Here is a 1,043,425-nt window from a genome sequence, read left to right as displayed (position 1 = left end):
GATTTATCGCTTATATATCTAGTCAGGCCTGCTTCTGGTCCCTCCTTTCTCTCCTTAGTCTTACAAGGCACAGTAAAACACACTCTTTTCCAAGTCTCTTTCTAAATGTTATCACTCTCAAAAAGTGCTTTTCTTCCATGTAATGTCCCTTTGATGGGAAGTGGAGGTTTCTAAGGTGGGAGTATCTGTCTCTTCAAGCACGCAAGCAGATTGCAGTCGCCCTTGTTGGTTCCAGGTTGGACTATTGCAACTCTCTCTACATGGAATCCAACAAGGGCCTCATACATCGACTGCAAATCGTGCAGAACGCTGCTGCACGCTTTGTCCTGGATCTTCCCAGGTCCTCTTCTGCTACTGCTGCGAGGAGAGACCTCCATTGGCTGCCTATTCAGCACAGAATTTATTTCAAAATTCTGTGTCTGACCTATAGAGCACTCGAGGATGGATCTAAAGGCGCTATCAGCTCCCTGCTTACCCGCTACCACCCCACAAGGTGTTTGCGCTCTTCGGGACTATTCCAACTTGTTGTCCCTCGTTTTAAACTCACCAGATGGGGAGCCAGGGCTTTTTCAGTCGTTGCTCCACAACTCTGGAACAACCTGCCGATGGAGATGAAGACCTTACCCTCTCTAGCGCTGTTTAAAAAGGCCCTAAAAACGTGGTGCTTTTCTAGAGCCTACACAGGTTGAGCTGCAGGGGCTTTGTTATGAGCTGGATTTGAATTAGGCGCCTTGACGCCCATTGGGCTATGTTTGCGCATGATAAGACCCCTTTTATTATTATTGTATCAAGCAAGTGACACTACTCGGACTCCCTCTGTGCAAGCCTTCAGGGAGAAACCCTCATTATTACTACCTCCACCTTACCCCTGACTCCACAGCGCACTCCCTTACAAGCTTGATTATCCACTTTTCTACCATCCCCATCCATTACACCTTATCTCACAGCTGACCTTGGGCCCCAGCCCCATATCAGCCACCATACAGTTCCTCTCATTATTCCCAGTAAAAAATAATAGTAAAATCACCTTCAAATTTGAAACATTAAATATAGCAGTAAATGTAATTAGCATGCATGTTAAAGTATGCTCCACAGTTGTCCTAATCGGTCGGCTTTAGTGCTGGTGCAGAAGTCTTTTTGACCTCTTTTTTTACCTCTTTGTCTGTAGATAACTCAACTTCCACCCTCCAAAAGTGCCCTTCATCTCTCCGTAGCCACTACCCCTCATGGCTTCCGCCTCAGACTCCCTAACTTCCACCCTCCACCAGTGCCCCTCATTTCTCCGTAGCTCCCTCACACATCAAGACCTCCTCCTCAGATTCCCTCACTGCCACCCTCCACCAGCTCCCCTCATCACTCTGTAGTTCTCCCCACCCCGTGACCTCCTCCTCGGATTCCCTCACTGCCACCCTCAACCTGTGCCCCTCATCTCTCTGTAGTCCCCCCACCCCATGACCTCCTCCTCAAATTCCCTCACTGCCACCCTCCACCAGTGTCCCTCATCTCTCTGTAGTTCCCCACAACCCATGACCTCCTCCTCAAATTCCCTCACTGCTCCATCCACTAGTGCCCCTCAACTCTCTGTAGTTCTCCATCACCCCTTGACCTCCTCCTTGGCTTCCCTCACTGCTCCCTCCACCAGCGCCCCACATCTCTCCGTAGCCCCCCACCCCACCATGACCTCCTCCTCGGATTCACTCACTACCACCCTCCACCAGTGCCCCTCATCTTGCCGTTGCCCTTCTCTCATATCCATTCCATTTGTTGCATAGCACTACTCATATGAGTGTAGGGTGTCACAGTACTTTACATAACTGCACACTTTAAACAGAGACAATAAATCGGTCTACGGGGAATGTCACATAAGCCAATGAGGATTACAAGGTGTAGAAATCAAGTCATGCACACTGGTGGGCAGTATATTTTATGAGGGTTTGGTCTGGAGAAGCACACACTCAGGATTTAAAGAGTACTCCAGTGATTGGGGGTTGGCTTTACTGATAAAAAGGTATAACTGCCCAAACTCGTTTTAGTAAAATTAGAATGTTGAAAGAATGGAGAAGTTCTAACTATATCACAACACAAAAAAGTGAAGTTTGTATGCAGCTCTTTGATGACAGTTCATAGGTCACTGTCCTATGTTAGGATAGTAACTACTGAACTGCAAGTAACACAAGGATATCTGTGACAGAGGTAGTAACCCACTTAGCTATTCCCATAAAATGAAGTTTATCTGCATTTAAAAACTACCAACAGACAAATGGTTGCTCTGCAGCAGGATCGTAAATTACCAGTTATCTGAACAGTTTTTATTGATGTTGTAGATCGGTGGCAGATTTACTGCTCAGGCCAAGGATCATGTTTGGGTGGGCCAGGCTCGTATTTGGGTGGGCCTGGCCCACCCGGCCCACCCTCTAGAACCGGGCCTGGTTCTAAGCACGCTCTGAAAAAGCACCTAGGTCCTAATGTACGACAGCCGACAGGTCGCAAATAGTGGGTGTTAATTGGCCGCCGACTTTTTGCGACCTACTGTCATTTTGCAATATCTCTGCACTAATAGGCCACTTCGCTAAGTGCCCAGTTGCAAAATAATCTAACAAAGGGGTATTTACAAAAAAGAACTGAGCCACTGGACAGGTTCAGCTTTGCGAATCGGATACCACTCGGCTCGAGTGTTGGTAACCGAAAAATGGTTTGGAACAAATATTGCGGTCGTAAACAACACTATCAAGACTCACAGTTAGGAGGGGAAGCCCAGTTCGCTCCCTTAATTGCAAATCAGAATGAATCAGAGCCCTTTTGTGAATCAGGAATAAATCATATTTATATTTAGAGTCGCTGCCAGCCCAGCTGTGATCTCTGTGCCCTTAGATGACCTTGTAACAACGGTTTCTCTGAAGACACTGTACACTTGGCGCGCGGCCTGCGCCTTTCATGCAGCCAAGCACTAAACTTTTTAGTTTTTCAAAAACAAACTTCCAAAGAATCTGCCTATTTTATGAAACAACAAGCTAAAGATCCTTTTCTACACCCGGGAACTTTTTTGGGTGATTTTTTTTCTTTTCATTTCTGTCTAGTACTGCCAGGTTTTTTAGGTTTCGCCTATTATCATTCGCTTGCGAATGTAATAGGCTAGAATTCAAGTGCTCCATCGACTCGTCAAACCACTGCGTTTTTTTCACAGTGCATGTGAGTCACGTGACCACAAAAGCGGGTCACGTGACCACACAAGCACGCGCATCTCCCTAATCCGCCTGCCACACTTCTCCTCCCCTTGCTCGCATTCCCACCCCCCCACCAGGCTCTCCCGCCCCCACCAGGCTCTCCCGCCCCCATCCGGCTTCCCTCCGCGCATCTCCCTAATCCGCCTGCCACACGTTTATCTTTAACAATGGCTGAGGCTCCTTTCATTTCTCTGGCTCGGCTTGTTTTTCTTTGGCATTCATCTCCAAGCGCGAGCAAAATGCTTTCACTTTTGCGCTTACTGAAGCTTCCCCAGCCGTCCACTGGTGAAACACTCCTCCGGACACAGTGCTTCATCGTTTTTTTTGCTTCCTTTATTTCATCGGTTGGCAATATGTTTTTTTAAATTATTTGTTTAGAATGCAGCATGTTTTGTGTGCTTTGAGACGCATTTGCTGCTGCCAGTTTAAAGTTTCATTAAAGCTACTTCCTCCTGGTCGTGTCTTAATTTTGAGATGGCTGGTGTGCGCTCTCTGCGAGATGCCTCCCATTTACTGTGCATACTAAAGCTTCCCCCGCCATCCACTGGTGAAACACTCCTCCCGCCCCCAGCCCGCCGCCTCCCAGCACAAACACACACAACGCTTTTAGTGCTGTCACTGCGGATTGTTATCCGAGCGGCGCCAGCATGGAGCCGTGTTCTCTGTGACAAATAACATCCCGCTGTGAGAATACCAGGGTGCTCTCGTGTGTGGCGGGGGGCTTCTGGTAGTGCCACTTCTGCAGCCTAAAGTGACCGGCTTACAGCCTCACCCTGGCTCATTTGAAAGAGGGGGAGGGTATTTCTTCATTACATGGAGGTGGGCCCAGGGGGCACCCCAGTCTGAAGGGTTAGCAGAGAGGGGCTGTTTATGTAACACTGAGACATCCTTGCCACACGAATCACAGTAGGGGAGAAATTTTCAAAACTGATAGTGTTTCATTTTTGTACATTTACAGACCTTCGTGCGTACATTGCCCTCGGTAAAGGCAAATATGGGAGAGAGGAACATAGCGCTAGGCGGAGGAAGGGAGACAACATGCACTCATGGAGAGAGCTGAAACAACTGAAACAAGCATTAACAAGCACTGGCGTTGCCAATAGGTTTCGCATTTGGAAAGTTGGAGCTATTGGTTTTGTAAATGACATTTTATATTTATATATCGTTATTGGCATTGTCAACGCCAGTGCTTGTCTTCCTCATGACCGAGAGAAGAAAAAAATCCAATAGCCCACAGCTCTTAATAGTCAGTGTTTCCCAAACTGTGGTCCGTAGACCCCCAGGGGTCCCTGCCACATTCCCAGGGGGTACGCAGGCAGCAGTTTTAAAAGCACTGCAAAGTATCTTGTATAATTAGAAGTTTTCAAAGAACAATAAAAGTGTCAAGATAACACCAGTGTTTAATGTCCCTGCTAGAGAGCGAGGAGAGTTTTGTCCAGTGGCAGCTTTGACTCATCCAATGTAGCACAGAGGGTTAATATGCCTACTGCAAAGAATGTGTACCATGCATTTTCAAAAACGGTGTTTTATATGCATAGGTCAGTGGATTACTGCTTTTGTCACAGAGATTCTTTGTCCACTGTGCAGTTCATAAGTGATAATCGTAATCTAGCACAGTGACCTATAAACTGTCATCAAACAGCTGCTTCCAAACTGAAAGATACAAGTTAGTGACATGTTTTTCCCAGTCTTTCATTATCCTGATGCTGCTAAAAAGTTTTATTTGGGTGGAATACATTTTTATTGTTAAAATCAATGCTAACCACTGTTTTCTATTCTGAATTCTAAGTTTGTGCTTCTCCAGACCAAGCACTCTTTAAAAATGCCTACCAGTATGAATGACATGCGAGTTCTACACCTTGTAGTCCCCTTTGCCTTATGTAACATTTCCTTTTCACTGATTTACATGTATGATTCACTGTCTCTATATGTGTGTGATGTAAAGTGCTCTGACATCCTACAATGCTATGAGAGATGCTATAAAAAATGAAATACACGTGACAGAGGGGCTATGGAGAGATGAGCAGTACTGTTGGAGGTCAGTAATTTGAAATGTCATTTTGTCACTTCTATGTGTGCTGCTTAATGCAGCACACATGGAAGTTACAAAATGTCATTTTTAAAAAAAAAGATTGTTGATGTGTGTTTATGTTTCTGAACATAAACAATCCAAGGCATTTTGCAAAAACGAGGAGAAATAAAGCATTTCTCCTTGTTTCGCAAAGTTAAGAAGACCAGGTTTTTACCTGGTCTTAATTTTGGTGCTGCCTCCCATTTAAGCTGCCCTTGTAAATGGGGGCATCGTCAAAGTCAATGGGTGTTGCAGGGGAAACACCCACTGTCCACCCCTTTCACGCTAAGCATTGGGTGAAAGGTGGTCTTATTTACAAGGCAATATTAAGTCACGTTAAGTGGCTTAACGCAGTCTTGTAAATAAGGTGAAGCCCCTTTCGCCACGGGAACGCTGCAAATAGTGATGTTCCCATGGTGATAGGGTCTTGTAAATATGCCCCTAAAATCCTTAGTAATTAGAGTATTTGTTTTGTGTACACACATGTGTTCATTTTTTTCGAATACTGTTTTAATGTTTGAAATTTAAATCCTACAAATTCCAGTGGTGACTCAATGGGGGTCCTCAGGAGTCAAGAGTTTGGGAACCACTGGGTTAGGTGGTCTAGGCGGAGCCAATGGGGGCATTGGAAAGATGATCGTCAACCATAGTGTGGTGCTCTACCGCTCTCCAAGGAGGGGGACTCTGTCCTCAGGGGCATGGAGGGTGGGGGCATGTCCCTGTTTACCAGTGCTTGAAATAGAAAAATCGAAGTTTAGGGACTCTGTAACTTAGTAACTGCTTCTTTCTGATAAGTGCCTGTACTCCCTAATGAAAAGTATCACGTTTTTCTTGAGAAGTGCAGGTACTGTCTCTCTCAAAATATAAACAAGCATTTACAATGCAATGGTCTCGGCATTATTAAAGGTAGAGCTATTGGCATTGCTCATGACATTTTTTTTTTAAATCATAAATAAAGGGCATTGTCATTTCCATTGCCAATAGCTTAATCGTTAAATAAATGGCATTGTCATTTACAGCTCTGAATGTAAGATTCAGTCTACCACTCCTTTTCTATGGTAGTAGATCTAGCAAGGAACACCGTGGGGAGTTCAGAGGGTTTGAAGCCGGTATTACAGAACCCTTTCCAAGAGTGCCTCGACGGACCGCAATTGCAACGGATATGGAGACAATCTGTAGGTCCGGGCCACATGTGGGTAGCCGGGATCTTGGTCAGGTCAAATTGTGTACCTCTATCAACATGAGCTATGCTTGTATAAGCCTAAAAACTCCATTGTGAGAAACTTGTCAAGCAGGACATATTCCAGTCGGGATCAGAGGTAACACCATGGCTGATTGTAAACAGTCCACAGATACAAGGTGCATAAGAGTTAGCAGAAAATTACACGCCTTGCTGTATAGTGCCAATAACAACCACTGTTTTCAGTGACAGCGAGTTCAAGTTTCAAGAAGCCATCTGTTCACATGCTTTGGGGTCAGCTGTGATAGGCAATGGTGGAAAAGAGGGGCACCCAGGCCGATTCCCGAACACAGCAGCTGATCCTGAGGCGAATTTCGGGACAGACCTGCCCAGTGAAACGTGCTGTGACCCGGTGAATCTTCCAGTACCATCACACGTTCACTGGGGCCCACACTGTATGTGCTTTGCTTTCAAAGGAGCATCTGCAGATTTTATTTTGAGTTCCAGCAAAGTAAAACACAAATGACTTGATTAAAGGGGTATCAGCACTCCTGTTTGAGTGTCATCCGGGCTGGAAGCAAGCCACATGCCAATGCCAATGAAGGAACAAACATGGGGCTCTGCACAACCCCTTTTAAAACAGTTCAAAATTTGGACATCTTCATGGAATCTAATCTGTCATTAAACAATCAAGTTATACAACATTGATGAACTTCTGCTATTGGTAACAACAGACATTGTTAAATGTGTTGCTGTTGCCTGAAGAAGATCTACTTATTCAAATCGTGAATATGCTCATTCAATTTAGAAGGGCTACGGTAATGACATATACCTTTCCTAACATGCTTATGTTCAGACAATTGCAACTAGTATAGAATGCAGCAGCCTGTCTCTTACTAAGACCCCTAGGAATGCTCACATTACCCCAGTTTTTAATGGATTACACTAGGTACCAGTAAAACAAAGGATTTCTTTTAAAGTGCCAATGCACAAAGCACTATACTAAAATAGTTCAGAATTACTTGCAAAAAAAATATTGTGCCAACAGCCATGGCGTTTTTGTTCTGGTTTTCAAAATGCTTAAACGTCTATCACCAAAACCATAACTGTTAGGTCGGGCGATAGAGCCTTCTCCATAACAGAGGATGAACGTAGGAACTCTTTGCCTCTCTGTCTGTGGGCTGGGTCACATCTGCTAAATTTTAGGAAACTTCTAAAAATATACTGGCTTAAAACACAGAGGTAAATAAACTGAGTGTTTTGGGGTGATACTCAGAGCACCATGAAGCTTGGAACATTGCGCCTTAGTCGTTCTACTATCATACCATGCAAAATGGTTGTACTCAATATGGCTCAGAGTAAAAAATAAGTATAGCAGTACCTCCTTAACCCATTGTCTCGTTCTACTACGTACTCTAAGAGGTGTCTAACCTCTGCCCAGGCATCATGTGACCTAGCTGGAAACAATCAAAAAACGTAAAACCCTCCTATTCCCTTCCCAAAATGGTTTTATTCTTAACTCACTTTATTAATCATCATTTGAGAGCTAAAAGGTTCACAGGAACCACAGCAAAGGCGCTAAAAGGTTCCTTTACACAAGAAAGCAGAGAATCATGGATAGCAGTAGAGCAAGCTTCTTTCACACAAAGAAGGCTTACTTGGCATAGCCAAAAGCAGTAGATCAGATCGTTCCTCACAGAAAGCCTACAGACCTCCTTTAATGACAACAGATACCGTGCTTCACAGACAACTGCACTGCGAGTGTCTCTTACATAACAGGGTAAAGCACAGTTAGCAGTGCAAGCTTCTACAACCGACAACATGTCAGCGTGTCTTGTACTATATAGTGTCAATGGCCCCCTGAAATCCCTTCCCCTTGGTGTAATTTCCATCACATTGAACATAAGTCACCCCGCAGATGAACAATGGCCTTGACTGAACACCCGGGCTCACATGAGTTTGAGTTTGAGTTTAAAACATTTATAGAGCGCACGTTCACCTGGCGGTTTCTTGGCGCTATGGAGTACTGAACCTCAGAGAACAGGAAGGTCAAGAGGGAGTGGAGTGGTTTATAGTGGGAAGGCTTTTAGAAATAGAAAGGTTTTCAGCGCCTTTCGGAAGTGAGAGTATTGGGTGGAAGATCTGAGGTGGGCTGGTAGAGAGTTCCAGAAGGAGGGGGCGAGTGTGGAGAATTTCGAGCCCCCCCACTTTTATGCGCCTAAATCGGGGAACTGTCAGCAGATGTTGGGAAGATGAGCGTAGTTCCGGGGCTGGGGCATAGGTTTTAATTTCCGAGGAGATAAAGGCAGGGGCGGATCCGGCCCGGGCCCGAAAAGTGATACAGCCCATCTTGAACTGGGATCGTTCTCAGATGGGGAGCCAGTGTAAAGATTTGAGGAGCGGCGTGACGTGATGGAATTTGGCCAGGTTGTAGACTAGGCGGGCAGCCTGGTTTTGGACCAGCTGTAATCGCCGCATACTGTATGCGGGCATGCCACAGTATAGGGCGTTGCCGTAGTCTAAGCGCGAGATAACCATTGCCAGGACAATGAGCTTTAGGGCAGAGAAAGAAAAGAAGCGGGAGGCCCTTCGAATGGTGCGAAGTGAAAGAAAAAAAGAGGACACTGCTGAACTAACCTGGGAGTGCAGGGTGAGTTGATCGTTCAGTTTGATTCCAAGTGTTTTCAAGGAGGAAGATGGAGAGGGAGGGGGACCTAGGGAGGGGGGCCAAAAGAGGGGGTCCAGGGACTGGAGCAACCACCCGTCAAAACCAGCTCGGTTTTGTCTGGATTTAATTTCAGGTGGTTGTGGTTCATCCAGTCTCAGGTGAAGATCATAATAGATTGGAATTTGGTCATGGACTCAGGGGATGGTGACAAGGAAAAGATGAGCTGGAGGTCGTCCGCATAGTTATAGACGGAGACCTCCATTTGCTGAAGGGCAAAGATGAGGGGGGCAATGTACAGATTAAACCGAAGTGGGGAAAGGGAGGAGCCCTGAGGAACCCCGCATTGTACCTTCCGTGGCTCCGCCGAGAAGTCACCCAGGTGCACAGCTTGGGTGCGGTCTCTGAGGAAGGAGGACAGCCAGACCAGGGCAGAGCCTCCAACCCCGGCCGCCCAGACACGGGAGAGTAAGATGGAGTGATCAACCATGTCAAAGGCGGCGGAGAGGTCGAGGAGGACTAGGGCCTGGGGGAGGTTGGTGTCCATGCCCTCTCTGAGGTTGTCGAGGACCGATAGCACCACAGACTACGTGGAGTGTGCGGGGCGGAAACCAACCTGCCTGGGGGCTAGCACCCTGTTTTCCTCCACGAAGGCAGTGAGCGCTCTGGTCACGTGTCGCTCTAATACCTTCCCTAGAAAGGGTAGTAGAGAGATGGGGCGATAGTTGGCAAGAGCGGAAGGGTCGGCGCCAGGTTTTTTGAGGATGGGGACAATGATGGCTGACGCTCTTGCTCACACAAGGAACAGGTGCTGCACGGGCTACCGAAGAATGCGCAGTTGTATTTATATACACTATCGCACATCTGCCATTCAGACGAGTCCCGGGTTTGGTAGATGGCATGCTTTGTGATCGCGTCTTAAGAGTCAACGTTGGTATTATGGTAACGGAGGTGCTCTAGTGTTGTTCCGTAGGTGCCCACTGAGGTGCTCCGGGCCCGGGCTCAGGCGGGACGCGGCGAACTAGTTGTGCTCCGCTCGCTGGCTGCCGGGTGCCGCGTCGCTCCTGACTGAGTCATGTCCGCTGCCAGCGCCCCGCGGGGTCAGGGGTAGGTGCAGGAGGAGGCGCAGGGTGTGTCCGGTCGCTGCTATTATAGGCCAGAGACAAAATGGGGTGAGGAGAAAGGGTGGCGTGAATGAACGGTAGCAGGGGCGAGAGAGAGGGGGCGGGGAAGGGCAGCGGGATGAGACAGAAGCTGAGGAGGGTGCGACAGGGTAAGAGATAGGAGCGGGTGAGGGGGCCACAGGGTGAGAGAGAGGGAGGAAAATGAAACAAAACGGCGAGGAGCATGGAGTAAAGGGGCGAGGGCGGAGAAAAGGAGGAGCGCGAGGAGAGCAGGCGAAAAATAATGCGAGAAAGACGCATTAAGGTTAGAGTTAGAGAGATAAGGGATGCAAGAGGAGCCCTGAGCCCAGGAAGGTGACAAGCGAGGGGACAATAGACCAGAAAGCGCCCATGGCTCTGACAACCCTAGAAGAGGACAGGCTCCCTTTCGCCGAGATGTCATTCCAGTAGGTGGGGCTAGATGGGGTCTGATGTCTAGAGGTCTGTCGCGTCAGGCGGTCGGGTAGCAATGGCGGTCGCAAAGCTCCTTAAATTTCGGATACGGGGGCGTGTTTGGCCGTCCTCAAAAGGGGCGGGGCTTAAAAGTGGAAAGAACAGAACCAACTCGCCCCCGAATCCGAAAGAGACGGAGCTTCTTTCGAGGGACGCCTCTCTCCTCCAATGGCTGGCCTCCATTTAGGAAGCCAGCCAATGGAGGAGAGACGAAGAGAGAGGCGGGTTTAAAGCACACACTGAAAGACATTAATTCTACGACTTCCGGCTGACAAGGAAGCCGTCGGTCCTCGACCTAAAAAGTGCCGGTATTCAGTACTGGACAGTACCGGTCCATTTAAAGCACTGCTGTTGATAGGATGATAGGACTGGATTCAATAGGTCCTGTTTCTACCACAGACAAACAGTAGGTTAGTGGTTTACACTACCTTCAAATACATGAAAATGTACATTTGAATTACTAAAAGGGGTATGATCTAGGACATGGGTACTACTAGTACGGCCCGCGGGCCAGGGCCAGCCCGGCAAGCCTTCCCTGGTGGCCCGCGGACCTTGCAGACATCCTACCAATGTATTCTTTTTTTTTAAAGAGTGTCTGCTGCAGCGCGACTCTGAGAGCCTCTGCTGCTCTGTGGGGCCAGGGGCGGGCGATTCTCACTAAGCCAAAGTGGAGATGCAGGGGCCTAAGAAGAGGTGGAATACAACAAAGCCTCATTAGCATGCAAATGGCCTTTAACGACCTGTGAAGTGCTTGGGTGCCTGTGTGTGTCAGGAAGCTGTCTCACCCGGGGCTGACACACAGGCAGGGTGAGATGACAGAGGGAGGTCGAGGGACAGAGACAGAGGGAGGGATGAAAAGAGAGGGAGAGAGAGAGAGAGAGATGGGAGAGGGAAAGGGAAAGGGAAAGGGAGGGAGAGGGACACAGAGAAAGGGAGACAGAGGGAGGACGGCGACAGAGGAGGACGATAGAGGGAGCGCGAGTGATGGAGGGAGTGAGGGCGACAGAGGGAGTGAGGGCGACGGAGGGAGTGAGGGCGACGGAGGGAGTGAGGGCGACGGAGGGAGTGAGGGCGAGGGTATGTGGGCGAGAGAATGTGGGTGAGGGAATGTGGGCGAGGGAGTGAGGGTGGGGGAGTGAAGGCGGGAAGTGATGGGGGAGTGAGGGCGGGGAGTGATGGTGGGAGTGAGAGGGGGAGTGAGTGAGTGGGAGGGAGGGAGAGAGAGAGAGACAGACAGAGGGAGGGTGAGAGGGAGGGAGAGAGGGAGAGAGGGAGAGAGGAAGAGAGAGAGGGAGCAAGAGAGGGAGCGAGGGAGGGCGAGAGGGAGAGAGGGAGAGAAGGAGAGAGGGAGTGAGGGAGAGAGAGTGAGTGAGTGAGGGAGAGAGACAGACAGGGAGAGACGGAGGGAGGGAGATAGAGAGATTGGGATCAAGGGAGGGAGAGAGGCAGCGAGAGAGGGAGCGAGAGAGGGAGCGAGAGAGGGAGCAAGGGAGGGAGAGAGGGATGGAGGGAGAGCGAGAGAGGGAGGGAGAGAGAGGGAGGGAGAGAGAGCGAGAGAGGGAGGGAGAGAGAGAGCGAGGGAGGGAGAGAGAGAGAGAGATCGAGAGAGGGAGGGAGGTAGCGAGGAAGGTAGCGAGGAAGGTAGCGAGGAAGGTAGCGAGGGAGGGAGCGAGGTATGGAGAGAGCGAGGGATGGAGAGAAAGAGGTATGGAGAGAAAGATGGAGCGAGGGAGGGAGAGGGAGGGAGAGAGAGGAAGCGAGAGAGGGATGGAGGGAGACAGAGCGAGAGAGGGAGGGAGGGAGGGAGCGAGGGAGGGAGATAGATGTGTGTATGCCGGGTGTGGTGGCACAGTCGAAGAAGGCATCCGCTGCAGGGACCTGTGATCAACCTCATGGTCATAGGTTTTTTTGTTGATCTAGCCCCGCCCCCTCCCCCACTGACCCCGCCCCCACCGGTGCGGCCATCGGAAACAAACCACACTGTAAATTTGGCCCCCAAGAGAAAGTTTGTGAGTACCCATGATCTAGGAGATATGGTATTATAAACTATGCAGGGATCTGGACAAAATGCAGAAACTTACAATTACTGAATGACCATGGGAAGTCTTGGCGGTGTAATAAAGAACTGAGCACATATTCACACATGTTGATCTTTGGTGATAAGATCTTACAATGGCAGCAAGCCATTATTGCAGGAATAAACACGTTGCTGCTGCACACTGAGCCAAACAACATAAAACTGTTTGGTTTCCCATCCATAAAGTGATATAACAGTAGCCTAGCCTTACTGCTTCCCAGTGCAACATACTTTAACAACTTTAAACGCTTTATATTTGCATTACTCGAAATGCACTTTGATCACTCTTTGCTTCCGGTGTTTTCAAACCTCACTTCCTTTTTAGATTACTGTACATTTCCCATTTTCAGCTTTTGGCAGTTGTTCACTGCTATTATGCTTTTCACCAATAATACTATGTAAACAAATGTAACACATCTACGATGTTAAACACTACTACACTATTAAAGCACCTAGAAGCAGGGACAGTGCTCAGATGATGAAACTTGAATAGTCTTTTGAACAAATCCCACATACCTGCGGTGTGCCGCCAGATTTTTGGCTTCTAGTTTCTCTAGATTTTTGACCCCTGCTGGCATCTGAAGATTGCTGCACTTGCTCATTGTAAAGCGGGCTGACGTGACAGGTGGCAGGCTTCGAGGCTGTCACTGTCAGGTGTGTGAAATATTCAGAACTAGGACACGGGAAACTGAATATCTATGTTGAGGGTTAACCCTTTAAGGTCATATGTGTACTCGAGTCATAAAGTTGGCTTTGTGTAATATTTTTCTCCACACTGCCTGCAACTGTTGTCTCACTTTTTGCAAATCTCAACTTGCTGGCAGGTCGCTTTTCAAAAAGTCACCTGCATCTCCCCTAAATTTACTTTTCCGTTTTTAGGGCGAGCTAGAGTTGCGCATGTGTAGCATGCGGTCTAGCTTGCCAACTATTGTTTTCAGTTTCCTGGGAATCGGAGACAGGGTTCGGACACGCGCTCCGATTGCACCTCGTGGGCGTGCCCGCCCACGCCGGCCCCGTGCACATCCCCTGCCTCAGATTGCCAGGAAGCCGAGAACACATAGACACACGCGCGCACACAGACACACACACACACCCACACACACACACACACGCACATCCCCCCCGCTCACACACACACACACACAGCCACGCACCCCGCCCCACCACTCACAGGACTGGCTCACGCGCACACACAGCCACGCACGCACACCCCCCACCACCACTCACAGGCTCATCACGCGGCCACACAGCCCCCCTCTCCCCCACTCACCGAGTGTCTCAGGCTGCTCTCGTCCCCGCGGTGGTGGCGGCATTATACACGGACACAATCATTTTTGGTAGGCGCCGAGTGATTAAACGACTTGTTAACGTTGGGTTGGTAAAAATCCTATGCAGCAGATGTCCGCGTGTGTGACCAGCTCTAAGTCCCGCCCCAATGTCCTACGTATTTCCGCCGGCGACGGAAACAGTAAAGCCTAAGAAGGCCGCCTACAGCACTCTGATAGGAAGCAGGAAAGACAGCACTTGTAGTAGATAACTGTAAGATTTAGCGTTTTCTCCAATGTAAGGAGATATAGCGATGCATTTTTATAGAAATTGGTCATAAAAGAACTAATATAAACGTAGCTACTGTTTCGATATTTTAAATGAGAAACCATTTAAATCCTACATTATAAAATTATGTATTTCTGTGGAAGCAAACTCACATTTTTATGCTGAGGTATACTGTTGATATTAATGTTCAAAATCAGTTTTATGCCTTCACAGAAGCTTCTCGGCTTACATGAAAATGTCAATTTAGCCAAGAAGGCGTTTCCAGTTGAACTTTAAAGATGGCGTCTTGCGTTACCCCGTTCCGTGTGTATACGGAAGTGAGTATTGCTGTACTGTTAGTTGACAGGTCTTTCCTGGCAGGCTAAAGGTGGCGGCTCCTTTCCGCACTTCCCATTTTTTGAAACTGCACTTCCTGATTCCCTCAGTACTGTAGTTGTGACACTTGCAAGATGTCGGCGGTGGACGTGGAAGATGAGAGCATACTGGCTTCTATTTTCCGGGATAGCTTCCCAGAAAGCTGGCGGGACCAGCCGGATTTCGAGGCCTATCTCCTTGAACTTAGCGGTTGCGGAGTGGAGCGGCTGAGTCGGGAGCCAGAGAGGCTGCGGGAAGAACGGGCGCAGATTCTGCAGCAGACGCGAGAATTGGCTTTCCGCAATTACAAGACTTTCATCCGTACGGCCGAGTGCACAGAGGACATCTATCGCCGCTTCGGGCTGGTCGAGACAGGCGTGTCAAGCCTTTTGGGGAAGCGGACAGGTTTCCAGGAAGGATGCAGGTAGGTTGAGCATTGGGGTTCGGGTCATAGTTCACAACTTCACCTTTGCGTGAATTTTTAGACTGTGGAGCTTTGCGTTCTGTGACTTGTAGTTTCATATTGCAGTTCTAAGGCTTGGCCTATAAGACCTATTGAGCAATAAGCTGTTAGCTAAAAGACTACCGCTGACTGAAGATGTTAGTCATGACAGGTGTCCATCTGGCAAAGTTATAAAGAGGAATGACGTGGAGAAGAAGGCTTTTTGAGTTGTAGTGGTAAGAAAGAAGAGGAGTGAAGCGAGGGCATCATGCTTGGGTGCAAAAGGATAGGTAGCTGCTAAATTGGAAATTAAGGGGTGTAGGTACGTATTGTTAGAGAATACAGGTGAGGAGTTTTTGGATTTCGGTGGTGTGGATTAGGTTTCCATATTGGTAAACAGCATTTTCCAGAACGTTGTACATAATAATAAGGTGGTATTTTGCTTAATGGACAACAGAATAAGTCTACAGAACTGTGACAGAAGGGATTGGTGATAATTGGAACAATACAGTGACAATATAGTTTTTGCATCCTTGGAATTGACGTTAGTGACAATGGACTCGATGGCTGTCCATTTTCAGGGGGCCTGTACGGTAGCTTCCACTTCCAGAGATGTTAGAGAAAATGAAGCCAAGTTTTCCATTACAGAAAAGGAAGCCATTGGTTTCTCGTAGGGCAGAAGGTCTGGAGACTAGACATTTTCTGTCTCCAAGAAGGGAATCGGTGTGGGTGCCACAGAAAAAAACAAAGTTTACAGAGAAGTTATAGTTAGGCTCAGATTTCACACGCACAAAACCACAGAAATTTAGCAGTTATAGTTAGCTGGGCTTACTATAGCTTGCACCCTGCAATACACTGCTTATGTCCTCACATATTAGATCACTCATAACATGGTTACTAACATCACTGACGACATCATCCAGTGACTGTTTTCAAAAAGTTTATGAGTGTTAAATATATATGCTAGGGTGTAATGGTGAATCAGTGGGTGTATGAGTGTCTGTATGGATGACTCAGTGGGTGTATGATTGAATGTATAAGTGAGTTATTAGGCATCTCAGTGAATGTATGAGTGAGTGACTGGTTGTGAAAGTAGTGTACCTGTCTGTGGCTGTACGAGTGATTGATTAGTTGTCTGGGTGTCTCCGTGTGGGTGAGGTGTGTGACTGCATGTATGACGCCACTGGAGTCAAGTTATCCTGGCTGAAGACGGCTGATAGCCAGAAACCGGTCCTAGGATGCTTGATTCCGGTCCAGGGAAGACATGGCTTGGCAGTTCGGGCTGGACTATTCCCATGAGGCACAGGGTCAAGGGTGATTTGCATGTGGCCATGTCTGAACTGGGGTGGTGTGGAGTGCAAAAAAACGATGGATTTAGGCCCAGATCTCTGTACTGGGGTGAATGTATGACATTATTCTGCATTCGTTCCAGCTATTGGTTTTGCATTTGTCACCCCGAGTGGGAAGGGTATGCTCAGATGTGAGTCCCGTGCTCTCCACACCACTGGAGTCAAGCTATCCTGGCTGAAGACGGCTGATAGCTAGAAACCGGCCCTAGGATGCTTGATTCCGGTCCAGGGAAGACATGGCTTGGCAGTTCGGGCTGGACTGTTCGCATGAGGCACAGGGTCAAGGCTGATTTGCATATGGCCATGTCTGAACTGGGATGGTGTGGAGTGCAAAAAAACGATTGATTTAGGCCCAGATCTCTGTACTGGGGTAAATGTAGGACATTGTTCTGCATTCTGTCCATCAACTGTTGGTTTTGCATTTGTCACCCCGAGTGGGAAGGGTATGCTCAGACGTGAGTTTCGTGCTCTCCACACCACTGGAGTCAAGCTATCCTGGCTGAAGATGGCTGTTAGGCAGAAACCGGTCCTAGGATGCTTGATTCTGTTCCAGGGAAGACATGGCTTTTACAGTTTGGGCTGGACTGTTCCCATGAGCCACAGGGTCAAGGCTGATTTGCATATGGCCATGTCTGAACTGGGGTGGTGTGGAGTGCAAAAAAACAATGGATTTCGGCCCAGATCTCTGTACTGGGGTGAATGTATGACATTGTTCTGCATTCTTTCCAGCTATTGGTTTTGCATTTGTCACCCCGAGAGGGAAGGGTATGCTCAGACGTGAGACCCCTGCTCTCCACACGACTGGAGTCAAGCTATCCTGGCTGAAGATGGCTGATAGCCAGAAACCGGTCCTAGGATGCTTGATTCCGGTCCAGGGAAGACATGGCTTGGCAGTTCGGGCTGGACTATTCCCATGAGGCACAGGGTCAAGGGCGATTTGCATGTGGCCATGTCTGAACTGGGGTGGTGTGGAGTGCAAAAAAACGATGGATTTAGGCCCAGATCTCTGTACTGGGGTGAATGTATGACATTATTCTGCATTCGTTCCAGCTATTGGTTTTGCATTTGTCACCCCGAGTGGGAAGGGTATGCTCAGATGTGAGTCCCGTGCTCTCCACACCACTGGAGTCAAGCTATCCTGGCAGAAGATAGCCAGAAGAAGCTATCCTGGCAGAAGATAGCCAGAAACCAGTCCTAGGATGCTTGATTCCGGTCCAGGGAAGACATGGCTTGGCAGTTCGGGCTGGACTGTTCCCATGAGGCACAGGGTCAAGGCTGATTTGCATATGGCCATGTCTGAACTGGGGTGGTGTGGAGTGCAAAAAAACAATGGATTTAGGCCCTGATCTCTGTACTGGGGTGAATGTATGACATTGCTCTGCATTCTGTCCATCAACTGTTGGTTTTGCACTGGAGCAAGGTGGGCCAAGGAAAAAAAAAACCCCACCGGCAATAATAACGCTCTCTGTTTTTAAGTTGAGGTTACTGTACTCTCGGGAGAGTCCTTCAAACCCAACCATCCAGATATTCAGTTTTTTGTCCCTTAATATCTGGAAAACTACTCATTGGATTTACACCAAATCACAAAAGCATGCTTTCGGGACCAAGATCTAGCTTCCTGCCAAATTTGGAGTAATTCTTTTCAGCAGTTTTTGCAATGTAGTGTTCCAAAAAACCAGAAGGAAAATGAATAGGGACTTCGCATTTTGAGACCCCTTCTTTTCTCAGCCCCTGCTTGGCGCATCATCCCAAAACTTTCCATAAAGAAATTAGGAAAAAAAAGAGAACTTTTTTGAAACGTTTCATGAAGATTTATAAAACGACACCAAAGCTATCAGCAAACCAAAATATATATTTCCCAGTGGTGGTCGCTACTGGGTAGTTATAGCTATGACCAAGTTTCCAAAATGTATTATTGCTAATATTCCTTCAAGCCCTAACTCTCAAAATGTGGGCAATGTCATCTTATGTATCACATGACAACCAGAGCACAAGTCTGAATTAGACTCTCACAACTCAGGGGCTGCTTACGATCTTGTCCGGAAAGCTTTCCAACCGATTCGGTTCTGGAATGTTTTCCCAACAAATCGGATCGGGGGAGTCTGACCAAGCAATTTGGATGCATCCGGATGCTTCCAGATAAGATTCGGTTGGACTCCAATTGACTACAATGGGAGCCTGTGTTCCGAACGAGAACACAGGGTCCCATTGAAGAAAGGGGCGGCTGGGGGAAATCGTGCACCCTATGGCAGGCACCCCATGGTGTCTGCCACAACACACCTCTAGAACTTCCCCAACGCCCACACCCCACATCCATAGCTACCAACAATAAACACACAAGTCCCCCCAAGGCCCAATGGCACAGATGGTATACAACCCCCTTCAAGAACCAGCCTCAGAGACCCAAAGAACAATCGCCGCAATGTCCATGAGCGAGGCGATTGATCTTGCCAAATCCTATGAAGCAACTTCAGCTGTCAACCGGAATCCATGTTATCACTGGATTTGGAAGAGACTGCATCGTACCAAGAATTTTGAGGCCTCCCTCACTAATATCCCCATGGCTCCCCTAACGAAGAAATGCAACAAGCGAACGACCAACTGCATGCTCATGAACTGCGGATCTGCTACTAAACACGCAACAGAACTGGCAGAAACCATCCTCACCCATGACATAGACATCACAGAAACCTGGTTGAATGAATCCTCTTCCCCTATCATTGACATGCTTGTGCCCCTGGGGTTCTCAATCATCAATAAAGACAGGAAGAACCTTAGAGGCGGAGGTATTACAATTATCCACAAGAGCAACATCTCCGTAACGGAAACAGACTACTTCAAATACAACACATATTTTTTAGAACTCTGTTTATTGGTACAGTTAAACATGATGGTCAATACATACAGGAAATCATTACTTGTTTTAGTGTCACACATTCGGGATTGCATACAGATGTCACAGCTTTTGATGTTATACATTACAAGATGTTCATATTTCATATCAAATTAAGGCGTTAATGGTTCGTCAAGGGATGGGACAATGTGGGTTCACATAGGTTGCCACGGTACACACTCCATTTAGTCCATATTGCTATCCATTTCCGGGGGCACCCCCGGGCAACGTATACTGTCTTCTCTTGCAGCATGCACCAGGCCATGTCTTTTTTACATGCACTAAGTGTTGGTGGTGTTACTGCCCCCCATAGGCGTGCGATGTTACGCTTAGCTATAGTCTGACTAAGGGTTGCCCATATTCTGCCCTTTGCCGTCAGGTCTGTGGGCTCCCAGATGTTCAAGAGACACCTTTTGGCTTTGAGCCGCAGTTCTACCCCCCAAACTGTACGCATGCATTCATGTACCTGCATCCAGTAGGCTGATATCAAAGGGCACTCCCAAAGTATATGCATAAGTGTCCCTGCAAGACCACACGGTCTCCTACAGGACCCCTCTTCACTCCTGCCCATCAACACAAGTCGGTTACCAGAGAGGTATACTCGGTACAGTATCTTCAGTTGAATCAGCTTCATTTTCGCTGACATTGCCACTTCCTTGGGGGAAGAAAGCGCCTCCCTCCATTCCTCGTCATCTATCTCCAGACCGTGACTCTCCCACTTTCCCCTTAGTTCGACCAGGAGGTCAGGGGTGTGGTGTATGAGTTTTTAGTATGTGAGAGAAATGGCCTTTTCTGGCAGATGACCATCAAGCAGCCTGTCCTATAGAAGGGAGGACTCTGGAAGGGACGTTCCTGTTGGGATGTTTGCCTGTAGCGAGTGCTTGACCTGCGCATACCTGAAGTACTCTGTGTGTGCTAGTTCATATTCAGCTGTAATGAGGCAAACAACACCATACCATTAGGTTCCCAGAGGTCTTTTATGCAGGAGATTCCTATCAGGTTCCATTTGTCGAACCCTCTAGTCCAACCCAGTGTGCCAAGCCGTTCAGAAACCCAAAGTGGGGTAGCCAGCGTAAGTTTATAAGCCCATCCCAGGGTGCGGCTTACAATATGCCAGAGTTCGACCGAGTGTGTTTTTGGGCCCTGTAATGGGGTATTTGTTAGGTTTAGAATAAAGCGCTGCCTCGAAGTTCCCACCCGGGAGAAGCCATCTATCCATCCCGTAGCCGGGTTCATCGCCACTACAGTATGTACCTTGGTTGATGGCCGAGAGGTGGGCTGCCCAGTAGTAGTTCCTGATGTCTGGAAGTGCTATCCCCCCATCGTTCCTGCCCAGCGTCAATTTATGGAGCGAGATACACGGTGTTCCGTCCCATAATAGTTCCCTCTGGGTGGCTTCAATTTCTTTGAAATACCTCTGTGGGACTTAGTTCCAGGTAGTTATGGAGAGCGTATAGGAAACGCGGCAGTGTCATCATCTTGAAAAGAGCCGCCCATCCCAACAGGGACAACGGAAGCCTTTACCAGGTGGCGGTGTCTCGCTTAAATCTCTGCAGGGGTGGTAGGAGATTCCTCTCACAGCGGGCTGTCAGATCAGTGGTGATGAAAATACCGAGATACGTGAACCCCTCTGTGACTGTTTGGATCGAGCAGTAGCGTGGAATAGGGGGAGGGGTGCCATGCAAGACGCAGAGCAACGATTTCCCCCAGTTAATGCTGTAGCCGGAGTTTCTCCCGAAATGGGTGAATATGTCCAAGGCTACTCTCAGTGAATTATACGGAAAAAAGAGATACAAGAGGATATCGTCTGCATAAAGCGAGTTAGAATCCTCCCACCCCTCGGCCCATTTGAGTCCCCATAATGAAGAGTCCTGTGTTATCCAAGCGGATCAAGGGAGAGAGCAAAGAGCAGGAGGGAGAGGGGGCAGCCCTGTCGCGTCTTCCTTTCCAGGCTGAACACCACGGATATTTTGTTGTGGACGACTACTTGGGCCAGCGGTTCCGAATAGAGGACCCGTACCCAACCAATTAAATTAGGGCCGAAGCCCAACTTTTTGAGGACCACCATCAGGTATGTCCATTCGAGCGTATCGAATGCCATTGTGGCATCCAACAAGACCACCACCGCATCTTCCTGGATCGTGTGACAGCGTCCCAATACACCGTGGAGTCGTCTTAGATTAAGTGCGGTGTTGCGGTGTGGCATAAAGCCTAATTGGTCTGAGTGGATCAATTTGGTGATTATCGGTTTGAGCCTGTTTGCGATAAGTTTTGCAAGGATTTTGGGTTTGGCGTTTAACAGTGAGATTGGCCTATAAGAGGTACATATATCTCTGGGTTTCCCCTCTTTCGGGATATCCACCAATGTGGCGATGCGTTGATCTCTCAGCAGTATCCCCAAATCTTTACTATCCTCAAACATACGTTTCAGGTGTGGGCCCAGGCTGTCAGGCTTGAGCTTGTACAGCTCAATTGGTAGACCATTTGGTACTAGGGCTTTCCCGCACCGGAGGTCCATGATCACAGTGGCCAGCTCCTCTTCAGTAAGTGCAGCCTCCAGAGCCTCTCGGTCTGGACCGGAGAAGGTAGGCAGTCTGATGTTGGCTAAGAGCGTGGAGGAGTCCTCCTCTGGGAGCTCCGATCCCCTTTGATACACTTGTTGAAAGTGTGCGGCGAACTCACGGACTATCTCCAGCGGTTCAGTTAGGAGGATGCCCGAACCGTCTTTGAGCTCCGCCACTACTCTCTGCGCTTTCTGTTTTTTGTCCAGGTAAGCTATAATTTTGCCAGCTTTGTCCCCTTGGTCGTATAGCCGCCCGTCCTTTTCTCTCGTAAAGCTCTTAGCGGCATCAGTAGCCAAAGCCTTGTATTTGGCCGCTTTAAGCTGCATTTGGTGAAGAGCCATCGGATCTCCATTCGCTTGCGCGGCTTTCTCGAGACTAAGAAGGTCGAGCTCGATGGTGAGCATTTGTTTTTCTCTTTCCTTGCGCTGCCCAGCTATGGCTGAGAGGGCGTTACCCCTAAGCACAGTTTTAAACACCTCCCAAAAGGTGGTAGGGGACTACACCGTCCCTTCTTTTTCTTGGAAGTACTGGTCAATCGTGCGGGTTATCTCTGTTTAGGTCTCTGGGTTATGGAGAAACCAAGGGTTTATGGGCGCAATACAGCCTACCTTCTTTTCCCCTACAGAGAGATGGGTCCATATGGGAGAATGGTCGGATATGCCCCATGCCAGGTGCTTGATCTCCTGAAGGAGAGTGTCGTGTTGCAAAGGCATAAGGACATAGACTATCCTGTAGAGAGTGCGGTGTGAGCCAGAAAAGCACCCTTCTGAAGAAACCCACAGCAGACCCCTCTGAACTTAAGAACTACCGCCCCATCTCACTCCTCCCATTCCCTACCAAAGTCATTGAGAAAGCCATCAACAATCAGCTCGCCGCCTTCCTCGAATCCAACAAATCCCTCGACCCTTCACAGTCCGGCTTCCGAGCCAAACAGCACTGAAACCGCCCTCATCGCAGCTACAGACGACATCCGAACGCTACTGGACAAAGGTGAAACAGCTGCCCTCATCCTACTTGACCTCTCCGCCGCCTTCGACACAGTTTGTCATAGCACCCTCATACAACGCCTCAGCAACGTCGGAATACAAGGAAAAGCTTTGGACTGGATCATCTCGTTCCTCGCCGGAAGAACCCAGAGAGTCCGCCTCCCCTCATTCAAATCAAAGGCCACCGAAGTCATCTGCGGCATACCACAATGATCATCACTCAGTCCCACCCTCTTCAACGTTTACATGAGTCCCCTCGCATCCATCGCGAGACAACACAACCTCAACATCATCTCCTACGCAGATGACACCCAACTGATCCTCTCCCTCACCAAAGACCCAAACACCGCCAAAACCAATCTACACGAAGGAATGAAAGAAGTAGCCGAATGGATGAAGAACAGCCGTTTAAAACTAAACTCGGACAAAACGGAAGTCCTCATCTTAGGATCATCCCCCTCTGCCTGGGACGACTCATGGTGGCCAACGCCCCTGGGTACAGCACCCATACCTACAGATCACGCACGTAACCTGGGCTTCATCCTAGACTCCTCCCTCTCGATGACCAGACAAGTCAATGCCGTCTCATCATCATGCTTCAACATCCTACGCATGCTCAAAAAAATCTTCCGTTGGATCCCCACCGAAACAAGAAAGACAGTCACCCACGCACTGGTCACAAGCCGACTGGATTACGGAAATACCCTTTACGCTGGAACCACAGCCAAACTACAAAAAAAACTCCAACGCATCCAAAACGCCTCAGCCAGACTCATATTGGACATCCCCCGTCAAGCTCACATTTCCGGCCACCTGAAAGACCTCCACTGGCTCCCCGTCAACAAGAGAATAATGTTCCGTCTCCTCACCCACGCACACAAGGCCCTCTACAACCTTGGACCCGAATGCCTCAACACACGACTGTCCTTCTACACACCCACCCGCCAACTACGATCGTCCAATCAAGCCCTCGCCGAAATTCCGCGGATCCATAGAGCCACCATGGGGGGGAAGATCCTTCTCCTACTTAGCGACCAAAACCTGGAATTCTCTCCCCACCCACCTCCGCCTTACACAGAACCGCCTCTCCTTCAGAAAACAGCTAAAAACCTGGCTATTCGATAAGTAAGTATAAACTGTGGGGAGCGCGAACATCACGCTCCACTCCAAGATGCACTGCATCTATGGGATACTAGATCCAACTTATGTTAATCCATTTGTCCATGTTAAGTGTTAGAACATTTTGGTTAAAATATGGATTGTCTTATTTTCATCTTTACTTTCACTTTTATCCACATATGCAACAAATTGCGTTTTAGGAAACTTTGCGTATCAACATTTGCCAATCCAGGCTTCCTTGTAAATACGAATCCAACACAACAAGTAGTTCTGAGCAGCGTCTTTATTCGTAACCCAATGCATTTCAGGCAATTTTTTGCCCTTCGTCTGGTGTAACTGAAAATTAACAATTACAAAAAAAGTCCATTAGTATTGATAACCTCACCTCAATTTAAATTAATGCATGTATCATATCTTGACAAAAACGAATCATTTTTCATAATACAATTACAAAAACATGACACCAATTGAGTTTGCAAGTTCACTACCTTCACTGACTGAGATAAATTCCTTCCTTCAAAGAACACAATTAAAACCGGAGTGAATTTAATTGCTGATGTCCCATGCAAAGCTCTATCTTTCGCTCGTGCATTTTCAGTCAGTGAATTAATTTAAATTGAGGTGAGGTTATCGATACTAATTCGTATTTACAAGGAAGCCTGGATTGGCAAACGTTGATACGCAAAGTTTCCTAAAACGCAATTTGTTGCATATGTGGATAAAAGTGAAAGTAAAGATAAAAATAAGACAAAACATTTTGGTTAAAATATGGATTAACACTTAACATGGACAAATGGATTAACATAAGTTGGATCTAGTATCCCATAGATGCAGTGCATCTTGGAGTGGAGCGTGATGTTCGCGCTCCCACAGTTTATACGTACGTAAAGTGCATGATGGCGAGGCACAATCCAGTTTGCACGCAAAGGACAAAGCAGTTGAAATAAATTTGGACTCAATTGAATATACTAAGAAATATGGTGTGCAGACCACCTCATTCATTATTCATTATTCGATAAGTAAAGCACCCACCCTGCCACAAGCGCCTTGAAACCCTCTGGGTGAGTAGTGCGCTATACAAATTCCTGAACTTGAACTTGAACTTGAACACTATTGTGTTGCCTGCATGACCAACATGGACCCCGCCCCTCCCCCCCAAACATTTTAAACAGTTTGTACATAACTTTGAAGCTTCAAACCCCACAGCTCCCCAACACTGCTACCCTGCCACATAGGTTTAGAACAACCCACATCTCCAACCAGCAGAGCGCTTATCGCACCAAAAAAGAAGACCCCCCGGTTAACAGTTAGGTGAGGAAATGCGCTAGCACCAACTCCAGCTGCTAGAGGCCCGTCCCTGTACCTTAATAATTTGTCAGGCTTATGCACCCAGATTATGCCAGAAGTCTTGTTGCGCTGCATACCCTATCCTGCCCTCTGCGTGATAACCTTACTTTTGCCTACAGGACGGCGGGGACAGTCCGCCAGTTCAGTTCGAGCAGTCAAGGTCAAACATTGTCTCTGGCCTTCAGTATACATTCCTGGTAGGCTATAGGCGTGGAGAGCACTACCTGGGAACCCCCAACCCCACGTATCGTAAGAAATGTTTATATGTTACATTGCAGGTTGTCAAGGTCTGTAAATGCTGTTCACCCAGTCCGTGTGGGCCACTTATGTCTCTGTGGGACCCTTGCCCCAGAAATACAAGACATTTGAATACCTAACCTCCATCATTAAGATGACTGACAACAAAACGCTATACTGCCATCTCCTCTCCCATCTGCCAGGCAACTCCCCTTCATTTGGAGAAACCTTTCTGACCTGATCACACACTGCTCACTCTCGGCCTCGAAAAACATAATACTAGGCGACCTCAACCTACATTGGAATGATGAAAATAACTCTCTGATGCAATCCATGAATGAACTTCTACGCAATAATAATCTTATCCAGCACCAAAACAGAGGCTCAATCCTGGATGCAATCATAGCCCACGAAGATACAGTCACAATTGGCCACATCCTCCCTGTCGACTGGACAGACCACCACATAATTTTATTTCACATCAATCAAAAGACCCATTGCCTTCCTCGCACACAAGAATCCCCCCATTGGGCTAGAAACCTAAGACAGATTCCACTCGCCGACCTAGAAGAAAGGGTAAGTGCACTACTTCTCCCCACCACATGCGACCTTTCTACAACAGAACTTACTTCACACTACAATGCAACAATGACTTCTCTACTTGACCAACTAGCTCCCTAAGAGCTGAAGAAAGACTCTGGTGAAACAACTCGTCCACAACCCACCTTGATCAACTCAAAATTGAATGCAGGAAATATAAAAAGCACATGAAAAATGAAAAAAACTTCCTTCTTCTGTGGTGCACTAAACAATGCCAAAAATCATCCCAAAGAACTCTTTAATCTAATTAGACAACAAACATCCAAGCCCCCTCAACCACAGTGCAGGCTTCCAAATACCTATGTGATAACTTTGCCAATTTATTTAACGATAAAATCACCAAAATTGAGCTCTCCCTGGATGACCACCTCCACCACCCAAAGAAAGCCCACACCCCTGCAAAGAAGACCATAAACTGAAAGTGGGTGACTGAGTTCGAAACAAAAACGGCATTGCGTTCCACGAAGTTAAGAAAAAAGGATGCGTACGTGAAGTTATACTGGGTGCCATCTTATTAGCTAGAGCTAGTTAGGTGCAACAGATGTGCTCAATAACCTGAACGTGGGTGACCGGATTCAAAACAAACTCGGTCACCCACTTTCAGTTTATTGAGCACCTATGTTGCACTCAACTAGTACCAGTACAATTTTCTTTCACTAAACGCGTTGGTGTTCTCTTTTGATTGTGGTCAACCATGCCACACGAGCTTTTAGCTCATTGAGCACTTTTTTTTATACCAGACAGCTTTATTTATAGCTATTTCACCATTAACCTTCAAGCATGGTATACAACATTCGGACATGCTTTAAAGTAGGGCATATGGAATTTCTTATATGTCATTTTTTTTCATTTGATCACCAATTTACATTGTCATTTGGATCTCTATCATACTACCTTTCCAGGTGAATAGGTCACCGTTCACATCACATGCACTTTTTGGGTTTCCTTTAAACCTTTGAATCTTTTTCGTTTTAACATACTGCCAGGGTAGGTAACCCAGTTTGTTTTTTGCGCTTCATTTTTCAGAAGGTTAACAGTTCCTCTGATGAAGGGCTAGACTCAGCCCAAAATGCATTGGGACGGATGGGATTAATACATTGTGATATGAGGATTGATATATGAAACTGATTGTACATATGGAATTGTTCCCAACATTTAATTGCATCATGAATGGATGACAAAATAAATTCTACAAAGATGAAACTTTAATCGGCATTACTTTTTGTTTTGACATTAATTAATGTGATGTATCCAAATCATTGGAGAACAATAAGCTGTGCATCCAGGGGACGGCTTCACAGAGAGGGAATGCAATTGTTATTAGGTACATACACCCGTGGACCAGAGGGCGATACCCTTCTTAGTACGCTCAATCTGATTACTCTATTGACATTAGTTTACCTTGGAGTGCAAGTACCACTTCCCAGTATATTAATGCTGTATGCTCACTGGAGCAGGGCTGGGATACTTTAGGGACAGTGTTTAGGTTATTGTGACTTTATTTACCCATATTTAACACCCGTATATAGTAGGTGGTACCTCAGGATGCTTTTAGTGTCTGAGAGTCCCTCCCACTACAGAAAGGTTGGAGACGTTGGAGGTAGCTGTTTATAGAGTAATATGATAAGCAGTACCTTAGATAATGTCATCAGTGATGTAATTAATTATATCATTTGAGATGTCATCAATGATTCATTAACATGTCATCAATCATGTAATATGGAAGGTCATAAGCAGGGGATGGTGGTGCTGCAAGTTATAGTTAGATCAATGAAATATAATTGAAAAGGTCAGTGTTTTTTTGGGTCCGATTACAATTCCAGATACGATTCGGTTGGACTCTCATTGACTTCAATGGGAGCCTGTGTTCCGACCAAATACACAGGCTCCCATTGAAGAAAGGGGTTTCTGGGGAAAATCATGCACCCTGTGGCGGGCACCCCTTGGTACCTGTCACACTATGCATGGTTGGAAAGGGGGACCCATGGGTCCTCCCACGGGCCCCATTCGGAAGGCTCCGGGTGAAGGGGGGCCTACTACGGGCCCCCAAAGTCAGATTCCTACAGCCGATCTGTGTCAGAACAACCAATTTAGAAAGGAGGTCCGAATCTGACATTGTAATCGCTCGGTCAGAAGCGCGGTCCGTAGACCTACACCGTAATCGACCCCTTCGTTTTTAACCCATTTGAACACCTAACTATAATGTCACTTAAACCGTTAGTTTCTTCAGTGAATTACTAGGATTTTCTTTAATGAAAGGGAAGATCATATTACCATACCTAGCTATAAAAGTAAAAAAACAGGGATTACCCAACCAGCAATCGCCATTTTAAAAGGATTTGTGAGCAAGAACTTATTAATATAAAGCACGTCCATAGTGAGGCAGAGAGTTTCGTCTATTGAACTCTCCTCTGCCAAAAGACGCATGCCATGTATCAGCCCGACAACAATATCAAGGTGGAACCAGTTCAATCCCCTTTCAGGAGTAATGTTAGGAACTCTTTCAAGAGGCATCCAGGTCAGACGGAAAGCAGAGACATAGGGAACTTGTTGGGTGGCATTCTGAGGAAAGGATAGGACTATCCCATTGTTTTAATGCTTGCACTAACTAGTCTGGGGTCCCTCTGCATTAGGTCTCCAGACATCAGACACTCATCCACCCAGCAGGAATCCTGAGATGCAATGGAACCTTGTCAAAGCAGCTTAGATGATGCAGACACGTGAGCACAAAAGCAGGCTGACATCCCCTAGCTGCTGTGCTGCCTCTATTACGTCTGAGGTGTTGCCATTGGAACAATTGTGGTAGTGGGTGGCACTGTAACTGTCTTTCATCCTCTTGCATCCCTTACATGCAGAAGTGGAGTGGAGAAGTGTGGCTCAATGTTTAGAGCGGCAGACCCTGATGCAGAGGTCTGGCCCGGGACCAGGGTTCAATTCCCGCCTCGGCGCGTCTTGGGCTCAATTTTCTCGGACCTGATAATTCTCGCCTCGGTGCCTATTCTAATCATGGGTCCCTCTCTACAACTCTGGGCAATAGCTTGCTTAATCTCCACAACGGCCCCAACAGCGCTGGGATACCTGGCTTCACCTTGGGGGGTGACCAGGAGTGGACATTTCACAGGGAAAAGCCAGGAAGGGTTCCCCAGCGGTATGCGTTACAGCGCCAGGACACCCCAGTTGGGGTATTAGTGCGCTTTACAAGTACAAATTACATTTACATTACATTGGTGATCTAGAAGGTAAGACGAGGCAAAGTATCTACCTGCATGTGTGTTTGGCTTATATTTTTTAAGGATCTCATCAGTTAACTCAACAAAAGATGTTGCTCTCTGAACAAGTATGCACATCTAATAGACGCGAACATCACCCAAGAAGTCTGTGGATCTTATCCTGGCATTTTGTCTCACAAGGACCCCCGAATCCATTATAAGTGCGGTACTGTCCAAAGAGTCATAGAGAAGCTGGTTTGGAAAACTCAATTGGTAATTTAAATGGCCCCGCTATCTGTTGTCATTTATGGATGGAGCAACATATTGCTCCTTGACGGACGCACAGCTAAGCCCTTGGAAAGAAGGTTTCTTCGTTTTCGAATTTTCAACACTTGTTTTATTGTCAAGTAAGTCCAATAATATAAACACTTCAAAACTTGTTTCACCAATCACATGTGGGACGGTCCATGTATTACAAACACTTCAAATGTTGAAGATCGCCATTCCAAGCCTTTTCTTTCTGCAACACGACGTATACATTAAAAAAAAACATGCTCAGTAGTATTTCCAATGCATTTAGGGCATTTTCATCGCCCTTCATCAGGGATTCACTACACATTTTCAAAAAACAACGTTAAACCGTGAAATACAACCGGAGTAATAACCCTCATTTCAATGTGCACCCATGTTTTGTGCCCTGATTTTCTACTCGCCAATATGAACACGTTTTCCCTCTAATTACATGGTCCCATCTTGAAAGCTGAAACAACAACAGCGTAACTCTTCCCCCTTCAAAACCACCACTATATTATTCCATATGTTCCATGCTGTGACTCCACCCTTCAGCAACATACATTCTCCGTACCTGCTTTTGATAACCTTCCCACCACGTTTCCCTACTTCCTTTCTCCAATATGCAAACCTCTTCCTCTCCACCGATCTCCCTTTTCACTACATTCACCATCTCACCTCCCCTCAATATCACCCATCACCTTGCGTCATAAACCTTCCTCACTACAAATCCCAGAATGCCCTGCTGCAGCTTCCCAATACATTGATGTTTTGTATATTAAACCATGCTTCATTTAAAGAAAACTCTTTAGCATATTGCCCCGCCCACCCTAAGATGTTAATCACACGTTAAATATGAGGTTTAGGCACATTGCAATTTAAAATGACACATTTGTTACGAAAGATTTATCTATTTCTTTCTGGTGTTCGTGATTCACAGGTGTAGCTCACTGACTTAATGTATACGTCGTGTTGCAGAAAGAAAAGGCTTGGAATGGCGATCTGCAACATTTGAAGTGTTTGTAATACATGGACCGTCCCACATGTGATTGGCGAAACAAGTTTTGAAGTGTTTATATTATTGGACTAACTTGACAATAAAACAAGTGTTGAAAATTCGAAAACGAAGAAACCTTCTTTCAACGAGCTTAGTTGTGCGTCCGTCAGGGAGCAAGATGTTGCTCCATCCATAAATGATGTTTCAATTTTGTGGTTGCGAGGCAAAACCATCAGACTGGACTGCACGCAAAACGATACATTCATCGAAACATTAAAAACTGGACAGAAAGTGGTGTGCAGTTCGTCACTCTTGTGTAGTTTGTTCCCTATATCTGTTGTGCCACACGAGGTGTACCGTTTTAGCCATTTATGTATCCTTTTAGTAGGTATATGATGCAAGATGAACTTTTTGATCAGAAATGCTCTTACGTACGGGTCATCAGTAAACACTAGTTAAAGTTTGTGTCAGGTGAAATAACCGATAATGTATACCAAGATCACAAAGAGTTTTAACTAATGGATGTAAGGAGAGGCTCAATAAATACAAAAAAAGCCCAGTAGAACGTAAATTCAAGGTGATGGCACCACATTCAAATATGGGGGTAAGACTTAATTGTAGATGAAGATTGTCTGATTTCCCTATTGATCTACAGACACCAATATGAGGATGTGGGTCTTCAATTCGAGACAGTGTTTAGTCCCAAGATCCACAGAGATGAGGCAGAGCAGATGGAATTAGTTGGAAGAAAAATCAGGCTGAAGGAGGCTTGGGTTCTCTAAGAAGATGGAGGTGGGCAGGTTGGAGGGTACATCTGGGATGGCCTAATAGAAGGTTCAAGCCATGTATAGTTTGAACACCAAGGCGAGGAGCCTAAGATGGCTCTTCTTCTAGCAGCATGGTTGTCTACTGTGAAGGGAGGCAGTATGACAACAGAAGAGAGAGAAAAGTGTGAGAGTGTTAAAGTTGAGGATTTTGTGACAGCCAAAAATGTGTATTAGTAAATCCTGCCAGTAGGTTGTTGCAGTACTCCAAACTGCTTATGACAGGGGAGTTAATAATAGGCATGGAAGCATTCACCAGGACATATGGGCGGATTCTTATTATGTTTAATAGCTGATATCTCGATGCTGTGGCCATGTTATTGATAACGTATTCCAGTCCGTGTGAGTCAAACACAAAACAAAGTATACACCAGTTTATAACTTGTTGCCTCAAAACTGTGATTTTGAAAAATGATTGCTAAATAACTCGAGAAGGATTAGAAAGTAGTCCTAATTTACCAATGTTTAGCCAGTGGCATAGTAGGTAAGAACATACACGAATTCTTGATAATCAGAAACACAAACTCGTTTTTGCAGGAATAAAACCAAATACATTGAGAATTATTATAAAAATAATCCTTAGGCGATGTAAATAGCAAACGTTAAGGCACACATCCAATCGAGAGCAGCAGCGTCTTGCCTATTCACCCTATAAATAGCCCGCAAATGACCCAGTGCATAGGTCCCTGGATTCATTCAGCTAAATAGTTGCCTTAGTTGGAGAACTAGGATGACTGCCTGTTTGCCTTCGAGTTAAAACAAAAAAAAGTTCCTTTTCCTAAAGAAAGTCCAAGACAAAACAGAATATTACCAATTACTGTGAGCTCATAATCGACACAAATACACCCACATATAAGCAGATGGCACAAGGCAGAGTATACACCAATTCACAACTTTTGGTAGCAAATTTTGATTTTGCAAAATTAATCCCAACTACCTTGAGAAGAATAATAAATCATCTTTGTTGTAAAGGAGAGGGCATACACCCGTGCACAACATTCTGAAACAGAAGCCCTTTTGGCAAGGATAGTCAAATAACTGCAGAAGGATTGCACAAAGGCATCAGAAAAGGTACAAGTAACAAGGAGAAAGGACACTTGCAGCCTTGCCTTTTTTCCCCATCATTGCACTCTGGAGTCACTCGGACTACCTCTTGCCCTTTGCGGACACCAATATTGGCAGATCCAGTCCGATGCCTAGGCATATTTGAATGGATGGGTCACCTATGGGGAGCAATTAATAGAAAACTGCAGTTGCTTATCTTTTGTCTTTTTTGGTCCACTCACTGCTGTGTCATTTCTTGATATTGCTGTTGGCTGTGGACTTACTGCCGCTATAAAAACCTGAAGCGGTTCGTCACAGCTGTAGTTCTAACACTTACCAGTGTCCAACATATCAATGCACTGTGGATATTCGAATTTTCACTTCTTCTTTAATGTATGTCCACCCACAAGACAACCATTGGAATTCTAGTACATTGTTTTCATGCATTGCTCAAGTTACATTCTATACAGGCTCTTGTAGGTATGTGTCAGCCTTTGCAATGCATGCGACTGGACTGGCTGGTTCTTTAGGATTCCTGCAGCTTTATTCTTTCTGATAACTTAGTGGAAAAATGTGTGATTTTATTTTTGTAATTGGTTATACCAGTGCTGTATTCTTGCACTGATCTGCGTCAGTAGAAAATAGAACGTGCCAGAATCTATATGGGTAGGGTACAACATCAAAATAAGTCTAATCATTGATGAGTGTTGGGGTTGTAGTACATGATGTGGTTCTGCAGGTGCGTTTTTTATTTTATTTCTGGAAGGATGTTTTACATAACTGAGCCTCATACTCATACTTTTGCACATTGTTTTTCACAGGAGAAAAACCAGTTCAGTGGTCCTTCGCCAAAGGGGTATCTGGCCATGTGGAACTCGTCAGCTACAGCCTCCAGCTTTATCTCGCTGGAGATTTTTGACTTCCAAAAGAGAGGTTAAGTCTAAACTTAGAAATCTTCACCACTACTTCATCTGGTGACTCCCTGATGATGGTGCCACTTCCTTGGACACAGCCTGCACCCTTACCCTGGTCAAACTTCTACCTTCTTAGAGAATTTTTGCTGTAATTTCTTCTATGTCCCAAGGTAATTGCTGACAGGGCCCAATCCACTCTTTGTATCGGACTCAGACTCCATCTCAGTCGGCCATGTTTTTCTATTTTGACCTTGTCTGGCATGACTAGATGTCCGTGGTTGACGCTTTGATCTTTTAGGAGCGAATTTTTGCCTTAAATGTTAAAAATTCATAAGTCCAGTTCTACTGATTATTTTCTTGTCATTTTGGTGTCAAATTATTTATTAAAATGTACTCTATTTTTCTAAATTGGGGTGGGATTTTTTGTGTGTTTTGCTTTAACGTTTTCACTATTTGTGTACTGCGTAAATATTTTATATATCTATATTATCTAAGTTAAGCCTGACTGCTTTGTGCCAAGCTACCAGAGGATTAAGCACAGGTTAATTTAATGACTTTTGTGGTTCACCCTCACAGGGATTTTGGCTGTTGCCTGAGTAGGTTAACACCCCACTCAAGTTCAAGTTCAAGTTCAAGAATTTATATAGCGCACTACTCACCCAGAGGGTCTCAAGGCGCTTGGGGAGGGGGTTCATAATTTATCGAATAGCCAGGTTTTGAGTTCTTTTCTGAAGGAGATGTGGTTCTGTGTGAGGCGGAGGTGAGTGGGGAGTGAGTTCCAGGTTTTGGCCGCCAAGTAGGAGAAGGATCTACCTCCCATGGTGGATCTTTGGATACGCGGAACTGCGGCGAGGCCTTGATTGGAGGATCTTAGTTGGTGGGTGGGTGTGTAGAAGGATAGTCGAGTGTTGAGGCATTCGGGCCCTAGTTCGTAGAGGGCCTTGTGCGCGTGGGTAAGGAGACAGAATGTTAATCTCTTGTTGACGGGAAGTCAGTGGAGGTCTTTCAGGTGTCTGGTAATGTGATCTTGGCGAGGGATGTCCAAAATGAGTCTCGCCGATGCGTTTTGGATGCGTTGGAGTTTTTTCTGTAATTTGGCTGTGATTCCGACGTAGAGGGTGTTTCCATAGTCTAGTCGACTCGTGACCAGTGCATGGGTGACGGTCTTTCTTGTGTCGGTGGGGATCCAATGGAAGATTTTTTTGAGCATACGAAGTACGTTGAAGCAGGAGGATGAGACGGCGTTGACTTGTCTGTTCATCGAGAGGGAGGAGTCTCGGATGAAGCCTAGGTTACGCGCATGGTCTGTGGGTATGGGTGCTGAACCCAGATCCGAAGGCCACCATGTGTCATCCCAGGCAGAGGGGGATGATCCTAGGATGAGCGCTTCCGTTTTGTCGGAGTTAAGTTTTAGGCGGCTGTTTTTCATCCATACGGCTACTTCTTTCATGCCTTCGTGAAGGTTGGTTTTGGCGGTGTTGGGGTCTTTGGTGAGGGAAAGGATCAGCTGGGTGTCGTCAGCGTAGGAGATGATGTTAAGGTTGTGTTGACGCGCGATGGAAGCGAGTGGACTCATGTAAACGTTGAAGAGGGTGGGACTGAGTGATGATCCTTGTGGTACACCGCAGATGACTTCGGTGGCCTCTGATTTGAATGGGGGAAGTTGGACTCTCTGAGTTCTCCCGGCAAGGAACGAGATGATCCAGTCCAAGGCTTTTCCTTTTATTCCGATGTTGCTGAGGCGTTGTATGAGGGTGCTCTGGCAGACAGTGTCGAAGGCGGCGGAGAAGTCGAGTAGAATGAGGGCCACTGTTTCTCCGTTGTCCAGAAGTGTTCGGATGTCGTCTGTTGCTGCGATGAGGGCGGTTTCGGTGCTGTGTTTGGCCCGAAAGCCGGATTGTGAGGGATCGAGGGAGTTGTTGGATTCGAGGAAGGCGGCGAGTTGGCTATTGACGGCTTTCTCAATGACTTTGGCCGGGAATGGGAGGAGGGATATGGGGCGGTAGTTTTTAAGTTCAGAGGGGTCTGCTGTGGGCTTCTTCAGGAGGGCGCTGACTTCGGCATGTTTCCAGCTTTCTGGGAAGGTAGCAGAGTTGAAGGAGCAGTTGATGACATCACGGAGATGGGGTACGATGGTGGAGTCTGCTTTGTAGAAGGTGTGGTGAGGACATGGGTCGGTTGGCGAGCCGGAGTGGATGGAATTCATTAGGCGGAACCAAAAACCCAATTGATCACAAACCCCATTTATCCACTGTCCTCCAATTGCCACAAATCCACTTGTCCCTTCCCTACTTACCTCTCTTCTCTACCCTTAAATGACCCTTTCTCCCCTCCTCCACAAGATTACTCATCTGCTAAGGTCCCCTGATTGATATATAGCCTTGATGATACTGATATGCAAATATTTAATTATCACGTTTCCCATTTGTGTAAAATCTGGCAGATGTACTTGTTAAGGTTTATATCAAACTTTCAATAAAGTATGTTTAAAAAACATAGAGCTGCTGATCTATGCCAGTTCAGAGACTCACGAGTGTGGTCTGAATCCCTGGAATGAGATTTGATCTTTAAAAACCAGGTCTGCGGTTACAAGCAACATCGAGCATGTCTGAAAGGGTCACATTATAATACTTATTTACCTAAGGAGGCGGGTCACCATTACTAATTGGCAACACCAGCAACATTACATCTCCCACATTAACATCCAGAGTTTTTTTTTTAATCTACTTGGATTGGTATCAGGAAGTCTCTTTCTGGGGGCCTGGAGAGTCAAGAAGATGGGATGAATGATCTGGATGACTCACATCTCCTCTGCTCCCATGGGCCTGCTCAACTACATCAGTCAAAGTCTTGACTCTTCTTGTGGTACGTAGTTCTTGCATGCCGGCTGCACGCACTATGTGCCCCACTAAGGGAACCATTGCTTTCCTCCTTTCCTCTCTTTTGCATCGTGACCCAATGCTGCACAAGCCGCAACCCTGATGAGCTGCACGGCCCCTGCCACTTACCCTTCCTGTCCCCGGCAGTCATGCTCCTGCGCTGATTGATTCCTGCATGAGTGCCATTCCTCACAGGTCCTAGCCTTTGGCATCCTCTACTACCTTTCAAGCAAGATCTCCCACATCACACTGCTTATACAATTTACTTAAGCTAAGTTTGGACGGGACGCTGTTTGCACCCTGTCCATTGTATTCCTCCCATGTTCTATTGTTCTAGACTTCACAATGGCCCTCACACACTGACATCCACACACTCCACTTGGACTCAGCTGCCCTCATGGTGGTCAACCCCAACCCGTTGCCCCAACCTGACACCTCCTGAACCTGACCTTAAGGTGATCACATGGAACACCATGAGGATGCACACCCTCTCCTGAGATACTCGATATATTCTTATCTATGCCGCTGTAGCGCCAACATAACATTTATACAGGAAACACACATCACCCAGACAGAGTCCACACGCCTCCTTTGACACTGGAGGGACCAGGTCTTTACAACTGACTACTCCTCTTACGCTGGGGGGCGGGTCATAATCTGGATTAGCGTGGCCATCGACTCGGCTGTGGGCCCTCAAGGTCATTATCTCTATGTGGTGGGCCCACTGGAGGGATATATCTTGCTGTTCAGAACAATATACACTCCAAACACAGAGCAACCTGCTTTCCTTGATCAGCTCTCAGGGGTCCTAGCATGTTAGGGAGACATTCCCCGGTTTTTGGGCAAGGACTTCAATAATGTCCTACACATGGAGGTGGATAGCTCCTCTCCTCCGCCCCCTCAGTCCCCCAAGCATTTCAATAACAAACACCTAGGAACTTGGATACATCACTGGGCACTGGTGGATGTATGGGTCGACGTCAAGCAAGGGACAACGTGCATTCCTTTTACTCCCACCCCCACGATCGCCACGTACGCCCGACTGCGTTGTCTGCTCCACAGAACTAGCCACACGTGTGGTACACACAGACTATTTGGGGAGGACGAACACTGACCACAATCCCCAGTGTGTGGAGGTCTGTTGTGACACCGCACGCCCTCCTATACCGACAGCTCTTCCGCCCTGAGGTGCTAGCGGATGTGGCACTTTGCACAACCCAAGATGTTTCTTGTCTTGAGCTCTTTGAAACAAATACTGGCACTACATCATCCCGCCTAGTGGAATGGGATACGTTTAAAGTCACCATCAGGCGACACTCTATGAAACCGGTCACCAGCATGAGAAAGCAGTTGAACTGGAACATAGTGGGGGCGGACACCAGCCATCTCCACCTTGAGATGCTGGCGGTCTCCTTAGCCAGGGGCAGATGCCAGCTCATCAAGGTGAGGTGAGAACACACAAACGCGCTGGATCATCTGCATTCCCTGAATTACGCTGCACACTTTGCCCAGCCCTCTTCTGCAACAGACAAATCCGGCTCTCTGCTGGCCTGGTTAAACAAGAACCTATTGTAAGAACCCTACAATGTTTTTCTCAGTTTACCTTTTGCCCAGCAGCACTAGGATGTTTGTTTGACCGCATCTTTGTTTTTCTTAGTCCACTTGGGAGTTAGTAATGCTATATGGGCATTATAGACACCTTTTTGCCCGTCAGTCTCTTAGCAATACAAACCACGCCGCCTAAGCTAGACAGGGGACAGCTGTCCCCCGTCTTTTCACATGGATTTTGACTATAGTCCATTATGTGCACGAGTTCACAATTTGTAGCACCTGTGATCTGGATACCGCTTTAAAGTGCACACCGAAAAGCACACCTGCCTGTTTTTTATTTTATTATGACAACTTCTAGGAGCATACTGACAAAATCTTCTTTGTCTTTTTTTGTTCTTTATGTTTGTTTGTCATTGTTTGTTACCTTTTTAACCAGAATAAACTCGGTTCCTCTCTACTTTTGAGGGAATCTGTACCTAGTGTTTTTTAATTATTTTTAACACCAGTAACCCCTGGTTAGGGTGGGCCTTAGCGTGCTCATACCACCAGGGTTCACCACTACACCTTTGGTCCTGATGAAAGGCTGACTTAATGCTCACACATAGGCAGAAACATGTTGACCACACTCCAGGAATAAAACTGAACTTTTAATTTAGTTCTTTATGCTACACTTTAGTTTGTATTCACGTCTGATTGGCCAAATGAATAAAATATTTTTTTGACACAATCTAGACATTTTTAACTCACATATTCACTTTTCACCAATCACTTAAAACCAGCTCCGCAGTAAACTGGCGTTGCAGCACAATAGGGTGGCATTCAGCCACTCCTGGTGGGGCCCGATGATGAAGCATGTCAACAACTAGGTTGGTGAGTGAGGGCTTTTCTAGTAACCAAAGCGGGCCTGGCGCTGTAGCTGTTAATGCTTGAGGTCGGAGGGGCAAATTTACTGCAGCCGGGAGTTTTGCCGCATCGAGGTAGGCCGCCCACTGTCTGTCTTCCAGTGGCTCAGAAAAGGGGGTGGTGATGAACAGAGTGTCTGAATTAAGCAGACCACTCTTACCCAGTCCAAAGATTAGGGCTTGATCCATCACCGTTTTTTAGCTCACTGCACCATCCCAGCTCAGAACTTGGCTATATGCAAATTAGTCTGACCCTGGCCCAGTGCATCATGGGAAGAGGGCAGACCAAACTACCAAGCCAATTCTTATACTGGGAAGGAAACAAGCTACCGGGGACCGGTTTCTGGCATTTCAGCCGTCTTCGGCCCGGCTTGCTTGAATCCTGATGGTGCAATGAGCAAGGTACTCACATCTGAGTATACCCTTCCACGCTTATGGTGGACAAAAATGATTCAGAAAAGGGGGTGGTGATGAACAGAGTGTCTGAATTAAGCAGACCACTCTTACCCAGTCCAAAGATCAGGGCTTGATCCATCACCGTTTTTTAGCTCACTGCACCATCCCAGCTCAGAACTTGGCTATATGCAAATTAGTCTGACCCTGGCCCAGTGCATCATGGGAACAGGGCAGACCAAACTACCAAGCCAATTCTTATACTGGGAAGGAAACAAGCTACCGGGGACCGGTTTCTGGCATTTCAGCCGTCTTCGGCCCGGCTTGCTTGAATCCTGATGGTGCAATGAGCAAGGGACTCACATCTGAATATACCCTTCCACGCTTATGGTGGACAAAAATGATTCAGAAAAGGGGGTGGTGATGAACAGAGTGTCTGAATTAAGCAGACCACTCTTACCCAGTCCAAAGATCAGGGCTTGATCTAGCTCACTGCACCATCCCAGCTCAGAACTTGGCTATATGCAAATTAGTCTGACCCTGGCCCAGTGCATCATGGGAACAGGGCAGACCAAACTACCAAGCCAATTCTTATACTGGGAAGGAAACAAGCTACCGGGGACCGGTTTCTGGCATTTCAGCCGTCTTCGGCCCGCAGTAAACTGGCGTTGCAGCACAATAGGGTGGCATTCAGCCACTCCTGGTGGGGCCCGATGATGAAGCATGTCACCAACTAGGTTGGTGAGTGAGGGCTTTTCTAGTAACCAAAGCGTGACTGGCGCTGTAGCTGTTAATGCTTGAGGTCGGAGGGGCAAATTTACTGCAGCCGGGAGTTTTGCCGCATCGAGGTAGGCCGCCCACTGTCTGTCTTCCAGTGGCAGCGCCGGCCACTGATTTCCTTTAGGCCCCTCTCCGCCTGTGCCTGCAGGGCCTATAATAAAGGTGGAGTCAGGGCTGTACTATTTTGCATTAAATTAAGCGGCAGTATATGGCTCCCAGCCAGCGGAAGGCCTAATCATTGGAGAGTATTACATTTCGGAATCACTGACACTTTCTCCGAGGGGGGCCCGCCGCATTCAATTTGCCGGTGCCGCATCCATCGACTCGTAGGCCGCTGTCTGTCTTTCAGTCAGTGGCAGCGGGCGTGGCCTCCCATGTAAACTGGTGGTGATTGATTTCTTTAGGCCCCCTGCTCCGCCTGTGCCAATAAAGGTGGAGAGAAAGGGTATTTCTGCACTATTAAGGGGCAGACAGTTGAAATATGTCTCCAAGTCCCAGCGACTTGGAGCCAGGGGCAGGGGAGCGACCGGGCCAACCCGAGCGCTTTCAGTTTCACACAGCCAGGCGCGGGCCCCGGTGGAGCGCGGAGAGCACCTATGGTTACTCCAGGGGAAGGAACTTGCTGCTATCTCTCTCTAGCAGTCCTGCTGTCCGTTACTGGGACTCACCCAGCTCTGCCAGAGCACCTTACTCCTCAGCTGGGGCGTCCCTTAGTTTCCGTTGTACTGCAAGTTAACTTCCGCCACTACACCCTTATGTGCGGACTCTGAGTACAGTACGCCAGAACTGCCTGCTCTGCCAAGGAAGGTACGGAGCATTACTCCCCGTCCTTGAGATGTCTCGGTCGGTGCACCTCTACTCTGGCCTGGCGCACTCTGTTATTGCAGTACTAGTGTCACTCTCACAGTCACAAAGTTCGACCAGTGCGCACAAAGCCGGCCTCAGTGCCCTGCTGCCCCCCTTGTCATTCCAATAAGCTGGTCTGCCAAAAAGCCTCAGCCAAGACATGCAACCCCCTGCACTTCGAGTACCAATGCCTCTGCCCCCTCCTTCAATTACAGAGACTGAGGCTGCTTCCAAAGCTCTTCCACTACTGGGAGCCCCACCTTGCCAATGCACCTCAGGCCTGACTCACAGCCCTACTGGCTGTTACACTGCTTGGACCTTCCTAGTTGCAGGTGTCTGCCAGCGGACCTCAGTTTGACAAGCAACAGTACTGAACCCCCTATGTAGTTCTGCCAGTGACCCTCAGTCCTGGCTGGTGGTAGCCAAATAGGACACAATGCCCTCCTCCTCCTAAATTGTATTGTTCTGAGACGAATTCGGAAGGGTAGGAGCAGCCGCAGGTACTGGTCATCTAACGACTTTTCTGGACGTATTATTAAAACACTTTCCTGAGCTCCGGCCCGTCCGGACCCCCTCTTCCGGGGCCCCCACCTAGGCTCCCTGCACAGGGCCACCATGAGCCTAGAGCCGGCCCTGCAGGACGACTAACCTCTATCCGGCTGCCTGGTTCTGGACCTGGAGAAAGCCTTGGACTCCCTTGTGTGGAGATACCTTTCTTTCTGCTTGTGGGCTTATCAAGCTCCTATACATCCCTGACCTGTGTGAAGACAGTTAGGCACATCTCCAAGCCTATCTGTACAGTTTGTGGCAACCTTCGTGGGCTGGCCCCCCGGCCCTCTTTCTTTTCTCTCTGGCTATAGAGCCTCTACCGCAGGAACTGAGAGCTCAGCGGTGAGACTAGGGGATCCCGCTGGCAGACGGAATACAAGCTGTCTTGCTTTATGCTGATGAGCTGCAGGGCGGTTGGCAACATTTGAAAGTGGTGGGGCATGTCGCGATGCAAAAAAACGTACAGGTGCTGGCCCTCCATCCAGCGTCTCTCGAGGTCATGAGGGTGATGGTGTGTTCACTCTGTGTTCTCAGAGAGAGCATGAAAGGGTGCCCAAGCTTGGACCATTTATACTGTAAAGTCATTACTGACCACAGCTCATTAGTGGGGTTCAAACTCCAAATTGCCTTCACTGGAGATGGGGAGTGAGAACAAGAGGCCTTTGCTCCCTCTCTGGAATTCAAGTGTAGTGGGAAGGGTCAGTTTCCCGCTTGATGTTTTTGTGTTTTTTCTTCGACTTATCCGAAGATGTCCACTGTGATGATGATATGCCACAGGAATGATTTTGGCAGCAGGAACAAGACAATCATTTAGATTTTGACAGGTCATGGCAAGGAGTTTTCTTGGGTATGGCAATGGAGAGTGTGGCTTCATGGTCACGGATGGCCTTCGAGTTCACCTGGGCGTAGTTGCCACAAACAGACTTCATGAGGGTTGTGACAGTCTCTTCATGGTTTAAAACCTGTGGGTTTAGGAGGTGACATTTCTCTTGGACACTGGAGAAGGTTCAAAAACTGGGGAGAAGCTCCAGATCTGCATCTGAATGCGCAGAAAGAAAGAAGTGATGTCAGTGCGCATTGGTGGGGTTTACGTGTGGCTCAGCTCATCCCTTCTGGAGTGGAACATCATTGGGGTGAGTTGCACGGTGCAACCTAGCAGTGCACAGGTGAACCACTCCTAAAGTTTCCGGATCCAGTTGGACGCCTACGAGCATTAACATGGTATGGAATATGCAGCACGAAAAGTATACAACAGAAATCAAACATCAGGGTTATAGCAAGGGATAGAAAGTATAAATACATAAAAAAATAATTAAAAGTCTCTGTCATCAGTAGATTGACTTTTTCTCCAAAGTTCGAATTTACGGTCTAGTCTTTTCAAATTGGTCAACTCTAAAATGAACACGTATTGGCAACCTTCACTTCTCACTTTGATTATAGAATAGACTGTATGTCCGTATTCTGGAGAGTCTGTGATTAAGAGCCCTGGGTTGTGCCAGTCGGCTGGATTGTGTCAGATGTATCGCTTACATTATGTGGGTGGTAAAATATTCCTTCAATACATTAGTTGATCTGGGTTGGCGGCACAGGCATGTATCAATCTTGAATAGTTAAAACCATATTTAGACAATGGAATAATCAGTTAACGGATAGTTTAAGAGAAGGATTTAATCCTTAATTTAGCAATATTCATGACACAAGCGATCACCAGGTCTTAAGTGTGACCCTCTTCCTATGTATGTGTCATGATCAATTGGATGAAGTAAATTAGATTGAGAGTCGGTTTCCTAATCCATTAATTAATAATTAGCGTGTATCATATTATTTCAATGCAATATGGGTAGAATAGATGTACAAAGATTAGGAATAGCGATCTCCTAAAGATGATTTTTTGTGAATCGCAAACAGGAAATCGCTATTCCTGATGTATGAAATGTCATTGAGTTTCATTTAATGGTTCATAGTGGGTGACAAATAGACCTACCTCATGAATATTAATGAGGCAGGTCGCAATTTGTGACCCACTATGGCTTGCTGTAATCACAGGGATGGTGACCTGCTGTTGTCAGCAGACCACCATGTCTGCGACTGCTTTAAATAAAGCAATCTTTTTTTTAAAATGTAGATCGTTTCTCATTTAGGAACGTGTTACCAGCAACTTTGAGTTAGTGGTAAAGTAAGAATGTTTTGCGACCGCATTTCATTCACAAGGAATTCACACTTGCCAATGCAAGTTGTTATTTGGAAGGGACACCCTAAACACGTTCCTTCTAAATACAGATTCACAAACGCAAATTAGGATTCTGTAACAGGTTACCGACTCGCAATATGGGTTTGTACAGTTGGAAATGCCTTTTCGCTTTGCCCAACAGCCTGATTCTGCAAATCGAGCAGTTTGCGTCCTCAAAAAGGTTTCGTACATCTAGCCATATATGATTAAGTGAACTAAACAACTGGGACACAATGTTACTTTTATTGAACTTTGCTGATTTATCATAGCAGTCACAGTATACCAAAGTGCTTTAAAAAAAAAAATTCTATCAAATTGTGTGCTTCCTCAAATGTGAGTTTCTGAAAGACCAACTTTGAATTTATTTTATTATGTTTGCAGAATGAGCTTAACAAGTTGGCAGAGGTCACTCTTGTGGCAGACTAACATTGCTATTCGTGGGCTATGACAGAGACTGCATTGGATAGTGTCCTTGTACTCAGAATCATCTATAATACCATACCTTACTTCATCGCAAAGCTGATAATAACAATGTGCTTTTGGCCAACTAAGACTAAAGGTGCCACAGATTCGACAGAATCTGGATCTATCTCAAGCATTGAACTCTTAAATGAAATTCAGACACATCCACTTAATTACTGGAGACTCCAACGTCATAATTTTTAAACTATAAGAAAGGGACGAGATAGTCAACGAGATTCACAAGGTTTACAATGTTCTAAATGAAAGGGATAAACGTCTACAAGTAATATCAGTAAAGATACCGATACCCAAGCAAACACAGTTTAGTTGAAACTTGGATTATGTTAGGCCAGGAACCCAGATAGCTTAGAACAGCTTTGAACGGGAGCACTGAATTTATGGCGGTATGTGACCAAGGTGGGAAGAGGCTTGGTAAATTTTGCTTTATAGAAGACAGACTGGCCTTTGCTAAAATCAAAGACACCTTTGGTGGAAACTAGTAAAATTCAAAATGGAGCACTAGTAAAATACAATCTTGGAACTAGGTTAGAGTTTGTCTCATGCACATTAATAATCCGCACAAGTAACGGGCAGACACCATGATGCATATTAGAACCCTTCGAATAACGGTAACAGCATTTTCCACAAATGTAGGAATATTTCCATAGGATACATAACGTAGGTTGTTGACACTGCTGTTTGATAAAACTCTGGTGTGAATGCAGTGTTTTGTGTTGGCTTTTGATAATTTTAATGTTTCTATTCAAGTTTTTAGAAGAAGCTATTTCACACATTACGTAACAAATATTACACCGAAGTGATAGGCTCTGAAGCAATCTCAAAAAAGAATGGGGTGGTGATGCTAGTGGCCAAGAATGTGAATGTGGACGTAGTCTCTACTACTACAGACACGAAAGGGAGATGGATTTCGGCGAAATTACGCAAAGATGACACTGAGTACTTTATCACAACTGTTTATGCCCCAAATACACATGATCCGTCCTTCTGGGTAGGCCTCTCGAAGCAGATCCTCTCCATTCCTGACACAGCACTCCATATTTTGGCAGGCGATTTCAATCTCCCATATGACCCTGTATTGGATAGGGACTCCAAATGCGTCTTTCGCCCAGGCAAAGCCCATAAGGCATTCATGAAACTATGCAACAGATTCCATATGGTGGACACGTGGCGCTTACTGCATCCTGATGGCAGAGACTACTCCTTCTACTCCCCGCCACACGACTCGTTCTCGAGAATCGACTATATACTCATATCTAAAAACGCAGTGGCAAGAGTTGAGGACGCGGACATTGCTCCTAGATTAGTCTCTGACCACTCATGCGTCTCCCTTACACTATCTAATCTTAAACCATCTACCCGTCAATCTATGTGGCGATTTAATGATACTATTCTTAATGACACGAAACACAAAGAAACCCTTGATACCGCCATTAGAGACTTTTTATTGTCCAATAAGAGAGGGGACACTTCAGACACCATCCGTTGGGAGGCACTGAAATCCACTATAAGGGGACTTATTATAAAAATATCCTCTGCTATTAATAAAAACCGCACTGCGGCCTTGTTGAAGTTAGAAGAGGACATTTCGAAACTTCAGCACAAATACCTGATGAGTAGGAACCCTGCAGTCCTAAATGAACTGTCCAATCAAAAATACACCTATAATAAACTTATCAGTGAGAAAGCAGGAATTTGGCTGGACAGGAAGAAGCGTTTTAAAATCTGCGACTCGAACAAAGCAGGGAAGGGGTTAGCGGCTTATCTTAAATTTAAAATTCAGAAGAACACCATTACTTCCTAAATCGATGGCGATGGCACTCCTAAGTCTGATCCCACTAAGATTGCGAACATTTTCAAAGAATTTTTTTGAAAAACTCTATGCTAGGAACGTACACGTTGACAGTGAAAAAATGGAGAAGTATCTCTCAAACTGCACACTACCAACACCTACGACCGGAGAAAGGGAAGCTTTAAATGAACCGATCTCTGAATCGGAGGTGGTTAGCGCGATCAAATGCCTTAAAAAAGGGAAAGCCCCTGGCCCTGATGGCTATACTGCACCATTTTATAAGACTTTTGCCCATATTCTTGCAACTCCTCTATTAGAAGTTTTTCAAGAAATTAGCACCACAGGAGAGGTCAAGGGAACTATGGCTGAAGCCGTAATTGCTGTAATACCCAAGGAAGGCAAAGATCATAAACTCCCCAAAAATTACAGGCCTATCTCACTGATAAATTTAGATTGTAAGCTCCTGGCATCGATTTTAGCAAAACGCATCCAGAAGGTTCTGCCGACCCTAATACATCCCTCGCAAGCGGGATTCCTGAAGAACAGGCTTTCGAGCGATAACACGAGAATTCTGGCTCACGTTATTGAAAAAGCGAAGTTCTTATCAACGCCCACCGTGGCTATCACACTAGACGCTGAAAAAGCGTTTGACAAAGTTGACTGGACTTATTTAAATGCTGTACTACACAAGTTCGACCTGGGTCCCCTATTCACTAGATTAGTCATGTCCCTCTACGCCTGTGCCTCTGCTAGAGTGCGGGCTGGTGGCGCCTTTTCCTCCCCCTTTAGTCTAGAACAAGGCACTAGGCAGGGTTGCCCATTGTCCCCGTCCTTATTCCTCCTGGCAATTGAACCCTTTTTGTACTATATTAGGGAAAACCCTGAAATTGCAGGAGTTCAGTTTGCAGACTGTACAATCAAACTCACGGCCTATGCTGATGACGTATTGGTCATGAGTGAAAGAGCTGATAAGGCTATACCGGCGTTACTCTCCACAATCGAAGAATTCTCAAGTGTACTCTGGGTACTCCCTGAACAAGGATAAAACTGAGGTGAAGTCGTTAAATAATCTGTGTGATAAAAACATCCTGGGCGATTCCGGGCTGACCTGGCAGCCGAAGAGTTTTAAATACTTAGGTCTGGAATTTGAAAGGGATTTGGTAACCACCTTAAAAATTAATGAGGAGATACTCAAATACAAAAACTCTTAGATGGCTGGTCCCCAAAGTTCCTCTCATGGTGGGGTAGGGCGGAAACATTAAAAATGATGATCAGTCCCTTGGTGAATTATATGGCATGTATGCTCCCCATGACCTTCTCAGAGGATTTTCTACATAAAGTTGAGAAGTCGTTAACGGACTTCCTGTGGAAAGGGAAGAAACCAAGAATTGCCATGAAGAAACTGCAATTGCCAAAGCTTAAAGGGGGCTTAGGTCTACCAAATTTCAGAAACTACCAAACCGCCTTTCTCTGCAGACAAGGAGCTTCCTGGTTTACTGAAGACCCTACTTATACGCCCTTATGGATTGACATTGAGAGATCCATTATCGGAAAGGCCCCGCTCTCTGCTGTGCTCACAATGGATCTCTCACACCGTACGAATTCTAAATACATCATACTTAATACCAAGAGAGCTCTCTTGCGGTTAGACCGCGCTCACAAAACTGGTCTACAAATCCATAATTCATCATCTGCTTCTTTATGGCGTAACCCGTCAATCAAAATTGGCGGATCGCCCATAATATGGGACCACTGGTCTGATAAAGGTGTTAATGTGATTGCAGACCTACACGAAAATAACATGCCACTACCATTCTCGACTCTGCAGGCTAGACACTCCCTATTACCGATTGACTTTTACTCATTCCTGAAGCTAAAGTCAGCCTTATCCAGCAGAACGTTCAAACTAGCGACGCCTTGGCTGAAATCTATGCTCCCTCACTTTCAATCCTCTGGACATTTTGTCTCAAAAATATATAAACTTCTTGCACCAACACCCAACAAATCGATGAGGCGTAACAAAGCAAAATGGGAATCAGAACCAAATAACACTGGCATAAGCATAGACTGGGTAGGATACATGCAACAGCACTCACACATAAGGTCTCGCCGATACTATCACAGACCAAATATATGATTCTTAACAGGGCTTTCTGGACCCCACAACGATTATTTAAGGTTGGCCTACGAGACACACCGAGTTGCTGGAACTGCTCCTCGGGTATTGGGGACCTTCCACACATGTTATTTAACTGCCCCATGCTCCAAACATATTGGACTAAAATCTTCGACTACATTGGGCACACGTTTGACATACACCCTACAAGGGAATTCATCTACATTATCCTGGGGGCTTTAGACCCACTACTAAAGGGTGATCATGACCGTCAGCTCCTGGATCTCCTGCTAACACTAGCATGCAAGGTAGTCCTATGCAATTGGAAATAAACATCTGAGGTCTCTTTTAATGCCTGGAGGGGATGGCTATCCTGCATTAGGGGCACTGACAATCCTGCTCTTCACTCATCACCATGGCAGGTTACCAACAAAAAACTATGGTCTTCTTTAGACCGGGCCTCCTTTACCTTCGATCCACCATGATACACCATCAATGAGATCAACACTTAGTAAATGTGGGGGTGCTTGACACACGAATTGTACTGGTTATATCCTGCCCATATGGGCTTACCAGACTTAGACACAATGTGCAGGGATGACAAGTATACCTGGTATCTGATAAGATTTGGATGGAGAGCTCTACGGAACTGTGCACAACCGTGAAGATTGCAATTATGGCATATTTTATTGTTTACCTTTGCTCATTTATTTATTTATTTGCTTATCCATTTATTTATTTATTCATTCATCTCATCTCACTTACAGATTCGGTCTGATGTTACCTTCTTGTTTTCATTATGCTTTATTTTCCGTTCCTGTATGTATTGTTCTATATGCATTGATCCATGCTTGACCACGGCGTCACTCCAATACAAATGTAAATCTACTGATGCATTATGGCCGTTATCATCTTTGTTTTTGCTCAATAAAAAAGATTTGAACTAAAAAAAAAAGGTTTTAGAAGAATACACATTAATTTCCTATCAGGTCACAGACACAAATATTCTTCTGACAAAATCTTATTAGTAGGTCAGCCAGATTATCAGTAGGTTATTGCAAAAATATGATCATAAATCTGAACATTTGGACTTGTTTATAGAGAATTTAGACCGATTGACTAATAGAACAATAAGATCATTATGAGTCTCTGAAATCAACATTATGGGTTTTCTTTAAAGTATCACATATGCACATTTATAAGAGTCCTTTATAGGTGAAGTTCTCAACTGCAAAAACTAAGTAAGACATCAGGAAAAGTGGGAGAAATTAAGAAGGTAAAAGGATTGGTACTGAAGACAAGTAAATTGACACAGTCTTCTACTGCTTCTCTGTGCAATATACAGAAGTCTGCTATATTTCACACACATTACATTGGAGTGAGAGGAGCACAGGCTTAAAACCATGTAGAGGTGCATGGTACTGGTCATGGTGATTTGACCGGTAGGCATTCATTTATTCCATTGCTTCTTTCGGTGTGTCATCTGTTGAGATGCTTGTTCAGTTTATTATCCATTTCGCTGGTGAAATGTATCCAAGTCCACCATGTATGTAACATAACATAACAGGTGTATTTGTGTAAATGTAAATGTAAATGTGTAATGTGTAAATGTAAATGTGTAAATGTAAATGTATGAAGCTTATATAGCGCATGACTTACCCTGGGGCATCTCCGCGCTTGCTTAGGGAACCCGTCCTGGTATTCCCCTGTGAGATAACCCTGGCAGGGTATCCACAAGGTGAAAGCCAGGCATCCCTCCGCGAGGGACCGATGTGGAGATTAAGCAAGCTATTGCCCAGAGTCGCAGAGTGTGAACCCGTGAGTCGAGAAGGCACCAGAGCGAGAATTAACGAGTCCGTGGAATTATTGAGCCCAAGACCCGCCGAGGCGGGGAATTGAACCCTGGTCCAGGGCCGAACTCAAGCTCCAGGTCTGCCGCCCCTAACCCCTGGAGCCACACTTCTCCACTTTTTTTGTAAAGCACACGATTACCCAATGGTGTCCTGGCGCTGAATAACAGATGTTTATTGTTTCCCAACTCAATGGTACTCATTTTATCGACCTCAAATGGATGAAAGGCTGAATGGACCCGCTGGGATTTGAACCTGTGACCCTGAGGTCGAACACACGCCACTGCAGTAGCTGCTTTAGTCCACTGAGCCACCAGACCCCGAGTTTGAGGTTTTCCATTCTGATATTATGTATTGAACTCTAATTGCGATCATAAAATCAAGAAGGAGCCTTTCCTCTTTGCTGGGTAAGACAGCATTGATGCAAAGGCACCTATGGCAAGAGGTGGCACGTCTGGAGTTCATTCTAGGTTTACTATTTAGCTTATATGTTGTTTAACTTCCTGCCAGTTTGAACGGAGTTGGGGGCAGTCTAAATAATGTGTCTCGTCTCCTAGGTTGCCCAGACAATTCCAGAATCTGACACTATACTTAAACAGGGGCGGCTCCTCAGTTGGAGCGGAGGAGCGTCACCACACTTAAAATGCCCCCCAAAACTCCAAAAATGAAAAAAATAAAATGGTAATTTATTACCATTTTATTTTTCATCCCCCGTCAGGAACAGAGAGTTAGGACAGGGTGTGGGGCCACTGCAGAATGACAGCAGCAGGGAGGAAGTGGGATGTCTATGCATGGTTTAAAGTGGGCATATATTTTTGGCCTGTCCTCATGCGACGGCCAGCCACACATGTGCACTTTAAACATCTCCAACCCAACAGTCTAAAGACAGCTGGGTTAGAGCAAGGTAAAGATGCCTTCAAGGGACTTTGTTCAATCTAAGTTTTGTTATTTAAAATTAATATGAGAAGAACCAATTTATCGTCCTTACAATGAGTGAATCAAAACTGATCAAATTGTGTTGTCAACATGAAACATATAAACAAAGACACAGGGTGTATACGAAAAAAATGTTTTTATCAAATAATTCATTAGGAAAAATCAACTTCATATACAGACAAATAAGCGAATAAGATTTTAGGACTGTGGGTACACATAAAAATAAATTGCTAAGTGACTCAACAGAACCTAAAAGACACCTATCCCAAAACACATTGAGTAAAACAAAGCAAGGGATGAAGTGCAAAGTCGACGTTTCGGTTTCTTAGCAGTTATTTGATGAAACCATCCTCAGGACTGTAATCAGTTCAGATCTGTATAGAAATATTGTAGTCTATCGAATGTGGAGATCGCTCATCCAGGTTGGATGTAGCGTCTGAACTTCACTCACATAGGGCTAACGTATTCATACACAGTAGAATTCATCCAGTGTATGTTAGGTGAATTATTATCAAATTTCTGAGACAAATCAGGGGTCGATGCACATAATTTGCGCTTAAGCGAGCCTGTGAGCAGTCAGAGATCCTGCAGTGTCTTAAGATGCAGCGAGGTGAAGTCAATAACGCGTGTCATCAAAGTAAAGCCATCATCGCGTTACTTTGATGACACGCGTTATTTGATCAGTTTTGATTCACTCATTGTAAGGACGATAAATTGGTTCTTCTCATATTAATTTTAAATAACAAAACTTAGATTGAACAAAGTCCCTTGAAGGCATCTTTACCTTTCTATATTTACTTACCCAAGCCCTCAAGGGTATTCCGGGTTGCTCACTTCCTTAATAAGGGTTAGAGCAAGAGCAGGCCTCCAAAGCGCTGTGGAGTGCAGAGTGAGGCCGCTCCCACCAATCAGGGCGCTGCTCTCATGCTGCATGAGAGCAGTGGTAGGATTGGTCAAGGGAGTTGTTGCATCCAGGTCCTGTGGAATGAAGAGGACTGGAGCACGTTGCGTTCGGTATGTTTTATTCATTTTTATTTTGCCCAAGGCTGTCCTCCCCGTAGATACCTGCTGCCACTGAACTTAAGGCCAATGTTAAGAAGCTTTTTCAGATTCAAGGATGATTTGTGGCTGGTTGTTGGAGAACCCAATGGAAGATAGTAGCAAACTGGCCATTTGTAGATGGTGTGCGACTGACAAACCTGCCTTCAACATCCAGATATCAAGGTACAGGAAGACATGTATCCATGACTTGCAAAGATAATCTTTTTCTCGGGTTGAGTGGGGTCTGGGAGGGACCAGCAAAGGATGTTTGGTATCAGCACAACAGGTCTGTATGCATTTGACCAGCAAGGCTGCTATATCTGCTTTAGGCAGAGCACTGCCTTTGTGTGGACTGGAGAAGGGGACAAAAAGTTGCTGCGGCTTATGGTCTGACTTAGCTCTGTCAATGTAATACATGAGCGCTCCTTTGACCTGTGGTGGGATGGTCCTTTTGAGCCCTTCCATGAAGGCTTTGATAACAAACACTCTGAAAAGTGAAGTGCGCTGTCTGTTTTGGACTTGAGCAGCGAGGGTAGCCAAGTGAAGTCTGATAGAAGTATAAGCTAGGCATGACATCCGCAAGTGTAGTAGGTAGCAAACAATGTCTCAGACAGTTGCTTTGAGGGGGATCAATGTTTTTAGGAAGACGGTAGAATAAAAACCGTTTCCACTTTGCTGCATAACATGCTCTGTTACTAGAAAACATAAGACAAAGAAATATTTTTGAGTCTTCGGTATATAGAGTTGAAAGAATAATGTCTATATTTTCTCCTGATGGAATGGGGCCATTGGAACCTATACTTCTTACCGCAGTTATCTGTTCAGTGTCTTACTCTGGTTCCTGGTTAGTACTAGTACTGGTTTCTCCACCCGCCCCTTCTTGCCGCGTTTATTTTTTGGGTGTTTGCTGCCAATTCGATACCTTAGTACCTCTTCTAAAGTACTAAGGTATGCCATCCTCAAGGACCAGATTGAAACACACCAAAACGTTATACAAAAAGATATCTAGGGATGACAGAGATGACTCTAATGATAGGATTTATACTTTTGCACAGACGTTTGATGACATCCAAATCCCTAAGCCACGGGACACAGATGCACAGAGTTTGGAAAGTGCATCCAGCCTTTTAGTAGTTCGAATGCTTCCTCTACTGATGACATCGGTACTGGCAATGGGAGTGGGACAGAATATCAATCCAACCCAGCCTCTACTTTTCTTGAAGAAGCACTAAGGTATCGAATTGGAAGCAAACAAAAAAAACATGGCAAAACAAGAAGGGGCGGGAGGAGAAAGAACAGAAAGAGATTCAGGAGTACTATCCAGAAACCAGAGGCAGAGACTGAACAGATAACTGGGGTAAGAAGTATAGGTTCAAATGGCCCCATTCCATCAGGAGAACATCTAGTCATTAATCTTTCTTCTCTATTTACCGAAGGCTCAAGAATATTTATTTGACTACTTATTTGTCTTTCTGTTGCCTCTCTTTATCTTATGTTTTGAATAATTTAATTGTAAGATCTAGAAGCAGCAGACCTTGGAGGTGGGCAACAACGCAATCTGTGAATCTTTTGCTCTAAAATAACCGTGCTGTGCTCAGAGACCTAGTGACCATCTGGACTGTGCGGCTTTAATCATCCCTAGCTGTTTATAAACCTTGAAAAGTTTTGCTCTGATAGTAGGCCTGTGGGCCTCTTTACGAACGGTCATGCATTCTGCTGGCAGATTAAGGTACCAAAACTCTAGAACTTCAGGAGGCAAATCGTAAGATTGAGCTGTTTGGGGTTGTGATGTCTAAGAGCCCCTTGATTTTGGGAAAGAAGATTCAGCCAGTTGGGCAGCTTCTTTAGAGCCACTAGAGAGGTCAAGAAGTGTGGTCAACCAGGATCTGTCTGGCATGTGTTGGAGTTACTAAAATGGGGGTGAGGGATGATAGCCGGGGTCATTAAACCACGAACAGAAGTGGGAGATTTGGAAAAACACAGGCAAATATCCCTGACCAGCTCATCCATAGTGCATTGCCCATGGACTGTGGGTAAATGGAGGCGAAGTTTGGGCATTTTGCATTTTCGACAGTGTCAAACAGGTCTATGTGGGGAAACCCCCAAAAGCAGAATTACAGGAGTCTGACTTAGGGGTGGAGTTCCCACTCGTGGACTTGTTAATGCCTCCTGCTGTGCAGGTCTGCAAAGTCATTGTCCACCCTGGGTATGTATTGTATGAGGAAAAGGATCCTGTGATGAATCGCCCTTCACCAAATGCCCTAACACCATATTAAATTCATCATGGTGGAACAACATTAAAATGTATTGCAGATACAGTGACAACATTTCTATCATTTGGATGGCTTCTAAACAAACTCTAGAAACCATGATCAATATGCTGAATACATTAAACCCGCATATTCAATTCACCCACACCATTGGGGAAAACAGCATTCACTTCTTGGATGTACTTGTCACCAAATGTCTGGAGGCATTGGATTGGAAACTCAAATATACTCTAGGTCAATGGATCGCAACAACTCCCTGGCGTTTTCTAGTTTGAATCCTAGAAACGTAATCAAAAATTTGCCATATTCTCAATTCACTTGCATCAAACACATTTTCTCGAATTCTGAAACATGAATGGCTAAAATTGAAGTATACAAGCAGTGGTATATCGACAGAGGATATCCAGAAGTTATCCTGAAAGACTGTATGGGCAGGATGCACAAAAAAGACAGATGAGATCTACTTCTTCAACAAAGTAAATCTACTCAAGAAAGAATGGTTTTTGTGTCCAAATATATGACTAGTTCACAGGCCATCAAAAAGATCATTAACAAGAGGTGGGAGCTATTGATTAATGAACCAGACTTTCATGGACTATTTCAACAGGAGGCTCTACATGCCTACACCAGGGGAAGAAATTTAAATTCATTTTTATTGCTCACTAAAACGGACATTGATCTTGCTGTTCATCAGGTTACCAAACTATGCAACAATTGCATTCACAGTCACAATGTGATTAAAAGGGAGCACAATAACTCGTCCCTCTACAGGTTGTAAAATACCACTGAAACACACTAGTGATTGTAACACAAGCAATGTAGTTTATTGCACAAAATGTCCATGTGGAAAGGCCTATGTTGAGAAAACCCAGCGTAAAATCAAAACCAGGATAACAGAGCATAAAATCAAGATACGAACCAATAATACCACTTCGAGTTTGGTGACACATTGGAATGAAACCAGACATACCATGTCTCAATTGAGATTTCTGATAATTGAAAGGGCGCCCATTAGAAATGGATGTGATAACAATAAACTTTTGCTACAGCGAGAGATTTATTGGATAAAGAAATTGAATATCATGATTCCTAAAGGGCTTAATGATCGTCTAGACATGAGTTGCTTTCTATAAATTAACTACATCTTATGTAGTAGGAGCACAAAAAATATTGTGGTTTATGTAAAAATGTTCTAGCATAATTCGCTCTATTATGGTTTTATTTTATTTTCAGCACATTTCCTTGTGTGTCGGATCTTTATAGGTAGTATGGGACCTATTATCATTCCAGGACATTGGCGCCTGTCATAGTTGGCTACAGCACATTCACTCAAGATAGGCGGGACATTTGTAACCTTCAGGTGGACTTTACAGTGAGGGTACTTTTCCACCTTAGAAGGTGGTTTTATCATTTCATTGCACTTGGGTTTGCGCTTAGAACATATTCCAATATTTGAGACTTCTGACATGAGCACAGAATATTCCACCCTTTGACATTTGTGACTTGCGACTAGAATGTCGACCATGAGTTCTCAATTTGCAGTAAAACGTTGCTTCCCACGGGGACTGTGGGTTCCTAGCTCAGGAAAACACTGAATGTGTCTTATCATAATTTTTAATGTCTTGGTATTTATTAGTTTGATCCCCTGGGTTACAGTTCCCAGGCTCATATTGCATTAGCCTTCTCGCTGGTGGTATGGCACCCCTCATAAGATGGCGGTTACGTTTTCATCAGTTGTTGACACTTTAGGGAGCTAGTCTGCTTTTTATCACCATTTTTGACCGGGTTTTTCAATCCACGTATAGGCGAGAAGTTATCGTGGCGTCTCAGCAGGAAGGAGCAGTCGTCTGGGCACAGTGATTTTTCCCGGGTAAGACGCAGAATAGGAGGCATGTTCTTGAGCAGTGTGCGGCTTACGTGTCCATAGGAACAGCATCTCATACAGCCTGCGCCGTTGTTTTTACAGGTTGGCGTAATTGTGATTGTGAGAGATTACATCGTTAGATCACGTAGAAGAGCGGCAGTGTGGAGCTTTTTGGTGTAACTACTGGTGAGCATGGTCCGCATTGACAATAATAGGGAGGATTTTTTTTTTCCTGGTTTCACTAACATCTTACAGAGTGACTACAAAGGTTTTTGTATGATTTTTACCAAGTTTCCAGGCTTTGCATCTTTGAAACATCCGACACTAGGTACTGTTTTTGGGTTGTTATGCATCCATCATCTATTGACATCGGCATGTGTGGGACACATGTTAAATATGAGAAATGTGGTGGGTTTTAATTTTGTGTTAATATCAATCGAATAGAGATAACAGTCTCGTAAGTTGAGGCTATCTGTACTCATATGAACTGTGATGTTACAGACAGGCATTGGACTTTCGGAGAGTTATCTGCAAACTGAAATGCATTAATGTACGAGTTACTTACCTTCGGTAACGATGTATCTGGTGGAGACGATTCTAGCCGCAGATTCCTTCAGGTAAAATTACCCAGAGGCATGATACTGGATCCGGAAAACTTTTTGCAGCAGCATCACTGCGCGCCGGTTGGACGACACCACGTGACTCCGCCCTGACGTCGTAGGCGTCCGTGGCGTCAGCGAGGATACATAAGTCCCACCCCGGCGAGCCTACGTCAGTTTTCTTCGGAGAACTTTTACGCGCCACAACGCGGAGTCATCACAACAAAAACTGTGAGAATACTGGAACAGTGTGCAAAAAATAATGCTAAACAGAAGGGAAGAAACAATGGTGAGGAACAGCACCATCCAGAATAGAGCCAGGTACTGAGGCAACAAGATCTGGAATGAAAGAACAGGGCACCGCTACTGGAAGGCAATCCTGCAAACAAATACAACTGCCTCCCCAGGGCAGATGCATATAAAAAAATACAAAGCAGACCAAGATGTCTGCAGCCACGGGGGGTGGCTAGCCAGCCAACATGGCAGACGTGATTCTATAGCAAGCTCCAGCCAATAATCCCTATAATCCGTTGGAATTATTCTTCAAGTATGCCATTCACGCATGTAAACTAATGAGGGTATTGGGTGCACTCAAAACTTTTTCTCTTAGATTCACCCTTATTCAAATTAATCTTAAGGTGCTGCGACTGACAAGGGTGACTGACAAATGATGAAAATACAAGTGTATGAACATAAACATTGTGTTTATTTTGAATATAAGTAATAGGTGTTTTTGCACCAGGTGTACAGTGCGCGACTCACTCAAGCCACGCAGTTTGCGATTAGTGTATTCACACATGTAAAGCATGGAACCCGACGGTGGAGGGGCTGCTGAAGCAGGGAAACTCTTTTTTGAGCCGTTTCCACTACCGAGGCCACAGCGGCGGACACGGAGACGAACACGGCCTCCGCGCGGTGAGCACGTGTGGCAGCGGCCTCCAGTGAGCGGCAGCCGCCCCTGCTGAGAGGGAGATCGCGGAGGTGAAACAGTGCCGAAGGAGAGACAGCTGAGCCAGGCTGTCCCGTACATCCTGCCTTACGCCGCAGAGCGGACACATTTATTACCCTGCAGCGAGAGGTGTGTGGCTGCCAGGGCCGCCTGTGGACCAGTAGTGCGGCGGCGGGAAACTTGCGGGCAGTTGGTAACCCAAGACGCCGAGGACTGCAGGGACATATTTGGTGAGAGGTGCAAGCGGCCCCCGGGAGGGGAGTAACAGCCCCCACGGTGCCGAGTTGATTTGCAGTGAGGCGTCTGACCTGCTGAGAGGCCGCGCGGCCTACATAGGTACCGCCCCGCTCTGGAAGGCCTACAGGGAGCGCGGCGTTGGAGTGAGGGCCGCGGAAGAAGGAGGAGAAGTAGCGGCCTGTTGGGAGGGCACGTGCGGAATACTGAGGCGATCTCCCTGTACGGAGTGCCCAACGGACTTTTGCCGAGCTCTGGGACTGGAGGCGCCTCCTAGAGAGCTGTGCTCGGGAAGGGAGTAACTGCCCCCGCGGTGCAGGCCCGGATTGCAGTAGGGTGGCTGCCCTGCCGTGAGGCTGCACGGCCTGCACAGATGCCGCTGCATCCGAGGGGGCCTCCAGTGACCGTGGTGGTGGAATCACTGAGTAGGGCTGAGGAGTAACGACTTGCTGGGGGACTGCGTGAGGCGCACAGGGCGATCTCCATGAGCAGAGCACACAATGGACTTCTGTCGGGCGCTGTGACCGGGGACGGCCCGTAAATGTATGTGCTAGCATTGGGTGAGCTGGTGAGTGTCAATATCCACAGCGTGTTGAGGCCCACGAGAAGTTACACAGTGTGGCCTAGATAGCGCTGGTCTCACGTGTAGGCTGCACCCTCCAGAGACTTGCTGAGCGCCGCAGAAGAACATGAGGGTGGCTTTGTGATGAAGTAGAGGTCACAGGAGGACCCGCCTATAGTGTGACCGTACCCTATACTTCCCTAGGAGCACGCAAACAGACTGGGGGGAACGCAAAGGTGCCTGTGCTGGACAGGCCGCCAGGCGAGCTGAAGGTTTCAGCCCTGCTCCATACTTGAGGCCCCCGCAGGTGGTGGCCGATCCAACGATAGAGACCACCTGAGATGTGTCCCATCTTCAAGAGCAAGTGGTCACACTGGGTGCAGCGCCGCCGGTGGCAGAAGGCCCACGAAGCAAGACCTTACCCTGGACTTGGGAGTATACAGACGCATTCTAGGCCTCCACATGACGTCCCCCTCACCTGCTGAGTGCCTCGCAATCCTCCCTGGGCACGAGGCCCTGAACGAATGCCAACATATTATTAGACACTTCAGAGGCCGGAGAAGGGACTGATACCCTGGAAGTACCCATAGTCGCTGAAGCCGAAGATCTCACACCGTGCAGAGAGCTAACTAGGGATGGACACTCACAGGTGTGAACCTAGAGGCCCCAGTCGAGGGGCCCGATCTCACAGTGACCAAGACACCGGCAGTATAGAGAATTCACTTGCGGAGTCTGTGATCAATGTCTCAGCCTAACTGCATAGCTCAAAACCCGCGAGCCTATGGATCTTCCAGCCTTTCACCTGAGCTCCTGTCGCAGCCACACTGTCCACGAGCGGGTCCTGAGAGAGGCTAGCCGCGAATGCCCATGGCACAACAACTCGTGATAGGCCCTATGAGAGCCAAGATGCAGGAAGGGCCACTGCACGCTGGTAACCTGGATCCCCCACATTTGAGAGACGAGGGCGAAATGGAGTCAACGTCCACAGCATTGGCGGCCAAGATGGACTCTGTTCCCTGCAGTAGAGAAAATAGGAGCTGCACTGGACAATACCAGGACATCCCTGGAAACCCGGATTGATAATGTTACCTCAGACTTCACGCTAATCCACGCGGACCACCGCAAACTAGCAGACAAAGTCTCCGCACAATGTCAAACGATTAAGGAACTCCAACTGGTCACCCATAGCCATGCTGCCACACTGCAAGATATGATGGATAGAATACATGCTCTTGAGGATCGAGCAGAGGATGCAGAAGGACGCTCTGGTCGCAACAATATTCGCACTGTGGTACTGCCAGAAGAAGAGGAAGGTAGGAATCCAGAACAGTATATCGAGAACTGGCTGAGAGAGCTTCTGCCACAGGGAGTGCTGTCGAAAAAGTTTGCAGTGGAAAGAGTCCATCGCGTACCTGCGCAGAGGCCCTAGCCGGGAGCCAGGCTGCGTCCATTCCTGTTCAAATTCCTCAATTACAGACATAAATGCAGTGCTATGGGAGACCCGGAAGATGACAGCCTCACAGTTAGCGGCAGTCCTGTCATGCTTTTCCCCCAACTGCACCGCCCTTGTGCAACGTCGTAGGAATAACTATATGGGGGTGAAACGCCAGCTCAGGGAGCTAGAGCCACTGTACTCATTGTTGTTCCCTGCCAGGTTAAGAGTTGTTGTGAAGGGTAAAGCCCACTTTTTTGATTCTCCAGCGGACACATAGGACTGTCTAGAAGAGTCAGGGCTATGGACGGGAACACGGCCGGCAGTTCCGGATGAAGACATCGCAACAGGCAAGACGAGCAGATGCCGCACGCAGCGATAGACGACACGCGGGGCGTTATCAAAAGCAGTAGCTCCAAGCCCGGAGAAAATGCGGATGGAGCGCCAAAATGTGCTGGAAGCGGTTATGACACTTGGCACCCCGAATGCTAAATATCGCCTAGAATCCTTTATGCAACACATGGTGGTGTCGAGCGGTTCGTCTTCACCACTGACCTACTTTCTGAAGACCTCTGCATGGCCGATGGTCACTCCGCAAACCGCTGATGGTATCCTGGGATGAGAACATTACTGTACTGAAATCCGGGGAAGACCGCTCACGCAAGTATCCCACTGTTTGTTAATATGGCTATGTTCATACTATATGTAGGGAAGGGGGGGGGTCAACAGTGATATTATATGTACATAACTGTTAGTTGTTAGTCAGGAACCACTACACCTAGGGCTGAAAAAATTCATGAGCATCTACACAGGGAGGTAATGTATGCACAGACACGCTTAACTCTCGGCCCAAAACCTTACTAGCCCCGCAGACTATGCTGACGAAATTTCTAAACGGCACACCACATACGTGGAGCAAGGAGGGGACAGCCACAGCAGAATGTCGACAGCGCACGCACCTCATCAGGCCGCACTTTGATCTAGTTCACACCTATGTGCGATCACACAGTTTGGACGGACATGCACGCAAAGTTCACCCTGAACAATATGTTGTTCACAGTTCACATGTTATCATTGTTACAACAGACCGGTACAAGCACGCTGGGCTACATTCCACGCTTTCCCAGACATTCCTCACCCCTGGCCTTTCTGAAGAATACATATTTTAGAAATGGCCCAAGTTAATATATTGGCATGGAACATACACGGAATGCAAACTTCTGCACGTCGATTCTCTATCTTTGCTTATCTTCAGAGACACTCGGTGGGAATCGCCCTATTTTTAAGAAACACACATGACACAGCTGGAACTAGAAAAGCTGTGGTGTATGGCACAGTGTATTCGGCCCATGCTAGGGTACACTCATTGGGTGAGAGCGGGCGTTCCTTTCCTTAGCATAGACACGGTAATAGACCCCGAGGGCAGGTACACTGTAGTCCGTGGATCGCTCAACGGCCAACATATATTGCTAGCCTTGATCTATGCCCCGAACATTGATCAAGCTTAATTCCTGGCACAGCTGTCGCTGGCGTTGACTCCTTATGCCGGTCTCCCCTGGTTGCTGGGTGGCAATTTCAATTCATTGCTTGACGTATACCTAGATAGATCCTTCCCCCCACACCGTAAAATCACAGTGGTGTCGAATGCGCAAGCGCTCACAGATTGGCTCTCGCACTGGGCATTGCTAGACATGTGGCAGATTCTCCACCCAACGGAACGTATATACTCCTATTATTGGGCGACACAAAACCGGCATGTCCGGCTACACAGGGTGGTGGGATCCCAGTCCTTATTACCATAATTGGGAATTCAGAGTATCTCGAACAGAGACACTCTGATCATAACCCCCTGTGGTTTCAACTCTGCTGGGATGCTGGTCTGCCTCCTATCCCCACATGGCGTCTCCAGCCCACCACGCTTCAAGACTCCAAATTTCGCTCCTCACTGGAGATGGCTATCCTCGCGTATTTTGAGCTTAATGAAGGCACAGCGAGTAATGCGCTGTTGGAATGGGATGCCCTCAAAACAACACTCAGGGGTCACTGTTTAGGAGCCACATGGAACATCCAGAAGCAGTTAGCAAAGTCAATCACTCATCTCGAAACACAATTGCTGCAATATGAGCGTGAGGAAGAAGGAGGGGGCAGGCACTCGAGTCACTTAGAAGCTCCTCAGGCAGACCCAGTTACCCACAGCATCAGTGACGCATCTGGAGGCACTTAATAGCCCCCTTACTCTGGAGAAGATAGGGGAAGCAATCTCAGTAATGGCATCTGGAAAAACACTAGGCCTGGTTGGCCTGCCTACTGAATTCTACAAGGTTTACAGGGAATCTCTAGTGCCGCATTTACACACACTCTACACAACAGCATTAGAGGAAGCTACGCTACCCCCCTCGATGTCCGAGATGTACCTGGTGTCTCTGTTAAAGCCGGGGCATATAAACCGGGGGCGCTTCTTAACGTAGACAATAAGATCCTTGCCAAAGTGCTAGCAGAACGCTTGGCGCCAGTGTTCCCGATCTGGTACACAGTGACCAAAATGGATTTGTGCCTAAATGGAGCAAGTCACTGAACCTGCGGAGGTTCTTCAGAGTGGCAACAGATAGTGTACGGGAGTGGCCAAGGGCAGGTTGCCTAATGTTAGACCTGGAAAAAGCATTTGATTGCTTGATGTGGAGGCATTTGTCAGCATTGTTGCAGCATATGATCTGGGGCTGAGATTTTTTCAAATGGTGGGCCTCTTATATAAGAACCCCACAGTACGGGTAAGACTGGGTCCGTACATGTCTGACGTCATACCAATAGGTAGGGGGACCACACAGGGATGCCCACTATCGCCACTTCTTTTTGCGTTGGCGATCAAACCCCTAGCGGCGGCCTTACGCGCAACATTAGAGGACTGAATACCACTGGGAGATGCAATACACCAAGTATCATTGTACGCAGATGTACTGCTGGTGTACGTGAGAGACAGAGGATATTCCGACTTAGTTGGCCCACGTACTACGAGACTTTGCCGCCATTTCGAGACTCCAGGTAAATGCAAGTAAGTCCTGTCTTTATGCATTTGGAGAAGGGAGAAGAGATACGGTTTCCACACTTAACGGAAAGAGGGTTCTGTGGAGAGGGGACACCTTCCGTTATCTGGGGATACAGATATACCATCAGCCGACAGACCCCTTTGATGGTAACCTGGGAAGGGCGTTCTCGGCCATCAAGTCACAAATGCAGTTCTGGGCACATTACCACTAACGATCAATGGTAGAGTGGCACTATACAAAATGGTGATTCTCCCCAGGCTACTGTATAACTTCACTAAACTGCCTGTATATATCCCTGCGCCCTTTTTTGTCACGCTCTCTAAATTGCTCAGGGACTTCATCTGGGGGAACAGCCAACATAGGATGACATTAGCGAAGCTATACCTACCCACGGATCAGGGGGGACTGGCAGCGCCCTGTTTTGAGCACTACTATCTAGCTGCACAGATGCAATGGATAGCCCGCTGGCTTGCAGATAAGGGTAGGCAAGACACAGCATCTACACTGCCCCCATGCTCCCTGGGGCAAATACTCAAGCTCTTCCCCCCAGCCACCAAGTCTATGACGCCGACACAGCTCCTTTTGGCAGTGGCATACAAATATTACCGCAGGAGCCTATTTCTTACCAGAGCTTTGGTCCCATATGTGCCGGCAATACCGCTGGAAGGCTCCCCTAGTGGGACAAAGACGCTCACCTCACTCACACTCACGCACTGGCGAGATGCTGACATTTAGACCCTGGGAGATTTATACTGTGATGGCACACTTATCCGTATGCCTCCCTTGTCGAAGATGAGGGATTGTCACCAGGGCAATTCCTGTTACACTGTTCACTGATTGCACCCTTGAATGAGAAGTGGGGAGACATGTCCACAGAGCCCAGCCAACCCCTTACCATACAATACCTCCACGTTATGGGGCGAGGCAGACACCTGATCCGCTGGTTCGCGGAGTCACTGCGTACCCACGCGGCAATCGGCCTAGAACCTCTTAGGCACAAACGGAAACTTGACCTGGGGAGACCACTAGAAGACAGGGAATGGGAAAGAGTATTGAAGAGTCTAGTGCACATACCCAGGAATATGAGGTTCCGTCAAATACAGCTGTTCATTGTGCATAGGGCATACCTCAAGCCTGAGACGATCGAACAAGTTACTTACATTCGGTAACGATATATCTGTAAGAAACAGTAGTTAGTATTAGATTCCTTACCTTAGAATATCCCCAGGCGTCAGACTGGATCCAGAAACTTTTGCGTAGCAGTACCCTTGGCGTCGGTAGGCGTCGTCTGCGGCTCCGCGTCCTTCGTCGGCGTCGTGATGACATCGTCGGAGTACTTAGATGCCGCCTCCGCGTGCTGACGTCAGTTCTTAGACACAGCTTTTCCGCTCCAAAAACGCAGAGCCATGTCAAAAACCAACACTGGTGCCATTGAAACTAGGGCCCTGAAAGGGGATGACCTTAACCCTAGATATCGGTTCGCAGAACGGGGAGGATGGGTGGGGCGGTCAGGAATCTAATACTAACTACTGTTTCTTACAGATATATCATTACCGAAGGTAAGTAACTTGTTCATCTGAAAGAAACAGGTTAGTATTGGATTCCTTACCTTAGAATAGATACCCCAGCAATACCAACCCCGGTGGTGGGTCTGCGAACCAATAATCACACCAGAAAGTCCTGGAGGACAGAACGGCCAAAGAAGCCATCCCTCCAGACTTGACTGTCCAGGCAATAGTGTCTTGCAAACGTGTGCAGCGAGGCCCACGTAGTTGCCTGACAAATGTCCTGCAAGGGGACTCCCAGACCCAGGGCAGTGGTAGCCGCCGTGGCCCGAGTGGAATGGGCCCTCAGCCCAACAGGAGGCTCCTTCCTTGCCAAGGAGTAACAAGCCTTGATACACAAGACGACCCACCGAGAGATGGTCCACTTGTGTACCGCCCGTCCCTTCTTAGTGCCCACGTAACCAACAAAGAGTTGGTCATCCACCCGGAACTGGCGTGTGCGATCCAAATAGAATTAGAGCACACGTTTTGGGTCCAGACGGTGGAGCCGCTCTTCCTCCTTTGAGGGATGTGGAGGCGGAAAGTAGGTGGGCAAGGTGATAGACTGCCCGATGTGGAAGGCCGTGACAACCTTGGGCAGGAAAGAGGGCCTAGTCCGCAACCCAACCTTGTCCGGATGGACAGAAAGGAAAGGAGGTTTAGAGGAAAGAGCCTAGAGCTCAATCACTCTCCTGGCAGAGGTGATGGCAACCAGGAAAGCAGTCTTCAAAGTAAGAAGGCGGATAGGACAGTTGTGAAGTGGCTCAAAGGGAGCGCACATCAGATAAGTAAGAACCAGGTTCAAGTCCCACTGAGGCATCACAAATGGAACAGGTGGAAACGTGTGTGTGATGCCTTTCAGAAAACGAGTTACAATAGGGGACTTGAACAAAGACGGTTGATCAGGCAGCCTTAGAAAGGCTGAAAGGGCAGAAAGGTAGCCCTTGATATTGCCCAGAGCAGAGCCCTGCTGGGCAAGAGAAAGAAGGAAGAGAAGAACCTCAGAAAGAGGGGCAGAGAGAGGATCCACAACCTCTGCTGTGCACCATGCCACAAATCTGTTCCACCTGCAGGCGTATACCGACTTTGTGGTGGCTGCTAGAATGATGTTACAGACTTCAGGAGGCAAGTCATATGGCCTCAACTGTCGCCGCTCAATCTCCAAGCATGGAGGTGGAGACTGGACAGGTTCGGGTGGAGGACCGTCCCCTGCTGCTGCGACAGAAGGTCCTCCTGAAGAGGCAGACGCACCGGGGGATCGACTGACATACTGAGTAGCTCGGGATACCAGTACCTTTGTGCCCAGTCCAGAGCCACAAGGATGACTTGGGCCCAGTAGCGTTTGATTTTTTTCAGCACTCTGGGCAGAAGTGGTATAAGCGGAAAGGCGTACAACAGACCGCAACTCCACTCGCGACGAAAAGCGTCTCCGAGCGAGTGCCGCCTTGGAAATTCCAACGCGCAGAACTGATGACATTGCGCGTTCTCTTCGGTGGCTAATAGATCTAACCAAGGCTCTCCCCACTGCTGAAAGAGGCCTTGCGCCACGTCCGAGTTCAGACGCCATTCGTGATCCATCATGCACCGGCGGCTGAGTTCGTTCAGAGAACCTGCCAGGTGTTGAACCACCAGGGTCACACCCTGATGTTCCAGTCACTGCCAGAGGTGCAGAGCCTCCTTGCAGAGGGTCCATGACCCCATCACGCCCTGTTTGTGGCAGTACCACATAGCGGTGGTGTTGTCCGTGAACACTTGCACTACACTCCCCCGGACAGAGGGGAGGAATGCCTTCAGTGCTAGACGAATCGCCCGCAGCTCCAAAAGGTTGATATGGAGCCGGGCCTCCGCCAGATTCCAGAGGCCTCTGATCTCCGCCTCTCCCATGTGGCCTCCCCAGCCCTGGAGGGACGCGTCCCTCACAACTACGTGCTCCGGTTGGGGAAGGGAGAGGGATCTGCCGCTGACCCAATCGCGGTTCGCGAGCCACCACTGCAGCTGTCTTGCAGTGCCCTCCGAGATCAGGACATGGTCGGACAGGTTGCCCTGATGCTGGGCCCACTGAAACTTCAGGTCCCACTGCAGAGCCCGCATCCGCCAATGGGCATGAAGGACCAGAAGGATGCAGGAAGCCATCAGCCCCAGAAGCCGCAGCGTCAACCTGACTGAGACTCGGGATAAAGGCTGAAAGATCGGAATCAGAATCTGTATATCCCGAATTAGCTGTTCGGGGGGTAAACCCGAAACTGCGCCGAGTCGAGAACCGCTCCGATGAAGAGGAGCTTCTGAGAGGGACACAGGTGTGACTTCGGCACATTGATGGAGAACCCCAGCTGGTGCAGGAGGTCTGCCGTCGTCTGGAGGTGGCCAACAACTGTCTGGGGCGAGCCCGCCTTCAACAACCAGTAGTCGAGGTAGGGGAAGACTGAAACCCCTAACCTGCGCAGATGAGCTGCGACCACCGCCATCACTTTCGTGAACACCAGTGGGGCGCTGGTAAGGCCGAAGGGGAGCACGGTAAACTGAAAGTGCTCGTGGCCTACCGTGAACCGCAGGTAGCGCCGGTGGGCCAGCAGGACAGGGATGTGGAAATAAGCGTCCTGCAAGTCCAACGCTACCATCCAGTCTCCTGGGTCCAGGGCACCTGAGCCAGTGTCAGCATTTTGAACTTCTCCTTCCGGAGGAAGCCGTTGATGTTCCGTAGATCCGAGATAGGGCGTAGGCCCCCTTTGCCTTTCTTGGGTACCGGAAAGTAGTGGGAGTAGCAACTATACCCTACTTCTGGCCCAGGAACGCGCTCGATGGCCCCCTTGGCCAAGAAGGCCGTAACTTTCTCCTGCAGAAGCCGCATATGATCCCCCGATATGCGGGGGTATTGCGGTGGCATGGCTTGAGGGGTCGTCTCGAAGGAGAGGGAGTAGCCCCTTCGGACGATTTGCAGCACCCACCTGTCCGATGTGACAGTGCGCCAGTGGGAGTGGTGATGGCGAACCCTGCCCCCCCACTGGCGTCACATGGGCCTGAAAGCACGGACTAGAAGGGTTTTGAGGCGGATGCTGCGGGGGAAGGTGTAGAATGGCCTTGCCGTTGTCCCCGACGCCTCCACGGTGATTTCCACGGCCGCCACCGCGTTGGATGTTAGTCTGCGGTGCGTTGGTTGGCAGCACGTGTGGGGGCGCCCCTTCCTTGGCCACGAAAGGCACCCATTTGCTGGCGCAGGCCGGGAGGCCCAAGGACTTGGCCGTAGCCCTGGAGTCCTTAAAGCGCTCAAGCAGATGGTCTGTCTTGTCGCCAAAGAGGCGATGGCCATCAAACGGCATGTCCATGAGAGTATTCTGGACATCAGTTGAAAAATTGGCGGACCTCAACCAGGCGTGGCGACGAATCACCACCGTCGTTGCCATCGCTCTGCCCAGTGAGTCGGTGGTATCCAGCCCACACCGGATGGAGAAACGTGCCGCATCTCGACCCTCCGCAAGGGCTTGGGCGAGTTTAGCCTTGACCTCCGCCGGACATTGTGGCAGCACGTCCGCGACTGTCTCCCACAGGGAGAGGGTGTAACGGCCCAAGAGGCATGCGGTGTTGGAAGACCGCAGTCCCAAACTAAGGGAGGAGAATATTTTCTTTCCATAATTCTCATACCTCTTGGATTCCCCGTCAGGCAGAGCCGACTGGAATGCGGTCTGGGAATTAGAGGTCTGGATGACAAAGCTCTCGGGGGTGGGGTGGGTGGACAGGAAGCAAGGGTCGCCCGGGGCCGGGCGGTGGCGTCTGGCCACGTTCCTATCAAAAGGCTGGCCTGTAGTGGTCCTGGACCAAGTGCCCAAAAGAACGTCAGTCAAGGCCTCAATAAACGGCAGCAGAGGCTCAGTTGAGCTTGACTGCGGTTTAAGGACCTTAGTGAGGAGGTTAGTCCTCACGGCCGCGACGGGGAGCTCAAGGCCCAAGGCCTTGGCTGCCCGCGTCAACACCCCACTGAAGGTTGCCCCCTCCTCCGAAGCCACGGTAGGAGGTGAGACAAAACCAGTGTCTGGCGAAGTGTCCAGACCACTGGCATCCCCAATTCCACCTGTCCAGTCCTCCTGGGACTGACACTCACGTGTCAGAGGGTCCTCAGACCCCTCCCAATACTCCTCATCACCCATCTCCTGATAATCAGGGTTGTCAAAGGACTGGGCCGGTTCATTGAAGTAGAACTCCCCAAGCGGTGTCGAGAGCGGCGCCCAGCGGCGCCGGAACGAGGGAGGTATTGGGGACGGCGGCGCCCGAGGATGGCGCCGGAGGTGACACCTGTGGAACCGGCGCCGGTGAGGTCGTCAGGTCGACCTGCGACGATCCGAATCCAGAAGCGGATCCAGTGGGGCCCTGCAGCGCCAGCGGGGCCGAAGCACCCGACCAGCTAGGGCCCCCAGACGAGTCCGCTGGGCCCGAAGGCACCGCGAAACCCGCCGGAGGAGTGAGGGACCTCATGGCCATGAGGAAGCGCTCGATCTCCTCCGGCGTCACTTGCTGCCCAGGGACCAGAGGGTATGGGGCAGGTTGCGACGCCCGTGACTCCGACGGAGCCACGTGGGCGGTGTCACACGAAACCCCGGCCGCATCGCGCGAGCGTCGGGGGGGAGTCGGAAGAGCGATGAGGTCTCTTCGACTTCTTGTGCTTACCTGACGACGACTTGGACACTGAGGAGTGATGTCGACTCCCGGAGCTATGATGACTCTGCCCTCACGACCGGTCCCTCGACCTCCGTCCGGACCGGGACCTCTCACGGTGTGGGGCCGACTGCCGGAGCTCGAGCCGCTTGCCGGACCGCTCCCGCGAAGACTCGAAGAAATGATCAAAAAGATCTCAAAAAAGTTAGTCAAAAAGTGACTAAGGTACCATTTTTTCCCGATCTGCGCTGCTGGCGCGGAAAAAAGAAGAACTGACGTCAGCACGCGGAGGCGGCGTCTAAGTACTCCGACGACATCATCACGGCGCCCACGACGCCTACCGACGCGCAAGGGTACTGCTACGCGAAAAATTCCGGATCGAGTCTGACGCCTGGGGATATTCTAAGGTAAGGAATCTAATACTAACCTGTTTCTTTCAGATAATAGGTATTTGCACCGCGCGGATGCAGTGTACCCTAGATTTACCGAGCCCGGGGTGGGTTTAGTCCATATGCTGTGGAGTTGTCACAGACTACACACATATTGGCGTGCAAACAGCGAGTCGCTGTGTGCCAGCACAGGCCGAGACCTACCCTTTGACTGGACTGTTTACTTGCTACACCAGTTCCGTAAATCCCGAGCCACAAAAGTAACAGCCCGGTTCCTTGATCTGGGGTTAGTGGTCGCCAAGCGACTTCTTACCGAGAGGTGGAAGGCGCAGGACCCACCTCAGGCGAGAGCATAGAGACGCTCACTCTCCGCATGGGCCAGGGCGGAGGGAACTGCTATCCGATGGGAAGAGACACTCGGATTGAGGAAGGAGCCCATAGCCGTTCAGTGGGAGGGGCTGCTCCAGGCACTTCAGCAAACTGAGGAGGGAGGCTCAGGAGGACAACCCGAGGGGAGAGATGAGAACCCAGAGCAGACACCAATAGGCATGACTGGGTGCGGCTGTAGTGTTCCATGTATATGGACATTAGAATTGATGCTGAGGGAGCACGCAATTGCTGCTGATATAAGACAGTATCAACCAAGCTGAAGTGCTGTGGCACGTTGCTGGGGGAACAGGTAAGGGGTGGGGGCGGGGATGATGGTACTGGCACCGGTCTGTGTTATGGTTGTTGGGTTTTAACTGTTGTAATTGTAGTAGGCCTGTTCTGAATCCACACTAAACCAGCTGAAAGACTTTACTCGTTGGACTAATGAAACCATGGTGTCACTGAACTGTGTACTATCTCATGTATGAAATGAGCAGAATACTGCACCTAAGTACACCCTGGTGCATCAGACACGCTATGTATGCTTGCAAAGCTCACCCTTTATGTAATAATAGTATGCTTACATTGTTATTCCGTGATACCATGCGTAATTGATGTTATGGGTATATTGCCTTTCATGTATATGTAAACTAAAAGTCAATAAAAGCAGTTTTAAACAAAAAAAAAAGAAGTCTGCAGCCACCTCCCAGAACTGAAGAGACACCAAGGTCAGATACTGGGACGCAGAAGTGCCTACAAAAGTCAAGAAAGGAGCAATTACAACAAGACAAACATCCCCTGAAGGAGGGAGTAAGAAAAGGCACTCGCAAAAGACAGCAACCCGGAGGCAGGCGAGTGCAGAAGACCAGGAGGGTCCTCGCAGAACGGGGAGGAAGGGCGGGTCGTGAAGGAATCTGCGGCTAGAATCGTTTCTACCAGATACATTGTTACCGAAGGTAAATAACTCGTACATCTGATAGAGACTACTAGCCGCAGATTCCTTAACGTAGAACAGATACCCTAGCCATACCCAATGGGAAGAAGGGTCTGCAAGAAGACCTCCCCAGCTCAGGCGAACTTAAGACCCGAACAGGGGACAAGGCGCCGGGACAGGGAACAATCCAGTTCTCTCCAACAGGTGGTGAGCCGCAGGAACAGGGAAAAGAGCCCAGTCCCGTTCCCAAGCAGACCAAATCCCTCAATGTCTCGGAGAACTCCGCCCCACAGGGGATGTGTCACAGCGGCAATCTGCAGCCCCACCCTCATGTAGCAGGAGAAGGAAGGGCAATACGAAAGGAGGCCATCAGCCAATGTTCCAGGGACCTCCACCGGAAGCCCCAAGTACAGGCAATACAAGAGGAGACCTGCAGCCAATGCACCAGGGACCTTCATCGGAAGCCCTATGTACAGGCAATTGGAAAGGAGGTCAGCAGCCAATATACCAGGGACCTCCAACAAAAGCCCCCAGTACAGGCAGCGCAGGGGAGTACCGGGGAAGAAGAGTAACCCAGAGTCTCCAAGGAGAAGAGCAGAAAGGAGGGCAAGAGCCCTCCACCGGGAACACCCCCAGTGAAGAGGGCGGCCGAACGCATCGCAGCTGGACTTCAACAGACCAGACAGGACAGCGCCTCAGAAAGAAGGCAGGTGGAGGAGAAAAAACATAGGCTCCCAAAAAACCAGAAGCAGGGACGCCAGGCCTCACTGGAAGGCCCCTGTCCATGGACCAGACAAGTGCCATTAAACCAAACGTCTAGACCACAACTACCAGGCGGGCACCGCTGGGTCCCAACAAGCAACCAGCCGGAAAACAAGAGGAGAAACAAGTAGGAGGAACCAAGTCGTCAACACTGGAAGATACCCCTCTGGACACCATACAGAGGACAAGGCCAAACGGCAGACAAAGGGCAAAAAAGAAAAGACACTGCAGCACACGTCGCAGCCGCCCTAGAAAACGCACCAGCAGCACATAACATCAGGAAGGGCAAGGAACCCACAAGGGGAAGTCCACACCCTCCCCATGCAAGACAGGATTATCCAATAGCTACAAACACCTGCCTCCACCCGTGACTCCACCGGAGCCAGGGAGAAAGGTTCCTGGTGCCGAAGCAGCGCCGGCTCGACCTCTGGTAAGGCAGCTGCCTGCTTAGAGGACCGAGCGGGACTCGGGGACAAGCCCGGAGTCACGGCAGTCTCCTGAGACACCACAGGGAGCCCCGTAGGGATTTGTGGTGAGGCAGGGATGCCAGGCGAGCCCCGAAGGACCGCACCTCGACTGCACCACCCTCAAACGACCTGGAGCCAGAAAGTCCGGCGACTGCGTGGAAGACCGCGCAAGGCAAGGTTTCCGCAGACAACTCAGGAGGTGGAGGAAGGGCCAAAGAAGCATGCAGTGCCGCCGCGTAGGCTGACATTTGGGCCCTAGTCGCCTCTACGCCAGGAAATGGCGGGTAGGAAGTTGACAGGCGGGGGTGCATGTCCCGGGGGGCAGTCGCCCACCGCAAAAAGAGGACAATGCTCAGATACAAACTAAAGGACCTACCAACTGGCGAGCCACGCCCTTGGGCCCGCGGCGAAAGACGATGACGCAGACGAAACCGGCGGTTCCTTGCTTCCGAGGCAGGGGACGGCCGCTGGGATGACACCAACACGGACAAGCGCGCAGACAGCAACTTCAGCCGGCGCTCCCGCCGTGACTTAGGCTTAAGGTGCTGACAGGTGTCACAGCTCCGAGTCGTGGTGCTCATCCAGGCACCACATGCAAATTGGGTGAAGGTCCGTCGCTGACATAGGATGCGCACAGGAGGTATACATCTTGAAGCACGAAGTCATTCGCACACTGTTCTACTTAACCCCAAAGCGTGTAAAACAATAGAAGGCATGCGGAAAAGAGAAAAACTGACGTAGGCATGCCGGGGTAGGACTTATGTATCCTCGCTGACGTCACGGACGATGTCAGGGCGGAGTCACGTGGTGCCGTCCTCCCGACATGCAGGGATGCTGTGGCAAAAAGTTTTCCGGATCCAGTCTCACGCCTGCGGATAATTCTACGTTAAGGCATCTGCGGCTAGTAGTCTCTATCAGATATTTTGTTGTTTTAGATTGGCCCCGAAGGAAGGGACTGGCAGGTCCCAAAATGCATTGGGCTCCATCACAAACACGCCGTCAACAACTTGAATATTAGCAAACTTTACATAACATGGGTTATAATGAAATGTTTTGAATTATTGAAAAAATGCATTTGGTCTTTGTATAAATTTCAAGTTATGACAATGTTCAGATTATGTTGAATTTTGCGTTAACGTATATGAAGTATATTGAAAATGAATACTTACGTTCTTATAAAAGAGTGTTTAAAACAAGGAAGGTGTCCTTCCGTGGATAGTGCACAGTGCACCCGGGTACAAGTACTTGGCTGAACTCACTGGATTCTCACACACGACCTGACAGCGTGTGTTTCACTGCTACACAAGCATTTACATAAGGAGTCAGTTGAAAAGCAGGACAATATTGCGTAAACAGGAGTGCGCTCCCAACCTCATAACTTTATATACAAGAGGCCATCATCCCTTTGAAGAGCATTACCTTTCTGATCGTTCCATGGCACTGTGGCTGAAAATTAGGTAGCATTGTTTGAAATGCTTGCACCCTTGCTGGGCCTGGGAATGTTTGCTCTACACAGGACTTGATTATGGCTCCGAGGAAAGGTTGTACTTGTAGGGTTTGGAGAAGGGATTTGGTGGTATTGATTGTGAAACCTAGGCTGTGTAATAACAGCTTGTGTATGCACTAGGCATTGCTGCTGCATGGTGCTCTTGAGCAGCCGATCGTCCAGATAAAGGAAAACGTGGATGCCGCTCCTTCTGAGGTGAGCAGGTGCTGATGCAAGACACTTTATAAGTACAGAAGGAGCTATGGTTACTCCTAAGTTCAGCTTTTTGAATTGATAATGCCAACTACTTACCACAAACTGGAGGCCACTTCCATAGACAGGGTGGATGGATAAGTGGACTTAGGCATCCTTCTGGTCGAAGTTGGGCATTAGGTCACCCTGCTGTAGCAATGGAATGCCATCCTGGAGTGTCACCATATGGAAGTGCTCTGATAGGATGTACTTGTTGAGGGGTTGGAGGTCAAGGATGGGACTTGGGGCCCATCCATCTTGGGGATCAGAAAGTATAAGGAGTACAGCCCTTTGCGCCGATGTTGAGTTGACAAGGGTTCTATAGCCCCTTTGCTGAGTAGTGGGTGCCGGTGTTGATGTTCCGGTGAGAGCTTGTGTGTGCAGAGAGGATGTTTGGTGTCAACTGTGTGAATTCTAGGCAGTAACCCTCCGCTATAATATCTAGGACCAACTGGTCTGAGGTGATCAATGCCCAGCAAGGCAGAAACCCCTGTAATTGGGAATAAGGGTAGTGGCATCACTGCTTAGTAGGGGAAGGCCCTTTGGGGGCTGCACCTTTTCCCAGCCACAGTTATTGCTGCCTCTGTATCCTCACCTGTAGTAACCCTGAGTGGGTGGTTGCTGCTGCTGCTGTCTACGGAAGGATGCAGAGTCCTCAGGATGGTAGATTTGGCTTCCCCACAATATGGTGTGCAACGAAAGGAGCTGTGGGTAACTGGTGATTGCAGGGCACTCATGGCCTTGGCTTTCTGTCTCCGTCTTAATTTTCTCCAACATCTAACAACTTGGGTTCCACAAAGGTGTTCAAGACAAGTTGCGGAGATGTTGTTGAACCTCTGGTTTTATGGCAGACGTGCAGTCACATGTGCCTGTGGAGGATGACACTGGTGTTAGCGCTTCATGCACTTGTGACTGCTGCATCCAAAGCGCACCCGATGTTGGCGTTCGAAATTATTTTCTTTTCCACCACCAACTCCTGGCTTTGTTTTTTATACTTATCCAGTAGGTGTTGGATCAGATCTTCCATTTCAATCTAGTGGGCATGGTCATGCCGATAAAGTAGGCCCACTGACTTGGCAATCTGCCAGTGCGTGGCAGACTGGGTGGCAACTGGTTTGCCGGACACGACACATCAACTCTTTTACTCTCTCCGTCTGAAGGGCGAGCATGACCTGTACCATGGGAATTAGCAAGTTTGTGTACTGTAAGGCCCACCAGTGAGTCGGGCGTTAGCTGGCCCTTGATGTGAGGGTGTCAGAGGGGGATGCCTTATATGTTTATGGACTCTGGTAGTGACAACATGCGCCTTCACTGGCTCCTTACAGATCTTGGGCATGGGTTAAAGCATACCCTTGATCATAGGTAGATTTTGCACTGATCTATGTGTGGCAGAGAGGGTCTCCATAAGGAAGTCTTCCTCTTCAGGTTGCTTGCGCATTTCCACCTTGTGGAAGGTGGGTTTACGCTGAAGATCATTATGATACGAAGTAGGGTGATCTGGGCGAGGCTTAATTGGATAAAGATCCAGGTCAGTGTTAGCTGAAGGCTCTACATCATAGTTATCCATGGAGTCCCCCATGTGGATGTGTATAATAAGGCAGATCATGTGGGTCATAGAGAGACCTTGGACTAACCTCCTCGCCCCACCACCAGGAAGAGATGAGAAAAGTGCAGCATAGGGTCCACAGGCAGTAGTGGAGAGGTGGGCCTCATAGGGAGTGGTATAGAAAGCGGAGCAGGAGGAGAGGTAGGAGGATTTGGAGTAGGTGGGGGAGGCAATGGAGGAGGTGGAGAGGTGGGAAAATGCTTCCTGGTCATCTGCTCTGAAGACTGGGTAAAGGCCTTCAAGCCTAGGGGATTCTTACACAAGATTGACGCTGGACCGATAAATACTTATTGAAACGTTCTAATCACCCTCTGTGTATTTTCTGAAAATAAGCAAGCACGAGTGACAGAGCGAAAAGTACAGTACGGTTTTCCTCTATCCCTGAGGAATCAAGGTTGTCATGTTCAGTGGTTGCCAGAAACTACCTACACAAATGTAAAATACCAAGGGGGAGGAGGTTCTAGTGGCACTGTGGAGAAAGCTGGTCTAATGGCTGATGTATCCTGTGGAGGTGTCCGGAATCAGTTTGGACACCAAGTCCTCAGTTTAGGTCTTCCAAAACGCGCCATTCCTGGGGATTCCCAGGAACTACAACCAACGTTTGTTTGGTTCTTATATTAACAGTTAAAATCTGAGTAGGTCAGTTGTGCTTTTTCAGAAAGCCCTACTTACACTTTTTTACAGTGAAAGTAGAAAGGGAAATCTGCCTCAGCTGGGCAGATATGACTTGTGTATTGGCTGAAGTTTTAAACAAGCTGGCAAGGATAAAAAGGTTCCTACATAGTGCAAAATCCTTATTACTTAAACTTTTATTCTTTTCCTTTTGAAAATGCATGACAACACGAGTCGTTCGGGCTCGGGGGAAGACAAATTTGCAAACACTCAACATTACAGAAAATTGCAGACATGCAGTAACTATAAAGTTGCTAGAACCAACAGGTGGCTGAGGTTACCTACGTGATTGAGTCACCCGAGGTGTTCGAATCAGAGGTATTCTATTCATGGGTTCAGTTCCTGCCTGCAGATCCACAGACTGAATTGTTTCATACTTACATTGTAGTTCAACCACTGGAAGAATACATTCCGTACGAAGACACTGAAGTCCGGTTAACTTACCAGCAACACAGAAACTGGCTTAAAAGGTGCGCTCCCACACACAACATTTGTTGTGAGACTCGGTCCACGCAGCATAGAAGGAGCAACCTGGCTGGTCTTAGTAACATACACTCCACATCCTGAGATAGATACACTACCAGTGGATGAAGTACATACAATATACAAAGACATAGTCTGGCTATACAGACACATTGTTCAGTTTGTCATGCTAACATTAACAGTCCAACCTGCGATAAATGCTCCAGGTGGTCCACATCAAGCCACACCTACAATTAGCCCTCAGACACTGACATCAGTAATAGGGACAATATCCCCCAAATGGGAGCAAATTCCGTTCTGAATAGAAAAAAAAATGCACAGCTGGAAGCAGTATTTCCCCATACGGGTCCACAGGAAAAACATAGAATGCTAACCATTTGCTTGCCAATGGGGATGGTTTCCTCGATTGAGAATTGTACCACTTGGGGAATAATCTGTGCAGCCGTTTATATCAGAATACACAGTACCCCTTCCACAGCAGTCATTCCAGAAGTATTGAAACAGATATAGAATGGGTACGGGGCAGGACCTGCCCTGGACTTGGGGATGAAACGGATGGGTAATTTTGTCTAAGTCTCTGCAATAATGCTGAGTAACATAAAAGGGGAGGCAGCAGCAGTGGCTATACTCCACTGCCTAAGGGAAATAGTCCTATAAATAAGGAGCGAGAGTTACCAAAAATTATTGAAGAAACCTATGCTGCATTAGGTAGAGATAGTTTGGGAGCCAAACCAGGGATGCCACAAATGGAGGGTAGTCTCGACAAGGACAACTCGAAGCAAGCACCCTCTTCTTCTAAAAAGAAAGGGGATAACAAACAATCCAAAAATAACAATACAGAAAAGAATTCATGATGAAGGGGTGTGTCTCCCCAAAGGGAGTCCTCTAGAAAGAGGTATAACCATAGGAATCGTGATAACATTAGGAAACCTGACAGGTATCAGGACTCTGATACACATTCCTTCCATTGCTTTCAGGGTTCATTTAAAAACTCAGCATCATAGCCAGGAGTATATGTCTTAATTGAGCGCCTCAACGAGGTAGTCGCGTGATTCTGGATAACCAACGGCAGGGCACTAAAATACCACTAGTTCCTGCACGATCGTTACCTCCCATGACGGCTCAGTGTAGCCCCGGGTACCGCCGGACAGGTTAGCGTGTATTAATTTTTGTTTGTTAACATTGACGTGTTGTTCGTGGTGTACAGAGCACCTCTGTCTACCATGGATGCATGACGGCCTGATAACATACTGCCGTTTTGGTTGTTTTTTCTCTAAACATTGTGCGCATGCTTGTTACATGCAATTCAGTATGAGTGTATGTTGTTGAGATAGGGGCGTTCGTGCTCCATGTCAGGTTTAAAACCGTCGCTCTACCCAATGGTAGCGCAGTAGACCATTGCTGTGACTTATCAAGACTGTGTCGCTTCCCCGATGCGAGGTATACAACTTCTGTCCATGCCGTTTACATCAGTTTGACACACAGCTTGTAAACAGATTGCTCACTTGTGTTTGGGCAGCTCTGCATACCATCTGATTGCGATAGGCACAGACGTGGCATACTTTCCTTTCAGAGACGCGAACCTGCAACTGTCTGTGAAGTGCTCCGCCGTATCCTATAATCCGGTATATTGGGTACTCAGAGTATAATTCACTCACGTTACATGGTCCACTTGAAGAATGAGACTTGCTCATGGGGTAATTTTCAAATAGGCCTTGTGCGTGATAGTGGTGGGGTAGCTGTGTATTGAGAGTCCCTCCTAGCAGCTGCACCCCTTTTTCATTATATACAGTTGGCTGATATATTCTTCAATACCATTTCCCTTTTGTAATCAGAGGAGCAGCTGTTGCCTGACTTTATAGGTGCATTGGACCAATACGCCGCATTCGTTTGGAGATGATATCCAGACTCCAAACCTTTTCCAATGAGGCATTGGACTCAGCAGCCGCATGCTGTGAGCTGCATCAGAGTAGCATCTCCTTTTCACTGTAGATAGCTTCTCTATTTTTCAGAAAGCTAATATAGACGAATTCAGGGTTCATCTAAAAACTCGGAGAAAGACAGGCGATCAGAACAAAAGACTGAAGATCTACTTAAGACAGAAAGGGAATCATATCGTAATTCAGATTACATTATCAAACAGGAAGAGCAACCTACAGCAAAGCCTCAATTCAAAAAGAAGAAAGCAGCAGGTTTGAAAATTAGACATGCCCAGGTTACTGAGGACTCAGCTTCTGAAAGGAGAATGGGCCCTGACTATGCTAGACAGTGTGGCAGGAGTAAAAATAGCTCCCCAGAACTTTTTTTTTTCAAAAACCTTTGAGAAGAATGCACAGTACAATTACATAGTTCAACAAATGCAAAAGATTTGGCACACCAATACATTACAGCACAGCAGAGATAGTTACACATTTGTGTGACAGAGACAGTTCCATGAAGGGTTTTCATTAACTCATTGTGAGGGGGCAGGAGCAAATGATTCAGGGGGAGCACCAAACAAAGAGGGGGCAGGCAGGGAGAATGGGAGGGCAAAGGACATAAAGGGGACAGCTTATGGACTAACACAGGCGGCTGCCGCGGATGGGGAGCCCACGGGGGAGCCTAGGTGAGGTCGCAGATTGCTGAGAGTCACGACTTGAGAGGTAGGTAATGAGTCGGCCCCATATATCCAGTAGAAGGGATTTGGCTCGCAGAAGATCCCAGAACTCAGACAGGGGGGTTTGGCAACGGAATGCGTCTTCTAGCCAGAGAGGCACCTTGGGCACAGGCTTGCGGCCCCATCACATGGAGACTCTGCGCCGCGGCAGAACCACCTGCATGGCAGTCAAACGGCGGGAGGCGTCCGGACAAAACTTAACGAAGCCCAAGAGGCAGATCACGGGGTCAGGCTGGAGTGGTGAAGCAGTGATTTTGGAAATGATTGCACAGACCTCCTTCCAATATGCAGAGACTCTGGGCATAACCAGGCAAGATGAGCAAAATCAGCCGTGGGCGCGAAGCAGCGCAAGCATCTATCACTTGCCACAAGGCCTAATCTATGGAGTTTGGCGGGAGTGCGATATAGCCTATGTATGTATTTGAAGTGTATCAGACGCAAGCGGTAGTTGGGGGAAAGGCGTTTGATCTGAGTGCAACAGTACAGCCAATCCGCTTGAGAGATCTCTATTCCCAGGTCCTCGCCCCATGCAGTGCGTGCCCGGTCGGTGGAGATGGAGAAAGCCGCTAATGTGTAAGCGTAAATTTTAGAAACCAATTTCTTTGGAGAGGGACCGGCATAAAACATATCAAGATAGGCCAGTGAGGGAGGAGGTTGGGGAAAGGTGGAATGAAGCTTTCTGCAAACCGCCCGTAGCTTGTAGAATAACAGCGAATCCATGGCGCCAGCGGCAAGCAAAAAAAGGTGTCCCCCAGGGTACAGATCCGAAATTGTGGAGGCCGAGGCGAGCAGCGTGTTTGGCCATCCCCGACGGCTGGAGTGGAGGGAAAGCGGAGTGATGGGCAATGGGCAGTGTTTGCTGAGAGCAAATCCGAGCCGGAGATCTTACGAATGCCATCCCAGGCCCAGTGCAAGGTCTTGACCATATTGATCTCAGTGCGTAGAAGCTTCGTTGGGGCGAAAAGTGCAGTTGTAAGCGGCCACGGGGTAGTGAGGTCAGCCTCATCACCACATGAGGTTGAAACGGAGTGGGGTGGAGCCAGAAATGAAGAAAACTGGCCTGAGCGCTGAGAGCAAAGAGCTTGAAATCCTGGGCTTCCAACTCGCCATGCGACATCGGAAAGGTCAGTATTATAAGCGATCCTAGGTTGTCTTACCGCCCAAACTTGGGAAACGAGCAGTAAGCGGTCCTTGCGAAAGAAATGAGCAGTGAGAGGGGTGGGGATGTTGACGAAAAGATATAAGAATTTTGGAAGCACCACCATCTTGGCGATCGCTTTGTGCCCGGCCAAGGAGAGCGGCAGTCGGTTCCAAAGGGGGATCTTGGACTCAAACCAACCCACAGCGTGGCCAAAGTTTGCTCTCCAGAGTTCATCGACGTCCCTGCTCAACCAAACGCCCAGATACCTTGTAGGTCCAAGGCCCACACGAAAGGGTAGAAAGTTTCAAAGGGGGTCGTGGCATACGTGAGAGGGAATAATACAGATTTGTTCCAGTTAATCTGGATACCGGAATAGCCACCAAAGGCTATCACCTCCCGGACAAGAGGACTGATATTCTCCTGAGGGTGGCGAACATAAAGGGGGATGTCGTCCGCATACATGGAGACCAGTGAAGTCTGGGCCGCGAAGCAGATGCCTCTCTGAGTATGATGCTGTCGGAGATGAGCTGCAAGTGGCTCCATAGCGACAGCAAAAAGCCTGGGGGAGAGCGAGCAAACCTGTCGGGTGCCAATAGCTCCCCAGACACTTAAGGATTTTCTGGTGACAGCAGTATTGAATGAACATATCAAGGTAAAAACACCTGATACAAGAGTTAGTGTCTTACACTGACTGTACAAAATTACACTCTAAATAGAGGGGGACATCTCAAGAAAAGTTAAAGGTCTCTTTTGGGAGAACCTAACATATGGATTGACATCCTGTTAGCAGAAAAATATTGGCCGCCAGATTTTGTGATGAATTGCCCAAAAGGGGAAAGCGTTTTTTTGCTTGCTTTCTCCGACCTCATTCCAGAATCTTTAAAACATTCATATGCGCTGGAGTAGGCGCTAGCTCCTGCATTATACCACAACCATGTAGGGTGGGACGTGGACTCTGTTCACCACGAAATCCCATTAAATCTACTCTAAATCCACAGACAGTACCCTGCTAAAAACGATGCAAAAAGATAGGTTAAAGACATTTTAGACCAACTTGAATACCAAGGAGTGATTGAGACCTGCACCTGCCCAATGAACAATCCTTTATTACCCGTAATGAAACCTGACAACTCATATCATCTAGTTTTGGATTACCAACATTTAAACACACAGACTTTTGCAGTTCAAAACGCACATAGTACTGCATTAATGAATAACAATATGCGAAAGAAACATAAAACAACATAAGATATCTGATTGGATTCTTCTGCCAAAATATAGGTCCAGATAGTAGATATTTAACAGCAATTTCTACCCTCTGCACTCAGGAGCACTTCTGTCATTTGCCCCATGGGTATAAGAACAGTCCGGGGCTATTCTCGGCAGGAGTGTCAGAATCATTACAAACATGTGACAAGGAGGCAGTGTCCTATGAAGATGACGTCTATCTGACGGACAATGAATTACTTGAACACTTGTGCAGAGTGAACAACATAATTGTGGGATTCTCCAACTTGGGCTACAAATTTTATTTCAAGAAATCAAAAATGGCAAGAGCCTGGCAGCCAACTTTTTAGAAAAGTGCACGTTGTTCCAACCTCCGAAGACTTTGAAGGGTTTGCAGTCCATTTTAGGATTTCTAAATTTTGTCAGAACATACATTCTGGATCACGCAGAAAGAGTAAAAGCTTTCTAGGACTTAATAAGACCTGATTTTACAGCACCTCAGTGGACACAGGAACATACAGATATTCTCAGTTCCTTTCAGGCTGACATGATCGCATCAAAGCATTTGCACACATGTGTGAATTCTACCAACTTGGTGAGCCAGGTAGTCCTGGGTTTATAAGGATATACATACATCACTTTCAATGAAGGTGAAACAGTCCCAAACGCATACAAATCACATTTATACACAAATGCTGAAATGTGATTTGCAGCAACAGAAAAAATACTGACAGCAGTACAGACTGCTGTAGTTTGAGAAGGAGCACTAGCAAAATGCATTATCGTTGTAAATCTGGTACATACTTTAGAAGCTGTGACGAAAGCAATCATTCCAAATGCAAGAGCACTGCATCAATGATGGATACAATGGGCTAGTTCCCTCACTGCCACAGACGTAGATTACAAATATCCTATACTCAAAACACAAGCATTCCTGCAGTACGAACAAGAAATATGAGTCCATCATTTATACTGATGGTTCTGCACAGCCTGCCATTGGAAGTAAACAACAGTATAGCGCAGCATGTGCTATAGTGAAGGGACGTGTGAGGGATGGTAAGTTCCATCCCAGCAATACAACTACACAAGCTCTAGGAGATTGTACAGCAAGGCTGGCAGAACTGAAAGCCCTGATACTAGCACTACAATATACGGAGTGGGAATTCCCCACAGTGATAGTGTGCAATTTGTTCTACTGTGTACAGTCTTACAATGAATATCTTCATTACTGGGGCCAGAATGGGTTTAGAGATTCCAAGAATTGCACAATTAAGCATAAATTGTTATGGGAACAAGTGGCAAAGCTGAAGGAATGCCTGCCACGGGCTCAAGTTAATCACACCTTGAGTCATCAATGTGTTGGCATACACATTGAAGGGAATTCACTGGCTGATGAAGCCACCAAGGCGACAGTTAAAACTGCTGCAGTTGCTGCAATCCCTCTTTCTAGCACGAGGATCGATGGAGAGATACTGATAGTTGTCAACCCCTCTGCTGTGCCAAAAGGCTTTCCACTCAAGTATTCCTATAAATTAGATGCACAAAATACACCGTATGCTCAAATTCCAAGAGTCGGGGATAGCGTTATACCAATCATGGATCGCAGATTAGGTTTTATTCTAGCTGCACACAACGGTCTGGGCTCAGCACAAGCAGGAGTCACTGCTACAATTTCATTACTCAAGCGGCAATACCGGTGGCCAGGTTTGTCTAAGCATGCAGACCATGGCCCTGCATTTAGCACACAGGTTTACAAGGAAGACATGCGATGTATGTGCGTGGCCTTGCGGTACATTTCCCCTTACCATCCCGAGGGAAATTCGGTGGTAGAGAGGAAAAACTAGGACCTAAAGCAGTCCTTAACAGCAAGGGTATTAGGTGCAGGTGGTAGTTGGGTCAATCACCTATATGGGGTCCGGAGGGCTCTTAACAACATCCTTGGGAGGAAGTACCCCCTATTAGATCCTGTTTGGGATAAGAATATGGGTACCTGACTTCGATTGTGCCAGCACAGTGGCTGATGTAAAACCATTTGAATTGACTGATCGTTTGGCTGTTTTACATGAACTCAATGATTTCTGGCCCTTACAAAGCAACGTCTAAGTCAAACGCACTGCCACTGTGGAAGTGAAACTGGCACCGGCAAAACCTGTATGGGTACCGAAGATTTAAGACCGGGTCAGAGAAAAGATAATGGACAAGCAGTTTGGGCCATCCTACTGAACACCTGTACCTGTCCTGGCAGTCAAAGGAACAAAAACTGTACTTCTTCAGCCTCTTGCCGGCTAAAAAGAAAGATTTATCTCCACTGATCTGATTAAAACACACTATGTGACCGATTCTCAACAGTAGGCCACGTGGAATACTGAGCAGCCGCAGACCTCCTCTCGCTACTATAGAGGAAGCTCAGATGGAAAGACTAATAATGTTTCGAGAACCCCCTGCGCAAAATGCAGAAGCTACAAATAACGGAGTACGAATTACACCAGTTGAAATTAAACAATCTCCAAACACAACTGAAATGCAAATTGCAATGCGGCCCAATAATGACACCTACATCAATGTGCCTTTACAAGAAACACCTGCCAGTTCTACAAACTCTGCAGAGCTACCAAAGATTGATCAACTGCGCCTGGTTACTTCATCAACTTTGATGACTTTTCTTCAGATCCAAGCAGTGGCGGCTAGTGAACTTTCAAAGAGATGGGGCGCACATACTAAATATTCATGCATGAGCGCATTTGTTCCAAAGGAGATTTAAAGGGGGTTCTTCACAAAAACAGGGTAAATGTACACAGTATCACAAGTGCAGCAATAACCTAGCACAAGAATCCATTGCCCAGTTCCTGCGGGTAAACTGCCACATCACACATCACAAGAACCTTGCCCACCACCCATCTTCCTGGCCTAGTGACATGCAGAAAAATACTCCACATTCATCAAGGCACAGGGCTGTCACCATGACAAAACCTATGACAGCCCTTCATACACATTGCCCTGCACTGCAATGAGGAGGCTTGATTCTTCTGCAACAACCTCAAACTTCAAATACCTTTAATATAAAGAGTGTACGAGTACATCATGGCAAAGTGCATCAACCAGATTGCTATTTGCAGCAATTTCTTCTTCAAACTAAATGGGCTTTTTGCCAGGGCAAGATCTATCACCTTGCTTTTCTGTATGATGGCCAGGGATGTAGTGCATGAGTGCCACATATTGTATCACAAGAGTCAATTATTCCATTTCACCTGTATATTTCTCCTCCATCATTCCTTCCCACCTAATGCAATTCCAGCGCTTTGAAGCACCCTCAGTGCTGAATGGGGCTGATCAAACATCATATCATTTCATGAACTTTCAAGATGCTGCCCTTTTTTTAACTTCCAAGGTAAAATACCTTGAAGTGGCAGAGGCGGAAAGACATTTTTTATTTGTATTTTTTCATAGTGCCTACAATAAATACACTGGAAAAATGCCCCTTTTTGGGGCAAACATAAGGACAGACTTTTAATGTTAATGCACTCAAAGGCCCAGCAGTGTACATTATCAAAAAGGCACAGAATGTAAAATCTTTTAACAGTGATCTTTGGCATGGAGATAGAAGGGTCCGTCCAGATTAGACTGACAGCCCCTAAAATGAAGTCACAGAGGAGAGCGACATGCAGCCATGGATATACAGACACTCACAACGTATGAGGCAGACTTGCAACAGTGGAGTACACTCCCCTAACATTTTATAAGGCCTCTCCATAATTTACCAACTGAAAAGATAATTTAACTGAAGCTCATGACCACAAAGCTTTAAGAATAAGCATGGCAAAGTTAACCGTAATTATTCTGTCCACTGGTTACCAGCATAATCAATACAGTTGCAATGATATATGTGCTCAGTTCTGGCTGATGCATGTAGTATTTGGAGGCTAGCCAGGCAGTTTTCTACACACTGTGTGCAGTGCACTGTAATAATCTAACCCAGTGCCATGTATGTTCAGATCTTCTTCTCTCTTCCGGGAATGGGGCTTACCATTAAGTAATTTAAATATCACTCCCAAAAATAAGGATGGGCAACCTTTTCACCTTTTCCACAGGACACACAACAGTGTGAGTGGGGACGTCACTGGCTATTATATGCGCGCCAATCACTCTTCCACTGAGACCAAACGCAAGAGAACCCACATTGTCTGCCCTTATTTAAAGCTATCCTTTAACCTCGCCCCTCTTCCAGCGCCGCCTAAAACATGCAGTTTGTTGCCCTTGATATTTCTGAACCGGACCAATACTCAGTGCATTTGATCATATTCTGATGTTGTTGACACCAAGGGGCAGACAAGGCTGGTACCACTAATCCTTCATGAGTCACACTGTCCGAGGCTTCACCAGTCCTCTAGCCACCCCTCCCCAGCCCAATGGGCGAAGAGAGACCGTACAGAGGCGAAATAAACATTGCGCAACCCACACCATCTCCAGGAAATTGGACAAGGCCACATAACAGTCCAAAAGCTACGATGCCAATCTCATAATTCAGTGGTGTCCTATTTATCTGAGGTGAACTCTGATGCAGGAGTAAATCTCCGTTGTTTTATGTGTTAGAAACAAGCAACACATGTACTCTGAGGAGCCATATACATACTCTGAGCTTTATCAACACAGTAACGTTTTTACAAAAAGACAAATTAAGGTAAGAAATGCTGCAGAGTGCAATGTTTCCGATACACAATTACGGCGCCTTTATAACAGGATGGAAAACGGACAGGGCACTGAAGATTTTGTCTAACCTTTACTAAATTCTGCAGGTTAAGGCGCTATCTTGTGTAATCGCTATATTGATTTCTATGTTGTTGTGGCTAATATGCATTAGGTGAGGCTTTGTGTTTTCAAAAACAACTTACATTCCACCTGGGTGGGAAGCAGTCGCGGCCAGCATTCTGGGCGGGTGGGGGGAATGGGGTCGTCGCGCCCCGAAGGTGATCATGAGGGGGGAGGCGGGAGGGGTTTAAGGGGAAAAAAAATATATACAATAAGTAAAGTTTAAACTTACGGTCCCGGAAACTCCCCGACTCCCGCCGTCCTGTTCTTCAATTCCAGGCCAGGTCACGTCATCAGGAAGGCGGCAGGCAGACTCCCTCCCCTCCACCACAGCGCAGCGATTGGTCCAGCCGCTGCCCCACCAGCGTCATTTTCTCTCTGTATGCTGCAGCCTACAGAGAGAACAGAGAGAGTGGGCGGTGTTTCTCGAGGGCAGGGGGAGAGGCTTGCCCACTGTTAATAATGACTGTTTGGGCGGCCTCAGGCTGCCCAAACAGTCAGTATGTACAACAGTGTGCAAGCCACTCCCCCCTGCCCTCGAGAAACACCGCCCACCCCCAACTAGGAACTTCTGCTTTCTCGCCGTGCGAGAAGGCAGAAACAAATGGTAGTTATTATGGTAATAACTACGATTTGTTTCTGCCTTCTCCAACAGGAAGAAAGCAGGGGGCGGCACCCAAACGCCCTCATAGAGGAGCCGCCACTGGATCCAAGTAACCCTGAGCAAATGCCACCCATTTCCAAAAGAGAGAAATTTCGACAGTTCTATCTCTGGCTGAAAAAGACTTAATTTGTGTCCCCTTGGTTGCATCTTTGGCTTGCATTAGGGATCCTGTTCCTGTTAATTTGGATTGTTATAGTAACTGTCTTTTTCCTACAACTGAATGAACATTATCTCCCACACCGCTCTGCAGTACAATCTGTGAACTTGGTCCTGAAACCACGTGTCATCACACCGTGAACAGAGAGACCTGCCCCTAGTGAACACTACAGCAGTTCCAGTACCTGATGGTATAGTTTGGGGTAGGATGTCATATGATGTATTTGGTCCAACTGAACATTTGAAAATTCTACATGATTTAATTACCTCGAGTACAATCTCTGATGATTAGTACAATGAAACTGTATATACTATGCTCTCTGATTTAAAACAATCTGCAGCATTTTCTTACAGGGAATTGTATGAAGGTACACCGGATTTTGATGCTATGTATTAGTACAAACATTATGGTCATCACTTTTTACACAAAGCAAGTGTCCCACACACTGTTAACACTTAGCATCATTGGGAACATTGCCCGACACCACCGAAAAGTACTTCTACCACATTCACATAGAAATTTGCATACTTTCAGGGTTCAATACATTAGACTCTACGTCATACTACTATAAGCTTGCACAAACGAGAGCAACTGCAAAGAAAATTATGCTGACAAACACCAAGCTGATATATTCAGCACCTTTTATCTCCCAACTGACTATACAAGGTTTCGACTATTGGAGGGACACAATAGACACAAAATCGATCTGGGGGACGATAGAATGGCAGGTTCAGGGAACAGAGGCTTTATTTAGAGCTTGCCTCATACCATTACTGATAATCTTCCTGAACAGAACATTGCAATAGACTACCTGCTACGGTTATGAAAAAATAAAAGACAGGAAAACACCACGTATCCCCTCGCCCACACCTATCGAAGGTATATCGAATGATACACTGATAAGTGAGGAGGTACGGGGTACAATGATACATAATGGTACATAGAATTCATCAGTTCCCAATTGGAAGGGATGGTTGGTTTGGCCGATCAACCCAAATAAGTGTCAATCAAGATTCAGGGGTACCACTGGAGTGTTTAGTATCCATAGGCCTAACCCAAGCTATGTACACACAGACGACCCAGGGTCAGTGACTGCTTATAATGTTGGGAACTTATGCCTAGAATGGCTAAAAACCTCAACACTAGTACAGGTGAACTAACACTTGTCCCTTCTGTCTGATAACACTGATCTTAGGAATTTCTTGCTAGGTCCTAAGAAACCGCATAAAAAATGCTTCTTATATGCTATCTACAATGAACTGTGGAAAGTCTCCCAACAGGAAACTGCGGAGAGATTGCGTGAGATTGATATAATTAAACCAGAAAAGGCCTTGGCTGTGGTAGAAAATGGAATGACCACACATTCTTCACATATTTATTCATTGGGCAACATTGCGTCCTCAGCAAGATGTCTATTTTACAACATGGGCAATCTCAATTGCGCTCCATTATGCTTTTAAGCAGAATGCTACAATCATTGCGTTCTGACCACATGCCATGGCGGTACATTAACAGCACTAATCTGTTTTCGGCTTATAATCTGACGGATAGACAATTGACCATGGCATGCAGGGATGCAAAGTACACCATACTGCTCATTGAAAAATTTGAGAAGTTACCTTACACAGTAGCAGAGTCACAATCTATGGAATGGTTAATTCATAGCTATATCACACTGCCAATCACGACATTCCAGTTCCAATACTGCCATAGATACCTCCAAGTAGGCAGGTATGAAGCGTTGGGTGAAGGGTAGATACAGGAAACCTTGAGTTGCCGTACAGATATAGGTATAGAAATAGGGAGACTGAAGTTTTCTTAAGTGGTACAGTTTGTATGAAGGCTTTAAGTGGGTCTTTAGAGTGCAAGGAGGTCTCGCTTCAGGGAGCGTGTAATGCTTCAATAGCAAACTTATCTTGCTACTTGAAAGGCTACCCAGCTGCTGTGATTCATCCGGTTTTCGAGTTACTCTTGAATGGGAGTTATTTAATGTTGAATGATCAAGGTTGTTGCGGGATAGGGTGAGGCATTGCATATCTACTCACAGTAAACTCCAGGGTTTTTGTTGTAAGCAAGTTTACCCCAGCTCGCACAGTTAGGGAGGCACCACTGTGGCCTTCATTTAATGTTTCCAGTATAAGGTTTGATTCGCTGAACAGACTGAAAGCCATGCTGTTTCAACAAAATGTGGCCTTATCTTCAGCCAGTGAGACTTTTGATCTCTAGGTTGCAAGGTCTTCAGCAGAGATACAGGCTCTGGTCCATACAAACTTTCCGCTCCATTTTGGAGAAATGGTCCATTGTATCTTTAACATGTCTGATAAGAGGGAGATCATACACTTATTTAAGTGTATTAGATCAGCTCTGTTAACCACCTTTCAGACCATCTTCGGAGTAATTCCAGCTTTCATACACTCCGTATTTGGAAGCGTTTCTGGAGGACTTCCTTTGGTCCTGCTGTCAGTGGTGGGTATCCTGATTTTAATCCAATTAATTCGCATTGGACGTCTCAATCCCTCAAGACACGGAGAGAGCACTGCTGGAATGACGTTGTCATGAGTGTGGTGTTCTCCCTGGGTACGCCACGGCTGCAAGAGCTGAGTGAGCATTGGTTGCGTTCTTTTAGACCAGTCTGGCTAGACTGTGTCCTGCCTGTGTTCTGCTGTCTCTTCTGCTGATTTGGATGCATGTTGGACCTTTGTCTAACACTTCCATCGGTTGCGTAGCCGGACATAGATGTGCTCCTAGAGCCCTTATAGGCTCACTCGTACAGTTGCCCACAGCCTATTCCCAGGTTGATTACGGAATTTTTAGAGCCTCCAAGGAATGGTTCAGCTCCTGTTGGAATGGAAATCGGCTACGTTTCAAAGGTACAGGCATTGGTTCCAGGCATCCAATTCTTGCCTGGCGGCTGCTGTGGGATCCAGAGATGACCATCTTTGGTCTCTCAACATGATATTGGAAGTGCTGGAGGGCTCTGCACCTGCGGATGCAATGTTCAGCAATGTTGGTTTTTCTGCACAGGATTCATAAACAATCTGGCCTTTTTCTGTGCTGGGAACTATATGGCACTTTTTAAACATTTACCAAATTGAAGGTCGAACCTGACTTTCTTGTATTTTTCTCATTCTCTGCTCTAACTGAGCATAAAAGCTTTCAATGTGCTCAATGTAATAACCACATATACAAGTTTCAAGGACATTTTTAACACTTTTGGGGTAAATGGCTTTTCTTTTATGGACTCTTTTTACAGGACTTATTACTGTCTTTAGTATTTTAATTATAAAATGATCTTTTATGCTTTTTATGGTCTTAGCTTTATTATTATCTAGCTGACCCTGTTGACCTTTTGATGAGGAGTGGGTGTCATCTCCTTTAGGCTAGTCCTGTCATGTATACCCCTTTTTACATATATTGTCCCAGCCACTCAACAATAACGGTTCTGAACAGGTGACCTTTTACCTAGTAGCTTGCTCCTGTCTATTCGACACTAGGCTCTTAGTATTCTATCATAATCCCTGTACCTGACATGCATAAACATGCCCTCAGGCAATTCATAATTATTCTGTATAAGGCTTACCACTTTTTTCATCCTTGGCCTATAGCTTGCTGTGCATGATCGCATTGCTTTCAAAACATAATGATTCTAGAAGAAACCCTTGAGTGACCACTCTAGTATATAAGACCATTATTCCCCCCTGCAAATTGGAGGATTCCTTCCACGCTGACACCGGGTCCTGCATGCTGAATGTTCGACACGCAGCAGTCTGGCATCCTTTGAAGCGTTTCATCTTCAGAGCGGAGACAGGGTCCTTCATTCTCTAACATCAGGTGAGGGGGGTTGGTTCTTCCCTAGGGGATTCTTGGCTATATACATATATATATATATATATATATATATATATATATATATATACACAAACATACATGCTACACCTACATATCTAGGCTAGGTACAGGTAGGCAAATTACGGAGGGGGTGCAATATAGGAGTATGCCTATGCTACTGTTATCTGAACTGTATATGTTCATCTTTTTAGCACTATGGTAGAACTGTATCTACTGTTTACTACATTAGTACTTGCAATTTCTTTCGTATGCTTCGGTCTCCTGATAGTCGCAACAAATATGTTCTACACAAGATCGACGCTGGACCAATAAATACTTATTGAAACATCCCAATCGCCATCCTGTGTATTTTCAGAGAATAAGCAGGCAAGAGAAACTGAGCGAAAAGTACTGTAGTTTTCCACGATCCCTGAGAAATCGGGGACGTCATGCTCTGTGGTTGCCAAAAACTACCAACACCACTGTAAGATACAAAGGGGGGGGGATTAGGGGGGTAGTAGCACTGTAGAGCTAGCTGGTCCAACGGCTGACATATTGTGTGGGGGGTGTCCGGAATCGGTTTGGACAACATGCCCTCAGTTTAGGTTATCCAAAACATCCTAGCAATACCTGGTGAATATCCACGTTCACTTTCACTCACAAACCATCAGCCAGATCCACCTTGTTGCCCAAATGTGAAACGATCACACACCGTCATGTGGATTACACATCTACTGTTGGAAATTGCAGGTAATCTCACCCATCGCTGGACCCATTTCTCCTGGAGAGGGGGATGTCTGTTTGTCACAAAGTACCCAATAGGAAGTACAAACACCTGCTAAGCTGCCAGCTAGGGAATTACTGTATATTGAGAGTAATGGGGCATTGATCATTTTGTCTCGCCTTATTATTGCTAATACTATTTAACGGAAAGTTTATTAATTTCTCTATGCGCTGGGGTCATTTCATTAGTAATACTACCGGATGAGTAGTTACTCGATTATGTCCTCTAAAAAACATAATGTTGCACTTGTTTTCCCATGTATTTATCGAAGTGATGCCTAATGTTAGTTTGCGAATGACAAATGATATAAAAACATGAGAGAGAGATTATTGGAAAACATTTCGGAGCAAAGGGAATTAATATTGCAATGCAAAACCAATGATGTCTAAAATCAAGGCAGGTAATGAAGCTTTGAAATCTCAGGTCCTCACATGATATCACAAATGGCATCATCAATGACTAAGTTATTAGCATCAAAGAATGTGTATGATTAACCTAGGGCAGTACATCTTGGACGGACACCTCTATGTCCCTTTTACTGAAATTATTTTTATTTATTTAGTGGGTTTTGCAATGATGTACAGAGAGGTCGAAGACACCAGACAGCAGACTTTAGGTTTCATGCATGTGTGCGTTATACACATGGTGCATAGATAGCTCCAGATCAATATCCTCCGATACATTATGCACACCCCCACAGACCTCAGTGCACAGCTGTGGTCCATGTTCAGCGGGTTTGTAGTGCAATCAGAGCAATACCTGCAGCCTGTGTATTGTGTTGTGTGTGGTGATAAGATGTACTACTTACCACCTTAACTTAAGTGGCAAAACATCCTCTTGACTAAAGACTTCATAATGATAGTTCATTCAATAGTATCCAGCTGCCAAACAGGGTGCCAACTTTCTCAAGTTAGATGGTACCTATAGGGCCTAACCTCTGAGGAAATGCGGTTGTTGTCAGCATAATTGTTGGAAATTAAGTGCAAAGTATGGGTTATTTCCAGATATTCTGGAAAAAGTGCTGAGCCCTGTAGTTGGCAGTTTTGTAGAGGGCTACCACTGTGAATGGTCAGGGAATATATCAGATTTTTTTTTTTTTGCTTTTTGAAAACTTTTATTGAGGATTCAACACATGTTGCATTACAATTTGTCAATGAGGCATAAACAAAATCACAGTTCAGAACCGTTACATACACATCGGAAGTAAGCATGATGACATCACCAGAGAATCACATAGCAAGAAGAGATTGGCGCTGAACAAAAATTAAACACCAAGTGGTGCCGAAATAAGTACTAGAGATAGTGCGTAGTGTCGCGCGGGAAGTCGTGGGAGGTTAACTGGCCGCAACGGATATGGCATTTTCATTAGGCTCATCGGGCAGAAGGGTGGATGGGGCGTCTTGGCGTTTTAGGTAGGAGATAAGAGGGCCCCAAATATCAGGTGGCTGGGTAGCAGCCGGCATCAGTTTCCAGAATTCCCCCTATAGCGTCTGACAATGGGCGGAGTCCTCCGGCCAGGCCCGGGTCTTGGGAGCAGGTCTCCGTCCCCAGTGCATGGACAAGATGCACCGGGCAAGAACTAATAGCATGGCAATGACTTTGTGACTCGTGTTTGGAAATTGTTTCACGTAGCCCAGGAGGCACACCAGAGGGTCTGTGTCAATATGTGTGGAGGTGATCTCAGTGATAGCAGTGCAAACAGCCTGCCAGTAGGTGGAAACATCAGAGCACAGCCAGGCTAGGTGAGGAAAATCAGCCGCTGGGGAGGAGCACCGCAAACATCTGTCGCTAGCGATGAGACCCATTCTGTGCAATGTTGTGGGTGTGCGGTATAATCTATGAAAGTATTTGAAGTGAATGAGCCCCAATCGATAGTTGGGAGACCGACATGTAATCTAGTTGCAGCAGTATAACCAAACATCCTGAGGTAGGTCCGTGCCCAGGTCGGCGCTCCAGGCAATACGGGCGCGTTCAGTGGTAACGGGGGAAGCAGCAAGTGAGAGACCATATAACCTAGTAACCATTTTACGTGGGGAGCTGGAAGCATAAACTAAGTCGAGGGCAGCAAGCTCAAGAGGGGGCTGAGGGAATGTGGAGTGGTTTTCTCGGCAGGACGCTCTAATTTGATAATACAGCAGCGTATCCAATGGGCCTGATCCGCCATCGAAGGTGAGAAAGGTATTGTCAGGGTAGAGGTCCACCAGCACAACACTGGCATGGCCATACGTGCAGCGAGCTTGGCCATGCCAGCAGATTGCAAGGGAGGAAATGCTGGGTTATTGGCGAGGGGCATGGCTTGTGTGGAGAGTGTGCTAGCGCCAAGGTGTTTACTAAGGCCGTCCCAGGCTCAGCGCAGGTCCTCCACTGTGTCAATCTCACCGCGCGGGGGTTTAGGAGGAGCATAGAGAGCGGTTTGTAGAAGCCAAGGAGCAGCGAGATCAGCTTCCACCGAGACGTGTGGTTGGAATGGTGTTGGATGCAGCCATAAGTGAAGGAAGCTGGCCTGGGCGCTAAGCGCACACAACTTGAAGCCTGGGGTGCCCATGCCACCCCGGGATAGGGGGAGTGTGATGATGTCCGACGCCATCCTGCGATGCCGACGGGCCCACATGAGGGAGATAAGAGAGCGCAATTAATGAAAGAAATGCGCAGTGAGAGGGATTGGAACGTTGAGAAAGAGGTAGAAGAATTTTGGAAGTACCACCATCTTGGCGACAGCAATTTGCCCCCCCAACGACAGGGGAAGTTTATGCCAGAGTTGAATTTTGGTGTACAACCAATCCATAGCCCTGCCGAAGTTAGCCTTCCATAGCACGTCCAGGTCCCTGCTGAGCCAGTTGCCCAGATTTCTGGTGGGACCCAAGGCCAAGTCGAAGGGATACTCCGCTGCAAAGGGGGCGATGGCATCCGTGAGAGGAAAAAGAATGGATTTGCTCCAGTTAACCTGTATGCTGCACAGGCCTCCAAACCGCACAAACTCCCTGATCATGGGGGCGAGATTATCCTGTGGATTGCGGACATACAATGTGACGGTGTCCACATACGACAAAGGCCAGAGCCGCGAAGCCAATGCCTCTTTGTGTGTGATGTCTGAGCCGAGCTGCAAGAGGCTCCATGGCGATAGCGAAAAGCATGGGGGAAAGGGCATCCCTATCAAGTTCCCCTCGCAATGGGAATTGGCTCCGTGATCTGACCGTTAATCCGCATGCAGGCGGTAGGCAAAGTGTATAAAAGCTGGACCTTGCGCACGAAGATTGGACTGGAACCCAGGCAGGGGAGCAGGTAGAAAAGAAAGGGCCACTCAAGCGTGTCGAAGGCCTTGGTGGCATCCAATAGAGCGGTCACGGCCGGTAAGAGGGATTTATCTGCCGGAGTACAGCAAATATGGTCTGTAGGTTGTGCGAAGTGGCGCGCCCGGGAATTAAGCCGGACTGACCCGGGCGTGCAATTAGTGGCATGAGAGAAAGTAGTCAATTTAGCGAAAATTTCATTATAGGTATTGATGAGGGATAGGGGGCGGTAGGAGTCACATAGTTCGGGCTTTAAAAGAAGTGTGAGTAAGGCTTCGTGAAGAGTGGGGGGAAAGCAGCTGCTTTCAAACGATTCATTATACATGGCGGCCAGATGTGGGACAAGGAGGGTCGCAAACGGGTTATAAAAGGAAGCAGGAAGGCCATCAAAGCCAGGGGCCTTATCCCTGGGGAGACCGCTGATGACAGCTAAAATCTCTTCTTTAGAGAACGGTTCGTCGAGGATTTCCGGGTGCCTATTGCCCAGCCACAGAGGCTCGATCGTCTTGCAATATTAATTGAGAAATTCGCGTGAGAGAGCCTCACCAGCAGCATAGAGTTGTGAGTAAAAGGCAGTGAGCCTGGCAACCACCTAAACAGGGGAGGTTGTCTTGGCAGGGGCCCCAGTCTTGGAGTGCTGTGACATAGGAGGCAGCGTGTAGATAGCACAGAAGGTTGGCAAGGGTTTTGCCAGGGCTGTCGCCCTCGCGTTGCAATGGGCTCTAGCCTCCCTACCCAGGAATGAAATCTCTCTGTTAGCTTCGTCCTGAAATTCAGTGAGTTTGCCTCTGATCTGAGCCAGGATTTATGAATTAGGGTTCTGGGACTGCTGGGAGTTGAGAGCCTTGAGTTCCCCCTCAAGACGCTCCAGGATGCTCCGAATGAAACAAAGCACTCCAGACTGCTTGGGAATACATTCGCCCCGAATCACAGCTTTAAAACCCTCCTAGAGCATCGAGGGGGAATCCACAGAGCCAGAATTGAGTTCGAAGTAATTGGTAATGGCCGTTTGTATCTATCGCCTCACGGAAAAACAGAGTTGTGAAGAGGGCAGCCGCCAGGAGAATATGCGGTGTGTGGTTTGTGGGACTCGCAAGCATAGGCGCACAGGAGCGTGATCGGAGAGAGTTCGGCCCATGAGCTTGATGGAGGCAACCCAGGTGAAGACATCGTGGGAAGTGACCCAAAGGTCCAACTGGGACCAACAGCCCCGTGAGCCCGTCATGCAGGTGCCCTTGCGTATGTCCGGGTGCAAGTGTCCCCATGCATCCAATAAGGAGTTGTCGGCCAGTATGGAGTGTAAGATCGCAGCAGTGTGGGTGTGCTGAGCGTGCGACCCGGAGCGGTCGAGCAAAGGTGAGAGTGTGGTGATGCAGTCTCCTCCCCAAGGAGAGCGGCAGGACCTAGGGTAGAAATGTGCTGCAAAACATGTGTGAAAAACTCTGGGCTATCAGAGTTGGAGCCGTATATTGCTCCTAGGATAAAGGGCTGAGCTAGGAGAGTGCCATGCAGTATAACAAATTGGCCGTCTGGGTCGATGATAGTCTGGGATGAGCGCCAGGGCAGCCCCCTGCGCAGGAGGATGGAAACCCCGCCTGAGTAATTCGAGTAGAAGGAAGAATGGATTTCGCCAGAGTGTTTGGAAAGAAGCCTTGAGGAGGTGGCGGGCAGGTGATGCATCTCCTGGAGAAAGCATATGTCCACCTTGTGCTGTATGAGATGGGCGTGCATGAGGCGGGCCTTGCAGTGGTCATTAAGGCCCCTGACGGTCCAAGAAAAAAAAAAAAAAAGACCATAGCGTGGTATCTGTCATACTGGGGTGTAGCAAAGCTGGGCGTCGGATAGACGTATATGCGCGGGGTGAATGGTGAGTGTTAGCAACGTGGTGAATGATAGCGGATCAGGCAACATGGTATCAGAAAATAAACTAAATAACGAACATAACGAGGCGTGGCTTAGCGGGCGATCATGGCGGACGTGGCTGCCTAAGAGCTCCCGCTGGCCCGACGATTATCCTTGAATTATCCTGGCCCCTGAACCCGAAGAGTGTACCACGTCCAGGGTGATCGTGGCGGACGACGCCGGGAACCGTCCGGTGCCGGAGACAACGCGCCGAGACCATCTGCGGCTGTGAGGCGAGTGAGTGCAGCGGGCGGCCTGGTGCCCGGCGGACGAGCCGGGGCCTCAGTTTTGGCGTCCCCGGCCCGGAGGACTTGACCCGGAGCCGGCGCTGCCGCTCCATGGCCGCGTTCCGGGGCTGCCTGCTGTCAGCGGCCCGTTGCGGAGTGCCCTACCTATCCTCATCTTGCCAGCGGTGGGGGCCCGGGCCGGTGGGGGGCCTCGGAGGAGCTGCGGCCTACCTGGCCTTGCCGGAGCCTCGAGTTTGGCGGCCCCCGCCCGAGGTCATCCACGCTGGTCTTCGGACCCTCTGCTGCCGCTGTCTGCGGCACCCTCTGCCTTCCGGGGGCGCGGCGCCCTCCACCGCTGACAGGCGCAACACCCTCCACTGGGGCTGGCGGCGGCGCTCTGCTGCCGGCGGGAGCTGCATCCTCCACTCTCGCGGACCGCAGTGGACCAGACGGGGGCGGCCCGTGCCCGAGCCGCGTCGGGGGTGCCCGCTGTGGGACCCACCTACCTGTGAGTGGGCCCCCCCCCTTGTTACATAGTGCTGTGGGGGCTGTTGAGAGAAGCTGTGCCCGGGGGAGTCACTGTGGACATTGGACAACTGCTGGCAACTATCCTCCCGGGGCCTGGCTGGGCCTGCAAGAAGAGTGGACGCGGCAGCAACAGTGAGTAGTGCCCCCCGGGCCCACAGACCAGAGGAGACATCGGCGCGGAGGCGCGCGACGCAGTAGACCCACGCACCATCTGTGGGAGAGATACGGGTCACTGAGAGCCCTGACCATCGGCGGCTGGGGGGGCAGCCTGTTTGGGGGCAGTGGCTGAGGTCCACCCGGCGCTATACTCAACACTGAGCCATTCCGCAGTGCCGTGTTTGAGACTCCCCCCCCTCCCAGGGGCCGGCGACTATCAAGTGGCCCTAACGACTCTGCAATCATGACCAGGGGGGGTAGCAGCTCCACTAAGCAAGTGACAATAGACAAATTCACCGGGCCTAGTGGGGGCCCTGGGCCATCAGGGGGTGGCCCGCCTGGAGGGGGGCCGGACAATGCGGCCCTTATGGCGGCCATAACCCAGTCAAGGGACATGCTGGATGCCAAGATAGGGGCTGTTGGCGCCGATGTGACCCTACTGCACCAGGACCTGAGGAATGCCGTGGCGCGGATCACGGAAGCAGAATCCAGGGTGTCCGTGGTGGAGGACGACGTGAGTAACCTAAAAAAGAGGATGGCGGCGATGGAAACTGCGCAGCGGATTACGGCGCTCCGTGTGGAGGATGCAGAAGGGCGGGCGCGCCGCAACAACCTCCGCTTCCTTGGATTTCCAGAACGCTGTGGGAAGGGTAACATGGAACAATTCCTTGCACAGTGGCTAGAATCATGGATGCCCCCTGGGACGCTGTCTGCCTGCTTCGTTATTGAAAGAGCACACCGCGCCCTGACGCAAAAACCTCCTGAGGGCGAGCGACCTAGGGCGGTAATCGCACGGCTGTTGAACTACCACGACAGGGACGCCATACTGAGGGAAGCTAGAAATAAGGAAACCCTCCTCTGTGAAAATCAAAAGATCTTGGTCTTCCCTGACTACACCAAACTCGTCCAGCAGAAGCGCCACTCTTTCATGGCAGCCAAGGCAAAGTTGAGAGGCCTTAAGCTACATAATTCCCTGCTGTACCCGGCGCGCCTGAGAGTAATCTTCCAATCACGGACACTGTTCTTTGATACACCGGAGGACCTTTTTAGATGGACAGACGAAACGGTGCAGGTCAGACCGAATCCTCAACCAGGGCTCAATCCGGGCTCCCCTGAGGGCTCGCCTCGGCCGCAACGAGACCGGACGTCTAGGCACGGACGAAACAACCGCTCCAAATCACGCAAGCGCGCAGCCTCGGCCGATGACACACAAGGCACTGGTAGAACCGAGGACTCCGAACACTCTGGCACAGATCACTGAAGTCTCCGGGGCCTCGGCTCCCTCTTTTGCTATTACTGCTGCAAATCCTGGATGGGTGCACCTGGTCGCCTGAGACCCACTGTATCACCGGCTGTATCGCGGCCTTGAGACAATACTGCTAATGTCTACTGAGCGTGGATGGGGTTGTGGGGTGGGGTTCGGGGACTACATAATGGTGGCTGCCACTCTCCCGTTCGTGAGAGAGACACTGAGGGAGTGGGGGTGAGTTCACTGTTCCTCTTTGGGATGTTGGGATCCATTGGTATGGGTGGGCCCGAGCCCTCTGTTTTGGTCTCGGGACTACCCCTACCGCGACAGGTACTTCATTGTTCATTGAGGTATAGGGTGGGGGGAGGCAGGGGATGGGCGGTCAGGGTTGTGGCTGCTGAGTTGGGGTTGGGAAATGTTGGGGATTGTGGGGCTGGGGGGTTGGTGGTGTTCTCTGGGGTAGATAGTACAATGCATGTGTGTGTCGTAATGATGATTCGTGTGACGGGCGGTGGGTGGCGCTGGAATGGGGGGCTCGTATGGTGGACTCCAATGGACTATGGCTGAATCGACTCATCGACTTCCCGAAGATTCTATGCGGGTGATTACGTGGAATGTCAGGGGGTTACTAGACAAAATCAAACGTGGGGCAGTGTTACGATGGGGGAAAAAGGAAGTGGCAGATGTGTTATTGCTTCAAGAAACTCACATGATGGGCACAAAGGCGCTGGGCCTGCAGAGGTTTGGTTATCAGCAGGTTTTCCATGCGGGGTTTTCCAGGGGTTCCAGGGGAGTGGCCATATTGATACACCGCAGGATAGCATATGTCCATGAGAAGCAATGGGTGGATCCCCAGGGTCGCTACCTGTTTGTTAAAGGCATGGTGGGCACGGAACCGGTAGTGTTTGGGAGTGTGTACGCCCCCCCCCCCCTGCAGTGGGCCCTGGCTGAGAGACTATTTTCTGTGTGGGAAGACATATCCGGGTCGATGGCAGTAATTGGGGGAGATTGGAATGACGTAATGGATGTGTGTGTGGATCGCCGGAGGAGTCAGGAGATGACCGAAACCCCTCCCCTTTCCTTTCCACCCACCAGACTGCATGCAATGAGTGAGGGGTTGGGTTGGGTGGATGCTTGGCGACATATGCACCCTGCGACCCGTGAGTATACCTATGTCTCGGCGGTACATGGGTCATTCTCGCGCTTAGATTATGCGTTTCTACCTCGTGAATGCCTGAGTAGGGTGAGGAGCGCAGACATCTTGCCGAGAGGCCTATCCGACCACTCCCCCGTCTCAGTTAACGTGGACCTCCTGCGAAAACGGCAGCCGTTCAGGTGGAGGATGTCCTCGTGGCATCTACTGCAGCCAGCCTATACTAAGCATTTGCGAGAAACCATAGATCACTACTGGCGGGAGAACCTGATAGAGGGGGCTGACGTAGAAGTGGTGTGGGAGGCTATGAAACCTACCATACGGGGGGTGGATATCGCATGGTGCTCGGAGGCCCGTAGGCTGCGCCGGGAACAGACTGCGGTAGCGGCTGAGCGAGTGGTGACCCTAGAACGGGAACACCGCGAGGGTGGCGATGAGATCGGACTAAGGCTGCTTTTACAGGCACAGCAATCGTACGCGTCCCTATTGATGGATGAAGCCAAACAGGCGTGGCTGGCCACAAGAAGTAGGGTGTATCAATGGGGGGACAAGTCGTGTTCAATGCTCCATAGATTATGCCAACACAACTTCCAACCCCTCATGTTGCCGGGACTCACAGATGATAATGGGGAGGCCCTGACTGACCCTAACGAGTTGGCTGCGAGCTTCGCCACGTACTTTGAAGCCCAATACGCCTCATGTGACCGATTGCCTGAGGGCGACCTAGCCCGGTTTTTCGCGGAACTGCCGCCCATACAAGTGTCAGACGAGACCAAGAAGGCCTTGGACGCACCCCTCACAGCGGAGGAGCTGGGAGACGCTCTGGGGCAACTCAATGCTGGTAAGGCTCCTGGCCCTAATGGCTACCCGTGTGAGTTTTTAAAAAAATTTCACGTACAGCTGGGGCCGCACTATCGCCGAGTTCTTGAGACGGCGCGAACACGGGGCGCACTGCCCCCCGACTGGCGCCATGCTGAAATAGTGGTATTTCAGAAGCCTGGTAGACCCCCAGGTAGCCATGACTCGTATAGACCCATCTCCCTCATCAATATCGAGGCCAAAATATTGGCCAAGGCCCTAGCAAACCGTCTGGCTCCGTATATCACAGACCTGGTCCACTCGGATCAGGCAGGCTTCATGCCCCACAGGGCGACGCGACATAATATCCGACGGGCACAGGCGGCGATAGACGCTGTTGGAGCCTTGGGGGACCAGGCGGCGTTATTATTTTACCGATATCAACAAGGCCTTCGACTCGGTCAGCTGGTCGTACATATTTACACTACTGTCGTGGCTCAACCTAGGCCCAATCTTCCGGTCCTATATCAAGCTACTCTATACGGACATCACAGCCTCGGTGCGAGTCGCTGGGGCGGTGTCGGAGACATTCCGCATTGGCCGGGGGACTAGGCAGGGATGCCCTCTTTCCCCCTATCTTTTTGCCTTAGCCATGGAACCCCTGGCTGCCAGAGTCCGCAGTGATGCGCTGATACGGGGCTTCGAGTGGAATGCCACCCTGTCGGATAAAATTGCGCTATACGCGGACGATGTCCTCTTCTTCCTTACCGATTTGCAGCGCTCCGGCCCACGTGTCCTGGAGGTCATGCAACTGTTTGGGGAGGTTTCAGGTTTATATCTAAATTTACGTAAGTCCACCCTATGGGTGCTACCTGGGGGCACGGTGACGGATCCCTGGGCCTCGGAATTGCAAGTGGCCACAGCTGGTCTGAAATACCTCGGGGTGTTTCTCTCGAACTCGGCGGATACTGCCTGGGAGCGTAATCTACTGCCCGTCTGGGAGCGGGTCCAGACAGATGTCAAAACTTGGTCTCGAATGCCCCTATCAATCTTTGGCCGGTCTGCCATTTTTAAGATGGTTGCACTACCGCGCTTACTCTACCAACTACAGAACCATCCATATCCTATCCCGCCCCAATGGTTTCGGCAGGTTAACTCAGTGCTGGGTCGCTTCCTTTGGGCTGGAGGTGCTGCCAGGGTAGCGCTGCGCACTTGTTTTTTGTCCACATACTGTGGGGGCTTAGCCACCTCGGATATACAGTCATACTACCAAGCCGCTCATCTCCTTGTTCTAAATGAATGGTGGTATGGTGACGGCGGGGATCCAGCCTATGCCCTAGAACGTGCGTTGATGGGCGATAACTCGCTCCACACCATCCTATACTCATCCCGACTACGTCGGCCGCTGCCGAGGGTCACTATACTTGTCTTTGCGATATGGCGACAGGCCCTGCGTCGCATGGGCTGGTGGGGCAGACTAACCGCGGAAACGCCGCTATGGCGCAACGGTTTACTACCGGAACTATCTAAGTTGTCAGGCTTTGATGGCTGGGACTCAATAGGCATCTCGCAGCTCGGCCATGTGCTGTCCGGGACGACTCTCAAGTCCTTTCAGGCCCTTCGTACCGAATTTGATATGCACCAATCTCAATTTTTCCGATATTTACAATTCCGGCATGCACTGACGCCCAGTATAACCAACCTTGACTCACTCCCTGAATTCAGCCCAATCGAAGCAAAGGTCTTCATGGTGACCTTGGGGACAAGAAAGTATCACGCATTTACCAGACTATGGTCACCCACTGCTCATCCAACCTTCTTCCGCTGAAGGCGAACTGGGAGGCCGATATCGGACCATTAGATGAGGATGATTGGCGAGAGGCCCTAGAATCCCCGAGGGGTGCGGCTATAGCGATACGGTTTCGCCTCATACAGTTCAAGGTTCTAAACAGGGCCTACTATACCCGAGAATACCCGAGAGCGTCTGTGGAAGGCGGGCCTGATTGGGTCCCCGGAGTGTCTGCGATGTGGGGCAGAGGTGGGTACGTTGCTCCACACAGTGTGGTCGTGCTCCAAACTGGTTGGCTTTTGGAGGGGTGTATGGGGCTGTCTGTCGGAGGTGCTGGGCTGGACCCTTCCCCGTACTCACCGCCTGGGTCTATTGCATATCATGGAAGGGGTGGGTGGTAATATATATAAGCGACACCTGCTCCTCCTGGGGCTGGTGGTAGCCAAAAGAGACATGGCCCGAGCATGGAAGGACGTGAGACCCCCCCCCCTGACTGCATGGAAGGCTGGTATGGACTTCTGTATGGGTCTGGAGAGGCCAATCTTTGAGGCGCGAGGATGCCCTCGTAAACATTTTAAAATATGGAAGAGGTGGGCAGACTACAGAGGTTTGACACTAGACACCCCGGCAGAACAAGAGGAGGACCTGTAGCCCTGTATGATCCGGCGTAACCCATTCCCACACACATGCTAGACACACCAAGAGCTTCCGTCAACACGGTTCACACACACATGCATGGGGTTAGGGCGGGTTCCAGGGAGGGCTCCGGGAGTTGGGTGGGTAGATAATTGAAAAGATGAAGGTGAGATTACTGTTTCCTTGTATCCTCGATTCCATTGGTTCCTTGCTTCAACGCTCAGATCTATATTGTAATTGTAACTGAAATGCTTGGTGGTATCGTCCTGAATGTGGGATGCCACTCTAATTCATATGCTCATCTTTATCAATAAACTTGTTGTGAAAAAAAAATAACGAACATAACAAGCCTCTGAGAGAAGGCAAAGATACAGTAACCCCCAACCCTTTACCCACTCCAACCCCCCAAATAGGTTGAGTATACCACACCACCCTGCCCCGGGGACCCAAACTTGGAAAGGAACCAAAGGCAATGAAGAAAGGAGTCATCCTGAGGAGGCATGACTCCGCCTGGCGAACACCCCCATCACAGGGACAGGGTGGCCAAGCCATGTTATGGTTCGGACATTAGTTACACATAGCAAGGAGTGATGCCAAGGTAGGAACACGATGAGGACTGCACCACCACACTCCGCCAGAGGGGGTCCGAGTCACCAGTTTGAGAGCCCCTAATGCGAGGGTGAGGTCCGCCGCTTTGCTTCAAGGGCGGCCAGGCATCATGCATATAGTTCACCCTCCTTGAATGGTAGGGTCAGCTGGAGTGAACAAAAGAGAAAAACAGACCAACTGCGGAATGAGAGTAAAGTAGCAGTCACCTGAGAAAGCGTCAGGACAGACAAATGGGGTGACCATGTCGATACTGTGGAAGACTGCTCTAGTCGTCGTCGCTCGTGCCTCCTCCGTTAACTTGCTGTGAGCTGGATGGGGACAGGCGCTGTCTCTAGTCTAACTTTTTCGCAAAGGCCCGGGCTGCAGATGGCTCGTTAAAGAGGTGTGTTTCGGAACAATCCTTGAACCGCAGTTTAGCCGGATGGACCAGGGAATCGGAGACATCGTGCTTCTGGAGCAGCAGTATGGCTGGGAGGAACTCTCGCCAGGCGGCCTGTACCGCTAGCATGAAGTCCAGATAGAAGGAGAGAGAGGAACCTTGATGACTAACCTCACCTCTCTCGCGGGCAGCCCAGAGGATCGGGCCGTGGTCGTAAAAGGACAACAGTTTGGCGATGATTTGGCAGGCAGGGTCCCCAGGGGTGGCCGTGGCCCCAGAGAGCGGAGGGCCCTCTCGACGATGAAAACCGACGACAGGATGTCGCCAAACAGGTCACGGAGAAGTTGCTTGACTAAGTCCTCCATTTTGGCAGTGTTGGAGGATTCAGGCACCCACGTGATGCGGAGGTTGCTTCTGCGGGAGCGCGCCTCCAAATCCTCGTTCTTGCTCTTAATGAATTCCAGCACTTTGACCATTAGCAACAATTTGTGGCGGTCTCTGGCGATAGAGTCCTCAGCGTCCGAGAACCTTGCTTCAACGTGTGCGATACTGGAATCGTGGGAGTCCACCCTGGTCTTCACAGTGTCTAGGCGGGCAGAGAGCTTGTTCAGCTGAGTCGCAATACCTGAGACTGTCGCCTTGACATCCAGCATGATCACTTTCAGGTAGTCATCCTGCGTCGTGCCAGTCTCCGTCTGAGTAGCGAGTTCGCCTGTTTCCAGGTGGGTGCCGTCCTGACGTGTCTTATCGCTGATCGAATGCCAGCTTGGGCTGCTTGGGGTCCGTCGCTCCCCATGGGTAGGCCTCTGCGGCCCGCAAGGCCCGAACCACCCACCAGGAAACACTGGTGAACAGGAAACCGCTGGAGTTAGGAATGTGGGCAACCAGGGAGCACCAGGGCTGCCAGAGAGGCACCACCAGGGAGGGAAGATTAGATGAGGTAGGGGAAAGGCTAGGGGACGACACTGTGAGGTTAAGGTAGTATGGTGCAGCGAGGTAGCAGGGGCATCAAGGAACACAGCTCCGCCAACAGTCCAGTGCCCCGGGCCCCGCAGGAAGTAGCCCACGCCAGCCAGGCGCAGAGACTCATGGAGCACGCAGAGTGGACTAGGAGGCGATCTGCTGCAAGAGGGCTGCAGAGCAGCAGTGAGTAGAGGTGGGCAGCCAGAGACCCAACAGTGGGCGTTGATAGCAGAAAGCCACTGGGGGCCCTTTGTCCATTAGCAACAATTTGTAGCGGTCTACGCCATAGAGTCCTCAGTGTCCGAGGCCCTTGCTTCAACGTGTGCGATACGGGAATCGTGGGAGTCCACCCTGGTATTTACTGTGTCTAGGCGGGCAGAGAGCTTGTCCAGCTGAGTCGCAATACCTGAGACTGTCGCCTTGACGTCCAGCATGATCGCTTTCAGGGCGTCATCCCGCGTCGTGTCAGTCTCCGTCTGAGTAGCGAGTTCGCCTGTTTCCAGTGCGGTGCCGTCCTGATGTGTCTGTTTGCGCTGATCAAATGACAGCTTGGCTGCGTGGGGTCCGTCGCTCCCCATGGGTAGGCCTCCGCGGCCCGCACCAGCCACCAGGAAACACTGGTGAAGAGGAAACCGCAGGAGTTAGGAATGTGGGCTGCTGGGGAGCACCAGGGCCGCCGGTCAGGCACCACCAGTGGGTCGGGGGGGGCGAGGGGGGGTTTGATTAAACAGGGGAAAGGCTAGGGGGCGACCCTGTGAGGTTAAGGTAGTATGATGCAACGAGGTAGCTGGGGCCTCCAGGAACACAGCTCTGCCAACAGTCCAGCGTCCCCAGATCCCGCTGGAAGTAGGCCGCAGAGAATCACGGAGCACGCAGAGTGGACTAGGTGGTGATCTGATGCAAGAGGGCAGCACGAGCAGCAGTGAGTAGAGGAGGGCAGCCAGAGACCCATCAACGGGCGTTGATAGCAGAAAGCCACTGGGGGCACGCGCAACGAAGCGGCAAGTCAGGAGGAAGAGTCAGAGGGTGAAATCATGAACACGCCTCACTCCAGTCCTCCAGGGATTCTGGGTACATCCAGAGGTAGGCAGGCTTTGGATGGAGGGCCTTGCCGCTGCCGCAGGCCTCGGGTCCAGGGCCACGGTAGGCACGCTGCAGCAGAAGGCTAAAGACACGGGGGCACGCCACCCTCATCACGGGGTTCAGGGCGAACTGGGGCAGACACAAGAAATCGGAGCACAAGCGGGCGCTTACAGTTACGGAAAATGGACCCTGGGCCCGCACGGTGCAACTTGCATGCCCCGCCCCCCCCCCCCCCCCCCCTCTGCCCAAGCAGCTCACACAGCACCCACTCACCAGCAACAACTAGAGGCGATCCTATAGGATCCGGCGACGGAGTGTCAGGCTTGACCCAGCTCGGTCTGCAAAGGCCTGGTACAGCCGTGGCCCAGCGCCGCACCGGTTAGGCTCGCTAGACGATATCTCCGCACAACAGCTGGGGAGCATGCCCACGGAGGGGTCAATTGGAGCCTTTAGGTGCAGGGAGACAGGATCGCCAGGCGTGGAGGGCGAGGTCCAAGCTAGTCCGCAGGATAAGGACGGATTAAAGGCTTGGCCGGCAGAGCCCACTCAAGGTGCGGCCATCTTGCAGCCGGCTAAGCCACACCCGAATACATCGAACTTAAGTTCTTTCAAACAAAATTTTTTACTGGATCCTCTGCCCACCAGCAAATGCAAGAGCAAGGCTTTATTGTCAGCATTTCTAAAAAGGCGCTAACAGATCTGACAATATTATGTTACGGACATCCCTGCCTTCTATCGCCGATCAGTCATCAGAAAGGCACAAGGACAGGTTCTATATCACTTTGGGGCTAAAATACGCCTTCCCCTGACCAAGATGTCATTATCATCAATTAAAGTTTGTAGCAAATCGTCTGTCACTATACTACTTACTCTTAGAGCGTCACATGGCTATTTTAACACTGATCAAACGTGCCTGTTTTTTCAGGTTCACAGGATGGTTACTTCAGCAGGGTGGTAAAAGGTGCGATGTTAAGTTGCATTCCACCCATCATCTATTTATCTATTCCCCAAGTGCGCCCAGACATGGGTCCTATTCATAATGTGCCTCTGGGACCAAGTTATACCATGTTGATGGAGCCTATTTATGGTGAAACCGGCCTCGAGTTGATTCTCTTTCGGGTCAGGGAGGATTTGACCTGGCAGTTTGGGTTGCCTGTACACTTTGGAGCAGGGTCAAGACTAATTTCCATATGAATCCGCGATCCGGTTACCCCACCACAGATCTCCCTGATGCGGACTGCAGTCACCGCTCTGCCACCTGCAGCTCGTGGTGCCTTGTTCAAGAACCAACATAAGAGGTGCTTTTCTGCACGGCCTCAGCTACTCTTCTTCATCCAGTAGCTGTTGCCTTAAGATGTTTTCCCGCTGTGCCGCTTCCCGCCACCCAACACACGACCTGCTTCCGGGACCTACTTAATGGAGGCCGCATCGCGGCTGTGTTGCTGGCGCACCAAAGGCAAGCCCATTGACACCCGTCTGTCTGGACCGTGCCCAGCGACAGGAACCCTGGCCCTCCAACTACCCACAGATACTCCTCCGCAATACTACGAGCCCTGGTCCCTGCAACAACTGCTGCTGCACCACTTCACACTCAACAGTAGGACCTTTTGTGTGCCGCCAATCTATCTTCTCCTGCAACACCAGGGCAACCAACAATGCCGAAGACACAGCAAACACGACTGCATCCACCATGCTGATCGAGACCGCCACAGTACACCTCCAGTGGTTCCTACTCAACGCACGATAGCTCTGCAAACACTCCACAGAGATTTGGGACATGGTCTCATCCCTCACCCTGGACGTCATCGTCCTCAAAGAGACCTGCTGAACCCTGCCTCCACGATGAACATCGCCATCACTTCCCCTAAAGGCTACAAGATTATACACCAGGACCGAACCAACATACACAGAAGTGGAATTTCAATCATCTACAAGGACACCATCTGCTGTACTACTTCCTTAGCCATCAACCCCAAAAACTGAGCATCTCAACTTCCAACTCCAGACAGACAGAAGAAGGACCCTCAGAGGCACCCTCGCCTACAGACCACCAGGACCCCACTCCAGCTTCTGCAATGCCATCCCCGACCTCAATGCACTGATCTCCATCGAGCACTACATTTTCCTAGGAGATCTCAACTTCCACCTTAACGACCCCAGCGACATCAAAACAGCCAACCTCCTGGTAAGCACAACCAACATTGGCCTTAAGCAACTGCCACCGACCCTAGCCAGATTGCAAGATAAACACTTGACCCCATTTTCACATCTACAGACAGTCCAGTACAACCACGTCTTGCAGCTCACCTGGACTGACTATTACAGTGTCCACTTCACCATCTCAGGACCTACCAAGACTGGAGCCTTACCTCCAACCCTCAGTTCAACACGCAGAAACTGGAAAAAGATATCAAACAGTGGAACAAGGCTCCCACCTCCCAGAAAGAACATCAACCCAGAACAGGCAGCAAAGAATTTCTTCCAGTGAATCACTGAATTAATCGATACAATCGCCCCCACTAAGCCAGCCAAATCCAAAGGACCTGCCAGAAGAGTCAGACGGTTCACTGTTGAGCTAAAATCCACCAAAAGCAACTGCCGGCAACTAGAAAGGAAGTAGCCCACCAGAAAAGAGATCGAAGGCCATACCACCTTCAAGACAGCACTCAACCAGAACCAACACCTCCTGAAAGACACAAAAAAGAGCACCCTAGCAGACTGCATAGAACCGCAGCAAGGAGCTTTTTGCCATTGTGAAGGAGTTCTCCAATCCTGCAGCTACTGGGAACAGCATCATCCCCTCCCAAGAAATGTGTGACACCCTGGCAGACTTCTTCCACAACCAGATCGCTGTCCTCTATCAAAACTTCAAACACCCCAACACACCACCGCCTGCATCAGCCTGCTCACACGCTGATTACCCACTGGGACCCTCTCACAACTCAAGCCACAATCTCCATCATGAACTACATGCACCTGGCTGCACCCACAGACTCCTGTCCCCACCACTTGCTGAACACATCCCTCACCTCGGCCTCCTTCCCTGAAGATTAGAAACAAGCTGAAGTGAGGCCCTCATGAAGACGCCGACCCAGCAGAACCAATTAACTACCGGCCAATCTCCATGCTCCCCTTTCTAGTGAAGATTCTTGAGAAGGCAATTAGCCAGCAACTCACCAAACAACTGGATTGCAATAACCTCCTGGACCCCTCTAAATCCAGATTCCGAGCCAACCACAACCCCAAATCAGCCAATAGCAGCCACAGATCTCAGCAAAATATGAAGGACAACTGTCACAGGCTCAACACTGATAAGCCTGAAGTCCTCATCTTTGAGAACACCACCACTCCATGGAACGAGGCATGGTGGTCTGCTGAGCTCGCCCCCCCCCCCCCAACCCGACAGATCACGCCTGCAACCTCTGCATAATCTTGGACAGTAAGCTTTTCATGAAGAAATAGGTAAATATAGTCTCATCCACCTGCTTCTGCACCCTATGTATGCTCCACAAGCTCTTCAGTTGGCTCCCAGTCAACACCAGAAGGACTGCCACGCAGACCCTCATCACCAGCAGGCTGGACTACGGGAGCACACTTTACATAGGAAACACTGCTCGCCTCCTGAAAAGACTACAGACAATACAAAACTCACCGGCCAGAATCATCCTATCCCTCCCCAACCTCCCCAGACAAACCCACATCACACCCCACCTCAAGAAGCTAAACTGGCACCTGAACCAGAAGAGATGCTAGTTCATGAGGTTGACCACGTATACAAAGCCCAGCACAATGAAGGACCAGATTATATCGACAAAAGCTTGACCTTCCACCAACCAACCAGACACCAACGATCTGCCTCCCTCTTCCTCGCAGACACCCCCCAGATCTGCCGAAGCAACAGCGGAGGATGCTCTGTCTCAAACCTGGTGGCCAACACTTTGAATGACCTTCGCCTTCACCTCAGGGCCACCCCATTGCTCTGGCAATTCAGGAAAGGAATCAAATGAACAGATCATCACGAAGCAAACAGCAACTCCAGCACTTTGAGACCCTCACATGTGATTTGCTGCGCATTACAAATCTTTGATTGATATGGTTGGGTCCAAATTGAGATGGCATGGTAGGACAAATAATAATAGAGCCTGGATGCAGCCTGAACATTTACCAGTGGCTGAGCTTTATTGAAGCATTCTATCCATCCTTTTTTGTATACTTCAGTGTGAGGCCACTACAAATGATGGCATCCCCCATTGGATGATACTGGTGCACATTTAGCGCCACCATGATCCATGTTACAGAAGTAGTGGCAGAAGTGCCTGCAGCCCCTTTTGTAATCCCAAAGTGCTCTGGGGGCACAAAAAGAACGTTATGATGACTGAGTGTGCCATAAAGCAGCTCAAAAGCTGAAGTGGGCTTCTCAACAGGTAATCTTTACCGGCTTGTGATGATGCATGTTATTTAAAGACTAGATGCATTAAACAAACACACTTAAAGCAGAGTCAATGAACACAGTACAGTTATTTATTGAAATACTTGAAAAGATTGGTGATGAAAAATATATGTTTATCATGAGAATTTAAATTCATTATATTTATTTTATCATTAAAAAAGTGCTACTATAACCTCAACTATCTAGCTGTATAACATATTGCACACATGAAACGTGTGCTATCGTGGAATAATGTACTGTATCCTAAACGTGTGACTTACTGATGATATTCCAGGAGGAAATAAAGAGATGAGAAATAAAACAGTGACCTTTTTGAAATATAAACATTTATAAACTATTTTCTACTTGACAAACTTTGTTATAAAATAAAAAATTTCATAAAATCAAAACAGCACAGAATAACAATCGAGTTTGCTTTCCATTTGTAAGCGAACATTCCTAGACAGGGCTTTGGATACAATTAAACATAACAGGTACAATCTATATATGTTTATTAAATCATCATGGTCACTTCTTTCATCGGTAATATTCTGTGAAAAATAAGTCAGTGACTAAACTAAATGTAATTCTGCTGGTAAATAACTGAATGACAGCTAGCTCAATGACATAGTCCCCGAGAGTGTCCCAAATAAATTAAATGAGTGCATTCCAACGTGTACCTGCAACTGTATCAGGAAAGTTACACACAGCTTCCAACATTTATGAAGAAAATTGTGTCTCTTTTTGGGAGGGAATTTTTCATTACTTGTATATATACATTATTTACAATAAAGTCTCCTTTGGCCTCAGTAGACCGGCCATTTTAGGTGGCGGCCCTGAATTCGGATCTATCGCTGCCCAATACTGTCAAAATAAGCTACTGTTTAAAACCCTTTGCAATGAGAATTACAAATGACAAATAAATCTGCATATATAAATACATGAACATCTGCAGCACGCGTTAAAGCATTTCGAATGCACATCAAAGTTGTTGTTCATTTTGGTGAGACGAAGCGTTTTTCAATCATCGTTGCTTTAGCAAAGCTTTGTACATGGCAAAGCCCAACACTGCAAAGACGGTAGCACCAAAACTTGCTCGAAGCCAAAATGTAGAACTTTTCAGATCTGTCTGAGTCACGTGCCTACAATAAAACACAAAAATTAGTTTATCTTCGTAATGTTTTATTCTTCCCAAACAGAACAAAACTGTTAGAACAGTATTACACTTGCTAAACGTGTCATAATAGCCAAACATATCCCATTTCTGAGGATCAGTCAGGTCATAACCAATTTCCCTTTTCCACTGTTCCAAAAAATCGATGACATGTGAATGCAACAAACAAATGGTTAGAATCTTTAGGAATGACTAATGCATTCTTTTATCTAAACACTCAACCTACTCGTAAGTTGGTAAAAAACACACGGGCCACATGAAAGGAAGTAAAGATTACACTGAAACAATTATACAATGTCATTATGACCCTACAACATGATCAAGTGCAACTATGCAATGAGCATAAGCGGATCTCTTTAATACGATGACGCGGTTTCATATCATACCGGAATATGCCACAAGTAGGGGCCAGCACCCCACTGGCTCATAATAAGCTAGAGAGGTGGGAGTGGCCTATGAGCATCCCTCTAGTGCCAACCTAGAACATACAGTCCTAAACATCTGTTCCACTCCTATTAAAGGCAAGCATCTGTACTTGTAGTGTCCCGCCAGAGGAGGAGAATGGCAGAGTGAATGAGAAGATAATATAATTAAGAGGACTGATTCAATCAAAAGGTAATTAGCTGTTCTTTTGTCGATCGGACACGTGAAGGAGCAAACACGCTTAAAACACTGACAGTGAGGTCACAGAACCAAACTTCAGCTTTCTAACTCCAAACCAGAGTTTTGTGTGTAAGAAGTATAGGGAGAAGTATACATAGCTGTTGTACATATTGCCCAACAACCGTATTTTGAATGTTACATTTTACCTCATTTTTGTAGCACAAAGTCTGCATTTTACAGGGTCTCTTGTAACACATACAATCTTGGCCCTGTGAAAGTATGCAAACATATCTTCAAGCAAAGGCGTCTCATTAATCAGATGGTAGCTAGTGATGCAAGACATGATTTCCTTTCAATGGAGATCTTAGAACCTAAACCTACAGAAGAACCACCAAATGTAATGAAGTACCATGGAGTTTTAATCACAAGTAACGCGGTCAACATGGAAACTAGGAGTTCTCTTCATATTCAAGTTGTGCACAAATATTAACTGGAGCTTATAAGAGGCTGATTGGAATAAAGGCCTTTGAAGGTTGTATCTTGACTAATGAGAATAAGGGGGAAAAAAGATGCGTTCAAGGCATTATGTCACTATGGCATTGAGGACCTCCGAAGAAAATACCTTTTACCATGTGGATTTGAGGACATCTGCACCTGAATTTGAACTCCTAGGGGAAAGTGAAGAAGCCCAAAGCATGCAACTAGGACCAGGGAAGGGAATGCTACTGTTACAAGCACTGTGTAAGAAAGATCAACACTGGCCTTTTGGGGAAATTTATTTTCTGCAGTCACAATATGGAGTTCAGAGGAAAGGTATTACTTCCAAAGAAGCAAATCTCGTAAGTTTACAGAATCCTCAAAGGGAGAAAATCTCAGGATATTGAAAACCATAAAACACAGATAAGAAATTATTTACTAGAAAACTCAAGCACTACAGAACATGGTGAAATATGGCACTAAATTAGATAACGAGAGTATTACATTTGCTGAACAATGTAATAGAATACAGAAAATTGGTACTGTACAAGAGAAAGTAGGGGTCAAGCAGGTTGCAGGCAAAATACATAATGAGAAGCCGATGCATAGTGAACAAGATCCGTATCAAAATATTCAGAAGAAGGCAAGGGACTCCTGGTTGAACTCTTTGAGCACTCCCTCTTCAAGTCACTTGCACAGATGGAGGAAAAACACACGAGATCAAAGAATTGAAGCTGACTGGAAACCGATCTCATTTCTGCTGCGGTGGCAAGAATCCTTGTACCGCTGGATCAGCATTCACACAGATAATTCTGATTCAAATTTAGACTAAAATAACAAGTATGATGGAAGACGCCTAACGAGACAACCATGTGCACGGAGCTCACCTTAAAGTTTATATGCCTGGAAGAAAATATATCTGGCCATGTACTAAGTGGGTCATTATAATAAAAACTTTGTATTATTGGGTCAGGTGTCGACTGGACCGAACGTGTTCACTAGCAATCCCAGGGCAGTGCTGCAACCATGTATTCACTTGAGCAGTCTTCAAAAAATGGTTTGCAATCATCAAGCATGTGTGTGCACGAGGCAGAAGGAACAGCATTATACACCTGCGAAATATTGGAGTCCAAAATCTGAAGGAACCTGTCAATCAATTAGATACCAGCACAGGTCAATAGATAATTGAGAAAAATGACATTTTAAATCATGTGTTCCAGGTCATGTCTACTGAGCAGAAGAATTGTACCTGCAGACTTGGGGTAAAGTCTGGAACACGGAGGGTGATGTTGGAGGAGGAATAACAGATGAGCATACCCTTCAACCACATTGTAAGCTCCAAATAGGAAAAACAACTCCCAGTTTTTATAATGACCAATTTCAATAAATCTAGAGTCGCTGCAGTATTTATATAAGAGAACCAAAGTTGAAAGTACAAAGCATGATGACTGTTAACGACAGGAACAATACCATTAAAGTTGCTAGGTGGTTTGCTGCTTTTAACATTTTCGTACAATGCGCGGTTTGTATGCTGTTTTTAGGCAACTGTGGATCGGAGGTCTGCTGTTGCTTCAATGGGTCTTAGTTTTGAGAGAGCGCAAACTGACCAAAATGTAGAAATGCATCACACTTACACGTAGTAAGCACAATTCATGAAGAGAAATGCCATGAGTGCTGATAGTAACTACATCTATATTCTGAAATTATGTAGTTAACTTAGAGAATGCATATAGAAGTGGAACTAATGAAGACATGAGTGCAATGTATAACTTTATTAGATGTGATTAATCATGGTCCATGTTAAATGTAGCTGCTAATAGGAAGATGGCGTGCTATGAGCACAGAAAGAGACAGGCCTCATGCATGGCCATGACAGAAGGAATCAGATTGGTATACCTTTTCATTTCTTGGACCGCACTCATGTTATGATTACATTATATTATTTAGAAGGACTATATTATATAGATGTGAGTTCTTTTATTAATTCACAATATGTGATACTATGTGATTTTATTCAACGTGAATATTCTTGAATCTATGTTGTGCAGTTGTCAAAATGTAAGATGGCATACGGAAACGTAGAACGTGGTAGGCCTCAGGGCCTGAGCAAGGCGGGAGGGGGAAGGCGACTGAAATATACAATGTGGATTGCACTAATGTTTAGAATTAATGAGTAGGTTTTTGATTTACAGATGTGTTTACTTAATCAGTAGAGTAAGAGTATTAACATGCTGACAATTAAAAGAAGAAGTCGAATATTATAAAACTATTGTAGGGCTGGCAAGCTTTAAATGTTGATTTACACGTATTAGTCTGGAAAGGGGAATGTTGTGACGCAGGTGGAAAACCATAAGATTTGGGACTTGGCTCCAAATGTCTGTCTGGAAGAGAAAAGGGGGTATTCAAGTATTAAAATAATGAATAGAAACTTGTTCTTGAAATGGACCAGACATGTAGGAGGGTTCCGGAATGTTTAAGGGGTATCAGCGGGCCGGAGAAGCGTCTGAGAAGCAAGGTCGACTCTAACCGCAGGGCCTCATCATGGAAACAGCCAGAAGCTACACCACGTGAGGGGCGTCTCACGAGGGGCGTCCGAAATGTTGATGTGTTTTTGTATTAGGGACAGCACCCCTGGGTGGAGTTGGAGCAGACGCCTGAGGACCCAAGAGAGAGCGGATGGGTAGGCAGAGAGGGGTCATGACTGGAGAACTATAGGTTTTCACCCAGAGTTCGAGAGTGGGTGACTTCCTTTGGGAGTCATTCACTGCTGACACCTTTTGATAGGTTGAGACTTGGTTAAGTAGGGATACCATCTAGTGCAGGGTAGGGAAAGCCTAACCTGTATTTTCCTTCCGCCTGTAATGAGCGATAGATTTCAATACGTGTCTATGCTAACGGCACTATTGTTTTTAGAACTGGTATTGATAGTTTCCGTTGTTCGACTGAGGGCTTTCAGAGAACACGTGTATGTAGTTGGGCCCGTGTATTTGGTGAATCTCATCTTGAGATGCTTGTACTTACAACTTATAATAAACCTTTGAAAGCTAGAAGTTGTTTGTGATCCTTTGAAGCAGAGTCCTTTACTGGGGGAACTAACTTGGTAAAGATCCACTTTATTTCTCAATGACAGGCAATAAAGGTTCAGTCGACCAGATCGGGGGTTTAGATCGATAGTGATAAGGTATTGATCAAAATCTCAGTCCCATCAGTTGGTAGCTATAGAGTATGGTTGCCTTCTTGAGGAAGGTGATCTAGGCCAGGTTAGATTACCCCAAGCCCCCTAGAGACCGATGATCGGAAGAACCGCCCGTGGAAGAAGGACCGGATGACGTGAGACAGAAAAGCAGCAGTATCGGTCGAGAGTGAGTATAAAGGGTCATGCGTGTTAAGATTGCGGTGTTTTGTATTATATCTATGTTGTAATGTTTGGCGGAGTTGAATGACTGTAGAGAGACTGTGGAACAGGTTGTGAGCGCGCGCAACCGGTGGAAATCTTAGGCTCAAGGAGAGCTTAAGTGGTTCGGGTGTATCGGACACCCAGAAGTAATTGTTAACCAGGGTGAAGGGGGTCATGAGGTACTAGTGACCACTCGAAGGACCAGATAGGGGGAGTGAGTGCGCGAGTAACAGACGCTGGTCGGAAGTTACTGTGTGCGTAAAGAACCTATCAGAGTGACGACAGACATCTCGTCAGTTGCGTTAATAATTACAGATAGACTGTGGACGTACAGTCGAGGGAAGTGACCGCTTGGTCGGAAGTAGTCATTTTTCGGTGTATGAATGGGACGCATGCATGACCGCGAGGAGAGCTGAGAAAGGAGGGGTGCTGCTGCGAAGCGGAGACTAGTGACGTCAGAAGGTGCCGCGCTGGGATTGGTCGGCCGGTGAAAGACCGCGCTGCGATAGGCCAGCTAGCGAAGTCGCGCTAGGATTGGTGGATTGTCATCAGGAAGTAAACAGTGTATTCAAGCTGGAAATCTTGCGCATAATTATGAAGTGTTTTAAATGGTTAAAAGCGCTGTTTAAAAGAGAACGTAGGGGATCGTATGAAGGGGAAGAAGCCCCGCCGGAGGGTACGCCAGCTCATTACATGGGGGTAAATGTTGGGCTGCACACGATTCTGTGGATCTCAGAGTGGAGTAAGATGACAGATGGAAATGAGGAACTCACGTTCCCGAAGTACGGGACGTATAGATTAGAGGTGCTACACAGATTAAAAGCAGTTATGACCGCTACGAGACCCTTGCCTAGACCAACACAGTTTGAAGCCCTTAATGCATGGATTAGGGCAGCGCATGAAAAGAACATGAACAGACGCCAGGAAAGAGTGAAACGCTCGGTAAGAGCAGTACAGGATGCTAAGTGGGATGAGGATGCTAAAAGATGGAGGGCGCATAACATGGAAGTAAATAAATTGTATCCAGTGTTAGAGATGCCCGGAAATAGAAGCCCCCTAGAAGAGGATGACGAGAGCGAGACAGAGGATAGCCTGATAAACAGATTATTGACAGACAGGCCGCCTCCGTATAACAGAGCAGAAGGGGATGCCGGGAAAGGGGGGGGCAATGAGGGAGAGCATGGGCCGCTTCCCAGTTCCGATTGGGATCCCGCTGCAAAGAAAGAACTGTCCCAGCCTAGCCAAGTGCAACAGGTGGTCGGGAGGTTTGTGGTACAAAGAGCGCCGGAAACAGCGTGTGCCACATCCTACGCATTACCTGATGCACTACAGGTACCTGTTACCATAGGTCCTATAGTGTCGGTATATGACCCAGACAGGGTTAGAGGGGAAGAACGGGTACGAAGGGACAGAGAAAGAGCAGAGATGGCAAGAAGGAAGGATACGATCAATTCCCCAAGTCAGTTGCCGATACCAAGAGATTGGAGCACCCCAGCACACACAACAGGCGATCTGGGGGATATTAGATGGCCAGAGGATATGAGGGGACCAGGACGGAAATCTTTTCAGGAGTTCAACGAGTACATGAAGAAATGGGATGAGGCAGTTGAGGCTCAAAAGAACATTATAGCGGCAGAAGCTGAAAGGGAAAGTCAGGACAGCAGAGCCCGGACTCACTGCGGGGCTGAAGAGAGCAGTCCGGAGTGGGACGGAAGGGAGAAGGACAGTAGGGGATTCACCCATTGGGCCCGGAGTGGAGGTAGATCAAAGCTGGAAAATGGGGGCCCTGAGAGCGGGGGGGTGTCTCCCCCGATACATAATGAAGAAGACAGGAGGGCTCGGGAGTACAGGGATAGCTTTAAGTGTATCCACTGTGAGCCCAGCAGGAGGGAACAGAGTGGGAGTTGCGAGAGGCCGTACCATAGTCCTTGCGACGACGGACATGAGCGTAGCCAAGGGAATATGGGAAACCAGGAGGGATCGTATCAGATACTGAGTGATACGAGGCCAAGGGAGAATGGAGACCGAAAGCAGAGTAGTAGAGAAACTTACTGTGAGAAGAGAGGAGAGAATGGGCAAGGTGAGAAGGGGGGTAACAGGCCCGTGTTCCATCACCTTCCAAGGTCGGATGGCCGAGCCTGGGATCTGGAGAGATGGGAACAAGAGAGAGCACTCCCCAACTCTCCAGAACCCAAACGTAGGGCCCGGAGTTGGGATGGGAGAGATACCTGTCAACCTCCCTCGAAGGAATCATTGCGAGCAGAAATAAAAGCCAGAAGGCTCGATGTCTCCAGCTTAAAGTCAGATCTGGATGACATGGTAGATGGTACTCTGCCCTTAGAAAGAATAGACATGTATGAGCAGGATGAAATTCTGTTCATAGCAAAGGACGTGACTCGAAAGGCGAGAGCAACCCATGAGAAATTAGTGGAATTAGCAGGCAAGTACATGGTAGACCTGTCAAGAACCAAAGCCTTACAAGGCAACCACAGGCTACATTACACAGACCGAGACCTAGATGAGAGGCGAACCATCGGATTGAAAACACACATAAAGGAACTGATCACTGGAATAAGGACATGGAGGGCCCTAGATAAGTGGGAAGAGAGGTGGTCCAAGAGGGGGACCGTCAGGAGAAGCACACTTATGATGACACCAGGAGGACAGCAGGGAGTAGAGACATACCCTTTGAGGGAAGTCGCAAATGGGACCTACGTCCACGTCCCTTGGAGTAGGGGGGATTTAGCTGCTTTTACCACCTCTTTCCCCAAATTGCGGGAGAACCCAGTGGAGTGGTACAAGCAAGTTGAGAGATTTGTGAAAATCTCAAAGGTCCTATGGATAGATTTAAACACGCTGTTTGACATAGTAGTACCAGGAGATTTGTGGACCGCATGTAAAGTTAGTGCTGAGTGGCCCATCATAGAGCCAGACAGAGACGCTAGGACTAATGGGCCGGCCGAAAGTGTGATGGCAAAATTCGAAAGAGTAATGACGTGGCTGAAAGAGAAAGTGCCAATGCAAGACATAGATTGGGTAAAAATTGACCGAACCAGACAGGAACCCAAAGAGACAGTACATGAATACTATGAGAGATTGCTGAAGGCGTTTAAACAGTATAGCGGTCTGGATGTAATGGACCCGAGGGACATAGGGCAGTTCGTGTCCAAATTTGTCCTAGGCCTGAGACCGGATATCAGTTTAATGATCCAGCAACACCTGATTTGTTGGCAAAACAAACCCCTAGACGAAATACTGAGGTATGCTAGGTACTGCTGTGATGAAATAGACTCCAAGGCTAAGAAGTTAAAGGAGAAACTGATGGTGGTACAGATGCAGGCAGCAGGGAAGGGGGGACAGCAGCAACAGCAACCGGGAACAGGTACTGGAGGAAAGAAACAGTACAGCCAGAACAAGGCCAATGAGGAGAACTCCACCTTTAGACCAAGGATAGATATAACTACCTTAAAGAAAACAACTAGGTGCCACCAGTGTAACGAGGTGGGACATTGGAAACGCGAGTGTCCCTATAATGTTGAGATAGGAGACCAAGAGGTAGAAGAGGAAGAGACCCAGAGTGCACCTACAAAGGGGATAACGCAATACCAGGGGAAGGTGCTCAGAGGGGGGCCTCCTCCCCGAGCCCAGTTCCCGCAAGCACCCAGAGTAGGGACTATGGGTAAGACATACAGACAGATGCCTCTGTTTGTAGGAGGTGAGGAATGCTATTATGTGGACCCACTAACTGGACAGAGAGTGGAAAGAGATGACTGCATCCTCGGGGCAGCTCTGGAGGTAGACCAAAGAGGACCCTATGTTGAGGCCGAAGTGGCAGGGTTCCCCACGACATTCCTAGTGGACACAGGAGCCACTCGATCCACGATCAGATCAGCCGCAGTTCCAGGACTACCCATGTCTGGGGAGACCATACAAGTGGTGGGGGTCGCTAACAAGAGAATGACCAGTCCCTTGACTGAGCCCGTGCAGGTGAAAATAGGGAAGTACAGTGAGGAGCACCAGTTTGTGGTTTGCGATTCTAGTCCTGTATGTCTGCTAGGAAGAGACCTTTTGTGCAAATTGAACTGCACTATATACTGTACTCCGCAAGGAGTGGAGGTACTGACAAATGATGATGATGCCGACTTTAAAGTCGCCAATTCCAGAATATGTGTGGAACTATACCCCACTTTGACAGTAGACGAGCTACCCTGGGATCTGAGAGAGACAGTTGCTCCGGAAGTCTGGGATTTCACTGGGGAAGAGATTGGGTTGGTGAAAGGAGTAGACCCAGTGAAAATTGTAGTGAAACCTCATGCTGAGTTCCCAAGAACACCTCAGTATAAATTGACACCAGAAACGATTGCAGGTATACAACCCGTGATCGAGTCCATGATTAAACAGGGAATACTGAAGGAAATCGTGGGTAGTCCATGTAACTCCCCGATTATGGGTCTGCAGAAACCTAATGGGAAATTTCGGATAGTGCAGGACCTCAGAAAGATTAATAACATAGTCGTTTCATGTTGTCCAGTGGTACCGAATCCATCAGTGATACTGTTTCAGATACCGTTCCAAGCGGAATGGTTCACTGTAATTGATCTTTGCCAGGCTTTCTTTTCGATCCCTTTGGACGAAGAGAGCCATTTTCTTTTCGCATTTAAAATAGAAGGTCGCGTCCTAACATGGTGTCGTATTCCTCAGGGGTATACAGAGAGCCCATCGATCTTCAACCAGCTCCTGAAGAAAAATCTTGAAAGTCTAGTACTGCCCCAGAGGTCAGTTCTGGTCCAGTACATAGACGACCTCCTTGTGGCGTCAGAGACAGAGGAAGCTTGCAGGGTAGACTCTATTGCCTTGTTAAATCATCTAGCCGAAAATGGGCATAAGGTGTCCCCGGGAAAATTGCAGTACTGCCTGACAGAGGTACAGTATTTGGGACACAGAATTGAGAAAGGGAAACGGAAGGTGTCACCAGACAGGATAGAGGCCATCATGAAGATGAGTGCGCCTAAAACGCAGAGAGAAGTCAGGATGTTTCTAGGAATGGTGGGATACTGTCGTCAGTGGATCGCAAACTTTTCACTGAAAGCAAAGCCCTTACAAAAACTGACGCACAAGGAGGTGAGTGATCCGGTACCATGGGACAAAGACTGTTTGATGGCGTTCCTGCAGCTGAGAGAGGACTTGTGTCGTGCTCCGGCTCTGGGAATGCCAGATTACGATAAACCATTCTTGCTCTACTGCTGTGAGAGAGAGGGATGCGCGCTGTCTGTGTTAGTCCAAATCCATGGGAATGCCCGTAGACCAGTCGCTTACTTCTCGGCTACTTTAGACCCAGTAGCCGCAGCGTTGCCCGGATGTCTCAAATCCGTTGCTGCAACCGGGGTCAGCATTGAGAGGTGTGAAAATATAGTGATGGGGCACCCGTTAGAGGTGCATGTGCCCCACTCTGTTGAATTGTTGATGACCAGGACTAAAACTCAGCATCTGACGAATAGCAGGCTCACGCGCTATGAGCAAGTCATTCTTGCTGCAGAGAACGTGACCCTCAGGAGATGCTCTGTTTTAAATCCTGCTACCTTAATGCCACTTCCAAATGATATCGAGGATGATGAAGAATGTACAGACCATGACTGCCTCGATGTGACTGAACTATGCACCAAACCAAGACCCGACATCGTAGATGAGCCACTGACTGACCCAGATGAAATTTTCTTTGTCGATGGCTCATGTGTAAGAGACGAAGTTGGGCAGTTAAGAGCAGCTTACGCTGTTTGTACAATTACTGGAGTAGTGGAAGCTGGATGCCTGGAAGGAGTACACTCCGCTCAGGTGGCCGAGATTATTGCCCTGACGCGTGCTTGCCTGGCAAGCAATCAAATCCGAGTCACCATATACACTGACAGTCAATATGGTTACGGGGTAGTTCATGATTACGGGCAGTTGTGGTCTCAAAGAGGTTTCATGACTTCTTCAGGCTCTCCCATTCGCAATGGAGAGTTTGTGCGCCTATTGTTAGAAGCATTGCAATGTCCAGCAGGTATTGCTGTTGTAAAGTGTACCGCGCATACCAGAAACATGGACTTCGTGTCACAAGGCAATAGATATGCCGACGAAGTCGCACGGTATTGCGCGGAGACAGGATACTCTTTCACAGAGGTGGAGGTGGGTGGAATAAATGTAAGGACTGAATTAGCTATGATATTAGAAACTGTTGATACTTGGGACGAACTGAAGGAAATGCAAGAAAATGCTCCTGACTGTGAAAAAGAATCATGGCATAAGGCAGGATGTGTGGTGGGTGAGGCCCATTTCTGGGTTTCAGCAGATGGCAGAGCAGTGTTGCCCAATGAGATGGTGAGCCCAATGGCCCGACAAATACATGGTCCTGTCCACTTAGGAAGAGATGCTATGCTGAGAGTGTTTAGACAGACCTGGTTTAACCCCAAGTTCAGAGTAGCAGCTGAAGCAGTGTGCCAGCGTTGTGTGACGTGCCAGCAGTTGAATGTAGGGAAAAAGACACCAGTTGCACTGAGCCACATAGGGAGGGCAGGAGGTCCATTTAATCGAATGCAGATAGATTTTATCGAAATGCCAAGGTGCAGCCGCCTCCGTTATATCCTGGTGGTTGTTTGCGTTTTCTCTAGATGGGTTGAGGCATATCCTACACGCAGGTGCGACACCCTCACAGTAGCTAAGATATTGCTCAGGGAGCTTATCCCGCGCTTCGGGGTGCCGGCCTCTTTGGAATCAGATAGGGGAACGCATTTCAACAGCTCGCTTGTGAAAATGATTTGTGCAGCTTTAAATATTGATCAAAAGCTGCATTGCAGCTATCGACCAGAGGCTTCAGGAATTGTGGAGCAAATAAATGGTACCATCAAGGCTAGGATTGCGAAGGTGTGTTCATCAACATCCTTGAGTTGGCCTGATGCGTTGCCATTGGTCCTTATGAGCCTCCGTAGTACCCCGGATAGGAGAACTGGTTTGTCTCCTCATGAGGTACTGATGGGAAGAGCAATGAGGTTACCTTCTGTCCCAACTGCTGCATTGATTAGCATCACAGATGATATGATCCTGGACTATTGTAAGGGGCTGTCTGACGCCATTCATTCTGTGTCCCTTCAGGTGCAGGCTGCCGAGGTACCATCGTGCCAGGACCCTTGTCATGACCTGCTTCCTGGGGACTGGGTCCTGGTGAAGAAACACGTGAGAAGCAGCTGCTTGGATGTTCGTTGGCGTGGGCCCTTCCAGATCATCCTGACCACAAACACAGCCGTGAAAGTGGGAGGCCTGCCCAACTGGATCCACGCGTCGCACACGCGGAGAGTTCCAGCACCTCTGGAAGAAACAGCTCCTCTCTCGGATAGACGTCCAGCCGCGGACCGAGAAGCCACAGAGGGGGCTAGCCAAGCTGTAGAGGTGCCAGCGGAAGCAGGGAACGAATCTGACCAAGCAGAGGACGGTCAGTACAACAGCGAGACAGACGACGCTACTGAAGGAGAAGGTAGCTGGGAGTACGAGTCAGACGCTGACAGGTCTGGCAGGGAGCGTGAAAGAATAAGAAGAAGACGGAGTAGAAGGGTACGCGGAGAAGCTGATTGGCCGCAAAGAAGGAGCTCTAGCCTAAGGTCAACTCCGGAGAGAACCCTTCCTCCGATATCAGAAGACTCAGACCCCGAAGAAGGTGCTCAGGGCGCCGAAGCACCGGAGTTGAGGAGGTCAAGAAGAGTGCGTGTGCCTAACAGAAGATACTCCACCCCCGAGTGGACATATCTGGTGACAGATGGCTTCGAAACCAGTGACAGGGAGGATCAGAGCGGTGGTGGTGTCCAGTTCTGAGCCCATCGTAACAGTGGAGATAAGATTGTTAGTGCCCGGTGTCGAACAAGAAGGGTCACTAACATTTATGCTCCCCCGTCCTCCCCGCCTCAGCAAGATAAAGGACATGTTTCTCACAGAATTGCAATTCCCTGATTTTGGTTCAAAGATATCAGCCGCAGAAGAGCACAATCTTCGTTTGGAAATACTGAACTTTGCTGTCGAAGCTGCAGGCGAGCGCCTGATAGTGGATGCTTAAAAGACTTTGTAAATAAGCGAGAAGAAAAGAAGATTACCTAGCGCCCAGGAAGCAGAGAATCTTAGGGACTTTCCCTGAGTTGGTGGAGAAGGGCTAGGGTTGTCTATATTGAACTATAAAGAACTTTGCGGAGAAGGTTGTCAGCTTCCAGTTGTGTGGTTCTAAGGAAAAGGAGTAAAAGAGACTGTAAAGGAGAGAAAAAGAAAAGAACTTTGTGCTAAGGATAAGAGAGAACTACACTATCTGACAAAATGGAGGCCGGTACTCAGAACCGCAGAGCGAAATGCATAATAGGTACACTAATAGTAGGAGTGATAATACTAATAGCTCTAGTAGTGACAGTCTCCTATGTAAAGGGACGGGAGGAAGAGGCAAAGGTAACTGATGTGGCATCTGCAGAAGCGCTTACACCCACCATTACTGGTGAGAAAGGGGAAAGCACACACGAGAAAGCGTTATTGGCTGCAGAAGCCCGTAGATTACATGTAGATGAGTCCCAAGGTGACTTTAGGTCTAATGCTTACGCCAAATTACTGTATGAATATGTAGATGCCATGGAGGTCAAGGACTGCTATGTCTGCATGCAGTTGCCGGCATCTGTGGATGAAGGCATTCGTTATCATCACCTCCCGCTGACATATGGCATTACATGTAGCTTACTGCTTAGTATATTTTATGGGAGAGATAGTTTTGAGTACTATTTCTCCAATTATGACTCAGTGTTACCAGAAGTCCCAAATTATAAGCAAATGAACAAATGGGACTACTGGAAGAGTGAAGACAGATTGGCCAAGTTCTTCATTCCTTGGATTACATTAGACACTTCACATGCCCGCAGAAATAACCTGACATGTAAGGTGTCAGAGGTCGAGAAGAAGTTCATAGGGCAGGTGGATGATCGGAATAGGAGACAAAAGATTTTGAAGAAATCAGGGCAATGGAAAACGGATTGGACCGAAGAAGAAAAGGCACACAAGAGAAAGGGTAGTAGTGGTCCAATAGCTTTAGATAGAACGCAGAGAGGAAAGTTATGTCTCCATAGAGCCAAAACGTATTATGAAAATGTATACGTGGGAGAGGTTAGCTGTGAACATGCTTTCAATTTGGAGTACTACACAAAGGACTTCCTGAAGGGAATGCAAGCAATTCCAAATGTATATTTCGTATGTGGAAGAAATGCCTACGTGAAGCTACCTGATAATTGGTATGGCTCATGTTACTTGGCAATTATCTTCCCTAAAATATATCATGCCCAAGACTTAGAGATCATTGAGGGCAAGACATCATCGAGAGGTAGGAGGGATGTGAGTGCAGAAATGGTTGGAGATGTCTTTGGAGCTGTGTTCCCACTGCTGGGATTAGCCCTTAATGATGTTAAAATTAGACGGCTCGCAACAGTCGTCGACAGGTTGTCTGCCAGTACTGCTCAGTCCTTAACGCTGGTAGAAGGAGAGATGCAATCGATAAGGGCTATGGTTCTTCAGAACCGTCTTGCCTTAGATGTCCTATTAGCAAAGGAGGGCGGAGTCTGTAAGGCTTTGAAGGTCCAGGAATGTTGCACCTACATTCCAGACAATTCAAAACCCCTTGAAAAAGTTATTAGAAACATAACTGATATTCACAAGGAGATCGAAGACTTGAGCAGAGAAAATGTCTGGGAAAAGGTGGGCCAGGGGATAAGTGACGCAGGAGGTTGGCTCACCACCTTAGGCAAAAGCTTTGTGTGGAAAATACTGAAACCTATCATCATAATATTGATCTGTGGGATTGTGTTATGGGGATTGGTGAGGGTATTCAAATGGTACAGATCAAAAAGGTCAGAGAGAGCTCGGAATAAACAGCTGCAGAGATTGGCTGCCATACAAGATAGTCAATACCGAAGTCTGAGGGCTTTGGAAACACAGAAGCGAGTTATGCTAGCCATCACTGCAGTTTAAATGTTAATGATGACCCCGAGAGGTCATCAAAGGGGGGAACTGAGAGAGCGCAAACTGACCAAAATGTAGAAATGCATCACACTTACACGTAGTAAGCACAATTCATGAAGAGAAATGCCATGAGTGCTGATAGTAACTACATCTATATTCTGAAATTATGTAGTTAACTTAGAGAATGCATATAGAAGTGGAACTAATGAAGACATGAGTGCAATGTATAACTTTATTAGATGTGATTAATCATGGTCCATGTTAAATGTAGCTGCTAATAGGAAGATGGCGTGCTATGAGCACAGAAAGAGACAGGCCTCATGCATGGCCATGACAGAAGGAATCAGATTGGTATACCTTTTCATTTCTTGGACCGCACTCATGTTATGATTACATTATATTATTTAGAAGGACTATATTATATAGATGTGAGTTCTTTTATTAATTCACAATATGTGATACTATGTGATTTTATTCAACGTGAATATTCTTGAATCTATGTTGTGCAGTTGTCAAAATGTAAGATGGCATACGGAAACGTAGAACGTGGTAGGCCTCAGGGCCTGAGCAAGGCGGGAGGGGGAAGGCGACTGAAATATACAATGTGGATTGCACTAATGTTTAGAATTAATGAGTAGGTTTTTGATTTACAGATGTGTTTACTTAATCAGTAGAGTAAGAGTATTAACATGCTGACAATTAAAAGAAGAAGTCGAATATTATAAAACTATTGTAGGGCTGGCAAGCTTTAAATGTTGATTTACACGTATTAGTCTGGAAAGGGGAATGTTGTGACGCAGGTGGAAAACCATAAGATTTGGGACTTGGCTCCAAATGTCTGTCTGGAAGAGAAAAGGGGGTATTCAAGTATTAAAATAATGAATAGAAACTTGTTCTTGAAATGGACCAGACATGTAGGAGGGTTCCGGAATGTTTAAGGGGTATCAGCGGGCCGGAGAAGCGTCTGAGAAGCAAGGTCGACTCTAACCGCAGGGCCTCATCATGGAAACAGCCAGAAGCTACACCACGTGAGGGGCGTCTCACGAGGGGCGTCCGAAATGTTGATGTGTTTTTGTATTAGGGACAGCACCCCTGGGTGGAGTTGGAGCAGACGCCTGAGGACCCAAGAGAGAGCGGATGGGTAGGCAGAGAGGGGTCATGACTGGAGAACTATAGGTTTTCACCCAGAGTTCGAGAGTGGGTGACTTCCTTTGGGAGTCATTCACTGCTGACACCTTTTGATAGGTTGAGACTTGGTTAAGTAGGGATACCATCTAGTGCAGGGTAGGGAAAGCCTAACCTGTATTTTCCTTCCGCCTGTAATGAGCGATAGATTTCAATACGTGTCTATGCTAACGGCACTATTGTTTTTAGAACTGGTATTGATAGTTTCCGTTGTTCGACTGAGGGCTTTCAGAGAACACGTGTATGTAGTTGGGCCCGTGTATTTGGTGAATCTCATCTTGAGATGCTTGTACTTACAACTTATAATAAACCTTTGAAAGCTAGAAGTTGTTTGTGATCCTTTGAAGCAGAGTCCTTTACTGGGGGAACTAACTTGGTAAAGATCCACTTTATTTCTCAATGACAGGCAATAAAGGTTCAGTCGACCAGATCGGGGGTTTAGATCGATAGTGATAAGGTATTGATCAAAATCTCAGTCCCATCAGTTTTATCAATTCCAGTTCTGTTACATACAATCGTTTTCCACGTATGTCCCATTTAGAAAACAGACTTGTCATTAGCAAGTGACTAATACTGTTCCAAGAGCAATACCAATTATGAAAGTGCCTGGTATACAGGCATTAACAATGCTGAAAAGCAATCCAAGCACAAGACACTGAAAACACAAAGATTAGCAACAATTAGAAACAAACAATTGCTGATATCAGGATACGAAAGACAGTGAAATGGATATGAGGTGGGGAAACACAGAAGCTACGGCCTCCCAAGCTTTGTAAGTACCTTGTGAGCATGCCCAGTTAAATGCCACCAACACATACTCAAGTAGGACAGCTTACTATCTGATCAAAGTTACTCTTATTTAATTGCTCTCTCTTTTGTTTTTGGTGCGGGACAACAGTGCACAAGCAGAATGCTTACATACACACGATTGTAGGTTACTTTCACAGAGAAATAAACATGATCCTGTCTCAACTTGTGGTGTGTTACTAGCAAAGCTACCAAGTGACAGGATTAGTACTCAAGAGTCGAAGGAATGTCAACAGTACGGTTCTACACGGCACACAACCTGCTATAACCAATTTACATCAGTACATAATTTGATTATCAAGAAGGCTTGCTTCATAATCTAGATGTACACCTCCCTACAGAGAAGCCTTTGATGTTGCTGTAAGGGCCATGTCTACAAATATTTGTTAACAAAACATTATATAAACAGCTTAAAGTTCTAAAGATACTTTTTGTGAATACAAAACCACAAAACATATTTTTGAAAATGGCACCTCTCTGAATATTGCCTAAGGTGTTTTTATTTTCTCATGGTCAACAATTGCGACTTTGTAATTTGAAGATGGTTACCTGTGGTTTAGTACATGTGGCTCAAGAGAGGACTCCATGAAGACAGAATCTTCGATGAGGTGGACGGCGTGAACTTGTTGAGTAATACTGCTCTCCTCGTCTGCCAAGAGCATGGCGCCCAGTTCGTCTACACCATGCCTTAACCTTTTGTACACATGCACAGTATACTGGTCATATGATGGCTCAAAATAGCAGACGATTAAACGCTGGCGCAGTTACACCCCACATCTAACTTCCAGCCTTATCCTTTTTACAAGACATGTTTCACATACAGCGTGTATGATCAGTTGACATATTTCTGGAGTGTTCATTAATTTGGAATGTGATCAATAATTGTTAACTTTGATTGTAAATGTATTTATGTGTCCATGTATTTTCTTGCTTTGTTAAAACTATACACTCACCTCTCCCTGTTGGAGAGTAATTTAAGCTGTGGATCATTAAAGAAGTGTATGAATCCACTAAGAGTAAGTTGAGCATCAGCACAACACACACTCGAGAATTCCCGTCTAGAGACAAAATCTCTGGGATGAACCACGTCCACCAAAAGCCTATGACGAGAGGCAGTGCTTCTGACCCCCGCTGAAGCAGTTTATTCTTTCAATGAACAAGACCCATTTTGACACAGTATGACTTAAGAGCATGCACTCTCTTGGCTAAATCATAGAAAGTGCACGGCCTCAGGCACTTTCTTCCAGAAAACAAAAAAGAATTCGTTTTTTGTGCAAACTACTGAATTAACCCTAAGGCTCCGACAAAGCACAAAACTGTTTAACATTGTGGGGGACGCATAGAAAGAAGCAATGCCAAAAGCAATAGGCCTGGCTTTGTGACAGGGCACGTACAGTCAGATACAACAGGAAAACTGAGAACACAGAGCCACAGATACCAATATTTCAGGCACGCTGGAAACATATAAACATGCACTCATGTTCACCCAGACAAAAGTACAGACACGGATGTGCAATTAAATACCAATGCCAAATTACTCCTCATTTTGGGATGTGCACTTTACAAACACATCAATGGGAACTAAAGTAAATTAAGTTGCCTGCATGTTCATTACATCCTAGTTCCACGGTTGTGGGCAGAGTCTCTTGGGTAAATTAGATCCCCTGCCAACAGTGCGGCTAGGGCCTCCTGATGAAAGTGTGAGAACGAAAATGGACTACACTTTCCTACTGCCTTACTGCTTTCAAATGCGTCCAATAGACGATGCCGAAAAAGACTCAAGTCAAAAGAGCCTTCTGAATAGTCTGCCTTACAGACATATTGCCATATAACAATCAAACACTAAGTAAAACCACATTTACAAAACTGACAGCGCACCAGATTGCACAGTAACCAGGGATACTTGAACTACAGTATTTTTCGATGGCATTCGCATAAAGGAAACAGACAATGGCAAACTCAATAGGTCTGATGCTGGCTGCTAGCTTCTCTCGCTTTGTCTATGCTTGTATTTTATAAAAGTTTATTGTTGGAGAACTGCTGGGCCCTCGTGAATCTTAAATGGCTTAAAGCTAAAATATGTTATGGAGTTCCAAAATGCAAGGCTGCCCTAGTAATCAAAGGCACTAGCGGGAACTACTTGGAGTGTGGGTGTGCTCCTTGTGAAAGAGCAGAATGCCGTCCCCCACAGTCCAGTTAGCCCAGTTGTCTGCCCCACTGCCCCATGCCTTACTGAAGTGGGTGGAAGAAACTTATGATTGACAAAACAACTGGTCAATGGATGGAGAGGGCTGGATGAAAGCACCTTTAAGTAAGAAGTATATTATCATATCATGTTACTGCAAATCAAAACGTCTTGGCTAATTGCACAACTTAATATTTACATGGGCACGGTTCCTTTCAACTGCTGCCTCAGAAGCTGAAAAGGTGATGTTTTCCTGAGACACCACAAGCTGCACCACACAAAACGTTTGAATAAAGGTAGTTTTACAGTATGATAAATAGAAGTAAAATAAACAAACAGTCACTTCCTGATGTGGACTAAATGAAAGGGTCATATACCTTAGTGTGATGACAAAACTCAACACATACTGAATGCCAGTGTTCAGCCAAGTGCTGAAGGAAGCTTACCCTATTGCCCCTCTCTAAAAATTGCATTAGATTTTTGCGACAGCTGAAATAATCTCTTTCAAATCTAATGTGGCAGGAGAGTTACAAAATAATTTTTTGTGTGTTTCATATCATGGCAACAGAATCTAGATTTTAAATTGACAACGTGTAACCTCCTTAAAGCTACTAATGTATGGCTATGCAAACATTCTCTTTATGTTTGCAAAGCGTTCAACAGTACATTTGTGCTCAACTCTGTTGCCACCTGCATACGTACATTCTCGTTCTAGTGATGCCCTAGCCATACCCTAGCTCTGATATCAAGTACACATCTTAAAGTTAGCCTTGTATTTATATTTCGGTCAGGAAACAATGACAATTCAGGAGACAATCCAATATACTATGTTAGACTTGCTATGTGCTTCCGTTGGGAAGATACACCAATGACTCAACAAGCATCATTGCCCCTAAAAGCCAGAATTAGCCAGTAGTAAAATGGTTTCTGGTTCTGGCAAAAGAAAAGCAGAACGAGTGCTAGACCTCAAGATTGTGGAATGCTTTCGGCTGAGGAGAATCATTTCTCTGTTTAGTTGGAATTTCGACAGTACAGAGAAGCACTTCCACCTCACTCATATGTAAAAGGAAGAAACGATACGAGGCACAAAGCGCTTCCGGCTCACTTTTTTAGCTGGATAATAATCGGACCACCAAGAAAGAAGTCTTACATGAAAAAAGTTTCAGATCACTTGAGACCACTTGTTAAGATGGCTTATGCATCAACCTGGCTAATACTAAGTTTAGGTCCCAGTGACTGTGGAATGTCATCAACATCTGCCTGAGGGAAATCCTCCAAACCCGCTGGCCAAACACCACAAGACACAGCTACGTAGGGCATCACGCGATACAAAAGGGGATGATGGACGGAGCGTTTGAGCAAATCAAACACTCAACAGTCCAGCCCGAACTGCCAAGTCATGTCTTCCCTGGACCGGAAACAAGCATCCTGGTAAGCTTGTTTGAACAGGGGTGGCAGAGTGGGCTAAAGAACGGTGATGGATTAAACCCAGATCTGTTGACTGGGTGTGAGTGTTTGATTGGTTCAGATGCTCCGTCCATCACCACCCCCTTTTGTACCGCTTTGTTCGCCATAAGTTGGCAGGGTATGTTCAGACGCGAGTCCCTTGCTCACTTTGCCACTGGATTCAAGCAAGCCGGGCTGAAGACGGCTGAAATGCCAGAAACCGGTCCTCGGAAGCTTGTGTCCGGTCCAGGGAAGGCATGGCTTGGCAGTTCGGGCTGGACTGTTCCCATGAGGCACAGGGTCAGACTGATTTGCATATGGCCATGTCTGAACTGGGGTGGCAGAGTGGGCTAAAGAACGGTGATGGATTAAACCCAGATCTATTGACTGGGTGTGAGTGTTTGATTGGTTCAGATGCTCCGTCCATCACCACCCCCTTTTGTACCGCTTTGTTCGCCATAAGTTGGCAGGGTATGTTCAGACGTGAGTCCCTTGCTCACTTTGCCACTGGATTCAAGCAAGCCGGGCTGAAGACGGCTGAAATGCCAGAAACCGGTCATCGGAAGCTTGTTTCCGGTCCAGGGAAGGCATGGCTTGGCAGTTCGGGCTGGACTGTTCCCATGAGGCACAGGGTCAGACTGATTTGCATATGGCCATATCTGAACTGGGGTGGCAGAGTGGGCTAAAGAACGGTGATGGATTAAACCCAGATCTGTTGACTGGGTGTAAGTGTTTGATTGGTTCAGATGCTCCGTCCATCACCACCACCCCCTTTTGTACTACCTAGGCATCAGACATTTCAACTCCCTGCTCATTCAGAAATCGTGAAAAGACGCTGGGGCTGAATAGGTCACAACCTCCACAAGCCTGCATCAAACATCAGCGGGCAGGCCCTGACCTGGAAAAGGAACAGAGGAAGTCCAAGAAACACTTATAACCGAGGCCTCGAGGTTGAACTGCATGGGAGTCAGATTGAAAGAAAAGCCCAGGACAGAGGTGGCTGGAGAGTCCTGGTTGATGGTCTGTACTCCCGCGAGAGGTAGTAGGCATGATTAAGTATTGGCTGTGGCATGCCCAACCAAAGGAAACAGAGGTGTTAGGTCTGGTATTTTACTTTTGATGGCCTCATTGACTATAGGGAAGGCTAAAAGACTATAAGTTCTTATGGCTGTGAGGCAAGTCTTTCAGGAATCAAATGTCACTCTGTGTCAGCCAGGTGAAGCAAATAAGACATAACTTCATTCAGGTTTAGGTAGCTCAGTGCAAATATAAGGCAGCATGCTTTGAAAGATACAACTGAAACCACAATGGTGATCGAGATCTGGTAAAGGGTCAACCAAGGAGTGCAAGATAAGAAATGGCTGCGTATCGCAATGTCCAAATGGAGGTTGGGACATCTAGTGTTATCTCTCTATCTAAAGTGGTATGGGGATTGTTGACTTCTTAGAGCAATCAACTAAATAGCACTTACTTTCTTTTTAAGACATGAGCTTTTGGAAGACCGAGCTGTTATTAAAATGTCTCTTTAAAACCAAATTACTTTTTTGCATCATCTAGTAATTTTTTATTTTAAAGAACAGTAACAGTCTGTGTATGGATAACTGATACATGACTGAAATATGCAAATGATAAATTAAAATTTGCATTACAAAGTATTTTCAATTCCATGGGAACATACACTAAGTCAACACACAAAGAGCCCAGAGGTTATGAGTATAAGTCTGCTGAGTATGTGGAACACATATAGCAAACACTAGAAGGGACAGAGAAGAGCAGGGAAGGTTACCCTTTTTAAGGACGGTTCCCCACACACCTGAGGTGTCATGTTTCATCATAAGGGTGCCTCCTTCCATCAAGAACCTGGTCTTGGTGCGGGCTACAACCCCCTCTCATCGAGGGAGGAGCTCAGGAATGTTTTTTCAATTTGAGCACATGGGTTGTACTAAGAACCCTATGTGAGCGTGGTGTGTGAATACATGTGATGTGCAGTGCTAGCGTGAATGTGTACCCCTACAGAGCTAGTTATCAGAAACTTTATTAAGTTATCCTGTGATAGGATTAAAAACAATGAGCTGATAATGAGACTGTCAGAATTCACGACAGCTATATTAACAAGATCAACATGTTTCGGCCTTTGGTGACCTATCAGAGTATCTTGGCCTTCATCAGGATCAGAGAGACAGCTACTGCAACTAGTGAATGTATAAAAGAAATTGTAAAAACTGTGATATATACAGAACCAGAAATTTGTGTGTTCAGTGAGTTCACCGCTAGGACCTACAGTGAGACAAAACCCATGTGGCCAGGGGTCTAAGCTGGGAGTTAGACTACAACACTCTCAAAGGCAGACTCATAGAGAAACCCTGAGGGGCTGCGCCTGGAAGGACAAGTAATAGCTTGTGCGCGCCGTTAGGGAAGGAAGAACCAAACAAAATTTCTGAGGCAACCCTGTGTTAGCACGCGCTTGCCCTGGCAGTGGACAACGGGTTGTGGGTGCATCCGTACAGATAGGTTGACCCAAGGTGGAACCGTTGGATGGCGGACTCGCGGTACTTGTCGCGGGTCTGGGGGGCATAGTAAGGCTTGTGGAGCACAAAGATAGCAAGGTAACCGGCTACCCTTTGTGGGAGCCTAAACTGACAAACAAGAGTATACGAGGCAAGAGAACCCCTGTGAGGGAGTCCGAGGCACAGAAAGCTGCCTAAGGGGTTCGGGTCGTGGTCCGAGCCAGGCTGAGGTAGTCGCGCTACCGGGGCAGTGGTCCTGGAGTAACTTACAGCTCAGATGTAGCGAGGTCTTTTGGGCGTGCATCCAGCCGGCAGGATATGCTGTGAGATTGAACATGCCGTATTTAGCTGCGCGTCAATTTCTGTTCAGACGGACCGGGACACTTGGGAATTGTAGTTTAGAGATTGCTCACCTAGGGAATCGTAGTTCCATCTTGGGCATGATGACGCAAGGTCAGTGGGAACTATAGGAATGGTAGTCGGACACTCGCAGACATAGCGGCGAGGAGCAATGAACTAGGGAATATACTCAAAGGAGTGGGCTGGTCCAGAGGGAGCCAGCTGGAAAATGGTGCCAATACACAGTTAGAGCCGATGTTAGGCGTGAGGCTCCAAGGGGATCACACAGTGCGTCACGAAACAGTCAGCTTAGGCTGTGGAGTGGATTGAGCAGACGTGTGTAGAACTGCCAGGAGGTGCTCTCGGGGGTGCGAAGTCAAGTAGAGGTGCCTGTTTCAAGAAGGTAGAGGTGGTAAATATACTAGCCGCATGGGTAAGAAACAGGAAACAAGGCTTATGCCAGGGGCCCAGTGACAAGGTATAATGAAGCTTGCATGCGCGGTCGATCGCAATGGAGCAGTGGTGTACTAGGTCAGGGCGAGCCATGGGATATCATCAATGAGTCCCGCATTGGATGTATTCAGCCTAAAGACCCAACGCTGCTCTACCCTTAGGGGTCGCTGGGTGAGGTCAGGTGTTAAGGCGCCAAAGTTGGGTTTGCCCAACACTGTCCATGTTAGTAAGTCTGCCTGATGGTGCATCTCGAAAAAATGTTTGGTCAGTCGCGTGTTTTGTTTGGAACATCTAATGGTGCTCTTATGTTCGTGAATGCAGATTTTGCGTGTAGGCATTCCCACATAGTCCGCAGGGCCAAGTGATAAGGTAAATGACTTGCTCACTATTGCAATTTGTGTGGTGCTTTAGCTCCCATGGTCTGGTGGTGCCAATATCTATTTTTTTGGTGGCATGACTGAGCACAGACTGAACACGACCCACAGGGATAGTGACCTTGTAGAGATGGCAAATGCCATTGGGTGTTATGTTTCTGTGGAAAATGGATGGATCAGCAGAAAGAAGCCAAATTCCTCTGTACCAAAGAACCGGTGACTCCGTATTTTTATGTTCTAACAAAAATCCCCAAACCCCAGAGACCACCACCTGGGAGACCCATCATCTCAGGAATTAGATCCGTTTTGGAGCCATTATCACAGTTTGTGGACAACTTCATACGCCCTTTAGTCCGATTGATGCCAACATACTTGCAGGACACAAAGGACGTCCTTAAGTTACTCTGAGGGATAGAATTTGATACAAAAACAGACTACCTTGTGTCTTTTGACTTAGAGTCACTATATACGTGCATCCCTCAGGACCAGACTCTGGCCACAATCGAACACCTCTTGAATATACATCCGCCAGATACCATTACACCTATTCCATTCATCATGAGATGTGCCACCATGGCAACGAAAGAGAACTTCTTCCTCTTTGAGACACAACTCTATCTCCAGGTGTCTGGCACATCAATGGGGAGTACCTTTGCGTCAATTCTGGCAAAACCTTTTATGCACGTGTTTGAGGAGGAGGTCGCCTTATCATCCACTACTCTCTTCCAGACCCACATTTGTCTCTGGAAGAGATACATCAATTACATGTTTGTGGTCTGGAGAGGCGATAAGACGACCCTTAACACTTTTTACAGTTGGCTCAACACCTGTAATGACCATCTCAGGTTCACATGTGAATATAGCAAAGAAAAACTTTGCTTTCCTGGACCTCAACATTTATCCATCAGGTGGCCAGTTGGAAAGCAAATTATACACCAAACCTATGGCCCGAAATGCCTTACTTCACTACGAAAGCTATCACTCCAAATTGCTGCATGGGAATCTTCCCTTCAGCCAACTTTTTAGGCTGCGGCATAACTGTTTCAGCACTGACAAATACAAAGAACATGCCCAGATCCTAAGAAATAACCTTCTTGACAGACACTACCCTAAGGCCTCAGTCAAGATATAAGCTAAATGCGCAATAAATATCAACAGCGACGCCCTATTGGACAATCCAGCCAACAGACCCATACAAACAAGGTTGGTGTGAGTCAACACCTTTAGTTCTCTCTCAAACATAGTGATGAAGTCAATATTGCTGAATTGGAACATCCTTAACAAAGCTTAGCCAGTTACCTTGCTATCTGTGTGCTCCACACGCCTTACTATGCCCTTCCAGACAAGCGACAAGTACTGCGAGTCCGCCATCCCACTGCTCCACCTCGGGGCAATCTATCTGTACGGATGCACCCACAACCCATTGTCCACTGCCAGGGCACGCACATGCTAACACAGAGTTGCCTCAGAAGTTCCGTTTGGTTCTTCCTTCCCTAACGGCGCGCACAAGCAATTACTGGTCCTTCCAGGCGCAGCACCCCAGGGTTCCTCTATGAGTCTGCATTTGGAGGTGTTGTAGTCTAACGCCCAGCTTAGAGCTCTGGCCACACGGGTGGTGTTTTGGCATGTCATAACTCCACACATTGTTTGCTTTGAAATAACACAATGATACAACATTAGTTTGCCTGTCTCCACTCTGAACACAACTCTCCTACGAGCACCCCTTCACAAAGGTATGCTCTTAGCCATGTCGGCACCGCTGTTTGAGCAAACTGACGCCCTCTGCCTGCCACTCTCTGACCAACGTACATCCGAACTTTGCCTCTTTTTCTCCCTCTCCGAGTTCACCTCTTCTCTTCTTCAGGTTGGGTTAGCGTACATACCTTTGGCTAAAATAGCCCCGGACAGAAGCGGTAACTATATCAACCTAAATAGGTAAGTACTGCATTGTACCATTGTTACAAAAAATGTAATTGTGTTATTCCCAGAACTGGGTATTTAAAAGGTCATTGATCTGAATGGGGCAGGTCCCTGGTCCTGATAAAATCCCCCAAGACTTAATAAAACATGATATAGAAGTGTGGGGACCATATATAAATTCTCTTAGCAATGCAATAGTTGAGTTTGCACCAAAACCTGAAACAAAAAAGGGCAAATCGGTATGATCCAGCGAATTATCGCCCTATCAGTTTGATTGATATCACACAAAATATTTTTGCTAGGCATATTTTAAGTAGATTAATGGAGTGGATTGAAGAGGCCAAACTATTGTTGAGATACCAAGCTGGGTTTAGGAAAAAAACTAGTACAATTGATCAAGTGTTTAGATTCATGTGCATATGTTGGAAGTACAAAAATATAAGGAAAGGCAGTTTGTATATTGCCTTCGTGGATCTAAAGGCAGCATTCGACTTGATACCCCGGAACAGGTTGTGGGACTCACTGAAATGTTTAGAGTACCAGTCGAATTGCTCGTGCAGATAATAAGGCTCCACAATGGAAACTTTGCCAAAGTAAGATGGGGCCCAGGGAAAACTTACAAAGGCAATACCAGTGAGAAGGGGAGTATGCCAAGGGTGCGTGTTGGCACCCACTCTGTTTTCTCTTTATGTAAATGACATTCCCAAACACCTGAAAGGTTGCAATAATGATTCACCTAAGCTGGGAGGCGAAGTAGTGCCAGCACTATTATTTGCCGTTGATACTATTTTAATCTTGCATACCCCTAGGGGACTGCAATGTTTAATGGATTCCTTTTATATGTACTGTAATGAGGAAGGCCTTGAAATAAATTCCACCAAAACTAAATACATGTCAATAACCCCACATAGATCCCTTAAAGAGAACTTAATGTTAAATGACCAGAGATTGGAATATGTACAAAGTTTTAACTACCTAGGCATCACATTGGATACAAAACTGACCTGGAAGCCACAACTGGAAAAAAATAGGATAATTTTGCTTCAAAACTCAACCCCCATTTTCAGGAAGCATGGGGCAAGTATCTCTAAAGCGGTGTCCCCAGCCTTTGAGGTTTTTAAATTTAAAGCCCAATCAGCGGCCCTATATGGAGCAGAAATTTGGGGGCCACATTGTAAAAAGAATTTTGAATTGGGAAAAACAACTTCTTCCGGAAGTTGTTAAGGCTTCCAAGCAGGACACATTTGATTCCAGTTGTTTTAGATCTTAACATTAAACGAACAGATAACCATGCTCTATAACATCCCCTCCTATTCTGGGTGAGGATTTAGTCAACACCAGACTTATTAAACTATAAAGAAGGTCTGGAGGAGATCATGAAAATGGACCGAATTAAGGATTTCCCAAGGCTTAAACACGTGGCACTGTGGATGAAGAAGATAGGCCTGTCTCACTTTTGGGATGAGCCATCACAACTGACTGCGGCGTGTAGAAAGGTGTTAAAGTCATCCTTCTGGGCCCACATCAATGATAATGTGTTACATAGTTCTGGTATGGGAACATTAACATCAAGATTCCTTCTTTTTAAAGATGTAGCACATTTTGAATCATTTATAGATGAAGTACGACCCCCAATAGCAAAATCTTTGTTTCTGAAATTCAGATACGAGATCCTACAGACAAATGCAAATAAATCTAGATGGGGCAATAACCACGATGCTAGGAGTTGTGAACGGTGCACGTTATGAACAAAAGAATCCAGGGAAGATGACCTACCAGTGACGTTACAAAACTTGAAGGGGCCCCCCTGCAAAGTACATGGAGGGGGGCCTCCTCCCAGCACCCCAGCCCACCACCTTCCTCTTTCCCCCACCACCCAAAAATCTGGTATATTTTTCTTTGAAACCGCCAACATTTAATGAAATGCCTCTCGTTCAAAATTTTTATAAGAAAGTGGGAAACACTCTTAATATATAAACTACACCATTTGTAACATTATTGTCAAGAGCAAATTATTTAACTGAGACAACAATCACATACGTCCTTACCACCACCCCCACCACCACCACCGCAGCAGACTGGACCTGTGTTATGGGATACGTTCTCACCACCACCACAGTAGACTGGACCTGTGCTGTATGAGATACGTCCTCATTACCACCACAGTAGACTGGACCTGTTTTATAGGCTACGTCCTCTCCACCACAGTAGACTGGACCTGTGCTGAGTGGGATGCATCCTCATTACCTCCACCACCACCACCACAGTAGACTGGACCTGTGCTGTATGGGATACGTCCTCATCACTACCACCACCACCACAGTAGACTGGGCCGGTGTTATGGGCTACGTTCTCACTACGTGGGATGCATCCCCATTACCACCACCACTACCACCACAACCACAACCACAGTAGACTGGACCTGTGCTGTAAGGGATACGTCCTCATCACCACTGATGGATGGACATCTATGTCTCCGATTGGTTGTAGACTTGCAGGCCTGCATTTCAACCTGTTTGCTCCTCACCACCATCTCCTTCTGTCTCAAACAGCTCCCTTTTTCAACCTCGACACACAAAATGCCCCCCAAAAACATGCCATTGAGAATAATATCACCTCCCCTTCCCCCGTACAGACCTCAGGCAGCGACTACAAAACTCCACTCAACACAGCCAATGAGATTGGCCTCCTCACCCTCTGGCTCCCGTCTTGCCCTGTACCCCACTCTTCCACTGTTGACCTCTACATTTCCTCAGCCGATGGCTGGTAAACCCTTAATAGCATAAAGCAATCCCAACTACCGTACCAGCGATTGTCACTAGGACCAACCATTTTTCAATCATCAACTTGATAAAAGTGACCACATCCTCCCTCCGACTCCCACTGGCTGCCTCTTTGCTCCTGCCCAGATCTGAGAAGACGGTCCTTTTTATGACGCCGCAAAGGTCCCCTGGACCAATGCGACAATCTGCTTTATCCTATCCTCCATCATTCTGCTGGAGTTGGAGCCTTTCCCCAATCTGCATATGGTGCAAGCCCACAGCTTCACCATCAGTTAGAATGAGATAATGCATGGGCAACGTCATTGTCATCCTATGCCCTAAATATGATGCTGTAATTCAGGCACCCAGAGACAAGCATCTGACAGAGTTGTAGGTGGCAGACATCATGGGCAGACTGCTTCTTTACAGGGTGCACCACTGCCACAGTATGCACATTAAACAGACCCTGCGTGTTCCTGAATTGATCGCCCAGCAATGCCAAAGCCACCAGAAGAAAAAAGAATTCTAAAAAGGCGAAACTCTGACCCTCCCTTCCAGTCCACTGCTCTGCACACCGTCTTCCCCACCAAAAATCACTCCTCCTACATAATCTGATTAGATCCGAAAAGATCAATGTGCCTCCTCACCCAGATCACACACACAGATTGTGTTAAAATACTTCAGAAACACCCTCCACGCTTTCAAATCTGACCTCACCCCGACTGACTATCTGGCTGTATGATGCGCCCAGCCCTGCCCTGGCAGTGCCAAACCAAGTCTCCTGCAAAAAGTCCTTCCTGCCGTCACCATTCTGCATGCTACATTCAGAAGGCCTCAAAGCGCTTGAATGATCTTCACTTTAATTTTCCTTTTCACCAACATGTCGTGGAACAAATGTACCATTGACAGTTGTTGTCTGCTGGTAACCTTGCCTCGATACTCCGAGAATTAATCTTAACCCCTAGGAATGGCAAAACTGCACACAGAACCAATGGAAGACCAACATCTAACATGAAATTCTGAAAACAGGATAGCCACTCATTACAATGTCTGGAGTTCTGAGGGCAGCAGAAAAGAAAATGTCCAGCTAGAGCAACCCAGATGACACCTCTGATATAAAAGTAAGAAGAAATACACTTCAAAAAGGAACTAAACGTCTGAAAAATGCACAAGAGATGGAAAAGCCCATTCGTAAAGCCTTATTCATGAACATCTGACCTTCAGACTGCATGCCTGACATGTCATAATCTCCGGGAGGAAGCAGTCACACTGTGTCACTGTTCGCCATATACACCCCTACTTCTGCACCAGTCCCATAACATTACATAAGGACAAATTCATTGTTGTTAGGCATAGGGATATTAAGTGATTGGCCCAGAATCACAGGAAGCTGACCTGATGCCGAAACTCGAACCTGCTCTAAAGTCGGCAGCTCTGGTCACTACGCCACACCATCTTCTCGCTTCTGCAGCCGCTCATGGGCTCAGGCACCCGTGGAAAATGAACTTAATTTCTGCAGCGCTGTGAAAGGGAATTGGAAATGAAAGGGCAGGGGCCTCGGAAGGAAAGTAATTTAGATTTTAATGCCAGGAAGGGCTTCCAGTACGTTACACCTTGACCCGCATGAGTCTTCATTCACTGGGGGGGCAGTGAATTAGGCCACGTGGCCTCACAGCTGGGGTACCTTGGCTCGGGGCGCCCAGTATCTGGACATAACAATCAGTCTTCCTGAACTGCTGTTAGGGTCTCTGGGCGCCCGAAGTGGTGTTTCTAGATTTGCAGAGCGCCGATTTGTGATGCTGACATGTCTTGTGTGACGCTTTGACACTTTACCCCAGTCACCTGAACAAGAAAGCTGGTGCACCCTTGGCTCTTCCGTCTTGGTATTTTTGTGTGTGTTTTTTTGCAGTTGAGAAACTGTCGCTTAGTCTTAACTAAAATATAAACAAGCATTTGCAATGCAATGGTCTCGGCATCATTAAAGGTAGAGCTATTGGCATTGCTCATGACATTTTTTTTCTTTAAATCAAAAATAAAACTCTGCACTCACCACCACTCTGCACTCACCACCACTCTGCACTCACCACTCACCACCACTCTGCACTCACCACCACTCTGCACTCACCACTCACCACCACTCTGCACTCACCACCACTCACCACCACTCTGCACTCACCACCACTCACCACCACTCTGCACTCACCACCACTCACCACCACTCTGCACTCACCACCACTCACCACCACTCTGCACTCACCACCACTCACCACCACTCTGCACTCACCACCACTCACCACCACTCTGCACTCACCTGCACTCACCACCACTCTGCACTCACCTGCACTCACCACCACTCTGCACTCACCACTCACCACCACTCTGCACTCACCACTCACCACCACTCTGCACTCACCACTCACCACCACTCTGCACTCACCACTCACCACCACTCTGCACTCACCACTCACCACCACTCTGCACTCACCACTCACCACCACTCTGCACTCACCACTCACCACCACTCTGCACTCACCACTCACCACCACTCTGCACTCACCACTCACCACCACTCTGCACTCACCACTCTGCACTCACCACTCACCACCACTCTGCACTCACCACTCACCACCACTCTGCACTCTGCACTCACCACCACTCTGCACTCACCACCACTCTGCACTCACCACCACTCTGCACTCACCACCACTCTGCACTCACCACCACTCTGCACTCACCACCACTCTGCCCTCACCACCACTCTGCCCTCACCACCACTCTGCCCTCACCACCACTCTGCCCTCACCACCACTCTGCCCTCACCACCACTCTGCCCTCACCACCACTCTGCCCTCACCACCACTCTGCCCTCACCACCACTCTGCCCTCACCACCACTCTGCCCCCACCACCACTCTGCCCCCACCACCACTCTGCCCCCACCACCACTCTGCCCCCACCACCACTCTGCCCTCACCACCACTCTGCCCTCACCACCACTCTGCCCTCACCACCACTCTGCCCTCACCACCACTCTGCCCTCACCACCACTCTGCCCTCACCACCACTCTGCCCTCACCACCACTCTGCCCTCACCACCACTCTGCCCTCACCACCACTCTGCCCACACCACCACTCTGCCCACACCACCACTCTGCCCTCACCACCACTCTGCCCTCACCACCACTCTGCCCTCACCACCACTCTGCACTCACCACCACTCTGCACTCACCACCACTCTGCACTCACCACCACTCTGCACTCACCACCACTCTGCACTCACCACCACTCTGCACTCACCACCACTCTGCACTCACCACCACTCTGCACTCACCACCACTCTGCACTCACCACCACTCTGCACTCACCACTCTGCACTCACCACTCACCACTCTGCACTCACCACTCACCACTCTGCACTCACCACTCTCCACTCTGCACCACTCTCCACTCTGCACCACTCACCACTCTGCACCACTCACCACTCTGCACCACTCACCACTCTGCACCACTCACCACTCTGCACCACTCACCACTCTGCACCACTCACCACTCTGCACTCACCACTCTGCACTCACCACTCTGCACTCACCACTCTGCACTCACCACTCTGCACTCACCACTCTGCACTCACCACTCTGCACTCACCACTCTGCACTCACCACTCTGCACTCACCACTCTGCACTCACCACTCTGCACTCACCACTCTGCACTCACCACTCTGCACTCACCACTCTGCACTCACCACTCTGCACTCACCACTCTGCACTCACCACTCTGCACTCACCACTCTGCACTCACCACTCTGCACTCACCACTCTGCACTCACCACTCTGCACTCACCACTCTGCACTCACCACTCTGCAGGAGGCACCGGCATGTGCGCAGCTCGGAGGGTATAGTTATTAGCTCCTGTGCACTATTTTGATATGGCCGCTAGCATTGTACTCTAATTAGTGTGATCACAACATATAGGCTGTACAATATACTTACAGTGTGAGCTTTAACCTTCAATGCGCACTCCCTCTGTGAGCTCACTTTAGGTGTGTACAACACAGTATCACTGTGTGAACGCAGTGAAGAGTTCACGAATGAGGACAATTTTCAGTGTATGTGTACCACACGTGTGTAAATTATCACGAAGTACCTACACCCAGATTTCCTAACTTTTGTTTCTCCGTTGACTAGGGTGGCTAAACCTTTATAAATCAAAAGATGATATGGAGGGGGGGGGGGGTGTATAGTTCACGAAGCATGCACACAAAGACCTGCACTAACACACACCCCAATGACAGAGTGATGATGTGAGCCAATGGCTTGGAGTGGACGGCGTCATCCTTTCCCGTCTGGTGACGAGTGTAGCACTTATAGAACATTTCCAAATCTCTGCTGTAATATTGTTTCCCAAGTTCATCAGTACAAAGCGACAAGAGCCGCAGCGCCTCATAGGAAGAGAGGGGCCAGGACTGCTGAGTCACATCCAGTGCTGGAATGGTATGAAAAACCATACACTGGGTTTCAGTGTGCAGCAGAGAAAAGCGCGTGGATTCTCGCGAGGCAGACTGGTGAAATCAGGGTCTGACAGTCAACAAATACATTTATTTAAAAGAAAATAAATTGGCTGTTCCAGCTTATTCGTTCCCAGAGAGGCTGCGTTTAAAATCTCTCACAGGGTTAAGACACTCGCGGCCGCCCCGGAAGTCAGACACGGTCGCCTGTGACGGGGGCGGGGCCACGTTCACACCGGAAGAGGAGGCAGGCGGAGTCGTAGCGTCTCGCAGCCCGGGGATCCTGTGAGCGGTGTAGAGCCCCGGGGCCGCGCCAGCAGGAGGTTGGGCGCCGCGTGCTGAGGTAAGGTAAGTTCCAAAAGGCTGGAGCGCGATTGGTGCACTTGTGTGTGTGTATGCTCGTGTGTGTGTGTGTATGTATGTGTGCGACGGTGACGGCGGGGGAGGGGGGGGCTCGGTGCACTTGTGTGTGTGCGCGCGTGTGTGTATGAGTCAGGGGTGGTGTCTCTGTATGTATGTATGTGCGTGCGTGCATGCATGGGCGCGTGTGTGTGTGTATGCGCATGCGTGTGTGGTGCTTGCGCTTCCCAGGAGACAGCGCCTGGCCACAGCGCGCGTTCCAGTTACAAATCGCCTGGAAGGATGCGTGTGGCCAGGACTGTCTCCTGGGAATGATAGTCGCTGACAAAAGATCTCGGCGGAGACGCGCTTCCGCGCGTTGACGCCGAGACCTAAAAATACAAGTAGCAAATAACAGGGAAAACATACAGCTGATGAACTGCCCCTGCCTAACAGAGGAACATTCTGGAACACGTTGAGAGCCCTATAGCTGTCACATGGTAGCTGCCGGCCTTGGCCATTCTCTGAAGTTTAGGTAGTTCTGTAAAGCACATTAAAGTCACAGTTCTAATGATATCCCGTGTTACTGGGTGGCTCGAGCCTCGCAACAGCAATCCTGAGTAAAAGCAGCCTCGCCGAATGCAGACTGCAGAGTAATAACATATCTAAACTTAACGCAGTAGTGAGCGACTGGACTGCTACTGCCAGCCTTGCAACAGCCTTACTCTCTTTTACCGACTCCCCTGAGACCCGCAGCTGACCGAAGGCACAGGATGGCGCTGGTGGCAGAAGACTGCAGCTGCCAATTCCATTTTGCTTTGGTCTGACATGGACCCATCGGCCCCTGCTGCACGAGTAGTTTACACTGCCATAACAATTCTGTCACACCAGCGCAATTCTATTACAGGACCGGAGGCTTCAGTTTATGCTTCTCTTTTATTTACTGTAAACTCACAGCAGCCAATAAACATACAGTTTATTAAAGTTAAACTACATTAACCATCATGCTTGGCCCAAGCCACGCCTCCTTAGCCCTACAAGAGCCCTGGTAACAGTCCCATCTTCCTCTTTCTTTGCTGCTCACAGCAAGAGATAAGTGCTATGCTCCTATTACTTCGATATTGCTTATAATTACTTGACAGAACGTTTATTTATATATCGTTCATGATTAATGCTATGATTTTACCTTATATGGTGCTCTCTGCACAGCTTTACTGTTGATTTGCCAATATTTTCGTTCATATTGCCAGGACTTGCTTTGTTCCTTTCTGCGCGTGCTTCGCGCTCTGGGACCCATCAGAGGGTCGGCGGCGGCAGCCACGTTAGGAGCGCTGCAGCGCTCGTGCTTGGAGCCTCGCTCCGCTGACCTCGGCTTCGCGCACATTGTACCGGCCCGCTTTGCGGGTTCTCACTCCTCGGCCGGCTCCTCCGCAGACCGCAGGAAGGCGCAGGGCTCTCCCTAATCGCCCGGACGCCCCAGTAGAGCCGCAAACCACTCGGCGAACGCGTGCAGCCCAAACCACGTCCATTGGGCTATTTTCTAGTAGGATTTGGACTCGGTTGGGCTGCACATGTTTTTAAGCCTTTTTCGACTGATATTTTCACCGCGTTTACTTTAGAGCTGGTGGAGAGGACGCCTAACTGGCTGTAATTAACAGTTGCCTTGCCAAGGAGTGTGCAAACACAACAGGTGATGGACCGAATGTGGATCAATGTCACACACTCAACCCAGTCCAAACATCTGGGCCCAAATCCATCGTTATTTTGCACTCCACACCACCCTGGGTTAGACAATGGCGATATGCAAATCAGCTCTGACCCTGTGCCCCATGGGAACAGTCCAGTCCGAACTACAAAAGCCATGTCCTTCCCAGAACGGAATCAAGCATCCGAGGACCGGACCGGTTTCGAGGTAACACCTCTCATCAGCCCGGCTAGCTTGACTCCAGTGGTGTGGAGTGCCTGGGACCCACGTCTGGGCATCCCCAGCGCACTTAGGGCGGAATATGCAAACACAACAGGTGATGGACCGAATGTGGATCAATGTCACACACTCAACCCAGTCCAAAGATCTGGGCCCAAATCCATCGTTATTTTGCACTCCACACCACCCTGGGTTAGACAATGGCGATATGCAAATCAGCTCTGACCCTGTGCCCCATGGGAACAGTCCAGTCCGAACTACAAAAGCCATGTCCTTCCCAGAACGGAATCAAGCATCCGAGGACCGGACCGGTTTCGAGGTAACACCTCTCATCAGCCCGGCTACCTTGACTCCAGTGGTGTGGAGTGCCTGGGACCCACGTCTGGGCATCCCCAGCGCACTTAGGGCGGAATATGCAAACACAACAGGTGATGGACCGAATGTGGATCAATGTCACACACTCAACCCAGTCCAAAGATCTGGGCCCAAATCCATCGTTATTTTGCACTACACACCACCCTGGGTTAGACAATGGCGATATGCAAATCAGCTCTGACCCTGTGCCCCATGGGAACAGTCCAGTCCGAACTACAAAAGCCATGTCCTTCCCAGAACGGAATCAAGCATCCGAGGACCGGACCGGTTTCGAGGTAACACCTCTCATCAGCCCGGCTAGCTTGACTCCAGTGGTGTGGAGTGCCTGGGACCCACGTCTGGGCATCCCCAGCGCACTTAGGGCGGAATATGCAAACACAACAGGTGATGGACCGAATGTGGATCAATGTCACACACTCAACCCAGTCCAAAGATCTGGGCCCAAATCCATCGTTATTTTGCACTCCACACCACCCTGGGTTAGACAATGGCGATATGCAAATCAGCTCTGACCCTGTGCCCCATGGGAACAGTCCAGTCCGAACTACAAAAGCCATGTCCTTCCCAGAACGGAATCAAGCATCCGAGGACCGGACCGGTTTCGAGGTAACACCTCTCATCAGCCCGGCTAGCTTGACTCCAGTGGTGTGGAGTGCCTGGGACCCACGTCTGGGCATCCCCAGCGCACTTAGGGCGGAATATGCAAACACAACAGGTGATGGACCGAATGTGGATCAATGTCACACACTCAACCCAGTCCAAAGATCTGGGCCCAAATCCATCGTTATTTTGCACTCCACACCACCCTGGGTTAGACAATGGCGATATGCAAATCAGCTCTGACCCTGTGCCCCATGGGAACAGTCCAGTCCGAACTACAAAAGCCATGTCCTTCTCAGAACGGAATCAAGCATCCGAGGACCGGACCGGTTTCGAGGTAACACCTCTCATCAGCCCGGCTAGCTTGACTCCAGTGGTGTGGAGTGTGCACACGCTCCATATATCGGATTTACTCGGCTCTGACGCCCCTGGGGCTGCAATAATCTTTATACAGCTTTGCTGAGGGGGTCTGGTATAGAATATTTGTGGGTATTTAGTGTGCAGTGGAGCTGACCCCCCCCCCCCCCCACCCCTTTACTCCCCTTGTGTCTACCTCACTTCTTTTACTTATCTACCCACTGTGTGCTATAAGATGGAAGACTGGGTGTATTTTGATGAGGAGGCAGGGGAAGAAACCTATGGAGAGCAGCCTGCTGCTGCAGTGGAGGATAAGATTGCGGAGGCCTTGGACGCTTCGGTGCAGGCCTCGGTCAACAAGGCTGTTGAGAGCACAGTGCCTTCTACTGTGCAACAAGCATTGGCAGCGGCTCTTAAGCCTATTACGAAACAATTAGAGAACTTTGCAAAGCGCCATGGCTTCACTAAAGATAAGTCCGCAAAGAAAGCTCCACCAGCTACGCAGGCAGGCAGCAGTGACCAATGGCCGCATTCGGATGCTTTACAATCCTTACCAGCATCAGGGCAGGATCATGGCTATTCTACAGGGGGCAAGGTCAAGAGCAAACAAAACTATGTGGACACTGACACTACTACCACAACTGGTACTGACACCACGGATACGGACGAGGAGCCTCCACCGAAAAAGAAGGCAAAGAAAGCTGCCCCTTCGGCGTCAGCCCCCGTTCTTAATACCCCCTTTACGTTCAATCCTACGGAAATAGTCATTCCTAGATCGTCTGATTGGGTCCCAGCCACTGCCGTGGCGTAATACCTGCAAGAAAACCTTAGGAAAGGGTTTGACAAGGAGGTGCGTAATCGCCTACGCCCGGAGTGCCCTCGTCCCGACCTTGCCCACAAGGTGGCGGAGAAATTGATGTTAGCCTTCTAACCTTTTTGAAAAAGTTTGCAAAGGACCCTAAGAAGGGCATCGACCGCGCCTGGCGCGGCTGCCAGGATAAAATGCTGGACGTCGTAGGTCCTTTGGCGAAGATCCTCGAAATGGCCCTTCAGGCCAAGGAATCAAGCGTACCCGTGGACCCAGATATCCTGGCTGGATGGACCCAGCGGGCCATCTGCTTATTAGGGAATGCCAATTGCGCGCTATCCACCGAGCGACGCAAATCGTTACTTATGAGAATGGACTCTAACCTAACTGAATTGGCATCGGCGGAACCAGGTCCCTTAGCTGAGGGTAACTTGTTTGGAGATCGCTTTTTGAAGGACGTCTCCAAATACGTGGGGACCTTCACCTCACTAGACAAAGCTCAAACAGGAATCAAGCGGGTGTTCCACCAGCAGGTTTTCAACAGGGCCGGACGAGGTCGGGACGCTTGCCAGGCCGCTTCGCCAACCAAGGTCCCCCCAGAGGCGATTTCGGTAGAGGTCGAGGTGACTGGGACTCGACCAGAGGTGGTACTTTCTACCCCACAAGAGGCAGATTCAACAGAGGCAGATTCCAAGGAGGTGGCAACAGAGCAGGCTTCCACGCCCAGAATTCCGCAGGTGAGCGCAATCGATTGTTTTCCCATTCCAATGGGGGGGTCGCACCAGACACTTCATTCACAATTGGGCTCTACTGACCCAGGATGCGTGTGTCTTACAAACTGTAAGAGGTTTTCAGCTAGAGTTCTATCAGACTCCCACACAGACGAGAGGTCTGAGAACTCTCCATTTTTCCCAACAAGAGAGAGCCTTTATAGACAACGAGATAGAGGAATTGCTTCAAAAACACGCCATAGCAGTGTGCGATCACGATCCACACGGGTTTTGCAGCAATATCTTCCTAGTTCAGAAGAAGGGAGGAGGTCACAGACTTGTGTTAAATTTGAGGGAGTTCAATTACTTTCTAGTGTACAACCATTTCAAGATGGAGGGCATCCATCTGTTGGCAGATCTGCTTCGGCAGGGCGACTGGATGGTCCGTTTGGATCTCAAGGACGCCTACCTGTCTATTCCGATATATCCACCTCATCGCCGCTTCCTACAATTTCAGTGGAACAGACGATGGTTCGAATACTCGGCCCTTCCTTTCGGGCTTTCCTCGGCGCTTCACCAAGGTGATGAAGCCGGTGGTCTCCTAACTCCGAGGCGCTGTTTCAACAGGAGGACAATGGTCTCCTCAAGAGCTAGAGTTGCACATAAATTGCTTGGAACTGCTTGCAGGATCCTTCGCTATCAAAGCACTCTCACCACATCAGACGTCGTGCTGCATTCTTCTCAGAATGGACAACGTCTCGGCGGTTCGATATATAAACAAGTTGGGGGGGACGAGATCGTCCATGCTGGTGCAGGTAGCCAAGGAATTTTGGCAATACTGCCTCAACCGTCAGATCACGGTTATAGCAGAGTACTTACCGGGGCAGTCCAATGTGATAGCGGACTGGAACTCGAGACACCAGTCAGGGATTACAGCGATTGGCAGCTGCTTCCCGAGATGTTTCACTGGCTACAGGACCTCTGGGACCTCTGGGGTCCTTGCCAGATCGACTTATTTGCATCCAGGCTGAACAGCCAGCTGCCCAGATTCTTCAGCTGGAAGCCGGACCCAGCGGCGGCAGCAACGGATGCTTTTCTACAGGACTGGTCGGGCGGTGAACTATGCGTTTCCCCCCTTCCTCCTCATCCCACGAGTGGCGTCCTACATTCTCAAACAGAAAGCGGAGGTGATCCTGGTGACACCTCTGTGGAAGTCGCAACCTTGGTTCCCGACCTTGCTGGGGATGTGCTGCGACCTTCCCAGGATGCTGCCCTGGTCAGAGTCCCTTCTCCTGGGACCTCTACGGGAACAACATCCACTGATCTTGTCACAGCGCCTAATGTTGATGGCATGGAGGCTTTCAGGCAACAGTGGAACTTGCCTGGCGTTTCAGGAACAGCTAATGATTTCATCAAGCAGGCTTGGGCCCCTTCCACGAGAAAAAGGTATTCTTCAGCCTGGAAGGGATGGTTATGTTGGTGCGTGGAACAGGACTTGGATCCCGTGGGGGCAGGCCTTTCACATGTCGTGAATTTTTTGTCTGAAAAGGCAGCCGGCGGTTTAGCCTACAGATCGGTGAACAACTTCCGGTCTGCTATATCCGCGGGGCACTCCCACATTGATGGGAAGCCAGTAGGAGTTCACCCCTTGGTGTGCAAACTTGTCAAAGGGATTCGTGTTGCGAACCCTCCCAAGCCCAAGTATTCTGGGCTGTGGGATGTTTCTATGGTCATCAAACTTCTTGATGGTTGGCCTTCTAATGACTTGCTTTCTAGGAAGCAGTTGTCAGCCAAGCTCGCTATGCTTTTATGTTTGTCGGCGTGCAGGACATCTTCGGATGTGCGTGCACCGGATCTTGCAGGTAGAGTATTCACTCCGGGGGGAGTTTCCTTTACAATTACAGGCCGCACAAAAACTATGTCTAGAATGATTGAATATAATGCCTTTCATAGTAATGCTAAACTTTGTGTTGTCCAATGCTTGAAAGCATACGAGGAGTGTACTCGTCCCTTGAGACCGACTGGGGTTACGCAACTTTTGATTGCAGTACAGAAACCATTTAAGCCTGTGTCCTCTGCCACTATTGCCAGATGGCTTACGTTTATCATGAAAGAGTCGGGCGTTGATGTTCAACTGTTTGGGGCGCATTCTGTGAGGGGTGCTATGGCTTCCAAGTCATATTTGTTAGGAGCGAATATTCAGGATATATTGCATTGTGCTGATTGGTCGTCTGAGTCGACATTCAAACAATTCTACTATAAGCCGGTGGGAGATATTACTTCTGTTGTCTTTGATTCAGCGTTAAACTAGCATAATCTGAAGCCTCCGGTCCTGTAATAGAATCAAAAATTAGCTAGCATTCGCGCCAAGAATTTTCAATTCTATTAAGGACACGGAGGCGAGGATTATCCCACCCGGCCATGTCATGTTATGATCATGCTTACCCACCCGTTGTTATGATTGATTCTGTTTATACAGGCATTACGGGTTCTTTATCTTTGTTCTAGGTTCTGACAAGAAAAAGGAGTGATGTCTCTTCTACTGAAGATTGCAGTTGGAACGCTGTTCCCCACTATCTCACGTTGGAGATTTTCTGAAGTTGGAAGTGATTCTGTGTTATTCCATGTTGGAGTTTCTATATGACTTTTATATTGAACTTTTGCTGCATGTTCGTGCTAAGAAAGAGGAAGATGGGGCTGTTACCAGGGCTCTTGTAGGGCTAAGGAGGCGTGGCTTGGGCCAAGCATGATGGTTAATGTAGTTTAACTTTAATAAACTGTATGTTTATTGGCTGCTGTGAGTTTACAGTAAATGAAAGAAGCATAATCCTCGCCTCCGTGTCCTTAATAGAATTGAAAATTCTTGGCGTGAATGCTAGCTAATTTTTGACTCTGCCCCCACCTGAGGCGGAAGAGAGCGCTGAAGCGTGCGTGCATGCGTGCAGAATGTAATGAAATGCGACGGATATGACTTAAAAACGTGCTCCCACAGACGGACGCTTATAGTAAGAGTGTACTGTGCGCAGGGGGCCCCTGGAGCTCAGGGGCCCCCTTGCACAGTGGGGGCCTTTGTTACGCCTCTGTGACCTACATATATTATTTTTCTGTCCCTCATATACCGCCCCAGGAAAAGATGGATAAAACCTGTCTCTAAAAATGGTAATGTTAGACACTGTAGAGAGGCAGAACGTATATTGAAGACTGATACTGCACAATTGGTTGTTTTTTTGTGTAAGCAGATTTCTATTCAATGTGAATATCATAAGAGCTAAAACTGGACTGAAATTGTAATAGCTAAGAATTATAGCTAACTTCCTTCCTTTTAATGACCCTTGAACTTCGCACTTTATTAATATATGGTCACTAATTGATGAATCCTGATTTGATAAACGCTCTACTCATAGTGATGATATTAATCAATTTTTGATACAAGCTGTATACAATGCATTTAAGGTTCGGCGACCTACGAATTTTAAACAATATGGTATTAAAAAAAAAGCCTAGCTTTTACATAATTTTAAATGTTTTATTGTATTTATTGAGGTAACTAAGCTTTTAATGTTACATTTATTGTGGATCATGAAGATGTACCCAAATGCCCCCCCCGCCCCATGTGTAGCAAAATTAGTTGTTGACAGCTTTGATGTATGAGAAGTTTTAACATGTATCTTTTATGGTTGCAATTAACCGAAATAAAGATTTTGAAATTTAAATTGAATGGGCATAACCAAATACTTGCACAATTGGTGCTCTTTGTTTTTTTGTCTCACGGTAGGTACTAGCGGTGAACTCACTGAAAACACAAATTTCTGGTTCAGTATACATCACCGTTTTTCCAATTTCTTTTAAACATTCACTTGTAGCAGTAGCTGTCTCTCTGATCCTGATGAAGGCCAAGATATTCTGATAGGTCACCAAAGGCCAAAACATGTCGATCTTGGTAAGGTAGCTGTCTTGAATTCTGACAGTCTCTTTACCAAGCTCATTGTTTTTAATCCTGTCACAGGGTAGCTGAATAAAGTTTCTGATAGCTAGCTCTGTAGGCAGTTTTAACTCACGTTCACATTCCCACTAGACTGCACATCACATGTATTCACACACCACGCTCACATAGGGTTCTTAGTACAACCCATTTGCTTAAATTGAAAAAACATCCCTGAGCTCCTCCCTCATAGAGAGGAGGCTGTAGCCCGCTCCAAGAACAGGTTCTTGACCCAAGGAGGACCCCTATGATGAAGTATGACACCTAAGGTGTGTGAGGGGAACTGTCCTTAAAAAGGGATACCTTCCCTGCTCTTCTCTGTCCCTTCTGGTGTTTGGTATATGTGTTCTACATACTCAGCAGACTTATACTCTGGACCTGTGGGCTCTTTGTGTGTTGAATATGATTAGTGGGGAGTGTTGCCACGCTGGTCCTTAAACCTCCTTCAGGCCCTCTTTTGTGCGTGAAAACATACACTATGTGACTGCAGACATTGACGTCTCCGGATTCTGAAGATCATGGTCCAGAGGTAGATAAGGAGTGGATTGGAGCTGTACCTTAGGCATCTTTTACGATGTTCCAAACCCGAGTTAAATGAGATGTAGCGTCACAGGTGTAAAGCCACTTGATTGGTCGATAAATCAGTAAATTTAATTTGGGACTAGAGATGGATTCATGTTTTAAACATGGTATAAAATAACTCATCAGTTTAGCAAACTGACATTAAATTTTAACAAGTAGGGAACAGAATCTTTAAATGTTCTCCAACTTTGTCGAAAATGATAATAAATTATTTGTTTGTGAAGATGTAGATACAAATCTAAAGCTTTAACAAATACAGGCCAGGGTATGTCAAAGGTTTCAAATACTTTTTTAAACCAAAAAAACCTTCCATACAGAAGGAATGTGTGCATACCAAAGAAAGACAAGGCAAAATAATTGAAGGGATAACAAGTGGATTTTGTGGTTAAATCACCACATCACGGAGGAAAAAACACATCCCGTCTGGCAAGGGAGCAGATAGTTGCCACTCTGTCTAAACACGATTTAGTTGTTGCTTAAACCACCTACAAGCTGTGATTTGGTTACTCTTTATATAGACCTTTTTGGATTAATGTATATGTAAATTCAACCTGCATAAGCTTTTTCTCAAACAATGGATGACTTCTCTCGTCACCCTCACCTCTAACATTGAGTAGGATGTCTTTTAAGGAAATGGAAAACTTTGTTGTATTACTCTTGCAAAGTGATCATGATAAAGACATTCTTTCTGTGAACATGTAACCTTGACGTGTTAACACAATTTGCATGATCTGGGCATTTAAATTTTTTCGAGCCTTGTCATATATAACCTTGAAAAAAGTGAGTAGGAAAGCCCTGAGACCCTTCGCTCTATTTTAGCAAAAGTTATCTGATTCATGATTTAAGAAATGAGCCTGAACTTATTTGTAAAAGAGGGAATGCGCTTAGCTATTTTGAATGGAAATTATGCTTATAAAATAAATGTTAATGGAGTCTTATAAGAATTAGGTAAAATTGATCGACTAAATAACAGGAGTAGAAAGGTTAAGTAATCAAGATGTAACTTCCTTCGACAAAAGATCTGCAACACAAATGGCTGACCTTTAGTATGTAGCACTGTTAATCTAAATAAAATTCCGTGAGCAATGTGGCTAGTTCTTTTTAATATACATTAAATATATTAATGATATGCCTTGGGATCACCTTTTGTTTTTGGGACCTTCACTTATACTGTGCGCTGTGATCAGGCTTACTTATAGTGAAGAGCTTTACAATTATTTTATTTACCGGAGAGTGTCTAAGGACTTACAGCTATGACTGAATTCATTTTGATCCAATGTTCTAACATTACAGTTCATATTTGATGGCAAGTTTTATTTACAGATCCTTGTAGACCAATGGGCTACAAATCTGGAGCACCACATGTAAACAACCAATCTGATCATTTGGTTGAAATTGTAGCTGGGAATAGGAAACTGATATTTAGGTCTCAATGCAAACAAACTACCTTCAATTTTACTACTTTAAGTCCTGCTAACACTAAAAATCATTTGAGAGTATGGAAATATTGCAGCACCTGCAAACATTTTGGAGAAAAATGTAAGAGGGTGAAACATATTTTATGTCTTGGGGCAATAAGTAGTGGATTATTGCTAAAAATAAAGAGACAATTGACAGAAACGAGTATTGGTAATGTATCGGTTTCGCCTATGTAACAAATAAAGAGCATTTTTCATCAATCATCGTCCGGTAGAAGGAAAGAGCTCCCTGACAGATAACATAGAGAAATCTTTAGGATAGCGAAGTCCCTCATTTCAGCTCCGGCTGAGCGTCCTTCTGTTGAAGGGGCACAAGACCGCTGTAATGAGCTAGCTACCTTTTTTTCCAAGAAAATCTCGACCATATATTCATCTTTTAGTAATCCTACAGTCAATACCGCCTCCGTCCCTCCTAGGCCAGCTGACTCCTCGGTTCCCTGCAAACTGGACACAATTCCGCTTCTTGATGCCGCCAGCCTGGATAGATTAATCTCCAAAGTTTCTTCTGGCTCCCCCAATGACCCGGCACCCCCCGGATCCTTGTCAAGGCACTGGACGTTATTCGTCCTGTGATCCTGGAAGCTTTAAACACCTCCATTGTGTCCAGGTCGGTCCCACTCGCTTGGAAGTGTGCCATGGTGAGGGCGCTTCTCAAGAAACCCTCCCTGGACCAGAACAACCTGTCCAACTACCGCCCCATTTCGTTGCTTCCCTGGTTGAGTAAACTGCTGGAGAGGCACACCAACAATATCTTAACAGACTATCTGGAGTCCAACTGTCTGTTGCGTGCCTCCCAGACAGGTTTTCGCCCTCAACATGGCACAGAAACTGCCATGTTGGCGGTCACAGAGGAAGCAAGAACGACTTTGGATCGGGGAGGAAAGGTGGCCATTATCCTGTTAGACCTTAGTGCCGCGTTCGACACGGTGAACCATGCCACGCTAGTATACCGACTGGCGGGCATGGGCGTGTCGGGCGCAGCTCTGGACTGGCTCACCTCCTTTTTGAGTGAGCGCTTTTTCCGGGTCTTTGAGGGTGAGACAGTCTCTCCTAAACATCCTCTCAGGTGTGGGGTCCCTCAGGGCTCCTCCCTGAGCCCGACCCTCTTTAACGCCTACATGGAACCTCTGGACAGGATAGTCCATCCCTTTGGTGTGCGTATAGTCATCTACGCGGATGATACGCAGCTGGTGGTCTCGTTAGACCACGCAGATGGATCATCCAACACCTTAGGCCCCTGTCTAGAGGCTGTTGCCAGTTGGATGCAAGCTTCTTGTCTCAAGCTTAACGGGGAGAAGACAGACATCATTCTCCTTGGAAATCCCTCCCCGTCTGCTCTTGCACCCGTCTGGCCACCATGTCTTGGCGCTCTTCCTGCGCCCAAGTCCCAGATAAAGAGCCTCGGGATCTGGCTTGACACTGCCCTTGATTTCTCTGTCCAGGCTACTAAGACTGCTGCCACTTGCTTCGGACTAATGAGGATGCTCCGGCGGGTGCTCCCTTTGCTCCCTTTCCAGGCGAGGAGGATCATGGTCCAGGCCCTCATTCTCTCTCGCCTGGATTACGGGAACGCTCTCTACCTGGGAGCACCGGCTTCGGTCCTTCAGAGGCTCCAGGTCACACAAAACAGTGCGGCCCGCCTATTGTTCAATCTGTCCCGTCGGCAGTCGGCGAGGAAGGCTCTGAAGGACCTTCATTGGCTCCTAATGGCTGCCAGAGTGCAGTTCAAAGCTCTGTGCATCATGCACAAATCCTTCCACCGTGTAGGCCCAGCGATTCTGCACCCTCTGGTTATGCCTTATGTTCCAACACGCCCCCTTCGGTCTGGTACCCTGCAGCTGGCCACCTCCTCTAAAATTAACAAAGCCCGTTGGGGTGGCCGCTCTTTTTCTCATTCGGCGACCAGACTCTGGAATGCCCTCCCCTTTGCCATCCGGGGTAACAGCAACCTCCTCTCGTTCAGAAAGGCCATAAAAGCGCATTTGTTTGCTAAATCTCTCTGATCTGCCCCGAGCCTGCGCTAAAACCATTTTATCTTCAAGCGCTGCGAGGCCCCAGGGCGGTTATGCGCTATACAAATGCAATTTTTCATTTCATTTCATTTCATAGGAGAGGATGTGGCGAAGTGAGGAGAGCTGCTGACTCGAGAGCTGGGGATCTCGCTTGATTAGCGCGTTTCTAACCATTTAAATTGTACCTGAACGTTTTTAATCGCTAATTGTTTTTACTGTCTGCTTTATTCTTGGGGGGCTCACCTGAGTTAAGGGGAATTAATTACCAGGCACTCTGACACCACTGACACACATTAAAAGACCATTGTCGGCACTGCCGCTTTGCCGATTCTCGGCGACGGTGGGCGCCATCTTGAGGGAGGCAGGGAGAGCGCTCTAGTCGCGCCATACTCCCACCCCCTTTTCTACCTATATCATGTGTAGACCGGCCAGACGGCGCAGCGGGCTGGCGCAGCGGGCGCGCCGGACGCGCGCAGAAGACGCGCCAAAGCCAAGCCCTTCTGCGCCCGTCCGCGACCGGATCGCGCCGGGCGCAGGGCACGCTGTTGGGTTGCAACCCACCATCAGGTACGACACCAACTACTTACTGTCCCTACGCCCCCCACCTGCTCCCCACTGTTCTGACTGCCCCCATATTGACCCCCTTTCCAGCTCCCTTGCATGTCCTCGTTGTGAATGGACTCCCCCTCTGCTTATAAATGACGTTGCCGACACGCATGCCCCCTCAAAAATCCGTCCCACCCACTTCAAGGGAGGTCTTGTGAATGCCAGGTCCCTAGCCTGCCATTGCCAAGACGTGCACGATTTAATATTAAGCCAAGAACTAGATGCCCTGTTCATTACCGAAAGTTGGCTCAATGACTCCTCCAACCCTGATTTGGCTATTGCCCTCCCCCCTGACTTCACCATCTTCAGGAGGGACAGACCTTCTGGCCGAGGTGGTGGGGTAGCACTAATCATTAAGGAAACTTTTCCCTGTCACACATTTGATTTATGTCACCTTAAGGACACTGAAAGCTTGGGCTTTTCAATTAAAATCAACGCCCCGTTTTCCCTCTCAGGAGGGCTCCTATATCGTCCTCCGGGCAATCCTACTTCCTTCCTCAATTCTTTGGATGAGGCCCTCGGAGCGCTCATGCTACAATACCCTAACTTCACGCTCATTGGCGATATGAACCTACATATCATCTCCTTCCTACAGTCCTTGAACATCTTTGGACTCTCCCAACGTATCAACACTGCCACTCACAGTGCTGGACACACTATTGATGGCATCTGCTCCAATCTCTCAACCCTCTCCACTTCCCCTCCGCTACCTCAAATTTGGACTGACCATCATTTCATCCCTTTTGATATTATGATACCTCTTCCTACCCTATCCAGTTCTAGGCATACCCAAGCCACCTTTACAGTCAACTGGAAGAAAGTGGCCGAACGAATAAAGCTGGAGTCAAAACCATTGCCCCCACCCCCCACTGTAACCGGAGATGTTGAAATTGACTCCTGCAACTTCCATATCTGGATGAACCAAATAGTCACGGCTAATACTGAGCCCAAAAACCATCAAGAAAAGGGCCCTAAGAAGAAAAAACCAAATGCCCCCTGGTACACTCAGACCCTAGCAGATAGTCATCTTCTATGTAGGAGACTAGAAAGACACTGGAGACAAGCATATGACACGGTCTCCAGAACATGTTATGTCCAACAGAGGAAATTATATCTCTCTGACATAAAAACAGCAAAAAAGGAATATTACACCAAGCTTATAACGGAAGCACACCAAAACCAAAAAACTATCTTTACTATAGTTAAGTCTTTCACTCATCCGAAAGCCCTCACCACCGATATACCTCCCTCAGAGAGCCTATGCAATCAAATTGCAGATTTCTTCGTTGACAAAATTGTCAACATTCAGAAAGATTTTCCCCCTCCTTCGACAACCCCCTTAGAGGTAACAGTCAACTACCCTCTTCTTTCCAGTTTCAAATCGGTCTCCCTGCAACAGACAAGCAAGGCAATCCGGGCCTGTAAATCAGGAGCGCCTACTGATTCCTGTCCCCCCATCATTCTACATCACCTGATCGACACAGTCAACCCCTACATTAATGCCATTATTAATGAATCCCTTGAATCCGGACTTGTACCTGCTGAATGGAAGAAGGCCACTGTAAAACCCCTTTTGAAAAAGCAGAACAAATCGCCAACAGATTTGACTAACATGCGCCCCATCTCCTTACTTCCTATTCTTGGCAAAGTCACGGAGCATTTAGTGCATGAGGAGCTTAAAACTTTCGCAGAAGCCCATAACATCCTGCACCCTCAACAATCGGGCTTCCGCTCCGGTCACTCCACCGAAACAGCTTTGATCGAACTTGCTGATTCCATCAAATTCCTGCAGGATGAGGGCAAGCAAGCTGTCCTCATCCTGCTGGATCTCACAGCAGCGTTCGACACTATCTCGCATGCCATCTTAATTAACCGAATGCGAGAGATCGGCGTGACAGACACAGCCTTGGCCTGGATCTCATCGTTTCTATCAAATAGGTCTCAGACTGTGTCCCTTGGACCCCACCTATCCTGCGAAAAGCTCATCACATCTGGAGTGCCCCAGGGGTCCATATTAAGCCCTTTATTTTTTAACATCTACATGGCACCCCTCTTAGCTGTGATAGAATCACATGGGATTCTTGTCACGTCTTACGCTGACGACACTCAATTGGTCGTCACCATTGACAAACAGCGGACTGACGCTGATCTCCGGTTTAAAAACTGCCTCTCTGACGTTTTTAAGTGGTTAAATACTAACCATCTTAGATGCAACAGTGCTAAGACGGAAATCATCCCATTAGGTAAAAATCTTTCTTTTTGCCCGAAAGATTGGTGGCCCCTAGGATCAGAGGCCCCTTCAAGTGCAGTCTCATCAGCCAGAAACCTAGGCGTGCAATTCGATTCATCTCTTTCTTTCGATGACCACGTTAAGATTACTGCCGGTCGCTGCTTTGGACTAATAAAATCTCTGAAGAAATTTTTCGATTTCCTCCCAATTGCAGCCAGAAAATCAGTCGCGGTAGCCCTCATACTCTCCCGACTTGACTACTGCAATGGCCTTATGGCCGGAGTGAAAAAATCTACTCTCAGAAAGCTGCAGAGCATCCAACATGCTGCAGCTAGACTGGTTTTACAACTCCCCAGAAGGTCATCAGCGTCTGCAGCTCTAAATTCGCTGCACTGGATGCCACTGCATAAAAGAATCCTCTTTAAACTGCTCCTTACAGTTTTCAAAACCATGCAAAATACAGGGCCCCGCTACTTTGCAAATCGTTTCACGCGCTATAACCCCCCGCGCTGCTTGAGATCCTCTGGGACAAATCTGGTTCTAATCCCCAGATTCAAATATAAGACCAAGGGTGGGAAATCCTTCAATGTTCTGGCAGCCAAAGCCTGGAACAATCTACCTGTCAACCTTAGATCCACAGAAAATGAGAACAATTTTAGAAAACTTCTCAAGACATGGGTCTACCAACAACTAGACTCCTCTGTCCTGGCTGCCATTTAGCTTCTCCCTTTCACCACACCCCACTCTTCAAGTTATTCTCCGCAGCTTGCCCAGCGCCATGATGCTCCCTTGGGAGCGAACGTTAGCGCTTTACAAATGCACACAAATATCAAATATCGGCGGCACTGCGCAACATCCTTTGATTCTATGCAAATCACTTAATCTCTCTGGTGATAAATTGTTATATCAATATGCTGCAATAGCAAAATGCAAATCTTTATGAAAATATAGTTCCATCAAAGCAGATGTTAACAGTATTTCAGCGGTAAACTGATAAAAGAAGCAGATAATGAAAAGGCATTGGTAAACGCAGGAAAATATTCAACAGCCAATAGAAATGGAGGTAGGGTAAGTGGCACTTACAGGAACCAATGAGAGGCCATGAGAAGAGGCGGGATGCAAGTCCCTTTTAAGTTTTCATCAAAAACAATAGATTTCTCAAGCATAGCGCAAGCGCTGTGCAGGCAAAACCTAAATAAGACTATCATGGAAACAACATAACTAACTAATAACACTGGCAACTCTTAAGTTTAGATACAGATTTAATCTTAGGAGACTCAAACTCTTCTTGTCGTCTCACATTGCTCTCTCACACAGGCAACCACCATTTAGTTAAGGTTGGCATGCTCGGCATCTTCAATCATTTAAAATAAAAAACCCGTCAGGCCTGGAATCTTGATAGCACTGCTGTCAGAGATCTGTTTCTGACCTCTTCTGAGTGTTATTTTCCATCTGCTGTTAAGGAAAGTAATCGGTCCAAGAATGATGCTTAGAAGTGGTCACTGGTGTTTAACCTTAGCAATTCAGGCATTTACTTAAGCAACACTTGTCTGATTTGTATGGCTAATATATTTTCTGATAATTGCACGTATTGCACCTGTCTACCATGATTCTTTTAAGATTGCTATGGCTAGGTAGCAGCCACTACCACTTACATATCTAATAGGGATGCCCATGTCAAGTGTGACAATAACAGCCACTTTAGGTTTAATGATAAACAACACTTCAGACGCACAAACCTTGGAATTACACTTTTACTGGAGAAAAAAACTGTCAAGTCCCTACTGCAGACTGCAGCTGGCTAAAAAGATCCGACTGGACAGAAGAGTGATCTGGTTAAAGAAGTGTTGCCTTAAGGCAACATAAGGCTAGTTGCCAGCATAGTCGCCTCCCATCAGGATCACCTTTAAAAGGGAGGCTGACTTGGAGCAAGTCATGTTAGTACTATGACTCAGAGGCTGGCAGGACTAAGTAATAGAGATTTGCAACTGCAAAGCGGGTTCTGAATTAGTCACATGCCAGACCAACAACTGACAAATTAGACTTCAATTGAACAATGCTGCATCACAGTATGAACACAATAGTTATGTAATAGTGTGAAAAATCAAAATACTTACACCTAAAATAAATATTTGACACCTGTTTAAGTAAAAACGGTCCAGTGAAGAATTTAAAAGTTTTATTATGTAAGAGTTTTGTTGCAAGTGAGGCACAAAAGGCTAACAAATGGTTCATATAGTTGTGAACACTGCATGGGAAATCCTTTAAAAGATTTATTTATAGAATTTCACTATTCTGAGATTTTTTTCCATGTAAAGGGTACAAAAGAAAGAAGGAAGTGTGTACTGAGAACATTTATGAAGATCGGAATGTAAAGAGTTTCAAAGACTTAAATCTTAAGTGTCCGATAGCATGAATACAAATTCTGAATGTTTATATCGCTGGCATAAAATCAGTATCAAGTCATCCTCTATGGATGCAGACCACTGCCCAACTAGGAGTATTACTGGTTGCTCTTTGTGGTAAAGTGAGTAATGAAGATATTTACTGTTGGATGCCCCTGAGCCTAGAAGGGAAAAGTATTTCCTGTAAGTGCATCCTCAGGCTTGTGTGGGCGATCTCGTACTATGAGGAGCTTGTTCCAACTGCGAGCTACTGACAGCACAAGAGAGGCATCACAGTAAAAGGTTTACAAGATTAGCCCTGATTACTACTGCAAGGTTGGAACAAATGGGATGGGGTATAAGTCTACGGAACCATTTGGCTCAAACAGTTCCATTGTTCAGGAGGTGATCCGTCATCTGGCTGATGTCGGTTACCCTTCATGGAGGTGAGTACGCCTAAGTCAGGTGAGAAGCCAGAATTGCCTATGTGAACTGAATTTTCTGGTATGTCATCATTGATGATCTGGGGTAATTTACGGAGAGCCAAAGACTGTACAGAGACCTTGGGGACAAAAAAAGAACAGATTATGCTTCATCTCTAGTCACTGCTCTGCAGAGGCCAGTGTCTAGGTAAGTGGTAGTAGTAGACCGTGTTAAACTACAGAAAAACCACAACTAGAGCCATGATGTTTCCAAAGACCAGGGTATGGCCCTGAATTCAAAGAGCCGTATTAATGTTGGCTTCCAAGCAGTGGTAGCACAGTTTATAGGTGCGCACCATATTAACTATTCCACAGACAGGATAGACCACCTATACGAATCCGCTGCTGCAAAAATACAGAGTGACTGAGATTAAGCATTCCTTCCATTACTTTGCTATCTGGTGCAGTAGACACCCAAAGTGTGTCAGGTATGCCTAAATGCCAGTCCGTGCTCACTGTACCATAGGACGCAAAGTTAAGTTTACGGATGAGGCCCAAGTACACCGTAACGGGAATTACATTGCTTGTTTTCCGGTCTGGAGGGGACCTTGTCTATCAATTCAGACTTGAGTGGTAATGTACGACAAGACTAATACTAATTTGCATATGACAGATTAGTGGGTGAAAAACAATGGACTGGAATGCAGCCCTAAGCAATCACAAGTGGATGAGAGCAAGTCAAGAATTCTTTCCAGCCCTTTGTGTTTGCTGAAAAACATCAGCGTCAGCACGCTCATACTTAAATACAAAACTATTGACCTGAAAGAAGATGAGGGGTAAAAAGACTATTGCAGCAAGGTCTAATCATTAGGAATGAGAGAAACAGGTGCTGATCCACAATGTTTGGTAGAAAAAAGGGAACTGGCAGGGATGCATAGGGACAGTGGGCAGGTTGTGTACAACCATAAATCCATGCATGGTACCAGAGAAGTCTGAATAAAGAGCTTTTAAGGCGATTTGTGGTAACTTCGGCAAGAAATGCCCACTAGGAAGGCTACTGGCAGATCTAATAAATCTTCTAAAGAACTATACGCCATACTCAACTCTTTATAATCTCTCAAATGAGTATCCGTAACAGTTACTCCCTCTTAGGAAAACTGCAATAACATTGCTACCGTCTTTGCTACAAAAGTGGTTCAAATTTACGATACATTACCACCCGAGGCTAAGAAGCAGAACAATCTACTAGACACAAGAGAAGACCTGTCTAATCAGTGGGGTCTTGTTAATTTCACTAGTCCCCCTTAGAAGCTACACAGATTTTTCTTAAAAATTAAATCTGGGGGCGCGGCTAAGATGGCGACCTAGGAGTACGTTTCTCTCGGAGGCTCCCCCGTGTCGATCCCCCCTCACCGGCGCAAATTTCCCATCATTGCCTGAGAGTGACGGGGAGCCGAGCTGAAACAGCGTGCCTGCCTCTGAGCCTCCAGGACCACGGGGAAAGCCTGCTCTGACCTGCGGCCGGCAGCCGCGAAATGGCCCCCTGAGGGCTGCGGCGCTGCAACGGCCTAAGCCCGGGGCTGACGGGGCGAGTCCTGAACCACTGCGTCCCTGCGGATCATCGGAGAGAACACCTTAGGCTTCGGTGTTTGACCCCCGGCTGAGGTCTGAGTCACCTGAAAGTTCCAAATACGATTACAGCTAGTGTTGTTCACTTAGTCTGTAAGGTAGGACAACCTCACCCCACCTGGCAGTGGCTCAGGGGAAGAGTGAAGCACCGCTCTGTCTGTCGGTACTCCGTAGCCGGCGTCCCCAGTCGGTTCAGACTTTTTGCACTTGTTTTACCCACATTTTCTGTTGTCACTTCTTCATTTTCTCACTATCGTGCAGTAGCACCGGTTTTGTTTATTTGGTCCTGATGAAAGCAAGGACGTAGTAGTCCTATATTGCTGAAACATGTCGACCTGGCTTTACCTTAGACAGTCTACCTAACCTGACTGCCTTAGACAAAACAATTTTAATCTTGGTACAGTGAGCATCCATTGAATAAAGGTTGTTCTGTGCTCTCTTAACCAATTTTAGCACACTTTTGTTTTTTGTTTTTCACTCACAGTTATTCGCACTGCACACCCCAGTCCCATGATTTTTCCACTCATTAATATTGAGTGGCAGACCACACTGTAGTTGGTTCAGCAAAGGAGACTTTTCAACCACCAGGTCTCTCTTTGACTGTAATATAAACATTCTCAGACGGGTGGTCCGGATAAATCCCAAATGATGAAGGGCGGATCCGAGTGGTGACTGATGGGTATTTTCCTCATCCACTTGAGAGGTTTTGTGCACACTACGCTGCCTTTTAGTCAGTTGAAGGGCTTTGGACTGTTGGGTGGGTGTCTATCACCTATGAACTCTTCTCTCTTCTCAAGACCCTCTGGTACTTTTGGTAATTGTTTCTTTAGCAATACCACAATGCTAATCCAGGGGGTGGGGGTGGGTGGGGGGTCGGAGAGGTCGCCACTGCTAGGGGGCCGGAGAGGTCGCCACTGCTACATGCTTCTTTTCAGAACTTTAGCACGGGTCTGTGTTACGTGTTGCTAGGCCCAGGACTATGACACCATGTGGGGAAGGTCTGGTTGGGGTTAGGACAGGGGGTGGAAGGGGAGGACTTAAGTTCTTATTTTTTGATGGGAGTTGGGGGACGGGCCCAAGTGGCTTGGGGGAGGCTGGGGAAGGGGAGGTGGGTGGGTGAAGGGTTGGGATGGGGTGCGCGAGTTGGGGGTGTTGTGGGGCAGTAGTGGGGTGGGTGGGAACCAGTGTGCCGATGGGGGCTGAGGCCCATGTGCAAGGTATAGCACGACAGGAGGCGAGTATAATGCGTAAGAGGTACTCCCATGTAACGTGATGTCTGAAACCACGTTGAAAATCGTTACACTGAATGCGAAAGGGCTTAATAAGCCCATTAAGCGACGCGCTGTCCTATCATATTTAGAAAACTCGGGCCGCGATTTGCTTACTCCAAGAAACTCACTTACTCACCAAGGACTGGCACAGGATGAGATCCTGCGCATTCCCCCAACAGTTTTTCTCCTCCACACCCGACAAGAAAGCGGGGTTGCGATTCTGATTGCCAAACACTTTCAATGCCAGATGGGAGACAAGGTTGGGGAGATCAAAGGTAGGCTTCTGGCCCACAGTAACACGGTGGGAGGCGTGACCATGACAGTGGGATCCCTCTATTCCCCGAACGCGGGTCAGGAACCCTTTATCAAGAATGCCCTGTCGGAGGCCCTACGCTCACCCGACCCCTTCCTACTTCTGGGGGGACCTCAACCTGGTGATGGATAAGGAGAAAGACAGATTGGGTCACTGTTTTGGTAACACAGGCACCATTTCGGCGACAGAGAAAGAATGGCTAACGCAGAGGGGGCTAAGGGACCTGTGGTGCATCAAACACCCCGACACTTCGCACTACACTTTTTATTCTCATGTGCACCACACGTACGCTAGATTAGACCACTTCATAGGCTCCTCTATGCTGGAGACCCGGGTAGTAGATGTGGATATCATCCCGGCCGCCATCTCCGATCATGAGGCCGTGGAAATAACGCTTAGGGTCCACACACAGAGAACGCCCGGTCGGTGGAGGTTGAGGGAACCCCTTCTGCAGCGTAAGGAGATAGTTCACCAACTCCGTAAACGCATCACTGACTATCTCAAACTTAATGACCGGCCGAACACGCCTGTGGCGGTTGTGTGGGAGGCGTTAAAAGCCGTGGTAAGGGGCGAATTGATAGCTATTTTGGCGGCGGAGGTCAAAGACTGCAAAGCCAAATGAGAATCCCTAACGGCCAAAGTGGGCAAATTGGAACAGGTGCACAGCCGCACAGGAGCTCCAAGAATTTGGAAACAGTTAAAAATCGCCAGGGCTCAACTGGCAAATCTGGATATGGACCGGGCAGAATACGCCGCCCTTAGACTACGTCATACATACTATGTGTGGGGAGACAAAACGGGACGCATCCTTGCGGGCGTGCTCTGGGCCAAAGTCCAGCGTTCAAAAGTATTAACCTTACGCAACAAAGAAGGGGAGGAGATTCACGACGAGGCACAAATAGCGGGTGCGTTCAGGGACTTCTATGCCTCTCTCTACAGGGTCGATCCCACGCCAGGAGACAGAGCCGACGCTACCTGCGCGGCGCAGCCATCACCGCAATGAACTCCGCGAGCGCAGGGTCCTTAGGTGCTCCCATCAGAATCGAGGAGGTTGTTACACGCCATCTCCCGCCTCAAGCCCCTGAAATCGCCGGGTCTGGATGGTTTCTCCTCCGGCTTCTACAAGACCTTCTGTCCGATACTCGCTCCGATTCTTACCAAACTCTTCAACTCATTCCAGGGTCCCGGCTCCATCCCATCCGACATGTTGGAAGCGTACATCATAGTGCTGCCTAAGCTGGGCAAGGATCCCTCCCAGTGCTCCGCCTACCTTCCGATTTCCCTACTAAATCTCGACCTCAAACTTTTTACGGGAATCCTAGCCTCAAGGCTCGGCCCTTGTCTCCCGGGGATTATAGAGCCGGACCAGTCTGGCTTCATCCCCGCCAGACAATGTAATGACAACACTAAGCGCATCCTACATTTAATCGACAAAGCCCACTTCCAACAATCAGATTCCGCTCTCCTGGCCATCGACGCTGAGAAGGTGTTCGACCGCGTCGACTGGGGCTCTCTTGAGAGGGTCTAGAAACACTTTGGGGTTGGGGAACGCTTTCGAGCGTGGTTTGCAAGCTGCTACCATCATCCACAAGCGCCGATCCATATCAACGGACTGAGCTCACGCTCCTTCGAAATCCAAAGGGGCACCAGGCAGGGATGCCCACTTTCACCCCTCCTATTCGCGCTCTACATTGAGCTGCTAGCACAAAGGGTTTGCGATAACCCGAATATCCACGGCATAACCTTCGGCGGGGAGCCACACCCAATCGGCCTTTATGCTGATGATCGTCTGGCAGCGCTTGACAGTCCTAGACGTTCAGTGCGGCCTTTCTAGAGGAGGTGGAGACCTTTGGCACAGTGTCAGGCCTCAAAATGAATAGGGGGAAGTCAATGATACTACCTCTTGGTAAAAATGGCAACATACAAATCGGTCCACTTGCTTATGGAGGGGCATTACAAGTCCAAACACAACTTTCCTACTTGGTTATTACCCTCAGGCCATCCAAGGAACAAAGGGTGGCCCTAAACTATACCAAAGTAACTCAGCAGCTCCATAGTGATCTTAGACGATGACGGCAACAACCTTTATCGCTGCTAGGGAGGATTGCGGCTGTGAAAATGTCAGCACCCCTCAAAATACTGTATATCTTTTAGACTATCCCAGTATCACCCCCCAGCCGGGACTATCAAGACTGCAGGAGGCGGTTCAGCAATTTATCTGAGCGGGGAAGCGACCGCGAATGAACAGACTGCTAGCTTTTTTTTTTTTTTTTAGTGTATCTTATATAGCGCACGGCTACCCCAACGGGGTGTCCCGGCGCTTGCATTGGGAACCCGTCCTGGCTTTTCCCTGTGAGATAACCCATACTGGGCATCCCCAAGGTGAAAGCCAGGCATCCCGCCGCGGGGGGCCGTAGTGGAGATTAAGCAAGCTATTGCCCAGAGTTGCAGAGTGTGAACCCGTGATTCGAGTAGGCACGGAAGTGAGAATTATCGAGTCAGTGGACACTTGGGCTCAGACCCTGCCGCGTCGGGAATTGAACCCGGGTCCCGGGTCTGACCTCAGCTTCCGGGTATGCCTCCTCTAACCATTGAGCCACGCTTCTCGGGGGATGAACGAAGGGGGGCCTAGGGATACCCAACCTGCATCAATACTTTCAAGCGACACAGCTGCGATATTTGGTGGAATGGTACAGGCCCGAATCAGAGAAGAGGTGGCTCTTTCAAGACAGGGTTATGGCCCAGACCTCCTTATGGAAAATACAGTTTCTCCGCCGCACTCACAGACCACACTACCTACAGAAATCATCTATAACACGCACACTACTAGGGGTGTGGGAATTGGTGGCTATTAATCGGGAACTCACTACATTGCCGTCTCCGATAACTAATTTATTAGACAATCCCGCCATCCCTCCGGGCACTGACCCCCACATGTTTACGCAATGGCGAGGCTCCAAATGTAGGTCAGCAGGGCATCTTTTTGACTTAGAAGGCTTCATACCTTTTTCTTCACTGTCATAGTTCTACGATATCGGATCACCACAGCTCTTCCAATATTTCCAACTCCGGCACTGGCTTACGCAGCCAGAGATTAGTCCCTTTATCGGCAGGAGAATGACGGGCTTTGAAAAGTGGCTCGTTACAAAAGAATCGGAACGTGGTTTGATTACAGATCTCTACAAGATGCCTCCCCCCAAACCCCCGCCCCCCCACACTGAGATACTCCGTTCAGCTGGCCAGAAGCGTTGGGAAGGGGAATTGGGAAGACCACTCACGACCCGGGAGTGGCAGTCAATTTACTACAGGGCCAACCACACGGCTAGGAACACGTCGGGGAGAGAGACAGCTGTGAAACTGGCCACGTATTGGTACTTAACCCCAGCCAGATTACATAGAGGCAACCCTTCTTGGAGCCCCACCTGTTGGAGGGGGTGTGGTGAACTGCTCACCCACGCACACAAGGCCCTCCACGGCACCGGACCAGCATACCTGAACAGCCGACTCAAATTCCACGCACCCCAAAGGACCCTACGATCAGCCCAGCTTTCCTACGCCGTGGTCCCCCGCACCAGAAAGACCAGATCGGGAGACCGCTCCTTCTCCTTCCTCGCGACCAAAGCATGGAACGCCCTTCCGCTCCACCTCAGACAGACAACATCGCTCCCCATCTTCGCAAGAAACCTCAAAACCTGGCTCTTCGACAGACCCCCTCCGTGATGGAATGGAACTTGCACCCCCCCACCCCTAGCGCCTTGAGACCCTTACGGGTGAGTAGTCGCGCTTTAACAAACTCCTGATTGATTGATTGATTGAACTGGGCACTCTGACGCATCTTCTGTGGGACTGCATAGAGGTTAAAGCCTACTGGACGTCGGTCCTCAACGACATGGACACAACCCTTGACACTGAAATCCCGCGGTTCCCGGCTTACACCATTCTGGGGCTCCCGAACACGCTCACTTTCACACTGAAATCCATTAGAGGGAGGCAAATTTGTCTGGCAGTTCAGGCGGCCTCCCAACACATTCTGTCTCTCTGGGGGTCTACCACACGGCCCACGCACACGGGCTGGTTACACAAACTCTGGTACACACTGGGGACGGAACGTATCCAAGCCACACTCACACAGACCACAGCCACATTCCACATGACCTGGCAACCACTGTTAGCACTCCTATCCCAGGAATTCAATGAAATCACATGCCCAAGATACCTCTGCCTATTACGCCTAATTGAGACAGTCCACACCACCACGGAGCCTGAGACGGCGGCACAGTGAACGCTCCATAGTCACACTCTATCTAACTCAAACATGTCGGCACACTGGCTGGGTGGGGGGGTTGCTGGGGGGTAGGGGTTTGCTGGTTTTACTCTTTTTTTTTTAGCTTGGGTTCATGGAAGATCTTTATTTAGATCAACGCATCATCATGACGACATATTCCAAGGTCATCCGTGTGGCTTGTTAGCCGTGGCAGGGCATGTGCATTTTATGTACAGGGGTTACTTCAATCTGCCATTTACATGCTTTTGTGGACGCAATGTTGCAATGCACGGTCTTTGTTTTTTTTCTCTGAAACCAATAAAATAAATGTAAACCAAAAAATTAAATCTGGATCCTCTCTTGGCCTGGCCCGTCTAGAATATTGTGCCTAGGAATTATCTCCATTCTTTCCTATCTTAGGCAGTTGATTATTATGTCACTTCACTCTGGGTGTGTACCACAGAAATGGAAGCACGCAACTGTGCTCCCTATATGCAACAAACTTACACTTGATCATATGCTCTTGGAAAATCTGAGACCCATCTCACTCCTGCCCTTCAATGCTAAAATTCTCTCCCATAATACCTACACACCATGATACAGCTTTACTCCCCGCAGCGTAATCTGAGATCTTCAAAGGCCAACTTTGTGCTAGTTCCCCAGGTCTTTAGGGACAGATGGGCGGCACGCTCTTTCCCCTTTCTAGCTGCTAAGGCTTGGAACTCTCTCCCGGGACAGTTAAGAGCAAAATCTTCCGAAATTATGTTTAGGAACAAATTTAAAACCTGGTTGTTTAGCTCTCCTTAGTGTCTGTCGGTGCATTTCTGATCTAGATTCTTTTGTTGTAGATAGGTTAGGTCTTGGCACAGGGAAATGTTGTGTGGTGTAACCTATACGCTTTATAAATCACATACTATTATTATTATATTTTAGGAAATTAGCCTTAATCTCAGGAGACTAACTGATTAACAACTGATGAACAATAAGCACAACACCTGAACACAAATTGCATTGAACCACAGATCTCCTAATATGGTATAATGTTTAATGACCAATTAGGTAATGTTTAATGACCAAAAATAATTATTTGGGATGTTGTAAATAAACATGCACAGCCAGATAGATCTTAGAGGTTTATATATGAGCCAGATAGATTTGACAGGGTTTTATGTGTACACTGATTGTATGAAAACAACATATATGCCACTGTTTGCAAGTCAAATTAGAGAGGAGTTGTTTTTTGTCAATGGCCCAGTGAACTCAGCCACTTATGGAACATTGTGTAGGATTTTCTGTCAGTTTCCAGTTCATCCAGGTTCTCTAGCATTTGACCTGGAGTACAACTGTCCGATAATTAGCAATAAGCAATACATTTCAACAAAGAAAATGGAGGCTTAAAAAATATTCAACTAGCACCGACCAGAAAATCCCAGACATTGGATTATTTTATTGCAGTGCTCTGTTGTGGATGGAGATGTCGCAAGAATCAACACTGGCTGAGTATCTGAATTTTGAAAGGCCCTTACACACAAGGGCAGACAGACTAGTCAGGGAATAATCTATCACAAGACCTTTAAAGAATCTGTCATCTGCCAGAATCCAGTACATTTAAAAAACCCATTACATTGCCATTGTCCAAGGTTTGCCAACACCCATACCGGTTTTATGATACTATATCAAGGACACAAATATCGACCTAGAAAAATATTGCATCCACTACATCCCTTTCATTAATCTGTGGACAAGACATGGTGCCTTTTCAAAGAAGAATATGCTATAATACAGATGTGCTGATTAAAAAGTTAGTTATCTAAGCATACCAAAGCAAGAACAGCAAAAGAATCTTGTCTGACAAAGTAAGGGCGGGTGCCAGCTTTGTTGTATTGTTCTAGACGTGGCAGGACAACGCACGTTTTTAGGTCTCGCCCTGGAACAGGGACAGAGACTCTATAGCCGGCTGATGCCGGGGAATGAGGGACAAGAAACTGGCACGATTTTTCGCATTCGGATTTGGCTGCGCGAACGCGCACGTTCCGTCCTGCGCCGCCCTCCCAGCCTACTGCGCATGCGCCGCCCTCCCAGCCTACCGCGCATGCATGCATGCACACAGACACAGACACACACACACACACACGTCGCAGACAGACACTCGCTCACACACACACCCCCTCCCCCACAGTCACACACACGCACTCCAAGACACATACACACACGCACGCACGCACACACATACACACACATACACAGGCCGCCCCCCCTCCCCCCGGCGCCTACATGCTCCTCTCCCTCCGCCCGCCCGCCGCTCAGCAACGCACTCACCGGCTTCCTCTCCTCAGCTGCAAGGCCCGGCAGCAGGACTCTTCTTCCCTCCTTCGGCACCGGGGCGCAGGGTAGGCTCCTGCCTGCTCCGGTGCTCCCTGCTCCCAACACGGCTCCAATCGCGGCTCTTCCGTGGGAGGCGGGGTAGGCTCCCGCCCTCCTACTTCCTGTTTCCGGGTGCCGCGCCGGCCTGCCTGACTTCCTGGTCGCAGGCCGGCAGAGTAACGAGGATGTTTTGCGGTATGTATTTATTTATTTAATTATGCATTTTTATATAGCGCAGACTTTACCCGAAGGCGGTATTTATTTATTTATGTATTTATGCATTTTTATATAGCGCGGACTTTACCCGAAGGCGGTATTTCTTTATTCATGTATTTATGCATTTTTATATAGCGCGGACTTTACCCGAAGGCGGTAATGCTTGCCTTAGCGTAATGGTGTTCCTTCTTAATTTATTGGTGGTGTCCCTGTTAGAATTATTCCCACTTTTAGTCTAGCAATGCTTGGCATGATGTTGGCATCTTTGGCATTATTGAGCCCATCCCTGGTATAATGGGACCACAACGTATTGTGGGCATTCTTGACACAATTGTGCTTCTCTTCACCAGCGGTGATGGTCATCCCTGGCATGCGATGGGTGTTCATGGAATTGGATGTTGATATGTAGACATGTAAAGCCAGACTCTGTCCATGGGGCAGTAATATTCATGAGTACTTGATGACATGGAGATCAAAGATACAACTAAAACTGAAAAGCCATTATTTTGAGAGACTGTCATATTTGTTTTTGGGAATCAGAAATATTTATTAAAATGAAATGCTTGTAATAACAAGCCAATGCATGATTACCAGCTGTGATCGTGTTTTCAAAATGTTTGTAAAGTTGATATTAAAGTGATAATTCATGCTAATTTCTGTAGTCTTATTTACATCTTGTTTACAATTATACTATACTACTAATGTATGTTTACTAGCCATAACTGTACTGTTATATGTTACATTTTAATTACAGTGTTTGCCTTTTACAATCATTTTCTTACAAACTACCTCATAAAACAAAAATATTTATGGCTAAAATATTTTGCACTGTTTGCACAATATATTTGTGATGTTTACACTTACCTATTTGAAATTAAAATGTACAAATGGACATTTAGTCAATTACCATTAAAAAGTTTAACTTTTTTGCTAAGATATTCTTGTAATCTTTTATGCAAACAAATTTAAATACTGCATAAATAATTTTAACAACAAATACTTTATATGTAGCTTTTTATGTACATAAGAAAACTATAGCATAAAGCAAAAAACATTGCCATTTACAATAATAATAGCTCAAACTTAAATAATGCGAGACCTATTGCATTGCAAATGCTTGTTTAGTCTGGGATAAGCAATTAATAATGTGCCTCAGGACAATGCAAACAGCAAGGGAGGAAAAATGGCATTTCCCCCTTTTTGTTTGTCATTCGCAAGGAAATGCATCGAAGGCGTGTTACTGTTTCTGTAGCTGTAACGCATGGGATGGATAGTGACCGCGCAGTTGATATCAAATGACAAAGTGAAAGATGTCCATTAAGGGCAACTTGTGAGAGTGAACCGATGTGGACATCATGGAGACCAGACAGCAGTCCCAGGGATGCCCGTATTTTTCCTCCGTTGTTCCTTTAGGAATGTGCCATTATGAATGATTCACAGAAGGGAGCTTGCCTTGTGAATATTAATGCGGCGAGATTTCTCCAACTAATTGCTAACAGCCTTGTTGTAATATGCTGGAAAAGTACATTGCATTGTTTGTAAATTTTTACTGTGAATCGTGCATAATTACGTGAAGTGGCATAATTTCACAAATTTAGAAATTCCAGAAATTATGCCAGATTCATTTAATTATTTTACCCATACTAACTCAGTATCTGTGTAAATACTGTACCATTACTCCATATATTTAACAACAACAAAAAATATGATAGAAGGTAAGAACAAGTTACTTAAGAAGCATAGGTCAGTTATAGATTCCTTACCTTAGAATTACCCCCAGGCGTTAGACTGGATCCGGAAAGTTTTTCGTCAGTATTACCCCTGCGTGTCGGAAGGTGGCGTTGGTCGACTCCGCAGCCGTCTTTGGCGTTGTGGTCGCCGGGATGACGTTGCACTAGCTACATAGACACCACCCTCGAGCCCTGACGGCAGTTCTGTACACGACTTTCCACGCCAGAAGCGCAGAGCCATGCAAGACACTGACCACTGGTGCACAAAACTAGGACCCTGAAAGTATGTCCTTAACCCTAGAAGTCGGTTCTCAGAATGGAGAGGATGGGTGGGGTGGTAAGGAATCTATAACTAACCTATGTTTCTTACAGATATATTGTTACCGTAGGTAAGTAACTTGTTCATCTGAAAGAAACAGTTAGTTATAGATTCCTTACCTTACAATAGATACCCCACCAATACCTACCCTGGAGGTGGGTCTGCTAATCAAGTGCACACCTGAAAGTCCTGGAGAACAGAACGACTAAAGCCGCCTCTCCGGACTTGGCTGTCCAGGCAGTACTGTCTCGTAAACGTGTGCAGCGATGCCCACGTAGCTGACTGAAAGATGTTATTTATTGGGACTCCTCATCCCAAAGCAGTAGTAGCTGCCGTCACCCTGGTGGAATGTGCGCGCAGCCCCACTGGAGGCTTCTCCTTAGCCGAAAAATAGCAGGCTTTGATGCACAGAGCGACCCACCTGGAGATGGTATGTTTGTGCACGGCCCGACATTTTCTTAGCGCCCACGTAACCAACAAAGAGCTGGTCGTCCACCTGGAATTGGTTGGTGGAGCCTCTCTTCCTCTTCTGAAGGATGCGGAGGCGGAAAGAAGGTGGGCAAAGTGATGGTTTGGCCAATGTGGAAAGATGTAACCATCTTGGGAGGAAAGGAAGGTCTAGTTCTAAGGACGACCTTGTCCGGATGGACAGCCAGAAAGGGAGGTTTGGAAGTCAGAGCTTGTAGCTCACTCACCCTGCGCGCAGAGGTGATGGCCACCAGAAAAGCAGTTTTCAAAGTGAGGAGTCTGAGGGGACAGTTATGCAGTGGCTCAAAGGGAGCACATATAAGATATGTCAGAACCAAGTTCAAGTCCTACTGGGGTATTACAAAGAGAACAGGAGGAAACTGATGAGTAATGCCCTTAAGAAATCTATTTACAACAGAGGACTAGAAAAGAGAAGGCTGATCAGGGAGCCTAAGGAAGGTTGAAATGGCCGAGAGCCCTTAAGAGTGCCCAAACCAGAGCCCTGCTGGGCTAAAGATAGGAGGAACAAGAGAACGTCAGCAAAGGGATCCTTTGCCTTGGCTGTGCACCATGCCACAAATGTATTCCATCTGCAGGGGTATACCGTCTTAGTGGAGGAACGCCTGGCTTCCAAGATTACATCACAGACTTCGGGAGGCAGGTCAAACGACAACTGCCGACGCTCAATCTCCCCGCAAGGAGGTGGAGGCTGGACAGGTTTGAGTGGTGGACCGTCCCCTGCTGCTGCGACTCGGGATACCAGACTCTTCGTGCCCAATCCGGTGCCACAAGAATGACTTGGGCCCGGTCGCGCTTGATCTTCTTCAGCACTCTGCCATAAGTGGTATAGGCAGAAAGGCGTATAGAAGGCCGCAACTCCACTCGCGGCGAAAATCGTTGCCTAGCGAGTGACGCCTTGGAAATTCGAACATGCAGAATTGCTGACATTGCGCGTTCTCTTCAGTGGCGAATAGATTTAACCAAGGCTCTCCCCACTATTGAAAGAGACCTTGCACCACCTCCGAGTGAAGACGCCATTCGTGATTCGTGGGGCAGCAACGCGCTCAATGGCACCCTTGGCCAAGAGTGCCGAAACTTCCTGTTGGAAAAGGGCCAGGTGATCCTCCGATATGCAATGGTACTGAGGTGCCATGGAGGGAGTGGTAGTCTCAAAGGGGAGGGAGTAGCCCCTTCGGACTATCTGTAAAACCCACTTGTCTGACGTGATGGTGGTGATGGCGGATCCTGCCGCCCACTGGCGTTTGGTGGCCGTGGAAGGTTGGACTAGGCAGGTTTGGAGGCTGCTTCATAGGGGGCTGTGGTGGACTGGCCCTCCCGCTGTCCCCCAGAACCACGCCGGTGGTTTCCACATCCCCGGCCGCGCTGGGGCTGAACAGCCTACGCCGGCCTATGGCTCTGGGCGGGTCGTAGTGGAGCACCCCTTATGTAGCCACGAAAGGGGCGAAAAGCAGAGCAGATGGTGGAGAGGCTCAAGGACCTGTCCGTAGCCCAAGAGTCACTAAAGCGCTCTGGAGCGCTGCCTGCCTTGTCGCCGAAAAGGCAATGGCCATCAAAAGGCATGTCCATAAGGTTGGATTGGACATATCCGAAAAAAACAGTCTAACGCAACCAGGCGTAGCATCGAGGGCTACTGATGTGGAAATCATCCTGCCAAGTGTATTGGCGGTATCCAGCCCACAGCGGATGGTAAACTTTGCTGCGTCACTCCGCTCGGCAACTGCAAGGGAGAGCACGGCCCAGGCCTCATCCAGGCACTGAGGCAGCACCTGCGCCACCGTATCCCACACAGAGTAGGTGGAACGGCCCAGCAGACATGCAGTGTTTACCGACTGCAATCCCAAGGTGGCGGAAGCAAACATATTCTTCCCAAAATGGTCCAGCTTTTTAGATTCCCTATCCGGTGGTGCGGTATGGAAGGCACCTTTAGAAATGGAGGCTTGAACCACCAAGCTCTCAGGGGTGGGGTGTTGGGAGAGGAAAGTGGGGTCGACTGGGCGCTGGGCAATCATCCTGTCCACAGGAGCCCCTGTGTTGGGCCTGGACTATGTGCCCAAAATGATGTCAGAGAGGGCTTCATTAAAAGGCAGCAGGAGCTTCGAAGAGCTCTCTCACGGCTGAAGAACCTCTGGCAGAAGGTTAGTCCTGACTGCCATCGTAAGAGCGACTATGCTTCTTCGACTTCTTGTGCTTCGAATTACCTGACTCGAGTGCAAAGACTTAGAAGAAGAGTGATGATGACTCAGAGATCGGAGCCGACGGTCGGGCCTCGAGGAGCTTTCAGGACCGCTCACGCAAAGACTTCGGGCCATGGTTCGGCAGTCAGAGCACGACTTGGGGTCATGGTCACGCTCCAGGCAGTAGAGGCGCACACGGTGCGGATAAGTCACCGGCATTAGTCGGGTACAGGAGCCGCAAGCCTTGAAGCCAGGCATCCCTCGTGCACCAGAAGTTGGTGAGACTCAAAAACAAATTTGACAAAAGTGGCAAAACAGTCAGTCAAAAAGTGACTGGGGGTACCACTCTCTCCGGATCGGAACTTGTTGGAGCGGAAAAAGAAAGAACTGACGTCAGAGGTGGTGTCTATGTAGCTACAGCAACATCATCCCGGAGACCACGACACCAACAACAGATGCGGAGTCGACCGACGCCACCTTCTGAAGCGCAGGGGTACTACTGACAAAAAACTTTCCTGATCCAGTCCGATGCCTGTGGGTAATACAAAGGAAAGAATCTATAACTAATTGTTTCTTGCAAATACACTATTTTAGAAGTATAATGGGCATTTTAGTCCGGGGGTGGGGGGGACAGAGTGGTTACAGTGACTAATTACCCCTTGCCGCATCAATTTGCGTCAGTGGCTAATAACTCCCCCAAAAAAACTAATGTCTTTAAATATAAGGTAAAAATTATGGTTATTAGCATTAAGTTAAGAAGGAAATTAGCGGAAGCTTTTGAAATTCATGTTACGGTGAACACTACCTTATGATTCAACATACAACATGTTCTTGACTATAAGGACCAAGGCTTTGAAAGCACTATTAAGGGAGTATGGAACCTCATGTATAAACTGGAAGCAAGATTGTAAATATTGTCGTACGCAGGGCAACAAGGAGGCATACAACAAATAATCTAACCAGTCATGCATGGATACAACAAACTCCACAAATGAGCCACGAAAAGGTAACACTGCACTCTGCCAACTGAACTGCATTTTTTTGTAGTTCCTACTGTAACTTAATTCAGCAAAGGCACGTACACATTGCATAGACTCACCAGATTACTAAAGTAATCAAGCAGTTTACGGGTCCATTAAAGCATATTTTAAGTATACCACTGCTTCTCCGTTGCCGCAAACCTCTTAAGACACGGATACTTCAATTAACCAATTAATAGCTTCTTTACAGAATGAAATGTTATATTTCTATCACAGACTAATCAAGTGCATGTGTATTCATTTTAAAGTTCATGCTCTAAACGGGTGATGTAACCATTTTAATCGTCCGCTATTTTGGTAATTTGGAGTGTATACATGTACCCTTACACTTTATTCAGATAGAGCATGGGTGTTCCCCCAAAACGTTAGTTTCTCATACAGTACAGCTGTTAAATGGGCATGCTCCTATTTATATGCAACATGGATACATGTTCCAACGCACTACGGTACAACATCGATACATGTACCAACGCACCACAGTACAACATGGATACATGTACCAACAAACCACGGTAAGACATAATAGACATAGAAAAAACGAAACGTCATTTAATGGTATAACCGAACAATGACGGGTTGAAAGCATGCAACCAAAAAAAAGTGAAGTTATAACTATGAACACTTACATATGGTGCTGTTCACATCTCTACAGAAAGCAACCTTACAGCAAGCAGCAGTTTACTTGGCAACTTATGTTTCAGCCATGACTATAATCCAACAGCAAAATGTTCTGAAAATTGTTTGAAATATTGTAAAGCCGCACCTATTAATAACTGCCTGCGTTGTGGACTCTACCAAAAAAAAGCATTCGTGAGGCACATCAGTTTAGAAAAATTATATATATATTTGCACTGTTTAAATTGTGACAAGTATGCAGTAAGCAAGGCCTTAGCAATAGATCTGATCATACCAAAGTGCAATGTTCGCGATTGTCGGTGCACTAGAAATCCTTTTGTTCCGTTAACTAACAGAATTTGGTAGTACAAAAGTGGTACAACACATGGACTGCAGAATACAAACCAGAAAACTGTCTGGAAACCTCAGCCTATCCTATCTTTTCAACGCAAAGGTTTTTTCCACTGAATTTCTAGTTTTTTTTTAAATTCTATTTTCTAACTATAACAACTCTGTAACTTATGTTTTTTTAAGTGAATTTCTAAGGTTTTTCAAAAGCCATTTCCTAACTATAATGTCCCTGTAACCTTTGGTTTTTTTAAGTAAATTTTTATGGTTTTTCAACTAGTAGCTGCGTTTGCAGGGTTGTGGAGAAAGGGTGCAGGTCTTCAACCAGCTCTCAGGAATCCTGCTGTGTCGGACTTACTGGAGGTAATAGGAGGGCTTCCGGGCCCCCAAGTACCCTGAACATCCAAGAGGACTTCATCCGTTTTCCTTATATATATTCATCCGTCAACCAGCAGTGCGTCAGAAGGCGTGCTTGCAGAGTGGTGGAGAAAGGGGGCATGGCCTCCTAAGACCTCTCAGCAATCCCACTGTGTGGGGCTAACTAGAGGTAACAGGTAGGGTGCAATTGTGAAGCACGGCTGCTTAACTAAACCAGGCCCCACACTGCTGATTTTGTTAGTGGGGGCGATATTGCAGCACTGCTGCAAAACTGGCCCCAGTAACAAAACCAGCCCCCACCACTTCAGAACCGGCCCTCCCTATAGGGCCCCCTTTGTTTCCTCTCTGCAAGGGTTTTCATGGAAAGGGAACCGCCATGAAAACCATGGCAGAGAGGAAACTCATAATATGCTTGACAGGACCGCGGCGGTCCAGCCAAGCATACTGATGCCTCCTGACCGCCGCAACTCCGACAGGAAACGGCGGTTCCCTGGTGGCTGCGGCAGGGCAATGACGGTCCAACCGTCCTAATCGATAAGGACGGTTGGGAGATCGCTGCCACTGTGCCCCCACATGTCTGGCGGTCTGTGGACCGCCAGACTCTCAAATAAGCCCTGAGTGCAGAAACGTTAACTTGTTGGCCAGATGTCCTCCACAATTCAGCACCTTTGCATATTTTCCCCCCAAAAAACTAGTACGGTCGCTCAGTGCATTATGTAGGGCTAGTATGAAGCTGGGCATTCACAAAACCTATTATTGAGGGAGGTACAAAAAAGCAAAGTAAGTAGGAGAAAGTAAAATACTTAAATAATTAAAAAACATTTCTTTAAAACTTCTTAGCCCTAGCTGCCCTAACTCTGGGCCAATCTATCAAACACTGATAAGATATATGCAATTACCCTCCTTACGGATTTTTCTGATGGATTAATTTTATCCTTCAATCTTTGACCTTCATGCCATCAATTTGGCTGAGATCCCCATCTTTTATGGCAGTGAAACACAAAGTGCAAGTTGACTCGAAGCAAGAAAACTATGAATAGCTCTACCATACAGTGCAAGGGTGTAAGACTCAAAACCTTCTTGATCACCAAATTGTATCCTAGAATGAATATTTTTTAATCACTGTGCCCTACAGAAGGAACTGCTTGTCCTATTTATAATATACTTTTATGCTTTAATCATGTGTTTCTAATGCCTGCAGGGAACCCCACACTAATATCCAAAAATTTCAGAAATGAAGACCCGCTCCCAAACCGTCACAAAACCTGCTTTAGCTGAACTTCAAGAATGGTTATGTGGTTATCTAGGAATGTACTAGAGTGAAGGCTCTGAGAATGTAGAGGGAGTGCTCTGCTTAACTGACTAAGAATCATAGATAATGTGTGGTGGCTGAGGTTTCTTGCATTCATCTTAAATGAATTCAGTACATGTCCTTCCAGGTTTTCCTACTGGAGTAATCTTTTCTACAGTGGCAACGGTGGAAGAACCTGCTGAACCTCAATATCAACATACTATAGAGTATATTTTTTGTGCCCAAGGGAAATTCTTGGGAAATTATACTACTGAGGAAATTCATCACCTGGAGAAAAGATACCAGCAACTTGACAAGTCAGATGGTATCATTTATTCATCATACAATGTGGCACAAAACTCTTTGTGCATAGTTTAAAAATGTTTACTTTGCGTGTGAACAACTGTTCTTCCCCGCACCTCCATTACCTGCGGTGTATTAGGATCCTCCCTAGAGTCTTTTCATTCTCTGAAGAATTGACCTCATATGCACCTTCATAGATCTTTGTACTGCGCACAAGGATCTTAACTCAAGCCCCATGACCAGTGTCTCTCTTCAAGGGTTAATAAAGGTGTGAGGTTGCAAAGTATAACATCATTGCGCTGCACGTCTATATGGCGGCCTTCTTGCTTTGGGTTCGAGAAGGCACAATGCATTTTTTTTTCTGAGCGTCATTCAAGGTAAAACTGATATATTTTGAATAATCGATGTAGGAGAACATTGTGCCTCAAGAAGACATTACAGAAACCAGTACATTTTAATAACTTTCTTTTTGTAACTTCTATTTTGCAATTATTTTGAAATTTTGTTCAAGAAATGTTTACATATAAATAAACAATGAAAGAGAACATTGGACACTAAGAAGTCTTTAGGAAATACAGCACATAATTTTCTTTTGTAGGGAAAATTACAGCGTCATCAATTGGATATCAGTGGCACTTTCATGATCTTGGGTACCCAATCAGATACCCGTGTATTTTCTGGGGGGTTTGAGCTTAAAACTCTATTTGGCTAGTACCAGCAGGAAGGCCCCAGGCCCAAACGGAATCCCAGTAGACTTGGTCAAATGTAATCCTGATTTCTGGGCACCCTACTGACGTATGTTTTCAATAATCTGGATAATTTTTACATACCTGGTTCATGGCGTACATCCGTCATTATTTCCATATTTAAGAAAGCCAATCATTCAGACCCTAGCTATCAAGCAATTTCACAAATTGACATATTTGTTAAAATCTTAGGGAGAGTCATTTATAATTGGACTGGAAAGTGGGCTACTGAGAAATCTATTTTTCATACATGTCAATTTGGTTTTATGGAGCGACATATAAGCAATGCCTAAACTTTAATCTGATAATGCCTAAACTTTAATCTGATAATGCCAAATACACTATTGCCAAGCTTTGTCCGCTATATCTTGCATTTATTGACTTGTCCAAACCGTTCACTGAGTGAAACCATCTAAGCTGTAGACTTTTCTTTTAGAGATGGTCTTAGAAGAAGCACTTGTACACTTTTTGGCGACATTACACATGGATATGAATGCCAAAATTAGGTCCAGGGTTAATGGAGAACTAAATAGAGAATTTAAAGTTTCCCGGGGCATCGGGCAGGCTTCTGTATTAGCATGCCTACTATTTATTATATACATTAATAAGTGAAGCCCCCATTTAAGTGAAGCCTTTTTAGACGGTACAAAGATTGATGGAGCACCAGTGCCTACCTTACTCTATGTAGACGATGCGGTTTTGCTGGGCCGAACACCTAGGCCTCTCCGCTCATTAGTTACTGCGTTTACTGAGTTCATGACGGATTTAGAACTTAAAACAAATTTTACAAAGTCATATATCGTGGCAATGGGCCTAAAAAGAACTAAAGTCTCCTCGATAACAGTGGGCGATAAGCATTTAGATAATACCAATAGCTTTCTCTACCTGGCTATTGTCTTTGAATCCTCTGGCACTTGGGCGCCTGATATTGCACCTCAAAGGCTCAAATTTTCTCAGGCTGTTGAGTCACTTTTGAATAGTCCACTTCCATCAGGAGAGTGTTCTCTTCTGCCTCTCCTGAAAATGTATAAACCCCAATGTGTCCCATTTGCTACATATGGAGCTGAAATCTGGGGTATAGCACATAGTGTTGCTATTCAGGGAAGTAAACCACTTATGAAGAAGATTCTGTCAATCTCCTGCTCCAACTACATCAAATTATATATGTCATGAGGAGCTCATATAGATAATACTACATTTAGGCCCATCGTTCTGTGATTCTCTATCTGGTGGAATGAGGTTTCTGCACTGAACCAACTTACCATTAAAGATAGTCTATCATGTGTTGAGAGCATTAACCATTCCCTGGCTTGCCCGTGTAAAGACAAAATTGCTATGGTTTCTGAGTAAACCGCAACTATTTGATGATCCTAGTTCTTGGGGGAGACTAGATAAAATGTTATTAAGAGAACAGATGCTAATTCGCGCACAGGCTCTGAGGTTATTAAAACCTCAGTATCCACCTATCTGTGTCTGAGGCCATCCCATATTCTGGAAGATTATTTGATTTTTACTTATGATGGATGGGAGAGGTCGCTTTTAATCAGTTTCAGAGCCTGTACTGTTGTAGACCTGTTGTGTTTTCCACTTGACCATCTTTACGAGTCTAAGCCAAGTCCCTGTGACAAGAGTCCACCTTGTCCCTGCTTCATTTTTTCTTTTTCTGCAAGTTATACCTGGACTTTACTAAGCAGTTTCTAATTCCTTATATTAAGAAGTATAATATACAACAATGCAAAATATCTCTGCACCTTCTTAGTCAGTCAGCGAATTAGGAGTGCTGTTGTCATGTTGGATCTTGTTTTTTTAAGTTTCTGTTCATTCACGTAGCTCTATGCACTTTAACTGATTATTTTATGTAATTGAGATTCTGTATTGATGTAATGATGTCTTGTTTTTACAATCGAGATTTGTATTTCTTGTATGGACTTTTATGAATGCGTTTTGTATCCGAATCAAGTATTTTATTCCTTCATTCAACGTTTTTAAGGAAACTGTACAACATGTGATTGATTGTGGGCTGTGGGACCATGAATTAATGAAGAAGGTTAGAGAGGCTATATTAATCCACCATTTTACAACAAGTATTTCTCGATTTGAGTATTTTAGAAAAAAAAAGCCAATTGCATAATGTGTCCACGTTGGGTGGACAAAAGAAGATGATGTACTGTAGGTGTAGATCCTGATGAGAAGGCATGGGGGGAGAGAGAGAAGGAAAAAAAGATCATCAAACAAAAGATTAATTTCGATGAGCAGAAGAGAATCAAAGTCACTGATGTACATGTTGGTGACTGGGTTAAAGTCAAGAGTCCAAGAAAGGACATTGGGATTTCCAAATTCAGTCAACTGGTTAAAGTAATCAAATTATTTAAGAGATTGATAAAATTAAAAAAATTGTGAATTTAGGGAGAAATGTAGGTTGTTTACTAACCATCTGGTAAGAATACTAAAACTCAAAAATGCAGAGTGAAGATGCAGGTTTTTAAGTAAGCATCTGAAAGAGATATAAAGTGAATCTGACAGCAAAACCGACACAAATGAGTTCCTAAATGTTGGTACAAAAGTAAGGAAACAGCTATATGTGCCGATTTGAAATAACTGACTAATGTTTTAATTGAAAAGTCTGAATGGGATATTTATGGTTTTAGGATGAGAAGAAGCATCACTTAGTTGTTAAATATGGCAGGTGATAATGTTGATCCTCAGGGCATCCTGGTGAACTATTTGAAGGCTTGCACTATGTTTAGTCTTTTCAGGACTTCTCTGGATAGACTTCTGCTCAATCAATTAGTAAGTATCAAGGCTGAAATGTGATTTTTCACATAACTTTTTCCATTAAGTATCCCAATGATTAATGTACTAGACATGTGTGCTACAGAAAAAGCTTTGGTGTGATATGCTCTATACATATTTAACATTAAATAAATGGATCTTCTAACCAACTAGAGGACTTGTGTAACATTTTTGAGAAGACAGAATACAGGTTGGCAGATCATTTTCCCACAACGAAGTTCTATACAGTAGTGCAGTTGGGACCAACCACAAATCTAAGAACATATATGACAAAATTCAATTAACAACTTTTTTCAACTCTCACTCTCTGGCCCACATATGAAGGCTGTTTGCATTTAGAGTTGTTCTTAGTGGCGCAGAGGTTGACTTGAGGGAGACAGCAAGTGTTAAAGATCCACTGAGAAACCAGGGGGATATTAGCACATTTTGTGTCACATGAAGGATTTAGCTGTGACAAAGCTGATAACAAAACTGCTAGAATGGTAAAAGGCCCATCACTAACTCCATCACCTACAGGGCACCAATTATCTTAAACCCGCAAGGTCCGGAGTCCCGCCCACCTTCTTTCAGGAAACACCACCCAAGAAATCACATATAGAATGAGTTGACCGCCGGGCACCTAAACTGTATTTTTTAAATTGGAAAATTGTCTTCTGAGAATACATGGCTTGACTAGCACAAGTTTTCCAACAGTTTGAGAGGAAAGTAAGCCAAACTCCCAAGAGCATACAAACTTTATGGCTATAAAATGTAAGCAAGCCGGACTTGTATATGGACAAAAAAAGTAACACACCAAAAACGACCTATTTTTTCCTAAATGCATGGAAAGGAGTGTTAGGCTGTACAATCTTGTACTGAGAATTCTTTCATTTTTTTAGTCCATATTAAAATAGCCCCAAACATTCTTCATTAATGTTTAACAAAGATTGAAAGATTGTGTTAGATTTCTGTTAAAACATGTTATAATATTTTATAATATTTGAGAGTCAGTTTGTATCGAATGAGCAAGCACTGTCCCAACAATATCACAAAGGTGATTTCATTTTTTACTTGTAGACGATGTGTGTGTTGGAGAAGCAAGGTGTCTAGGAAATTTGATTTTCTGTAGACATTACTTTGTTAAAAAGAATAAAAGAACCAAAGCCGTGTTTGGTGTCATGATCCACAGGGTGTACTTCTTTATTCAGGATGCACTTGTGCAACAACACAGTACTCTGAAACAGCCTGAATGCATGCACCTTCAGAAGCCAGAGAGGCTAGTGTACCCACGCAGATGGACAATCTATTCTACTTTAGTCACATAAGTGAAGTCAACACTACATGTTCTACGGAGCCACAGCAATTTCACAAGACTTGCAAATGGCAGCAGAATATTGATTGCTGCAGTATAATTTCCTTAGCGTACAAGAATATCCATGTGAGGCAACTGAGACATTTAGTTGCTGGAGCCGGGACCCTGTTAACAAAGATGGAAGTTTGGCAGATAGATGTTATTCTTGGAAGTCGAAAAAACAGTGAACAGGATACAGGAAAGCTTTTAAACACCATACATAAGTTTAAGGATTTCGAATTTATGGTTTAACACAATTCTCAGGCGTGATTCTTTGAAGATTATGAAATTCTACATTTGCACTTTTACTGGTTTTAAGAGAGAAGTGAGAGATATCCTCACCTTGGGTAGACTCTGATAATCTTTCTTTTGTGACACACAGTACTAAGGTATTGACATTGGTGGGGAAATGATTTCTTGTTTTTAGTTAATTCTATAGTACTAATGCACATTTCTTATGCTTCAATTTATGAACTAGTCAAAATGTACAACTATTCACACCATAGAAGGCATTCATATAACACTGATGAATGTAGTGGCTATAGTAATGAATGCATAATAGCTCACAATACTAGGTGGATCTATTATGTAGATTCTCTTTGCATTTCAGTGATAGTAAGACAAAGATTTTCACCAGAAAACAAAGTAGGAAAAAGAGGGATTGCTTAAAGGTATATATATTATATGTAATATTCGGAATTCGGTTCTAGAGTCAGAATGATAAAATCACTAAGTACACGTCTCAAATAGATGATTTTGCATTGTAAATCCAGCCCAACTGGCTTGCCAGAGTGGCACGATTACGTGCCTGTTTTTTTTTCTTATCTCATTGCCTGGTTCTACTTCTAACCAACATATTGTCGGTGGGTTTGGAGACGTGTGGAAGCAAACATCGTTCCACTGGATCTGGATTTACATTCTGACATTATGTCAATCTGTCACAGAGTTTTATATAGCGCGAACTTGACCCGAATTGGTTATCAGAGCTCTTTACATAGCACCAGTTGCATTAAATGAGGACACATTCATTTTTTGTTAGGCTGGGGGAGATTAAGTGATTTGCCCAGAAACACAGGATGTTCAGCGTCATTGCCGAGACTCGAACCCTCTTCCCCAGATTCGAGGTCGACCGCCCTAGCCGTTAGGCCAACTCCTCTCACAACCATGTTTACACAACAGAATGTATCTGAGACACTTTATTTTTCCAGATCGGCCCTGCTTGTCTTTATATTCTCTAAATGATGTAATGAGGATCTCCTGGGAGAAGTTATCACAATGCCTATACAATAGTGTACATTTTCCTTCCAGGTAAACTTATCAAGATTTGCAGACCTACCACCAACATTTCCTTCTCTAGCAGGGTTTGCTACAATGTTCTGAAGGGTAAAGGCACAACGTACCGTGTCATTACAAAAAGTATAACCTTGGGATAGTGCACTTTTATTAACATTTCCCAATGAAAATTTGTTATAAGGTCTTTACGGTAAAGATGAGCAATGAATCAAAGGAAAAAATAAGTAAAACGGGATATGGAACTACCTTATCTGGGACTTAACTTAATAATTTTATTTACTAGATGCTAGATAGCACTCAGATTGACACTTCAACATCCATCAGGCACTTGAATTACCAAGATGCTAAAGTATTACAAAAAAGATTAAGTACAGAAAAACGTAAAACCTGTGTAACAAAAAGACAACTTGGCAATGCTTAATGTGACTTAAAAGCGTACTAGACATTTCACATCACATGTTTAAGAAATATTGCTTACAACATGAATGCTTGTCAGTATTTGTAAGCAGTTATTTATGCATTATTTAAATATCTAAAAATACAAAATAACACTTAGAAAACCCACTACAAAATTGCACAATACTGTAGGATTTTAATGATATGCCCACTTTGTGTTATGTTCATGTTGGGAAAAAAAACAGCAATGTAATAGGCATGTCCATAATATAAGAATCTGTGAAGTCATGCATATCCCTCTGTAAATTGGCAAAAATATAGGAATGCCAGAGTAAAAAGCTGCTTAACAAAAAACAACACACAATACAATACAATCTTCCAAATCAGCAGAATTCACAAAAGAGGTAGAAACAATGCATGCAATCATGTTTATGCTTGCAAAGAAAGCTACGCCATACAGCACTCACTAGGGTTACCAAGCACAAGGAAATTAGCAAATGCTAGCCAGACAAATGAAATAGAACCATCAACAGCAGGCAGGTACAGTTTTGTCTCTTGTGCATGCAGTATAACCCATTATTCATGCTCTGATTCGAAACAGCCTATCAACAAGGATCCTGGGTAGTTCAAACCAACAATCCTGCCCTAAATTGTCTCTCAATGTTTCACCAGAATGTTAGACACAATAAATGTATCTGTTTATCTTCAATTACAGCGGTAAACACTTAAAGTAGATATAAGGCACAAGGCACCTGCTTCGCCTTTAGCACCTGGCAAAATTGCTGCTAACTGAATCAAAGTTTTCCATTGATCGCTAAAATATTTCTCTAAAACAATCTTGAGGATTACTGTCTATTTCAGGCTCATGTGTCAAAGCAAGAAATTATAATTGCAACATTGACATCTATTAATGAACCAAATGAATGTAGTACTAGGTTTATTGTCTAAGATTACTGGCAATCTTTGGTACTATGCTCCATCTGGGAAGCATTTGAAAAACTCGGGAAAGGTATGCACATTCTTGTTGCAGTTGTGGAACATTTATATTTGAATGTGTTACCCTTGTTTTACGTTATTGCTGCAATTTAAATTCTTAATTGGAAGGTGCCGGGAGTTCTGGAGCACCCTGGCACTCTGAGGTTTTCAGTTGCGCTTTACTCTAGGACTCCCCGGGTCTGTTCATGGCCATGGGTTACCCATTAGAAAATAAACCGTAAGTTGCATTCATATGTTCCTGCATTGGTGTATTTCATTCACTACATATGGTTTAACCAAGTTGTTGGAGAGACTGGTACAACCTGTGAAGAATGCGACAGCTCTGGACGTTTGGAGTGTGACATAGGAAAGAGATCAAGTGTCTGGTAGGTCGCACTGAACACCATGCTTAAAGGTCCCCCAAGGGTAGCAGGATAGAGCAGCTGACAGCTGCAAAGAAGTGGAGGGAGGCATGTTCATCTGGTAGGTATGAGGGTTGCAAACTGTGGGTTAGGGACCAGCCATGGAGTGAAGTGGAAAAGTGGGCCAGGAAATGCGGAGCCCGAACAGAGCTGTCTTAGCGATCAGTACATGGAAAAGAGATGGGCGTAGTGAGTAGGAACTGAAAAAGTCAAGTTAGAGGCAAAGGCATTCAGCTGTTCCCTGTTAGTGGGGGACACCCTCAAGTAAAGTAGACAAGCTCAGTAACAGCAGAGCAGGCCAGGAAGCATTGTATCTGAAGTGGCGCATGAAAAAATAGTGTGTTGTCAGGAAACGCACGGACAACAGGACATGAGGGATACTTCAAGAAGTGAGTGACCACAAAGACCGTGCAGAATATGGATAAGAGACCAAGAGAAGCCTGAAAGCACGGGTTACAGCGAGGACATTTTGAAGATGAAGGAACAGGCCCAATGGAAGCTGGTCACAAAGGCAGACTACAAAATCCACTGAGACGTGTTGATCTATGAGTAACTCAATGGAGTTAACATACACTAGATGCAGTGTAGCTACCCTAGGCAGCTCTTTAGGATACAGCCAGACACCTGGCAGTTGAACGAGGGCCAGAATTGACTCCTGACTTATCAACAAAGATAGAAAGTGTATTCTCCGAGAAAACAAGTACTATTCCGATACCAGGAAGAGACACTAGAGGACCATGGACAGTACACAGAGCAAATGAAAGCCCTCAGTTGACCAGATCAAGAAATAGAAATGGTAAGTCAAACGAAGGGAAGAAGAGCCTGGAGTGAATAGGTTACTCACAAAACTGCAGCCAAAATGGAAATGAGGTTACAGACTACATGAATGGACCGAAAGATGCACAGACCTTAGGGAGGAACTAAAGGAGTGAAGTGATGAGGTGAACCAAGGAAAAAAATTAGTTTATTGGAATGCGTGGAGTAGAAACACTTGTGATCAAGAGTGGACTCTCAAGGAGAAGCAGAATGGATAGTATTCTTCAGCAGAAATCTGAAGACCTGGAAAACTGTTCCAGATGAAACCATTTATTAATAAGGCAAGTTCAATAAGGTGCAGGAGACCACATTACAAAGTAATTACCAGTGGCTGAGATTATTTCAAGCATTCCATCATCATTTTTTTATACTTCAGTGTGATGCCCTAAGTGGGACAGGTGTGCCCATAAATGGATCCTGCACACTTTGTGCCCCTGGAACTAAGCTATACAGGGCTGAAGAGCCTTAATAAGGGCAAAACTAGTCATGGATTGCTTGTGTTCCGGTTTAGGAAGGACCTCACTTGGAAGTCTGCAGTGGGCTGTTTCCAGAGGAGCAGGGTCAAGAATAATTAGGAAGTGGCTGGTTGTAAACTGAGATGGCATGGTGTGCAAAATAACAATGGACTGGGAGGCAGCCTTCGTAATTGCCAGTGGCCAAGGTTAATTCAAGCATTCCTCCCATCACTTTTTTGTACACTATTTGTCTGCTTCCAGCTGAAGCAGAGGATAATGGCAGTTATGATACAGAAAAAGGGTTTCACCTGCCACAACTAACATCCTTCTTTATCAAGATGAATCTGGGGTAAAGAAAAAGAAAGCCTTCCACCAAGTCACAGAGCTCCTATGGGCAATATGATTCAATATCAATGGCTAATGTAAGCTGATCATCCAAGGATTTATCAATTGGTCCTGGTGAACTCCCAAGCAGATGTAAAGAAAATTCTGCTACAGGATGATGAGCAGGCTGAAGACTAAGAGAAGCCATCAGGAAAGGAACATCACCTCTAGGCAGGATGTTGAAAATGGTTACAACAAAAAGGAAAATGCCAAACTGACTGCAGAGGACAGAAAGAGAAGAGGCAATTATGTAGTTGGCTCACTACCAAAACAGTCGGAAAAGCCTCAGAAGTATCAACTGAGATTAGCAGGTAAATTGTCAGAGCTTCCACTCACAGGAGTCTGTTGTCTTCTGCCTGCTCAGAAATAAACAGGAATTGGGGGGCACACAAAGATAGGGGACCAGAGAGCACATTATTTTCTGGTCGATCCGTAGTCCTGTAAGAGTAGATAGGTATATTGTTAATTGTAATGACGGGGGAAAATGGGTATACTTTTCTGAATGGGTAGAAGTGAGGGGGCAGGGAATCGTGTGAAAGTCTATTTAATCTGAAACCAGCATCACCAGTTAGGTGTTTACAGCTGCAGCACAGTGGGTAAGTAAAGATCGATAGCGAACCTAGTCAGGCCAAAACAAGAATAGTTACATTTATTTCCTATAAAGTATGGGAGGTTTATCGCTTTGTCCTAGAGTTTGAGTGTCCTCTAAGCAGTGAAGCATGTGGGTGGGTACATCTGTTTCCTGCTATTGACTTACCTGCTATACAAAGATAAATTGAAGGTAACCAATATTTTGACTCAGCACAGACAAAGAAGGTGGGAGTGGGTATATACCTCTTATAGTAACATTTCCAGTCCTACCACTCAATAGTGCTCAACCTCAATTCACTAAATCCTACAAAGGTTCCAGAAATGCATTCCTGTTCTAAGCATAAATCCACCTTACATTTGAACATTAAGGTCAGTAGTGCTTCTTCTCCAACCAAGCAAAACTGTAATGGTCTGCCACCAAACCCACCTGAAGGTAATTCTAACATTAAACTTTTATTAACTGTGGTTAAAACGTCTAAGAGGTAGTCAAATTTGAAACAATCTTTCTTTAGGTAGAACCACAACAGCTTAACTATGGTAAAAGCGGAGTAGAAGAATCCACATTACCCAAGACTCTTCATAATGCCTACTACTCTTCCATCAACTAGGACTCTCCAGCCATCTCTGTCCTGGGCTTCTCTTTCAATCTGACTCAAGTCAGCCTCAAGGCCTCGAAGCCAGGTGTTTCTTGGCCTTCCTTTTAATGATTCCTTCATGAGAAGGGCGTTGGAAAGTCTGCTGCCATAAGTCGTCATTGCTGATGATGATTCTTCGCCAGCAGATTTTGAAGATTTCCTCAGGCAGGTATTGGTGAAGGTCTGGACTTTGTTGTTGGTGGTCACTGTTGGCCTACACGTTTCTGCTCCATACAGGAGGACCAATTTTACATTGGTGTTAAAAAGCCTGCACATTCACCGAGATATTTTAAGCAAGTCGCAGCACTGATCTCAAACCTACTCTGGAATAATGGTCCGGCACGTATAGCATATGATAAATAGATAAAAAGTTGGTACGAGGGAGGTATAGCACTACCCAACATACGGCTATACTACTGGGCAGCCCATCTCAAAATAATAAACCAGTGGATACATACTCCGAGAGATGACCCAGCATATAGAGCGGACTGGTCGCAATTGGGGTCAGACTGCATGCTCTCAGTGTTGTATAATAAATCACACGTCAAGAGACTGTTAGGCCCAACGCAACACACAGCGGCCCGGTGGCACATAGCACAAACACGGTTAGGCTGGAAAGGGAAAATCACCAAAATGACACCGCTATGGGACACAAAATTATTGGGGAACCTAAGATCTTGTAAGGGATTTACACAGTGGGACTGCATAGGAATCTCCACAGTTGGGGGACCTATGGGACAAGGGCACGGTGATCGCGTTTCCGCAGCTCCAACAGCAATATGGCCTAAGCCCAACCGAGACATTTAGATACGTGCAAATAAGACACGCGCTGCTCCAGGCGATCCCAACAGGCACCGAAATACCTGAGTCCTCACCACTGGAGTATAGGCTGCTAACAGACTTTATGCAACAAAGCCGACCTCCCTCACATATAAAAAACTAATAAACAACCTAGGGGACCCTACAATGAAACTACAAGAAAAATGGGTGGGAGAAATAGGTGAGGTTACTGAGTCAGAATGGAACAAAGCACTAGCCTCCCCAAAGGAAGTAGGCATTTCAGCAAAATTCAGATTAGTACAACTTAAAATATTACACCGCGTCTACTACACTTTAACGTTGCTTCACAAAATACACAGGGCACCACATCCCTTTTGCCTTCGAGGATGCGGGGAGGAGGGGACACTGTTTCATACAATCTGGGAATGCCCGCGGATACAGGAATTCTGGAAGCAGGTTATGCGCACTGTCTCACAAACGCTCAAGATCTCCGTTTTACCTGAACCTCGCAAATGCTTATTGAACATTTGGGACCCCAATGACCTGGATAGATATGGACTAATATGGGCTACCCTGGCCATGACGGTGGCTAAATGAGATATTGCGCAAAAATGGGGAGCACCAGAACTGCCTACAGCAAATAGGTGGAGTAGAAATATGGACATGCTGATGGTTACAGAAAGAGCGGTGTATGTGCTCAGGGCATGCCCCCGCAAATGGAACAAGGTATGGTCAGTGTGGAATATTTACAGAGGAGAAATTTGTGAACCCCTCCCGGAGGAGGAGGACTTAGACTCTGAAGAGGAGGATGAGTAGATAGTAGGGTGGGGGTTTGCCAAGACTGCTGGATCGGAGGGTGTGTAGTTCGAATACAGGGTTGCTGAACGGCATAACTCGATACATGGGGGGGTGGCGGATGGGTTGGTGTGAACATGGAATGATTACCTAATTGTGATGACTCTTTAGTTTTAAGAAGTCTTGATTTGATGATTCATATAATATACAGTGCACAACAGAAGGCCTTTAAAATGCGCTTTAAGGATTGCTTTATGGATACATGGTTATGAACATACGAATTGTTGGTTGAAACAGGTTTGCCATATGTACGATTCAACTGGGGGCATAAAGATCTTAAGATACATGGATATATGGGTCAAAGTTTAAGACTTCAAATGTAACCTTGTATATGCAACCTTTGCCTTGATGACAAAGATTTAAAAAAAAAAAAAGCCTGTGCAATTACTCGGGTCACCTTTCTTGGGGATCTTGATGAGGTATCCCTCCTTTCAGTCTGCTGGCACCTTTTCCGTTTCCCAGATCCTACTAAACATGGGGTAGAGCATGTCTGGCAATGTTTCAATGTCTGCCTTCAGTGCCTCTGCAGGAATGTTGTCAGGTCCTGCTGTCTTCTCATTTCTCAAATGCTTGATGGCTTGGTGTTTTTCTTACATGGTTGGTCTGCTGCAGTCGATTGGCAAGTCCTTGTCATCTGTCTGTATATCTGGTGGAGATTATGGCACAGGCTGGTTCAGCAGTTCCTCAAAGTGCTCCACCCATCTTCTCTGTTGACCTTCAATACCCATGATTGTCTTCCCAGCTTTGTCTTTAAGAGGCCCAACAATTGGTGCTTAAGGTTGCTGTGATGATTCTGGGAACATGGGCTTCCCATCCAATAGGAGCTCTGCTGGCGTTAGCATCAGTCCTACCCCCTTGAGTATGTGGGGCGTTTGCTTCCTCATGTTCAGAATACAGCAGCATTCCTCCTGGAGCCAGTCTTTTCTGTCTAGACTGTGTCCATCTGGTCTCACTGATGTCAAGCAGGGAAAGGGTGTATTTTTCTTCTCCACTGCCATTTGGGCGGTCTTGCCGGTCTCGTACATTGTCCTTTTGTCCTGAAGGTGATGTCTTGGTTGAAAGCAGGTGGATCAGCTTTGTGGCCTTCATGGATCTCTGGCTGTCACCACAAGGAGTCATAGCTCTCCGTGAAGGAGATTCTTCTCTCCCCAAGGTCGGGATGTCTTTTGGTTGACCTTTCTGTAGCTTGGATCTTTTTACATGGAGTAGCTAGCCCGAAGCATAATCCCTCCTTTCCCAACGGGGCCTGGGATTAGCCATGGCGGAGACTTACAGATAAAAAATGATAAACGTTGCTGGGCAGACGGGCCTTGAAGTAGAGAAACTGGTGTAAATGCTCTCATTGGAGAGGGAAGGCAATGAATGCAGTCCCCTGTAGAGCAGGGTGTTGGTTTATCTCGCATTACAGAGGACCCAAAAAGGTTGTCAAAATGGGTATTGTGTTCAGAGTACCTGGATACCTATAACTGAATTCCCAACTTTAAGGCATGTAGGAACTACTAACGTGAACCTTATACCAGAAGGAAAAGGCCTGGATGGTGTATTTTTCAATGACAGGCCTCAGAATTTTGCCTATGGCTTATTGTAATGCAAATAAATATATATTTTAGACTATGAACCATTCGACATGTAAACCTCTCTTCAAGAAGCTTTTGAAATGTGAAGTCCATAGGGTATTCCGGTTTCCTGCTTACTACTCGAGAATCCAGAATCACTTCCTGTGTTGGAGCGATTTCTTTTTTTTTTTTGCAGGGATGATGCAGCAAGTGTGCTCTTTGCAAAATGAACTGAATATTACCTTCCTATTAATTCCAGGAGATAATGTTCTCAAGAAAAAAATAATACAGATCATCCTCCCAGATCGGTATTATACTACCCAGTGATTTGTAGCAAATCAAAATTGCTTAACACTGCTTTATTAAATGTAGGTGGGAGATTCAAAGCGTGGGAGCCTCAGACGGCATACAGTGAACTCTTTGAAATGCTAGGTGAGCTCTGCATTTTTGAAAATGTTTCTTTTTTAATGTTAAAAAAAATCTGTTTTGTACATGGAAGCTAGAAGTTCAAATGTAGCCTTTTTGCACTTGACCTTAGCAGAGGACATCAGAATTCTGACTTTTTCTGCTATTAAGATAGTATGACAGCTCAGTAAATTAAGGTTCCATACTTTGAGAACTGCGAGCAACCTTGACATCACAAGTTCAAATCACATGGGGCTGACTCGCCCTTTCACCTTATAGAGGTCAATAAAATGATTACTATTGAGGTAAGTGATAGTAACACCTGCTATTCGTAGCCTTATGAAAAAGCTAAATCTGTGTTAGCAGTATTAACTAGAAAAAACTTATTAATATGAATGTGGTATGAGAGGTAATGCAAATGGTAGAACTCCTAAGGGAGAGCTATGCGAACAGTCGGTTCTAAATTAGTTTGTCTCTTCCGATATTTATTTCATGCTAGATGCAAAATCCTGGTGCCAAGTACCATTACGGCCCGAAAAAGTGCACTAAAATATACTTTCTTATCCCACAAGTCAGGTGTTCTTGAATCCTTGCCCAGCAGATTTGGAAATGAGGGATTAAATATGTTTTAACTGACATTTACTAGGGATACGGTTATGGGGAGGAAGATTTGAAGAATGTGATTCTTGTACACTGTATTGCGAAGCAGATCTTATACCTGCATTCTTTTGATGTGATCAAGGCATATCATGTTACATGGTGTTAAGTAGGTCAAAATATATGTATGATTGAAGTTCTACATTTGGGGCCAGATGTAGGAGACCAAATACAGGTCGGTAACGGCCGATTTCGGCCGTTACCGACCGGTATTTGACATGTAGGGGGCTTGAGATTTACAGAATCGGTAAATTTACTGAGTCGGTAAAATACCGAATCTGTAAATTTACCGATTCTGTAAATCCAGATGTAGGTGGCACAGTAAACAGTGCCACAGGCCATTAAGAATTCGTTATTTACCACCCAATACTATTGGGTGGTAAATAATGAATTCCTGTGTACATGCACATCGGTGCATGTACACAGGATGAACAAACGCCTCAAAGTCTTTGTTCTGTCCAGATAAAACTTAAGAACTCTTTTAAAATCTAAAGAGTTTAGAGCTCTTTCAGCAGGATTGGTAGGATTTGGGAAAAAAGTTGGTAATGTTATAGTCTGATTAATGTGAAAATCTGACACAACCTTGGGCAAAAAGAAAGTATGCGTCCTGAGTACCACATTATTAGCATGAAACACAATGAAAGGTTCCTTGCAACACAGAGCCTGGATCTCGCTCACTCTACGAGCAGAAGTAATGGCTACAAGAAACGCTACCTTCCAAGTTAAGTGTTGCAAGGAGGCCTTATATATAGGTTCAAAAGGAGCACCCATTAACTTAATTAACATCACATTAAGCTCCCAAGGTGGAGAAGGAGACCTGACTGGCGGATACACCTTTCGTAAACCTTCCAGAAAATCTTTCACTACAGGCATCCTAAAAAGGAAGTCTGAGTAGGCGATTTCCTGTAGGCCGTGATCGCTGCAAGATGGACTTTAATAGAGCTAAACTGAAGACCAGACCTAGCCAAATGTAACAAATAAGGTAGAATCACCTGTTCTTGACCATGTATAGGATCAAGACCATTGTTCTCACACCACAGAAAAAATCGTTTCCATTTAAAACCATATGATTTCCTTGTAGAAGTTCGCTTCGCCTCCTTAAGGATATGCATACACTCTGGATTCAAATGCAAGTGTCTATACTGGATGACTTCAGGAGCCATGCTGCCAGGCGTAGGGAGGACAGGTTGGGGTGGAACACTCTCCCCTTCTGCTTGGACAGAAGATCCGGGCGACACGCCAACCTCCTGTGTGGCACTTCCGACAACTGAAGGAGATCTGGAAACCACCACTGGCGTGGCCACTCGGGGGCAATCAGAATCATCCTGGACTTGGTTTTGTACATCCTGTTGATTACTGTTGGTATCAATGGGGTCGGAGGAAAAGCGCACAGTAAGTTCTGACACCAGTCTATCAAAAGGGCATTCCCTTGAGACCCAACCCGGGGAAACCTGGACGCGAAGACGGGGCATTTTGCGTTTCCTGCGTCTGCGAACAGGTCAATATCTGGAATTACCCATACTTGAAAAATACTGTTTGGACTTCCTCCTTGAGGACCCAATCGTGAGCCTCGACGAAGTCCCTGCTGAGAAAATCTATCTGCGAGTTGAGGGACCCAGGCAGATGCACCGCTGTTATCGACAAGTCTCTCGCCAGTAGCCAATTCCAGATGGTCTGGGCTTCCATGGAAAGAGTACTGGAACCCCCCTGCTTATTTAAATAATACATTGTAGTTGTATTGTCTGTTTGCACCAGGAGGGACCGAGACTGGAATAATGGAAACAGGGACTTGAGAGCCAGATGAACCGCTCTTAGTTCCAGCAGGTTGATGTGATAGCCCTTCTCAGAATCAGACCATAGCCCTTGTACTTGCAGAGGGCCCATATGAGCACCCCAACCCTGGAGTGAGGCGTCTGTGACCAGAGTTTGAGTAGGAGGATCTTGATGAAATGGCACTCCTTGCATTAAGTGGGACCTCTTCATCCACCACCGGATGGAGTCTTTGGCAGACTGCTGGAGTATTCGATCCTCCCAGCACCCCGTCCTCTGTCTCCACTGATCCTCTTAACACTGTTGCAGAGAACGCATGTGGAAACTTGCATTTGGAACAATGAAGATGCACAACGCCATCGACCCCAGAAGAGAGGATACTTGGCGAACTGTCTGGAACGTGGTTTGAACAAGAAGCTGACATTTTGTCCTGATTGATAACCACCTCTCCTCCGAAGGACACACGTTTTCTTTTGCCGTGTGCAAAAGAGCTCCCAGATAGTGGATTTGCTGGTTTGGGTTCATTATCGATTTCTTGAAATTGACCTGAAGACCCAACTTGTGCATGAGGTGAAGGCATATTGAAAGATGATCTTCCAGGAGTGATGGGGATGAAGTTTTTAGGAGCCAATCGTCCAAGTAAGGATATATGAAAATCCCCTGTCTCCGAAGGAAGGCAGCTACCACCACCATTCACTTCGAGAATGTTCGGGGAGCTGACTTTAGTCCGAACGGAAGTACTGCATAGTGGTAGTGATGAACAGACATTTGAAATCGGAGAAATGTGTGATGCCTCTTTGAGATTGGAACATGAAAATATGCATCCTTCAGGTCGATGGACCACATCCAGTCCCCCTGATGTAACTGGGGAAATATTTGATGGAGCGCTAACATCCGAAATTTCTCCCTTCGAATAAATCTGTTCAACAACCTTAAATCCAGTATAGGTCTGAATTCTGCATTGGGACCTTTCTTTCTCACCAAGAAGAAGCGGGAGAACAGACCTTGGTTTCTCTGCGAAAGAGGAACTTCCTCTATGGCTTTTATGCACAAAAGGACTTTTACTTCTTTTTGTAGGAGTTTTTGACTTTGATGAAAAACTCTTTGGACGTATGGCAGGAGGAAGTGATTTGAATTTGAGGAGATAACCATTTTGGATTATGCCAATGACCCACCTGTCCTTTGTCAATTTTCTCCACTCGTCCAAGTATAAAGCAATGCTTCCTCCTACCGGAGTGGACCACAGCTGTGGAGGAAGTTCTTTCTCATTGCTTCGGAGGTTGTTTCGCCGCAGAGTACTGCTGTCTATTTCCTCCTCTGCCTCGCCCAGGGCTGCGCTGTTGAAACTGCGACCTCTGATGAGACTGCCACTGGTTTTGCGACAACCGGGTCGATGTTTGCCCACGTTGTTGAAACGACCTCTTGTCGTAGGGGCGAAAACAACGTCGGAACTCCTTTTTCTCTAGGCCAACCTCTTTTAGAGTATCAAGCTCCGCTTTCATCTTGGCCATCTCATCATCCGCATGAGATCCAAATAATGTTGGCCCATTGAAGGGTAGATTAACTATGTTCCTTTGGGCATCTGGCTTAAGGCCCGTGAGGCGCAGCCATGCCGACCTCCTGGAGCATATGCCGTGGGCATACCCATGTGCTGCAAGATCCGCAGAATCAGCCGCCGCACTTAAACTCTGGTTTGCAACCAAACCACCTTTTCCCACAAGTTCAAGGAAATCCTTCTGATCTTCCTTAGGTAGCTTCTTCGCAAATCTAGACATAGAGTCAAGCTGCAGCACTGGCCACTCTCATGACTGATCCAGCTGTGTTACACATCCTACGCCCCAAGGAGTCCATGTTTTTACTGTCTTTGTCTGGCGGAGCAGATGAGACAGACGTAGCAGAGTAGGCCTTCCTGGCCGCCGCCACGATTAGAGAATCTGGAGGTGGATCTGTACGCAGAAAAAGAGGATCCTGCTCCAGTGCTTTATACTTTTTTACAATCCTAGAAGGCCCGGAGCCCACCGTAGCTGGCGTCAAGAAGGTCTTCATTGCCGGTTCCAACAAACCAGGCACCAACGGAAGAAGAGGTCTAGCAGACGATTTATGATGTAGTGTTTCAAATATAACAGAAGACTTCACAGGAGGCACTGCCATCGTTATATTGAATTTGCTAGCCCCACGGCATAATACCTCATTGAAAGTTCCCAGATCATCCACCGGAGATACCCTGGAAGGTGGTGTTGATGAGATCGTGGGTGAATAGTCTCTGTAAGACGATCTCGATGGAGAGGAAGAGGCAGGAGATCTATGCCTTCTCTTAGGAGTAGGAGACCAATGAGACCTACGGTGCTCCCTAGAATGCGAACGCCTCCGCACCGGAGATCTAGATCTTCTTGGAGAACCACCAGCCGGTGGCCTTGAAGCTGCCAAAGTAAAAGGCCTGTCATTCGGCCCTGGCTGCATCTTTCAATGGCGTATGCTTTCCAGCCATCTAGGAGACATGTTCACAGGAGGTGTTCTACGCACCGGAGAGCCCTCCGGGGTAACATGCACAATCTGAATTCCCATTGAGGAAGAAGACGCTGAAGAATAACTCCGAATAGACTGCAGAGATCTTGAAGTCGCCTCTCTGGGAACCAATTGCCCGTCCCTTGACGTTGACTTTCTCGACGTCTAGCCAGAATGCGCCACAATAGAAGATTCTTTATGCGGAGAGGCTCTTACTACTGAAGATCTGTCCACAGATGTCCTCGACGTCAGGTCTTTCAACGTAGACCTTGGAGGGTCAGCCAAAGCCCTCGACGCCGACTCCGACCTCGACAAAGACCTATGAGAGGTCCGAGAGGCCGATCCAGAGTGACTCAACGCCGACCGTGAGGCAGGTGGCGGAGACCTCGACGTCGACTTCCTAGACGTCGTTCGCCGTTTCGATGTCGACAGAGCCCTTTCAAGCCTCGAGCCCGAGGCATGTCTCGACGGCGACCTTGATCATCTTCTTTTCTCAGGTCTCAACGTCGTGGCTCTATCTCTCGATGTCGATCTCACTTTCTCTCTCGACGTCGATCTCACTCTTCCTCTCGACGTCGATCGTCTCACTCTCAAAGTTGTCCTCACAGCAACCAACACCAAACGCCTCGACGTCGACAAGCTTCTCGACTGCGACCTTGATCTCCGCTTCGACACAGACTTGTGCATTAGCGGCGATAACTTCGACGTCGATGTACTTGTTTCCACTGGTCTCGACGTCAACACACCTGACAGCGATCTAGATTTCAACGTCAAACTCACTTTTTTCGACGTCGACGCTTCCTGATGTCGTTTTTTCTTGCGTTTACCTTCAGGAGAAGCAGACCTTCGACGTTTTGACGAAGATGGGGGTCTTCTAGATGACCACTCACTTCTTGCCCCCTTTTCATGATGCCTTTCCCTCTCCAGAAGTCCCAAACGTCGAACCTTCTCTCTTTCCTTTAAAGTTCTTTTGGAAAGCTTGAGGCAATGATAATATTTTTCCACATCATGTGTGGAAGGTAGACAAACCACACAAACAGAATGGGGATCTGTTTTTGACAGCTTCTTCCCACAGGAAAACAGTTGTAGAATAAAGGTGGCATAACTGACTGAAAAATTCTAGAATTAGTCAGAAAAGGTAGAATATTACCACCAGCAGCAAATACTGTCAAATAAGACAGGAAAAAACCAAATTCTGACTGAAAAACAATCAAATTCAGCAGAGCTCAAGTTCCTAGTTCCTCACAGAACAAGCCGGAAAAAAGAACTGACCTAACTGTCACCTGTGGGGCATTATGGGAGCAGAGTTCCCCTGGAGGCCTTAAAGGCAAAGTGTTCAGATTCTCTGAGGCCTTAAAGGCGAGGTGTCAGTCTGATTTTCTGTACAGGGATGTTATTTCTTAATGCAGCCTACATAGGCTAATTGCCTTTTATTACAGTTTCCTTGATGAAAATAAAAGGTTTTTCTGTCTGTGGAATGCATTTTAGGCTCCTGCCTTTTTCTTGCATTGTTTCTATGGTTTATTTCATTCTGCAGAAAATATGTAATTATGGCTTTATTAGCCTATAGGTTATGGTTGGGCTGCATATTATTAGTGTATACATGTATATGTGTATACTTTGTTTAGTACTATGTACTCTTGTTATATATTTACACATATATATGTATTTAGTTATGTGTTCCGGGTTCCCGCTCATGGGCGGAGATTATTCAGTGCTTATGACTATTAATGAGTATCCCCCAGAAGAGAACATTTATTTATTGTTCGAACCCTTGTTCAATGTCATAATCAGTGGTGACATTCTGATGGCCTGATTTAAGTTGATGTGAGAATACAGTTGCTAGTGAGTATAAATAACTGAAAATTCCACGTGTCTATGGATGCTGGTCTATTATTTTTCAAAACAGATTTAAATGTTTTCAATGCTTATACTATCCATGCTCTACAGGTGCTTCTTGCCATTCCTAAATCTTGCAATCTCACTTAGAGCACCAATCTTTTTCCAACGTAGGGGCCAGGCATTGGAACTGAATACCGCCGCATACATAACCATGTCATCTCAAAACCCTTGATTTCATTTTGTTCTGCGACAGATTACAAATATTTTCCTTGCCTTTAAAAAAAGGTCTTTTTGTGGGTCTGCGTACTGGGGATGGGAGCTGCATCAAGAGGAAAAACTAAAGAAAATATTAGTGTTTGTACTTACTTGCAGCAGCATTTCAACAATATTGGTTTTCCATAGAACTGATGGAGAAAAGTACTCTATTACTCCTAGCGAGCATGCTACCAGTGGGTATTTTGCCACATTGTGATTGGAAAAGAACTATATATGTGTGTATAAATATGCGATAATACCCTTGTTCTATGCACGGATTCACTTGGTCACCAGATCTATCACTTTGTTAGAAACAACCAGTAGTATGGGAATATGTGAAAGTTGTTGGAAATAGCAGCCAGCCTATGAACCAGGAGTAATGCAGCCACCAACAACTTCCGCAAACCAATTACTATTTTTGGGGTTTTTTTTCCACTGAATTGGGGATGGCACCTAACTATGTTTGCAGAATGTATAGGATTGGCTCAAGTTGCAGCCTTGCATATCTGTGAAATAAGCATGCCTTCAGAATGTCAGTTAAGCAGCTTGTGCAAGACATTTGAATTAAGGTACACCATAAGGTGCCTTCTTTGGCAGGACATAACCAGTTTTAAAGTACAGGATGATCCAACTGGAGAGGTATGTTTCTGCACCGCCTTCCTTTTCTGGGTACCAGCAAAGCTCACGAAAATGGTCGTCTGCATGAACAGAGGGCTCTCCTTGTGTCGAGAGGATGGAGCCTAACCTCATCTTTCAATTGATGTAGTTGGGAGAAAAAGGCAGGGAAGGTGATGGACTGACCAATGTGGAAGGACAATACAACCTTTTGAAGAAATAAAGCCCAAATTAACAGCAATAGTTTGTCAGGAAAGAAAGTGGTGTACGGAAGTTTCCCTGACAACATCAACACAGCACTCAGGAGTAATGGCAATTAGAAAAAACTTCTTGATGGTGAGGCTCCGTAAAGAACAACCATATAGAGGTGCAAACAGCATACACATCAGAAACTTGAGGTGGCAGAAACATGTGCATTAAACCTTGAGAGAACCTCACACAAGTGACTTGAATAAAGAAGGTTGGACTGGTAAATGTAAATAGGTCAAGGGGGCCTTTAATTATGAATACCACAAAGCTTTGCTGGAACAAAAATAAAACAAAATATAAAATCCGACAACTCAGGGTGCAGGGGTCAAGCAGACAGGGCCCTACACCAGACCACAAATTTCTCACAACACTGCAATTAGATGGATTTAATCAAAGGGTGCACAGCTGCAAGAATCACCTCTACTACTTCAGCAAGCAAGTCAAAACCGGTCAGTTGTCGCTGCTCAATCTGAATATATGGAGGTAAAGATTGGAATAGATTTGAGTATAGGGCTCTACCCTGTTGCTAAGACAGGAGGTTCGCCTGGAGAAGCAGACAGATTGGAGGTTCAACGAGGAGGCTCCACAGGTTGGGAAAACACACCTTACTGGTCCAATTCGGGGTTATCAAGATGACAATCGCCTGGTCTGTCCTGACCTTCCTCATAATAAGAGGCAGGAGAGTCAGCAGTATAAAGCTGTACAGAAGTCCTGCACTTCATTGCAGGTTGAATGTACCCTCTAAACCCCATATTGGCAGGAATGCAAATGACCAGTTGCAAAAAAGATCTTACCAATTCATGCCCCAGTGATCAAATGCCTTGGCATTCACAGAATCCGCCAGATAATGGACTACCAGGAACATCCCATGTCGGTTCAGCCATCTCCACAGGTGCAGTGCCTCCTGGCACAAGATCAAACACACTATTCAGACTTACTTGTTGCAGTATTGCATGCGGTCATGTTGAGGAGATTGGTGTGGAGTTTTTGATCCATGGGGGATCTCAGACCCCTGATTTCAACCACTTCCAGATGACCACACAGGCCTAGAGGTAGAGAATCTGTCACCACTGTGAGCTCTGGATAGAGTAGGGAGAACTGGTGCTCAGCAGCCATCACCAAGCATTTTGGGCTGACTCTTGAGATATGGACTTCTGGCAAGGGGCTTTAGAGGACAGAGGAGTCCTCACCTTAGAATACTCCATGTGTGCTAGACTGGATCTGGAAGATTTTCAGCATATCCCCTGCATGCCGTCAGGTGGCATTGTAACGCTCCATGCAGACTTAGATTCGCCCAGGAACTGACAACTGAAGCCATACATACGAGCTGTCTATGTGCGCTAACATCAGTAGTAATCAATTACGCCACTCCGTAGAACTTTAGAATTTCAACCTTTTTTAGATGTAAAAAAAGTCCATGCCACAGAAAGGGGAGGTGGGAGAGTGGTGAGGAATTTGAGGTTATATAGATTATTCATCAGGAAGAGCATAACCGAAGGTAACTTGTTCGTCTGATGGACATTTCCAACTCCACATTTAGAATAGATACCAAAGCAGTACCTCCCGTAATAGTGGGTCAGTGGAATGGTTCAGACCAAAGCGTTCTGCAGGATCGAATGGCCAAAATGCCCTTCCCGGTTTGGACTTGGCTGTCAAAGGCAGTAGTGCTTGGTGAACGTGTGCACTGATGCCTGTACGGCAGCCTGACAGATGTCCAGGACAGGCACTCTACGTGCCAGCACGGTGGTAGGAGCCTTGGCCCTGGTGGAAAGGGCCCTCAACCTAGTCAGAGTCTGCTTCTTTACCATCCCAAAGATCTTTTTTGTAATTTTATTTTATTTGAGTTTTTCATTAACATACAGCAATAGCCATGAGAATATGCACAATTGGTAGGTGTACAATTATCTTGATTACATTGCAAGATTGATGTCTACAACAGGCATTAGAGTATCATTCAGCGTCTTTAGAACTTGGATGCCTAACAAGTATATAAATACATATCATTATGGATACACTAGACCTTCCAGTATTGGCATACAATGTGACTAATATTTACCTCGAGGGGTATAGTATAGAATATTCTCTATGGTGTTGGTGAAGTTTGGCCGCAAGGGGTTTTGTTCAATTGCCAATGCAAAAAGGAGAGGGGAAAGAGGACACCCCTGGCGGGTGCCAATCGAGATGGGAAACAGGTTGGAGTGGAGGCCATTGATTTGTGCAATAGATATCTCCGGCTGACTGCAGAAATCTCCGGATCTATGTCTTGTAAAAACGCAAATATGGTGCGCAGATTGTGTGAAGTTTCTCTCCCGGGTAAAGATCGCCTGATCTGGCAATACCAACCCACCAAGCAGCAATGTTGACCTATTGGCTAATACGATGGCCAGAATCTAAGTGTCACAATTAATCAGGGACAGGGGTCTGTAGGCCTTGCATGTGGTGGCATCTTTGAGGAATGAAATAATCATGGCTTGCCGCATTGTCATGGGGAGGATACCATTCTCCATAGCTTCTTCTTAGACATGTTTAAGGATAGGGGCTAGTTGGTCAATGTAACATATCTGCAGGCAGGCCATCCGGGCCTGGGGCCTTGCCAGAGGACACGTTCATTACGGCAGCCGTATCTCATCGAGACGTTACAGCCTGGATGAACAACAGCTGCTTTAAACTGAACTCTGAGAAGACAGAAGTCCTCGTTCTTGGACCCTCCCCCACTGCATGGGACAGCTCCTGGTGGCCCCCTGCCCTCGGAAATCCACCCACCCCGACGGATCACGCCCGGGAATCTCAGCATCATTCAAGACTCCTCCCTCACCATGACCCGCCAGACCAACGCCGTCACCTCCACCTCCTTCAACTCCCTCCGAAAGACCTTCAAGTGGATCCCCCCCAATTGCACAAAGACCGTCATCCACGCATTCATAACCAGCAGACTGGACTACGGTAATGTCTCTACGTTGGAATCAACGAAACCCTGCTACACAAGCTCCAAACCATCCAGAACACCGCAGCCAGACTCGTCCTCGGAACCCCACGACACGAGCACATGACCCAGCACCTATGAGACCTCCACTGGCTTCCCATCGAGAAGAGAGTAGCATTCAAGCTACTCACCCACGCCTACAAATCTCTCCACAACTTGGACCCAAATATCTCAATGAAAGTCTCCTTCCACGCACACAAAAGGAGTCTCCGCTCCGCTGACCTCGCCCTGGCAGAAACACCATGCATCCGCAGAACCACAGCAGGCGGAAGAGCCTTCTCCTACGTTGAAGCAAAGTCCTGGAACGAGCTCCCAGTCAACATCAGACGCTCCCGCACTCTGCACACCTTCAGGAAGATCCTCAAGACCGGGCTCTTCGACTGATCCAGGGCTGCATCCCCCCCCCCAATCCTTGAGATCCTCACGGGTGAGTAGCGTGCTGTATAAACCCATGATCGATCTTTCTCAATATCAGCTGCAATAAACTCTCTGCGGGAGTCGCCAATCCAGCCAAGGGCTGTCTTTTCCAAGTAAGACGTCATGTGGGGTTGGCACGCTCCGGGTGTTTTATAAAGCTGTGCATAGTAGCCAACGAATATGATGAGTATCTTCTTAGAGTCAGTGTGCCTCGTCTGCTATTTCAAGAACGTGGGTGAACGGCACCTCATGAATCAATTAGTTGGTGATCTGCAATGATGCTGTTGAGGTGCTTATCTGCTTTTGAGTACGGGGTGGGGGCAACATGCGAGCGGTCGACTTTGGGGTTAAATACTACATTGAAGTCTCCTCCCCATATGATCGTGTGGACCAAATATCCAAGATATGTCCCCAGAGTTTGTCAAAGGAAGTGGACTTATCGATGTTGGGGGCATAACAGTTAACCAGCGTGACTGAGTGATCCCCCAGACTGCCCCACATCATACAATACCTGCCTAGCGCGTCCTGATATGCGCCATTCAGACAGTATTTTACGCTAGCTTTAATTAGGATTGCAGTCCCCCTGGCGTATGTCGAGTAAGATGGGAAGAAGCTATGTGCAGCCCACCTCCCTCCAAAAGTAGGTGGCATCTTAGGGCCGAGGTGTGTTTCTTTTAACACTGCCACCTGCACATGGTGTCTATCGAGACAGCTAAGAATTTGTCTGCGCTTGCGGGGGTCTCAAAGACCTCAGACGGTCTATGTCAGAAAGTTGTAGATAAGGTCTGTGTTCAATTTAGGTGTGTCCACTGATCCAAATTTACCTTCGTATCTGCAAGGAGTTGTTGTGTCTATCGAGACAAGGGCTTAGATAAGTGTCTGTACCCATTCTATCCTTAGTATAGACAGGACTTGTATGTGCAATGTTGCGGTATTCAACGAGGAAAACCCCTTTCCCCCTCACCCACACCCACGGCCCAATCCAGCCGGCAAATATCAACCCACCCAAATCCGCAACAAGCATTACAAAATGAATTAGAACAAGTAGGGTAGTTGAGAAAAGAGATTGAAAGGTTAGTGCTCATGAGCGGAGGAGATGAAAAGAGAAGAGTATGGAAAAAAATACAATAAGATGGGTATTAGATGGGAAAAAAAGAGTTGTGGGAGAGACTAAGCAAACCATTGCATTGTCCGGGAAATTCCCACTGGGGCATGTGCTGGGGAGCTTGGCATTTCATCTCGCCTGTGCGAGGGAGCCCAGGAAGTCATTGTTAAGCAGCTGGTTATCTGTCCTCAGCAACGGCTTCAGCGTGGATCTGAGTAGGAGGCATCTGTGAGCACTCTGGTGAAGTTAATATCTTGGCTGTGGCTTCGCAATGGGTTGGTCCTGTAGTCGCAATTGAGGAGTATAATCTCAGAGAGTATGTGAGAGTCTCAGCTATTCCTCCTCGGGTGCTGGGGATGATGTTGTGCGATCTGAATCATCTTGGGTTGCGGGAGCTCGACGTTTTATAGATTTTAGGAAGTCCTGGGTTTGTTGTGGGGTGTTGAAGATGTGTGTTTTTCCTTGATATGGGACACGGAGACGGGCCGGATATAACATAGAATATGGTATATTAGCTTCTTGCACTGCCATAGTGAAGTCCTGGTATATGAAGATGGTGTTCCCCTCATGGACAAGCTCTTGCCTGTCTCTTGCGAGAGATCATATCCTGGTTTTTCTAATTGAATAGGTGCGCAAGAATTGGACAAGGAGGCCCACCTGGTGGAGGTTTGGCAAAGTGTGAGCGATGGGCCCTCTTCACCACCAGCACTTTGGATAACGCCTCAGCACAAAAGAGCTCCATCAGCAAGTGCTCATTGTACTCCTCCATGCGGCCCGTGGCTGTGGATTCTGGAAACCCTATGATTCGCATGTTGTTTCTGCGCGCACGCCTCCAAATCCTCATTTTTGGCTGAGATAATTTTCAGGAGTTTCTCCATACCTTGGAGCCATTCTCTGACTGCTGAGGTGGTTCTTCGAGGGTGGATATTCTCTGTTCAGTTTGTTATACAGCCGTCGTGTTTCTCCATCCTTTGCATTCTAAAATCCATATGCATACTCATTGCGTCCATCTTGTATTCAATTGATGTCAGACTTTGCGGCATGGTTGACAGAAGGGATTCAATATCCGAGTACATTCGTGATGAGGATGGAAGGTCCTTCGTGCAGCTGGATTCAGTGTCTTCAGGTGGTTGTGAGTGGACTTTCGTGCTACAATCTGCAGCGTAGCTTGTTTGCCCTCCATGTGGCCCATTGTCTGTGCAGCATTACGCGGACAAGATGCACGATGTGTCCCACAGGGTCACTGGAGGATCTCTGCCCAGAGCAGAGGCGCTGGAGGAATGCAAGGCAGGCACTGTTTTGGATCGTGCACTACTGTGTGATCATCAGCGTCTCAGCTTGTTCTGGCACCAGTATTTATCAGTAATGTGGTAAAGGAGCGCTGGTGATATTTAAAGGTCGAGCCCTCTGCGCCTACTTTTGGAAGCACATCGTGATGAGATTTGGCACGGGTACAGCGTGTTCCTTAATCGCTGCCCTGCCTTTGGGGAGCCACGCCAGGCCCCTAGGCGCTACTTGCATCAGTGGTAGGCTATCGGCATGCCCGGAACGTCTGGAGGTCCTAGAAGACCCAGAAGCTCCCTCCAGCGACTTTTTTATGCGAGACAGCAGCACCTCTCATCATTGCTGGTCCCCGCGAGGAAGCAATCGTGCAGCCCCGTAACCTGTTGGCAGACTACCCCAGCATGCAGCCGCCAGATCCCCTCAGCGGTCGGCCTTACCTCTTATCTCAGGGACGTAGTCTCGTGCAGGTATCATTCTCCCATCAAGGGCGGACAACTACAGGCCCGCCTTTAACCGCCACGCGGCACAGGTGGTGGAGCTTCTCGTGTGTGCTAAGTGGGCTCTCCAGCATCTCCACCACTCGACTGCGAATGTGGCTCGTGGACCACCAGCAGCCGCAGGCTGCCGACAGCCAACGGAGCAGCCCCCTGCTGAGGTGTCACCACCTGCTGAGGCCCTAAGGGCACGTCCCTCGCATCAGTGTCCCATAGGGTTGGTTCCTCAGTTTCACTGCTTCCCAGTACCAGCTACAAGGAGCGGGTGAGCTGACGGTGCAGCCGCGGTCTACAGCTCGACAGAGTTTTCCAGCAGTAGGCCTCACCTCCTCTCTGGACCGCCGCATCTCAGAAATTAGGGGCGCCCTTCTCTGATGCATGTCCCCCGGGCAGGTCTCTGGTGTCTGGCACGGCAGATAGTGTAGATCGCTGCTTGAAGTGTCCGGGATGCACCCCCAGGCCGCCGAACGGGCCGCTATGCAGCAAGGGTGCCAGCCATTTTTTTTAGCGGCAAGCTTCACTTTATTTGCGAAGCGCTAACCCTCTAATTTTTCCTTATTTTCGGGCGCCAATTGCTGTCTCAGCGCACCACGTGCATGCCTAAGCCAGTCTGTAGTTTTTTCAGGATTGATGCTACCTTTAAGTAAGGATTTTGCCAGATGTTGCTCCTGGGTTGCCGGAGCCTCACGAGAATGATGCCATCTTTCTTGCTGGCTCTCTAGCGCCCCCCAAAACAAAGATCTTAACACAGAAAACTACCCTGAGGATAAGGGCTATTTCTACACTCCACTTGAGACAAAAAAGTCCTCTACATGGTAGTAGAGTGCACCATTGCCCTGAGTGCCCAACTGTACTGAGCATGTCTGGATCCCTGATGCTGATTTTTGTTGTCATAGGCAAACGCAGATCAGGTGTGCGTGCCATGACATATGCCCGTCTCACGGATTGCGGTCATGTTGGAATAGGAGGGGCGCCCAAAGAGCTACTCTTATAGTGGTGGGAGGCTACTGCCTTCACCAGGGGTTAAGCAGCACAAGCTCGGTGGTGGCAGAATACAATCTAATGATCAGTAGGAGTGAACAGGTCCGTTTTAACCTGTGTCACTTGAGTGAGGCCTACAGGCTCACTCACTTTTAAAGTTCAGCTGCTGTGTGCTAAACTCACCCTTGGCCTACCTCAGATTGGGGTGAGATGCTGCGCAGCACGGAAGTTGTGTATATGCGCTGGATGCATGTGTGTCAGGTTAGGGTGCAATACAGTGTGGTGTACGCAAGTGCTGGATGTACATCTAGCTGTGAGTGGTAGAGTGCCTGAAGGATGTAGTGCTGTGAAGTGCATGCAGAATAACTGTCATGTGGCGGGGGTATGTAAGCCTGTGAGATGTACAATACATGAAGGGTACAGTGTATGTTGAATGCACATGCTGGATGTATGTGAGTCTCTGAGTGGTACAATACATAAAGGATACAGTGCTGGAAAGTGTGTGGATGTTAAATGCAAGTGCTGGATATAGGTGCGCATCTGAATGGTACAGGACAAGGAGAATACAATACTGTGCAGTGCATGTACGCTGTAAACATGCACTGGATGTATATGGGTGCCTGTGTATGGTACGATACATGGAGCGCCCTGGGTTTTAATTTAGGAGACCCAGGCCTGCAGGGTGAAACATTGAGAGGAGGTAGAGAGATCCATCCCCCAAAAAGAAGTGTGTATTGCTGCATCCCTGTAAACTGTGGGGGACTCCCACTGGGGAGGGACGAAGTAAGCCTTCCCAGGACACTTCAAAAGGTGCTCTTTGATTCAGTGAGGTCACAAGGAGGGGGCCAGGGCATGTCTTGAGAAGGGGCAGATAAGAGAATCATAAAGGGTATGGGTGAGGGCCCTGGGTTAACCTTTTGATGCACATATCACCGTGGCTGCCATTCAGGAGTGAACTGTAGTCACTTCCATGGCCTTTGTTGTGGGTCTATTAACTTTTGAGATATTCCTGAGAGAAAACGGGAGCAGAGGAGTGGACACTTCAAAAGAAGCAGAGCCCCAACAGAAAACCTCAAATCATATTTGGTGTATAGAAATAGACTATAAAAAAGGGAGGTGGAGACACAAAAAATTGTTATCTGTCATACAGTGTGAGAAGGGGAAGCTCTGCAAGACGTCTGCCTGTGACCAGGACTGGAAGCCAAGAGCTACTAGTCTCTCTGCTGGGTGAGGGGACATCATGCAGTGAATCAAAGACCACCTGCCCTGGAGGCTGGAGCACCAGCACCTGTGTGCTTGCAAAGACTAGTGTGCCCTGTGAGGAAGATGAGAATGTTGGAGGGAGCGAGGTCCAGTGGGGAGCCCTCCCGAATGGACTCCTTGCGCAAGGTGTGAGAAAACAGCTGCTGCACCAATCGAGTCATTGCCCTTGTGCAGGACAAAGTCAGTGAAACCTGCATGCAAGGAGAGAGCCACCATGAAGTTAGCCATGTGTTGTGCTGCACCGATCGAGCCAGAGCCTGTGTGTGGTAGATAGGCAGCAACTCGGTATGCCAGGCTGGGCTGCCGGAGAAAGACTGCAGTGAGGAAAGGGGTAGTAGCCCTGTACAGTAGTGAAGCAGTGACCCCATATACCACGAAGGGTTGCAGTGGAGTATCACCATGCTGCTCGGGCCGAAGCCTGTGGAATGAGAGTTGCAGCGATTCCCTATGCCTGAGAGGGTCAAAGGCGCACCAATGACTGCGACTTGTTTTGCCTACCTGGAGAAGTGAGAGCCCCATGGGGGCACCGTCACCCAAATGAGGGACCTATAACAGAATTGTCATAGCCACTCCCTCATTGGGAGACGAACGAACACTTACCGCAAGAGGAGCAGCAGAAAGCCTCCAGTCGCTTCAGTAGCGCGACCGAGACTCTGTCCCTCGGAGTTCAACAGCCTGGGCCTCGTGCAGACTTGGCTGCAAACGCTTCACACCTGCTAGTTTGGGTAAGACTGGTTTTTGGCCTGTCGACCACAGGGGAACCTGCTGCTAGTAGCGCTGTGGTGCTAGAACACTGTTGACTTTAAATGAGAGTCACAGAGGACTCTTGAGACTCAGACTGCTAGTACGGCATAACCAAAATGGTACCAATAGTGAATGGGGAATAACCTGAATCACTAACGTGAGGAGAGAGTGGGATAGGGAATCACCAAAGAAACACTAGAGCAGGGGTGTCCAAATTTTTCTTTTTCTTATAATGAGAGCTACTTGTGTTCAATGGAAATCATCCTGAGCTAGTACCATTTTTTGTTCTGTAATAATGAGCATATCAAACAAGATTACAGTGCATCAGGCAGGGTTGCCATCAGTAAAGTAAAAAACAGGCTTGATCAATATGGAATACACAACAGCCATAGCTGGAAGGCCTCTAGGACCAAGGTAAAATTAGTAATAAGCCTCCTTTTTTTTTTAACCAAGTGTTTTTATTGAATTTAACAAAAGATGACACTTATATGTACCATTTGTACAATGTAATAGTAAAAATTGCTCACATCGCAAGGATCATGATGAGCATGGAAGGAAGACAAATCATGGTATGGGGAGGGTTCAAAGACCAGAGTGGTGCTGGAAATGAGATGGTGCAATGATGTTAGGTGTAGGTGGGTCGATGGGGGCTGGAGCGCTTGAATGGGGATGGGATAGGGGAATGCAGTGGGCCTCACAGAGGAAAAGGCAGTGAGCATATTCAGGGCAGTTATAAGACACAGCACTGTATAATTAATCACTTAAACATTGAGTTTAAATATCATTTGGTAATTCAAAAATTTTTCTCCAAACAATAGCTTATGAGTTCAGAAAATATGCATATTTATGTCTCCAATACAGGCTTTCAGTTTTGGGATATATATAATTGATTCAGTAAAGCAAAAACCTCTAATTTAGTAGACAGGGTTGCACACAGGAAAGCTGCTTGTAGGGAGATGGAGAACTACCAGTAGCTAACAAGCTACTCGTTTAACAATCCTGCACTAGAGACCCTGATCTCAAATGGAATTGTGTAATTGTTTGCAAATATTGTATTTTTGCTTTGTATGGGTAGCGGTAGAAATACAATACTTCTATTGCTGCTGCAATGTATTTTGAGTTGTGAGTATGTGTTCATTACCCTGTATCTACACCTCCACACCCCCAGAGGGAGCGTGGACTGCTCGGATCACACTATTCTGAAAGTCAAGTGCAAAAGGGGTTCTTGGCCCAGTTACTCAGAAGCCATAGTAAGTCTGCCGAGGGAGATCAACAGACTCAACACCCAGGGCTAGGCCCTGTAGGCCCTGAGGTCGTGCTATGAAAGTGGTTCTGAGACTTGGTGGCAAGAGGTAGGGTGCTTAACGTTTAGGAGCCTGGACACAGGTGTGGCACTGGCCATTTCCAATTTGCACCAGTAGTACAATAAATCCAGTTTATTATATGCACAAAGGCGACAGGGATAGACAGTAGAAAACAATGGGTTGGCAATTGACCTCCGTACCATGTCCATAGATCAGAAGAAGGATTTATGTAAAAACAGAGGATGGAGCATTCCCAGCTGTTGGGACAGACAGGTCCTTGCTATTTTCATTAGGTACCAGTTACTGAGAAAAAGGGATGAGGATGTAGTCGACTCTGGGCAGGGAACCATGGTAAGAACCCAGAAAGAGAGCGCTGTGGGTTCCCTTAGCACAGATATATTCCAGACACATTGAGTGTGTCCCCTAATGCATTTATCAGAGTTTCATGAAGACACTCACCACCTTTAGTTTCTAGAATATTTCCGGTGTGTACACGCCTCATATTTCTAGGGTAACACAGTCACCAATTCCAGGAGTTAATCCCTTCAGGTGGGTTGAGTCAAACAGAGACCCTGAGCTTGCAGTTGGCACTTCCGAAAGCTAAGGCTGAAGAAGAGGAGAAAGCCAGAGAGTTCAAGAGGGAGAAGCTAAGACTGGCTCACCAGAAACAAGGGGAGAAGAGGCAGTAGAGAATGGCCCCGGGATGAGAAATTGTGAGAGTGGGAGGAGAAACAGAAGGAAATGAAAAGAACTGGAAAGGAAAAAAATTGCCTTTGCGAAAGAAAGATTTAGGATGGGGCAATGACAACTTCATCTGGGATAAGTAACTCTACATAAAGTTCAGGCCAGGTAGTGGCCAAGGTCCAAAAAAATCTTATGCATATGTAAGTGGACCCTTTGGGACCTTCCTCCGGTCACCGGGCACTACCGGTGTGGCTCCTGCGTGGTGTGTCCCCAGACCATCCAAGGAAAAACGATCATACTACAAAGAGATTTCACTTGGACATATAACAGGCACACCAACTGCAACAGTTCCAAATGTATCTATGCTCTCATATGCCCATGTGAGAAGCTTTACATTGGGATGACAATGCGCCCTGTTAAACAGCGCATAATGGAGCACAACAGTAACATACGTTGCCTGAAAACTCACACCAAACTCTATGAACATTGTAAAGAGCAAAACCACTCCATAGAGAGTATCCGATGGACTGTCATTGAAAGCCTACCATCAGTCAACCAACAAATTCTCTTCAGACTCGAACAAAGATGGATACACCGTCTACATACAGATGACCTGGGCCTTAACGATGCGGTGCCATGGACGAGTTTAGCCAGATAGTATTTGACTCGGACTATATTGTCCTTCCTCCAGTTATGTTCATTATATCTTTAATGTTCATGATCCCTTCTCCAAGATGGCGCCCATGTTTATCAATCTGACCTAACACAGACCTCCTCGCTTTCTAACATTGGTGCTGGGAATCTAATCACCCAGCATTCATCATTGTACCTCCAACTTCCAGAGGTCCCTATCTAAGATGGCGCCCGGTTTCTACACACGAGCACAGCGCAGGCTTCTTCACTTTCTACTAATTTTTGACCCGTGTTTGAAGTTGCCATAGTAACTTGAAAGAAACGCCCCTCTGGGCGCGCGCGCAACTCACGCTTATCTGCCTCACCGAGACACCCATGCTGTTACCGGCTGTCCTGCAATCGGCAGAGACGTGGGAGGGGTAGGTGCTTAGAGGCTCTCTTCTAGCAACTAACGAGGTAAGACGGGGAGAAACTCTCTTCCGACGCTCTCTCTCTTTTGTCCCCCCTCCCCCCCTCCTCGCCCTGTTCCTAGACCACGGCGAGCGCTAAGCTGTGCTCTCGGCGCCCGGTCTTTGACACGGCGCTCCTGCCCTCAGTTAGCAGCGCTGCTTTGAAATGGACTTTTCTCCCGCGTTCCCTCTGATTCATTTACAGGCTCTCCTCGCTGGTTGCTGGCCCCACCAGGTCAGCCGAGGTGGCCTATCCCAAGGGATTAGCGGGTAAGTGTATTGTTTGTGCCAGCTTCCACTCGGCGAGCATGACCAGCCGGCACCAATGATGTAAACACACCACGTCACTAGTCAGCATTGACGTTTTCCACAGAGTGTCAAACGGTCACGGTTTTTTCTGTGCTCGAGCTAATTACTCAATTTGTCATCTTTGACTATATTCCCTTCACTTCACTCCAATGCTGGGGAAATAAATAAACACTGATCTTTTAACAGTGTTACTGACACATCAAACTTGATTTGTAGATCGGACATGGCATATGTTGAGACCATGAAGCATGCCACCTATTTATTAAGCATGCCACTTACAGGACGCAGCAACCCACGTTCTGTCTTTTAACTTTACTTTCTCTCACTTACGGACACACCATATATAAACGGGGTTGTCTATCTTCCACACCCCTAGACCACTCATTGACACCCCACTCTTTGGACCACTTGTTGTCCCCAGGCCTTAGAGTGAACAAAGTGAGTAACCACTTGTTTTGTTTCCTTCCCAGTTCCTGATAGGTCCCCAAGGAATACATTAATTCTGCGACAACGTACAGGTCGTATCTTCGATCTCTCTGAAATCAGAGGGACCGTTAGCAATTTATGAGCTTTATAGGTCCTGATGAATTGCCTTCCAGGCAAGAAACATGTTGACCAACTTCACAATAAGGGTTGAATAAGGATTGATCAGATTACCCATCACTCCTTAATACCCCTTATTCCCTTTTAACAAAGCAGTGAGCCACACTATTAAAATTGCTTAATGGACTCGACTGACTTTTTTTAGAATTCACACTCACAATTGCACTTTATTTTAGGCCCCTTACATTCACACACCCGTTGGCAGGAAAAAAAGATCTCCATTAAAGTGTAGCCCTCCTGGGCTACCCGACGGGCATTGCACCGCCAGCCTGCCGTAGGAGCAGGATGCCAATGATGACGCTGGACGGTCACCGGATGGGATGACAGTTGTTGTCCAACCGGTTACTTGTGTGAGGTATCCTAAACTTTCCGACAAGGGTTCACACCATGCACTTGCCCATTCTTAACTAGTGAGAGAAATGTCATTCTGAGCCACTTCTTTGGCCCCCTCTGGGAACTCTGCACAATTTTTTGTTTACTACTTTCTAGGACGAGTGCATTGGACCCCCCCAAAATCGTCCATCTTTTATTCCCCTTTCTTGATACATATGTAAGTGGAAGGTCAGGACATTTTGGAATGGTTTATATGCTTTGAAGTTGCTTATAAGATGCAGGCCTTAAATGAGGTGTCTAAGAATTATTAGGACGCATGTCACTGGAAGGGGCAGTCATCACTGGGAGAATGCCTGTGGATTAGAAGGTTTGGGCTGGAGCCAGCACAATGCCTTCAGGGATCCTGTGACTGCAAAGTGAGCGGATGGTATTCCCTTTGAAACTTGGATTGCGTGACTGGAATGAGTGGGGGGGGGGGGGGGGGGGGAATAGTAATGGTGTCTTCAAGAAGGAGCTTAAGAAGGGAAGTTCTTCCAAGCACAAAGTGGTGACTTGCTTCATGTGTCATCAGGTGGGACACTTTAAGAGAGATTGTCAGGAGAAAGATCCAGACTCAGCAGCACCTGTGTTACTAAGAATGTTATACGTAGGTGAAGGTGAAGGGACCCGAGAGGGCCCAGTTCCACTCAACCTAGTAGCTATAGACATTTCCGAGAGAGACCCAGAAGCTCTTAAGTACATTTAACCTAACACAATGGGCTTTGTACAGTAAGTTAGAATCAATGGGAGGAAAGTGCCTGCCCGGAGGTATGCTGGAGCATTCAGCACTATGGTTGAGAGGAAGCACCGTAAGCCTTAGGAGATAAACCCTGGAACCAAGTATACAGGTTTTTGTAGCCAGCGGCCAGGGCATGGCATATCTGCTTGCCAGGGTTGAGATTGAGCTCAAAGAGGAAATGATTGATGTGTGGTTAAGGGAAAAGCAAGGAGATGGATGTTTCCTGAGCAATGATTCGATTGCCCCTGGCTTGGTTCCAGGACCATAAGCCTTTATGGCTTAGATGTCAGCGTGCTTGACCATAGCACAGTCTGCACATCAGTCTCAGAGTGAGGCTGGGATTGTTATCGAATTGCAGGGAATAGGACAATGAGGTTGCAGGAAAGGGCAGATTTCAGGACGGCAATGGCTGTGGAGGTCTTTTCTTCTGCTCCAGAGTGAGAAAAGGATTAAGATCCAGAAGCAGATCAGTTGTTGGAGTTTGGGTGGATTCCAGAGCTGCAGAGCTTGTTAGCTGCTGGGGGGTCCCAGAAAGATTTCTACAAGGCACAGGATGAGTGCCCTACACTTGTGGGACTTCGGACTTCGGAAGGAAGCCCAGGAACAGGTCAGCAAAGGAGTGATCAGGAAACACTATGCGGGCTGGGAGGATGGCCTACTGTAAAGTGAGCAGGTAAATCCTGAGCCAGGAACTAGCAAGAGGCTAGGGGTACATTAATGCACAAGAACATCCTGTTGTCACTGGCCCAGAAAGTGTCCTTAGCAGAACACTTGTGGAATCCTAGGATTGGCTAGACAGTCTGTTCCATTGACCAAGGATGTGCAGAGACAGAGCAGTTCTGTAGAACCAGTCCCTCCAGCCAGATGAGTGATAAAACAGGAGGGAGGACTGATGCACGCTTAGCCCCTCTACCAGTTGTAGATGTTCCATTTGAACAGGTAGAAGCAGACGTAGTTGGTCCATTCTGCCCCACCGCACAGTCAGGCAACAAGTATATCTTGGTTGAGGTAGACCAGCCCACCAGGTACCCTGAAGCTGTACCTCTGAGGAGCAGGACTGCACAGGTAGTAGCCAGAGCTCTCCTGGTGATTTTTCTAGGGTCGTATTTCCAAGGATGGTAATTTTTGACTAGGAAAACAACTACATCTCTTTTTACATGAGAGAGAAGTGGGATCAAGCTGATGTGACGTACCACTTCTCCTTAGCATTCCACTCTCAAACCAATGGTTTGGTGGTGCAGTTTAATAAGACACTGAAGAGCATGATGGAAACTCTGCCAGAGAACATCAGGAGTTAGTGGGATCTTCTCCTGCCAAGTCTCTTCTTTACCTACAGAGAGATTCCGCAGAAGGGGGCAGGGTTCAGTCCTTTTGAGCTTCTGTATGGTCACCCAGTGGGAGGTCCACTTACTTTAGGTCAGAGAAGGGTGGGAAGGAACCTCAGAGTCTCCACAGAAGGATGTGGTGAACTATGTGTTTGCCCTCTGGAAGTTGATGGCGCAATATACGAGTCAGACAAAGGAAAACCTTCAAGCCAGGCAAGCGCTGATGAAGGAATGGTACAACCAGAATGTCATGCTAACCGGGTATCCCGAAGGTCAAGAGGTGTTGGTGCTATAGTCTATTTGTCCTAGGGCTTAGGAGGAAAAATGGTGTGGGACATACAAGGTAGTTCAGAAGGTTTCTGACGTAAACTACTTGGTGGACACAGGTGCCACAAAGGAACCAATCATCTTGTTCCATATGAACAGGCTGAAGTCTTATTACAGAAAGATAACATAGTGAAAATCATGGCTTATGGCAGAGGAAGTAGAGGAAGATGTTGAGCCTCCTGACTTGCTTCATAGTGACATGAAGGATAGAACCATGAAAGGGGTTCAGTCAGCCCCCGAGTTAACACCCGAGCAACAGAGGGAACAAAGAGGCGCTGTGACAGTTTGCCAACTTCTTCTCGCCGACACCGGTCTGTGTGCATGACATAGACATGGGCGACAGTCTGCCAGTAAAGGGCAGGATGTACAGAATGTCTGACCAGGTTCAGGGATGCATTAGGCGGAAATTGCAAAGATGTTGGACCTGGAGGTCATTAAGAGACAACATAGTCCATGGTCTAGTCGTACGAGTTACTTACCTTCGGTAATGATGTATCTGGTAGAGACGATTCTAGCCGCAGATTCCTTAACGTAGAATTATCCACAGGCCTGAGACTGGAGATGGAAACTTTTTGCCCAGCATCCCTTCGTGCCGGGGGGTCGGCATCACGCGGCTCCAACCAGGCGTCGCCCGCGTACGTGACATCAGCGAAATCACATAAGTCCCGCCCTGGCGCGCCTACGTCAGTTTTCTTTGGAGAACTTTTCAACGCCACAACGCGGAGCCAACAGACAAAACTGTGGGAGTATGGGAACAGTGTGCGAAGGAGCAGACAAAATGGAAAAAGGAATGGTGACAAACAACACCACAAAGAGCAGTGTCAACACTGCAGCACCCAAAGGCAGGAAAGGAAGAAAGAGCACAGCCCTGAACAGCCACCCTGACAGCATGTAGACAGCCTCCCCCCAGAGATAAGGTATATAAGCAAAATGTCACACAACATGTAGCAGGGCCACGACCCCAACCAAGAATACCAATGGGGCCCCACTTCCAAGACAAACAGTAAACGTCAACCTCCAAGGCAACCCCGGCAAAGAGTGCAACAACCCCCCAAAAGGCAAGAGGCAAGGCATGACCAGGGGACCTCAACTCAGAGGTCAGCAGAAGACTCAGGAGCCTTATCAACAAATAGGAGGAAGGGAGGGAGGAAAGGCAAGCCTCAATCTTGAACAACCAGAACAGAGGAGCACAGAAGTACACCTAGATCCATCTTCCAAGGCGCCAACCGAGGAGAAAGGGACAAGGACAAGACAAAACAGCCTGTCAAAAGAACAAGAAATGCACCCACAGGAGAAATAGCTCCCCACCCCGGGAGGCGAGCGCAGAAGACCAAGCGAAAGGTCCTCGCAGAACGGGGAGGAAGGGCGGGCCGTGAAGGATACTGCGGCTAGAATAGTCTCTACCAAATACATCATTACCGAAGGTAAATAACTTGTACATCTGATAGAGACTACTAGCCGCAGATTTCTTAACGTGCAATAGGTACCCTAGCCATAACCCCGGGGAAGGAGGATCTGCGAAAGGACCTCACCAGCCTGGACATAATAGAGGGTCCCACAGGGTACTAGTCCAACAGATAGGCAAAGAGCCTCGTCCCCCTCAGGCAAGAGGGAATCCCCACAAGCAGAACACCACCGACCCCAAGAGGGGGGCGTGGGAAGAAGAGGAAAGAGGAACCAAGGGCAGAGCCTGGGGAGGCCGAAGCACCCCACACCCCTCCTAGGCAACAAAACCTCCAACCAATGCCAGGGCAAGGAAGAGGAAAGAACAACCTAGAGGGCCCAAGAAAACAAGGGAAAAGAAAGCGAGCCCCCAACAGTCGGAAGGCAACAGACCAGACAGAACGGCACAGACAGCAAGAAAGCAGTCAGAAGCAGGAAGAACAGCTCGGGCCCCCACGGAAGACCGGCCAGGCTACACCAGAAGGAGGGACGCAAAAGCCTCCCAGTCTCCAAGATAAAGAACATGAAAGTGGAGAAGAGCCCAGACACACCTCAGCGAGGGGTCCGCGCAGACGACGCAAGTACACCTGCAACGTACATGAATGCCAAGGAGAGCAGTAGCCCAAAGGCAACCACAACCTCCCAGCTCAGCATAAGCTATATAACAGCTACCACTACCCCACATAGGGTAAGTTAAGTCCCATGACATGGGAACCCTCTTTGGAAGAACTTTGGCAGCAGAGGACAACAGAAAAAGTCACAGGGAGAAAACCCCCGCAGAGGGCTTATCAATCAGGAGAAAACACAGGAGACCTAATCTCAGACCAACCTGAAACAGGGAATCCAGCAAAAACACACAGCAAAGAAGGGCCGTCCAGCAGCCAACAGAACCACAGCTTCCACAAGTAGAAATCGAGTGGCCATAAAACACACAGAACTAGAACCACAAGGGCGACTCGCCCAAAAGGAAGAAGATCTCCAAGAGCTAGCCAAACTCACCGGTCACTGAGGGGGAGAAGAAGGAGGAGGAGGCCGAAGCCCCTCCTAAATGGACCCATCAAAGGGAAGATCCACCAGCCGTTCCCGCACATTTTCTGAGACCACACTGTCCCTAAGCCAAGCATGGCAGCGAAGGGCCACCGACGAAGCCATGGCACGACCTAGCACCTCCGAGATGTCCAGAACGGAGCGAAGAATAAACACTGCCAGCTCCCAGTCATCCAACGCATGGTGCCGCAAATCAATGCCAGCAACCTCTTGAGAAGCTGAGGATCCAAGGGACTCCGCCGAGTCCCACAAACAAGAGGTGGCCCTAGCCAACACACATAAGGTGTTAAGAGCCCACAGAGCCGCACTGGTTAAAGCAAACATATTGCGGCCCCAAGAGTCCAGCCAACGGGCTTCCCGGGAAGGTGGAGCTAACAGTGATGGCAGGGAAGGAAAGGCGGTCCGCAACAAAGGCCCACTGGCAGAGGGGTGGAGGGAAAGACATGCCGGGTCACGCGGTGCCGGAAGGTGTCGATGAAGAAGGTGTTGGGGCACCGGATCCCCTGAGGCAGGGCGCCCCCAAGTCCCCGTCAGAGAGGAAGTGAGCGAACCTTCAAAGGGGAGCAGTAGCTCCCGTCCACCAGAGCTCTCGACGCCCCCTCACCGGGGAATGGTGGATGGCGCTACGACACGTGGGCCGCATCACTCGTGGAGAAGAGCGCATATATTACACTGTGCGGGTAAAGATAACGGGTCTGTAGCGTGCAGACAGTGAGATGAGTGTGGCTTACCAAGTGTCATCAGGTTAGCTTTAGTGTAGTGATAGCGAGGACTCTGATTGTTATGTGGCTTCAGAGGAGATGGGGAGCCGGATCTGTGGAGTCCTGCCCCGAGCCCCGTCCGGTCGCGGACGGGCGCAGACGGGCTGGACTCTGGCTTGACTCCGGCGCGCGATCGGCGCTCCCTCATTGCGCGTCCGCTGCGCGGAGCCATGGACGTATGTATTTATGATGTCGTCCGCGCAACGTTCTCAGCGAGCCCACACTAATATGGCCGCTGTTATATTCACCCAGTCCCTGCAGATGACGGCCCTTTAGTCGGCCACACCCACCGAGAGAGTCCGAGCAAGTAGGCTGCTCTGGCTGGGAGAACGGAGCGAATCTCCAGGTCTCAAGCACCTTTCCTCACAAAAGAAAATATGGGCGTAGCTATGTGGCGATATTTGGAATTTTTAAAATCACAAGTGGCAAGATCGCGTCTAGCACTTCAGCGCGATGGGGGGAAAGGACACACAGGGAAATTCAACAGGTCACAGTTTTTAAAATTAGCAGTCTAGCTTGGTTATGAGGTAAGTAAGTAAGTAATTGTTATTATGCATGATTAATTAAATCGTAGCATACATTAAATAATGTTTAAAATCAAAAATCCACTGTTACAAAAATGTGACCAGTTTTAAAATGGTTAACTGTTACAAAGAGATTAACCAGTTTTAAAATAATCCACGCTGTATCTTACATAAAGCTGTATAGTTAGTAGTTAATGTTTTGGTCAGGTTTAACGTTTATCTCATATGGGTTGTGTTATTGAGCAATCTGCCCTCAGATTCATTGTCAAGAGTATTTATTCAGTGTGTAAATGTTTTTCTCCTTGGGGTTCCCTTGCCACTGAAATTGTTTGAGGCAGTAAAAACAGCTTCAAGATGTCGCTGGTGGAGTGGTCCTTATGTTATGCTTAAATTATTGGGGATAACTTCCTGAGCTGACTAGATTAGTTCCGAGGACCATCATGTGGTGATACCACCAGGGAGCATGCCGCGCTTTTATGCGGTCTTCTCAATGTGAGGTCATTGCGTAAGCACAGACTCGATATATTCGAGCTGCTCACGGAGAGAAAGTTTGATCTTCTGTTCCTCACGGAAACGTGGTTAGACCAGTTTTCCGACTCCGATATCATCCAGGCCATGCCTGAGAATTACTCCATGGTCAGGCAGGATAGGCCGGTGGGGAAGGGAGGAGGAATAGCGATCTTTTTAAAGAAAAATCTTGAATGTGCACTGGAGTCTACCCCGGTTCGTGAGAGTGAAGCAGGTACTTTTAACATACAAATACATGGGGGGACGGTGATTAAAGGCTTTCTTGTCTACCGACCTCCTGGGCCTTGCACCAAGTTTAGAGAGAGCCTGGTAGAGAGTCTTACCGAGGCAGCGTTACGTAGGGACAAATTTCTTTTACTGGGAGATTTGAATTTACACCTTAATAGCCCAGAGGACAAAGGAGCGGAGGAGTTCTGTAGGGACATCCAAGCACTTCAGCTTGAACTCAAGCTCTCTAGTCCCACGCATCGTCAAGGCCACCTGCTGGATCCGGTGTTTGCTAACTGGGGAGGGGTTCAAGTCTCTACAATTGAGCCGATCCCCTGGACAGACCACTTTCTGGTGGCATTCTCTATAAATAGCATAAAACCTATAAAGTATAGTCAGGTACCCTTGAACTATTCACTGAGGAAGTGGGCAAAATTCTCATTGGAGGATTTTAATCTAGCACTGACAAGGGAAGGCCAGCCTGGAGGTGCGGACATTGAATCTGCGGTTTTCAACCTGAATAGGCGCATCACTGAGGCGTTAGATCAGACAGCGCCACTCTGCCGTACATCTGAGGGCGGACGCAAGGAAAGATCTGCTCCTTGGTTTAATGGAGAGCTGCGGCGGACAAAGGCAGAGTGTAAGCGTGCTGAACAAGCCAGCAGGCCCTTCTATCAATGATTGAGCAACTGCTTAAATCCTTAATACACCCCTTGATGGTCAAAATCACCACGCTGGGAAATAAGCTCACGGGGTTGGAGAACTCCATTGAATCTCTCTTGAAACCCCCAGCCCACGCTGTAACAACTGAATGCTCGTCAACAACCGCCCCCTCAAATTTCTCAATTCTGACTACCCCTTATGAAGCGGCGCCTATTCAATTGCCAACCTCCACCTCCTCATTGCCTATCAACCCCAAAGCCCCACCGAAATTGACAACTCCACGCCACATTCCATCTAAACATGTGCGCACCACTCACATACACTTACCTCCAGAAGCAGCACCTTTTGTAATTGTTCTCACGGGAGTCCCTGAACTACCAAAAGGCAAAGCCGAGAGTCATAACGAACTTATGAACAAGGTCAAGTTCTGGCTATCAATAAACAGACCTCTGCCTTACCACCTTGATGGCCGAATAATAAGTGTCCGGAGGGTGGGATGGCTTGGACCTCTTAAAAAAGACATCCAGGGGGATCTGATCCTGATACGGTTCAGGAGTAGACACATTGTACCATACATGCAGACGTGGCGACCTCAAAATGGAGATGGACTTATTTCCACCTGGAATTTACAAGACTTTTACCCCTATACGACCCACACGCTTTCCCCTAGTACCCAGGGCAGTGATTACATCCCGGGGGGCAGAGGAACCTATTTAAGTAATGGCAGTAGTTTTTCAGTAGCTTTTAATTGTCCCAAACCGTTGTATCATAGTTTTCTGTGTCATAATTATTAAGTCTTGTAGTCTACTGTGTTCTACAACATTGCCTAAAGGTCGTGTAAAGTGTGCCCAAGCCATTAACTGTGCAACCTAAAACTAAACTATTAGGAGATTATTTTATTTTAAAACGTTTTAAAATGTATTGTAGTACTTGTCTGTATGCTTTTATGATTTTAAAACTTAAAATCGAATAAAGCTTTTTGATACTGATACTGAAGCCTGGAGGGTATCTTATGATGCTCAGGCCAGGGAATTGTTCTTAGCAAAGAGGCGGCTGCATCACACACTGATCAAAAAGTCGAAGGCAGCCTTTTACGCAGGGAAAATTCTAGGGGCAAAAAACTTTGCTAAGGAGCTCTTCTGTATCTACAAGTCACTGACCACAATCGATTCGTCCGCTGACCCAAAGAGTTGTTCGATTGAAACATGTGACCGCATCGCCAACTATTTCTCCACCAAAGACGAGAAAATCTACTCTACCTTCCCCAACCCCCCTCCCATGGGGGTTGAGTTTGAAGTTACAGCAGTGGGTATGGAGATCCTGGGATCCCTCACAAATTTCATCACGCCACCTCCTGAGGAGCTGGTCAGGACGTGCCTCTCGGTAAAATCTGGCTCCCCTATGGACCCGGTGTCTCCTAAGCGGTTGGGGGACAGTTTGAGTGTCCTGGAGCCTTACATAAGGCACGTCTTGGATATTTCCTTCAAATCTGGCACGCTTCCTGAGGGGTGGAAACAGGCGGTGGTACTTCCCCTCCGAAAGAAATCTCACATTGGTTTTGAGGTGTTGGAAAATCTGAGGCCCATCTCACTCCTATCTTTTCTGTCCAAAGTGGCGGAGAAGGTAGTGAACACCCAAATCATGAAGCATGTAGAGGAGGTGGGTTTGCTCCACGATACGCAGTTTGGTTTCAGACTGCGTCATTCCACAGAGTCTGCCCTTCTCATGGCAACCGAACATCTGAGACAGGGCGTAGACGAGGGGCAAACCATGGCCTTGATCCTGCTTGACCTCAGCGCGGCGTTCGACACTGTAGCACATTCCACCTTGCTGCAGTGTCTGAGCAAAGGTGGCATCGCCAGCACCGCGCTGAGGTGGATCCAGGCCTTCCTTACAGGAAGGAGCTTCCAAGTGAGGCAGGGCGACTACTACTCCAAAGGGGTACCTTTGGGTCAGGGCGTGCCTCAGGGCTCGTCCCTGAGCCCGACCCTTTTTAACTTGTATGTGGCACCCGTTGCATCGATTGTGGAGAGCTATGGCCTCCAATTGGTAACTTACGCTGACGATACGCAGCTGGTCATCTCCCTATCGCACGCGCCCTGTCTTGCTGCAGATGGCTTCCAATCGTGCATGAAAGATCTTGCCGATTGGATGGCCTTGAATTGTTTGAAGCTAAACGGCAGCAAGACAGAGGTGCTGGTGGTAGGGAGAGCACAGTCAGCTTGGTCGTCAGCCTGGTGGCCATCCTGTCTTGGACCAACTCTTGCCCCTTGTCAGGAGGCCAAAAACCTGGGTGTTTGGTTCGATGCGGCTCTGACCTTTGGGCCTCAGATCAATCGGGTGGTAGGAGTATGCTTTGGGGTCCTGAAGAGACTAAGGAAAGTTCTAGACCTTCTGCCATTGGAAGCCCGCCAAACCTTGGTGCTTGCCTTGGTGACCGCAAGGCTTGACTATGCGAACCTGCTGTACCTTGGGGCACCGAGTAAAAGCGTGGCACGTCTTCAGGTGCTGCAGAATGCGGCGGCACGCCTGATTCTTAGGCTGCCCAAAAGGGCGCCCTCGAAGCTGGCACTACAAAAATTACACTGGCTACCGGTAAAGAGCAGAGTTGAGTACAAAGCCCTCTGCACATGTCACGGGATTTTGTACGGTAGGGCGCCCGACCTTTGCAGAAACTGATCGAAGCCTATGAACCTCCTAGAGCGCTCAGATCTGCGGGCGGAGGACTGCTGAGGACTCCCAGGGTAAAGAAAGCTCGTATGGGGGGCAGGTCCTTCAGGCACCTGGCCCCAACCCACTGGAACAAACTCCCAGTGGACCTTCGCCTCGAACCAGCAGAAATGAAGTTTCGAGCTAAGTTAAAAACCTACCTCTACACTAGATCATTTTTTGACCTGCCAGCACTGTTTTTCTTGTCTTATGCTTTTCTCACTGTCAGCGCGGGGACACGCCGGTGCGCGTAACTCAGCGCTCTACAAATGCCCCTATTATTATTATTATTATTATTATAGTGCAAGGCCAGTAGAGATATGTTTTTTTAATCTCTGTTCAGTGAGATCAAGGAATTTTGTAAGGCAGCAATTCAGCTGTGCGAAGGTTGGATTGAAGCACAGGATTACCGCCTGTCTGCAGGACCTGATGCCGTGCTGGTTAAAGGATGGTTTTAGTAAAATTTTCCTTATGTCTTTTAACTTGTCGCAGATACAAATGATGTGGATGAGGTTCTCGACTCCACGAGCACATAGCCTGCATAGCTGGTCTCCTCCTCTACTTTCCCAAGGTGGTAAAACTGGGTTAATTGAGCCAACTTCCAGGTAAAGCTTCAAGATGTTTTCTTTAGTTGTTATCTTTATTCCAGCGTTTCGGTAAGGTTGAGGTGTACCAGCTTCGTAATTGGTGAGCACAACCTATCCATGGGCCTGTTTTGACAGTGCTTCCTTATCTTCAACAATAGATTTAAGTCTTGTTGACTTTGCGACTAGTTTTTTTAACACACAGTGAGCCGTTGAGGTTTTCCAAAGGTCTGTCAGACCTAGAGCTTTGATAGAATCCAAAAGGTGTTTGTTCACTGGTAATTTCCCTGTTCGTGTTAGTTCTACCCAAAATTGGTTATTTAGGGTACCATTTTCGGCAACTCTGATTTTATGCCAGCATTTTGCATAGGCTCCCATTCTCTCTACCACCTGGTTCTGCAGCCCAAAATCCAATTATTAATTGGATATGAGGTGGGGAAAGAGAAGATTCACCTGCTGGATACCAAGATTCCATCTGTGATGGAGTGTGAACTGCCTACTACCCAGACTGAAGTTAGGGCCTTAGTTGAAGCATTTCGCTTCCGCATTACGGTTGTGCTTGGCGCTGATTGGCTGCCCTTGGCCAATCAGATGCCAGATGGAAGGAGCCAGTTGTGCCCCCCAGCTATCTGATGCATGGCGCAGCACGGACGCACTGCTGGCGTGCTGAAGGAGCGCCAAAGGCAAGCCTGTCTGTGCCCATCCAAGCCTGGAAGTCGCCAGGCGCGCCTGTCCAAGTAGCCAAAAGCTAGCTTACTCACGAGATTAGCTTTTATCTATTAAAGCCAAAGCTAATACTTGTACTGACTATGCCGGTGCCCCTATGACTGACCCTAGCACTTGTAAAAAATTAGGTTTTAAAATAAGGAGTGGTGAATTGATTAATGTACCACTTCCTCATACCTCGGAGTTCAGGCTTCTTAGCCTAAACTGCCGGTTGTTGGTCAAACACCAAGCAGAGGTGTTTGACATACTACATGAACAGTCCCCGGATGTGTTTTTCTAACTGAAACCTGGTTGACACAGGACTCTGTATCTATACCTTGGCTGGCTCTTCCCCAAGGATACAACATTAAACAACTAAACAGAGTCAACTATAGAGGGGTCGGCATAGCAATAATTTTTAAAGAGTCTTATTCCTGCAGTTTTATGAGGAAAAATGTCCCAGATTGCGAGTGTGCTCTTTTTAAAATCTCTTAACTGTACCCTCACAGTTTCTGGCCTACTAGTTTATCGACCCCCAGGCCATCCAAAACTGTTGAGGAAGCGCTGATAAACTTGGTCACCGTATTAACTAGTAAATCTGCTAATTTCAACATACTCGAAGACTTAAATCTCCATTTGGAGGATGACCAAAAGAAGGAGAAAGTTTTTTAGTAGACCTAGCAGCATGCCAGCTGCTGCAACACGTACTTAGCGCCACACATTTAGCAGGACATTTGTTAGACCCAGTTTTTTCTTATCTACCTTTGATTTGGGCAGACCACTTTCTAATTGCCATATCCTTTTGCTGGCAAGGCCACTCTAAACGGAGTGGCCCTCAGCCCACACTAAAACGTCCATTGCATAAACTAGATGAATACCAGTTCTGTAACCTATTGCAGGCACAGAAACCTCAGCTGCCCTCGAACATAGATGCAGCACTTGACATTTTCCATGACCGGCTTACTCACTCCATGAACAGCTGCATTCCAGCTAAGCTTAGCTACAGGGAAAGAACTCAGTCTAACTCATGGTTCAATGAGTCGCTGATCAATGCAAGAAACAACTGTAAATGGCTTCAACGGGCGTGGAGATGCAATATGACCCATTAGCCAAAAGCCAATACCGGGCATTCACCAGGGACTACCACAAATTGATCTGGGTTGGGCGGATTAAGTGGCTTCCAAAATTAAAGAGAGCAACAATACTTCAAAGGTTATTTTCTCCCTTCTCAACGATATGAGGAATCCAAAGTTGGCAGGAGAACCTATTATCACCTCCAAAATTTTGTGTGATATGTTGGCCAGCCACTTTTTGGACAAAGTGGAGGATATCTATAAAAACGTTCCGGCCTTAAGTGATAATATGAGTACGTTGGAAGGGGAAAAGGACAAGATAAACGGTAAAGGCGAGACACTTCTCTACTTCCCTCACTAGCGCTCACAGAGGTTGAGTCTCTATGCAATAAAATTAAAAAAACAGGCTCTCCAGCAGACCCTATGAAACCAGACCATTTTTGTACATTTCACAAAGATATTTTACCGGTCAGTAGGGAGCTCATCAACCTATCTCGGTCTACAGCGCAAGTGTAAGCATGCCAAAGTTGCCCCATTATTAAAAAAGCCTTCTCTAGACGTACCTAAACCAGAAAACTACCGCCCAATATCCCGGCTCCCTTTTTTGGCAAAAACCATTGAATCCTATGTGAATTCCAACCTCACAAAGAACGTAGAGACTAATGAGTTTTTGGATCCCTCACAAAAGGGTTTTAGATCACTCCACAGCACCGAATTCGCCTTGCTGGTGGTGTCGGAGCAACTACGTATAACTTTAGTTGAAGGGAACTCCACCACCTTGATTCTCCTCGGCCTCAGCGCCACTTTCGATACACTATCTCACAAGATCTTTCTGTGTTGTTCGCAGGTGGTGGGTATAGGAGGCATGACCCTGGTCTGGTTCAGATCTTTTCTAAAGGGCAGGTCATTTCAAGTTACTTCACCTCCTTATTGTTCTCGGGAATACGCTGTGCACTACAGAGTCCCATAGGGATCATTATTGAGCCCCACACTCCAACATTTACAGACAACACCTGGCAACAGTGAAAAAAATAGAGGGTTGTCATTGGTGTCTTATGGGGATGACACCCAACTGATTAGCTCTTTCTCCAAATATTGCAATCATAATCTCACTAAATTTAAAGAAGATATGATGGTAGTAGCAGAGGGGATGATGGCCCACTGTTTACAGCTGAATGCTAGCAAATCTGAGATCCTGCTGCTAGGGAAAGATAGCTACCTGTGGATAGAACAATGGTGGCCAGGAGCGTTGGGACCTGCACCCTTGCCCAAGGAAGTTGGAAAAATCTAGGTGTCTAAATGGACAACTGTTTGTCCTTTGAAACCCAAACAAAAGTGGCTGCAGGGGCCTGTTTTGAGTTCCTGCATGGAATCAAACTCTTTAGGGTTCTTTGATTCACAAACCCGCCAGCGCATTATCCAAGCAATGATCCAATCTAGACTGGATTATTGCAACTCTCTCCATTTAGGCACAAATAAAGCTGGAATCCAGCACTTACAGAGGGTACAAAAATCAGCAGAATGATCCCTTTTTGCTCTTCCCAAATGTTGCCTGGTATCTACCCAAATTACACTGGCTTCCAGTTGTAAAGAGAATAGATTTCAAGACATTATGCCTACCACATAAAATTCCCACTAAGCAAGCCCCTCCTATCCTTTTCAGCCTACTTATGTCATACCTACCACAACGTATGTTGCAATCAGTAGATTTGCACCTTGCATGCATTCCCAGAGTCAATTGAGCACGAGCTGGGGGGTGCTCTTTCAAGGTGCTGGCAGCTACACTATGGAACTCACTTCCTGTATCCATCAGAATTATTGACAACCACCTGGCCTATAGAAAGGCTATACAAACCTGCCTCTTCCTAAACTTATCTGACAGTCTCTATGCTCAACATCCAGCAATCACTTGACCTGTAACTTAGATCTTTTTAGCGCTGGGACGCGCCATCGCTGGGGCAGCCATGTGCTGTACAAATCCCCCTAACATAACTGAGCGGCTTTTGAGATGCAGTGCTTTACCATGGTGTGGGCCTTGTGTAAGTTCCACCCTTATTTGTTTGGCAATAAGTTTGTGGAGCAACAGATCATAAGCCACTGAAATGGTTGATGACCATGATGTAGGCCAAGTGTCAGCTGAGCACACAGCAGAGGAACTTTAAAAGTGAGTGAGCCTGCGGGCCTCACTCCAGTGACACAGGTAAGAAAGGATATGTTCACTTCTAATGATCACTACACGGTATGCTGCTGCCACCACTGTACTCATGCAGCTCATCTCCCAGTGAAGGCAGTAGCCTTCCACTACTATGAGGGTAGCACTTTGGGCACCCCTCCTGGTCCAACAAGACTAATTCGTGAGACAGGCTATTGTCATGGCACACACACATTTCCTATGACAACAGAAATCTGTATTCTTTGCCCTTCTTGACCCTGGAGAACCCCACAAAGAGCTGATCTTCTACTCTGTGGTCTTTGGTATAATCTATGAAGAAGATGAGAGATCTTTTATAGTGCAAACAATTGAGTCTCTTTTCTTCTTTTGAGGGAGGACAAGGGCAAAGAATGTCAGAAGAGTGATGGCTTGTTTGACATTGAAAGCAGTTACCACCTTCGAAAAAAAAGATGACTTGGTCCTGAGCGCCAGCTTGTCTGGAAAGAAAGTGGCGTAAAGTGGCTAAACTGACTTATGCAATGTGCCTACATTATCGTGATGAGAAAGACCGTCTTCAGTGACAGCAAACAAAGGGGACAACTGTGTAGTGGTTCCAAAGGGGATAACATCAGTCAGGTAAGGACCAAGTTAATGTCCCGCTGTGGCATCACAAAAGGTTTCGGGGAAACAACTGGATTAACATTTTTAGGAAACGCATCACAAGGGGTGATTTGAAGAGGGATGGTTGATCCAGCAACTGAAAGAAGGCTAATAGGGCTGACATGGAAGGCTGGCACAGTTTCTCATAGACAGCACCATCGCCATATGGTAATGCAAGAAACAGGATCGGAGGCGTCTTGGGTTTGAAGTGATGGATTTTCAGTCTAGATCGGAAAAATGAAATCCTATCCCGTGTGGGCCTGGCTCTCAACAGGATATCACTTGCTATGTAAGCAGTTGCAGTGGTTGAGGATGAGGTGGAACGTCACTGCATTTGGTGGTGCCTGAAACCTCAGTCACCACTGCATCCTTTTAAGCAGAGAAATGTCTGAGCCGGCTGCTGAAACTGCTGCTTCAGTTCCTTGGGCCAGAGCATGCAAGTAGCACTTAAAGTTTCTGTACTGCTGGTGATGATGCCTGATTTAGTGCCCTGATCACAGTCCATGTAGTCTGTTGTGCCAAGGCTGCCTAGTAATATGCATTTGGCAGCATCTTGCCCATTCTGAATGGTTTCATCAAGGGTTGCTCAGAATTATTTTGGGGCAGCTGGTTAGACCTCGCAAGTCATGGCCCTAAGAGTTTGCATTTAACAGGCAGGTCGTAATCAGGTATCCGAAGAACAATCTGGAGGATAAAAATAGTCTTATGCACTTCAAATCATTATTTGGCTATGCAGAAGGTAATGCGTGTTCGGAATGGCCTTGTTCATGGACGCTTGTACTATTAGGATATGCAGTATTGGGTGAAAAAGATTGGGTCACCAGGGGTTGGCCTATGCCACCTAGCCACTGGGCGACTGACTGCAGGAGCCAAGAATGATCTTGATCAAGCAGCCACTAGGGTGTCTTTTAGCACTACACTGAATGTAGCAAGGGCTTTGATGTGGTGGGTCCAGGATGCAAGATTCCGGTTAAGAATTTAGCCTAACTGTAAATCAATAATCTCTGGGACCCTACGGGCAACAACAGCAAAGCAGGTACTTTCTTTTGCGGTTAACCCAGGATGAGATAACTCAGACTCTGGAGAATTGTGTTGGGCAATGTTCGCTCCAGATAGGAGATGGGTGTCGAGACCGGAAGCGGAATGCAGACCACTGGAGCTGGATTTGCACGGCCAAAAGGACCAGAGTGAATCTGTGGTGTAGGAAAAGACCTGGAAAAAGGCCCAGCAGTGTCATTCGGCTCGGGGGAAGAACCCACTGACAAAGCAACTGCAAGTCCCGGTGGCTCCAAAGGTCTGAAGGTGCTCTAGAGGTAGTCAGTATCGCCTTCAAAATTTGCAGCAGGGGGGGTCGTGGCCAAGCAGCGATCCATGGCGGCTACTGAGTAGACTATTTCCGTCCACAAACCCTCTTCTCCATAACGATCCGCCACATTAATCCGGTCTTGCTGCATAAATTTTCACACCGGATCCTCAGCTGTGTCCGCCGCTGCCTTCCTCGCCGCCGTGCGCCCAGACACTCCAGAGATAAGGCGAAATCTGCTGCCGGCCTCCGCGAGCTTTGCAGCCGGGCGGTGAAGTTGATGAGGCAACCGACGACGTGACTACAAAGGCCAGCGCGGGCCGAGCACCTCAAGAGACTTGAACCGCAGGGTCAGCCCCGTCGTTTGGGCTCCACTCACGGCTGCGCCGTAAACCTGCCCTTCCACTCAACAGAACAGCCCATAAACCTCCGTCCACGAGTCTCAGCCCCCTGCGCGATCTCTCACTCCTCCTGCTCACACCGCCCCCCTTAGTGAAGACAACCACCTCCTCCTAAGGGACCGCAACCCCCTTCCCTCCCTATCCCCCGCCCATCCGAACTCGAAACACGAATCAGATCCCCCCCACCCCGACTATCCCCCCTAATAGTAACTCGCCCCGCAGCCCCTCCCCCCACCCTGCCCTTGCCCAAAAGTTTCCTAAAGCCAATTTCGTGCCTCCCTCTCCCGGCATACCTCTCAACATTAACTCGCCCCAAACCCCCTCTCCCTCTCTAGTCCTCCCACAACCGAACTCTAACTTAGACCCGGGCCCCCCGTCACAGATCCCCCCATCCTACGTCCTGCCCCAGTCAAGCCCAACTTCACCCACTCGCACCCCTCCTCCCCAGCACTTAAACTGACGCAACGCCTGGACTTTCTAGAAGCCCAGATCGCGACTCTGATCTTTGGCCTGAAGGAAACCCTAGCCTCCCTAGAGAAACTCCAGCTTCCCTCCCCGAGCGTTCCACCTCCCCACCTCCAGCCGCCTCCCACCAGGATTGACTCTCTTACTCACATTGGGTCCAAGCCCCCCACAGGCTCCCGGCCTCTTCTCCCCAAACCCAGGACTGAGTCACGAGCTGACAGTCCTAGAAGAACGGTTCCCTCCCTTTCGCCACAGGAAGTGATCTCCCTCACCGCCTCCTATGAAACCCCTCCTAATCAGCCAGCCCAAGCAATTCCCCCTTACCACTCACCCTTCTTCTCAATTCAAGTCATCACTGGAGTGGGGAGGGACCCGCCCCGCCGAAAAGCTGCCAGACCACCATCCTATCTCTCCTCCCTACCCAGAGATACTTCTGTCAACCCTATTTCGAAGGCTGACCCCCCAATCAACTGTATGCTCATCAATTGCCGATCCGCTGTCAAACATGCAACAGAAATAGCTGAAACCATTCTCTCCCATGACCTAGATGTAGCCTTCATCACTGAAACATGGCTAAACACTCTATCCAACCCCAACATGGACACGCTGGTGCCGCCCGGTTTCTCAATTATACACAAAGACAGGCCCGTACACAAAGGTGGCGAAATAGCTATTATCCACAAAAGCAACCTCTCCATCACTGAATCTCCCTCCGTCATATACAACTCCTTTGAATGCCTTTCGGTCAACCTCAATTCACCCCACCACCCTCCACTTCAATGCCTTCTCCTCTACCATCCCCCGGGCAACTCCTCCGAATTCGGCGCTCAGCTGACGTATCTGATCACGCAAACCGCTCTCAACAGCGATTTCAGAATAATTCTGGGCGACCTTAACCTAAGATGGAATGTATCAAAAAACCTGCTCATCCAATCTCTCACCACCCTTATTCATGACAATGACATGACCCAGCACTGCACAGAGGAAACCCACCACAGAGGAGCAACCCTGGATGCAATCATCGCGGATAGAAAGACAATTTAAATTGACCACATCATCCCAGTAGACTGGTCAGACCATCACGCCATCCTCTTTCATATCAATCATTCGGCGCTTTCCGTCCCTCCCACTCAAACCTCCCCCAAGTGGATCAGAAACGTATAGGGAGTCCCCCCTGACAAGCTAGAAAAGGGTCTTAGCTCACTCCTTCCGAACTCGATGGAACTCCTTTCAACCACGGAACTCACCTCGCTTTATCACTCCAACCGGGAGCTCGTCCTAGACCAGCTGGCACAGAGGAAACAAAAAAACAAAGAAGCATCCCCTCCAGATCTTGGTTCTCCACTGACATTAACGAAGAAAGAAGACACCAAAGATCCCTGGAAAGGACCTGGAGGTCCAACCCCTCCTCCCCCAACCGGGACCAACTCAAGGCAGCCCGCAAAATCTACTACAACCATATCAAGAACAAAAAGTCGTCCTTCTTCTGTTCGGCCCTTGACAATGCCAAAAACCGCCCCAAAGAACTCTTCAACATCATCAGGAACCAAATCTCAATTCCTGTAACAGACGGCATGGTGGCGTCCAAATCCCAATGTGACTACTTTGCCAGCTTCTTCAACGAACAAATTGCCAAAATTGATCGATCACTCAGCACTATGCCCTCCTCCCACCCCTCTGCAACTTCCCACTTCAGACCAGCAACCACAACCACTCGCTGGTCTTCTTTCCAACCTATCCAGGTAGAACTGATAAGCAATCTCATAGCCACCGCCAAACCCTCAACCCACTCCCTTGATCAGCTTCCCCCGAGATTGACCAAAGACTTGAAGCTCACTCTAGCCCCTATCTGGGCCAAGATCATCAACAGCTCTCTGAGCGAGGGCTCCATCCCGGACTGACTTAAAATAGGTCAAGTCACGCCACTACTAAAAAAAACGGGCCTTGACCTCCAGGATATGAACAATTTCAGACCAGTTTCGAACCTTCCACTCTTATCCAAAATCTTGGAAAGATGTGTGCTGTCACAACTATCCCAGCACTTAGAGAACTTGAATCTTCTCGACCCATATCAATCAGGGTTCAGAAAAGGCTGCAGTACTGAAACGAGCAATCCTAAATGTCCTGGGTGATCTACACATGTCGCTCGACTCCAACCAATGCAGCCTTCTCATCTTCTTAGACCTATCGGCTACATTTGACACAGTTGATCATGCCCTGCTACTCAATGTCCTCAAAGAGAGAGCAGGCCTGGAAAAGACTGTCCTAAAATGTTTCTCCTCCTTTCTCAACAAAAAAGCTGCAAATCGGACATTCTTCCCATCAGTAGAGGAGTCCCTCAAGGGTCAGTACTCTTTCCTCAACTCTTCAATATCTACATGGAGCCCCTCACCTCAATTCTAAGGAAAGCCAACATCCCCTTCCACCTATATGCGGACGACACAAAACTATCTAGAAACCACGTCGATCACAGACATCCATAAACTGAACCACACACTTACTGAAGTTCAACTCTGGCTCTCATCCAACCACCTCAAACTCAACGAAGAAAAAACAGAACTGCTCCTCATCTCAAACAAAGAGGAAAACCTCCAAATTCTAGAATGGCTCAAAGCCTTAAATGCCCTGAATGTTCCTCTTGTTCCATCAAACTCCATAAAATTCATAGGGATCACCCTTGACCCCAAACTGGATATGAAAGAACTCATCTCAAAAACTGCCAAAAGTGCTTTCCTGAACCTGAAATTGCTCTACAAATTGAAACCATTCCTCCCCACGAAAGACCTGAAACAGGCCACGCAGGCTCTGGTACTCTCCAGAATTGACTACGGCATTGCCAGTCTGACTGGAACAGCCAAATCGCACCCGCGACCTTTGACCTCTACCCTAAACGCCGCAGCTAGAATGGTCACGGGAACAAAGAAATATGAGCACATCACCACAGCTCTTAAGGATCTGAAGTGGCTCCCTATTGACCAACGAGCCAGCTTCCGTACAGCCTGCCTCACACACAAAGCCCTGCATACAGGCAAACCTGAATACCTGGCCAACAAGCTCAAAAGGGCCGATCAGGTCAGTCTAGAAACCTCAGAAGCTCCAACACGCTCCTACTCATTCCTCTGAAATCCCAGAAACTCACAACATCTAGCAAATCCTTTGTGGGTAACGCTCCCAAGATTTGGAACTCCATCCCCCCACACATCAGAATGACCGCATCCTTCCCGAAATTCAAGAAGTTACTCAAAGTCCTCTTTCTCGAGCGTGCTGGAGCATACTAGAACTCCACCTGGACTTTGAAGTTCCATGATCTCGGAGACCCCAGAGCTGATTGACTTGCTATTGACTTTCCACCCTGTTTTACGCTTGGCTGCTATTGTACATACTGTATTCGCCCATGTGCCCCTTGCCATGTTTTCCGTCCTCAATGTCTGTCTGATGCCTCTGTACTTGCAGTGAAGCGCTCTGATACCCTCGGGTCCAGCTAGCGCTATACAAAACTTTAATTAAAAAAAATTTAAAAAAACTTTTACGCTGGAGACGTCCGGCGAAATTGGCCCATCCTGGCAAATAACCCCGACCTGGCACCCGGTCTCAGTGACCGATTTAAGCTGTAGTGGTGCTCCCACCCAGCAGGGGAACAGGTAGAGATCTTCACAGCACACGCTCATCGTGAGTGACCAAGGAGCTGGAAGGAGAAGGGCTGATGAGCAAAAGTGAAAATTGAAGGAGCCCCAGAAGCCTCTTCCAATTTGTGGCCAGAATCAGGTGCACATAGAGACCTGCAAGCGCAGACCGCAGGCCCATCTGAACTGATAGCACCAACTCATAGTGACTGGCGAGTGAAACCCCATTGCATTGACACTGCTGATTTAAGGGGCGCAAGAGAGGGCTCCGGCTACCTGCTGGCAAATTACCGCTACGAGGGGCCAGCGATCGGGACGGAGGCTGCCGGGTTCAGCATCTGTGGCTGAACTGTTCCCAACTAATATGTCGGGCTCTAAGAGCTCCAGGCTGGTCAAATAGAACAAATTGAACCGCTGTCTGAAGGCCTCACTACATAACGGGACAATGGGAGCGGTGCGCAGTCACCTGCTTGTCAATCTACTTTCCGCCTGGCCTGCAGGCTCCTACATTCAAGGATCTTGAGACGGTGCTCCTCTCACTGCTGGAAAGTTTGCTACTGATGGGGGGTGACTTTAACTCGGTTAGACAGGCATCCTCCACGAGTCACTGATACGGGTGCGAGATGGCTACCAGACTTTCTGGAGGCAATTGCAAAAACAACAAGTGATGGACCGAATGTGGATCAATGTCACACATTCCCCCAGTCAAAAGATCTGGGCCCAAATCCATCGTTTTTTTGCACTCCACACCACCCTGGGTTAGACAATGGCGTTATGCAAATCAGCTCTGATCCTGTTGCCCCATGGGAACAGTCCAGTCCGAACTACAAAAGCCATGTCCTTCCCAGAGCGGAATCAAGCATCCGAGGACCGGACCGGTTTCGAGGTAACACCTCTCATCAGCCCGGCTAGCTTGACTCCAAGTGGTGTGGAGTGCCTGGGACCCACGTCTGGGCATCCCCAGCGCACTTAGGGCGGCAATTGCAAAAACAACAAGTGATGGACCGAATGTGGATCAATGTCACACATTCCCCCAGTCAAAAGATCTGGGCCCAAATCCATCGTTTTTTTGCACTCCACACCACCCTGGGTTAGACAATGACGTTATGCAAATCAGCTCTGATCCTGTTGCCCCATGGGAACAGTCCAGTCCGAACTACAAAAGCCATGTCCTTCCCAGAGCGGAATCAAGCATCCGAGGACCGGACCGGTTTCGAGGTAACACCTCTCATCAGCCCGGCTAGCTTGACTCCAAGTGGTGTGGAGTGCCTGGGACCCACGTCTGGGCATCCCCAGCGCACTTAGGGCGGCAATTGCAAAAACAACAAGTGATGGACCGAATGTGGATCAATGTCACACATTCCCCCAGTCAAAAGATCTGGGCCCAAATCCATCGTTTTTTTGCACTCCACACCACCCTGGGTTAGACAATGGCGTTATGCAAATCAGCTCTGATCCTGTTGCCCCATGGGAACAGTCCAGTCCGAACTACAAAAGCCATGTCCTTCCCAGAGCGGAATCAAGCATTCGAGGACCGGACCGGTTTCGAGGTAACACCTCTCATCAGCCCGGCTAGCTTGACTCCAAGTGGTGTGGAGTACCTGGGACCCACGTCTGGGCATCCCCAGCGCACTTAGGGCGGCAATTGCAAAAACAACAAGTGATGGACCGAATGTGGATCAATGTCACACATTCCCCCAGTCAAAAGATCTGGGCCCAAATCCATCGTTTTTTTGCACTCCACACCACCCTGGGTTAGACAATGGCGTTATGCAAATCAGCTCTGATCCTGTTGCCCCATGGGAACAGTCCAGTCCGAACTACAAAAGCCATGTCCTTCCCAGAGCGGAATCAAGCATCCGAGGACCGGACCGGTTTCGAGGTAACACCTCTCATCAGCCCGGCTAGCTTGACTCCAAGTGGTGTTGAGTGCCTGGGACCCACGTCTGGGCATCCCCAGCGCACTTAGGGCGGCAATTGCAAAAACAACAAGTGATGGACCGAATGTGGATCAATGTCACACATTCCCCCAGTCAAAAGATCTGGGCCCAAATCCATCGTTTTTTTGCACTCCACACCACCCTGGGTTAGACAATGGCGTTATGCAAATCAGCTCTGATCCTGTTGCCCCATGGGAACAGTCCAGTCCGAACTACAAAAGCCATGTCCTTCCCAGAGCGGAATCAAGCATCCGAGGACCGGACCGGTTTCGAGGTAACACCTCTCATCAGCCCGGCTAGCTTGACTCCAAGTGGTGTGGAGTGCCTGGGACCCACGTCTGGGCATCCCCAGCGCACTTAGGGCGGCAATTGCAAAAACAACAAGTGATGGACCGAATGTGGATCAATGTCACACATTCCCCCAGTCAAAAGATCTGGGCCCAAATCCATCGTTTTTTTGCACTCCACACCACCCTGGGTTAGACAATGTACTGTGGTAGCTCAGACGTGGGTCCCAGAGCCTCCACACCACTGGAGTCAAACTAGCCGGGCTGATGAGAGGTGTTACCTCGAAACCGGTCCGGTCCTCGGATGCTTGATTCCGGTCTGGGAAAGATATGGCTGTTGTAGTTCGGACTGGACTGTTCCCATGGGAACAGGGTCAGAGCTGATTTGCATAAAGCCATTATCTGACCCAGGGTGGTGTGGAGTGCAAAAAACGATGGATTTAGGCCCAGATCCTTGTACTGGGGTGAATGTAAGACATTGATCTACATTCTGTCCATCAAATTGTTTTTTGTAATTTTCTCCCTGAGTGTACTGGGGTAGCTCAGACGTGGGTCCCAGAGCCTCCACACCACTGGAGTCAAGCTAGCCGGGCTGATGAGAGGTGTTACCTCGAAACCGGTCCGGTCCTCGGATGCTTGATTCCGGTCTGGGAAAGATATGGCTGTTGTAGTTCGGACTGGACTGTTCCCATGGGAACAGGGTCAGAGCTGATTTGCATAAAGCCATTATCTGACCCAGGGTGGTGTGGAGTGCAAAAAACGATGGATTTAGGCCCAGATCCTTGTACTGGGGTGAATGTAAGACATTGATCTACATTCTGTCCATCAAATTGTTTTTTGTAATTTTCTCCCTGAGTGTACTGGGGTAGCTCAGACGTGGGTCCCAGAGCCTCCACACCACTGGAGTCAAGCTAGCCGGGCTGATGAGAGGTGTTACCTCGAAACCGGTCCGGTCCTCGGATGCTTGATTCCGGTCTGGGAAAGATATGGCTGTTGTAGTTCGGACTGGACTGTTCCCATGGGAACAGGGTCAGAGCTGATTTGCATAAAGCCATTATCTGACCCAGGGTGGTGTGGAGTGCAAAAAACGATGGATTTAGGCCCAGATCCTTGTACTGGGGTGAATGTAAGACATTGATCTACATTCTGTCCATCAAATTGTTTTTTGTAATTTTCTCCCTGAGTGTACTGGGGTAGCTCAGACTTGGGTCCCAGAGCCTCCACACCACTGGAGTCAAGCTAGCCGGGCTGATGAGAGGTGTTACCTCGAAACCGGTCCGGTCCTCGGATGCTTGATTCCGGTCTGGGAAAGATATGGCTGTTGTAGTTCGGACTGGACTGTTCCCATGGGAACAGGGTCAGAGCTGATTTGCATAAAGCCATTATCTGACCCAGGGTGGTGTGGAGTGCAAAAAACGATGGATTTAGGCCCAGATCCTTGTACTGGGGTGAATGTAAGACATTGATCTACATTCTGTCCACCAAATTGTTTTTTGTAATTTCCACCAGACTTTCTGGAGGCACTTGGTTTGGCCGATGCCTGGAGAGCATTTCACCCGGACGGTGTCCAACACACATTCTATTCCGGGGCACATAGTTTCTCACAAATAGACTATGTCATCATCCCCTCCACCCAACTCAAATCTATTGTGAAATAAGACATCTGGCAAGAGGTATTTCCGATCATTCCCCTGTCTGGACACATGTAGCGCTGGGACGGAGGGGAGTGCAGAGTGGCCCCTATCAACCCGTGGCCCCGCCGAGACCCTGCAACACGCAAGGCCCTACAATTGGCAATAGATCACTATTTCCAGGAAAATGAGTGCACGGTTGACTCCTCCCAGACGTGTGGGAAGCGTTTAAAACAGTGATCCGAGGGCAGGCGCTGTCCCTAATCGCGGGTAAGAGGAAAGATAGAATGAAAGACCTGGTGGAGTTTGAGGGTGCAGTCCTCTGGCTAGATAGAGAATTGGAGGTGGGGGTGACACCGGAAAAAACACACGCCTTGCAGCTTAAAAGAGACTAATATAAGGTGATAGCTACGGAGAGAGCTAAAACTTATGCAAGGGAGTCTGCGGGCAGAATGTATGACCTGGGTGACAAAGCCATGAAACTCCAGGCGTGGTTGGACAAAAAGGAGATACTTCCATACTGGTGCCGGAAATAATAAATAAGGACGGTCAGTCCCTCACAGATCCACAAGCTATAGCTAACACCTTTGCAGCCCATTATAGTTGCGTATATGAGAAGGCACACGTAACACTCGGAAGAAAATCCTCGATCACTACTTAGAGATATTGCCCTCCCCTTCACAAATGATGAAATTGCGGCGAAGATTCGGTGCCTTCAGGCGGGCAAGGCGTCGGCCCCAACGTCCTCCCAATTGAACTGTACAAACTTGCACCGGACAAACTGGCCCCTCGTCTGATGGCTATGTTTTCGGAGAGCCGATCGATCAATGTATAGCCATGATTGTCACGATCCACAAAGAGGGCAGGCCTACAATGCAATGCTTAACTTATAGACCCATTTCCCTCCTGAACGCAGAGCCCAAAATTCTTGCTAAACTGCTGGCCAACCAACTGATTAAAGTGATCAGGGACCTGGTGCATCCAGACCAGTCGGGCTTCATGCCCCACCAGAACACAGCCTTGAACCTCCAGAGGTTGCATGGAGTAATGGGGAGGTTAGAAACGTTACAAGAACCTAGATGCCACAATGGCATTCGACACCATAGAATGGCCCTACTTGTTTGCTGTACTAATGAAGATGGGATCCGGGGCAGGATTTACCCGATGGATCAGGCATCTCTATTCCAAATCCTTGGCGCAGGTTGTAGTGTACAATAGGAAATCTACGCTCTTCGAGCTGGGAGGTGACACTAGACCAGGGTGTCCCCTTTCCCATCTTATTTTTGCCCTAGTGCTTGAAGCCCTGGCGGCATGGATCTGGAGATTGAGGTGGGCTCCGTCTTTGGAGGACCGCATATCACTGTATGCAGACGATATCCTATTATTTCTAGCCGCCCCCAAGAAATCGTTGATTGCGGTATTGGATATATTCACAATTTTTGGGAGATTCTCTAGCAACTCCATTAATTGGAGAAAATCCCTTCTATATGTACTTAATGGGGACCGCCCGCTATCCCAAGAGGCTGCCAACTCCAGGTCACCACGGAAGGCTTGAAGTATCTAGGTATATATGTGACGTCTGACCCCCAGCTCGGTTATGACCGTAACTTGATCCCGTCCCTACAAAAATTGAAACGAGACGCTGCAGCGTGGAGGGTGCTTCCTCGCTCGCTATTGGGAAGAGCAGTGCTCTTCAAGATGATGTCTCTGCCTCGCTTTCTGTATGTGATACAGAACTTCCTTGATCCGATACCTGCTAGCAACTTCCAAGAAGTCGAGGGCATGCAGAGGGATCTGTTATGGGATGAGAAGTCTAGGACAGCACTCCACAAACTTACCCTAAGCTGGTACGATGAAGGTATCAGTCTCCTCGACCTCAGGAAATACTATTGGGCGGCACATCTCACGGACAGACTGCTTGGCGGCTATCTGACAGTTAAAACTATATCCCTCACCTATAAAAAGTTAATCAAGAAAGTAGCTGAACCCCTAAAGGGACTCAGGGCAAAGTGGGAGACGGTCTCGAGCTAGATGATGAGGAGTGTCAGGAGGCCCTATCCTCCCCGAAGAAAGCAGCCATATCGGCCAAGTTGAGACTTGTCCAGCTTAGAATTCTCCACAGAGTGTATGTCACTAGGCCCAGTCTGGTCCGCATGGGGAGGGATGAGGGGGTTGCATGCAGACGTCAGTGCGGATCTGAGGGAACATTCATGCATATAATTTGGGAGTGTGATCTAATTCGGAGATACAGGCAACTTCTACACGGTTATGAGCGAAGTTTGGAGACAAGACAAATGCCTTGAGGCGAAGAGATGCCTATTGAATGTATGGGAGCCAACAGATTTGGGAAGGATGGGCAGAACAAGGGTGACTTTAGACTAATGGTGGCGAAAAGAAATCTAGCTCAACAATGGGGTGCCACCCAGCACGCCACCCTCACAGACTGGGAATAAAAGCATGGGCTGGTGCATGTTTAGGCAAAAGACTGTCTATGTTGCAAGGGGGTGCCCGAAGATGTGGTTGTTAATTTGAGAGGCCTGGAACGGAAACTGTGGAGATTTGTACTCTGCCTCGTAGTTTTGTCCTAGATGACCAGGACAAACCTGGATTCGCTAAAACCGTGCCCTAGAAATATACTAGATTGCAATTCTAACTTATCAAATGTAATTGTGCAACTTCTCCTACGTATAATGTGTAAATACGCCTTGTGTATCTGTGCTGATCTTTGTTTGTTTTTCATTAATAAAAAGAAATAATAAAAAAAAGATTTTGCAGCAGGATCTCTTTAAAGGCCTCTATCTTCTGTGGAGTAGATAGTGGCCTGGGAAACTCTGGGCATGCGAGAACCAGCCTTGGAATTGACTCGAAGTAGGGCCCTGACCAGTGGCAGACAAATCCTGCTAGGCATTCTGATTATGGCACATGACTAGGATTTACTCGAAAACACGGAGAATAAGATTTGATTCAGGAGTGGACTTGCGATTTGGAATGGCAGAATGTGGTACATTGCTTCAAGCACATCCTGTGTTCAGCAATGTAGAGGTTAGCTTCCCGCACCAAAAGCAAACAATATGCAGATCTGTGACAGCCATCTCCTTCCTGCATGAACGCCACAGGATGAAAGCGGCCATTTTTGTGTGTGCTTAATGCTGTTGACTTTTGGTGTCGGTACAACCAATAAAGTTAGGAGTGTAGCTCCAAATCGGCATCAAACGGCACAGAAAGAGAGTAACAGACACCAGCAGTGGCCTACAAGAAATCAGTTGCCACCACTTACTGGCATGCAGGAGCCACTGCTATTTTAAATCTGGATCCAGTTTGGCACCTGGGATTACACTAAAGGTGAGGACTGTGTGGTTAGAAGTATCAATCAAAAACAAACAGGTATGCTCTGTGCCAAGGCCCATGATCCCAACCAGCCTCCATGTTATCATCAAAACAAGGCCATCAGGTATTGGAATTGTGTTGGCCTGCTTTGGAGAAGATAACAACCAGAGACTCCAATGTATTGGCTTGCGCAAAATTTTGTCAGCTTATTATTGGAAGACTGAACAGCCAACTCCTTTCCATCAATTGGGAAGTCCAATGACACTTTCTTTGGTTCCTGCAAGAGGAAAGACAATATTGAAATACTGATGACACCCACAATAAAGCTGTAGCCTGGCTAGTGTTATCAGTTTGCTAAAAGGCACAACTCACTGCATGACAGCATTTTTTTCCATATTATTCAGACAGTCCTGGAACTCATCCCCTAGCAGTTCAGGAGAAACAACAATTATTGTCCACCTCATCATATGGTCAGACACCCAGGTTTGTCTGATTAGGTTCAGTGCAGCACTTTAATAAGCTGCTTGCTGACAGGGACATAAGACAATTCAGCTCTTTATCCTGCAGTGCATACGTCAAGGAGGAGTCAGTGGAAGGGGGAAGCAAAGATTGTTTCTTTTGGCATGAGTGTCCACTTCTTGAAAATGTTCTTAACCTGTGAGTCATTACAATTACATAGCATGTTTTATGGATGGTGGCTACATCTCAAGGAGTTGGGCTGCTTTAATGAACAGGTATTAGTGGGCAACTGGTAGCTTTTGAGAGAGAATATCAACTTGAAATGGGATATTTTCTGGAGAAAATGAAGAGGGATGGTGCCAATGTTTTATAGCACACACAACACACAGAGGAACACTACTGACTGCAGAAAAAGGGTGTTTCCTCTTCGATATCTCAGTAGCCACTTGAAATGTATTTCGCCTTTAAATGCACTTCATATGGCACAGAGAATCCGGAAGGCATAAATATCTCAAGAAAGTCAGTCATGTAATGGCCATCCATGGCCTTCAAAATATCTAGAAAGAAATTGGGAGTTCAAGACCCAATTTACAGCAGTATCCCTAGATAGTGAAAGTGTTGAGAGATGCACCATGGGTTATACAGAGAAATCAAATGCTACTGAGTGTGGTCTGTCAAAAATGTCTGCTGAATCAATGATTCAAAAAAGTTGCCCATAGGCTCTAAGCCCATAACCTAAGCATTTGATCTCAATATCCGAGCCGCCACTGATCGTGGGCTCAACTCGTTGGCATATGCATAGACCAAATAAAAAAACGAACTAATTATAACACTGTTAGGTCATATTTTTATTTTGCTTTTTTTCTCAAATTAGAGTTTGTGGAAAGGAATACGATCAAAGCCATAGAGGTGGCACACTTTCCCAGTGAATTGCACATAATCAAAATATTTCATTGTTTTTTTTCTTTTTAACGATAGCCAGCTTGTACATCTATTAGAATAATATTCTCTTCAAGTCATTTTCCCAATATCTGTTGGAAGAAAAGCTTCTTCAGATTATCAATTAAACTTATCGGCTTCTAGCTTCCTGGATCATCACAAGTACCCTTTTTTGTGGATTGGGATAATCTCTCCCACAAAATGAAATTGGTATATCAGCACACCAGACAGCAATTATTAAGTCTATTGATATAAGGCGCCCATACAGGAAGTTCTGAATATAGGTCGCCAGGTATTCGGTTTGGGCACAGGCCTTACCGCAAGAAATGATGAATCTCATATACAGCATCACAGGTTTATTCCAGAGTAATCTCAAGTGAGGCAAGAGTTTTTAGTCTCATGCATAACTCTATGTCTGTTGTTTCACCTATCTTTGTCCCAGCTATTAAGTGTACTCGTTCAAAGTGGTCAATTCATGACTGCAGCTTGAGGTTATATTATACACTTGCCGTGAATTATCGGCTGCTGTTGGTAACCTTATACCAACATGTTTTATTAGCTTCAGCTCTTTGGTGCAGCACAACTGCTCTTCCATGACACACAAGACACACAAACAACCTTGAGAGTGAACATGCGACTGCCAGCGAATCCTTTCTCTTTGAGTAATGTGCATACGTATGTCAACTAAAATGATACATTTTCTTTCAATGCCGAGCATTAAACAACTGATCATCCAACATTTTTCAGCTTCAATGAAGAATGCTGTGAGTGGGCTATTTTACTATGTCATGGCTACGATTGGCATTACATCACTTACATTGGAAACAACATACCTACGTCCTATAAATCTCTGTTGAGTCATCACTGAGTTTACTCAAATTGTCAGTATTTGAGCAAATATTTTCTTAACTTAATATAGTGTAGGAAATAAGCAGCGACGGATGGTCTCTTTTTTCTTAAAAGACAGTACAGTTGATTCTTCCCAGCTTTTTTTTGGGTGGGGGGGGTTTAAGGTGTGAAGGGAAGCCCTCAATATATAAGAACTTATTGAAAATCTGTTAACAGCAAAGAAGTCAATATTTCAGGCTACTTTTAAAAAACTTGCTAGTTAGCCATTTCAGGGCTCTAAAAAGGTGCTTCCAACGTCACAATTTGTTCTATTCAAACGTCATCAAGTAAGTGGTAAAACCAAATTGCAAAACCAGATTTCAACTTACAAGATACGGAAGCTAAGAAGTAAATTATCTTTATACCGAATAAAGGGTATGCTATTCACTGCTCGGGGATGAAGTTTAGAAAATGATAATATTCATGCTGCAATATAAGTTTTATCATTAACTGTTTGCAGATTATAAGAGCAGCTACTAAGGTATTATTTTTATCATAGGTCAACAGTGCTCATTTGATCAAACTTGCATGATGAGAACCCGCCAGGATGCCAACCGTAACTGCCAAGTCTCAAAACTTCAGATATGAGCCATTAACGGGGTGAACTTTCTTAAAGCCCTTTTCTTATAACCACAAAATACAATATTACCTACAAAGGGAAAAAGTAGACCAATATTTCTGTTTTTGAGAGATAGGTTAAGCATGCTGCTGCATCACTTGCAATGGTGAGAACACATTCTAATCAAGCAAAAATATCTATTGCCTTATTTGACAATTTATTCTCAATTACCCTTTCAGTCAATGCACTCCAGCATTAGATTTGTCCAAAGATCTGACAAATATTAACGGTGTAATATATTGCAAGGTGACCAGAGAACCATTTATAATAATATTGATCACACACAACAGCAAACATACAGAATTCAAATGTAGTAAATGAATAACACCAGCAAAAACACCAGTGGATTTCTCAAACCAAGACCTAACTCAAAAAGAAAGATCACTTTTGAAAGCAACTTCCCACTTGCTGGACATTATCCATGTCGCAAGGAGAAAACTCCTAATTACCTGAAAGCCCTCATACACATAATCAACCCAACAATACCAGTTTTACTTAAAAGTTGCTAGAGAAAACAAAAATCATAAGCAATACTGTTATGTTTATGAGCACTCAGGTATTTGTATGTTTTATTTATGCGTGTATTAAATATGCCCAATGCAGACCACAACAAGCAAGTTTCAAGGTGGAGGGGAATAATGAGTGACAGGAGGGTGGAAAAGGAAAATATTGGGTGAGACAGAATGACAAAGAGGACAAGATAAACTAATTTGGAGTTCATTAAGGCAGGAGGAGAAATACTGTTCATTGATAACTTTTCCAGAATGGCTCTGATGACTTTGGAAAGAGGGTGTTCTACACGAAATAGGTATAACATTTGATATTTCTGTGAGTTGTTTCTCTTCCTAGATATTTTCTTATACATTTTGTTACAAAAAACTTGACGTATTTGTTAAGAGTGTATCTTTCTTTCTGAATCAGCCTGTACGAATAGGAAAGTTTAGTACTTGGGAAATATCTAGTGTTTAGCTTTCCAGATGAAACTGTCAATAAAGTTTTCCCCTTTGGGTGAACTTGTAAAACTGTGGTTTACTTTCACTAGACATGCAGAGAAATCACCCACTTTCACAGACAAGGAGCAGTTATTGAAGAACATGAAATAGTCATACAGAAAAAGTTTACATTTTATTTAGATAAATTTTAAAAACAGATTAAAAAAACATTGTTAATCTGTTTTTAAAATTTACCTAAATAAAATGTACATGCCTAGTGTAAAACTGTGGTTTACTTTCAAGTTCACCCAAAGGGGAAAACTTTATTGACAGTTTTGTCTCTTGGTACCCTACCCCTTTGGTTTGTTTGGGTCCCTCTCTTTTGTTAGAGATAGCTTTCCAGATGATACATAGGGTGTTTAATAGGACTCAGTGTTTGGTAGACAGTCAGTTTAGTCTGGAACAAAAGGAGGATATGTAATCATGTTTTTGTCAGACCACAAAGTATTCTTATGGCTTTGTTTTGGACCCTTTGCAGTTTCTTTCAAGGTCTTCAATGGGGGTGTTCAGTTAGTTATTGCTTGCGCCAGTGGGGTAAAGGAGCGATCTGAATCAAAGATAACTTTGAGATTGTGTTCTGCGCTTTGCCACATTTGTTTCGCATTTCCACAATGACACGGTTAAAACAGTTTATCTCCATTACGATGTGGTGCATCCAGATTGCTCAGATTTTGAAAAACACCTTCTAGTAATGTACTAAATCAATTTTAAGAGTCAGTAGTTTACGGAACCAAAAATGGGTTTTGAATTGGATAAGAAATGTACGTTGTATAGTGATTCCTATCCACATATATCAACAGTTTAGGCCAAAAATAGCTGTTGTGAACAACTGAAAAGTTACCGACCCGCAAGATGGGATGGTATTATATTTTAAAAAAAGGGAGGCCCGTTGTGAATGGTAAAAAATAAATAAAGTTTGTTTGGGAGGAGCCAGTGGTCCACAGAATGATTGCAAACTCTCAAACTGAAAAAAAGAAAAGAACATTTTCTTTTTAAATGCATCCCTGGTTCCTTTAAGGAAAGTAGTCAGTTAAAAAAAATATCCATTATTGAGATGTGATCACAAACATGGTGGCCTAATGACTCTGCCTGTGATGGGGTCACATTGTAATGAGTCTCAATGTGCGACCTACCTCATTAGTGTTTGATTCATAAACTTTCTTTGATTTCTATTTCCAAACCATAAAAGCACAAACAACAATACAAATAACAATAAAATTACATTAGTATTCGTGAGGCAGATTGGATTTCGACCCATTACGAGTCAGATTTTTAAGAACTGACATGTTAGTACGTAGGCTGGCTCTTAAAATTCTTTACTGATCACAAAAATACTGGTCGTAGTTCGTGACCAGTATTTTACAAAAAGATATTCGTACATCTGGCCATATGTTTGGTATTATAACCATGGAGAGAAATGGTATTGTATACCCTTTTTGAATTGTCTGTTTTGGTTCACAAGAACGGTCAAGATTAATTGGATCCTACCTACAAACAAAAATGTTGTCAAAGAGTCTATTGGTCTAATACAAGCTTTTGGTAATTGAAAAAGCACTGTAGTAAAACATAGCTAACTTTCTGTACACCGCAAACTTTATATAGTCCTGGTATTCCCTAACAAAAATATGTAAACTCAAATAATTCTAAGTTGTTGAACCTTCCAATTATATTTGTCTTTGGATAAGAAAAGAAAGATTAAAACATCCAAACTGTAGAGGTATTAGTGTGTCATTCACTTGTTTGCCATAATTTTATTCTTGCCGAGAAAAAGAAATGTACACACACTCACAACGTTTCTATCAGCCCCTGACAAACTTTTAAGCTGAAAAAACTAAATTTAAAATAAAATTAAGTTAAGCAGCACCATTAAGAAACAAATACTGATGAATGAATCAGACAAGAAAGGTAAGGCCCTCTATCTGGAATGATGATGGGTTACTAGATTTAAAAAATGGTGGAGCAATTTTGATAAACAGGGATATAGCGAAATTAACTGAGAAAATGTATTGAATGGAAGATTCGCAGACTTATTGAAAGGAGAGTTGCTGAGTCTAAGGGAATGCACAGGGAAGTAGAGAAGCAATCTAAAGTTAGAGACAAAAAATGTTAAAGTAGTAAAAGTGAAAAATAACACTCCTTTACACAGACATCACGATACGGATTACTGACTGAATCTTTTAGCCTTTATGCACCGGACGGGGTACCAGGCAGGGATGCCCTCTATCTCCCTATCTTTTTGCACTCGCCATGGAGCCACTTGCGGTGTGGGTAAGAATAGATGCCCAGGTACAGTGCTTCGAGTGGTCACTGGAGGTCAATCGCATAGCGTTGTACACCGACAATGTTTTTTTCACACACCCAAATAGATCCTGCCCACGTCTGCTTCGAATAATGCAAATCTTTGGCGAAGAACATGAACGCCCACAAATCATTTCTATTGCCCTTGCGAGGGGGTGATCAGCTCGGGACATGGACACATGAGGTTACGGTAGTGCCGGCCGGAGAGGTTCAAATATCTAGGAGTGTTATTGTCGGCGTCATACCCCGCCTCCTGGAACAAGAACCTGGCCCATCTGTTGACTCAGATCAAAGAACAGGTGTGCTCCTGGTCACACTTGACCGTGTCATTATTCGGCAATTTGGCATTTTTAAAATGGTCTCGCTATCCTGCCTTCTTTATCAACTTCAAAACCATCCCTATCCAATACTGCATCCATGGCTCCGGCAATTAAACATGGTCCATAGTCATTTCCTTTGGGGGGGGGCGGGAGGCTATGTGTGTGTTACACTAAGAACATGCTTCCAGTCCACATACTGTGGGGGTATCGTGATTCCAGACATCCAGGCGTATCATACTGCGTCTCATATTCTCATTTTAAATTATTGGTAGTACGGGGATAGACGTGACCCTGCTTACGCCGTCGAGCATTGGTTAATGGACTCTAAATCTCTACACACAATTCTACATTCTAGTGCGATGCTCAAACCGCTACCGCCTGCAACCCTGCTGCCTGCCACTTTGTGACAAGCAATGCGTAGGATGGGGTGATGGGGCAAACTCACAAAAGAGACTCCTCTTTGGCGCAATGGCCTCCTACCACAATTGTCTGAACTACAGGGCTTCGTGGGATGGGATACTATTGGAATTTTAACAGTTGGCGCTGTCCTACATGGTCAGACCCTGAAGTCATTCCAGCAGTTACAAACCAAATTTCAAGTGCCTCGGTCTCAATTTTATAGATATTTGCAATTTCGCCACGCATTCTCCCCGTACCTTGCTCAGCAAGACAATATTCCCGACTTTAATCCCGTTGAGGCCAAGGTGTTCCTTGGCGAGATGGGTCTGCACAATATTGCAGAAGTACACCGCGCATTGGTCACTAACAATCACACTACACTCAATAAGACCAGAGATGCCTGGCAGGGAAATTTGGGTCCACTTGATGAAGACGACTGGGTTGAGGCTCTTGAGTCCCTGTGTGGGGCGGTCATTGCTGAGCGCCTTCGTCTTATACAATTTAAATATCTTCACTGTGTGTATTTCACTCGCTACAGGCTTTGGCGCGCCGGAAAGATTACATCACCCCCCCCCCCCCGCTGCCTGCGCTGCAGAGTGGCCGAGGGCACTTTCCTCCACACGATATGGGAATGTACTGCTCTATTGCAGTTTTGGAGTGGGGTACTGACCTGTCTCTCTGAGGTGCTGGGGTGGGACGTTCAAAAGTCACTACATCTAACTATGCTTTACATTACGGAGGGCACTGGAGGTAACAGATACAAAAGACATCTGCCATTCCTGGGGCTTACTCTCGCTAAGCGTGACATTGCTAAGGCTTGGAAGGAAACTTCTCCGCCATCTGTAGGGGCCTGGAAACAGGGCCTTGATTTCTCCATGGGGTTAGAAATACAGATTTTCATAGCATGAGATGTCTCCAGAAACACGCAATGAAGATCTACCATTAAGATCAAATGTTGGTTATGTATAATGAGAATAATTATATCTGTACTCCCATGTTATGATTGGAGACTTTGTACAATAATATACATATGGACTCTGTGACACTGATTTTTCTAGTTAATAATGTTAATATGTGTTTAATTCAGTTTTTTGCATATTTCTTTTTTCGACAATTGTATATTGTAGAAGTTGACCTCTTTACCATCGCCATGGTCACCATGTCTCTGTCAACAATAAAATGTGCTTGGAATATTTGAAGTAACATGTATAAGTTAGCCAACCTTTGCAAGAGAAATGCATAACAAGTTCAGCTAAAAATATGCCTTCACTGACAAAGTGAGAAAAACATTTTAAGACAGGGAAGGAATTTTTGAGGACGGTTTAGTTCAAGGAAAAAAACATGTCTACAGTTAGCCCAGATTACCTGTGGACAGCAGAAGTTTTGGAATATCTTATTAGGTGAAGACAAACTGAAACTAACAAGGATAAAAAATAACAGCAACATCATAGTCAAAATGAAGACTGTAATACCAAATCTCCATTCAACACAATTTAATTATTTCGTAACTTTTTAGGTGTTTTTCCCCCATTTAGCTTTTCTTTGCTTTAGCTTTTCTTTACTGTATCCCTCTTCTATTGTATAACCTAAATAAGTTTTCCTTCTATATGATTTTCATCAATTATCCCTTTCAAGTAAAAGGGATTGAGGGGCTAATGAATATTCTTTATGATGATAATATTCAGCAACTGTATTTGTTATTACTTCAATTAATCAATCACTGCATTTCTAAAGCGCGCTACAAACCCTTGAGGGTCTCAAGGTGCTGCAGGGGGGGAGGGTTATGGGGGGGGGGGGGGGGGGGGGGGGGGCGTGTTGCTACTGATCGAAGAGCCAGGTCTTGAGAAGTCTTCTGAAGGCCACAGGTCCTGGGTCTGTCGTAGGCTCGTGGGGAGAGAGTTCCAGGTCTTGGCGGCGAGGTAGGAGAAGGAACTGCTGCCGGCAGAGGCTTTCCGGATAAGGGGAACAGTGGCGAGGGCGAGGTTGGCAGAGCGGAGGCTGTGAGTGGGGGTGTGGAAGCTGAGTCAGTTGTTGAGGTATGTAGGTCCGGTGTTGTGTAGTGCTTTGTGTGCGTGGATGAGGGGGGTGGTGGGGGGGATGCTGCTACTGATCGAAGAGCCAGGTCTTGAGAAGTCTTCTGAAGGCCAGCAGGTCCTGGGTCTGTCGTAGGCTGGTGGGGAGAGCAAGGTGGGAGAAGGAACTGCTGCCGGCAAAGGCTTTCCGGATAAGGGGAACTGTGGCGAGGGCGAGGTTTGCAGAGCGGAGGCTGTGAGTGGGGGTGTGGAAGCTGAGTTGGTCGTTGAGGTATGTAGGTCCGGTGTTGTGTAGTGCTTTGTGTGCGTGGATGAGGAGTTTGAAGGTGATCCTCTTGTTGACGGGGAGCCAGTGTAGGCCTCTCAGGTGGGGTGTGATGTGGCTGCGTCGGGGGACGTTGAGGATCCTTGCTACACCGCTTAATATTTTTCCAACAAATAAGAACTAAAGGATGAAAGACTTACTAATTTCCATTTGATGGCCAGACCTAAGGTAAATTAACAAAAAATGCAATGTTTGTATCCTGGGAGAGAAATACTTAGAAAAATGTTTAAATTACTCAACAGCTAGATAATGAATTGTCAAAAATCCAGATCTTTACTATTTGAGTAAAATATGTAAAATCAGGGTTAGACGGTACTCAGAGTGGTGATTGTATGTTGGTTGAAATCAAGGCTACAGGTACATATTCTCTAATACAAATCATTGTTGAAAATAGCTTCCCGGATCAAACCTAGCCAGTAAAATGTAACTTTTAAATACCAACTTGTTTTGATTTACTTCTAAGTTTCTGGTAGCCAAAGCCTCATTCAAATTCTGTACCACAACATGCTATGACCTTATGTGCATTACCATTCAAGTCCATCAACACACATACTGTTAGTTATATAAAACAGAACGAAAGTACTTTTCTATATGTAATGGCCTCAGGATCAAACGCAGTAGCTATAAAAACAGACTTATGGCCACATAACGGAGGGTGTTGTCACTTTATTATGTAGTAGTGGAATGTGTGCTCTTCCTTCTAGCTCAACTTATATGTCACATGGGTACTCCCAATAGGCTGTCAGCATGGATTGTCCAGGCAATATACATAACAGAAGTGTAGACTAAGACTGCAGGTCCTACACCCTCTTTTTGCATGCTTTCTTCAGTTTCTGAAACTCACATGCTTATTCATCCTACTGACTAATCAAAAATGTATGACGTAGTCAGCTATTATAGTAACTAAATTTTGAACCCCTGCCAATTAAAAGCAAAACCGAAGTACCTAAAGAGACAAAGTACTGTATGTTTGTTTGAAGGTTTGAACTCCCATTTACTTGCAGAGCCATCATAACACAGAGCTTGAGGAGTTAGTAATTTTATTGCATTGCTGGCGTGCATTTGACAAACACAACCTGCTGCACAGATGAGATACAAATCCTTTGCTGATTTCAAGATTACCACAAAACTTTAATACCCAACACGTAGTTTTCCATGTTTGTTAGTTTGAGAAACCTAGAACTTATGTGAGAAGCACAATTTATGTCACTTGGATAGCCCACTTGGGCTTCCGGGATAGTTTTGTGGTAATGGTGTTCCACAACAAAACACTCTATACTGTTATCAGCAGGTTGTATTTTGTACTTTAAGTACTGCAAGTTGTTAAAGCTGCAGATTTACTCACAACATATCCACTAAATCATGTATAAGTTTGACATTGCAGATATACCTGGCAAGGTGATGTAGGTCATTGATAAACATAAAATCAGATTTTGTGTGAAACAGTCATTAACTTTAACAAAATAAAAAGCAAACCATTTTCTCAGCAAAAAATGTCTTGCTCAAAAGTTATGGTTTGCAGTATTATTAAGAACTTAAATTAGAGGAAAAATAATATCCAAAAGGTATTCCTGGGCTTTCTTCTTATAGATGAATAGTATATCAAGACGTTTACAGCAGTTTCATCTCATGGCCAAATTAAACAAGTGTGTGGGGTTCCTTGACTGTGCTGTGGTATTGCCATAATCGCATTTCAAACCCTTCTAGAAAGTGGTTAGGTTGCAAAGTGCTCAGTAGTTACCCCTAAGCTGAATGGATATGTAGTGGAAATCTGCATAATAATTTACTATATAACACTCCTGGTAGCCAATAAATAAAGTTAAGGACCTGTTAAGAACTGAAGTGAAGAGAGTGTTCTTTACAGAGTGCAGCAAGTCTGAGTTGAGGAAGTTCTGACAGATGCAAAAAGTACACCTGTTGCAGGTGCACATACAGCGTAACCGGGCATGGCTGTGAAAACACATAGAAGGACAGTAGTTGAGACCCTACTAACATTTTGGACACACAAGGTTGGTGCCAAGAACGTTATTATTTAGGACAGCCACATCTGGAGAAGGAAACAGTCAACTAGGAGAACCTAAAGCTGTGCAGATTTATGTGAAGACTTAACAGCATGAGCATCTGCTCACTATATCCTCTTGAATTGTTATATTAATGTTATTTAACTTGTTTTGTTTCGCCAATGTTATTCAAACAGCAGTGCAATAAGGTTAAATGAAACTATGAGATAGATTGCAGGATCGTTTGATAATTGAATCTAGCTGAAAACACATCTGCACAGCCCTAGGTTACACCTTTGTCTAAAACAATTTTTTGAAAAAAAATTACAATAATTTTGATTTGCTTCAATCAAAATTGCATGTTGTCTTCCATGAAATTTTGGAGGAAGCACGTAAACTACCCTCTCTCTAATTACATGTTTACTGCACTTCCTCTACTCCTTAACAATCAAATATAGTCTGTCATGTTGTAGTGACACCACAAAATGCAGCATTCAAGCCTGCACAACCCCATTTTATTTCTGGGTCATTATTTGACTATATGAATATTAACATACATTTAACTAGTGGAACACTAGCTGTCATACTACAATCAAACTGCTTTACTGTCTGGGTTACTAAAACACAAAGCTCAATGTACTGAAGGGTGCACAGTTAACTTAGCAATAGAGAGATCACACGAAACAGCCCAGGAATACTGAACTGAAGTGTACATTTAAATCTAGATTTTTGTCAATGAAAAGGTTTTGCTTTTTGACTCCTCAGTTTGTGAAGTGCCATATTTACATTTCAAATAATACGGCTTTGATAATTCCTTCCCATTCTTTAATCATACTTTTTGTTTTACCAAAGCCATCATAATTGTGGGTATTAAATTGAATGATGTTTGACAATGGGCAAATTATATCAAAAGTAACAATACACTCCAGAAATCTCAGTTATGAGGTCCTGGAGCTTGGCAGTGAAGATTTATTACATTAAAAATTCTGCAAAATGTCTCAAACAGAATGAAGTTTATTCAAAATAAAAGCTAAAACAGCCTCCTTTTTAGTATTGTTATTCTCTGACTCGGATTAAAAGTAGTAGGTATGATAATTGTTTCATTATTCACCTGACTTGTTTAGCTATTACAACTTCTCCTTGTAAAATAATAACCTTTAGACTGACAAATAAACTAATCACAAATACCATTTGATTAAAAAAATTAGTTAGCCCAGTAATTTAACAGGGTAGAGGAGATAGGTTTGGCTGAAGGTCTCTCTGCTGCTAAGCAACATGAATGAGAAAACAAAGCCATCCTCGCGACCAAAGATGACATGCAGTGTAGTCACTGTGACTGCAAGACTGAAGCAGTGACGATTCCAATACTTACGGATACATGGCCATTGTGGTCAGTTTTACAAAGATATCCTTGCTAGGTACGTCTGTTGTATTGCATGTAAAGGCTTGAGGTGGAGGCATTTTGTGCTTCTTGCAGAACTCCAGGGGAGACACACTGTACTCTTGTTTTACTTCATGCAGATCTGACTTTGCTGCCACAATTAAGCAGGGTGTCCGACTGTCCATGAAGTATTGCTATAGGGAAAAACAATGTTAAAAGAAATGGGCTTTAAATTCAAACAACATCAGTAAGATAGAATATTGCAGCTTGAGAAATGTCAGAGAAGAACGGTCATGCTAGCAAGCCATATATCACCGACTGTCCTATATGAATAAGTAGTAAGATCAATTAGGTCTTAACTAAGCAGAGAGCAAACATTTGACAATTGTGCAGTTCTTAGAGATTGCACCATCACCCTACCCTCTCTTTGTATCACTGCATGTGAGTGAATTTGATCCCATCTCTAAATACCACATTACTTAGGACACAGAACTGGCACTGGAGAATCTAGACCACAAAAAAATGATCTTGTAACTTAGAAAGAGAGAGTGGCAGTCACATAAATATTAAGAAAAGGAGGAAAGATCCTCATTGATCTGTGTGGGAAGGTGAGTGAAAATGTCTGTTGAAGCCAGGCTATTCCTCTTGTGCACCAGCTGCTTGCAGTCGATAGGCTTGAGTTCCATTCAAAGAATAAGCCTTAATTACTGCTGTCAGACCGGCATAAATGCGCTCCAGTCTCTGTGAGACAGTAAAGTACAACAAGCATTTGCAATGCAATAGGTCGCACATTAGGAAAGTTTGAGCTATTGGTATTGTAAATCAAATTTTTTTTATTTATGTGTTGGGTTTGAAAATAGCGAAATTAATAGCTATAACTTTCGCAAATGTGACACCTATAGCATTTGTAATGCAATATGTGTTGTATTTACGTTACTTCGATGTATTGATATTACAAATAACAATGGCTTTTAATTTTTTTAAATAATTAATACTTAAATAAAAGTTATTGTAATTTATATTGGCGATAGCTTAAACTTTTGTAAATAACTTTTGTGAAGATTATGTTCAGTGTATTTTATTGTGACAAAAATCCAAGAACAGAAGTGAAATATTAACATCTTTTTGCGACATTTGTAATAAAGCTTGAAACATTGAAAGAACATATTTTAACCAGTTGTTGTAGAATGGTTGCACAGATTGATGCTGTGGTGGCGCTGAGTGATGATGTGGTGGCGACGAGTGATGCTGTGGCGTTCAGTGATGCTGTGGTAGAGCATAGTGATGTTGTGGTGCCCCTGAGTGATGCTGTTGTGGTGGTGGTGGTGATGCTGTGGTGATGCGATAGATAGCTAGAGTGAGTGCAATGGATAGCTAGAGTGGGGGTGATAGATAGATAGAGGGAGGGTGATAGATAGATAGAGGGAGGGCGATAGAGGGAGTGCGATAGATAGACAGAGTGAGGGCGATCGATAGATAGATAGAGTGAGGACGATAGATAGAGTGAGGGCGATACATAGAGTGAGGGCGATAGATAGATAGCTAGAGTGAGGGCGAAAGAGTGAGGATAGATAGATAGATAGATAGATAGATAGATAGATAGATAGATAGATAGACACAGTGTAATTTTGTGGCATGTTATTATGTGACACTGAGTGGTATTTGGAGTGTATATTGCTTGAGCGCAGTGTAAATATGTAGCATATAATTATGTGGCACTGAGTAGTATTCGGAGTGTATAATGCATTGAGTACAGTGTAATTATGTGGCGTGTAATTATGTGGCACTGAGTAGTATTTGGAGTGTATGTTGCGTTGAGGGCAGTGTAATTATGTAGCATATAAATATGTGCCACTGAGTGGTATTATGAGGAGTGTATGTTGTATTCGGTAGAGTGTAATTATGTGGCATGTAATTATGTGGCACTGAGAGGTATTTGGAGTGTATGTTGCATTGTGTGCAGTGTAATTATGTGGAGTGTAATTATGTGGCACTGAGTGGTATTTGGAATGCGTGTTGCATTGAGTTCAGTGTAATTATGTGGCTTGTAATTATGTGGCACTGAGTGGCATTTGGAGTGTATGTTGCGTTGAGCACAGTGTAATTATGTAGCATATAATTATGTGGCACTGAGTGGTATTGTCTGGAGTGCATGTTGAATTCAGTATAGTGTAATTATGTGGCACTGACTGGTATTTGGAGTGTATGTTGCATTGAGTGCAGTGTAATTATGTGGCACTGAGTGGTATTTGGAGTGCACGTTGCATTGAGTTCAGTGCAATTATGTGGCGTGCAATTATGTGGCACTGAGTGGTATTTGGAGTGTATGTTGCGTTTATTGCAGTGCAATTATGTAGCATATAATTATGTGGCACTGAGTGGTATTGTCTGGAGTGTATGTTATATTCAGTATAGTGTCATTATGTGGCGTGTAATTATGTGGCACTGAGTGGTATTGTTTGGAGTGTATGTTGCAGTGGACAAAAACATTGCAAATGCATTGTCTCATTCATAGTTGCAGAGGTTGGGTAAGCTGGTCCAGGCACAGAAGAGCAGAAGACCATGAATCCACTAGAATGGTAGATGCTAGGTAACTAGAAGTATTGGAACTTATAAGACATTTATTAGTACCATCTACAAAGAGACTTTATAAGCAGGCCTGGAGAAAGTTGGTGGTGCTGAGAAAAGGGATAGTGATGAAGAAAGGAGGACTGAAAGGAGGAAGGATGTGGTTAATTTGGGTGAGGGAGAAATTAAAGGAATGTCGTGTTAGGTAGCATGTTATGTATGGTTTACTAAAGGATGTGGTTAAGACGTTGCTATGGTGTTGCTATTCAGTATTCGATGTGAGTCTGTTGTTGTTATGCAAGCTTAGGTTGTTTTGGGGATATTTTCCTATTTCAGACTTGTGAAGATTTAGGCACTGGTTTTAGTGATTTGGTTGACTGGATCGAAAACAGATCAAACATAACAAGCATTTGCAATGCAATAGGTCTCGCATTAGGAAAGTTTGAGCTATTGGTATTGTAAATGACAATTTTTTTATTTATGTGTTGGTTTTGAAAATAGCGAAATTAATAGCTTTGTCATTTACAATGCCAATAGTTTTAACTTTCGCAAATGTGACACCTATAGCATTTGTAATGCAATATGTATTGTATTAACGTGACTTAGATGTATTGATATTACAAATAACAATGGCTTTAATTTATTTTTAATAATTAATACTTAAATAAAAGGTATTGTAATTTATAATGGCAATAGCTTAAACTTTGGTAAAATCTTTTGTGAAGATTATGTTCAGTGTATTTTATTGTGACTAAAATCCAAGAACAGAAGTGAAATATTAACATCTTTTTGTGACATTTGTAATAAAGCTTGAAACATTGAGAGAACATATTTGAACCAGTTGTTGTTGAATGGTTGCACAGTTTGATGCTGTTGTGGCGCTGAGTGATGTTGTGGTTGTGACGAGTGATGCTGTGGCTTTCAGTGATGCTGTGGTAGCGCATAGTAATGATGTGGTGCCCCTGAGTGATGCTGTGGTGGTGCTGAGTGATACTGTGGTGGTGCTGAGTGATACTGTGGTGGTGCTGAGTGATGCTGTGGGGATGCGATAGAGTGAGTGCGATAGATAGATAGAGGGAGGGCAATAGATAGACAGATAGAGTGAGTTGATAATTTTCTGCTGTGGGCAGTGTGCTCCTCAGAAGCATTCCCCAGGTAAAGGGAGGCTTTGTGTGAGCCGCATTCCAGGCAATTTACAGTGACGGTATGACGAGAGAGGCAGAGAATGTGATGAGAATTGCAGACCCGCAGGCCTCCATTTTTGCTGATGAGCATGAATCTCAGTAATTAGTCTGCACACAAAGTGATAAATGTATCCCCCCTTACCCGTAGCCGTTGAACCTCTGGCTCTATGTGTTGCATGCATGCGTTAATGTGGCAGTCTATTTTGGCCAGCAGGCCCACTCACAACACAATGAAAATGAACTACTATTACCCAATGTAACGGTACTCAATTCATCCACCTTAGAAGCTGGAAGTGTGAGTTAGTCCTGCCAGGATGTGAATTGATGACCTTCATTACATAACTGCAGATGTATGCAGCGAGCATTTAAAACACAGAAAAATCTTGCTGTGAATGTGTATGTGTGTGCGTATGTGTGTGTGAACTGCCTGCAAGTGTGTGAAAGAATTAGCATTAAATAGCACCTGTGTGAGTTGGTCCTGCCAGGATGTGAACTGATGACCTTTATAAACATAACTGAAGATGTCAGAAGCGAGCGTTTAAAACACAGAAAAATCTTGCTGTGAATGTGTGTGTGTGCCTGTGTGTGCATGTGCGCGCGTGTGTGTGTGCGTGCGTGCATGTGTGAAAGAATTAGCACTAAATTGTACGTGTGTGAGTTGGTCCTGCCAGGATGTGAACTGAAGACCTTTATTACATAACTGAAGAAGTCAGCAGCGAGCGTTTAAAACACAGAAAAATCTTGCTGTGAGTGTGTGTGTGCGTGCATGTGTGTGAAAGAATTCGCACTAAATAGCACGTGTGTGAGTTGGTCCTGCCAGGATGTGAACTGAAGACTTTTATTACATAACTGAAGATGTCAGCAGCAAGCGTTTAAAACACAGAAAAATCTTGCTGTGAATGTGTGTGTGTGCGTTTGTGTGTGTGTGCATGTGTGTGAAAGAATTAGCACTAAATATCACGTGTGTGAGTTGGTCGTGCCAGGATGTGAACTGATGACCTTTATTACATAACTGAAGATGTCAGCAGCGAGCGTTTAAAACACAGAAAAATCTTGCTGTGAATGTGTGTGTGTGTGCGTGCATGTGTGTGAAAGAATTAGCACTAAATAGTACGTGTTTGAGTTGGTCCTGCCAGGATGTGAACTGATGACCTTTATAAACATAACTGAAAATGTCAGAAGCGAGCGTTTAAAACACAGTAAAATCTTGCTGTGAATGTGTGTGTGTGTTTTCCTGGTTGTGGTGTGCGAGGCTTCCTTTCAAGTTGGTATGGGGGAGCAGGGGAGCCAGTAAGTGGGAGGGAATAGCTCTCTGCATTGCTGGGTGGGCGGGGGAGCAGCAGCCTGTGGTGTGAGAGACAAATGTTGGGGTGAGGAGGAGGGAGGGGGGAGAGAGTGCGCTGCAGAGGAAATGGATAAAGGTGGGAGGGCGGGGGAGATAGCGAAAGGGTGAGAAAAAAGGCATGGGGCGGGGGAGAGCATTCCTTTGAAGTGTGAAGCTCTCTGCATTGCTGTGGCGGGTCTGATGCGATAACGGAGGCGGCTCGGGGAGCAAACGGCAAGCGCGTGCCCGGGCACATGCATTCGGCGTAATCCCCCTGGTTCAGCTTTCCTGTTTCCACCTCTATATGTCTCGACATCTGCAATACGCAAGCGCATTGGCAGAGGTCAAGACCTAAAAAGGGCATTTGGTGTTTCTGAATGGGTTGAATAGATGTGAAATGTGTCCGCTTGAAATGTGAAAACAGTTTACAGAGAATTCAGATTGGTTCTTTTGAGGAAGTTTTCGGCCATGTGGATGATAGGAGGCTGATGATGTAAAAAATGCTGGGGGTTTTAGGAAGGTGTTAAAGGCTTTAGGTTTTGCAGGCAGAGCAACATGAAACTTATCTATTTAAGATTGGTGCAGCAACAGAGGTGGATAGATTAGACTTTACTACGGAGGATATTAGGTATATATGTGAATGGAACTCTGCTCTATTTTGTGGTTTGTTTTCTTGTACGACATTTTCGAAGCTGTATGCCAGCAAAGGTGTACTGTGGATTGGGGGGCATTCATTTATAAAATAGGTGGCAAAAACGGGCAATTGTCATCTAATTGGAAGAGCTCTTCGATTACACTGTAGCCAAGATGCGGTCTCTAGGTGGGGACGTAGCGACATGCGCGGAGTTCAACTGCCGCCGTTATTTGCCAAAACTCTTCATGGGCAGAGATTGTTTTGGTGAGTTAATTATACATTTAGCGGAGAATGACAGTGCAGCTGTTGGGTCTGGCACTGTTTAAGATGACTGGATTTCCTGTGTTTAAAACAGCTGTGGGCTAACACGTTCATTATCTGGACAAAATATATGCCTAAAAGAGTGTGAAGAGAGGCTTTGAAGCACTGGACCATGGACAGAGCCAGAAAGAAGTTAAATGGAGAGATGAAAGTATTTTGTAGAGAGCAGTTTTGGGGTGTTGGCTCACACAAACATTGTTGTGGAGTTCGTAATGTATCTCTCAGACGGCATGCATTTCTCTTTTTAGGTTAAAAACATGATCATTTGGGCTTGATAGAAATGGTGTAAAGTATTTTAGGAGAGGGGTTATGGGATCGATAAGGGAAGGTTGTTTTTGTTTGTAGTGGGGCAGGAAAACACCTTGCTGGGGTTTCCTGCATACCAAGGGTGGGTTACCCACACTGCTGGACCCAAAGAGCTCAGTAGCAGGGAAAGACATGTGGGATTGGGGCACTTTCCTTTGAAGTCTAATGGGGGAAGGGGGGGGGGGGCGGGGGAGCGGATTCCTTTGAAGTCTGATGCTAAGGCTCAGACAAATGGTAGTGTAACGAGCGGCTTCCTTTGAAGTCTGATGCCGAGGCATGGTGTGGGATGTGGCTGGCGATGATGTGCACTCGCCTGCCTCACATGAACTGTACGCAGCTAGGTAGACTTTTCGAACTGCTTAGTATAATCTTGCCTATCAATCCCTGCGGGATAGAATAGGCGAGATCTAAAAAAGAATGAAAAAGAGGAAGGGAGAAACATAATTGAGCACAACCTGACTCTCAGGAGCAATACGCGTGTAGCTAATTCTATTTATATACTAAATTTAAAGGTGTGCATTTGACTCAGGAGGCATCTCCCTTTCAGATCAAGCCTTTGACACAGATTTCATACACCATTTTCCCTTTCCAAAAGGTCAACATCCCTCATGGTGTAGCATAGATTTAAATTACATCCTCTATAATTCTTGAATCATAGTGTGTCATCAGTAGTTAGCTCATAACATCAATTACATTATTAGCCCAACTTTGTTTTTGCTTGACACCAGGGTGAGTCCATACAATAACTAATACCAGTGACTTAAAAGATTAGGTTAAATGGTTGGCCCAAGGACTCTGAGATCTACCCCTGTGGGTGCAGATTCAACTATGCTACTTGCTGCCTTAGATTAGCAACAATATGAATAGCTAAAATAACACCAACATGAATAAGCTAAAATGCTTATCGCCAAAACAGCACCCTTATAACTGCCATAAAAGAAAAATATTACTAACCTGTAATGGATAGAAAGCTGCTAAAACTCTTGAGGGCACAATAGGTCCGCCTGAGAACTCAAAGGATCTCTGGTGGCCCAACACACATTTCAAACTGGGCACACATCAAGCTAGCAATTTGATATTCTGTTTCAAATTTTACCTTTAAGCAAAATTGCTTCACGTATTATTAGGTACTCTGAGGAGGTTCTGCCGCAGGTGGCAGATTGAGCAGAATTGAAAATGTACCTGCGTTACAGAAAGCATTTGTGTCCATCAGAGCAAGGCATCTAGCTCCTTGACTCTACCCACTTAATCTCCTACTATCAACGAACAAAGACTCTGTGCAAAAGGCAGCAAACGCAAGCTATTCTCAGGTTACAATCAGCTGGCAGCATTTGCTAAAGATTCTGTTAAATAAGACTGATGAAGGCTAAACTCAGCAATATATTCTCTCTTGTCCAAGAAGGAAATACTTAATAAATAGGAAGGAAATGTTAATTACCCTGTAAGCATCTTTTCGTGATGTGTAGTGCTGTAAATACATAGGATTTGTATACTCCTGTCATCTAATATTGGGCCGATACAAGATGTTTTTCTTCCAAGAAGCTTTGCATTACAAGATAGTGTGTGACTGCTCTTTTAGTCCACAATGTGGATGGACATAGACTGCATCCTAAGATTGTTTTTGGCTCAGAGGGTGAAAGGAAAAAGTGTAGTGTAGAGGATAGTAGTTATAGGCTCTGGACACACGGATACACAATAGAGATCACACAAATGTGCTCTGCTCTGAAGGAGCTCCAATCTAATCATGACTTCGCAGAACATTGACCGCGCTGCAGATATCCAACTCTGCCAATGCCCACAAGGGAATCGGGCCTGGGTCCAGCCCCTTGAATAGGGGCTCTGTTGGCAAAAGGTTACACCAGGAGCTGATGACTAATGATGTCTGGTGCCAAGGGGGTTTCAGCATTTCCAGAATCTGACAACCTCTTCAAGTGGTATGGCACAACACAATTGATGGCCCTATAGGGACAGTTTATGAAGGCCTGAGGTACAAGCCTTCCTTGGAGTTTCCGAGTCGATACCCTTACAAAGGCCTCACTGTCAAATTCATCACCCCTATGTTGACACCCAGGGTATCATCTGCTAAGACATCCTGAAAGGCAAGTGGTCGGCACTGTATGATGTCCAGACAATCCTGCTATCTCTCCAAAGCCTGCTTTGTGAACCCAATAATGAGAGTTCGCCGAACTCACAGGCAGCAGGGCTCTGGCAGAAGCAACCAGCTTACAAAAAGCACCTGCAAAAACAGAATGCAAATCAGTGAAAGATCTGGGATTCCTGGCTTGAGTGATGCTGGCCCTGCTTGCACTGAATCTGCCCTCTCCTTTGTAATATCCTTCTGTTTTGTCTGCAGTAACATATTCTTTATTTAAGTGGGGGAAATGAGTTTCAATGTATATGGGCATTGTTAGCTGATGATAAATGTTTATTCTGTAAAAAAAAAACATGCTATCACTGCCTGAGCCCAAGGAGGAGGGTGGATAGATGTAATATACTGCACTACATGCTTCAAACAGATGCTTACAGGGTAAGCAACATTTTGCGTTCGAAGCATGTGCGGCAGTACATACACATGCTTTGCACTGACTGTAAAGCAGTTTCCTCCTTGCGGTGGCTAACAGGCATACGATGCAGATGTTTGAAGCAAAGTTCTGAAGACGATCTGGCCAACTATACCTTGCTGACAACCTAGTTTGTCCACACAATAATGTTTTGTGAAAGTATGTGGTGTTGACTAAGTAGCAGCTTTAAAATTATCTGCTAATGGGATGTTAACCAAGAAAGCTGTAGTGTTACCCAAGAAAGCCATTGTGTCTCGCTTTTTTCCATGTGGAGTGTGCACTAGGAATAATGGGAAGTACCCATTTATCTTTAGCACAGCAAGTCTGGATGCACTGAACAATCCACCGTAGGTCCCTGCTGTAGCGGGACTGCCAAGGACTCCAATCCAGTTTTGTTGCCGCGCTTCAGCCTGGCATGCCTGGTGCGGATTCGCCTCCTCTACTGTAGAGGAGAACGCGGCGCGTTGCTTGTTATGGGTCAGAGGTGTCTCTGCGGGACTACAGGAGCCTCTGTCTGTTTTTTTTTCCTGAGGGCGCCAATTACATTGGCATGTGCGGCAGTTCACAGAAGTGTGCTTCGCAATTACGGAGGCATGGCACGAATACCGGTTAAAGAGACCACTGCGGACTCCGTTCAGGGGTTTTCTAGGCGCAGGGGGAGGGGCCCAGATCTCAGGAGAGCCTACACCCATACCACTATAAATATGCCTGATCTCATCTGTTGTCAGATTGCCAGCAGGGTCGAGCATGGTTAGTGCCTGGTGGTGACTACCTGGGAATACCAGCTGCTGTAGGCTACTCTTTATCAGGCGCGGAGCGTCCATTGAGGCGTAGCCCCACTAAGCCCCATGGACCCACCGCGTCGTCACTAAAAGCCAAACACAAATATTTAAAAAAATCGCGCTACCTGCATACCGAGAAACCGGGAGACACCCGACTTTCCCGGAGTGCGCGGGGGGTTTTGGGGGGAGGATGGGCCTGCTGCAGCTGCGCAAGTGTATTTCTGGGCACAAACATGCCCGCGCATGCGCAGATCGTTTTCCTGTGAATTCCCCCTTATAGAGAGGACCAGGAGGCGGGCCGCAGCCCCCGGGGTTGCACAGGGCGACTGGGCGAGGAGTCATGGTGCCCCCCCAAGCCAATCCTGGCGCTGCATACAGCATCAGGATTGGCTGGTCAATACATAGCCCGGGTACATAGCCCCCTTTTTATGTGTTTTTCTGGATCATTTACACTCGTTTTGCAGCCCTTCTGAGACTCGTTTTGCTGTCCTTCTGAGACTCGTTTTGCTACCCTTCTGCCGTCATTTACACTCGTTTTGGTGCCCTTCTGAGACTCGTTTTGCTGCCCTTCTGCCCGCATTTAGACTCGTGATGTATCTTCTTTTGTTTCAAATACTGTGGCTCTGTGCCGCATTACATATACTGTGCCTCACAATAAATATGATGGTAAAATTCCTCATTACAAATATGACGCTTTGTACCTCATTAAAATGTCACATCCCTGTGCCTCATTACAAACACTACAGTTCTTTAGCTTATTACAAATTACATAATGCAATACTTTATTTGTACTCCATTTTGACTCAGTGGCTCATTACAAACGTCAACAAATGTTGTGACCGCAGTAGCAATCGGCAGTTAGGCAGCAATATGCAAATTAGCTTACGCCTCACCACTGTCAAATGTCGGGTTCTGTGCTTGGGGTGTAACTTAGCTTTATATTGTTCTAATAAAAGTCTGTCTGCAGCTCTGTTGTTGAAGCCAATTCTTAGTTGGGTATCTGCTCATGTGAGCAAGGACTTTGACAGGGAGGTCTGGAAAGGAGGTAATGACCAGTTACTTTCTGGTAATATTCATTACTCCAAGTTGTTGACCTCTCCATCACAGTCCTGGTTCCCATCCCTCCCTCCCTGTTTCGGCTTCTTGTGTTTTGTAGTGCAGGATGTTGGAAGGTAAGGTCAGGGGTTATGGGCCACAGGATGTGGGCGTGTCCTGGAGAGTAGGGATGATAGCCGGGGAGTTTCAGCTTGGGATGTCTGCAGGGAGGAGCAATCCCTCATGTGTGTAAGGACTGTGACGGGGAGGCCTAAGACTCGGAGTAATGACTATTATCAGTAAGTAACCGGTCATGAGTATCAAGCCTACATGCCTCACATAAAATGAGCAAACACTCCTATTGGAGGTGTAAGCATCCAGATTCTAGGACTTCAGGTACCAGATGGCAAGGATCAACCACTGTCATATGGATACTTCATTACATATATTGCGTTAAGTTAGCATGAGTGTATTACATGTTTAAACAGCCGGTTTGCCTTCGGCTTCAGTTTTGCACACGACACATACTTGTTGTTGTAGCTTTCACCCTAGAAGCGGTGAGGTGGTTTATTTGAGAATAATATGTTATTTCTATGCTATCAGCTTTGCCTGGTACACTTGGTACAACTGTCTGCACACTGAGAGCTGCACACTCTAAGATTAACCTAACACAAGGTTGCTGGGAGGCCTGATCCTCGCACCACATTAGACATAACACAAATAATGTTGATGCCAACATTTTGGGCTCTACGCGGGTTTAAGATAGAGTTACACGGAATGAACGAGGACACTTGGTGCTGCGCATGAAGAGAGCTGGTAGCTGTTGATGTGAACTGCTCCTACTGACATTGAGAGGTATGGGGCCGCCCTGCTAAAGCCCGAATGAGACCTTCATATATATAAAATAATATGCTAGATAGGGTGCGCGAAATATAGGTGCTATCGATTTCTATAGTTTTTGCATTATAACATGCTAGCACCTTTTGCTTACTATGGATTAGTGACTATGCTGCTGACTGATTATTATAATCTGCATTTTGGTATTATACAAGATACTGCGTTTGAGAACTTTGCATTGAATAATAAATATTTCAAACTTGCACTTGTGTTCTTTGACTCTCAGTTTTGGTTTGAAATGATTATATAACAAAAGAGTGTTCATGTGTTCCACGATTCCTGAGGTATTCTAAAGATCATGTTCTGGTTTGTCTAAGACATGGATCATTCCATAATGATCCATGAGACACTGTAGCTAGCTAGGTAAGGGGATTTCTGACACTGAGATGAGTTTTGGATCATCCTAACTTACTGAGGTTCTAGATCTCTATGCACAGTTCTGTGGGAGAACGGAAACCCTGCTACATGGCGCCCAACGTTTTGGTTGGCCTTAAAACATGACACTCGAGTAGTATATCATTCATACCTTGACACCTTCATTCCCGTTTCCGGTAAACGGTGGTGTCGGAAAACCTACCTGTTTTTGAAATAGGTCTTTTCAAGCTTGAATTCTACTTTAAACGGTTTCTTTGATTTACTACCCAGTTGTGCTACAAAGTGTTCTTTGTCTTTTTTCACTTCCTGTGCTACCATGGCCGTGGACATAGCGCAGCATAGCCGCGTCGCGGTTCGCGACCACTTGAGGGCATATAATGTCCCTGCGGAAGGTTTGGCTGTGGTTCTAGTGGTGAGTGCGGAACATGCGTACCCGTACGAATTGTTTTATTCCTGGGTGACGTTTCCGGAAGTGAACGCTAATTCGGGCGTCTACCACTCATACACTGCCTCGGCTGTTCCGGCGGCTTATGCTCCGTACAGAGCACTGGAAGTACCTATAGATGTTTGGCAGCACGGAGTTTGGTTTGGTGGCGCCCTACCCCATTCTTTAACGGCTCCGAGGTTAGGTCCGTTGTCCATTGCGGGCACGGCCTGGCCCGCCTTGGGTGGATTTACTCCACATCCTAATCGCGCCACTTGTAATGTGGGTGATCTGCGGCGACTGCATGATGTCGCGGTTGACGTGATTAGAGCGCTTGTTCATTACATTGGTCGTAATATACATGGCGCAGCCCCCGCAGGTGCGCAGCTTCGAGCGGAACAGGCTGGTTTGAAAATCAGTCCTGTCTTGGTGAATTCCGTAATGGGCAGAAAGCCAGAAAATAAGGATGATTTTCCTTACTGGCTTGCCGAGAAATTCGACCAGCTGGAGGCTTAGTTTCCTAATACGACTCCGGGTGAGAAACACCGGATTCTTACGCTTAGTTTACCGAAGGATTTAGCCCCTGAACTTGCTGACTGTGAAACATGGGGTAAGACTTTTGCAGCGGTTTACTCGAGGTGCTTTGGCACCCCGTCAGTGTCGAACCTGTCTGCGGTCCTAAAACGTGTTCAGGATGATCACGGACCGGAGTCGGCGGTTGAGTTGGGTATGCGCCTGAGCGGTTCATTTGAGACGGTTTGCGGTATTATCCTTGCTAATGTAAAAGGGGATGCAGTGAACTTTCAGGTGGCCAATGGTCTGGCGTTAGTTCCCGATGCCGAGAAACCCCGTCAGCTGGCAAGAATTATTGTGGCGGCTTATAAAACGGTTGGCCGCAATTCTAAGGGTGTAAAGGTTTTTCTTGAAAAAGAAAAGAAGCAGCCCCAGGGACAGTCTTCGGAGACGGGTGGACAACCCAAGTCCAAAAAACAAAATTGGCCTAAAAAACAGAATCAGGGTAAGCAACAACAACAACAGACACAGGTTTCTAGTCCGGCGCCTTCACAACCTGCGCAGTCGGATCGAGTTTATGAATTGCGCGATCGCGCTACGATTAAATCGCCTGACAGATATCAGGCATCTGACCAACGCTCTCCTCGTTCCTTTCAGGACTCATCGGCTCCGTCAACCGGTGGTGGAGGGGGCGGCAGGGGCAGGGGTGGCCAGCAAGGACGTGGCCAGCCCCGCACGCGAAGTGAAGGGGATCAGCGGGACGACTCTACGCCAAAGGAACCGCAGTTTGCCAAGAAGAAAGTCGCTGCCTTAACGGCGCATCGATATGCCCCAGATAGTGAGAACGCGGCTTCGGAATCTGACGTGGGCTCTGACCTTGCTGGACAGCGCGGCGGAGATTACCATAGTGAGAGAGGCCCTCCGTCCACTGTTGAAGGTGACAGTGACTGAGACTTTTATTGTGATTGAAACAGCTGATACACATGTTGCTCCCCCTGAAAGACTTTTTGAAATTGTCCTGTTGATTGAAGGTGACATGCAGCGAACTGTAAAAGGGGTATTTTGGGAGAATCTTTCGGATACGTATGACATTTTGCTTTCGGAGGCTGACTGGCCCCCACCTTTTGTTCTCGCAGCTCCGCGAGGGGAGGAGGTAATCCTCCCCAGTTTCGCGCACACTGTATCGAGAGTGGAAGCGCTGCATTTTGCAGAAGAGTGGGCTCTGGCGCTTGCGCCGGCTGTGTATCGAAATCAGTGTGGCTGGGATAAATTGTCCCCGAGCCATGAGATTCCTTTACGGTCACAGCCGCAGCCATAACCCCAGTATCCCATACGGCGTGAAGCTAAAGCTTCGGTCGCGGCTATCCTTGAACAATTGGAATATCAAGGTGTAATTGAAACGTGTGTGTCACCAATAAATAATCCCCTTTTTACTGTTAACAAGCCGGACGGCTCATATCGTCTGGTTTTGGATTACCGGCATTTGAACTCGCATTGCCGTAACTGTGCAGTACAGAATACTCACGGCTCTGCCCTAGTGAATAGTCTTGAGCTTAAACGGTTCAAAACCACGCTTGACATTTCCAATGGTTTTTATGCACATAGATTAGATGGTCTAAGTTCCCAATGGACCAGTTTACGTGCGGCGGCGTACAAAAAAAGTTTAATCGACTCCCGATGGGATATAAAAATAGTCCTGGAGTGTTTTCCGCCCGCATAGTCTCTCTTTTAGAGAGTTTCGATCCAGTTGCATGTTCGTATGTGGATGACATTTATCTCACAGACGACGAACTTTGGGTGCATCTGTGTCGAGTAAACAGCATAATTTGTAACTTTGCAGACATGGGTTACAAGTTTAACTTTGCAAAATCACACATTGCGGAGTATACAGTGTTGTTTCTAGGTTATGAACTTAACCATGAAGGAAAGGGATTGGCTCCTCAGTTCCTGGAGAAGTGCGCGCAGTTGCGCTCTCCGACAACGCTGAAAAAATGACAGTCTTTACTGGGTTTTTTAAATTTCGGGAGGACATACATTCCGGAATATGCCCAGCGTATCAAGCCTTTATATGCCTTGGTACAACCATCTTTTTCCAAATCATGCTGGCTGCCTGAGCATTCAGCCATTCTGCAGTCCTTGCAGGCTGATATGCTAGCTTCTGACTACTTACAGACTCGTGATAACCAGACCAACCTGGTGATAAGAATTATCCCTGGGACGGTGGGTTTCACGTACCTGACTTTTAATGAAGGGGATACTGTACCTATTGCTTACAAGTCACACTTGTACACTTCGGCTGAACTGCGTTTTTCCACTGTGGAGAAAGTTTTAACGGCTGTGCAGATGGCAATTCTTAAGGAACGTGCCCTGTCGCAGGGAAAGCGCATGTTGGTTGTCACCCCGTGTCCAGCCTTGGAGGCGGTCACGAAAGCCAGTGTACCGAATTCTAAAGCTTTGCACCCTCGGTGGATTCAGTGGGCTACATCCTTGACATCTCAGGATGTCACGTTTATTTTTGACGCCGCTTTACGGTCGCAGGAGTATTTACAGTATGAATTTGTTCATCCTGCTCCTTTAGCAATGCGGCTGTTGGAGGATTTCCATTGTATCATTTACACGGATGGTTCGGCGCAGGTTGCGCATGGCTCTAAACACACCTACGTTTCCGCTTGCGCCATTGTGGTCGGTGCCATGGTGAACGATGAGTTCAAGTCCAGTGTTGTGCACACGCAAACGCTAGGGGACTGCACCGCACAATTAGCAGAGCTTCGTGCTCTTATGCTCGCATTGGAGTACGCTGATCCTTCTGTGACGACTTTAATCGTAAGTGATTCTTACTACTGTGTCCAGTCTTACAATGAGAACTTGTTCTTTTGGATTCAGAATGATTTTCGTGATTCCAAGGGTAGCACAATAAAACATAAAATGATCTGGGTCCGAGTGGCGGAACTTAAAGAGAAACTGCTGCTCGTGTTTGTGATTCATACTCTCGGCCACCAGCGCGTGGGGGTCCACGCTGTTGGCAACTCGCTTGCTGATGAAGCAGCGAAGTCAGCGGTATCAAAATACTTCGTTGCAGCGGTCACGAGGTCCAAAAGCAAAATAGATGATGACATCTTGGCGGCTGTTGCTGCCACGGAGAAGGGAGGTAAATATCCTGCGGGGTTCCCTTCGAAGTACACATACCACTTAAGTCCCGATAAGGTTCCTTATGTGAAAATTCCTGAAGTTGGAGAGCGTCTAGTTCCCAACTCGGATCGCAGAGCTTCTCTGATTACAGCGGCTCATGAAGGTGTGGCGTCTGCGCATGCGGGCGTCTCAGCCACTGTATCTCAGCTACAACAGAGGTTCTGGTGGCGGGGACTGTACAAACAGACGCGCGATTATGTCCTTATGTGTGACATTTGTCAGCAGATCAAGCCTTCTACTGCTGCGCGTCCGCCTCAGACACAGTTGTACATCTCTAATAAACCACTTGGATGTGTTTATTTGGATCACTGCGGTCCTTTTTCTTCTGATACTGCGTATAAATACATCTTAGTAGCAGTTGACTCATGCACACGCTTTGTATGGATATGGCCGCATCGAAGCGCTGATTCGCGAACTGTCATTAAGGATTTGCGTGTCTTTGTGGGAATCTTTGCTTGTGGTACTTTCCATTCGGACCAGGGTCCGGCTTTCGCCTCTAAGGCGTATAAGGATGCTATGGTTTCGTTGGGAGTACAGGTGAAGTTTTCAAGCCCCTACAGGCCTGAGGGCAATTCTGTAGTAGAAAGAATGAACCGCAACTTAAAGCAATCTTTGACAGCCCGCGTTATAGGCACTGGTAGAAACTGGCTGACCCACCTCTATGGCGTGCAGCGTGCGCTTAATAATCTCCCTAGAAGGTCTCTGGGTGGGCGGACCCCATACGAAATGCTCTTTGGTATCAAGATGTACGTACCTGACCTTGATGGTGCAGACTGCCAGGCCCAGGCCGCGGCCTTTGACGTAGATGAACATTGCAATGTTTTACAGGATCTACAAAAGACCAGAGACAGTCTTGCAAAGGAACACTTGCCCTCCACGTCGGATGATGCGTTGCAGATCCCGGTAGTTGGCTGGCTACCCCAAGTTGGAGAACTGGTTCGAGAGAAGATCGATAACAAGAAAGAGTTTGGTCCCTCATATCGAGCACCAGTCCGAGTACTTGGAGTGAAGGGCACAAGAACAGTCATTTTACCACCACTTCCAGGTCGTAAAGAAAACAGATTTATTTCTATTGACAATGTCAAGACACACAGGGTGGCCGATTCTTCATAGCATGACACCGGCTGTATCCTGTCCTTCCATGGTGAGGCACTCTGTGCTGGCTATTACATCTGGTGCAGATCAGGAGGTGTCCCTCGAGATGCCTGCCATGACTAGTCCTTTATTAAATACTATTCCTGTTACTAACATTGATGAGGTGACCTATGCAGATCCTGCTGATTTATCCATGTCCGATTTACAAGCTCGTTTGGCTAACCAATCCAGATTCTCTTTTGACTCTGATTCGGAACTTTCAAAGAAACCATCGACTATTGCAAAATATGCCACGTTGTTTAAAAAACATTTTTTAATTCCACCTTGGACATACATTTGGCTGATACTATTTGTATTTCATCTTTTTATGTCGATTGGTTTTGTGTTTTACTTTTTCCGACTGATCGATGGCCATTATGTGAAAGAAAGAACAGGAATTCGGTACCTTAATGGAACATTGGCCCCTCTATCCTCCTCACATTCAGTACACAGACTAAAGAGAGACTTACATTCAGTACAGATTACTGCTTGGCCAGTCCTTGATGGGATTGTGTGGGATGCGGTTAGGTTTCAGATACATGGCCCCACAGAAGTTATTAATGTTCCTAATGTGCTTAGAGTAAACATGGGAGATGTGATTAAGCAAAATGTTCGTTCTGATGATTGGGATCTTCAGGCTGTAGAAGCATTGTTCTCTGATTTGAAATATTATGCGGCCTTTGATGCTGAGGATTTGTACTTAGATTCTGTCAATTATGGTGATTTGTTTTGTTATCAACATTATGGGAATCATTTCTTACACAAGACAAGTTCCAGGAGGGTTCCTGTGAATTACACTCAGTGGGAACATTGCCCTACTCCCTTACAGGGGAGCTCAAGTACATTTCTGGGAAAATACTCTTATTTTACAGATTTTAATCAATCAAATCCTGAATCGTTTTATTTTAAAGTGAACCAGAAATTCATGCCCAAAGTTAGACTTACAGATACAAAATTGCTGTATTCAAAGTCCTTTTTAGGTTATCTGTGGATGGCTATGAGTTATGGAAGGATGCTATTGACCTTAAATCGGTTTGGGGTACCAAAGATTGGCAGGTACAAGGCACTGAGGCTTTGCATCGTGCATGTCTCATCCCGAATCACATGTTGTTTTTAAATTCTACTGTTTCTCAAACAACGTGTTTTGGATTGGCTACATCTAAAAAATTAAATACCCCTACTATCCCTGACTTAAAAGAATATTCAGGTTGGAGTAATTTCACTACAATATCCATCAATGGGATACAAGCACTTTTGCAGAATTCCTCCTTTAATATTTCCCGTTTTGATCCGGAGGGATGGCTTTTGTGGCAAAGAAGCACTGATGCTTGCCAACGTAGGTTTTTGGGTTTATCTGAAGGTTTTACGCACATCAGGCCAGATCCCAGGTTTGACACAGATCACACTGTCACCACTTATTCAGTAGGTAAATTGTGTCAGAACTGGTTACAACATTCCACTTTGGCTGCTGTTAAACTGCATATGTCCCAGTTGAATGAGAATATAGAGCTAAATGATTTTATAAAAGGCCCGACTAGGGGTAGATCTAAACGCTTTATTTATGCTGTATACAATGAGATTTGGAAATTTTCACAGGTTGAGGCAGCTAAACGCCTGAGAGCGATTGATCAAGCAAATTTAGAAAAAGTGCTAGCTGTAGTAGATAACAGTATTAACATGCTTTCTTCCAGGATTTACACATTGGATAATATTGTTTCTTCTGTTGTTGATATTGTACATGATGAAGTGTCCACGTTATACCATGGTCAAAATCAATTGCGTTCTGTAATGCAGTTTGCTTGGACTCTACAGACAATTAAGGCAGGTCGAGTTCCCTGGAACTCGTTAAACGTTTCATCCCTTTTCGCCCCTTTTAATCTTACTGAAAAACAGCGCATGCTTTCAATGCGTGATGCATCATTTTCTATGTTACATATTGAGAAGCTTGAATCCTTGCCTTTCTCTGTTGCTGAAACCACTACTGCCACGTGGCTGATTCATAGTTTAATTACATTACCATTTCCTTTATATAAATTTACTAACTGTATGCGGTATATTGCTATAGGACGATATGAACCACTAGGCAATGCTTTCTTACACGAGGCATGGTCATTACCATACACATACAGATGTCTGAAGGATGGAAAAGAAGTGAATCTTAATGGTGAGGATTGCACACAGTCACCTGACCAGTCATTAATATGCAGACACATTCAGTTACACGGTTCTTGTAATCAGGACCGCCCAAATTTAGCATGTGTTTTAAAAGGCACACCAGTTCCAGCAGTGGTTCCCACGTTCACATTATTAGCTAATGGTAGTTATTTACTTTTAAACAACGAGTTATGTTGTGGTTTATTAATTGGTGTGGCTTATGTGGTAACTGTATCAGAGCGTGTGGTGTGCTGCAAGAATGTTCTATACCCACCCACGCATGGGTCTTCAGATGTCTCCATCTGGCCACGAATTCCAACCTTGGAAGCAAAATTCAATGGTTTAAGAATAAGGGCCCTTTTGTCTCAAAAACAAGTGACCCTGAGTTCGGCCCGGGAAACTTATGTCCTTCACATAGCTAACACCCGCACAGAGGTGCAGGCGCTTTTAAATACTGATTTGCCGTTTCATTTCTGTGAACTGGTGCACCAGATTTTTAATGCTTCTTCAACGACTGGGCTTGCACATTTTTTTAAGTTAGTAAGCAGTGGCCTCGTGACTACGTTTGAAAAAGTTTTTGGTATCATTCCCACGTTTTTCCACACTATTTTTTCGAGTCTGTTTGGTGGACTACCTGTGTTGCTGGCTATAGCAGCAGGCATTCTGTTGGTGTTTTTCTTCATAAAACATGGATGCCCATCCTGCGCAAAACGCCGTTCAACGCCTCCTGACACTGTGCCGTAATCGGATGCTCAATTACTATGGAACATTGCCGCTTGCAGCATTAAGCACGGCCTATAGATTGTCATTTCGGTTCACCGACTTCACGTGTGTCCAACCTGTGTTTCACTGCCTGAGCTGCGAGTTCGATTGGGCCATTGATTTGTGCCTATGCTTGAGAACTGCTCCTGACGTCGATTTTGATCAGCTAATGCGTCCCGTGGTGGCTCACGAGCTGATCTGTTCTGGCGAGAGAGTTATGGCCTTGGCAGCGATAAATGGAGTTCTGGGCCAATGGGAGATTTCTGCAGCGGCGGATGCCTTTCTGACACACAGCGATCTGGTGAACCCACCGAGTTGTCCTCTGACGTTACAAGAGGATCCGATGCTGGAGGAGCACGTATGTTCTTTCCCATTGCTAAATTGGATTGCTGAACTATTTTCGGATGATGGCAGTGATTTCATGCTGGAGGCTGTGGCAACTTTCTTTGCATATACTTTCCAATCGTGAGATGCCTGGGAGGAATGCTTTGTTGTGAAATATGACTTTCCCCTCGCTGGATTGGAGGGATGGACTATGTTCAGCTGATGGAGTACAATCATGTGATGTCGCTGGGGATAACGTCAATGTGGCACATGACTTTGGAAATCGGATACGTGCCTTGTTTTTTCTCTTCCAAACATTTGAATTGATGAAACCTGGTCCTACGTTTCATATTTTTGAGACCTGGTGGATGACTTTTGGTTCAAAAGTTTTGTTTTTATTTTTAGATTTGAGGCCACTGTAGGCATTCATACATATTCATTCATACATATTTTTAGCTTATTTTAGCTCAAGATTATTGAACTTTGCTTTCAATCGTTGTGTCTGATTTAGTATTGCCTTTTCCCTTATGTTTGACGGTGCTCGGACCAATGGGGGGGTGTCATATGGATACTTCATTACATATATTGCGTTAAGTTAGCATGAGTGTATTACATGTTTAAACAGCCGGTTTGCCTTCGGCTTCAGTTTTGCACACGACACATACTTGTTGTTGTAGCTTTCACCCTAGAAGCGGTGAGGTGGTTTATTTGAGAATAATATGTTATTTCTATGCTATCAGCTTTGCCTGGTACACTTGGTACAACTGTCTGCACACTGAGAGCTGCACACTCTAAGATTAACCTAACACAAGGTTGCTGGGAGGCCTGATCCTCGCACCACATTAGACATAACACAAATAATGTTGATGCCAACATTTTGGGCTCTACGCGGGTTTAAGATAGAGTTACACGGAATGAACGAGGACACTTGGTGCTGCGCATGAAGAGAGCTGGTAGCTGTTGATGTGAACTGCTCCTACTGACATTGAGAGGTATGGGGCCGCCCTGCTAAAGCCCGAATGAGACCTTCATATATATAAAATAATATGCTAGATAGGGTGCGCGAAATATAGGTGCTATCGATTTCTATAGTTTTTGCATTATAACATGCTAGCACCTTTTGCTTACTATGGATTAGTGACTATGCTGCTGACTCTGATTATTATAATCTGCATTTTGGTATTATACAAGATACTGCGTTTGAGAACTTTGCATTGAATAATAAATATTTCAAACTTGCACTTGTGTTCTTTGACTCTCAGTTTTGGTTTGAAATGATTATATAACGAAAGAGTGTTCATGTGTTCCACGATTCCTGAGGTATTCTAAAGATCATGTTCTGGTTTGTCTAAGACATGGATCATTCCATAATGATCCATGAGACACTGTAGCTAGCTAGGTAAGGGGATTTCTGACACTGAGATGAGTTTTGGATCATCCTAACTCACTGAGGTTCTAGATCTCTATGCACAGTTCTGTGGGAGAACGGAAACCCTGCTACACCACCTGGTGTCTGGGTGTCTTATTTGACCATGTTGTTGAGTGAGAAAGTTTGGCCCGACTAAGAGTTTCTCTTGTGGGCTGACCAATATCTTCCATTTTAATAGAGGGGGGCCCTGAAACTCGAATAAAGGTAGAGAATAACAGGAGAACTAGACAGGCTACTCATACAAAGATTCTCTTCCTGAATAAATCAATAAGAGCTGTATGTCGCAGATATATACACACCAAAAAAGCTGGCCCACTAACAAAGGCATGCCACAATCCAAGTATGAAAAAATATCAAAACTTATTGGTAGTCACGTCACATTATAATTTATCAGATAAGCAATAAATAAAGATAGAAAACACCCCAGCTCACGATCACTCAAACAGGGAGACAGTCATACTCATACATACTCATACGTCCTGTAGATCAGAAATCCAATCATACTCAAGACACCAACACAAGCACATAAGAAAATGGACCAAAATAAACAAATGATCACATTGGTGATGCTATTTAAAGAATAACGCAGATCACTTTTTCAAAATGACATAATGCTTAAAGTCAACCTTCAAATTCAAATCAGCATGTTGGAATACACAGAGTGAATCATGAACTTAATGTGGTTCACAAGAGAGTTGTAACGCTGACGCGTGTTTCGGTGTTAAACCCCTATGTGGGTCTCATCTTCCTCAGGGTGAATGTATTTGGGGCAGTGGCCATGGGGCGTGCCTAGAGTAAACAGATAACATTACTATACAGTACAGAACTGCAATAATAAGGTTAATATAATGCATGCCAATTTAGGTGAGGTCAGGAGGCTCAGTTTCAAAAGGGTTGTGTAGCAATTTAAAAGTTTGGGGGACATGTGCACACCAGTGAAAGATAAAACGATTTGATATAGAATCAAGTGTGGAAACATGACAGAAATATATCACCAGAGATAGTGTGCCGTAAGCATTTCTCAAATTACAGATCAAGGTATCAAGGAGACAAGGGATAGAATGTAGAGATGCCGGTGAACCTAAAACGTGAGATGGAATAAGGAATAGGTTCGAGACATAGAGCCCAGGTCAGAAGGAAAGTAGACGTTTCAAGGCAGATAGCGTGGACAACTACCTGAGCTTCTGACCAGGCTGACTGACCAAAACAGTCAACCAGCTTCCCAAGAGTAAATATAACAGATAAAAGGGATGCAAACTGGGACCTATTAAAGAACAATTACAAATACATGTAAAAAAGAGGTAGAAACTAAAAAGAATGCAAGATTGTGCATATAAACCGAGTCTTGCAGCGAGATGCAAGCAGTGTTGTGATGGATGAAATAGGGACAAAGTAATGATTGAAATAGCGATACCGGGGGCCTAGGCAGGGCGCACAGGAGACCTCCAGACGACTCCACAGGGTCAAGAAGTGTCTGTACAGTTGGATAAACAGAACGATCGTTATGAATAAAATCCTGCGATCCTCCGTTAACAAACTAAGGTACAGCAAAGAATGATGGGGATGTGCCACGCAAGGGAAAGATTAATAAAGTCCCCAAGAATCAAACGAGTCGGAAAGCTCACCTATTTTAGAAAGGGCGGGCTGCTAGGGTAATGACCCGTCCAACGCCGGATCAAAGAAACGGCCGGGCAGTAGAGGGGCGGTATCAGAAGATGAAATCGGATAAGCGCTCCACCGTCTGAAGACAAACAGAAATTGGAGCCCACACGCCAAGATATAAGTTAAAATAACACGGAACCCAGTGGTAAAAACGCCTTGCCTATCTGCAGGGAGTAGACTGCTGTAATGGGGGCTGGTCAGGTGCTAGATCAGCTGGGCAGGAAGGGGGCGGGAGGCCATGTTTAAATAGAGAGCTCCTCTGCGGAGGCTCAGATGTATGGCGGGGGCGTGCCTATGCTAATACAGGTGGCGACTAAACTGCAGCGCGGGAAGATGAATAATAGCGATAGGGCTCCTCTGTAAAGAGGAAAACCAGATGGCCAGTAGAGGGAATATGGTAAAAGATTAAATGCTGCCAAAAAATATAGAGGATAATAAGGGCCATAGATAAATACAGAACACTCAATAATGAAACACACAATAGAGAATACAGAACCCACTTAGGTGGAGCCCCACCTAATGGGTAAATTCCTTATTCAGATGATAGTGTTCTCCCATTAGAGAATCTCATTCAGTCTCTTCTCTTTCGTATTGAGGGTGTACATCCAAAACACCCCTCTTTTCTTGCGTATCGTGTTGATGTCAGTGCCTGCGGGAGCATGCATCTTCTCGAGTATAGTCCAACAGAGGTCTCCTTCTGTATGGTGAGCTTCAATCCAATGGTTAACCAAAGGGGCAGCCCACTTGAGTAGCCTTATATTGGATTTGTGCTCCCCAATACATATTCTGCACTCCCTGCCAGTTTCCCCTATGTATGCTAGATCACAAGAATCGCGTAGATAATATTGGACGAACTGCAGTTAGTCATGTCTCTAAGGACTACCGTCCGGTCATGGATACAAATTACTGTGGTGTAGGAACAGGCTTGGCAGGTCCCACATTTGTGGTTGCCCTTGACAGATTTGTCCGCTGTGATGAACTTTTAGATAAAATAATTTTCATTGGAGTTTGTAGCTCTCACTAGGATGTTTGAGTTTCTTGTTCCTTTTAAAGGCAAAAAGGTGCTTCTGGATCGCTTGTGGCTGCTGGCCCAGATTTAGGATAAGCAATTGTGAGTTTATTATTTGACGTATTTTATGATCGAAGTTGGAGTGTTTAGTGACGCAAACAACTCGGTCAGTTTGTTCCTTCAACCCAGAAGGAAAATGCTACTTACCAGTATGCATCTGTGCTTGTCATGTAGAGCTGCAGAGATTCGTACTACTGCATAGATCGACATCTAGTGTTGGGCTCGAATGCTTGCACCTTGTTGTTGTGTAGGAAGAAGTCCTTTGTAGTCACGAGATAGGTGACTCCTCCCTTGGACGATAGTGCGCATGGTCATCGACTCCATCTTCAGATTGTTTTTCACCATGAAGGGAAATGATGGAGTCAGTAAGAAATAGAAGAGATGTCCATGTGAAAGGATCTAATAAAGATAATACTGGAACAGATACAGGTTCCGAGGCGGCGTATGAATCTCTGCAGCTCTACATGCCAAGAACAGATGCATACTGGAAAGTAGCATTTTCTGTGCGAGGCATTTGAGCTGCAGAATTCATACGACTGCATAGACTGTATAGCAGTGTCTCCCTTAGCGGTGATCACCTGTATCTGTTTCAGTTGTTTGAAAGAGTGTTTTAAGACCAGCCTGGCCCACAGAAGCTTGTTGCTTTGCCTGCACGTCAACACAGAAGTGTTTGGTGAAGGTGTGTGGTGTAGACCATGTTGCTGCCTTACAGATGTCATGTAAGGGAATGTTCCCTAAGAATGCCATGGAAGCGAATGCCATGGAAGCCCCTAGTTTGCGTGTTGAATGCGCTCTAGGGGAAATTGTTAATGTGCTTTTAGCTTTTTGGTAGCATATCTGAATGCATTTGACTATCCACCTAGCAATCCCAGCTTTGGAGCTGGAGTTTCCTTTATGAGGTGGTGAGTAAGCTACAAACAATTGTTTTGTCTTTCTAAAGGACTTACTTCTGTCAATATCAAAGTAAAGCTCTTTTGACGTCAAGTGTGTGAAGAGCCTCTACAGAGTCCGAGTTTTGGAAAAACACTGGTAATTCTATTGATTGGTTTAGATGAAAAGCAGAGACTATTTTGGGAAGGAATTTAGGATTTGTTCCAAGAACCACTTTGTTACGATGTAGCTGTAAGAATGGTTCCTGTATCGTTAAAGCCTGGATCTCACTCATTCTTCTGAGAGAGGGGATTGCAACTAGGAAAGCAACTTTCCATGTAAGGAACTGCAGTTCACATTTGTGTAGAGGCTCAAATGGGGGACCCATGAGTCTGGTAAGAACAATGTTTAGATTCCATACTGGAGAGGATGGCAGTCTGGGAGGAATGATCCTTTTAAGGCCTCCCATAAAAGCTTTGATTGCTGGTACTCTAAACAGTGGCAAGTGTAGTCTGTTTTGTAAGTAGGCAGCGAGAGCCGCCAGATGCAATCTTATGGATGAATATGCTAGATTGCATCTTTGTAAATTTAGCAAATAGCAAATGATGTTCTGGATTGAAGCATCTAGTGGATTCATTTTATTATTATTGCAGTAAATGACAAATCTTTTCCATTTTACTGCGTAACAGGCTCTAGTAGTAGGGCGCCTGGCTTCTTTTATGATGTTCATACAGTCCGGCGGAAGGTTAAGGTAACCGAACTCTAGGACTTAAGGAACCAGATCGCGAGATTCAGTTGATGTGGATCGGGGTGTCTTATCTCTCCATGGTTCTGCGTTAGCAGCTGTGGGGAGAGACACAGTTTTTGGTCTGGAACCATTGAGAGTTCGAAAAGTGTGGTGAACCATGGTTGCCGTGCCCATGTGGGAGCAACCAGGAAGATTTTGAGAGACTGTTGCCTGAGCTTGTGTATTACTATTGGAATGAGTGGGAGTGGCGGAAAAGTGTACGCAAATCTGTCTGACCAGTTTATCCATTTCGCATTGCCCTTGGACGATGGGTGTGATGGCCTGGCGGCGAAGGTAGGGCATTTTGTGCTTTCTTGTGTGGCGAACAGATCTATGTCTGGGTGGCCCCACATTTGTAAAAATGGTTGAAGAACCTGTGGATGAAGTTCCTATTCGTGAATCTGTTGTGTCTGACGACTGAGCAGATCCTCAATCTGATTATGTACTCCTGGAAGATATTCTGCTAGAAGGTATATGTTTTGCGGAATGGCCCATCTCCATATTTTTTGCGCTAGTTGAGAAAGCTGCAACGAGTGTGTTCCTCCTTGTTTTTGTATGTAATACATTGCGGTCATGTATTCTGTCCGGACTAGGACAGTCTTGTTGAGGAGATGTGGTTGGAAAGATTTTAACACTAGAAAGATTCTAGTAATTCTAGGTGATTGATATGGGGCGGTCTTTGTTGAGCGGTCCACCTGCCCTGGACTGTATAGTTGAGGAGGGTGGGCTCTCCAGGCGGTGAGGGATATGTCTACTGTTAGTACTATCTGTGGAACTGGCTCTAGGAACGGCCGACCTCTGGAAACATTTTGTGAGTTCCACCACTGCAGAGAGCGATGTGTGCGGCTGTCCACCAACACTAGATCAGTAAGTTGACCTTAAGCCTGGTTCCACTGACGGGCTAAGCACTCTTGTAAAGGACGCATCTGGAATATTGAATAAGGGACAATGAAAATGCAAGAGGCCATCATTCCTGCTAGCTGCATAAACACTCGAGCTGGAAGGGAGTGTTGGGGTTGAAACCCTTTGACGATGGTTTGTATACTGGTTATTCTGGCTGGATTGGGATATGCCAGAGCTTTGAAAGGGTTTATTGTGGCTCCTAGATACTGATGTAGGTAGGAGGGTTGTAGGTGGGATTTGCTGTGGTTTATTGTGAACCCCAAATTGTGTAGCAGCTGAATTGTTTGGTATGTGTGTTGTACACACTGTCTGTGTGACTTGACTTTTATTAGCCAGTCGTCCAGGTACGGAAATGCGTGAATGTGTTACCTTCGCAAGTGCACGGCTACTACCGCCAGGCACTTTGTGAAGACCCTGGGTGGTGCAGTTACACCAAATGGCAGGACCTTGAACTGATAGTCTTGGCCGTCCACTGTGAACCTTAGATATTTCCTGTGAGCAGGGTGTATGTGAATATGGAAGTAGGCGTCCTTGAGATCTAATGTGGTGAAGAAGTCGCCTTGTTGAAGCAGTGGAAGGACTTGCTGAAGAGTGATCATGTGAAAAAGATCTGACTGAATGTAGAAATCTAGTGGTCTGAGGTCCAATATTGGCCTGATAGAACTGCCCTTTTTGGTGATTAGAAATTATAGGGAGTACACTCCTGTCCTGTGATGCTTTAAGGTAACTGGTTCTATTGCATTCTTTTGAAGCATGGAGATAACTTCCTGCTTGAGAAGAGTTAGATGTTCTACGGACATGGGACTCTGTCTGGGTGGTATGTTGGGGGGTGGAGTAGCAGTAAGTTCCAGGCAGTAACCATACTGAATAATTTGTCTTACCCACTTGTATGTGGTGATGGAATTCCACACAGGTAGGAACTGTGATAGTCTTCCCTTGACTGGAGTGAAATGGTCTGGGGGAAGTGGAGGGAAGTCACTGTTTAGTGGCGGGGGAGTTGCGGGTATTAGACCCGCATCCTCTCACTTTGTTGTTATTGCCTCTGTAATTCCCTTTATAGTAACCTCTGTTGGGGAAGGTCTGGGTGGGGTTTTTATAAGTGGAAGAGGTGGTGTCTGTACCAATGGTTTTGGAGGCGCCCCTATAAAAGGAGCGACAAAAGGAACCTCTACTAGTGGTTGCTTGTAGAGCCCCTTTGATTTCACTGTTTCTGTGTCTTTTTTCATCTTTTCTAAAGATGTTTCCACAGAGGGTCCAACGAATTGTTCCTGATTTAAGGGTTGATTGAGGATGGTAGACTGCACCTCTTGCTTAAAGCCAGATATGCATAACCATGCATGTCTACGCAGTAACACACTTGTGTTTATTGTGCTGGATGCTGTATCCGTTGCATCACAGGCACATGTTATTTAGGTATTGGTGATTAACTTTCCCTCATGTATAAGATCATTAGCTTTGATTTTATGCTCATGTGGATGGTGTTGCAAATGCTACTTACCAGTATGCATCTGTTCTTGGCATGTAGGGCTGCTGACATTCATATCTGTGCATAGATCGCCGCCTAGTGTTGGGTCCGGATGATTGCACATTGTTGTCCTGGAAGAGTCTTCGAAGTATCACGAGATAGGTGGCTCCTCCCCTGGACTACAGTGCGCATGGGCATCGCCTCCATCCCCAGATTGTTTTTAGCCATTGGCAGAGATGGAGTGAACTATGTGAGTGATGACCATGCTATGCGTGTATATAATAAATACTGCAGCTGCTACAGGCGCCGGGGAGGAGGGCGGGCGATATGAATGTCAGCAGCCCTACATGCCAAGAACAGATGCATACTGGTAAGTAGCATTTGCAGTTCGAGGCATGTGGGCTGCTGAATTCATATCTGTGCATAGAATACATAGCAGTGCTCCCCTCATTGGCGGCCGCCCATGCCAGCTGCAGCAGTTTGAAAAAGTGTCTTGAGAACAGCCTGTCCAACAGCTGCCTGCTGTTTGGAGTGTACGTCTACGCAGTAATGTTTAGTGAAAGTATGTGTGGTAGACCATGTGGCTGCTCTACAAATATCTTCCAAAGGAATGTTCCCAAGGAAGGCCATAGAGGCCCCCAACTTTCTGGTGGAGTGGGCTCTCGGTGGAATTGTGAGAGTACGTTTAGCTTTAGCGTAACATATTTGAATGCATTTCACAATCCACCTAGCAATACCAGCTTTGGAAATAGCGTTACCCTTGTGGTGTGAGGCAAAAGCAACGAAAAGTTGCTTGGTCTTTCGAAAATCTTTTGTCCTGTCAACGTAGTACATTAAGGCTCTTTTAACGTCAAGAGTGTGGAGCATCCGCTCCGCCAGTGACTCAGGGTTTTGAAAAAACACTGGCAACTCTATTGTCTGGTTTAAGTGGAATTGAGATACCACCTTAGGCAAAAATTTGGGGTTAGTGCGGAGCACCACCTTGTTGGCATGGACTTGGAAAAAAGGCTCTTGGATGGTGAGTGCTTGCAACTCACTAACCCTCCGTAGCGATGTAATTGCTACCAAGAAAGCCACCTTCCAAGTTAGAAACTGCAGCTCACAAGAGTGCAGTGGCTCAAAAGGGGGACCCATCAGCCTTGTAAGAACCACATTGAGGTTCCATTCTGGAGCTGGTGGCGTCCGTGGTGGAATGACCCTTTTGAGCCCTTCCAGAAAGGCCTTAATAGCAGGTACCTTGAAAAGTGATAGGTGCCGCCTATTCTGGAGGTATGCGGCCATTGCAGACAGGTGAATGCGGATGGAAGAATACGCTAAATTGCATTGGTACAGATGAAAGAGGTAACAAATGATGTTCTGGATGGAAGCATCCAGCGGGTCAATGTTGTGGTTTGCGCAATAAATGACGAACCGCTTCCATTTAGCCGCATAACATGCTCTAGTAGTGGGCTTCCTTGCCTCCCGAATGATGTCCATGCAATCGGGGGGAAGATTGAGGTAGCCAAACTCTAGGACTTCAGGAGCCAGATCGCCAGGTTGAGCTGTTGCGGATCTGGGTGCTGAATGTCGCCATGGCTCTGCGTCAGAAGGCTGGGGGTGAGATGAAGCCTTTGATGCGGTACCACGGAGAGTTCCAGAAACGTGGTGTACCATGGTTGGCGAGCCCACGTTGGAGCAACCAGGATGAGAGTCATCGAGTGTTGCCTGAGCTTGCGTGCCACCAGCGGAATCAGAGGTGCTGGGGGAAAAGCGTACGCAAATCTGCCTGACCAGTTCATCCACATCGCATTGCCCTGCGATTGCGGGTGTGGGAACCTGGCGGCAAAGCTTTGGCATTTTGCGTTCTCCTTTGTGGCGAACAGGTCTATCTCTGGATGACCCCACTTTTGGAAGTACGGTTGGAGTACTGATGGATGTATCTCCCACTCGTGCATCTGGTGGCTGTGCCTGCTGAGCAGGTCCGCCATCTGATTGTCCTTGCCTGGGAGGTGCTCCGCCATGAGGAAGATGTTCCTCTGAATGGCCCACTTCCACATGCTCTGAGCCAGATGAGACAGCTGCGGAGAGTGTGTGCCTCCCTGCTTCTGAATGTAGTACATGGCTGTCATGTTGTCCGTCCGGATCAACACGACCTTGTTGCACAGATGTACTTTGAATGCCTTCAAGGCCATGAAGATTGCCATCAGTTCTAATACATTGATGTGCATCTTCCTTTGCTGTAGCGTCCATAGTCCCTGCACTGTGCAGTGGAGTACATGCGCTCCCCAACCCTGGAGAGAGGCGTCCGTTGTCAGGATGATCTGTGGCACTGGCTCTTGAAACGGTCGGCCCTTGCAAAGGTTTTGTGGATTCCACCAATGCAGAGAGTTGTATGCCCGACCGCTCACCAACACTAGGTCTGTTAGTTGCCCATGAGCCTGAGTCCACTGACGTGCTAGGCACTCCTGGAGCGGACGCATATGTAACCTCGCGTGCGGGACGATGGAGATGCAGGAGGCCATCATGCCTATCAACTGCATGAACACCCTCGCTGGAAGCGAGTGCTGTGGTCTGAATCGTTGGATCAGCGTCTGGATACTGGCGATTCTCACTGAGTTTGGCTGCGCAGTGGCTGCCAAAGTGTCTATTGTCGCGCCCAGATACTGCCGTACATGGGCGGGTTGGAGATGTGATTTTGGGTAATTCAGTGAGAATCCCAGATCGTGCAGGAGATGAATGGTGCGGGACACGTGGTGTGCGCACTGCTGTTCCGAACGTGCCTGAATGAGCCAGTCGTCCAGATACGGATAGACATGGACCTTCTGGCGTCGTAGGTGCGCCGCCACAGTCGCCAGGCACTTTGTAAAAACTCTTGGCGCTGTGGTGACTCCGAAGGGCAGAACCCTGAACTGGTAGTGCTGGTCTTGGATTGTGAACCTGAGGTACTTCCTGTGGGAAGGATGCAGTGGAATGTGAAAGTACGCATCCTTGAGATCTAGCGTTGCCAGGAAGTCCCCCTGCTGAAGCAGAGGGAGAACCTGCTGCAACGTGAGCATATGAAAATGCTCCGACAGAATGTACCGGTTGAGGGGCCTGAGGTCCAGGATGGGCCTGAGGGATACGTCCTTTTTGGGGATGAGGAAGTACAGAGAGTAAACTCCTGTACCCCTTTCCTGCAGTGGCACGAGCTCTATTGCACCTTTTTGCAGCATGACCTTGACCTCCTGCTGCAACAAGAGGAAGTGCTCGCCGGACATAGGACGGCTTCTTGGAGGTATGTTTGGTGGTGTGGACGTGAGTTCCAGACAGTAACCGTACTGATTAAGAGATTTGACCCACCTGTCCGTGGTGATGGATTTCCACACGGGCAGGAACTGCTGGAGTCTCCCCCGACTGGTGTTGTGTGGTCGGGGGGCAGTGACAAGGCGTCACTGTTTGTTGGAGGTGGAGGACCTGGAGCCGTTGTTTCCACGTCCCCTGCCTTTGACGTTGTTGCCCCTGTAACCGCCTCTACCCTTGTTGGTGTATGAGGTCTGGGTGTTGGCCTTGTAATACTGGGTGGATTGCGATGCCTGACCCCTTGAGGTGCCTCTGTTACTGGAGCGGCGAAAAGAACCACCCCAAAACTGCTGTGACTGGAGGGCCCCCATAGACTTAGCAGTGTCCGTATCTTTTTTCATTTTCTCAAGGGTTGCGTCCACTTCAGGGCCAAACAGGTGGTCTGGATTAACTGTTTGATTTAAGATGGTTGTCTGTATGTCAGGTTTGAAGCCTGATATCCTAAGCCAGGCATGCCTACGCAGTAACACGCTAGTGTTCACAGCCCTGGAGGCGGTATCAGCCACATCCAATGCGCATTTAATGGAAGCATTGGTGATGAGCTTCCCCTCTTGAATTAACATTTCAGCTGCCTCCTTGTACTGATCAGGCAAGTGTTGCAGAAGTGTTTCAAGGGTGTCATAGTGCGCCCTATCGTAGCGTGCTAGTAGGGCCTGCGTGTTTGAAATGCGCCAAATATTAGCTGCCTGCGCATCAATACGTTTGCCTGAGGCCTCAAAGATTTTGGATTCTTTGTCTGGGGGAGGAGCATCACCCGTGGTCTGCGAGTTCGCCCGTTTGCGTGCGTTGGATACCACCAACGAATCCAGTGGCAAGTGTCCCTTGATGTATGTTGGATCAGTGGGCGCTGCCTTGTATTTTTTGTCAATACGCGGATTAATGACTTGCGCCCGAGTGGGCTCCTTGAAGACCTCTGGCGCGTGCTTCAGCACTCCCTTGAGCATAGGCAATGTTTTGACCGACTTTTCAGCCACTGAGAAAGTGTCAAACAGAAAATCCTCATCCACAAGGTCCGCATGGAGTTCAACATCGTGGTTTGCTGCAGCCCTCTCAATCAGAGCATTGAAGGCTGCTGAGTCCTCTGTTGGCGAAGTTTTCGCTGCAAAAAGCTGCGGTTCGTGACCCGACTGAGGGTCCACCGGGTCGCCTCCAGCAGACCAAGGTTTGTTGACCTCCTCCGGATCCGAGTACGCAGGATAATTGTACTCGTCTCCCTCATCTCCGTCACCTTCCCCAGTGTTAGAATGAGTTGGTGAGAGCTCTAGAATTTGTGGAGATGCCGGCTCCCTAGGGGCAGAAGTACCCGCAGAGTCCAACTTCCTTTTGAGTGGAATACGAAAATGTTCCAACACCGGCTCCGTGGTGATTTTCCTCTTAAGGAGAGATAGTTTGCCTGTGTCGGCGTCGATGACAACCTCTCGACGCTCCTCTTCTGCGAGTGGCTGTAGCCGAAGCTTCGACACTACCAAAGACGCTTTGGGCGTCGACACCGGCTTCAAAGGTACCTCGTCCCCATGCTTTGGAGCGAACGCCTTCGGCGTCTTCTTCGGCGGCAGCAGGAAGCGGATTGGCGTCTGCGCCTTGTCCGCCTGCTGTGCAGGCTTCGGCACCACACTCTTCGGTTCCGGGGCCGCTGCATCCTTTCGAATGCGTTGAAGGGACTCCGTGACCTTCTTTGTTAAGGACGGTGAGGGCTGGACCGGCTCGAGCGATTCCTCCGAGGCCGGAGTCGGGTCAACGAGTGAAGGCACGGTCTTCGGAGCCGACACGTCACCACCCTTTCCCTTGACGGCCGGAATTGGCGCAGCCAGAGCCTTAGGGTCGTCCTGACGCTTCTTCGAGGGTCTTTTTGGGTCGTCGACCTCGACCATCTTCGGCGCCGACGCGGCCGCGTCGGTCGTCTTTGCCTTCGGCTTCGACACCAGGGTCTTTTGGTCGGCCATCTTGGCTTGGCTTTTGGTGTTGGCGGCCATTTTAGGCTTCCTTGGAGCTTGAAGTCCCGACAGTGAGACTTTCACTTTCGGTTTCGATACCGATGGCGTGGTGCCCGGTGGTTTCACTTTCAGTTTCTTAACCGGGAGTGGCGCATCACCAATGTTCGTGGCCGGGCCCGTAGGCGGAGCAGTGGGACGAGTAGTAAGGTCTTGGGTAAGGCCCGAAGGCGATCCCTCGACCTGGGCCGTATCAAGGGGATTGACCCCGGAGTCAGTCTGGGGGTGCTCCTCCTCCGAGCTATCCCCCACGGTGGCAATGGACCCGTCGTCGTCCCCTACCTCTCCGACGCCTTCATCAAACTCCTCGTCCCCCACGTCGTAGTTTTCATCGTCCGACGCTGGGCTGGAGTCCGAAACTTGTAGAAAGGTGTCGTCGCCAACATCTTCCTCGAAGATGTCGTCGGGCGGGGGTGCTGATAGGTGGGCCTGGAGTCTAGCGGCCCGACGAAGCTTGAGAGTTTTCTTGCACCGGAAGTTTGAGCAGGCCATACATCTGGCCTCGTCATGGTCCGGCGACAGATATTTGTTGCACACTGGGTGCACGTCGAGGTGTGAATACTTTGAGGTGCTCACCGGGCACCTCTTAAACGGAGTTCGTTCCATGGTAGTAGTCTGGAGCGTCGTGTAGGCCCGTCCGCGCCGACAGCACGCGGAGGGGCAGCAAGAGTTTGGAGCTGAAGAAATAACAACCCGAACGATGGACAATACCGACGCCCGTCCTAAAGACCTTTTGGTCTCAAGTTAGAAAAGTTAAACAACTATCTATTCCGACAGAGGGAACCGATACACATCCGAACCCAATGGCGGAAAAAAACAATCTGGGGATGGAGGCGATGCCCATGCGCACTGTAGTCCAGGGGAGGAGCCACCTATCTCGTGATACTTCGAAGACTCTTCCAGGACAACAATGTGCAATCATCCGGACCCAACACTAGGCGGCGATCTATGCACAGATATGAATTCAGCAGCCCACATGCCCCGAACTGAATGAGCTTTTCAAGTTTATTATAGTGAGCCCTGTCGTACCTTGCCAGTAAGGCTTGTGAATTGGCAATGTGCCAAACATTTGCTGCCTGAGACGTAACTCTTTTGCCTGATGTGTCGAGTAATTTAGACTCTTTATCTGGTGGAGGAGCCTCCCCTGTGGTCTGGGAATTTGCCAGTTTATGGGCATTTGCCACAACCAAAGAATCTAGAGGAAGCTGGCCTTTAATATAAGCTGGATCACTTGGAGCTGGCTTATACTTTTTCTCTATTCTAGGATTAAGAACCCTAGCCCTAACAGGGTCTTTAAAAACCTCAGGGGCATGTTTAATCGTGCCTTTGTGCATAGGAAGTCTCTGCTGTTTTTTTAGGGTGAGCAAACGTCTCTAGTAAAAAATCCTCCTCTAGAGGTTCAGAATGTAGTTTGACCCCGTGGTATTGTGCAGCCCTATTTGTGAGTTGTGCAAACCCTATACTATCATCTGGAGGGGAAGGCCTTGAGGGGTATGAATCTGGCTCGGGTACATCTGGGACATTGCAAAGGCTCCTTAGGTGCGATACTGTGGGTGTCACCTTCAGTATCAGTAATATGTGGCGAGTGTATGTCGTCATCATCACCCCCCCATATGATCATCATCATCTGCTTGTGGTGAAAAAGCAGGCAATGGAGAGTGTACTGGAAAAGGTACAGTGTTAAAAGGTTGCAGTAGTGGGGAAAAAGGCCTCATAGGTGAAGTGGAGGAGTCTTTGTTCTTGGAGGGACTCAGGTGTTCCGGAGGTGTCCAATTTCCTCTTTTTAGGCAGAATAGATGTGACATGTCCAGTAATGGGTTCAATTTGCAGAGTCTATTGCCTAGGATCTGGTGGATCTGCATGGGAAGCTTCTTTGGATCCACTGTCCTTCTTTAGCGCAGAGGACTTTGGCCAGAGTGTTGTTTCGGCCCGTTTTCTGTAGCTTCAGGAGGTGTTTTTGTCTCCTTTTGCGGTGATGGAGTTTCGAACCGAAGGTTTAGAATGTTTTTTTGGATCCGAAGGCTTCAATTGAGCTTGCTTCGATGCCAGAGAGTCGAGTACCTTGGGTTTCGGTGCCGAAGATTCCGGTGTCAACAGGATTTTAGGTTTATGCTTCGGTACAGACAATGGTTTTTTGGTACCATGTTGTGGCCGCTCGATCCCGAGCTGCCTGAAGTCTTTGGATGCTTTGGAGGAGGGGCTTCTGAAGACTTATCTCGGTGCCGACCCAGACCCGAAGGTGAAGGTGTGTCCGGAGCCTTTGTTTTTTTCGGGGCAGGGGCGTCGACATCAGTACTCACGCTCCGTTGACCTGGAGTAATAATCCGGTCGTCTGCTTCTGATTCCTCTGCTTCAGAGATGTTGGGTTGTTCGTCTCCTGTGTCGGGATCATCGGAGCCTGCCTCGAAGATGTTCTCCAGCACCGGAACGGTTGACCTGGACATTTCGTGTTGTCTGGCCCAGCGATCAAGTATAGTCTTTTTTGACCTGAAGGAGTCACAGGCCTGGCAGTGTCAACTCTTGTGTTCTGGCGAAAGACAAAGATTGCAGACATCGTGGAGATCGGTGTGTGGGAATTTAGCCCCACACTGGCATTTATTTTTTTAGGTGGGGAAATCGGTTTTTATTGTTTATGTTCCAAACAATGGCAAATATATCAATACATAGAATATCAATCATGACTATTATACTGCACATCAGTTTTAGAAAATCAGTAATAACTCGTACAGTTGCCCGATCGGCTGCAAGTAAGACCATGCACATTGAATTTAACACTTCACCCCCATATTTCTCATATATCTTCATCAGAACTATCGTCATCATGTTCGGGTATAGCCTCACATATGTTCCCCCGATAAATGTTCCACGCTGCCCATATTTTGGTCCATTTTTGGGGACAGCCCCAGGAAATATAGACCGTTCTTTCGGCTATCAAAGCTAAATCTATATCTTTACACCAGGTCATTAGCGAGGCAAATCCTCAGTTCCCCATTTCTGCGCTATATTGCGCTTTGCCACTATGAATCCCAGTTACCCATGTTTGTGTCAAAATTGTGAGGTCGTTGGGTTCCCATATGTTTAGCAGGCATTTTCGGGGCTCTGGAGCCATTGAGACACCTGTGACTTGTGATAGTGTTCTAAGTATCCTCCTCCAGAAATCAGCTATCAGGGGACAGTCCCACAGTGCATGATAGAAGGATCCCTCCTCCCCACAGCCCCTAAGGCAGTATGGATGTTGTATTCTTCCCATTTTATGCAGGGTGCTTCGGGTGTGGTACGTGCAGTGTAAGATTTTTAATTGAACTAGCCGCAGCCGTGCCGGTATCCCTACCTCTTTGTGAGGGGCCAGTGCTTCCTGCCATTCTGACTCAGCCATGTCCCCTATGTTGTCCACCCATTTCTCTCTCAACGGTGTTGTGGGGTCCGGGATGTTATTCATTAATTTACGGTAGGTAAATGACGCGGCGCCTTTCTGTAGGTAGTCTGCTAGCAGCCTATCTTCTAATGGGGAGGCTTCGGGGACCTCATTACCCTGCGGCAGTGCCGCCAGCAGTGCGTGTCTAACCTGTGCATATCTGAAGGTCTCAGAGAGGGCAAGGTCATACTGTTGTCGGAGCTGGGTAAACGGGATCACGTCTCCCTTGCCCCATAGGTCGCCTATTGTGGAGATACCCATGTTGTTCCATTGATCAAATACCTTACTATTACGCAAGCATCCCAATTTTTTGTTATCCCATAGTGGGGTAAGTCGGGTTAGGGTCCCTCTCCACCCAAGCCGCGCCTGTGCTGCATGCCATATTGTAGCCGTGTGCTTTGTCGGTCCTATTCATTTCGGGACCTGGTACTTATAGTAGAGCACCGAGAGCATAGTTCTCGTGCCTAGCTGGGCCCTGTCCGCCTTATAGGCAGGGTCATCCTGCGGGGAGTGTATCCATTCATTAACAATTTTAAGGTGGGCTGCCCAATAGTATAGTTGGATATTCGGGAGCGCACACTTGCATTTTTTAAATGGAGTCCTTTCCATATGCTGGTTGATGGCGCCGATCGGCCCAAAGGCCCCCGTCGACGACTGGACTCGAGAAACTCTTCGAAACCGGATACGCTTGGAGAGAGATTCGCGATCGAGACAATACAGTCGAGCGGTGAGAGTTTTTTGCACGTCGAAGGGGAATCGAGGACATCGACCAAGAGCACAGCAAATTACATCCAAACCCGATGGCGGAAAAAAAAAATCTAAAGATGGAGTCGATGACCATGCGCACTATCATCCAAGGGAGGAGTCACCTATCTCGTGACTTCAACAGACTTCTTCCTACACAACACCAAGGTGCAAGCATCCGAGCCCAACACTAGATGGCGATCTATGCAGTAGTATGAATTCTACAGCTCATATGCCTCGAACGGAACAAGAACCTCAGAAACATCCTAGTGAGAGCTAAGAACTCCAATGAAAATTAGGGCTTCACAAAGTGGGTTTTCTGTATTCTCTATTGTGTGTTTATGATTCTTTAGTGTTCTGTAGTTATCTATGGTCCTTATCCTCTCTATTTATTGGCAGCATTTAATATTTTACCATATTCCCTCTACTGGCTATCTGGTTTCCCTCTTTACAGAGGAGCCCTATCGCTATTATTCATCGTCCTGTGCTGCGTATAGTCTCCACCTGTATTAGCATAGGGACGCCCCCGCCATACATCTGAGCGTCCGCAGATGAGCTCTCTATTTAAACATTGCCTCCCGCCCCCTTCCTGCCCAGCTGATCCGGCACCTGACTGGCCACCATAACAGCAGCCTACTCCCTGCAGATAGGTAAGGTGTTTCGACCTCTAGGTTCCGTGTTATTTTAACTTACATCTTAGCGTGTGGGCTCCCATTTAATGTTTTGCTCTATCGTTGTTGCCTTTAGACGGTGAAGCGCTTATCCGATTTCATCTTCTGATACCTTTCTAAAATAGGTGAGCTTTCCGACTCGTGGGATTCTTAGGGCTTTTTTCATCTTTCCCTTGCGCTGCTCTCCCCCTTCATGCTTTGCTGTACCTTAGCCTGTTAACAGAGGATTGCTGGGTTTAATTCATAACGATCGTTCTGTTTATCCTCATGTACCGGCACTTCTTGACCCTGTGGAGTCGTCTGGCGGTTTCTTGTGCGCCCTGCCTACGCCCCGGTATCTCTATTTTAATCATTACTTTCTGTCCCTATTTCATCCATCACAACCCTGCTTGCATCTTGCGATAAGACTCTGTTTATATGCACAATCTTGTATTCTTTTTAGTTGCTACCTCTTTTTTACATGTATTTGTAATTGTTCTTTAAAAGGTTCCAGTTTGGATCCCTTTTATCTGTTATATTTACTCTTGGGAAGCTGGTCGACTGTTTTGGTCAGTCAGCCCGGCCAGAAGCTCAGGTAGTTGTCCACGCTATCTGCCTTGAAACGTCTACTTTCCTTCTGACCTGGGCTATATACCTCGAACCTATTCCTTATTCCATCTCACGTTTTAGGTTCACCGGCATATCTACATTCTATCCCTTGTGTCCTTGATACCTTTATCTGTAATCTGAGAAATACTCACGACACACTATCTCCGGTGATATATTTCTGTCATGTTTCATAGTCATAATCATAGTCATAGGTTCTTGTATAGCGCACGATTCACCAGAAAGGTCTCAAGGCGCTTTCACACTGATTCTATATCAAATCTTTTTATCTTTCACTGTTGTGCACATATCCCTCGAATTTTTTAATTGCGACACAACCTATTTGAAGCTGAGCCTTCTGACCTCACCTAAATTGGCATGCATTATATTAACCTTATCATTGTTGTTCTGTACTGTATGGTAATGTTATCTGTTTACTCTAGGCACGCCCCATGGCCACTGCCCCAAATACATTCGCCCTGAGGAAGGTGAGACCCACATAGGGGTCGAACACCGAAACGCCCATTGGCATTACAACTCTTGTGGACCGCAAAGTTCATGATTCACTGTTTGTTCCAACATGTCGATTTGAATTTGAAGGCTGACTTTAAGTATTATGTCATTTTGAAAAAGTGATCCGTGTTTTTCTTCAAATACCAGCCCCAATGTTATTTTCATTTGTTTATTTTGGTCCATTTTCTTATGTGCTTGTGTTGATGTCTTGAGTATGATTGGATTTCTGATCTTCAGGACGTATGAGTATGTATGTGTATGAGTATGACTGTCTGCATGTTTCAGTGAACATGAGCTGGGGTGTTTTCTATCCTTATTTATTGCTTATCTGATAAATTATGTGAAGTAACTACCAATACATTTTGATATGTTTTGACTAATTTAAAAATTGTTTCGCTTTTAAGCCTGGTCCTTTCTCTGGTGCAACAATACTTACCATGGCTCTAAATAATGTAAATACTGGTGATAACCTGCTGTCACTATTTGACAGTAATGCTTTCAAGATTAAATACCCCCTTAATCTATCAAAAAAACGTGAGAACATTTTAAAACAAATTACCCAATCAGAACCCCAAAATGCTCATATCTGATGCCTACTTCTGCGCCTCTAAAGAAAAGGTGGCTACTGATCTAATTTTCTTCGCCTCCAAGAAGGGCACAATAGAGGAGAACCATAACCTCAATATTCCGAATTACCCTTCTCTAAGAAAACTCCTCACGGTATTCGAATTTCCATAATACCCTCACCCGAGTTCAATGTTGAAGAAACCATCTCCCTATATAACGTGTTTATAATGGTGTGGCCAAAAATTGGACTCTTTCAAATAAACTCACTCCAAGTACTAAACCTTCTGGTATCCAAGAAATGCCCCACTCGATCACCACTTCCCCCCCATCCCACCCTCAGTGACCGACCATCAACTTAAAATGTCCGGTGAGGGTGCTGCTAAGACCATGACGAGACGTCTGCAGGTGGTCCAAAACGCAGGCTCTTATTTCGGCTCACCGCGGTCTCTGCGCTCCAGTAACCGCTCATGTTTAATGGTGCCCAGAGTTAGACGCACCCAGATGGGTGGCCACTCCTTCTCTCGTCTGTGCTCTAAGCTGTGGAATGCTCTTCCTGAATCTCTTAGAGGAGCACCTCTTTGTCCACGTTTTGCAAGGAGCTAAAAACCTCGTTATTCTAAGTCACTTTCGAGGCTGTGAAACCTGTTCCTAGGCGCTGGGAAACCCTATGGGCAGCCATGCGCTATACAAGCACTCAATAATAACAACAGGGAGTAGACACACCATCAGCACTGGGTGTATTGCGCCCTTTTGGAGAAGAGCTGTGACCTCTTCTAAGAAAATAAGGTAGCCTAGACTGAGGTTGTGACAGTGTAGTGGTATTTTGCATGGGTTGGTATAGAATTCAAGGTATTAGCCCCGACAGAGGATAGCGAACACCCACTAATCTGAGTTGATGCCATCCACAAAAGGTGGAAATCTGTTATTTTCCCTTCAACAGATATTGGATGACAGGGGGAATGGATGAAGAGTCAGTGCTTGGGAGTTGGGGCTCCTTTTCCAGAGCCACCTCTTCCCACCCCTTTGCCATTGTTCCCCCTGTAGCCTCCTCATGAGCAACCCCTGCCTGGAACTCAAGAAAGGCTTCCTGCTGGCCACTTCCTGAGGGTATTTACTTATTCCTGACTCTTGTTTGAACCCTACAAAAGAAGCCCTTTGGTGTTGTTGATTGTAATGCATCCATGGGCTTAGCAATCTCAGTCTTTTTATTGATCTTTACTAACATCTCATCCACCTGTGGACCAAAGAGATGCTAACTTCAAATGGGATGTTAAAAAGGTGCTATTGCACCTCTGGTTTCAAACCTGAGACGAGAAGCCATGCACATTGATGTATCAGAATGCAGCTGCTAACACTTGAGAAGGAGGGTGTGCTGCGTCTAAGGCACACCGGATATCCACATTGAAAATGTTTTTTACCTCCATGACGAGTTACTCAACCTTCTTCTTATAGGCCCCAGGAAGGTGTTGTATTAAAACATTAATTTACTCGTAATGATACTGGTTGCATCTTGAGAGTAAACCTACGGAGTTGGTGATTCGCATCTGACTGAGCAGTTGACGCTACAATGACTCTTGTCAGCAGCGCTGATACATTTACTTTCTTTATCTAGAAGAGGCGTTGTCTCACAATATGTTAGACAATTGAACCAGGGAAGCTTACCCTTTATTGCAGAGTTAGTCATTAGGAGACACCTTAATCTTCCTCTGTACTATAGGTGCAACCACTTGGGCTCCTGAAGTCTTGAGCATGCCCATAATAAGCATAAGCATTAGTAGAAACAGCTGTGCGTTCAGTCTTTGACAGGGTGTCTACTAAAAAGTGGATGTCATCTTCATTGCTGTGCATTTTCACGTTATGAAGGCTTTCTGCCCTCTGAATAACTGTATGATACACAGTAGCATTGTAGAGGGGACAGAGAGGTGGCTTATTGGATAAGGTTCAAGGCCTGGCTTATCGTGTGGATCAACATTATAGTCCTCACATTTGTCCTACTCAGCTCCTAGCCCTGCAGGTTGAACATAAGGGTCTTTCTACCCACAAAGGCTCCCATTGTCAGGAAGAGCTGACTGATCCCTCTGGTAGAGAATATGGGCATGGTGGAGGTGAGTAAGTGGATGCAATAGGCAATGGAGGAGGCCTCAAGTTTTGCTTCAGCACCGACTCCTTCCTTGAAGATAAAAGTCAAGGTGTGTTGGTGCTCAATCCCTTTCCTTGGGAGCCTGCTCGACTTCAAAACCTTGAACTGTTGTTGCATATTTAGCTGCGCCGAATGTCTTTCCTTCCGTACTTTAGAATCTTATTGCAGTGGAAAGAAATACAGGTGTTCCAAAAGGCATCATTTTGCTCAGGGGAGAGACAGAGGTTACAGAATCCATGGCCATTAGCCAAGGTACTTGGCTTTGCACTGTGGTCAGAAACGGGAGGCTGGAGTGAAGAACATAGAAACCTTCTCAGGGGTCTCACTGATACTTGGTCCTTTTAAACCAACAAAGAAGAAATTGGCACAGAAGCTGAAATATAAAAAGAAATGTGTTACTTACCTGTAACTGCAGTTATCCAGTATTGGTGTCCTTCATAGATTCACATGCCTGAATCATTCCCCGTCGTCGGAATGGGAGTCCCCTGTACATAAATAAAGTAATGTCCCATAGACATATAGATACATAGGCCTAAAGGCCTCACATTAGTAACATATCCATGTCCTTTTGTAGAAAGGACCAAACTCTAGAAAAGAGCCAATCAGCTGCCACCTCCCTCTAGAACCCTCCTGGAAGGAGCCTCAGTCCCTCAGATTTTCATACGCACAATGCTAAGTAGGCGTATTACTGAGAGAAGTAGGTGAGCCCTTCCAGGGGAGGTAGGAAGGTTGCATGTGAATCTATGAAAGACACCAATACTGGTTAACTGCAGTTACAGGTAAGTAACGCATTTCTTATCCAGTATTAGGGGTGTCTTTCATAGATTCACATGCCTAAATCAGAGTAGCAAGCAATGAACAAAGCACATTTCGGATGGTATAGGATATGCAACTCATTAGATAACAACATATCAAACGACTAATAGAAACATATATTTACAAGCAAGAAATACCATCAAATCATACAATAGAGAAATGTGCATACATAAGAAGTATGGAGGGATGAAAGAGGGCTCACCTTTACTGAAACAGATGACGAAGTACTGCTTGTCCCACCGCAGCATCCTTCATGAGTTCTGTATCTAGGCAGTAATGCCTAGTGAAGGTATGTGGCGATTTCCATGTTGCCGCTCTACAAATGTCTATGACCGGCACTCCTGCAAAAAGCGCCATAGATGTAGACATTGCCCTGTTAGAGTGGGCTCGCACTTTAGATTGCAGGGGCTGCCCTGCCTGTTCATGACAAAATGAAATAGCTGCAGATATCCAGTGGGAAATACTCTGTTTGGTGAGTGGAAGACCTCTCCTTGGTCTACTGTAGGCCACAAATAGCTGATGAGACTTCCTGAAGGCTTTTGTCTTTTCAATATAAAATTTGAGGCAGCGCTTAAGATCTAGAGAATGCAACGACCTTTCCGCTGCTGTCGTGGGATTCGGGAAGAAAGAGCGTAAGACCACAGGCTCGTTGAGATGGAAGTCCGACTGGACTTCCGGAATAAACTTTGGATTTGTCCGTAAGATTAATCTGTCCTGCTTGAATTGCAGGAAAGGCTCCTGTATTGATAAAGCTTGGAGCTCACTCACCAGTCTTGCGGAGGTGAGTGCAAGCAGGAGGTTTGTCTTCCAAGCGAGGTATTTCCGGTCAGCCCTGTGTACCGGCTCAAAGGGATGCTTCATGAGCTGGTTAAGGACCGTATTAAGGTGTCGGAGATGGCAACATTTTTACTGGAGGGAAGGTTCTGTAGAGTCAAAAACTATTTGATCAACCTGTGGGACCAAAGAGAAGGGCCAGTAGGAGATCTTCTGTAACGGGATATTGCCGCCAAGTGGGCGCTGACTGAAGCATGAGCAAGGCCTGAGTTTGCCAGATGTAGAAGATAAGGCAGTATCTGGTCCGGAGAGAAAGAGAAGGGATGTACACTTTGAGCCTTACACCAGATGCAAAATCTCTTCCATTTTAAAGAGTATGTTTTGTTGGTGCTATCGGCCGGTGCTCGAGCCAGGATGGCTTTAAAGTCTGGCGGAATATTCAAATTCTGAAGTTCTCTGAACTCAGGAGCCAAGCCGCTAATTTGAGAGAGGCTAGATTTGGATGCTGGACTTGCTGGTTGCTCATTGTGAGGAGAGACGGGAACTGCTTCAAGCGGATCGGCGGCTCCAGAGATAGACTGTGGAGTTCCCTGAACCAATGTTGGCGTGGCCAAGTTGGGGCTATCAGAATGAGTGTACAAGGCTTCGCCTTCAACTTTCTGAGGACCCTCAGAATCATTGAAAATGGTGGAAAGGCGTATGCAAAGACGTTGCACCATGCGATCGAAAACGCATTCCCTAGGGACCCTTTCTGGGGATGCCAACTTGCAAAGTGTAGGCATTTAGAGTTGGACCTTATGGCGAACAGTTCGATCCGAGGAGTGCCCCATTTGGAGAATATTTGGTTGAGGATTCCTAGATCCAGTTCCCATTCGTGAGAGGTTGTCCTCTGTCTGCCTAATGAGTCGGCGAGTACATTTTCCATGCCTGGGACGTACTCCGCCCGAAGAAATATATTGTGTCCAATTCACCAGTTCCAGATTTTCTGCGACTCGTGAGAGAGTGTTAGAGAGCGAGTCCCTCCCTGTTTGTTGAGGTAGTGCATCGTCGTAGTGTTGTCCTTTTGGACAAGCACAAGGGAATTTTTGATTCTTGGAAGGAAGGCTTGAAGGGCGAGGAAGACCACCCGCAGTTCCAGGATTTTGATATGGAGCCCTTTTTCCAAGTGAGACCATTTGCCACTTATCTGTAGTTCTTGGAGGAAAGCTCCCCAACCTTCCAAGGAGGCGTCTGTTGTGATGATATGTGGTGCCGCTGGAAGCAGGAATGGTAAGCCCTGAGACAGGTTGCGAACAGACATCCACCATTGCAGGGCCGTGACCATTTGAAAAGTTACTTTTATGAGATCGTCGAAGCACCCTGTGCATTGGATCCATTGCTTTGAGAGTGCCTTCTGGAGGGGGCGCATTTGGAGACGGCAGTGAGGTATCAAGAGGATACATGATGACATCATCCCTAGTAGGGATTTGAAAAGGATTCCTCTTTGAAGCCACAAGAATAGCCATTTGCAAAAGCTTGTTCTTTCTCTCTTGCGATGGGAAGGCTTTCTTAGTCGTGTGTCCAGGGTTGCCCCCAGGAAGGTGATGCGCTGATAAGGTAGAAGGACTGATTTCTCCCAATTGAGCGTTGGTCCTAAATGATTGAAAAGCTGCAGACAGGCGTTGGAAGACCTGGACGCGCCTTCTAAGGATGGAGCCTTGATCAGCCAGTCGTCCAGATATGGAAAGACTTGATGATGGTGCTGTCTGAGATATGCAGCTACTGGGGAAAGACACTTTGTAAAGATGCGAGGTGCCGACTTGAGCCCGAAAAGCAGGAAGCGAAATTGAAAGTGTCTGCCTGCCACCTCAAACCTTAAATATTTTTTGTGATTTCTGTGAATTGGTATGTGGAAATAAGCGTCCTGAAGGTCCAGGGACGTCATGTAATCTTCCTCCTGTAAGACCTCTTGGATCGTCACCATGCGAAACGACTGCTTCTTCAGGAATTTGTTGAGGGCCCTCAGGTCCAAAATCGGTCTCCACTTCTCTTTTTTCCGAATTAAAAAGAAGCAAGAATAAAACCCCTTCCCACGTTGAGACAGAGGGACTTTCTCTATTGCCCCTTTCTGGAGCATAAGAGACTTCTTGGAGAAGCAGCCGTAGATTTTTGTGAAGCATAGGGCGTGGAGGAGTTTGGGGAGGAATATGTATAAATTCTAGAGAATGGCCGAATTGAACCAATTGTAGGACCCAACGGTCCGTGGTGATCTTCTTCCAATTTTTTAAGAAATGAGAAATCTTTCCTCCAATTTTTGATGATGGAAATGGATCTGGGACTGGCTGAATAGAAAGGTCACTGTCTACGTCCGTTGTTTTTTCGCTGGCTTGTACCGCGAAAGGATGACTTGCCAAAGGAAGATTGTTGGCACTGCTTGTACTGAGATCGACCCTGGTTTGAAGAATACTAAGATCGATATTGGTAGTTCTCTATAAGAGGACTGTCCTCTACCCCTGGATCCATGAAAGGACTGGTTTCTGTACTGGAGAGTGCCTAATGCTCTAGCAGTATCCGTGTCCTTTTTTATATTCTGCAGCGCTTCATCAATTTTCGAGCCAAAGAGTAATTGGCCATCATAGGGCATATCAAATATTTTCGTTTGTATCTCAGGACGAAAGGAAGTTGCCCTTAGCCAACCTTGTTGTCGCAAGACTGCCGCTCCAGCCAATTGGCGAAATCCTGTTGTAGTGATATCCATCGCACAGTCTATTATGTTTCACCCTCTAGTAATATCTTTTTTACCTCTTCTTTCCATTCACTAGGCAGCTCGGATAGATATGGAGCGATATCTGCCCATAGTTGTCTATTGTAGCGCCCCAAAAGCGCTAAAGCATTGTCCGCTTTCTCCGTCACTGCAGACATTGAGGAGAAACGCTTTCCAATGTTGTCCAATCTCCTGCCTTCCTTATCCGGAGGTGCTGATAACGGGGCAGAAGGATTCTTTGAGTTCGTCTGAGTCGCCTGTGTTACAACCGAATCTGGTTTGGGGTGCCCTATTAAACAGGCCGGTGCAGTATCAGGTGCCCTATACTTTTTATCCAAACGGGGTACTACCGGAGGTACAGAGGAAGGGTTCTGCATGACTTTAACACCCTGCTACCACAGGTAATCAATAATGGGATGAGGTTCTGTAAATTGCGAATTCGTTCGTGCTCAGCCTCAATTTTGTCACCGCCGCCATTTTGTGTTGCCCTCACTCAGGCAGCACGGCGAGCGCGATGTTTTTGTCATTTCTGCATTTACTTGTCAGGTGGCTTCTTCGCCTTTGTTTACTAACGAGTGTCAGGGTCTGGTCGAGTACACTAATTCCTGTCTGAGCTGATTAATCCCGGTGCGGGCTATTCATTGGTTCGCACCCTTCTTTCCTGTAGTTTATCTTATCTGCTGTCCTTCACTGCACGTCTCATGCATTCTCCTGTTTCATGACTGTCCTTCTAGAGCATACAACTGTGTTTTCTCTGCTCGTAAACGGAATTGTGTGGATTCACTTGTAATTTACTTAAGGGGTCGAGCGACAAACATAATCACGGGAACTTGGGTTACTTGAGACTTAAAGCATTGTCTATAACATTTGCCTATGCCTCATGCTCTTGTGTGTTTGTATTTTGCATTGTATTGTACCGTATACAAGCCTGTGCTCCACTGAGTTAAGTGGCAGTCTCTTTTGAACCTCGTTATACCAACGACTTCTAAGACCACTGTACTAGCTGCAGCTAATAAATACGATCTTCTACGCCAGACGAAGAGTCCGTGTCTCTGTATTTGACAAGGCAGGTGAATTCCGGGGATTTCAGGCGTACCCTGCACCGCCGAGCCTAAAGGCTACGGTTCTCCAGGGATAGATCTTAATGATTTTTTAATTGGCTCCTTAAAGTCATATAAAAAGCAGTCTTGTTCTTGAGAAACCATTGTGTATTTCAAGTACATTATGGAACCCTCCAATGTCCCCTGGTGGTGAATCTGCGGGCGCAGGCACTGGAGACACGAGAGAGGGAATAATATAGTTATCCCAGTCATCGTGGATAGATTGTGTATCTTGCAATTCTCCATATTCCTGCTGTTCTTCCTCTTCCTCTTCAGTAGTCGGAGGATGTGGTATAGCCAACCGTTCTGGCTGTATGTTCAAAGGTGGAGGTCGTGGTCTTGGTGCAGGAGATACTGTGGGAGGTGGAGGAGCAGGTGACTCTGGAAACCTCTGTTTATAGTCCTGTATAAGGTACTGCAAGTCAGTAACTAAAGAGGCCGGAAGGCAAACCATAGGAGGTGGTGGACGATGATATTCCTTCTCCTGATCCTTTTCTTCATCTGAACTTTGATATTTAACATGAAGCTCTGAAGTGCTTGTAGCCGTCGGAAACGTGTCCCCTTCATCTGAATCCTCCTCCTGAAGAAGACCTGCTGGAGGTAGTGCTTGGACTCTGCTTGTCGATGTCAAAGCCAGTGTCAGAACCTTTTTCGTAATCTGCAGGCGCACACAAGTGGTTTGTGGACCAGAATCTATTATCGTCGACGAGCCCGTCGACGGTGTGGTCGTCGACGTTGGAGTGTCAACAGGTGTCATAGCTAGAGGAGACGTCGTCGACGGTGGAGACATCACTGAAGCCGTCGTCGACGGTATCCTCGTCGACGATGCTTTCGTCGACGAAGTCTTTGTCGACGATGGTGCCTTCATCGTCAAGGTCGTCGTCGATGCCGTCGACGGGAGCTTCGACGTCGACGGTGCCTGCTTGATGGTTATCATCGACGACACAGTCTTACCTGCCATCGACGATGGTGTCGCCGTCGTCGACTACAATGATGCCGTCGACGTAGAAACTGTCGTCGTCGATGTTGAAACATATGAAGCGGATGACATCGCTCTCCTCGACGATGAAGACGTGGTCGACGATACCGTCATAGACTGTCAGAACAGGCTTTTTGAAGGTGTGAACTTCCTGAGAGGAAACCTTCACAGAAGTTGCCTTGGAGAGAGCCCCTGAAGACTTCTTTTAAGTCTTCTTTTGAGGAGGAGCTGTAGGGCTAGAGGAAGCCACCCTTGGTCTCTTTAGAGAATATTTAGAAGAGACTGAAGAACCTTAACTTTCCTGAGAAGATTCAAGGTGGTCCCTGTCTTTTAATTATAGAAAAGGAGAAAACCCTGCCTCAGGATATATAGGCCCTAGCTATGGGGTCCACACTGATATATATGGAGGGGTGATTAACCAAGGGGTTGACGGCACATAGCAAAATCACATGGTCGAATCAAGGGGACTGAACAACTTCATTATATGAAAATATATTTTTTATTTTTATTATTTTTTTATGGTACAAAAATGACTCTTATTGTGGGGCAAAATAGATGTTGATTATGATATATCACAAGTGCATATAAAAACAGATAGATTTGAAGGCAAAACTTTCACAACAGTTCATCCTACCCAGTAACAGCCTCAATTCACACACACATACTCATTCATTTCAACCCTAATTACACTCTCTCTCTTAGTTGCATACATCAATCACTCTCTCATTCATTCTACTTTCCCTTGCATTTATAACACATAGGTGATCATGTCGGGATGTTCATCCGGGTAGTTGGTTTTTAGCTACGGGTCCTGGTGTTATGCGGGCAATAGCTGTTTTCCAGGGGACATACGCCGACGCGCGTTTCGGTGACCGGCCAGTGAGGCCGCACCTTCGTCAGGGCAAGGGGCAGTATACTGGGGCGGGCACAGGGGTATAAAACTCTGTAAATAGAGAGCAAAACAAAATACATTTTTACTAAAAGAGCTGATATTTTTGGAGAAAACACATCACTGATGAATTCATCACACATGATTATAACACTTTGCAACTATTTAGGCAGACATAAATTTCATACTTTTATCAATTACATATTACATTTTAGATAGTTTTACAGTAAAGACTCCTGCATTCGGCCAGTGATTGCCACGCTATGTCAACCCTCTTAAGACACTCCCTAAAACAGATTCCCTAATAAGTGAAATCTGAAAGGCATCAAGATGGCCTTAACTGTATGGACCAAGGAGCACATTTTAGTACAGAACATAACATCTTCACTTCCATACATCTGTTCACACACATTCACTTGTATTTAGGTTTATTTCCGTTCTTATCTCGGGTACACGCATGACTAGGGAACTCCTATCGTTAACTCGTCCAGGTAGGTAAGAGATGCTAGTCCTAGTGGTCTAGATATTAATGATCAAAGGTACAATTATTAGATCATTCTTCTACCACATAACGTTGGTGGTTCCAATTTTTTACCTGGTTCTTTATTCAATTCTGCTGTTTAGGAGAGGCAAGCTTCAAAGGACCCCGTCAGGTAGATCGGCGTCCGCGCTGTATCAATTTCGTGGAACCGAATGTTTACTGGACATTTATCATTAAGTTCCTATAAGATGCAGATGGAGAATCTGTTTTATTTCTAAACTAGGTCATAGTTCGAGTATTTATCTAAAACCTGTATTATTCTAATTTTTGCGTTATGTGGACTTTAGACGCGGATCTTTCTCTCATTACTTTTGTTTATTCAGTAAGGACTACTATTATATGCTCCTACCCATTCATTCATAATGACGCTCCAGGAGGTACACCATGTTTTACTAATCACCTACCTATTCATATATCGTGGTGTTCAGCAAGGTAGCTGGGAGGCAGTCCACGACAGCTGTTTGATCAAAAAGAGCCTATCAATATGAAGGACAGTAGTATCAGTTTATAGTCCTGGTCCCCCTAGCTTGCAATAGTTAGCACATTCCAACGCAATTCCCCCTTGTAAGAAGGTCTAATCAATTATCTAGCTGGAATACACATTCTATGCCTATCGATTCTAGGTCTATGGAGTTCAAGGACCTAATCCAACCCTCCCTTATGTTCTCTGCGTTATTATTGTTTTCCTCCTTGAATAATTACATTTACCTTTCAGACTTCTTGGCAGAGTTAAAACTCTTAAATATCACAGATATTCAGGTATGGGTGATTAATCTTTCAGTAGGTTCCAGCGTAGGGCGTAGGGATACACGAATCCAGTAGGTGTCTATATGCCTGCGAGTGGGAACAATAATTAGAGGTAGCTGATACCCCGCGTTCCCTAGCTTCATTCATTTGTAGTTATAGCTATCGTTTTTACCTCTATATCGGCGAGAGGGCCTCTTGATACCGGTCTCGTTTTCGTTAAATATCTCTGCTGATTACACGGCCGTTCTCAACAAGCGCCGACTGCTAACATACCTACATGGGGATGGAAGGGAAAGTTTTTAGAAGGGGGGACTCTCCCTGGGGACCTTTCGAGATACGCAGAGCTTCCGCAGGACACTTACCTCGTTTCCGGACATCTGTCTCCTCTAGGAGGGGTTCCGCCGACTTAGTTCGTCGACCAATTTGAGTGAAGCCGATTCTCCCGCATTTTCGGCGTCCTATTTGAGTATCTTCGCCTCATGGGCGTCCCTTCTCAGCTGGTTCTGATTGCACACAATGGAAACAGAGGACGGACTCCCGATCTCATCGTATCCTCAGTCGCCATGTTGTGTATCCTGACGGATGATCCTATTAACGGTAGTCTGAGGGGTAGTGGCGGCCATCACAATAAAACCAATCCTCTCTTGTCAAAGAAATCCCTGATGTTATAGATCATAATAGTAATCGCCGAGATAACTCACGTGGTATTCACGGTGGGTTTACTATTAGTGACATACTTACACGTTATTTATTATTTTATTCTTGCTGCCTTAGTATCATAGTCGGCATATAGAATATATCGATGAATGTTATGTAAATTAGAGTGAAAGCTGCAGATCTCACAGTGAAAACCGATATTCTCATTGGCCGCAATGCCTATTGTTATAGAGGGGTAAAAGTATTCCCTGTGGTGCCTGTTGTTATAAGAGGGCTAGAGTAATCCCCGGCGCTATACCTTGTTTTTTGTGATGTTTAATGCTGACGGCACACCCGCAGTTAGACTTCATAAGGGTTCAACTATTAACGGGTTCAACTATAGTAACATGTGGATTAGAGAATCTTATTAGGCAATCAATTAATGTAGCATTCCTACGAATTGTGGTATACTCGGGTTAGTTTTTAACCCAGTTATATAGTTCCACCTAGACCCAATCGAAGGTATATCCAGTAATTAGATTGCGGTACCTAAGATGGTCAGTTGTTTAGTCATAAGGGTGGGGCTGCACTATGTATAACCACTAATCTGCATGTAATTTATTAAAGAAATGCCTGGTGCCAGGGGCACTCTTCATTCAGGCCTTTTTTGACAGCGTCCAGATAAAAGATCCAAAAGACCTCCCGTTTCTTTCGGAGGCATGTGGGGTCTATTCCAGGGTTGGCCTTTATCTTCTCCAAGATAAACCAGCGGATTTCCGTATCTGTATGGTTTTTCTCTAGCCAATGGGTCACAATGGGAGCTGCTACCTTTTTGTTCCTTATATTTGACTTATGCTCACCTATACGTACCCGGCATTCTCGACCAGTTTCTCCAACGTATGGGAGATTGCAAGGGCACAAGATAAGGTAGATGATGTTGTTAGTGCGACAATTGGTTAGCGTGGCATTCCTGCTGACAGAGATGGTCCGTGTGTTAGTGATGACTGTGTCACCCACTATCGCCTGTGGGCAGATGTGGCAAGTTCCACATTTGTGGTTGCCATATATGGGCTCCATTCCTGTTAGTGAAGTTTGTTTGTTTGTGGAAGGTTCCTGTATTTTACCTTTTACTAAATGGCTTCTTAGATTCCGATTCTTCTTAAAGGCAAAGATGGGTCGTCGGAGGTGCGTTTTATTATTCTCCAAGTTTAGAATGTGCCAGCTGGAGTTTACTGCCTGTCTGATCTTATGATTTAATTCCGAGTGACGGGTGACGCACACCAGTTGGTTCAATTTCTCCGATTTGTTTTCCACAAACATGGCTTCCCTGTTTGTATATCTGGCTCTTTTGAATGACTCTCTGATCAGCCTTGGGGGATATCCTCGGAATCTTAGTTTTTCTTGGAGTATGTCCGCTTGAGACAAAAAATCTTGTAGGTCCGTACAGTTCCTTCTAATCCGAAGGAACTGACTGTAGGGAATGCTGTCCCTCTGGCTGCGCGGATGGAAGCTTCCATATTGGAGCAAGGTGTTTCGTGCTGTGGGTTTCGTATACAGCGATACTGTGATGGCATTATTTCGGTGTTCGATCCAGATGTCTAGAAATTCAATTCTAGACCTACTGGTATGGCTGGTGAATTTCAGGTGGGAGTCTGCCAAATTGAGCCAATCAATGAATTCCGTCAGTTGTTCTTCTGCCCCCTTCCAGATAAAAAAGATGTCGTCAATGAACCGTTTCCAGTTCATGACGTTCTCGAAGAAGGGGGCTATTTCGTTGAAGATATTCATTCTTTCAAATTCCCCCATATACAGACAGGCAATACTGGGGGCACAGCTGGCTCCCATGCTAACACCAGATGCCTGTCTGTATATGGTGTTCCCGAATGCAAAGTAGTTTTCGAATAATACCATTTTCAAGCATTGCAGTATGAATTCAGAATTGGTTATACCATTGTTTCTGGATAATATGGTCTCAATCACATCATATGCTCCTTGTTGCGGTATATTTGAGTACAAAGACTCCACATCCAGCGTGACCATTATTTCTGAGTCTTCGAGAAATGGTATCCCTTCCACTTGTTGGATAAAGTGCCCAGTGTCTCTTACATATGATTTGAGCTCTGTCACCATAGGATTTAGAAACTTATCGATATATTTCGATAGGGGCTCGGTGGCAGAGCCAATGGTAGAGACTATTGGTCGCATGGGGGGATCTACACTGTTTTTATGTGTTTTAGGTAAACCATATATAATGGGTATTTTGGTGTTAGATGGAGTCAAAAATTCTGCCTCTGCTTCACAAAGATGATCCTCATTTACTGCTTTTTGGACCATATTCAATATCCGTTTTTTGAGAGCATTCTCGGGGTTTCTGGTGACACGTATGTAGTGGCCAGAGGAAGATAGTAGATCGTTCATCTTCTTTTTGTAGTCAGTAGTGTCCAAGACTGTTATCCCACCACCTTTGTCACAAGGTTTGATTGTGATATTTTCATTTGTCTCCAGATCCTTTAGAGCTTTCTTTTCTTTGATGGATAAGTTGGATTTAGGAAGGGGCACATATTTGGTCACCTTATTAATCTTCTGCATAACAGTTTTTTCGAATATGTTGACCTCAGGTCCCACCATCTCCAAGGAGGGTGTAAATGACGATGGAGGTTTGCACCCAGATTTGTTGTTTTCATTTCCGGTGGGCGGTGCTTCCAGGAAAAACTTCTGGAGGCGTATTTTCCTAAAGAATAATTGTAGATCTTTATTGAGTTCAAATTTATTGAAATTGGAGGATGGCACAAAAGAGAGGCCTCTAGATAGAAGTCGAGTAGCCTCGGAGTCTATGGTTTCATTGGAGAGATTGAATATAGGGAGCCCCCTTATGTTCTCCAATACTGCTGTTGGCGAGTCTGTACATACATCTGCGGCTGCCCGCGACCCTGATGGTAACTCCTCGTTTGGGGGGTTCTCGGTGGGGGACGGGTGTTGCCCCGGCGGTTCCCTAAAAAACGGTTGGGTTGGTAGTTACGGTCATATCCCGCATTTCTGTTCCCTCTGTTGGAATTGTGTCCCTGATTAGGGTTGTGTCCTTGTTCATAGCTTGGGTCATATTCCTCTGGGGTGTCCCCCTCAGAGTCAGTTGTTTCAGAGAAGGTAGTGACTTTTCTTCCCTGTCCCCACCTTGGGGCCTGTCCTCGGGGAGCACTTTCTTCTTGACTGGTGTAGAAATTAGTCCCCAAATAGGGATAGGCCCGTTCTTGTGAGAACATTCGGACATCCTTCCTTAATTTTTCTGTTTTCCTTTTTAAAAGGTAATCCGAGAAGGATTCCAGTTCAAACTGGATTTCTTCAAGTTTCCTTTTTCCCTCATCCACTGGGTCTCCCTCCTTTAGCTTATCTTCCAATTCCTTGATTTCTTTCTCAAGAATCTCCATCACAGTTCGTGCTGTTTCCACAATCAGCATCATCCAGTCCCTGGAGCAACGGTTCGAAATGAGGGCCCATCGCTCCAGGAACTGTCTGATTTCGATGAACATTCCAGGGATGTTCCGGACTCTAAGCCCAATCGGGATAGTGCCTGCTCTTAAGTAGTCTAGCATGAACTTAGCATGTAGTTCCGTTCTCTTCGATTTTTTCCGGAGGTTTAATAGTTTGGTCCAATCTCCATTTAGTCCCTTGGGTACAGTAAAATCTTGGTTGCCATCAACTGGGAGGCCCAACATTTTAGCAAAGTCATCATCCGTGAAGCCGAACGTTTTTATGGTGTCCATTCTGGTTTTTAATGAGGAGGGGTTTGGACAAGGCTCACAGGAGCTTAAATAGTTACTAGGGATCAGTCAAGGAAAGATCACTCCTCTAGATATGATGTTGATTTAATAATCTTTCCAATTTATCTGGCCTAGGCTGGTATTGGGCACAAATCATGCGTGTAACACTTTTAAAGTCACAGCCAAGTTATCCCAACATTCGAACACAGTCACTCAATTATCATTCATAAATTCTCCCGGTCCATTCAGTTCAAAGAACCCAAACAAACCCCCACAGCTCAAGGCTGGGAATAAACTGAACAGAGAAGGGGGTTCCCCGTGGGTATCTTAATGATGAGGGCAGGAAAAAAGGGGGGAAGAAACCAATTATAGAAAAGGAGAAAACCCTGCCTCAGGATATATAGGCCCTAGCTATGGGGACCAGGACTATAAACTGATACTACTGTCCTTCATATTGATAGGCTCTTTTTGATCAAACAGCTGTCGTGGACTGCCTCCCAGCTACCTTGCTGAACACCACGATATATGAATAGGTAGGTGATTAGTAAAACATGGTGTACCTCCTGGAGCGTCATTATGAATGAATGGGTAGGAGCATATAATAGTAGTCCTTACTGAATAAACAAAAGTAATGAGAGAAAGATCCGCGTCTAAAGTCCACATAACGCAAAAATTAGAATAATACAGGTTTTAGATAAATACTCGAACTATGACCTAGTTTAGAAATAAAACAGATTCTCCATCTGCATCTTATAGGAACTTAATGATAAATGTCCAGTAAACATTCGGTTCCACGAAATTGATACAGCGCGGACGCCGATCTACCTGACGGGGTCCTTTGAAGCTTGCCTCTCCTAAACAGCAGAATTGAATAAAGAACCAGGTAAAAAATTGGAACCACCAACGTTATGTGGTAGAAGAATGATCTAATAATTGTACCTTTGATCATTAATATCTAGACCACTAGGACTAGCATCTCTTACCTACCTGGACGAGTTAACGATAGGAGTTCCCTAGTCATGCGTGTACCCGAGATAAGAACGGAAATAAACCTAAATACAAGTGAATGTGTGTGAACAGATGTATGGAAGTGAAGATGTTATGTTCTGTACTAAAATGTGCTCCTTGGTCCATACAGTTAAGGCCATCTTGATGCCTTTCAGATTTCACTTATTAGGGAATCTGTTTTAGGGAGTGTCTTAAGAGGGTTGACATAGCGTGGCAATCACTGGCCGAATGCAGGAGTCTTTACTGTAAAACTATCTAAAATGTAATATGTAATTGATAAAAGTATGAAATTTATGTCTGCCTAAATAGTTGCAAAGTGTTATAATCATGTGTGATGAATTCATCAGTGATGTGTTTTCTCCAAAAATATCAGCTCTTTTAGTAAAAATGTATTTTGTTTTGCTCTCTATTTACAGAGTTTTATACCCCTGTGCCCGCCCCAGTATACTGCCCCTTGCCCTGACGAAGGTGCGGCCTCACTGGCCGGTCACCGAAACGCGCGTCGGCGTATGTCCCCTGGAAAACAGCTATTGCCCGCATAACACCAGGACCCGTAGCTAAAAACCAACTACCCGGATGAACATCCCGACATGATCACCTATGTGTTATAAATGCAAGGGAAAGTAGAATGAATGAGAGAGTGATTGATGTATGCAACTAAGAGAGAGAGTGTAATTAGGGTTGAAATGAATGAGTATGTGTGTGTGAATTGAGGCTGTTACTGGGTAGGATGAACTGTTGTGAAAGTTTTGCCTTCAAATCTATCTGTTTTTATATGCACTTGTGATATATCATAATCAACATCTATTTTGCCCCACAATAAGAGTCATTTTTGTACCATAAAAAAATAATAAAAATAAAAAATATATTTTCATATAATGAAGTTGTTCAGTCCCCTTGATTCGACCATGTGATTTTGCTATGTGCCGTCAACCCCTTGGTTAATCACCCCTCCATATATATCAGTGTGGACCCCATAGCTAGGGCCTATATATCCTGAGGCAGGGTTTTCTCCTTTTCTATAATTGGTTTCTTCCCCCCTTTTTTCCTGCCCTCATCATTAAGATACCCACGGGGAACCCCCTTCTCTGTTCAGTTTATTCCCAGCCTTGAGCTGTGGGGGTTTGTTTGGGTTCTTTGAACTGAATGGACCGGGAGAATTTATGAATGATAATTGAGTGACTGTGTTCGAATGTTGGGATAACTTGGCTGTGACTTTAAAAGTGTTACACGCATGATTTGTGCCCAATACCAGCCTAGGCCAGATAAATTGGAAAGATTATTAAATCAACATCATATCTAGAGGAGTGATCTTTCCTTGACTGATCCCTAGTAACTATTTAAGCTCCTGTGAGCCTTGTCCAAACCCCTCCTCATTAAAAACCAGAATGGACACCATAAAAACGTTCGGCTTCACGGATGATGACTTTGCTAAAATGTTGGGCCTCCCAGTTGATGGCAACCAAGATTTTACTGTACCCAAGGGACTAAATGGAGATTGGACCAAACTATTAAACCTCCGGAAAAAATCGAAGAGAACGGAACTACATGCTAAGTTCATGCTAGACTACTTAAGAGCAGGCACTATCCCGATTGGGCTTAGAGTCCGGAACATCCCTGGAATGTTCATCGAAATCAGACAGTTCCTGGAGCGATGGGCCCTCATTTCGAACCGTTGCTCCAGGGACTGGATGATGCTGATTGTGGAAACAGCACGAACTGTGATGGAGATTCTTGAGAAAGAAATCAAGGAATTGGAAGATAAGCTAAAGGAGGGAGACCCAGTGGATGAGGGAAAAAGGAAACTTGAAGAAATCCAGTTTGAACTGGAATCCTTCTCGGATTACCTTTTAAAAAGGAAAACAGAAAAATTAAGGAAGGATGTCCGAATGTTCTCACAAGAACGGGCCTATCCCTATTTGGGGACTAATTTCTACACCAGTCAAGAAGAAAGTGCTCCCCGAGGACAGGCCCCAAGGTGGGGACAGGGAAGAAAAGTCACTACCTTCTCTGAAACAACTGACTCTGAGGGGGACACCCCAGAGGAATATGACCCAAGCTATGAACAAGGACACAACCCTAATCAGGGACACAATTCCAACAGAGGGAACAGAAATGCGGGATATGACCGTAACTACCAACCCAACCGTTTTTTAGGGAACCGCCGGGGCAACACCCGTCCCCCACCGAGAACCCCCCAAACGAGGAGTTACCATCAGGGTCGCGGGCAGCCGCAGATGTATGTACAGACTCGCCAACAGCAGTATTGGAGAACATAAGGGGGCTCCCTATATTCAATCTCTCCAATGAAACCATAGACTCCGAGGCTACTCGACTTCTATCTAGAGGCCTCTCTTTTGTGCCATCCTCCAATTTCAATAAATTTGAACTCAATAAAGATCTACAATTATTCTTTAGGAAAATACGCCTCCAGAAGTTTTTCCTGGAAGCACCGCCCACCGGAAATGAAAACAACAAATCTGGGTGCAAACCTCCATCGTCATTTACACCCTCCTTGGAGATGGTGGGACCTGAGGTCAACATATTCGAAAAAACTGTTATGCAGAAGATTAATAAGGTGACCAAATATGTGCCCCTTCCTAAATCCAACTTATCCATCAAAGAAAAGAAAGCTCTAAAGGATCTGGAGACAAATGAAAATATCACAATCAAACCTTGTGACAAAGGTGGTGGGATAACAGTCTTGGACACTACTGACTACAAAAAGAAGATGAACGATCTACTATCTTCCTCTGGCCACTACATACGTGTCACCAGAAACCCCGAGAATGCTCTCAAAAAACGGATATTGAATATGGTCCAAAAAGCAGTAAATGAGGATCATCTTTGTGAAGCAGAGGCAGAATTTTTGACTCCATCTAACACCAAAATACCCATTATATATGGTTTACCTAAAACACATAAAAACAGTGTAGATCCCCCCATGCGACCAATAGTCTCTACCATTGGCTCTGCCACCGAGCCCCTATCGAAATATATCGATAAGTTTCTAAATCCTATGGTGACAGAGCTCAAATCATATGTAAGAGACACTGGGCACTTTATCCAACAAGTGGAAGGGATACCATTTCTCGAAGACTCAGAAATAATGGTCACGCTGGATGTGGAGTCTTTGTACTCAAATATACCGCAACAAGGAGCATATGATGTGATTGAGACCATATTATCCAGAAACAATGGTATAACCAATTCTGAATTCATACTGCAATGCTTGAAAATGGTATTATTCGAAAACTACTTTGCATTCGGGAACACCATATACAGACAGGCATCTGGTGTTAGCATGGGAGCCAGCTGTGCCCCCAGTATTGCCTGTCTGTATATGGGGGAATTTGAAAGAATGAATATCTTCAACGAAATAGCCCCCTTCTTCGAGAACGTCATGAACTGGAAACGGTTCATTGACGACATCTTTTTTATCTGGAAGGGGGCAGAAGAACAACTGACGGAATTCATTGATTGGCTCAATTTGGCAGACTCCCACCTGAAATTCACCAGCCATACCAGTAGGTCTAGAATTGAATTTCTAGACATCTGGATCGAACACCGAAATAATGCCATCACAGTATCGCTGTATACGAAACCCACAGCACGAAACACCTTGCTCCAATATGGAAGCTTCCATCCGCGCAGCCAGAGGGACAGCATTCCCTACAGTCAGTTCCTTCGGATTAGAAGGAACTGTACGGACCTACAAGATTTTTTGTCTCAAGCGGACATACTCCAAGAAAAACTAAGATTCCGAGGATATCCCCCAAGGCTGAACAGAGAGTCATTCAAAAGAGCCAGATATACAAACAGGGAAGCCATGTTTGTGGAAAACAAATCGGAGAAATTGAACCAACTGGTGTGCGTCACCCGTCACTCGGAATTAAATCATAAGATCAGACAGGCAGTAAACTCCAGCTGGCACATTCTAAACTTGGAGAATAATAAAACGCACCTCCGACGACCCATCTTTGCCTTTAAGAAGAATCGGAATCTAAGAAGCCATTTAGTAAAAGGTAAAATACAGGAACCTTCCACAAACAAACAAACTTCACTAACAGGAATGGAGCCCATATATGGCAACCACAAATGTGGAACTTGCCACATCTGCCCACAGGCGATAGTGGGTGACACAGTCATCACTAACACACGGACCATCTCTGTCAGCAGGAATGCCACGCTAACCAATTGTCGCACTAACAACATCATCTACCTTATCTTGTGCCCTTGCAATCTCCCATACGTTGGAGAAACTGGTCGAGAATGCCGGGTACGTATAGGTGAGCATAAGTCAAATATAAGGAACAAAAAGGTAGCAGCTCCCATTGTGACCCATTGGCTAGAGAAAAACCATACAGATACGGAAATCCGCTGGTTTATCTTGGAGAAGATAAAGGCCAACCCTGGAATAGACCCCACATGCCTCCGAAAGAAACGGGAGGTCTTTTGGATCTTTTATCTGGACGCTGTCAAAAAAGGCCTGAATGAAGAGTGCCCCTGGCACCAGGCATTTCTTTAATAAATTACATGCAGATTAGTGGTTATACATAGTGCAGCCCCACCCTTATGACTAAACAACTGACCATCTTAGGTACCGCAATCTAATTACTGGATATACCTTCGATTGGGTCTAGGTGGAACTATATAACTGGGTTAAAAACTAACCCGAGTATACCACAATTCGTAGGAATGCTACATTAATTGATTGCCTAATAAGATTCTCTAATCCACATGTTACTATAGTTGAACCCGTTAATAGTTGAACCCTTATGAAGTCTAACTGCGGGTGTGCCGTCAGCATTAAACATCAAAAAAAACAAGGTATAGCGCCGGGGATTACTCTAGCCCTCTTATAACAACAGGCACCACAGGGAATACTTTTACCCCTCTATAACAATAGGCATTGCGGCCAATGAGAATATCGGTTTTCACTGTGAGATCTGCAGCTTTCACTCTAATTTACATAACATTCATCGATATATTCTATATGCCGACTATGATACTAAGGCAGCAAGAATAAAATAATAAATAACGTGTAAGTATGTCACTAATAGTAAACCCACCGTGAATACCACGCGAGTTATCTCGGCGATTACTATTATGATCTATAACATCAGGGATTTCTTTGACAAGAGAGGATTGGTTTTATTGTGATGGCCGCCACTACCCCTCAGACTACCGTTAATAGGATCATCCGTCAGGATACACAACATGGCGACTGAGGATACGATGAGATCGGGAGTCCGTCCTCTGTTTCCATTGTGTGCAATCAGAACCAGCTGAGAAGGGACGCCCATGAGGCGAAGATACTCAAATAGGACGCCGAAAATGCGGGAGAATCGGCTTCACTCAAATTGGTCGACGAACTAAGTCGGCGGAACCCCTCCTAGAGGAGACAGATGTCCGGAAACGAGGTAAGTGTCCTGCGGAAGCTCTGCGTATCTCGAAAGGTCCCCAGGGAGAGTCCCCCCTTCTAAAAACTTTCCCTTCCATCCCCATGTAGGTATGTTAGCAGTCGGCGCTTGTTGAGAACGGCCGTGTAATCAGCAGAGATATTTAACGAAAACGAGACCGGTATCAAGAGGCCCTCTCGCCGATATAGAGGTAAAAACGATAGCTATAACTACAAATGAATGAAGCTAGGGAACGCGGGGTATCAGCTACCTCTAATTATTGTTCCCACTCGCAGGCATATAGACACCTACTGGATTCGTGTATCCCTACGCCCTACGCTGGAACCTACTGAAAGATTAATCACCCATACCTGAATATCTGTGATATTTAAGAGTTTTAACTCTGCCAAGAAGTCTGAAAGGTAAATGTAATTATTCAAGGAGGAAAACAATAATAACGCAGAGAACATAAGGGAGAGTTGGATTAGGTCCTTGAACTCCATAGACCTAGAATCGATAGGCATAGAATGTGTATTCCAGCTAGATAATTGATTAGACCTTCTTACAAGGGGGAATTGCGTTGGAATGTGCTAACTATTGCAAGCTAGGGGGACCAGGACTATAAACTGATACTACTGTCCTTCATATTGATAGGCTCTTTTTGATCAAACAGCTGTCGTGGACTGCCTCCCAGCTACCTTGCTGAACACCACGATATATGAATAGGTAGGTGATTAGTAAAACATGGTGTACCTCCTGGAGCGTCATTATGAATGAATGGGTAGGAGCATATAATAGTAGTCCTTACTGAATAAACAAAAGTAATGAGAGAAAGATCCGCGTCTAAAGTCCACATAACGCAAAAATTAGAATAATACAGGTTTTAGATAAATACTCGAACTATGACCTAGTTTAGAAATAAAACAGATTCTCCATCTGCATCTTATAGGAACTTAATGATAAATGTCCAGTAAACATTCGGTTCCACGAAATTGATACAGCGCGGACGCCGATCTACCTGACGGGGTCCTTTGAAGCTTGCCTCTCCTAAACAGCAGAATTGAATAAAGAACCAGGTAAAAAATTGGAACCACCAACGTTATGTGGTAGAAGAATGATCTAATAATTGTACCTTTGATCATTAATATCTAGACCACTAGGACTAGCATCTCTTACCTACCTGGACGAGTTAACGATAGGAGTTCCCTAGTCATGCGTGTACCCGAGATAAGAACGGAAATAAACCTAAATACAAGTGAATGTGTGTGAACAGATGTATGGAAGTGAAGATGTTATGTTCTGTACTAAAATGTGCTCCTTGGTCCATACAGTTAAGGCCATCTTGATGCCTTTCAGATTTCACTTATTAGGGAATCTGTTTTAGGGAGTGTCTTAAGAGGGTTGACATAGCGTGGCAATCACTGGCCGAATGCAGGAGTCTTTACTGTAAAACTATCTAAAATGTAATATGTAATTGATAAAAGTATGAAATTTATGTCTGCCTAAATAGTTGCAAAGTGTTATAATCATGTGTGATGAATTCATCAGTGATGTGTTTTCTCCAAAAATATCAGCTCTTTTAGTAAAAATGTATTTTGTTTTGCTCTCTATTTACAGAGTTTTATACCCCTGTGCCCGCCCCAGTATACTGCCCCTTGCCCTGACGAAGGTGCGGCCTCACTGGCCGGTCACCGAAACGCGCGTCGGCGTATGTCCCCTGGAAAACAGCTATTGCCCGCATAACACCAGGACCCGTAGCTAAAAACCAACTACCCGGATGAACATCCCGACATGATCACCTATGTGTTATAAATGCAAGGGAAAGTAGAATGAATGAGAGAGTGATTGATGTATGCGACTAAGAGAGAGAGTGTAATTAGGGTTGAAATGAATGAGTATGTGTGTGTGAATTGAGGCTGTTACTGGGTAGGATGAACTGTTGTGAAAGTTTTGCCTTCAAATCTATCTGTTTTTATATGCACTTGTGATATATCATAATCAACATCTATTTTGCCCCACAATAAGAGTAATTTTTGTACCATAAAAAAATAATAAAAATAAAAAATATATTTTCATATAATGAAGTTGTTCAGTCCCCTTGATTCGACCATGTGATTTTGCTATGTGCCGTCAACCCCTTGGTTAATCACCCCTCCATATATATCAGTGTGGACCCCATAGCTAGGGCCTATATATCCTGAGGCAGGGTTTTCTCCTTTTCTATAATTGGTTTCTTCCCCCCTTTTTTCCTGCCCTCATCATTAAGATACCCACGGGGAACCCCCTTCTCTGTTCAGTTCGGTCCCTGTCTTTTAGCCTCTGGAGCCAAATTAAAAGGCGTACCTCACGATCCTTGATGGTTTTAGTGGAAAAGGTACGACATACCTTACAGTCTTTGGCAGCATGGTCTGGATAAGGGCAATACAGGCAATCTTCATGCTGGTCATCAATATGCAGCCTCTTCTTTCCACATGAACCACAGGATCTAAACAGACCCTTTTTTGGTGTTTCAGCCATGATAATATCAGCAATCACAGATGGAAACAGAATAAAATGTTCAAGAACACTGGAATTCAGTTGTGAAGAAAAAACTGAGCAGAGCTCAGAGGAGACTCCCTTAGCAGTAGTAGTAGTAGTAGTAGTAGTAGTGGTGGTAATAGTAGATAAGCTTTATTCGATAAAAGATTTATCATAAAAGCATAACAAAAAACATCCATTTTATGTCCATGATAACATTTATCATTTAAAAACGATCATCGTATAAAATCGTTTCTCCCTTAGCACAACGTGTGGTAGAAAATCTGATGGACTGAGGCTCCTTCCAGGAGGGTTCTAGAGGGAGGTGGCAGCTGATTGGCTCTTTTTTTAGAGTTTGGTCCTTTCTACAAAAGGAAATGGATATGTTACTAATGTGAGGCCTTTAGGCCTATGTATCTATAGGTCTATGGGACATTATTTTATTTATGTACCGGGGACTCCCATTCCGACGATGGGGAATGATTCAGGCATGTGAATCTATGAAAGACACCCCTAATACTGGATAAGAATGCATTTACTCACCTCAGATGAGGGAGACTACGTTACACAGAAGCCTTAGCAAATGAATGAGGCAGTCTAAGGAGTACAGAAAACAGGGGCCTTTATATGCTTAGGGTTACATAGTCAGCATAAATCCAAGGGGAGGTCCTGGCTCATGTAAGCATGTAAAATGCTTAATATGTGCATACAAGATCTGCTTGCTCAACAAAGTGGGAGGAGAGTTACTTCTCCATACAGCAGCAAAAATAGCCTGACAGTTATACTAGAGGAGCAGGTGCATTCTACTAGCTAGGCCCTTCTGAGCATGTGCAAGGCTCTGAATAGGGAAACAGCACATGGCGAGAACATGGCTAACTAATATGGCTGCCAAAATACAAAATGGCTTTCAGCTCATGCTAACAAATCCCTCCAATCTTTAACAGGAGGTTTGAGGGAGGGAAGGAGGGAAGGAGGGGAGGAGGGAAGGAGAGAGAGAGAGTGGGAGAGAGAGAGAGAGAGAGAGAGAGAGAGAGAAAGAGAGAGTGAGAGAGAGAGAGAGAGAGAGAGAGAGAGAGAGAGAGAGAGAGAGAGGTGTATGTGTGTGTGTGTGTCTAGTCCTGCCTATGGTAGGATGGCTAATTGAAAAAAAAAGTCTTCAGCTTCTTGGGGAATTCAAGAAGAGAGGAGTAGGCTCTGATAAGGAATTGGAGGTTGTACCACGCATTAGGAGCAATGTAAAAGAATGCCAGTCCTCCTGATCTGGCTCTGGGTATGTGTGGGATATGTGCGAGTAGAAGTCCTGCGTAGCATAGGTGTCTAAGTGCTGGGAGGAAGGAGATGCGAATGTTCAGGTAGGTGGTGCCTGAGTAGGGTTGTACCTTGAATGTGTGAGACATTTGAACTGAGCGTGTTTGTGTATCGTGAGCCAGTGTAGTTTCCAGAGGTGTGGTGTGATGTGAATTCTGTGCGGGAGGTAGGGATGAGTATGGCTACCGAGTTCTGGATGGTTAGTAGTCTTCAAGTGAGTTGCTTGGTCATCTCAGCGTAGAGGTTAGTTCCATATACCATTTGCTGGTGATTAGGGAGTGAATAACAGTTTTCTAGTGTTGCTTGGGAGCCATTTGAAGATGTTCCTCAGCATCTTCAGGGCGTTGAAGCCTGATGCAGTGACGGCGTTGACTTGTACAGTCGGGTCTAGTTTGCTGTTGATGATTATGACTCAAAGCTTCTTTGAAGAAAATCAACTTATAATGTCCAAGCCCAACACTAGATAGCAGGAGTATACAACGTATGTGTATCTACAACTACTCATGCTACAATCATAATTTTACAGCTTGGACTTCATTACAAATACCTATGCTCTACAGAATCTAGCAATATACTGTTTAAATGTGAATTATCCAGCAAAACTGCAAAACGAAAATAAAACATTGCACAGCGCAAGAATGTCCAACAATGCAATGACATTTGGTAACCTAGGCCAGACAATGTTGTGACATTACCTCCATTTCAAACATAATAATTCTGGTTATGACTTATTTTGATTGATCCAACCTCACCTGGTGATGTCCAACATAGCTATTCAGTAATATTTAGTGAGTGAAGCTAGCCTAATTGAAACCAGCATGATGGCATGTTTTATCTAATATTAACTGGAACCCCACAATGCTCCATATTTTGATAGTACCTTCTGATCATTTTATCTAGAGAACAGCATTTACAAAACACACCCACTTTCATAACTGCAAACCAATTAAGAAGCCTAGGATGGTCACATGGTGAACCTATAAGAAATTAAGCGTGAAAAACTACTTTTTTGTAACAATAGACAGTGATCTTAGACAACTGTCATACCATTTTGAATGGCTGACAAACTACATCAACATCCAACATGCATCCTAAAAAACGACCTTCCTCCAACCACATTGAACGTCTTTGCAAGACCAACCTTTTAGCCCACTGGTGCTCTGGATTCATACCTGTACTTTAATAGCTTATGGTGATACAAAGCTGATTATAGTCTGAAAGCAATTTGCTCCATTTATTCTGAAATAAGTAATACAAAACACAAACCTTAAAGATTCTAGCACAATATTTAAATGATGCAGGGTTGCTGGTATCATACACGAGGCAAACAGCATCACACATGACATCAGCTGTAGATAGAAATTCAGAGTCCGGGAGATGATGCAACTAAAGTAAAATAAATAGAAAAAAAACAGCTTGAGATAGGAGCCGTATACATTTTTTTGACAACATTAAAGTTAAAAATGTCTAAGATCAGGCACTTATTTGTAATTGAAGATCTTAAATGATGTAGCTTAGCAGTACATAACTCAACATCTCCCCAGCATGAACCGTAATATTTGTGAGACATACACTACAAAATATAGTTCTACACTGCCTTATATGCCTTCAAATTATTGTGAGATTGTTCTCATTAAACTCTGGGCATTCAGTTGAGAGTTCTGGTTATCGGCTGGGTAGATGAGTTTAAAAAACTACTTCTCAGGAGCCCAACCCAGAGCGCCTCATTTAAATGACAGAGCGAACACCTACCCTTTATAGGAAGAGGAACAGTGGGATTATGCAAGTCAGAATGAATGCACTCCTGCTAATTATTATAAAAGAAGCATGTACAGTATACCCGATAGCATATCCCTGAATTATTTCCCAATATTCTTTGCTGCAAACAAAGAAGACACTAGAAGTAGTTCAGATCTATAATCCCTGTGGCTGACGGATTATCAACATACAAGAAGGACGACCTGTTTTACATTTTTAAGACATAAAACTTATCATTCGAATTAGGTAATACGGAGTTTTTGACCTTTCGTTTATTTACTGAACTTATAGGCTTTTTTTTAACGTTAAGTATGATCTCAGAACCAGAGCTAACTATAACGTAAATTTAACTTTTTTTTGTTGTTGCTATTTTCTAGGTTCTTTTAATGTAAAATATCACATTGTTTGCATTGCAGGATTTGACAACGTAGTGTTCTTTTTGTAAAAAAAAACTGTTAGTTATTAACCTTTTGCATTGCATTACATATTTTTGTTCCTTTTTTACTCCCTCGTGTCTCTTGCGGGAAATACCAAGCAATGAAAAGAGAATGCGGGAATGGGTTGCGACGTATCTCATGGAAGAAAACTGAAAATTTGGGAAGTTTTTGTGTAATATGAATTAGTGCTTTCAGCTTAAGTAGGATAATAGATGTTATATAAAAAAATGTAGATTACAATGATCACTGAAGTGTTTTATTGTGAATAATTCATTACGTATGAACTTCGACGATCCAGCGCGTTTTTCGCAAGAGACCTACGAGTGTTTCCTACCAATGACAGGCCCCAGCGAGACCTCTGAGCAGGTTTTTAGGTCGAAGCCTAGCGTAAGACTGCACACATCGCTGGTGAGATTTAGTGTTATCCGGGAGCGTTCACTAGAGGGCTTTAAGCACTGCCCCTCTTTCCCATTGGCCGGAGTCACTATTCATGCTAAATGGTGGCCAGCCATTGGGAAAGAGCGTCGTCTGATGTACACTTTTCTCTTTTTTGTTTGACCCACTTGGACGGACTGCCCCGACTTACTGCTGGCGTAAAAGGTTTGTTATCTTCTTTATGGGTTTAAACAGATGGCCAGCAGGAAGTCCGGCCGAGCCCGTGGGACGGCAGAAAAAGAGAAAATGAAGACGTCAGCAAAGCAAGCGCTTGTTGCATAGGCAGACGATACCCTGGGTGCTCATGTCTATAAAAGAAGACTTTTTCGGTGTAGATAGGGGCGGCGTGCCGCCGAAAACACATAGTGAGCTCTGGGGTTCAGTGCTGCGAAGCTGCGTGCCATTTTCACAGGCTCGTTTAACCAATATGATTTAGTTCAGCCTTCCACCCTTCCTGCCACTTTGAAATGAGCCTGACAAGGAGTGGGGGCTGCACGAGGTGGGGGCATGCTGCTAGTCGCAAGTCAGCTTGTTGACAGGTGACAGCCACGCCAGGGTGTGACAGCTAATCAGAGGTGTTATCTCCACACGCCCACCGCACTTGCAGGTCCCAGACAGAACTCGCATCCATCACTGCTTGAAGTCGAACCCACCCAGTGTGCAAGCATACACCGGACCAGAGGAGGGGGTCTGAGCTCGTCGTGCTTAGCCCCAGCCAGCCTCAGTATCTCTCTGTGGTTACCCGAGCAGAGGCGATTCGCGCCACTGTGCGTGCACCTCCCCGCTGGGCTCAGCATTTCGCTTTGGTACCCGAGAAGAGCTCCTCAACCAGGCTGAGCATGTTCCTCGGTGGCTGGCGAGCCGAGACCGGGTGCGAGTAGCACAAGTGTGCCCTGGGATCGGCGTCCTGCACACTAGCCAGGCACGGCATCCTCCTCGATTCCAGAGGCAGACCGAGTCAGTGTGCGTGCACTCTGGCGAGCGCAGGTTCCCCCTCTGGTACCCGAGGAAAGGGATGCCGGACAGAGTGTGCGTGCGAGCAGAGGCGAGTCCACACTGAGGAGGTGCGTTCCGGCTGAGTTGAAGCTTCTTCCTCTGGTACCCGAGAAGAAGGGAGGCCGAACTGAGTGTGTGTGTTCCTTTCCTGGCCGGTTCAGCATCTTCCTCTGGTACCCAAGGAGAAGGGCGTCCCCGAGTGTGCGTGCGCTCCGGCCGAGCTTAGCGTATCCCAGTGGGCGCCTCTTACACCGGTCACAACTCTGTTGAGACCCGTCTTGTGCCCGGAGAGTCCTCCGCTTCATCCTTCTGAGCCCTGCCCAGTGCGATGGCCCGCTCTCCGGGGGGCGTCTGCGGTGTTCTGCCGCTCATCCTGCTCTGGACAGTTCTTGGGGCCATGTCTTCATTGTGGTAAGTGCTGTTCCCCCTTCTCTTTTTCACGTGTTATTGGCAGGGTGGCTGTAAGGTCAGCTCTGGCCACATCAAATGTTTCAACTACTACCTCCAAAATAACACGTTTAGAGGCACAGGTATAATATTGTACTTTTATTTCTGAAACGAGGTGTTAAGTGCACTGCGTTTGAACGCACTGTTGACGGGATGAGAGGACAGTTGAACACCTGGCTAAAGCAGAGAGTGTGAAGTCACTTGCTGTGCCTGTATGTGTTGTGTGCACTGTCAACGTGACGGATGCTGAGTGACAGCTCGTGAAGGCTTGCGCCTCCGCCCGCAGGTTAAACTCTTCTGTCACTTGTCTGTTTACAGTCAGTCAGTCAAAATACTTTATTGCGATAACTTATTATCATATAAAGACAATGGCAAAATACAGATTGTTTAAAATACATATACAGAAAGTGCATACTTTAAAAACAGTTAAAATACAGTAAAATAAAAAATCATACATCATGTTACAATTCATATTGTTATAAAATACAAAGTGCAAAGTGCTAAAGTGCTAAGAGAGTGCTAAGAAAAAACCCCAGCAAGACAAACGTTACTAACACCAAATGTCCCTGTTACAAGTCCTGATACAATTACAAGTACTGAAATAATTACAAAGTGCCTATTTAGGGTACACAATCTATACCACTAGGGGAAGTAGCCGCATTTTTTGATCTAAAATTCCTACTCCTAATAGCACTCACCAGGAAACTAGCCACATGAAACATAATCTTGGGAGTCTGTAGAAGCTGTAAATAAATAAGGGCAGGTTTAACTTGAATAAATCCAGCTTCCCTAAGAATAGGCACAAGGAACTTTCTCCTAGCATCAATGTAGTGACTACAGAACATCACAAAGTGCACAGTGTTTTGTTCGGAGAAATGATCGCAAGAACATGGTAACGCCATTTCTGGGGTACTCCATACAGGATAAAAACCAAGATTAAAATGTATCAAATTAAAACGGAAACGAGTTAAAATTAACCTATGGTAAGGATGAGTCACCGTATTCAGATAATTTTCTGGGCCGTCAGGTATAGATAATATTAGACTGGCCCTGACACTGGGTTTTTTCAGCTCACATTCTTCCCTCTCCAGAGATAAAAGCTCTCTCATTGCAAGTTTTGTAAACGCTATATCTTTAGGTGTTATAGAATCTATTACAGAATATAGCTCAGGCCTCCCCGACCTGGAAAAATTTTCCTTGATGTATGTCAGCCACCTAATGTTGTTAACTTTGTCCAAACACAAACAGTCTCTCATAATGATATGGTTTAAAGGGATTTCTTTGTTAAGCCATAACCTCAGCCAAGCTACTAAAGGTGCTGTTTTTATCAGGTCTGTGATGTAGCCTTCCCCTAATTCCATATGAACAGTGTAGGACGGGGTTGATTGTGGAACACCAAGAACAGATCTAAAAAATTTGTTTTACATCATCTGTAGGGGATCCAGTCCCCTATAACCCTATATCGAACTACCATATGATGCCACTGAGATGCATTTGGCCTTATACATTTTCATTATGGCTGCAATTGGCCTGGCCCCAAGTTTCTTAGAGAACCCCTGAAGGGCTGCAGATGTTCTTGCTAACGAAGTTACTCTATTCTTGACATGGGGTCCCCAGTTTCACTTCTCATCAAATGTAATCCCTAAATAGGGAAAGGAGGTTACTCGAGCAAGCTTCTCCTGTCCGCAGAGAAAAATTTTGTGATCGTTTTTTCTAGCTGCCCTGCCCATGAGCATAATTTGAGATTTTTTCGCATTTATTTTCAGATCTAATGAGCCCATTAAGGATTCAAAGGCGTCCAGAAGGCGTTGGAGCCCCACCCCGGTACGCGCAAGAAGAACCGCGTCATCCGCGTAAAGGAGAACAGGAATCCCCTGATCCCCTGCACGCGGAATATCGAGGGTCACGTCCCTAAGAGCAGGCTCCAAAGCATTCACGTATAATGTGAACAAAAGGGGTGCCAAGATGCACCCCTGTCTAACCCCTTTTTCAGAAGCGAAAACGTCAGTGCACCTTCCACTCGAGGTAACTCTGATTTTTTGCAGTGAGGCCAGAGTGCAGGTCAGCCAATAAGTTGACTATTGTCCTATCCAAGCCCATTTCCAGCAATTTTGACCAGAGCTTTGATCTGTTGACCAGATCAAAGGCGGAGGAGAGGTCCATGAAGCCAAGGTACATGGACCCCTCCCTAGCCCTGGTATATTTCTCAATCAACAGGTGGAGATTCAAACATTGGTCCTGGGTACTTCTTTTAGGTCTAAAACCATATTGCAAATTTGTCAGAATACTGTTCTCAGTAGCCCACTCATTTAGTTTTACTAATATAACTCTTCCTAGGATCTTAACTGATGAGTCAATCAATGAGATTGGTCTATAACATGCAGGATCCTGCCTGTTTCCCTTTTTGAACACAGGGATAATTATAGATGTTTTCCATGACTCAGGAATATTATCATGGCTTAAAGCATTAAAGACCCTGCAAAGTAATCTAGACCAAAAATTAGGGAAGCATTTAAAGGCGTCTGCAGGAACACCATCGGGTCCTGGCGCCTTTTTCTTCAGAGTACAGTCTATGGCATGTAAAACTTCCGTTACTTCAAAGTGCAATTGATTCCTAATGGCTTTAGTGTCATCCCCCTGAGCCCCGGGATCTCCACTGGTGTGATCAGAGTAGATGTCGCTAAAGTGTTTTATCCAACCTTCATCAGGTATATTAGTTTCAAGGGGCGAATTTTTCTCCCCTGTAAATAAAGGTTGGTTGACAATCTTCCAGAATTCTCCACTGTTTTTCAAAATTGCTGGATCTAAGAGCTGGGTCCAGGCTTCATCTTTAATCTGTTTTTTCCTGTCTGCTATGGCTTTTTTGTACTGGGCTCTACAGGTGGTTATAAGTTCACGATCTTTCGAAACAGCTTTTAAAGCATTGAGCAATGCAGAATGTGCTTTTGAACATCTGTGATCAAACCATATTTTGATGGGCATTGTCTTAGGCTTAGATCCAGCAAGCAGCCTGCGATTAATCTTGCTGCAGATGCTACCAAACGCAAATATCACTTCCCTATCTTCAGCCTCGCTAGATAGGCACACACCAACCTCGTCCTCAGCATCAGAGAGTACCCCTTGTACGAAGGATTCAGGGGTTATACTATCCCATTTCAATCTGCGTCCCTGGTCTTTAACTTTGAGTACTTGTTTATTATTGCAGGGGCCATTATTTCGCCCTATAAGATCAGAAGTTACTAGGTCCAAGGAGACAGGATTATGATCACTGAAGACAGAGACCACAGTCTTATACATTAAAACCTTACCTAAAAGACACGCTGAAATAAATATATAATCAATAATAGAGCCATTGTCTGTTCCCTTAAATGTAGGGGCCCTATCACCCCCCTCCCCGCAGCCAGACTCATAAGTTCCATCTTGCTAAAAAGTTCTCTAAACATTCCCCCTGTTTGTTATGTTCAAGATGGATAGGCGAACAATTGGGAGGGGATTCTACGTCATCGCAAATACACATTAATGAACACGGGTGTATGTTAAAATCACCCAAGAAGAAAATTTCAAAAGAATTAACATTTTCACTATAGACTGACAAAAACTGATCCAATCTATATAGACTATATAAAGTACAGTCAGATGCATTGGGGTTATAAAAGTTTATAAATAAAATATTGGGAAATTCTACTGAGGAAAGTTCAACAATTAAACATTGCTCGGATCCCGAATCACATTTGTTTAGGACACCTTTAATGTCTAATTTAAAGAGGCTTAACAAGTCTCCCTTGGCTCTTCCTGCAGCGCTAGACACTGTAGGAATACAAAAATGGCTGTAGCCATCTAAAGAAAAGCTGTTATTTGTATCCCATGTTTCCTGCAATGCAATAATATCGAACTTAGTCATAAAATCTGTCCATGCCACATTACCTACTTTAGCCTTGATTCCTGCAATATTCCAAGTAAGCATACTAAATACTGGTACATATTTCTCTTCATGGCTTATATGTTCAGGCGAAAGTCAATCATTTTGGTCCAAAAAGGATAGAGGAGCATATTGGTTAGACAGCAAAAGGGGTTGTGCAAAAGGATTTTGGTGAACTGGAAGAGCTGGGTGGTTTACAATATTTTGGTGTTGATCTCGACCCCATCTGTTTGTATCCCAATTATTATCCCACCCGAAAGCTGGGGTCCTAGGGTAGGTGACATTCTGTTGTTCTCCATAAAAAAAATTTCAAGTTAATGGGACAACAGTACCTGCCTGTGTTGGGGCGGGAATAAATTGGTGAGGATGTTTGGCAAAACGCCTGTATGTGAAAAACTCACTGCCACACAATCCCCTTTGAATTTTTTGGGACGATTTCCTAACCAGGAAACCCTTTTTGCGTTCTTAATCTCCTGAGCCAGTTGCTGCCCCCCCCCTACTATACCAGCTTCTAGGGGGGGGACATTGGCTAATACTAGGACAACCGGTGAAGCTTCAACTATAAATTGCAAGGGGTCCGTTAACTGGGCTTGTACTGGGGGGATTTCAACTGTTAAAGGACCATCCCCTTTACCAACTGTTTCATTAGCATTTAGAACCGGTAACTGCGTTGGGGGATTATTATGCAACAATTCATCTATTCCTTCACCATCGAGGTCAGCATGCTCTCCAGTATTATTGCCCATGTTAACAACCAGCGTGGTAATATTTACAACCCCCTCCACTATCTTGTTCTGCTGCCCTCCTAGCTTTTTGACCTCAGTTTGTAGTTTATCTATTTTAGCTATTAGAGGTTTAATAATGGCTTTAATTTTACTTTCAATCAGCTCAGCAATTTTAACAAACAAGTCATCATCAACGTTAAGCTTTGCTCTCCCCTCTCCATTTTCCTTTAAGTTAACCTTTGGAGTATTTGCCCTCTTACTCCTTGTCCCCGACCTTAACCCTCCCCGTTTTGGCTGGTTTTTAGCACTAGAGCGATCTGGCCGAGGGGCATGATCAGATATGGACTGATCTTCGTCTGAGGGACAAGCCTGTATCTCCTGTTCAGAGTCACTGTCTATATTATTCACAGGGTCCGCAATATGCACCTCAGGGGCTGGCACTGTATTTTCAAATGAATTGCTGCTGCCCTGATTAATAGGAAGGATAGAACAGGCTTCAAGATCAGTCTCCAGGGATATAATGTTTTCGGTAGGAGGAAGTATGGTGGGGCTCAAGCATCGTAGATCTGGTGATTGACTCAACCCCAGCGATTCTCTCCTCTGTATATTTATTTTTTGCACAGTTTGGACCAAATAGTTTTCCATAGTATTTGCTACAGGAACAGCGCCTCGTTTCGGCATCCTGCCACTGAAGCCAGAAGACTGTGTCCTCAGTTTTTAAAAGTAGGTGTACAAATAAATACAACAATGTCTTACTTGGATAGAAGGGTGTGCCTCAAGCATCCAACAGAGTTTCTGGCCCTGTCCCTGTCCCTGTCGCTTCCTGCCGATGAGGGCCGTAGAGGGCCCACCCTTTGCCCCGGGCGTCCCGCATCGCAGGGCTGTCTGCAGATTTATGGCGCCTTCTGGCGCTCTGTCGCCGCGTCTGTTGCGCGCCGCCGCGAGGCCTGCCGGGTGATGTAGTCCCCGGAGCGGCGGCGCGAGGCTTGGTGACTAGGTGACTCTCGGCGGTGGCGGCTTACTGTCCTGGCTGCTCTGTGGACTCCTGGCAGTGGCGGCGTGGTAAGTATATCTCCCCCGCTCTGCCGGGGTGTCTGCAGATTTATGGCGCCTTCTGGCGCTCTGTCGCCGCGTCTGTTGCGCGCCGCCACGAGGCCTGCCGGGTGATTTAGTCCCCGGAGCGGCGGCGCGAGGCTTGGTGACTAGGTGACTCTCGGCGGTGGCGGCTTACTGTCCTGGCTGCTCTGTGGACTCCTGGCAGTGGCGGCGTGGTAAGTATAACTCTTCTGTCACTTGTCTGTTTACGTTACAGCAGGAAACGAGATACACAGGTCCTTTTTTGCTGGTAGATAGTATCTGGAGAGTGCAGGTAAACAGCTCGTCCGTCGCACTGTAGGTAACGAGGCCCCTGTGCGTCCTGGAGAACATGCACCCTGGTACTGAGTCCCGGGTCCTGCAGCTGGCGGGGCCTCTCTTTGTAACATTCAACCTGCCGCTCACCTGCTCCAGGGAATTCACATTATACCAAATGTGGCGTCAGTGCACTTGTAGTGTGAAAGACTTGTGTGTGTGTCTTCCACCGCCACTGACTGCTCTTCGAAAGGGCCATGACAGCGAGTAACGTGGCACAGCTGGCCTCTAATGATGTCATGCACATTTTCTGTTCGCAAACATTTCCTTCAAAATATGCCGTAGGTACCTAACCTGACGCTCCGCAGACACCCGTGTACACTGAACTATAGGTGTGGTAATTAAATCACTTTTGCCCAGCTGCGCTTGGTGTGAAGCACGCTTCAAGGCACATTCAGTCTCGATATTTCTTCGCCTTGACACTTCCAGTGTTTTACAAAGTACGGCCATCCTGGGTTTTTTTCAGTTTGTCTTGGATTCATTTTTATTAAAATATACGACTATTTGGTATTTCAGAGATAAACGTGTACGGGATTTCTCCTCGATCCTTCTGGGGCCACCAGCCCTGACGCGCTGAAATACTGGTGGTAGAACCCAAGCACAGAGTATGTGGTGTCGCACAGCACTGAGCTCGCTGGTGTAATACAAACATCCCTTATAACAAGGTCCCTGTGCAGCACTGGGTTTATGTTTTGCATTCGAGCAACAGCATGCCCACCTCCCACTGCCCAGTGAAGCTGCAGCTACATATCTGTGGCAGCAGCCCAATGAAGATGCGCCTATTAAGCGCAAGCGGAGGTACAGTGCAGCTTCGCCTACATAGCGCTGGCGGCGGCACAGTGCAGCTGCGCCTATATAGCGCTGGCGGTGGTACAGTGCAGCTGCGCCTTCATAGCGCTAGCAGCGGCACAGTGAAGATGCGCCTATAGAGCGCTGGCGGCGGTACAGTGCAGCTGCGCCTACGTAGCGCTGGCGGCGGCATAGTGAAGCTGCGCCAATATAGCGTTGGCAGTGGTACAGTGCAGCTGCGCCTACGTAGCTCTGCCGGCGGTACAGTGCAGCTGCGCCTACGTAGCGCTGGCGACGGCACAGTGAAGCTGCGCCTATATCATGCTGGCGGCGCAGAGGCGTAGCTAGAGCTTGTGGAGCCTGGGGCTATCCTTCAGATTACCGCCCCCTGGACGGGGTGCTGGGGAAAAAGGACGGCGAGCACCTGAAAGAGGTCAGAGACATGTAGTCTCGCCACTAATAGTCAGGTGAAGCTCACAACTTCTCCTCCACAGGCAGCCCACTGCTAAGCTGAGCTCTAGAATTGGGTGTGAAAGAACTTACTTAGGACGAAACAAGCAAAAACGAATCACATCCTGTGCTCGCCCTTGAAAAATGTACAGTAGCTTGAGGCATTTTACCTACCTATGCCTTCCAAAGCTAGAAACGGAAACTTGAAGAGCAGGCACCCTGTACCAGAGTACCTGCTTGAGAAGTTCCGGTACTCTGTAATTAAACGTACTACGTTACTCTTAAGAAGTGCCGGTACTCTCCAATTAAACGTATTACGTCACTCTTGAGAAGTGCATGTACTCTCCGTCTCAAAATAAAAAAGTTCCGGTACTCAGTACCTGCCCATTTAAAGCACTGATGCCTTCCTAAAACACAAGTGCTAAGCAAAGTGGGTATCCATCAAATAGCAACTTAGCTGCTTTGTTAGTCTGTCATAAGTGTGGAGGGGTGGGAGACGCCTTATAAGCCTGACATGGTTTTATTCTGCTGTTTGTGGAGTAGATGTTGTCCTTTTTATTGTATGGACTTGTCAAGCGAAATGCCAATAACATTTTCTTACAAAAAAAGAACTTAATCTGTAGAATCTTTGAGTTTCTATTGAAGGATGGCCCTGCCTCTGGCACCATTCAGTCAGTGCCAGTAAATAATATTATTGCCTCACTCTCTATGCAAGTTTTACCGAAGAGGTAAATTCCACTGAGAGAGCACTGAGATCTTTGGAAACATTCTGACCTGTTGTGGAACTGTTTATGTCCCTGTCTGTTGTTCTGTCTGTTAAGTCTCTGCTCACCACCCCCATAGGCAGCCATCCCCAAAGAGGAACAGTGGAGGCTTCTGCTCTGTGCCAGTGAGGCCTGTGGTTGTAGGTAAGAGGAGGAGCAGGTAGGGTGTCAAGCTCCTCATGGGGGCGTTCTGTTTACCGACACACCATCATCTGCAATAGATAATAATTATTTGAAAAATAGTTTGAGAGGATAACAAGATCTGATGTTCCCCAACTGTGCCCGAGGGACACTTGGGATGTGGAAGCAAAATTGGACATAGCTTGGGACAAAGAAGGATGCGGTGTTCAAAAGAACCTAATGAGGGACAGTGTTGGCTACTGAAATCTGTGCTGCACCTCAATATTTTCTTCATCAGCTGTGTGTTCATCCCCTCTGAAATAGACAAAATGGCTTGAAAGTGACTCTCAAGCATAAAACAGGGGATATTTAGTAAATAGTTTCCACCAAATACTTTGATTCTAGGCAGAGTACTGTTCTAGCTCTAGCCACAGAACACTTTGGAGTTGAAAGGTTTGTAATACTTTTCATGCAAGTGAAGCAGGTATGCTGGGATCCTTTGCACGGCACAGGGAAGAAAGAACCTTTCACTTTACTGCCTAAATCTTGCCCTTGAAAATAAGTTCTGAACTCCCCCCCCCCCCCAACTTCTTTTTATAGGACTTGTGAACTGCCACTCCCCAAAGATCCTTTCCTCCCCCCCGAAACCCGTTTAAGCACCCCCTTACCTCACTCAGCCTCCAGTACTCTACAGTGGTGGCAGCCAGGGTCTCTATGTAGGGGTTGGTTCTCTTCTGCTGCAGCAGCAAATCCCCCAGCTCTGCCATTGCCACAGACTCGACTCCTCATGAGTGCACATAGTGGTAGAGCATGTGACACGTCACTGTTACGTTCTAGTCTGCGCGAGGGCTGGCCAAAGTTATGTTCAGGGCCGTCATTGGTAGCGTTGGTGTGCTACATGATTGACGGCCCTGGGAACCACATGCAAGGTTACGCCGCGCACCGCACCACCACCACCACTATGCTTGGTGGTGCGTGGGTGCCCTGCAGCCGGTGCGCTTGCAATTACATAACTGCACGTCACATGTGCAGACAGGGCTCCTCAGCGACAGACTTTGGTGAGTCGGTGACATGTGTGTCAGTGTCCCCAAATAATAAACGCTGCCGCCACGTGCCACTAGGGCAAAGAAACAATTTGGATACTGCGAATTCGATCAGTGACAATGAATGAAAAGATAATTTATATAGCGCGAAGGCTACCCTAAGGCGTCCCAGCGTGGCGGAGGTTGGCTAAGGCAGAGCTGCTGGAAGTTACACAGGCTTGTTAAAATCGTTTTAACAATAAAGGAAACCTTAAATAATCCCTCAAAAGAGAACATTTCTCCCAAAAAAAAACATGTATTCTTAGTATGGATGAATACACACCAGTCAATGAACTAGTTATAAATCAGTATATTTGTCAACAGAAACCCAATTATTTGAATGTACAAACCGCAAGATAATGCAAACAAATGTTTCTGCTATACATCGATACATACATTTAACATACGTAGACACAATATCACATGAACATAAACAAACAAAGAATCCTTGTAGCCCTAACTTCTTAAGGGATTGCGAGGGAACACTTTCTTTTCATAAATTATGGTTCGCAACCCATTATAAAGAGAGCCCTTTGTACAGCACCAATGGAGCGCCTAATTAATCTGGCGCCCTATACACTATCGCAGGGTACTGTATTTCTCATTTACTGAACAATTTAATCTCAGTGGGCTTCTCTTTTATGATAATATCGACGTGTGTCAGCCCTTTTCATCTGGGCCTCATCAGGACTTGGGGCGGAAAAGAAACCTAAAACACAATAAGGTACAGATCTTAATATTTACATATATTCACTTATATACAAATCTATACACATTGATTCTCGTAGGAGATATAGCTAATCACAAAAACTGACCAGCAGAAAATTCATACCACTGAAAATACTCCTGTGGGCAACACAGAGCATGAAAAAGTGCAGAGCGTGTATAAAGACAGGCTGATATTCTAATAACTCGTATATCGCCATGTCGGAATTCACTGTGTAAAGCGACTAACCCAGTTGGAAAGGCCAAAGAATAAAAAAGATTCAAAGAAAGAGTGAGATTAAGACCTTGAAATTCCTAAGTACTACAACTCTTGCCGAAATAAAGTGGTTCTAAAATCATTAGGGTGAAAGAAAAAGCAAGTTGAAATACAAAGTACTTCTGTATGTAGCTACCTCTAAAAATCGCTGATGGCATTGTTAGCGTATGCAAATACGGGAATGTTCCAGGGCACGACACAACTAGACAGGTGTTCTTCTGAAAAGCAATAAAGGCAACTAATGAAGGCATGGGCAAAAGTAATTTAAGTTCAAGTTCAAGAATTTATATAGCGCACTACTCACCCAGAGGGTCTCAAGGCGCTTGGGGATGGGTTCATTATTTATCGAATAGCCAGGTTTTAAGTTCTTTTCTGAAGGAAATGTGGTTCTGTGTAAGGCGGAGGTGGGTGGGGAGTGAGTTCCATGTCTTGGCCGCCAAGTAGGAGAAGGATCTACCTCCCATGGTGGATCTTTGGATACGCGGCACTGCGGCGAGGCCTTGCTTGGAGGATCTTAGTTGGCGAGTGGGTGTGTAGAAGGATAGTCGAGAGTTGAGGCATTCAGGCCCTAGTTTGTAGAGGGCCTTGTGTGCGTGGGTGAGGAGAAGGAATGTTATTCTCTTGTTGACGGGGAGCCAGTGGAGGTCTTTCAGGTGGCCGGTGATGTGATTTTGGCGAGGGATGTCCAGGATGAGTCTCGCTGATGCGTTTGGATGCGTTGGAGTTTTTTCTGTAATTTGGCTGTAATTCCGGCGTAGAGGGTGTTTCCGTAGTCCAGTCGACTCGTGACTAGTGCATGGGTAACAGTCTTTCTTGTCTCGGAGGGGATCCAACGGAAGATTTTTTTGAGCATACGAAGTACGTTGAAGCAGGAGGATGAGACGGCGTTGACTTGTCTGGTCATCGAGAGTGAAGAATCTAGGATGAAGCCCAGGTTGCGTGCGTGATCTGTGGGTATGGGTGCTGTGCCCAGAGCTGAAGGCCACCATGAGTCATCCCAGGCAGAGGGGGATGATCCTAGGAAGAGCACCTCCGTTTTGTCTGAGTTAAGTTTAAGGCGGCTGTATTTCATCCATTCGGCTACTTCTTTCATGCCTTCGTGAAGGTTGGTTTTGGCGGAGTTAGGGTCTTTGGTGAGGGAAAGGATTAGCTGGGTGTCGTCAGCGTAGGAGATGATGTTGAGGTTGTGATGCCTCGCGATGGATGCGAGTGGACTCATGTAAACGTTGAAGAGGGTGGGACTGAGTGATGATCCTTGTGCTACACCGCAGATGACTTCGGTAGCCTCGGATTTGAATGGCGGAAGTCTCACTTTCTGGGTTCTTTCGGCGAGGAACGAGATGATCCAGTCCAGTGCTTTTCCTTGTATTCCGATGTTGTTGAGGCGTTGTATGAGGGTGTTATGACAGACTGTGTCGAAGGCGGCGGAGAGGTCCAGTAGAATCAGGGCCACTGTTTCTCCGTTGTCCAGTAGTGTTCGGATATCGTCTGTGGCTGCGATGAGGGCGGTTTCGGTGCTGTGTTTGGCTCGAAAGCCGTTTTGTGATGTATCGAGGGAGTTGTTGGATTCGAGGAAGGCGGCGAGTTGGCTATTGACAGCTTTCTCGATGAGGGAGGAGGGAAATTGGGCGGTAGTTTTTGAGTTCGGCGGGGTCTGCTGTGGGTTTCTTCAGGAGGGCGCTGACTTCGGCATGTTTCCAGCTTTCTGGGAAGGTAGCCGAAATGGAGGAGCAGTTGATAACATCACGGAGATGGGGTGCGATGATGGAGTCTGCTTTATTGAAGATGTGGTGGGGACATGGGTCGGTTGGCGAGCCAGAGTGGATGGAATTCATTAGGCGGATGGTGTCTTCGGTGGTGATTGGGTTCCAGGCGCTGAGATTGTTAGAGGGCGGTTTAGGTTCTGAGGGGGGTGGGGAGGATTGTTCGTTGGAACTGTTTTCGAAGCCGTTATGTATGTCGGCAATTTTGTTGTAGAAGAAGGGGGATAACGAATCGCAGAGGTCTTGGGAGGGAGTGATGTCGTTTGAGGCTGCGGTGGGGTTGGTGAATTCTTTGACAATATTGAATAGTTCCTTGCTGTTATGGGCATTGTTGTCGAGTCGATTCTTGAGTGCTGATTTCTTGGTGGATCGGATCAGCTGGTGGTGTTTGCGGATGGCTGTCTTGAAGGTGGTCATGTTGACGGCGGTTGGGTTTTTTCTCCTGGTTTTCTCGAGAGTACGGCATAGTTTCTTGGATTTCTTAAGGTCATCGTTGAACCAGGGGGCCTTTTTGCTGTCTTGTTTGGGGTGATTGTTTTTCAAGGGTGCTAATTCGTCAGCGCTGTGAGTGATCCATTGTTTGAATTTGATGGCAGCTTGGTTTGGGTCCGATGAGAGGGAGGGTGGGTTCTGGTTGAGCGATGTGAGGAGTTGGTCGATGGTGATTTTATTCCATTTTCTTCGGGGAATAGGTTGTGGGGGGTTGTGGGTCGAGGTGGTTTTGTAGCTGAAGTGAACACAACTGTGGTCCGTCCAGTGGAGAGCTGTGGTGTGATTGAAGGAAATGTGTTTGCTGGAAGTGAAGATTGGGTCTAGCGTATGCCCGGCTACATGGGTGGGGGTGTCAACAAGTTGTTTGAGTCCGAGATTGGCCAGGTTGTCCAGAAGGGTGGTGGTGTTGCTGTCGTTTTTCTTTTCTAGGTGGAAGTTGAGGTCTCCTAGTAGAATGTAGTTTTCGGAGGCAAGGGCATGTGGACTGATGAAGTCCGCGATATCCTCGGTGAATTGTTTGCGTGTTCCTGGAGGCCTATAGAGGAGGGTTCCTCTGAGTGTGGTTCTGGGGTCCGTGTGGATCTGGAAGTGGAGGTGTTCGGCGGTGGTAAGGTTATCGTCAGATCTGGACGAGATTTTGATGGTGTTCTTATGGACGATGGCGATGCCTCCTCCAGTTTGAATGGAACGGTCTTTTCGGATGATCTTGTAGTTGTCCGGGATGGCTATGGCGATGTCGGGAGTTGATGATGCATTCATCCAAGTTTCAGTGAGGAAGGCGACGTCTGGTGATATGGTGTCGAGTAGATCCCAAAGTTCGGTGGCGTGTCTGTGGACCGAGCAGGTATTCAGCAGGATGCACTTCAGGTGGTTGGAGTCGGAGCTGTGTGTGGGGTTAGTGGATGTGGTAATGGTGTTGACGCTGGTATATTTGCAGGAGTACAGGTGAAGGGCCTGTGAGAACGTCCCGGGGCAGCCTTGTAGCATTGGGGTGTGTGTCCGGGGTTAAGGGCTAGGAGGGTGGCTGCGTCATACTTAATGCGGCCGGAGTGCGGTTTGCGGGGACCAGCGCTGGGCGCGGTCCAGGCGCGGACGGGCGTAGACGGGCTTACCTTTGGCGCACCTTCGGCGCGCATGAGGCGTGAACGCTGCGCGAGAATGCATCTGTCATATATGATATATGGATAGTGCGAGGGGTGAGGGAGGATGATCCTGAAGGCGAGGAGCGGGGCGGAGAGCCGGGCTGGGGGTCGCCACAACAACACCAAGATGGCTGCAAGCCAAAATGCGACCGGGACGAGCTAGGGGCACAGGTCAGGCAATGGCGGTCAGCAAACGCCAGTGGGATCGGCGCTATAAGGCACGGCAGGCACAGGCAGCAGAGTTAATAATTAAATAATATCCAATGATCACAAGCAAGGCACAGGCACAAGCAGTGCGAGCAGCGCTAATTAATTAATGTCCAATGATCACAGCCAAGGCGCAGGCACAAGCAGTGCGAGCAGCGCTAATTAAATAAATAATGTCCAATGATCACAAGTAAGGCCCAGGCACAAGCGGTGCGAGCAGCGCTACGATACCAGGATACCAGGAAACCAGGATGGGATTGGCAGCAACGAGGGGAGCGACCTCCTTCGGGGATCTCGGGACGAAAGAAAGTTAAAGCAAAAAGGGTCTTTCATAACCTCAGCATATTCCTACTTATTTTACAACAAGGGAAAAACTCGTTCACTTGGCCCAAGTGAAAACATTCATTGGCTGGCCCATTTTAATTGCTCCACTAATCACAAGCATGGAAACTGTACTTGCTCCCTGTGTTAATTTAAAATATTCCGAACTGGGTTACCTGAAAAGGGAAACTGAATAAGCTGGGGAGGTCAGTTAAATCGGCCCGACTTCTATCTGTGAAAACGCACAAAATTATGCTTACCAGCCTGGGAGATTAATTCAAAGGCTGCATTACCTCAACATCCGTGGAGACTGGCGCCAGTAACGCGGAAATAAGCGTGCTGCATAAAAGAGTAACCTACGTGTTGGCCATAAACAAAAGACAACGGGCAGATATCGATCAGAGCAAAAAGATGCTCCAAAGCGGACCCGTCTGTCTAAATAATGGTAATTCCGGGACGGCTGAATGAAACAGGGGACAGCAAATAAAATAAACTCTAATCAAGATAATAAAATAGAAAAGAACCACTAGGGTCGTGCAACCTCCGGCCGCTATAGCCCCTGAAATAGTGCCGCATGGGGCGGTCCACCCCCCGACCCCGCTAGCTACGCCACTGTGGCAGCGGCACAGTGAAGCTGCGGCTACATAGCGCTGATGGCAGTACAGTGAAGCTGCGCCTACATAGCGCTGGCGCTGCTTTCAGCCACCGACCGCTCCTAGACCCGGACAGATGCGCACTCAATGTAACATCACTGACGTTACGTCACTCAGGAGCGAGAATGCACCGCACTGTGAATGCACGTTCTGGGTTAGGCGTAAGTAATCCAAGGTTCGCTTACGAGTTTTGTGTCAGTCCGCGCACACGAAATGCAAAGCAAACCCCATAGCATTTATACACCACAGCCTGAAAATGTAAGATAACCTATATATTCTCTCTGTCTTGTCATCAAAATTGTCTGTATTGGAAAATCTGTGTCTCTTGAACGGCGACGAGTTTTTGAGTTTTCGGTGATATGGAGAAAATTCAACAATAATAAACATGCTTCATTATCGTTTTATTTTTCAAGTTTTGCAGCTGCGGAAGCTGGCAGGGGTGGGGTGGGGGGAGCGACGCTCTTCCGCGATAGCAGAGAAGCTGCCGCTGATAACTAGGATAGTAACACCTGTACAGTGCAATAAACAATGGAAAGGCAAAATGAAAGTACAAAGAGAAAGCTAAAGACTATCTATCATAAATGATAGGTTCTAGGCTCTGTGGAAAATGGTCTGCCTGCAACAGAACAGAGATGACAATAAGGAAAGAAGCTGCAACACACAGAGTCTTGGGAGACACCCAACAGCTCTTATGGAAGAAACGCACCATGTGGGTCACTGTGATTGAGGCCGCAGACCTAGGAACTCACTGGCGACCTCTGGTAATGAGAACTAAGATGTCAACATGGGAACGGCGCAAGAGGAACTTGATTCAGAAACAGGACTCTGGAATAGTAGCACTCCATTTTGAAAATAAGCATTAAAAATGCAATAGGTCTCGCCTTTTATTAAGTTAAAGCCATTTGCTTTGCTATACTATATCATTAGCAAAGCAAATGGCTTTAACTTAATCAAAGGCAAGACCTATTGCATTTTCAATGCTTGTTTTTTTGTACTGTGTTTTAATATAGCGCAAACTTGACCCGAATCGGGTATCAGAGCGCTTTACATAGCAGCAGTTGCATTACATTAGGACACATGCATTTTTGTTAGGCACGGGGAGATTAAGTGATTTGCCCAGAATCACAGGATGTTCAGCGTCATTGCCGAGACTCGAACCCAGTTCCCGAGATTCGAGGTTGACCGCCCTAGCCGTTAGGCCAACTCCTCCACCCCCACTACTTTGTTGTGCTCTTGCGAGACACCCACCGGGGAAAAACTTTTTAAAGGTTGAGTTTCTTATAAACAGCTGCTATTTAGTTTACTATAACTCTAGAGATTTTACAAATGATAAATTGGTGATGATTTCTAAGAATTTTTTGATTAACAACTGAACATCTATAGGCTTTTCGGATATCACGGGTCACGCAAGAGGATCTCAGGAGCTTTCTTTGAAAGATGTTAGGTTGATAGGATTGTCAACTTCTATTCAAAGAAGCACCACACCCTTTTTTCTCATTATGCACTTACAGGTGAACAGAAAGGTAGTTTTTTAGGTCTCGCACCTGCTACGCATCGCTAAGCGATGTCGCAGCAAGGCCTATTGTCGGAGGTTCTGTTTCCAGCGCCAGGACAACTCCGGGTAACAGAGAGCTCTACAAATGTGAAACATTTTTTTTTAAAAAATTACAAGGAGCTAAGGGAGACAAGAGATGTGCATGCGCAGCATCAGGAATCGGATCAGGTCGGCGCGGGAGCTCTGACCGTGGATAGCATGGCAGAATCGGATTACGACACGCGCTTCCATTGTGTTAGTTTGCATCAGCCTTTACATTTCAGTTTCGTTTTTACTCGTGCGTGGCAAGCTGGCTTTGCAAGATTTACAGCGTGTGACTACAGCGAAGTGGCACCTCGCTGCAGCCTTTACATTTCAGTTTTGTTTTTACTCGTGCGTGGCAAGCTGGCTTTGCAAGATTTACATTATGTGACTACAATGAAGAGGCGCCTCGCTGGTGCCAGCAACTGCCATTCAGTTATAAGGAAAACAAGCCTTTTAAACAATGTTTGCTAATTTGCCTCCCTTTTAAACAGCGCCTACAGGTTACACTGTGAAAGCAACTGCCTTTCAGTTATACCAAAAACAAGCCTTGCAAACAATGTTTGTTAATTTGCCTCCCTTTTAAACAGTGCCTACAGGTTACACTGTGAAAGCAACTGCCTTTCATTTATATTAAAAACAAGACTTGCAAACAATTTTCGTTAATTTGCCTCCTCAGTTACACCAAAACCAACACTTGCAACAATGTTTGTTAATTTGCCTCCTTTGAAACAGTGCATACAGCGCCAGCAACTGCCTTTCAGTTATAACGAAAACAAGCCTTTCAAAGAAAGTTAGTAAATTTTTTGTCAAGTCGCTGGGTGCTTTGGAGAGGATCAAGCTGGCTCTATTGTAAAGTATCAGGGACACGCGCGCAACGTCTATTGCAATGAAGAGCTTTATGCCACCCCTGTCGTGTGTGGCACCTCACGCTAAAAGAGCTTCAGGGCATACACATATACTTACTCGCTAACTTCAATAACTTCATAGGTATTTAAAAGACACTGCATGTTAAAGAGGCTTTGTTGGTAGCTACAATGAAGTGGCGCCTCGCTGGCGCCAGCAAGTGCTTTTCTTCTTAGGTGTTTAAAAGACGATGTGCATGTTAAAGAGGCTTTGTTGGTAGGTACAATGAAATGCTGCCTCGCTGGCGCCAGCAAGTGCTTTTCAGTTATAGTAAAAACAAGCATTGCAAACAATGCTAGCTTACTTTACTCCTTCGCAACAGCTCACACCGTGAGATATACTGTGAACAGCATTCAACAGGTACCAAAAACAACACTGTCATGTTTTTAGCAGCTAACTGCATTGCAAACTATTAGGCACATTCGTGCAAAACACATTAAAATAATACAAAAGCTTTATCTTGTCTTGTGTGGCAGCCTATGCGACAACAACTGTAGAGCACACTTAAAATAATTGCAAAGTACAAAACACATTTACATAATAAAAATGCTTTATGTTTTTCTGGTTGTGTGGGGCATCCTAGGCTCAAACAATTGTAGGGCACACACACACAGCTTCATCCTAGCACTTTACTGCAGTTTAGAAAACAATGTGCATATTAAACAGGCTTCGGTAGTATTTCTAATACAAAAGCTTTAGCTTCTCCTTTTCATGTGTACCAGCCTATGCGCTATTGCTTAGAGTTTTTAATTTTTCAGAATGCTTTTGCAGCGCTACTCGACCAAAATGGCTTCAGGTTCACCTCCCCTCGTGTCGCACACTACTTTACTGCTGTTTAGAAAACAATGTGCATGTTAAAGACGCTTAGTTACTATTTCTTCCCTACTAACAGACCCTGTAGCGTTACTCTATCTATTGCTTGAAGTTTTACATTTTTTAAATGCTTGTGTAGGGCAGCCTAGGCTCAAACAACAGTAGGGCGCACACACAGCTTCATCCTACCACTTTACACAGCTCCTGCGCACACATACAGCATTATCCAACGAAATTCCTCACCAGAGGATTTCGAAAACATTTAAAACACTAGTTGCATTGCAAACTCTTGTGTGGCAGCCTAAGCTTAAACAACTGTAAGCTACACAAACAGCTTCATCCTAGCACTTCGCGGCTCCTTAAGAAAGTATCAGGGCCAAGCGCGCAAAACACACAGCATGAGTACAAAAAAATGTGTATGTTATAAAAGCTTACTTACTACTTTTCTATTTATATCACCTCCTGTAGCAGTACTCTATCTATTGCTTAAAGTTTGTACTCTTTCCGAATGCTTTTGCAGCGCTACTTAACCAAAATGGCTACAGGTTCACTCCCCCTCGGGTGTGGCACACTACGCTCACACAGCTCCTAGCACACATACAGCCTCAGCCAAAGGTGTTCCTCACCGGAGTATTTCAAAATGCTTTAAAACACTAGCTGCATTGCAAACTTGTGTGCGCCAGTGTTATGTTTACACGCACCCTTCTCTCGCACTCTTCTCACGTGCTAGTTCTTATGCATTCCAGTATGTGTATTCTTTCAAATGTGTATGGCATGCTCTGTCATCGTGCCTTCTGCTGTGAATATACGGTTAAGGCAGTTGTTGTGCGCTAACCGGTGCCGCAGGATGTGCTGCTGGTGGTGCTTCCTTTTCCACGAATAAACTTATCTTTTATCCAATTTTACGAGTGATTAATACTCAACAAGTTGGCGACGAGGGACGGATCATCGTACGGAAGCACTTTGCTGGCTTTTAAAAACTCGTTTCCGTGACGAGCACCGAAGAATTCATTTCCCGGACCTACAGTCTTGGAGATTTTTCACGGGATTCCGCAGAGTCAACTCAAGGCTAGATATACTGGAAAGCCTACTTTTAAAACTCTCCGAGGGTTGCTTTGTGAAGATTTCCCCTTTGAATTAATTTTTATTAACTGAAAAATAACATTTGAAGTACGAAAATTCTGAAGCTTACCAGCGTTTCCTTTCCTGTCACGTCTTTGTGTGCTTCAAGTCTCTGTTTACATGCGAGGAGCGTGGATCGTTTTTGTTATTGGACGCTACTCTCCTGCATCGTTGAGACTGAAGAGGTGACTTTACTTCTTTATGCTGATTGGTCACTCGTTACTATTTCGATTTTAACACGAATAACGACTAAGTGACTACAACTATCGACGCTGATTGGTCATATCCTGAAGAGTTTTTAGTTTTAACTATTCCTATTCATCAGAGGTTACCCAAAATTCATCTGTTCATCGGCAGGACAAATTTGGGAGTTTGTGACACAACGTCTGGAAGAGTTATACTTTGAGCATATCTTATATTTATTTAAAGTTAATTAAGAGTGTTTATATTACTTCTTTAATACTTGGTTATAGTTTAGTAATTGAGTTTACTGAAGGCTAAAAGAATTTATGTACAAGGTGTGTATATTTTATTTATTTTAAATAAGGTTGCACATTATTTTCCTTTTATTTTATCATTATGTGTGCACAAGGTTACACTCTTTCTCCACCTCAAAGCTATTGGGCAGCAGGCAGTCCTCCATGCATGCCATGGATTGAATGGAAAGCTTATTTTTTAAATTACATTGAGACTTTAGATGCAAATGGCAAAATGAAACCTCCAGAAAAAAAGGAATTTTTTTACATTGTTTAGGACCTGAGGGTTTGAAAGCTTTCAATCAGCTACCTGTGTCACAAGCCATTGGTGATGTGAATGTGTTTGATAAAGCATTGTATGACTTTGATAAATACTGTTCTCCTAAAGTGTGCATAGGTATTTCAAGGTACAAGTTTTTCCAAAGAAAACAACTGAGTGAAGAATCCGTAGACAATTTTGTGTCTGCTCTTAAGACTTTAGCTTTGGATTGCAAATTTGGACATTTACAAGAGGATCTAATTAGAGATCAGGTAGTTATGCATTCAAGTAATGAAACCATCCAGGAAAGACTTTGGATAAATGGAGATGAGAATTTAGATTTTGTGATAGCTATTGTGAGAAAAGCAGAATTTTCTTGTAGGAGTGCACAACAAGTCAAAGGTAAAGATGTTTCTGTCAGTAAAGAAATTGTATCAAAGATTAATTCAAAATCAGAAAATAAGAGTAAGAATTTTTTTTTAAAAAAGCAAACCTTTAACTCAAAAAGTAATACTGAAGAACTTAAAGGTAATCTGAAGTGTTACAGGTGTAATAGCAAATCTCATCTAGCTAATAGCAAAAGTTGTCCTGGTTTAAAACAAAAGTGTTATAATTGTGGTTTAGTAGGACATTTTACCTCTGCATGCAAAAGGAGTAAAACCAATCAAAAAGTGAAATGCATTGAGCAAAGTGATAACAGTGAGGATGATGCTTTCTCTAATGATTCTAACAATTGTTCATTTGTTTTGAATGTTAAAGAATCTAATACATTAGTTTTGAATATAGACAGCACTACTGTAAAGAAAAAACCAGTATGTGATATGGTTATTGGGGGTGTAAAAATCAACATGTATGCTGATTCTGGTTCACCATATTCTATTGTAAGTGAATCTGTATGGAAAAAATTGTTTGTGGATAGATTAGGTAGTCATTTGGAAAAGAGTGATATTAGTCCTAAAGGATACTCAGGTGGAAGAATAGATATCTTGGGATTCAGAACGTTAGTTTTCAGGTTCAAGAATAGAAAGTGCATTGCAAAGCTTTATATCTCAAAAAAAGGACCTTCAGTTCTTAGCTGGTTTGATCAGGGAAAACTTGATATCATCTTGAACCCTAATAGTCCTAATCCTGTAATGTTGGTAGATGAACAAAACGGTATTTCTGCAATGATGTTAAACAAATTCCCGAATGTCTTTAAAAAAAACATTGGGAAGTTAACTAGTTTTAAACATGAAATTCGTTTGAAAGAAAATGCGTGCCCTAAAGTACATAAATCACGGAATATTCCTTTTGCTGTTCGAGAGGAAGTAAAAAATGAGTTGGATGCTTTAGTCAAGGAGGGTATAATAGAAAGAATTGAGTCATCAGAGTGGGTTTCTCCCATTGTGGTTGCTAGACGGGCCAACGGCAAGGTCAGACTTTGCATTGACCTTCGCCATCTAAACAATAATATTGTTGTAGATCAATTTCCCCTTCCCCGAATTTCTGAATTGCTATCATCTGTTCGTGGGTCAAAGTTCTTCTCGACCATAGACTTATCAGCTGCCTATCACCAGATAGAACTACATGAAAAAAGTAAAGATCTCACGGCATTTATCACCCCATTTGGGTGTTTCAGATTTAACAGGATGCCTTTTGGGTTGGCGTCGACAGCTGCTATTTTTCAAAGGGTAATGCAAGACATTTTAAAGGATTGCAGGGAAGCTGTTTGTTTTCAGGATGATATTTTAGTGTTCAGTAACAGCAAAGAAAAACATGTTTCTGCTTTAGAGAATGTTTTGGATGCACTTAATCTTCATGGTCTTACCATTAAGCATGAAAAATGTAAATTCGGTGTTCATTCAGTAAATTATCTAGGCCATGAATTATGTGAAGAAGGAATTAAACTTAAATCTGATCTTTTGGAAGCCATTAAGTCTGCACTGCATCCCCAATCTAAAGATGATGTGAGATCATTTTTAGGGTTAGTTGAGTTCTATGCTAAATATGTACCTAATTTTTCTTGTAGAACATTTAACATTAGACAGCTGATCAAGAACAGGGTTACCTTTTTGTGGTCAGAGGAGTGTGAGAAAGAATTTAGTGATGTGAAAAGTGCTATATGTTCTGCTACTGCACTTTCTTATTTTGATCCTTCTTTGCAAAATATCATCACCACGGATGCAAGCTCAAAAGGGCTAGGTGCTGTTCTTGCACAAAGAACCAAAAGTGGTAAAGAGCTCATTATTGCGCATGCTTCCAGAGCTCTCACTCCTTCTGAAGAGAAGTATTCCACGATTGAGAGGGAAACTTTAGCATGTTTGTGGGCACTGGAGCACTTCAGGGTGTTTGTTTGGGGTAAGGAGTGTCTATTAAGAAGTGACCATAAACCGTTGGTACGTTTGCTTACTCCTGAGGGCATGTTGAGAGCTTCTGCTCGCATTGCACGTATGTCTATGCGTTTACAGGATTTTATTTATGATATACAATATGTACCAGGGAAAGACATTGTTTCTGCAGATTTCTAGTCTAGGATGCCTTTACCCATTCAGGAGGATCTGTATAATGAGTGGGATGATTTTCAGATTGCCATGGTTCATGATGAAGGCCCTATGTCAATTGACCAGACTCATTGGCAAAGAAATTTGAGGAAGATGAGATTTTGAGAAGTGTTGCAGACTGCATTGCTGGTGTTTGGCCTGATAGGAAGTATATCAGTTCAGAGCTTAAGAGTTTCTGGGAAGTGAGATCTGAACTTTCATATGATGACAATATCATCAAGAGAGGTGAACGTATTGTTCCACCATAGTTTTACAAGGTCATGAGGGGCATAGTGGTATTGTCAGGACTAAACAGTAAGTTAAGAATTGATTTTGGTGGCCAGGCATGGACTTATTTATTGAACGTATAGTCAGGAATTGTGTTATTTGTGCAAATTCTGACAAGTCTTTGACTACGCTTAAACCCAATATGGGTGAACACATTATTCCTGACAATCCATGGGAGACCATTGCTATGGACATTATGGGTCCCATTGGTTGTGATTCAAAGTATATCATTGCAGCTATTGATATTTTTTCGAAATGGCCTGTCATCAAGGTTGTTGAGAAGATAAACACTGACTCTGTATTGTGTTTTTTAGATAGAGTTTTTACTGAAGAGGGTTTACCTGTTAGACTCATAACTGACAATGGGGTACAATTCAATTCTAACAAGGCTAAGGATTACTTTGCAAGGCTGGGAATAATACATTCCACTACTTCTCTTTATAATCCCAGTGGAAATGGGGTTATAGAGAGATTTAATAGAGTTCTTCAAAGTGCAATACAATCAGTTGGAAATGAAGGCAAAAAATGGGAATTTGAAGTTTTTAAGAAAGTATGGATGTATAGAACCACAGTGAATTCCATGACTGGATTTTCTCCATTTGAAATCATGAGGGGAAGACTTCCTAGAACTAAGGTGAATCCGTCATGGTTAGTCAAATCCACCTCTTCTAGTGTAGATTTGGAGAAAGTTAAAGAAAATCTTGCTCATACTCATAGTATTAATAAGAAATACATTGATGGGAAATTTGGTTCTAAAGTTGATCCGAAAGTGGAAGTTGGCATGATGGTTAAAGTAAAAAAACCATGGAAGGTTAAAAAGGGAGACATTTTGTTTATGGGCCCTTTTGAGGTCATTGAAGTTTTGAAAAATTCAGTAAGGTTGTCGGATAATAAAGTGTGGAATCTCAGCAGGATTGCTATACTTAAAGCTGATAAAGCAATTTATAACAAGACTTAACTTGAACCATTCAGATTATTCTTATTTGGATGATGATTTGGATGGTAATGCTATTCGTGATGATAATTGCACAATAGTCAGTAGTTCAGGTGTGTAGGATGATTCCTGTCAAAATGTAAATATTCAGCCTGCTAACAACAATGATGTAAATATTCAGTCTGCTAATAACAATGATGTCACCTTGCAGAAAAGAACAACAAGAAAGCCTAAGTGGATGTCCGATTTTATTGTTTATGTCAAAGGAAAATTGGAAACTTAATATGAAATTGTATTTGAAGTTTTTTTTTATTTATTTATTTCCATTTATTTGTTTTGTTTCATAAGGTAGGAAGGTGTGTTATGTTTACATGCGCCCTTCTCTCGCGAAACTGAAATGTAAAGGCTGTGCGCTAACCGGTGCCGCAGGATGTGTTGCTGGTGGTGCTTCCTTTTCCACAAATAAACTTATCTTTTATCCAATTTTACGAGTGATTAATACTCAACAGCCAGCCTAAGCTTAAACAGATGTAAGCCACAGCTTCATCCTAGCACTATTTCTCCCCTACTAACAGACCCTATAGCGCTACTTTATCTATTGCTTGAAGTTTATAATTTTTTAGAATGCTTGTGTGTGGCAGCTTAGGCATAAACAACTGTAGGGCACACACACAGCTTCATCCTACCACTTTACACAGCTACTGCACACACATACAGCCTTAGCCAAGATTTAAAACACTAGCTGCATTGCAAATTCGTGAGGCTCTATCTATTGCTTAAAGTTTGTACTTTTTCCAAATGCTTTTGCAGCGCTACTCAACGAAAATGGGTACAGGTTCACTCCCTTTTGTGTATCGCACACTACGCTCACACAGCTCCTAGCACACATACAGGCTCAGGCAAAGGCGTTCCTCACCGGAGTATGTACTTGCACCCTCTCTCTCTCTCTCTCTCTCATAATCTCGCTTGTGCTCTCACACTTTTGCCTCCTCTTTCATTAACTCCCTATTCTCTTTTCTTTCCTTGTGCTTATTTGCTCTTCTTTCCTACTTGTTTTTTTCTTTAGCTTTCTAATCTATTCTCTAATCTTTGCCCATCACTCTCGCCCACTTCACTCTCATCTTTAAAAGTCTATTTTATTCTCACATGTTAATCGCATGTTAATCGACTGTTCCTTCCACTGCCTTTTCTTTAACTACATAATTATTTCTCTTGTATTAATCTGCTGCTCTCTTCCAGCCAACATGTACATTACCTCTCTATTTTCTTATGGTATGCCAATTTGCTGTTCACTTACACCCAGAATCATTTCTAATTTAATACTCTTTGCTATTGCAATAATCTTTAACGTATCAACCATCTGCTTACTTTCTTTCTCCCTCTTTTATTCCACTGCACTAATTGTATGTTCTCTTCACCCGCACACTTCTATTTTACTACCCACCTTCTCTAACTCTCTTACCTTTTAACTAACTCTCTCTCTCTCTCACATACACTACCTCTCTACAACACATCATACTCACTCATGCTTTTTGCCTCACACATTATTCACTCTTTATTAAAAATACATTTACAGTTTCTCTCTCGCACACTCTCTGTCTCTCTTGCGCACTCTCTCTCTCTCACACACACTTACTCTCTACTTGTACCGTCTCTCACTTGTGCTCTCTTTTCTATGCCCTCTCCCATACTCTCGCTCATGCACTCACACTTTAGCTTGCACCCTCTCGCTCTCAGACTCTTGCTCACATCTCAGCCACACCTACAAAGCACGTTTCAAGACATTTTTTTACACTTTGATAAATGTCACAGCAGCTTAGCAAAATTTACTTTTGTACCCTTAAAGTACAACGCTATACACACAGCTACTTTCCATAATACCGCTAACATGTACAAACTCAATTTGCATTTCAATACATTGGAAATACAAAACACAAAAAATAATGTTAAAAAGTCGCGTATGGTCAATAATAAGTATTAGCACGTCACATATGCCAATACCGTTTTCAAAAAAGTCACCAACTTTCAGGCTGTCACAATACTGTAAAACATTACTTTTAAACTTGCCTTGCTAATTTAAATGCCATTTTTTCTTTGTCGACATAAGTGCAAAATAATACATTTTATACTAATAGTCACCATTACAACTACAATTCCTACAATAGCAATCTCCTTACACAATAAACTATCCTGTATCATTACTTTTTGTACTACAATACATTCGTTTCACAGCAAAACACATAACATATAACACATAGCATCACAACACACATTTACAATGACATAATACCTACATATTCACCAATACATTATAAATACAATCACATATGCAAGTTATAGCTTACGATAAATTACAGACACAAACATTACATACCCAATATAACATATATGCACGTAGCGAAAAAAACAATAATCTTCATGCTATCCACCATCTGCTTACTTTCCTATTCCCTCTTTTATTCCTCTGCACTAATTTTATGTTCTCTTTCACCTGCACGCAACACGTAGCATGCAACATTTACAAAACATTCATATTCAGTTACGAAAACAAACTTTACAATACTCCTATATAACAAAAACATCAACACATATGCTACAACACTAATATTTAACTAAAAAAACGTACACCGCAAACTAGGCAAACTCCCAGCAAACGCGACACTCCTTCGCCAAGCAACGCGGTTAACAATCTAAAATTTACATGCTCAGCAATTGGTACGTTACGCAACACAACGGAGCAATATTATTGGCTGCGGCACACGTCAAGCCAAAAATACACGTAAACTAAAAAAACAAGCACTGGCGTTGCCAATAGGTTTTGCATTTGGAAAGTTGGAGCTATTGGTTTTGTAAATGACATTTTATATTTATATATTGTTATTGACAATGCCAATAACGATATATAAATATAAATATAAAATGTCATTTACAAAACCAATAGCTCCAACTTTCCAAATGCAAAACCTATTGGCAACGGCAGTGCTACAGAAAGTAGCAAGACAAATACAGGCAGCAGCAGGGTGCACACAGACAGCAGCAGAGGACATAAAGACAGTAACACAACAAAAGAAAGGTAGCAGCAGGACTCACAGAGACAGCAACACAACAACTACATTCAGCAGGGCACATAAAGTCAGCAACAGCGAACATACAAACAAAAAATATAGACAGCTGCAGGGCACAAACAGAGTAGCACAACAAAAATATGTGGCAGCAAGGCAAATGCAGACATTAGGGCACATACAGAGAGCACCACAACAGATTCAGATAGCAGCTAGACACATACAGACAGGTGTCATGCACACACAAAGAACAACATAACAAATACAGGCAACAGCAGGGCACATGCAGACACCAGCAGGACACACATACAGATAGCAACACAACAAATACAGATAGCAGCAGGTCACACACAGAGCAATACAACAAATACAGGCAACTCCTACACAGAGAGAAACACAACAAATACATTTATCAGCACGTCGCACGCAGAGAGCAACACAGCAAATACAGACAGCAGCAAGGCACATACAGACAGCTGCAGGGCACACACAGAGAGCAGCACAACAAATAGCGGCAGTAGGGCACAAACAGACAGCTGCACAGCTAAGGCCTAGGAGTCCCGGTATCCGAATGACCGAGGTATGTACTGTTAGAAAACAAATTATATGGACTGCAACACAACATGCAGCAGCACAGAGAGCAGTGCAGTGCACCCCATAGTAGGTGGCAGAATTCTTACCTTTTTACAATCACACTCAGTTACGGTGACATACACCACAGAGCTTATAACAGTGCTGCTACCTAGTTACAGCCAACACCACAACCTGATACTATGGGCTGCCCCCTAAAACTGGTGCTGTCCCCTGAGCCGCCTCTGATAGCGGCGCTGGTGCATCCTGCAGAGGAGTGTGCGCCTCATGCAGTGATTGGTGCGAGCACCTATGCTGGTCCTGTGCCTCCCGCTGTGGTAGCGCGTGCATGCCCCCGGAAGAGTGACGCTCAAGTGCGTGTGCTTGTATGTCTGTGTCTGGTCTTCTATCACAGTGATGCATTTTGTGAGTCTTCTGCTGAGGAGTGTGCGTGTGTGTGTGTGTGTGTGTGTGATGAGAGTGGGTGGTGTTATTTGTATGTGGTCTCTGCAGAGACAGCAATACAGGTGAGGGACAGTCACACAGGAAAGACGACGTTGTGCAGCAACGAGTGCACAGAAGCACATGGTATAGGAGTGATGGAGAGCCTGAGGGTGTGGTGGTTAAGAGAAGCATACAATGGCCTACCCCGATCATTTTGTCTGGAGGGAAAGCGGCCGCAGCCCTGCAATTTACACGCTCGTAGAGGGAAACTGTGGCGAGCAGACTATGCCGTCTCACAGACAGAGGCAGCCTGGCGCTTTTGCAACCGAAGTCCTTGTCAGCATGTGTATCCTTATAGCAAATGTGGAAGAGCCGAGTGTGTGTCAGAGGCTGGTTGTGGCAAGCGAGAATAATTTAAACAATAAGCGGTGAGGGGACTGCTCACATCGCGAAGCGGGACGGGTTAGGGGGACAGGCAGGCCACACTATGAAATCCTCTCACTTTCAAGTCAAAGTAATTAGAGAAGAACAAGATTCATAGGCCTCTTTAATAGCGCACTTGGAGAGAGTGAGAAAGAAAGAGCACTCTGAGGAGGGCTGGTCAAACACTATCAGGAAGAAATAGTAACCCAAAACGAGAAACATACCAGTAATTGGGCGGTGCTCCGTGGGAGGAAACAAAACACAACAAGCAGCGGGCGGGGGAGAGCTCATGGCAAATGGCCTCGCAATGCTGGCAAATGGCCGGAGGGAAGCCGGATAGGGGCGGGAGAGCCTGGTGGGGGGGGGGGGAATGCGAGCGAGGGGAGGAGAAGTGTGGCAGGCGGATTAGGAAGATGCGTGGAGGGAAGCCGGATGGGGGCGGGAGAGCCTGGTGGGGGGGCGGGAATGCGAGCGAGGGGAGGAGAAGTGTGGCAGGCGGATTAGGGAGATGCGCATGCTTGTGTGGTCACGTGACCCGCTTTTGTGGTCACGTGACCCACATGCACTGTGAAAAAACCGCAGTGGTTCGACGAGTCGATGGAGCACTTGAATTGTCGCCTATTACATTCGCAAGCGAATGATAATAGGCAAAACCTAAATAACTAGACCGCAACGCTCGATAACTTACGTAGCATTACAGAACATTATAGCCGCCATTTTCCTTAACATTATGACAATCTGCATACACACAACATATACACATTAAAAGCTGCACACAATGCATATGTGATTGTGCACACTGCATCCATAAGAAAACCCACATATATTTAGAATTTGGAAAGTTTCTTTGGCTGTTTAGAGATTTATGTTAGACCATTTGAGAAATACAAAATAAAATGTATCGCATTTGTTTCCAAACATATTTAACAATTGCTACATTTCGCTTGTTTTTTTTGATGACTTATCAAAAGAATACTGCAAAGCTTTATCAAAAATGGTAACTGAAGCACACAAGTATATAGCTGAAGTAGTAATTCACTTATATACAAAGTGATTCAGTGAAATTCGTTATCTTACGAAAGTGGGTTATTGAGGTGGCAGATATTACACGTTTAATCATCATAGCTGAAACTTTACTAGCTTACCTAGTGTAGAAGAAGAGACTCAAGTCATGAGCTATTCATCACCAATTAAAAACGCCTCAGGAAAAGAATGGGCTTAACGCATAATTTCTGGTATGCAAAGAAAAGTGTTAAACATTAACAGGCAAAGATGTCTGATTTTTAGCTTATCCTTAGTCCAGCAAGGTTTTGTCTTGGCACAGTTAGAGGTTATAGGTTGGCTCTGTCAGCCTTTCTCCATTTACCAGTTCAATCGTCTTTATTTAAATCGCCTCTTTTGATGTGGTGGATAGGTTTCCTCATGCTCCTTTCATTATGCCGAAGTGCAGCCATAACATCGTATTGACTTTAATGAGCTATGTGTCTTTTGATCACCTTTGGCTAACACTCGGCGCCCGCACACACACACACACACTCTGCACCAGGCACACACTCTGTGCCATGCGCCACTCGCCACTCTGCGCCACTCGCCACTCTGCGCCACTCTGCGCCACTCAACACTCTGCGCCACTCAACACTCTGCGCCACTCAACACTCTGTACTGTACAGAGATATGCAAATATTGAAAGATATAACATCTTACACATTAAATTTTGAATAAACAAATAGACAATGTTTACATATTTATTTACAAACTACAGAATAGGCACAAGTATCAAATATCATTGTTGACTCTCAAAAGACTGCTAACAAGAAAAGCTTATAACTACAAAAGTAACTGTCAATATTATTGCCAACATTGCTTACTATTCAGCAACAACTAACAGCTAGCAAATAATCTTCATAAACCAATAGACTTTGCTAAAAATTTTATGCAACACATTGTCATATACAATGGCAATAACTCAAACTTTAATGCTGCGAGACCTATTGCATTGCAAATGCTTGCTCCCTCATGTAGACAGTCTGTTGTTATATTTTCAATCTCGTATTGCGGAAATGGCATCAGAAGAATAAGGAAATAAATAGAGAGGGGCTATAGAAGAGGAAGAACACCCTCTTGGAAAAAAAAGGGAATCTTTAGTGTGCCAATTAGTCCACCTGCAAAAAGGCAAAAAAACGATTTCCCCAAAGAGCATGATCTGCATTGTATGCGGAAGAAGCAACAACACCTGGAGCGTCTCTTCCATCTACACAGGGACAGCAAGGATCAACGCAAGTGGTGCACCAGGAGAGTGATATACTTTAGGAGTATGAAGACATGGTGCTGGTGCAGTCTTGTAGTTTTCTCGGGAGAAGTGAGCACACGTGTGCACAAAAGAATTGTTAAGGAACAAAAGTGTTCTAAAAAGCAGCAGTTATTTTCCTGTTTTGGCTTGTTTCCAAGTTTCCCAACTCCAACATTCCAAATAAATGCACAAAAACCCCAAAAGCCTTTTCTTGTTTAAGGTAAAGATTGTTTTCTATGCCTGGGTGCCTTGATATGAGCAAATAAATCACATGTACCTATGAACCTGTGTCAGTTTGTTAGAGATTGTTTGCATGTGTGGATGACTGTAAAAGTTTTTATATGTGTATGAGTGATTTGGTATGTGTAAGAATGCCTGTATGTGTTGTAGTGAAAATTAGTGTGTGTGTCTGACTATGTTTCCATATGATATTGCATATATGTGTGAGACTATATATGTGCGTGCCTGTGTATGTTTTTTCTTTAAGGCTTAGAGTGTGTGTGTGTTTATGCCGGTATGTATGAGTTTGTATGTCTATGAGTGTTTGAATATAATTGTGTGTATCTGCGAGTGTGTGTGTATATCGGTCTGTGAGTAATGATATCTGTCTGTTGGCTGTATGTGACGAAGTGTGAAAGAGTGTGCTTTTACATATGCAATTTTTTTTACATGTGAGAGTCTACATCAATGCGTGTGTGAGTGTATCCATGTGTGCTTTTGCATGCATGAAACAGTGTGTCAGAGTGTATGCGTCACTGTGATCGTGTGTGTGTATGTATGGCAGTGGGTGTGTGTGTGTGTATATTTGCGTGTGAAAATGTGTACGTGTCTCTGTAGGTATCTGAGAAGCTGTAAGGATTTGTGTGTATGTGTTTGTTGTATATGAGTAAGTGTGAAAGTGTGTTTTTCGGTCTTAATATCTGTATAACTGTGTTTCTGTGAGTCTACGTATTTGTATATATGTGTGTGTGTGTGTCTGTGCGTTTGTTCATCTAAGTGACAGAGTATGAAAGAGGGTATGTGTTCGTATGTTATTATGTGCATGTATGTATATCAGAGTGACTAGCATGCGCATTAGGGTGCGATTTCTCCATGGAGACGACTCCCAAAAGCGACTGCCGTCTGCTGTAGAGTGTGGGGAGTGCCTTCTCCACACAGACAACTCTCAAGGGCTAAGGTCACGGTTGTGTGGAGAGAGGGGTTTCTCCACACAGACCAAACTCCAGGGCAATACGCAGGCTCTGTAGGGTATAGGGATGGAGTGGTTTCTCACCCTAGACAACTTGCCAGGGCGGAGTCATGTGCTGTCGGTGTGGAACGGGTGTGATGTTGTCCTCCAGACCACTCCCCATGGTAATGGGTGTGCACTGTATGGTGTGGAAAGGAAGTGTTTTTTTTCGGCACAGATCACTGCCCAGGGCGACAATCATGCCCTGCAATGTATGAGGATAGAGTGGCTTCTCCTGAAAGACCGCCCCTCAGGGGGACATTTGTGTGGTGTAGGGTGGGCATGGTCTCTTGCACAGACCACTACCAGGAAAGCATAAGGGCGCTGTAGGGTGTGGTTACTATAAATGAACACATCATGTACACCTGCAGGCAGCTCACGGAATTCACTGTGGCCCCTTGCACTCCCACCAGTCTCCTGTGTGACCATGTTCTGGACATTTGGATCTAGGTGGTGTCTTTCTAGCCCTCCCCCCATACATGGTCTAGGAGTCAGGGTACCCCATACCCTGCCCCTTTATGCAATTTATCTTTTAATTTTTCAGAACAAGAGGACTGAGTACCAGTGCCCTGAAAAGGTGGCTGGAACTTTTCTCTTCATGTTGCAGCCAATGAACAAGAGTGTGAGCTAACGCAGAAGTTTTCAAGAGGAGGAGCGAGACGGCCAATGGGATTAAAAAGCCCTCTAGGCAAATCAGATCTCACTATTATTTGAAGTTGAGTGATTTTGGACTCTCACACGCCTGTTGCGAACATAACTGTCCTGGTACACAAAGATCTGAACCTCAGTTTCTCAAAATCAAATGTACGGATTTACACCAAATCACAAAAAGCATGCTTTCTGGAACCAAGATCTAACTTTCTGTCAAATTTGGTGCAATTCCGTTCAGTCGTTTTCATGCTATTGCTGTTCAATTTCTCAAGTCCCCTGCTTTATTTTTATTTATTTATTTACTGGCTGGTATAGCGCTGGTATCGACTCCCATGGGAGCATCTCTGCGCTTTTGACATCTGCCACAGTGCGATCGGGAGAACGTGAGCTGTCTAGGAGCTGAAAAGGAGGGTCTTTAGCATCTTCCTGAAAGGAAGGTATTCTGTGCAAAGCCTTAGGGAATTGGGAAGGCTATTCCAAAGAGACGGTCCAGCTATTGAGAGAGCTTTACTGCCCTGTCTTGCCTTCCTTGCCCTAGGCACTACTAGAAGGCCTTGTTCGCTCGAGCGAAGAGGGCGGGAGGGCTTGTAGGGGACAAATTTGGTGGCCAGGTATGCCGGACCCATACCATTGAGACTCTTATGTATGGTACAGCATACCTTGAATTTAGCCCTCTGTCTGATAGGTAGCCAATGAAGCTTTTCCAGTAGGGGTTTAGAAGGGGAGCGAGGGGGCGCATTTAGGACTAGACGGGCAGCCGTATTCTGGACTACCTGCAGTCTTGCCATGACTCCCTCATTGGCAGCTAGCAACAGGCCGTTACAATAGTCAAGACGGCTTATGACTAGTGCCTGTACCAATGTTCTTCTGCTGGCATCTGGCAGGAGGGGGAAGATTTTGCGTAGCATACCAATTATGTGGAGGCAGGATCCCACCACCTGGTTGGCGTGTTGCTTGAGGGAAAGTTCCTGGTCCAGCCGGACCCCCAGGTTTTTTACAGATGGTTTCGGCTCTGGTACTGGGCCAAGGTCTTGTGGCCACCAGTCCGGAGTCCAGAGTTGTCTTACCCCCCCAAACAACATGACTTCCGTCTTTCCAACATTGCATTGTAAAAAGTTGGAAGACATCCAGTGTGCTACCGCTTTCATTCCCAAGGAGAAGGAGTTCCTAACTTCGGGTGTTAAGGTTTTAGCTTTGAGTTTACATATAAAAATATTATATAAGGGGGCAGGGTAGAGATACCCTGACCCCATTAAGCCTTATGAGGGAGGGTTGGGGTGGAGGTGTCGCAAAGGAGCCTCCCCCAGGGCCAAGCTAAATTGTTAAAAAAAATAAAAAATCACTGTGAGCATTAAATAAAAAAAATAAAAAAACAGTAAATGGCAGCCAGGGGGGGGGGCGACCTGAAAATCAAAGGAGAGGGGGGCAGTAGAGCCTCATTGAGGTTCTGGGGATCCCATGCCACGGGCCGAGGTTGAAACGAAAAGGAGGTGGGTGAGCACCCCACCCTTCTTAGACTGTTACAGCCCTAGGACACCACCCCTCAGAGCAAAATTCTTTTTTTTTTAAAAGGGGGGGGGGGGGGGGAGAAGCACAACCGCCCCCAAATGACTGACTCCATTAATGTGTTCCAGGGAGCCCACCTCGGGACACAGTAGTTTCACAACAAGAACGCGGGTAGGGAAACATATTATGTCTGCTCCTATCTGGCAGTAATGTTGGAGGAGATATGCATTTCCTGCTTGAGCTTGTTTTCTCCCACACTGCGGGCGTTTTAAAAATGTTCCTGCAAGGTGGGAGCAGATTTTGTTTCCCTCCACACACTGTTGTGGGCTGGAAAACTCACATTGCTCCAACCTGGCGGGAAGAAAGAAAAGCAACTGCTCCAGCCGGACAGGAGCAATGCCAGCTCTCGCAACACCCAGAATGGGTGCATACAGAGAACTGGCTGGGGTCACGGGATCCTGGCGCTCCGCCCCCCATGACCTCCAACATACTGCGGTTTGGTGGATACCCAGGTTGGGTACTTGGAGACCCACCCAGAAGCACCTCAGGCCTCCGAGGATGGGGTGCACGGGGCAACTATGGTCGGGGAGGGGGCATGTGCCCCCCCATTATAAATAAAGCAAGCCCTGGGGATGGGTTACTATGGGACCATATTGGCTTTTCGTGCCCTACGGTTACCTAAAACTTGCATCCTCACTATGTACAGATAATTCCCCACATATAAAAATCCCTAATGACATGTTGTTTGATATCACTGCAACATTTGAAATACCGTAATTGATGAGAAGACTCTGTATGTCGGAGGCACAAGTTATAGTTACTAGAGATAACTATAACTGGTAAATTTGAGAGATCTTATGAGTTTAAAACGTAACATTACCACAGAAATTTTCACTTAACTTTATCATCATTTTAACCTTTGTTTTTTTCAGTGAATATATATATATATATATATATATATATATATATATATATATATATATATATATATATATATATATATATATATATATATATATATATATAGATATAGATATATATATATATAGATATATATATATCCACAGCCACAAAGTCCAAGATTTAAAGATGCTCACTCAGGTCAAAAGTGGTGTAATATCGGTATCCTGTCTTTTGTACACAGACATGCCAACAAATTTAGTCGATATCGGCCTTGATCACATAACAAGCAGTGTACCTTCACACACCATATACTGAAAATAAAAAGCGAAAGGACAGTTGCTGGCCTGCTGGGCTCAATCTTAGCATTACAGAATCGTATACAGATACCCAAGAAATTGAGGGGGGAGCCATTAGGACCTTGGCCCTTAGAAAATAGGAATCTAGGTACATTATTGACCTTTAGACTAAGGGTCCCCCTAGGATGGAGCACAGCGGTGGAACTCTGGGTCCAACTGGAGGATAACTAATTGCTGGTTCATGTAAAATATGCTGGCCATTTGTCATTTTACCCCTCAGGTTTTTTATGTAACAAATGGGCTTTTGCTGTTTTATTGTAGGAGGAAAGGAAGAGGATTTACGACAACGGCAGGCAGGTATTTGACCTTGTGACAGAGAGGCATTGATGACCTTAGTCCAAGTTGGGATTAGCAGGTGATTTATGGAGGACCAGCATTTCGCCGGTAGAGGGTCATTATAGTGATTATTTGGTTTCGAGGATGCCATGATCTTTGAGATGTCTAGTTCACTGACTTGTCTAAAAGCTGACCACCTGGCATTGTTTTTAGGTTTAGCTGTTTCCTGTAACTCCGGTACCACATCTCCCAGGCTCTTTTCCATTTCAATTTCCTTTGCTGCTTTTTTGAGTTCCTTCTCTAATGAGTTAGCTTTGTCTGCAAAGAAGACCGAGAAGTCTTCGCTATTTAAGTTAGTTTTGGAGATGACTGGAGCCATTTTGGCCGCCTTGTTTGATTGTTCTTTGAGAAGATCGAAGAGTTTCCTAGGTCTAATTATTGCGCTATCCAATTCTTTCCTAAAGAATTCTTTTTTAGATTTATTGATGCTTTTGTTATATGCTTTCCTGGATTGTCTCAGTAAGGATAGATGTGGTGAAGAAGGGTGTTGTCGCCATTTCCGTTCTGCTGTCTTTCTCCGAGAGCCTTTTCAGTATTAGTGGGGCTATGTCCTCCATAATGCTGGACATCGTTTTGTCATAGTGCATCGTGAGGTCGTTGACGTCAGCCATGTTCTTGGGTGGCTGCAGATCAGTTTCGCAACGTGCGGCTAAGTATTCCATATTAATTCCTCTAATGTCCCTGGTCCACTTTTTAGGTTTAGTAGCTTGTGTGGACGATTTATATTTACTGATGGGAATTTCAAAGGAAATTATGTGGTGGTCCGACCAATCACACAGGTTGATTACAATGTTCTCAATGGCTTTTTCTTTAGCTAATATCCAATCTAATATGGACCCTTTGTTGTGGGTGGGGAGATGGCATCCTTGGACTAACGATTGGCCATCCAGGAAATTTATTTTAACAGGGTGATTTGATTGTCCTCATGATCATCCCAGTGAATGTTAAAGTCTCCTAAAAAAATATTGTTCGTCTGCAGATTGGCGTTAGTAGTAATGATATCAATCAACTGTTCGATGAATTTGGTCTTAGTACCCGGGGGGTGGTATAATGCGTGGAGTTTTCAGTATTGATTATCTGCTGATCTTAAAGACATGCCTAGATATTCACAGGACTCTAGAGGATCAACCTGTATTTTTGTGATGGTAATGTCAGATCTATGTTCGCAAGCAATGCCTCCCCCTTTTCTGATATTTCTGTCCTGTCTCATAATCTGGTAGTTCGGTGGGACTAGGAGGTCTAGGTAGGGCGAAGAAGAGTCAGAGAGCCATGTTTCTGTTAGAATGATTACGTCAATTTCATGGCTGAGTTTGATGAAGGAGCCTTTCGAACCCATTCATAAGGCTTCGTTGCAGCACCTGTCCTGGAAGGCGGCGTTCCTCATGGCCATTACATCGGCCCGCAGGGTGAGTGAAATTCAGGCGTTGTGTTGCCAAGAACCTTATACTGTATTTCATGCTGCTTAGGTTGTTATGCGTACTCACCGTAAATTTCTTCCCAAGGTTATTTCTGACTTTCATGTCAACCAAACTATAACTTTGCCTACGTTTTTTCAGAACCCTTCATCTCCAGCGGAAAGGTCTCTACATTCCCAGGATGTTAGGAGGGTGTTGAAATTTTATCTGGATAAAACCAAAGATATTCGTAGGTCAGACCAATTGTTTATCAATTATGGATCAGTCAGGACGGGTCTTGCGCCCTCTAAGCAGTCCATCTCTAGATGGATTGTGTCCTGCACACAACTGTGTTACCAGAAAGCTAATAAGACCTTAGGAGGTAAGCCTAAGGCTCATTCCACCAGGGGCAAAGCTGCCACGACAGCCTTGCTCCGTAATGTGCCGATTGCAGAAATTTGCAAGGCCGCCACTTGGAAGTCGGTTCATACCTTTGCTAAGCATTACTGTCTGGACACTGATGCCAGGGCAGATGCTCAGGTTGGACAGGCTTCGCTGCGGAATTTGTTCGCATAATAGTGGTGTTGGTTTCTTTTCTCCACCGCCGCTTTGGTGTGGGGATGGGCTTGCCATTCTATTCACTAGATTATGACTATACACACCGATCCCCCTACTACAGAAGGAGCAGTTTCTTTTCTGTAACTCCAGTTCTGTAGAATGGGTATCTCTGTTATGGTCATAAGCGCCCGCCCTCCTCCCCGGTGGAGACAGATGTTCATGTAAGGAATGCTACAGGTCTGGCAGGCATGTTACGCCTTCAAAAAGAACTGAAAGTAAGCGGGACCTGCAGGGCATTCTGGGATACTGTGAAGTTCTGGAAAGTTCTCTTAAAGGCACAGTATCCTGTTCTGAACCACATAATCTTTCTCTCTATCATTCCAGAGGGGTTTTTGCTGAAGGCAAGGGAAATCTGGACAGGCTTTGCTGTTTTGTGGATTTTTGGTGGAATTTCTAGCTGAAGTACTGGACAGTGTAGCCTGTTTATAGGCTGCATTATATGTCTTTAAATTCTCTCTTAAGTGTCTGTGCAGTTCTGCATTTTTTCGACACTTTAAGAGATTATTTTTGATTGCTCCGGGGTCCACGCACATGGGCGGGACTATTCTCTAGATTATGACTATACACAGAGATCCCCTACTACAGAAATAGACGAAATTCGGGCCACTATTATGCAACTTCGATCAGGCATAGCCCCCGGGCCAGATGTCATACCAGCTATCTTTTAAAGCATATATAGAACACCTAGCTCCTATATGAAGTGGCTATGAAGTAAGGTATTCGGCCACCCACAAATCGCGAGGCATGCATTATCTCCATACTTAAGCCTGGGAAGGCGGCTGATAGGTGTGAATCCTACAGACCGCTTTCCATGATAAATTGCGACGTGAAAATAATAGCTAAAGTACTTTCCAACCGATTGAGTCTCCTCATGGGAGCATTAGTATTACCAGACCAAGCGGGCTTATGCCAGGACGGGCCAACAACCCATAATCTCTGAACCCTTTTTACGGTGATAAAAGATATCGATCCGTACCTTTCAGCGGTCGCAGTGTTTTTGGACGCCACCAAGGCATTCAATTTGGTAGAATGGGATTTTGTGTTTGGAATACTCCAACGGATGGGAATCCCGCGTAGCTTTCTGTCCTGGATACAACTGCTATACCACCAACCACGGGTCAGGGTAATAAACGGTGTTAGTTCACCTCTTTTCCCCATCACGAGAGGTAAGCGGGAGGGTTGCCCGCTCTCTCCGCTATTATTTGCCTTAGCCATTGAACCATTGGCGGCTAAGCACTGGCTGCACCATCGGGAGTGGGCTCTTGAGTACCTCACCAGGAGTGTGTTTATTTCATTGTATGCAGATGATATCACCCTCTATGTGCAGGAACCTTAACTCAGCCTTAACCCCATATTGAGAGAATTTATCGCCTTTGGAGAATTGTCAGGGGTCAAAATCAATTGGGAGAAATCTCAGATGTTCCCACTTACTGCTGCTGCTCAAGCATATCCCATGGACTACCCCGCCGCGAAGAGCCCTGACAAAGTGAAATAATTGGGGATAATTTTCACCAGAGATAGGGCGGAGATGCTCCGAGCAAACTATGAAAGAGCACTAGAACACCTAACAGAATCGTTCACTAGATAGATCGCCTTGTCCTTGTCTATCGCGGGGGATATCCCTGATGTAAATAGTCAGTCTATCTAAACTATTATATTTATTTATCAATATCCCCTATGCTCTGGGACACGTATTCTTTCAGACCCTAAAAACTCAAATTATTCAGCTCGCCTGGGGGGGGGGGGGGGGGGGGGGGGGGGGATTGAACAACCTCGACTGAAGTGGGAGATCCTGACCTTACCCTTTGCGCATGGGAGATTTGAGGCCCCTAATTTCGAACTGTTTTATCTTAGTGCACAGACACATTACGCAACTTATTGGTTTACACCCCCCCCCCCCCCCCCCAATATATGCCACATTTATAGGTAGAACAATACTATATGCAGTCAACGCCAATGTCAGGATTTATAGCCACACATGCGAGAGCGAGGGATACTGACTCCAATACTGTGGCATGTACTGTAGCAGCGTGGCAAAAAATTCCGAAAAGACTAGGCATTGCAATTATATACTCACCCTTGCTCCCAGTGGCTCGCCACCCCGACCTAGAAGTAACCCAGGAACTAAGGTGCCGCCAACTATTAGATGAAATTGGCATTACGAAATGAGGAGACCTCTAAATTAATGAGGTCTTCCACACCAAAGAACCGTTTTTTACAAATATAGACCGTGCGGCGATGGATCTGTTTATGTATGTTAGACTGAGAAACAGTGTGAGGGCGGCTACTCCAGAATACCACAACGAGCCACCTACACTGATACCACTACAGTGCTTACTACAAAGTACAAATCCTGGCCATGTTGTATTGCTTATGTACCATAGCACGCAGATAGCAACACAGATGACTGGGACGACAGCTCGGGTGCAGTGCGAGAAGGAATTGGGTGAACCCCTTAGTGAAGAAAAGTGGAGTTTTTTTTTGTTTTTTGTTTTTGAAAACCTTTATTTATTCTTAAACATAGCACACAGCATATAGCCTACAACCCGGAGGCCGGCAGCAAATCAGATGTAGCGAGTCTGTATCGTCTGGTCTCATCTTACACAGCCATTTAGCCGACACTCCGGAGGTCCGGCGGCATTCAAGTAATACACAGTATAATAGCCTCCAACTTATCAATAGCTACGCCGTTCCGAACCAGTCTCGCCCTTCAGTCGTGCAAGTTATTAGCATCTTGCCAATCATTGCTGTGCCTACCTCACTAAATTGCAGCCTAATATTAATTCCTCTTGTAAACAATACAAATTCCAATCCCAACAATCCCCCCCCACCCCCAAACTCGCCATCTACTCGCCGTCCCGTCCCACTATCTCAGTTGTATATTGCCTTACAGCCTCGTCTACCTCACCCCCAGGGGCTACCTACACCCGCCCATTCCATGCCCTCTCAAGAGGATCAAGTCAGTACCTTTCAGTTCACTCTCCAGTCCTGTGATCCCACACAGACCATCGGTACAATCAAAGATCCCTCTCCCTCCTCTCCCATCATGCAGTGGTTCAGTTCTCCCAACGCCTTCCTGACTCTCTAAACTTCTTATCCCAGGTGATCGCCCATTTAAGTCTGCCCAGTACACTCCTCCATCAGCTCCTGTATGTTATGCGTCTCGTTCTGTGCTGTCCCCTCCCGATCCTCTACGTGTAGTTCCGGTCTGTCATTCGCCTCACCCTGTGTTGTCTCCTCACTTTCCCCAATGTGCAAATAGGTTCGATACAGACTCCAAAAATTCTTAGGTCTACTCGTAGGCGGAAGCAATTCACTGTATGTCTCCGACTGCGTGCAGCAATACACCATATCCCTCGCCCATCTCTTTTTGGTTGGCAGCGGACCTCTCATCCAACATAAAGCGACAACCCGCCTAGCCACCAACAAGCCTATATCAGCCAGACGTCTCAGCGCAACCAGCAGTGGCTTGGAGTAACCCAGTAGTGCCAGCGCCGGATTAGCCGGCATCTCTATTTCTAGGATCACACTCATCTCCGAAAATACTTCTTTCCAAAACTTATTGACACCAGGGCAGGTCCACGCCATATGCATGAAATCTGCCTCTTGTGCATGGCAACGCTCACACTCGGCAGTTTGTCGAAGCCCATATCTATGCAGCCTCTCTTGCGTGTAATAAACCCGCTGCAGAAATTTGAAATGGATCAGCCTATGTCTCCCGTTAAGGGATATCTTCCTCGTATTCGTACAACAGTATTTCCACATTTTATCATCTATCGGTATTTGTAGATCGCGCTGCCACGCCATTCTCGCCCGTGAGTGTTGCTGTTCCTTTTGTTGAGCGCCTATCTTAATTAAGGTCGTAACTAACTTGTTAGGGGCTGCTGTCTTAATCACGTAAGTGAGTTCCGGGATCTCCGGAGGCTCGGCTAGGTCTGCCCCCAATAGTCCCAACAATGCACTGCGCACCCTGTAAAACTGAAATTGTTGCAACAGTGTGGCCTCAACACCTGAGGAGAGAATCTGTTCCCATGTTTTTACTACCCCGTCTATAAATAGGTCCTCCATCTTTACTATTCCTAGTTTATTTAGTGCACATATGACTCCTTTCTCTTTCAGTGGGGCCAGCCACATCGCCCAGTCTATCAACATAAGTGGGGAGTAGAGCAGCAAACAGTTCTTTTCCCGTAATAGCTCATGCCATGCATGATTCGTGGCCTTTAGCGATTCCAGTTTACCAATACTGCAATCAGCCGGGTAAAACACAGTAGCTGGTAAAGGGATGGGGTCAGCAAACAAGTATCACATGAGGGATATCCGGTTTCCCGTGTATCCACGTGTGTAGATGGGCCGCCTGAGCGACTCTGTAATATCTTTCCATGTCTGGTGCACCCAGCCCTCCCATCTCGTAAGGAAGTGTTAATACTTTCCATTGGACTCTAGGTTGTCTGCCGCCCCAGGCAAGTTTAACTAGCACTTGAGTCAGGTTTTTGAAAAAGACCTTGGACAGGACTACTGGGATATTATTAAACAAGAACAGGAATCTAGGTAATACCACCATTTTCATTATGGCTATCCTTCCCATTAGGGACAAGGGCAGCTTGCACCATGCTTCCACATCCTCAGTCAGTTTCTCGAATGCAACCCCGTAATTTTCCCGAACTAGGATTTCCGGGTCTGTATGCAGCTGTATCCCTAAGTACCTGACCGGCTCCATAGTCCATTGCAATGGGTATTCCATATCAAATTGTTGCATCACCAGCGTCAGTGGGAACGCCACCGACTTGTTCCAGTTCACTTTTAAACCGGACAGAGCCCCAAATCTAACCACTTCTCTTAGCACAGAGGAGAGGTTCGTTTTTCCGGATCACGCACATATAAAAATGTGTCATCTGCATATGTAGAGATACCTATTTGATATGTTGGAAAGTTAATCCCTTCAAACCTATGGTATTCTCTAATTGCGCACGCCAACGGTTCCGTCACCAACGCATACAATAAGGGCGAAAGAGGGCAGCCCTGACTTGTACCTAATCCTATTCCAAAAGTATCTGTAACACGATCACCCAATCGCAGTCTCGCCGTGGGCTGGTAATTTAAAGCACCTATCATCTGCAAAAAGGGTTCCCCAAGCCCCAACTTACGAAGCACTCTCAGCATGAAGGGCCACTCCACCAAGTCAAATGCCTGCTCCATGTCAAGGAAAATCGTTAACGCTTTGTTCTCCTGACGTACATGCTGCATGGTCCCCAGTACCGTGCGAATATTGTACGTGAGGTTTCTGGCCGGGATAAATCCCGCCTGCTCCGGGGCAACCATTTCCGGCAGTAGTAACGCCAGTCGCGTGGCCAATACTTTTGCATACAATTTAGCGTCCACATTTATCAGGGAGAGTGGTCTGTATGAACCACATGCGTCAGGAGACTTCCCAGGTTTCAGGATTGTGACAAGCAGTGCCTCTCTCATAGAACCAGGCATGCTGCCCTCTACACAGATGTCGTCAAACAGTGTTGACAAATGCGGAACAAGCTTATCTTTGAAAGTCTTATAGAAGCCCACTATCAGCCCATCAGTTCCCGGCGCGCTACCAGTACGCATCACCTCCAGAGCCTCCATGATCTCGTCTTGGTGTATAGGCATCATCAAGAATTCTCTGTCAGAATCGGACAGTAGGGGCATTTTAATGTAGCTAAAGTAATCATCTATTTCCTCTTCCACGCCAGAAGATCTAGATTTATAGAGTCCAGAATAGTATTCCCTGAACTCCTCAAGGATTGCCGTTTCCCCTGTGAGTACCTCCCCTGTTGACGCTACCAGTTCCTCTATCACCAGAGGACGTCGTTCGTTCCGTATTATTCTGGCCAGGAGAGAGCTGGGTCGTTCCCCCTCACCATAGGTGTGTGCAGTGGCGTACTTGCCCATGTGTTGGACTTCTCTGTCCGCCTCTTCATTATAGTCAGCAATGAGTGTTTTAATTTGCTCTGCAGTGGCTGCCTCAAACCTACTTTGTGTTGCCTTTCTAGGGTCGATAATTGATCTTCAAGACTTTTCAGCCTCTGCCTTATTGCTTTGAGAACACTAGAGTGTTTGGAAATTGCAATACCACGAATATACACTTTAAATGCTTCCCACACTGTCTGAAAACGGTCTACTGACCCCACATTGGTTGCAAAAAAACTGTATTTCCTCTGCAAGCTCTCCCTTAAATACGTCATCCAATAAGGAGTAAGGAGGAAAGCGCCACGTAAATGGGGGGATTTTTCTCACCGGGGCTTCCAACACCAGGAGCAGGGGGGAGTGGTCCGATAGCGTGCGTGGCAGTATCGTATAACCCTTAATGCTTTTAACGACAACTTGAGATGTTAACCAGTAGTCGATTCTTGTATGGGTGTCGTGGTATGCAGAGTAGTGCGTATACCCGCCCCTCGTTGAGTTTTTATATCTCCAGACATCTATCAAGTCCAATTTGACCATCTCTGATTTCATCTGCAAGGCCGCAGCCGCCAGGCGCCTGTCTGGCCCCGCGGACCTGTCTAACTCTGGGTCAAACACCAAATTAAAGTCACCCCCCCATAACATTCTAGAGCCAACATAAGGTCTACAGTGTGTAGCTAGGTCCACATAAAACTCTGGGGAATCATAGTTGGGGCCATAAACATTTACCACTATGAGGTCGTGTCCTTTGCCCACACATCTAGCGATCAATTAGTGGCTTGCTATGTCCGCTTTAATCATCGTCAACTGTAATTTAGATCTAGGATTCACCCACACCATAACTCCCCTGGAATGTGTAGTAAACCCCGCAGCCACACTATTACCCCTTAGCCCCCTGGTTGAGAGCATTCTGCTTGTGATTGGGATGTGAGTCTCCTGGATAAGCGCTAAATCAATGTGGTGCCTTTGCAAAATTTTAGCATCTTTCTAAGTTTTCGGTGATCGTTATGCTCTCTCACATTCCACGTCAACGCTTTCAGTGTCTCTGAAGCACTCTCTTCATTCATTTTACTATTATCAATCATCTCCTAAGCAGAACATTATCGTCATCAAATAAGATTGTCCTCCAATCCCCGGACGAGGCACCCCTGCGTGCGTCTGCTGGCAAAACTAGACTCCGATAGTGAGAACTGAGCGGTACATCTTCTGGCGTTACAGTCAACTTCCCCGTCCCTGGAACAAAAAAATCCACCCCACCCCACTCTTCCCCTCCCACAGCCGACCACCCCCAACATGGCCTGGCAGTACCCGTTCCCTCCCTCCAACATCCTCCCGTTAGAACCTTTCAGTACAACCCCAAAACTGGCCCTCCTGGGGGCCTTTAGTGCTATAAGCGCCAGGGCAGAGGTCACCAGCATAAGCACAACAGTTCTTCAGTATTACACACTTCACATTTGCCCCCAGCGCTATCACACTAAAAGTGTCTATCAACGTGAGACAAAATTTATTCTCAGTGAGTTCTTTAGAGGCATCTCCAATCGTCTCCCCCCCCTCCCACAGCACACCCCGCACAACAAAGTCCAATAATCAAATGCATTTAGTTGTATGCTGATATCATTTCACACATAGACCTTTGAATATCACCAGGCCGCTATCAGGCACATATGTAATGAAAAGATCTCACCCATCCATGATGTCGTAGTCCGAGCACAGATCTCTCCAATCTCTCTGTTCCGGCACTTCTCCGCGTATCCGGCATCTCGCAAGGATTGGTGTCACTACAACGCATGCTTTTACATCGCATGCCTTTACAACGCGGTTTTTACCACGCAGTCCATTACAACGCATAATGCTTTTAGGCGCTGGATAGTGAATTATTTAATTTACTATTCCAACTCCAGTCCCCGTGGATAGCAGGGAAGGTGTTGGATAGTAAATTAAATATATTCCCTATCCTAGAGCGCCCCCAGCGCAATGCGTTGTAATGGTATGCGTTGTAATGGTTGCGATGTAATGGTAGTGCGTTGTAAAAAATGCGCTGTAAGTGATGTTCCCCTCTCGCAAGACCAAGTCCCTTTGCCATGTCATCGCCCAGTCTCCAATGGGGCCAACAGTGAGCCAACCGGCGCACCGTCAGCCAAATTATTCCTGCTCGTCCAGATGACTGTTCTCATCCTGCTCCCCACTTTGACCTCTTGGGCTACTCCTCTGTTCCTTGGTCCACTCCTTCAGAGATTTCTGGAGTTCTCTAGGGTCCGTGAAAAAATGTGAGTGACCTCGTCTGTTTATCCGCCATTTGGCCGGATACAGCATGGCGTAGTCTAAGCCCAGCTCCCTCAGTTGTTTCTTATATGGGGCGAAGTGCCGTCGCTCCTCTTGAACTTTCGCTGTAAAGTCAGGGTACAGGGATACATCCATACCTTCGAATTGTAGCTTCCCTTTGCCCCTTGCCACTCGCAACGCCGTATCGCGGTCTCTATAGTTCAGCAATGTTGCTATTATCGGTCTTGGGGTCGCCCCCGGGCACGGACGCGGTCCCAGCGTGCGCTGAGCTCTTTCTACGATAAACATCGGCGAGAAGACATCCTCTCCCAAAAGAGTGATCAGAAGCTTCTCCACAAAGAGTTCCATCTTCCCAGTTTGTGTCGTCTCCACAATCCCCGTGATGCGTATGTTTGAGCGTCTCGAGCGGGCCTCCAAGTCCTCTGACTTATCCTGTATGACCTGGAGCAGTCTAGAGAACTGTTTGCGGTCTTTATCCCATTCAGTCTGCGCTTCTTCCACCTCGGTGAGTCGTCTCTGACATGTCGAGCCGCTCCGCATGTTTGTCCACCCGCTCCGACATACGATCCATACGGTAAGTGAGGGTGTCTATCTTCGAGCCAATTGACGCCATGCTATCTTGCAATCCCTTCTCCATTGTCACTAGCATATCCTTTATGTCCGCATACATTGAGCCCTCTGGGCCCCTGCTTCTCGGCGAAGGATCTGGCGCTGGTGTCTCCGGCATCTTCGATTTACGTTGGTCGAAGGCAAGCTTGGTCTGGGTTTTATCATTTTTGCCCATGATGATTAGTTAGGGTCCAATGTACCTTGCCCTGGCGTGGGACGCAGCGACCGCGGTGGCCGTATTCCGTAGGGGAAGAATGGAGCCGTTGCCTCCACTACGTCAGTTCTGCAATTGCGATGGTATAACCCCTCTAACTGTGCAGCAAGTAGCCAGTTCTCTCTTTTGTCCTTCTCCAGCAGCTTCGGCCTACTTAAAACCTCCAGCCAGGACACCAATCACTTTCCCGGAGGCGCCCGGTAGTAGCACTTTCACGGCCCCAGCAATCAACCATGCAAGGATAAGACTCAGGAGTCTCCCACAATCCAGCCCTCTATTGTGGAACGCTCCTACTGCCCGTCCTCTCCACTACGATCGCTCAGGGGTCATGTTGGGCGAGCTAGCAAATGTCATCAAAAATGGCGCGCAGGCTTTGGTTTCAGTCGCAAGTCTGCAGCTCGCGCTGTCCGGTTGCACATTCACTCAGTTCCAGGTAGGGGGAAGGGTCCCTCTGTCCCAACGTTAGTGAGTAGGGCGCAGCGGGGGTAGTGCAGGAGTCACTATATCCGTCCTCTCTCCTGTATGATCAGCACACCCCCATCTCCTTAGAGGCCTTCGCCTCTCACCGGACCAGAGTTTCCAGGTCCTACTTATCGAGCCTCGTGGGCAGTGGGCAGCGAGGAGGGGGGGGGGGGGAGGAAGGCAACCGTCCCTGTAAGCCAGCGTGTAGTCCCTTAAAATCTGCCCCGTGTCACGTCTTCACATCGGCAGAGGCAGACACCAACTCAGCTAAACCGGCACTCGGGGTCTCACAAGCTGGTTCCGACCCGCCACTGCGAGCTCCTTACCGGATCTCTTGCAGAGAGCAGTGTGCTGCGCAAACTCCCGCTTCCCCCTCCTCCGCCTCACAGGGTCGTCGGACGTTTCCCGGCAGTTCAGTGTGTTTTCCGTAGCCCCTCAGCTCTGATCGTGCTGGTCTCTCTCTGCTCCACCGTCTATTGCTTGTGTCTCGGGAATACTCAGGTGGTCCCCAGGCAGCCTCTCTCCCACCGGCCGCACGCAGGGTCACGCACGCCGGCCAGCCGCCCAGGCTAGTTCGCGGCTTTGGGCCCAGTCCGCCAGTTAGCACCCGTGAACTTCGACTTCTGTGTATAGCGATATCTTGCAACGGGCGGTCTTCCAGTCGATCCTCACTGACACCGGAGAGTATATCCTCGCTGTAGTAGTTCGCAGCCTCCGTTAATTTAAGGATATTTAACAGGATTTTATGGGTGATAGCCCGGAGCTCGGCTCCTACACGTCCTACATCGGTGCTGGCAAGCTCCACCCCCCGAAAAGTGGAGTTATTGCTGCCAACAAACTAGAAATGTATCAGCGAGTATTCGGCTACGCATCATACATTTTAAATACCTTCATAGATTATACTACACCCCTGTTAAAATGTTCAAATTCAAGCTACGCGACAATGATGCCTGCGATAGATGTGGGCAAGAAGCAGCGGGTTTCCTACATGTTGCATGGGAATGGCGACAGTCACATTTTATTGGAGCCAGATCTTTACAGCTCTATAACAGATGACCCTAGCACCACTAACAGTCACCCATAGTAGCGCTCTTGGGGTACACGGAAGACATATCCTCAGCATACAAACAAATGGTGAAGGGTGGCAAGCGAAGGGTGGTGTGCAGGTGGGGTAGAGGACGGGCACCTAAATTTAAATAATGGATTCAGGACCTTCTTCTTTGGCAAGAGCAGACATTGGCTTACGCAGAACTACTCCCTATATCCTCTAGGCCAAAAGACATCTGGGACCCCTGCATGTGTATTTGATAACTAATCCAGGTGTACTAGATAGGCAAGAGGACCCCTAACCAACAGGCAGGAATGAAGACCCCCCTAGGGTTTTAAGAGGGGTACGGTCACACTGGGAACCTAACCCACAAATGGGCCATCACTTAGTTTCCAGGGAATTAGAAGCCAGTTAAAAGGCACGGAATACCAGATACTCAAGAACGTACAATTCACTCATCTTTCAACTGAGTTATGGCACTAAGAATTAAAAAAGTATATGTCCTAAATTGATATAATGTGCATTTCGCTTTCTATATGTTATTGAGATATTAACGATGTGCTCATGTTGTTGTATTCTTTTATTGTTCTGAAAATTACAATAAAATAAATGTTAATGAATAAATAGCTGGGTAAATTAAGCTTAGGTTGACAAAATTGTTTGACCAGAAAGACTGTTCTTTGCATTGGCATCAAGACCCAGCCAAACACTGTGTTGTTCATAAGGCAGAAACACAGCATCCAAAAGGACTGAAAATCCTCATAGTGTAAAAATAATGAACTTCATGCCCTTCCTGTCGCAGCAACTGTTTTTTCATCCACACTCAGTTTGCTAATGATGCACACAAAGTAATCGTTAATTTATTGCTTTTCAACAAAGGCTGTATATGTTTATGTTGTGGAAAACGAATAAAGTACGTTTAAAAAAAGTAACAATAATGAAATTGAGTTTCTAAACCTGCTAGCCAGTTATGTTTATTCTACACCAGGGACCAATATGAAAAACCGACAACTTACCAATAAATATTTTTCTTGTCCATATACATAAACTGTGTTGATTGCATAGAAAGATTTGTGCTCGTCTCGTATATGCCTCTGTCTCTGAAAAAGAAAAATAAGCATCCTTTGTTTGGTTTGTTTAACATTGTGCTGAAGTCCGTTAGTGCACCTGATACCACCAGTAAATCAGTCAACATAACAGAAACGACAACAGGGAATGGAGAACTGCAATATTCGATGGGGCAGCTTCGATTCTTGTCAAACTTTGTTTTTTAATCTGGTATAAGTGGATCTTTAAAGAAGAAATAGAAAGAAGACAAACCACTTCGTATATACCTTAAATTATGTTTGCCTTACTATCAAAGAGACCACTGTGAGTAAATGTCATTAATCTCGATCAGCAGTTATATGGCAAGTTTGAAAATTCTATTTTGCAAACAATATAAAATGATCCAATAAGGAAAGGATCTTTTGGCTGTGTAGATCATTGTCATCAGTAGCTTTCTGAGTCAATCGTGACTGCGAACAAATGATGGCTAGCTGCAGATGCACAAATAGCTAACATTATATAAAATGCAATGCTATAAATAACAGCACTGCCTACTCGGAAATAGACTCAATTGCTGATAAGAGAAAAACCACCCCCAGCAAGAATTCTCGGAAACTATATGAAGGTTTCACGTGCTCTTGAAAAAACACAGAAGCCTGTTGCTAATTCCCTTTTATCATTGAAGAATAAAGAGTGGGGTACAGGAATAAGTACCGTGTTCTTTTCATTTAAATCAAACAAGTTGCTGGAATGTTCTTTCATGTTTAAAATAGTCTCACAACCATGAACGTGGCCTGAAAAAACCTATTCTCCTTGGGCTAGATCTGTCACGAACTAAAGAAGTAAGCACGTAGAAAAAAGAATGACATTCAGGTAGAGTACAACTACAGCTTAAAGGAAAAAAACACACCAACACAGGTGAAGAAATCCCAAATTTCATTGAAAGCTGAAACATAACGTACAATAACATTCTTCAGGCCTGTATTTGACCGAAATTCTAAAGAATGGTGGTAAAACGATAGATGAAGCATGGAGGTGTTTTAGGCTAAGCGAACACACAGATGAATGAAACTAATATTTTAAAAAAATTATCAAATGCTATAGTAATAGGAGACCCAATACTTGGTGGGGCGTTGCGGTTATTCCCATCTATAAAAAGCATTCTTGCACTCATCTAGGGACTTATCACCCAAAAGGTTTAATTAACAATTTATTAAAGCTATTTTGCAAACAAGAGTTAGACAAGTTGAACCTGTAGATGGACGAAAATCATTCTTTCCTATTTCCAGGAGGCGTTTGGCCAAGGGTTAGCATTATTATGGGCGGAGTAGCGTGCTACTTGCCGAAAAAGCGATTTGACGCCTCGTCAGGGGTAGTAAGCGCTATATAAATGCAATTACAATACAATACAATAAACCAGGTCTTCCACGATCTTTTAGTGAAGAGGAAGATAATCGTTTTAAGTATAGGCCATCTTTATGTGGCCTCTGACTTGGTACCAAGGGCAAACGTATGGTAAGTAGTGCAAAGCATGGAGTTCCCTCTGGTTGGTCCTCTTTATTAATACAACTCCATACAGACCACTATGCCCACGTTTGATGTGGCATACATTGCGAATTTGGAAACCCAACATGCACGGCCTGTGTGCGGATGTTCTTACAGAGGATAAATCTCTTGATATGGAATTTTACTTCTTGAATAGTCAAAGATTGAAGTGTGGATGGTGTAATAGGAAAGACATCCATAGCAAAGGCTTGTAGATTGTGATCTCATTCCATCGCGTAGTTGGTTTTAGATGCACCAGAGTTCACCACTAATAAAGGTAAAAACCCTCTTGGCACTTTTAACTTTATCTGGATTCTCCCGGGAAAGCACAGAAATTATCTTATTTCAGAACTCCCTCCATCAGGTTTACTAAGAGGTTGAGTCCGCCCTTGTGGTATTGTCATACCTGGGTGAGGCGAGGTTGCTTATGAAGAAGCAGGTCACATTATGTGAGTGAGGATTCTAATACGATTGGTCTCTCTTATCAACTTGGGCTTGCCCCATCCATGCCAGAATCCTGGTAATTTAGGTATCAGTGCTTTATACCACTTTATAAATAAATAAATAAATAAATAAATAACTGATATAAATTGCATTGTAGAAGCCACAATACCTTTATGTGTTTTGGGTCTTTAGGCAGCTGAATAAACACTGATAAGCAATGATTATAAAAGGCTTGAAAAACACTGAGAAAACACCACTGACATACTCAAGAAATAAACATTGAAAACAGGACAGCCTACATATATAGTCTTTTCTGCAGCATAATACTGGGTATGTGGAAGGTGCATATACCATGACCCAACCTGGAGATTCAAGCTTTTGATAACGTCCCAAATACTTTTTAAAACAAGCACTTTATGGGTAAAACATGGCCTAGAAATGCACTTCTAAAGGTGTAAAATTGCACTACTTCACATTAGGTACTTTAATTAAATGAAAACATCAAAGACAGGAGGGGAAAAGAAAGGAAGGTAAAGAAACATCAGAAAAAGAAGAAAAAACAAAAGCATGTATAAAAACAAATGTTAAATATATAAATGCAAAGTTTTTATGTTTTTGTAGCTTTGTTTATTGACATTTTCAATACAACAAACATAAGACAAAGGCAGTGATTTAGACAATTAAGTATAGCAACAATGCCGGTGATAGACGTATAATACGCAGTATTGCAAAGTAATATGAACAAAAACCCAGCTATCATCTTGACCAGAACAATACATCATGTACCACGATAACGATCTGCAAGCTGTATAGAATACGGTGTGGTGAATGACATGGACTTTCTTATGTTCCACTTTACTGACTTCTACCTCGAGTAGCCATTGACTCAGAGGCATAGAGTCAGGCTACCCGGGACCCAGTCTGATCAATAGGATCCTCCCCTGCAGCACTCAACGATTGGGCCCATGCCAGAAACGGATCCCATATGTCTTTTGGCCTAGATGAAGTTGGCACTAATTCCCAGAAAGTTGTTAATTGTGTGTGACTGAAGGTGACATCTTGCAACCTGGCTTCCAACTTGGGAATCCCCCTCCTGCCCCAGCGCATGGCTACTCTACGTTTGGCAAAAAGCAAGAGCATGGCATGCAATTTTCGACACTCAGCCGGCATGTCTTACACATAGCCCAGCAAACCATTGTGTGGCTCAGGGACTACTGTTGTGCCAATTATGGTCCAGAATACTGCCAGCTGGGGACAATACCCCGCCATGTGTATGAATATGGCTGGGCCAAATCCACACCTCCAGCATCTGTCATCTGACTTGATCACCATTTTATGCAACTGGATAGGAGTTCTGTAGACCCGATGAATGAATTTAAAATGGATTAGACGTAGTTTATAATTGGATAAAAGTACAGTGAGCTGACCACAGCAGAGCATCCACTGGCTCTCCGTTAATGGGATTTGCAGTTCTGAGTTCCAACCTTGGAGTGCCTTCGGCGTGATTACGGGGGCGGTGTTCTGCATAGAACTGTACAGTCGTGTTATGAGCTTGCAGGGGGAGGACGTCTAAAATATGTTTTCGAGTGCCATCAAAGAGGGCGTGGGAGCGGGGAAGGTTGTGTTTATTTGCTTGCAAGTACCCCTTATTCTGTAATAAAGCAGAAGCCCCGAGAATGTCCCAGCCCTCCCAGCTGTGGTTTCCGTCAGACTACTGAATTTATCTTCCGGATACAGATCAGCAAAGGTATGTAGTCCTATATCTCTAGCTATGGTTCTGCTGGTGTCTTCTGTCGTTGCGGGATCATGGGGTTATGTGCCAGAGGGATAGATGGGGCGTACAGGACTGACAGTTAGGCTCTATCTCAACGTTTTTCCCATGCCCATCGCAGGGTCTCAACCGTGTCTATACAGTCCAGGGGTCATCTGTTTGCTTGATATAGCACAACCTGGAGGGGAACCGGCGCCACCACATCCATCCCCACCACAGCGTGTGGGTGAAACAGGATGGGATGCACCCAGAAGTGCAGGAATTATGCCTGTGCACAGAAGGCATACAACTGGAAGTCTGGGGCACCCAGCCCATCCTGCTTAGTGTTAGGAGTTCCCATGAGACCCGTGTTTATTACCATGGTTATTAAAAATGACCAGATTTTGCGAAGGAAAACTTGAGTGAGTGGGATTGGAATATTAACAAATACATATAAGAATTTGGGTAGCACCACCATCTTCACCACAGTGACCCTCCCACCAGGGAGAGAGGTAACTTAGCCCAGGCATTTACCTTGTCTTCCAGCCATGAGATGGCTCACCCGAAGTTCATGGCCCATATCTCTTGCACATTCAGACTAAGCCATATACCCAAATATTTACCGGACCCTTAGCTCACTGTAATGGGTACTCAACAGGGAACGGTGTTTTGGCGTCTGTGAGCAGAAAGATAGTGGATTTTGCCCAGATTACGGAAATGCCAGATAATCTGCCAAATTGTATGACTTCATGGAGTATGAGGGTGGTGTTAACGCAGGGTCATTTATATATAAAGTGATATCATCAGCATATAGCGAGATTAGTAGTCCCCTTGTACTGAAACCCAGACCTCTTGCAGCGTTGTGTTGTCTGATCCGCGCTGCTAATGGCTCTATTGCAATAGCAAGGATGAGGGGGAAAGAGGACAGCTCTGTCTCGTTCTGGGGTAATGCGGAATGGGCTCGAGAGAATGTCATTCAAACAAATCCTAGTGGAAGGCTCTGTGTATAGTAGACATATGAGGCCCAAAAAGAGAGGGCTGAAACCCCAGCGAAGCAAACACTTTTGCGGCATCTAAAAAAACGGTAATTGCTTTCATGTTGGGGTGTAGGTAGTGTAGGACAGTGAAAAAGGTGTGGAGATTATGCGCCATAGATCTGTCAGGGATAAACCCTGACTGGTCTGGGCGCGCAATTAAGGGAAGTAATGGTTGTAGTCTATTTGCAAGTACTTTTGCAAATATCTTGACATCCACATTTATAAGAGAAAGTGGTCTGTACGAGTCTACTTCGACACTGGATTTCCCAGGCTTGAGCACCATGATATTAATAGCTTCACCCATTGAGGGCGGGAGGATCCCAGTGGATTGCGCCTCCTCGAATACTGCAATGAGGCGTGGGGAGAGCTCCTCGGCGTACGTTTTATAAAACGCTGTGGATAGGCCATCGGAGCCAGGTACTTTATCGAAGGGGAGAACCCGGATACCTTGGGCGACGTCTTCTACCGTGAATGGATCATCCGTATATTCCCTGTGTCCCCTTCCGAGCCACAGCAGTTTGAGAGACTGCAAGAAGGTCTAAAGGCCATCTGGAGCAACTTGGTGTGTGGTTGTATATAGAGTGGTATAGAATTGTGTAAATCTATCTAGGATTTTTGGTGAATCGCTAATCAAAGTCTGGTGGTCACCATTGATCTATGTAACATATGCAGCTTTGCGCAATGTACGGAGCATGTTCGCAAGAGTTTTACCAGGCCTTTGCCCATAAACCTCCCGTTGTACCTCTTCTTCGAACGGCAGCAGCCTTTCTTTTAGTTGGGCAAGCAGCCCTGGGTCGTCTGTGTTGTAATATTGTGTCTCAAGGTCCCCGATGCCCATCTCAAGAGAGGTGAGTGAATTCCCAATTGCTTTCAGAACCTCCACCTGTCGTGCAATACATATGCCCCTGATGACCACTTTAAACGCTTCCCAGAGTGACGCCTGTGTCGTGACCCTGCCAGTATTAAAATTAAAATATTCATCAATGTCCCTTCTAATCTCCTCTTTGAAAGCCTTGTAAAGTAAAGCCTTGTCAAGTAAAGCGTTTGGGGGAGCCTCGAGTTGAACATTCTGTTGGGTGTATTGGGCATAGATAGCTGTAAGAGGCAAGGTCCAACAGTGACCTGGGAAGGTGACAACCTCCCGCGTACACGTCACATCATCTCTAGACCGCAACAAAAAATCTAACCTTGACCAGGCTCTGTGGTGATCTGATACACATGTACTTTCCATTGTGTTGTGGTTGAAGCTTCTCCAGATATCAGTTAAGTTGCCATCAGATAGAATAGTATTAAGCGTGGTGCAGGAATTAGCGTGTAGGGAACAGTCTTGACCCCTCCTGTCAAGTTCATCGTCAAGCACAGCATTAAAGTCTCCCCCCCCCCCCAGATAACAGCATCGCAACCTGTAGATTAGATTTTTTCCATACAGTCCGAACAAACTCTGGCGTGTCGGTATTTGGACCATAAATAGTTGGTAGTGTGATCAAAGTGCCTCTGAGAGACCCTAGCAGTATCACATATCTCCCTTCGGGATCAATGTGTGAGTCGCATAATTTCCAGTCGAGGCCCTGCCTCACGAGTATGGCCACTCCCCGTGCATAATCTGAATAGATAGCTAACTATATGTGTCCCCATCGTTTATACTGGAACCTGGTGGATGGAGTGAAATTCAGGCGGGTCTCCTGCAAAAAACAAACATCAATGTGGTGTCTGAGCAGATGTGTGTACAAGTCCGGCCTTCCTGTGGTTGTTTAACCCTCGGATGTTCCATGTTAATAGGTTTAATGTCTTCATGACTTATCTATTGTTGGCTGCAAGGAGATCAAGCAACCCTCGCTTAAGGTTGTGTCCCAACAAGGGGTTGCCCATTGCTTATAGACTGCGTCATGTGTCCCCACAGTTCTTTGCAATCTGTAATCTGTAAAAATAAAATTTACCCACCCACACCAACCCCCCTCCCACTCCAAACAGGTTGTGCTTTACCTACCCTCACAAGAAACAAAAACAACATTTAACACCCAATACAAATTAGAAGCGACCTTTGGGAGCTCTCCCTGGGATGCGTGGTGTCTCCGGCAAACTACCCTGCCAAAGGGCGGGGAGGTCGAGCTTATAATGGAGAGCCACTGATTGGAGTGAATGGTAGGACCTGTTTACACAACACAGCAGCAACCAAAGTATAGTATACTGTTACAGCATCGGTTATGAGTGACCCCCACCATGACGCAACAGATTTCAAAGTATGGCTTACAAAATTTCTAGTCTGATGTAGCAATTAAGATAGAGAAAAAAATATAGTCAACCATTATCGCTTAATCCAGTTTCAGAGGTACGACCAGCAGGTGATCTGTTTGCATTCTTCTTCCCACATATGGACCGAGTCTTAGTGTGTTATCTTAAGTTTTGCAGGGTAAAGTAGGGCGTAGGGGATCTTAGCCTGCAATAGAAAACGCTTCACGGGTAGGAACTCCCTGCGGGATGCTTGCAACGCTGGTGTAAAATATGGGTAAAAGGAAATGGAGTTACCCTTGTATTTGATGGACTTTCTCTCTCTAACAGCCGAGCTAGGATTGGCCTGGGTTTTGCTCCAATTGGCAGTCTAGGGCCTCGCGTGTGGTGTGCTCTCTCAACTGCAAATACCGCAGACAGACCAGGGCCAAATAGATCACGTAGCAGTTCTCTACGTAGGCCTCCATTTTGACAATAGCGTTCGTCTCCACAATGCCAGTTATACAGAGGTTGTTGCGCCAAGACCTGGCCACTAAATCATCGTTCTTTGCCCCAATCAGACTGAGAACCTTGCCCGTCTGAAGCAATTGCTCTCTGGTTTCCACTTGAAACTCATGGTTTTTGGAGCTCCGATTCTCTAGCGTCTCATGCGTATCTACTTGTTTTTTTACTGCATCTAGTTGAGAAGTAAGGACATCCAGCCCCACGCTCAGGTGGCATCTCACCACTAGCCCAACCGCTCACCAGGGGGAGGCATCAACAGAAGGGGCAGCCCCTTACCATGATAGTCCCGTCCGGCCCTGAGCCGTTGCTGCGTCCCCCACACTCGTAGACCAGGCATCACCTGGTTTCAAAATGGAGGCTCAGCTTGCTCGTCTCCCAGGGGCTCAGCAGCGGTCCGATCAGGGCAGTGGTTCCGCCAGCCGATGCTGCCTGACCACAAATCCAGCACAACGGTATCGCAGTTTGACACCCGCACGAACGTCGACAGGGAACACCACCACATTCTTGTTACCGGTCGCCTACAGCTGGTCATTTGTGTAGGTTCTGTTCCTAAGCGCTGGGAGGCCTTCTGGTAGCCATGCGCTCCACAAATGCCAATTCATTCATTTACCCGCTCCTCCTTCCAGGTTCAGGGTCTGCAGCGCAGTGGGCAGGTCTCCTCCTCCAGACGCTGCAAAGTCGAGCAAGTTGCAGCCATGGGCTATAGTGCATGAATGTCTCCGCCTCAGACGTTGCACAGAGGCTATTTGGGTGCAGCGATGACTTTCCAGTTGGTAGGATTGAGGACGGATTATGACTCGGCCGGTGGAGCATGCTTAGCAAGCGGCCATTTCGCAGCTCGGGTAGACCACGCCCAAAAATGAATGCAAAGTTGAATAAAATAATGCAAAAGTGTGAAAATGTAGAGAAAAATAAGAGAAAAAAAATTGAGTCAATAATGGTCTTACTTAAGACTGAGAAGAAGTGGAATATCTGCCATAAACTGGATGATCTTTTGCCCGTCAAACATTATCTTCCTTTGCCTCATTTAGAGATGTTCTGCTGTCAGATATCCTTAGCCAGCCACTGATCCATCAAAGCACTACTGGTGTTTCAAAATCAGAAGGCCCTTTCTTTTAAGGACAAACCTTCTGAAGCGGGTTTGTTATAGCTGCAACTTCCTAGCAAAGCATAAAGGTAGCAAACAGGAAAAATGTTCCCGAAGCACAGAGAGAAAACTCTGCGCAAGAGAATTTTCGCTAAAAAACAAAATAACACTGACCAAACTGGCATGACACTGTTGCATGTTTGTCGTAATTTCACTGAAAGAGATGGGTAAACTTTCTGCAAAAAATCCCTGCCACAATTGCAGATATCGATGCCTCTCCAGCCCAGAGGTTTGGCAGACCATCCTCTATTCTCCAAAGCAGCCACTAATGGCTTGATTCACAAAGAAATGTAGAAATCAACAACTCTAAATAAAAGTATAGGATTTGAATAGATTTCGGCATTTTTGGGCCTAACAAAAATCTCTACTCTTATACACTAGGTTTCCAGGAGTGCTATACTCCCCTGAACTTGCTTTTGAGAACTGGCTATCGAAGTATTATTATCATCATTATTAAATGCATTTCAAGAGCGCTAGATTATCTCAAAGGCATCCTGGCCAAGTGAACAGCCAAGTTTTAAGTACTGCACAAGTGTGCATTTGCATACATAATTTTTATTTTTTCCCTACAAGGAAATTATGTTTAATGATAAAATCTTTTTCACTACGCTTCCTGGGGTTGCTTAAGTCATTTGTACACCTACACACTCCCACACACACACATCCACACACCATTGTAAGCATGAGTTACTTAATTGTTGTTCAATGGGTGTGGAAGAAATGGTTTGTGAATAACCACAAAACTATAATTCTGCAATTGTTACTACATTAATAATACAATAGGTATATTTTTTGGCAGTCCAGATGGGTAACCCTTTCATCAAGAAGTTATGTTTTTGAAAACCAGGCCTCTGTCCTTGGACCTTAGAGCTATACTCAATGTAAGATATATGTCACAGACAAAATAGTCCAAAGTCGCACTGTCTGGTCAAGGCAATTTAAAATACAGTCTTATGCTTCAGTATCGATTATCCAAGTGAAATGTATTAAATCATTGTGTTTGTTTCACACTCTGTTAAGGAATTATGTTCATCAGGGGCAATACAGATTGCATTCATGAACAAAATCTGGGACCAAACATAATTCGAGTAAAAAACGTATAATACCATTTCGAATGTATGCACCAAGTCATCTTCATAACTGAATCGGAGATGAAAAACAAACCGATGTAAAAAGAGAATCAGTAAGTGCATAACGTTTATGTGTGATACTAGCCTTGTGGTACCTATGCTCATGGGAGATATTAGACTAATAATTGCAGTGGTTTAAGCACTATATTATACACTGGCATTCCAGTGCAATAAACTAATCCACGAAAATTGAACAATGAAAAAAATATTATACCACACCTTTTATGTCAGGGTATCCAAGTGCATTAAACCAATAAACCAGAAAGTAAGGAATGAAAAAAACATGCAGGTATAATGTGGAAAAAGAGAAGTAAGCATGAGTCAGTGTGGGGTCAAAATATTATTCAGTTTAGTTTAATCTTTTTGTGTGTAAAACGTATCCTCAGTCTAGGTAGCTGATCGTCTCTCTAGAGCAGACGTAGCATCCAACAACCAAAAGAAATCGAACGAAAGGTGTCTTACACAGAAATAACAGAGAAACTGATGGTGCTTGCATGTAATCCATGGCAGCCATTTTTAAGGGTGCGAATCATTCTCAAAACAAAAAAACAATTCCTAACTACAAGTGGCAAGGTGTCTCTCTATCGAGTAAGAGGTGATCAAGAAACTTTATAAAGTTTACTTAAAGCTATAGCTCCTGATGGGAAACCCAACAACTTGCGCACCCATAAATAATGTGTGGAACCTAAAGAAATAAAACACATTTAAAATGCTTCTTGTGAACAGAGTGTCCTATATGAAGTCTAATTAAATGAAAAATGTTTCTTGTAAATAAATAATTATATTCAATTTACTACTACAAAAATTACAATGTCGTTTTTCCTTAAGGCTTGGTTAACTGTGTAGTTAAAGGTGTGGATATGCGCACATAGTGCCAGACGCGTTTACCATTTAACGACACTATTCAAAAAATATAGCAACATTTTGTTGTCTATAAATAACTTGTTATAAATTATTATGAAAACAAACCACTTTTAATCGCTCAAAAGGCAGGCAATTTCAATGTGATTGTTGAGTCTTTTTAGTTGTTCTTTATCTAATCTTCAGATATAGTGGAGAAGTGTGGCTCAGGGGTTAGAGGTGGCAGACCCGGAAGCTGAGATCGGCCCTGGACCAGGGTTCAATTCCCCGCCTCGGCGGGTCTTGGGCTAAAATTCCACGGTCTCGATAATTCTCGCTCCGGTGCCTTCTCGACTCACGGGTTCACGCTCTGCGACTCTGGGCAATAGCTTGCTTAATCTCCACAACGGCCCCTCGCGGCGGGATGCCTGGCTTTCACCTTGTGGATACCCTGCCGGGGCCTCTCACAGGGGAATACCAGGACGGGTTCCCTAAGCAAGCGCCAGGATGCCCTTTGGGTGACAGGTTGCGCTATATAAGTACACCTACATTTACATTTACATTTACGCATATAGTATAATTCTCTTTGCAGTAATCCTTTCCTAATGTTCATTTCTGGTTTGCTTTCCAATTGTTCCAGGATCTGAAATCTGAGCTGTAAGATTTTGTGTTTAGTAGTATTGAAATGTATAGCCACTGCTGATTTTGTAGACTGGTGACAAATTTTACTCTTGTGTTCTGTTTTATGTGGATTGATTTAGATTTTTCTTTCAGTCTTTCCAATGTATAAAAGACGACAGAGAAAATTCAAAGATTAAATGTAGTTTTGTGTATTACAATCACTGTAAAATCTCAATGTTATGGAGGTCCATTTGTATGGATGAAGAATAGCTGACCCTTTAATTATGTTATTGCAGTGTATGCAATTGCGCCAGGTTTTTCTGGCGCAATTACTGGATTACTGTTTGTTATCAATCCCTTAAGACTTTTTGATCATTTGTTAGCAAACAAAGGTGGATTCTTAAATATAGTACAAAAATCAGTATAAACTTGTAAAATCTCACACCTGTTCTTAATGATGCATTTGATACTCTGGCTACTTGTGGAAAAGGTGGAGACAAATGTCATTCTGGTTTGTGGAAATGTTATCTATTTCTCCAGGAGTTGTTCCCTGGAAATTTGATGTACCCGATCAATGGATTGGCTAAGAATTCTGTCCCTGTTTCCCTTATTTTTAAATCTCAGATTCTTTTGCACAGCTTTAAAAAGCTTCTTCTGGTTCCAAGATGATACTTTTCAAATGCATTATTTGAAAGTATGGTAAATGTTGTTTGAGACTCCCTGTGGGGGGAAACTGGTGTCATGAGAGGATGTAGACTTACGGCTAGAGCGGTCGACCTTGAAGCTGGGGAACCGGGTCCGAGTCTCGGCAACAACGCTAAACATCCTGTGATTCTGGGCAAATCACGTAATCTCCATGTGCCTAACAAAAAGGAACATGTCCTTCTGTAACTAAACTGGTGCTATACAAAGCGCTCTGATACCCGATGTCTCTGGTCTAGTTCGCGCTTTATAAAACTCCCGGGAAAAAAAATTAATATTGCTTTTTTCTGTGCTTTTACTATTTACATTGGGCACAAAGCTACAGTTTATAAGACAAACAAATGCATCAAGGTATATAATTTGTTTTTTGTTGATATTGTAACTGAAAGAAATTAAGTCATTCTTGTGTTTGAATACTCAGTTCTTGTTTTTCTACTGCTCCATGCCATGTAATAAATGAATCTTCAACATACCAAACTTGAACTAGTAATTTTAAGAACAAGCCCAAACCCACTTTGTGGCCCAGCCCTCCATGAAGAACCCTCCCAGCTGCCGCTCCCCAGAAAAGACCATCACGCCCCCAAAGACCCCACACCCTGAAAAGAAAAATAGACAACCCTGTGAGTAGCTGTGAAAAGTGAAGTCCTCTCCGAGGGGCTTCGAGTCGAAGTTCAACAAATCATACAGAATGACTAATCCATCAGTCCATTCAGGATATTTTGTAAACATGTGGATCATGTCTAGAAGTCCATGAAGGCATTGGCATTACTTGGGGCATCCGAAAAACCCATAAAGGTACCACTGAGTTGTAAGAAGAATCTATCTTAACATTTAAAATAACTACAATGAGAAGTGAAGAAGTTTAAGAAGAAATACTCTGTTGTCCTAGATCTCTTTTGTCTGGAGTAGCAGCTACCAGTCTCATATTGTGCAGGATGGATGCATCTAAAGAGTTGACACAGATGGCACATAAAAAGAAGTCTCTGTTTAATGGTAGCAAAAGATTCTTCAGTTTATTAAAACACATCTGTGGTATCCTTGAAGCAAGATGGAGTTTTCGGATACGAGAATGTAAAAATGTGTTAATGTATCTCCCAACTGGATCATTAATTGAACTACAACCTGACATTATGGGTCAAAACAGTGGCTCTTCGGTGTTTGTATGAACTCTGGGGAACATATAAAGATGTGATCGCTGAGGAAATCAAGTAGTGAGATCTTTTGGTAATGTTTCAAATCCACTCCATATGTTCTGCTTGGTCCAAAAAATCTTTAGTGAGCTTCGGAGCTCTACAGTTGCATCCCTTTCATTCGAAATACCATTATAATATTTTTACTTCAAGTTATATTTGGTTTCGGATTTTGTTCATGAATGTAAGATGTATTTCACCTGATGAAGAATATAATGTCTTAAATGCACTGGGTGAATGTATTCGAAGACCATGATAATTCATCAGTTAATGGAAACAAATATTCTTTTAACATAATCCTTAACAGAGTGTGAAACAAACCCGATGATTTTATAAATGTCATTTGGATAAACAGTACTGAAGCATAAGACTAGTATTTAAAAATGCACTGCCTTCACCACACATTGCAACTTGGAATTATAATATCTGCAACATATAATTTATATTGAAGACATTCAGAATACCACGTCCATGTTCCCATCGCTGACCTTTAATTAGGATTGTGGAAAATTGTTCAAATTAGGAGAAATTTCTAAGGTAAAAATAAGCCATCGGGAAGTGAACATTAACCTCACACATTAAACGTTTTGCACACCTACATGACAATAAGGTGTTCAAAATCGTTCTTGATTGGGTAATTATAGGATAAATGTTGCACTTACGCTTTCTGTGAAAAAAGAGTAGAGTAAAAGGAGAATGAGCATACCAAGATACAAGAGCACACCAAGTAAAACAAAAAGTGTCTAATGTTTCAATAGAGCAAGCCAGGGTTTACGAGAAAAATGTCAGAGTGGGATGCTACAAGGAAGCAAAGGAAAATCAAGCACAGTCATGAAAAACTACCAGTCATGTTATGCCTACATGACTTCTGCTCTTTTGAATTGTATTGTAACATTTACAATTCCCTTCTTATTCCTACGTGGGGTGCCGAAGTACCTTCCTGAGGGATTAGAAAGCTAAGTGGTACTGTCTGTGTGCTTGTAACGGAGTTGTCAATGAGAAGGTGCCTGTGTGGGAAGCGTGGTTATATGTGACCTATGCCCCATGACCCCGGAAAGGCACAACATCTTTGTTTTTCACATATTGCCGTCCATGATGATACAATGCTAAACATACCTTTACTATTAGCATGGAATGAATTAATGAAATAATTTTCAAAATGTAACTAAGGCAAGTAGGTTTTAAAATCTAAAGGAGGGCACAAAAAACGACAGCAACAATATCTATTGATAGCAAGAATTAGAACATCTATTCAACAATGAAAAACAGTATTGCTGTATCTTGAAGCTCAATCACTAATAATAATAATATACATTATATAAATTACATACATTGCGCTCAACAGACATACTCATGCTCCTGCATCCATTCCTCATCCTTCTAATTTTCAATATTTAATGAAAATACACAATATGTAATCATTCTTAGTACAAAATAAAGCAAAAGGAATGTCAATATATTGATGATAACAGATAGTTTACATTATTGTGGCCAAAATACAAAATTCGAAAAAAGGTTATGATGTTTTCTACGTGCGTTTCGGCATGTTGCCTTCATCAAGAAGCCACAGGATTAATCAAAGTAATGTCTGTAAAGAACAAAAGTATATGTACCCTTAGTGTTGATATGTACCCTCAAGTATATTGAATTATGAACTCTAAAATAAGGGGGTTAAAAAAACAATTTGCGTTCTAAAGAGGCATTAGTCTTACATATTCATATAGATTATACTATGTATCCGTTTCCATAGATAGGGACCGGATATTTGAAGAGTAACAAAAATACCTGTGAATTTATTAATGTGTAGGTTATCTCTGAGTGTTGAAATTCATTTATATACACGCATTAGTGTTTTTGTTTTGCAAGTGTCCATGCTAGAATTGAAAGATGGTGAACATCCTTAATTCCCTGTGGGGTTAGTGTCAGAAATGCCAATATCCAATAAAATTTGAACTTGTATCCAGAAAAGGTGTTTGAGATGCAGACTATAACCTGCATAGGTAGATGGTAAGGAAAATGTTACTTACCAGTATGCATCTGTTCTTGGCATGTACAGCTGTAGATTCATATACTTGTGCATAGATCGTCATCTGGTGTTGGGCTCGGATGTTTGCACTTTGTTTTTGTCTTCGAATAAGTTTTTGTAGTCACAAGATAGGTGACTCCTCCTTAGGGAGAAAGTGTGCATGGGCCTCGACTCCATCTTCAGATCGTTTTTCGCCATAAAGGGTGATGATGGAGTTAGCAAGAAATAGAAAAGAGATGTCCACGTGTAATGTATCTAAGTAAGATAGTACTGCAATAGATAGAGGTTTCCAGGTAGGCGGGTGGGCATATATGAATCTACAGTTCTACATGCCAAGAACAGATGCATACAGGTAAGAAGCATTTTCCGTTCGAGGCATATGAGCTGTAGATCATATACTTGTGCATAGACTATACAGCAGTTATCTCCTCAGCGGTGGCTACCTGTGTCCGTTGCAGTGGTTTGAAAAAGTGTTCTTAACCCCTTCGATGCGGCCGCGATTCCCCTGCTGTGCTGTAAACAGCACGAACAGGGGCGGGCCGTGACGAACCCCAGCCGTCATCAGCACACGAGCACCGTAGTGCATGACGGCTGGGGTTCATTATGAGCATGGAAGGGGTTAATACAGCGTGGTCCCCACTAAATGTTTTGCTTGCACATCTACACAATAGTGTTTTGTGAATATGTGTAATGTAGACCAAGTTGATGCTTTGCAGATGTCATCTAGGGGAATGTTCCCTAAGAATGCCATAGAAGCCCCTAGTTTGAGTACGGAATGAGCTCTAGGGGGAATGGTAAATGTGCGTTTGGCTTTAAGATAGCATATTTGGATGCATTTAACAATCCACCGTGCAATCCCCGCTTTTGAAATGGGATTGCCCTTATGCGGTGGGGAGAAAGCCACAAAGAGTTGTTTAGTTTTTCTAAACGATTTTGTTCTTTCAATATAGTAGAGTATCTTTTGTTTAACGTCTAGCGTGTGAAGAGCCCGTTCTGGTAGAGGGAAAAAAACTTGGAGTTCACCAGACTGGTTAAGGTGGAAGGCAGAAACGACTTTAGGTAAACATTTTGGGATTGATCTAAGCACTACTTTGTTATGATGTATTTGCAAAAATAGTTCTTGTATGGTCAATGCCTGGCGTTCACTAACTCTTCTAAGAGATGTGATAGAGACTAGGAAGGCTACTTTCCAAGTGAGGAACTGTAATTCACATTTGTGCAGGGGTTCAAATGGGGGACCCATGAGTTTGGTAAGGACAACATTTAGATTACACACTGGAAAGGCTGGAACTCTGGGTGAAATTATTCTTTTACATCCCTCCATTAATGCTATGATAGCGGGTACCCGAAACAAAGACAACTGTTTTGAAGAAAAGTTGCTATTGCTGTGAGGTGTGGTCGTATAGATGTATATGTTAGGTTACATTGTTGTAGATGCAAGGTAAGGTAAGTTTATTATGCATAGTTAATTAAAACCAGTGCAAACATTTTACATTGAAAAATTAAAAAATATAATAGAAAAGTTTGATCGTTTATAGTCAACATTTTTTTTTTTTAAACATGCAGAAGAAGATAGAAGATCCAAAGTGAATATTTAGCAGTCTTTTCCCGGGGCCAGGGCAACATGCACCCTTGGCAACCTAATGGCCGTTAGCTTGTTGGTTGTATTGATGATCGTCGATTTTTGGGCAGTCTTTGCTCTATTATTGCCAGGAATTTAACGTATCTGCAGTTCAGTTTGGTATTTGCAGGATTCACGCAGGCGAGCACCGCTTGCCTTCGTGTGCTAGTCCCTATCTGCTTGAGCAGATAGGGACTGTAGATGCAAGGGATAACAGATAATGTCTGAATAGAAGCATCTAGTGGATTGATTTTGTTATTTTTGCAGTAAATATCAAATCGTTTCCACTTTTCTAAGTAGCATGCTCTGGTGGTAGGACGTCTAGCTTCTTTAATGATGTTCATGCAGTATGGCGGGAGATTGAGGTAGCCAAACTCTAAGACTTCAGGTGCCAGATCGCAAGGTTGAGTTGACTGGGATCTGGATGCCTTAACTCTCCATGGTTCTGAGTAAAAAGCTTTGGTGAGAGGCATAGCTTTTGATGCAGAACTACTGATAGTTCCAAGAGGGCTGTGAACCATGGTTGTCATGACCATGTTGGAGCTGGGATAATTGTGAGGGAATGCGGTTTTAGTTTCCGAACCACTAACGGGATGAGCGGGAGAGGCGGAAAAGCGTAAGCAAATTTGTCTAACCAGTTCATCCATGCAGTAGAAGATAGAAGATCCAAAGTGAATATTTAGCAGTCTTTTCCCGGGGCCAGGGCAACATGCACCCTTGGCAACCTAATGGCCGTTAGCTTGTTGGTTGTATTGATGATCGTCGATTTTTGGGCAGTGTTTGCTCTATTATTGCCAGGAATTTAACGTATCTGCAGTTCAGTTTGGTATTTGCAGGATTCACGCAGGCGAGCACCGCTTGCCTTCGTGTGCTAGTCCCTATCTGCTTGAGCAGATAGGGACTGTAGATGCAAGGGATAACAGATAATGTCTGAATAGAAGCATCTAGTGGATTGATTTTGTTATTTTTGCAGTAAATATCAAATCGTTTCCACTTTTCTAAGTAGCATGCTCTGGTGGTAGGACGTCTAGCTTCTTTAATGATGTTCATGCAGTATGGCGGGAGATTGAGGTAGCCAAACTCTAAGACTTCAGGTGCCAGATCGCAAGGTTGAGTTGACTGGGATCTGGATGCCTTAACTCTCCATGGTTCTGAGTAAAAAGCTTTGGTGAGAGGCATAGCTTTTGATGCAGAACTACTGATAGTTCCAAGAGGGCTGTGAACCATGGTTGTCATGACCATGTTGGAGCTGGGATAATTGTGAGGGAATGCGGTTTTAGTTTCCGAACCACTAACGGGATGAGCGGGAGAGGCGGAAAAGCGTAAGCAAATTTGTCTAACCAGTTCATCCATAACGCATTGGCTTTGGACAATGGGTGTGGATACCTGAACGCGAAGCTTGGGAATTTTGTGTTTTGGTGTGTGGCAAACAAATCTATTTCTGTGTGGCCCCATATGTGAAAGAATGGAAGAAGAACTTGAGGATGAAGTTCCCATTCGTGGATCTGCTGTCTTTGATGACTGAGCACATATGCAATTTGATTGTGTATTCCTGGGAGGTGTTCCACAAGGAGATACATGTTTTGTGGAATAGCCCATCTCCATATGCTTTGAGCTAGGTGTGAAAGCTGCAGAGTGCGTCTCCCCCTGTTTCTGTATGTAGTACATTGCTGTCATATTGTCTGTACAGACCAGGACAGCTTTGCCTAACAGATGGAGTTGAAAGGTTTTTAACACTAGGAAAATTGACAACAATTCCAGATTATTTATGTGGGATTGTTTTTACTGAGGGGTCCACATGCCCTGAATGGTATGGTTTTGAAGATGAGCTCCCCAGCCGGTGAGCGACTCGTCTGTTAGCACTATCTGTGGGACCGGGTTGAGGAACGGCCGCCCTTTGGAAAGGTTTTGTGTGTTCCACTACTGCAGAGAGCAATGTGTGCGGCTGTCCACCAACACCAGATCTGTCAGCTGACCCTGAGCCTGGTTTCACGGATGTGCCAAACACTCCTGTAAGGGACGCATTTGGAGTCTTGCATAAGGGACAATGCAAAAGCAAGAGGCCATCATCCCAATTAGCTGCATGAACACTCGAGCTGGTAATGAGCTTTGAGGCTAAAGTTTTGATATTAGAGCTTGCATACTGGTTATCCTGAGCGGGTTGGGGTATGCTAGAGCTTTTGAAGTGTTTATTGTAGTTCTTAGATATTGTTGTGTGGTTGACGGTTGGAGGTGGCATTTGGTGAGGTTCACAGTGAATCCCAAGTCGTGAAGCAGCTGGATTGCTTGTGTGGCACACAGCTGCTGTGTGACTTGGCTTTTATGAGCCAGTCCTCCAGATAAGGGAACACGTGAATATGTTGTCTTCGTGAGTCGCTACTACTGCGATGCACTAGGTGAAGACTCTGGGTGCTATAGTCACCCCTAATGGGAGCACTTTGAACTGGTAGTGTTGGCCGTCCACCATAAACCTGAGATATTTGCTGCGAACGGGGTGAATGGGAATATGAAACTAGGCGTCCTTTAAATCTAGAGTGTAGAGAAAGTAGACTTGTTAAAGCAGTGGAAGCACCTGTTGGAGAGTGACCATGTGGAAGTGGTCTGACTGAATGTAGAGGTTTAATGGTCTGAGGTCTAGTACTGGCCTGAGAGAGCCATCCTTTTTTGGAATTAGAAAATAGAGGGAGTAAACCCCTGTGCCTTCATGAGGCACGGGGACTGGTTCTATTGCATGCTTTTGTAATAGCGAGAGAACCTCTTGTTTGAGAAGACTCAGATGTTCCGAGGACATTGGACGTTGTCTGGGAGGGATATTTGGGGGAGTAGAGGTGAGTTCCAGGCAATAACCATACCGGATAATTTGCCTTACCCACTTGTCTGTTGTGATGGAATTCCAGACAGGTAGAAACTGTGAGAGACGTCCCCCGACAGGAGTGGAATGATCGGGTGACGGGAAGTCACTGCTTGGTGGTAGGGGAGTTGCGGGTGTTGTTACTGCGACCTCTTCCCTTACCATTGTTACCCCTGTATCGTCGTCGAAAATATCCTCTGGAGGAGGTAGTTTGATTGGGACTTTTGTATGATGAAGAGGGATGCTCTGCGCCAGTAGTTTTGGAACAAGCCCTGTAAAAGGAGCAACGAAATGAAGCTCTAGAGGAAGATAATTGCAAGGATCCCATTGACTTGGCAGTCTCTGTATCTTTTTTCATCTTTTTTAAAGATGTATAGACTGTGGGTCCAAAAAGATGCTCTTGTTCAAAAGGTTGATTAAGAATTGTGGATTGCACCTCCTGCTTGAATCCGGAGATTCGGAGCCAGGCGTGTCTGCGTAGTAAAATGCTGGTATTAATAGCACAAGATGTGGTATCAGCCGCACCAATGGCACATTTGAAAGTTGTGTTGGTTATTAACTTGCCCTCCTGTATAAGGTCGTTAACTTTGTTCTTATATTGGTTAGGAAGATGTTGCATAATCTTTTCAAGCTCATCACAGTGAACTCTGTCATATCTGGCCAACAAAACTTTGGCATTGGCAATCCACCAATGACTTGCGCTTGTGACACAATACGTTTCCCAGATGTATCTATAAGTTTAGATTTCTTATCAGGAGGAGGGGTGTCGCCTGTGCTCTGTGAATTAACTATCTTGTGTGCATTAGACACCACAAAAGAATCTAAAGGGACCTGACCTCTGATTTAGATTGGGTCATTGGGAGCTGCCATATATTTTTTGTCTACCCTGGTGTTGAGGATCCTGGCTCTGACTGGGTCTTTAAACACTTCTGGTGCATGTTTCAGCATGCCTTTTAGCATTGGCAGGGTGTGTGTAGACTTATGTGAGGGTGCAAATGTCTCTTATAAGAAGTCTTCTTCTGAGGGATCAGAGTGCAATTGCACCCAATGGCATTGTGCAGCCCTATTAATTAGTTGCGCAAACCCAATGTTATCTGGTGTGATGGCTTGGAGCAGGGGTCTTCAAACTGTGTGGCGCAACCCTCAGGGGGGCCGTGGAGTGATACAAAGGGGGCCGCAGATTCCCAGTCACACTTCTGCCCAGGCCCAAGGGCTTCAGCCCCGCACTTCCTCCGTTGTGTGTCTCAGCTCGGGCTGATGCAGTGCAACTCGAGCTGCTGGTGGCTCAGCTGGCCAGTGTCTGGAGTCTGATCTCCGGCACGCCCGAGTTTTTCACAGGTCTTTAAAGACCATTTGCATATTTACATGCCTTTGTAAACTGGTTACAGAGGCTTAGTTTTTTTTCTGCTTCCAGTACCCCCTGGCCCCCCACTCTGCCTATTCCTTCTAATTGTATTTTACATTTACTGCTGTAGTGTGAGAATGCTTTTCATGAAAAGGAATGTAAAGTAGGGTTGCCAAAAGAAAAATGCCTGCCGTGTGTTGTTTAAAGAGCCTGCAAAGACCTCCTCTTGACACTAAATAGACTTATAAATAAAAAAATATGTATTCATTCATTCATTCATTTGTTATGTGACTTTTCTGTCTTTGTTCTCTTTAATTATCAGTCATGGATCATTGAGGCAGCCCTAGAACACAATTAAAAGTGCTGTCTATTTATATTTGCTGTTTAAAGTATGCACAGATAAGTGCTGCAAATACAGCTTTAGGTGACTGCTTCTTTTTGTAACGACTGAGCTGTCAAAATAATGAGCTGGCAACCCTAACCATAGGAATGGAAGTTTGTTGCAGGATCAGCACATTATTTCCTCCACCCTCGATTAATGCCATAATAGCAATAGTTTAACTTAGCAATCACAATGCACTCACACTGATCACCATGCCCTCACACCATTCACCCGCTCACCCTGCACTCACAGTGATCACTCTGCACTCACAATGCACTTGCGCTGTTCACCCTATACCTCACCCTGCAGTCACACGAGCACAACACTCACCCTGCACTCATGCGACACTTCTCTCACCTGCCCCCCTCACTACTCAATCTGCAACTCACCCAAACACTAATCATACATTCATTTGTCCCATTCTGAGCTTACATCCGCACCCAAATTCAAACGCCCACCTCACTCACCCTGCAGTCAGTCCTCTTACCCTACTCTCACACTGTTGCATCGCTCAACATGACCTCCCGTGGGCACTCATCACCCACACAGTGCAGAGGGTTAATTTGCCTGCTACAAAGAATATGTACCATGCAGATCACAGAAATGAGTGTGAGTAAACTAGGAGTAGCACTATAAAAAAAATGTAATGTTTGTCAGAAAGGTTCTAAAGAGATGAGGTGCATTGTTGGTGTGTGGTAGTGAGGGAATTCATGGAGAAGGAGGAAACGGGGGTGGGGCACCAAAAAAGACTGTTGCACCATGTGCGACCAGTGCTAGGGCCATCCCTGACTGGGAGTGTTAGCTCCCCCTCCAAAGTTCTGGTCTAGTGGCTCCCCTGCTTCTGCCTGTTATTATTATTTACATTTGTAGTGCGCTTCTGTTACCAAAAGATGTCCTAGGGCTACTAGCCATCTGCTGCCTAAAATGAAAAACACACAGAAAGAGAAGGAGAACCACCCAAATGGGGTAACCTTCAGAGCATAGATAATAGATGCTTGGTGGAGCGAAGCAAAGGAGGGTGAAAGTTCCATAACTGTGCGTACAGTAAGGGAGTGAGAGAACTCGAAGAGGTCAGGGATGAGGAGAAATGTGAAGTGCCGAAGAGAAGTGTGGACATGCAAGAAGTGAGTGTGAGCCAAAGGTGAGGGCTTCTGTTACAACAAAGGGGAGATGTGAAAGGTGAATGGGGAGACTGGAGAGGTGTAAGATACAAATAGACAAAAATTTGAATGGAGGGACAAGGTGAATGAAAAGTGCTGAGGGGCACGGGAGGTGACGGGGCCAGAGAGGCTATGAAAGAAATGCGAAAGACTGTTAGAGATGAGAGCAGTGAAAAGACAGAATGGCAAGAAGTGATCGACGGTGAAGTGAGAGGTTGAATGGGGAGATCAGAAGTTGTAAAAAGGGGTGAAAGAAAATGGCCTGTAAAGTGAGAGAGGGTCCGGGGTTGGGAGATGAGAGAAGGATGGAAAGGAGGGGGTGAGAGGAAAGCTGCATGGGTAAACTGCTTAACTCTGCACAGGGTTTTATGGGACCCCTGCTTCTCCTGGCCAGGGCCAGGTGAGCTTATAATGTGGCAGCACCTATTCCAGCGGAGTGGAAGGCCCTTCACAAAGGTTGACTAGAAATCTTTATGTTAATTGCTTTATTTTGGTTATAAACTGGTACTGATTGCGTGAAATCTTTTCTCAGTGTTACTGCGTGTCAAAATAATGAAGCAATGCTATTCCAAAATACACAGCATCACATAACATAATTTACATTTTCTTCCCACATAATCTAGTCAAGACTGTCGCGTAATTTGATCCTCATCTGCCTCATAATTCCAGTAGCCCTGCCTACAGGTTTAGAAATTTATGTCAGGAGGGGTCCTTATGCCTCAAAATGTAGACAGGAGGTCTCGGCATCCAAAAGTTTGAAGACCTCTGGCCTAGAGGGATAGAGGTCAGGGTCATTGTGTGGATCTGGATCTGTAGTATAATCATTCCAAGGATCTGTATCGTGTGGGATTGTATGTGTGTCATCATCCCTATCTTTAACTGCGGTCCCATGCCCACCGTTATCATCATCATCATCATCATCATCATCATCATCATCTTGTGGTTGAGGTGAAAAAATAAGTTGAGGGGAGAGTGCTGGAGAAATTACATTTGAATCAGGTGGAGGAGGAGAGGAAGGTGGAGAAGTATTAGTGCCTATTTCCTTCTGTTTAATGGGTATTTTAGAGTCTTCTGAATGGTCCCGTTTTCTCTTTTTAGGAGGTTTGGTGGTAACATGACCTGTTTGAGGGTCAATGTATAGAGTTTTCTGCTTTGGATCCGAAAATTCTGGCACAGACTGTTGTTTGGGTACAATGTCCTTTTTCGGTAGCGAAGGCTTAGGGTCAAAATGTTCTTTAGGCTTTGCGTCAGAAGCTTTCTGTGGTGTCTTGGACTCTTGAGGTTTGGGTGTAGGAGTTTCTGGCTCCGAGACATTTTTCGGCTCCGAAATTTTTGATTTAATTTGTTTCAGCTCTGAAGGTTTGTCCTTTGTTTGTTTCGACGCTGTAGGCTTCGGCATCAAAGGTGTTTCCGCTGCTGACGAAGAAGGGTGTGGCATATGTTTACTTTTGGGCTTCGGTGCCGGAGGGGACTTCTCGGCACCAGCATGGGGTTGGCTCGAGCCCAAGCCGGAAGGCTTTTCTTTCGGTTTCATAGCCGGGCCAGAGGGCGGGGCATCTAAAATGTATTGCCGGTGTCGACCGGAGTCTGAGGGGGAAGGTGTTACCGGAGCCGTTTGTTTGGGGTTGGTTGGGAGAGGGATCTTGGTACTCACAGGTCGTTAAACCGGGGTGACTGTCTCATCTTCTATGTTGGAGTAGTCGGCTTCGGAGACAGAGACTGCTCTTTCTTCAGCTTCCTGTCCTGAACGGACATTGGGATCTGCTCCGAAGATGTCCGGAACCAAGCTGCTTCCGCTGGACATTTCGTGATGTCGAGCCCGATGGTCACGGATGGTTTTTTTCGACCTGAAATATGAGCAGGCCTCGTAGTTCTTGTCCTCGTGCTCCAGAGAGAGGCAGAGATTACACACCTTGTGTAAGTCCGTGTGTGAGAACTTAGCACCACACCAGGGGTATTTTTTTAAAGGAGTCCTTTCCATTGACTGCTGGCGTAGTCGGCGCGAATAGGCCCAATGGCTCGCATCGAAGGCAGAGGATTTTATATTTTTTCTAAGATACGCGTCGAAAGGGAACGCGATTGAGACAATACCGTTGAGTGGAGAAGGACTGCGCGTCAAAGGGTGTTAGAGAACGACACCGACCCGGAGCGCAGCAAATCACATCCGAACCCGATGGCGGAAAAAAATCTGAAGATGGAGTCGATGCCCATGCTCACTGTCACCCTAAGGAGGAGTCACCTATGTCATGACTACAAAGACTTCTTCGAAGACAAAAACAAAGTGCAAACATCAGAGCCCAACAACAGATGGCGATATAGCACAAGTAAATGATCTACAACTCATATGCCTCGAACAATATGTTCCACATGCAACCTAGTGAGAGAAAAAAAGATCATAAAATACCATAAATTGATGCCTATCTAATGGTGCGATTAGTATGTTCAGTGGGACTTGCCAAGAGTTATTTGTATCTCCTGTTGACCGTTGTAAAATCTAGGGTAATTGGAACGGTGTGTTGCATTAAATGTCCATCTTAAGGGTGTATATAGGGAGCCTGATGAGAACACAGAGGAGTCAAAGGAGAAAGAATCTTTATTATACTTAAAATAATGAAATGTGGTGATAAAGAGAAGTTTTTCACAGAGATTTTTACAATGTAAAGTACTATCTTACTGAGGTATGACAAATCCATACATTTATTGCATAAAGGTATCAACATAAGTGGGATGGGCCTTGACAGAGGACCTATATATGCAACAGAAACAATGATCGTCAGACACTCCTGAGAATAATGAGAATACTAAAACCATAGAATGGACTTGGTTGACCCTTACCATGTATAAGGCGCACGCGCGATGGGACGTTGTTTCATGATCTGCAGAGAGATCGACTGTGGATAAGACGGTTACCCCAAAGGCCTGATCGAGTGATCACTAGCGGGCCGATAAAAGGTCAGCGTGGAAGTAATAATGCTGAAGGGTTGTGATCCCTGACGTGCTCGTATAGAACGGCATGTAGTGCGGGCACAAAAGCATCTTGTGGTGCGAGGCACCAAGTCCTAAAGTAGCTGTATTAAAGTGCCACCAATTTGGAATGAAAAAAAGATCAGCAGCCCATGATGTAAAGGGAATCACATCGCAGGCAACATCAATTAGATAGAAGTGACTTCTGAATAATAGTGATATTGTAAAAAGACTTACAGAAATTAAGCATATAGAGATACAAGATAAAAGGCACGGAGGGAACTTCAGCATACCTAAGGTGGAGAAGTTTACAATACCGGCAGTGTATACTAAATAATTACTCCTCTTATACTCGGAGACCTTTAAACACAGAAAATAAAAGTGAATACAACAGATTATAAGGAAAATTGAATATAGAAATTAGCAATTTTAAAGTAATAAACCGACCAAATGCCTAAAATGAGAATGTCCTGTGCAGGCACTGGTCAGCGGTATGAACAGAACTGCTTAGGTTTACGAAGGTTGTCTAAAACTTAATGTAGATGTGGAGATCCTTAATACAAAAAACGGTCATAAAGATAGCAGCTAAAATGGGAGAGAGTCACATGACTCCTGATAATGGTACATAATGGACAATAAGGACCAAAGATTAAGTGCAATTATAACTAGAGACTGCTTTGGACTTTTAGACAAAAGAAGAAGTAGCAGGTCTAATGTGCACTGGGGTCATGAACATCACTGATTAAAATGTATAGCTTGGTTCCAGGGAATTTTACAGTTGAGATCTTGTGTATAAGTTTTGAGAGAGAAAATCCAAAAAATGTTTCAAGGTTTGCGAATTTCTGCAGTGTTGATGTCTGGCCATGCTTGTATTTTCTCCAAGAGTATCCATTTAATGTCATCCAGTGTATGGTCACGGTCTAGGGAATGTTGCACCTGGGGAGCTGAAAGTTTCCTTGTACGGATAGCCGATCTATGTTCTCTATGCCTAGTTGACAGCACTCGCGAGGTTTCCCCTACATATCCCATCCGGCATGGGCAGATGGAAAGATATATCTTTACTTTTACATTGGTAACCGTCTTAAGGTTGATATTATAATCATTATAGCACAGATTATCTGTTTCAACCACAGAATCGCAGGCTTTGCATGCTGTGCATCTGAAATTACCCACTATCGATTTGCTGCCATCTATGGTCTTTTGTATAAATCCTCCACTTGGGTTACGTCTGGATCTGATTACATGGTCACTGAGGTTCTTCTTTCTTCTGTGGGTCTAGGTAATTGATGCTCTTTTTCCCCGCTCTAGATTGAGAATATACCAGTTTGCGCAAACAATTTGATGTATTTTTTCATTCAAAATTGAGTGTCTTGTTCTTGTTACAAATACTAGCTTGGGTATCTCTTTGGGTCTTCTAGTCTGCAAACAGTGTTGGTGGTCGCAGAAGCGCGCCCTTTTTTTAAGGATACCTTACCAATTTGTAGGGTATTTTCTGGAGATTCATTTCTGCTTCATGTCGGTAGCTCGTACATCGTAATCGGTTATGTTAGTGCAGTTACGGCGTAGCGGTAAAAATTGTCCATATGGTATACTTCTTTTCTGCATCTGCAGGTGGAAATTATTAAAATAAAAAAGGGTGTTGCGAGCTGTGGGTTTAACAAATAGGTTAACCTCCTGATGGCTGTCTGTATGTTTTAAGGTGATGTCGAGAAATTCCACTTGTTTGGTATTAGGGTTAGATGTAAAATGCACATTCTCATCACATTAATTGAGCGGTGATCTAGATTCCTGAAGAGAGTCAGGATGGCCCAACCACAAAAAGAAAATTTCATTGATGTATCTCGACCATCTCGTCACTCATTCGGAAAAAGGGGCAACCTTGTTATAAATGAATATGGTTTTAAATTTGGTCATGTAGATGTTTGCTATGGTTGGGGCACACAATGCCCCCATACTGACACCTTTTATTTGCTTATACAGCTTAGCATTAAATTCAAAAGTGTTTTCATTGAGAACATTTTTTAAACAGTCTAGAATGAAGGTGGTGGGGCAATCAACATGAAATGTTGCGATAAACCAACTGGCTGCATCAAGGGCTCCTTGTTGAGGGATGTTACTATGCCAAGGGTGGCCATGGTATCCTTTTCTGGATTGAATCGAAGAACTTCAACAATGTTTATTTTGTCCCTAGTGTCTTCGACTTGGGATTGGATCTGGAGGACAAGGTTTTAAGATTGTCAATATATTTTGATAAAGGTTCTGTGACAGAACATATTGTTGCCACAAACAGGCGACACAGGCGTCATCTCTGTTTTTATGAAATTTGGGGACACCATAGATGCTAGCCATATTAGGGTGTTTGGTATTCAAGAATATATATTCATTTTCACATATGTACTCACTGTGTAACGTTCTAGAAGTGAGACATTCTATTTCGGTCTTAACTCGTGTGGTAGGGTCTAGACTGACTGGTACATAATAAGTTGTATCTTGGAGTAAATCAAATATTTTGGCTATGTAGCTATCAATGTCCAGAACCACACTCCCTCCCCCTTTATAACAGTTCCTGATGGCTATAGGAGTATGTTTAAGTTCAGAAAGGGCAGCAAGTTCGTGTTGATCTAAGTTGTACCGTGTTTTGGGGATATAGCGTATATATGCTGTAAGTCGTTTATATACCACCTGTTCAAAAATGGCTACTTCGGGCACCACCTGATCTAGGGTAGACGTGAAACGGACGGGGGAGCCAGGCCAGATCTGTTGTTAGTGTCAGTAATGGAGAGTTGATTAGAACTGAAGAAGGAAGCCGTATCTATCGAACAAATGCCATTGAGTCAGTAAATTGTTCGAAAGTGTTCAGACTAGTATGTGGCACATAGGACAGACCTTTAGAAAGAAGAGATTAGATTGATGGTTCTAGGGGGGCTGCGGAGAGGTTAAAAATGGGTATTTCATTCAGTCCCTCCAATATTCCGCATACCTTGTAACTAGGTATTGGTTGTGGTCTGTTTGGTAGTTGCCACGATATCGAGGTTGATACTGTGCTCACCATTGAACCCTCCGGTTGTTGCGCCTGGCTAGGAAAAAGGCTGGCCGGTGAATTGTACTCTAGATCCAAATCTGTTCCCTCCTTGGTCAAATTGGTTTGAGCTTCCTTCATTGTCTGAATCGGAAGTATCCGAAAAGGTAGTTATTTTAAGAGTGGATTGCATAGTAGTGTGCTAATCAGCTAGTTGATACTCACCTTGACTATAATAATTTTCGGCCAGGTACGGGTAGGCTTTTCCTTTAGTCGCAAATCGTATATATTTTTTAGTTTGACACAGATAATCAGTTCTACATATACTTCTTCTATTTTCTTTTTAGCTTCTTCAAGGGCTGGTGTGTTTTTGATAATATTTTTAATTTATTTCTACAATTTCAGCCATGAGTGTCTGTACTAATTATTTCGCTGTCCAAACAATTAGTATCATTAAGTCCCTAAAGCAACAGCTAGCAATCATCGACCAACGTTGTAAAATGTTCTTACTTGTACAAATAGTCCAGGGATATTTCTCATAAGCCTTGGTGAGTAACTCCAGCGCGTAAATATTCTAATATCAAATATTTAATATCAAAAGCATAGCTTTACTATTAGCATGGAAATGAATGAATGAATGAATGACATAAGCATATAAGGTGCTTCAATACCCTAGGGTACCTTGGTGCTAAAATGTAGTGAGTTCAATCCAGGTGCCCAAAGGTGAGACCCTATCCTAATCAGAAAGTGAAGAGCCATGTTTTTATGTCTCTGCTGAAATGAGAATGGTATTCTAGGGATTTAATTCCCAGTGACATAGAATTCTAGAGTTTAGGCGTCTAGTAGAAGAACATTTTTCCTCATCAACGACTAAGTATTAACTTCCAGACGTTTCTTGTCAGCTGATCTGAGGAGTCACCTAGGAATATACCATTCAAACAGAGATAAGTAAGTTGAGCCTTTATCATGGAGAGCTTTTTGAGTAAAAAATCAGTGCCTTAAACACAGCTATCTTCCGCCACACTGGTAACCAGTGAAGCATCACCAACTCCCTGGAAACTGGCTGATGTTTAGGTGTGTTTAAAATCAGATGTGCTGCCATATTTTGTAACACAGGAGGTGAGTTCTGAAGCATAGAGTGGACACTAAAATATAGAGCATTACTGTAGTCAAGGTGAGATTAATTTAATGCCAGGAGCACTGTTTTCCGTGAGGGAATAGGGGTAAGAGAAAAGATAGTTTTTAAGACTCTAAGGATGTTGACGCAAGAGGATGTGACCTGGTTGAATAGGGTACACAAGGTCTGAGAAACATCAAAAAAGACTATTACATTTCTGGACATTTTAACCAGCCTTGGTACAGTACCAAGCTTGGTCGGCCAACAAGAGCGGGACCAGGTCAAAAAATATTTTCCAAATAGCAGGGCCTTCATTTTTTCAGCATTCAGTGTTAGGAGTGATGACTGTGTATTGTTGGTTATGGTGACAATTTTCGGGGTTTCAATTGCATATGAGATAACAGAAAGTCCAAACTATGTTATCAGACTGGCAAGTGGGGGCATATACAGATTAAAAAGGATAAGGCCGAGGGATGAATATAGAGGAACAAAACAAGGCAAAGAAAATGGTGGTGAGGTGAAGTGGTTGTGCGCTACCTCTTGCCCTATAGAAGACAAAAAGGAAGATACAAGTTGTAAGGCCATATCCCTAATCCTCAAATGGATTAGGCGGGCAATAGTATGAGGCAGGATACTGTATCAACTGTTGCTGAGAGGTCCCGCAAGAAAAGAACAGCCCGTCAAGCAAAATAAGAACAGCCGATCAATCCCAATAGACAATCCCCCTGATGTCATTGGTCATTGCCACAGCGCTGACTCCATACTATGGCCACTTCTGTACCCAGATTGAGATCCATTCAACAGATTATGCTTATCCAGTACTGACATCAGCTCTTGAGTCAGTGCTTTCTTCATAATCTTTGCTGGAAAAGCTAATAGAGGAACAGGTCTATAATTGTTTAAGTCCTGTGTACTTCCCGTAGGTTTTATAAGCAGAGGAATTCCTGTGGCTTCTTTCCACTCTACTGAGAAGACCTCTGATTAAATAGTTACACTACAAATCTTATTGAGGGGATTGGAAATTATATCTGGGACAAGCTGCAGGATGTGAGTAAGACATGATCTGGCTGAGCCCAGGATTTAACTTGGAGGATTAGTTTTGCAACTTGAAATTCGGTGAGAGCAGAAAATATTTGTAGGACTGTAAAATTAGTTTTTTTCATATCAGTCAGACACTGCTGCAGATGAAGTTCCTTTGCATGAGGAAATTTAGGATATATATCACTATTTTTTTCTGAAACAAATTAGCTATTTAATTGCAGAAGGTCTGTGATATTTCTTACTTTGAGGAAGTATCTAGATAGGACAGATTTACAACTACCGAAAATAGTTCCTTAACACTATCTTTCATGTTATATATTTTGGCCATGAAATAACATGCTTTTACTTTTACAATTGATGGTTTATATTGTTTAATTGACTCTATGTAAATATGTTTAGTTTGTTGCTCATATGACGTCCTCCATGCTTGGCCTGAAATAGAAGCAACATTACCTTCCTGGATCGTCAACGAAATGGTGGACCAGATTTATGCAACTAGATCAGCCTTTGAAACCTGGGGAATAACCTTTGATCACCACAAGCACCCTAAATATCCATATCCTCTATTACAAAAAATAGAGTCATCAAAAACAGAACGGGACATAGAAAAGGGTCCAAAGTCATTCCTGAGGGGAGCAAGAAATGATTCATCCAAAGAACAGAAAAATCCAGCCCAAGTCAGAAAGAATCCAGGCAAAACCTATCACAACCTAAATAACAGACAGAAGACAACCAGGACTGGACAAGGGTGCCCAGGGACCTGAGGACCAGGGACCTAAGTCAACAGCGGACCAGACAACATGATGGGGCACCAAATGGACAAAATATCAGGGGCCCAACTCCGCAACCTCAGTGCACATAGAGAGGACCTTGTTAAGATCTGTTAATGGAACGGATTCGGAGAAATGTGCCAAGATAATGAGAGACTGACCTTTTTACAAAGTTTCGATTTAATATCACTTCAAGAAATATGGAACCTAACCCCAAAACGCATAGCAGGTTACGAAGAACACCATGTACAGGCAGAAACATTTTCCAACTTTGGTCGTCCTTGCGGGGGCCCAGGATCACTGGACCTCAGAAGAACTAGATTGAGGAGAAAATTGGCCCAAACATGAGGAAGAGCCAAAGCAAGCCCGAAGCCCTGGATTTAAAACAAGAGCTGGAAGCATTAGGCCTGACAATTCTGTATGGAAACACAAAGGGCGACAGACCAGCAGCCATTACGTTTTTGAGCGGTAAAAGGCAATCAACCATAGACTATACCTTCGTTAGTAAGGAATTGCTCCACATGGCCAACACCTTTCTAATCTGCCCCGCCCGGAGAGCAACCACCTCCCGTAGGAGCTGAATATAAACATCCAACTGCATCAGACAAGTAACGCAAATGACTTGACAGAAATTCCAGCAAGTCTAAGAAAACTAAAGTGGTGCGGAACTAATATAAAACAAATCATGGATGCTGCTCTGTTTTGGTGCCAGACTACGGGGGGGAGCGTGCACCCTCAATTCCGCCACCACTGCTGCTGTGCATGGGGGGCAGGAAAACTTGATCTCCCAGGCCGCTTCGCCGACACACTTGGTTCGCGCTAGGAGGCGATTTTAAACCGGCCAGGGCTTCCATAGCGCAGGTCATGCGCGGGCGTCCCTTGGCCACGCCCGGGCAAAGCCATGGGCCAAAGGCGGTCTCGTCTGCGTCCATCCGTGACTGGACATGGGTGGGTTGGGCCCACACCCTTGGTTTTGCCTTGGACATTAGCCTCCACTGCACTTGGTGTCTTAGGGTCTGGATTCGGCGACCCTGAGCACTTTACATCCTCAGATACACCTGCAGAGGTCAAGGCTAAAGTACGAAGGCAGTTTGCCTTATATGCATTGTACAGATTTCGCACTGTGTTTTTCAGCAGGGGTTCTCCATACATTGATTCCGCAAAGACATTTTATTAACACATATAAGCTAAAGTCAGTCAATTAACTGTAGCTTCACACAGCTTTTGGGCATGAGTCCTGAGCCCGGGCTACTTGGCATTTTAAATTTGGATTCAACATGGTGAGGCGCAAGGCGACCCTAGCCCCTAAGCGGACTCTGGCTGGTACCACCGCCCCAGTGTTAACCATGGACCAATTCCTCCAACGAGCCGGAGCCCTGTTGGACAGGGAGATTGAACTGATAAACCGACGTCTCTCATGGTCCCCTGGCATCTCTTCAATCCTCTTGCTTGAACACTCTGGTCAGAGCCAATGGGGATTTATCAAACAACTCTGGGCTGCGAGAATACAATGCAGGAGCTTACTGGGACAAACAGCCATCCTCTAGCCCAACAGCCACCGCTTTCCCCGGCCATTATAATCAACAATCAGGGAAACAATAATGTACCCTCTAATCAAGGGCACTGGATTGCCACTCTCAGTAAGCATCCAGCTAATTTAAAACTGGCTGGTCCTACATCACGAGGCTTCCCAATAATGGCTGAGCCGGGCAGCTTAGGGATAGGTATAAAAAGGAAAAAAATCTATCCACGGGGGGAAGGCCAAAAGATCAAGACCCAATTTAAAACCTCCTGAGGCACCATCCCCACACAAACACTGAATAAGGCAGACTTGACAGGCGCCCTGAAGCTTTCATGGAGTTCATGAAGACCTTATTGGACTCCAAGTTGGGCTTGCTAATCCAACATCTGAACTCAATTGAAAAAGTTTACTCGATCTTAATTACTGTGTATCAACAAGAGGGACAGCTGCCATCTTAGAAACAGGTCCCCCAGTGGCCCCCCTCAAACTCGGAGAGATCCATCCCGATAGGTCCACCTATACACACCAGGGGACGTCCACAGTTGTCAGGGGGAGAGGTATTCAATAGTCACTCAGTATCTACCTCGGGGGTTAACCACGGATACATGGACAGCCGGTCCATGCGGGATCAGATCGTCTCAGAGAACCATCTAGTAGGGGGATACGCCCCTGTGCAGAACTTACCTGTCATTCACTTGCCAGCTGAATCTACTCCCTATGTTGTAATATTGGGGAACGTGCCAACTCTCCCAACTAAAGAACTAAGTTCTACATTGGCTGTTTTCTTAAACCACCATAGGATTGAGGGTGGAGTAAAATATCATCAGGGTGCGAAGGGTCAACTGAATTGGTAACTTTTAAATCTTGTGCTGGTGACTTATTATAAATTTCAACAGACCCCACATTGTGGAAAAAATCCTAGTTACAGATTTACATCTCTCTCACTGGTCACAAATCGTCCATCATGGCTTTACCCCTTGGCTTCTTCTATAAACCGGAGCCAATGGGGCGTAACCCTGAGATTACTGCTAATAACGCCAACATGGTTCCACCTAACAGATTGCTGCGGTCAGGTTGACATAACTGGAACACTAAGTTTAATTTGCCTTCCACTCTAGCACACCCGGCCCACATGCCTTTTAAGACGACAGGATTTTGGTTCACCCCCTTTGGAACTGTCAAATCGATTTACCCCGTTGGTCGAGACCGATGCCTGTGACTGACTTGGTGGCTCCTCCGCTATAGATATAAAAAATTTAAATGTTCAGCGGATTCTCCCATGGCAAAGCCAGGGGTGTTTAGGTGAACATGTTAATAACTTTATATCCTGGAATGTTGCAGGTCTATAGAACAAGTGTTCGGATCCATTGTGGGTCGCATTTGTTGAGCAATTCTGTGTAATTTGTTTGCAGGAAACATGATTGATGGACTGTAGTTTATTTTAGAGGGGTACAAGTCCTTTTTTATTCTAGCATCCTCCTCCTTGGTAGGCAGACCAAAGGGTGGTCTTGCAATTTATATCTCCTTAGCTGTGGATTGCAAGATAGAGATCTTGCCCACATGGAGTTCATACATACAGTCTTTGGTACTAAGTAAGGGGTCAAATAAAATTGGTTTTATTAACTTCTATAATTCACCATCATGCTCCAAGGGTGGGTGTAATATCACCTTGGCTAGGCTCCTTCATTAGGCAACACTGTAACGCTGCTCTCTAAAACCTTATTATTGTTGGGGGCTTTAATATCCACACATTTGGAGATCGCAGCGTAGCAACGTTAGCCGATCCAGGCTGTCCTCGGGTCAGGGGAATTCATTTTGAACACTCTCCTCAGGGGACCTGTTGAACAATTTTCTCAATGAATTTGATTTAATGTCGCTTTTGTCTCTATATGATCCCCGTAGCAAGACTGTTGGTTGCTCACTTATAGACTTTATACTAATCTCATTGTCTGTACAAGCAAGTGCCTATAACAACCATAACCCTTTATGTGTTGAACTTCTTGGTCCCCTACAGATTTTCAAAAAGAGAGCTAGGTAGAATGGGTCGTTACGACCAACTGATGGTAGAAGAAGGTTGAAGTGGTCGAAGATCTCCCCAGACGTATTTTACAAGTCTGTGAAAGACGCATGTGCTAGCGAGCTAACTCTATGTACTTCAGGGGGCGCTAGAGGGCGCACTGCAAGATGGCCGCTCTGTAGAGCAGCTCCGCCGGCCGAGTCATTAATCCGCTCAAGATCCTCGACTTCCTGCATATGGTGGGCGCTCAAAACAACAAGAGGAGTAGCAGAGCACAGCGGGCTACTTTGGGTGAGCCCATATTGCTGCTACAGGGTCGGCTGGCTGAGAAAGAGGCTGGTGAACTACCGAGCCCGCGCTGGCAACATGGTGGCCTGGAACGTGCTCTGAGCGCGGGACTGCAGCGAGCTGCGAGCGGTGTCTGTCACGGCCTGCGGTTGTCAGAGGCGGTTTGCGCTGATGTGCTGTTACCTGTGTGGCTTCGGTGGTCGAGGTGAGAGAGGCAGGCAACCTGGTGCATGACACTCCGGCATCGGTGGAGCGGGCTTGTTTTCAGCCTCGGGACCAGGGGGGGACCAAGAGTGGCCTGCAGGAGGCGGTGTGGACTGGTTGGCCACCCTGTACTGTTGGCCAGACCCACTTTGGGATGGCTGTGGACCTGCGCTGGGGTTCGGACCGAGTGAGGGCCACGGTGCAGCTAAACTATGTGTGCGGCTAACCACAAAGCTATTCTCCGCTGGGCCTACTCTCGCTACAACTGGGAGGCCTCAATTAATCCTCACTGCGTGGCCCAGTGGGAGGTCGCCCGTAAAGAAGACTCAACGCATGCAATGGGTGTTTTGGAACTGTATGCCTATTGCCCAGAGCTGGAGGGTAGAGGCTCCCTGGTGGGAACGCTAATATTTACTCAGCACCCTGGTGATCTAGGCGATTTACAGCGCGGCCCTCTCCCATATTGCCCTGCATAGCCACGCAGCGGTGTGCAGCCCCATGTTTATGTTTATGTTTATGTCGGTTTATATAGCGCCAAGTCACCGACAGGTCTCAGGGCGCTTTCGACCACAATGACATCACAGCTCGGGCAGCAACAGGAGGCGAGCTAGGTCTATACTGAGCTCAGCACTGTTCTAAATAGAATTGTCTTTAGGGCTTTCCTAAAGCGAAACAGGTTTCCTTCCTTGCGAAGAGCTTCCGGCAGCTCATTCCACATTTTGGGCAGTAGGACCGAAAAGGATCTGCCTCCTTTTGTTGCTAGCCTGAACCGAGGACATACAAGCAGCTGAGCCTCGGAGGACCTTAGGCTTCTCTCAGGCCTGTATATGACTAGTCTTTCCTTAATATAGGAAGGGGCTTGCCCGTAGATGGCCTTGTGGGCTATGCAGAGGCTCTTAAAAGCCGACTTTTGCGTCACTGGTAGCCAGTGAAGACTCAGCAACAGCGGGGATGCATGTGATCTCCTTGGGAGTCTGAAGATTAATCTTGCCGCATCATTTAAGACTACCTGCAGTCTGTTTGTTAAGGCTTTAGGTAAGCCCAGGTAGAGCGCATTACGGTAGTCCAGCCTCGACAGTATGGTGGCAGAACCTATTGTGCGGATCGTGGACTGAGAAAGAAGTGGAACAAGTTTGCGCAGTTGTCTTATGATGCCGTTACAGGTACCCACTACCGCAGAGATTTGATTGGTCATTGAGAGGGCGTCGTCTATTCTAATGCCAAGACTTTTGACCATGATTGCTGGCTTAGGGGTGGGCCCTAATTCCTGGGGCCAGTAGAGGTCACACCAGGGGGAGCAGGTGGATGACACAATTAACACCTCCGTTTTCTCTGGGTTAATCTTCAGGAGATTCCTGGACATCCAGTTGACTGTGTACCTGAGAATCTCCTGTGCCAGCGACTGGGCCCGTACGGTGTCATCTATGCTCAGCAACAACTGGGTGTCGTCTGCATAGTTGAACACCCGACAGCCCATCTCAGCCAAGGTGCTTATTAGTGGTTGCAGGTATAAATTGAACAATAAGGGGGACAAGGCGGAGCCTTGGGGTACCCCACATGTCAGGTCTCCTGCTCCTGATACCTCCCTCTCCCAGCTGAATCCTCTGGGTTCGCCCGGACAGAAAGGATTCCAGCCAGAGGTAAGCAGAGCCCCGAAACCCAAACCCGGCCAACCTATCCAGGAGTATGGTATGGCTGACGGTATCAAACGCCGCTGATAGGTCTAAAAGTATCAGGGCGCTTGGTTTCTTTCGGTCAGCCAAACCTCTAAGGTCGTCCAGCACCGAGAGCATGATTAACTCGGTGCTATGGTGGGCACGGAACCCTGCCTGCATCTAATGGAGCAGATGGTTAGACTCCAGGAACGCGGCCAGGGACTTCAAAACATGCTGCTCAAGCACCTTGGATAGAAATGGAAGCTGGGAGATGGGCCGATAGTTTTTTAATACTTTGGGATCGGCCCCAGCTTTCTTGATTAGGGGCTTCACTCGGGCCTCTTTAAAGCTAGCTGGCAGCTGTCCCGTGTTCAATGACCTGTTTAGCATGGACAGAATGCGTTCTTCTAGGCTGAGGCGGGCTAGGCGAAACACACTAGGGGGACATGGGTCGGCTGGAGAGCCTGACTTTGTTTTCCTCATTAAGGTTTCTAGGCTCAATGAGTCAATCGGGGGAAAGCTAGACAAGTACATTCCACCTGGAGTTTTAGCAGGATGTAGTTCAGTGGAGCCAACTCTGGTACTTGTTATGTCTTGTAAAATAACCTCAACCTTTTCTAGGAAGTATTTCAGAAAGGTGTCGCAATTGAGGGTGGTCTCTATAGGTTGAGTTCTTTTACTTAGTTCCGTGAGGATTTTAAAAGTTTCCTTCTGAACGTTATCTGCCTTATTAATGCGATTTTCGTAGAATGTCGCTTTAGATTCCTGTATATGTTTTTTATAGGCTCGAAGCAACTGCCTGTATTGTTCACAGGATTCGGGGTCTTTTTTTCCCCTCCAGTTTCTCTCAGCATTTCGCAAAACTTTCCTATGTTCTCTTAGAGCTGGTGTGAACCAGGGGGCTCCCTTCCCACCGCTATTCATTTTCTGGGACTTCACTGGTGCAATCTGATCAATTGCCCTTGTTAGATCACCCATTAGATCTCTACACTCTTGGTCTATGTCAGCGCCTAGCGCTGTGGGTTGAGTGAATTCCCTGAGCGACAAAGTCAATGTTTGTGCATCAACATTTTTCCATTGAATTTGGAACGGACTTGCTCCCTTTTCTTCTACAGCGGGCGTCTGAGCTGGGTCGAATAACCCACACCACACAATAACGCTGAATAGGGCCTGCTATCGCCTGTGTCACCCTTCAGTGCGGACCTTCCTGCGATTCGACAAGTGTGACCAAACTGAGACGCTTTGCTCGTAAGGCACCACATCCACTTTCCACCGCTGGTGTTACCTGGTGGACATCACAGGACCGCGCTGCTGGTAACGATTCTCTGCAGAACCCACGGGCATTCCATTTGCAGCTCTTTTTTTCTTGTGCACACCTCTGTCCTACTTTGCTGGTTCCACTCTGATTCCACTGATCATAGCTCCACCCTGCTGTGGTATAACAATGCAACTGAGTATGGGACACTGATCGCCACGTTACGATCTTAAACTGAGCTTGTATCTGTGACAGTGGCTTGCTGCAATGAGCAACAGGTGCGCCTCTGCCCGTGAGACGCCCATTATTCTTGTGCGCTTTGTTCCAGTGGTGCAAAATGGGGAAAATAGAGCGCAGCCAACCAGGCCTCACTTTCAAACCCTGCACAACGGGCAAAGTTTCTGAATAAACAGCTTCTGACTCAGAGGCAGATGCGCCCACTGATCATCTAACGAGCATTGATAAAACTATCCTTGAGGTACAAGCCAGTCTGCGATCCATCGATGGAAAAATTGATCATTTAAACCTACGAATGGATCATATGGCCACAAAACTAGACAAGCATGCGCTGCGCTTGGGGGAGGCACAAACGTGCATCTCTGACGTGGAAGATGGTTTGCAACAAGTGACCTCCAAGGCACTGTCTATAGACAAGCATTTACAATGCAACGGTCTCGGCATTATTAAAGGTAGAGCTATTGGCATTGCTCATGACATTTTTTTTCCATTTAAAAAAATATATATAAATAAATGGTATTGTCATTTACAATGGCAATAGGTGAGCATTAGAGAGTAGTAGAGAGTATTCGCGGACACAGAGCCCAACACACAGAAAGCCCACATCCACACACACACACACACACACACACACACACACACACACAGAGGCCCCACACACAGAGCCCCACAGACACACACAGAGCCGCCCCCACACACAGAGCCGCCCCCACACACAGCCCCCCACACACACACACAGCGAGCCCCACACACAGCGAGCCACACATACAGAGCCCCCCCACACACACACAAACAGAGCCCCCCCACACACACAAACAGAGCCCCCCCCCACACACACAGAACCCCCCCACACACACACAGAGCCCCCCCACACACACAGAGCCCCCCCACACACAGAGCCCCCCCACACACACAGAGCCCCCACACACACACACAGCCCCCCCACACACACACACAGCCCCCCCACACACACACAGCCCCCCACACACACACACAGCCGCCACACACACACACAGAGCCCTACACACCCAGAGCCCCACACACACCCAGAGCCCCACACACACCCAGAGCCCCACACACACCCAGAGCCCCACACACACCACACACACAGAGCCCCATACACACCACACACACAGAGCCCCACACACACCACACACACAGAGCCCCACACACACCACACACACAGAGCCCCCCACACACACACCACACACACAGAGCCCCCCCCACACACACACTGAGCCACACACACACACACACACACACGCACAGAGCTCCACACACACACAGCGAGAGACACACACACAGCGCCACACACACAAGTAATTTGCTTCTCCACCCGAGATGTATACACAGGGCTGGCTGGGAGCAGCACACCCCAGTGACTGCGAAATGGCAGCTTTGCATACGACAAACAAAGTACTTAGAAAGCTCATGGTTTTAGCGTTTCTTAATTACCTAAAAATGTGTGATTTCTTTGTAGTGACTGAAAACCAAAGCTGTAAAATAACATGTATCCTCTCCTGAGCCTCTACTATCCTCTTCCACTGCCTCGTGCATCCACTAAAATAAGGGGCTCTTCAAGAAGCCGATTTTGTTGTTCTTACATACATAGGCTGCTTTGTCAAAACTCAACGCCGAAGCGCAGACTCCACCGCCTCTCAAAAATTGCTGTCTACAGCCTGCTGATATGGTTTGTTTACTTTCCTTGGCACTTGAAAGGAACAGCAAAGTCTTAAATAACGTCATAACGTATACACGGCAACGACTTCCAGCGCACTGCAATTTGAGCGGACAGGCCTGAAAGGAAGCACCCCATTTGAAGTGGCAACCTTAAGTATATCTTACAAACTAGGACATCCCGTGATCTGCCTTCAAATGCTATGCAGTGAGAAGGCGTCCACCCATTTAAGGGCCCGGCCCTCTTTATGCCCTGCGTTACCAAATGAGGCTGGCTGAAGCCGAAACGAAGAGGACTGGCCAACAAAAGTAGAATTAGCACCTTCCAAAGTAGGTCTGATGCCCTACAAACTGGAACAAAAAAAACCTCCTACTCCTACCGGGGGAGGGCTGGGCGAAGCTTAACCTGGGGCAAGATGTTTATCTAAAGACATGGGCATATGTGCGAACTGGTTACTTAAATTAATTGAGTTTAGCCATGCATAGAGACAAATCAAAATGAAGATGAGAGATTGCTAACTTCCATTTTAGGGAGAAGGGAGTTAGAAGCCTGCTTACATGGTTACATTACGGGTTCCGGGGTTGTCAGAAGCAACCTTAAAAAGTATTAGTTTAATGAGAATTAATAGGCTTTTCTATCTTCTCATATTTAATTTTTGGAGTTCCCAAAGCTTTGAAACGGATGCAATGTATGCCCATGTATTGTGCTTTTTTAAACATATGGCTTGGGGTATGTACATTAGGCCAGTTGAGCGCCATGAACGAGCGGCACATCGTCACCCAACGACCCCTCTCCGGAGCGCGACAGAGGAGAGCTGCGGGCGGAGGGAGGGAACCCGGACAAAGGAGAGCTGCGGGTGGAGGGAGAGAACCCGGACAGAGGAGAGCTGCGGGGGGAGGGACGGGGGGAAAGGGGGGGGGGGGGGGCATAAAGTATATTCATGAAGGCAGCATTTCCACCACTATCATTAAAATCATACAACAACAAATAAAGGGTTTGTACCCATACTTGCTAGGCTCTACCTGCACGCGTAGGTGGATACCCACCCACAAACATGTGTATTCGTATGTTTGCATACATTGCAGGTAGTTTCCAAACCCTGGAAATATGCCCATATATTTATTCCTGTCAAAGAAAGAAGTAGATGCACTTTAAGAATGGTACTGGGTAGAGAGCACCCCCATATTAAATGGGGTTATCAGGACGGGGTTCCTCCACTGGAGGAAAAAAAATCCTTTGGGGTGTGAAAAAAAATTACGTGTGAACTGCATATTTGACTTAAAATTGCCATGTCGAATTTTCCACATATGCAATTTCCAAAGGGATAACATTGACCATGCAAGTTCTCAAGGAAACCTTTAACTGACATATTTCCAGAAGCACTTCAACATGGCTTATCTACGAACCACTAAATGTTGTAAATTTGTTGCAAACAAAGACGAAATCTTTTGAGAGTACATTCCCACTTTTTTTCCTTGGACCTTGTGAAACAGACCGTCAGCATTAAATCTCATGCAGATTATCAAGTTGTTGGGATGGATAATTGAAGTGATGCATTTTAAAATGGCATGGTCTTTTGGTCTTCCAAACTAAAAAGCATTGGCAAACCTAATAGTTCTGGCTTACATCAGAAAATGGCTGAATGCTTCCATCCATTCAGTTACTTAAACATCCTTCCTTGAACTCAGTCACTCTCCCTTGCACTGTTCATTCTCCTATTAATTCTTGCATTCACTCTCACACCCATCCACAACACCTCATACACACACCAATCACTGAAGCAGCACTAGCCAGATCGATTGACATTCCTGCTTGCTTGTGAGACTAGTGAGAGTGCTATCACTAGTGCGAGACTGCTACTGGATGAGGGATGTAATAGTTTTCAGAGTTGCTGCTCCTCTGTGAAGGGGTGAGTACTGTTGGAAGTGTGTGACTACTGATCTGTGGGCAGTGTGGGATTGCTTCTGGCTGTCTGTGACTGCAAGTTGGATGATTGCTAATACGTAATGGGTGTAAGAATGCTTCTAGCAGAGTGTGACTGTTACTCTGTGAGGAGTATGAGAGTGCTGTTGATATTTATGGTGTTTTGCTTCTTCACCATAAGTGGTGTAACAGTTTTCTCTTATTTTCGTCGAGGCCACATAGCTAATGACACAGTTTCTACTTATTTAACACTGTAAATAACACTTCTGGAATCATTTTTAAGCAGTTGTATTTTTCTGCTTGTGAGCCTTGATGGCCTGTTTTACCTAATGAGGTTGCACAACTATTGGGGTAAAGGGAGGGCATGAAATAAAGGCACAACCAGTTCATTTATTTAATTTCAAGAGCCCATGCCCAGTAACCGCTGGTAGACTGTCTCCACCTATCAACACACATGCACAGATCACTGACCTCATGCCATGTGCACAACTCGTTGCGTTTAATAGCGTCACTTGTTGTGGTTACATCAGTATACTGAGACTGATCCCCATTGCCCCAGATCCTTTTTGCGTATTTACAAAAGCTTTTTGCTCCAGGACTCGGCCTCCAGGTAGACACGACCAGCTCCGCAACAGGTTCTAATAGCTGCTCCTCCTGGCTGACGCCAGTCCGAGTGCACCAAACCAGAAGCCACTTCACTCTTGCTTGTGCATGCGCAAACATATAGTGCGCATGTGCTCCAATATGCCCTACAGGCATGGGGCACATGTATGACAGTGTTATGACAGAAGCTGCTGGCTGGTTTGCCACCAGCCATGATCACTATGCTCCATGTGCCTAAGAACATGCACCTGGCTCATGTATTCAAGAGTATCATACTTGTGCAGGGGATAAAATATCATAGCATAATATAGAACCCACTCAATACTATCATCACCACTGGAAAAGGGACGTGGAGCTCTGAATTAAGCCTGACAGCAGTCAAAACAATATTTCACATGATCTGTGCATTTGCGGTAATGGAGTGAAGAAGGGGATGAAGTAGTAGTTGCCAGTTTATTTACTTGTAGCCCTCATTACTCTAGTTCTCCCTTCCACTTCCAAGTACATACATTCGCCACCTCCCTAATAGAGGTGATGGGTCAGCTATCCTTTCTGCCGCTTAGTTAGGTACAGGGTGGTAGGTAGGATGCCCCTTCATGGACACACGCGTGGAGTCAGGGTATGTAGCGGAATGGGGAAAAATTACTTTAAAAATAAGCTTATGGATCCTTGCAAGGGGTGAATTTTCAGAGGAATGGGACAATTCTCCTTCTAATGTAGGGACATAGCATGAAAGGACAATTATTGGGAGGTAATCCAGTTATTATTAGTACGACAGCTCTGCTCAGCAGCACTGGTAGTGCTTTGTTAAAACCATAACACACACACTTAGAAGTACTGACAATGTAACAGAGGAGATTAAGTAGGTTTCCTGTTATCCACTCATATTTATGTTCCCAGTTCTCACTCTATTTGATGTAACATTTGTAAAGTGCTCTGATACCCTCCTAGGATCTAGTTCGCGCTATATAAAACTTTATTTAAAAAAAAAAACTGGTAGGTGCCAGTAGTAATATAATGGTGACATAATGGTTTCCTGGAGCACATTTCACATACCTGCACTCACCATGACATTGATCGAAGACCGAGATCCAAGGCCCTATTTTGACAAGCAAACCAATACAACTGCAAGAACTGGCTCTACTGTAGCACCACTACAGACATCTGAGGCCAGAACAATTCTTGATACACAGACTATGAAGTCTGGCTCTAAACTCTACCACACACTGGGTCCCGGTCTCTATGAGAAAACACACAAGCAACCCCCCTCTAGAGGAAACAGCTGTAAGCTTTACCTTTGAGGGATATTTGTGCATTTATACGTCCATCTAGCATTAGGCGCCAAGATTCGCCCCTGAAGTGTTTATGTGAGTCATAGCATTTTCCGTTGCCTAACCAAGGCTGTCAGTTGCGCATCCGATGAAATTTGCCATAGCCTGCATTTTTGGCGCGATATTAAAGGAAATGAACAACATGTTGTTTCCAGCTGAGTGTTCATGCTCTATCTAGTCAGTTCAGCTGCTGGATGAAGACTGTGGTCACAGCAACATATTTTGTACTGCCACCTGAAGCGGCAAGACGCGCAGCTGAGCCAGCCGAGGGCGCGGGGAAGTAAACAAGCATAGGTATGCGGCACAACCCTTCTCATGACGGTCGGAAGGCAGCCGGCAGGCCTGGCTCTGCACCGCCACTGACTGCGGAGCTGATGGAAAAACAGCTGGCGTGCAGCCCACGCGACGAGCCTGGAGAACACACTGCGGCCTAACTCTATGAGGAGGGCAAGCTTACCTGTCATCTCTCCCCCGCATTTGAGATTCACCCATCACTCCTAAAAAACAATATGCTTCCATAAACGCAAAATAGGCCACAGATTTCGTAAACCTGTATCACGCAATTCAAATTATTTTTACTCCTTCACTTTAATGGAATCGTCCTCTTGAAGCTATGACTCCAACCTCAAAGAAGCAGTAGCAGGTTTTTTTTTGCTTTAGAACAGAGCGCGTCAGGAGAGCTGCGGGCGGAGGGAGGGAACACGGACAGAGGAGAGCTGCCGGCGGAGGGAGGGGGGGGGGGGGAACCCGGACAGAGGAGAGCTTTGGGCGGAGGGGGGGGGGGGGGGGGGGGAACCCGGACAGAGGAGAGATGCGGGCGGAGGAAGGGGGGGGACCCGGACAGAGGAGAGATGCGGGCGGAGGGAGGGAGGGGGGGAGCCGGACAGAGGAGAGCTGCGGAGGGAGGGGGGGCGGAGGGAGGGGGGCTGCGGGCAGAGGGAGGAGGGGGAGCGGGACGGAGGAGAACTGCGGGCAAGAGGACAGCGAGGAACAGCTCACCTTCACTGCGAAGGAAACAAAATGGCGGCCGGCAACTCTGAAATTTTTCGGATTTGGGGGCGTGGTTTTGTGGTTCCGAGTGACAGACAACGTCACTGTCTAAAGAACGCAAAAAATCACGCCCCCAAATCCGAAAAAGACGGAGCTTCTTTAGAGGGACGGCTCTCTCCTCCAATGGCTGGCCTCCCTTTAGGAAGCCAGCCAATGGTGGAGAGACAGGGCAGAGAGGCGGGCTCTGAAGCCCTACTACACAACATAAGATCTCCTGACCGGAGCAGCTTAACGGTCCCGAGACCTAAAAAAGTGCTAGTTGTAGTACAAGCCAGGAATGAGGATTTGGAGGCCAGCTTCAGACGCAACAATGTGTGCATCACCGGCCTGCCAGAACCTACAAACACGGGCAGTCTCGAGTCCTATATAGAAAACCTCCTTGCGGAACACCTACCTCAGGTTCTAATAGTGGAATGGGCTCATCGTTCTCTGGCTTAGTGAATTGGGCTCATCGTTCTCTGGCTGCTCGTCCTCCCCCTGGTGCCCCTCCGTGCCATATATTAGTTTGTTTATTGAATTATAGATCCGGGATGCTATTCTTCGAATGAATTGAGAAAGAGGTTCCCTCACCCACTAGGGTAACACTCTTGCCTTCTATCTGGATTTTACTGCAGCTGTGTAAGAGGCAGAGAGAGAATACCTACCTGTCAAAAAACTCCTTATATCGGAACAGATACCATATGCAATGCTATACCCAGCGCGGCAGCGCATAGAAGTAAATGGGAAGCCCAAAATATTCACAACCTCAAAGTTAGAGATGGACTTTGCTAAGACTCTCAAACGACGCAGCAGGGATGCCTCCAACATGGTAGACTATGACAGCGGGAGCTCCAGTGCGGCGGCAGCTGAACAATAAAATGGCTGGGTGAATGAGAGCCCTGTACACTTGTGAACTTCTGCTCTACACTGGACTCAGGGTGATCTACAACTGATAGTTTGACCTAGAGGGCCATGGAGCTTATGGAATGAACTGTCTGCAAGGACCTGAACTGTTCAAATAAGATTTACCCTACTACTTGAACTCATATCATTTACTGTTTTTGTGCGGTCTATGTACTGTGTTATGATGTTACAATGCAGTGGGTAGGAAATGTCATTACTTTTCCTCGGCCATCTCCTACTACACCGGGAGGGGATTTGTGCTCTGGTGCTCCCCCCATGGGTGCTTCCCATAGTGGTTTACTCCCCTGGTGTTGCACTTGGGAATTGTTCTGGGAGATTCAAGATGGCTTTAGCACGTTGGGGACGCTAAAGTGGGTGGGGGTGAAGGTGGGAAGATGGGAGCTGGTGGGGTTGTTTATGTGGCTAACTGTACTTCAGATGTTGTGAGGTGTGCATGTGTCACATCATGCACTAAAGTTGAACCATGCTTCATGTATAACATGTTACGAATCTACATCCAGATGACGCATTAATTACCTGTTTAACATGGACTGTACGAGGGCTTAACTCACCCAAAAAGATCCGCCAGGTCTTAGCGTATCTAGATCGCCATGAGGTAAAAATGGCCCTAATACAAGAAACACATTTGACAAAGCAGATTGAGGTACACGTTAGGGCGCAGTGGGTCGGTTACTGCTTGGCCTACTCCTACTCCTCCTATGCCCGAGGGGTGATCACGCTCATTAAGAAAAGTCTTCCCTTTACCATGATTAAAACCTATGTTGATGATGCTGGACGGTATGCCACAGTTCATGGGATACTAGTGGACAGATTAATTACCATTGTAAATACGTATGGCCCGAACACAAATGACCCTGTCCCATTCGAACATATAATTTCCACACTGCCGGTCTGGCCCAAAGCTGTGATTTTATGGGGAGGAGGGGGGAGTAGGGGGGAGGGGGCTGACCTCAAAACACATTTAGAGCCTAGCAGAGATAAATCGAGTGGCAAAGGGGGTCATTCACCCGAGGCAGCCTGGATAATTAATGAGGGAATGGCGGAACTGGGATTGCTTGATGTATGGTGTCAAAAATGCAGAGAAACTGGAGGGCACGCACATCTCTACCGCGCATGGTGCTGGACTAATGGTTGTTGAGCAAGAGTGCAGGGCTGGGTGTCCAAAGTAGAGGGGTTACCTCGAACACCATCTGATCATAATCCAGTCTAAATCAACCTACACATCCCTCAAACGGTCCATCGATCATTCACGTGGCGCTTTCGTCCTGAGGTTCTGTCAGACCCATTATATGTCATAACAATTCGTGAGGCTATTGTGCAATACTTTGACCAAAACAAGGATTCGGTCGACAGCGCTATGACCCTCTGGGAAGCAATGTAGGTACCATTCAGGGTACCTGCATTGGCACGTCTGCTGGCATACTACCTGCGTGGACAGCTAGCCATGTTAGAAACCACTTTACAGTGTCTCGAGCGCGAGTATGAATGCTCACCCTGTGCTCAGACGCTGGCGACAATTAAAGATTACATATCAGAATATAATGAGCTGGCAGAGGGGAAGGCAGGGTACATCTCCAGACGCCATGTAGCCCGTGCTTATGGGGAGGGTGGCCGACCAGGACACCATCTAGCTACTAAGATAAAAGCTTGCATAGACTGACATACTATTACCAAGATTACTGACGTGTCCGGCCAGGACTATTACACCAATCAGGATATTGTAGCCCAATTTAGAAACGCCTATGCGGAATTATACACCATGCAAGGTAGTACTGATACTAAAGATTTAGAAGCATATCTATCAGATGTAGCTATTGCGTGGCTTTCAGACGGGCAAAGTGAGTTTCTAAATCAACCTATCACAGAGGAAGATATCCATGAGACGATCAAGACTCTCCCAAACAAGAAAGCCCCAGGGCCAGACGGATTTCCCTGTGAGTTTTATAAAGAATATGCTGAAGAATTAACTCCCCATTTGTTAGAAATGTATGCTGAAGCCTATGATACGTGAATATTGCTGCCGACCCTTCGAGAAGCTTTGATTATCGCTCTACTGAAAAAGGATAAATTGCCATCTCGTAGTGACTCACATCGACCACTGTCACTTATCAACACAGATGCCAAAATACTGGCCAAAATTCTGGCCACCAGGCTTCAGCCTCTCAAGCAGAACCTGGTCCTACCGGTTCAGACTGGATTCATTCCCACTAGGTCTACCTCTCATAACCTAAGCACACTCTTTGCTATGTTTCATATTCTTGATCCCGGGCTCAAAGCGGCGGCTGTGATGCTTGACGCAGCCAAAGCCTTCGACTCAATAGAATGGGGTTACTTATTCTATATTCTGCAACAAATGGAGTTTCCTCTTAGCTTTATCAACTGGGTACGTCTGCTGTATACTGACCCTGGGGCACGGATCCGAGTGGAGGGTAGCACTTCGGACCCAATATGAATCACCAGAGGAACCAGACAGGTGTGCCCCCTCTTGCCACTCCTTTTTGCGTTAACACTAGAGCCACTAGTCTGCTTTATCAGACAGCGGCATAGAACCACATCCCTCCAATATGTTCATCGCCTAGTAAGCATCTCCCTCTAAGCAGACGATATGCTGTTTGTTTGTAAGGGAACAGCACACTTTTATGGCACAAGTCCTGCAAGAAAACATTCGGTTTGGGTTGTTCTCAGGTCTCAACATTAATTGGGCCAAGTCTGTGGTGGTGCCACTGACAGCGAGCACCCTTCCTCATGAGCTTGAATTTCCCCTTCAGTGGTCGGTGGTCCCTGTAAAATATCTGGGGGTGTGGCTTCAGCAGGATCCCGAAACAGTCATCCGCGAAAATTATGGCACTGCATATATGACATTGGAACAACAGGTAGATAGATGGGTGAAGATTCTGCTATCGCTGGCAGACCGTATAGACCTCATTAAAATGGTTGTGCTGCCTAAATTTTTATATCTTTTTAGCAACATACCAATACCACTGACCCAACACTTTTTTAAAAACATTGTGCTCCCTACACCTCTGGTTAATTTGGGGGGGCAAACAGACTTGTGTTAGCTGGGAGACACTCACTTTAGATTACAAGAACGGGGGCTTCAGTGCGCCTGACCTTTATTTGTATTATCTATGTGCTCACACACAATACGCGCACTACTGGTTCGGTCCCCTTGATTTTATCCCACATATAGCAGTGGATGATGGTAACGAACATCACATTCCCTTAAGCTCCATATTAACTCATACCAGCAGACATATGCCCTCCTGCCTACTCTAGGCCTAACGATATTTGGGAGCTCCTATGGCAATTCTAGCCGTCTGTTGAGAAAGTCAAGTCACCCAAAAATGCGGCTCATTACGCATGATTTTCCTTCGCTTACATGCATGATACCTCACTATGCTGTAAAGCTCAGATACTTGTCACTGCTGTTGGATATGTGCAAAATAGCCTCGGTGGTTATGTTGTTAATCAATTACATGTGTTTTTCTTATGCTTTTTCTGTACACTGCATACGATTTAATGAAAACTTTTTATTTTTAAACCCTGTGTATATTACAGTGCACATCTCTGGGGGAGGTCATTAGTGCTTTCAATATCATTTCTTAGTTATATCACGGAGTTAGGTCCTGGGAAATGTAGTTGGTTGGACCATGTAATTATGGGTGTAAACAGAAAGTACCAACTACACACTTCTTTTTCTGACCTCTAGATTTGAGGAGAAAACAAACTAATCTTACTTCTAGTTTGTAAGGTACGCTTATTTTTATACCTCTTTATTTTATATTTTGATTGTTCTTATATATTTGTGTGTGAGAAAGAACACACTAGTCAATTTATACTTTCAACATAAAAACAATACACTGAGGACATTTTGCACATAAAAAAAACATCTATATACAATTCAAGAACAATTTTTTCCTACAAACATTTACCTACAAACAAATGAATTTCAAGAGGTGTTTTTAAATAGCACCACTATTGGACAAAGTCACGTTTTTCTAAAGGTTCAATCGACAACAAATTCATACAAAAAGAAACTCAATGCACCACCACAAAATGTATTAGTGTATGGGACAATTAATGTCAATTCTTTTGATTTTGCCGACGCGTTTCGAACCCAGTAACACCAATTTTTGGGTTCTGCTCAGGGCTCTGTCTCATGTGTTTGTCTGTAAAAATACATATAACAAAAACTTTGTTTTAGTTCTCTTGTTTTATCTAGTGTCTCTCCCTTTATCTCTATGTCGCTCGTTATTACCTGTTCTCCAGCTTGCACCGGGCCACAGGGTAGTTTATGACTCTGGAGGTCTTTTATCATTTGACCTACAACATCTATAGGACATATAGTCACCATTTGCAGGAATCATCAGAATGGTGTCCCAAATACAAAGATGCCTACTAGACATACCTGCATGTGTCTCTCGCTTTTCGTGGACACTGGTTCTCTGTCTCTGTATTTGTATTTGTATTCAGGTCGTTCTATCTGTTTTTAGCTGCCTGTAAGTGACAAATGGAGGTTTTACTTGATTATGTGAATATTCAAAAGGCCACTCGCATTCATCTGGAGAAGGACATACCTGTTTAAATCCTTGGGGGGCGCTTCAGACGCTGTGTTTTTTAAAACGCTGTATGCTTCGCGCCAACGATATGTCACGCAGCTTACTCCGCGTGGGGCCCTCGTATCCCAAGTACCCTGTATACAGATAATTAAGAGTAATTTTAGCGGGAATCTAATGGTTTCATTTCCTTGATTTGCAAAGCTCTCACCCGGCTTACCTATGCCTTCATCGTTACGGTGCTCATTTCGGTATTTTGTTCCGTCACGGAGTGCAGCGGCCATCTTTGGGTAAGTTTTTAAGCCTCGCGAACCAGGGTATAGTTCAAGCGTGAAACATGGCGGCCATATTGGAATGTCTGGTAGTGCCGGTTTCCTTTAGTGGCTTTGCTATTCACAATTTGGTTTGATATTACTGCTTCATATTGCTCTATAATCTTGATATTTCAGACAGTGTGTTGAGTTCCGTCAGCGCACTGTTGAATTTTAAAATTAAGTAAGCTTCTTTTTGTAGAAGCGTTTTTTCAGTGTCTGTGGGCTTTTTAGATTGATTAATACTGAACAGTACCGACCATTTAAAATCATTTTCTCCATGCTGCATCTCAATAAAATGTTCGACCATCGGCGCAGTTAGAACTTTGTTCTTGATGCGCGATCTATGCTGGGTTATTCGGGTATTGGCCTGCTGGTTAGTTGTGCCAATATAGATTTTTAGACAGGGGCATATGACCACGTAAACAACATTGCGTGTTCGACAGTTTGAGAAATCCACATATTTCCACCTTACATTGTTATGTTGGAACTCTTTCTCTTCGATCGTGCTTGCACAAGACACACAGTTCTCACACTTGTGATGTCCTTTAATAGGTTTTATCCCCCATTGTGACAATAAGTCACTTTTCGGTTTCAGCAGAGATACATCTGCGCGTACAATTTGTTGGCCAATATTTCTGTTCTTCTTATACGCAAAAAGGGGGCGTGGCATTGGGCATCCCAAATTTTCCAAAAGGTGCCAGTTTTTTAGCACCATCTGCCTGATTTTTTGGGTGTCTGGCCCAAAAGTCGAGGGAGGTTCGAGGCAACGGACAGTGTGTGGCCTTTACTAACCTGAGCGAGTGCCAGGCGAGGTGAGGCATCCTCCATACGATTGATGGGAGAGATAGTTCTCACAACCATGACTCCATACCTATGATAAGTAGACTACTCTAGGTAGGTGTTGTCATTTGGTTTGTGTATAAATTTATTTCACCATTATTATTTCTCACTGTTGCAGTAGTGGTATACAAACTTAGGTCCTGACGAAAGCCTTCCAGGCTGAAACATGTTGACCACGTAGACACTCTTGATAGTAATATTTGCTGATATACTGTCACCACTTTCTGTTTTTAACCTTGCCGTTATGATGACCCCTCCATTAAAATGTCTCTTTTGGCATCACAACAGGCAATTTTAATCACCTTTGTCTTTTGTTATTACACTTCTTATGCACTGCAACTTTTTGGCCCTTCAGCTGTGACATCTTTTTTCTCTCTCTGGTTGACTCCAAACCAGTAACCCACAATACTACATAGTGGGACTCTGTGGATGGTACCAATCTATACAAAACAACCCAGATGACGAGACTCCGCCAATGGGTGGGCTGATTGGTTTATATATCTCTCTTCTCATAACACACATATATATATCGTGAGAAAGGGAAGCTGTTCCCGAAACGCGTCGAGTAGGGCTGTGATTAAAATCCAGTTTTGAACATCATTGCTGGCATCATTGCTCCTTTTGAAGTGTGAACGAGTACGGTGGAATTTGCTGGGATTGGCGATCCCGTCCGGGGCCCGCCGCTGTACCTGGCCATCGAAGCTTCCCGCCAAACTTTGTGTTTGATATAGATATATATATATATATATATACACACGCACACCTATCTCTTTACACTACTTACTGAGTGTTTAGATAGTGGTTTTGAGACCCTTGGCATCCTTTGTGTTTTATTCTATTCCCTCCACATACCATGGCTCAGATATATCAAGAGCAGCTTTGAAAGGTTGGTTAGAGCTGACTTGTACACCAACCCTGAGTCCGTAACTATAAAGGGTGTGAGACTAATAAGGCAGTCCTTTGGTAGTTTAAGCAAAATTGAGAGGGAAGAGTTGGAGTTGAGAAATCCGTAAATTGTTAATGCTGAAAATAACCCCATTAGCTGAGCCTTATCTCTAGGGGTCTTTTAGCATTTACAAACGGTTGCACCTTGACCTCTTTTGTTTTTCGTCGGCTATTCCAGGGGGTTGCAGCAGAGGTCAGTTGTTAGCACCCTGTGGCTGCAACAGTGAGTCTCCACAGGATCTGCTACATTTCATACTATTTTGTAAATTTTAATAAGTCCCACGGAAAAATGTTATTGCCCCGATTTTAAAGAGGAGGAATTTTACTCAGGCTCGTCCAGCCCTCATTTACTTACAAATGTTGCATGAAGAATGTATATTCTTTGTACTCAGCTACCTGAAATCTGCCATGAAGGCCAGGGCTTGCCTTGATTAAATGTTAGCAATGGCCTGGGTCCATGCTTACACTCATAACATATACATTTCAAAGAAGGTTTTGGGATTCATTCTTTTAAGTGTTCAAAAATATTTTATCTGACGGTAAAGAGGTCATGCACTTAATCTTGTATGTTTGCCTCTGAATCAATTTGTACAATGGTGGATTGTAATTTGTTTGTGATGAATTGTGCCATTACTTTTATGGAAATTTTAACGTTTTTATAACTTTTATGGTTTTATATGCCGAAACCGAATAAAGTTGACTAATTGATTAATTGATACGAATATGCAAATAACACAGGGACCCTGAGTGAGGGACATTTCGTAAAAATGGGTGAATTTAGGAAAAATCCTACTAAAAAGGTTCCCAGCAAACCGTGGTATAACACACAGTTGCGTGATGAGAAAAGAAAAATCGCAAGAGAGGGGAAAATCAGGCCACAGCAGGATGAAAAGGAATAACAACAGACTAGAGTAAAATTACAGCAATGAGGAAGAAATGTAGGAAAGAATGTAGGGAGGCAAAAGAGACACACAAAGAAGACCTATGGGGCAAACTACTTTGGGCAAGTAAACTTCCAAACAGCAGGGAATTTTGGGGAATAATAAACAACCTAACAAAAGGAAAGAGACAGCTTCAAAATGCAGGAATAAGTGAAAAAACACGGAAACAACATGTCCACAAAATGTATACCAATCCCCAAAAACAACAAGAAAAAATGTATAGCAAGTCGTTCAAGAGTGAAGAAATAGAGCAACAACCTCCAACTTCCAATTACAGGGCAAATGCAAAAATAACAATTGATGGTCAAAATGCAGAACAATGTCATACATTCACCCCAGTACAGAGATCTGGGCCTCAATCCATCGTTGTTTGCTCACCATGTCATTCCAGTTTGTACCCAACCATATGTAAATCAGTCTTGATCCTGCGCCCAGTGGGAACGATCCAGCCCGAACTGCCAGGCCAGGTCCTCCCTGGACTGGAAACAAGCATCCTAGGACCGGTTTCATGGTTTCACCCCTCATCAGCCAGGATAGCTTCACTCCAGAGGCATGGAGAGCATGGGACCCACGTCTGGGCATACCAGTCCCACTTGGGGTGACAAATGCAAAAGGAACAATGGATGGACAGAATGCAGAACAATGTCATACATTCACCCCAGAACAGAGATCTGGGCCTAAATAAATCCTTTTTTTGCTCACCATGCCATTTCAGTTTGGACCCAGCCAAATGAAAATCAGTCTTGACCCTGTGCCCAGTGCGAACAGTCCACCCCGAACTGCCAGGCCAGAACAGGCCTGCAAACAAGCATCCTAGGACCAGTTTCGGGGTTTCACCCCTCATCAGCCAGGATACCTTGACTCCACCATTTATTGCAATTCCAATTACAGGACAGCACAAAACCGGAAGGAGATTCATTTGATCTAAGTAACTATGGACCCAATGCACTAACCGACGCAAAAAAAATAAAAGGAATTCTAAAAAAACTAAAGTCTGAAGGAGCAGCAGGGATCAATGGCTTCCCAAACACGCATTATTCAAGCAAGCACCAGTCAACTGGGTAAATAATTTCACACCTCTTTTCAATCACATAGAAAGTCAGAACGAAATACCAACTTCCTGGAAAGGGAACATATTCCGCCCAATAAACAAAAACTGAAGCGGCACACAGCTAGAGAATTATAGGCTGATAGCCTTGATCGATGTAGAGGGAAAACTATATGCATCCTGCATTCTAGTACACCTCTAAGCATGTTTGGAGGAGAGATGCGTAATCCCGAAATTTCAAACAGGATTTAGCCTGGTATGGGAACAACAACAAACTTGTCAGCCCGGTCTATTTTCTCAGAAAAAGCTCTAAGAAGAAAATCTCGGTTGTTTGCATGTTTTACTGATCCAAAGTCGTCGTTCAATAGATTTCCACGAGACAGACTATCGAAAACAAAGTGTGGGGGCTAACACAAAAATTACTCAATGCCATCACAGATCTGAATTGCGACACCTGGGCTAAAATTGGAGATGGTAGCAGTCTCAGCCAAGATAAACACCAACCATGGCCTGAAACAAGGCAGCTTTCTGGCACCGAGTTTATTTAACTATTACCTTGCAGACATAAACAGCTACCTGTCAAAAGTTAAGAGCCACTCTCCCAACCTGGCAAACGAGTCAATCTCATACCTCCAACACGTAGACGATATAGTAGTTTTGAGCCAAAGCCCGATCGGTCTGCAAAGAGCCATAAACGACATGACAAATTACTTCCGAGTAGCAAAGTTTGGAGCTGAACAGGAAGAAAAACCAGGGTGGTGCGCCAAGTGGACACTCCGTTCAGTAAATTTAAATGGCACGTAAAGGGTGAACAAGTTGAAGTGACAGGCTCAGATAAGTACTTGGGTGTAATGCTGGGGCGATGCATGTAATTCACGGATCAAACAAAGGAAATGAGAGCTAATGCCTAATCCTTAACTTTTGCATACTCATTGCTGAAAAAGAAACTGAGCTGCCCTTCTCATAGTCACTTAGAGAAAGTGATGGCAGCACATATATTACCCACTCTGACATATGGCTTGGAAATATGGTGTGGCAAGGAAATTGAAATACTAAAAGAGCTCCAGACTAAGATGTATAAGGCTGATTTTGGTCTCCCCAAAGCTGGGTCCCCCGCTCAGATCTGGCTAGAATTTGGACTTCAGAACCAGAAATATCAAAGAACACCCTTGTAAAACTATGTTGGAAGTTTCGAGCCTCAGAACTCAGAACACTGAATAACTTATGCTGGGCAGAATTCAAGGCTCAGATGGAACAAAAACAATCCAACTCATTGGGCGAACATCTGGGAAAAGCCTTAGAGCAACTAGGTGTTCAAGGGGCATGTGATAGCAAGGTGGACAGAGTAACATATACCAGGATATTTTACACCACAGGAAAGAAAATGTCCCTACTAGAAGATAAAAAAAACCTGGCCAAACAACGACATGCATGGACAGTAATAAATTCCTACACAAACAAAGCTCCATGGCTACTTATCAGCGCACTTTCACCTAGCGATAAGGATAATGTTACTTACCCAGTAAGCATCTATTCTTGGCATGTAAAGCTGTGGATTCACATGATTTGCATACTCCTGCCATCAAGTGTTGAGTCATGGGAATTAATTCCATAGTCAATTGTTTTCCCGCAGAGGATGAGAATGGAGTTAGTAAGTGTAGAATAGAGATGTCAATGCGTATGTATGTAGTGAGAACTGCAACAACTACAGGTACCTGGGGAGGCGGGTGGGCACATGTCAATCTACAGCTCTTCATACCAAGAACAGATGTCCGTTCGAGGTATGTGAGCTGTAGAGCACATGCTTTGCATAGACTATACAGCAGTATACTCTCAAAGCAGTCGCTAACCTGTAGTTGTTTGAAACAGTGTTTTAAGTACAGCCTGGCCTACATGAACGTGTTGCCTTGCTAGCACATCTACACAATAGAGCTTGGTGAATGTGTGCAGTGTAGACCATGTTGCTGCCTTACAGATGTCAGCTAAAGGAATATTCCCTTAAAAGGCCATAGTAGCCTCTATCTCGCAAGTTATTTGTGCGTTCACAACATGTCTGGATACATTTCAAGATCCATCATGCAATTCCAGATTTAGATATGGGATTTCCTTTGTGTAGTCGTGAAAAAGCAACAAAAAGCTGCTTTTTTGCTAAATTCTTTTATTCTTTCCACATAATATAGTAGAGTTCTTCTAACATCAAGTGTGTGCAGAGCTCGTTCTCCCACAGAATCAGGTCGAGGAAAGAACACAGGTAACTCAACTGATTGATTGATATGAAAGGCAGGAACTACTTTAGGAAGAAATTTAGCATTGGTTTGAAGAACCACTCCTTCTTTGTGAAGCTGAAAGAAAGTCTCTTGTATAGTTAATGCCTGGAGTTCACCAACTCTCCTTAGTGAAGTGATTGCGATGAGAAAAGCAATCTTCCATGACAGAAATTGTAATTGACACCTGTGCATTGGTTCAAATGGTGGACCCATTAGCCTTGTAAGGACTAGGTTTAAGTTCCATACTGGTGCAGGTGGGATTCTTGGTGGTATCACCCTTTCTAATCATTCCATAAAGGCTTTAATCGTGGGTACTCTAAATAGAGATAAGTGTTGTCTGTTTTGTAAGTATGCAGCTACTGCTGCTAGATGTATGCGAATGATGTTTAGACTAGTCCTGATTGCTGTAAATGTAACACATAAAAGTCAAGAGGAGTGATATTGTTATTGTTACAATAGCTAACAAATGGTTTCCAATTTGCTGCATAACATGCCCTTGTAGTAGGCTTTCTAGCCTCTTTTAGGATATTTATACAGTGTGGTGGTAATTGTAAATAGCCCAAATCTGACTACAGGGGCCAGATCGATAGGTTGACTTCTTTGGTATTTGACTGCCCGATTTCTCCATGGCTCTGAGTGAGGAGACTGTAGGTGAGGTGCACCTTTTAGGGTGGAACTACTGACAGCTCCAGCAGGGTGGTGAACCAGGGTTGACCTGCCTATGTGGGAGCTACAAAACAGTGTGAGGGATGTTTGCCTGAGCTTCCGAGCTACCAGCGGAATGAGTGGGAGAGGCGGAAAAGAGTAAAGCAAATATCCATAACAAGATCATCCATAGGGCATTGCCTTTGGAGAGCAGTTGTGGTTACCTGGATGCGAAGCTTGGGCATTTTGAGTTTTGTGCTGCGGCAAACAGGTCTATGTGAGGAAATCCCCATTCCTAAAACTAGGGGAGGAGAATTTGGGGATTAAGTTCTCACTCGTGGATTTGCTGCCTCTGTCTGCTGAGAAGGTCTGCAATATGATTGTTTACTCCTGGAAGATGCTCTGACAGGAGAGAATTCTTGTGGTGTATAGCCCATTTCCAAATTGCTTGTGCTAGGAGTGACATTTGGAGAGTGTTTCCCCCCCCTCTTTTTGTATATAGTACATAGCTTTAAGGTTGTCCGTGTGGACTAGGACAGCTCTGCATATGAGGTGAATTTCAAAGGCTCCGAGCGCTAGAAACACTGTTATTAGTTCTAAGTGATTTATATGGAGACTTTTGAGCTTTACACTCCTCAACCCATGGATTGTGTGATTGTGTAAGTAAGCACCCCAAACAGTGAGCAATGCATCTGCTGTTAGCACTATCTGTGGAACAGGGTCGATGAAGGGCCGCCCTATGGATACAATTTGTGGGTTCTACCACTGCAGAGAGCGATGGGTGTGGCCATCTACCAACACTAGATCGGTCAATTGACCTTGCGACTGGTTCCACTGACTTGCTAAGCATTCATGAAGGGGACGCATGTGAAGTCTTGCATGGGGAACTATCATGATGCAACACACCATATTTTCAAGCAGTTGCATGAAGACTCTTGCTGGTAATGATTGGTTGGGCTGAAACTGAGTGAGAAGAGACTGAATACTGAGAATTCTGGCTGCCTTGGGAGAGGCTAGAGCTCTTTGAGTGTCTATGGGGGCTCCCAGATGTGTGTGTGTGTTGTAAAGCTGAGGATGAGACTTCAACACATTCACTGTAAACCCTAGTTGGTGTAGTAAGTGAATTGTGGCTTGAGTGTGTTGGTGACACTTCTGGTAAGTGCTGGCTTTGATGAGCCAGTTGTCCAGTTATGGTAAGGCAGGATGTGCTGTCTTCTCAGATGAACTGCGACTACTGCCAGACATTTGGTAAATACTCTGGGAGCAGTGGTGAATCCAAACGGTAGTACTTTGGATTGGTAATGTTGACCAGCTATCATAAATCAGATATTTGCGATGAGGGAGGAGAGTTGGAATGTGGAAATATGCATCCTTTAAGTCTAGAGTAGACAAAGTCGCCCTGATGCAGAAGTGGGAGCTCTTGTTGAAGTGTCACCATATGGAAATGTTCCGACAGCATGTAGTGGTTTAGTTCTCTGAGGTAGAAGAATAAGCCTCAATGAGCCACCCTTTTTGAGAATTAAAAAATACAGTACACGCCTGACCCTTGATATTGTAACAGTACCGGCTCTATGGCACCTTTTGGCAAGAGAGATTGGGCTTCCTGTTTGAGCAGGTGTAAATGTTCTGGTGACATTTTGTGAGAAGCAGGTGGAATGTTTGGAGGATTGGTGGTAAGCTCCAGGCAATAACCATGTTGGATTATTCCTAACACCCATTTGTCTGTAGTTATGGATTGCCAATTGGGGAGGAATGTCCCCCGACAGGTGTTAAGTGATCAGGGGGAAGGGTAGGGTAGTCAATGCTTGTTAGGGGAAATGGAATTACATAGAGTGGAACCCTTGCCCCTACCTTTACCGTTCCCGCTGCATCCTCCTCTAAAAAAGCCTCTTGAGGAGGAAAATTGATTGTTGTCTTTGTACGAGGCAGCATTATTGTTGGAGGATTTGACCCCCACGGTAGAAGGAGCCAAGAAAAGGAGTCCTGATTTGAAGGAGACTGTAGGGGTCCCATTGATTTAGCTACCCCAGGGTATTTTTTCATTTTCTCCAAAGCCTGATCTACTTTGGGTCCGAAAGAGATGCTTTTTATCAAATGGAGTATTCAAAATGGATTGTTTGACTTCAGGTTTAAAACACGAAATCCTTAACCAGGCATGCCTCCTAAGTAACACACTAGTGTTAATCTCTCGAGTTGCGGTGTCAGCAGTATCTGAAGCACATCTAATAGAGGAATTATAGATGAGCTTTCCTTCTTGTACTAAATCCTGAGCTGTAGCTTTGTGCTCATCTGGGAGATATTGGAGCAATTGCTCCATTTCATTTATTTATTTATTTATTTATTTATTTAGTGTATTTTGTTATAGCGCACAGATACCCCAACGGGGTGTCCCGGCGCTCCTATGCGATCTCATGCTGAGTTAAGAGATTGTTTGAAAGTATGATAGTCAACAGAACAAGTAGGTTTTTAAAGCTTTCCGGAAGGGAAGTTCTTCCTGAAGAGTACGGAGGGTGATTGGTAACTTATTTCAAAGGGCGGAGGTGCTAACTTGAAAGGTTTTTCCGCCTGAGCGAGTTTTTTTAAAATCTGGGAGTGGTGATGAGGTTTTTTGAAGAAGATCGAAGAGTCCTGATGTTGCTATAAGGGGTGAGGCAGGTGGAAAGATATACAGAACCCTTGCCTCTCAGTGCACGATGAGCCAATACCAGTGCTTTGAATTCTACCCTTTTTTGTATAGGAAGCCAGTGGAGTCTGCGTCGGTGGGGCGAGATATGCTCGCGGAGGGGAATGCCACCGACCAAACGTACTGCAGCATTCTGGACTGTCTGAAGTCGATGGCAGAGACCTGCAGACAGACCAGTATACAGGCCGTTTGCGTAGTCCAGATGCGAGGTGATCAGCGCCTGGACTACGGTCTTCCTGGTAGTGTTTGGTAGAAATTTGATGAACTTTTTCACCATCCTGATTTTAGCAAAGCATGCTGCAGAGACTGCGTGGACCTGATGTTGCAGAGAGAGGTTAGAGTCCCATCTGACCCCTACGTTTTTGACCGAGTCCGTGGGCTGGGGAGGTGAACTCAGGTCAAGCGGCCACCAAATATGAGGGTCTAGTGGGGACGGCTGATGGAAGAAGAGTAGCTCCGTTTTTCCTGCGTTGAGCCTTAGGAGATTGTTGTCCATCCACTGAGCGATTGTGCGGAGGCAGTTTTTTAGTGGGTCAAAAGTTGTTTGAGTAATGCTGTTATATGAAAACAGAAGTTGGATATAATCGGCATAGGAGGTGGCCTTGATTCCAGTTTGAGCGATGATATCAAAAAGAGGTGAAAAATAAACGTTAAATAGGAGGGGGCTCAATGAGGAGCCTTGAGGGACTCCCCATCTAAGTGGCCGACTATCCGAGATGTATGGGGGGGGTGAACACAGCCTGTGTACGGTTGGATAAGAAGGATGCAATCCATTTCAAGGCCGTGCCCTGGACGCCTTTTGATTGTAAGCGGTCAAGGAGAAGGGGGTGGGAGACGGTGTTGAATGCTGCTGACAAGTCGAGCAGCACCAACACCGCTCTTGATCCCTCATCCATCCTCCAGCGTACTGCGTCTGCCATCTCGATTAGTGCTGACTCCGTGCTGTAGCCTGGTCTAAAGCCGTGCTGGGAGTCATGGTAAGCACCCGAGGTTTCTAAAAAAGCCGCTAGTTGTTGCTGAGCGAGTTTGTCGAGGACTTTGGCCGGGGCTGGTAAAAGAGAGATCGGTCTGTAATTGGAGGGATCATTAGGGTCGGCGTTCGCTTTCTTAATTATGGGGATGAGCCGAGCACACTTCCATGAGTCTGGAAAGACTCCCGTGTGCAGCGAATCGTTCCAAATCCCATTCAGTGTGGGGTTGAGAATGGGAGCTAAGTTTTTATATTGCTTACCAGGCCAAGGGTCGAGAGGAGACCCAGATTTGCTTTTGCGAAGTTCAGTGAGGGATTGATCTAGAGTGATCTCTCCGAAGTTGGAAAACGTATAGTCCGATCCAGTGAAGGCAGTGGTGGTGAAACAATTGTCTGAATTAGTATTACTAGGAAAGGAGTCATATATGGTGGCTATCTTATTCTCGAAAAAATCAGAGAGGCTATTGCATAATGCCTGGGACACCAATGGGGGTCGTTTGAGAGCCAGGGGTCAGTGAAGGATCTTACTGTGTCGAATATTTCCCTGGAGGATCCTTGTGAACAATGAATTTTTTCTTCCAGAAAGGATCTTTTTTGATCGAATATTTATTTCCTATATTCTTTTAGAGCAACTTTATAGAGGGATTTACGGTCAGATGAATAGGTGATTCTCCAACGTCTCTCGAGGAGTTTACATTTCGATTTACATTTTCGGAGTTCATCAGAATACCACGGGGCAGATGGAGCGGAACGGAAGGTTTTGATGGGCCTAATAGGGGCAAGTAGATCAATGGCAGAAGAAATCAAACCGTTGAAGTTGGTCAGTCGAGTGTCAAGATCCATGGACGTGTCTGGGGGATCAGTAAGGTGGAGAGAAGCGGCCAGGCTGTCCAAGGAGATCTTACTCCAGTTTCTGTTATGTTATGTTAAAGGAATTTAGTACCGCGCACATACACCAATTGGTTTCTTGGCGCTCAGAGACCAGTGGAAGGACACAGGGGAGTGAGTGCAGCTAGCCATGAGCAAGTCGGAACAGATATGTTTTCAAGAATTTACGGAAAGTAGAATAGTCAGGAGTGAGACGGATTAAGAGAGGAAAGGAGTTCCAAGTGGACGGAGCAAGAAAAGAGAAACAGGCACCACCGTGCTTCTTGCGATTGAACCTAGGAGTAATCAGAAGATTGTGAGCAGAGGATCTGAGGTGTCGAGAGGGAACATAGGGGTGCAAGCAGAGAGAAATAAAGACAGGAGCAGAGGCAAAGAGAGATTTGAAAAAGGTACATCCCAATTTAAAGATACAACGTTGAGCAACCGGGAGCCAGTGTAGAGTTTTTAGCATCGGGGTGACGTGTTGGTGTTTGGGCTGCTGAAAGATTAATCTGGCTGCCTGGTTTTGCACCAGTTGGAGTCGGTGGAGATGGTATGCAGGAATACCCACGTATAGACAGTTGGCATAGTCTAAACGTGAGGTGACCAGGGCCATGATGACAAGGGTGAGAGCCTCTGGTGATAGGAACCTTCGGATCTTCCCGATTCTGCGAAGATGATAAAAGCAGGCCGAGGTAACAGAGTTGATGTGCGGCCGCATCGAAAGGTCACTAGAGATAGTAACAGCTAGGCTCTTCACAGAGTTGATTGGGCAGGGAGGGGGACCAAGGGCAGGGGGCCAGAAGTTGGGAGTCCAGGGATGTGGGAGCCCGCCAATCAAAACCAGCTCTGTCTTGCTAGGATTGAGCTTCAGCTGGCTGAAGTTCATCCACTCATAGATGGTAAGCATTGTGGTTTGAAAATTGGAGCAGGAAAGAGGGGAGGGGTCGATGGGAAAAATAAGTTGCAGATCATCTGCATAGTTGAAGGTGGTGACAGAGGAGTGACGGAGAGAGACAAGGAGGGGCTGCATATAAAGATTAAACAAGAGAGGGGACAAAGCAGAGCCCTGGGGAACAACAGGAAAGTGAAATTCGGGGAGCAGAGAAGGAAGACAGGTGAACCGATTGGGAGCGGAATTGGAGAAAGGACACAATCTAGGACAGGGCCCGGCCCGAGATGCCAGCATTTCTGACACGGTCGACCAAAATGTCATGGTCGCCCGTGTCAAAAGCAGCCGAGAGATCAAGTAGCACTAGGGCCTGGGCCAGGTTCTCATCAGCCCCCTGTCTCAGCGTGTCCATAACCGCCACCACCACTGCCTCCGTGGAATGGGCCGGTCTAAAACCTGCCTGTTGATCATCGAGGAAATGGGTTTCCTCGATGAAAGTGCTCAGGCAGCGGGTGACGTAGGTCTCCAAGACCTTCCCCAAATAGGGGAGGAGGGAGATAGGTCGATAGTTACCCAAGATCGCAGGGTCAGAACCAGGTTTTTTTAAAATAGGTACCACCACAGCGCTTTTGAAAGCATTGGGGACAGAGCCTGTAGAGAGTGATCTGCCCTGTAATTTGGCCGGGCGTATGTGACGTGCTTGGCGGGAGCAGGGAAATGAAAAAGGAACAAAGAACAAAGAAGTGGTCAGACCAAATCACCAAGAGGGGGTCGCTTATATCTAGACCGTCCAGATTGGTACAGATCAGGTCTAGAGTGTGGCCCGCCTTATGTGGGGGGTGGCCAATAAGTTGATTTAGCCCTCCATCTGATAAGGAGGAGAGAAAGTTGGAAGACGTGGAATCCGAGGGGTTGTCTACGTGGAGATTAAAATCTCCAAGTAAAGTGAAATGGGCATATTGAGATGTTACTTGCAGGACATAATCTAGGAATACTGGGAGATGAGATGTTTTGGAGTTTGGGGGCGATAAACCAAAAGGCCTGTGAAAGTAAAATTGGCCGCAATTTTAATACAGAAAGGGAGTGCCTCAATACGTTCCAATTGTTTGTAAGGAAAAGAGGATATAGTCTAATGGGATCTATATATTATGACAACTCCGCCTCCAGGGTGAGAGCCTTGTCTGTTCGTGCAGAGTATACTGTAGCCGGAGGGGATGGCTAAATGTATGGCGGGATTGGTTTCGTCTCCTAACCAGGTTTCGGTTAGGAATAAAAGGTCCCACTTATCCTCTTCCAAAGTCAGGGCGATATCAAGGGTATGTTTAACTAGAGACCGACAGTTAATCATACCCGCCTTTATTCGTGAAGGATTGGTAGTGGTCTGTGAGAAGAGGCAGGTATGTTTAAGGTCGCCCGGTTGTACTGAAAGACATTTTGTGAGAGGTAGGGAAGGGCAGGCATCTTCAGGGTCTTAAGTAAGGTGCTGGCATAGGAAATAGGGTAAGGGGAATCGCAGGATGTGACGATATCTACGTCTGCGGCCGCACACTGGTCACGGACGGGCGAGGACGGGCAGGACTCTGGCACGACTCCGGCGCGTCCGCTGAACGCGTCCGCTGAACGCGTCCGCTGCGCGGAGGTATTACCTCCCTTTTTTATAGTGGCCAATGGGAGCGTGAAGACGCTGCCCCAAACCAAGATGGCCGCCAAAGTCAAAACTTCCTGTCCGAGGCTCGGCTGTCCCAACGTCTAGATCGGCTGAGGGTGGCCCGAGTGTCAGGGTGAGTCGATCGCGCCTATTAAATCAAGCGAGGGGGCTCTACCACCACTTCTCAAGTCAAGCAGGGTACAGACTGATTAAAGTATTTTACAAACAGTGCAGCTAAAATTCGAAATCAAGCTGAGGGCAGTGAAGTTAAAAGCTGAATCAGTCAGCGATTTTTAAAAGGGTGCAGAACATAGAAATAATCAAACAAAATAAAACAGCAACCTCCCGGCTTCCGCCTCAGGAGGGGTTTAGGTACACAGCAAGGTAGAATGCCGGATCAAAGATGTCCTTTTATAGTGGCCAATGGGAGCGGGAAGACGCTGCCCCAAACCAAGATGGCCGCCAAAGTCGAAACTCCCTGTCCGAGGCTCGGCTGTCCCAGCGTCTAGATCGGCTGAGGGTAGCCCGAGTGTCAGGGTGAGTCGATCGCGCCTATTAAATCAAGCGAGGGGGCTCTACCACCACTTCTCAAGTCAAGCAGGGTACAGACTGATTAAAGTATTTTACAAACAGTGCAGCTAAAATTCGAAATTCATCCTAGGGCGCTCTATCATTCCTGGATAATAGGGCCAGGGTGTTGGCAATATGCCAATGATTTGCTGCCTGGGCAGCTAATCGCTTGCCAGAAGCATCTAATAATTTTGACTCCTTGTTTGGAGGGTGGGCATCCCCGAGGTTTGTGAATTGGCCCATTTACGGGCATTAGAGACAACCAGTGAGTCTAGTGGTAACTGCCCCTTGATAAAGATTGGATCCGATGGAGCAGGCTTATATTTTTTGTTCATTCTGAGAGTGAGAATACGAGCATGAACAGGGTCTTTAAATTTATCATCGGAAGTGGAAGAGGTTTTGTATCTGGTGCCAGTCTGAGAACTATGACCCTACGACCTGTAAGGAAGATGTCATCCTTCCTTACCTTTTGCATTTGGCGCAGTCTGGCCTTAATGTTCATTCCATTAAGGTTCATCTTGCTGCATTGACTGCCTACAGGAAATGCCCTTCACAGACTTCCTTTTTCCAGATCCCTGTGATCAAAGATTTTCTGGAAGGATTGAAGAAAGTATTCCCTCCTGTCAGGCTTCCTTCGCCTTCATGGGAATTGAATGTGGTGCTGTCCAGATTGATGAAGGAGCCTTTTGAACCTATTCATAAGGCTTCGTTGCAGCACCTGTCCTGGAAGGCGGCGTTCCTCGTGGCCATTACATCGGCACCGCAGGGTGAGTGAAATTCAGGCGTTGTGTTGTACTGAACCTTATACTGTGTTTCATGCTGCTAAGGTTGTTATGCACACTCACCCTAAATTTCTTTCCAAGGTTATTTCTGATTTTCATGTCAACCAGACCATAACTTTGCCTACGTTTTTTCAGAACCCTTCGTCTCCAGCGGAACGGTCTCTCCATTCCCTGGATGTTAGGAGGGTGTTGAAATTTTATCTGGATAAAACCAAGGATATTCCTAGGTCTGACCAGTTGTTTATTAATTATGGATTAGTCAGGACGGGTCTTGCTACCTCTAAACAGTCCATCTCTAGGTGGATTGTGTCCTGCATACAATTATGTTACCAAAAGGCTAATAAGACCTTAGGAGGTAAGCCTAAGGCTCATTCCACCAGGGGCAAAGCTGCCACGACGGCTCTGCTCCGTAACGTGCTGATTGCTGAAATCTGCAAGGCAGCCACTTGGAAGTCGGTTCATACCTTTGCTAAGCATTACTGCCTGGACACTGACGCCAGGGCAGACGCTCAGGTTGGGCAGGCTTCGCTGCGGAATTTTTTCGCACAGTAGTGGCTTTATTTTCTTCTCCACCGCCGCTTTGGTGTGGGGATGGGCTTGCCATTCTAGTCACTAGATTATGACTATACACAGAGATCCCCTACTACATAAGGAGTAGTTTCTGTCCTGTAACTCCAGTTCTGTAGTAGGGGTATCTCTGTTATAGTCATAAGCGCCCGCCCTCCTCCCCGGTGGAGATATTTCGTCTTGTACGGAATGCGACAGGTCTGGCGTGCTTCGCCTTCAAAAAGAACTGAAAGTAGAGGGACCTGCTATGCATTCTGGGAGAAGTTCTGGAAAGCACAGTATCCTATTTAAGCCACATAATGGCAGCCTATGGGGCTTGTCTGTCCATGCCTTCCTCTCTATCATTCCAGTGTCTTTTACTGGGGGAGGCAAGTTTCTCTATGGTAGAAACTGGGCAGGCTTATTATGTGTGGTGTTAATTGGTGGAATTTCTAGTTGAAGTACTGGACAGTGTAGCCTGTGGATATAGGCTGCATTATTTGTCTTTAAATTCTCTCTTAAGTGTCTTTGCAGTTTCTGCATGTTTTTGACAATTTAAGAGATTATTTTTGATTGCCGGGGTCCACGCACATGGGCGGGACTATTCACTAGATTATGACTATACACAGAGATCCCCTACTACAGAATGTGACATGAACCTGTGGATCACAACATTATACTTTTGTGAGGTCATCAGACTGGGGATTACTTAATTCCATTAATTCCGTATCGGCCAGAGCTGCCGTCTTCGGAACTGGGGGGCCAGGTTCGAGTCTTGGCGTCGGCTCAACACCCTGTGATTTTGGGCAAATCACTTAATCCCTCGTGCCTACAAATTAAAAAAGAGTTCTTTCAGACTTATGAAGGAGACAGTGTAACGCCGCAAGTAAACGATCCAGTCCTGATGGGCGGTTCCAAAAGGAGATAGGGCGGTAACAAGGAGGGACTAGGAAGCCTCATTCTCAATCGGAAGCCAGAGTTTACCATGGACAATGACGCCAGCCAATGAAAAGATGGGCGAGGCTTCCACTCCACTTCTAAAACATACCCAACTACAATATGCCTCGCAGAGCGAGCAGCGCATGTGCGCTGCAACGCTAGGTGAGGCCTAAAAACCAAGTAGTAGACAGGCTATTAAGTCTTGGCTTATTTTCATGTAATGCAACCACCATATCAAGGGCATAAGTTATACACTGAGTTCTTAGAGGCCACACTGTTCAGCAGATAATGGCAGTGCACAAGGCTTACACGTGAGTGGTGGCAAGAGATTTTCATTAGTGATTTTATTCCAGGTGTGGGAGCGGCCTTAATGATGGAAGCTCAATGTGTATGGTTAAGAGGAGGAAGCCTTAATTTAAAGGCAATTACAATATGGTCAGATCATATAAGTGGAAAGCCAGGGTCTATAGGAGTTTTTGCAGATGGTAAAAATAGCAACTAACATGTATGCTACTAAATGGGTTGGAACATTGTTGGACTGAGAGAAACCAAACCTCATAATCATTTCCATAATCACGATGGAGTCAAGATAGAAGGTAAAGTCACCTAAGTTAGTTAAGTTCTATCAGTGTATGTAAGGTGCAAGCAGTGATCCTAAGGCTTCAGCAACGTCCACTACCGAGTTAAGCGGCTGGTATATGAGGAAGATTTGAGATTGAGATATATATAAACCGCGATCTAGAGAAAGATAGATATATCTATCTATAGATTATATATATATATATATATATATATATATATATATATATAAAACAAAGATTAAAGCAAAGTTGCAGTTAGGTGAATATGACAGTGACAACATTAACATTTTAAACTGAAAAAAACAAAAAAAACAAAATAACCAGTTATAGTTAGCCGAGCTAAATATACCTTGCGGCCCGTCATGAACTGCTTCTGACCTCACATATTATATCACTCATGACATGTTCTATGACATTATTTATGACACCACTGATGACATCTTAAATGACATCACTGATGACATCACCCCATGAGTGTGTTAGTTTGTGTAATAGTTTACATATTGGCAGGTAACTACCATATTACTTTTCCAACTAATTCTGTACAGACTGTGTCCAGCTAATCGGTATAAAGTGTTTACAAAACAGATGTGCTCCTAATGCACCTTAGGTGTTTAGAGGTATTGAGCAAGTTCTAAATCTTTATATTGTTTCTTTTAGTTCAAAACGGTAATGTTGTCACTGACATAGTCACCAAACTGTAAAGTTACTTTAACCTTAGTTTTTTTTCTGTGAATTTCTTACCATTAAAAACAAAATAGATTTTGGTTATCGCACCTAACTTTAACATTATTTTAACCTTTGTTTTTTTTCAGTGAATGTAAGTTTTTTTTTCACGCAAAGTAATATTTTACAACCAAATGTAGAGCCAACATCCCACAATGCACAGTAATCAGATGTGCGTGGAGGATTGCTGGCTACAGGACCTTATGTCTTTTAAATGGGAGGGGTCCATGTGCCCTCCTCCCGAGCCTTATTAGGCCCTGGAGATCCCATCACTCAGGGACTTTTCTTTATTTAAGAGGATGGGGTCTGTGTGGCCCACATCCCCAGCCATATTAGACCTGTTGGGCCCCCTCCACCAGGGCCATTTTTTAAAAAATATAGGGGAGAGAGGGCCGTGATCCCCCTCCCAAGCCTGATTAGGCCCGGCCACTAATTAAATTAACGAGGAGGGGGGGCGCGTGGCATCCCCCCTCCCGAGACATATTAGGCCCTGAAGACCTCATCTCGCAGGGCCTTTTTTTTAGAAATGAAAGGGGAGGGAGCACGTGGCCCCCTCCCTAATCATTATTGGGCCCTGGGGACCCCCATGCCCCAGGGTCACTAGTTAAAATAAAGGAGAGAGGGACTGTGTGGCCACCTCCCCAAGCTTTGTTGGGCTCTTGTAACCCCATCCCCCAAGGTCGTTTTTTAAATTTTTATTAAAGGGGAGGAGGGCCGCATGGCCCCCTCTCTGAGCCTGTTTAGGCTGTGGGGACCCCAATTCCCAGGGCCTTTTTTTACTGAAATTGATGGGTGCTGCGCGGCCCCCCTCTTCGAGCCTTGTTGGGCCATGGGAACCCTATCCCCCAGGACAGAAATCTTTCAAAATGGGGAGGGGGCTGTGCTGTACTCCACAAGCCACTAAAGGCCCCAAGGAGCCTACCCTCAGGACCAAACGTATTCAGCACCGGTAGTAGGGGCTGCACAGCTCCTCTCCCGAGCCGTTATGAGCCCCAGGAACCCCTTTCCATTGGGACAAAACTACTGGAGGTGGGTGCCTTGGTGCACACCCACGGCACCCACTGTACTCTTGTTGAGGGACACAGGACCCCAGCCAGCTCCCAGCATGCAGCGGGAGCCAGCATTGCTCCTGCCAGGAGGGAGCAGCTACTAATGCTGCTTCCTCAAGGCGGGAGCAATATTGTGAAAAATGTCTTCTCCCAGCAAGCAAGAGCATTTTCAAATCTCCCACAGGCTGGGAACACAACGCAATTGTTCCCACTAGGCAGGAAATAAAAAAATGTCCCCTGCCCCTTATTCAATGATTTTGGTTCCAAGGTAGGCTCCCAGAAGCCTCTGACGGCTCAAGGAGAGGGGTACACGTTCACCCTTTCCATATACAATGTTTTCGCCCATGGGGGTAGGCTCCTCAGGGCCTCTGATGGCACAGGGAGGGGGGGCAGGCGTGCATCCCCCTTCCACATATATATTAAATTCAGCCCCGTGGGTGGGCTCCCCAAGGCTTTAAAGGCTAGGGACAGGGGGCCGCATGCCCCCTCCCATTAATAAAGGAAAGTGGCCCAAGCCACTTGTATTTATTTTTTTATGATCTCGCTGGAGTCCCAATTTGCCGATTTATTTTAGTTTTTGATCTCAAGGGAGTACCTTTAGGTTCCCCACATTGAGCATAGGGGATCAGGGGATCCCTACCCTCATTTTTCTTTATAAACATGTTCAGGGCAGAGGACGAAGTCTCTGAGTCGTGCAGTAGCTGCCAACAACAATTTTCTCATGTTACTGGCAGACAATCAGAGCACTCGCACCCGTGGGAGTCTGACTCCTGCAGGGATGAGATGGCCCAGGGGAAATTAAGTACCTTGGGCCAATCAAAACACTATTTTTAAATTGACGCTCCTGTGATAGCCTCTTGAGATTCTAGCGAACCAACTATCCAGATATACAATTGTTTTTGAGCCTTCATTTCTCATAAACGACCGCAAAAGGCACAATCTACGGACAAACATCTAGCTTCCTGCCACATTTGGTGTAATTCCGTTCAGCTGTTATTGCTGTAGCCTTGTCTGAAGCAGTCTATGGGAATTGCTTGGGGATTTTGTATTTTTCGGAGCTCCCTTTTTTTCTCAGGCCCCTGCTTTACAAATCATCTGAAATATTTCTGTGCACAAACTAGTCAGGAAGTAGCACCTTTTTGGAAAGTTTTGTGGAGATTCATCCAGCATTGCCAAAGTTATTAGCAACACAAAAAACACACTGCCTATGGAACAGTGGTGCCTATGTTCCATAGGCCACCACTAGGTAATATATATAATTCTATCTCAGTTTACCGTTGCTAGACCGTCATATGGTTTTTTCAACCTATCCTGTCTGGGAACAATGTAACAAGCTGGGATGGCCATGACAAAACCAGGGCCAGACGAGTCTTGTAGTCAAGTGTCAGTTACAAATATGATGTTTGTTATATGCGATGGTATAAATTCCCAGTATTAAAATGTATTTTTCACAAAGGAACTTGCATTAATGAGAAAACACAATGTAGACAAAGTTGTTGGATTAGTTTTATCAAAAGATACTTTCTCAATCCTACTAAGGTTAAGTGTTTTGTTATCCCTACAGATTAAATTCATTGCCAAACCACATTTGCTGCACTTAATCTCCTGAGCTTTCCCTAAAAGTCCAAGTTGATGTGAGTACAGGGGTGGGGTCATTTATCCCAGTTGTTCAAATAGGCGACTCAGTTGGAATCTTCTGATGTAAAAGAAATAGGAGTGATAGGCGAAGATGCTCTCTGTGAGCAGATGGCTCTAGACTAGCTTGCCTTTAGAGCGCCTCTAGCGTGCCAGTGTGTGCCCACTGTACATCCTTGGTGTGGCCTGCTTTAAATGGCACATGTGGGTTTGACTGAATGACTAGAGAGTCATCCAGCTCAAATGACGCCTACAAATGTCCTTGACAGGGAAAAATGGCCATTTATGTAGAGCAGGTGCTCTACAGAGAAACAAGTAGTGGAACAGAGAGCACAATTACCAGTAAAAGTATATTGGAGCATACAGTAAAGTTCTTAAAAGGTATAAATGCAATTAGGTTCTAGGGAGCGATCCTTGAGAAATGGTTATTCTGCTTATAGTTTAAAAGCATGCAAGTTAACAATCAGTTGTACAGTACTCATAGCGGATCTACGACACAAGCTCTCAAAACTGGTCAGACAGTATCTGAACAAAGACAGGTTTCGCTTAAGTGGAACCACAATCAAAAATGTAATTGAAAAAACAATAGTGTGGCATATCCTTTTATAAAAACAGTTTTATTGTTGGTTCTTCTAAGAAACAAAACAGAATTATACATTTTCAAATGATAAAATGCAGACCATCGCAGATGACTTGAGCATCATTTTGTGAAATCAGTATGGGCATTATACATAATAGAGACTGTGTGTTCATCTACATGTCAAAAACTATTGAGACCAACATTTAAACCAAACACTATGGTCGCCCGAGCACATTCAACAATTTTGTCTGACATCAGCATTTTCAAGTGGTGTAGCTGGCATTCTAAATTTGATACATCAACATGATTGCCAGTTCAGACTGAATGAGATACCACTTTCTGCTAACCTCACCATCTACAAGAGAGATCAGCAAACATAATTTGAGATCATCTATCTCACTAATAAGATAATTCAGATAGATATCATACAGAAAAAAATGAGGCCTAACAAACTTGATATGACAGACGTCAAGAACTTTTGAAAGGTTTTGTGAAAGAAAAATAAAACATACATTAGGAAAGTGCGACCAATTGGTCTTTCTCACCATTAGATTTCTTCCTAGTAGGGCCTGCAAGACTCCACTTTTTCCACATCCTTTCACTCCCATAACATTGCACCTAAATACATTCCTTTGAGTTTGCCTTTTCTGCAGGTCAATCTTTTTATCTCTCGTTACTGAAAAAATAAAACAAAAACATTCTTACAAATATCTTTTTGATATATGTTACATACACATGTTCACACATTTGTGCATATTGACTAGGCACAGAATTTATTGTATTGGGAAATAAGTTTCCAATTCCAGTTATGCATCGCTTGCTGACTTTTCAAGGTGGAATGTGCTTTACTGATTTAATCAGTGGTAGGAGGCTAACAAAGTCTGTACATGCAGACAATGCAGATAGATAGGTAGCACTGGTTATATATAACATATCTTACACTCAAAGTAGATATACTACATATTACACATCATTACTTACAGGATTAACCTATATAGCATTTGTAATCAAGGTACGAGTTACTTGGTGATACTCGAGAAACTGCAAAATGTTTGTGATCTGATGATACTTTATATCAGACTGTGATTTTGGATACCAACCACGATGCACAGCAGATACTTCTCTAACTCAGGGTAAACCCCTTTAGTAATTCCTTATCATAATCCCACCTTTCTTTAATGCAGACATCTTTCCTGTTATACCTTCCTCCTTCCCCGTGCTGATTTAGAGTTATATCAAATGTTGATACGTTTCCTCTAATCACTGATGTTGCCTGTAAGAACTGATGAGGAGTGAAGGATTTGGGGTGGTGTAGGTGGGTGGATGGATGTGTTTTGTTATCAATTTCATGATCACTTGTGTCTGTTTTGTGTTATACAATACAAATAACTACAAATATAGCACATATGTTCACAATAAACTAATTTAACCAACTTCCCAGCTACATCTATGTACAAATAGCAAACATATTAAAAATGACAGATGCTTTCAGAAATTAGAGAGACAGAAAAATAAACAAAAACAATTAAATCAATAACTATTCACTACAGAGTGTATTTTTCCTGAACGTATTACAAGTAGTGTTTATAGTTCAATTTTTCTGATTTCCCACATCTTTTCTCTTATGTTCCAGCTTTTCAACAAGTATCAACCCATAGGTCTTGTGGTGGCCTCAGAGATGTCGGTGAGCATGGAGAATATGTTTTCATCATTGGTCCCTAACTATTCCTTGATTAAGCAGCGTCTGATAGTTCTTCCTCTTAGTGTTTAATAGTGGACTACAGCAAGAAGTAAGGCAGGTCTTCTGCCTGGCCACAAGAACAATTTGCTGGGATTGCAAGATTTGCAAGCAATCATGAGCAGAATGGCACAACTTCTGGCCAAGGAAAACAGTTTCTTCTTCCTACTGTTTGTCAGGATCGACAAGTAAGCCTTCACATGGGGGGAATCATCACAGAGTCCAGACTGGCCTTCTGGGTTGAACTATTCCTTCTTTTGGAATGAGACTCAGACTTGATATAGGAGTTGTTAGTTTAAGTCCAGGACATTGAGTTGCCTTTTCCCAGGCAAAGGCAAAGTTGGATTTCAGGTACATGGACAAATATTTCTTCAAGGCTTTATCCACCAGGCTTTTCCCATCTGATTTTTGGCTTTTCAGCCGCCTCTAATTGGTGACATTTGGCATCTGTTTGATATTAAGTTGTAATCAATGTTGTAATGTTACTACTGTAGGAAAACATGTTGGTAGCATCTTTAAGGGACTTTAAAAATGTTCTTTCATCAGTACCTATTTTTAATTCATTTTTATGCAGTCCCCAGAGTTCAGCCCCATATGTGACTTGGCTTACTGCCTTGGCATACAGCACTTGTTCGGTCAGTTTTGAGAATTAGTTACCGTAGGAGCAGACAAGCCTGACGATACCATTTAGTGAGGAATTGATTTACTCAACTGAAATTTGGATATGTGCGGTCCAATTTCCAGTACTGGTTATCATAAACCAAAATATGTACAAGTGTTGACGTTTCTGAGCTGTGTGCATTCAATGGAAACAATTTTACTTGCCTCTGCTTTTTACTGAAGACCCGTGTCACAAATTTCCATTTGTTGGTCTCTAGGCCATTTTACAGGCAATATTTGTCCTTGGATTTAAGTTAGATCTGCAACGCTTTTGGTGTACGAGAAAGGACTGAATGAAAAGGGAGTTGTAAATAAATACTATTTTTGTACAACAAAAAACTGGCATCAACACTATCGTCAGCTATTACATCATCACAGTGTACTTTCTAAATGAACATCCATTTAGATTCCACAACTATGCACTGCCCCTATGCCTATAGTGAAGTTACATGGCCAGGGAAGGCTGGGTCCTTGAGGACCTGAGCTTGGGCGTTACTGGTGTTGGTTGGGAGTGGGACAAGGGCAGCGATAGGCACATCTCTCACCAAAGTAGAACATTACAAGAGGAAGGGATGTCCTCTACATAACCCCACATTTAAGCGATGGACTGTGAAACACTGTAAAGCAAGTTGTATGAAACAAAGGACTGTTAAACAATAACAAAAGGTGGGAGCTGAAGGGTATTAATGTAAACTATTAGGTTAGCATTGTAAGCAATATTTCCCTAACAAAAGTAGCACTCAAAATGTTGGGCTCAGTAATTATATTGGTCACTCCCTTACTGAAAATATATAATGCAAGTGGATATGATGGTGTAGATGCTCAAAGTCAGGAGCTGTGAGAGTACTAGACTCTCTATGCCCAATCCAGGACTACGAGGCAGAACAGCCCCTTATTCCACATACATTTCTACAGAGCAGGATTAGAGGAAACTGTGTAAATGCAGAACGAAGACGAAGACCCAGAAAAGGCAGAGAATGTCTTGCAGAGTCTCTTGAAGAGGAAATTGCAGGGAAAAAAGTTGGGACACAAAGCGTTTTACAGTAAGGGCATGCACCACTGGATGAAAACACCATTAGGCCACCTCTGGGTGAAGAAGAGGCTATTGGTGGGTAGCCAGAAAATTCCACCCGAGTTTGTCCACTACTACACTGAGGGAACCCACCAGATGGCTTGTTGACAGCAAAATCCTAGTCCTCTCTAGCCATTGTTATATTCTCTGAGCCCCTAGAAAGAGAATGAGTGAACTCATGCAGCCCTGCTTAATGCAGTACTACATTCGGATCTTGCTGCGAGTAAGAACTTGATCCACCTTGTTCCTTGACCAACAGAAGAAATTCTTTCAGGGCAATAATAATCACATTCAGCTGCAGTTAGTTTATGGGCCAGGCTCTACTATGATGAAGACCAAAGGCCTCGAATCTGCATGCCCCGGGTCCAGTAGCGCTATATAAAACCTTGGAAATAAATAAATAAATAAATAAATAAACTAGGCTCCCCACCCTAGGAACAATGCATCAGTCACTTGCAATTGCAGGAGGGTAGCAGAATGCCCTGTGAAAGTCAAACTGCTGTCTGACATCCACCACCTTAGATCCAGAGAAGACACAAATATGTACAGAAATAGCAAAAACTGGCGAATCTTAAAAACCTTTTGACTGAAACATCAAGATCATTGCCTGAATGTCCTGGATTTGCTGGGAGAGTAGGGATTGAACAGCAGTGACATTGTGTTCTGCAGGTGGTAAAACATCAGTTGTGACAAAGGAGCCTTCAGTAGCCAGTCCTTAATGGTTAGGAATACATGTATCCCCCCAACCTGGAAAAATGAGCTGCGACCACTGACATGACCTTCATTAAGTCTGAGGGGTCAATATAAGACAAAAGTACAGGACCATAAGCTGTCAGGGTCAAGCCCACTGCAGGGCACAGGTACATTCTGAGGGACTGCAGCATCATATATGGGAATGAGAGTCCAGCAAGTCTAAGGACACCATCTTGTCCTCTTGATCCAAGGCCAGCAGAATATTAAAAAGGAGTGTAATTTTGAATTTCTTCTTCCAGAGAACACATTTCAAGACCCTAGGAATAGCAGCCTTGCTCAACCTCAGCTTATGGCATCAGTTCAATTGTGCCCTTGGCAAGCAAAGTGAACCCCTCCCTGGCTAGAATCTGGGAGTGGTCTATGGAAGCTACTAGATAAACAGGTGTGATGGAGGGGAATTAAACACAAATGGGCAAGGCATACCTAAAATTAATAATCTGAAGAACCGTTTGGTAAAACGTACTTGAACACTAGTGCTCGAAAAGCTGGCACGTTTTCACTCATGGGTGAACTAAAGAAGTTTTCTTTCATTGCCGGGAAAGAAGAAACAGGAGGACTGCTACTGCCTTCAATATTTTTACCTGCTTCTGCTCTTGAAGCTAAAGACTAGTGCATGGGCAGTGACAGATGCCACCAACGGAAGGGAAGGCCCCTTGAGTAAGTAGTCCAGGAATTCTACTGTTGGTGAACCGGGCAAGCAGGGGAAGCCAGACCTAATATTTTGACATAGCACAGCTTTGCCACAACTAGTATCGGAGGCCTTATCAATACGGCAGTGGTTGCAGCACATTTTTGGATGTTGGAGATACCAGTCTTGCTCTACCTCAATGACAGGCTGTCGAAGGCAGACTGACCATAATCAGCCATAAAACATCGTCCGACATCATCGAACCTCCTATCATCTTTAGGGTTCTCAATCGCCATGCAGAAGTCACACCTGACTCCTTTGCAGAGGCTGCCCTTCCTTAAAGCTTTTCTGGATATGGTGCAATTCTGATCCTTTAATGAGTTCTGGACATTCAGGCTATCATCCAAGGGCCCAATTTACAAAGGGACTTATGTGTAGTAAAGTTATGACGGTGGAGTCTCCATACTCGTGGAGGAATCTCCGTACTCGTGATGGAATTTCTTTACTCGTGAAGGAGTCTCTGCACTCATGGTGGAATCTCTGCACGGCGTACTTCAGAGATTATGCCATGTGGAGATTACACACTCCTAACATTACTACACGCAAGCCCCTTTGTGAATTGGGTCACAGATGTTTATGTCCCAATCCTGGGTCTAAAGTTCCAGAGAAGTGGTGTTAGGTTCAAAGTTTGGTTGGGCGTTAGCCCTGCAATTGGGGCAGACCCTACAGTGGAGTCTAGAGGCGCAGACAGCGACGAGGGAGAGTCTGCCGATAGCAGCCCCTCTGGAGAACTCACAAGAACCTTGGGGCTAAAGGGACACCACAAGTAGCTGGAAGGGTGCCAAAGATGCGCCAAATGGCTTCCTTGAAGGCCTCAACATGTTGTGGCATTGAAGATGGACCAGGAAATTCGGGATGCATCAGGATAAACTGAGGAATTGGTTTCTCGGCAGTGGATAGGGCCAGATATTGGGAGGCACCTTGATGTCCACACAGCTTCTCTTGAAGAGAGTGGTGGGCTTTCGTGAGAAAAGCTTTGAGAACAGAAACAACTCGACATTCTGGACTTCGATCAGGACTGGCTTTTACACACCTTCTTTAGGTTTTCAACACAGAGCTTGGCTTTGAGGTCTCGCATGCATCCTTGCAAGACTTGGAGTTATGCTAAAACCCGAGTCACTATATACATACTTGTTGGGGCTATATCACAGGAAAACTTTTAACCTGTAGTGTTTAGAGGTTACATATTTTATTGCACACAAAGTCAATTATGACACAAAGTCCTTAATAGAAAAAGTTAAGGGAGCGCGCGCTCCAGATCCATGTTCAAAGGCATGCAAAGAAATGTGGCTCATATATGTGGCTCCAGCATCACTTCCCGGGTGACGTAAAATCGACACAGCTGCGCAATGCCACATACTGGCTCGCAGAGAAAATGCTGATAAAAATCAGCATCAGAAAGATCTTTAGCCACATCCAGTCCATTTCGTACACTTTATGATAAGGAAGCACGTTGGTCCTCAGGAAGAGCAGGAAGAATCTCCCACAATATCTCTCCAAGAGAGAGACAAAGTGCAAGGAAGCAAGTGGCAAGCATAAAGCACAATGCCAAACTGCATGAGAAAAATATCTTTTATCCAATGGCATCAATCTGCTTTGACTCCTTGTTCGGCGAAGTGGAAATAAAGGCATTAGAATTGAGCTACCATGAGGAAGACTGCATCACTAGATGTTTTCGTGAAGCGTGTTGTAGTAAGAATTAACAACAGATGGACAAGTCTAATGATTAGCTATGTAGCGGCGAACCACCGGAGTGGAGCAAAGGCATGGACTAAGCTGCTAAAACTGGGTCCACATGACCTTCATGAATAGGGAGGAGAGGCACAGAATATGATGGGTCTTTTAAATGAGGCTTACCTGAAGAGGGGCATCCACAGAGGGAGCAGCCTTTTTTCTTGCAGGCCACTTGCTCCTTGATATATTTGGAGTACAAATAAGGGATATTAGGTGTAAGATTTGGAGTTGCCCATGGCCACATACACCAGAGATATGTGTGAGCCTGTGACCAACTTATTTTTGACACAAACAATGCAGCTAAAAACCTGTGCCCTTTGATGGCAACAACACTGCTCAATCCCAAAATTTTATTTGAATAAAAGGAAAATGTTCAAAGGTGAAAGGAAAATCAAATTCTGAATCTCCTTCAAAGGGCACCGAAAAAAAAGAACTGGTGTCAGCACACATGGGTGACCTCTATACAGAGGTCCACATTGTCCTGTCCAGGGCAAGAGACAGCTGCAGTTGGTGCCAAAGGAGCCTCCTTCTGTACCGACCAGTCAGTTTTGATACCACAGAAGGTTCAACACAGGTGGCTGTGGTTTATGAACACATATAGAACCACACTGAAGCAAAAACACTCTCCTGTACAGCCAATGATTCCTCATCAAGGATTATATTTGGCATTTGTGCACAGTAATGTTAAAAAAAAGGCCTCCTGTAGGAGCCACACTGCACACCCTGATGGCATGCTAAAACCCAGGGATGGTGTGCATCTTGGATCTCCAGAGGGCAAGATATTGTCTGAGGCCATAAAAACCCATTTTTGGACAAAACCATTCACCCCGCTTTTTCACTGAACAAGTAGAGTAATAGCTTGCTTCCTTTCAAAGGAGGAACTGACTCCATGCCTTCTAAGAGTAAAAGTATCACTCCTATCTCCACATTGTTTTTTTTTTGCTCCCACTGGTCTGCAGTCATTAACTTGGTCGTCTTCTTAAAGCCTGGGACTAGGACTGCAATGCAATCGGACAGTGACAAAGCAGGTTTTGTAATGATTTAGCATGTCACAAATGCAATCCAGAGTTGTCAATAGGCATGAGTCTGACAGAAAACCAAAGAATTAGTAAGACCTCATGGCAAATTTCAAGGACCGCATGTCCATGTTCCAGAATGAACATTCCAGGTTACAGATATAAGCCATCACTATCACAGATTGAGCTTGTTTGGGAGCGCTGTGCTTATTATGCAGAGACTCTAATAGAGTAGGTGTAGGATTTGGCTTCTGCCAAATGCCCTGTGCTTGCCTGCGACCTGATCTCCATGTGACAAAAAGACATTGGTTGTGAAACAAAAGCAACCAACAGAATAAAAATACCTTTATTATTCAGTGACAGAGCAAACATTTCAAGGACAGTTTCAGAAGTGTCTCAGTGAGGGTAGTAAAATATTCCCACCCTGGATGCAGGTCCTCAGCCTCGCCTGTACCTGAAGCACTGTCAGTGTTAGAGTGTTTCAGCTTCGCCACCCTCAACCATGAGATTTCAGAATTCCATTGGCTTATGGCTTTCTAATAATCTGAAGGACCTCCTGGAGAGACCAAAGCAGGAGCCTAGGAAAACTAGGACCCACCACCAGAAGATCGGCTGGGTAGTGTTTAGTTGGAAATGGTCTAAAGAGCGCCACCAGGGGGAGTCAGGCAGTACATCAGTTCCACTTTCCACAGTTTCATTCCTGACAGGAAATGTAAGGCCCAAAAAGGGCATTGGATGAAGTCAAAGTCTTGTTTCTGAAGCTTCAGAAGGTTTGGCCTGCTTACTTGAACCATAATGAATGGCAGAACAAGTTGAGGTAAAGGGTTGAGTAACATTGCTTGCACAGTTTACCTCTAATGCTTAGGAGTCAGTAGTACACAATGAGTGACCGGAACTTAACATGGGAAAGGAAAGGTCCTATGATAACTTTGGAGGGAGCAAACACAAGGAGACGATGGACAGAGCGCTGACACTTTTCGGACACTCACCCACAGCCACAGATCTGAGTTGAATTCATCATCGTTATTTAGCTCACTTTGTCACCCCAGTTCAGAAATGTATATGCAAATTAATTTTGACCCTGTACCTCATGGGAACAGTCCAGCCCGAACTGCCAAGCCGGCAGTCTATAGCTGGGGTAGCGAAGTGAGCTAAAGAATGATGATGGATTCAACCCTTGAGGTGAGGATCTGAAAAATATCAGCACTCAGTCCATCATCTCCTTGTGGTTGCCCTATGATAACCTTACCACCTGCCAAAAAGATACGAGACTGGCCCCAAAGCACTAAACACACTTTTTGTTCTTTATCTTCAAAATAAAATTCAGCATTCTTGTTTCTCGTGCATGCCTCACAGTGATGTAATCTTCACATGTTCCCACTTGTACCCCCATTGCATTTCATATATTTTATATATTCATTGAGGGGCTATTTCTCTCTTTTTTTTTTATTCTCTTTATTGAGTTTTTACAGAGGTTATATTGTCCCACCCTCCCCACCCCTGAGGCCCCCCCCCGATACAGGGAACTTTCTACAATTGCAAAAGCAACATCTTGGTATTGTCACAAATAAGATAATATCGAATAAGGCTACACAAAACCGAAGAATAAGAAGAGGGAAGAAAAATAAAAAAACAACAACAAAAAAACGCTGAAGAAACAAGAAGATCAAAGGACTTCTCCATTTTAGTAAATACATTCATTACTAATTCGTGGTTTCATTGCTAGTCTGGTCTCCCTGCCCATAGTTTGACCGGCTCCCAGATTTCGAATCCCTTTTTTTTCTTCTTCAAGCCCTTCCGAATATAAATAGCTATTTTGAGGTTGTATGCAGCTAAAAAGCGCGTCCGCCATTGTTGAAATGTAGGTGGATATTGATCCAACCAAGCTGATGTCAAACAAATTCTTAGTACGGCCCTCGAGATAAATATGAGTCCCTGTATGGCGCTAGGTCTAGTAGCCCTATCCACCCCTATTACTATTTCTGCTGTGGTAATCTCTATATTAGTCTCTAAAATTCCAGATAGGAAAATAGAGATTTCTCGTTTAATCTTATCTAATGTGCGACATGTGGCCAGCATATGTATCAAATCAGCCTTGGGCATAGCACATCTAGGGCAAAGTGTACCTTTACCCTCGCACCATTTGGATATCTTTTATGGGGTGTAATAGAGTCGGAAAAAGGTTTTGTAGAATTGGGCTTGTAGCTTGGTGGACATTAATATAGAGCTGGACAATTCTAATGCTTTACGAGCTAGTTCCTCTGTAATAGCTATTTTGTTTTGCCATTTACATGCATGTTTATCCACATCATCTGGTAAAGCTGCAGTTAAGTCTTTATAGATATCTCCAATTTTAACCATTTCTGATCTAACCACAGTATAGATTGCTAGAGTTTTCTTAAAACATCCGCTGCCACCCCCCTTTTTCAAGATGAAATCCCTGATCTGCAGATATTTGAAAAAGTCGTGGGAGTCTAACCCATATTTGGTTTTTAGTGATTCAAAGGAACAAAAACCCATAGAATCATAACGAGCCGAACTGTGAAATTCCACATCGGACCCATCGCCTCATAACTGAATCCATAAAAATTCCAGGAAGATTAGTGTTATTCTCTAACGTTGTATAATAGGAAAACCTACCAATCCCCAAAAGTTTTCGAACCTGGTTCCAAACGGTATAAATCGCCTTGAGTGTTTTAAAACGCTCTTTTTTGAGATGGCAATCGTATGGTAATTTCCATAGATGGTTATTGGCCTTATTGCCGAGGATAAGTTCCTGTGGAGTTGGTACTGAACAAATGGAATTAGAATCTTTCCTTGGGGTTAGAAGTAGACAACTGTATTTAATAGTTGTAGCCCACCAACACAGTTTGAAGTTAGGCAGGGCTAAACCACCTCTTTCCCTTGAATGTGTAATAAATCTATGGGCTCTTCGTGCTTTCCCGTATCCCCATATAAAGCGAGAGAAAACGTGGTTTATTTCCTTGAAAAGCGAGGAATCAAAATTGCACGGAAGAAGTACAAAAATTTGGGGAAGAATACCATTTTAATTAGGTTACACCTTCCAATGATTGTTAAGTGTAGATTATGTAACCTAGTTAGATTTTTTTTGTTTGTTTCAATAGTGGGTCCAAATTCAGGGTCACTAAGTTATTTAGGTCGGAGGTGATATTTACACCAAGATATGATGCATTGTCCACAACTCTTCCATCGGCAAAGTTAATCTTGTTATTGATTACAATCTGGGTTTTTGTTTGGTTCAATTTATACCCAGAGATCTCCCCGAACCTCTTCGCTTCTTCCTCAATTTCCTTGATTGTTGTATTGGGATCGGCCGTAACAATCGCAATGTCATCTGCGAAAGCTAGGGTCTTAGTTTCGCCATTAGATGTCTTGATGGGTTGTATTGTTTGGTTCATTTCCAGCATTGCGATAAATGGATCGATAAATATGGCGAAGAGTAGGGGAGAGCAAGGACATCCCTGCCTTGTACCTCTCGTCACTTTAATGGTATCAGAGGTGTCCCCATTTACCATAACCTCTGCTTCGGGTGTGACGTACATTTTCCGAACAGCTTGAATGAATTGGTCCCCAATCCCGCTCTTCGACATGGCTGACCATAGATACTGCCAGGAGACCCTATCAAATGCTTTTTCTGCATCCAGCTATATTAGGCCCATAGGGTTTCCTGCTACCTCTGCCATGTCGAAGAGAGTGATCACCCGCTGGACATGGTCCGTGGTTGATCTCCCTGGGACAAACCCATGCTGCCTAACGGAAATAATTTTATGGATTATGGGTGCAAATCTACTTGCTAACAATTTTGAATATATTTTGGAGTCGTTATTAATTAGGGTGATTGGGCGATATGCACCTAATTCGGTTGGATCTTTGTTTTTTTTAGGGAAAACAATGATTTTAGCTCGTGCCCAAGATGCCGGGGGATGTCCCCTCAGAAACACATGGGTAAACAACTTGGTTAAATTGTCTTTTAGTACACTACTGAATCTGGCATAAAATTCCACAGGGATTCCATCTAAGCCGGATGCTTTACCAGAGGGGAGACTGCGTATAGATAGTAGTATTTCAACCCAATCTGGAGTTTCAGCAAGAGTTTCTTGATCTACTTGGGATAGCCATGTCCTTGTAGCTAGGTCTAGATATTCGTCTATTTTATCCTGACTATTGCCAGTTTCGGTATAAAGCTCTGAATAATATCTCTTAAAGGCATCCCTAATCTCTTTTGGATCTTGAGTTAAACCGTGAACAGGATCTCTGATTGCTGTAATCATAGTTTTGGAGTTTTGTTGTCTTGTAGTAATTGCCAATTGGTGCCCCACCTGTTCGCTCCATTCGTAAATTTTCTCTTTATTCGCGGTAGCCTTCCGGATTGCTTTGCTAGTGAATATTTTGGATATTAGATTTTTTGCTATAGTTATATCTCTGATAGCCCCTTCTATATTGTTCCCATCTTGTACTTGTCTAACTAAATCTTCCTCCTCCTGGCCAGATTATCTTGTAGGTTTTTCAAATTTTGTTTTGCCTCTGTTATTTTGGATTGAAAATCTGAGGGTTCCCCCCTAATCCCTGCTTTTAATGAGTCCCAGCCCACCTCCAATGGAGCACTACACATTTTAAAACTTAAAAACTCGATGATCCATTTATACATATGTTTGCAGTATTTATCATTAGTTAATAAAGCTCTTTCAAAAGTCCAGTTACTGTGATCGGATTTAATTGTCTCCGTATCGAGGCTCGTAAGTAGCGGGTTATGGTCGGAGAAGACCCTGGACAACCAATCTATAGTACATTTGGAAAGGATAGTATTTGACATAAAGATGTAATCTTATCTAGCATGGCTTTGATGGGGGTGGGAGAAAAAAGTATACCCATGGTTGTATGGTTGTTTCATCTTACAACAATCTACAAGCCCATGACTACCACAGAGTTCCTCCAAAGCCTTATATGTTTTGGGTTTCCTGCCTTGATAATTAAAGGTGTTACCTGAAAGCCATATTGGTGGAAGATTAATATTGAAGTCGCCACAAACAATCATGGGGACCGGCCAATGTGCAAGTTTGTTTGATAAAAACAACAGCAGTTCGGGATCATCGGTGACACACCCATAGATTGAGCAGATGGTAAATTTTTTCCCACTAGTATATTGGCACTCGGTTATAGCCCATCTGCCACCTGGGTCTGATGCTGATCTTAAAAAACACAATCCCCCGCCCCGTGTCAGGATAGCGACCCCACGAGTTTTATTTGATTGTGAAGTGGCAACGACAACTCTATATCCCAGATCGTTAAGGACGTGTCTTTGAAATCCCTCTACATGTGTCTCCTGAAGACATATTATTTTAGCTCCAATTGATTGTAGACCTATTACTAGTCTTTGCCTGTTTTTGACATTATTGAGCCCACATATGTTGATTGTTAATATTTTTAGTTAAGCCATTTGTAAATAAATATATTTTTTCGTTTTTTATCTCTGTTGGTATGTCTTTTTTGGTCCTGAAAAAGTAGCCACTTTTTATCTTGGTTGTGCGCCTAGACATGTATTCTGTCCTTTTCTTTTGCCTGTAACGTCACCCCTTTCCCCCTCCGCCGCGAACCCCCCCACCACACTCCATCTAATGAGGCTACCTGTTGCCTGTGGGCCCAGGTTGTGGGCATCTCGTTGATCCACAGGCAGTTGGCATCTCCAAGTCCTGACCCCAATTACCTTCGGGAGAGCTGATAATTCATATTCGGGAATATTATTCCCGATATGCCCTATACTAAGCTATTAGTTCTTTTCATGCTCGCCCCCCTATCCTCTCCCCTTCAAAAAAATAGAAAAGGGAACCCCTCTCAAATCTCCCTCTCAGCCTCAGCCTCCTCCCTATATTAGAACCTAGTTCAACTTGAAAATACAATTATAATCCATTTATTTTGTTTCTTCCCTTTTATGAGTTTATCTTTATCTTTACTACGTTCGGTGATCTCCTCCAAATATGTTTGTGCTTGAATTTCGCTGCAGAAGCTTCTAGTGATGCCATTGAAAATAATCTTTAATCTAGCCGGATTTTGTAAGAAGACCGTGGCGCCTATCTGTTCAAACGGGGTAAAGAGTTGCCGAAGCCTCCATCTTCTTTCCACCGTCGCGTGGGCAAAGTCAGGTCTACTAAAAAACACATATCCTTTGTATTTTCTTTTACGGGTCGGTCTTGCCAGATCGAAAATAGCTTTCCGTAAGAGAAAATTACCAAAGCTAACCAACATGGCTCTGGGGTATTTCTCAGATCCCTGCGTTCATTTATTTGGGGTAAAGGGAAAGCGGTGAGCTCGCTGGACCTCTTTGTCCCAATCCCAAGAAGCTAGTTCGGGAAATGAGTCTTTGAACAGGGATATCATATAGTTCCTTGAGTCGTTCCCCTCCACTCCCTCAGGAATCCCCAGTAAGCGTAGATTATTACTCCTCGCCCTATTTTCATGATCCTCTACTTTTATCATTAAGTCTCGAATAATCCCATCCTGTTAGTTTCCTTGTTTCTGATGGGCCGAGACGTCATTTTCCAGATTCTCTGTTCGTTGCTCGACCGAGGCCATTCTGTTGGAGATTTCCAAACATGTTTGGCCAACTTTGTTGATTGCCCCTTGGAGTTTCTTGTTATCTGTTTTTACATCTTCCTGGAGCTTCCTGATTGAGTTGAATATGTCTCCCAGGGACGGTTCAGCTACCCCACCTCCATTACCCTTTGGGATGTGTTCGGTCTTTAAGGCAGACATAGCGAGGGAAGACATATTCCTATGTTTATGATCGATCCGATTGGTTAAATCTGTGTTACTTCCTTGGTCGGTTGTATCTTCATCGCATAGTTTATTTTGTTTCCTTTGTCTTCTCTCATTTATAAACACATACAACATTTAGTATTGGTTGCACATGTATGTCATATAATATTTGCTTTATTATAGTCTGACAGTTCACAAAGAATTCATATATGTATTCAGATAATTTCTAATGATTTATAGATGTAAGTGAAGGATCACCAAGACTAATATATTAATTTCTGCAACTGACAACATTTATTGGGATGCCTATCCTTTTGAAAATAATGAGAAAAGTCTATTTAAACAGAGAAGTAACACACACAGAGGAAATCTTTGACTTCCTGGAAAACTCTGAGATCGAGCAAGCAAAAGCTATAGGCACTTATTGTAAGGTTACAGGCAGTCATCTCGGAGCCAGCCCCACCTTATAGGTTCGCTGGGATGATATATATCAAACCAACGAAGTTTGCCCATTTAGGAAAGCCACAAACAGGTAGGTGTAAATCCGTTTATTGCAAAGGCTGCAGCATGTCAGAAAGAGAAATCTTCACAAATTCAGGAGCCTGACGCGTTTCATGCTATACAAGCATTTCATCGGAGGCAGTTCAATCAGCATAATGCAGAGCGCAGGGAAAAATTATCACTGAAACAGACAGCCCCAGTGGGCCTGGGCTCTTGCTGAGCCTGCTGATCTCAGTAGTGTCAAAATTCAACTTGAGTGAGCCGCTGCATTAGCCACAGTGAAACATCTTTAAAACCCCAGTAGGTGTAGAAAAAGTCCCCTTCACAGCAAGCTGCACTTTAAACCTTCTGAAACACGACCTACTGTCCAAAAGCTGGTTGCCGAGTGACTCCAGGCTGGTCCATCTCACTTTTGGCAGGGCTTCTCCCACGACCCGGCCGGCCGTAAAACATCAAACCAAAGAAGTTTGCCCATTTAGGAAAGCCACAAACAAGTAAGTGTAAATCTGTTTATTGCAAAGGCTGCAGCATGTCAGAAAGAGAAGTCTTCACAAATTCAGGAGCCTGACGCGTTTCATGCTATACAAGCATTTTAGCAGAGGCAGTTCAATCAGCATAATGCAGAGCGCAGGTCAATAATTATCACTTAAACCGACCGCCCCAGTGGGCGTGGGCTCGAGCTGAGCCTGCTGGTCTTAGTAGTGTCAATAATTCAACTCGAGTGAGCCTCCCTGCATTAGCCACTAGTCGTGAGAGGGCCTCCAAGTGTCTGGTGCTTTCGTGTGGAATGATTTGCGGCATGCCAAGATCGCGGCGAGCCACTCCCTGCGGACGAGCAGGTCAAGCCCTGTTATGAATACGGCAGCAGAATTGAACTGCGTGTGTTCAGTAAGGTGAAAGACTGGCATGGCAGCAGTATGGTTTTGTGCAGTGACCCACTGTGGTGAAAGAAACATGTTTAGGAAATTGGCGGCTGGTCCTACTAGAGGTTAACAAACTTCAAAGACTCCAATTACCAGAATGCAAAGTATGCATATGCCAACGAGGCAGGACTAACCTTCATTGCACTACTACATATCACCTGTGTGCCGCTTTTCCTCACTGCCATTCCCATGAAAAAAGGCGAGAGGAGCCTGAAACGCGTTGGGACTGTTATGGCGAAAGTAATGATGTACCTACCATACTTCTGTTGAGTGCTGCCTTGCTGACAAAGTGAACACGTAGTGAGAGGGATATATATATATATCTCTGTTGTTCCAGTAAGGTATGTGGGTGAAAGGCCACCAGAAACTTGCAAATTCCCATTGGGTGCTAATACAGCTTATCTACAGGCATGGAGGAAGGGGTTGGAGGATAGAAAAAGACTCAATTGTTTCATGCACAGGAGTTTTCATTTCAGGACTACCATTACAATGTTGCAATTTTTCTTACTATTTTATTGAAAAATCTTTTTCATTGCCACTGCTTTGTTCATTTTTTACAGTTACAACTATACACAATTAATGCACCAGATAAGGACGTCGAGTTAATGTAGACCCTTCCAGGAAGATGAAGTGCAAGCCCCCATTTATACAACTCGGAGAATAGACTCCCTCTGGCCTAGCTGTCTGGGCCCTCCTCCTTCCCCCAAAGATCAAATTAAGAGTCTTGGAGTGTGGTTGGACCACAACCTGGATTTTAAACCACAAGCATGCAAGGTGGCAGCTTGTTGTTATGAGATCTTAAAAATGCTGAGAAAGATCCTCCCTCTTCTTCCTTTCTCTGCAAGGAATGTGCTGGTCCAGGCACTGATTTTGTCCCGCCTGGACTATGCAAATGCCCTCTACCTAGGAGCTCCACTTTCTACCACTAAAAAGCTACAGATTGTGCAAAACTGCGCTGCACACAAATACTTCCAAACGCACCTCAGCCAAACCTGCGCTTACATCCCTTCACTGGCTACTGATTCAAGAAAAGAATCCAATTTAAGGCTATGTGTATTACACACAAAGCCTTCTCAGGCAAAGGTCCACCGATCATCAGATCCATTATTCAGTCGTATCGCTCCCTTAGGTCTCTAAGATCTGGAGACAAGTAGCTGGCAGCAGTTCCCAAAATACGGAAATAGCTAAGCGGAGGGCGCAGCTTCACGTATAACGCTGCTAAACTGTGGAATCATTTACCCCTTTGGATTCACCTTGAACTGAATTATCTGACCTTTCACAAGCACCTAAAGACCTTTCTGTTCCCTTAACTCAGTTTGAACTTGAAGTGGCCCTGCATTTAGCGCTGGGATGCCCCATGGTAACCGTGCGCTCTAGAAATGTCTTTCATTCATTCAATCATTTTAATCTACCTTTAAGGCAATTGGTCAGGGTGTTCCCAAGGGCTCAGCGATAAGCCTAATGCTGTTTAATGTTATTCTACATCCTTTGGCCCTCTTGATTAGGACCTATGGCATTGATTTCATAAGCTACACAGATGATAGCCGGTTAACTCTGACTTTGGAGATTTCTCAGCAGGTGCCTCTAGAATCTTTCCATGAATGTATGAGGGAAATGTCCTTCTTGCTCAGTGCAAATTTCCTATAATTCAATGGGGACAAAACAGAGGTGATGTGCTGCTCTTTTGGGAAGCCTCTATGTGCAATACCAGCAGACATTTAGCCCCTGGAAGACAGCTAGTTTCCACATGGAATCTGGTCATACACTTGGATAAGGATCTATCTCTTGTGCCACATGATAATAAGCGTTTCTCTTTTTGTTTTTCTTTAAAGCGCGAACAACCAAAAAATTCTGCAAAGCCACGGATCGCAGATTTCTGGGCAATTCTGCATTCTCAGCAGAAAGCGAAATTACCCAAATTCCGCGATCGGAACGGAATTTACCTCCCTGCCTGGTCTAAATTACACTGGCTCGCTGTCCCAAAGAGTTGTTTTTTAAATCTTTGCAAAAACAACAGTTGATGGACAGAATGCAGAACAATGTCATACATTCTCCCCAGTACAGAGGGTATGCCCAGACAAGGGTCCCTTGCTCACTCTACCACTGGATTCGAGGTAGCCTGGCTGATGAGGATTATGGATCCGAAACTGGTCCCAGGATTCTTGTTTCCGGTCTAGGGAAGACATGGCTTGGCAGTTCGGGCTGGACTGTTCCCATGAGGCACAGGGTCAGACTGATTTGCATATGGCCATGTTTGGAACTGGGGTGGTGGAGTGAGCTAAAGAATGGTGATGGATTAAACCCAGATCTGTTGACTGGGGGTGAGTGTTTGATTTGTTCAAACGCTCAGTCCATAATCTCCTATAGTACCCCTTTTTAAAAAGTTTGCTTCACGTTCAAAGCAGTGCATAAGACTGGACCCAGCTTTTTTCATCTCAAAATTCATCATTATTTGCCTAAGAGAAATCCACGATCTGCAACTACCAACTTTCTAGTGGTCTCCAAGTTTAAGAAATCCAGGTCTGAAAGCTGTGCTTTCTTGGTGCTGGCTGCGAGGCAGTTGAACAGTTTACCCCATTCACTGAGAGCTGCCCCCGATCTACTTGCCTTTATGAAGGCCTTAAAAACATGCCTCTTCAACTCATAAGTGTATACAGTCTTGAGTGTGGTTGATCTGTCTGACTGCTAGCTAAGAGTAGGATACTTTTAAGGTCACATCTGCATTCTATCAATTTAAAATAGATAAATAAAAACCTCATAAAACAAATACGTAACTGTGCATTCTTGAGTGAATTTATTCATGGTGAAAAGAGATTTGAGGCCTGATATACAAAGTGTCTTAACAGTCACCAATCCTCAGATTCTACAAGTATGGGGGTTTGCAACCACTAAAACACTTTTTTAAATGTACAAAACCCATTTAACAATTCAGAAAGATTTTCCAAATCGTTAAATGGATTTAGGATACATTAAGGAATTGCTATTTGAAAGCGGCGCTTTTGAGGGCTTGCATTCCAAATACCAATTCCTTAAGGTATGCAATGATGTTTTATGACCACAATTAGTTCGCTAAAGATTAAAATTTTATCATCAACTCAAAAGGAGGCGGTAAACCATTCGCAAATGGTAAGGAGTTTCCAAGGAATCTCTTCCCATTTGTAAATGGTGAAAGAGAAAATGTAAGAGTAGCTAGTGGTCCTACTGACCAATGCCTAATCTGAAAAAAACTTTTGTAAACATTTTTTTAAGTGCGAACCAGCTGCATTAAAAAATATATATATATATATTGCTTTATTTAAAAGCATGATGTGAGCAATTTGTGAACCACTTCATGAATATTTATGAGGTAGGTCGAATCATGACTCATTACGATTCTGTATTTTGTGAACCGACCTATTAATACATAGGTTGGTTCGCAAAAAAAGAATGCACTTGGTAAACGTAGGCACACATTTTGCAACCCACTTTACATAATGCATTTTTTGTACATCAGGCCCATGGATACATCTAACAAGAAAAAATCCAGTGAAGTCTTACATGACTAATAATTTCCTAGAACACGCCATCTCCATCTAATGCTGAAGTGGTCTGTGGGCCACAGTCCACTAGATTTCTATGCCAAATATAAGGCATGTGCTTGTACTTAGAGGATTTAGAAAACCTAAATTCTGGTACTTATTTTGTATGATAATCACAGACATGCATCAATGGTTCTTCAAAGATCTTGAGATGTTTACACAGAAACAGACAAGAACCAGCCTGCTGTTTCTCACAGGTAAGATGCAGACAACAAGTCAGCTGCTACAAGGTACTTGTTAATCAATATGTACATGTTGAACGTGCAAGTTAGCACAAAGGGCTATCTAAGCCAAATGAGTGAGGAAAGAGGAAAAAAACAGCTAAAAATGAAACAGGACTGGGTGCAGTATTGCTAGAGGAAAAGAACTGCTGAGTGATAGATGGGCTAGTTCTCACCAAAGTGACCTTGCAAAGGAAATTGGTTTGGCCATGAACTAGGTAGAGGTAGGAGACACAAGCTACACAACAATTTGCTTTTACAGATTTTGAGTGGGAGTTTCCTGTATCACAACTAGGTTCTTGCAATGCAAAGTAAATGTCTGGAGCACTATGAAACAATCAAAGTCTCTATGTGGGTAACCAAGTGGATATAAAATGCAAAATGCTGCCATAATGTGAAAGAAAGTAATCCAAAAGAAAGTCAAATGTATGTTACCTGTAATTGCCATTGCCTGGGACTCTTGCTCAGTCAGAATGGAGTAACCCAAGTACCCTAGATACTCCAAGCACCGTTGTACATCTAGAAAAGTGGTTAACCTAAATAAGAAAAAAAATCACATTTAAAAAATCAACTCACAATAAATATTTCCAAGTGTATGGTGACCTTCGGATGCTTTCTGCAACTGTCAACTCTTTATACTATATTGGCATTATATTAAATAAGCAACGCATAATAATATTGAATACCTTCAAAGAAGTGCAAGTAACGTCCCCATTAACACAAAACTGCAAAAATGTCTGAAGAAGGCCATTACCTAACTAAGGTAACCTATAAACTTACAAAAAACGTAAGAAGAGATTTACTGTTAAAATATCTTTGAATGCTGTAGAATAACTAATTTAGCAAAAATAACAAAAGTAGACTTGCAAGGCTGTGGACAATAAACAAGGTATGAGTAAGCCCTGGGATCAGACTGATAATATCAGTTAGGAAAAAATATTTCCAGACCTCGAAAATAGAGAGTTGCAATTCGTACTTTGAAAATGGGAGAAAGTTGGAAACTATGCAGGATCTTGTGTCTTAAAATGAGGATGGGTGAAAAACAAAATAGGACACGAGGACCAGATGATATCTGCAACTACAGATCACAGTGTAATGCAATGTTCGCCATTTTAAAACGTTCCTTGACATTCTGGCAAATTTACAGTTTGTACAAATATGTCTTCTAGAATTAGCATGATCTTACTGAAGAAGTTTAGATTAGTTTTTAAATTTATAATGCGCGACAGCTACCCAAAAAGGGTTTCCCGGCACAAAAAAGCAGGTCAAGGCATGTTAGAGAGAAAGCATTCTATTTGGCGAACATCCAGGTTTTTAATGACGTGCGGAACTGGATATGGTTTGTCTCATTACGAAGAGCAGTGGGGAGCGAATTCCAAAGTGAAGGGCCTAGAAACGAGAAAGATTTGCCGCCCGTCCGGGCTAATTTAAATTTCGGGACAAGGAACCTTCCTGGGGCGGCTGACCAGAGATTGCAAGAAGCTGGAGTAAATCGAAATAACCCTAAACTACAGACCTGCTGTAAACCTACATTTCCAGGAAAAGACATTAAAATGAAAGTATTGCAACAGCTATCTTATTACAGACATTAAAAACTATCATGCTAAATCAGAGGCTGTTTTACAACCACATCATGGAATGGACATTTCCACCTGGGATGACCAAGTCACGATGGATGGAAATGGAGCTTTAGTTCATCCTCTTTCAACGCCTCTTTAACATGGGCACCCCAATCATGGCAAGGCCCTTGGATGGTCTCACTGTATCTATGAGATCTCATTCACATTATATCTGTGTCTCAAGATTGTTTCCATCACTGACCTGTTACATTTGAGGTCCATCAGGCTATCGGCATTGCCCACTTTCTTGTTAAAATCAATATGAATCCCCCCTTTTCCTGATCAAGTCCTATGGCCTTACCTTCTACAATTATGCAGACAGCCCCTGATCATACTTCACCAGAAATGTGTGGCAACCATAATGCATCCACCAAAGTACCATGCCTCTACTGAGTCAATGAGTTGATGACCCCTATAAACCATAGATAGAAATCCTGGCATGTAGAATGGGATCCTTGATGATATCAATGGAAAGTGGAATTGGTCCCCCAGTCTGCGCCATAAGAATCCACTACAAATCTCGGAGCCATCTGAAACACTGACATGGGGGTGGGGCCACAGAGTACTTCAGTTGTGAAATGCTCCTGTAACAGAAGACTCTTCTAGAAGAAACTCCAAAATCTAGGACTTACTCTTTGGGTTCAAGCACTCATTGCTCTTGTGCTTTAATATATGGATCGCAGCTTTACAAAAATAATGTATTTGGGAGCCCAAGATGTTGGCACTAGAAGCACTTCATGACCTACCTGCGGTCACACAAAACCTTGGGTCGAAGCCTTGTAGGTAGCACATCACAACTTCAACAGAATAGAAGAACAAGTTACTTCCTTCGGTAACATATATATCTGTAAGAAACATTGGTTAGTGATAGGTTCCTTACCTCAGAATTACCCCCAGGTGTCAGACTGGATCTGGAAATTTTTCATCAGCAGTACCCTTGCGTGTTGTGCGGCTCCGCGTTCATCGTTGGCGCCTTGGTCGCCGAGATGACGTCGCAGCAGCTACTTAAGAAGCTGCCCTAGTGCGCTGACGTCAGTTCTGTACACAACTTTCTGCGCAGACCCATGCAAGATACGGACCACTGGTGTATTGAAACTAGGGCCCTGATAGGGATGACCTTCAACCTAGAAATCAGTTTGCTGAAAGGGGAGGATGGGTGGGGCGGTAAGGAATCGATCACTAACTAATGTTTCTTACAGATATATCATTTCCGAAGGCAAGTAACTTGTTCATCTGACAGAAACACGTAGTGATAGATTCCTTACCTTAGAATAGATACCCCAGCAATACCAACCCCGGTGGTGGGTCTGCAAACTAAGATCACACCAGGAAGTCCCTGAGAACAGAACGGGCAAAGAAGGCCTGAGGCCGATGGTGACGGGAGCCTGAATCGGAGCTCCCACCGGTGATCCCCTCTCTGGCACCATCCTGCCCGCTATAGAGGAGCCCCGAGCAAGGTGACCGGCCCTGGGGGTGTCAGGGGCACTCGCTGCAGAAGTTTGATAGCCCTCCCCCGGAGACTTAGAGCCGACAGACTGGCGAGGCCACGGACTGCACAAAACGGCGGCTGCACAGCAATAACGGCTCCTTGTTAGAAGCGGCGCAGACGGAGCTGTGTGGCTGACTATTGACCGCCTGGCACTGCCGCCACAGACAAAAGAAGAGTGACACTGGCGGAGGCGGGGGCTGGGAATAAAGCAAGTAAGGAGGTGGCGCGGGGAGAAAATAAAGCGGGCCCCGGGACCACTTTATAACTGCACGCGATAGAGGCGTCTGGCCTCTTGGCCCTACAGGGGGCCCAGAGGACGTAGGCCGACACAGGGACTCGTATCTCTAACGCGGCCGGTGCAGCCAGAGACACGCGACGACCGGCGCTGCTCATGGTGGCAAAGCAGTGCGGTAGAATGGCGGCCGCATAAGGCAGGCAGAGTGGAGGTAACGCTGTAGAGGCGAAGATACAGGGCCCCTCAGCGGACACAGCAGGACATACGGAGGGAGCGATAAGAGCCCCTGGGGGGAGTGGGGGGGGGTTTCAGGAGTTGGGCAAGGTTGCGGACTGCACAAAATGCTGTGCGGCAATAACGGCTCCTGTGTGGGGCCGGGATAGGGCCTCAGATAGGGCAGCTGATCAAGGGCCCGCTGAGCCAGTAGTGGAACTGAGGTGGCGGCTGGAACCTCATTGTTGGCGCGAGGGAGGCACGGCCTGGCCTGGAGGTGAAGGACCTAGAGGCAGCGGGCGCAGAGGTGGAGGAGCGGTTCGGTTGCGGCCAGCGCAGCGGATCTGGAGCCTTCAGGCAGAGGGCCTAATGCACAATCATAACACCGCAGGCCGGGGGCTGAGCGGTGAGCCGGCTTTCACTCCCTCCATAGGGGTATCGAGCGCGGCTGCTACTAGTCCCACCAGGTCGCTTGACGCATTAGGGACGGTGAGTGCCAACCTCAAAGGAAACATGGGACGGACCACCAAGAGACAGGACACTGAACAGCAGGACGGGTCAAACGAGGAGAATGGGGACTCCAGTTCACGCACGGGGTCCAGGAAGGAAGGGGCTGCACCCCAGGAGGAAATCGCACTTCAAGAAATCTTGCAGGCCACAGAGAGATCATGGATGGCAGTGGAGACTAAGCTAGACAGAATCTGGGAAGACTTGGGCCTTCTACGGGCTGACTATAGAAAGTTGGCGGATCGGGTCACGGTCACTGAAGGCCTGAAGTCACCGGTAGCTGCGACGACACGTAAAGTAACGGACATAGAAAAAAGAGTCCTGATTGTGGAACAGCCCGCTGAGGATGCGGAAAACAGGGCCCGCCGCAACAACATCAGGGTCACAGGCCTTCCCGAAAAAGTTGAAGGGAACAACAGCGGTAGCAGTGGAGGGGTTGTCAGCATTCTTTGCCTTGGAAAGAGCACACAGAGTTCCAGCCCGAGCCCCGCAACCTGGCAGGCCGCCGAGACCGGTGGTGGCCCGCCTCCTATTATAAAAAGACAGAGACCATTTGCTGGGCCAGGTGCGCCTCAAAGGGCTCCTTAAGGTGGACAACAGTATCGTGCGGATCTTACCAAATTTCTCTCGGGAGGTGTAACAGCAAAGAGCTTCCTTCACCACAGTCAAAAGGAAACTGCGCTTGATGGGGGTGTCCTACTCAATGGTTTTCCCAGCTAAAATTCGCATAGTGCGCCTTGGGGGCACTTTGTTCTTCACCACCCCACAGGAGGCATGGGACTGGATTGAGGAGCAGGACCCCCGAGGACCACAGAAAAAGGGAAAAAAACAGCTGAAAAGAACCTGACACGCTCACCGGACAGAGGGATAACCTCAAAGAACCACCCGACGACAGAGGAGGCGAACCGGGCCAGAGCCAGTGCAATTGCAGCGGTGGCATCGCTGAGTGCGACGGACACCAGGGATCCACTGTTGTACTCCGGGGAAGAGCAGAGGGACTCGGAAACTAGCTCGAGCTCGGTGGGGGATGCCAGCCAGACCCTGCTGAATGTAACCCCCAGATCGGCGGCAACTTGATGTGAAGCGGGTCGCGCAAGCAAGTATTGACAGGGTTATGTTGAGGGGAAGGGGAGCATGCTGTCTGTAGAGCCCTACACATTGGTAGGAGGGGTCCCGAGATAATTACCTGCGGCATTTTTGCCCGGGTGAGGGGAGGGATCCGGGGGGCAGAGAGGACGGCGGTCCTCCAGGCAGACACTGGCCTAGCCACCACTTCCGAACTTTGGACTACGAATGTAAAGGCACTAGAGTGCTAGGTTTGGATGGGAGAGAGGTTCTCACTTGTCCTGGGGAGAGGGAGTTGGGATGTTTATCCAGTTTTCTTATTAACGGGGAGCTGCTGTCGACGGGGGTAAGGGCCATGGAATGACATACCGCATGGGATTTCTGCAAGGCACACAAAGTGGATCTGGGTATCGGGGGACGAACAAGGGGGAATATGAGCACTCATGCAGCCGACAAGGGCCACCTATAACATAACGCCGTGGAATGTTAGGGGCATGCACTCCATGCGCAAAAGGTATAAAATATTCTCTCAGTTGAATAGGCGGGGAATGCAGTTAGCGATGCTCCAAGAGACCCACACATTGGACACAGAGGGGGCGGCACTGCGTAGGTGCTGGAGAGGTCAAGCATTTTACACATCATATTCAGTATTTGCCCGAGGAGTCCTGATCTGGGTGCGGGCGGGGGTCCCCTTCCAACCTATTGAGCCTAATTTGATCCTGAGGGACGTAAAGTGCTTGTCTCCGGAAGACTTGATGGGCAGGATATCACCATGGTAAATGTGTATGGCCCATATGTAGATCATATTCGAATTCTGGAGAAGTTGTCGGGTGTCTTGGCACCGTACATGACTGGAACGGTTCTAAAAGGGGGAGATTTCAATTGTATAGCAGACCTCGAAATGGATAGATCGCACCCGCCACTCGGAGACTCTCCTGTGCATACGGTAGCTCGATCCATTAGAGACTGGCAAACTCACTGGGGGCTAGTGGGTGTATGGCGCAGCGCGCACCCCACTGACAGGGACTCCTCGCACCTATCCCATTCTCACGATTTGCATGTACGCCTAGACACCTTTTTAAGCACGCCGGACCTCTACACACAACTTGGGGGGGCGGAGTACCTAACCAGAACAGTCTCAGTCCATAGCTCACTCATGATTAGGTTCAAGGGAGGGACGCTATCACAGCCCATCCCAACGTGGCGCCTCAAGCGGAAGCCCTGGAAGACCAGGTCTTCAAACATGAGATTAGGGAACATATCATTCAATATTTTGCTGACAATCCGGCCTACACAGACTCTAGAATCACGGAATGGGAGGCCTTTAAGGCGGTAATCAGAGGGCGGTGTATGGCAACTTCTATTGGGATTCGTAGGACGCTTACAGCAGACAGAGAGAGAGCAGAGGGGGCACTCAAGCACTAGACGGCCAAAACACCCGGAATTGAGGCGGGAACTACTAGAGACCAAGGAAGAAGTAGCAGTTCAAGAAGAGCGCCTACGCTGCTTTGACTACCAGAAGTACATGGATAGGACATGTTGAGCGAGATAAGGCGCTCAACATGTGTCCAAGCAGGCGCAATACTATATTGACAATTTATGACCAGATAGGACGACCCTTACATAGACAAGTACAGATTAATAACCGCTTTTGTGAATACTATGCAAAATTGTATGAAAGCACTGGCAACCGTGAAATAGATAAGATTACAGACTATTTATCACCCCTTCCGCTTCACACCCTGGAGGCAGAGGCACTGAGAGCCGCCAGAACAGGAGATCAGGGGGGCAGTCAAAGCTATGGCACGAGGTAAAACCCCTGGAACCGACGGCCTGCCCCAGGAATTCTATGCCACATATCTTGTAGAACTAGCACCCAGATTGGTGGAACTATAAGCGGAAACATGGGACGGTGGGAGTCTACCACAGATAACGTGAGAGGCGGTAATGATTTCCCTGCACAAGCCCGACAAGATCCCAACAGAGTGCACAGCATTTCGACCGCTGTTGATGCTAAATTTAGATTTTAAAATCCTAAGTAAGCTATTAGCCACCAGACTGCTACCACATATGACCTCTTTGGTCCACTCCGACCAAGCAGGATTCCTCCCTGGCAGAAATACAACCCTTAACATCAGGCGTCTCTTCGCAGTTCTACAACGGGGCACGGAGGAAGCTCCGGAGGGGGCGATCTTTACTATCGATATTGGGTCCAGGACCAACCTTGGGTAAACCCCATTTTTTTTAAATGGCCTGATCGATATTGAGAAAGCATTTGATTGTCTCGAATGGGACTTTCTGTATACGGTGCTCACACGTATGGGGCTGGGGCAGGGGTTCGTCCAGTGGGTTAAAATACTATATAAGGATCCGGTAGCGAGGGTCCGCACGGACCGCACCATTTCCACACAATACTGGATGGAGAAGGGCACGAGACAGGGGTGCCCCCTCTCCCCCCTATTATCAGCTCTAGCGGAACTGACACACCACATTGCATTATATGCAGATCTTCTGCTATTCCTAAAAGACACTGGTGGGGCCTTAGGGGGGGCCGGCATATGAATGAGTTCGGAACACTTTCTGGATTACGCGTTAACTGGCAGAAGTCGCGACTCTTCTCGGTGACACGAGATACTCCGCCTCGCATGGGCTTGGGAGACCTACAGTGGGAGCTGCGTTGTTTTAGATACCTAGGGGTGAAAGTATACCATGACCTCTCTGATGTTCAGGAGGGGAATGTAGGGGGGGCTCTGCGGTCGCTAAAAGGTTGTATGGCTTTCTTGGGAATGCTGCCCCTATCGGTGGTGGGGCGAATTTCCCTACTGAGAATGATAGCCCTGCCCAGATTGCTGTATTTCTTCACCAACCTGCCGGTGTGGATCCCAAGTGTGTGGTTTCGCTCGACTCCCTTATTGCAACTTTTATCTGGGGGCCCAGCAGACACAGAGAGGCCTTAGCTACGTTGAGAAAGGAACAGGTGGAGGGAGGATTGGCAGTGCCGGATATAGAGAATTATTACCTGGCAGGACAACTCCAATGCTTTACGCAATGGGTGGCGGGTAATCTAGATCCGGATAGGAGTAAGCCCCCCTTCACCCCGAGTAGGGCGGATGTCATAAGCACATTTATGGGCACCATCAAGCAGCGACGTATAGGCTCTTCAGAACACAGAGTGATAAGGAACTGCTGGGCCAGGTGTCTGGGGAAGACCAAGACCAAGCTTCCTTACTCCCCAGAGATGACGGTGGAGTTACTAGAGGCGCTCCCAAATGGGGGCCAATGGAGAGGATTGGAGGAATGGGCGCAAGCGGGAGTCACTAAAATAGGGGACCTATATGGTGATGGGAAGTGCTTACATTCGCGACCTTCCAAGCTAAGTGGGACATACCAAAGGGACTCTTTTTACTATATGAGGTGGTTACTGGGGCCATACGCAGGCACTGGGGACAGGGGACAACCGAACCACGAATGCACACCACATGCGAATACATAAGCCTAGCAGGAGGCGTCACTAAGGCGGTATCGTGCCTCTATCGAGCCATTCGGCGGGACTCCAGTGGACCACTGGAGGGACTGAAGGATAAATGGGAGGCGGACCTTGGGATTCCTATAGAAGACAAGGATTGGGAAAATGCGCTCCTCCAAGCCACCAAGGTATCCCGTAATGCACGATTCATTCGTTTTTACACTCTAAATAGAGCATACCTGAATTAATCACTATTTCCATCGAGATGATGCGAGTTGCCCTCAATGTCAGGAGATAGGAGCTAGTTACATTCACATGATGTGGAGTTGCCCACAGCTAGAAGAAGTGGTTAGGGAGACAGCGCGCGTCACAGAGAAGGAGATCCCATGCACCTCATGTCATGTGCTACTCAACCTGTTCCCCCACTCCGCTAAGACCAAGGTTACGGCAAAGTTTCAAGACCTAGCATATATTTTAGCAAAACAAGAAAAAACAAGCAAATGGAAAGCCCCAGTGGGTCCGAGGGTGGTCAACTGGAAGCGGGAATTGGAGAAATGGGCAGGCTGCAAATATAGAACACTGCTTCGGAATGCACAAAGAGGCATAGGTAGACTGGAGAGAGCGCAGGCTTGGGGAGCATTAGTAGACGACCGGAAGAATGTAGACCAGGAGCCCACTCCAAGCACACCGCAGGCGGGGTGTCGACCGGTCAGCCCTAATAGCCAGGAGCGGGAGGGGAGGGAGGGGGCACCATGAGCGAACAATAGCACAATAGAACGAAAGGTTGGTGGCAGCAACTTTGCTCTCTGGGAACAGATTGCTTGTACAATCTTACGCACAGTTACCTGTTGTGATTGCTGCAGTACTGGCATGACCGAGATGTCAGCGCTGTGTATTTTTTATGCCTGAAATTTTAATTTAAAAGTTAATAGCACTCACTAATCTTGCGCACTGTGTTGTCCATTACATCTGTACCCCGCCCCGTTCCACCGCGGCTGGTGCCGTTTGTGTGGAGGGCAAGGCGAGGCACCATCTTGGGTGGGGCTGGACCGGAGCTAGCGGTCTAGTTCTTCCGGGAGGCAGGGCATAAAACTAAATGTGTATCCGGGAGCGCAGCGGACGGGCGCAGCGGGCGCGACGATGGAGCGCCGAAGTCGCGCTTAAGTCAAGCCCGTCTGCGCCCGTCCGCGGCCGACCGGGGCCTGGGGCCAAAACCCCATGTCAAATTTACACATATTCTTCCCAGGACCTGCTGCTGTTAAGACCTTCAGATAACTTATGCCCACCACTACTACCGCATGTACTAAAACGCACTGCTACATACGGTATTTTAAAGCCTAATTATATAGTCGGTAATGTTAAGCATCCCAGCCCCCGCATTCCTCCTCAACCCTTATCAGAACTAGAGACCAAGCCTAAATGCTTTTACTTGAATACTAGGTCGATGGCCAAACACCATAAGGATATATTTTTCATGCTGCGATCTGAGCAACCCGACATTTTGCTCCTCACGGAGACTTGGCTCAACGCAGACTCACTACCATACATCTTGGCGGCAGTTCCTTCTGATTACTACATTTTAAATGCTAACAGATCTACCGACAAAAGGGGTGGAGGAGTTGCAGCCATTATTCGTAACACTTACAAGTTCTCCTTATTATCATCTCTTGACCTTACAGGGTCAGAGAATATTGTTTTTAAAATGGACACCGACAGTGGATCACTGTTAATGGTCCTCATTTATCGCCCCCCTCAACTTATGCCTACGTTTGCTGCTTCATTGGCAGAACAACTAGCTTCCCTTGTAACTAACTACAAAAAAATTGTTTTGTTGGGTGATCTTTACCTTTGGTTTGATGCCACTGCCTTAGACACTCAGGCAGCTGAACTTAAAGATTTACTTTTAGACCTGAATTTAACTCAACACGTTCACCTGCCAACCCACGAAAAAGGGCACAGCCTTGATCAAATATGGTCCCAGAATATCCCCCTTTTATTCTTTCTATAACCCCTTGCATCTGGACGGACCATTTTCTGATACACTTTACACTTACCATTGAGAAGAGTAAAAAGCAATCTTTCCAGACAGGTGGGAAAGTCAGAAAATGGAAGGACATTGATACTTCAGTTTTCTTGGATACCTTGGCTCTGTCTCTCCCCCCCTTGGCCAAGGACATTGATGCCATCGAAGAAGCCTACTCTAACTGGCTACGTCAGGCAGCTGACGCTCACGTGCCTTGTACAAATATCCCCCGTTCTCGCCCTAATGACGCACATAAGTGGTTTACCCCACACTTGAAGTCTCAAAAACTGAAAGTCCGTCAAAAAGAGAGGAAATGGAGAATTGGTTATTCGGCACAAGATAAAGCCAACTATTGTAAGGCCCGTAAAGACCATCAGAAACTTGTCCTAAAACAAAAAACTGATTATTTTTCAGAGAAAATATTGAACTCTCGTAATAAATCAAAAGATCTGTTCAATATCGTAGATGATCTAAGTGGTAGTGACAGAACTACTCCATCGGTCACTCCTACTCAGGACCTCTGCAACTCATTGAACTCTTTTTTCTTTAATAAAATATGCACTATAAAACAGAGTATTTCTACTGCTTCGCCCCCCCCCCTTCTCTGGATGATGCGTACTATAACCCCTTTACGTTGGAAACTTTTCCCCTTATTGATGGTAAGACCTTGTCCAATCTGTTTACAAGGGTTAGATCGGGCTCACCTGATGATATTTGCCCCCCGCACATCTTGAGAGAGGTGGGGACAGCTATCCCTGAGGGCATGCTTCCTTTGTTAAATGGATCACTTCTACAGGGTAAAGTTCCCAACAGCCTTAAGAAGGCCTTGCTTATCCCTCTGATCAAGAAAGTTGGAGCAGATCCGCTTGATCCGTTAAATTATAGGCCTATATCACTGCTGCCTTATAGTTCTAAGTTACTGGAAGCCCACGTCTGTGCAAACGTGTCTAAATTCATAGAACAAACAGAATACCTTGAACCCAATCAGGCTGGCTTCCGTTCGTGCCATTCAACCGAAGCAGTCATATTGGCGGTACAAAATACTTTGAGGCGGAATGCGGATAATGGAATCCACCAGGCCCTGGTTTTACTCGACCTTTCGGCAGCATTCGACACGGTTGACTATACCATCTTGGTCAACCGTGTCGAACAAGCTGACCTCAGGGGGCCTGCGTTGATTTGGATCCTTTCCTTTATCACTGACCGCACTCAATCAGTAAGATTGGGCCCTTTTACAGCTCCCACTATTTCTACCACATGTGGTGTGCCCCAGGGTTCATCTCTGTCACCTTTACTTTTTAATTTGTACCTGAGCCCGCTACTGTACTCCCTAAGAAATGCTAAAGTTACCATCTTCAACTATGCAGACGATCTGCAACTCATCTTCCCTTTGAACACCAAGGACTCGGTGGAGGAATTCCAAAACACCATGTCACACATTCAGTGTTGGATGAGTTGTAACCATCTGAAACTCAACCCAGGCAAGACTGAATTGGTCTTGCCTGGGCAGAGCGAACTAAGCTGGAGCCAATGCTTTTGGCCATCTAGCATGGGGGCTCCACCTTCTAGATCGTCCTCAGTTAAAAGCTTGGGAGTATTAATTAGTGAGGATCTTTCTTTGAAAAGACAGGTAGGCACGGTAGTGTCGTCCAGTTTCTTTCAACTAAAAAAAATCAGGAAAATAGCCTGCTTTCTTTCACAGGCCGCCCTCATCCAGGTCATAATTGCCCTGGTTCTGTCCCGACTGGACTTCTCCAATAGTCTCTACTTGGGGCTCCAAGCGGGAGAGTTAAAACGACTTCAGCTGGCCCAGAATCAGGCCGCCAGACTTATTCTGGGACTCCCAAAAAGGCAATCTATCAGACCTGGTTTGAAACAACTACACTGGCTGCCGGTTGCACAGCGAATCGCATTTAAAACTGGGTGTATCATTTTTAAATCTTTACAAGACTCAGGTCCGAAGTTTATAAAAGACTTGTTCTTCAGACATAATCCATCTTTAAATCTCCGCTCTGCTCAAAAATCTTTATTGATTGTTTTATCCTACAAAAGGAAGCGCCTAGGTGGCAGCTGCTTCGACCACCTTGCAGCCACCTTTTGGAATTCGCTTCCCTTACAATTGAAACTGAGCGGTGATCTTCTTAGCTTTAGACACTCCCTCAAAACCTGGCTATTCTCACAGGCCTATTGCTGAGCTGTATCTCACTTTTAACTGTTGTGTTGTGTTCTCTTTCTATAGCGCCATGAAGCCCCCGGGCGTACGAGCACTTAATAAATACATATTAACATAACATAACATCCACAGACCTGAAGGTTTGCGTGAGTCTGGCCTAAGGCTGAGCCCATGGAGAGTGAGACTCAGACCACAAGTGCAGCGAGAGATATAGTGGCAGGTTAGTCGACAGCAGGAGGGGGTGGGGGGGACAGTGGAAGGGGGCAGTTTGGTGGGAACTGTAAGATTTTGGTATTGGATGGCAGCCATTTACTATTAGAGCTGTATAATAAGGCGGAAAGCAGCACGGCAAGAAGACATATGGACTAGTGACTAGCTGAACAGCTAGGACTAATACTCTGCACTGTTAACTAGAAATGATTCGGACTAGGAAACGAATTGAATATGTACCACTGATACTTAAATGCCAATAAAATATGTTTAAAAAAAAACAAAACAGAACGGGTAAAGAAGCAGTCTCTCCAGACTTGGCTGTCCAGGCAATAGTGCTTTGTAAAAGTGTGCAAAGTGACCCACGTAGAGCTGCCTGACAGATGTCTTGTAAGGGGACACCACGTCCCAAAGCCGTAGTGGCAGCCATTCCCCTGGCAGAATGGGCACGCAGCCCCACCGAAGGCTCCTTCTTCGCTAGAGACTAACAGGCTTTTATACACAAGACGACCCATCGGGAGATAGTCTGCTTGTGTACAGCCTAACCTTTCTTGGCGCCTACGTAGCCACTAAAGAGCTTGTCATCCACCTGGAACTGTTGTGTGCGATTCAGGTTCAATGAGAGTGCACGTTTTGGGTCCAGACGGTGGAGCCTCTCTTCGTCTCTGGAAGGATGCGGAGACGGAAAGAAGGTGGGCAAAGTAATGGTATGCCCAATGTGAAAGGCAGTGACAACCTTTGGCAGAAAGGATGGACGTGTTCTGAAGCACAACCTTGTCCGGATGGACTGACAGAGAAGGAAGTTTACAAGAATGAGCCTGGAGCTCACTCACTCTCCTGGGGATGAGGTGATGGCAACCAGGAAACCGGTCTTCAAAGTTAACAGACAAAGAGGACAGTTGTGAAGAGGCTCAAAGGGAGCGCACATTAAATATGTGAAAACCAAGTTCAAGTCCCACTGTGGCATTACGAAGGGAATAGGAGGGAAAAGAGGAGTAATGCCTTTGAGGGTTTTTTTTTTACAACAGGGAACTTGAAGAAAGAGGGCTGATCAGGGAGCCCGAGCAAGGCCGAAATAGCAGAAAGGTAGCCCTTGATAGTGCCCAGAGCAAAGCCCTGCTGGGCCAAAGAAAGAAGATGCTGACGATACACAGCTGCTTTTCCCTTTTAAACATCTTACACCGGAGATAATACAATCTTTCTCCGATGGGATGAAGGCAGTTGCTAGGTGGATGTCCTCCAATTTCCTTCAATGCAACGTTGGAAAAACAGAGGTGATGCTCTTCGGTGATGTAAAGGTCCAATGGTCTCCTGATTGGTGGCCTCTTGATTTGGGCCCAGTTCCTGAGCCCAAAACAATAATCAAGAATCTGGGAGTCAGATTGGAACCGGAGTTGACCATGAAACATCATGTCACCATTACTGTTGGAACATGTTTCCACGTAATAGGTCTCCTCCGTAGGATCTTTCCTTTCCTCCCTGACTCTTATAGGAAAACCTTAGTGCAGGCTCTGGTTATCAGCCGTCTTGATTATTGTAACGGTCTCCTGGCAGGAGCTAATGAAGAGGTTCTTAACCGCCTACAGGTGGTACAAAATACAGCAGCGAGGTTGGTGCTTAATGCACCTCCTAGGTCTCCTTCTAGACCTCTACTGCAAAAACTACACTGGTTGCCTATACGGCAGCGAGTAAAGTTTAAGACCTGCTGTATTATTCATAAAGGCCTTAATGAATTGGGACCAGAGTATCTGGCTACTAAATTTGTTCCATATGCTCCTACCCGTACCCTTAGATCTGGCGAGCAGTTCCTGCTAAACATTCCTAAAATAACCAAATCTAGGCAAGGAGGCAGGGCCCTGTCTGTGGTAGGTCCCACTTTTTGGAACTCCCTCCCACTTTCTCTAAAACAATGTAGGAATCACCTAAAATTCAGAAAATGTCTGAAAACTTTCTTGTTTAGCTCATCTTAACATCTCCCTTGGCTCATATTAGTCTTCCTGACATAAATCATGTTCCCTGTGGCGTTCTCTAAAGTTTTTATTCCAGGTGTCACAAGCGCGGAGATACTCCTTCGGGAGTTTATTCATAGCGCTATATAAGCACGCAAATAAATAAGGAACAGTAGGACTTCTGAAAGAGGGGCACAAAGGGGATCCACAGTCTTTGCTGTGCAACATGCCACAAATTTGTTCCACCTGCAGGCGTACACCCTGCCCTGTTTGTGCAGTACCACATGGCGGTGGTGTTGTCTGTGAACACCTGCACTACTCTCCCCTTGACAGAGGGAAGGAATGCCTTCAGTGCAAGTCGGATCGCCCGAAACTCCAGAAGGTTGATATGGAGCCTGAACTCCCCCGGAGGCCAGGGTCCTCTGATCTCCGCCTCTCCCATGTGCCCCCCCCCCATTCCAGGAGGGACGCATCCGTCACCACTGTGTGCTCCAGTTGGGGAAGGGAGAGGGATCTGCCATTGACTCAATGCCGATTCGTGAGCCACCACTGCAGCTGATGTGCAGGGCCTCAGAGATCTGAACTTAATCGGATAGGTTTCCCTGATGCTGCGCCCACTTGAACTTCAGGTTGCACTGCAGAGCCTGCATATGCCATCTGGCATGAGTGACCAGTAGGATGCAGGAGGCCATGAGGCCCTGCAGCCTCAGGGTCATCCTGACCGAAACCCAGGAAGGAGGCTGAAAGATCTGAATCATAGCCTGAATATCCTGGAATCGCTGTTCGGGAGGCTAGGCCCGAAAGTGCGTTATATATTCAAAACTGCTCAGATGAAGAGGAGCTTCTGAGAGGGAATCAGGTGCGACTTCAGCACATTGTTGGAGAACCCCAGCAAATGCAGGAGGTCGGCCATAGTCTGAAAGTGGGAGACGACTGTCCGGGGCGAGCTCGCCTTCAACAGCCAGTCATCGAGATAGGTGAAGACTGGCATCCCTAATCTGCGCAAATAAGCTGTGACCTCCGCCATCACTTTCGTGTTGAAGAAGTGCCAAGTGATTCTCCGACATGCGGTGGTACTGGGGTGGCATTGCTGGAGGGGTAGTCTCGAAGGGGAGGGAGCAGACCCCTTCAGAATATTTGTAAAATCCACCTGTTCGCCTGTGGCTCTGAAGCGAACGCGTCGGGCGCCCCCTTCCGTGGCCACGAAAGGAGCGAAAAGCAGAAGGCGGAGGAGGGCGTGTGGCAGAAAGGTCCAAGGACTTCGCCGTAGCCCGCGAGTCCTTAAAGCGTACCAATGCACTATCTGCTTTGTTGCCAAAAAGGCGAATGCCATCAAAGGACATGTGCATCAGGGTGTTTTGGACATCCCCAGAGAAACTAGTAGTCCTCAGCCAGGCGTGGTGAGGGAGCGCCACAGTCGTGAAAATCGCCCTGCCCAGCGAGTCAGTGGGGTCGTGAACTTTGCTGTATCTCTTCCTTCAGAAATAGCTTGAGAGAGCACTGTCCGGGCCTCCTCAGGACACTGAGACAGCACCAGCGCCACCGTATCCCACACAGAGTAGGAATAACGGCCCAAGAGGCATGCAGTGTTCACAGACCGCAGCCCTGAACTAGTGGAAGAAAAAATCTTCTTACCGAACTGCTCCAATTTCTTGGATTCCTTGTCCGGGGGTGTGGTAGGGAATGCGCTTTGAGACGCAGGGGCTTGAACAACAAAGGTCTCGGGGGTGGGGTGGTGGGAAAGGAAAATGGGTCTGCCCTGGGCCGGGCGATGGCGTCGGGCCACGTTCCTATCGGAGCCCCTGTTGGGCCTGGACCAAGTGCCCAAAAGAACGTCTGAAAATGCATCATTAAAAGGCAGCAGTGGCTCCACAGAGGTACCTTTCGGCTGAAGCACTTCTGTCAGGAGGTTAGTCCTGACAGCCACTGTAAGGAGTTTAAGGTGGAGAGCTTCGGCCCCCCTACACATTACCACTGCGTAACCTGCACCATCCTCCATAGCCACGGTAGGAGGAGTTAGCATGCCAATATCAGGAGAGGTATCAAGACCACTGGCATACCCGAGCTCCTCTGCCCAGTCCGGGTCAAACTCACATTGCGCTGTGAGAGGGTCCTCAGACCCCTCTCAGTCCTCACCTTCCTCCGAAGGCTGATGAACAGGACTTAAATGAGGAGGCTGAACATAGGGGTTGAAAGGCCCCATCAGGGTTGAAACCGGGGACTACATCGTCCAGGGGCACGGGCGACGTCAGAGGTGGTACCGGTGGGGTCGATGTCGGTGGAGGTGTCACAAGGTCAACCGGCATCGACCGGGATCCAGGCCTGGATCCCTGGGGGCACTGCGGCCCCGGGGCCATAGCCGACATCGATGCCGGAACCGCCGACATTAAAGTGCGAGGGCATCCAGTCGGGCCCGAAGGCACGCCGGCGGGGCAGGACGGCTCAAAGAAGCGGATCATGGCTGACAGAAATTCCTATAGCTGGGCTGGTGTCGTCGATGGACCAGGGAAGGGCGTGTAGGCCGACGGCGACTGCGTAAGCTGCACCGAAGCCGCGGGGAAGGCACCAACCACACCCTCAACCATTTCGCTTGGCAGGCGAGGGGAAGTCGGAGAACGATGACTTCTTGTGATGCTTTGTCTTACCTGACCCCCGAGTGCGAAGACTTCAATCCCGACGAACGATGTTGGTGGAACGGAGCCACAGACTGACTTCAAGCAACTTTTGGGACCACTTCCGCAAAGTCTTCGGCGCCATGGGCCGGCAGTCGGGGCACGACTTGGGGTCGTGGTCGCGCCCCAGGCAGTAAAGCCACATGCGTTGCGGGTCCGTCACCAACATCATGCGATGACAGTCCCCGCAAGACTTCAAGCCAGGCATCCCTACTGCACCAGGAGTCGATCGACTCAAAAATGACCTCGAAAAACTCGGTCAAAAAATGACTGGGGGTACCGCTTTCTCCGGATCTGCGCTTGCTAGCGCGGAAAAAGAAAGAACTGACGTCAGTGCGCGAGGGCGGTGTCTAAGTAGCTACCGCAACGTCATCTCGGCGACCACGACACCAATGACGGACGTGGAGTCGAACAACGCCAGCTTCCAACGCGCAGAGGTACGTCGGACGATAACTTTCCGGATCCAGTCTGACGCCTGGGTGTAATTCTAAGGTAAGGAATCTATCACTACTTGTTTCACATTAAATATTCCCACAATACTGGGGTTCTAGGACTCCCTGTTTCTTCATATAATACATTGTTTGTAGGACTGATGAGCCATAAGCAGCATGGACAGAAGTGAGATGATGTATAAACTAGCACCTCTCCAAGAGTAGCTATGAACAAACTTGGGATGCAGAAAGGGAAACAAGCAGCACAGATATGGATAAAAGATGCATTATGGGTTGAGAAAAATCAAACTATGTTCACACTGTCAATTCACCTAGAACAATTTATGTGAAACAGCAATGGTATGCTCACACGACTATACATGTTTCCCTCTGCCTTGTCTCAGAGTGTTGTGTGATCCGGAATGTTCGCTCTATTCTTCGGAATTGTACAAAATGGAGCTTCTGGTGCTGGGCAACCAATCAAAATTCATCCCTAATTCTATGTGGCCGACCTGAATGGGGCCAGCCCCCACTCCTAAAAAAAGAGATAAAATGCCTGGGTATCTGGCTTGACCAGGATCTCACCTTTCAAACCTAAGCAAAGAAAACTGCGGGAGTCTGCTTCGGCCGGTTACGAACCACACGGAAAATCCTCCCCCTCTTACCTGCCCATTGTAGAAAACTCCTTATTCCGGGTCTCATCCTCTCCAGACTGGACTATGGCAACGCCCTCTATATTGGCTTCCTAAAACAGTTATTTCATAACTTCAACTAGTCTAGAATTCAGCAGCCAGACTTCTCACAGGCACTAAAAATCGGTGCTCTGCTAAACCCGCCTTAAGCACCCTCCACTGACTCCCGACTCAGGAGAGAGTCAACTTCAAACCCCTTTGCATTACACACAAAATCCTCCAGGGTAAGGATCCCCCAATCCTATGAGCTCTGATTAAACCATATAAAGCCAACAGAAAACTACGTCCGACCACCTCTACTTAGCCGACACTCCCAGAATCAAGAAGGCGCTGTCGGGGGCCGTCTCTTCTCCTAGAACGCCTCCAGGCTCTGGAACTCCCTTCCCCTTGCCACCCGTAGGGAAACTAACCTACTAAAATTCTGCAAGCTCCTGAAAACCTGGCCTTTCCCTTAAATCTGATCTGTTCTCTAGCTAACTCCGCAGCGCTGGGACGCCCCCGGGTAGCCATGCGCTTTACAAACCCCATTCCATTCCATCTTTTGATATTCTAATTGCCTCTTCTGCTTTCCCTGGTTAGCAATGCCTGTGGCTTTGAATGTGAATCTACTTTTATAGGTCTTTTAACATTTACCATGAATGCTTCAAGATGTTCCCTCATGATCCATCCATCCATCTATGATGTGATTTCCGGTCTTCCCTGGACAGGTTCCACCCTAAATACATATTGAAATACTCCAATTTAACAGTACTAGGGGTCCTCAATACTCATGTGTACCCTCTCGAAGAGACATGGTCAACTCTTTTTGGAAAACATGTTAACTTGAGATTTGCAGCAGTTTATTACCCAGCCCACTAACATAGCAGACCACATCTTCAATAACATCTTGTCTAACTGCCTAGTCTCTGTGGCACACATTAAACCCTTGGTCTGACCATTCCCTTATCTACTTTAATTGGTTGGTGGGTCATGGCACCCATGGACACAGAACGTGTTTCTCTTTACCTCGTCGAAACTGGGCCACAGTTTTCTCAGCAGAGTTTAGCCACGCCTTGGGCAAACATTCACCTCACATGAGCGGGGCACTGAGGATGATGTCCGATCGGTCAATGCCTGGCTTATATGGTCAGCCGACTGCATCACATCTATCAAACCGAGAGAAGCAACCTCCTTAGCAAAACGACAGATTGCTCCTTGGTTCAACAAGGAGCTCAAGAAGCTCCGAAAGCATTGTAAGAACTAGAATGAAGCTGGAGGCGTGAGTACCTTCCAAAGGATAAATCAATCTATTAAAAAGCCTTTAAATACATAGCACCTTGCAATTAAGAAAGTACAATCTGTCTTTTTCTCAGCTCAGATTGATACTTCACACAATAAACCTGATGAGGTTTTCAAAATTGCTAAAAAAATGTACTCATCCTGACGCCCTACTACAGCCACTAAAACCCTCTCTCAAGCTCTGCATCAAACTTTCGAATTTCTTCAACATTGAAATCAAATTATCATGGACTGCCCTCATCCCACGAACCACGACTCCCTAAGTGTTAGAGGCCCTAAGACACTGCAGAGGGCTGTACCTTCCTCCCATGTTGCCATGCTGTACAGGAACTCACACCTGGTTCGCTGGATCAGTCTGTTCACGCTCTCAGAGCTTGTAAATCAGGGTTCTTTGATGATTATTGACCCCCTCATATTCTTGTTTTCAATAGTGAGGCAATAAACCCCCCATTAAATCAGCTATTAAATCTTAACACACAGAGCCTTCAACCGCACTGGCCCTTCAGTATCTGTCCAACAGATTTATTCCCTACTAACCTTCAAGGTCACTCCAGTCCTCTAACACCCTAATTTTGGGGATTCCTCAATTCAGAAGTAAAATGTGGGATGCCCTCCTCCAACAGTTCTGTGCCACAGAGAACAACCAGGTCTTTAAGCGTTCCCTCAAAAGCTGGCTCTTTGGGTAGGCTTTGTAGAATTCCATTTTAGTAAGTGATCAGACTTACTGCCAGCGCCGGGACACTCAATGAGTAGCTGTTGCGCACTTCAAATCCCCCTAATAATAATATGAGAACTATCAGACGGTCCATATAAGTACGCTTATCTTTCAGGGGGTATCTCGGACTATGAGGAATTTTTTTTCTGAAAGACAGGCCTCTATTGACATTTTCCTCCTCTGGTACCACAAATTACATGAATGAATGAATATCACATAAATTAGGGAGGTTAGAGGTGAAAGGAGGTGGAATCATCCTCCGGAAAACAATCAAAATAACCAAGTACGAGTCCTTTCTGCTAGATAAGGAAAAACATGACTTCTAGGTAGGACTGGAAAAATAAAATTTGCTTTTAAATAACCCTCACCCACCAGGGTTGCCCCTTGGTGGCATGCTTCCTCATAGGGTTCATCCCTGCCTTTTACGGACAGGGGTGTGCTACTACCTACGAAGACGCGGGAGCCCTTTGTAAAAATGGATGTTCCTCTACACATACGTGGGTTGAAAAATATCGAGTGGGTTATCTATATGAAAAAAAGGTTACAAATATCAAACTAGTAGGAAAAATACCTTCATTTACTCCCCTAGCTGATACGTTAAAATCTGGGAACAGTTAGGAAATGCTTGAGGTATATGACCTCCCGTTTCCCTGGTTGACTAGTTTCAAGCCCTTCCCCATGGCTTTTCTTCAGGACCTTTAAGGAGAAAAAATGTTTCCACTCCTAAAGTTCTATTAGCTTATAATTAACAAGAATAAACAAATCCGTGCCAGAGGGTCCTAGGGTTAACATAAGGACTGGTACCCAATTTTAACAACTGAGGTCTTTAACCACTGGTATCCTAGGACCCCATACTGTGGAGCGCCCACATGGGAACAAAATATCTTTCTTCTTGAGAGCAGCGAGGCAAAGCCATCAGTCTTACTCAGGGGAGGTGCTGTGGGCTAGAGACTCAGAACTCACCCCAATCACAACAAATACCACTTAATAAATCAATGTCCTGTCAAATGTTTATCTTATAAAAGGAAAAAGCAAATTATTAGACACACAACTAAATGCTATGCACAAATTAAATAACGTATATAAAAATGGCGGATGAGAATGCATATGGTACGACATCTATGGTCCCTCACAATCAATACACATGGGGCACACACAAATCAACGGTCCGAAACCTAGGGTAACACCTTGCCCTCTGTGCTGGAGGCACCAACAAGCCCTGAACCCTGAAATCATCATACTCCTCTTATGAACCTAACACAACAAAAAGGGTGCACTTAATAAAAGTGAGGTCTACTGGCTTGGTCAAAGTATCATAATCATTAAATGCAAAATATAAACATCAAAACCAAAGCAAAGCAATATTGAAACACTTCAGGATGGTTAAACATAAGACCGTATATTCATTGATTTACTGGTAAATGTTCATGCCAATGACGCTTTTAATACTCAACCTAATACAGTACAAGAGTCACCTTTTGACCTTTAACCTGGCTGCAGAGCAAGCATGGTATCCAGTAAAAAAAAAATCCATGCACCCCAGAGCCATAATACGAAAGACTAAGTTCCAGAGATACTTCTGCACAGGTCATATATTACTGATCTCTAGGAAGGCTTGGATTGAATGAGGGTTGTTATGGCATGTTGAGATGCTCAAACTGAAGTGCATTCTTTCTGCGATTCCCCTGCCCCCCTGGCCAGTTTTTATTCTTATTTTTAAAGAAGGTGATTTCGGTCTCTTTTTCTTTTTTTAAGACAGAAGTGTTCAGGACATTCTTCCTTTTTCTTTTTTAAGAACACAGTTGCTTGAGCCTCAATCGGACATGATTAGGCAGTGTGCTCCCCACTCTCCAAACCCAGGCGGGGGAGGCACATAACAAAGGTTCTGGTGCGCTGGACCTCCCCAAAAGCTTTCGTGGGTAGAACGCTGCAGGGCTCATTGATGTTCTTTCCCCCGTGCACTGGCTTCACTCTGTATATGATGTAAGCAAATGGGGGAGTGCGGATTATGTCCTGGTCCCCCGGGACTCTGGTCCTCCCAGAGGCATAACTAAAAAACTATGCAAATCAGTCAAGATCTTCTCTCCATGCCGGTCTAAGAAAAGCTGCACAAAGGACAATAGCTCTGATTCACTGTAATGGGGAAAAGTAGTGTTTCACTTCTTGTGGCTCATTCTAGCCACCAGGAATGTTAGTTTTAAGCCTCCTGGCCTCTAAATGTTTGGAGTTTTTCCTGAAGTTTGTTTTTCCGCTCAGGGACTGCTCTTTAGGCTGCCCAGCCTTATTTTAAGGCTTCTAATCAGCACCAGTGCCCGGGTGTTTCCTCCCAGCAGCAGGCAGATTTGCATAGTCAAAGGCACGCAGTTATGTCTGCAGTTCTGTCTGGGCTCCTGGCAATCTCCTTGGCTCATGCCTTCACCATGAAGGCAGCTTACACACACTACTTACAGTTAACAGGCACTCCAAAAACTCCTATACACGTGTGAGTCCAGCAAGAGTCAGGGGGCCCACCTCCAAAGGCCCAGTCCAAGATATTCCTGGGCAATCCTCTACTTCACGGTCCAAAGCAAGTCTGTCCCACACTGTCCCCCAGCGAAACTGAGGAGGTCAGAGCCAATGCCCAGATGGACAGGTGCCAGTCCCTGGATGCTTCATATAAATACAATGTCCTGTGAGACTCATTCACAGTGTGGGCTCCCCTGGAACAATTTGGGGAAACCACCATCCAATGTCATATCATGCTATCATAGCAATATCTTTTAACTGGAAAAATAAGAAGAATACAAGGGTCTGATAAAGGTTACTGTTAACAGTATGCATTCACTATTGATGCACAGTAGTCAGTGAATCAATCTGAGAACTGGAGACTAAGGGCTCAAGGAGTTTGGTGCATAAACATGTAATTAGATATGTTGGGACTAACGATCACATCTGGGTTTCTGTCCCCATTTATATGGAAGTTGGTTAGCCAGATTACTTGGTCCTGAAGAGACCCCTTCATTTACTTGGGGTCGAAACTTCAACAACCCCCCCCCCCAATCCACCGCTTCCCAGATTCATTGATATTAGTAGCAACTGTGGTTTTACCTACAGCATCCTAATATGTACACCTGAAAATTATGTACAGAACCAGGGGCACTGTACTGTGTGTATTGTTATATGTGATATAAATGTTTGTTCACTTATTTGAGCACTGCGTTGTCGGCACTCTGTTCACCGATCCACTGCACACTGAATAGGAATTGCTAATACATATTATTGACAATAACCTTTATCAGTCCCTTGTGTTCTTCTTTATTTTCAAGTAATAAGATATTGCTGTGACTGTATAATAGGACATAGGATATAGGATGTTGAATTCCCCAAAATCTTCCACGGGTGTCCCACAGGGAATTGTGTATATATGAGATATTGACCATGGTCCCTGTGGGCATACAGGGTTGGCCTTGGGTAGTATTACAGTCCCTGGTTGCCACCTAGAGTCAAATGTCCTTGAGACCTTTTTTCCAGATTGAGTCAGGTGTCGGATTCCTTCTGTTCAGCAGACGTCAGGAAACCTGTGTCCATTTCTTCTGGTCAGGAGTCTTCTTTCTTCCAGCAGAGCCTTATTCTTGAGGTGTAATTTTCCCCAGGTGTTGGAATGTTCCACAGTGGTTTAAAGCTGGAGGTGGAGAGTGCCACTGCATTTTTCTTGTGCAACCACACCAATGTATCCTTCACTTCGCTCTGAGAACAGAGATAAAGGAGGCAGTGGGTGAACATGTGACCCTGCTCAGGGTTGTCACAGGCCCTTTAACACTTCTCAATATCACCTCATCTGAAGAACCCTTTTGCAACACCGCTTGTGACTTTCATGCTGGTGGACCATACTGATCTGAATGGTAATACAAAATAATGAACTTAAAAAATGACATAATTCTTAATTTTAATACGAGAAGTCCATTCAAGAAAAATGCATACTCACGTCCATTGTGAAAGAAACCCCTGGTAAGTGATCCAGCCTCTCTCATTTGTACAGACTGTATTGTTGACGTCTGGTCCCCAAGGCATATAAGGAAAAACTTTAAATAGATCTTTGAGTTCATCAGGGGACAGTGCACAATCTCTATCCTAAAATATGAAATAAAGCATAAGGTCAAGCTGGTTATGTCTGTACTAATGTTATATCCCTACATTCATGTACAGTCTTTGACATTAGTGCTTGTAAAGCTTATACACTAATAAAAGCCAAAGCTTACAAACAACAAAAAAGCTGATCAGAGAGTAAATTATTCACGCAGGAGCTTCAAAGCCTAAGTTAAATGTCTGATACCCATGGGAGATCAGCTGAATAGCCCATGCACTTCATAAGCATTGCTCTCAGCCCAAAACAATTATTTTCTCAATTTTATTATTTCTGAAGTGTCAGCAAGTTGCTTATTTTAAAAGTTGCATTGATTATGCATGTATGCCAATTTTGGATATACCATTTTGCTATCAAGAATATAATCTTTTGCCTTCACTTTAAAAGCTACTCACCACACCTTTTGCACAGAACTCTGTATAAAAAGTTGTTGTCAATATGTATATCAAATAGTATTCAACATATATTAAAATGCACTAATCATTCCTAGAAAGACCACAGTCAGGTAAGAGACAGATTAAATAATTTTGTGTTGACCTAATCATAAATCCACTGACATTCAGACAGGTTTACTGAACTCCCAACTAGAGATTTAAGACTTCAGGTTCTGCAAATCTGTCATGCCCTGATGACATCATGGTAGATGGTCCCAAAGGAAAGTCACTTTGAGTATCCAGACCAGACATCACACACTGCAGTAGAGGGAATTAGGGCTTCTACAAAATGAATCCCCAAATCTTCTTCAAGTTACCTATCAAACTCTTCTGAAAAGTCTATCTATACAGGTTCTTTACTTTTCGAAATATCCCAAGGCAGGGCAGAGGGGAGGTAGCAAAGGCTTAGCTGAGTTACTCGCCTTACATTCCAGCTCTCCTTTTATCCACTTCATTCCACTTTTGTTGGTTTTAAGCGATAACATTGTTTTTGGATCAACTTTATTCCATATCATCTGTTAAAACGTACTGGATGAGTTTTGCACTAGTTTCACTGTGGCAAACCTGCTCCTGGTCTACACCTACACAGACGCTATGTGAAGTGGCTCTCTAAAAGGTTTTTAGCACACATCCATTTCAGGCGTTTCCTTGGAAGCTTCTGAAGACATGAGGCAATTTTTCCAAACTCAACTACTGTACCGCCGCCGCATCCTGGTGATAAATGATAATGATGGCCATGGACTGGTCAAACACAGCAAGAACTGAAATATAGCTCTATGCCATAGGCTCATGTAATTCACCTGTTACATGAAAACATGCAGGCAGGTCTAGGGTCAGTTGTAAGGTTTTTAAAAAATGAATTGGTTGATCTCCTCTCACATTTGGTGATGCTATTTTGAGTTTTAAGAAAAGGAGAAAAAAATACAACTGCTTAACGGCCTACCTGATCCTGTTTGTCGAAAATACTTTGTAGGAATAGATACGCATGGTGATTAAGTTCAGTTGTGCAGTCTGGTGGAATTTTCAAACTATTAAGAAAACAGAACAGCAACAGGTAAAATAACACTCCAATTCACAATTTAATAATCTAATAATCATTCATTTGGTTGAAATGCTTAAGTTATATTTTCCAACTCAAAAGCTATAGCTAAAGCAACAACCTCCAGTTTCAATTTTACAGCAAGAGGATAATAGTGCAAATATTAACATAATATCACATTCCAAAACATGCTACTGAAAAGGCAGTTTCCACATCACAGAATATGGAAAGGAGTAGTACACAAATACACAATGTGTTTTTCTAAGTGAGAAATTCTACGTTCTCCACCTCTCCTGGTGCTTGTCTTATGATTACTATACCGAATTCCACCTTATATTTCTAAGGCTTCAACTACTTTATTTTCAAAAACAACTGTACCTGTCCTTCCACTGACAATACAATGTAGTGGAAAGCGCAGGATCCACGCTCCATTCCCAGACGCACTGCATTACTGGATACTAGATCAAACCAACTATTTAACATTACTCAGAAATTAGTCCTGCGCTCCCCACTACAGTGTCTATATACTATGCACTGTATAAATACTATATACAGTGCATTTAGGGCATGGCACTACCTAGTTCTGCACACAATATGTTAAGGAGGTTAATAGTAATGGATTAACTCTTGAGAAATAGGGAGTGCATACCACCCCTTTCATCTTCTACTTACAATGCAGCACTTGGTTTCACCTACAGCCTTTTTTTGTTAAAAGTAAACGGGATAAATAAAACAATTATATCGACTAAAACAAATGGTAAAATGTAGAATATCAACAGGTCGAGTGAGGCATGCATTCAAGGAGCACTGTTTTTTAGTGGTGTATATCTGAATTATTAACCAAGACAATTCAAAAAAGCAAACTACAATGTTGAGGAGTCAAAACCAACCCTTACCAAAACAAGCTTTTAAATGCAGAATTTCTTGTTGTATGTGAATCATCATGATGCATGAAATAATCAAAGTCCAAGAAATTACTGTAATACAATAAACCATGTTTAGGCCGAAGCCTACCAGACAGCGCAGCTGTCTAGTTAGCAAACAGAATCTTAGGAACATTCGGAAAGCTTCCCTAAGAATGCATTCCGCCCATTGCTTACCACTGGCTTTGAGGTTTAAAACTCAAATTTTCTTGCTTTAGGTGTACTGGCTTTCTTTGTTTTAGGCTGTCCAGCTTGAGTTCATCACTTCAACTTTTGCAAATCCTATTTACTGTATTTTTCTACCAGTACTGAATTTCTGTAAACAGGCCTTTAAATCTTGTTCTTATCTCGTCACATTTACTGTGCCTTCAAAGACAGAAGTCAAATGTCACACTCTGTTTTCAGAGGGAGCTTTGTGTTTACTTTTCTTTCTGTGTCTTCAAAGTGAGAGGATTTATGTGACAATAATATTGGCTACTGAGGTATGATGTACGATGTTTTTTTCTCTAACACGAAACAAAATTTAAATGTTTGTAAATTAACAGATATTTCAGAATATGGAACTCACAAATTAAGCTCATTTTTGGTAATTTTGAAGTGTGATGGAAACAAATATTTTCCTATGATCAAAAGAAATGAATACCCTAGGTGATGGCATTTCCACACATTATCCTTTGTGTGCTGTATACTTGCATCAGTAAAACTGTATGTCTGTGCAAATGTATTGGTCTTTACAATTGAAGATGCATTGCCTGTAATGGCAGTGTGCTACCAAACCATGCATACTGCACTTTACCCTAATCCACTGTACTTTGCACCACTCCATGCCACTGCACTCTACACTACACTAGCTACTCCACTTCACGCGGTGTCACTGCACTATACTCTGCACCACTCCACGCAGCGTCACTGCACTATAGTCTGCACCACTCCAGCCTCTCTACTCTACACCACTCAACTATGTTAATACTCGAAACCCCACACAACTCTACTATGCACCAATGAACTCTTCACCATTGCACTCTACGCCAACCCACTCTAAGCCACTGTAATCTACTCTGCACAACTGCACTCTGATACTCTACTCTATGCCAGTGAACTCTACTCTAAAACAATCTGTGCCACTGGACTCTAAGCCACTCTATCCTTTCTGCACAATTCCACTCTACACCACTGCAAACCAGCCTGTGTCCCTGCACCCTACACCACTTTACTCAAAACCAATACAATCTACGCCAATCTACTCTGCACCACTTCACTGTAGACCACGATACACTATTCTGCAACACTCTACACCATTACACTTTATGTAATTTCACTATGAACCATTCTACTCACTGCACTCTACACTATTGCCCTCTACTCTACATCACTACACCCTACGGCACTCTACACTGCACTGTACTTTGCACTATTCTACGCCACCCTACTGCACACTCCATGCCAATGCACTCTACCGTGCACCACTGCATTCTACACCACTTCACTCTACGCCTCTCTCTCTATCCCACTCTATTATGCACCACAGCACTCTTCACCACTGCACCAATGTACTCTGCACAACTCAATACCACTGCACTCTGACACTCTAATATGCAAGACTTCCCTCTCAGTCACTGAACTCCATGCCACTCTACTCTGCACCACTCAACTCTACACCACTCTAGATCACTCCACTCTACCTCAATCTAATCTATTCTGCACCACTGAACTCTACGACACTCTACACCGCTGCACTCTACCCTGTACCACTCCACTCTACGCCACTTCACTCTACTCTACTCTGAAACAATATACTCTATGCCACTTCACTCTACACCACTGCGCTCTACTCCACTCTGTGTTCCTCCACTCTACACCCTTGCACTCTACGTCACTGCATTCTATGCTGCACCACTCTTCTCTACGACGCTGCACTCTATTTCAATGGACTCCACACCACTTTACTTAAAACCAATGCAAACTACAAGATTCTACTCTGCACCACAGAACTTTACGCTCCTTCACTTTACTCCACTCTATGACCCACCAGTCCACAATACTCCACTCTGACCCCCTACTCCATTAATCTTTACTCTACTCTACTCCATTCTATGACACTACTCCATTCTACGCAACTCTCTCTATACTACTCCATGTCACTTTATCTATTTTATGATACGCCATTCCACTCTGACACTTCACTCTGCTCTACACCACTCGACTCTACGTCATTCCACCCTCCTACACCACTGCACTCTATGATAATCTACTCTGCTGTATAAAACTCTACTATACAACATTCTACTCCACGCAACAACTTCTACACAACTCTGTACTATACCACTCCACGACACTGTCACTGAACTCTACAACACTCTACTCCACTCACACTATGCCACTCAACTCTATGCTACTATACGCCACTCAACACCACTCCACGAGTCTCTACCCCACTCCATTCCACTTTATGACACTCTTCTATCCTTTACCCCACTAGCTTTTAGCCATGCTGAACAGCAACCACGCTGGAGTACAACTTGGCTAAGATATATTGACAAAGCCAATAGCTCTTACACAAGCAAGACCTATTGGCTCTGCCAATGCTTGTTACTTTGACTATCAGCATACAGGCATACATAACAAATATAACATTTTCAATGAATCACTTAAAGCAGAGGATGAAATTAATGTTATGCATTAAACCATTTTTACTTTGGTTATCAACATACATCAATACATAACAAATTTCATTTCCAAATAATTACAGTAGAAAAGACGGCAAGAAAATGTTCAACCACCAGGGCTTGGTGAAAGAACAATTCAAATACCTCGCTCCGTAGAGAAGTGGAAACTCCCAAATTACCAGCCCAACCAGCTGGCTACTAGACAGTCCCAGCCAGGCTAAATCTCACTAACCTACCTTCTCCATGTTCAGGTCTCAGTTCACAATTACCCTGACAAGCGGGAAACTGAGGGTAACTGCAAACAGAAGCTTAAATAAGTGCATACGTGCTAGCACCTAGAAGAACTCTTGACCTTTCAGGAGAAAAGGATTGTCAAAGGTCTTTCCCATGTGAAAGGACATAGTAACAACCAGCCTTTATCACCAGGTAACCAACCAGAAGACAAACTACAATCCTGGCCATACAGAGGGATCCAGATCCAAAGAACACCTTCACTCTACCACATTTATGAACCAGACAAATTGATGGGCACACCAAACAATCGCATTGAGGATTTTCAGATTCATCTGCCTTTTAGTGAGTAGGGCGCGTAATACTCCTGCTTTCTCCAGTCACGAGGACATATGGCATCACACTTTTACATCCCCACTACTTTATCCTATAAAGGCATGCTGTATCCACCTAGGTCATACAGACCAATGAACTTTGACAGTTGGATCAACCCCAGGTAAAAAGACATTCTACTGAAATGGCATTCCTTAACAGTCAATAGGAACAACAAGGCTACACAGACAGACCCCAATCTACCATCTCGTATTATTAACATAAGTTTCATTACACACATACCACTCAAAGAAAAGACCTGTTGGTTTTTTACGGCTCTCCATTGAATACTACTGTGAACTTGGAGTTTGTGGAAGGTATTCTACAACAGGCCGAGGCACTACCACACAAATTCTGAGAACAGTTTTTGTAAAATAAATTGTTAAATCCTAACCTGCCACTTAGTATTCCATGCCAGCAGCTCATCGAATGAGAAGGAGCATCCTGGATATGCATGTCCGACCACAGCGACAACCACACCCCAAACAAAAGAACTGCCATATATACTACCATATTCGTAAATATGTAAAAAAATCGGCTTATGGAGTTAAACGAAAACACCAAAGTCTACATGGAAATGAAAAACCTGGCTTTGCATATGGCATAATAGATCTCTGGTTATGCAAATGTATGCATGAGTAGACAATACACTTCGCTGGTAATAGTCCGATCCTTATGCAATAATGAAGATGATTAAATAACATCATAGAAGAAGTATAGAATATATCAGCACAGGGTGATATATAGTGGGCACTCATAGAAGAGAATAAAAAAAAATACTTATGTGCCACATACGAAGGAAAAAGGTAATCAGGTGTCAGCTCCAAATCATCGTCATATCCAAACCGGCGTAATACTGTCCAAGTGGTTTCATGTCTGCCTCTTTGGATGAAGAGAGTATGCAGAAAAAGGAACCCTGAAGATACAGAAAAATAAAAAGATTTAAATGCTTCAAAATGGATCAACAAAATGTCATATTGCTCAAAAGGCAAGGAGATGATTAAAAAACGAAAGTTTTAAACTTCGGGCACTGGGAGCTGATGGTATATCAAATCTATTGGACATATGGATGGGCATGCATACCAAATCCTTTGAACAACTTCTTGGGGAATTTCAGCAGCACCACATTTTTTTTTTTCGATGATTACAATTACTGCATGACAAGGCTATAATAGGGCATTGTTTGAAGTTCCAGAATTCGCCTACTGGAGCCCTAATTAACAATGGAACCAATTCTCAGCAAAAGTGTCTTGAGGGTGAATAGTCCCTGATAATCAACTCTCCTAACCAGTTGTGTAAGATGAGTAGCAGTATCTTGGCGAGCTGGAGGATCAGAGTGGCCGGAGAAGAAGATGACAGCTAGCTCACTGCCAATCTCCCCTGCCTCAGGATAATCCAATGCAATAAATGTCACAGGTCCTACTACAACACTGAGGGTCTGGTAGATGGGTAGAGTTTCTCGGCCTTACTGTCTCAGCTGTAAAGTTGCCATAGGAACCATTACCACACCATCTGGGACTGTACCACGATACAAGTTTTTGGAGACAAGTACACAGTAAGTTGGGTGTGATGTTTAGTGTATCCCCCCCCCACCCCCCTGCCTACAGGAACCCAAGAAGGCCCAATTAGGGGTGATGGTTAGGATTTGAATTGGCCTGTGTTCCGTTGAGAATGGGTCTACTGATCCAGAATGTGACATAGCATGCCGCTGGATTGTCAGCAGCTAACCCTCACTCGAGGAGTGGTCCAGAGGAAAGGATTATTGTGGTAAAGACGAGGAACTGGTTTACAAATGGAGAGGATGTACCAGAAAGGGCAAGAGGATTTGGGGACTATTGTGGCAACCCACTTAGCCTCAGCTACCACTGGTGTTACTTATATTATGTGCCCTTTTGATGCGAGTATTAGCATACTGATACTGTTGTTCCATTGCTCAGAGAGTCATGATTGGTAGGGTCTTGTTTTGCTAAACCGAGAGAATTTTCACAACTTGTCAATTCAATGGTCATTTCCTAGATCCTCTTTTATGTCTGAAATGTGTGCATAATGCCTAGATTCATGCTAGATAAGAAGACTGACCTGTAGTGTATCTGCCAAAATTGGTACCCAAGAAACAACTTCCAAAACGTCCAACGTTATACAGACATTCCTTAATTCAGTCAGGAAATAATTTAGTCAAAGTAGACTCTGAGGTCCATGAAGTAACAGGATGACTATGTCTGAAGCACAGAACAGGAAATAGAATCTAAAGTCTCTCACGAGCCGGCATGATTCTTGTCAGTCTAGGATTTTGGGCTTTCATGTTCCCCCCACAGTTTTCTTACTTGACAATATATTACATTTAGGAGTGGCAATGTTACTCTGGGGGTTCAGATAATTACTCAATTAAGTAACTCTAAAGGAGCAAAGTGAGTGTTGCCATTAGAAGTGCAATGATAAAACTAAACTCTGTCTTTGGTGTTTTAACCTTTATTACATCTCTAGTTGACCTTTTACAATCTCTAGTTAAAATGTTTTCCCTGAATCATTCATATGGAAGCGTATAGCACTGTCTTCTTATGTTCAATTACTCTAATCTCTAAAACCTCCTTCATTTCCCATGATGTAAAATAAACTTAATTTTTACTGGCAGTGGACTTAGTGTAACCTTCTTTATGGAATGGAGGCTGTAGAACGTACTTAAATTCTACCCACTTACAAAAGGGCGAAAAAGCACTAACAACTATTGTTTGGACCCACCTACACTTTCGAATGATCCAAAAAACCTCCATGGCTAATCTTGCCATGGCTTATGTGAATACTTAAATGTTTGAAGAGGAGTAGAATATTATTTCTAAAGACTTATCGGACCTCCCACACATCAGCTCGGTAACAACTAAGGGCATAAAAAACTACTTTTGACACTTTTTTTTCTGGACATTTCACCCCAATTACCAATGGGTTTTCTAATAGCTAAAGTCAGATCACCTCTCTTGCCCCTCATGAAAACCGACCCCGCATTTCAAGGGTAAGAATATTTTCTTTGCTCCAACTTCTACATAAAAATCCAGCTGGGGCACGGGCTCATAAATCAATCAGTCACATGGAAGAGGGCTACCCTCGAAACCTGGCAGAAAATGAACACGTCAGCCAGCAAATCCTTAAATAAAATCCTATGGTCAGAACTATAAAGAAATCAAAATGGCCTAGCCAGGTTATACATAGAATCTGCCACTAACACTTTGGGTGCCCGATCCCTATGGGACCTTAATGTCTCTACTGCAGTCTTTAAAAAAAAAAAAAAAAGATAATCACTTAGTGAGGGAGCTTCTTAGTAACTGAAGACAAGGCTGTGCTGGCAAAAAAGATCCCACGGGTGGCTGATACTAAATGAGTACAAAACCTTCAAGCCATAGCATTATTAGATTTCAGGTTGGCCTCCACACTTTAAGAGGAAATTACTGTGGTTCTGTTTTGGTCACCTACCCATCCTCGCCCACACTTTGCCCTGGCTTCGGCCTGAAGCTCCAAAATTCAGCTGTTTGTCGGGTTGGTGTGGAAGACATGGAGCACCTATTGTGTATCTTCCCCAAACTCCAAACTGAAAGAAGAGCCATCTTAAGAGTGCCATCCCACGAGAGGAGCATTTAATCATGTAGACATGCTGTTACTGCCTGCTTCAACCCAGCAGACACGCTTTTAAACTTCCATTTTACTAAATTTTCATAACAGTGAACTAAAAGCTCAAGGCATCAGAAGCACATCCTACCACTTGATTGTCTTTTAGTGCTTTATGGTAATCATGTCCTAACTCTAAGACAATTGTCAATTTTACATTAATAATTAGTCATGTCATTGGACAGCACTGTTTTATTGTCTTCAGGATCAATCATGGAATATTATATCTTTTTTATGCAATACTTTTAAATAACTTAAGTATCCGACAACCTCCTTGAGCACTCGAACATTTACCATGCCCTCCTGGCAAGCAACCTAGTGATGTCACCAGGGCATCCCTGGTGGTTGCCATACCACAATCTTCTATGACTTCTAAATTCCTTTCCTCACTTACCTGCACAGGTAACCTGGACAAGCAGTCAGATTGTTAGACCACAAGATTGTGACTTATCACAAACTTAAATTCATATGATTTTTAAATAGTGCACATCAGTCGTGCTTCCTGCACCACTGCTGTTGAATAATGCTTGTGATCAATTCTTATGTAGAATGATGTTCCCGACACGTTGTTTTTAAAGTGTTGTTTGCACCAAGCATATCACAGTGCCTTCTTAACTGTAATATATCTACCCTCAGTACTTAAAGCTTTTGAAGGTTTGGATTTATCCTTATCTAATCCCCGCTGGATGAGGACAGTTCAAAGTCCGGCACTCCCAGAACCATACACTTATACGAAGTGGAAAATGGACAAAGATGGAGTGCTTCAAGAATGGTATTTTTTAATATTTCAAAAGATGTGCCATGTTGTTAACAGTTGTCATTTTATCCCTTTCTATAACAACTGCCAAATGGGTGGCAAAGGCATGGAAACGTTTGAATAAATCTGGAATAAAGGTTGCATAATACCAGGTATGACATTAAATGATCTGATTTGGGATGTGGAAATCAGTTCTACAATCTTTAAAATATTTTATAGAGGTCTAATTCCCATTATGGAAATTGTGTGAATATGCAGAGGGTCTGAAAGAAATGGTAGGGTGTAACCTTGTTGGACTATCTGAAGCATGCACCTGTATGATGTTGTTAAAGATTGCAGGAATCACTGTTAGCATGAGCTGAAAGCCATTTTGTACTTGGCAGCCATCTTAGTTAGCCAAGTGCTTGCCATGTGCTTTCACCCTCTTCCAGAGCCTTGCACATGCTCAGAAAGGCCTAGCTTTTAGAATGCACCTGCTCCTAGTAATAGAACTGTCAGGCTATCCTTGCTGATGTAAGGAGAAATATCTCTTCTCCCACTTTGCTGAGCAAGCACATTTTGTATGCTTAAATGTGCCAGGACCTCCCCTTGGTTTTATGCTGACTAACGTAACCTATGCATATAAAAGGCCCCTGTTCTCTGTACTCCTTAGAAGGCCTCCTACAGTGGCCTGAAGGTACCGTATGACTTACAATTAATATTTACAAACGGTTTTGTTTCAGTACAGTCTGTGGGCTGTCTCTTGGTTCTGTTGATTTGTGGGTTAATTATGTGCTTAAATATCTATGTGGTTTGTGATTTGACATCAGTGGTACTTGTGTGAGTAATTAGAGATTGAGCTTTTTGTGTAAGAATGGCTAGCCTTAAGCGAACAGTGTTGTGTGCTCTGAGTGTATGACCCCCTTCTGTAAATGTCTGGAATGAGCTCAATGTGTTTTGTTTGTCATCATTCTGTTATGCAAAATGTCATTTAATTAATTACATATTAAATAAAAAATCTGCACATGAATTATATAACATTTGCTAAAAAGCTGCATGCTACTATTAAATTGACAGAGTAAGAAACTATACATGTGTGCAAACTGCTTCAATGCTAAAGATAAAATAAGAATTCACATTCAATAGGAATAAAAAAGGCCTCAAAAACAAAATGGTGTACTTTGTAATAATTAGGACTAAAATACAAAATGTTACAGCATTTTCCTTAGATACATTGTATTAGACATTAAAAGGCATTCACATCATTGAGTGAATTGGTTGTTGCTGAACTAAACACGACATTACAGAACGATAGATTTGTGCTGGCTTGAAAGGCATGAGAATTTGACGCCTGCTGGTCAAAGCAACAGCTTAGTAAATAGCGCATGGCTATTCGTGACTGTAGGCCACAGAGGCAAAATGCTGAGTCAACTAGATTTTAAGTCAGTATAAACCTGGTATGAAGGCCTGCATGATTTTAAAAATTACAAAAAACAGTTTCATTATTTTGGATAACAGAGAAAGGATTATAAGGGATTTCCTTAATGCTTTTTTGTGAAAAAGTGCCATCTTTCTTGCATGGTATGCCCCCGCCTTTTGCTAATTGCTGATGTGCTTTGTCTGAGTGTGCCCTGGGCTCCTGCCAACTAGATGCCAGGGCTTGTGTTCCTTCCCTAAAACTGTGTTGAAACTGAAAACCAATTGGCATCTCTGGTCACCTGTCAGCCCCTAGTTACTGGTACCCTAGGTACCCAGGGCATGGTGACCAGAGAAGACCCCTAAGGGCTGCAGCACTGATTGTACCACCCTTAGGGGCCCTGTACCCGGACACCCACACACGGCCTATGCAAGCCGAGTGTCTAGTTGCAGAACTAAACAAAGAGTCGACATGGCACACATCCCTGTGTGCTATGCCCACAAGCTCACTGCCTTGGCATCCATCAGTCACCCCTCTAGCTGGGTGCCCTATGCCAGTGGTGTGGGCACAGGTGCATGAGCCCTGTGCCCCTACAGTACCCAGGGCCATTCCTGGGCACTGTAAGTGCAGTGCTGCCTTTTAAGAGAATATGGTGGTGGGAGGTTGTCATTACGAATTCAACAGCACCATGATGGCTCCACAGAAGATATCAAACTTCGCAGCACATTAAACCCGCACTGATGCCAGTGTGGGATTTAATGTAAAATGCACGACAGAGGGCATCTTAGAGATGCCCCCTGAAACCTAACCAACTCTCCAGTGTCCTGACTGCGTGGCTACCGAGGCTGCCACCACCAGACATGTTTCTGGACCCCTGGGTCGAGAGCCTGCCACACGCGGGGCCTGAAACAATGCACATCCTGGGACGAGGTTCCAAGCCTCCTCCCCCAGGATGGGCAGGGGAAGCTTCCAAGGCATGCCGCCCTTGTGAGCTTCTCCAGGCCACTTGCTGTACTCAGCAACTGGCCCCCACCAGTTCTGACCCCCACTCTGGCGGGAAGAACGGCGGGAAACCCTAAGTGAGGAAAGGGGGCATGCCTGCCTATGCCAACTCCACCCCTCAGGTGGGAGATGCGAGGTGGAGCAAGACTCCGGGCTCTGGCCATCCTGAGGATGGGGAGTCCTGCCAAATCACAGATAGGCTCCTGCCCCCCTCCCACGGGAGAGGAGCAGGCTAGGGGGTGTACTCACCCCAGGACAGAAAGCCATTGGTCCCTGCCCTTCCCCTACCTGTAACGCCCCTAAATGTAGTATTTAGGGGCATCCTGAACCTTACTTCCTCAGATCCTGATTGCAACAAGAAGAAGAACAAGAAACAAGAAGACCTGCCGTGCAGCTGCTAACAAGAGCACAACACCAACTGACTTGGCCCCAGAAACCTACAGGCCTGTTGATCCTTGAACCTGCTCCTGCGAAACTCCGGCATCTCATGCGGACAGCAACCCTCGAAAACCCCGGAGGACCTGCCTGCCTTGAACCTCTAAAAAGACTGGGACTCCAACGAGCACTGGTTCTGCTCAAACAGCAATACCCCTGGTGCCAGCCAGGAACTGCGAATCCAGCACACTCTGCACCCGCCAAGCCCGGCCTGGCCTGAGTGACCAAGGACCACAAAGCCGTCCCCCCGACGACTGTTACCCGGAGACCAGTGCCCAAAGTCCCTCCTCGACGACCCAGACGTCACCTGCAGTCTCAGAACCATCGACCCCTCCAACCGCTACCCGCTGAGGGTAAGATTTCCCGACGCCAAAAGATACCCCTGCACCCGGGCGCCCTGCGGCCTCCTGTGCCTTCCTTTGGGGTACCTACCTATTTTTCAAAATCCCAACTTACCACTCGAAGTGGTGGTCGCACCTGAAGAATCTCCGTCCCCGAGCCTGCAGCCCTTGTTCACTTTTTAACTTTCCCGTTGGAAGTGCAACTACTACCCTACTTTACTTCCCCACTTGCCTTGAGTAAGTGACCAGGAGCTCTGCTCCCACAGCTGCGTGGCTTGCTTGCTTGCAGCCACCAACCGAAGGCCCCCTACTCTCCATAGGATTGCATTGGGCCTACTCTCTCTGCATCCGGCTGCCCCTGTGCCGCTGAGGGTTCAACAACTGTACCTTTCTGACCCTGGAAGACCCCTGAGTCTACGCCCAGAACCTTAACTCTACCAGTCGAGTACTAACCTAAAAGCCGGTAACTCATTTTCCTTCCATAGGATAACATTGACTGGTTTTCACTTGGAAATTCTTTTAAGTGTGGAGTTTCGAAACTTTAAAATATTCATTTAAAATCAGCCAAATAACGAATTCAGATTTACTCGCCTGTGATCAGGAGAGAAGCCAGTGCTGTGCCTTTCAGCCCAGCATTGAACCGAAAAAGTAATTATAACTGTACTTACCAGTAACTTGAATTTCCGCCTATAGGATAACATTGCTTGGTTTTCACGGAAAAGTTTCTAAGTGTCAACTTTGACAATACAATTATATTCTTTAAAAATCACTACTGTAACCAAAACGCTTTTACTTAACTGTTTACAGCTTATGTCCCGGGACTGAATCAAGGATCCAGTCCTGTGGTTAGAAAAGTACTCTAAAAGTAATCAATTGCATTTATCTAGAAAAACCCATTGAGCTCAATGTTAAATTGTGTTTGAAATTGTGTTGCCTAGTGCAACCACTGTAGCTATTGTACTTACAAAGTCTATTGCCTGTTTGCAAAGTAATTACCTAAAGTCACTCATATTGAGAAGAGTATATTTTGATACCTTGTTGGTTCTGAAATAAAACCACTATATCTTTTGATACAAAACAATTGGCCAAGAGTTCAGTTCTTAAGTGTGTGAGAACATTTGCTGACTGAGTTTGTACAACAAATGCTTTACACTGTGCTCAGATACTGCCTTACTGCTCGACCAAGCTACCACTTTAGAGAGTAAGGTTATATCTAACTTTAGCCTCTGCCAAACCTCTGGGGACTGGGGACTCTATACACACTGTACCTTACTTTGGTCCAGTATATATAGAGCCACTTTCTTACACTTTTTACATAAGCACATCCGTGGTTTTGATGTTAAATAATAACTGTCCTTTAAAAAGTGGCGCAGACCTTTCATATTTCAAGTAAGGCTTCTGTGCTTAGGGTTATAAATTAATACATTTTGAAGGCAAGAAGGAATACGGCTTGCTTTTCATACGTGGAACCATCAAAAGGGTTGGTGGTATTAAAAATAAAATAATAAAAAGGGGGAATTTTGAAGATTTTAAAAAAAAATGTTCATTAAAAATAAGTGCACAAAAAACATTTTTTGATCTCTATACTGCCTAATGATCATACTGTGAACTCCTGGCATCAAAGTTGAATTTACGCAGATCTGTGCCGCAATTGGGGGAAACTAAAATGTGAAATGTCACTTTACCCAGGCGTACAAAACTCATTTTTATAAGGGTGTACCTTATACATTTCTGATCCACCATTCCTGGGATATCTAGGGGGCACTCTGGTGATGACTAATATGCCAAAACATTGTAGGTTATTCTTTTTAAGTCCCCCTAACACCAAAGACGAAATTGGGCAAAATTCACTGTTTAAAAGCAGTTCTGCCACTCAGAGCAGTTTTCAAACTGATCTTAGGCTTCAGTATAAAGCACACATTTATGTATAACACAAATAGCTGACCTCTATACTGCTAGGAAAGCACACCGCACACAATGAAACTAAACATAAAAAACCTGCAGAAGTTATTAAGCGTACCTCTAAATTACTGGCAAACAGGAATGAACAGGACTGTCTTTCAGCTGTGATTCTTCATAGTTGCTTTGAATTGGAAAGTCTGCATGGCGTAGCCCTTCTCAGACAGAGGACAACAGGTTTAAGGGTTCAAGGCCAAAGTCTGTTTTTAGAATTAACCAACTGAACGTGCAATTTCCACGTAGGGAGCCACTGTGACAGTATGCGATTTCTTTGTATTACTTAAATATCCTGATCCTCACACTGTAGGGTAAAGCACTATAAGTAATGTTTTAAATAACATTAGCTGGGGATATCACTGTTTTCTTGAGATATAATACAAGTGTAGGAAATGTGCAGGTGGGGTTATCCTATTGAATAACATTATCAAGGGAACGCAGCATTTGTAAGTTATATGCAGAGATAGCCCTGCCATCTATATAGAACTAATGCTTTTAGTTTGAAGATTACTGTGCAAGGGCCGAGATAAGGAGGCAATGGGATTTAGCTTGAATTCATGTGCCCTCATGTTACAACTAGTATACTTGCTAAAGGAATTTGTGGTTGGTTATTAATGTTTTTTCGCTAGCTACGTGTGCTATCTACCTCCTATAAGTGTATTTGTGCCCAGCTGCCACAAATAGAAGTAGATAGTGTCGACAGAAGTGAAACCTGTTTCAGGTTTTCCTACTGTCGAAATGGGGAGGAGGCTAGCTCCTCTACAAATTAAGGGTAGGCAAATTTATGTTTTCTCTCTCTTTTTCTCACTCTCTTTTGAGCCTGTCTAAGCTGTCTGTGAAACAGCCAGGAGACATTTAATTGGCTATTCAGTAATACTGTTTTTTTTAGCATTAATACAATTAATAAATAAATATGCTATGTTACTGCCCATCATGTCTGATGAAATTATGAAAGGAGGAGTAGTCTAGATTGCTGTTCCCTTATTTGACCTTTAAGAGGAACTAAATGTGGGTAGTTTTTGTTCTAAAATTCTCAGGTGATAACACCATTATTATTAGCTAGTCTGTGTAAATAAATTGACAGTCCTTATTAGAGCTGATGTTGCATAGTTTGGATCGTGAAAAGTAGAATGCAGGAAAGATGCCCATGTGATCCTCAGCAAACATTTTTGAAAAGGAAATATTGTTTTATAGGACTTTGTAAATTTATGTACCCACTATGTTGAAGTGTTTTTTAGTTATTTATTTAATAAGAATCCCTGTTAAATTAGCAGTTTGAGATTTTCCTGCTGCACCTATAACACGAGAGCATGGTTCTAAGCGTACAATGTAGGTGTTTTTATTAAGAGAAATCATTTTTAAAGTGTCTGCAGTCCTGTACAGGTAATGTAAAGTCTAGGAGTAAAAGTGTAGAACATTTCTTTTTTTCTTGTGGGTCTTCAGATGAATAATACAGAAATACACATATGTAAGGATTTAGAGTATGTCTGTATTGTTTTTCTCTTTTCCTCAGAATTTAGTAAATTAACACAGACTTACTTAGCTGCTTCAAATAGTGTAATAGGTACAGGTTTTTTTTTTACTCTTAGATAGATGAAGGGGTTCTTGGGTGCCTTGCTAATATATGGGGCGTCCCAAGACTAGGAAGTATTCTGAGACTATCCTCTCTGTTGATAGATTATTTCTGTGCCTTGTCTAAAGACTTTTTGTTCTGTCCACCAATAGATATTTGCTGCCTTACAGCCAATTCCAGAGGGGCCCGGACATCAGATCCAGCGTGGCGAGTAAGTACCAGTCCAGCTTGAAGCCAAGGTGAAGGTAACCAGCACAGACGTTGCTGGGAACTAGAACCTCAGTGAAGGCTGAAGCACTGGGATGTGAAGTGTGTACCCCTGCCACTGTCTTGGGCGGAAGACGGGGTCACAAATCAGAAAGGAGAAATCGTGTATCAAGTTTTTAATGCCTAGCTGAGAGTCACAGAACGGCAAGGAGGCTTTTGCTTGTGGTGACCCCTTTTGAAACGAGGGTTGCTTCAGAGATCCTATCATCAGACCTCTGAATTCTGGTCCCAAAGTGAATGCAAGTTTGTACCTTTGTTTGTTGATCAAGTGCCTGAGCATACTGGATAATCTTTTGCCCCAGCAAAAGAGCAGTGCGCCAGCAGAGCAATACAGAAGTTAGGGAAGGATTTGAGTTTAGGGTACAGGTGCTGTGTCTCTGGTGCCTGTTAAGATTGTAGTGAAGAAAACTGGTGCACTGCCTGAGACACTGGACAGGAGCGTTGAAAGAATTCCCTAACTGGGCCGTGATTGATTTGCTATTTCTGCATCTCCACCGTGGAAACAACAAGAGCCTGCCTGTGAGGCTCAAATGGACACAGGGAGAAGACTCCCTTCTGGCTGGTTCTACAGCGGCTTCAATTTCCCAAGGACTTCTTTTTGTTAGTAATGTACCCTTTTGGACATCCCATTTTTGAGGAGCAGCAGCCATTGCCGCTCCTCTTCCTAATTCCTATGATCCTGTGTGGTCCTCCTGGTCCCTTGGAGCCAGGCATTATTTTTGTAATAATACGTTTGACTGCTTTAATATTTGCATTAGGTATAATTTTGTTTTGCGAGAGAAACATTCTTCTGAGCAGTTAACAAATGTTACTTTGCCCTCCTCCTAAAAGTACATTAATTGATATTCTAGCCCTCATAAAAGGAACACTGGAAAAGTCTATAGAAAATTTTGTTTTTACATAGAATTGGACTAGATAGGTCTAGGATTTGCTTTTTACTTAGGGCTAGAAAAATTGATAATTCTGTTTGTGATAATAATCTTTATTCTCTCCTGCTATCTGTATGTTAATTATGACGCAATGCTTTGTTCCCTTTGTTCTCCTGCTTATACCTTATATATACCCGCTTAATGAAATGTGTAGAATGAAAAATGCCCACCTAGCAATGGACTAGGATATTGATGAATTTATGAAAATAAATGTGCAAAATATTTTCTATGTTCCTACTGGATCATAGGAATGTTTTTAGCTCATGCTAAAAGGACCATCTGTTAAAGATTGCAGGAATCGCTGTTAGCATGAGCTGAAAGCCATTTTATACTTGGCAGCCACCTTAGTTAGCCATGTGCTTGCCATGTGCTTTTTTTCTCTTCCAGAGCCTTGCACAAGCTCAAAAAGGCCTAGATATTAGAATGCACCTGCTCCTAGTATAGAACTGTCAGGCTATTCTTTCTGATGTAAGGAGAAATATCTCTCCTCCCACTTTGTTGAGTGAGCAAATGTTGTATAGCCATATTAGTCAGTAAGCATGCTTACATGTGCCAGGACCTCCCCTTGGTTTTATGCGGACTAATGTAACCTATGCATATATAAGGCCCCTGTTCTCTGTACTCCTTAGAATGCCTCCTATAGCGGCCTGAGGGTACCGTATGACGCAGTCTCCCTCATCGGAGGTTAATAAATTATGTTTATATTACAGCTTCTGTGCCAATTTCTTCTTTGTTGGTTAAAAGGACCAGGTGTATCAGTGAACCCCTTAGGAGGTTTACATTTCTTCAATGTGATGCTCTGCAACCAGGGTAAAACTGCAGAGGACACTGCTGCAGAGGTGTAGAAAAGGGAGCATTTTGAGGTTCTGCTTATGTTAGGGCCTCCAGGGCTGAGTCTGCCTTAACTCGGAAAAGACAGGCACAAGCAAATGGCATTTCCGTTAGTGAAATCTGATCTTCACTCAAGACGCCTGAGTGTCTCATCCACCCCTGACACTAATGCACCATGCTGGTATTGACTGCCCAGCCCAAGCAGCCAGTGACATCCAGAGCAGATGACATAATTCAGTGCCTCTGACTATCTTGGATAATCTGTGCAAGGTTGGTGCAGGGTTTTTTGGTGAAGGTCAGCAAGATCTTTCTGACTATATCCGACAATACACAACAGTATTGTTTTAGGAGGAAACTGGCATTTACTGAATGTAAAGCGAGGCTGGAGGGAGAACATCTTCTTCCCAAAAGTGTCTGCATGGTTTGAGTCCCTATCAGGAGGGGTAGTAGGAAATGAGTTTGGGTTCAGTGTACTTCCGACACCTGAATCCCCAAGCTTTCAAGTGCAGGGGGTTGCATTAGGAAGGTAGGATCACCAGCGGTAGGCCTCGGTCTTCTGGATACCTGTCTGTTGACTTGAGGGCAAGATCCAGGCTTGACCCAAGTAGTTGTCAGAACCTCATTAAAAATGAGAAGTGGTTCTTTGAAGTCTGTCCATGCTGCAGGTCTTCCTGCAGGATATCAGTCTTTAATTCCGCAGACGGAAGGTCTAAAACTTCAGCAACCCATCTGATCACCACAGCAAAAGAAGCGGAGGTCCTTGTTGCATCATCCCTGCGTTTGGATTCTGAAACAAAAGGAATGCGATGCGTTGTAGGTAAAGGCAGACTTCTATCTAAGTCAAAATGAGCTTGGACGGGCTGCACCAAAGTTTATGGAGGGAGCAACTTCGTGTTTGTGTCAGATTCGCTTCAGAGTCCGATAAGATTATGTGTTCTTCCTCTCGGCCTAGCATGCGAGGGACCGGCGAAGATCGTGGGGACGGATTTTTTGTTTGGTTCAGCATAGGCCCCAGAACTATGGTGGACCCCGTATCAAAGTCAAGAGGCACAGATGGCCTCGAGGAAGGATCTGACGACCGTAGCCCACCGGAGGCCTAATCAAATCCTTGGTGCCTGAAGGCACAGCTGAGAGAGCCAGAAGGGTGTCAAAGATAAGCAACATAGTTTCCGATGGACCTGGGAATTCAGGTTGCACAGGGAGAAGCTGTGGGATCGGTTCCTTGGCAGGGGACCGAGATTGGGACTAACCATGATATTCACACAATTTCTCCTGATGAGAGTTATGGGAAGAGGGAGAGTCACGTTTTGTCTTCTTATGTTTCCTTTTTGATTTAAACTTACCTTATGACTTAAAGAGTGTGAGGGGGAGCTTTTTGAAGGAACGGCCTCGAGAACAGGAAAGGGTCCGCATCCTTGACTTTGTGATCGGTATCGGCCCTTATGTGCCTCCAGATAGTGTATTGGATGTCGAGTTTGGCTTCGCAGTGCCAGATCACTGTGGAGTTTATCCAGGTGCAGCCTTCAAAAGACCTGGAGTTGTGTGAAAACCCTAGACACCATAGCTATACCTTGTGGGGATCTTTCTCAGGCACCTGTTTTTGACAGTCCATCCAAAGTGTAAACCCTGTAGCCTTGGGAAGATACATATTCCCTTGCACACTGAGAGAAAATGTTGCCAAAAAACTCATCAATAAATAAGAAAAACTTGAGAAAACTAGTTCTGGATCCGAGTAAAGAAAGGAACTGACATTGATGTGCAGAAGAGGTGGATATGTCATGTCTGCGTGCGATGGGGAGGAGCCACACACCACCACGTACCGGCAAACAGCAGCAATGCTGAGAACAATCTCTGGTTCCAGCGTCGCGTCCTACACGAGGTGAGAAATTCTTTTTTCATGCAGACAGCTTACACTGTCTCTAATCGTTTATTACATTGCTGGATGGAAATAGCAAATATTCACCTACATGTTCCCAAATAAAAAGAACATCAACTTCCAGAACAAGGATATTGTACCAGCCCACCCGTTCTCTCAGATCCGCGACCTCCCACCTCGCCTCAGTACCACGCATCAGGAAGGCCAGATGTGGTGGTCGATCGCTCTCCTACAACCTAGCCAGGATCTGGAACTCCCTCCTTCTCCACATCAGATCCGAACCCAACCTCCTCACCTTCTGGAAAATTCTCAAAACCTGGCTATTCAGCAAAACTTTGGTTTAAAACCTCACTCCGCATCTCCCATCCCACCTCTCTGGATCAGTTCAAGCTCCCTACAGCGCTGGGACGCCCCTGGGTAGCCAACGCGCTTTACAAATCCTCATTCCATTCCATTCCATTCCATTGTGGATGCCAACCAAAAAGGCGTCCTTATTCAATGAAATGTGTATAAAAATACAATATCCCAAAAGGTGGAATTCAAAAAGACAATTACTAAGGTGCGCATAAAGCATTACACAAACAAGAAAATAAGAGACAATTATTCCAATGATTTGTATATATTTGGATCTTAAGCAGGAGGACAAGGAAAAAATTGAATAATTAGAACAGCAAAAAGTTCAAAAAAAATTTCAATTACAACCGAGAGTGGACTTGGTGCTCAAATATATACAAGTGGTGAAAAGCGACGCAAGTGATGGGGTGAACAACCTGGGCGGCGCAATGTGAACAAGGTGAAAATATTATACAGTGGGTGGCTTAGTGTGTGACATAGTTAAGGCGACTTAGAATCACAAATCACAGTTTCTGTAGAGCCACGCTGAATGTTGCGCCTCAATTAGCGCTGTGGGGTCATTTAATGAAAAGCACTGTCAGGAATAGTAACTGTGGTAAGATGTCAATTTTAGCTAAAATATCATGAGTCTTGGGTAATGTATGATAACTGATAACTATTTATTTAATGAGCAGACATCCGTAAACAATTTCAGGTGCAAATTTTTACTTCTGACTAAAACTAATAAAATACATACAGCTACATCAAAAGGTTCAATTACTCTTGACTGACAATTCTTTCAAGGTGTGACTCAAATCACTTCCTACACTCATGGTCCTAAGCTGGTGTTTTAAGGAGTGGCACAGATCTATTTCTTGTGGAAATCCCGAGACTTCCAAATCCTCTACCAAAAATATTCATATTTATCCCGAAATTTCTCGAAACCTTCGTCTTTCACACTTCCAGAACATACTTTACCATTGGCACAGGGTTCAAACTTCGTCACGAATTTACTTTGGTGATGCCAGCACAGCACATGCCGGACTATCTCTGAAACACAAAGGTTATTTTCTTATTCTTCTGCCTCCAGGAGAAGGTAAGACTTTGGAGAATCCGAGTTAAAGTCACATGATTCCAAACATGCCTGGGACATAAGAACGGAGAATAGTAAGGCGCTGGCTATTGCAGAGAATAAGTTCTTGAGAGACCTAGTTTCCCTTCCTCCTTCGACCCCCTTGAAACCACTATTTTATGATATGGGTAAAAGACCAATTGCAGAAATAGTTCAAATACGCCCTGTGCTATTCTGGGTGCGACTTAGACGGACCCCTGAATTAGTAAATTAGGCCCTAGTGCTGGACGAACTAATCACTTTGAATGCTTCCGGCAAAATAAGGTGGCTCAACAATTTAAAAAAGCTGGTGGACTGGCTGAGTCTTGGGCCTAGCAGTCCCCTCCCTCTAAACAAATTGATAAGAAATTATATTGGGAATGGGCTGAGGGCAAAGATCTCATTACTTCAAGCTGGGGATCTCTGACGAACGACTTTCTCGATCATAAACCCAGCAGAAAATTGGAACCATTTCTGGACTTTATTCAGACCCCCAGAGATAGAACCCTGTTCTTAAAATTAAGATATGGCACCCTCCCTCTAAAAAAAATTATGGAAGGGTGGAAGGGCAGGAGGGTTCATGATCTAAAATGTCCAGGTTGCCCGTGTCCGGTAGAATCCCTTGGCCATTTTCTGTTTGCTTGTAATGCCTATAAACATGCTAGGGCAAAATGGCTGAAACCTGTGTGTAGGGCTATGGGCGTTAGAGACCACAGATCAGCTTTGTGCATTATTCTAACCAACACTACCTCAATGTACATAATTTGCAGGATAGCTAAGTATTTGGCCAGTGCTTGGTTTACACGATCTAGGCTGCTTTTAACGTCTTAAGAATGCATCCTTTTTATATAAATCTCTGTAGACTTTTCTCCATTTTTTTTAACTGTCTGTAACAATGATTTTTTTCCTTTAATGGACTTGTAGTAATACCTGTAATTGTTTAATGTGATTTTATGTCTGTACTTTCATGATATATGTTATCGAATAAAGTATTACAACAACAACATAAGAATTTATGGAACTTATTATCTAACTAGTCAGCATAATCAAACTTCCAGTTCTTCATAGAAAACACTCTTTAATCTCAGACACAACTCACAGAATTAAGACAAGAGCAAATAAAGTGCATTATTAGAAAGCTAATGTTGTATAAGAAAAAGGCGACATAAGCCATACACAGAATCCAACACTTTGCATTGCTTAAAATGACAAAACAATTCGGTAAAGAAAAGGAAAATACTGCACTTACCCTGTAATGTTAAACCATTATGAGCCACTCCGTCGCTGCGATTTTTTCTAACTACGTTTTTCACATCTTCGAGAGCTTGTGGTGCCAATGGTGTGTGGAAACAGGTTCTCTAAAAAAATTACAAACATGGAGATAAAATAACATTCAGGCACAAAAATACTAATGAACTATAAATGAACAGTGCCTCAGAGTTGTACAAGCATCGCACAAGTACAGGTCTCTGAATAATGTAAAGTGCTCAGAATACATAGGAGTGCTAATACAAAACGTTGTATGGATGGCAAACGACTTGAAAATATCTGTCAAGAAAAGGCAGAGTTCCATTTTTCTCCCATTTCAACCATTAGTGCATTGCCTATAATAATTACTTCACAATGAACATTCTTAAATATTAATTGTGGAGGTGTGCAGCATGCTCAATTTTGTTTTTTAGGGCAGTCTGGATAGCATTATAAATGCCAAGAAGGAATGCTTCAATAACAGTAGTGGTTGTATGTTCTCAATTGCTCAACAGTGTTAAGGGTCTAGTCATTATTTAACAGTTTCAAATTTTATTTTCGATTACTATCCAAGACTAATTTGACATAAAAATATCCATCATCTACAAACTCTCATACATTACCAATACCTTTTATTACACTGCGATCATGCATAAATGACTAGTTTGCGATTCAGACAATTTGAAAAATTGACTCTACCAAATAGTCACAGGGGTACTGAAGGTTCACCCTTGACATCCACTTGAGACCCTGTACTGCACCAGAAATTAATGTCTTACAAAACTTGCTTCAGCAACTACAAAATCAAAGGCGAGTCGAATTTTTAAAGCATTCAATAAAAATAAGCTTAAAAAAATGAATTACTATCCGTACAAGTAGCTTTCACAGATTTTCATTTACTTATTCATTTTATGCATTCATTGTTGCAGCAGCCTTCCCTAAACCTATACTGGTCTTTTGCCCCTATGATTTTGTAGGGCATCAGAAAGGTTCTTCATGGCTTAACGATTAAAAGCCAACTGATTTAACGTTTGTGCCGCAAGGTACACAGCTCAAGAGGTTATTCTGAAATAAGACCAGAAAGTCTGCTGCAATGTTATAGATCAGTGCAGAAGGTCCACTTTTACAAGAGGTTAATAGTAACTTGTTCCTCTCTTCTTTAGAGTCCGATGCATGATGGAATAAAGTACGAAGCTGTACTTATTGAGAAGGGTATAAATGCACACATCTACATCAAGAGCAACACAGCTTTTTGTGGAAAATCTGCCTCTTCCATCCCAGATTTCCTACCATTTGCTGGACACTATATTTTTGCTGGCTTTAGAATTCTATGCACTTTACCCCTGCTATCTATAGTAAAGTGTCTGTGCCCCCCCTTTTAAACATGGCTGAATTGGCATACTTCTAATTAGCATATTTAACTTGCCTTTAGGTCCCTAGTATATGGTGCAAAGTGTACCCAAGGTCTGAAAGTTAAATACCACTAGTAGACTGCATCACTTATTGTGCCATCCATTATAATGGCAGCGCAAACAAGGCTTCTGGCATAAATTGTAGCCTGTGTATATTTTTAATGTTAGAAAAGTTTTGCTTTAGGATATGATTAAATGCACAACATGTATTGATGTCATTTTAATGTTTTTATTTTTTGATTTATATTAAATTTATATTTTGTGTAAATAAACGTTTTGGGTCCCTTCAAGATTGTGCTGTATTTGCATTGATAACTATTGGATTCTTCTTTTTGTGGCACTGAGTATGGGAACGTAGTGAAGTGTGAACTAGTGGGTGCGATTGTGGTGCTTAGTAATCCCAAGGGAATCACGGTTTTTGACATTTTGTTGGTACCCTGTCCCTTGGATAGTTGGGCCATTCCCTTCTCTCTTTACATAAATTGTAGCCTGCCTATAACAGTGTAAGAATTGGGATGCATAGCTGGACAGCCAAGATGTGAACCGTGAGCTCCTGGCTCCCCTGCAAATCTATCAGCTTTCATCCTAGTTGCTGGCAGGCTTTTCGAGACCGGCTGAGGAGAAGGCATAAAGTATCAGCCCTGGCACATTTAGGACTGGACTTGTGCCTGCAGCGGACCACAAGGCCTTTTTGCTTTGGTGGTTAGGTAGTCCACTTGCAAAATAGTGGCCGCCCTGTAGTGATTTCCTTTGAGGAGGGCAGCCTGTAGAGAGGCGTAGGACAGCTTAAGCTGCTGCCAAAGGGGACCATGTCCTCTGGCTTGTCTCAGGGTTTCAGCCGACCTGCTGTTGCCCGAATGTGTACTAGACTAATCCTGCAAGGGAACACTAGCTTACTGAGGCTTGCAGGGTACCTAGCAAGGGACGACGCCCTCAGCAGGGGTCACGGTCCATGCCGAAGACTGCTGCAGTCACGTGGCCCTTGCCTGGTGCCCTGTGACTTGGGTGCCGACCCTCAGTCCCTGAGCCTGAGTGGTTCCCCTTATTTGACTTCAGCCCAAGCAGATTTACTAAATCCTGATGGCAGTCAACCTGTGGTGAACTTGTTAGAAAGTGCATCCCTACTGTAAAGCTCTGGAGACAATATGGGACTTGTGAGGTGTGCATCCCCCTCTCCCCTATGGTTCCGACTGCTCAAAATACCGGGAGTCCCCAGTGATCAAGGGCTCTGTTGAGGGATCTGCATGGTTATACACTGAGGGGGCGTTTTGTCATCTGCTTAAAGTGGTGAGGCGAGACTGAGGTGGCTTTGTGTTTCCACTGGATAGTGATGAACCAGGGGCTCTGGACGGTGTTGGAAGACCCATGCTGCTAAAGACTGCTATTGTTGGTGTGCTCTCCTACGCTGAAATGCGAAGCCTGAGTCGTAAATAGGACCTCTGAACACTGCCCTTGCCACTGGACTGCTGTTCTCCAGAGAGCAGGTAAGCAGGTCAGAGCTCCAGTCCAGTGCACTTTGAGATGACTGCCTCCTGGATCACCTACCTGCCAGGGCCCCTGCAGGAACCACAGCTATCCGCCCTACTACAGCCAGGGGGGATGCCTGCCATGAACACGTTACTGGACCGTGAAGTTTTGGGGACCAGCCACCGTATGGCCATGGTATGAGACAGACCACTTCTACCTCAGGCACAAACTAAAATAGTTAAGTTCACTGCATCAATGCTAGAGATGACTAAGAATACCAGGGGCGAGGGAACAGCTCAGCATCGTAAAGACTCTACAAATGCCAACACTATCCTTTAAGCTATCCAATCATCTTACCCAGCATTTCAGGCAAAGATCAGTGAGGTTGGGGTGGATGTTTCCCTCTGGCAGCAAGACCTGCGCAATGCGGCGGACAGGGTGTTGGGACCTGAAGGGTGAATTTCCGAGTTGGAGGACACTGTTAATGAACTCATGACTGAAATGGCACGCCTTACTGCCGTATTCCGTGCCCTGGAAAAACTGGAAAACGCCAATTACCACATGCGGAGAAGTAACCTGCACCTTACAGGACTGACGGAGGGATCGAAGGGCACCTCCCCGGAGAAAGTCCTTAAACAATGGCTCCCCTCCTGTGAAGGAACTCTCACCTTGCTTAATTATGAAAAGGGCACACAGATCACTGGTGCCAATGCTCGTCCAGGTGCCTCCCCCTGCCCATGCTTGCTAAATTGTTGAACCATAGAGACAGGGATGTGATCCTTATAGTGGGCAGAGATAGAAAAGAACTGCTGTAGCAGTCCTCTAAGATTCTGATGTTCCCAGACTATGCTTGTCAGGTGCAGCAGCAACAGTAGGAAAACCGTTTACTATATGGTTAGCTTGGGCAACCTCACTGTGTAGTAAGCTCCCAAACCCATTTTGGGTCCTGTCAGGCTGGTTTGTAAAACCTTAGCTCAACCCTTGGTTGCTGTGGCTTCGTGCAGTCAGGCTTGAACAAAAAGGAACAAGTGCAAAGCATTAAGTAGTGCCAAAACAATTGAATACGAAAAAAACACAACACAAAGGAATTCCAAAACCAGTTTATAAAAATAGGTCTTATTTTTTATTAATTTTAGACACCAAAACCAACACAATCCACCAGAGGGTTTCAAAGATATAAATTATTCAGCAAATTGTATTCACTGCTTTTCATTCCAATAGCAAACAAGCATTGGCAACTACCGCAGTTAGCAGTTACTTTGAAAACTTTTGTAAAGTAGTGTTTGGTTACTCCGGCCAATTCTGGGTGAGCAACTTCAGCAAAGAGCAAGTCGCAGAGCTCAGTAAATCTTAGCAGGACAGTTAACTTGCAGTCAACACAGTCTTCAGTCCAGTTCCAGGCTCAATGGGCAAACTTCTTATAAACAATTGGGAGAGAAAGGGGGGTTAGACCTTGGAGGTCTAGTAGGAACTCCTGGTCCCCTTAGATATATTAATTAAACAAATGGAGGAGTAATCACTAAGGGTACTAAATACCTGTACAATTATTACGGTATTGAGGTGCATGCCCTGCGACCCAATCTGGGACAGTCCTTTGTCCTTAGAAGACCCCTCACTCACCAACCTGGTTGGTGACATGCTTCATCATCGGGGTCCCACCCGGATAGCCGAATGCCATCCAGGTGTGCTGCGACACCTGATTACAGTGGATCTGGTTATTTTTTATATGTGATATAAATAGTGTAGTTAAACGTTGTCTCAACACTACCCACTCGAAGACTTTATTCTGGAGTGGTTCGACAACCAGTAAAAATATATATACAATTATATTTACATTTGGCACCTTTGCCTGGTTAGGTAGGCTGTGGTGTCAAAAAAATAGACGTAAAGTAAGTTAAACCGGTAGGTCTACATGTTTCAACCTTCGTGTGATTGTAGAGGTTTTCATCAGGACCATTGTATCTTAGGCTGGGTGGTTTTCACACGCTAAGGTGTATCCTGCCCTAGCCTGATTGTGTAGGTGAAATCACAAACAGGTGATTTCTAAAAAGTGTTGTTCTCCGTGTAGTTTCAAATAAAAACCGGTGGAAAAGGCGGGGAGAAAGGGTGCGGTGATGGCAAATTAATCCAGTGCAAACATACATAGAATTTGTGCTTGGTGTACTGTGTGGGGATGTGCCCGTTTTCGGACTGGAGCAATCGTAACTGGAGCAGGCTTACGTGCTATTTGTGAAAGAAACACGCGTTTACTGCCATCAGGTTGTTACGCTACATTCGAACCTGTGTAGTATCGTGATTTTGCCGAAATACGATTGCCGCTGTACTCGTGAGTGCCAGGAACATGAGTGGGTACGGCTCATGAGGAATTAACCGTATCAAAGCTCCGGTATCGGAGCGTGCCGTGATTGAACAATAAATAAAGTAATGCGGCGCAAAACAGATCTTAAGTGCTGATACTTTAAGATCTAGTTAAAAACACACAACACACTAGCATACAGGCAGCACAAGCAGTCATACGCATGCGAACAGATAGACAAAACGCTCTTACTCGAAGCACGCTGATTCAGGGCTTCATGAGCTCCCCCGACCCTGCCTTTACCATGTAACCACCATCTAAAACGGAAAGTGGTAGGGAAGTGAGAGGATCTGAACGGTTCCGTCGAACCTTAACTCAACAGGTCGGGAGATATTTGGACTTACTTGTGGCATCAGGAAGTCAGGCTGATTAGCCTAGCAGCGATTCGGTCGAGAGCTCCGTGGGAGTAAGGTACGGGCTCTAACGCGAAGCTTAAGTGTACTTCCGTGTTTGCCGGGAGTGGGCGGGGCGTAGTCACGTGGGGCCCGGTTGCTAGGGTAACTAGTGCTCGAGTCAGACGCTAGGCTAGCGCAGCCTCAGATGGTTGCGCTGCCCAGATAGCGTTGTGAGCTTGGGATTCAATGAATTAAATCATTTTTGGGACAAAAGGAGACGCTCGTCAGCGTAGTGTTGGACCGAAGGAGTTATCAGAAAGGAGGGAGGGATCACTAATTGATCCTACAGGGGACAGAATCTTGTAACGGGTCAGTTTTCATGAACTTCAAGCAAATACAGGATAGTGATTTTAACTGGAGAGCACTGTGTTCCAGGGGATATTGTCGTTGAGACCTGTACTCTGGGTGGACAGTCTATATATCCAAAGTTGCTCTTTTTCATAGAGTCGTTGGGGTAATCTGTCGCCCGGTGTTAGCTGTTCTAGGACAGTCAATGTCATATCATTGGGCGTATGGTTCATGGAAAGGTAGTGCTCAGTCAGTTTTGTCATAGATTTCTTGCACCGAATGGTGCTTCTGTGTTAGCCAATTCTTTGCTTAACCTTCCTGCTGGTCATGCCTACGTAGCGAAGGTTGCAGGGACAGATAAGGTATACTACGTTAGTGCTGTTACAGTTGGTGTGGGAGCTAATGGTCCAAGTTTTTCCTGTTTCCAAAGAAAGAGTTTTCGTGTTCTCCGTCAGGTGGCACACTCTGCAATTGCCGCATTTATAGTGCCCAGTGACGTTTGGGAGGCCCCACGCATTGGTGACTGTAGGTGATGGTGTTTCAAGGTTTTTAGGTCTAGTGTTAACGACCACATCCCTTATGCTCCTGGCTCGTTTGAAAGAGAAAAGGGGTTTCTCCCATTTCAGATTGCCAGTATTGAGTATTTTCCAATGTTTTTGGATGGCTTTGGTCACACTGTTTGATGCCGGGCTATAGGTAGTCACACAGGTAAGTGGAATGTCATTGTTGGTCTTTGGGACATCTTCCAGAATTGTCTCACGTTGCTGGTTTCTGGCTCTTTTCTGGCATTTGTTTCGAATCTTTTTTGGGTAACCTCTAGCCCCTTCCATGCTGATGACAGAACGGTTCCGTCATCAGCTACGGGTGAGCTGTGCTGATGACGGAACCGTTCCGTCATGAGCCCGTTAGAACCTTAGAACCCTCAGCACAGCGCGAAAATTCGCGCCGCGCTGAAGGGGTTAAACTCTAATTTAGAAGTAAGGTCTCTTGCTTGGTCTCGGTAGTCGTTCAGGTTGCTGCAGTTCCTGCGTATTCGAAGGAATTGCCCGTATGGCAGATTTTCTCTCAGTGGTCTCGGGTGAAAGCTCTCAAACCTAAGCAAGTTGTTCTTTGCTGTACGTTTGTAATGGGTTTTTGTGTGCAAACGTCCATTTTCCTGGTTTCATGACCAGGTCCAGAAAGACCATGTTTGTGGGGTCTTTTGTGTAGGTGAACTTCAGATTGTCGTCCCTGGAGTTGAGCCAATCAAAGAAAGAAATCAAAAATCGCTTCTGGTCCCTGCCAGATGACAAAAATGTCATCTATATAACGTTTCCAAAACACTATATAGGATCGAAAGGGGTTGTTGTCGTTAAGGATGAACTGTTCTTGAAAATTGTACACGTATAGTCCGGCTACACTTGGAGCAAAAGTGCTGCCCATCGAAGTACCCCCTATTTGCAGGTATAGTGTTCCCTCAAACTCAAAGAAGTTCTTTTTCAGAGCCAGTATGGCGCACTCTAAAATGAATTTCTTGGGTGTCCTTTGTGTCCATTCTTCTTTATTGAGGACCTTCTCCAGGACTTTTAGGGTATCGTCCTGGGGTATGCTCGTGTAGAGGCTCTCTTGTCAAAACTCACGAGTAGGGTATTTTCGTCCACTTGAATCTGGTCAAGTAGTTGGAGAAGATTCTTAGTAGCCCGTAAGTAAGTAGTGGTCTTTTGTACAATTGGTTTCAGGAATACGTCGCAGAAGCGGGACAAAGGTTCCAGTAGTGATCCTATACCCGATACTATGGGTCTTCCCGGTGGGGGGTGTTTATTTTTGTGCATTTTGGGGAGGGTATAGAAATATGGAGTTTTGCCTACGTCAACTAGCAGATGAGCGGAACTATCGTAAAATACCAAGTGACCCCACACAAGATCTGAAACAGGAGATAAAATCCCTCGTGGAACACGGGGAAGCTATGGGTTTCATCTCGAAACAAGAGGGCGATTTTTTGTGTAACAATGAGGGCAAAACTCCATATTTCTATACCGTCCCCAAAATGCACAAAAATAAACACCCCCCACCGGGAAGACCCATAGTATTGGGTATAGGATCACTACTGGAACCTTTGTCCCGCTTCTGCGACGTATTCCTGAAACCAATTGTACAAAAGGCCACTACTTACTTACGGGATACTAAGAATCTTCTGCAACTACTTGACCAGATTGAAGTGGACGAAAATACCCTACTCGTGAGTTTTGACATAGAGAGCCTCTACACGAGCATACCCCAGGACGATACCCTAAAAGTCCTGGAGAAGGTCCTCAATAAAAAAGAATGGACACAAAGGACACCCAAAAATTTCATTTTAGAGTGCGCCAGACTGGCTCTGAAAAACAACTTCTTTGAGTTTGAGGGAACACTATACCTGCAAATAGGGGGTACTTCGATGGGCAGTACTTTTGCTCCAAGTGTAGCCGGACTATACGTGTACAATTTTGAAGAACAGTTCATCCTTAACAACAACAACCCCTTTGGATCCTATATAACATTTTGGAAACGTTATATAGATGACAATTTTGTCATCTGGCAGGGACCAGAAGCGACTTTGATTTCTTTCTTTGATTGGCTCAACTCCAGGGACAACAATCTGAGGTTCACCTACACAAAAGACCCCACAAACATGGTCTTTCTGGACCTGGTCATAAACAAGGAAAATGGACGTTTGCACACAAAAACCCATTACAAACCTACAGCAAAGGACAACTTGCTTAGGTTTGAGAGCTTTCACCCGAGACCACTGAGAGAACATCTGCCATACGGGCAATTCCTTAGAATACGCAGGAACTGCAGAAACCTGAACGACTACCGAGACCAAGCAAGAGACCTTACTTCTAAATTAGAGTCTAGAGGTTACCCAAAAAAGATTCTAAACAAATGCCAGAAAAGAGCCAGAAACCAGCAACATGAGACACTTCTGGAAGATGTCACAAAGACCAACAATGACATTCCACTTACCTGTGTGACTACCTATAGCCCGGCATCAAACAGTGTGACCAAAGCCATCCAAAAACATTGGAAAATACTCAATACTGGCAATCTGAAATGGGAGAAACCCCTTTTCTCCTTCAAACGAGCCAGGAGCATAAGGGATGCGGTCGTTAACACCAGACCTAAAAACCTTGAAACACCGTCACCTACAGTCACCAAAGCGTGGGGCCTCCCAAACGTCACTGGGCACTATAAATGCGGCAATTGCAGAGTGTGCCACCTGACGGAGAACACGAAAACTCTTTCTTTGGAACCAGGAAAAACTTGGACCATTAGGTCCCACACCAACTGTAACAGCACTAACGTAGTATACCTTATCATCTGTCCCTGCAACCTTCGCTACGTAGGCATGACCAGCAGGAAGGTTAAGCAAAGAATTGGCGAACACAGAAGCACCATTCGGTGCAAGAAATCTATGACAAAACTGACTGAGCACTACCTTTCCATGAACCATACGCCCAATGATATGACATGGACTGTCATAGAACAGCTAACACCAGGCGACAGATTACCCCAACGACTATGAAAAAGAGCAACGTTGGATATATAGACTGTCCACCCAGAGTACAGGTCTCAACGACAATATCCCCTGGAACACAGTGCTCTCCAGTTAAAATCACTATCCTGTATTTGCTTGAAGTTCATGAAAACTGACCCGTTACAAGATTCTGTCCCCTGTAGGATCAATTAGTGATCCCTCCCTCCTTTCTGATAACTCCTTCGGTCCAACACTACGCTGACGAGCGTCTCCTTTTGTCCCAAAAATGATTTAATTCATTGAATCCCAAGCTCACAACGCTATCTGGGCAGCGCAACCATCTGAGGCTGCGCTAGCCTAGCGTCTGACTCGAGCACTAGTTACCCCAGCAACCGGGCCCCACGTGACTACGCCCCGCCCACTCCCGGCAAACACGGAAGTACACTTAAGCTCCGCGTTAGAGCCCGTACCTCACTCCCACGGAGCTCCCAACCGAATCGCTGCTAGGCTAATCAGCCTGACTTCCTGATGCCACAAGTAAGTCCAAATATCTCCCGACCTGTTGAGTTAAGGTTCGACGGTACCGTTCAGATCCTCTCACTTCCCTACCACTTTCCGTTTTAGATGGTGGTTACATGGTAAAGCAGGGTCGGGGGAGCTCATGAAGCCCTGAATCAGCGTGCTTCGAGTAAGAACGTTTTGTCTATCTGTTCACATGCGTATGACTGCTTGTGCTGCCTGTGTGCTAGTGTGTTATGTGTGTTTTTAACTAGATCTTAAAGTATCAGCGCTTAAGATCTGTTTTGCGCCGCATTACTTTATTTATTGTTCAATCACGGCACACTCCGATACCGGAGCTTTGATACGGTTAATTCCTCATGAGCCGTACCCACTCATGTTCCTGGCACTCACGGGTACAGCGGCAATCGTATTTCGGCAAAATCACGATACTACCCAGGTTCGAATGTAGCGTAACAACCTGATGGCAGTAAACGCGTGTTTCTTTCACAAATAGCACTTAAGCCTGCTCCAGTTACGATTGCTCCAGTCCGAAAACGGGCACATCCCCACACAGTACACCAAGCACAAATTCTATGTATGTTTGCACTGGATTAATTTGTACTCACCGCACCCTTTCTCCCCGCTTTTTCCACAGGTATTTATTCGAAACTACACGGAGAACAACACTTTTTAGAAATCACCTGTTTGTGATTTCACCTACACAACTAGGCTAGGGCAGGATACACCTTAGCGTGTGTAGACCACCCAGCTTAAGATACACTGGTCCTGATGAAAGACTCTACAATCACACGAAGGTTGAAACATGTAGACCTACCCTTTTAACTTACTTTACGTCTTTTTTTTGACTCCACAGCCTACCTAACCAGGCAAAGGTGCCAAATGTAAATATAATTGTATATATATTTTTACTAGTTGTCCAACCACTCCAGAATAAAGTCTTCGAGTGGGTAGTGTTGAGACAACTTTTAACTACACTATTCATATCACATATAAAAAATAACCAGCTCCACTGTAATCAGGTGTCGCAGCACACCTGGATGGCATTCGGCTATCCGGGTGGGACCCCGATGATGAAGCATGTCACCAACCAGGTTGGTGAGTGAGGGGTCTTCTAAGGACAAAGGATTGTCCCAGATTGGGTCGCAGGGCATGCACCTCAATACCGTAATAATTGTACAGGTATTTAGTACCCTCAATGGGCAAACTGCCACAGACATCCATGGAGTGGTCCTGATGCAAGGGATACAGGATGCTGAAGAAGCTGATCAGGTTAATGGGGGTCTTTCTAGGGCCACCTCTCGGTCCACGAATAAGGAGGGGAGACTCTGGCCACAGGGGTCGATGTCCCTCGAAGTCAGGGTGAAGTACTGCCAAAACCCAGTTGCCACTGGTCCATTGATCTTCAGTAACCGCAAAACCAGTGGCTCCCTTTAACTGAGGCTAGTGTCTGGCTACGACAAATAAACTGGACTCTGATGATGACTATCCCAGGTCCAACAGACTCAGGTGCAACTCTTGAATGTCGGGACTCTTTCTCCCAAGCTGTACTTCAGAGGCCAGTGGCAATAATTTGATTGCCACTACCAACATGCCATGGCAGGTTTCTTCAGCTTTTGTGGCACCGGAGCTGAAACAGATAGTCAACGGACTCTTGGGGTTCACCTCTTCTGTCTAGGGCTCAGGACGACTTTCCTTGAACAGGGCACCACAGGCACTGTCCTCTCTTTGCTAGTCCAAGGATCAACAGGTGCAGTCCAGTGTTTAGTGCAGCCTCTCTTGCCAGGTCTGGGGAACAGCAGGGTAGTCTTTCTTCAGTCCGCTCTACGGGGCAGATGTGATCTAAAGGCTCTGTACCAGGGGTGTTACTTTTATACCCACAAATTGCCCTCGAGGATGAGGTAAACTAGTCAATGGGCTACCAGGTCCTCTCCAGCCTGATGAAGGCTTCCTGCACAGTGTGGCACCTAGCTATCCGAGAATGCAACATTCTGCCCACTCCCAAGATGGCAGAACCCTTTTCTCATTGTGTGGAGCTTGGCAGCCCACCCTAGAGGTGTGGCTATCTGAAGGCTACACACTCACGGGGAAAACAGGAGTAGCCCTCTCTGTCCCAGATGCCTACCGGTCTACCAGAACAAAAGTTCAGACCCTCTCATGTGTGTCCACCATTTCCCAACTCTATTGTGTCCTTTCCTGGGAGTTGTTCACATCTCTCTTCAGGAAGGCAGAAGGCTGTCTCGTGGCCAGGAAGGGTAAATGGCCACTAGAAAAGTTGGGCACCAGAGTGGCAACTTTCTAAAGCTGCCTTTTACTCAAACGCCACAATAAAATTGGCTTGGGCATCAAGTTGGGTATTGTGCAAGGATTCTTTTGATACCTCTAAGTACCAAGTTTAGCAGGTATTCCTATTCAGAAGTTAGCAGAGCTGAGTTGTCATTGCCTGTAATTGCAAATGGGACGACTAGCCTGTCTACAGAAAAAAAAAATGACAATTTGTGTCTTATACACACAAAAACCCATGAACTACCTTTTAATGTCCAGCACCCTATTTTACGATTTGAGAGACCAACCTTAGGAGTGACATACATTAAAAGGAAAGTTAGAGCTTTAGCATTAATTTAAAAGGCAAAGTCGAGTTAGCAGTTTAAAATTGCTCTTCGAAGCTGCAATAGTAGGTAGGGAGACTTGCTTTTACTTTGTCACACTCGTGATGGCACAAAATGTGTTCCAATCCAGGTGAGACCCTTTAACTTACAGGCCTTTGGGTACAACAGGTAGCTTATACTAGGGGCTTATAAGTAAGTTAACCTATGCCATTTGGGTATTAACCAATTAAATATATAAACGTTAATGGGTAAGAGCACAAGCACCAAGTTCTGGTTAGCAGTTCTCAGTGCACTCTGAGTGGAAAAACCAGCAAGGTCAGTCCAAAGCTTGGAGGTGATCATGCAAAAAGAGGCATTTCCTTACATAATGGAATCATTTGATGCTGTCAAACAGAAATGGCAGGCGATTAAATTCCAGTACGAGCTCATGTTTACCGCAGGCTCAGGTTTATAAATACATCCAAGTGCTTCTACCTTGATATACCAGAGGCGGCTTGGGAGTGGGCAATTAAACAGCCAATCAGATGCAATCCCCTCCCATCCAGGATCCAACGAGCCAGGGGGATGTTGGACCAGCCTGACCCCAAGGTCATTGCAAGTGCAGAGACTCCTGCAGAAGGCAGGAGCCCACCGACCCCCCCCCACCCATTCCCCGGGTGTCGCCAGAGTCCTCTGCATCATGATTGATTGAAGACTGAACAAGCATATTAAAGGAGGAGCAGTTTTATGTTTTGCGAAACACCATGCACCAGATGTCTTGCTCCTGCAAGAAACTCTCTTGTTGGGCCTCAGAGGCCTGTTTCTGGCCAGATACAGTTGCAATAGAGTTTATCCTGCAGATTATTCCAGGGGTTACAACAGGGCGACCGTCATTCTGCACAAACATCTACTCATGAAGGTTTTCCATTTTAAATCAGGCACTGTTATGTTATGTTATGTTAAAAAAACTTGTTACCGCGCACGGACACCAATTGGTTTCATGGCGTTCAGAGACAAGTGGAAAGAAGGAGCAGGAGTGAGTGAGGGATTAATTATAAGCTAGCTGGAAGAGATAGGTTTTCAGAATTTTACGAAAGGTGATGTAGTCAGAAGTAAACCGGATTGAGAGAGGGAGAGAGTTCCAGGTAGAAGGAGCAAGAAAAGAAAAACAGGCACCACCATGTTTCTTGCGTTTGTACCTGGGGGTAATTAAGAGATTGTGAGCAGAGGACCTAAGATGCCTTGAGGGAATGTGACGGTTGAGGCTAAGGGAGATAAAGGCAGGGGCAAGTGCAGAAAGAGATTTGAAAACGGTACAGCCCATTTAAAAAATACAGCGGGACGCGACCGGGAGCCAATGCAATCTTTTCAACAGGGGCGTAACGTGTTGGTACTTAGGCTGTTGGAAAACCAGTGTGGCCGCCTGGTTTTGTACCAGCTGAAGCCGATGAAGGTGGTACGCGGGGATCCCCACATACAGGCAGTTCGCATAGTCAATGCGTGAAGTGACAAGGGCCATAATAACAAGTATGAGAGCCTCTGAGGATAGAAACCTTCGGATTTTACCAATTCTGCTTAGGTGATGAAAGCAGGCCGAGGTGACGGAGTTGATTTGAGGCCTCATCGACAAGTCACTTGAAATGATGACACCAAGGCTCTTCACGGACTTGACTGGACAGGGGGGGGGGGGGGGGGGGGGGATCGGGACCAAGAGCTTGGGGCCAGAAGCTAGGACTCCAAGGATTTAAGGGCCCTCCTGTCAGGACCAACTCAGTCTTGCTCGGGTTGAGCTTCAGCTGGCTGAAGTTCATCCACTCATAGATGGTAAGCATGATCGATTGAAAATTAGAGCAAGAGAGAGAAGAGGAATCAATAGGAAAGATTAGCTGTAGGTCGTCTGCGTAATTGAAGATGGTAACAGGAGAGTGGCGGAGAGAGGTTAGGAGGGGTTGCATGTAAAGATTAAATAAAAGGGGCGATAGAGCAGAACCCTGGGGGACACCACAGGAAAGTGAAGTTTGGGGAGCAGAGAAAGTGGAAAGTTGAACAGATTGGGAGCGTTGTTGAAGGAAGGACCCAATCCAGGTCAAGGCCAGGCCCTGAATACCCGCATTTCCGACACGGTCGATCAAAATAACATGATCGACCGTGTCAAAAGCGGCCGACAGGTCTAGTAGCACCAAGGCCTGGGCCAGGTTCTTGTCAGCCCCCTGTCTCAGCGCATCCACAACAGCCACCACGACCGCTTCCGTAGAGTGGGCCGGTCTGAAGCCGGCCTGCTGGTCATCTAGGAAGTGAGATTTCTCAATGAAGGCGCTCAGGCAGCGGGTGACTTAAGTCTCCAGCACCTTCCCCAAATAGGGGAGGAGGGAGATAGGTCGATAGTTGACTAAAACAGTTGGATCGGAACCGGGTTTTTTAAGAATAGGTACTACCATGGCTTTTTTGAAAGCATCAGGGACAGAGCCTGTTGCGAGAGAATGATTAAGCAGGTCTAGTGGGGGACCTGGACAGGCCAGGAAAGCATCTTTCAAGATTTGGGAGGGGCAACAATCATTGGGGGAACCAGAACTGACTACATGTATTAGAGAGAGAAATTCAGACAGGGAGATAGGAGGGAATTCATGCAGACAGCAAGGATTCGAGGGAGGGAGAACACAGATATTGAGCGAGGGAGGGGGGGAATGTTGTTTTTAATAGTTGTGATTTTATCAATAAAAAATAAATTGAGAGAGTCACAAAGAGCCTGTGAGGGTTGGGGCTGGGCAGTGACACGATCTGGAAGAGAGAGTTCAGCTACAATGGAAAAAATATCCTTGGTTTTTGAGGCTGAACTAATGATTTTCTGGGAGTAGTAAGAGGATTTGGCCAAAATGATGGATTGTTTATACAGTTTTAATAGGTCGGTATAAGTAGTCCTGAGTGAGGGGTCATAATTTCGCCTCCACCGACGCTCAGCTTGTCTAAAGACTAATTTGTCCAATTTTAGTTGTTCAGTGAACCAGCGCTGCGCGTCGTGTGGGCGTTTGGATCTAATGATTTTCATGGGAGCAACCACATCACTAGCTTGGGCCAGCCATTGATCCAGAGTAGCAGTTTGTATATTAATGTCAATGGTGTCACTGGGGAGAGTGGTTGACAGGATAGAATGGAAGTGGGAGATATCGGCATGTTTCCAGTTTTGTGCCGAGAAATTCGACACCGGTGGAGGGCGAATAGGCAGGGAAAGTTTCAGTAAGAAAGAAATAAAGAAATGGTCGGACCAGGTACAAGGGTAAACTAAGGGAGGAGAAATGTCCAGGTTTGCCGTCCATACCTGGTCGAGAGTATGGCCTTTATTATGGGTTGCTACAAAAATGTGCTGTTGGAAATTAAGGCCACATAGTAAATCTGTGAATTCAACCGACAGGCCACTTTCCTGAGAGTCTGATGGCCAGTAGTTGAAGTCACCTATAATCAGAATTCTAGCGGAATTGATGACCGACAGAGATAAGATCACCGAAATGGGAAGAAAAAAGGGGCATATTAGCAGGGGGGCGATACACTAAGACACACATGAAGAGGAGATATGTTGTAATTAAAAGGGTAACCTAAAAGCACGCTTGTAATCTGGTTAGCATTTATGTGCCTCCACACTGGAGTCTAAGCTGGAGATGCTTAGGTCCCTGGTTTCTTCTGCTCTCGTATGGCATCGGTGATGTCCCTCCCATCTGGACTCCTTCAGGGCCAGAGAGACCCACAGGGAGGTAGAATCAAGGTTAGCTACATGGGCTTCTAGCTTCGAAATCTGTGGTGCATGTGGAAACTGACAGCATCGGAATAAACCCACATTTTCACGGTCCGTAAAACAAGGTCATGCATTGATCTTTTCTTACCGCCATTGATCTGCTCTTCACAATGGGAACATGTACAATGCCCCAGGGATCTTGGGCCACTCTAGTCATTGTTCATTAGGGGGCCGAAAGGGTGGGCTGCCTTCCGATCTGGCAGCTAAACGCATGGTGCCTGGTTGATAGGAAGGCTACCCAATTCTTATTACAGGAGCTGATGGTGTGTCTGTACCTCAAAGAGGGGTCAGTGGAGTCTCTTGCAGTTTTGTGGGCAGCATCGAGGACCTACATATGAAGAATTGCCAAGTCCTCTCTAAAACTCATGGAAAAACAGAAACAGCAACAAGTAACGGAGTGGGAAGCTTGCATCGGGAAGTGTGTTCAGGAGCTCAGAGAGCTGCCAGTTGGCGATCTATAGGGCATCTTTGAGACAGCTCAGCTTCAACAAGGAACAAAAATGCTGGATCGCCTGCACCCATCATTATTTCTCCAGATGTATTTCCCCATTTAATGCTAAAGTGGAAAGGTGGGTTGGCCCCCTGGATGATAGTGATTGGAGAGAGGCCAAGATGGAACCACAGGAGTTGGCGTAATACTCGGAACTCCGGCATAGTACTCGGGACTCCGGCACTTCCAACTGAAATACGTGCAGATTAATTTGACTATGGCGGACTACGGCTGTGGCAGGATCAAAAGCGTTCCTCTCCTGCATGCTTCCAATGTTCCGTAAAGAGTGTAGGTGTTTTCTGTGTACATATCATTAGGCCAGTTGGCCTGTGGCACTCATTCAGAAGTGGAAACCTTGTGTCTACCTTAGAGGGATCCAAAATCTAATTAAAGTTTAGCTTCACCCTAAAATAAAATTAATTTGGAAAAGAAGCACATGACCATCTTTGTTTCCATCAAAAATACCCTCAACCAATTCATATGCAACTAAGTGTGAAATCAGTGATCATAGAGCAGACAACACAGAGCTCTTGAGTTCAGAAAGAGACCCACAGGATAACTGTTCTAATAATAAGTGCTTATCTTGGTCTACAAGATATACAGGATCGTCCTTGTTACATGTAGAGAAGTGTGGAGAAGTGAGAGAAGTGGAGAAGTGGAGAAGTGAGAATTGTGGCTCAAGTGGTTGGAGCGACAGACCCTGATGCAGAGGTCTGGCCCGGACCAGGGTTCAATTCCCCGCCTCGGCGGTTCTTGGGCTCAAGATTTCCCCGGACCTGACAATTCTCGTCTCGGTGCCTATTCCAATCATGGAGTCCCACTCTGTAACTCTGGGCAATAGCTTGCTTAATCTCCACAACGGCCCCTCGCAGCGGGATGCCTGGCTTTCACCTTGGGGATGCCCAGTAATGGGTTATCTCGCAGGGGAATACCAAGACGGGTTCCCTAAGCAAGCGCTGGGACGCTTTCGGGCAGCCATGCGCTCTACAAATCAAATTTCATTTCATTTCATGTACACATACCTTTTTCCATGTAGTCTGGAAAAGCTCTGTAATAAAGTATTGGGCTGCCATTTAATTAACACTTGTGACCCCTCACCTCAAATTGCACTTCTAGCTCTTATAGAGGACTTGGGAGATGCAGGGAGGGAACAGTGCGTGGGGGGACTAGGCATCCCAAAAAGGATATTGCTGTGCTTGGAACTCTGCTGATTCTCCCTTACTGACGGCATGGTGTGGCGCAATGCACAGAACTGGAGTACCCTATTGAAGTAGCATGTGGTATGCAGCAACCCCAAAAAGCACAAGGACATCTGGGGCAAATTCCAGACTGGATAGATCAGAAATGTGTCCTGCAAAGTTTGCTTATTCCTCAAAATGCACTTTGTCGCTCGCACTATACTGTTTGTTATCATCAACTGCAAAATGAAAAAAAATGGTATATTAAAAATACACAATTGAAACTTTCAAAATAACACCTTTTGACAGGATAAAAACCTCCCTTTTAAATATTAACATGTTTGTAGGTCATGTTGCCCAGAAGCCAGGATGTGTGGTATTTAAAAGCAGAACATGTAGAAATGTAATGTTAACATGTCCTTACATTGACTAGCACCCAAAAGCTATTTTAACTTTAGCAAGCCTAGCTGACCTATGTAGAAAACCAGAGAACAGATTAAAATGCTGATATTGTATTCCTGGAATGGGACCAGATAAAAAAATAAGTAAACAACTATTTATATTTATTAAAAATCCAATTCAATGCTCAAGTCATATTTTTAATAAATATGAAGGAAAAATAACTTATAGAAAGTAATCTTTCCCTGCCTGAAGTTCCTGAAGGTTATTTTGCATTGGCTCTCTAGCTTCTCGCAACCAGTAATTAGCCTTGAGTAGGTGTGAACAGATGTGAAATGGCTCAGAGCAGCAAACAATAGTATTACCTATATGGGCAGGGAGGAATCTTATAAACTAAGAGACTACACAGGGTGGGGTTTGTGGGCATCCTTTTTGATACTTCAGTGTCAATTTGTTCTTGAATGTAAAATCTTGCCCAACAGGTCTGCTGGGTTCACATGTAACACTTGGGGCACTCTTGAAAAGGGAGAGAAGAAGATCTCAAGGCAATACTTGTGGATCAATTGCCTGGTTGCTGAAGGACTCTGCCTTTGAACTACAAGACTCTGGGTTTATTGTGAGTACCATGGCTGCTCCCAACTGGATTTTAGTGGGAGGATACTAGGAATTTCTGTAGTACGTTACCCGTTTATGCCCAGTCCAAGTTTAGTGTGGTCAAAGACTTTCACCATCTTGAAAATACTCAAAGTGTGTAGGGTTTGCACAGATCTTTTATCCCATTCGTTAGGGGATGCCCAGGAGTAATTTTCCCCCACTACCTAGTGCAGTGGTTCCCAAACTTTTGACTCCTGAGAACCCCCATTGAGTCACCACTGGAAGCCGGGGACCCCCAATCAATTTGTATGAGTTAAATTTCAAATATTAAAACAGTAATTCGAAAAAAATACACATGTGTGCATGCAAAACAAATACTCAAAGTACTAATGATTTTGGGGCCAGATGTACGACCATTTCATTTAGCACCTCGCAATTGGCGACACATGGCAAGTGGCAAATTGCGAGCTGCTAAATGAAATGTACAACAGTGTGTTTAACACTGTTTGGGATTCCAAATGGAGTCGCAAATTGCAAGGTTCATTAATATTAATGAGCCTCTCGCATTTTGCAGCCCATTGGGAATGCCAGCCCTCCCAGGTATGGTAGACTGCTGGGCTCAGGAGACCACCATGTTTGGGACTGCTTTTAAATAAATTTACAAAAGGGGGTGGTGATGAACAGAGTGTCTGAATTGAGCAGACCACTCTTACCCAGTCCAAAGATCAGGGCTTGATCCATCACCGTTATTTATCTCACTGCCCCATCCCAGCTCAGAACCTGGCTATATGCAAATCAGTCTGTCCCTGGCCCAGTGCATCATGGGAACAGGGCAGACTAAACTACCAAGCCAATTCTTTACCAGAAAGGAGACAAGCTACCGGGGACCGGTTTCTGGCATTTCAGCCTCTTCGGCCCGGCTTGCTTGAATCCTGATGGAGCAGTGAGAAAGGGACTCATGTCTGAGTACACCCTGCCACACCTATAGTGGCCAAAATCGATTTACAAAAGGGGGTGGTGATGAACAGAGTGTCTGAATTGAGCAGACCACTCTTACCCAGTCCAAAGATCAGGGCTTGATCCATCACCGTTATTTATCTCACTGCCCCATCCCAGCTCAGAACCTGGCTATATGCAAATCAGTCTGTCCCTGGCCCAGTGCATCATGGGAACAGGGCAGACTAAACTACCAAGCCAATTCTTTACCAGAAAGGAGACAAGCTACCGGGGACCGGTTTCTGGCATTTCAGCCTCTTCGGCCCGGCTTGCTTGAATCCTGATGGAGCAGTGAGAAAGGGACTCATGTCTGAGTACACCCTGCCACACCTATAGTGGCCAAAATCGATTTACAAAAGGGGGTGGTGATGAACAGAGTGTCTGAATTGAGCAGACCACTCTTACCCAGTCCAAAGATCAGGGCTTGATCCATCACCGTTATTTATCTCACTGCCCCATCCCAGCTCAGAACCTGGCTATATGCAAATCAGTCTGTCCCTGGCCCAGTGCATCATGGGAACAGGGCAGACTAAACTACCAAGCCAATTCTTTACCAGAAAGGAGACAAGCTACCGGGGGCCGGGTGGGTGAGAGTATTCTGTTTAATTCAGAGACTCTGTCCCTCACCACCCCTTGTTGTAAATATTTTTGTCCACCCTAAGTGTGGAAGGGTATACTCAGATGTGAGTCCCTTGCTCATTGCACCATCAGGATTCAAGCAAGCCGGGCCGAAGAGGCTGAAATGCCAGAAACCGGTCCCCGGTAGCTTGTTTCCTTCCCAGTGAAAGAATTGGCTTTTGTAGTTTGGTTTGCCCTGTTCCCATCATGCACTGGGACAGGAACAGACTAATTTGCATACAGCCAGGTTCTGAAACTGGGATGGTGCAGTGAGCTAAAAAACGGTGTTGGATCTAGCCCTGATCTCTTGACTGGGTGAGAGTATTCTGTTTAATTCAGAGACTCTGTCCCTCACCACCCCTTGTTGTAAATATTTTTGTCCACCCTAAGCGTGGAAGGGTATACTCAGATGTGAGTCCCTTGCTCATTGCACCATCAGGATTCAAGCAAGCCGGGCCGAAGAGGCTGAAATGCCAGAAACCGGTCCCCGGTAGCTTGTTTCCTTCCCAGTGAAAGAATTGGCTTTTGTAGTTTGGTTTGCCCTGTTCCCATCATGCACTGGGACAGGAACAGACTAATTTGCATACAGCCAGGTTCTGAAACTGGGATGGTGCAGTGAGCTAAAAAACGGTGTTGGATCTAGCCCTGATCTCTTGACTGGGTGAGAGTATTCTGTTTAATTCAGAGACTCTGTCCCTCACCACCCCTTGTTGTAAATATTTTTGTCCACCCTAAGCGTGGAAGGGTATACTCAGATGTGAGTCCCTTGCTCATTGCACCATCAGGATTCAAGCAAGCCGGGCCGAAGAGGCTGAAATGCCAGAAACCGGTCCCCGGTAGCTTGTTTCCTTCCCAGTGAAAGAATTGGCTTTTGTAGTTTGGTTTGCCCTGTTCCCATCATGCACTGGGACAGGAACAGACTAATTTGCATACAGCCAGGTTCTGAAACTGGGATGGTGCAGTGAGCTAAAAAACGGTGTTGGATCTAGCCCTGATCTCTTGACTGGGTGAGAGTATTCTGTTTAATTCAGAGACTCTGTCCCTCACCACCCCTTGTTGTAAATATTTTTGGCCACCCTAAGCGTGGAAGGGTATACTCAGATGTGAGTCCCTTGCTCATTGCACCATCAGGATTCAAGCAAGCCGGGCCGAAGAGGCTGAAATGCCAGAAACCGGTCCCCGGTAGCTTGTTTCCTTCCCAGTGAAAGAATTGGCTTTTGTAGTTTGGTTTGCCCTGTTCCCATCATGCACTGGGACAGGAACAGACTAATTTGCATACAGCCAGGTTCTGAAACTGGGATGGTGCAGTGAGCTAAAAAACGGTGTTGGATCTAGCCCTGATCTCTTGACTGGGTGAGAGTATTCTGTTTAATTCAGAGACTCTGTCCCTCACCACCCCTTGTTGTAAATGCTTTTAAATAAAGCAGTTTTAAAAAGAAAATGCAGCCCATTTACCATGCATTTAAAGAAAAAAGGAAATTAAACATTTTCGTTTCATTTTCTAAGGGTAGGCAGAGGTCCCTGGGCCCTTAAAAAATAATAATTTTGCATGCATTTGCAAAGGGGAAGGAGTCCCCTGAGGACCCCTTCCCATTTGCAAATGCATTACCATCTACTTGAAGTAGGTGGTAATTGCGAATGTTTTGCGACCGCAAAACATTTGTACATGGTTTTGAGACTCGCTATTTGGAAGGAAATGCCACTTCCAAATATCAAGTTGCAAAGCGTATTTAGCGAGTCGCAAACAAATTGCGACTCGCGAAATAGGCAATGTACATGGCCCAATAGGTTTCTGCATGTGCAAACGGGTTTGCGAACCCGTTCGCACATATAAAAACGGATCATACATCTGGCCCTTCGTATTTTATATTGAAGTAATAGCCCCTCTGTCACATACATTTTATTTGTTTTATAGCATCTCTCCTACTATTGTAGGATGCCAGAGCACTTTACATCACACATATATAGATACATTGAATCATACATGTAAATCAGTGTGGGTATATAATGTTTAAAGAGTGCTTGGTCTGTAAAAACACAAACTCAGGATTCAGAACATAACATGGTGGCTAGCACCGACTTCAACATTAGAAATGTATTTCCACCCAAATAAACCTTTTTAGCAGCATCAGGATAATGAATAACTGGGGAAAAACATGAGTTACTAACTGGTACCATGCAGTTTGCAAGCAGCTCTTTGATAACAGTTTATAGGTCCCTCTGCTACATTACAATTGTCACTTGTGAAGTGCACAGTAGCGAAAGAATCTGTGACAAAAGCAGTAACATGAACCTATGCACATAAAATACTGCGTTTTAAAATGCATGTTACACGTTCTTTGTAGTAGGCACATTAACCCTATGTGCTACATTAGTTAAGTCAAAGCTGCCACTGAACAAAACTCTCCTCGCTCTCCAGCAGGTACATTAATCACTGGCATGATCTTGACACTTTTATTGTTGCTGGAAAGCTGCTAATTGTGAGAAGTTGGCCTGATATATGATGCTCACTAATTCTAGTGATCACCTTGTATCAGTCCAAACAACCCTTATGGTGATTGGTTGTAAGTCAACCTTATAGACCAGCTATCCTAATGGTATCATGGACAAAGCAGTCTTAGGCTAAACTCTTTTGGCATGTGAAGCCAGCTGTTTTACCACATATAACCCCTTGAATACCAAATGAAAGGACACCACACAGGTAGTTATGAAAATAAACAAGATATTTATTAACTAACAAACACCTCTGAACTCTTTATGAGGTCAGAGGGCTAAGCACATGACAAGACTCTTAAGAAAAATAGGTTAAGTTGCACAAGTTACAATGTTGCCCTGGGGGCGCAACAAACCATATACTAAGTAAATGGTATAAGGAAGTCGATAGAAGGAATGGAGCTGTCCAGAGGCTGTAGGATCGCTGGGACTACACTATCCTAACTTTAGGTAAGTAATAGGAGGCCCACGGAACGCGTGTGCAGAATGTGAACTCACACGCGAGATGCGCAACAACGTCTATGGACAGTACAGTTCAAGAAAAAGGTGAGTACGGACAATCCTGACTAGGTAGGACTAAAACGACAGTGAAACTGGACACTAGGAGGGTCAATCTACCCTTGATCACCGAAATGCTCGTGTTACCTCACCCACGGGCTGCGGGTGCATAGGTGCGAAGTCGTGTCGGGTTTCTGCGTTGAAGTCTATGGAGCCTGAAAGAAAAGATGCTGCAGGCGACCAGTAGGAAGATGTCCGGTGTGATCCAAGGGTGGATCAGAGATGCTGAAGACCTGAAAGCAGAGGGGACAATGTTCACAGTCACTAGCCAGTGACTGGAGTGGAACCAGATGCGGTCGTCGCGATCAGGTGAAGAGTGGACGCTTGACTCTGCAGCCACGTGGACCAGGAGGTGTCTTCGACTACCAGGATGGAGGCACGAGCTGTCCCATGCAGGCTCTCGCTGGTTCCGGATTCGGCGTCAACAGGCCTTGGCAAAGGCAACCCACACGGTGAGTGGAAAAGACGTCTGGTGTGGACCAGGAGGGTCCGGGGTGCTTCTCCTTTGCAGGGAAGCAAGGGCCAGTCTGGAGCAACCAGACCAGCAGGGTTGTTGTCGTGGATCGTCGTCTAGGAGGCCACTAGCCAGCCGGCAAGTGACCAGACAACGCGTCGAGCAGCAACTAGGCAGAAGGGCCCCACGCAGATCTTGTGGATGCTGGAGGGCTGGTCTTCGGTGCAGGAGCTGCTCGGGGCTGGGGCTTCTCAATCCCCAAAGCACTTCGTCGAGGTTACCTCAGAAGTCGTGCTGGAAGCGAAGTGCAGTTTCTCCAAGATGGCCGGTCCCACATGTCTCGTCGCACCCACGGATCTCAGCTCTGCTGCAGATGTGAGTTGAGGTCGGAGAGGTCTGGGAATCCGAGTCTCGTTGGGCTCTGAAGTCTGGATCCTCGAGGGAAGCCGACAAAGTGAAGCCACTGGACGCTTGTGCAGGGTGGACACTCCTTGCCCACAAGGGAGATTTCTTCAGTCTTCTATGTAGAAAGTCGAAGTCCAGAGTTTCTTCTTGCAGAATTTCAGTTCAGGATTAATCTAATTTGGAATGGGACCAGCTCCTACCTTTATTCTCCTAAAGGGGGCTATACTATCACTAGGTCCCTCCTATGGGTGGGACCAGGAAGGGGGGTGGTTACACCCCCTATCCTTTGTCCGGTCTTGCGCCAAAGCCGGGGCTGGAGAGCCTCAGGAACTGGTTTGGACCAGTGTATGCACAGGGATACCTTGTGTGCCCCAGGCATGTCTCATTCCTTTCAGCCCTGTCCTACCCAATACACAAAATCCTGTTTTGGGTGGTGCTAGCACCTCCCAAGGCAGGAAACCCTTTGTCCAAGCCTCCCTCGCAGGAAGGACTCCCAGCAGCAGGAGGTCTGACTTGTGTCTGTGGTGGCAGCATCCATTTTGTGATGCTGAGGCTCGAGTTAACTTTAACCGGGGTTCACAGTTAGGTACATGTTGTGTCCCTCTAGAAGGGTGGAATGCTACCCCCATCGCCAGAATTGGCGAGGGGGTAGTATTCCAATTCGTATGACACCTTACTCAACATGTTTTGATAATGCTATGCCAAAGTTAGCAGTAACCGTGAGGCTATAATGCACTTAAGCATATATGGTATAGCGTTATCATGGAAACAGCTAAAGGACTTGGTTCCGAAAGCTGTAGACAGGCTCAGCTCATGCCAGAGCACTATCTCACATAATTCCAAGCACTCTGCCTCCAGGATTGTTAAGGCCTGCCATAGGAGTGACCTATAGGAGTTTATGTGTCCATTTTAGGTTTAGATATAGGTATACTATATCTAAAGCAAAGGGTGACTACACCACCTTGCCCCAGCTGATTAATCAGCCAGTTGTGTCAGATTTGAATAGCCAGCCAGGGGTGGCATAATACATGCTGCAGCCCCTGGTAGGCCTTGGGTTCACTTATGCCCTGGGTACCTATGGTACACTGTACAAGGACTTACAAGAGTGACCCAATACCAATTGGTAAATGCACCTAAGGTACATGGATGTCAATTTAGAGAGAGAACAGCTAGGCTGTGGGTCTGATTAGCAGGCCCACAGCCAGGGAAAGTCGTAAACCAGTGAAGCAAAAAGCAAAAATCTGCGGTGGCCATAGGATTGCAGACCCTACTCTCCTACACTAATTATACAAGAAACTTTTCTGTGCTTTTAAAACTGTTGCCTACTGACCCCCAGGGAATGTGTCACGGACCCCTGAGGGTCCGCGGACCCCAATTTGGGAAACACTGACCTAGTGCAAGGAATAAATATGGCACCTCCAGGCACCCACTTCAGAACACTTTCTGGACCCTCTGGAGACCTTAGGAGGACTGGACTTGCTGTATCTGACCTGAGATTATTCCCTCTTGTACCCAGTACAAAGAAGTTGACTCAAAGGTTCATAAGGCTGACCTTCTGTGTGGCTAAAGGGAGACAAGCTGCAAGAGGCATTTTTTCTGGAAATACCCAACTGACAAGTAGTGACTGGCCGGTGCCCTCAGCCTCTGCCTACCACCCTGTGAGTCTTTAAGTGTAGCCCCTGAGGTCCTGGGGCTTTAAATGAGTTCTCTTGTGGTAGACTGGGGCTTAAAGGATCAAGTCATAAGATTAAATCTTTGTTGAGAAGAACCTCGTTAGCATATTAGACACAAACTCCATGGCAGTCGGCTTCAAATTGTGCCTAAGTCACAGTTTATCACGACCATAGACTATCATCTGCGCGTTTTGAATGATATTTTGGCAGTTGTGCCTCTCAAAAGAAGGTCTGCTACATGGCATCTCCAGTATACTGTTTAACATAAAGAACAAGTTTCACTTATTCAGAGTAAGGATATGCACAGCATGTGATAGGATATGAACTGAAATGACTTTATGTTGTTAAAATTAATACAGCAGCCTCACAACTCCTCGTTGTCTGGCTCTCTTACTACATGTGCACAGTCTACACACACACACTTGCAAACTCAGGCTAACCATACACTTTTCAGCTGAAAACAAAATACATGCTTTAGTTCTTACCCTTATCACTGTACCACATTACTACAGAAAGATTTTGGTTGATATTCTATTGAAAAAGAAGTTGTTCAAGTTAGCCTCTTGCTTCTGCATGTCTCTTGCACTTACATCAATTCATTTTCATGTTTACCCCCAGGAGAAAGCCTTACAAACAACACATTTAGTGTGAAAATGTTTGATTGCTGCCATTTCTGTTGGGTGAACCCTTGCACCATGTGTACGTTCTTTTATCCACAACTAACCTATCTCCTATCACCAGCTAAATAATCCAGTTTTTGTTGGACACTTGGCTGCTTTCAAATCAACTCTTTAAAAACCCACCATATGAAGAGATCCACAAGCTGAAGTGTCCACACATGAATATACGATCACAAAAAGTCTTGCGAAGAAAACAAGTTACTTACCTGTAACTGTAGTTCCCCAGTATTGGTAACTTTCATAGATTCCCAGGCTTTTGTATCATTCCTTGTCGTCGGAATGGGAGTCTTTGTAACAAAATAACATAGCAGTAGGTACAAAAGCGAAAGAAAAAGGCCTAGGCCTCATTCCCTTTTGTAGCATATCCGCCTCTTTTTGTAAAAGAGACCAAACTAGGCCTCAGCCAATCAGAAGAGCCTCACCCCATAGAACCCTCCTGAAGAAGCCTCAGATTTTCGTAGCCGTTGTGTAACAGCCACCATATCTGCTGAAGGCTGAGCTTTCCTCGGGAGGTGGGTGGGTGCATGGGAATCTATGAAAGTTACCAATACTGGGGAACCACAGTTACAGGTAAGTAACTTGTTTTCTTGCCCCAGTATTGGAACTTTCATAGATTCCCATGCTTTTGTATCAGAGTAGCAAGCAGTCAGGATAAGCACATTTTGTGGCATAAATAAACATTGCAATAGTCATCATCACATGAGAACCAAAATGTGCAGAATAAAAGGAAGGTGGGATAGAAAGGAAAGCTCACCAATTAGTGGAAGAGGTTCCTCAGGACCGCCTGGCCCACAGCTGTATCTTCCTGTTGCAAGGACCCCAAGCAGTAATGCTTTGTAAAGGTGTGCACGCTGCTCCAAGTCGCAGCTCTGCAAATGTCTTTGATGTGCACTCCCGCGAAGAGAGCTGTTGAAGAAGCCACTGATCTTGTGGAATGTGCTCTAACCCTGCTGGTCAGCGGCTTACCCACTGTAGTATGGCAATGTAGAATGGCACTTATAATCCACCTTGCAATACCTTGCTTCGAAAGAGTGAGGCCCTTGTGAGGACCACCAAAAGCAATGAATAATTTGGAGGATCTACGGAATCCTTTGGCGCGATCCAAGTAAAATTTTAAGCACCGTTGTACATCCAGAGAATGTAGCGACCTCTCCGCTGGTGTAGTAGGGTGAGGAAAGAAAGCCTTAAGAATAACTGGTTCATTTAAGTGGAAGTCCGAGGGCACCTTGGGTATGAACTTTGAATTAGTCCGTAAGATTACTGTATTTCTTTTGAATTGGAAAAACGGCTCTTGGATTGTGAGAGCCTGCAACTCCCCAATGCGTCTTGCTGATGGAGAGCCAATTTCCATGAAAGGAATTTCATGTTTTATCGATGTATTGGTTCAAATGGGCCCTTAATGAGCTGTGTGAGGACCAAATTCAATTGCCACGTAGGAGGCGGAGGCCTCACCGGGGGATAGACACGCAACAATTCTTTGAGAAACTGTTTAATTATCCTGGAAGACTAAAGAGAAGGTCCAGACGCCGAACGTCTGTACCTAGAAATCGCTGCCAAATGAACCTTTATGGATGAATGAGCCAGCCCCGTCTTAGCTAAGGACAAAAGATAAGGCAGAAGTTGATGAGGTTGTGAAGAGAAAGGGTCAACACCCTCTTTCCTGCACCAAATACAAAATCTCTTCCATTTGAGACGGTAAGTTATTTTTTTTGTTTTTTTTTTAGAACCTTTATTATTACTTCAAGCAAATACAAGTATGGGCCTACAACCACCCCGGCCGGCCGCTAGCCAAAGCAGAAATACAGCAGAGCAATGTGGAAAGTTGTAACAGTTCGAAATCCGGGGTCCTGCAAATGTCCAGGACATGACTTGTATTCAAGCATACAGGGTTGAATTCAGGATTATGAAGGTTCATTTTACAATAAGGAAAAACTAAAAATAAGTGCCATACGGTCATACATGGTCCTACAATAACGAGCATAAATCAGGATATCCGCAAATAATACAAATACAAGTGAAGTATTGGGGGTAAGGTACGCAAGTCAGGATAAATGTAGGCACAAACCCGTTCCGTAGCAAAACTGAACCCCACCCCTCAAAAACGAAACATATTGTAGGAGACAAGAAGAACGACAACACTAAAAAAGGAAAAAAGACTAAAGGGCCTTAAAAACAAATAACGGACAATTTGGCAAACCCCATCCCCCTACCCTCCACCCTGCACCCCTGCAGAAGGCCACGGCCTACCCCCCCAGCAGCGTGCCTGTCGCCCTAATGGAGACCCGAAATATAGGAAAAGAGGAGAAAGAAGAAGAGAAGAAAAAAGTGGAGGAGGGCCCTCGATCTTGCCACCCGACCCCGCCCCTCACCACTGCGCCCAGGAGACATCCTAAAAGCAAGATCAGAATATCCATGGAGAACATCAATTACCGACCACACCAGCAATATAATCCCGGCCAAATGTCCCCCAAGCACCGTCAGCCAACAATAAGTCCACTAGACTCTGGACGGTATCATCCCTGGCCTTGTCTATCAATGGAATCAACATACGTCCACTTATTAATCGGTATATAGAGCGGCGTGGAGGGTCCAAGTGATCCGACGGGCCAGGCCGAGTTATCGCTTCATAGGACTTCAGCAACCCAAACCCATCCGAACATGTGTGGTGAAATTGACCCCGAATTATTTATTTATTTATTTAAAATATTTATAAAGCGCGACTGTCACCTGGCAGGTATCCTGGCGCTGGTAGCTACTCTTGTGGTTTATTGACGGGGGTGGGCTAGGAAAGGGCGGTTTTTATAGGGACAGGGGAAAGAGCCAAGTTTTGATACGTTTCCTGAATGGGAGGAGATGAGGGATATGGCGAATGTCGGTAGGTAGACTGTTCCATAGCTTGGCTGCAGCTACTCTGAACGATCTTCCTCCCATCCTGGCCTTCTTACATCTGGGCACTCTCGCAAGGCAAGCAGTTGTGGACCTAAGTGTTCTGGTGGGGGTATACCAGGAGAATAGACGTTGAAGAGGTCTGGGTCCTATTCCATGTAGTGCCTTGAAGACCAGACAAAGGGCCTTGAAGGCAATGCGTTGCCTCAAAGGCAGCCAATGTAACTCGGCCAGTGCGGCAGTGGCCGAGGATCTCCTGGTCCATCCCAGAGCCAGTTTGGCTGCTGCCGACTGGACTCGTTGGAGTCTGTCTAGTAGTGTCGCCGGAGATTCAAGCAGCAGGGCGTTGCAGTAGTCAAGGCGACTAAGAATAGTACACCTGACTACTAGTGCTCTGGCGGAGGATGGAAGCAGAGGCAAGACTTTGCGCAGTGAGCGCATAAGGCCGGTGCAGGTTGCGACTGTTCTTGAGACCTGTGTCTCCATGCTCAATTGGTGGTTGAGCATGACGCCCAGGTTGCGGACGGTGGTAACTGGTGGGGGGTTGTTGGAGTTCTCCGGGGGCCAGAACTCAGCGGGCAGAGGGCGGGGTATGCGACTCGCAGGGCAGTACATCACCTCGGTCTTCGAGGAGTTGAACTGAAGTGAGTTCCGGTGCAGCCAGCATGCCGTGTCTCGTAGGCAGTCATGGAAGGCTTGTAAGGAGATGGAGTCTTCGCCTTCCCACGAGAGAAGGAGCTGTGTGTCGTCCGCATAGTTTACTGTGGTCATGTTGTGTGACTTAATTAACGTGACCAGAGGTTTTAAGTAAACGTTAAAAAGAATCGGACTGATAGAGGAACCCTGGGGGACACCGTGAGGGACCGGGGAGAAGACCGATTGGAAAGGGGGGAGGGAGACAGCTTGTTTTCTGTCGCTGAGGTAAGAGTGGAACCAGATTAGGGCCGTGCCGTCAATCCCTGCCGCTCTCAACCGCTGGAGCAGGACTCTATGATTGACAGTATCGAATGCGGCAGACAAGTCAAGTAAAATGAGGGCCACAGCTTGGCCCCTGTCTGCGCGCATTCGGAGCTCCTCCATGGCCGTGAGCACCGCGGTTTCAGTGCCATGGGCTGGGCGAAACCCAAATTGGAATTCGTCCAAAAAATGGTGCTGCTCGAGGTGGGTTGAGAGGCATTTACTCCCCAAGTCAAAACAACCCCAAGTCCGAACACAGTCTCACCATCCAAGGAGGGAGAGTCACACAATCCGGCAAGCGCCAAGACGTCGCCGGGGCAGCCCAAAAAATAGATAGACGTTGTCTCCCCAGCCGCCAATTAGACAAATCCATAAATAAATAAGCCTCGGGATCAGTGGAATGGGGGGAAAGGCGTAGACAAATGTCCCTGACCAGGCAATCGAGAGTGCATTCCCCAATGACCCCTGGTGGTGAAGCCTGCTTGCATAAGACCGGCATTTCTTGTTGGTCGGTTTGGCAAATAGATCTATTGCAGGTTTGCCCCACTGTTGGAAGACCTTGTCCAGAAATCGCTGGTTAAGTTCCCACTCGTGACTGACTGATGATAATCTGCTTAGTCTGTCAGCATTTACGTTTAAAATCCCTGCCAGGTGTTCTGCCTGCAGTGACATCCCGTGAAGGATCGCCCATTCCCAAATTTCTTGAGCTTCCTGAGACAACGGGAGAGACCTGGTTCCCCCTTCCTTATTTACATAATGCATGGCCGTGGTGTTGTCCTTCCGGATCAGAACCTTTGAACCTCTTAGGTGTGGGAGAAAGGCTTGAAGAGCCAGTTTGATTGCCCTGAGCTCCAAGAGATTGATGTGGAGCCGTCGGTTCTGAGGAGACCAATGTCCGCTGACATGCAGGTCCTGCGGTACTGCTCCCCAACCGTACAACAACGCATCCATCGTCACCACCTGAGGAGATGGATCGCTTACGAAGGATAAACCTTGGGACAAGTTTTCCTGCTTCATCCACCACAAGGCTAGCTTCTTTCATTGCCGAGGTGATGGTTATCTTGTCGTCGAATGACCCGTGAATCTGTTTCCATTGGATGTCCAGTTGCTCCTGAAGAGGACACATCCTCAATCTGCAGTGTGGAATTAGAGGAATGCATGAAGAAATTACCCCCAGAAGAGATTTGTAGCGGCGTACTGAAAGACACCTACTTTGTAAGTCTAGCGCCATGGTCTGCAGTTTTCCCTGTCTCTCCAAGGTTGGGAAAGCTTTCTTGAGATTTGAGTCCAAGATGGCTCCCAGGAAGCGTGCTGTCCTGGACGGGACCAGAGATGACCTCTCCTTGTTTAAAGTGAGACCCAAATTCAGAAACAGGTTTGTACATGCGTCGACCGCTTCCCTCGCAGCCTCCCTGGACGGAGCCTTCAGCAACCAATCGTCCAGGTTTAGGGAAGACCTGAAAGTGATTCTTCCGTAGAAACGCTGCTACTGGTGCCAGCACCTTTGTGAAGATTCTCGGAGCTGAGCGAAGTCAGAAGGGTAAAACCCTGAATTGAAAGTGGCTCTTGGCTACTGTAAATCGTAGAAACCTTCTGTGTGCTGGGTGAATGGGCACATGAAAGTACGCATCTTCGAGAACGAGCGTGGCCATGAAATCCCTTTGATTGATGAGACGTAGAATGTCTTGAAGAGAGACCATCCGGAAAGATAGGGAGATGAGATAGGTGTTGAGCTCCCTGAGATCTAAAATTGGGCGCCATTTCTCTAGGGTCTTTCCTTACCAGGAAGAACCTGGAATAGAATCCTTCTCCTCTTTGGGCGGAGGGGACCGGCTCTATCGCACCTTTCAGGAGCATCTGATGAACTTCAAGCTGCAGAAGACCCAGATGTTTTGATGGAATGGCAGCAGGGGGCTTGGATGGTGGGATTTGCGTGAATTCCAAAGTATGGCCCTTTCGAATGATGTTGAGCACCCATTGGTCTGATGTTATCTTGGACCAATTCTGAAGGTATTGTGACACCCTGCCTCCTACTGATGATCTTGCGGAGGTGGGCACAGTAGGAAGAAACAGGAGGCCGCTATTGTCTCTTGGACGCATCACGTCCTTGGCGAGCCTGCTTCCCTCTGCTATTAGGTCTTGAGAAATATGAGGACTGACCTTGCCTTTGCTGATACGGTTGATGGTACTGTTGTGAACCTGAGCCATATGTTGAGTACCTTTGCTGTTGGTAAGAGCCTCTGTAGGTGGTGCTCTTGCCCTTGGAACCTCTAAAAGGAGCTTTACGGTACTGAAGCGTACCCAGAGACTTCGCAGTCTCAGTATCCTTTTTAATATCTTGGAGGGTGTCACTATTAGTTTACCAAATAATGCCTTTCCATCAAAAGGTAGATCCAAGATCTTATTCTGGATTTCGGGTTTGAACCAAGTCGCCTTAAGCCATCCCTGGAGACGAAGGACTGCAGCCCCAGCTCAAGAACGAAAAGCTGTTGTGGCAATGTCCATGGCACAGTCTATGACCTCCATTGATGGTGCTTCCCCCTCTTGCAAAATCTTTTTCGCCTCTGTCTTTGACTCCGGAGGAAGTTGATCCAAGTATGGCGAAATATCACACCATAGTTGGCGATCGTATCTGCCCAATATCGCCAAGGCATTTGCTGCCCGCACTAGAAGACTCGCCATTGAAGAGAACCTCTTTCCGGCGTTGTCTAATCTCCTGCCCTCTTTATCTGGAGGAGTTGTCAAAGGAGCTGAGGGGTTGCGAGACTTCCTTTGTGCCGCTTGTGAGATTACAGAGTCCGGTCTTGGGTGCCCAGTCAAAGACGCCGGACCATCCTCAGGCGCTTTGTATTTTTGGTTGAGGCACAGTAGAACAGGGACCACCGTTGCTGGATTTTTCATTGCCTTAAGGCCTTCCTCCCAAAGATGTTGGACAATAGGGATAGATCTTGTTGTCTTCTTATAAGGTTCTTTAAAATCATATAAGAAACATTCGATGGCAACAGAAGGCATTGGTAGTTTGAATTTCCCAGCCGCTCTCTCCATTAGCTTGTGAAACCCCCCTATATCCGCTGGCGGGGAGTCCACCAGATCCGGGCATGGAGATGCTGGGTCTGGGATGACATTCATCCCATTCTACACCTTGACCAGGCCTCTCATCAAAATTTTGAACCTCATCCGAGGAATCATCATGGGGGTCCAATGGTATCGAAGGCTCCTGTGGAACAGGTGTCTGTGGCTGAGATGACACCTGAGCCGGCAATTCGGGAGCAGCCATTGCTGGAGCCACAGGGACAGGCAAGGCCTGCACAGTCGGAACAGAAGCAGGTTGTGAACATCTTGACTTTTAATCCTGCAGCATGTTGTGAAGGTCCTGCAAGAAAGATGATGGTACGGACACCATGTCTTGTCTCGAGTACTGTTGTGGCTGGGTAGAATGATGATGATAACCACATTCCTGGTTGTACTCTCCGCCAGAATCTGTCTCTTGGCATTTAACCAGAAGCTGGGAAGGACTATTTGCATAGCCATACAAGTCCTGTTCGTCATCCTCTGACTCATCCTCCTCCAAAAGCAGAGCTGGAGGGGGGCGTGGCAAAGATGGCGGGCTGAGCAGACGTGGTTGTCCTCGGCTCCCCGGCCCAAGCCCAACACAGCCTTCTTTGCGCTGCAGTGACCCTCGGCATCCAGTCTCCTTACCCCTGCGGGGTGTCCAGTGACCGCGGGCAGCCCGATCGGCCACAAGCACCGAGTGGCGGGCGGAATCGGCGCAGCCGGCGCACCTGCCCGGAGGGCAGCCTAAGCCGAGGCGGCATCTGGGCCGCGGAGGCTGGTGGACACAGCGGATCGACCCAGCCGGTCACAGAGCGAGCGGAGACCTGCGCCTGCGGCCTCTGAGGTGCGGTGATACGGGCCGCGGGTGGAAGTGACGGGAGCACCCCCGTGGCGGGGGAGCGGCGGCCGCCCAGCACACGGCCGCACAACGCCCAAATTGAGGCCCCGGCTCCAGGCCTTGGCGGACATCTCCAGACCTCCCGGACAGTGTTGGAGGGGGGTCTGTTGAGTTATACCGGCACATCGGCTGGCCTGAAGGCCACTGGGAACCGCGTGACAGTCGAAAGGCGCCAGCGGCAGCAAAGAGCGGCGCCCGCCCGATTCCCCGATCGGCGGGCTGTCGCAGGCGAGGCCCCGGCTTCGGGCCTAGTGGTGGAAGTGAAGCCCTGTGGACCTGCGCAGCCAGGGAGGGGCCAGAGTGGTGGACGCTCGGCGGACACGGGGGAGCTCCGGTCCACGAGAAGGCTTTCCCGGTGGCGCCCCCACCCTCCCCCAACGACATCGAGGCCTGGCCTAAACTGAAGACCCGAGGTAAGCCCGCGCTCCCCCGGGGCCACGCAACATCGGACTAAGGAGGCAGAACAGGTGGAAGGAGGCCCCGGGGGGGCGGGTGGGTCCGCGCTGCGGGGCTAAGGGGCGACACATTGACACAGCGGCCCGTTGGAGTCTGGGCAGTTGGGCCCCCTGACCGCGTGGGTCCCCGGCCCCTGGTTTGGGACACGCTGGGGCAGCAAGCGGAGGGACCACTGAGAGCGGAGCCGACGGGGCGGGTCGGGCCCCACAAAGCTAGTGAGAGGCGACCGGCTCCCCCCAGCAGGAGCGTGGAAGGCGGGGAGGGCCCTGTTGCAGCTGCATAAGCGCCCCTGCACGCCGGGTCTGGTGGAAGAGCCCGCGGAGCACCAGGCGGCCCTGTCAGAAGGCGGACCGAGCCGCGGTCCTCGGGGGGCGAAGGGATCGAGCCCCCGGAGGAGAGAGTGCAGAAGAGACGGAGCACGCGAGGGCAGGAAACGACGAGCCCAGCAAAGACGACTGACTGGAAGGCATCAGTGGGGGAGTTCTGACGGCCACAGGGACTCTACCGGTAGGCCCACACTGGACGCAAGTAGATACGAGTGAGCTTCCTCACCGGGGTGGACCGGGATACAGATCTGCGACCAGTGGAGACATGGCTAACGCAAGTCGCAGAACTAACCGCACCATTACCGACATGCTAGCGAAACCTACCTCCAAGGGAGGGAAGACACAGACGCCCCCCTCTACTCCGGCCACCAGAGGCGCACAGCAACAGGAGGAGCAGGAGGCTCCCATCACACGCACCTTCTTGGAGGCGCTGTTCAATACTCTTAGAGATGACTTTCAGACTCTCAAGCAAGACATCGCTGGGGAACAGCGGGAGCTACGCCAAGACTTGGATGGCTTAGGAGAGAGAGTAGTGGCGATGGAGGAGTCCGGCCATGCCCGCAGCGACGAGCTTACGCACCTACAACAGGAGGTCCTCCGCCTCCACGAGCAGCAGGTAGGTCTCCAGGCCCACGCGGAGGACCTGGAGAACCGCTCTCGAAGGAACAATATACGGGTCCGGAATGTGCCACAGGGCGCCGAGGGGAACAGTGTCACTGGATATCTGCAGGCCCTCTTTCGCGCGGTGATGGGGGAAGCGGAGGACTTACTCGTCCGCATAGACCGTGCCCACAGGGTGGGCCTGCCGAGGCGGGCACCAGCACCACCACCCGACATTCTGGCCTACCTTCCTGATTTCCCGTTAAAGGAGCGGATTCTCCAGGAGGCCCGGCGACAGCAACCTTTGCAGTTTCGAGGAGTGAGCGTGGCATTGTATCAAGACCTGTCAGCCATCACGTTGCAGAAGAGACGCGAATTTAAAGTTGTGACCACTTTTCTGCGCGAGAAAGAAGTACCGTATTCTTGGGGCCACCCATTCCGAATCATTTTTAAATGGCAAGGGAAGCTACACCAACTTTGCTCCCTCAGAGACACCTGCTCCCTTTTAAACATTGACTTGCCGGATCCCTCGGACTCGGAGGATGGACTGTCGCGTGGTTCTGTGGAAGGGTCGGCACAGCGGGGCCAGGGCGACTGGCAGAGGGCCAGACGTCGACGCAGATGAGACGCTCGGCTGAAACCGGACCCTGAGACGATTGCACAGGAACAGGCTGCAGCAGTGCAGGAAGTGGAGCAAGACACCACGGTTGCCCCGTGAGCAGCACGAGAGGGCCACTGCACCACGCATTGATTTGGGGGGGTTGGGGGGCGGGAGAAGGCCGCCACTGCCACGTTACCCACGGACCGTTCCAATGGGTTCCAAGTTGGGGTTTCACAGAGGGGGGTAGATGGGGAGGGCAGTTGGGTGAGGGTGGGGGGAGGACCCGGGGGTGTTGGTTTTGGAGTAGGGGGGGCAGTTGTTGGAGGGGGAGGGGGGGGGACCTTCTTGTCCGCTGGCGCCACAAGATGGCACTGACTGTTTATCCTTTAGGCCACTGACCCGCACTGACCAGGAGCGAGCCCGCGCCCCGAACCCAGGTTGATGTATCGCTTAACCATACTTTCCCTGAATGTTAGGGGACTCAACAGCCCAAACAAGCGCAAGGCGATCCTTTCCTTCCTAGAGCGCTCGCGAGCTGACATCTGTCTCCTGCAGGAGACACATTTGCTGTCCAAAGATCTTCATAGGCTTCGGTCCCGGGCCTTTCCTGAGCAGCTGTTCTCGTCCGCCTCTAAGAAGGTAGCGGGAGTGGCCATATTGGTGGCAAGGTCCTTTAGGGGGAGGGTGCTGCAAAAGGAAGCGGAGATCAAGGGCAGGCTACTGCTCCACCGCTTCCAGGTGGCGGGGCAGACGCTTCTAATTGGCTCTGTGTACGCGCCCAATGAGGGTCAAGAGAGGTTCCTGCGCACGGCACTAGAGGCGGCCACAGCCAACACACACCAACACCTGCTTCTGGGGGGGGGGGGGGACGTTAATCTAGTGTTTCATAATGTCACTGATCGCTCCAGCCAGAGGGTGGGCCAGGTGGGAGCCTTGTCACCGGAGGGGCACGCTCATCTCACAGACCTGGGACTGATCGATTTGTGGAGGCACCTGCGCCCTCACGACACAGACTACACCCACTATTCCGCAGCCCATAAGACCTACGCGCGGCTGGACTACCTGCTTTGCTCGACTCTCGTCGCGGCGCGCGCTCAGGGAGTAGAGATACACCCAGCCTCGCTCTCAGACCACTCCCCGGTTTCGGCAACCTTCCTGGTGCCTGATACACCGAGCCCGCAACGGCACTGGCGCCTACGCGACGGCCTGCTGCGGAGCCCTTCCTCGGTGGAAAAGATTAAGACGGCCATCGTCCACTTTCTCCAACACAATGCTAACGGGGACACTTCCAAAGCTACTCAATGGGTCGCGCTCAAAGCGGTCCTCCGGGGCGAATTTATCTCTCTGGCGGCAGCCAACAATAGAGAGCGTGCGCAGAAGAGGGCTGACCTCTCGCAACGAGTTCGGGAATTGGAGCAGTTGCATCAGCGCACCGGGGCGGCCAGGGCATGGCGCCAACTTTGCACCGAGCGGAAGATGCTAGCTGCGCTAGACCAGGATGTCGTGGAATTTGCCGTGATTCGTTTGAAGCATGCCTACTACACTGGGGGCGACCGTTGTGGGAAATTGTTGGCATGTAAGTTGCGGGAACAAAGGCAACACCGGCATGTCCAGGCCATTCAGCCCAATCAGGGGGATCTGCTCACAGACAGCACTGCCATCGCGGCAGCATTTGGGGCCTTTTATACCGATCTGTACGAGGCAGACGAGCTAGACTGGCAGCACGGCAGCGATTACCTTGATGGGACAACTCTCCCGTCTTTGACTGAGGCTCAATCTCAGTTCCTTGACAGGCCCATCGGTCCGGAAGAAGTCATCTCCGTGATTTCCCGCCTTAAACTGGGGAAGTCCCCGGGCTCCGATGGCTACTCGGTGGCTTTTTACACAACGTTCTGCCAGCAGGTGGCCCCCCTGCTACGGGACCTGTTCAATACCTTCGACAAAACCGGGACTATCCCCCCCCGAAATGCTGGAGGCAGCAATATCAGTGATACCTAAGGCCGGGAGGGATCCCTCCCGCTGTAGCTCCTACAGGCCCATTTCTCTATTGAATGTGGACCTGAAGTTATATACAGGTATCATTGCGAGCCGGCTGGCACCCTATATGCAGCAGCTGATCGATCCCGACCAGGCCGGTTTCATCCCTCAGCGGCAAACGAGCGATAACACCAGACGCGTTCTCCACCTTATAGAGGCTGGTTCACGCACGAGACCGGGGTGTATGCTGCTTACCATTGACGCCGAGAAGGCATTTGATAGGGTGCATTGGCCCTATCTCGAGCAGACTCTTCAGAGATTCGGCTTTGGGGAGACAACCTGCACCCGGATCTTTAATTGCTATCGTCAGCCCATGGCGACAGTGCGGGTCAACGGGCATACCTCACCGTGTTTTCCGATTGGCAGGGGGACCAGACAAGGTTGCCCACTCTCCCCCCTCCTGTTTGCGCTATACATGGAGCCAATGGCGCAAAGAGTCAGGCACCATCCTCGCATCCGGGGCATCCCCTTTTGGGGGGACACACACAAGATCAGCCTGTACGCTGACGACGTCTTGCTTTCCCTGATGGACCCTATGCAATCCTTGCGGGCCCTGTTGGTGGAACTACACTCCTTCGCGCAAGCCTCGGGCTTTAAAATTAACATTGACAAGTCGGTGGCTCTGAATGTGTCCCTACCCGCCGACGTTCTGGCGGACGCCAAGTCCGAATTTGACCTGCAGAGGTCAGCCTCCACAGTTTCGTACCTGGGAGTCCTTTTGGCGCCTACAGTGCCGGGAACGGCCGACGCTAATTATGCCAAACTGAGCACGCAAATCAATGAGACGCTGAGAAAGTGGAACCGCCTCACTCTATCCTGGCTCGGACGCGTGGCGGCGATTAAGATGACGCTTCTGCCACAGATTCTCTACATCTTTCAAACCCTTCCGCTACGCCCGCCGACAGGTTGGCTTCAGAAGACCCAAGCGGACTTGTCCCGCTACGTCTGGAGCGGGCGCCGTCCCCGCTTTAAACAGCGGATAGCGTCTCTCCCACCAGCACATGGGGGCGTTGGTCTGCCGGACCTCACCTTGTACTTCCAAGCAGCACAGCTGCGCACACTAGTAGAATGGTACCAACTTGAATCCAGCAAACACTGGCTCTTTCAAGACCAGGCGGTTGCTGGCCGCCCGCTCCAAGGTATACCCTTCCTACCGAGGTGTCAGAGACCCCCTAATCTGTACGCGTCATATATAACGAGTACAGTGATGAAGGTTTGGGATCGGGTGGCTGTGCGGAATGAACTCACCTCATTCCCTTCCCCGCTGACACCCATATTTGGGAACCCCGATTTCAAGCCGGGCCTAGATCCACAGGCATTCAAAACCTGGAGAACCACTCCCTGCCGGGAGGTAGGGCATATGTTCAACCTGGAGGGAGTCCTCTCCTTCCAGAAAGTGAGAGAAGATTTCGGGATACAAGAGGCGGATCGACTCGCTTACCTGCAGGTCCGGCACTGGGTCCTGCACTCATCTGTTCGACCGGGCGCGAAACGGTTTCTCACGCCCTATGAGAAATGGCTCCTCACACGCACGTCGGAGAAGAAACTGCTTTCGGATCTATACCAACACCTACTCCTTACACACATTCACACCTACCACCCGGGGAGGGCCAGATGGGAGGAGGACCTCGGGAGGCAACTCACTCGGAAGGAATGGGAAGGAATCTATCATAGAGCCAGACACTCGGCCTACCATACTGGCCTCACGGAGACCCTGACTAAAGTAGCCATGTATTGGTACCACACCCCGGCGCGCATACATCGATGGGACCCCAAGGCCAGCGATCGCTGCTGGAGAGGGTGCGGGCACGGGGCACACTTGAACACCTGCTCTGGAGCTGCGAGAAGCTGCGACAATATTGGTCCACCATCCTGGATCTCATAGACGCACACCTAGATACTCAGCTGCCTCGATTTCCTGCGTCTGTGATCCTGGGCCTGCCGAATACACTGATGTACCCCCTGAAGTCCATGAGAGGGAGGTTGATTGCCATAGCGCTGGGTGCTGCGGTACAAAATATTGTGGCGCGCTGGAGGGACCCACAGCCCCCCATACACCTTGGCTGGCTCCATAGACTCTGGATGGTACTGGGGATGGAGAAGCTATCCCTGACTGCAGCGGGGAGGGGTAAGGAGTTTGCTGACCTTTGGCGGCCATTTCTAACGCTGCTCACAGGGGAATTTAGGGAATTGAGCTGCCCCCGCTACCTGCGACTACTGCACCTAGCCGATACTCCTATCCCGGAACCTAAGGTCAAGACTCAGCAGCGCACACTTCAGGGCGGGAGGGTTCGGGTACCAGCTCTCTAGACCAGTTGTAACGAAGGGGACCAGGCCAGCATTACTTAGCGGACAAGAAGGGGGGGAGCGGGATTGGGGGGGCAGTTTGGGCTTGTTGGGGGTTAATTGCATTGCATAGATTACTACTGCTTCCGACTCATGCCTGACTTACTTGACGCGGCCGGCCCGGCTGGGTTGTAGGCGGCTTGCTGTGTTTAAATATACAGAATGATGCTTAGGCCCGCCTAGAGTTCCCTTAACCACTGTAAATGTGTGACTGATGCCTTCACATGCATGAGTCGGGGTGTTCTGTTGCTCTGAATAAAAACATTTAATACTAAAAGCAGAGCTGGAGGCAAGGGGGTAACTCTCCTAGGAGATGTCATGTCCGGTGTAATTCTTGTCAAAGAAATGGTAATTCTCTTCTCAGACGACAAAATCTTCAACGATCCCTTCGACAATGGTGCTGATAATACTGCCGTGGTCGTTGACAGAATAGATGTCGTTGACGAAAGAACACTCGACGACGAGTTGGGCGTCATTGATGCTGTCGACGACGAGACCGTCGACGCCCTTGCTGTCGTCGTCGTCAATGTTGTCGTCAATGTTGTCGTCGAAGCCCTCGACGACGACACAGTCGTCGTCACCACCGTCGATGAACCCTTCGTCGTCACTGCCCTCGTCGACATCCTCGTCGACGTCGCTGCCGTCGTCATCCTCTTCGACGTCGCTGCCGTCGTTGACATACTCGTCGTCGTCATCTTCGTCGACGTTGCTGCCGTTGTCGACATCTTCGTAGACGTTGCTGCCGTCGTCGACATCTTCGTCGATGTTACTATCACTGTCGTCAACGACTCCGTCGACGATCCAGTCTACGTTGACGAGCCCGCCAACGGTACCAGTTTAAGCGGAGGCTTCAATTTCTTCGTCGAGGAAGCCTTCGTCGACGACGCATTCATCGTCGACGACTTGGTACTTCTGTCAGACTTCCCAGAAGACTGAGAAGAGGGTTTTTTGAAGGCTTGATCAGTCTTCATCCCCGAAGGTGTAGATGGTCCTACCCTCTCCTTTTCACCATGGTGAGGAGATTCAACTGGACCTTGGCTCTCAGACTCTCTGGGGGTCTTTTTTGAGGCCTTAGAAGGATGCTCCACAGAAGGAGAAGGGGAACCCCTACCCCTTTTGACTGACCTTCTAGTAGATGACGCTGATGAAGAGTCCTCACTGTCACTGGAGACAATGTCTTTCCTGGACTTCAACTTCTGGAGCCAGGTAAGAAGCCTACCCTCACGATCCCGGAGGGTCTTGGTTGAAAAGGTGCAGCAGATCTTGCAGTCCGCAGCCTTATGATCAGGATAGAGCAGAGCTCTTCAAACTTTTTTACTCTGAGCCCCCCTAAGCAAAATGTTTTGAGCTCGGGCCCCCCTCCAAAACTTTATGGCAAGGATTGGGGGAGTGGGAGGGACATGGCTGCGTGCAGGGAGCGGGGATTATGAGATGATTTCAGGAATACTTTTTCTATAGCTTATGAACTGCCCCAAATATGAAACTTATGAAACAGCAAATGTATCAAACAAAAACAGATATCCCAAACAAACTGCTCCCCATAATTGTGGTGTTGTAAGCCCCTCACACTCATTGACCCCAATGCAACTGTACCTGCTGCACTAATGATAACAGCAGTCCCGAGTAGCAGGCTATCTCCCCTGTCTCTTTTACTTCTTCCCCACCATGAAGGATCATCACCTCTGTCCTAATCCTTGAAAGGACAATAAGCTCTGATGCCCCTTTTTTAAAGGTAGACAGTCATAATTGTGATGCAGTGGGCCCCCCAAATTCCTGGTCCCCAGTTCTGCTGCATCTACTCCTTTATGATAACGAGCAGTGGTGGCCACGTACACACTTGGCAGCAGTACCAGCTTCACTAACTAATGTCCCTTTTAAAAAACAAAAACACTTATATTGTCCCCTTCTTTGGGGTATCTCTCTGAAGAAAGGGTCTCTGGTCATTTGTAAACATAAAAATGAGTCTGCATACAGTGCGCCCTATTCTGGCCTTCTCTTTGACAATATCTATGAATCTTGCTCCTTTCCTCTGTCTCCTAGACCATTTCTGTGAGACCCCTAGGATCGAGAGGATTAGGGCTCTGCATCTGAATGCAACCCTATTGTCCTTTACCTGGCACCCAATGGATTGAACTTTCACAAAAAAACTTTCCATGAATGGTTAATACTGACTTTGAGATGCCTGTGCCTGAAATGGAAGTGTGTGGTGGTAGTGCAGAAAGTTAAAAAAGAAACTAGCCTTCTTACCAGCCATTAATTGATGGAGTCACTTAATGCCAGGGCCACTGGAATTATAAGTTTCTGCAGCAGCAGCGTTTTCCACATAATTATCAGTTTACTGCATTTGCTACATAATCGGCAGATTTCAACAACAAAAAACTTGATTCTAGCTCAAACGGAACAAAAGTTACTTAAAGTGTGACAAAGTGTTCTGGAGCAGTGGAAGGCCCTTTGCAAATTACTTATAATCTTGTAGTTGCTTACTGCTATATTTGGGTGTTAAACTGTTACTAATGAGGTGAAATATTTCCCCTGACAGCGTTACCGTGACTTAAAATGACAAAATAATGAAGTAATACTAACCACAAAATGTGGCACATTGTGCCACATAATTTACCTTTTCTTGCTGCATAATTTAGTCAAACCTGCTGCATAATTTTGTCTTCTTCTGCAGAATAATTCCAGTGGATTTGCTTAAAGCTTTATGGTGGCAAAGATCTATTCTTTTTAAGATGTAATGTAAAGGAGTTATCAGCTGGAATCTGGAATAGTGGAGACACTAACAAAAATGTCTGCATTAGATAAGGTTTGATTATTTATTACTAAAAAGTATATTTTGAAAGAACTTGTTAATCTCAATCACTACATCATTTTGTAGCAGCCTAGCTTAGAGTATGTAAATAATGTTATAAACTAATGACTTACATATTCACAGTGCTTTCTGCCACAGGCTGGGACCTCATAGCACTATAAACAGGGCCATTGGAATTATGCGGCAGGAGAAGGCCTAATTATGCAGGATGGTTGACTAAATTCTGCAGCAAGCAAAGGCGAATTATGCTGCATATTTTGTGACAGCATTACTGCACTATTTTGCTATTTTTACACTTGTTAACATTGTCCTGGCCTTTATTGCCCCTCATAAGTGCCACAAACACCCACGTGTAGCAATAAGCATCAGAAAGGTGACCAGTCAACCTTTAGAAAGGGCCTTCCACTGTGCAGTAACATGTGTTGCAGCATTTTTAATCTGCAAATTATGCAGCAGATGATGGATTATGGGGCAAATGCGGGAAAACCATAACTATGCGCTGTGAGTGCAGGGTGAGCATGAAAGTGAAGGGTGAGAATGGGGAGTGAGTTGTCTGAATACAGGGTGCATTACCAGACACTTGAAGTAACTCAGCATATTATTGACAGCAGTGTAGGGTTTAAGATCTAAGTTAAACTATTGCTATTATGGAATTAATCAGGAAATCGAGGGTGAAACCCAGCTGGATCCCACAAAGAATCTACCGGATTTCATTTTCGGGCATCTCCGCCTACAGACAGATGCGTCTCTACGACAGTCCAAAATCACATTAGAAGCTAATCAACAGACTCCTTTCACAAACAATTATTTAACTATTGATGGGAGAAGCAGCCTCCCTCGAGCACCCCCAGGCATCTGTTTCAAACTAATACGCAACAGAATGATTCCGTGCAAACATAACGTGTATTTGTAAAGCGCACATTCACCCATGGGCATCTTGGCGCTGAATAACAGATGTTTATTGTTGCCCAGCTCATTTGGTACTCATTTTATCGACCTCAGAAGGATGAAAGGCTGAGTGGACCTGCCGGGATTTGAACCTGTGACCATAAGGTCAAACACGGGTCCTTACAGTGGACGTATTGGTTCACTAGGCCACCAGATCGTCCTCTCCTGCACATCTTACTCGACCAAACTAGAGTACCAGCTATCCCAACAAACTATGTGTAATCTACAAACGGACATACCGTGTGATCACCATCAATCGGCAAATGAAACAACTAGAATGGCAACAACTTATATCACCTGCCCACAGGTACGCACTCTGTACCTTTTTATACTCCCTGTATACATTGTATTGTACTGTAATTGCATTTATATTGCACTTACTACCCCTGACGAGGCATCAAAGCACTTTTTTGGCGAGTAGCACTCTACTCCGGTCTCCATAAAGCTGATCGTGCAACAAACTTCCAGTCTTATTATTAGGGTTGCCAGCTCATTATTTTGATGTTGCAGACGGTACAAAAATAAACAGTCACCTAAATCCTTATTTTCAGCACTTTTCTGTGTGTAATTTAAAAAGCAAATATAAAACACTTTTAAATGTATTCTAGGACTGCCTGAAATGATTCATTACTGAGAATAAAAGGAACAGACAGACAGAAAGTCACATTACAAATGAATACATACCTTTTTATTTAAGACCCTATTTAGTGTCACAGCAAGGTCTTTGCAGGCTCTTTAACCCCTTTAGCGCGTCGAACATTCCGCCCCAGTGCGGACGTTCGATCGCGCTAACGGGATTCGGACGTCCAACGGTCGTGAGCAGCACCAGCGAGGTAGCGCGCGCGACGACCGTTGGACGTTCGAAGCACGGAAGGGGTTAAACATACATGGTTGGCATTTTTTTCTATTGGCAACCCTTTTTTGTATTCTTTTTCATAAATGAATTATCCCACTACAGAAGTAAATTTAAAATACACATGTAAGGAATAGGCACGGCCCAGGGAGTACTGGAAAAAGAAAGAGAAAAAGCTAAGCCTCAGTAACCAGTGTCCAAAGGTATGCAAATGGCCTTTAAAGACCTGTGAAAAACTCTGTGTGCTGGAGTCATAATAAGCCAGACACTGCCCAGCCGAGCCCCCAGCAGCACACCTACTGACCTCTGGCCCCACGGCACTCTGAGTAAATGAAGACAGCCTGGAAATGCAGCAAATAAATATCGCTGCACTTCCAGGCGTCTTCATTTACATGTGCTTGGAGAGGCCTTTGTGCCCCCCTGGGAACCCATCCACGCCCCCATGGGGGGCGCGCTCCACAGTTTGAAGAACTGTGGGATAGAGGCAGTAGATGCAATCTTTATACTTATTCTCAACAAAAAATCTTTTCTTGTCACTGGTGGAACATGGCTTGAAAAGAGCCTTCTTCTTTTCCTTATCAGACATCCTGGAAGGAACCGCTAACAATCTTGAAGAGAAATCCTGAAGAAAAACTTCTGAAAAGTAGAGATTGAGCAGAGCTCAAAGGAGTCTCCCTAAGCACAACGTGCAGTAGAAAATCTGAGGCTCCGAGGTTCCTTCAGGAGGGTTCTATGGGGTGAGACTCTTCTGATTGGCTGAGGCTTAGTTTGGTCTCTTTTACAAAAAGAGGCGGATATGCTACAAAAGGGAATGAGGCCTAGGCCTTTTTCTTTCTCTTCTGTACCTACTGCTATGTTATTTTGTTACCGAGATTCCCATTCCGACGACGGGGAATAATACAAAAGCATGGGAATCTATGAAAGTTCCAATACTGGGGCAACCTTTCCTCCATTACACTTCATTATATCTGCATTATGTGTACATCCGTCATGATTACTTTTTCATGCTGAACAATTCTGCATTGATTAAAAAAAATAATAATTCAATTTGGTATTCCAACTTACACCTGACTCAGCAGAAGCCCACCAGTAAGAGGATCACAATTCCAGTATTACTGAAAGCTTTTCAACTGCTGTTAACCACATTTCATTGTTAAAGTTTCCCAAGTTTAGGACAATTCTTATTACACAGTGGAGTCTGGTGAAGTAACGCATTAGAGTTTTCAGCTACATATTAAATGTAAAAGCCACACTTCTGGCTATCTATGCATGGCATTTGTGGTTGCAAAAACAAGTAAATGTGTTTTGTGCACTCTCTACTTTAGATTTTCCTAAAGAAATGTTTGTCTGAAATTAACACAATGTGTGCACTACTGAAGCATATGCTGCCAACAAATGTAAACTATAAACATCAAACTTAGCCAAGTACCGTTGGTTCCTTGGCCTCGGTACGCACTGCTAAAGATATCATTCATTGTAATACAATTAGTTCAATAATTGTTTCTTTTTTTAACATTATGTATTCGTTTCGTCCTTAACATCTTTCAATGATGCATCTCTTTTTCAAATATAGAAACCAATTCTCAAAATAAACTGTAAGTCTATAATAACACAAATTACTCCATTGAATTCAGTACCATTCAAGAGTGTTCTGCCCGATGCATTTCGGGACACTATCACTTCTTCAGGCGCTTCTCTCAAAAAATGAAAGCAATAACGCTTATTAGATATTTTGTAGCAGCAATCAATCAATGATATCAACATCATAATGCGCTCTTAATGATCATGAGAATTAAGTGCAATCCATTCTTCTTAAGGAGTGTGTGATGCCTTTAACTTAAGAAACTGGAGTACCTAATATGAACCAAGATATCCCCATGTAATCCAAAAATGAAAGGTGAAATGTCAGCATGAGGAAGGACTGAAACCGAAATATAAAAAAATATGGTGTTGCCTGAAAGGACTACATGATAGTACCCTACCACAGTGCTCATGCTTCCAAATTGTGACAAAAAACGCTGAAAAGTGACCCATTAAAAAAAACGCACAGGACAACCAAACGCTCACTGAGTGAAGATCCACTGGTTAATGGAGTTCCTACCAGTGCAACCAAAAACACTGCAGAGAAAACATAATAATCATTGCAAAATCCAGAGCCTCCAATGTATGCGTCCACTAAATAAATGTATCCGTCCCCCCACATGGGGCGGAGCTTACTCGCGACCAAGATGGACGCTTGAGCCTTTAGCTCCATATCGTTCCACCATCGGGCATATATCCGACGGCATCGCTCTCTAAAAACGAGCGCACTGGTGTGGCCTGATTTCCGGAACACGTGGGGTGACCAGCAGTTGCACTCCGGGTTTTTAAGGCCCAGAGCGACGAAGTTGCGGAGCCCTGAAGTTGCCCGCCCTGCAGGCCTCGGATCCCCGGGCTCGAGTTGGGCTGGGGCGTGGTGCCGCCTGGGACGCGAGTGACGCTGTGGTGGCCTGTGAGGTCTGACTCGATTGTCACATATGCAGGCCCTGGCTCACTGAGGCACGCCGGAGGAAAGATTGGACCACAGAGGAGAGTGCAGCTGCACGTATAACCGACCGGAGTTCCTTGGAACCGGCTGACGGCCCGGCATGGGAGGAGAAACGGGTCTCAGCACCTGCAGCCGCAGATGGGATTATTCGCTCGGAAATTTTCCTGGCGTGTGGGGTATGTGGATTGGCGGACTAATGAATCGTGACTCACGCAGCAGCACATTGAATTCCTGAGCGCTCGCTACGTCTGCAACCACTGGGACCCGCCATCTTGCTTTGTACGAAGCGGGCGCGCTTTGCCCAGCCCCGAGCTGTATCACTGCGGAGGAGGTCAGGGTTTGATGAGCTTGGCAGGGGGAAACACAGTGCGGCATATACATCACTACAGGCGAGCGCAGACTGGTACATTAATCACTGCGAGTCCGTGGCGACGCAGGGGTCATTGTGTCTGCTGAGCCCCTGGTGAGCCCTGCACGAAGCCGGTGTGCACTGAATTGAGAGGCGCATGCAGATTGGAGTGGACGTGAAAGCGAGCTTGTTAGTCTGCCCTATGCAGCGGTACCCTTGCTTTGTGTGGGGTCTCTTGTGGTGCCCCTGCTGTGAAATACAGGATTGAGCTGTGAAATTGGGGGATGTCCTAGGTGTTGTGGTGCACATGTCTGCTGGTGATTGAGACCTACACTAGGCAAGCAAGCCAGCAACATACCAGCAAGTTGCCCGGTGCTCTGTTGGATGAGTCTGTCGACGTGTGACGGCACCCGTGTGCAGGTCTACAGTGCCTCCCTGCTTGGTGTATTGCCCATTAAAATGTCCAGCACAAGTGGCAGACAGGAGCTGCCTGGAGTGCCTCACGGCTATTTCTGCCATATAGTGTTCTGGGCTACAGAGCTGTGGAGTGACGGAGTCTTGCCTGGTGTACCCTTCTGCTAGTGATAATGGGCAGAGTAGATAGAGTGCAGCCCAAACTCTCTTTCGAGCAGAAGCGGTCGTAATCCCATGATGCCTCTACGGACGAAGCTGCCAGGATGCAGACCCCCGTGACTGAAGACCCCAGCCCTCATATCCGTTGCCTGCTCTTGGCTGTGGAGAAGAGCCTGCAAAGCGGCATCACCTCCCTGGGTACGAAAATGGACGCTCTCTCATACAGGATGGATGGTTGAATGCTTAGACAAGCATGCTGAGAGATTGGGTATGTCAGAGCGGAGGCTTACAGAGGTGGAGGAAGCGCACACCACTCTTGACAGTGATCATAAGCAGCTTGGGAGAGTCCTGCGTGTTCTTCAAGATAAAACAGAGGACTTGGAAGCGCGTTCTCGTCGCTGCAATCTCAGAATCACTGGCTTACCGGAGTCCACCTTAACTGGTAACATGGAACAATTTATTGAGAGGCTGTTGATCACACTGTTGGGAGAAGGGGTCTTCTCCATTATGTTTGTGGTGAAGAGAGCGCATCACTTCCTGGGGCCGAGCCCATCCCCTTGGGCCCCACCATGAACGATTATCGCAATATTGCTCAATTATCGTGAAAGAGACACTGCCCTAAGATTGGTGAGGGACAAACAGTCATTTGCCTACGAAGGATCCGTGATATCGCTTTTACGGGACTTTAATATCCGGGTACAGGAGGCCCACCGACAGTTCGTCCCTATGAAAAGACAGCTGCGTGATCTAGGCATAGATTACGCCATGTTGTATCCTGCTAAACTTCGGGTCAACAGACAGGGCCATTCCCACAGCTTTACGGATCCAAAGGCGTTACAAAAGGCTCTAAAGAAATGGTCCAAAGAACAACGCCACAGTCCGGAACGGCAACTGCTCGACGAGGCGGCTGGGGGCTCCCTGGAGGACCAAGAATAACTGTGGCGGGCTGCTGTAAGATGATAAGTATGGCCTTGGAGTTTGATACCGAGGGGGAGGGTGGGCCTGTGGGTGTTCTAGGCGCTGCTGCTTGCGACCCGTGGTGGGGTGCTTGCAGCTGTCCAACCGGGGTATATTTTAGGTTTGGCTTGAGATTCATCACAGATTTTGGACTGGAGGGACACCCGATAAGTTGCTCCTGATCAATTGGGGAGAATGTTTGGGGAGGCGCTCAGGCGGTGGACACAGAGACTACACTAGAACTCTTGTTGTGGGCTGTTCTGGATTCTTGGTTCATTTGGTCCAGGACAGTGAGAGGAAGTCGCTACATCTTTGTTCTGTTTGATTGCTGAAGCCTGTGGCCATTGGGGCTGCGATGCTGTGCTTTTTGTTTAGGACCATGTGAGGGGACTGGGGCTGTTTAATGTTTTCATTGTTTCTTCTTGCAAGGAAGAGCAACATCTGCCCACGAGAGCAACACATGAGGGGGTAACCTTTGAATAGGGGGGTGGTGGGAGGTAGATTGAATGTTCTGGGGGATGCTTCGTGACAGAGTTGGAGGTGGTCTGTCATGGGAGAGGGGGGGAATGGTAGGAGGGAATAGTATTGTTGTTTGGGTGGTTTAATGTTTTATGTTGGTCTTTACATGGTGTGCATACTAACTGTAAACTGCATAGGTCAGGACACAATTTAGGCACTGCTACAAACGATGGCGGGACCCAGTGCGGGTAATGTACCGAAGACGCTAGACTTCCTTCGTGCCCTTACATGGAACGTCCAGGGGCTTAACAACCACCCCAAATTACGTATGGTGCTGAAATACTTGAAGAGTCAGAATATTGATATAGCACTGGTTCAGGAGACGTACCTCCCACTAAATAGCGCATTATTATGCTGTAGAGGACTGTTGGACAATATGAACGTCTCTGGTTTCACCATGCACGCCCGAGGGGTGCTGACATGGGTTAACCCTAGATCTACCTACACATTGGTCCAATTAGACTCAGATAAGAATGGCCGCTACATGATTTCCAGATGTCAGGGCAGGGGCGTTGATTAGAGTGAATGTCTACGGTCCTAACAATGATTGCCCGGAGTTCTTTACAATACTCACAGGCGCTGTAACTAGGTACCCGGAAGCACATTTTCTCTGGGGTGGGGACTTTAATTTGGTCAGAGACCGAAATTTGGATAGTTCGGACCCCGATGAGGCGGCCCACTGCAGCGGCTAGAGCACTTGAGACCGCAATGGTGTGCATGGATCGTTGCGACATATGGCGTGCACGACACCCGGACAAAGGAGGTTACATGCACTACTCTGCTTATTACAACTTGCACACTCTACTAGATTATTGGTTAGCCTCTTCGTCGCTCACGGAGCACACTCAGGACTGCTTGGTACTTCCGGATCCTTCTGCTGGTTCTTACCACGCCTAGGAAGATTATTTCGCCATTTACTCGGCGATTTCCCCCTTATTCACTGTTAGATCCTCTCTAGAGTTAGCTGAAGCTAAAGAAACTTTTTTCATCATTAATGTGGGGTCTGTGGATAGTTTTCAAGTAGTATGGGAAGCATTCAAAGTTTACATTCGAGGCGTGGCCATGGCCAAGCACTCGGGTGTTCTACGCTCGATTCGTAAGAGACTATCCTATCTGGAAAGGAAGTTGGGTGCTTTGGAACAGCGTCAATTAGCATGCAAGGGCAAGGCAATACTGCGAGAAATAAAAGATCTGTTGGGAGAATATCAGGAGAATATCAGGAAGCTGCAGACAGTGAACTTAAACATATAGGCAAATATGCTACAACGCGAACTTATGGGGAGAGTGACAGGCCAGGCTCTGTACAGGTGCAGGTACTGACAGCTAAGCACGGCAGAACGCAGATTACTGAGCTCAAATCGGCAGAGGGTGAGTCACTATCTGAAGAAGCGGACATAGCAGATAGGTTTAAACACTTTTAGGAGGACTTGTACACTTCCTGGTCTACAATTGCGGAGGAACAAATCCTCGACTATCTTGAGCATATTAAATTGCAATTTCTCACAAACACCCACCGTGAGTTTCTTATGTGACCCATAGAAAAAGTCTAAGTTTTACTGGCCCTGTCAGTAATGAAGGCATCCAGCGCCCCAGGGGCGGACGGCCTAACCGTCGGTTTCTATAAGGCCTTTTTGGATTTACTACTCCCACACCTCTCAACACTCTTTGATGGCCTGTGCATATCAGGCACAATGCCACAAACGATGAGAGAAGCAGTGATTGTCGACATCCCTAAACCAGGCAAGCCGCTGGAGGCGTGTGGGTCTCATTGCCCACGATCTTTGCTCAACATAGACACCAAGATATTTGCAAAGCTACTTGCTAATCGCCTCTCCCCCTTGGTACCGATATTAGTAGCCCCTGAACAGGCAGGGTTCATCCCAGATAGGAACCTTACCTATAACCTCCGTACTGTGTTTGGAACCATCCAGCATGTTAGGCAGGACTCTAAAGCCGCTGAGGTCTTCCTCGACATGGAGAAGGCCTTCGATTCTGTCGAGTGGCCTTTCATAAGTCAAGTTTTGTCTAGGATGGGGCTGGGCTTAGTCTTTCTCCAATTGATCGGGATATTTCACAATTCACCCTCAGCGCAAATAAAAAAAGGTAACTTGGTAACGGATCCTGTTGCCGTATCCAGAGGAACGAGACAGGGCTGCCCGCTTTCCCCCATTTTATACGCCCTGGTCGCAGAGCCCCTTCGTGCGCATTACGGGAATATCAACCATAAAGGTATCAGTATCCCGAATTATAAGATCATAGTGTCCACCTACGCGGAGGACACGTTGTTGTACGTTCAAGATCCAGAAAACAATCTCCACTCTGTTCTCAGGGAGGTTGTGCACTTTGGGGCATTGTCGGAACTGTGAGTAAATTGGTCTAAGTCCATAATCGTCCTAATTACCCCAGTTATGACGCGTTTTGAACTGAATTTCCCACGAAACTGGTCCACTGATGCGATTCGCTACCTGGGCATACATCTTCATACGGATTCGGAGATTGTGTTTAGGGAAAACTACGGCATTGCAGTCAGCTGACTGGAGGATGACGTAGAAGCCTGGATCAGGTTACCATTATCACTACTTGGTAGTCTCCATCATGAAGATGGTGATTCTGCCCCGATTTGTGTTCCTATTCATGAATATCCCCATTGTTTTACCGGTTTCATTTTTTCATAGAGTCAATAAAAAATTAATAAAACTGGCCTGGGTGGGCAAACAAGTGAGAGTACGATGGCAGATACTTACTCTACCATATCATATGGGGGGGACTGGGCGCACCAGATTTAAATTTGTACTACAGAGCGGCGCAATGCACTCATGCTTATTATTGGATACATGGCTCGCCAGACATACCATTTCTCCGCATGGAAAAGCTCTTTGCTGATCCGCTCCCCCTCCCAGCCACAATCATGCCACGCTTGGCATCATTTACTGCAAGTACAGGCGGGGGCACTGCTGTACTCTCCGGTTATGCCTACAGAATGGACCCTTTCGTTGGCACCTTGTAGAGATAAAGAGGTTATTTGTGCGTTACAAACATTGAAAGTACTATCTGCGGGAGATCTATTTCAAGATAGTGCGGTTAGAACTTGGGAGGCAGTGGAGGGCTCTTCAGTAGTCAACACTCTGTTGCAAACATTTCAGTTTCACTGAGTGCGGAGGGCTCTGCGAGACGTGCTGGGGGATGTCCCACAGGAACCCCCTGAGGTGCTGGAATTGTCTTACATCATTAAAACTAAATCGCCTCGCAAGATAGTCTCTAACATTTACAAATTGGCAATGCCTAACAGAGCGAATCATTATACGAAAGCCAGGCTGGCCTGGCAACGACATTTACAACTTGTTATAGATGACTCTACGTGGTCCTATTGTTGTACTAGTACACAACGTATATCATTACATGGCAGTCACAGGCTGGTCCACTTCAAGTATTTGAATAGAGTGTACTACACCCCAGAGAGACTATATAGGTACGGTCTGAGGGAAAGCCTGGCTTGTGACAGATGCCATGCACACACTGCAGATTTTTTCATCTAGCGTGGCAATGTCCGGGGGTGTACAAATATTGGGAATTGACCTTTCTGGTATTAGGGAAAATTAATTACATAGAGCTCACTCCGAACCCGGCTCTGGCACTTCTGAGGTATTCTAAAAAGTTGCCTAAGGCAGTCCGCAGACTGGTTTACATCCGTCTCCTCATGGCGAAACAACAGGTTGCAATGTGCTGGTTGAAGGGTCCTACAACTACATTGACACCATGGTTGCACGACATGCTTTATTGCAGTACACAAACCGAGAATTTAAGCAAATTACTGCCCTCCAGGAATAGACCGAAAAACTTCTGGGGACTATATACCATATACTTGCTTACCAGAGACGCAGACCCTGGTGGGGTACCCCCCACCACTCCTGATGACAATAACCACACAGCGGTCACTTGATTTTCAGCTTACAGGTTACACTGCGTGACGCTTCCCTGGATACTTCGTAAATGAGGGGGGTCCCGACTGGATGGGTGGGTACTTTGGTACCAATCGGCAGGAAGGGCATCCCACCTTATCGACACAAGTACTTGTAACTGACCTTTGAATGCTTTCCATGGGTTTCGTTATTCATTGACCATTGTAAGTTATGTATGATTTACATTTGATGCTTTATGGCATACCAAGACCACTAAGAACATATGATCTCTTGCTATTTGCGGTTATTGAACGCTGCCTGCCCCCTGGGTTGTTGGCTCACCAGCTGTGTATACTATGGTACAATAACATGCTGCCGGCCCCCTAGGTTGCAGACAAGAGGCTGTGTTGGAATGAGAATTTTCTTCAATACAAGGTTTTTTTAAAAATTAAAATGTAAAGGAAGCAAGCGGTTGGACACTGCTCAAGGGGAACTGCACCGCTCCCCTTACTTGTCCCGACTTCGAAATGCAAGGTCAGTGACTCTCATGAAGACAGCAGGATCCGTCTAGCACCTGCGAGCGACAATTCCAGATCAGAAGCTCTCAGCTCCACGTACGGTTGTTCACGCTTTTTCATCTGTCATCAACATAGGACTAACACTCCCTAGACATTCAGTATACCCGCTATCTTGCAATTACCGAATTTAACAAAAAGGGTCTATTAAAAAAAAAAAATAGTAACGAATATGAACAAAAGACCATATTCAAAACAAAAATTACCCGATTCATATGTCCTAAATCAAAAAAAGGAACTAATGCATAAACCAATCAATCAATCAGGAGTTTGTTAAAGTGCGAATACTCACCCGTAAGGGTCTCAAAGCGCAAGGGGTGGGGGGGTGTATGTGTGGGGGGGTGCAGGTTCCATTCCATCAAGGAGGGGGTCTGTCGAAGAGCCAGGTTTCGAAGTTTCTTGCGAAGATGGGGAGCGATGTTGTCTGTCTGAGGTGGAGCGGAAGGGCGTTCCATGCTTTGGCCGCGAGGAAGGAGAAGGAGCGGCCTCCCGATCTGGTCTTTCTGGTGCGGGGGACCACGGCGTAGGAAAGCTGGGCTGATCGTAGGGTCCTTTGGGGTGCGTGGAATTTGAGTCGGCTGTTCAGGTATGCTGGTCCGGTGCCGTGGAGGGCCTTGTGTGCGTGGGTGAGCATCTTAAAGGTGATTCTCGCCTCGACGGGGAGCCATTGGAGTGTGCGCAGGTGCTGGGAGATGTGGCAGTGTTTTGGCAGGTTGAGGACCAGTCTTGCGGCGGCGTTCTGGATGTTCTGTAGCTTGCGGATGAGGTTTTTGTTTATTCCGGCGTAGAGTGCGTTGCCGTAGTCGAGTCTGCTGGTGACCAGGGCGTGAGTGACTGTCTTTTGGTGTTCGAGGGGGATCCATTTGAAGGTCTTACGAAGGAGGCAGAGGGTGTGAAAGCAGGAAGATGAGACAGAGTTGATCTGGCGGTCCATTTTGAGCTCGGAGTCCAGGATGATTCCCAGGTTGCGTGCGTGGTCTGTGGGGGTTGGCGGGTTTCCGAGGGAGGTGGACCACCAGGTGTCGCTCCAGGCGTCGGGGTTTGGGCCCATGATGAGTACTTCTGTTTTGTTGGTGTTTAGTTGAAGGCAGCTGTTTTTCATCCATTTGGCGACGGCTTCCATGCTTTCTCGAAAGTTGCGTCTGGCGGTGTTGGGCTCGTTGGATAGGGAGAGGATGAGCTGGGTGTCGTCTGCATATGACACGATGTTGAGTCCGTAGGTTCTGACGATGGGGGCAAGTGGAGCCATGTAGACGTTGAAGAGTGTCGGGCTGAGGGAGGAGCCCTGGGGGACTCCGCAGGTGATCGGTGTGGGGTCCGAGAGGAAAGGGGGGAGTCTGACCCGCTGCGTCCTGCCGGAGAGGAAGGAGCAGATCCATTCGAGGGCCTTGTCCTGGATTCCTGCATCGTAGAGTCTGCGTATCAGGGTGCGGTGGGAGACTGTGTCGAACGCCACTGATAGGTCGAGGAGGATGAGGGCTACTGTTTCTCCTTTGTCCAGAATTTGTGATATAAAAAGACCACATCACCAATCCTCACTAATGTGAATGTGATACCATGCAGTGTTCGGATATATTGTTACGGGCCTATACTCTCAATGTGACTGTGTGGGTGTGTGTGCAAAACTTGTGTCAAAGTCTAGCGAATGTGTAGAAAAACGTATTCAAAGTACTCTGTTAATTATCTAGTGTATACCTAACCTTGATCTCACAAGATCACCATTGTTGGGTAGAAATATTTAATACGTAATGTAGTAAGGAATAAAGGTTTATAGGAAACAACTCTTGTCAATCTTATCATTGAGTCCTTTGGTGAACATTGTCTCACAATTGTTTGATCCAGAATATTCCTCTTTGCAATAGGATTTGTGAATTGTTCCTTCCCGTTTAGCTGGGTACATGTTGTACTATCTGAAAACGAAGCTGGGCTATCGTATTTCTGTGTTCTGTCCAATGTAATGCTAGATTTGAATTGATGTTTCTATTTCGAATCATGCTTTTGTGTTCTGATATTTGGATTTGGACTTTCCTTTCAGTTCCACATGGACCACATGGACATTTGATGCTGTTTAATAAATTATTGGTACTGCAGTCAGCGGAGTGCTTTAAATAGATTACCTCTCCAGTCCTTGGATGTGTGATGGTGTTCCCTGTGACCACATTGTTGCAATGAATGCAGTTATAGCATTTTTTGGTCCCTGCAGTTTGTTGTGGATTAGTGGAGTTTGTGGATGACAAAAGCTCTTCAAATTCTTCCAACAAGTGCAGAGGTTCTGGATAAAACACTACATGAAAGTCTGGTTCATTTTGTAGTAGTTCCCATCTACGGTTGATTATTTTCATGATGGCCAAAGACGTTGTTAGGAACCTACATACAAAGAGTGGTCGGTCTGTTTTGGCTCCTTGTGTTTTTTGCAGCAAGTTTTTGCGATCTGTGCTCATGACTTGTTTAAGTTTCATTTCATTTGTTTTAGGGTACCCTCTCTCAAGATACCTTTGTATGTTTCCAGTGATTTTTGCAGATTTCTACATCTGAGATATTCTCCTTATTCTTAGGAATTGGGAGTTTGGTAAATTCTGAACCAATCTTCTGGGATGCAAACTGTGGCATGACAAAGTTATTCCAATTTGTTAGTTTCTTGAATACACTTGTGGTTAAACCTGACTCAGATAGTTCTATCCAAACATCCCAAAATGAAAGCTGGATATTACTAACAGATTTAGTGAATTTTATTATGGGGTTTATTGTATTCAGATTCTGTATGTTTTCTTCCAAACTTTCAGTGGTGCTTTTCAATATCAAAAAAATGTCTATAAAGCGACAGTACATTATCAAATGTTCTTGTCATATTGGTGCTTCTAGAACGTTCTCATGTTCAAATGTATATATATATATATATATATATATATATATATATATATATATATATATATATATATATATATATATATATAGATATATATGTATAGATCTATAAATATATACACATATATGCACAGAGTAATATCTTTTTATCATGGCACTTCTTAATCAACTAAAGGATGCTGCTTTAGAGCTGAAATGCATTAGCATGCTGTATCCCAAGTAAGATAGTTCTGTATACACGCAGATGCCTTTTAAGTCCGGAATACGGACTATATGTTATATATCAATCATTAATTTCAATTATTTTACAATCCATAAAGGCATTGTGTGCTGACTGAACATTCTTAATGCACATTATGCGTATCCACAAGGTTTTTAAATTATTAGCAATATGCCTGCATTGGTCCTTATAATTTTTTTCTTTTTAGGCAATATGAAAAAATGTATCAATATGTGCTGTAATGTATTTTAGAATAAAGCAATTTAAGTCTCCAGATGTTAACAGCCTGGCAGGACAGCCTACCTGGAAGAAGTTGAGTTCTGCATCATTAAGAATTCCATCATTATCCTGGTCTGACACCTTGAAAATTCGAGTCAGTGCTTTAACACAAGCAGGCTTCATCTGTAAAAACCCAAGGAAAAACACAAAGATGGATGTGTTACTACGAGATGTTCAGAGAATGACAGCTAACCCAGTCACGCTTTCACACTCCAAAGCCATCTGGCTCCTACCATACCCGCCAAATGTATTAGAGAAACTAATTAACCAACGCCTCCCTGACCACCTCAGCAACGTCCAGCTCCTTCATGCAATGCAGTCTGGATTCAGGCCAAACCACAATACAGAAACAGCACTCGTCGCCGTCACAGACAACATGTGCATGATCCTTGACAGAGGAGACATGGCATCTACAATTCGCCTGGACCTCTCTGCAGGATTTGACACAGTCTCACATCCCATTTTCATCAGGTACATGCACAAGATTGACCTCAAATTACCCGCTCTCCGCTGTATTATGAATTTTCATCTAAAAAATATTTTTTTTTAAACTGCCACTCATCTCAAGTTTGCATACAAAAGGAAATGAGGAAGATGGTCTTCTCACTCCAGGTTCATTGAACAATCTGCATTGGAACTTCAATACGGAATAATTATGCAACACATTAGTGTTACTAAGCTCCTCACAACAGGCAAATCAATAGTCACAGACAGGTTTACCACGGATTGTGGGACGGGCCAACTCTACATGTAGCGATCAATGGTAAACTACATCACATGATCAACCTTCCATGTCAGAGTAGCAGACAGTTTATCCATTGCCTTGCATCCAGCCGCAATCTCTCACAGACAAAACTTTGCAACTTAGTCTACGCTACGGGAGGGATTCAAATTAGCACTCCTTTTGGAAACCAAGCCAGACATTCTATTTATTCAAAATGATGCACAGTGTTAATGCCTCAATATTTCTGGTAATTTCCTTCAAACAAGGATAATTCCAGAGCCAATTTATTTAATTAGAAAGCAAATAACTTCTGATCTGGCAGCATGTTGTACAAAAAAAAGAATCACAATTGAATGAGGGAAACGGAGTTTTGTTAAATGCTGCCAAAGAGGTGATTACATTTTTCTGAGAAATCTCTGTGAAACAAAGACAAATATAGATTTGACCTCCACCTACCTCTTTTTCCTCTGGACAGTAAAGCGGGCCAGTGGGATGTAGCACAGCTTTCTGAGCATAATAGAATAACTCCGATATGTTCTTCAGATTTTTGGCTGAACACTGACAAAAAATGGTAATAGTATTTCTTTTATTATAATAAATGATAATACACTTGAGCTAACAATGTTTCTAGATTGATGAACCAGATGTGCAGCCCAAACAGTATATTGTGCATTAATATTTACCAAATTAAAACACATTTACAAAACTGTAAAGCAAAACATTAATGTATCTGAGAAACTACCAAATTATCACTTCAATCCATGGGATATGGCTGGGGATGTGAACGGAGGGTGGCCAAAAAATTATCTGGGATAGATAACAGTCACTGTGACCATCCAAAGGCATTTAATGATCTCGGACTGGATTAATACAAGAACGGTTTAAGTATATACACTATCGAATTCAAAGGTGCACAGCTGTTAGGAAAAACGAGTTTTTGTTTATTATATGCCAACAGCACACATGGGTTAAAGAAAGGAGAGAACACACACCAGAATTACTCAAAGGTGTCAGGCCAGAAAGACCAATAGGAGAATTGGGGTCTAGTTTTCCTACCCCAAATGCATTCGAAAAACTTAACACAGTGTGTACTTATCTTCTCAAATATGATGGTGCTAAGTTGAAACCGGTGCTGGATTATTTGTGTTACGGTTCAAAGAGGACCTGGCTTGGCAGGTCGAGCTGGACTTTTTCCCGGGGGAACAGGGTCAAGGATGATTTGCATATGGCTAGTTCCAAACTGAGGTGCATGGTGAGCTAAAGAACGATGGGTTGGAGTGCTACGCTGAGCTATTTCCGGTGGTTATACTTACTGCAAGCAGCCTCTGATCACCTTTTGTGTGTTTCATGTACCACCCTGAGTAACATGGGCGTATGCTTAGACGTGCGTCCCATGCTCACTGTGTCACTGGAACCAAGTTTTATCCGGCTGATGAGCCCCTACCTAAGGCGAACCAGTCTATGGTTGCTTATGTTCGGTTTCAGGGACGACCTGGCTTGGCAGTTCGGGCTGGACTGTTCCCAAGAGGAACAGGGTCCAGACTGTGTTGGATATGGCTGAGTGCAAACTCAAATGTCATGGTGAGCAAACGAGTGAAGGGTTGGATTGTTACCACAAGCTATTGCCAGTGCTTAGATATGTTGTAAGCAGCCTCCCATCACCTTCTGTGAGCTTGATGGTAAGATACATTCTCTGTGGGCTGAATACTCCGAACGCGGTCACCCAGCAGAGCCTTAGAAGTGACCGTCCCACGAAGTGAATCTCCAGCCACTGAGTGGGTATTAAGAGCCACCTCTGCCAGAATGAAAAGGGCACAGCAAGCAAAGTAAGAGCAGAAATTACCCAGTGCAGAGCTTTGAAAGAGAACAGGGAGCACTCTATATGCTTCTGGCTGTCACTTAATCTATTAGACCGCAAAATCTGAAGAAAGAAGTTATCATGAAACGCTGTGTGTAAGATTAAAGAGGAAATGGATAATTATAGACAAAAACACAAGGCCCCTTTAAGACAAAATATTCTAAACGACAAGTCCATCACCCAGGCATCTGAGATCCTATGGCAGTAAACCTACTAGAGGAGTGAAGCTAGCTTGACTGAAAGAGTTAAGATTCCGAGAAGAGTTCAGGCCCAACAGCAGATGGATTAAAACCTGATTAACGTCCAAGCAGGGTAACGGACTGTGCTAGTGTTTTTTTTAATTACCTACACACCAAGGTGCACACCTAAGGTAAAGCTTTCTACCAGAGGGCAGCATAAAATACACTGACAGTATAGTAAACAAGTACTTAAGCAGGATCAGAGGAAGCGGTTGATTTCAGAAGATGGGTTGGAAAAAAACTCAGACCCAGTCCTACACACTAGTGCTGGAACAGTTTGTAGGGTGGTGACTCTGAACAGAAAACAATCCCTAGACTGTTTAGTGACAACTTTCAGCAAATAATATAAAGCCTCTGAAGGAATACTCGGGGTGCTCAGCTTTTGAGACAGCTTGATACGCCAAGGTAACACTCAGGCTCATTCAGTTCTGGAAACAGAGTGCATCCCTTGATAAGTCTGAGGCACACGGATCCAGATTTGGATAAGGTGCAGTCTTGCCAAACTCTCGAAACAGTCCAAGCACACTAAGGGATGGATCATTATCACACTACGCTCTTGATTACGCCTGGGCTCCCTCACCTTTGGATTACACCCATATTCACCCGATTCTATAAAAAGCAAATGGACAGCAAGCTCTTGACAAGGGCAAAACTTATTAATCTCTGGGTAAAATACAGGTTAACTAAGCACAGTACTGAATGTAGTAATGTGCAGGAGCAAAGACAGAATAAGTAAATTCATTCCCACACAAAAAAGACCTGGTAAGTGATTCATTGGTTTCTACAAACTGAATTCTATGTGAAACAAAAACAATTGTAGGGGACTTAATGAATCACCCCTAACGCCGACTCCATCGCTCCCATCAAAACCCTCAACAATGGAAGAAACAAGAAAGCCAACTGGTTCACCCCGATCTGAAAGCAGAACAAGCATTGACATAGCCAAGAGGTCTCGCCTTTGGGACCTCTAAAGTGTTTAGCCATGCAGCACACACATACAGGCTTTAAGTTGTTAAACATATTTCCTGCACTGGAGCACATCGTCCCAGGAGACAGTCATCCAGTGACCTCACTTCTTTCCTAGTTTAAATTCATAGCCACACTCTACCATTCTAGACTTTTTACTTTACGTGAAAAGGTTTTTTACACAAGTGAAGTAAAGAAGAACAAAATGCACCTACAATAAAAAATCTTATTATAGCAAAGTAGTGTTAATATGGAAAAGGCAGCAGAAGAAACACTTTTTACGTTGGTTTAACTGCACTGCGTCTGCCCCCAGGGCCGTTTCTAGGTGTTTTGCCGCCCTAGGCGAGAATTGAAAAATGCCGCTCCCTCCCATTTACTACCATCACTCTCTCCCCTGTCATCCAAGCTAGAAGAATGAATGCATTAGATATTTTATTTGTATTTCCTTTTGCGGAAATTGGATATTAGCGTGACTAGGGTATGGCATCTTGTGAAAGCAAACAAAACGGACCCACAACCTCCGGCTTTGAAACAAAACAACTGTAATTGGAAAGCAGTGAGCTTCTTACCTGATGCAGTATTTACAGCTACTCACCTGGCTTCTTCCTTAGACTTTCCATAGACTTTGTAATGAAATCAAATGGGATTTGAAATGTGCTTAAAATTCTATGTTAAAATAAAAATCTTTAAAAAAATAGTAAAGCCAAGATTAAGGCAAATTGTGGGATTCCTAACTGTCTGCTAAATGGTACATGTGAATAACATTTTGTGTGTGGAATTCTCACTTGTGGATCAGCTGTGACTGGGGCGGTGAGGCAGGAAGGCTACAGCAGAGAACCCCTTCCGCAGGCAGGTTCCTCCTGGCTGCTCTGCTGAATAAGGAAGGGCTCAATGAAGAGAGAGCTGGTGCAGCCAGAAGTAAATCAAAACTACTCATAGTGATAGTGTGTGCGCGTGGGTGTGTGTGGGCTTCAGTGTCTGGAAGAGAGTTTATCTATGTGTGGGGGTTTGCACGCATGTTTGTGGGTGTGTCTGCGGGAATGTGTGCTTAGGTGTCTACAGAGAGTTTGTGTGATTTGCTTAGGTGGCTCTGTGGGGAGTCGTGTGTGTTTGGATATCTATGGGGAGTTTGAATGCGTGTGTTTAGATAGGGAGATCATTTGTGTGTGTTTATGTGTCTATATACAGAGCTTGTGTATGTGTGCCTGAGTTTATAAATAGCGAGATAATGTGTGTAAGCATGCTTGTATGTGTGGAAGGCTGCTTACGTGCATATGTGGGCGAGGGTTGTGGGTACGGGACATTTGTGTGAGAAGGGATGTGTGTATGTGTTGGAGACAGTATGTTTGTGTAGGATTGCTCGCATGTACAATGTGATGCTTCTGTGTTTGTGTGTGTGGTTCGTGTTTGTGAAGTCTGTTAGGGGTTTATGGTGAAAGAAATACCTTTTTAAAAGATGCCATCGTGGGAGGTATTGCTCGAGGTTGAAGTGGGCAGTTCTCCTTCCAAAAAGAGCTTCAGCGAAAACACTTTAAAATAAACTATTTTTAATGTAAAAAATCTGCGGTACCTGCATATATATGAACCCAAAAGTGGGCTAAACGTGCAGATCTTACATGCTGTGCGGCGCGAGGGGCTTCGTTCCTGTGCCGAAAAAAGCACACCTTGCCTTCCTAGAACAACGAGCCCGTCAGAAGCCTGATATTCTGGACTAAATAGAGGGAACGACCCTTCACCCACCCCCTTTCCCCCTAACAGCCCCATGCAGCTCGTCTGGATATTTGGCACAGGGCATACATACATTGCAGCAAGAACTGACACAAAATAGTTGTCATAGGAAAGTTTGACTCCCGGGGAGAGGAAAAAAGGATGGGACTGTTGGCTTACTTTGTGAGGAAATTTGTGTAGCGCTGCACTGTGAATAGAATCAGATCTGGGCGCTGAACGAAAGGGTTCGGAATTTTATACATCACCACGTGGGACCATGGGTGTTTCGAAGAAGTTGACGGCTGGGAAAGATAACAATCAAGCAGGACAGTCTGGAAAAGAACCAAGGAAGATATGCTTTCTAGACCCAAACTAGTTACGAGGGCAAAACCCCCTCCTTGGGCATAAATCAGGCTGTTTATCTCTCTCTGTGTTGAGGCTTCAAATCACTTTATTTTAGATTCTATCCAATGTACTTCCAGTTCTTAAAAGTTATTTTATGTGAAAATGGCTGTGTTAGAAGCGGATGACTGTCACGTGTACCTTCTTCGTTGATTTTCATGGGGCACTGTACAACCACTGTGCACTTCAATGTGTGGGCACAATCATTCTGCTTGTTGTTTTTCAATATCTGTTATTTTGGCTGTGGCGTTTGTTTAGCGTATGTGCATGACTTTTTAAGCCGTGTAGCGTTTTCGTAATTTCTGTGCGCCTTTATCAGTTATGGGGTAGCCAGTGGCTGGAATCTAAATGGTTTGGGGTCGTTGTGTTTGGTTGGCACATTAATTTTCACCTTCTTAATGTATTATTCTATAACTGGTTATTTTTTCTTCTTTCCCTGATTTCGGTCAGTTTTTGGCTTTATTATAGTTAATGTTCACTTTTACTACCAACTGTTGCTGTTGGTTTTACTTACTCCCAGAGTTACTTTTCATTGAAAGATATTTTATGCCGGGCCATTACTCAAATATTTGAATACAGTACTCAAAAGCATGCATGCAAAGGTGAAGTTTCCACAAAGGGCTCACCTGCAGCTTCATCCTTCGGAGGTCCTGCAACTCCGACCTCAGTACCCAACGCTTACTCTTCCCCATGTTCAACGTTGCACTCAAGGATAACACTTTACATATTGCATATAAAACTGAATTCTGTTCCCCGCCTAAATGACAGGTTTTCCTATTCCTCAATTCACTGGTGCGTCTGCTTTCAGCATAAGAAGAATGAAAATCCGAGTTGACCCTGCCTATGCTTGTAGACCTGATCTACAAACGAATCCTAAATCGCCGTAGCAGACGCCCGATTTACTGAGCTAACTTACTGAGTACACATTAGCTCCTTTTTCCTGTGTGAATTTTGCCCATATCAAAATAGGACTGTTTCAGTGTTGTATTTGTGCCTTTTAAAAGTTCGTATGTTTCTATGCGTGTTTTATGACTTTCATTCTATAGTATTTCATGTTCAACTGCATACATGAAACGTTACCGGTCACTGCAAAGCGTGTGTCTTACTGGTGTTGCCTCTAAGCGCTAGGAAAGTATCCTTCACAGCAGTGGCGTTAGGGAAATGGAGGGCACCCCTGCAGAATGTGACGAGACTTCTATTTCTCACTGATATTCGTTGATTTTGTGCTGAATGGGGCTCCTTTAAGGGTCAGGCTCCCCTTCTACGCACAGGGATGTGCGCTGCACCCCTGCTGCACCTCTTGCACGCCGTTGTCAACTGCGCTGTGCAGCTCATTGTAAACAGACTTCTGTTGCTAAATTAAGCGAGTATGTACTGTCTAGGGCAGTGCTTTAAAGGGGCCGGTACCCTCAGGTATCGAGTATCGGCAGTTCCTTGAAAAGGAGAGTACCAACACTTCTCAGCAGTTTTGCAATACTTTTAAAGGGATAGTACCGGCATTTCTGTATTTCAAATAACTAACACTTTTCCATGCTACCGTGGTTATATGTCGTTATTCAGTTTCCGATGACCAGTCAACAGTTTGAGGGCATATACCCTATAAGGCTGTATGGAATGAGATTAGGCACTGAATAAAAACAGCAACGCCCCAAACTGTCCCACCCACACCCCCACTTGTGAGTTGTGTACCCTGCTCAGAAAAAATACAGTAACATATAACCCATCAGATACAGCTCAGTAACTTACACTGGGGACCCTTTGGCAGAAAGATTCCACAAGCGGTCAGCAGGTATATTCCATTTTGGGCTGTGGCCTGCGGGTAAAGTCCGAGTACATGGAGTGGAGAGGCGCCTTCATACAATTCAGTCAAAAATTCACCCAAGTGCCACTGCCCGGAAAGTGCAGCCAGTGACAAGTTTCTATCGTTCACTCATGGGTTGTTCCTGGAGCCGAGGGCTGTCGAAAGCGAAATCAGAAGTTGCATAGCGGCACACACAGCCCCTGCCTGTGACGCTGAACGTGAAGTCACGTCATGATGTTGAATTGTAGAAGGCCGCTGCTACCCAAAGCGCTTTCGAGGTTGAAAGCTGTTCAGGGATTCCCAAACACATCTTTTCTGCCGCCCCCCACCCTTTTGCCGCCCTAGGCGACCGCCTAGTCTGGCCTAATGGTAGAAACGGCCCTGTCTGCCCCTGTTCTGCGTGTGTGGTTATATGATTATACAACGCTAACCAGTACCACGCATGGCATTACCACGCAAATTTTACTTCGCAAGTGGCTTTTGCACGCTGCATTTTTTAATGCAGGATTATTCTACGGAAAAAAACATCTACGAAACATCTTACGTCCCTTAGGCATATGTCATTCCATTGTACATAATGAAAGTGATAGGCTAAAAAATATGTGTATATTATTATTAGCGTTAGCAGGCTATATCCAGGGAAATGAGGCATGGAGAGGGGTCAGTCTACAGAAGGAAAGGAGAGAAACACTTCATACTTTTAAGTCAGGGTAATTTTTAAGAACAAAGATTTGTTTTCTTACCTGACACCTGCACACCTTTCATCAGCAACCCTTACTTTCACCACCACGTTGTGGAGGCTCTTTTGAAGATGACAGGGGCACTGAAGACCGTTTTATGTAAGTGTTCTTCTTTCTTTAATTCCGCTCGTTTTTTTGTTGGGGGGGGAACCCCCCAGCCCCCCTTTTTTATTTCGTAGTAAATGAATGCGTGGTAAAGGTTATAGTGGTAACCACGCATGTGTTGTAAAGCATGCGTGGTTACTGCATTCGTGGAAAAGGCCTTGTTGTAGTGGCTGTTTCCCGTCGCTGTCCTGCGAGTGAGGGAAGGCATCCACTGCTGCTGCCAGCCTGGCACCTTCACTGTGCACTGCAGATTAATTGCACGCCCGCCAGAGCGCCTAGCTTTGTCAAGGAGGGTCTTCTTACAGCATGGTGGCGCATTCTCGTCATTCTGCTTGTTTTTACATTTGAAAAATGTGCCAGAGCTGCAGCACACCCTGCTACCCCTCCACGCATCACCGTTGTTTCGTTTGAGAAGGTCCCTCTCACCAGGCTCTGTTTTAGCGCTTCTCAACCCACGTGACGATGTCCGTGCTATATGTGACCTTTCCTCAGACCCAGATGTTGTGCTCGACAATAAGTCTGTGTCGATGCAGTAAACACTGTGCCTGCTCTGAGAGTGGCGGTTACTTTAACTGCTCATTCCCGTGCTGCATGTATTCTTTGATATTGGTGACGCGCGTGCCCCGTGCTGCCGTCTAGGGCTGTGTTGCAGCACTAGAGTGAATTGGTGATCTTGCCCGGCCCCTCTGCATTGCGCTGGGTTGTAGTGAAGTGCTATCCCCAACTTGACAAAGAACTGGGCATGATGCACAGTCCCGCACTGGGGATGCTGCAGTGCGCTTCCGCTAGCGCTGCATGTCGCAATATAAAGCGCTATAGCGCATTGGTGATTGTGCCCTGTCTCTCAGCTCTGTGGTGTGTTGCAGTGAATTCTCATTCCATGATCGACTGACAGAGCGGAGGATGATGTACAGCACTGCACTGGGAGGGTGCTGCAGTGCTCTGCTGTCTTGTGCTGTGTGGTGTGGTGTAACACAATGCAACATAGTGCCCTGTCTCACAGCTGTAGGCGGAGTTGCAGTGAAGCCGCATCCCTAGCAATACAATGAATTGAAGACTGTGCGCACACTGCACCAAGGGATGCTGCAGTGCGCTGCCATTGCCTGCACTGCAGTGCACACGGTTGTTTTGGGGAATGACAAAGCATTCACCTCCATGATAAGCTGAGTGGTTGTTCACCCGGCCAGCAGGATGCGGGGCATCAGTGCACGAATTAACACATATCGGCCAGTATCGAAAGTTGTGTCTAAAGACAGCTGACACTGGGGTGAGTTGCGGGGGGGGGGATATTTGTTTACTTGAGACGCTGTCTTTCAAACAGTAAAAACTCGAAAACCCAACATACAGCCTCACATAATTTTACAATATTTCATAATAAAACCGAAAATCCGTTTTTAGAATACTTTCACTAAAATTCACATATAGCACAGATCAATTACATTGGCAGACAACTCAGCAGCAGGTCTTTAAATGAAGCTCACGTCGTATATGGACATTAACAATCTTGCTAGGGTACACAATACATCCATCAGTCGCAAACTGAGTAAAAAGCAAAGTGCCACCAATATAGATCTAATATTAAATATTTTTTAAATTGGCTTTAAAAGTTACTGTCGAAAAGTTAACAAGCTCTCAGCATTGAGCAAAGGCAGCTGCTTGTTTGTAATTGCATCGCACTTTCACTTTAAGTGAAGGCTCAATGCAAAAATAAACACATGGGTGCCTTTTGTGGCCTATCATGTGTGCCTTTTGAGGCCTGTCATGGGACGTGAACGGCTCTTTACAGGGCGGACAGAAGATGTGCACATGGGGACTGGCTTTACTGGCGGCGAAAAAAAAAGTCCCCAGAGTGTCACGCCGCCAGTAAAGCATCCAATCCCTGCATGCACATCTTCTGTCTCATCTGTCTCCCAGCGTGCACTCTTTGGAATCCGTATCGATTCCAAAAGGCCCTTGCCATGGCGAGGGCAGTGCTTGCGCGCTGCTTACGCCAGGCAAGACCTAAAAACGCAAATGCAAACCTCTGGAGAGACACTGGCAAACCAGCAAAGAACCAGGCAACCACACAGCATTCAAGACGGCCCTCAAATCGTACCACCACGCCATCAGAGAAGCAAAGAAGCAAAGAAAAACACACTTGTCACCCGCCTCCAGTCCACCAACCGCATATGGAATAGTTCCCACACTGTCAGAGAATTCACCTTCCCAGATACCTTCGGAAACACCATCCAGACCTCCTCACTCCACCCTCTACACTGACTGGACATCTCTCTGCACCAAAACCACAACCTCCATGTTCTCCAGCTTCATCAACTTAGTGTTCAGATTCGCCACCTTCTCGGAATCCTGGAAGCACAACAAAGTCAAACCGCTATTGAAGAAACCCACAGCGGACCCATCCGAACTCAAGAACTACCACCCCATTTCACTCCTCCCCATAGCGGCCAAGGTTCGGAAGAAACCGCAAACTCACAGACTACCTGGAATCCAACCAACTGCTTGACCCTTCCCATTCCGCTTAACCCACAGCACTGAAACCGCCCTCATAGCTGACATGGATGCCATCAGAGCCATCCTTGACTGCAGCGAGTCAGCAGTCCTGATCTTCCTCGACCTGTCAGCGGCCTTCGACAAAGTCTCCCACCATCTCCTGATCCAAAGACTTCACCACATCGCCATCTACGCAAACACCATCAAGCTACTATCCTCTCCAGGTGCGCTCAGAGAATCCACCTCCCACCGTACAGCTGCGCCCTCAAAAGCATCATCTGTGGCGTACCCCAAGGCTCCTCACTCAGCCAGCACTGTTTAATGTCCACAAGACACCGCTGGCACCCATCAATCGCAGCAACGGTCTCAACATCATCTCCTATGCAGACGACACCCAGCTCATTCTCTCCCACACCAAATATGCAGACACCACTAGAGCGAACTTCCAGAACGCCATGACTGACTGGATAAGAACCAACTGCCTCAAGCTCAACTCCAACAAAACCAAAGTTCTCCTCTTCGCGAGAACCCTCGATCGTGGGACAACTACTGGTGGCTCTCTGCCATTGGATCACCACCCACTACCACCACTCATGCTTGCAACCTCCTCCTCCTCCTCCTCCTCCTCCTCCTCCTCCTCCTCCTCCCACCCTGCACCCTGCACCCTGCACCCTGCACCTCCAAACTATCCAGAATACAGCAGTTAGAGTCATTCTGGACCTGCCCAGACAATTCTACATAATACCCCATCCCCCACCCCTGCATAGATACCCCCCGGAGTGATTAGCGCTACACAAAGCTTTCTCATACCTCGCCCCATGGTACTGAAATTCACTCCCTGTACATCTGCGTAAGTGCCCAGATATCCTCTGCTTCAGGAAACTCCTGAAAACATAACTATACGGTAAGGGATCTCTCAGGCATTGCATACCCGCACCTTTAGCGAGGAGATACCCCTTCAGGGGCGATTACGGCGCACTATAAATTCCATCATTCATTCATTGAATGATTGATTGATTGATTGAAACTCCACAAAACAGATGACATTAAGAACTTACCCTCAGGGGGAGGAGCCAAGATGGCGGCCGGGTCGGACATGTAGTCCCTCGGCTCCGAGGACCATCTCCTTCTTCGTGACTATCCTGCCAGTGATCCTGCGTTGCGAAGGCACATTGCGGTAGCTGTTATGCTCCGACGGCCTGCGGGGAAATCCTGAAGCTCCTGCCTCCTTGTAACGTGGAGAAATGTTCGACTGAAGTTTGAGGCCCGCAACGGCCCTGAGACCGGGGCCTCGAGTGGACACCGGAGCCGGCTGCGGAGCGAACAACATCGGACGTCGGCAGCTGTACTGAACCAGTCGGACCATCTATGGAAGGCGCGGCCGAATTTGAACCACCCGCCTCACTTGACTACAGGTACAGAGCTGATTGTGCCTGGCTCATGTTATTTGGAGTTATTTTGTGACTGCGGGAACCTTTACTGTGGATTGTCGAGTGCTGCCTGAATGCTGGCCCGCTACCAGCGGGAGGTTCCCGAAATATCCACCTCAGTGATTTCAAACAGGGCGGCTGGTTTTGGGACACTGCTTATGGCCGCTTCCTGAGCCTTATACCACTCTTCTCCATAACGTGGACTCAACGCTTACTGTGAGCAGCCTGCCCCGACCTGGAGGGCTTTTATTTGAGACCACGAAGTGCATAATGGTGCATAACCTTGAGGAGCTGGGGCCATGGAGTGGTCACGGATGTGTGGTGCAGAGGGACACGAGTGGCAGGGAGTGTGGATGTGATCAGGGCTACGGCGATTTATTGGCAGCAATCGTCTCCCTTCACCACAAAATGGTTTACTCTGCGCAAACCCTGATCAGCAAGGTTGACGAAATAATGTTTGCACAGGGGTGCTCTAAAATGGCGGACCTGCCGGACCACAGCGATGATTCTTGCCCCGCGCCTGTCTCATACAAGATGGCGGCCTCACGCAATAGTGATGGCTATGGGACTCCAGGTTCTGAGGCTGTTTTTGCAGTTGACGGTGTCTGCCTGGACCGAAGCGCGACCCACGGATTGCGATCACGATGGTAATCTTTTCCCCACATCTTGCCCCCTGATACCCGGGGATCGCTCCAGAAGGGGCTGGACATCGAGACTTTTTCCTTTGGCTCGGATTCGCTTTATGCTACGAAGGTTGTGTATTACTGGCTCATCAAGGGAACGTTGGATTCCAGTGTTCTTGACTTGCTTATGTGTTTGAAGCAAAGTGCCCCTTTCGGACTACTGTTCGCGCTTTTTGGGTTATTTCTGTTAGCGGTGGGGGGAGAGTGAAGGCGGGACAAGGGTGAACGCTTTTTATCGCTGTCTTATGGTTGTCCTCGTTGCAGACCGAATTGGATGTGGGGTGTGTTGATTTCTTAGATAACGCAAGGTGCCGACTCTGACTTTTATATTGTATGCTAGTAATGCGGTTTTTCACCGGACAAAACATCCTGAACTACTATTGATCTACGGGAAGGGGGATGCCGGGGGACTGATGGTGGGCTCCTCCTCCGCTTCTCTTCATTTATTGTAGTTATAGGTTGGAACCTTTATCTTACTTTCTATATTTCGGGACTCCTTTTTAGTGGGCGACAGGCACACTGCTAGGGGGGGTTAGGCCGTAGCCAGCTGCAGGGGTGCAGGGTGGGGGGTGGGAGGTGGGGTTTTTGTTTACTTCTTTTTTGTTCTATGGGCCTTCTATTCTTTTTCCTTTTTCCCTCTGGGTTTAAACGTTTTTCTTCAATGGTAAAGTGCTGGTTCTGGTATTTTAGTGTAATGTATGTATGCCTCTCCTGATCCTCTATGCCGGGACCATTGTGCTGCTTTATGTCATCCTGCCACCGTTTAGACCTCAGTACTTTTGTTCTAGATCCTTCGAGCATTGCCTTATTGTTCTGTGATACCTTTGGGAGCCTTCGGGCGTTTGTTTTGGCTGTGTGTACAATGCATTCTCAATAAAGGTCTTCCAAAAATTTTTAATAAAAAGAACTTACCCTCAGTAACGCCATGTCTGGTTGAGCAGCAGATTCCTTACCTTAGAATGATACTTTTGAGTCCAGAAGGGTGAAGTCTCTCCTCTTCTTTAGAAGGGTGAGGTGGAACAAAGAAAATTGGGAAGGTGCTATATTAGCCAACATGGAAAGGTTTCACCACTTTCGGAATGAAGGATGCAGGGGTTCTCAGAATCAGTTTGTCTGGATAGAATGTCATGTAGGGAGGGTGCAGAGAGAGTGTTTACAGTTCGGTGACCTTTTGACCAATGTTATGGCCACCAGCAGAGTTGTTTTTAAAGACAATAAACATAGTAACAATAGCGCACACATGAGAAAGTTAAGACCAGGTTAAGGTCCCATTGGGGCATAATGAATGGTCTTGGAGGAAACAGGTGTTGGAGACCCTTGAGGAAAAGAATCACAACAGGTGACTTGAAAAAAAAAGGTTGGTACGTCAACCACAAGAAAACCGATATGGCTGACAAGAAAGCCTTAACAGTGTCCAGTGCACTGCCCTCCTGGGCCAGAGAAAGAACAAACTATAATACTTGGCATAATGGTGGTGAGAGGATCAATGCTCTTAGAAGCACACTATGTCACAAATTTGTCCCAATCTCAGGCGTATATTATCTTGGTGGAGAGATGCCTGGCTGCCAAAATATATGCACAGACTTCTGGAGTAAGGTTGAAAGCTGTCAACTGCTGTCACTCAATCTCCACGCATGAAGGCGGAGGGTGCGCAGTTTCAGGTGCAAGACTCTGCCTCTGAGACAGAACATCTTCCCAAAGGAGCAGCCTGATCAGAGTACTGATTTTCATGTTCAGAAGGGCGGGATACCAAACTCCTTGTGCCAAATCCAGAGCCACAAGAATGACTCGGGCCTTGGCATTCCAGATCTTCTTGAGAGTTCTGGGCAAGAGTAGTATCGGTAGACAGGTGTACAGGAGGTCTGAGCTCCACCCGAGATAAAAAGCGCCTACAAGCCGGAGCCACCTTGAAAACTCCAGTAAGCAGACCTGCTAATATTGCAGATTCTCAGCAGTGTCAAACAGATTTAACCAAAATTCTCTACGGCCTTGGAAGAGAACTTGAACCACCTCCAGATGGAGATGCTATTCGTAATCAGCAAGGCATCGACGGCTGAGTTAGTCTGCTCTGGCGCTCAGAGAGACTGCCAGATGTTGAACCACCAGGGAAATGCCCTGAAATTCAAACCATGGCCAAAGATGCAGGGCAAACTCAAGATGATGATGGACAGAGCGCTGAAACTTTTCAGAAACTCACCCTCAGTCACTATAAGATCTGGGCTGAATCCATCATCATTCTTTAGCTCACTTCACCACCCCAATTAAGACCCAGCCATATGCAAATCAGTCTTGACCCTGAATCTCACAGGAACAGACCAGCCCAAACTGCCAAGCCAGGTCTTCCCTGGACTGGAAACAAGCATCCTGAGACCGCAGGGCCTCTTGACACTGGGTCCACAACCCCGGCCTGTTTGCTGAAGTACCACTTGGCAGGGATGTTGTCCATGAACACCTCAACTAGCCTTCCCTTGATCGAAGGAAGAAAGCCTTTTAATGCCAATCGGATCACCAGCAGCTTAAGTAGGTTGTATGGAGCTGGGACTCTGCCTCACACCAGAGTCCTCTGATCTCCACCTCTCCCAGATGGCCTCCCCAGCCCATGAACAAAGCATCTATCACTAGTCAGGTGAGAAAGAGAGAGGGGTCTGCCGCTGACACAATTGCGGTTTATTAGCCACCACTGCAGGTCTTTTGCAGTTTCCTCCGCAATCTGGACCATGTCGGAGAGAATCTCTGATGCTGGGCAGGACAGAATGAAGTTGGTAGCCCCTACCGTAGATATAGAAAGAGCAAAGGGCAAACTGGGGTTCGTGGGGAGCCATAGATCGGCCATGGACGGGCCCACAGATCTGGCCGTACCCTTGCTGTCCCTTAAAACGCTCCAACGTTAAGTCTGCCTTTTTGCTGAAGAGGCAAAAGCAATCCAACGGCATGTCCATAAGTAAAGCTTGCACATCCCCTGTATGAGCACCACTGATGCAAAACATCAGTCTGCCTAGTGAGTCGGTCATGTCCAGCCCACATCTGATGGTGAAATTTGGTGCATCTCACCAGTCAGAAATGGTTCGGGTCTCCTCCACAACCGAGGGGTGGGGGGAAATGATGCTGCTGTATCTCCCAGACCCCTTCCTTCCAGGACCCTCTATAACATTCCTACAAGTAATCATTAATAGTGATTACCCCTTAGTGAGGTAATGGCCACTAGAAATGCAAGCTTCAAGGATAAGAATTGTAAGAATCATTTGTGCAATGGATCAAATGGTGGACCCAATTAGTCTAGTAAGTACAATATTGAGATTCCATGTAGGTGCAGGTGGAATTACTCTTTTAAGGTCTTCCATGAACTCCTTAATAACTGGCACTGTGAACGAAGATAGTTGTTGCCTATTTTGCAAGTACGCAGCAATTACAGCTAAATATAGACGTATGGATGTACAAGCAAGGCCAGAGGTCTATAAATGCTGAAGGAAACAGACAATGTTTTGTACAGTTGTGCCAAGAGGATTCATGCTTTAGTTATGACAGTAGAAAACAAACCGTTTCCATGTTGCTGCATAACACGATCTAGTTATTGGTCTACGAGTTTCTTTAAGAATGGTCATAAACCGTGAAGGGAAATTTAAATACCCAAATTCTATGACTTCAAGAGCCAAATCACAAGGTTGAGTTCCGTTGGGTGCCGAACTGGAGAGGAAGTTTCTCACAGGGATCTACTGAAAGTTCCAATAGCGTGGTGTACCATGGCTGGTGAGATCAAGTGGGTGCTACCAGGGCAAGGGCGAGAGATGTTTGCCTGAGTTTCCGAACCACAAATGGAAGAAGAGGGAGAGGTGGAAAAGCACAGACAAATATCCCTGACCAGTTCATCCATAGAGCACTGCCCTTGGTCTGAGGGTGTGGTAACCTGGAGGGGAAGTTTTTTGCAGTTGCAAAGAGGTATATCTGTGGAAACACCCACCTGTAAAAGTATGGGAGAAAGAGTTGAGGGTGGAGTTCTCATTCATGGACTTGTTGCTGCATCCTGCTGAATAGCTCTGCAATCTTGCAGGAAAGTTTTCGGCAAGTAGGTGAATATTGTGACATATTGTCCAATGCCAAACCATCTGAAAGAGTGTCTCCCATCCCATGTCCCCCTTTGACCTCCCCCCCCCCGATTTTGTTAATATAACACATTACAGTTCAATTAGGACAGTTCTTCACGGTTAAGGTGCAACTTATGTAGGATTCCTTCCCTCCAAAGCATTCTGACCCATATGTAAGGAATTCCAGCCAACCTGGCCAGCTGACTCAGAACAGTGCCTTAGACCTTAACCCCCCAATTCCCAATTTTAGGTTTTCAGAGATCAGACTTCTGGTGATGTCTACTAAATCCGGGGACCCTTGCCCACCCAAGGTCTTACACATGTTCCCTGAACTGCTTAGCTCCCAACTCCAGCCACTTTGACAACATAATACAGTCCAGTTGTTTTCCTAAAGCGTGGAAGGTAGACTCGGTTCTTCCTCTCCTTAAGAAGCCTAGCCTTGACCCTTCCATTCCAGCTAACTTCCGGCCAATTTCAAGAATCCCTTTTCAGGCTAAAATCCTCGAGAAACTGTTGAATTCTCAACTGGTGGGGTTTGTCAGGGACACACATGTCCTAGATGACTCCCAATATGGGTTCCGTGAGGAACACGGGACAGAGACTGCCTTGGTGATGGCAGCTGAGGAAATCAGGAGTATTCTGGATGCAGGAGGGAAGGCCGCCCTCATTTTGTTAGATTTGTCGGCGGCCTTCGACACTGTTAATCATGATATCCTCATTAGCAGGCTGAATGATATAGGATTACATACGTCACCTACCACCCTGCTGGCCTCCTTCCTGGAAAATAGATCCTTCTCAGTTCCGCTGGGGGAATTTGAATCAAGGTCTTTCAGTCTGCCGTGGGGGGTCCACCAGGGCTCATCTCTGAGCCCGTCCCATTTTAATTTATATATTGCCCCCTTAGCCAACATCATAAGGAAATGCAGGTTCATCTCTCTATCCTACGCCGATGACCCAAATAGTGGTGGCAATCTCAAACAATTCCACTGAGATCGTGGATAGATTCAGACTCTGTATGGACCAGGTCAGTCACTGGATGCAAGACAACTGCTTAAAGTTGAATGGTGATAAATCGGAGGTCATGCTACTGGGGGCCGAACCTAACATCTGGTCCAACCGTTGGTGGCCGGACAGCCTCGGCAGATGCCCTTCGCCAGTGGAAAACGTGAGGAACCTTGGTGTCATATTTGACTCCAAACTAACTTTTAAAGCACGTATAAACAATCTCTCCTCCTCTGTTTGGTACACGCTGAAACTCATTAGGAAACTGTTACCATACATTCCACCGGACACCTCCAAAACCCCGGTTACCTTGTTAGTACTATCTAAATTAGATTATGGTAATGCTCTATATGTAGGGCTACAGAAACAGTGGTTATTAAAACTTCAGCGGCAGCCAGTCTGGTTCTGAATATTCCTAAGTACGAACCGGTAGCTCCAAAAATGAGGGGCCTGCACTGGCTTACTGTAGGAAAAAGAATTCTGTGTAAGTCAGCATGTCTAGCTTTCAAAACACTGCACGGTTCATGCTCTCACTTTCTAAAAAGACACCTACAACCCTACGAACCTGCAAGGACCCTAAGATCAAGCAGTGCTAAACTCCTCGTGACCCCCAGATTCAAACAACTAAGGTGGGGCAGGAGGAGCTTCATAGGCAACACAGCTAAAACATGTAACAAACTTCCCGTAGAACTAAAAAACAGCCCCTCATTGTGGTCCTTCCGTAAGAACCTAAAGACCTAGCTTTTCTCAGCTTAGCCAGAGGGTGCACCAGATCCACGGTCGTGCAGTTTAATTCTCTTGGTAGCGCCAAGACGCCCTCGGGAATTCGCGTGCTCTATAAATCACAAAATCAAATCAACATGGTTGACATGCTGTCTGTGCGGACCAAGCCAACTTGGAATGTGAGGCGAGGTAAAAATGCTTTTAATGCTAAGTGAACAGCTAGTAGCTCAAGGGAAATGCCCGGTTACTCACTGGGAATACTCATTACTCCGAGTCCTGGTCTCCCCGTCCCATCCCTTCACAGTGAGCAGCTAGTCTGCTCCAACGAAACCTATAACCTAGCTGAGCTTTTGCACTTTCCCCAATATGGCGTCACTATCACGTGACAAAGGGGGGAAGTGCCTGAAAGAAACATCCTGAGAATACCAAAGAAAATAAACCCAGAAAGCGAATCAATCACCCCAAAGCCACAAAGCAACCTAGGGAGGGAGGGAAGGGCTCAGGAATGGAACGGGTAGACCAGGACTCTGAATAATGAGTATTACCGGTGAGTAACCGGGCATTACCTCCTCGTCCAGTCTCCCCCTCCCATTGCTTCACAGTGAGCCCATACCCCAAGCACACGGTGATTGTAAGAAAAAAACAGACCAAAAGGTGCAAGAAAACAGGTCCATTTTAATCACCAAAAAATAGTACAGGTTACAAATCCTGAACCGCAGACAGGACATGAGCACCAAAATCAGCAGAGGCCGCCATCCCCAACTGAAGACAGTAATGCGAAACAAAAGTATGGGGAGAGGCCCAGGTGGCAGCATTACAAATGTCCCTTTGAACATGGCCCAGGAGGAGGAAACGCCCCTGGTCGACTTGCCCTGAACAGAAGAAGGGAGAGGACAGTGGGCAGACTCGTAAGCAGAAGCCACAGCACCCTTGACCCAACGGGAAAAGGTGGATAAAGAAGGACAAAGACCCATCCCAGAGAGGCCAAAGGTGACAAACAAGGAATCCACCTTACGGAAACCAGAGGTCCGATCCAAGTAGATGCAGAGAGCCCTCAGCACATCCAAGGAATGGAGGACCACCTCCTCTTGAGTGGCAGGCTCCGGAAAAAAGACCGGAAGAACAATATCCTCCTGACAGTGAAAGGAAGACAACACTTTAGGTAGAAAAAACGGACAGGGACAGAGAATGACCTTGTCATCACAAAAGCGCAAAAAGGGGGGAGAAGCCATCAAAGCCCCAAGCTCACCAACCCTACGCCACCAGGAACAGGACTTTAGCAGAGAGGAACTTCAGGGCCACGGAGTCCAAAGGCTCGAAAGGAGGGCCCGTCAAAGCCTGGAAAAGCAAGGGAAGATCCCAGGGAGGCACAGGAGAGCGAGAAATAGGACGCTGAAGCTAAAAACTCCTCAGAAGGCGAGCCACCAATGAGGAAACAGAGGACACAGAGGAACCCCTAAAGGCTAGAATGGCAGCCCACTGCGCCCGCAGGGAAGAAACCGCAAGACCCAAGATGAAACCATCCCGCAAGAAGTCCAACACCCGGACAGCCTCACAGGAGTCAGAAGAGAGACTCTTCCCAGGACACCAGGAGGAGATGTGCTTCCAATGACGGGCATAGGACCGCAACTTGGAAGGGCGCCGAGACAGCTGAAGGCTATGCGCAACCTCCATAGAGCAACCCTGACCCAACCTTTCAAGAGCCAAACCCCCAGCCAGAGGCGGCGCAGGGAGGAAATCCCGAGAAGAGGAGCCCGCAGAGGGGAGTGACACAGGGGAAACCTCCAATGAGGGCAAACAGAAAAAGTCAGGAGAAGGAGAAACCAAGACCGACGAGACAACTCCGGCACCACCAGGAGAACCTCCGCCCGATCCAACCAAATCTTCCGGAGGACCCGCGGAATCAAGGCAAACAGTGGGAAGGCAAACAGCAGGCCCGACAACCATGGGATCGAGAAGGCATCGGTGGCCCACGCCAACTGTGAGGGAACTATGCTGCAAAGCAGAGGCAGAAGGGCAGAAGCCTCCGATGCAAAAAGATCCAGCCAAGGACGGCGGAAACGGAGGACAATCTGATCGAACAGAACTGGGGACAGACACAGGGACACCAATGAGGGGAACACCCTGCTCAAAGAATCCGCAGGCCCATTCTCCGTCCCCAGAAGATAGACCGCCGTCAGAGACAGGAGATTCAACCCGGCCCAAAGCCCGACCTTCCGGGAGAGGAGACCGACACATGCCCCCTTGGTGATTTAGATAAGCACGAACCACCTGGTTGTCTGTCTGCACCGAGACCGCCCGACCCCGAAGGAGAGGAGCGAACCACTGCAAAGCCAACCAAACCGCCTACAGCTCTTTCCAGTTCAAGGACTGGAGGGACTCAAAACGGGATCACCGACCCCGAGCCTTGGAGGCACCCAGCACAGCACCCCAACCCAAGGCGCTGGCATCCGTGAACATCACAACCACAGACCGAGGAGGCAGGAGATCAAACCCCTGGGAAAGAGACTGAGGGGACAACCACCACTGGAGATCCGCCCGAATCCCCGGAGTGACAGGTATCAGTCTCGTAGTCCAGGGAGGCAGGATCCCAGTGCGACAGGACATGATGTAACAGGGGATACAGATGTAGTCTGGCCCAAGGAAGGATATGCAAAGTGGACGCCATTTCCCCCCTGACTCCGCAACCAGAGACGGGCAGACACCCGGGACTGGGACAGAAGCCAAGAAAGGTGACAAAACAAAGTCAATTGGCGCTCCTGGGAGAGGAACACCATGCCCAGGTCCATGCAGAAGAGAGCCCCCAGGAACTTCAGGGTCTGGGAGGGCACCAGGGAGGACTTCCGATGGTTGATGAGGAACCCAAAGGAACCCAGGAGAACACACACCTGGTCCACATCCGACAGAGCCGGAGAAAAAGAAGGAGAGACAATCAACCAGTCATCCAGATAGGGAAACATCAGTAGCCCCCTGGAATGAAGAATACCCACCAGAAGGGCCAAGAGCTTGGTGAAAACCCTGGGTGCCGAGGAAAGGCCGAACGGGAGCTCCCGGAACTGGTAGTGAAGGTCCCCCACAGCAAACCGGAGAAACCGCTGGTCCGTCGGATGGACAGGGACGTGCAGATATGCATCCATCAGGTCCAGGAACGCTAGGAAGCCCCCTGGAAGCACCAGAGGCAGGATGGACTGCAGAGTCACCATCTTGAATGACCCGTGAACAACGAAGCGATTGACCCGCTTTAGATCCAAAACAGGACGAAGATCCGAAGTATCCTTCTTGGAGACCAGAAAGAGGATCGAATAGCAACCCATGCCCCTTTCCAGAGGAGGAACCTCCACAATAGCCTTCTTCAGCAACAGGAGCCGCACACTGGCCAGCAACGCCTCCCTTCGCAGAGGAAGACGGGGCAGGGGAGTAAGAACGAAAACCGGAGGAGGAGGAGGAGAGGAAAACTATCCGGTAACCTCCTGACACAGTCTGAACTGCCCATGCATCCGGAACCGACAACCACTGGGAAAGGAAGGATTGGAGGCGACCACCAACCTGCAAAGGCAGACAGTCATTGGGAAGAGGAGGAAGCGGCAGCAGCAACACTGGCAGGGGCCCGGGACTTAGCAACACCAGGGCCCCCCCGGCCACGACCCCTGCCACGAAAGGGCTGTGAAGCGCCACGAGCAGGAGGCCCAAAAGTGCAACGGTAGCCAAAACCTTGCCCCCTAGAAGGAGGATGGACCGGAGCCACAAGCTTGCCTTCTCCGCCGACTGCTTGACCATCCCCTCCACCTGATGACCAAACACCTTGGAACCCCCAAAGGGCAGCTTAAGGAGGACCGACTTCTGAGAAGAATCAGCCTTCCAGGGACGCATCCAGATATGACGTCGTGCAGCGATGGAAGCACCAGAAGCAGCCGCCCCCAAATTGTCAAAGGAAATATCCGACAAGTACCGCACCTGCAACTCTATCATAGATAAAAGCGGTGTGGCATCCTCGCCGTCCTGCAACAGAAGGGACATGGACTGAAAATCCTTGAGGTGGGACTGGGCCATGTAGTTAGAATAGGCAGTCGCCCGGACAGAAAAATTATAAGCAGCATAAGAACGCTTCACTGCCCTCTCAACACGCTTATCCACAGCAGGAAGGGCGTCATCTGAGAGGACCAAAACCTGAGATGAAAGACCAGCCATCAAATTGTCGATCTTCACAACCTGAGGAAACTCATCAGAAAAACCTTCCAGAGGGTAATGCCTGGACAAAAAACTAGGAAAGGCGGACTTATCCACCTTCTTCCACTCGTGAGCCAGCACATTGCGCACAGCCCCGTGCAAAGAAAAAGAGTCAGCAGTAGGCTGGACAAACTGCTTTAGGAAATCATCCTCCAAAACATCAGCAACGGGAGGAGAAAATCCCAAATTGTCCAGGACATGGGAGAACAGTTCAGCGAGCTCAGCATCCTGAACAAAGCGCCCACGAACACCCTCATCAGGACCCAGCTCCTCATCAGGAACAGCCTGCGGATCCACCGAACCACGAGGCACCTTGGGAGGAAGGCCAGCCGCGTCCCTAGCCAGGAAAGCAGCAGCCACCGCCATAAAAACCATCAGGCGCAGGGCATCAAGAGGGGCAGCAGAGGAGAGGACTCAGAATCCATGTTCAGAAAACCAGCAATGTTCCAAGCACCAAAGACAGGCAAAAACCGAGGACAAAAACCAGAACACAAGGACCTCATTTAAAGCAGCCACGAAGTCCCGTGGACCCGAGCTCCAGTGGGACCAGGAAAAGGGGGCCGGCATAAAAGCACAGCCGGCCGCCAGAAATCGCCCCCATGAAGCGTGCTGCAGCACCAACCCAGCAATCCCCGCCTGCTAAAGCAGGGAGTCGCGGGACCGTGAAAACAAATGAAAAACAACCGCTGAAGCAGGCCGTGCATCACAGGTGAGGGCGCGAGGCAGAGACGGCCGCTAGCGCGAACCGCTGACAAACCCAGGCAGAGCGAGGCAGCGCGGGGGCAAGAAATATAAAAAACAAAGGCGGCCGCTAAGGCAGGCCGCCCGACAACACAGCAAATACAAATACACAAAAACAGGGAACTTACCCCGAGCTCAGCTAGGCAGCAAGGCGACCGCCAGCAGAAAAAAAAAAAGAACAGGATGTTTCTTTCAGGCACTTCCCCCTTTATTGTCACGTGATAGTGACGCCATATTGGGGGAAGTGCAAAAGCTCAGCTAGATTATAGGTTTCTGTGGAGCAGACTAGCTGCTCACTGTGAAGGAATGGGACAGGGAGACTGGACGAGGTGGTAATGATATGGAGACCCTGGTGTTTAGGTTCCGAGAGACACTAGACTGTTAGATGATGTAGGTGAGCACCCCATCCCAAAATGGATGTATCCACTGTGAGAATGATCTGGAGGAACAGGGTTGAGAAAAGGCTCCCCCTTTGACAAACTTTATGTGTCCCACCACTGCAGAGAGCGAGGAGTGTTGCTGTCACAAATAACTAGATCCTGTAAGTGACCCCGTGATTGCAACCACTGGCTTGTTAGACATTCTTGCAGCAGAGCATGTGGTACTCTCGCAATGCAGGATGCATTGTGCCCAGGAGTTGCATAACTGTTTCGACTGTTATGCTTTGACTGGGTTGGAATTTGTGCAGCACCATTTGATTATTTTTCATTCAGGTAAGATTAGGTAGTCTAAACCCAACTGTGTGCTGAGAATGGTCCCCAAGTATGGTTGAACCTGTAATGGTTTAAGATGTGGTTTTTGTATGTTTATTGTGAATCCCAGTTGATGCAGAAGATTGATAGTGGTCTGAGTGTGTATTTGACACAAGAGAAGTTTATTGGCTTTTATGAGCAAGTCGTCGAGATATGGGAAGACATGAATGCTTTTTCTGTGCAGATGTGCTGCTCCTACTGCTACACACTTGGTGAACACACGAGGAGCAGTTGCAACTCCAAATGGGAGCACTTTGAATTGTTAATGTTTTCCTGCTATAACAAATCTGAGGTATTTGCAATGAGCTGGATGAATGGGAATATGGAAGCAAGTGACCGTAAAGTCTAGTGCCGACAAAGTCGCTTTGTTGAAGCAATGGAATCACATCCTGAAGAGTCACCATACGGAAGAGTTCTGATAGTATGTAATGATTCAAAGGCCTGAGGTCTAATATGGGCCTTAATGTTCCGTTCTTTTCTGGAATAGGAAAGTATATGGAGTACACTCCAGTGTGTTGATACTTAAGAGGGCCTGGTTCCCTGGCTCAATTAGCAAGCTCATTTAGCAACCAAGCTTCTATTTCCTATTTTAGGTTATGTTGATGCTCTACAGAAAGATTGTCTTTGCGAAGTGGAATGTTTGGAGATGTTGCGATGAGCTCTAGACAATAACCATGTTCGATACTGTCCTATACCCACTGATCTGATGTTATGGTTTTCCAAGTTTTGAAAATATTTTGTAGTCTGCCCCCGACAGGTTCTAAATGGTTAAGGTAATGGGAAAAGAGTCATTGTTTTGAGGTGGAAGGTAAGGTGCATGCGGAGGCACCTCTATGGCGTCCTTTAGAATTGTTCCCTCTGTATGTTCTCCTATAGTATCCTCTAGAAGGGGAAGCTTGATTTTGTTGTCTGTAGGATGATGCAGAGGCATCAGAAGATGTGGTCTAGGTGCCTTTCTTATATGTGGAGTGCCGAAGGGGCCTAGAGTAGGGTGGGTTTGTAAAGCCCCCATAGATTTGGCTACCTCATTTTTTTTTCTTTTTTCTAAAGCTTGGTCCACTCGGGGACCAAGCAGATGTTCCTTGTCAAATGGTACATTCAATGAAGTCCGTTGTACCTCTAGTTTAAATTCAGACACCCGCAGTCATACATGCATACGTGGTAATATGCTGGTGTGTATGCCTCTGGCAGCTGTGTCCGCTGAATCTAGGGCACATCTTTTGGGATTATAAGAAATTAGTTTCCCCTCAGTAACAATTTCTTGTCCCCATCTGTTGTATTGTTCATGGAGTTGTTGGAGGAGATCCTCGATTTCATCCTAATGTACTCTATCGTACCTCGCTAATAGTAAATGGCTGTTAGTGATGCGCCAATTACTGGAAACTTGCACAGCCACCCTTGTGCCAAAACCGTCAATACGTTTTGGCTCTTTATCAGGTGAAGGGGCATCAGCTAGGGTTTGTGAATTTGCACTTTTGCATGCATTGGAAACATCAAGAGTCTGGAGAGAGTTCTACTATATATTTTTTTATCTACCCTGAGTGTAATGATGCATGCTCCAACAGGGTCTTTCAATATATCCTCAGCATGTAGAGCATACCTTTTAACATGGGGCAGTATTAGAGAGGGTTTCAAATAGGAAATCATTCTCAATAGGGTCTTTATGTAGTGGGAACTGGTGATAAGCAGCCGCCCTAGCAAAAAGGTCCTGGTAAGAAGAAGCGCCATCAACAGGTGATGTTCTGGATGTTTAAACGTCAGTGTCAGTATTCACTGGAGGATCATCATCGTTGTCCTAGAGATCTGGAGGTTGGGGATGTGAATCATCTCCTTCATCATCATCTCCATGAGGAGATAGTGGAGACCCCTATGGTATAATGTTCCCTGTACCACTGTATGACTGAGGTGGTGAAGGTGGAGAAAGAGGTGGAGGAGGGGGTTGTGGTGGTGGAGAAGCAAGTAAAGGAGGAGCAATAGGAGTGTTGGCTATGTTCTTTTTCTACTTTTTAGAAGGCAGTGGCATATCGATAGCCTCTTCAAAATAGAAATGGCACTGAGATGGCTGAGGCTCTATAGCTTTTGCTATTATTCAACCAGATGAGGCTGAATATGTATTGTCTTTTGACTCGGATCAAGCCGCTCCTGCATTACCTAGAGGATTGGTTCTGTAGTCAAGTTTGTTTTGGAAATCACAGGTTTCAGAAGCGAACAAGGTTTTTCCTACAGTGAGGAAGTGGATTTTCCTTTCGGTGCCAAACGAGTTTAGCTTTTTGATGCTGAAGAGCTTTTGCCGTTGTGCTCTGAACCAGTTTGTCAGGTCATGGGGTGCTGGGAGTCGAGGAAGGAGTTGAATGGTCCAGAACCGAAGCTGGTCAGGCCGAAGCAGAGAGACGTAATTTCAGCTAAATTTTCTGAGCTGAGCACGAGGTCAGAGCATCCGTATCGGATGCTTGGCCTTTTGGCAGTGGGGGCCCAGAAGCTGTATATTCACTCCGTCACGAGTGTCTCTTAGTACATTTTACTGATGCATGTGTACTCAAGGTACGTTGACACAGAGAATTGTCTTCGATCTGGTGACTTCTTTCCATCCCTGAGTCGGATGAAGATTCTTGAATGGCGAAGGCCTCTTCCTCAGCCGCAGAGGGTTCCAGGATTTCTTCACTGAGTTCTTCTACATTTTGTTGCCCAAAGATGTTGGGTTTATCCTCGATCTGCCTGCACTTCACATCTCTGCAACATGCCCAACAGTCCCTCAATGTCTTTTTCGAATGGAAACATCGACAAGCTTCAGTCTTCTTCTCTGCAATCTGGGCATAAATAGGTTGCAAACCTGATGGAGGTCTGTCCTCGGATAATTTACGTAGCAGGAGGGAGAAAAACGATAGTGAGCACATTCCATTAGCAACAGATTGTGGATGGAGTCCTATTGTAAAAAAAGAAAAGGCCCAAACAGGCAAGGCCCAAAGGCCGCAAATAAAGCTCACAGAACAGGTGGTGAGATTTTTTATATTTATTTAGATTCGAGAGAATGGAAACGTGATCGCAAACAAGATCGACAAATGGAAAAAGGTGTAATTAACCCCTTCTGTGCTCGTGACGGAACCACTCCGTCACGAGCCACAGACCGCGCTGTGCTGGTGACGGAGTGGTTCCGTCACGTAGCGGCCGCCCCACCTACGCGGCGTCAATTCCACACCTGCGCAGCTGTTTTATTGAGTGGGCGGGGCCGTGACAAAACCACTCCGTCACAAGCACAGCGCACCCGTGGCTCGTGACGAAGTGGTTCCGTCACGAGCATGGCGGCGCCACGCGCCCCCTCCTTCCTTCCCCCCAGCGCCGCGGCAGAATTACCGCCGCAGCAAGGGGTTAACAGAGGGGAGCTCAAAGTGGTCTCGAACTTGAGTCCCCAAACATGTTCGAAACCGATGGTGGAAAGAAAATCCTCGTAACTCGAAAAACTTCTTCGAAGAAAAACAACTTGCACACATCCAGACTCTAAACTAGATGGCAGAAGTATGCTAAGCATGGTTATCTACCGCCACACATTGCTCAAACCTGATTTTCCTCCACATCACCACCGACATTGATATAGACCTCTACAAGTCGGCATTGCTCTGGCAAGGACTAAATGGGATATAGCGAGACAGTGGAAAGCAGTTGATTCCCCATCAGCCAAAGAATGGAAGAAATTATGGGATTGGTGCAGGAGTAGGGAGCAACCGGTGTATGGGACCAGAGGCTGCCCCAAAAGTATAAGATGATATGCAGAGCATGGGCATAGTACAAGAGAATAATTCTCAGGCCACGTAATCCTTGTACGAGGACATTATGCACCGAAATCCAAAAGTATAGAGGCTCGGAGCTCTGAATTACATTCAGGATATGACAAACAATTACGGGCACGGTCGTAAGCTGGGGGGAGGTTATGCAGGAGGGGAACCGTGAGATGCATCGACTTTGTTGAACTATGGATAGGTTATACCTTAATGCTACGTTTGCAAAATCAAATAAAAATGTATTACAAAAGTTTTTGGTTTTTTAAAGAAAGACCACCACCAAGAGTTCCTGTATCCAACTTTTCCTAAGACCTACAACTACCAGCCTCTCTTATGCTTCAATAATAACATCTGAAAAAAAGGTAATTATTATTTTGCCATCCTAGGCCTGTATGAGGTTTATCTACCAGAGAAGCTCTTCCCTCATTGCACATCTAATTGGAATTAGTCCAAATAGTCCTAGCCCCTTGCATTTTTAGGCCTTCAAATGTTGAAAGGCCTCATAAATGAGAGATCTTGTGAAGTGATTGAAGGATCTGGGACTCTTTCCATGCAATCAATTGAAGGGTGGAGGATTTGGTGTCCACAAGCAAACCCTGGCAATAGTTCTATAAGAAGGGAATAACAAAGAAGATTTAGAAATTTATAAAGGAAGGATGCTCCTCAGTAGGCTTCCGGTCTTCAGAATGTATCACCCACATCGTACTCGCACTAGGGAAAAAAAGTTCCACGATTGAGAGGAAGTCTGCAGGAATGTTTGACTGAAGCTGTGTTGCAGCCTTGTCTCCGCCCATTAAAAAAAACAAAAGATTGGCATTATGATCTGAAAACACCCTGTGCATATCATCTTGATGAACTTCTCACATAATAACAACCAAAAGGGAATCCAAAACTCTCTTGCTGCTAGACAGTTGGCATTTCTTGGGACTGCACAGTAGCTGTTGAGAAAGGAACACCTTAAAATTGATCTCTGGTGTATAGATGTGGTAAGTAACCTCTTTGTCTGATGGATATTCAATCAACAGATTCCTCACTTTTTGAAAAGATACCAAAGCTGTGCAAACCAGAAGATGTATGGTCTAAGGGATGGACTTCACACCAGGAAACCATGCAGAATCAAGTGGGCAAAATGGCCCCTCCCCTAAAGTGAGAGTCAAGGTGGTAAGCAAGTAATGAAGCCATGGACGGAAGCCCATGTAGGTGTGTGACAAAAGTCTAGCACTGGTGCACCCTTGGCCTAGGCCGTAGGAGCAAACCTAGCTCTAGTAGAATGAGCCAGAAGGTATTTTTAAGACACATTTGTTGCCAAGGGATAGCACCTTTTCATCCTTCTGGATAAGGTCAGTTTATGGAATGCCCGTTCTTTCTTTCGGTTCAAAGGTTTTTTTAAAATAATTTGAAAGATGGGCACTCTGCCATCAGTAAGTATTAACGATTCAGAAAAGGGGGTGGTGATGAACAGAGTGTCTGAATTAAGCAGACCACTCTTACCCAGTCCAAAGATCAGGGCTTGATCCATCACCGTTATTTATCTCACTGCACCATCCCAGCTCAGAACCTGGCTATATGCAAATCAGTCTGTCCCTGGCCCAGTGCATCATGGGAACAGGGCAGACTAAACTACCAAGCCAATTCTTCAACCAGAAAGGAGACAAGCTACCGGGGACCGGTTTCTGGCATTTCAGCCGTCTTCGGCCCGGCTTGCTTGAATCCTGATGGTGCAGTGAGAAAGGGACTCATGTCTGAGTATACCCTGCCACACCTATAGTGGCCAAAAACGATTCAGAAAAGGGGGTGGTGATGAACAGAGTGTCTGAATTAAGCAGACCACTCTTACCCAGTCCAAAGATCAGGGCTTGATCCATCACCGTTATTTATCTCACTGCACCATCCCAGCTCAGAACCTGGCTATATGCAAATCAGTCTGTCCCTGGCCCAGTGCATCATGGGAACAGGGCAGACTAAACTACCAAGCCAATTCTTCAACCAGAAAGGAAACAAGCTACCGGGGACCGGTTTCTGGCATTTCAGCCGTCTTCGGCCCGGCTTGCTCGAATCCTGATGGTGCAGTGAGAAAGGGACTCATGTCTGAGTATACCCTGCCACACCTATAGTGGCCAAAAACGATTCAGAAAAGGGGGTGGTGATGAACAGAGTGTCTGAATTAAGCAGACCACTCTTACCCAGTCCAAAGATCAGGGCTTGATCCATCACCATTATTTATCTCACTGCACCATCACAGCTCAGAACCTGGCTATATGCAAATCAGTCTGTCCCTGGCCCAGTGCATCATGGGAACAGGGCAGACTAAACTACCAAGCCAATTCTTCAACCAGAAAGGAGACAAGCTACCGGGGACCGGTTTCTGGCATTTCAGCCGCCTTCGGCCCGGCTTGCTTGAATCCTGATGGTGCAGTGAGAAAGGGGCTCATGTCTGAGTATACCCTGCCACACCTATAGTGGCCAAAAACGATTCAGAAAAGGGGGTGGTGATGAACAGAGTGTCTGAATTAAGCAGACCACTCTTACCCAGTCCAAAGATCAGGGCTTGATCCATCACCGTTATTTATCTCACTGCACCATCCCAGCTCAGAACCTGGCTATATGCAAATCAGTCTGTCCCTGGCCCAGTGCATCATGGGAACAGGGCAGACTAAACTACCAAGCCAATTCTTCAACCAGAAAGGAGACAAGCTACCGGGGACCGGTTTTTTGGCATTTCAGCAGTCTTCGGCCCGGCTTGCTTGAATCCTGATGGTGCAGTGAGAAAGGGACTCATGTCTGAGTATACACTGCCACACCTATAGTGGCCAAAAACGATTCAGAAATCATTTTTGTCCACCATAAGCGTGGAAGGGTATACTCAGATGTGAGTCCCTAGCTCATTGCACCATCAGGATTCAAGCAAGCCGGGCCGAAGACGGCTGAAATGCCAGAAACCGGTCCCCGGTAGCTTGTTTCCTTCCCAGTATAAGAATTGGCTTGGTAGTTTGGTCTGCCCTGTTCCCATGATGCACTGGGCCAGGGTCAGACTAATTTGCATATAGCCAAGTTCTGAGCTGGGATGGTGCTGTGAGCTAAAAAACGGTGATGGATCAAGCCCGGATCTTTGGACTGGGTAAGAGTGGTCTGCTTAACTCAGACACTCTGTTCATCACCACCCCCTTTTCTGAATCATTTTTGTCCACCATAAGCGTGGAAGGGTATACTCAGATGTGAGTCCCTAGCTCATTGCACCATCAGGATTCAAGCAAGCCGGGCCGAAGACGGCTGAAATGCCAGAAACCGGTCCCCGGTAGCTTGTTTCCTTCCCAGTATAAGAATTGGCTTGGTAGTTTGGTCTGCCCTGTTTCCATGATGCACTGGGCCAGGGTCAGACTAATTTGCATATAGCCAAGTTCTGAGCTGGGATGGTGCAGTGAGCTAAAAAACGGTGATGGATCAAGCCCGGATCTTTGGACTGGGTAAGAGTGGTCTGCTTAACTCAGACACTCTGTTCATCACCACCCCCTTTTCTGAATCATTTTTGTCCACCATAAGCGTGGAAGGGTATACTCAGATGTGAGTCCCTAGCTCATTGCACCATCAGGATTCAAGCAAGCCGGGCCGAAGACGGCTGAAATGCCAGAAACCGGTCCCCGGTAGCTTGTTTCCTTCCCAGTATAAGAATTGGCTTGGTAGTTTGGTCTGCCCTGTTCCCATGATGCACTGGGCCAGGGTCAGACTAATTTGCATATAGCCAAGTTCTGAGCTGGGATGGTGCAGTGAGCTAAAAAACGGTGATGGATCAAGCCCGGATCTTTGGACTGGGTAAGAGTGGTCTGCTTAACTCAGACACTCTGTTCATCACCACCCCCTTTTCTGAATCATTTTTGTCCACCATAAGCGTGGAAGGGTATACTCAGATGTGAGTCCCTAGCTCATTGCACCATCAGGATTCAAGCAAGCCGGGCCGAAGACGGCTGAAATGCCAGTAATCGGTCCCCGGTAGCTTGTTTCCTTCCCAGTATAAGAATTGGCTTGGTAGTTTGGTCTGCCCTGTTCCCATGATGCACTGGGCCAGGGTCAGACTAATTTGCATATAGCCAAGTTCTGAGCTGGGATGGTGCAGTGAGCTAAAAAACGGTGATGGATCAAGCCCGGATCTTTGGACTGGGTAAGAGTGGTCTGCTTAACTCAGACACTCTGTTCATCACCACCCCCTTTTCTGAATCATCAGTAAGTATTAAGTCATACAGTCAGACCTGCACATAATGGAGTCATGTGGGAAAGCGGCAAATATTATTAAAAGTGGGTTATTAAGCGAGGAGGGGTAAAAGAAAAGGTCACCAAAGTGGTCTTGTGAAAAACTCCCTGGCAGCCGGTTATGTTAAGGATGAGTTTCTAAAAACTCTTCTTCATAGTCTAAATGCAAAGAACAATCAAGGCCAATATCCTTATTACCAGACTACACATTATAGGAAGAAATGTAACTCTATTTGAAACAAGGTGTATTAAAAGTATGCCTCTTTACTGAGGGACCGTCGGAGAATAGGGTTTTTAGGATGGCTTTGCAAGGGAGAACAGTTTCATAGTATGGGACAGTGGAGCATGTCTGCATGAGCCTGTATGCTAACAGAAGTAAGAGACAAAAGCTGTGGCGGTTGTGGAACTCTAGACTCAATCACAGTGATCTGTAGGTTAGTCACAGCTTTGCCCATGCACCATATATATAGATCACCAAAAACTCCTCCGAAGAAAGAGCAGAGGCCCCAGTAGGGGTAAGCAAGGAGGCTTCTTTATTCAGCAAATAAACAGCATGGCATCTGCATTTCGGCATTTAGTATACCTTCTTCAGCGCCGGGAGTGTTTCAGGAGGTGCAGGCGTTATCGTAGATTTAAATGTCCTGCCCCAAAACAATTGGTTCGGGACCGCTCCGCCCCCAAGAACAATGTCTTTGCTCACCTTCTGTAGGACACCTGATGCGTGTGCACTACAGATCCCAGAATGCTGTATTTTTCCAGGTAGGTACTGTGGGGGTAATCAGGTATTTGTGCGGATTATATGGCACCACGATGTCGCCAAGACCAATCCCCTGTGTGTTGCTTGAACTCCGGTTCCCCCTTGGGTCCCCAGACCGCATCAACCTCCGAGATCAGGACTCCACTCGGAAATCAATCAATCAATCAATCAATCAATCAATCTCTCTCTCTCTCTCTCTCTCTCTGCTAAGTAAGACACAAGATATATCTGAACCTACTGCCTCCTGTCTGTATCACTTTTTCAGCCATCTATTTCTCATCTACATCTTTTTCTTCAAGTCCATCAACTTTTCATTTCATCGAAACATTTCTTTTCTTAAAGAAGATCAGGCTGACATACGGAAGGAGAAGCCGAGGGGACTGCAGGCTTATATGTATATAATGTGATTCAAGAGCCTGAAGGCCACAAAGATTTGATCAACCTGTTGTACTGGTACAGTAATGCATTTACACCAATTGCAAGGCACGTACAGGGGCAAGCACATGGCTGAGCACCCATGGGCTCACCACGGCCAACAATGCCTGGCCATGCTGGATATAGAGAGATGTCAGGGATAAAGGGGAGGCCTGAGCCCAACAAGGAACCTAAAATACCTGATAAAGAAACAAGCTAAACTCTTGGCTAATGCCATAGGAACTATGCTAGTAGAATGAGCCAGAAGGTCTTCTTTAGACTTGTTTTTAGCCAAGGGAGAGCATCTTTTCATCCATCCTGATAAGGTCTGTCCACTCAGTGCTGCTTTGTCCTATCAACGTAAAAGTTAAGGACTCACAAGGGGTTTAGAAACTGGATCCTCTCCTCTTCCTTAGAGGGTAAGGAGGAAAGACGAAAGGAGGTGCCATAATGGACCCCCACATTGAAAGGGAACACCACTTCCTGTAGAAATTATGCCAGAATCTGAAACACCAGTTTGTCCAGAAAGAAGGTATACAGTTTTTGCATTTGCAGGACATGCAGTTCAGTAACAAAGGGTCAGATTTAGAACTTAGTGGAAGGTGACTGATATCCCGTCCGCTGAAATAAAAATCCAATTCTCTCTTATGGGATTTATATTTCGGTGGATGGGATATCTGTCACGGTTGTGATGGAGAAACCAATCCGCAAAGATCTAAATCAGGCCCAAAGCATGTGGAAGACAGTTTAAAGGGTCAGTAGCCTCAAATAACAGCTGTGCAAAGGCACAAAAGACATGTATGTTAAAAAGGTAAGAACCAAATTAAGGTTCCACTGTGGCCTAACAAAAGGAAGCATATATACAAGTCCATTCAAAAAATACTTTGCAACTGGAGACCTAAACAGAGGGGGCTGACCAGGTAAACGTAGAACGATTCAACAGCATGCAAGGCCAAAGACAGGACAAATAGAAGTGCATCAGAAAGTTTTGCCTGCAGCTCATCAACCTTATCATCCTCAGACCGGGACACAAACATTTCCAAACATTCAGAAAAATTAACTTGGGGGATGGCAGATAAGCAGCGAAAATTACATATACCACTTCCTCAGGCAGATCGAAACCACTCAACTGGTTTTGCTCAATCGTATGGCCGTGTGGGCTCATAAGCAGAACCTTACCCTGTTTCTGAAAGAACAGTTTCTCTCTTAGAGATAGATGGAGTGTGGGACAGAAGCGCAGACTCAGCAGTTCAGAGCACAAAACCCTCCAAGCCAGTCTGGGTCTATTAGAATGAGCTGAGCCCAGTCCCTCCTAATCTTCTTCGAACACAAGAAAGAGCGTCTGAGGTGGGAACACATAAAGGAGACCAGAGGCCCAGGGAAAGTGAAATGCATCTGCCAGGGAATCTTGATGAGGAAACTCTTGAGCACGAAAACATCACAGTGATCTTCCTTGTGACAGCAAAAAGATCTACCTGGGGTACACTCCACTGCAACAAATATACCTTGAACTACATCTGGCTGCAGCTGTCACTAAGGGTTGACTAGATGGCAAGTGCTACATTTAGACATTTAGTGACCCTGCCAGATAGGTGACAGTCACATCCAGATAATTTGCGCCTCCTGCCACAGCATACATGGCTCCACACAGCCCTGTTTGTTGTAGTTCCACATGGCAGTCAGGTTGTCTGTTAGAACTTGAACAGGAATGTCCTTGATGGAAGACGGAAAGGCCTTGAGAGCCATGCACACAGTACATAGCTCCAAAAGACTGATATGGTGTCTCAGATCTAATGGAGACCAGAGTCCTTCTTTTAATCCTGGCCATAGATTTTCCATTCTAAAAATTATAGCAAATAATTCTTTGGGAATTTCTATTAAGAAAACACAATTTAGGATTGATACCGGGCAACAAGTACCACCATACAATTATAAACTCTAATTATAAACTCTCCATAGCACAATTTATTGTCCATGTTTCGGAGTATAATTCAACTGTAACACAACAGAGATTTTAACCATTGCCAACATCTGCAACACAAACATCCTTGACACTGGCTTTGTCTAGAAAATAATTGACTCTCCAATTTCGAAGCATAATATTTGCTAGAGACATTTAAAGGTCACATTTTCCTACAACTACCGTGAAAGAATGCAAACATTTTCAAACTTCAATCTGGGACAAATTCCTATAACAGAGAGGGACAAAGAAGCGTTAGACTGTGGAATATGCTGCTAGAATATAACAGGAGACTGGATCTATGGTATTTCCGAAACCGAATGAATCTGCCAAGGAATACATTCACGAACCCCCATATGAGATGACATATAAGGTTAGAGGGGAGGGCGAAACACCAACCCACGCCCCCAGGATACTTACCCAACCAGACATCTAATGACATACTAACGTATACAGAGTCATACTAGAAGATACCTCCCGTACTATCGTAAGCTACCTTATCCAAGTTGTGTTGATGTACGATGAGATTGCTGAATACATTGGTATAAATAATAATCAAATACTCGCAAATGTAAGATTATAATATGTTAATGATGCAATAACAACTTGTAACAGGAAATGTAAAATCTCAATAAACAAATTTAAAAAAAAACAGAAGACTGGATCTATATACCAATTTAAAGTGCAAAAATTAAGTTTATTAATTTGCAGGCACCAAATGCTTACGGAGTAGGTTAAGTCCGCCCTACAGAACAATAGATAGTAAAGCACTAAAGAATAAATAAGTAATATAGTATGAAAATATTGTGTTGTGCAATAAAACTAGCAATGTTTTGTTTTAGGACTCTAATCTTGGTAGTAAGAAAGCTACTAGCAATTATCATAACATTACAACTGCACTTCAAAACATTCAAAAGGTGCTTCTTAAAATAATTTATAGAAGTGATTAGTTGAAGACATAAAATGTATACAAATTTGATGTTGACGTGCTATTCTTTTCAGAATAAACCTACCTCTACACAAGTCTCTATCTCCGTGTATTGGTTCATAATGGGAAGGATGGTCTCCATACTACTATAGTCCACCAAGTCAGATTTGTTTCCAACCAGTATGATCGGTAGCCTAAAAACACATTTCAACATAATGGAGCAGAAATGTTAATGCAAACATCAGGCTATTTTACTCCAACGGCTAAAATCAAGGCAATTATTAGCATTTAGAAATGGTACTTCTCTTTAACAGTGATTACTTACTGTGGAAATCCTTAAATTTGCAACATTGTTAAAATATCCCCAAATATGGTGGTATGAACATTAAGGTTAGTGTTCCTGCCACCAAGATGTTAAGATGTAAAAAAGCCACATATGAAAGTCATTTAAACATCTTTCTAGTGGATGATTGGGAGAATATTCTACATTTCTATAAAAGATACTCTAGCTGAGCAGCTATTGATAGAATCTTGTATCTGTTTCTTCTACACAGAATGCAACAGAGTACAAAGAAAAGAACACTCAAAGTGCAAACGTGACTGTTGTCCAGATGCCATAACCGCTCTTCACTTGAGAAATGCTCTATTCTCCTTCCAAAAACTGTTAATGACATGACAGTACAACGTTCTTTGTTCTGTATTCTAAATGTTGTGCTCTGTTAATTCCACAAGGGGATTCCTAATTTCTCTCCGATAAACTCGGTGCTCTTATGCATCAGTCACTCTTCTTTGTATTATTATTATTTTTGTTTTTATTTCATTCGTTATTCTGTGTTTCTGCATATGTTTCATGGTTTGAATTTACTGTATTATTGCAAAACCCCACCCTGCCTAGGCTGTAGGAGCACGATATACATTTGATTAATAATTATAGAAAATAAAATGTGTTACATTAAAAGCAGAGTATCGGGGGGCGGAGCTTGCTCGCGACCAAGATGGCCGTTTGAGCCCTGTGCTCAGACTCGTCGTCAAAATATTTGGCAATTATCCTTCAGCATGCCAACATTAGCAGGCCACACGTACTAGACACATGAATCGGAGGACACGAGCGCACAGCGGAGCTGCTTTGTACCGCAATCTGTTTGAGTGAACGGGAGAAATAGCAGCGGGAAGACATCCAACCTTGGGCCGCAAATCCCCGAGCTGGAGTGAGCAGAGGGGTGGAGCTCTGCCCCGCGGCGCAGTGCTGACTCGCTGGAGTCCGGTCGGCTCTGGTGGAGACCTGCGGAGGAGTCACGGGCACGGAGAGTCACCAACGCTGACGAAAAGTGCACATTGGAGGATAGAGAGACGGCGGCTGTGGGCAGTTGGGAGCCGATCAGTGGAATGGCAGATTGACTGGCAGCCTTGACCTATCCTGGAACGGTGAAGCGGCAGAACGGCCAGCTGTCCCTGCGGCTGTAGTGCCAAGATGAGTGACTAGGCTCGCTGGGAGCTCCGACCTGCCGCACGCGATCGAGCGCATAGCCGAGGGAAGCGCTCGAGGAGTCAAACGATGTGGTGAGCGGAGGACACAAGACGTGGGGGTGTCTGCAGCAGCCGCGTAGGGAACGTGTGTGCAGGCAGCATTGCGTGTGCGGGAGAGCCAGGATTAAGGGGGGAATCGGGAAAAGGGCGCACTCCCCGCGACACACTGCACCAGGAGACAGAGGGGGAAACGTGAGGGAGATAATACCCTTGACAGCGCAAAGGCCCTATTCAATATGGCAGCCACGTGTGGGACCTCTTCCAGGGCCAGGAGGAGATAGTGAGAGCAGTCAGTGCTGCGAGTGTGGGAGAGCCTGGAACACAGGCGGAAGCTGGGATTAGGGTGCACACCGCACCAGGAGACAGTGAGGAGAGCGAGAGGGAGACGGTGCCAATGAAAGCGCGAGGGCGCCATTACACACAGTAGCAAAGGGGGTATTACTCCCAGGAGAAGGGTGCGAGAGCAGGCAACGCTGCGGGATCGGTTGAGCCTGAACCAAGAGTGGAGCCGGGTGAAGAGCAAACTCCTCCTGGCGCACATCATCAGAGGACAGGGCGGGGAGTGGAGGGTGGGCCACGCCGCACATTACACAAGGGCCCATCAAAAAGCTGAAGTGCCACATGGAACTACCCCAAAGGCACAGACTGAAGGAGGAATAGAGCACAGCGCAGACAGTGGCGGACGGGCACTGGGACTAGAGCACTCTGAGAGCACTGCAGAGGGTGTACGGACACAGAGAATACACGCCTCAGGCTGAGGGTGAGGCGGACTGGTGTTACGCAGGGCGGTCAAGTCTGCAACTAGCTGAGCCTAGTGCGTGGCGGTTGGTAGGGGTGTAGTTGGATCCGGGCCCACGGTGGCTGCCCTCATCTGCCTCTGGTACAGTACGGAACACAGGCGGTAGCCTCCCAAACGGTGAGCACTAACACAGCGACAAGATGGGAAGAGGAGACAAGACACAGGCAAAGCGGTCATTTGAGCAGAAGCGCTCTGAATCCCACGACGCTACCACTACGGAGATGTCGAGGATGCAGCTGCCCCCGGAAGATGACCCAAGCATGCACATACGCAGCATGCTTCTCTCCATGGAGAAAAGCCTGCAGTGTGGGATCGCATCGTATGGTACGAAGATGGACGCACTCTCCTACAGAATGGATCATATGGCAGAACGCATGGACAAACATGCGGAGAGGCTGGACATGTCTGAAAGTAGAATAACGGACGTAGAGGAGGCACAAACAACATTAGATTCCGACCACAAGCAACTGTGGAGAGTGTTACAGGTGCTGGAAGACAAGACAGAAGACCTGGAGGCCCGGTCCCGGCGCTGTAACCTAAGGATTACCAGCCTACCGGAAACGACTCCCTTAGGAAATATGGAGCACTTTGTGGAGAAGCTGCTAAAAACTTTGTGGGGGATGGGGCGTTCTCCACGATGTTCGTAGTGGAAAGGTCACATCGCTCATTGGGTCCCAAGCCACCGCCTGGATCCCCTCCGCGCCCAATAAATCGCGAAGCTTCTCAACTACCGCGACAGATAAGCATCGCAAGAGAGAAGAAAACCATAAGATTCGAAGGCTCGGACATTTCCCTATATCCGGACTTTACAATGCGGGTGCAGGAAGCCCGCAGGCACTTTGCCCCTTTGAAGCGGCAACTCAGAGATCTAGGATTAGACTATGCAATGCTGTACCCCGCGAAGCTCAGGGTCAACAGGCAAGGGCGGTCACACATTTTTACTGACCCCAAAGTCTTACAGCAGGTGCTGAAAGGGTGGTCTAAGGAGCAGCGCAAGAGCCCGGAACGGCACCCACAGGAAGAAGCAGTGGGCGCCTCATTGGAGGAACAGGACTGAAGCAGAGGAAGCCTAATGGTAGCTGAGTGGGAATGGGGTGGAGGGGGCGATGCTGCATGTTGTATGAGGAATAAGCGACCCTTGACCTTGCTGGTAGGTCGCTCCCCCACCACACAGCTCCGCCTGTGCGTCCTGACCCTGCCCCAGCTGCCGCTGCTGTAGAAGTTGAGGCCCTCCTCCACCCGCAGGCTACCACCTGCGCCTCATCCCTGGTGGCCAGTGGTAGGCCTTAGGTTTGTATCACTGTCGCTGTTCTGGTTTCTGACCGCTGTTGCCTGTCTACCCCCTGTGCCAGCATTCTTATCTGTGCCCGTTCTCTTGCCTTCTGCTCTCCTGATTGCCCTCGTTTTTCTTGCCTTCTGCTCCCCTGATTGCACTCGCTTTCTTGCCTCTGCTCCCCTGATTGTACCCATTTTTCGTGCCTTCTGCTCCCCCGATTGCACTCATTTTTCTTGCGTTCTGCTCCCCGGATTGTATTCGTTTTTCTTGCCTCTACTCCCCTTTGTGCCTCTATGCCACTCGTTTACCCCCTTTTTTTGTGACCTTTCTGCCCTTTCTTGGGACCTTTGACCCTGCTTGCAGGCAGGTCGCCCCCACGCCGCTGCTCGTCACCTGACTGCCTGGTTCCTGCCTCTTTGCTGCCTCGTTTCCTGGGTTTTTCCCTCCCTTCTGCCCTGTGCACCAGTTCCCCCCGCACACCCGCCGCTCCCGATCCGACCCTTTCCAGTCGCTGCATCCCTGCGGCCCCGCCCCTCCTGCACACCCATTCGCCTCCCCGCTCCTGCTTCCCAGTTGCTTCTCCCTCCCAAGCCACCTCCTATGCTGGCCGAGAAGCAGCCGCACAGCGGACGCGCATAGCGGGCGCGCCGCTAGCGCACCACGCTCATCCGGGCCTGGACCACACCCAGCGCCAGAACCCCTGGACCCTGCGAACACCAAGACACCAGAATCCACTACGAAGCCAGCACCCTCCACGCACTCAAGGCCAAAACCACACCTGCCGCCCGAAACTGACCCTTCTCCTGCCACACCTGCAGCTTCACCTGCGACAAAATCACCAAACCTCCAAGGACTGGACCCAACCACCTCCGCTGCATACTCCTCAACACCCGCTCCGCACGCAAACACGCCGTCGAGCTCTGGGATCAGCTTGACACCTCCACCCCAACATCGCCTTCCTGACCGAGACCTGGTGGAACGACTCCTCGGCGCCCGACATCGCCATAGCCATCCCAGATGGCTACAAGATCACCCGCAGGGATCGCGCCAATGGAATCGGAGGAGGAATAGCCATCGTCCACAAGTCCACCCTCAAGGTCTCTACCCATGCAGAAGACACCCTCAACACCGCCGAACACCTGCACTTCCGGATCCACTCCGACCCCAAGACCACCCTCAGAGGAACACTCATCTACAGATCCCCCTGACCCAGGGCTCAGATCAGCGACTCCATCGCCGACCTCACCAGCACCCACGCACTAGCCTCCACGGACTACATCCTCCTCAGGGACCTGAACGTTCACCTCGAGAACAACAACGACGCCAACTCCGCCACCCTGATCGCCAACCTCGCCAACCTGGGCCTCAGACAACTCGTCACCACACCCACCCACGACGCCGGCCACACGCTCCCACGTCGCCTTCGACCACACCACTGCACTCCACTGGACCGACCACCGCTGCATCCATTTCACCTTCAAGAAACCAACCACGCACCACCGCACCCAACAGCTACCTCGCCGCTGCTGGAGCAAAGTCACCGAAGACCAGCTGATCACCTCCCTCACCAAGAACCCACCCACCGACCCCACCAACCCAGACGCCGCAGCCCGAAACCTCAGACAATGGATCGACGACTGCGCCGACACCCTTGTCCCGCTCAAGAAACCCTCTAACAGCCACACCAACAAGAGAGCCACCTGGTTCACCCACGAGCTCCAGACCTCTAAACGTTCATGCCGGAAACGGGAGAAGACATGGCTCCACGAACGCACACCGGACAACCACGCAGCCCACAAGGACGCCACCCGCAGACACCACCACCTCATCAGATTAGCCAAGAGATCCTCCTTCAAAGACCGCTTGGATAATAACGCACAGAACAGCAAAGAGCTCTTCAGCATCGTAAAAGAACTCTCCAACCCCAGCGCCAACGCCAACGACATCCCGCCCTCACAAGAACTGTGCGACTTACTAGCCATCTTCTTCCACTGCAAGATCGCTGACATCCACGACAGCTTCAACACCACGACCACCCCGACTACGCCAGACTCCACCTCCCCTGTGACCACCACCAACACCAATCGTCTGACCTCCTGGTCCAACGTCAACGACGAGACACGCAAGGTCATGAACTCCATACACTCAGGATCTCCGCCTGACCCGTGCCCACACCACGTATTCAACAAAGCAGACGCAGCCATTGCACCCCAACTACGGAAGGTCATCAACATCTCCTTGGAAACCGCGACATTCCTGGAAAGCTGGAAGCACGCCGAAATCAACACCCTCTTCAAGAAGCCCAAAGCGGACCCCAAGGACCTCAAGAACTTCCGGCCCATCTCCCTTCTCGGCAAAGGTCATCGAGAAAATCGTCAACATGCAACTAGCCCGCCACCTCGAAGACAACAACATCTTGGACCCGTCCCAGTTCCGATTCAGACGAAACCACAGCACCGAGACAGCTCTCATCGCCGCCACAGACGACATCAGGCGCCAACTAGACAACGGCGAAACATCAGCCCTCATCCTCCCCTGTCAACCACCTTCGACACGGTCTGCCATCGCACTCTAAAGACACGCCTCTTAGAGCCGGAATCCAAGAGAAGGCTCTTGACTGGACCACATCCTTCCACTCCGGCAGAACCCAGAGCGTCCGCCGCCCACCCTTCCGATCCGAAGCCACCGACATCATCTGCGGCATCCCCCAGGGCTCATCCCTCAGCCCAACGCTGTTCAACGTCTACATGCCCCCCTCGCACAAGTGGCCCGCCATCACGACCTCAACATCATCTCCTACACTGACGACACCCAGCTCATCCTCTCCCTCACCAAAGACCCACACACTGCCAAAACCAACCTCCATGAGGGAATGAAGGCCGTCGCCGATTGGATGAGGAGCAGCCGTCTGAAGCTGAACAAGACGGAGGCCCTTATCCTCGGACCCTTCAGAAATATTCAGAATTATGGGTGAGTTGACGTCCGGCGCCAGAACCCTCCCCTCCCAGGTCCCCACTCAACCATCCTGTGATGCTTTAAATAGCTTTTTCACTGATAAGATCATCAAGAATACCATCCCCCCTACCCCTCCTGCCACTCCACCTGCCCCCCCTGGAAACCCATGCTCATTATCAAACTTTCCCCTCCTTGACTCTTCCTCTCTCGCCAAACTTGCCTCTTGAGTCAAATCTGGCTCCCCCAATGATTGTTGTCCTCCCTCTGTCTTTAGGGACATCTGCCTGGCTCTGCCGAACTGCATCTTGCCACTTATAAACACCTCTCTTGAGGCCGGCACTGTACCTAATTGGTACCATTGCTGAAAAAACCCGGAGCTGACCCAGAGGACCTTGCCAACTATCGGCCTATTTCTCTCCTGCCTTATCTTTCTAAGATCTTGGAGGCACATGTCACCAGTTGCCTCTCTCAGTTAGAGTCCTCTGGCTACCATGAGCCTAACCAAGCTGGTTTCAGACCTGCCCATTCTACCGAGGCTGTGATCTTGGCAGTTATGGACTCTCTCAGTAGCAATGCCGACAAAGGGTCTCCTCAGGCTCTGGTCCTTCTGGACCTATCGGCTGCGTTCGACACGGTGGACCATAACATCCTCCTCCACCGTGTCGAGCAAGCCGGCATCCGGGGCCCAGCCCTGGCCTGGATTAAATCCTTCTTGACAGACAGAACCCAGGCTGTTCACCTGGGTCCTTTCACGGCTACTAGGGAACCATTCATCTGTGGAGTGCCTCAGGGTTCCTCTCTGTCTCCCCTGCTTTTTAATCTTTATCTTCGCCCGCTCATCCATTCCTTGAAGAGCTGGGACATTACCGTCTTCAATTACGCAGACAACCTGCAAATCATCTTTCCTCTTAACACCTCTAACGCAGCTCTCGATTGTCAGGCAGTCATGTTACATATCCAGCAATGGATGAACCTCAATCCGCTTAAGCTGAACCCAGGGAAGACAGAGCTAATTCTCCCGGGCAGTAGTTCCACCCATTGGGGCCCACAGTTCTGGCCTACAGAGCTGGGCCCCCCGACCACCCCGGCTAAGTCGGCAAAGAGCCTGGGGGTTATCATGGATTCAGAGCTCTCCCTCAAGCCTCAGGTTGGCGCAGTTGTATCATCCTGTATGTTTCAGCTTCGGAAAATCAGGAAAGTTTCCCACCTCCTCTCGCCTGAAGCCCTGATACAAGTTCTGATCGCCCTAGTGCTCTCCCGCCTGGATTTTTCCAACTCCTTGTATCATGGCCTACCGAAATATCTGCTGCATAGGCTGCAAGTCGTGCAGAACCAGGCGGCCCGACTGGCCTATAAGACCCCAAAGTGGCAGTCTGCAAAACCACTGCTCTGCAAACTCCACTGGCTGCCGGTCGAACAGAGAGCCGCATTTAAGATCGGCTGCCTGACCTACAAAGCTGTGACTGGTACGTCTCCTTGTTTATTAAGATCCTTAGTGACCCCTTACTGTCCGGCAGGTAACCTACGGTCCTCCCATCGTCAACTTTTGACTGCAGTTCCAATTAAACTCAAAAAATATGGTGGCTGCAGATTTGCTCATCTGGCTCCCAAACTCTGAAACCAGCTGCCGTTATCGCTCAAATCTTCAATGTCTCTGCTGGAATTTAGAAAACTTCTCAAAACCAATCTCTTCACACAGTCTGGCTAGCTCCCCTCTTTCACATCTCTCAGCACCACCCAGCGCCAGGAAACTTATGGTGACAGTGCGCTTTATAAGACTCCCTTAAGATAAGATAAGACCCACCCCCTCAGCCTGGGCCGACTCTTGGTGGCCGACCACACTGGGAACAGCACAAACACCCACCGACCATGCACGCAATCTAGGATTCATCCTCAACTCCTCCCTCTCCATGTCTAAGCAGGTCAACGCCGTCTCCTCCTCCTGCTACAACACCCTCCGCATGCGCCGCAGGATCTACAAGTGGATCCCGACCGAAACAAGAAGAACGGTAACACAGGCCCTCGTCAGCAGCAGACTGGACTACGGCAACGCACTCTATGCAGGAATCCCAGCCAAACACCTACAACGACTACAACGCATCCAAAACGCCTCCGACTGACTGATCGTCAACGTCCCCCGCCGCAGCCACATCACCCCCCACCTGAGAGACCTACACTTGCTCCCCGTCGACAAGAGGATCACTTTCCAGCTCCTTACCCACGCACACAAAGCACTCCACAACGCCGGACCATCCTACCTGAACAGCAGACACAGCTTCCACACCCCCACCCGCCAGCTCCGCTCTGCCAGCCTCGCCGCTGTCCCCCGCATCCAACGAACTACCTCCAGCGGCAGATCCTTCTCCTACCTCGCCGCCAAGACCTGGAACACCCTCCCTACCCACATACGGCAGACCCAAGACCTACTCGCCTTCAGAAGACTCCTCAAGACCTGGATCTTCGAGCAGTAGCAGCATCCCCCCTCCCCTCAGCGCCTTTGGACCATCACGGGTAAGTAGCGTGCTTTACAAGTACTCTGATTGATTGACTGATTGACTGATTATGCTAAAGGACCACAAGCTGGTGTGCATGAGAGCACAGGGGAACTGGGACAGACACGGCGGTTGCAGTGGACATGCTGCGGAATGAGTGACTAATTGATAAAGATAATGGACTGTTGTCGGTCCAGGGCGCAATGCTGCTCTGGCATTGTAATGGGTGGGAGATGTGGCAGGCAAGAAGGGTGGGACCTCCGTTGCCAGTGGCAGGAGGTCATGCGCAATATACACAAGAACAGGTTACGGCGGAATGCTGAAAAGATGGTATGACGACGATGGCGAGACAGGGCAGATGAGTGTGTGCTAACATTCGCGTAGAAAGCGAACTGAGCGACCTCTGGCCGCTTGTGCTATCACTGAAGTAATTCCCAGTGGGGGGGAACACCCATTGAGTATGATGTGGGGGACGGGTGGGACAATTCTGAGGTTCTGCGCGACCATGTTGGGGGAGGTCAGCTGTGGGTGGGGGTGGGAAGTAATGGGGGTTGGGTGTTACTGTAAAGTTGTGGGGGGGTATATGGTGTTAGTTTTGGTGTGTGATACACACTATATTACTACGTTGACAGCTAGACACTTCTCAGGGACATACCTTGCTAATGGTGACCGGCACTGAGAGACAGGAACTGAAAACGGCAGATAAATTGAGGGTGGGGAATGTTAGGAGACTCAATGACTTCCGTAAAGTGCGTAAAGTGCTAAGCTACCTCAACAGACAAAACAGATATAGCGCTACTGCAGGAGACACATCTCCCACAAACGAGTAACATATTGCGAAGTAAGGGACTGCTAGGGAACATTAACACAGCAGGATACACAACACACGGCAGGGGGGTGTTAACCTGGGTGAACCCAAAGTCCGTTTTCTCGATCGAGCTGTTGGACGCGGATCCCAATGGCCGTTATGTCATTTTGAGATGTCGAGGTAGGGGAAGTGCTTGATCATTGTCAACGTGTATGACCCCAACTATGACTGTCCTGATTTTTTCACACAGTTAGCCTCCGTAACACAACAATACCAGAGTACGCAGTTTTTATAGGGAGGGGATTTTAACTTAGTGAGGGACCCAGCTTTGGACAGGTCGGCAGGCCCAAGTAGGAGGCCGGTAGCGGCTGCTAGAGAGCTAGAAAAAGTGCTGACCTGTATGGTCCTCGAGGATGTGTGGAGAGTGCGAAATCAGAGCAAAGGGGGTTACACTTATTAATCGGCCTACCATAATATTCATACACGCATAGGCTATTGGCTGACCTCGACGGAGCTGGTGGAACATATCCGGTCTCTCTGATCACTCACCAATCCTATTGGTATTGGCCACTCCCAAGAAAACTCTGCCACCGTTTACTTGGCATTTTTCCCCTTACTCGCTGCTCGACCCTATTTTCAAAGGGGAGCTCGCGGAGGCAATAGAGACTTTCTTTGAAGTAAATATAGGCTCGGTGTATAGCTTTCAAACAGTGTGGGTGGCATTTAAAGTATATATACGCGGAGTGGCAATGTCGAAACATTCGGGGTACTAAAAGCAATAAGGCAGAGATTAACGGACCTTAAGCAGAAGCTGAGATGCCTGGAAGAACGGCAGGTATCTGAGGGGGATAGGGAGCAAGAGGAAGAAATAAAAGCACTGCTGGAAGAATATCACAAAGCTGCTTTAGCAAGGTAAAACATATGGGCACGTACATATGGTGAAGGGGATAGGCCGGGTTCTGTGCTACCCCAGATTCTGAAAGCGAAACGGGGGAAAACGCTGATAACGCAGGTGAGATCTGAAGAGGGTGAATTGCTCACGGAAGTAGTAGAAATAGCAGAGAGTTTCAGACAATATTACACAGACCTCTACACCTCACGCTCAGCGGACATGGAAGAAGACATACAGGATTATCTAGAGCACATAGAACTGCCCTTCCTCTCGAATACCCAAAGAGAATTTTTAATGCTACCTATTGAAAAAGAGGAGATACGGGGCGTGGCCAAGATGGCGGCGGAGTAGGACGTGCTTGAGAGTCCCTCCGGTGCCGTTACTTGGCTTTGTATTCTGCCCTGTGAGTCGCCCTTCTTTGCTCATACAGCGGTGTCCGGAGCACTGAAGACGATTGGCGGTGGTTTGCTGCCCTGATAAGTGCTTAGGGACCGACGACGGAGCTCCGGTGCGGCGCGGCCTGGAGGAGAGGTGCGCTGGGGAATCCTCGTGGCAGACAGGGGGAGGCATCCTCTGAAGCCTCACGGAGCGAGCGACCGGTCAGTGACAGCGGGCCCGCGCTTGTACCAGGGGAGCCCCAACAGCCCAGCGTCCCGAGGAGCGTTGGAAAGACCAGAGGGGATGGCAGGCCCCCGGTCCTGCACATCACTGAGCATAGAGCCCAGAGAAGAGGCCGCAGGCCCTCGCCGCCGCCCGATTTGTGGTCCCCACTGCGGCCCCCCACCTAGAACTCTGGTGTCCACCTCTACAGTTACAGAGGCGAGGGTGCTGGCACGAGGAGAGAGCTGCGGCTGAGAGGGCCCGATGACTGGGTGGTGAGGCCCCACGCCGGGTCCTCCATACCTACAGCCGCCTGGAAGACGGCGGAGAGCGTCGGTTGGGCCTTACTGCCTAGAGGAGCTGACTGCCCCGGGGAACCTCGGGCGTATGGTCTGCTGGGACGCACTGCTACTTGGATCGGTGAGAAGGGCCACCCCGGCCTCTCCTTGCTCCGTTCAATTTCCACGCCGGCGGTCTCGACAGAGGGGGATTGTGCGCTGGCTGGAGCTCCCTCCACTGTAGCTTTGTCTGCGAGCTCCCGTGGGTGACAAAATGACGGCGAACAGACCCAAGAAGGACAGACTGCCGAAGGAGGGCGCCCAGAAGCGACCTTACAGCCTGCCTCGCCGGTCACTACCAAGTCTCCACAGCGGGACGACGCTGATGCCCCGGATACCAAAGCCTTCATGGTGGACTTATTCAATGCGATTAAGGAAGACATCACGGTACTGCGCGCCCAGCTTGCGTCGGATCTGAGGGAGATGCCCCGAGGCGTGGACGGCATGGGGGAACGAGTCGCGACGTTAGAGGAGCATGATCTGGAGACGGCGGGAGACATACGTCGGCTCCAGCAGGACGTCATACGCCTTACGGAGAAGAATCTAGATCTGCAGGCCCACACCGAAGATTTAGAGAACAGATCGCGGCGGAATAACACCGGATCAGGGCAGTTCCATGGAAGGGCGAGGGTGCAGACCTGCGGGAATATGTGGAGGCTCTCTTTCGCCACATCCTAAATGAGGAAGACCTGCAGAAGCTTCAAATGGACCGGGTGCACCGTGTTGGCTTACCTCGAGGACCCAAGGCCCCTCCACCCGACATTTTAGTATGTGTACACGATTTCCAACTTAAGGAACGGATCCTCAGGAAGGCACGCGACTTTGCTCCACTTCAGTTTTGTGATCATCGCCCCATGTTGTTTCAGGACTTTGCGGCTTCTACCCTCATAAAGCGGAGGGGTTTTAAGCCTATCACTAACTTTCTAAGAGAACAGGGTGTCCCCTACACATGGGGGCATCCTTTCAGACTTATTTTCAAGTGGAAGGCCAAGCTGATCCAAGTCCGGTCCCTAGAGGCAGCCCTTGACGTGCTGGGTTTGGAGCGACCCACTACCCCGGCGGAGTCCACTGGCTCCCCCAAGAGACAGCGGAGGAACTGCACGGAATGGCGAAAAGTCGGCAAGTTCACACCAGCGACGAAACCCGACCCATCACTCAGTCTACGGGAAAGAGGGGCAGCGGTGGCCTAATTGGCTTTGGTGACTCACTTTCCAGGGGGCACATGAGAAGCGGACCATTTCCTTGGCTCTTGCAGGGCCTATGGCTGGTGCTGGAGAGGACTGCCCGCAGGATCTGGATGAGTAGTGCTTTTCTGTCCTTCTGTAAGGGAGTGTCCTGTATCGAGAATTGGGAGGAGAACTGGATGGAGCCACGTTCCCCTGCTGCTGGGGACTGTTTAATAGTCTACAGTTTCTTTCTTTTACTTGCTCTGTTGAGTTTTGGGAGTTTGAGGTTTTCATTGGTTCGGATTGGGGGCTGTGGGGGGCGGTGTTGTGGGATGGGGGAAGCCTCGTTTCCAGGTGGGGCTTGGGGATGGGTGGGTGGGTGGGGAGTAATGGTGGCGGCTTTTCGATTTGGGGCCTTTTAGTTCTGTATGCTTCGGGTTATATTCTAGTTTCACTGTCTATTCACGCATAGTGGCTGGACAGGGGTCAGTTGGGTCCCTTTCAGCCATGATGAGATTGCCGCTTCTCTGTTGAGACCATGACACCTATTTCAATAGCCACGTGGAATGCCAAGGGCCTAAACTCGCAGCAGAAGCGGCTCAAAGTGTGGAAGTATATTGTTGACCATCATCTAGACGTGATCGCCCTTCAAGAAACTCATTTAGCCAGGGCAGACGAAGCAGGCCTCAAGCACAAAATGTTCCCACTTATCAGTCCTCAGCTGCCACGAAACACCGGGGGTGGCCCTGCTCTTCCGCGCTGCGCTCCAGTTTCAGCCATTAGGGGTTCAGGGTGAAAAGGAAGGCAGCTGGATCATGGTGAAGGGAGTTCTGAGAGGCAGGGTCTGCACGTTTGTAGCACTTTATGCTCCCAATACCGGCCAAACGCCCTTCCTATCTGGATTACTGGGGAAAATAGCGGATTTTGTAGAGGGGCCCCTCCTCCTCTTAGGCGACTTCAATCTCATTTGGCAAAAAGAGCTTGACAGCACAGACACTCCTAGATCGGATGCGGGAACCTTCGCGGGAGAGACACAACAACACTTTCGGGACCTGGGACTTTGGACACATGGCGGGCACTTTACCCACAGACACGGGATTTCACATTCTTCTCCCACGTTCACGGAACATACTCCCACCTAGATTACATTTTCATCAGCCAATCTCTGCGGGGCACTCTCCAGGAGGCAAAAATCTTTCCAATCTAGGTCTCTGACCATAGCCTTTACTCAATATGCCTGCAATGGCGAGGACCTGCGCCGACGGCCCCTAGATGGTACTTCCCACCTTCCCTCATACGTGACAAAGAGTCATGCACTAAGCTTCGCACCGCCATTACTAGTTTCTTTGAGAATAATTCCCCAGAGGACACGTCAGAATTCACTAATTGGGATACCCTTAAAGCGGTGATTCGGGGCAAGTGCGTTGCCCTTAATTCCGCTCTGAATAAGCAGCGCGCCCGTGAACGAGAGGCACTCAAGGCTGAGCTTGCTGCAGCGGAGCTCTCCCACAAGGAAGGCCCCACTCGACAAAAACAACGACACCTTAAGGCTCTCAGAGGCAAACTCCGGGCCATCTATTCCAACAGGGCAGATCTTACCCTCCTCAAGCTGCGGCAGCTTTCGTACACTCAAGGAAATAAAATAGGCAAACACTTAGCGTGCCAACTACGAGACAAAAGGGAGAAGGAATATATTGGGGGGATTCTTGACCCATCTGGCCGGAGCATCCACAGAGACGAAGAGAAGGCAGCTCTATTCGGTTCCTTTTATGAGAATCTTTATGCAGGGGAATCCCTAGATGGCTACGCCCAACAGGCGTTCCTCGACTCCCTTGCACTTCCGCAAGTCTCGGAAGCATGGAATGACCTACTTACAGCTCCAATCACTCTTGCTGAGGTCACCCTGGCCATTTTCTCACTGAAAACTAACAAGGCCCCCGGTCCAGACGGTTATACGGCGCTCTTTTATAAAACGTTTGCCCCTGAGCTTACTCCACACCAGGTCTCTCTTTTCAATGCAATGGCCAATGAGAGTAGGACAACTAGCACCATGGCAGAGGCAGTGATCTCAGTCATACCCAAGCCGGGGAAGGATCCCCAGTGCTGTGCCTCTTACAGGCCGATTGCCCTGCTCAATTTAGATGCCAAACTTTATTCTTCCATCATCGCCAAAAGGTTGAATGATCTCATGCCGCTTCTCATCCACCCAGACCAGTCCGGGTTTATTAAAGGGAGGCAGACGTATGATAACACCCGAGGAATTGTACACCTCATAGAAAAAGCAAACAAACTCCGCATTCCGGCGATCCTGGTGGACCTTGACGCGGAGAAGGCCTTCGACCGGGTCCATTGGTCGTTCCTGTTCCGGGCACTGACCGCCTTCGGTTTTTCGCCCAAAGTCATAGACATGGTGCAAGCGAATTATTGCGCCCCCACCTCTAGAGTGGTGATCAATGGGGCTCGCTCCGACTTCTTCATGCATTCCCGGGGGACCCGACAGGGTTGCCCCCTCTCCCCATTGCTCTTCGCCCTCAGCATTGAAACGTTGGCGGTGGCTGTTCGGCAGAATCCGGGTATCAAAGGCATTCCATTTACCGGCGACCCCCATACACTATCCCCCTTTGCCGATGACATCCTTTTGTCCCTGACGGAGCCGGAGTCCTCCCTCCCTAGCCTCCATGCAGAACTAACCAGTTTCGAGTCCTTGTCAGGCTTTAAGGTGAACTCTGGGAAGTCCTTCATTCTTAACCTCTTCTTCCCTCCTGAGAGAGCGGTCCAGCTCCGCTCCTCGACACCACTCGCTTGGGCCTCCAAAACGCTCCAGTATCTCTGGGTATTCCTGACTCGACACTCCAGGGGCTTTATAAAGCCAATTTAACCCCCTGCTCGCTCAAATCCAAGCGGATCTTGCGAAATGGAAGCCTCTCTTCCTCTCCTGGCTGGGCCGGATTCACGCAATCAAAATGACTCTTTTGCGTAAACTCCTCTACCTTTTTCAAGCACTACCTATTGGCCTGGACCCTGCTTTTTTTCAGAGACTCAAAACCATGATCTTACGCTTTATCTGGCAAGGCGGCCTGGCACGCTTTTCCTTCTCCCTCCTTCGGCGCCCACACAAGGAGGGTGGGGTGGGACTATCGGACGTTCAGCTGTATTATAAGGCAGCCCAATTGCGAGTGCTGGTCGAGTGGTCCCAAAGAGACTCTGAGAAACACTGGCTCCATATGGATCGAAGCGTGACGGGTCGGACCATATGGGATTTGGCCTGGCGTCCCCGCAGAGATAGGCCTCCGAACATATACTTGAGCACGCCTACACACACTACACTAAAGGCATGGGACACTGTTGTAGGCGACGATAGGTGGACCACCTTCCCCTCTCCATACACCTCAATCCATCACACACACTCCTTTCCTCCGGCTTTTCATGGGGGCCTCTTTGACTCCTGGAAACGGGGCGGCTGTCTAGCACTGATCCACCTGTTCCGGCATGGCGAACCTCTCACTTTCAAAGAATGCAGAGATGAATATAATTTAACTGACACAGAATCCTACCATTACACTCAACTCATGCATTGGGCGCTTCACCCCCACGTCAGGGACGACGCTACACGGCCTCTGACCAAATTTGAAGCTTTCCTCGCGAAATCCGCCTCAATGAAGGGAGTAATCTCCTTCATATACGCCCTGCTACTCAAAACTGCCACCTCTCCAGGGCCCAGGTATATGGGAATGTGGGAAGACCTACTGCAACGCCCCATCTCAGACGAAGAATGGGCTCACCTTTGGGCGGACACCCATCGCTTCAACCACTCCATTGCCCTCAGGGAAGCCCACCTCAACTATGATGGACTGGTATCTACATCCCTCCAAACTAAGGCGGATCTTCTCCACCACCTCAAACAGATGCTGGAGGGGATGCGGACAGCTAGGTGATTTCCGACACATATGGTGGGATTGTCCCTCTATTAGAACTTATTGGGAGGAGATTTTAGCGCACATTAAGGAGATGCTAGGTTACCCTATTCCTACGGACATAGCGGGAATTCTTCTGGGGTTGCGCGATACATTAAGCGCGGGCGGACAAAATGATCATGTGGCGGCGGCTTGGAAGAAGGAGGCGCCAGCTATCTCCCTCTGGCATGCCCGCCTTTGGCAACTCCTGTGCCTGGAGCGCATGGCGGACATTTTGAGAGATGATTTTAAAAACTTTGAATTTAAATGGGGTCCGCTGGTTGCTTTCCTTTCCCAAGGTCTCCCGTCAGCGGTTTCCCCCTACCATTAGGGCTCTACATCTATTCCAAATGTGAGAAGTACCACAAAGCCAGTTCTTATAACCCATATTAGCTGTATTTCTCCTGTATCTATTTTTTCTTTTTCTTGCCTGCTATCCTTTGTTATAGTCGCTGCCGTCACCATGAGGGGAGGGGGGTGGGGGTGAGGGGTTTGGGGGTGGGGGGGAGGTTATGGGTGGGGTTTCGTTTTTATTTTCAGGGTGCACCGCTCGCCTCCTGTTGAGGCAACTCAGTCAATGCCAGTTCCTTCATGCATTATCTAGCAGTCCAGGGGATTTTTCAATTGTTGCCTCCACTGGGATGGCGTCATGCTAGTTTATGAGCCTAGGTTCCTGGTGGAGCGCCCTTCCCCGCTGTTCACGCTTCTGAGACACTTCATTGACTAACGTCCTGCAGCGGGGACGCCTCCCTTTAGAATGTCTTTTTGTTGTTGCCGACTGCTGCTCCCCCTGCCTGACTTACCTTCATCTTGCATGCATATTCCCCTGCGAGGGTTCTATGGCTCTGACTACGATTATCAATCCATTGTTTGCCCCTGTATACTTCAATAAAAATATTTTTGACAAAAAGATGAGATACTAGAAGCACTAGCGAGTATGAAATCGGGAAGTGCACCGGGGGCCGACGGCCTCACCGGCAACTTTTTTAAGACCTTTATAGATATCTTGCTACCGCAACTGGCCACACTCTTCGAGGATTTATGCCCTACAGGAAGCCTGCCACGGTCCATGAGAGAAGCGATATTGGTAGCTATCCCCAAGACAGGGAAGCCGCCGGAGGAATGCGGCTCGTACCGTCCGCTGTCCCTCTTGAATGTGGACCCTAACATATTTGCAAAGATATTGGTGAACCGTTTAGCCCTCTTGTCACCGCTACTAGTGGCACCAGAACAGGCGGGATTTAAACCTAGCAGAAATCTTGCATGTAATATTCGCACAGTGTTTGGCACCATGCAACGTGAAACAGGATACAAAGGCAGTGGCGGTGTTCCTGGATATGGAGAAAGCATTTAATTTGGTGGAGTGGGTTTTTATGTGCTGACTAGGATGGGACTGGGATCGGTCTTTTTACAGCTGATCGGCACACTGTATGATAGGCCCACGGCTCGGATCCGTATAGGTAACTTAGTAACAGACCAGTTTGTCATCTCCAGAGGCACCAGACAGAGTTGCCCACTGTCCCCACTGTTATATGCCTTGGTTGCCGAACCAATGGCATGTGCCCTCAGGGAATACCACGGTCATGAGGGTATAGGGTTCCGAGGGTACAGGATAGTGGTGTCTACGTATGTGGATGACACTCTGCTATAGGTGCGAAACCCAGAACACAACCTGTCCGCAGTGCTCAGGGAGGTGGTACACTTTGGTGCGTTATCAGGCCTGAAAGTTCATAGTGTTCCCGCTAACGCCGGTCACAAAAGAATTTGAAACCGACTATCTGCTGGAGTGGTCTACTGACTCAGTACAATATTTAGGTATTAGATTGCACACGGACCCTGAGATACTTCTTAGGGAGAACTGGTGCTGCCATCAGTAAGCTGGAGGATGACGTGGAGGTCTGGTGCAAACTTCCGCTGTCCTTGATGGCAAGAATCTCGGTGATGAAGATGGTAGTCTTACCCAGGCTCCTATTTCTGTTCACAAACATACTGATAGTCCTGTCACGGCCTTTTTTTCAGAGACAAACAATTAATGCTAAAACTGGCATGGGCAGGCAAGCAGGCGAGGGTACAGTGGAGAGTTCTCACTCTGCCCCATCATATGGGGGACCTGCGAGCGCCAGACTTTGAGCTCTACTATAGAGCGGCGCAAGGCGTGCATCTACATGCGTGGGTCCATGGTGATCCTGGGACCCCGTTTCTGCGTACGGAAACCCTATTCGCCGCTCCGCTCCCGCTGCCCGCAATAATTTTTGAAGCCTTTGACTGCAGAGCTGGGTTTCTGGACTCCATGAATGCTACCAGACATGCATGGCACAGCTTACTGCAGCAGCAGGCGGGAGCGTTACTGTACCCACGCCAGTCATGCCAATAGAATGGACACTCTGGTTAACTTTGTGCAGAGATAGGGGAGTCATTAGCGCCCTTCAGAAGTTGAACATTAAGGTTACAGGGGACCTATTTCAGGAAGGGGTGGCGAAAACCTGGGACAAAACAGAGGGGGGGCAGGTGAGGGAACACAGAGTGCGGAGAGCGATGCTGGAAATATTTTGGGAAAATATGTGTGAGCCACCTAAAGTCCTGAAATTAACATCTGACATTAAATTAAATCCAATTTCCCCCGTAAGACTGTCACTAACATATATAAAATAGCAATGGCACACAGAGCAAATCAATACAAGACAGCCAGGATGGCGTGGCAAAGGGACTTGCAGACAACAATAGAGAATAAGATGTGGCAGTATTGCTGTTCGAGCACAAGGTAAATCTCACTTCATGGCAGGCACAGGCTCATACATTTTAAGTTTATCAACGGAGGCTGTTACACACCAGAACGCTTGTGTAGGTACGGGCTACGGGAAGACGCGTCCTGCGAAAGATGCCATGCTCCGTCTGCGGATTTCATGCACCTAGCATGGAATTGTCCGGGCAGATCTGCATACTGGGAAGACATATTCAGAGAACTGGGGAGAATAGTGGAGGTGGAGCTGACCCCGGACCCTGCAGTGGCTCTACTAGGATACACACAGAAACTGGCTAAGGCAATACACAGACTTGTAAACATGGGGTTACTAATTGCAAAACGGGTGGTAGCACTGAGGCCGCGTACCCACATTTAAGAGATGGTTGCAGGATATGTTAGATTGCTGTACGCAGACTGAGAATTATAGTGAATTACTCCTCCCCCGCAGTCGACCGAAGAATTTTTGGGGTCTGTATACGACATATAAACACAGGAGTGCTGGGGAGGTAGATGAAATAACAGCGACGCAGAGAAGTGAAACAGATGTGCGCGACTGCTGAAATGGCAGACGGTTAGACTGACAGAGATTGGAAGTTAACAGGCGCAAGCACTAAGTGGGAGTGCTAGCTTAAAGAGGCGCCCGCGACTAGAGGGGGATGGCGCTCTGACGGAATAGAAGAGAGGGGGCTGGGGCGACGATGTACTGATAGTGATTGGTGCCGGCGAGGAAGCGCAGGAATTTCCGATGTTTCCAAGGAATGGGCACCTGGAGGTACGCATCCTGCAGGCCTATAGCGCACAGTCACCCTCCTCTTTGCAGCTTAGGATAAATCCGGCACAAAGACCGCAACCCTCCGTTTGCTTAACGCAAAACCAGAATGGGCCTGAACTCGATCTGGTCCTTCTCTCGCACCCGAAAGCACTGTGACTACAGACGTTCTCTTAGAGAACGAAGGATGTATTATCTCCCTGCTTCCCAACAGGGTAACGGCCTCCGCTCGGAACTGGCGAAGCTGGAACTGCGAGTGAACCGGTGGAATTGCTGGAGGAGGGCTGACAAACTAAGACTGTCTATACCCGGCCGGCCTTTGTTCGCCGAGGAGCATCAAGCTCTCCCGCGTATGCGCACAATATACTTGTCAATTATTAAATGGCGGCCCGGGACCACAGACAAATTCTGGGAGGAAAAGACGCCGCTAGAAAGAGCGCCCCAAACCTACAGCCTTCAAAAATCTCCGATTCAGACTTCATGCGGGCCACTCACTACCCTCATGGCAGCCCAAGGGTTGCCCAAAGAACGGGAGAGTAGAAGCACACCGCTGAGCCGCAGGCTGCAGAGACGTCAGACGAATATAAGTATGGCAACGTAGGTCAAATCCACTATACCTGGGGGTCGGCAGGAGAGAAAAACTCCGCTCCGACACCGATGTTTAGATCTGAAACTATCAGGCCCTTTAGACTATCTCTTGTAAGGGCTCCCTCCTGTCTCTAGGCAGGGGAGCCACAAATCGGTGGAGAAACACCCCCACACAGGGGTCGTACCACAACGGCCCAGCAACAGCGGGCCACAGCATGCGGTCTGCATGCCACCCCTGTGACCAAGTCAGGAGTACGGTCGAAGCCAGAACCTCCGGACAGGTGGTAGTGGACGATAGTTAAGTACCGCCAACCAGTTAAGAGGAGGAGAGAGCCTCCCCATACTCCTGGAAGACGCCTCCCTGGCATCCAGGCACGCAGACTGAGGGGCCAAAGGCCCCTGGGGTGGTGGGTGGGAGAGGGAATCGAGAGAATTCCGAAACATCCCCGGTGGTCACACCAGTGGTGGCAGAGCAGGAGGCGACCCAGACGCTGAGTAAGTATGCGAATACACAAAACTAAGCAAAAGGACCAACGTCCCCCGCTTACACGTGGTAAATAGCCACAGACTCCCCATCAGAAGGGTTCCTCGACGCTGATCAACTGCACGGCGTCGTGAGTGGACGTTGCCAGGAACACAAAGTCCCCTCCTACGAAGAGAGGCTCACCACGGAGCGAGGCCTGGAACAAGACCCAGCGAGGCCTGGAACAAGACCCAGGCGTCAAGTGCCGACAAGTATTCCGCGGCTATAACCAATGACGTCGACCTCACTACGACATCACCATCACTAAGACAGTGACTGTCTCCACGAGATTGCTGTACATCGACATCAAGCAGCACTGCACCGAGACGCCGAGCCATCCATAACAGTGACGTCTGGCCTAACGTAAGATAGCGGAGCTTAAGCGACCAACGCCCCAAAAGGAGCATCACTGCTCCTCTACGTCGAGCCTCACTGCTCCATGACATCGAGCCTCCCTGCTCCATGACGTCGAGCCTCTCTGCTCCATGACGTCGAGCATCACTGCTCCGTGACGTCTAGCATCACTGCTCCGTGACGTCGAGCATCACTGCTCCGTGACGTCGAGCATCACTGCTCCGTGACGTCGAGGCACTCCATGACGTCGAGCATCACTGCTCCGTGACGTCGAGGCACTCCATGACGTCGAGCATCACTGCTCCATGACGTCGAGATACTACTTGACGTCGAGCATCACTGCTCCGTGACGTCGAGGCACTCCATGACGTCGAGCATCACTGCTCCGTGACGTCAAGGCACTCCATGACGTCGAGCATCACTGCTCCGTGACGTCAGAGGCACTCCATGACGTCGAGCATCACCACTCCGTGACGTCAGAGGCACTCCGTGACGTCAGAGGCAATCCGTGACGTCAGAGGCACTCCGTGACGTCAGAGGCACTCCGTGACGTCAGAGGCACTCCGTGACGTCAGAGGCACTCCGTGACGTCCTCGATGCGGACCGGAAACGCGTCATAGCTCAGACGTGCCCCTACTGGGAAGAACCCCAGAGGTCACAGCATGGGGACTGGTAGAGGACCTACCCTCTCCTTACCCAGAGGCTGAAGATGCCTTCAAACTCCCCTGCTTCAAACCTGGGAGCCGAAGCCTCCTAGAAAAGAAGTTACAGAGAAGACAGGTGTCAAAAGACACAGGCAAACACAGAATATAAACCCTGTGAGCTTCAGCTTTGGTCTTTAATTCAGCTGCAGACAAAGCACTTGTCAGACGGAAATAGTACAAAGACAAAAAGACTGCAGAAATTCTGCCAAAAAAAACACAGCAGAATGTAGATAAAGGCCAATGACGTCGAGCGAAGCTGCAAAAATCCAAAATTATCACAAAAATTGAATAAAAAAAGCTCAAAAAAGAAGAGCTAATGCTTCAGGGTCCTGCTAGCAAGAGCCGGAAAAAAGAACTGAAAGTAAGAGAGACCTGCTGTGCATTCTGGGATACTGAGAGAGTTCTGGAAGGTTTTCTTAAAAGGCACAGTATCCTGTTTTGAGCCACATAATTGCAGGCTATGGGTCTTGTCTGTCCATTCCTTCCTCTCTATCATTCCAGAGGGTTTTGCTGGAAAAGGAAAGTTTTTCTCTGTGGAGAAATCTGGACAGGCTGTGCTGTTGTGCATTTTTGGTGGAATTTCTAGTAGAAGTACTGGACAGTGTAGCCTGTGGATATAGGCTGCATTATCAGTCTTTAAATTCTCTCTTAAGTGTCTGTGCAGTTCTGCATTTTATGACAACTTAAGAGATTATTTTTGATTGCTCTGGGGTCCCCGCACATGGGCGGGACTATTCACTAGATTATGACTATACACAGAGATCCCCTACTACAGAACTCTGGATACCATTCTCTCTGTGCCCAACACAGAAAATTCCTTGACTGCCCAGCCAATTGCAGAGGCGGAAGGCCTTCTGGCAGAGGGTTCACGGCCACATCCAGTCTTGTTTGTTGTTGTACCATATGGCAGGGGTGTTGTCTCTGAGTACCTGCACAAACCTTTCCTTGATGGATAGTAGGAAGGCTTTCAAAGCTAAGCAGCTGGCTCTCTGCTCCAGAAGGTTGATTTCGAGCCAGACCTTGGCCAGAGAGCAGGGTCGTCAGATTTCCACCTATTACATGTGGTCGCCCAAACCCAGAAGATATGCATCAGTCACTGCTGTCAGCTCCGGGTGGAGTAGGGAGGACAGCGCTCTGCGGCTCACTGAACAGTGGTTAAGCAACCACCACCGCAGGTCTATTGCCATCCCCTGCGAGATCTGGACATGATCGATAGGGCCCATCGATGTCGGGCCCATAGAGAATTGAAATCCCGCCGTAGAGTCTACATATGCCACTGACGTACTTCATGAGCATGATGCAGGAGGCCATCAGTCCCAGCAAACTCAGACCGTACCAAAATCCATGACGGAGGCTGAAAGATCAGGATCATAGCCTCAATGTCCTGGACTCTCCTTTTCAGGGGAACCGAACAATGGCTCCAATGAAAGGGATCATATAACAAGCATTTGCAATGCAATAGGTCTCGCAGCATTAAAGTTTGAGTTACTGGCATTGTAAATGACAATGCTTTGCATTAATTTTTTTTACATTTGCAATTGATATATAAACATTGTTTGTGAGTAGTTAGCCGTTGCTTATGCTAAGCTAAGTTGGCAGTAATATAGAGTGCTAGTCTTGCTTGTTATAAGCATGCTGATTTAAAGCGCTCGGATACCTGCGGGTAAAGTTTGCGCTATATAAAAGTGAAAACTAATAAATAAATAAAAAACAGCCTACCTGTACCACGTCCGTTCTTATGACAGAAGCATGCACAAAGAGAGAAGGGATAGAGGTGTGCACACACAAGGAAGCAGGGACGTGCACACATGAAACAATGGAAGCGCAGAGGTAAGCATAAACTCAGGGCACGGGGAGGCAGAGGGATGCACACAAGAGAAGCCGAGAGGTGCAAGCGGGGATGGGGAGGGACATGGATGCGCACAGCACGAAAGAGACAGGGAGTGTACAGGTGCACAGAGGAATGCATAGGAAGGCGCAGAGGTGCACAGAGCGGGAGGCAGAGAGGAGTGCACACAAGCGAGCCTAAGAGGTGCAGCGGGAGGGGCAGGTTCTTGCACATAGAGGTGAGGACACAGGGGTGTAAGGGTGCAAACGTCAACAATAGATGAGGAAAACTACACGGAGCCAGTTGGTTCCTGCAGCTACCATGTTGTATGGTTTTAGTACCAGTGTCATTGTCCGCTTTTGTAGTGGGGGACGAACCAGTTTCTCTAGTTAAACGTAGAAAAATTAGATGCTATATAAAGCTATAAATATTTCAGACATTCTTTCGATGATCACATACGTAAAAGAATGCACGGTCCCATTAGTTTTGAGGCAGCCCAGTTTATAGGATGTGTAGTTTTGTATTTCCTGATCAATCAACTTTGAAATATGTTGTACGTTTGCCAGGTGTCATGCTTAGAGGGAAAGAAAAATTATGTATTTTTCTTTTCATTTATCACATAAAATGTATCAAAAGACGGGGCGTTAAATCATTTTTGGTGTTACTACAAAAAGGAAAGCATGGGTACTATTAACTGTAAACATGTTTTAACCATTTACCTCACTTGTGTCATGGAAATAATAACCCACATCACTCATCTTGTTCTTTCACCATGCATATGGATTTATTTTTGCTCATGAACAAAAGCCTTGTTTTTCTCCTATGCAAACGTTTGAATCTTTAATGTCAAACAGTTTCTTTGTCAATTTTTTTGCGGACCCGTTTCTGATGAGGCAAATTATGTGGAGGAACAGAAGCACTTGAGTGGCATTTAGTGCACCAGGAAGTGCAAACGGGATTCTTGTGTGTCGATGGCTGTGTGATTCACTTTTTCATAATAAGCAGTTTTTCCGCAGCGCGATGAGAACAGCTGGGGGTTTGCCATTTAGTTTACAAAAACTCCTTTGCCAAAGTTAAGAAGTCGCCGATCTCTTCAATCAAGATTGCAGATATCCATGGCATTGCAGATAAAAAAAAGTAGACTGAGTGGTTAAAACACATAACTGTTGAATTGGAAACTTCTCTGCAGCGCCACACATTCTAGTTTTCTTGCTGTGATTTTGTCTTAGAGTGCTTGTTCAGCACTTTTAATTTTCTCCATGTTATAAGCTAGTTGTTTTATGCCTTCTTTTCATAACCATTTTTAAGAGTCAATGACTGCTGCAACGAACTTGTACCACGCAGAGCAGAACAGTGTATTTTATGTGAATAGGTCTGTGGGTTACTGCTTTTGTCACAAAGAGCCTTTTATTACTGTGCAGTTCATAATTTACAATAGTAATCTAGCACAGTGAGCTAAGAACTGCGATCAAAGCGCTGCAGGAAAACACACTCATGCCTGCAGTCAATATTTAAACACTTAGGGCAGGATTACCAAACATGCCGACAGGTCTTACTCATAGTGATACAGACTTACTCCTGAATTTCAAGAGTAAGCCAGGACTTAGCATGACATGGCTAAACACTTATAAGGCCCCAAGGCGAGACTAATTGGCTATGTCAATGCTTGTTTTTTCAGGGTGGTAGCAAGGGCCAAAAGATAGAGTGCAGAAAACATTCCCAAACAACCTAGAAACAGTCAAACTCGCACTCGGTGCACTCAGAGTCCGGGATAACAAATTTTGAGGGTCTTAGGTTTGCAGTCTTCTGAAACATTTCCCCTGTGGGCCACTGTTACTTGCTCTAGCCTCCAGAAGGATCAAAATAAATGTTCGACGGTGGACTGCAAATGGTCCCCCTACTCGACCAAAAGAGGCATCAAAAAAAGTCACAAGACTAATGAAGTGCCTAGACCACTGAGGTATATCCCTTAACCGTGAGGTATCCCTAATGACCTCCAAGGTGACGCCACATCCCACAAAAATCACTCATGAATTTGCTAATATTACTGAGTAATACCCCGACCAAATAAAACATTTACTAGACAAACAGCAATCGAAAGACCCATGGACCAACAAAGCACTCTCCCCTTCATCAACCCAGGAACACACTGATCACACCCTGGATCAACCAAGTTGCATCTATGGAACCACCCCGGCTTACCACGCTTTTGAATACAGACTTACTCACTAATGCACTAGCTGTACAAGTTACTGCCACATCACGGACTACAGCGAGGAGAGACGAGGATACAAACCGAGCTGACACCGGCCCAGCAGACAGACGAGCTGCATGCGAAACCTATCGTGGGGCGGGACTGACAAAACGAAACCTATCGTGGGGCGGGACTTCCGTTTTGTGAAGCCCACGGAGTGCCTGGAGGAGCACCGAGGGAGAGCCCCGCGGTCGGAGGCTGCACAAGTCCAGAGGGCCGGTGAGCGGGGAAGGGGGGGATGCCTGTATGTGTGTGTGTGTGTCTGTGTGTGCGACGGCGGAGGGGTGGGGGGGGGTGCGACAGCGGAGGGGTGGGGGGGATGCTCGGTGCACGTGTGTGTGTGTGTGTGTGTGTATGCGACGGCGGGGGTGGGTTCTCTGTATGCGTGGGTGCGTGCGTGCATGAGCGCTCGTGTGTGTGTCTGTCGCTGTTTCTGCGCATGCGAGTGTGGTGTTGCTGCTTTCCAGGAGACAGCAGCTGAGCGCGTTCGCGAGCGCATGGCCAGCGGAAATCGCCTCCTTGAAGATGCAATGCGCGTGGCCGAGGCTGTCTCCTGGGAAGCACAGTCCGTGACAAAAGATCTCGGCGAGTACAGCGCTGACGCGCTGTATCGCTACGAGACCTAAAAAGGAGTTAGATGTTACTTTGGCACATTGATAGTGCACCTCAAAGATGTTAGGAGGGTCACCTTAGTTTGGAGGTGGGAGACAAGTGCCTGGGTTAAACCCACCTTCAGCAGTCAATTGTTGAGGTTGGGGAAGTCTGGGGCTCTCACCTTCACATTGTGCTGCCACCACCGCCATCACTTTAGTGTACACCGAGGGGCGCTGTTGAGATCAAAGGGGAGCATAGTGAACTGAAAATGCTCCTGTCACCATAGCGACTGTGGCACTGCAGGACAGGGATGTGAAAATGAGCGTCTTGCAGGTTCACAGCTACCAACCAGTCTCCAGGGTCAAGGGAAGATAAGACCCGGGTCAGGGAGGGCATCTTGAATTTGTTCTTCCGAAGGAAGGTGTTGAGAGGGCCCAGGCCTAAAATAGGGGGCAAGGCCTCCGTCCTTCTTCGGCAACATGAAGTAGTGGGAGTAATAACCACAATCCACTTGCGATGAAGGCACCCTTTTGATGGCTTCTTTGGCCAAATGGGCTTGTACTTCCTGCCATTAGACAGATCCACTGACCAGATGTCTGTAGAGGTCCAACGGCGGTTACAGTGTCTCCAACTGGGGTAAACAAGCCAACTGTATCCCAAATGGAGAACCTTGGGGTCCGCAGGTGCGCCAAAGTAGTTTGGAAGAGATCCGAAGGGTCTCAGTATGGCCTTATGGAACTCTTTTACCTGCCTTGGATTTGCAGGTGGCCTTGGCAACTCAGGTTGTGCCAGGACCAGTTGCAGGATTGGCTCCAAAGTCAACCAAATTAATGATCTAAATAAAAAGGAGCCGCGACACCCTTGCGCCTTCACAGATGTACAAGATTGGCAGGAAGTGGTAGAATCCCACTTGGATTTTGTATGTTTTTTCTTGGAATTACCCAGGGATTTGGAGTACGATGACAAACGACCTTGGGACAGACTTCTTGACAGGGGCTGACCCAAACGAGGGGTCCTCTCTGCTTGGCGAAGTAGTTTTTCACCTCACGGTCCCAAATGGACTTCGTATTCATCGATGCACAGCCACTGCAGGACTTAAGAGTTGTGGATGCAAGCACTTTTACAAACACAATCAAAACTGCACATTTATCAATTCCTAAATAAAGCAATTATCATCCAGTTGTCACAGCTCAGAACAATAACTGAAAAAACTATCATCATTCAGCTGCAAAACTGACAAAATCAACAGGAATCAGCTCCGACGTAACTAAGAACCCAGCTTCAGACTACGCAACAGCACCAGAACTGCTACTATCTCTATAACTGAAAATTTCCTTATAATCACCGACAAATACTTTTTGGTCTTGCTTTCTTTCGTGGCACTCTTCCAAGCCATCAATCATCAAGATAGTCCTTCAATGGTTCTCCTTTATTACTCCAACTCACGTAGCTGGGCACTTATCCTGCTATGCCCATCTAGTTACATGCTGTGTAGCTCAGTAATCCTTCCTATTGTCAGCCATGGTCAACCTCTACATGGGGACGATTGGACTCCAAAGCTGTAAACATACAATACACAGCTGATATATGACCTACCTAAGCTGAAGGGCACATAAAACAATCCAATCCTACAGACATCCAAGAAAATCAAAGAAATTACAAATATGCCCACAGCATTCTCATCAGTAAGGACCCTTATGTTCTGAACATAGTTTGTATTTCTTCCTCTGTGTTGCACTTGCCCTCTGCTGCTCCTTAGACAGGTTTGCACTTCATAAAATAACAGTAGACAAGCACTTGGGGACATACAATATTAAGGGAACACTCTCCACTTACAATAGTGAGATTCCCACACCTCATCAATGTTGTTTTGCGTAATGTCTGAGTGACCAAGTGTTTTGCCCAGTCTGGTTGAATTTTCATTGAGGGCAATGTAAAGATCTAGATATTCCTTCAACAAAGGGCTAGAAAATAGGATAAGCAGAACTGTCTGACAGCTATGAGTTCAAAAACGCTTATGTGAAAATCTAAGCCTCACGGAGGTTACAAAGAACTGGTGTAATGATTTATTTCCTACAGCTTTGCCACTGTACATAGATTGCTCTTAAATAAGTTACTTTGTCAGGATCAGATTGCTCTCACAAAGCGTAAATCCACTGTTCATTCAAAGGTGTTTGAAGAATTCTCATCCTGAAAATGCAAAAAAGAGCCAGAAAGAAGTGAAGTGACAGACAACCCAGCAAGCCCTGAGTTTTCTACTGTTAGCTGGGCGCTCCCCAAGAATAATTTACTATATTCTCATTTGCATTGTGCAAAAATAAATATTTAAACTAAAATACATCTGTAAATGGAATTTTAATTGGGGTAGAGAAAAAGGTGTTATGTAATTTGTGAAGGTGGTCGACATTATGGATGACAGAATATGTTCAAGTTAATGGCAATCCAATGGGTACAACTCTCAGTACAACTACCTGGAAAGTTTAATTGTAATCCAATTTTCTAATTTACACATCATTTTAACATGATTAAAATGAATTAATAGGTTAAGCCACAAAATAAAAGGATGCCCTTGACATCCACTAGTAATTAAACGGGATTTATGATTTGTGTCTAAGTCATCAAAAACAAAGTGATTACTTACCTGTAGGACTTGATCTGCAGCTTCAAGAAGTGCTGTGTATTACTTACCTATATAGTGGTTTGGTCTAGAATTATCCCTGTAGTGTTTTTTAATTTTTTTCCTCTGCAAGGCCTCCACTAGTTAATGCCTTGTCCTTCCCTCAGATGCCTGTCCCGGAAGTCCCTTTGCATGATCACCAGCTTTAGATTCTTTTTTCCCCTTTATCCTTTTGTAGCTTTCTAGTATTCCCCTCTCTCATCTTTTGACCGTTCTGATTTTCAGCCTCCTCGTTTCCATGGAGGTGTAAGGGTCGCATGTAAATCCAGAAAATTCTTCAAGCTGCAAAACTCTCCTACATGCAAGTAACCATTTCGTTTGGCAGCATGAAACTCTTCTGGATTCTCATGTTGTGCGTTGATAACATAGATGGATTGTTTCTCGTGTACTTAAGAAACTTCTTCCTATGACTCCTCTAGTGTGCGATCAGGGCAGAGCTATGAACCTTGAAGGTGGCATATGATAAACCCTAATCTAACAAGGGGGACCCTTCCTGCAAAGAAGCGCTGTTCCTGTGCTGTTGCTGTCTGGCCACTTCGCCACGCCTCGCGGCCCCCGCTTCGCGGGAGCCGCTCGTAGGCTTAGACTCTCTCTGGGGAACATCCTTTCTGCCTCCCTTCACGTGCTTTGAGCACCAACGCGCCCCTTGCAAGCTGTCATCTGGTCAACAGGGGTAGAGGCGGGACTGCGAGGACCAGCATTCCTAGCGGCGTGGATCGGCCGCAGCTGGTCCTCTTCCCGCCCCCTCCTCCTCCTCTTTAAAATCTGTGTGGAGTGAGTGAGCCTTGGGACCCTTCCTGCAAAGAAGCGCTGTTCCTGTGTTGTTGCTGTCTGGCCACTTCGCCACGCCTCGCGGCCCCCGCTTCGCGGGAGCCGCTCGTAGGCTTAGACTCTCTCTGGGGAACATCCTTTCTGCCTCCCTTCACGTGCTTTGAGCACCAACGCGCCCCTTGCAAGCTGTCATCTGGTCAACAGGGGTAGAGGCGGGACTGCGAGGACCAGCATTCCTAGCGGCGTGGATCGGCCGCAGCTGGTCCTCTTCCCGCCCCTTCCTCTTGTTTTTCCTTCATAGCTTGTGTGGACAACGCGCACGCGGGACGCGCGCGGGGCACCGGCCGGGGCGAAGACCGGGCTAAGAGCGGGCCGTTTGAGGCCGTTCGAGGACGGCAGAGGACGGCCCTGGCCCACCCCCCTTATTGCTCCTAACCTGCTTGTTATTGTATCATCGTGCTGAGAGAGGTTAGCTTAAACTGAAGCTCCCTAGTTAGTAAGTCGAGTGACGACCCTGATCTCATCGTAAGCACCATGAGTACTAGGATGACACGTAGCAAAGCCTCCAAAGGTGGTTCACAAATCTGTGGCCCTATGGACGACTTCATCACCCGCACAAATATAGCCATTGATGAAGAAATATCTAAACTTCAAACCCGGGTATCCCTAGAATTGGTAGCTGCACGTAGGCTGTCCGAGGTAATTGCCCTCTCGAAAAAATCATCCCTAGGACATATAGCCTCTGCTGTCACTCCAGCACGCCCTGCCCGCCCAAATAGTATTACCACCCAGGTTGATTTACACCAGCCCCCGATTACTTCCACCCTCACTCCGCCCTTAGAACAATCACGCATTACAGAAGAGCTAAGTTTCGCTGCACCTTCTCACGCCCAGACCCCCACCCTTAATCCCCTTTCCCAAGTATTCCCAACTACTTCCCGTGTTAGCGGTGCACAACCCAAAAGAAAACGCCAATCACGCTCAGCCTACTCTCGTAAAAAGGCAAAGGTCGCAGTCTACCACCAGCTCACAATGACCAACACTCAGGCATGTAATGCTTTACCTGAGGGTTCCTCGAGCACACAGTCAGTATGCCAAAGTATGGGAGAGGGTCCAACCAACACCACCACAGTAGACGAGGGGGCGCAGGTACAAGACCAGGGAAGGAATGATAAGGAATTTATAGACCAAGTCTGGGAAACATTAAAAAAACTTCTCTCACCACTCGACTGAAGATTGTCTAGGATAGAAAACAATCTACTCGAGATGGAGAAGAGCATTATTGCTCTGGCCACTCTTGGCCTGAGAAGTCTCGAAAACCAGGGCGTGTCCTTATCTGACCCACTTTCGCCAGCCCCTGTTTTGCAAGCTGAGCAGCACCCCCCACCAGTACCTGTTGCTGTAAGGCCTGTTCCTAAGCCGAGGACTGTGGCTGTGGATCAAGTTTCCATAACCGCTAAACCTCAGGCTACCAAACCGCAGATTCCCACATGGAACTCTAAGCCTGGAAAAGTAAATCCAAACCTGGTAGCATCCGCCAGACCCCAGCCTGCCGAAACCCAGGGTCCTCGTCCAAAAGAAAATTTTAGAGGAGGCTAAATAGACCTTCCACCAGAGGCCAATGACTATGTGGTCGTGTTGACAGGCGTCCCTGTGATTGGCACTGACCAACACGAAAACCACTGGTCATTGAAAAATAAAACTATGCACTGGCTTAACGTCAACAGACCGATTCCCAATGGCAAAAGAAGCAGAGTAATGATGGTCCGTAGAATACCCTGGGTGGGCCCAACCAAGAAATCTAAGCAAGGGGACTGTGTAGTTGTAACTTTTGAAGACCCACATACGGCGCACCATATCTGTTCCTGGCCAACTAGTGAAGATTCTTTAGTCATACCAAGGCCGCTATCCTATTTTTATCCCCCACGCCAAGTGCATACCCAAGCGGATAACTGGTCCTTGGTGCAGCACCACCCATGGAACACCCATCCCATGAGGCAAAAGAATACTCTTTTACACTGGAATGGCCTTTCAACCTACAATAGATTTGGAGGCCTGGAGGAGGTCGATTGACTTTCTATGTTCCCAGCATGCCCACAACTAGAAAAAGCATCGTCTCCACATGTTACAGACATAATTGGAAATCCAACCAACGGCCCTCCAACTAGCCAAGCCGGGCTTCTGACTCTCTTGCCCCGGGCCATGGAACCGATCAAAATGGCCATTTTAGATTGCAAAAGAGTGGAAACAAGGCCAGACAGCCCCTGTCCGATCCCCCCTCCTCCAGTACAATCTAATCCAATGGAGATCGACCTGCCTGATAGAGTTGCCTCCCCAGGCGATTCTTCACTGAGGGTCTTAAGCTGGAATGTGGCTGGCCTTGCACGTAACTTTGATAACCCGGAATGGAACACCTTCCTGGCACCCTATGACATTTGCTTGCTACAGGAAACATGGTGCCAGGAACCTAGACATAGAGTGGGGTTTTCGACCTTCTATGTTCCGGCTGTATGTCACCAAGGTTCTAAAGGACGCCCATCCAGTGGTCTTCTTATCTGGATCAACATAGCACTAGATCTCAGTGTTTCTCAAAGGACCACCGAAACACCTGACCTTCAATGGCTAACAGTGCACTACAAAGGGGGAAGGAAACTAGAACTATTTAATCTCTACTTAAGGGGCAATAGGAACGGAGGATCTTTAAACTCTTTAGGCTTAAGTAACTACCTGTCTGCCTGTGACGCCGACTCTCTCGTCCTGCTGGCAGGCGATTTTAATTGCTGTTTTGAGCCTTTAGCCAAAGAAGATATTCTGGATACCAACGATGAGGATAACAGGAGGGGCATCCCTATTTTGAACCTCGAACCGATCCCTAAATGGACACAAAAGGCGATCGATATAAATGCTCTTTGCATGGAGTATAACTTGAGAGCAACGAATGGGCGTTCTAAATCAGATCCCATGGGTGCCCATACATACAATAGGACGGGCCACTCATCCAGAATTGACTTTGTTATGCTCAACTATAACCTCTGGCCATATCATCAAGACATGGAGGTTATAGAGACCTGTGACAGCGACCACAACCCTCTCGCTTTAACCATTTCTGTCCCCTGGCAAACTGGGTCTCAAGAAACCATTAATCAGTTATGGAAAGCTTCACATGAGATTCTTCCCTCAAACTGTGGCAGACGTCTTAAATGGGCAAGAGTCTCAGCGGATGAGGCTAGGATGTCACAAGCTGAAACCATCTTACTAGAGGCTGAATCTAGGCTTGATAGCACGAATAGCGATAGCAAGATGTTTTTATCGTTATTTACGGAGACTGTAACGGCACTAAGTGGGCTGTTCATCATTCCCAAACCCAGCTCCAGAACTGCTTCAAAGGGGGCCCTGAGAACAAGTGAAAAGTGGTTCACAGCCAAGTGTCGACTTGCTAAGGGTGATCTTGTTGCTGCAGTAAAAGGAAAAGACCAAGCTACCATCAGGTCTGCAAGGAAACTTTATAGGAAAACTGTGACTGAGGCCAAGCAGACATATGATTTCAACTTTTGGCGTGACCCAACGGAGGCGAGCACAAGGAAAGATGCTAAGGGGTTTTGGGACTTGCTAAGATCAAGAGACAAGCCCATTGATCAACAACTGACTTGTAATATCCCTGGTGTTGCCTGGTTTGCCCACTTTTCGAAATTGTATTCGGCTCAGACAGGGCCTCCGCAACCAGACCCGCTCTCAAGGCTCAGTTCCACAGATCTCCCACCAAATGAAGTTCTATTTACCACCTTGGAAGTAGAGAAGGCAATCAGGTGTACTGTTTCTAACAAAGCGGCAGGACCTGATGGGATCCCGGGCGACCTGATAAAAAATAATCCCCCATTTTGGAGCAGATTAATTGCTGCTCTTCTTAATGAGGTTATGTTAGGGGGGTCTTTCCCTGACTCTTGGAGGGGCGCTGAAGTAGTCCCCATTTTCAAGAAGGGTAGCAGGGAAGACCCAGCCAATTACCGCCCCATCAGTTTGCTGGATTCGACGCAAAAGGTAGCGGGGAAAGTGGTATTGGGCAGGATTCTGGAGTGGGTGGATGAAAATCAGATATTGTCTGATTTCCAAGCGGGTTTTAGATCAGGGACAGGCACCGTCGAGCAGACATTCCGCCTTTTAATGCTCTATTGGAAGGTAGTGGTGCTAGGAGGGGGCAGCCTATACTTAGTCTTCATAGACCTAAAAACAGCCTTCGACCTGGTTCCAAGAGCATTATTGTGGAAGGTCCTTGACGAGTTAGGTCTACCTCCCTATTTGTTGGCCTTGCTGATAAAATTCCACGAAAACAACTTTGCCCAAATCAGATGGGGTGCCCAGGGAGAAAAAACCCTGTGTATTCCAGTAGACAGGGGTGTCCGCCAGGGGTGTGTGCTTGCCCCCACTCTGTTTTCGCTTTACGTCAATGGAGTGGTGGAGCACCTTCTTCAACATCCTGCAGATGCACCATCCCTGGCTGGAAGGAAAATCCCGACGCTCCTGTTTGCGGACGACACCCTCCTGATTTCGAAATCACCTGCAGGCATACAGTCACTACTTTCCAGCTTCAAGGCCTTCTGTGACACCAAGGGACTGGCCATAAATATTGGCAAGACCAAATTCCTTGTCCTTAACCCCCCTAAGAAATCTGTTAAACCCCCCACTCTAGACTCTGTCACATTAGAACGGGTCAAAGAATTTGACTATCTAGGCATACGTCTTTGTGATAGTATGAGCTGGAAGGCCCATCACCAAAAAGTGTTTCTAACCCATAAGAGGGTTGTTGGTGCTTTACTTAAAGAGCAGCGTGCTTCCTCCATAAAACCTATTGGGGCACTTCTTGATATTTATAGGGGTAGGGTTGTGAGTGCAGCACTGTATGGCGCAGAACTTTGGGGTACCCAGAGAGTGGATACTTTGGCCCACCTAGAAAATAAATTTCACAAAGATCTGATGAGGCTACCCCAGAGCACCCCCACAATCCCCCTCTTGCTGGACGCAGGTACTCGTCCAATCTGCGAGCAAGCTAAATTACGCCCCTTACTACTATGGTCTAGAATTTGGAACGTCCCCGAACTCCACAGCTATGCAGACGCCCTAAAAGATGTACTGTCCTTACCTGGCTGGCATAAGATCGCCTGGCTCAGAGAGGTCAAGAGGGCATTATACAAGCTCGGTCTGGGAGCTGCGTGGGAAAATAAAACAGCACCTCCTAAACAAGAACTGAAGAAGGCTTACTGGTCTTGGGTGGATAACGAGAGACTTGGTAAATCAAATCACCCAAGATCTGTTGCCAACTTCTTGATGGTTAAAGATATCCCCTCCAGAGAACCATATTTGGACTTGATTCACAGTTCACATGATAGGGCATTATATTTTAAATTCAGGGTTGGGGTCTTACCTTTATGTCAGTTTACCTCTACCTGGAAACCACCACTGCAAACTGTACCCTATTGCCCATTCTGCGAGCTAAAAATTGAATCTGTCGCACACTTTCTATTTGAGTGTCGAGTCTATATGGCCCCTAGACGGAGGTGGTTGAAGCCTCTTTGTAGGAGCCTGGGAACTCGCTCACATCTGGAAGCTATAAGAATACTGCTCTCAGACACAAGACCCTTTTTTGCCATTTGTTTGGCTAAATTCCTAGGCTGGGCTTGGCCCATAAGATCTGCTAAACAACTGACGATACAGTAAAGTGTCCCTTTTTCATTTTTCATAAATTTTAAGATTATCTCGTGTAAATATGAAATGTTTTTAATGGTAATATGAATTGTAAATTCCTTTGTTTCGACCATTGTTTTTATGCTGTCATGTTTTGCTTTTATGATATGTCTCTATATCGAAATAAAGCTTTACTACTACTACTACTAATCTAACAAGCATTTACAATGCAATAGGTCTCGCAGCATTAAAGTTTGAGTTATTGGCATTGTGTATGACAATGCGTTGCATACATTTTTTAGCAAACTTTGAATTGGTGATCAGTGAGAGTGTGTGCAAGAGTATGCTGTTGCTCACAGCTGTTATTATTCACACAGCTCTGATGATGCACCTCACGCACGGGGCTGACACAGTTATTATTCACACAGCTCTGATGATGCACCTCAGGCACGGGCTCACAGTTGTTATTATTCACACAGCTCTAATGATGCACCTCACGCACGGGGCTGACGCAGTTATTATTCACACAGTTCTGATGATGCACCTCAGCCACGGGCTCAGAGCTGTTATTATTCACACAGCTCTGATGATGCACCTCACGCACGAGGCTGACGCAGTTATTATTCACACAGCTCTGATGATGCACCTCAGCACGGGGCTGCCGGCAGTTACTATTCACACAGCTCTGATGATGCACCTCAGGCACATGGCTCACAGCTGTTATTATTCACACAGCTCTAATGATGCACCTCACGCACGGGGCTGACGCAGTTATTATTCACACAGTTCTGATGATGCACCTCAGCCACGGGCTCAGAGCTGTTATTATTCACACAGCTCTGATGATGCACCTTAGGCACGGGGCTGACGCAGTTATTATTCACACAGCTCTGATGATGCACCTCAGCACGGGGCTCACAGCTGTTATTATTCACACAGCTCTGATGATGCACCTCAGCACGGGGCTCACAGCTGTTATTATTCACACTGCTCTGATGATGCACCTCTGGCACGGGGCTGACAGATATTATTCACATAGCTCTGATGATGCACCTTAGGCACGGGGCTGACGCAGTTATTATTCACACAGCTCTGATGATGCACCACAGCACGGGGCTCACAGCTGTTATAATTCGCACAGCTCTGATGATGCACCTCAGGCACGGGGCTGACAGTTATTATTCACACAGCTCTGATGACGCACCTCAGCACGGGGCTCACAGCGGTTATTATTCACACAGCTCTGATGATGCACCTCGGCACGGGGCTGACACCGTTATTATTCACACAGCTCATACGTCCCCGACTTCACCTGCACCACACAGACTAGACGCTCAGATGGGACGAAAAGAAAAAAAAAAGCCTGCCTCTTTATCAGCGCCGCGCTCCCCTCTGCAGACTCCCCCTGCATTCCACGAGGCGCGGAATAGTCAGTCAACATGCCCAGAAGTATAACTGGAAACGTGCTTTGTGCAACTTTCCAATTGTACTTCTAGAAATAGTTAATTGCAGAAAGTAGTAAAATTGCATCCGCATGTAGATGTAAATATATGGTGTAGTGCAGATTTCTATATTTTTTGTGAATCACACCCAAGGTTTTCCACCAGCATTAAGTGGCGACTAACACTTACAGCTGTCTCTCACACACAGAGAAGCCTGTCACTTAATTTGCTTTTGAAAGGAACATATAGTGCAACAGAAAATCCTTACCCCGTACTGAATGATAACCAATAATCTGCGACATGACACTGCATTACTCAGGAGTAATTAAGGCCTTTGAAGAGTGCTATGGTGTCGTTGTAAAGCGCTTAAACCGACGTGTTTTTACTATCTCTGTGAGTTTTTTTTATAGGTTAAAAGCATATTACTATATACTCTATTGATACAATGGTTATTTTCATTTACAAAAAAAGTATTTTTTAATATAATGCTTCACTGTAAATCAATGGTCCTATTAATCAACTCAGACTATACGTTTTCTATTTATCTCAGAAGGATGAAATACTGAGATTTTCTTGCAGGTTTTAAAACCAGTGCCTAGGAAGTTACACATACATCACTGCAGAGGACACTCTACTCATATCCATCTACATGCGTCTGAATGCCATGTGAAACAAGGAGAATGATCCATAGAACGTTAGTAATTTAATCTATGTAACATTCTTTTTTGTCTTTTGGTTTAATTTAGGTTTCTTAAAGTGCCACCACTTAAAAACGGGTGTACAGCTGGAAAACAATAAATCAAATCCATAATTACGTGTAGGCTATTAGGGAACGCTCCTATGTTTATGTTCTTGGGGAAGGTTAAAATGTCTTTTTAGTTGTCAGCGACGAACACCTGAAGGATGTGGCCGACTGGTCAGAGTTGCCGACTTTGGAACAGGAGAACTAGGTTCGAGCCTCGGCTCAACATACTGTAATTCTGGGCAAATCACAATCTCCCTTTGCCTACCAAATAACGATTGTATCCGTACATAACGTAACTGGTGCTCATGCAAACAGCTCCAATACCTTCGGGTGAATTTCAGGCTATATAAAAACTGCCCAAAAAAATAAAAAGAGAGAGATGAGGCAGAGAGCTGGGTCCACCTGCTCACGTGAAGAATTTAAAGACAAATCCGTCGCTCCCTATTAACACTGGGTGCCAAATCCGCGCTGTCCCTCCTTCCTATTCAAAATAGCAGGCGGCAGTACACTCTTGCCTGTCCAACCCTTGACAGAAAGTCACCGGGTATGTCCTCGACTAACAGAGCTCCAGCTCTCCAACGTGAGCGAAACCCTTTCATAAACTTAGGCTGGCTGAATAGGGCAATGGCACGTGCTGACACTACAGCCTATCAGCTCTTCAGGACTATGATGCGCTAATATTGCCTGAATGTCTCCAACTTTACACATTAGAAGTACCGCCCCCTCCCAGATAATCCTCAGAATGCGTTAAGCCGTGAGATTGGGTGTTAAGCGTCCATGGTTTCATTTTTGGACACGGTCATCCAGAAACTCCTTAAAACAACCACAACGTTCTGTAACTGCTCACAGAAGTTCGCAATTTTCCTTTTCATAGTAATACCAACATTTGTGGTCGCATAACAAACAATATGTATTGCAATAGGGTACCTTCAACAATACGTCCCTGACCTCACTTGCACCACACAGACTTGACGCTCAGACTGGACGAAAAGAAAATATGCAACAGTGGTTGTAATTTTAGGTGTCTGAAATGAAGGCTACTCACCACACGCCCCCAGCGATTCCAGCAACTATAGTGATAGTCCTCAACGACCTGGAGAAAGACGTGAGCGAAACCGAAACCGAAACCTTCCGTGGGGCAGGACTTCCGTCTTCGGAAGCCCGCGCACGCGCCCACGGAGTGCCTGAGAGCGGGGCTCCCATGCCAGAGGGAGAGCCCCGCGGAGGCTGCAGAAGTCCAGAATGGCGGGGAGTGGGGCTTAGTTGTAGGGGGTAGGGGGGTGCGCTTGTGTGTGTATGTGTGCGGCGGCGGGGGGGGGGGGCAGGGGTCTCTGTATGTGTGTGTGTGCGTGCGTTCGTGTGTGTAGGTGCGCTGGTGTGTGTGTGTCTGTGTGTGTGTGTGTGTGCGGCGGCAGGGGGGGGCCCTGTATGTGTGTGTGCGTGTGTGTAGGTGCGCTCATGTGTGTGTCTCTGTGTGTGCGCGTGTGTCTGCGTGTGTCTGTGTGTACCTGTCTGTTTGTGTGTGCGCGTCCAAATCCATTGTGTGTGTGTGTGTGTGTGTGTGTGTGTGTGTGTGTGTGTGTGTGTGTGTGAACAGCCTGCCGGAATCAGAGCGCGTGTTCACGCGCGCGACCTGATCCGATTCCGGCAGGCTGCGTGCGCGTGCCATTCTCTTGTCCTCTCCTCTTTAGTCCTTGAAAGCAGAAACGATCACTATAGGCTCGCTTCGCCCAGCAATCGCAGGCGCGAGACCTAAAAAGTGGGTGAAGTACTTGAACACTCCTCTTCCTGACCTGACACACCAGTGTATAAATCTGTTCCACTCAGCAGAGTAGCATTTCCTTGTGCTCTCTGTTCGGACTTCTTTGAGGATATCCATGTTTCTCTGTGAGAAACCCAGGAGGCCAAACTAAGTCCACAAGAAAGGGTCATTGCCTCTGGGTGATATAGCTGGCCATTTTTCTTTGTTGATAAGTTTTCAGTGAGATGGTAGTCTCATCATTCTGCCCGGAGCAATCTCCAACTGTTCTGAAAACCATGTGTACCTGGCCCACTGAGGGACGATGAGTTATCAGTGTAATGGGTACTTGTTTAACACCAGCCTTTATCACTGGAATTGAGAGAAAAGGTCATGCAAATCTCCCGGCCCAGTCTGAGCCCGGATGCAAAATTGTGGCATTTGTTACTTCTCATGTGCTGCAAAAATGGCTTTATGTGGTTTTCCCCGTTTGTAGAAGCTGTTTTTGTACCAATTGTTGTTTTAGTTCCCACTCATGTGAGGAGTTTGTCTGCTTAGTCGGTCTTGCTTCCGTGTCTTGTACCCACAGTAGATGGGCATCTAATAATGCTATCCTCCTATTGATGGCTCAATTCCAAAGTCCTGCACTAACTTGGAAAATGCATGGGACCTTGTAAACCCCGGTTTGCTGAGGTAAAACATTGTTTTTGTGCTGTCCATTTAGATCTGTACGGTTCTTTCCTTAACAAGTCTTTGAATTGCTTTCAGTGCCAAGAAAACTGTCCGGAGTACAAGTATGTCTATATGTTTTACTGATTCTTCCTGGCTCCACAGACCGCAGAGGTTTAACTGTCCCATGTGTCTGTGTGGGATGAGCCTGCTGCGATGATCACTAATGGAGTTGAATGTTTTAAAGTCCTGCCCACTGCAATGTTTTTTTTGTGCTCCAACACTGTATTTCTCTCTGTACCTTCCCAACTCCCGGATGCTTGTGACCATTAGCACTGTAACCACTCCTGTAGTGATCTCATGGGAATCTTTCATGTGGTATTAATGGTAAGAATAATTGGATCATGCCCATTATTTTCACCACTGTCCTCACAGTCAAAACCTGTCCCTTCTGGTAAAGGTGAGTTTGCTCTATCAGTGCCAGGGTTCCTTTTTAGGTCTCGCTGGTGTTAGCAGCGCGTAGCACTGCTCCAGCGAAAGACCTATTGTTGTGGGTTTGCCGGGAATGAGGATAGGGGATGTGCACGTGCTTTTTCTTGGCGATTTGATCTCGTGGGCGCGCACGCCCAGCCCGGCGCCGTGCACATCCCCTGTCCTACATTCAGAGCAAGTCAGGCATTCGAATTTGCGCGCACATACATGCACACACACACACACACACACACACACACACACACACACACACACACATACATACACCCACGCAGGCACAATGCATCAGGACACACACACAGCTAACAGACACACAGTCACACAAATACATACACACGCACAGCTACACACGCGCACACGCACACACGCACACACACACACACACACGCAGGCACAATGCATCAGGACACACGCACAGCTAACAGACACACAGTCACACAAATACATACACACACACAGCTACACGCGCACCCCCTCCACCCCACTCACCCGGCTCTTTTCTTACTGCGCTGCTACGGGATGTCTCACACCGTTATGCCTTGCCTGCTCTCTCCCGGGAACACTATCACTCCCGAAATCCCTGCTTTCTTCTGGCATGAGGTCACGTGTTCTTGGCATCACTTGCACTGATTGGTGGATACCCAGCCAATGAGTCAGCACGCTATTACTCTGTCGGCATGCGGGATCGCCTGTGTCCGGAAAGTGCAGATTCACCACGAACATGAGTTCCATCGGAACCGGGGTAAGAGGGCTGAAATTGTGTGGAGTGGTTGAGAAATCTGCGGGTGATGCTGGGGGAAGCATGTTTGTGAGTTGGTAAAGGGACACCCTCATACATAAACACACTAGCCCCATCCTCTCGCCCCATAACACCACGAGGGAGGCAGTGTTCTCGTTCTAGCTCTCTCCCTTGTGTACTTCTCCCCCAGGACCCTTCTGCCCACTCCATGCTTCTCTCTCCCGCCCATGTGTTTCTCTTCTCCCCCATGTGTTTCTTTTCTTCCCCATGATCCACGTTGCTGCCTCTCAGTGTTGGATACTTATCCAGCCACACTCCTTCTTGCTTCCTCTTCGTGTCGGTTCCCTCCGCCCTCTGTGTAGGTCTCCTCACCTCGCCCAGCCCCCCCACCCACCCAGAACCCCCACCCTCCCCACCCACCCAGACCCCCCACCCTCTTTGTCAGTCCCCCGCCCATTCCATGTTGCTTCCGCCCCAACAATCAACCCTCCGTATGAGTCCCTCACCAGCTTTAAAAAACACTTTGCCGTTATTTGGTCCCAAAAGGGAAAAAGCCTCAACTAAAACTAAAATAACAAAAATAGTGCTTGTAACGGAGCAGCTCGTTTAAAAAGTCGTGTGTGCAGTTTTCCACTTCAATGGGAAAGATTTCGGCTACGTTCACAAAAGAGTGTTAAATACACTGGTACCACCTGCCTCCGTGGCTCCCTGGCCCTCAGTGCCAGACAATCGTAATTATTTTTTTGTGAAGAGTTTGATGAGGAAAGAAGGCTTAGCCAGCAAACAATGAGTGTGTCGTAATGGTGGTATTCTCAACTACGTGTTAACGATTGACAAAGTGCGTGCACAAAGAGGTGGTTACAGATATGAAACAACTAAATTTCCTAGGATTTTAATTGCGCAGTGTGAATCCATTAGAAAATTCCAAAAAAAATCAAGAGGCTCCATCGCAAATAAATAACAAGTATTTGCAATGCAATATGCGTCTCATTTGCAAGAGTTTAAGCTATTAGCATTGTAAATGACAATGCCTTTTATCTATGCAAATAAAAGGCAATGACATTTACATTGCCAATAGATCAAACATGCTTAAATGCGAGACCTATTGTATTGCAAATGCTTTTTAAGATTGGGAAGGCTTTTGCCTCATTCAAGTTCAGTCTTGCTGTTAAGAACATCTTTTCTCTTTGTAGCAATGGTGATGATTTCTCCATGTTGAGGGAAAAATCCCAATTTGTGAAGTGTCTGTATGGCAGTCTTTATGCTTTTTTGACACTGTTTGAATGATCTTGCCTTTAATAGTTAGTTATCTCAAGGGTAGAAATGTGTGAATGTGTAGATGATGGTAGACATGTATGAGTGTGCAGCGAGGCAGTTTGTGAATACACTCGGTCAGGCTTTATCCCATAGAGTAGAACCTTGAACTAATAACATACCTTGTCCACGACAAACCTCAATACTGTCTGGTGTTTGTTGTTCATTGGCTCATGTAGGTAGGCGTCCTAGAGGTCCACTGTTCTACACAGTCTCCCTTCCACAAGCACAAAATGACTTCTTGAAAATAGACCATCTTGAACTTTTGTGCCTTTATGAATTTGTTTGAGGGACATGAGTGTAGTCTGGCTCTGTACCAGGAAATAGACCTAGTAGACCACTCTGGTTTTAGTACTCTTTCTGTTGCATGTTTACTTATGAGATCTTCGCAGTAGTTGCAGTTTCTTGCCTTTGTTGCAAGACCTTGTTTTTGGTCTTCTATTTGGTGGGGTTCTTAAGAGTACAATACCCATGCTCTATTATGTTTAGAGGCCATTTGTTGGAGGTGATCAATTCCCATTCTTTGAAGTGACCTCTGAACCTTTCCCCTACCAGTGTATGTAGCGGCCCAACGGCAAGTCATTTGCTTGGGTGCCCTGCTTCCTCTCTCCTTTTCACTAAAGGGCTGCCTTGCTGTTCTGGGGTATTGCCATTGAGTTGATGTGCTTTGTGAGCTGGTTTAGGACACAAAGTTGGTGTGAGGGGTGACTGGCTGTGACCCCCTCCATTACAGAGTTTCTTCTTTGTGCAGAAGTTCCCTGGAGTAGTCCATGGTACTGTGCAGCTCCCACAGCATTGGTAGTATCGCTGTCCTTGATTTTTGCAGAAAATCATGTGCTGCTGGGATGAACAGGTTGCTGTCCTTTAAGGGCATATTTAGAACCTCTGATCAAACTGACGTTTGTCCTGTTCGCAGGACAGTTCCTCCTCCGGAGACTCCAGCTCCATCATTTGTACCGCTTTGTTCTTTTCCACTTGGACCTTCAATGGGATTAGATATCCTTGAGGGAAATACTGAACTCTCCCTTCCTCTTCTTGAGGGCCTACATGTCAGATTCGAGCTTTCGTTTCTTTCTCTCGACGTTGAGAGTTGTTTGTTCAACGTTGACCTCCTCCACTTCAGTGACAATGCTTCCCTCTCTTGGGGTTCTTTAACCTCTTTTGCTCTTGATTGCCTTTCAGAGTTGAGGCTGGTTCTGAGGGTTTACTGTCAACAAGGTCTTTTAACCTCGACCCTTGAGATTTCTTTTGTTTATGCTTGCCTACGACTACAGTTGTCTTGACGGTCGGTGTAGTTTTAGATTTCGAGTACAAATGTGTTGGCTCCACTACACGGTGCCCCTGTGTTACCTGATGCCTTTTCGAACTTCCCCCCTCTCTGTTTCGACAACCACTTTGGTGTCAGAGTCTTCTACCTGCACTATCTCAATGTCTTCGATATTCTCCATGTCACTGGAAAGACTGAAGTCCTTCCTTGATGTATTTGGCTGTCATGGTGTAATGTGCCCAACACTGTTTCTCCCTCCTCTTCATGTTCTTAGGTTGGAATTCTGCACACACGATTCAGCCCGCTACGTTGTGATCCTTCAACAGGCAAAGACTGCAAACCTTGTGGCTCTGCTGTGTGTGTACTTGTGATGGCACTTCAGACAAAATCTTAAAGAGGCATGCTCCATCACTTATGTACATTCTCCCACCCTTGTGGTCTGTGTCCCTCCTAAGGTTGGATGTTGCAAGAGAACCCTTTGTTTTTCCTCGCTTGAAAAAACTTATTTTCCTCAATGTCAGTGCTGTACCCTTGAATTTTATTCTGACTTTCCTTTGCTTTTTCGAAAATCCCTCTACAAACCTGTAGGTTTTTGTTGAAAATCTTCTGGGTTCCAGAGCAATGAATTTGAAGACAGCACACATAAAAAGGGGTTTCCGGAGCAGGCGTCTGCCTGCACAGAGGGATGGACAAGTCACCAAATGTTCGACACCATTAAGAGGACAAGCATGTGCAATGCAACAGGTCTCGCATTTCGCGAGTTCGAGCTATTGGAATTGTAAATCACAATTCCCTTTATGTTTTTGTTTTTAAAACATAAATAAAAGCATGGTCATTTACAATGCCAATAGCTTAAACTAGAGTAAATGTGAGACCTATTGCATTGCAAATCCTTGTTTTTAGGTCTCGGCTAGCATGGCTGCGCACCTTCGCAGCTCGCTCAGCGAGATTTAATGTTTTTGAGGGACTTTCAGTAAAGGGCTTCAAGCCTGCCCCTCTTTTTCATTGGCTGGCACCACAGTTTATGCTAAACTATGGCCAATCATTGGAAAAGAGCTTTTGATGACGTGTACTTTGGGCTTTTTCAGATGGCCCACTTGGACAGGCTTTCCTGCTTTACTTCTGAAGTAAAAGGTTTCTTATCTTTTTGGGGCCATAAAGGCAAGAGATCAGCTGCAGCACGGTCCTCTCATCTAATTTAAAGCATTTGAGACGAGCGCTTACCGAGCTCTGCTGTAAACAGTGCTAAAATGTTTTTCTTATCTCGTCACATCTGAAGTGCGTTCGGAGATCGCAGTCTGTTTTTAGTTCATGCACTTTAGATGGATGTTTATTCTGTGATACTGGTGCTGTGAAGATACCCAATTAGGAAGGCATGAGGTGGGAAGCAATAAAGGCTTTTAATGGTAGTAGAAAGAGGCAGGCGCATCTCGTGGCCGCTCCGCCCCTCCCTCTGTCTCATATACCACTCTCTCCCTCGCCAAATAGGACTCCTCTCCCATAGCGCTCTCTGGTGATAGCGGCTGTCCGACTCATTCGCCGCTGCGGCCTAGTTCCTCTCCCGAGAAGGACAGCCTCAAGATAAAAAGAAAATGTACAAAACAAGAGATGAGTGGACCTCGGCGCCTAAAACAGAAACCCCCTGTTACCAAGGTGTAAAGCTTGCAGACCACGCCCTACCCAGCCCTCCTCCAGTGACACTGCCAAGCAAAATAAATCACATACCCACTTTCAAAACTGGTCTAGCGGGGTAAATAGTACTCAGTCTAGGAAAAGGAGATTGGAGTTCCGGTATTCTTCTAGGGGATAAAAACAGCAGGTTTGTTGCCCTTTAGTGCTTTTATGAAGCACAGAAAGTGAGTGCCATTTGTGTGTCTGCACAAAAAGTACTGACTGCAGGGGGGACAAGAGGATGCAAGGGACTTCGGCTTCCCGTGTAGTTAAACAACAAGCATTGAAAATGCAATAGGTCTCGCCTTTCTTTAACTTAAAGCAATTTGTTTTGCTAAAGGTATTGTATAGCAAAGCGAATGGCTGTAACTTAATAAAAGGCGAGACCTATTGCATTTTTAATGCTTGTTAATTTTATGTGATGTTATCGAAAGCACAGGAGGCCGTGGTAACTGACTCCTATTATGATTATTATAAAATGGCCTCTACAGCAGGCAGATGAATATATGCAGAATAAGAAACTCAGGGAGCCCTCATCACATTCCGCGGGGGGACCACCATTTTGCATTACGCCACTGATTCTTCCATAGTAGCGCGCGTTCTCTCCAGATATATTACTGCCCCTCCGTGACATAGCTGAGATGGAGTCGGTGTTACTGGAACCCATTTTTATGGTTCTCAAGCAACATTTGCTGAAATTATGTAACGAGCTGCATGCAGTCCTGTGTAAACTTGCATACTTCATCACAGACACAAAATGCACTGAGTCCTGCGTTTGTGAGGAGTCTTGTTCTAGGCCCTCTTGGACAGAATGGCCGTCACCAGTAGTAAGTGGCCCCTTCCCTCCCTCAAGGGAATGATGACCTGCAGCTGACACCGGAGATCTCGCGCCCCTCTATCCAAAACATACTGCCCTGGGGACTGATCCCAGCTACAGTGCCTCCGGCAGCCGGAAGCAGCGCAGGTCGGCGGCTGAGTGCGCGTGAGCAATGCCAGTGGATGGGAACAAGAGCATTCTATGGACAGTAGACGCAGTTATATACTCAGCTCTCCCCGAACCAGTGCAGCAGTGAAGGGACGAGAGTGCAGTGCATTTACCAAAAGCAAGACCCTCGCACTGACCAAAGCAAGTGTGCAGCCGCCGCCTCGTGCAGGTGCGTTTACCAAAAGCAAAACCCTTGCGCTGACCAAGGCAAGCGTGCAACCGCTGCCTCGTGCAGGTGCATTGGCTGTACTCCCTCATGGGCAGGGCGTGAGCCAGACACAATGAAACCCGCTGCACCTTTCAAAAGACACCGCAGGGGCAAGCAGGGAGGTGCAGGGAGTCTGGGCTCCGCATGCAGGTCTCCAGGGCCGAACCTGCACCTCTCCCTTGAATAAATTGGCCCCTGTACAGTCTCGGCGCCGAGCCAGAAAGAGACCATCTGCCCCCTGGTTCTCTGACTCCCTCAGACTTCTTAGGCAAGAAGTGAGGAGAAAGGAGAGGCTTTGGCATGCTAGTTGGGACCTCAAGAACAAGGAAGCCCATAAACTCCTTGTTAAAAAATACAAAGCTGAAATTGTGCAGGCTAAACAAGAATACTTTGTTACCATGACCACCTCGCTTTCCTCGCCGAAGGAGCTCTTTAAAACTGTCGACTCTCTAGTCAAACTGCAAGCCCCTGATCCTGTCATTCCTTCGCAGGACCTATGTGATAAGATTGCCTCCTTCTTCCACACTAAAATTCAGGATATTCACCTGGCCCTCGAGGAACAAAGAGCTTGTATCAGTGCGTCTACATCAGGGGTTGAGATGAGTATGATCACCACAGACATCTCCCCACCATGCACCCTGGACTCTTTCCCCCCGCTGGCCTTGCAAGATCTTGAGGTACTGCTAAATAAGACCAAGTCTGGTTCTCCCCTGGATACCTGCCCACTGAAAGTCATCAAGCAGTGTAGGGAGACCCTCCTGCCACCACTGCTAGAGGTAATGAATCTAGCCATTAGAGATGGTATTTTCCCTATAGAATGGAAGAAGGCGGTAGTAAAACCCCTGTTAAAAAAGGCCTCCCTGGATCCGGGGGTCCTAAAAAACTTCCGGCCTATCTCACTGCTCCCTGCTCCAGCGAAGATGCTTGAGGCACATCTTAACAAGCATCTCGCTGTTTTTGTGGAAAGCTCGGGATGCCTAGACTCCTCCCAGCATGGATTCAGGAGAGAATTTAGCACCAAGTCAGCCCTCACCATCGTGCTCGACAAGATCCGCACGACAGTAGATGGGGGCCAGACCTCCCTCCTGGTCCTGCTTGATCTAACTGCGGCTTTCGATACCCTCTCCCCCTCAGTACTTTCATCTCAGCTGAGGGAGGTGGGGGTGAAGAACACAGCCCTGGATCTTTTGACCTCTTTCCTCACGGGGAGGGAACAAAGAGTCAAGCTGGGGGAGTTCCTATCTCCATCCCGACCAGTGCTATGTGGGGTCCCTCAAGGGTCGGCACTCAGCCCGACCCTTTTCAACATCTATGTGACCCCACTAGCCAAATTAATAAGATCTTTCGGGGTGGAGGTAGTATCTTACGCAGACGACACCCAAATCCTCGTCTCTCTCCCCCATTCAGATGTACTAATCGCCTCCAAGTTTAGATCTTGTATGGAGGCGGTTGGTCATTGGATGATTCAGAACTCTCTTAAACTGAATGGGGAGAAGACTGAGGTGATGGTGTTTGGGGGGAAAGAAAACATCTGGTCAGCCAACTGGTGGCCCGACTCACTAGGAACATGCCCTTCCCCTACAACATCTGCCAAGAATCTCGGGGTGTTGATAGACCCTGCCCTTGATTTGGGCAGCCAGGTGAGCAGAACCGTCTCCACCTGCTGGGGTTTGATTCACACCCTACGAAGGATTAGGAAATATCTTTCCTTGCAGGCTAGAAAACAAATAGCCGTCGCACTCATTGGTTCTCGTTTGGACTACTGTAATGCACTGTATGCTGGGCTCAACAAGAGCCACCTGCAGCGCTTACAGGTAGTCCAAAACGCCATAGCCAGATTTGTTCTGGATATTCCCAGACGCTCTTCGGCCACTGCGGCCAGGAAAACGCTTCATTGGCTGCCGGTAGAACATCGAATCCGGTTCAAAGTTCTATGCATGACCTACAGAGCCATCGCCAAAAATAGCGACACGGGAATCGGTTCCATCATTTCTCACTATATCCCCGGAAGGAACCTGCGTTCCTCTGGGAAATTGCGTCTGACAGCCCCCCGTGTACGAAGAGCTAGATGGGGTGGCAGAGCCTTCTCCACTCTAGCTCCTAAATGGTGGAATGACCTCCCTCTGGACCTGAGATCCCTTCCGTCTTTACAGAATTTCCGTACTGCTCTAAAAACTCTTCTCTTTCGGCAAGCGTATTTGTAAGGTTTTCTGTCTCATTTTTTTGATCATTCTGTTAGGCGCCTTGATACCTGCGGGTTATTGTTCTTGCGCATTATAAATTTCCATTCAATTCAATTCAATTCAATTAGGAGCAGACATACCGAGACCCACATTCCCCCAAAAAATAACACGCAGCTGTCAAAACAAGAGATGCATTGACCTGGGTGCCTAAAAAAGAAATCCCCTCTGTTACCAAGGTGTAAAGCTCAAAGCCCACGCCCTACCCAGCCCTCCTCCAGTGACACTGCCCAGAGTAAACCAAAATAAATCAAACACCCACTTTCAAAACTGCCCCAGCGGGGTAAATAGTGCTCAGTCTAGGAAAAGGAGGTTAGAGTTCCGGTATTCTTCTAGGGGACAAAAACAGCAGGTTTGGTTGCCCTTTAGTGCTGCTTTTATGATGCACAGACAGTGAGTGCCATTTGTGTGTATGCACAAAAAGTACTGACTGCAGGGGGGACAAGAGGATGCAAGGAACGTTGGCTTCCCGTGCAGTTAAACAACAAGCATTGAAAATGCAAAAGGTCTCGCCTTTCATTAAGTTAAAGCCATTTGCTTTGCTAATGGTATTGTATAGGAAAGCGAATGGCTTAATAAAAGGCAAGACCTATTGAATTTTTAATGCTTGTTAATTCTATGTGTTGTTATCGAACGCACAGGAGGCCGTGGTAACTGACTCCTATTATGATTAATATAAAATGGCCTCTACAGCAAGGCTCTCTAGTGACTCGTCAGGTTAAGAACTGAGGAAGCTACATACACCATGCCACGGTCGCTCTGCAGCAGGTCAGGCGAGGAAACCAAAATTGGTCCCAGCAAAAATGTTCAAAGCAGCGCCAGGCTACAGTATGCAGCCACTAAAATGTGGCCCCGGGGGGATGGATGGGTTATGTCCGCTCTGAAAAAAGCCTACTGGATGGAGAAGGCCAGCCAGGCTCCATGACTAAACTACCTGGTCTGAATGTGAAATGAGGGTCAAAAGAGGCGTCACTGCACGGGCAGAAGCCATAAAAGGGTTTAAATAAAAATCAATATGACGAACACAGGACTGGTCATTGATATAACGGTGTTAACGGCAATAATGTGTCTAAACTAAAGAACAGTGGAAGTGGGGAAAGCATGTTATAATACTTATATTTAGATGCCTTTAGCATATCGGGGTAGCGCCTGTGCGCTGCCCTTGAGATTTCTGCTGAGTCATGCACACGAAGAGCCTGAGACAAAGGTCCAACAGCAGAGGATGTATGTAACAACACGGTACACAGGTCTCTGCTGCCACCTGCTGCTGACCAGACGGAATTTCTTTCTATCGCCCACACAGGACGATGCCAGATAGATTATCAGTACCATAGGCGGGAAGGTAACGACCACCGAACAGCTGCATAGCTTCCAGTCTGATTGTGTGTGATATTTGCATCCAGTCCGGGTGGGCGGGGCCTAAAGGAGACAGGAAGGTCACCAAACAGACTCACTTTCAATCGGAGGCCAGCGTTTACCATAATGAAGGACGGGTGCCAATTAAAAGCATGGGAGGAGCTTCCACTCCACTTCCGAATTTAACTTGACGACAAAAGATCTCGCAGAGCGCGCAGCACATGCGCTGCAACGCTTGGCGAGACATAAAAAAAAAAAAAAACAAGGATAATTACAGACCAAACAGCTAGATTGTGGAATATGCACAACATGTGAATCCAGAAATGATTCACACTACAAAATCTTTTAGTTTTCTTACATAATCTGTAATGGTGTCGTTGTGGTCATGATTGAAAATTACCTGCAGATGTAGATGCTATTTATTATGCACCCGATAAAATATGTCTCCCCTGGAATTCATGAGTAAATTGCACCTATTCTGAGTTTTTGAGGAATAACATGGATTTTACTGCTTATCGCACAGTAAATATCGTACTATGTTCCAACAGGTTTCAACTGCTGAAATATTACAAAGGATGAAGTATTTATTATCTAACCTGGTAATAGCCAGGTTCGGTAAACTCCACACATCTCAGAATTACGACCACTGCGCAAACTGCTTTAAATAGGGATTAGAAAACACAGGGGTCGGAAAACACCAGTCCACTCACTCATTTCTATGGAATAGCCTAAGTAGGAAACCAATAAGATACATCTGACTGACTAGGTATGTGCATCTTTGCTTTAGCTCTCAACACTTTCAAGTGAAGTCATTCAAAAAAACCTGATAAAATATTTTCATTTCAAATACCTGCTATCTTTGTCCGTTCTGTCACTGATGAGTGGAATCCAATGACTTGTCACCTGCAGTTAGAAATCAGCACCAGTCAACAACACATCAGCAAAAACCAATACAGCATGCCTGCCTTTTTCAGTGTACTAGATTTTCATACACTGAATTTAATTTTGTATATACAAACATCAGAACTTTTATTAGAAATATTATGTTTCTTGAGTTGAAATTTCTTCCAATTTTCAAATCTAATTTTCTCTTCACTGTTCTGCATACTCCATTTTCTTCACCAACTTCAGTCCTATGCTTGCCACACCATGAGATCACCAAGTCTAAAGTAAAGCTCATGTTCTATCCACTGACATGTGGTTGCTGGAAAACACCTGCTGCCCTGAAGGAAAAATCCTGACTTTTCGCGACTGCATTTTTCCATGTGTTGTGGCAGTGACAGCTGCTTCCACGAAATGTAGTAGATTGGAAGTGGCCATCTGCAGCTTTTCCTACAACGGGAGGATTATCAAAACAAGTGCCTTCCTCACAGAATTAGCCAAAACAGAATCAATTGGTTTGAAACAAATTCTTTTGTTTTACCTGCTCAATGGAATTCTTGTTGTTCACTGCATACACAATGCATATAACATTGGCCTGTTGAAGGAAAAAAAACTGGATTACAAACATTTGCCTTAGCCACTAGTTCTGTATCATCGAAAATAGATCTAAAATATATATAAGAAACTAAAAATATATTTTTGAAAGAATTACATAAAAGCATGCCGTGGCTGAATATCTGTAGTTGAGAGTTCTTTCCGCTTGCACGGTGTTAAAATTCAATTGGCAAGAATAAAGTAGTGGCACAGACTATAGAGTTAAAAAGCTGATCAGGCACAGCAGAAAACAGAAAAGTATTGAAGATTGTTAAACCATGAAGATGAATGTTTATCAGCGTTATAAAGGGAAACCATGTATGTAAAACATCATCTTCCATATCTCCTCTCCAAACCCCGAGGAAATTTTGAAAAAACACATTTAATAAAGAAGACAACTATCTCGTTGGTCCATGAAATAAATGCCACCTGAATCAAAACGCTTCCATATTGTCAACTTGTAATCAGCCATTGAACTGCAGAATTTATTTGGACCAAATAATGATATTAATAACTATCTACCAAACACGAACAAGTAAATAATCAATGATGGAAGGCATCTCTTGATTAATGTGAAACATATCCTATTTGTGAAGTTTAAACACATTCCAGTCAATGTGGACTGCGTAAATCACTCACCCGTGAGATCTCATGATAAAGTTGTTCATCTGTCTGCTCTGCCTCTGCAAAGAAAAACATGAGGAACATTAGGCACTTTATAGGCAGGCACATGGGTCATTAACAATAGTCATTTCTTAAATTTTCTGGCTACGTCTATAATTAAACAAGAAAACGTAAAAATCTTTCAATTTTGTTGCGAACTTGCAGAAGATCATCCATTCCCTAAATGACGCTAGGTAAATAAATGACTCTGGATAAAGGAATTAAAAATATAATAAAGGCAGCTATACATTCTTAAACTCTAATTAGGTGCACCTGCTTTACGCACATTTTCTAAAGGTATAGCTTACAAAAGAGGACTAACAATTTTCCTTTTAGGTCATTTTGTGCAAAATGCACTCGACTTTGGACAAACTACATTTTATTTGTAGCACAGCCAGGGCTATTATTGGCACAGCCCCCAAAATATGAGATTGCATGTTCAAAAAGGAATGAGAAATGAGGAGATTAAATCAATATTTTCTTGCGTTTTGGAGACAGACAAAGCTAAATCCTTCAACAAGCATACACTCGGGGAGACAAACATTGGTGATGTTCTCATTACTTACGAGTAATCTCGTTATTCAGAGTTCAGGTTTCTTTGTCACAGTCCTAGCATATGAGGGTAAATCCTCACCCAAGGTACAAGTAAAAAACGTGTCTCCACCGCCAATTTATTTTAAAGAAAGTGGCGGATGTGGTAATGTTCTGAACGTTGCTGTTCAAAATATCTCCTAAATTTGGGTTGGTTTTCATAGGTATTGTGATCTACAGTGGTGCGAAGTGATTTTTGCACAGATCCGAATATTGGGGCATCACTGGTTATACTGCACTTCTCTTTTGTGAGAGACACTCTGGGAAAGAATAGAACCAGCTAGCATTTGTGTCATGACCTTAAGAGAGACATTCTCTTTCTCTGTGTGAAATTTCAGAAAAAAATGATCACCATCTTCTGCCTCCTTCATGATGGCCTCAACCTTATGAGGAAGAAATGCATTATGGGTTGTTGTGCAGAGGACTGTGGTCTAGAGGTGAAGGTAAACTACTCCTTGTAGGGAATTAATGAACTGGTTTCTATCTGCACTATCACTAACAAATGAGCATGCAATACCTTGGTATTCCCAGCGACTAAGAAAAGGTTGTTCAAGCATTTCCATCACATTTCCTGGCGCCTGCTAAATTTCCCTTTGTAAAGTTGCTACCTGTGCAAGGAATTACAGCTACCATTCGCTGGTGAGGCCCAACGATGTTGAAACACAACTGAGGTTGTTCATGATCAATTATGCTGTGTGTAAAAGACCTAGGAGTTTACCCACACGGCTCCTTTTGGGGCAAGAGTGAACAATTTGCTTTGGTGATGTAAAGCATTTCTAGTTACTGATGGATATACCACCTGGAACAGTCAAAGAGATTTAAAACCATTAGTTCAAGTATGTCCCTTACATTAATATTAACTCAATTGAAATTGTATTTAAGTCAATACACATGTCCATAAGTTCTGCCTTTGTCTTCTCAAGCAGGCTTATTCGAATTGAGTGCCTGCAGTTTCAAAAGGCTTGGGAGTCTAACACAAATGCCTTAATATCAAAGAATTCACAGTCACAAGAGATCTGTCACAGAGAGGTAAGCTCCAGGCAATGACGTAAAAGTTCACAACATGCTCAGACCTATATTTAATATATACCAATTGCTTTCATCTGAATGCAAAAGGCAACATTTTCTTGGAGCTAAAATAACATAGTGCGTCCCAAACAAATAGTATGCCACCCGTGATACCCTGATGAAGGACACTGTGAACACTTAAAACATGTCAATTTAGCAGAGTGCAGCCTGTTTTTATGGGTAGGGTATATGGGTTACTGGCAGCATGCCATAGACCTCATCTCCTAATGCGAGCAGGTGGCACAGGTCACAGGATAGCATGTAAGGCTGTTGAAACCAGACTGTCGGTACACATTCTTTCAAACTGTTTTCTACAAAAAAAGTTTCAAGATCAAAGGCCTTTGCTATGGTTTTAAATCCTTCTTGGTGTATGCCTTCATCTTCACTTTTTAAATTTTTTTTTTTAACCGAGACGATTTTTCCACCCACACACACCCCTTTTACATCCACATACACCCCTTTAACTGTGCCTGCATCACAGAAAAACTGCCACTGCTGTATTCCTTCTCACCGTTTTTTCCTTTTCACTGATTTTTTCATGACTGGGGACAAAGGTTGAAGATGGCCCCCAAAGACTACATTCTTCCTTCCCTTTTTCTTTGCTCCCTATGTTGACTGCACCTCCCGCTACTTGACTCGTCACACTGCTTTCTAACTCACTTTGTTGGAAAGATCCCTCAACCTCTGCTCTCAGGACAGTTATGAGCTGACTAATTGGTGGAACCGCCACTACACACTTAACAAAATAAGGAATGGTTTTACTTCTTATACACTTAATGTGAAAAGCACCCAATTGTCTAAACACATTTTATTTCAAAAACACAAACCAATTATGTTAGTTTCAATGTAACCAAAATTTTAAAGAAAAAAATCATGTAGTCTTTGAATACAGGATATACACATCAGCACTTGACATCCTTCATGTGACTGCTCACCTCCGGACTTTGGTCATTGTTGTCTCCTGGTCCCCGTGGCTGTAGAGTCAAGCATCCTATCTTCTCACCTGAAGCACCCGACATGGGTGGGCATTCGTCTACCGACCTGGTCACCCTGAAGTGACCCAGACTCTGTCCCCTCTGCTTTCAGGTTCTTCTCACCTCAGATTCAGGCTTGGATTCCACCGGACACTTTTCATCTTCCTGGCAGCAGCCCTTCTTCGCATCACGCCATTGAAAACGACGAGGGTTTCTGACACCACTTGACCCCTATGCACCCGGCTCCTCTGGGATGGGTAACATGGGTACCTTCATACTCCCAAGGGTGCTGGCCTTAGAACCCTCTACGTTCCAAAGGGTTTGCTTGAAGTCCTCTCCAAAGTGTCCTTAAACTGTAATTTTCCAACCGTGACTTTCACAGAGTTGTACAGAGCACGAGTATGTGTTCTCAGACTGCACCCGTCCTCTGTGGGTTCCCTGTGTCACTCCTTTGGGTGGTTCCTTGGGGTCCCAGCGATTCTACGTGCTCTAGGCACTCTGTCTAGTGAAGTTGTAGCTATGCCATTTTTTAGTATATGGTTCGGTCTGCCCCTGGAGCCCGCTGTGTATTGTGCTATTTACTGTTGTTCTATTGATTCAGTATTGTGTGCCTTGTGCTCTAATCTCATAAAGAGGATAGCAGAGAGTGTTTAGTAATAAATACATATATTTTATTTATCACTTGTGTGGTTCTTCTTTCATTTGGTCATTCAGGAGGCTCTGATCTGGTAAAACAAGCTGCTTTACATAAATTTGAGACTAAGCCTGAAGGCTGCTCTCCACAGCTACAACTAGGATAGCTTTCTATAAAGGTGGTCTTTAACCTAATCATCAATAGGATTGTTTGGACTGGTACATGGTGCCCACTTTAATTAGTGGACAGCATATACCAGGCCAACTTCTCACAGTGCTCAACTCAAAGGTTGCGAGGCGGAGCTTCCTTGCGTTGTTGCCTCGAGTTTGTGAAAGTTCACATCCGTTCATGGGTGAGGCATCCGCATTCCCGGAGTGAAGTTCCCGGTGTGGAATTATTGGTACAGGGAGGATTCTTGTTTTCCAAACTGTTTTTGCCAGTTCAACGGACTCCATCACTTCATAAGAGGGGAGACTTTACTGTAATTATATTTGGTGCTCTCGCTCCGTCAGTGTCACCATTTTTAAGCGAATTTTGACGTTCCTCATTTCCTGCTGTCAAGATAATCATACGCATTTGTCCTAACCAGTCAGTTCCGCATGGTTCTACTCAATTCTTCCTAATTTTACAGTGCTTCCTTTTGCATTTTGGATTACAGATTGAGACTAACTGTTTCCAGGAACTTTATTACAAAAAAAATAAGAATATAATTAACCACTTGTTTCCTTCCACAGGTTTTTTTGGGGGGAATATATTTTAGTTATTTTGTATTTATTTCAAGGCTGAGTTTGTAATAATTAATATATATCATGATATTAGCCCTTCTGGGGAACTCCTTTCTTGCTCAATGGCAGCTGCCAGTATGAATCCTCCTTTCCTTTCTGATGCAGAACCGATTTTTTATTTATTTATTGACATCTTTACAACAATACACATTCAGCTTCGCTATATCAAGACTGTATAATCAAAGAGCAACCTCGTCCCGAATGTGTGAACAAACAAAAAGCAAAAAAGAACAATTTCAAAACGGACAGGAGGCTTCATACATATCTCACATCACCGAGTTAAAGACAGTAGGCCTTAGGCTATTCCTCATGTAGAGCTCAAAAAAATCAATACCATTATAAGCTACTCACATTGGACCTGCCGTGAGCAGCTCACTAATGTCAGGTCCTGACAACCATTCAAGAGAGTTTAGCTAAACTGGGTGCATATCTGCATGTGGTTCGAGTGAAGTGCGAGATGTAACTCGGGTAGGGGAGGCAGGGAAGTCTTCCTGAAGTGTTTTTAGCTTGTCCAAGGAGGGGCCCCATATATCTTTTGGCCTGGAGGCTACGGGCATTAACTCACAGAAAGTCGACAGTGGAGTGCGACTGAAAGTGACGTCTTGGATCCAGGCCTTGACTGTGGGTGCTTTCCTATCCCTCCCCCAATGAATCGACTCTCTTCGTTTAGCCATCAGGAATAAAAGCGTTAATTTGCAGTATTCGGCTTTAGTGTCTTTCACATAAGTCAATCGCCCAATGTCCAGCTGAGGTTCGCTGGGCACCCCTAAAATTTCATGAATTTTACTTAAAATGGCAGCCCAGAAGGAAGCAATGGAATGGGTGGCCAGTAGCCGGACATATGTAGAAAGGTAGCACAGACATGCCCACACTTCCAGCATCTCTCATCTGGTCTTAACCCCATGCGATATAACTGAGCGGGGGTCCAATAGAACTTGTGCAAGTATTTAAAGTGTATTAATCTCAGTTTACAATTGGGTGAGAGTAGCTGGAGTGGACAGTCAAAATCTTCATTTCAGCTTTGCTGGGCTTTGGGTGTAATCAATGGTGCTGTGTTTTGCATAAAGGAGTACATCCTCGTTATTAGTATGCGAGAGCCTGAAGTACTTATCAACTGCTCTAGTGCTGGTAATTGATTTCGGTGTTTTGGAAAGGTGACATGTTACTGCCTGCAAGTGGCTTTAATCTTAAAATAGAGAAATAGCTCCGAAAATGTCTTCAAGCCCTCCGCCGTAGACATCGGTGGGGCATAGAAAGTGTCTTCAGGGTATAGATCTGCGAATGTTTCAAGTCCCATTGATTTTGCCAATGCTACGTTCTCATCATCAGCCATGGCTCGGAGCTGTGGGTTTCGTGACAGAGGGGCAGAGAGGCCATATAATATCTCCAGACGAGTTCTGGTGTGTATTCTGTCCCAGGCCCACCTTAGGGTTTTGACTCTATCTATCCCGTCCCTCTGCCTTCTGTATGTTTGGTAGATGGCAAACTGGAGAGGAACAGGGGCTGCTATGTCCATCTCGACAGCCACATGAGGCTGGAACGAGATAGGATGCAACCAGAAATGCAAAAATTGTGCCTGTGCACTCTACGCATACACAATTGCATGTCAGGAGCTCCTAACCCACCCTGAATGAGGGGGGAGAGAGTATTTCCCAGGCAATACGTGCTTGCTTTTCCGCCTAGACCAAGGAGATCATGAGAGAAAGTAGATTGTTAAAAAAAGCTAGGCTAATGTCTCTCCGAGGTCCTGGGCTGGGAGCTTACACGTACACCGCAGCTGGCTCTGCTTCATGTCATGGAGAGAGTGGGTGGCAATGCCTACAAATGGCATCTCATGCTCTTAGGCCTTACACTGGCAAAACAAGACATTGCTAATGCGTGGAAGGCGACACGGGCCCCCTGGAAAAATGGTCTGGACTTTTGCATGGGGCAACCTATCTTTGTATCCAGGGGTTGCCCGCACAAACACTATAAAATATAGAAACGATAGGCGGAGTATCGGGGCCTATGGCTGGAGCCGCCAGCGATGGTGGAGCCTCCGTTGCACGTTTCTGGGCCAGTATAGATGAGGGGGGGGGGGGGAGGAGCGGGGAGGGTGTGCATGCCTTGATTAAGACGATTTGATCTCCTATTAATGCTGTGCATAGGAGAGTAGGGTCTGCCTCCTATGGTCACCCCCACTTTTTGCTGTGATTCTCTGGTTTTTCGACTTTAGTGTGGCTGTGGGCCTGCTAATCAGACCCACAGCCCAGCTGTTCTCTCTCTAAATTGATACCATGTACTTTAGGTACATACCAGATTGGTTACTGGGTCACCCTTGTGAGCCCCTGTATAGTGTAGCATAGGTACCCAGGGCATAGATGCACCTTAGGCCTACCAGGGGCTGCAGCATGTATTGTGCCCCCCCTGGTTTGCCTTCCAAACGGACACCACAAGTCTGTTCACACAGCCTGGGTAAAATGGTGTAATCACCCCTTACTTAGATATAGTATCCCTATATCTACCTTTACATAGACACATATACACCTACAAGTCACTCCTATGGTAGGCCTCGACAATCCTAGAGGCAGAGTGCTTGGCTTTAAGTGAGAGGGTGCCCTAGCATGAGCTGAGCCCTCTGCATCTTGCGGAACCATCTCCTTATAGCTGTTCTATGATATAGCCATACCATATACTCTTAAGTGCATTATAATCCTCGCGGTTAAGGCGAACTTTGGTTTGGCTTTATCAAAACATGTTGTGTAAGGTGTCAAACACTTTGGAATACTACCCCTTCCCCCCGCCAGTCCTGGCAGTGGGGTTAGCATTCCACCCTTCTAGAGGGAGAAGACATGTAGTTACTACTGGAGAAGTGTGGCTCAAGTGGTTGGAGCGGCAGACCCTGATGCAGAGGTCTGGCCCGGACCAGGGTTCAATTCCCCGCCTCGGCGGGTCTTGGCCTCAAATTACCCCGGACCTGACAATTCTCCCCTCGGTGCCTATTCCAATCATGGAGTCCCACTCTGTAACTCTGGGCAATAGCTTGCTTAATCTTCACAACGGCCCCTCGCAGCGGGATGCCTGGCTTTCACCTTGGGGATGCCCAGTAATGGGTTATCTCGCAGGGGAATACCAGGACGGGTTCCCTAAGCAAGCGCTGGGACGCTTTTGGGCAGCCATGCGCTCTACAAATCAAATTTCATTTCATTTCATTTCATTTCACTGCTTTACCCGGTTAAAGTCAAACAGAGCCTCAGCATCACAAAATGGATGCTACTGCCACAGGCACGAGTCTGACCTCCTGCTGCTGGACGAAACTCCGGCAGGGGAGGAATGGACAATAGTTTTCCTGTCCAGGGAGGTGCTGGCACCTCCCGAGACAGGGTTTTGTGTATTGGGGCAGGGAAGGCTGCATTCAGTGAATGCATCTAGACACTGCCTGGGGCACACAAGGTGCTCCATGCATAGCCCGGTTCAAACCAGTTCCTGGGGCACTCCAGCCCCGGCTCTGGCGCGAAACTGGACAAAGGGAAAGGGGTGTAACCAACCCCTTCTCAGGTCCACCTTAGGACGGACCTAGCCAGGTAGTCCAGCCGCCATCCTTAGTATAAGTATAGGAGCTTTGTCCTTAGGACTTTAGATTACCCTGGACGAATCTTTGAAAGACATTTTCTGGACCTTCGACGTTCCATTCTGACTGGAAGACAGAAGATATCTCCCTTGTGGTAAAGGAGTGACCACCCTGTTCAAACAGGCACCAACAGCAACTTTGCCAGTCTGCATTTCCGAGGTTCCCGCCAGATCCCGAAGAATCTGCGACACAGGAACTGGACTTCCAGACTTCTCTGACCCCGACCCACATCCACAGCAAAGCTGAGACCCATGGCGGACACGAGAGACGTGGGACCGGAACTCCTGGACATCCTGCATTTTGCAAGTTGCACTCCTTCAACGAGGTATCTCGAAGTTGAGCTTTGGGGTGCTTGAATCCCCAGCCCTGAGCACCATTTGCACCAAAGCCCAGCCCCCATACTCCGCGAGTGTTCCGTGGGCCCCGCTTTTGCATTTGAGCTCTACGCGTCTTCCCGGTTCCTAGTCCATTGGCTAGAGAGCCCCCTGAAGACCTTTCTTTGAATTTAACTTGCTTTCCTGGTTGCTCCAGGCTTGCTTTAGCTTCCCTGAAAAGGAGAAGCGCCACAGACCTTGCTGGTCTGCAACAGAGCCAATATCAACATCCTGCGTGGGTTGCGGTTGCAGAGGCGTGTTGGGTCCAATCCGGATACCCATACCACAGTCAACTAGATCCATCGTGGGACAGCTCGAATCCAGCGCCTGGTCATCGTCGATGCCTCCTGGACCTCGTGGCTGAAGAGAAAAGTTTGACTACTTCACCTGAAATCACAAGACATCGCCTGGTTCCTTCCTGGTCATTGGCTAGTGACCCAGACTCTGTCCCTTCTGCTTTCAGGTTCTTCAGATCTTCGATCCACCCTTGGATCCACTCAGACACTTTTCCTCTGATCGCCTGTAGCACTTCTTTACAGCTCTCCATAAAAAACAGTGACGAAACCAGACACGATAAGACACCTATGCACCCGGCTTCCCTGGGTGAGGTAACACGAGTACTTTGGTGCTCCCGAGGGTCTTGACTGTCGAAGTGTCCTAGTTTAAAAGGGTTCTATCCTAGTCCATCCGGAAGTGTCCTTAAATTGTATATTTGTAACTTTTACGGTCTACATAGAAAGTCAATGGTAACCCGCGCCTGTGTTTAGACACTGCACGCGTCTCCCACTTCCTAACCTTTGGTAGATTAGAGTAGCCCCAGCGATTCCACAGGCCCCAGGCCTGCTTTCTAATTCTCTTGTGGTTCTTATACCACTTTCTTAGTATATGATTTGTGAGGCCCCTAGGGCATAATGTATACTGTGCAACTTATTGTATATTAATTGTGTGACTTGTATTGTATTTTTACCTCTGACCTCATAAAGAGTGCAGAGGGGTTGTGTTTAGATTAAATACATATATATTTGATATATACCTTGTGTGGTGTCCTTTCATTTGGTACTCAAGGGATTATAATTGGTAAAACAACTTGCTTAACTCGCCTACTGAATTCTTAGCCTGAAGACTGCTGGTTCATGCTACCACTAGGATAGCTTTCTATAAGGTTGACTTTACAACCACCATCAATAAGGGTCGATTAGACTGGTGCAAGGTGCCCACTAGAACTAGTGGACATCATATGCCAGGCTAACTTCTCACACTGTGGACGAGACTGTATAGACTCAGTGCGATCTTTAGGAGGGGTGAGAGGGAGGGAGGGAGTTGGGGGAGGGGTTCAACATCATTTAATGTTCTCTTGTACTGTATTGCTGATCCTGCAAAAGTCTATTGCTGTCATGGCTATATTTGGTCTGATTTGGCAGATGACTCTGGTGTGCAGTGTCCTGCGCAATATATGCAAATTGACATATAAAAATAGTTTTTTTTTAAAAAGCTTGGAAAAGAGTAATTGTAATATTGACTAACAAATATAAAAATGTCAACAGCACGACCAAATTAGCGATGGCTATTCTGCCGGCGAACAGGAGAACTGATTTTAGTATGGAAGAATTGGATAAAAGTGGTTTCATACATATCTTATTGTCATAGGTGCCGGTGGGTTCTCTGAGAGAAATAAGCAACATAGTTTATTGCACGACAGGAAGGAAAGTTTTTGATAATTTGAGAAGGACAAGGAGGGAATTGATGTGGGGGATGTTTATTTAAGTACAGTTCAAACATTAGAGTTACGATCTGCAGATAAGATAAACGTCTTTCCTGGAGAGACATAAATTCTGTGGTAGAACACAAGGGAAAATGAAAAAGTAGGAAATTACGTTGCATTCTTACGGGGGTTGGCAAACACATGTGAATTTAACTGATTTCCTCATACGGGATAAATTAGTACGATGTACCAACAACAAGAAAATACAGAAAAAGCTTCTAGTTGGTAATCTAGATTTAAAAAAATGCAATTGATATTGCAAAGTGTTGAACACACAGCTGAATGAATTAGAGAGATGGGGGTGTCAAGTGAGCAAGAGGTTAATGAGATTAGTGGAGAATTCAAAAGTGTGGGTGCGATGAGGAGTTGCAAGAAGAATGAGTTGTTTAAGGAGTCAAGTAAAGAGAAGTACAATCAAAAACACAGGCTTAAGTGTTTCAGGTGTGGCAGCACAGGGCATCTCGCAAATAATGGTAATTGTTTAGCCAGAACGGCGTTGTTCAGAAAGGGTAACCAAAAAGGTAAATTATATACAAAGGCTGTATTTCCACTGAAGGCCAACAGAGAATTTAGCTTGAGACTGCTTTGGTTCATTTATAGTCTGTCACATTATGGCAAAGCACACAGTATGAATTGCCTTTACTTATTCAAGTTTATTTTATTTTATTTATGTGTTATATAGAGCGCGAACTTGACCCAATAGGGCATCAGAGCACTTTACAGAAAAAACATAGTCATGTACAGAGTAGGCATAGCATCATCAGGTTACGGATCGAAGGAAGGAGGGCAGGGTGCAGGGTACATAAGAGAGATAGGGCACATCTCTACAGAATAAATATCCAAATAATCAAGATGACATAACATATTTACGGATTACGTTAACCAATGTTCACGATAAGGCCTCTGGTTTCTGATGGGGTGAGTTAGATAATCTGAAGGAGGCGATAGATGGCTATAGATCAGGGCCGTGGTGGTGGTGGAGGCCAAGTTTAAACGAGATATTTGCTCATGAGGAATGATTTGGCATCTTTTTTGAAGCAAGTTAGTGAGGGGATTCTTCTGATCTCCGTTGGGAGAGAGTTCCATATTCTTGGAGCAGCCCCAGAGAAAGCCCGGTGGTAGGTTTTTTTTTCCGAAAGCCTGCAGGTTGGAGCAGGAGGTCTCTGGCAGATCTGGAGTTTCTGATTCCTCCGGAAATCAGAAGTTTCTGACTCAGATATGCAGGGGATAGAGTATAAGGCCTTGTGTGTGATGCATGCTACTTTGAGCTGTATTCTTGCCTCCAGGGGGAAGCCAGTTGAGAGCTTTCAGGTGTGGCGAAATATGTTCATATTTCCTTGTGCCGTGAGTAGTCTGGCGGCCATGTTCAGGCAGGCTTTTAGAGGTGCCTGGGAGATCTTGGGTAGACCCGAGAGGGTAGAGCAGCCGTATTCCAGTCTAGAGATGACAAGTGCTTGGACTGCCATTTTTAGGTCGAGAGTATTGAGGAAGGGTTTCAGTTTTCTAAGATCGCTCAGGTGGAATCTTGCTGATTTGGCCATTGAATTGATGTGGTCGCGCATGTTCAGATTACTGTCGAGGGTGATTCCCAGGGATTTGGCCGAATCCACAATGGTTGGTTGGCAATTCAGGGCTGTGATAGCCTTAATCAATGATTGAATCTCAAGGTTGGTGTTAGGCGGGGCGATCAGGAGAAATTCTGTTTTCTTTGCGTTGAGTTTGAGTTGATTGGATGCGAGCCATTGGACAGTGAGTTTCAAGGCTTCGTTCAGGGAGAGGATCTCCTCGAGAGATGAGGTTTTGATATAGATCTGAGTGTCATCAGTGTACATATGATTGGAGATATTAGCAGTGCGTAGTACTTCGGTAAGCGGTTCCAGGTAAAGATTGAAGAGGGTGGGGGAAAGTGTTGATCCTTGCGGGACTCCAACCGTGACAGGGGATGGTGCTGATAGGTTGCCGTTGACAAGGAATCTCTGGGACCGGTTATGGAGGAAGGAACTGACCCACCAAACCCATCCTGAATTTGGGGCGCTCAAGTAGTTTTTCATGGTTGACCGTGTCGAAGGCCGATGATAGGTCCAGGAGGATTAGGAGACAGGTTTTTCCTTGGTCAAGGGCTTGGAGAGCATCGCCAATGATGTGGAGCATAGTAGTTTCGGTGCTGTGCCCTGGTCTAAATCCCGATTGGTAGTCATCAAGCAGGTGGAAGTTGTTGATGAGTTTACTTAGCTGCTGTTGCACACATTTCTCCATCACTTTGGCTAAGAGGGGGATGTTGGAGATGGGTCTGAAGTTGTCCGGGGAGGCTGGATCCAGTGATGGCTTTTTCAGAATGGGGAGAACTTGGCCGTTCCTTGTCTGAGACAGGAGTTAATTATTGTAGTCCAGCTAGGAATAATGGATTGGGCGACAGCAGCTAGGCAGTTGGAAGGAAGCGGGTCATTAAAATGGTTATTAAGGTTTAGGGAAGATAGGATTTTGGATACTGAGTCGTCATCATAGAGTTTGAAGTCAGACCAGTGAGCATGGTTTTTGGGTGAGGCCGGCGGGGGCGGCGTGTCTGGAGAATGCGGGTCAAGAGGTGATTGGGGGTGTGTGATATAGTTAAGTTCATTTCCGAGGGCTGAGATTTTAGCAGCGAAGATGGAGGAAAATTCCTCTGAGGATAGAAGAGACTTGAGAGTTTCTTTTGAAGTTTTGGCCAATTTGTTGGGATTGTTGTTTGACCAGTTCAAAGAGCTTTTGGGGTCTGTTCTTGGCCTTCTCTAGTGCAGTTCTGAAGAAGTCCTTTTTGGACTTGAGTATGTTCCGGTTGTTGGCATTTCTGGCCTGGCGTAGGAGTTTTTAGATGGGCGGCAGAGGGGTGCTGCCTCCAGGATCTTTCAGCTTGTCGGAGGACTCTCCTCTCGTTGTTAAGGGATCCCGTGAACCAGTGGTTTCGGTCTTTGATTAGGGTTCTTTTCAACTTTAGTGGGGCTAGATCATCCAGGATGTTTGAGATAGATGTAGAATATTGATCACTGAGGTCGCTGGCTGTTGTGATATGAGGGGGGTCATTCATGCCTGGGGGGTGGTAAAAGATGTGCAGGTTGCATATAGGTTAGAGTTGCTGTGAATAGCGAGGGCGAGGTATTCGCAGGACTCAGTGGTGTTCGCTAGAAGTTCCGTGACCAGAAGGTTAGAGCGGTAGATGCAGGCAATGCCTCCACCTTTCTTGTCAGATTGTCTGTCTAGCCTAGCGATGTTGTAGTTAGGAGGGACAAGGAGGTCCAGATACGGAGATGAGGATTCATTGAGCCATGATTCTGTAAGGATCACTAAGTCGAGATTTTTTGAGAGGATGAGATCAGCAATGTCCGCGGCATGCTTAGCTGCTGACCGGCAATTAATTAACAGACCAGAAAGGGAGGAATTGGAAGGAGGTTCCGGAATTTGGGCAGACAGGTGAACAGGCGCTAGATTACTCTTGACCACCATTCGGTTGGGGAGGGTAGCTGGTCTGTTGGAGTTGAAGGTGACCGTGCGGATGGGGTGTTTGGCACTTGCATCTACAGGATGCAGGATTGCTGGGGTGGAGTTGTGGTCTCGGAGGGTGGCAAGGATTTCCATTTCAGTGAGATCTAGTTGATTTGGAGTGGCAAAGGTGGAGTGGTAGGATAGGACTAGAGTACGGATTTCTTCCTCCGATTGGTGGTGTGGGAGCTAGTGGGTTCTGTCAAGTGTGTGGAGGTGGCGTTTGGCAGGGGCATGAGGTTGGCGAGGGAGAGTTCAGCAAGATGGAGGAGGTTCATTAGCTCAAGGATGGAAATATGAATGCTCTGGGTAAGTTTGGTAGCTCAGGCGTGCAGATAATCGATGTCCCTATGAGGAGGAGGTGCTGGAGGGCAATGTCGCAATGGTTTGGGAGCAGTTTTGACAGCGTGAATAGTTGAAGGGGGGTTGGGGGGGGGGGGGGGGACTAGTATGGCCTGTAATGTAAGCCATAGGATCTATGATGGAGTCCATTTGCGGATTGGATTGCGGGCGGGAAGGGCAAGCAGCACTAGTATCGTAAGTCTTAAGGGGCGTAAAAGTGGCATAGTCTACCTGGGGGGCTGGTACAGAGGGGGATGAAGGTCATGGGGTGACTGTTGGCAAGGCCGGGAGAAGTGCTGGATTGTTTCGGGTGGTCAATGATGGGAGACCTAAGGGGGGTTAGAGGGTGGCTGGCCATGCTGGAGGGGCTGGGTGAGGACTCAACAGTGTGGGAAAGGTAAGCGTGATCTGTATCGTAGTTCAAAGAGGGAGTACCGGTGACATGGTCTACTTGGGGAGCTAATAGGGAGGGGACAGAGGGTCTAGAAGTGATTCTGTTGACAGAACCGGGAGAGTTGTTAGGGAGGTTAGAGTGATCAGTGTTGGAGGATCTTAGAGAGGTCTGTAGGTGGATGGCCTCACTGGGTGGGCTGGACGGGGGCACATCAGGGCGGGAGTTAGACACCCTGCTAGCAGTGGGCACAAGGTTTCTGAGGTGGGTAAAAAGGTCTGCAAATTTATTCAGGTATTTGGGCGAGGCTTAGATCAAAACGATGCCATTTTTATGAAGATTGACTCTGTGATCAGCTCGCAGCATTGGGGAGGGTGCTATAGTTAGTTTAGTGCTGTACGGAATGTTCTTAGAAGCACATACATTGCAGTGGTGAGCAAAGGTTTTGCGCCAGGCAGATGTTCTTCTAGAATAGAAGATGAGGTCATTCGTGACTGTGCCGTTGTCTGCGCTGTAACGTAGGTCATAGATCAGTGTTTCAGGGTGTCTTTTCAGGGTGGAGTGTTTGTAAGATTATGCAGCGGTTTTGGAGAGGGTTGGGGGGTAGACTAGAGTGAAAGAATTTTACCCCATAGCGGACAGGCCAGGCCTTGCCATTTTGGTTCAGGTAGGCTGCGCGAGCACCAATAGGGACGGTTATGCAGCAAGGGAGGCTGCCCACCATGAGGGAGCCAGAGTTATACTGTGACAGAACCACTTTTGAGATAGCTGGTGAGGGTGAGGATAATCACTTTGAATTCGGAGTGCAGTCAGTTCATGGTCAGGCAATGTAAAGTGAGTGGCGTGTCTTCATACCATCGCCATTTTAGGGTCAGGCAAGATGCAGACTGCTGGTAAAATGGTTACTGTGTGCATAATTGCAGACATTCACTGCTCAGAATGATTATGAGCAGTCTGATTACAGGAGCTGCCTTCATAGCTTAAGTAATGTTCTCTTGCACACGGAGGAGAGCAGTATCTTCGAAGTTTACCGGGGTGCCGCCATTTTAGGTTCAGGCAGCCTACTGTCCCTGCAATTATGCTTATTTCGGGATATGCAACGCTCGTAGCCTGGAGTCTTCTTGTTTGGGACCATCCGAGGTGGGGTTCAATTTAAATGGGGTAGTTCGGGTTTTCGGGACCGGATGATTTTCGGGGAGCCCAAAAGAGGCCATCCTCCGGTCCTGTGAGCGCTCGCAACAGCACGGGCTGATCACCGGTTATGGGTGTGGGACGGGACCCAGGCAGCTCTCAGGATATGGGGCGATGGCAGCCTCCGGGATTGTTGGTCCTCGCCAAGACGATCCGACGGTACTGTGCACCAACAATTAGCCCTGCGCGGGAGAAGCCAGCCACAGTAGTCGGGAGCCAGCCCCAGCCCCAGCCCCAGCCCCAGCCCCAGCCCCAGCCCCAGCCCCAGCCCCAGCCCCAGCCCCAGCCCCAGCCCCAGCCCCAGCCCCAGCCCCAGCCCCAGCCCCAGCCCTGGTGCAGATCGCGAGGCTAAGGCAGCTCCCCAGGCGAGTAGCGGCAGCTGGGATGGCAGAAAGGATCTCCCCAGCCGAGCTCGCAAGAGAGCTCCCGCTGCTGGCTCCGCTCTACAGGGCCAGGGGTTACAGACTCACCAGGGCAGGCACGGGTATCCGGGAGCCGAATTCGGCTGGTCAGTTGAAAGCAAAGCTATGGCAATCCGATCTTTCATGCTCCCTGTCATCTGAGGTAATAACTAATGTCTTTTCTGCATAAGCATAGGTGAAATGAGAGCCTGCTTCTTTAACATAACATAAATGAATACAATATTTTGCTGGCTACATTAAAAGCACCAAAGCAGAGCCTGAAATTCTCCCTCATAAAGGTCACGATTACAACGGTAGGGTTTTAGTGGTAGATGATTACACAAAACCTGAAATATTTTCTTGGAGTATGCGCTTTTGTATTTCATAGACTAGCCCTTTGGAGCACTCAGTTAAATATTGGAAAAAATATTGAATTACAAGCACCATAAAATATTTGCACCTTCAATTGGAAAGATATACAACGTTTGCAAAACAATGCGTCGTTCTTAGATGTGGCCAAGAAAATGTAAATAATACAGACCACAAACAAACTTTTAAAGCAAGTCAGAAAAACTGAAAAGTAGTATGTTAATAGGTCTTGCCTAGACAGTGCACGCTCTGTCTTTTTGAGACTTTGCTTTCTAAGGATGTGCTTAGAGGCTGCCTGTTGCTTACGATTAGTTAGCTTCATTGTCATTCTCATTTGCTTGCTTATTAATGGTCAGCTGTCATAGGCTTCCTTCCTTAAGGACCATTTGTCCCTCCCCTGGGGCATGAATGCATTGCTTGTGTCCTTCCACTGCTCATTTGTTTTAGTGCTAATGTTTACTTTGTGTTTAAGCACTCCAGGAGAATGCATGCTTTTCAACAATCCCCCTAGTGTACTTACCTCCTGCCATGCTCGTACTGCACCTTCCCTGCTGGTATGCTTCTCTCCAGCCTTCGCTCCATGATGCGCCAGCACTCGTGTGCTTCTGCCCCCCATTAACTTTTCACCCTTGTATTTCTATGACCACAGCTCCACTTTGCACTCTTTCATCCACTGCTTTCCCCATCACCAATTTCATTCGCTCCCCATGCTTTACGTTTTGCTCCTGGCCCCCTCTGTGTTGCTTCCTGGCACCCTCTGTCCTCAGTGTTGTTCTCCCTCCACCATTTATCGTTATGCACCCCCACTCTGACCCACATAAAGCACTATATCTACTGGTTACTCAGCATCTTATCTGCCTAGATAGGTACATTGAGGAGACGTAGGCTTCGGACTGCTACAGTAAACAACTGGTCCCTTTTCAGAATAAATGTGCCTTTTCACCCACAGCCAGGTGGGTCTAAACTGCTGCTATGGTGTTTGGGGGTGGGGCGGAGCAGTGCTGCAGGTTGTGCCACGTGAGCCTCTGTTCCAATCTTAGGGCCCGACCCTTTTGTTGCTTCCACCCACCTACCAGCTTTCCCCTTCACCAAACTTCCTGTCCTGGACAAGTTGAGACACATATTTGCCTACAGTAGAGCTTGTGCTATGGATTTACTTTAGCTTGGCAAATGGCAGCCCCCGCCTATATGCAGACCGTTACAGTTTCTTTTCAGCCTTCAACATTAAGCACATCTACGCTTCCAGTTTCGGTTCCCAATTATAAACATCAGCATAAACCTACCAGAAGGGTTGGTGATCATGGCTAGAAAGATGAAATAGGTTTAAGTAGCCGACGTCGTGACATGAGGGCCAGTCGACAGCGCTGCTGAAGCTACAACTTGGGTACATATCTATCCTAAGTGCAACTGGTACACTAGCAACAAGGTCCTGGCGTGTGAGGCGATATCTGCAGCCCAATTACGGTTATCCTTTACTGAGGTTTATGGGTGATTCCATAATACATTGCAACTACCACTGGCAGCCATATTGCATCTAGAACTCATCTATGTAACATAGATGTTTTCTAAGATGTGGTTTGTAACAACCTTTATAGAAAATCTGTTAAGTGAAAGTGAGACGTACTGGTTTTGCCACTGCATGTTTTTTTCTTTCTTATGTGTACCACTGTATTCCACATGCCATATCACTTCTGTGAAGCTGTCATCATGTTCAATGTTACAAGGGCTTCTGACAGTTTCAATTTAGGGGTAGCAGAAAAGCCTCACTTTCAGAATGGTGTTATAGGTTTATTTTGTCGATTTGTCAAATCTGCTTTTATTTTTTCTTAAGAGGTACAATGTTCCAAAGTAGTGAAAACATCACCACCATACAAGAGCTCACTAAAACACCTTTTTCACTTTAGATACTTACAGTTCCGTCATGCTATCACACCCACCCTGACCGGCCTAGACTCACTGCCTGAATTTAGCCCGCTGGAAGCTAAGGTGTTTATGGGGGAATTGGAGAGTAAGAAAATTTCTAATATATACCAAACACTGGTCACGCACTGCTTCTCTTCCCTGGATAGCCTACGGACTAAGTGGGAGAGCGATGTTGGGGAGCTTGAGGAGGAAGACTGGAGGGAAGTGCTTGAGGCTCCAAGAGGAGCAGCAATCGCGGTACGCCTGCGATTCATTCAGTTAATATTTACATAGGGCCTACTATACTAGGGAACGGCTATGGAAGGCTGGCATGATTGCGTCCCCGGAGTGTTTGCGATGTGGTCGGGAGGTGGGAACATTTATGCATACAGTATGGTCGTGTGACGGTCTGAGAAGGTTTTGGTCGGGTGTGTGGGACTGCTTGTCTGAGGTGTTGGGCTGGGAGCTCCCCCGCTCGCCACAGCTGGGACTACTTCATGTCTTGGAACAAGTGGGGGGGAACATTTACAAACGCCATTTGCTGCTTCTGGGCCTCACAGTGGGTACGAGAGATGTGGCCAAAGCCTGGAAGGATCCTAGGGCCCCCCTGGTGGGAGTCTGGAAACGAGGTCTGGATTTTTATATGGGACTGGAACGCCCGATCTTTGAGGCCAGGGGCTGTCCCCGGAAACATTATAAGATCTGGAAAAGGTGGGCGGATTATAGAGGACTATGGCTGGAACCGCCAGCGCATGATGAAGCAGAAGAAAGACAATTGGTCATCGATCCCGGGGGATGAGGAGTACACACTAAATGTTCCGTGTCATCCTATTTGTATATGGACTGGCTAGACACTGTGCAGGGGGTGGGGGAGGGTCTCGGGTGGGGGGGTGAAGGGTGAATGGAGGGGGGGGATGTTGGAATGTTGCCTTTTATTTTATTTTGCATACAAAAAAACACGGTTGTTTGAATTGCCTACATGTGATTACTCCATTAATGCTCACAGCTTCTCCGGAGTCCGGGGCGCTGTGCATATTAGACATCTGTTCAACAACATAATAAAATTTTGTTTTGAAAAAAAAACACACCTTTTTCAGCCTGGTCTACACTTTTTCCTTTTCTGCTTTATTAGATGGATGGATAAGCCAATATACAACTGCTATTTCATGCCTTGGCACACATATATTGACTTTGCCAGTACCTGTTAACTTATCTGAATTTAGCCTATATAACATTTTGTGTTATGGTGCATTTAGTTCCATGCATTATACCATCAGCAAAAATAGTGTACTACTGAATCAATTCCTAATTCCAGCTACTAACATGTTAGGGTTCAAAGGTCTTCTAAATTCAGTATGGCGCTCATATTCCAGCATAAAATGTATAAGATCTTCCCTAACCATAATTTCCAGACTTATCTGCGAACAACAACACTTTTTTGGACAAGCTAACCTTTTTAAGCCCATTGTGTGAACCGCGCAAAAAGGAAAAAAACAGTAACAAAACTAAAGTATGTATGTAAAATAAAGTATGGACCGTTGCTGCTAAAGATGTGAACCTTTTGAGAAATGACACAGACTTCTGAAAGCTGAAGAAAGAAACAGATTGCAGCTGATATCGTGAATGAACCTTGCTGAAAACAAAAAAGTCGGAATATGCATGTAAATGTAGGGAGATTTGAACAGAAAGGAGCGTCAAGATGGCGGTCACACTTTAGAAGTACTCCGGACCCCTCCGTCATCCGCTCCCTTAAACCGCCACCATCGAGAGAACCCACCTTCCATCCTGCTGCCTGGCTGTCCAGGGCTCCCAATCCATGCCTGGGAGCGGTGTTTCTGGAATATAGGCACCACGGGCGAACCCTGCATTGGAGCTCCGGCAACAGCAGGCCTAAGATGGCGGTCCTTGCCCGCCAGCTTCTTAGCGCTGGTCTTTCTGCGAGCCAGTGATCTGTCCAGTATTGCGGAGCACACCCGAGCCCCAGAGGTGAGAGGCGCTGGAGATGGCTGGGGTCGACCTGCACGCCAAGCCGAGCTGTTGATCCCCTGGGGACCGGGGAAGGTGTTCGGCAGTCGCCTCGGACGGCACTGGCACCGGAGGCCTGTCCCTTCCCACCTGTCCCCCCCCCACCCCCTCATCCTTTTGGCGGCTGCAGCCCTCCTGGCGCCGGGGCTGTCCTGCATCCTGCCCGCTGCAGATCGCGCCCTCCTTCCCTGAGTGCTGCGGCAGAGGGCTGAAGACGCCTCGGCTGTCATTCTCGGACAGCGGCGGAGGGGCAGTCTCCGCCCCCCCTCCTTATCATTGACAACGTTCTTGTGGGGCCTTCTGCAGGAAGCCCATATCCATAACCGGCAGCCGAGAGGTCAAGAGTCAATGCCCCAGACAGCTTTGCTCTAAGTGGGGCGCAGTATACACTGTCACCCAGCGGTTATCGACGTATCTATCATTAGTCCCACACGACTACTCACAGGCGACGGAGGCCTATCTCCTTCCCCCGTCCCAGATGGCCTGCGGCCTACCTCTCCTCCGGGCAACATCCCACTGACCCGGATCGACGTGGACATGGCCCCTCGAGCTTTAGGCCGCCGCCGTAGGCCCTGCCACAACTGGCGCACACCTGATTCTGGCGGGGGTGGGTGAGAACCTCACTGGGAGGGGGTGTCGGCCGTTGGGCAGGACGGCGGGAGCCGGGTCGACTGCCCTCCCACCCCTCTCTTTCTGCGCTGTCTCCTGCCCTCCTGTGGACCGTCGGGGTGGGGGGGAGCGGGGGTTATAAGACCTTTGTCCAAGGTGCCCCCGCGGTGGTCCTGCTGCTGTGGTCCGCGTAGGGTGCTGGGGGCTGGGGGCTGAGGGACCTGAAACTGATTTCTGCCGCGACGGCCTTGCCGGGCCTCATTGACAAATGCTTGCCTCCACTAGGCTTTGCTGTGGAGGTCGGGACCAGTGGTGGTCCTGCGTGGTGGCCCGGGCGGATAGGATCCTTGAACCATCAGCGATCTGTGTGGCCCTGGGACGCTGTGCCTCCTCTGGCAGTCTGCACGGTGGGCGGGGAGCCCTACGACCACTGGTCTTGCCATCTCCTCTCCTCCTGCCTTGGAGTGACCAGTGGTGGCTGACCGCGCGTCCTCTGGGGAAAAACTGGTTACCGAAAACCCCTGCCAGACAAACTAAAATGGGCCAATATACGACCACAGAACCCGGCGCGACAGGAGGAACCACGGGAAGCGAAGCCCCTACTGCCACGGACTTGTCCACTATCCTTCAAGCCATCCGCACCTCCCAATCCTCGGTGGAAGGCAAGATTGAAGAAGTCCGGGTCGACATGACTCTTATTCATCAAAACCTCCGCAATGCCACGGCCCGGATCAAAGCAACCAATACCGCATCTCCACGGTGGAGGACAATGTCCAGTAGCTCAAAACCCAGGTCGCCCCCCCTTCAGACTAATTCCCAGGAACTACATAGACGGGCCGAAGATGCAGAGAACAGGTCACGGCGGAACAACCTCCGCCTGGTAGGATTTCGAGAGGGCGTGGAGCAAGGCCGAACAGCCAACTTCATTGAGCGCTAGCTGCACTCATGGATGTCTGAGGACTCCCTCTCCCCACCGCTCTCTTGCCCCTAAGCTGACCCACCGCCCCATAATAATGAGATCCTCAACTTCAGGGACCAGGACACCGTTCTGGCTGAAGCACGCAAGAAGCAACACCTCAAATATGAAAGCCAGACAATTATGATTTTTCCTGATTATACTCAGGAGGTCCAGGGCCAACGTCTCTCTTATGGTGAAGTCAAACAAAAGCTGCGCGCCCTCAACATCCAATACAGGCTCCTTTTCCCAACCCGCCTCCGGGTGGTGTTCCAAAACAAAACCCTTTTCTTATAATCCCCTGTGGAAATCTGGAAATGGTTAATTAAAGTGCGCCCTTTGCAGATCGGCGCCCCGGGCCCCTCCCCGAGGCCCGCACCGGAGTTACTGTCTCGGACCCGCCTGTCCTGCGCCCGGAGCACAACCGCTCACAAAGTAGACGGGCTAGTACGGACTACCCATTGGGTCCCTCCAGACTTCCTACATCCGGAGCACCCCCGAGTGATCTCCCCGCTGTGCGCCGCTCTGGCTCCTCTGGCCATTCAGACCCGGGGTGCGTCTCACCTCGACCATCTCTGCTGGATCTAGTAGATACGGATCTATCCCAGAGCCCAACTCTTCTCACGGCCCAACCTTGAGCCCGCGCTACCATACTGACTGCAGTAAGCCCCGTGGCTCCTGGCTCAGTCATCGACTAGATCTGCGGTTCCCAAAGTGCGCGCCGCGGCATCCCGGTGCGCCGTGATGAGCAGCCAGGGGCGCCGCAGGATGTGGGTGATATAAATTGCAGCCCAACATGCGGGGGGTTTAAAATGCCACCTTCTGAATGGTTTTGCCCAGCACAGCCATACGCATCCGTGTGTACGTACGCACGCACGGGTTATACTTAAGCTGCGTAGGCTCACCTTTACTGCCTTAGCATTCTTGGACCGTTGGAGGAACGTTGCTATTGACCCCCTTGTTGTACCCTGCCCTGCCCTGCCCTGCCCTGCCCTGCCCTGCCCTGCCGTGCCGGGCCTTGCCTCTCCTCATGGGACCCTGTTCAACTAAAATCGGTAGAAAAGCACATCTCAAACGTAGAAATGTGACACAAACTCATCAGCGTCAAAATATGTCCTCATTCAAATACCGCATCACTGCACTCTCCCTATGCATACACGTTATGCTGCCTGACTCCCCAGCACTAGCTTCCTTATTTTCTCTCCCCCTCGCCAGACCATATTATTTCTCACCTGAATCATAATTCTCAGATAGGAACATGGGGATGGTATGAGTCTTTTAAAGCAATACCGCCACACCAAGTGTTGAAAATAAACCTGTATGGAGGCACAAGTTGTTGCTATTATAACTGAGTCTGAAGCATAAAATTGTATTTGCCCAAATAAATTATGTATGTATCTTTGTTGCTTAACGTCCCTTATGGGTAATACATAACGGATGCATTTGCCTCGATGACGAGGTTGCACACAGGAGCACTGTTGCCTCCTTATGAAAGATTTTGGTCCAAAAAACTATGACTAAAATGAAATCATGTAAAATCAGATGCCTTGTCTTTACCACCTACCTAAGAAAAACACTTAAATTGCAATATAATTTCAAAGCACGCTGGTTTACCTCGCCAATAAATGTATTAGCTCAATTAGTATTAACACGAACCTCACAGGCCCATACAACTTGTTGGGAATTACTTGTGATCCAGAAGGAAAAAAAGGCAATGAAAGCCTTTTTGCAATAAACGAGAGCCTCCAGAGATGCGGATCTGCGGAAAAGACACAGAACATAAAAAAAACACGAGGAACGCTACCATTAGCTCATTTGCCTCGTACACCAACATGCAAATCCGACTCTGAATAGGAAGGAATTGCTTTCTCCTTTTACCCAGGTTAAGCAGGCAGGATGCATTTTATTGATGGATGACATCTTATCAGGTACATTACAGAGGAAAAAGTGACATGTGCAAGTTACAAAAACGTACAAACTACAAGTAGAGGTATAGTACTGCAATAAAAGGCAAACACTCAAGCACAAGAACAAACGTAATGTAGGCAGTGGTGGCACTTGTGCAAGTATCTAAAACAAACCAAATGTAAGAGGTAGCAAACAGTGTTACAAGTGAAAAGTGACGTGTGCATGTTACAAAAGAGTTCCAAACACAGGTAGAAGGATAATACTGCAATAAATGGCAGACACTCAAACCACAAGAACACACTGGGAAGGCACTTCCATAGTCATGGAGAATAGAATATTCTGTACTGGAAGGTCTTCCTTCAGATAATAGAGAGGGTGTGTGTTAAATTTGGAAGTGTCTTTGAAGGAGGAGAACTTTGAGGTCAGTTTTGATGGCCTGGGAGGAGGTGGTGGCTCCCGAACACATGCAGACAAAATGGGTTTTCTCTGAGAAAAAGGCCCCAAGCAGGGCGATTTTGTCACTCCCTGGTGAAACTAGAAACTGGTAAATGGAGTGTGGCTGATCCAGGGGCCGTCATGTCCCGGGGCGCCTCCGTGCAGCAATACTTTGATGAACATGCTCTCTGTTCATGACTCCAGACTATCGGCGGCTGAAAGCTGTTCTGCTGCGCTCCCATTGTTGCTTTATGACAGGTGCCACGTACAGTGCCTGAAGGCTCTTTATTAAGGATGTTATTTAGTTTTTGCACTAATGCAAGCGTTCTGTACTTGACCCTTGATGCCCTGTTTTGGTGCCGACTGCTGTGTGGTATGCACGTGGTTTTACCAAATGCCGTTCCTTTGCAGTCTATATATCCAACACATCTCTTCACTCAATTTCAGTGGGGGAGGCATTGTCCCTTCCAACCAGTAGTAAGGCCCACAAGGATGTTGCAGATGCCGCAAGCCCCCTCCAGGAGTGAGAGGAAGGGTGGGAATGGAACCGTAAATGCGGTGAGGGTATTCAGACTGTCAACTCCCGTCTCTCGCTTCCTTTCACACACATGCTCACACACTCATCTGCATGCACACGTTTGACAGATTTTTGCAGTTCCATGTAGCTGCCTGCCCTGGTTCACTCCAGCTCCTCTCTTGCTAGTGGTGAATGAGTTATGAAGTCAGGCACATAGCTTTCTCCGCATAGGCCTGCGCGGCGCAGCATCAAGCCTTTGAGCAGGTACTGAGACGCATAGTCCTGCACCTAGATGCGTGACTTACATGTGCTCTACTGCACTTTTGTAGTGGTGTGTGTGTGCTCCACAGCATTCGCTTAGTTGGTGTGGGTGTTGTAGTTACATTTGCTGTGATGGTGTGTGTGCAGCGCTGTGTTGTCAGCATTTTTCATGCGTTTGTGTGCGGTCTTGTGTTTGCCTCAATGACTTGAATGTGCTCTGCTGCATTTGCTACTAAGCTACCTGGATGTCTGTTTAGCTTTTGCAGAAATTATTCGTGCTTTGCAGCATTCGCCTCTCATCCCATCCCAGCACAGTTCACCCCGTTGCATCCTGGTAAATGCAGTATGCTTACTTTGCTTACTTTCAAAGTTGCTGTAGTCTTTCACCAAAGTTGGTGCAGGTAGTGCTGTTATCTCTAGACACGTGTTTCTGGGTTTAGCCCGTCATCAGTAGAGAGCAAAAAGTATTAAGGAGCAGAAAAAAGTCATCAGGGGTTGCTGAAATGGTGCCCAAGCCTTCACAGGTCACAGTACCTCTCCACAGGCACACATGCGCATCCCAGGAGAGCTCGTTGGCTCAAGGGAGCCTTTTGAACACATATGGAGGGAGCTCACTGCCTCTCATCCCAGCACAGTTCACCCCATTGCATCCTGGTAAACGCAGTATGCTTATTTTCAAAGTTGCTGTAGTCTTTCACCAAACTTGGTGTAGGTAGTGCTGTTATCTCTAGACACGTGTTTCTGGGTTTAGCCCGTCATCAGTAGAGAGCAAAAAGTATTAAGGAGCAGAAAAAAGTCATCAGGGGTTGCTGTAATGTCAGTCAAACTACTGCCATGATTTGGATGAAAAACAGTATGTCCGTTCTATAGCATACTCTGTACTACTGTGATATGTCCTTGGCTGGGCCCAGGAATTGTTGAAGCGTGGTCTTTGGTGTTACAAATCACAGTCTGAAGTACACATTAGCTGCAATTTGGCTTTCTTCATTGTTTGCAAAAATGTGCCATCTTAGATTTCATTACAGAACTGAATGCGCTTTCTATGTGTGTGGGGTACCAATAAGAATAATGAATCCAAATGGTCACCATCATCACGGGCTGCTATTGGAAATTAACAGAAAAAATAGATCCATCATTAGAAAGGGGATAACTTTTGTTCAGGAAATACTTGAGCAAAGGAAAAGAAAAGAAGACCAGGAACTTTACAGATAGGAAGACCCCTCCATCTGAATAAATCAGATGCGAGGAACTGATTTCCATCTTTCTGATTGACAATGAAGAGATTTCTAATGCCAAGTTCAAGTTCATCTGCGCAAAGTGAAGTTGCAGGTTCTTCTGACAAAGAGGAATGGAAACAAAAGGCCAAGTACAGAAAGTACGATGACCGGTATCTGGATTATGGTTTCACGTGTTTTCAGGTTAATAATGAGGACCAACCTCAATGTGCAATATGTTTAAAAGTTTTGGCTCTGGAATCCATGCTTCCAAGTAAACTTAAGTGGCATCTTGAAAGTCTTCACCCAAATATGGTCGGAAAGCCAAGGGAATTCTTTGTAAGAAAAGTTGCAGAAGCCAAACTACAAAAGTCCACTTTCTCTAAACAAACCAAAATTAATAGTAATGTCCTCCTGTCTTCATATCAAGTGGCCTATCTAGTTGCACAGAGTAAAAAAAAAAAACACAATTGCAGAAGAGCTGATTTTGCCTGCTGCTATTAAAATGGTAACAATCATGCTCGGCGAAGATGCGGTTAAACAGCTGCTGAAAGTGCCTTTTTCTAATAATACTATCAGCCGGAGGATAAATGATATGGCTGAAGATATTAACGATCAGCTAACCTGTAATCTAAGAGGCAAAGACTTTGCACTCCAGTTGGATGAAGCAACAGACAACCACAAAGTGGAGAAGTGTGGCTCACTGGTTAGAGGAGGCAGACCTGGAAGCAAAGGTCAGCCCGGGACCAGGGTTCATTTCCCGGCTCGGCGGGGTCTTGAGTCCTGAAATGTCCATGGACTCGACAATTCTCGCTCCGGTGCCTACTCGATTCACGGGTTCACACTCTGCGACTCTGGGTAATAGCTTGCTTAATCTCCACAACGGCCCCTCGCGGCGGGATGCCTGGCCTTCACCTTGCGGATACCCTGCCGGGGTTATCTCACAGGGGAATACCAGGACGGGTTCCCTAAGCAAGCGCTTAGAAACCGGTTGGTGATTTGCGCTATATAAATTCCTGTACATTTACATTTTACAAAGACACCCATCTTATTTGCTATGTTAGGTTTCTATACGAAAAACAAATTGTGGAGGATTTGTTGTTCTGTAAAGAAATCAAAGGTGGAACTACTGGTCAAGACTTGTATGCAGTTGTGGATGATTGTATGCAACAGAATCAAATTGACTGGGAGAGATGTGTTGGAGTTTGTACAGATGGGGGTCGTTCAATGGCAGGATGCTACCAAGGACTTCAAGCTCGCATGCGATCTAAAGCGCCTAATGCTGTTTGGACACACTGTATAATACACCGAGAAGCACTGGCAGCAGGAAACCTCAGTGAACAACTGCATGGTATTCTGAAAATAGTCATCAAAGTGGTAAATCATATTAAAACAAGACCAATGAAAGCAAGATTTTTTGCTAAACTGTGTGAGGACATGGGTGCTGAACACTCATGCCTCTTGTTCTACAGCAGTTCTTGGTGGCTGTCTCTTGGTAACTCCCTCCTTAGAGTGCATGAGCTGAGGAATGAAATACTCATATCTACATGATGATGAACATTGTTTTGCTGACAAATTTATTGATGCAGACTTTCTAATACAAATGGCTTTTCTTTCTGATTTATTTGAAAAACTGAATGCACTGAACAAGTCCTTGCAAGGCAATAACACTAACATCTTGCAACTGTCAGACAAAGTTTCAGGATTTAAGAAGAAAGTGATCCTTTGGAAAAGCAGTGTAAGCAAAGGTGACTATAAATGTTTTCCTTCATTGTACCAGTTTCTGCAGGAGAATGAGATGGTGTTAAAGGAGGAACTGCAGACTGTTTTTGATCTGCATTTGTCTCAACTGCGTTTTTACCTTGATAAATATTTTCCAGAGGATGAAGTGGAGCCAATAAAATGGGTGAAAGACCCCTTCAATGCTGAGATCCCTCAGCATTTCAACAGTGAGGAAGCAGAACAGCTTATTGATGTTGCAAGTGACTCCGCATTGAAAGTAAGGTTCCAGTCTCAGTCACTGCTTGAGTTCTGGTGCCAAACTGGAGATGAATACCCAGTGATAAGCATGAGAGCCCTGCGTGTTTTGATCCCGTTTGCTACTTCGTACCTTTATGAAGCTTGTTTCTCAGCAGTTGCAGTAAAAGTCAAAATATAGGGCAAAAATTAACCTTGAAAAAGAAATGCGTGTTTCGATCTCAAAGATAACCCCAAGATTTCAGGAGCTATGTAAGGAAAAACAAGCACATCCATCTCAGTAGGATTTTTGTCCCTGGGTTTTATTGTTTCATCTGTTTATTGCACCAGCATTCCTGTCCAGCAGCAAGGCGAGCACGCACATGACCAACACTATAGAACTGTACCCACTACCTCGCGTAGGTGTAACACTTCACCCGCACCTGCCACCCGCACTGGGTGTCCAATCCTATGCTTACACAACCCACCCCCCCCCCATGTCGGTTAATGTTAACCACACCGAGACGGCATTGCCCACATAAGGTCTTGGAATGGTTTGGCTTTGATACGCATGTCATCCCTATTGGGAATCAGTGCTAAGGGAACTTACTGAGGTCCTGGGCTGAGAGGTCCCTCTCAACCCAATGAATGTGCTCCTGGGAATCACCTAAGGGATGGATGGCTCCAGAGCTGACAAACTCTTTCTGAACACCACCATGATGGTGGCCAAGAGGGACATTGCGGCAAACTGGCTGAACTCGACAGTTCCCACCGTGTCACGTTGGCACAGAGGATGTCCGAATAAGTTTCGCAGAATGTGGAACAAATGGGTTGGAGCGATAGAAGGCTGACACTCTCGTTGAGCAAGCAGGGGCAGGGATGGGTGCTGCTCGGTCTTTCCCTTGCATTTCAGGATCATGTCAGCTGGCGTAGTGTTATCATATTTCTGCTTTGCACTGGTATTTGTATAAACTGCCGGTCTATTGTTTCTCGTTTGTTGGTCGCTCAAATAAAATTAGTTATCAAAAATTTAGGAAGATGTTCAGTTGATGGTTTTGCTATTTTGTTTTCTGGTATTGCTCTGTTCATGGGTCTCAGGCGGTTTCTCAAACATTTAGAATTGATTTTGGATTGCTTCATTACATGTACGTACTATTTTTTTATCAGCAGTTAGAGGGGCTATTAAATTTTTCAACATATTTGCTAAACCAAAGCACAAGAAACCACTGTAAACAAAACATGAGAAACATATTGTAAGTTTTCAAGAGCTAGGTTGGAATTAATGAGTAAAAACATAGTTGTGTAACTAACTACGACTTAAAAAAGGGCTGCCAAAATCTAACTCTAGTCCATCAAAAACGTCCGTCCACATGGCTGAAACTCTGTAACAGCTGCACATCAAATGACCTAAAGTACCTCTACAAGTATGACAAGCCCACCATTGATCTGAGTCTAATAAAATGAGCTTAATTACCTGCACTCGTCCAATGTGCTCTAAAACCTTTGCTTTTGCTAAATTAATAATAAATTGAGGTCTAAATAAATTTTGCATAGTGGCAAACAAACAGAAAAGTTAATCTGACTATGAATGTAATTGTCATCATTAAGGAAAAATTACAGCTTTTATTGCTACATGGTACAAGATATACATGGTACAAGATACACAAAACAGAAATAGGAAGGCTGTTGTTTCTATTGAAAATTAAGAAACTGGGAAAGCTTGCCACTCCAGGTTAACACCCCAATTGTTTTCTATTCAACTGTGCAAGGTAGCAATTCTTCTAGTTCGTCTTAAGTTTGAATTTAAATTTAAAGAGACCAAACAATTGCATGGAGATTTTCAACCTTTTCTATCTCATTTGCACAATTTCAACAGTAATCCAGATTCTTCACCACGTTTGTGTTAATAATTTGCATGGCTCACGTCTAGAGACCAAAGGTTGTTTTACAATTTTGAGTGTTGGTCTCACTGTAGGAGGTAACATTTAATAAGAAATCACCTTTCAGCTCTAACCCTTGAGGAAAGGAGTGCACAAAAGTCTCCACTACATCTTTTCCAGCTCAGAATCTTGTAACCAATACAACGTGGACAGCAAGAAGAAAAAAGTATGTTGTTATTTTTAAAAACACAGAATCAATCTTTACTTAGCAGCTTATTGTAAATTACTCTAGGAATTTTAGTCTTTATTTTGACTACCACATTTAGGCCAGCAACAAGTTTTACTAAAAACAAATTGTGGAATATACTGAATCAGCACTTTTATGGACCCAAAGGTAGAATGCACATTTAAATAATATTAATCTTACTCCAAATGTTTAATTGCATACTTGCCCAACAACATTTTTCATCCTTGACATTGTGATGAGGCGTACTGGTGCTTGGAATGTCATGGCAGTACATTACACGCTCCATCCACCTTTGAAACACGTGCTGTGCTTGTGCAATGTGGCAGCCATCTTGGAACAGTCTAACTTCTGTACTTTGGTTCCCTGTTTTTGGCAAACCGTGTGGCAGCAATCCAGGCACGCAAAATCACCATATGGAGAGAGTATTAGCCAACACCACCATGCCTTCAAGTGCAGGGCACTCTAGTGTTGAACTGGCAACAGTGTTAAGAAAGTTTTGAAGCCTACTTAGAAGCCATTGATTGTAAAACATTCACCTCTTAAAAAATAAGTTAAAAAAGGCTCTTCTCATATACAATCTAGGCTCTGAGGGGAGAATCATTGTAAAAAAACTACAGTTAGACAATTTTTATATCCAGACTAGTGGAGGGGACAATGGTGATGCTGTAATAGTTGTGGATGATTATGCATCTATCATTAACAGCAGCGGCAATTCCGCCGCAGTGCGGTGGTTTAGCGCAGTGGGCGGGCCGCGTCGGCCAACGGACGTGCGCAGAACTACGGAGATAGTGCGCACGACGGCCGTTGGCCGACGCAAGCAGCGAAGGTCTTGAAACTTTAGATAAAAAGTTCAATCCCAGAAAGAATGTGATGCTAAAACATCATAAATTCCATCAATGTTCTCAGGTCCTGGGAGAAACTATTGACGATTTTGTGGCTGCTTATAGGACACTTGATGTCACGTGCAACTATAGAGAGTTCAAAGATGAGATAATTCAAGATCAATTGATGGCGAGAACTTGCAAAGAAAATCCAGCAGAAAATGTTGGCCAGCGAAGATCATGATTTAGAGACAGCTTTGAAATTGGGCAGGAGTATTGAATATTCTCAAATGTGCATGCAATACTTCTAAACAACCGGCGAAGGCCAATGTGAAAGCGTAGGTGTTGCGTACTTACGAGGCCGCTCATTAAGGAAAGGCAGAAAGGACGGAGACATTGTGTTTCCGCCGTGGCAGCAGATCGCATTTATGGAATGACAGATTTTGTTTGGCCTTGAATCAAGCATGTTTCAAATGCAGGAAGAAGGGGCATTTCACACAGGTGTGTGAAGCTAACATAGGTCAAAAATCTAGTCCTTCACAAACTGTTAAGACCATTGATGGAGATTTTTCAGAGGATAATAATGTGATATTAATGTTATCTTCCTGTGGAAACTCCAGCAGTGGTGTCATGGAAATCTCTTCTATACTTGTCACACGCATAAGGAAACCTACATCTTGTGTAATTGCAGTGAACAACAGGGACATCACTTTCATGGTAGACTGTGGTTCTCCTTTCACGTTAATTAATGTAAAAGATTTTGGGGGTTTAGGGACTATCCAAGTGCAACAATCGTGCAATACAATATTTGCGTATGGAGGCAAAAGAGTATAGGTTATGAGCAAATTTGAAGCCAGCCTGGCATTTGCTGGAAGTTTTATGGTGAGGTCCGTTTACATTGTCAGGGAGGGTGCAAAGTTGTTAGGATGGAATAATCAAGCAGAACTGGAAGTTGTCTTAAATCCCCATCATCCCAATATAGTCCTGCATAGGCACAAAGTGTGTGGTGTGCATAGAACACCGCCAGCTGCATACCTCTCGGAGGTTTGTTATGTGCGAGCTGAGCAGTGGGTCAGGGATTACACTTAAGTCTTTAATGAGAATTTAGGGAAATAAGCAGTTACAACATCGCATTGTTCTTAAGGAGTATGCACCGGCTGTGGCACACAAGGTTCTCATAGTGAACTGAAATCAGAATTAGAGAAATTATGTTCCACAGGGGTCAAAGAGCCCATTGAGGCAATGGTTGGCACCAATAGTCCTGGTGTGCAAAGCAGACCAGTCTATAAGGCTTTGCGTGGATTTGATGGACCTCAAATATTTGGGTGGATCGCAAACCCAACACTGCGGAAATATTGGCAAAATTGGGTGATGACAGTTTCTTCACTTCTTTGGCTGCATCTTCAGCTTACCACCAAGTTGAATTGAGCAGGGATTCCAGACACCTTAAGTCATCTGTTACACTGCAAGGTGGTTACCGTTATGTCTGCATGCCATTCAGTCTAGTATCAACATCTGAAGTGCCTTAACGGTTAATGAACAACTTTTTTTTAAGGACACCACTGGGGTCACATTTTTCCGGGACAACATCTTGGTTTTTGGCAAGACCGAGGCAAAATATGATGACAGATTTAGAAGCGTTCTAGAATTCATTAAGGTAAGTGGCTTAACATTCAAGAAAGATAAGTGCAAGTTCTTTCAAGAGGGGTCGGACTATTTGGGTCATTACGTCTCGAACTGAGTCATTGAAACAAAAGCAAAGATTCTAGAGTCCATACAAAGCGCTGGTACCAAAAGACAAAGACCAGCTTTGCTCTTACTTAAGTTTCGTGGATTATGCCAAATTTGTGAACAATTTCTCTGACAAAACTGAGAGCCTACGCAAACTTCTTAAGAAAAATGTGAGGTTTGTATGGGATGAAGAACGTGATGTAAACTTTTAGTTAATCAAAAGTGAAATTGTGCAAGCTCAACCACTAAAGCCTTTTGACATTAACGACTTATGCACAGTTTCCACCGATATGAGTAATGTTCTTTTACAGAAAAAAAGGATGGACAAGAGGAAACTATAGCTTTTGCTCCCAGAACACTGAGACGGGCTGAGGTCCCCTACTCTCCAATAGAATAGGAGGCTCTGGTTTTATGATGAGGTTTTATGATGAGGAGTACAATATTTCAAGAACTTTTAATGAGGGAATTTATTTTGAGGACAGATTACAAACCATTGGTGGATCTGTTCACCACAAGAGAGGGCGGAAGAGCCAACCGCTCATTGTCAAATGGCAATATAGGTTGAAAAATGTCGCTACAAATTGGAGTATGTGGCAGAGGTCAAGAACTTTGTGGCTGATTGCTTATCAAGATTGCCACTGAAAGAGAGCGACAGTGCATGTGAGGCAAAGGATGATTTTGAGATATGTGCTGTCAGTTAGATTGCTGAGACAATGAAAGGAGCCTTGTCTGAACAGGAATGGTTGCAGGCCACATTTGATAGGGAGTTTCAAGAAGTGGCTGGTTATGTTTAGAGTGGTTGACCCAGCAACCAAGTGATTTCTTCTGCTTTGGTTCCCTACAGGAGTGTTCCGTTGTGTCTCCGAAATAATCTTCTGGATATAGCCCATGAAGGTCATATTGGTATTCGGGCCATAAATCGCAGGGTTAGAGAGGATTTTTGGCGGCATGGTGAAGACAATGCTATTAAACATTATGTTTGTGAACGTTATATGTGTTTCCTTAGTACCAGTCTCCGGTAACTTGTCCGCCTCCTGTCTCACTGCCCAGGGTTAATAACATACCATGGTCCAAGCTGGCATTTGATGTGTCTAGTCCTTTTAGGATAATTGGGGGCACACCCAAGTAGGCATTGGTTTTGGTGGATTACATGACCAAGTGGCCTGAAGTTAAACTTGTGGACAATGTCAATAGAGAGGCAGTCATCCGTTTTCTCAGAGAGGTGCTCTTGAAAGGGATTTCCGTAGGAGATTTTAACCAATAACAGTACTCTGTTAGTATCCAAGGAAAGGGAGACATTTTTAGAAAAGTTAAGCGTCAAGCACATTCTAACTTCCTTGTACCATCCCCACAGTAATGGTTTGGTTGGGAGAGTGAATAGGGACATCAAAGTTCAGCTACATCCTTCACTCACAAATAAGGATCAGCGTCAGCTTTCACTCATAAAAGGGTTGCATTGGAGGGATGTGATTGAAACATGTGGCTAGTGAGAACAATGTCTCACATTAGCAAGGGTGCCCCCCTTTACGTTACTGAGGGGAAGGGTTGAAGGATCCAAATTGAACAAACATTGAATGTCAAGGAAAACTGTGGATGTTGTGAAAATGGCTGGAGTAGTGGATGTGAGGACTGTGGTGCAGGAAAGGTATAGTGCTGCAAAGAACGTTGGTTGTTCAGGTCGGTGATTGGAGAACTGATTTTGTGCGCAAGGGCGGGTCATGCTTTTCTGCACCTGTGTGTGTAAGCAAAATGTTTTGTTTCGGTGGTACAAGAGTCCAAATCGGAATATGTACGAAGTAAAATGGGTGTGCAATCAGACACGGAGCACGTTGAGTATAGTTAAAAAGAAATTTTAAAAAAGAGTCTAGTAGAATGAGGTTGAGCCCGTGAAGGTTCAAGGATTATGCTATGCATTAACATGTTAGCAAATGTTCCCATTGGTACATGCTTTTACTTTGACAAAATTAAAGGATAAGCAGTGTTGAGACGACAGTAGCAATAAAGTTGAGCCCTAACCAGGGTCTTGAGCTTCTTTTCACATTGCCCATCATAAGTTTTAGATTCAAAGACATCTTAGTTTCCACCCTTTATCAAGAACTTTGGGTGCTTCATTGTACTATGTTGAGTACTATTATTAAGAATCTTACTTATGCAACTTTGCTTTGTAGAGAGCCAAAGGAGGCACTATATTTTTTATTGTGTGGTGATCAAATGTAAATGAAACGCAGTGGATGGTTATATATGGCATTATGCACAATTTGGGAAATCACTTTAATATACAGATGCAAACATTAATACAAAATGGCTAGTTTGTTAGTTATGAAGAGAGAAGAGTTGAGATATGTCATAGTTGGAAGGAAAACACAGAACAAATATGTACTGTCTAATAGTCCCATTCTTTTTAAGCAGATATTTCAATTACTCTAGGGAATCTATGGACAAACAAGCTGAAGCTTTTTCCAATTAACAAAAAAAAAACACATAATGCAAATAACTTGATAAAATGTTTGCTAAGAATCCATGAAGGATGAGTTAACCGGTATACACTGATATTATTGATACAATTCTATTAGGATACATCTGTGATTGCATGGAAATGTTGACCTGTTAGACATAATAGTGGAAGCAAAGATTGCCCCTGGTACCAAAATTCTGACCTGTAATCTAAGAGTTATGAAATTCTATTCCAACAAAACTGACAAAGGTAAATGGGAGAGTGAATGGCGTCCTCTATTTCAGAATATAAATATGATAAAATGAATGTCATTGTTTTACCAGAGTAATCAACTATATGTGTAGGGACTCTCTCTGGAGTAACATCAGCTGGGATGGTAATTTCTTCAGCACGCGGAGGAACCTTTGGGAAAAAAAAGTCAAGAAAAAGCTCAGAATTGGCCTCAGTGTGAACCTGCCAAAGAATATTATTCTATTTACGTCTTGTGCAGAGTTATTTTACAGATTTAACAACTGGCAGATAACACTACAGAAAGGTGCAATTACAGCACATGGCAGCTGTTGATTAGTGAATCCAAAGAAAGAATAGATAGAAAGAAATATTCTAGTTATAAAACATTACTGTGACAAAGAATGGCAAGAACACTGTACTCCGCAGAACTGGAAATCCTTGACAGTAATAACTTTAAGCCATTGAAAAGCAATGCAAAACATATGACAGAAGATTATACTCCAACAGTTAGAATAAGAATAATTTCAGATTTTTGTAATTTGTATTAGTAAGTGGAGACGGTACAAGGGTAATTGTTCAACCATGCATCTGAACTAAGGAGATCATCAGAATTGGTGCAGTGAACAAGCACATTAGGATTCAGATTTTATGAAAGACTAGAGAAGCATCAATGAAGGGAATTGGAGGATAGTGTGTGTGGACCTCTCACAGCAGTACATGTTAACTGGACCTATTAGATTTCCAGACTGCTTTTGATTCCTCCAACTGGACTAGACTCATGCACAATGTCCACAGACTTCCACTTTACACTACTAAACCATAATACAATAAACTAGCCATGTTTATAATAGTTGGATGTGGCCCTATTGCCTTCCTTTATTCAATCAATAAATCAATGTAATTATAAAGCGCGCTACTTAGCCGTGAGGGTCTCAAGGCGCTGAGGGGAGGGGGTGCCGCTACTGCTCGAAGAGCCAGGTCATGAGGAGCCTTCTGAAGGTGAGCAGGTCTTGGGTCTGCCGTAGGTGGGTAGGGAGGGTGTTCAAGGTTTTGGCGGCGAGGAAGGAGAAGGATCAACCACCAGAGGTTGTTCGTTGGATGCGGGGGACAGCGGCCAGGGCGAGGATGGCGGAGCGGAGCTGATGGGTGGGGGTGTAGAAGCCGGGTTTGCTGTTGAGGTAGGCTGGTCCGGTGCTGTGGAGTGCTTTGTGTGCATGTTTGAGTAGCTTGAAGGTGATCCTCTTGTCGATAGGGAGCCAGTGTAGGTCTCTCAGGTGGGGGGTGATGTGGCTGTGATAGGGGACGTCGAGGATCAGTTGGTCGGAGGAGTTTTGGATGCGTTGTAGTCGTCGCAGGTGTTTGGCCGGGATACCTACATAGAGTGCGTTGCCGTAGTCCAGCCTGCTGCTGACGAAGGCCTGTGTCCTTTTACCCCTTGTTTTTAACTCACACATCTTTTGATTTTTGCACTGCACTCGATCCCATCTTTATCATTTGTTCATGGGTACCTTAGCGATTGATGGTGCGACCCAATTGAGTAAGGGCGATGGATGGGTCTCATACCACCCCATTTTTGGATGACCAAATGAGAACACTTGATCTATACACCTATTTGATGGGAATCCAACACATCTCTGTACGGGTCTTACCAACAAGCTCAGTAGGTCCTTCGACAGGTTTGTCCTGGCACACATTCTGATATAGAGACTTATATAGCTCTATTAGCGCCTAACTCACTTATGTAGGAGTTTTGCAGCAGCTCGGAGTACTTGAAGCTCCGTTTTAGACCCCCGGTTCTCACCACCAACTGATCCGGAAAGCCAAGAAAACAGCATTCAAGGATCGACTCGACAACAACGCCCACAACAGCAAGGAACTTTTCAACATCGTCAAGGAATACTCCAATCCATCGGCCAACTCCAACGACATCACCCCCTCTCAAACCCTCTGCGACTCCCTAGCCTCTTTTTTCCACAACAAGATTGCAGACATCCACAACAGCTTTGACAACCAACCCGGAAACCAACCCACCCCACCATCTGCTGACCATCTTCCCCCCGTGAACACCCTTAACGCCTGGAACCCAATCTCCACTGAGGACACCATCCGCCTGATGAATTCCATCCACTCAGGATCCCCCACAGACCCATGCCCTCACCACATCTTCAACAAAGCAGACTCCGTCATAGCACCGCACCTCCGAGACGTCATCAACTGCTCCTTCAACTCCGCTACCTTCCCAGAAGATTGGAAACACGCTGAACTCACCGCCCTTCTGAAAAAACCAACAGCGGACCCCACCGAACTCAAAAATTACCGCCCCATCTCGCTTCTTCCATTCCCGGCCAAAGTCATCGAGAAAGCCGTCAACAACCAGCTCGCCGCTTTCCTCGAAGCCAACAAATCCCTCGACTCCTCACAATCTGGCTTCCGAGCAAAACACAGCACTGAGACCGCCCTCATCGCAGCAACAGACGACATTCGAACTCTACTGGACAATGGTGACACAGTCGCCCTCATCCTCCTCGACCTCTCTGCAGCATTCGATACAGTCTGCCACAGCACCCTTCTACAACGCCTCAATAACATCGGAATCCAAGGAAAAGCACTTGAATGGATCACCTCGTTCCTCACCGGAAGAACCCAGAGAGTCCGCCTTCCTCCATTCAAGTCCGAGGCCTCTGAAGTCATCTGCGGCGTACCTCAAGGATCCTCACTCAGTCCCACCCTCTTCAACGTATACATGAGCCCCCTCGCGGCCATCGCACGCCAACACAACCTCAACATCATCTCTTACGCGGACGACACTCAACTGATCCTTTCTCTCACCAATGACCCCAGCACCGCCAAAACTAACCTACACGAAGGAATGAAAGAAGTTGCCGAATGGATGAAACAAAGCCGTCTGAAACTGAACTCAGACAAAACAGAAGTCCTCATCTTAGGTACATCCCCCTCTGCATGGGACGACTCCTGGTGGCCGGAAGCCCTCGGAAAAGCACCCATCCCGACAGACCACGCTCGGAACCTTGGAGTCATCCTGGATTCTTCACTCTCAATGAACAGACAAGTCAGCGCCGTATCCTCTTTCTGCTTCAACATTCTTCGCATGCTCAGAAAAACATTTCGCTGGATCCCCTCCGAAACAAGAAAAACAGTCACCCACGCTCTGGTCACGAGCCGACTAGACTACGGAAACACCCTCTACGCGGGTACTACCGCAAAACTCCAGAAGAAACTCCAACGAATCCAAAACGCCTCAGCCAGGCTCATATTAGACATCCCACGCAACGAACACATCTCTGGTCACCTTAAAGACCTCCACTGGCTACCCGTCAATAAGAGGATCACTTTCCGACTGCTTACCCACGCACACAAATCACTCTACGACATCGGACCAGATTGCCTCAACTCTCGACTGTCCTTCTACACCCCCTCCCAACAACTACGTTCTTCCAGCCAAGCCCTTGCCACTGTACCTCGCATCAACAAGACCACCATGGGAGGCAGATCCTTTTCATACCTAGCTGCTAAAACATGGAACTCACTCCCCGCTTACCTTCGCCTCACCCAGAACCACCTAGCATTCAGAAAGCAGCTTAAAACGTGGATATTTGACAAATAATCCTCCTCCCCTTCCTAAGCGCCTTGAAACCCTCTGGGTATGTAGTGCGCTATACAAATTTCTTGACTTGACTTGACTTGACTTGTTGTTAGGATTACAGTTAGGGGGATACGAACTGGGCAGGTCTTTAAATTTCCCTCAGACCCTTCTTCAATTATTTGTGTTTTACTGTTTAGAGCAGCTGCCAGCTGCGGGTCTTTCTCTTAGACTACACTTTATGGAGGTAGTTCTTTCGCTAGGGACACTGTGTGCTCTAGTCTGCACCACTGAATCTTCTGGGGAGGTATTAGGTTCAGTTTCCTCTGAGTCTAGGGTCACCCACCTTCACTTTGGTCCTTTAGGGCTCTCTACAGATGTACCCTTAGCACACTGTTTGCCTATATGTGAGTTTGAACTAACAAGTAACATCATTATTCTGATATGGCAGGCACAGCACGATATTGTACTGTTTTGACAGCCCTCTACCACTTCAGTTTTTGAAGTGAGGGGCGGATGATTCAGCCCCCCTCCTCCTCCTCCCCCCTTCCCACCATTGGCTACCTTTCTTTGGGTTCATTTGGGGATCATTATCAGAGACCACTTTGATGGATCTTTATAAATAGACATCAGCTCGGTCGACTATTTCGCGCTTGGAAACACTTGCGCTATGGTTAAATGAAGCACCTTTATTTTTTAACTAGTTCAAACTACAAAGATGGCCGTAATGATGTCATCTTGTAGTTCTTGGGTGAGCTACAACACAGTGGATTGTGACATCACTCTGTAGTTCAAGCTAATCCCGCGAGAGTACGTGATACTCCTCCCCTATCTCCTTTATAAGCTTCCTGTGGGCAGCCATTTTTGCCTCCCACGAAGCTCGGGTCCTGCAATGAGACAACGCCGGACAGGTTAGTGGCTCATTAGGATTTATTTTTGGCCTTTTTTCTTTTGGGGTGCCATAGACTGGTTCACCTATGTTTCTGGGATATGAGACCAGGCTTGGTCTGTCAAACTTTTGCTAGCCCAGATCTAAACCTGCTACAGTTTAGCTCCATCCTATTGAGGACACTCATATTTAGAGGAAAGCTTTTTACATTAAGTGATGGATCTTGGGAACCTGAGACTTTTATGGGCTCTGTGACTTATTCCACCCTTAGGATTTTTTGTGGCTCTGTGAAGCTTGACTGTTATAGGGGCTATATTATGTATTGGAGGGAGAGATAGAGTAGTACTGTCCACCCTTCCGTTCATTACCCCTTCCTTGCCTTCACAGAGCAGGCCTCCTTCTTCCTGAGCTGGGTTCCAGGAGAGGTGAGGTACACTCCCTGTACTATTCAGGTGAGTAACATTAGTAAAATAAATTGGCTTAATTAGTAGAAGCCAGTGCCAGGTCTTTCCTGTTTTGATAGGACTTACTACACTTTATTTCTTGTTTCTTGTTAACAGATGTAAGAGACACCGTTTGGTACAGAGGAACACGATTTTGGACTATTTATGTATATCCTTTACAGATTGTCGTTATGTTCACTTTATGTGTGCAGTAGCTAATGCTTAGAACTCTGGCCCTGAAGAAAGCCATGGGATCTTGTCCCTACCGGCTGAAACATGTTGGCCTTGTAAATGCAGTTATATGTTTAGACTGCTTCCTCTGCATTGTTCTTGTTTGTTTGAGGGAAAGGACAAATGACATTAGAGTTTTTCGCCTATTGATCCTTTTACCCCTTGTTTTTAACTCGCACATCTTTTGATTTTTGCACTGCACTCGATCCCATCTTTATCATTTGTTCATGGGTACCTTAGCGATTGATGGTGCGACCCAATTGAGTAAGGGCGATGGATGGGTCTCATTGATCAAGAGACATCCCACCCCATTTTTGGATGACCAAATTAGAACACTTGATCTATACACCTATTTGATAGGAATCCAACACATCTCTGTACGGGTCTTACCAACAATCTCAGTAGGTCCTTCGACAGGTTTGTCCTGGCACACATTCTGATATAGAGACTTATATAGCTCTATTAGCGCCTAACTCACTTATGTAGGAGTTTTGCAGCAGCTCGGAGTACTTGAAGCTCCGTTTTAGACCTCCGATTCTGTTGTTGTTAGGACTGTGTCACCGTTCTTCTTGTTTCAGTGGGGATCCACTTGAAGATCCTGCGGAGCATGCGGAGGGTGTTGTAGCAGGAGGAGGAGACGGCTTTGACCTGCTTCGACATGGAGAGGGAGGATTCGAGGACGATTCCTAGGTTGCGTGCCTGGTCGGTGGGTGTCGGTGCTGTTCCCAGCTTGGTCGGCCACCAGGAGTCATCCCAGGCCAAGGGGGTGGATCCGAGGATAAGGACCTCTGTCTTGTCCAAGTTGAGCTTCTCCTCATCCATTCGGCGACGGCCTTCATTTCCTCGTGGAGGTTTTGGCGGTGTGCAGGTCCTTGGTGAGGGAGAGGATGAGCTGGGTGTCGTCGACGTAGCAGATGATGTTGAGGTCGTGCTGGCGGCCGATGTGGGCGAGGGGGGCCATATAGACGTTGAACAGCGTCGGGATGAGCCCTGGGGTACGCCGCAGATGACGGTGGCTTCGAAGCGGAAGTGGGGAGGTCTGAGTTCTGCCCGAGAGGAAGGATGTGGTCCAGTCCAGGGCCTTCTCTTGGATTCAGGCTTCTTCGAGGCGTGTCTTTAGTGTGTGGTGGCAGACCAAAATCGTTCTTGTTGGCTTTTAGGACTCTGTGCACTTTTTCCCTGCTAATCAGTGGTAAAATGCTGGCGTTCCCCCTTGAAAACATGGTAGAATTGGCCCACACCTAATTGGTACATTTTAATTACTTTTAGATCCCTAATGTATGGTACTACAGGTACCCAGTAACAGTAAATTAAATGCTACTAGTGGGTTGCAGAAAATCACAGTGCCAATTACTAAAGCAGAATTTTAAAAAGTCTCAGGTCTGCCATTGCATCCTAAGGTACACTTTAGTCCGTTATTTCGACCTGGCACAATAAAGTTCCTCTGGGCCTAAACCTTTCTTTTTAATACTTATAGGTCACCACTAAGGTAGGCCCTAAAGGCTCATAGGACAGAGTGCATGTTCAGTTAAAACATAGTACATGAGCATATAAGTTTTAAATGTCCTGACAGTGAAAAACTCCTAAAGCAATTTTTCAATGTTGTAAGGCCATCTCTCCTACTGGGTTACCGTACTACACTTAACTGCTAATTCCAGATTGGGAACAGACGGAGAAATCCTGTTTACACTCAAATGAATTGTAATCCAATCCATCTGCACAGAAAGTGATATCACTGGATCTCCAATCTTCCATCAGCGCAGAAGTAACATTACTGGATTTTCCATCACCCATCTGCACAGTAAGTGACATCACAGCTTTGCTGCCCACGGTACCTTGTGCTCCTCCCTCCTTCCAGTACCTATTTAATGGCAGTTGCAGCATGGACGAGACACTAGCGTGCCAAAGGCAAACCAGTCTGTGCCCAGAACAGCAACCATGATTCTCCCCATCCCCGCCACTATCCTGCTGCGGTGGTCTGTGCTCTTATCCCAGGCCACCACTAGCCACACTACACAACACAGAAGGAGTATTCACATGTGCCTACTACAAGTTCTCACGCACTCTCACACACCCTACCACCACTCCTGCGCCAGCAGAACTCCAATCCCTCATACTCACACAAACCAGCAACCCATTCACAGACCAAACAGCACCCAAACAACACGCCAAACTCGAATGCATGCTCCTTAACACCCGCTTGCTCACCAAACACGCCAGAGAGATATGGGACCAACTGCACAGCCACGCTCCGGAGCAGTTTTTTCACATGGAAACATGTTTAAACCCAACCTAGACGCTGGGCACCATCACCGCCAGCTTTAAGATGGTGCAGTGAGATAAAAAACGGTGATGGATCAAGCCCTGATCTGTTGACTGGGTAGGAGTGTTCTGCTTAATTCAGATACTCTGTTCATCACCACCCCCTTTTCTGAATTGTTTTGTCCACCATAAGCGTGGAAGGGTATGCTCAGACATGAGTCCCTTGCTCACTGCACCATCAGGATTCAAGCAAGCCGGGCCGAAGACGGCTGTAATGCCAGAAACCGGTCCCCGGAAGCTTGTTTCCTTTCCAGTAAAAGAATTGGCTTGGTAGTTTGGTCTGCCCTGTTCCCATTATGCACTGGGCCAGGGACAGACTAATTTGCATGTAGCCAGGCTCTGAGCTGGGATGGTGCAGTGAGCTAAAAAAAGGGTGATGGATCAAGCCCTGATCTGTTGACTGGGTAGGAGTGTTCTGCTTAATTCATATACTCTGTCCATCACCACCCCCTTTTCTGAATCATAGCTTTAAGATAGTCAGCACCAGCCCGGAGGTAGAGTCGCCATCATATTCAAAGAGACCATCAGCTGCACCACCTACACTGCCATTCCCACCAGCTACATAGAACACCTCACATTCAAGATATGCATCACAGCCAATTTCTCCCTTAGAGGAACCGTTGTGTACAGACCACAAGGACCCAACACCAATTTTGCAGGCGACATCACAGGCATCGTCGCACACATCATCAACAACAGCGCCCTATTCCTTCTCGGAGACCATAACTTCCCTTTAGAAGACCATACCAATTCAAACTACAGCCTTGGCCTTACCCATCACGATATCAAACCCACTGGTCACCTATTGGGTGGACCGGATTTTCTCTTCAATCAGCAACATCTGAGAAGCCAAAAAATTTAACCTGGACATATCACACCATTGTCAGTTTCTACATACCCATCCTGCACCGCCACAGACCCAACACCTCCGGAACTACCCACTTAAGTTGGAAAAACATAGGGAGTAAGATTCCGCCCTCTCCAAGCACAGGCCTTAGTACATCAGCAGCATGCCGAAAGACATCAATAATCTCAACAAGTGGATATCCACATGCGTCGTTACCCTGGCTCCCCTCAAGCACAACTCAAAGGCAAAACCCTTATCACAGGCCAGCTAGTACACAGAGGAACTCAGACCGACAAAACACCACTGCAAGCAATTGGAGCACAGATGGAGAACAAGTCAAGACACCGCAGATAAAGACAAATATATTTTAAAATCATCCCCAAGATGCTACCACAAGGAAATATGAACACCAAGTGCACAGCTCTTGCAGACTGCATCGATGCCAGCACTAACAGCGCGATGGTCAGAGATTTCACCATGCCTCCTGAGGCCTCCAACAACATCACCCCCACACAAGACCTTTGCAACAAGCTATCGAAATTCTATTGTAACAAAATCACCTTAAAAAAACAACAGTTTTGATCCTGACCCAAACACAATCTCTGTTGCAACTCAACTTCCCCTTACTGCCAAAAAACAAACCCGGACCTCATGGCCTGCTATCACTTCAGTTGCAATCGCCGTTACCATAAGGACCATCCACTCGGGGCTTTATCTGACTGTTTCCCCCCGCATGCCTTCACAAAGGGCTCCTACTAATCGGAAAGCACGAACACCCATCCTCAACGCCTTCATCGAATCAGCCACATTCCCTAACACCTCAAACCATGCCCCTGTCATTCCCCGGCTCAAGAAAGCATACGCTGAACAAGCCACGCTTTCCAACTACAGACCCATATCCCTCTCCCAATACCCAACAATTGTCTTAGACAAGACACGGTCTCACATCCCATCCTGACCAGGTGCCTGCATGAGATTGGCATCCAAGGACCTGATCTCCGCTGGAGCTGCTCCCTTCTTAAAGGATAGGACACAAGCGGTCAGCCTTGCACCTTACTCCTTAAAGTCCACAAACTCATCTGCAGAGTGCTTCAAGGTTCATCTCTCAGCCCCACCCTCTTCAACGCATACATGTTCTCACTAGCCTAAATCATCCACCCACATGACATCAACATCTTCTAATATGACACACAACTCATACTTTCCTTCTCAGACAAGACCCACTATGGAAGAAAAAAGTTTACCGCCAGCATGAACGAAGTCGCTAATCTGATAAAAGCCAGCTGTCAACATCAACAAGACAGAAGTAGTGATCTTTGCAAGAACACCTCACCATGGGACTCCAAGCAGTGGCCAATCGAACTCTGACCCACACCAGTAATCTCAGAATAATCAGCAGCAGATAACTGGACAAGACCACACAAGTCAACACCATCACTGCATCCGGCTTCCACACCATGAAGATGCAGAGGAAGATCTTCAAATAGCTCCCAAGCAACACCAGAAAGACTGGTCAGCAGAAAGCCCAACTCATCAGCAAGCTGAACTAAGGAAGCATCTTCTCTATGCCAGGATCACCAAGCAACTAATTAAAAGACTGCAAACCATCCAGAACTTGGCATCCAGACTAATTCTCAACTTCCCACACAGAACACTCCCCACACACCACATCTCAGGGAACTACACTGGCTCCTGATGCACAAACGTGCTCAATTCACAATCCTCACACAAATATTCACAAAAGTCACTACACAACTCAGGCCCCATCTACCTGAATAGTCGCATTTCCTTCCATCAACCACCCAGACATCTCCGCTCTGCAGGGCTGCTCCTCACACACACATACCCAGAACCAGATCAGGACAGGAGTTCTCTTACATCACTCCTAAAGCATGGAACAACCTCTTACTCTACATCAGAGCCTCCTCCTCTCTTCTTGAATTCTGCAAGAAGCTGACGATCTGGCTTTTCAGTATAACAACGCACCATAGGCAGGGTTACATACACACACCTGCTCAGCGTCACGATATACTTGTGGATAAATACACGTAACATAACACAATGAAGGTAAAGTAGAATTTTAAGTTGCCTTTCTAAAAATGCAACTTTTAGAAACTTTATATTTTTCTGCCCTGAACCAAATATGCCTTTTTGCCTGTGTCCAGGGTGACTTCACGGTTAGTAGTTCTCCTTTGGTGTTTTGTGTATTACTTCTAGGCAAAAGAGGCCGCGGTGTGAAGAGTAAGGGTCTTCTGGATAGGATGGATGGGGATGAGCTGTACACTTTAAAGGACCCAGACTGCAGCACCCACAAAGGTACCCAACACCTGGCTTGCCCTTGCCACCCTAGACAGTTTGGAATGAAAACCAGGGGACAGGGGAGAACTGATCAGAATTAGTTTTGAGGAATTTTGGGAATTCCCCCACACAAAGTTGGGTGAATACCCCACTAGGTATAAAAGTAGGACCTACTAAATTGGTACCTCTGGAGATGGAATTGAAGAGACCATCCCGCAGAACGGGTGGATGGTGAGAAATCTACAGTTAGAGTATCCACCAGAAAGTAGCATGTTCTTCTGATGGATACTTCTAATCAAAGAATCCTCACTTTGTGAATAGATACCTAAGCAGTACTTCCCAAACTGGTCGGTCTTTGCAAAGATTCAGACTAAAGGTACAGCAACGGTAAACAAACAATATCCCATCCTGGTGAAGTCGACTGGCAAGACAGTAATGTTTCATTAACTTGTTTGTTGATGCCCATGTAGCTGGGTGACCAATATCTAGGACAAGAACTTTGCACTTCAATACAGTAGTAGCAGTTTTGGTTCTGGTGGAATAAGCACTCAGACCTTCTGGAGGCTGCTTCTTTGCCAGTACGTAGCAAACATTAATGCAGAGGACTTTCGATCATGAGATGGTCCATTTCTGCACAGCCTTGCCATTTTTTGCACCAAAGAACCCCACAAAAGCGGAATATCCACATGTTGTCCCTTGGTACGATTGAGGTCCAAGCAATGGGGTCTCTCTTTCTCTTCTGAGGGATAAGGCAGAGCAAAGAAGGCCAGGAAGGCAATGGCTTGTCCAATGGGAAATGGTGTCACCACCTTCAGTAGGAACGCTGCGTTTAGACATTAACACTAGTTGTGTAGGTAAAAGTTGTTACAAGGAGGCTGGTCCAAAATAGTCTGACGCTCACTCAGTATGGAGGTCATCACAACCAGAAAAAAAAACATTCTGAAGGTGAAGAGGCACAAATGAGATTTTGGCTGCAGCTCAAAAGAGGTACACATGAAAAAATGTGAACCAGATTTAAGTATGGCATCACAAAGATCTTCGGTAGAAACATATTTCAGGAAACTCATGACAACCGTTGACTTTGAACAATGACAGTTAAATGCAAAAAGTTAGAAAGAACAGAAAAATAACTTTTTTGGGGCGACATACGCTGAGAGGACAGCGCCAGTGCTGGAGGGGACCTATGAGTGATGAAGCACAAAGATGTTAGCGGAGGCAGATCGGCAAAAGAATAGCATATAAAGTGTGAATCTGGGGTACCCAGGCAAAGAGCCTCAGATAGGAAATGGCTTGGGCACCGGGAGCACCGATGCAGACTGCCCCTACCTCCCAGGGCAACTACGGTCACAGTGGAGTTTCCTAAGGACCATGTGCTTGGTGGGGCATTCCCCCAGCGGCCCTTGACCCTTGGTACGATTGGGGTCCAGTTTTGACTACACTGCGTGGGACGAAGAGACTAGAGAGGTGCATGAGGCCCATGGGTCATGGCTTCAACCTACTGCTGCCCCCTGTACAAGCTTGGTGCTGTAGTTGCGGAAACAGCAAGACAACGGTGGTGTAGGAGCCATGGGTCTATGTGGCTGTGGATCTCTTCGAAGTGGAGTGACTAGACACAGCTACGTGTATCAGGTCTTACCAGCAGGCCACCTGGTCCTCTCCTCCACAGTCACTCTAAATTAGAAATGCAAGTTCTTGTGGTTGAATCAGGATGCATCGTAGATGGGAGCTGCGTGCTAGAGCTACGCCCAATGGGAGTCAGACAGGTGGGACACTGGATGAAGCTGGGGATGCCAAGGCATAACTAGAGACTCCAAAGACAGCACCCTGCTTGGTCCAAGCAAGTCAGAGGAGCACTTGCGAAGAGCACCATATACTACTAACTAGAAGAGCAGGTGGATACAATAATCGAGGGTCCCAATGGAACTGTGAAAACTGATAATCTATAATGTAGGAAAGTGCCACAAGCTTGGATGGCATAAGGCACACACCGTGCATAACTATAAATATGCAGTTCAATGACCCCTCTACATTGCAAAGTAAGATGCATGAACTTGTAACAACAATGGTGAGGTGCATCAACATATAACAGAATGTGTTCTACGCCACCAACATAGCAGAGCCATGCTTTTAGCAGCAAAGAGGAAAGACAGCCCATTTTCATTGGAAGGTATCCCTATCTTTTTCTTTCCAGATTATTCCTCAGAAACAAAATGTTAAACCCAAACCATTCTTAGCTCCAAGTGGGCATTAAATGAAGCTTCTTGGAACCGGAAACCATGATACTCACAACAGAGAGTAAGACCAAGGAATTTACAGAACTGAGATCTCAAAAATATTTTGGACTCCCTGGAAGAATCCAAAATATACAATTGCGCCCAAACAACACCCACCCATGTCAATGGATTTATGTGAAACATCACTACATCTCGCTGGAGAAATATGAAATCAAAGAAATTGCTAGTACAAAGAGAGTCTGTTCGAATTGGGCTTCATCAAATAGTGGAATCACTGAATAAAGGAAGAGACAAGTTCAGATGACCCGTAAAAACAAACCTGAAAGATCATGGAACTGATGACAGAAACTGAATTGTGGAGCTTTATACGGGAGCAGGTAGCATTAACTCTGGATTTCTTTACTGCAACTACCCACATCCTGAAAGAGACTAAAAATGACAGATGTTACTGCCCTCTACTATAAGCAATATCTCTCTAATTAACAAAATGTGAAAGTCTGATTTTAGATTTGTCATCCTTAATTAACTCCTTCAAGCCACTTGAGGGCAAGGTTACTGTAAGAATTGCAGACTCCATCTCAAAAATGGCAACCTGCAAATTTTAGGGAGAAAATTAATTCCCAGTAGAATTCTAGAAAACAAGCAAATCCCTTATAGCACCCATAAAATATAAAGTCTTTTGAAAGCTAGAACCACTGGCTCGTTGGAGCCCATTTCTAATAAGGCCACCATAGAGACTGGGTATCTTTAAATAAAATTGCTGGAAAGGTTCTGGGACTGATCCAAGAAACTATGTGCCACCAGACAATACTTGCAAACCCTTTTGAAAAGAGAACACACCCACAGAAGACTGGGTCTAACTATTACAGGAAATGATGAAATGCTTAAACAGTCGAGGATTAAGTAGCTATATTTTAAGATCCTTCACATTTGGTATTGAACCCCTTGTAAATTAAAAACGGCCAAACTTCTTCACCAAACCAAATGTTCAAAATGTCACTCTAAGACCTGTAACATATTCTACATTATGTGGGATTACATTACTGTGCCCTGCAGAATTATTGTATTACAATCCAGTACAAAGTACTACTTCAGTAGAAACAGTACTTTTAGGCTAAATTACAAAGTCCAAATTCAACTTTGTAATTTAGCCCAGACTGGACTGTAAAACATACTTCTGCACACTTAGCTATTAGTTCTACACTGGAGTAGATATATTGACGATCTTTTTATAGTCTGAAAAAGGTCTGAAGAATCAGTTAAGTGTTTTATTAAAAAACCGCAAGAAAACACGTTAAATCTAAAGCCGACTAGCACAATTAGCTCCAGCTCAGTATATGTGCAAGACTCCAAGCTCCACACAAAACGTTTTAGGAAACAGACAGCGGGAAACAGGCTGCTTCATGCAGCTAGTTTCCATCCACAAAATTTGATATGGAGCATACCATACGGGGAGAGTTTAAGAACTATTCGCAACTGTAGTGACCCAAGTACCTTAGAATTAGAATTCTCTACTTTAAGATCCCGCTTCCAAGAGCGAGGTTACACAGACGAGAATATCCAAACCTCCATAAATAAAATGAAGAAAAGGAGCAGAGAGGATATTCTGCTTATGTAAGTCAAAATAAGATCAAACGTAAAACACAAACTAACCAAGTCAGACTGATCACTTCCTTCAATCGCCAGCATAGGATGGTCAGGAGCATATTCAACAAGCATTGGTATTTGATACGCAATGATCCCCTGCTGGGCAAGGTAGTGTAGAAAAGGCCGGCGATAACATTTCGAAGTGCTCGGTCCTTCAAACAACTCTTGGTAAGCAATATGATCCCTCAGAAAAAACATGGTAATCAGTCAGCAACATGGCTAAAGAAGAAACCAGGCTTCATTAAGTGCACTAAGTGCAAAGCCTGTAACCATGGCAAGAATACACAGTCTTACACCTTGAGCCTTTCTAAGAGAGAGAAAAAGATCAAGGGCTTCTTTTCTTGTAAGACGACTATGCTGTCTACGTACTTCAGTGCCCATGTGACCTGAGGTACGTGGGCAGCACAATCCACCATGTCCACAAAAGAGTGCTACAGCACCTTAGGGCCATACGTAATGGGAACAGAGCATACCCGGTGGCGCATCACTTTGAATCCCATCACGAGAAAAACATAGCAGGTCTCAGTTATTTTGTGATGGACTGTGTTCCTCCGAGTATCCGGGGAGGCAATCGCAAAAAGAAGTTGAGGAGACTCGAGTCCGATTATATTATCAAATTGAACACCCATACACCAGTGGGGCTGAATATGGAAGAGGATTTGATTACTCACCTCAAAACATCTATTTATAAGGAGCAGGTGATGAATTGAGCTAGAGTTATGCAGCATCCCCAAGGAACAGTTTTATTTGCTACAATTGCACTGTATGATAGGTGTTTGCCCGAGAGGAGTGAGTAATATAATTGTGAGTATATAAAAAAATTAATTCACAAATATAACGACGAGGCTGCGAGAAAGGTATGCCCACTGGGGCAGTACTGTTGGTGTATGGACGCTTTCTTCCATAAGTGCAACTCCTGGTAGGGATGTGCAGGCGCATGGATTAAGATTTACCCACTTGGGTTTTATGTATAGGAGCGCTTAGCAGACTTGAATGTGATCTTCAAACGAGAGGAAAAATAAACTTAATTGAAAGTAAGTAAAATGTAATAATAACCCGTTTTCACTCTTCCCTCCGCATAAGTCATTTATAATGCTGTGGGAGTTTTACTCTTTTATCACTGCTGAGGTTATGCAATTATTGTTGGGTACAGCAATAATAATTGTAATTGCACGGATGTTGTCCTTATGCGAAATACAAGTCTGTTTTCCATTGCACTATGTTTGTAGTCACATCACGTGACTGTGTATGTGCACAAGATGGTTAAAAATGGCTGTTTGACAAATAATAAACTATTGGTGAACAAGCCTGCTGGTCAGGGGAAAAATGGCATAAGAGCACTTCAATACATACGGCTCATAGAACTTCAAAGTATTACACAATATGAAAAGCTACCTATAAAATTACCAAGTTGGAAATCTTTTATTTATTTCCTTGAATTCGAAATGGTACCTAATGCTGAACTCCGAGGGCTACTGACAAGGAGCACGAAACCTTTCCACAGCCCAGGAACACAGTTTTTGCTATTGCTACAAAAACTACACGATGACCCCCCACTTATATGAACAAATGTTTGCTGAACATTATATCAACTCATATCATCAAGGTAGCCAACATAATGTTGAGAGGTACTACTGGGAGAGAGGAGATGGGTAACATAGGCTAATGTGTATTCTTCTTAAAACATACTGGTAGAAATGGTAACCATCATTCCTTTAATGTTCAGTTTAGGTTTACACTTACAGTTTCTTGCTTGTTTATAGGAAGCCTTCCGAATTGAGGACACTGTACTACTGAGAAGATTGGATGATAATAGTTTTAAGCTTTCTAAAAGCTTTTCATGAATTACTGGTTTATTGTTGACAAATATTTTCTTTTTATTTAATTATAACCTCATTTTTCCTTGCTATATCTTCTGTAACCTCCATTCCCTATCCTCTGTATACAAGTGGAAGTTACTAAAATATTAGCTCAAATTTAGGATAACCAAGTTGTACACCAGCACAATGTATTTTGAACATGGGTATACTGCATGTATTATGGAAATTTGGAATTCTTAATAAAGAAAGGTTATAACGTAAAAAAGAAATGTAAGTTCTATTTCACCTTTGGCAAAATGCATTAATTTTCCTATGTTCATAACATTACAACCATATACACAGTACACTTTTAGTCACTACTAACATTTGAGAGAAGATGGATGCAAAAAATATTTTTAAAGAAGATGGATATTCACGTTTATGCCTTTAGCTGTCCATCCAATTATTTTTAAATTACAAGAGCATTTTACATCCCTACAAATGATAATATCCCTAGTAGTACAAATAGTTTTTGAAGACAACCATATCCAAAACAGGTTGCATAAAGATTTCCCATGTTCATTGATGTTGGGGCTTTTTCTGATCACTGAAGTGGTTTTCCTCAAATGAATGTCAATATTTTATGTTTCAGATAGTATTCACGAATATGGTTGTAAACAAGACCCTGTCAGCTTGACAAACATTGGTGTCCACTTTTGTCACTATTCACCATCACTGTGCTGTCTTTTGGAGCACCTATGTAATTACTTTTTTTCATACAACAGGAATGCACAGTAATTAAAACACTGTTCTTTCATACTTGTCTGCGACACATTTTTACACCAAGGAAGCATAGGTTTAATGCTTCCTCCAAAGGAACCACTGTTTCTTGGTCTACTATTTGCCCAGGTTCCCAGTATGTTCCAAGTGTCCCTGCCGCATGGAGATCAGCATCTTTGGTACTGATTTTTGGTCAAGGATGAACACTGATCATGAGTGTCCACAATGACCAACAGCTGTCTGAAGCCACCAAGTACTACCTTCATAGCGGTAAACGGCTACTACCCTTGTCTGGAGTTAAACGACATGGGTATTGTAATGGTAGCTTACCCGTTTTGTGTAACATGCCTTTTTATCTAGCTCACAGTAGTGGTGCCTACTGGCTCACTCATGTAAATGTTCTGCTGCTGTGTATTTAAATCCACCCTTGGTCTATATGGTGACTGTGTGCCGCACCAGACAGTAGGTGATACTTGTGTGTGCATGCTAGGGTGTGTGAGTGCCGGCACATGGTACATAACTTGGAGGCTTCTGGTTCCATTTGGAAGCCCAGGGCCTGGAAAGGATAGTAGAGGTGAGGACAGCAACCCCCAGACAGATATTGTGGATTTCTGATACTCCTGAGGGCTGGGAAGGACAGTAGAACATCCTCTATGCACATCAAAGGTCTCCTATTCTGAGCAGAGTTACTGGTAAGCAGGACCTTGGCTTATTGTCGGGAGGTGGTGGGTCTCATAAGGCTGACACTGTAGGACCAGGAAATCTTGATGGAGGTGAAGGCCTAGGAACTTGAACCTTTGCAAGGTTTATTTCAGTAAAGGCTGACAGCCAGGTCTGATTGCTGGTTACTCCCTTGGGGGGTGTCATTGGTCAAACAGAATTGGAGTCACTCCTGCTGTGGACAGGCTGTCCCTTTGACAAAGGACAGGAAAAAGGAGAGGGCATTTCAAAGGAGCAGACACCCAAAACCCGAATTTAAAGGACCAGACGGTACATCACATATGTGTCTGGATCTGGTAAATAAAAGGTGGGAGTACGAGTTCCAGAAGTTGTTCAACAGCACTGCTTCATGGAAATGAAGATTGCATAGACTTTGAGCTGCTGAAACAAGGGCTGGCAACCTTATGTAGCTAGTTTCCCAGCAGGGTAAGGGGCAAACATCCAGGAAGCCAAGAATATTTGTCCTAGTGCGTTGCGCTACAACCTTCTGCCTCCCTGCCAAGACCAGTGTGCCCTGTAAGGAGAAGAAGGAGGAGTAGAGAGCTGGAGGGATTGAATTCCAGCTTTTACCTTGGCAAGTGGATCTCAGTAAGATGCCCTATTCAGTCAGGACTGGTATTCAGAGAGAGACATTTGTCCTCTTGAAGAAAGTCAGTACAACCAGTCAGGGTTGCAGTGAAGTTGCAGGCCATCACCCAGTACAACTAACATCATTGATAACGGTGCCCTGTCAGTGTCCCTCTATGCCATGAGAAGGCCACTAGGAATGATGGGGCCAGTGCACAGTACAACCACCCTCACTGGTGCAGTCACCTATGACTCACATATACTAAGAGGGAGCTACTAGGACTATTGGGACAGTGACCAGCATTGGGGCTCGAAGTCAGAATCCGAAGCCGCTTTGCAGTGACGGCTCAGCCCCATCACCTTCCGAGCAGGAACCACAAAGCAAACTCAACCCACCTGAGCGGGCCGCACTGCTGACTGCGGGAAGACGCTTCTTCATCACTGGAGTGTGGGAAGACACACTCCAGTTCAAGGACACTTTTTGAGGCCACTGCTGGGTAAGACTTGCACAAGCTCAGCAGATTAACACCATTGTGAACTGAACTTTCAGGGTTGAAACCAGACTATGTTGTGCATCAAAAGGGAATGCAACAGATGTAAGGATGGATCCAGAGAACTGCCAGAGACATGTTTTCTAGAGTGGAGGGGGCAAAGAATACTCATTAGTGGAAGACATAGTCCATACCAGTGCACTAACCCCGATAGACTTTCAGTGTTTATTGTTTGGTGTGATGTTTTATACTTTGCATGAGTAATGAATTCTGTTTTTCTTACTAAAAGTAAGTATTGGACAGGACAATCATATAATTGGGTCACTCTGGGTACTTTGAGTCTTGAACCTTCGCGGACCTTGCTCTTACCGCCCTCTGAGGAGCCTTGGACTGTTCAAACTGCGCTACCACTAAAAGTCAAGTGCTGTCATGTCCTACATTGCCCCACTAACTGAGAGCCCATAGTAGGTCGGGCCCAGGACAGAAGGAGTAGATGGCTGCAACCCCCCTGGTTGGGCCTAAGAACCCCTCTTGCCCTGCGACCCTCTAAAAGGGATTTTGACATACGAATGTGGATGACTTCAAACATAAGAGGGAAAATATTTCTTGTAAAAGAAAACGTAGGTTCATGCAATGGTTTATCAGAACAGGGTTGTTAATATTAAAGCTTTCATCAGAGTAAGAGCAAACGTAGGTGAATGTTTTCAAATTTCAGATTGGAGGACATTTAAAAAGAAACACACTCCCTATTTCTTTTACTATTTAACAGTCTTTGAAAAGGGAAGACCAGTGCTCATCGAAAATAATTTCTCAAATTATTGCCTTCATTCATATTTTTTATTATTTTTTAATCGGTTTTGTATTTACATTTTAGAAACCAACACGACACTGAATCATTTTAATAAAGGATTGCTTATACTCGAACATGATTCAAAATGAAATGCTGCACCTATACTTTTGGAATCCTCCGACGCGATCTCTTTAACACCTTGGCTGCTAGGGGTTTTCCCGCTGGGTGCTGGATCCTTTGTAATCCCATTGTTTGTGACAAAGCCAGCTCGTCATAAGCACAGGGCAGGTAAAGCCCATGACGAGCTGGCTTTGTCATCAGCACTGAAGGGGTTAAGTAAAACTACATCGCTGCCTTCCACTTTCCTTAGTGTTGGCTCCTGGGATATTTTAGGGAAATTGCAAGCAGTGCATTTATTTTACACAGCAGGACTGACTGTCATAATAATAGCAGAAAGCATAATTATCACAGCAAGCCAAAACTATCCCATATCAAATATCTTTTGACATGAGTAAGAAAGGAAAATAAAGATGGCAAGAAAGGAGTCAGACATGGTTTAATGGTCAGTGTATTTATAGCCAAGAGATGGTGTCTAAAGAGAAACGGTATAATGGAAATAACATTCCAATCTTTTAATAATAACACAATCAGTGGTAACAAACATTCATGAAAAGAAAATGTTATATTTGAAAAAGATAATTAAGAAGTCTAAGTTATCAGGAAGAACATGCACGATATTCAATGAAAATGTATGCAAAGAAATGTTGGTGGTAGTCATGAAAATGTAAAAATGGCAACAATAGAACCACAGATATAACGCATGTTCACGCAATGGGCATCTTGGAGCAGGTAAACAGGACACAACAGTCAGTCACAATCACAACACAGAATGAATTATCACCAAGCGGAGGAAATGAAATAAAAAAGAGACTAATAGAGCGCAAAACATTCACCCAAAGGTATCGAGGCGCTAGCTCAGCATAAAACAGATAAAATCAGCAGAGACAGCCTCAAAGATTAAAAAGCCACGTCTTCAATGCCTTCCAAACGCAACAAGTGAGTTTCTTCCTTAAGCCGCACCAGGAGAGTGTTCAAAAGTCTGGCGGTACTGACCAGAAAACTCCTTCCCCCCGGGAGCAACCAAAGTGTGAGTGTGCCGAGCAGAGCTGGCGGGCAGGAACATAAGACTGCAGATTCTTTTTAGATCGCGAGTGGCTTTGAACGCAATGCAGAGAGCCTTAAACTCAATCAGCCTTTTCACTGGCAGCCAGTGAAGTTTTTTGAGTGCGGTGGGGCCGATTTATGTTTTGGTATATTCAACAAAAGGCGCGCTGCAGCATTTTGCACAATCTGCAACTTATTGAGGCATTTAGTGCAGAGGTTCAGAAATAGCCCGTTACAATAGTCGGCTCTAAATAAAACAAGTGCCGAGACCACCAGTGCCGTGGACTAGCCGTTTCATAGTCTTCTGAAGGGGAATCAATCACGGTGTTTGTGAAATCTACACAAGGAAACGTATGTGTTCGAGATGAATCTCCGTGCGGCATTCAAGGTCATAGCTGCAGAGGTGACTCTGGTGTACCATGCTGTGAAGCATCACATCTCCTACTGCTCCTTGGATTGTGGCATCAAGCTAAGCAAAGTAATGTATCCCGATTCATCCATAGCAATGGAAGCATCTTGTGGCCACACAAAGGCCTCGAGCATCACTCTAAATGTGCGTGCACCTCTATCGTTGCAGCGAGCACAAGAAGACTTAAAAGATGGATATTTTTCCGTTTGCAGTGACGCCTCAAACAAAGGTAACATTAAACTCTATCCACTTTAGTTGCTGCATTTTAATTTCACCTCTGGTGTGGCCTACACTCTGCTGGATTTCTACAATGATGCAGCAGAGACTGCTACAGCTACTGAACAGCAGATCACAACAAAATTAAATAACCATGGTTTGAAAATGGAGCTTATCACGGCATACTGTAGGGACAACGCAAGTGTTGACTATGGACGACATCATTCTGTTCCAGCATTTGAAGGGAGCAAATGGAGACCTTCTGCCTGCAAACTGTTCTGCCCATATCCTGCATAACTGTGCTAAACAAGCTATTAATGGACTTTCAATGGTTGTAGAATCCTTTGTTCTAAAAGTCTACAGCCATTTCTCTTCTTCTACAAAGCGGACAGCGGGGTTGAAAGGGTTTTTCACTTTTGTGGTCCTAGAGTGGCAGCCTTTGTTTCGGCATGTCCCAACACGGTGGCTCACATTGTTCCCAGTCACTGCGCAACTGTTGAAGTGCTGGGCAGCAATAAAAACCTATTTCCTTTCCCTTGGGCCAGAGCAATATGGGATTTTCTAGGACTTGAAAGTGGGGAGGCAGCTATGTCACTTATTTTGACTTGTACTTATGTTTGTTGTCTATTTACTCACATACTGTTGCACAACTTAATTTGTAGTGTCAGTAATTATTGTCCTGAATTTTGACCCTGCGTCTTGAATTTTTGTTCCGAATTTTGACCCTTTGTCCTGATTTTTTACACTCCCTGCCCACACATGCCAGTTGGTCACCCTAGTGTCAGTACGTTTAGATTCTAGTGGATTACATTCTGACACTGTAGATAACTGATCTTTGTGGGCCTAAATTGCATGTTGCAGCCTCAAATATTGGTAAAAGTGGGCCTTGTGCCACAAATATACGGCTGTCAATTGTTCATATGTCTTAATGTGACTGACATCCCATGCATCCCCCAACTTGAAGATGCTGCTCACGTCCCAGTATTGTAAACCTGTCAAGGCCACCACCTGCCTCAACCCTTTACTCTGCCACAATAAGGCTTCAGTTGTTGGATTCCTTCCTATTGAGTCCATCTAACTGCACAATATCTGCTTATTATTGGTCCTTAGCAAATGCAGGCATCATGAGGTAGAAAGTACAGGTGTACAGGAGAGGCAACAGTCTTATTTCTTTTATAAATTGTAATTAAAGTTGAATACTAGGGTTGCTACGCTTCTCAAAGACCTAGTTTTTAATCAGGAGCATTCATGAGGCCCAGTAGCATAGCTGAATGTCGGCGCAGTGTCACCTCATCGTAAGGTGACTGTACATTTTGTAAAGGTAATCTTAGGCAAGCTTCCGACGCATTGGAAGGTACAAATTGAATCCTAGAAATCCCATAAGGTTTAAGGGGGATATTAAATGTATAATATTGGAAGATTTTCCAGAGTAGTGGAATAAAGATCATTTTAAATATCGCTCCTCAATATTAGGCCTCCTTGAAGGACTAAGGGACACTGTATCCTGTATATGATGACAATACTCTGTTGTGTTGGGTAGCGGACATGGGGTGCTAAAACTCTGGTGCATTCTTGTTTTGGTGGTAAAGTTGAGAGCACTTTGTGATGGAGAACAGTCAAAATGAGTGTTGCAATGTAATGCTGACAGCACTCAAATTATTTTTTTTACAAATGGAGCTGCTCTCCCAACTATTGAGAGAGGTAATGTATGCCAAGTGTCCACTTCCTGTCGCTCTCGTTGACATAGGGGGATGATAGCAAGCTCCCAGCCCATCTTTTCATCCCCACCTATGCAACCCATTGATGCCGAAATTAGGGCCTGCGCTGTGCCAAGCAACGGTGAGAAGAAAATAAGTTAAATATCTTTACCTGCGGTTATCCAGTATTGGTATCTTTCATAGAGTCACATGCCTGAAGCATTCCCCGTTGTTCAAGTGGGAGTCCCATTGCACCACAATCAAGCAGCATGATAAAAGCACTACAGGCCACAATAGCCCCATGTCACCAGATCAACAGCTCATCTATGTCCCTTTTTTTGTTTTCTTTAAAAAGGACAAAAGTCTAAAATACAGCCAATCAGCCGCCAGCACCCCCAGGAACATTCCCAAGAGAGGCAGAGTCTAGAGAATGCTAAAGTGATTCTGGTATTTTACTGACCTCTGCTGGTCGTTTTCTATCAAGACAGTTAAATAGAGGCAGTTGAACAGAAAAAAGTCCCTAAGTGGAAGCAGACAAGTCCTAGGGCTGATTTCCAGAGGCCACAAAGTACATACACATATAAGTATATACTAAAGGCACATATACTAAAGTATTTACTAAAGTATATACAAGAGGTCTTGAATGCTCGACCTAAAAAGTAATGAAAAATGTCAAGATTTTAAAGAAATCATACTTGCATGACTGACGTTAGCTATATAAAAAAAAAAGAAAGAGAACTTCGTAAACTCAGAGGCACAAATGCAAACAAATGTAATGAACAAGTTAAGGAAAAAAACGAACGCTACAAATAAGGACTAAGCACACATTATACATATTTAAAGAGTTGCCCAGCAATAGGGAGAGAGTGAAGGAAGTGTAGGGAAAATAATTACACTGTTCATATGTTTGTAACGTTTTGAGGGCGAAAAAGACTAAACTTTGGAGGAGCATGTGAAAGACCATGTCTTTTTGGTGGTTCGTTAGATAAAGTGCCAGGTGGAAGCCAAACATAATGTGCCATTAGAATAGGGGAACATCCTGTGAACATCTAGGTGGTCTCCCAGTTAGGTTGAATATCATTTGAACTGGCTACACATTTATTCTGGCACCACGGGTCTGGACACAAGTGGAGTGACATAATAAAGTGTGCTGCCTTACTTCACCGACTGTATGTGTTGTGTGTGCCCCTCAACAGAGGTTTTCCCCACCCTACCATTTTATCCTCATTTGGATTAACCTGCATACCATATCCCAAGAGTCAGTCAGTCAATTTACTTTATTCAATGCTTACAATATAAGATCATTAAAGTACAGTAAAAACATCTATACATAATACATTTCTTCCTCATCTCCCAGTTATGTTCCCTTCCCTCCCTCCATCAATATTGTTTTTCTTCAAAAGCAAAGGATCCAACTGTAATGTAACTCTAATTAATGTAACGCTGTAACAGGTCTTAATTCTCATGTAAAGCACTCTGATACCTCCAGGTCTAGCCAGGTCTTCCTCGTCTCCTTGCTGTGTCTCCTACCCCCTCCCCCTACCTCTTCCCTCCTTCATTCTTTGCCTGCCTCCCCCTATTTCATTCTTCTCTCTCTCTCTCTCCCTCTCTCTCTCTCTCCCTTGTATCACTTTCCCCCTGTAACTTTTACCGAACTACCTTCCCCCTACCCCTCCCCGCTCTACTCCTCTCCACTTTCCTGCTACTGATCTCTGCCCTCACCTATCCTGGCACTAGTCCCTACCTGTGAATTCTCTCTCGTCATTTGAAATCTAGCTATTTTGTCTGATGCCCGATGGAGCTACCTGATTTAGCTATAGGGGAGACAGGTCGGGGATTCCCTCCTTGGACGTCACCTTCCCAGTCGGTCTTTAGCCAGACTTCCTTTCGTCTCTCCTGTCGTCTCTTCCTGCATCCTCCCTCTATTTATGTCTCTCCTTCTCTCCTCTCTGAATGTATTGAGACTGAACTATTTTGTCTGATGCCCGATGGAGCTACCTGGTTTAGCTATAGGGGAGATGGGCCGTGGACTCCCTCCTTGGTCGTCACCTACCCAGTCGGCCTTTAGACAGACTTAATGAAATGAAATGAAAATAGGTTTTATAAAGCGCAGAATAGCTGCCCGGAGGCGTCCCAGCGCTGAAAACTAACGGGTGTTGCCCAAGGGCCAAGTACAGGAGAAGCAACTTATTTGTTAAACAGGATAGTTTTTAAATTTTTCCTAAAAGAAGTAAGGTCTGAGTTGGACCTAAGATAATAAGGTAGGCTGTTCCACAACTTGGCTTAATTTCGTCTCTCCTTGTTGTCTCTTCCCCTATCCTCTCTTTCTCACCTTCCCTGTCCCCTCCCCTCTACGCTCCATTTTTGCCCTCCATGTACTCTAAATGTTTCCCATTGAGACCTAGCTATTTGGCCAAAGCCCGATGGAGCTACCGGTTAGCTATATAGGAGATGGGTTTTGGGTCTTCCCCTTCGACCGTCACCTTCCCAGCTGGACTTTGGGCAGACTCTTAGTCTTTCTGCTGTATCTCCCTCCCACCCCTTTACCCTTCCCCTCTACTCTTCCCTTATCTCGTTTTCTATGTTCATGTAAATGTTTGTCTAGCAACTTATGTAAATTGGAAGTGATGTAATCGTGTAATTTTGTGGAACCTCATGTAAAGCGCACCGATACCTCCGGGTCTAGCCAGCGCTATATAAAACTCTTAAAATGAATAAATAAATAAATTAAATAAATAAATAACTTCCTCAAGTCAACTGGAATGAATGGGAGAATCCTTCTCAGTATTTTTAAAGTATAGAAAGAGACAGAAGTGACCAGATTAACATGTCCTTTAAAGAAGAGCAAACAAACATAACACCCAAGTTTTTTACCTTATTTTTTGAATTGGGGAGTGGACCAAACTCTGAGGGCCACAGAGCGGGGGCCCAGAAGTTGGCATGGTTGCAGAAAAGTAAGACTTCAGTCTTACTATCATTCAGCTTCAGACAGTTAGCGGACAACCAGTCCCCCTCCTGGTGAAGACAGGTGTGGAACTGTGCCGCTGTTTTGTCTGGGAGCCGGTCACTGAGACCCATATATAATTCTGAGGATGGGTAAAGCTGGGTTCCAAAACTTTGAAGCTAAAAAAGAAAATGTTTGCTACTTCTGACTTCATCTCTTTACATGAAACGACATCACTGCCTTCCACTTCCTCTAATGTTGGCTCCTAGGATATTTTGGGGTAAATACACAATGAAAAGTTACCCAAAGAAATGTTGGTGGTATTGATGAAAAAGTGAAAGAGGTGACAATGGAACCGCAGTCACATATAACATTTCCACAAAATGAGCATACTGAAGCAGGTAAAAAAAGGATGGAATAGTCAGTAACAATTATAACACAGACTTACTTACCACCAAACTAAGATAAAATGTAACGCTTTATGGATTAGTACAGCGAGGCTCCAAAACTTTGGAGCAAAAATAGAACCTTTTTGTGCCTACAAGAAACAAGAAACCTGGAGAGCACCAAGATGCTGAATGCAATTTTCCAAGAATATATGTAACGGACCCGTATCCGTGCGGGCAATTAAGACCAAAGTGCAATAAATAGGGCACCTTCACCCTAACAGACAAAGAAACACTATTAGGAAGCAATATATGGCTACATTTAAGGAGTAACAGGCTTCCACGTATATTGAGCCATAAATGGGCTAATAGATTAACTGTAATTACTACATCAAGAGGCTGTTGGCCAACTGTGAACCAATAATGGCCTCAATGTAGTAACTCAAGAGGTTATCGATTAATCAGGTACACACTTTTTGAGGATTCTAATACGAAAAAGAAAGGTTGTAGAAGAAACAGAACTGACTATTGTTGAGAGAGAGCGAGGGAAAGATAGAGACAAAACAGCATCTACTTAAAAACCTTTTTTTTTTTTTACTCTACTTAGGAGAGAAGGGCAGTTAACGATTTCTTCATATTAAGTGTAGTTCAAGAAAAGCACAGAGCCCCTCTCTACCATACCTACGTATTGTCTGAGTTAGGCTCAATAAATGCCTATGAAGCACCGGATCTCCACCATGCACTCCTGGAATTGGGAGGCAGAAACTCACAGATCAGTGGAAACTGCAGCAAGAACTAGGTTTGCCTCCAATATAAAAGCAGAAGCCACAGTACTACATGAAGGGAACCAGTGGCTATATTTGTACAATAAAAAAATTAGATATTACTGCACTTCATTTTCTACCCCATTACATTTAGACTTCAGCCATGGTAGGAGGGCAAAGCCTCAGTTCTCTCAGATAAGAAAAATAATAATAGCACAGACTCAACCATTATTTTCTGAAGTCAACAACCCAAAATGTCAACCTTTTCACATGTGACTGAAAGATCATGGAATAGCAGGACACGGTCACTCGCTATTAGGATCTGATCCACCATCACCAGAAGAGAAGAAACGGCACCTAGATGTGCTTGGAAGTAGAACTGCTGGCTTCCGAGCATATTTCAGTGGAAATTCTTTAACAAATATTTTTAATTTGGCCACTTCTGTATTCTCCTGAACCTTGAAAGCCACCTACCAGAAGGAACAAATGGGATGAAAATTTCTTCCAGACCGGTTTGACAACCGAACTTTTCTATTTAACTGGTACATCGGCAAAAAATGTTGTGCGAGGTGTGATGGATGACTAAAGTCAATACAGTGTGCATCCGCCTGCTTCCACATACTTTGCATGCTGTAAAAGATCTTCAAATGGTTGCTTCAAAACACCAGAAGGACCTTCACACAAGCATCCATCACCAGCAGGCTGGACTACGGCAACACTCTCTAGGATGGAATCTCCAAACCGCTCCTACACAGACTACAGACCAGCCAGAACTCCGTTGCAAGACTCATACTCTACCTCCCACATCGCTTCCCACCTCAGGAAGCTACACTGGCTCCCCATTCACAAGCGGATCCAATTCAAACAACTCACGCACACATACAAAGTCCTACACAACACAGGACCAGAACACCTGAACAGCCGCATATGCTTTCATCAACCCAGACACATACGGTCCGCCTCACTCTTACTTGCAAACACTCCCCACATTCAGAAAAGATAAACTGGAGATGAACAATAGTTACTTACCTGTAATCTGTGGTTCTCCAGTATTGGTGTCTTTCATAGATTCACATGCCTGAATCATTCCCCGTCGTCGGAGTGGGAGTCCCACGGTTTATAAAAAAGCAATAATATGCCTGTAATAACCAAAAAACCTTGGTAATAACCAACCGGGAAGTAAAGTAGACTTAGCTTACAGGAGCAAAAGCTCCCACACTCATGACTATCCTAGTCATTATGTTAGACCAAACTGCAGCCAATCAGGCGACAGCACCCACCAGAATGTTCTCCCCAGAGGCTCAGGCTCTCAGATTTTCTCGCACAGGAGTGAAGCCAACACAATTGCCTGAGGGAGCCTCTGAGGGGAAGGTGGGCGGGTTGCATGTGAATCTATGAAAGACACCAATACTGGAGAACCACAGATTACAGGTAAGTAACTATTGTTCTTCTCCAGTATTAGGGGTGTCTTTCATAGATTCACATGCCTGAATCAGAATAGATAGCAGTACACATGAACCAATGCTCCTAGACGCTAACAGTATCACAGTATACATGCAATGATAAAATGCAAAGACATGGAAAAGCGTCTAGAAAAGAGCATTGAGGAGGCGGGAGAACAGAGGCTCACCTTATTGGAAAAGATTGCGAAGAACTGCTCTTCCCACCAAAGCATCTGCATCACTCGCTGAGTCCAGACAGTAGTGCCTCGTAAAAGTGTGCCTGCTGGACCACGTTGCAGCTCTGCAGATTTGTTGAAGAGGCACACCAGCGAACAGAGCAGTGGAAGAGGAAACTGCCCTTGTGGAATGCGCTCTTGGTAAGGCCTGTAAAGGTCTTCCTGCTTGTTGATGACAGAGTCCAATTGTTGACGAGACCCATCTAGCAATAGTCTGTTTGGACACTCCACAGCCCTGGCGCAGTCTGCCATAGGCCACAAACAACTGATCTGTCTTGCGTAAAGTTGATGTCTTTGATAGATAACATTTTAGGCACCTCTTAATGTCCAAAGAGTGCAATGCTCGCTCAGCCGGTGTTTGTGGATTTGGAAAAAATGTCTTGAGGACTACCGGCTCATTTAAATGAAAGTCTGATGGGACTTTAGGCATGTACCTTGGATTGGTACGGAGTACCACCGAATCAGACGTAAATTGCAAAAAAGGCGATTTAGATGTGAAAGCCTGAATGTCACTGACCCTCCTGGCAGATGTTAAAGCCAATAACACGGAGACCTTCCAAGTGATAAACTTAAGGTCAACCTTATGTATCGGCTCTAAGGGGTGACGCATGAGTTGGGAGAGCACTACATTCAAATTCCAAACAGGAGGTGGCCGACGGATTGGAGGAAACCTGCGAAACAAACCCTTGAAAAATTGCTGGATTATTCTTGATGAATACAAAGAGTTCGATCCGTCCTGACGGAATCGGGAAATGGCTGCCAGAAATACTTTCAGGGTAGAATGCGCCAAACCCGATCTAGCCAGATGTAGGAAGAAGGGTAATAATTGCTCTGGTGTAGCATGAAAGGGGTGCAGATCGACAGTCTGGCACCAGGCACAGAAACATTTCCACTTGAGTTTATAAGTCTTGATGGTTGACGGTGCTCTGGCGTTAGCCAATACCTCCTGACAATCGCGAGGAATGTCTAAGTGGGCGAACTCATTGTGCTGAGGAGCCAAGCTGACAATTTCAGCGAATATGGGTCCGGATGGTACACCCTGCCCTGCTGAACTGTGAGCAGATTCGGTATTCGAGGCAGTTGTATTGGTTCGCACTCCGAGAGGAGGAGAAGCTCGGTGAACCAATATTGTCGGGGCCACCTTGGAGCAATCAGGATTAGACGACATGGTTGACTCCTCATCTTCCTGATGATCTTGGGAATTAGCGGAATTGGCGGAAAAGCGTAAGCAAATATTCGATACCAATTCATCGAAAGGGCATCTCCGCACGAGTCCTTGTGGGGAACCCAGCTTGCAAAGCGTTGGCATTTCCGGTTCAGGGCTGTCGCAAACAAATCCAGGTCGGGATGACCCCACTCTCGGAATATCTGATCCAGGGATGGCTGATGCAGTTCCCATTCGTGATTGCTTCCTGCGGTCCTGCTGAGTGAATCCGCTAGGACATTGGCAATCCCGGGGACATGGACCGCCGACAGATTGATGTTGTGATTCAGGGCCCAATTCCAGATCTCCTGCGCCTGACGGGACAACCGGGCCGATCTTGTGCCTCCCTGCTTGTTCAGGTAATGCATGCTGGTAGTGTTGTCCGTTTGTATCAACACTGTAGAGCCCTCCAAGGTCGCCTGAAAGGATTTCATGGCTAGAAAAATGGCTCTTAGTTCCAGCAGGTTTATGTGCCATTTCTTCTGGTGAATGTCCCATTTGCCACTGAATGTCATCCCTTGGAGATGGGCGCCCCAGCCCTCCAGAGAAGCATCCGTGGTCACGATGAATCTTGGTCCTTCTGACAGGAAAGCGTATCCCTCCTGCAGGTTCACATCTTGCCCCCACCACTGGATGGAGTTTTTCATACGAGGAGTTATGTTGATGACGTCCTCGAACGAGCCTGTTACTTGCACCCACTGACAACTGAGTTCCTCTTGTAAAGGTCTCATTCGCAGGCGACAGTTGGGGGGTGAGCGGAATACAGGATGAGATCATCCCGAGGACAGACTTGAACTTGCGAACAGAAACGCACTTTCTTTCTAGCAGTGATGTGGACATCTTGCTAATCTTCACTTGTCTTTCTTTTGATATGAACACTTGGGCGAGTCTTGTGTCCAGTGTGGCTCCCAAGAACGACTTCCTCTGTGATGGAGTTAGGTGAGATTTTTTTAAATTTATTGAAAAACCCAGGCTCTGGAATAGTGATAGACATCTTTGAATGTGCGTCCTTGCCAAGCCGATGGAACTGGCCTTGATAAGGCAGTCGTCCAAATATGGATAAATTTGAACTCCCTCTAGTCTTAGGTGTGCGGCCACCGGGGCTAACATCTTTGTGAACACTCTGGGGGCCGAACGTAGTCCAAAGGGAAGCACTTTGAACTGGAAGTCTCTGCCAGCCACTCTGAACCGCAAGAACTTCCGGTGTCTTGGAAAAATGGGCACATGGAAGTGTGCGTCCTGAAGGTCGAGTGTTGCCATGTGATCCCCTACTGAGAGAAACTGGAGGATTTCTTGAAGTGTTAACATTCGGAAAGATAATTTCTTGAGGTACTTGTTGAGGGCACGCAGGTCGAGGATGGGGCGCCATTCCCCCGACTTCTTGCGGATCAGTAAGAATCTTGAATAAAATCCTGTTCCCCTTTGATGTTGAGGTACCCTTTCTATTGCTCCTTTCCGAATCATTGAGTGTATTTGGGACAACAGCTCCTTGAGATGAGCTGGAGGTGGACCTTTTGGGGGAGAATTTGGAGGGGCTTTGACGAATTCGAGAATGTGACCTCTGGAAACTACGTCCAGAACCCATCTGTCTGTTGTAATTTTGGACCAATTTGAGTAATATCGGGATATTCTTCCTCCAATTTGTTTCAGGCTGGGACAAAGTGGTGGCAGGATGTGTTTCTCACTTACTCTTGTTGTCTCTCCCTCGATAAGAGGTCTTTCCTCTTGGTTGAGAGTAATTATTTCTCCTTTGGCCATATGTTTGCTGACGGTATGGCTGGTACCTCTGATTCCCTTGGTTGTTACTGTAGGAGCGTTGCTGATTATAACCTCCTCTGTTCGAGTAGTTGCCTCTTCCTCTTGCGCCACGAAAGGAAGACTTTCGAAACTCGAGAGAGCCCAGCGACCGTGCCGTCTCTGTGTCTTTCTTTATTGATTGTAATGCCTCGTCCACATGTTGGCCAAAGAGGAACTCTCCATCATAGGCCATATCCACGATCTTTGTCTGGACTTCTAAACGAAATGACGTAGCCTTTAACCAGCCTTGCCTTCGGAGTACAGCTGCTCCTGCTAGCTGCCTAAAACCTGTTGCTACCACGTCCACTGCAGCATCAATTATCTCAGAGGAGACGCTCTCTCCCTCTAGCAGGATCTTTTTTGCTTCAGTTCGATCCGGTTCTGCAAGCTTGTCGATATAGGGTGAGATGTCGGACCACATTTGCCTATCATACCTACCAAGTATTGCCAGTGAATTTGCAGCTCGGACTGTGGTTGCCGCAATAGTAGACACCTTCTTCCCTATTGAGTCAAGACGTCTACCGTCTTTAACAGGAGGAGTAGTGATTTGTGTAGACGGATTCTTGGCTCTTCTTTGTGCTGCCTGGATGACTACGGACTCCATCTTAGCCTGACCCACCAGGCATGCCGGTGATGAACTGGGTGCTCTATATTTTTTATCTACCCTAGGTAGCACTGCGGGTAGAGAATTTGGCGTCTTCATGATCTTTCAACCTTCTTTCCATATAAAATCAATTATTGGAATAGACCAAGATTGTTTTTGTGGCAAGTCCTTAAAATCATAAAGGAAGCAATCCTCCTGTTTAGCCTCCATGGATATGAGGAATCTCTTTGTGGCTCTATCCATAATCTTATGGAAGCTGGCAATGTCTACCGGAGGAGATTCCGCAGCAGGCTGGGCTGCTGGAGAAGGAGTTTGTGCCTGATAGTCGTTCCACTCCGATGATACCGACTTGTCGTCTAATTCGCCGTCCTCTCATTCGTTCTCAGACGAATTTTCACCCTCTGCCTGATGGGATTGTATTGGAGAAGAGGGTGGTGCAGAGCGTGCATCTTCCGCTGCCCCTAAAGAAACTGATTCTTGATGCCCTAAAGTTGTAGTAGATGCTCTTGGCCTCGGAGTAGATACATGAGAATCGCCCGATTCTGAAGGTGGAAACCTGCGATAACAATCGCTTAACATGTACTGGAGATTTTGGAACAAATCCACAGGCATTTGCATGCCAGGTGTAGACCCAGTCTCTCGATGGGAGTGTTCCTGGGAAATTTTTTCCTCCTCTTGATCCAGATCTTCAACTTTTATAAGCAAGTCCGAAGGGCTCCTGGCCGCCCGAAATGTCTCATCCTCGTAGGATTCTTCCTCTTCAGAGTCCAACAACTGATCTGGCAGCTGTAAAGGAGACAAAGCTGTGGAGGATGACCCACGCTTCTGTAGGAGTGAAGCAGTGGTAGCTGGTGATGGCAACGGTATTGTGGATGCTCCTGCCGACCACACCTGCATTGCTGTACAGGTCGATAGTGGGGGTGTAGATGGAGCCACTGAAGTTGATGACAAGCCTTTTTCCTTCAGATCCGTCGTCGACGGCGCGCCCGTCGACGGTAGCGGCGGCGTCGATGAACTCGTCGACGATGATGTTTTTCTCTTTGTCGACGGTGTCGACGTCGACGGTATTGCCAGTTTCCTCGACAAGGTCGTTGACAAGTTAATTTTCTTCGTCGACGAGGAGGTCGTCGACGATTCCAATCTCTTAGTCGACGAGGTCGTTGACATATCAGTCTTCTTCGTCGACGGTAACTTCGTCGAAGACGGTAATTTCGTCGTCGAAGGCGTCGTCGACGGTAACTTCGTTGACGATGACTACGTCGACAGTAGCTTCGTCGACGGGGATGTCGTCGACGGAAAGGCCTTCTTCGTCGACGGTAAGAGAGCCGTCGACGCCCGAGTCTTCGAAGAGGTCGTCGACAGTACCTTCAGGATTCCCGTCGACGATCGACGGGACAATTTTCGTCGACGGGATGGGTCTCACCTGGAAGTACACCATCGTCGACGGTGAGGAGGTGGAAGACATCACCATAGATGGTTTTGGTGAAGAAAAAGTCACTGTTGAAGTGGAAGAAGTGACCACATGACGAGATGGCGACGATGAGCATGCTCCTGAGTCTGCCAAGGCCTGAGGTGAAACCTTATGGGCAGGTGCTTTGGAAATTGCAGACTTTCCAGATTTTCCTGAGGGCGCAGATACCACAGGTGGAGACACCTTCTTGGATGTAGAAGGCAACCCAGAATCCTGAGAGGATTGGGCCTTTTTCACAGTTTTAGCTCTAGGAAAAGCCAATTCAACCTCAGATTTTCTCTTCTTAGAGGAGACAGAAGACCCTGAGGCAATGCTCCCTACCTCTGAAACAGGGTTATCCTTGTCCTTAATCCTCTGAAGCCACAGGAGCAGACGACCCTCTCTGTCCCCGAGGGTCTTTTGAGGGAAGGTTCTACAGATTTTACATTCCTTCGCCTCATGATCAGGATACAGACAGTAGATGCAATTTTTGTGAGGATCCTCCTTGAACAGCCTCAGCTTTCCACAGGAATCACAAGCCCTAAAAAGGGATTTAGAAGTAGACATTCTTTGAAGGTTAACAAACCAACCAAAGTTAGAAGAAACTGAGCAGAGCTCAGGGAGACTCCCTTCACACGACGTGCGGTAGAAAATCTGAGAGCCTGAGCCTCTGGGGAGAACATTCTGGTGGGTGGTGTCGCCTGATTGGCTGCAGTTTGGTCTAACATAATGACTAGGATAGTCATGAGTGTGGGAGCTTTTGCTCCTGTAAGCTAAGTCTACTTTACTTCCTGGTTAGTTATTACCAAGGTTTTTTGGTTATTACAGGCATATTATTGCTTTTTTATATACCGTGGGACTCCCACTCCGACGACGGGGAATGATTCAGGCATGTGAATCTATGAAAGACACCCCTAATACTGGAGAACGCTCATTCTCCTACATCAACCCAAATGCATAGAACAGCCTCCCTCAACACATCAGATCCTCCTCCTTACTTCAAGCACCTTGGGATCACACACCTACACAACTGCCTGAGCGCCTGGATACCCTCTGGGGCAATTAGTGCGCTATACAAATCAACATAACTGTGTGAATAAGAGAGCAAGAGATTCTCCAGATGTCAGGATAGTTGATGGAAAGATGTCATCTTCATAAATGGTTCAATCAATCAATCGGTACTTGTAAAGTGAGGCTTATCACCTGCTGGGTTAGTTGTAGAGCCAGGACTTGAGATTGTTCATGAAGTCCGTCTAGGAGGGAAATGTTTGGAAGTGGAGGATAGTCCATGACTTACTGGCGAGGTGGGAGAAGGAGTGTCCTCTGTTGTGGCTACGGCAGATGCGTAGCGTCTGTACCAGGGCGAGGGAGGCGGAGCGCAGCTTTCTGGGTGGTTGGTGGAAGTTCATGCAGTGGTTCATGTATGTTGCTCCTTGGTCCTGGAGAGCTTTGTAGACGTGAGTCAGTAGTTTGAATTGCCATCTTTTCTGGATGGTGAGCCAGTCAAGTGCTGGGTGATATGGGTCCTTTTGGGCAAGTTAAGGATCAGTCTAGCAGCTGAGTTCTGTATCGTCCAGAGCCTTCTCATGAGTTCGCTGGTGGTACCTGCTACAGTGCATTTCTGTAGTCCACACGGCTGTGGATTAGGGCTTGCATGACTTTTCTTGGTGATAGTGGGGAGCCATTTGAAGATTCTTCGGAGCATGTGGAAACAGGTAGAATAGACCATGTTAACCTATCACTTCATGGTGAGTTTGCTGTCCAAGATGATGCAGAAGTTGAGGAGGTGGTCTTTAGGTGTGGAGGTGAGTCCAAGTTCTGCAGGACACCAGGCGTCGTTCCAGAGGGAGGTATGGTTGCCAAAGATCAGCACTTCAGTCCGTGTTGAGTTACAGGCGGTTTTCTTTTTTTTCAAAAGTTTGTTATTGCCGTTTCTGTTACGTAATCATACATATACAGTATTTCTATAATGCAATTGGTACATTACATTTTACCATTGCATATACTTGAATTATATCCTGGCGCCATATAGGAACTCAGTACTCTGCTCCCATAGCCCTTCGAATGTATTATCGGATTAATACCTGGATGTGCAAGAGATGCCTCGCAGAGCTAGTCTTATCCTACTATCTCTTGGGTGTTACCGCCCCATCAAATATCCACTCTAGGCTTACTTGAGCTTCAAGCAGTTGTCCTTTAACCAGGCTGCGATTTTGCTCATGCAGGTGTGGAAGATGGTCTTCATTGTGGTGGGGTCTGCTGAGAGCAGGAGGACGAGCTGCTAGTCGTCGGCATACAATATGATGTTGAGGTCATCGGATCCGAAGATGTTAAAAAAGGTGAGGCTGGGGAGGAGCCTGGCTCGCAACCATGATGGCCGCCTGACTCCTCGGCTCCGCTCACCTTCTCGCCAGTTTCCCGATTTCCGCGATATCCTGTTCATAATCCTCGGACTGCATGGCGTTGGCGGAACCGGGAGGAGAGCCTGATCCTACCGCTGTGTTTTGTTGCCCGCTCCCGGCAGTGGAAGCGCCGCGACGCCCTCGCCTTCTCCAGACGCTGCGAGGCTGGCTCCGGGTCTTTGTCCTTGGTGTGAGCCCGGCCCCGTGTTGAACGACGACTGCCAGTGAGTGCTTGACGGGGCTGGCCGACGTGCCGCCGCAGCTACACTTAGATCTAGGCGTCTTGCCTGCCGCTTCCTCTTACCTGAACGCCGTAGCTGCAGGAGCCACATTGTTGCATCTCTCCGGGCCCGGGCCAGCTCCGCCGCTACTTTGTTTCCCTGAGTGCCGGGATGGGCGCCATCTTCTTGCCTGCCTTCACCCTCTGATGGTGAATATCCAGGACTGAGCCCACGATAGTGTCACAACGCGGGTGATGGAGACTACTGCCCTTGCGCCCCCCGCCCGGGCTCGTCATACTATGCAACGGCAGGATGATTTAGGGAATGCTGAAAATGCAGGCGACCGACTAACAGGGCGGCTCCGTATACATCTGCCCCAATTGCAGGACAATGCTGCGCCCTCTCTCCCCACGGAGCCATTACGGCTTTGCGACATCCTGACCGCCCTGCACACCTTGAGGGCTGACCTGCGTACTGCTGCTGGGGAATTGGGGGATCGGATGGACGCGATTCTGTCCGCGACCCCCCTACCTGTCCGCGAGAGCCCGCGGGAGCTGGCCACTACGCCACACCCTGTGTTATATCCTTGTGGCTCTTCCGCCCCGGTCGCCATTGAAGTGGTGGCGACGCGAGACTCCAATCCTGTAAGCGAACCGGCGGGAGCACCCTTGGGGAGATCCGGAGTGTTTGGGACTGTTTTATGGCCGGGGAGACGGCATCGGGCGCCATTTTTTGAGGATCCTTCAATGTCTGCTAGCGGAATGCATTCCCTTCTCTTGGAGCGGTTGCGATTGTTTGGACTGGCTGCTCTTGGTGGACCATTGCCCTGCGATGCCTCTTCTTGCATCATCGACGTTTTCTCGGCTGCGAGCTGGATGAACTTTTGCGACTATTCTCCCACCCTGACGAGGTCCCCTCATCCACTTACTTCATCCGAGTTGTTTTCTATCCAGTTGGACTGCGTCGTTGCATCTTACCGTAAGGGGCAAGGTTGAGGGTGTCCCCTCTCACTTCGGAACTGTCTTCCTTGTACTGCTGGGATACTGATGGACTGCCGGGGATTTCACACGTTGGTACTGTATTGGTAGTGGGGTTGGGGTAAGGGTGGCCGGAATAACGTACTTTGGTGGTTTTGGACATGTTCTTATGGCCCTCCCCCGGTCTTATGTGATTTATACTCCTTTTCTTTCTTTTCCTTATGGAACTTTTTCTCCTTTCTCTCTTTACTTGCTTCTACATTTCGGGTTCTCTTTTTGGGGCGACAGACACACTGCTAGGGGGGGGGGTAGGCCATAGCCTCTGCATGCGTGTTGGGTGGGGGGTCTTTGTTGGTTCGCTTTTGTTTTCTATGGGCCTTATTTTCTTCTTTTTGTTTCTTCTTTTCCTTTTTTGCTTCTTCCTGGGTCAGTGGGGTGGTTTGGAGTTAGGTGGGTAGCGGCTGGCGAGCGCCACTCTTTGTGTGTCGTCATCCTGTTGTGCTATCTCTGTGCCGCCATTTTGGCTATGTTTACTGCTCGCTGGATTTCATTGAAAGACGTTGCCCGCTTCTTACTTAGATGGATGTTTTGCGCACTGATCCTTCCTGCTTCTGTATCTCCTTATATAAAAAATCATTTGAAAATTAACCTTAACTTCTCCTGACACTCGGTGCACGTGGAATTCAGTGTGAAACTTGTTGTATGCTTTTGTGTACTGACGTGCTATCGAGTTGACGTACATTTTGCTACTAAGCTTAAGAAGTGTCGAGGCCGGCCGGATGGTTGTAGGCCCGTATTTGTTCTTTGAAAGTGCAAAATAAAGGTTTTCAAAAAAAAAAAAAAGTGAGGCTGAGGGATGAACCTTCAGGGACACCGCAGTTGGTGCTCATGGGCTGTGATGTGAAGGGGTGGGGGAAAAGGATTTTCTGTGTGCGCCCTGCGAGGAATGATGCCATCTAACTGAGTGCTTCTTCTTGGATTCCAATCTGGTTCAGTCTCTTAATGAGTGTGTGGTGGGAGACTATGTTGAATGCTGCAGAGAGGTCGAGAACAATCAGGGTGGTTGAATCTACTCTGTCAAGTAGGATGCAGATGTCGTCTGTGGCGGCAATCAGGGCAGTCTGTGCTGTGGTTGGCTCTGAGATCCGATTGGGAGGGGTCTAGCAGGTTGTGTTTCTTCAGGTGTTCGTGACCTGAAGGTTCATGGCCTTCTCTTGGACTTTGGGGGGAAACGGAAGCGGGGAGGTGGGTTGGTAGTTCTGAAGGTGCTTCTTAAAGAGTGGTCTAACCTCGGTGTGTTTCCAAGCATCGGCAAAGGTGGCTGTGGCGATGGATGCGGTGAGGATGGTGGTGAGTTGGTGGCTGATCTCGTCGCTTTCAAGGTTGAAGAGGAGGGGTGGGGGCAAAGGTTGGTGTGTGCTCCTGAGCTGATGGAGTTCACTATGGCTGTAGTGCCTGATGTGTTGGGCTGCTTCCACGCGGTGAAGTGGTAGTCGGGACTAGTTTCCGTAGTGGTGAGGACACTGAGGAGGTCAGTGGGTTGGGTGGGGGTGGCAGGGGGGGGGGGGGGGAGTTCGGAGTTTCTGTGGATGGTGGAAATCTTGTTGTGGAAATGATTTTCTAGAGCGTAACAGATTTCCTATGCGGGAGGGATCGGGATTTCTGTGGCTGTTGAGCAGGCAAACTTTGACGGTGTTGAAGAGTTCCTTGAGGAGGTTTACTAGGTTCTCCTTTTTCACGGCCTTGGGTTGATGGTAGTAGTTGCTGAGTGTTGACCTGAAGTGGCTTGGTCAGTGTCATCTTTATTGGTGCGTCATCTTCTATCAAGTTGTTTGCAGCTCCGTTACAGTTTACTGAGTTCCAGAGAATAACAGCTGGCTTGTTTGATGAATCTGCAAGTTCTGGCTGGTTTGATGGGTAAGATTCTGTCGGCAGCATTGGTGATCCAGTTTTTTACTGCATGTTACAAGTTGGTGGCAGCGATGGGCTAGGTGATGTTGATGACATACGTCCACTGGTTCTGGGTCACTTTGCTCCAGCTGCTGAAGGATGTGCTGGGAGGGTATGGGGTGGTGCATGGAGGCGCTGGGAGGGTATGTGGTGGTGCGTGGAGGTGCTGCGATGGTGAAGTCGATGATGGAGAGATCGGTCCAGGTGAGTTCCGTGGTATGGCTGTATTTGACTCGGCTGTCTAGTGTGTGTTCTGCTCTGTGTGTGGGGTCTGTGATCAGTTCATTTGAAGCTGGACAGGATGGCTGTGAGGTCACCAAAAACAAGAGTTTTAAGTTATTTAAGGTGGGAGAGTTGAAGGGGGATTTCAGCGATAGTGTTTGTTTCATGTTGTCCATTTGTCATATGATCGAATTCATCATTTCTACAAACAACGCAATGGTGTTGCAGTCACCTGTTGAATGATGCACAGACAAGTCTGGCAAGATATTTAAGCAGTGTTTCACAGATCTGATCCGTGCTTTGCTATATTTAGATTGAAGTACACAAAAAAGTCTGGGCATACCTGTCCCACTTAGGATGTTACATTGAAGTATATAGAAAAAGTGATGAAAGGAATACTTAAATTAATCTCAGCCACTCAGGACTGCATCAGAGTCCATCATTAATTTGCACACCATGCCATACCAGTTTGGACGCAGCCATATGCAAATCAGTCTTGATTCTGCTGGGGGGGCAGTCCAGCCTGAACTGCCAGGCCAAGGCCTCTCTGAACCAGAATGAAATCACCCAAGACCGGTTTCGCCTTTCTTAGGGCTCATTATGGTTATACCTGGCTGGCAGTTTAAGCTGGACTGTTCCCATTAGAACAGGGTCAAGACTAATTTGCATAAGGTTGGGTCCTAACTGAGGTGGCATGGTGGGAGAAAAACGATAGATTGGGATGTGCCAGAGTGGTTACCAGTGATCAGGTTAATGCAAGCATTCCATCCAGCACTTGTTTTTGATGGCTTAAGTGTGGCTGGTATGCCGAGACGTGAGTCCAGTGCTCGCTGTGTCACTGAAACCAAGTTATATCTGGCTGATGTGCACTGATAAGGGCGAACCCAGTCCTGGGTTGCATGTATTTACAGTTCAAGGAGGACCGGCCTGGCAGCTCGACAGCACTGTTACCACCAGACCAGAGTGAAGGCTGATTTCCACATGGCTGAGTTCAATCGGAGGTAGAATGGTGAGCGTAAAATGATGGATTGGGATGTGGCCCAAGCGATTACCAATGGCGGAGATCAATTCAAAAATTCCGTCCATCATTTTGGTTTTTGAAGCTCTTGCTATTTTTAGAAACCTCTCTGATGGCGACTCTATAGTAATTGGTTCTGACTTTTGAGATGTGCTCTCTAGGTGTTGAAATAAGAATGTTAGATTGTTCCTCTGTCCAAGTTTGAAAAGATGAGAGAAAGGTTGTGGAGAATGTTACTTCATGAAGCACATTGCCAATGGGACACTGAGATTGGTTGTTGAGATGCTGTGGAAGGTGGTCAAGAGAGTGATTACCTGGACACCTGTTTAGGTGGTGGTGGTAATGTAGAGAAGTTTGAGAAAATCGTGTGAGACTATCAACGAGGTCTGTGGAAATCTTTAAAGAGCAGTACTACTACTAGACAGATTTAACTTGCCCATTGTTGGTGGTTGGAAATGAAAAGTATAGAGCAGTTATTTGTCCAGTCGGTTTGGGAATGGAAGCCCGTGGTGGGCATGGAGGTAATGAGAAGGTGTTGTGAAGGAAGAGTGTAGGTTTGTGTGTGTAGGCAACCCAGACGGTGTCTTGGAGACAAAGATGTCAAATCTATTTCTTTTGACAATGGAGTTGCCCAGATGGTTAAAATCCTGAGAGTTAGGGGTGTTTGGTGCGATTAATCGAAAGGTTAGTAACAAGTTCATTCAATTATTTTATAAAGGTTGTTGCTATTTCCAGGAGGTTTACATTTGATTGAAATTGATAGCTTGTGTTGTAATGATGGAGAACAGAAAACCGAGCAACTCCATTGACCGTAGATGGGAGGGACCTTGCAGCAATTAATTCCATAAAGATGTGCAGATTCCAGGGAGGCCTAGACCAGTCTTGTGCATGTGGCCAATGTGCTCTAAGTAGTGTCCTGCACGAAGGACAATGATCATAAACTGAGGGGCAATGGAGGTGGCCAATGTAGGTGTGATTCTGTGTCTGAAGTCTATGCACGATCATGGGACCAGCCACGTTGAGCACATAGTGGACATATGAGTAAGCACTTATTCGCATAAATTGTTGTATTGTAGCTGTTGGTATTTTCTGTGTGATGCTGATTTGGACACAGGTGAGGATGGGCAGGTTGTAATGACTCGTGTGTCTGAGGTGACTGATACTTTTATATGAGAACGCAAGAGTGGGGATTTTTCAATCCGTCACTGGGCGATGATTCGGACCCCTTCAAAAAACAGGAATTTTGCCCATGACCCCTTAGCGATGGTTGCCTCCGCCTTTATAAGAAGACATTCGGGCAATACGTAATGTGAAGACAATCGGGAACCAGCATGTTCCTATGAGTGCCCGTTAAAAGAGGCAAACTAGTATTGGGTTGAAGAAGGAATACAGCAACAGGTGACCTAACCTCTGTCGAAGTAGTAAAGTCTAGGGCAAGTTTTCTTGTGACAGTGGCCCTGTGATGTTGGTCCATTTTAAGCAGCAGTGACTGCCAATAACGAGCAGGTTACTACATCACCAGCGAAGGACATCACATGACATGGATAGGAGCAATGAAGTTTGGGGTTAGCCTTCGCAATACTCTGGCTTTCTGGGTTGCAGTTAATTGCTGCAAGCAATTGTCAGTGGCAAGAAAATGACGCAAGCATTGATTGGCCCTATTTTATTAACAAATAGCATGTAAATACAGGTTGCACCATACATATTAAATAGCTCTGTCTGATAAAATCACCAACTATGCTTCACATGATGTTATGTCCACTTTAAAAATATATGCCCTTGCTAACCAGAATCCTCAGGAAGTCTCCCCCAAAATCAAATGCGGCCATATTAACTATTCTATACTAACTCTACAACTATAAACGACCTCTCAAGAGTCTACCTAAAACCAGGAGATTTCCTCCCTTGCTCAGTTACAGGTCAATGGGGGTTCATGATACACCTGCCAACGTCAGTCTTCTTACATGTTCTCAACTATACATTATGAGAATTGTGTAACAAAAAAGCATCATATTTTGATTACCAGAGTCAGATGCTGCTGGTTTTCCACTCTGAAGTGGGCTTCAATGGTCCCTGTGACTAGCTCCCAATCAGTAGTGGCCCACCCAAGAGTGTTTTATTAGTCTTTCTAGCAGGTTGACTGAAACCACTATGCTTTATTGCATTCTGAAAAGTGAAATACAGTGAATTATTTTAACTTTGAAAAATCGTAGCTCTAGTTTCCCGACGTACATTTTTGTTCTTTTGGTGTCTATACAAATGTGAAAATATACTCTATTTTTATAAATTGGTATTGGATTTTTATTGTGTCCTGTTTTATAGTTACTGTTTGTTTTACTACACATTAATGCTTTATCCTTTATCCTTTGATTACGTGTGAGTGCTCTGTGCCACAGCTACCAGGAATGGGCTAAAGGTTTTATTAAAGACCCTATCTGGACCTAATGGAGATTGTAATTTTATTCCATGGCAAGGTCTCACAACTACACCACATAATAATCCACATTCCTACAAAGAGAAAGAAAAAAGGCAAAACAGAAAAGATGGGCTAAGGATACAAGTTATGAAAACACATACAACGAGGATTCTCATTAAGAGCCCAATTATGAGAGGAGTAGAGCGGTATTCTCGGGGTGGGATACTGATCTGCCCAATTATAAAAGGGCCACTGTTCCCACAACCTGATTTCACAGGTGTGGAAACACCAGACTATTTTACTGGACACATTCATTTTAAATCACATGAGGCACTTACTGCATGAATATCCCGTCCCGCCCAAGTCATGGGGGAATGGAATGCAACCACTCCTGTCAGCTCACTGCCTCTGCTGTCCCCTGGAGCCCTCTTCACCAAGAGCATTCTGTTCCCACTCCCGCACGTCCATAGGTCCCAATGACCACCCGCTCAGGTCAGAACAGCGGGTAAATTGACATAAACTTGTCCCCTGACTTAGGACACCAAATTCAGATGTGGACCCAGTAATTCAAGGCAAGCATTGGTATTCCCCATCTCACAGGAAAATACATGTACTAGCTTGATTTACGTGTTAAGGTACCAGTCGGAAACATTATTTCTGGGCACACTGAATGCCTACACCTAGTAATCCGGGTCTAAGACATATACAACTACAGTCTGATGTCATAACTGACTAAAATAAAACCCAACTTACATCGTTTTTTGACAATTGGTTTTAAATATATATTAATACACCATATCAAGTAGTGATCCCCGTTGGGGCCAAACACTGGCCAGGGCGGCACAGTGCTGGCCAGTATGCAGTCCGGTCTGAGGAGGAATGACACAGATCCATGCGGGAGGACCAGGTAGGGTAGAGCATCCCTCCCATGTGTGGGAGAACATTCTCCCTGTGGGACAATATGACAATGCAGCCCATTACCAAAAACAGATTCCTAATAGGGTACTGGGCACACAGCTGCCCAGCTGGACTTTCACGATCGATCCGTGTGCAAACGGAGTTAAAGTGCTCTCAGCAGAGCATGAAAGTACCACTGCGCCTGGATATACGCACATGGGTTCACTATGCCACTGCCAATATGGAAACTATATTCCTCTTGCATGTAGGGTTGTGAGTGCGGCTGAGTGATATATGGTCTACACACTGTATTTGAGAGAGTGTTTACCTCCTCTGTCGGTGACGGAGTTCATTGGGCAAGTGTGAGTGAGAGCGGGAGACAGAATTCACACTGCTAGGAAGAGCCTGCACTGGCTCCCGATTCAGGCCAGGATCTCCTTTAAGACCCTTTGCCTGACTTATGGGGCCTTGTCCGGCGACTGTGCAGGGGGGGTGAAGGCTCTGCTGGTTCCTTACGCTCCTTGCAGAAACCTCCGCTCATCTAGTAAGAACTTGCTGCCAGTTCCCCGTTTTCGAAGAGCTAAATAGGGAGGAATAGCTTTTTCGTCTCTGGCCCCTAAACTGTGGAACACCCTTCCACCTGAAATCAAAACTCAACACTCCGTCCTGACGTTTAGGAAGGCATTAAAGACATGGCTCTTTGCCAAGGCATACCCGTAATCTAGTTCCCGGACCCTTTGATTTTCTTTGCTAGACGCCTTGATGCCCATTGGACTTAGTTCCGCAATATAAGATTGCTTTCATTTCATTTCTTCATTTCGGAAGTGTTCAAGCTCCATGTTTCAGCTAAGTTTAGTTCAGTCTACAGGTTTCATACAGGAGGAGGTTGGGAGACGGGTGACCATCTCCTAGGTACACATATTATATAAATGAGAGGGGAGCGCCAAAGTAAAGGCCCCCCACTACCAGTAAGCTAAGTTCTGACGGTAGCGACAGGGGAGGTGAAAGGGGAATATATGTTGTTTTGTTATATGTTTTGCAGCGTCTTTAAAATTCTGATCACAGGAAGCACACTTATTGGGCCATTGGAACAGACCATGTCACCAGGAGCACAACCTCCTACACTTGTGATACAGATTTGTTTTGTTTTTAACTCTTGATCATTTATTGCAATTGGTTTAAATGATGTGAAGGAATGTTACAACGTTAAGAATGAATGTGTTGAAATGAAAGAACAGGACCAGAGCTTTGTCCATCTTCCAATTCTACATTCATCTGTCGCAACAAAGAATTTCTTGCTCACCCACAGACTCTGAATCAAATGTCTCTGTACTTTGTCACATTATTCCTGCCTAAAGCAAAGAACACATTCTAATGGGGTGTTTCATCAATGTTGGCAAGTAGGCGTGTACAGAGGCCGATCATCAATTCAGTACCTGCAGTACTTTAAAATGAAAGGAAGATCATCCCATAGAGAAATTCAGATTTCATGGCAGAGCCAGTCGGCTTCTCTGGACAGGTGTGTCATCAAGAGCATCACATTTGAGTAACTGCGTCTTAACCAGAAATATAGTGCATGCTCGGACATACAGGACCATGTTTATGAGTTAAGAACCCCTTCAATTACCAGCATGAAAAATGCTGATGTTTAAACAGCCATGTACTTCCTAAGGAAAGCAAGGAGGGCAGAGGCGAAATCAGTCTCACATTAGGTTTGTGCAGCTGGGTGAGGCTCTCTACACACAGGCGTGGCACTGAGAGACTCTGCTTGTGTGCCCTAGAAAAGCGAAACTGGGTTTCTGAGAGCAGTGAGAGACTGGGACTTTTCTTAAGTAAATGTATCCTTGTTTTGGTATCAGAAGGATTGCTTTATGGAAGGAGGTGTATTGAATGGCTCATGGAATAAGAAGACAGGAGCTGGAGTGTGCAGATGGCAATTTTAGTACACAGTATGATGGTAAAATACACAGCCATACATTTCCTTTTGAATTGGACCATGAAGGAGGAAAGGTATCCGTTTCTAGCTTGATAGTCCGGCTGAATTTATAGTTTTGATTAATCAGGGACCTAACCCTGATGTGCCAGAGACTCTTTACTAGTTCTTTGCAAACAGGTACTTCATTTCTATCATTCTCTTCTAAAGGAGTCAACATATTTTTTTCAAATAACGAACAAAAATGAACACATACAGTTAGTAACTTAGCTATAGCGCAATTCAAAAGGTTCATTTTAAGAATGAGGACCAGATATACTATGCAATGCGTATAGGCAACTCCGACAAATGGCTCACAAGAATTCCATACCTCATCCGGAAACTCTTCACTGACCAAGGACATTATCAGTGACGTCTTCCCAACGCGAGCTGTGAAAAGAGAAAAAAACATAGTAAACGCATTCCTTACTTTGCGATCTTTCCATCCACACTCCAACCTCCACCTCCCTGAAAAAAATCTATCATGGGTCTGAGGTTACCAAAAGGCAATATGCCACGCTACCAAACACTCACCAATACATTTTAAAAAAATACAGTAAAAACATACGCTATATATTCCAAAATAGGACAACAAATTTGCCCAGTGCCCAAATGAACAAGAAAAAGAACTGTAAAGTTCTAAAATCATTCTTAACTCTATACAGTGGTTATACGACCAATTGATAAACTGGAAAACAAATGTAACAAATTTTCACTATTCTATCCAATGATGCCTGAGAATTTTCGCAGAAATAACATTGCCTCGACCCCACCCCTAATCCTTTAACCGCCCTCCCTTAGCTTTATGTTTCTACTGACAGACATAAAATCATACAGAGTAAATGGCGCAGGGCAGAGAAAGATATAAGAACGGAGTGTCATTGTGTTGCCTTGATATTTGCTGTGGCAGCTCTTTATCTGCATTCTATACACCCCCACACAAAGTAGTTAAGTTTCATCATAATAAATATATTGAGCATTATGGTCAACAAATATTTAATCAGTTAAATCTCCAATGTATTACAGAATGTCATAATCTTCCTTGACTGGTCTTTGCATTTTACAAGTTTTGGAAAACTTCAGACTAAGGGGCTGATCGTGATGTCGGCCGGAATGGCTCAGAACGAATCCAATTCGAAACCTATGTTTTTGACCGAATCGGATACATTTCCGACCGACCGATTCCAATGCAAGGACACCGTTCGGGCTGTCTGATTCGGGTTCCGATCAGCATTCGGATAGCCAGAGTCGTTCGGACCCGAATCGTACCGCTCTATGGACACAGTTTCCGAACGAGTGATTACGATGGCCGATTCAGACAGCCGTTCCGAATCGGTCTGCCCGACACGAAACGGCTGTAGGAAACAGACTAGGGTTCACCTGTAGGCTTCTGGTGGGGGCCTATGGGGACACCCAAGGGACCTATCTTTCCGATTATGCACAGTGTGGCAGGCACCACGAAGTGCCCACCACACGGTGCAGAGTTTTCTTTTTAGGTCTCGCAGAGAGACCTATTGCGGTGAAACCAGAAAGCTAAAACCTAACCAGCGGATTTCCAGAAGTGCACGTCCTCGTGCACGAGCTTGCCCGAGCCTTCCAGGAGCATTTCTCCTCCCCTTACCATTTGCTTCTGCCTCCGAGAGCTTCCCCGCCCACTGCTTCCCACTTCACGTGCCGCCAGTAGCTCTTTAAAGGTATCCGCTCCGCCCCCTGCTGTATCAAAGGCTTTCTCCCCTCTCCCTGTGCTCCCCCTCCCCCAGCCCGCACACTCGTGTTCAGAAGCCTCCAGACCCCCCCCATCTCTCCTCCCAGCACGTTTATCCCACTTCCTGCTTTGCCAACTCTTTTTCTTCTTCACTTACTCCCATCCGCGCTTCTATCCTTCCATCTTTGCCTTGTACCCACACAAGGCAAACATAATCAGGCTTGACACACAGACAGCAGTGCCATGTGAAATCTCTACCTCTCAAGCTGGCACCCACACCTCAGCCACCATCAGGTCCATGAAAGGGCATCTCCTGTCTTCCTTCCTTCCTCACCTCTCCAGTTCCCTTCTTTCATTCCATGATCCCTTGCTTCCACCCATCGCACTCCATTGCGAAGGCCTCACTGCTTTTCTGAAATGTACCAGCACCATCACTTGTATTGCCAGCACTCGGTGCGCGCTCCTCCAGCATGCTCTGCTGTGCTACGGTATTGTGGTGCCACCCTTGTTCATTCACTGGCAGCTGTGTATTTTGAGACTTGAACCCGGTTCCCCAGCTTCACAGACGTCGGCTCCAGTCCAGGCCCCTCCCCCCCTCACCCACCCCAGGATGGCAGCCTGACCTGGTCCTTACATTACCAACCGGTGACGTCGTGGGGATTTGCTTTCGATTTGCACAACAGGGAGACTGAAAGCTCCCAAGTGGGGGGATCACGCACCCCCTTAACATTTCCATTAATTACTGAGACACTGGGATAACACTCGAGTCTAGAAAATAGTTATGCAAATCACAGCGGCGTCACTATAACTCTATAAATGAGCGCTCTGCCAAAGACAGTACATTTCACTGTAACCCTTACGCCACATCTCCTCAGCTTGTCAGCTGGGATTAATGACTGACTTGTGCACACAAAGGATATACTAATTTTAAGATTTGTGTTTAAAAAGCTGTGCACTTCAAAGCCACCAGCCTCCCTCCCACAGGCATCTGAAGCTTCCCTCAGCGTGGCTCTGCCTCAGGTATTTCTCCTCCCCTAATTATTCACTGCCCACGGCCGGCCGTACTTTCACTTTCACGGCCGCCAGGCCGTGTCTCGCGTTTCCAATTCTCTTTCTTTCTTGCCATCTTTTCTCGCACCCCTTTTCTTCCTCTCAACTTCTCTTGCCTTCACCCTTTTCACTCCATGTCTTCGTTCTCCCTTTCTCTCATCTCCTTTTCTCTACCCCTTCTCTGTTCCTGCTTACATCGTGCCTCTTCTGTTGTCCACTCATGAGCTCTCCCTTCTTTTTCTTTTCCCTGTTCTCTCCTTCGCTCCCCATCACTCCCTTTCTTTCCCCGTTCTAGTATTACATCTCATTTACTTTTATTTGTGCTTTCAAACTCTATGCAGAGTGTATGCGTGGACTGCAAGTACGGGAACCTTATGAGCGCATTTGATTGCTCTGTCTACACATGGCTGTATGCCTGTGTGCTTCTGCTTCAGTGTGCCGTCAGCCCTTCACGCTGCCCCGTACACGCTCCTGCCTTTACGCCATCACTCTCTCTTGCCGACTCTCTGGCCACAGACCTGCCCTCTGACGTCAGCCCTTTACTCTGCCCCCAACTAGCCCCTACCGATACCCCTTGTTCACCCGTGTGAATTTCCTCTGCCACAGCTGGTACTTGGCGACGGTCCGGTTAGGCCCCTGTCCTGCCCAACAATATACATTGCATTTTGGGGCGATGCAGATGTTACCAAAGTTCCCAGGCATTTGAAAGCTGGAATATCAAAATGCAGAACTAACCTGCGGTGTTTTTTTCCACACTTCAGCTATCACGGCCTGGGTCAACACTGGGTGAAATGTGTGCCGAGTTTTTGAGTGGAACTTAACAACTGGATTTTACAATAAGTGGGATATACAGTTTGACAGCTGGGCATTTCCTGGCAGTGCTCCCAGGATGACCGCCCACTGCTCCCAGTGTCCCCTTCACCCACAAATAAGTTGCAGTTTTCCTGATAAAAGACGTCTCTCAAGTCCGATTTGCATTTCACACATGCGGCTGACTGAAAGATTTTGATCATTACAACTAGGAGGCTTATTCCCAGACAACTCTTCTTGGTTTCCTTGAGTCCTTGGTTTCTGTGATTTTTAACACTATGGCAGACTTTTAGGCTCCGTTACTTTCTAGAAAACCAATGTCAGTAATGTAGGATGTATTAATTCAGCTACATGAGCCAGCGTTAAAACTACGGTTTTTGGTAACAGAGTGCAAACCGTATTGCAATTTTCAATGTTTATGGGTAAATTTAAAAATGTTAACAAATTTGCCTTCAGCCGCCTTCTTACTGCTTTTTTTTGTATACAAATAGGTGCTGGAGCTCTTATTTGTCTTAATCTTAAAACAACATTTATTTTCTGTGGCTCTTGCTCTCTTTAACTGCTTTAAAAGTTCTGGCCTTTTAGTTTTATTAACCTCCCCAGTAAAAATCCCGGGATGGTGCTTATTGTGCAAATGAAGTACAATCATTGGCATTGCACCCACGTATTTACAGCATCTGCTTAATCGAATGAGCTACCTTACTAATGCTTGTTGAGAATGGTGGCCGCGTGCCTTTGTTTATGAGAGCCTATTGTAAAACATACAAGTCAATTCTTGGGCGCCATGCACCTAACTCTTTTTATGTGCACGGCGCCCACTTTTATACTTAAAAAAAATACTTTGAAGTTGCAGCAGTTTCTGCTGCTGCTCTGACTTTTCTATCACGGGAGGTTTACCCTACTCACTTTGCCCCCATCTACCATGTCGGTGCCACCCCAGTGCCCCTCCCTCCCCTGGGCTTTCACTTGTTTGACACAGTAGCCTGGATTTTCGCGGGAGTCTCGGACATGATCATATGGGCGCTATAGGGTGAGGAAATGTAGATGGGCAATCCTAAATCTTTGGTGACGGTACTCCAAGACTAAAGGGAGTGCAGATTAAATATCGATATGTCGGCTCTCCCAACAGGAAGCATGAAGGCATGCAAAACAGGTAGAGTTTCCCCGTCAGGGCTAGTTGCTGGACCCATCCATTTTTATCAGTGTTCCTTTCTCTGGACCGCAAAGCTAGGATAAAAAGGCTTTTAATTGTTTTTTATTTAATCCTGTCATCTAGGCCGCAGTGACACTTTAAAGCAGTTTCCATTCTTTTGAATGGACCTAAGTAATTGTTTCATAATAAAGATGGTGACTCAGTGTGGCATGTTTGTAGCATGAGCACTGTTCCCGCTAATTGGTGCTCGACTAGTCGTGGCAAGACTTGTCCATCCCCACCTGGTATTGAGACTGTGTGCACCTCTCTACCTCTTAAGCCAGGTCGATACAATATTGCCTGCTCGTGGTTCAGCCTGTCCACCGAGCCTCTCACAGTGGGAAGAGACTGGGTGCTTCTCCTTTTTCTTGGGGCTTGTTTCATGCTTTTGCAATCTAAGCTCTTTGGATTTGGGTGATTCATGTCTTGAGGGATCCGGCTGTGTGTGCAGGCCCACTGATGTCTCGCGTACCTCTCTACCACAGGAGTCCTGATGGGAATCACCTGCAGACCGACTGCGTTTATTTTGTGAAGTTGTCATTTATTTTAACTTTTCAGCCTACTGCTTTGCAGATCCTTGCGGTTTAGTGACTAAGCTAGTAACTGGCAGAGAAACAGTCAGTCAGTGCTTCCAAATAATTGTGTGATGTAACAAGTTATACATGCATAAAACTCAGCATCTTAATATTTGCGATGCTAGAGCCACTAGTGTCGAGAAGGGAACGTGTGCCACTTTGCGAAAAAATACGGTCAGCAAGATGAGGGAACATTTGCGACGTAGTATTTAGAAACCCTTTTATCAAGTGTGAAACAATTGAAAGTGTTTTTGAATTTTGGAGCTTTTGTGACGTCGCGTGTGAATGGTTAAGTTTTGTGGGGCTATGTGAATTGTTCGTTCCTTGCCGGGCATTGTGAAATCTGCTACCCTGCAGGGACTTGTATGAGTGTCTGTCTCTCTCTGTGCACAACATACAGTTAGAGTGTTCATGGGGGTAATGTCAAACAGAAAAGATTACATTGTAGTTTTAGTACTCTGGGAAAAAAACTGAAATTTATCCCAGGCGAGCTGAATCGAATTTAAAACTGTGTCATTGACCTGGACAGAATGCAATATGTACAGCAATGTCTGTCCTGAGCACATGTGCAGTGGCTTCTTAAAAATCTGATTGTTATTCTAGATTTCCATTATGCCGCAGGTAGTAATCAAGTGCTAGGCAAGTCTGAACAAACTGTGAAACTTACTACGAACCAGTGTGAAAGGTTTCCCCCTAATTTTCCATGTTCCCGGCGTTACTTGCTCCAGGTGGTGACAGTAAACAGGCATTTGCAATGCAAAATGCCTTGCATTACTGACATTTTGAACAATTTCTTTGCAAATGATGATGTTTGTTTGCGTCCTTTTTTGTCAAACATCCTTGGGATTATAAAAGGTACCTAGGGTTTGTGGATTCACCCAGAGGCAACTGCAGAATTAGTCACAATATGGCTTTATTTTTCTTGGGGCGGGGAGGGGAGTGCTGCAGAAGAAAGCACCAGTTTTCTTTTCACTGCAATTGGAATCAACGCACGGTTTGTGGTGCTAAAATCACCAACTTCCCAACTTCCCTATTATTTGTGCTTTCAACTTCCTTCCAGTTTGTGATAGATTCTGGTATGAAACCTATAGTGGACCCTGGAAAGTTATACATTTCTGAAAACCAGACACATTTCTGAGTTCAGCAAGGAGTTGAAATAAGAAAATATTGAAATGGAGATGAAAACGTAAACTTAAATAGCAGTTTTTTTCATCTGTAACTTCTTACTATGGCAAAAGTTTTAAAGCAATATACTGTTATGTCCTCTAGACCCTTCTGGCTGCGTGGATATATAGGGCTTCTAGGTTCTCCAAGAATCCAAGGTACACAGAGCCAACAACCGAGCTGCACCTTAGAATGGTTTTCCATTGTGTACCAACTATACAGCAATTCATATGATAAAATGTTAGGAAAGGAAAAAGGGTATGAAGCAAAACTCTGTATTTCTTAAATGTACACCACATACTGAGTTTAGGAGCAGTTATTGTTTGTGCATCTTTGAATTTATGGGTACCCATACCAGCATGTGTTTCAGAAGGCATTTTTGTAAAGTGTCTTCAGTGTTACACACTTCCTTACATTTGAAAGGCACAAACTTCGAGATATTCAATTGGTTATAACAAGTGTTCTACTATTATGTATTCCCATATGTCTCCCGATTTAAAATAGTACACCCCTTGTGCTTGCAACACAATACTCCCCAAAACGTGACCTAGGAGACATATTTCACCCAGCGGAATACATGTTTTTTGCAAGGTGGCTAGCTGTGGATTTTGGGCCCCAGCTCAGCCGGCACCTAGGGAAACCTACCAAACCAGTGCATCTTTAAAAAATAGACAACCAGGGGAATCCAGCATGAGGTGACACCGACCAGGTTTTTCTTTACACAGAATCCCGTGCAAAGCTCAAACTTTGCTTAAAAAACACATTTCCCCTGCATTCCTGTGAGGAAAAGTCCTAGAATCTGCAGGCAGCCACAAATTTCCTACCACCCATCGTTCCCCCAAGTCTCTTGAGGAAAACGGCGCCTCACTTTTGTGGGTAGGCCAGGTGCCCGCAATGCGAAAGGGTACCAAACACAACGTAGACACGTCACATTTTACCCTTAAAAATTGTGTTTTTAGCAATGTGAGTACCTGTGGATTTTATAGCCCCAGCTCTGCTGACACATGGGGAAACCTACCACATTTTGAAAACTAGACACCCGGGGTAGTCCAGGGTGGTGTGGCTTGCATAGATTCCCCAACTTTTTCTTACCCAGAATCCCCTGCAAACCCTTAAATGTAGCTCAAAAGTAAAAATGTCCTCATTTCTAAGGTGGAAACCTTATGGGATCACTGGGCCGGCACAAATTTCCTATGACCCAGCGTTCCCCCAGGTTTCCCAATAAACATGCAACCTCACGTGTGTGGGTAAACCAAGTGCCTGCGACAAGGAAGGGCCCAAAACGTTTTGTGGAGGCATCAAAATTATCTATCACTAAACAACCTTGTTTAGCAATGGGAGCAACTGTGTTTTTAGTCCAGGGCTTGGCAGCCATCTAGGGAAACCTACTGAACCCAGAAATTTCTGAAACTAGACATCTGGAGAGTCCAGGGAGGTGTGGCTTGTGTGGATCCCCCAACGTTTTCTTACCCAGAATCCTTAAGGTTATCTTAGTAGTCACATTTTCCTCACATTTATGTGTGGGAAAGTTGTGGGATCACCTGGCCAGCATAAATTTCCTCCCACCAAGCTTCTCCCAGGTCTCCCAATAAAAAATGCTACCTCACTTGTGTGGGTGGGCCAAGTGCATGTGACAGGGAAGGGCTGATGTCGCAGATGGATGAGAGGCGGGCGGGGCCAGACACAGAAGTGAGTTCATGTCCCCCCATCGTTTATATGGTGAAAAAAATAATATATATATATATATATATATATGTATTATATAAATAGCTAGAGAGCGAGTCTCTATATAAAATATATAAAGAGAGAGATATCACTTTTTTAGGTCTCGACTATTCTATCCCGCAGGGATAAATAGACAAGAGTAATGGAGTTGAAACAAACTCTCTGACCAAGAGGATTCCAAGCCGGATTCCTCCCAATGCATGTTGTCTACTGAAGTGTGAAGCTTCGCCAGGCGCGGGCTTGGCCTGCTCATTCCCTCCCACTCGCTCCCCTGCTCCCCCTTCTGCCGCCCCCCACGCCTCGCACCAGACTACAATTTGTTGCACGCATCAGACTTTCATGGCCCGCATTTTTTTCACTTTCGCAGCAAACAGCTTGCCCATTTGATGCGCCTCTAACATCTACCGTAATGAGCCGCAGTGCTGGCCTCCAACTTGCCCTCCTTCCCTCCTCTCCTACAGCAGCTGATTAGCAGCGTAAACCGCCGCTGCAGATTAAAATTTATTTTCTGTTTACTTCCCTTCGCTCCCCCCCACGCATGTATACTTTTCAGCATCACGCAGCAATACCGCAGCAACACCGCAGCAACACCGCAGCAACACTCTGCACCACCACAGCATCACTCTGCACCACCACAGCATCACTCTGCACCACCACAGCATCACTCTGCATCACTCTGCACCACCACTGCATCACACTGCACCACCACTGCATCACACTGCACCACCACTGCATCACTCTGCACCACCACTGCACCACCACTGCATCACTCTGCACCACCTCTGCACCACCACCGCATCACTCTGCACCACCACCGCATCACTCTGCACCACCACCGCATCACTCTGCACCACCACCGCATCACTCTGCACCACCACCGCATCACTCTGCACCACCACCGCATCACTCTGCACCACCACCGCATCACTCTGCACCACCACCGCATCACTCTGCACCACCACCGCATCACTCTGCACCACCACCGCATCACCACTGCAGCACCACCGCATCACTACTGCATCACTCTGCAGCACCACTGCATCACTCTGCAGCACCACTGCATCACTCTGCAGCACCACTGCATCACTCTGCAGCACCACTGCATCACTCTGCAGCACCACTGCATCACTCTGCAGCACCACTGCATCACTCTGCAGCACCACTGCATCACTCTGCAGCACCACTGCATCACTCTGCAGCACCACTGCATCACTCTGCAGCACCACTGCATCACTGGTTCAAATATGTTCGCTCAATGTTTCTAGCTTTATTACAAATGTCACAAAAAGATGTTAATATTTCACTTCTGTTCTTGGATTTTCGTCACAATAAAATACACTGAACATAATCTTCACAAAAGTTATTTACAAAAGTTTAAGCTATTGCCATTATAGATTACAATAACTTTTTTTTGTGTTCAAAGATTTTTATTAGGAGCTTCAAAGAGATACATCAATACACGAATGATCAATTTCAATAAAAGTAAGTACAGTACAGTAAAGTAAAAAAATCATAAGATTAGGAAATATTAATTTGGTACTAGCAAAACAAATCGAGGCCAGTAAAACAAAACAGGGTTCCACATATAATGTCCAGCAGGCAGATAGAGGAGAGCTGCGTCCAAGGTTACGCGACAGCTTGTAGAACATGACCTGGAGAGAAATTGGCACCACCACACAAGAGCAGAAGCATCATGAGTTATACATTTGCGTAAACCAGACCTATAATACCTAGGGAAGCTGGAATTATCAAACTGTGACGATGAGTGTACAAAGCTTAGAATGCCAGTCGTACAGGGGCATAGGCAATGAACCCTACGGTATGAAACGTTCTGGTGTCAATTAACCAAGATTCAAGGAGGTTTGTATGAGTCAAAGTGATCGTCTAGTGACGACCAGATTTTCCTGAGTGGCGATCTCCATGGGGTAGAAGTTAAGGATATGTTGTCGGCCCCTCTTAATTGAGAGACCCAGTTCAACCAGTGGGGAAAAGAAGCTTTGTTCGTGCTTTTCCAGTTACTAAGTATGATTTTAACCCCAGCCGTCAGCAACCGGTCCAGTAGGGCTTTGTCATCATCGTTGAGTGCGACGGCTTTAGCAAAACCTAGAACAAGCGTTGAAAATTCTCTTGGTAGGGCGACATGGAGGACTTTATTTATAAAACCAAAGATTCTGTCCCAATAGGAGGTAACACATGGGCATTTGAAGATTAGGTGTTCCAGATCTCCTCCCTCACCTGTACAATTCCAACACGTGTCGTTGGACTTGATTTTATGAAGAAACAACCTCCTAGGTGTCCAAAAGGCCTTATGTAGAAGCAAGAACTTGGTCTGTGGTAGAGTAGGGCATATTTTGTGGCGAGTGGTGGACTCCCAAGTGCTGGCCCAGATTGCGTCCGAGTTAGGTGTGGAGGAGAATGAATCCCAGTAGCGTTGGAGAGGTGCATTTAGGGAGGACGATTGTGGACGCATTAATTTATACAGTCTAGAGACTTGGTGCCCCAATTTGTTAAGGGAGGAGATTAATCCTGGGAGGTAGGGAGTGACATCCTTCAGGTTAGCCTTCGCTAGTGCTACTTTAATGTGTAAGAAGTTATAGAATTCAACATTATGGAGTCTGAACTTATCCTGAATTTCCTTAAAGGTTAATGGAAGCGAGTTTGACGAGTTGGTGGGGGAATATGATACCACTGTCTATCCAGGAGGGGTAGTTTAGAGGTTTCCCTTTGTATGTAATGGCGGCATTGTGCCATAATGACTCCCAATACGAGTGTCGGAATTGTTGTGGCAGGTAATTACTAACTTTTAGAAGAGCCATTTTAGTGTTCTTGAAGATAGGGCCCGGACCTAGGTTGGGACGGAGTTTGACGTTGAGTAGGGCGCAGGGGCTGAGACCTTTCAGTATAGACTTTTCCACAGAGAGCCACACTGGGGTATAATCAGGCTGGGATGATAACCAGAGTGATCCTTGTTTTGCTAAAAAGGCGATTTGGTAAATTTTGTAATCCGCCAGGTTGACTCCTCCTAGTTTTTTATCTAATCGAAGTTTTTTTTAACTAATTCTGGCTTTTTTGCCCTGCCAAAGAAATGCCGAGATGTTTTTATCCAATTTGGTATGGAATTCTTTAGAGAGGATGAGCGGGAGCATCGTGACGAGGTAGTTAACCAGGGGGGATATCATCATTTTTATGGTTTCAATACGGCCCCACCAGGTGATGAAACAGGGTGACCATCCGTCCAACAGACTTTTGATTTTGTCCAGGGTTTTATTTTTCGTTGTGTTTAAGGGTACTCAATAGTTCATCTGTGAACTCAATCCCCAAATATTTAATCACGCCTGTTTGCCAGAATAGGCCGGAATCGCCCAGCACTTCTCTTGAAGTGTGGACATTAAGAGGTTTTACTTCGGATTTATCCCTATTCAATTTGTAGCCGGAAAGGGAGGAGTATTTGTCTATTGAGGACATTAGAGCAGCAATGGAGTTAGCAGGGTTTTCCGTCGCGATCAGGATGTCGTCTGCGTACGCTGCCAACTTGACTTGCGTGTCCCCAAAAGAAATACCCGCAATGTCCCCGTTATTTTTGATATCGGTAAGGAGGGACTCAAGGGCTAGTAGAAAGAGAGCTGGTGAGAGAGGGCAACCCTGTCTGGTTCCTTGATAGAGGCGGAAAGGGTCCGAGAGGGTGCCGTTTATAGCTATCCTGGCAGAAGGGGCAGAGTAGAGGGCCATCACCATCCTGATAAAGGGCTCGCCAAGGTTGAAAGAGTGCATACACTGACGTAGAAAGGACCACGAAACCTTGTCAAAGGCCTTTTCTGCGTCCAAGGTTATCGCTACCATTGGCACGGGAGAGGACCTTGCCTTTTCTAGAAAATGACATAATAGTCTCGTGTTGTCGTTAGACATCTGGTTTTTTAGGAAGCCAACCTGCGAGGGGCTAATTAATTTGTGGAGGATGGAATTTAGTCTGGTCGCTAAGATTTTGGCATATATCTTGCAATCAAGATTTATCAAGGATATGGGACGGTAATTTTTTGTGAGTAATGGGTCCTTCCCTTCTTTGGGTAGAACTATAATCGTGGCCTCACTCATTGAAGGGGAAACACCGCCATTGGCTGCTGTAGAGTTATAAAGCTTAAGGAGCGGGGGGCTAATTTGGTCTGCAAAGGCCTTATAGAAGGGTGCAGTGAAGCCGTCCAGACCGGGGGCCTTATTATTCTTCAGGGTGTTAATTGCTGCTTTGATTTCTGAGCTAGAGATTGGTGTGCCCAGATGAGTTCTGTCAGATTCAGAAAGTTTTGGAAGGTGGAGTGAATTGAGGTAGTCCGCGCAGGCTGATTCGTTTAATATTTTGTCGTTTTTGTAAAGATCTTCGTAGAATGTTTTGAAAGTGTCAAGGATGTTAGACGGTTTAGTGTGTGTGACGTTGCTTGTATCCTTAATGGACGATATGGTAGTCAGTTTCTGTTTATGTTTGAGGTAGGAGGCCAACAGTTTCCCAGCTCTGTTGCCCTCGCATAGTTTTAGGGCCGTGAAGCGATTAATCCATACCCCCGCCCGTTTGCTGGTGATGGTGTTGTATTCGTATTTTTTCTTGGTTAGAGTATCTAAAACTATAGAATCAAGCGGGTTGGATTTGTGTTGGGCTTCCAGCCTGCCAATCTGGTGTTCCAGAGACTCTAGTTCTTTATTAAGCGCCTTGTTTGTCCTGGCCCTAATGGTGATGATGACCCCGCGAATTGTGGCTTTCAGAGCATCCCACAGGGTATTAGGTGTAGTGTCGGTGGTGTCGTTTATGGAAAGATATTCCTCAATGGCGTTCGATATTATTAATTTGTTCGTGGGGTCTGAAAGTGTCTCATCATTAAAGCGCCATCTCGATCTGGAACCAGCCAGTTTGGTGCGGATACAGGCGTGATCAGAGACTAGTTTGGGGGCTATTTCTGTCTCCTCAATAAGATGTATGAAGAGGCTTGAGACCAAAATGAAGTCGATACGTGAATAGGAATTGTGTGGTGCAGAGTAAAATGTATAATCCCTACCGTCTGGATTTTGTAGGCGCTATGAGTCTTTCAGGTGGTATCTGTCACAGAGGCGAAGGAAGGCGTCATGTGAGCGGGAGGGGTGGAAGGCACACTTGGATTGCCTATCTAGAATTGGGTCAAGGGGGAGATTAAAGTCACCACCCACTATCAACAGGTCGTCCGTCGGGATAGGTTCTAATGAGCGGGAAACAGAGTCCCAGAATTTCGGGTCGTCTGCGCTTGGGCCGTAGATATTTAGTACATGAATGGGGTCGTCTTCCCTTAGAAGATTAGTAATGGAGAGTCTGCCTACTTCGTCGTGGGAGTGTGAGACTAGAGTATGGTTAGTTTTTTTCGCTAAGAGGGTGATAACCCCTCCTTTTTTATGAGATGCTGGTGAAGACAGGATGTGTGACGCCCAATGGATGTTCAAACTGTCCGAGGATGATCTACGCTTCTTGGTTTCTTGCAGTAAAATAATGTCCCCCTTGGATTTGGTGATATACTCGAGAACTTTCCTCCTTTTTACCGGATGGTTGAGGCCCTTAACAGTAAGAGAGACAATCGTGAGATCATCGGCTAGTGAATTTGTCTTAGCCATCGGGGTTGAGGAGCATCGTTGACAAAGTGCGCTGTGATCTAAGGTAGACAATGGGTAGCTCCCCAAGCAGCTCAGCGCGGACAACGTGAGGGCCATTGTGTGAAGGTACAGTGGACTGCAACGAAATACCTCTGACATATGTGGAATAGGTAAACATAAGAACAAAACAGCACAGAACAGAAAAAAAGACTAAGGCTCTTTGAACTCTTTTAGCTCCATTTTCTCCCCTCCCTGCCCCCCCCCCCCCTCCACCAACCCCCTCCCCCTGTCCCACTCCCCCCTCCCCCCATATACGTACATCGGGAGTGCGACGGCAGTCCCGTGCAAGGCGGAAGTAGGGATACATAGATGGTAGCTAGTAGCTTCCCTAGACTAAGTTAAATGTAATGGTAGTAATAATCTCGGGAATTTTACGTATTTTAACCAGTACAAACTGCCGTGACGTTGAAAGGAGAGACCCATTAATTATAACATTGAACATGGGCGGTGAATAGAGAGCAAAGGCGTTATGCAAAGGCATTATGCAACAAGGCGAAATGGATATAACTATAGCACATATAATTATCTGTGTCGGCGAGCAATAAAGAGCAATATTACATCAAAATTACAACGCTATATCCGGACACAGCCCTATTTGCATTAAAGCTGCAGCTACCCCCACCGCAGATAAGCAAGCTTTAAGAAAAGAAACATTGACTATAGGGTGGAGCATACATCATGCGTAAATAGAACACAAAAGTACAGCAATATATTGGGGCACAAGGCCTACTCACAGTACATTTGTGGGTACCAGCATCCGCAAGGAAGTGTCCAGCCAAGGAAACAATGGCACCCTACTAAGAACAACTAGGCATATACGCCGGAGAGCGAACATGGAGGCGCAGGGCAACCATATCGGAATTAGGATATTAAAGGAAGAATTGAAGCTAGAATGACAATGACATTTGAGATTGAGCCAGATTGCGAGTGAAATCAAGTCTTCCTCTTGTTCGAGAGGCCTGACGCTAGGTCCATTTCTTGTTCGCGACGGTCTTCCAGAAGGTCAGAAAGGATTTTGGGGTCTGTGAAGTATCTCGGGTGGCCGTTGATTACAACCCTGAATTTTGCTGCACCAGCAAAGGAGAAAGGAATGCTTTTGGATCTTAGCTTGTCTCTGAGCTCCAGGAAACCTTTGCGGACTGCCACCGTGTCTCTTGAATAGTCTTGTGTGAAAATGATTCTATGGCCTTCCCATGAGATGGAGTGGTTTCTTCTCGCGAATTGGAGGATCATCTCAACGTGTTGAAATCTGAGCGGTTTGCAGATCAGTGGTCTGGGGCCATTGGAGCTCTTGGTAGCGAAGGTGGGGATCCTGTGCGCCCTATCCAATTCAAGGCCGCGTGGGAAGTCCAATTTGGTGATCATGGGAATCCATGATTCAAGGAATGCCACGCAGGAATCCGCATCTTTTTCAGAATTCTCCGGAACGCCAAAGATCTTGATGTTACCTCTTCTGTTCCGGTCTTCCAACTCCGCATTGTGGCGTTTCAACTCTTCCTTGGTCTTTTCTAGACATTTGATTTTGGAGACTGATTGTCTTGAGACGTCTTCCATGTCGCTTATTCGTTGTTCAGCCGCGCCCAGGCCCATGTTAATTACATTTATATCCGCTCTGATCGCAGTGAGCTCAAGTTGCATAGAGTCGGTATTGGATTTGGTGGATTTAGAAAGTTCATGTAGATCTGCCAACTTCCTGAGAATCATTTCCATATTGGCTGCCATATCGGCTTTACTTTTGATGGGTGAGTCCAAAAGTGAGTCTGGTTTCGCCTTTTTAGAATTATTCCTGTCCTCTCTATTCGCCATTGTTGCCTGGTATGTGTTCGCACTCGCTTGGAGCCTGCTCGGCCCTAAATGCTGTAGGAGGACACCGCTGGATGACGAGGCTGGGCACCTTTGCAAGAAGAGTCGGCCGCAGGACTACTAATGCGTCTGGATTATGTTTGCGTTTGCTGGGAACCAGCCAGACCTTAGCTGCTGTAGGAGGACACTGCTGGCTGTCGAGACTGGGCACCCACGCAAAAAGAGAGTCGGCTGCAGGACGACTTATGCGCCTGGGATCCTGAGTGGATGGGATCAGGCTCAAAGGGGTGTATGACACTGGCTACAGGCTTACGTAAGAGCAGGGAACGCACTGAAGAACATGTAGGCGCAGAGACCGATAAATGCCTAGTAGATAAGGTGCGCTTTTCATTAGGTCATGGGAGTGAATCTCCTCTTAGGGTGTTAATGCATCCATGAGGCAGTGAGGCCGGTTAGGAATCTCCTCGTGGGCTTAATGACTCAGGCACAGGCATTCACAGACAGAAGTGGCGAGGCAGGGTTGGGCTGCACATACCTTCACTTGGAAGGAGAATAAGGCACTGGATGGCAGTGGATGGGCCTGTGAAGGGCCCAGAAGCTCACCGTGAGTTGGAGCGTGTAGTCCTCGTGGAGATCGCTGTCCTCGCCGCCGCCATTTTAGGGTCAGGCGTGTGGAGCCGGGTGATTCCTGCACAGCCGATCACCTTCCAACCTCCGACGGCATGTGATCGCTTGAGGAGATTTTCCAGAGGCTGTGTTGCCTTTATTGCCGGTGGAGGTCGCCCGAAGTCTTCAGGAGCACCATCGGCGCTCGCTGGGATCAGGCGCTGCAGCCGCGACCGGGCGCCGCCATTTTGGGCAAAGCCCGGAGCGAGGGTCGCGCGGCCGCCTGAAGACCAGCAAAGTCTCCCAAAAGCGGTCCCAGACAGACCTCAGGGCATCGATGGGTGCAGCGAGGGTCCCGGTGCAGGAACCTTGTATCTGGGCCGAATCGCGCCGCTGGGAGCAGCGATGACACAGAGCTCGCTCTCCCTTTCCGCAGAGCACTCGGTTTAGGTGGCCATTCCTCCTGCCGTCCAAGCCACGCCCCAGATTACAATAACTTTTATTTAAGTATTAAATAATAAAAAAAATTCAAAGCCATTGTTTTTAGGTCTCGCCTGGACATCGCATCCGAAGGATGCGTCCAGGCTGGAGACTTAAAGCTGTCTGACACGGGGGAATGAAGGACAAGAAACTGTGACGAGCTTATCCTTGGCTGGATTCAGCTGCGTGCACGCGCACCAACATTCACGCATGCGCACATCACAGCCACACGCATACACAGCACTCACGCATGCGCGCATACACAGGCACACCCCCGTCACCTACACGCATACACAGAGACCCCTCCACACACACCAGCCCCTCTCCTCCCGGCTCCACACACACGCACACGCATTTACACTTACAAAGACACGCAGGCACCCAGACAGGCAACCCCCCCCCCCGTCACACACACGCATACACACAGACTCCAAGACACAGACACACACACACACACACGCTCACACACATACACAGCCCGCCGCCGCAAGGGCGCGCGCGCACACACATGCCCCCCCCCCCCCCAACAAGGCAAAGCCCCACTCACCGGCTTCCTCGGCTCTCACCGGCAGCAGGACTCTTCCTTCCTTCTTCGGCACCGGGGCGCAGGGTAGGCTCCTGCCTGCTCCGGTGCTCAAAACAATCGCGGCTCTTCCGTGGGAGGCGGGGTTGGCTCCCGCCCTCCTACTTCCTGTTTCCGGTTGTCCCGCCCGGCCTGCCTGACTTCCTGGTACAGGCCGGTGGCGGACTGCAGCACGCGCCATGCTTGTTCCAAGGAGAGGCCGGCGGCTTGAGCAGGGGGATGGGCAGTTTGGTGTTTGCGTGGTATAGGGAGGTGAATTCTCAAGTTTTATAAAACGTTATGTTACCACGGTCAGTTCTTCCGTAGAGTTTTAAGTTTTATAAAACGTTATGTTACCACTGTCAGTTCTTCCGTAGAGTCCAGTGCAGTCAGTCAGTGGTATCATTTCAGGATTCGCTTTTTTGCAAAGGTCAGTTTTTCATACACAGTAACTTTCCTCAAAATCGAGGCAGGTGTTACACTTGATTTGTTGTGTGTCGAAAGCCTCAGATACGTATAAATTGACATTCTAGCCAATCACAATGCATTGCCGATGATCCAGTATGCAATAGTGTTTAATATTGCTTTTCATTTACAGATGACTGCATTCAATTCTGGAGCAGCAAGTACATTTCCTGATTTTCCTCTATTGTTTATTTCAGCATTCATTTGCACCCCACCCACTCCCCCCCGTTACTTTCAGACTTTTCTTTCTTAAACACTACAGGTCCTGTCTGGCTTCTCCTTCCTGTTCGTGCTACTGAAGTTCAGATGCAGGATTGGAAGTTTTCTTTGCGTATTTGCATAAATGTGTTTTAAATTGGCTGCTGACTCCTGAAAACATGTGGAACTTCAAATGCCCGTGGGTCTTTTGTCTTTGTGTTACAGCTTACTGTGTGGGCGTTTCAGTTGGCTCAGGATTTCAGCCTGATCCAGTGAGTGAAATCTGTAATTGTGGGCATGTGAACTTCTGAGGCCAAAATCAGTTGGTTACATGCTAACATGCAATCCACACCATGCACAGTTACCCCAATACGCGCACACACACACAAGCACAAACCCACACGTTCATGCAGTTACATTCATTACTGTTACATATATGACCGCACAAGCACTCACGCACATATGAGCTAATTCAGACATGTACAGATATAAAAAAAATAAAGCAAAGACAGACAGATACAAGTGAGTGCAGAGTGACAGTGAGTGCAGAGTGACAGTGAGTGCAGAGTGACAGTGAGTGCAGAGTGACAGTGAGTGCAGAGTGACAGTGAGTGCAGAGTGCGTGCAGAAACAGTGAGTGCAGAGTGCGTGCAGAGTGACAGTGAGTGCAGAGTGACAGTGAGTGCAGAGTGCGTGCAGAAACAGTGAGTGCAGAGTGCGTGCAGAGTGACAGTGAGTGCAGAGTGACAGTGAGTGCAGAGTGACAGTGAGTGCAGAGTGACAGTGAGTGCAGGGTGAGTGCAGAGTGAGTGCAGAGTGACAGTGAGTGCAGTGACAGCGAGTGCAGAGTGACAGTGAGTGCATAGTGACCGTGAGTGCAGAGTGACCGTGAGTGCAGAGTGACAGTGAGTGCAGGGTGAGTGCAGAGTGAGTGCAGAGTGACAGTGAGTGCAGAGTGACAGTGAGTGCAGAGTGACAGTGAGTGCAGAGTGACAGTGAGTGCAGAGTGACAGTGAGTGCAGGGTGAGTGCAGAGTTAGTGCAGAGTGACAGTGAGTGCAGTGACAGTGAGTGCAGAGTGACAGTGAGTGCAGAGTGACAGTGAGTGCAGAGTGACAGTGAGTGCAGAGTGACAGTGAGTGCAGAGTGCGTGCAGAGTGACAGTGAGTGCAGAGTGCGTGCAGAGTGACAGTGAGTGCAGAGTGACTGCAGAGTGACAGTGAGTGCAGAGTGACAGTGAGTGCAGAGTGACAGTGAGTGCAGAGTGACAGTGAGTGCAGGGTGAGTGCAGAGTGAGTGCAGAGTGACAGTGAGTGCAGAGTGACAGTGAGTGCAGAGTGAGAGTGAGTGCAGAGTGAGAGTGAGTGCAGAGTGAGTGCAGAGTGACAGTGAGTGCAGAGTTAGTGCAGCGTGACAGTGAGTGCAGAGTGACAGTGAGTGCAGAGTGACAGTGAGTGCAGAGTGACAGTGAGTGCAGAGTGACAGTGAGTGCAGGGTGAGTGCAGAGTTAGTGCAGAGTGACAGTGAGTGCAGTGACAGTGAGTGCAGAGTGACAGTGAGTGCAGAGTGACAGTGAGTGCAGAGTGACAGTGAGTGCAGAGTGACAGTGAGTGCAGAGTGCGTGCAGAGTGACAGTGAGTGCAGAGTGCGTGCAGAGTGACAGTGAGTGCAGAGTGACTGCAGAGTGACAGTGAGTGCAGAGTGACAGTGAGTGCAGAGTGACAGTGAGTGCAGAGTGACAGTGAGTGCAGGGTGAGTGCAGAGTGAGTGCAGAGTGACAGTGAGTGCAGAGTGACAGTGAGTGCAGAGTGAGAGTGAGTGCAGAGTGAGAGTGAGTGCAGAGTGAGTGCAGAGTGACAGTGAGTGCAGAGTTAGTGCAGCGTGACAGTGAGTGCAGTGACAGTGAGTGCAGAGTGACAGTGAGTGCAGAGTGACAGTGAGTGCAGAGTGACAGTGAGTGCAGAGTGACAGTGAGTGCAGAGTGACAGTGAGTGCATAGTGACAGTGAGTGCAGAGTGACAGTGAGTGCAGAGTGCGTGCAGAGTGACAGTGAGTGCAGAGTGACAGTGAGTGCAGAGTGACAGTGAGTGCAGAGTGACAGTGAGTGCAGAGTGACAGTGAGTGCTGAGTGACAGTGAGTGCTGAGTGACAGTGAGTGCTGAGTGACAGTGAGTACAGTGACAGTGAGTGCAGCGTGCGTGCAGAAACAGTGAGTGCAGAGTGCGTGCAGAGTGACAGTGAGTGCAGAGTGACAGTGAGTGCAGAGTGACAGTGAGTGCAGAGTGACAGTGAGTGCAGAGTGACAGTGAGTGCAGAGTGACAGTGAGTGCAGAGTGACAGTGAGTGCAGGGTGACAGTGAGTGCAGGGTGACAGTGAGTGCAGGGTGACAGTGAGTGCAGGGTGACAGTGAGTGCAGGGTGAGTGCAGAGTGAGTGCAGAGTGACAGTGAGTGCAGTGACAGCGAGTGCAGAGTGACAGTGAGTGCAGAGTGACCGTGAGTGCAGAGTGACAGTGAGTGCAGAGTGACAGTGAGTGCAGGGTGAGTGCAGAGTGAGTGCAGAGTGACAGTGAGTGCAGAGTGACAGTGAGTGCAGAGTGACAGTGAGTGCAGAGTGACAGTGAGTGCAGAGTGACAGTGAGTGCAGAGTGACAGTGAGTGCAGAGTGACAGTGAGTGCAGAGTGACAGTGAGTGCAGGGTGAGTGCAGAGTTAGTGCAGAGTGACAGTGAGTGCAGTGACAGTGAGTGCAGAGTGACAGTGAGTGCAGAGTGACAGTGAGTGCAGAGTGACAGTGAGTGCAGAGTGACAGTGAGTGCAGAGTGCGTGCAGAGTGACAGTGAGTGCAGAGTGACAGTGAGTGCAGAGTGACAGTGAGTGCAGAGTGACAGTGAGTGCAGAGTGACAGTGAGTGCAGAGTGACAGTGAGTGCAGAGTGACAGTGAGTGCAGAGTGACAGTGAGTGCTGAGTGACAGTGAGTGCAGTGACAGTGAGTGCAGAGTGCGTGCAGAAACAGTGAGTGCAGAGTGCGTGCAGAGTGACAGTGAGTGCAGAGTGACAGTGAGTGCAGAGTGACAGTGAGTGCAGAGTGACATTGAGTGCAGGGTGAGTGCAGGGTGCGTGCAGAGTGACAGTGAGTGCAGAGTGACTGCAGAGTGACAGTGAGTGCAGAGTGACAGTGAGTGCAGGGTGACAGTGAGTGCAGGGTGACAGTGAGTGCAGGGTGACAGTGAGTGCAGGGTGACAGTGAGTGCAGAGTGCGTGCAGAGTGACAGTGAGTGCAGAGTGACAGTGAGTGCAGAGTGACTGAGTGCAGAGTGACAGTGAGTGCAGAGTGACAGTGAGTGCAGAGTGACAGTGAGTGCAGAGTGCGTGCAGAGTGACAGTGAGTGCAGAGTGACAGTGAGTGCAGAGTGACAGTGAGTGCAGAGTGACAGTGAGTGCAGAGTGACAGTGAGTGCAGAGTGACAGTGAGTGCAGAGTGACAGTGAGTGCTGAGTGACAGTGAGTGCTGAGTGACAGTGAGTGCTGAGTGACAGTGAGTGCTGAGTGACAGTGAGTACAGTGACAGTGAGTGCAGAGTGCGTGCAGAAACAGTGAGTGCAGAGTGCGTGCAGAGTGACAGTGAGTGCAGAGTGACAGTGAGTGCAGAGTGACAGTGAGTGCAGAGTGACAGTGAGTGCAGAGTGACAGTGAGTGCAGAGTGACAGTGAGTGCAGAGTGACAGTGAGTGCAGAGTGACAGTGAGTGCAGGGTGACAGTGAGTGCAGGGTGACAGTGAGTGCAGGGTGACAGTGAGTGCAGGGTGACAGTGAGTGCAGGGTGACAGTGAGTGCAGGGTGAGTGCAGAGTGAGTGCAGAGTGACAGTGAGTGCAGTGACAGCGAGTGCAGAGTGACAGTGAGTGCAGAGTGACAGTGAGTGCAGAGTGACAGTGAGTGCAGAGTGACAGTGAGTGCAGAGTGACAGTGAGTGCAGGGTGAGTGCAGGGTGAGTGCAGAGTGACAGTGAGTGCAGAGTGACAGTGAGTGCAGAGTGACAGTGAGTGCAGAGTGACAGTGAGTGCAGAGTGACAGTGAGTGCAGAGTGACAGTGAGTGCAGAGTGACAGTGAGTGCAGGGTGAGTGCAGAGTTAGTGCAGAGTGACAGTGAGTGCAGTGACAGTGAGTGCAGAGTGACAGTGAGTGCAGAGTGACAGTGAGTGCAGAGTGACAGTGAGTGCAGAGTGACAGTGAGTGCAGAGTGACAGTGAGTGCAGAGTGCGTGCAGAGTGACAGTGAGTGCAGAGTGACAGTGAGTGCAGAGTGACAGTGAGTGCAGAGTGACAGTGAGTGCAGTGACAGTGAGTGCAGAGTGCGTGCAGAAACAGTGAGTGCAGAGTGCGTGCAGAGTGACAGTGAGTGCAGAGTGACAGTGAGTGCAGAGTGACAGTGAGTGCAGAGTGACAATGAGTGCAGGGTGAGTGCAGGGTGCGTGCAGAGTGACAGTGAGTGCAGAGTGACTGCAGAGTGACAGTGAGTGCAGAGTGACAGTGAGTGCAGAGTGACAGTGAGTGCAGAGTGACAGTGAGTGCAGGGTGACAGTGAGTGCAGGGTGACAGTGAGTGCAGGGTGACAGTGAGTGCAGGGTGACAGTGAGTGCAGAGTGCGTGCAGAGTGACAGTGAGTGCAGAGTGACAGTGAGTGCAGAGTGACAGTGAGTGCAGAGTGACAGTGAGTGCAGAGTGACAGTGAGTGCAGAGTGACAGTGAGTGCAGAGTGCGTGCAGAGTGACAGTGAGTGCAGAGTGACAGTGAGTGCAGAGTGACAGTGAGTGCAGAGTGACAGTGAGTGCAGAGTGACAGTGAGTGCTGAGTGACAGTGAGTGCAGGGTGAGTGCAGAGTGACAGTGAGTGCAGAGTGACAGTGAGTGCAGAGTGAGAGTGAGTGCAGAGTGACAGTGAGTGCAGGGTGAGTGCAGAGTTAGTGCAGAGTGACAGTGAGTGCAGTGACAGTGAGTGCAGAGTGACAGTGAGTGCAGAGTGACAGTGAGTGCAGAGTGACAGTGAGTGCAGAGTGACAGTGAGTGCAGAGTGACAGTGCGTGCAGAGTGACAGTGCGTGCAGAGTGACAGTGAGTGCAGAGTGACAGTGAGTGCAGAGTGACAGTGAGTGCAGAGTGACAGTGAGTGCAGAGTGCGTGCAGAAACAGTGAGTGCAGAGTGCGTGCAGAGTGACAGTGAGTGCAGAGTGACAGTGAGTGCAGAGTGCGTGCAGAAACAGTGAGTGCAGAGTGCGTGCAGAGTGACAGTGAGTGCAGAGTGACAGTGAGTGCAGAGTGACAGTGAGTGCAGGGTGAGTGCAGAGTGAGTGCAGAGTGACTGCAGAGTGACAGTGAGTGCAGAGTGACAGTGAGTGCAGAGTGACAGTGAGTGCAGGGTGAGTGCAGAGTGCAGGGTGAGTGCAGAGTGCAGGGTGAGTGCAGAGTGCGTGCAGAGTGACAGTGAGTGCAGAGTGACAGTGAGTGCAGAGTGACAGTGAGTGCAGAGTGACAGTGAGTGCAGAGTGACAGTGAGTGCAGAGTGACAGTGAGTGCAGAGTGACAGTGAGTGCAGAGTGCGTGCAGAGTGACAGTGCGTGCAGAGTGACAGTGAGTGCAGAGTGACAGTGAGTGCAGAGTGACAGTGAGTGCAGAGTGACAGTGAGTGCAGAGTGACAGTGAGTGCAGAGTGACAGTGAGTGCAGAGTGCGTGCAGAGTGACAGTGAGTGCAGAGTGACAGTGAGTGCAGAGTGCGTGCAGAAACAGTGAGTGCAGAGTGCGTGCAGAGTGACAGTGAGTGCAGAGTGACAGTGAGTGCAGAGTGACAGTGAGTGCAGAGTGACAGTGAGTGCAGGGTGAGTGCAGAGTGAGTGCAGAGTGACTGCAGAGTGACAGTGCGTGCAGAGTGACAGTGAGTGCAGAGTGACAGTGAGTGCAGAGTGACAGTGAGTGCAGGGTGAGTGCAGAGTGCGTGCAGAGTGACAGTGAGTGCAGAGTGACAGTGAGTGCAGAGTGACAGTGAGTGCAGAGTGACAGTGAGTGCAGAGTGACAGTGAGTGCAGAGTGACAGTGAGTGCAGAGTGACAGTGAGTGCAGAGTGACAGTGAGTGCAGAGTGCGTGCAGAGTGACAGTGAGTGCAGAGTGACAGTGAGTGCAGAGTGACAGTGAGTGCAGAGTGACAGTGAGTGCAGAGTGACAGTGAGTGCAGAGTGACAGTGAGTGCAGAGTGCGTGCAGAGTGACAGTGAGTGCAGAGTGACAGTGAGTGCAGAGTGACAGTGAGTGCAGAGTGAGTGCAGAGTGACAGTGAGTGCAGAGTGACAGTGAGTGCAGAGTGACAGTGAGTGCAGAGTGACAGTGAGTGCAGAGTGACAGTGAGTGCAGAGTGACAGTGAGTGCAGAGTGACAGTGAGTGCAGAGTGACAGTGAGTGCAGAGTGACCTGAGTGCAGAGCGTGTGCAGAGTGACAGTGAGTGCAGAGTGCGTGCAGAGTGACAGTGAGTGCAGAGTGACAGTGAGTGCAGAGTGACAGTGAGTGCAGAGTGACAGTGAGTACAGTCACTCAGCACCACCACATTATCACTCAGAACCACCACAGCATCACTCAGACCCACCACAGTACCACTCAGCATCACTCAGCATCACTCAGCACCACCACAGCACCACCACAGCACCACCACAGCACCACCATAGCAACACCATAGCAACACTCAGCACCACCACAGCATCACTCAGCATCACCACAGCCCCATTCAGCACCACCACAGCATCACTCAGCACCACCACAGCACAAATATGTTCTCTCAATGTTTCAAGCTTTATTACAAATGTCACAAAAAGATGTTAATATTTCACTTCTGTTCTTGGATTTCGTTACAATAAAATACACTGAACATAATCTTCACAAAAGTTATTTACAAAAGTTTAAGCTATTGCCATTATAAATTACAATCACTTTTATTAAGTATTAAAAAAAAATAAAAGCCATTGTTATTTGTAATATCAATACATCTAAGTCACGTAAATACAAATGTTGCATTACAAATGCTATAGGTGTCACATTTGCGAAAGTTATAACTATTGGCATTGTAAATGACAAAGCTATTAATTTAGCTATTTTCAAAACCAACACGTAAATGAACATTTGGTGAATTACCATTAAAATATTTGACTTTTTTACTAAGATATTATTGTACTCTTTTATGCAAACAAAATTTAGATACTGCATAAATAACTTTAATAAAACATATTTTATATGTAGCTTTTTATGTAAAAAAAACTATAGCAGAAAGCAAAAAACAATTGCCATTTACAATGCTAATAGCTCAAACTTAAATAATGCGAGACCTATTGCATTGCAAATGCTTGTTTGTAATAGCAATACATGCAAATCACTTAAATACAACACATATTGCATTACAAATGCTATAGGTGTCACATTTGCAAAAGTTAGAACTATTGGCATTGTAAATGACAAAGCTATTAATTTCGCTATTTTAAAAACTAACACATACATAAAAAAATTGTCATTTACAATACCAATAGCTCAAACTTTCCTAATGCGAGACCTATTGCATTGCAAATGCTTGTTTTATATTGATCTGGGCTCTGTGCAGGGTCTAGTCTGTGCTCCTATTCAGAACAACATGCGTTTCTGTGTATGAGTGTTAAATGTATCTGTCTATTGGCCTAGACTGAAGTTTTAAGGCTCCATATTTGAAAAGTCAATAGGTACGACTTCCCAGAAATGGAACCTTAAAATGTTCAAATGTAACATCCACACAGAAAAAGGTTTCTACACTACTTTGTGCCAATACTCTTATTTTTCTCTCTAATATGAAAGCCAATGTTATTTACTCAGACAGCCAACTGTAACCATACATTGAATTAAAGAGGTGAAAAATAATGTCATGCAGTCAGAGGAGGCCGTTTGGAGAATCAGAGGACACAAATAATACTTGAATTTTCAAAGCTCAAACACAAAAGAATCAGAAAACAAAGTTTTACTGCCGACAGGTAACGAGGAAAACGAGAGAACAACTGAATCTACCCCACGATGGGAAATGTCCACAACACTTACGCAAATAATCATAAGGGTCAGATGTCATGCAAAAATGCATGAAGACTATAAGACTAAGTGACAAAATGTATGACAAGAATGAGAACAATTGTAGAACAGATTCATTTTCTAAACAATGAAACAAAATGACATGGAAAAAAGCAACATAATTAATTACGCAGTATCTTGTTGGCACCAACAAATGGCACAGTATACAAAGAGTTGCAATAGTTTAGTAGAAGTCCGAAACAAAAGTACATTATATAAAGATAAACACAGTAACATAATGCAGTAAACTAACAAACACCGACGTTTAACCTATGGATTCTTAGCCCGTCAACTTATCCCTATCTCATGTACTTGAAACTGGCTGTTACCTTAAAAAGGACCTCAAGAACGCCAATGCCAATGTTATGCTGTTATTGCTGGGTGGTTGACTATGCACGTGCTGGGATTTTGTGGACTTAGAAGGTATTTCGTTTTTTCCCTCTAAAGTTTAGAGGGAAAAAACGAAATACCTTCTAAGTTCACAAAATCCCAGCACGTGCATAGTCAACCACCCAGCAATAACAGCATAACATTGGCGTTCTTGAGGTCCTTTTGCTCACCTTACAGGGTGACTGGCATATGGTGACTCAGGAAAAGGGTACTGCTAGCTGCCTGAAGTAAAGAGATTAGATGATCTCATGAAGACATTACTTTGGTCAGTATCATTAATTTGCTCTTATATTCTCCGACGTGCCTTTAAAGCATGGAAAGGTCACAAAGCTCATCGCTGTAACTGGGGTGGAAACTAGCTTGGAATCTCTAGGGTGCATTCAAAAATTACTCTTCAGAGTGGCATGATCAATTTAAGAGAAATTCTAGAACCAAGGTTAAACACATACCAGCTTAAGAAGCCATAGGGTGTAACCCATGTGGCTGTTTTGCAGATCAAGTTAATGAGATTATGCCAATGAAAAGTTACTGATGGCTGCCTTGAACTGCATGAGCATGAATCCATGCAATGGTAGCAAAGTATGTACAGGACGAATCTGCAGGACACAATTTTATATATACAAATATCAGAATTAAGAACATGTATTTCCTGAGTTACAGCTGTGAATTTAAACCTTTGTGCGTGTGTACATTTGGCCTACGTGCACAAGAATGTGTGTTGCACTCACCTAAGGATTTACAAAGCATAAAGCAAATCTACCCACAAAGGCTGGGATCAGGCCGGAAGTGGTTTCGGAACTGGAATACCTTGTCAGTCTGTGCACATTCATAAACATACATGTTTAAGGATATTAACTAACTTCACTACAGCGCCTTCCACCCGTGGCAAAAGTACACTTTCTTGCAGGGGTGCATGGAAAGAAGTTTCTTCATGTGAGAAATTTTCGTCCCAGTAGAATTTTTTTTTTATAAATGAATGTGCACTTACTCAGCAGATTATTGGATGTGGAATTCACAAATATTGGCTAGGAGTACACATGCAAAGCTGCCACTGTTGCAGGTTTGAGCCCTAATTCTGTAAACGCTTGTGAATTCCTTACAGTCTCAAATCTACACCAATGCAAGTTCATAGACCTGTGGGTGCACCTTTGTGGCGTTCTTTATGAACTGCCCCTCAGTTAATTTTTTGCATGTTGTCCATACGGGTTTTACCCTCTTTTTCCTTTATTTTTTAAATACATTACGTAGGTGAGTAACAACAGCGTGAAATGGATCACCACCACAAGAAAAAGATCAGTCCTTCCAGAACATTACAGTGAGGAGCATGTTGTCGCATGAAGACTATTAAAGGGACTTTGCACGTTACAGTCCTCCAAATATGCTAACAACCCTTCAACTCACATTGCTTCTCCTTCTTCTCTTTCCTTGCCTTATGCTTATCCAAAACACATGCTTTGCTCGTTTCCACCAGCTGGATAGATGTTTGGGGCATGTACTACACCTATTTGCACTACACATTTAAAATCCTTCTTCCTTCACCATTAATCTTTGAATAGTAAAGAGGTGTGTAACACCCTTAGAGACGTTTCCCCCAGCCTGTTGGACAGTTATTCAGACATGGAGGCGGGTGGTTCGGTCCATGGGGTGGTGGGGTATGTTGACCGGCGCCACTCCCCTCTTGCAGAGAACACATCTTCGGCCAGTCTCAGCACTAGTGGGGTTTTGCAGGTGGGGCGATATTGGGATATCCACTCTCTGAGACATTATGCAGGGGTCCACACTTAAATCATTCCAGAGGCTGCAAATGGATTCTGACCTTCACAAGTCGCAGTTTCATCAGTATCTGCAGCTCCAACATGCATTGACCCCCCTCATACAGCATCTTAAGGCACTGCCAGACAGAGTTTCACCCACTGAAAGGTCAGTTGCTGAAGGGGATCTAGGGGCCCACAAACCCAGCAAATTTATTGAACACTCACTACACACTCCAAGACCACTATACACCGGACCCGGGCGGCGTGGGAGGCGGACCGGCCTGCCTTGAAGGATGATGATTGGGCCGAGGCACTAGCGAGTCCCAGGTACGCCACCAACTCTACCAGATATAGAGTTATCTAATTTAAATATCTCCATAGAATATATTACACGTGTCTCCGCCTCTGGAAAATGGGGGCTATTCAGTCCCCACTTGTCTCCGTTGTGGCACAGACAAGGGGTCCTTCCTGCATACGGTGTGGAGTTGCGGGGCATTGCAGCACTTCTGGTCAGGTGATTATGGAGCGATTATAGAGGCAGCTTCCGGGTGAGCCAGTAAATCCACAAAAGCGCTAACTTTTGGCGCATGCGTGGAATAAAAGGCACCATAAGAGAGCTGCGCATGTCATTAGGACAGGCCAGGCAAAATATAGTGCAAGGTCACCAACCAATCACTGGACAAACAAGCATTGAAAATGCAATGGGACTCTGATTTCCCAGAGTCTTATTGCATTTTCAATGGAAGTGCCGGCATTAAAAAAGGCATGAATGGGAGGGGGGGGGGGGGGGGGGGGGGTAGTTGTGATACAAAAATTTACAAATTGCGGGAGGGAACGAGGAGAGACAGGGAAAGAAAACGGTTTTAGTAGTAAAGGGGCTGATAGCCTCAGATGAGGAAAAATGACGCTTTGGCAGTCAGGAGGCAGGACGAAGACGCCAAAAACCAATGAAAATGCACGATTTTTCATTGCAGCCAATCAAATTTATGGCTGGATAGTGGGCAGAGCTTGCCCCAGCTATACTGTATACAGCATCGTTCACCAAGATAGTGCACGCGCTGCCTAGACGAAAACTAAAAAGGCCATGGATCTGTGCATGTCAGCGGAGATTACAGTGTTTCACGCAAGGTGCTGTTCGCAGAAGCATGGGAAGATCTGGGCTACGTGGGCCAAGTACAGAGGCGTCAACTTGTCCTTAATGGTGCAGCCAGTCTCCTGAGACCCTATTGAGAGACTAGTGGTGAATGACTTGCCAGTTTAATGGTCTAATGCTACACAGGCGTAGACAGAAACTCATTCGATGTGTCTATATCATGTTTTTAAAGTATGTAAGGTGCGCGTTTAGGGGGGGGGGGGTGTTTCTAAGGTCTGATGATCCACAGACCTCATGGGTGGGTAATTTACAGTACCTAGAGTTTCTACACTGTGCCTTTTAAAAGAATGTTGCTTGCTGGGCTCGGCCCATCTGGTACCATGTAAAATCAATAACATCTGTTGTTAAAAAAAAGGGGTGCATAACAATTGGAATATCATTCATACTAAAGATTTCTGTCATAAATGTGATTACCATTAACTTATCTGTTTTTAGCATTGACAAATATTTTATTTCTGGATATTTAAAGTAAAGGTACACCATAAAAATGATAAACTGTGGACAGCCTCCTACAGCTCTAACTGGTCCTAAAAAATCTAATCACACTGTCAAGGCAACCTCAGTAGTCCTTTACAGGTCACTGGATGGGTTTCTTTAATGCATGCTACCACAGCTGGTGCAAGTTATGCAGTCTCTTGCCAAGCTCTTAACCACATTATCCACATTAAGGTGCAATTAATTAGATTTTAGCTAAGGTCAGTTGGTCACCCCAAATAGCGCCAATAAACCATACTTTTGCAGTATCTGGATGACGATTTTATTGTTACACTTGGCTTTATATTGAAATCCAGCAGGAATCGCAGGAGCAGCACAGGGAGCATGCAGGGAGAAGAAGACAAAACAGCACTGACAGCTCCTTATCCATAAGAAACACCCTGCAAACTTAGAGGCTTTCGGGGGGGGGGGGTGGGCAATATAGGTAGGCCACCTCTCATATTATGTTCGCAATAACCTGCAAACTTCTCTTGAAATTAGAGAGAATCAGGGAGATCTGTCATGACTTACTAGAATGAATCATCAGAGAATGCAGTAGGTAACCTCACCACTAAGGTTTAAGTTTAAAGGCAATTACCCTGCTAACGTAATCAGCTGCCACTAACTGTTAGTAGTGTTGGAGCTAGGTTACAGTGCTGGTAGCCACCTAGGTCCAAAGGAAAATTCCTTTGAGCTTGAGGGAGAATAGTGAGACTAGCAAATCTTCTGTGACAAGATATATGTCTATTCTGTCCCAGCCAGGTTTACCAAAGTACTTATTTTTTGTGAAAAACACCCAGCAGACATTTTACCTGAGGCGCATGTGATTGGACGTATTACATCAGTTAGTGGCTTTCCTTAAATGGGCAGCCTGGACATCTGGCTTGCCAAAATGTCCTTGTGATGGCCGAACAAAACAATCCACCATCCATCTTATGCTATTTTGCGGCCTATTCAGGGGTATTAGGAGTGGTCTGGTACACCCACTTTTTCTCCCTCATAAGCTCTTCGTGCACCAGGATGCATTCAAATTGGTATGTAAACTAGAGAATGAATTAGTCTGTTATACAGTTTCAACGTATATTACACGTGTTATTGCTAGAAAAAGATAACTAACAGAATCGGATGATTTGAAATATGAAGAATAGAGCTTATAGTACCATGATTTCCCATCTCTGAAATGCATTAGAAATGGTATTTTAGATTATATATTTATGTGTAGATTAAAATAGGATGTACATCGCATCAAGACTATGATTGCATAATTGTATAGATTATCTTGCATAAATGTATTACTTTTTACAAGGTATTTATGTAAAGTTTTTAAGCGGAGTATTTTATCACTGCTTTTATGGTTAATGAATTATTCGAACGAAGATTTAATAATTGTGGTATAACCAAATGATGGTCCAGGTGGATTGACAGTATCAAGATGTTTCCAGTAGGTCAATTTCATTCCTGTTAACATAGCGGACCCTTTTGAGAATTTTGTTGTCGGGGATTTGCCGAGAGTATGTCATTGTCTGTATATAGTTACATTTTGCACTTTATACCCTACATTTGTATCTATTAATATCCCCGTATTGCTTTTACATGTGCTTTTATGGTCAATATTGACCGAATAAAGATATTTTTGAAGTTTTAAATATTCTTATCATCCAACAGAACCTAGCACACACCTGATAAGAAGCATAGAAAATCACTATCAATGCAGAGTAATTGACAGCAGACGGTAACAAGGGTCGCCTGCATGAGAAAACCTACGGGGCTGCTAAAATGAGGAGCAGATGGTCATAAGGAAATGGCAACCAGGACATTCAACCCTACACAACCCCCAAATAAAGTTTCAAACAATTTTTCATATCCAATTGAATCAAATGGAGCAGGAAACAGCTATGCTTACAGGTGGTACTTAATTTTACACAAGGATCCAAAATTCAAGAAAATCCAATGTTGCACTTTGAAATAAGCGGCTGCTAAACTGCAAAATATGCATACATATAATTACATGTGAACTATCAACAGTGTGAAAGCAGAGGAATACTTGATGTTAAATTTTAGTGGCATTCAAACTGTCATGTATTCAGAAACCACAGCGCCTCTTCGATGTAGACAGAATCCCCCTCTAATGCAAATGCCACTTTACGTAGACATTGTGTCACTGTAGTGGAGACACAAAAAGTCCCCTCTTCTGCAGATTCAGTATACAAAGCATCTCTCAGATGGGTTCAACACACCCTCTCCTCTACTAGCACCACAATGCCTCTATAGTGGAGCATCAGAAATATATCCTGTTGAATCTCCATCAGCTAAATTTCCAAAATAACTTTCCCGCTTACAGCTGCAGAGCAGAGACGTTCTTAGGAAAACTTGGCTGATGACGATACAATCAAATATATTCCTGATTTGGGGAAACTATTGGAAATCAATTATCCTTACTGTGATTCGTCGAGGCTGTGAGTGGATAAGGACTTTTTTGGGGTGACATATTCAATAACCCATCCGATTATCTTTTGACAAGTGAGGACCAAAAATTAATTGTATATGAGAAGAATTTCAGAACGATCCATTGGGAGCGGAAGACAGTTTATCTTATCAGAAATTTTGGTTGAGGAAATAGAACACATGTTCTTTCCTTGTATAAGGTGTTGATGAAGCGGGCGTAACCGTGAAACACATTGGCTGCAAATACTGAACTTCAAAAGGTTCTACCTTGTAATAATCAATTAAACTTCAAATTGTACTTTTTAAAAAAAGACCTTTTTAATGATGGATTTGAGACATGAGAATGTATTCTGGCAATAAGGCTTTTAAAGTTGTCAACATAAGTAAATAAATTAAAGTTCCTGCTATATAAAACTTGACAAATAAATAAAGCAAAAATTATGACTTCTGGAAATGTAATGTATGTGTCTTGTAAAGCGCACTGCTGCCCTGAGGCGTCGTGGCGCTGTAGACCGCTGGGGAACCCGTCCTGGCTATCCCTGTGAGATGGTCCCTACTGGGTATCTCCAAGGTGAAACCAGGCATCCCATGCGAATGTGGGGGGCCGTTGTAGAGATGAGGCAAGCTAATGCCCAAAGTTGCCGAGTGTGACCCCCTGGTTAGAGTGGGACAGAGGCGAGACTTATAGAGTCCGCTGACCCTGGTCCACGACCCTGCCGCGTCGGGAATTGAACCCTGGTCCCGGGACGTTCTCCGCTTCCGAGTCTGCCGCCTCTAACCAGTGAGCATGTCTGTTCTTTATTTTGGGGGTAGGATAGTAGGGTCAGCATAACGGACTCAAAATGCCATAATTTTGTGTGCCTCCCTTGTTTGATCTCGCCCAGACAAATGTTTGCTTTCGGTAGACAACAGCCTCTTGCAGGCCACAACAAAAATCTTACAGTGTGCTTAAAGTCCGCCCACTGATTACCACGGGATGGCTTTAGGGACACTCATTTGCTTGCTTTATTCAATGGCTTGCCTTCCTTTTTCACATGTGTACCTTTGTTCCATCCTTTTGCCTTCATTTTGATTGGCTGACTAATCAGAAATAGGGAACTCTTTTTTTCTTTTTCATTCAGCACTTCATGAGAGCACATGTTAGTCTTTGATCCCTGCCTCGGCATTAGCTTTGCCAATGCTTGTATATTCCGGCACAACTCCTCGTATGCGGATATAACCATGCCTTCTTAGTGGCCCTGCCATTGCTCCACTTATGCAATAGACTCTACAGTGACCCACTTATAATGGTCTCCAAAATGATCCGTTTATTTTGGCCTCACAATATCATTACAAAGGTGACACTCCAGTGTCCCTTTTCTGGGTGTAACACAACAGTCCTTCATTTTTGGGTCAACAGAATCCCCTCCTTCTCTGGAGACTGGCTCCACAACGTCATTATATAAGGTCCACAAAGGCCCCCGTCTGTGGGATCCTCCATGCTTCTCTTATCTACACACCATAATGCGCTCTCATGAGAACATTTCACACAGTCCTCCTCTTACGGAGGCTTCTAAAACATTCCGTTTTTACGGGCTCACTGCCTGCCATCAGACGTCAAAACAAGACAGGCATGTGCCATTCACTTACTCACTCACTCACTTGGCAGTTTGTCTAACACCTCCCAGTGCAGTATAACTGGCGGAAAGAACCGGCTTGCTTATAACTGATCAGACTTACGTTCCCCCACCAGGAGAATCCTCACGTCCTTCTTCATGCTGCCAGATGCTGAGGGCTGCCGTGGCTTCTCCTGGGCCGGGTGGTGGCGCCTCCTCAGCCTCTCCGGCTCCCGCCTGCCTAGTGTGGGGAACGGTCTTCCCGACCGGCCACAGGCCCCCAACACGTCCAGGAACTAAGTCTTAAACACTAATGCTTGATGAGAGGTTATTGCCGCCCATATCTGTCCTCAGTTTCTCCCACCACCCGGCTCCAGCTGCAAGAACAGCGAGACTGCGTCTACGGCAAGCACCCAGGGTAAAAAAAGATGTGAACGCGACCGAAAACCCCATGATACTGCGCTTGTCAGAGAAATAAAAGAGGGACGAATTAGTCTCCATCCTTTAAGTACAAGCACTGCAACCTCGAGAGCGACGTACAAATCAAAAGCTCTAAAGATTATGGGCTATGGAAAATTAATAGCCAGCCAAAAAACGGTATTAGGAAGTGGAAGTAGTACGCAAGTAGCAAAAGTGAACGCCTGGCGCAGGACAACGAAGAAGAACGCATAATTTTATTTTTATTTTTTATTTAATGCGATTTTATATAGCGCGAACTTTACCCGAAGGTGTCAGAGCGCGTTACATAAGAACCATTTGCAAAACATAGGGATTTAGGATTACATGCGTTACATAAAAGATACAAACAGAAAAAAATGCAAAAGTACAAGATGTAAAGTCACACAAGGAAGAGATACAAACAGAAAGAAAAATTGCAAATGTACAAATAGTTGAGTCACTCAAGGAAGAGATACAAATGGATATACTCTAAGAGTCACATAGGAATGGTAGAGAGTACAAAGGTCTACTGCATATACTAGTGATTGGAGTTATCTCTATATACATAAGGAAACGTCATATATACGGTACGCTATGAGTTCTGAGAAATGCATAGGAGGGATATCGGAGAGTTTTAGAATAAAAAGGAAAATACTAGGAATTTGCATAGATTTCAACATTTTGAAAGAGGAATATTTTGATATAAAATAAGGGGGGATTTGTATTTCCCTTGATCACTTAGTTTGAAGTGGAAGTCATTTTAGGAAGGAGACTGCTAAAATTAAATACCGTAGTTTTTTACTGAGTAGGGTGTGTTGGCACGTATTAATGTGTTATGTCTTGTATTGTTAGCTACACTGAATACTGTAATTGTTTGTTTCTAGTTTGCCGTTATCTTGAGACTTCATCTAGTAAAGAGCTTGGTAGCTGCTCAAATTCCCCCTCAACCCTCCACCCAATCACAACTGGAAGCCAGGGACCCCATTGCTGCGGCCTACCTAGCCCAGGTACATGTTAATGATCACACCAGGCACACAGCTCGGTATTACAGTCTGTATTATTCAAAGTGTATCCGTTACCTGAACGTACTATGTCAGGAAGTATCTTAAGCACAACCAGTCACTTATGTCACTATTCTACAGAGTGCACTAGGGACCATTCCGCTGTAATTGCGGGTAAGTGTTAAATTTTTTAAAACCGTTTTTATTGCAGGAAACATAGTCCACATCATATTCTTACAACATTCCTTGTCCTCCGACGCTAGTGAGCCTCTCTCATATCCCACGTATTATGTACACAGCCATTAAGCCCACAACCCGGAGGTCGGCCGGCGTCAATCAGTGGATCCCCCTTCTTGATATCCTTTGTATATGGAGTTCTGCTTGCTCGGAGTTCCACATCCCGCTTTTAACATTTTCGCCCCTCCCACCCCTGCTTCCAACCATCCCTCAACCCCCCTCCGCCCCAACTCCCCGCCCCCCCCCCGAGTGCTTTCTCCCTGCGCCTGAGCTCTGCGTTGGTATACATGTATGTGTACTATCAGGAGTGACGAATGTCCTATTGGGAATGTGCTCCCGGTGTGTGTCGGGGGGCTACATCGCTTGATTCAGAGAGTCTCTCCTCCTCCTCCACTGTGCTGTCCCGCAAAGATTGCACTTGCATCTCCCATTCCATGGCCGCCTCCATTGCTTTGTCGTCCGACCTGCGGCGGGCTAACTGGTATCTGAGTGTACTTTCACTCGCTGCCCACTTAAGCATCTCATTAGTCCACCTTCTGGGCGTCGGGCAGTTTTTCGATTTACAGTTTCTTGTCAGTTCTCTTTTAGCTAAGATCAAGCCCATGTCTACAAATTTGCTCGAGATCCTGTTTTTGGGTGTATGCGGAAACCAGTGCAGCACGTCTACCGCCTTGGTGAATTGTAACTCCCTTTCGGTCACAGTATTCAATAATCTCTGTCCAATAATCTCGTAGGTGTGTGCAGTCCCAGAGCAAATGTCCCAGGTCCGCTCCTATCGTGTTACACCTAGTGCATGCCGCGCTCTCCCCCCCAAAATACTTCCCAATCTTTCTTGGTGTAAGGTTAGCTCTATGTAGTATGTAGAAATGTATTAACTGAAAATGTGCGTTCCTTGTACTTTTCCTCGCCTGCCTCACTATCTGCTCCCATGTAGTATCAGGGATATCTATCTGCAAATCTAGTTCCCGTGCATCCTTCAGTGCTGTCAGGGGTTGCAGCGTCTCCCGCAACATCCGTGAGTAGAGGCACGTCACCGCTTTATACGTGCTGGCCGCCATCATTGTATATTGGCAAGCCATGGATGTGGTGGGCTCTTGGATCCCTTCTCCCCAGTGTACCTGCATCGCCCGCGTTACAGCCGCATGCATTAAGAAGTCCCCCCTCGGGAGGTCAAAGCGTTCCTGCAGGGTTTGGTAGGGGATCAGTTCTCCGTTCTCATACAGATCTCCTAGCATTTGCAGCCCTGCATCCTCCCATCCCTGCAACCGAGACCAATCTCCGCCATGCGGAAGTGCCGTCACCATGCCCAGGGTTATTTCAGGTGCGTACATGTGTCGTACCCCCACTCGCCTCTGTGCACGGTTCCAGCAGAATATGTACGTCTGCTCTTCCAGCGATAGGTCTCTGAGAGTCAGCTTCTGCTGCAGGGTTATGAACGCCAGCACATGCCGGGGGGTACCTCTCTCTCTCTCTTGCTCCGGCCCTCGGTACACTCGCGCCACCTCCTGCGTGAATATCTGCAGTTGAGCTGCCAAATAATAAAGCTCGAAATCAGGGACCGCTAGACCTCCCTCATCCTTCGGCCGAAGCAGCGTGGTCAGAGCTATTCTACGCCTGCCCGTGCCCTAGAGGAAAGAGATCAGTAAAGACTTCAATTGTTGAAAGACCGATCTAGGTATCCATACAGGCAGCTTGCGAAAGTAGTAAAAGAGGCGCGGCAAGGCTATCATTTTGACCAGGGATATACGTCCCGTCACCGAGAGCGGGAGAGTAGCCCAAAAGGTCATACTGCCCCGCAGCGCTCATATACATCGGCCCACATTGCCCTCGAGCAGGTCCGCAGCTTTATGATATATGTGCACCCCCAAATATTTCAGACAGTCAGGCTCCCAGGCAAGCAGCGGACGGGTGGCGGGTCTCGTTTCCCCGTGACGTAGTGGAAATAAGCAAGATTTAGACCAGTTAACCTTTAGACCGGATAGCCTGCCAAATAACACCAGGAGTCCTTCTGCTCCCTCCAACGCCTCCTTCGCGTTCTCTAGGTATAACAAGAGGTCGTCCGCATACAGCGAAATAATCTGTGGGCTTCCCCGATAGGTCAAGTTCCTATAAAAGTGTCCCTTCCTGGCTTCTGCTGCAAATAACAGGGGAGAAAGTAAGCATCCCTGTCTAGTGTCGCGGCACACCGGGTACTGGTGCGATACGAGGGAGCCCACCCGTACACGTGCCATCGCTGAGGCATATAGCACTCTCGTCCAACGTATATAGCCACCTCCGAGGCCAAAGTGTTGCATAACCCTGTACAGGTATTCCCATTCTAAACTGTCAAATGCTTTTTCTATGTCAATCGACAGTACTACAGGCGTTTGTGTGTCAGGTATCGGCTCTCCCAGCAAGCGTATCAGTCAGCATATGCTGATAGTTGTGTTTCGGGTGGGAATAAATCCAGATTGGTCACTATGGACCAGTTCTGACATGTGCTGCAGTAACCTGGTCGCCAGTATGGTGCTCAGAATTTTGTAGTCCGTCGTCAACATGGACAGCGGCCTATAGGATGCCGGGTACTTGCTCTCTCTGCCTTGTTTTAATAATGGTATCATTAAAGCTTCACACATGGATTCAGGCAGTCTACCCCGAGATTTAGCCTCGTTGTACACTACCTGGAGCCGCGGAGCCAATTGTTCTATATATTTGCTGTAAAATTCTATAGGCAGCCCATCCAAACCTGGGGTCTTGTTACGAGCCATATTCTTCACTGCACTCCTAATCTCTCCCAGTTCTATATTCTTGCCCAGGGCCTCCGCCTGCTCTTGTTCTAATTGTGGCAACTGCAGTCCCTCTAGAAAGGCATCAATCTCATTCTCCTGCCCTTCTAGCGCGCTCTCGTAGAGTGTTTCGTAGTACGAGCGGAAGCATTCTAGTATTTCCATCTGGGTGTTGTGCGTAAGGCCACCTTGCCCCTCTATGGCTAAGATTGGTTGGCTACGTCTTGTGGGGTTAGCCAGCCAGGCAAGTAGCATGTGCCTTTGTCAAATAATTCTTATGATCAAAGCAGCGGAGCCGCTCCATTTCCACAGCCACCGCCTCCTTGGCCGTGCATACTGTGGAAAATTAATACAGTTTGATGAACATTATCTACGCCATCTTGCCTTTCTCCGATGCCACACTTCCCGTCATGCACATCTGCCATATTTTAGCCGTCACGATCAGAATCACCCTCACGTAAGACCCCCCCACACCGGTCATTCCCACTCTCACATGCCTTGCGCATAGGCAGCAGCCATTTTGAGCATCATGGTCTCCCGGCCCCTCGCTGATAGCCAGCGCGTCTCTCTCTCTCTCCTAACCTCGCAAACACCCCCCGCACGTTGACAACCCCCGCTCTCTCATGCCTTGGGTCATAAACCCCTCTTCAGCGCAGCTCCGCCACAGAATCCCATCCTGTTCCCAGCGCGACACCTCCCTTCATTCCTTTCATGGACTCAGATCCTTTTGATGCAAACCCCCTTTTCCTGTGTCCCCGTTTGTCTTCCTTATTCCCAGGCCACCACCTGGCCCTGCGGATACTGTTTATTACCCCGTACAGTAGGAAGCTTCCCCTCCCCATCAAAAGACCCTCGAACCGATCAAAGCCCCCACCCTATGAGATCCGATCAACCCCATGCATTCCGTGAATCGGCGGAATGCCCTGCTGCGCGACAATCATCACCTGTTATGACCGGGGTGGGGAATTCAACTGTAAATGTATGTGGGAACGGGCCTGTAGGGGAGATTCCGAGGATGTTCTTTCAAACATCAAAGTGTTGCGAGAATGTGTTACGTGCAATAAAGGTCATAAACCCTAGTATAAGAGGCCAGGCCTCAGAAATGTGGTTAGAGCACCTCGTGACGATACTTGCTGTCTGAATTGATGTGTTCTCCTCCGGAGAGAATAAAATCCTCGTTTCCTGCCTTCCAGTCTCCAGCGCCTGCTTCTTCATTGATTAATATTGGTGGGTCATAGAGGCGACACCGCCGGGCAACATAAAAGGGTCTTTTGTTACTGGTTGTCTTTGAACCCCTTTTTACAATTGGCGTCCCAAACGTGGGGCCCATCAGCGACTCGTGGATCCAGTGGGAGAGGTCCTGACGACAGAGTGAACGACTGCAACGATCGGAAGGTACCCTGTCCGATAGACCCTCGTCTGACAGCCGATCATCCGAACTTCACTGGTTCCGAACAGACCTCTCTCGAGTGATCTGCGGTCCTGACTGGGAACCATCAGGAGTGCCACGTGGATTACGAATAGAAGAGGACGATCGGGCGCTGGATTCGGAAGACAAGAAACTGTCCATGCGGTCCGGGTAAGGTCGTGTAAACACGACGAATTACGAAAGTGATTGATAATTGAAAGTGATTGATAATTGATGAGAAAATACTAGTATTACTTTTTGTTAATTTATTTGGAGATTCGCTGTCTGCAAACGGAGAAACAACAGGCTCTCCCTTTATAAACAGCGAAGGATAGGTACGCATCCGTCGGACCTATCTTTCTCCCCCACTGAATGATTGCCCCTCCCCCATTGATTAACTGTTATAGATTGTTTTCTGGAGATTCTCTGTCTGCAAACAGGGAAGAATAGGTCCCCTCTTTGCAGATAGTGAAAGGGTAGGTGACGCGGACCTTTGCGAGCCTACTTATTCTCCCCATTGACCATATTGATTTTTTATTTTTGACCTAACATTGATTGCTCAAGATTGGTTCATGAGGTATTCACTACCTGCAAACAACGTAGAATAGAAATATTCTGTCTAGTCTTTGCAAGCAGTGATAAGATAGGTAGTGCTGACTATTATCCCATTGTGATCCGTCATGCCTGTCTTCTCCCCACTGGTTAGTAGCCTGTTTAGCCCGGACCGCTTATTAGAGATGAACCATCCGGCTCCGCTGGAAGGCACCCCTAATAAGGACATGTTCATGAAGCATGGATTGATCGCTATAGCCTATAGTGAGCTGTGGCATAATTATACGAAAAGGGATCGAGAAAGTCAGTGGCCACTGAGAGGATCCTTCGATCTTGACAAAATAGAAACGGTAGAAATAGCCCTTCGTAGGAATGAAACAACACCTATTATGCTCGATAGTCTCGGTATGTGGCGCAAAGAAGCCACACGACGAAGGGAAAGCGACGAATTCAGAAAAGGTGAAGGGACACGGCGGACAACCCTCCAAACGTCTAGTAGGCAAAGGGAAGGGCCAGCGATGGCACAGCTCCGAGGAGTAGATATGAAAAGGGAACGGTATAAAGGGATGTGTCGACAGGACAACCCCGGGACGCGGCGACCCGAAAGTAATCCCCCGACACTATGCACAGGACGAACAGATTTAAAACAAAACCAATGTGCTTTCTGTAGACGTCTCGGGCACTGGAAAGCCCAATGCCTGACTCTGCAGAGCATAGGTAAGAACGAAGGGTCGACAGAAAGAACAGGCCGACAGAAAGGGAAAGGGCGCGAGATAAAAACCAATCAGACTAGTGCAGATGGAACAGATAGAACCACCCCGTTTGATTATGCTCGATGGCATAGATTTCGTCAGACCAATTTTAACGACATGTTAGAGTTCTGGGACTGATTGCTCTCTGTTGCTCCCCCCCACTCTGAAAAACAAGCACAATTACAGGCCAGTGTGAACAACCCCCGTTAGAGAAAGGACTCAAGGAAGCCAAACGTCTATTATATAACTTAGGATTTAATTACGGTAAAGAAAACACACAACCAACGGTAAATAGAATAACTAGTAGAACTCTCTCTAAAACAAACTGTACTAATAGGAGAAATACAAAACATATTATGCTCACTCCGGAAGTCCTCGAAATGTAACAGTTCGATGGTCCCGCCCACCTGAAACACATAGCACGTGTGGGGCGGGGCCTGCCAGCAGCCATGGACCAAAAGAGATCACCGGCGAGAAGGTACCGGAGACTCCACAAAGCAGGCAATGAAATGGTCTTCCCATACTACCCTTCCAGGGATGGCGCCCCCTGGGCCGCGAGTAGGGAGGGGGCGGATGCAAATGACCCCCTCCCTCGTATCTCCTGGTCCGGCCATCACGAATTCCTCCATCGAACGGATGCAGGTTGGGTGGGGAGGGAGAGGCGACACGGACGAGCCCTCTCCCGCCTCCGCAGGTAGGAGGCCTCCCTGCCCTGGTCCGGCGCCGATGTCCTCCAGCCGGGCGACGGCCATATACCTGCGCTGCACAGAACTTACAATGTCCGACTGGTATATTTTCGCAGCACAGGACATACAATGTCCGACGGGCATACTTGAATAACACCGGACGTACAATGGTCCCCCAAGAGTCGGAATCAGGGGTGTAGGGTGGTCATCATGTGCACCCCTGATTCGAAGGGACGGCGTGGGATGCGCCGGGAGAGGGAGGCGGCACGGACGAGCCTCCCCCACCTCCCCAGATGAAGGCTCCACTGCTGCACCCTGGCGCCCCGAACCAAAATGTCCTGCTCCAACAGCATGATGTTCTGTCATTTTCGCCACAAGAAGTTTCTTCCACTCCTGAAAGATACGACGGAGGGCGGCTGCCGCAGGGTCTCAAAATGGCGTCTGGGCCCTCGGAAGGCGGGTCTAGGCCTCTGGAGTAACTTTGTCCGAAATTGCAACTCGGGCATTTGCTCACCTGGGCGCAAGCCCCCACCATCGACAAACATCCCCTCGACTTTGAAGATTCTACCAAAGTCCCAAGAGCCCTCAGCCCCTTCAGACTTCAGGTGGGGAACAGCTGCATTGATCACAAATGAAATAACCACGGCACAGCAACAAGATGGCGGTGCTCTCGTGTCTGCATCAGCTTCCGTCTGAACCACCCAGGAACATTATGGGCTAACGAACTCGAGTAAGTTCCGGCTGAACATCAACATGACCCGGTAAGAAAGACTCTACCCCCCTCCCTCTCTTGATTGACGGTCCACACCGCCAGCCCCACTGTTAGCACAGGTTTTTTTTGAACTGCCGAAAGGGACCCTGGTCCAACCGCCAAATCATCGGAGACATTTTTGCCCCTGATGCTACTTCCGGACTAAACCGGCTTCGCCCAAAAATGGCGCCGGTATCAATAGGAACTAACAGATGCCTCGTGGTTTTCCTTAGCCACTGAAACTTGATGTACTAAGATTTATATACGAACCTTTGCGCACTTGATGAAAAAGGGAGGAGGGTTCACTTGACGAACATTTGAAAGGGGTCCCGTAAAAATGTTGATTTCAATGAACGATTTATTTTGATATTTATTTTAACTGGTACATAACGTCGCTTATGATGCACACCCATGGTATACATCTAGGAAATGTGATTACAATGAGCTTGACTGTGTTTCCATTTATGGACTGAAATGCCCCTGATCCCTCATCACGCAATGAAACGTTTTTAGTTACTTGCAAATAATTAATTAGGCCTTTTTAACATGTTCTTGTGCCGCAAAATAACCCCCCTACTGTATGTGCTTCCATCGTCGACATGTCCGACCAGAATATGATTGCGCTCTCACATTTTACGTACTGAACGATTATGCAAATAAAGGTTTTCCAAACTATGAATAGGCATCACATGCTTTTGTAAATGTGGGGATTGGTGGGAGGGCTTTTTCTGTGCACAACCGTTCTGCTCTTTTTTTTATCTGAGAAATGGTTGTTCGACCCTGAATTGATGATCGAATCAAAAGGTATGATACGCTGCCTCCAAAATATGCAACTAAGATGTGTGAACTAACGTATGAAGAAGGACCTCGACTTCTGAGAATGGGTAAAGTAATGCGGTGAGATTGTTAAAATGTTATAAAGGTATGGTGGTCGAAAATACTAAGGGACAGGGTTGACCGAAGAACTGATATGCCTTAGAACATCACAGCTTTGGGAATGATTTAAGGATCCCGATGGCCAGATACATCTACAAAACCGGGTACCTCGCGCTAGGCACCTCTGATTCCTTTTTTAGCGTTTCCCTACACACGATCCATAATGCCATCCTCGAACCCCCCCATGAACCACCTATCACACTGTCCGCCCCCTTGGCTTCAGAAACCAAGACCCTAGGGATTATATCCCGAGGAGATAAGTACGAGTATGCGGTAAGTAAAGGACTTTCGTGCCCGTACATTTGATGTGCTCGAATGTTGTCCCCCTCCCTTTTCCTCCTTTTTCCCTCTGCAGGTTACATTGGAGTCCCGATTGGGGTATCGCAAGGGATCTGGAGCCGCGTCACGTCCGATGCATGAACACGGACTAACGCTGCAAGACGACACAAAAAGACGCCCTACCCAATGCGCGACCTTTTTGTACCTGACCTAATGCTCTTCCGTCCCAAAACTGCATGCTTTCTACATCCTAACACAGACCCGAAAAGACTAACGTTGGGTAACGCACTGAATAGCCCAAACAATACACGGTCATTCTCCATGTCACACGTGTACTGTTTGGCCTATTGTTACTCTCTCTCTCACTCTCTCTCTCTCTCTCTCTCTCTCTCTTTCTCTCTCTCTCTCTCTCTCTCTCTCTCTCTCTTTCACCCCTCCACACTTTCCCTCTTCCTAGCGACTGGCACCTAATTGGCGAACCTGGTGCACCTCCTGATTGGCCCCAAAATACCACAAGTATTTGCACAAATTCGTCCTAAATAAAACTGTATCGATACCACGTTACTACCTCTCCTTTTCTGCTAAATATGGATGAAATTTAAATTGGCCAAAAGGAAAGGGACAGGTAAGACGACTAAGGTTCCCTAAATTTGACCCACAGTCAGGGAGCTATTTGTCAGTGGCTTCTATGATAAAAATGTGTCTGTGGTAATGCGACCTTCCCCATTCCAAATTGTCTCCATACCCCAAGCAGTAAGAAATGATCGAGACACCCCCGTCTTCCCAAAATGCCCCCAGTTTGGTATCAGCTGCCCTGAACGAGAATCTGAAAAACGCTCCTTGCTCCAATTCGCTGTGTTCCTATCGTTTTCCATAAGATCCCACCCGCCCCAAGGATAAGTTTAATAATGATCGCAAGCCCCCCCCCCCCGAGTTTTTGTAGTAACCAGGTTGCGAGAATTTATATAGAAAGTTAGAAAGATGTGTGCAAAGTTAAAATTAGATCGAAAACCGAAAGAACTTGTTGCAGTAAACCTTGTTGAAAATAGGATGTTTTGATGTAATGGAGAGTCGTTTAGCCTATGTTCATCCCTCAGAAGGATGCCTATCAGACTATGGTGAATAGCACGTTGCACTTTTTCGTAAGATACAAAGCCCTGAAGACCGGCCTAGCCTTGCAAGACTCGTACTAGGGAAATGGGTCTCTACCAGAAGAACTGACATCTACTGTAATGGACGAATGCAATGAATGGGTTCCAGACCTCATATCACGACAAATGAATGTGATAACCAACAAAACGCCAAAGAATTAGCCACAAAGGGAAGTTGTAGGAAATCCAGCAAACCCATCATCAATTGTTTATACGTTGGCTGCAAATCTCAAATGTAGCGAGTGTTTACCCCAGTTGCTTGGTGTTGGGAGAGAAATAGATTTATGTAATTACCTTCTTCTGCAAAATCTCTAAAGACTGTCTTTTCAAACTCATTTAAGGGTACCACTGTCGGAGGAGAAAGAGACCGGATGTGGGAGCACGCGGCCTGACTGCGGATCGTGGAACCTCAGCGACGGAGGCCAAGGCGAGAATACAGCAGTAAAGAGTCGCAGGATGAGGCACTGTTTCAGACAAAGCTAAGGAAAGGGCTGACCTGAAGCCCCTGCTCTATGATCGACGTGTGCCAAAAAGTCCCCGCTCTCTGAACCTGGTTATGGACCCGCCTGTCTCAAATTCTCCGTCCCCCTGATCTGTTCCCGACTTGGCCCTGCTCCATCCCCTCCTCCTCCGACCTACCATAAGGACTGTTCACACACACACCTCTCCACCTGAACTTCCAAGTTCCTTCAAATCCTACTGAGCTATCCAGAGAAGGGTATTCCCTGCGTCAAAAGGGAGGGAGCTCCGACTAAGTAGACCACGAACTATGTTAATCTCAGAACGGTGACCTAGAACTCCACCAAGGGTCGCCCCTAAAGAGAAGATGAACGAAGTATGTGGTTCTACCCGCTGCTGAACGCCTCGATGATGATGGAAGCAACAGGAAATACCCACCACAGAGACTCAAGAAACAAACAGACCCCACAACTCAAAGACAATTGCACTTTTCATCACAATCCTTCCTCTGCCTCCTAATAACTATGCTCTGGGTCACGGAAGAAAATGCACCTGCTCCAAAACCGTAACGCATTTCTCCTATGAGGTCTGGCGAAACAAAACAAAATGTACCCCTGCCCGCAGACCTCCAACGGCTCAATCCACATGAACATTCCTGTTGACAGAACGAATTGTAATCCGGGTGCTTAACAGTGCCAACAGAAGACGACAAAGACACTGTGAACTCTGATTTTTATTTTTATTATATCTCATTTCTCTCCCAACCACCATTGGACTGACTATGCTCTCGCCGAGTACAAAAAGGACTTACTTATATGATAACTTACCAGTTCCTATTCCAAATGACTATAAGTATCTATGATCTGTACCCAACGCCCTCGCTACATAATTCTAGTCTGATATTGCATTACGATGACTTTTTCTGCAACCAACTTAACGATGAACCCACCTACTAGATGATGTGATGGTTATAATGTGATGTTTATGTACAGTTCATTTGCCTAAGTCCCCTCTCCCTTATTTATGACCGCTGCAATAGGTATAGGTAGGAAATAGGCCAGCAAGATGTCTTGGAAATGTTAAAGGGAGGACTGTGGAAAATTAATACAGTTTGATGAACATTATCTACGCCATCTTGCCTTTCTCCGATGCCACACTTCCCGTCATGCACATCTGCCATATTTTAGCCGTCACGATCAGAATCACCCTCACGTAAGACCCCCCCACACCGGTCATTCCCACTCTCACATGCCTTGCGCATAGGCAGCAGCCATTTTGAGCATCATGGTCTCCCGGCCCCTCGCTGATAGCCAGCGCGTCTCTCTCTCTCTCCTAACCTCGCAAACACCCCCGCACGTTGACAACCCCCGCTCTCTCATGCCTTGGGTCATAAACCCCTCTTCAGCGCAGCTCCGCCACAGAATCCCATCCTGTTCCCAGCGCGACACCTCCCTTCATTCCTTTCATGGACTCAGATCCTTTTGATGCAAACCCCCTTTTCCTGTGTCCCCGTTTGTCTTCCTTATTCCCAGGCCACCACCTGGCCCTGCGGATACTGTTTATTACCCCGTACAGTAGGAAGCTTCCCCTCCCCATCAAAAGACCCTCGAACCGATCAAAGCCCCCACCCTATGAGATCCGATCAACCCCATGCATTCCGTGAATCGGCGGAATGCCCTGCTGCGCGACAATCATCACCTGTTATGACCGGGGTGGGGAATTCAACTGTAAATGTATGTGGGAACGGGCCTGTAGGGGAGATTCCGAGGATGTTCTTTCAAACATCAAAGTGTTGCGAGAATGTGTTACGTGCAATAAAGGTCATAAACCCTAGTATAAGAGGCCAGGCCTCAGAAATGTGGTTAGAGCACCTCGTGACGATACTTGCTGTCTGAATTGATGTGTTCTCCTCCGGAGAGAATAAAATCCTCGTTTCCTGCCTTCCAGTCTCCAGCGCCTGCTTCTTCATTGATTAATATTGGTGGGTCATAGAGGCGACACCGCCGGGCAACATAAAAGGGTCTTTTGTTACTGGTTGTCTTTGAACCCCTTTTTACAATACCGTCTCCTGCAATTCTGGGTGATTAGGGCGCGCTATTTCAGCCTCGCGCAGAGTTCTCTCCGCCTTCTCCAGATCATCCAACAAGGTCCTGCGCGCTCCAGTATATTTCCCAATACAGTGGCCTCTAATAACAATCTTAAAGGCGTCCCACTCCTTCGCTCTGGATGTCGCGGTGCCCTCGTTTGCCTCAAAGTAATGTGTTATCCTATCCCCCAGCGCTTCTCGAAATAACAAGTCGTCTAGTGTGTCCGGTCTCAGTTGCCACATCGGGACACGCGAGGTCTCAGTCATCCAATTAAGGGTGAGCAGTAAGGGATTATGATCAGATAGTGTGCAAGATAAATATTCCGTGTTTGTCACCGCCGGGAGCACCTGTGGGGAGCATAAGAAGGTATCTAGGCGGACATGGAGGTCGTGCAAATTAGAATAATAGGAGTAATCCCTCGCTATCGGGTGTTGCACCCACCAGGCATCCTGCAACTCCCAACTCTCTTGCCATTCGAATCTACGCTTCGCCAGACGGTGCACTGGGGACACCCCCAGAGGTGGATGGGACCTGTCCAATACAGTGTCCGTTACTGAGTTAAAGTCCCCCCCATAACAATGGGGCCCGCCAAAAACCCCGCCAGTGCTCCGGAAAGTTTTGTGAAGAAAGACAATTGGTCAGTATTGGGCGCATACACACTGCATAGCACTATATCCTTGCCCTTTAGTTTCCCTTCAACTGCCACAAACCTGCCCTCTGGGTCTATTGTGTGCCTGATCACCTGGAAAGGGGTCCCCGCTCGTATCCAGACCAACGCGCCCCTTGCAAATGCAGAATATGTGTTATTAAACAGTTGCCCCCTTCATCTCCTTTGCAGCTCAATGCCCTCCTGCTTTGTCAAATGCGTTTCCTGCAATAGCACAATCTTCACCCCTCTCCGAACCAAGTATGCGTGTATTTTATGCCTCCTTGCCATCGTATGCAGTCCCCTCACACATTTCACAGTTCCAGTACTAGCCATAGTCCCATGTTGTGCGATGAAAGCCAGCAGTAGTGCGAATCCAGGCACATATGGTCGCACTCTTCCTCCCCAGCCCCAACACAGCAAACCCCTCCTCCCCAACCATCCCGCCTAGAGCCCCCCCAACTACTCTCGGCACCCTTCCCCCCAGAACAGGACCCAGCTTCGCTAAAGCAGCTCCCATCCAAACCTAGTGAGGGCTATCGTACCCCCCCCAACTACCCAAGTATACCGTAGTCTGCACCACGGTGGCCTTAGGGGCCTGAAAGGCGTAGCTCGGCTCCTGAAGGTGGTCACCTCAGTCCCATCCCCCCACCCCACAATCCCCCCCAATCAAGTCCGAACATCCATCCTACTTTATTGTGTCCTTCACCATCTGTTTGCCCCAGCCCTCTCCAGGCACCTTCCGAAGTCAGCATGAATCGTCTCCATTATCAATCATCAATTAGCCCTCCCGACGTCTGTGGCGTTACCTCTGGGCCCTTGGCACCATTTAGTTCCGATAGGTCAGTTTCCGAGCCAGTGACATGGCCCTCCACCTACTGCTTTGTCAAATGCGTTTCCTGCAATAGCGCAATCTGCACCCCTCTCCGAACCAAGTATGCGTGTATTTTATGCCTCCTTGCCATCGTATGCAGTCCCCTCACGTTCCAGGTTACACATTTCACAGTTCCAGTACTAGCCATAGTCCCATGTTGTGCGATGAAAGCCAGCAGTAGTGCGCATCCAGGCACATAAGGTTGCACTCTTCCCCTCCAGCCCCAACACAGCAAACCCCTCCTCCCCAACCATCCCGCCTCGAGCCCCCCCAACTACTCTCGGCACCCTTCCCCCCAGAACAGGACCCAGCTTCGCTAGAGCAGCTCCCATCCAAACCTAGTGAGGGCTATCGTAACCCCCCCCAACTACCCAACTATACCGTCGTCTGCACCACGGTGGCCTTAGGGGCCTGAAAGGCGTAGCTCGGCTCCGAAGGTGGTCACCTCAGTCCCATCCCCCCACCCCACAATCCCCCCCAATCAAGTCCGAACATCCATCCTACTTTATTGTGTCCATCACCATCTGTTGGCCCCGGCCCTCTCCAGGCACCTTCCGAAGTCAGCATGAATTGTCTCCATCATCAATCGTCAATTAGCCCTCCCGACGTCTGTGGCGTTACCTCTGGGCCCTTGGCACCATTTAGTTCCGATAGGTCCGTTTCCGAGCCAGTGACATGGCCCTCCACGTTCGAGCTCCCACATGATCTAGTCCTCACAGTTCCCGACAGATCAATTACTGCTTGTAACGCAGCTTTCCTCTCGCCTTCTGTCTGTGATTCCGTTGGTTTTCGTGATCTTTGCCGGTGCTTCCGGAGCCTTTGCGATTTCCGGGTTGGTTGCTGAGTTCGCTCTTCTTCGGCTCTGCATTTTGCCCCGTCCGTACCAGTCTTGTATGTGTCCCACCATGCCCAAGTGTCCGCGGATGTAGGGAAGGAGAGCGTTTTGTCGTCCACCACCACTCTGAGTTTGGCCGGGAAAAGGAGCGAGTATGTTATGCCTTCCTCCCGAAGTTCTCTCTTGAGTGATAAGAAGGAGGCATGCAGCTTCTGAGTCTCAAATGTGCAATCAGGGAAAAGCGTTACTCTACTATTGTCCACTTGGAAAGGGCCCATATCCCTGGCCCTCTTCAGCAGCCAGTCCCGGTCTTTGTAATGTAACAGTTTTATCACCACTAGACGGGGCTGTTGATCCGGTCTTAGGGATCGGGCCAGGACCCTGTGTGCCTGCTCCAACGTAAAGAAAGGCGAGAGACCCTCCGGCGCCACTTCCGTCTTCAGCCAGTGCTCCAGGTATCCCACCATGTCATGTTCCGGAAGGCCCACTAAGCGCACGTTGTTGCGCCTGCCGCGGTTTTCGGCATCTTCTGCTCTCCTCTCCAGTGCTTGTACGCGATCAAGCACGTCCACCAGCCGCCTTTCCATAGATTTGTGCTCGGGCAATATCTCCTGCAGGGTGTGTTCTGTACTTTTAACTCTATCTTTCAGTTTATCATGGTCGGCACACAGAAGCCCCAGTCCCGTCGCCACCTGGGCGATATCCTGCTGCAGCGCCTCTTTCGTGGCCTGGATGGCTTCCAGGATGCAGGTTTGTAACTGCTGTAGGTCCGCAGGGGCCTCGGTCGTTCCATCTGTCGCCCCAGAGCTTGCAGCCTCCTCCACTCTCCCCTTGGGCTTCCCCATTTGAACTGCTCGGATGGATTGGGGGGGGGAAACTTCTTCCCCACTCTCTTCTGGATAGGAGGAACAGGCGGGTCCGCTCTGCAGGTGCCGTGAGTGGCGAGTACCCGGCCTCCGGACACCCGCAATGCTCCCCAGGCAGCGGATCGCCAGCGTCCGGTAGCGTCAGTTAGCGCTGCTACCCCGCCAGTTTGGTAGCGCTGTACTTTTCCGGCCGCCAGCAGGAGTGGATCAGTGCTACTTCAAAACCGCTGTGCCCCTTCGGATTCAGTCAGCCCTGATATGCCGGTATCACCTCCATTGTTCCCTACTAGTGGTCGCTCTTTCAGGATTCGTTCGACTCTTCGTGCCTTTTCTGCTCCTGCCAGTGCCACCACAGCGTTCAAGCTCTCGCTCCGACTCACCTCCTAGTGTGCTGCTATCTCCTAGGGTCTCCAGCTCAGCCGCAGCTCAGTCCCGGCCAACAGCAAGTCTCGGAGAATCTCGGCTCTATCCCGGGTTGCCTTAGGGCTCCACAATCAGCCCCTTAACATACGTCTTATCCCTGAGCCGGGTCCGCTCCCGCAGGGGGTCACCTGTTGCTCCTATGTGTCTTTCGGCCTCATTGATGCAGGCAGCTCCGCATCCCTCGGGTTCCTGTCGCCCACGTTGGGTTGTCCTTCGCAATCTGCTGGGCAGCTTCTGTGTACTGAGAGAGGGGGCTCAGAGCCACCTAAACCGCAACTAGGCTCAGCGCAGACCCAAGCCCGGGCGCCCGCCTCCGCAGCGTGCCCGGGTAGGCTACCGATCAAACAGCCGCCGCCCGCTGTCCTCCGCCTCGCCGCCCTCAGCAGGCCGAGCTGGTGCTGGCTTCCGATCTTCAAAGGATGTGCTCCCCGGAACCTCAGTTCTCTACTTGGTTCGCAGCAAAGCTCGCTACCGGGCCTGCCTCTGCTCAGTGCGGCCGACACCTCCCTGCTCCGCCATTACGCACAGAGCCTCTCCCGGCCGCTGAGTGCAGGGACGGCCGCCATCTTGTTCTTCGCGATCTCCGTCCATTTGGGATCTGATTCGCCCCAGTTACGGGATTGATTGGCTCCCCTGTCCACAGCAAGGAGGGAAGCCCAGGCGAGTTCGAGCGGCACCACTGTTGTTTCGGGCCATCGCTAAGGGAGCGCCGCACTCACTCGGTCTTCATCGCCTCTGGCTCCGAGCTCTGGCCGCCATATTGATTCAGCGCGCCCGGCGTCTCTTTGTTCCTCTTCTGAGCAAACGGGTCACTGGAGAAGCCTTAAACCCCATGCCTGGGGGTCCGCCGGCGTTCCTGTGTCTTTTGCCGGTCGGATAATAGCTTTCGCGATGAATTTCGTGCTGTTTTGCAGGATAAAAGCAGGGATCGGGTGCGGAGCTTCGGGCTCACGCTGCCTATCCCCTCGACATCCAAGCCACGCCCCCCAGGTAAGTGTTACATTTATAGTAGGAGAAAATGACAGCAACAACGTTGGTCTATGTTGTGTTAAGAAGTAGTTTATGTTCCTTTTCAGCTCCTTCTTTGCATGTATCAGTGAATGACATAATTAGTTACGCAAGAGGATCATCGATCCTGAAGATCAAAGGTAGGAATGGTGAAGAGGAGGGGCGCTTATTTGGTTGTTGGCCTTCTTATACGAGATCAGAATAAGCCTAAAGTTTGTTTGTCCTGTTTTTTCTGTAGGACCTGTTGGTCCTGAGAAGAACCCTGTAACTACTTTGGTTCGAAACGCGTCGACCGACCTGGTCCCGGGTCACATAGAATACATTGTTGTAAATAGGAGGGCTAATTTTTCAATTTGTATTATGTAAGAAAATATACAAATCTGAAGAAAACTGTTGGATTTAAATTTGCTTTATTCTCTTATGTTGTTGATGTATGTGGGAAGTTTGAATGTTGATTGAATGTTTTGTGGCCAATTGTGTGGATAAAGAGATGGTGTGTTAGTTTGTAGATTTGAATTGAATTGTGCATATATAATTTTTTTGTATATTTTCAATGTATTGTATGCACAAAAAATTACGTTTTTGCAAAAATTAATGAAGGCAAAAAAAGTATAATAAACCTTCTGGTTTGGTGCAATTTGAAAAGCAGACTATTATGTTTTATTGGTAAAGTCGGTTGAAACTGTTCTAGGAGTCAATCTCAGCATTGGCATTTGTATTGTTCTATAGTTATTTGGCTCAGCCTTGCTGAGTTCGAGCCAAGGCCCACCGCTGTTCTTTACTATTCTACAGAGTGCATCAGGGACCATAGGGGTCCCACTATTTCTAACACACACAACACTACATCTCCCCCTTCTTAAATGAAAGTACAAAGAAAAAGATATATATGCATCATAACTCTTCAATGAGTCAAGGTACTCAAATCAGTCTTCCAGATCTCGTTGTGTGAGGTTGAGGAGGCATAGGAGAGGCACCCGCTGCAGTAGACTCGCAGATGGAAGGGTCTTATCTGAAAGTCTGAAATCAATGAACTTCGGGTATGTGTTTGAATTAAGAAGGATCTCTTGTGATTTTGTAGGGAGATGAGCAGTAACCATGTGTCCTTTTCTAGTCACAACCCTCAGTGGGTCAGCATCAAAAGGAGCATCAGACTTGCGTTTCTGTTGATAATGATGTGGTCTCCTCTGTTAAATATAGTGTTCTGAGCATAACAACATCTGTCCACATAGGTCTTCATTTTTGCACTTGTGATACGAATCAGTAGTGCAAAGTTTATGAAGGTCGATAGATCTTTCAGTGGTCCATTGTGGCTATTTGGTTCCCATGGCTCTCCCAAGCATTAAGGTAGCAGGGCTTTAACCAGTGGCAGAATGGGGAGTAGACCTATATGCACACACAGTAGAGTGATGAACTAATTTGAGTTCAAACCTTTCTAACGCAGCATGCTTAACAGTCTTCTTGAGGGTGCTCATAAATCGCTCAACAACACATTTACCTGGGGCCAGAGAAGTGTGCTTTTCTGATGCTTGACGTTTATGTGAGTGAGAACATCTTTAAAGTCTTGACTATTGAAAGAAGGCCATTGTCAGATTTCGAAATCAAAGGCACAGTAATTTTTGCAAAAATACTCTATATTCTCTAAATGACTCTGTCATGAGTAGTTGATGACAAATCTTCCAAAAGGCAAAACAGGAGTATTCATCAATAATTACTAGTAGATTATGTCGATTGTCAAGGGGTCCAAAGAAGCCTATTGCAATCTTCTCCCATGAATACTTTGGAAGATCAGACATGTTTAATGGATGAAATTAAATGAAGTGAAAAAGGATTGTTAAAGTGCTCTATTACCCGACGATGTTTAGGTGCTGGCCCAAAAAGAAGAAAGCAAACTATTTAATGAAGGATTGCGTACAAGAGGTGAGATTTTTATTGCTTTAAAAGCCATCTTTATAATGTTTTTTTAAATCCCAATTGATCAGTAGTTCTTTTAAGCAGCTGTGATACATACAGGTATGAGAGGTGGGGCGGTGGGGCCGGGTGAGGGGATTTCGACAGATGACAACGAGGGAAAAATAATTATTTATTTAATTTTCCCTCGTCATCGTCCGTCTAAATCTCATTCCATCCAGCCAACCCCTTCTTACCTGCATGGGCCGCGGCTGCTTTTAAGGTTGAGGGGGAAAGAGTTCCACAGTCTGGCACTTCTGGCTATCTGCTCAACCAGCTCCTGTAGGGGGATGTGTTGCTAGTGAGAAGCACAGCTCCCACTGCACCGCTCCCGCTTTGGTAACAGAGGGCCGATATTGCAGCACTGCTGCAAAACCGGCCCCCAGTAACAAAACCTGCCCACCCAGAAAATGACCCGCGCCACCTATGGCCAGTCTTACCCTGGTGCAGACTACAAAACTTCTGCCACCTAGGAAGATCTTTTAAACCTGGGAATCGCTAGATTGTGTTAGGATGTAGATCGCAGAGGTCTAGCTGGAATGTAGCGAAGGAATTTTTATTTAAGATATTTAGGGCCTGCATAATGTAGGGACTTAAATGCAATGCAGTGCCTTAAAGTCAATGTGCTTCCTGATAGAAAGCCAGTGTAGCTGTTTTAGAGATTTCAATACTGATTTGTATTTAGGGATACCAGCAGTAGCCTGGCAGCTGTGTTCTAAATAGTCTGTAAATTCTTCAGAAATCTTTCCTGAATGTTCATGAAAAAGGCATTGCAGTAATCTAGTTTTGATACGTTGAGAGCAGATACCACAATGTTCTGTAGTTCTGCCAGAATAAAAGTGAGAACTTTCCTAAGTAGTTTCAGCGTGAAAAAAGAGGCAGAAGTAATAAGAGTGATCTGACCTTCAAACAACAGTTTGCAGTAAAAAAACGAACAAACACGGTTTTTAACCTTAGCAACTAAGGTCGGTTGGTCAAGTTCCTGGAGCCATCATCTCAGAGACCAGAAGGAAGAATTTAAACCAAATATCATAACTTCCATTTAAGAGGAATTTAGTTTTAAGCAGTTTTTCCTCATCCATCTCCCTATGTGCAAGATACAGCAGTAAAATCTGGAGGAAGTAATCTCTGACTTGCTAGTTCCCGAAACCATAATTTGGGTGTCATCTGCATAGGACACAAGCATAAAGCCATATGACTTATTCAAAGTCGCCAGTGGAGTCACATATAGATTAAACAAGGAAGGGCCCAGAGCCGAGCCCTATGGGACTCCACAAGGCAGAGAAAAAGGGGGTTAGTTTTAACCATCCAATGCCACCATCTGCTCTCATCCTGAAAGAAAGGATTTTAAGAGGGTGAGCGCTTTGCTCCTGATACCTAAGGATGTGAAGTGGTCTAGGAGCAGTCAATGGTTGACCGTATCAAATGCCGCCGAAATCTCTAATAAAATCAGTGCAGCAATCCCTCCAGCATGAAGGGTTTGCCTTATTTCCTCAGAGGCTATGATGAGTGCTAGTTCAGGACTGTGATGACTTCTATAGCTATATTGGGTTTCATCTAGTAGGTTATTGTCATTGATGAAAGAGGTAAGTTCGATATTAACTGCTTTTTCATTAAACTTTGCTGGGAATGGAAGCCATGAAATTGCCCGGTGGTTGTTAGAGTCTGTAGGCTCCATAATAGGCTTTTTAATTAATGGGAGAATAGAAGCTTTCTTCCATTCAGTTGGAAAGTGGCCAATACTGAACATCTTGTTAAAGATGTCAGTAAGAAGTGTGGCTGTTATTTCAGGAACTAAGTGCAATAACTTTGGGGGGTGGGTATCATTGGGGTCTTTACCAGTCCCAAAGTTTGGTCAATGGTAAGGAGAAGAAAGGAAGTGAGAAATGTGAAGGGCTACTTTTATGGAGGCCTTTAACTAGCTGTTGTATCAGGACCCATGGTGATATTTGAAAAGGCAGCACTATCATGGGGTAAGTCTCCAGTGAGATTACAAGCCAGAGCATAAATCATTATAGGGGCATCATTACCTGCTGAGTGAGATGAGTTCATGATGTCTGAAAAGGAGTCATATACTCCCTTATTTTTTTCTCAGAAGAAAGTGCCCAAACTATTGACAAACTCTTAGCTAACCATATTATTTTTATTTTCAGGCAGTTTTACCAGTTTTTTCATTTTTTTAAAAAGTTCCTCAGAGGACGTTTTGGCTTAATCAATTTTATAGGTGAAATAAAAAAAGTTTCCTTATGTAACACGTCCCTATAAGTTTGAAGAGATTGCTTATACATTTATTTTTCTAAGGGATCATAACTAATCCTCCATTTTCTTTCAACATTTTTGTTTTTGGAGCCTGAGATTATTGGTAAACCCAAGGTTCAGGGGGTATAGTCCTATGGTTATGGTGAGCTTTAAGAGAAATTCGCAATTAAGAGCCCTATCCAGCCATTACTGATAGTTTCTGGCACTCAATCCTAAATCATTTGTGGCCATAGGTTGTGTTTGGGCTAGAGTTTGATGAAAAATATTAGTATCAAACTTAGGCCAAGGACGTTGGCTCCTCGTTGTTTTGGGAATGGTATTCAATAGATCTTTCACTTTCAAGCTGAGCTGAAATATTACTGCATGGTGGTCAGACAAATTGAGATGAAGCAAGGATACTTTTTTTAAATGGGGGTTGTCAAAAAATGCCATCCAGTAGGTGATCTGCCGTATAAGTAGGTCCCTAACTAATTGTTTCAGGTTAGCACTAGCCGTAAGATTAATAAAATGGACAGAGTCACCATCAAGGAGAATATCTAGATGGAAATTAAAATCTACAAGAATTATAAGGTGAAGGAGGTCAGCTTTAATTTTTAGCAGTTGGCTAGCTTTATCAAGGAAGGCTACTACTGCTAAAAAAGTGCCACGCAGTCTTGAACTGCTGAGAGCGCTTGAGTTTGAATTTTGAGAGACTCACAATAAAAAATCGCCAGGCCTCCTCCTGTACTGCAGACTCAGTTGAGCCTGGAGATCATAGAACCCAGGGGAAGCTCTAAGATTAAGGCAGGGTCAGAGGTTTCACCAGCCCAGATCCCAGTTATAAAAATCAGATTAAGAGCTTTAGATCCTGTGAAATTTGCACACGGTAGGGCATTTTTAACCAGAAGCCTGGCTTTTATGAGGGCACATCTGCAGCTAGCTATCTGACTATGTTTACCTGCTATTCTGGCATGAGGGTGACAGTGCCTGTATATTACTATTAGTGAGAGTGAGCTCACAATTAGGACAAGACACACAGTCATCTATAAGGGAAGGTTCCAGTGTTGGACCAGGGAACAACCTACCTGGAGGCATGAGTGTGAGGAGGTCATTCTACGTGTAACGGATGTGGGCCATCCCACGGGTGGTCAAACCGGCAGGGGCGTTGGCACTGAGCGCGTTCTGCACACAAACAGTCACAGACGGGCTTCCCTTAAGCACACCAGCGGTGTGGACACGCTCTTAGACTGGCTTTGAAGCCTGGCATCCGGGGTTGTGGCAAGGAGCGTGTCTGAAGAGCACTGATTGGCGCAATAAACTCCAAAAGTGCTGGCAAATGAAACAACAAGCAAGGGTCTATCAGCCACTGCTGCCTCTCACAAGCTCCCTTGTGAGGTGCAGCTACTCGCGGGAATAAAGTAAACTAACTAAAATAACAGTGGGGTTGTTATATATGCCAATCAGTTGCACAAATAACATGCCCTTAATTCTTTTTTAACTCTTTCATTAAGACAAGAGAACCTCTCTCATTCCCTTAGAGCTTGTTTAGTAGCAAAAACTCCACGATGTGCCTCATGTGCAAGTTCAATGATTAGTTATGTTATGTTATGTTATTAAACACTTATAACGGGCACGGATACTCAAGAGTGTCCCAGCGCGAAAGCCAACTGCAAAAAGCAAGGAGCTGAGAGGAGCTGTGGGTTAATTGAAAAGCAAGGTCTTTAACTGCTTCTTAAACAGCCTGAAATCTTGAGGATTCTGCGATTAATAAGGAAGGGAGTTCCAGGCATTGGCTGCCTTAAAAGAAAGAGAGCTACCAACCATTCGCGGAAGACGAAAACGGGGAATGACTGCAAGACGTAGTGCGGCTGAGCGCAATTGTCTTCGGAGAATGTTGAAATCAAAACGTCTCCTAAGATACGGTGGCCCAGATTTGTAGAGGGCACAGCTGGCAAGAGTGAGAGCCTTGAACTGGACGTGTTGCACCACTGGGAGCCAATGCAGATCCCGTAGATGTTGATTTATGCTTGATCGGCCAGGGATACCAAGCAGCACTCTTGCTGCTGCGTTTTGAATAATTAGCAACTTTTTCAGCTGGTATCCAGGTAGGCCAGTATACAATGCATTGGTGTAGTCAATACGCGACAGGATGAGGGCACGAGTCACCATTTCCTTGGCTGGTTTGGGTTACAGTTAAGCTAAAGAGAACGGTCCTTGGCAGGGAAAATAACAACTTCAATAATTATAGGCCACAATATGCACTATAATGAACAAGAAGTCCAGCTGGACTTTAGAATTTATTCGATATTTAAATATGTTAGATCAGACGGAACAACAATGAAACAGTGGGACACAGTCCTGCATCCACAATGCTACACATACATTAGACAGTACATATAATTAGGGTATTTCAGGCATATAAAGAAACAGGAGCAAAAAGGAAATTTACAGTGCATTTGCTTCACATATGTGGGAAACACATGGTTTTTTGCCACATAATAGTGCACTAGTGTTTAAACCACATATTGTGTCAACAGCGTTTCGATCCAGTTAATAATAATGGATCATCATCAGGACATTCATTGCTTGCCTGAATTAAAAGCTTGTATTGACAGGAAGGAAAGGGAACATATAACAAATCATTAATCAACTGTGTTACTCATAGGACAATTCTAATGCAAACTCATACCATGCTTAAGGTGCTAATGGTCATCCATGTGAAAAGGTGTCAGGCAACCTGTGCCAACCATCCACGGCGCAGTAGTGATCAAACCATGCCACGATAGGAGTATGTGTCGTGACTCGTGAACATGATGTATTCAATTTTGGTGCCTATAGCATGCCCAAGTGGTATATATCAAAATTATGGAAGGTAGTGGGCCGTTAGTGCACGTACCGCATATGTGCAACAGAGCAATTGAGTAATTTGCAAGAAGGATTAATTACGTGGGCGCGAGGTCTAGCGGAGTTGAGGGTGAGCCGGCTTCCAGTTCTGGAGCCTTGGGGTGAAGGGATTGAGCGAGCTGATGAGTCAATTTGTCTGCCCAATGGATAAGGTGCCTAAGGATAATAAGCCCAGATTAAGCATGAGCTAGTTAATATGCCGGGCAGGAAGCTGATGGATTACATGGAGGACTAGCTCACCTTGTAACCTGCGATTATCAATTGGCCATGGAGGGGTTGACCTACAACACGTACGGTTAGTAGGGGGGCTGACACGGGCGCATTGTGCCTGTGGAGAGTATACAAAAACCGAATCAAGTATAAGGAGTGCCCCTTCTTAATAAGTAAGGTGATCCTTGGCTGTGGCGCTTACCTCACAATGGAGTTAGTCTGGAAACCAATGGGGCTGAAGGGAAGCGCGCTTCCGGTGAATATAGTCCGGTAATGCTTGCAGTTATGAGGAACCGGTGGGGTACCTAGGGCCCGAATGAATTAAAATTAACAGGCGTGCCACGGTGCAATGAGGAGGCCGTGAGTGACACCAAACCATAAACGGAACCGCTTACCTATGAACTGGTGATTATGGCTCCTGCTACGGAGCGCGGTAGCCTGTGATAGGGCTCCTGGGGGAAGAAATTGTAGGGCCGTGTAAATATCTCTTAAATGGCTCAGTACGCGATCAATCTGGGAGTAGAGAATACCGCTTACCTCGGGTTCACAATGGAACTCCAAACAACGTCCCGGTGCACTGTCGCGCCGTGGAACGTCTGGGTATGGGCGTGCTTGAAGGAATAAGCACGCCGGCCATAATGCGGTGGGAAATGGCACAGTATGGCGGCCATGTTGGATGGGGCAAGACCCGGAAGAAGGCAGACATATTGGAAGGGTGATTTAGAATATCACTAGCGGAGCTGTTAAAAAGGTGAAGGAATCATATAGGCGAGGTGGTAAATTCAAAAGGGCATGCAGGTGACTTGAAAGACATTTTAAAAGCAATAATACGCAAAATGACATATTAAAAGCAATAATACGCAAAATTCCATATTCACAAGCAATTGGTAGGTTTACATTAATACAGAAGTGCGGTCCAATCATTAATTTAGAGACAAGGCAACTGATTTTCACAAAAGTGAGGTCCAATCCTCATTACGGTTAAGACCACTTCGTATACTATCCAGAAGTAGGATCATTTTGAGTTCTTCTCTGTTGAGCAAGAGTCTGATGTCACCTCCACGGGGTGGTAACTTCACGGATTTAAGGACAGTCCATTTCAAATCATTGTCTGTGTGTCCTTTGTCGGTGAAGTGATCCACCAATGGGGCGTTGGGAGTTTTACAGCGAATCCGGCTGCGGTGTTGACAAATCCTGGTCTTGACTTTTTGCCTCGTTTGTCCCACGTATATTAGTTTACAAGGGCAGTGTATCAAGTAAATCAAATCACTACTATTGCAGTTGGTGAAGTTTTTACATTGAATAGTGACTCTATCAAATACAAAAGACTTGCCTTCAATGGTGAATTCACATACGTTACACGAACCGCATTTGGCATGTCCCACTAGTGGTGTTTGGGTCCATAGGGAGTCTATTGTGCTCAAAGTGGGGGGATTGGAAGAGCCGCTCGGACCAAGTGGTCTTTCAGGTTGGAACTTTTTTTGAAAGCAAACAAAGGGCTGTCATAATGCAGAATACCTGCGCTCAGAGTAGGCCAGTGTCTAAGTATGCTTTTTTCAATTCATTGGATACAGGTGAGAACGTCGTTACACAGGCTAGTCTTGTGTTGGACTCTTTATCTTTGGGACAGAGAAGTGCCTCCCTGGGGCAGTACCAGGCACGTTTGACCGCTGTTCTTACTAACCTATAGGGGTAACCCCTATGTTTTTGCTTGTCTGACAGTACAGCAGCCTCCTTAAAATAGTCTTCCTTGGCGTAGCAGTTCCGTCTGATACGGAGGAACTGCGAATAGGGCAGGGAATCCCTAAGGGCTCTGGGGTGGTTACTATTGTAGGATAACAATGTGTTCCTCTCTGTTGGTTTTCGGTGTAACCTTGTGTGTAAGTGGCCATCGAGATGATATATGTTTAGGTCCAAAAATGGGATGGATTCGGTGTCAATGGAACTAGTAAGCGTGAGCCCACAGCAGTTGTTGTTCAACCAATAGATAAATAGATTCAAGTTACCTTCATCACTGTTCCAAATTAAAAAAATATCATCGATATAACGCTTCCAAATTATGATATCTGATGAGAAGGGATTGGAGGGTGTTAGTATGGAATGAGTTTCTATTTGATCCATGAATAGTATTGCCAAATTGGGGGCAAAAATAGCCCCCATGGAAGTGCCTTTGACTTGTTGAAAATACTGCTGGTCAAAGGAGAAGAAATTTTTCGTCAGGCAGATTTCCAACAGTTGGAGTATAAAGACTGTAGGGACACGATGTGGTCTAGGCCTAGTGTCAAGAATGTCATGTATGACCAACAGGGCAGTAGTTTGGGGAATATTTGTGTACAAGGACTCAACGTCCATTGTACACAGCAGCTAGTCGCCTACACTGAAGGGTGTTTCCACAATGAAATTCACCCTAGCCATGCTGTCCCTAACATAGCATTGAGTTTCTGGTACGAAATCCTTGATAAAAAAGTTGACATATTTGCCCAGAGGTTCATGGATCAAACCACATCCAGATACAATTGGACGTCCTGGCGGTGCAGTGATGCTCTTATGTATTTTAGGCAAGGTGTAAATTGCAGGCATGCGTGGTGATTTGGTATTAAGAAACTGGAGCTCTTTTTGGTTAACGATCCCTAATTTAAGAGCCTCTGTGGTGATTTTCAGAATAATAGTTTGTAATTCTTTAGTGGGATTGGTGGGGAGTCTCATATAGTGGTCAGTGTTGGAAAGCTGTCTCAAAATTTCAGCAGTGTAATCATCTCTATTTTGCAGGACAATACCACCACCCTTATCCGCACTTTCAATGACAAGAGTTTCAAGGTTTTTAAGCGAGTTAATGGCTTTCTTCTCTGCTAAAGGTAGATTGTAAGGAATGAATCTTTTTCTTTTCTTCAGTGTATTTAGATCCTTAGTAACCAATTTCTCAAAGGTAATGACCTCTGGTGGCACCATCCCAGCCGTAGGTAGAAAGGTGGAGGGTGGTCTAAATGGAGTGTTAGACGTAACCATTGGTGTGGGATTCATTTGAAAGAAGGCATCCAAGCGAACCTTCCGATAGAATCTGAGAAGTTCAGTTTGGAGCTCTAGAAAGTCAGTGCGAATTGTAGGCACAAATGAAAGGCCTTTGCTAAGGAGTGAGGATTCAACATTTGAGAGAGTGTGCGCAGACAAGTTAAAAATAGGGATGGACTGAGATTCAATCATAGTGGAATCTACCACTTGTAGAATTTCTGTCTCGTTTGGCGCTCGCCCGGAGGGTTATGCCAACGAGGAACCCTCTTCACTCTCCCTCTGGCTGGTGTATTGGATTGTCTTCTGTCTAAAAAATTATTCCTGTTTTGGGCAGGGTTTCTGTTTGAAGGACCAGAGTTGTCACTGGAATCCGAGTTTTCGGATTGGTCTATTGAGGAATCAGAAAACCAACCAGCGTCTGACGTTGATTAAACCGCCCCCAAGGTCTTGAGTTACGGGGGTTGGAGTAGGAACGATTTAAATAAAAATCTTTCTGGAGGTATGGATACGCTGACTCAATATGAAAAGACTTAATGTCTTTTTTGACTTTATTAGTCTTTTTGTTCTGCTCAATTCGTTGAAACTCGTCAACTGTTTTCTGAACCTGGTCTAGGAGTTTTTTGGAGTCAGGAACTAGACTATCGTCTTTGATCTTTTTTTCAATTTCTTCAATCTCAACTAGTAAAGTACTAAGTGTCTCAGTGGCTATTTCAATACCCAAAACAAGCCAATGCCTTGAGCAAGTCGTGCCAATGTGGCTGAAGCCCTTGATGTATTTTGGGTTGTCAGTAAATATACCAGGGATATTTCTTACTATTAATCCTATTGGAATAATTTCTGCTTTTAAATACTGTCTTAACATAAGAGTCATCAATTCCAAGCGTACATATTTTTTCTTTAATTTCTCCAATTGCTCAGGTAGGGCAGATGGTGTGGTAGAGGGGGTATTATCAGTGGTGTCGGAGAAGGAGAATAGGGAGGGACCTTCACAGATCTTCTGGATATATTCTAGTGAGTACATAGGTGGAGGAACAGACATGTTAAGGACAGTGACAACATGGGAAAATACAAAAATGAGCAGGGGGGTACAGTAAGGGCCCACTTCAAAAGGAAGTAGATAGGATTTGATCCCTTGCAATCCAGCGATTGCGCAACATACTATTACTAAAGGACAAGGGAACCCTCTAGGTAAGCAAGGACCTGGGGTATCAATTAAGCTGTTTGGGTTACAGTGGCAGGAATTTCTTAAGTGATTTCAATATGCCAAAGCACACTCCGGACAGTTTCTTATCTGCATAGAAAACTAGACCCCCAGATTCTCAACCGGGTTGCCAAGAGAGTTGGGCCTGGGATACTCTGTGGGTCAAAGATCCTCTCTAAATTGAAGGGGAAAAGACCCATACAGAAGTACCCCAGACTTGTCCTCATTGCACTTGAGCTGAGCCCGTGTAAGCCAGTTAGAAACGGCTGAAAGACAGTTTTTGGCTAGATCCGGGGACAAGTCGTTTTCCTTCCACGTGAAGAGGAGCTGAGTGTCATCTGCGTAAGCTATAATCTTAACTCCTCCGCCAAATAGATCGGAGGAGTAACGTATACATTGAAAAGGAGGGGACTCAAAGTGGAGCCCAGCGGAACTCCCGTGGTCACCTTTCGTGGGGCAGAGGAGAACGGGGGCAGCCATACCTGCTGTGTTCTATCCTCTAAAAATGATTTGAGCCAGTCCCATGCTGGACCTGGTATTCCAATATTTGAAAGACGGGCCAGTAGTTGGCGATGGAGCACCGTATCAAAGGCGGAAGAGAGATCCAACAAAATCAAGACCGCTCTACCGCATGCATTAAAACATTCTATCATAGCCTCCGACATCTCAACAAGGGCTGTCTCTGTGCTATAGGTGGCCCTAAATCCTGACTGGGCTGGGTGAAGGCCACCAGATGACTCGACAAAGTTGGCAAGTTGTTGATAGGCTGCCTTCTCACACACTTTCGCCACAGCAGGGGGAGAGAGATAGGTTGGTAGCTGGCTGGCGTGGAAGGGTTCAAGGAAGGCTTTTTTAATAGCGGGAACAATTTAGCCAGTTTCCACCCAGGTAGAACCGTGGCGGTCTGAAGCAACATGTTAATAATGTTGTTAACCTCAGAGTTGACCACCTCAGCAACTGCAGCTAGCTGCCTAGCCAGACAGGGATCGGCTGGAGAACCTGATTTAAATTTTTTAAGAATGGACAGTGAGTCCTGCAGGGGAATGGGTGAAAAACCTGTCAAAAAAGTAAGGAGTGAATCAAAGACTGGGGCGTTCTGGATAGGGAGCTCCACCTGCCCAAGAGTATTGATCCAAAAACTGTCCTGGATCATTTGGATCTTATCTATGAAGAAACTGGACAGCTTCTCACACCAGGAGTCGGAGGCAGAGAATGCAAAACGCTCCACAGAGGGGGTCAAAAAACTCTGGACGATTGAAAAAAATTCTTTTGAGTTGTTTTAGACATAGCAATGCGCTCTGTGTAAAAACTGCTTTTAGCCTTCCTAATAGCAGCATAATACTCTCTCTGAGTCTTCCTTAATGCTATTTTGGCCAATGGGCAATAGGCCTGTCTCCAACTAAGCTCCAGATTTTTACAAATCTGCTTTAACTCCTTAAGCTCGCTAGAGTACCAAGGTTTGGAAGGGGCGTTTCTTACTCACTTATTGGCGAGAGGTGGGGATAAATATTCCACAGCCTGTGAGATCCAGTTAGTAAAGCTCCCTAAAGCGCCACCCAAGTCCTTGGCAGCAGTAGGACGAGTGTCGGACAGGACTCTACACAATGCAGAGGGATCTATTCTTTGAGATGGCCTGCCTTGATGAGGTCTCATAACGGAATAAGGCATCTGAATTGTCCATGAAAAATGGATCAAAAAGTGATCAGGACAAGAAACTGGAAGAGGTTCCTGAACACATGAAAGGAAATTGGAGCAGCCTGGATCTAAGATGTGCCCCGCACTAAGATACGGAGAGCTGATCCATTGGGTGAGTTGAGCCAGGTTCAGCGAATCACAAAATTCCCTAGTGTCACTTGCCTCTACACAATCCAAATGAATGTTGAAGTCCCCAAGCAATAAAAAGTTCAAAAAGCTCAAAGCCCTGGGAAGAATGACTTCATCTAGAGCTTTCAAAAAGGCTCCAGATGGGTCAGGGGGCCAATATACCAATGTGCCCCCCAACGTGAAGTGTGGGGATATAATGATGGAGAAGTCAAGTGCCGCCCCATCCCCAATGCTCTTAGTCTCTCCACGCATAAAAACCCATGTATCCCTAAACACCACTGCTACACCTCTTCCCCCTTTACGGTCAGCCCTCACAATTTTATATCCCCCCCCTCCGGGATGGCTAATTCAATTACTGGGGCAGAGGACTCATTGAGCCACATCTCGGTTATGAATGGTAAGTCAAGCGGATCCTCCGAGAGGAGCTCAAAAATATCTGGGGCATGTTTTACTAATGAGCGAGTATTGATTAGAGCAGCTCATATACAATGGCCTGTCTGGGCGGCTGTAGGGGCAGGATTTAGCGCTACGAGGCCTTCGGGTAGATTTGCGCTCTATAAAACCCCTTTCATTTCATTTCATCATTTCATTTCATTTCATTTCATTTCATTTGGAGGGGCGCAAGCTACCGATTTGGTACAAACACGAAAGTTGCACTGTTTGCAACTGCTATTAAGGTTATTAAGAACCATCCAATGTCTCCCACACTTACCCCTATGTGAACCAATAGTCAACAATGCACCACAGATATAGGTCAGGCTACAGTCTGTCGGTTCCAGCGAGAAATGGGCAGCGTGGCTGGCGCTGGCTGCTTCCAGGACGCTGACGAGCACAAACGGGTTTGCCTTAGGCGCATTCGCTCAGCGTGCATTAGTATGTGAAAATGCTGTTAATAACTAGAGCGCGTCCTGTTCAAAATGGTGGCCTAGATTGTCAAACCGGGATTTACAATAGTGCGTGCTGAGTGCAGGTGTGCGGTCAAACATTCACTTTATGAATTTTAAAATCAGTATAGTAGCACAGATTAGGACCAATTAAGAACACTCTAAAAATAAACCAAGTGAAGTACGAGAGAGGAAAGAACAGCGTACTTTCACTAGCAAGTTCCCGCTCCTAATGGCACTTGCGACCGCATAGCGCGCATTATAATGTCAAACCGGGATTCACAATAGTGCATGGTGAGTGCTGGAATGTGGTCAAACATTCACTTTATCAATTTTAAAATCAGTATAGTAGCACAGATTAGGAACAATTAAGAACACTCTAAAAATAAACCAAGTGAAGTACGAGAGAGGAAAGAACAGCGTACTTTCACTAGCAACTCCCGCTCCTAATGGCACTGGTGTCCGCGCAACCCGCATTATTATGTGAAAATGCCTCCAACAACTAGAGAGCGTCCTGTCCGAAATAGCGGACTAGATTGTGAAACCGGTATTCACAATAGTGCCTAGTGAGTGCGGGAATGCGGTCAAACAATGTTGTCTCTGACTCTCAGGTATGACAATTATTGACCCTCGTAATATGATGTCTTCTGGGGGAACTGAAAGTTCTATTTACACATTCTTTAATTTTTGGTTTTCAAGGTCATCATGAAGAGATTGAGTATGTTTTTGCTACATTTGATGTGTAATAATGTCTTTGAGTATTAGCAAATCTCTGTCATTGCTCATGACAGCAATGATTTGTTCCACCGACATGGCAGCACAAGTACTGAATTTCACAATGAAGTTAACATAAGCATCTGCCACTTTAGCTGTATTGCCATAACATGGTAGTGGTACATGTGAGAAGTAATCAGCAGGGTTTTGATCTTTTTAAGGATGATTCACAATCATATAATCATACTCCTGCAATTGTAAGCCCCACCTCTCAATGCGAGGGGGCATCTTTGCTTTAGGATTGCCAAAAATGGTTAGAAATGCTTGGTGGTCGGTGACAACTCTGAAGTGTTTTCCATACAAGAACACATGAAAATGCTCACAAGCTCACACCACAGCAAGGCTTTCTTTTTCAGGTTGTGAATAAGCTCGTTACATCAGTGACAAGCTCTGGCTAGCATATGCCACAATGAGTCTTGGTGCATTAGGATGTCCATTGTGCAGGACAAGTATGGCACCTTTCCCCACTGGGCCGGCATCCACAACAATCTCAGTTTGTAGTTTCGGATCAAAGTAAGCCATTTCAGTGGCATTCTCAATTGCATATTTAATTTAGTTGAAACTTTGTTCACATACACTTGTTCATCGAAATGGACATTTTGTTTCCATTTCAATATGGCACTTACAGTGGCGAAGTCAACTATATACTTTAAATAGTAACTGGCCATACCTAAGAAGGATCGCAGCATTGAGGTTCCGTGACAATTGTAAGTGGTGTTTCCGCCTCGCACGAATATGGTCGAGTCTGGTATCTATGAACCGCAAATGACGAGTTTAGTAAGTGTGCGCAGTTTCGCTGTGCTAACTTAAACCGTTCGTTTGTTACGTGGGTTTCTCATCTGTACCCACGGGTTCCATCTTAGATACGGCATCCATTTTGTCTCTTGCCCTCAAGTAGTCAGCGGACGGACGCTGTCCGCTTCGCGACCCTGGGACTCCCAAGATATTTGCGGAAGACACATGTCCTTTGAACGAGGGGGTTGCTACTGTAAGGCAGGTGGCGCCGCTCGAGGCTCATCTTGCCGCACGGACTTATTGTCTCAGCCGTGCATTTCATTAGGCACGTCCCTTTGATGCCTGTATCTCGTGCTTCCCGATACCTCCCCTTTTACACCCTTTCCGATCTCCCCACTGTCTTCGTCTTCCTCTGCACCTGTCTTCGTTCCTGTTTCGATCTACTTGATTGCTGATTGGAATTTGCTGATGGTGGGAAGATGGGTTTTTTACAGTTGGGAACCGCCAAATGTTTCCGCACTTATGATCCGGACCTCATGTGTTTGAAAGCGACCAAAGCGACCCCTCTGGGGGATGATGGTGGGAACCGGGTTGTAAACCTTTGTGTATCATGTTGTCTTATGGGTAAAAACTGTATAAAAGGAGCGATCCACAAAACCAATTTGAAGCAGTCTCCCCGAACTACACTCGATGTACTTCCTGTGACTTCTGTGTTCCCTGCAGTAAATAAACCTTGACTCTTTGACGCCGAAGGAAGTGTCCCGTGTCTCTGTGACTTGTACGCCGGAACAGGTTACCCACGAAGGTTTCAGGTGTTGTGCCCTGGCACCGCTGGGTCCAAAAGAACCCAGTCCTTCAGTTGGCGCCCAACGTGGGGCTGCATCAGTGGTACCGGTCCAAGCCCGACGATCGTGAGGAACTTCGTGTGAAATCTCCGAGGGAAGGTGCACCCCGCTTCATCGATCCTGTTGTCGAAATAAGTGGCCCGAAGACTTTTCCCGCGAAGATTCCCGCCTCCTGACGGCTGCGACGGACTGCTGCCCTGACTGTAGACCTGTTTTGGCGCCTGGCGTAGACCTTGGTATAGCGAGACGATAGACGGGCCTTCCTGAGGACGCCATTGATCTTTGAGTTAAGTATTTGTGGGTCGCTCCCAGAGTCCTTGGTTGTAAACACTTTAGCGAGTGTTTTTGTTGTAAACACTTTAGCGAGTGTTTTTGTTATAGACACTTTTAGCAAGTGTCCTTGTTGTAAACACTAGTGGTTTTTGTTGTGCACGCTGGGTGAGTGTTTTTGTCGGTGACACTTTACTAGCGTACTTTGTTGTTGTATCTGTTTGACGACTGCAGCCGCCAAAGACCGAGGGTTTTGTTCTTTGCTGGGACTTGGTAAATCCCGTAACCCTTGAAGTTTGTGAAACTCGGCTAGTGTGCAAGATGCCTGGTCGCAGTACTTTGTTCAGTTGTTGTAGACCTTGTGGTGCGGATTCCCTGCTGGAGGACTCGTGTCCGATACCTCCGGTTGGAACTCCTACTTATGACTTATATAGCAAACATGGGCTAGGCCCGATTGCTTTTAACGATTACTGGATAAAATATACAAAGAAAGACGGCGATCTTCGTTGGCCACCTCACGGTAGCTTCGAAGCGTCGATCTTAGATAATTTGGAAATAAAGTTGTTCGAACGTAAATCTAGGCCGGCCATGTTCGATGCCTTTCGGTTGTGGCGCAAAGAAGCCCGACAGAAAGAAATCAGACAGAATAAACGTAGTGAGCGAGATAATGTTGCTACCATAGTGAAGAAAGCTGAGCAGTTTCAGCGCGATAAGGAGGATAAGGATAAGGAAGTGTTTGAGAGGCTACAACGTATGACCATAGATAAATGCTATCCTGCTTTGCCTACGGAGTCGGATAACAAGGAAGAGGCAGTTGAGGATCCTTTAATGTCCTATCTTATGAAGTCGCCACCTCCGTACGTACAGGGTACCGTAGCTCCTGTGGTCCCTGCCGTACCTGTTCCTCCACTTGTTATTCCTCCACCCGTTCCTCAACCTGCACCCGCTCTTCCGACTGTTCCTGCTCCTGTGCCTGTTTCTATTCCTACTGCTCCTCCGCTTCCACATACTCCTACTCACGCTACTGCTCCTGTGTTGTTAACCCCTGTTGTTGCTAACGTTTCTACCCCTCCTCTTGTTAGTCCTGTGTCTTACTCTTGTCCCTCTACTGGTAACCGTAATTCTCCCATTGCGGCTAGCTTCTTTCAGTCGCTCGGACCTGTTTTTGGGTCCGCTGGTTCTGATGGTCCGCCGCAGAGGCGTAGTCAGCTTCCTGGTAATAGGGAACGCGCTGCGCTATACAATATGGCGATGGGTTGGATGGACAATCCGCAGAGAAATCCACCCCGAGTTGTTCTTGAAACATTTAGTCAATTCAACATACCAACTCAGAGATATGTGTTTGACGAAATGTGTAAACTTTTACATGATCAGATAGCGGCCGTTGCGCCTGACGAGGTGCTGACCGCCCTGTCTAATCTTCGGCTTCAGTTCGCAACTGGACTGATAGTCGATACTAATGTCCGACGTGCTATTGAGCAGTTGCTGTCTTTTCGCCTCGCTCCTATTCCTCACGCACTGTTTGTTGAGGATCTTGAGCGCCAACAAGCCGAGTCTGGCCAATATCCTATGCGTGAAGTTCCGCCGGTTTGGATACCAGCTGATAATACTAATGTTAATGCTCCAGTGGCAGCACATTTCCAGAGAGTGTGGATACATCTCCCATGGAAACGATCGGAAGTGCTTCAGGTGAAACAATCTTTGCCCGATCCTCGCAAAAATCCTGCTGGGTATTATAAGGAACTATCGCAGCTCGTAGATGCTACGGTGATGAATCTTGCCGATATCGACATGTTGTTTGGCAACGTCGTACCACAACCGGTATGGGCTAAGATTCGTCACCAAGATCACGCAAATGAATTAGGTGGCGATTGGAATGCCATTACAGCGGCAGACGCTGGACAAGTGGCTGCTACTAAACCCGATCAGTTGATTGAACTTCTTCCTCAGCGAATCATTACATTAATGAAAACGCTTATGCCAGCTATGAGGGTAAATTGGGACAAGTTGTCAGCCTGTAAGCAAAAGAAGGATGAGAGTGTATCAGACTTCTTTACGAGGTTTGAGGAAACATTCGTCGATCATAGTGGACAGGATCTGGGTACTGAGGGTGGACAGAGGTTGTTTGTGGATAAATTTGTATCGAACTTATTGCCCGACTTGTGCAATAAATTGAAGAATTCAGAAAGTGCATGGGCCGTTTCTACCTCAGCTCAGATTCTGGCTACGGCACAATATTATGAAAATAGAGAGAAAGAAGAAAATGACCGAGCTGATAAAAAGACAAAAGAGCTGAAAACTAAAGTGTTGTTACAACAAGCGTATCCGCCGCGTTCTAATCAGAATGCGTCTCAGCAGAATAGATCACAGTCGCAATCGAATCGATCGCAGTCGCGTAACGATTCCTCTTTTCAAAGATCTTCGTTGGGGTACAATCAATGTGCTTATTGTAGACAGGAGGGACACATCAAATTCAATTGTCCCGCTTTGAACGAACGTATTAGTGGTAATTCGTCTAGAGGAGGCCGTGGTGGTTCACAGAATGCATCACGTGGTAGAGGTCGTGGTGCTCAGAACGACCGCTCTGACAACTCATCAAATTCTAATAACTGTTTCGATCAACGCGGATCATCGCAAGGACGATCTGCGCAGTACAATGTAGACGATTATTACGTCGATCAGGGGACTGACGACAGTAATTACTAGGACAGCCAAAGACAAAAGGAGGGAGTGGTATCAGTTCCGGTTGATCAGAGAGGGCCTTACGTCGCAGTTGCTACATCGGGCGTCGTTGAGCCTTTTCTGTTGGACACTGGTGCAGCGAAAAGTTCCATTATGCATTCGAAACTCCCTGGCGCACCTTTGTCTGGCTTAACAAATGTATCCGTTGGATTCTCTGGCGCCCCCGTTAGCAATCCAGTTTCACGCCCTTTGCCCCTTCAAATTGGGCCACGTGAGCTCGAAGCTCCGTTGATTTTGACCACTGGTTGTGGCGAAAATCTTTTGGGTCTGGATTTGCTTAAACGTTTGTATGCAACATTGTATTGTTCTCCTGCGGGTGTAAAGCTTACGTTAGGTGAGAGGGTTGTCTCTCCTATGTATTTGTCTCTCGATAAGCTTCCACCGGAATTGGATTCTCTTCCTGCGTCTTTGTGGGCAACGGGTCCAAATGATGTGGGCCTACTTGATATCTCCCCTTATGTTGTACAGTTGAAAGCTAATGTGCGGCTGCCTCGTATTCCCCAATATCGTATCTCCCTTGATGGTGAGCGGGCTTTGTTAGCGATCATCTATGATTTGATCGAGAAAGATGTTATTGAGGAGACTCGGGGAAACGTGTGCAATAGCCCTGTACTGCCCATTCTTAAACGTACTGATCCTACTAAACCGCCTGTTTATCGTTTTGTTATCGATTTACGGGAGGTGAATAAAATTGTGGTTCCTCAATTTCCTGTTGTGCCTGACATCACGGCGCTACTGACTCTGATTCCAGCTACTGCATCATGGTTTTCGGTGATTGATTTGAAAAACGCCTTTTTCAGCATCCCGATCGCCGAAGAGAGCAGGGACCTTTTCGGTTTCTCTCTTGGTAGACGTAGCTTCCGGTTCAAACGCGCTCCTCAGGGCTACTGTGAAAGTCCGTCTATTTACAGTCAAGCCTTGAAGGGTCAACTGGATGCGTTTCGGTTGCCGGTTGGTGCGGCCTTAATCCAATACGTCGACGACTTATTGGTGGCTGCTGATACTCAGGACATTTGCAAAATTGCTACGGTGTCGTTGCTGCGACATCTCTGTGAGTTAAATCACAAGGTGTCACCTTCTAAACTCCAATATTGTTGTCAAGAAGTAACCTATCTAGGTCACTTATTGTCAAAGGAGGGAAGGAGATTGACCCCAGAGAGAATTGCAGCGATTGCGCGAATGGCTGTGCCACAAACCCAAAGAGATGTGCGTGCCTTTCTAGGTATCACGTCGTACTGTAGGCAGTGGATTCCTAATTTTTCATTGCTAGCGAAACCATTGGTGGCTCTTACGTGCAAGGATGTTTCAACTCCTTTACCATGGACGGAAGAATGTCAGAAAAGTTTTTCTGAACTGCGTGATTCATTGTGTTCGGCACCTGTGTTAGGTACCCCTGACTACAGTAAGCCGTTTACGTTATATGTTCACGAGAGAGAAGGTTGTACTTTGAGTGTCTTAACGCAACCTTTTGGTGGTAAGCAACGTCCATGTGCATATTTTTCCTCGACCTTAGACCCAGTAGCTAGAGCATTGCCGAGTTGTTTGAGAGCAACTGCGGCAGCTGCGGTCTCCATCCGACAATCAGCAGGATTGGTCATGGATAATATGCTTACGGTGATGGTTCCGCATGCAGTCGACACTCTTTTGAATCGAACGAAAACTCAGCACTTGACGAGTGCGAGGTTGTCTGGGTATGAATTGACGCTTCTGGCAAGCCACATTCAGATAAAACGTTGTAATGTCCTAAATCCGGCAACTTTGTTACCGATTAGTGCAGAGTCAGATCAAGTAACAGAACATGACTGCTACTTGCGTACAGAGGAGGAAACAAAAGGTCGAGTGGACCTTAAAAACACTCCATTGGAAGACCCTGACGGCACTCTGTATGTGGATGGGTCATGTTTTAAATTGCCGAATGGTGATGTGACTACTGCTTATGCTGTTGTGACGTTGAATACTGTTGTTGAGACTGCGAGATTGAATCAGAATTCTGCCCAAGCTGCAGAGCTGATTGCTCTTACTAGAGCATGTGTATTAGCGAAAGGGAAACGTGTGAATGTGTACACCGATAGCCAGTATGCTTTCGGTGTAGCGCATAGCTTTGGACGACTGTGGCGAGAGCGTGGTTTCTTCACGTCACACGGTACGAAAATACAGCATGGCCAGCTTGTGAATGATCTTTTGGATGCATTGACTTTGCCTGCTCAAGTTGCGATTGTCAAGTGTAGTGCGCATCGTAAAGTGACGGATGATGTTGGTCGTGGTAATGCGTTTGCAGATGAGATTGCTAAGGAGACTGCCCGGAACCTTAGTACTCGAATGTATGTGACGAGTTCGGTTAGGTGGCCTACAGAATCAAGTATGTGTGTAGATACTTTTGAGAGTGTGAAAGCAATTCAGAATGAGGCCACTGAGACTGAAAAGACGAAGTGGAAAGAAAGTACGGGAAAGTTGGATGCGAATGGTTGTTGGATTGATTTGTCGGATCAGAAAAGATGGTTGTTGCCTGATGCGTATGTGCTGGCCGTTGTGACAATGGCACATGGGTTAGCACATATTAGCGCGAAAGGCATTTGCAAGTTGTTGTCGCCTGTGTGGAAGAATGATGGAATTACGAAGTGTGCTGAACGTCTGGTGAAGAATTGTATGGTGTGCATAATGTACAATCCTGGCAAAGGAACCCCAACTCCCCCTGGCAGTTTTGCTCCTCCTTCGTATCCCTTTGAGGTGATTCAATTGGACTTCATCCATATGGAGCGATGCAATAACTTGAAATATGTTTTGGTTGTGGTTTGCGCATTCTCCCGATGGATTGAGGCCTATCCCCTCAAAGACAATACTGCTTTGTCTACTGCGAAAATCCTACTGAAGGAATACTTTCCTCGGTATGGAATGCCTAGAGTCGTGTGGTCAGATAACGGAAGTGAGTTTGTTGGAAGTGTGATGAAGAGTGTGTGTAAGGGCCTTGGAATTAATCAGAAATTCCATAGCGCCAATCATCCCCAGTCAGCTGGATTGGTTGAAGGTTACAATGGTACCCTTAAACTAAAGCTAGCGAAGATTCAGGCTACGACTGGACTTTCGTGGCCTGACGCTTTGCCTCTAGCATTACTGTCAACTAGGGCGACTGTACACTCCCGAATAGGGCTTAGTCCCTATGAAATAGTGTTCGGCCGTCCTGCGAATGTGTGGGGGGTTCCTAGGCCAGGAATATTCGTTGATCTTGAGTATCCGATGTTGATTGACTACTTACATGACTTGACTGCTAAACTGAGGTTAATTCATCAACAGGTTTACGACGCCTTGCCGACGCAGACGGAGGGTCCAGGCCACCAGCTCCAGCCCGGTGATTGGGTAGTTACCCGTAACTTCTCACGCAAGAAGAATCTGGACCCCCGCTTTGTTGGACCCTACCAGGTGCTCCTGGCCACGAGGACTGCCGTTCGTCTTGAGGGGCGGAAGAATTGGGTACATGCTACCCATTGTAAGCGAGTCCCTATTCCTTTGCCGGCAGACCCGTGGGTAAGGAAAGGCATTGCGTCAATAGAAGCAGAGACATTGCCGGCGTTTGTACCTTTTAGCGACGCACAGCTTGTTGGAGAAACCTCAGCGCAGCAGAAAGCCACTGTTGAAACATTGTCAGCAAAAGACTCGAGACCAGATCAACAAACTGATCAGCAGGACGCTGTCTCTTCAACGGATCCTTTGTTCGACGAGCAGACACGTCCCGGGAAACATCGATATTCTTTGCGTTCTCACACTAAGGACAAATAAATTTTCTTGCCTTGCTGTAATTGACTACTGCAATATCCTCGGTTCCCCTGATCAATTTTGAACATTCGTATCGTTGAAACTTGTTTTGTACATATATCAAGCTTCTTCCTTGTATCTTTTTCCTTCCACAGCAGAGAATTATTGTGCTAAATAAATACATATTGTGTATTGAGGGCCGTAGGGCCGCGCGCGTACTTCCTTCTGGACAGTAGGTCTTGACGTTAGGTTAAAGGCCGTCGGTTCCTAGGAACTCCTGGGGATTGACTATTGCTGCACAGAACGAAGTGCGTCAAGAAACGTTGCGGACGGTCGTAGGGAAATGGCATTTTCGAGCTGAACGATTTGGAAGGAGCTCAGGCGTACAGAGTCAAACTGCAGAAACTCAGTCGTACTAAATGTGTTGCATTCCAATTGTTTGTATTGTTTTTAACTGCTTCTGCATTCTTGGCGGGTGGGGTGTATTACACTATGTCTTACTTCTTACTTGCTACCCCTACTCCTACTCCTTACCCTAACCTTACTTTTACTACTACTACTGCTTCTCCCCATTCCTTTCATATTTTACCGGAACACGAACAGGCTAGACGTGTAGAATTCCGCAACAATTCCTTTATCCAGCTCCTCCATCAGCATCAGTTAGTGGTTAACACTACTAATTGTTGGGTGTGTGGGTTGATGCCACATACTACGGGTAAGGGAATTCCATATCTGGTGTTACCGTATAGTTCCCAAGGGTCAGCTCGAGCATTCCAAACAATGCTTCGAAGCGCACTGGGTTTCCACCCCACTCCAGAACAACGTTCCCCCAACTCTGGTCCTACCTCGTATCAGTGGGTGCTATCGATGGCAATAGAGGATATGGAAGATGAGATCCATGATGCTTTTCTCATCCCTAAAGAAGAGGTACAAGCCTATAGGGTCCTGAGTAGAGGGGAATATAGTATGTTCACTAATGAAAAGCAGCTTAAAAGCTCGCCTCCAATATGGGTCGTACCCCACACTGGTAATCTTTGTCTCGTGGGTCGTGGTTCGCAAGCCTCACTTGGAGCAAGTGCTTGCACTGAAAGTTACGTTCTGCCAATGTCCCCGTCCCCTGTGTTTCTGGCTGCCAAGGGTACGTACTTCATCTGTCATGATCGTGCATACACATGGTTGCCTGTAGACTTCATGGGCTCATGTTTTGTTGCAAATCTGTTGCCTCCGACGTTCACTGTAGATGCCGATTACCATAAGACTAGAGTTGTACGAGGCGTAATTAGCGAAGAGGACACTGCCGGTCAAGAGGCAGGAGACTTTTTCAAGGGTTTCCTTCCGTTTTGGGGACCTATGGTTAATAGTAGGAACCTGAGACGTTTGACTCGAGTGGTAGAATCGACAGCTAATGTTACTGCTAGTGCCCTTGGTAATATCACCACAGAACTTCAGGCGGAGAGACTTATGACGTTACAAAACCGTATGGTTTTAGATGTCGTCTTGGCAGATCGCGGTGGGGTATGTAAAGTGATCCATTCGAGCTGCTGCATTTTCATACCTGATAATGCTCCTACTGTCTATCAAGCCATCTCGAAGTTGCATAAGATCTCCGAATCCATACACGTGGATGTAGGGGATTGGACGCTACTTGGTTGGTTTTGGGGCCTGATGTCGACTTGGGGTTGGAAGATTCTGATGATCATCGGAGTGGTGGTAGTGTTCCTGTTCACGTGCTGCCTTTGTGTGCAGTGTGGTCCTGCCTTATGTGGCCTCTGTGCTACGACGTGTATAAGGCAACCACCTGTTACCAAGGGGACTCGGTCGGACAGAGCTATGCTACAACGACATCTTGATGGTCTGATGAATATCGAATATGATTCCGACTAGTGCTTGCCTACATGAGGGCAAAAGGAGCGTCTGAGGTTCCGTGACAATTGTAAGTGGTGTTTCCGCCTCGCACGAATATGGTCGAGTCTGGTATCTATGAACCGCAAATGACGAGTTTAGTAAGTGTGCGCAGTTTCGCTGTGCTAACTTAAACCGTTCGTTTGTTACGTGGGTTTCTCATCTGTACCCACGGGTTCCATCTTAGATACGGCATCCATTTTGTCTCTTGCCCTCAAGTAGTCAGCGGACGGACGCTGTCCGCTTCGCGACCCTGGGACTCCCAAGATATTTGCGGAAGACACATGTCCTTTGAACGAGGGGGTTGCTACTGTAAGGCAGGTGGCGCCGCTCGAGGCTCATCTTGCCGCACGGACTTATTGTCTCAGCCGTGCATTTCATTAGGCACGTCCCTTTGATGCCTGTATCTCGTGCTTCCCGATACCTCCCCTTTTACACCCTTTCCGATCTCCCCACTGTCTTCGTCTTCCTCTGCACCTGTCTTCGTTCCTGTTTCGATCTACTTGATTGCTGATTGGAATTTGCTGATGGTGGGAAGATGGGTTTTTTACAGTTGGGAACCGCCAAATGTTTCCGCACTTATGATCCGGACCTCATGTGTTTGAAAGCGACCAAAGCGACCCCTCTGGGGGATGATGGTGGGAACCGGGTTGTAAACCTTTGTGTATCATGTTGTCTTATGGGTAAAAACTGTATAAAAGGAGCGATCCACAAAACCAATTTGAAGCAGTCTCCCCGAACTACACTCGATGTACTTCCTGTGACTTCTGTGTTCCCTGCAGTAAATAAACCTTGACTCTTTGACGCCGAAGGAAGTGTCCCGTGTCTCTGTGACTTGTACGCCGGAACAGGTTACCCACGAAGGTTTCAGGTGTTGTGCCCTGGCACCGCTGGGTCCAAAAGAACCCAGTCCTTCAGTATAGTTACATCATGTGGGGAAGAAGAGGAGGGCAACGCTTGTACTTTATTTGGATCTGGAGCAATTCCCCCATCAGAAAAGATTTGACCAAAAAACTTGAGTTTTGTTTTAAGAAACTCATACTTTGCTGCATTTAAAGAGAGACCTGAACAATTTGCGCTCCCTGCCAAAGAAGAATACCATTATTTACAGTTCAAACATTGGGCGCGGCAATCCCTGGTGCGGCTGGCCGGCACCAGGGACCCTGTCCCCCATAGAGAACTTTGCCCAATCGGGGTCCACCTCCAAGGGATGTATTTCCTTTCTATATGCACTCATACAAGCTCTGAGCCCCAGGTCGACACCGCAGTGTAAACGCTTTTGGGACGTACTTTTGGATACCCCCTAGCGTAAAAGCAATGGGAACATTTGAGTAAGGATGTTGTGAAATTTAACTGCTCAATGTACCTTAGGGAGGCTGTAACGAGGTGGGGGCGCCTACCTCGCGTGACTGGTGGAACCCTTACCCTGCTGACCATCCACCGACTCCTTCTTTTCAGTCAGAACGATGGAACGAAGGACGACGAGAGCCGGACGACGACAACAACAGCGGCTCCTTTAACTGGGCGTTCTCCACTGAAGAGGAGGACACGCCCCCGAAGGACGTCAGAGCGACTGAATTGGTGAAAAGCAGGGAAGTGATGTTCGTTCGGTGTGCGAGCACCCCGGAGGAGGAGAGACAGGCGGAAGCAAGCGGAACGGAGGACGGAGGCGAAACCGAAGAGAGCGTGGAGAGAGTCAGCCTGGAGGAACATCACGGAAGAGACGGAGAGACGGAAGTTGGAGGGAAGCCAGGAGGCCAACGACCCTGCGGACCGCTGTGCCACGCTCCCGAGGGAGGAGTGTGGCTGTCACAGGTACGGCGGCGTTGGGCAACCTGGTTGGGGAGGCGAAGCGATAGCGTGTGAATAGTGCAAATAGACCCTGTTCGTTCCTACCCTGTGTTGTTCTACCTTCCCATCCACTCTCCCATTCCCTTCCCTGTTCCTACCTTTTTGCCCCTCCTCACTTGCACACCAAGCACTGTAAAAATACGAAGGCACGATACACTGGGTTTCCCTCACTTACCCCGGACCCCTTGTGCAACCCCATTGAGGACTGAACACTAACGGCTCCCTTTCTGTTGGTCTCTTGCATGTACCCGAGCCTGAGGCAGCGGAGAGAACACCCTATCCAGGAGGCACCTGGGAGACCAACCGTTCTACGCCCATTTAAAGGAAGGAGAAGACCACCGCCACGGACCCCAGCGTGTTCGCCCGAGAGAGACTGACACTTAGAAACAGAAAGACGTTGATGTCTAAACCTGCTAGAGCCATAAAAATAAAACCGTCTTTAACCCCACTACTTGGTGTCACGGTCGTCCCTAATCCCACGCCCACAGAGGCGCACTATCAACGTATATACAATTGGTACGTATACCCTCAGAAACTACATAAGATCTTTCCCAGCACTTCGGATAGGTGCCTGCTGGGCGGCTTTCACCACATCTGGTGGGACTGTCCCAAAATTCTGCTGTTTTGGAAGCAAATTTTGTATCAAATTAAACTTATTCTTGGCTTTCCAATACCTCTGTTCATGGCTTTGCTGGGGTTGAGAGACCCAACCCTGAAACGCCAAACACAGAGCAATAGGTCGGTTATGTGGCTTTGCTTGGGGGCAGCTAAAATGGCAGTAGCCGCAGCGTGGAAAAAACAAGAGGCACCATCTTTAACTCAATGGCACGCAATGCTGTGATCGGTGTGGGCCATGTAGCATATGGCCGCTATCGTAGACGGCACCAGAAAAGGCTTTGATTGTGTTTGGTCCCCACTGGTGAGCTTCTTGTTGGAGGGGCTCCCTCTGACGGCATGCGCCCCAAGGCTGAGGGCCCTTTACCTGTTTCTTATCTAATTCTACAGCAGCGCAGTCGGCAAACTCATTATTCTTTGCACCATGACATCACAGTTTTGTTAGTTATTATAGGTATGTTAAGTTTCCTTTTCTTCTCTTTGGAGGAGGGATTGAACGACGGGTGCGGAATACTGAATGCAACAAGTTGGGGTTGGGAGGATTATACGTTTTCTCGGCCATAGTGTTATGTATCGATTTAGATTCCATATGAATTTCCCCATTCATGCCCTTATATAGGTACAATTCACATTGCCCTTATTTAGGCATAGAAATCTAGCCCTTATTTAGGCATTGTCCATGCTAACCAAATACAGGCATGGCTACTTACATCTGTTCATCTACGTCACAACGAGTTCTTGGAAAACCAGACTCTTAAGCCTTTAAGACTTTCCCTTGCTTTGATATTGATTTCTCCAAGAACTCATTTATTATGTATGAACATCTATTCCTTAGGGGTTCATTCATGACGTTCTTATGCCCGACTTTTACGTCAATACTGGTCTTCCTAAACACCTTCAAGGTTTAAATATACCTTCACTTTCTATGGCCAGGCACGGTGTGGTGCGGCTACCTACTTGCACGACGCGGCTCGCCACAGCAAGTCCCGAAGGAAGTCAAGTCCCCAACTGATGCACTGACCAGACGCTGTCATCCTCCTCGCAGAGAATCTAGCTCCCGTGTGTCTGACTCCCCTTGCAGGGTGTTAGAGATCGAGTCCCGGGAAAGAGATTCCAACCTCTCTCATTCTAAGGTACGGAGCAGACTAAAACCTAGAGGGACTCTTGGCAACTATAGCTAAACGAGACTATAGCTAAACAGCACTGTGGTATTGGGTTCTTCAGACCTACATACTCTTCAAAACCTCTATAACACCATAATGTAGAAATTGGCACGGAAACTAGAAAATGCAAAAGACAAGTTTATTAAGACCCCATGGGGTGGTGGTACATTCCTACAGCACCCTTCGGCAATGCAAGAAGTATCACCCCGAACATCGGTGCAAGGCCTCTTTTATACAGTTTTACAGTAATAAAAAGAATGGGTGTAACACATTTGCTCAGTTTAGGTACATATAAGGACATTTTTGGAACACAGCCAGCTTATGGGAGGAGTTGTGATACCACTGGTCAGTTTGGGGCACATTCCTAAGTGATTACCATCCACTAATAGAAAGGGTTTGACTGCGCATGTGCAAGCTTGACCAGTACTAAAAATAGCCTGTTGCCGGGCAAGTTAGATGGTCATTGGTACAGAGAAAGGACAAAAGGGCATGCTGACCACGAGGCAGCATGTTCATGGGAATGGAAGCCATCGAATACAAAATGGCCTCCGAAAACGTGGTCAAGATAGAGAGAAAGTCGTGTAGCTGAGCTAAATGCTAACCCAATCATTGTCAAATTACGACAGACGACCCGTTTTAGCATTTAGCTGAAGCTACCTCATAATGGAAGTAATCAAGATATTCATCATCAGTATTAATTAACATAATATTCGTTATCTCTCGATTAATCATTTGCTCATTCTTAGCAATGGCTCGTTTGGATGAAATGCAAGCAGTAATACACATAGAACATAACATAGGGCCACATTGAATACATAGGCAAAGGAAGAAGAGTATCCCAATTATTATACATAAAATTGTTAACAGTTTCCAACCCCAAGTACTGAGCAAAGTCCAGAACCAGCTTGAAAATGTCCATGTACCATTGTCAGGATGTATTTCAGCAGCTATTTTATGTAATTTAGAAATAGCATCATATACAGAAGGTGAGTTATCAGGGACATACACACAGCAACTACTTCTGATAATGCGGCATGCACCCCCACGATCAGCTAGCACTACATCTAGAACCATACGGTTCTGGAGCGTTATAATTCTGGTAATTTGAAGTTCCACAGTCAAGTTCCCTAGAGCAAAAACTGTTTCATTAGCAACAGCTTCCACAACACGTGTCAACCGTCTTATTTTTCTGCTATTTAGAGCAGCACCAACAAATGAAAAGAGGCCTAAATAAATCAGCTTTGGTATCAATAACGGTAATCACATGTAAACTAGACATATTTATATTTCTTTGGTTAGTGTAAACTCGAGGCGAGGATAGATTATCTGGTCGATATTCTTCCCATTCAAATTTAGTTCTTTCTGCTTGCGGGTATCCATCTCTGTCATTATAACAAACCTTGTTAAGCCGAAAAAGCAGTCCACCTTTAGTTGGCCATCTCAAAGTAAACAGAATAGTGTACCAAGCATTACAAGAACCATTGTGAGAGAACGGAAGAGGAATAAGCAGAGTGCCTCCTTTCTTTTGATGTCCAGGCAACATTCCACATACCCAACAGTTCGAAGTGTTCGTCATATTATGGGTGTGATGTAGAATTTGAATGAAACTGTTATTTAGATAAGTCTGTCTATGTCTTTCTTCATGATAGGGTAAAGTGAAATGAAAATGTTCGGATGGAATTGGGGTAGTAGGCAATTAGTATTCTCTTGCCGGAACCAATCGTTCTACGACCCAAGCTATCACTGCTATTACCGCTATGGTCGTAACAAAAAGTACCGCACCCACAAGTCTCTTATTTCTTATCATAGTAGGTGCCATAGTTCAAAGTACAAATGTCTCAAAACAAAAACAACTAAAAAATAAAAATATGAGTGCTGAGCTCCGAGGTAGCCGTTGGTTTCTTCTCCGAGATTCAAGACGGGTGTCACTACACTTGGCAGAACTGATCCCCCCCTTGATATTCCCGGCTTCCATTTTCACAAACCTCAGAGCGGTAACTCAACCAGTCTCGCACAAAACAACTGCTTTTCTTGGCCGTAGATTGTATCTTTCTCCACCAGAAACAGTGTGGTCCGGGAAGGCTCCCTCCGATTCAGTAGACGTAGTAGCTGGGCTCTTCTCTGCGTCCAAGATGTCTCGATAATCAGACAGCACAGTGGGATTCATCAGATCCGGAGAGACACGACGACAATGAGTAGAATGCACCCACCGCTTCTTGTTTGTGACTCGCACAGCCGTTCGAGTCGCCAGCAACACCTGCTCAGGGCCACGCCACCTCGGCTCCAAGCTGCTGGTTCTCTCAAATGAACGGATCATCACATGATCCCCAGGACGAAGATTGTGAGCCTCTCCAATGGAATTGTCGGGGAGCGCTTCTCGAACCTGTTGATGAATAGAAAGTAAATCATTTGTTAATCGTGCCAAAAAATCGTTCATCATTATACAAGGCACATCATGTAGCAAACGAGGCTTAGGAACTCCCCATATGTTCATGGGCCTTCCAAACACCACTTCATAAGGTGTAAGGCCAGTTCGGGAATGGGGTACTGATCTAATAGATAGCAATGCCAGAGGCAGAGCATCCGGCCATTTCAAAGACGTAGATGCCACGATCTTTGCTAGGTTCAACTGCAGAGTAGCATTATACCTTTCTACCAAACCTGCTGACTGCGGATGGAATACAGCATGAAACTTTTGCTGAATCCCCAATCCCTTCAGGACGTACTCCACTACTTTCCAGACAAAATGAGGACCGTTATCATTCCACAAAAATTTACAAACACCATAGCGTGGGAAGTACTCTGAGCAAAACCTTAGCCGTTGTCAGCGCTGTATTATCCTTCGTGGGGAAGGCCTCAATCTATTTACTGAAAGCACACACCACCACTAAGACATACTTAAGTTTATTGCAACGCTCAAGCTGGATGTAATCCATTTGCAGTACTTCGAATGGTGCAGTAGGTGGAACAAACCCTCCTTTCGGAGTATAAGTCCCTTTAGCAGGGTTGTACTGCAAGCATATCAGACAGGTCTGCACTACTCTTTTGGCCATATTGGCAATCTCAGGATGCTCCCAAACTCGTGTAAGCAATTTAGTAATTGCAAGAGCTCCAACATGTGCCAATCCATGTGTCATTTGAACCATTGCTTGCAAGTAAGCTGCAGGCAATTTCTATCTCTCCTTATCCTTGCTCCTCCAGCAACCCTCATCATCCAACACTCCCTCCTTTGCCCAGGTTGCGAGTTCTGCTTCAGACGCTGATTTCTGAATATCTAATATCTCCTCTCTGGCATAATGCCATGTCTCAGAGTGCGATTTCACCACATATATTGTCGAAACATTTGGTAACACAGCAGTTTCTCTCGCTATGCGATCTGCAAAGGCGTTTCCTTGGCCTACATTGTCTGTCACTTTCTTATGTGCACTGAATTTGATTATTGCTACTTTCTTTGGATGCAATAACGCATTCAGGAGGTCACATACTAATTCTCCATGCATAATGTGTACTCCATGTGAAGTCAAAAATCCTCGCTCCCTCCAGAGTAGGCCGAAGTCGTGCACTACTCCAAAGGCGTACCGGCTATCAGTGTAGATATTCACACATAAACCAGCACTCAATTCACATGCTTTTGTTAAAGCTATCAATTCAGCTGCTTGGGCCGATTTCTGTGGTATTCGTGCTGCTTCTACCACTGTCTTAAGTGTCGTGATCGCATATGCTGCAGAAGTTGTACCATCTGGCAGCCTTAAACACTATCCATCAACCCACAGTTCCCCATCTACATCTGGAAGTGGCGTATCCTGTAAGTCAATACGACCCTTTGTTTGTTCTTCAGTCAGGAAAACACAATCATGGTGTTCTTCCTCCTGGCCCTCAGCAACTGGATACAGCAATAAAGTAGTAGAGTTCAAAGTGGCACATCTCTTCAGTGTAATATGTGGCGCCAACAGTGTTAGCTCATATCCTGTTAAACGTGCACTCGTTAGGTACTGGGTTTTTGTTTGGTTTAACAGAGCGTCTACCGCATGGGGAACTAACACCAACAATTTGTGTGACAAAACTATTCCCTCACTCTGTCGTATAGCCACTGCTGTTGCTGCAACTGCTCGAAAACACCCAGGTAATCCCCGTGCTACGGGGTCAAGTACTGCTGAAAAGTACGCGCAAGGTCTCTGTTTATCCCCGTGTGTCTGCACTAGGACTGACAATGCACACCCATCCTTCTCGTGTACATATAATGTAAAAATCTTTGTATAATCTGGTGTACCTAGCACTGGTGCAGAACAAAGGGCTTGTCTCAATTGTTCAAAAGCATTCTGACATTCATCTGTCCATTCAAGGGGGTTCGTGTAGTTTTAGACAACAATGCTAACAAAGGTTTTATAATGTGTGAAAACCCCATTATCCACTGCCTACAAAAAGACGTTAAACCTATAAAAGCACGAACATCTCTCTGAGTGCAAGGGACTGGTGTATCTAATATTGTTTGGATTTGATCAGATGTCAATGCACGTCCCTCCTTAGACAAAAGATGACAGAGGTAGGTCACCTTTGGTCTACAATATTGGAGCTTTTTCCTAGAAACCTTGTGATTATTCTGAGCAAGAAAAGAAAGCAGAGCAAGACTACTCTCTTCACGTTGTTCCTGCGTGTCTGCTGCGAGTAAAATGTCATCAACATATTGAATGAGAGCCACTCCAGACTGTAAATCGAAAGAATCAAGCTGTCTCTTTAAAGCGTGGCTATAAATGCTAGGGCTTTCTGTGTAACCTTGAGGAACTCGACAAAATCTATATGATTTATTATTTAATGTGAAGCCAAACAAACATCGGCTATCAGGATGGATGGGAATTGAAAAGAAAGCATTTTTCAAGTCAATAACAGTGAAGGTGGTGGGCGTGGGCGGAATCAAAGTAAGTAAGGTGGTAATATCAGACACCACTGGGTATTGAGGTACTACTATCTTATTAATTTCTCTCAAATCAATAATGAAACAATAGATTTTGGTGTCTGTATCTTTCTTTAAAATTGGAAGAATAGGGCTGTTACAAACATTATAGGGGACTTCTTCTACCACGCCTGCAATAATCAAGTCATGTACAATATGCATCAGAGCAATTTCACCTTCCCTGGAAATTTTATACTGCGGTACACGAGGCAAAGACACCCCCTCCTTAACAGTGATACGTATAGGGGGGATAATCATCTGTCCCACATCTGTATCTGAAGTAGCCCATAACGTTTTTGGAAGAGAGGCTAACGCCTCAGTCTCTTGCATGAGGCACATCCTCATTACATCTGGATAGTTCTCGTTCAAAATGACCCGCACCCCTTCAGGAGCGCAACGTATAGTTGCTCGAAAATATTTAAGCATATCTATTCCCATGATATTATCTGGAGTGTTTGGTGAAAACAAAAACGGGCATGGGGCAGCAAATTTATCAATATGAAATGTAATGGGTTGTGACAATGGGCTAAGAGAGGGTGTTCCATCGAACCCTATTGATGTAATTATTTCGCCAGACAGTGGAGCCCTTGGAACCAAGTGTTCGGACAGAGCACTATGAGTAGCTCCTGTATCGACCAGAAACTGATCAGTAGAACCCAAAACATGCACTGATACATATGGACCCCTTTGATCTACTGGTACTTCAACCTATTCCACACCCCATCCTACGCAATCCTATGCATGTACATAATCCTGGGACTCTGTAAACTCACCCTCAGCTATCTGATACTGATTTCGTCGATCAAAAGTATTATAATCAGTCTGACCACGACCCCTCGCTTCAAACCTGCCACGATCATTCGCCCCGCCCCTCGATCCTGTATAACTATTCCGCGTCCTTCCACTTCCTCGACCACGCTGATTACGCTGTTCTCGAAGCACCGGACAGTCTGAAGCCCAATGTCCAAACTGTTTACAGTATGCACACTGGTCCTCAGAAATGTCGGTACGAACGGAAGACGTACCATACGATCCACGCCTACCCCTATCATTCCCTCTCGTCTGGGTCGCATGAACCTGAACCAACATCACCTTCGTCTTTAACTCCTTCGCTTTCTTATCACTACTTTCCTTAGCCTCCAATTCCTGTTGTTCATAATACTGAGCCATAGTCAATAAAGAAGCAGGGATCGCTGTGGTCCAAGAACTTTCACTAGCCTTTAAACGTTTCGCAATCTCCGGTAGGAGATTAGCCACATACTTGTCAACGAACAAATGCCTGCCCGTATCCTCTGTTAATAATTGCCCACTGTAGTCATGGAATGCTTCCTCAAAACTCGAAAAGAAGTCAGAAACCGATTCATCCTGTTTCTGTTTGCAAGAAGCTAACATAGTCCAATCAACCTTCTTAGGGGGAACAAGCGTTTTCAATTTATTCAAAATAGCCCCCGGGAGATCTAAAATTAATTGACACGGCTTACACGCGGGCTTCCTATCTAAATCAGCTTGGGCTATTTCTTTCCAATCTGCACCCAAAATCGCTCGATCATCAAATTTATGAATCGCTCTCCACATATCAGGAGGTAATATCAATCCGAAGAAAAGATCAATATCAACTAAGGTCATAACGCACGAAGAAATAGCCCCTTCCACTCCTTCATAGAAAGCGGCCGGGTTTTTACGAGGGTCAGGCAAAGCAGTCTTAAGTGCCATAACATCTGTTCTATTCCATGGTGTGTGAACCCAATTATATATAAAATAACCCTTTGCATTCACAGACGTTTTATCATCATCTGTACCTTGCCCTTTAGGAGGGACATATAAAGGTGCAGCTTCTCGCATAGGCATAATATGAACTGTAGAACTCTTATCTGCTCCAAAGATGGGACACTCTTTGGAATTCTCCTTTGATCCAGACGCAGCCAAGTCTGATGCCTTTTTTGCCGCCCGTAATTGAAACGCCTCATCCCACAGATGGACCAACCGTTGGAAAAATGAATCCGCATCTGTAAGAACAAAAATACCTTTACGCAAATTCTCACGACCAACTGATACATCTTTTGGTTCCAAGTCAGATGAATATTTTCTAAACCGTTCTACAACTTCGTCTCCAAAATGACTCAAGAAATACAACCGTTCTTTCTCAGACCACTTACGCATCTGATCATCAATTTCCGAAATAGTTATAGTTTTAAGATTAAGTTTTCGAGCAAACCCCCGCAATTCCGCAGCCCGATCAACACTTAGCCTGGTATGACTATGCCCTTCATCATCTTCATCCGATCCCTCATACGGAGCCGTAGGTGAAACATACGGAGGCGGGCAACGGTCTAGCAATGAAAAATCATCGGGTTCATTAGTAAGGACAGGGTAAAGAGGACGTCGAATAGGAAATTGACCATTAATTTGCAAATTACGTTCTCGTGCCTCCCTCTCTTTATTTTCCTGCAACTCTTTCTCCTCCAGCTGTAAAGCTTTAATACGGGCAGCCTTTCGCTGCTCCTTGTCCGCCAAGGCTTGTTCACGCTTCATTCGTTCACGCACCGCTTTCTCCCACATACGCACACAATCAAACATATCCTGTCTAGACCTGCTCTGAAACAAACATTGCTCCACATATTGAACCTTTCGTAAATCAAACGACCCATGTAGTGGCCATTGCAATTCACGGTCAGTTTTGGTATATTTATGCCACAACGTACTATACATAATAGGGGGAAGGCCAAATTAATATACATTTCGCGATTAGGTGTCCCCTCTGGGGGAGCCGGCTGAGATTCATTTAATCGATAATTGGTACCTTTTCCAAGACATATGACATACAACAAAGCAGACCAGGTCTAGAGGGGGTGTATGACTATACCAGTGACTATAAAACAGCTGGATGCGCAAGACAGCACATTCCTCGAAGTGTGCTTAAAGCAGGCATGTCAAAAATATCACGAAAACGCGATATTACATAAAATGGCACTTAATATACTTTACACATGGTGTGCCGTTCAAACAAATACAAAATCGGAGAAATATCTCCACACTGCCTGCCTATGTGAGGTGCACTCCACATATAACTCAAATCATAGAACCAAATGTTAGCTAACTCAAACAAATCAAAAAGCCACAGTAAGTGTCCGTAGACTATCTTACCAATCACAAGCTTACCAAATTCTCAAGTATCCAGGTTCCAGCTGCCAAGTTCTTTAATCGAATCAGCCAAACAGGCATGGAACGACAACCCAACCGATCAGGATCTCAGTCGAGGACCGGCGCCACCTGGAAGGTCAGATCAGAAGGAAAGGAAGAAAACACCGTGGGTGCCAAGACTCGGGTCACTCAGTGGCAGCGTACGCGTCCATGGCGAATTTCCAATCCTTCGTCACGACCTCTCCTTCGGGCATCCGAGTCGCCGATGAGTCCCTTCATGGTCGCCAATTTGTGGTATTGGGTTCTTCAGACCTGCATACTCTGCAAAACCTCTATAACACCATACTGTAGAAAATTGGCACAGAAACTGGAAAATGCAAAAGACAAGTTTATTAAGACCCCTTGGGGTGGAGGGACAGCGATGGCACAGAGGTGCCCGGCCAGACACAGCTGCGCAGCACTTAGTGCCAGCTGCAGCGTTTAGGCCCTTGTGAGTGTTCTCAGGTGCCCAGCAAGTAGTGGGAACCTGCTACGTTTAGGTTTTGCGCCAGTGGCACACACTTGACTGGCGCTGCATGGCAGCGCGCCCTGACATTTGGACCCAGGGCATCTTTGCCCCAACAAGGCCAGTTGGCCTAGGGACTGCCACAGAGGGTGGCTTATGTAAGTTTTGCGCAATGTGATTTCTATGTCTTTAATAGTAATTGCCTACTGTGTGTTTTTGCGCTATTGTATTGTTCTGGCACCTCTGAATGTTTTTAGGCATCATGTGTCTTCCTTTTCCCTGCGCTGCACCTCTGAATGTTTTAGGCATCATGTGTCTTCTTGCGCTGCACCTCTGAATGTATTTTATTGCATCATGTGCTTTGGTCTGAACACCGCTGAATGTGTAGGTTTATGCATCATGTGTTTCCCTTTACTACACCGCTGAATGTGTTTTCATGCATCATGTGTCATGTGTTGTGCTTATACCCCTAAATGCTGTGTGATACTTAGGTGGTTGTTCTTTTTAGTACAGGTGGTCCTAGTGAGGTCCTGGTTCCCTGCGTGACATTCTCTAAAGGTGTTTAGGGTTGCGTAGGGGGTACTTACCTGTTCCCAGTAGTTACTGGATGTGCTTTATAACTGTTACTTTGTGCTACAGTGATTTTATATTCTTTTATTCTAATTTCTGACAGTATTTCATTTCTACTAAGTGCTGGTTCTGACAGTGGCCCATGTGGCCCTGTCTTGTAAATAATCCCTTATGAATGTTGCCCGTGCCAGTTGGCACAATGAACATGTGTGATTTTTATCTGATATGTATTTACAATACAAAAGTTATTTTAATATAACCTTGTGTGGAGTTCCTTTTGTGGTGTGCCTATTATGCTGTTGCTGTTGTGCGCTAGCGCAAATGCTTTACACATTGCCTCCAAGTTTAGCCTTACTGCTTGTGCCAAGCTACCAAGGGGGTGAGCAGGGGTTATCTTGGCGTGTGACTTCCTTGCCCTGACTAGAATGGTGGTTTCTGCCTGGCTTTGGCGTCAGCCTTAGCCTACCAGAAATAGCCAGTTCTAACATTGTTGGTCAGCGGTGCGGATTTGGACTTGTGTTTGTGCAGTGCCACAGCGACAGCTGGCTACATTACAAAACTCTGCAGTTTATAGATAGTCACATGTTTGGGATTATTGTTTTTGATTTTTGTTTTTCCTCAAGAGTGTCATTTTCAAATATGTTTCTGCGCTTTATGTTTAGTGGCAGATGAGAGAAATTGACAGGGCGGGACGCCAGTAGAGGGGGAGGTTCCCATAGATTAGGAATCCCTTGCTGGGTCCAGTGCCCAATCCTGTTCCTGTCCCTGTGTGGGTAGATGGAAGAGAGGAAGTGTGGAGGAGAAATGACTAGCTCAGGAGGGTGGTTATCGCCTGAGTGTAGTGTGTGTGTCTGGATTCCACAGTATGGTAGGATCCAGTGGTGGCAGCTTAAATGTGTCCAGTGCGTGTGAAGTCCCATTCCCAGTTCCCAGAGTATGGTGCCTGGTGCTCAGTAAGAGGGGTACAGGTTGTGAGTCAGAGGCAGTAAGGAACTGTCTCACCAGTCTGGAGGGGGAGTGTGTGGATGAGTGGTGTCTTGAACTGGAGGAGTCGGTGTGTTTTTTAAGGAGCTTGCACGTGAGGTGTACCTCTGGTGGTGTGCAGGAGGTCCTGCAGAGGCACTGGACAAGAAGGTGGTTGTCTGGCGGTGTGCTAGATGTCTTGCAGAGGCATTAGGAAGTGATTGTAAAAGTAATGGCTTGTGTATCTGATGATCCTGTGAAGGGGAAGAGGTTCATGTGTAACCCAGCTAGGTCCCAGTAGTATGGTAGGGGTGTAGGGGCTCACGCCCTGTCTCAGTGGAGGCAGAGTGAGTGTGGGACGGTGTGTCCCACGTTGGCCTGAAACCCTATCTCAGGGCCTGGAGGGTTACCTAAGGGAGCGCCAGGTCAGGGGCCTAATCTGTACATAGGTCATTTGAGGAGGATCTTCCTGTGTCTAGAGGACGGGGAGTGTCTGTAACCAGAACTCCGGCGGTCCTAGTGTTGGGCAATACCGCTCCTAAGTGGAGGGTGCAGAAGTCCTGGCTCGCTGAGCATTTGACCGTCTAGAGTGCTTGACCATTTGTGGGGCCTCTGGAGGTCGTTCCCCGAGGAGGGGGGAAAGCCAGGTTGGGGTTGTTGCCTGACCTGGAAGGAGTATTGAAGGAAAGTGTGTCACTGATACGCCGCTGGTGTGTGCTCTGTCTAGCCTGGGACATACTGACAATTACCCTGTGATAGGGAGTACTGGAGGAGTGTGTCGCTGATACGTCGCTGGCGTGTGCTCTGTCTAGCCTGAGACATACTGGGCCTGTAGTCATGGAACTGGAAGGAGGTGCAGAGGGACGGTGTCCTTACTTCTGACCCCGGTGCAACGTGAGGGTTTAGATCTTAGGTTGGGAGATTAGGAAACTTCTAGGTCAAGAGGAATCTCTACCAAAGTGGATGAGCTGAAGAGACTGAGGGGGCTGCCCTTGCTGTGTGTTCTAGGGCTCACCTGCAGTTTGTTGTTTCCACTAAGATAGAGGAAAGGGGACTTTGCTGTGTGCTGTGTCCCCCCACCTGCTTGAAGAGGAACTGTGCTGTGTGCTTTGTACCTCAGAAGTGAAATAGTTTCCAGGTGATAGACCAGTGATGGAGTGAGGTGCTGATCTGGTAGGAGAATTGTGTTCTGGTGAGTGCTTCTCTGTGAGGGTGCGGAAACCCAGAAGTAGAGGTAGGGTGGGGCATTCTTGCCCGTGACCTCTGGTCAGCCTGGGGGTGTGGACTCTAGGTTGTTTGATCAGTGGTAGTTGTAGCTACACTGAGAGAGAGAGTGGAGAATGGCTATTGTGTGCCAGGGGTAACTGCCCCCCGCTCTGTGGATTGGTTAGGACCTGTGATATTTGGATGGCCTAGGGCCTGGTCATGGCCATGGATGACTAGGGAGTACCAGTGTGGTATCCTAGTTGTGTCAGAGAGTTATTGTTTGGAGGTAACCAGGTGGGTTCAGAGTGGCGTAGAACCGGAAGGTGTCCCTGCTGTGCGGGTCCGTGTCCGTGTTTTGTCGCCCAAAGCAAGGAAGCCCATCAGTGGAGTGATTGGTCTACCCTGCGTTTTGGCTGGAAGGGGGTTGTGTTGGACCAGGCCCTTTAGGCAGGTTCACCCCAAGACTTTTTGCTTTTTCCTAGCCTGTTTCTGGAACCTGGTGTTGGTGATTTTAGGCCTCTGCACACTTTTTCACTGTGGTACAGTGTAAAGTGCTTGAGCTCTCTGTGTATGTGTGGTGAGTGACCTGCCCTCCCATAGGAATGAATGGGGAATATGTATGCCCATGGTAGTTTCTGATGTGTGGGGAGTGCAGGGGCGAGTTTGGTATGAGAGAACTCGTGAGACTGAATGCTGCGAAATAGTATATGCGGCATGATTGTGTCTAGTCTAGAAGTGCCACTTTTAGAAGTTGGCATACTTGTGTAATTTGTGTCTGGCGTGTGATTGGCTGGTGAGCCTGGGTCAGGAGTGCCTGGGCCTGCTTGTGGATTGACTGTCTGGTTGGAGGGTGACAGAGGCTGGAGAGCCCAGGAGGTTGTCTGAGTCAGCCCATGGATGAAAGGCAGCATCTGCTGCCAGGGAAGTGGGAGGAGATGGCACCTGATAGTGAAGGGCTGTGCCTGCCAAACCACAATGCTGGCTCCACCCCCCGCTGGGCGACTGTCACCTCTGTCCCTGATACTGACAGGACTTCCCTATAACCAGTTCTAGCTGGTTCTCACACTGCCTACACAAAGACTTCAAAGACTTTTCTGTGTATAAGAAGGGGCTGTGTCCCCTTCCAAAATGTTCTTGTTTCTGACTTGAATCTACCAGGGGCGGGTGCTGCCCAGCCCCTGGATGCCCTGATGGACTGCTGGGGGACTCTTCCTGACTGTCCCCCTGCCTGCTGCATTTCTTGGAGGACTTTTCTTGCTGGGGGCTATGCTGCTCCCTCTTTATGATTTCAGGACTGCCTGGAAGGACCTCGTTGCTGGACTGTGTGTCCTACTTTGCTGGGGACCTTTTGGCGCTGTTTTCCCCCTGAAGAACTGTGCTGGACCTTTCTTTAAACTTACAGTGCCTGGGAGCACTGCATTTCATTGCTAGCGCTGGAGAGTGCTGCTCTGGTCCATTAGCGCTGTGGAGCGCTGTAGTTCGCCCCTAGCGCTTTAGAGCGCTTCATTGTCCTTGTAGCGCTTGGGAGCGCTTTTTGATGCCAAATCACGAGAGCCCACCTCGCTTTATTATTTACTTTGATCGAGAGCCCACCTCGATTTCGTCCCCGTGATCGCCGCCCGCCTATGAGTGCCTGGAACGGGCCGCCGCGCTGCCCGCGACGACCCGGAAGTGATTGACCGGCCGGCCAATCCTGTCGCGGCCGGCCAGAAGTTCGCCCCTGCAGCTCGGGGGAAGGAAGAAGCATGTCGGACTGGTGCGAGGCTCCCGTGGCCTGGAGGGAGCCCCGAGGAGAGAGAGAAGTCCGGAGCGGCATGAGGAGACGAGCGGAGGGGGCACAAGGCACATTGACGGTGCCTGCCCCCACCACGAGCACAGGAGAGCCCCAGGGAGAGAGAGAAGACTGGCGCGCTGAACCGGTGAGTGGGGCAGACGCAAGGGAGGGGCGCCGGGACACATTGTCAGTGTCCGCCCCTCCCCAGTAGCGCGAGCTCGCGCTTATGTCAGTGTGAAGCCACGAGGGCTTCAAGGGCTGCCCCGGTTGGCAGTGGGTCGCCCCAACATGAGGGAGAGCCCGGGGGGCATTTTACAATTTTGAGTCCCCCGAGTGGGACTCCAACGGAATTGGGTGACTTCGAGCCCTGAGAGGCTCCAACAACGGCGCATATTTCTTTAGAGCCCCGAGAGGCTGAGGGTGCCATTTTTGTATTTACGAGCTCTGAGAGGTTCGAGGGCCAGTTCTTTTGTTGATCAGAGCCTCAAGGGATCCATGGGACATGCTTGTTTAGAGCCTGTCTAGGCTCCCACGTTTGGGGCATGCGATATGCCCAGAGCCTGTGTGGCTCCAGCAGTTGGCGCAGTTGCGCCCCAGGGTCAGTGAGGGCCCTGGCGCAGTTTTGCTGATCTCCAGCTGCCCAGCAATTAGTGGGCAGCTGCACCGTTTAGGCGCAAGATGGAGAGTGAGTCCCTGAGAGGGACAGCGATGGCACAGAGGTGCCCGGCCAGTCACAGCTGCGCAGCACTTAGTGCCAGCTGCAGTGTTTAGGCCCTTGTGAGTGTTCTCAGGTGCCCAGCAAGTAGTGGGCACCTGCTACGTTTAGGTTTTGCGCCAGTGGCGCACCCTTGACTGGCGCTGCATGGCAGCATGCCCTGACATTTGGACCCAGGGCATCTTTGCCCCAACAAGGCCAGTTGGCCTAGGGACTGCCACAGAGGGTGGCTTATGTAAGTTTTGCGCAATGTGATTTCTATGTCTTTAATAGTAATTGCCTACTGTGTGTTTTTGCGCTATTGTATTGTTCTGGCACCTCTGAATGTTTTTAGGCATCATGTGTCTTCCTTTTCCCTGCGCTGCACCTCTGAATGTTTTAGGCATCATGTGACTTCTTGCGCTGCACCTCTGAATGTATTTTATTGCATCATGTGCTTTGTTCTGAACACCGCTGAATGTGTAGGTTTATGCATCATGTGTTTCCCTTTACTACACCACTGAATGTGTTTTCATGCATCATGTGTCATGTGTTGTGCTTATACCCCTAAATGCTGTGTGATACTTAGGTGGTTGTTCTTTTTAGTACAGGTGGTCCTAGTGAGGTCCTGGTTCCCTGCGTGACATTCTCCTAAGGTGTTTAGGGTTGAGTAGGGGGTACTTACCTGTTCCCAGTAGTTACTGGATGTGATTTATAACTGTTACTTTGTGCTACAGTGATTTTATATTCTTTTATTCTAATTTCTGACAGTATTTCATTTCTACTAAGTGCTGGTTCTGATAGTGGCCCATGGGGCCCTGTCTTGTAAATAATCCCTTATGAATGTTGCCCGTGCCAGTTGGCACAATGTACATGTGTGATTTTTATCTGATATGTGTTTACAATACAAAAGTTATTTTAATATAACCTTGTGTGGAGTTCTTTTTGTGGTGTGCCTAGTATGCTGTTGCAAATGCTTTCCACATTGCCTCCAAGTTTAGCCTTACTGCTTGTGCCAAGCTACCAAGGGGGTGAGCAGGGGTTATCTTGGCGTGTGACTTCCTTGCCCTGACTAGAATGGTGGTTTCTGCCTGGCTTTGGCGTCAGCCTTAGCCTACCAGAAATAGCCAGTTCTAACATTGTTGGTCAGCGGTGCAGATTTGGACTTGTGTGTGCGCAGTGCCACAGCGACAGCTGGCTACATTACAAAACTCTGCAGTTTATAGATAGTCACATGTTTGGGATTATTGTTTTTGATTTTTGTTTTTCCTCAAGAGTGTCATTTTTAAATGTGTTTCTGCGCTTTATGTTTAGTGGCAGATGAGAGAAATTGACAGGGCGGGACGCCAGTAGAGGGGGAGGTTCCTATAGATTAGGAATCCCTTGCTGGGTCCAGTGCCCAATCCTGTTCCTGTCCCTGTGTGGGTAGATGGAAGAGAGGGAGTGTGGAGGAGAAATGACTAGCTCAGGAGGGTGGTTATCGCCTGAGTGTAGTGTGTGTGTCTGGATTCCACAGTATGGTAGGATCCAGTGGTGGCAGCTTAAATGTGTCCAGTGCGTGTGAAGTCCCATTCCCAGTTCCCAGAGTATGGTGCCTGGTGCTCAGTAAGAGGGGTACAGGTTGTGAGTCAGAGGCAGTAAGGAACTGTCTCACCAGTCTGGAGGGGGAGTGTGTGGATGAGTGGTGTCTTGAACTGGAGGAGTTGGTGTGAGTTTTTTTTAAGGAGCTTGCATGTGAGGTGTACCTCTGGTGGTGTGCAGGAGGTCCTGCAGAGGCACTGGACAAGAAGGTGGATGTCTGGCGGTGTGCTAGATGTCTTGCAGAGGCATTAGGAAGTGATTTTAAAAGTAATGGCTTGTGTATCTGATGATCCTGTGAAGGGGAAGAGGTTCATGTGTAACCCAGCTAGGTCCCAGTAGTATGGTAGGGGTGTAGGGGCTCACGCCCTGTCTCAGTGGAGGCGGAGTGAGTGTGGGACGGTGTGTCCCACGTTGGCCTGAAACGCTATCTCAGGGCCTGGAGGGTTCCCTAAGGGAGCGCCAGGTCAGGGGCCTAAGCTGTACATAGGTCATTTGAGGAGGATCTTCCTGTGTCTAGAGGACGGGGAGTGTCTGTAACCAGAACTCCGGCGGTCCTAGTGTTGGGCAGTACCGCTCCTAAGTGGAGGGTGCAGAAGTCCTGGCTCGCTGAGCATTTGACAGTCTAGAGTGCTTGATCATTTGTGGGGCCTCTGGAGGTTGTTCCCCGAGGAGGGGGGAAAGCCAGGTTGGGGTTGTGGCCTGACCTGGAAGATGTACTGAAGGAAAGTGTGTTACTGATACGCCGCTGGCGTGTGCTCTGTCTAGCCTGGGACATACTGAGAATTACCCTGTGATAGGGAGTACTGGAGGAGAGTGTGTCGCTGATACGCCGCTGGCGTGTGCTCTGTCTACCCTGACACATACTGGGCCTGTAGTCATGGAACTGGAAGGGGGTGCAGAGGGACGGTGTCCTTACTTCTGACCCCGGTGCAACCTGAGGGTTTAGATCTTAGGTTGGGAAATTAGGAAACTTCTAGGTCAAGAGGAATCTCTACCAAAGTGGATCAGCTGAAGAGACTGAGGGGCTGCCCTTGCTGTGTGTTCTGGGGCTCACCTGCAGTTTGTTGTTTCCACTAAGGTAGAGGAAAGGGGACTTTGCTGTGTGCTGTGTCCCCCCACCTGCTTGAAGAGGAACTGTGCTGTGTGCTTTGTACCTCAGAAGTGAAATAGTTTCCAGGTGATAGACCAGTGATGGAGTGATGTGCTGATCTGGTAGGAGAATTGTGTTCTGGTGAGTGCTTCTCTGTGAGGGTGCGGAAACCCAGAAGTAGAGGTAGGGTGGGGCATTCTTGCCCGTGACCTCTGGTCAGCCTGGGGGTGTGGACCCTAGGTTGTTTGATCAGTGGTAGTTGTAGCTACACTGAGAGAGAGAGTGGAGAATGGCTATTTTGTGCCAGGGGTTACTGCCCCCGCTCTGTGGATTGGTTAGGACCTGTGATATTTGGATGGCCTAGGGCCTGGTCTTGGCCATGGATGACTAGGGAGTACCAGTGTGGTACCCTAGTTGTGTCAGAGAGTTATTGTTTGGAGGTAACCAGGTGGGTTCGGAGTGGCTTAGAACCGGAAGGAGTCCCTGCTGTGCAGGTCCGTGTCCGTGTTTTGTCGCCCAAAGCAAGGAAGCCCATCAGTGGAGTGATTGGTCTACCCTGCGTTTTGGCTGGAAGGGGGTTGTGTTGGACCCGGCCCTTTAGGCAGGTTCACACCAAGACTTTTTGCTTTTTCCTAGCCTGTTTCTGGAACCTGGTGTTGGTGATTTTAGGCCTCTGCGTACTTTTTCACTGTGGTACAGTGTAAAGTGATTGAGCTCTCTGTGTATGTGTGGTGAGTGACCTGCCCTCCCATAGGAATGAATGGGGAATATGTATGCCCATGGTAGTTCATGATGTGTGAGGAGTGCAGGGACGAGTTTGGTATGAGAGTACTCGCGAGACTGAATGCTGCGAAATGGTATATGCGGCATGATTGTGTCTAGTCTAGAAGTGCCACTTTTAGAAGTTGGCATATTTGTGTAATTTGTGTCTGGCGTGTGATTGGCTGGTGAGCCTGGGTCAGGAGTGCCTGGGCCTGCTTGTGGATTGACTGTCTGGTTTGAGGGTGACAGGGGCTGGAGAGCCCAGGAGGTTGTCTGAGTCAGCCTATGGATGAAAGGCAGTATCTGCTGCCAGGGAAGTGGGAGGAGATGGCACCTGATAGTGAAGGGCTGTGCCTGCCAAACCACAATGCTGGCTCCACCCCCCGCTGGGCGACTATCACCTCTGTCCCTGATACTGACAGGACTTCCCTATAACCAGTTCTAGCTGGTTCTCACACTGCCTACACAAAGACTTCAAAGACTTTTCTGTGTATAAGAAGGGGCTGTGTTCCCTTCCAAAATGTTCTTGTTTCTGACTTGAATCTACCAGGGGCGGGCGCTGCCCAGCCCCTGGATGCCCTGATGGACTGCTTAGGGACTCTTCCTGACTGTCCCCCTGCCTGCTGCATTTCTTGGAGGACTTTTCTTGCTGGGGGCTATGCTGCTCCCTCTTTATGATTTAAGGACTGCCTGGAAGGACCTCGTTGCTGGACTGTGTGTCCTCCTTTGCTGGGGACCTTTTGGCACTGTTTTCCCCCTGAAGAACTGTGCTGGACCTTTCTTTAAACTTACAGTGCCTGGGAGTACTGCATTTCATTGCTAGCGCTGGGAGCGCTTTATTTTTCCCTTCTAGCGCTGGAGAGTGCTGCTCTGGTCCATTAGCGCTGTGGAGCGCTGTAGTTCGCCCCTAGCGCTGTACAGTGCTTCATTGTCCTTGTAGCGATTGGGAGCGCTTTTTGATGCCAATTCACGAGAGCCCACCTCGCTTTATTATTTACTTCGATCGAGAGCCCACCTCGATTTCGTCCCCGTGATCGCCGCTCGCCTACGAGTGCCTGGAACGGGCCGCCGCGCTTCCCGCGACGACCCGGAAGTGATTGACCGGCCGGCCAATCCTGTCGCGGCCGGCCGGAAGTCCCGCCCCCACAGCTCGGGGGAAGGAAGAAGCATGTCGGGCTGGTGCGGGGCTCCCGTGGCCTGGAGGGAGCCCCGAGGAGAGAGAGTAGTCCGGAGCGGCATGAAGAGACGAGCGGAGGGGGCGCGAGGCACATTGCCGGTGCCTGCCCCCACCGCGAGCATAGGAAAGCCCCAGGGAGAGAGAGAAGACTGGCGCGCTGAACCGGTGAGTGGGGCAGAAGCAAGGGAGGGGCGCCGGGACACATTGTCGGTGTCCGCCCCTCCCCAGTAGCGCGAGCTCGCGCTTATGTCAGTGTGAAGCCACGAGGGCTTCAAGGGCGGCCCCGGTTGGCAGTGGGTCGCCCCAACGTGAGGGAGAGCCCGGAGAGGCTCTCAGGGGGCATTTTACAATTTTGAGTCCCCCGAGTGGGACTCCAACGGAGTTGGGTGACTTCGAGCCCTGAGAGGCTCCAACGACGGCGCATATTTCTTTAGAGCCCGGAGAGGCTCAGGGTGCCATTTTTGTAATTACGAGCCCTGAGGGGTTCGAGGGCCAGTTCTTTTGTTGATCAGAGCCTCGAGGGCTCCATGGGACATGCTTGTTTAGAGCCTGTCTAGGCTCCCACGTTTGGGGCATGTGATATGCCCAGAGCCTGTGTGGCTCCAGCAGTCAGCGCAGTTGCGCCCAAGGGTCAGTGAGGGCCCTGGCGCAGTTTTGCTGATCTCCAGCTGCCCAGCAATTAGTGTTATAACAAAGAACGGTTCCTGTGGTGTGATATTTGTATAAATAATTCAAATATTTGCTTAATAGCAATTTAGCGTAACACCGAAAGGTTGGAAGGAGATGTCGAAAAGAGGTGCAAGGACAAGTTTCAATCAGTCTCAGTAATGTTTATATTTCAAAACATACGTTGTTTAATTGTACAATCGATATATAGTTTGTCACATAATCATGTGAAAAGCACAACAAAAAACTGTACGGGTGCACAGTGTCCCAAGTGTATACATATGAAACCAAAAAAATAATTACAACAACACACAAATGAACATAAACATAGCGGTTTCTTATAGGATGACCAATTAAGGAAAATGACCCAAATATTGATAAATGATTCTAGCTAGTGACCATATCTAGTCATAGGCACTGGTTGTAGGTTCAATTCCTTATAGCGTCGACGGCGTTTCGACCCTTGAGAATATGGGTCTCATCAGGACAGGACATATGGGGACATCTACAATTAAAACGGAGTGAGAATTAAGTGTTGGAAGTGACAAATTCGTAATCTAATCAATGTATATTTAAGGGATCAATGTACCTGTATAGAGACTTGTTATCACCCATGCGTGATGAAAAAAGATAAAATTGACTTACAGGTAGCCCAGCCGGGTACTGTTGTCATATGTGGGACAAAAATTAGGGATTAGCGTCCAAGAAACAAGATGATACTCATTAATTTACATTTTGTGTGAGTTATTTTGGAAAAAACACAGTACTCACCACTGTAGTGGTCAGCGACTCAGAGTGATGAATTACGCTCTCCAGAGAGTTTGTTATGTCTATAGGACAATGCCTGAGAATATTGCGCTGGCACCTAATAGTGCTTGGATTAGCAGCGACGTAATACGTCAATGTTTTCATGCAGGACGATGCCTGGTGAAGAAAACGGACATCTTGTAAGTGACACGATGTACCAGAAAGGGAGAGGTACGATTGAAGGGCAATCACGGGAAAGTTATCCTACCTGAAAGGATCTTCTCACGCTCAATGGCGTCTCCGTGGGTCAGTAGTGCGGAGGCTGTCTGCACTTCCGGGTATTGACGCTTACAGACCTGACGGGGAGAGTTACGAAAACTCGATCCACCGCAGGGTCTGTTAATGGAATGTCGAGTTTGATAGGGGTGTATGAGGGCTAACCCGACATTAATGTGACATCTCGTAAACATAGCAGAAAATAGCTGTGAGGCATATTTTTGCTGTGGAATTAGCATATAAAGACAATGTTATGGCTACTGCCTCCATGCGTTCAGACTATTTACATCACTTTATATTCGATCGTCTACACACATTAATTTTAAACATGTAGCAATTTACAAATAATGATATGCAATACAGGGTAACTTCTTACTGCTAATATACAATGTGCAATAATGTACATAAAAGCAAGTAAGGAGGAACAACTTATATGTATATGGGAACCAGTACGAAAAAGACACATGGCTACAGTGAAAAAGACAATCTGAATGATCTACACAGAGAGACAAAGGATAATGGTATATTCACAAGGAATCAGGGATGTAAACAATTTAGTTTCTAATACTGGATACATATCCTCTCCATTCATCCGCTGAATTCAAACCATGATTAATGGAGTCAATTCTTTCAATCCAGTGACACTCCCTGCGCTGTAAGATTTGTGCGATATCTCCTCCTCTGTCTGGCATAGTTATGGTATCAATCACTTGCCATTTGATTTGATCTGCAGTGTGATTATGATCTTTGAAATGTGTTACTAGTGGTGCTGTCAGAACTAGTTTCCTAATACGGCTTCGATGTTGGCCTACCCTTGCTTTGATTGGCTGTTGTGTCTGTCCAACATAGGGAAGACCGCAAGGACACCATATACAATACACAACGTTGCGTGTGTTACAATTTGAGAATGTTCCCAATGTGTGTGTTATATCCCCATGTTGGAACGTAGTGGTTTTGGACGTAAAGGGACATACCACACAGCTACCACAGGGGTAGTGTCCAACCACTGGTGGTAGACGCCATGCTGTCTCCAATGTGGCTGATGCTGCTTTTATTTTTTTATTAGAGGAGTTTACCAAGTGATCTTTTAAATTCCTTGCTCTTTTGTAGGCAAAGAGAGGAACCTCTAGTGATGTATCAATGCTCATTAGAATATGCCAGTTTTTTGTTATTAAACTGCGAATTTTGTTGGTGTGTGTACCAAAGGTGGTTACGCAGACAATTTTCTGCATGTCTTTTTTTGGTCGTTTCAATAAAAGTTCTTCCCGCGGACAATACCACGCACGTTTTAATGATCTCTTTACCAACTTGTTGGGATATCCTCTGTTTAGTAACTTTAGTTTCAGAATTTCTGATTCTCTTTTGTAGTCGTCCCTGCGGGCACAGTTGCGACGGATGCGCAAAAACTGCCCAAAGGGAAGGCCGTCTCTTAGGGCTCTAGGGTGATGACTTTTGTACGACAGTAGTGTGTTCCTTTCTGTGTCTTTTCTATGCAGCGATGTGATCAGCTTGTCTCCCTCATTTATAATATTTAAGTCTAGAAAGGCAATGTGGTCCTTTAAGATCGTGGATGTGAATGTAAGATGTTTCTGAATGTTGTTTAGATGCGTCACAAAAGCATGGAAGTTTTCTGTTGTGCCACTCCAAACTAAAAAAATGTCATCTATATATCGATACCAACATTTAATGTTGGTACGATATGGGTTGGAATCATGGATGGCAAAGGTGCGTTCAAGTTGGTCCATGTAGATATTCGCCAGGTTGGGAGCAAAAGTTGCTCCCATGCTGGTCCCGCAACACTGTTGATAATATACACCATTGTGCACAAAATAATTCTTTTGGAGGGCAATACTCAATAAAGAGATTATAAATGAGGTGGGTACAGTCATAGGCCTGGGTCTAGTATCAAGAAGACATTCAATAACATTAATGCTATCCTCCTGAGGTATGTTCGTATATAATGCTGAGATGTCTAGGGTAGCCAAAAAATCAGTCTCTACATTGAATGTCACGGTGTCCAACAGATTAATCATATGCATTGTGTCTCGAACGTAACTAGGTTGAGTGGGTACATAGTCTCGGATGAAGAAGTCTATATATTTTCCTATTGGCTCTAGGATCGAGCCACAACCTGATAGAATTGGTCTACCTGGGGGGTGTGTAATGCTTTTGTGGATCTTCGGTAGAGTGTATAGGACCGGAGTCCTGGGGTTCTCTGAATTTAAAAATTCAAATTCATGTTTGCTTAAGAAGCCAAGGTCTAACCCATTTCTAGTGACATTCAAGATTTCTTCTTTGATGTCACCAAGTGGATTATGAGTCAATTTACGGTAGTGTTTTTGATCAGAAATTTGCGTGTTTATAGTTGTCTCATAGTCAGAACGATTTTGGACTACGATTCCTCCGCCCTTATCGGCTGGTTTTAGTATTATCGAAGAATCACGTTTGAGATTGTTTAAAGCCTGACGTTCCATGAGTGTAATGTTGTACGGGGTGAACTGTCTACTGTTCTTCATAATCTCCACATTTTGTAAGATTACTTTTTCAAATGTAATCATTTCAGGCGGCATCATGCTATTATTTGGGTAAAAAATTGAAGGGGGTCTGAGCCCTGTTACTGATTCTTTTGCAGAGTATGCCCTGTCTTTGAAGAATATTTTTAACCGAATTTTTCTGAAGAACTGGAATAACTCAGACTTCAGATTAAAAAAATTGGTTTTCTCTGTTACCACAAATGATAGGCCTTTACTAAGTAGAGATATTTCAGCCGTGGGCAAAATGTGATCCGATAGATTGAAAATAGGTATGGTGTCGATGTTCTGTGGGCATAGGGATTGATCTAGTAGGGTTGTGGTCCCCACTGATAGTGTTTGTTGCGGGTCTGCCGCTCTCCGGCATATTGATGCCATATTCTCCTCTTGGGTCTGCCTCCCCTCCCTAAAAAAGGTTGACCCTGATGAATGTTTGGATTACTCGGGCCTGCTGAGTTGTTAGAGTCACTGGAATCACCAGATGATTCTGAGAAAGTTACGGCTTGATTGCGTTTAAACCGGCCCCACGTTTGTTGTCTATTTTGTGTCAGGAAATCTGAATAATAGTCTTCCTTTAAGTAGGGGAATGCTCGTTCTTTGCTGTAATTTTTTATGTCTTTGGACACCTTATCTGCTTTCTTTTTAAGCTCAAAGGAATTGAAGTCTTCAATCGTTTTGTTTAATTTATCTAATAAGACCTTGGCTTCAGTGACCCCATCACCGCCTAGTAATTCTTTTTCCAACTCCTCAATTTCTTTCAATTCGGCTCTTGAATGTTCGAAGGCGGTTTCCACGCCTAAGACCATCCAGTGTCTGGAGCAAGTTACTGAGATATTGCAAAAGCCGCCCTTAAATTTTGGATCGTCACGGAAGATACCTGGTACGTTTTTAATCTGTAGCCCTTGAGGTATTATACCTGCTCTGAGATAGTCAGTGAGCATGCGTGCGTGAAGGTCTGTTCTTACATGTTTCTTTTTAGCCTTGTCTAATTTGTCAAGTAGTACTTGTCTTGGGCTACTTCTATTTGTCGGTAAGTTCGAAAATAACGAGGGTCCACTTGTCAATTTTGTTATGTATTCCTCAGTATATAGAGGTGCATCTCTTTCCGTCATCCCAACCTTTCATAGCAAAAATACCCTATTATTGTATAGGGAGGGAACAATCCGGTTACGGATAAAAACCCTTGCGGTGCATCCACCGCGCAAAAAGTCTCAAGGAAGAACAAGGAAAACCCTACTCACATCGGAACCAGGGCATCATATTATAACAAAGAACAACGGTTCCTGTGGTGTGATATTTGTATAAATAATTCAAGTATTTGCTTAATAGCAATTTAGCGTAACACCGAAAGGTTGGAAGGAGATGTCGAAAAGAGGTGCAAGGACAAGTTTCAATCAGTCTCAGTAATGTTTATATTTCAAAACATACGTTGTTTAATTGTACAATCGATATATAGTTTGTCACATAATCATGTGAAAAGCACAACAAAAAACTGTACGGGTGCAGTGTCCCAAGTGTATACATATGAAACCAAAAAAATAATTACAACAACACACAAATGAACATAAACATAGCGGTTTCTTATAGGATGACCAATTAAGGAAAATGACCCAAATATTGATAAATGATTCTAGCTAGTGACCATATCTAGTCATAGGCACTGGTTGTAGGTTCAATTCCTTATAGCGTTGACGGCGTTTCGACCCTTGAGAATATGGGTCTCATCAGGACAGGACATATGGGGACATCTACAATTAAAACGGAGTGAGAATTAAGTGTTGGAAGTGACAAATTCGTAATCTAATCGATGTATATTTAAGGGATCACCACAAGGGTTTTTATCCGTAACCGGATTGTTCCCTCCCTATACAATAATAGGGTATTTTTGCTATGAAAGGTTGGGATGACGGAAAGAGATGCACCTCTATATACTGAGGAATACATAACAAAATTGACAAGTGGACCCTCGTTATTTTCGAACTTACCGACAAATACAAGTAGCCCAAGACAAGTACTACTTGACAAATTAGACAAGGCTAAAAAGAAACATGTAAGAACAGACCTTCACGCACGCATGCTCACTGACTATCTCAGAGCAGGTATAATACCTCAAGGGCTACAGATTAAAAACGTACCAGGTATCTTCCGTGACGATCCAAAATTTAAGGGCGGCCTTTGCAATATCTCAGTAACTTGCTCCAGACACTGGATGGTCTTAGGCGTGGAAACCGCCTTCGAACATTCAAGAGCCGAATTGAAAGAAATTGAGGAGTTGGAAAAAGAATTACTAGGCGGTGATGGGGTCACTGAAGCCAAGGTCTTATTAGATAAATTAAACAAAACGATTGAAGACTTCAATTCCTTTGAGCTTAAAAAGAAAGCAGATAAGGTGTCCAAAGACATAAAAAATTACAGCAAAGAACGAGCATTCCCCTACTTAAAGGAAGACTATTATTCAGATTTCCTGACACAAAATAGACAACAAACGTGGGGCCGGTTTAAACGCAATCAAGCCGTAACTTTCTCTGAATCATCTGGTGATTCCAGTGACTCTAACAACTCAGCAGGCCCGAGTAATCCAAACATTCATCAGGGTCAACCTTTTTTAGGGAGGGGAGGCAGACCCAAGAGGAGAATATGGCATCAATATGCCGGAGAGCGGCAGACCCGCAACAAACACTATCAGTGGGGACCACAACCCTACTAGATCAATTCCTATGCCCACAGAACATCGACACCATACCTATTTTCAATCTATCGGATCACATTTTGTCCACGGCTGAAATATCTCTACTTAGTAAAGGCCTATCATTTGTGGTAACAGAGAAAACCAATTTTTTTAATCTGAAGTCTGAGTTATTCCAGTTCTTCAGAAAAATTCGGTTAAAAATATTCTTCAAAGACAGGGCGTACTCTGCAAAAGAATCAGTAACAGGGCTCAGACCCCCTTCAATTTTTTACCCAAATAATAGCATGATGCCGCCTGAAATGATTACATTTGAAAAAGTAATCTTACAAAATGTGGAGATTATGAAGAACAGTAGACAGTTCACCCCGTACAACATTACACTCATGGAACGTCAGGCTTTAAACAATCTCAAACGTGATTCTTCGATAATACTAAAACCAGCCGATAAGGGCGGAGGAATCGTAGTCCAAAATCGTTCTGCCTATGAGACAACTATAAACACGCACATTTCTGATCAAAAACACTACCGTAAATTGACTCATAATCCACTTGGTGACAAGCAAACATGAATTTGAATTTTTAAATTCAGAGAAAAATTCAGAGAACCCCAGGACTCCGGTACTATACACTCTACCGAAGATCCACAAAAGCATTACACACCCCCCAGGTAGACCAATTCTATCAGGTTGTGGCTCGATCCTAGAGCCAATAGGAAAATATATAGACTTCTTCATCCGAGACTATGTACCCACTCAACCTAGTTACGTTCGAGACACAATGCATATGATTAATCTGTTGGACACCGTGACATTCAATGTAGAGACTGATTTTTTGGCTACCCTAGACATCTCAGCATTATATACGAACATACCTCAGGAGGATAGCATTAATGTTATTGAATGTCTTCTTGATACTAGACCCAGGCCTATGACTGTACCCACCTCATTTATAATCTCTTTATTGAGTATTGCCCTCCAAAAGAATTATTTTGTGCACAATGGTGTATATTATCAACAGTGTTGCGGGACCAGCATGGGAGCAACTTTTGCTCCCAACCTGGCGAATATCTACATGGACCAACTTGAACGCACCTTTGCCATCCATGATTCCAACCCATATCGTACCAACATTAAATGTTGGTATCGATATATAGATGACATTTTTTTAGTTTGGAGTGGCACAACAGAAAACTTCCATGCTTTTGTGACGCATCTAAACAACATTCAGAAACATCTTACATTCACATCCACGATCTTAAAGGACCACATTGCCTTTCTAGACTTAAATATTATAAATGAGGAAGACAAGCTGATCACATCGCTGCATAGAAAAGACACAGAAAGGAACACACTACTGTCGTACAAAAGTCATCACCCTAGAGCCCTAAGAGACGGCCTTCCCTTTGGGCAGTTTTTGCGCATCCGTCGCAACTGTGCCCGCAGGGACGACTACAAAAGAGAATCAGAAATTCTGAAACTAAAGTTACTAAACAGAGGATATCCCAACAAGTTGGTAAAGAGATCATTAAAACGTGCGTGGTATTGTCCGCGGGAAGAACTTTTATTGAAACGACCAAAAAAAGACATGCAGAAAATTGTCTGCGTAACCACCTTTGGTACACACACCAACAAAATTCGCAGTTTAATAACAAAAAACTGGCATATTCTAAAGAGCATTGATACATCACTAGAGGTTCCTCTCTTTGCCTACAAAAGAGCAAGGAATTTAAAAGATCACTTGGTAAACTCCTCTAATGAAAAAATAAAAGCAGCATCAGCCACATTGGAGACAGCATGGCGTCTACCACCAGTGGTTGGACACTACCCCTGTGGTAGCTGTGTGGTATGTCCCTTTACGTCCAAAACCACTACGTTCCAACATGGGGATATAGCACACACATTGGGAACATTCTCAAATTGTAACACACGCAACGTTGTGTATTGTATATGGTGTCCTTGCGGTCTTCCCTATGTTGGACAGACACAACAGCCAATCAAAGCAAGGGTAGGCCAACATCGAAGCCGTATTAGGAAACTAGTTATGACAGCACCACTAGTAACACATTTCAAAGATCATAATCACACTGCAGATCAAATCAAATGGCAAGTGATTGATACCATAACTATGCCAGACAGAGGAGGAGATATCGCACAAATCTTACAGCGCAGGGAGTGTCACTGGATTGAAAGAATTGACTCCATTAATCATGGTTTGAATTCAGCGGATGAATGGAGAGGATATGTATCCAGTATTAGAAACTAAATTGTTTACATCCCTGATTCCTTGTGAATATACCATTATCCTTTGTCTCTCTGTGTAGATCATTCAGATTGTCTTTTTCACTGTAGCCATGTGTCATTTTCGTACTGGTTCTCATATACATATAAGTTGTTCCTCCTTACTTGCTTTTATGTACATTATTGCACATTGTATATTAGCAGTAAGAAGTTACCCTGTATTGCATATGATTATTTGTAAATTGCTACATGTTTAAAATTAATGTGTGTAGACGATCGAATATAAAGTGATGTAAATAGTCTGAACGCATGGAGGCAGTAGCCATAACATTGTCTTTATATGCTAATTCCACAGCAAAAATATGCCTCACAGCTATTTTCTGCTATGTTTACGAGATGTCACATTAATGTCGGGTTAGCCCTCATACACCCCTATCAAACTCGACATTCCATTAACAGACCCTGCGGTGGATCGAGTTTTCGTAACTCTCCCCGTCAGGTCTGTAAGCGTCAATACCCGGAAGTGCAGACAGCCTCCGCACTACTGACCCACGGAGACGCCATTGAGCGTGAGAAGATCCTTTCAGGTAGGATAACTTTCCCGTGATTGCCCTTCAATCGTACCTCTCCCTTTCTGGTACATCGTGTCACTTACAAGATGTCCGTTTTCTTCACCAGGCATCGTCCTGCATGAAAACATTGACGTATTACGTCGCTGCTAATCCAAGCACTATTAGGTGCCAGCGCAATATTCTCAGGCATTGTCCTATAGACATAACAAACTCTCTGGAGAGCGTAATTCATCACTCTGAGTCGCTGACCACTACAGTGGTGAGTACTGTGTTTTTTCCAAAATAACTCACACAAAATGTAAATTAATGAGTATCATCTTGTTTCTTGGACGCTAATCCCTAATTTTTGTCCCACATATGACAACAGTACCCGGCTGGGCTACCTGTAAGTCAATTTTATCTTTTTTCATCACGCATGGGTGATAACAAGTCTCTATACAGGTACATTGATCCCTTAAATATACATCGATTAGATTACGAATTTGTCACTTCCAACACTTAATTCTCACTCCGTTTTAATTGTAGATGTCCCCATATGTCCTGTCCTGATGAGACCCATATTCTCAAGGGTCGAAACGCCGTCGACGCTATAAGGAATTGAACCTACAACCAGTGCCTATGACTAGATATGGTCACTAGCTAGAATCATTTATCAATATTTGGGTCATTTTCCTTAATTGGTCATCCTATAAGAAACCGCTATGTTTATGTTCATTTGTGTGTTGTTGTAATTATTTTTTTGGTTTCATATGTATACACTTGGGACACTGTGCACCCGTACAGTTTTTTGTTGTGCTTTTCACATGATTATGTGACAAACTATATATCGATTGTACAATTAAACAACGTATGTTTTGAAATATAAACATTTCTGAGACTGATTGAAACTTGTCCTTGCACCTCTTTTCGACATCTCCTTCCAACCTTTCGGTGTTACGCTAAATTGCTATTAAGCAAATATTTGAATTATTTATACAAATATCACACCACAGGAACCGTTGTTCTTTGTTATAATATGATGCCCTGGTTCCGATGTGAGTAGGGTTTTCCTTGTTCTTCCTTGAGGCCCAGCAATTAGTGGGCAGCTGCACCGCTTAGGCGCAAGATGGAGAGTGAGTCCCTGAGAGGGACAGCGATGGCACAGAGGTGCCCGGCCAGTAATAGCTGCGCAGCACTTAGTGCCAGCTGCAGCGTTTAGGCCCTTGTGAGTGTTCTCAGGTACCCAGCAAGTAGTGGGCACCTGCTACGTTTAGGTTTTGCGCCAGTGGCGCACCCTTGACTGGCGCTGCATGGCAGCGCGCCCTGACATTTGGACCCAGGGCATCTTTGCCCCAACAAGGCCAGTTGGCCTAGGGACTGCCACAGAGGGTGGCTTATGTAAGTTTTGCGCAATGTGATTTCTATGTCTTTAATAGTAATTGCCTACTGTGTGTTTTTGCGCTATTGTATTGTTCTGGCACCTCTGAATGTTTTTAGGCATCATGTGTCTTCCTTTTCCCTGCGCTGCACCTCTGAATGTTTTAGGCATCATGTGTCTTCTTGCGCTGCACCTCTGAATGTATTTTATTGCATAATGTGCTTTGTTCTGAACACCGCTGAATGTGTAGGTTTATGCATCATGTGTTTCCCTTTACTACACCGCTGAATGTGTTTTCATGCATCATGTGTCATGTGTTGTGCTTATACCCCTAAATGCTGTGTGATACTTAGGTGGTTGTTCTTTTTAGTACAGGTGGTCCTAGTGAGGTCCGGGTTCCCTGTGTGACATTCTCCTAAGGTGTTTAGGGTTGCGTAGGGGGTACTTACCTGTTCCCAGTAGTTACTGGATGTGATTTATAACTGTTACTTTGTGCTACAGTGATTTTATATTCTTTTATTCTAATTTCTGACAGTATTTCATTTGTACTAAGTGCTGGTTCTGACAGTGGCCCATGTGGCCCTGTCTTGTAAATAATCCCTTATGAATGTTGCCCGTGCCAGTTGGCACAATGTACATGTGTGATTTTAATCTGATATGTGTTTACAATACAAAAGTTATTTTAATATAACCTTGTGTGGAGTTCCTTTTGTGGTGTGCCTAGTATGCTGTTGCTGTTGTGCGCTGGCGCAAATGCTTTACACATTGTCTCCAAGTTTAGCCTTACTGCTTGTGCCAAGCTACCAAGGGGGTGAGCAGGGGTTATCTTGGCGTGTGACTTCCTTGCCCTGACTAGAATGGTGGTTTCTGCCTGGCTTTGGCGTCAGCCTTAGCCTACCAGAAATAGCCAGTTCTAACAGGCATACCATACTCCCCTCGCAGATCCTGAAAGGATTTGAGCGTCGTACCCGACATCACATCTCCCAGGGACGGGATGCCTATGGCGTCCCATCCAGCAAACCCCTGGAGGGATGCAAGCGCCGGTAAACGGCTATTTCTCCACAACAGGGTCTCCCGGGTTAATTTGCTCCACCAGCCCATACGACGCAGTGCCTGTCTCCAGACCTGAAACACCACCTGAGTGGCCGGCGGCAGTTCTCTCCGCAGCCGTGCTGCGTACAGGAGTGTGTGTAGCGCATTAGAGCCCATGACATGTCTCTCCAGGGCGTATGCCGGATCTTCTCTATCCCCGTACCACCATTCATTGAGGACTAGTAGGTGGGAGGCCTGATAATAGGACAATATGTCAGAAGTCGCCAATCCCCCATCGTAGGTAGACAAGAAGCAGGTGCGCAGCGTGACTCACACCATCCCCCCGGCCCACAAAAACCGCCCCAGCGCAGAATCCACTTGGCGGAACCACTGAGGCATGACCGGGTATGGATAGTTTTGCAGTTGATAAAGAAGACGGGGAAGAGCCACCATTTTGAAGATGGCTGATCGGCCACATATGGTGAGGGGCATCCGGGACCACGTCTTCATCTCCGAACGAACTTTATCCCAGACCGCAACATGTTGCGCTCCCAGGACACCTCAGGACTCGTGGAGATAAACGCCCCCAGGTACTTGATGCCATCCTTGGTCATCTGCAGCGTGGAAGCCCAGTCCCCAACCCCTGGACCTTCCCCCAGGACCCACAGTGTCGAATTCCGCGTATTTAAGTAGAGACCCGACGTTTCGCCAAATATCCGCATGATTTCTAAGAGACGCGGTCCCGATCTGTCCAGCCGGGTGAGGAAGAATAATACATCGTCGGCATACAGGGCGATTTTATCTGTCAGGCCCGACCCAATTGAAACCGTGTAACTGTGCATCGATTCACACCCAGGCCGCCAGCGGCTCCATTGCCAGGGCAAATAGGTATGGGGAGAGGTGGCACCCCTGACGCGTACCACGCGTGATTGAAAACTTCGCGGAAGTCGCCCCCGCTACTCTAACCGACGACGTCAGATTCGTGTATAGTAGTTTCAGATAGGACAGAAAGTGGGGCCCCAGGTTAAGTCAGAGCAGCAGCGCAAATAGGTAGGTCCAGCTCAGTGAGTCGAAAGCTCGATCAATATCTGCGAGGAGAAGCGCTGCCTTGACTCCAGTATTCCGAACCGCCGCCACCGCCATGTGTGCTCTACGAATATTATGTCTGGTGGCCCTACCCGGCATGAAGCCGGCTTGGGCCGGATGCAAAAGCTCCATGATATGGGGCAGGAGACGGTTAGCCAATGCCTTGGCTAGGATTTTAGCCTGAATATTTAAGAGTGATATAGGACGGTACGACTCGTGTCGGTCCGGAGGTCTGCCGGGTTTCTGAAAGACCACGATCTCCGCATGCCGCCAGTCCGCGGGAGTGTGCCCCTCTCCCTCGCCTCCTCAAGAGCCGCTCTGTAGTGGTCGCCGAGCTGTAGGTGATAGTACCTGAAGAATTCACTGGGGAACCCATTGGGCCCAGGGGCCTTCCCCACGTTTAGTTCCCCCAGTGCCTGTCCCAGCTCCTCTGCCGTGAGGGGGAGTTCCAGTCTATCCCGCACTTTGTCTGTCTCCGCCCGAGGCGGCAAATCCGCAATAAATTTGTCTACCATGTAGGCCGGTATACACTCCTTTGGGGCGTATTGGACCGCGTAATACGTCTCAAAGCTCTCCGCCAGCGCCCGTGAGTCCGTGATCGGGTCCCCAGCCGTGTCTAGAAGTCCCAATGAGGGTCTGCGCCTGAAATGTGTTCTGGCAGATGCGGTGTAACACTGTCCCGGACTTGTCCCCCCACTGATATATTCTTCTACGCGTCGCCAGCCACACCTGTTGCGCCTCATCCAGCAACCGTGAAGCATAAGATTGTTGTGCCAGCAGGAGTTGCCCCACCGCTTGAACATCGCCACTGATACTGCAGCAGCTCTCAAGAGCCTCAACTTCCGCGGCCGCCCAAAGCAATTCTGATTTCTTTCGTCTGCGCTCCGCCGCGCACCAGGCAATATCCATTCCCTGGAGTGTGGGCTTCATAGCCTCCCACAGAGTACAGGCCTTCATGCCTGGGCCGGCGTTCTCTGCCCAATAGAATGCTATAGCTTCTCTCATATGTCGCTGGTACTCCTCATTTTGGAGATGCCACGTGGACAGGCGCTACCGGAAGGGCTGACGCCCCCTATCTAGGGCAAAGTCCAGGACCACTGGGGAGTGGTCAGAGAGCCCCCTAGGCTGTATTGTCACTGACTCCACCCTTCCAATAACTGAGCGGGGGACAAATATGTAATCCAACCGAGAGAAGGATTTGTGGACTGCCGAGACATATGTGTATTCCCTCCCCTGTGCATGTAGGTAGCGCCAGGTATCCACCCAATCCAGGCCTCCCACCAAGTCCCCTAGTTTAGTGCCTCCAGGCGCCAACTGACCGTCTCCGGGCCTACACCTATCCAACCGGCCATCCATAACGTTGTTACAGTCTCCACCCACTATTGCCGGAGACTCTGGGATATCTGCCCAGATCGTGAACAGCTTCTCTACTAGGGACCATTGCAGCGGGGGAGGGGCATAAACGCTTCCCAGCACCAGGGGCTCCTCTCCCACCTTCCCCCTGATAAAGATGTACCTGCCCTGCGTATCTACCCACTGGGTGGAATGAATGTATGAGAGCCTGCGGTGTATCAGGATGGCCACCCCCCGGGACCCTCTGACAAAGCCTGCATGGTAGACCTGCTGATAACCAAAGCGCTGTAAGCATAATATCTTATTACCCAATAAGTGGGTTTCCTGTAGACACAATAAATCAGCACATTCTCTCTTCGCCTGCCGCAGGACTGCCCCCTCTTAATCTTATCTAGCATACCCCTCACATTCCAGCTCAGAATTCGCAATGAGGCCCCCCGGCTTAGGACCTTTGTCTCAGTGGTCGCCATTTGGAGCCCAGGAAAGGAGAGCGCCCCACAGCGGGCCACAGCAATAGAGATATATATAAATAGGAGGTATCGGAACAGTTGTGCAATCGAATTCCCCCAACCCCCCCTGAGCTCACCAACCTGTCCCCCAGCCCCCCACCCAACTCCCTTGAACTGTAAAAACTCCCAGCCCCCCTCCCCCGCCCCCATACCTCAAAACAGTGAAGTACCTGTCGCGGAGCAGCAATCTGCCAACACCCAACTGGACGCTGGCAGCCCTCTACCCCAATGGATCCCCAATAACTCTCCCAACCCCTCTTTCCTTTGTAGCTAACGCACTCCCTGGAGTTCCCCCCGCCCAACCCCCCCCAAACCCCACAGCATAGCACCCCTGCAAATAACAAACCAGACGGTGGGTAGTCCCAGGTGCAGTATCTATCCGTCTGACCTCAACCAGACCAATTGTTAGAATGAAGACGAACAACATGTAGTTTGAAATACAGTGTAATGGTCGAATCTCCGTAGGTTAGGGACCCAGCGCTTCATCGGCGGCAGATCAAGTTCCATCTGTGCGATCCTCTTGAGCCTCCTGCTGTCTCACCGTCGTATTCACCGATGCCGAGCGCTGCCGGGAGCGGGATCTCCAATTGTCCTTTCGATGGGTCCCTTGGGTGGTCCTCGCCTGTGCCCCATTCTGAGCGGAATCGGCCTCCAACCGTGGTGGCGTGTGCACTCTGATCGGAACCGTCTCATCAGTCCAGCGAAATACCTCCTCTGGGGTGTCGAAAAAGTGGGACGGGACTGGTACACCACCCGCAGACGGGCCGGAAACAATAGGGCATAGGGGAGCCGCAACTCACGCAAACGGGCCTTCGCTGCCATAAAGGATTGTCGCTGCTGCTGCACCAGGCGCGTATAGTCTGGGTAAATCATAATCCGGTGGTTCTCAAACATGGGCGTCTCCTTGTCCCTGGCAAGCTTGAGGATAGTGTATCGGTCATGATAATTCAGGAGCTTAGCTATCACTGACCTCGGCCTCGCCCCCTCAGGTGGTTTCTGCATTAGGGCCCTGTTTGCCCTCTCAATGACAAAGCAGCGGGAGAGGGAGTTCTGCGGAAGTCAGCTCTCCAGCCACCTCAATAGGAAGCCCTCCATATTGCCCTTCTCGCAAACCTCCGGCAGGCCCACAAAGCGCAGGTTATTCCGCCTGGCGCGCCGCTCTGCATCCTCCACTCGGAGCGCCAGACCCTTCTGAACGGATTCCATGCTCGCCATCTTGCGCTTCAGGGTTACCACATCATCCTCAACCCCCTGAAATGCGCGTCTCGGCTTCTGTTATGCGGCTCACAGCATTTCGCAAGTCCTGGCGGAGCAGTGTCACATCGGACCCGACAGCCCCAATCTTTGCATCCAAAGCGTCTCTAGATTGCGTTATGGCCGCCATTAATGCTGCATTGTCCGGTCCGGGGTCTTGGCGGCCTCCAGATGCCCCAGCGCCCCCACTAGGGCCGGTGAATTTATCGATCGGGCCTTGCTTGGGGCCCACCCTCCACCACCTCGAGTCATTGTCTCACACACACCGGGGGTCACCGCTTATGGGGCCTCGAATTCGTGTGCACCCCCGGGTCTCCCTACCAGTCCAGCCGCCTCGATCTCCACCCAGGCCGCGGTCTCACCGTGTCCCCAGCCTGTCGGTCCGTATATGCACGTCCCCGGACCGCCGACCTGGCAAGAATAAGCGGGGGCCCCTTCAGGGGGGCCCGCGGCACGACAAGGCCGCCGAGCAGTAGGGTCACTGGACTGGGTAATTCGCAGTCTCTGCAGCTTAAGGGGCGATTGGTTGGGGCCACCACCTCGTCTCTCTTGCCACCAGTCCACCGGGTGGTCGCCGTCCCACCAGACGCACTCCTGTTGGGTCTAGCCGCGACGCGGCGGGTATCAAGCAGGCCTCCACACCGTCTCCTCCCCCGAACTCCAGGAGCTTTTGGCCGGTCAGCGTCTGAGGGGGGGGCCCTTCTGTGCGCCCCAGAGATGGTCCCCGCCCCACCACCATGGCCCGATATGGCCGCCGAGACCGGGGCCCCAGCGTCCTATGCTCTGCGCTCCTCCTTACCCCAGTGTGTGGCGGGGAGCTAAGGATCCGGCTGGCAGTCAGCCAGGCCCGGCCGCACCAAAATCGAGGCCCCGGCGTCCGGCAGGCCGTACCTCCTCTCTGCTCCCCAAGGACCGGTCTCCGACTGTCCAGGAGGTCCGCCGCCGGTCAGCCTTCAGGGACAGAGGGCCGGATCCGCTTGACCAGGAGGAACTCCACTCCTCCCAGGCCTCCGCAACTCGCCGGATCTCAGTTTCCGCCTGGGATCGCCAAACTTGAGGTCCCCGGCTCCACAGCCCGGGTTAGGCCTCACCTCTGCAGTGCTCAATTCTCCATCTCCGGTGGTCGTGGAGAGACGGGATTTCCTCCGGAGCCTACCGCCAGCCCTCAGCAACCAGCGCTGCTCCCCAAGGGCGCCGCAGGGTATGGGAGGCAGGATAAATCGTCGGATATTGTTTCGGCGGGATGGAGATGTCTCAAGCTGCGTCCGCCATGTCGGCTGGCTTGGGCACGCCCACTTTATGCATACTTTTATTTATTTTTATCTCATGTTTTTAGTTGATATTAGCAGTGTGTGAAAACAGCTGTGTGTTTAATTGTGTTATTTGGTAACAATGGAAGTACTTTGCGATTGAAATGTATTTGTAACAAGTCAATTTACAACTGAAAGTATCTACTCTTTTTAGTGTATTTTATCCTTTTGTGATTTTATATTTCTGTACTTTTATGGCCCTAGCGGCCGAAATAAAGTTAAACTGAATGAATTAAATTATTTGGACATGAGTACAGAGATTAAAAATGTGGGCCCATAAGTCTGATAAGAACGAGATTGAGGTTCTATACTGGGGCAGGGAGGTCTCGAGGCGGTATTATTCTTTTTAGTTCCTCCATAAAAGCCTTAATGACTGGAATTCTGCACAGCGATGTACGGTGTCTGTTTTGCATGTAGGCTGAGACAGCAGTTAGATGAAAGTGAATAGATAAATCCAGCTGCGACGTTTGTTGGTGGGGAAGGTAAGTAACTATCTGCTGCACTGTTAAATTTAAGAGGTCAGAATTGGGGTGTAAGCGTAATGGACAAACCTTTTCCATTTTGCTGTGTAACGTGTGAATTGTATGGTGCCTGACCTATGTAAGGACCAACATGTGTTCTTGTGGGAATTGCCTGTACCCAAACACTAGGACCTCAGGTGCTACATCTCAAGATTAAGCTGTGCTGGATCTGGGTGTTTGATCTGTCCATGGTTCTGAGTAAGAAGATCTGGTTTCAGAGGAAGCCTCTTGTGTAGTCTGGTGGACAGTTCCAGGGGAATGGAGAACCAAGACTGTCTGACCTATATTGGAGCAACTAGTGAAGGGGTGAGAGACGTTTAAGCTTCCTGATGACTAACGGAAACTGTGGGAGATGTGGAAAACCATAAGCATATATCTCAGACAAACTGATTCATAAGGCATTCTTTATGGATTGCTGGTGTAGGTATTTGGTGGCAATTTCTGGACATTTCGCATTTTTGACTGTTGCAATTAGGTCTGCCTGCAGAGTGCCTCACTTCCCAAAGTAGGTTTAAAACACTTGTGGGTGGAGTTCCCACTTGTAGAAGTGCTGGTGTGACCTGCTAAGTAGGTCCATAAAATTGTTGCCTACTCCTGGGAGATATTGTGGCATTAAGTGCACCTTGTGGTGAAATGCCCAGTGCCAAATCGTCTGTGCTAGTTGTGAGAGCGGCAGTGAATGTGTATCTGCCTGATTCTTTGTGTAGTACATGTACAGTTATATTGTATGTTCTGACTAGAACTACTAGAGAGCGCACTGTATAGCTAAAAGCTGTAGAAAACTGATGTGATGATTCTGATATTGTACAGGCATTAGCCCCTGTATTTTTGGTGATCTAAATGAGCACACCAGCGCAAGAGAGATCCATCCGTAGTAAAGGTCATATGCGGGTCTGTGAAATACCTGCTTGCACCAGGTTGGTGGGTGGCTACCATTGCAGAGTGGTGTGCTTTGGTCGGTATCAACACTAGATTTTCCCAGTAACCCTGAGCTTCTGACCATTATACTGCAAAAGCTTCATGTGTAACCTTGCCTATTGTACTTTTGTGATGCAGGATGCCACCATTCCTAGAAGCCACATGAATGAGTGCACTGGAACATAATTAGGCTTTCCTGTTTTCAATTTCTATTTTTGGAAAATTCTGTTTGTTTTTTTCAGTGTTTTGAAGTGATTTCAATACTAAAAAAACAGTGGTTATCAGTGGTCACACATTTAATGCCATTAAAAACAGTAACAGTGTTTTTCCGGTCTTTATGGAACTTTTAGCTTTTATTATTGCTTGCTTTCTGCACTGACAGAGCATGGTATATAGACAGTGTGCGTACAGTGTATATGAGGTCCAAATAAATTTTTACAAATCAAACTTATCATAGTACACCATACAATACTTCTTCTGTGAGTCTTTGGTCATGCATACTCGCTGTTTTCTTCCCATATATACTTTTAATCTGCGAAAAGGCCCTCTCAACATTGTCACTTGAGATTGGCAACACCAAAGTAGCCAGTACACAATTTTCTAACTCTGGCCACTGACATAGCTTTCCAAGCCAATACGGGTGCACCCGAAGATTGTGATTCTCTACGACAGGTTCTGTAACATATGCGCTGAACTGGGCGCATATGCCCTCAGAGTTACTGAAGCAGTAAAAAATAAAGCAGCACTTTTGAAACTCCAGAGAACATTTCTATAACTTGGGCAGAGTATCACAGTGAAGCTTCATCGACTTCAAATACCATAGTTGGTGAAGGGCTATTTCACAGACATTGTAAAATAAAAGTTCCTGAATTGCTCCTCAACATTTCTTTGCTCACCAAGTGGCAGGCACTCTAACATGGAAAAGTGTTGCCCAGCATACTCTCAAGGAGATGTTTCACATTGACACCATTTATGCTGTACACTTGGTAGACAAGGGTATTTTCAAATTCTAGTTGTTTTATTATGCCCACAACAGCAGTCATGCTTTCCTGTAAAAATCTAAGAATGCAGTAGAGTGTACTTTTTTTCGCAAATCAATATCAATATGTGCCTAAAGATCCTCACATTTCTTGCCTTTGGCATCATCACTCAGCACAAATTCTGTAAACGGTTGCCACATAGATAATATTGCATTCATGGCCTCTTGGACTGAGAACCACCTGCTAAGTGACACAGTTGGGATGACTCTTTCTTTGATGCCACACAAAGCACAAAATGGGAAATATTTGCATTTTAGTTTCAGCGCATAACAAAACAGTTCACCAGAATAGACTAAAAAGTCAATAGCATTCTTCATTAACTCTGAAGATTGTAACAATGCTTTCAGCATACCATCTAACAAGTGGCAAGGATCTTTTACAGGGAAGTACTACAGCTCAGGTATCGCTTTTGACAGGTCATCACACAACTTTTTTATATACATAGCTGAATCACTGCAAATACAAGCAATATCACTCCAATCTTTGTTGGACGTAAGAAACTTTTGCAGCAGCATTCCAAGTGACACTGCGTTCCATGTTTTCCAAATGTCTGGTGTCATGTTTTCACCAGTATCCCAGATACTTGGTGAATGCACTTTTTCACATATACCTGTCACTATACCTTGCATTGAATGTTTAAAGCCTGGGGTGTTTTGCAATTCACCTACTATCAATATTGAGTCACTAGAAAAGGGGGACTGATGTATCACAGGTTTTTACCCATTCTCTGTGGGTAAATATGATGGCACATATTGGGAAAGATTCTTATGAAACCTACATTTGTCCTATCGGAGAGACTCAAAAGTAGTCAAAAATCAAATATGATTTTGATATTTCCTGATTCCTCAGTTTATAAATGAATTAAACAACACCTAAAACATACTTCTACCCCCTGTATCTTTAGACCAAAGACCACAAAACTGAAAAAAGCAAAATGAAGACGAAACAATATTTAAGCGACATCCCTAAACAACAAAAATCAAGCAGAATAATGTTAGCCCAGTCTTGCTTACTGATATCTATATAACAAAGTTACATTGTATTGGCCCCTTTTGGGAAGAAATAATTATAGTTCTTTCATTCCTTTCTTTGAATGGCATTTAGTTTGTGGTGGTTCAGGTTTGTTTTCAGTGTTTATAAGTTTACACTGGTGGGGGCTATTTCCCTCCTGGTGGGGTTTTATCAGTTATTATGGGTTTAAACCTAAAACCGTATAGCCTAAATATAATGGTTTGGTTGACAAGGGGGCAGCATTTGTTGCACGTTTGTAACCCTTTACTTGTTTATATACTCTATGGCGGTGATGGTGTCTACTATGGAGTCAGGATTTTGTTGGCCTTTATGAAGCAGGAAGGTGTTTTCCTGTGCATCAACTAGGCATTGGATTTTGCTGCTTCTCCTGATCAGCCAATTGTCTAGGTATGGGAAAACATACATTACTTCCCTGCGCAAATGAGCTGCAAAGGCTGCAAGATGTTTTGAGAACACCCTTGGAGCTGTGGTGACCCTGGACGGTAGTATTTTGAATTAATAGGGATGACCACTTACTATGATACACATGTACTTACAGTATGTATGGCGGATAGGAATGTGGAAATAGGGGTCTTTAAGTTAAATCACAATCATTAAGTCTCCTTGCTGCAGAAGCGGGATGACTTCTTGAAGTGGTAATTTGGAAGTGTCCTTTTATGATGTAATGGTTGACAGGCCTGATAATGAGTATTGGTCAGAGGGACCCACCATTATTGGATATGAGGAAATACAGCCCCCTGGTGTTGTGGTCGTACGGGCTGTATGGCCCCCTTTTAGATAAAAGCCTGCACCTCTTCTTGGAGGAGGTGGATGTTGTCTGAGCTTCTGCAGCGCAGATGTTGAGAGGGGTTGCATGTAGCATAATACAGTAACCTTGTTGCATAATGCCTAACACCCATTTGTTTGGTGTGACTTTTTCCACTGATGGAGGAAATTGCTTAGTCGCCCCATGACAGGTGACCTATGATCAGGGGGATCTGTGGACTGTCAATGTTTGCCTTTGATGGTGCCTCACCTTCCCCTACCTTGTAGCCTTGTAGTTTTTCCTATAGGTTCTGCAGTTGTAACCTCTACTGCCTGTCTCGACGCACAGCGGACACGCCTAGAAGGCGTGCCTAAGGCAAGCCCGTTTGCGCCTCGACTGGGCCCAGGGCCATGAACCCTAGCTCATCTCCACCAGCAATGCCTAACAAGATGATAACTTACTCCAGCACCCAGCTAAAAAATATTCGCCTCGCTACCAAAATACACACTTATCCTTGCTGTCATACATGTTCACTAGACACTAATTGTTTTTTCAGCTGTCCAATTGCTCATTCAAGCTGAACACTTACAACATATCAGAACCTTCTTTGACCCACCCTTTGTACACGAATCAGGATCATATGCACCTAGCACTCATAAACTCTCGCTCACTCCCCAAACATAAATATGAAATAGCTGACTTTTTAACAAACCAAAATTTAGACATTTTATTTATTACAGAAATCTGGGGTGACCCATCATCTGGACCTGATTATGCATCTCAACCCCTGAAGGGTATGGGGTATTTAGACATGACAGAATCATAAAAAAAAGGAGGAGGACTAGCAATTATTTACCGCAACAAATACTTAGTTAGGATGGAGACAATCCCCACCACGATCTGTGAAGCCGTGACGTTCACTATAATGCTCAAAAATTCACAAGCCTTCAAAGGAAACCTTCTCTATCGTCTCCCAGGCCCTTGAGGGGAATTCCTCCCTGCTTTGGGTGGCTTATTGGAACCTTTAGCAGGAGAATCTCATTTTACCATCCTGGGTGATTTCAATTTTCATTTGGAAACCTTCAACGATAATGACACTTCAACCCTCATTGCAGAACTGGAGGCAGTGGAACTCCTCCAGTTGGTGACCAGCCCCACTCACTCAGCCGGTCATACCCTGGATGGGCTCTTCACCAGCAATACACAAATATCACTAATAAAAACCATACGCCTGGCATGGACTGACCATTGGGCAGTCCTGTTCGATATTCAGATAAAAAAAACTGTCTTCTGCGTATCATCCCTACCCCACCTACACAATTTAAAGCTTGGAGTTGCCTGGATCAGGAGCACCTTAAAACATATCTGTCATCCACTAACTACGACTCCACTACAGACCCTGTACTTGCCTCATCCAATTATTCCGAATGGCTTAATAATGCCTTCAACTCCCTAGTACCACTGAAAACTGTCTCAAAAAACAGAACTGCCCCATCGCCCCCCTGGTTTTCCGAGTCTCTCAGACTTGAAAACAACATTGCAGGAACCTCGAGAGACGCTGGTGCAGAGATTATAATATCACTGACAAAACCCTTTTATAAGGAAGCAATCTCCAAGTATAAGCATATCATTATCTTGGAAAAAAGCAAATACTACCTCAGTCAGATAGAATCAGCCCAAGATTCCACCAAGCAGCTTTTTCAGGTAGTCACTAAACTATCAGGGTCTGTGACCCTCCAATAGCTCCCACCAAGACCTTTGCAATGCACTGGCCAGCTCCTTCTTAGACAAAGTCAGCAACATATATGTCAACTTTGCCGCCCAACCTAAAACTGACTACCCGACGGCCACCCATGGCAATGAAGAAAATAGCCCTTCTTTTTCGAATTTAAGCCAAGTCTTGCCAAAACAGATCAAGGACCTCTTTCTAACCATCAAGTCAGGCTCCCCCACCGACCCTTGCCCTTCTGCTGTTTAAAAACTGATTCCTGATATACTAGCCCCAAATCTAACAAACATCTGCAATGCCATGTTTAATACAGGTATTTACCCTGCCACATGGAAAAAAGCAATTATCAAGCCGCTGCTGAAGAAGCAGCACCTTGATCCTTTACAGATCCTTTATCGCAAGCCTTCCTTTCCCAGCAAAAATATTTGAGAAAATAATGAACTTGCAACTGGCCCACTACATTGAAGATAACCTTCTGGATGAGACGCAATTCTGCTTTAGGACAGGCCATGGTACAGAAACTGCCCTCATTAAAGCAGCAGATGAAGTTAGAACAGTCTTAGACTAAGGTGGTGCGGCTGTGTTAGTGCTGCTAGATTTATCAGCAGCCTTTGACACGGTCGATCACTCTACATTGATCGATCGTGTCTGTACATAGGCATCAAACTGAAGGCCAAAGAACTACTGGCCTCCTTTCTTGCTAACCGCACACAACTAGTGAGTCTTGGCGACTACAAGTATTAGTACTAATGTACATTGGGGTCACCAGGAAAGCCGTAAAACCTTTTTTCAACTCAAGAAGTAATAACTATGGTTCTTTAAAGTTTTATGGGGCGGACATGAACATTCCCTTCAGCATAGGGAAAAATTAAACTGACCTCTAAGACTTTGAGTGTCATCCTCCTCCTGGACCACATACATATCCACCTTATGCACGCTAGATAACCTCATGGTATGATGAAGTATCATCCAGAGAAGTGAGGTGGACCAGGTAGTGATCCAGAACAGGATCCTCTGCTTTATTTACATGACAGTCTTCCCATGTTAATGCTGTACTTACGGGTTGATCCTGAGGATCAAAAGGTTCCTATGGACTGTCTTGTGGGGTGGTGTAGTAAGTGGACCCTGATGGTGAGTTAGAAAGTGGCAGTGGTGGTGGAGTGTTGAATGGGGGAGCTATGAGAGGCAGTGGTGGTGGACTGTGCGGAAGAGGAATGGGGTTGTTAAGTTGTCCCTCTGTTTCTTAGTTGGCAGGTCATAAGTGGAAGTCTTTGATGTAGTTTCTGCCTGAAAAAACAGCTTTCTCTTCCAAAGGATAGAGTCTGATGGTGACGGGACCCTGTTGATACTTTGTCCTGTGAGTAGCTTAATGAATATGTGTTGCTGTTGTGCATTGAACTCCTGTTGAAAGTCCTGAAATATGTGGCCGCCTTCTTCTTCCTCCCAGGGGGTGGTTGGAGGCTTTTGGGGTTGAGTATGTTTTTTGCCCCTGCTGCTAATGTGATTTTGGAGATGCTTCAGGTTTGGGCACTGATTGGGGTTTCAACATCAAAGTCGGTTTAGGCGCAGATAGATGTTTCTGCATCAATGCAGCTTTCGGAGCCGAGGAGTCTCTTTGAGCCGATGGGGTTGGCTTCTGAGCAGACGTGGCCCTTAAAGCCAACGGGGCGATTGGAAGCACTGCTGTATTTAAAGCCGATGTAGGCTTTGGTGTCAGAGTCGATGACTGGGTATGCTGGCCTTGGGTGGAGGCTTGGTGACTTCTGGTGGCTTTTGTTGGCACTGGTCAAAACCTATCAAAGGAAGCAGTTCTAGGCATTGTGCTTGGGGAATGATGTCCTACTCACATAGGCGTGATGCTCTGCCTCAGCAGGGAGAGCAGGTGATTGTTTTACATGAGCAGCATTCACAGTTCTTTGTGTGGTTTTTATCCAAATACCAGACTTCCAAGTTTGAGCCTCTACTTGCTTGTCTTCAGATCTGCTGGGTAGCGAAGTGGCTGGTCTTTGTTGGGGTGGGATCCCCGAAGGTCCAGGGACTTGTTGTCTGGGATCTCCCATATGTCTTCTCGCTGCATGGTGCATGCCCACCAACTCTCTACTAAGTAGTGAAGAAACTCCTTCGATGTCAATGCCTGACACTTGGATGCTTGGGTTGTCGTTGTCTGGAGGGAGACAGATTGTAGCCCTGGTGATGATCGGTCCACCGGTACTTAGCGTGTCATTGGGGGCAGTATTCGATGGTGAGCATTCCATTACCTGTGCAAATTCTTGAAAGTAAGTTCACTCGCCAAATATATTTGGTTTCAAGGGGCAAAGCCCCGAGGATGTCAGAGAACAATCGTGAAGCAAGTGTTCAATGTCTGTCACCGTAGCTGGAGAGTGGAAAAAGAATAATTAGTACAGGAAACCAAAAGGATCTGACTATTCCGTAAAGACCAAACTTGAACTGGGAGCCTACTCGGTGCATGTCCGAAACTGATGGTGGAAAAAACTGAATCTGGAGCTTGTGACTCAAATGTTCTTAAAAAATAAAACTTGTAAACACCCAAACCCAACATTAGTATTATGCTAAGCTTGTGTATCTACAGCCACACATGCTACAAATATATTGTTACATAGACTTTAAAAATGTCAGTGGTATTTGTTTTGTATCCATTTAGAATTCTAACATTGATGACAAATCCTCCTTCTCTGCACTCTCTGTGCTTACCAAGCAAGGTGACATTACAAACGTTAGGTGACACCTAGAAAGGCCCCACCTTTGTCCAAATAATCAGGCTCTCACCAAACATCACCAAACACAATAGGAGGGAACCTATACTCTGATTCGTTTTTGAGTGAGCACAGAGGAGAAGAATGTGTCTTGTCTCACCGCTGGGTAGGCACACAGGCTCAGCACAAGGGAAGAAAAGTCTCCCCTGCCTGAATTTTGAGAATGAGAAGCAGTGGGCAAACAGAGCGTGCTACAAAAGTGGGTAGGGTTGTCCCCAGGAACTTTTACCCCATTGGTTAGGAAGTGCCCAGGTGTCACCCACTAGCAGGTACCAGACATAAATGTCGCATTCCCAAGCACCATCCAGATAGTCAAGTGCTCAGGAGTGAACTGGACTTACAGTTTGTAACCTCAGAGGAGCTCTGAAGGACTGGGCCCTTTTCCGCTTGTACCCAGGACAAAGAAGTGGAGACCAAGAGTCAGTTTGCGGACCTCCCTTGTGGCTACAGGGACACAACAAGCAGCAAAAGGCCTTTTGCCTGGAGTACCCAGCTGACCAGTGGCAAATGGATGGACTGAAGTTTGCTGTTGGCCTCTGTCTGGCACCCTAAGAGTCCTTAATTGTCCCCTCTGGGGTCAGAGAGGCGTTAGCAGTGTCCTCCTTGGGTTGTTTGGGCACCAGAAGAAAGCCTGGAAACTTCTAAAAATGTTTTCTCCTGTTCTTTAAATGCTAAAGTTCTACAGCTCCAGTGGGACCAACCTGCGTAAGGTGTATGGTTTTTGGGTCCACAGCAGCGGCTACAGTTTCAGCAGTGGCCTGCTCAGGGAGGATATTTCTTTCCAAAAAGTGGCAAAGTTCCTTTCTGCACTGAAAAGAAAACATGTAAATGTTTGTCTTAAAAAATGTGTCTAAATCCCTTTCTGAACTGCAACTTAGGAACTTTTTCAACCTTTTGGACTTCCAAAGGTTTCACCAAGGCTAATCGACTTTTATATGTTCAGGGCTCCTTTGTGGTTGGCCTCATATCATTAATCACAAGAAATACTCCAATTGACCAGCTGGTGGTCAGTGGTGCTAGTAGACTAGCTATATCCGAGAACTGGGACAAAAGAAGAAAAAACAATAGGTGGCCTCTCTAGTGAAAGGTTGTACCTAATACATCCGTGAACATGGGACAAAAACTCTTTTTGTTTTAATTACCCTCACACACACCCTAGTGGTGTCATGCTTCATTATCGGGTCACCCCAAACCCTAAAAGTCGGGGTGGGCTCAACCACAGTGTTGGGAGCCCTTTAGATAGACAAAGGCCAGGGGGTTTAAAGATTAAAATGCCTCAGTCAGATCCCCGGTTTCCCTTTATTCTCGGGTCTGTCTGGGTAATTAAAAATATCTAAAAACGGGTCTTTGTTGGAGTATTATGGTCCTAAGACCCTAGTGCCAACACGTTTCAGCCTTGAGTAGCCGTAAAGGTCCTGGACTTTCTTCAGGGCAATCGATACCCACTATGTGAGGAAACTTACAAGGATGGGAAGTCCCTATCCTCTCCGCGATCCTAAGGCAGAGAAGCTGCTCCTCGTGGTGTGTGATATGTAGTGTTAACGCATATACGAGTTATGTGCATATCAAACAAAGAGGATATATAGATACATCATGCTAACATAATATATGTCCGATACTCCTCATGTAGGGGAAATCAAATTTTTATCCCTCAGAACGTCCCTTTTAGCATGATGTAGCTAACTAAGGGAGCTCATTCTTCAAATATTCCTTCATCAATCTGCATTAAATCCTTAACCTCCTGTTGTACTAACTGGGCCTTTACCGCTGCTGGGGAGGGACCAGCTACAGAGGAAGTGAGGTTAATTGCGCAATAAGAGCAACATGCAGGTCCACATTGTGTGCAAAGGCAACAGGTGAATATGATACCGGCTACACCTGCCAGCACCATCAAAATTATCCAGTACTTCTAGCTGGCGCGCAGGTGCTTCTTCCACGAGCTCGTCAGCTCAATGACTCATAGAGTACTTTAAACAGGAACAGGGGTGGGAGCACACCACTTCACCTCTCAGCAAGGTTCGCCCCTGGCATTATGGTAAATGCAGGATGCAAAGAGGCAAACTGTGCTGGGACTGTGAGTCAGTGTGCTCCCAACCCCCTTTCTGTTTAAAAGCCTCCCTTGAGCCAGCAAGCGGACGAGCTTTTGAGATGCACCTGTGTGCCAGTGAGTGGTACTGTGGCCTGAGAGGAACTTGGCAGCATTAACCAGCAACCCCAGATGATTTTTCTTTGCTCTCTAATACTGCTGCTCTCTAATGAAGACGGGCTCAACCCAGAAACACGTGTCTAGAGATATACAGCAATGTCTGCACCAACTTTGGTGAAAAACTCCAGCTAAGTTTGAAGTAAGTTTGAACTGTGTACTGCATTTACCGGGTTGCAAAGGGGTTAACTGTGCTGGGGCTGTGAGGCAGTGTGCTCCCAACTCCCTTTCTAACATCTAAAACCATACGGTTTTGAAGCGAAACGAGTCTCGTCGCTTGTAGCTCTACAGTCAAATTAGTCAATATACCTGCAGTGGTGTTAATTACCCTTTCAACTACTCTGGACAAACAGCATATTTCTTTGCTGGTGATTATGGGCCCCCAAATAAGAAATACTCCTTTTACAATGTCTATAAAATGCTGTTCGGGAGTATCTGTCTGATCTATGTCAGTGGTATCTATCTCTTCTATTTCTTATGAATAGCAAGCTCTGTTTATCTAAGTGGTGATCCTCGTGACAGTTCCGAGGGGCTATATACACTGGGGGGTACAGAAAAGACAGATAACACCGTCCAGCCCAACCTCGGGGAAGCCAAGTCTAGGCATTTTCTTCAAGGACAAAATATACATTAGGAGGTGTTAACAACGGAGGGCTGCTCAAGGTAGATAACCGAGTGGTGTAATTACATCGACTTTCTCCTACCGATATGCATCCTGCTCCTTGAACATAGAATGCAGAGGTGCTATTCAATATAGGTACTGGAATGGCCGTATCATCTGTAACATTTCATTATTGAAACTGGCGGAAATATTGGGTGAAATTAAACTCAGAAAAATCCAATATTTAATTCCTCAACCAAGTGATGTTTTCATGTGTTGTGTACATATTCATACATGTATTCGGATCTAATGATCCCTCTCCATTATTTCCATCAAAGTCAAATCCTTGGTGAACTTTAATATATGCTAAAATCATTTCAAAGTCTTTTTCTGAAAATCTTTGAGTTTCTACTGTATAATGCATAGTAATTTAAACCATGATTTGCAACTTCCCAGATAAGACAAGGGTAAAGATATGAATAAATCGTGCTTGTGCATAACAGAGGGCAGAAGGCCACAAACCCAACAGTTTGTAGTATTAGTAGCGCTATGAGTTTGATGAAGCATTTCAACAAATACATTTTTCGTATTTGGTGCCTTTCCTTAGGTGGTGCCAAAGTGTAAAACACATGTTCCGGAGGTGGGGTAGTGGTTTCTAAAACAGTATGCATGGGATGGCAAAATTCTAGATATATATGTGAGTAAAACCTAGGCCGTGGACAATTGAGGTGAACAATACACTTATACCAGTTGTATGGGGAACAATCATGGGAATACAAAATTATATAAAAAACATGTTTTTAATGATCACAGTTAAAAATCATATAGGAACTGAACAGAAATCAGACTATATGATAACATATATGTACACAGAATTGGATCTATACATAAAAAATTAGCAGCATGTATACACAAGTAGTAAAAATATAAAATCAATGTCAAAATTTACTGAAACACATTAAGAAAACTCAACGCGCGTTTCGGCAGAAAACGCCTTCTTCAGGAGTAATCGATGGTATATAAGTGAGACTATCTAATGTAGTCATACAACAGAAGAGGTGATATCTTGTAGAGCAGGTCAAAGATTCAACTCTTACTCCAAATAAAATTCCTATAATGGTGAATATTGAGTCACAATGATGTCAAACGTCTGAACGGGGATGTTTAAAAATGACAACGGAGACTTGAATACTCCTAGTCCAATTGTATACTCGAATTGTAGGCGTCTTCTAGATCGAGTAATAGAAAAATGGGTACATCCTGAGTCGGGTAGGTCTATATATAAAAGATGATATCAGGGATACCATAGGGAAGATAAATAGCAGACAATAGTAGACTGCTAATGGGTGATATTCACTCCCGTCTTCTTATACTTTCAGAAGCCCGGATCCTAAGTAAGGAGATATTTAGACCCTGGTAGTACCGGTGAGTTCCCACGGAAGGTGTTCTTTTTTGTATCTGGATAATTTAAAAGCAGGATATTGCCAATCCAAGGGCTGTAGCGTGACACGCGTCCTCCGCCGGTAAACGAGAAAACCAAAATTCTAGATATATGAATACTCCCAATAATATGATTAGCAATGTCGCTATATTGACCACGAATGCAATTTTAACACGTTGAGTCCAACTAGAAAAGACAGGCATATTTACAGGAAAATGACGTGGCGCAAACGGGCGTTCCTCTTCGGGAACAAAATGGGCAAAGGGATACATGCTAACGAAAAGTTCAAAAATAAACTCGGGCAATGCAGTCCAACCTGCCAGAGGGTGCTTCTTTCCTGTGTCCGTTTAGAGCCTCAAAGGCAGGCTCCTATCGTTCATCACAAATGAAACCAAACAATCTTCGCACGTTGGAGTTATGTTCTCACACAACTCTTGAAGAAAACACAACCTGGGCCTTTTTTACACAAGAAATGCAGTCTTTCTTTCTGAATAGAGAAAGCAAATGTTCAAGGCTCTCAACGCGTTCAGTTCAGTGCCTCGCTTAGTACCCCAGAAGTGCATCTAACAGACATTCGTGGGACAGACAGGTCTGTACCCTATCACTCAAGTCTCTCCCTATCTCCTACCATCTTCACCTGGGGTACTGTGTTGTTTTCTGGGCCGCAGGTTGTATCGAGCATGGCCAGGCGCTTCCTGATCAGGGAACAAAACAGAGGAAGATGAATCTGTTACAGCAGGGGTACTGCAAGCCTCTTGTTCAACTACGGGGGCAACAAAATCCGTGGCGATCACTTTTGCAGATGACAGAGCCCCTTCCGAGCCCGGTACTCCTTCTCCTTGCCTTTCTCCAATCTCCTGGGCATCAGAAAAAGGGACAAAGAGAAGGGATCGTTTACTTTCCTGGGTCAAAACTCCTTCCTGGATTCGCTGATCATAAGGAAGCGAGAGGGGTAGTTTCTTCACGTGCAATACATGTATCCAATGACACGTGCTGTTCACTTTTACCGCCGTCCGTGTGGCCAATAGGATCTGAAGTGGCTCAGACCACCAGGGATCTAAGCGGTATTTTCGCTGGTAATTACGGACCAGAACCCACTGTCCTGTCTCCAAGCGATGTCTGGGACCCTCCGGCAGGGGCTGCAAAACTGCTGAGACCTGTTGATGAATGGAACGAAGATCTTTAGTCAAAGCATACAGATAGTCTGTCAACATAGGATACTCAATATCACGAAATGCTCTGGGTCTCGGGACACCCCAAACATTGGCAGGGTGCCCAAAAATAACCTCGTAAGGAGACAAGCCAGAGCGAGAATGTGGGGTAACCCGTATTGACATCAATGCTAGTAGTAAGGCATCTGGCCACTTTAACCCAGTACTTTCTTGTATCTTTGCTAGTTTGAGTTTCAGTATTCCATTATACTTCTCGGCCAACCCAGCGGACTGGGGGTGTCGAGCCGCATGGAATTTCTGCTGAATCTGTAATCCATTGCAAATGTGACTGATAAGATCTGCATTAAAGTGCCCCCCGTTATCACTCCAGATCACCCAAGGCAATCCATAGCGTCAGAAGTATTATTTTATCAAAGCCATTGCTGTGGTCAAAGAAATTTTCTTTGGTCAGGTAGGCTTCCACCCATTTACTGAAAGCGCACACCACGACCGGAACATATTTCAAATTATTCACGCGCTCCAGTTGGATGTAATCCATTTGGAGCACCTCAAAAGGCAAAGATGGTGGTGCAAAATCTCCCCTCAAAACAGGTTCCCTGCCCCCAGGATTATGTCACAAACAAACCATGCAATATTGCACCAAATGAGCAGCAGTTCTTGGGATATTAGGATTATTCCACACAGGGTCTAATAGACACAAATTCCCTTTGCCCCGATACGTGCTGAACCATGTGCCATGGTCACTACGGCATTCACCAATGCATTGGGCAACAACCATCGCTGTTTCTCTGTCAAGTCAATCTAGCAATCATTTGCATCTAATTTCCCCACTTCCTTTTCCCAGCGAGCCAATTCAGCAGGGGTAGCTTCTTTCTGTATTTCCGGGACACTTTCCATAGTGTTGTCGAACATTTCCGTTTCGCCACCCACCTAGCAGAAATAGTCACAAACATTGAGGTCATTTTAGATTTTGCAGTTTCTTTAGCTACCTGATCAGCAAAGGCATTACCCTCACCCACTGCATCCACCACTGTCTTATGTGCACTGCATTTGACTACAGCCACCATTTTTGGTAATGTCAATGCTGTCAGTAATCGTAAAATCAAAGGGCTATGTTGTATTCGCTGACCATGGGAAGTAAGAAAACCCCTTTCTGCCCACAGTCGGCCAAAACTATGAGCCACGCCGAAGGCATATTGTCTGTCCGTGTAAATATTTACTCTCAATCCTTCACTTAACTCACAAGCCCGGAGCAATGCCACTAACTCAGCTGCCTGTGCTGACTGATAGGGTTCTCGGGAAGCCTCAACTACGGTGTGTAAAGTAGTTATCGCATATGCAGCAGTTGTCATGTCATCTGGTAATTTGAAACCAGAGCCATCGACATACAGTTCCCCTTGTGGGTCAGATAGAGGAATGTCTGTGAGGTCTACCCGTCCCTTCGTCTCTTCCTCTGTCCGAAATATACAATCATGAACATCATTGTTCTTTTCGTCTGAAGGGCGGGGTAGTAACGTAGCAAGGATTCAGAGTGGCACATCGTTTAATCGTAATGTGGGGAGCAAACAAAGTCAATACATAACCTGTAAGACGCGCACTTGTAAGGTGCTGGGTCTTCGTTTTGTTCAATAATGTATCCACAGCGTGCAGTACCATCACTGTGAGGTCAGTGTTCAGGACGAGACCCTCCGACTGTGGAATTGTCACAGCGACTGCAGCAGTAGCCCTTAAACAGCTAGGAAGCGCTCTGGCGACGTTATCCAACACCGCTGAGAAATAAGAACACGGTCTCTGCTTACCACCAAATCCTTGTGTCAACACAGAAAGCGAGCAACCGTCCACCTCGTGTACATGAAGCACAAAAGGTTTCTGGTAATCAGGAGTACCAAGAACAGGTGCAGAGCAAAGAGCAGTTTTTAAAGAATCAAAAGCATTTTGACAATCATCGTCCCAGGGTAAAGGTTCATGCACTGCTTTAGTGGTTAAGTACAGGAGAAGTTTAGTAAGAAGGGAAAAGTTAGGGATGCATTGGCGACAGTAAGAAGTTATGCCGAGAAATGCACGAACATCACGATGAGTGCGAGGCACAGACATATTAGAAATGGTAGTCACACGCTCAGGGGTTAGTCTCCGCCCCTCTTTCGACAATATTGGAATTTAGAAAGGGAGATTTTATTGCCATTAGCAGCCAAATGAGACAATAATTTAACGGTGGCTTCCTTACAACCTTCCTTAGTATCCGAGGCCACCAACAGATCATCAACATATTGCAAAAGTACATTACCGGGGGCAAGACCAAATCATCCAACAATGTTTTCAAAGCTTGACTATAGATACTAGGACTCTCCGTGTACCACTGGGGAGCGCGACTAAATCTGAAGCTGCGACCAGATAACGAGAAGCTGAAAATATGACTGCTACCAGTGTGGATCGGAATGCTGAAGAAAGCATTCTTCAAATCGATCACGGAAAAATATTTTGCAGTGGGAGGAATCATAGTGAGAATAGTAGTGATGTCCGAAACCACTGGGTATTGGGGTACCACTATTTTATTAATTTCTCGCAAATCAATCACAAAACCATAAGTATCAACATGGTCAGGGTCACTGCCAACCGGAGCCTTTTTCAAGATCGGTAAAATGGGGCTGTTGCATATATTAGCAGCAGTCTCCTCCACTACTCCCTGTTCGTAATATTGAGCCATACTCAATATTACGGAGGGGGTAGAAGTGGTCTAAGTACTTTCAGCGGCCCGTAGCCGCGCAGAGACTTCTGGTAACAAGTTGGTCATAAAACGATTAACAAATAATCGTATTACACCTTCCACTGATAAATCCTGTCCACTAAAATCAATGAATACACCTTCGAATCTAGTGAAAAAATCAGAGTCACTTTCATCTTTCTTTTGCTTACATGCTATCAATTTATCCCAATCCACCTTACGAGGCGGAATCAAGGAATGCATGTAAGTAATAATACGGACAGGTAAGGCCAACAGTTTGGGTTTTGGTTTATCACCAGGCTTACGTTCCTTATCCCAATCTTTTATCTGATATCATGTTCCGCAAAATTCTGCAGCATGGTTCTGATCTTGCACCTGACATCATACATCAACAGGGACTAGCAACGCGAAAAATAGCTCTATATCAGCTAAGGTTATAACGGCTGATGAAGCCGCTTCTGTGAGCTTCTTGTAGTAAGCCGTAGGGTTTTTACGGGGGTCAGGTAGCTGCGATTTTAATGAAAGGACTTCACTCCTTTTCCAGGGAGTGTAGACCCACTGCTCCTGTACTCGCGCCTCTACACGAGGTCTAGTCACTACATCCTGATAATTTTTAAGTTCTGGTAGCTCAGGGGGAAAAAGGGATAGACTTCCCGCATAGGGTGCTGAGAGTCCCATGAGGTACATTTTTGGTACATTTGTTCTCGATAACTTAACAAAACCTCAACATTTTTGTACACTTCCTCCGTCTAAGAACAGACTTATGAGCCCTGTCCCGAATATCATACATCACTTGGGGGGGCCATCCCTCCTGCAAAACACTGTTACCCATAAAGTAATAAGACATGTAGCCATATGTTTCAGGGCATGTTGCTGCATAACGGGCGCAAAGTCTCGAAGCGTACTCCATATGTCACCTATAGTATAAATAGGCTGTCGCATCCACTGAGAGGACTGATTTTCAATCATCTGTTTTTCAGTCAGTCCTACAGTCGAACGAGTAAACAACTTTCGTGTGTCCAAAATCTCTGGAGCACGAGCTGGAGTTGAAGCAGCCAAGGATGGGGTCATGCTCGTAGACTGGGAAGCTCACGCAAGAGAAGGGGGAGACAAGGCAGCTGTGGACATAATAGAGGAAGGCAATGTAACAGACCATAAGGTAGCAGTCTCAGACACAGAAGGAGATAAGACAGAGGATATTCCCGGAGAGGCAGGGAAGAGGAAACGAAAGGGGCAGAGGCTAGAGGGACTTGTACTGGAGTGGAGGGAACAACAGGATATATACGTTGTGGGGAATAAGGCGGAGGTGGACAAGTATCCAATAAATCCTCCATCTCATCCTCCGCTTCAGTCCTGGTCACTTTTATCCACCTGTAATCTAAATTGTCTGTCTGCACAATCGATTCCCTTTTCGGTCTGAACTTTATCATAAGCTATGGCTTTCTGCGTAATCATCTGACCTCCATTTATTTTACAATATTTCTCCTCCCTTATACGTCTACGCTTCGCTTCCTTCTGCCACATGTTGAAAAGAATCAAACATTGCCTACCGACTTCGTTTAGAAAACAATCAATCCTGCAAAAAATGTATCTTTTTCTCATCAAAAGACCCGGTTATGGGCCATTGCAACTCCACATTGTCCTTAGTATATTTATCCCATAGCGTATTAAATAAAATGGGTGCAATACCATGTTTAACATACATATCATAACTTGGACTGCCCTCGGGCGGGGAAGTTTGACTTTCATCCAAGCGCGTGCCCTTTCGGCGACAACAGCATGCAAAACATAATTTGCTAAAACACGGCATAATGATCGTTGACAGTTATACCTCATTCAAGAAACAGTCTTTCAAACGTGGCCATGTTCAAACAGTCCCAACATTTTCACCCATTTTCCGACTCAAACACCCACACACAGAGCAATATACAAAAACAAAAATTTTCAAAATGACATGTCTCTTTTATATTTTCTTTTCTAAACAAAAGAACAGAGCGCGTCGACTCCTGTTCATCGAGAATTCATCAATTCAGATTCCAGACCAACAGATACCAAAAAACAAGCAGTCCAAAGACTACCCAGAGACCGTCGGACAGGTATAACCAAAGACTGTCCTACAGACCATCCAGGGGCCATCCTTGTTCATCCTTGGGACTATTCTGACTAAGCCTGCTGCCTTAGATATGTTGCGGGCCTTTTCCGAGACCAGTCCGGCCGGGTTCGTGCCACACGAGCCACACCAAGGCGTCCGATCGGCGTCTCTATTATTCACAAAACAAGTCTGTGGTGCGTCTACCCATGCAACCACAATGCTGCCCCGTTAGACCCCCAAAATTCTCCGTGGTACATCGAACACCAAATCCAATACAGTTAACTACTCCAAAGGCACTGCTCAACAGCGCGTTTCAAAAGACACCAAAAACAATCCACTCACCTAGTGCACGCAGGTACAATTGCACGTTCTCCACTGCCAACTCCTGAAGACCAACACGGTCAGCTCCTGGGTTATGCCCGTAGGACTCCGGCGAAGGGTCACTAGCAGCTGGGGCACCCTTATCGCGAGAGCAGAGTAAGTCGAAATTTTCCAGTCAGTACACCTGCTCGACCAGAGCTCCCCTTTCTTTGTCCTTTCTACCCGGTTATGGGAGGATGACCCTATCACGGAGTCCCATCAGTGTCGCTAACCGAAGTACCACAAACAAACTTATAGGGCTATACCTTCCAATAGCCCCAATCCCATTACCAAATAATCAGTCAGTTGGCAGTGAAGAAGGTTCAATCATTTTTTAAGCAAAATACTCTATAGAGGAGCCTCTTCAACCCTCACCCATCAGGTGTGCGGAAAAGACTGCTGGCTCACATTCAAACAGAAGGCTATATACTTTCAGTTCAACACATAGAATCACTGTATAAGGGAAAAACACCAGTTGGCCCTCGGGCCCCAAGGAAGGACCATATACGGCACACATGATTAGTTCAAAGCTTTACTATTTATTACTGAGAAGGTCAGGAAGGGTGACTCCCTTTAGTCTTGGTTCCCGCGAGTGTAGGCACGGCACCTCCTGGAATGTGCTTATCGCACCCAAAGCCAGATGCGACCTTGAGTCCCAGGACAGAGAGAAAATAGTTCACCTTCAGCTGCTTTCAGTAACTCAAATGAACTGGGGCTTGACAACTACTGGAGAGTGACACGTGATCATAGCTCCTGTCCGAGTCAGAAAAAAGAAAATGGCGTCTCTATGGTTCTCGGCCTACTCTGTTAGTACTAGAAACACTGGAAAAGAATAAACCTTTTCCTTCCAGTTAACGCATATACGAGTTATGTTATGTGCATATCAAACAAAGAGGATATATAGATGCATCATGCTAACATAATATATGTCTGATACTCCTCATGTAGGGGAAATTAATTTTTATCCCTCACCAAGGCCTGTCAAAGCGATTATGAATGAAACCCACCAACCTCCTAGCACTTATGACACTAAAGGTCAAATTTATCATTATTTCAGCCACCTTGCTATGCCATGTGACAAGAAAAGGGCAGGATTGCGCCCTGTTATAACATGATACAAACCAATCCTGTCCTCTCCTTGCGCTGGTGCACAATGTGCTGCCTAGTGCCACTGCAGGAACCCCACGTGGTGCAAGATGCCTGTATTCCAGACACTGACCTTGTTTTTGCCAGGTGCACATTTGAATAGGTGTGCTAGGAGCGAACAGAGAGATTGTGCCCTATTACAATCAATCCGTTGACCCTAGGTCAGCCACTAATTTGCACCTGCCCTGGGGCAGCACATTAGTGAAAGACAGAGCGGCTGCTTGATGCAGACACTCCGTTTTCACTGTGCAGGTGGCACCTACCTTCTCTTGAAAGAGGGACAGCAATCCTCCTGCAGGTGGGTGCAGTGATTGTTTATGGGGCACTCTTTTCCCCACCTCAGGGCTGCCATCATGGGCATGCTGATAGTGCGCCACCTCTTTGGGAAAGCCCCATTGCCTCTGCATTCATGTCCATAAAACAACGCAGGAGCAGAGGCAAAGTGTTTCCCACTTTTGAATGGAGCCAGGGGTTCGTCTTCTGTTCCTAATTCTGACTGCTCACTTTTGTCCCCCTGTGAAATACAGACTGGTCTTTGTGTACTAATTCTTCGCTAATTTATGTATGAATTGCTAACTGTTAATAGTTTGGTAATGTGCTTTGTGATAACATTCAGAAGCAAGATATGTCTCTAAGAGGTGCCATGAAAGGGATCGTAATCTTCTTAAATTGTGGAGATCATTTTTTAACTCCAGTGAGCCACTGAACACTGGTACCCCAGGGGATTCAATAAGCTGAACCATCATTTCTTTTTAGTGTTTCAACAATCTATAGACAGGATTTGATGTACATTGTGGGGTTGGGGTAAAGCTCTAGTGAATTTCTCAATTTGTTTTAAGATGAGGAGAAGAGGTGCTTAAGATCTGCTTTTACTCATTGGTCATCTCCTTTCTGAATCAATAAATCAAGCAAATGTTTCTTTAGGGATAAACCTTTAATAAAACATGGACACAGCATAACTTATTTTAGCTACAATCCATAGTACACCAAATGTAAAATAGATATCAAACAATCATAGATAAAGCTAAACACTCATAACATAATACAAAACACAATAAGAGAAAAGCTCACAAAATTAAGTCAATACAGGCAAGTAATCATATTTGTTAACCAACACCATCCCCCCTAATGTAGAGCGAATTATCACTAATCATTTAGAGAAAGGACAATCCTATGCATGATAATAAAAATAATGTCATTTGCACATACAAAATATAGAGACATGATCGTTTAATGTACTACCATGGTTCACATTATTTTTTATCTTAAATTCCAGATGAAGAATTGAAGATACCATACCAAAGGTTAATTCATAGCTTTTTTTTAAATATGCCCACAACTGGAAAATACAGATGTAATCACCAAATTATATACCTCTGCTCCATATTTGGCACCACTTTAATTGTCACACTAACACATAACACACACATCTCTTGCTAGGTTTTTGAGCAATGTAGACCTAAGTTTCAAATGGTGACACTTTTTGCTTTCTAGAAAATTCCAAGATAATCATAAACTTAAACTCTATGAATTTTCATCTGGTGAAAATAAATGTTTTTATTTTTCTTGCTGGTAAAATAAATGTATATTTTGTTTTACACAAATTAATAAAAAGACGAATATTATTGAAGTCTTATAAAAATGCATTCAGTATTGGCATCCTGTCAAAGAGGACTGTTCTTTGCAAACCTGGGATGTGCAGGCCTTCTATAATTGATGTGTCTGTTTCTAATAGTTTCTGGTCATTAACAAATACTTAACATACAGCCCAATCTGATGTCTAGGGAATTAATTAGTTTTTTAGATTTATTACTACTTCTAATATTATTATACATATTTTTTATTCAGTAATGACTTCAGAATTCATGAATAACCACATCTGTCCTAATGTGATGATTGTCCTATTGTCCACCAGTACTAGTGTGAAAGGTTTTTCTAGAAAGCCCCCATCACCTATCTTCTCTGTAAAAAGTCACTCTTTCTGGAATTAGTCTGTAGGTAGTCAAACTTCTCTTCTCTATCCTACATTTATCCAGTCTTTTTTCTTCTTCCAATGAATACATCATATAGACAAAATCAGTTTTTATATTTACTATTTGTGTTTCTAATCTTTTTCATTTTTTCTTGTTGCCAACACGTCCTCCCTCACACTTCTTCTTAATGCTTCCTCAACATTATTTAAACAATCAAATGTGGTTGTTTTTTTCAACACCATCTCAGGCTCTTCCTGCCAATACTATGTTCATCTATCAGAGAAGAATCTCAGTATTCCTTGAAGTTTGAGTGAGTAAAACTTTGCATGCAGAATCAACTATTAATGACCGATTTAGAGTTTGGCAAGAAGGGTACTCTTTCCCGAATGTGATGGTGTACCCTATCCGACAAACTCTTGGTACGCATGCCTCATTTAGAGACAGGTGGACTGTAAGGTTTCTGTTGACAGAGACCCTGTTGCCTTCATTGACAGAAAGCTTCTTTCAAGGCCTGACAGAGTAGGGGCTATCAGAGGAAGGGCATTACACTGCTCATCATATTTAGGATGGGCAGTGTAATGCACTCTTTGTGTTCTTCTTCGCAAGGTAAAATATGGTTGCGAGAGACATAAAAAAACAAATATTGACTCCCACACCATGGGAAATAACTTTCATTGTTAGGGGTGATTAGTTTTTTTTGTTTTTCAGAAACAAACTCCTGCTTTTGGGAGTTTGTTTCTGGAAACCAAAAAATTTAAAGGTTTGATGAACGGCCGTTAAAAGCAATGGTGGCCATCAACTACATATTGTCTACCTTAGACAGAACCGCTGTGATAGGTTTCCTATCAAGGTGCACAGATGACTACTGGGCAGGCTGTCATTTTGAAATCTAACACATGGGGTTCTGCTGAAATGGTGGAGGTAATGCCTTCTGCCATCCCCACAGACAATACTCTGTCCATCAAGGAATAAATCAAGTCTTCTGCACTAAGCATATATACAATAAATAAATGCTTTTGCATCTCTCAATCCCTTATTCAGAGAAGTGGTAGGTAGAACTATATTTTTGCCTACTGTTCCCAAAATCATGCTTACTTTTCAGTTTCAAATATGCCTTTATGAGACACAGAAGATTGACCCTTTTTGAACATTCGATTTATTCCAATTTCATTGTTACCAACTGCTATAATGTTGAAAATAAAATGGTAAAGGAATGGATCAGGTTCAATATAAGTTTTCATGTTAGGTACAGGACCTGCATGAGCCAGTCTTAGCGGGGGGAGATCGAGGGGTGGCGTAGCTGATAACCTTGTAGAGCAGACACAAGTCTCTCTTGCAAGTGCTTGGGGTTTGCTGCTATTGCTCTATTTTGGGGCTGTGACCTTGACCAGGCAGATGCTATTTAGAAACCCTATGAACTAATGGTCTATCCTATGTCCAGGGTTTGCAGGAGCAGAAGGTGGTCATCAACATAATGGCAATAGCATCCCCCATCCTGGTCTTTGCCTTCAGAGCTCTCAATGGTCGTGGCTTGGTATACTTAAGGCACAGAATTAGGCTGTCTCTTGCAACACGGGATCTAAGATCCAACCATCTTCGCCTTTTGTTTTGCCCAAGTTTCCGTCTGGCTCGCACAGGTGGTAGGGCTTTTGCCGTAGCCACCTCCAGATTGTCGAACTCACTTCCAGGGGAACTCAGATTCCTTTCATCTGAGTCTGTGTTCCGCAGGACACCTAAAACCTGGCTCTTCTCTCTAATCTAGCCTTGCAGAATTCTCAGACTGACCCTCTCTGACCTCACATGTTTTCAGCGCCGGGACACCCCCATTGGGGGTAGCGGTTCGCGCTTTACAAATTTCTAAATAAATGAAATAAAATAAATCCTCTCAGAACAAAAGCCAACGTCCTATCTGTATCCATTATAGTGTTTTTTTTTGTTTTGTCCAGATGAGAATGCTTTACATCACAAGCCATGCTAACTGACTAAAAAAAGGTATTATTTTGTGCACCAGAGTATGAAGCATGTATAAACAAACGAAACAGAAACAGCAGTAAGGCAAATGCAAAATGTGTGTGTGTTTGTGTACTTGTGGAAAGTGTGGCAGACAAGACACTGAGTTTTTGTATGTGGCAACTTAAACAAGGTTGCCTATTGTTTGTGACTTGACTATAGAGAACTACAAAAGGTTAGGGGGTCTATGGCTCTGCCTATTCAGTATATTATCTTGTGATTGTACTGTAAAGACGCCGACGGCTTTATGTCTATTTTCCGAGCTTTGCACTGGACTTAGGGAAATTCTGTGAATTTTATTTGGTTCAGCTGAACATTGACATTTCCTTCCCATTTGCGATTCGTTCTGGAATTGGATTCATTATGCTTTGATGTGCAACCATGAGCCAACAATACAGTGGATGTTAAGCAATACATTGGATGTTAAACAAAACAGTGGATGCTTATTTTCACTTATTACAGTACACTGATGAAAATAAGCTAACTGTGTCTAACTTTTGCAAGTTTCCCTTCATAACACCAGCACTCCTCAATTTTTCTATGGATCAGCTTTGTACCTATTTCTTAGTTGCCACTCTGAGGGGCTTAGGAGGCCCACAAAATTAATCACACTCTTCTGCTTGGTGTTGACGATTATCAATTCGATCAAATCCAATTGAGTCCATATTGTAAGTGAACATATTTCTATTTTAACTGAGACTTTCAATCTTATGATTTGAAAGGTTATTTCCAATACTCTTTATACATAAGTTCCCTCCTTTATTCAAGCCATACATCCAAAAAGCAGGGGAAACTGGGAAAGAAAAAATGTTGGTGTAGGTGTGTAGTAATGTGAAGTCATCAGCAACAGAATAAAATGAAACACTGTTCTTCTCACAGTCCAGGTAAACACCAACTGATTCAGGTTTTTGCTGACTTATTTGAGTTTGTTGGTTTTCATGCCAAGCAGATAAAGATTTATTGCTCCATTCTAAACACCAGGATACCTTAGTTCTTCCTAGACGCTCCATTTTGGAAATCTTTCTACCTGTAATTCCAACAGCCCATCCTTCACAGTTGTTTGTAATGATCTCCCAGTAATTACATCCATCAGAGAAACTCTGTGAACATAACAACTGATTGTTGATGAATCTGACAGGGGAGGCTGGGTATGAACACTTCACATCTGAGACAACCACAACTCTGTTCTCCTGTGCAAGGCGGAGGTAACATGAAACGGTTTGGGGATCAAAGCTTAGATCGACGGCATCTACAAAATAAAAAAATATTAATGTAACAAAAATACGATTTCACTCAAAACACTCAAGCACAATGATATACATGTTAATAAAAATAAAGAGCTTACCATCACAAGACTCCAAACAGTTTAGATTTTTGCATACGATAAGTACGTTGTTTTGTGATCCAGGCTTTTGAGTTAATGATTTATCGAAATGTAACTTGTAAGATAGTGGTCTAGCGAGGGCATTCTCCCCAGAACCATGAAGCTAAACTGATTTCTGCCTGCCAGACCAAGGGAAATTTTGGAAAAACATTTTGGAACATTAAATGCCCCCTTTCTAAAAATGTATTACACCACAACTCTCAGGACTGACGCCTTCATCTTCAATATTTATTTCCTCTTTTGCATCTCTCTTTCACCACTCATTTGAGGGAGAGAGGATCACTTATGAATATGGGCTGATACCCTCACCACAGGTGAGTAACATACCCTTCTCTAGCAAAGGACAATCACAAGATTCATTTGTGGTTTGGTGCAAGACCAGTGCATCTGACCTGAAGAAGGGTGATGTTTTCAATGCAGTTTAATCTATAAGCAATGTGGTGGTCGATGGTAGTTAAAGGTCACTATCTTGTTGTATCTTCTAAATCCTTTTAAACTAATTTAAGGGCGACCTAACAAAAAGGCTCCTTATACGAGCAGGAAGCACATGTTACACTGTAGTGCTGAGGATCACTGGGCTACATACATAGAGGAATCACATTAGGAATTACGCTCTGTACACTCATGAGTCACCCAGAGTTACCAGATGCAGAAACAACAGACCCCATTTTTCCAGCTGGAAGATCTGACTGGTAAAAACGCATTACGAAACATCTGCATTACAGCACAGACTCATTCCTTGGCACCTCCCAACCCTCGGACAAGGCACGGAAGGAGCATGTAATTCTCCCTCTGCCAATCAACAATCTCACCAACACCATGCCTCCACCCCCTGAGGACAGCCCCAGCACACATTTACCACCTGCTCAGAACAGGTGGTAAATGTGTGCTTTAAACCCATGTAAAAGGAAATATTGTGGAGACTAGAGCCTGGTAAGACTGCCAGTACAGTAAAATTTGTAATTAGGGCAATGTGTCCGGTATGCCTAAGGCTGCTTCTTGCTGTAGAGTCCGTTGCGGCAATGTTTCCCCAGCGTTCTTGCCAAGCACTTGACATTTAATCAGCCACCTTCACTTTCTACTCCTTGCTGGCATTTCTGAGGATTGGGGAATATTGGTCTTGCTTCCCCTAGCACCGCCATGTTGGAGGGTTGAGTGGGTCCTAATGTGCTGTGTGTGTGTACTGTGCTCACCCTCCTTCTAGTCCTTTTGGGTTTGAGGCAGGTAGAGGTGTGTGGAACAAGGGAATGTGGTATGGGGGCTGTCTAGGCGGTAGATGTTTATCACTGCAGCCTCGCTGCACTGGGAAGTTTCTTTGGTCTGTATTTGGTTCTACTCACAACCCCACTTTAAACTTCTAATGAAATTGACCTAGACTCCCAGTCATGGTATCCCTACGTTTTAGTTACTGGTTCACGGTGTCCATGTACCCATGGTTTCTCCCTCAACTTGCAGGGGCTTCCTGCCATGTCCTCTTGGTGGAGACAGAGTCTCATACTATACTAGGAAAAAAGATAGGCTAGACAACCTTTGAGCTAAGTTGTTTCTAGCCTCATATTTGGTAACACTTCTCTGGTTAGATTTGGGATTTATAACCTCTGCAATACCTCATGTCCTCCCTCTTCGAGGGAAACACCTTCCTCCATGCATAGGGAAGCAAGGTTGCATTTTACCACCTCACTTGATGAGGATGCCAAAAGGGTTGTCTACGATGTGTGAACATTGTACATGCCCAGACTTTTTGCAGAGAATGGGAGTGTTTCAGGTGATGGTGTCGGTAGAGCAATGGGGACATGATCACGATGCTGAAGGACTACCTGCATTCGGACACCCTACAAAAACAAGTTTTGTGCAGGGTATGTTATATAATATGCTGCCCTTGTATAAATGAAAGCTCTGATGTTTTTACAATAAAGGGAAAGTGACCTCACAGCCTTTTACATTTGTGATGTAAAAGGAAGTGCAATAAGTGAAATGATGGAGAACTTTTCATATTAAAAGGGCAAGTAACAGCTTGGATTCTGAACCAGGAGAAGATGACAGCACCAGTGATGATGAAGCATTGCACTAGTGGAGTACAGGTCACAACACTGGCTGTGATTAATCGCGTATTTCAAAAACATCAGAATGATGTGTACTGGAATGTGTACTCGGCTGTGGATCCAGAAACTTCAGTGTCTAAAGCATGATTTCTGGCTGAGATAGAGCCCTGAGGGACCCATCACTCTAGAGGAGGTGTGAGAGGCACTGTCCCCTAAAAAGCTCCGGGTAGCAATGGCTTCCCGATATACATTTACCAATCAGTTAAGCCGCTCGAAAAAGGAAAATCTATTAGAGGTTTTAAGGGAGGCCCGACTCTGGGTGAATTACCTCCCTTGATGCAGGATGACCTCATATGCATGATGCAGCGGAAGACCCTTTGGATGCCACCTCTTATAGACCACTGACTATGAGGGACTCCTAGTCTATGAAGATCAGTGTGGATTCATCCCTAGATATAGCACAGCTATAAATCAACAGTGATTCACTCTTGTATTGCATTCAGTGCAGAATGGGTTACAGAGCAGGTTTCGGTGTCAGTGGATATAGCCAAGGCCATTGAGATGATGGATTGGTCATACTGGAAGTCCAAAAAAGAATGGGTCAAATGTATTTTCCGTGCCACTACAGGCACTTCTTGATATGGGTGAAGGTGGCTACCTGGTATCTTGGATATGCAAAGCTCTAAAAAAAGACAGACCCAGGAGACAGTTGGCAGCTTGGGTGGCCTGCAAAGATGACTTGAGGGGACAACTCACAGACAGCGAATGGATGACTTGTGCTTTAGTTAAATGGGACTCCTGAAATGGCAGGTTCAACCTAATCTATATTAAATATGTGTGTTGTACAGGTCTTACACCACTTAAACTACATAAGGAATAACATGGGACCAGGTGGGGATAAGTTACGGAGGTTTTAGGTAGTGATGAAGGGTATATTCACGAACACTGGAAATGATGTGCTTCCAGATGAACGGCTTCAAAAGGGACAAGTAATATGATGTAATTTCGATAGGGAGGGAATCGCACACTGTTTGGCTGGGTTAACATATCTGTAACAGGGTGTCGGCATGGGTGAGAAGAGGTGTGTCAAAGTCTTTTGTATTAGTACATTGAATAAGACCATGGCAAATTGTACAATGGTGAAATGCATACATACAGATTATATTAAAAAAAGGCCCAGTAACAGGATAATTGATTTTATATCATGCTTTGCTGTAACTTAATAATCAACGTCTATCTTATTTATATGAGTAATGTGAGGCCTGCTTTATTACACTGTTTGTTTTGTTCCCAAAGTGCAACATCCAACAAAGCAAATTTGACAGAATATCTCACATTTATCCAGCGCAGCACAGATCTGCTTTAGTCAAACGTCCTACAATACACCAAACATAGCTAACCACAGTATGATGCGCTATCATACCTCCGAGCACCACCGGTGACTAGGGTGTGGGTCAGACAAACGGAGAATTAATAGACTTCAACTAATTTCAAGAGGAGATCTCTTTACGGGGCTATGATACTGTAAGAATTATAATGAAAAATGTTAAGAAAATATTAAAGAAAAACTCTCACTTATTTAGAATTCCATACTCTCTTTCCAAGCAAAAAAACACTGGACAGTATTCAAACATACAAAAGGAAAAAGGTATTAATGCTATATACATATGCATGTTTGCATACATAAACATATATCTAAAAACATATGTAATTTAGGAAATACAATTATAGCCTGCTTTATGAAAAGAAAACTGTTGGAAAGAAAAGAATCCGAGACTGACCAAGGTAACGAATGAGAGAATGAAAGACAAAACTGCACAATGTAGAGTTACACAGATAAATATATGTATACAAGCTTGATATCACGAGCTTGTATACATCGATTGCTCATGAGGACGTCCTTGTGGCCATAAAATATTTTTTGGATACACGCCCCTTGAATTTCATGGAACACAGTGCTCTGGTTTTGACCTTGTCACATTTTGTTTCCATAAAAACATTTTTCTCTTTCAGATTCAACTGTTTAGACAGGTCTCTGGGACGGCCATGGGCACCTGCTACGCAAACCTTTTTGTGGGCTGAGCAGGTGGCCTGGGCCTAGTCCAATAAGGGATGGACATATCGAGTGGTCACATGGTACCGCTATATCGATGACCTGTTCATCATCTGGAATGGTCCACTGGAAACAGCATTAGACTTCATCAAAGTATTGAACATAAATGAGGTCAATCTAGAGTTTACGGGTGAAGTTAGATTGGAATCATTGAACTTGATTTGAATATCTATGTGGAAGAGGGGAGACTTAACACTAAACTTTATTGTATGACAACCGCGGGTAATTCTACCCTTCATGCATTGAGTAGCCATCCTGTAAATCTCATCAACTGCATCCCCTATGGGGAGCTGTTTGAGATTAAAGAGAAATAGCTCAAGTGATGCAGAATTTCAAGTAGCTGCGAAAGACAGCATGAGATGTTTCAAGGTGAGAGGGTATAGCCAGACAGTCCCGTGCAAAGCATTGAAAAAAGCTAACTCTGGCCAGAGAGGAGCTATTTTTTTTTATTTTTTTTATTTCAAAAACCTTTTAATAGGTCACAAGGAATGGACAGGTCACGTACTTCTGTTACAGTCATGTATTTATAGTTGTCCTTGTACCCCTTCTGAAATAAGTACCTTCCTTGGCTTTAATAGTTACAAGCCCTCCCTCCTAACAATTCACCCCCTTCCCTTGTGCACATTAGCGAGTCTTCCATACAGAGACAACCTTCTCGTATTCGCCTGGGACGGGGCTTCACGCTCAATGTCCATTATACAATCTCTCAGTGTACATTAACTGCAGTCTGTGCCCTCCAACATGTATATGCAGTTGTGTGTTCAATCCATTCATGTTCCTGGGGACCACCTACTGCTTACAGAGATCCTTTGCCTCCTTAAGACCTCCCTGGTACTCGTTCTCCCTCCTCCTCCCTCCCATCTCTGCCTCTCCTTGTTCCTCCTCATTATCTGCCTGTTACGCTAATAGATAGGTAACCAGTGGTCCCCAGATATCCTTGGGTCGGGATCTAATTGGGAGCGATTCTGCATAATGGTGAAGATGTTCTTGCACATTGTCAAGTCTTTAATCCAGTCTTTGAATTTTTAGGTCCCCGCCCCCTCCCCCATCTAAATGGTATTTGGCTCCTTGCCAGCAGTATCCCCATTGCCAAGAACTTGTTGTGCACAGTCTTAATATCCCCAGTCTACCCCAGGAGGCAAAAAAGAGGGGCCAGTTCTACCCTTACTCCTATCATAGCAGACAGTCCCTCAAACACAGTATTCCGCCACCCTGGGGCATTGCCATGCTAAGTGCATGAAATCCGCTCCTGCTCTTCTACAGCGTTCACACTGATCGTCTGCCCTGAGATGGAATCTATGTAGCAGTATGGAACAACCTGTGAAGGAATTTATAGTGTATCAGTCTCAATCTACTGTTACTAGTAACTGCCTCCATCTGTGTACAGCAGACTTCCCATTGGTCATCTGTGAGAGGCGTTTCCAGGTCTTTGTCCCATTCCACTCTGGCCCACAAGAGCTGGGAGGAGGATTATGTCTGATCTGCTCGTACACCTGGGACACTATATGCCTAGGAGTTTCTGCTTGCAGTATCGTATGTAATGGCGGGAATATGTCTGACTCCTTCGGAAAGTCTGGGGTTATGGCTTTTATACTCTACTTAAAACGGGTGTACATGAATGTATCCATGAATGTAGGCGTATGCTCTCCAAAGAACTGTTCCTTATTGCGGAATTGTCCTCCCGTGTATAGATCCCCCTAAGTGCTATAATGCAATTTGTCCAGCAGTTTGCAACATAGCCCCTCGTATGTAATTAGCAGTACCGGATTCCGAATTAACTTCACCTTCGGGGAGTATATCATTTGTGCATTTAACTTCTTCGCCATCCATCCCCATGCGGAAACAGTGCAGTCCACAATGGACGGATCGCTCCCTCTCTCTGCCACCCATGTGAATAAGTAACCCTCAGGGGGTGTCGGGCCATGTAGCCATCCTCCACCGCTAAATGTGGCATAAAGGGGGAGAGTGGATCCAATAGACAGCAAAGTGTGCCTGTGCACAATAATAGTATTGCTCAATGTTGGGAACGTCGAAACCCTCCGCCCCCCCACTCCCCCGGTTGTAAGGCAGCATCAGTGTAGCTAGATTTAATCTCACCTGTTTCCCGCCCCAAATGAGTTTTGTCAACTGTGTTTTAAGCGTGTTGAAGAAGAACCTTCCTGGGTAGTAAGGAATGTTGATGAATAAGTATAGGAATTTCGGCAATATTGTCATTTTAATGAGGGATATTCCACCCGCCATTGACATGGACAGTCTTATCCATTTGGATACATTATCTGTCACTTTAGCCATAGCTACTCCGTAACTAACCCGCATTTGTTCATCTTTATCTCGAGTAACATGTATCCCTAAATACTTAAAGTCCTCTGTCTCCCAGATCAAGGGGTGATCCAATTGGTGTTGTATAATCTGATTCGTTAAAGGGAATACAGCTGATGTGTTCCAATTTATCTGGATCCCTCAGATAGCCCCATATTTAGTGATTTCTCTCAGTACCGGATTCAGGTTTTCCTGAGGTTTTTTTATATAGAGGGTCATGTCGTCCGCGTACAGGGAGATTAGCAGCTGCCGAGATGGGTACACCAGCGCTCTGTTATTATGGTGCTGCCTTAGTTTCGCCGCTAAAGGCTCTATAGCGAGCGTAAATAAGATTGGGGATAACGGGCACCCCTTTCTAGTGCCTCTTGATATGGTAAAGTTGGCAGAACGTCTCCCATTCAGTAAGACTGTGGCTAGCGGGTGTTGGTATAGTAGCTGCACCCACTTCAGAAAGGTTTGCGGCATGCACATATATCGCAGAGTTCCTATTAAGTAGTCCCAATCCACCGAGTCGAACGCCTTGGTGGTGTCTAAAAAACTGCCACCCGAGCAATTAGGATCTACATCTTGCATTACAGCTAATAGGATTCTCAGGTTGTGAGATGTAGCCTGGTTTGGAACAAATCCCGCCTGGTCAGGCAGGACCAACCTTTCCATTAATAAGTTAAGACGGGTGGCTAAAACCTTTGCAAGTATTTTGGTGTCGCAATTCAGCAATGAGAGGGGTCGGTATGAATCGCAATGGAACGGACTCTTCCCAGGTTTTAACAACAAAATTGTCTGGGCTTCCCTCATGGTCTCTGGTACCCTGCCTTCCTCTAGTGCCTCATAATACACAGCTTTCAGAATGGGAGCAAGAATCGACACATACGTTTTGTAGAGTTCCACCCGCCATCTGTCAGATCCCGGCGCGCGCCCCGAACTCATGCCCATTATTGCTTCCTTAATCTTATCTACTTCCAGGTCTAAATTAAGGAATTTTTGCTGGGTTTTCCCCAGCAATGCCAGGGCCGTGTCCTCGAAATAGTCCTGCAATTTCATGAGGGAGCCTCTCTGAGAGGTGTATAGTTTTTTATAATATTCCACAAATGTGTTCAATTGCCCTGATAAGTTCCCATGTGTCTGGCCTTGTTCATCCTGTATTTCTGTTATGTAATTTGCAAATTTAGGAGGGCGTACAGCGTTCGCTAATGCTTTCCCAGGGCGGTCTCCTTCTCCGTAGATCCGTGCCATATGGGATTTCCCTCTGAACCTACATGCTTCCTCATAGTCTGTCATTTTAGTGCGTAGTCTGGCCCTTGTAGCATCTCTCCCTCCTACTGACGTAAGTTTCCTTCCAAGCTTTTTAATCTCTCCCTCCAATTTACATAGTTCCCTGCGCAGATCTTTGAGAATACCTCCCCCTTTAGAGATGCACCCCCCCGTGCTGTGACTTTGAATGACTCCCACAGAGCAGTGAGGCTTGACACCGACTCTACATTCCTTTCAAAGAAATCTTGGGTTTCCTGCTCGATTTCCACCTCAAACACTTCATCTTGTAGATACAAAGGGTTCAAGCACAAGCTAAGATAGGGGGTCTGAGCGATCGGAGCCAGCAAAGCCGTCACCACAGGCAAATGGTCAGAGTAGGTGCGGGCTAGATGTCCAATTCTGCCCAGCCAATGCGCCATACCCATTGATGCTAGCAAGTAGTCTAATCTTGCCCATGACAAGTGCACCGCTGAGTGGTATGTCCCCTCCCGCTGTGTAGGGTGCTTATACCGCCACGCATCCAATAAGTAGTGGGTGTCAGTTATGTCTTTGAATGCTCGGTGCGTGTTGGTGTAATGCATGGGAGAGGCTCGGGATCTATCCTTTTGCAGGTCCAGTACCGTATTAAAATCTCCCCCCATATAACATAAGTAGTGCCTATGGCTTGATTTTTACTCCAGAGCATGAGAAGAGTGTGTGTAATGTCCGTGTGGGGCCCATAATAATTGGCGAATGTCACCTCCTGAGAATTCAACCTTCCCCAGAGCAGACAGTATTTACCTTCTCTGTCCACATCGAAGACCCCCATCACAAACTGCACTCCCCGTTTAATTAATATGGCTACTCCTCTCAAGTACCTAGAGTACGATGCCAAACACTGAGGAGACGCCCATTTCGTTGCAAATCGGGGTGGATTCCTCGGGTCTAAGTGTGTCTCTTGCAGCAATGCCACTTTAACACAATGTCTATCTAAGTACCCAGACACTTGCCTCAGTTTCCTTGGGTTATTCAATCCCTGTACGTTCCAGGTCAAAACATTCAGCTCATTCCGATTTGGTGTAGCGCCTGCCCTTCCCTGTATCCTTCCTGATAGTGTGTACAATTATCTCGCTTCTCAGTGCACATTTCTGTAATAAACCTTACCCCCCACTATTTATTTATTTATTTTTTAACATTTCATAGAGCGCGAACAAATGCCCGCAGGCATCTCGGCGCTGTACTATTGTGAACTCTCCTATGCTTGGCTTCTGACTCTTAGAGGTTAAACAACCATGTTTTCAGCTTCTTTCTGAATGACAGGAGATTTGGGCTGGATCTAATGGATTGAGGAAGTGTGTTCCACAATTTCGGGGCGGCAACCAGGAAACGTCTGTCTCCCCAGTTGACTAATTTAGTCCGGGGTACTACCAGATCGTTCAGCTTGGCTGAACGGAGTGGCCGAGGGGGAATATATGGAGTAAGGTGGTCTCTCAGGAATTGAGGGGCTTGTTCGTGTAATGATTTATAAACAATACACAATGTCTTGAATTTAATTCTATTCCTGATAGGGAGACAATGAAAGCTTCTCAAGGTATCAGTTATAGGTTTAAATTTGGGGATATCCGAGAGAAGTCTGGCCGCTGCATTCTGTACTGTCTGCATTTTCTTGATGACCCTGATTTGGGCATTGGCAAACAAGCCATTGCAGTAATCTAATGCAGACAGGACAAGGGCGCTAACTAATGTCTTGCCTACACTTTTGGGGAGAAATGGAAGGATCTTTTTTACCAGGCGTAGTTTGTAAAACGCCGTAGAGGCCGTCTGGTTGGCATGAGCCGTAAAGTTCAAGTTGTCGTCAAAAATGACGCCTAAGTTTCTCACCTTCGTGGTTGGTTTAGGCAAGGCTCCAAAGGATGAAGGCCACCATACCGAGGACCAGTTAGGGCTAAGATGACCAAAAGTAACCACCTCGGTTTTTTCGGAGTTCAGTTTTAAACAGTTTGCTGACATCCACTGTCCGATGGCCAGCATACCTGCTTTAAAACTCTCCGCTACTGTTTCCCCATCATCTCTGACAGTCAGAATCAACTGGGTGTCGTCCGCATATGAGGTAAGGTTCATCCCATGCGCTTCGATGGTTTTAGCGAGGTCCGACACATAGATGTTAAATAGTGTCGGACTAAGGGATGAACCTTGAGGTACCCCACTTGGCAAGGACAACTCTGCTGACTCGAATTGTCCTAGGGTGACTGCCTGGGATCTATCCGTCAGAAAAGATGCCAGTAGATTCTTAGCTAGGCCAAGTACGCCCATCTTTTCAACACGGTCGACCAAGATCTTGTGGTCGACCGTGTCGAAGGCGGCCGATAGGTCTAGAAGCACCAACAGTGCTGAGCCTCCTTGATCTCGGATTAATCGGATGTCATCCGCCGCTTTGATAAGCGCTGTTTCTGTTCCATGGAACTTGCGGAATCCAAATTGGGTTTCATCGAGCAGATGGTGTTGCTCGATAAATTCCGCAAGTTGAGTATTCACTATCCCCTCTTCCCCCTCCCACTCCGGCTTACCCAACTTGCCAGGTATGATGAATACCCCCCCCCACCCTGGAAAAAACATTGACACCCATTAACCTCACTCACTTAAGGGGTAAATCTGTGGGGTTCGCCCTCATATGGGAGTTGCTAGGGGCCCACAACTTGCCCACTCTCCCCCTCTATTTCACCCACCTGCCGCTCTGCTTTTTAAGCCGGACAACTTCCGTGGAACGGAGGTGAGTGTCCGGGCGGAACTAAACCTATTGTTAGAAACATTATCATACGTCACCAATCTGGAGAAGTTCACAGACAGTATAAGTGCCTTGATAGCCCTATTTACGATGGTTACAGTCAATTGCTTCAGTCAGGATTTGCCATGGGCGAGAGGGATCTGGACTTTCTCCGTTCCTCGGCTTCCTAGGAGGCTGCTCTCCGAGTCTTCCTAAGGTAGTCTTCTGCTTGTTGGGGGTTGCCAAAGAAATGCTGCTTCCCTTGATGCGTTATACCCAGTTTGGCAGGGTACATCATGGCGTATGGTATGTTAGGCGCCACTAGCTTTTTCTTCACTGCAGCGAATTTACATCGGGCTTCCTGTACCACTTGTGTAAAATCAGGGAAAAGTGCCAGAGTGGTATTCTCATATCGGACAGGCTGTTTTTCTTGAGCCAGACGGGAGCACAGTATCCCTTTCTCGGTAGTTGAGGAATCGTACTATGATAGGTCGCTGCGCCACCCCTGGTGGTGGTCGCGCCGCTAGCGACCTGTGAGCCCGTTCCACCGTCAGGTGTGCAGAGAAGGCCTCTCTGCCAAACAATTCAACGACCAGCTTTTCCCTAAAGTCCTCCATTCTGCCAGTATTGGTGGATTCGGCCAGGCCTATGACTCGTACGTTGTTTCGTCTGGAGTGCGCCTCCAAATCCTCATTCTTATCTGCGATTATTTTAAGCAGTTTGTCCATTTGGTGCATCTCCTCTCTCCTTGCCGTTGCCCCATCTTCCAGCGCCGATATCCTCAGTTCTGCTTCCTTGATTCGCTGGTCATGTTGTTGTAGTTTATTTACCACTAAGTCCATTCTAGCGTTCATAGTATCCATTTTCGCGTCAATTGACATGAGACTCTGTTTCATTCCCAGCAGCAGTGCTTTCCAGTTTTCCTCCTGCTCGTCAGCTCTGACTCCGTCCGCTCCGATGATCACGATCTTGGCGGTCTGCGGGAGTCAAACGTCACGTTAGGCTGCTTGGCATCAGTGCGCCCCATATTGGTAGTCCGTTACGTGCTCAGGGCAGTATGCAAGGACAGAGATCCTGAGCAGCACTCCTAGTTGCAGGTGTTCCCTGCCCTCTGGCTCTCGTATCTGACTGTGCCTCGTAGTGGGTCCAGCACAATGGCCTTTTCTTTTACGCACCTTGTCTACCTTCCTTCCTTAGACCAGAGTTTAGTACATTGTGTTACAGACGCACATTCCCTTTGGGGCTGGTTTCTCCTGTTTGTCCCTGCAGTGATCTCATGCACTCCTGCTGGTTGTCTGCACACAGGTGTCTCAATTGCGTGATTCCCAGCTATGTCCGGGAGGTTTAAGTTAAAATATAGTGGTCAATACTGCCCTACATGTGCCCTCTCCATTTCTGAATTGCCTTGTGTGGGCCGCAGTCAGTCTCCGCACAGTCACCGCTTCTCAGGGAGGTCTGCTCTCTTTAAACTGGCGGCCGAGTAGCGTATAACGGCAGTCTCCTTCCTCCCACCTAATTGAGTCTCTGTTATGGCACCGTAGTCCTGTGCAAGGCAATTACGTTTTGTGCGTTCGCCTTGCCCCCGCTATTGTGGTGGGTGCCCGCTCTGCTGGAGCTTAACGTTACTCCGTGGCCACTCCTCCCCGCTATGACACGCAGAGCGGACTAGCAAATGGCGGCGTTACTCCCTCTCTGTGCTGACAATGTTTATGGCCGTTACAGAGGCTGCCCGCCTGCACCCTCGGTCTCTACGCCCTCCATTTCCGCTCTGGAGGGGTCAGCCGTGGCCTAGAAATTGCAGCCGCCGCACTTCCCAGTCCGTATATGCCTCGTCCAGTCTCTCTATTGAGATATCTGTGCACCTTTGTACCTGCGGTTTTTCCTTTTTGCGCGTCTCTGCTTGTCTTCCGCCAAGCACGGGTCATCTCACAAGAGCTGCGGCGCGGCAATTCCTCCGCTGCAATCGACTTTGTGCTCCACAACCCTGTAGCGCCCGTGCCCCGGGACAATATCACCTCTCATCACCCCTTCGCCGTAGGCCACCTCAGCCTCGGACTGTCCCGGTTGCCGCAGGCAGCTCACCGCTCCAGCCGTTCGCTCCCCTCGAGCAGTTTTTTGCTGTCCTCGTTCACAGTGCTGCAGCAAGCTTGTCCTCCACAAATTACTTCATGGCATGCATTATGGTCTCCACACTCCTTTTATGTTTGTGATGGGCTTAAATATTAATGCAGGATAGGGTTGAAAGTTCTTTTTCTGACCGGTCTGGCGGGAGCCTCACTAACACGCGGCCATCACAGTCCTGCGCCCTCTAGAGCCCCCAGAGAGGAGCTATTGTTAAACAGGACCAAGGAAGCGAGGGAATCACAAGAAGTGGAAGACAAATTCCGCTTGATAACAACTTATTCTGAAAATGCTAGTGACCTTAAGAAGATTTTGAGGAAGAATTGGCATATTTTACAGACAGCATAATAGGGAAGTCTAACCCCCTTGTCACCTTCAGGAAGGCAAGATCATTGAAGAATGACCTTGTCCATAGCCATCTTATTACAGAAACCCCTAGGTCAGCTTTTGGATCATTAAATGGTTTTTTTCCATGCGGGAAATGTAAGGCCTGCAAAGGAAGTAAAAGGGTCCTGTCATATGATCTTCCAGCTATAGGAACCCGGAGAAGCATTAGGAAATTCCTGACCTCTACTACCCCCTGTACTGTGTATTGCCTGACCTGTCCAGGCGGCCTACGATATATAGGCAGCACGATTCATCCCTTCAACTTCAGGATTGTAGAACACATAAGGGCAATCGCTAATGGGGATGAAACCTACCCAGTTGCACCCCATTTTGATAAGAGACATCAGCGCAACAGGGATCTGTTAAGCTACTTCTGTCTTTATCATGTGTCAATCAACCCACGGGGTGGGGATAGAATCATGAGGTTATGGCGGCTGGAATCCCACTTTATAATTGATCTCTTGACGAAATCACCCCAGGGTCTCAATAGCAGTGAGGAACTGGCTGTACATTTGGGAGATTGATGGTTTTGTTTTTGTTCCTTGTCTGATTATCTCTGAATCATGAATGTAGTGAATGTAGTTATTATGCAGCTTTGTGATCTTCTTAGTAGGATGTTTTGTTGATCTAGGAATGATTAACTTTTTATATAAAAAATAATGCTCAAATATTCAATGTAACATGAAGTATGAATTGCGAGCATTGCTGTCCCTGTTTATTATATATATATCCTTCAACACTTCTCTGTAGCAGGGGCCCCCGATCCTGCTGAATTACCAGCAGCAAACATGACAAAGCAGAGGCCCAACTTCAAGTATCAAAGCGCTTTAATGAATAACAAGCTGCAGCAGGTTTCTAACAAGATGTGTTTCAGCTTTATATCAGCCTTAACCCCTTGCGTGTTCATGATGGAACCACGCCGTCATGAGCCACAGACAGCATGTGCTCATGACGGCGTGGTTCCGCCATTCTCATGACGGCATGTACGCATGACGGCGTAGTTCCGTCATGCGGCTGCCGCTCCTCCAACGTGGCATTAATTCCCCGCCTGTGCAGGCGAATTAATGAGCGGGCGTGGTCATGACGGAACCATGCCGTAATGAGCACACGCCGCTCGTGACTCATGAAGGCGTGGTTCCGTCATGAGCGCAGATGCGCTGTGCTCACCCCCTAGCCCCCCAAGTCGCGGTGGAATTTTCAGTGCAGGGAAGGGGTTAATAATTGGTGAGCAATTGCGGATGTCAGGTGATCAAATTTAAAGGCGGACTGCTTGATTCTGTAGTCCGTGGTCCTCAACTTCCCAGAATGCACCATGGAAGGTACTGTTAATCTTTTTTGAATTTGTAGTGCATATGTTTTCACTGCATCATTCCAATATAATAATATTCTTCCAACGTGCTTTGCCCATTTGCTGCCACACAAAATGCGCGTCTCTCCGAAGTCAGCAATAAGCGGTACGAATACCCCTCTTACATCCCTTGCTCACCTCTGAAATACATTTACTTCAGGCAAATCCTTTATTTACCTGACAGAGGCGAGCGGGTCATGGCCCCAAATGTACATCCTTCAACACTTCTCCATAGCAGAGGGCCCCGACCCTGATAGGGCAGCCTCAGCACCACAGGAACAGAGCGACCCCCTGAATTATCAGCAGCAAACGTGTCTGGATAGAAAACTGCTGCCGCTTGTTCTTTATTAAAGCACTTTGATCCTTGAAGTTAGGCCTCAACTTTGTGATATATATCACAATCTTGCCAGTAGGTATTTATCGTTAGGACCTGATTTCTATTAAAAAGCGTTTTTTTATTTGCTAATAACTGCGGCTTAATTTGACAAATCTTCGCGAAATTTTCAACGCTATTGGTGCAGTCACTTCAGCTGTTGTCTTAAAAATGGCGGGGTGATCCATCAAGTGGTGGCTGAGAAAAGGGGGGGGGAGTCCCAAAAATGCTTTTTCTCCATGTTAATTTCCATAGGAAACTTTAGACACGGCTACAATCCAAACTGATGAACGAAATTACACGAAATTTGGCAAAAAGGTAGCTCCTGGTCCAGAAAGAACTCTGTAAATCCGTACAGTAGTTCCTGAGAAATGTAAAGATTTCTCAGATATACAACAGTGGCCGCGGTGGATTCGCAAACCCTCCCAATCTCGTGCCTGAAATCTGACTGGATGGCAACACTTCGAATCAGGAAGTGTTGGAAGCCATCTTGTGACTCGGTTGAACAGTCACAAGAAAAAAATGTTAAAAAAAGGGGGCAGGGTAAAAACGCCAGACCCCAGAAGCTTATGAACAAATGGTCACAAAACGATTGTCAAAAGAAGGTGGACCTCATTAAGGAAAACACAAATTTCAGTATAAATTATCAAATTCTGGTAGCAAGTGAAACATATTATATTAATACATGCTGAACATACAAGTCCAAGGGAACCTTTGTAGTTTATGGCCAAGACAGACAGCTTGAATAACCCATCCCATTAACTAAACCACTTTATGGAAAACGCAGCAAATTTGTTGTTTCTCACTAAATGGGATAACCAATTTTTAAAGGCCTTTAAGGGGCTGTTTACACAGGGACCTACACGTCATTATAAGAAGAAGCTTACTTACTCAGTTTTATGCAAAGCCGTCCTTTTCTCCACATTTTGACAATAATTATTGGGCCCCGCAGAGACTACAAGGACTCATCTCCTTTCTTCTTCTAGCACTGACACACTTCAGTCTTTCAACGCTGCAATTCTGACTGACAACATTGTTCATTTGTACAAGCCAGCAGAGCTTACTTCACAACAGATCTCTTCTAACAAGAGCAAAGAGGCAGTTACATGATACTTCTTGCTTTCAAGAACGACTGCCTCTGTGGTAGGTGCAGTAATGGTAGCAAGACTTACTGAACAAAACTGGAATAGTTTCTTTACTTGCTTTACTGTGGTGTGCACGCACTGAAGTACTTCTTCCAGTGCATCAATGCTGTAACATCAGTGAAGAACGTATTTCTTTACAACGTTATAACAATTCTGTGATGTGAACACACTTTTATTATAGCATTATTTTGGCGCATTTTACTTTCTCTTTTGTGTGAGGGGCACACAATGTGATGATGTCTGTTAAAATATTTTTCTAAAATAGAACTTTAGTGCAGCAGTTCACTCTTCCGCACTTCCTGTATTCTATGGAGCCAGTTTTCTTTCATTTTCTACAACCCGATTGCACTTACTTTCTAACTGTATCATGTGTTTGCTGAAGTTTTAAAATGTTTTGCTCCTGTAAGCAAAGTCTATAAAGGTTAATAATATTTCTCGTCCTATTTATTCTCACAAACATGCAGTGTAAAGCGCCTCCTGCATTTCTGGATATGCCTGCCAAACCCTCCATGCGCGGGAGCACGAGGATAAAATTATTTGATAATTATTTTAATCACTATGGATGGCAAACATTTTAATGCAAAACATCTTAATTGAATCTGCTTGGCAAAGCAGCTCAAAAATATTTGAACATTTACCTCCATGTCAGCCTTCCCCTGGTTCATCTGCTGGTGAATAAGAGTATTTAGAGACAATCGATAGACTTAAGTTACAATTCAAGGATGACCCACATATTGTCATTGAATGCACAAATTTAATACATATCATCAACTGCCTAATGAACCTATTTATTCTTTTGTGGCAGCTTTATGCATGTTAGCTTCTCAGTAAGAATTTGATGGTACACTTGAATATATCTATATATATGATCAAATGGTTGTGCATTGTTTAAAAAAAAAAAAGGAACCACTGACTTTATCCAAGGTGTTGAAGTTGCTATTTGTTACATCGAAGCACAAAAATCTCACCGGGGAAGTTAGTTTAATCAAATGTAAAAATATTACTGAAAAAAAGGATACAAATGAGGATAAATAAACTAGTAATGCATAAGCCAGGTAAAAGTCAATCTTCAAAGACGTCTGGTTTTATGCCGCCTTTGCACCTGTACTGCAGATGTGGTTCACGTTCTCATTTAGCGGATTCAAAACTTTGTCCAGCTTTTGTAAAAGAATGAATGAAATGAAAAAAGATAGGTCATTTTGCCTCTGTTTGTAACAATGTTTTAAGGAAGGTCAACTTTATTCAATACGAAGATGAAGAAGAGGAAAAATTAGCCGTCAAAATGATTCCCACCATCTGTGATCAACAAGACCCTTCTAAAGAACAGGCATTTCAAAGTCATGAGTCATGTACAAATATTTCTGCTATGAAATGTGTCCTGATTCTATCAAACATATTGATTTGGAGCCATATGTACCGCCCCAATGTGATTGCTATTGATAATGTGGTTAACGAGGTATTTGCTTCTTTGCCTTATACTGATATTTTGGGTGTTTATTGCAAATAACTGGACTGATGTACCTCTATTTGAACCAGATAATAAGGCTTTTTCATATGGTGGTAAATATATTGAACTTCTTAGAATTTTTTTGCAGATATGCAATTCAAACTGGACTCATGTCATGGCAATATTCATGTTTTTAATCAGAAACAGCTTTTATTAAGATGCAACAGCAAGGCTAGTAAGGGATGCCCTTAAGCCTGGCACTAATATTCCTATATTGTGTTTGTCTGTGACTAACTCAATTGGACATTATGTTAGATCAATTTTCATGTTATTAGGTAACAATTGTAAAGAAGGAATTATTCAAGTCATCTCAGTGGGTGTCTCCACTTGTTTTTATTTTTTTTAAAACAAGAGATTTAAGGCTGTCGGATTTAAGATCTCTTACCGAGCAGCTCTTAGTAGCTAGTCATGCTCTTAGCAAAATTCAGTCTCAGAAGAGAACAAGGAGAACCCTACTCACATAGGAACCAGGGCATGAATTTATATAAAAAAACAACGCTCCTGTGGACTAGTACTTCAAATATGTTTTGGTCATTTTCCTTCTTCCTTGTTATTGTATGAGAAACCTTTTTGTATGTAATTTATATATGTTGTCCATGTATTTAATGTTTTTGGTTTCACATGTACACTTGGGACACTGTGCACAATTTTTCTCTTTGTGTTCACATGATTACGTGACAAGCTGCATATAATTGTACAATCTTGTGATCTGTGATTTGGTTTATAAACAGTTTTTTGAGAACTCTCTCAAATTGATGGTGAGGCCTTTTTTGACATCCCTGCTAGCCCTTGTCCATTTGATTTGCTATTTAGCCATAGTTAAAGATATATTTGAAGTACTAGTCCACAGGAGCCGTTGAAACTTAGCAAAATTCAGGACATTTTTGCAAAAATGGGAAAGACTATATGTTGTACCACCTTACATCCGCGTATCACCAAATTGAATTAACAAAAAATTGCAAACATCTTACAACTTTTGTCATTCTTGTGTAAATGTTTTTACAGAGAAGGTTCTCCCAAAACCATTATGTCTGATAACGGTGTTCGATTTTGTTTTTCATTAAATGCAATATTTTCTTGATAAGCATATCATCACTCACAAACACATACTATTGTATTCTCCTAAATCAAAAAGATTAGTGGAAAGGTGTAATCACATAATTAGTGAAAGCATACAAGTAGTGTATTCATGCAGGAAGTATGTTAAGATTTTTCTGAGACAAATTTGGAGTTCTCATTTAACACTTGACTCTACCACTGTTTTTTCACCTTTTGCACAGCTTAGGAATAGAATTCCTTTTATTTAAGTTAATCCATCACGGTTGTCCAAATATAAAAATGGTTTAATTGAGAAAGATATGCATGAAACAGTAAGACCATGGTATTCATAAAAATCCAAAAAAAGATGAATATTTGGTACCACAAGAAATTTGGTGCAAATTTTCTTTGTGCGAATGCTGGAGAGAGTAAAATATTCTGTTTCTGGAAACAAATGATGTTCTAAAATATGCCTGTACAAAAGATTGTTAGAAGAACCATATCATTTGTAAGGTTGGAAGATGGGAAGATGGGAAGTGGTGGAGTTTATCCACTGTGGCTTTGGCCAAGGAAAATGGTCTTCCTGAAAATTATATCCCTAGTTATGAATTCAGGAAATTTGTTTGTCGGGATGATGTTATGGTTTCTACTTCCATTTCAAATAGGCCCTCAAGTAATTGTGAAACTGATAATTCTTCTTTGGGTTCTATGGAAGATGGTAATTCTTTGGAGGTCATTTCTCATCAGTTTGATACCAACACCAAGCTCAGAAGAAGCAACAGAACTACTAGAAAACCTGGGTACTTGAAAGATTATGTTTAATTTTTCATTGTTGCTATTTCTTCTCTATTGTAATAAAATGTGTTTGTTTCTCTTCTATGTTTCAAAGAAAGGAAATGTGCTGTATTTATTATATTCCCCCTTACATGTCCTCTGTTTTCCCTGCTACCTGTGTGCATATTTTCACTTATGTTGTTTCCCTGTCCACAAGCACATATCTTTACCACTGTTGCTATGTTATGGGTCGTAGAGTTGGGCATTCCTGGCACTTACTCAATGCTGCTGAGAGGCACAGATTCATCCAGCAGTGGGCCTTAATAAAGAGCTTACATATTCAGTGTTATGTGGAGCCGTCCTTTCCACATGAAGGTAACCCAATTAAATGTAACATCACAAAAGATGACATTGAGTTGGCAGAGGAAATAAAGCCTCACCAAGTATGAATTATTTGAGGTTCAATAGTGTCCGGTGAAACACAAACAACAAAGTATGGAACTATTTTTTCTCTCTTGTGTGGACAAAAGCATTTTTTTCAGTGGTGTCTAAGAGTACACTGAGGAATAGCTGGGCTCAGTGCTGAGTTCAGGCAACAGATGATCTGAGAAATGCTTGTGATTCTTAAATGTTGACTGATTTTCTCACCTACTCCGACATTTATTTTAGGAAAATGGTTAGTTGCTAGTAATGTTGAAAGGAATACACTAGCCCTATTGTATTCTGGATCTAGGAAAGTTAAGAATACCAACAGCAATTGCCATTTCAGACTTTGAATAAAGGATTTGATCATGTGAACTGGGTGTTTTTACTCACTATGCTCAAACATATGAATTTGTCCTCCCAGTTTAGTTTAATAGTTGCAGCATTATGTCAGGGAACAAATGGTCATTAATGATCAGAATGCTAGTTCCATGATTATAAATCTAGGTACTTGGCATTGGTGTCCTCAATCATTGGTCCTATTAGCATTACTTCTGGAATTGGATCAGAATATGGGCAGAAATGAAAATACTTTTGAAGCTTTCCCCAGCTTTAGGAAAAAAATGTATGAAATGCAAGAAGCTAGGTATCTTGTGAGATAGGTATCTATCATTATCGGAAATGACCAAAACAATATTATACGCAAAATTTTATTGTTATACAGCGCATGTATAGCGCACACTCTACAGTATTGCATTTATCGCCAGGGTAACAAAACACTGCTACTGTCTTACAAGTCAGTGAGGAGTTTTTTCATATGTCGAGGTTACAAAATGAATTCAAGCAAAACCAAGACTATACTACTGTATACGAAAGCTGATATACTGCATGCAAAAGCTGGTATCTTACACTCAAATAGGAAAATGAGGCGCCAAGCACAGCCCATTCCATATTTGGGGACATGTACATCCTATTATCCTATTGTGTACCAATTTATTTTGAAGACCCAATAGCTGTTCAGCAAATCGCAAATGTTAATGCTGTTGATGAGCATCCAAATAAATTAGATGTCGGTTTTGTTATTTTTCACACCAAGCCATGATCCAAAGCCTTTATCAAAGTAATTTTGATGTGTTTTATCTAGGCAAACAACCAGCCTCTGGAAATGATCCAACAGCTATATTTGTCCTACAAAAAAGACAGGTGAGAACTCAAACATGTCATATTATATTTCTTGGTGTATACTCTGTTGCATATTCACAGAATTAATTATATTGCTAATCTTTCATTTTATCAAAGTAATGTGTCCCTATAGAGAAGGCTCTCCTATCCCAATCCCCAATTTTTCCAAAAAGATTCCTTATAAAACTTAGAATGATAGGAGTAACAATTCTAAAATGATATCAAAGTTTTGGCCTGGATCTATGTATTTCAATTCCCTAATGTGTTTCTGAGTTTAACTGTCTCATAACTACAGTGCGTTTGTGGCTCACCAGATGACGGTGAAGCAGTCAGTGGGCACACTACTGTTTTATAGATGTTTATATTGAACGTTTCCGTAGGGTATGCTTATCTGAAATGAAGAAAACACATAGATATTGTTTATTTTTACTGATAAGGCGTTGGTTACACATATTAAACCTGCAAAAGTATGTATTAGTACTACAGATTTGTGGAGAAAATTTAAAGTATTTGCAAAAGCTTTGTCTTTTGCGTGTCACATACATAAATGATATTAAGTGCATGAGATTAAATGACATACTATCATACTGACCTAGTAATATTACTTCAAAAAAACTAAATAAAATGAAACACTCAAGTATTCAGGGTCCAAACCCTTGACAATGCAATGTTATCCATATGGCAATTGTAAAATTAAAGAGGTCTAAACTTCACTGGCGGTGACATGGAGCATAACTGATGGTTCTATCTTCTTCTACACAGATATTTTAAGTTTACTGGCATTTGAATGGGAGATAATGGTAAAGATATTTATGAGACCTGCAATATTAGGTTTGTAACCATTGAAATCAAATCCTGAGCTACAGTAAAAATAGTTGGCATTTATTGCAGTGTAGGTAGCTTGTTAAAGAATAATGCAAAATTGTAAATTAGGAGTCTTATCAAAACATGTCAACTGGTAGAATATAATGTATAAGACACACAATTGATGGGCGGAATGCAGAACAAATCAAAACATTCACTTCCAGTCAAGAGATCTGGGTTAAATCCATCATTCTTTTGCTCACCATGCCACCCCAGTTTAGACCTGTCCATATGCAAATCAGTCATGACCCTGTGCCACATGGGAACAGTCCAGCCCGAACTGCCAAGTCAGGTCCTCTCTGGACCGGATACAAGCATCCGAGGACCGGTTTCGGGGTTTCACCCCTCTTCATCCAGGATAGCTTGATTCCAGTTGCACAGTGAGCTCAGGACCCACGTCTGGGCATACCTGGCGCACTTAGGGCGAGAAGGCAAAAGGCACACAATTGATGGATGGAATGCAGAACAAATCAAAACATTCACCCCCAGTCAAGAGATCTGGGTTAAATCCATCATACTTTTGCTCACTATGCCACCCCAGTTTAGACCTGGCCATATGCAAATCAGTCTTGACCATGTGTCTCATGGGAACAGTCCAGCCCGAAATTCCAAGCCAGGTCCTCCCTGAACCGGAAACAAGCATCCTAGGACCGGTTTTGGGGTTTCACCTCTCTTCAGCCAGGATAGCTTGATTCCAGTGGCACAGTGAGCCCAGGATCCACGTCTGGGCATACCTGCCACACTTAGGGCGAGAAAGCAAAAGAGACACAATTGATGGACGGAATGCAGAACACATCAAAACATTCAATCCCAGTCAAGAGATCTGGGTTAAATCCATCATTCTTTTGCTCACCATGCCACCCAAGTTTAGACCTGGCCAAATGCAAAGCAGTCTTGACCCTGTGCCTCATGGGAACAGTCCAGCTCGAACTGCTGAGCCAGGTCCTCCCTGGACCGGAAACAAGCATCCTAGGACCGGTTTTTATTAAAAGCATATGCTGTGCTTGGGAAACAGCATTTACCATGCAATGCCTCTATCACGCATTGCCTTTACCACATATACGCTTTTACAGTGCATGACTTTACAAGGACATTGTAAGTATATAGCTGGTAAGTAAAAATTATATATTATATATATATATATATATATATATATATATATATCCTACTGGCGGTTGCCAGTAGGTAGTTATAGTTAGGATCTACTTTCCATAGGAAATCCGCAACATTCTATTGGGAATAACTTTGGCGCCGGTGGACGAATCTTCGCGAATTTCTCAAAGTAGGTGGCCCGCTCCGCTCCTTCCCTGAAAATGTGGGGGGGGATTCGTCAAGCGGGGGCCGAGATAAAAGGGGGGTCCCAAAACGTGTTTTCTCCATGTTAATTTCCATAGGGCGGTCAAACTCACTTTTAGCCGAACGGCTGAATGGATTTCCACCAAACTTGGCAAAATTGTAGGGACTGGTAGCCCGATGTGCCTTTACTATGTCTCAAGATATGTGCTCCAGTGGATTTTGAGTAATTTAGGTTAAAAAAAATATATATATCTATAGGCGCGCCCCGGTACGCGCACCGGGGAGCGCACCGGGCGTGCTACGTGACTTGGGCACGGAAAGCTGATTGGCTCTCGGGTGTCTGTAAACATTCGAAACAGTCCGGAGCGGCCGCCATCTTGTGTCTCGGTAGGATCGAGACACAAGAGGTGGCAAAAACAAAGGGGGAAATGACCATAAGGGGACAGAGTAGACCCCCCCTGACCCCCTAGGTTTGATGTGGGTGCTATAAAAGGGCCCCGGGGGGCAAAAAAAAAAAATCAATTTGCGCGGGGGGAGTGCCCGGTACGCGCACCGGGGAGCGAACAGGGGAGCGTAGCATGGGGAGAACCCAGTTTATTCACTGCGTCATCTCTACGACCCTTTCTTGCGTCAATACGCCCCTTTTGCATACATTACACCTGACGTAGGTATAATGTGGCGCAGGGGTTTACAAAGTGAAGCATCTACCTAGATGCGTCTCTTTGTAAATAGAACTCAATAAGGTGCATGTTTTATGCTGCTGATGCGTCACAAAAAGTGACGTACCGGTGGCGTAAAAGTGACGCCTGGCCTTATAAATGAGGCCTTCAGTCTTCTACTCATGCGTCATATTAAATATATGACGTATTATGTCGCAAGTACTTACAGTATTTCTGTATTACAGTACGTCAGTATTTCTGACGTATCTGTAAGCGCAAAAGTGATGCATTGCTGGAGTGTGTCACAAAAATGATGCAACTCCAGCAATGCATCCTTTCACATGGGGCCAGGCCCCATGTGAAAGGGCCTGCATCAGTCTTACGCCTGCTGTGATACAGGCGCAAGATTTAGACGCAACAGCGTCCAAATTTCACTGCGTCACCTCTACGACCCTTTTTTTGCGTCAATACGCCCCTTTTGCATACAGTACACCTGATGTAGGTATAATGTGGCGCAGGGGCTTACAAAGTGATGCATCTACCTAAATGCGTCACTTTGTAAATATGACTGAATAAGGTGCATTTTTTACAGCACTGGTGCGTCACAAAAAGTGACGCACCGGTGGCGTTAAAGTGACGCATGGCCTCATAAATGAGGCCTTCAGTCTTCTAGTCATGCGTCATATTAAATATATGACATATTATGTCGGAAGTACTTACAGATACGTCAGTATTTCAGACGTATCTGTAAGCGCAAAAGTGATGCATTGCTGGAGTGTGTCACAAAAATGATGCAACTCCAGCAATGCATCTTTTCTTACCCTTCCACACCCCCGTTCCTTTTCAACATTTTCTTTGAATATCCACATTCCCCATGTTCACTCTCCTTCTCCTTACTTTCCTTCCCAACACTCACCTTCTTTCAGTCCCCCTACTTCACTTCCTTTCTCCTCTCATACCTTTCTGTTCTTTCTTACTCATTTTCCTTTCCATTATCAATGCACTCCACTTCACTTACTCTTTTTCATTTTTTTAAGAATATAGCTCTTTGATGAGAATTGGAGGTAGTTCTGAAAATAACTTTTTTTTTCCTTCTTTTTTCTTTTTTTAGAACAAAAACAAAACAAGCATTTACAATGCAATGGTCTCGGCATTATTAAAGGTAGAGCTATTGGCATTGCTCATGATTTTTTTTTTTATTATAAATAAATAGCATTGTCATTTACATTCCCAATAGCACAATCAGGGGAGCAGAGGCAAGAAAAACGAGTGCAATCAGGGGGCAGAAGGCAGCAGAAGGCAAGAGCAAGTAAAGCAGATCAAGCCTCAAGTGGGACTCTCCGCTCAAACAAAGCAGATATCACAGAGCATGGGCTACAGCTCCACGTATCCACGTTCTGAAGTCATTCCCCCAGCAAAGACCCTTCTTACCTTGTGATGGCCCACTTCTTCCTTCTCGAACATCATCTTCAGGTTGGTGAGGGGCACATTGTACTTCTCGATCTTGGGGGACGGCTTCGTGCCCTTTCCCCTGTCTTCTTCCCCCGTCCTTCAGGTGGTCCTCCATGCCTGGGCTGAAGGGCGTGGAGCTCGGGTAGATTAAGTGCCCGCGGGCTCTGGCCGCTGGGCTGATGGTGGCTTTCTGGGTGAAGCCTGCCGATGGGGGGTGGCTGTTCTCGCAGGGTGCCTCGGAGCTGCTGACCCTCGACCGGACCTCGGAGGGGACACTGCAGGCAGCTTACCTCAGAGGCGAACCCTCCCTGCACGGAAGAAGCGTCTCAGCAGAGCACTCCAGCACTCTCTTGGAAGAGCACCATGCACTAGCTCTTAACGCGAGAGCTTCAAGCAGCTGTCTCTCAAGAGAGCATTAGCAGACCCCATTCAAATAGGAAGGGTTGACTGCGTTAGAAATGGTAATAAATTACATTGATAGTCAACTCGCATCGGTTTTTCAGTTCCATTTGCAGCATTCCTTTATACCGAGCGTTTTGGAGGCATCAGAATAAGGGCTCACGTGCATTGGGGAATTTCCTGCTTTGTGATTGGCTGAGGAGGAGCCAAGCAGCGCTTCATGCTTAAGAAAAGTAGTTAAGTTTTGTTCTGCAATAATGTTGAATCTGGCGTTTTCACTGGTTTTGCTTTTAAAAAGAAGTCTCTTCTTTAAAGAAATTATTTGACTAGGCAGATACTTTCTGTGTGTGTATTTTTATATACATTCCTGGCAATAACATATTCCCTTCATGTCTGGATACAAAGATGTATTGCACTCTTTGATCTAATGTAAATAGAGGCTAATTAAAAAATGTCAGAGTGAACTGAAATGAACCGGTCTAATGAGCGTATTTTTATCTACGTTATTAAAAAATGGCAGAGCACTTTAACATACTTTGAAAACAGCTAACTAAAACAAATGGTGTACTTCATCATAAAGCGAAAGCATATGTTTTTTAATGTAGAAAGCTAAACCTATTACTCCTCATTAAAAATGTTTTCTTTTCCAACCATTCGTCCTTGCATCCGTTTGTGCATGGGCAGATCTGTAAATGGACCAATGGCATATGCGGCGCCTTCAACCACTTCTGGCTTTCTGGCCACTAGAGCTCTTCAGTCTTGCAATGGTACTGTTCTAATGATGGACATTGACATTCCAGCGTGTAAAAAGGTGGATCCCAAAATCCCAAGGGTGCCTGGGTCACCAATTGCAAGGGACTACTAGGCAGCCGTACTCACCAAAAGTAGTGTTACCTGAAGCTTCAGAAGGTAAACATTGGAATGTTGAGGCCACGGCCGTGACTGCAGTCAAAACAAAAATGACGTGTAAGAAAGAAACGGACGAGAGGTCTGAGTAAGAGTCCACCTTGAGCCATGCTTTGATGCCCAGACACAAGTTATGTTTTTAATGAAAAGGGGTGAAGTTTGGCCTTCTAGCATATACAAACACTGGCTTTACTGCACACTTGACTCAGATTCCGCCAGCAGTGCATACAGAATATATGAACACAGATTGCTTTAAATGCATAATAAGATCAAAGGGGGAGAAGAAGGATTCAGTTACACAGTGACTGTCTTGCAACAACAACAAGGCAGGGATAGCAACGGGGGCACCAACGTGGATGGGGGGGGAAGAGAGGCGGGGGGAGAGAGAGGCGGGGGGAGAGAGAGGCAGGGGGTGTGGGCACGCTGGTGAGGGGGGCTGGCTCTCGGTGCTAAGGCTCAGTGCAGGGCTGCGAGGAGTCCATGACAGAGACCAGGGGGAGGGGGCGGTGACTGGAGCTCGGCGTGTCAGGCGGTAATCCTCGGCAGACAGGACAGTGTCCTCCCTCCTCCGCAGACCTGCTCCTCGGGCGGGTGGCGGGGGTCTGCTCGGAGGGGCGCGGGAGGCTCATGTTAGCAGTTAGTTATTCACATTCTAAGCGGCGCAAGAGAGCCGGGTGATGGGGGGGGGCGGAGTTTGAATCCCGGCGCCTCCGCCTCCTGTGACACTGGGCGGGCGGTGCGTCTCCCAAGGAGAGGGGAGAGAGGGGTCGGCAGCAGAAGACACTTTAGGGGGGGGGGACAAAGGAAATACATGGGGGCGAGAGGGGGCATGGGGCCGCCGAAGATAGGGCCGCGAGGGCTCGAATCACGAGGCTGAGGCGGCGCGGGTGGGTGGGGGGTTTGAAGGCAAGAATGGAGTGTGATGGGCAGGGTCCTGGGCCCCCCACACATCTGTTAACAAGGCCGAGATTCCTTTGCAGGGGGGAAGAGGAGCCTTTCATCCTTCCGAGGCCGACTGGCAAAGTGACGGAGCCCGCGGCAGAGCAAAACTTACCTAAAGTGTCATGTCTTCTCACGGCCAGACGAGACAAACAATGGCGGACACAAGCTTCTGTTTTTTTCGGATTTGGGGGCGTGTTCGGTGTTCAAAAGTAGGCGTGGCCTAAAAGTGGAAAGAAGAACACCGAACACACCTCCAAATCCGAAAAGGACGGAGCGTATTCGGAGGGACGGCTCTCTCTTCCAATGGCTGGCCTCCGTTTAGGAAGCTAGCCAATGGGAGAGAGGCAAAAACAGAGGCGGGACAAATCGTCCACTCTGAGAATCATTAAATCTCGGAACTTCCGGTTCTGCCTTCGGCAGAACCGGATAGTACCTCGACCTAAACAGGGAATGGAAACTGCTCAACAGGAGCAAAAAAACAAAAAAAAATTAGGGCTGGGAACGGCAGCGATGGTTCTCCAATGCTCGAACCATGAGCAGAACACTTTGCTCCCCAAAGGTAAGTAGCTGATCGCAGTATCTGCATTTCAGGACGCCTTTGTTGAATGCAGGCTGAATGTTTGGAACCAGCTCTTGCGATCGCCCCTCACTGAAGTAGTTGCTCCTCCGGTGGATGTAGAGGCCCCATCACTGGGAACCTCTTGTGCCAGAGCCCTGACACTTTCCCGGGCAACATTCTGGGGGTGCCTCCTCTCCACATGGCTAAGCATTGTGGAGTTCCCAAAAGAATATTTCTTAGTGGGGTCACCCCGTGACAGGACTGTGTGGCAGATCCTGCACTCCACTTTTGGAGCATTGCCCCCCCCTGCATACATTATACCTGATGCAGATCTAATGTGGCGCAGTGTTTTAAAAAGTGACCCATGTACCTAGATGCGTCATTTTTTAAAAATAGTGCAACGAGGCGCATTTTTTTACACCGCTGGTGCGATGCGTCACTTTTCTGTGCGCACTCCTTACGACATTCCAGATGTGACATATTTAATGTATGACGAATCATGTCGCAAGGAGTAACAGGTACGTCAGTATTTCTGACATAAAAGTAAACATAAAAGTGACGCATTGCTGGAGTGCGTCACAAAAGTGACGCAACTCCAGTAATGCGTCCTTTCACAAGGGGAAAGCACCATCGCACCAGCAGTGTAAAAAAATGCGCCTCGTTGCGCTATATTTTAAAAGTGACGCATCTAGGTAGATGGGTCACTTTTTAAAACCCTGCGCCACATTATATCTGCGTCAGGTATAATGTATGCAGAGGGGGCGTTCCCCCGCAAAAAGCTTGGTAATAGCGACGCAGTAAAATATATGAGATTTCACTGCGTCACTTTTAGGATGCTGTTGCGTCAAAATCTTGCGCCTGCCTCACAGCAGGTGTAAGACTGACGCAAGACCTTTCACATGGTGCTTTCCCCATGTGAAAGGACGCATTACTGGAGTTGAGTCACTTTTGTGACGCACTCCAGCAATGCATGACTTTTGTGTTTACAGATACGTCAGAAATACTGACGTATCTGTAACTCCTTGCGACATGATTCGTCATACATTAAATATGACACATCTGGAATGTCGTAAGGAGTGCGCACAGAAAAGTGACGCATCGCACCAGCGGTGTAAAAAAATGCGCCTCGTTGCGCTATATTTAAAAAGTGACGCATCTAGGTAGATGGGTCACTTTTTAAAACCCTGCGCCACATTATATCTGCGTCAGGTATAATGTATGCAGAGGGGGAGTTCCCCCGCAAAAAGCTTGGTAATAGCGACGCAGTGAAATATATGAGATTTCACTGCGTCACTTTTAGGATGCTGTTGCGTCAAAATCTTGCGCCTGCCTCACAGCAGGTGTAAGACTGACGCAAGACCTTTCACATGGTGCTTTCCCCATGTGAAAGGACGCATTACTGGAGTTGCGTCACTTTTGTGACGCACTCCAGCAATGCGTCACTTTTGTGTTTACAGATACGTCAGAAATACGGACGTATCTGTAACTCCTTGCGACATGATTCCTCATACATTAAATATGACACATCTGGAATGTCGTAAGGAGTGCGCACAGAAAAGTGACGCATCGCACCAGCGGTGTAAAAAAATGCGCCTCATTGCGCTATATTTAAAAAGTGACGCATCTAGGTAGATGGGTCACTTTTTAAAACCCTGCGCCACATTATATCTGCGTCAGGTATAATGTATGCAGAGGGGGCGTTCCCCCGCAAAAAGCTTGGTAATAGCAACGCAGTGAAATATATGAGATTTCACTGCGTCACTTTTAGGATGCTGTTGCGTCAAAATCTTGCGCCTGCCTCACAGCAGGTGTAAGACTGACGCAAGACCTTTCACATGGTGCTTTCCCCATGTGAAAGGACGCATTACTGGAGTTGCGTCACTTTTGTGACGCACTCCAGCAATGCGTTACTTTTGTGTTTACAGATACGTCAGAAATACTGACGTATCTGTAACTCCTTGCGAATTGATTAGTCATAAATTAAATATGACATATCTGGAATGTCATAAGGAGTGCGCCCAGAAAAGTGATGCATTGCTGTTTTCACGTAGCGATGCGTCACTTTTCAGAAATGAGGCCTCCAGTTTATTCACTGTGTCACCTCTAAGACCCTTTCTTGCGTCAATACGTCCCTTTTGCATACATTACACCTGACGTAGGATTAATGTGGCACAGGGGTTTACAAAGTGATGTATTTACCAAGAAACGCCACTTTGTAAATATGAATAAATAAGGTGCATTTTTTATTGGAATGTTGTGTCACAAAAAGTGATGCTTTGGTGGCGTTAAAGTGACGCATGGCTTCATAAATGAGGCCTTCTACCTTCAACTCCAGCAATGCATCTTTTCTTATCCTTCAACACTCCTGTTCTTTTTCAACATTTTCATTGAATATCAACATTCCCCATATTCACTCTTCTTATAACTTTCTTTCCTAACACTCACCTTCTTTCAGTCCTCCTACTTCACTTCTTTTTTCCTCTCATACCTTTCTGTTCTTTCTTACTCATTCTCCTTTCAATTATCAATGCACTCTATTTCACTTACTCTTTTTCATTTTTTTAAGAATATAGCTCTTTGATGAGAATTGGAGGTAGTTCTGAAAAGAACTTTTGGTTTTCTTCTTTTTTCAAAACAGGAACAAAAACAGGGAATGGAAACTGCTCAACAGGAGCAAAATAAAACAAAAAAAATTAGGGGTGGGAAGGGCAGCGATGGTTCTCCAATGCTCGAACCATGAGCTGGACACTTTGCTCCCCAAAGGTGAGGAGTAGATTGCAGTATCTGCATCTGAGGACACCATGGTTAAATGCAGGTTGAATGTTTGGCACCTGCTCCTGTGATTGCCCCCTCCCAGAAGAAGTTGCTCCTCCGGTTGATGTAGAGGCCCCATCACTGGGAACCTCTTGTGCCAGAGCCCTGACACTTTCCCGGGCAAAATTCTGGGGGTGCTTCCTCTCCACATGCCGGATCATTGTGAAGTTCCCAAAAGAGTACTTTTTCAAAGGGTTTCCTCGTGACAGCTCTTCTTTGCCGATCTTGCACTGCACTTTTGGAGCATTTACCTTTTTTAGTCCAGGTGGGATTATAAAAAATTTTCAAATGAAATGTTCCTTAACTTTTCGTTGAGGAGGCTCTTCATTGATGAATTCATTGGAGTCATCCTCACTGCTGGATTGTCTGGCAGCCATTGAAAAACCAAGAAATATCCTGGAGCAAAAAGGCAGGTCTTTCAGTCACAAAAGTGAAAGAAGAAGTGAAGGAAATGGGTGGGGATTTCATTCTTTCTAAAAAAAAAATGTTAGCAACCAATGAAAAGTGTTATTTTAAGGTCACATGACCCGACGCGCTTACGCTGCGCCTCCGGAGCGCTTCCGGGTGCGTTTACGCGGCGCGAACGTAGGCGCTTCCGGGGCGCAAATGTGGCGCGAACGTAGGCGCTTCCGGGTGCGTTTATGCGGCGCGAACGTAGGCGCTTCCGAGGGCACTTACGTTGCGCGCCGAAGTGACGTCATCAAACTTTTACGGAAATGCATAATCATTTTCCTTATAAAAAAAAACTGATTTTATTTGTATGGTACGTAATGTTTTGCATTATTATTAACTTTTCATTCATATTTTTTTTCACGAACGAAAGTAGCGCTCTGGGTGCGCTTTCAGGTGAGCTCACCGGTTAGCTTACCGGAAAGCTTACCGGAGAGCTTACCGGAGCGCGCACCCAGAGCGCAAAAGAAAAAAATTATATATAAAAAAAAAAATGAATACTTACACAAAACAGCAAATTGTAAAAAAAAAAAAAGGTTAGACACTCTATATAGAAAGGAATTAGCATTTAAAAAACCTATGAAATTCACTGAAAAAAACAGAGGTTTCACACCAGTTATAGTTAGGAATTAGCATTTAAAAAACCTAAGAAATTCACTGAAAAAACCATAGGTTTCACACCAGTTATAGTTAGCTGGAAATTTTACTGACATAAAACCATTGAAATTCTCACGTTATAGTTAGTTGGACTCACTATAACTTGCGAGTGTAATGCACTGCTGATGACATCACATATTACATCACTCATGACATGGTCAGTTACATCACTCATGACATCACTGATGACACCATCCTTGTGACACAGCGACTGATCTCCTTTCACTGTAAAGTAACCCTTGAAACACATATTCAAAAATAGAAACTAACATTTTCAAAAAAGTGGATATACCCATACCAGTTACAACAACCAATTCAGTAATTTCACCATCTATGTACACATTCACACATTCACCAACAGTTTTATATAGTCACTCATACATATACTCACTCTTCATATGTAGTGATACACCTATTCATCCTGTTACACACCGACAGTCATCAAAAAGTTACTCACACATATACTCACATATGCAAATAAACTAATAAACATCCATTTATTTGCATATACAGATATACACACACTACCACCTTACTTCTAAGGAAACTTACACATATGTACTCTTTTAAACAATCACTTATAAAAACACATACTTATTTAAACAGAAACTTTTACAATCTCTCACTTTCACATATACTGACTTATATACATCAATACTCACATATAATAGATTAAAATATATCTTGTTACTGATAAACACACTAGTGAGATAGGCATTCAATCACTAACACACACATATACACACTCATCCACTCATACAGTCCTGCACATATGCCGTTTTCAAAAAACATACAAACAGTGAGTCAGTCATTGATGCATCTATGTGCTAAGTAACACCCCCACCAAACCATACAGACACTCATACTGATACTAAAAAAACATCTAATAACCCATATACACACACATGTAGCTACTCAGCAACCCATACAGCCACTTATACACAAAACGAAACACTGATACATATATTTAAATTTTTAAACATTATTCGCTAATATATGTATTCACTGAGATACACTTAATAAGCCAGTTAACCAATCAATTTAAAAAAAAATCCATTTAGACACTTATTTAAACATTTATTCTTCAATCAACTTTTACATATACATATATAAAACATATTTATTTTTCAGAAAGGCACACATTCACTGGATGGTGTCATCAGTCATGTCATGAGTGATGTAACTGACCATGTCATGAGTGATGTAATATGTGATGTCATCAGCAGTGCATTACACGCGCAAGTTATAGTGAGTCCAACTAACTATAACGTGGGAATTTCAATGGTTTTATGTCAGTAAAATTTCCAGCTAACTATAACTGGTGTGAAACCTATGGTTTTTTCAGTGAATATATATATATATCTATCTATCCAAGTCAGAAGAGGTTACCCTTGTAGAAAAAGCCTCCCAGCACTTTTATTTGAATGAATGCCAGCAGCGTTGCGCAAACAATTCCGATTTGTAGATTAAACAGCAGCTTCAGCCAGACGTGTTTCAGTTTCCTTTCTTCAGTGGCATTTGTGCTCGATCTTTCATGCCCCAGGTGCTTGTATTTTACTTGATGTGAACCACCCCCAGTGGGCGTTGCCGTAGTTCACAGCATGGTGATTCACGTAGTTCGCACATTTCTTAAAACTCTAGTGAGTAGTTGCATGAAGTTCGTTTTTATTAAAGATTGTTTCTGCCCCAGTGGGTAAAGCTATGAAAGTCTTGTTACAGCGCTGCCGAATTCATGCCTTCATTCGGGCTCGTGCTTCCTGCTCTTTGCTGGTCTCCAATTGAAAAAACACCACAGGTCCGCTTCAGCAGAGTGTCTTTCTCCGCAACTAGGTCAGCCGCAAATATCCAAGTCAGAAGAGGTTACCCTTATAGAAAAAGCCTCCCAGCACGTTTGTATAGCACTTTTATTTGAATGAATGCCAGCAGCGTTGCGCAAACAATTCCGCTTTGTAGATTAAACAGCAGCTTCTGCCAGACGCGTTTCAGTTTCCTTTCTTCAGTGGCATTTGTGCTCGATCTTTCATGCCCCAGGTGCTTGTATTTTACTTGATGTGAACCACCCCCAGTGGGCGTTGCCGTAGTTCACAGCATGCTGGTTCACGTAGTTCGCACATTTCTTAAAACTCTAGTGAGTAGTTGCATGAAAAATTATTATATATATATATATTAAAATATAAAATTATTGTATATATATATATATATATATATATATATATATATATAGCATTTTTACTTACCTGATATATATATATATATATATATATATATATATATATATAGTGTTTCATATATAAAGCCTCAGGATTCAAAGGGACTTAATCCCCCGACTTAAAACGTGCCACATGGCACGTTTGCACACTTGTCACATCAGACCCCACCCCCTCAGTGCACCACTGTGCAAACGGGCCCTCTGGCGCGCTGTAAGTTGGGGGATTTAGTCCCCTTGAATCCTGAGGGTCCCTTGGGTCCAACTAGCCCACCAGGTACCTCCAGTAAGCGCCCATGAAGTGTGTTGCAGAGAGGCGTAAAAAGGGGCGTGGCCTCTGGTACACCGCTCTGTAACGCAGCTCTGTGCCACTTCTTGGAGTTACCAGGTAGGCTAGTTGGCCCCCAGGGACCCTCAGCAGTCAAGGGGACTTAATCCCCCAACTTACAACGTGCTGGGGGGCACATTTGCACAGTGGTGGAGGGAGGGGGCGGGGCCTGATATAATAAGTTAGCAATCTTGTTCTGTGTGACTTACTGGTGGTAATAAAAGGGATAGCTGGCCCCCAAGGTTGACTTTGGGGGCTAACTACTCCATCTCTAACCTCCAGTAAATACCACACAGTGGGGTTGCTAAGAGGTTGTTTCGGAGGCCACGCTCACCTTTCTCCACCACTCTGGAAACACGACTGGTATGTTATTGTTAGAAATTAGCATCTAAAAACCTTTGAAATTCACTGAAAAAACCATAGGTTTCAGGAAATTAGCATTTAAAAAACCATTGAAATTCACTGAAAAAACCATAGGTTTCAGGGAAGTTATAGTTAGTTGGACATTTCTCTCGTACAAAACCATAGAAATTGCCCCATTATAGTTAGTTCAGCTAACTCAATGCACTTCTGATGACGTCACATATTATTTTATTCATTACATGGTCAGTGACATCACTTATGACATCTCAAATGACATCACTGATAACATCACTGATTACATCATCCACATGAAAATCCGATGCACCTCCTCACACTTTAATATAACCTTTGATACACCCATTGTATAATACAGACTACCATTTTCGAATTTTTCGATCAGTTCTGGAGCTCATCCCGACCGCAGCCCTTCCATTGCCACCGCTTCATTTTACTTCATTAGCGTTACCACAGTGGGAGAAACAGCAGTGCGTGGGTTGTACTCATGATTTGAATCCAAACTCGAATCCCCGTATAAGGAGTCTTCAACCCTTCAGGGCGGCCTCTCAAAGCGGGCACGGAGGAGCCCGCCAATCATGGCATGTGAACAGAAAAGGCAGAGGCCCAATTCCGGAGCAGCAGTCCTTTAATCAGGGAAACCAGCACAATGCCTCCCATACCCCTACATGCTTCAGCACCTGCGCCTTGATCACGGGAAACAGGCAATTCACGAAGTGCAAATGTGCGTGTGGTTTTAAAGATGGTCGTGACTCACGTGACTGTTTACCCAACGTCTCCCATAATGCAGCAGAAACATCAGGTAAGTGGTGGCATTCTTTTTGACAGTTCTCATATTGATGCACAGATTGTAAAATTGCATTTCTTTCCACTTTCAGCTGCATTTATTTCTCATTATATCCAAATGGAACACAGTCACATTTAGTAAGATGTTTGCCAACAGGGTGCAAGATACATATACAGACATACACATACACATATATGTATGTATGCATATATACGTATATATATATATATATATATATATATATATATATATATATTTATTTAGCAAATTTATATATTAAGCAATTTGGGTAAGAGCACTTTAAGGGTTTAGGGATGGGCAAGGGTAGAGAGTGGTGTGGGAGATTTTAGAGTTTAGCAGTGGGTAAGAGAAAAGTATTGGGTTATAAATGTATTTTTAGGTTTTAGAGGTGGGTAAGAGTGTTGGGTAGTAAGGGTGTTTTTTGGGTTGGGTAAGTGCAAATTAGTGGGAAGGGTGGTTTTAGGATTATCGAATGTGATAGTGTATTGGATGCTAAGGGTGCTTTTAGGAAGGGTATTGGGTGGTAAGGGTGTTTTTAGGGTTTAGGAGGTGGGTAAGGGTATTAGGTGATAAGGAAGTTGTTCGGGTTTAGGGTGGGTAGGGGTACTGGGTGGTAAAGGTGTTTCAAGCGTTTGGGGTGGGGAAGGGTATCAGGTGGTAAGGGTATTTTTAGGGATTAGGGTGGGGAAGTATTAAGTGGTAAGGTATTTTTTTGGGTTTAGGGGTGGGTGGGGGTATTGGGTGGTATACATTATCTGGTACAGACTCTATATAGCTGCAGATTCCTTACCATCGAATTATTCCCAGGCGTCAGACTGGATCTGGAAATTTTTCATGAGCAGTACCCCAGCGTAGCTGGTAGGTGGCGTTGTTTGGCTCTGTGAGGCGTGGTCAGTGTCGTCTGTGCTGGAAGTGATGTGTGCATTGCCTATATTGGTGTCACCCCAGAGTGTTGACTTCAGTTACTTTTTGCAACTTTCCATGCCAGAATCACAGAAACACGAAGTACACTGACCACTGGTGTAGAAAACGAGGGCCTTGAAAGACAAAGGCCCTGTCCCTACAAATTCATTTGCAGAGTGGGGAGGATGGATGGGTCAGCAAGGAATCTTTGGCTGGATAGAATTCTCTACAAGCTAAGGCATTACAGAAGGTAAGAAACTTGTCTACCTGAGACAGTTCTAGCTGCAGATAGACTGTCCAGGCAGTGTTTGGTAAATGTCTGCAAGGAAGCCTACGTTGCTGCCTGGCAGAGGTCCAGAACCGGAACTCTTCGTGCTAATGTCGTGGTAGCAGCCTTGGCTATGGTGGAATGAGCACGCAAACCCCGAGGGGCTTGCTTCTTAGCCAATACGTAGCTGATTTTGATGCAGACCACGATCCATCATCAGATGGGCCTCTTGTACGGCATGTACTTTCTTCATTCCAACATACCCCATTAATAGTTTGTCGTCAACCCAGAACTCTTGTGAGTGGTCAAGGCAGAATGACAAAGCTCTTTTTGGGTCCAGTTAGTGAAGTTTCTCTTCTTCCTGGGAGGGATGAGGCTGAGCATTAAAAGTAGGCAGAGTGATGAATTGGCTTAAATGAAAAGGGATAACCACTTTCAGGAGAAAGGAAGCTCTGGTACGGAGTACCAGCTTGTCTGGGTAGATGTTAACTTGGATAACAAAGCCTGAAGCTCACTGACCCTCCAGATGTTATATCCACAAAAAAAAATGCTGTATTGATGGTAATGAGACTGAGTGGACAATTTTGCAGGGACTCAAAGGGACAGCACATAAGGAAAGGGAGGATGAGATTGAGGTTCCACTTGGTGTTGTAAAGCTTTGAGAAATCTATTTACAATAGGGGTTGGCTGATCAGGCAACAGCAGAAAAATTGAAATGGTAGAGAGATAATCCTTCAGAGTGCTCAGAGCAGAGCCCTGCTGGCCAAGGGAAAGAATGAAAAGGTGAGCCTGAGAAAGGGGGGCACAAAAGGGATCGATTTGTCTTTCTGTACACGATGCCACAAATGTTCCCAAATGTCAGGCATAAACCATCTTGGTGGAGGGGCACCTGGCTGCCAAGATAACATCACAGACTTCGGGAGTAAGGTCGAAAGCTGGCAACTGTCAGAGCTTAATCTCCACCCACGAAGGCAGAGCATTGACAGATTCGGGTGGAGAACCCTCCTGTGCTGCTGCGACAGAAGATCCTCCTGAGAGGGCAGCCTGATCGGAGGACTGATGGCCATGCTCGGGATACCAGACTCTCCGTGCCCAGTCCGGAGCCACGAGGATGACTTGGGCCTGGATGTCCCGGATCTTCTTTGGAACTCTGGGCAGGACCGATATGGGTGGAAAGGCGTCTACGAGCTAAGGCTGCCTTGGAAACTCCAGTGTGCAGAACTGCTGACATTGCACATTCTTGTTGTTGCCAAACAAATCTAAACAAGGCTCTCCTCACTGCTGAAAGAGACCTTGCACCACCTCTGGATGGAGATGCTATTTGTTATCAGCTAGGCATCTGCAGCTGGATTTGTCCGCTCTGGCATTCAGAGAGCCCACCAGATGTTAAACCACCAGAGATATGCCCTGCTGTTCAAGCCATATCCAGAGACATAGGGCTTCTTGACAAAGGGTTCACGACCCCACACCGCTCTTTTGTTTCAGTACCACATGGCAGTTGCATTGTACATCAACACTTGCCTTAGCTTCCCTTGATGGAGGGTAGAAAGGCTTTCAATGTCAAATAGATCGCTCAGACTTCTAACAGGTTGATGTGGAGTCCGGATTCTGTCAGAGTCCACTGATCACCTTTCCCAGATGGCCGCCCCATCCCAGGAGTGACACATCTGTCACTATTGTCAAACATGGTTTGGGAAGGGAAAGGGGTCTGCCATTGACCCAGTCATGATTCATAAGCCATCACTGCAGGTACGTTGCAGTTCACTCCGAAATCTGGACCATGTCGGAGAAGTTCCCCTGATGCTGCTTTAGAGGTTGCATATGCCAGCGGGTATGTGTCACCCTAAGGATGAGGGAGGCCATGAGGCCCAGCAGCCTCAGATCATTCACTAAAATCCAGGATAGAGGCTAAAATATTGATCTCATAGCCTGAATGTTCCAGATTCACTGTTCAGGATGATAAACCTGAAACTGCAACGTGTCTAGAATGATGAAAGTGAGCATCTGAGAGAGAGTCAGGTGTGACTTCGGCACATTAATAGTGAACCCCAGCGAATGGAGGAGGTCTGCTGTAGCATGGAGGTGGGAGACAACAGCCTGGGGCAGGCCCGTCTTCAACAGTCAGTCGTCAAGATAGGAGAAGATTGCCACTCCTTATCTCTACAGATGAGCTGCAGCCACCGCCATCACCTTGGTGATCACCCTAGGGGCGCTGGAGAGTCCAAACAGGAGCAAAAGTGCTTGTGGCCTGCCATGAACCACAGGTAACGCCTGTGGGGAGGCAGGACAGGAATGTGGAAATATGCGTCCTGCAAATCCGATTCTACCATTCAATCTCCAAAAAGAACAATTGATGAACAGAATGCAGAACAATGTCATACATTCACCCCAGTACAGAGATCTGGGCCTAAATCCATCGTTTTTTTGCTCACCATGCCATTCCAATTTAGACCCAGCCATATGCAAATCAGTTTTGACCCTGCGCCCAATGGGAACAGTCTAGCCCGAACTGCCAGACCAATTCAATCTCCAGGGTCCAGGACAGACAGGACCTGAGCAAGAGGGAGCCTTTTGGACTTCTCATTCTTGAGGAATAAATAGAGAGAGTGCAGTTTGAGGATAGTATAAAGGCCTCCATCCTACTTGGACACCAGAAAGTAGTGGAAATAGTATTGAGAATAGCAATCACGACCCACTTCTGGCATCAGCACTCTCTATGGCTCCTTTGGCGAAAAGAGCCATTACTTCCTGGCGGAGAAGGGAGAGGATGTCCTCCATCAGCCATTTGTAAGTAGCGTGGAGGGTGGGTTAGTAATAAAGGAGAGTAGCCCCTTCGTACAATCTGCAAAGCCCACCTGTCTGATATAATGGACTGCCAGTGGAGCAGGTTATGGCAAATATTGCCACCCACTGTATCCCCATGAAGGTAAACTGGCAGACTAGGAGGGTTGGGAGGCTACAGCTGCTGGGGGGGCAGGGGGGTGGGACTGACCTGAACGCTGGCTACACAGATTCTCGAAAGCTCGTGCGCCGCTGGGGCTGGGTGGATAAGGACGCTGCTTGAAGCCCCTTCCATCACTTCGAAAGGAGCAAAAGGCAGATTGAGGGTGACAAGGGGCCATGTAATGGACCAAGGACCTGGACGTAGCCCTGCTTTCCTTAAAGAGCTCCAGCACCGAATCCGCTTCAGCTTCGAAGAGATGGGAGCCATCAAAGGGCAGGTCCATCAGTGATGTCGCCAGAAAATTCAGTAGCTCTCAATCAGACATGGTGCAGCATAGCCACTGTTGATGAACCCGCTCTGCCTAGTGAGTCACTGGTTTCCAGTCCACATCTAATGGTGAACTTATCTTGCATCCCTCCAGTTGGCAACAGCCTGGAAGAGCACAGCCCGGGTCTACTCCAGAACCGTTGGCAGCACCTGCGCAACTGTATTCAAACGAGCATGGTAATAGCAGCCCAAAAGGCAGGCAGTGTTTACCGACCACAATGCCAGGCTGGTGGAAGAAAACATTTTCTTGCCTAAGTGTCCAGCCTCTTGGATTCCCAATCGGCGGTGGGATTAGGAATGTGCCAGGATTTACATGTGAAGTGGAGGTTTAGACCACAAAGGTCCCGGAGTAGGGTGTTCTGTGAGGAATTTGGGGTCATGATGGGGACACTCCCAGCTGAAGCACTTCCATCAAGACATTAGTCGTAAAAGCCACAGAGGGCAAGCTAAGGTCCAGGAGCTCAGCTGCCCTCTGCACCATCATTCCGAATGAAACTCCCTCCTCCCTAGCCATGGTAGGAGGAGCATCTGGAGAAGTGTCCAGTCTACTGACTTCCCCCAAATCCTCACACCAGTCCAAGGTGTCATAAGGCTGGTATTCTTCAAGTTCCAGTGACCCCTCCCATGCCTACCCGAGTCCTAGCCCACAAGAATAGGGCTCAGGCCTGAAAGGTATGACCCTAGTCGGCGTCAAGCGACGCCCCTCCAGCTCCGTGTTGGATGGATGTAAACGGGGATGGCAGAGCCGGTGGGCGCCAGGAACATCAGCCTTGGGACAGGAGCCAGGGAAGGTCGAAATGGCATGACTAGCACGATCCGGATCCATCCGTGGATCCCTAGGCCCTAACTGATGCCAGTAGGGGCCCGTTACAAAACCGCGGGCCCAGTAGCACGCCAGAGGGAACAGGCCACTCACATTTCTCTCAATTGGGCAGGGCTTAACTACGGCTCCTGGAAACTAGGGGAGGGGCTGAGTTGGACCAGGTGCTGGGCCAACCACGGAGCCAGGCCTCAAGTGATGCTCCCTTGTCTTGTGGGCCGACAGACGAGGTGAAGTCGAAGTGCACTTCTATGTCTTCTTATTGTGGCGGGACTTATCAGAATGGCCCGGTGACTTCAGGTGCAAAGAGCTTCTCAGACTCTGCAAATGCTCCCAGGACCTTCCTCTCAACTGGTATCTGTATCGTTGTGGCATCGAATGTCGAGCGGCCAGATGCTTGAGGGATCGCTCCCTGAAGGTCTTCAGGTGCATGGCGCAGCAATCAAAGTAGGCCTTAGGGCCGTGGTCACGCTCAAGACACCAGAAGCATACAAGGTGCAGGTCTGTCACCAACATCAAGCAGTGGCAAGCGCCTCAGGGCTTGAAGCCAGCCTTTTTGGATGACATAACTGCCACACTTGGTGGAAAAAAACTCAAAACACTTTGACAAAATGTTAGAAAAAACTAGTAAAAAATTGACTAGGGGTAGCTCTTCCCCGATCTGTGCTAACTGGCATGGAAAGAAAAGAAATGATGTCAGCGCAGTGGGGTGGCATCTATAAAGGCACCATGAGTGTCACTCCAGTGAGGATGACGCCAAGTGGAGCCTAACAATGCCACCTCCGGGCACTCAAGAAAGATTTCCGGATCCTTTTTGATGCCTGCGGATAAGTCTAAGGTAAGAAAACTGCAGTTAGAAGTCTCTACAAGATAGTATAGATAAATATATATTACCTAATGGCAGTCGTCAGTAGGTAGTTATAGTTAGGACCTAGTTTCCATAGGAAAAACATTTTTTGACTTACCTATAACTTCCACGTCGCTTGACTAATCTTCATACATTTTTAAAAAGTGTCAAAGTAGATTCTGTGTGTCTTGGACAGTTTGGGGGGTGATCCGTGCAGTGTGGACCGAGAAATAGGGGCACGAGAAAAGGGTGTGTCTGTAATGTTAATTCCCATAGGAACGCGTTGTCGAACCTGCAACTGTACCACTGGACGGATTTACACTAGAAAGGTAGATGTTGTTACGCAGATTGTGCTTTTTGTTATTTAGTAAAAGTCTATATAGTAGTTTCTGAGAAATTTAAGTCGGAACTTATAGATATATCACTGACCGCAGATATTTCGGAGTGATTTTGCGATGATTCATGAATGCGTGTGCCAACGGGAATGTTCTGATTGGCTGGACGCAACCTGAACAGAAAGCTGGGGCTGCCATTTTATCAGTCAGGAACGGATCTCGGGGCTGAAAATTTGTCTGCAAGGTAACATAAGTGGTCAGGGTGGAGATACTCTGACCTCATGTTTGAGAAATTGGTGTGTTAGTGACACAAGTTAAGTGTCCAAAATGAATTTTTTTCATTGTGTGCGATATTCAGGACGGTTTCGTCATGAGCATAGGTGCTCCTGTGCTCATGATGGAACCATTCCGTCATGAGCACAGGGGCACGAAATCCCTCTGCTGCAGACAGCAGAGGGATTTGTTTTTCTCCTCCAAAGCCTCAGGAGCTGGGGAAGAGCTTCCCAACTCCCGAGGCCACCCTGGTTTGTGTGCAATGACGATCAAGGCGCACGTCGTGCTGTCATCATTCGGCTCATTTCAGTTTCACTTTATATGTGCTCAGGGGGCTATTTCAGCCCCCTGGGCACGTAGAAAGACGGGAGAGGTATCATTGGAAAGGGGAGAATCGCCCCTTTCCAAGGGTACCCCTCCCCAGTGGATCTCCTTCGGGGATCGCCCCAGGAGGGCGATCCCCAAGCAGGGGTCCACCCACTAGACACCAGAGAGGGGGGAGCGGCTCCTTGGGCAAGGAAATTTGCTTTCCCCAAATAAATGTTAAAGTTTAGTCTTTTTGCCCCCCCTGGGGGGCAGTAGCCTTCAATCTGCCCCCCTCGGGGGGCAAAAAACCCAATAGACGCCAGGGATTTTTTTTTGCGCATATATTATTAGGGTGGGGGGGCCCATAAAGGGCATGTCCATGCCCCCACCCCTGCAAAATGTACAGCCTTTCTGTAGCGGGGACTTGGGCCTCCCGAACGAGTGAAGCTGCATTTTTATCTGGAGACCTGGAGGAACGCTGGGAGTATGAAATTTATGTCAGTCTGGTAATGTCACTACATTCCCACACAAAAATGTGTGAAAGAAGTGATTTTTCTAGCTAAATTTGAGGTCTGTGAAATTGTGGTGCGTTCACGTTGCGTTTTGGGCCGTTTCCTGTCGCGGGCACTAGGTCTACCCACATAAGTGAGGTACCATTTTTCTGGGAAGACTTTGGGGAACGCTGGGTGGGTGGAAATTTGTGGCTCCACGCAGATTCCAGAACTTTCCACCACAGAAATGTGAGGAAAATGTGTTTTTTTGATAATTTTTTAGGTTTGCAAGGGATTCTGGGTAACAGAACCTGGGGAGAACCAGTCAAGTCATCCCATCCTGGATTCCCCTGTGTGTCTAGTTTTCAAAAATGTATAGGTGTGCTAGGTTTCCCTAGGTGCCGGCAGAGCTAGGGTTAAAAAACTACAGCTAGGCACTTTGCCAAAAAAGGATCATTTTTCACTGTGAATTTGTGGTGTGTTCACGTTGTGTTTTGCGCGGTTTCCTGTCGTGGGCACTAGGCCTACCCACGCAAGTGAGGTACCATTTTTACAGTAAGACTTTGGGGAATGCGGGGTGGGTGGAAATTTGTGGATCCATTTAGATTCCAGAACTTTCCACCACAGAAATGTGAGAAAAATGTGTTTTTATGACACTTTTTTAGGTTTGCAAGGGATTCTGGGTAACCGAACCTGGTGAGAGACAGTCATGTCACCCCATCCTGGATTCCCCTGGGTGTCAAGTTTTCAAAAATGTATAGGTTTGCTAGGTTTTCCCCAGGTGCCGGCAGAGCTAGGGTTAAAAAACTACAGCTAGGCCCTTTGCCAAAAAAAGGGTCATTTTTAAGTCGAGTTATTTATAACTCGTACCTATTATTACTGAACCAAAGTCTCTTGAACCAGCCAGATTTCGGGCAATGCATGTTGGGCACTCAAGCATGAAGCTTGTCCAGGCGCGCGCTTGGCCTCGCAAACCACAATCAAAGGCTTCTGCTCCCCCTCACTCACACCCCAACCCCATAAGCTCCTTTCCTCCCTCCCACTCGCTGCTCCCCTGCCCCCCCACCAGGCTCTTGAAGCGCGACGCACACACACCAATCTCACAAACCATCCGTGCATCCACATATACTACACACGCACGCACTTTATGCACACTACTTCACATACACAAATACGTGCCTAATCACTCGCGTTTTTTTTAATTTTGCGGCCGATTTTCTTTTGCGGCTGCCAGTGCTTTTTTAAGGGGCGTGCTACATTTTACTTTCACTGCCAGTGTTTATTATATTTTGGGAATAACATCCTTCTACATTACTTTTTATTAGGCGCATTATCCTACTGTTGTCTGCTTTATCAACTTGTGTTTAATGGCATCGCTCTCCATTAAGGATCACTGATCAAGTTCAGCCTCCTTCCTGGCAGTCTGTTCTATGCATATAGCTTCGTTCTTCGTGTACACCCCAGGCCATCATGTGGTTTGTGCACGAAGCCTAACTCTTCTTGTACTGTCTCCATACATTCTGTGCACACAGCCTGACTCCCTGTCCTACCTTTATTTATTCCAGGTGTTTTCTGCATGCAGTTGGCCTCTCATGCACACAACCTCACTTTTCCTGTCAGCCCCCAAACCCCCATGTGCTCTGTACACACAGCCTCACTCGTTGTGTACTGCCTGCATGCCCACAAGCGCTCTGGGCACACAGCCTTACTCCGTGTTCAGACCCCATATCTTTCACGGTTTTTCACCACGCATTTTGACTTGTGCATTTGCCTACTCATGCACACAGGCTCACTGTTCATGTTCAGCTTATATCCCCCATGTACTCTCTGCACACACACTCACTCTTCCTGCACTACCTCCATGTCTTCATGTGCTCTTTGCAGACAGTCTTGCTCCATGTTCAGCCTTCATCTTTCCTAGGTCTACGCAGTTTGCTTTCAACGCACAGCCCACTGTTTGTGTACTGCTTACATCCCTCATGCGCTCTATGTAGACAGTCTTGCTCCATGTTCAGCTTCCATCCCTCCTAGATGTTCTCTGTGTGCATTTTACCTTCAACACATCACTCTTCCTCTACTGCCTCCATATGCTCTATGTGCACAGTCTTACTTCCTGTTCAGCCTCCATCACTCTTACATGTTCTCTGCACGCATTTTGCTTTCAAAACACAGCCTCACTCTTCCGCTACTGCCTCCATGCCCCTATAGGCTTTGTGTACACAGCCTCACTCGGTTTTCAACTTGCAAGTGTTCTCTACATGCATTTGACCACATGCACAGAACCTCATTCTTCCTATTTACACCACATACCCCCATGTCCTCCCTGCACACAGCCTTACTCTTGCCTGCTGCCTCCATGCCCCCATGCATTCTGTGCGCACAGCCTCATCATGTTCATCTTCCATCTCTCCAAGCTGTTTTCTACACGCATTTTGCATCGGCTACATCCTCACTCTACATGTTCGGTACAAAAGGGGGGTGGTGATGGACGGAGCATCTGAATCAATCAAACACTCACACCCAGTCAAAAGATCTGGGTTTAATCCATCACCGTTCTTTAGCCCACTCTGCCACCCCAGTTCAGACATGGCTATATGCAAATCAGTCTGACCCTGTGCCTCATGGGAACAGTCCAGCCCGAACTGCCAAGCCATGTCTTCCCTGGACCGGAAACAAGCTTCCGAGGACCGGTTTCTGGCATTCCAGCCGTCTTCAGCCCGGCTTGCTTGAATCCAGTGGCAAAGTGAGCAAGGGACTCACGTCTGAGCATACCCTGCCACACTTATGGTGGCCAAAAGCGGTACAAAAGGGGGGTGGTGATGGACGGAGCATCTGAATCAATCAAACACTCACACCCAGTCAAAAGATCTGGGTTTAATCCATCACCGTTCTTTAGCCCACTCTGCCACCCCAGTTCAGACATGGCTATATGCAAATCAGTCTGACCCTGTGCCTCATGGGAACAGTCCAGCCCGAACTGCCAAGCCATGTCTTCCCTGGACCGGAAACAAGCTTCCGAGGACCGGTTTCTGGCATTCCAGCCGTCTTCAGCCCGGCTTGCTTGAATTCAGTGGCAAAGTGAGCAAGGGACTCACGTCTGAGCATACCCTGCCACACGTATGGCGGCCAAAAGCGGTACAAAAGGGGGGTGGTGATGGATGGAGCATCTGAATCAATCAAACACTCACACCCAGTCAAAAGATCTCTACATGTTCAGCTGCCATGCATCAATATGCTCTGTGCACACAGCCACACTCTTCGACTGCCTCTATAAACCATGCCTTTGTCACACAGCTTTACTCTGTGTTCAGTTTCCATTTCTGCTAGGTGTTTTCTGCATACATTTGGCCTAGTACACGCATTTTAACCTCATCTTGCATACAGCCTCACTCTGTGTGTACCACCACCAATACTGCTATCTGCTCTATGCACACTGCCTCAATCTTTGTGTACTGCTTGTTTGAAGTGCCGCAGAACCGGTTTCTAAACACAAACAATCCTTGAAAACAACTGATGGAGCAACCGGCAGCTCTGTTGTGTAAACACAACTATTGTTGCGTGAAGGGGACAGTCCCCTCTGAACATTGAGCACCACCACATCCACCACCACCGCATCCACCACCACTGCGTCCACCATGTCCACCCCCACCATGTCCACCACCACCACACCCACTACCACCATGTCCACCACCACCACATCCACCACCACATCCACCCCATCCACCACCACCATGTCCACCACCACCATGTTCACCACCACCCCCACCTCCACCACCACCACCACCTCCACCACCACCATCACCACCACCACGTCCACCACCACCACGTCCACCACCACCACGTCCACCACCACCACGTCCACCACCACCACGTCCACTACCACCACCACGTCCACCACCACCACCACCACAACCACAACCACGTCCACCACCACCACACCCACCACCACCACGTGTACCACCACCACATCCACCACCACCATTTCCACCACCACCATGTCCACCAAATTCACCACCACGTCCACTAACACCACCACCACCACCACGGCCACCACAAGGCCACCTCACTCTATCTCTCTATCGCCCTCACTCTATCTATCTATCGCCCTCACTCTATCTATCTATCGCCCTTCTCTATCTATCTATCGCCCCTCACTCTATCTATCGCCCCTCACTCTATCTATCGCCCCTCACTCTATCGCCCTCACTCTATCTATTGCCCTCAATCTATCTATCGTCCACACTCTATCGCCCTCACTCTGTCTATCTATCTGTCGCCCTCACTCTATCTATCCTATCTATCTATCTATCGCCCTCACTCTATCTATCGCCCTCACTCTATCGCCCTCACTCTGTCTATCTATCTGTCGCCCTCACTCTATCTATCTATCGCTATCACTCTATCTATCTATCTATCTATCTATCTATCTATCTATCTATCAATCACCCTCACTCCATCTATCGCCCTCACTCTATCTATCGCCCTCACTCTATCTATCGCCCTCAATCTATCTATCGCCCTCACTCTATCTATCGCCCTCACTCTATCTATCGCCCTCACTCTATCTATCGCCCTCACTCTATCTATCGCCCTCACTCTATCTATCGCCCTCACTCTATCTATCTTTCCATCTATCTATCTATCTCCCTCACTCTATCTATCTCCCTCACTCTAGCTATTGCCCTCCCTCTAGCTATCGCCCTCCCTCTATCTTTCGCTCTCCCTCTATCGCTCTCCCTCCCTCTATCTATCTATCGCCCTCCCTCTATCTATCTATTGCCCGCACTCTCTCTATCGCACTCTATCGCACCACCACAGCATCACTCGGGGCACCACAACATCACTATGCGCTACCACAGCATCTCTGAACGCCACAACATCACTTGATGCCACCACAACATCACTCAGCGCCAGCACAGAATCAATCTGTGCAACCATTCAACAACAATTGGTTCAAATTTGTTCTCTCAATGTTTCAAGCTTTATTACAAATGTCACAAAAAGATGTTAATATTTCACTTCTGTTCTTAGATTTTCATCAGAATAAAATACACTGAACATAATCTTCACAAAAGTTATTTACAAAAGTTTAAGCTATTGCCATTATAAATTACAATAGCTTTTATTTAAGTATTAATTATTTAAAAAAATTAAAAGGCATTGTTATTTGTAATATCAATACATCTAAGTCAAGTAAATACAACACATATTGCATTACAAATGCTTTTGGTGTCACATTTGCGAAAGTTAAAACTATTGGCATTGTAAATGACAAAGCTATTAATTTCGCTATTTTCAAAACCAACACATAAATAAAAAAATTGTCCTTTACAATACCAATAGCTCAAACTTTCCTATTGCATTGCAAATGCTTGTTCACTGTGAAATTGTGGTGTGTCCACATTGCGTTTTGTGCCGTTTCCTGTCGCGAGCACTAGGCCTACCCACATAAGTGAGGTACCATTTTTATTGGGAGACTTAGGGTAATTCAGATTTGTAAAGCAAATGTTTTTATCTATTCACTTTCGTTGCATTTCTACCTTCCAAATGAAAGACAATGTGTAAAAAAGAAGTCATTTTGAAAAATGACCGATAATTCTCATGCTAGAATGAGTATTCCCAATTTCGGAGATGTGCAAATATCTACTGTTTCCAAACTCTATATTTTGTTCCCATTTCAGAAATACATAGGTGACTTTCGTACCGATTTTTCCATGTATACATTTTCCCAGAATAATTGCTATATACCCGGTACATAATAAAAAAACATTGCAAGTCGCTGCTCAGTTTTTGGCTCTGGGTTCGTCGGGTTCTTGGTGAACCTACAAGTCCTATATATCCCCACAACCAGTAAGGTCCCGCGGATGTAACAGTATATTGTTTTTAAAGAGCAGTCATAATTAGAAGAAGTTACAGGTGAAAAAGTTGACACAAAAGGCTGGTTTTTTTCAATTTTTCCTACATTTAACTGTACATTTCTTTAAAGAAAGCTTGATGGATCCACACAAATGACCCCTTGCTGAATTCAGAATGTTGTCTACTTTTCAAAAATGTATAGCTTCCAGGATCCATTATTGCTTTCAAACCCATTTCTACCATTAACTAGAATGGGGTTGAAAGCACAAACAATAGTCCCAGCAAAATGCCAAAACTGTGTAAACAATTTTGGTTTTCTGTCAAAAGTCTGTAATTCCCTAAAATATGTGAACATTTTGATTTCAGCCCCACAAACCATTTTTGATACCATTTGCAGGGAAAAACCCAGACATTTTCATTTGCAGCACTTTTTTCCAATATTCCCCCCCCCCCACCCAAAACCCCAAATTTTGCTGTCTTTTGGCTAATTTCTGGGTCCCCTCTAGGGGAATCCACAAACCCTGGGCACCTTTAGAATCCCCATGATGTTGTAAAAAAAAGGACGCAAATTTAGCATGGATACCTTATGTCACAGCTTTCCAAACTATGTGGCGCGACACATTACTGTGTCGCGACCCACATGTAGGTGTGTCGCATCGGCAGAGTGGAGCTGCAGGGGCTCTTAAGGGGCAAGCAACAACAAAGCCGTATTAACATGCAAAAGGTCTTTAACGACCTGTGAAGTGCTCGGTGAGGCCGTGAGCGGGCCTGGGAAGTGTCTCATCCCGGGCTGCCACACACGAGGGGGGAGGAGGGGGAGAGAGGGGGTTGAAGCCCTTTGAGGCCAAAGGGTGTTGCGCGCCTGTCTACATCCCATCACACACCCACTCGACAAAGGAAAACAAAAGGACCAAATGGTGCCTTTTACAATAAGAATTGTCAGTGCAATTTTCAAATCTTCAAAAACAGCTTTCTTCAGTAGTTGAAATAATGTGTGTGTGCAGTGTGAAACTGCCAACACCCGGAAAACTTTGTGTTCGGTTTTCGCTCCTCTTGCATTCAGTTTTACCGTATGCCTCTTTTGATAGATTATCTGCTTTATTTGATAAAAGCATGATACGTTACTGATTTCACACTTTTCAGCAGTTAGCAGAGATGTCTATCAGATTAGCTCAATCTTGCTGGTTGAGAGACCAGATACGGAGAACACTGCTGGAAGAGAATCTGTTCTCAGGCAGCTGGTATGTGTGTTCTTAACAAGCTAGTAAAATCTACCAATATAGAACATAAGATGGCTCCACTTTATCGATGAAACAACCGTCTCAGCAGTAAGGCAGATCATTCTGCATTTGACCGATTAGTCAATATCATCACTGTGTCCTCAAATTATTAATCGACTACCATCTTGAAATATATTTAAGCACACAAATTTTGTTCCAAAATATCAGTTTGCCATGTTTAGTAAATTATTATCCTTAAAAAAATACCTTGTAATTTTTCTTAATTATACATCATTTTTTGTCGCCCTATAACAACTTTTCATTTTTAGTAAATTAATGTGTTTGTTTCCAGATATTTGTCCTTGAGTTTCTGAAAGTAACTTATGTTGTCCGCAATTATCAGCTTGACCACATAAACACTCTTGCAATGTCGGTAAATAAATATATATGCTGTTCATACCAGACAGAGAGGGAGTGAGACAGAGAGGGAGGGAGGGAGACAGTCAGAGGGACGGAGACAGAGAGGGAGTGAGACAGAGAGGGAGTGAGACAGAGAGAGAGGGAGGGAGTGAGAGGGAGGGAGGGAGTGAGACAGAGGGAGGGAGACAGTCGGAGGGAGTGAGACAGAGAAGGAGTGAGACAGAGAGGGAGGGAGGGAGACAGTCGGAAGGAGAGGGAGTGAGACAGAGGGAGGAAGACAGAGGGGGCGGAAGACAGAGAGGGAGGGAGACAGAGAAGGAGTGAGACAGAGAGGGAGGGAGGGAGACAGAGAAGGAGTGAGACAGAGAGGAGTTGAGACAGAGAGGGAGGGAGGGCGACCGTCGGAGGGAGACAGATGGAGGGAAAGGCCACCTCTGCCACTGATTCCCTCACTGGTACCCTTTAACAGTGCCCCTCAAGTCTCTGTGTGTGGGGAGTGTGTTGGGTGTGTGTGTGTGTGTGGTGTGTGTGTGTGTGGTGTGTGTGTGTGTGTGTGGGATGTGTGTGGGGTGTGTGTGGGGTGTGTGATAGTGAGTGTGGGGGTGTGGGGTTGAGTGTGTGGGGGTTATGTGTGTGTGTAGGAGGTGTGTGTGTGGGAGATGTGTAATGGGGGGTGTGTCTGTGAGGTGGGGTGTGTGTGGAGTTGTGTGCGGGGTGGGGTGTGTGTGTGTGATGTGTGAGGGGCCCGAACCCACAATAGGTGGTTCAGGCTCGCTCGCTGCGCTTCCTCGTGTTACTGAATTTTTTTTCACAAAAGGGTGTATCACCAACATGAAAAGTTTGGAAAGCTGTGCCTTGTGTGCTCAAAATGTTACAGGGGCCTAAGTGCGAACTACCCCAATAGCCAAAAAAAGGCTTAGCACAGGGGGGAAAAAGCCTAGCAGCGAAGGGGTTAAAAAATGTCTTTAGATTATTTTTCAGAATGTGAATTTACATTTGCTGATCATAGATTCTCCACAGTAAGTGAGACAATGTTGTGCCTTATCAATAAATTCTTACAAATAACAAGTTCTTAATATGCTTTCTGATAAACACATACTAAATGAAAAAATAAGCGGTATATCATATAAATATAACATACAATATACAATTATAGAAAGAAAATATGAAAATCTTAAAGGCTCAGTTAAAAAAAATGGGTGTTACAATTATAAAATAGAATTTTAAAAAACCTTAGATATTCTTGAAAGAAAACAAAGGTTTCATTATAGTTAGGAATTAGCATTTGAAAAACCTTAGAAATTCTCTGAAAAAAACTAAAGGTTACAGGTATGTTATAGTTAGGCTGAAAATTTCACTCGTACAAAACCAGAGAAATTCAGCAGTTATAGTTAGCTGAGATAGCTATAACTCGCACCCCCGCAATGCACTGCTTATGACCTCACATATTACATCACTAATGGCATGGTCAGTGACCTACCCTAACCCTGTCAGGATTCAGTTTAAGTACAGCCACACAAGCAGGTTATTCTGTACATGGGGCTTGGAGACAATGGAAGACGGTTCAGTGGAAACTGAGGAGGTTGGGAACACTAGACCGCTACAAAAGTATCGGACACTATAGCAAACTACATTCTGCAATACATGTTATACTACCTGGAGTAATAAATGCACGCCACATTCCAAAACGTCTTAAAGTTTTAAATCACATAATGTAGGAACTACTGGTGTACAGTGTTACTTTATTCAAAATCAGTATTGCTCAAAATGCAACAATGGATTAAATTGCGATATGCACTTACATAGTGAAAACCGGTGTGGTTTGATATGTGGCAGGTCATCGAGATCAGTCTCTGTGTTATTGGCGGCCGCCACAGGTGAGGAGATGCCTGGAAATGGAGACAAACAAACAGATTGTTCTAAAATAAGAATAAGTTTCTTTGTTATTAGAAATATCTTTAATGCCAGTGTTGCATATCCAAAGATATAAAATGCAAAGCATCACTGTACATAGAAGGTTCTCCATATTTTGTTATTGGGTTGGCCTGCCCTCTAAAATAGTTGAATACATCTGAAAATACGTGAATTTGCCTATGAGCAATGTGCAGAATGTGATGCTTTGTAAATCTTTTATTATTTTCAAAAATAGACCTCAAGAACCCTCGCTGGAAAAAAAAGAAAATAGCAGAATATAACTGCATTACTATCAGCCGGTGGTTGGCACTTGCTGGAATCATTAAGCACTGACGCCCACTCTGCCACCCCAGTTCAGACATGGCTATATGCAAATCAGTCTGACCCTGTGCCTCATCGGAACAGTCCAGCCCGAACTGCCAAGCCATGTCTTCCCTGGACCGGAAACAAGCTTCCGAGGACCGGTTTCTGGCATTCCAGCCGTCTTCAGCCCGGCTTGCTTGAATCCAGTGGCAAAGTGAGCAAGGGACTCACGTCTGAGCATACCCTGCCACACGTATGGCGGCCAAAAGCGGTACAAAAGGGGGGTGGTGATGGATGGAGCATCTGAATCAATCAAACACTCACACCCAGTCAAAAGATCCCTACATATTCAGCTGCCATGCATCAATATGCTCTGTGCACACAGCCACACTCTTCGACTGCCTCTATAAACCATGCCTTTGTCACACAGCTTTACTCTGTGTTCAGTTTCCATTTCTGCTAGGTGTTTTCTGCATACATTTGGCCTAGTACACGCATTTTAACCTCATCTTGCATACAGCCTCACTCTGTGTGTACCGCCACCAATACTGCTATCTGCTCTATGCACACTGCCTCAATCTTTGTGTACTGCTTGTTTGAAGTGCCACAGAACCGGTTTCTAAACACAAACAATCCTTGAAAACAACTGATGGAGCAACCGGCAGCTCTGTTGTGTAAACACAACTATTGTTGCGTGAAGGGGACAGTCCCCTCTGAACATTGAGCACAAACACATCCACCACCACCGCATCCACCACCACCACGTCCACCATGTCCACCCCCACCATGTCCACCACCACCACACCCACTACCACCATGTCCACCACCACCACATCCACCCCATCCACCACCACCATGTCCACCACCACCATGTCCACCACCACCACGACCACGTCCACCACCACACCCACCTCCAACACCACCACCACCTCCACCATCACCACCACCATGTCCACCACCACCACGTCCACCACCACCACGTCCACTACCACCACCACGTCCACTACCACCACCACGTCCACTACCACCACCACGTCCACTACCACCACCACGTCCACCACGTCCACCACCACCACAACCACGTCCACCACCACCACAACCACGTCCACCACCACCACAACCACGTCCACCACCACCACATCCACCACCACCATGTCCACCACCACCATGTCCACCACATCCACCACCACGTCCACTAACACCACCACGGCCACCACGAGGCCACCTCTCTCTATCGCCCTCACTCTATCTATCTATCACCCTCACTCTATCTATCGCCCTTCTCTATCTATCTATCGCCCTTCTCTATCTATCTATCGCCCTTCTCTATCTATCGCCCCTCACTCTATCTATCGCCCTCACTCTATCTATCGCCCTCACTCTATCTATCGCCCTCACTCTATCTATCGCCCTCACTCTATCTATCGCCCTCACTCTATCTATCGCCCTCACTCTATCTATCGCCCTCACTCTATCTATCTATCGCCCTCACGCTATCTATCTATCGCCCTCACTCTATTGCCCTCACTCTATCTATCTATCGCCCTTCTCTATCTATCTATCTATCGCCCCTCACTCTATCGCCCTCACTCTATCTATCGCCCTCACTCTATCTATCTATCGCCCTCAATCTATCCATCTATCGCCCTCACTCTATCTATTGCCCTCAATTTATCCATCTATCGCCATCACTCTATCTATCCTATCTATCTATCGCCCTCACTCTATCTATCTATCGCCCTTCTCTATCTATCTATCGCCCCTCTCTATCTATCTATCGCCCCTCACTCTATCGCCCTCACTCTATCTATCGCCCTCACTCTATCTATCTATCGCCCTCACTCTATCTATTGCCCTCAATCTATCCATCTATCGCCCTCACTCTATCTATTGCCCTCAATCTATCCATCTATCGCCCTCACTCTATCTATTGCCCTCAATCTATCCATCTATCGCCATCACTCTATCTATCCTATCTATCTATCGCCCTTCTCTATCTATCTATCGCCCTCACTCTATCTATCGCCCTCACTCTATCTATCGCCCTCACTCTATCTATCGCCCTCACTCTATCGCCCTCACTCTATCTATCTATCGCTCTCACTCTATCTATCGCCCTCAATCTATCTATCTATCGCCCTCACTCTATCTATTGCCCTCAATCGATCCATCTATTGCCATCACTCTATCTATCCTATCTATCTATCGCCCTCACTCTATCTATCGCCCTCACTCCATCGCCCTCACTCTGTCTATCTATCTGTCGCCCTCACTCTATCTATCTATCACCCTCACTCTATCTATCAATCGCCCTCACTCTATCTATCAATCGCCCTCACTCTATCTATCAATCGCCCTCACTCTATCTATCGCACTCACTCTATCTATCGCACTCACTCTATCTGTCGCACTCACTCTATCTCTATCTATCGCACTCACTCTATCTATCGCACTCACTCTATCTATCGCACTCACTCTATCTATCGCACTCACTCTATCTATCGCACTCACTCTATCTATCGCACTCACTCTATCTATCGCACTCACCCTATCTATCGCACTCACTCTATCTATCGCACTCACTCTATCTATCGCACTCACTCTATCTATCGCACTCACTCTATTTATCGCACTCCCTCTATCTATCGCCCTCACTCTATCGCCCTCACTCTAACTATCGCCCTCACTCTAAATATCGCCCTCACTCTAACTATCGCCCTCACTCTAACTATCGCCCTCACTCTAACTATCGCCCTCACTCTAACTATCGCCCTCACTCTATCTATTGCCCTCAATCTATCGATCGTCCACACTCTATCCATCTATCGCCATCACTCTATCTATCCTATCTATCTATCTATCGCCCTCACTCTATCGCCCTCACTCTGTCTATCTATCTGTCGCCCTCACTCTATCTATCTATCACCCTCACTCTATCTATCGCCCTCACTCTATCTATCTATCGCCCTCACTCTATCTATCTATCGCCCTCACTCTATCTATCGCTATCACTCTATCTATCTATCAATCACCCTCACTCTATCTATCGCCCTCACTCTATCTATCGCCCTCACTCTATCTATCGCCCTCACTCTATCTATCGCCCTCACTCTATCTATCGCCCTCACTCTATCTATCGCCCTCACTCTATCTATCTATCGCTCTCACTCTATCTATCGCCCTCACTCTATCTATCTATCGCCCTCACTCTATCTATCTATCGCCCTCACTCTATCTATCTATCGCCATCACTCTATCTATCCTATCTATCTATCGCCCTCACTCTATCTATCGCCCTCACTCCATCGCCCTCACTCTGTCTATCTATCTGTCGCCCTCACTCTATCTATCTATCACCCTCACTCTATTTATCAATCGCCCTCACTCTATCTATCAATCGCCCTCACTCTATCTATCAATCGCCCTCACTCTATCTATCAATCACCCTCACTCTATCTATCAATCGCCCTCACTCTATCTATCAATCGCCCTCACTCTATCTATCAATCGCCCTCACTCTATCTATCAATCGCCCTCACTCTATCGCACTCACTCTATCTATCGCACTCACTCTATCTATCGCACTCACTCTATCTATCGCACTCCCTCTATTTATCGCACTCCCTCTATTTATCGCACTCCCTCTATCTATCGCACTCCCTCTATCTATCGCCCTCACTCTATCTATCGCCCTCACTCTATCTATCGCCCTCACTCTATCTATCGCCCTCACTCTATCTATCGCCCTCACTCTATCGCCCTCACTCTATCTATCGCCCTCACTCTATCTATCGCCCTCACTCTATCGCCCTCACTCTATCGCCCTCACTCTAACTATCGCCCTCACTCTATCTATTGCCCTTAATCTATCGATCGTCCACACTCTATCCATCTATCGCCATCACTCTATCTATCCTATCTATCTATCTATCTATCGCCCTCACTATATCGCCCTCACTCTGTCTATCTATCTGTCGCCCTCACTCTATCTATCTATCACCCTCACTCTATCTATCGCCCTCACTCTATCTATCTATCGCCCTCACTCTATCTATCTATCGCCCTCACTCTATCTATCTATCGCCCTCACTCTATCTATCGCTATCACTCTATCTATCTATCAATCACCCTCACTCTATCTATCGCCCTCACTCTATCTATCGCCCTCACTCTATCGCCCTCACTCTATCTATCGCCCTCACTCTATCCATCGCCCTCACTCTATCTATCGCCCTCACTCTATCTATCGCCCTCACTCTATCTATCGCCCTCACTCTATCTATCGCCCTCACTCTATCTATCGCCCTCACTCTATCTATTGCCCTCAATCTATCGATCGTCCACACTCTATCCATCTATCGCCATCACTCTATCTATCCTATCTATCTATCTATCGCCCTCACTATATCGCCCTCACTCTGTCTATCTATCTGTCGCCCTCACTCTATCTATCTATCACCCTCACTCTATCTATCGCCCTCACTCTATCTATCTATCGCCCTCACTCTATCTATCTATCGCCCTCACTCTATCTATCTATCGCCCTCACTCTATCTATCTATCGCCCTCACTCTATCTATCTATCGCCCTCACTCTATCTATCTATCGCTATCACTCTATCTATCTATCGCTATCACTCTATCTATCTATCAATCACCCTCACTCTATCTATCGCCCTCACTCTATCTATCGCCCTCACTCTATCTATCGCCCTCACTCTATCTATCGCCCTCACTCTATCTATCGCCCTCACTCTATCTATCGCCCTCACTCTATCTATCGCCCTCACTCTATCTATCGCCCTCACTCTATCTATCGCCCTCACTCTATCTATCGCCCTCACTCTATCGCCCTCACTCTATCGCCCTCACTCTATCGCCCTCACTCTATCGCCCTCACTCTATCGCCCTCACTCTATCGTCCTCACTCTATCGCCCTCACTCTATCGCACTCACTCTATCGCACTCACTCTATCTATCGCACTCACTCTATCACCCTCACTCTATCTATCTCCCTCACTCACTCTAGCTATTGCCCTCCCTCTATCTATCGCCCTCCCTCTATCTATCTATTGCCCTCACTCTCTCTATCGCACTCAATCGCACCACCACAGCATCACTCGGGGCACCACAACATCACTATGCGCTACCACAGCATCTCTGAACGCCACAACATCACTTGATGCCACCACAACATCACTCAGCGCCAGCACAGCATCAATCTGTGCAACCATTCAACAACAATTGGTTCAAATATGTTCTCTCAATGTTTCAAGCTTTATTACAAATGTCACAAAAAGATGTTAATATTTCACTTCTGTTCTTAGATTTTCATCACAATAAAATACACTGAACATAATCTTCACAAACGTTATTTACAAAAGTTTAAGCTATTGCCATTATAAATTACAATAGCTTTTATTTAAGCATTAATTATTTAAAAAAATTAAAAGGCATTGTTATTTGTAATATCAATACATCTAAGTCACGTAAATACAACACATATTGCATTACAAATGCTTTTGGTGTCACATTTGCGAAAGTTAAAACTATTGGCATTGTAAATGACAAAGCTATTAATTTCGCTATTTTCAAAACCAACACATAAATAAAAAAAATTGTCCTTTACAATACCAATAGCTCAAACTTTCCTATTGCATTGCAAATGCTTGTTCACTGTGAAATTGTGGTGTGTCCACATTGCGTTTTGCGCCGTTTCCTGTAGCGAGCACTAGGCCTACCCACATAAGTGAGGTACCATTTTTATTGGGAGACTTAGGGTAATACAGATTTGTAAAGCAAATGTTTTTATCTATTCACTTTCGTTGCATTTCTACCTTCCAAATGAAAGACAATGTGTAAAAAAGAAGCCATTTTGAAAAATGACCGATAATTCTCCTGCTAGTATGAGTATTCCCATTTTCGGAGATGTGCAAATATCTACTGTTTCCAAAATCTATATTTTGTTCCCATTTCAGAAATACATAGGTGACTTTCGTACCGATTTTTCCATGTATACATTTTCCCAGAATAATTGCTATATACCCGGTACATAATAAAAAAACATTGCAAGTCGCTGCTCAGTTTTTGGCTCTGGGTTCGTCGGGTTCTTGGTGAACCTACAAGTCCTATATATCCCCACAACCATTAAGGTTCCGCGGATGTAACAGTATATTGCTTTTAAAGAGCTGTCATAATTAGTAGAAGTTACAGGTGAAAAAGTTGACACAAAAGGCAGTTTTTTTCAATTTTTCCTACATTTAACTGTAAATTTCTTTAAAGAAACCTTGATGGATCCACACAAATGACCCCTTGCTGAATTCAGAATGTTGTCTACTTTTCAAAAATGTATAGCTTCCAGGATCCATTATTGCTTTCAAAGCCATTTCTACCATTAACTAGAAGGGGGTTAAAAGCACAAAAAATAGTCCCAGCAAAATGCCAAAACTGTGTAAACAATTTTGGTTTTCTGTCAAAAGTCTGTAATTCCCTAAAATATGTGAACATTTTGATTTCAGCCCCACAAACCATTTTTGATACCATTTGCAGGGAAAAACCCAGACATTTTCATTTACAGCACTTTTTCCAATATTCCCTCCCCCCCCAAAAAAACAAAATTTTGCTGTATTTTGGCTAATTTCTGGGCCCCCTCTAGGGGAATCCACAAACCCTGGGCACCTTTAGAATCCCCATGATGTTGTAAAAAAAAGGACGCAAATTTAGCATGGATACCTTATGTCACAGCTTTCCAAACTATGTGGCGCGACACATTACTGTGTCGCGACCCACATGTAGGTGTGTCGCATCGGCAGAGTGGAGCTGCAGGGGCTCTTAAGGGGCAAGTAACAACAAAGCCGTATTAACATGCACAAGGTCTTTAACGACCTGTGAAGTGCTCGGGTGAGGCCGTGAGCGGGCCTGGGAAGTGTCTCATCCCGGGCTGCCACACAAGAGGGGGGAGGAGGGGGAGAGAGGGGGCTGAAGCCCTTTGAGGCCAAAGGGTGTTGCGCGCCTGTCTACATCCCATCACACACCCACTTGACAAAGGAAAACAAATGGACCAAATGGTGCCTTTTACAACAAGAATTGTCAGTGCAATTTTCAAATCTTCAAAAACAGCTTTCTTCAGTAGTTGAAATAATGTGTGTGTGCAGTGTGAAACTGCCCACACCCGGAAAACTTTGTGTTCGGTTTTCGCTCCTCTTGCATTCAGTTTTACCGTATGCCTCTTTTGATAGATTATCTGCTTTATTTGATGAAAGCATGAAACGTTACTGATTTCACACTTTTCAGCAGTTAGCAGAGATGTCTATCAGATTAGCTCAACCTTGCTGGTTGAGAGACCAGATACGGAGAACACTGCTGGAAGAGAATCTGTTCTCAGGCAGCTGTTATGTGTCTTAACAAGCTAGTAAAATCTACCAATATAGAACATAAGATGGCTCCACTTTATCGATGAAACAACCGTCTCAGCAGTAAGGCAGATCATTCTGCAATTGACCGATTATTCAATATCATCACTGTGTCCTCAAATTATTAATCGACTACCATCTTGAAATAGATTTAAGTACACAAATTTTGTTCCAAAATATCAGTTTGGCATTTTTAGTAAATTATTATCCTTAAAAAAATACCTTGTAATTTTTCTTAATTATACATCATTTTTTGTCACCCTATAACAACTTTTCATTTTTAGTAAATTAATGTGTTTGTTTCCAGATATTTGTCCTTGAGTTTCTGAAAGTAACTTATGTTGTCCGCAATTATCAGCTTGACCACATAAACACTCTTGCAATGTCGGTAAATAAATATATATGCTGTTCATACCAGACAGAGAGGGAGTGAGACAGAGAGGGAGGGAAGGAGACAGAGGGAGGGAGACAGTCAGAGGGAGGGAGACAGAGAGAGAGTGAGACAGAGAGGGAGTGAGACAGAGAGGGAGTGAGACAGAGGGAGGGAGACAGAGGGAGGGAGACAGTCGGAGGGAGTGAGACAGAGAGGGAGGGAGACAGTCGGAAGGAGAGGGAGTGAGACAGAGGGAGGAAGACAGAGGGGGCGGAAGACAGAGAGGGAGGGAGACAGAGAAGGAGTGAGACAGAGAGGGAGGGAGACAGAGAAGGAGTGAGACAGAGAGGGGTTGAGACAGAGAGGGAGGGAGGGCGACCGTCGGAGGGAGACAGATGGAGGGAAAGGCCACCTCCGCCACCGATTCCCTCACTGGTACCCTTTAACAGTGCCCCTCAAGTCTCTGTGTGTGGGGAGTGTGTTGGGTGTGTGTGTGTGTGTGTGTGGTGTGTGTGTGTGTGGGATGTGTGTGGGGTGTGTGGTAGTGTGTGTGGGGGTGTGGGGTTGAGTGTGTGGGGGGTTATGTGTGTGTGTGGGAGGTGTGTGTGTGGGAGATGTGTGTGTGGGGTGGTGTGTCTGTGGGGTGGGGTGTGTGTGGGGTTGTGTGCGGGGTGGGGTGTGTGTGTGTGATGTGTGAGGGGCCCGAACCCACAATAGGTGGTTCAGGCTTGCTCGCTGCGCTTCCTCGTGTTACTGTGTCCCTGAATTTTTTTTCACAAAAGGGTGCGTCACCAACATGATAAGTTTGGAAAGCTGTGCCTTATGTGCTCAAAAAGTTACAGGGGCCTAAGTGCGAACTACCCCAATAGCCAAAAAAAGGCTTAGCACAGGGGGGGGGGGGGGGAAAGGCCTAGCAGCGAAGAGGTTAAAAAATGTCTTTAGATTATTTTTCAGAATGTGAATTTACATTTGCTGATCATAGATTCTCCACAGTAAGTGAGACAATGTTGTGCCTTATCAATAAATTCTTACAAATAACAAGTTCTTAATATGCTTTCTGATAAACACATACTAAATGAAAAAATAAGCGGTATATCATATAAATATAACATACAATATACAATTATAGAAAGAAAATATGAAAATCTTAAAGGCTCAGTTAAAAAAAATGGGTGTTACAATTATAAAATAGAATTTTAAAAAACCTTAGATATTCTTGAAAGAAAACAAAGGTTTCATTATAGTTAGGAATTAGCATTTGAAAAACCTTAGAAATTCTCTGAAAAAAACTAAAGGTTACAGGTATGTTATAGTTAGGCTGAAAATTTCACTCGTACAAAACCAGAGAAATTCAGCAGTTATAGTTAGCTGAGATAGCTATAACTCGCACCCCCGCAATGCACTGCTTATGACCTCACATATTACATCACTAATGGCATGGTCAGTGACCTACCCTAACCCTGTCAGGATTCAGTTTAAGTACAGCCACACAAGCAGGTTATTCTGTACATGGGGCTTGGAGACAATGGAAGACGGTTCAGTGGAAACTGAGGAGGTTGGGAACACTAGACCGCTACAAAAGTATCGGACACTATAGCAAACTACATTCTGCAATACATGTTATACTACCTGGAGTAATAAATGCACGCCACATTCCAAAACGTCTTAAAGTTTTAAATCACATAATGTAGGAACTACTGGTGTACAGTGTTACTTTATTCAAAATCAGTATTGCTCAAAATGCAACAATGGATTAAATTGTGATATGCACTTACATAGTGAAAACCGGTGTGGTTTGATATGTGGCAGGTCATCGAGATCAGTCTCTGTGTTATTGGCGGCCGCCACAGGTGAGGAGATGCCTGGAAATGGAGACAAACAAACAGATTGTTCTAAAATAAGAATAAGTTTCTTTGTTATTAGAAATATCTTTAATGCCAGTGTTGCATATCCAAAGATATAAAATGCAAAGCATCACTGTACATAGAAGGTTCTCCATATTTTGTTATTAGGTTGGCCTGCCCTCTAAAATAGTTGAATACATCTGAAAATACGTGAATTTGCCTATGAGCAATGTGCAGAATGTGATGCTTTGTAAATCTTTTATTATTTTCAAAAATAGACCTCAAGAACCCTCGCTGGAAAAAAAAGAAAATAGCAGAATATAACTGCATTACTATCAGCCGGTGGTTGGCACTTGCTGGAATCATTAAGCACTGACGCCCACTCTGCCACCCCAGTTCAGACATGGCTATATGCAAATCAGTCTGACCCTGTGCCTCATCGGAACAGTCCAGCCCGAACTGCCAAGCCATGTCTTCCCTGGACCGGAAACAAGCTTCCGAGGACCGGTTTCTGGCATTCCAGCCGTCTTCAGCCCGGCTTGCTTGAATCCAGTGGCAAAGTGAGCAAGGGACTCACGTCTGAGCATACCCTGCCACACGTATGGCGGCCAAAAGCGGTACAAAAGGGGGGTGGTGATGGATGGAGCATCTGAATCAATCAAACACTCACACCCAGTCAAAAGATCCCTACATGTTCAGCTGCCATGCATCAATATGCTCTGTGCACACAGCCACACTCTTCGACTGCCTCTATAAACCATGCCTTTGTCACACAGCGTTACTCTGTGTTCAGTTTCCATTTCTGCTAGGTGTTTTCTGCATACATTTGGCCTAGTACACGCATTTTAACCTCATCTTGCATACAGCCTCACTCTGTGTGTACCGCCACCAATACTGCTATCTGCTCTATGCACACTGCCTCAATCTTTGTGTACTGCTTGTTTGAAGTGCCACAGAACCGGTTTCTAAACACAAACAATCCTTGAAAACAACTGATGGAGCAACCGGCAGCTCTGTTGTGTAAACACAACTATTGTTGCGTGAAGGGGACAGTCCCCTCTGAACATTGAGCACAAACACATCCACCACCACCGCATCCACCACCACCACGTCCACCATGTCCACCCCCACCATGTCCACCACCACCACACCCACTACCACCATGTCCACCACCACCAAATCCACCACCACATCCACCCCATCCACCACCACCATGTCCACCACCACCATGTCCACCACCACCACGACCACGTCCACCACCACACCCACCTCCACCACCACCCCACCTCCACCACCACCATGTCCACCACCACCACGTCCACCACCACCACGTCCACTACCACCACCACGTCCACTACCACCACCACGTCCACCACGTCCACCACCACCACAACCACGTCCACCACCACCACAACCACGTCCACCACCACCACACCCACCACCACCACCACGTCCACCACCACCACATCCACCACCACCATGTCCACCACCACCATGTCCACCACATCCACCACCACGTCCACTAACACCACCACGGCCACCACCACGGCCACCACGAGGCCACCTCTCTCTATCGCCCTCACTCTATCTATCTATCACCCTCACTCTATCTATCGCCCTTCTCTATCTATCTATCGCCCTTCTCTATCTATCTATCGCCCTCACTCTATCTATCGCCCTCACTCTATCTATCGCCCTCACTCTATCTATCGCCCTCACTCTATCTATCTATCGCCCTCACGCTATCTATCTATCGCCCTCACTCTATTGCCCTCACTCTATCTATCTATCGCCCTTCTCTATCTATCTATCGCCCCTCACTCTATCGCCCTCACTCTATCTATCGCCCTCACTCTATCTATTGCCCTCAATCTATCCATCTATCGCCCTCACTCTATCTATTGCCCTCAATCTATCCATCTATCGCCCTTCTCTATCTATCTATCGCCCTTCTCTATCTATCTATCGCCCCTCACTCTATCGCCCTCACTCTATCTATCGCCCTCACTCTATCTATCTATCGCCCTCACTCTATCTATTGCCCTCAATCTATCCATCTATCGCCCTCACTCTATCTATTGCCCTCAATCTATCCATCTATCGCCCTCACTCTATCTATTGCCCTCAATCTATCCATCTATCGCCATCACTCTATCTATCCTATCTATCTATCGCCCTTCTCTATCTATCTATCGCCCTTCTCTATCTATCTATCGCCCTCACTCTATCTATCGCCCTCACTCTATCTATCGCCCTCACTCTATCTATCGCCCTCACTCTATCTATCGCCCTCACTCTATCTATCGCCCTCACTCTATCTATCTATCGCCCTCACTCTATCTATCTATCGCCCTCACTCTATCTATCTATCGCCCTCACTCTATCTATCTATCGCCCTCAATCTATCCATCTATCGCCCTCACTCTATCTATCTATCGCCCTCAATCTATCCATCTATCGCCCTCACTCTATCTATTGCCCTCAATCTATCCATCTATCGCCATCACTCTATCTATCCTATCTATCTATCGCCCTCACTCTATCTATCGCCCTCACTCCATCGCCCTCACTCTGTCTATCTATCTGTCGCCCTCACTCTATCTATCGCCCTCACTCTATCTATTGCCCTCAATCTATCCATCTATCGCCATCACTCTATCTATCCTATCTATCTATCGCCCTCACTCTATCTATCGCCCTCACTCCATCGCCCTCACTCTATCTATCGCCCTCACTCCATCGCCCTCACTCTATCTATCGCCCTCACTCCATCGCCCTCACTCTGTCTATCTATCTGTCGCCCTCACTCTATCTATCACCCTCACTCTATCTATCAATCGCCCTCACTCTATCTATCAATCGCCCTCACTCTATCTATCAATCGCCCTCACTCTATCTATCAATCGCCCTCACTCTATCTATCGCACTCACTCTATCTATCGCACTCACTCTATCTATCGCACTCACTCTATCTATCGCACTCACTCTATCTATCGCACTCACTCTATCTATCGCACTCACTCTATCTATCGCACTCACTCTATCTATCGCACTCACTCTATCTATCGCACTCACTCTATCTATCGCACTCACTCTATCTATCGCACTCACTCTATCTATCGCACTCACTCTATCGCCCTCACTCTATCGCCCTCACTCTATCTATCCTATCTATCTATCTATCGCCCTCACTCTATCGCCCTCACTCTGTCTATCTATCTGTCGCCCTCACTCTATCTATCTATCACCCTCACTCTATCTATCGCCCTCACTCTATCTATCTATCGCCCTCACTCTATCTATCTATCGCCCTCACTCTATCTATCTATCGCCCTCACTCTATCTATCTATCGCCCTCACTCTATCTATCTATCGCCCTCACTCTATCTATCTATCGCCCTCACTCTATCTATCTATCGCCCTCACTCTATCTATCTATCGCCCTCACTCTATCTATCTATCGCCCTCACTCTATCTATCGCCCTCACTCTATCTATCTATCGCTATCACTCTATCTATCTATCAATCACCCTCACTCTATCTATCGCCCTCACTCTATCTATCTATCGCCCTCACTCTATCTATCTATCGCCCTCACTCTATCTATCGCCCTCACTCTATCTATCTATCGCCCTCACTCTATCTATCTATCGCTATCACTCTATCTATCTATCAATCACCCTCACTCTATCTATCGCCCTCACTCTATCTATCGCCCTCACTCTATCTATCGCCCTCACTCTATCTATCGCCCTCACTCTATCTATCGCCCTCACTCTATCTATCGCCCTCACTCTATCTATCGCCCTCACTCTATCTATCGCCCTCACTCTATCTATCGCACTCACTCTATCTATCGCACTCACTCTATCTATCGCACTCACTCTATCTATCGCACTCACTCTATCACCCTCACTCTATCTATCTCCCTCACTCACTCTAGCTATTGCCCTCCCTCTATCTATCAATCGCCCTCACTCTATCTATCAATCGCCCTCACTCTATCTATCAATCGCCCTCACTCTATCTATCTATCGCACTCACTCTATCTATCGCACTCACTCTATCTATCGCACTCACTCTATCTATCGCACTCACTCTATCTATCGCACTCACTCTATCTATCGCACTCACTCTATCACCCTCACTCTATCTATCTCCCTCACTCACTCTAGCTATTGCCCTCCCTCTATCTATCAATCGCCCTCACTCTATCTATCTATCGCACTCACTCTATCTATCGCACTCACTCTATCTATCGCACTCACTCTATCTATCGCACTCACTCTATCTATCGCACTCACTCTATCACCCTCACTCTATCTATCTCCCTCACTCACTCTAGCTATTGCCCTCCCTCTATCTATCGCCCTCCCTCTATCTATCTATTGCCCTCACTCTCTCTATCGCACTCAATCGCACCACCACAGCATCACTCGGGGCACCACAACATCACTATGCGCTACCACAGCATCTCTGAACGCCACAACATCACTTGATGCCACCACAACATCACTCAGCGCCAGCACAGCATCAATCTGTGCAACCATTCAACAACAATTGGTTCAAATATGTTCTCTCAATGTTTCAAGCTTTATTACAAATGTCACAAAAAGATGTTAATATTTCACTTCTGTTCTTAGATTTTCATCACAATAAAATACACTGAACATAATCTTCACAAACGTTATTTACAAAAGTTTAAGCTATTGCCATTATAAATTACAATAGCTTTTATTTAAGTATTAATTATTTAAAAAAATTAAAAGGCATTGTTATTTGTAATATCAATACATCTAAGTCACGTAAATACAACACATATTGCATTACAAATGCTTTTGGTGTCACATTTGCGAAAGTTAAAACTATTGGCATTGTAAATGACAAAGCTATTAATTTCGCTATTTTCAAAACCAACACATAAATAAAAAAAATTGTCCTTTACAATACCAATAGCTCAAACTTTCCTATTGCATTGCAAATGCTTGTTCACTGTGAAATTGTGGTGTGTCCACATTGCGTTTTGCGCCGTTTCCTGTAGCGAGCACTAGGCCTACCCACATAAGTGAGGTACCATTTTTATTGGGAGACTTAGGGTAATACAGATTTGTAAAGCAAATGTTTTTATCTATTCACTTTCGTTGCATTTCTACCTTCCAAATGAAAGACAATGTGTAAAAAAGAAGCCATTTTGAAAAATGACCGATAATTCTCCTGCTAGTATGAGTATTCCCAATTTCGGAGATGTGCAAATATCTACTGTTTCCAAAATCTATATTTTGTTCCCATTTCAGAAATACATAGGTGACTTTCGTACCGATTTTTCCATGTATACATTTTCCCAGAATAATTGCTATATACCCGGTACATAATAAAAAAACATTGCAAGTCGCTGCTCAGTTTTTGGCTCTGGGTTCGTCGGGTTCTTGGTGAACCTACAAGTCCTATATATCCCCACAACCATTAAGGTTCCGCGGATGTAACAGTATATTGCTTTTAAAGAGCTGTCATAATTAGTAGAAGTTACAGGTGAAAAAGTTGACACAAAAGGCTGTTTTTTTCAATTTTTCCTACATTTAACTGTAAATTTCTTTAAAGAAACCTTGATGGATCCACACAAATGACCCCTTGCTGAATTCAGAATGTTGTCTACTTTTCAAAAATGTATAGCTTCCAGGATCCATTATTGCTTTCAAACCCATTTCTACCATTAACTAGAAGGGGGTTAAAAGCACAAAAAATAGTCCCAGCAAAATGCCAAAACTGTGTAAACAATTTTGGTTTTCTGTCAAAAGTCTGTAATTCCCTAAAATATGTGAACATTTTGATTTCAGCCCCACAGACCATTTTTGATACCATTTGCAGGGAAAAACCCAGACATTTTCATTTACAGCACTTTTTCCAATATTCCCTCCCCCCCAAAAAACCAAAATTTTGCTGTATTTTGGCTAATTTCTGGGTCCCCTCTAGGGGAATCCACAAACCCTGGGCACCTTTAGAATCCCCATGATGTTGTAAAAAAAAGGACGCAAATTTAGCATGGATACCTTATGTCACAGCTTTCCAAACTATGTGGCGCGACACATTACTGTGTCGCGACCCACATGTAGGTGTGTCGCATCGGCAGAGTGGAGCTGCAGGGGCTCTTAAGGGGCAAGTAACAACAAAGCCGTATTAACATGCACAAGGTCTTTAACGACCTGTGAAGTGCTCGGGTGAGGCCGTGAGCGGGCCTGGGAAGTGTCTCATCCCGGGCTGCCACACACGAGGGGGGAGGAGGGGGAGAGAGGGGGTTGAAGCCCTTTGAGGCCAAAGGGTGTTGCGCGCCTGTCTACATCCCATCACACACCCACTTGACAAAGGAAAACAAATGGACCAAATGGTGCCTTTTACAACAAGAATTGTCAGTGCAATTTTCAAATCTTCAAAAACAGCTTTCTTCAGTAGTTGAAATAATGTGTGTGTGCAGTGTGAAACTGCCCACACCCGGAAAACTTTGTGTTCGGTTTTCGCTCCTCTTGCATTCAGTTTTATCGTATGCCTCTTTTGATAGATTATCTGCTTTATTTGATGAAAGCATGAAACGTTACTGATTTCACACTTTTCAGCAGTTAGCAGAGATGTCTATCAGATTAGCTCAACCTTGCTGGTTGAGAGACCAGATACGGAGAACACTGCTGGAAGAGAATCTGTTCTCAGGCAGCTGTTATGTGTCTTAACAAGCTAGTAAAATCTACCAATATAGAACATAAGATGGCTCCACTTTATCGATGAAACAACCGTCTCAGCAGTAAGGCAGATCATTCTGCAATTGACCGATTATTCAATATCATCACTGTGTCCTCAAATTATTAATCGACTACCATCTTGAAATAGATTTAAGTACACAAATTTTGTTCCAAAATATCAGTTTGGCATTTTTTGTAAATTATTATCCTTAAAAAAATACCTTGTAATTTTTCTTAATTATACATCATTTTTTGTCACCCTATAACAACTTTTCATTTTTAGTAAATTAATGTGTTTGTTTCCAGATATTTGTCCTTGAGTTTCTGAAAGTAACTTATGTTGTCCGCAATTATCAGCTTGACCACATAAACACTCTTGCAATGTCGGTAAATAAATATATATGCTGTTCATACCAGACAGAGAGGGAGTGAGACAGAGAGGGAGGGAAGGAGACAGAGGGAGGGAGACAGTCAGAGGGAGGGAGACAGAGAGGGAGTGAGACAGAGAGGGAGTGAGACAGAGAGGGAGTGAGACAGAGGGAGGGAGACAGTCGGAGGGAGTGAGACAGAGAGGGAGGGAGACAGTCGGAAGGAGAGGGAGTGAGACAGAGGGAGGAAGACAGAGGGGGCGGAAGACAGAGAGGGAGGGAGACAGAGAAGGAGTGAGACAGAGAGGGAGGGAGACAGAGAAGGAGTGAGACAGAGAGGGGTTGAGACAGAGAGGGAGGGAGGGCGACCGTCGGAGGGAGACAGATGGAGGGAAAGGCCACCTCCGCCACCGATTCCCTCACTGGTACCCTTTAACAGTGCCCCTCAAGTCTCTGTGTGTGGGGAGTGTGTTGGGTGTGTGTGTGTGTGTGTGGTGTGTGTGTGTGTGTGATGTGTGTGGGGTGTGTGGTAGTGTGTGTGGGGGTGTGGGGTTGAGTGTGTGGGGGGTTATGTGTGTGTGTGGGAGGTGTGTGTGTGGGAGATGTGTGTGTGGGGTGGCGTGTCTGTGGGGTGGGGTGTGTGTGGGGTTGTGTGCGGGGTGCGGGGTGGGGTGTGTGTGTGTGATGTGTGAGGGGCATGGGGCCCGAACCCACAATAGGTGGTTCAGGCTTGCTCGCTGCGCTTCCTCGTGTTACTGTGTCCCTGAATTTTTTTTCACAAAAGGGTGCGTCACCAACATGAAAAGTTTGGAAAGCTGTGCCTTATGTGCTCAAAAAGTTACAGGGGCCTAAGTGCGAACTACCCCAATAGCCAAAAAAAGGCTTAGCACAGGGGGGGGAAAGGCCTAGCAGCGAAGAGGTTAAAAATGTCTTTAGATTATTTTTCAGAATGTGAATTTACATTTGCTGATCATAGATTCTCCACAGTAAGTGAGACAATGTTGTGCCTTATCAATAAATTCTTACAAATAAGTTCTTAATATGCTTTCTGATAAACACATACTAAATGAAAAAATAAGCGGTATATCATATAAATATAACATACAATATACAATTATAGAAAGAAAATATGAAAATCTTAAAGGCTCAGTTAAAAAAAATGGGTGTTACAATTATAAAATAGAATTTTAAAAAACCTTAGATATTCTTGAAAGAAAACAAAGGTTTCATTATAGTTAGGAATTAGCATTTAAAAAACCTTAGAAATTCTCTGAAAAAAACTAAAGGTTACAGGTATGTTATAGTTAGGCTGAAAATTTCACTCGTACAAAACCAGAGAAATTCAGCAGTTATAGTTAGCTGAGATAGCTATAACTCGCACGCACGCAATGCACTGCTTATGACCTCACATATTACATCACTAATGGCATGGTCAGTGACCTACCCTAACCCTGTCAGGATTCAGTTTAAGTACAGCCACACAAGCAGGTTATTCTGTACATGGGGCTTGGAGACAATGGAAGACGGTTCAGTGGAAACTGAGGAGGTTGGGAACACTAGACCGCTATAAAAGTATCGGACACTATAGCAAACTACATTCTGCAATACATGTTATACTGCCTGGAGTAATAAATGCACGCCACATTCCAAAATGTCTTAAAGTTTTAAATCACATAATGTAGGAACTACTGGTGTACAGTGTTACTTTATTCAAAATCAGTATTGCTCAAAATGCAACAATGGATTAAATTGCGATATGCACTTACATAGTGAAAACCGGTGTGGTTTGATATGTGGCAGGTCATCGAGATCAGTCTCTGTGTTACTGGCGGCCGCCACAGGTGAGGAGATACCTGGAAATGGAGACAAACAAACAGATCGTTTTAAAATAAGAATACGTTTCTTTGTTATTAGAAATATCTTTAATGCCAGTGTTGCATATCCAAAGATATAAAATGCAAAGCATCACTGTACATAGAAGGTTCTCCATATTTTGTTATTGGTTTGGCCTGCCCTCTAAAATAGTTGAATACATCTGAAAATACGTGAATTTGCCTTTGAGCAATGTGCAGAATGTGATGCTTTGTAAATCTTTTATTATTTTAAAAAATAGACCTCAAGAACCCTCGCTGGAAAAAAAAGAAAATAGCAGAATATAACTGCATTACTATCAGCCGGTGGTTGGCACTTGCTGGAATCATTAAGCACTGACGCCAACTCCCAGAATCCCTTTCCTAACACTTCCATTCGATGTCACCTAGACCCCTTTGCCAAAGTTATTGCAATTTATTGGCCACTTATCAGTGCTCTCATCTTCTCAATTGCGCTAAGAGTACCTCTAGGGCTTGTTGTGAAGGCTGGTGCAGAGAGCCAGTTAGACACGCAGGGGTCCATTACGATGGTAGGTGAACCGTATGGGAGCCAGGGACTGACCGCCGAAGACACGGCTGTCCTGCCATGTAAATTAGGATGCGCCCGCCACACTGGCGGGTGCATTCTGGCCCCTTAACATTGCGGATGGATCTGCTGGCTGCAATCCCACTTGCAACGTAAATGGACAGTGCACGGCATTCCCATGCACCACATGGCAGGCACCACGTGGTGCCTGCCACATAGTGCATGGCAATGAGGGGGGTACCACCCCCCAACACCATGGGAGCCTGCTACGGGCCCCCAACAGCAAAGACCATGAGCCTTTCCATGGCAGCAAAATCATCATGGAAAGGCTCATTACTGCACTCATCATAATATGGATGGCGGTGTCTCACAGACACCACCACCATGTTGTGATTTTTTTTTGTGACAAGTCGACCAGCGGAAAACCGGTGGACGATCTTTCCGTCCGCCGGGGTCCCCCCGCCATACTAATATGGCAGGGGGGAAATGAGTGGCAGGCGGAGGGAAATGTAGGGCGGGTCACCACAGACATGCGGGCGGTGGCGCTCGGCCCACATCGTAATCAGCCCCAAAGACTTGGGAATGGATTAGCACTCGACTCCACGTTAAAGCCGAACGGCCACCTGGCCTGTCTGACACTTCCCTCTAGGCAGGTGGTGCCAGACGCTCTACCGTGCAGAGTCCAGTAACTGAACACATCCTCACCCGGAATCCAGTATTTCTGTGTGCAGCACCCATTGAGAGCTCAACACAGCAGATCTGTGCCGTGAAGTGCAGCACCGAGCGTGTGCAAGGAACAGGGCAATACAGAACATGTGTGCAAAGCAGCAACGTACAAGCTGTTTACAAAGTGCAACACAGTACACTGCAGTACAGTGTACTACACTGTGTGAGGTACACTAGAGTAGTGCACAACACATGATGTTCGCAGTGTGGTGAATCAGTCTGTGGGGTTTGCACACACTGGTCTGATGCAGTCACAGTCTGTCATCTCAGGTCTACCAGGTAGTCAGAAATAGAAGATTACCTATAAATGATTTATCAGAAAGGGTTTACTGGAATGCTAAATGTTTGATGCCGGAGGGCCATGTTTCCAGCCACTGCGTCCCACACTGCCATCGCCCATTGTTCTCAGCCGTCACTCCCTGTGACTCCATCGCCGGCATCTCAAGCACAGCCTTCCTGTGCTTCTGTAAAGGGAGTCTGATTTGTAGACACCAGTCTGGCAAGCAGAGGCTGCACAATGGGTCGTTCTCTGCCCTACTTTGCATCACTTCATTCTTCACAGAGAGTGCTTTAGTTTTTAGTTCTAAGCAATTTTCGATGCACTTCGCATGAACATAATTTATATTCTCCCATTGGATCAGGGGGAATACTTTTTAATGTTTAAAGCGACATTTACTTCTAATTTATGAACCAAAGAGCAAATACTTCTGCCTCATAAATATTATTTCGAACCCTTTGTATTACCCCCAAGAGACAATAATGACATTTATAGTGGAATTAAGCCCTCAGGGTACTAATGAAACTTTCCCTTGATGCTTCTTATTATCAGTTTGTACATCTGCAAGGAGTTTAAACAACTCACAAATAGTTATCTTAGTTATACTGTAAAAAGGGCACGGGGTTGTGTCCTTTGGTGTGGGAGATGACGGCGAAGCACTAGTTGCATACAAGAAGGTAGATTATCTAAACAACCGTGCCTTGAAGGGTCCTAGGCAGCCTTGCAGCCACCAAGGTATTTGGTCAGAGTATAAAAGGGAACCGGTTACACCAAGAGGATTAGTTTATTTCAAACACGCCAGATACTTCAAGGTCACACAGAGGTGCATGCCCTTTCCTTCATGCTGGGCTCTTCTGGAATGCCCCTACCCACCGGGGGCACCTCAGCTGCATTCTCAGGGCCAGGACCGGGCCTTCAAGTCGCTGGTTGACATCACGCGGCATACTTCATCCCACTGACCCAGTGACACGGCTGGTTAATCAGCATCACTAATTTACTTCTCATGGCCAAATCATTTTCTACCCCGTGCTTCAGGACAGCAGACGCATCACCATCACGTCAGCATTTAGCGGGAACCAAGCAGCTCCCAGTGGCCATGAAGCTAGGACACACCACCGCAGAGTGGGAGCTAGGCAGCTCCCTGTGGTTACGCAGCTATCACACACCTCTGCAGAGTGGGAGCAAAGAATCTCCCAGTGGTCACGCAGCTAGGACACACCACCGCTGAGCGGGAGACAAGCAGCTCCCAGTGGTCACACAACTAGGACACACCACCACAGAGCGGGAGCTAGGCAGCTCCCAGTGGCCACACAGCTAGGACACACCACCGCATAGCGGGAGCCAGGCAGTTCCCAGTGGCTATGCAGCTAGGGCACACCACCGCAGAGCCGGAGCCAAGCAGCTTCCAGTGGCCACGCAGCTAGGACACACCACCGCAGAGGGAGAGCCAAGCAGCTCCCAGTGACCAGTGGTCATGCGGCTATGACACACCACCGCAGAGTGGGAGCTAGGCAGCTCCCTGTGGTTACGCAGCTATCACACACCTCTGCAGAGTGGGAGCAAAGCATCTCCCAGTGGTCACGCAGCTAGGACACACCACCGCTGAGCGGGAGACAAGCAGCTCCCAGTGGTCACGCAACTAGGACACACCACCACAGAGCGGGAGCTAGGCAGCTCCCAGTGGCCACACAGCTAGGACACACCACTGCATAGCGGGAGCCAGGCAGTTCCCAGTGGCTACGCAGCTAGGGCACACCACCGCAGAGCCGGAGCCAAGCAGCTTCCAGTGGCCACGCAGCTTGGACACACCACCGCAGAGGGAGAGCCAAGCAGCTCCCAGTGACCAGTGGTCATGCGGCTATGACACACTAGTGCAGAGGGGGATCTATGCAGCTCCCAGTGGACACATAGCTAGGGCACACCACCAACGAGCGGGAGACAAGCAGCTCCCAGTAGCCACGCAGCTAGGACACACCACCACAGAGCAGGAGCAAGGCAGCTCCAAGTGGCCACGCAGCTAGGACACACCACCGCAGAGCAGGAGCCAAGCTGTTCCCAGTGGCCACACAGCTAGGACACATCACCAAAGAGTGGGAGACAAGCAGCTCCCAGTGGCCACGCAGCTAGGACACACCACCGCAGAGCAGGAGCCAAGCTGTTCCCAGTGGCCACGCAGCTAGGACACATCACCGAAGAGTGGGAGACAAGCAGCTCCCAGTGGCCACGCAGCTAGGACACATCACCACAGAGCGGGGGACAAGCAGCTTCCAGTGGCCACGCAGCTAGGACACACCACCACAGAGCGAAAGCCAAGCAGCTCCCAGTGGCCACGAAGCTAGGACACACCACTGCAGAGTGGGAGCTAGGCAGCTCCTTGTGGCTGCACAGCTAGGACACACCACAGCAGAGCGGGGGAAGAGCAGCTCTTAGTGGCCACGGAGCTATGAAACACCACCAGAGAGCGAGAGCTGAGCAGCTCCCAGTGGCCGCGCAGCTAGGGCACACCACCGCAGAGGGAGAGCCAAGCAGCTCCCAGTGACCACACAGCTATGACATACTACCACAGAGCAGGAACCAAGCAGCTCCCAGTAGCCACGCAGCTAGGACACACCACTGCAGAGTGGGATCTAGGCAGCTTCCAGTGGCCACGCAGCTAGGGCACACTACCGCAGAGCAGGCGCCAACCAGCTCACAGTGGCCACGCAGCTAGGACACACCACCGCAGAGCGGGAGACAAGCAGCTCCCAGTGGCCACGCAGCTAGACACACCACCACGGAGTGGGAGCTAGGCAGCTCTCTGTGGCTACACAGCTATCACACACCTCTGCAGAGTGGGAGCAAAGCATCTCCCAGTGGTCACGCAGCTAGGACACACCACTGCAGAGCGGGAGACAAGCAGCTCCCAGTGGTCACGCAACTAGGACACACCACCACAGAGCGGGAGCTAGGCAGCTCCCAGTGGCCACACAGCTAGGACACACCACCGCATAGCGGGAGCCAAGCAGCTCCCAGTGGCCACGCAGCTAGGACACACCACCGCAGAGCAGGAGCTAGGCAGCTTCCAGTGGCCATGCAGCTAGGGCACACCACCGCAGAGCGGGAGCCAATATGCTCCCAGTGGCCACGCAGCTAGGCCACACCACCGCACAGCAGGAGGCAAGCAGCACCCAGTGGCCACGCAGCTAGACACACCACCACAGAGCGGGAGCCAATCAGCTCCCAGTGGCCATGCAGCTCGGACAAACCACCGCAGAGCGGGAGACAAGCAGCTCCCAGTGGCCATGCAGCTAGGACACATCACCGCACAGCAGGAGCCAAGCAGCACCCAGTGGCCACGCAGCTAGACACACCACCACAGAGCGGGAGCCAAGAAGCTCCCAGTGGCCATGCAGCTAGGAAACACCACTGCAGAGCGGGAGCTAGACAGCTCCCTGTGGCTACGCAGCTATCACACACCTCTGCAGAGTGGGAGCCAAGCATCTCCCAGTGGTCACGCAGCTAGGACACACCACAGCAGAGCGGGAGACAAGCAGCTCCCAGTGGTCACACAGGTAGGACACACCACCGCAGAGCGGGAGACAAGCAGCTCCTAGTGGCCACGGAGCTAAGACACCACTGCAGAGCGGGAGCTAGGTAGCTTCCAGTGGCCATGCAGCTAGGGCACACCACCGCAGAGCGGGAGCCAATCATCTCACAGTGGCCACGCAGCTAGGACACACCACCACAGAGCGGGAACCAAGCAGCTCCCAGTGGCCATGAAGCTAGGACACCACTGCAGAGTGGGAGCTAGGCAGCTCCCTGTGGATACGCAGCTATCACACACCTCTGCAGAGCGGGAGCCCAGCAGCTCCCAGTGGTCACACAGCTAGGACACTCCACCGCAGAGAGGGAGCTAGGCAGCTCCCAGTGGCCACGCAGCTAGGGCACACCACCGCAGGGCCTGAGCCAAGCAGCTTCCAGTGGCCACACAGCTAGGACACACCACCGCAGAGGCGGAGCTAGGCAGCTCCCAGTGGTCATGTGGCTAGGACACACCACTGCATAGCGGCAGCTATGAAGCTCCCAGTGGCCACATAGCTAGGGCACACCACCACAGAGCGGGAGACAAGCAGCTCCCAGTAGTCACGCAGCTAGGACACACCCCCGCACAGAGGGAGCAAGGCAGCTCCCAGTAACCACGTAGCTAGGACACACCACCGCAGAGCGGGAGCCAAGCTGCTCCCTGTGGGTACGCAGCTAGGACACACCACCGCAGAGACGGAGCTGGGCAGCTCCCAGTGGCCACGCAGCTAGGACACCACCATAGAGCGGGAGCCAGTGGCCACGCAGCTAGGAAAACCACTGCAGAGCGGGAGCCAAGCAGCTTCCAGTGGCCACGCAGCTAGGATACACCACTGAAGAGCAGGAGCTAGGCAGCTCCCTGTGGCTACGCAGCTATCGCACACCTCTGCAGAGCGGGAGCCAAGCAGCTGTTGATGGGGCTGAAAATGCAGGTAAATTAACCTCGCCCAATCAAGTGCATATTCGGGTCTGGAGGTAGGTGTTTATAATGTACCTTTTTTAACAAATAACAGCCATTTTTGGATGCCAGAGTTTAGTTCTTCACAGAAGCCAGTGGCACAGAAAAGTTCCACAATTTAAAATAATGTTTATAAGAAGGAAAAGGCATGGGTTTCCTGGATCTTTATGCCTGAAACTTTTAGACTAAAGTCGATGAGCTAAGGTTCAACCTTCAGACCTGCAAGTACTGAACTGGAATGGCAAGACAGGAACAGGCAGGTAAACTGAACAAAAAAAAGAGAGAGTGCCTGCTCTCTTTGTGTCTTGGCAATTTCAATTACATATTTTTACATGACTTGCTTAACTGCAGTATTGAATATGCTACTTACCAGTATGCATCTGTTCTTGGCATGTAGGGCTGCTGACATTCATATCTGTGCATAGATCGCCGCCTAGAGTTGGGTCCGGATGATTGCACATTGTTGTCCTGGAAGAGTCTTCGAAGTATCACGAGATAGGTGGCTCCTCCCCTGGACTACAGTGCGCATGGGCATCGACTCCATCCCCAGATTATTTTTAGCCATTGTGGCCAAGATGGAGTGAAACTTAGTGAATGATGACCATGCTATGAATATATATGTGAATACTGCAGCTGCTACAGGCGTCGGGGAGGAGGGCGGGCGATATGAATGTCAGCAGCCCTACATGCCAAGAACAGATGCATACTGGTAAGTAGCATATTCAGTTCGAGGCATATGGGCTGCTGAATTCATATCTGTGCATAGAATACATAGCAGTCCCTCCATTAGCGGCGGCCGCCCGTGCCAGCTGCAGCAGTTTGGAAAAGTGTTTTGAGAACAGCCTGCCCTACAGCTGCCTGCTGTTTGGAGTGCACATAAACACAGTAATGCTTAGTAAATGTGTGTGTGGTAGACCATGTTGATGCTCTACATATGTCCTCTAAGGGAATGTTTCCAAGGAAAGCCATAGAGGCCCCCAACTTCCTGGTGGAGTGGGCTCTTGGTGGAATGGTAAGAGTGCGTTTTGCTTTTGCATAGCAGATCTGGATACATCTAACTATCCACCTAGCAATACCAGCCTTGGATATAGGGTTACCTTTGTGGTGTGGTGCAAAGGCGACAAAGAGTTGTTTAGTCTTTCTAAAATCCTTCGTCCTATCAATGTAATATAATAGGGCACGCTTAACGTCAAGGGTGTGGAGCATCCGCTCCGCCAGTGACGCAGGATTTTGAAAGAAAACAGGTAATTCGATTGTTTGGTTGATGTGGAACTGAGACACAACCTTGGGCAGGAACTTAGGGTTAGTGCGGAGCACCACCCTGTTGGAATGAATTTGGATAAATGGCTCTTGGATTGTGAGGGCTTGTAATTCACTGACTCTTCGTAACGATATAATTGCTACAAGGAAATCCACTTTCCACGTCAAGAACTTAATCTCGCAGGAATGCAGTGGTTCAAAAGGAGGACCCATCAGTCTGGTAAGAGCCACATTGAGGTTCCACTCAGGAGCTGGTGGAGTCCGTGGCGGAATGACTCGTTTGAGGCCTTCCAAGAAAGCTTTGATGGCAGGCACCTTGAAGAGCGAAAGGTGCTGTCTATTTTGGAGATATGCGGCCATCGCAGACAGATGAATGTGAATGGAAGTATAGGACAGATTACACTTGTATAGATGGAACAGGTAGCAGATGATGTCCTGAATGGAAGCATCAAGCGGGTTAATGTCGTGGTTTGCACAATAAATGGCAAACCGCTTCCATTTTGCCGCGTAGCAGGCTCTTGTAGTAGGCTTCCTTGCCTCCCGAATGATGTCCATGCAATTGGGAGGTAAGTTTAGGTAGCCAAACTCTAGGACTTCAGGAGCCAGATCGCCAGGTTGAGCTGTTGCAGATCTGGGTGCTGAATGTCGCCATGGCTCTGAGTCAGAAGGCGGGGGGTGAGATGTAGCCTCTGATGTGGTACCACGGACAATTCCAGAAACGTGGTGTACCATGGCTGACGAGCCCATGTTGGAACAACCAGGATGAGAGTCATCGAGTGTTGCCTGCGTTTGCGTGCCACCAGCGGTATCAGTGGTGCTGGGGGAAAAGCGTACGCAAATTTGCCTGACCAGTTCATCCATATCGCATTGCCTTGCGACAGTGGGTGTGGGAATCTGGCGGTGAAGCTTTGGCATTTTGCGTTCTCCTGAGTGGCGAACAGGTCGATCTCTGGATGACCCCACCTTTGGAAGTATGGTTGGAGTACTGATGGATGTATCTCCCACTCGTGCATTTGGTGGCTGTGCCTGCTGAGCAGGTCCGCCATCTGATTGTCTTTGCCTGGGAGATGCTCCGCCATGAGAAAGATGTTCCTCTGAATGGCCCACTTCCACATGCTCTGAGCCAGATGAGACAGCTGCGGAGAGTGTGTGCCTCCCTGCTTCTGAATGTAGTACATCGCTGTCATGTTGTCCGTCCGGATCAACACGACCTTGTTGCATAGATGTACTTTGAAGGCCTTTAGTGCCATGAAGATTGCCATCAGTGCCAGAACATTGATGTGCATCTTCCCCTGTTGCTGAGTCCATAGTCCCTGCACAGTGTATTGGAGTACATGTGCTCCCCATCCCTGGAGAGAAGCGTCCGTTGTCAGGATAATCTGTGGCACAGGCTCCTGAAACGGTCGGCCCTTTCAAAGGTTTTGTGGATTCCACCAATGCAGAGAGTTGTACGCCCGACCGCTCACCAACACTAGGTCTTTCAACTGGTTGTGAGCCTGAGTCCACTGACGTGCTAAGCACTCCTGAAGCGGACGCATATGTAGTCTCGCGTGCGGGATAATGGAGATGCAGGAGGCCATCATGCCTATCAACTGCATGAACACCCTTGCTGGAAGCGAGTGTTGAGGTCTGAATCTTTGGATTAGCGACTGAATGTTGTCGACTCTCACTGAATTCGGCTGTGCTGTGGCCGCCAGAGTATTTATAGTTGCCCCCAGATACTGCCGTATGTAGTCGGGCTGGAGATGGGACTTTGGATAATTCAGTGAGAAACCCAGGTCGTGCAGAAGGTGAATGGTGTGGGACACGTGGTCGGCACACTGCTGGGCTGACATTGCCTGAATGAGCCAGTCGTCCAGGTAGGGGTAGACGTGAATGTTTTGACGTCTGAGATGTGCCGCCACGGTCGCTAGGCACTTTGTGAAAACCCTGGGTGCCGTGGTGACCCCAAAAGGCAAGACCTTGAACTGGTAGTGCTGGTCTTGTATGGTGAACCTGAGGTATTTTTTGTGCGAAGGATGTAGTGGAATGTGGAAGTAGGCATCCTTCAGGTCCAGAGTGGCCAGGAAGTCCCCCTGCTGAAGCAGTGGGAGAACCTGCTGCAGTGTGAGCATGTGGAAATGCTCCGAGAGGATGTAAAAGTTGAGGGGCCTGAGATCCAGGATGGGTCTGAGGGATCCGTCCTTCTTTGGAATAAGAAAGTACAGGGAGTAAACTCCCGCACCCCTTTCCTGCAAAGGCACGAGCTCTATTGCCCCTTTTTGCAGCATGACTGCGACCTCCTGCTGCAATAAGTGCAAGTGCTCGCCGGACATAGGACGGTGCTTTGGGGGTATGTTGGGTAGAGTGGATGTGAGCTCCAGACAATAACCGAATTGGATAAGTGACCTGACCCACCTGTTTGTGGTGATGGACTTCCACACGGGCAGGAACCGCTGGAGTCTCCCCCCGACCGGTGTTGCGTGGTCGGGGGGCAGCGACAAGGCATCACTGTTTGTTGGCGGTGGAGGACCTGGAGCTGTTGTTGCCACGTCCTCTGCCTTTGGTGTTGTTGCCACGGTAACCACCTCGACCCTTGTTGGAGTAAGAAGTTTGGGTGTTGCTTTTGTAGAACTGTGCTGACTGCGAGAGTTGACCCCTTGAGGCGCCCCTAGTATTGGAGCGACAAAAGGACCCACTCCGAAACTGCTGGGACTGTAAGGCACCCATTGATTTTGCGGTGTCGGTGTCCTTCTTCATCTTCTCAAGGGTGGTATCAACCTCAGGGCCAAACAGGTGGTCTGGGTTGACCGTTTGGTTCAAGATGGTAGTTTGAATGTCCGGCTTGAACCCAGATATCCTTAGCCAAGCATGTCTACGGAGCATAACGCTAGTGTTAATAGCGCGTGCGGCGGTATCAGCCACGTCTAGGGCGCACTTTATGGAAGCATTGGAGATAAGCTTCCCCTCCTGTATCAGCATTTCCGCTGCCTCCTTGTATTGATCTGGCAAATGCTGTAAAAGTGTTTCTAGGGTATCATAGTGTGCCCTGTCATAACGTGCCAGTAGTGCCTGCGTGTTGGATATACGCCACATATTGGCTGCCTGCGCTGCCACCCACTTCCCTGAAGCCTCAAAGACTTTGGATTCCTTGTCTGGGGGAGGAGCATCACCAGTAGTCTGTGAGTTGGCTCTTTTGCGGGCATTGGAGACAACCAAGGAATCCAGAGGCAACTGTCCCTTGATATACGTTGGATCAGTGGGCGCCGCCCTGTACTTCTTATCGATTCTTGGGTTGATGACCCTAGCCCGGGTGGGTTCTTTGAACACCTCAGCCGCGTGCTTCAGAACACCCTTTAGCATTGGCAGAGTCTTTACAGTCTTTTCAGAGACCGAAAAGGTGTCGAAGAGGAAGTCGACATCCACTGGGTCAGCATGGAGCTGGACGTTGTGATTAGCTGCAGCCCTCTCAATGAGGGCATTGAAGGCCGCAGAGTCCTCAGTGGGGGAAGTTTTTGCTGCAAAAAGCTGAGGCTCTTGTCCAGAATGCGGGTCCCCAGAATCGCCACCAGCAGTCCATGGTTCAGTCACATCCTCAGGGTCAGTGTAGATGGAATAGCTGTACTCATCATCCTCATCGTCGCCTTCACCAGCCTCGACATTGGAATGAGTGGGTGAGAGTTCGGGAGCCTGTGGTGAAATGGGCTCTACTAAGGCAGGAGTACCAGCAGAGTCCATCTTCCTTTTAAGTGGAATCTTGTAGGACTCCAATAGTGGCTCAGGGGTGATTTTCCTTTTTAGGAGGGAAAGTCTGCCCGTGTTGGCGTCGATAAAATGTTCCTGACGCTCCTCCTCCGCAAGTGGTGGCTGCCGTGGGCTGGGGACCACCAACGACTGCTTCGGCGTCGAAGATACCTTCTCAGGCATGGCGGCCTTTGGTTTTGCCGCGAAAGCCTTCGGCGCCATCTTAGGCGGCAAGGTGAAGAGTATCGACGTAGGCGCCTTTGCTGGTTTATCCTGAGGCTTGGGCGGAACAGGGTCCTTCGGTTCGACTGCTGCGGCCCCTTCCCTGATTCGTTGCAGGGACTCCGTAACCTTTTTAGTGAACGAGGCGGATGGACGCGCTGGTTCGACTGAGGCTTTAGCTGCTGGCTTTGGAGCGGAGACCAAGGATGCACCCTTCGGAGTCGACGCACTTGGCGAGGCAGAGAGGGACTTCAGGGCGTCTTGCCGCTTCTTCGGGTCGAGAGTGGACCTCTTGGGATCGTCGACCGTTTTCTTGCCTTCGAGTCGACCCTTGCTGGCGTCGATCTTTTTCGGCGCAGAGGCGGCTGCGTCGGACCCCTTAACCTTAGGCTTCGAAGCAGTAGCCTTAGGGTCGGCCATTTTGACATGGCTCTTCGGCTCGACGGCCATCTTCGATTTCTTTGGCGCCGAGGCCTCCGAAGTCTTCGACCCGACCAGTGCGACGTGCACTTTCGGTTTCGGTTTTTCAGGCGCCGAGACCGTAGGTTTCACTTTCGGTTTTGGAGGTACCGGGAGTGATTCGGTATCAATGTCCGTGGCCGGGCCGGAAGGCGGAGCTGTGGAACGTACATCAAGGTCTCGGGTAAGGCCCGAAGGCGATCCCTCGACCTGGGCCTCATGAGTCTGGACGGCCCCGGAGGCAGTTTGAGGAAGCTCCTCGTCCGAGCTATCCTCTACGGTGGCAAGGGCCCCGTCGTCGTCCCCTACCTCCTCGACGACTTCATCAAAATCCTCGGCCTCAGCGTCGTATTCGTCCTCGACCTCCGACGCAGGATTAGATTCCGTGATCTCCTGTATATCGTCGTCGTCCTCGACATCTGTCGTAAATATTTAATTTACCATCTTAATTTCTATGCAGTTAAGTACTTAATCAATAATAACTCACTCGGAAAGAAAGACGCAGAGTCCGTGGTGTTAGAGTTCTTAGGGGTTTATTCCTTAAAAAGGAATGGTCATGACCTGGATATCTGGTTCTTACCACCACAGGGGTGTAAGAAGGGATAGAGCAATATTTTATTGACATTACATTACTTTTATACTTAATATACACAATAGAAGTCAATGCAGAAGGCGTAACAGCTGAGAGAAACAAGATAAAACACACACGTGGTCATGATACGTAATTAGGAGGCGTGAACTAGGCGTGAACATAGAAGTGTGTGCTAGAAACGTCACAGGTAGGTGTCACAAGTGGGTGGCAACAAAAAGCAGAATCTTGCAATGTCAGCAGAAATCTGAGGCCTGGATGCGCGCGCAGCTGCATGACGTGTGATTGACGTGAAGCTGGGGGGTGCTGGGGACTTGACATTTAAACTGTCGGAAAGAGACAGAAGTCTGGCATGTCAGATCAACTTGTGCTTCTATCATATCTGATATCTGATGTTTAGGAACTGAACTATCTGGGCGGAAAGGTCTCTGGGGCAGAAGCTATTCTATACTGACTGTGAGTGCGTGTATAAGCGCCTAAGAGTCTGCATGAGAAGCGTGGGGGCATGGGCCTTCCATGGTAGCGTGGTAACAGAGGCTATGAATTACTTGCACGGAAACAGTAAGGCCAGGCCCTTTCGCTCTGCAGCTGGGGGAATGTTTACTTAAACTAGTAGGCAGGAATGCATCTTCGGAGAGGGAAACAGATAACTCGAAGGTTGAATTCATTCTTGGCAGGCAGCAGGCTGAGCTGAGCGCGGTGGGCCGCGCTGGAAGTAAGGCAGAGTTCACCGGTACGGGGGCAGCCTGGCTTTCAGAGTCAGAAGGCAGACAAAAGGCTCAATGGCAGAATTCCGGGCCTACTTTGCCATAGCTGAAAAACGTGTAAAGTACACTACAAAAAGACGTTGGCATAGCATACTTAGGAACGGACTATTCAACCCATTCAGGGTGGGTCTGAAAGAGGACATGTTAACGTTGGACGCAAATGTATTTGCGTCTTCATAGCTGGCACAGGAGGGAAGTTACATGCACTTTAAACTCGTACATGGAGACGGTGGGGTACACGATAGGGAACATAACTTGACCAAAAATTTATATTTCCTCATTCCCTCCTTGTTCCCTACGGACCCTTCATGATATCTCGATCATCATGAATCGATCAGTCTGTTCTTGTAACATAATTTGCTCGTCTCTCTTCCGTTGTCGGTTTGAGAGAAAACTGGAATGTTCAATGCACGATGTGGCGCACAGTCCACATATCGCCGGCCCACACTGTAGGCACAGGCAGCAACTGAATACTATGACAAGGCCAATGCCTAGGAAGGATAGGATCTTCCATCCCCAAGCGGACAACGTTGTCCAGAACCAACCGGACCAAGTCCAGGTGCCTGGATTCTGATGTATTAAACTTGCAATTTTGTGAAGACGTGTAATAGCTTTGTATACAGATGGCGCGTTTTCTGGAATGAAAACACAGCAACTTGACCCGATGACCTTACAAGCTCCACCTCTATCTGCCAAGATGACGTCAATAACGAGACGATTTTGAAGGACAACAATCCGCATAGCAGACTGCTCCTCTGTTAAGTTACCTAGGGCAGAGGCAGTTTCATGTACTACTGCTTCAAGTGTTCTAGTTAATCTACGTATTAATTTACTGTTTTGGACGGGACCTGTGAAGAAAAAGAATCCTTTATTAAAATCTGTGTATTGCTCCCATGCCGTTTCAGTATAGTCGACAATCGGGAGATCTCTTCGGAATCTATCTTTTACTAGATTTGTATTTCTATGATAATCAGGGGGAGCTAGGAAAACAGGGGGCAGAAGGAAAGCAATGTAACAGGTACCATCCCAATCTGGAGGTAAACGTATGTATGCGGTATGGCCACAAACAAAGTAGGAATGACGTGTAGCTCGAAATGAGGACCTACCCTCATCAGTGAATTCGACCACAGTGGTACATTTACTATGACCTAAGTGTACTGAACCTTTCTTTCTAACACAAAGATGACCTGTGACTGGTAATACTGACATAGCGGGGAGAATGGGTGCAGCTTCGGACTCAATAGTAAGAATCATAAGGTTAACTGTGTAATTACCTAATCCATATACTTCGTTTTCTAGATCAGTTCCTATTCTAACGGATCGTCCACTTTTATCAGGGTAACAGACGTCGAACAGAACTGAATTCAGGTTTCCCCAAACCCAGCCCCCTTCGCGGGTAACAGCAATATCAGAATCTAAAGAATTAATCAATCTACTCCATGCGATTTGCAATAGGTACGTTTCTTGAATTGTCTCTCTCTCTCTCTATCTCGATCTAGGGGATACATGTCAGAAACTATTTAACCGATTCACCTAGGGGAGGACTTAAACAATTAAACTGTCTGACTTGCTAGATCGGAGTTTCTGTTTATACTCCTCTTGGGGAGTTTTCTCTCGTTCGGGTACTTTAAAGTCACTAGGTTTAATACAGTCTTTGGTGGGGGTGGACGAGTCTGGGTCTGGTTTCAGTTCGTTGCATTGTTTAATATGACTCGTATGGACCCACCCCTTTCTGCCCTCCACCTTCACTGGGGTCCTCGTAGTAAGAAGGACGGTCTTCGGCGCTTTCCAGCGGGGCTCCAGCGGACTTTTCCTGTCGAAGTTCCTAATTAAGACCAGATCGCCAGGACGAACATCATGCGGCTTTACATCAGTGTTGTCAGGAAAAGCTGCGGCAACCTGTGAACGACATGATTGGAGTGCAGACATCAAGGAGGCAAGGTAATCTGTCAACATGTTACAATCAACATCAGTAATTTTCTTAGGCATGGGCGTCCCCCACATATTCGGTGGTCTGCCAAAAACCACTTCGTACGGGGATAGTCCTGATCTCGAGTGGGCAACCATTCTCATATAGAACAGTGCAACTGGCAGGGCGACTATCCAGTCGACCCCTTTCTCCTGGCATATTTTGGCAAGGCGGGTCTTTAGTGTCTGGTTATGCCTCTCTACAAGGCCTGCGGCTTCGGGATGTCGGACACAATGGAATCTCCACTGATATCCTAGCAGAAGGGAGACATGCCTCATGAGTTTGGATGAGAACGGCTGTCCGTTATCTGAGTACACGACACGAGGCAGGCCGTATCGTGGGAAGAATTCTCGAACCAGCTGCCTGGCAGTGGTCGGGGCAGTATAGTCTGGGACTGGATATGCTTCGGTCCAACGAGAAAGTGCACAAACAACTACAAGGACATATTTGAATCCTCGACAACGGTCCATCTGGATATAATCCATCTGGAGGACTTCAAAAGGGTGATCGGGAGGATGAAATCCACCTTGCTCTACAGGGACGCTTTTACCTGGATTGAACTGACAACAGATCATGCAAGTACGCACTTTCTGTTTTGCTGCTGCTCGTAAGTGTTTGTTGTACCAGAGATTCTGTAAACTGTCTAACATAGCTTTTTCTCCTAGATGTGCCGGAATATGTGCTGTATTTATCATGCTTTGGACCATTGAGTCGGGGAGGAACCATGTAGATTTTCCCTTTGTGACCCATCCTTGATCTGTCTGGATCCCTCCTAGTTCAGTCCATTTCTTTATTTCATCTGCAGTAGCATGTGTCTGAATATCGATTAATCTAGGGTGGGATCCCTGACTGACATACACTGAGTTGGTACTATTGTCTTTGTCACATCAGTAGTCTGGGTGTGAGTCAATGCTGTATGTTTTGCTGTCTGGTCTGCCAGGTCGTTACCCTGGGAAACAGAATCTGTAACCTTAGTATGTGCTTTACACTTCATAACGGATATGCCTGAAGGCAGATGTATTGCTTCTAACAGTGCTTGAATGAGGGGACCGTGTTGGATCTTGGCACCATGAGAGGTCAAGAAACCTCTTTCTTGCCATAACATGCCGAAGTCGTGTACGACTCCGAACGCATAGCGGGAATCAGTGTATATGTTAACATTTCTGTTCTTGGCTAGAATACAAGCTCGGGTCAGAGCGATGAGCTCCGCCGCTTGAGCAGACAGTGTGTCAATACGATGTGTTTCTTTAACTTCAGTTTCAGTGGTCACGGCATAGGCGGCCACTAATTCTCCTGTACTTGTTCTCATGCATGAACCGTCCACATAAAGTGTCAGGTCTGGATTTTCCAGTGGAACATCTGTTAGATCTCGTCGAGGTTTTGTTACTGTATTAATGATCTCTATGCAATCATGCGGGGTTGGATCTGTCATAATTGTAGGTAACAATGTTGCGGGGTTCAGAATGCTACAGCGTCTGATTTCTATGTGTGGCTGGAATAGTGTTAATTCATAACCTGTCAGTCGTACTATGGTCAAGTGCTGAGTCTGGGTTCTGTTTAAAAGAACCTCTACAGAATGTGGAACTTGAACTGTTAATGGATGTCCTAAAACAATTGAGTCACTCTGTCTGATTGCTAATGCTGTTGCTGCTACTGACTTCAAGCACGCAGGGAGTGCCTGAGCTACTGAATCCAATGTACTTGAAAAATAAGCGCAAGGCTTATGTGAACCTGCTTGATCTTGAGTGAGGACAGACAATGCTGTACCCTCACGTTCTGTAACAAAAAGTGTAAAAAGTTTGCTGTAACATGGTGTCGCTAAAACTGGTGCTTGGCATAAAGCCTTCTTTAAATCTTCAAAAGCCTGTGTATGTTCCTGAGTCCAAGGGAGGACAGTCGAAGTCGCTGCCTCCTGTGTTGTTAGCTGAATGAGTGGTTTGGCTAGAAATGCATACTGGGGAATCCATTGTCTGCAGTACGAGGTGAGGCCTATAAAGGCCCGCACTTCCTTTTGTGTCTGAGGTTGTGGCATATTTACGATTAACTGAATGCGATCGGGAGTGAGCTGTCTCCCCACTTTGGACAGCAAGTGACCCAAGTACACAACTTGCTGAACACAGAATTGTAGCTTCGAAGGAGACACCTTGTGTCCCTTGTCAGCCAGAAAATGTAAAACTGTCAGTGATGCTTGTTCACATTCGGGCTCACTTCGTGCGGTGATCAGCAGATCATCGACGTATTGCAGTAAAGCGGTGTTAACTGGCATTGTGATACAATCAAGTTGTCTTTTCAGTGCTTGGCTATAGATGCTGGGGCTTTCTGTGAATCCTTGAGGGGCGCGTGAAAATTTGAAACTTCGTCCATTTAAACTGAATCCGAAGAGATATTGGCTCTCTGGATCAATAGGTACACTGAAGAAGGCGTTCTTGAGGTCAATTACAGTAAAGAACGCTGCTTCTGAATCGATAGCAGTCAATAGGGATGATACGTCGGGAACCACAGGGTACTGCGGAATAATGCATTTATTCAGTTCTCTTAAATCAATCACCAGCCGATATACTGGCGGTGCATTGGGATCAGTACGTTTAAGGATCGGAATGATGGGTGAATTACAGATATTGGAGTCGGTTTCTACAACCACTCCTTGGGCAATGAGCTCTTCAATGATTTCCAGTAAAGCCACTACAGCATCGGGTGGTAACTTGTATTGTCTGATTCTGGGTAAAACTACACCTTGTTTGAGTGTAACACGGTATGGTGTAATGTGCATACAACCTACATCAGTTGGGCCTTTTGCCCACAGGTGATCTGGTACATTTTTCAATCTGACGTCAAACTCACGTAACACATAATGACCCTTGAAATCCCGCAGAAAGAGTCTAACTCCCTCCGGGGAGCAGCAGATCACGGCTCCTGGAGCCTTCAATGTTTTTATTCCCAACAGATTTTCTGGACATGATTTCGTGAGTAACAGGTCTGTAACACGTGATAATGGACCCACAGCCAGGGGAACTGGTTTCGATACCTCATTTACAATAGGCTGTCCTGAAAAACCAAGGGAAACATTCTGTGAGCCTGAGAGGGGTGCCCCTGGAACTTCATCATGACTGATTGTGGTACGACTTGCCCCTGTGTCAATTAAAAACTTTCTGTCTTTTCCCAATACTTGACTATGTACATAAGGACCCTCTTGATCTACAGGAATCTCAATAAGAGGCAAGCCACCTTCCCTCTCTAGGCTGTTTCATGTGTATCGTGGATAATCGGGGTAAGCGGACTGGGCATACTGGTACATCTGTTGTGAAACTTGCTGAGTTGCGGCAATGGGCTGTGGCGGTGATACCGCTGCTGTCTGTGCTGTATGTGATGTAGCATGCGTAGGCTGTGTATTCTGCGAAGACTGATGCTGGTTATGGTCTTGTCTAGGCGGATGCGGTCTTTCTTTAGTTTTACCTGTCGCTATATTATGTTTCAGAACTGGGCATTCGTGTACGTAGTGACCTGGCTGCTTGCAATAATTGCATGGCCCTTTAACGGGAGCTGCGGAATGACCTGTCTGGGTCGCACCCTTTCTCTGACCGTCGGCTGGAACCGACTGGGCTACTAACATTTTCATTTTTGTGTCTTTCATGCGTTTCTGTTCCTGATCTTGTTCTTCTCTAATTCTGTTCTGATGGTATTGTAACATCTGTAACATCTGGGATGGCGTATTTGCCTGCCAAGTACTTTCAACTTTGTACACGCGGTTCTTAACTAATGGCAGGGAATTCTCGACTAATTTTGATACAAAAAGATGCGGGTATGACTCACTACTTGGTTTAAGGCCACTATTAATAATGAAACATTTCTCGAATCTTGAATAGAAGTCACTAGTATCTTCATCGTGTTTCTGTTTACAGGACGAGATGGCGTCCCAATCTTCCTTTCTAGTTGTCAATAATCTTGGCAGGACCTGTACTATCAAACCTGGTAATGCTTTAGTTTTCTCCCCAAGGCCTACCCCTGGGACACGTTTGTTCTCTTCGTCTTCTATTTCTGCCCATACAATCTTTTTCTCTCCCACCTCCCATTCTTTCTCCTTGAGTTTCTCGTAGATGCCCGTGGGCAGCAGTACCTTTAACATTTTCATGATATCTTCATATGTGTAATCCCCCATCAGTAACATGTCTTTAAGTTCTCTGTGAAAACCTGCAGGGTCTTTATCATGACACGGTACTAGTTTCTTCATTTCTAACAGTTCTAACTTAGTCAGAGGCATGTACATACACACGTTTCAAGTTATGATCCTCACCCATAACTGGATGCACTTCTCGTAAGGGGTTCTGACTTTCTATGCCATGCAGACGTTCCATATGGTACATTTTCCTTCCTGGGGGCGGAGCGGGAACATATTCGGAGCTTATGAAAGTGTTATATCTGTGGCGTTGTTCTAGAATTATTTGAATTAATTTGGTGCTTAAACCTCTCCATCTATCCATGAGTAGTTCTTCTAATGTATCGTGTAAGGGACCTGGATCAGAATGTTGGTTTCTGTATAACGTGAGGAGGTGCTGAATCATGTAAACACCTGCTAATTTCTGTTCGTCTGGGGAAAGGTTCAGGAATGTCTGTGCTACTGTGTCATCATTATATATATCCGGGTTGTCAGCCCATAATACTGCTGACCGAGCTAGTTCTTGTTCATCCATAGAATTGAGTACATGGTACCCTATTCGGTCTCGAAGCCTTTTATCGGTCTCCTGGAACTGATGTTCAGTAGAATTCGGATTGGTTAAGCCAGAGAGAAAAACTCTCTTGCTTTCTGGACGAATGCCTTTCCTAAGGTAAGCTCCCTTACCTACATATGCTATCGTATCTGTAGTCTTTTCTGGTTCTTCATGTTCTTCCTCCTCCCCGGAGGAGGCATTCTCTCTTTCTTTTTCCTTTTTGTGTATCTCTATTACTTCTTTTCTTATTTTCTTGTACATACTGGATATGCAACCCCCTTTATCATGTTTTCCTTCAGATATGTTTTGACCCCACTTGTTGAGTCCATCTAATTCATCCTGGTCTGTCTCAGGCCTATCTCGTTCTCTTATTAAGCAATTTATGAAAAAACGTAGTAGAGACGCTTGAGTGTCGACTTTCTGATATGCCATGGCTTCCTTAATACTGTCAGGATCTTCCCCAGTCCGGACAAAATTGTATATTCTATCTAGGTACTCTTTCATTCCTGGAAAGTACAGTAGGTAATCGGTAGCTTGTCGTAAGCGTAGTGATGCTAAAAACATCCTATTATCTTTACCAGGTACTGGGTCGTATCTGCAAACTTGAAGCGGTTCTTTGAGTAAGTCGAGACGGGGTGATTGGAGTATAAGAGGATTCTTTATATCCTTAAGGTGTAATCTACGTGTTGGCGGCGGGGTCTGGGGACCCCCGGACGCGCCTCCTGAGGCTGAAGCTTGAGCGTTATCTCTTAGTCTGTGTCGGTACTTGAATTTGTCTTTTAGTAGGATCAGGTAGAAGCTGTTTCGGTAAATTAATTTTAGGTGCGGGAAGTGGCGGAGGTGGTGGAACAGGGGGAATCTGTCGGGCGGGGGAACCTTGTTGTGGTACTGGCGGAATATGATCTTGGGGCGGGTTACCACCCCCGTCCCCGTCGTTAGGCAGGGCTCGGACAGGCAGATTGGTGTAAGCGGGAGCTACATCCTCTAGATAGGAATTCAGGAATATGTCTTTAGTGGTCCTGTGAGTTACTTTAGTTGGAATTAATGGTCTTCCATGGTAGCGTGGTAACAGAGGCTATGAATTACTTGCACGGAAACAGTAAGGCCAGGCCCTTTCGCTCTGCAGCTGGGGGAATGTTTACTTAAACTAGTAGGCAGGAATGCATCTTCGGAGAGGGAAACAGATAACTCGAAGGTTGAATTCATTCTTGGCAGGCAGCAGGCTGAGCTGAGCGCGGTGGGCCGCGCTGGAAGTAAGGCAGAGTTCACCGGTACGGGGGCAGCCTGGCTTTCAGAGTCAGAAGGCAGACAAAAGGCTCGATGGCAGAATTCCGGGCCTACTTTGCCAGAGCTGAAAAACGTGTAAAGTACACTACAAAAAGACGTTGGCATAGCATACTTAGGAACGGACTATTCAACCCATTCAGGGTGGGTCTGAAAGAGGACATGTTAACGTTGGACGCAAATGTATTTGCGTCTTCATAGCTGGCACAGGAGGGAAGTTACATGCACTTTAAACTTGTACATGGAGACGGTGGGGTACACGATAGGGAACATAACTTGACCAAAAATTTATATTTCCTCACATCACCGGCATCGAAGATGTCCGTCGGCGGTGGGGCAGATTGCTGGGCCTCGAGGCGCGCAGCTCGACGGAGCTTAAACGTTTTTTGGACCGGAACCTGGAACAGGCCATACACTTGGCCTCGTCGTGGTCCGGTGACAAGCACTTGTTACACACCGGGTGTACATCGATATGTGGATACTTCGAGGCACACACCGGGCATCGTTTGAATGGACTTCGATCCATGATGGTGAAGAGTTTGGAGCGTCGAGTAGGCCCTTCCGCACCGAAAGCACGCGGAAGAACAATGCCGGTTCGGAGCCGAGAAGTAATGAACCCGAACGAAAGACAATACCGACGCAAGTCCTAAAGACCTTTTGGTCTTAAGCAAAGTGAAGTTTATAACTATCGATTCCGACAGGAGGGAACCGAACACATCCGAACCCAATGGCGGAAAAAAACAATCTGGGGATGGAGTCGATGCCCATGCGCACTGTAGTCCAGGGGAGGAGCCACCTATCTCGTGATACTTCGAAGACTCTTCCAGGACAACAATGTGCAATCATCCGGACCCAACACTAGGCGGCGATCTATGCACAGATATGAATTCAGCAGCCCACATGCCTCGAACATATATTCACTTTACATAAGCCTGGTTTGGACCTCAAAAGATCTTCAGGCAAACAAATCGAAATCTTCCTTCACAGCTTCATCTCTGCAATTACATTTTAGCTGCTATTGTCCCAGTTTCCTCACTGCACCTTCTACAGGACCATGTAGGATAGCTGAAAATGTTTACTCAGATTCTATTTTCTCCCAGGAATTTTTCTTGCTGACTGTAAAACATAGCACACCTAGCTGTGGCAAGGCACCTGTTGGAGGAAACCTGGGAATGTGAACTAACACTGCCACAAAAAACGCAGCATAGTGAACAACTAGGACACATCATTTGCTGAGGAACCAGGATGGCTGCTCATCCCTCCAATCCCTTTGGTAACAATAAGTCAACCATCCCCTTGCTGGTGCAAATACTCCACGGTAAATATAGCATTCCACCAGTCCCTGTGCTCCCTCCAGTCTCCTTGTATAGGTGCCACTTCCACACACAGCGTCCTCTATAACTCCGTAATACATACAAACCCGCATTAACCCTTCTTTTGGTCCCTCAGATTATAGCCAATAAGACTCCCATATATCTGGTCAACTGCTGCTCCTGCTCCCCTGGAGCACTGGAAGCGAACCCCACAGCACATGGAAGCCCCTGCATCTTCGTAATGGGTTGCCCAAAGTATACAAGAGCGTCTGAGGACCCTGGTCCCTCCTTACAGGCGTACATAAAATATTACAAAATGTTTACGACTGTCGAGCTCACGCCTACCGGCCCAAATATTCAATAACAAGTGTCAGCAACTGGTTCTTAATAAGGATCGCCTACAATAGACAAATTTGCAAGACAGCCCTTGTTCTACTGTCACCCTGGCGCAATAAGGTAAATAAAACACAAAAAGCGTTTCCTCCCTCCACCTTACCACCTTCTTTGTTAAAAAGAAAAGCTAAAAAAGTAACAGACACAACATTTTTCATTTCAACGCCGGGGTCCCTTTTTGACCGTCCTCCCCCCACCCCCAACAATTACCTGTATGTCTGGGTAGGCTCACTCTGTCCCTTTTGTTCCCTTTTGTTTATATTTTTCTGAACATGGAGCTCAGAATAGCAGGGTGGAGAAGGGTGGCCACAACAGGAATTTTATGTATCAACCACCCAATCTGGGAACAACAGATTCACAAATCCAAAGCAGAATTCTGAACTCAGCAAAGCATGATCGGAGGAAAAGTTCCCCAGTCTATTGAGGACGGGAATGCCCCTTGCATGTGTACTCTAGTGCCTCCTACCCTGAGTGCCCAAATGCAAATCTCTGTTATCTTTGGCCACAGCCCCACGCTAATGTGGCTTGTACAGGAAGGCCCAGGCTTGTCCATTGGAGTGAGTACAGCCCTGGACCTGTCATGGGAGTGGGCGTCAAGCGCGCTTCCCATAGTGGCAGTGGTTTACTGTCCCGGTCATTGGTTCTAGTTTGTTGAGCAGTGGTGGCAGTACAGCGTGTTTTAGAAATCCTGTATTGTGAGCAGACCTTTTTACCCGGGTCTCTGAAGTTGTGGTCTGCTGGCCCACTTGAGTGACGTTCGTCTGCCATAAGTCCACCTGGATCCTTGCACTAATAGCCCAGCACATGTGTGGTTGATGTAAATTTGTGATCTGAATGTAACAGATGGTGCTTGCCTGAGTGAGCCAGAGTAAAGAAGGAATCCCCTGGCCAGTTAGTGCACTTAAGATGAAGGTGAGGTTATTTCCCAGACACTGTAAGAATTATGCTGACTTTCCAGAGACTGGAGGGGTGCTAGACCCTGAGGTGGGGAAAGAAGAGACAGTCTTTCCCTTAGTAATTCAATAAGGTGTTTTTGCTAAAGACTGCTGATGATCAGTCTTCCTGCATGCTACAATTCAGTAGATGTTGGGGGTGAAGGGAGAGCCTGCAGCCCATGTTCTTCAGAGCGTGAAGGGACCTTTAGTGAGACCAAACTCTTCCTGATAGTTGTCAATGTGCCTGTTGATGGCAAGGTCCAAAATGCTTGCACCTCTTTATGCCTCATGTGCCTCTGTTGTGGTGCTCCAACCTGGAGAAGACCCTGCTGTAAGGAGCATCACTCTAGACAAAGGCCGAGACTGGAAGGCAGCCTTAGAAGCACATATGAAAGTTGAAACGTCCCAAACCAATTCTGAATGTGCAGACAGAGAATACATATCCCCGGTCTCCTTTACGTTTATAAAAATGTGACTTGTTGACCCATGTGTTGTTCCAGTTCCAAGTTCTCTCTGACCAAGCAGGGGGTGCTCTACAGAGTACCAAGAGGTCTACTGCACAATTGCAGCAGCTTCCCTGAGGTGAGTGGATATCAACTAGAGTCTGGGGGTGAGTGGTCTCCTTGTCCTGGAGCACCTGGAAATACCCTGCCTGGACGAAATGGGAAGGAGTGAGCCAAACCTGTACAAGTAGGCGACTTTCAGTGAGGGCAAGAGCATTTGACCCTGGTGCTGTGGGTCTCTCCAACAAAGACTCCAGAGAGCATCACTGGTGTGCTCCTGGCTCAAAACCGGTCCCTCTTGCAGAGGGTCTGTGCCACTGCTGAAGTGATCCTGAGAGGGCTGCCCTGTCGAAATCTGCCTGCGTAGTTGTGGCACTTGGCCCTAGTGTGCACAAGCGGTAGTTGCTGCTGAAGGATTAACTTTTGCCAAACCTGTGGCGCTACACAAGTGTGCCCGATTGGAATTCATAATGGCTAGCCCTACTGCTCATGCAAACCTGTGCTCGAGTGGACTACGCTGCTGTGATTAAAGCTGATGCCTCAAGGCACTTGACCGCTGTGAGCCCAAGTGACTGTGCTGCTGCCTGAGGCACTGACTGGATGTGCCCCTGATTGGACTACGCTGCTGCTGAACTGCGTTTAATAGTGCACTTGATTCAAATTACATTTTATAGAGCCACATTTTTATGTGTGTGTGTATAGAGCGTCTGTAATTATGGTAAATTTGGTTGGTTTACCTTTCACTAACCTACTATTTATTTTATTTTAAAAGTTGTATATAGCGCGAACATGACCCCTGGGGGTATCAGACCACTTTACCATTTTGCAATCACGAAGGTACAGGAAGTAGTAACAGTAAACCAACAGGTCAACATACAATCATTACAGTCCTATTAATCTCTAATCTTGCGTTCTAGAGCAGGGTGGTCCTCGACGCAAAACACTTCAACGCTGAGTAAGGGTAGAAAGTGCTATATAAATCCCATTTACAGTTACATGCCTCCTGACTTGCTCTAGTGTTTAAACAAAATGTAAGTGAGTCCCCACATACTGGGAACATGGGTGTTTGAAGGCACCGGAATGGAGTGAAATCAACCAAACCAGTTTGCAAAAAGATTCAAGAAAAGACACAGACGACAAAGTTGAACAAGTGCATGAACGAAACAAATAGATATGAGTATAGTACAGAATAAACAGCAAACATGAGAGTTATGTGGAAAAAGTCATTTTAAAGTTCAAACATACTGACGTTTTCACGAAATTGTGCCTGCATTATCATAATGATAGTTGTAGTATGAAGGCCCTGCAGCTCGACAAGTTAGCTTAAACAGGCTCCTCCTTTTTAATTATCTGTTTACGTATTGAATCTACAGCATGCTTCACCTTGGTTCAAAGATGTGAACACAGTTGCGCATTGTGGTTGGTGGGGAGTTTGAATATGAAACAATTATACCTTTTGTGGGTAGATGTTCAACGTACGAGTTAACCAGAGGTGGAAGAAACCCATGAGCACATTTAAATAAATAACTCTCATGATAACCTAGTGAACAAGAATTATCTTTGTACAGCTCAGTTTGCAAAAATGATGCAGCATGACAGGTTGTACATTACATTAAAACATATCGAAGGAGAATGGGACATACCTATCTCTGTATTGGCAGCATCCTCAAGCTGCATAACATGATCATTATGCTCAGGCTCTATTTGGGGAAAAGAATAACAAATTTGCATTGATTTCTTATGCAGAAAATTAGGAATGTGAAGATAAAACTTGTTTGGGACCAAAGATAAGTAAATAGAACTGGGTTTTAGTAATCACGAAGTTGTGGCACTCCAGCAATATTTGCGTAGTGTGTTTAGTAAAGATAAAGATTTTTTTACAGGGTATGGTGCTAGCAGGAAGGGGAGACCCTCACAAACCCCTTAATTTGTATAGTGAACCATACAATCACAAAAAAAACACAATTCCTGCGCACACATAAATGTTTCTAATACAATGATTACATTTTCAGAAATTGGACCATCCAAACAGCAGATTCTTTGTTCCGATCTGGTTTCTTTAATCATAGGTAAGAGATAATGAATACAAGCAGCCAGCTGACACTGGTTTCATTGTGGGAAAAGTTAATCCACAACTCTTCAGGGCTAAGTGGCTGGATCCAATTGTAGGAAAGCCCATATCCGGTGATAATTCCAACCCGGCTGGGTGACACAATTTTTTCTTCTCTCAAGTCGCAAAGTACACGAATATCGGTTTCAGCTATAAACAGTCTGATTAATGTGAAGACGCCAGTATATCCGTGGAATCAAGTATTCTCACTATGCCGAAATCAACGTAAGGTTAAGTGCACATTCATCAAAACAGACCGGAGAATCCCGGTATCGCACGGGTACGTGATCTCCCAATAACTCATCTGGTAAATCGTCTCCTCTCTACGGCGTCTATTCCAAAGTACTTTGGACAGTGGCGGCTGGTGACATTTGAAAGTGGTGAGGCGGAAACTGATAATGATACTGCACCGTAGCGAGCGAGCGCAGCGAGCCAGCCCGAACCCCCTAAGGACGAAAATTTTTTGAAAAAATAGTGGAAAAATTGTTAATTTTCAAGCAAATTTGAGAAAGCAGGAAGGTTAATAAAGCAATTGTGAAAGTGCAGGTATTACATTATTAAAGAGCTGTCATATAACATAGGTAGCTGCTTATTCAGTATAACCACAGAGCTTTATAACAGACTTCAAGATACAATGCAGAGAACCTCATAGATTGTTTTTATTTAAACTGCAAACAACAAAACAAACACATTTATTGATTTAAACTGCAAACAACTAAAGAACCAACTAAACAGGTCACAAACTATCACCATTCAACATATTTACTTTTTGTATCTAAATTCAGCACGTCTGTCTTTAAGCGCAGCAAATTTTTCAATTACTTGAACGTTAAAGTCAGCAATATTTTGAACAAGCTTGCTCTCTATGGAGAGCATTGCCAACGCATTGAGTCTTTCTGAAGCATGGTGTTCCTCAGGAATGTCTTAATCCTCTTTAAGGCGGAAAAAGATCGTTCTGCCTCTGAGGTTGTCATAGGATTGGTAATTACTATTTTTAGTAAAGCTACTGTCTCTGTAAATGTCTTTTCCATATTAAGTTCATGAATTAAAGACAGCAAAGACCCGGCATCTTTGGCCTTCTGGTACACAGGCATGGAGTACATTACTGTCATCTCACTTTTCAGGTCTTCTTGGTTGAGCATCGGATAAGCTTCCACAGCCTCATGCAGAGCATGCTCAGGGAAGGATTCATTATATTTTGCAAAGTTTTTACTTTCCAATAATGCGGCACTCTCCAAATGTTTTGTGAAAGCAAAACGCTCTTGTGCATGCACAATTACAATGTCACATATCTCTTTTGCACTTCGGACCAGAGTGGTGATGTTTTTCCTGTGGTTTGAAAAAGTTGAAGCCGCTGGCAGTTGGCTGTCTAAATTGTCAACCTCATCTCTCACTTTGTTTATGCTTGCGACAAAGTCAGTGGTATATCTTTTCACAGAGACAGTGTCTATGTCTCGTCCTGGTAACTGATTGTATAAAGTCTCGACATTTGGCATTATCTTTTCAAATAAAAACAGAAAGAACTGAAACTCTCTATCTTTTAGTGTTCTAGCAAAGCCACGGGCTTCACTGTGACTTTTGAAATCAAAGGTTTCATTGGCTTCTATGGCTTCAAAACATTTCACAAGGTCCTCCCTATATTGAAATATTAGTTGGACTGACCTATTTACAGCATTTTGTGATCTGCATCAGGTACATGTTCTTTGCAGCAGGCACATTAACCTTCTCTGCTACCTTTCCATGAGTCAAAACTTCCATTAGACAAAACTCTGATCTCTCTCTAGGTAAAACATTAACAATATCCTTGGTGCAACAACAAGTGTTGCATGGCTAAACATTTATAAGGTCCCAAAGGCGCGACCTGTAGGCTATGCCAATGCTTGTTCTGTTGTTTACACTGGCAATACTTAGTTTTTTCAGTCCTATAGAAATTACGTGTTTCAGGTCAATAGAAAATATAAGACAATCATAATTAAAGTGTGATCAGAGACATACTGTAATGCTATTTCTCCCTGAGCGGCTGCAGCATTTCTTTATAAAAATACGTCTGTTCCCCTGACACTGCTGGTTTAACTTCATGGACACGGTCAGGCCAACAGGACGCCTTGAATTGAATACTGTTACATTGGGTAGTAAAACATGGTATTTACAGTGTGAAAAGACAGAAGTGTGATAAATGAAAGCACACTATTACGCGGATAAATCAGGCAGAATCAGTTAGTTAACATAGCGCCACAAATATCAGGGATGAATTTGAGCTGATTAACAGAGCACCCTGATCACTAGGGCACAACCTGCTGTTCAGCCATCCATTCGGCTAAATAATGCTTTATGGAATATATTTCACAGACAGGCCAGATAAAAAACAACTCATTGCATCTGTGGTATTTAACATGACGCAGACAGCTCATTTTGAACCTACACAATTTTATAGGGTATTGGAAGAATACACTAATATTTTGCCGACTTTCCGGACACATAGTGCAGAATATGCGCTATTTAACAGTACATCCGGAAGAATAAGGCACAACGCTGCTCTTTTTAATAGGACATTACGATACATAGATGCTACTATTTTAAGGGGTAATTGGGTGTCGGGAATGGATGCGTCATGTTTATGTGGATTTTAAGCGCTACGCATTATGCAATTACTTATACCAGTTGCCGTCAGTCTAGTTATTATCCCTACAGCTTTGTGCCTCAGCTCGTTCGACGCCTTGATAGACCCACCACCACCACCCTTTTCCTGTATACTTAAATGCAAAGCACTGATGTAGATTAAACATTATTTAAAAAATGTGCTTTATATTAAAACCACACACGTGGAGTTTGACCAGAGACTGTACATATACACACTACGGCAGGCGTCGAATGAAGAGACTGTCCGACTCCTTGCCAGTTGCCGGAACAACTGTTTGCCTCCAAGCGCCGAGCGTCTGACATCCTCATTGTTTATGTAAAACATGAGAAGTGCCCGCTGTGGACCACGAGCGCATGAAATCATTGTAACTTCGAAGTGCCTGTTATTATGAGGCGGTACATGGCTCAATTCGTGCTATTAAGCGGGGCATAGGTGTTCCCTAAGTTTCACATAGTAAAAAACAAAGTACAAGCCGCGAACACTACAAGAAGCACATGGAGCTAAGCAGGCAAGGTGCGGATATGCGCAAAAGTACATACTGCAAGAATTTCCATGGTACATGTGAACACAGACGAACTTTAGACAGGGGTGTTACCAGTTCACGCCACGACCGTTACAAATCCCCAAATGAATTATTACAGATAGGTAAATGTGCTTAGCAGGTACTGTCAGCCTTAGTATGTGCACTTCTTTCATTTGAAAAGGACACAGCTGCCACCTTTTAAGATTGCTTATGTGTCATTTGTTTGGGTTTCAGTGTACTTATGAGTGACATTCAGCTCCCAAATCTGTGACACTTTCTCGTGAGTAAACCCAAGCAATAAAGTCCACGGAAAAAGACACATCAGAAATGACACGCTTTTGAACAATGAGCAGCTCTTGAAACCGCTATAAAACATGAACGATAAAGGCACTGACCATCTCCCTCTTTTAAAATAATGACTTGCATATTCACAGTGCTTTTTGTTGCATTCAGGGGCCTTGTAGCACTACTAATACATGATACCCTGCTTCACCAACCAGGATTCAAATCTGTCTCTATATACATGCATGCATGCCTATTCAAAACACAGGCCTCTACAGTGATTTAATAAAGTAACTGAGATTTCATATTGTAACATTTCCACACATGTTATTTAATATTCAATTACTTTTGTGTAGTATGTATATATGAAAATGAGCTATTTAATTTTAAACACTAAATCTCTGTGCCTTTTGCGGAAGCCACTCTCAGTCTCAGACTGTGTGCAATAATTGCACACAGTCGGAGACTGAGATTGGCTGCCGCAAAAGGCACATAGATTTGCAATACCGTTTTGAAATAATGGCTTGCATATTGACAATTCTTTCAATCGCAGGCTAGAACCTTGTACCACTATAAATATACAAGTCTGTGTTCGCCACTGCGCCATGTAGGATTCAATTCTGTTTCTTTCTGTTAATGCACACACGGTTATCTGCACTGATTGTGTTACCAATCGGACTGAGAGAAAATCATGCAAAGGTGTCCTAGCAGGCTCCTCTGGAAGTCCAAGGGTGCCCTGCAGGGCCCGAGGCCCAGGGAGGAGCTGGAGCCGGAGCCCGCCGGAGGAGACGGAGCAGGTAAATGTGGAATGTGCAGAGGGGCACACGTAGCGTCACGTAGCTTGTCAAACAGCATGGGAGGGTCTGGTGTCTAGAGTCGTGCAGTACATGCTCCAACATCCTTTCATCTTATTGGGATCTGTCATTTCTCTCAAGGCAGCTCAGTCTGTCCATGCCAATGCAGCAGGTCTATTTTTCAGAGGAAAACAAAACATGGCCTCAATTAATGCCCACTATTGGTGCAGACACAAGACCGTAAGTTTCTGTAGTGCTTTTTCATCCACTATTTTTTTTTTTTTACTTTAGTACGTGAGCTCTTTTTTTAAAAATTTAAAGTGACAGGTTGTGCTCAGCCTTTCAACACCCTTTGCTGTTCTCAATTACCCAGTATTTTAACCCGCAAGCACGGATTCTACTAACCCTTTCACTGCCTTGGGGTTGTAGTCTATCCCAAATGGAAGGCGTACCAGCCACTGGGATTATGCCAGTGTGCCACAATGGAAGGGTGACAAAATTGTCCGGCAAGAAAAGTCAAATTATGCGGAGAACTGTGGCACAAATCATGGCAGCAATATTTTTCTATTGTAAAGCAAATTAGAAATGTCAGAGCAAATTTAGGACCTTGCCTGTACTAGTTTAAGACCCAAAAATCGTCCAGCGGCCCTTTGCACTGGGGTGACTGCTACAGAAGGCCATTATTGTTAGTATGTTAGCCCATAGAGTGAGAATTATTTTCACCAGATTCAGTTAATGTTACACCCTGTATTTATTTTCATCATGGCTTGTGGGTTCCTTGGGATAAGCAAAATACATGTATACCCTGCACCGTTTGTATGGCATGCACACCCTAAAAAATTAGCTGTCCACAGGGACGCCAGTAACACACGCCACAGGTACTAACTCACGCCATCGACCTTGAAAGGATGAAAGGCAGCCGCAGCGGCAGCCTCATCCGTGACTCAAATCTGGGCGGCCCTTCAAACCATGCCCTAACTAGCACGCACCTGAGCCAAAAGAGCAGTGGTTTTGCCTGTGGACCTCAGCAGCACCACGTGCTCAAATGAGGCTTATTACAAATAAAAATGATGGTGAGAGGGCCACTAAGCAAATGAAAGTAGATAAAACAAACCAAATAAGCGTTGTGTGTACTCTTATTATTTTCTTCTATAATTGTTTTGCTTATGTTTTTTGTCAGAGAAAAAGAAATGGCTGGAGGTTTGAATGGCTAGCAGGATTTGGGCCATGTCTGTAGATGCGGGGCCTTGTGGACATAAACCACATGCTGTTTGTTGTCTGGCAGAGTCAGAAGAGTTTGTAGTGTATTTGTCAATCTTAGATTGTGCCCCTGACGGTGTGGCTCTATCTTTTTACCATCGCTGCTGTAAATAGGGGGTGTAGGACCACCTCCCATTACAGGGTAAGGGTGAAGGAACAGGTTCATACAATTTGGATCCAGGGAGGTGTAGCTGCCTGGGCTCAGGTCCGCATAGGTGCCAGATCAATACTCTCAGAGGGAAGACAGAACAGCCATTTCATTTCTTGGCCCGCTTGCCTAGATATCCAGGGGGCAGCACGAGCAGCCGAGGTACAAGTTCACCTGAAAGACGGGGAGTGCATCAAATGGGGCTCTAGCGACAGGGCCTTAGGCAAAGGATACAGCGCCTCAGGGGTTACCATCCCTTTTCCAGTCATCACTGTCGACATGGTTTAAGGAGAGTGTTCGAAAGGCATGCAGGAGTGGCACCTGACACACTTACCTCCGAGTCCCACGGTATGCAGCACAAGCAGCAAGGGGGTGTCCCAAAGCATATTGCACTGTCCTGGGAGAGCTGTCCAGGGCACCAGCTTTGCTAGAGGTGCTTGAAGGCATGGCCCTCACCTGAGGGCCACAATTGTCAGCTCCTGAGAGCCCGGGCCGTGCAGGGCTGCAGAAGTGTCACTCAGTGTGATGAATGCAGCATCCAGGAGCCTTAGCACAGGCCCAAAAACAAAGTTCATACTCATGGGGAAACTATACAATCACTAGAGAAGTCCAGGCCCATGTGAGCCGCGTCTCTCCTCTCACTCTCTCATTCAACCATCGGGCCCAAGGTGCAGGCTTGACCCGTGGGAAGAGAAAGAAAGGTAAGGCTGCTGCCCTACAATCAGCACTTGAGCCATAAGCAGTGGCTTTATGTAGTGTGCTCCTTGGCAGTGCCGTGTGAGTCTACAACAGCATGGGGACTCAGAAAAGAGTATTAAGCCTGCAAAACCTCCACAGACTCAAGCACCCCCTACCTTGCAGGATGAGCACACACTCCCAGCTGGAGAGTTTCCGTCAATCCAGGAAGGAGGCAGCCCGCTTCAGGGCTTGCATGCAAGCGCCATCTTCGAAGTGTGCGCCTCGCTCCCCTCCCTCCAGGCACTCACAATGCCAGGGCGGCAATCTCCCGACAGCAAGACAGGTTTCCAAGGAGTAGTAAGGTAGCGGTTCACTGCAGGATGCAAAGGCCCGGGTCGTTGGATGTTGTCAGACTGCACAAGTCAAGAGGCCCTAGGAGTCGGACTCAGTGCGCAATAAACACCAGCTGGTACCTTTAGGTAGTGACGACGTGCGCTGTGTGCCTGTCCCATCCTGGCCATTTGTAACCACATAGCAAGACTCGACTCCTCTTAGTTGTTTAGTACTAGTAGCCTAGGCGGGCGCGGGTCACCGGGGTCAGTCATGTGAAAAAAGTATCCTCCGGCCCGGCCATATATATATATCTATATATATATATCGATATATATATATATATATATATATATACATATAGGAAGACGTGTTCCTATGAATATTATCATTATGATAATATTCATAAGAGGAACACGTCTTCCTGACAGATATGCCCGGGCCGGAGGATAATTCTTTTTTTCACATGACTTTGCGGGCGGTGTTGCGCTTCACGGCTCAGTTGGTTGGTGGTTGGTTGCATGCCATTGCCAGCCTGACTAGCACGAGCAGACCCGGACAGCAGATCAAGGCACATCAGTCTCATCATCTATCTCAATCAATGTATTTGAATGACGTTGGACCACAACCACAACAGATTGAACTATCGTCCCCATCCCCGTGGCTTTGTTATATAAGTGCTAAAAAACTTACGTGGGTGCTGGTGGTGGACGGTGCGAAACTTAAGCACCAGGCGGTCCGGACCCGACCGTCCGTAGTACGGTAGTAGGCAGGCACAACACACACAGTCAGACTCTAGACCAGCTCACTCAACACACAACCAACGACGACGAACTGGAACTGGTCACTCACTGGTCTTGTCTTCGTCGTTGGTGATTCTCCAGACTCTGTCTGCTTTCAGTGCTGCTTCTTTGTTCTACTTTGTTTGTACTACTAACTTTCATTACTACTTGTTGTTGTTGTGCAGCAGAGCACCACGCACGGTGACGTAACACAGCGTTAGAAATGGCCAATCACCTCGACATGGCTGCTGGAATAGCCATATGGTGATTGGCCATACAGTGTGCGGCCCCTCAAGAGCAGCCAACACCCACTCACGGCACCATCCTGCTTCAGCAGCCAATCCTGGCGCAGTATTACCAGCAACACTGCGCCAGGATTGGCGCTCGAGCAGGATACTATCTGCCCATTAGGAGACCGGGGTCCCCTGGTCCCTGCCTGGCAGACTGTGTCTCGAGTGCTATAGAGGGGGGGGAGGGAAGGTCGAACCCAGGATGCGCATGCACGGGCAAGTCGAAATTTGTGGTACTCCTGGATTCTACATGCGCATTGTTGCGCTGTCTACTCCGGAGTCTCCGACTGCTCTGCCTCTGCGTGCTGCCTGTCACTCTCTCCCGCAGCCCCGACCCCCCGCGGCCCACTTCCTATACCATGCCCAATTCTGTCGGGCTTTTCCCGGCAGGTAGCGCTCAGTGCGCTCAGATGATTTTTAATTCAGAGTGAGATGCATTTTTTTAAAAAGCCTGCTTGTGTGGCAGACAGTGCGGGGTCGTCCATGGCTAGTGGGGCAACGCCCCCAATGGACGAACCGCCACTGACTTTGGAATAGACTGTTTATAGCTGATACCGATATTCGTGTACTTTGCGACTTGAGAGAAGAAAAAATTGTGTCACCCAGCCGGGTTGGAATTATCACTGGATGTGGGCTTTCCTACAATTGGAACCAGCCACTTAGCCCTGAAGAGTTGTGGATTACCTTTTCCCACAATGAAACCCGTGTCGGCTGGCTGCTTGTATTCATTATCTCTGACATATGATTAAAGAAACCAGATCGGAACAAAGAATCTGCTGTTTTGATGGTCCAATTTCTGAAAATTTAAATATTGTATTAGAAACATTTATGTGTGCGCAGGAATTGTGTTTTCTTGGTACCAAAGATAAACTGCACTTACCTGGATTCATAGGTAGAATGTATTTTTTCAACACTGTATTTCCTAAAAGTAGTTCCTTAACTTCTACAACAGCACAAGTGAGAGTATTTACTGTCTCATCAAGTGATATGTCTTCTACGGGAAAAACGGAAGCGGCATCCATTTCTTTGGCTGGGTGAGTGTCCTAAAATAAAATTAACCCCATTGTAATTCCATGGTAATACTATAAAATAAATTATAACTGTAAATGAAGGTCAATGTATATCCTCACAGTATGTTCTGTTGGTATTTCAATTTCAAAACAACCCAAACACACACAAAGGAAATGTTGATCGTATTACAACCTATGACTTTGAAATCTTTTTTGATGTGCATGAAACTAAGACTTCTGCTGGGCTGTTTTTGGCTGTTAATATTACTGGGAATTGTGCACAACTTACCAGCCTTAGCCCAAGGATATTTTAGAGTATTGCGTTTAATATCATCCTATATAAATACCACTGGCAGAATACTAACAAGCAGAAAACCATGAAGGTAAGGCTATATAGATAATTACAGACTTTCTATTATTAAATTCCACATTTATTGATCATGATGATACAAACATCTTTCAGGGTACGCATCCGTACGCATCTGTATGCATCCGGCCTCATCCAGCGACGCTGGAGGAGGCCAGAGCCTGGGGCTGCAGCCGCAGCAGAGACCGACCCTGCCCCTTCCCCTGCCATGAAGCACAACCCGCTCGGCACCGATGGCAACCGTTCATGGAGCCTGGGGGCCGCAAGAGTGGCAGCCGGCAGATCAGTGGGCTCCTTCAAAAGTCCGATGCCCCGATGCCTGTGTATGCGGTGGGCGCGTACCGGGAATGTCAGCAACAGCCTCGGGGGCCGCAAGGATGGAAGCCGGCAGACCAGTAAGCTCTCCAGCCACAGTAGAGAGTGCAGCGTGGCAACAGCGGGACAATCTTCTTCAAGCTGCAGTTCGAGGCAGGGGAACCTCGGGACATCCAACTCTTGATTTATAAAGCGGCCGAACGAAAAGTGTCAGTGACCGCCAGCCAACAGTCAACAAACCAGCAAGGACTTTCATGGACTTCTTTACTTTTTCTTTTGTCCTAGCCGCCATTTTGCTGCTGTTCTCGGCTGCTTTTCTCTGGACCCTGACCCGCCATCTTGTCCATTCCCTCGTACTTTACCCTTTTTCTCGTCCTTTATCCTTTTCCCTCGTTTCCCCCTTGAGGATCCTCAAATGTTTCTTCACTTTTCTGTTTTGCCTTTTCTCCATACCCTTGTATCCTTCTCACCCTCCCTTGGTGCTGTGACTGTGTCCCCCCTCCGACCCCACTTAATGGAACTCTGCTCTCCTGTTTTTTTTGTGGTTTTTTTGGGGGTCTTGACCTGAGAAAATCTACTATGTGTGTGTGTGTATATATATATATATATATATCTCATAGTCATGTGATCAAGGGCCGTTTTTGGCTCGAAACGCGTCATGGCGGAGGTGCGGGGATTAGCACAATAAAAGCATAGCACTTTTGAACTCTTGGGTCCGCTGTCGTCCTTTTGAATGGACTTTTGGCGACTGGTTGATATATATATATATATATATATATATATATATATATCACCTCGCAACTTGCCTCGTCGCAGGGGGAGCACTCAGGAGCTGGTGCCATCGCCGGGATCAAGGCAGTATCCCGTGTTCAAATTTCCAACACAAATTCCATAAATGATGGCACTCCACTCGGGGAAGTTTTCAAAGGGTTTTATTCAACAACTGTGATTGCAGTTGTTGAATAAAACCCTTTGAACACTTCCCCGAGTGGAGTGCCATCATTTATGGAATTTGTCTTGGAAATATAACTCTAATCACTAGTATATGCAGTAGACCTTTGTACTCTCTACCATTCCTATGTGACTCTTAGAGTATATCCATTTGTACCTCTTCCTTGAGTGACTTTACTACTTGTACATTTGCAAAAATGTTTATGTCTGTATCTCCTCCTTGTGTGACTTTACATCTTGTACATTTGCAAAAATGTTTCTGTTTGTATCTTTTATGTAACGCATGTAATCCTAAGTCCTTATGTTTTGCAACTGGTTCTTATGTAAAGGGCTCGGACACCTTCGGGTAAAGTTTGCGCTATATACAATCGCATTAAATAAATTAAAAAAAATTCGTTGAGTGGATTTTTAATGTGCTAACGTCCTTGTGGCCAACATTCGTGGCCACTGGACTGTAGATTAGATTAGAGGAGATGCACACTTCTGATAAAGGTCTACCCAAAGTTGGAAGATATGAACACCATCAAGTGAGTGTCGTGGCCTAAAGCTACCACTTTGAGAAATCATTTCAAAAGTTTGCCATGTTGGACAAGGTACAGTCATCTAACAAAAAATGACTAAACCCTAAGGATTTTGCTGGGGCTGGCTGTTGTAGGCAGTGCTTGTCTGGCAAAACTGGCTTCCACAACTCCCATAAGTTGCCGGTTTCAAGAAAATGAAACATTTGCAAGACACACAATGTTTCTAGTCGTTGTTTCATTCCAGAAGAGAAGGTCATGGCTGAGGAGGTAGTCAGGTTTCAGGTCAACAACTCCGGTGGTATCCATAGCGAGCTTTATACTTTTTTTCCACCTACAATTGGGAAAACTTAGCACAGTTCCTTTATAAGTGGCACTTGATCAATTAGTGTGATGGGTTCAAGACAGAGTTATAAGAGATTCCCATTCTGACAATGAGGCTGTGTTTCTTACGTTTTCACTTTGAGGAGGGGGCACTGAGGGTGGAAGGCAAGAGGCTGTAACTAGAATGGCTTCCATCCCAGGAAGTGTGTCAGCAACCTCTTCCTGGAGCACTAGAAATGCCAGGGCTGCATACCGGTGAGCAACTTGAGAAAGTTCAATGCATGGTTAATCTGTTGCCATTTCAAGATAGAGGCTATCTGTCTCTTTGCTGTGAACTGGATGGAAATACTAGACCTCAAAAACGCTTCTCTCTGGGTTTTTATCATTTTTGCACACAGGATATTTCTCCAATTCATCTGGAAGGGTCAAGGATTTGAATTTTCAGCTATGTCCTTCAGTCTCACAACAGTCTTCTTGGTACTTCGCCAAATTATTGCAACTGGCTGTGGGTTTCTCATGGCCAATGGTGTGACACTTATCTACCTGGATGACATTATAACCTGACAGCAAATTGTGTGCAGGTCACACCTATTACAGTCACTACCATCAAGTCACCCATTCAACCATCGCAGACTTTGATCCTCTGTGGTTTCTCCAAGACTCCACCTCAAAAATCCTTTTTCAACTCAAGCTGAAAAATATCAGGGATATAAGACAGCTTTGGAAAGGGACAGAATATCTTTCAGACATTTGGCAAGAATAATGACTTTTGTCCTTATTGATACAGGACCTTCATTTACAGGGCACACCAGGTGCTAAACATTTATATTTGAGGAAGGGAATTACATTTGGGGAGATGTCCCATCTCAAGGAGGATGACAGGTAAAGTAGATGACTAGAGCACATGGATGCGTAGAACAGCACGGTTATTTTGAGTCCTTCCCCAGAGGTCAGCCATTTAGACTGAGGCCCCATTGTAGAGATATAGTTAAGGTCGAATGTAGTCAGATGGGGAATTAAATATTCGAATAAATTGACTGGAACTCCTTGCAGGCTTCTTCATGGTCACTTTATGCTAGTTTTGGACTTCTGAAAATGGAGTACGTGTTGGTAGTTCGATATTCAATCCCTAAGGAGACAGTGGGTCAAGATGATTTGTTGTAACTGACCAAGATTTTTTTAGCACTTTTACCTGGCAGCCTGACAATGGAGATCATGGTGAGGGTGGAATACCTACCGGTTACGGAGAAAATAAGTGACTCGATCTTGAGTGTTCTGGTCTTTAAAAGACTGATGTAATGATGGAGTTTGTGGTGAACCAATCAGTTCGCCTTGACACTGAATTATCATAATCCAGATTCTGCAGCTGGATGCCAGATCTGCTGGTGATGGCTGTGGATGCCTCCCTCAAGGATTAGAGGTCAGAAAACAAACATGTATTTTTTACTATTAGTAACGCCAAATGCGAAAATTGTTTTGTTTTAAAAAAACAAACTCCCAACGTGGGAGATTGTTTTTGAAAAACATAAAGCAAATGACTCACACACCCTGGGGGTTTTATCCCAGGGTGTGGGGGTCATTATTATTTTTCCCTGTTCCTTAATGCCAGGATGGACAGTGGAAAAAAAGGCATTACACCTTTCCACCCTAAGCAGAGAGGCGGTTTAATGTCTTTACTCCGACAGCCTCTAATTTATTGTGCGTTCAAAGGAAGTATTTCACAGGGGTACGTTGATGGAATACTTAAGAGTCTCTAAATGAGGTGGGCAGACTGAGGGTTTGGCAGGCAAGATATTCCGGTGCATTTGGATGGTGTACCCTGTCTGAAAAACTCTACATTTAGATCTATATGTTGATATTATGGAATTGATAAAAATGTATTGCACAAAATATTGTACCAGAGACGAGTTTCTAATGTTCTTCGAAAATATTGTTGACAAAATACCGACTACCACAATATTTTGAAGATATGTGTACATAGGCAGGTATAGGTGTACTATTCTTAACTCCACATCGAGGTTCCCTGATGTTTACATTTTCAAGGTATGTAGAGGTGGAGTTAGGAACCTAAATCCATACTTACTTACAAATGCTCATAATCAAGATAATGTGGAAGTCCATGTTTTAGTTAGACAATGTTTTTCTCCTCAATATTTGAACATACAACCCTTGGTGCTGAGACAGAAACCTGACATACTTTTGCTGCTTTTCACTCAGTGTCATTTTATGTTCAATATATCCCTTCGCATATACTTCCACTCAAGGAAACAATGGTTCTCCAAGCAAATAAATGCATCATAGACAACAGTTACATTCGATGTACCTTCAGTAGCTCGAGCCAGTTGTCTTCAGCCCCCTGTTCCAAAGAGGTTTTGATTTTCGTCTGCTCAGCCAGCTCATCAGTAAGTGTGGTTATACTGTCAATTATTTTCTGTTGCGCTAATTGTTCTTCGTGATCAACCCTCTGCAGCATGGCTCTCTCCTGCTCTTCAATGTACTTTGTCATTGCCCTGAAGTCACTGCTCAGCGTGCTTTTCATTTCAGAGGCACATTTCTGAAAGAGAATTTTAGGTTGAAACATGAGGTGGCTTGGCTGGTCTTGGTGATGCAGATACATTCAACTTTGGCATAAACTGGGCATAATAAACTCAGCTTTGAAATGAAGTCATTGACTATACTCACATCAGATTGTCAATATGTACTTTAGCACTATAAGGTTTCTGTACTTGAAATGCTAGGCATAGCTAGTTTTGAAAGTTGTAACAAATAAAAGCAACATTAACAAGGCTGCAAATTTGCCCGTTTTGCTGTGTCGGGGGAGGGCGAGAGTGGAAGCAAATGGAGGGGTAATTGATTGAATGAATGGATGAACCAGTGATTACACGAAGAGACACATAAATGAGTGATTGAGACATCTGGGACGGATGACTGGTTGGCTGTGTGTATGGATGAATGGGTGAGTGCATAAATGGTTGAAGGGCAAAGTCAGTTTGTGAGAAAAAGTGCAGTGTGTGGTGAGTAAAAGAGTGTGAGAAGGCATTAGGGATGGTCTATTGAAGTTACCGCAGGGCAGACCCGAGTCCCATCAAAGTTGAGCCAAGGTGAAGTCTACTCACGGAAATTATGGGTCAGAAACCATCAGATAATAGAGTAATAACGAAAAACATATTTTATTCTCAAACAACTGACTTTCAAGGGTAATTCTTGACTGGTGGTCATCCCACTGGCACAGCACAAAGGAAACATAGTACACTGATTTACAGTGGGAGGGTGCTGGCCTACTCCTGCCACTATTACTAGTGACATACCTACTGCAATACAGCTAAAGCTTTCACTAACCAGAGCTTGGGTTAGACCTGTCAGCCCTAGGGTGGTCTTACCCCATTTTATTTCCCTTTTTGCCTCATTTTTGCCACCACCTTTTTGTTGGACCTAGGCCTCTGGTCGCCTTACCACTTCCAAACAGTGCTGAGGTGCAGGTGCTCTCTCCTAATAACATGGCTACCACAGGCCCCTGCTACTGCGGAGTGGCCATTGTACATGCAGGCACCAGTAGTTAGGTGCAGGCTGGGACAGACAGCTACTGTATCTTTGCCGTCCCGCCTTTTGGTCCCATAGACAGACATGTGGAAGCTCCTGGAACCTTCCAGCCAGGGAGGAGTTATGCTTTGCCGCCTTTCAGGAGGGTCCCCTGACCTAGGGGTATAAGAGGAAAGGAGGGAAACCTGACTAGTTAGTTGAGGCACCACTGGACCTGGGGGAACCTCTGCCGGAGTATAGGCGGTTGCGCCTAGGTGGGAACCTACACTACTGAAACTGACTGAGCTTAGGCCCTGCTGTACCCAAGATAGCTGAGGGACTCTGCCAGCCTGCTGACCTTGCCCAGTGAGGGGGAAACCCAGGAGACCAACTCCAGTGTGCTGCAGGGAACCATCCTGCCTCTTGTGCCTGCCAACTCAACCCCCCATCTTCCCCCCTTAGATACTGCAGTCAAGGAAACCACAGCCAAGATCTAATATCACCTGCGCTAGGACTGAAGCTCTGAGAACCCTGTGAGCGCTGCTGCTACTGGGGGATCACCAGGTAAAGCGCTGTGCCAACCAAGCGCTATATTGAGGGAACTGTGTCCTGTGAGCGCTCAGGCTGTGCCCTACTGCTGCTGCCTTCTGGCGCTGCTGCGGGGCGAACCTAGTCTCTGCTAGTGCCATCATTGCCAAGCGCTGTGTCCTCTAAGCGCTATTTGCCCCAGATCACTGCCGCAGCCCAGGACCCGGCTGAACTGCTATTGTGCCACCTGCTAGCTGTGACTTCCAAGCGCTGTGGCTTCTAAGCGCTATTTGCCCGCCGATCACCGCCGCCGTCCCGAGGTTTTGGGAGGGCCGCGCTAGGCCCCGTGAGCACTGAGGAAGCGTAGCCGCGCCAGACTCACCGCCGCTCTAGTCCCCAAGGCCGTGCTGAACCAGAGCTGTGCAGAGAAAGGAAGCGCCGGCGAAGATCTTCGCTGCGGCGCCCGTAGCCTGGAAAGGGCCGCCGCAGTATCAGGGAAGGCCACGCTGGGTCTAGGCTTCGCACGCACCCGTTGCTACGCGACCAGGGCGCCGGCCGCGTCCCCTCTATTTTTTATTTAGAAGCTTGTAAAGCGCGCGGCTACCTCCGGCGGAGGTGTCCCGGCGCTAAGATTACCTGAGTGTCCCCAGAGAGAGTAACCAGGATCAAATCCAGCTGAGAGAAATAAGAGATGCTAAAGAACTATTACCGTTTAGTAAACAACCAGGTTTTAAGTTTGCGTCGAAAGACTGGCTCGGAATCAGTGAACCTGAGGTCAAGAGGAAGGCTGTTCCAGAGCTTGGCCGCTGTGACGGTGAAAGTTCTACCGCCACTTCGAGAAAGCCTAAATTTTGGGACGATCAGTAGACGAAGACTGTTGGATCTCAGATGTCTGACTGAAGATGAAATCTTGAGGCGTTTTCTCAGATAGGACGGGCCAATTCCATGAATTGCACGAAATGCCAGAGTCAGAATTTTAAAGTCGATGCGCCGGGCTATAGGGAGCCAGTGAAGCTCATCCCGGTAGGCTCTGACCGAGGTGCGGGCAGGAATATTACCAATGAGCCGAGCTGCGGCGTTCTGGACAATTTGCAGACGGTCAATTAGATATTGGGGGGCACCTGCATAAAGACTATTAGCATAGTCTAGATGAGTGGTGATAAGTGCCTGAACAACCGTTTTGCGGGAAGATTGGGGGAGGTAGGGGAAAATCTTCCTGATCATGCGCAATTTGGAAAAACAGGCCCCGCAACTTTGTTGACTTGGGAACTACCAGACAAGGTGTTGTCAAATGTGAAGCCTAGGTTGCGGGCAGCCTGTACTGGAGTGGGTGGAGGGTTCAAAACGGTAGGCCACCATAGAATTGCAGGGGGAGGAGATTTCTGGCTGAAGAAGAGAACCTCGGGTTTGTCGGTACTGAGGGCAAGGTGATTGGCTGACATCCAAGTGCAAATATTGCCAAGGCAGTTTCTAAAGTTGGAAAAGAGGGAGTCAGAGTGGTCTCTAAATGAAAAGACAAGCTGAGTATCATCAGCATAAGAGACCACCCTGACACCCCAGGACTCTACTACCTTGGTAAGTGGGGCCACATAGGCATTAAACAATAAAGGGCTTAAGGCAGAACCCTGGGGCACTCCGCACAGGAGGGGTTTGTCCTCAGATTCAAATGGGTGCATCGTAACCCTCTGAGACCGACTGGACAGGAAAGATTTGGTCCAGGCCAGCACTGTGCCACCGACCCCTAGCTGTTGTAGACGGGTGGCAAGTATATTATGGGATACAGTATCAAATGCGGCGGATAGGTCGAGGAGGACCAACATGGCCTCCTCGCCCCTATCCACTGATTCCCTGATGATCTCAGAGACTTCTAGCAGCGCCGTCTCGGTGCTGTAGCCGGTTCTAAAGCCAGACTGGGAATCGTGTAATAGCTGATTTGATTCCAAATACTGAGCCAGCTGTTTCTGTACCACTTTCTCCAGTATCTTGGCAGGTTTAGGCAGGAGCGATATAGGCCGGTAGTTGCCAAATTGCGAGGGGTCAGCCCCAGGTTTTTTCAAAATGGGAATTAGCCTAGCCTGTTTCCACACAGAGGGAAATTGACCGCGTAACAGGGAGGAATTCCAGATGGAGAGGAAAGGGTTTACTAAAATAGGGGCAAGATTGCCCATGACTTTTGCAGGGACTGGGTCCAAAGGGGAACCAGACTTAACGTTATATAGCAGGGACAACGCTAGGTCAGGGGTCAGCTCACTAAAGGAGTTAAATGAGCAGGGGATGGAACATGGAATGTCGGCAAGGTGGTTAGGAGGGGCAATATCAAAGGAGGAAGAGAGTTTGACTATTTTGTTCTGAAAGTAATCCGAGAGTCCATTACACAGATCTTGAGTAGGGATGCATTGGGATTTCGAGGCAGGGGGGTTTACAAAGTCTTTCACGATGGTGAAAAGTATTTTGGAAGAGTTCTGCGCCTGTTGAATGATGTTGGAAAAATAAGCTCTCATTGTAGAACGTTTCAGTTTATGGAATTTGTTCCGGGCAGATTTATAGGCCAGTTTGGCTAAAGGGTCATAATCCTGTCTCCATTTGCGTTCCAACTGTTTACACTTGCTTTTTTCCTCACGAAGCAGGGGGAAAACCAAGGGGCAGAGGGACGTGATCTGGAGGAAGTCAGTAAAACAAGAGGGGCAACAGAGTCAAGAGCAGAGGAAAGGTTTGAATTAAATCTTATAGTTTCTATGTCGAGGTCTTCCAGCTGATTAAGTTGAAAATGTAGATGAGCTTCCAAGGAATCACAGGTAACTTTGGTCCATTTACGACCCCTGTCTCTGTTAAGAGAGGAAGGGGGAGGAGGGGAAGGAGAAGTGAGGGTGAAGGGAAGAAGAAAGTGATCAGTCCATGTCAGGGGAATGGGGGGAAGGGTGGAGATACCAGGATGATTAGAAAAGATGAGATCTAGTGTATGGCCTGCTATGTGGGTCGGGCCTTTGACTAATTGGGGCAAGGTAAGTCCTTGTAAAGTTTCCAGCATGGAAGAGGCTTGTGTGCAAGATGGATTATCAATGTGGAGATTAAAATCACCCAATACTGTAAAATGGGGGTTTTTGAGTGAAAAGTCTGCAATAGAATGCGTCAGGGCATTTAAAGAGGAGGCGGTCGCAGCGGGGGGGTTGTAGACCAGAATGCGGGTGCTCTAAGTCACGTACCCATTGGTTGCCGCAGTCGCGCCACCTAAGAGCAGCACCCTCATTGGTTCCCGGGTCCCCGAGTGGAAGTGAGACTGGAGCCCACCCAGGCAGGAATGAGGGGACTCCGAGGAGGAGCATGGGAGCCCCGGACCTCCGCCGAGCCACCCCAAATGAAGAGAGAGCCGCATCAGGAGGAAGGCAAGGTCCACCTCAGAAGCAGAGCTGCCGGAGGATAAGACCGACACAGAGTGGCAGCCCTGTGACCACCCCCGACATCGCGTGAGGACTGGCTGGGCCGAGGAGAACGTCTTTAACCCACTGCTGGCCAGGCCTGATGTTGTGTGCCTTCTCTTGGAGCTGCTGGCGCCTGGGCCTAGAGAAAGTGCAGAACTGCCCTGATTAGTGATGAACTCGGCCTGAAGAAGTCTGCACGCCCACCCTAAGTAAGAGCCTGGTGGGTGGGAGGTGTGCTCAGTTGTATTCACACTGCCTCAGAAATATGCCCTGAATTAACCCTTGCATAGGGACAGTTATTCCTAGAGTACACCTGCAGAGGAAATGTTAACTCTATTGAACGTGAACCTAGGAAATGTTGTGCATGTTGCCTATATGATCCCCATCCCTAAGAAATGTTACTTGAATGATCCACATGCATAGGAAATGTTTTGATGTTACACTCATGCCCACAAAGTGTTGAATTCGATGACCCTGCTTATAGGAAATGTTGCCTATGATGTCCCTAAATATCAGAATCGTTATCTTTATTGAATTGATGCCTAAGAGATGTTGCCTACATGAGCCTAGTACCTAAGAAGAGTTACCTGCATAGACCTAATGTTATGAGAACCTTGTGTTACCTACCTGAACTAAAAGTAGATAAAGAATCTTGTTTCATCAATCAGCCTGGTGTGGTGTGGTGTCTCTTCATTGCGTGGGTATTCTTGAGTCAGTGTGAGTGTGTGCTGCTCCTCTGCTTTACACATTGCCTTCGGGTGCCTTCCTGCCTCGCGTCAAGCTACCATGTCGCAATTGGTGACCCCAGTTCTAACACAGTCTAACAGAGTGATGGCTGAAGAAGGTTAAGCCAAAGTCTTTTTATGTAGGTACCATTACCAAGAATATTATGCATTCATTTTAAAGATTATAATAGGCCGGTAAGACAGATAAAGCTGTTTCTCTAGACCGGACCTAAAAAAATAAAGGGGCGGGAATTTGTGGCTACTGTTACAGCATATATCTTTTATTTCAGACTACCAACTCCCATCTGAATTTCAGGTCTTCTGAGGGAACAGATCGAGGCAGTAAGCCATCCCTCCATCCTCCATATGCCCATCGCCTTGCAAACTAAAATGTCCACTGGACTCCTACGGCCACTTTTTGATCCAAAAAGATTAAAAAAAGAGCAGAATTTGGAATGTGCATCCCATTCTGCAATCTAGTCAAATGCATTGTGTATTTTTAGATAACTCGAATTTCCAGGCAGTCGCCACCATTGTCTAGCCTGCCTTTGTCTCCATTCCAGATATTTTGAATTGAACTGTAAAAATACCTAAATGTGTGGGTGTCCATACTACAATGAGGAAGAACAGACTAAAACTGTGTCAGTCAACGTATACATCATTTTAGACTTTCCGTCAGTGAGTTACGATTAGTGGTAGGTCTGCTTTTTTTAGCGAGGTGAATCCTAGTGCACCGGTTTTAGACAGGCTTTCATTAGCAAATGTGCCTTCTTAGAATATTTGCCTGTAGGGTGCACAGGAAGAGAAACCTACCAAACCTATGCAATTTTGAAAAGAGGACACCCTGGAGAATGTACTGAGGCGTAGAATTCATGGATGGTCCACGCTTTTGTTACCCATTATGCCCTGAAAACAATACATATTGTTAAAAAAAATACTGTTTATTCGTAAAGACCTACTCCTAAAACAGTAGAATTTGATGGCAACAGCCAGGATTGCACCAGCCTGCCTTTCCATTCCTGATAAAAACATTATACCTCGTATGTGGATGGACCAACTGCTCGGAAGAGAAACAGTCCAAACACCTGGGAATTTCGTCTGTTTTTTTAAGGAACTCACTTTACAGAAATGTGCCAAGTCGGACAGCTGTAATTTCAAATCCGGGGGCAAACATTGACTCCTATCAACCACAGATACTTCTGAAACTTACACCGTGTGCAATGCAGGGAGATATGCAAGTACATGGTACCACTTATTTATCTATAACTCCCTGGAAACATAAACCATGGCTAAAACAATACTATTTCCTCATATTAATGGGCCACAGAAGAGTGATCTGCTGCCAAAAGCAAATGTTTCACCATCCTGTGTTCCCAGACTTGTGATAACAAGCATTGAAAATGCAATAGGTTTCACCTTTTATTAAGTTAAACCCATTTGCTTTGCTATACAATACCATTAGCAAAGCAAATGGCTTTAACTTAATCAAAGGTGAGGCCTATTGCATTTTAATGCTTGTTTATACAGCTCTGCATGTTCCCAAAGGTTGCAAAGTTAGTGATTTTAGCACGGCAACTTTAGGCGCTATTTTTCAGGGGAAAAAACTAAGACGCTTTTTTGCAGGACTGTTTCCCCAACTTTACTGGAAAAAAACACAAAATGTAGTTATACATTGGCTATTTTCTCTGTCTGGGGAATCCACAAACCCTGGAAAAAAAACTGAATGCAGATTTGTTGTGGATACCTTCTGTGTTATGGGAACCTGAGCGCAACTACCCCAAATATCTAAAAGATGGCTGTGCACTGGGGTGGGGAATGCTCCATAGTTAACGGGTTAATAGGCGCTTTATGTTATTGCAGTTAAATAGGGTGTGACGTTAAATACCTTTCTACGTGCCACTGTAACCGCACTTTGTTGAACACTGTGTACAGACAAACAAGCACCAACTGCTGTGATTACAGGCCTCTCGAGCTGGTGCCCACAAAGAGCCGGTGATAGAAAGCTTCCTTTACACAGAAAGAATCTCTTTTGTGTTCCTATGAACAGACATTAATTTTTTCTCCCTGGTGCACAGATTGTTAAACCGTTGTGTTTTACTGACCCATTTGTTCTTTTATTATGTTTTACATTTTGTATTTACTTTTTTCGAAAGGATTAATACCATTTGTGACATACAGGTTTCCAGTGAAGCCTAGTCCCTGCGTAATCCTCACAAATGAAAGGGATAATTTAGCCTTGCGAGTCTCGCAGCCATCTTGTCCCATAGGCTTATTTAGCCATTTGAGGGCGGGACTTAGTGCGTGTAACATCGAGCTCCGTGACTTCTGCCTGCCGAATAGAGCAGATATGTGTCTCCTGCTGAGAGGTGACTGATGAATTTTAAATCAGTGGGGCAGAAATTTTAGACCAGAGTTGTGAGCCCTCACTAACTGAACAAGCATTTGCAATGTAATCGGTCCGATTGCATTGCAAATGCTTAAGTTTAAAACTGAGCGCCGCGCCTCTTCACGGACACCGCACTTGGTTTCTGCATATATTTCTTAACTTAAACACTGAGCGTGGTGTCCTTGAAGCGGGCGCTATGCTCAGTGCTAAAGTTAAGAAATATATCAATAATCCGAGCTCGGTGTGAAGCGCGCTGTGCTCAGTTTCAAAGTTAAAAATCGCTCCAGCCGGGATGACAAAAAAAGTCCTCACCCTGTAATTAAAGGAGCTAGTTACACGCCGCCAGTAAGCAAGCCAAACACGGGGCGGGCCTAAAGGAGAAAAGGCTGCAACAAGGAGGGACTAAGAAGCCTCCTTTACAATCAGAAGCCAGCGTTTTGCATGGAAGATGACACCTGCGAATGAGGAAGATGGCTAGGGCTTCAACTCCGCCACCGAGAGCTTTGGAATCTGTATTGATTCCAAGAAGCCTCGTATGGCGAGAGCAGCGCATGCACTGCTTTCGCCAGCCGAGACCTAAAAACACAGTACCACTCATTTCTCCATTGCTATATGGTACAAAAGAGAAATAGCAAAATACACAAAGACATCCAATCCAGTTTGCAATGGAACTGATTCCACATGGCCATGACTTTGGCTCAATTCTCTCCTATACATTACGTGCAGTTCCACATGTAGAGACGTCCGGGAATGCAAGATGTTGGGTACTTTGCCACGGAAAGTACATTCTGTTTTTTTTGCGGCATACAAATGTAAGTAAAGTGTTTTCTTTGCGACGATTTGATTTCACAGCATGATGGTAACAAATGGTGCAAGCTGCACAAGTCATTTTCTCTGGGTTCTTCTGCATCTCCACTAAACATTTTTGGGGTGTCAGGGTTCCATGGGTGCAGGGGAAACCTGGGGTCAACAGCTGCAGCCATCCCACCTGACTATTTTCTGTGAAAAACTTCCTCAAAAAACATACTTGACACAGTTGCAATCTTGACCTGTTCCAGTCCAATATGCTACGCGCATCAACACAGGTGGGGTACTCTGTGGCAATGACGATAATGTACACCTGCTATGATTGCATGAATTACATAAAACCTTAGCATCACTACTGTAAACGACGATTATGGAATTCCACATTTTTGGGCAGAATTAATGGTACCTATCCTTGAATTTACACTCCTGGGTAAAAAATTTAAAAAGCACAGCTTTCCCAGACACACAATGTGTTTCTTTTATATTTTTCAATGTCAAGTGTAAAGTCAAGTGATGCAAAGCCAACTCGTATTGAAAACTCATTCTAAGCCAAGTCCCAGTTGCTGGCTGTTAGTCAGCTTTTTTCAGACGAACTATGGGACTCGTACATCTGTGACCAGTGCATTCTAAGTAACGAAGCAGTATATTAAGTTTTTTTTCAAAACCTTTATTGTTCATTTTACAACAACAACAGGGTGGGTGTACAGGTGCGAGCAGACGGCCCACATAAATATGAGTACAAGACACAACGCAAAACATAGTGACAGTGGGGTCAGACCATTTCGGCTGCCAACAATCGTATACCAAGGGACTTGACACAGTTGCTCTCCTCCACACCTGACCCACAAGCATCCGACCCAAGTTGATCGCCCTCGACAACCTCAGCAGTTAAGAGGCTTCTGCAGAGTTCCCTCCACTATAATATGTTTAATACAAAAAGTTGCAGATGCAACCTCCATCACCAATGTCTCTTTTTGCAATATACAAACACTATCTTGTGAAATTAATGTGAACTTTGTGTGGTGAAAAAGTAATCGTACTACACAGCTTAAAGTAGGAATCTTTACTTTCCAGTAATGCATAAAAATGTTCTGAGCTCACCATTGTTATTCTCACTATTTTTTTTTATAACTGCAAATATAGAGAAACAGTAAACATAGGAAACATTGAACTCCAGTTATAAACATTTTACAGAAAGTTGCAACAATATGTTTTAGACTCGATTTGTTTAATAAAGCTCGGAGAAGCCGCTTTCAGAAACCACAACTTATCACAAACACAAGCACACACTCTCCTCACCCTCTTGCCAAGCACTATTTCCATCTCTATGAAAACAATTATAATTTGGCGGCTTTGTCAGGTCACCCCTAAGTTATAAATGAATTCTGCAGCCAATTATTAGCCAACGCGTGGGGGAGAAAGATGCACATTTTACCTCTATGTTATATGATGAAGTCTCAAACAAAAGAGGTCCCAATTAAAAGATTTAAGGCAAGGTTCTTCTTTGCAGGTAAAGAGTGAATAGAATCTAGAAATATGCCAGTGGCTGAAGGCGGCTAAAGAGAAGAGTAAGACATGGTAATTTAGGAGCAAACATGGACGAAATAAAAGCTGCCAGGCGAGAGTCAGATAGTTCTGGATAGGACTGTACTTTGGACTGACACAACTGAGAAAGGGCCACAGGAGCAAGAATATAATTACAGGGTTTTTATTTTCCGAAGTAAAATAGTTAGTAAAGTCACCAAGGGTGGGAGAAGACTGCAGAAATGGATAGAAGAGAAAGTGGATTATAATTATTAGGAGTTTCTGGGGAAAAGCAAAACAAAATGTGTGATTCTTGACTGACAATAGTTCTTTTTCACCAAGACAGGATCCTAACCAGAGTACAATGACAACAAAAGGGCAGGGTCGGATGAAGATTGAGTTTCTCCTGGAGCTGCTCTGCACTGTGGAGGGAACATAGAAAGTGACGGCAGTAAAATGGAGAAGACATCAGGAGAGAAACGATAGCTAAAGACCAATACAAAATGTAGAGAAAGTAGAACATGATTAGCCAGGGTAGTAGGAATGGAAATATTATAAGAGTAAACAGGAATTGATCTACAAACTATAAGAAGGGAAGGGGCCGGTGTATGAGACGGGACAGCAAGCTCGGAGTTAATGAAGATAGAAAGTTACAAGAATTTACTGAGTAGTTTAAGTGACATTAAGATAAAATGAGATCATAAAATAAAAAAGAGACGTAAGAAGAAGAGAGAGGGCTTTGCCCTGTCCACGTGCCTAAAAATCACTGTCTTTGGCTTCTGAAAAATGTAAACTCAAGCAGAGTAATTAAGTAGAACGATGTTGGGTCCCATGTTAGAGCCATACAATATGTAAAATGTCTTGTGCTCGACTTTTTCAAATGGTATAATATGTAAAAGGTCTTATGCCTAACTTTTTCAAAAGGTATAATCTGTCAAATGTCTTCTGTTCAGCTTTTTCAAAAGGTATATTATGTCTTGTGTTTAGCTTTTTCAAATGGTATAATATGTAAAATGTCTTATGCTCATCTTTTATCAAATGACAACTACTAGAGTGAAACTGAAGTGTACTTTGCCTATCAAAGACACAAATAAATCATAGCACCTTGTGTTTCCAAATGGCAACTTCTATGGTGGCACAAAATTGCACTTTACCTATCAAAACCATGAATACATTTGTTGAACCCGCAGTTTTAAATTGTGGTTTTGCCAAAAGCTAACTTGAAGACTGAAAGTCACTTGCCTGGATGTGACTACTCTCATTTCTCCTTTTCTTGATGTTTTCTTCTTTCCTCTTGATGTCTTTGTCAATTTCTATTATCATCTTCCCACATTTTTCCTTTTAAATGAAACTTGTAGTTAGAATAAAACGAATCATTCCTCAGTTTTTGACAACACAAAACATAGTATAAAACTAAAATTGTTAATGTAACAATACTCTCCCTCCTCTATAAATAATTGATATATGTGGAAAAAGGTGAAAAAGAGACTACTTTATCACAAATAAGAAAAGCTTCAACATTCAACAACTGTTAATTACATTGGTATTTGTCACATTGTCCGGCAGTTACAAAAAAGTCTCGTACTGACAACTTCTAAGAATGTAGCTTTATGTTATATTCAAATGTAAACTCCTTCATAAGTTGTTACAGACCAAAACAGAATACATGTATTACTGCATACTTATACCCTTATGCACATGCAGCTACAACTGATCTTGCGAGCACAGTGGGCACTTACCTTGGGTTCCTTCATGAATTAGGCGGTTGGACTGACGCAAATGACAAGAGAGGAAGGCAGGTAGGTGGATGATAGTATCAGGAGAAGCTTGTTTTGCTAGTGGCAGTTACTTTAAAGAAAGTGTTATTTTACTTTTAAATACCAGACTATTTCCAAGGTAAGGAAATAGAAAATCAAGTAATACAATCAATAAGAAAAAAATAGACAGTGCTGACATTGAGTCTTGTGTGCTGCAGAGTAGCTAACCTGGCCTAGCTAGGCATTAGCAGTTTCATATAGCGTGGACCTGACCACTCTGCATAGTATCAAGTTACAAGTATGTCATAATATAAAATTAAAATAAACATTATAATCAGTGTACCAGAGAATCACACATTACATGCACAAGGAGAAAGTGAGAGCTTAACACATAATATATACCTTTGGTTACAAATTAGTATAAACATGTAGATCTATCTAAACTGCATTAGGAGGAATTCTGGTACTGTGACTACATTGGAATATGCAATTCCTGGCATGATCCACGTCTCATTAGAAGAAGATGCGGTCTTCGATGCACTTAAACTCTTTATTAGAGGTGTCATAAGTGGTTGTTTTGTTGAGTGATGGAATAAAGTTCCAGACCCTTGAAACGTTCCGAAAGTACTGATTTAGCATGTTTGTCTTCTGGTAGGATTAGATGTTGAGAAGAAGGGTGCCACCGAGCAGAAGGTGCTGCTGGCTAGCTTTCTGGAAAAGATTGTTAATGCATCAAGAATAGAGTGTCTTATGGGTAATGCAGGCTAGTTTATAGAAAGTGTTGCCTCAATCTGGAGTATTTTCAGAATGATAAGAATTAGAGAAATACAGACCAACTACCTTGAATCAACCTGGCAAATCCCTGCAAAATCGTTTTGCAGTGGGCTATGAACAGCTTGAGAATTCCTATGAGTAGGGAATTGTTATAGTCCGGTCTCAATAAAGTCCATCCATAGCACACACATGGATGTACTGTTTATCATAACAGAGAACCCATGGCTGCCCACTTGCCAACATTGGTATTACCATTTCTGAGCAAAAGGTGAGACAACCTTCTGAAAGATGCCTATTTTGAGGCAGAACTTGTAATATATTAAAGAAAATGAGTCTCTACTTGGTTAAAGAAAACCCTGAATATCTTCTTCAGAGGGTCAAAATGCAGTGACTTTGGAAAAGGGAAAGACTATGCGAGTGAAACAGACTTACTCATAAGAACCCTCAAAAGGAAACATTAATGATCCAGGGACTCCCGCCTTTTCAGCGCTGCAGTAAATGAGGTTTATAAAAGGAGCCAATTCATCTACTTTGGTACTAGATAAAACATATTGGCCTCTGTACACCAAATGGGTCTGTATAGTACCATATATCAGATACAAGAAACCACTAGACTACAAGGACTTCCACAGTTATCAGACAGTTAATAGTCCTTTCTAGTCTCACAAATCATATGGCTGTGCGCTATATAGCATCTGCATATGGCCTAGGAAGATAGGGCCAGGTGGAGCCAGTATGTCTGGCCAACAGTTTGCTATTTCGATCTCCCACTTTGCACTCCACTTTCGGGTATGCATGCAATCAGCTGACTAGCGTACTGCGAGTTTAGGGACTGGTGAGACGAAGAGAGCAAAGTGCTAAAGAGTAACATTCCATCTGGGATGCAGGATATTGGGCAGTACGACTTTCGGGTGTACTATGCCTAACTGTCTATCTGCATAGCGAAGAAGACAGGTAGACCAACGGTGACCGATGGCGGTGATACAGTGGTGTGACAGAGAGAGAGAGAGATGGAGACGCTATAGCCATTGCCCCGGACTTGGATTTAGAGGCACCAACCAGTGAGTGCACCACCCTCTTGAATGTTGGGGCTTGCTGTGGCTCCCCTGCCAGAACACCACGCCATTGGTTGCTCTTCTCTTGTAGTCAGCTCCACCTAGGGATGTAATCAGATGAAAGGATATTGATGCAGGAGGCTGCTACTTTGGCAAAATAACAGGGCAAACAAGCTGCTTGACTTGTCAGAGACTGATTGGGGTAAATATGGTACCAAGCACTGAGAAAAGCTGTGTTGCCTTATGGAGAGCTAAGGAGTAGAAGGCTGCGGTTGAAAGATTTGAGAGCAATGTGTGGATTATGAGTTAAAGACACAGTTATAGGCTCTCAAAGTAGAGAGACTGCTAGTGAATGGAGAAAACGGAGATGGGTAGGTTGCAATTTAACGGCTCAACTGGAGACAACAATATGGCCACTGCCTAACAGAAAGAGGAAAACATGGGATCCACAGTAGGATGGCATTAGCAAAAGCTGAAAAATGCCCCCCCCCCCCCCCCCACTAAAGCTGGGACACAGAATATCGTACTAATTAGAGTTGATTTGTCCAAAGAGCAAGAAAGTATGGAAATCCCTGCAAGCGCTTAGGCTCCCTGCTATGAATATTGAATTGGCCACGGAATGAGCGCAAGTCAGGGAAAAGGATAGTGACCGAGTCACTGAATCAGACAGGCCAGCACAGGGAACTTCTTTCCAAGAGACTTCAATGGCAAGGTCACCAATCAAGCAATCAATTCAGCAGACTTAGAATCAGAGTAACTTAAGCAAACAAGCATTTACAATGCAATGGCCTCTGCTTTGTTAAAGTTAGAGCTATTGGCATTGCAAATGGCATTTTTTTTTAAACATAAATAAATGGTATTGTCATTTACAATGGCAATAGGTGAGCATTAGAGAGTAGTAGAGAGTATTAGCAGACACAGAGCCCAACACACACACACACACAGAGCCCACCACACAAAGAGAGCCACACACACAGAGCCCAACACACACACACACGCACAGAGCCCCCCCACACACAGAGCCCCCCCCCACACACACAGAGCCCCACACACACAGAGCCCAACACACACAGAGCCCAACACACACAGAGCCCAACACACACACAGAGCCCAACACACACACAGAGCCCCCCACACACACAGAGCCCCCCACACACAGAGCCCAAAACGCACACAGAGCCCCCCCCACACACAGAGCCACACACACAGAGCCCCACACACACAGAGAGCCCAACACACACACACATAGAGAGCCCAACACACACACACACAGAGCCCAACACACACACACACAGACAGAGAGAGAGCCACACACACACACACAGAGCCACACACACACACATACACAGAGCCACACACACACACACACATACACAGAGCCACACACACACACACACACAGAGCCACACACAGAGAGCCACACACACACAGAGCCACACACACGCACAGAGACACACACACAGAGCCCCCTCCCACACACAGACCCACACACACAGAGACCCACACACACACACAGACCCACACACACAGAGACCCACACACACACACAGACCCACACACACAGAGGCCCACACACACACACACACAGAGACCCACACACACACACAGAGACCCCCACACACACACAGACCCACACACAAAGACCCCCACACACAGAGACCCACACACACAGAGACCCACACACACAGACCCACACACACAGAGACACAGAGCCACACACACAGACCCCTCCACACACACAGAGCCACAGACACACACACACAGAGCCACACACACCCAGAGAGCCACACACACACACACACACACACACACAGAGCCACACACACACACACAGAGCCACACACACAGAGATCCACACACACAGAGAGCCACACACACACACACACACACACAGACACACACACACACACACACACACACAGCCACACGGAACCAGGACAACTTGCATAGGACAAACAGGGACTGAACCTCCAACACAGACAACTATCTGCAAGAAGCGCCCAAAGCTGCTGCCAGAGGGAGCCCAGGTCAGACTCCCCCCTCCTCCAAGCACGCCCAGAGACAACAACCAAAATGTGAAAGTGCACCTCCAAGAAGGGAGACCAATCCGACGAACACACACACTGTCAGCAGCGTACACCCCACCATTCCTGTAGCCCAAGGGTCTCCAACTGGTCGATCGCGAGCTACCGGTAGCTCGCCAGACCCTGTGAGTAGCTCGTGACACTTGCTGCTCAATTTAGTAGCCCTTTAGTGTTGTTTGGGCTGTTTATGCTTTTTTCTGGTTTCGTTGCCCGCCCTCACCCAACCCAGCGGCTCAGATTGGCTTTGAGCTTTGCTGGGGTGGGTTGGGCCGAAGAGGAGGACGTTGCTCTTCTACGTGGAGATCAGCGTCACTCTCAAGTATGCGCCCCCTGCATGTTCCTCACTGGCACCGTGCTGTTAATTGGTTGAGTCATGACCGCGAAAGGTGCTAGTGCAGAAGAGCTGAAGCTGGCCTGGCAGGATAGAGCAGCTGATTTCCAGGTTGCGCAAACAGAGTATTTCCAGGTTGCGCAAACAGAGTATAGAACTGCCGGGACCCGCACCGTCCAAGCAGCAGGTAAGCCATAGGACCACATCCTGAGGCCTGGACCCACAATACTTAAGCCTGTAAAAGTAAACTTTACACTACTAGATAAATGAATTTTTTCAGACGTGGCATACTTCCGGCTTCTTTGCAGCCACGGCCTGTGGAGAGAGTTTAGGTGGGGCGGAGAGGCGGGGCGGGGGAGGGGCAGGGTGGGGGGTGCTAAAAACCAGAGTATGGATAATTGAAGGTAAGTAAACAATTTAATTAATAAAATGAATTTCGTAGCATGCCCTGCATCGCAAAATGTGATGCAGCGTACGCTACGAAATTCGTTTTATTAATTAAATTGTTTACTTACCTTCAATTATCCATACTCCGGTTTTTAGCACCCCCCACCCTGCCCCTCCCCCACTCCGCCTCTCTGCCCCACCAAAACACCTCCCACAGGCCGCGACTGCTTCTTTGCATGTGCTTGCTTAAAAAAACACCTCAGTTTTACCCTGGTTTTGTTAACCTCTCGCAGTGCTCCCGTACCACGCGTGCAAAACCTCTCTTGAGCTCCCATGCCCATGCCATCTTATTCGACTCCGGATGCTGCAGTTATCACAGCGCAACGCAAATTAAGTGCTTCACATCATTAGTGCTGTCTGCCAGCCAGATGGAGGCCTCTTCTACGCCTGCCAGGTCTACAGTCGGTGATCTGTGAAGGGAGGCAGAGGCCCGGGGGTGCCCTGGGACAGACAGAACAGCTATTCCTGCAGCTGGAAAAGGCCTGCTGTACGTGCACTAGGTGTGTAGGGGCTCTCTTAGTGAGTATATGTACCAGGATCTCCATCTAGTAAAACTCGACCACACAGGGTTCTCCCAAACTCTCTCCTTATATCAGAAGTTTTAAAAACAATCCCTGTGGTGCATTATGGTGCACTAGTCGGGCTGGGGAGGAATGGAGAAAAAGCTGATGGTGAAAAGTGAAGCTTGCAGCTGAAAGGCGCCATTATCTGAAGCCAGTACCACAGGGGTTGAGCTGCACCAATCGAAGCTAGGGTTAATTGCATTAGCTTTCAGGCTGAACTCCCTATTTGTTATTTCATTGTCTATTCTTATTGTTTTTCATGTAAATTCCTAGGCAGGGGTCAACTATGCAAAGCACAGTGAAATGGGCAGTGTAAAGAGTTGGCATTACTTCCCAGTGTACGGAGGCACTAACAACCACTGTAGTAATGAATGGTGGTGGATAGAATCCAGGGCAGGCCCCCGGCTGGAAGTGTATATTGATGGCACTAACAGGCTGTTTAGGGGGATAGGCACTACTGAGAAGTGTAAGAAGAGGGCACTGGTAGGCCACAGACGTTGCTGTCACTAGTGAGCAGTGTCAAGTGCTAGAATTGGTGGGAAGTGTGAATAGCTGGGACTGGGGTACATTGTGATGAAATCACACTGGTTGGCAGTGAGATGCTGCCACCGTTGGTTCGAGTAAGTAGCGGTCATTAATTAGCATTAAGGGACTGGTATTTGTGGGCAGTTTGAGGAGTTCCCACTTGTATGTATTTAGGCCCCAAACTTGCATCTTTCCCAAGTTCAACATTCTCTTCTCAAATTCATTCCCAAAATGTTTGTACAATACTCAAAGACTGGGCAAAATCAAAGGGAACGATCTGAAATGACGAACAAATGCATTCTCAGAGAAAACACAGTAATATTCTAAAGTAAAATTAATTTTGTGTTTTATAGCATTTTACTTTCCCACACTAGTAGTGTCTTCTCACTTAAACAAAGGATGCTAATTTAAAGCTTCTCTTTTTTTGGACATTGTTGTGCATGAAACAGAATGACTACACATCATGCCAATGTGCACTGTATTATCGTGCACACTTATAGAGTAACATATCTCATTGATGGCACCTAGTTGAATGTACCTCGTTCAGTCCTGTGACAGCTCTCCTGATGCGCCATGCCACATTTTCCAGAAAGCATTTTAAACTCAAAGCAATTTTTTCAGGATGTGCCGCTTGATAAGAGCATTGAAGTTATGGTACCAGGCACGGAGTGATTGATATTCAATTCAAGACGTCTGTAAATATCCATTCCAGAGCGTCTTGATAAGAGTGCTTGAAGGAGCATGACTGCTCTTGAAGCACTGGTATCAGAAATGAAAGTCGAGCGTGAGGCTTCGGTGAAGCAATGTGAAAGCAATAAGCTTTTGGTGTCTGCCCACCAGTCCCTAACCGCCCCCAAATGAGTGGTGCCATGAAAAGTGACGGTGCACCCTGTGCCTGGTGTGGTGCCATAAATCACACCATCCTAGAGCCGGACCTGCGTTGGTTGCATTCATGAATGACCAAAAAAGTTTTAACTGAAGAGCCCAGCATCTGATAGCTCAGGCTGGTGATAGCTGTATGTATTGAGTCTCTGAATAACAGTCGTCTGCATAGGAGGTGAAAAGGGAAGACTGTACCTCTTGTTTGTCATAGAAAGAATCCCAATCCCTGGGCTGACAATAGTAGAGGCCTGCAACAGTAGCACATTACTGGGGCCCCCTGTGTCCTCTCTTGCCCTTTGTGTGCTAAAACCGGCGTGCCCAAACTTAATTAAACTGCCAACATGGGTGGACCACATCACCCTTGTAGTGCCTCATGGTTATAGTAGTAGTGACTAATTAAGGCAGAACTCCAATTAAGTTGCAAGGAGAGAGCTCACAACATTAGCATACAACTGTGTGCCCTCTGCCTTTCCCACCCTGACACAACGCTTTTCATTGTACGCAACAAGTGCTGGTGCAGGTGATGCAATTTGTATTGAACAACCGGATCACCTCCCTTTTCAGCCTGCCATCTTTATATTTGATCGGAGAAGCAGGTAAGATGGTATCTATCTACAGTGGGTTATATCACAGAGTTGACATGATTGGGTAAAATCTGTTGTTTTTAAACATAAACTTTTCCTCACTTATGATGCTCTAACAACACTGCCATGAGCCAGAAAAGTATGTCTGTTTGTAATGTGCACTATGTATATAGCACCAATTGTTAAATTTGTAACATTATTGACTATTAAAACATATGTACATGGTGGGAGTGACGCCATTTGACAGGACTGCATTAGAGAGGTCAGTGGGGTGGGAATTCACACAGGTGAAACAGGCCCTTCCCAACGGGCTGGCCTGACAAATCAGTGCATTGGTTGTTTTTTGGGCTGTTTGTGGGCCAATTTTATTGGCTGGTGGGCTGTGCCAATGCTTGTCTGTGGTTTTTTGGCTATTTGTGTGCTGATTCCAATGGCTGGTTTTTATTGTTAATTTTTCTGATATTACCAAACATTGCGTATTGCAAACACAAATAGACTAGTCTTCCATACCTTGAAAAACACCTCCTATACAACATGTCTTTACATTTTACACTTTAAAACTTAATTTGCAAATGTGGCCCACTTTTTAGCTATTAGATTTGGCGTGGGGATCTCTCGGAAAAATGCGCGAGTTGCTTGGGGTTTAGTAGCTCACAACGATTTTCACGGACCAGAAGTAGCTCTCACTACACAGAAGGTTGGAGACCCCTGCTGTAGCCTCTTCCCTTCAAAGCCCAATCACCCGCCTAGACAGAACCTAGAACCTGCACATTCCCAGTAGACAGCCAGAGCCGGCGATCCTCGAGTGGAAGGTGTGGCGCTAGCCCACAGAGGGGCCCACAGCTGTCAATCTCAAAGCAATGGCCCAAAGGAACCTCAAGGAGCAATCAGCAGCCCAACTCCTAGGCACCCCAAGCAGCGACTCAGAGCCGGAGCATCCACACCCTGTGGCACGTGGCAAATCATCAAAACGCTGGCACCAATAAAATACAGGACATCCTTCTGGACTGGATCGCACCTCCAGCAGGGAACACGGGAAGGGCAAAACTTCCAAAAGCCAGGCTGAGAGAATGCCAATCGGTGGCGCTGGAGAAAGACACTCCATGTGCAAGAAGCAGAGGCAGAACAGCTGCCCCTGCTGACACCCCTCGTCCCTCAAAAAGGAGCAGTCAGCAAGAAGGAATGGCAAAAATAACTCCCCTCAAGCAAGGAGGCAGGGCACGGCAACTCACCTACAAGAAGCTAGGGTAGGACAACCCTCCATGACAAAGCTGGAAACTCAGAGCCAGAACAGGCAATGCCCCATCAGGAGCCAGGCTGGACCACCCCCAGCAGGATGGCATGGCCTGGACATCTCCCAGCAAAGACCTGGGGCAAGAGCACCACCAACCAAGGCCATGATCAGCAGCCCCGTCCGGGTGCTGCTGCAGCCCCAAGCGGGGGCCCAGATCCAAAGCAGGCAGGACCCCAGACCTCGAAGTCTCCATCCCACACCAGGGGCGTCAGGGTGAAGCACCCCAGCCACGAGCCCAGGGCTGGTGGATGTCACAGCAACGAAGCACCCCCAGCGGGGGCACAGGACACCCACGTCAGAGCCCCTGGGGCTACAGGAGCGCCCCCCCCCCCGACTGAGCACTCCATATCTCACCCTACAGCCCTCGGTGCAGTTCCACCCACCCCCGCCGCACCCCAACACCTCCCGTCAGAGCAACACCCAGCAGCCGATCCGAGAGGCGGGCCAGGGCAGGCAGAGGCGCGGCATCCGGTGCGTCTCCCGAGAGACAGGCGCAGGCGCCATCATAGAAACGGGACGGTCCTCCTCAGGACACCAGGTGAGCCGGCGGCCATCCCCAAATGGTGCCATCTGTAGTGAATGACAAGCGCACCAATGAAGATACCAAAACACTTTCTACATAACCCACAAACCATAACCCATCGGATAGCCCAAAAACGGATATACTTCAGCATCGCAAGAAAGGTGATGACCATCTAAACATTTAATAAACTCTCATATTTCAGAACCTCACCTGATTGCAAAACCACCATATTCAGCATCACACAATAAAACAGGTTTACCACTTTGACAACGTCGTAAGTGAGCAAAGTAGACACAAGACCGTGTGAATGTGACCGTCGCGCCCCTCAAACCCAAGATGGAGCCAGAATGACATTCCACTGCGATCACGTGACGACTCCCTCGAGTGCCCGGGCGTGAAGTCAGAGCCCAGCAGCAGCGGCAGCCAGGGAGCGCATCGGCCAAGACGGGAGGTGGAGAGCCCAGGAGAAAGGAGAGGAGAAAGGCGAGAAGAGGGTGGGGGGAGAGGAGGCGACGTCATTTTTGGAAGCTAAGCTCTGTCCTTTTCGGATTGAGGGGCGTGTTTTTCGAGGAGAGAAAGAAAGGAAAAAAACACGCCCCTCAATCCGAAACGAATGAGGCTTAACCTAAAAAAATGACGTCACAGAACCCTCTTTTCCAATGGCTGGCCGCCGTTTAGGCAGCCAGCCAATGCAGAAGAGGGGCGGGTTCAAGCCTCACTACTCTGGAGACATAAGATCTCACCAGCGAGACTGCGCATGTGCAGCCTACGCTAGCCAAGACCTAAAAAGGAAGAATGAAAGACTATCCCCCTTTTTTAAATCAAAAAGATCCGGATATGCGAGAATGTGGTAGGATGATAGTCAAGAAGCCAGTCTAACATCCAATCGATCTGATACTGACTGACTGATGAAACCTCACTGCAGGACACTGTTTTTGAGATATAGATATCCTGATTTAGTGGAATTGGCACCTCAGTCTAATAGTTTTTAAGTTCATTGTATTCTCAGTGCTAAAGAGGTTTCCTAACACCGTTAATATCTGAAAGTAGTGTGGAAAGTGCATCTAGCTTCGAACCTGGACAATAAATCAGGGAGTTATTTGGGCATAATGAAAAACTTGGACCCAGGAAACTGGGTGTAACTGTGTGTGGCCAGTGATTATAGAGTTATTACGATATGGGTTCTATAACTACCGCCTCTGTAAAGAAGCGGATATTGGCAGACTATTGAGCTCACTTAGGAACATCTTCCACTCAAACCATCCTTGTAGAGAGCATAATCTGTGTAGCAAGCATGCCATGTTTTTTTTGATAAAGTACGTTTTTTTCTGTCAACATATATTGAATTGGAATGTGCATATGATAATGTTGTGCTGATTATTAATTGCAAACTGTATTATGTGCCAAAACTGAGATCATGCAGATGCTATTTTAACATATCACATATTTGCACTATGTTGTAATACTGCATTTTTATCTTGTTTTATTTAAATGTTCAGTTGGGTTGATTGATGCATTACTGTAAAAGTGCTTTTTAAGAGGGAACCACACAAAATTGTCCCTAAGATTAGACAAGTAAAACTATGAAACGTTATTCGATTGTATTTATCCAAATTAATGAAATTGTCATGGATACCCCATTGAAGCATATGGAAACTAGGTGCCCCACACAGATAAAGAATTACACACGCAGGCACACACATTTCCCTGGCCTAAAGGGGGGAATATTTGACACAAACATAATTGACCTCACCAAAACACATATAAAGAGCAAATATGCAGGTCAAAAAGGAGACAATAGAGAGGCATTGCTAGAATTATAGGCCATCTTCGAAGAAGCCAAAACCGTCAGCACCTCCCCCATCAAACGCAGGGATGGATGTTCTCACACCGGCTCCTCCTGCATTAGGATAGTCATACCCAGCAGCAGCAGAAGCTGATGTGCCCCCCCACCAAACGAAGGTCAGTTGGGTCTAACAAGTGACGCCTCAGCGGCAATCAAACCCACACCCCCACCAGTTTAGGCGGGCACAAACAAGTGTCTGGGAAGTTTGTGGCAGATTTCAATAGCGACTCAGGAAGCTTGGGAGAGGAAGGGAGTTCCAGTTCCCAGGGACCAATGACGAGGGTGGGGTCAAAGGGTTTGCCTAGGTAGCCGAGGAGTAAACAGAAGGTGAATTTGTAAGCAATGCCAGGTCAACAAAAGCAACATGTAGTTCAGAGCAAAGGAGACAGGCCAGACTGTTTAAGAAAGAGAGGTGTGAGCTCCTGCTTGAGAGTAAAAGGGCATGCAACCAGGAATTAGAGCAAGAGTTTACATGAGGGAAGAGGAGACAGGTACAGGGGGCTGTGCTGGGGTGAAACTGAGGTAGATGAAAGGCTACTAGTGGGCTCAGAGTCAAACAAAGAAGAAGAAATTAAGGATCAAGACAGCCTGGAACTTACCCACCCGCGATGAAGGAAAAACCAAAAATGGCACCTTTGCATGCACACAAGGAGAGCAGTGACGAGAACATGCCCTGCTCCACATGGGTGCATGACAAAGATAGACCAACCCCGAGGGAGATAATAGTAAAAGAGGAAGGCAAGACTTTTGTGTACTCTTTGTGTGATCGGTTAGCAGATTGGACTGAGGAGAGGGGCCCGTATGAGAGGTTTTGGCCAAAGAAAGGATCATTTGAGCCAGAGTACATGGCAGTAGCTGAGGATTGCCTCTGGCATGAAGGAGGAAACCCCAGTTGTGACTTCCTCAACATGTACTATGTTAAGGAGAAATCTGTAGAGTCACTTAGATAAATAATGTGCCAGCTACTGCAGAAGGGCGAAGCAGGGATTATATGCATGCCAGGGGCCCAAATGGATAAAAAGGGACTGAGGACAAAGTTACCGTCATTGCTAGATGGGACAGGGAAAGGGATTGCATGCTACGAGAAGAATATAAAAGGTATCAAGCTAGCGACAGAGAATATTAAGCGATAGGGGATATTAAGAGTCTAATTGGGTAGCAGAGAAACACAGTGTTTACCCAAGCCCGCATTCCAGCAATCACGCTAACAAATACTCAGAATGACGGGCCGCATTTAATACAAACAGGCACTGGATTTGGATCGCCCTGAGAGAAATATTCCCTGCCCTACCAGATGTAGGTGGGGTAATGGCAGAAACCATGAAGCCAGAGGAAAGCATAAACTATTTCCTCAACAGAACAAGGGAAGACTGGGGACAGGAAACCGGACAGTTGTGGACCAACATGGGCAAGTCACGTTTTTCTACCATACATTGAAGAAAGAGTTACCCACTGAGATACAAAACGAATTGGACAGTGTAGTTGGTTTAGATACCAAACCCTGGCAAAAAATACAAGTTTATATACTCCACTACCATAGAAGAAAGCAAGAGAAGGATAGAGAGAGAAAAAGGATAGAAAGAAACTGGGGCAGAACTAGGGTACCACCGTGGAATTATTGCAAGGCACTTGGACCAGGTGGCCATGGGAAGAGCAGCTGTAGCAACAGTAGCACAGATGGAGACAGTAACAATGGTAATACTGCTGCAGAGTTTTAGAAAAGACAAAGCAAGTAGCAGAGGGACCAAAAGAACTTGTACACAATGCATAGAGAGAAATGGTCAGACATCACAGAACTTCCAGAGACAACATATTGTCATAGTTCAGCCTCAGCTCCCATGAGAAAACAGGACAAAAGAATGGTCGACCCAGCATCCATAACATGGAGAATAACCTCACAACTACACATGCCCCATATTATCGGTCACATGCCAATCTAAAGAAGAATGGAATAGTTTCTTACCAGTAACTCTAGTTCTGTAGTAGGGGTATCTCTGTGATAGTCTTAATCATCTGAATAGTCCCGCCCATGTGCGTGGACCCGGAGCACTTCATTAGATATATCCTCTTAAGTTGTTCTCTTCTGCAGTCCTCCATAGACACTTAAGGGATAATAGACAATAATGCAGCCTAAAAACAACTAGCCTATGCTGGCCATTACTTCATCCTGAAGTGAAAAACCTAGCCAGGTAACAGTCAAGTTTAACTATTTTACTGAGTATCACACATAGAAAACTCACCTTCACAAAGATCCTTTTTTCATGATGGAGATGAAGGATTGGACAGACAAGCTCCCATAGGCTGCCATTATGTGTCTGTAAATGGATACTGTGCCTTTAAGAATCCTTCCAGAGACTCTCGGTATCCCATGATGCACAGACAAAGGCTAGTTACTTTCAGTTCTTTTTGAAGGCATGTAAAGCAGGGCCTGCTTAATTCTGGATATTACTGGTTCATCCACCGGGGAGTAGGGCGGGTTGCTTATGACTATCACAGAGATACCCCTACTACAGAACTGGAGTTACAGTTAAGAAACTACTCCTTGGGTGCAGGAGGGGATGTGGAATGGCTGGTTCCTTCTTTCACATGCTGTGGGAATGCCCAATACTACAGCTATACTGGGTGAAGGTGGTGTGATGCATGTGGGAAGTGGAGTTGCGCCCAGAGGCAAAGCGTTGCATACTGAAGATATGGGAGCCAACAGACCTACCAACTAGGGGAAGGTTGTGGGTGACACTCGGCCAGATGGAAGCTAAACTCAACATTGCAAGACTATGGGGAGCAGTCACGCCTCCATGAATCACTGAATGGAAATGAGACATGGACTGGTGCATGTTTCAAGAGAAGGTGGTGTGTGTGGCTCGAGGTGCCCTCAAAAGTGGGAGGAGATTTGGGGTAAATTGAACTACTACAGAGGAGGCATATGTGAACCCCCTCAGCCCCGCCGTCCAATGCTTGAGGTAAACGTCTAATTGTTTCTACAGAATCCAGTCTTGTTGCCATGCTTTTGCTTTAAACTGTACCCAATGTGTGACCTACTGTACGCCTATGTAACCTTTTGTGTGTCCACGATGGCCACTGTTTGGTCTTCACTTTAAATAAAAAGAGTTAAAAAAATAAATTAAAAAAAGAAACTACTCCTTCTGTAGTAGGGGATCTCTGTGTATAGTCATAATCATCTGAATAGAATTGCAAGCCCATCCCCAAACAACAACCCAAGCGGTGGAAGAAACAAAGAGACCCACTATTGCGCAAATAGATTCCTCAGTGAAGCCTGCCCAACCTGAGCATCTGTCCTGGCATCAGAGTCTAGGCAGTAGTGTTTAGCAAAGGTATGGACTGACTTCCAAGTGTCAGCCTTACAGATTTCTGCAATAGGGATGTTACGGAGAAAAGTCGCTGTAGCAGCTTTACCTCTGGTAGAGGGAGCCATTGGCTTACTAACCAGAGTCTTGTTGGCTTGCTGACGACACAACTGAATAAAGGACACGATCCGCCTAGAGATGGATTGCTTGGAGGTAGCAAGACCAATCCTGACAGAGCCATAGTTAACAAACAACTGATCCGATTGACGAATCTCCTTAGTCTTATCTAAGTAGAACTTTAACACCCTCCTAACATCGAGAGAGAGAAGGGATCTGTAAGCAGGAGAGAAAGAATGCTGAAAAAACATGGGTAAAGAAATCATTTGATTCTCATAAAACTCTGACACTACTTTTGGAAGGAATTTAGGGTGAGTTATCAGGACTACCTTAGAAGAATGAAACACAGCGTAAGGCTCTTGACAGCAGAAAACCTGGATTTCACTCACCCTGCGAGCCGATGTTATGGCTACCAGGAAAGCTGCCTTCCAGGAAAGATGCTGGAGAGAAGCCTTATGAATGGGCTCAAAAAAGCTCCCTCATCAGTCTAGAAAGCACTACATTAAGCCCCCACGTGGGTGAAGGACGCCTAATGGGAGGAAACACAATCTTCAACCCTTCGAGAAAATCTTCGATGACTGGGTTTTTGGAAAAAGGAAGTCTGTGAAGGACATTTCCTATACGCAGTTAAAGCTGCTAGGTGAACTTTAATGGAATGAAAATTCAGGCCCGATTGAGCCAAATGTAGCAAATAAGGATGACATCCTGCTTGCAGGAGGTAGGATCTGCATTCTTAGAGGCACACAAAATACAAAATCTCTTCCATTTATATGCGTAGGAAGTCTGTGTGGATAGTCTTCTTGCTTCCTTTAATATCTCCATACAGTTCTGAGGGACATTTAGATGTCCATACTGCACTAGCTCAGGAGCCATGCTGCCTAATTCAGCGACGAAAGGTTGGGGTACACCATCTGCCCTCCGAACTTTGTGAGAAGGTCCGGCCGACACGGAAGTCGAAGGTGCGGCAGGAGAGTTCGATGTAGTAGATCGGTGAACCACCACTGACGAGGCCACTCCGGAGAAATGAGGATCACCTTGGCCCGTGATTGGGAAAGCTTGATGAACAATGTCGGGATCAGGGAATGGGTGGAAAAGCGTAGAGAAAGCTGTTCGACCAGTTGATCCACAGTGCATTCCCCAGCCTCCCTGGTTGGTAAAACCTGGAGGCGAAGTCTCTGCATTTGCTGTTTTCTGCGGTGGCAAACAGATCGATCTCTGGAGTAGCCCATCTTCTGAAGATGTCTCTTACCACTTGGTCGTTTAAGACCCATTCGTGATTTTCTTGAACAAGTCTGCTGAGAGCGTTTGCCTGAGCATTCTGCACACCTGGCAGATGAGTTGCCATTATGGTCAGGTCCTTGGCCAGCAGCCAATGCCAGATTGTCTGGGCTTCCCAAGACAATGGGCGAGATCTTGATACCCCCTGCCTGTTAAGATAGTACATTGTTGTGTTGTCCGTCTGGCAAGCAGGGAACTGGTGTGAAATGACAGCTGGAAGGCTTTCAGCACCAAATGAACAGCTCGGAGTTCCAGGAAGTTGATGTGGTACGTGGCCTCCTTCTGGGACCACGTGCCATGTATCTGAAGGTGGTCTGAATGCGCTCCCCAGCTGTGGAGAGATGCATCTGTCACAATGGTCTGAGCCGGTATTTCCTTGTGGAACGGAATCCCTCGGAGGAGATTGTGAGGCCAACACCACCACTTGATGGATTGGAGGGCTCACTGCGACAGCTGAATCCTATCCTCCCAATTCCCTCATCTCTGGTCCCACTGATCCTCCAGACATTTCTGCAGAGGCGGCATGTGGAGGCGTGCATGAGGAGTGAGGAAGATACAAGACGCCATGTGAGGGAATGGTCATGAGAACCTGAGCCTTCAGAAGGACACGCTTGCCTTGCGAGTATCGATGGTGGCTCCCAAATACTGCAGGCACTGTACAGGAGTTGAGACAGGCTTCGTGTTGTTGATGTAAAGGCCCAAACGTCGAAGGAGAGCGGAAATTTGATTGAAATGCTGTTGCGCTTCTTGAAATGTCGCTGCCTTGATCAGCCAGTCGTCCAGATATAGGTAGATGAACACCCTGTCCCTCTGCAGATGTGATGCTACGACAGCCATGCATTTGGAGAATGTCCTGGGTGCTGACTTCAGGCCAAAGGGAAGCACTGCATACTGATAATGATTGTTTCCAACCGTCAATCGCAGGAACTTGCGATGTTTCTTCGCTATTGGCACATGAAAGTATGCGTCTTGCAGATCTATTGCACATAACCAATCTCCCTGAGGGAGCGGAGGATAGATTTGATGCAAGGATAGCATGCGGAATTTCTCTCTGCGAATCCACTTGTTTGCCTGTCGCAAGTGGAGGATGGGCCTGAACTCGTTCTTGTCTTTCTTTCGCACAAGAAAAAAATCTTGAATACAGTCCTGTTCCCTTCTGTGCAAGAGGAACTGGCTCTATTGCCCTTTTCTCCAACAAGATGTTTGCCTCTGCCTGTAATTCGCGGATGTATGACGGTACAACGCGTGCTTTTACAACGCGTAACGTTACGACGCACGTTTTACAACGCAAGTCGTTACAACAACTTGTGTTGGGGGGCACTGGATAGTGATTAGTTTAATTTACTATTCCAGCTCCAGTCCCTGTGGATAGTAGGGAAGGTGTTGGATAGTAAATTAAACTATTACCTATCCTAGAGCGCCCTCCAGCGAAAGTCGTAATTACTTTCGTTGTTAAACCTGCGTCGTAGCGGTACTTCGTTGTAAAAGTTCTGTTGTAAAGGACGTTCCCCGTAATTCACGTAGCATGTAACAGGAGTGAGTTGGAGGGATGGACGGAGGAGGGCTGATGAAACGTAGAGAGTATCCATTGCGAACAATATTCAGCACCCAATTGTCCTGAGTTATATTTTGCCACTCTGCCAGGTAATTTCGAATGCTTCCCCCCACCGGAGAGGTAACAGAAGAGGGGGAAGTATCCCTTCAGGGCTTAGGCCCAGCAGGAGCCTTGTTCCCTGTAGACTATTGGTTGGACCGTCCTCGTGATTGACGTTTATGAAACGGTTGTCGCTGAAACTGTTGCTGTTGACCATACTGACGGCCTTGCCCACGCTGGAACCATTGAGAGGAGTACTGCCGCTGGAAGGTATTACGCTTCTCTTTGGGTTTCTCCAAACCGACAGCCTTCAAGGTTTCCATCTCAGATTTCATCCATGCCATCTCTTCATCTGCATCAAACCCAAAAGAGTCGAGCATGAGAATGGTAAGTTCCCCATGCGTTGCTGAGCCTCTGGTTTCAAAGAAGTAAGGCGGAGCCAGGAATGCCTTCGAAAAGCCATGCTGTGACAATATTCGTGGCCCGACAAGAGTGACGTGTCCGCCGCCGCACTGACCATCAGTCCCTCATTCAGTATTTCCTGAAAGTCCTCCCGCTTATCGGTGGGTAGGAGATCTACAAATTAGTTGAGCAATTACCACAGGGAGCGCTCATACCTCCCCAGAAGGTCAGTCAAACTAGCTGCCTTCATTGAAGTGGCTGCCGAGCTGCGGACTTTCCTCCCCACCGAATCCAGCTTACGGCTTTCCTTGTCCGGTGGTACAGAAGACGCCGGGAACGTAGCATGCTGCTTTTTTGCTGCCACCACAATGACAGAGTACGGGATGGGGTCCATCGGGAGAAAGACAGAATCCGAATCGGGAGCTCTGTACTCCTTCTGAAGCCGGGAATGCGCAGATTTTACCCACATAGCTCCATAGCTGGTTCCAGCAAGCCACGTACCAGTGGAAGTAAGGGGTGAGATGTTGAAGGTACTGGAGCCGGCACAGAATATTAAGTTTAGTAGCCCCTCTGACCAAAACCTCCTGAAAAGTGGTGACTTCATCAAAAGGTGACACTCTGTGAGGAGGAGAGTCCGGTAGAGTGGGAGAGTACTGGCCTGTACTCGATGACTTGTCTCGTGTATACCCGGAGCGTGATTTCCCATGGCTGTGGCGCCGCCGAAAGCGCGTAGATGAACTGTGACGTTCACGAGAACGATGCCTTGGACGAGGCCTTGATCTTGGTCTGCTGGGTTCCGTGCGAGACACTGGCGAAGGTGCTGTTGGCCCAAGCACAGGTGGAGATGGATGTACCACTGGAGGCGGAGGTGGAGGAGGAGGGGGAGGCAGAGATTGCGGAGGAGGCGGTGTCTGAAGAGGAGGTGTCCTCGAAAGAGAATAAGTACAGGAGTACTCAGAGTCAGAAGAAACAGCCCCCCTTCTTAATTTTTGTGCCCTAGACTTCCTCCTCAACCTTGATGGTACGCTCTATGGCAAGCATCAGCGTTGTCTTGAACTCCCTGCTAACAATGACAAGCTCACAATTGAGCGCGTCCGGGAGTGATACCTCAACGTCGAGCTTCTTTGATGGCTTCTTGATGTCGATCTTCTTGTCGACATCATCCTTCTCGACGTCGACCGCCTCCTTGACGTCGACCGCCTGCTCGACGCTGAGTGTCTCCTCGATGCTGAGCTTCTCTTAGAAGCTGAGCTTCTCGACGTTGAGCTTCTCCTCGACGTTGAGCTTCACCTCGACGTTGAGCGTCCCTTCGGCGCTGAACGCCTTTTCGACGTTGATGGTGATCGGCGTTGTCGCCTCGATGGAGAGCGCCGGTGCCTTGAACTTGATCGACGTGATAGTGATTCGACATCGATCAATGCCTCGACGGCGACCTTCCCCTCAATGCGGAGCGTCGACGTCGCTTTGTTTCAGAGCCCTGGGTCGATGGGGAGCACATTGTCGTCATACCTGCTCTTGACGTTGTCGTAGCAGTTTTCAATGTCGAAGGGGACCAGCGCCGTTTTTCAGCCTGTTATTGACTGGGGAGCATGGGTCTTAGTAGAGTACTTACCTTCTCCGTGCCCAGAGGTCCCTTTAAAAGTTGCCCGTCGTCTCCGCTCCATCCCTTGAAGTCAAATCTTCTCCCTGTCACGCAGGGTGTGCCTAGAAAAGGTCTTGCAGATGGCGCAGGAATCAGGGATATGCGAGGCAGTCAGACACAGATTACATACTCTGTGTGAATCCGACTTTGCCTTTTTCCTCCCACAGTCAGGACACTCGTCGAATAAGGATAGCATAATGAAAAGTAAACTGTGGAATTTCTGCCCAAAAAGTACAGCAGAAGCAAGAGAAAGGTCAAAAACGTTAAGTGAAGTCTAAAAAAACTCACTTTCAAGCTAGAAATATTGAAAATATACCAATAAAGGTAGAGCTCAATGTTCCAGGGTCCTGCTAGCAGGAGCCGGAAAAAAGAACTGAAAGTAACTAGGCTTTGGCTGTGCATCATGGGTTACCGAGGGTCTCTGGAAGGATTCTTAAAGGCACGGTATCAATTTACAGACACATAATAGCAGTCTATGGGGGCTTGTCTGTCCAACCCTTTATCTCTATCAAGAAAAAAAGGATTTAGGTGAACTGGAGTTTTTCTATGTGTGAAACTCAGTAAAATAGTTTAACTGTTACCTCTCTATCTTTTTCCCTTCAGGATGAAGTAATGGCCAGCGTAGCCTAGTTGTTTTTAGGCTGCATTATTGTCTATTATCTCTTAAGTGTCTATGCAGGACTGCAGAAGAGGCAACTTAAGAGGATATATCTAATGAAGTGCTCCGGGTCCACGCACATGGGCGGGACTATTCAGATGATTATAACTATACACAGAGATCCCCTACTACAGAACCACAGTAACGGTACTCGCAAACAACACACCAACACACCATAGAGCCTCCTGATGGACACATGCCGACAATGTCATGGCTACGGGAGGGGGTAGTCTCTTTATCCAGAGATACTAAGGACACTCAGGTGTGTTTGGGTATGGTGATAAGGGTGCCATTCACAAAACCCCTACAGTTGGATATAGGAGGTACTCACGTGAAGGGGCAGCTAGTATATCATCCGTCTTCCCCAACTAATCTATTGGGACAAGACTTATTGGCAAAACTAAACATGACCATTCACTTCTCAGATGACAAGACAATGACCTGCTTCGCCCCTGGAGTTTTACCTCTAACACTCATGTCATTAAGACACCCTCACAGATATGTGAACCAATGAGAGCATCACCCACAGATGAGGCACCAAAGCAGTCCTGTCGATCATAGCAAACACGGCAGAATTATTGGGATAGAAGTTGCAACTGCCTAACAAATTCGTATTTGGGAGGGACATGATGACTGGGAATCCTAACAGAAGCCAGTTGAAATATAGCCTGCCTATGGGGTCTTGCTGGCCACCGACCAAGCAAACGTAATGTGGGAGTGTATCATATTTGTAACTTCTAGCCTCAGTGTACGGGAAGTAACTGATGACCAGCCGTTTGCTAAATGCCCAGGTGCTTAAGAAATTATTTTCGCAGACATGATAAGAGGTTAGGGTAGGGCTACAAAATAGGGGCACGGAACCAATGGCAGTTCTGAGACCTACCTGGAGCAGGACTGTGGGCAAAAGGGTCATATGACGTGGGTCTCATCAATACCGCTAAACCAATGAAAATAACATAGAAAGAAGGGGCCACCCAACCCAGAGTGTGCCAATTCCCACTCTCTAGGGAAGCCAACGAGGGTTTAGCGTGCCTAAAATCCAGGCTCTAATCCATTAAGAGGTCCACTAATTGGTTGTATCCCCCTGCGATACTCCAATTTTCACAGTCAAAAAAGTAAAGGGGGAATGTGGCACATGGTACAATACCTAAACATATGCCTCAACTACATTGTGGTCCCAGAATTCCCCATAGTACCAGACCCCTCCACCATCTTAACCAATATACCGGCGGCTGCAATTTACTTCTCGGTAATTGATATAAAAAAACTAAGGGGGTACAAGGTAGAGAAGAGCATGGTGCAGTATGTATAGCAAGAAGTTAGCTAGCAAAGTCAACTGATTTCAGGGACCGGTCGACGGGTCACCCCAGAATGTGTAAACTGCATTAGACCCTTGCCAATGCATCAAACCAAAAGGAGCAGCAAAAATTCTTGGGCCCTTGCAATTACGTTCGGCAGTGGGTTTTTGATTAATTGAAGCTCTTATCCAAAGCACGGGGAAGACAGTAACAATTTACTTGGCCTCCGACTATTTCACCACCACAGTGCATTAAAGCATGGGAAGTTTGAAAGGGCAAGGCTTCCTGAAATCAGGAATTGCATTTTCAACTGTGCCATCACAGTGATAGATACCTACTTACATTTTTCTGCTTGGACCATGTACCAAAAGACATGTGTGGGGGAGATAGAGCATTGAAACTCCGTCAACTGGAGTCTACGAACATCATAGACATGCAGACAAAAATACTGACAGGACTAAACAGCAATGAGGAATTGGGGATCCACCTGTAGATTTGAATTAATGTAGAACACAAACACCCATACTAACAAGTCTGTGTAATAGGGAACCAGAAGGAAGCATCAGAACATAGGGGGTACTTAAGCCCATACAGGGCATGATAGAAGGAGTAGTGTCATGGGACAATAGGCGCGTAGGCCCATACAGGGCTTAATATTAGGAGAACGAAAACGTTATCCAGTATAGCCCATATAGGGTGTGATAGATTAAATCCATTCAGTAACTCCCATAAAATGATATTGAGAGGTACATCATATAGAGGATGATAAAGTGGTGGAATGCATAAAAAAGCTGGGCCTGTTAGCAGAACAAATGTATAAAATGTAGAAAGAATTGTAACATGGCCACAAAAGTACGAATGAATTCCGCCATGATTTTCAACTTGTACTCAATACAGGCAATATATCAAGATATATGCGTATGATCTCATGAGTTAACATTGAATTGCTATAACTTATTGCTGCTAAAATTGTGGAACTATGATGAATTGCATAAAAAGACATTTAATGTGTAGATTAATGGGTATGGACGCTTAAATATGGCACTCAGAGTTCTTTCTGATGCGGTGTGCAAGTCTGTTGTTTATGTCTATAATGCTGACGTAACTGAAACTGATGTAAAAACAAAAAGTGGAATAGCGTTTGCTGACATTGACAAAAGGTGCATTTCTGAAACGCGTCTGAACCCACTTCCAATCCAATAAAGATGTGGATATTGCACCCCTTGTAAGTGCTGGTCTTTTCTTTAGGGCATTGGAGATATATATATCTGCTCCAAACAACACCAAAAGCGAGTCGCTCTTCCAAGCGGGAGCTGCAGCGCGGTGGTGTACCGCAATATTTATAAAGGCTCCACAACTTTTCAGTTTCAGTGAAAAGAAAAAGAAAAAGCAGCACTCCCGGGATTTCAGCACAGGCGAGTTTATTTTCACAACAGACGCGTTTCGGGAAAGCTCCCTTCCTCGGTGTCAAACACCAACGCTCTGCGCTGCGCCATTTTTAACCAAGCATCTGACCAAAGATGGTAATCACAAACGAGGGACACCCGTACATACCATTATGTAATGAGCGCCATTTGTAAGTAGAATATTTACAAAATCAGAGTTTCTTAGACAACAATACATTACATGGTTATCTATGACTTCAAGATGTTATCTTGCCGTGGATCGGCAATCGCGACCCAGCCGGGTCGCGTAGTCCCTCCTGTAAACAGTCAAACATAGGTGGAAAGTGCATAAGAGGGATACCTGCGCATCACCTATATTGAGCGCCACATGTAAACAAAATATTTACAAGAAGTGAACATTCACAGATAACAAAACAATTCATTAGTTATCAGTGCAGACAACATGTGCACCATTCTTATTCAATATCAAGCCGTGGATCGGCTATTGCAACCCATCCGGGTTGCTACATCCCTCCTATTATGAATCCAATCAGTTCATCAATATATATATATATATATATATGTATATATATATATATTCGTCCACACAGGCAGTTAGGTTCTTAACCACCAGATACGAGTCAGAAACACAGGGTGAATCTATTTTTAATTGTATTCTTTATTAACACTGCGAGATTACTCTTCAGTTCTCGGTCTTGGTTTGAGATCTTTTCCTTTCCATTCTCAGGTAATTATATGAACTATGCATGACAAACTGCTAATAACTGTCATATGAATATAATAATGATGATGATGCTGGTGGGAGCAAGCAGGTGTCAAGCAATGGAGATAATATGTGCCAAGTTTGGAGTTTTGTGGCATTAGGCTGATTATGTTTATGATTGGAAATGTATTTAATATTAGAAGGCTCAGTTTTGCGGTTATTTAAAAATGTGGTGTAGGCTGTTGTTAATCAACAGGTACATCCGATGTACCTGCAATCACAAAAGTGTTTTAATCTTGTATTAGAGCCTTGATTAAGTCTCAGTGGAGACGAAACACGTGTTGGCACAGTGGCAGTCTTTTACGATGGATGTAACAACAACAAGGAAATACAATGACATCAATTTGAACAAACTGCACAGAGTGGACTTTGTTTATCTCGTATTAACTTGGAACACGGAACAATCTTCACTTAGTGGCAAAATTGTTTAAGGAACAGATCTGTATTGATGGTCTGTAGTCAATTTTTCAAACCAAGAATTGTTTGTGGGATATACGAATGTCAGAGGGTGTGCTGGACTAGAGCTCTTTCTCTTCAATTAGTTTGTATACACACCAGGTCACTGTTGTGTTCATCGCATTTCATGGTAGTAGGTGCATTAAGAGCCAAACTAGCACCTCATTAAGAATTGAAGAATATTACTTATATTGGCACACACTATAATACTATTTATGTGGACATTTTTGATTGTATAATTGTGCGGTTCTTTTTCCTTTTAGATAAACACTACTACTGTTGTATTTGTGATTTATAACATTTAGTATATGATATATCTAAACAAACACTATACCAGGCATCCCTTCTCATTCACTAAAATGTACTGAATAAATCGGTAAGGAAATAGAAAACCACAAAGCAATATGAACTCTGTCCAGTAGTCCACTTTACTGTTAGGAGACTTTTTCCAACCCTTATCGACTTTGTATAACTGGGCATTTTTCTTTAAATCTAATTTCAATACTGAGACCTCTTTCATCATTACTTCTTAAATGATGATTTAATCACGCCAATTTCATTTATATACATACATATTATTCCTTCAGTCATTGAAAGGGAGAGAATCACAGATATTGTCTCATCTTTATCGCTCCATACACAATTATAATCCTCACTAATTTAAGGCAGTCACTGGTTATTTTCATTGTTATATCATCTTTATCTATTAAATAACATTTAGTATATGATATATCTATACAAACACTATTCCAGGCATCCCTTCTCATTAACTAAAATGTACTATAACAACTTCCGCCCCATCACTAACCTCCCTTTTCTTGCGAAAATAACAGAAAGATGTGTAACGAAACCACTTTCCCGTCATATTAAAGATAATGATGTTCTTGACAATTTCCAGTCTGATTTAACCCGTTCCATGCTTGTGATGGAACCGCTCCGTCACAAGCCACGGGTGAGCTGTGCTTGTGACGGAACGCTTCCGTCACGGCCCGCTCGCCGTCCTGCGCGGCGCGAATTGGCGCCTGCGCTGACGCTTTAATGGGCGGGCGGGTTCGTTACGGAACCGTTCCGTCACAAGCACAACTCACCCGCGAGCTGTGACTGAGCGGTTCCATCACTAGTATGGAGCTGCCGCGCGGCCGCCCCACCACCTTAGCGCTGCGGCGGAATAGCCGCCGCAGCAAAGGGGTTAATTCAAAACTGCAGCACTGAAACAGCCCTGCAGCAAGTGATCGACGATGCACTGCGTATACTCGATTCAGGCAACGTTCCTTAACACTCTTCAGCAGAGAATGGGTTTAGAAGGCACAGTGCTTAAATGGTTTGCCTCTTTCCTCTCACACAGATCCCAAACGATCAAAATAGTGAACAGTCTTTCATCTTCATTGGCGGTAGGTCAAGGCTCTATCCTTGCACCCACTTTGTTCACTCTCTATCTGGAACTTTGGGAAATCTTCTGAGTAAATCTGGGATCCTCTACCATTTTTATGCGGATGACACTCAAATCTGCCTTAAGGTGCCTTCCACCACGATATCTCAATCCTCAACTCTACTCTCTACTCTATTCAAAACTGTATGTTAGCTCTTCAACTCATTCTAAATCCCTCCAAAACTGAATTCCTCCTCCTCTCTTTCTCACTGTCTCCTCCTCCTGTTCAATCTTGGATGGATCATCTGAATCTACTTAACAATAAACCTATAATTGTCGACAGTGCAAAATCCATTGGTGTCTTACTTGACAAAGGGCTCATTCTACTCGCCCACATCAATTCCATTGCAAAGAATGCTCAATAACGGTGGCTCCTTCTTTGGGGGATTTGACACTTCTTTCCGGAGCAAGACCTAAAAACCCTGGTCCAATCGCTGGTTCTCTCTAGATTGGACTATTGAAATTCTCTTCTTACTGGCCTCCCCAAATCCCACCTCTTCCCTCTTAAATCAGTTCTCAATTCAGTGGCTCGTTTTATATTTGAGGCCAAAAGAAGTGACCACATCACACCCATTTTCTCTTCCCTCTGTTGGCTTCCCATCGAGGCAAGATCAATCTACAAGACTGCCTGTATCACCCACAAAGCCTTGCACACTTCCTCCCCTCGAAACCTGGCGAATAAACTGAAAATCTCTGGAGGCTCTAGACCAGGGGTACTCATAGTACGGCCCGCGGGCCAGTGGCGGCCCGGCAAGCCTTCCCTGGCGGCCCGCGGACCCCCGAGACATCATACCTGTGTTTCCCGAGTTTTTTTTTTTAAGTGTCTGCAGCAGCGAGAGAGACTCTTGCTGCTTTGTGGGGGCTGCCGGCGGGCGATCCTAGGAATGGCCAGAGTAAAGCTGCAGGGGCCTAAGGAGAGGTGAAATACAAAGGCATCATTAACATGCAAATGGTCTTTTAATGACCTGTGAAGTGCTCGGGTGCGGCTGTGAGTGTGTGTGTGCCCCGGCTGGCGCACAGGCAGGGTGAGGTGACAGAGGGAGTGGGAGGGAAAGGGAGGGGGAGGGGGATGGAGAGGGAGAGAGAGAGAGTGAGAGGGAGTGAGTGAGTGAGTGAGAGGGAGGGAGGGAAGGAGTGAGAGGGAGGGAGTGAGAGGGAGTGAGGGAGAGGGAGTGAGAGGTAGTGAGAGGTAGTGAGTGAGTGAGAGAGAATGAGTAAATGAGTGGGAGTGAGTGAGTGGGAGTGAGTGAGTGTGAGTGAGGGGGAGTGAGTGAGTGGGAGTGAGTGAGTGGGAGTGAGTGAGTGGGAGTGAGTGAGTGGGAGGGAGAGTGTGAGAGGGAGTGAGGGGGAGAGAGGGAGTGAGGGGGAGAGAGGGAGTGAGGAGGAGAGAGGGAGTGAGGGGGAGAGAGGGAGGGAGGGAGGGAGGGGGAGAGAGGGAGTGAGGGAGAGGGAGTGAGTGAGGGAGAGGGAGGGAGTGAGGGAGAGGGAGGGAGTGAGGGAGAGGGAGGGAGTGAGGGAGAGGGAGTGAGTGAGCGGGAGTGAGTGAGCGGGAGTGAGTGAGCGGGAGGGAGTGAGCGGGAGGGAGTGAGCGGGAGGGAGTGAATGAGAAGGAGTGAGTGAGAGGGAGGGAGTGAGAGAGAGGGAGTGAATGAGTGAGTGGGAGAGAGTGGGAGAGGGAGGGATAGGGAGTGACGGAGAGGGAGTGAGACGGACAGGGAGGGAGAGGGAGTGAGATGGAGACAGAGAGGGAGGGAAAGGGAGGGAGGGAAAGGGAAGGAGACGGAGAGAAAGGGAGGGAAAGAAAGGGAAATGGAGGGAAAGGGAGTGAAAGGGGGTGAGACAGAGAGTGAGTGAGAGGGAGGGGGACGGAGAGGGAGTGAGAGAGAGGGAGTGAGACAGTCGAAGACAGGAGAGAGGGAGGGTGAGAGGGAGAGAGAGCTAGAGAGAGGGAGGGAGACCGAGAGAGATGTGTGTATGCCGGGACGGCTCGGTGGACGAAGGCGTCCGCTGCAGGGACCTATGATCAACCTCATGGTCAGTTTTATGTTGTTGCTCTAGCGCCTCCCCCTCCCCCACTGACCCTAGCCCCCCCCCCCCCCACCGATGCGGCCCTCGGACATAAACCAAACTGTAAATTTGGCCCCCGAGAGAAAGTTTTTGAGTACCCATGCTCTAGACCGTCTCATAATGCGGAACTTTTACTGCTTGAGCCCCCCACTTTCAAATCCTTCTCAAGCAATGCAGTGAGAATCTAGAACTTGCTTCCTTCACTGCTCCGTAACACCACCTCTACCCGGACCTTCAAAACTGACCTCTTCTCTTCCAAAGGCACTTCCAGAATTAATACACCCCTTTTCAAGTCCCTCAAGGAAGTTCTTTCACTATTGTAAATGTGTACTCTATGCCTGCCTGTACAAGCGTCATCCTAGTGTGTTTTTGAGTGACTGCCGTCTGTTGCTATATTATACCTTTTCTTGTATCTCGTTTGCTTCCTGTACATTTGGTTCTATTGTGAAGCGCTCTGACGCCTTTGGGCTAAGTTCGCCCTATTAAAAATGCATAAATAAATAAGTAAATACATAAACTTGTGAGTGAGAAGACTATAGGTAAATCGCCCTTATTAACACCTCGCACTACAATCGAATGCATCGTTGCAGCCTGAATCTCGCTGTTCGGGCGGAGAGCTGGCTCGTTTAGCCGCGGTCACTCACCAGCGCTGTCCGCAGCTGCGGCTGTAAGGGCACCGGTTTGCAGTCTGCGTGTTGCTGCCCCGCACACGGGGCGCAGACGGGCTTTCCGTGGACCGGGCAATACAGCTCCAGGGGCCGGTCATGCTCGCGGCACGGCCAGTGCACCTCGGCGCCGAGCGGTCTTCGCAGAAGGTGGCCCCCGCCGCGGTGCGGGGCGAGGTGCGTGACGCAGTAGGAATAGCCGCAGGTCAGGCAGGCGCGCTCCGCCCGCTCCCCCGCGCAGTCCGGGCACCAGGGCTCTCCGTTGCCCCTCTTGGGCTGCTGCCTCTCCACGAGCTTGGCGATGGTAGTGTTCTTGTTCAGCCTGGGCTTCTTCTTGTACCCAGCGCAGCACACGGGGCACTTGTACTCCCTGACGCCGTTGGTGCTCCAGTGTTTGTCGAGGCAGCCCTTGCAGAAGGTGTGCCCGCACGGGAGGGTGGCGGGGACCGAGAACAGGCTGTAGCAGATGGAGCAGTCCAGCTCGCTGTCCGCTTCTCTAGCCGAGGTGGCCATGTTCAACTGCCAGAAACAGCTGTGAGAAATTGAAACTGAAAGTAAACAGAAAAGTCGTGGCTGGCTGAAACGAAACTTGCCCGGCCACGCCGGATGGGAGGCGTGCCTCACAGCCGATAGCTTCTTCACATAACAACGTAAAGAAGGGTTCTTTGAGGCAGGATGTTGTTGCGCATCGCAGGACGCAGTGCCCTTGGTAGCTTTGTAAAACATGTTTAGCTGTATGGAAAAGAAACAGCTTGGTTCTTAAAAATATGGTTGCTATTCCTTCTTCATTCCGAATGTTACACATTTTTCTAAGGCGCTATTTAGTACCTTTAA

The 1,043,425-nt window shown here is 46.2% G+C and overlaps 2 protein-coding genes and 1 pseudogene across 6 annotated transcripts; 1 reads left to right on the top strand and 2 right to left on the bottom strand.

The window, feature by feature from the left end:
- Nucleotides 1-110,991: 110,991 nt before the first annotated feature.
- On the bottom strand, nucleotides 110,992-782,680 carry RHOT1 (ras homolog family member T1). Of its 3 annotated transcripts, XM_086930894.1 has the most exons (21): nucleotides 782,349-782,644; nucleotides 748,624-748,682; nucleotides 702,335-702,416; nucleotides 667,067-667,110; nucleotides 666,375-666,428; nucleotides 665,802-665,854; nucleotides 613,881-613,989; nucleotides 578,224-578,325; nucleotides 577,068-577,166; nucleotides 518,662-518,770; nucleotides 501,744-501,864; nucleotides 496,661-496,745; nucleotides 495,125-495,270; nucleotides 470,859-470,959; nucleotides 451,311-451,441; nucleotides 378,610-378,693; nucleotides 326,744-326,863; nucleotides 259,635-259,837; nucleotides 258,090-258,212; nucleotides 129,122-129,265; nucleotides 110,992-112,063 (listed from the first exon to the last, which is right to left on the bottom strand). In XM_086930894.1, exons 1-21 carry the CDS (start codon nucleotides 782,383-782,385, stop codon nucleotides 111,946-111,948), a joined length of 2,124 nt encoding a protein of 707 aa, XP_086787020.1. In that variant the 5' UTR covers nucleotides 782,386-782,644; the 3' UTR covers nucleotides 110,992-111,945. The 3 variants fall into 3 exon arrangements, with proteins under 3 accessions (XP_086787020.1, XP_086787021.1, XP_086787022.1); XM_086930895.1 differs by lacking the exon at nucleotides 129,122-129,265; XM_086930896.1 differs by lacking the exons at nucleotides 129,122-129,265; nucleotides 258,090-258,212 and having other exon boundaries at nucleotides 782,349-782,680.
- Nucleotides 267,725-270,479, top strand: LOC147702247 (ubiquitin-conjugating enzyme E2 C pseudogene; annotated as a pseudogene).
- A 104,006-nt stretch (nucleotides 782,681-886,686) lies between the features above and the next one.
- On the bottom strand, nucleotides 886,687-1,043,136 carry RNF135 (ring finger protein 135). 3 transcript variants are annotated; one of them, XM_086930892.1, is made up of 8 exons: nucleotides 1,042,571-1,043,136; nucleotides 1,014,089-1,014,184; nucleotides 1,002,262-1,002,492; nucleotides 997,334-997,496; nucleotides 988,259-988,315; nucleotides 962,340-962,426; nucleotides 953,409-953,495; nucleotides 886,687-891,003 (listed from the first exon to the last, which is right to left on the bottom strand). In XM_086930892.1, the coding sequence occupies exons 1-8, from the start codon at nucleotides 1,043,102-1,043,104 to the stop codon at nucleotides 890,444-890,446; spliced, it is 1,815 nt and encodes a 604-aa protein (XP_086787018.1). In that variant the 5' UTR covers nucleotides 1,043,105-1,043,136; the 3' UTR covers nucleotides 886,687-890,443. The 3 variants fall into 3 exon arrangements, with proteins under 3 accessions (XP_086787018.1, XP_086787017.1, XP_086787019.1); XM_086930891.1 differs by lacking the exon at nucleotides 953,409-953,495 and adding an exon at nucleotides 943,435-943,521; XM_086930893.1 differs by lacking the exon at nucleotides 953,409-953,495 and having other exon boundaries at nucleotides 887,882-891,003.
- Between the last annotated feature and the right edge of the window lie 289 nt (nucleotides 1,043,137-1,043,425).

The sequence above is a fragment of the Lissotriton vulgaris genome, chromosome 7 (assembly GCF_964263255.1).
Source record: "Lissotriton vulgaris chromosome 7, aLisVul1.2, whole genome shotgun sequence".
Lineage (NCBI taxonomy): Eukaryota > Metazoa > Chordata > Amphibia > Caudata > Salamandridae > Lissotriton > Lissotriton vulgaris.
The sequence above is the reverse complement of the archived record's forward strand: the minus strand, read 5'-3'. Positions and strand labels throughout refer to the sequence as shown.

Excerpts from the sequence above, each read along its gene's own strand:
- RNF135 (XM_086930892.1), bottom strand. The coding sequence starts at position 1,043,104 with ATGGCCACCTCGGCTAGAGAAGCGGACAGCGAGCTGGACTGCTCCATC. Across the intron at positions 962,427-988,258 it reads TGCTGCCAATACAGAGATAG|GTATCTCCTCACCTGTGGCG; the intron begins GTATGTCCCATT and ends CTCCATTTCCAG. Across the intron at positions 891,004-953,408 it reads ACCACACCGGTTTTCACTAT|ATGCCGTCGATCTAAGCTTT; the intron begins GTAAGTGCATAT and ends TTTATTTTGTAG.
- RHOT1 (XM_086930894.1), bottom strand. The coding sequence starts at position 782,385 with ATGAAGAAGGACGTGAGGATTCTCCTGGTGGGGGAAC. Across the intron at positions 666,429-667,066 it reads TTTATCATGAGATCTCACGG|GCCAATGTTATATGCATTGT; the intron begins GTGAGTGATTTA and ends TTCCTTCAACAG. Across the intron at positions 259,838-326,743 it reads ATTGTGCTAGAATCTTTAAG|CAATACTTCATGGACAGTCG; the intron begins GTTTGTGTTTTG and ends TTTTCCCTATAG.